This window comes from Ochlerotatus camptorhynchus, unplaced genomic scaffold (assembly GCF_037179485.1).
Source record: "Ochlerotatus camptorhynchus isolate MF236.1 unplaced genomic scaffold, CSIRO-AGI_Acam_v1.1 ptg000008l, whole genome shotgun sequence".
Lineage (NCBI taxonomy): Eukaryota > Metazoa > Arthropoda > Insecta > Diptera > Culicidae > Ochlerotatus > Ochlerotatus camptorhynchus.
The window spans coordinates 1,098,181-2,105,000 of NW_027040500.1; the positions used below are offsets into that span (position 1 = coordinate 1,098,181).

At 38.2% G+C, this 1,006,820-nt stretch overlaps 8 protein-coding genes and 1 long non-coding RNA gene across 39 annotated transcripts; 6 read left to right on the top strand and 3 right to left on the bottom strand.

Moving 5' to 3' along the window:
• Nucleotides 1-1,311: 1,311 nt before the first annotated feature.
• Nucleotides 1,312-3,566, top strand: LOC135698028 (uncharacterized). Its single transcript, XM_065217901.1, has 2 exons — nucleotides 1,312-2,113; nucleotides 2,175-3,566. Exons 1-2 carry the CDS (start codon nucleotides 1,587-1,589, stop codon nucleotides 2,929-2,931), a joined length of 1,284 nt encoding a protein of 427 aa, XP_065073973.1. The 5' UTR covers nucleotides 1,312-1,586; the 3' UTR covers nucleotides 2,932-3,566.
• An 8,893-nt stretch (nucleotides 3,567-12,459) lies between these two features.
• p47 lies at nucleotides 12,460-14,363 on the bottom strand. Its single transcript, XM_065217909.1, has 5 exons — nucleotides 14,114-14,363; nucleotides 13,877-14,037; nucleotides 13,178-13,813; nucleotides 12,983-13,117; nucleotides 12,460-12,923 (listed from the first exon to the last, which is right to left on the bottom strand). Exons 1-5 carry the CDS (start codon nucleotides 14,213-14,215, stop codon nucleotides 12,791-12,793), a joined length of 1,167 nt encoding a protein of 388 aa, XP_065073981.1. The 5' UTR covers nucleotides 14,216-14,363; the 3' UTR covers nucleotides 12,460-12,790.
• Nucleotides 14,364-18,210: 3,847 nt separating this feature from the next.
• emei (transmembrane protein 161-like emei) lies at nucleotides 18,211-20,727 on the top strand. The gene is made up of 7 exons (XM_065217915.1): nucleotides 18,211-18,393; nucleotides 18,575-18,949; nucleotides 19,011-19,090; nucleotides 19,178-19,393; nucleotides 19,460-19,576; nucleotides 19,638-19,778; nucleotides 19,838-20,727. The coding sequence occupies exons 1-7, from the start codon at nucleotides 18,391-18,393 to the stop codon at nucleotides 20,418-20,420; spliced, it is 1,515 nt and encodes a 504-aa protein (XP_065073987.1). The 5' UTR covers nucleotides 18,211-18,390; the 3' UTR covers nucleotides 20,421-20,727.
• A 22,066-nt stretch (nucleotides 20,728-42,793) lies between these two features.
• LOC135698627 (heat shock 70 kDa protein cognate 4-like) lies at nucleotides 42,794-57,711 on the top strand. The gene is made up of 3 exons (XM_065218686.1): nucleotides 42,794-42,931; nucleotides 43,184-43,401; nucleotides 55,938-57,711. The coding sequence occupies exons 2-3, from the start codon at nucleotides 43,197-43,199 to the stop codon at nucleotides 57,680-57,682; spliced, it is 1,950 nt and encodes a 649-aa protein (XP_065074758.1). The 5' UTR covers nucleotides 42,794-42,931; nucleotides 43,184-43,196; the 3' UTR covers nucleotides 57,683-57,711.
• A 9,961-nt stretch (nucleotides 57,712-67,672) lies between these two features.
• Nucleotides 67,673-161,331, bottom strand: LOC135698860 (uncharacterized). 3 transcript variants are annotated; one of them, XM_065219015.1, is made up of 8 exons: nucleotides 160,850-161,331; nucleotides 142,082-142,561; nucleotides 118,297-118,440; nucleotides 105,376-105,537; nucleotides 97,905-98,081; nucleotides 97,167-97,313; nucleotides 71,699-71,985; nucleotides 67,673-71,633 (listed from the first exon to the last, which is right to left on the bottom strand). In XM_065219015.1, the coding sequence occupies exons 2-8, from the start codon at nucleotides 142,434-142,436 to the stop codon at nucleotides 71,544-71,546; spliced, it is 1,362 nt and encodes a 453-aa protein (XP_065075087.1). In that variant the 5' UTR covers nucleotides 142,437-142,561; nucleotides 160,850-161,331; the 3' UTR covers nucleotides 67,673-71,543. The 3 variants fall into 3 exon arrangements, with proteins under 3 accessions (XP_065075087.1, XP_065075092.1, XP_065075080.1); XM_065219020.1 differs by lacking the exon at nucleotides 97,167-97,313; XM_065219008.1 differs by lacking the exon at nucleotides 67,673-71,633 and having other exon boundaries at nucleotides 71,883-71,985; nucleotides 96,802-97,313.
• A 72,327-nt stretch (nucleotides 161,332-233,658) lies between these two features.
• LOC135697915 (uncharacterized) lies at nucleotides 233,659-234,312 on the top strand. Its single transcript, XM_065217781.1, has one exon. The coding sequence runs from the start codon at nucleotides 233,659-233,661 to the stop codon at nucleotides 234,310-234,312; it is 654 nt and encodes a 217-aa protein (XP_065073853.1).
• Nucleotides 234,313-290,770: 56,458 nt separating this feature from the next.
• Nucleotides 290,771-962,995, top strand: mub (poly(rC)-binding protein mub). Of its 29 annotated transcripts, none has more exons than XM_065218781.1 (14): nucleotides 291,105-292,276; nucleotides 457,032-457,050; nucleotides 637,190-638,483; nucleotides 810,551-810,607; nucleotides 839,789-839,905; nucleotides 840,017-840,113; nucleotides 840,180-840,343; nucleotides 868,437-868,556; nucleotides 868,731-868,751; nucleotides 869,108-869,242; nucleotides 880,906-880,999; nucleotides 881,724-881,756; nucleotides 895,200-895,476; nucleotides 913,948-929,258. In XM_065218781.1, exons 3-14 carry the CDS (start codon nucleotides 638,394-638,396, stop codon nucleotides 914,384-914,386), a joined length of 1,644 nt encoding a protein of 547 aa, XP_065074853.1. In that variant the 5' UTR covers nucleotides 291,105-292,276; nucleotides 457,032-457,050; nucleotides 637,190-638,393; the 3' UTR covers nucleotides 914,387-929,258. The 29 variants fall into 29 exon arrangements, 27 of the variants coding, with proteins under 27 accessions (XP_065074918.1, XP_065074853.1, XP_065074909.1 ...); XM_065218837.1 differs by having other exon boundaries at nucleotides 637,989-638,483; XM_065218827.1 differs by having other exon boundaries at nucleotides 637,992-638,483.
• On the bottom strand, nucleotides 799,234-855,030 carry LOC135698915 (uncharacterized). The gene is made up of 2 exons (XM_065219071.1): nucleotides 854,915-855,030; nucleotides 799,234-800,495 (listed from the first exon to the last, which is right to left on the bottom strand). The coding sequence occupies exon 2, from the start codon at nucleotides 800,345-800,347 to the stop codon at nucleotides 799,511-799,513; it is 837 nt and encodes a 278-aa protein (XP_065075143.1). The 5' UTR covers nucleotides 800,348-800,495; nucleotides 854,915-855,030; the 3' UTR covers nucleotides 799,234-799,510.
• A 2,535-nt stretch (nucleotides 962,996-965,530) lies between the features above and the next one.
• On the top strand, nucleotides 965,531-974,213 carry LOC135699008 (uncharacterized). The gene is made up of 2 exons (XR_010517509.1): nucleotides 965,531-965,620; nucleotides 965,840-974,213. It is a non-coding gene; the product is annotated as an uncharacterized LOC135699008 (long non-coding RNA).
• Nucleotides 974,214-1,006,820: the final 32,607 nt, after the last annotated feature.

Sequence of the window (1,006,820 nt, forward strand, 5' to 3'; positions counted from 1 at the left end):
TATTATGAAGTTTTTGTAGACCATGATTTAGACTTATAGAATGCTATAAAACCTCTATAAAACTGGAAATGTTACTTGGGCTGTTAGTGTTCCTCAGCACCTTTTGTCAAGGTGGTTGTGATTTGACGCCGAATAGATTTCTCTGACGTTTGTGAATTGCACAAGTGTTAGTGCAGAACTTTGGGTAAACTCAAAGGTTTTCTTGTACTAATACTTATAATTTACCCTAAGTTCTGCACTAATACCAACAATCAATACGAAACTAACGATTTTAAATTGGCCCACTACTTGACTAGCCTATTGGTCCCAAGCAAATCGATTAACGTACTCCATTCTAGTCAAAATTCCAGTACTACACTATGTTTGTTTTGATTTTATATGAAAGTTTGACAGATAAAATCAGGGGTTCGTAGATTTTCCTATGTTTCGAGGAGTGCATCGATTAGCTTGGGACCGAAGAGAGTACCAGAGCTGAGCCAAAGTGTTGAGCACGTTTCTTCGGGGCCTTCTGGTCTTAGAGTTACCTCTATGCTAATACTTGTGCATTTAACAAACGTCAGAGAAGTCTATATTACATCAGATACGACAATGTTAGTGAGGAGCGACCCTGTATTGATGACCCCCCGAAAATATTGACATGAACACATTGACGAAACTTTTGTCGTAAGGGGTGCTCTTTAGAGAAGTCAATTGACCTTTCTGACGTGGGTTACACGCTCAATTGCGTAAACCCATTTTCATGTGCGAAGTTTGCTATCGTCACTTTCACTTCAGCAAAAAGTTTGTTTGTTTACTGTTATCCTTACAATCGGACCATCAATATTCGCGCAAATAGTAAACAATCTAAAAATCGGTAATCTGAGAAACCTTATTAATGTTCACCTTATCGGTATAAAGTTAGAAAATCGGTAAAAAATACCGTTAAATCGTTATATCTGGCAACGCTGATGGCATCGTTGATCTGGGACATGGCGTACGTTCACAGCTGATCCACAGAAAACCTTTTACTAAAAATACCTTGCATGAATTTGACAAACGAAAAACTCATAGCAAAACGAAAGATGATTAATTCATGCAGCAGTTATATTCCAAACTTGCCTTAACGTGTGCATTGTATGTTCTTATTTAGCAGAACATTTCAAGAAGTTTTACAATTTGATGTTCTGAATTCTATGTTTTTACATAGCAAATTTAAAAGAAAGTTAGATGCCGAAAGGTAGTATACGTATTTCAAATGTTGAAAAAATATAAAATTTCTCAAATATGATACTGGTCTCAGCATTTGATTAAGAAAATTCTAGTGCATTTGTTAATCAAAACAAAAATAGTTAAAATCCTCTGTCGCAATCGCAGACAGCAAACGACGAATCACCTAAACTCGTCGTTTTTGATTATCCGGTCGGCATCCCAGGCACTGCATTGCGCTTGTCCCTCATCCTCCACAAAAAACACGACAGAGGAAAAGTGTGCTGCCAAAAGTGAAGTGACATCCGACAAGAAGACCGAAGAAAATTATCTAACCATCCTCGAGGGCAGTGTGCATTGTTTTGGCTTGAGTTCGGTTCAAAGCCTGAGTGGCCGCCGCGATGCGAAAGTATCAGCAACTGGCTCTGGTCCTTATCTCTATCAGCTGCGTTGCAATTCTGCTGGTTTACAAAAGTGAAAACAATCGGCTTAAATATGTTCTGGAGGTGGTTAATATTTTCGGCCGAAGTGATGCCGCTTCACTGATCCGCATTGACAACAGTAGCCGCTATCGAGCGGTACCGTATGACTTCGATAGTCCACTGCCGGGTTGGCAGCGAGTGGGAGGTGATGTGTACGTCTATTCGGCCTACTGGCAAAAGAACGACCTGGAAGCCGGTGGGACGGTTGTCAGCTTGGCGGTCGGACTGGAGCATGCGGTAGTAAACTTCAAGTGCCAAGTGCAGCACGGCGGAAAGGATGTAGTTCCGGGCAAGTTTTACTTTATTCGACTGGATAATCCGACCGGTTCAGTGGCGGCACCAAATGGGGAGGTGTTTGTGATTTACAAGTTTCTCTGTAAGGTCAAGAGAGATTTCGGTCAACCTACGGAGGTGATCCTCACCGATTCGATGCATTCGATCAAAAGGTAAGGAAATAGATCTTCTCATTGATGTTGATTACCTATTTTATTTTAAACCACATTGCAGATACATCCCGTTGCGAGTAATCGAAAGCAAGTCAATTCCACAGAAGATGACCATAACTGCTTGTGTTGATTTGAACAATTACCTGGAATTGGACGATGAATTCCGCAAACCGTCAGCTGTGTTGCAATATTTTCTTCATCATCAAATCGTTGGTGTGGACGATTTCATCGTTTATAACAGCAATGCTATGGATTCGATAACAACAACCACCCTGTACAATCACGGAATCAAAATCAATCTGCTGCCTTACAATTTCCCCTTTGACCTGTACAGTAAACAGCAGAACCGCCAAATAATTGAGCTGGACTGTCTAATGCGGAACTTCAATGCAGCTAGATACACTTTCGTCGGTGCCATAAACGAATACATTTATCCAAATTCAAGGCTTCGCAGTAACAATCAGTTCCTGAAGTATGCCGGCAAAGTTTCGAGCGATGTGACTCAATTCGCAATTACATCGAGAACAATTTGCATTGACAGCAGGAAGAAGATATTCTCCGATAATCTACTCTACGATGTAGAAGCACGGAGCGAACGGTCATTCTACATTTACCGACCTCAGGATTACAATCGGACGGGGTCTCAAGACGCTGTTAAATCCTTAAGCGTCGATGGGAACGTGTTGTTCGTGCATCGATACGTCGAAAAATGCATTAGCAAATCTGATTTCTACGATTGGTCTACCATCCTAAATAGTGAATTCCTCCAATACGTAAACGAAGTCGGAAAGGAACTGAACAAGTTGATCTACCGATAAGCGAACAGATCACAATTTTACTATGTCCAAAGATGTTGATCAACTCAATCAAATCATCATGAGTCCCCGAGGGACGCTCTCGCATTGCAATACTTTCTACTTAGATGTTTGTTCGTTATTTAATTTTCATGGCTCTTACGCTCAACTCTCTTAAGTTTCGCACAAACTGTCATCTATGTTCTGAATTCCAATTTCAAAGAATAGCAACAATGGAATGCAGAATCTGGTTCTTTATAATCAGAAGAAATCGGAAGCACATCAATTAAATATGCACAACGAGCTTTCGTCTTAAAAATGACAGACACAAAATATGCTAAAATCGTGAATGAGATTCATTCAACTGGCCTACAAATAGTAATGAGCAGAATGATAATCGACCGCCTGAATCAACATGCGTGGATTGTATAGGTATCGGAAAACAAAACAAAATAATGGCGACTTCTCACAATAAAGTAGTGGATTGGTAATCAACGATTTTAGGAAACATAAACGTAGATTTTTTTACACTTTTGATATGGACTTGAATAGCTACAAATGAAATCATTAAACGGTTTGTAAATTACAATGTATCAATAACACTTTTAATCCATTTCAAACAATAAACTTTCAGATCCTTGAATAAAATTATTCGAAAACACTTGAGTGCTTTTATTAGTAGATTGACGATAAGGTTTAGAGCATGTGAGAAAGTCTATGTACCGAGTGAAACCGAACTTTTTGTCAGTGGCAGTCAAACCTAACGATACTTACCTTACCAGTCAGGCTGAGAAGGCCTGGGTGTACTTTGCTATACACAGCAATCGTCTCCATTTCACTCGATCCATTGCTCCACGTAGCCAGCCTCGCAGCGATAGGTCGATAGGTAGGGTCCAGGTGTGGGAGCTGCCTCCCTGGCGTCGGTAGCATTGGTGCTCAGCACGGCAAATAAGATCGACGGAAAATAAATCAAGAAAAAAAAGGCTCCACCTAATCGGTCCACCTACGCGCCTCTTCGCCTCGTTCCAGTCGGTTCGTTATCGAGTACCATTTTCACCGGACTTTCGTCCGCCATGCTTAAGTAGGTGCCCAGTCCACCGTAGTCGCCCGTTTTTTGCGGTGTGAACGATGGGTAGTTCTTCCGTCTTCGAGCTGCACCCCACCGTAGATGACTTCAGATAGCCGAGTCATTAAAGGCACGGTATAACCAAGCTGGAGTTCGATTCCCGGTCCGGTCGAGAAATTTTGTCGGGTTGGAATTTTTTTCGACTTCCCTAGGTATAGAGTATCATTGTGCCTGCCACACAATATACACATTAATGCCTTGGTTGGCATAGAAAGCTCTCAATTAATAATTGTGGAAGTGAATCTAGAAAACTAAGTTGAGAGTCGGCAAAACACTCGCTGCAGAAGCGTAAACAGTCTAGAAGAAGAAGAAGAAGAAGTAGATGGTACGCAACACCTTCCGTTCAAAAACACCAAGGGCACGTTGAGCATAGATCGAGGTATAGATCATGTCTCGTTTTCGTAGAGGCCTATCAGTCAAATAAGCATTTTGTAGAAAGTCAACTTCGTGGTGCAGCAAACTTTTTTCGACCGGAGCGTTATTTAAAGTTTAAAGGAAGCACGATTGATTCCCAACCATACATCTTCTATGGATTTATCTGCTGGTGTCATTATCGGTGGTCACCTGTGAGCCCAGATATACGAACTCGTCTATCACCTCGACTTCATCACCGGGAATTCGAACTCGTGGTGGGAGCCTAGTAATACCTAAGTAACCTTCAAGTTTATTAATAGCTCGAAGGGCCCTTTTTGCAATACAGTAATGACCCGATTTTGTCAGCCCCCTTTTTGAAAATATTTTCGTATGTTCTACTTAACCCATGCGTTTTTTCATTGGTCTTATTGCACCAAAGTATACCTTAAATATCCACCTTGAAGATGAATGAGAAAGATTTGTAATTACGGTTATGTGAAATTATTGAAAAATAAAAGTCTGATGCAAGCAGGGGCTGTATAAGGTTAATAAAGTGTGAGATGTACATAGGGCTTAATCTCTCGAAATATCCTATTCCTCGTAAACTCCTCCCTCCTTTGGCTAGTTTTTGCACCTTGCTGCTGATGGGCGGGCTTAATTTCATGCTTTATAGTGGAGTGTTTGATACGGTAGGCGTTGCTGGCTCATGCCGCAATAGAATGGCGCCATGGGCAGGGGATTATTAAGCTTCTCATCTCTGATCAACCACTGCATGAGAGAACCAAATATCTACAGGGTGATTCAGAATAACTGTCACCGATTTCACAAATATGCAATTCTCAATGGGTAAAATGGGTATATGTTCAAGTATTTTTGTTTTAAGTGTGTACAAATATCAGCTTGTATTGATAGTAGGATTTGAAATTTCATTCGTTTGTGATTTCAAGCAGCCATTGACGTCAAAATGAAGAATGGCATAAATCTTTATAAAAATCGTGTGCTATCTTTTAGAAACTGAAATCTCTTCGAAAGAATGTAACATTTATTTTTGCATCATTATAGAGGTACAAAGGAACCATGCTTGGAAAATCCGTTCAATATCAGAGCTTAAACGCATCAACAGGACTCAAAAAGTGCTGGAACTAAAGCGTGCGTGCCAGCTGTGGATAATTTTCATGACAAATGTGGCTGATAATTAAGGTAAAGGGAGAGAGATTTGGAATAAACTATGCTTAGTTGAAGATTATATATGTAGAATATCTGGAATATAATGATATCAAAAATTCATGCAAGCGTTCAATCGTTATGACCATTTTAAAAAGGGACAGTTCTTCCGAATCACCCTGTAGTCTAGCAGTGATAGCACAAACGAAGTAATAGACGACTAACTGGCGAAGAAATCCATTAAAATAATGTGGTTCACTGTAATAGAATTTTCTTGGAAGCTTGTGCCATCATCCACCAGATGGGTTAGTTTTTTTGTTTTGATTTGAACAAAGTTGATTTTGTGTACAATGATTCTTCAACAGTGTGCAAAGAGTGTATCATTTGTCATTGTTTTATGCATTTCAGTTTTGAGTAGAGTGAAAGAGATAGAACCAAAACATTCTAATACATTTGGTGAAAATACTAGTACAAGCCAGTAGTAGGAACAATCAATACGAAACTAACGATTTTAAATTGGCTCACCACTTTAGTAGCCTATTGGTCCCAAGCAAACGATTAACGTACCCTATTCTAGTTGAAATTCTATTACTACACTATGTTTGTTTTGATTCGCTATGAAAGTTTGACAGATAACATCAGGGGTGTGTGGATTCATGCAGAACATACAGGGGTGAGTGAAATAGCTTGGGACTGCTTGGGACCGTTGTTCTGGTACTGAGTGAGCCAAAAATAATAATGATTTTCTTCGGGACCCAGTGGTCTTAGAGTTACCTCTATGGTAGTAGTGTTGCCATGTGGTACAATCCAGTAGTAGTGGTGTTGCCATGAAAATTGAAATAGCAGGTTAGTCACCAAAGTTTTCGAGCCGCTCCGTCTGTCACTTCGTTTGTGGTTTTACAATTGTTGTCGTCACTGGTTTTAGTGCATATTAAACCTTTGGCAGCTGTCGGATTCAACGCGCCTACGTCTACGGAGCTTACGTAGAAGTGATACGCAATTCGGTAGAACTTCCCTAATGAAAAATTACAATAAATGAACGATATCCCAAATGATGTAACTATTCCACAAATGGTTTGGATGATACTCCGAACCAAAGCAAAATAACCATACACATTTTATTAGGGAATTGTCAAACGCTTTTGAACTTATTTAGTATAGAACTTGTTCGGTACGGTCGCAAAATCTTGAAATGTCCGTTAAATTAACTAATTCAATACAAAGCTCAGTAGTAAATAGGGAGAAGGTAGATAAGGGAGGAAACCAAAATTAATCAACTTTCTAACATATCATATAGCATATAGGCTACCACATTTATTTTGGTGGCACTCTTTAAATGATAATAAGCCTTTTTTTCTCGTTTCGGTTGTCTCGCACGGCTTTCAGAACTCGCGCGGTTTTCGTAACTTACATAATTTAGCTATTTCGGTCGAAACGGATTTACTTATTCAATCGGTTTACTACGCGGATGTATCTACGCGCACACGTCACAGCATTTTTTCCATAACTATCTTGAAACAATACAGACGGAATCCAGTGTTCAAGCTGCCTAGGCTAGTCCTTCTGTTGTATTGCCGAAAGATAGAAGCAAAATTTATTCAAATGGGTCAAGTCTTGAAAACAAAGCTGTCACGCAGCTCCAGCTTGATACCCAATAAAAAAAATACCCTATCTCCCAATATTTAACGGGAGGCGAGATATCGTTGGCATCACCGTACAACGGATGTTGAATTGATGGCTCTAGTGTTGGCAAATGGCTCTCATTGTGTAGTAAGTGTTCGGAAAGGTAAGTTACGATTGTCCAGCAGCTAATCAGAATGTCGTATCGGGTGATTCTCAGTATTCAGTTAAATGGCTCTTTACACCGTTGGAGGCGAACCAGCCCCAGGCTGAAAGCCTCCCTAATAAAGATAAATCAATCAATCTTTACACCTCCTACGGTTGAGGATAATCACACATAGGGCTTCCATATTAAAAAAAATTAGGCATTGAGGAAATGACCGTCGAAGTTACGAAGTGCAATTCCCATGTAAATATTGGAAAAATCATAGTAAATTTATTGATAATATATTCAAGATAAAATCAGTTGCAATGAAGCTTGCATGTTTTGTCATATCAGCGAAAAATATGGCAATTCGAAAAGCATAGCTTTAACTATGGACGATTGAATTTTAGGATGGGACTGATATGCGATTATTTTGCTTGATGTTTGTATTCACATTTTTCATGATCAAAGTTCGTAGTTTTATCACGTAATATGAAAGGAGATGCCAATTGATAGTGGATAGCACTGTTAACTCGAAATTGTAGAAAATCCATATGGGACTGATATGCGATTATAGGCAGTAAACTTCTTCCTCTCATGTATGTCGTCTTCGATGCATTAATGACGAGTAAAATCCGATTGACTTAAGCCTTTAACCTGATGTGCACTTTCGCCATCGTCGCAATGTTTCGAGCCGTGATGTCAATTGAGAAATCCAACTTAAACTCCTGCACGCCTGGTGGCAGAAATAAGCACTAACCGACGGTGATAAGTCTGTGACAGCCCTTGACAATTTCATTGATTGTTTGCAAAATTGTTTAATTTCAATGTAATTTCATGCAAATTTCTTGTCAGCATGGATGAACCTTCTACAAAATGCATAAAATTATTTTGTAATGCATTGTTCCTAAATAAAAAGCTACTTCAAGACAGTTAAATTACAGAAAACATGTTAAGGTTTGAAATCATCTGCCGATTAAACAGCAGACAAAGTTGGCCGACTAAATCCATCGACGGAAAACTATTAAATAGGCCGATTGCTCGGTGTAGCACCAGACGAAAAACAATTTAATCTGCTGATTAATACACCGACTGAAATTAATGTTTAAGTGGCAATAGATTTAGTCGGTGGACGAATCGGGTGATCTGGATGATGTTTGTTTATTTGGAAGACATTTTCGAAACAAAGCACGATAAAATTCAGAATTATATACCATTATTACGAGTACTACTTTTTTGCTCGGATCATGTTTTGACTCCCACAGAAACTCGCTAGAATAAATACAAAATAATAGTTTTTTGGTTGAAATTTCAAAAATGTATTCAGTTTGACACATTATTTCGGACTTATCACCGCTGCGATTGCAGCGCCACGGTGGCCGATTGAAACTTGGATTTGTCAATTTCATCGGCGAAACAAAGTAGCTTTAACTCCGATGCAGGCAACGGCTGTAATGTAATTAAAATAAATATTTTGCTGCTTTAATTACATTCATTACACTGTGTAGAATATTAACTACTTTTTATGTCCATTAATTACTGTTGAAATTTCGGAATTAAAGTACATGAATTACATTTTCAATACTTTTAATTACATTAAGTACGGATAGTTAATTTTAATTACCGTCAGTACTACATCAAAACGCATTAATTACGTTAAGTACTTTTGATTGCATTTTAACTTCAACGCACCGGTTCTTTGTATTGCGTGCCTCTCGCCTTTTGCAACGATCTGTGGCTCACCAACTCGTACCCGGAACTCTGGAAACAAAACTTGGTAGTGCCTATTCCGAAGAATAACGCAGCGAGCGGAGAAGCCTTCTTCTATAGGCCGATTGCACTTACTTGCTGCGCGGCAAAAGTGAGGGAGAGAAAGGTAAATCGTCTTCTCTGCCAGTTCCTGGAGTCAAACGGCAGCATGCGTTCCGGCAAGGACACGGCTCCTCTAATTACTTTGTGGCTCTCGGGAAAGTACTTAAGGAATCCCAGGACAACGGACCCTGCGTCATCGGGTAGCTCATCGGCTGGGGCCTGGAAGGTCACATCACGCATTTTGAACGGAATTTCCTCCTTGATCGTTCTTTCCAGGGTATTGCCGGGAAAACATGCTCGGATTTGTTCCCCGAGGATACTGGAGTGGCAATGTACCGATTGTCGTAATAGCTTATGATGATGACATACTCATCGCCGTAACGGGACGAACGACTAAGTGGACCAGGAATATAGTCCAAGCAGCAGTCTCCACCGTCGGTAGGTGGGCGCTTTCGATTGGTTTCCAACTCTCCACACCGAAGAGTGTACGGTGCCATATTTGCCATTCGGGCCATCTGATTCGGGGCCTACCGATCACCATTCGATTCCGTTCAAAAAAATAGTGCGTGTTGTGTTGGTAGTTCTGGATCGCATCCTAAGCTTCGGCCAGCACTTCAGGACGGTGAAAGAAGACTGTCGTCAGGACAATCAACATCTACATCGTCAGGACAATATTCCGCCCGCACCGCTTCAGCAACCGTGAGATTCCACCTTATCAACAGTCGACTTTTCTACGGCCTCAAAATTACCTGCTTAGCTACCGAGAACCACAACTGCATCCTCGTTCCGGTATACAATACCTACGTACGTATCGTATCCGGCCTTCTCTCTTTCACGCTTACAAACACCCCATGTGTGGAAATCGGAATTCTCCCTTTCTGCTATCGATCTGCTGCAGCTATTGCTACGAAAACCGCTGCCCTCGCCGCTAAGACATCCGGGAATGATAAGAGAGAGAACAGAGCCCTCCACACTGCAGCCAACCTTGACCTCCCCTCTGTGTGCAGGGTCCACTACCATGGAGAGAAGAGTTGTAGATCAAATGTTGTCAAAATAGATAAGCACGGCGCCGGTGGTGTAGTGGTAAGCGTGATTACCTCTCACCTCAGCAGGCCTGGGTTCAATCCCAGTCGGCGCCGCCGGGATGTTCTGAGGCATAACATCTCTAATCACGCCTTCCTTCGGATGGGAAGTAAAGCCGTTGGTCCCCGGTTCATGAGTTGATGGGTCGATAGGTAGGGTCCAGGTGTGGGAGCTGCCTTCCTGGCACGTCGGTAGCATTGGTGCTCAGCACGGAAAACAAGATCGACGGAAAAAAACAAACCAAAGGAAAAAAAAATAGATAAGCGGATTAAGACAGGAGAGCTTCTCGGGTCGGTTTATCAGGGGCACGTTCATCGCTTTACGGACGGATCGCAGTCGCGGGCTGAAGTTGGACTCGGAGTGACAGGGCCGAACACTGAAACAAGTCTAAGTCTACCGGAGACGTGTTGCGTATTTTCTGCAGAAGCCGCAGCTATTCTCCATGCACTCCGACAGATCAACCGATCCTTGTGCTAACGGACTCACATAGCATCATCCAGGTGCTGGAAGCCGAAGCCACGAGCCACCCCTGAACAAGCCATTACACGGTACGTCCCACCTTCAACCGTGTTTCCGTGGATTCCCGGACACTGCGGTGTTTCCGGAAATGAGGCTGCGGACAGACTGGCGGGATCTGGTCCACCCGGTACCCGTTACACCAGGAAGGTACCCCATCTAGCAGTGATGTGTTAGAACGCGTTCATACCTCAAACGAAGTGACAGACTAACTGGCGAAAAAAAATCAACTAAAATAATGTGGTTCGCTGTAATAGAATTTTCTTAGAACCTTGTGCCATCAGCCACCAGATGGGCTAGCATTTTTGTTTTTATTTGAACAAAGTTGATTTTGTGTGCAATGATCTTTGACAGTGTGCAAAGAGTGTATCATTTTGTCATTTTTTCATGCATTTCAGTTTTGAGTAGAGTGAAAGAGATAGAACCAAGGTTGCAAAGACTCATTTCAGCTAAAATAATGTTTTTCGGAATAATAAAACCAAAAGACGGTATGATGGCATGTTTTACTTGTAACTTACAAGAAGAGGTTACAAAGTATGCGTTGGAAACATAAAACCTGTAAATTTTGATTTCTATGAGTCACAATCAGCGATTTGCTGATCGCTGAGTGAGTGAGTGAGTGAGTTTGTGAAAAATCGCTCATTGTGACTCTCATGAAGTGAAATAAACAGGTTTAATATGTCAAACACATTCTTTGCAACCTCTTCTTGTATCCTACCAATTCAAAATTTGATCATGGCATCTAATTATTTCATAATTTAGAAAAACATTGTTTTAGCTGAAATGAGTCTTTGCAACCTTGGATAGAACCAAAATAATCTAGTACTTTTGGTGAAAATGCTAGTACAATCTAGTAGTAGTGTTGCCATGTGGTTCTAGAAGATCATACGTTAATATGTAATACACATCTTTTTTATTCGTTTAATTGAAATCGTTTTTTAAGAAACCTGTAGCCGGTATTGACAAGTAGGTCTAGTTATGCAGTTTATCTTTTTAATGTGTTTTGAGCTTTGACTATGTGGCATTGGGTAGGGGAAAAGTTGGCTTCGGCAATACCTTAACCTATTATCGTCAGGGGGTAAACAAAGTCCTAGAGCACTCAAATTTGGCCAATAGTTGCTCTGAAACACAATGTATCCACATGCCAAAATTGAGCTCTCAAGGACGTTGTTTACCCTCCTGACGATAATAGGTTAAGGTATTGCCGAAGCCAACATTTCCCCTTCTTATTATTCTTACATAAGTGCATCGTTTTACTACCACTAACAAATGATTTTTTCCGGTTAATTATTTTCCTAGAAATGGTACATTCCGGGTGATAATATTCCGGCAAGTGGTCGACCAGGAAATTGATTTCCGTTGAATAACCTGCCGGGTATTGTCGTGGAATCATTTCGAGACAATTTTGGGCGCAACTTACACTTTTTGAGAGATTTTAGTCTCCCTGCGTAGACAATTGTTGTATGGACCGTAGACATTTACCAACCCCCTCCTGAAGTGCCTTCGTGGTTTATGAACAGCGCCTAACAAAGATGCAGAGAACTATATGAACTTTAACTAGTGACACGGAAAGGAATAATATTTGCTAGTAGGGAGTGCGAAATTGGATGTCTTCGATATAAACCATCTACTAAAAACAAAAACCCCACTTAGACGTATTCAAAGGAATTAACTATGGTAAGCGTTGCCACGGGACACGGGCACTGTTCGGATCGATATAAACACAAGCATGTTTTATGTAAGACAGTACTATTCCATTAAAATTATTCGGTATTTGAATAGTGTGAATCACTTATCCAAACAGATTCCCACACGTGTTTTTGATGATGAAAACATCTACTATATCAAACTGCAGAAAGAATAAGTGAATATTACTGGGACCTTTTAGGCACATACCATGACATAACTTAAGAAAAAATTATATTGATTTCCACATCCTCAGTCCAAACAATCGCTTTCCGCTTTCACCTCAAATTCAAACAAAAAATACAACACCGATGTTCTCTCCTAGAGTGGTACTGCAACTGAGATATCCGAAGCTTACCTTTGACAATAAATGTCTACTACTTCATTCGCTGCATTATCGCAGCATTCAATAGTCCAGCGTCTTTCAAGCTCTGGGAACCATCGCCAAGTTCCTTAGGGGGGAATGTCGTCATCAGAGCGAAGCTCTGTGTTGCGTATTGCGGACGTGCACTAAAATAATAGGATCCGTTATGAAAAAAGTTGCATATTCAATGCTTTCGTATGCTTACTTTGTTATGTATTGCCGAACATTGTCGATCGTATGACTTTGGTTGAACCGAGCCGATAAACGAGATCCATCCGCCAAGCGGATCTGCAGATTGGTCGTCGGTTGACTCTCGTCCACTGGCAAACCAGATGCAGCCCTGAAAAATATAGATTATTCAATAAACAATATATGTCAGCCGAAAAACATTCAAACTAACTTCTTTTCGTTGTCCTCATTATTTCCCACCGAAGTTGAAGGGTTAGTTAGCACCAAATTCGGTGCCGGACTGCCAAGCGATTGACCACTACCTGCAAACGCCTTAAATGGAGCGGACCGTTTGACATAATCTTCATGGCGGTTATCCTTCAGATCTAGATGAATCATCGTTGGACCCTTTGAGCGCAACTCAGCCGGTATTTCTCCACGCATAATAGACTCAAAAAATTCCTTATTAGCCGCATCCTCATAACGACGTAGTTCCCCATCGTTGATCGAGAAGCCCTGACGCCACAAGGTCAACGTTACGACTTCATGATTATGATCGGTATCTCTACCGGATGCACGCTGCCTCTCCGGGATGGCCTGATGATCATTGTCGGTTTGACCCAGCCTATAACCAGTTCCTGCATACAGCGAAGAACTCGAGCTTGGGCTTGCTTCTCCTTCGAAAGTTTCCAAATTATTCTGCTGGGCTGATCGGAATATTTCCGATACATAATCCTTGATCGGATTCTTTTTCGGAGGTCCTAGTACCTGTTGACCGGAACGTTCCGACCCGCCTGCGTAAAACGCCTGCCCTTGCTCCTCTTCATCATCCGAAGAGGAATCGTTCAGAGATGCTAGTGTAGCAAAGCTAAACAAATCGGATTATTAGATATGCATGAGCAAATATAGTCAATACTCGCATGATACTCACTTGGACGATTGAGGGGCTTTCTTAGCTTTTGGTTTGACATCCGAGCGAGATAGATGGACCGAATCCATGGGCACGTTATCGTCGTCTGAATCATCATCTAAAACAACAGGAGCGGATCGCTCGCCCTCGTTATCACCCTCGTAAAAACTGGACAGGGCAACCTATAGGAAACGAAATTCCACGTAATATTTTGAATGACAGGAATTCTTTTGTTATGGCTACACGCAACAAACTAACCTGCAGTTCTCCATTGGCTGCCTCTAGATAGAATTTGGCCCGATCTTCGGACACTCCCGTTACGTCGGAAAATTGTTTTACCAGTTCCTCCCTGTCGGACATCTTGTTAGACAGAATGTGGCACCGTGCAAAGTACGATTTTTGATTTAATTTAAACGATTTTTCTGCAGTTTAATGGACAATTTTGTCACAGATTGCAATTTTTCGCAATGATGCTGCTTGAAAACCGCAAACTGACAGTGATAAATATCATGACTGGTGGATGAAGGGAAGTAACGAACGAGGCAAGGGAGACGGGATGCCATGAATATTTTGAGAAATGGAAACGAAAACGAAATGTCATCATGTCGAGGAAAATAGAAATCCTGAGAACGTAATCTGGTACGCGGACAATAAGTAACTCAAAATTGAGTTGAATTCGGCACATTTTGGCCATAAGTGCAGCCACACACTAACTTTACTGAACTCAATATAATCAACAATCAATACGAAACTAACGATTTTAAATTGGCTCACCACTTTAGTAGCCTATTGGTCCCAAGCAAACGAATTAACGTACCCTATTCTAGTTGAAATTCTATTACTACACTATGTTTGTTTTGATTCGCTATGAAAGTTTGACAGATAACATCAGGGGTGTGTGGATTCATGCAGAACATGCAGGGGTGAGTGAAATAGCTTGGGACTGCTTGGGACCGTTGTTCTGGTACTGAGTGAGCCAAAAATAATAATGATTTTCTTCGGGACCCAGTGGTCTTAGAGTTACCTCTATGATATAATGTTACTGGGATTTTGAATTGCGGATCGCCCAGTATAAGGATTTGAACCGCCGGGGTTAACCTCAATCGAATGGCAACTCAGTGGTACCATAGAGGTAACTCTAAGACTAGTAGGTCCCGAAGAAAATCATTATTATTTTTGGCTCACTCAGTACCAGAACAACGGTCCCAAGCAGTCCCAAGCTATTTCACTCACCCCTGCATGTTCTGCATGAATCCACACACCCCTGATGTTATCTGTCAAACTTTCATAGCGAATCAAAACAAACATAGTGTAGTAATAGAATTTCAACTAGAATAGGGTACGTTAATCGTTTGCTTGGGACCAATAGGCTACTAAAGTGGTGAGCCAATTTAAAATCGTTAGTTTCGTATTGATTGTTGGTGGTACTGTTTACGTGGACTTAGTCATTTTTTTCTTGGTTAGATTTTCTCGATAATTTTTCAGACTGCAGTATGTAAACCACACTTTTGCAATGTCAGTGAGCAACATACTTTCACCAAAAATCAATACAAAACCAACGATTTTAAATTGGCTCGCTATTTGACTAGCCTATTGTTCCCAAGCAAACGATTAACATACCCCATTCTAGTCGAAATTCTAGAACTACGCAATGTTTGTTTTGATTCGCTATGAAAGTTTGACAGATAAAATGAGGGGTTATTGGTTTTTCCTATGTTTCGAGGGGTGAATCGATTAGCTTGGGACCGAAGAGAGTACCAGAGCTGAGCCAAAAAGTTGAGCACGTTATTTCGGGACCTTCTAGTCTTAGAGTTACCTCTATGCTTTCACCGCGTATTTCCTCGACAATTTTCAAGTTAAAATTCGGAAATTTTATAAAATATTTTTTCGAAAAAAACGACTAAAGGCCCAAGCGCAATGACAGCGGAAGCGGAACGGCAACGGCAGCGGAAAAGCCCGATCTGAGTAAGCCAATTTGTCGGATTTAAAACTTGTTGGAACCAAATCGACTTCGGTTAGGCATCTTGATGTCATTTGTGACAACTCTCAAACTTTCCGGTTCCGTTCCGCTTGCGTCCACATTGCGTTTGGGCCTTAAGTGCTTTACATTACCACTGAACTGTCAAAAAGGTTCAGCCGATTAACACTGAGTTCATTCGTGACGTCATGCTGCAGAACCTAATAATCATTACTGCAATAATTTGTATTACCGAACTGTCCGTAAAGTCAATCTGTCAAAAATAACTGTTCATTCAGTAATTGGTTCGAGTAGCGATCAGCAATGTTAACTGGAAAGCCCAGTAATTTTGCTGTAATTTAATTGACGAGACAGTTATTTTGTTCATTATTGTTACCCAGTTTGAACCTCGCTTTGAACGTTTTATCAGAAGAAAAATACTTGTATCATTTTAATAATTATTAGGGAGGAAAATAATTTATTTCAATCTAGACTGTACACAGCAAAAAAAATGTTATATTGATCAATGTAATTCAAGCTGATGTATGAAATAATGATGTAATAGCAAAAACCAGATGTAATATTACATCAATGGATGTAATTTTGTTCGCAAAATTGGGTTCTTTAATTTTGAAAAATATATCGTTTTTTATACATCAACTGAAAGAGCTTCGTTTTCCGAGCACAGCGATATGTTTTTCGAACCCACACACTTTCATCTCGATTTTTAAATCAAGATTTAAACAAAAAAATAACTTCACCGTTTGACACTAAACTAACAAACTGACAGCTCGCTCCCATACAAAGTGACACCAAGGGGCGCTAATAAGATGATTTTTGCAAATGTAATTGAACTTATTTAAAATAGTTCCAGTGTACCAAAATTGATGAAATTTTGGGTTTGGGTTCCATTTTAATGCAGATTACGAATATGCATTTACCTCAATACCCTTAAAGAACCCAATTGATGTACATCGTACATCGTTATATTACACAACCGATGGATTGACCTGGTCGCAGCAGTTTGGATGAAATATTCAACAACTTTTTTTCCTGTGTACTACTAATACTTTTTTTTTGCTGTGATGTAAAACACAAAGTTGAGAGCCGGCAAAACGCTCACAATCATGGATACGAATTTTGTTCATTTGAAACAAAAATATAAATGTTTATACTCTAAACATATGAATTATGCAAAGTTAATTGAAAGTTTGTTTAAAACTAAAATATTTATGTTTGAATTTAATTCAAAAGCATGTTTATTTCAACAATATAGGATTTATGTAAACGGTTTTTAGCGTTTCATGCCTTTTTATTTCCTTCGTGTTACATTAGGAAAAAGTTGCCCCAGCTTTGCTCAACTTCAACAGAAAACGGCCTGAAAGTGGCAAACCGAATATGGTTCAGGAAACCAGCTCGACTAAACCTGCTAAACCAGGACCCCTATACCCACAAGTCACCCTTAATCGCACCCGAAAGAGCGCAGGAATTTAGATGCCCTGCCCAAAGATCTTTTTTTTAATTTCTTTCCAAACCGTTTTATTTTGCTTTACCCTGCATTCAACTGCTTAAATAATTTCAAAATATGTATGTTTATTTTAAACATGAGAAGCATGTTTAAAATAAACATATTTATTATTTTTCGCATAGTTGTCAAACCAAACAAAAAGAAATACGTTTATTTTCAACACGAAATTTTTTGAAATAAACGTAACAATATTTTTATTTTAAACATTGATTTCACATGACTTCAAACATGGAATACGTTTGAAATCAACCTAATTTATATTTGTGGCCAGAACAAACTTAGTTTACGTTTAAATTTACCTCAAATAATTTTGTTTCGACGATAGTTTTTTCTGCGTGATAGAAGCGTAAAAAGCCTGTAGAGGAAGCAGGAGTTTTTTGAGTGCAATATCAATCATAAATTCAACTCGCTTTCAACTGTGGACACATCAGCAGACCCTAAACAAATATGCATATTTTGATTAACTATGTGTTTGTGGTATCATCAAAACCCCATGTGGAATAGTTCTATCATGTGGGTTATCGTTAGATTATTGTATTGTTTTTATATTAGGGGTTGTATCTCTCGGTTTCGATAGTGGTGCTGTTCACAACGGTCGAATATTTGGACGATAGTCTAAAAACCAAAGCAAAGCATTTTTAAACTCTATGGTAAAATGATGCTGAAAGATGAATAAAGTGGTTCAATATATTGAAAACAATGAGTTTTCACGTTTTATTCAATATTATCGGATTTATCTGAATGTACTGTACTAGTTTTTCTCGATTATGCACTTCGCGAACGTACTCCACATGGTTCGACACTTCGAGAGATGGATTCTATTTTTATTAAACTTCTGTCACCTTCACCGATCATCTCCAAAGAGGTGATTCTTCGTGCGGGTTTGAAGTGTAAATTGATTCGTGTTCAGTTAATTTAGTGGAAATATAGTTTGTATTAAATTAAAATTACATAATTTTCAAGTTCACATCGTTCGGTTGTATGGCTACCAACGAATGTTAGTGTTGGATGATTGTTTCTTTTGAAAATAAGTGTTAAAATCAACCCACAATGGTAAGGGCCCAGATCGGAACAGCTCGACCTTTCAGAATGCAAATGACCTATTTTTAGAAATTAATTCTAATTTTAGTGTTAAATGAGAGCTTCCTCGACTTGCGCCACGCGCATTTTGAGAAGTTTGTAACATAATGAATAAAATCTGGATGTTACCGGCTTTTTCCTATCTTTTTCGCAGGCCCTTTTGGGAGCGCAGCTAGTGATCACACTGATTATGGTCAGTGTGATCCAGAAGTTGAGTCCACACTTCTCACTGGCTAAATGGATCCTCTGTTCCACCGGATTGACGCGATATCTGCATCCAACGGATGACGAGCTGCGGAAGCTTTCTGGTATCCCTAGGGAGAAAAACAAATCTAAGAAGGACAAACAACGAAATGGCCATGTCGAGCATGATAAGCCAACAACCTTTCACGTTCCGCGGAGTTTGGATGTTCAGTTGGAGACAATCGGCATCGCTCCGTATGATATTGTCCATTTGAGATATTACACCGAATACCAGTGGCTGGTGGATTTTAGCCTGTATACCTCGATTGTCTACATTGTCTCGGAGGTAGGTGAATGTGCTGATCGATTTGACCTGGGTTTAATCTGAATTTCCAATCTGTTTCTAGGTATATCAGTTCTTCTTTCCCATCACGGAGGAATTCAACCTGAGCATGGTGTGGTGTCTCCTAGTCGTATTCTTTGCATTGTATCCTCTTCAATTTGAAATGATCGATTTAAGGAATCCCTGTGTTGATTTAACTAAAACTTTTCCTTAACATACAATTTAAAATAGCAAACTTTTAGCATCTCTCACGGTTCAATACTTCCAAAGTGAGGAATCGATCGGCGAGCGATCGACATGCATCGTGACTGGGCTCGTTTATTTGCTGATTGCAATGATAATTTTGATTGTGCCAGAAACAACCCTGGAAGTTGGACTAGATCGTGCCTACCAAAGCTTCAACGACAGTGCCTCCGTATTTTTAGAAGCGCAAGGATTAAATTCATCGTAAGTAACTTAATTCTTAATCATTTAAGCGACTTACTTGACTATCTTTTTGGGCACGTTTTGCAGTGGACCAGCATCCAAAATCGTTGTGAAATTCTTCATTGCTGTCAGTTGTGGAATTCTTGGAGCGCTATTCACTTTCCCCGGACTGCGAATGGCTCGAATGCACTGGGACTCACTCAAGTACAACTACACATATTGGCTTCCATTGTTCCTTAGTTTCACGATTTAATTTTTTATTCAGATTCTGTCAGGATCGAGTATGGTTAAAATTCCTACTGAATCTCAGCTTTGCTATGCCTTTCCTGCTGGTGCTGCTTTGGATTAAGCCGCTCACTCGAGATTATCTTACAGGTCGTGTGTTCTCAGGAATGTCAGCTCCACTGTAAGTTTGAAAACAACTATAAAATGCGTACAATTTCTCAAAAATTACTTTCTTTACAGACTCTCATCGGAAGCGTTCGAAACGATTCGCTTGGCTGCAGTGGTCTTCGCCGTGGTGCTACGTTTCGTGTTGATGCCCGTCTACTTGCAAGCGTATCTTAATCTGGCCTACCATCGCATCGAGGACCAGAAGAAGGAAGCCGGTCGCATCACCAATGTGGATATACAGAAGAAAATTAGCTCCATTTTCTACTATCTATGCGTGGTGACACTCCAATACGTCGCGCCGATCCTAATGTGTTTGTTCTTTGCTCTAATGTACAAAACTCTTGGCGATTACACGTGGACCGGATTCCTGCAGGAGGCTTTACCCCTCGATGAGTGTTCTGCCGATTTGGAAACTCAACGAGCAATGGAAGCTGCATCAGCAGCTGTATCAAATGAACAAGACGCTACATCAGATGATGGCAATATCCTATCGACGGCAGAGACAATTCAGCTCTCGTTGCAGAGTCTGAAAGCAGTTTTCACCAAAGACGTTTACCGGGGGTTGTTTGGCTTCGCAACGTGGTGGAGTTGCTTCATTTGGTTTGCGGCCAGCTCGTTGGGAATGGTTTATCAGTCATACTTTACAAAGTCGTAGAGAGTTTGTTGATGATTTTTTACAAGTCCACTGTTTTTAAGTTAAGAGGCATAATGTCGCATTTAAGTTATAATGTGCATTTTTTTCGATCATCAATCAAACGTTGGATATAAGCAGCACAAGAAACGTGTAAGTAAGACTATCGTGTCATGTTTTAGGTTATTATTTAGTTTATAGAAAAAAGGGAACCCCATCGTTTGGATGTTAATAAACTAAACATGTAGTTTAGTAAATACAAACGGCAGCGTCTTGACAGGAAACTTTGGATTGTTTATTTTGTATTTCGCTTGTAATATTCAGTAATAGATTATGTGGTAGAAGAACAATAAAACAAAAAAAAAATCTGAATTGTTATTTTTTCTATTTGTTGTTACCTACAAATGTTTATCATGATGATAAATTAACAAACATTTTTTGATTATTTGAAGAATACCGGATACCAATTATTGCTCATTCTTCTCACGCATTGTACCAGACTGTTGAATATCGTCGCGCGAACCAGATCTATCTTATTTCCTTGTTCACGAATTCGACACATGTATTCCATTCCATCCATTGGACGTTTCACTTTTAGACAATTGAATGGAACAGACATATTATTGAGTATCTAACCTTTCATGGGGCCTCCCTTAGCTCAGTCGGTAAAGGCGCAGCTACAAAGCAAGACCATGCTGGAGGTGGCTGGGTTCAATTTCTCGGTCCGGTCTAGGAATTTTTCGGGTAGGAAAATTTCTCGACTTCCCTGGGCATAAAGTATGATTGGACTTGCCACACAATTATACCAATGCAAAAATGGAAATCGAAAGCTCTCAATTAATAACTGTGGAAGTGCATCTAGAACACTAAGTTGAGAGCACGCAATAAGCTAATATGCAATATGCAATAAGCTTGAAATGCGAAGAAGAAGAAGAAGAACCTTTCATGCCGGGGAGTCCTTATCAAAGAATGAAATTGCACCGCTGTTGAAAAAAGCGGTAGATGATATGAAAAACTTGTTAATGGTTTCATAGAGTGTGCAATCGTGCCGTGGAATGTTACTGCAGTTAACTATCAAATGGTTCTGCAAGAGCAAGATAAGCCCAATGGAGAGAGGGACGGCAGTATTTAACCGGACAAAGAAGATAACAATGAAACTACTAAGGAAAAAATGTATCTACCGGGTTTGGAATCGAACCTCAAGGTTGGGCAGTTAAAACTATTTGAGGAACATCAGTCTGCCTTGATTTGAATGGGTCCTGCAAATGAAACCAACATGTTCGATGTTTGACAGGAGATGAAAAAAGCCAGAATTGATTTCTAATAAGCCTGAGGAGAATCAAACAGACGGTTTTTATGGTTTCGGGTGAGATGAAATGGAAGGTACCAATTCTTGAACACGTTTTTAGAAGTACCTGATAGGTTAATTATAAATATTAATTTAATTTTAGATGATTGGATGCGCATGTTGTCAATGTGGGACAAATTTCAGATCACAGAAAGCACAAGCGAATCCGCCAGATGTACGGAAGGACACGAAGAAAGTGACAATCTTGATGAACCACCGGGAGAGCCAACCGAGACAGATAACTTCCAAACGCGTCAGGAAAAGCATCCGGATAAGCATGTGGAGTCAGCAACATCCCACAACTTATCTCAATCAGGTTTTTCTGAGGAAAAGGAGAATCTGTTCCACAAAGCATTTTTCTTGCCACAAACAACACCCAAGGTGTCAAAAGCTGCACGTCAGCGTCTCCGTCCACCTGCTGTCGCTGCATGTGAAGAATATAAAGCACTATGCAAAAATGGAATCGGAAAAGCAGAAGGAAGAACAGATCCGAGCAGAAAATAAAAAGTTTAGAAACGCAAAAAAAAAAAAATCTGCAGCTCTAAACCGCCGTCAAGAGTCTAAATCTAAAGATGCTCCGAAAAAGGTCAAACTTGTAATTTAGTGGGCATTGCTAAGTATTTGCCGATATGTATATTACAAAAAGTTAAACAGTCGTTATTTGTTGAATTTACATGATTTTGTTTAGTGCGTCAAACAAGGTGTGCGTCGGGACGTAGCAGCTTTTTTTTGTTTTATTGCATTTTTAGATTTTTTCAAGGGTTTTGGAACCGTTTTTTTTTTCTTCTAGAGATCGCAAGGCAAATTCTTGTTGTCTCGTATTAGTTTTGGCGCTAATTAAATTCTCGAGGAACCCAACTAGAATCTTTTCAATCGATAAATATTAAATATTTGTTTAGGCCCTTAAAGTCGAAAAAACAACTGCAGAAAAATTCCCGGTTTATTAAAATGGACATTATGTTCACAGACAAACAGACATAAAACTCGCAAGTTGTTCGTCGAATAAGCATTTAACGGCCAATTTAAAAGTATCGTAGTTGGTAGTAACACCACCTGTGGCGCGCATAGTCAATTCCCTCGCGTTTGACGTTTACACACTACCGCCATCTGTTCAGCGTACTACCCACCACAGTGTACTCAACAGATGGCGATAATGTTTTAGCGACGATGTTTTACAGTGAGAAGTATTCAATGTGTTATGTCTGTTTGTCTGTGATATGTTGTTAATTATTGGTCGATTGACTTAGTCTTAGTTAGGTTCCTTAATAATCCTATATATTTTAAGGTTTGGGGCTCATTCCGTCTCGCAAGCTGAGCCGGTCAAGTCGCATCGGTCTCGTTGTACGACACTATCATTTGAGTTTTTGAGTTTTTCCCCACGCGAGTGTCTTTTCTCGCCAAAGTTAGTTGTTGACATAGTGTTAAGACAACTAGTGCGCGAGTGAGGAAGCCGTTAATCATACGCCGAGCGCTTTGATTACGGTCCAGCTTTAACATCAACATCATCATCGCAACATAAACATCTGTAAAATCATCACCACTATCGGCACATCACCCCATTGATAGCAACAACGCAAGCACGTTAAATTGCCTACCGAGGTGATCGAGGCATACCAGCTATCAGGTTATTGACCCAACTTGGGGCAAATAATAGCATCTCACCAGTTGATTTTTTTCTTATGTTGTACTCTATATATATAATTAAAAAAACACCATTGCGGCGATATTTAACCGCAATAGATGAAAATGATAAAGGCGGGGGATGGTCGCTTTCCATCTCAGACGACGAAACTCTTAATTCCACCTCACACGAGGAAGTTGTTGATATGGAAACCCTTGACGTTCCAGTTGACTCACTCTCCAGCAAAAATACTGGAGCATATCCCAAGAAAAGTTATCGCCCACAGCCCTCACCCACACCATTCCCTTCTCGTCCACCTGCACCCCCCACACTATTGCCCCCGAAAATCTCTGCGCTCCCCCGCCTAAAGGTTTACCCAGAAGCCTCGAAAGGCCCATGGATTGTTTTTTTCCGGCCCAAACAAAAACCTTTGAACATTCCGAGGATCATTAAGGATCTAACAACACATTTTTCGGCCGTTACCGATATTTTCAAGGTGACACCAATAAAACTGCGCGTTACCGTTGATGACCGGAAGCAGGCTTACCAAATTGTTGCGTGCGAGCTTTTTTCATTGGAATACCGAGTCTACATACCCAGTAGTGAGGTTGAAATTGAAGGAGAGGTCACCGAAACTAGTTTGACTAAAGATGATTTCTTGGGTCCCGATTCCTTCGAAATCTTTAAGAACCGTGCTCTGCCAAAGGTGAAGATATTGGACTGCCTTCAAATGCAGTCAGTATCCGTCGTAGGCTCCAAAAAATCTTATTACTTGTCAAACTCGTTTCGTGTGACCTTTTCGGGTTCAGCGTTACCTCACTACGTCGCTATTGGCAAGGTTTGGCTGCCTGTACGTGTGTTTGTACCTCGGGTAATGAACTGCTCGAAATGTAAACAACTTGAACACTCATCGGACTACTGCTCGAACAAACCACGCTGCGATCAGTGTGGCGAGCAGCATCAAGAGGGCCCTTGCGGTGCTCCTCCAAAATGCGTGTACTGCAAGGAGAGCCTGCATAACCTGACTGACTGCGCGAGGCAGGGAGACAAAATTAAGAGGTCTCTGCAAGCTTGCTCTAAGAGAACAATAGCAGAACTCTTGAAGAATACCGCTTCATCTTCTCAGACCACACCAAAAAGCAGTAACACCAACAATCAATACGAAACTAACGATTTTAAATTGGCGCACTACTTGCCTAGCCTATTGGTCCCAAGCAAACGATTAACGTATCCCATTCTAGTCGAAATTCTAGTACTACGCAATGTTTGTTTTGATTCGCTATGAAAGTTTGACAGATAAAATGAGGGGTTATTGGTTTTTCCTATGTTTCGAGGGGTGAATCGATTAGCTTGGGACCGAAGAGAGTACCAGAGCTGAGCCAAAAAGTTGAGCACATTATTTCGGGACCTTCTAGCATAGAGGTAACTCTAAGACCACTGGGTCCCGAAGAAAATCATTATTATTTTTGGCTCACTCAGTACCAGAACAACGGTCCCAAGCAGTCCCAAGCTATTTCACTCACCCCTGCATGTTCTGCATGAATCCACACACCCCTGATGTTATCTGTCAAACTTTCATAGCGAATCAAAACAAACATAGTGTAGTAATAGAATTTCAACTAGAATTTACTTACTTACTTAAGTGTCCTGAGCGCCATCCCTGGCGCAAAGGGCCAACGTGAAAGATCTCCATCCTGGGCGATTGTTTGCTTTCGCCTTGACCTGGGCCCAGGTCAAATTCCGGTCGACTTGCTTAATCTCCTTGTTTAGGCTTCGCCGCCATGAGCCCCTGGGTCTGCCTCTGCTGCGATGTCCGGCTGGATTCCAATCCAGCGCTTGTTTGCAGATTTCATTTCCGCTCTTCCGTAGAGTGTGGCCAACCCACCTCCACTTACGTTCCCGAATTTCTGTCGATATCGGCTTCTGGTGACACCGTCGATGGAGCTCGGCATTCGAAATCCAGTTGTGAGGCCACCAAGCACGAATTATATACCGCAGGCATCGGTTGATGAACACCTGCAGCTTCTGTGTGATCTCCGCTGATACGCACCATGTTTCGCTAGCGTACAGCAGTACAGATTTCACGTTAGAGTTGAAAATTCGGATCTTCGTGCGGAGACTAATCTGATTTGACTTCCAGATGTTTCGTAAACTCGCAAAAGCAGCCCTTGCCTTCTTGATCCGTGCACCTATGTCACTCTTGGTTCCGCCGTCCGACGCTATCTGGCTGCCAAGATATTGGAAACTTTCAACCTTCTCCACTTCCTGACCAGCTACCGTAAAATTGGATGGATTTCCCGTGTTGATATCCAACGATTTAGTCTTGCTGACGTTGATGTTGAGACCTGCCGCTGAGGAGCGTTCGGCGAGATCGTCGAGCTTACTCTGCATGTCAGAACGCCGTTGTGATACTAAAGCAACGTCATCCGCCAAATCTAGGTCGTTTAGATGCTCCATTGTAATAGGCTGCCAGAGCAACCCACGGTTCGGCACACGGTCGATCGCACCAACCATTATCTCGTCGATTACGATGAGGAACAGTAGCGGTGATAGAATACATCCTTGCCTCACTCCAGCGACTACCCGAATAGGGTCAGATAGGGCTCCGTTGTGCAGCACCCTGCACGTGAAAGCCTCATACTGAGCTTCGATGAGGTTGACGATTTTATCCGGAACTCCCTTGCGCCTTAGGGCGCCCCACAGGTTTTCGTGGTTGAGTCGGTCGAAAGCTTTTTCGTAGTCAATGAAAACCAAGTAAAGGGACTCTTGGAATTCGTTGACCTGCTCCAAGATTATGCGGAGCGAGACAATATGGTCCACACAGGATCTTCCAGCACGGAATCCCGCCTGCTGCCGTCGGAGAGTCGCGTCGATCTTCTCCTGTATCCGGTTGAGGATAACTTTGCATAGAACTTTGAGAACACAACACAGTAACATAATGCCACGCCAGTTATCGCATACAGTTGGGTCCCCCTTCTTTGGGACCTTCACTAAGACGCCCTGCATCCAGTCAGCCGGAAAAGTCGCGGTGTCCCAGATATTGCAGAATAGTTGATGCAACATTTGTGCAGATAGCATGGGGTCAGCTTTGAGCATCTCTGCTGATATGCGATCGACCCCGGGAGCCTTGTTGGATTTCATGGTTCGGATAGCAGCTTCGATCTCCGGTAGGGATGGCGCCTCAGAATTGACGCGAGTGATGCGTCGCACTCTTGGCGGTTCATGCCGAGATGTTGATGGCTGGTTGACCGACGAAACTTGTAGAAGCTGTTCGAAGTGTTCAAACCAGCGTTTCAGCTGATCAGTGGGGTCGGTGAGCAACTGACCAGTCGCGTCCTTCACTGGCATCCTAGGATTCATCCTTGCTCCACTCAGGCGTCGTGAGATATCGTAGAGGAGACGGATATCGCCTGTTGCTGCGGCTTTCTCACCTTCATCGGCTAGGGAGTCCACCCACGCTCGCTTATCCCGCCTACACGAGCGCTTCACTTCGTTCTCGAGAGCCGAATACAGTTGGCGGGCCTGGTTCTTCGCTCCTCTGGTTCTCGCCCGCTCTATCGCGGCTTTTGCATTTCTCCGCTCCTCTATCTTCCTCCAGGTGTCATCCGTGATCCACTCCTTTCTCTGAGCGCGCAGCTCGCCCAGGTTGTTTTCACTCGTTTCAGTAAAGGCATCCTTGATCGCCGTCCATTGCTCTTCTACGCTGCCACCATCAGGAATAACCGCAGCTCTGGTCTCCAGTTCCTCGACGAATGACCTTTTTACTGCTGGATCTTCCAATCGGCGTGTGTTGAATCGCCGTCCGAGCCGCTCCTCCCGCCGCTGGACCCGCGCGATACGAAGGCGGATCTCTCCAACGAGGAGATGGTGGTCAGACGCGATGTCGGCACTGCGTTTGTTCCGAACGTCAAGAAGGCTCCTTCTCCATTTTCGGCTGATGCAGATGTGGTCGATTTGATTTTCGGTATGTCCATCACGGGAAACCCACGTGACTTTGTGCACTGGTCGATGGGGGAAGAGCGAACCCCCGATCACCATGTCGTTATTGCCACAAAACTCTGCCAACAGCTCACCGTTTTCGCTCATTTCGCCAAGACCATGGCGCCCCATGACACGCTCATAATCCGTGTTGTCGGAGCCGATCTTCGCATTGAAGTCGCCGATGTAGATCTTGATGTCACCTCTCGGAATTTTATCCACGACTGCATTCAGTTGACTGTAAAAGTTCTCTTTGTCCTGTAACTCGGCAGCATCGGTTGGCGCATAACATTGGATTATGGTTAGGTTACGAACCCGCGTTCTGAATCTGGCAACGATTATCCTCTCATTGATAGGTTCCCACTTGATGAGCGCCGCATTTGCTTGGGCGCTAAGCAGGAAACCAACTCCACGGTGGCGGGGAGCGTTTTCACCTCGAATACCAGAATAGAGTAGTACCTGTCCCGACGGCAGCTTGTGTTCTCCAAAGTTTGGCCAACGGACTTCGCTTAGTCCCAGGATTTCGAGCTTCATGCGTCGAGCCTCGCTGGCGAGTTGTGCCAGCTTCCCCTGTTGGGCTAGCGTTAGTACATTCCATGTTCCAATTCTTGTCCGTTGTTTTGCGCTAAAAGTCGTTGCCGTAATATCAGTCCGTGATCTTTCTCTATTGGTTTCTGTAACAGTTGTAAAGTTTCGGGGACAGTAGGTAGTTAGCCTAAGGTCTCCTATCCGCCGTGATGGGGCTGCCATCTTGGGTATAGCTTTCGGGGATAAGCATTTCTTGTTTCAGCCGCTGGATGCCAGGCAGACGCTGTTTGAGCCGCACCTCCATGGTGGACAGACGCTCAGTTATTGTGTAGATGGGGCTGCCATCTTAGATTTAGCTGACACAATACAGCATTTCTTATTCAGCCGCTGGATGCCAGTCAGACGCTGTTTGAGCCGCACCTCCATGGTGAACAGACGCTCAGGCCGTGTAGGCCGAACCAACTAGAATAGGGTACGTTAATCGTTTGCTTGGGACCAATAGGCGACTAAAGTGGTGAGCCAATTTAAAATCGTTAGTTTCGTATTGATTGTTGCTTCTAGTCTTAGAGTTACCTCTATGGTAACACGTTCTCCATTTTGCCAGTTGATGATCTAGACTCTGACTCAGAGGTCGGTAAGGGTAGTCCGTTTGTTTTTAAAGACAATACGAGAAAACGAGCCAAAAACACACCACCGAAAAGCCTCGCAAGGCTACTCGTACGGACCGCTCTCCCCCCTTGGAAAAATCAAGAGGTAACGGAAATGCACCGAAACCCATTCCACCGGGTTTTAAACCTTGTAATTATGACAAGAACTTACCAAAACTTCCAGGATCTTCTAAAACCCCAGATGTCCCAGTTTTTGGGCCAGAAAATCAGCTGAATAATGAGCAAGAACACTGCCCCCATGTTCACGTTTTCTGGTATTGTGGATAGCTTCTTCAGTATATTCAATATCTCTGACTCAACGAGGAGCATTATTAATTTAGTGCTGCCAATGGTGAAAACTCTTTTGAAGCAACTAGCTTCTAGGTGGTCTTTCCTTGCACCGATCATATCCTTTGATGGATAATTCTCCGAATGAGGTCGGGGATATGATCTCTGTTCTTCAGTGGAACTGTAGAAATCTTATGCCAAAACTTGACACATTTAAATTTTTAGTTAACAACTCACTTTCTGATGCATTTGCCCTTTGTGAAACATGGCTCTCTTCAGACAACGATCTTGCTTTCCATGATTTCAACATTATTCGCCTTGACCACGCAGATTCGTATGGAGGGGTACTTCTGGGGATAACAAGCTCCATTCCTTTTACAGAATCGATCTGCCTCTGGTGACAGGCATTGAAGTAGTTGCATGTCAGGTTAATATTCGAGGTAAATGCCTCAGTATAATTTCCACCGAGAACCGTGATCTCTCGTCAAAGTTTCGCGGATATCTGCACGGCTATGCCGGAGCCACGGTTGATCTTGGGAGATTTTAACTCTCACGGTACAGCCTGGGGGAAACTGTACGACGACAGCCGCTCAACCTTGATATATGACATGTGCGACATCTTCAAAATGACAATTCTGAACACCGGGGAAGCAACACGAGTAGCCAAACCTCCAGCAAAAATAAGCAGATTAGACCTCTCACATTGTTCGAGTTCACTATCGTTGGATTGCTCGTGGAAAGTAATTCAAGATCCCTATGGTAGTGACCATTTGCCAATCAAAATTACTATTACCAATGGTTCATCTTCTACTCGCTCGGTCGACATCGCGTACGATCTTACGAAAAACATTGACTGGCGAAAATTCGCGACCGCGGTTCTTGATGCCAGTCAATCGGTCGACGTACTTCCTCCGCTGGACGATTAATCCTTTCTCGCGCGTCTCATCATCGATTGTACGCTGTGAGCACGGACGAAACGTGTTCCGGGTGTTTCCGTTCGCAAGCGACCCCCACTCCTTAGTGGGATAAGGATTGCACCGACGCGAACAGCGAGAAGTCCGTCGCGTTTAAACGCTTCCGCAAACACGGTAAGGTCTAGGATTTTGAGCGGTACACCGACCTCGAGAAAACCTTTAAGGGCTTGACTAAAGTCAAAAAACGCGTCGGTTCGTCGATGGTTTGTCGCGAGAGACTTCCATGAGAACACTCTGGAATGTCGGCAGGAGAATGCGAACCGCGTCATCACCGATGAAGACAAGGAGTTCTCGGACAGATGGATTTTCAGCTTTGCGCGGAAAGCTCCAGGTATGGATAGAATCAAGTTCAACTTGCTTAAAAATCTCCCAGACGTCGCGAAGAGACGCTTGTTGAACTTATTCAATCATTTTCTGGTGCACAACATTGTTCCGGATGACTGGAGGCAAGTAAGAGTTATCGCCATTCGAAAACCCGGTAAACCCACGTCGGATTATAACTCGTACCTTCCCATCGCGATGCTGTCCTGTATACGGAAATTGTTGGAAAACCCAAGTAACAATTTCCAGTTGAAGAAACGCTTTCGTTTTGATTTTGTTCAGCTGCATGTTGAATAATAATTGCACAATGTGTTCACCACAACTTTTATAAAACCCTTGTTTACACTGGTTTGGAGAACCTATACAACTGCAACACAAAGGTGTTGTCTAACGTATTCAGTAAAACGTTTATCCAAAATCAATTTCTTGTTGAAGAAACGCTTCCATTGTGATTTTATTCAACTGCATGCTGAATAATAACTGTACAATTTGTTTATTACAACTTCTGTAAAACTCTTGTTTACACTGGTTTGGAGAACCTGTTCAACTACAGCATTATATGTATACGCGGTATAGGAGTAGAAGCAACTTTTATACAACGTTTATAGATACATATTTAAACTCAAGCTTTATTATTTTGGTGAAAGCTCTTATACAACGTTTGTAGACACTTATTGACAGCTGCTTTGAAATTTAGTAGATAGTAAACCTGAGAGGCGTTTGTTGCACTCTTTTATGACTCCTAAATAATCATTGTACAGCAAGCGGTGAAAAGCGTTTATAACACTTTTCAATGACTCCTTAACAACCGGATAGAAGCAACTTTTATACAACGTTTATAGATACATATTTAAACTCAAGCTTTATTATTTTGGTGAAAGCTCGTATACAACGTTTGTAGACACTTCTTGACAGCTGCTTCGAAATGTATTAGAGATTGAACCTGAGAGGCGTTTGTTACACTCTGTTATGACTCCTAAATAATCACTATACAGCAAGCGGTGAAAAGCGTTTATAGCACTTTTTAATGACTCCTTAATAACCGTTGTGTAAGTACTCACAATATTCACAGATTAAAATTAGTTTAACAATTGTCGTGGTGCGCCAAAATAATTGCTTGTACAGTTTTTATTAATTTAAATTATTTGTGCACATTGAAAAAATATGTAATTATGCCATCATTCACATTCTGTGATCATGGAGGAAGTAGTAACAAGTATCTGTTTAATCTTTGATTGATATTCTTTCAATTAATCTCTCTAATCATTAATTGAGAGAATTTATCTAGAAATGTTATCGTTGATTATATGATATATGTCTTAAATTAATGTTTGCATTTATTAATAACACCTATATATAATTTACCTCTACTCCACCAAAGGTTTCTCGAAGCAAGATTCGAACTCATAATCCCGGATTGCCAGCCGCTTCTGTTTCCATCTGCTCTATTCTTGAATACATATTTTGATCATATGAGAGAAGTATATCAAGCTCATCTTGAGTGACTTCTCTTGCAGTCGAATAATCATTGCCTTATGGTCATATAAACATGCCTATCACTTGTGCTATTTTTAGCAACAAAATTGTGGTTGGTCGAACGTAAACAATCATTTAAGAGTGTTCCAAGCAGTTTTTGAAGCTTTTAACCAAATGGCAATACAACTACATTCTTGTTCAACTCTGGAAGCTATTATTCAACGTTTGATCAACTCAGGTGTTTTATAAGAGCTCCCAATTGTTTGTTTTGATGCGTTTATTCCACATCCTATATGGCTCCTGTCAAACAGTTTAACCGAACGTAAACAATCATTTAAGAGTGCTCCAAGCAGTTTTTGAAGCTTTTAACCAAATGGCAATACAACTACATTCTTGTACAACTCTGGAAGCTATTATTCAACGTTTGATCAACTCAGGTGTTGTATAAGAGCTCCCAATGGTTTGTTTTGATGCGTTTATTTCTCGTTCTATATAGCTCTTGTCAATCAGTTTAACAAAGGTGCTATAAAAGTTATCGTAGGTCTTATAAAGCATATAGTTAAACCGAACGTAAACAATCATTTAAGAGTGCTCCAAGCTGCTTTTGAAGCTTCTAACCAAAAATGCAATACAACTACATTCTTGTTCAACTCTGGAAGCTATTATTCAACGTTTGATCAACTCAGGTGTTGTAAATGAGCTCCCAATTGTTTGTTTTGATGCGTTTATTCCACATCCTATATGGCTCCTGTCAAACAGTTTAACCGAACGTAAACAATCATTTAAGAGTGCTCCAAGCAGTTTTTGAAGGTTTTAACCAAATGGCAATACAACTACATTCTTGTTCAACTCTGGAAGCTATTATTCAACGTTTGATCAACTCAGGTGTTTTATAAGAGCTCCCAATTGTTTGTTTTGATGCGTTTATTCCACGTTCTGTATAACTCTTGTGAATCAGTTTAACTAAGGTGCTATAAAAGTTATCGTAGGTCTTATAAAGCATATAGTTAAACCGAACGTAAACAATCATTTAAGAGTGCTCCAAGCTGCTTTTGAAGCTTCTAACCAAAAATGCAATACAACTACATTCTTGTTCAACTCTGGAAGCTATTATTCAACGTTTGATCAACTCAGGTGTTGTAAATGAGCTCCCAATTGTTTGTTTTGATGCGTTTATTCCACATCCTATATGGCTCCTGTCAAACAGTTTAACCGAACGTAAACAATCATTTAAGAGTGCTCCAAGCAGTTTTTGAAGGTTTTAACCAAATGGCAATACAACTACATTCTTGTTCAGCTCTGGAAGCTATTATTCAACGTTTGATCAACTCAGGTGTTTTATAAGAGCTCCCAATTGTTTGTTTTGATGCGTTTATTCCACATCCTATATGGCTCCTGTCAAACAGTTTAACCGAACGTAAACAATCATTTAAGAGTGCTCCAAGCAGTTTTTGAAGCTTTTAACCAAATGGCAATACAACTACATTCTTGTACAACTCTGGAAGCTATTATTCAACGTTTGATCAACTCAGGTGTTGTAAAAGAGCTCCCAATGGTTTGTTTTGATGCGTTTATTCCACATCCTATATGGCTCCTGTCAAACAGTTTAACCGAACGTAAACAATCATTTAAGAGTGCTCCAAGCAGTTTTTGAAGCTTTTAACCAAATGGCAATACAACTACATTCATGTACAACTCTGGAAGCTATTATTCAACGTTTGATCAACTCAGGTGTTGTATAAGAGCTCCCAATGGTTTGTTTTGATGCGTTTATTTCTCGTTCTATATAGCTCTTGTCAATCAGTTTAACAAAGGTGCTATAAAAGTTATCGTAGGTCTTATAAAGCATATAGTTAAACCGAACGTAAACAATCATTTAAGAGTGCTCCAAGCTGCTTTTGAAGCTTCTAACCAAAAATGCAATACAACTACATTCTTGTTCAACTCTGGAAGCTATTATTCAACGTTTGATCAACTCAGGTGTTGTAAAAGAGCTCCCAATGGTTTGTTTTGATGCGTTTATTCCACATCCTATATGGCTCCTGTCAAACAGTTTAACCGAACGTAAACAATCATTTAAGAGTGCTCCAAGCAGTTTTTGAAGCTTTTAACCAAATGGCAATACAACTACATTCTTGTACAACTCTGGAAGCTATTATTCAACGTTTGATCAACTCAGGTGTTGTAAAAGAGCTCCCAATGGTTTGTTTTGATGCGTTTATTCCACATCCTATATGGCTCCTGTCAAACAGTTTAACCGAACGTAAACAATCATTTAAGAGTGCTCCAAGCAGTTTTTGAAGCTTTTAACCAAATGGCAATACAACTACATTCATGTACAACTCTGGAAGCTATTATTCAACGTTTGATCAACTCAGGTGTTGTATAAGAGCTCCCAATGGTTTGTTTTGATGCGTTTATTTCTCGTTCTATATAGCTCTTGTCAATCAGTTTAACAAAGGTGCTATAAAAGTTATCGTAGGTCTTATAAAGCATATAGTTAAACCGAACGTAAACAATCATTTAAGAGTGCTCCAAGCTGCTTTTGAAGCTTCTAACCAAAAATGCAATACAACTACATTCTTGTTCAACTCTGGAAGCTATTATTCAACGTTTGATCAACTCAGGTGTTGTAAATGAGCTCCCAATTGTTTGTTTTGATGCGTTTATTCCACATCCTATATGGCTCCTGTCAAACAGTTTAACCGAACGTAAACAATCATTTAAGAGTGCTCCAAGCAGTTTTTGAAGGTTTTAACCAAATGGCAATACAACTACATTCTTGTTCAACTCTGGAAGCTATTATTCAACGTTTGATCAACTCAGGTGTTTTATAAGAGCTCCCAATTGTTTGTTTTGATGCGTTTATTCCACGTTCTGTATAACTCTTGTGAATCAGTTTAACTAAGGTGCTATAAAAGTTATCGTAGGTCTTATAAAGCATATAGTTAAACCGAACGTAAACAATCATTTAAGAGTGCTCCAAGCTGCTTTTGAAGCTTCTAACCAAAAATGCAATACAACTACATTCTTGTTCAACTCTGGAAGCTATTATTCAACGTTTGATCAACTCAGGTGTTGTAAATGAGCTCCCAATTGTTTGTTTTGATGCGTTTATTCCACATCCTATATGGCTCCTGTCAAACAGTTTAACCGAACGTAAACAATCATTTAAGAGTGCTCCAAGCAGTTTTTGAAGCTTTTAACCAAATGGCAATACAACTACATTCTTGTACAACTCTGGAAGCTATTATTCAACGTTTGATCAACTCAGGTGTTGTATAAGAGCTCCCAATGGTTTGTTTTGATGCGTTTATTCCACATCCTATATGGCTCCTGTCAAACAGTTTAACCGAACGTAAACAATCATTTAAGAGTGCTCCAAGCAGTTTTTGAAGGTTTTAACCAAATGGCAATACAACTACATTCTTGTTCTACTCTGGAAGCTATTATTCAACGTTTGATCAACTCAGGTGTTTTATAAGAGCTCCCAATTGTTTGTTTTGATGCGTTTATTCCACGTTCTGTATAACTCTTGTGAATCAGTTTAACTAAGGTGCTATAAAAGTTATCGTAGGTCTTATAAAGCATATAGTTAAACCGAACGTAAACAATCATTTAAGAGTGCTCCAACAGCTTTGAAAACTTTTAATCAAATGGCAATACAACTTCATTCTTGTTCAACTCTGGAAGCTATTATTCAACGTTTGATCAACTCAGGTGTTTTATAAGAGCTCTCAATTGTTTGTTGGGAATGATTCTTTTTCGCCTAGACAAATGGGTCGAGTCGAATGGTTTATTTTCAGATACGCAATTTGGATTTCGGAGAGGCAAAGGAACGAGCGACTGTCTTGCGTTGCTTTCAACTGAAATTCAACTGGCCTATGCGCAAAAACAGCAAATGGGTTCAGTTTTTTAGGACATTAAGGGGCCTTTTGATTCTGTTTGTATCGACGTCCTTTCGGATAAACTCCACGATAGTGGGCTTTCACCAATTATGAACAACTATTTGAGCAACTTGTTGTCTGAGAAATATATGAGCTTCTCTCATGGAAACTCAACAACTTCACGAATTAGTTACATGGGTCTCCCCCAGGGCTCATGTTTCAGCCCCCTTCTTTACAATTTTTATGTAAAGACATTGATGGTTGTCTTGATGAAAATCGCTCGCTAAGGCAGCTTGCAGATGACGGGGTTGTGTCCGCTATTGGGCCAAGTGCACCGGACCTGCAAGGACCATTGCAATTTGTCTACTTGGGCAATGAAGCTGGGTATCGAATTCTCTCCGGAGAAAACTGAGTTGGTTGTTTTTCTAGGAAGCATCATCCTGCACAGTTACAGCTCAACTAAAGGGTAGAACAATCACTCAAAGATATCTTTCAAGTAGGTATTCAGGTGTCTGGTTCGATTCCAAAAGCACGTAGGGAAAACATATTGCGTATGTGAAACAAAAATGCCAACAAAGAATCAATTTTCTTCGTACAATTACTGGAACTTGGTGGGGAGCACACCCGGAAGATCTGATCAGGTTGTATCGAACAACCATCTTGTCGGTTCTAGAGTACGGTAGGTGCTGCTTTCAATCCGCGGCGAAAACACATATCCTGAAGCTGCAACGGGTTCAATACCGTTGCCTCCGAATCGCGCTTGGCTGTATGCACTCGACGCATACGATGAGCCTCGAAGTACTCGCAGGTGTTCTCCCACTTACAGATCGTTTCGCGGAACTGTCCTTTCGGTTTCTTATCCGTTGTGAAGTAATGAACCCATTGGTAATAGAAAACTTTGAGAAGCTTGAGAAGCAAACAAGATCCATGAGTCTCTATTACGAGTACATGACGCTGGAGATTGGCCCTTCTTCATTCAATTCCTCTCGTGTTTGCCTGCAAGACTTTTATAGTTCCTCTGTAAATTTTGATCTGACCATGTTGCAAGAAATCCGTGGAATACCAGATCACCATCGGTCGATGGTAATTCCCTTAATTTTTGTAAACAAGTACCACCATGTCAGTAACAATAGGAGTTTTTTCACAGATGGGTCAACTATAAACGCTTCCACTGGATTTGGAGTATTCAACGAATTTCATAGCGCCTCATATCAATTGCAAAAACCCAGTTCCGTATACGTTGCGGAACTAGCAGCCATATTCTACGCAGTAGAACAAATTGCCCGACTACCATCTGATCACTATTTTATTTTTACAGATAGCCTTAGCTCGTTGGAGGCTGTTCGATCAATGAAGCCGATGAAGCACTCCTCGTATTTCCTGTCCGAGATCCGAGCTAAATTGAGTACTTTATCTAACTGCTCGTGTTGGCCATTAGGCCAGCGCGCACACCTTCACTCAATACACCCTGACACCGACAGCATCGCGCGGGGCGCATCCCTGTGGCGGTTCCGATAACGACGGAGTGACAGGTTTGACGGACTGTCACCCCGGGTGAGTAAAAACGAACAATAAAGAAAACAAAAAGATAAACTTGTTGAAAAAGGAAAAGTGAATTCGCCATCGCAATTAATTTACGTGTTATTCTACTTACGGCTACTTATTGTACTAGAAACTAGAATCTTAATTAGTAAATCAAAGTAAATTACAAACTATACTACTAAAGTGAACTAAAGCTAGAACTGGTAAGCAGTGTTGAGGTGATTAAGATTAATTATAGCTAACATTGTTTTTTTTATATAAAGTTGATAGCCTACATGCCTATTGAATCCATTGTCATCCACAAACTGGGCCGGCAAGAATTCTATGCTACCGGACTTACAGCTAAATGATTAATGCTAAAACTACCCTGGAAATATTGGAAAGGATACTAAACGTAAGTAAAAAATTATCACCTACACTTACATCTAGGGCTAAACATAATTGAGAAAGTGAATGTTAAGCAAAGTTAAATCCAGAACGAAACCTATATGAAGGTAAACAAAACTTACATCAATTGCCAATATTATGCACACTTATATGTATATACAAATTAATGAAATTATTAATGAAATTAATGCATTCATTATCGTGAGTCATGTGATCGATGATTACTATTTAAATAAATTATGTTCTACACAAATAAAAAAGGGTTGAGCTTGGGTTGCAACCGGATCGTGCGTTTTTATTTCGTTTCCGGTTCGAGAATAATAATTTCGGAAATCCTTTACCCGTTGAACTATTCAACAGCTCGTATACTATCACCACAGACAAACAGACATAAAACTCACAAGTTGTTCATCAAACAAGCATTTAACGGCCAATTTAGAAGTATCGTAGTTGGTAGTAACACCACCTGTGGCGCACATAGTCAATTCCCTTGCGTTTGACGTTTACACACTACCACCATCTGTTCAGTGTAGTGCCCACCACAGTGTTCTCAACAGATGGCGGTAATGTTTTAGCGACGATGTTCTACAGTGAGAAATATTCAATGTGTTATGTCTGTTTGTCTGTGCTATAACCTTAGTTTGGGTCCCATCACATTGCTCAATTCCGGGTAATGAGAAAGCGGACTCGCTAGCTAAGGTGGGCGCTATGGAAGGCGATATTTTTTATCGAGAAATCGTCTTTGCGGAATTTTTTTCAATTACCCGTCAGCTCGTCCTCACCAACTCGCAACAAAATTGGAATGAGAGTGATCTGGGAAGATGGTTTATTCTCCCACAGGTATCGAACAAGCCATGGTTCAAAGGATTGGACATGAGCCGTGACTTTATACGTGTCATGTCAAGGCTCATGTCCAATCACTACTCGTTAGACTCGCATTTCTTCCGAATCGGGCTCGCAGGCAGCAATTTGTGCGCTTGTGGTAGTGGCTATCACGATATCGACCACGTGCTTTGGTCATGCACCCTACATTGTGTTGCTAGATCCGAGTTATCCGCATCCCTCAGGGCCCGAGGAAAACAACCTATGCGCCCGTTAGAGACATCTTGGCGAGCCGAGATCTCGATGATTTTAATTTAATTTATGTGTTTTTAAAACGGATAGATCTGAGGATTTAGTAGTTAGTGACATCTTGTGCTCTCTCAAGTTGCTAGGTCTCCATCGGTGTACCCCCATGTTTGTCTTTTTCTCCAGTATGTCGCTTAGCTCTAGATTAAGAGCACATTGCTCGAAAAAAAACCTTGTGTTCTCAATCCCTACCCAACGGCGCCGGTGCTGTAGTGGTAAGCGTGATTACCTCTCACCCCAGCAGGCTTGGGTTCAATCCCAGTTGGCGCCGCCGGGATGTTCCGAGGCATAACATCTCTGATCACGCCTTCCTTCGGATGGGAAGTAAAGCTGTTGGTCCCCGGTTCATGAGTTGATGGGTCGATAGGTAGGGTCTAGGTGTGGGAGCTGCCTTCCTGGCACGTCGGTAGTATTGGTGCTCAGCACGGAAAACAAGATCGGAAAAAAACAAACCAAAGGAAAAAAAAATCCCTACCCGCCATCCGTTTGTTTCAATTTGTTACCCCTAACCTCGAGATAGCCGCGAGTAAAGGGCGAACACGAAATTATTGCGACACATTCAACAGGGCATAACTTTTTTACCATTGGGTAAAAATCAACCAAATTTTGCACACTTTCTCATTGATGTGTATTGTGTACATGCTGTCAAACTCGAAGTCGTGTTTTTCGATTCAACGAAAATGGAGGTGAACCAACGCGAGTTGAGAGAACAAATTCTTTCCAAACGCCTGGAATTTCCTGACCTGTCGCACCGGCAGTTGGGAAAAATGTTGAACATTCACCATTCAACCGTCTCCAGAGTGTTGAAGCGGTTCCAGGAGCGGTTGACGTTGGACCACGGCAAAGGAGCTGGAAGAAAACCGGGACCGGAGAACAAAAAGACGGAGGGAAAGGTGAAGCGGATGATTAAAGCAAATCCCAACGTCTCAAGCCGTGATTTGGCTAAAAAGATCGGCATGTCGCAGAGCTACGTCCAGAATGCAAAGAAGAGAGCTGGACTACATACATACAAGGTACAGAACTTCCCAAACCGCGATGAGCGGCAACAATCGACGGCTAAAACTCGGGCACGGAAGCTCTACGAGAAGATGCTGACAAAATATGGCTGCTGTGTGATGGACGACGAAACGTATATAAGCAAATTCCGGGGTTGGAGTTTTTCACTGGCAAGAGCAAGTTCGATGTGGACGACAAATTTAAGAAGAAGAAAATGTCGAAGTTCGCCTCCAAATATCTCATTTGGCAGGCCATCTGCTCTTGCGGACTGAGGAGTGAGTCTTTCGTGACAAAGGGCACAGTAAATGGCGAGATCTACAAATCTGAGTGCCTCGAGAAGCGCCTTTTGCCGTTCTTGCAGCAGCACGACGAAGCTCCGCTATTTTGGCCAGATTTGGCATCATGCCACTATTCTAAAAGTGTCCTGGAGTGGTATGAGGCCAATTCTGTCCATTTTGTTCCAAAGGACATGAATCCGCCAAACTGTCCGGAGCTGCGTCCGGTGGAGCAGTATTGGGCAATAATGAAGCGGGAACTTCGGAAGAGCAAAAAGACAGTCAAAGACGAGAAGGACATGTTAAGAAAATGGAAAAAAAACTGAGAAACTGGTACCGGATGACACTGTAAAGACTTTGATGGAGGTCATCAAGCGAAAATGCGTTCAATTTTACACTCAAGGCTCCATCGATTAACTTTTATTTTGATTTTTGAAGTAAATATATGTATAAAACTACCCTAAAATTTTGGTTTGATTCTAAACATTATAAGAAAATTGGCATGACATTTTCGGTGTCGCAATAATTTCGTGTTCGCCCTTTAATCGGCCCCCGCTTTACTAACGTTAGTTTTAAGTAATTTTGTAACGATGAATATCGGCTCCGCAAAGCTACGGTAAATGAGCCTGGAAAAATAAACGCATTAAAAAAAATCACTTCACCTCTCTAATTTCCAAGGAAAGGATCCAGGGTTATTTTTTTAACTAGATCAGTTAATTCACTGTCGTGAGTGATGTGATGGAAGATTACGATTTAAATTAGTTAGGTGAAGAACTTGGTAATGTTGAGCTTGGGATTGAACTCACGACGTTCAACTTGGAAAGCGAAAACGCTAACCGCTATTATGCTGATTTTGTCATGTTGTTGGGCTGAACCAGTGTTCTAGAATAATGAATTTAATATGTCGGTTTTAAAGCTTTTACAAAACATGCGACTACGACGTGGACGCAAAGTGGTATAAGAGCTATTATGCTGACTGCATTCACCTTTAAACAGCAGTATTATAAAGCAATGCAATAAAATCTACCAATGGAGCTAGAAAACATTTGTTAGACGTCTAATAAAGCATGTTATTAAATCAATTGAAAAGCGTTGATTAATGTGCAAATAATTAATTTATTAGATCAAACTTCTGGTGTTGAACCGGGAAAGCAGCCAACGTTTATAAAGTTTTTTTTTTATAAAAAAATTAATCAGATCATATCAAACAGCGGAACAAAGGTGTATCTATCGATCTCAATAAGTTTTTACAGCATATAATTCGTTTATTTGTGACTCTGAATTGTTCGTTGGGACCGTAGAAAAGTATGACTGACCTCCTGACACCAGACATTTGTAAGGACTGTATCGAAAATAAATTATAAACAAAATGTTCCTACCAAATCCGTAAAAATATATGATTTAATAAAAAAAAATCATCAATTATGTGTGTCATGTCCTGTTTTAAAACTTAACAAAGTAAAAAAGTTATCTATGCAATCCATCACGACAGATGAAGGTTGTAATAGAGCGAGATGCTTCATCCAGTTAAATTTATATATTAGCTTTTTAAAATATTTTATTTGATAAATTGACATATTAACAATTACAATCAATGTATTCCAATATTGCTGATTTACCTGGTGAAAGTCTTTAATATCAAGATGACTGAAAAAGTTGGACGGTGCCAGAAACTCTCGAAGGTAGGCATCATGTCATGTTCTATCATGACGGTATGATTAGCACGTCGCATATCTACACACAGACCTAATTGTTTTTGATAATGGCTACCATGATAATGGTGAAACCCATGGTGTTGCTCCTGACACAGGTTTGATGATGTCAGCAACCAGAAATTGATCTAACTTTTCTTTGATCACTGAGGAGTGCGATTGGAGGACGTCTGACTCGTTGAGCATAGGGAGGCACGTCATTGTTCATTGGGGTTCTCAGCTACACGTTTTTCATTTTCGAAAAAGGCCTTTCTCCTACGGGCAATCTTCAACAGCGATCACAGATTCAAAAACATGATACACAACCAACAGACTTGCATCTCTACCATAGGGCCCATGCATTAATTATGTCACGTTAAATCGAGGAAAAATAAACCCCCCTCCCCCCTATCGTCACGTTTTTACTATACCTAATTCATTGCTTGTCACATAATCTGAGACCCCCCCCATCCTTAGAGCGTTACATAATATATGCATCAAACCTCACCTCGCAAACCTGTATTCGGAACGTTGCTTGGATGCCAGCTCTTGCTTCGCCTAGTGCCTAGTTATTACTGCTGCCTGAATTTGCCAACATTTGGATCAGGAAATTTCCAGCGTCGACCCAAAGAAATTCATCGCCGCCACCAATGTTACAAATAAAACTCTGTTAATCAGCATGATCTTGCATCTCAGTTGACATAATCGCTTATACGTTGTCCAGTTTCGCCTTCTTGCCGTAGGTTGATGAGGTTTGCCATATTTCGTTTCGTTGCAGAATGGTAAACGCGTGCAAAGTGACCAAACTTCCCCTACCCGATGCTTATGTTGGTTTGCGTGTCATGTATTCCTTGAAATCGTCGAGAGAAGCTATTGTTTACAAAAGTTGTTAGGCCCTTTTTCCAGCTCTGTATTGAACTGATTTGTTAACCCACCATTTAACAGAGGTAGATAGGTAGGTACTAATTACTGCGCCTGAAAAATCATCAGCTATGAATCACCACGCGTTACATCATAAGACATTTTCTTTGCACCTGCCTGATGGAGACGCATGTTCTTCCACGAGCTATCTGCCTGTCGTTCACTGCCTCATATGAACCTCACTCACAAGAATTACATGCGTTCGATGTAAACAATGAAAATAAAATCAAACCCCGCCATTTCGCAGACACACATTAAATGAACATTCTAGACACCAAGCGCCAGATGAACCAGCGGTGGCAGTGACGATTTATTTCCCCCTTGGCATAATACTTTTGCTGCCTATTTTAAGCTCGACCACCACCGAAGTCGCCGATTAGTCCGCAGAGAAACGTTGAACAGATCAGATCGCAATTTTGAATATTTTAAAGACACCATTCAAAAGCGAATTTTTTTTATCCACTCCTTTGTTGTAGAAAAGTGTGAAAAATCCGGGGAGAAGTTACTTGAAAGAGCAATTAACAAAGGTAATATTCGGTTCGATCTCCAGATGGAAGAAACTGCTTGTTGCATGAAGATTTTACGAATCATTTGGTGTATGAAGAGCGAGGAATTTCCCGGCAATAAAACGTGATTTTCATTGCGAGAAAATTGTTCTGAGTCTTTCCGTAGCCAAGCACGTGATCTAAAAATATGCAAGCAGTGTGATTGCCAAGTGGGTGTAGTGCTAAAAATAAGAAGCTAAATCATTGTAACCTTTCCTATTCTGTCTCGTTCAGACATCAGATAGATATGGCCAAGATTCCAGCGGTTGGTATTGACCTGGGCACGACGTACTCCTGCGTTGGTGTGTTCCAGCATGGCAAGGTGGATATTATTGCCAACGATCAGGGTAACCGAACCACGCCGTCCTATGTGGCCTTCACCGATACCGAGCGTTTGATCGGCGATGCCGCCAAGAACCAAGTGGCCATGAACCCGAATAATACTATTTTTGGTGAGTACAGTATGGTGGCTATGGTATGGGGCTAGTCGATAAGTGGAATTATTATGTTTCGTCAAACGTGGTATTTGGTTTTCGGTTTGACGTTGGTTGGATATGAAAAAAGCTTAATTTGGTAATCTGATCCTTCTTACATATTTCAATTCCGACGATGGGGCTTTAAACAATTTTCAAGGTCAATATTTAGACCATATTAGCCATGATGCACATTGTGGCAGTACGGGCAAATTTTTGGATAAAACCTAATTTTTTTTCATCGAATTTCAATTAAACTTGATATTCTAAGAATCTAAGACCCTGAGATCCTGAGCCATGCATAAAGCCAGGTAGGGAAAGTTGGGGTTCAAACCCGATTTAAATTAGATGTAAAATTTCCAACATCTGTTTTATTGAAGGATAATTATAGTTTATTTAATAAAAGGAGGGTTTAACGATAAAAATACCATTGAATTAATATATAAAGGTGATCAATGAATAAGGTCCTAAGTAACATTGATAGATTCTCCCCGTTAACCTTCTATTTGCATCCTCGCAGCCATGTTAAGACATTCCCAGCTAATTTCTGCACACAGATCGATCAAACAAGCTACACAGCATAAAATAAATTTTAATATTACATCCAACAAATGCAGTAAAAGCAACGTAATGTCAGTTCATGGACTGTATTAATGATAATTTTGTCTTTTTTGGCAAGTAATATTACACCATATTTTCGGCACGCTTGAAGTGCATCCACTTGGATGTGATAGTAAAATTATTCTTTTACTTTGTATTATCATGCATTTTATACGACAAACACCACATGAAACAATTCTTCCAATCAATTACTGTCATTGGTCGAAAGGTACAGTAGCAGGATCTCCCCTACCCGTGTCTCCTCGAGATAGTCAAGTCGACGATGATAGGAGTACATACCATGGTAGAGGTAATAATAGCTCCAATTTCCAAACCTACGACTGGATGCCTCCCTTCAGATAACAACTTGAGTGCGGTACAATCGATAGAACTGTTTCAAACACATCATCGGTACATGAGCAAATCGGTGATTCGTACCTTCTTAAAAGTTGTCCTTGTTCGCTTTCTACTCTCTATATACAATTTTCACACTGCCGTACTCTAACTGAACTATCAACTCAATACTTTCATCTCCTCATCTATTTTATAAAAATTACCACTTTAGTCTGGTATTTGAAATTAGCATCTTCAACTCTGTTAATTGTTGACTTCACGCAGAAGTAATACAAACAAAATAGTTAAAGTCAATATTCAAGTTATTAACTAAAAATAAAGTCGATGAACGCAATCGATCAATGTTAGTACACACTACAAACAAACTTACAAAAGATTACTGATTACTGATTACCGAATCGTTCGTAAAAAAAGTAAACACGAATTGTCAAAAACAGTGGTTCGTTCAGTAATTCACTCCAGGTATGTTCGGTAATATTAACTGGAAACCTCAGTAAATGCGATAATTATTTTACCAGTATTTAACTGACAAGATAGTTAAAATGTTATTGCGAGTACCATACAAGTCAGTTATATTTTCAGTGTTTTTCGAGGGAAAAATTATCTAAATTCAATAAATATGAATTGTAGATAGAAGAAATGCATTTTCCTGTAAATTTCATAAACTTCATTCTCAATTTATAACTTTTTATTTTTAGCTTTCTATAACCATCTATGCTGTTTCGGTGAAACTTCCCCAAAGTGATGGTCTTTAATGGTTTATCTTTAGGTGTTTGGAATGGATCATCCATCTGATATAGAAGAAGATAATTTCATTACGAGCCATGACTTGAACACATTCCATGATTCCATCGATGAATTATCTTCGGATGATGGCAAAAGATCTTCTTCGTTTCGTAACTAAGCATGAACTAATTAATAGTATTTTATAATTCTAAGTACCGTATTATGTCACTGTATTGAGATACGCCGTTCCACGATGATAAAATCCATTATTTCTAATTATACCCAAGTAACAATTTAGCAGCCTTTTGTCTTTCACACTGATTTATTGTTGTTTTATAATGGCAATAAGCAATCTTTTTAGTTTAATTACAGCATTTAAGAGTGCAACACATTCTTCGTCAGTAGTCCAGCATTTTGCTGTTTTAAAAACCTTTTAAAGTCTGACGATAAAATCAAAACGGGTCTGGTTTTAAAAATGAATTTAAAGCAGCACTCTATCCATGTATAAAACTGTTCAGTTAGTCAATCATAAACCTGCTCGGTATTTTTTGTATTAATGCCATGACAAAATACTCCATTAAGGTATTTTATCATTATAAAATCAATTATAAAACCGTTCGGTTTCAAACAGGAACAAAAAGCATATATTGCTGCTTTTTGGTGTCAATAAAGTGTATCACAAAACTCCCTGTTTACAAATTAAACTAAAAATATGGATCCGCCTAGAGACAGAGAAAAAATAAATCGATTGGAGCTTTTGAACGAAGAATCACAAGGAAATGCCAAAGGATAGTCTAATAATAATACTAGCGATAGTAGGAGGAATAATTGTAGCGATACTGTCAACGGAAAGGAAAAGGACTTCAATTCCACAACTTCCTGGAAGGCCCAGCAGCTCTGACTAAACTGGTCAACAAAGACAAAGCAGCCGACTGAGAAGAGTGAGTGAATGCGGTTCACAAAGCACTGCACTGGATTGACGGCATTAGACGCTTAAAATTGATGGGATATAATATTGTAAATGGCGTTTGCGACACGATCTGAATAAACACAGACCAACCTTCTCCAGAAATCGCGTTTCGCCAAACTGGTACTGCGGAAAACTGAACTGCCGACAGGAAACTTCAGAAGCTGTCAGTCAGCTGGGAATTGACTGAAATCCAAGCAAGCGCACATTTATTTCCTCGGATCATCCGGGAGATGGGAACCTTTTTGGGAACTATTGAGCTTCCACCTGTTCCAAGTTATGTAGATTCACTTCCTGATTAACTGCTTCCAATGGATAATAATCGCCCTCATCGTGGATTCCACGCAAATTGTTGATCCAACGTAGGAGTAGAAGCTCGGTGCAATGTGCTCGGTAAAGGCGCAGCTATAAAGCAAGACCATGCTGGAGGTGGCTGGGTTCGATTCCCGGTCCGGTCTAGGAATTTTTCGGGTTGGAAAATTTCTCGACTTTCCTGGGCATAGAAGTATGATTGGACTTGCCACACAATTATACCAATGCAAAAATGGTACAGGCATCGAAAGCTCTCAATTAATAACAGTGGAAGTGCATCTAGAACACTAAGTTGAGAGCACGCAATAAGCTAATATTCGATATTGCAATAAGCTTGAAATGCGAAGAAGAAGAAGAAGATACGTTGTTTCCTAGATTAAAAATAATAAGTAAAATCAACGATTTCCGAAGGCGAACCTATTTTTTTTTCGACATTTCGAAGTACATTTCACATTAGATTTAATCGGTCACCTAAAAAATGAGAACTGCTTTTATAATATTGGTAATTCTTTCACATTAGATGAGGAAATTTAAAAAGGTTTTTGAAGAATTAATTTTTTAACAATGAATTTGGCAAGATCTGATGATAGTTATGTATTCCTTTTTATCTTGATTAATGCTTTATTTTCAGTGCGGTTAGCAAGCGTCAAAGGCAAATGGCACAATTATTGATGCCAAAGGGCTTTTATTGTAGCTTTGAAAAGTATTTCAAATGGTTTTTTAATGCTTTCGTCATATAACCTTTTTGCAGCAAATCAATCTTGAAGTGCCTCGAAAATATTCCCTTCAAAACCTTCTTCGGGGTGGGCCAACTAGACAGATTCTAGTCTTACTGAGGTTTTGGTGGATGTAATAAAGGTAAAGCCGTCTTCACCAGGGTTTTATGAATGTTATTTTATAGCAGCCTTGTAGTATTTCATAAAACGTAAAATGTTACTTGGGTAATTATCACTATTCAACAGTTCAACACAGAATTGCAATCGATTTACGAAGCAGCTAACTGCGGTGGCTGAAAAAAAAATTGATCGCTTCAATTTTACAATTCAAGGTCAGTAAAATTAGTAGCTGTTTTAATGAATCTTCAGTATAAAACCAATAACTACTGTTCGTGCAATATTTATTTTTACTGATTTTTCTTGCAATACCGAAAATTTAGAAAAAAAAACGACTTTCTCTGTAAATATTTATTATGCGTACAGTATTTTGCATTGAACGTTACCGAAACTATGTTTCCTGAATAAGACTTAAGTTAAATTTAGAAATCCAACTATGCTTTGACTCGAACACTAGGCTATTCACGTGAAAAAAAAATATGATTTTTCTATGATTTCATAACAAACATAAAAAATAAACATAAATTAAGGTATCAACTAGTCACAAACCAAATTTCAGCTGCCGCCGTTTTTTATTAATTTTATTGAGAATAACATACGCCCTTTCAAATGCAGTAAAAAAACTTTTTTCTTTGTTTGCCCCAACCAGAGATATTAACATTTGAAAAGGGCATATTTTTAGTAGAAAAACGTTAATAACTCTTGATCGGCGAAAGATATTGACAAGCCTCGTGGAACAAAAATTTATGCCTTTTAAAAATCTAAAAGTTATTTCAAGACACCTTTGCTGAGAAGTTTGAAATAAGAAAACTAGAGCAAAAAAACTGTTTTTTAGAGGCACCCTAACTCAATTCAAGAAAATAGCTCTAAATCGGTCAATTTAGTTTATTTTCTACGAAGTCACTTTGAATTAGCTCAGTTATAACTTTGCCGAAACATGTGTACCTCAATTTCTTCAAACAAAAAAGTAGAAGGGTCTGTGCCAGGGGCACGAACGGAATCTTGACGTAGGACCGCTAGTGGACGGAACAAATGTGAACATTTAGTTCTTTTAATTGATTAATTATCTTAACTCTTTCCCTTTTTTATTTGTAAGCGTATCAAATTTGTAGTATTTATTTCAAAGAGAAACCCTAATAAAAAATACCATAAGCGAACGATAACCCAAATGATGAAACTATTGCACAAATGGTTTGGATGATACCCAGAACACGTCGTTAAGCAAATTAACCATAACATTTTTATTAGGGAAGTTGATGAAGAGAATCCAAGGACTGTCAACTTGAGTATTTTTGATTAATCTACCCTACCCGACTTTAAAAGGTGTATTTTGAATTTTTGTTAATTATGATTTTTTTTAAAGTTTTGTGCATTTTGATATTAAAGTGTATTCAATTCACCCCTCACAGGATTTCCTTCCGAATTATATGAATGGGGCGGGGCGAAAAGTATCGTTTGTGCAAAATATGTAAAAAAGGAGGGACTTCGAGAGATTGAACTCGTGAAAGCTAATTTTCTCACAAATTAGATCTTATTTCCTTACTGGGGACTGAATATACACCCAAAGCGAATTATTCCCACTTCTCTATGGATTTTTATACACTATATGGATTTTTAACACACTTATATAGAACACTACCAGCGTGTTCTGGAAAATGGTCGGACGTTGATTAATCTCACCAATACATTCGGGCCTACACAATTCCACACCTTCTATAGAGACCAGGTTGAGCTGCTTGCGGGAACTGATGACCTTGACAAATGTCCACATAATACTCTTAACAAATTTATGGAGGTCCTGAAAAGGACTGTTTTGTAGTGATGGTTGAGTAATGCTGAGCTGAGCACGACGAGCTACTGATTCCGATCCTAGCCTAGCGGTGGGACTTCTTCCTCCTTCTCTATGGTTGCTCATATGAGCTCTGCGCTCGCTGCTTGCAGGCAGCCTTTCGTTGTTGTTGTTGTTATTGAAAGCACTCCTGCTGCTGCTGCTGGACTGGAACCACCACTTACGGTGATTGAATGAGCACTGTTCAGTGGGACCGCATGGAATTCGATTTTTAAGTCTGTGTTAGGGAATGCACTGTTTTCAGACATTCGATGATAATTTTGATCACCATTGCAACAGTTGGACATTTGGTATTTTTCAATAGTGACGTATTGAAAATTAACTAAGTGTTCATTTTAGCAGATTGGTAGATAAATTTCCAATCGTTTGGTTTGTTTAGAATTAAAATCTATCTGCTATTGGTCGAAACCTGACCTCTTTTCGTAATGCTGTGCTTTTTGGTTTTTTTTTTAAATTGCGTGGATTCTATAGATCCTGTGAAGATCTATCTAGCCCTGATGTATGTGTTGGTAGAGGGAAAAATTTAAACTTTGCGGGAGACGATGTCTTAACACTCGAAAGCAATTTTGTGAAATATGAAGCAAAACAAATCCTAGCTAGTTCTGTATGATGATTTTGTTTGATTTTATTTATTTGTAAAGTCGCTGCGATTTGTTTTTTGTATGATAACTCCTTGCTTGAAAACAGGCAAAAACTCACAAACAGGCTGCTTTTTCATGGTATACAGTGTGATAATTCAATAATCAATAAATTATCTCAACATTTAGTAGCAAACCATTCATACATTTTGGTAACATACAAAAAATTCTATAATCCACATTAAATTTCATGTGTAAGCGCCGATTGAAACAATCTTTTTGAAGTCACTACAAGGGTGATTGATTAAACAAAAGAAACGAATCGTGCGGAATGAAAACCGAGGAAAAACTAATTGCACAAATATATTCAGGCCTACAATTTCACACCTTCTATAGACAGGTTGAGCCTTGATAGCTAGCTGCTTGCGGGAACTGATGACCTTGACCAATGTGCAAATAATACTCTTTAACAAATTTTTGGTGGCCCTGAAAAGGACCATTTTGTAGTGATGATTGAGTAATTCTGAGCTGGGTGTTCAACACGGATGAGGCTGTCGAGCTGTATGTCGTTTGGAGCGAGGGTGACACGCTTGGCATAGATGACCGACCCGCAGCGAAGAGCTACTGATTCCGATCCTCACGAAGAGCTACTGATTCCGATCCATAGCGTAGCGGTGCAGCTTCTTCCTCCTTTGATGGTTGCTTATGTGGGCTCTGCAGCTCGCTGCTTGCAGGCAGCCTTTCGTTGTTACTGGAGAACAATTTTCAACGCCACACGCCAAAAGCACTGCTACTGCTGCTACTGCTGCTACTAATTTCGACGACCGAACACCACCACACAGTGGTGTGGTCGTCGGGAGCGTGTGGTTCTGAGTATGGCGATGAGTGTGCAAAATATTACGCAATTCCATCCTCCCTATTCGCACGCGCCCGAGGATCGGAGGCGAATGCCACTTCGACTTGTTTCGTCTACTTACTACTCTCTGACGACTGTGCTGGGGAAACAGCATATGCATGTAGGTAATTGGTGGATTTGTTAGGTAATTCAACGCTTTTGGACAATGCTGGACATTTAACAGTTTTTCAATAGTTTCTTGTTGAAAATCATCATTTGGAAGCATTGTTATCGATGCGTAACCATATTTCTGATCGATTGGTGATACAACTATTGAAATTGGACCAGGGGCAGCTGAGTTATTAACGTTCAAAATCTTTCTTAATTTGTTACATGTTCCATTTTAGGTTTTCACAAAGTGTACTCCCATATAGAAATCAAAGACGTAGTCCTACGTCAAAAGTTAGATTTTTGATTTTAATGACAATAAGAACCACCCTAGAATTCATTATCATAAAAATGAGGGCCTAACTATAAGTAACAACTTTGTAGAAGAGACTTTTAGTCTAAAGTTTCAATTTCAGGCTCAAAACATTTCATTCCACCTAAATATGCATTCTGGACCACTGTGCATTGATTGATTGCTGTGAAAATAGGGATATTGATTTACGTTTGAATGCAGATGTTACGTTGCGTAATCTGTTTTTGGAAGCTAGCAGTTAGCATTTTGGGTATGTTCTGCTCATAGCTCTGGAATCGGTGATCTGTTGTATTTGGTGCCATGTTTGTCAAAATTGATAAAAATAGAGCCGAGAAACCACTCACCGCACTAGGCTCAAAACGAAACCTGTACCCTTCTGTAGCAAGGGTGAGGAATGCTAAATTGGAAATAATCGATCAAATAATTTGCTGTTTGGTAGTTGCGTAAACTGCTGAAGGCCGTTCAGTACATGTGTTCAAATGCTAAGCAGAATGAAACGTTATGATTAAAATCATTCGCTCTTGTTGCGAGACGATCCATCACTACTTTTGTGTGATCATGTCCTTCTTGGATTTTTTGTATCAACTGAAACATAAGCCAATTTTCAGCCCGAACAGACGCTTGATCAGACCGTTGTCTCCAGTATGGCACGGTTTAAAATTGTATCTTAGCAGACTAGTTTAACGGCTAGGATAAATTTAAGGCAGGCGTAATGTTCCAGTCACGATTTAACATTAGGGTGCTTCACTCTTAAGGTGATTCCTTGTAGAGTCCACAAATGGCTGCTACGTAGGCTATACATGCACTTCCTCTTTGAATTTTCCATTACACAAATCTCGGAAATCGGTACCGCATTTAGCATTGGGCGCTAGAGGCTGGTTCATACCTTTGATCTTAGTGAATCGTTTCTTTTTTTAAAATTAATAGATTCACCGATTTAATCAATCATTTTTAATCGATTCATGTTTCAAAATAGCACAAAAATGTTTCAAATATAACCGATCATAGGAAAGCAATTTGAGCCAAGTTCAGTCTAGAGTTGATATTACGTTACATAAGCTATCTTGCTATGACATTTTACCTATAATAGTCATTTGTGATGATGATTGATATCATTTAGAAATAAATTGTGTTGTACGTATGCAATGAATGTTGTGAATGTAACATGCATCACTGCTGGTCATTAAAATAGATGTAGTCAAAATAAATGCGAAATTTTAGGTTATGTTCATTTAACTTCATTTTATTCGACTTTAAAGTTAAGCATTTGATAGTGTAATAAAAATAAAGTAATTGCACGAGAAAACTCAAAGTTAAGACATTACTCACTCATTAGAATCATACATAACATATGCGTGGTCAGTAGTCTGATGTAAAATTTTAAATTTTCGCTCCACAGTGCTTAAACGGTTCCAAATTGGGTTCTGATTAGCCTTCCAAAATTTGAACTACTTTAGTAAGAAACTGACTTGGCACAAACCATTTCAAGTTTATATGGGAAAACTTATGTTTTTGTTCATATCTATCTAACAATTCACCACATCACTATGCTTTTAAATATGATAGCAGTGATTGTAGCAAATTTGCTCAGCTACAACTTTGTTCAAAACTACTTTTCAATCAAATGTAAGGAACAAAAGTTATTAATGATTCAAGTCACTGATGTCTTATGATTATGCTCATTCAACTGTTCAGCAAGCAAGATTAGTGTTTCTGGTGCGAAGAATAGAGGATACATATCATGGCTACTATGTCACACTGCAAAATACAGTGTTGCTCACAGAACAGCTGCTTGATCATGCCACAAGATTATCAATCTTTTAAACAATTAATAACAATTTAATTTGACACTTGGCTGAAAAACGATATTCCTCAAAGTTTATCTTCTTCTTCTTCTTCATCATCTTCTTCTTCGCATTTCAAGCTTATTGCATATCGCATATTAGCTTATTGCGTGCTCTCAACTTAGTGTTCTAGGTGCACTTCCACAGTTATTAATTGAGAGCTTTCGATGCCTGTACCATTTTTGCATTTGTATAATTGTGTGGCAAGTCCAATCATACTTCTATGCCCAGGGAAGTCGAGAAATTTTCCAACCCGAAAAATTCCTAGACCGGACCGGGAATTGAACCCAGCCACCTCCAGCATGGTCTTGCTTTGTAGCTGCGGCTTTACCGACTGAGCTAAGGGAGGCCTCAAAGTTGTAGCTTAGAAAATTTCCCCTAAGAATAGTTATAGAAATTTTCGAAAAAGCAGTATGGAAAATGGGTAGACGACAATGAGCAAAAAGTTTGATTTTCCCATAGTAATTTCCAAATAAACTTCGAATAGTTTGTGCCAAGTCAGTTTCTTACCAAATGAGTTTAATTTTTCGGAGGCTAATCAGGACCTGATTTGAAACCGTGAAATAGGTGTGTTTCATAAAACTATAGTATAGAAAGCTTGAAAATAACCGTATAAGTTTTATTAGACTAATGACGCTTAGTAACCGCTGTACCCTCCATTGTTAAGTAGAACCTTGTTCAATCTTCTTGGCATTGACTCAAGCGAGCACTGAAATGCATTCTCCGGTATGGCATACCACTATTATTGAACTGTGGTCCATAGTTGATCCTTATTTGAAAATGCTTGACCAGATAACTTTCTTTTAAGCTCGTTCCATCAGAAGATTGGCTAGGCCATGAAATAACCGGCACTTTGTTTGAACCGAAACCATTCCTTTACATACTTAGAAGTGTGTTTCGGATCGTTGTCTTGCTGAAAATGCCATATAAGAGGCATGTTCTCTTCTGCATAAGGGAGCATAACCTCCTCCATGATCTCTTTGTATTCAAATCTGGTCATGATGGAATTAATACAGAAAATGGGACCTACTCCAAACCAAGAAAAACAGCCCCAAACCATGATGCTACCACCTCTATGCTTTACGGTCTTTACGGTGCACCGTGGATCGAACTCTTTAACGGATGGTCTACGTGAGAATATAGTAAATGACTATTTTGATTTTATTTGACATGTGGAAGTTTTTGCTCAGGCTTCTTGATTAAGTAAATGATTTAACAGGTTATAATATTCGTTTTTTGGTATTAAATAAACGATTTAAATTAAATAAACGATTTATAATATTCGTTTTTTGGTATTAAATAAACGTTTTTTGGTATTAAATAAACGATTTATTAAATAAACGATTTGGTATTAAATAAACGAAAGATTAACATTAGATGGTCGGAGAGTAAAAGCAGGTGAGTACGGAAAGTACTTAATTCAGATATCCCAAAACTCATCCGAGAGAGATTCCAAGAAAGCTAATTGAGCCATGCGTTTTGCATTGAGCCGATATCGATTCTGTGTGGTTTCACCAGTTTTGAAGAATAGCCTCTCTGACGGAACACTTGTTAACATTTTCGATAAATAGTCTCGAGCAATAGGGTTTACATGGGGATAAACACTACGGATTTTCACCCATTATCGCAAAAGATCGACAGAATGTGGGAAAACAGGCTGATGCAAAAAATATTGTAATTCTGCCGGGGGCGATGCAGTTCTGACATGAACCTGAAATATGTCATAAAAAGTGAACGTTTGTACATATGTACATTAATAAGTTTCTTTACCATTTCGTCATGAATATCCCACAGGCCTCCGGTTGGTTTTGGTAGGGGGACAGGTGTGTGCAATCATCGAATACTCTTTCGGTACTATAGATCTGCTCAGACACAATTTTAACTGCCCGAGCGTGACCTGAAAACTCCAGGTACAGGTCAATATTAAATTGCAAATGCAAATGCGCTGATTTTTTTTTGTTGGATCGAAACAAAAATCGAATGAAAAGGATCGATCCAGTCGATATATGTCGTTTTGTAAGATCGATTCAAAAAATCGATTAATCGAACCAAAAGAATCGATCATTTGTGATCATTGCTAACCCCATTTCACCTGAAATTGCTGCTTCATGTATGATGTACATACCATAACTGTCCCATCTTTGCTTGATTTCCTATTCATATGGGACATTTATACTTGTATGGACAGTTTAAATTAGAGGAATTTACGTATTCTCGTCTATCTAAGCAGCGGCTACGCTTCTATGGGCTGTTTTTTTTTCTATATAACGCACACAATTGCCGTGTTAGGTTGTTTGCATTTAACTGTTGCCTGCAGGTTTATCCATTTTATTCGATAGAATTGCCCAAAACTGTTTAAAACCACTTATACAACGTTCCAAACTACTCAGATGAGTGTGACTATTGTCGGCAACCTCTTTTTCTTCGGCAATCTTTCCATTTGATCTGTTTGTTAATCTGCTGTTCTATTATCGGTAAATCGAAATCAACCGCATTCTGCAGTGCATGTGTTTCATTAAAAAAAAAAACTGCAAAAATACGTTTGCTCAGTCATTAAAACCTTATCAGATTGAAGCCGGAAGGGTCAGGAATCCCTTGAATACATTCAGTGAGAGTTTTACTGAGAAAATACATAGAAATTTCCGTAAAAATTGTTGTTGTCGAAAACAGTCAATGGGTGCGGAAGCCGACATTTACCCTACTAGATAAAGCTGGAATTAGGGCCCAACAGCTTTTGTAACAATGACTTCAATCGATGATTTCTAGAAACTCAAGGCTCGCCCACGTAAACCAACCTCCTCATCGGGTAGGGAAAGACTTTCCTTATCCGATGGTTGTGTTGGTCTGCGTGGACGTGCCTTTAGTTCCTAGAAATCATCGATAGAAGTCATTGTTTACAAAAGCTGTTACGCCTTAATTCCAGCTCTATCTAGACTTAATCCTTTATTTTTTTTAATTTTGTTGCCCAAATGCTTTCAAAATTGAATATGTGGTTGCTATGAAAATGAATAACAGGTCTGTAGGGGTAGCAGTTGCAAAGAGAGCAAGTGGGCATAATGATCATCTAATTGTTCAAAATAAATTATATCAAAGCTTTGTATTGGTTAGAATTATTAAATATTCTTTGTTTTTCCAGATGCCAAACGTTTGATTGGTCGCAAGTTTGACGATGCAACCGTACAGGCTGACATGAAGCATTGGCCGTTCGAGGTGATCAGCGATGGTGGCAAGCCGAAGCTGCAGGTCGAATACAAAGGTGAAAAGAAGAGCTTCTTTCCCGAGGAAGTCTCATCGATGGTGTTGGTCAAGATGAAGGAAACCGCCGAGGCATACCTGGGAATCAAGATTGCCAACGCTGTCATCACCGTGCCGGCTTACTTCAACGATTCGCAGCGTCAGGCTACGAAGGATGCTGGAGCAATTTCCGGGCTGAACGTGTTACGTATCATCAACGAACCGACGGCGGCTGCGATCGCATACGGTTTGGACAAGAAAGGATCCGGTGAAAGGAATGTTCTGATCTTTGATCTGGGTGGCGGTACCTTTGATGTGTCAGTTCTGACCATCGAGGATGGCATTTTCGAGGTGAAGTCTACGGCTGGTGATACCCATTTGGGTGGCGAAGATTTCGACAATAGAATGGTGAGCCATTTTGTGGAGGAATTCAAGAGGAAGCATAAAAAGGACTTCTCAAGCAACAAGCGTGCATTGAGACGCCTGCGTACGGCTTGTGAGCGAGCAAAGCGTACTTTGTCTGCTTCCACCCAGGCTAGCATTGAAATTGACTCACTGTATGAGGGTATTGATTTCTATACTTCGATGACCCGAGCCCGTTTCGAAGAATTGAACTCTGATCTGTTCCGTGATACAATGGAACCGGTAGCCAAGGCTCTGCGTGATGCCAAGATGGACAAGAGCAGCATTAACGATATTGTCCTAGTTGGTGGCTCAACTCGTATCCCCAAGGTGCAGAAACTGCTGCAGGACTTTTTCAACGGTAAGGAATTGAACAAGTCTATCAACCCGGATGAAGCTGTTGCTTACGGCGCAGCGGTTCAGGCTGCCATCCTACAGGGTGATACATCGGAAGCTGTTCAGGACTTGCTGCTTCTGGACGTCACTCCATTGTCTCTTGGTATTGAGACTGCTGGAGGTGTAATGACCGTGCTGATCAAACGTAACACCACCATTCCAACCAAGCAAACTCAGACCTTTACTACATACTCGGATAACCAGCCGGGTGTATTGATTCAGGTCTATGAAGGCGAACGTGCTATGACCAAGGACAACAACTTGTTGGGCAAGTTCGAGCTTAGTGGAATTCCTCCAGCACCCAGAGGTGTTCCCCAGATTGAGGTAACGTTCGATCTCGATGCCAACGGTATCATGAACGTTTCCGCTATTGAGAAATCGACAAACAAGGAAAATCGCATCACCATCACAAACGACAAGGGACGTTTAAGCAAGGAGGACATTGACCGTATGGTCAACGAAGCCGAGAAGTTCCGTAATGAAGATGATAAGCAAAAGGAGAAGATTAGTGCCAAGAATTCTCTGGAGTCGTACTGCTTCAACATGAAGTCTACGATGGAAGATGCAAACATCAAGGACAAAATTCCTGAATCAGATAAGACCATGATTACCGACAAGTGCAATGATACCATTGCTTGGCTGGATGCTAATCAGACTGCTGAGAAAGAAGAGTTTGAACACAAACAGAAGGAACTGGAAGCTGTGTGCAATCCGATCATTCAGAAGCTGTACCAGAGTGCTGGTGGTATGCCAGGAGGTATGCCAGGAGGTATGCCCGGAGGTACGCGAGGTGCTGGTGGACCTCCACCGACCGGAGGGGCTGGACCAACCATTGAGGAAGTCGACTAAACTTTTCTTTTAAAAGGAGGAAATTCTTTTTAATAAGTCAGAATAAAAAAGACTAGTCCGAGAAATTTACAGAATCCGTTTTTATCTTGTTTCTTTATTACGGAAACGATCGCAACATTTGTCTCGATTACACAGTTTTGGTTTTACATAGCTCACGTGTCAAGACAAATTCATTCGTACAAAAAGTAATAGCAACAAATAAGAACATTTTTCTTGTCACGTATTGTAACACAGCTGTTTGGTTTTTGCATGTAAAATTTCGCTTTTTTTATTAACAGATTTTTATCCAGATTATTCACTTGCCTAAATATAAACGCCTTAGCTTTTGTTTTTGTCGGCTTTGTTTTTTCAGCTTAATTTGTATATAAATCCTTACTGGCTAAACTGCTTCTCGTAACGAGTATCCGCTATAAAGTTTATTCAATAATTTGTCGACAGCCACATTTTATTCTACACACCAGCAAATTGGTTGTTGCTTGATACTCAATCAAAACGCATTGGGGGAAGCAATTCAACAGATTGGTCACATTTTTCTTTATTGATAATCGAAATTAATGTTTAATAAAATCAACAGGAATATTTTCCATTTACCATTTACTACGCTCTGTATTGTTTTTATTAGGTTCGCATATGTACATATTTGGAAATCAATGTCCTTTCGTTTAGTTCAATGTCGTGTGCACTTATGTGATCCGCTTAGTGATGCCTTTGATTTGATTAGTCTTCGGTCGCTCCTGTGATGATTTCATTTTCGGGGTGATGTGTTCTCATTTCACTTTTATTCCATAGTTTTAAGTTTAATTCACTTTTAATGTATCAGTCTATGTTTAAAAGTATTTTTTTATATCGATCTTGATGAGTCATTCCATTTTGCGCTTGTGCTTGTTGGTAGAATAGATTGTATAACACTAGCGAATTGAACAAAAAATATATCGTCTAGAATTGTCGAGCAAGGTTGTGAATGTTATTTGGTTGTTGATCATTTTGGGACGTCATTGCAATAAAAATCGACTTTTAAATTGTTCCTGGATGATAATTTTTTTCCTTGATTCCTGCTCCCACACCTGGACCCAACCCATCGACCCATCATCAACTCATGAAGCGGGGACCAACGGCTTTACTTCCCCTGAGCAGAGCTTTTATGTCTCAGAACATCCTTGCGGCGTCAACTGGGATTGACTCCTGCTGAAGTGATAATCTTCCGAGTTGGTTCCGAACGTATCTTACCGGTCGTCAACTTAACGTTGGCATTGCAAATAAGAGATTGTAGATTATCTAGTTTCTGCGCCATGTAGCATTTTCGCCAGTTGGTGCACTTTAAACAACTTTGTGAGCTCAACGCTGATTTGAATTCTCTAAATTCGGCTAAGTATTGTCGCTACAGTTAAAAACTGGAATAACCCACAAATGAAAATCGATTCTACTCTTGTTCTATACATTATACAGTGATACTACTTCCGACACTATGTATAACAGTGTAGGTATAACGTATAGAACGAGAGTAAAATTGATTTTCGCTAGTGAGCTATCCCAGTTTTCAGCTGTAACGATAATAATGTATGCGGTTTGGTTTCAAAACATTAAAAACAGCCCTAATAAAATTGTATGGTTATATTGCTTAACGACGTGTTGAGGGTATCATCCAAACCATTTGTGGAATAGCTCTATCATTTGGGTTATGGTATTTTTTTTATTATGGAAGGTTTTGCACCGTCGGGGTTAACCTCAATCGGATGACGTAGACTTAGTCATTTTTTCTTCTTTCCTTTATTTAACGTCGGTCTTTGTTCCGCAATCTAGTGCCAGTCACCGACGGACATCGATTGCCATCCATTGACGGCAATCGAATGTGCAGGAAGGCAGCTTCCACACCTGCGTAGGATATCGCACCCATTCAACACACATGGGCCGGGACCGACGGCTTTACTTCCCTTCCGAAGGAAGACGTGACCAGAGATTGTTATGCCCACCGACCTCGGCTGGGATTGAACCCAGACCCATTGAGGCGAGAAAGCAGTCACGCTTACAACTACACCACCGGCACCGGCTTAGTAATTGTTTACTTGAGAAGATTTTCTCGATAGTTTTCCACACTACACTGCACACTGGGCCAGGAATGAAATCTAGTGGAGCAAAATTAATCACTTCGAAATGAAGCATTTCCGCGACATGGTGTCTTGCACAAAGTTTCTCAACGGCGCCGGTGGTGTAGTGGTAAGCGTGATTACCTCTCACCCCAGCAGGCCTGGGTTCAATCCCAGTCGGCGCCGCCGGGATGTTCTGAGGCATAACATCTCTGAACACGCCTTCCTTCGGATGGGAAGTAAAGCCGTTGGTCCCCGGTTCATGAGTTGATGGGTCGATAGGTAGGGTCCAGGTGTGGGAGCTACCTTCCTGGCACGTCGGTAGCATTGGTGCTCAGCACGGAAAACAAGATCGACAAAAAAACAAACCAAAGGAAAAAAAAAAAGACAAGGTTTCTCATCATAATAAGGACCATCTTTGGCGTTAACAAATAGTTCAAAACTCTTCTGAAAAGATGGCGCCACAATCTAACTTCTTTCCCTGACGTTTTGGAGACTTAATGTCTTCGGCAAAGATCTTGACAAAATAAATAACTCTTTTGAAGATGTACAATTTCCATAGCCTACTGGCTACGAGTTATATGGAGTTAAATAAATAAATGTCAAAAATATGGTTTTTTTTCTTTCTGTTTCGTTTTTTTCCTTACAGCCCTATAATGTTATATTTTTCTCTTATGTAAATGCATTAAATAAATAATTTTTGACAAGAAACATACTGGTTTAAGCTTAAAATTTTAAGAATATTGTGAAAAAAAAACGAGAAAAACAGCAATTTTTGAACTTTAATATATCGCAACCTGACATTTTCAACAAAAAATAAACAATACTCGATAAACGAAGTGTCAAAATTGGAGAGAGGTATATTTTGGTGTTTTTGAGATTTCTTCATTTTAGTGGAACATGTTTTTCTTTCAATTACTTTTTTGAATGCATTGAAATTGTGTTTTGAAGACTTGATGTCTTCGGAAAAGTTGTTTACCTTGATAAAATAAACAACTCTTCTTAAGACGTCAAAACTCTACAGCCTACTATCAGCATACAGCAAGTCTCCAAAGCGTCAGAGAAAGAAGTTAGATTGTGGCGCCATCTTTGCAGAAGAGTTTTGAATTATTTGTTTATGTCAATATGATGAGAAACTTTGCCGAAGACACCAAGTCGCGGAAATGCTTCGTTTCGGAGCTATTATTTTTTCTCCGCTGGATTGTATTCCTGGCCCAGTGTGTGAGATGTAATCCACACTTCTTCAAAGTCAGCGAGCAACATCCTATCGCCGTGCATTTCCTCAGCATTTTTTAAATTAAAATTCGTGATTTTTAGTATATTTTTTTTCGGAAAAATTTCGAAGTGCTTGTATACAGTTCTACTGAACTGTAAAAAGTTCATCTGATAATCACTGAGTTCATTCGTGACGTCACGCTGCAGAATCTACACTGAGGAAAATAGACTTAAGGCTTAACTTATGAACGACACATATGAATTTCATAAGCACGGCTGAAAGATTTTCGTCTAACATGAAGTAGGGGAAATGTCGGCTTCGGCAATACCTTAACCTATTATCGTCAAGGGGTAAACAACGTCCTTGAGAGCTCAATTTTACCATGAGAATACGTTGTGTTTCAGAGCATCTATTGGCCAAATTTGAGTGCTCTAGGGCTTTGTTTACCCACCAGAAGATAATAGGTTAAGGTATTGCCGAAGCCGACATTTCCCCTAGCTCTTCTACGCCATTAGCCATTTCATTTACCCAAGCGTCCAGTAACAGGACCCGTAATCTCAAATGGTTCGGTGCCAGCCTGCTCAGTTTTATTATTTCGTCGGCATTTTTTTTCCTTTGATTTGTTTTCCGTCGATCTTGTTTTCCGTGCTGAGCACCAATGCTACCGACGCCAGGGAGGCAGCTCCTACACCTGGACCCTATCTATCGACCCATCACAACTCATGAACCGGGGACCAACGGCTTTACTTCCCTTCCGAAGGAAGGCGTGATCAGAGATGTTATGCCGCAGAACATCCTGGTGGCACCGACTGGGATTGAACCCAGACCTGCTGGGGTGAGAGGTAATCACGCTTACCGCTACACCACCGGCGCCGCTATTTTTTGTCGGCATTAATTTTCATAAGGCAAATCTTTGAAATTCACACCGATTTATTGTGACTAAAATTCATAAGTGGTTCTTGTGGAATTATTACGTTCTTTTGTTTCAGTGTAATGGTGCCAAGAGAATCGAATATGTTCAACGAGCCTTTCTTCGTTTTCCGCTTCGTAGACTGTCTTGGAGGGTTACGAGATGAACTAGCCATTGTGCTAAAAATCTGTTTTATTAATAGCTCGACTGGATTATCATTTATCGGCGCGTTTGAAATTGCTTTTGCAATAAAAAAAAATACAACTTTTACTACACTGCACAGTGGTTGAAAAGTCCATTTTGACGCTCTTAATTAATAGCACCATGGAGAGTTGATTTAGAGTAATGACGTCTTGGGCAAAGTTGATGAGTATGACATGTTACATCTTTTGAAGGCATGGGTTTTGTGATTAATCCCCCTGAAAGTGAAATGGAAAATTTATTTTTTCACAATGTCAAGATAAATGGTTGATGTCTTCAGCAAAGTTGTAGAAAAAATGGTTACAAACAACTTTGCCCAAGACTTAAACGTCGTAAATTCCACTTAAATCGAGATAGAGAGCGTTGTTTGAGGACGGACCTCCAAAACACGTTTTTCATAAAAACATATATTTTCTTTAATTTTAGGTCTTCACTATGTTGAACAAAGTTGATTGGTATACTAAAATACACATCTTTCTTGAACATACTATACCTGCATCATTTTAATAGGATGAGTTATTGATAAAAAAAATTCTATTTTCCACGTATTTTGAACTAGAGTATCTTTCTTAGGTGCAAGAAGGTGCAGATGAAGTGAAATGCATCTAAAACTACATTAAAAGAGCTTTCAAATGGTGGTAAGCTTGTCCGTCCACGACCGTCTGCTGGAGAGTTGTGATCAAAACAAACACTCGTTGATAGGCTTTATAGAAGTCATGTAAACAACAAGGGGATACTGTGTTTTATACCGTGTAATAAATTCCTTTCCATAGTAGCCGGCTCCATAAACAAACTTCCCACATCTCAGAGCTTATAAAATTCAAGCACTACACATTTTTTTTTCAAACGGTTCTCAGAAGGTAAAACTGAAGCATCAAGAACGAAAAAATCTGTCAAATTCAGTTAAACTTGTGAGTCTATAAGTGTTTTTCCATAGTGAATGTAAGATAGAAGAACTGCGGAAACCAAGCGAAGGAGAGAGAGACTAATTCTGCCAAAGAAACCGGACAGCAGAGGAAGCTACGAGAGCAGGACTTTGAAGTAAAATGGCATTATCTGGTAGGGCTTAATTTCTTTTAAATTTTACAATTCATCGTTAGATCACAACAAGTGCTAATGATCTTTTTTTTTCTTGATTCAATTTAAGTTGAAATTGATAAGCGTGATCTCTTGTCACTATGGTCAAAAACGAGTGGAGGCCGATCATCAAAATTCAACTGCGTTTATGAGAAGGTACTCCAGTGTTATGCCATAAATGTGAATATTATGCCGGATGTGGCTGCACATGTCGGAAAACCCATGAAAACGATGTGCGACTTTTTTCAAAAGCTCTGGACCAAACATGCTCGTGCATGGTTGTCAAGTGTCACATCGAGTATTTCAGTAAGCCGTGCACGGTTACGGTAAACGTTTTAAACTTGCTTCAGTCTACTTCTGAAAATGCGAAAAGTGTGGCAGGACGGAATGTTGTTCCTTTTGAAGAATGTTGTGAAACAACGTAAAGGAAGAAAACTGGAGAGGTTTGGAATAGCTACCAGCTTAATGAGCTAGCATTTGCGACACAAATGAAGATGAGAGAATCAGGTGAGAAAGAGGTGGCGGATATCCTGAAAAACGTTTCTCACGCAAGTCCTGCAGATGAAAATAAGTTGGTTCATTCTTTGAAAAAGTCATTGAGCAACCCTATACCCGAATACACAGATCTACATGCATTATTGGCTTTGTTAATCGACACCAACCTATCGAACCTGGTATTACTTGCCAGCTAGTATTCATAAAGTATTGATACATAGATCAGCCGTCATTGAACATTTCCTTGTTCCAATCGGTCAGCTTTCTGAGGAAGCACAGGAGGCAAGGAACAAGGATTGGAAGAGGTACATGTATTTAACCAAAATACCAACGAATAAATTAATAGAACTTTTACTAAGCAGATACCGAGAGTTCAATACCCGCAAGCAATCAAGATCGCTTACAAATCGTGATCTATTGAACTGGCTCCTAGTATCATCAGTGCATTGATTACTAGCATTCGTGGATAGCCTTAAAAGCACAAGAAGCCATTGTCGAGTGATGCTAAACAGCTGCTAGCTGAATAAGCTAAAGGAAACGATAATGATTATATTGATGCTTATGATTATGATAATAATGATGATAATTGAATACAATACAAAATATTGACAACAAAAATGCAACCAATCAAACAAAAAGTTTTTAATTGAGAAAAATATGTGGATATATTGAGGTTGATTATCTTTTTTTATACTGGTTATATCATAAAACAGAGTTAATATATGGATACTTGTTTTGGTCACAACTCTCCAGCAGACGGTCGTGGACGGACAAGCTTACCACCATTTGAAAGCTCTTTTAATGTAGTTTTAGATGCATTTCACTTCATCTGCACCTTCTTGCACCTAAGAAAGATACTCAAGTCCAAAATATGTGGAAAATAGAATTTTTTTTATCAATAACTCATCCTATTAAAATGATGCAGGTATAGTATGTTCAAGAAAGATGTGTATTTTAGTATACCAATCAACTTTGTTCAACATAGTGAAGACCTAAAATTAAAGAAAATATATGTTTTTATGAAAAACGTGTTTTGGGGGTCCGTCCTCAAACAACGCTCTCTATCTCGATTTGAGTGGAATTTACGACGTTTAAGTCTTCGGCAAAGTTGTTTGTAACCATTTTTTCTACAACTTTGCTGAAGACATCAACCATTTATCTCGACATTGTGAAAAAATAAATTTTCCATTTCACTTTCAGGGGGATTAATCACAAAACCCATGCCTTCAAAAGATGTAACATGTCATACTCATCAACTTTGCCCAAGACGTCATTACTCTAAATCAACTCTCCACATGGTGCTATTAATTAAGAGCGTCAAAATGGACTTTTCAACCACTGTGCACTGTATTGGAATAAATTCGGAAAATAAGTTCAAAAAGCTGTTATAATGCACAGAGAAAATCGATGAAGAGTGATCGTCGACTGCTATTATCAATCTATGTGGCGAAAATAGCAAGAAATTTGTTTGCAAAATAATGTCGAAGAAGAGAATCTATCAAAGCAGACAGGTCCTTTTGAAATGTTCATCTAGATTAAACATCAAAAACAAATCCGATATGTGCGGTATTGAATACCCCTCGCATAGAGATGCTAGCCGCTCACTATTTACTACGAACATAACCCTGCGCACTCCTCAGATGATGTGACGGCAGACTACGAGAGCACGCAGCGATCGTCTCTCGTCCACTTCCTCATCGTATCGTCATTGCGAGTGGACGCCTGCAATCGGATTCCTCAATCAATGGCAGAATTTCACATTGGCGATCCTGCCAGGTCATTATAAACAGTTGCGTCCGAACAAAATGTGAAATTTGGCTTGTGGAACGCCACAAGGTGTGTCTGGACGACCACCGGAGCATTGAGTATTCTGGCATAAAACAATGTGCAGATTGTTTTGGTTTGTGGTTCGAAAACGCCACAAGGTGTGTCTGGAAGACCACCGGAGCTTTGATTGGAAACCTCGTGTATTTGGCATAAAGCATTGTGCATTTTGTGTGTGGCTAGGAATGCTGCAAGGTGTGTCTAGAAGGCCACCGGAGCTTTTAATTGAAAGCATTTCATATTAATTGTTCAAATTTCTGGCTTATGGTTGGGAACGATGCATGCAGCGTCTCGAAGACCACCGGAGAATTGATCTAAACCGTTTCGTAGACTGGCATAACACATTGTTTGTCCGGAAGACCACTAAAGCATGTGCAGTATATGCAGTTTGACTTAAAGATGGATGTGTCTCGAAATCCATCGGAAATCGACATGCAATGGCGTGTCTAGAAGACCGCCAAAATATTGGTGTCAGTGGTTTGTGACCTGTTAAGGTGCGTCTAGTAGACTCCGGAATGTTAATGATTTGTGATTTACAATAATCCAAGGTGTGTCTGGAAGACCATCAGCATGTTTTTCATAAATTGTTTGCGACAATTGCTAGTCAAAGGTGAGTCTGAAAGACCACCGAAACAATGATCGAATATGAATTATGTTGCGTCTTAAGGACCACCGGAGTATTGATCGAAAGTAATTAATACTGCGTCTGGAAAACTACCGGAATAATGATGGAAAGTGAATTATGTTATGGAAATTTGATCGAACGTGGTTAATGGTGCATTAGGAAGACCACCGGCGCGACGCATTAAAGGTTTTAAAATCAACATAGTTGTGAGATGGAGTACTCCGCAAACAAATAAGGCCACGAACACCTAAAAAAAAATGTTTTGACAGATGTTTTTTTTTTTTGTACACGCTTAAAACAGTAAACCCAACTATGAGCAATGTTTTAATATCGAACAAACCCAGAATATAGCTAAATTGCATTACCCAAAGCTGGATGAATCGTTGAACAGGAAGATGTATAATTTTAAGAAGCTTATTTACATAAAATTCAGTCAAATTCAGTGGCGAAAAAGTGACAAGGTGGGAAAGATTGAGCATTTAAAGAAAATTCAGAAGCAAATTGAAGATACGGGTTTAATGGACAAGGAGGTAAGGTGAAATGATTGTCGAACGCACCAGTGAAGGAAAACGATCATGGTCAGTCTCGCTCCCGATAATGTGGAACATCTTTCTTTGTCATCGTTGAATGGTCACCCGGGTAGCATCTTGAGCGGACCCTATATCTAGCAATGCTAGAACCTTAAGTAGAACCTTCCGCTTAAGGAGCTCTGCAAGATGGCTTGTTTGTTCATTTAACCGGTACATTTAAGCTACACAGATAATTTGAAGATGGTTGTATTTACTCCTACTAAGACACCCCAGTTGTGTATGTTTGATATTATTGGAAAGGATGAAGCAGGTTGTGAAGGGAAAGGAGAAACTGGTAGAGATTAAGAGATTCGAGCATGAGAAGAACAGTGTAGATCCAGGAACTCCAGCAACTGTAGGCCCAAGTTTTTGGCAATTATTCCCAAATAAGAACTTATCAGTGATTCCAGTTTTCTTTTCAAGGAAAATTTAGTAAATGTTACCCCTGGAAATTGATAAGAGAGCTAAGGCATTTTACTGGAGACACACACCACCTACTAATCTGACGAAAAACAGTTGCACATTGGTCAATGCAGTTGTGCGATGTACACAGAATTTGAGATAACATAATTTTGAGAAGTGTAATATTGTATCCACTTTTACCAGCTGCTGCAGATGTCCATCATCATCATGAATAATATTGATACATCTTACATTTGATTGCCTGTGAGTGAAGGTAACAAAAACGTGTTCCTTTCCTCCTCTTTCCGTGAAGTCATTCTTCTCAAGATTCTCAAGATACTACGATCGATGTTTTTTTTAATGGAGGAGGGAGATGTGCGGTATTGAATACCCCCCGCATAGAGATGCTAGCCGCTCACTATTTACTACGAACATAACCCTGCGCACTCCTCAGATGATGTGATGGCAGACTACGAGAGCACGCAGCGATCGTCTCTCGTCCACTTCCTCATCGTATCGTCATTGCGAGTGGACGCCTGCAATCGGATTCCTCAATCAATGGCAGAATTTCACACGATAATATTTCTGAAATGTGTATGTGTAATCAGTGATGTCAAAATATCAATATGAAATACAGTAGGATTTACATCTAATTTCCGTCGTACTATGCACAGTCCGCACTTTACGTCTCTTTTTTTAACGAGGGGGGCGACTCTATTTACGATGCAGGAAAGATTGTGTTTTACTGTGGATAGCTGCACTCATGCTAAGGCTCTAAACCATTTGGTGGATTATTTTAACTTTTGGTTAAAATTAGACAGATGGAAAGTTATAGATTAACCCTGCTATCCGAGCGTGGTTATTTCTGACCGACGAGAAGATAAATTTTGACAACCGTGGCTGAGTTCTGCTTGAAAACCGATCGATCGGTAACACAGGGATTTTCGAACATAAGAAATAACTTTCGCAATGTCACTTTTAACCACGAGTTAAATTTAACTCTTCAAATGGTTCACAGCCTAAGAAGATAGAAAGAAGATTCATGACTGTGCTGAAGATTTCCTGCAAATGTGCGATGCAAGTAGATGAGAGAAATGAAAGAAGATTTTTCGAAGATTGATTCGCTGAGACATTTTGAGCATCTAGAATTGAGCTTTAGATGTGTTGCGCCCTTGTTTTCAAACAAGTTTCTATCTTTAATGACTTCAAAATTTAATTACCTTTGCATTAGTACCGTTGGATATGATTGAGAGTCACACATTGTTGAACTATTGTGTATAAGCCACTGCTTGTTGATTCCAATTCCGTCAGACGAGTTTCTATTCCACCCAAACACATTGAAACGTCATTGGATTCACTTCGGCATACGAATGAAGGTAGGAAACATAGATTCTCTATTAGCGCTTCTTTTGTTTTTGGGAAGAATGGATGTAAATATACATATTATGCGACTTTGATTTGTAGCTTGCAATTTGTAATATAAAACACGGAGAACACGGGATTGTAAAGTTGACCCATTTTTATTTATAATTTTGGGCAGGATCGGCTATGTTCATACGAAATTTGAACTTAGCGTACTTTAGTTTTATGTTTAAAACTGTTTCTTGCAGTACTAGTGATGAGTAATTTTCCAAAAAAATCACAATTTTTGTTCTCGATTTGTTATTTCAAAATGGCGGAAAACGATTCAAATGCAAGAACAATTCAATATTTTTTTGAGGTCAGTTCAGATGTTATAATTTTTGAAAGCGATTAGTGGAGCGTAGAAATTTGGTAAGGTGCCCACTGGTAGCTCAAGACTGTCGTTGACAAAAGTATTGCAGGAAGGGAGGGAGGTGAGTGTTGTTGTACTGGGATATGAGGGGCGTCTATTCGTATGATTTGCATTCGCAATAAGCATGTTGCACAAATTCGTAGGCGCTACAAGTCCTAGACCATTGTATGAGAGTATTGCCACCTCCGTCCATTACCGTATTGATCGAGATTGTGGGATTTATCTCGGCCTCTTAGATGGAAGTAGCACTATCTGCAACAATCAAATATTCTCGCGTCACTTTTCAAATAGCCCAATCCATCGATTCTCTTCATTAACATTCTCTTTCGTTAATAACTTGATTCCAAAAACATGTTCAGCTGTTCTTATCATCAAATACGCTTAATAATATTTTCTTTTAACAAACTATGTAGAAAATTTAGCCCGAAATATGACTGCAGCCAAGTTATTAACAAAAGAGAGAATCGATGAAGAGTCCTAGCTACGTCGTTGTAACTAATGGGGATGGGAAATATTAGTATAAGTTGTAACACTTACTATTAGTATGAGTATTAGTATTAGTTAGACACTAACTTAAGAGAGATGCAGAGAACTCTACAACCTCTCTGAAGTGTCACAGAAGTTTGGAGGTTTGCTATGGTGCTATGGTGAACAGGAGGAACTCAGTCAATCAAGCCCAAAACTATATACCGGGAAACCTTGAATATTTCATCAACCAGCATTCAAGATTTCGAAAATGCTGATGTATGTTCAGAGAAGTAATATAGCTCATTGTACATTTTTGCAGGGAAAATAGAGGTGTAATACGAGGGTTTAACTAAAGGCGTTTCTTCATGAATTTTTCAACATAAATTCAAAGGTTTACCAATCAGGATTTCTGGATGAGATGCTAAGCTATCATTTGTGGAAATTTTTATGGAAATTGATCTAAGGAAAGCACGATAAAAATGCAGTTACCGCGTATTACACCTAGTTCCCTTACTGTATGTGGTTCCGGTACAGCAAATGCTTACAAAATCGATTCTGTTTGAATTCATTGTGGTTTATTTTTATTTATTAGCATAAAAACGAAGACATCAAATCAAGAAGACTGGCAACTCTGCCAGAATCCAAGCGACAGATACAGTAGCTCTGCGCTCAAGCGAAGGTGGAAGTACTGCATGGAAAAATGAGCAAATACACAAACCTTTCTTCTGATGTTGTACTCTTTGCTATCAAAATCGTTCTAAGCATTTACCTTTGCGCGGAAGATGATGCGATTGTGTTAGATCCATAGCGGTCGTATGAGAAAATGGAAGAGTTGCCAGTCTTTTTGATTTGTTGTCTTCGATAAAAAACTATATTGTCCACATAATAAGTGTTTTGATCAACAACCAAATAGAATCCTCTCGCGTTTTTTAAACTGAATCATGCGAAAATTCACGTATAGCACAGATTACAGCATTGAGTATGCAACATTTATGCAAACACAAAGCGTGTCTGCAATATCCATCCGCGCATAACGAATTTATATTTTTTTTTTCTTTCTCTCCGATTACCATCCATACAATTTATATATCATATGTCAATACTTGAACAAAACTATATCTTCTCTTAAAGCATATCGACGTCCTTCTCAGCATTCCCAGTATTTTTTCATTGGTTTTAGAATTTATCCGATTTCTAATTAGAAAAAATCCTAGGATATAAACGCTACACTTTCAACGTTGGTAATTTCTGTGTTTGAGAGCAAATTGAATTATTGTAATCTGTTATGTTTTTTTGTTTAGTAGCTTGCATATTATGTTTATTTTTTTTCCATAGAAACTTGAATCAACTCAATCAACTGTTGAATTGGGGCGATAAAGTAACACAACTCGCAGAAGTCTATCTATTCCATTTTGCTCTTACAATCACTAACTGAGTGGAAGAAGAATGGTTCTTCTGTCGAGTTAACTGCTTGTTGTCTTGTTTTTGTTCTAGGTTTATCTCAATTCATTTAGTTCCGGTTACGGGTTCCGAGCATTGTACTTTTCCTCGTTTTTTGTTTTGTTTTGTGTTTATCGTGCGTTGAATTATTCTCTCATAAGAGTATTTTCAGTTGTCTTACTATGCGATGTTTGATTCCGGTGTCATCTCAACAGTTTGAGTCATCAATTTAATCAAATTATAGGTCTGCTGCACTTATAACTGGTTGAGCTTGTTGCTGTACGGATTGATTATTGCTTATATAGTGATTTAGTAGTAGAACACTGCTGATTTTTTTTGTTTGTCTGTTCATATTTTCTCACATTAAACTTCAAATCTGAGGCTCAGATGCTCTATGGAACTTGGAACTTTAGACTTCACTGGGGTTTTTGTTTTATCAGTCAACTGATACTACAGTATTTGGGAACAAGAGCTAAATCGATTCGATTCATAACCAGATTTGTTTGTTTTGATTAGATTGGTCTATCGTTTAACATATTTACCTTCTTCGTCCTGTTGTTTCCATTTTTTGCATTCCTATTTTTGTTGTTGATGTTGTTGTTATTCTAGACTACGCCTGAATTACACTATATAAATGTCGTACTTAATAGTGTAACTTATCTAAAAATTCCATAAAATGTCTATTCAACAATGATGATAACCTCTAGGTTGTTTCCTCTTCGTGGTTGTGTGTAAATTTGAGATTTGTGTCATTATGCCATGCTTTGCACCGTTCATTATTTCAGCAGCTCAGTGGAACTGCATGGGCCGTCGTAGCCACCACACATACTATCACTAGCAGATCTCTGGCTTAGGTTAGGAGAAAACTGAAAATTGACAATTAGTGCGATTATTTGTTCACTAAATACATAGATCTAAATTGCTCACATACCTCCTGGGTTTCATCAACTGACGGGAGCAGGTCGTCTATCGAGTTCGGGGTCATCGGGCTGGGGGTGGTGAGGATGGGTTTGTTCATTGGGCAGGATATCACATCGCCTATGATGATGTTTGGTTTGATTTTCTGAAGCTGCTGCTGCTCCTGAAGCCGGACCAGGTGTTTCTTCATTTCTTGCCGCAGCTCTTTCTGTTGGATTTCCTGCTCAAATCGCCGCATGCTGTAACTCCGAACCGACGACGTTGTACTGTGAACTGAAGCTAAACTTGGTCTTCGAGAGTCTGTTTGGACGTCGTTTAAGTATGTAGCAATTGCCAGTCAACCGGAAGTGATAAAACGACGAAGAAAAAGAAACGGAAAAATAGACACACAAGAAGATAAAATGAGAAATGATTATCCAATGCTCAAACGGACTCTGAATCACTAACGGAAAGGAATAAATAGCATGTTTGAGAGAGTAACGGTACAAAGAAAACGAGGCATTATCTTAATGTACGGCTGTTGCGTAATGCATTAGGTAATTGGTTTAATTGCGTCTTAAGTTTACTTTCTAGCATTAGGGAAATCGGAGCAAGCTTCACTTATTTGATTGAGATGAGATGTGAATGTTTGTGAGGAAAGCAAGCAGGTGCACAAATAACATGTAACGAATGGGCAAATAATGATTGAATATTGAACGTAGGGTAGGTGTACCAGTTGTAAGTGCACCAGTTAGGGGCGTTTCAAATATAGCATGCACAAGTGTATCGATTTTTCACCCCCTCTCTGTATCACGCTTTTTCCATACCTATTACACTTACTGTCACTCAAATTCTAGAACCCCCTCCCCCCTTAGAAATGGACGTCATATCTGAATCACAACTATGCCATTATCCCATATACGCAATCAGTGTTGAAAAAATCTCAAAAAATCAAATCTCACCAATGCCCAAGATCACGCTTGATTTTCGTAGACAAAAATCAACAAGCAAACATTTGCGGTTTTGCAAGCTGTGATATCGCGGTTTTGCAAGCTATGATATCGCAGCTCGGAATATCAAGCTAACAAAACTCACCAACTGCAAATCTCACCAAACTGTGGTGAGATTGAGTTTAAAGATTTTCTTTACACCCGAATGAAACCGAAACTTCCATAATGGCTGGCAACAGTCCCTTCGTGTCTGCCATCGGTGAAGATTAAAAAGAGATAGCAAACTATACTTTCTCTTTCTAAGAAAACGATGTGGAACGGAATCATTTTTTGTGTGAGTCAGCTAGCAGCTTGATTTTTGCACGTTGTGAATAGTCTCGCAATATCAAAGGAGCTTGTAAAATAAATATCAAGCATGATATTTCGTTCCAGTATCACGCGTGATATTGAGAGCGCATGAGAGTGGAAAAATATTATTTGATTGATGATTTTGCCATCATTGTACGCAATGGTATCACTTCTCCATATAAACCCAAAGAACATAACAGGTTCAGTTTTTTAAGTTGTGTCATAACAGATACACCTACCCGATCTCTATAAGAATCAGCCCAGATATCTAGAAGTCGTATAACAATGTACATACAGTATCGTAAATTGCTACAGTTTAAGTCAACTCATCGCATAAGAATGACATATATCGCGTTAGTTTTTTTTTCTTTGATTTGTTTTCCGGGCTGAGCAACAATGCTACCAATGCCAGGGAGGCAGCACCTACACTTGGACCCTACCTATCGACCCATCAGCTCATGAACCGGGGACCAACGGCTTTACTTCCGTTCCGAAGGAAGGCGTGATCAGAGATGTTATGCCTCAGAACATCCCGGCGGTGTCGACTGGGATTGAACCCAGGCCTGCTGGGCACGCTTAACGCTACACCACCGGCGCCGCTGTACATCGCATTATGTTTAAGTTAAATCGTATAGAATGCAAATTTCCGACTTATGTATAAAGATTGTGCTCGAAAAAAAATGTAACACTTTCTTTTGTATGTAACTTTTTATTGCATGGGTAAAAATTGATGAAACTTTGAGTAAAATTAGTTTAGAGTGTAATGTTTACATGTGCAAAATCTCTTCACAATCTGTCAAGTGGCTATCGAGATGGCTTCCAAGCAAGAAGTGCTTCGACAAAAAATTAGGGAGCGGTCTTGGAAAATCCAGGCCAGTCCCACTGGTGGATCGCGAAACAGCTTGGAATCGACAATTTGACCGTGTCCCGTGTTGTAAAATTTATCAAGGAGACCCAGATGACTCAGCGACGAGCTGACAGTGGAAGAAAAACAAATTAGACCGACACCGTGAACACAAGGAACGTGAGGGATTACTTAAAGTGCAATCCGAACCTTTCGATTCGGGACGTGGCCAAGAAGGTCAATTCTTCCGTCTGGTTCGTCCAGCAGACAATGAAGCAGCATGTCTTCAAGGTAAGGAAGGCGCCCAACCGATCTGAATACGGTGGCCAAATCCCACGCTAGTAAGCTGTACCGCGAGTGGTTGGTGCAGCCGAAATGCATCGTAATGGACGACGAGACGTACATTAAAGTGGACGCCAAGCAGATCCCCGGCCTGGAGTTTTCCGTCGGTAAGTCCCGCCTAGATGTTCCGGAGAAGTTCCGGAAGAAGAAGGTTGACAAATTTGCCAAGAAGTTCATAGTGTGGCAGGCAATCTGTGGCTGCGGTAAATTCAAAAAGTCGTACATAATGACCGGCACCATCAACGGCCAAAACTTTTAAGAAGAATGCCTCCAGAAGCTCCTGCTGTCCTTCCTCCGGTCTCACGAAGGTGACACTCTGTTTTGGCCGGATCTGACATCGTGTCATTACGCAAAACCGGTGATGGAGTGGTACGAAGCCAACGATGTTGTTTTTGAGCCAAAGGAGGCAAATCCGCCAAACTCGCCAGAACTTCGCCCAATAGAAAAATTCTGGGCGATTATGAATATCTGGAAAACAGGGAAGGTCTTAAAAAACGAGGATTTGAAGAAAGAGTGGATGAAAGTGTGGAAGAAAGATGGTGCAAGTGTTGCACAGGATTTGACGGGTAGAGTTAAGTCCAAGGAGAGGAGGTTGAATAAACCAACTTTGCCAAACAATAGCTAATATGTGTTTATTTATTCCCTGAGAGTTTAAAAAATATCCGACTTAAAATGAATTATGGTGATTATTTTTAAGAGTTGCATTTTTTTTTTCGAGTAAAGTCTTTATACGATGATTAATTTTTCCATCATACTGTTTCACAAACTGAATCGTAAGCTTTTCTCATTGAATTTGTTATTGCAGATTAAATCGTAACTCGTTTAAGAAGAAATAACGACTATGCACGTATATGGCCTCCAATTTAGTACGTATAAGCCATTTTTTGCATTCTATACGATTTGTTTGTTTGTATATATGTTTGTATATCACAGAAACAACTTTGAATGTATGTGCATCAGTGCTGATAAAAATCATTCCTTCTACACTCAACATAGCTGAAAATGAAAACAACCTTAACAGATAGACCAACTATCGGCATGAATCTGAATTTTATAATTTTTATAATTTTCGTGGCTGGATGTTCATTATCGCCTCCGTTGTTGTCAATATTAATATTCGTCTTCATCTTGGTGGGGATGATTTTGAAGATCAAATGCAAAATGATTATTTTTCATTTTACTTAAATATAGCGCTGAAGGACGTGTCGTATTAGTTTTTACACACAAACCGTTGGAAAATTATTGCCTCAAGCTGAACTGATGATAAAATCCGGGTTTTAGGCTCTGGAGTCGTCGACAATATTCAAAATAATCATTTTGCCCAAAATGACTTTGATTATTTTGCTTTTGAGGATCATTTCTGGTTTTGACAATTTTGGGTTGGATAATCAAGCACTGGAGAATATCAACAAACGTGTACTCGTTGATGTATAATGAACTCATTTGTTCATTCCACTCGTACTTAGCAGCGAAGATTTTCAAAACAAACTAAATCTACACTGGGTTGAAGCGATACTCCTTGCATGTGATGGTAAATGATAAAAACAGACACTGATACGCATTCTGTCTGGGTGGAGCTTTTACCGTATAGAAAATCATAATATTGTCTTTCTCTTATACATAAACTTTAAGAAATTGTTCGGGACTTTGATTAAATAGCTCCAGAATAAAAAATTCGGTTTCAATACGAATTCCACTAGTTTTTGTTTTTACGTGATCTATTATTTTTAGATTTTGCCCTCATTTAGGATGAGTACAGAAATTCCAATTCCACCATATTTTTCTATGGTTTCTAAATGACTTTTTGAAACAAGTTGCACTAAATTCGATTGCAATTTGAGATAAAAAACAGAGAAAAAATAAAAAATAAATAAGAAACAGAAATATTTCTTAGATTTTATCTTCAATATTAAATATAATTTTTTTAAATACAGGTCGTGAAAAATGCAAACATTAGGAGTATTTAAAATTATGAACAATTGGAAATTGACAAAAATCGTGGAAATCAACTTTTGGTCAAATTTTTATTTTTCTCTACAACTTTGTCTCATCCATCTTGCGAACAGAAGTGACATTTTCGTGCTACAATGTATTTAAAAATAACAAAGACGCAATTTCGACCAAAAATACAAGATCCAAATTGGCCGAATTTTTGTAAAAAGTTAATTAATGGTCATAACACACAATTATGCAAAGTTTTATGCAAATTGAAGAATGTCGAGTTTGTCCGATTTGGCGATGAACTGCTCAAAACAGAAGTCGATTGAGCAGAATATCGTAGAACATTGGGCCATTGCTATTGATATCTTCATGTACACCAAGTGTCACAATCGAATTAATAGTGTGATAGGAATGATCATAAGAGTTACCCATGACATGTAACTGTTTCGCAATTTAAGGCACGTGCAAGGTTACGCGCATAATTTTTCATTTATTGAAAATTATATTTTTGTTTTCATTAAAAGTCAAATGTATAGCTTTAGCATCCACAAAAAGGGAAAGAAACACTAATTTGGCATGAATTCTGTACGTCATTCTTGCTGTAAAATGAACAAAATTTAAATTTAGATTTTCGCCGTGAGCGACCCAATTCAACTTTTTCGCAGCTACAACCTATTGGATGCCGATTGCTGATGCTGAATGGCAATGTGCAATGAGTATATTTAAAAGAATATTAAGAGTTTTAAAATCTTGAAATAGTAAAAAATATACTGCAACGATGCGTTTAAAAATGCACTGTCCGAAACCTTATAAGACGAACTACTAGGAGGGGTGAACAGTAAATTCCTTGTGAATGGAATATTTTTCTTAATTTTTATTTTATTTTATTCAATATAGTCCTGTTTGGATACCAAACCAAAATTTCTGTAGCAGCCTCTTTTTTGTGGCAGCTCAAAGAGAAGTGGTCTAATTCTGCTCTTGTGCACTACACAACCGTTTCCTCGTTCTATCTCTTCCTTCTAGTTACCACGAATTCTCCCGTTCAAATCGTCGTAGACACTGAGACATATACACATAATTATAGTACGGTCGACTTGTTTCGCGCTCCGTTGTTTTGGAAGTTTTCTCGGTATTCGCTTGATATAAATTATCAGTTTTTTTCTCACTAAGTGACTCCTGGCATAGTTCATCCCGGTAAATTGATCGAAAAGTGAGTTTTTTTTTAGTAGAAAGTGTCATTTTCGGAAAGAGTAATCCGTGCTATTGGAAATTCGCGAACCAATTTGGGCATCATCGTTGCGTGGTCACGCATACGCGCTTACGCATACCCGCGCACGTATCATCATCATCGAGTGTGAGCACCCGTTTCTACATCTACATCGTTCATCAATCATCGTGCGCCTGTGTGCGCTGAGTACCGAGCCTCGATCAAGTGCACCACAACGAAGGTCATCCACGCAGCGCGTCTCTTCCAGCCATCTGCGTAAACGCCTACACATATAACGCTCGGTGGTAGTAGTATAGAATTATCAGATAAGTTTTTGTTTTTATTGTTTCATTTACTCCCCCATTAGTTAAATTTTCATTTTGTATTTCTGTGTTTGTAGTGTTTTCTGTGTATTGTGTCTGTGCGTTCAGTGGGAGAGCGTTTTGCGCTCCCACTAGTTGAACAAAATGGATGTTTTGTCAGAAGACGACATGGATGACCATTCATCTAAGAAAAATGATGATGTCATCCATGGTTCGTCGTCTCAGTCTGACAATGGGCAGGCTGAGAAAAGCTCCAGATTGCGGGCCTACCCGAATGACTCGACTGGCCCATGGGTTGTCTATTTTCAGCCCAAAAACAAACCCTTGAATGTTGTTCAGATATCTGATGATCTGACAAAGCGATTCTCTGCCGTGACCGAAATAACGAAGGTTAGGCACAACAAACTTCGTGTGACCGTCGCTAACCTGAAACAGGCCAATGAAATTGCTGTTTCCCAGTTTTTCACACTGGAATATAGGGTGTACATTCCAGCCTCTGATGTGGAGATCGAAGGCGTGGTCACTGAGGCGAGCCTGAACCCCGAGATACTGGAGAAGCAAGCGGTTGGCCGATTCAAGAACCCCTTGCTTCCTCCGGTAAAGATACTGGCCATTCATAGAATGAAGTCAGTATCGCTCAGCGAGGGTAAAAAGAGTTTTACCCCCACAGACTCGTTTCGGGTGACCTTTTCTGGATCTGCCCTTCCTCAATACATCGAGCTGGGAAAACTTCGTCTTCCTGTGCGGTTGTTTGTACCTCGGGTCATGAACTGCCAGAATTGTAAGCGGTTGGGACATACGGCCTCCCACTGCGGCAACAAGGCACGCTTCTCCACATGCGGGGAGAAGCATGAGGATGGCGCCTGCGCAGCTACTGCACCAAAATGCGTGTACTGCAATGGAACTCCTCCTCATGCTCTCTCGTCGTGCCCGGCGTACAAACAGCTCGGGGACAAAATGAAACGCTCCCTTAAGGAACGTTCCAGGCGGTCTTTTGCAGAAATGCTTAAGACAGCCAAGCCATCGACCAACGAAACAAATCCCTTCGCTCTTTTGTCAGATGACGAGTCTGGCTCTGACTTGGCTGAGGAGGGAGTTTCTTTCAGTTTTCCGGAAGGTTCTGCCCGGAAACGAAAACGCATCCGTTCGCGGAAAGTTGCAGATCAAGAACCCCAAATCAGCTTGCCCAAATCAAGGAGTGGTGGAAAAAAGGAGACTTCTACTCCTCCTGGATTCCGCAGAACTGATTATACCCAGGATTTTTCACCTCTTCCGGGGACATCCAAAACCCCTGATGCCCCAATTTTAAGAACAGAAACCCCTTCTTCATCTGGGCTGTTCTCATTTGATGACATTGTGGACGGTATTCTCAAATACCTCAACATTTCTGATCCTCTGAAAAGCATTGTTCTCACATTGCTTCCGACTGTGAAATCCTTCTTGAAGCAATTGACTTCAAAATGGCCCCTTCTTGCAGCTATCATCTCCTTCGATGGATAATTTTCCAAACGAGGTCGGGGATTTGATCACTGTTCTACAGTGGAATTGTCGAAGTCTTATTCCGAAATTAGATTCGTTCAAGTATTTAGTCCATAACAATAATTGCGATGCATTTGCCCTCTGTGAAACATGGCTCTCTTCAGAAATTGATCTCCCTTTTTACGATTTTAACATTATTCGATTGGATCGTGAGGATTCACGTGGAGGAGGGGTACTTTTGGGGATCAAAAAGTGCCATTCCTTCTATAGAGTGCATCTTCCCGAATTCCCCGGTATTGAAGTTGTCGCATGTCAGGCTACCATTAAAGGTAAGAGCCTTTGTATTGCTTCTGTATATATTGCTCCTAGAGTCTCTGTTAATCGCAAACAACTTTTCGACATATGTGCGGTACTTCCCGCTCCATGGTTGATCATGGGAGATTTTAACTCCCACGGTACAGGCTGGGGGGAGCTGTACGATGATAACCGTTCTACTTTGATTTATGATCTCTGCGACAACTTCAACATGACAATCCTTAACAATGGAGAAGTAACACGTTTGGCTGGCCCATCCTCGAATGGTAGCAGATTAGACCTCACCTTTTGCTCCAATTCACTATCGTTGGATTGCACTTGGCATGTAATCCAGGATCCACACGGTAGTGATCATCTGCCGATCAAAATTTCGATTGCCAGTGGGTTCAACTCGTCAGAATCCGTTAACGTCGCGTATGATCTAACCCGTAACATCGATTGGACTAAGTTCCAATCCGCGATAGACGATACAGCATCGTCAGTGGAAGAGCTTCCGCCGTTGGAGGAATATAATTTCCTCTCTAATCTCATCGTCGACAGCGCACTTCAAGCTCAAACACGACCGGTGCCGCGATCGTCTATTCGTAAGAAAACACCATCGCTCTGGTGGGATCAACAATGCACGGAGGTTTACCGTAAAAAGTCCGACGCGTTTAAACTTTTTCGGAAACGCGGAACACGCGAGCATTTCGACGCATACACATCTCTTGAACGCGAACTCAAGAGCCTCATCAAGGCCAAAAAACGGGGTTACTGGCGGCAGTTTGTAGACGGATTGTCGCGCGAAACGTCTATGAATACGCTTTGGAGTACGGCGCGAAGAATGCGTAACCGATCTACTAACAACGAAAGCGAGGAATGCTCGGATCAATGGATTCTTAAATTCGCGCGAAAAGTGTGTCCGGATTCCGTGCCGTCGAAGTTGATTCCTCGCGAAACCGCGAATTCGGTAGACGAAATCAGTCAGCCTTTTTCAATGGTGGAACTTTCACTCGCTCTCCTTTCGTGTGGCAATTCTGCCCCGGGATCTGATAGAATCAAGTTCAACTTGCTGAAAAACCTCCCAGACGTCGCTAAGAGGCGCATATTGAGCTTGTACAATCAGTTCTTGGAGCTTAATATTGTTCCCGACGATTGGAGACAAGTGAGGGTGATAGCCATTAAAAAGCCTGATAAACCCGCGTCGGATCACAATTCGTATCGGCCCATCGCGATGCTGTCGTGTATTCGGAAATTGATGGAGAAAATGATCCTTTTTCGCCTCGACAAATGGGTTGAGACGAACCACCTTCTTTCAGATACTCAATTTGGTTTCCGTAGGGGTAAGGGAACGAACGACTGTCTCGCGTTGCTTTCCTCGGAAATTCAGTTAGCTTTTGCTAAGAAAGAGCAAATGGCTTCTGTGTTCTTGGATATCAAGGGGGCTTTTGATTCAGTATCCGTTGAAGTTCTTTCAGAGAAACTCCACGCTTGTGGATTGTCTCCATTAATGAATAATTTTTTGTACAATTTGCTGTCAGAAAAACATATGAGCTTTTCTCATGGAAACTCTACAGCTTTTCGATTTAGCTACATGGGTCTCCCCCAAGGCTCATGTTTAAGCCCCCTTTTGTACAATTTCTACGTTAGAGAAATTGATGTCTGTCTTAGTGACAATTGCACGTTGAGACAACTTGCAGATGACGGCGTAGTGTCTATCACAGGGCCAAAAGAGGTTGACCTGCAAGGACCCTTACAGGATACCTTGGACAATTTGTCTACTTGGGCTATTCAGCTAGGTATCGAATTCTCCACGGAGAAAACTGAGTTGGTCGTTTTTTCTAGGAAGCATAGCCCAGCACAACCGAAGCTTCAACTTTTGGGTAAACCGATCACTCATTCCATGTCTTTTAAATATCTCGGAGTCTGGTTCGATTCCAAATGCACCTGGAGATCCCACATTGAGTATCTGAGACGAAAATGCCAACTAAGGATCAATTTCCTTCGATCAATTACCGGAACGTGGTGGGGAGCCCATCCACAAGATCTTCTGACATTGTACCGGACAACGATTTTATCGGTTTTAGAGTACGGTAGTTTTTGCTTCCAGTCGGCAGCTAAAACGCACATCATCAAGCTGGAACGGATCCAGTATCGTTGTCTTCGTATCGCGTTAGGATGCATGCACTCGACTCATACTATGAGTCTCGAAGTGCTGGCGGGCATGTTGCCACTATCCGTCCGTTTTTCAGAGTTATCTTTGAGGCTCCTCACCCGTTGCGAAGTAATGAACCCACTGGTGATCGAAAATTTTGAGAAGCTTCTGGAGCTAAATCCTCAAACATGTTTTATGACTTTGTACTACCTATATTTAACACAGGATGTCAGCCCTTCAAGAAATATTCCCAATCGTGTAGTCTTCTCCGATTTCGGCAATTCAGTGAATTTTGATTTATCAATGACGCAGGAAATCCGCGGAATTCCAGAGCATCATCGTCCTATGATTGCTCCGTCATTATACGCTGCAAAGTTTGGCCATGTTGATTCTGCAAGAACGTTTTTCACAGATGGATCTCTAATAGAGAAGTCCGCTGGTTTTGGTGTATTTAATGAATTTCAAAGCGCCTCTCGAAAACTTGAAGCTCCTTGTTCTGTGTATGTGGCTGAACTGGTAGCAATTCACTACACTTTGGAAACTATTGCTTCACTTCTTCCAGACCACTACTTTATTTTTACGGATAGTCTCAGTTCTGTCGAGGCTATCCGTTCCATTAGGCCGGTAAAGCACTTCTCGTATTTTCTCTTGAAAATACGAGAACTGCTTAGTACTTTATCCGTGCGCTCTTTCATCATCACCTTCGCGTGGGTCCCTTCGCATTGCTCAATTTTGGGCAATGAGAAGGCGGATTCACTTGCGAAGGTGGGCGCTATGGAAGGCGACATTTATGATCGACAGATCGCCTATAGTGAATTTTTCTCTATTTATCGTCAGCAGTCGCTCGTTAGCTGGCAACATCAATGGAGTGAAGGGAGCTTGGGACGATGGCTACATTCAATTATCCCTAAGGTGTCGAAGTTTGCATGGTTCAAAGGGTTGGACTTGAGTCGAGACTTCATACGCGTGTTGTCTCGTCTCATGTCCAATCACTATTGTCTAAACGCTCACTTGTTCCGTGTGGGGTTGGGAGACAGCAATCTCTGTGAATGTGGACAAGGTTACCAGGACGCTGATCACATCCTTTGGTCTTGTGCGGAGTATCGTGGAGTCAGATCACATTTTTATGATTCCCTTCGGGCTCGAGGTAGACAACCTAATGTTCCAGTTCGGGATATTTTGGCTAGACGCGATCTGGAGTTTATGAAACTCATATATGTTTACTTTAAGGATATTAACCTTAGATTGTAAGTTTGATTAACCTTGTGCTTAGTTTGTATTTTGTACGTGTGGGTTTTTTTTCAATGTTTGTTTTCAAGATGAATAGAAATAATTTCATGCTTTAGGATTAATTAAATAGTTGTATCGTAAACCACATTTCAAACCTCCTTCTTCCCTTTTCCCATCCAAAAAATTGTAAATCTCCATTAACCTCGAGACAACCGCGAGTACTCGGTCCAGTTCCTTCAACTTTAAATTTAAGACAGTAATAATGTATAACGCAAAGGATAACTCGGCTCTGTAAAGTTTATTCGATTGAGCCTGTACAAATAAAGTAATTATAAAAAAAAAAAAAAAAATCGTCGTTAGCTTTCCACCTTTCCACACCTGTTCCAAATTTAATCAGCTTCAACAAAAGAAACAATTATCATTCCTTTTTTTTTTTATATCTTTATTAAGGAGACTTTCAGCCGTTGGCTGGCTCGTCTCCGAATTATCATTCCTTATATTTTCAGGTCACCGACGGGAAGGTTCGTGGTACTGTACCGAAGAACCATGTCAACGTATCAAGAAGAAGAAGAAGAAGAGTCGTCAAATCCGACCGTGCGATGGAGCAAGAGCTGGAAATGGAGATGAAGATTAAAAAGAAAGAGATGGAGTTCAAGCGATCCATTGAGATGAAGCGGATGCTGTTGGAGAAGCTGTTACACGAAGAGGAAGAAGAAGAAAAAAAGCTGTCCAGGAGGAGATATTGAAGCAGCGAAAAGAGCAGTTGAACCGGATGAAAGCTAGGCAGCAGTCGTTCGCGGACGAGATAAAGGACCTGGATGAAGCTATGTCGGAGACGAAGAACACCGAAAAGAAGAGAACAACAATGGACGTCGATGTCGGTAAAGCCAAATCCGCGCCATTCGAAGATCGGAAAATTGATGGCTCAACATTTGAAGAAGTTAAGAGCTGCTCAATACGAAAATTCGGATGAAGACGATGACGATGAGACAGCTGATGAAACGAAGGAATGATAATTATTTCTTTTGTTGAAGCTGACTTAATTTGGAACAGGTGTATAGGAAAGCTAGCGACGAGTTGAATTGGAGAATTCGTGGTAACTAGAAGGAAGAGATACAACGAAGAAACGGTTGTGTAGCGCACAAGAGCAGAATTAGACCACTCTCCAGTTCAAATCGTCGCTAGATTTCCTATAAGTCCCCTTTTAGCTCGATATACTTATTTCAGCGATTTTCCATTTTCCGGAAGGTCTGCAAAATACTCCTCCGCGGCGTCGATGATTTCCTCACGTGAGCTGAATTTTTTTTTATTGATGAGCCATCTTTTGACGTATGGGAAGAGATAATAGTCTGAAGGAGCCAAATTGGGCGAATACGGTGGATGCGGAAGCAATTGAAGCCATAAGTCATTGATTTTAGCCGTGGCTGCGATGCTCTTGTGCGCCGGTGAATTGTCTTGCAAAAACAATTTTTTTTCGCTTCATGTGAGGTCGATTTGCAGCGATTTTGGCCTGCATTCGCTCCAATAATACTCGCTGTTGGTGGTTTTTCCTTTTTCGAGGTAGTCCACGAAGAGTATGCCATGACAATCCCAGAAAACCGACGCCATAACCTCGAGCCTCCCTCGGCCGCTTTGGAGCACTCGTGCCGGCTTCAGTCCATTGCCGGGCACTCATTCTGTTCTCTGGTGTGTAATAGTAGATCCAGGTTTCATCAACAGCTACCAATCGACGCCAAAAGTCCGCCCGATTCCGCATCAGCAAGTCCAAACACTCTTTCGAAGTGCTCTCGCATTCGTGTTTTTTGGTCAGGAGTGAGCTTGCGCGGCTCCCAGCGGCAGGATAACTTTTTCCCAAAATATGGCGTGTGCGCTCAGTACTAATATTGGCGGCATCTGCTAGCTCGCGCACCTTCACATTCCGGTCAGCCAACACCATTTCATGTATTTTTTACATTGTCCTCTGTAACCGTATCGGAGGGCCTGCCGCTGCGGATCGATAGTGGAGTGGAGGCCACCACGAAACTCTCGAAACCAACATTTGACGGAGCATTAGCCCCATAATATTTATCGAACTTTTCTTCTGTTTCCTTCGCCGTTTTGCCTCTCAAAAAATAATGTTTTATAAGAGCACGAAAATCGTTTTTATCCATACTCAACATGATCCCAAACACGTCAACAACAATCAGCTGTCAAAACAAAACTAAGACAGTATCGCACTGAAATTTGGCATGCCTGCCTAAATATAAACGGACTACAAGGCACCATAACCTTTTTTGCAGTAGCAGCGCAAGGCGGCGGTCAAGGATGTTACTTTTCACCCCACCTAGTAATTCTAACATGATACCTGTCCATTAAATAATATTTATTGGCTGGTTTTCCTTTGTTAAGTTTTAAAGAAGGACATGACACACATAATCGAAGAACTTTTCTTTTATTAACGGATTCGGAAGGAATTTTTTTTGTTTCAAAACTTATTTTTGATACAGTCCTTATTCCACAAATGGTATGGATGATACCTGGAACACGTCGTTAAGCAAAATAACCATAGCCATTTTATTAGGGAAGTCTGATCGATTCGACCATTTGGCGTGGAGCTACTATACAGTGACGTACAGGAATCTCCCCACCGTCCGTCCACCCACTGCAATTTCTCAGCTGTCCTCCATCCAATTGAGCTGATGTTTTGTATGTGATTAAGGTAAACCATAAACTTGCCACATACAGAAAAACAGCTCAACTGGTTGAAAGACAGCCGAGAAACTGCGGCGGGTAGACTGCACCACCCACCGCGCTATTCAATATCCCTTGAATGATCCTGTATGTATTTCTATGAAAGTGTAAGAAGTAAGCTTTTTAAGACCGGTGCACAAAGTATCCAGATATGATACATTGCCGAAATTCTGACAGTTAAACAATAAATTCAGTTCATATCAAACCCAAATGCATTGTGCGTGGGCCTCTATTTGAATTTTACACATTCACCTACAATCAACAGTTCTTGCCGTTTCACATTTCACTTGATTTTTTTGCAACCTAGTTTTTACACCGTTCTGTGGATGTGTTCAAACGGTAGACTTGTAGCTCTAGACCGGGTGGTGGTTGCATTATTCTCATTTAGTTGTGTACTCGGATCCAGTTGTTTTCGCTTTTACTATTTTCGAGTAGTGGTGCACAGCAGAAGCGGTTAGGTTTGGCGTTAAAGATTTTAGCAAAACATTTTTTTTGTGCAGAATACGGAACAATTGCATTCCCGTATGTGTGGCCAAGCTAGAGTGATTTAACACCGAGAGACGGAACAATTAATAGTGGTGGGAGTGGGATGATGAGCGAGACGTATGTCGTTTGGATTAGTTGTGTTAGCAGTTGGGTAAATGAGACAGAAAATATGCATATGAAAGCATCAAAAGCATGCATGCTGATTTTTTTTGGGGCTGGGCACGATTTGTGAATTTGAATTTAGTGTAGAGGGAGGATGGGAACGCAATGGAGGGAATCGAGGAAGGACGAGAAAAGGCAGAATAAAAATCTTGAATCATAAAATATAATGTCCACGTGAACAAGGGGCTAAAGGCATAAAAACAACCCAAAAGAATGTAGGTATGCAAAAAAAAATCGGGTACGGTGTTTGCATGTACGTGTTTGTTGAAAAGGGGTTTTTTGTGCTTGTCATATTTTTCAAGTTCTTTGCGCTCAAGCTCAAGGGAAAATCGTTTTCAGATTGTGAGCTTCAGCACTGGGGAAACGCTACGGCAGATGTTTTATTTCTATTGTTTTTGCTTGCAATTTTCCTATTGTCTAGGATATTCCATGTGATTCGGAATAAGCTGTTAAACTGGTCAAGACAAAATTGGCATGTAGGAAAGTAGAGGGTGCTTATCCTAGTATTTTTTTTGTGAATTTGATGATGAATTGAAACAATGAAACTGTTGTTCTGATGGTGACGATAAAGCTAGCGACAGCGCAATGCGATAAAGGTGTCAATAGTTTCATTGTTTAAAGTTCATGCTGGAAGAAAGGAGCTAAATATAGGCATCGAATACGGAAACTGAAAGGAAAGGAATGATTACTGGAAGCAAGAAAACACAAGACGTAGAGTGTTAAATAAGCTAAAATCAAACAAACTAATTTAGAAGGTATTACCAAATTGGATGTATTTGTAATTTACTTCTCTTTATAATCGCCATATTGCTTATATGCATGAAACATCTCTGGGAAAAAAACAAATAATTTACCTCACCTATCAGTTTGCTAGAACTAGAACGTTGAGTTTGGTCGACAATGATGACAATGAATTTAGTTTAATCACACAGCAAAAGAGAACGACTTATAAAAAAGGCGTAAATAATCAACACATATGAATACGACACAGAAGCTACGTAATTACGTTTCACCAGTGGGTGTATGGATGTTCCTTTGGGGTTATGGTGCGTTTGATGATAATTACATGTATTTCCCTGTTTGATTCTTAGTGCACGCTGATAAACATATTCCATCAATATCACATATTACAGAACGTTTTGCTGGAGTTTTTTTATGTTTAAGAAATAAGACTGGGTTGGGACCCTGTTTGCTATGTACCAAATGAACTATTTGGTCGTCGTACGGTCATGTGTAAAAGTTACAAGGTGATTTATTTAAGCAGATTGTCATACGACAAGCCAAATTTATGTAAACAAGTTATGAATGAAGAAAAGTCATTTAAAGTGATCATTGATGCAACTCGATTCTATATGAGATTATAATATTATAAATTTGCTCATATTATTATGTTAAGGATCAAAAATTAAGTGATTTAAAATGCATAGAATAAAAATGCCATAAAAATCAACATCGTTGAGCTGAATCGAGTTTTTCGAATACAATTTGATAATTGTATTTATTGTTGTCGATTTGATTTTAACGGTTATAGATCAGTGTTTCTCAATTTTTGGGTAGCAACCCACCGGTGGGTTGCATGCTGCTTATATGTGGTTCGTCAAGCTTTGGGAAATTAAAATCAATCTTGGTCAAATCTTTGAAAATTTATTAAAAATGTATATAAACTACTCACGAAAGAGTGGATTTTTTGACGTAGGACTACGTCTGTGGTTTCTATATGGGGGTACACTTTGTGAAAACCAAAAATGGAACATGTAACAAAATTATGAAAGATTTTGAACGTTAATAACTCAGCTGTCCCTGAACCAATTTCAATAATTTTTATCACAAAACGATCAGATATATTTCTACGCATCTGATAAATTTAAGACTTTATCATTTTTCAAAATGTCACTATTGAAAATTGCACGAATGTAAAACTGTTGCTATGATAATTAAAATGATCACCGATTGCCTGCGAAAAGCGATTTCCCTAACACAGATTTCAAAGTTGAATTCCATTAGGTCTCACCAAACGGTGTTTATTCAATCACCGCGTGGTGAGTGGTGGTGTTCTCCAGTACACAACGAAAGGCTCTCCACAAGCAGCTAGCTATCAAAGCTGGCCTCAACCGCTGATCGGATTCATTTCCAATCACCGCGTGTGGTGGTGTCCGTTCGTTGGCATCATCATCATCAGCAGCAGCAGTGCTTTTGACGCGTGGCGTTGAACATTGTTCTCCAGTACACAACGAAAGACTGCCTGCAAGCAACGAGCTGCAGCCCACATGAGCATTCATAGAAGGAGGAAGAAGCCGCACCGCTATTGATTGGAATCAGTAGCTCTGCGTGAGTCGCTGTGGGCCATCTATGTCAAGCGCGTCATACTATAGAGTATAAATAGAGAGAACTCCGTTCAACAAAACACAAGCTCATGCTGCAGTTAAAAAATAAGATTTATTATATAAAACCATGTAGTCCTACGTCGCCATTGCGTACAACCCCATAGGACTGTCCTTTGTAGTTTTTTTTATCGAAGAACAACAATCTAACCATATTTGTCTATATATTGTGGTCCCTTGAATTGCAGTATAGACAAAACTTTTGCCCGCGTCACGTTTTTATGTGTTATTCACGATGTTGAAGTATATATCTGTTTACTGTACGCGTCATGCAAGCCGACCACCATTAATCGAGTGATCGAATGACCATTAATGAGCAAGTTGCCTCGACACGTCAGTCAGGTATGATGTGATGTATGAAACCAATCATCTTTCCATCATCTTCAACAGACTCACTGGGCTTTAAACAACCACTATAAAGAAATTTTAATCTGCGCCTGTACAATGTACATACAACAACTGCAAAGTAGATGCTCTGAGGTTTCGCTTTCTATATTACAGAAGTGGCAAATATAATTCTGAGCTCAGCCAATGTTTTTCAAATGATATATGTATGGACAGTGGGTAGGCAAGTACACAATGAGCTTACTTGTTGAGCTATAAGAGCTTTTTGGTATTAGTTGCATTTGAGATTATAAATCTTTTTGACTGGACACACTTTTTGACAGCCAACCGATTGGCCATCACCTTTCGTTCTTCCCAGCATTTAAGTTCCATTCGTAATGTACAGTTTATATACCACACCGTTTATATACATCTGGGTAAATAAATTGTGAATTAGAACAAAGTTTTGCAAGATCGTCTGCCCTTTAGTTCCCTTCAATGTCACAGTGCCCTGAAACTCAATATTGTGCATTTATACACACATTATCTGTGCGTCGCTGATGAATTAAATTCCAACACGACTAGCAGTACTACAAAAGTGTGTCGTTAGTGTCAACAATAACAACAACAAAAATGTGAAAGTTATGATTTCCGTAAAGGTCGAAAGTAATGTAATGGAAGTCAGACTGCCGAACTTTTATATAGTGTTCGTACTACAATATATATTCATTGAGTTCGTTTCACACAATTGCCGAATGCGCTCCCAGCTAATGGATGTCAGTTTTCATCTAACCACTTCTGACAGCATGGTGCCATCCTCATATAGGGAAAACGATATTTTAATCTTTTCAGGAAAACATTCACACATTCTAATATAAAGGGAAATTTGTCAATTGTTGCACAGCGAAGCACGCATTTTTTGTTGTTTAGCTACATTACGAAGTTGAAAATGTGTTTGAAGTAGGAATTCCACATGAAATCTGTGATTGCGATTCATGAAACATTTGCAGAGAACATAATATATTTTTTTATAATACATCTTTTGAATGTGTCTCAGAGAAATTCTATTATTGCACTCCCATAATATAAGGTTTAATGCATCTTATAGAATGCAATTTTTGAGCAAGGAGAATTCTTCACCCGTTCTGATAGATGATTAAACATAACGTTAAGATATATTGTACTGTATAAACCATTGCATACATTTAGCCGTTATTCCCATAGACAATAATCTAGGACCAAGAGACTAAATATAATCGAAGACTACAAACCAAGAAGACTGGCAACTGTTCCCTTCTCCCATACAAATTTTAAAACGTCACTAATAACAGCGCCTCTATCAATCAAAGGTGGAATTTTGAAGCACAAGTTTTAGTGAGACTGCTCATAAACAGTGACTGTGTGTGTGACCTAATCACGGCAATTTGTATCCTAATCCCAGCAAGCCGATGGTTATCCAACTCTAAACCAAAAAACTTGTCGTAGTGCACTCAAAATAATTGACACGTTATTGTTACGTGAAAAATCACGTGGATTCTCGCTTTTACTTTTTCAGTCAATTTTACGTGGCGCAAGTAAAATCTACAAGATGTTACTTATACATAAAAGGATATTCCATTCGAAGCCACTGATATAATCAATGAAACTTACGTGAAATCCACATACACAGATTCTATGTTAGTTTCACATAAACCTTAAGTGATTTTCACGTCTGAAAAAAATATTGAGTGGCCCACTCATTGTGGAACACAATATGGCACAAGTACAATTAGAATGTTTACATTTCGTCAAGAACGTCAAATAATTGTGATTGCTACACAGCAAAAAAATAATTTTGATATCACATCAAAGTGGATGCACTACAATCATGTCGAAAATTTCATGTAATTTTTATGACCACATAAATAAACAAATGCAGTAAAAGCAGCGTAATGTCAGTTCATGCATTGTATTAATGATAATTTTGTCCTTTTTAGCAAGTAATATTACACCATATTTTCGACATGATTGTAGTGCATCCACTTTGACGTGATATCAAAATTATTTTTTTGCTGTGTATTCTATTGTTCGCATTTCAAATTGCAAGTATAATTGGATTAAGATTTTACAGTTGAAATTATTTATCGTATATCCTTCATCATTCAGTTGAACTGTGGACGGCAGGCAATACCATAGTATTGAAGAGGACCTATAACGCATTGTTCTATTCAGTATGATTACCATATTATATTGTCTTGTTGTTCGTGTTCCCGATCGAATTTTATTATAATATATTTTTCAGATGTGACAAAATAAAAAAAAAATTGTAGTGTTGAACCAAAATATAATATCTTTCACTGAAAAATGTTTTCCAATTTTTCCAATTACAAAAATAATTATTTTTATCTAAATATCACATAGCATAAGAAATTCTATATGAGAAATCATATAGATTTCATTTTCATAGATTCACATTCACATAAAGTTCATTTGATTTAGTGGTGCAATTTCCAATAATGGGATCACATGAAAGCTATGTGAAATTTACATGGATATTTTCCACTGGTAATGAGATTTATTTTATGAGTGTTTGAAACGAATCAAAAACAAAAGCATTGGAAACCGCCAGGAATTCAATCCCAAGAATCACGTAACTTCTACGTGTTAATCCAGTGACTATGAAGCGTATTGAAATGAATTCTTCCATGTGAAGATCACGTAGCTCTTACGTGAAAATTGTGATGGAAAAAATCTACGTATGTTTTCACGTAGCATTGACGTGTCAATTATTTTGAGTGTGGATCAAGTAGGGTAAATGCTCCTATAATTGCGGTACGTTAGAAGCGTTAGGTTCCTATAGTTGTGTATTGAGTCTCCATGCACAACTATAGGAACCTAACACTTCTAACGTACCGCAACTATAGGAGCGTTTCCCCTAGAGGATTAAAGCTCGGATCGATACCTAGTGAAAGTAACCTTTACTTGTGAACGAGGAGATATTGTTTATTTTACCTGTTGGAAGCAATCAATTATAAGGAATTGGCAGCTTCCACCACCATTGAGTGAACTACCGTCATTCGGAAGGTACTTATTGATAAAGAATATATTTCCATTTTAGATGTTGTCAGAACATGAAACCACCGGATAATGATCCTCTGTATGCTTTAACAATTCTTGGAATCGACCAACCACTTCCAGAGAATGATAATAACAGTGTCGGATTGGCCAATGACATTCAAATGGTCAGCGAGTACTGTGCCAAGTTTCCTAAACCCCCCACTGTGGCCAGGTGTTAAAGCCGTGCGGAACGGGCATCCATTTTACTAATGCACCGTAACATGTCTAAACACAATTGTTGTATCATTCAGCAATTGATCAATGATTCATGATTTGTTAACGTCATGATCATGGATAATTGCTGCACAGATATTTACTGCACCCTTGGCATTCTTTTGAAATGATGCCCCTTTGCAAATTGAAAATAAAATCAAGTGTGAAGTTTTTGAATCGTAGACCTGACTGCATTCTCACCTCAGTGTGTCTGGGTTCAATCCCTACCGAGGTCATTGAGATATTCTGATGCAAAAAGAAATCTGGTCAGATTTTCCTTCGGAAGGGAAGTAAAGTCCAGTCCCGGCTTATTAAGTCCAATCCGACCGAAAAAAAAACGCCAGGGTTCTACATAGAGATGAAATCTTGAAATCTTAAAAAAAAATCCAAAACTCTTCATCAATTGTTATTGGAAATTATCGTACTTTTTAAATATAAAATAATATTCAGGGGTTACTTTTAAATTTTTTTAGTTATTGCGCAAAAAACTGTAAAAACACGTGCAAAAACCGTTTAAACGTCACATAAAATGTGCCCATAGGTTCATTGTCAGAGTGTTATTAGAATTATTTCAGCATCCCCGTGAAATTCTTAGATTTTCTGGGAATTATTGTCACAATTTTCTTGGAAATAATTTCTGGAGTTCTTTGGATCCCTTGTGATAATTTTCTAGGAATTGTGGTCAGAAATGCTTAAGAATTGTTATTTGAATTGTCTTCAGAGTTCCTTTAAAATCATACTCAGAATTTCGATTGGAATATTCCAGGGCTTCTCATTTAAATCCCAATGGAATTCCCTTCAGAATTATCATATACTATGTACATGTACTTATTAATGATACCCTGAAAATTCTCTGAAGAATTTACCTGATGTTCTTCTCACAAAGCTCATTGAATACTTTTTTAAATTACTTTGAAATTCTCAACCGTGGACTTTAAGAATACTTTCCAGAATTCCTTTAGGAGTTATCTGCAGAATGCCATTAGAATTGTACTCATTGATTAAATGTCAATGAAATTAATATCATGGAAAAGTTGCTAGGAAAATCTCTTTCAATTCACCTTTGCTTTGTTGCCTTTGGTCATTTTCGCCATCCCCTCACTACGTCCTTGCCCAATTCCAATCAAATCCAAGCTCTGGAATCAAAATTTCTGCTCTAGTTTTTGTTTAAATTTTTGATTCGTCCGTGAAAAATGTAATTGAGCCTATGTTTCAAAATTATTATTTTTTGATTTTTATCAAACCGGGAAAACTATCATGAACAACCAGGAAAATCCTTGAATTTAAATTCTCAAATCCAGTGTAAGGTGATATGATTTCATAGTATCGACATGTTTTTATCGAGGGGACTAGAACAATGATTATTTCCATCGTTTATTTTAGTGTAAATCGCGTCCATAAATAATGCTTTTAGCCCAAAAAATGTTCAAAACAATTACCCCCGGTAGAACATTTTGAAACTAACCTCAAATGAAAGAAGAACACCTATAATGGATGTTTCAGCGATACTGTTTTATTTTTATTTTTTAAAAGTTGTTCTGCCCGTGACACCGTGAGTGGCCATCCTGGTCTAATCCTGGCATTTGCACACCATATTTATATCAAAAGCACATGAAAGTGATTGACTTCATAATATGATTACGTTGTTATCTCAATCCAAATAGTGTATGGTTGAATTTTTTGAAACATTATCGTCAACTTTTTCTCCAAAAATGATTCTCTTCATTTAATTATCAAAACAGTCAAATTTCAGTTTGTTCCAATGGAATTACGTTGACATTTATGGATTCGTTTTGAAGGTTGTATGAAGCAGTTCCACGACAAATGACAAATCGATCAGACTCGACCTTCTTGTTTGTAATGGATAATCATACACATTTGTGATAAAATTCTGCCATTTTGTATCTTGTAATCTTAAAATTTTAAAATTAATTGTAACGCGAAAATATTACTTTTGATCATTAAAGTTGCAGAGCAAAATAAAGTCTTTCTTGGATAAATATATGGGGTTAATTTGTTTAGTAGTTTGGAGAAAAAATTTCAAACAATATTTAAAAACGATAATATAAAAAATATCCTAGTTTATAAATATTTTGTATAAAAAAGGAAAGCTTTTGAAATATTGGAAACGTTGAAAATTTACAAAAATCGTTAAACAACAACTTGTACGTTTTTAAATGTATATTTTACACAGGAATCAATATCTGAGACGTTTTAAAGCATTATCTGAGTGCAAAAATTCATATATAAGCATTGGTACACTTAAAGTTACAACAATTAAGCAAAAGTTGTTGGCCTACGATTTTTGTCAATTCTCAAGTCCAAGGCTTTCAATTTTTCATTTCCATTTCGCATACGCTTCTTAAAAAAAATAAAAATATAAATATAGGCGAGGATATTTGAAAATATTTAAACTTTTAACATTCTTTTAGAATTTTTTTCTCAAAACAAATTACCGTATATATTTTACATAAAAATACTTAATTATTCTCTACAATTTAGTCAGAGATGTCATTTCGATCAGAAGTGACGTTTTTGTACTACAATTAATTAAAAAATGTCAAGAACGCCATTAAAAAAAAATACAGCATCCAAAATGGCTGAAATTCAGCAAAAGCAGTGAATGATTTCCCATAACAAACAATCATGCAAAGGTTCTTGCAAATCGGTGAAGGGCGAGCCATACATTTTTTTTTGCAATTTGGCCTGGAGCTCCACTATGGTGAATATTTTTACCCTTCCTTCAAAGAAGGGTATTCATATATCGCTTGAAAACTCAACTATCGATCTGACGCGTGGAGAGCCGATTGTAATATAATTTGACTCAGCTCGACGAGATCGAAAAATGTCTGCATGTGAGCGAGTTTGTGTGTATGTTACAACATTTAATAGGCTTGTTTCTCGGCAACGACTGAACAAAATTGGACGCAACAACCATCGAATGAATGTTACCATGGTCCCATAGAACTCTATTGAATATTGTTGGGTTAGCTCCACTGGTTCCGGAGATATGACTGGAACATGTTCTGGTAAATACGGGTGGTGAGTCTATAATCGCTATGAGTCGTGTTAATCCTATCATGTGACTCCTCAAATCACATCAGAATTCCAAAAGTTTATCAATGGTGGTCATACTTAGAGTGTTGGACCAAATTGGACACATGCGGTCAAGTTATTGTGTACCTCAGTGGTTGGTTTCTGACTTGGACCATCATACGACACCTCCAATCACATGATAATCCAAAAACAAGTGCAATAGTGATTATATCAAGTATCCAGCATCACAGTAGACACATCTGAACATATTTATTAGGGGTACACAAGAAATCAATACGTATGAAGGGTCAGATCTCACCATAAGTGGGTTAATTCAGGTTTTACAATCAACTTTGGTCAACGGTATATCACTGATAACACCCCTAAGGGTAAACCCATACGATATATGTATATCTCATGCTAAAATTAACTACCTAACATATCGACGACATAACATTAATAGTTCGATTACTTCCATTAAAGTGTCAAAAGAAGCCCACCCCAACGATAGTATGCGATATATTCACTCTACTGATACAGTCACTCTTCGCCAAACTACTACAAACCATTTTACAAGACGCTTCACGAACTGCTTTTTCAATTACATAATGACTTTAATTCTGATCACGACTGTTTCAACTGCTGCTTTCAATTTGGTTCTTGCCATGTGATGTCGTTACAAGAAGCTCTGGTGGAAAAAGGAATATGTATCAACGTGCACCAGAAAAAAGGCCTGAGTATGTGTCTGAAATCCTCCATGCCGACAGCAACCTGGTGCTATCGGGTGTAATCAATACCATCTACGGTTTCTTGCTGTTGAAAACTAGTGGAAAGTCAAACACAAAAAGAACACAAAAACAAAATCATACACTTTTGAACACAACACAACACATCGATCGATTGAGTGTGGAAGGAGTTTTAGTATTCGGAAGGGAAGTCGAGAGACAGTTTGACAACGAACCAATGAAGTTACAAAATCACAAACGAAATAACATATACAACAAACAGTCATAATAGATGGATATATGAGTTATAGTAGTAGCGTTATATTGAACACATTGAACAGCATTCCAGTAAACAACTTGCTACACTTGATTTCCTACGGACAGACTGACTGTCGTCCTACGCATGGAATATGGCTCGTCATCTCGGACTTGATGGAAATGGATTCCAGGAACATATGGAAAGGATGGTTCGTGGGAGGAATATGTGTAGGATTCGGAAAACAGGATGTACGGAGGTTGTACGTGGTTCATATCGCCTGGCTATTTACATTTGTACTGAGAAGATAATCTTTAAGTTGAACATAAATTTAAATACTTTCAGGAAAGTTTGTTTGGCAGTTTCTGCCTTTCATAGAAGAGGGTCGGAGGGTGTTTTGTTAGAAAATTAAAGATGGGATAACAACAAGTATAACATAGACATATGACACAAAGAACGAAGTGAATAAAGGATACGCATATATGTTAACACCTTTGAATTCAGGGGAAGATGGGAAACAAAAAAGAACGACACCGGTAGAAGGAAGGTGGAAGATAGTATATTCTGTTCTTCGAGGGGAGCAGGATAAAGTTGAGATGTGAAGGTGTTTTTTACCGCAACATTTGCCACCTCGCTAGCGGGCGTTGGCAGCGCTCCCATTTCAACACTATCGTTCTCATAGCTGTAATGATTGAGGCCAGTGTCGTTCTCTTCGTCGTAACTAGAATCGTCATTACTGGAGGCGTATTTGGAGGTTTTGCAAAATTTGGACAACAGTTTGTTGTGTTTTCTGAGCGACGGAATGTCCAGATAGAGCAACTGTTTTTGGTGTTCCAGCTGACGCTCGAGATATTTGGTCATATTGTCGTCGCTCAGATAGTCGCTCGGATGCTGTGAATTGCTAGAGGCGGTTGATCTACTATTTCTAAGAGCAGATATGTGACATGATACAAGCAATATGGCGGCAGATCTAGCCGCACCTGTACGCGAGGTTGACACCAAGACACCTTTGGAACCGTGTAAGGGAGCACTTGACGGCCGTCGATTGCCATAGGAACCGATGGAGCCACTAGATCGTTGACTGGAACGCGATGACGGCCTTGCCGACTGTATTGTCAATGGAATCCCTGTGGTTGGTTTAGTGGTTCAATTGTGATGTTGTTTGTTAGTGTGTTATGACATGTTTTTTTTATTTATTACGTTGGTTGTTAGAGTGTGGTTTTTCGCAGATCCAAAGATAGAAGATAGAATAGGAAGAGACAAGCGTACGTACCGGATTAGAATCTAGGAATTATCTGGCAAGGCTTATAATTTATGAATAATTTTAGTAACTGTTTAAATGAACCATGCATTCTTAAGAGAGATTTGTCTTCACTGATACCTACGAAATAAGTACTAAAGTTTTAGCATTAGCGGTTGTACTGATAGTGTCAATTTTGACTTAATTACGAAGCCACTTAAGATGGAACAATGTTAATGTCGTGTATACCTTAAATTAATCCATCTAGCACTTAAGTGCACATATATTATTTTATTAAATTGGAAATGACCATCACGTGTCACACTCTCTATCCGCACAACCGCTTTTTTAGTCCTTTCGGAAGACAAATTCACTTCTTCTCTTTCGAGGGAAAACGGAAAACATGACAGAAAAAAAACGAAATCCCGACATAAGAAATAAGGAAACCTCTGCCAACTGAATCATCACGGTAGCGCACCTGTATCACTGTTGTACAAAATCGGCGGCGCAAGGTTAGCATCGCCGAAATGTCGAGGTCGAGGGTATTTCGTTTTGCTAAATAAATGCAGTACCATGCAAATGAGACCGGCTAGCACGGCAATGCCACTGGTGACACCGAAGAGTGTCGGAAGATCCGCAGTTATTGTAGCCATATCTGAAAAAAAAAAAAAAATGGAGAAAGAGGAAATGAGCGTGTGCGGTAAAAGGAAATCCGGTGAGACCTAAAATGGGATGCAATCGGAATAATATAATGGGCAACGGTGGGCGTCGGCTTGTGGGCAATGCAAATTGAGTTGTTTGGCAAGACTGGATTAAAACGAGATTCAGTTTACACTTGTTTATGACATTTGAGATGTTATTTAGTGGCGTGCTAAGAATTATGGGATTAAGGCCGGAGTTAAGTTGCATTCTTTCTGTTAAGTTTAAATTGGAGAGGATTTCCAAAAATCAAGAAAACTTTTATCGAATTAAAATTATATCTCATTAGAGTTTTTTTTATATTAGATTATACTAGAAGTAAAATTTCACGGAATTAAAAAAACCAACAGTTTTATGCAGATTTTATTTAACCTACAGAAAATCAGCTCAATTGGTTGGATGACAGCTGAGAAATTTCGGTGGGTTGACGGCACCACCCACTGCAACATTCGAAGGATTCCTGTATTGTATGGCAAGCCAGTTTCCCAGGTAAGTCGAGGCTTGGTGTCTGAAATGAGCCGAGCCTAACATTTTTCTGAGGAGTAGAATTCCTACTCACAAACCAATCCACCGAGCATCATAGCTTGAGGGTGAAGTGGGATAAAACGGGGGTTAACTTTGCTAAACGCTCTACGCTAGGGTAAACGCTCCTATAGCTGTGGTACGTTAGAAGCGTTTGATTCTTAAAGTTGCTTATGGAGTCTCCTTAATTAACAATAGAAACAAAACGATTCTAACGTACCACAACTTTAGCAGCGTTTTTAATTTTCACACGCTCTTACTCTCATTCTGGGTAAACTCTGAGCTTCTTGTCACAAAAAAAAAAGTCATCTAGAGCAGGGTTGCTTCCTCTCACTTGCTAAAAAAAAATTTGTTCGTAATTGTAAAATCGTTAGATGATATAATGATATTGTACGTTCAAGTAACAAGAAGAGAGTGGAAAGTGTGTGTTTGACTCATAAAACCTGTCAATTTTGCTTTAAGAGCGTCACAATCAGCGATCTTATGATTCGTATAATCGTTGATTGTGACGCACTGAAAGCAATATTGACAGGTATTTTGTGTCAAAAACATAATACCCGACCTCTTTTTGTAACTCCACTGTGAGTGGAAGCAACTCTGATAGGGAACCTCTAAAAATAAATTTCTGCCGCCACTCATTCGAGGCGAGGGCTGTCTAAACTCGCAATGCAAGAGTATTTTCCAGTGAATTTAATCAAGTCTGGCTAAAACATGTTCTAGACCGGACCGGGAATCGAACCCGAAGTGGCTCCGGTTTGGAATGCCATACGTTTACTGATTAGGTTATTTGAGGCTACATCATCCATCGAAAAATAATATTGAAAGACGCCAGTAAACTTCAATTTTTTTTTATTACGCTCGAGTTGGCTTTTATGCGGTCGCTTTTTACCTGGTACATTTTAATCGATTTCTCGAAAACAATACAACTTAAGGACATAATTTCAATCACACTATTTGTTTTGGGCCAAAATAATATAGAGTTCGTTAAAAAAAATTAATTTTTTTATGTAAATCCATTAATAAAAAAAACTGTGTAGATTGACCATAGCATACTTAAATTACATGAGCTAATCTATGCATTTAAAATGTTTAGCTTGTGAATTTATCATTCTCGTTTGATATGCGATAGCTGATAGCTTTTATGCGGTTTTTTACGCGGTATATGTCATCCGCGTAAAAATCTACTCGACTGTATCGTGTTGATATGTTATTTAGTTTCTTATGAACGAATAAGAATAGTAACTTTAGTTTGTTTTCAATAATTTAGGCCGATGCAAATATTATTTTCATTTTACGTCCGATATCACTTAAATAGGTCGAGGGGTGGCAACAAATAAATTATAAGGGATATGTAATTTGACGGAGAATTTATCCAGACATTATTTGGTGTACAAAACAAATAGTGAAAATAATTAAAAAAACAATCATGAAATTTATCGACCCAACCTAACGTTTCACGAACTAATCAGAAGAGCGGACGGTTGGGAAAAATGTATATTCTCTTACACGGACATCACTTTTCAGCTCATGTGTAAATTTGCCATGGCAAGACGGTCGATCTGATCGGAGCTTGGTGATAACCAGGCTTGCTGAAACTCCTCAAACTCACTGGAGGTTTTAAAACACTCTTGTCCTACGAGTTTAGGCAGCCCTCACCTCGAGTGAGTGGCGGCAGGAATATGGAAGAACTAAACAAAAACTCCTCGAGAGAGAGAGAGAGAGAGTGAACTTCAGCGAGAGGATGATTGGACGTGACTTTTTTGTTTGACGCAAGAAGCTCAGAGTTCACCCAGAGTGAGAGTAAGAGCGTGTGATAGAAAACATGAACATGAATGGCAGCAAACCTCACTCTCATTTTATCCCCCTTCGCACACAAGCTCTGAAGATCAGCGGGATGATTTGGCATTAGGCATTCTACTCCTCAGAAAAATGATACGCTCGGCTCATTTCAAACTCGCGAGCGAGGCTCCTTCAAGCCTGGTGATAACGCCAGAATAGAAGAAGTGGAAGAGCAGTGGATATGTTCGTCCGCAAAGGGTTTGTCAAATTACTTCCACCATTAGAGAGAGAGAGAGAGAGGAAAAGTAACGGAAATCTTCATTCATACACACCGTCTGCCAATTCACAATTTGTAAAAGAAGCCTGGAAATAAGCTCCGTTACTCTCAGGTCATGCGATGTTTGTGGGCAAAAGCAACACAGGGAGGAGGAAGGTGGAAAATCTCGTGGAAGCAAATTTAAAGGGACAATACTCAACTAGTGCTTTGGTTTTAATGTAGAAACCTATCTGATTGATCTTACTATCACCTCTAAATTTCAAGAGCACAAAACATACAACAATGAAACAGAAACTTCGCATTACAGCCATCATGACGGCCATTTGTGGGCTCTTCAAGGAGTCACCTTAAATTGCAATACATTGGAAACGAGACCCATTCTAGTAAGAAGGCACGATATAAAGGGACAAAACTATAAAAATGGCCGCCGTGCAACGTGATAAACCTGAGCCTTCCACCAGCCATGGCCAGGAACGATAATTTTCGGCTGATGCAGTGCGTAAGACGAAAGGGAAAGCTAATTTTCACAATAGTAATTATTGCAACTCACTTGATCTCGTGTTTTAGAGTGAACACAAGGACCTTTCATAAAACATTTTTTTTTAATTATCCCGAGCCTCTGACAAGATAAATACATTCTTAAAAGTACGTGTTTCTGAAAGTTGCCAAGTAAGCCAGCTTTAAAAATTGGGCGAGACTTGATTTCCCTCTTATGATCTGAATTTTAAAACTAATTTTACAATAATCCCGAGACCTAATTTGTGAAAATTCTTGGAAATCATCTATCTTTCATCAAAGTTGTTTTTACACTTTAATCTCAGGATTAAGTGGGTCTAAAACTTGGGAGATCAAGTCTCCTTCAACTTCAAACCAAACACAATAACTGAGCAAAAGAAACAGCACCAGATTATTAATTATATTGTTTTCACTTATTCAAAGATTTCAGCTGTAAAAAAAAGACACGTTTTGGTGGAATATCCAAATAGATTTCAATTTCTAGCTGGCTAATAAAATACGAAAGATTGTAGCAACTTGCAGGAGGCTCCAAGCTAAACACACTATAAATTGTATTACTGTTATAGTTTCACTATAAAGGACCTAAATGTTGGGAAATGCACAACTGACCGTTTGGATTACCTATACTGAGAAAGCCATAATACGAAATGTTGATCTCGTCATAAAAAATGTTCTCGTTAGGATTAAGAAAATGAAGCGAGGGCGATTTCCATTTTCACGTCCATATTCACACCTCGTACTCCGGTGTGCATTGCGAGACCCAGCTCCCCAGGGAATTTCTCCCGGATGGCACACCTGACTTTTCCATACTTTCTCAACACCGTGCCAAACCGTATACTCACACGTAATAAATGTTGCCATCCGCATATGGCATACGAACCTTCACTGCCTTTCCATCCGCATAATGGAATTCGTTACTTTTGCTTCGTAAGGCATATAGAATAGAATCCTTCGACTTTAACTTAATGAAAACCGCTTTCTCCTCCGATATCCAATATGTTGCTTCCATCTCAGCAGCATTCGCATCCAGTGTCTCTACGAAATTGGAAATCATGACAGTTTTTAATCTGAACACTTTTTAAAATGCAAATCTATAGGCCAAGAAAGAAAAAAATTGCTCAATCATCATTCAGTACAACAGAGTACCCTTTCGAGGTGGAAAAGTGATATGGATGAAGAAAATCGGTGACACATATTTTTTTTTGTCGTAGTTACTTTTCACTCTTGTCGTGACTTGTTCGAGGATGAGATAAGAACTTGTGACTTTAGTGTGCGAAGTATAGATGCTAACCACTACGCCGGATCCGTCCCCCTATTATTCCTAATGTTTCGTCGAGAACATGGCTTAAAGGCTTGGCCGAAAGTCGTAGCTTCATTCATTCATTCGTGATGAGTATGTTTAACCACTACGTACCCGCTAGATGTAAATTAGCGAGCGTCAACTTAACAACCACCTAGGGACACTGCTCGTATGATCTGTATTGATGTCCCTAACAACTGGGCCAAATTAGAACGAATTTGGTTACGAGTTGGATGTACGGGAGAATTTTAAAGTATGTATGGGAAACGGAACACAGTACACAGCAAAAAATTAATTTTGATATCACATCAAAATGAAAACACTTCAATCGTGTCGAAAATATGGTGTAATATTACTTGCCAAAAAAGACAAAATTATCATTAATACAGTGCATGGACTGACATTACGCTGTTTTTTCCAAAATCGCAAATTGATTCTTCTTTTGTGCCAAAAGTTTTTTTGTTTATTAGTTTATTTTATAAGGCTCAATCGAATTAACTTTACAGAGCCGAGCATTCTTGTTCACTATACAAAACATCTTAAAACTATAGTCAAAAGGTAAAACACAATAAACAATTTATCTTCCGCTATCCTGAAAGCCTCTTCCATTAAAACGGGAGCCGCTTCCAGTGGATTCATTGTAAGGCAGTATCGCCAACGGGGGGAAGAGCGCTTCCATTGCAACAATGGACGCAAAACGTGGTCAGCACTCACACACTCATCATGAAACGGTTGCTTGTAGGTAACAGCGGAACACTTGGACTAAAGTATGAAAATAATAACTTTATACGCAGAAGTCGAATCAATGCTATGCGATCTTCGTCAAAAATAATCTATAATTTTATAATTTTCCTAATGTAAGTCGCAGGGTTGCTCAAAATTGAGCAATTTTTGAATTTTTGATTAGCTAATGAACAGGTTTGTTCCGTTTTCCATACATACTTTGAAATTCTTCCGCAAATTCATATTTTCAGCAAATTCATTCAAATTTGGCACAGTTTTAGAGGACCTCAACAAAGATTGAAAAGTTAGTGGGGTGCAGGGGAGGGAGTTGTGATCCGCCATACAAACTATACCCAACTTAATGTGCATCTCCATAGAATAAACCTCGTGGACAGCAATATATATTGATATTGCAAAAGCTACAATGACATGGATCACGAGGTTTGGCAATGTGTGGATTATGACGCTGTCAGAGAGCGCCTTTTGAATATCTGCGAAAGCCAATCATATATTATATTTTCACATTATATCGACTATACTTATTTTAAATCCAAAATATCCATTTCTCTTGATCACTTCTGAACTTCTTTTTCATTATAATCATTATCACAAGCCGTTTCCATATCACTGTCATCGTCAGTTTTAGATTAACTAGGAACACTATCGTTTGCGAGGTGGAGACTGCAATGTTTGGCCCACACAGCTTCTCCGAGAAAGAAGAGAACGTCTCCGAGAATGAAGAAATCTCAGCATCTGACATGTTTTCTGAGAGATCATGTATTTTCACTTCGATTCTTTCAATGTCCATCCCCAGACGTACTTACTACCGCTAACTGCCAACTTCGAGCTCGTGGCGATTATGGTGCTGCTCTACAACGTTTTGAGCCGTTTGTAGATCGACACCTTTGACATGGACACAGCACTGGACAAGGTTCACTTGGTGGTGTTTAACTTGCTGCATTTGCAATCCAATAGATTGGCAGAGGAAGTTGTGTAGATCGTTCTAACTTGGGTATTTCTCAATGTTTGTGAGATCTAGTTTAAAGACACGAAAGGTGACTACTACCATCACAATGCTACAATTGCAGAAACTGAATTCTCATATCAGAGATGCTGCGATAAGAAAGTGACAAACTAACAATTCGGACCTCAATGTGAGCGCCTGTGAACAAAATGAGAGCTTCAACACAAGTGAGACAACCTTATGTTCTTATCAGAGACGGGAACTAGAAATCTGCTATATGCAGTCGATTTATGTGTTTTTTTTCTCAATGTCTAGTATATAATTTAAATTCCTTTGTATGTTTGTTTTTTATTTATTCATTAGTTTGTGTTTGTTCTGTCCCCTCGTCTCAATTAAGCTGGGTTTAGACAGGGCAAGTCAATTGATCAAGTCAGTTGAATTCAACTGACTTGAACGCGAATTGAACGTGTAAACCATGCCATTCAACTGACTTGATCAACTCACTTGAATTGAAAAAAAGTTGAACCAGGCTCAACTTTTCAAGCCAATTGAATTCAACTGAGTTGTTTCAAATATGAATGATCGGATCCATAAAATTAACGTAATTGATCTTTTAAAATAAACAAACTAGATAAAAAAAAACATTATTCAGTACATGGAATGGAGAAAATTGAAGTGGAACATTGTAAAACGGAACGCAAAATCAAAATAAATCAGCAAATAAAGTTCTAAACCATGATTTTATGATGCTCATAGAGTCACTAAAAGTTCCAATTAAAAATTAACACATGAAGGGTTGTTCAGATTAGTGGGTTCTATCGCATTCTCTTTGTGCTGCTAGCTACTTTAGATCCCTGATGTACCCGAAATGGTGAGAAATAATCTAATCTTAACGCTTAATGAAGCATAAATAAACCAAATTTTAAACACTCCATTGTATATTGTAACATTCCGTTCACCGTCAATTGGCACACATGTTCAAGTTTTCGAGTATATCAACGTGCGTATCAACTGAATCCTAACCGGTCAACTGTAAACGATACATATAGAGCCACATTATAAATTTGGGTCATCGAAGGTTAGCTATTGGATAGATGGCTCATCGGATAAAAATCCTATTATTGAATGTACATTAGCATATACCATGTACCTACACACAGAGAACTTACCTTGTGTGCAGAAGACACGTCTGGTTGGTTTTACGTAGCTAACGGAGTGGAAACCGGGTGCACACTGGCAGATGGCGTTGTGACTGATCTGCACGCATTGGGCGTGCTCGTCGTTGTAGATACAGGTTTGATCGTAGAAACATTGTTCCCCTAACTTTTTGGCTGTTTTGTTGTTGTAGATGTAGATGTAGATGAAAGATCCGGTAGTTCATCGGTGGTTGGGTCGTAACATGAAAGGGGAAAAGAAATCATTTTATTAGAAAGTGTATATAAATTGAAAATCAAGCAGAAATGGAACAGTTATGCTTTTATGGGCTGTACTGTAGGTGTTATTTTTAAAATCATCCTGGAAGCGATTTGTTTGTGTGCGGTACGAAGTAAGGGTTCTATCCTTGATTGATAAGAACTGTTTTGCTTAAATGGAAACTGATATTAGTATTTAATTTATGTTTTGAAAATTCTTGAAATTTAACAAAATATACAATTTTAAATAGGTAAGTTGAAGTTTATGCAGGAATTAAAACGAGAAAAAAGTCCTGTTCAATAACCGTTTACCGGGCTATCTACACTCAAAAGATTTTCAAATATAAATAGATTAAATTTACGCTAAATCGCAACTCTCCTGACCGACGCATAGCTTGGTATAAAGTGAAAGAATACGAACTTAGTATAAAAATGGTTAATACATAGATAGAATAAAGTGAATGAATTTATTCGATGCATAACCACTATTCTATTAGTATTTAGAGTATGCTTTTTCTGTCAGTTTCGTGTGCTATTGTTTTTTAATGCAAATCAAAAATGGTGCAAAAAATAACAAAAATATTTTATTTTCTTGTTACTAGGTACCTAGCAACATAGAAATAAATAAGGATATTTATTTCTAAATTGTTCTGATCCTTGCGTCGAACAAAACCGCTCGAGTTCAAATCCGCTTCACTACCGGACATGGTATCGAGTTGATCAAGTTCAGCCGCATTGCACATCGAATCACTAGCCAGCACTAATTAGCCCGGTGCTCCTAGCACAGCTCCTAGAACGGGGGCTTGTTGAACAAGGCCGTTGAAATGACCAACAGACACGCGTCTTATCGATTCCCTCGCAAATGAAGTCAGCCGGTAAGCTGTTGCTTAGGGAATCCGCAGTATTCTCAGACGGATAGTGATTCTGTGTGAAGGGCATCGAATCGGACTCGAACCAGCAATCACTGCGGAGAATTTCCCAGAAAAGTCGACGGGATTTCAAAAAGGTCGATGGCCCTATGGAGAACGCTCATTCGCACACAAGAGTACTTATCCAGCTCTTCAATGCTTCCAATGCATGCAACTGGCTGGCCAGTGGAAGAAATCCACGGTGATGCCAGCGTTCTTGAGTATTTAATTAAGAACCTTGCCAAGAACTAAAAAACTGAATTGTAGTCTTAAACACTAACCGAACAAATGCGAGCGTCATCCTGTCAACGTTGCAATTTAATAAACATTGGACGAATTCCTCGCAATTATTCGAACTTAGTATAATTATGGGATCAAATTTTTAGCTTAACCATAACATATTTAAATTTTAATCTTTCCTCGTTTAGTTATACTATTGAGTGTACATTTAATGGAAATTTTCATAGCAACATCTTTACAAAGACCATTTTTCATTAAACACCTAAAGATCATTAGCTATTAATTAATTGAGAAGCTGGGAATCTTCCGCCAAATTGTAGCTGAGAAAATTATGTGATAGCATGCTTACCCGTAAAGCGTTACGACAAAAGCTGGATGAGGAGTGAACATTTGTATTTCGTTCGATTGAACTTGAATATCATGTGAATAATTTCAATATTATTAGTGATTGTGACATAATCTATGTTACCATCAAGTTAGATTGACGGCACTGTAAAACGGGGTAAAAGTTGATCATTGAGGTGAAGTTGATAACTACACCGTTCAATTTTCGTTTCTCAAAAATCGTGTTGCATGATATTGTTATAAGCTTTGTTCAGTATTTAATCTTCTTATTTCATGATATTGCAATCTTTCTTTCGCAATCAATGAAATAATTCGAATTGACTTAGTCAAAATAACAACCTAATGACAACAAACGTCCTAGCTCTATATACTTTTGTTTGAATAATGATATTGTCAGTTAAATACAATTGAAATGTAAGCAGCAAAGTACACTTTTTCGATTATAACAACTCATCAAAACAATGATTATAGTCCTCTGATAAAATCCTATACATCCCCGTTTTGTTGTCTGGTCATGGAATAGTAAAAAATAAATTCAATCAGTGGTATTTCTATCGCATCGTCCGAAAATGCATCAAGGCAACTTCTATTACAAAGTATCTAGAGCAGCGCATAGTTTGATCGTCATGACGCGTCAGTGGCGTAATACGGTATGAATTCACTCAGTCACAGATCTTCTGGGCCATCGGTTTCACGATGGGGGAAAATACTTCGAGAAAGAAACGGGTAAGCCCTAACAACTCTAACAACTATATTCATAGGAAAATTAGAAAAGCATTTGCTAGTACAGGTTAGAAGTCTATTTGGCAGCAGCATGCGTAGGTAAGCCGCCGTGGGGCCACCCTTAGCTCAGTCGGTAAAGGCGCAGCTACAAAGCAAAACCATGCTGTAGGTGGCTGGGTTCAATTCCCGGTCCGGTCTAGGAACTTTCCGGGTTGGAAAATTTCTCGACTTCCCTGGGCATAATAGAAGTATGATTGAACTTGCCACACAATGCAAAAATGGTACAGGCATCGAAAGCTCTCAATTAATAACTGTGGAAGTGCATCTAGAACACTAAGTTGAGAGCACGCAATAAGCTAATATGCGATATGCAATAAGCTTGAAATGCGAAGAAGAAGAAGAAGAATGTGTGGGTAAGCTACCAGTTACGGCAAATCGGCGACCAAATGCATCGTTTACAAAAGCAGATACGTCCCTTCGAAAAAGTAATCGAAAATTCCTGCATTGTTTGGCATAGAAAGCTCACAATTAATAACTGTGGAAGTGCTTCAATGAACACATAGTTGAGAGCAGGCGCTAGCTCGTGTAAGAGAGTCAAAGTCAGGTAGAAGAGCGATGTTATTACCACTGAATAGGTGAACAAAACTAGATAACATGTTTTAGCTCGAGAGTACCAGTCCGCATCGTGCTCTCTTGCCGTGCGGATCTATTTGCTTTTTGCTGAAGGAAGTGTTACTACTACCTAAAGCTACAACAAATTTAAACAGCACTTTTCAGTGCTCAACCTGTAAAATTTCTTTAAATTATCTTTATTCAACTTTATTCCTCTTCGATCCTTGTTTGGACCCTACCCGAGGTAATCCTTCTTGGATATCGATTTGGAAAATTCCTCTTCGATCCTTCAGATTCTTATAGTAATCTGCTTGGAAGTCGATTTGGATAAAAAATTTACTGCCGCCATGGCGCCTAAACGCAAAAGAAAGGGGCAAACTCTTGACCCCCCTTCTGAAGAAATTAATTTGAGTAATCAATTTGATTTGCTCACGGATGACGAGAATGATCCATCATCCAAGAAAAATTCTAGTAAACTTTCCCGGCTTAATGCCAAGAAGGAAAAGATTCCCCCTATTGTGATAACCACTTCCGATTTGCATGCTCTTCGCATGGAACTTTTGAATTTCGTGAAAGTTAAGTTTTCACTACAAATTGGACGTCGGGGTGAATGCCGTGTATTGGCTGAAACCTTGGACGGATTTAAATGTCTTCTCAAGTATCTTACTGAGAAGAAGCATAAATGTTTTACTTACGACACCAAAACTGAACGTGTGTTCAAGGTTGTCATGAAAGGACTGCCCAGTGGTGAATCCCTGGATCAGATCAAAGATGAACTGGCAAAATTACTTGGAGTTCAAAATGAAAATGAAATCCCGTCCTGGCGATTCGCGCAACGGGATTTCTAATGATTTTTATTTAGTTCACTTCAAGTCTAGTGAACTAAACAACCTTAAGGCCTTAGAAAAAGCTAGCCTTATGCTCCATGTCCGAGTGAAGTGGGAACACTTCAGGAAGACTGGAGGAAATTTCCAAAACCTCACTCAGTGCCGTAAGTGCCAGGGATGGGGTCACGGAACTAAAAATTGCTACATGCCAGCTAAATGCATGAATTGTGGTGATTCCTCTCACGCAAAGGACGACTGTCCTGTGAAGGAAGATCCTAAGAAATTTAAATGTTCAAATTGTGGTGAAAACCACAAATCCAATTTTTGGGAATGTAAGACTCGCAAAGCGATCCTACAATCTCGTTCTAACCGACAGGTAGGAAACGCTTCACGTTTCCGACCAGGTACAAATTCCTCTGCTGTTAACAACGGTCAGCGAGGAACAAATTCTACATTCGTACCCATAGGTACAAATATCACCCCTGCTTCAAATTTTTCATCTGTACCTACTCCCCTCGCTGTTAACAATGTTCAGCGAGTTAATGGAGCTACCTATGCTGCTATTGCAGCGGGTAGAAATCAAAATACTAACCAAAGTAATTCTAACGGAAATTTTGACAATTTTGACTTAGGAAGCATTACTGCCCCCAAAATGGAATTTTTACAGAAATCATTAATTGACATGATTTCTGATATGCTTAAATCTAACTCCATGTTTGATGCTATTCAAACTGGAGTAAAATTTGCAAATAATATTGTCATGACTTTAAAATTCAGTAATGGATTTTAAAGCATTAAATATTGTAAATTGGAATGCTCGATCTCTTAAAGATAATGAAGACGAGCTATTTAACTTTTTGCGAGTTCATAACGTGCATATTGCCGTTATAACTGAAACGTTCCTTAAACCTGACCATAAGGTTAAGAAGGACGCAAATTACTTGATTTATAGAAATGATCGTCTTGATGGACCCTGTGGTGGGGTTGCCATCATTATTCATAGACGAATCAAACATAAAATTCTTTCTTCATTTGAAAAATTTGGACAACTTACGTTTATAGCTGCCTATTTGCCATTCCAATGCGTAGGCCAGAAAAAGAATTTTCTCAAGGGTGACCTCCAGAAACTTACCCGTCATAGGTCTAAATTCTTCATTATTGGTGATTTTAATTCAAAACACCGCTCATGGAATAATGCTCAAAGCAATTCCAATGGTAATATTCTGTTTGATGATTGTTCTGCAGGTTATTACACTATTCAATATCCAAACAGCCCAACATGCTTTTCTTCTGCAAGAAATCCCTCCACTATTGATTTGGTCTTAACTGATTCATGTCAACTTTGTAGCCAACTGGTTACCCATGCTGACTTCGGTTCTGATCACCTTCCAGTAACTTTTGAAATATCCCAAGAAATAATTTGTAATCCCAACAGCTCTACTTTCAATTACCATAGAGCTGATTAAGAGCAATATCGAACATTTATGGAATATAACTTCGATCCAAACATTCCTTTGCAAACCAAAGATGAAATTAATTATGCTCTTGAATCTCTGACTACTTCTATAGTTGAAGCAAGAGCTGCCTCAGTACCAAAATGCGAGGTTAAATTCGATTCAATTATAATAGACGACGATCTTCAGCTCTTGATCCGTCTTAAAAATGTCCGTAGGAGACAATATCAAAGAACACGCGATCCTGCCATGAAAGTTATCTGGCGGGATTTGCAAAAACAAATTAAAAAGCGATTCTCTGCCCTGAGGAACAAAACTTTTGAAAATAATATTTCTAAATTAGACCCGAGTTCCAAACCCTTTTGGAAACTCACAAAAATTTTGAAAAAACCTCAAAAGCCTATTCCAGCGCTTAAAGAAGGTGGTAAAATTTTGATCACAAATTTGGAAAAAGCTCAGAAACTCGCTAAGCAATTCGAGAGTTCCCATAATTTCAGTTTGGGTCTTACTAGTCCTATTGAGAATCAGGTTGCTCGGGATTTTCTGAATATTTTCTCTCGGGAAAATATTTTTGATGATTCCTGGGGGACTGATTTGGACGAAGTAAGGTCTTTAACTAAAAAGTTTCAAAATATGAAAGCTCCAAGCGATGATGGAATTTTCTATATCATCACCAAAAAACTCCCAGAGAGTACCTTGTCTTTCGTGGTAAAATTATTTAACAGATGTTTCCATTTGGCATACTTTCCTGATAAATGGAAAAATGCAAAAGTTGTTCCAATTTTGAAGCCGAATAAAAATCCAGCTGAAGCTTCTAGCTTTTTGAAAAGATAATTTTGAATAGAATGATGCTTCACATCAATACGAACTCAATTTTTGCAGATGAGCAGTTTGGATTTCGCCATGGGCATTCAACTACTCATCAACTCTTGAGAGTTACCAATTTAATTCGTTCAAACAAATCGGAAGGCCACTCAACTGGAGTTGCTCTTCTAGACATAGAAAAAGCATTCGACAGTGTTTGGCATGAAGGTTTGATTGCTAAATTGAAAAAGTTTAATTTTCACTTTATATTATGAAATTAGTTCAAAATTATTTAACTGACAGAACTCTGCAGGTAAATTATCAAAATTCCAAATCTAATCGACAACCTGTTAGAGCAGGAGTTCCTAAGGGGAGCATTCTTGGGCCTATATTGTATAACATTTTCACTTCGGACCTCCCTGATTTGCCTCAGGGTTGCCACAAATCTTTGTGCGCTGATGACACAGGCATTTCCGCTAAAGGGAGAAGTCTTCGTGTTATTTGCAGCAGACTGCAGAAAAGTTTAGATATTTTCTCTTCTTATTTACAAAAATGGAAGATTTCTCCCAACGCTTCCAAAACTCAACTTATAATATTTCCACACAAGCCTAGAGCTTCGTTTTTGAAACCTAGTAGTAGTCACATAGTCACTATGAACGGAGTTCCAATTTCCTGGTCAAACCAAGTGAAATATCTTGGATTAATACTTGACTAAAAATTAACTTTTAAAGATCACATTTAGAGCATTCAAGCCAAATGTAACAAATATATAAAATGTTTGTATCCTCTTATAAACAGGAAATCCAAACTTTGCCTGACGAATAAACTTCTAATATTTAAACAAGTTTTTAGACCTGCCATGCTTTACGCTGTGCCAATATGGTCTTGTTGTTGCACTACCAGGAAAAAAGCACTTCAAAGGATTCAGAACAAAGTTCTGAAAATGATTTTGAAGTTGCCTCCCTGGTACAGTACTACCGAGGTACATAGAATTTCGAATGTTGAGACTTTAGAACAAATGTCCAACAAAATAATGAATAATTTCAGGCAAAAATCGTTGCAATCCTCAATTGCAACGATTAATTCCCTTTATACTTAGATAAGATTTAGTTTTAGTTTTTAGTTTTAAGATATCAATTGTTATACTGACATGCAGGTTAAAAAACCTATTTAAAATACTTAATTGCCAAGACATGAACAATGTAAAAACACTTAGATATATATCATAACAATTAAGGCTGGTACGTTACTGCAGTAACTGGAACACCTAGGTTAAAATGAAATGTAATTTATTTTGAATTTGGAACAAATAAAGAGTTAAAAAAAAAGCTCGAGAGTTTATTCAACGATTGATTCTAATGGTTTCAACCCGATATATTTGGGAAAATGAACTGTTTTGATATCCTTTGTCATCAGATTCGGCCAAAACTACCCAGTCACATAATTCTATCAGTCAACCTGCCGACCTAAAATCATACGAGAAATGTACCCTTAAAGCATAGATGAGTAGTAACAGGAATCCTGATATACAGGATGACCCAAATTGATAGAGAATACGATGCAATTAGCGCCAAAACGGAGAACAAACTCAGCTGAAGTGCTGTGTTGCTATTTTTTTTTAATTTAATGTATTTTATAGTCACTTTAACACCTTTTAGATTATTCGTGACTTGTCCGGGGATGAGAATTGACCTCGTGACCTTTAGGGCGAGAAACATCAATGCCAATGCTAACCACTACGCTGAACCCGTCTCCGTGAAGTGATGTTTTTACCCGAGGGTGTATTCAACATTGGTTCTGATGTTTATTGTACCGAATGTCAAGGGTGCAGCTCGTTAAAAGAGGAGTTGTTTGGGCATTAATAAAGAACCCTCCTTGGTTATGTATGTTCACATCGATTCAACACGTAGGCAATTACCGTCAAATTGAACTGTTGCACCTGCTCAATCAGTATAATGATAAATAAAAATAAACAAGCTCTATAATGTGAAATGAATAATATAAAAATAATGTACAACTTTAAATTCAGTTTTGCGCATTCTGCAGCCAGTGCACCATTATGAAAGCACAACCCAGCTGCTTTAGTTGTTTCGATTGCACGCCACCATGCGCTCACACATGTGTGTCCAACAGATAAATTTACCACCGACCGCTGACACGCGGCCAAATAGCATATTCTAGTATTGAGGTACGCCGCACAAAATCCGCTCTCACTTCTCTTCTAATATCTCACCATGCCAGTTGGTTCCAATAATGGCATACGGTTGGGCTATGACCACCTTGTTCCGTTTTCGGCACCACTAACACAAATAAATGAAGCTAGTTCTCGGGACGAAACTCGGGACGAAATGGTCGTCGGTAGATCAAGCAAAATAGCTCCCTGGTTCAGTTATTTTCAAAGCCACGGACAAAATCACCATCCAACGGAACGGTAGCTATCATTTAACGAAAAAGCAATTTGGCCGACTGCCAAATAGATGGCAAAACGGTCACACTCCGGCTGAAATATGGCGTGGAAAAATAACGTCCGTCGTTGTCGTCTTGGGATGGAGTTGCGCTACCACCACCGGTCAACATGAATGTCTAACATGTACGAAGGCGCTATTAACACTATTTGACTGACTACCATGCACCTCCATAATTGCGTCACACTATTGCATGCTGTTATACCTATAGTATACGTCCAGTGCTGAGTTCTGTCGTTGTCACTGAAAGATTCCACGCGATATTGACAAGCTTATTGTTGACATTGTCACTGAAAGACTCTCGCATAAACCTTTGTCAACATCGTTGACAAAGATTCAGTTGGTAATAAAAAGTGTAACTTTTAATCACATTATTTCGATACATCACATTATTCATACAGTTGAGGACGCAGATACATGTTTACTCTGACGGATCTATGTATTCATTTTCCAACTGTGGACTGTGTAGTCATTAACAAATCACATGGCATCCTTTAAAGATCATTTTCATTTCGTGATAGTGACGAAAGCTGTTACACCGGGAATTGTATGTTTTGCAGTTTTCTACGGCATTTCTTGAATATTACGTATGGTAAATAAGGCAAACGGCAGACAGTGACTGTTTTCGGCAGCCCTGTAATGGTGGCTACTTATGATTACGCATTTATGTAATCAGATATTTTCTTAGATTTAGAATTTTTATAGGCGCAAAGCTTCATAATCAAAGCGAAATTTTTGTTTCTAAAGGCGCAGCAACTTTCTACTTAAATTGATTTTGTATAATTTTTCAACGACCAAAATTGAAACGTAAATCACACTGGATTTTATCTTTTTTTTTCTTTATAAAGAGACTTTCAGCCCTGGGATATCTGGATTTTATCAACAGAACACCGGTGTAGGTATGCATTAAAATGATTTCTTAGCCTTCAAGCTTCAATTAATTTTCTCGACTGATCAAACGCATTTTACCAGGTCTTCATAACTTCATAACGAGCCATTTTAGTGAATTTGTTTCTTGGGCTATGTTTTAGTCAAAAAATATTATAACTAAACTTTTACTAAACTGCTATTCAATATATAGCTTTTAAATAATTCATTTTGAAGGCTTGGTATCTTGCACAAAGTTATTTATTAGCCAAAAATATAAAACTCTTACCAAGACGTCAAAATCACAGCAACCGTGATTTGCTTTATTAATGAGATTTTTAGCCGTAGGTTAGTTCATATCAGCTCTCCTTCAATTGCGAGTTAGGGATAGTTTACAGTATAGCCTTTGATAACCCAATTTCTTAACCTATTTTGAATAAACAGCTTTTCATAGATCAGGAATACTACATACTTAGAAATACCTAATCTTACATGTGACGGAATCTATCTTTGACATAAAGGATGAGACGTAAACAAACATGTCATGTAAAATTAAGGGCTCCGAGACTGAAAAGTTCGAAGGTACGCTTGATTGAGCTGAATTTCGCGTCTATTATGACTCAATTTTATGTAAAAATTGACGCTTGTATATGTCAGTCTCAGATCACCTAAATTTACATCAATTTTTCTAGGTGTGTAGTTTTAGATTTTGCGAAAGCTGTCCATAATTCCGGTCTTATAATGAAAAAAAAACTTGAAAAATATTTGGGGTCAGCATGGTTTCAATAAAAGAAAATTCTGACCTCAAGCTTTCTGAATTTTAGAAGTTAAGCTCAAAATACACCAAGCCTTTGAAGAATCAAAAGCAAGATACAATTCCTGATCTATTGAATTTTTTTTCATCAAAATCGATCAAGAAATGACGAAATGAGTGCAATTTCTAATTTTCAGAGTTAACAGTTTGGGTATGCAAGGGTTAACATCGAGGATGTTTTTAAACGTTTGTCGGACCGTATGAACCTCATTAAATCTCGATAAATTTTTCAAAGGGACGTATCAGCTTTTAAAAAAAATAATGCATTTGATCGTCGGTTTGGCGTAACTGGTAGCTCGCCCACACATGCTAACACTACCATCAGATAGGGAAATTTTCCCCTACCTGTGTGGTGTTAGTAAGCGTGTGTGAACTAGCAGTTACGCCAAATCGACCTGTGATCTTGACTTTTTTACCTACTTAAAGGGGTTAGATTTTGATAAGTTCTTTAGTGGGAATGACACTGATGAAGACTGCACATTGTAGTCGAAATACGTATCTGTCATGGATACCAAACATTATTAAGTGGAATTAAATGGAAGATAACCTATTTTGCTGTTTTATTTAAATGTTTTGTTTTGACGTAGGACTAGGTCTGTGTTTTCTATATGGAGGTACACTTTGTGAAAACTGAAAATGGAACATATAACAAAATTATGGAAAATTTTGAACGTTAGTAACTTAGCTGCCCCCTGGACCAATTTCAATAATTTTAGCATCAAACGATCAGATATATTTTTACGCATCTGTAAAATTTAAGACTTTATCATTTTTCAAAATGTCACTATTGAAAATTGCACGAATGGCAACTGGTTTTTATAATTAAAATTATCACCGATTGCCTGCGAAAAACGATTTCCCTAACAGAGATTTCATAGTTAAATTACATCCGGTCTAACCAAACGGTGTTTATTCAATCACCGCGTGGTGAGTGGTGGTGTTCTCCAGTGCACAACGAAAAGCTGCCTGCAAGCAGCGAGCTGCAGCTCACATGAGCATCCATAGAAAGAGAAAGAAGCTGCACCGCTATTGATAGGAATCAGGTGCTCTTCGTGAGTTGCTGTGGGCCATCTATGTCAAGCGCGTCATACTAAAGAGTATACAGAGAGAACCCCGCTCAAATTCATATTCCTACACAAAACACAAGCTCCTGCTGCAGTTAACAAATAAGATTTATTATATAAGACCACGTAGTCCAACGTCACCATTGCGTACAACCCCATATGGCTGTCCCTTGTAGTTTTTTTTCTTCAATATATTAAAAATGAAGCATCACAACTTCGACAAACATCCATAAAAACTACTACTTTCATGATAAAAAAAACATCGTAAAATGTAAATAACCATTTCCGCTTCCTTGTAAATTAATAAATTCAAAATCTTGAAAACCGAGGCCGCTGCGATTTTAAAATCTTGCTAAGAGTTTTATATTTTCGACTAATAAACAACTTGGTGGAAGAGTTCAAGTCTCCAGAATTAATTATTAAGAAGTTACATTTTGAATAGCAGTTCAGTACAAGTTTGGTACAACAGTTTTATTACCTTAAGATGGCGTTTTTATAACAAAATGGCAACAACACAAATTACTAAAATGACTCGTTTTGGATTTATTAGTTTTGTTTGGATATATTGCATTCCTAGACCACTTAAATATGATGTTTTTGGCGCATGAAATAGAGCACAAGAATCGCATAAATATGGCTACTATGACACACTGCACTAAACAGTGTTGCTGACAAAGCTAAACAACAATGTTTTAATATTACCAATCTCTTTAATAATTAATAATTATTTTATTTGCCGTTTGACTGTTACATCATTTCTAGCAAAGTAGTAGCTGAGGAAGTTTCCTACAAGAACAGTTATCGAACTTTCTCGCAGAGCAATATGGAAAACGGGTAGAAGGCAATGAACATAAAACTTGGATTTCCTATAGTTATTCCAATACAATCTTCTTTAGGATGCTAATCGGGACCGCAAGCTTAGAACCATTTAATCGTCGTTTCCCAAGAAAAAAAGTAAAATGGAACTAACAATGTCCCAAATGCCAAGGTATAAATAGAAATCAGTTAAAATTAGCGGTTTCCTTATAGGTGCTGGAGGGTTAAATACAAAAATTATTATCGACAACACGTTTCTATTCGGCTCCCTTTCCATTTTAAATGCGTGTCAGATAGCTATTCTATTACTGGCAATTTGAAATCAGTAGCATTTTTAGGTACTATTTTTTTGAATTTCAAGAAAAAAAAAATTGGCAAAATGCATTTGCCCCGTCGTGAGATAGTTAATCAGATTGAAGCTTAAATACTCAGAAATCGTGTAGATACATTTAGTCAAGTATTGAGGTGTGAAAATTCAAACAATTTTGTTGTTTTTATCTTGTTTGCCGAAAACAGTCATCACCTGCCGAAGTCATCATTTACCCTAGTTTTTGTCGGCCTGTGTTATTGCTAGTGGATCGATTCTGGAATATATCTAATCGCCACATTTTGTTTTGCCAGCAGCTCGCCGCAGTAGTGTGAACAGGATATCTTCATGATAAAATCGCCGGTCGGTACTGGCAGGGCACGGCCATCAAGGGAAGCATAAATATATGGCGACAAGGTTGAACAAACTTACGCTTGGCACATCCTTTCAGTATTCCAATCAGCACTACGTAATCTTTCTCGCAGCTGCACGTGTTGGAGGAAGGATCACAATACACGTGATGCAGCTTGGCGTGGCACGTAAATTCACACGGGGCTCCGACGTACACTCCTTTGGCTGTGGATGATGAAGAAAGGGTGAAGAAAAGAAGAATTAATACAACGCCGATGAAGTATACGATAGGAAATAAATGTAGCAGCAAAAATCAATCAATCAATCTGAATAATGTCATTTTAAATCCCTCATTTTTCGCCAACCATTTGGCCGTTGTTACCGGAAGGCAATAAAGTGCAACTGGATTTAATTCAAATTCGATGAGACTTTTTACGACAGTTTCACAATGAACGATGATGCAGAAACGGTGTTTAAAAAATATTGGCCCGTAGCCAGATATCCATAGTTGATGGGCTGTGAAGTTTATTATCGTTGTTTATAGATTATTATCCGTCATTATACGTTTGAATCTCCCGTACAGCAGGCATAACCGTGAAGATATAACCTATTATTCAAGGACTAGATTCAGCAATGTTACCACTAAATAGGTTGTCAGAAGATAAGCCCATTAGAGTGGTTCATTAAAAAATATGGTTGATATAGCAACAAGCCTTAGCAAGCCTTAACCTTTTTGCGCAACCCTTAAACTTCTACAAGCAAACCAAAAATCTATTACAATGAATGTTAGTTCCGTTTCCTATCATCCTCTGTTCATGAACATCGCAACGAATGTTAGAAGATGACCATGCAGGCGATGTAATGGTTTTTTGTCTTTTTTATTTCGTGTTCTACCTACGCTTTCGACTATACCATTCAATCCGAAGGAAGGCGTGATCAGAGATTTTATGCCTCAGAAAATCCCGCTGGCGTCGACTGCGAATGAAGCCAGGCTTTTTTAGAGTGAGAGGTAATAACGCTTACCACTGGCTTGACACAATTGAAAAAATTATCCTATTGTTGTTAAAATAAGTATAAAAAATGCATTTTGTGATTTAAATTTCGAAAAAATACATACTGCCTCAAATACTTTGCTTATTATTTCTCCTATTAAGTTGAACTCAAAACTTGCCGAAAAAAGTATTAAGCTAAGTAGTCAAATAATAACGTAGGGACTGAAAGTGTGTGTCCGTTTTATAAACTGATACTTTTAAATTGCAGGAACGTTCATCAATCGCCAACCGCCCCCTCATTTAAGAGTATACAAATTTGTTTTTCTACAAGTTTTGTCAAGTCTCAGAATTTTAACAACTGTTTATGTTCAAGATCTTGTATCAAGGTTACAGATCCGTTCTCTTAAAACAATTTAAAGATTATACAGCCTTCACTGTAATTTAATTTCGTTCCAAATCTCTGGAAGTGGCAAACTGTGAGACGGAAGAGGAGTCAACTTAGCGATTACAGAACCATAAATCAGGTCAAGGAAGCAACCATTTTGAATCAGTTTCGTGGGGAGTTAAGAATGAAATTAAAGTCTAAGTCTAAACATTTGACATTTCTTAAATCGACAGCTACTATTGGTATTAGTCGCTTTAAGCGACGTGAGAGTCTGTTGCTGCCTTGTAGCTAGTGGTAGTGCGTTCCAGTCGGACGCTCCGAATATTAGGACACTTTTTCGGGAACTTGTGGTGTGATGCGGTAGGACAAAGGATCTAGCTCGCTCGTTCCGACCTTTAAAGGGCGAACACGAAATTATTGCGACACCGAAAATGTCATGCCAATTTTCTTATAATGTTTAGAATCAAACCAAAATTTTAGGGTAGTTTTATACATATATTTACTTCAAAAATCAAAAGAAAAGATAATCGATGGAGCCTTGAGTGTAAAATTGAACGCATTTTCGCTTGATGCCCTCCATCAAAGTGTTTACAGTGTCATCCGGTACCAGTTTCTCAGTTTTTTTTTCCATTTTATTAACATGTCCTTCTCGTCTTTGACTGTCTTCTTGCTCTTCCGAAGTTCCCGCTTCATTATTGCCCAGTACTGCTCCACCGGGCGCAGCTCCGGACAGTTTGGCGGATTCATGTCCTTTGGAACAAAATGGACAGAATTGGCTTCATACCACTCCAGGACACTTTTAGAATAGTGGCATGATGCCAAATCTAGCCAAAATAGCGGAGCTTCGTCGTGCTGCTGCAAGAACGGCAAAAGGCGCTTCTAGAGGCACTCAGATTTGTAGATCTCGCCATTTACTGTGCCATTTGTGACGAAAGGCTCACTCCTCAGTCCGCAAGAGCAGATGGCCTGCCAAATGAGATATTTGGAGGCGAACTTCGACATTTTCTTCTTCTTAAATTTGTCGTCCACATCGAACTTGCTCTTGCCGGTGAAAAACTCCAACCCCGGAATTTGCTTAAAATCGGCTTTTATATACGTTTCGTCGTCCATCACACAGCAGCCATATTTTGTCAGCATCTTCTCGTAGAGCTTCCGTGCCCGAGTTTTAGCCGTTGATTGTTGCCGCTCATCGTGGTTTGGGAAGTTCTGTACCTTGTATGTATGTAGTCCAGCTCTCTTCTTTGCATTCTGGACGTAGCTCTGCGACATGCCGATCTTTTTAGCCAAATCACGGCTTGAGACGTTGGGATTTGCTTTAATCATCCGCTTCACCTTTCCCTCCGTCTTTTTGTTCTCCGGTCCCGGTTTTCTTCCAGCTCCTTTGCCGTGGTCCAACGTCAACCGCTCCTGGAACCGCTTCAACACTCTGGAGACGGTTGAATGGTGAATGTTCAACATTTTTCCCAACTGCTGGTGCGGCAGGTCAGGAAATTCCAGGTGTTTGGAAAGAATTTGTTCTCTCAACTCGCGTTGGTTCACCTCCATTTTCGTTGAATCGAAAAACACGACTTCGAGTTTGACAGCATGTACACAATACACGTCAATTAGAAAGTGTGCAAAATTTGGTTGATTTTTACCCAATGGTAAAAAAGTTATGCCCTGTTGAATGTGTCGCAATAATTTCGTGTTCCCCCTTTAGGTGTGTACTGCGTGATGTACTATGGGAGGCTTCCATGGTAGGCCTCGTACATGAAGCAGCAGATACGACGGTGGTAGTTTTCCGGCAGATCGCATCCGAGTATGGTGTGTCGCACTTCTCTGGTCGTGTCACGCCCTCGGATTCCATACACGAACCTTACCGACGACTTGAAGCATCGATGCAACTGAGCCTTGAGCGTGGTGGACAGTCCTGGGTAGTACACGATGTCGCAGTATGCGAAGAACGGCATCACCACAGCTTGGACGAGCTTCATACGAATCTGTCTGGAAAGCACTCCACGGAAGCGCCTGAACGTACGAAGAGTATTGTAGATCTTTTTGGTGACTTCGTTTATCTGGTCGGTCCATTTTAGGTTAGAGTCCATAATGAGACCAAGGTTGGTTACTTTGTTCGACAAAGTAATGGTTTCATCACAGAAGCGGATGTCATTTTGAGGGATTATGGCCCCATCTCTAAAAAAGACTATAGCTTACGTCTTCTTTGGGTTGGGAGACAGACGATTCTCAGTGGCCCAACGTTCGATAGCGAGGAGATCCTGGTTGATTGCTTCGACGAGCCTGTTAATTTCGTTTGCGGGGCCTGATATGTATATTTGGAGGTCGTCCGCATAGAGGTGATACTCGAATTTTAGCATACCAGGCATAGTTATAGAAAGTATAAGTAGTGATAAGAGGAGAGTGGTTTAAAGTGAAAGTAAGAGTGATACAAAGAAGCTAGGAATAATACAAAGGGTCATTCGAAAAAGAACGTAAAAATAACCTGAAACTACGGTGTGAACAAAACCAGGAGGATGAAAATGCTGGCACTCAATTAAGTGATTAAATGAAACTATCAAGTAGGGTATTTCTCATAAACGAATGTCCTATTCCACATCGATAGATCAATCGGGAAAACCCCGAACACGGGAATCGGATTGAGCTTTTGACTGTACTCTAAGAACGCGTAAGTAGTATTGTACTTTTGAGGTAAAGCTTAATTTTATCTTTCATTGTTCATTAACGTGTTTTGTTTTACCTTACCATGCTACCACACTCTCTTAGAGAAAGTACTTTGCCCGACTGCAAGTAAACGCCGAAAGGTAAATCGCAAGAATGTTCAGAAACAAATGTTTTGAAGCTAACGTAGTTTTTTTTTTCATAAATCGTTTGAAGGCTACTTCAAACGATTTATGGACGAAAGTTATTCGGACCGTTCAAAATGACACCCCTCAGCGAAAAAAAAGTGTGCAATTTGGCCCGTGAGGCGGTTTGAACTCCCCTGAATCGTTCGGCAGCGTAACCTGTGAATAAAATTACCACCAACTGTGAAACTCACGACGGGCAGTCAAGGCACCGCGTGGGAAGAAATCCTCCACTAGACGGTGTGCGCTTGTCAAGTCAGCCGCTGTATAGAAATCTACTCGAATCGGTTTGGATCCAAGCCACATAAGCAATTGCACTTGCCGCCGTTACCAGCGTGGGACGTCGTGGGATAGCCTGAATGTTCCCCTGGAAGGGGGGTTAGACAAGTGAGGTCGAACAATTTTGGTGTAAACTAACCTTAGAATAAGCTTAAGAGTTTATACATAGCAAGAAGAGAAATGAACAAGCGTTTTAAACTATTCGTTTTCGAATTACGCCAAGTAGGACAAAATAAACCGTAAAAATGCAAATGTAATGAATGGCAACTTTCTTTTAAGCCGATTTTAATGAGACGGAATTCACACAAGCTCGCTTTTCCTGGTTCTTCGGGTCGTGTAGAATAGGCTCTGATGTAGGAAAACCTCCAAAGGACACCTATCTACCCTGCAGTTGATGATACTTTCTTTGGTAGGCTTTTATTTCCGTTGTATGGTGTTCATGTTTCAGACTACATATTGTAGGTTGTTGACGAATACTCGCCCTTCGACTCCTACCTCCTAGTATCCCGTTACTGTGTGTTACTCGTATTTACCTCAGAAGAGACAACTGGCTTCTTACTCTTTTATCTCTATCTCTATCTCTATCTTTCCCACTTCAAATCAGCCAATCACGAGCTGGTCCGCGTTTGACAGAAAAGTGGTTCGTTTTCGGTCCCGTATTGTCTTCTCTTCTCTTAGGTATTTACAAAAAAAAAAACGAAGTAGTCTCAGTTTTAGTTTTTCGAAACTGTTATGAACAGTTTTTTTTTAAAATAGCAACTAAGTTATTTTTTCTTTATAAAAGCCTTTTAGTAAATCATTTTTTATCATGTATAGATACTGATGCAAGCTGAAATCGACAAAGCAAATCGTCAGCTTGGATTCATTTTCAAGATCTCTAAGGAATTCCGTGATCCACTGTGTTTTAAAGCCCTCTACTGTTCATTGGTACGCTCACTACTGCAATTTGCGTGCGTTGTATGGAATCTGTACCAAGCAGTATGGAGTGCACGATTAGAAGCTGTTCAACGCAAATTCGTCAGATACGCGCTGCGCTATCTTCCTTGGAGAGCCCCGCTGAATTAACCACCGTATGCTGACCACTGTCGTTTACTGGGTTTGGATACTCTTGCTGAGCGACGAAACGTATCGCAGGTCGTCTCCGTTGCTAAAGTCTTGCTCGCAGAATATGATGTTCCTGAGTTACTGGTCAAAATTAATCTGTATGCTCTTTCCCGAACACTCCATCCGAAAGCCTTGCTACATGAAGAAGTACATACAACCAACTATGCTGCAAACAGTTCCTTTGTCGTCAAAATTCATCAATTCAAGTATCTGACCTATTTGACTTTGACATCAATGCCTCCAGATTTCATCGTTTGCTGTCGGCCAATTTTAAATTTTTAATGAGTGACTACATTTAAATTTAAGTTTTTCATTGAGACTATCAAGTCAAATGGAGTATAATAATAGTAAAAGGTGTGTCAATGTTCCAACATCGATCAAACGAACTCCAGCAACAAATATGATTTAAAGTAGTGATTGTATAGTTTGAAAACCTTTTATTTAGACATTCTGTAGTGTCGAGAAGGATAGGGGCCCATTAGACTGATGCAAAATTTGACTTTTTCGCTCCACAGTGCTTAAATGGTTTCAAATCGGGTCCTGATTAGCCTCCCAAATTTACAACTCATTTGGTTAGAAACAGACTTCGCACAAGCCATTTGAAGTTTACATGTAAATTACTATTGTGTGGTAGCGAAAATTTCAAATTTTGCATCACTTTAGGGCCCATGCATTAATTATGTCACGCTAAATCGAGCAAAAAATTACCCACTCCCCCCCTATCGTGACGTTTTTCCTATACCTAATGCATTGCTTGTCACCAAATCTTAGACCCCCCTCCCCCCTTAGAGCGTGACATAATATATGCATCAACCCTAGTATTCAGGTATTCAGGGGTATTCAAGTAGCGCATCGTAACCCAAGCAACATACATGTTCTATAACAGTTCATAAAGCCTTTATATTACTGGTTCTGGTTATATAGCAATTTACTCAACGTAATTCTATGAATTTGTGTTACTCGGGAAGTTTGTAAGTCATCGTAAATGTCTAATCTCCATTACACTTCAATGGCACCTGGTATTTTGACGATAGTGTAAAGGGCGAACACGAAATTATTGCGACACATTCAACAGGGCATAACTTTTTTACCATTGGGTAAAAATCAACCAAATTTTGCATACTTTCTCATTGATGTGTATTGTGTACATGCTGTCAAACTCGAAGTCGTGTTTTTCGATTCAACAAAAATGGAGGTGAACCAACGCGAGTTGAGAGAACAAATTCTTTCCAAACATCTGGAATTTCCTGACCTGTCGCACCGGCAGTTGGGAAAAATGTTGAACATTCACCATTCAACCGTCTCCAGAGTGTTGAAGCGGTTCCAGGAGCGGTTGACGTTGGACCACGGCAAAGGAGCTGGAAGAAAACCGGGACCGGAGAACAAAAAGACGGAGGGAAAGGTGAAGCGGATGATTAAAGCAAATCCCAACGTCTCAAGCCGTGATTTGGCTAAAAAGATCGGCATGTCGCAGAGCTACGTCCAGAATGCAAAGAAGAGAGCTGGACTACATACATACAAGGTACAGAACTTCCCAAACCACGATGAGCGGCAACAATCAACGGCTAAAACTCGGGCACGGAAGCTCTACGAGAAGATGCTGACAAAATATGGCTGCTGTGTGATGGACGACGAAACGTATATAAAAGCCGATTTTAAGCAAATTCCGGGGTTGGAGTTTTTCACCGGCAAGAGCAAGTTCGATGTGGACGACAAATTTAAGAAGAAGAAAATGTCGAAGTTCGCCTCCAAATATCTCATTTGACAGGCCATCTGCTCTTGCGGACTGAGGAGTGAGCCTTTCGTGACAAAGGGCACAGTAAATGGCGAGATCTACAAATCTAAGTGCCTCGAGAAGCGCCTTTTGCCGTTCTTGCAGCAGCACGACGAAGCTCCGCTATTTTGGCCAGATGTGGAATCATGCCACTATTCTAAAAGTGTCCTGGAGTGGTATGCAATAATGAAGCGGAAACTTCGGAAGAGCAAGAAGACAGTCAACGAGAAGTACATGTTAAGAAAATGGAAAAAAAACTGAGAAACTGGTACCGGATGACACTGTAAAGACTTTGATGGAGAGCATCAAGCGAAAATGCGTTCAATTTTACAGTCAAGGCTCCATCGATTAATTTTTCTTTCGATTTTTGAAGTAAATATACATAGCTAAAAAAAAGTAGTGTAAATTTCCGTTACTATGATGCACATAAATGGAGCGTCATATATCATTCAAGTTTAGATTATAGATCGTGTAAATTTATGTGACATGTCATGCAATATTCCATATATTGTATGCAACTGTCCACTTTTGTTTGCAACATTTCTTGCAAGCTGCTAGTTTACGTGAAAAGGAAGTTTACATGTATAAATGTTTGCATGCATGGATGTTTACATCGCCAGTAAAATTCAGAATTTTTGGTGTGTATGTATAAAACTACCCTAAAATTTTGGTTTGATTCAACATTATAAGAAAATTGGCATGACATTTTCGGTGTCGCAATAATTTCGTGTTCGCCCTTTAAATGTTTACAAGGCACTACGTGAATATCCCTAGTATTTTAATTTATACCGTCGTTAAGTTTTACCCTGATTAAAACCTGTATTCTTATTCCCATATCATCAAGAACTATTCTGCTATTTTTTGCGTAAGCCGGACCACAACTATGTGAATGTGTTGATTATTTTGAAATAGTCGAACAATTTGTAATTATATACATTAATGTGGAAATAAATGATATATTTTTTTAAATAAAACAGCAAAAAAGGTTATCTACCATTTAATTCCATTTGATGAATTTTGGTATCCATGACAGATACGTATTTCTACTACAATGTGCAGTCTTTATTAGTGTCATTCCCACTAAAGAACTTATCAAAACCTAACCCCCTTAAGTACTCATCCCCTAAATGGAAGATAACATTTTTTGCTGTTTTATTTAAAGCATTCCGCTAACAACCCTATTTTATTACTTCATGATAATATTTTATTTGGTTTAACAACTTATTGGCTTCTTTGAAAGTATGTATACGTATTTATCATTGCGTAATGGAAGAATATTCGCATTCGTATGCTCAAATTACTAAGTTTTATTAAAAATGATGTTTCACTACGACTGATGAGACGGGTTGTGATGTCTGGAAAAAAAATCCATGGTTCAAGCAACTTATTTCTTAAATAAGTATGTCTAACCAATGTAATCAACGCATTCGCTAGAAAAAAAAAACAAATTTCAACAAGGTATCGCCATATTACTAAATATAATTCGATCAACAGTTTTCTTTCTTTGACTTAGTTTGACAACGATATTGATTATTGAGCTACGCGAGTAACTCAGAGTTACTCAAGATTTGCTCAGAAATTACTCATGATTGAAAGGTTTGAATCATGAAAAAATAAACATTCATTGACATTAACAAAATGCGAGATCTCAGATTAAGGAAATTGTTGATACGCTGGATACTGAATATTAAATGTAAAGAACACATATTTTTTCAAGAATTTGGTTTTTTGAAAAGTTTTCAAGATTTCCAGAATACACTTACAACTCACAAAAACATTAAGTATGCCGGGATCTAATTTTATATTAACGGCGCCGGTGGTGGTGGTGGATCTTGTATTTTTTAACAAAATGGCGTCATTTACATTTTTCAATAAATTGCTGCACGAGAACGTCACTTCTGATTGAAATGACGTCTGTGACAAAGTTGTAGATAAAAATAAATAATTTTTTAAAAATATAAATGGTTTTTTTTTTGTAATTTTGGGTAAAAAATTTCAAAATTGTGATAAAAACTCAAATATCTCAAAAAGGAAATCTTCAACTTAAAAAAAATGTTTAGAAGAAAGGTCATAGAACAGACAAACTTTTGGAATATTCATAAACATGGACACTTAAAATTTTACAAAAACCGTACAACAAGAACTATTGGTAAAATTTTTGATCCTTTTACTAGTATGCTTTTTTATGTAACTTTTACATAGAAAACAATATTTGAGATAGTTGAAGATGCTAATTTCAAATAACAGACTAAAGTGGTAATTTTTATATGATAGATGAGGAGATGAAAGTATAGAGTTGATAGTTCAGTTAGAGTACGGCCGTATGAAAAATTGTATATATAGAGTAGAAAGCGAGCAGAGAACAGCTTTTAGGAATCGAAGATATCGGGTTGATCATCTCTCTTTACCGAACTCCCCCGTTGGAGGGGGATGGTGAGGGCACTGGCAAAAAGAGATGATCGCCGATTTGCTCATGTACCGACGATGTGTTTGAAACAGTTCTATCGATTGTACCGCACTCAAGTTGTTATCTGAAGGGAGGCATGCAGTCGTAGGCTTGGAAATTGAAGCTATTTTATAACTCGGAAACTTATACATTGTGCGCCAGCCTTTAGCTCTACCCTAGAGGTAACTCTAAGACCAGAAGGTCCCGAAGAAATGTGCTCAACTTTTTGGCTCAGCTCTGGTACTCTTTTCGGTCCCAAGCTAGTCGATGTACCTCTCGAAACTTGGAAAAATCCACGAATCCCTCATTTTAACTGTCAAACTTTCATAGTGAATCGAAACAAACGTAGCGTAGTACTAGATTTTCGACTAGAATGGGGTACGCTTATAGATTTACTTGCGACCAATAGGCTAGTCAAGTAGTGAGCCAATTTAAAATCGTAAGTTACCACCGGTTGGCTTTACCACGGTATGTGCTCCTGTCTTCGTCGACTTGACGATCTCGAGGAGACACGGGTAGGGTAGGTGCTGCTACTGTACCTTTCGACCAATGACGGAAATTGAAGGTAAGCTCTCATCTAGAGTTATGTATAGTCAAATTTTACTCGTTGGGCTCCCGTTAGTTGGGCTGTAGCCCACCTAAATCGAAGTCAAACGTCATTTTTGACAGCGCTATTTCTTTTTCGAGGGATTGGATGTATGAACAATTTAGATATTTGCTAAAGGATTGTGCTGATAATAAACAATCGGTGTATCCCTTAAACAACTTTCAGCTTGACAGCTCAGCCCAACTAACGAAAGTCTTTCACTAAGTGGGCTACAGGTTTAGCCTAGCACAACGAGCGAAAGTTGACTGTACTTTAACTATTGTATTACTTCTGCGTGAATTTAACGATTTACATAGTTGAAGATGCTAATTTCAAATAACAGACTAAAGTGGTAATTTTTATACGATAGATGAGGAGATCATCTTTCTGTAGCCTTTTTTCTCTAAGGAACGCACACACATACACTATTGGTTTGTTTACAATCTTTTGCTGCCAGCTGCTCGAACAATTTCACTCGGAAGAATTGTTAAAAACTGTTTTGAAACGCTTTTATAAAGCTCCAATCTTCTCAAGTGAGAGCGACTATTGTGGGCAACATCTTTTTATTCGGCAACCTTTCTATTTGAGCTGCGTGTTAAACAGCTGTGCTTTCATCGACAATTTGAAATCAGCAGCATTTTGTAGTGCGTGAGTTTCATTTCAAGAAAACCCTGCTAGAATGCTTTTTCTCAGTGGTAAAAATATAATCAAATTGAAGCTTAAAGCATAACACCCCGTAAAGACTATGGCTTATATCATATAATATAGGCTGTCTGCAATGAGCATTCATACATTTAGTTTTCACTGGAAATCCTATGTATGAGTGCTTATTGCAAGCCTATATTACATGATATAAACCATAGTCTGTACGGGGTATGAAGAATCGTTTAAATGCATTCAGCGAAGTGTTTTCGTAAGAAAATCAAGTGAAAAAAGCGTTTTAATTTGGGTTGCCGAAAATAGTCTGTCATGCCGAAGCCGTCATTTCCCCTATGTATTCTGGAGTTCAGTTCTTGAAGATCTGCAGGCTCAATGAAGCTTTAAACAATGTTCTGAGAGTCTTTAAGGGTTCATGAAGTTCAAGAGAGCCTTCTGTCAACAGGCACATTACCGAATAGTTTCCAATTTATACATGAATTTAAAGCTCCCCAAAATTTCCTGAAGATTTTGAAGATTGGCAGGCTAAATGGAGTCTTGAACAATGCCCTCAACATTTTTATAAGTCCGGAAAGTTCACGAGAACCTTTTGACAACATGCACATCATTAAACGAGCTATTCAATGCTTTCCTGGGGCATTCAATGATTTATCAATAATTTATCAACGATTTTCTGGCTCTCTATAAAATCACTTGAATTTTACTAAAGCTATGTCCATTTAGAATCCGGAATAATAAAATCATCTGTATCTCGGTAACGGATTGATATACAAATAAGGTTAATACATCAAAACAAACGTAATTCACTGTACTTTTAGGAAAAAATATCAATATAAATCATTTCTCTTATTTTCTGATGAAAATTCGCACTTTCTTCTTTATTCCTCCCAGCAAACGCTGCACACCTCCGGAATCAACTTCCACATTTGTTCCACATTTTGGTCATCTGAATCCCGTCCCGAGCCGTTTTTCCACTTTTCTTAAGCTTCCGCTTCATTATTGCCCAAAATCTCTCGATGGGCCGGAACTGCGGCCAGTTGGGTGGATTTATGCTTTTATCGATGAAATCTACGTTATTATCGCGGTACCACTGGATGACTTCCCGGCTGTAGTGGCAACTTGCCAAGTCTGGCCAAAACTTCACGGGACCTTTACTGCCTATAATCGCATATCAGTTGCATATGGATTTTCTTCAATTTTAAGATAATAACTCTATCCACTATCAATTGGCATCTACTTTCATATTACGTGATAAAACTACGGACTTTGATAACGAAAAATGTGAAAACAACATCAAGTCAGTTTGTCCCATCAAGCAAAGTAATCGCATATCAGTCCCATCCTGAAATTCAATCTCCAGAGGTCTAGCCACATTTCTATTTTTTAAATCGCCATATTTTTCGTTAATATAACAATACATGCAAGCTTCATTGCAACAGATTTTAACTTGACAAAATTGTCGATTAATTTACTATGATTGTTTTAATATTTACATGGAAATTGCACTTCTTAACTTCAGCTGCCATTTTCTCAATGCCTACTTTTTCCATATGGGACTGATATAGGGTTATAGGCAGTTTATGGGCTTCAATGAAAGGTAGTACGCGGTTTTGAGGCATTCTTCCTTGTACAGCTTCGAGTCCATCGTCTTATTCGTCACGTATAGCGCATAGTATTGAAGGAACGGGACAAATGTATTGACGTTTTGTTTACAAAGTGCAGTCAGAGATATTTTTGGTGATTTTTAAGGGATGCCCTATGGAAATATGCACTTTGGCCGAAAAAACGATTCACTCTATTTGGTCTTTTGTGAATAAAAATGGCCAACTAGCAGTTTAAATGTTGGTGATCAAAGGTGTAGGTATATTTCAGGCAAAAATGTTTGACCAATTATAAAAGAGTTGAGTATTTGATTTATTACCAATACTAATTACCCCATTTCAGGTCTTCAGGTTTCCAAAAGATCGGTTTGATTTCAACCCTTTCTAGGCAGCCTAAAAATTACTCCCGATTGTTAACAACGATAAACATTTTTTGTACTGATCATTTTGGCTTGATCAGTTAATAATTTTTACTTTCAACGATTGCGTATAACCACTCCATTATACATGCTTTTAGGAACAACCTCAAACATAGGAAAAGATCTGTTCAATTTAGAAAAAAAGAAATATTGAATTTATTATTGATTTACAGAAAAAAAAATCGACAACTGTCCGACTGCATCTCGGTAAGTATACACACTAAGATTTTTTTACAGGAGTCAGTATTTTTTTACTGGGTTTTTGAATTGCTGAAAAAGTCGGTAAAAATTCAAATGATCAAAAAATTCTAGTTATCCGTAAGGAATCAATGAAATCGATCAATTTTATTTTCTATCATTAAATGGGGTTAACAGAACTAAGTGTGTACAAGTTAAGAACAAATTTTCTCATTAATAAATTTTCCACAGATTTTTAAACTTTTACCGAACAGTTCCGCAATTCAAAAACTCGGTAAAACCATACTGACTCGATTAGTGTGTATGGCTTAGACTTACATGAGATAACAATGTGACGTAAATCAATTTAGAGAATTGTTCAGAAAACAGATACTGTTGTTTAACATCACAATCATTGCGAAAATGATCAAAATTATTGCTGGATCTGTTGAATATGATCTAAACAAAGCTAAAAATATGAATGTTGATGTTTTGAAAAGTTTTTATTTTTTCAACACTTTATGTATGGTGGACTTGTATGAACAGTGCATATTTTTCACTGATTCTTCGAAAATGTTTGGCTAACGTCACATTGCCACAGGTGTTTTAGGGTGTCATTGAAAAGTGAAAAATTGAACTTGGTGGCGCTTACGCCACTTTCCCGTCTCATGACAGTAGATAACTGCTTTTCTGGGCTTTTATACGTTGAATAGTCCACAACCGATGGATAAAAATGAATCACGAATCGGAGAAAGTCACCCTTCTTATAATTGGCCACTTGGAATTGGTAGAGCATGTCAGAAGAATATTATCTTTCTAATTTATTAAGAACTAATTATCCTTCATTTCAATAAAAAAAGATCTAAAGTAAAGTTGTAGCTGAGACAATGAGGACATGTAGTAAGAATATCCATAAATGATGGTGAAAGGTTAGAACGAGGAGAACAAAAAGATCGCGTTTCTTATAGTAATTCCCATACCTACTTCAAAGGGCCAGTACTATATGAGATCGCAACCAAATGAGCGCAAATTTTGGGAGAATGATCAGGACCTGCTTTTATATCGATTAAGAAGGGTGGAGCAAATTAACTATTTTGGAACACCCCATTAACTAGCAATGGAAATGTTTCTGAATTTCCATGTGATTTGACGTGTCCCGTGATGGGTTTATCACTATGATTTTATCCACATACTCACAGGTACCCGGAACATGTACAAGGAACGAGAGGTGGACAAACCTGCAAGCACTGGGAGTTTTCGAACAACGAGTGCTTAGGACCAACTTTGGCGGGATATATGAAAAACGGATTAAGAAGGAGAAGAATGAAGCACGAGCTGGCGAGTCCAATATCAGTATTCAGAAAGTTGGTGGAATGGTACAATGGACTAACTAGTAGCCATGGACCGAGTTAGTTGGTACAACATAGTATAACAGATCAAATCGTCAAGGACATTGGACCATCAACAGTAAAGTGAAGGTTTGTAATGATCAGTAAGAACCTAAGAACCTTCTATTAAGCGAACCCCACACGTATCAATATATTGATGCGAAGGGGAATTATTGACAATTGATGATGTGAACACAGAAATATTTTCAATATCGATGTATTGACGTCAATATCGATGTATTGACGTCAATATAGAATGTATTGACAATACGATTATTGTCAATAAAATCAATCGTGTTGGGTCCACTTTAGATTGCAGTTATGGTTACAATGTTCTCCCTTTCATTTCCTATCCCACACAAACATTGAAAGCTCCCGAGTAAAGGTTTACCCTTACCTAAAAATTACCATTCTAATGATATTATCTAACATGCTTTCAATTTGAAAGGTACGTCTCGAATATTTGCTGATTGGTGCAGAAGTTGAACCGTTCCCCAAACAATGCAAGTAGAGAAGTTGTTTTTTATTCTCACCCCATGAGAGCTATAAACTGGTGGAGCTGGATGGTTTTCACTTCGTCCGTGTAAGTTTATTTTTAGTTTGAGTAAATAGGAACGCCAGCTGCAAAATCGCCGTAGAGAAAACTATTCGCTCAACATCTCGGTGCTGCTCTCTATAACTACTGCTGCTATTGCTGTCCCGTCGGCTTCCGTGTGCTGGATAAATGTCGTGACTGAATGTTTCATGCTGCAATTTCTCCGTGGGGGCCACCCCAGTGGAATGAATAGCATTCATCCTGCGGTGGTTTTCTGCTTGAGCTGGGTGGATTTGGTGAGCTTAATTTGCAGGTTGCTTGAGTGCGAGTAATAAACCGGATCGGGCCAAATTGCTGGCAAAATAGGATTTTAAATGAGAAGTAAGTGTGAGGGGATCCATGCAGAGTTAATGGCAATTTCCTTTGCCGAAAGGGCAATGCTCATTAGGACACGAATTAACTATTCCACCAGAAAAGTACAAATGAGAGTTTGTTGTTTATTTTTTAAGGTTTGGATTTTGTGGAACTTACTTGCGTTAATCGTTTGCTCGATACAAGCACAAAAATGCTAGAATAATGCATTAAATTGCATTTTTCATTCATAAGCTGCAACTGTCTTGTAGATTATTGATGTAAAAATTATACTTAAAGAATCTGTTGGAAAATTTACTAAATGTTCAGATTTGCTAACGTAAATAGTAGCATATCAGCACATTTTTGTCAGTGCGCACCTCAACCTGAGGTAGGGTTTTAAAACAAATGATCAAACTTACGTTTGTCAGAAAACAAGCAGACTCAAGCTTGATACTCGATCCAGGTTGGAGCTGGACAAACATACAATTAACATTGGTTTTAACGAATGAAAACTTTAATGCCGATCTATAATGTTTCCTCTGTCATACACATTCATTAATTTAAAGGCATGCAAAATGGGATTATGACATGACTCAGTCTAATATATCACCCTTGCTATCGGATATATCTTTTTGATATTTGATAGGAGTGTATCATCTGTCAGTTATAAAAAAATAAAATCCCATGTTTTGTTGTCACTGCTATTGACATCAGTATCAACATAAAAAGTCAATAATATTTAGTCCCATGTCGATATGCCGAGTCCCATTTCACATATACGTATCCCAAACTAGACGCATGCACTATAAATAGTCCTACGTCACGGATATACAACCGTTTCCGTACAGCGTTCGGGCATATAGTCATCAATCACGTTCTGTTATCATTTGTTGGCTGCTCTCTGGGGGGAAATTGGAGCACTTTACAATGAGTGCGTAAGATGTTACGACTTTAAATGAATGCAATGTTGGTATGGACGACTTGTTTGCAATACAGTAGCCCCTCCATATATGGTACCGTCCGCTGTTCTCAGCTGACCTTCAACCAATTACGTTGATTGTTTGTATATGAGTAGTGTCAACCACTAGGTATTTACAGAAAATCAGCTCAGTTGGTTAAAGGAAAACCGATGAACAGCGTTGGGTGGACGGTACCACCTACCGCATATATGGAAGGGTTACTGTAAGCACTGTGGATGCTGGCCAAAAGGTTCGCATAGTGAGAGACGACAGCTTTCCTTATGTAGTTGTATCGATTTATGAGTAAACAATGTTAGGAGAGCTGCTGCAGTAAGGGGAGGGTTATATTTATTTTGATTGGCAGGTGCAGCATTATTGCAATAAAATACCTGTCTTTCAGAAGCTCTGATAGGTGGTGTGAATTGTTTTGAAATAATAGCTCATTCAATGTTTGAGTCTTGCATTTGGACGCCAACTGTCTGCATAAGTTTACTTTATCACCAACGTAGAGTATTGTATTGACAAAAGTTTAATGTTGATGGTATGGTAGGGGAAAACTTACAAAGGGAGATATATTTAAATTACTTACTTAGCTTTAGAATACATTTTACGTTTCTCTCGCAAAGCTCTATTTTTCCTTAAATGGGATTAAAAGGAAATGATACATTTAGCTTTGGGTTGAGATTTGAAGTAATTAAGTTAAGTTAAGTTTTCTTCTAGGAATCGGTGATAGATTTTAGATCCCGTAATGTACCACGAAAAGATGATCTACCCACGTCGCGGCGTGCACTTATTGGAATGCAAACTTTAGAAAGCAGATGGTTGATGCTCAAGAGGTTGTACATCTCCGACATTTTAACCGGAAACATAGACTGTAACAGTATCCTTCAGAATGTGTGCTTACATGTACCTGCCCACCAGCTACACAATCAGCAAACTCTGTGGATTCCTAAACACCGAACCAACTACGGCCAACATAATCCATTGGAAGCATGCTGCAAAGCCTACAATGGCTACCATTAGTAAATTAGTCTGTTATAATAGGATTAAATCATTTTAAGCAGTCTATGCGACCATTTGGTTGAAGGCGGTGACATATAAATAAAAATACTAAAATAAGAAAATAAAAGACAAAACGTTGAAAGCACGCCAAAATGGTTTAAAATCGCCATAATGGCAAAAAAAAAACACCAAAATGACCTTAAAACACTGAAATGGTTTTTATAATGCTAGAATTATCTATAAAATTATAAAAAAAGCTTGCAAATTCAATGATATACCAGACCTGAAAAATGTTAATATCAATAAAAAACCTGAATGTATCCACATATAGCGAGATCTGTCCCTTCTTACTTATTCTAATTTCGACAAAATCCACATTAAGGGAAAATGATTATGATAATTTCTGAGTGGTGTGAGAACTTATGTGTACAACTCTGATTAATCCACCTAGCAGTGATAAGTGGCTTTGCTTGTATATTATTAAATAGATTCACTTTATTTTCTGGTCACCATACGAGGGGTACAAGAACTTAACTGAATGTTAAACAATAAATACTAGTTTCCCAGCGGTATACAAGAATGATAAAATAGGAAACTAAGTTTGCACATGAGTCCAGTGTTGTAAGCCGTCGCAGTAGTCTCGTTGTAAGCGTAGTCGCAGTATCTTCCCAAAACAAGCTATCAAAATACAGTACCAAACTAAAATATCGTGTAAACGTCTCTCACCATGACACTGTTAACAAAGAACGCCACGTTTTTATGTGTTTGAACTTTTCTCAGAATACGAGCTGCAAATGTTGTGCTTGAGTGAATTCTCAAAATAACATGCAACAATTTCTTAGTGTTAACATTTCTGATCAGATGTACTGCGGGTGTGCTTTTGCGAGAGTGACGTTTCTTTGCACGGTTGTTTTTTGTAACCAGCGATTGTAAGTGTTCTTGAGAATTGCACTGTCTCCTTGGAGGCCGGTTCACCGTGTTCGGATGTCACGTTTTCATCGTGTAGTTTTATCGAGAGTCTCTCAGAGACGATAGTTTTGTTTGACTGCAGAAGGATATAAATCATCCTCGAATCTATGGGAGCTCTTCGAAATCGACGTGAAGTCATGGATTCCTTTGCAACATATCGGGTGAGATCTTTCCTTTATTGTTATCTTAACATTCATTTCATTATTATGTGACACATTATATGCTGGGTATGGGACGGTCCAACCAGGGCACCCGATCGAAGCGATTTGCATGGGGAGAGTGGAATTGCCAACTTCTTGTCGTTAACAGATCGTGAATTGAAGGCGGGCTCTTCTTCCCCACTAATTGGGATATCCCCTCGTGCGATGGTTTGTACATTACCGGGTTGTAGGATTTTATTGTTTGAAGGAGATTCTCATTGATCCCGTGGACTAAGCGTAAGTGCCTCTGCTTACAGGTTCACCCTCCGTTTTTGGCCCTTCATACAATGGTACATTGAATACAATCAGGTATTGTACTTGATCCTGTCGTACGGGGTGGAAAGTCAACAGTCTAAAATTCCTTTATATACATACATACATACATACTATTGCACCCCTAAATAACCAGTCAATTCCCTGATAGGTGGAAGGGATAAAAGCTTGTGCTGCTGCCGAAGCCCGGAAAACCGCCGGGGGATCCTGCATCGTATAGGCCAATATGCTTGCTGGATACTGTCGGAAAGCTCTTGGAGAGGATCATCCTGAACAGGCTGACGAAATGTACGGAGAGTGAACACGGATTGTCGGAGAGGCAGTTTGGATTCCGGAAAGGGAGATCGACGGTGGATGCAATTCGGACAGTGATTGACAGAGCCGAGAAGGCCTCCAAACAGAAGCGGAGAGGAAATAGATACTGCGCCGCGATTACGATTGATGTGAAGAATGCATTCAATAGCGCCAGCTGGGAGGCCATCGCCAAGGCACTCCATAGAATGAGGGTTCCAGACTACCTCTGCAGGATTCTAAGTAGTTACTTCCAGAACCGGGTCCTGGTTTACGTGACAGACACGGGGCAGAAATCGCTTAGAATCACGGCGGGAGTTCCACAAGGCTCCATTCTAGGTCCCGCGCTGTTGAACGGAATGTACAATGACGTGCTGACGCTCAAACAGCCCATAGGAGTTTAGATCGTTGGCTTTGCGGACGATGTCGTCTTGTCGGTAACCGGTGAGACGCTGGCAGAAGTGGAAATGCTGACGGCCGAGGCGATAGATACGATTGGTAACTGGATGCAAGGAGCGAAGCTGCAGATAGCCCACCACAAAACAGAAGTGATGTTGGTCATTAACTGCAAAGCAGTGCAGCGGGCAGAAATCACCGTTGGAAAGCACACTATTGTTTCGAAGCGCGTGCCGAAGTATCTGAGAGTGATGATCGATGACCGGCTAAACGATAACAGCCACATCGAATATGCTTGCGAGAAGGCCGCAAAGTTCATCAACGCAATAGCCAGAATCATGCCGAACAATTCTGGTCCATGCAGCAGCAAGAGGCGTCTTATGGCTAGGCTGTCCTCATCGATACTAAGGTACGGAGGTCCAGCCTGGATTGAAGTGCTGAAAACGAAGCAGAACCAAAGGAAATTGAGCAGTTCGTTCCAGCTCATGGCCATGCGAGTTGTGAGTGCGTACAGAACCATTTCGATGGAGGCAGCATGCGTTATCGCCGGTATGATCCCAGGACTACGAGTACTATATGACGAGAGAAACCAGAGGAGTACGAAAAATGGTGAGAATGGTGTCGATGGCTAAGTGGCAACAGGAGTGGATTGCAGCAGAGAATGGTAGATGGACACACAGGCTGATACCGATTCTTTCGACCTGGGTGAACAGGAAGCATGGAGAAGTCAACTTCCACTTGACGTAGTTCCTGTCTGGTCATGGCTGCTTCAGGAAGTACCTGCATCGGTTCGGACACACAACGTCACCCTTCTGTCCGGAGTGTGGGAATGTGGAAGAATAATCAGAGTACGTGGTCTTCGAATGTCTTAGATTTGATGATGTGCGAGAGGATATGCTCGCCCTTAGCACGGAGAATGTCGTCGAAGAAATGTGGAGGAGGGCACCTTTAACGCCGTCAGCAGAGCAGAAACGCAGATCAGAGCGCTGCAGCGAAAATGGCGAGAGGACCAGCTAGAAAGTAGTAATGTGCTCACACAAGTGCGAAATGAAAGCTGAAGTCGGGAGAACTCTTCGTCAGAGTAGGCTGAATCCACCACCGGGGATAACCGATAACGTGACGCTGGGAGCTAAATGGCACACAAATTGGAGAGACGATCAGCGAACTGGAAGTGCCAATTAGCTGAGGTAAAGCGAGGTGCGTAATTCACGGCTCCCTCCGAAGTAATACGACAAGTGGTTCCGGGGAAAAGAGCAAGGCATACAAGGAGGTTTTAGTGCGGTAAGAATCCAACACACCGTGTCACCGCGACTGTGCGGCCAGTCGTCAAGTGGTGGCACGATGGCCTTTTTGAAGGTTTCCTCCTTGCCAAAAAAAAAAAAAAAAAAAAAAAACGCAGACATGTTCCGATCTCGTCGAGCTGAGTCGAATGGTATATGATGGTTTTGATACGTTTTCCGTTAAATCCAACGTGAAGGCCCATATTCACCGGATCTTATTCCGGCCATATATCCGGAACCGGTTCACCGATTCCAAAACCGTTCAATAGCGTTCAATGGGACCCCAAGACCTATCATTTGGCGCCGAGCGTCCAAATCGGTTGAGCGGTTGCTGAGAAACGTGAGCGCATTCATTTCGTTACATACACACACACATACACACATACACACACACACAGACATGTTCCGATCTCGTCGAGCTGAGTCGAATGGTATATGACACTCGGCCCTCCGGGCCTCGGATCGATAGTCTCTTTTTCAAGTGATATCTATACCCTTCTTTGTAAGAAGGGTAAAAAGGTTTTTCCCATACATTTTTGAAGCTGCTTTACTACCAGTCTTCGGAGAGAGAAAAATTTCAAATTTGAGGAAGAAAATTCTCTCTCACGAAATCAAACTCTCAACATGCCATGTATTTTTTGACACTCGATTTGTGATTTCCCTTTCACAGATTACAAAATAGTGTATCTGACACTACAAAACATGTCTGGTACCCCTATATATGCATTTAGATTAAAATTAACAGGAAGGACTTCCTTTTTTACACATTCTGCACAAAAGTTATTTTCTGACCACCCCCCCCCCCCATTCACAAAAATCAACGGGAAATCCTGTGAGGGGTGAGCTATTTTTTGTGCAGAAGGTGTAAAAAAGGAGGGACTTCGAATATTAATCTAAATGCATATATAAAAGTACCAGACATGTTTTGCACTGCACAGTCTTCTGTGAACAATTAACGGAAAACAGATTATGCGTAGTTCCCGATAGATATCACCACAAATAACAGCAGTGACATCTGATGGAACATGTATGCAGAAGCTTGAAAAAATGATTAATTGTTTACATATGAACGTAATAGCCTTTAGGTCCCACACGCAACTTCGAGGTAGCAAATTTGGGTGTTAGTTAACGTGGGGACATATAGTTTTTTTTTCGCAAATTTGATGTTAACAGTTATTGTTTACAAAAGCAGTATCGAGTATTTGACCAAATATATTATATTAACAATATGATCCACTCTTTCGCTTAGCTGGTGAACCGAATTTTTAGCGATGAAAGCACCTCTGTGGCCAAAAAGACTGTTTCAAACACACAGTTGGTACATGAGCGGGTCGGTCTTCATCTCTTTTTGCCAGTGGTGGCGGGGGGGGGGGACACCCCTCACCATCCCTCTCCAAAGGGGGAGTTTGATAAAGAGAGATGAAAAAACCGATTTGTGCCTTCCTTAAAAGTTGTCCTAGCTCGCTTGTCTAATATCTATATACAATCTTCACACTGCCGTACTCTAACGGAACTATCAACTCTATGCTTTCATCTACTCCATCTATCGTATAAAAATTACCACTACAGTCTGTTATTTGAAATTAGCATCTTCAACTATGTAAATCGTTGACTTCACGTAGAAGTAATACCAACAATCAATACGAAACTAACGATTTTAAATTGGCTCACCACTATAGTAGCCTATTGGTCCCAAGCAAACGATTAACGTACCCTATTCTAGTTGAAATTCTATTACTACACTATGTTTGTTTTGATTCGCTATGAAAGTTTGACAGATAACATCAGGGGTGTGTGGATTCATGCAGAACATGCAGGGGTGAGTGAAATAGCTTGGGACTGCTTGGGACCGTTGTTCTGGTACTGAGTGAGCCAAAAATAATAATGATTTTCTTCGGGACCCAGTGGTCTTAGAGTTACCTCTATGGTAATACTAAAAACATATAGTCAAAAAGGCTACCAATGTATTTGTTTATCGTCACAAGGGGTAAACGAAATTAAAATTTGTTTAATATTTCAAATTTCAGCATTTTATTTTATTTGATGACAACAGTGACATGTCAGACATATTTTAAAATAATATACACAATGTAATTAATGAAAATAATTTGACCCTTACTTTTGTAATAAGTGCTATATTCGCACCCCTCGATTGTAATTGAATGATTGTTGCTGACCTTTTTCAACGCTAGATGGTGCGTGAAGATATATTTTGCGGGTCGCCATTGTAACATTTGGAAAAGGCATGAATGGATCATAATGTTAATATGATATATTTGATTTGACGCTTGCTGTTGCAAAAGTAGAATGTCAGCTCCAGGTTACAAACTATTCAAATTTATATTTATTCATCTTTTTCAACACATACATGAATAATGTTTGAGAACTGATATTGTGCAACAATCATTGGCAACACTCAGGCATGCTCCAGGTGCCCCAGCAATAGAATCCAGACTATGAAATTCAAGTTTTTGATACTGCACGAGAAGGACACTTATCATCGGTAGGTGGATTAATTATGATTTTTCGTATTCAATTGGCCGCGGCATCCACAATATAGCTCTAACTTTGTTTCTAATTCATAAAATGCGATTAATGTTATGTATGGGTAATTTCTTCTCAAGTTACCGACTAAATTTGCAGAATAGCATCACGCTTTGAAACAATGGTAGAATTACTTAACTAGGGGAAATGGATGTAATGACGGCCTAAATGCCCCTAATTTGGGTCCATACATAAATTCTGCAATCGACTAAATTTTCAATAGGGACCAAAAATATTCATTAGTACCGTCTCAATGACGCGTTCATCTAAGTAAAATTGATAAATAGCAGATTTTTAGCGGTGGGCCCAACCCCATAGGCCAACATTAGAGCCATTTCCCCTACTTGACGAACATATCTATAGGCATACTAGGGAAAACATAGAAATGTTACTGAATAGGAATGCATGAACTCACCAGACTTATTGTTGACAACATCGTACTCATCGTACTCATCGTCGTTGTAGTCATCGTCATCTTCTTCTAGATGAGGTGCCACCATTTCCGGCAGCGTGCGAGTTCGAACGTTGAGCCCCGTGGCCGGTTTGGCCTCGGTGTTGGTTGTCTCAATGGCCAACGTCATTGGAAGCATCTTGATAAACACGTACGATAGGTAGAGCAGTGCAAAGTACGATTTTCGCAGCTTTCGATTCTTTATGTACTTATCGCTAATAAGGGCGTAGATGATCCGATGGTAGAGCAGATTCTTTTGCTGGTGACTTTTCGCTGTGTGTCCTCCCCATATGTGGTCGGGGAAAAAACTCACTATCATCTTTGATGACTTACAGCTGTACGGGCATGTCGCGAATGCTTCAGACTCATTTAATGATCATTTGTGTTCGGTTTTGATTTTCTCAAGGTAAGTTGCATTGTTGTTTTGTTGTCATATCACTCACACTGGTGGGAGAAAATAAGGCTCTCCAATTAATAATGACACGTTCTGAGTAACCTGTTGCTTCCGACCTTAATGTGCTACTTCAGATTTTTGTCATTGATTGGATGAAGAGTGCTTGAACTTTGCTTAAAGAAGAAGTGCCATTATTCTTAGTCATTAGGTGTTGTTTCTCCTTCAATGGCGAGCATAATAGTGCCACACTTCACACTGGCAGTGACCCAATGGCATCGGCATCTCTTGATGCTTTCTAGAACAACTCTTGCGCGTTCTACGTGCTCAGAATTAAGCCAATGCAAGCGAACAGGAAACCGTTGCATAACGTCACACTTGTATATGCTTTCTTCCAAACACCCGTACAAACAGAGAGGAGAAAGTTGTTTGATACAGGTAGGGTTAAAATCTAAATTCTGGCACAACACGCACTTATCATAGGTACTGTCAGATTTGATAAAAAAAAACACAAATTGATGATACATTGATAACAATCTAACACTGCTTATTGATTTCAATTCTGTCATACGAGTTTGTATTCCCTTCAAACACATTGCAAATTCATTGGATTAACTTCGTCATACGGATGAAGGTAAACAAAATTATTTGCTGGGTGCACTTTGTGTTGTAACTTTTTAACTAAACTATCGTATAACACGTATGACGTATCATTCGCGTCTGAATCATTGATTTATCTGATGTTTCTACTCGATATGACGGAAACGGGCGCTTATGCCGAAGTAGTGCGCTACCCTATAGGAAAGGCTTTTGCCGGAGCGTCAATTTTCCGGCTCGTATACTCGTTGATAAATTAATTCCATGCTGCGAGCTTTCCATTTGGAGAGCAGACATGTTTTCCGAGAAAACACACGGTTCTATATTTTTTCTCTTACAATGCGAGTCACGAAGCTTAAAGAACACTTATGAAATCTATTGGCATTGTCTTTTGAGTGCAATGTTGAGGTCTACTCTTTTAAGAGAAGGTTATCAACATTAAGCAGTGAAAAGTTATCATATTATCCTTATATTTTCGTTCACCTTTGCTTTTACAAATGAATATATAGAAATCTGTGAAGAATATGGTAATGATTTCGTACACTAATTAATGCTAGCTCAAATTGATTGCCTGGGTAGAAATGTTGAAACATAATGCTAAGTTTTTTTTTATGGATTTTAATGTGATCGAACTATCTCAACTGGGAGGGCTTACTAGAAACTTCTCATCAATTTATAAGTGATCTTCTAGTAAAAAAATTACATCACATTTCATTAAAATTTTATTTTATTTTCGCAAATTGCTTTTGTTACAGTCAATATTAGCATATGGTACAAGAGATTCAATATTCTTTTTCGCGTAAAATAATATGTTTCGTTTCGCTTTTCATTTATTACCTTTCAGTTGATTTTGAAACGTTTTAAGTTTTTGGTTTTGTTTTTTTTGTGATCTGTTAGATTTCCCAGTTTGGTTAGAAGTTTCGAAGCTAAAGCATGTCCATAGGCCTAATAGAAAGATAGGTAGAAAATTGTGTATCCTGAAGAATAGCTGCATGTTGAGACTATGATTAAGACTTGTAGAATGCTTTAAAACCTCAATAAAACTTGCAATGTTACTTGGGTGTAGTCACATTTTGTCTGCAGTCAATATTTTATTTTATGTTTTCCTGTAATTATCGTAAATAATAGTTATTCAATAATAGATAATTCAGCCTTATATAGGAGTTAATTCGATCATTCGAGTTAGACCCTTTTAAAAAGGATTGGAATTAAAATTGAGAAGCTCGACCAGCTTGACCCCTGCCGCTTTTGTTTACTGAGAAAAAGAAGCTCCTTCAAAACAAAACAATTACTATGGTCGCACCGCCTGCTTAAGCGAATCCTGACCCATCTCCTACCCAACTATCCAACTCCGTAGCATCTATGGGGGCGTCGGTGAGTTGCTGGCCTTCCGTTAAGTAGATGTTACATCAACAATATCCTTCCTTTCCCCGTAACGGAGAAGATGGGCGTGGCCGGCAATGGTAATTGTCAATTGGAGAGCTATTAATTCTTAAATAGTTTTCCTTGAGCAATTAGAATGAGAAAGTTAAAGTAGACACATGACAGTTGCCAGTGTGCAACCTACGAGTTACTCTGTTACAAACGCAACGCAGCGCATTTAAGGTGATCGAACTATCTCTATTAACTATCTTTTAACCAATATTGCTCAGTGAATTGCTTATAAAATGTCTGATACAATAAAATTTTCTGAATTGCTTTCGAATTCCCACTTACAGGATGATAACAACTATATTTTCATGTACTATAATCATAACAACTCACATTCAACAGATATTCCATATGGTTCATTCCGCGCTAAGTGTCCTAGGCAGTTGGAATTGACCTCTTCCGATTTGGACAGCATTTGAAGGGTGAGCTTAGAGCACCCCTCGGTCAAGGTGAGCATTATCTATTTTTCAAGATTCTCAAGAAAGCACTAAATTCTTTTGTTAATATCTCCTGAATGAATAAAGCCATAGATAGCACTAGGTACTGTTTTCATAAGAGAGAGTTGGTGAAGATACCTTAATGTGCAACTATTATTTCTATACAGTGTTGCCAAATATTTTTAATTCAAATTTTAAAACTTCAAACAAAATTTTCAATATTTTAATTTATATTTTTATGTCACCATCAAGTGAAAACTAGATGTATGAGTGCTCATTGCAAGCCAGCCTATATTACATGATATAAGCCATAGTCTGTCCGGGGTATAAAAGTAATTGGTGCAGCTTCTGAGATACTGTGTTTGAAATCCTCGAAAGTAAAATTATTTAAAAAAAAAGCTTTTGTTAATTTTAACCTTTGTTTCTTTTACTAATGCGTGGATTAATGGTCTTGACTCATTTGTTGAAATATGCTTCGAAGAAAAACATAGGAAATATAATACTAAGAGAAATGCTTATTGCAGTGTTGTCTACTTGTTATTTTATATAGCGACTGAACTCTTTTAACGTGATTTTTTTTTGTAGATGCAATCAAATATTCGTTTTATGGTGCTAACATCTTTTTCTTACAAAATTCAAATCATCGTACATGTGAGATATCATTTTGGAAAATAAACCAAGCAACACACGTCCATCAAAATAGGTGCAGGTGCATACAAGTAACAACTACTATTAAGTGACAAGTGTGCTGCTAGGGAAAGTGAAGAAAAAAGAAAGAGATTTTCAGATTTTGTTGATGCTACATCTAGATATTCTATATTAACTCTTCGAGCACCAAACCAGAATCACACTTTTCACTATTACTGTTACATCTTCGGTTATTTTCAACGGATTTGTAGTTTTTTTTTACTTTGTTGGAAAGGATATTATTTCCCTTCTTAATGGTTTAATTGGTCATGCCATATTTTATATTGAAATTTTCTTTTATTTCCGAATAGCAAATTAAAACTAATTAATTGCTTTCTGCATATTTTTACCTAAGTTAAATGAAAATTTCTAGTTGAATACTACATAATGGACCAGTCAAAAATTGCTCGACTCAAATTTGGCATTTTTTTAAATCGTGCATATAAAAAAATTGAACACCCCTCATTTTGTAGGTCTATGTGTATGGAATCCTCTTTTTAATTTTTGCCATTTTCCATTCAGTTGTTAAAATGGCGTCGATGCAAGAGCAACAGCGTATCAAAATTATTCCCATGTATATTTAATACATCAAGTCAGATTTCAAGCAGCTCCCAGGTCAAGAGTTTACACGACTACCGGAAAAGGAAAGGTTCAAGATAAGTTTAAGCAGAAAAAGTTGTCAGAGTTCCCGAAAAAAATAATACTTTGTTTGGCAGGCGATTTGAACCTGTGTGCTGAACAGCGAAGTTTTCGTGACAACTGGCATTGTCTACCAAGATATTTATGAAAAGAAATATTTGTAAAAACGCCTGTTGCCTTTTTTGAAGAAACACAGTTGTTTCGTGCTGTTTTGGTCAGACCTCACTTCCTGTCACTACAGGAAAATGGCTTAGGAACGGTATGCCACCAACAACGTGCAAGTCGTACCTAAAGACAAAAACCCTCCAAACTCGTTGGAGCTGCACCCAATTGAAAAATATTGAGCAATCGTTAAGCGGAACCTCAAGAAAACTCAGAAAACAGTTGGAAATGAGAAACAGTTCAAAGCAAATTGACATTCAGCGTCAAATAAGGTTGATACAACAGCGGTACAAAATATGATGGAAGGTGTGAAACGTAAAGCCGGACAGTTCGCATTTGGAAAATCGGAAGCCAAATCAAATAATTTTCCTGTATTTTGTAGTCATTGAACTCCAAAAAGAAATAAGGTTTGATCATGTGTACAATAACAAAATCAGTGTGCACTTAATCATGATTAACCAATTTTTGATCGTTTCACCCTTTAGTCAAAATTGTAGCTGCTTTACTAAAAGATTTTTGGTTTCAGGATTTTTTTTATTTTGATTTTACGACGCGATGAAAAAAAAACAGACAGCATGACTAACATTTTAACTTTGTCAATGGTTCAAAAACATTAGAAACCGGATTACACTGTATGAAAAAGTGTCGAGTTTATTTTAAGATTTGTGCTCGAAGAGTCAAACAGATAAATACACAAACGCAGTACACTTATGTGCTATTTCCGTTCGAACTATGCAATGATTTTGAATGCTATGGATCAATCTTATTTATAAATTTCTCTGCAACTTTTCCGAACCTTTTGAAGTACTATAAACTATTTTTATTATGGTTTGATTGAAGCCCAAACGGATTACATCATACATTGAGTGGATTTTGAAAGTAGGTAGTGCTGATTCCATGGGGTCCACTAATATATTTTTCTCTTCCCTGCATTTTCTCTCGAGCGCAGCGCTACTGTATATGTCGCTTCGATTCTGGCAGAGTTGCCAGTCTTCTTGATTTGATGTCTTCGAAAAAAGCATATGGTAGACTCTAAGGCAGGTGACCATAAGAAAGTATATATTGTCTGTTTTAAAAAGTCCGATTGTAAAACATCGTCAATGTCGCCATATCCACACTGTGGAGGACACTGTGCTCAACAGATGGTAGTCGTGTTCAAACGGTAGTATTACTATACGCTATGCGTGCTGCTGGTGACTACACTACTGACTACACAGTTAAATTTGTGTAAAATTATTAGTATTTGAAGTGATCTGTTTGTCTAAGGTAATAGACAATGTAAAATGACAGTGGAATAATATTATATGTAATTGCACTATCTCTGAACAAATAATTTACTGTTTTCAGTCGCAAAATAATTATTTTGGCAACACTATAATAGCTAGTTGTAAATTCGATGTTCAGTTATCTACTTTATTCATTCAAAATAATAGGTCTGCAATAAATTTAATTGCTTTGAAAAAAGTGTCAAAAAGATTGAAAATTATCTTTTTTTTTCCAAAATGCTATATCACATGTACTTACATTGCTTTGAACTTTTGGTCAATTAATTTATCTTCAACTCCGAAAAAAAGACTGTGGATCACGATGGTGCTAACAAAACAGATATTTGGTAGCATCTACTTAAAAAAAAATCATGTCTAGAGTTATCAAATATTTTAAATAATGTTTTTCATTCAAACATATTTAAAACAATAAGTGAAGAGAATTAATCCATCCCTCCAAATTTGGTCCAAATAGGAAGATGTCAATTTCACTTTGGCAATTTTTTTCGGTCACTTGGCGAGGAATGACAATTATGATAAATTATGTACTGCATGAAATTTTGTTGAGTACGGTGGGGTATCTATTTATATTGAATTATCTTAAAGATAACTCGTCCAGCTCAAACCTTTGTAGGGGTAAGAGGTGGGACCATCATCATCATCATCATCATCATAAAACTCCAAGCCTTTGGATTCAAACAAGGTTTACAATTTTCTCTTACAAAACTTTGATGAGTTTTGAGTCCATTCTTAGCTGCACAGATAGAAATTCTGAATTTTAATAGTGATGTAAACATTTATTCACGTAAACTTGTATTTAATTTCACGCAACCGAGCAACTTGTAAACAATGTTGTTTACAACAATGGGCTTTTGTATACAATATTTGCTACATTGCATGAAATGACTCAGTACTTTACATGATATATAATGTAAACTTATTTGATATATGACGCTCCATTTATGTGCATCATACTGAACAGAAATTTACACTACTTTTTCAAACTGTGTGGAACGATTTTTTGGAACAGTGTTCAAAACAAACTTTTTCCCCTCGGGTGGAGCAATAGTTCGTTTCCACAAGGGAGCAAAATGCAATTGTGCTCCTTTTTACTTTTTTTTTCATTGCTTAACACTTATTTCATGTTTCATTGTGTTACCGGTGGGTACTGAGTACCAATGCTACCGAATCGAGGGAGGCAGCTTCCTCCCTGAACCCTTCCTATCCGATCCATCAACTCATGGACCGAGGACCAATAGCTTTACTTTCCTTCCGATGAAAGGCGTGGTTCAGAGAATTTATGCCTCAGTAAATCCCGGTGGCGCCGACTAGGATTGAAACCAGGCCCATTAGAATATAAGGAAATAGATTTATTCGATTTGCAACGGTTAGTTTGAATGTGCGGTCGATTGAGATTATACGAGTGACCGATCAGCAAATCAGTGAGTGCTAGTGGATGGAATCCACTGAACCTAAAAAAAGTGAAAAAGTGAGCGCATGACGAAGAGGAGATAACGACGACGAAGTGAAGGCAGTTGGGATCAAGCTACGGAAAGAAGATCGCGGAGTTGTGTTGCGAAAAGTAAAGGCCACCAGTTTTTCCCAGTTCGACGCCTTGGTATCGATATCCTGCGAACGATCTTGGTTGGAACCCCTGTTGGATGAGCTTCCGTGCCTGCTGCTTGATGCGCTAACCGACGTTCATCCGGTGATCCGGTTCGCATCTGACCCTAGGCGATCAGTCATCAGGGTACACACGAGCTACCGTCACCAACGCCATTGTCTTGGCCGTCACTGTCCAGTAGCGTCCCGTTGCTGGCTGCCGCCATAGCACGCCGTAGTCAAGCCACCGCCATTGTACACAGAAAAAAATTCTGAATTTTAACTATCGCGTAAAATCTCCCTTCGTTTAATTTTGAGCTACACTTGGCATAAACAGTGAAATCGTTTCCAAGCTTGCATACAATATTGCTAATTTATGCGATATTGCGCTTAAATTTACACGAAATATCACGTAAATTTATGCGAAATCAGGCGTTAATTTTATGTGCGCTATATTTCGCAGAAATTTACATGAATTTTTCGAACGGTGTATGGGCCGCTACCGAGTTATCCACCAGAAACACCGCCGGCCTTATGAGATCACCTTTGTCGTGACCATTGTCACGGCCTGGAGCTGCCGTTGGTGAAGCCAGCAGCTTGGGGCTTTGAGGGGGTTCTCTTCTGGAACTCATTGGTTCCGGGGCTGAAAGTTGTCTTATAATTGTTTCACACTCAACTGCCTCTGCCACTGTATATACTCCTGGGAGACACGGGTAGGGGAGGTGCTGCTACTGCACCCCTACCCTTGTCTACTTGAGATCGGTAAGTTCACGATGACAAGAGCACTTACAGTGGTAGAGGCAACAATAGCTGCAATTTCAAAACCTATCGACTAGATGCTTACGCCAGACGGCGACTTAAGTGTGAAACAATCGATAGAACTGATTCCACACGTCGGAGGTTCAATCGGTGATCATCCCTTTTTCCAGTAGTGGTGAGGGGAAACACCCTTCACCACCCCTCATTAACGGATAAGTTTGGTAAAGAGGATGCTCGTCGCGATTCGTACCTTCCTTAAAATTGTCCTTTGCTCGCTTTCTATATTCTATATACAATTTTGAAACTGCCGTACCATAACGGAACTATCAAATCTATACTTCCATCTCCTCATATATCGTATAAAAAGTCCACTTTAAGTCTGATATTCGACGTTAAGCATCTTTAACTATGTAAATCGTTAACTTCACACATGAAGTAATAAAACGTGATTTGTTAAAGCATCGGACGTCCAGCACAGAGAACAGACGTTGAGGCTCGAACAAAGTTTCTCTATAAACTTGTGTAAAGATTCCTATTTGACTTAAGCACTACTAACGGCGATTTCCCCACTTAAAAACCCTCTTTGACAACATGATGGCACTGGCGTTGCAAAACTTACACTAGACACTAAGCCCCGTAACGTTACGGGATGTAAGATCTACCACCGATTCCTAGTCTTGACTACTTCAAACTAGGGGAACAGGATTTTACAGTAATCAAAGGAACACATCTTAGTCCTTGTTACTTTTTATGCCTTGTTGATAGTGATAAGTCCTCGGGTTGCGTGGACCGAGGATGATCTTGAAACAAGGAAAAAATGAGTTAGTTAGTCTTCACCTATGTGATTCCTAATCTTCTATTCGTTGTTTCCTAGTTTGAAGTGGTTAAGACTAGGGTTCTGATGCATGGTCATTATCGGTGTCATGTCTTGTTTTTTTTGCTAAGGAATCCAATTTTGACTGACAAAGGGGCGCGCCTTTGGAGGGTGTTTCAACACTCCGAAGGGTATAAATAGCGGGACCTTTCAATTAGAATCGATTCCTTGCGATAAAGGCAAGAATGACAACTGTATCAAAACCGAATACTTCATCATTTCTCAATAGTGATGGAGTAATACGACATGCACTAAACTAAGGACACGGGATATACTACAATAGATCAAATTACTGGTCGCAGTGATTTTATGTCCCGAACAGAGGAAAAAAAAGTGCTGGTAGTGCCAAGTGGGAATTTTCAACAGATAATTTATCGATACTAGCGCCAAATGGGTCGAAAGTGATAAATTTATAGAGGAAATCAGAAGATACTAGCGCTACGTAACGGTGACGTTTCCACTTAACTTTACACAAGTTCCTGACCGAACTTGAACGTCTGTTTTCTGTGCGTCCAGCATCGGGCAGAAACTTGTATAAAGATAAGTGGAAACATCGCCGTTACGTAGCGCTAGCATCTCCTGATTTCCTCTATAAATTTTCCACTATCGACCAATTTGGCGCTAGTATCGATAAATTTTCGGGTGAAAATTACCACTCAGCGCTACCGCCACTTAGTGTCTAGTGTAAGTTATGCAACGCCAGCGCTATCATGTAGTCTTGCACAGAAAAAAAAATCTGAATTTTAACAATAGCGTAAATTCTCCCTTCGTTTAATTTTGAGCTATACTTGGCATAAACAGCGAAATCATTTACAAGCTCGCATACAATATTGCTAATTTATGCGATATTGTGCTTAAATTTACACGAAATGTTGCGTAGATTTACGTCCAAAATAGCGTTAATTTTATATGCACTATGCCTCGCAAAAAGTTACATGAATTTTTCAAACGGTGTGATGGAACTTTGCGGGAACATACCCGAATAAAACCTATCTGAATTCCTGGAAATTGGAAGGGATCATGTGTCCCTAGGGATCAAGTGTGTCCAGTTTCCAATGATAATAAAAGGTTTCTGATCTTTTGACTTGCATCTCTATTATTAAATCAATATTTTAATCACCGATGAAACCTCAAGAATAAAATGAGAATATTGGTGGTGTAACGGCAAAACTTCGCATTTTTCCGGACCAGATTTGATATTATTCAAGTTCTGGTCGGGTGTTTTCGAAACAAGCCTGGATGTGATCAAATGTGGTTACAGAACAGAAAATCAATTTGAGGTGCCGCATGCCTGGCACATATAATGTTTAGGTCTCTTCCTCGCAGGTTTCCGGAATAAGACTGGAACATGTCGGGATGACGCTAAATGGAATCCTGTAGATTAAATATTACCACCAATCGATTAGTCATTGAATACTGATTCAGATTGATATGTTCCATGACCGAACCAAAGTCCCATTCAAGTTATGGTCACTTTCCCGAGGGTTACTGGATTCCGAATGTTGCATTAGACCATTTCAGAAAGTATGGGCACACTTTCAACACGCCACCATTTTTGTCTCTATGATGTTAAGCAGCTGTTTATAGATTTGTGTTGTTGTTTACATATTGATGAACAAGTCTAGACCCCATGGAAAGATCACTCAAATTTTGATGTAGACTACGTCTAACGGGAAGGTACTGGGGGTTAATCTAAAATCTAAAATTGCGACCGTCACGGAAAGGTGTAAGGTTTTGAACGATTATAACTTTGTCATTTATAGATGAAATTTGAATCTAAATACACCAATCGATAGGAAATAACTGATTAATAACAATCTGCTACAATAAACGGGTTTTAAATTTTCAAACAGTTGAAAAAAAGTGATAATTTTATAATTGTTTTCATGAAATAATCATTCTCCCCAAACCCAGTCGTCATAATCGAGTACCATTTGGTGCACATCGTGCTGCTCGAATCTGAAAAAATATAAAATAGCGCTGCTATTGTTCCTCAACTCATTTTCGCTTCGGACGGCGGGTGAACAGGTAGCAGCAGCAGTAGTTGCAACAGCGCAAGCGCTCCGAAGTGAATCAACCTCCTTGATAACGATCCCGCGTTCTACAAATCTCGATTGCTCTTTCGAAAGGACATTTTTTTCCTTGATTTGTTTTCCGTCGATCTTGTTTTCCGTGTTGAGCACCAATGCCTCCGATGCCAGGGAGGCAGCTCCCACACCTGGATCCTACCTATCGACCCATCAACTCATGAACCAACGGCTTTACTTCCCTTTCGAAGGAAGGCGTGATCAGAAATGTTATGCCTCAGAACATCCCGGTGGCGCCGACTAGGATTGAACCCAGGCCTGCTGTGGTGATATGTAATCACGCTTACCACTACACCACCGGCGCTGCTCTTCGAAAGGACATATCAGCTTTTAAACAACGCATTTTATCGTCGGTTTGGCGTAACTGATAGCTTGCCCATGCATACTAACATCACTAACACTATTGGGGAAAATTTCCCCTATCTGATGGTAGTGTTAGCATGCGTGGGTGAGCTACCAGTTACGCCAATTCGACGATCAAATGCGTTTACAAAAGCTGATACGTCCCTTCGAAAAAGTAATCGAGTTAAATTTAACTCATCAATTGGGTCACTGCCTTGGAAGTAAAATAACATACCATCCATAAATGACGTAGCTTTTCATGGCCGGTCAGAACTTCTGAAACCCCTCTCGCCCCTTATCTACTACGTTATTTATGAAAGCTCGCTTAGCATTGGGCAACAGTGAAATCAGGGTCATGTCTCCAACAATGTTCCTATTTTAATATTCAGGTAGGGCTTTCTCATAATGCTATAAAAAAGCACACAAAAACAGGTTTGACATTTATGCGAAATTTCGGTATTTATCGTGAATATTTCCCGATCAGAACATTTTAGCTTGAAATCCCTCCATTTAATTCTCGGTACATCTATTATCCACCGATTGAATTGAACGTTTTGTGAACGCACATCCACATTATTTTGCGTAAAAAACGGGGTGTTTCTGTGGTGGAAAAAACTACAAGGAACAGCCCTATGGGGTTGTACGCAATGGTGACGTAGGACCACGTGGTCTTACCTAATAAATCTTATTTGTTAACTGTAGCAGGAGCTTGTGTTTTGTGTAGGAATAGAAATTTGAGCAGAGTTCTCTCTGTTTATACTCTTTAGTATGACGCGTTTAACATAGATGGCCCACAGCGACTCACGAAGAGCTACTGATTCCAATCAATAGTGGTGAGGCTTCTTCCTCCTTCTATGGATGCTCATGTGGGATGCAGCTCATTGTTGGCAAACAGCCTTTCGTTGTGTACTGGAGAACAATGTTCAACGCCACGCGTCGATAGCACTACTGCTGCTGATGCCGACGACGGGACTCCACCACACACGGTGATTGGAACTGAATCCGATCAGCGGTTGAGGGCAGCCTTGATAGCTAGCTGCTTGCGGGAAGCCTTTCGTTGTGTGCTGGAGATCACCACCACTCACCACGCGGTGAGTTTAGTGAGACCGGATGCAATTCAACTTTGAAATCTGAGTTAGGGAAATCGCTTTTCGCAGGCAACCGGTGATAATTTTAATTATCATAGCAACAGTTGCAATTCGTGCAATTTTCAATAGTGGCATTTTGAAAAATGATAATGTCTTAAATTTAGCAGATGCGTAGAAATATTTCTGATCGTTTGGTGATAAAATTATTGAAAGTGGTCCAGGGGCAGCTGAGTTATTAAAGTGCAAAGTCTTTCATTATTTTGTTACATTTTCCATTTTCGGTTTTCACAAAGTGTACCCTCCTATAGAAATCACAGACGTAGTCCTACATCAAAAAAGGGTTTACCTATACAGATTACAGATTTCTGTACCAAGCACTGAAGTTATTAGATGTTACCTCTATTTTTGCTTTTAGATTAGCTATGTAAGTCCATCCTACTTGGAAAATTATGCTATAGAACGGTTTGTAAAATTCCGGATTTTTTGCTGATGAGAGCGAGGCATAGAAAGCCCTTCGTTTGAATAATTCTCCAAGTAGGAGGGACTTACAATGCTATTCTCTACGCATAAATAGAGGTACCGTCGAGTTTTTTTTTTGCAGAGCTAGGTACTGAAATTCTACAGTGAGGGTTAAAAAGGGCCTACTTGCAATGATCGATTCTCTTCATCGATTTTCTCTTTGCATTGCTATAGCTAAGTGAAACAATTCAAGCTGAACATTGCATTACGTCCTAAGTAAGATTGACCGATTCTCTTCGTCGACATTCTCCTTCTATCCCCTCGGTCATGTAAAGACATTCCCTGGTATTTTCAGCCAAGGGGCCTCAGTAAAGGCACGGTATTACCAAGCCGGAGGCAGCGAGTTCGATTGCCGGTCCGGTCGAGGGAATCTTCCGGGTTGGAAATTTTCTCGACTTCTTTGGGCATAGAGTAGCATTGTGCTTGCCACACAATATACAAATTCATGCATTGATATTGGCATCGAAAGCTCTCAAGGAGCGTTTTTCAATTTTCCATGGACCGTTTTATAAATTATAAAGGTGCATACTTAGGGCTGCCATTATCATAACAACAGAGAAACGATTCTGCTGTCGAAGCCTCATTAAAAATTTCAAGTTTATAATGATAGAGATAGTTAGCACCGTAATTTCATGCTCAAAGAAACTGATACTGGCCGTAGCTTTCCCTATATCACATCTCATAGAACGGAATGGAAAGTTCCTAATGAGCAGGGCGTTCTAGTGTCTGAATAGCGTTAAACTTCGATAACGATGGCTGCTCGAAGTGAAAACGAAATGACTACCGCAACCGAAAAAAAAGTATCACACATAACCCCAACTAGGTAGCAACAAGATGTTGGGCTTCATCCAAAAAGGGCTTGATAACGGGCAGTATAATAACAGAGTGCCGAAAATAAACAACGTGATATGGTTCTTCATTCTGGATGTATAGAATCTGTACGCCTATTGTTGGTGTTGTGGATGGTGTTGTTTGCTATATACCTAGTTGGTTTTGGGTAGAAGAAGTGTCACGTGTCCCGGTTCCGATCCAATCAGTAGCTTTTTTAACCCACGAATGTCTATTATCGTTGTTGACACAATGCCATGCTTTTTTCATTCAATGGTGGACTGGAAGATTTCTGAAATTGTAAGGTGGTGCTCACAAGTGCGGTTAAGGAATGGTTTGTGGTCTAAAAAATGACCTAATTACGGCAGCAAAGCTTCTTAATAACCCACTCTGTGCATGCCGTGAAGCATACGAACAAAAGCATTTCGTGTGATTCAAAACTGCAGACGACGTTGAATTATGATTATTGCTGGATGTAGGTTCTGGAGCTGAGCACATTGTGCAGAAAGTTGAATATTCTTTTGTATTTTTCAACTCTGTTTTGTGTCCTTTGTACCACATAATTTAATACAGGGTCTAAGGAAAGGCGCGACGTATCATGTTGAAGGCTGCGGGTTTGATTCCCGGTCTGAATCTAGAGGATTTTTTTCAGGTTGCAAGCTATTTCGACTTCTCTGTATCGAGATATATGTGAGAGAGTATCGTTTGCTAGTTGCACAATATATGAAAGTCACATTATTGGCCAAAATTCTGGGTTGATACTACTACTCGGTTGACATAAGGGTAGCAATTTCATGGATTTCACTCTAATTTGCATTTCAGATGTGATTTGTGTAGAAATTTCACACGGATTAGTTCTACTAAGCAGGAATTCAAACAAGTATCAATTTAATTATTTAAAGACTCGATTCGATTGATTTTAAGGACAAATTTTCAAATAGACATAAGCGCTTTTGTTAAAAATTGCTTCAATTTTAATGATAGCTCAGGAAGCTCTTGGAAACGTCTAAAGATGTTTTTTAGAATGGAATCATTGAAAGAATACTCTATAATTATAATGTCACAGTGTTTGATGGATTTTTTCGTAGATGCCTAAAGATCATTTCTGAAGTTCTCAGAATGTATCTGAACCTCTCTTAAGTATTTTAAACAGCTCTGAAATTGGCAGATCCTGTCTTAATCACTTCTAAGATCTTCGAAGTTCACCAAACCTATCTGTAGCTCATCAAACTTTTCGATAGCTGAAGCTTGGTAGCTCTTTCTTTTCATTACCTCCCTAATTATCATAGAATTCATCTAAAAAGTTCGGTGACCTCCAGACAAGTTCAAAGAGCCTCAGAGAAGTTTGTTGCACTCCAGGAAAGTCGTGCAGATTTTTGATAAATTTCCTAAATTTCAAAGAAGATCTGTGGCCGTCATAGAAATTCAGTGAAATTTGGAGAAGCACAAAGATTTTCATTGCAGTTTGGAAAATCTAAGAAGGACTCAGAAAACACCTAAAAGGTGTTTGGGTAGATTGAACTCTTTGGTTATTCGGAAAATTTAGAGAAATTTCCTGATTTTACAACAAGATCAATGGGCTTCAAAGAAACTCAACGAATTTTAAAGATGCTCAAGGAACTTTATTTTAGTTCAAGAAATACCAGAAAGACTCAAGGATCACTTCAGCGCAGATTGGGAGCACTTCAGAAATTTTTTGGAATCTCAGAAAGTCTCTTAGAATATGCCGTTCAAAAGATCCTCAGGTTGTAGTTGTAGAGAAATTCAAATCAACCAAAGAAAAGTTAAGAGTTCATCAAAGACGTTTAGAGAACTTAAAAAAACTAGGCGGTCTTGAAAATGTTTTAGAAATTTCTATTAAGATGTAAGAAAATTTGGAAGGGTTTAAGGAAATTCAGTACTTTAAATATGACTAGAGATCCATAAACAAAATGCACGGAACCAAAAAAATATTCGAAAATAGAAAATAGGTTCAGGAAACCTCATAATAATTAAGGTGAAGGACGCTTCGTAGAAGTTCAGAAATTTCTGGAAAAGTTCAAGATAGGCTCATGGAGGCTCACAGAACTTCCAGAACCCGTTGAGATATTTCTCGTTGTAAATTAATTTTTTTCATCTATTCGGGACCTAACACCACTGCGACCAGTAATTTGATCTTTTGTAGTATATCCCGTGTCCTTAGTTCAATGCATGTCGTATTACTCCATCACTATTGAGAAATGATGAAGTATTCGATTTTTTTACAGTTGTCATTCTCGCATTTTTCGCAAGGATCTGACTCTAATTGAAAGGTCCCGCTACTTATACCCTTCGAAGTGTTGAAACACCCTACAAATGCGCGCCCCTTTGTCAGTCAAAATTGGATTCCTTAGCAACAAAATTAAGGAATGACACCGATAATGACCATGCATCAGAACCCTAGTCTTAACCACTTCAAACTAGGGAACAACGAATTGAAGATTAGGAATGAATAGATGAAGACCAACTAACTCATTTTTTCATTGTTTCAAGATCATCCTCGGTCCAGGCTACCCGAGGACTTATCACAATCAACAAGGCATAAAAAGTAACAAGGACTAAGATGTGTTCCTTTGATTACTGTAAAATCCTGTTCCCCTAGTTCGAAGTAGTCGGAATCGGTGGTAGATCTTACATCCCGTAACGTATCACGAAAAGGTGATCTATCTACCCACGTTACGGGGCTACCGTAAAGGTTATTGTCGTGCATTTTTTCCTTGATTTGTTTTCCGTGTTGAGCACCAATGCTACCGACGCCAGGAAGGCAGCTCCAACACCTGGACCCTACCTATCGACCCATCACAACTCATGAACCGGGGATCAACGGCTTTACTTAGAAAGGCGTGATCAGAGATGTTATGCCTCAGAACATCCCGGCGGCGCCGACTGGGATCCCGAGCAAAGTCGGTTAACAAAATGAAAGCAAATCGATATTAAAGTTTGCAGTTCCTATCATAATGAAAACTCATTTTGATTTCAATTGTCGCGACAGAAGTCTGATATCATATTGTGCTTTCATTATGCAGTCAAGACTTTTTAAATCAAAGCAACTTAACTTGAAGTTCTGCTGTTAATTTCTTGTTTAAAATTTGATTTAAGTTCATCTGTCGTTGAACTAACGAATATTGTTTATTTGTTTTGTTTAACACATTTTAGGTCATTCGTGACTAGCCCGAGGTGACATTTGAGCTCAAATCTTTCAGCGTGAGAAGCATGGATGCTAACCATTTACGACAGGCCCGTATTAAGTCAAACATTATGAATTCAAAATCAGTAATCAAATTGATTTCATTGAAAGCAGAATTAGTTTTCCGTTTGATTCAACAGTGTAAAATTTTGCTCTCATTTTTGCTGTGTTAACCGTTAAGTCAACCAAAATGAGATCAAATGGAGTATTCAAAATAAGTTACATCATAACAGCAAATTCTGATTTCAATTTGATTTCTAACTTTGCTCGGGATTGAACCCAGGCTTGCTGGGGTGAGAGGAAATCACGCTTACAACTACACCACCGGCGCCACTTAATGTCGTGCTGTTTATGTTTAAGATAAACAAGCAATGATCTGTGGAAACTTTGAAAATCATTAGGACGATAAAGCTGACGTAATTGAAATAAATGACGCACAAGCATCACCCTATCATAGGCTCTCGTGTCACGTAATACATTGCGAAGTGAAAGATCTTGTATAATCCATGTAGAATCAATCAACTTTTCATAACAAACATTTCCAAACGATGAAAGCAGCTGCATTGACAAGCACTTATTCCGTTACGAAACTCACGAAGAAAAAAAAAACAGTACAATACCTATAATTGCGCTTCGATGTCAAAAATTCGCAAGTCAAAAAACAAACAAAACAATTTGTTTGTCAAATCATACCGTTATGAAGCTCTTTTTCCTTTTCCACCAAGAAAAGAACAGCCGAATTCATTTGGAGCGAGCCGAGCTGTGGCGCCTTGCTAGCGACATTGAAGCCGGTTTGTTTTTCTTTTTGCATCCTTTCCACCTTTCGGCATCCCCGTCTACCTTTCCTATAGCTTTGGTATCCCCCCTCTACTGAACTGGGCAGACGTTTGTTGAAAGCAAAAGCCAAACTCGCGTGAGCAAGGCAGAATGAAGGGAGAACCTTTTGGTGAGCGTTGTAGTTTTCGCACATGCTCACTGATGGGAAGGTCTTCTCCATCGCTTTTTTTTTTGTTCAACGAGAATTGAGTCTTGCGATGGAGTCTTTCCAAGAAGATTCAGGAACAACGAAAAAGAACGAAGTAGAAAGTCGATTTTGATTAGATTGCCACTACATGGAGCTGGAGTTCCTAAGAAGGAGATGTGAGGTAGTTTGTATTACACATGAGCTACCGAAGGCATTGTTTGAATGTGTAACTGTGACATGTTATGCAATTATAGTAGACGGCACTTTGAGAGGAGCCTGCAGGCGTTTCTCGAGAGGGTAGTTGGTCACGACGTGTGCCGTAGGCGTGTGGGGGTTATTAACCCTTACCCTGTGGCAGCCACAGCCGTCTCGAGGGAATTCCCGGTTTACTTGCATAGGCAATTGCACACTCTCAATTCTTCTGCTCATACTTGTCTCGACCGTTTCTCTTCGGGACTCGGAACTTTCGGCCATAATCGATCGAATGAAAGATTTTTTCCAACTGATAAGACGACCATTGGGTCCTTACAAGGAGGGTGGGAAAATGTAGTTTAGCACCAGTACCAATGCTCTTGGTACCCGACTGACTATGGAGTGTCGGAAGAAATTGCATGCAAATTTATTGATTTATTCATTTGCATGACTACAAGCTGTATCCTGATGATGCTTGTTTATTGCTTGTTTCAAAGCAGCTTGAAGAGCGACGTCGTGAAAAAATGGTTGATTATCATATCGCTTGACGAAATCAGTAGATAGTTATCCGGAAGTAGCACTCTGCAAAGTTTTCAACCACTCTTCATCCATCTACCGTTTTGTGCTTGGAGATGGTTCTTGCCGATATGCAGACATTTTCACCTTTTTATAATTCCCCCATCACTTCATTTGTTCTGCAATCTCATTCAACCATCTTTCACTATTTAAGACACGTTCATGCAAATTAAGTGGCTTGCCTACTTTCAGGGCAACATTTTTTCAACCAGTGAAGAGTTGTGTCTGAGAAAATGGATCCTTTTCACGATTTATGGCACCACAATTCAAGCCCACTTTTATCCACTATAACTCACAAAACTTCAAACGAAACCCATTTTCATTGGGAAATTAACACCGAACCGATTTTTACGAGCAGAAAATCCGGAAAAAAAAGATTATATGTTGAGAACGCACAAATAACATTTTTATCCTTGTGGCCTTCTGGAACTGAAATCCCCGTATCACTGTATGCGATGTCCTATTTGTATAATTAATTGTATATACAACAGCCTGGTGTAGGTGTGTGAGTGTCTGGGTAGTGGTGTGTCGCGGTCCGAGAGTGTCAGAAAATACGGTGCTATTGCGGAAAGTTGCACGGCGTGGACTGAAAACTTCCAATCGAATGTGACTCTGCTTGGCCTGTGAGAGTCGGAAACCCGTTGTCTCCATGGCTCCAAGGTGAGAGCAGTGGAGAATTTTCATCATACCCGGAGATTGTTGGAGCTTTTCCGTCGGGAGAAACTGCGAGAGGCGTGAGAGTCACGTGGAAAACACGTGAAAATTTGCTGGCAAGAGCGTACATGTTTTGGTTCTATCTGTCAAGTGTCAAAAGTTGTTCTTACCAGCTAAGATTGTGATGTAAGGCGACGAGTTTGGAAATTGGATTACTGTCTTAGCATTTAGCGAATGCATAATCATGTACGAAATAACGGTCCTTCAGGTCTAAGCCTTTTCAATTTACAGTCAACTGATAGTACGTTATAGTTTAGTTATTGTAAATGATGGTAATGTGAAAATAAATATACGGTTACATCTGGACCTTGAAAATGTGGGCGTTGAGGATGTGAGGGGATGACGAAAGCGTTTAAGACGAATCTGATAAAAAAAAAAACATTAGAGGCGTCCGTCTACTAGACGCCATTGGCGAAATTATTTCCCAACCCCACTTATAAACATAGTCTGTGTCTCTTCGTTTGATTCGTAATGATACACGCAAACTAAATGGCATGTACAGAGAATTTACATAAATGTAATGATGGTACGTAAAGCAATAAAATAACTTTCTCCAAATTCAATATTTGAGTTTTGGCTACAAATCACAAGATGATTTTTATAGCTTAGTTGCAATCAAAAAAATCTGCTGGATTCAGTTAATCTACTTCTACTTAATTGAACATATTTCAAAAGTCTTCCCATCAACGTCGCTCTTAAAAAAATAAAAAAGTCTTCCGATCGCCTTAAAGACTGTATTCGAAACAAATTGGACACACAAAATAGGTCAACCCAAACGCCCGCACCTTTGCCTTGACCCCTTTCATCAAGTTTTGGGCAATAGTAGGCCCGACTTGTTTAGACATTTGCAATCACACTTTCTTTAATTCAAGTTAATTTTCAATCACTATTGGGGTTTTACGAAGGTTTGTTTTCATGATGGCACCGAATTTCTCGATAAGGCGAAGTGTCGGAGTGATTGGAGGGTTAACCTATTTTGGTACAAAAACAACATATTAAATTTTGTACCAGTCTATGACGGGCCGGACATAGTGGCAAGATGCCAAAATAGTGTCGGGCCTTCGTGAGACCTCAAGAAGGGCAGAAGTCGCATTTAGAGGCATTCATCCTTGTAGATTTGTCCGTTGATGGTCCCACGTGTGATGAAGGACTGTCTCATTTTGCCACATCCGCAGACCGTTTGCCAGACAAGGATTTTTTTGGCGAATTTTGACAGCTTCTTTTTCCGTACACTAGGAATAGGTGGTGACATAATATTCTTGTCCCGGCATTTGTCTGGTGTCAGCCTTGATGTAGGTCGCATCGTCCATCACAACCCAGAACGGTTTTGTGAGCCACTTCCTGTACAGTTTTCTTGCGTGTATCATGAAGAACGTTTCGTGGAATACATTTGTGAGAATATCCTTTTGAGATATTTGTTGTCATGTTTTGTTTTTAGTTTATATTTTATTTCTTTCATGTATTTAGCGTAAATAATACTAATTCAATAATTGATAATTCAGCCATATATTTACCTGAAGCGAACATAATCGTAATGTGACGTGAAGCACTGTTGATTGTGTGATGCTCGATGACCCTGATTTAACTCCAAGCTCTTCTACAGCATAATATATCGCCATCGTCATTTGTATATTTGAGATTAACCATCAACCTCGAAAATATTTGCATTATCGCGTATTTCAGTCGTTCGTTACATACCAAGCGAAAACGTAGTCAGAATTTGTCGCGGAGTGTTATGGTTCTATGATGCTCGATGACCCTAGAGGGATCGTTTTTGCTTACTGAGTTGAAAATCATGAGTTTAATTCCAAGCTCTTTGTCAGGACTCTTAAAATACTTATTCACTAAACAAAATGAATATTTTTTTTCGATAGTCGTCTATCGAGAGATTAAATGAGCAACACATAATCAATATAAGTTAAGTAAGTAATTCATCAGCATTTCCTTCCCTATCTCTAGTTATGGTAAAGATGGGCGTGGCCGGAAATAGCGACAGTCATGCTTCTGGAATTCTTGTTTCGAATGGAATTAGTGTTTACTCCCCAGCATTATTCCTGAAAGTAGTCTGATTGAGAATTTCAAAAGAGTCGTGAGTGTCGCTAGTATCGAAGACATCAAATCAAGAAGATTGGCAACTCTGCCAGAATCCAAACGACAAATGCAGTAGCGCTGCGCTCGACCGAAGGAGAATGAGCAAATACACAAACCTTTCTTCTGAGCTTGTAACCTTTGCTATCGAATTCGCTTGTAGCATTTACCTTTGCACGGCAGATGACGCGATTGTGTCGGTCTCATAGCGGGCGTATGAGAAAATTTAAGATTCTTCATGATATGTTGTCTTCGCTAGTATCCAATCTACGACGTGTATCATAACAACGCTAACGCTAACGCTAACGCTTCCTGTACAGCTTCCTTGCGTGAGTTTTGGCCACCGTGTTCTGTTTGTCGCTCCGGTTGAGTACCTTCCGAACTTTGAATTTGTGTAGTCCAGTACGTTTCACTGTTTTTTGCACAAAACAAATTGAAATTTTCGCCTTTTTTGCCACATCCTGAATCGAAATGTTGGGTTGACGCTTGAATTGGTTTTATTTATTTATTTATTTATTTATTTTAACTTACTTTCATCTAGCTTGACGCTTTAATGAAATGTAGCACGATGAGGAAAAGCCATTTTGAGCTGGTTGACTTTACTCGAAAGGGCATAAAAACCTGATATCTTTTGTTCTAGCTAATTGCATTGAACAGTTACACAAATAAGTTCATGCTAACAAAATACATTATCAAAGTCAGAAGATAAAAATTTAAAACTATGTCAATGGGTAATTAAACCTATATCCAATGGAACGAATAGCCATGCTGTGGTGGGCGATCCTGTATGCAAGCCTGATCGTCAGTCTCATTTGTCATCTGTGCAGTAATCTACGTTGAAATGCTGCAGCGGATGAGTTGAAGTTGAAGAACTGGTAAACCTCATTAAATATTGCCGTCATAAATCGAATCGGATCGTGTTGGTCATACCCTGCATTACGTGCTTCAAGTGACAATAAGTCTCGCTGTCGTAAAACTCTTTTGGGTGCGTAGACGTTCAGTTGGGCCAGTATTTCTGCTGCATCAGTTTCACCCAACATAATTTTCGCGACAAACACAGCCTGTGCAATAAATCAAGCCCAAGGAACCTGTATCGATGTTCATACGGCGGCAAATTCACAGGATCTTGCCATGGAAGACTACGAAGAGCATATCTCACAAATTTCTTTTGAATTGATTCAAATCTACTTATCCAAATGGTCTGATATGGACACCACACGATTGCATTGGATTCTAAAATCGAACGTACTAGTGCACAATAAAGTGACCGGAGGCAGTGAGGATCACGAAATTCATTAGTAACTTTGAAGATGAATCCTAGTTGTCTGTTGGCCTTTGTGATGATACTATCATAGTGAAGCCGATATGTGACGAGAGACTGGTTGGAAATGTTGTAGTCGTAGGTGATTGGGTTCAGTTTCCGATGAAACGTTATTACATTACATTTAGGAATACTAATCGTTAATAAGTTGCTTGAGCATCACTTTTCGAATTTGATAATCAGTTGTGGTAGCAGGTCGCAATCCTGGATTCAATTTACGATTACGTATAATTTAACATCGTTCGCGTAGAAAAGGCGACATCTCGGTGATATAAAATGGAGAATAGAAGAGGTCTTAAGTTGCTTCCCTGTGGGACACCAGATTTGTTGGAGAAAGATTCCGATGATTCATATCCAATCTATACGTGTAGACTGCGATTTGTAAGGTACGATTCAAACCATCTGATGAGATCTCGGGAGATTCCGAGCTTATCCAGCTTTGAAAGCAGTATTCGATGATCAACTCGGTCGAAGGCTGCTTTGAGATCGGTGTATATCACGTCAACTTGTGAGCCGGCATCTAAGTTTCGCAAGCAAAATGAGGTAAACTGCACCAGATTTGTGGAAACAGATCGCTTTGGATAAAAACCATGTTGATCAACTGATATAATTGCAGCTCGCAAACAGCACCTCGTAGATAACTATTTCAAACACCTTGGAGCAAGCGCACAATGACGTAATGCCGCGATAGTTTTCTACATTCTGTTCATCTCCTTTTTTGTGAACAGGAATTTCCAGCTTGATGGGAATCTGCATTCTCGAAGGGACATATTGAAAAAAAAGCGTCAACGCCTAAATCAATGTACTCGGGCAACGTTTCAAAATGCAGGATGTAATTCCATCTAGGCTAACTGAATATGAGAACTTTATTTTAGAAATAGCTGATTCTACATGTTTGTGGTCAAGAACAAAATTCCTCAAATCACAGGCAGCTGCAGCTTGTTCAGTAGAAGCGATTAAACTTTGGAATGCACTCTTGATGTGAGTAGCGAATAGCTCGCACTTTTAAGAAGCGGATTTAACGATATCATGGTGCAGAATCATCTCTACAGGTAGGCCATTTTCTTTACGTTTAGAGTTCACAAAAGTCCAAAACTGCTTAGGGTTTCTCCGAAGGATGTACAGGAACCGGTTGTAAAGACGATAGTTATTACTGGCACGAGTAAATTGCTGCCTGTAGAAAGGACAGCGGTTTCTACTATAACTCCGAAGTGTTCTGGATCTAATACGTTTGAGCCGTCGTAAATGAGTATTTCCCCAAGGTGGCTTTGGAGTGGGTCTACGTATAGGAACATGTTCCGCTAAGGCAGTGTTAACAGTACGTGAGAAATGACTAACTGCTTCGTCAATGTTCGTTGTCGATTCTAAAAACGTCCAATCCGTGTGATGAAAAACTTCGTTCAATGTTTCATAATCTGCTTTTTTGGAATTCAGCTCTGGCTCGTTTGTAAACTGTTAAAAAACTGGTGGACTTGGCACTTCAACTTTCACTGAAAGGGCGAGATGACCAGTGTCAATGGGAACTAGTGGTTCAATATTTTCAAGTAGCTTGCAATTTACTATCAATGAATCCATGATCAAAACTAGGTCGAGAAGCCGTCCATTCACATTTAAAACTCCGTTGATTTGTTTCAAACCATTTAAACTGAAACCATCAAGTAGTGCTGCACATGCAACAGAAATATGTAGTAGAGCTTCATACTAATCCAGACTGGTTGAAGTCTCCAAACAAGAGTGCGTGATCTTGTTCTCTGAGGTTAGAGAAAATAGCTCTGGTGGATTCAATGTGTTTGTTTATACTGACTAAGTCATTTCTTCGATCAGGTGTTAAATATAGTACACCAATGCTAATTCGCAAATTAGACAATTCAAGAATCACCCAAAGTTGCTCAAGTGAACTATCAACAGGAGTTCGATCGATGCAACAGTTAAAACAAAACTGAAACGGCAATAAGTACTCCACCACCTCGTGCTTTCCTGCTATTGAGGCGATTACGATTATTCCTGTATACATTGTAAGAGTTTCCGAAAAGTTGGGTTGAGTGTACCTTTTCGTCAAGTCAAGTCTCAGTGAGGATAATTATGTCGTAGTGTGATTCGGAGACTTCCACAAAAAAATCATCAATTTTTGTGCGCAAACCTCGCACTTTCTGATAGTAGATCACCAGCTTTCTGGACGACGTTGGAAGACGCGTACTGTTCTGCTCAGAAATAAATTGTGAAATATCCGCGTGGTCTGAATCGGTGGGAACACGGCCACTGAGTTCGGCGTTACATGGACCTGCTTGGTCATTGGATTGGTGGGTATGGATATAATGGCTCAATACCATCCCGGCCTTCTTCGGATGCTCCTTTAACGTCTTGATCACATGAAATACGACTGAATGTGCGCTTCCGAACTTTTTCATCGATGAAAGGCGTTTGTATTTTCGAAGTAGGGTAACTGATGATGGTTGGACCTATTTAGGCCGATTTCACACGACGTCAACATTCATGTCGTATTTTTTTTAATGAATTCAACATATAATTATAAAAAATGCGTGATTAGGGGAAAGATCTACCTTTCTTGTTTCTAATAATAACATAAAAAGTTAAATATTATGAAGAAATGATTTTATAAAACGATTTAATTCAGCAAAGAATTATGATGTTGGTTGGACCTAAAAAATGAGGATGGTTGGACCTATTTTTACAAATGCTAGTTTAGCCCATATTTGTCCAAAAACTTTGTTAAGAGCTTATTGGTACCCTTTTTATACAGTTTCTATGAATTTGCTATTTAAAAAAACCAAAGAAGTTGAGTTTAACTTCGTTTTTTAAAAAAGTTCACTTTCCACGCATTAGCTATTCACCATGGCTCGTTTTCTCGAAAATCTTTGACACGATTTGGAAAATTTTTAACGTCAAACTATAGGTATTGTGGTCTCATTGAAAGCTATCGAATATTTATGGAATCGGTCAACTGGTTCCGGAGATATGGCCGGAACAAGTTCCAGGGTATATGGAACATGGACGTAATTTTGACATGGAAGGAATAAAACCTATCATGCGACACTTCACATTACTTCCAAATTCGATAACAAGATCAATAACAAAATTGAGTGCCTTGGACCACATTGGCCACTTTCGGGCATATTCTGGGTGCCCCCGGGGAATTTAGGGGCTTAAAATGACAGAATATCAGAACTTAATTCCGGTTTTATAGTTTTTTTTTCCTAGGAGTTTTTTTTTCGGAAATAAGTTTCAGTTAGCATAAGAAATAAGTTTCAGTTTAGTTGGTTAACATTTTATTTCAAGTTAATTCACACACAACACAGAAGGTGTATGAGAAGTGCTTAATGTAAATTCATATTAACAGATTCTTTCGGCGCTTTCGTGGTAGTTCGGAAATCGGTGGTTACCCTTTCAGCCAACCTGACGATGGAATTCCTCCTTTAAATTTACGCCCAACTAGTGACGCAAGGTCTTTAGCAGCTTCCAAGATCTTTTTGGTCGTCTTGGGACTGCCAGAAGCAGCGCACATACAAACCCAATCTCCTAGCTGGTTCTCCAAATCAACACTCAACACTATTTCTCTTCCATATTTCTTGCCGTGGCTTCCCTTAATTTTTGCGTGAAGTGTCGTTTTCGGAATATTGTACCTTTTCTTGGCCTGATACGCGGTAAGTGATTTATTTCTTACTAAAAAAACAGCCTCTTGAAGATTTTCGACCGTATAACTCTTTTCTTTAGCAATTTTTTCAATCGAAGAAACTGATCACTCGGCCAGAACGAAATCGAATTTCAAATCAGCTGCGCGTGAAGGATGTAGACAAACCGAAGCGCACCTAGCGGCCGTATTAGGAAACACATAGGTCCAACCATCATCATGCGTAGGTCCAACCATGATCATATTTATCTATTCGAATTTCGTCAATTATTCAAACATTTTAGTGAAACCAATGGATAAATGGCGTACTAACGTGTTGTTTATACCTTAAAGCAGTATTTTACTGCATGAAAATAAAAATAAATGTAAAAATATTCCTTTTTTGTATGTTTGAAAGTAAGGCATGATGACGAGCAAATGCGTGGAAAGTGAACTGTTTTGAAAACACATTGAAACTCAATTGTTTTGAAGTTTTTTCAATAAAACACCCATGCAAATTGAAGAAAAAGAGTTTTTTATGATAGTAAAGTGATCTTTGAAAATAAAAATTTAGCGCAGATTGACTAAACTAGCGATTGAAAAAATAGGTCCAACCATCATCAGTTTTTGGATAGGTCCAACCAGAATCAATTACCCTAAGTGCTCACAATTTTTTGTGCACTTTTTCTCGTTCCGAAGTCATCACTGTAATGACTGAGCCAATTTTGATGAAACTCTGCCGATGTAAACATTACACTATAAACCACTTCATTCATTTTTACCCACACGCTAAAAAGTTACAAATATTGGAGTGTGTCCAATTTTAGTCGAATACAGTCTTTATGAGATTATAAGTGACCATATAGCATAGACCAAGTTGCAAAAAATTGTAGGTATTACCTACGCGACACATATAGTCATCTTTACCTTTTATCATCATCGTTGTGCCGTTATAGGTTGTTTTGATCAATAATATGTTGTTAATAATGATTTTGAAAATAATATGCTCTGTTGGGATAAGACCGTCACTCGTTAAGTGGGGTAAGACCGTTACCCTATTTGGAGTGCGGAGTGTAAGGGTGGGTCACAAATGTTCCCTCTTCATGGCTCTTTTGATTTGAATTGAGGCCTCCTTCGTGCAAAATTTGAAGGAATTAGGTTGCGATCTGAAATTTCACCAGAATTTTAAAGAGAGTCTGTGAACATAAAAGGAAACATCAGATATGTTTGAGATTTAGATTGGGCATCTAATACAGAATAACGGGTTTGAACATTGAAAATCAATTGGACTATTGAGCATGAGCATAAGCATGAGCATGATTGTCCGCCCACGGTTGTTACTCTGTTATTGGCAGACCAGCTGTAATTACACAGATAACCAATAGACGATGCTTGGGACTAGCAATCATCCTCAATGTGTAAAAACTGGTGATCTCGAATTAGGCAATACCAGCGCCAGCCGCGCCTGAACGCAGGTCAAGAAAGGAATGGGTAGGAATGTGTTGACGTGACATTCGCTTTGATGGAAGCCGAGGAGTCCTCTGCACTTCCACGAGGAATCACAGGGATGTTGGGTTAGCAGCAGGGTTCGTTTTGGTAAACGATAAGCTGAATTGATATCATAACGATCGTATAACGCGAAGGAGCTTGGGATTGAACCCACGGTCCTCTGATCAGTAAGCAAAAACGTCTGCCACTAGGCAGACGAGCTCCTTTTTAATCTTTGACGAATCTTGAATGTGGATGGGCCTGAGACTAGACTCATGATGTTCTGCTCAGTAAGCAAAAACGGTTGCTCTAAGGCCACCGAGCCTCTCATATTACATTATAGCGTTACTCAAGTTTTTATAACTTTTCAAACCCGGCACCGACGACAACGAAAAGTTCTACAAAATACACGATAAACAAGCGATATTTTAATATTCTTAATATGAAAGGATCTGGGACCGCGTCTTTCTCCTCAGTAAGCAAGCCAACCGACGATCTTTGAAATCCTAAATTTAAAAGCTACGAAAGAGTACTTAGGCCTTCATTAAGATCCACTTTCACGCGACGTTCAATGTTTCGATTTTTTCTTTACGCATGGTTCAGACAATCATAACAAGCTATGACCGACATGACGATTGTTTAAGACCTGGTTAAACAAGTTATTCAAATGTTACGTTCTCGAATTTCACTTGGAATGTAATGAACAACAGAAATACGCGATAATTCATATTTTCAGCGGTTGATGTTTAATTTTAAATATACCAACGGTACTGTCTACGACTACGACGGCGCCTATGACAACGAGAACAGACAATTTGTAACTTACCATTTGTCTAGGATTAACACTTTTTCCCGGCACCTCCACTGGTTATTCATGTCCGCTATCTGTCACTGTTTGCAAAATATCTAATAGCAATTACCTTTGTTGTGATACTTCCTGTATTGCCATGGTGATCTGGGAGGAGGTTCGCATCTAGTGCTTTCCGCAGGAACCGTTCACGGCCACCAGCTACCGCCCGTCCAGTCTTGGGCATATCCAGCGAGACATCCTTCAGCTTACTCACAATCTCCGTCACTCGATGCAAATCGCAGGCACACTTACGCTAGTTACAAAAAAAAAACACTCCCGTGCAAAGAAACGGATCTTGCGAAAGCACACCCGTCGTCGTCGAACGGAAAAAAAGGAATCGATGGGCAATTTTGTAATACGGATTTCCAAAATCAAACGGGAATGCACGAATTTCACCACACCACAGCACTTATGGTACACTTTCGTTCGAAAACACTTAATTTTTTCAAAAATAGTTGCGAGTGAACCAACATCATCACCGCGTAAATAAACTAAAATTAAAATTATCACTCGCGATGCCTCAAATTTCTGGACCGGGAGCAAAAATCAAACAACGCAGATAGCGTTAGATCTTCTGTTGCTTGCAACCATTATGAATCATGTTTTCTTTCTCGATTCTAAAACTTCTCGGAAAGCGAGAAAACGTATAACCGTCCGGGAGGCAGAGTGCCAGCGCTAATCCGGCAAATGCAGCCGAAAACTATGAAATCGAATGCACGCACAAAACAGAGAACACACTTAATACACAACCGTATCCAAAGGCGTTCGAAACTCGACTCTTGAAAATCAATTGGACTATTGTGCAAAAAGTTAACTATACAATTAAGTTAATAAATACGAATCAAGTTCTATGCACATACGTACAGGCGTCTATAAGGCGATAATTTCGTGTATGTATTTATAATTTGCAGGATACAACATTTCCCAGCTGCTCCGATTGAATTGGCCTTTCGAATGCCTTCAGCAATCTCAGGCGTGTTCGTCCTTTGTGCTGCTGTGGCAGGATCATTATAGCGGGACAGTTTTTCTCGCTGAATGAATGGAGGGCTAGAATGGAATGGAGAATTAGATAAGGCCCGTTGTTAACCTAATCGAATTCGTTTGTAAAATGGATGTTTAATAGCGAATTCGTTTATTATCGGGGTTAACACCAGTTCCAACCCAGTGCGAAACCAAACTTTTTGTCAGTGTGAACCTCAACCTGAGCTAGGTTTTAAAAACAAACGAGCAAACTGACGTTTGTCAGAAAACAAGCAGACCCAATCTTGATACCCGATTCAGGTTGGAACTGAATAATAAACGAATTCGCTATAAGTAAAAGATCAAATGAACGAAATGGTTTCGTATAGGGTAAGTGTAGCAGTATTGGCCATAAGTTCATATTTTGGCCATACCTCAAAAAACGATTGAATCACAATCTTCGTGCGTTTTGTGGGCGATATGTATGTGTACCCCGATGAATATGATTTGAATCAATAATCTTAACAGAACTCAAGACCTCAAACTTGTTAAAAACGTTAAATATCGCCAAATCATAGCCAAAATAGGAGCATGACCAATATAGGAGCGTTTTCCCTATGTAACAATAACCAGAAACTTGATTTTATGGTATTGATCTTCGTACAATGTACGAATGTTGATTTCATGGATATACGAATGATTCGTACTAGGGGAATTTACGTATTCTCGGCAACCTAAGCAGCGACCTTCTTTCTATAGCCTTTTTCTCTATGGAACGCACACATATGCAGTATTGGTTTGTTTACAATCTTTTGCTGCCAGCTGCTCTAACAATTTCAGTCGAAAGAATTGTCAAAAACTGTTTTGAAACGCTTTTACAAAGCTCCAATCTTCTCTAGTGAGAGCGAGTATTGTCGGCAACCAGTTTTTCTTCGGCAACCGTTCCATTTGAACTGCATGTAAAACTGTTGTTCTATTATCGGCAACTCGAAATCAGCTACAATTTGTAGTGCGTGTGTTTCATTTCAAGAAAACCCTGCTACATTGCTTTTTCTCAGTAGTAAAAATATAGTCAAATTGAAGCTGAAAGCATAAAGAATCGTTTGCATGCATTCAGCGAAGTGTTTTCGTAAGAAAATCCAGCGAAAATAGTATTTCAATTTGGGTTGCCGAAAATAGTCTGTCATGCCGAAGCCGCCATTTCTCCTATTTCAATCCATAGATTTTTTTCACACGAGTAATTCGTAGCGATTCATAAAATACAAGATTGTTTTGAGTTTTGCTGATTTTAACAAAACTAGCTTTGTGTAATTAACGAATATATTTCGTTGCAGAAAACAACGAAAATCTTCGTTGAACAAGCGAACGTTTTCGTTGCATATACTACATTGTAATTTCTGTGCAAGGGTGACGGATTTATCCTGCACTGTTATAAGTACGTCAAATTTCGTCATTATTTTTGTAATAAACAGTAATTAACAAAATAACGTATTTCTATCTTGCTACCGCATTGGTATAAAATTAGTTTTTTATTATTTTAAAATAGTCTTAATGCTTAAGGGGCCAGGCTAGCCCTCAGTTTTCCCAATTATTAATCGCCAAATATAGCAAACACAACCCTATAATTGTCATATAATTGTCATGAAAAATATGGTAAAGAGCTTAGGAAAATGAAGGAATAACAATTCGTATTCAGAATTGAACGAGTTTAATAAATGTGAAATATGAGCAATGATGGTAGTAAGTGTAAAATATTGTTTAATTATTTAAAACATTATACAGATCATGAGCAAGTGATCAAACGTGTGACATCGGTAGAAAAACTTATCATTTTATGCAGCAGAAAAAAGTGCGAATTGTAGCTAAATTTTACTTTCCCCTAATATCGTTATAAAAAGCAGGAGCAGTAAATTAAAACTTAACCTTAACCATTAATTTAATTGGTTCATAACTAACTCTAACACATGTATATCAATATGAGGTCCCACTTATCACTACTGATTGCAGACATAGCGAAAGAGTCACAGGCATAAGAATTCCTCTAAAATTAGGAATCTTCTATAATCAAACCTCAATGGTTGAAATGTCACGTAAAGTGACATGTTAGGCCAAGTGCGATCAATTTGTAAATGTCGCCTTGTTGCAAGTTACCCTGTTTGACGGTAGCTATGACGAGATCTGAACTTTTTTACAGGTATGGTTGAAAGTTTATCATAACGTTGATAGACGATCGTTGTGCGCATGATCACGCATTGCATGGTATATTTAAAGTTCTAGATGTAGACACTGTACATGGATAATGAAAAAAAAAAGCTTGTTGGAGGAACACGGATAAAAGCTTCCCGGAAGTGTCGAGAGTTTATCGTTATCATATCCTTGTTTCTGTTTTATTCATCATTCAGAATACCCGATTAATGGATAAAGCTGCCTCACACTAATATTTTCATAAAATTTATCATTATTATTATACAAAATTGCTCATTTGATCGAATTTAAATTTTATTTCCAACTTCGAAGTAAAAATTCTATATGTATATCGAGGCGCACTTTTTATAAGTAGTGTATTTCACCATACATTTTCAATCTCAATATGTCTCCGATTGCCGGTAAACAAATATAACGAAAGCTTTAGACACTTTTGCTCTCTTTTTCGAGCGGATTTTAACACAAAATGGAATGTTTCTAGTATAGATTACTTCTAAATTTAGTTACCTTTCTATACGTACCGTAAAATTTGATAAATAGTCATAAATTGGTGAAATATTGTTAAAAATCTTACACTGCTTCTTGATACCAAATTCATCCTACGAATTTCAATTCCATCCGAATGTATTGAAACGCCATTGGATTTTCTTCTTCCTTCAGATGAATGCAAAAATGGAATAGAAAAAAAAGAGTTGCTTGGAGTGCTTTTTTTTTGTTTTTCCAAAAAAAAAATGTGAAAACATTCATACTTTTTGCTCTTAAAGATTTTATGTTGTCGCTTTTGAACTGAAGTATCGTACCAAACATATAATTAACTCATTTACGCCGAAATCATAGATATATGCGATGTTTTTTGATTGATAGGCCCGAAATTGGTAATTAGGCCGCAGTAGTTCTCTGAACCAATAGAAAGTAGACTTGATTTACTTTGTTTTCCAATCAATACTTATTAGTATTGCTACTACAAGTAAATCACTTTGTGACAAAAAATAGCAGTTTTTGACTCAGTTTTTAAAGAAATTTTGCGGTACTAAAAATGTTTTGATTTTACCCAGATTTTACGTGTGTTACATGCTTTGTCTTAAATGACTTCATGAATTGGGTCATTAGCAGACCTCACATGGCCATAGTGAGTAAAGGCACGGTATTTCCAAAGCCAAAGGTGGCAGGTTCAATTTCCGGTCCGGTAAAGGAAATCTTTCGGGTGGGACATTTTCTTGACTTCCCTGCACAGATAAAAATTCTGAATTTTAATAGTGATGTAAACATTCATTCACGTAAACTTGTATTTCATTTCACACAACCGAGCAACTTGTAAACAATGTTGTTTACAACAATGGGCTTTTGTATACAATATTTGCTACATTGCATGAAATGTCTCAGAACTTTACATGATATATAATGTAAACTTATATGATATGTGACGCTCCATTTATGTGCATCATACTGAACAGAAATTTACACTACTTTTTCAAACTGTGTGGGTATAAAGCGTATTTTTTTATATCTTTATTAAGGAGACTTTTAGTCTTGGGCTGGTTCATCTCCGAAGAGTGTCATTGTGCATGCCCAATAATATTCAAATCCATTCATTGGTTGGCAAAGAATGCTCTCAGTTCATAATGTGGAAGTGCATCTAGGACAGGTCTACCCAACGTACAGCCCTCGGGGAAGATCCGGCCTGCGGTCTTCTTTTATCCGACTAGCGATGAGTTTGTTAAAAAGTATACGAACTCGGCCCACAGACTGTTCTATACAGCTTATGATTCCCGATACTAAGTAGTTTTTGCTCCTATAAAAAAACAGACAAGGCCAAAACTCTTCTTTATGCGATGTTGGCCTTTTAATAAATAAAAATGATGATATTTTTAAATGATGTTTTTTTGTGATTTGGTGCATTACAATGAAGTTAGTTGACTCATACAAAATCATCGATCTTAATTGGGTTTTATAATATTGAAAATGTATCGGTATCGGCCTAAGTGTCCCTAAAATAGGTCTTATACATATACATATTTCGAAGCAAAGCATAATTCGACATTTTTTCACTATCAACCAAAAATATCCCTTTGTATTATCCAGATAACAAATTGCTCTAAGAAAAAAATAAGAACAGGAGATTTCTATCGATGGGTCCTATCTTTAGATCCATAGGTCAGTTATAACCATTGCCTAACAAATTGAGAACTCACCCGTACATAATTAAGGCATGCTAAGACGGTGATTTTTTTTCCAAAATGTAATAAATAGCACTTGATCAAAATAGTTCCACCAAAATTGATGAAATAATGGATTTTGGTGTAAATTTATTATGATTCGATTATGAAGAATACGAATATGAAGATATCTCAATACCTCTCAATTTGGTTTTGGTATTGTGGTAATTGCATATAACATACGAATTACTATCTACATGAAAAATAGAACCGAAATTCGAAAATTCGCCTCTCGGTGTTTCTTTAGTAAGCGCTAGCTGACATTTTGATAGTTATGTATCAGGAGCCTCCCTTTTGCTCAGTTGGTTAAGATGCAGCTATAAACCAAGATCATGCTGGAAGAAGCGGGGTTCGATTCTCGGTCCGGTCTAGGATTTTTTCTGGGCATAAAATATGGTTGTACATACTACACAATAACACTTATGCAGAAATGGTACAGGCCTAGAAAACTCTCAATTAACACTGTGGAAGTGATATAACAACACTTAGTTGAGAGCCGGCGTGTTATGATAAAACATAACAAACTCTAATTTTCCTACTCAGCATGAAGCGTGCGTATTGATCGATTTTATATTGACCTAATGCAGCACGTCTAAGAAGTCTAAGAAGGAGAAGAAGAAGGAGAAGAAGAATGACATCAGTTTCCAATACAAACTTTAAAGTTTTCCCCAAATCTAGATCGCAACCAAATTCTTTTAAATTGGGTACTTGAAGACCTCAATACAAATCATGATTCATGATCCACCATACAAACTTGACCCACCCTAGTGAACATATGAGTTCAGAATTCTCCTTTAAAGTGGCACTAATGTGCATGTCTTGATAGCTTGTCCATATAGAAAGTATCTGCCTAGTCTAGGTGACCAAAACCCTATGGTAGGTTGATACATAAGCCCTGAATTTCCGTTGAACTGTGTGGTAGCAAAGTTATTCGAGACAAAATCTTTTGTGTCTCACTACGTATTCAAATCTACATTTTTGAAAAATTATTTTACTGATGCTCTAATGGGCAAAGAAATATAATTAAAATATGCTTAAATTTGTTTGATTATCATTCATAATTGAATAATGTCCAATAAATTCCATCAAAAGTCATGAACAATATAACTTGAAACGAAACAATATTGTTATATAACAGTGCTTTAAAGTTTTCAAATATATATAGATGTACCTTAATTATTCTTCAGTTTCCCTCATTCTCATCTCGGAATCCTTCCATAAGATTTCCAGAGCAGCGGAACGAAGAACTTTGACGGGACATACGATTAGAGGAGTCATTCGCTACTAGGGTAATTATCTCATCTATAATTCAAGCCTTAATTAAAATTCTGCATCTCAGAGCAAAAAATGAGTTCCACAAGAGCACAAGAGTATGTAGTCCCGACCCGAAATGTAGTCGTTGATAGATATGTGGACGGGACCTTTACTCTACGAAAGCGTGAAGGGGGAGTAAAAGAGATATATGTATCACTTTCAAAGCTATAACTGCTGCTTGCAGTCGGCGTGTGTGGTTGTTTCAGTGTTATAATTAAAACCAATCAGTGTTTGAAGTTTTCACTGTTCACTGAATAATTCACGTGTATTTCCGCAACCGTTGGACCCCCATGTGTCAGTAAACTAAACTGATTTCCTTGTATCGGCGAGACGACGAATCATGGCACATAAAGAAACAGAGAAAAATAAATCTTGCTGCATCGATGATCAAATACGTTCACACAAACGATTTACTACTGACGGTATCATCGAAAGAATCTTTATATTCGTGTGTACCATTCGGCATGGATTGTGTGCGTTAGTTTCTGTTCATGATACATCTGCGTATCGCAGTATAACACTGGCGAATGGTTCATATTCAGCAACATGTAATGACACTGAATATGGATGGTCAAAAGCTGTTGCATAAAGTGAACATTAACTTTTCACATCGAATTACGTGGGCTATTGGGGGAGATTTTGTATTGCCAGGTTCCTAATTTTGCGTACATATACTAGCCATTGTAAATCCATTGTAATACTATATTGCTGAAAACTTTTTCAGAGGATTTCCAACAAAACATAATCCCTAGTACCCCTCATGATCTTGACTGGATTTTCTTTATTGGTCGGGATGTTAAGGCGTCGTCCACTGTTGTGGTGATGTGGCATGTGGCCTCTCATTCCACAAAACACGCATGCAACCTCGATTAATGTCAGACACCCACTGCCCCACTACTGTGGCGGCGATGTGGCGTGTCAAAACATTATGCTGAAACATTGCATGTGGCGAACGTCAACATGATTTTAGTCAAGTTAGTTTCTGATATGGCGGCGGAGTGGCATCTGTTAGCATGGTAAAAAAGCTTGTCGAGGTTTGTCTTACGCCACATTACATCCACATGATCTTTTGGCATGTTGTATGATGCCGCACCGTCCCCACAACAGTGGGCGCCTCGTCTCGTGTCCGCGGTACGTTGTTCTAGAGTTTTTATTTTCGATTACACGAGTGAATCCCACAAATTTAATACACGTATCATGTGGAAATTTGATTTAATTGGTTCCAAAATGGAATACCCCGTGATCCCGGCGATATAGGAAGTTACTGTGTTCGGCAAACATTTTCAGGTGACTAAGATCTTTCCGATGGTGGACATATAAGTTCAGAGTTCAGTCACTAGAAGGCGTAAGTGTATATATGAGATTTTGTATGAACCATTTATATCTCATGAACCAGACATTCATGGAAATTACAATCCTCAACAATGTTTTTTTTTCCCGGTGGACAAGGCCTTCTACATGAAGAACAGGTTAATTGCGAATGCTCTTGTTACGCGGCTCTATTGTATATGTGCTTTATCACAAGATCCTGACTTACTTGGAAAATACAGTCTTCTACATAGTTGGTAAGCTAACCAAGTCCTTTCAAATGATGGACAATACACTCTTAGAAATCATCGCCGACTTCGGTCATTTTTACCGAAATCTGAACAGCTGAACTTTTCTATAAAATTTATGCAATTCAATTCAATTGCTTTTCAGCTAAACTAACTAATAGCGAATTCGTTTATTATTCAGTTCCAACCTGGATCGGCTATCAAGATTGGGTCTGCTTGTTTTCTGACAAACGTCAGTTTGCTCGTTTGTTTTTAAAACCTAGCTCAGGTTGAGGTTAACACTGACAAAAAGTTCGGTTTCGCACTGGGTTGGAACTGGTGTTAACCCCGATAATAAACGAATTCGCTATAACTTATCCGCGTTCCATTTCTTCGATTATTTCTTCCCTTATTCGCTCGTAAGGTACCGCAGGACGAAGGAATGTTTCTTATGTACCTAGCTGCGCTGTGCTACTGCCAGAGTTGGTGCGGTAGAAAGATGACGTTTGCGATTCCTTATGTATGTATTCCTGCTTTGTACGGATCTGTACGGCAGTGTTGTGCGGTAGACACGAAGAGAAGATATGTGCAGTCCAAAGTTGTATACAATCATTGAACGCATTATTCGGTGAACTGTTGAGATCGTTTTTTTTTTGTGCAACCATCGTTCTTCGTTTCGTTCATTCATTTGGTGCTACAAAACTGAATACTCTTATTCGGCAAAGGTGTCTGACACTTCACTCATTTGTGAATATCAATTCATGACCAGTTACGAACCTGACACACGGTAGTTCAATGGCATGTTGACAGATTTCCAAACACTGAAACCAATTGACGTAGTGGATGGCGGGTTAAGACGGTCACTCTTTTGATTGTTGAAATAGTCAAGTCTTGAAATAAACAAATGATGTTTACTTAGTTGAAAATGCTAATTTCAAATAACAGACTAAAGTGGTAATTTTTATTCGATAGATGGATGAGATGAAAGTCTAGAGTTGATAGTTCCGTTAGAGTACGGCAGTGTGAAAATTGCATATAGACAGTAGATAGCGAGCTGGGACAACTTTTAAGAAAGGTACAAAGGTACATCTCTCTTTACCAAACTCCCCCTTTGGAGAGGGATGGTGAGGGGTCCCCCCCCGCCACCACTGGCCACTTTAGTCTGTTATTTGAAATTAGCATCTTCAACTATGTACATCGTTGACTTCAAAGTCAAAGTAAATGATGTTTAGTTCTTTGTTATAGTACAGTCGATGTTGTAAAACATATGATCGCGCACGGGTAGGATCCCTACGTTGTGTTGATACGGAAAGAAATAGAACTAAATGTTCGGCCGTCCTGCCATGGCGGAGGCATGTGAGATACTATTTATTGTTTTGTCTGAGTTTGTAGACTGTAATATCGAAACAGTGGATAAGGTAAATGTATATATATATATATATATAACGTTGTACAATTAATTAATTTATCTTTATTAGGGAGGCTTTCAGCCTTGGGCTGGTTCGCCTCTAATACTAACGTTGTACAAACATACTCCCCCCCCAAACCTACGGGTTTCTATGAACTACTTAATTGAACAAACGTTCAATGATAACACACAAGCTTAATAATCCAACATACGCACTCGCCCTTCTACAGTGAGTATGTTTCCTGGCCCGAACTGTCGTGGTTCGCGGTGAGCCAGGAACGGACACACTCTGCCAGATGGATACCTGTGGGCCACACCATTGCAGCGGGAAGTGAAGCGTTATTCTATCAATCGATGGCAGCATTCACTGCTGCATCTCCATCATCGTCCTCGTTGTTATGACAGCTTTTGAACAATGGTTTGCACGTCGGTCGTCGTTGATTTAGAACGGTATAAAGGGTGTCCAACATCAAATTGCATCACGGAAAAAACGCTTTAGAAAGTAACCCAATTGACCAATCATTTTCAAACATTCAGACAATAAAATATAACCCATTAGTATGCTTTTGGCATATTTATTTCATTCAACTTCAATACCATAACGGTACGCTCGTACCTTTCGCTTAACTCCACTCATTAGGTTCTGTACAACATTTGGCTGCAGCTTCTTCTGTACGGAAACCCACTTTTTCTTTATATCTTCCTCAGATTTGACCTCCTTGGGATGCTTCCGTAGTGCCTGCTTCATAATAGCCCAGTATTTTTCGATGAGCCTTAGTTCCGGTGCTTTGAGGGTGGGGGGGGGGGGGTTTATGTCCTTGGGTACGAAAGTGACCCCGTGGCTTCGTACCACTCCAGGACAACATTTGAATAGTGGCACGAAGCTAGATCCTGGCAGAAGATCCTAGGGCCCTTCAACAGAGGAAGCAGATGCTTCTGTAGACACTCTTTGCGGTAGATCTCCCCGTTTACAGTCCCGGTAGTCACGAACGACACACTCCGTTTGCCACATGAGCAGATCGCCTGATGCCAAATCATGTATTTCTTGGCAAACTTTGAAAGTTTCTGCTTCCTTACTTCCTCCGGAACATCAAACTTGTGAAGAGCAGTAGCCCCGGAAGCTGCCGGAAGTCCGCCTAGACGTAAGTCTCATCAACCATGATGAGACAATGAGGCTTCGTCAGTATCTGAATGTACAGTTTCCGGGCCCGTAACTTTCTCACCGTATTTTGCCGTTCATCACGATTTGGAGCCTTCTGCACTTTGTACGTATGCAGGCCTTCCTGGTCCTTGGCTCTCTGAACGAAAGACTTGGACAAATTCAACTTTTCGACCACATCCCTGACCGAAGCATTGGGATTCCGCTAAAACACTTTCACGAGTAACGTAGACTCACCGTCGACTGCACGATTTCGAGTTGTTTTCCGTTGTGCTTGCGCAAAATCAATTCGCGACGTTGCTTTTCGGGTGACGCCATTTTTTCCAACTTTCGAAAAACTGACCTCGATAGAAACACACTCTAAACCAATTTTACCCCAATGGGTAATTTTCTACAGCGTTTTTTCCGTGATGCAAATTGATGTGGGACACCCTTTAGTTTACCCGTCGGTCACAAGTGGTTGGTCACGGCACCATAAGATCACGCACGGGTGGGATCCCTTATAGTCGCTATGTTCATAGTCTGGCGGATAGAATCTCGGGAACCAATTGAGCTGTCAAATAGCGGAACCAATCGAGCAAATCACGACCAACAACAGAAAAGAGCACATCAGCTATTTTTTTTTTTTTTTTTTTTTTTTTTTTTTTGTTTATTAATTTATTTGATAAGGCTCAACCGAATTAACTTTACAGAGCCGAGAATTCTTGGTCACTATACAATACATCTTAAAACTATAGTCAAAAGGTACAACACAATAAACACTTTATCTTCCGCTATCCAAAAAGCCTCCTCCATCAGAACTGGAGCCGCTTCTAGTAGTTTCATTGTATGGCAAATTGTTGTACGCCAACGAGGGTCAGAGCGCGTCCATTGCTGCAATGGAAGCGCTCTGACTCCCGTTGGCGAATCTGCCATACAATTAAACCACTGGAATCGGCTCCCATTTTGGCGGAGGAGGCTTATTATTATTTTTTTTTTCATCATAGTCTTTTTAACACTTTTGGGTCATTCGTGACTTGTCCGGGGTGAGATTTGAACTCGTGACTTTAGCGTGAGAGGTATGTATGCTAACCACTACGCCGGGGTCGCCCCCTGGAGGCTTATTGGATAGCGGAAGATAACAGGTTTATTGTGTTCTACCTTTTGACTATAGTTTTAAGATGTATTGTATAGTGAACAAGAATCCTCGGCTCTGTAAAGATAATTCGCTTGAGCCTTATAAAATCAATTTATAAAAAAAAAAAACAGGAGAAACTTCAAAATGAACAACAACAACAGTTAGTATCGTGTTCTCTTGCCGTGCGTAACTCTTTGCTTTTTGTTGAAGGAAGAATCACTGCTATCTAAAGCTACAACAACTTTATACGGCACTTTTCAGTGCTAAACATTACTTGCAAATATTCCGCCTTGATCGATTCTTATTCCTCTTCGATCCTTGTTTAGACCCTACCCGAGGTAATCCTGCTTGGATATCGATTTGGAAAATTTCTCTTCGATTCTTTGGAAGTCGATTAAGAGGCACAGTCTTCTGCCGCCATGGTGCCTTAATGCTAAATAAATGGACAATCTTTTGATCCCCTTTCTGACGAAATTCATGAAATTAATCATAATTCAACAATTCCAGTGGTAATATTCTGTTTGATTATTATTCAATATCGAAAAAGGCCAACATGTTTTTCTGCATTTTTTTATTTATTCATTTATTTATTTATTCGTCAATCAAAAACGTAGACTACATAATAACATTATTACTTATGATCTATGATTTCGCAGTTTTAGGGGCAGCATATTTAGGTCTATTATTTCACAGTGTAGATTATAAATAGGCATCATCCGATTTATCGGTCCATATTTCACGTAGTTAGTGCGGAGACTATCTACTGCGAACAAATGTCGATTACACAATTGACAAAAAGGTAAAAATTAAGTTTTGATAAAAAAAGCTGAGTCAATGCGTTGCGAAGCAATATTGTTCACCATAGCATAATCCCGACGCTTTTTCAATGACTAAATGTTGATTAACAAGCAACGAGCTTCATAAGATGGGAGAGGAAATTCTGTCCTTCCCAATTTACGCAGTGCATATTATAAAAATTGCCTTTGGATTTACTCTATTCGTTCTTCATGCCTTTTCATATAAGATGACCAAAAAACACTGCAATATTCTAATATTGGCCTCGCATAGGCAGCATAAAATGTTTTAATTGTGTAAAGATCCAAAATGCTTTATAGAATTAAGCATATTGCCTGCTCTATGAATTATTGTGTTATAATGATCCATCAATGATAACTCCTAAATCTCTTATTTTATCACAACTTTGAACAATTTGATTACCTAATGTAATACGAATACCTGGTGTTACTAGTTTTCTACTGTAAGTTATAAGATTACATTTTTTAACATTTTGTTCCAACCAGTGTTGGAAAAGTTCGCGATATTTAACGAAGTTCACCATGGGAAAAGTTCGCGAGTCATAGTGAGTTATCGCGAACTTTTTCATCACTGGTTCTAACAAACTTTAACAACACCACGAATAAAAAAACACGAACTTCATTCTGAAACCTATTCATATCATCATCATTTCTTATCTCTAAAAATAGTTTCATGTCATCAGCATAAATAAGCACTCTGAGATTTTTCAAAATAAGAGAGATATCGTTAACGTACAAAATGAATTGGGTTAGATTTTTCTCGCTGAATCTTACAATTTGCTGACGGTTCGTTAAATATGACTTAATCCAGGTGAGGAGTTTCATCTCAATTCCCATTTTTTCCTGCTTTACAACTTGGTTTTCAAGACTTGACCTATTTGAATCAATTTTGCTCGTATATTTGACAATACAGCAGAAGGACTACCCAACAAACAATTTTAGCTGCAGCTCAGCTTGTACAGCCAAAAACTAGCTGCATAAGGCAAATTTTTGATGTATAAGCTAGTCTGCAGCTAAAATTGTTAGTTGGGTAGTCTATGTTGGCAGCTTTAACACTGTGTATTGTTTCAAGATAGTTATGGAAAAAATGCTGTGACGAGTTCACGTAGATACATCCGCATAGTAATCCGATTGAATACGTTAATCCGTTTTGAACGAAATATCTAAATTATGTAAGTTACGAAAACCGCGTAAACTCCGAAAGCCGTGCGAGACAACCGAAGCGAGAAAAAAGGCTTAGTATCATTTAAAGAGTGCCACTAAAATAAATGTGATAGCCTATGTTGGCAAGTTGATTAATTTTGGTTTCCTTCCTAGATGTTCTACTTATTTACTACTGAGCTTTGTATCAAATTAGTTAATTTAAAGAACGTATCAATCATTTCAAGATTTCGCGACCATACCGTAACCTAAACTACCTAAGCTAAAAAAAAAAACTTTTGACCGAATTGCAAATCACTTCTGCGTATGCTCCGTGGACGTAGGTGCGTTGATTCCAACAGCCGCGAAAAGTTAAATATGCATCAATACCACATAAGGAAAGATCGATTTAACATTCACGTAGGGTTTAGTTCATAGATAAACATTGACTGCTGTTTACAAATGAAAGTACTTGAACACTAAGAAATAAGTTAACTCAAATGACATAACATATGTGGAACTCGATCATCAAAAATCGACCCCATTTCAGTGATTTCAAGTGGAATAGAAGGACATCGATCTGTCAAATTGATTATACCAACTGTAAAATGATAAAGGGTATCAAGAGGCTTGTCAATTGTTTTGAATGATTCTACCGTGGTTTATAATTCTGTGTTCCTAGCACTCCTGAACTAATGTCTTACTATTTCCTTAATCATTTATGTGCTTTATTTATAATTATATAGCTAACTTTAACAAATTCATCACCTTGATTCATACAGCAAAACTGTGGTAAAGTTAGAAAAAACATGTATGTAACATTTCCTTCTTTGAACACTTTCTTTTTTTTTTTTTTTTTTGGAACCAATTGCATCAAACTTTGATTTCATTAGGTTTCGTAGGAGGAAAAACATGACCGCGTAAATTTGGAATTAAGTGTTTACATTTTGAAGTCCAGAGAAAAGCAGCAAAATTTGCAACAAGAGAAGTACCATATGAAAAATATTCAGTGTTTTGAGCTGACTTTGCATTGTTCCATTCGCAATAATTTTGTAAGCAGAACGATAAATGAAATCGATAAAAAAAAGAGTGCTTATCGATATCTGCAATATCCAAGATTTCCCTATGTTTCTCAATTGCCGTCAATTGAAAATTTCCTCAAAAATCCCAACACAAAGAACTACTCCAATTACTTTTTAACAAAAAACATGGTAAGGTTGATCCTTGTTGATTGAAAAGTCAAAAGAGGAGCTACCTCAGACGCTTTTCCTTATTGACCTTGCTGATGAACGGCCGCTTCCGAGCAAAATAACTCTTTAAGCCGTGCTCAGCAATGCGGCGTCGAATTGTTCGTTCGGATATTGTTAGGTTCAACTTTTCTTTCACTCCGCGGATGGTAACAAACGGATCCTTTTTGATTTCCCGGATGATTCTGGAGTCCTCTCGGTGATCAGATTTACGTTTAAGTCCTCGTCCAGATCGATCTGCAACGCTTCCAACCCGTTGGTGCTTCAAAATTATCTTTTGAACCGCACCGCGACTCACAGAGTATTTTTCGGCAATTTTGCGCTGAGATTCGTTTTTCTCAAAGTCACGAACGATTAGATTCCGAATTTGATACGAGATTTTCTTTCCACCCATATTTGAACTTTCAAAAACTCGTTACTTTCGCACAATACGTTTACTTCTCAGCGCTGCAGCAGAGATTTGCGATGAATGTAAATAAACAAATGTCAACATTAGGAATTGTGAGGGGTATGTCAACGGAATTTACACGGAAAATTTTTTTTCTACAGGTGGATCTTTTTTTATGTCATACCGTAAACAAGGGGTGCGTTTGAATTTCGTTAGTGGTTGACCTGAACTGATTCGTATATTGAAACTCTTGCACGTACTATAACAAGTGGTACTAGAACAAGCTTAAAACGTGCAATAATATAGCTTTTAAAAAGTGCTTGGGAAAGAAAACCGATTTATCTAACAAGTGAGCCGGTGGATCTTTTTTTATGCCGGTCACTGTACCCGAGCAGGAGAAAATAACTAATGAATACCTAATTCTGATCTGATACCAAAATTTTGTATTGACCAGCATGACATAAGAGGTAAAATACCAAAGAATAATACCAAAAAATTACATGCAAAATACTTTGAAAATAACAAAAATTGATATATGGATACCAAAAGAATACCTGTGTGGTATTGTTTTGGTATTGCATTATCATAATTTGGTATTGGAATGGTATTGAGGGAACATTTTTTTGGTATTGTTTTTTGATATTTTACCTCTTATGTCAGGCTTATCCATACCAATGCAAAGTATCGAGATATTCGTTCCTGCTCGGGTACACACAATCATAACAAACTTTTTTTCGACCACTATGGCTAAGGTCCTAGGGTGGGACTCCTAGCTAGCTGTATCAAAGTTAAGCACTATTTACTAACGAAAATAATCGTTAAAATGCATCAACTCGATATTTCGTGATGTAATGATATATTGAATCACTAAAAGCACAGTTAACAATATTGCAACAAACCACGGACAAAATGATAGTTTTACACCTTTTAACATAATCCTCAAATCTTCGAATTGCTTGCATCATACTATATTCAATTAATATAATTTCCGTCATGAATCCAATGCAAACCAATAAGGCGAAGAAGTAATGCATCTGTAAATAAGCAATATTACTGAATAACAACGCTCTTGATTGGCTTCTGATCGACTTGAAAATACTAGCTAAAAATCTTTTGAAAAGCCCCCTGTCGAGCTAGTCGAGAAAAGAATGCCCACACGTCAAACTCCGTCAAGCATTTAAACAGCGGACGAACACCGTCTCATTACGCATTACCGTGACTATTGACAATTCGCCTCTTCGGTCACTGTGTAACTCTTCACTCCTATGGTAAAATTGCAAACATCAGTCTATGCGTGAAACTTGGTGAACATTTCCTTACACTTTCAATTCTTTGAAAATCCCATATGATTTTGTCAATCTTTGCGTGAATAAACGGTGGCTTGCTGGAGGAATGAAGAGATGGAGATTTAACAAGAAGTAAAGAGTTGCAGAGTCGCCGTCAACGTCAATGCTTACTTTCGTAAGGGCCAACGCTGCAAACGTGAACAATAACTTTTTGTGTGAATTTCTTGAAAATGAAAACTCCTTCAAGAAAACCAACACCATGATTGTGTAGAGAAAGAGTCCTCCTATCCGATACAATTAGTGTCTTGCATGGATTGACTTTGACTTACGAGACATTTACGCAAGAAGCCATTATTTATGTTTTTGACATTAGTCTTTATGAATGCTCAGTGTCGATATCACGAACATTTTATTTTGGCAGATCGATGTCCAACTATAGACGAGTGCACGGATGGATTTGAGTTCACACATATGTGTTCATTTTTAGTAAACAAGGCCCCGCTGTTGTGTCACTTTTTGTCGAGTGAGTGAACTCCAATCCATCCGTGCACTCGTCTATTGACCAATACACGGAATGAACTCACGAAAAAATTTGACTTATGAGCGGTGCCGTGTTTACTAAAAATGAACACATGATGCAACGCTCGCGTAGCTTTAGAAAAAGTCCTATCAACTTTTATAAACAACTTGTTAGGCCTTTTTCTCGCGAACCGAAGAACACTCACGCAAACCAGACTACTATCGGGAAGGGGAGAATTTACCCTACCCGATGGTGTTGTTGGTTTGCATGGGCGTACTTCGGTTCGCGGGAAAAATGCCTAACAAGTTTTGTGTACATAAGTTGATAGGCCATTTTAAAATGGTACGCGAGTATTACTCATGTGTTCATTTTTAGTAAACACGGCACCGCTCAAACGTCAAATTTTTACATGCAGTGCATTCCGTGCATTGGTCAATGCCAGTTATAGACTTCTCAGACGTTTGTGAATTGCACAAGTATTAGTGCAGAACTTTGGGTAAAATCAAAGGTTTTCTCGCACTAATACTTATAATTTACCTCGATTTCTGCACTAATACTTGTGCATTCTCAAACGTCAGAGAAGTCTATACCACTGAGGCAAAACAAAAAAGGGTCAGATTTGAGTCAGCTTTTTGCATGAAGTTCCACATATGTTATGTGCTCAAATGCTTTAACCGCATATATCAGATATTTCGCGTATTGAGAGAATAATATAGTAATCGAGTACAATAAACTCAGGGGAAAACAAAACCTACAAAAGATTAAAAGTTATTAATTGACATATACCTCTACTTTTACTTATTTCCATAGCTATTCCTCTCCTTGTTAATCTGCTTAATGCTATTGGTCTGCTTGCGTTTTCTTTTTGAAGTTCAAGACTAAATAGGAAGATTTATTCTCCAACATTTAAGGTTAGTTGCCTCCCTAAGCGGACCCCCGCATCCTTATTCTTTTGTTAATCTACTTAATGTTATTAGACTTTCTGAAGTTTCTTATTTAAATTTATTTGATTATTATGATATGTCATTAGTCTAATTTAATAAATTATTGAAATCTCTAATTCACCTAATCAATCATGCTTTATTAAGTACCTGAACTTGTGCTTGTAATCTAAAATTAAACATGCTTAAAGTACTTTTGACTTTGACCTATACCTATTTATTATATCTTAGTTCGACCCAGGTGACACCTTCATGTGGCTAAAATGCTTCACTTTGAAGTTAGTTTCCTAGCTGATTTTTAAATTATATAGGGTATATGCTTCAACTATGCTCACACGCTTCCACTTCACAATAAAAGCACGCTTCAGTGGAAATCCCGAGCCACAGTTCAAACATTTATCCCAAATCAAAATGAAGCACATATAAGATTGTGCATAAGATTTGTACAATACCATGTAGAAAAATGGTGTTCAACATGTTCCTTGAGTAATACCTCAATGAAAACAACAATGAAAGCTTGTCACGCAAATAGAAGGAGCACTGTTGGGCACTTTCTGAAATATTTCAATAGTATAATTCCCTTGCAAACTTGTTATGTAAACATTCATTCACGTAAACTTGTATTTCATTTCACTCAACCGAGCAACTTGTAAACAATGTTGTTTACAAAGATGGGCTTTTGTATACCATATTTGCTACATTGCATGAAATGTGTCAGAACTTTACATGATATAGAGCTTTTTGACGTTTAATCGGCGCACACTACTGTATCATTTAAAATGAACGAGTGCGAGCAAGAGGGAAACAGATTAGTGGGAAAACAAACCGTCCATTCATCCATGTGTGCTAGATAGAGAAAGATGATAAAACGTCAAAAAGGTCTATATAATATGTGACGCTCCATTTATGTGCATCATACCAACAATCAATACGAAACTAACGATTTAAAATTGGCTCACTACTTTAGTAGCCTATTGGTCCCAAGCAAACGATTAACGTACCCTATTCTAGTTGAAATTCTATTACTACACTATGTTTGTTTTGATTCGCTATGAAAGTTTGACAGATAACATCAGGGGTGTGTGGATTCATGCAGAACATGCAGGGGTGAGTGAAATAGCTTGGGACTGCTTGGGACCGTTGTTCTGGTACTGAGTGAGCCAAAAATAATAATGATTTTCTTCGGGACCCAGTGGTCTTAGAGTTACCTCTATGATCATACTGAACAGAAATTTACACTACTTTTTCGAACTGTGCAATTGGTTACCCAGCTGACTACGGTTTTGATCACCTTCCAGTAACTTTTGAAATATCCCAAGAAATAATTTCTAATCCCAACAGCTCTACTTTCAATTATCATAGAGCCTACTCCGGTTTTTATGTTTTTATGAGTTACAAAAAAATTGGCTAATGTGCCTGAAGCACGAAATCGAGACAAATGCAATTTTAACATTTTTGTTGGTTGAAAAAGTTTTACTAGATAAAATTGTCTTTTAAAATATACATAACAGTATTTGCCTATGCCGGAAACATGCCGTTGAATAAATACAACGAAACTAATAGCCATTTTCTATAAAGGCTGATTTTTAATCATAGTAGCCATTTTTTCAATTACAATCTCAGGGAAATTCGCCAAACGGTCATTTGTTTTGGCTAACGTGCATACGTTCTCGTTTATTGTGGTGTGAATTCTAGCTAGATATGGCTTTAAATTATCTACAACAATACGGAACCACTAGTGAAAGTGAGCAGGAGCCAGATGACAGTATTCCGCGTCGTAAATCCACAAAGCGAGAAGCAGTAGCTCTGTAGACTAAAACGATTAAGCGAATAAAACACACAGTGGTGCCTGGAAATTGTGCAGCATGTCCTCTGGATTGTGAATCTAAAATAGATAGAGAAATGCGGCTACGCATCAATGAGTCGTATTGGAACAAGACGCCTGCCGATCAAAAAGGTTTTATCCGGGAAAACGTTCTGCAGATCGAAGTTAAACGTAGACGCATACGTGCCGTTGTGCATCGGAAATGTTTTACATATAAATATCATTTGAAAGATTCCTTTTTCAGTTCGCAGAACGTTTGTGCAACATTTTTTCTGAACACAATTGGGTATGAAAAATCTTGCAGGTATGAATTCTGTTCTTAATAGGCGTAGTATTTGTTTGTAGTACATCAATTGTAAATTTCAGTAATACTATCTCTCGCGCGTTCAAGAAAGAAGCATCGCGTGACTGGAATATTGATAAGAGGGGTATGCTTCAAAAATTAAAGAGCAGAGATCTGAAAAAGATGGTCACGGAAGACATACTGTTACATAATCCTACGATATCTCACTATCGACGGATCCATGCTCCAAATGTTAAATACTTGCCTTCGGACCTTTCAGCCAGACGCTTGTTTGATGCATATATTGCAAAGCAGACCGATGAAAATACGAAGTGTTCATACCAATATTACTGCGGGTATGTTTTCTTGTATAAATCTGAGGACATTTAAAAAATTATATTTTTTACTACAGCATACTTCGAGCTATGAACATCAAATTCACCAAGCTTGGACTAGAAGAATGCGAAGTATGTGAAATTCACCATCAGCATGTAGCTGAGGCTGGCCATAATCATGATTCACCAACAAACGAACCAGCAATTGATCTTTGTGAAGCCTGCAAAATGTGGCACGATCATAATCTACGGGCACGCACATCTCGCGAAGAATATCAAAAGGATAAAACCAAAAAGAAAGCAATAATTATGTCCGTTGATCTGCAAAAGGTATTTTTTTGCATTCAATAACAACACATGAATATTTATTGAGTATTGATGTTTATTACAGGTGGTTCAAATACCAAGGATGGACTCTTATAAAACCGTCATATTCACGAAGCGAATAATCATTTTGCACCAAACGTTTGCTCCAGTTGGAGGAGCAAAGCATGGTTTAGTTTATGGTTTCGTTTGGGATGAATCCATTAGCGGAAGAAAGGCATCAGACATCACGAGCTGCTTTCTAAAATATCTGCAAATTGAGCGGAGCGCTAAGCATATTGTGCTTTGGCTAGTAGTAGTCAGAATAAGAACTGGAATCTGTTCTTATTTATGATCCTTCTTGTAAATTCAACGTTGCTTGAGACTAACGTTATTGAAATTAAGTATTTTGAACCGGGACACACCTTTATGTCCGCTGATTCGTTCCATCATGCTGTTGAAAAACGAATGAAATCAGCTGATAAAGGGGAAGTTCATACATTTGAAGATTTTTATACTTGTGTCAACACTGCTCAAGAAAATTCCGTCGCAGTGAAAATGCAGGCATTTGATTTTTTTACCTGTGATATGACATGCAAACCGGCAACCAAGCTGAGACCTCGACCGAAACTTAATGAGGTGAAGCTTATCATATTTTCAAGAGGGTCGTACGTACGTAGGGTTTACGTACGCCAATGAATTTTCTGGAGCAACAAAATCGTGCAACTTCTTCACCAGAGAACAAATCAGGAAAGTTCAATCAGCTGATTTCGACATTTCATCTACGATGCATTTCCGGATGTTACCAAAAGGAGTCGAACTTACACGTAAGCAAGGAATAATACAAAAAATTCCACCATTGTTGCCTCCCGACAAAAAAATGTACTGGTATAACCTTCCAACCCACGATGACATATCGGATGAAGAATCATAATACCAATGAAGGAGCATAATAATAATGTGTGATTATATTGTAACATTTACCATTTTCATTTCCCTTGCTCTTTCCATTTATTATACATCAATAAAGCTGTTATAAATAAATAAAAACATTCTTTCCATAATATATTTAATTAAAAAGTCTTGCGATAAGCTGTAAAACCGAAAAATTTCTGAATCTTCAACATTTATTTAAAAAAAAAATTATAAAAGTTTAACATAAAACAAGTTTTGAATCCTGAATCTTCCGATTTTCAACTTGATGCCTGTGACCACTTGACTATAAAACCATCTTACTTGATGTTAAAAAAAATTCCCTATTAAAAACACACTGGTTGCTGCGCTCGGTTTCAGACTGATCATGCACATTAGACAATTTCTCATTTATATTGCACATTAGCCATTTAGTTTTTCAAGTCGTTTATCCGCACGAATCAATTTTTTCAAAATTGTATACAGTGGGGACCTTGACAAAAGTGCCACATATCAACTAACACCATTTTCTCGATTTTGACAAAAATGGCTTATTAGCCAATTTCTCATTTAAGGGCAGAGTTGGAGTGGGTGAAAATGCATGAGAATCTTAAGCTTGCACAGCTAAAAAAAGTCGAGTAAATTTCTGTTTTAAATATGATGTACATAAAAGGAGCGTTACATATCATCTAAGTTTACAATATAAATCGTATAAAGTTCTGAGACATTTCATGAAATGTTGCAAATATTGTATGCAAAATCCCATATTTGTACATAACATTGCTTACAAGTTTCTCGTTTGCTTGAAATGAAACACAAGTTTACGTGAATGACTGTTTACTTCAAAGTTATAATTCAGAATTTTTTGCTGTGTGAGATTTGTTCGCCATATTAATATGTGAGTTCAATCTCTCGGAGGGCTCAATTTACGAGATTTGAGAATGGTTTTCCGATCCGGGCTTGATTTTGATGGGATTTTATGGAACTCATGTCAGAGTCTGGCCACTTCATTGAGGGCAAACGGAACGTTTCCGGATGTGACCAATGTGATTCTGGACACTCGATTTAGCAACAATTGAAATTGTTTGTTTTTTATTGCTAGAAAAAAAACTAAGTATTCATTCAAGCAGAACTACAGGAACGGCGAACCACAAGCTGTTGCATGGGATCTATCCTTATACTTAATTGAAGGAAAATATAAAACTCACACGGATGGTTCCAGAACGAATGACAACGTTGGCTTCGGAATTAGTAGGGGAAGGAATATCTTTTGAAAAACAGCTTCCGGCAATAAGCAATATTGTCTCTGAAGTAGCGCAGCTCTGATCGCTGCCGTTCGCAGAGCTAATGATCAACCAACTATTGTTTTCAGTGACTCCGAAAGTTGTCTGTTAGCTGTAGAAGGAGCAATTTCACGACATCATTTTATACAAGATATCGGAGTTGAAACTGAAAGCAAAATAATCGATGTTTGCTGGATCCCTAGTCACGCAGGCATCAAAGGAAACCATGAAGCAGATCGAGCAGCAAGTAGACGCAGAACCGGAATTCCGTCATCTCTAAATGTCCCAGCACAGGGAATTAAGAGATGCGTGAATGAAACTAAATGGAATATAGGCTATATAGATTCGTTTCATTTATTTGTTGTGTAACCGTTCGTGAAATTTTGCTGAGGTTTTGATTTAACTCAGTGGCTTAAGCGCCACTCTCTATTAGGAGAGACCACTCGTGTTAAAGCTTTGGTCGTGTTAAAGCTTTGCCCGACAAATGAGACTTTTCTCTCAGAGGACCTCTTGAACGGTCGTTGGTTACTAATGGCAATGAAAAAAACTATTAACTTTCTGGAAATGCCAAGTCCTTCAGTAATACAGGAATGGAGCGCATGGACCAAATAAATAAACCAAGGTATTACTCTAACTCACCCCCGAAACGAAACGGAAAGAGAACGAAGGAATGCTGACTCAACTGAGCGGAAACGAAAGAAAACAGAACGTAACGTAGTAAGTGTGTTTTATTCAGGGAGTAGCATTCAAAACGTTCGAAAAACTAATCTTCAACTTTTTCTTTAAACTATATTCTAGCATTCATTCGCATTGGATTTCTGAGAGGGGTGTACGGGAAAGAGCAAATCATGGCCATGAATTAAACATGCTCTCACATACCTGCGCAGGTTTTACTTGACGAAACGATGAATCGATGACTGCTGACCGATGAGGGCTCGATGACTCGATGATGGCGGTGTAGCGATGGCGGCGTAAACGTGATGGTGCCGCTCACATGCTGCAGTATGGCGCGCAGCAACGGAAGGTGACTCGTACGCGGTATGGCCGAATTAGAGTTGCGGAGGGAGTGGCGGCTGGACGGAAGACTTCCGATTTGGCAATCGAGAGCTGAGCTACGACGAGAAGTCGTGCTGTCCCGGGAGATTCGCTCCGCAAAGAGAAGAGGCCAGCTTACCTTCGGACGGCTTCGCATACTTTGTTTCCGCTATGACCATCCGTGATAAAATGAACCCCCTCTCCCGTTGGATTGAATCCGGACCGCGGCATGTTTTTGGCGACGCACTCACACGGTCCGAGCTCTCGGAAATAATGGTCCACGGGGTTATAGTGGATGGGACCTCGTCGACGGATGATTGGCGGCCGTCGGAAGATATTTCGCTTCGAATATTAGCGAACTTCACCCACATCCGTTTAGCTACCTTCGAAAAGGCGGGCCTTAGCAGGGCGCACGAGTCACAGGAAATGTCCGTCTCCCACGAACGATGATGGCGATGCCACAGATGGGACCTCCGATCTGGCGTTGACGATAGCCGAACGGAACGTATATCCAGCCCGTACAAAAAAAGCGCAACGCGCTGGAAATCCAACGCGAACTCACATTACTTATACAATTCTAAATTTTAACAAAATTCAATAAAATTACCTTTTTTGTACAATATCACAAATAAACGCACTGAACAGACTACGCGGAACTTAATACGGACTTATGTCCACTGTACAAAAAGAAAGAAAACGTTTAAAAAATCACTGGTTGATAAAAACTCACTCACTACTATTTAGTACCTTTAGAGAAACTTATCGCACAAAATCAATTTGATTTAATATAACTCGAGAACGTAAAGTAATTCGCGCACTTATGTTATCCAGCCGATTCGAAAGCGAAATGGATGAGTCAGAATAATTTTGCAAGCAGGAAAATTCCTAACGACCTTTTCCTATTCAAATAGGTCATCTTTTAAAAACTCCCTCTTTATTCGAGAGTTGCGCCAAACCTTTCGAATGGCGACGGACTTCATGACGTCTCCAGAAAGCATGTACAATATAATACAGCTCACTATAAGTTGAGCTTTTATGGCGAAGTTGTAGCCTAGACACAGTAAATATGGCAAAGTAGTAAAATCGACACAGTTATGGTTTGATTTTATTTACACGGTTGAAATATTTAATTTCTTAGCAAACTTGACATAAAAAGGGTTTAATTGTTAGTTAAATTAGATTTCAACGAAAAAATATTTACAAATAAACGTAAAACGTTACAGTTGCACACACTAAGGGGTCGTCCATTAATTATGTCACACATTTAGGGGGGGAGGGGGGCGGGGTTTGAAAACTGTGACGAGCCATACATTAAAAAATTAAGGTTCATACAAAAAATGTGACAGAGGGGGGAGGGGGGGTGGTTGAAAATGGGCCAAATTTGCGTGACATAATTAATGGACCATTCCTTAGTTTTGATTTTACTCTTTCACATTTACTGTTTTGACAACTGAGGTATCAGATACAAGTTTTACTGAGATCTCAGCAAAAGCTAGCACATGAGACATGTGGTTGCTGATTACCGGAAAATGCAAACAGAACTTATGTGTGTCCCTTGTATCATTAGGGGATAAAGAGCATCCTTTCTCAAACGCTCAAACTTTGCACGTGAATGCTTCTCAGATTCAACTGAACTATTCTTTTACTAGGGTGCAATTATAAAAATGACTTCCATAGCTCATTCGAGCTCTTAAGCACGCCTCGCTTCCTATTAGCTTTCAAATGTTCTGCGATAAATTGTAAGACCCCCTCCTCTCCTCAATTGTGGACATCATTCTCAATTCGTCCCGTGCATTCCAATCAAAAACGTTCGTCATCATTTGACCCTGTTGAACATATGTATTTATATTGCAATGATATGAACAGAGAAATCTGTGTAATAATGCTGCTTCGTACCCAGTCTTCACTGATCGCGTGTATGTAGAAGCTCAAAGTTAATTAAAACCTTTTAATAAAAAAAAAAGTTCAAACCCAGTTTAATCCACACAAAGAGGATTTATATTATTTTTGAATTTTCATATCTGTACATTCACAAAGCATTTACAACGCGCAAGTAGTATCCAGCACCCACTAGTAGATACATTGTGGTAAGCCATGTGTGAGAATAGCTATATTTATAAACAAAATTTATTCATCTGAAAGTAATCGTTATCCATTGATCCGTTGGTTGGGTTGGGTGAGCAACTACACATCATGGACAGCCTGAAAACACCTGGGGGCCAAGGAGGTGCTTAGAGGAGTAGAGAACGACTCTCATCTTTCGTTACAGAACATGCTATATAGGTTATGTCATCGATATATGCTCTTGCCATTCCTTTTCCCATGCACAGATGAACCGGATTAATGGACGCTGGCAGGTTGGTTGCCACCACGCGCATCGGTCGGGCTGTGTTGATGTTGTTGACGGCGTTGTTTTTGTTGCGGTGAAGCAATGTTCAGGTATCCAGAAAACATACTTTGATATCATTATCTGGAGCATAAAAATGAAGCTTTTGAAATTAAACGTACATGCCTGGATACATTCTGTGGACGGTTCAGTTGCGCCGCGCTCGGATGAACGACGGAAAACGCCAATGCTTGTAAAACAATGGAGGATCTTTTATTTTATGAGCACATAATTTAATTAATCTTATTGATGATACCGGAAGCTTCATATGAAAACATGCATTTATCACCGGGAAACTGATTTAACAAAAAGTCTGCTCAAAATGGCATCTTTATTTTTCGCGGGGTGACATGCGCCACTGTTTGAGGGTATTAGTGCCTACGCACTTAGATGGTACGATTCAATTCATGTTATGTAGGTTGCATACATGTTGAACTGATCCGAGCATTGGGCATGGTGGTAGTATACATTTAGATTGCATTTAATGCACATTTATAAGGTTCCACTTTTCATAACTCCTGTTTTTCGTAACTCTTCTTCTTTTTCTTCGCATTTGAAGCTTATTGCTTATCGTATATTAGCTTATTGTGTGCTCTCAACTTAGTGTTCTAGATGCACTTCCACAGTTATTAATTGAGAGCTTTCGATGCCTGTACACTTTTTGCATTAGCATAATTGTGTGGCAAGAACAATCATACTGTATGCCCAGTAGAGTGGATCATCGTTATGTGGAAAAACGCAAACTTTACTTCACCAATCGAGAACAACCTTTTTTGGTTCCATTTGGAGCCCCAAACAACTGTTCAAAATTTGGGGACGATTGGCTGTAGCTCGGATTTCCGCATTGCGTTTGAAATTTGTATTTAAATTAGTATGGGAAAACCAACCTTTTTACATTTGCATCCCTAGAGACCAAATGAACCGTGCAACTAAGTATATAAAAATATAGTCCAGAAAGTGCTTACCAACTTTGCCAAAAGAAGTATGATGCTAGAATGTATCTAAAAAAAGTTATAACTATTCAAATATGTATGGTTTGAATTAAACACCAAAAATCCCTTTTTCAGCCAACACCACGGCCAACACTGCCGGTGTACCAATGGGAGCCAGATTCCAAACTGGAATGTTCAGATGAATTATTAAAAAACAATTGCTCTATCTCATATGTGTAGTTGGAGAGGTAGGATGATGGGGGGGGGGGGGTGTGAGCGATAGGTAAATAATATACCCCGCCCCTCACTCATACCAAATAGAAGTAAAGGTTCAAACTGAAATAACTTCGGGGTTTCTTATCTTATCGATTTGGTGTCTTCAGGATGAATTATTCAAAAACATTTGCTCAATCTCATAAGCGTAGTTAGAGAGCGGGGGAAGGGGGTTACTCTATACGTAGTTTTTAAAACAAAAATTGTTGTAGTGTAAATATCTAATATCCACTTGTCCGTTCATTTGTTAGAGAGGAGATGAATTATTAGTAGTTGGAAGATTTTAAAATTCTATGCAAAGCTTTTATTTGAAACTTCAACTGCCATTAGGGCCACCCGCATATAGAAAACACAGAAGTAGTCGTACGTCAAAAATCAAAAACAAAAGAAAACGAAAACTGTATTTAACAGCTTCGTCTCAGACACAGGTATATTCGGGTTTCGCTTGTTGGGCAAACTTTAAATGGGCTACGTTTCAGTTGGGTTCCCAAGTCAAACGTCATTCCTAACAGTGCTGATTCCTTTTCGAAATTTCGACCGGCTTCATGCAACAACCGGCAAACGAGTGGAGTAATCATACAGATTATTTCAATGCGATACAACGAGTTGCTTCCCGACCAGAACGTTATAACAAAATTATATATACCAGAAGTTGATATAATCTTGTTTTAAGAGCTCTGTGGTGAAATGAGGAATAAAAAATCATCATGGTATTTGATATAAAATTGTTACACAATTTGTTAGAATACAATCTAAAACAACATTTTAACTAAGTTTGTTAGCAGTAGTAGCACAAAAAATGAAACGGTTTGTTTTATTTTAATTTTTGTTTTGTTTTAGTCTAGTAGTAGTAGAATTTAAATTTCTTTAAGGGCTACGGAAGGTTTTTCACATGGAATTGGGCTAATAGGGTTAATGTCCCTAAAGTCAGCCTAAGTGTCCCAAATATTGGACCCATAATTTCATTTTGAAGGCAAGCATTTTTTTGATAACGATAAACTAAAAATCAAACATATCAGGGAAACATGGAGAGCAGATGATTTTTTTTAAATATTTTAGCAACAATCTAAAAATAGAAAACACTCAAAAAATATGTTACCCAAAAACCGTGTTAAAAAGTCCAGTTCATACCCTTTTTAATTTTTACCCTAATGGGTTATTTTGTAACAAGGTGTGTTAAAAATATGATATAACCCTAACAATAGTTGTTATATTCTTGATAGTACGTAACAAATTTCTTATTATATTTTTTGTTACTTTAACTACTAACGGTACATGTTTTATAGCACGAATAATTTTATATCTCAGTAACACAGTGTGTATTATTTCTGATACTTCATTCTGGTCGGGTTCCTTGATGGTTGTCAACGATATGGCTGAGGGGTGAAGCTGATTTCTGACTAGTTTAACAGCAATATTTGCTTCAGGGGATAGAACAGCATCAAAAAGAGTACCATGAGAAATTGTAGAATATATTAAAATAAAATATATTCATTACAATCCAATGACATTTGTGTGAATATATCTGACATTGTATATTGCACCAAAAGAGTAGGGAAGGAAATAGGGGTACTCTCTTTAGCTTGAGCAAATGTTTTTGAATGACACTCCAAAGTTATTTTTGTCTTTATCTTTACTTTCATTGATATAAGTGAGGGGTGGAAAGGATACAGTAAGCCCCTCCCCCATATCTAACTACACCTTTTTTTTCGTGTTGGGTATTTTGATCACTGCGACCAGTACTTAGATCTACTGTAATATATTCCCCGTCTTAATATTGCTTTATCAGCATGTCGTAACACCATTTTATGAAGCGAGCGACATAGACTGACGAAAAGCATTTTCCCAGTCAGATATTACATTTCGAATGAATTACACTACTTGGCTGGGAACTGGCTATCAGACATAATGCAGATATTCGTATGTCTATAATTTCTACGCAAGCAAATTTTAGAACATTCAAGAATTGCTTGGACTTCTGCTTGGAACACGGTAGGCCAGTAGCCCATAGATAGATATCGAGATATTTATACCTAGACCTGTTACCCCTGTTTCTACACGATTATCCAATCTAGAGCCGTCTGTATAAAAAACAATTGATCCTGGACTACACCTATTAAATGGAGCACATGTTTTTGAATACATCTGAACACAACTTGACAAGATCAGAAACACCGAAGTTATTGCAGTTTGAAGCTTTACAACTTTTTATACGAGTGAGGGAGCGGGGATGTAGTAAGCCCCCCCTCCATTCATCTCTTAATATGCCTATGAGTTTGAAAAAATGTTTTTGAATAATTCATTTGAACATACCAAATCGATAAGATAAGAAACTCCGTAGTTATTTCAGTTTGAAACTTTACTTCTAAAACCCCAATGGGTCTGGGTTCAATCCCAGCCGAGGTCGGTGGGATTTTTCTGAGGCATAACAATCTCTGGTCACGTCTTCCTTCGGAAGGGAAGTAAAGCCGTTGGTCCCGGCCCATTGTGTTGTTGTGAATGGGTGCGATATCCTATGCAGGTGTGGAAGCTGCCTTCCTGCACATTCGGTTGCCGTCAATGGATGGCAATCGATGTCCGTCGGTGATTGGCACTAGATTGCGGAACAGAGACCGACGTTAAATAAAGGAAAAGAAGAAAGAAGATACCAAACTGATATAAATAATCAACTTCGAAATTATTTCAGTTTGGAGTCTGACTTTCATTGGTACACCGGCAGTGTTGGCAGAAAAAAGGATTCTGGGCATTTAATTCGAACATTGATCTTTAAACAGCTAAAACATATTTTTAAATGTCATTCTAGGACAATGCATCCTTGAGCAAAGTTGTTAGGCACTTTCTGGGCCTATTTAGATGCGTGGTTTGTGCAAAATTGTAATAAAGATGCAAAAAGGTAGGTTTCCCCATACTAATTTCCATACCAATTTCAAACGGAAAGCCAGGTTACAAAAAATCTCCTCATATTTTGCAAAGTTGTTTGTGACCCCAAATGGAACCAAAAAAACATTTTTCTGAAAAAAATGATTATGATGATCCATCCTATGCCCAGGAAAGTCGAGAAATTTTCCAACCCGAAAAATTCCTAGGGTTTTTTTTATTGGTTAACCACAAATTTACCATAACGAGTCAATCCAGTTCATGAGCCACCTTAGGTCAAAGTTACTACATCTAAACTTATGATTTGTTTTTCATTTAAAACACCTTAGCGAACTTTGCCCCAAAATGCTTGGTTTTTATTTTATTTCTTTATTTAGGAAATTTTTAGCCGTAGACTAGTTCTTCTCCGTCACTCAGATTTACAGTCCTGCTCGTGTTTTTTAGTTAGAGGAGTGGAGCGACGGGCAAACTTTTAGAATGAGCTTCCAAAATATGCTTCATTTCGAATCTTCATAAGAACCTTTTTTTAGAAGCTTTCTCTTTGGAATCTTTTTTCAGAAGCTTATCCTAGAAGTTTGCCTGTCGCTCCACTCCTCTTACTAAAAAAAAACGGCACGACAGTAGTAGCTGTCAGTAGACAGTCTGAGTAGCTGAGTAGCATTAAAGGAGCATTTTTCAAGTTTTGTAGAGCATTAATGTTACAAATATACCATTTTCCCATTAATAACTGTGGAAGTGTATCTAGAAGATTAAGTTGAGAGCCAGCGTTGGAGAAAAAAGAAGAAGATATACACTGCTCAAATAATATCTGTTTTAATCACAACGAAAACTGTACAGCGGCACACATTATTATCTATGTTCTATTTTTTTTCGAATATTGAGAAAACAAATCAAACAAAAACCTCTTCCTTTCAGAATCACTCTATTAAAGCTGTCTAGAGCGACTCTCGACACTATTGAGAATTTTTTCAGTCATATAGCTAGAAAAAAAAGCGAATTCAGTATTTTTTATTAAAAACATAATGTATATTATTCAAAAAAATTTCAATGAATATTGGAGAAGGGGCCCTGGTCAGCCGTACGACGCAACTTAGTCGCGATGCTCTCACAATAGCGCTGGACGGCACTGAAATCATTCTCATTTTTTATTGAACACCCGTTAGCTCAGTCGGTAAAGGCGCCGCTATAAAACAGGATAATGCTGGAAGTGGCTGGATTCGATACAACCTTTGTTACGTGTTATAGAGTATCTTGATATCAAACTTCATACATATTATTTCCAGTGATAACTAGATGCATGGATGTATCAAGCTATATCACGTAACATAGGTTGTAGTGTGTGATAGCGGCGCCGGTGGTGTAGTGGTAAGCGTGATTACCTCTCACCCCAGCAGGCCTGGGTTAAATCCCAGTCGGCGCCGCCGGGATGGCATAACATCTCTGATCACGCCTTCCTTCGGAAGGGAAGTAAAGCCGTTGGTCCCCGGTTCATGAGTTGATGGGTCGATAGGTAGGGTCCAGGTGTGGGAGCTGCCTTCCTGGCGTCGGTAGCATTGGTGCTCAGCACGGAAAACAAGATCGACGGAAAACAAATCAAAGAAAAAAAAAAAAAAAAAAAAATGTTGTAGTGTGAACGAAAGAGATTCGACTATGCTCGTCGCAGACCGCAGTACTATCATGAATGTTTAATAAAAGCGTATTAAATGGATGTTCCATTAGCATCCATACCACTCAGGCCAAAGTCACGAGTTCAAATCTCATCCCCGAACAAGTAACGAATGAACAAAGAGTGTTGAAGTGACTATAATAAAAAAAATACCGCCATATCACATATAACATATTGCTAGAATTTTAACCCTTAAAAAAATTTTAACTATTGCTAGAATGTTTTAAATTTTTTTTTTTTTTTTTTTTTTTAGAATTTTAAAAGGTTGTTAGAAACATCTTATGACTATTTTCTATGTGTTTTTAAGCTTTTAAAAAATTATGACGCACCGCACTTCGATCGTTAATACCTATTTTGCTTAGGAAATCTAATACGACGTGAAATTTTGTACAAAGACGTACCCATCTGGCCAAACTCTAATGGAATCGACTGCATGTAATAATATTGTCGTTTGCCTTATTTAAAATTATCGTTGTGAAAATTGTCTCATTGTAAACGACGTTCCTCTAAACATCTTCAGAGGACGTTAAAATTCTTTTTCTTTTTTCATCATCAACAGTGTAGAGTCCCGTCGCCGTCACTCTTGTAACTAGCGCTACGCTGTGTAAGTGCATGGTCATGAAGACAAAACAGAAACAAAATGTATCTAGGTAGATACTGGAACCTGAGGCGCACAACGGCACATTTGGGAAATTCGCTCAGGCAAGACAAGATTTTAACAACAACTAAATATGACAACTTGTCCAAAACGTCAACCGGGAAAATGAAGGGGTAGAAAATTACGCTGCAATGAATTTTTTAGAAGGCAACAATTTGCATGTAATGCTTCATCCAACGCACGGAGCGAGCTTCTTCCTTTAGGAAGGAAGTGTCTTTTGAATGTTTTTTTTTAACTGAAGAATGTTTGTGGTTTGGACGTGACACAAACAAATACCTGGCGTCTACGGAACACCTTTAGCTAAAATAATGATCAAAACCACTTGACTGAATTACAGTTCAACCTGCCAAGCTGGTTCAGTTAAACTTTCCACGCTATAATTGCTTTGTGAGAGAAAAGAAACTTTGCTACCACGGCATCGATAGCATCGAAAGCTGATGAGCAAACTCTGATTTCACATCGTTTATCTTTTTTCACCTGTCAGCAGAAGTGTTTGTTTTACCGTCTCCAAATCTAGCCCCGTGGATGGAGTTTTCCCGGGGATGAGGGAACATTAATTAATAAAAATAAACTTTTAATGATCATGCATGGTTTGCTTGACGAAGTAATTTAATTCTACGGATATGTGATCGAAAGACAACCATTGCACAGTGCACAGTGGTCCAGAATGCAGATTTAGCTGGAAGGATAAGTTTTGAGCCTGACATTGAAACTATAGACTAAAAGTCTCTTCTACAAACTTGTTTCTTGTAGCTAGGCCCTCATTATTATAACAATGAATTCTAGGGTGGTTCTTATTGTCATTGAAATCAAAAATCTAACTTTTTTGTTTGAAAAGTTAAGGTATACATTTTTAGGCAAAGTTATAGCTGACTTAATTTCAAGCAATTTTGTTAGAGCAAACTTTTTTTGTATCTCTTAAATTGACCGATTTAGAGCTATTTTCTTGAATTGAGTTACAACAGTTGTTTGGCTCTAGTTTTCTCCCTGTCCAAGGATGAGGGGCTTGATGATGATTTGTCAAGTGTCGCTATGATTTTTTTTTTTTTTGCAATTTGATAAAATTGTAGTTTTTCTCCAGTTCATTGATTTGAAAGGTCACGGAGCCGTAAATTGTAGTTTTATCATAATTTTAATATTTTGTAATGCTAAGGTAAATAGTTTGCTTTGAGTGTAAAATTAATTTATAAGAAAGTACTAACAGTTTTTTTTTTTTTTTTGCACTTTGAAACTTGACGGGTCATACCTCTAACATAGTAGCAGTGACAGTGTTGCATGTCCTAACAACAACTGCCTGCGACTAGTGTTCGAGGGGCCGACAGGGCTGAATACGGGTTAATACTAACAAAACTCTAACACTAACATGACCCCGAAACTAACGTTCATCCATTGCACTAATAGTTATAATGTAGTTGTACTTTCCTAATAACCCATCTATCACAGACAAACAGACATAACACTCGGTTGGACAGGTTGTTCATCGAATACGCATTTGACGGTCAATTCGGGTGTTTTTGGTTGGTGGTGCCGCCACCTGTGGCGCGCACGGTCGGTTCCCTTGCGTTTGACGTTTGCACACTAGCGCCATCTGTTCAGCGTACTATCCATCACATGATACTCAACAGATGGCGGTAGTGTTTTAGTGACTATGTTTTGTGGAGAAAAATATTAAATGTGTTATTTCTGTTTGTCTGTGAATCTATGTTTCTTTTTCGTTGTGTGTGTGTGTGGGGGGTGGTTAATGTAACCAATACTAATACCTTTCTTTCTGTTCTTTTATTAGTTTTCTATATCCCTTCATCATCACCCCATATCCCATCATTTTGACGAGAGATGACTTACTTGCATGGTGCATGCCCAAGTCGTACTACAGGATAATATGCTGAGCGTGGTTCTATCACAAATCGATAGAACTGAGGAATAATGAGGTAAATTCTACACAGTATTTTAAAGGAGCCAACTCTAAGCAGGTAATAATAGCAATTAATAATCAAACAACCATAAAAAGGTAAGAATGAATTTATTTATTTTAAATATTTTCACCAACCTCGATCATTATTAACAGGTAAATATTCATTTTATTAAATTACTATATTATGCTGTCATTACTGTTAACACTATCATTGCAACTAATTCAATTAGGCATATTCAATTGACCTGCATCGGGTTATTATTTTGCATGTAATGATAAATATGGGAAAAGGGGGGACTCACGATTCAGCATGGAGAGTGTATGGGAGCCGTTCTAGGGGTTGGTTGGGGCATGTGGTTCATTTTAGACATTATAGTCTGACGTGAGAACCATGTTCCACTCAAGTTCTGGAATTTGGCCTTGAGACTTGAGATCTGGCCTTCATAAGACCCCCTTCTGTCTCGCAAAATCAAACAGTTGTTTGGCTCTAGTTTTCTTATTTCAATTTCTCAGCAAGGGTGTCTTCAAATAACTTTTAGAAGGCGCAAATTTTTCCTGCACAGAGTTTGTCGATATCTTTCGCCAATCAAGAGTTATTGAATTTTTTCTACTAAAAATATGCCCTTTTCAAACGTTAATATCTCTGGTTGAGGCAAACGAAAAAAAAAAAGTTTTTTTCACCGCCCTTGCATGTTTATCTCAATAATATGAAAAGATTAGAGGTACACACTAAGATTTTTTTACAGGAGTCAGTAATTTTTTATTGGGTTTTTGAATTGCTGAAAAAGTCGGTAAAAATTCAAATGACCGTTATCCGTAAGGAATCAATGAAATCGACCAATTTTATTTTCTATCATTAAATGGGGTTAACAGAACTAAGTATGTACAAGTTCAGAAAAAAAAAAAATTTCCATTAATAAATTTTCCACAGATTTTTAAACTTTTACCGAACAGTTCCGCAATTCAAAAACTCGGTAAAACCGTACTGACTCGATTAGTGTGTATGTTATTTTTTAAACTCGTATAAAATCAATTTGAATTCATTCATATTTTTTAATATATTTGGGAATATCTTCTTTATTAAAAGAGGTACAAGCAACAACTTTTGCTATAAACATCCGTCTTAAAAAGCTTTAAATGTCTTTACAAGATGACTTTCATGAGAAATCTGAAATAAAAAAGTTAGTGCTAAAATCTATTTTTTTCATGAACACCCTTAGTCAACTCCGAAAAATTACTCTTAAACGAGAACTTTAAGAGATAGAAAAAAAAATAATATTTTCGACAAAGTTGCTTGAATTCAACTCAGTTACAACTTTTTTAAACAACACCTGTCTTTATTTTGTAAAACAAAAAAGTTTGTTATTAAAAATCTTCTAATTTGAGGACAACCCTGACATTTACAAACACCAAAAGAAGGGAATTTTTAGGCACAAATACTTCTTCAAAGATACTTAATGTCCAAATATTGAAACAAATGTACCAGCACATTTTATTTAAATTTGTCATTAGAGTGGAAAAACCATATTGAAAACCATATTTTGCCATTAACGTTTTAATTTAAAATTTCTCATGAAAATCATCTTGTAGAGACTTTTAAAGCTTGTTAAGACGCATGTTTATAGCAAAAGTTGTTGCCTGTATCTCTTATAATAAAAAAGATTTTTTTTCCTTGATTTTGATTTCCGTCGATCTTGTTTTCCGTGCTGAGCACCAATGCTACCGACGCCAGGGAGGCAGCTCTCACACCTGAACCCTACCTATCGATCCATCAACTCATGAACCGAGAACCAACGGCTTTACTTCCCTTCCGAAGGAAGGCGTGATCAGAGATGTTATGCCTCAGAACATCCCGGCGGCGCCGACTGGGATTGAACCCAGGCCTGCTGGGGTGAGAGGTAATCACGCTTACCACTACACCACCGGCACCGCTAATAAAAAAGATATACCCAATTATAGTAAAATATACGAATAAATTCAAATTGATTTTATAAAAGAAGAAATTAACAATTTAATCCCATCGACGATGTCGATAATGATCGGTTCGTCAAATGGTTGCAATAGTACGGTTTTAACCGAAATGATACATTTGCTGCAATGTTGTTGCCTTGGTGGTTGGATTCAGCTGAAGTCACGTCAGATTCTGATGATAGCACCGACAAACCGACATGAATGACCAATGAGAACCGCATTATCTTTTCGCATGCACACTGCGTCGACAAGTACAAGGTTCAAACAGTGCGCATAGCAGTGAACAAACAGTATATTGCTCTTGATCAATCCAATCTTGATCAGGGGAGTTGAGTACTTGGTACTGATGAAGTCTGCTAGTAGTAGACGAAATACGCGTATCTGTCAAAAGATAAGCAATTATAACGGAATTAAAAGGAAATAAACCAACACACTCAAAGCTCTCCATAAAAGTATATTGCTGGGTTTGCCCTTGCACTTGGCTTGTACTCAAGAAGTGCTGCCAGCCATTGTGCTGGCACTGTCAAAAGATACTGCCATCAACTGCTCCCAAGAAATCTGCATCGCTGTCAGGACCTCAGCAATGGTATATGGCTATTTTCAACACCCGTCTCACACCCACGAGTGTTTCCGTCGGGATATCATTATCAATATACCTGTTGACAATCGCCAACTGCTCGTGGTGGCCACAATCGCTCGTCTTATCTGCAATGATTGCCACTGGTTTTCTTCGCAAGGTTTTCGCAATGTAACGCAACATTGCATTGTGCAACGAAGTAATCATGTCATTTTGAATACGGTTACTTGTGTACTGGCAATTTTTGGCACCTTCCGCCAAGTGTTTTTCCAGCACAGGATCGTATTTAGCCACCAACTGGGTGGCACACTTTCCGCTCCTTCCGAATGTTCGCGAAGTGGTCGGCCACCTTTGCAAAGTATGCGCGCAATATCGATGAAACGTTCCATTATGTAAGTATTTTGTAGCCGCTTTGCTTTACTAGCAGCAATCATAGATGTTTTTTTGTGGTCCAGTTCTTCGTCGATACACTTCCTGGTTTTGAAATTCTTCCACGCTTCCATACTAGGCATAACAACCGTGATGCATTCCTGCATCGTATCAAGAACACTACACAAGAGTGGAAGGATGCACCTAATTCTCGAGATCAGAAAGTTCTGACTCGGCTGAGGATTGGTCATACACGGCTCACTCATGGACCTCGATTTAGCGGCAGTGTGGCCTACTGCCAGGGATGCGGTGCGGTATTAGATGTAAATCATCTATTGGTGGAGTGCCCGGCGAGAGCACAATTAAGGGAAGATATGGGTGTCGTTGGTTCAATCCGTGAGGTATTGTTCAACGACAGGAGTACAGAGCAAACTGTACTCAACTTCCTGAGGGCGTTAGACTTATACGATATGATATAAGCATGAGTAAGTTGAAGTGGCATTAGAAAGAAAATGACTGGTAGTCATGCCACTTCATTCGACAAGAGGCAGTCCTAAAGGTCCTAAAGATCAAGGTACACGAGGGAGGACGACCGACCTAACGGGGGACACAATGATGAAACAGCTGCTGTTTAAAACCCGTCTCGAATGAACTAAATTCTCCTCTTGTAGGGGAACAGTTTAAAGAGACGATAATAGACGTATCCACAGCTTCCATACTACCAACATGGGTATCACTGCGATTGTGTTTGCCCAGCAAATCGGTCGCTTTCTTCCAATTTCTAAACCACGTAGGAATCGTTGTAATAATGTTTTGGATCATGCTCTTCTTTACAGGTTAAAAATATAAAGAAAATATATTCTTCAAGATACTGGTATCATCTTTTATTCAGTTACCTTACTGTGCAGTACTTTTTTTTGTATATTTTGAAGGCATCGTTACAGTTTATTTCTGACTCTGTCAAGATTTTGTAAGCCCTTATAGGCTGTCTTGCAATAAGTACTCATACATCTAGTTTTCACTGAAAATTCTATGCATGAGTGCTCATTGCAAGACAGTCGATATTACACAATATAAGCCATAGTCTGTACGGGGTTTTATATGCTGTTGTAGTTACACTTTACTATTACCGTTGCGAGTACGTTGAACCTCGTCATTTTCAGCGAAAATTGTAGTTCTATTTTTTTTTTAATTTTGACCTTAATGCCAAGGCTAAAAGGATCATTAAAAAGGCTTAAAACATGTATAACGATTGGAACAAAAGCGCAAAACATTATTTTGACAAGCGAGTACAGGATTGTTAACGGAATGACGACTTGTGCGAAGGATTGAGCATGTCAACCCTGTCCCAAAGTACCGCCAGTCAGGGTGACAGGAAATGATGCCGAACATTCAACATGTTTTAAAGATGATATAAAGGACAACCCCGAACTTATTGCAACGCACATAAACAGCTGCAACTTTTTAACCGCGCTAATAAATGACTTGAAATTTTCAGAGAAGATTCTTAAGACGAATTCTTAGTAAGACAACAATAGACCAAGGTTCAATGGCAAGCTAATACCCACTTTTCAATTAAGGAATCCAAAATCTGTCTTTAAACTTTGTACAGCTGCGAAAAAGTCCATCCTCAGAATTCCTTGAGGTTCTTTTAAAAATTTTTAGAACTATATGAGGTCTTTTAAAAATTTTCTCAGAAGTCTCCAAGAGTTATTTTTAGAACTCTTCTTGACTTTTACTCAGAACACCTTGGAACTGAAAATCTCTTAGAGTTTCAGAAGAACTTCCTCAGTATTATCCAGAATTATTCCCGGAATGAGCTAGATTTTATCGGTACTCCCTGAAATCCCTTTGGAATTTCACTCAAAATTTAATTTTCTCGGTATTCTTTTCGGAATTATCTTGGAACTATCTACAGGATGCACTAGAAATTATTCGCAGAATTTTCTTGGAATACTCCCCAGAAATTCTTTGGAACTGTCCTTAGAATTCAATATCCTTTTTTTTAGAACTCTCCTAAGAGCTCTTTTGAAATTCTTCTCAGAAGTCCAGTGGAATTATACTTAGAACTCTTCATGATTTTCTCTCAAAATACCTTGGAGCTGAAATTCCTTTAGAGTTTTAGAAATTTTTCCCGGAATGAGCTAGAAATTATCCTCGGAATTCGCTTGAAATTTTGCTTAAAAACCCCTTTGGAATTTCACTCAAAATTTGATTTTCTCGGTATTTTTTTCGAAATTATCTTGGAACTAACTGTAGGATACACTAGAAATTATCCGCAGAATTTTCTTTGAATTCACCCCAGAAATATTTTGGAACTGTGTGTGTGTTGTTCTTCTCGGAATATTTTTGGACTTTTTTTTTCTCAGTACACCTTGGAACTAAAATTCCCCTAAAGTTTCAGAAGAATTTCCTCTGTATTCTCCAGAAATTATTTCCAGAATGAGCATTAAATTATCCTCGGATTTTTTTTGAAATTTTCCTCAACATTCCTTTGGAATTTCATTTGAAATGATTCGCAGAATTTTCATGAAATCAATCTCAGAATTTTTTTCCTTTTGGAACTGTCCTCAGAATTCAATACCCTTGAGGTTCTTCTCGGAAGTCAAGTTTAAGTTGTCCGTCCATTCACCAAAATGTTGTAGTTTTTCTACCAGAAATGTTCAATAAAACTTGCCCCTCCATTCACCAGAACTGTGCAATTTTACATCAGGAATTTTCAATTCAGCTTGCTCCTCCATGCAGCAGATTGTTGCAAATCTTACACCAGAAATTTTCAATACAAATTTGTCCCCAGGTAACTCTACACCAGAAAATTTCAATTGACCAGAACGATGCAAATTTTCCACCGTTAATGTTCAATAAAAAAACGCTTCTCCAATCTTCTGATTGGTGCACATTTCCTTTTTTTTCATTTTCCACCAGACATTTTCAATATAGATTGCTTCTCCTATCATCAGTTTGCCACCAAATAAAGCTTGCGTCTGTTTCAGATTTTTCATCATAAATTTTCAGTTAAGCAGCTTCCCTCCAATCATCAGAATGGTGCAGATTTTCCACCAGAAATTATTATTAAAATTTGTTTCTCTATTCAGCATGCAAATGCAAATTAAACACCAAAACATTTCAGAAAAGCTTTCCCATCCGTTCACCAGAACGGTGCAGATTTTCCACCAGAAATTTTCAATATAGCTAAATATAGCCTTCATTTACCAGACCAGTGCAAGTTTTCCACCAGAAATTTTCTGTTCATTTCATTTATCAGATTTTGCACCAGAAATTTTGCAACAAAGCATGCTCCTCCATTCACCAGAACGGTGCACCAACAATTGTCAGTGACGTTTGTTTCACCATGCACATTTGTGGTGCAATTTTCAGGCTTTTCCTCATCATGCGGGGGGGGGGGGGGGGACACCCCTCACCATCCCTCTCCAAAGGGGGAGTTTGGTAAAGAGAGATGAAAAAACCGATTTGTACCTTCCTTAAAAGTTGTCCTAGCTCGCTATTCTAATATCTATATGCAATCTTCACACTGCCGTACTCTAACGGAACTATCAACTCTATGCTTTCATCTACTCCATCTATCGTATAAAAATTACCACTACAGTCTGTTATTTGAAATTAGCATCTTCAACTATGTAAATCGTTGACTTCACGTAGAAGTAATACTAAAACATATAGTCAAAGCCATCAGAGTTATTCATTTTGATTAGTTCCTCCATGTACCACCTTGATGATATTTTTACACCAGAAATATTCAATTAAAAGCTATTTCTTCAATTAACCACCACGAAGGTGAATTTTTTCAACCTTAAATTTACCCTCTTATTTTAACTTATTTAAAAAAAAAATTACACCAGAAAGTTTTTGTATGCACCACTCCACTGTGTCAATTGTCAGTGACGTTTGTCCCTTCATGCACCTTTGTGGTGCAATTTTCAGGCACCATCTCAAAGGAATTTACGCAATAAAAGGTTTTCAGTGCCCTTATATTATGATATGAAGCTATTTTACCTTCAAATCAAGTTATCAAGAAATCAAGTTATTTTATATCGTAATTTTCTAAATGTGGAAATAAAAATCTTATTTATAAAAGGTGGGGAAATTGCCCCACCTTGCCAGTGCTTCCAGCTAAATCTGCATTCTGGACCACTGTGCACTGTGCCATGATGAAAAGAGGAAATTTTTTGACAATTTGGATAACTGCCGGTAATCAGCCTGTTTACTGTAGTTACTTTAACAAAAACAAAATGTGGGTACACCTATAAAAATCTACATTTAAAAACTTTCAAATTGACGATCTAAGATCACGAATAGCTTATTTTGTTGTGGAGTAATCTCTTCTGAAAGGTGACATTTTTAAAAAATCTAGAAAATTCAGGGTTGTAGCCGAGAGGGACTGGGCACTTCAGAGCAAAATCAAAAAAGGCATTTGCTCAGAATGTCAAAATAAGCGTTTTGGTCAAGTTTGGCTCAAACTGGTGACATCGACAACAGGTGGTGTACCCACTTGAGCTGGACTGACCCAGTTCCGGATGGTAGCCCTATCGAGAACCTTTGGGGAATAATGGCATCAAAGGTTTTCGCAAATGAACGTCAGTTCAACACCGTGAAGGACCTCAAAGCGTGTGCATAAGGGAATGCGACGCACAAACAATCCAGAATCTTGTTACCTCACTGCCAAGTGAATGTTCGTAATCATTAAGAACAAAGGAGGAGCTACCAAGTACTAAAGAATCAACAGTTTATGAACCGTGCGGCTAAACGACTGTTTTTGTTTTATTTTTGTTATGATTAAAACTTTTTTAGAAGAACTAATTTTGAAGGAACTATGTTACTAGGTTGAGCTTGAAGAGAGAAATAAAATAAAGAAAAGCCGAAGCGATTTGTGTGTTCGAACCTGACGTTTGGTTTTTTTATGTATAATCGGTTGTTGATCTTGCCATAACCAGCTCCAGGAGACAATTTCTAGTTCCTCATTCTAGGTCCCTATTATTTGCCGCTGACAAGCTGTTCCGAAGCCAAGTAGAACCTCCACGAGACGTCCCATCATTCGTCCCATCATTAGTTCCATCATTAGTTCCATCATTCGTTGAGTCGTAGCGTTGAACCTGTCCTGGCCACAAAAAGGCTTGCACATCAAAAATCGACTACATACATCCGAACATTTGTTTATCTCAAATCGAAGGAAGACATTCCGCGCAACTACCATAAACCGGACTAGTTTATGTTGATCTTCGTCAAGCTTCGTCTACAATTTAGACTTCTACATCAACACATGTCAAGCAGCCTTCAGGTTCAATTGGCTAAACTTGGTGAGATCGTTCCATTTTGTAATTTTTTATCTTTTCACAGCAGTAACGTTGGGAGATCACCTTTTTGTGTGGCGTTACTGGTATAAGATCTACCACCGAACCATAGTCGTGACAACTTCAAACAAGGGAATCAAAATTTTCCAGTAATCAAAGGATCACATTTTAGTCGTTGCTACTTTTTATGACTTGATAATAGTAAAAAGACTCGGGTAGTGACCACCGCGCCGTTATGCATTTCTATATTGTATATTTCAAATCAAAAATATTGTTAATGTTCATAGATTTCACATAATCCTTTTCCCTTTGTCCTTCTCATTTTCCTTTCCCTCTTCTCTTTTCAGAAAGCGAGTAATGGAGCTATAGCCATAAGTCATAAAAGGCTAGGACAAGATTTACTGCTCATGCCCCAACCGTCAGACGAAAATGGAGCATCACTTAACTTTTCTAGCTTTGATGCTTCCAACGACCAACCAATCATATAATTACCCAAACCGGAACGTACGGTACGAGATGTCCGCGTTTGATCCATTTATTTGATTCAGAAGCATCGTGTTTAAATCTTCGATTTAAACAGGCCCGATGTTTTCTGAATCATCTTGTCCCTTAAATGGTACACAGTAGGCCTGGCCGTTTTGATATGTGTGACGCATCTTCGATCTGAAACATATATCAAATAGACAAGAAAAATGATGTACGTATATATACATCATTTTCCATGGATGCTTTCAAGAACTGGCTGTGTTGGTGTTAGATTAGATTAGATTAGATTAGATTAGATTAGATTAGATTAGATTAGATTAGATTAGATTAGATTAGATTAGATTAGATTAGATTAGAAGTAATTTAAAAAATGTAAAATGAATTCAATGAGAACTGTAGAGTGAATGCCTATCTTTTGGGATACATTTTTGGTATGCTAATTTTTCCTTGTGATTTTCAGATATTATGAAGGGGGGTGCGTCATCTTAAGTATTTATACTTGATTGTATTATTTTTGTCAATCTTTTATAACTCGTTTAATGGATCAAACTTGTTCCATATATGCATAGGATGTTGAAAGAAATACAGTATAAATGGATCTATCATTTGACATTCCTACGTTACAGTTTATTTGCCACCATGATATTCGTAATTACTCTCACGAAACGGAGGACACCCGCCAAAATGAACTAAGGAACACAACGTAGATTCTGTGGTCGGTAAGTTTTATCCATGACAACAAACACGAAGCCCAACCTGACTGCTAGCGGGCTGTTCATCCTCCACCAAATCTAATTTACAAAGTTTTTACTTTTTAAATTATCTAATTGAATATTTGATTGAATAGAAGTTCTCAATTGAAAAAGTAGATGGTTGTTCCGAGATCGCCCTCAAGATCCTTGGGCTTAGCTTGGTGTGTGTTTTTCTATTATTTACCGCGATAAATTGCAGAGCCTTGTCGAAAAAGTGGACAAGCAGTGGCATTTTAAAGCAACATTTTCCAAGCTCGTCACCTGGTTCGTGGAATGAAAAGTTGTTTATTCTGTCACTGCCATGCCTCTCTCCTTGCTATGGCTTGCGTTCCGGTGAAGCTGAGAGCAGTTATTTCAGTGTCGATTAAATTTTCATTTTATAAATTTGGTTCCTGCTGACGGACTGGCACAATTGAATTAGTTTGTTAATTAGTTTTGTGCACAATTTGCTGGTATGCTAACAGGAAGTTTGCAATCTAGAAATGTCACCATGAGGAATGCAGTAGACTCGTTTGAATTCTTTATTGGAACATTAATTAAATCCTCAGTGTTACTTTGAAGTGCAGAAGCATAGCTATTTTACTAACTGAGATAACTGCTCGATATGTGAATCAGGGTTGACTAGTCACAAACATTGATTCGACTATCGTATCTCTATGCTGGTATTTTATTGCATCATGTAAACAGGTAAGTTTGAACGTTCGTTCAATCACATTATCAAACCAACTTTTAAGATCTGAGAAATTATTTAAACCTCGATCCGATTAACGTCAACCCTATGTTTACTCTAATAGAGTTAATTGATTTGAACTTCTCCTCTATGCCATATATGAGCTTGACCAAGTCCCAGATGTGCATTTGCTTACATTATATCCCTGCTGACTCCAACGTACTCATCTTATTTGCAACTGAAAAAAACCTAACTGTACACTTCACCCTTACCGGTTATTTCCATATGCAATGTATCACGATGCAGAGGAGAGATATCGCGACATGCTCTCAGTCAGAATTTCATATTCCTAGTGAACCCATCTGCGCCAAGGCGAAACCAGAGAGACTCGAAAAAGACGGATATCTGATATACTCCACTTTCCACACTTTGGAATGGGACATAATGCAATTATTTTGCTTATTAAATTATGAGCGAGAGAGTAAATTGAATTTCCTGTCATATCCATTTAAAGTTTCAAAAGAGTGAACCCCACTCGGAAAAGGAGAGGGCACAAGTTTTAAAAGAGACTGCCGCGATGCAACATCACAACAGAAGGTATCTTTTATACATGCAACCCTTATATCGTCTTCCGTTACCACATCCTGTCTGTGGCGGAAGATGTGTTAAGAGGGTTGAGAAGAACAGCTTGATGTATGCAAACAAGCTGCGTATGTGATTGATATTGATACCTCTTTGCAATCGGATTTGAAAAATTGTTTTATGTCAAATACAATTTTCTAAACTATGTTCACAGTTTATTAAGCGTAGCTTAGTTCGACGTCAATATTTGAGTTATGCTGGCAGCGTCCAAGTGGAGGTAACATAGGGCACACAAAAAATCGTTAGGAAGGAAAACAATTAGTATATTCGTCAATAATATTTTTTCGACTGTGATGGAAATGCTCGGTTGAAATTGATATCTTATTTTACTAAAATTAAATAAAAAATAGACCGATGTAAAACCTTAGGTGGGGTGACATTGGGCCAAAAGATAAATTTGGTCAAAATATCTTAAAATATGTAAATGTAACGTAGGTATTAGGAGTACACTTGGTTATGATTACAGTGTATTTTGCTAAAGATTGTGTGTAACCCTCGTCACCGCGTCAATAACACCGCGTCTTACGGTACCTTAAAATAAAACTGAATGTACCCAGTTTATGATTCAGGTTTGATTGAGTGAGACACACATACTACAGGAGTAACAGTTCTATTATAAATTCTTGGGTTGCAAAATTGATGAGGCACACAAACCAATAGGCAGGCAGTGACTTTTTTTGGGCAACCTTAATAAATAAGTCTTTTCCATTAGATTTTCGGTGACCCAGATCAACCTAAATCTTGATTATTATGTATTTTTGATCAAAGTATGCCTTGATAATAATCTCTGCAACCATATCGTTGTTTATTAATTTATTTGATAAGGCTCAACCGGATTAGCTTAACAGAGCCGGGATTCTTATTCACTATACAATACATCTCAAAACTATAGTCAAAAGGTACAACACAATAAAGGCAGCCCTAAGTATGCACCTTTAGAATCAGTAAAACGATCCATAAAATATTGAAAAACGTTCAAATGATACATAAAACCTCTGAGAAAATCCCTAAAAAAGTGTGGATGATCCATACAAAATATCAATATTATCAATATTTTATGTGAAATTTAGCAACACAATTGTAAAAATGTACCGCAAAACTTCTAAATAATGAGCATTGGAATTGTACGAATCACCCATAAGCTTGCAAATGATCCATAAAACATTCAGCAATGAACCTTAAACTAAAGAAAGTGATCCATAAAAAAAACAAGTTTGCGCACTTAAAAATATAGGCATGATCCATAAATTAGACGTATTTTATCCATGTTTAGGACACTATTTTTTTGTAATTTTGCTCCATAAACCTTGAAAAATTGCTCCGCTGCATATCTACTTAGATTTACTGACCTGCCTGTGTATTTTAGGTAGAGGTGCGAAGCGACGCGCAAGGGTCTAAAATTAGCTTCCAAAAAAAGATTCTATAATAATATTCTTAAGAAGCATCCTATGGAAGCTTCATTTAGAAACTTCTTTGAGAAGCTTATTCTAGACGCTCGCCCATCGTTCCGCTCTTTTGACAAAAAAACACGGGCAGAACAGTAAACCTGAGTAGCTACGCAGTAATGTAGCAATTTTCCAAGGTTTATTAATCAAATTAAAAAAGTAGAAGGGTCTGTGCCTAGGGGCACGAACAGAAGCTTGACGTTGGACCGCTAGTGGGCGGAATAAATGTGAAGAGCATTTAGTTCTTTTAATTGATCAATTATCTATTATCTTGGGGCCTCCCTTAGCTCAGTCGGTAAAGGCGTAGCTACAAAGCAAGACCATGCTTGAGGTGGCTGGGTTCAATTCCCGGCTTGAAATGCAAAGAAGAAGAAGAAGAAGAAGAAGAAGAAGAAGAAGAAGATGAAGAAGATCTATTATCGCAACTCTTTCCGTTTTTGAATTGTAGGCGTACCAAATTTGTAGTAATTTTTTTCAAAGAGAAAGTTGATTAAGAGAATCAATCAAAATCACTTGCACCCCTGCTTCCAAGTTTGGTTACAAGGTTACAACTCTGGAGAGCATTTTGTGTGGTCGTTGGGGGCTTGTGGTTCTGAATATGGACAAACAAGCACAGATAAATTCTATTCCAACTCTTCACTGATGTAAGCTTGATGGCCCTGAACAGGGCCGTTTTATTAAGGACATCCATGGCCGCTTACGCTTGGCGTGTTTAGTGTAGGTGACAGCATCACGGATTTCATTTTTCAGCACACCTCGTAAATCAGACCGGAGATACGGATGGTGGTTATCTCGAATAATTTGCGTTTGGTTATGAATATGGCGATGAGTGTGCAAAATATTACGCAATTCCATCCTCCCTATTCACACGCGCCCGAGGATCGGAGGCAAATGCCAAACGACTTGTTTCGTCTACTTACTACTCTCTGACGACTGTGCTGGAGAAGCAGCATATGCATGTAGGTAATTGGTGGATTTGTTAGTTAATTCGACGCTTTTGGACAATGCTGGACATTTACTAGTTTTTCAAAAATTTTTTGTTGAAAATCAACATTCGGAAGCATTGTTATCGATGCGTAGCCATATTTCTGATCGATCGGTGAAAAAATTATCGAAATTGGACCAGGGGCAGCTGAGTTATTAAAGTTCAAAATCTTTCTTAACTTGTTACATGTTCCATTTTCGGTTTTCACAAAGTGTACCCTCATATAGAAATCAAAGACGTAGTCCTACGTCAAAAACGGTCCAAACATGAAAAACATATGTATATCCCATAGACTTTTATTCGAACACACCATAATAAGAACGTTTACCAATGACTGGAACACCTACCCTAGGTATGATCCATAAAATTAACATATATTTTTCAGATTTTCTTAAGAAAATGATTAACGAAGCTTCTTTTGGAAGCTAATTCTAGACGCTTGACCATCGCTCCGCACTTCTACCTAAAAAAACACGGCAGGACAGTAAATCTAAGTAGTAACGCAGTAATGAAGCAATTTTTCATGGTATATGGATCAAAATTAATAATATAGTGTCCAAAACGTGAATAATATAGTCTTATCTATGGATCATGGCTGTTCGGAATATCGGGATAACCCTGTACCGCCAAGCCCAGCGACAACCCTGTGGGAGATTCGGAGAGCTACGTTAACGGTCGCTGTCAGAAATGACAAACGCCAGGTTTGGTTCAACGGAAATGTGAACTCACAGTTCCGTTGAACCAAACCTTAGGTCGGAGTAAGAACGAGAAAAAAAAAAGAGGAAAAGAAGGTACAATTTTAAACCATCTAGAACACGTTTTTATAATCGAAGAAATGATGATAAACACGCAGTGAGCATGGCATTTGTCATGCGATACGTTTTGTAATGTTCAGTAATGAGAATTTCTACTATTTTTCGTTAAGATAAATTGACAAAATCACTAATTTAATGATGTACTTCAGTTGTTACTTTTTTTCCTCGCTAGAAGTCATTTGAAGTGGATGCAGAAGTCCTCTGTTGCCAAGTGAAAAGCAAGGGAATCTTTCGAAAACCGTGATGCGAGTTCAACTGTTTTTCTCTTGGCGAGACTCATTATACACCGACTCTAACTATACCTATCGTAGACTCTGAGGGATCCTCCGGTGGACCTTTAACATCCTTAAAACTGACTGCATCGTATGTGTGTTTGAGGAAATATATGGAGTTTTCCCTTGAACGACAAAGGGAGGTGTTCACTGAGTGATCCGGAACATCTGTTTAATTGATAATACCGTGTATTCGGTCTGAAAATACGAGGATTTTTTTCGCTAGAATATTACCAAAATGGTAAACCCCGTTCTAACGGAACATTCGCAAAATTGGAAGGTTGGTATATATTATTGAAGGTGCCAAAACAAGTGTAAATCCTGTTCTACAATATTTTTTGAAAGTTCTATCGATTGGAGTGGCAGTAAGTTTATATGTAAATTTTTTTATTCATTTGTCGTCAATCAAGAGTAGACAGTTTTGATACAATGATAAGTACATGTTATGTCTTACTTCTAAACAATATAATATCCAAAAATATAGACTAAACAGTATCTTGTTTACAATTTATTACTTCCGGTGTTCATAATCAAGGAATAGAATGTAAATTAGATGCTTATAAACAAACTCATATGAGAAAATCATATGAGGTCAAATAGTTAAAACTAAATCTAATTTCAAACTCGAGCCTTTCCGCTTTCCATGAAACTTTTCACATTTTTTTCACTATTGTCATTTATCCACATTTGTGCTGGTCATTTAGACTTTCGCCATTTTCGAGGTTTCTTTTTAAAAAGGGCTTTTCCGATGTTTTACATTAAATCATTGAGCTATGGTCCCTTCTAATCTATACATATTTTGAGACAAATTTGTAGGAATGACCTTTCCACAGCAAAAATACACAATATAAAAAAATATCTGAAAAAAAACCAATAGCAAAACAGTTTTTTTTCAGTATTTTTATATAGAAGCTTATAAAATGAAACGTCCTACCTTAACTTACATTCCATTTTTGAGCATTACAAGTTGAAGCATAATATTTCAAAAATTACCACAAACAGGCACATCTTCCAAGAATCGTTAAAGCAACGAACTTTAAAGGTATGATTTGAATATGAATTCAAACGTTTTATGTTTTATGTTTCCAATTTATCCCATAATCATTCATTGCATAGTTCATCCAATGAAACCACACATTGAAATCCTGTGTTATCACTAGCGTCCAGCCTCTGCATGGCTCAACCCACTTTCCAATGTATCCATATTTCTCAATTCCATACTCGATTACATTCAATTTATTTCAACGACAGTGACATCTCTGACAGCTTAAAAGCGTTGTCTGCTTTCTAATTCAAAGCTCACGTACCTCAACTCTGTACCTTTTCATTCTTCCAGTCCCAACCTAGCCCTGCTTGTTTTGTTTTGCATTGCATTGAATATTTACTCAAACGTGTTAATTGTAAAAATGCAATAGGGTAAGTGAGCCATTTATGACAGTAGTGCTTTAGTTTTTTCATTGATTCATTTGCGTAGACATATGACAGAATGTGTATTCTAATCTTGCATGGAACTACTATAAATTTGGAAAGAAATGAAACATATTGAAAATTAAGATAGGACCAATTATGGAACCTCTTGGGCTAAAAAGCTGGCTCACTTACCCTATGCCAAAATCTACCCACAGCCCCACTACTGGTCGTGCACATTTCCCTGTACTTGATTGCTGTTTTATGGTCTGTTCACATATTACGCAAAGCGTGGATTTGGCATTCTTGGTTTCAATGTATTAGATATATAAAAAAGCGTGCATGGCAGGGGAACAAGGGGGTCTTTTTTAAATTTGCTCAAGTAACGTCATTTGTAAATAGACCCTTCGTGTGAGCTAACAGTAGTTGCATATTTGGTTTACAGCGCTAGGACTAGGATTTTCCATATCTCAGAGCAACAGCAATATGGTTTCACGTTTTACATGCAACAAAGAGAGCAAAAGTTAGGTCGTTACTGTTTCAGGTGGGTTTAATGGCTTTGTTTTATTACCAAAATTATTGACTAAAATCGATTTTTTAAAGCGTTGGGCAGAAGTATCCGGTGTAAATCAATCCACCAAATTGAGCTCAATAAATATATTTTCATCGATAAATATTTTAAGCTAACTGTGCTCAATTCGCTTGGCTACCACTATTCATATTTCAATATGCCTTGAAGTGATTATGAATATGGAAATCTGGAGGTGTTTCTCGAGTAAAGTAACATTTAGTGTTGGGAAAACGCTGCTTAAAAACTGGACTATGGATCCTTTGTGATATGTCGTCCACTTCAGGGAGCACATGTAAAGTTGAGTTGCCTTCTTCATCATCTACCTGACTTTGACGCTCTAAAACGAGCTTTCAGTTGCTCTCAAATTATAAGTCTAGTGAAACACGTCCACAGTTATTAGTTAAGAGCTTTTCTATGCCAAACAATGCATGAATTATTCTCATATTATGGACCAGGAAACGAACCCGCAGCCTCCGGTTGGTAATACCGTGTCTTTACTAACTATGCTATCTGAGGCCAGTTATTTAGCCTCTATCCTCAGTGATCAACCGATATCCAAGTACATTTGTATTAACAAATATGTTGTGCACTTGGCAGTTGGAGTAATGCAAAGATTCAGTGACCAAATTAGAGGTAAAATGTCCAAGCCAGGTTAGGCTAGTGTGTCTTATTCAAGGCAATCTGCGTATGGTTCCTTGGAACTAGGCGAGTGGCCTTCGAATAAACTTTGCCCAATCAAGTTTTCAACATATGGGTGTATTCTGCTGTGTGTCTGTTTGCTGCATATGTTTTCTCGTTTTCCAATTAGCATTCGTGGGTTGGTTGGCATCTGTTTGCAAGTGGACGTGGAAAAGTTTTATTTGATAGGTGTCCGATGCAAGAGTACTAATATTGTCCAACTATGATGGGGAGCTACATTATTTGCAAAGTAATTTATAAACTAGATGGCTAGTTGTTGTTTTGTCGATACTTCTATAAATGCACTTTCAGTAATTGAGAGATGAAAAATAGGGGAAATGTCTCTAATGTTGGCCTATGGATCTAAGATTGGGCCCATCGCTTAAAATCTGCTATTTTTCAATTTTATCTAGATGAACGCGATATTGGGACGTTACTAATGGATGTTTTTGCTTGCTATTGAAAATTTAGTCGATTGCTGAATTTATTTTTTATTAGGTAAATTTGAAACGAAATTAAATGACATGAGCCAAACAATTACATGAAGCCGTTAAAGTGAACGTCCTGAACTGCTAGGATATCAATGATGTGCACGAAATTACACTTTTTATTACCAGATGAATCTTTGTCATTGGCGACTAAATGAATGAGATTTTAACAACGGATCTTTTTAGGATCAAGTCTATCAGTGACTATGCGAAAAACAATTTTGTCAATATCGCGCGAAAGTCTGTCAATGACAATGACAAATCTCAGCACTGATCAAAACCAATCATCCAGCACCTCAAATCAAATGATAAGTCAAAAACAAGTTCAATGGTGTTTAGAGTCTAGTATCACATTAGACACACCCGCTCATATTCCGGATACACCTTGGGTAGTTTCCAGTTCCTTTAAAGGACTAAAACCCATCATTCGATACATTAAATCAATGCGCAAGAATGGTCAGATCTCACCATTGGTTGATAAATCCAGGTTTTTCAAAATAACAGATGATGCCAGAGTGCGGAATTTTCGAAAAGTTCTCATTATCGTTCCAGCATTTCGAAAGATCAAAACCTGGATGAATCCACCTATGGTGAAATCTGAATTTTTTTCCCTGTCCGGGACATAAAACCACTGCGACCAGTAATTTGATCGATTGTAGTATATCCCATGTCTTTAGTTTAGTACATGTCGTATTATTACAACACTAATGAAAAATGATTAAGTATTCGGTTTTAATACATGTCATTCTTGCCTTCATCGCAAAAACTCGATTCTAATTTAAAAGTTCCACTATTTATATTCTCCAAACGTGCCAGTGCCCTTCGCCAGTCGAAATTGGATTCCTTAGCAACAAAATTAAGCAATGACACCGATAATTACCATGGAACAGAACCCTAGTACCTCAGAACCCAGAAGAGTACGAAAATTTGAGAGAACGGATTCGGTGGTCAAGTGACAACAGCCATTCCTCGACGGATTACGGTAGATTGACTCATCGGTTAGTACCTATTCTTTGGAGCTGGGTGAACAGGAAGCGTAGAGAGGTAAACTTCCACCTGACGCACTTCCTGTCTAGGCATGGTTGCTTCAGAAAATACATGCATCGGTTTGGACACGCAACGTTACCCTACCCAAGCAACACAGAAAACATCTCAATTCTTTTATTTTTTTATTTAAGTTGCCCTGAAATCCCTTAAATGGTACAGGAAATACATCTTGATACGACAAAGTTTCAACTTGGTTGCTTCATTTACTTTAGGTCACAATAATGAAACTCAACTGTTTCAATGTACTGCTCTGATGACCTGTCAAATTATGCCTCAATTGGGAGGAGCAAACATGTTACACTCAAATTGGTATGAAGTTATATGCTACGTGATATTGTATGAAACATTTGAGCAACAAATCTAACTTGTGTTGTGTTTGTTGAATGAGAGTTCCATAAAACATTATGTTTCTTAAAACTTTGGTGCAGCAGAGTGTGAACTATATGTTTTTTGTACCTATTGAGCAACTGTTTCGAAATGTTACTAAAAAGTTGACGAACCAAGATATGTTGAAAAACGTATTTGCAATCTTGTTCCAATTAAGCGTATGAATCTATAAGTTTTCAAACTTCGTTTTGCAACCAACTGAATCAAGTAGTTACTGTAAAGGTTTGTTGTAACCATTTAGTGTCTACCATGGCTCAAATATGTCTTGTCACTTTGATGTTGTAAAATATTTTTGGTTAACATTGGCAAAAGCGGAGAAATCGTAATGCATGTGCTAACATCTGCATAGGAAATGGAAGACCACGACGAGGATGATAGGATTACGGATGGCGGGGGACGATGGTGACTTAAGACGATGCCAACAGCGGCTGGCGTGGCCGGGTGTTCCAAAGTGCTAAATAGAACAGTGAGAAGCCTGAGGTGACGATGGATTGGTTGTTGCGTGAGCTGGGGGAAGCAAATATGTTGATACCGCCGAACGGAGATGTGGCCGTTGAGACGGAGCTCGTATTTGTCAGAAGTAGTGGCTCATAATGCTGAAACCTAATGGCTGCTGGCGGAGGAGCTGCACCGATGTCGCTACCGCTCGGTGTCACATTGCTACTGACAAGTGACGTTTAAAACACGCACATACTCAACAAATTCAATGATTGTTCAAACTACGCATTTGCTACTTATTTTCAACATAACTGGAACATGGATACCATCGATAATACGTAATGGTGCAGTTATGTTGACAAATCGTTGCGGTGTTGTTTTGCAGTTCAATATGAATCATTAATTTTAATATCCACTCATCTGCAACGTAAAAAATACTTGTTGTAAACTTTTCATAATGCCTTCAAAAATAGCTACATTATTGTAACGTACTATTTAACATGTTTGCAACAGTTCAGTGAGCTGGATTATATCTGGATGAACCGTACACTACCGGCCGAAATTATGTTGCTATAATTTAAAATGTTCACAAATATTTCAAACATTAAAAAATTAAATCAATTCAGAATTTTACACTTGTTAATGGTTATGAGAGGGCTTTTTGATGTGTTATCGGTGCAGGAAATTAAAGAACTATAAAAAGTTCTCCATTTTGGTTGACTCTATTTTCTTATGGTGTAATGTTGTTCAGGTGAAGGCTTTGATTTGTATTTTGTCAAAATTTCGATAGAAATCTTTGCTTTATAATTATAAATTATTTTTTTAAAGATCCGAATGATGACTAGATGATTATGAAAAGAAGTTTTACGGTTGGTGTAATTGACGTAATGAAAGCGCTTTAAATCTCGCACAATAAACTGGGAGTTTGAATCCTTAGGGTTTGAAGTATGAACTCTAAGCGTTGAAATATTGATCCTATTCACTAATTATTGGATAGTAATATTATAATCGACCAAGGTGTCCAAAAGCAAGGTGTATTAACAATATGTATTAACCAGAAATTGATCATACGCAGCAGCTTGCTGGTATATTTATTCGGAATCCGTAACCGCTCAAGTTTTCTCATGTTTTTAGAGAATATTGACGGTTAAATACATTTTTTTCAGACATCATCGCACAAAGATGGACTCAAAGCCGCAGAAAATCAACCTTTCGGTTTTGTTGGGAGTCCAACTTTCTTCGATGAGATTTAAAGCGTTTTGTTACATGCTAATTTTCTATGAAATCTTTGGAAAAAAATGATTTTCTTGGATTATTTATTTATTTTTCAACATTTGGGATCATCCACAAATTTAGTACCGGAATGGGGGGAGAGGAGGGTTGACATTTTCATACATTAAATTTAGTAGGTGAAAAACATAATTTTATCTTAAGCGATTTAATGTCAAAACATCTCCAAATACATTAAATGCGCAAATGCATGTAAAAGTTTACCCAAATCGATATCTACCGATCGACTGAAAATTTTAAAATCTTAGAAAGACTTTCGGGGGAAGGGTTGCGAACTGCAATTTTTACAGAGTCTTACAAGGACGGGAGGGTGATTCAATAATCATTCAAAAACCCTTACATAATTTGTGGATGTCTTCCTATTAGAAAAATCAAAACGCACCTGAAAAAAATTGAACTGGTAAATTTTCGTTTGATTTTCAAACCCCCAATGTCAAAGTTTACACTATTTCAGTTCATAATATTTTCAGAATCAAAAGATTTTTTAAATACTGCAATGCCCATCAAAACTTAAGAAGTTTGCGGTTCTATTGCAATGGATAGATGAAAATATTCTGTTCAAAAACAACGAAATTATGAAAGTTTCAGCATTTTTCAGTAAAAGACAGTGGGGGTTTGCGAGTTAAAGTCATTAATTCCAATTGGTTTACAGGCTTTTTTAATTTGTTTTTATTTTATTTATTTATTACCTTTTTGATTGATTGATTTTTAAAATCGATAAAAATTTATAACATTTATTTTATTAAAAAATATGTTTAAGTTTAAATAGATGCATAAAATACTTCTTCAAACTAGTTTTTAAGAATTTTGAACGCAAACATAAACATAAACTTTCTGTCAGCTAAAACAATTAAAATTAATAGGATCTATCGATACTGCATAAAAAACGCTTATTTGGTTTAAAAAAGGTGATCACTTATTAGGCCTTGATTGATTGTTACTTGTTAAGTATTTATTTTAAATTAACTATGGACTAACTAAACTCCTAACTAATTAGGAGTCTGTTTTAGTTGCCCACTGATGTGATGGGGTGTGGTATCTACCAGCTTGTCAGAATATTTTGTGGGTGATTGGCTCACAACAGCGCGCTACCTTGCCTTAGAGAGCAGAAAAAGTGCCTGGGTACATTATTTAGAGTGACCACTGACTATCCCATTAATTATTACTTTTTTTAAACATAATTTTGAGTTTTAAGAACTCATCATCATGCTAATTTCATTCGGTTAGAATGAAACCAAAAATTAATCACATTCGCAAACACAACCGCACATACATATTAATATGGTTGTACTGAACATGTTTACCCGCAATGTAAACAATTAGAATGCTGTTGGTAAACTGGCAGCCATATGTTATCCACCAGAAATAAACATAATAAACTTATTTTTCAATTTATTCATGTTTCAAACCCTATTTACATAAAAACGTGAAATACTTATTACAGCTGTAATATTTTCCAATAGTTTGAATATAAATATTTTTTTTAGAGATCAATTTTTTATTTCGATATATTTTTAAGCTGCGAATTTGTGGCATCAATTTGTAAGTTTTTGAAGGCGTACATATTTAATCGAAGCAAAATGTGTAATTTCACCATAAAACTAGATGCGTTTGAGAAAATGGACTAGTTATCAATATTTGAAAGTCATTCATTTCGTACTTTTATTCAAATGACTTTTTCTACGATTGTCATCTCTGATTTTGCAGTCTAAATAAAAACATCAGTATGCTTTTTCCGCATCACCTCACAAAATATCCAATACATTTATGTGGTTAACTTGAATGTCATTTACATGTATTTGGAAACATCACAGTACTGTTTTAAATATTTCAGTGAAACATTGCAGTTAAGTCAGTTAAAACCTCATTTACAACTTGTGTCATTCATATATCATGTTGCATGCACCTTATTTGCAACACCTTATGCCACAAACATAAGTTGCAAAGAGACTCCACCTTCTGCGCTTTTTAAGGTACAATGAAGTTTTATATGCGGTGCGTTGTCTATAATTTAGACCGTCTATTAGTCACACTAAGGTTGTTGTTACTCGCTTAGAAACAAATGGTGTTGCTTGGGTATGCCCGGAGTGTGGAAATGTTAACGAAACGCCGGAGCACGTGGTCGACTGTCCTCGGTTTGAAGCAGTACGTAGTTGGATACCTGCCCTTTTTCAGAGAATGTCTTCGAGGAAATGTGTTGAGTATAGGGTGCCATCAGCAGGGTAATCGCCAAATACTGTCGAAGTTACCAGAAATTGCGGTAGAAGGATCACATATGACGGGAGACTTTAAATGCCCAGCGTACAGAAAAGCGACGGCGGGCCAACTGTTATATGTGTAATACATTAGGTTTGGTAACCGTTATATGGAAAAACGCAAACTTGACCTCATCAAGCGAGAACAACCCTTTTTGTGGTTCCTTTTGGCGACGATTGGTTGTAGCCCGGCATTCCGCATTCCGTTAGAAATTAGTATGCAAAAACCTACTCTTTTGCATTTTCATCTCTAGAGACCACAATTTTGCTTGAATCATGCAACAAACTAATATATATAAAAAAGTTATAACTGTTCAAATATTTATGAATTGAAATTAATGCCAAAACTCGCTTTTCTGCCATATAGCAATGCGGTGTACCAATGGAAGTCAGTTTCCAAAATGAAATAATTTAATAGTTTCTTATCATATCGATTTGGTATGTTCATATAAATTATTCAAAACCAATACATCAATATCATACACGTGAATCCTGATGAATGTGGGCGGCTTAGTGGAATACCTGTATAATGAGAGAGAGAAGGATTAGTAATTTCAATTTAATACCACTACTTTATTTGCTTATCCTTGACAGATACGCGTATTTCGTCTACAATGTGCAGACTTCTTCAGTGTCTTGTACTAATACTCGACTGAAGAAACGCATCGCATTTACCGAATATATATTAACACAGGTACATTTTCACTTAGAAACTAGGTAAACTTAAATTTAATTTCCTGTAGGAACAGGTACTCCGCTGCTTACTCGTTGATGTGCACTAGGTATTAACTTGAAAAGCCATGTGTGTCCGTTTCCTTGATCCCTGATAATATATATAATACACGTGGTTAGATTAATGGGGGACTAACTAAAACCCCCACAAACCTCACTCGTATAAATAAATTAACTTAGGTGTTTCTTATCATATCGAGTTGATGTATTTATTTTGATGTGCTACTCAAAAATATTTGTTCAATCTAATTGTAGAAGTTGGATAAGGGTTGAGAGACTTACTGTTTCCCCCGCTCCATCACTTATATCAATGAAAGCAAAGTTACAGACAGAAATAATTTCGGAGTTTCTCATCTCCTCGAGTTGGTATGTTCAAATGGGTTTGTGAAACACATTTTCTTATTCTCATAGGATCAGTTTGAAAATGAGTCTTCCTCCCTCTTCCCTATTTGTGTGGTGTAAATTTGATATTACGTCAGACGTTTTCACACAAATGTCATAGGTTGTAATGATTATATTTCAGTTTGATATATTATACGATTTTTTAGAGTATTCTTTTTGATGCTGTTCGATCACCTGATGCAAATTTTGCTGTTGAACTGACGTTAACAACCATAAAAGAAGCAACTCGTTGTTTCGCCCTGAAATAACCTATTTTATTACTCTACTCATTTGCCGGCATATGTCTTCTTTCTTTTCACTGACTTTACTCGGGATATTTTTTTTCCATTTTAATTCCAACGGTTATCTGAACATTTGATTTAAAGTCTTGTATGATCTGATTACAAAAAAAAAATCGAGGTTAGTTAATTAAATTACTTTAATTAATGGGGAAAAATAAAAATTTATAAATTCACAAAAATACCAATATTTTTCTATATTCTCCTTGGTTATGAAGATTGATTAATAATTGTTGAGTTTCGCTAGTCAAAATCAACTTTTTCATTATTAAAAAGAGGCTAGATTGATGGAGATACAAGCAAAGTAGGCTGTTTCCGTGTTTCCTTTAGTTCATGACCAATTCCAGGCAATTTTTTTTTTCAATTATTCCATGTAACTTCGCATAATTGTTCACCAACTCGAGAAGATGGGAAACTCCGTAGTCATTTCAGTCTTCAATTAGATTGAATATATTTACATATCACATCCGAACATACCAACTCGACAGTTATTTCTGTTCGAAACTGTACTTCCATTGATATGAGCGGGGGGGGGGGGAGAGGGGGGTCTTTGTAAGTTACGCTTATGAGATAGAGCAATTGGTTTTGAATAATTCATCTGAACCTAACAAATCAATAAGATAAGGAACTCTGAAATTTGGGATTTGACTTTCATTGGCAGTGTTGGCAGAAAAGTGATTTTTGGCATTTAATTTGAAACATCGATCTTTGAACAGCTCTAACTTTTATTTTTGATACATTCTAAGACCGCACATCCTTGGGCATTAGTTGCATGGTTCAAGCAAATTTTTTTCATATAATAATATCAATACAAATTTAAAACGCATTGCAGAAAGCCAGGCAAAAAGCAATTATCCCCAAATTATGCACAGTTGTTTGGGACCCCAAATGGAACCAAGAAAACATTGTTCTGAAAAAAAAGATGTAATGTTCGTTATCCACTCATTGTTCCTAGCGATGGCTGAACCGATTTGAGTGCAACAAATTTCTGCTTGTGTGTTTCTAGCTCCCATAGAATGTTTACAAATGGTTTCGGAGATATGTTCAAAATTTTGATATTTTGTAAGTGCTACTCGCTCACTATTTTAATGGATGGTTCACCGGTGAGAGTGTAGCTGGATCATTTTTATTTATTTTTTTAATTTATTTATCACCATCTTTGACTGAGTCGTACAGAATGAACATTTTATAACTAAATGTAAACTATATCTTTAATCCTAGTGTTAAAATTAAACTCTTCACTAACATCGTTGAATGCTCGAAGACACGGGTCGAATGGATTATTATGGCCGTAGTTTGTCCTATTATATGGAACAGCTAGCAGTGATGATTTGCGGAAGCGTCGGGGAGGAACATTGAGTGGAATCTGCTCGAGAAGTGCAGGATAATTGATGGATCCTTCGATGAGATCAAAGACAAATAAGCGTTGCATATTGACTCGCCTGGCAGAAAGCGGTGTGCTTAACGTCTAAATTTGATTAGATTTAAAAATTAAATTAGCTCTAAAACCATCGTTTCCAGCCGAAGAACCAAACGTGTACCATATCAATCTTCATGTTTTTATAAAACTTGGCCAGTAATGGTCTTATTGACAGTCCACAGTCAAATTAGTCCTCCTGGGAATGTTCCGGAGCCCCCGAAGAAGTGACCTATTCTCAACAAGAATCAAAACCCGTCGTGCGACATATCAAACTTCATGATTTTCCAAAACTTGGCCAGTAATGGCCTTATTGACAGTTCACGGTCATACTAGCCCTCCAGGGCAGGCGCCTGTGCCCCGGAGAAGTGTCCAATTCTCAACAAGAACCAAAACCCGTCGTGCGACATAGCAAAACTCATGACTTTAAAAACTTGGCCGGTAATGGCTTTATTGAAAGTCCACGATCCCACTAGTCCTCCCGGGCATGTTCGGGTGCCCCAGAGAAGTGGTCAATGCTCAACAACCAAAACCCGTCGTGTAACATATCATACTTCATGGTTTAAAAAAAAAAACTCGGCTGAAAATGGCCTTATAGAGAGATCACGGTCACATTGGTCATTATGGAAATGTTCTGATGCCTTCGGGAAAGTGGCCAATTCTCAGCAAGAATTAATACCAGACTTCATGATTTTGCAATACTCGGCCGGTAATGGCCTTATTGACAGTCCATGGTCACACTAGATCTCCCTAGCATGTTCTGGTGCCCTAGGAATATTCCGGTGCCCGCGAGGAAATGACTAATTCCCGACATTAACCAAAACAAACTTCATGAGTTTGTAGAACTCGGCTGGTAATGGCCTTTTTGATAGCCTACATTTTTCGACAACCACTAATCTATTTGGACATAGTAGGGTCAGACCTTGAAAAATTGACATCACATTCTTGCAACTTGAGAAGTGGCCAGATGACAAAAATTAAATGTGCTCAAAGTACTCTTATTAGTCCGCAAAGGTAATGGAACATTCATAAATGTTTTAAGAATTGATACGTCAAATTTGCGTGATTCACACTTTACATGGTCATTATTTAGAATACTATCTCTATTTGATGTTTTGCGGGGCGTCATAAACCAAGTTTAATCGTAAACAAACAAGAAGAGCTGTCAATAAAGCACTGCACGCAAAAGCTAACCTCTCTTTTCGCCGACTTCTTTTCTCCTTTCTCTTTAAAAGAGATAGGAACGAATGGAGACCAAAACAAACCCGTCCTGAATGTCAATATTTCCGGGTGAGGATATGGAGTGATTTAGGTTAGGTTTCGCGTAGTGATCTATAGGAAATTTATGATTTTTTTATGCGCAGCTGGAGCAGGTGTACGACGGCTGTCAAAATCATCATCGGTGACATAAACGATCAGGTAGGACGGGAGGCAATGTACAGACCGCCAATCGGGCTAAACAGCCTGCATGCCGTATCGAACGACAATGGCCAACGATGCGTGAGCTTTGCAGCCTCTCGGGGTATGGTAGTCCCGAGAACCTTTTTCCCTCGCAAGGATATCCACAAAGCCACCTGGAGATCACCTGACCAAGTCGAAGTCGAACGCCGCGACCCAAAATTGAGCAATTACGGGACAACGGAGTTGCCCATGACTACGCGCAGCAGCTGGAATTTGCACTACCCACGGAAGAGCAGCTTGGCGCAGCTACTCTTGGCTGGAGGGACTTGAGGTGATTGAGAGGTGGAAGCAGTACTATGACAAGTACCTCAACGGTGATGCAGCAGAAAACGAAGGTGGCACGGCAACAGTCCTTGGAGCATGTGCAAAAGACGACAGGCTACCGGCCTCTGATCTTCATGAAGTTGAGGAGGAGATCGGTCGGTTGAAGAACAACAAAGCAACTGGTGTGGATCAACTATCAAGTGAGCTATTAAAATACGATGGTGAAGCACTGGCTAGAGCGCTGCACTGGGCAATTGCCAAGATTTAGGAGGAGGAGATATTACCAGAGGAGTGGATGGAAGGTGTCGTATGCACAATCTACAAAAAGCGCGACAAGTTAAATTACTGCAACTACCGCGTGAGGGCCGCCACAAGGTACTCTCCCAAATTCTATGCCGCCGCCTGTCACCATTCGCAAGAGAGTTCATGGCGCAATACCAGGCGGGATTCATAGGTACCCATGCTACCATGGACCAAATTTTTGCGATTCGGCAGGTTCTGCAGAAATGTCACGAATACAACGTGTCCACACATCATTTGTTCAACAATTTCAAATCCGCATACGACACAATCGATCGAGATCAGCTATGGCAGAGTATGCACGAGAACGAATTTCAGGATAAACGGACGCAATTGGTTAAGGCGACAATGGATCGAGTGATGTGCGTTGTTCGAGTATCGGGGACACTCTCGAGTCCCTTAGAATCTCGAAAGGGGTTACAGCAAAGTGATGGAATTTCAAAATACATGAGAGGACGAGGTTCGAGGGAAGACAATGTTAGCCTCCTACCCCGAGTTCAGATTGTCAGTGACAAAATCGAGTTGGTCGGCAAGTTCATGTTTTTGGGCTCACTGGTGACTGCCGAAAATGATACCAGCAGAGAAATACAAAGACGCATTATGGCAGGATATCGTGGCTACTTTGGACTCCGGAGGACGCTCCGGTCGAATAAAATTCGCCACTGCACGAAGTTGACTATCTGCTCGACGCTGATTAGACCAGTGGTCCTCTACGGCCACGAGGTCTGGACTATGCTCGTGGAGGACCAACGCGCCCTTTGTGTTTTAGAACGGAAGGTGTTACGTACCATCTACGGTGGAGTGCAGATGGAAGACGGATGAGACGAATGAACCACGAATTGCACCAGCTGCTGGGAGAACCATCCATCGTCCACATTGCGAAAATTGGGCGACTACGATGCACTAGATACGTCGTAAGAATGCCGCACAACAACCCAGTGAAAATGTTTCTCGAAAGCGACCCAACAGGAACAATAAGAATAGGCGCGCAGCGGGCAAGGTGGATCGACCAAGTAGAAGGCAACCTGCGGACCCTTTGAAGACTACAAGGCTTGCGAAGTGTGGCCATGGATCGATTAGAGTGAAGACGACTTCTTTGGACAGCAGAGGACAGCAAGGCCTTAGCCTAATTGGTAAGGTAAGTAAGGCCTGTCAACTGGATCTCGAATGATGTCATTAGAAGCCGATATCATCAGAAATACGGGATCATCTGGATATCTCCACGTGGTATCTACTTGAAGTACAATTTGATATTGCCATTATTAATCGAAATCTTCACGATATGGAACGACACGATATGGAAGTCAAAATGAAGCGTTTTTCGTATGAACGCTTGTATGAAAACTGTCGTTTTGACTTGGTTCTATAATATGGCCCCAGTTAACAGGGAGAAATCGGGTTGCACTACTCAGAGATATGATTAGCACCGCAATATCTTACATGGGAAGAAAATTTTTTTTCTATAAACGTGGCATACACAGGCATGGAAAATCATTTGCATTCATTTCGTGCATTGATTTACGTTCATTTGCCCCTAAATTTTTTCATCAACAGAATTCTGCAAAATGAACTTTTGGCAGAACTCAAATTCATATCTCTTATGCATGACGAATCAGAGCAAACATAATCCGCTACTGTTTTTCAGTGAATGTATTTTACATTCACTGAAAAACAGTAACGGGTTCTACTTGCTCTAATTCGTGATGCATAAGAGATACAGATTTGAGTTATGAGCAAAAGTTGTAGCTAATAACAAAACCTACTAAAGCCTACTCATTTTGCGGAATGCTGCCTATGAAAAAAGTTAGAGGCAAATGAATGTAAATGAATGCATGAAATTAATGTAAATGATTTTCCATGCCTGGGTATACATTGGAGCTTTCTTAGTGTTTCTGAATTTTCCTGGGTCATGAACCCTATATTCATGCAAGCAACATAGTAAATAATAAATTTGGAGGTTATAAGCAATCACGCTGAAAGAGACATCATGATGATTGAAAATGGCAATGGAAAAGTCGAAATAAGGATAATTTCCGAACCTAGTGGTAAATGTAATATGAAGATTTACATTTACCACTAGGTTTGGAAATTATCCCAACCTTCCCAACATTATCGATTACTTTTTCAAAGGGACGTATCAGCTTTGGTAAGCAATGCATTTGATCGTCGATTTGGCGTAACTAGTATCTTGTCCCCGCATACTAACACCACTATCGGGTAGGGGAAAATGTCCCATATCTTACCAGATTATGAAATGAAGCTTTTCAATACTGCACGATGAAGGCACTTCTGACCCGTAAGTGGAAAGCATCGACAATCTTGTAAAGGAAGTAAATCCCAGCCCAAAAATATCAATTTTAATTTTCACGAAACAATTGATCACAAGTTTTACTTCTAAATTACATTTTGAGTTAATATTTTACAAGCTACGAAGCTTTCCTACCTTCGCAAGATATCGTTATTTCAAAAATTCTAATGAACAAAAACAAAATAACTCTGAAGTCAGAAAGTTAGGAAAAAGACAACCTGATTTTCGAGTCATCATTTTACTCATGCCAACTGTTTTCGCGAAATCGAAAAGCACAGTTTTTGATTTATGTATGCATCCACTCTGGCACAACAGAATGAAGGGCCATGGTAGTCTATATTCATACAACATAGCAGCTCTAAATGAGAATTGTTCATTCAGGATAAACTTTTCCGAATGCGACAATTGTGGATAGAAGCAAGAGCAAAACTGTGTTACGGAAAATGCTACCCCCTCATGCACATATTTGATCAGGTGCTAATGAATGATTGTTTTTTTTTTCTGGAATAAATGGCTTCACTTTTTATTTCAACGTTGCTGGATGGTTTTGTGAAAATGTAGTTCTAAATGTTAAATGCAATGCTCTAATAAGCAACTTCGTCCATTAAACCCGTTAATGTAATTGTCAGTTAATAACTATTTTAAAATTGTTCAGGATATCTGTGGGGTAATTTATTAAACATAAATCAAACTACTGCTCAGTTGGCATACTTCCCGGCAATCAGTGTGTTTGATTTTAAGCACCACTAATTTGACGAGTAAGCATCAATAATGACTGAAGAAATTAATTTTCACTTCCAGCTAAATGTCTTCCAATCAAACAGCTGCTACAACTGCTGCACGGTAGCACAACAAACACCGATCGCTAATTAAAGATAAACTCGTCTCAATGATCACTTTCTGCACGAGATGATTGGCCTGGTAGACAGACACTTCAATTAATTCATGAGCGTAATCATGAATCAGCAATAATCCTACGAGTGATTCAGCTTTTAGCACTCACTGCTACCGTAAGGACAGGTCTAGCAATAGCCTCGTACACGTTTCTCATTTCCTTGGAAGGCTGTACACGCATTCATAAGAAAGACATCCTTACGATCCTATTTGCCAAATAACTCACTTTAATTAATTAATTAATAATTTACACAACAATGGAAACACAAGAACAACTCTCGAACAATTTTATCGGTGCTCTGACTTCACCCTACTGAGATTTTCTTTGACATCGGCTTCGGAGAGCAGATTGACCTAAAGAATACAGCATCAGAGGGAATGTTTTGCTTACACTTCCAAGAAACTTTTATGGCAAGGTCAGGGGAGGGGCGCTGAGATCGAATACCCACCTACCATTCAGTTGTGGCAAGAAAATCGACTTTTCCATTCGAAGGAAACTGAATTTATTTAGCGTTAAAATATGCTATCTTCAACGATGAGTGCCCTTCGTACAAATCTTCCTTGCTCTAGCTGTCTTCGGTAAGTTGAAATACCTTCTAACATCTACGTATAAGAGCTGTTTTCCAGCAATGGGCAGACCACAGAATTCTCACCCACACGAAGTCATCTGGAAAGTGGCTTGCGGTGGGAATATGGAATGTTTTCGCTGGAAAATGCGTCTTACTGTTTCTTCTTCTGCTCTGTTTCGATACAAAGCGTTCTCAACAGTAAGAATAAATCTATGATTTTAAAATACACTTTTTACAAATTATATATACCATTAACCGTCAATTCAAACAGCTCACTCGCAAAGAGTTCGAAACATGTCAGTGTGTGTATAATGGAATTAAGAGTGACATGTTTCTCGGCTACCACTGTACGCAATTGAACGCAACAAGCGCCAAACAATAGTTTTCATGGATCCTGCACTATTGAATATTTGTAACCAGTTGGTTACAATCCGTGGATTTTCGTTTGTATGAGTTGTTGTTGTTTGGAAAATTCACATTTTGTTAAACATAAAACAGTAGACACACACAAGAGCGAGAGGGTTTGTGCCGCTGCAAAGAACAAGAACGTTACTCAAGGAAACAAACTTGTATACAACATCTCGCACAAAAATGGTTGTGCGAAAAGAGGGAGAATGATAATGATTGGAGATATTGGAGAGGCCATCTTTCAGTGGAAGATTGACCACAAACAAACAGGCGTCCGTGTGCAAAAGACGGGTATTTTTAAGTGCAGTACCATTTAGTGTACCCCCTCCCCCCCTTGTGGGGTTTCTGGAAAGTTGGACTGCCTCCATTCAGGACAATAGGCTTAAATTATTGTTATCAGTCAACCTGACGGAAATATTACCCTGCAATAGGACCTCTTGTGCTTTTGTACATTTTGTACACCTCGTACCGTAAATAAAACGGTTTTACACGGTCAAGATGGCTTCCGAGCCTAATAGTAAATGATCCTCGATCGTCCGTCAGGGACGATTCCCTCAGGCCGGTGGCCTTAATTGCCAAGGAGAGTCCCGTCTCGGCTCGACCGAGGTGGCCATGCCACGTCAGCCGATTTTGTCAACGACGGAAGACGCCTGCCAGCCAAACGATGAACGCCATCAGATCCGCCATTCTCCCAAAGCTGCAACAACACTGTCTGCAGCCCGCGCCGCAAGTATCCGGCCACACGGTAGTGCAGGAGCAGCCGTGTGGGCCAACGCCTGCGTCGCGACGCCGTAGGAGATCCCGCTACAGCAGTGAGTACAATGCAAATTTTAAAACCCTCGCATACACGCCACATATATGTGAAAACCCACACCCACACGCCACAGAATAGGGCAAATCAATGTGTTATAAAATGTGAATATTCCTGTGTGTTTCCTACTTTGTCCGCGTAGCCCCTCCGAATACCCAGTAACATGCCGGCCCTGCGACACAGTTCAGGGGTCTCATGCTACTGAGCTAGTTACCCGGGAGTGTCTGGTCATGCCATAGTCACATATTTTTGTCCATATTCGAGCATGTTCCAGGTGCCCCCGTGTACGTGGCCAGTTTATGACTTGTGCCAAAACCCATGAATTAAAATACATTATCAGAAGCATAATGGCCATAACCGAAAATGATACGAGTGCCCAAAGGGTAGTAGCCAGTTTTGATTTGGGTTAATATCCATTATGTGACACCTCCAATTATATGACCCACACATGGTTACATCAGAACATGTTACGGATTTCCCCAGGAATGCGGTTAGCTAGGCTTGACTTGGGGTCAAACCCGTTACATGAGTATTCAAAACTTAGATGGTGGTGGTGATATTGACTGTCCTAAACAATATTGTCTTCATCTGGTCATGCCCACATAAAGATTTAAAATCAAAATCATTTGTGGCTACATTTACAAATCCTGGACATGCTCCTGATACCCACTGGAAAATGGTCTGTTTCTGATTTGAACCTAACCCTATCATGTGACACATACAATAACATGCTAAATCCTTGGTGGTAATGTTGACATGTTCCAAGTGTTTCGATACACACTTAGAAATAATTAATTTTACACGTGATGGAATCCATCTTTGACGTAAAGAACGAGACGTAAACAAACATGACATGTAATATTAAGTGCTCTGAGATTGAAAAACTCGTTGCTCGACGAAAAGTACGTTTGATTAAGCTATATTTTGCGTCTGTTATGACTCAAATTTATGTCAAAATTGACGCTCGTATATGTCACTCTCGGAGCACCTAAATTTACATGATTTTTTCTAAGTGTGTAGGATAAATGTATGCCTGTTATGGAAAGGTGATTGAAATCTCTCAAAAACTGAAATTATCTAAAACCCATTATGTGATACATTATTTAATAATGAGTTACCCGATCACCATTGATATAATTCTGAAATTTCATGATGGCTGATTTCACAGTAGAAAATTTTGGTAGGAATTTAGGTAAGTAAGAAGGGTTGGATCTCACCATAAATGAATAAGATCTGTTTTTTTTAATGACTTTCTAAAGAACCTTAGTTTTAACCCACGGTCTTCTGTTATTAACACCGGCTGGGTGTATCTTATTACTTCCCGTCCGTACTAGCATAATTGGAGTAAATGAATGTAAATGATTTGTCATACCAGGTTGATACAAATGTTATAATTTATCATCTTTAACAAACTTTTACCTGCAAAGCTCGTTTTATTTTCCAAAGGCTCTGATGTCCTCAATACGAAATTTTTCCCACTCGAAATGTTTAACCACCTAACTCTATTTTACGAAAATTATTGCAATGTAAGGTGAATATATGTATTGAAGATGACTAAAAGGTATATTTATATAATTATTTTCATAAATTCAAAGACGTCAGCAGTAGTACAACGTCATTTGCTCTAAGAAGCTTCCCGATTTATCGCACCCACACTTCAGCAATCAGATTTAAAAATGGCCGTCCCCACTTGCCCGGTGTACCTTGGTATTTTTGGACGCATTCAAGTGATCATAACTCAAGAATTAAACAACATTCACGGTTAATCAAAACGTCAAACAAAAGGGCATTTATTCAGCTTTCAAACGATATATAATAAATTATTACATTTCACCGTTTCGAACGAACTGTTGCACTTTACTTGTGATCGATGCCATCATGATCTGCACAGTCGCTGCCCAAGTAACAATTATGCAATCATTTGGCATCCACTCTGATTTATGATGGTTTTATAATGGCAATGAATAAGCCATTTAGTTTAAATACAGCATTTCACAGTGTAAAACGTTCCTGCTTAGTAGTTCACCTTTTCGCTGTTTTAAAAACCTTTTACAATCTGGCGAGAAGTCAAAAACTGTCTTGTTTTAAAATTAAATTTAAAGTAGTTCTCAATCCCACAATAAAACTGTTCTAAAAATCAATCATAAACTTCATTAGCAATATTATCAAGACATTAAATAAAATACTCTATAAACTTGTTCTATCATTATAAAAGCAATCATAAAACCATTTGGTTTTAAATGAGAGTAAAGTGCATATATTGTTGCCTTTTCGGCTTTTAAAAGTGTATCATAAAATCTCCTCTGTTTACAATTTGATCTTTAAGGATGGATCCTCATAGTGAATAAAAACCAAATTTATGACAAGGATATCTCGAAGGATAAACGAAGTTGGAGGAAAAATTCAAGCGATGCTAACCACCGAAGGGAAGTCGAATTCAGTAAAATTTAGTTCTTTAGAAAAGCCAGCACTTCCGGCGGAACGGGTACCATCAACAACTGAACATCTGGTGGAGAAAAGTGAAGTGAGCGTGGTTCTCAAATTCATAAAGCATTGTCAAAACAGTCTGAAAACAGACCAGCCTTCTCCAGGCCTTGCCAATAGATGAAGATCGGAATAACTCGCGTCAGTACCGACAGCAAACCATTGAAACTGCCAGTTAGGGGACACTAGTTGGTTTCCGATCCATAGCTGCGATTTTATTCGGTGAAAGGGTCATCACTTGGAAAAAAAATCATTCAACCGTACATTCCTGCATCGTTTGATAGTGCACTTCTAGAACCAGAAGGGGATCTTTTCGGGAATGATCGAGGTTACAACTGTACGAAATGCGAAATGTTGTGAGTAACTGCTTCCAAGCCATCGGGAGAAAATCGCCTGGAAGAACGCTGAATCGCTCAGCGCAACTATCGAAAGATAAACAAACTTTGACGTTTAACATTTTATAGACAACATTGCCGCCATAAATGCTGCCATAAATCTGAATGGGTTAGGATCAAACAAAATGGCTTTAGATAAATACAACTCAGTCTACAAGTTTTCTTCATAAAAGCCATTTGAAAACCTTAAGGACGATCGTAGTGTGCTGTGCTCGAAGAAAGACATGGAAAATTTTCAGCCGTCAATTTTTGCTCCGTTTTTTCTCGACTTTTGTGAAGTTGTAATTAGATTTCGCTTATGCTCCCGCTCCAGAAATTTGTGGCATCGCGAGTGATAGTTTTTAAGTTCATTTTATTTATGCGTTGTATGATTTTATGAGCGGTCACTTCGTGTTTGCGTCAAGGAGCAATTGACTATATTAAACCTGAGGATTGATCCCCGTAAAGCGGGTCTATGATCGGAACTACTACACCAAACGTGACAGAGCTGCTTGCAAAGGATTCACTTGGACTGATTTGGTGAGATTGTTCCTTTTGTTTTACTTTTATCTATTTAAACTTCATTTCTATGAATCCGTAGCATTTGGAATCATTTGATTCGGATGGGACTTAACTTTCATCCTATGGATTTTAGACATCCTATTTTTTTAGGAGACATCCTACTAAATACGTGCCATCTACAAAGCAGGAATTGCTTTTGATGATGGAAGTGTACACGCAGTACCAATATACATTTTATATCGGTACTACGTGTATGCGGGGCGTGTTGTAAGTTCATGCATTGTTTCTTCTCATTGTAGACAGCGAATAACGAATAGCGAGCAAGGGCGCTATAACCTAGGCGAATACAGCATTCCCTCCGTATAGGTTACGTCCGCACACCGCTCTCTGTTGTCCTTCGACTGAGGTCGGCTGGATAGATTGAGGGATGGCAGTGGGTGCGCGGTGCCGTCCACGCTTGTACGGAGGGAGGACTGTACGCTCGAACACAAGGGGTAAATACCTGTGTTCCATCCCAGGAGATCGGACAACCAAGGAGTGTACATTAACTTTCTTAGCTCTGTCACTCCCAACGATTTATATAGCCTATTTTCAAATCCTGCATACGGAGCGGTTGGTACGGTATGTCCCCGCTCTTTGATTACCTGTGGATTAAATGTTAACCACTGTCTATACTTATTATTCACTTCCACACAAATTAACTAAACGCTACACAGTAGGCCTGGCCGCTTTATTGTTTGTTTCACATCCTTGATGTGCAGCAGGCATTAATAATGACAAGAAAAATGATAGATGTATCATTTTCCAGGATTCTTTCAAGTACTGGCTGTGTATGTGTAGACTAGACTAGACTAGACTAGACTAGACTAAAAGCCATTTGAAAACCTTATGAATTTGTTAAGGATTTCTTGAAAGCAAAATGGCCCATGAAAATAAAAATTTTACAATTATTTTGTTTGTTTTTTACAATCTTCGATTTTCAATCTATATTTCCTTGCATATAACTTTATTTTAGTTAATTTAGCAATGAGAAAATATTTAGAATGCAAAAATCATGAAAAATCTCGGCTAAGCTTAATAATCAATCTGAAGAATTTTTTTTTCTTAATGTTCAATAATTAGTAAAATCGATGTTTTCCGTGGGCGGACTCAAGTTTTTCGATGTTTTCACGTACATTTCACATCAAATTTTATATGGCACCTAAAACTAGGCCACTTCATGAGAGCTACATATTTTAGAATTTTGGAAATTCGGCACGATTTTTATGCGATCAGTTTTTATTTTCATTATTTTGATAAGATCGGATGGTATTTATGAATCCTTTTTTATCTTGATTGTTGTTTTTCTAGTGAACCTAGCAAGCAGCTAGGGTAAATGGCTCGGATAATGGTTTTAATTGTTGCCAAATAGCTTTTATTGTAGCTTAAATGAGGTTTTGAAATGGATCTCAATGCGTTTATCGTACAACCATTTTGCAGTAAATCAATCTTGAAGAGCTTCGAGAATACACCCTTCAGAACCTTTTCCAGAGTGGGCCAACTAGATAGATTCTAGCATCAATGAGGTTTTGGTGGATGCATCAATGGCAAACCAGTCTTGACCAGGGTTTTATGAATGTTGTTTTATATTAGCTTTGTAGTATTTCATAAAACGTAAAATGTTACTTGGGTGGTAACACTGTACCGGCGAACTTATTCCACTTTAAACGCATTTGTTGTGCATTTGTCACTTCTTTACCGCATCCTCGAAGTTTTCGCTTGACCATTGCCCAATATTTTTCGATCGGTCTGAACTCGGTAATTCGGAGGATTAATCTCTTTGGCGACGAAATTAACATTGTTTGCAGCATACTATTCTGGTACCTCCTAAGAGTAGTGGCAGCTGGCTAGATCAGGCCCAAACATAACGTTGGTCATGTGTTGCCGAATGAGGGGTAAAATCCACTTTTTCAGATACTCTTTAATGTAAACCTTCGACGTCATTGTGTGAGATGTGATGAAAACCTTGGTTTTAAGGCCACAACTGCAGATTCCTTGCCAAATCATTAGTTTCCGAGCAATTTCTACCTTGAAGGGACATCCCCACGACCAGTTGCCAGGTAAAATTTTCGTCCGGGGATTTGTTTATAATCCATTTTGACATATGTTTCGTCATCCATTAAAATACAGCCATCAAATTTCATCAAAACTCGTTCGTATAGTAATCGTGCTCGCTTTTTGGCCACTAAATTTTGCTTCAGGGAGTGATTTAGATGTTTACTGGCACAAAAAGACTTATATCCTTCTCTTGAAAAGATGTTACGCACGGTGGAAAAGTTGTAATCGTATTTCTTTGTCAAATCACGTATGGAGACACCTGGGTTGCTTTTCACGTACCTCAACACCTTTCTCCTCAGCTCTTTGTCCCTAGTGCCACTTTTATGATAGATGCGCTATGCTCTATCCACACTCAGAGTATCCGTTTGATTACAAGACTCACCGTTGACTTTGGGAATTTTAACACTTTTGCTATTTTTGAGACAGACCACGAAGGATTCTCTAGATGTTTGTGCACAATTAATTTTCTTTGCTCAAGTTCCATGATCCGTAATTTTGGGATGCGCCGATCAATCGAGAAAAACTTTTCACCAATTTCTTTGTGAATGAAAAATCAACAAATGCCAGTCAAACGTTTTTTGGTTCAACCATCAGGGGCGCGGTGGTGTATTAAACCGTGGGTCCAGATTTACTTTGAATCGAGCTTTATACAGCCTGTTTCAGTATTTTTTGTAGTTACAATGTGCAGTCTTCATCAGTGTCATTCCCACTAAAGACTTATCAAAAACCTAACCCCATTAAGTACTCTTTTTTTTTTTCAATACGTTTAATTTTCCAGGCTCATTTGCCGTAGCTTTGCGGAGCCGATATTCATCGTTTGGGTTACAAAATTACTTAAAACTAACGTTAGTAAAGCGGGGGCTGATTACTTGCAGCTATCTCAAGGTTAGGGGTAACAAATTGAAACAAACGGATGGCAGGGTAAGGATTGAGAACACAAGGTTTTTTCGAGCAATGTGCTCTTAATCTAGAACTAAGCGATATACTAGAGAAAAAGACGAACATGGGGGTACACCGATGGGGACCGAGCAACTTGAGAGAACACAAGATGACACTAACTACTAAATCCTCAGATCGATTCGTTTTAAAAACACATAAATTAAATTGCAATAGTCGAGATCTCGGCTGGCCAAGATGTCTCTAACGGGCCACATAGGTTGTTTTCCTCGGGCCCTGAGGGATGCGGATATCTCGGATCTAGCAACACAATGGAGGGTGCATGACCAAAGCACGTGGTCGATCTCACGATAGCCACTACCACAAGCGCACAAATTGCTGCCTGCTAGCCCGACTCGGAAGAAATGCGAGTCTAACGAGCGGTGATTGGACATGAGCCTCGACATGACATGTATAAAGTCACGGCTCATGTCCAATCCTTTGAACCACGGCTTGTTCGACACCTGTGAGAGAATAGAATGGAACCATCTTTCCAGATCACTCTCATTCCATTTTTGTTGCCAGTTGGTGAGGACTTGCTGACGAGTAATTGTTAAAAAATCCGCAAAGGCGATTTGTCGATCAAAAATATCGCCTTCCATAGCGCTCACTTTAGCCACTTTCTTGTTACCCGGAATAGAGCAATGAGATTTGACCCAGAGTAAGGTGATGGTATAGGAGCAGTTAAATAAATTACTCAAATCAGATCGGATTTCGGTCAGGAAATACGAGGAGTGCTTTATCGGCCTCATTGATCGAATAGCCTCCAACGAGCTAAGGCTATCAGTAAAAATAAAATAGTGATCAGATGATAGTGAGGCAATTTGCTCTAGGATCATAGCAAGCGTCATAGTGGAACTAAGGATCGATAACGGTTGGGGAATTCGGATTATGATTATGATTATGATATCGCCAAGAAATTCAATGCCAGCCAAAGCACCGTCAGAAGGATTCGTCAGCGAGAAGGATTTCGGTCTTTTCGGGCTAGTAAGTAACCAAACAGGACACTGAAGCAGAATCTAGTGGCCAAAAGACGTGCCAATTGAGACATATTGGGCAATTGTCAAACAGAAGTTGAAGAAGAGTGGAAAGGTGACTCGGGATGCGACAGAGATGAAGAGATGGTTAGTCTAAAATATGATGAGTGGTATTCGAAGAAATGTTCGAGAATTCACTATAACCAAATCGGAAGAATGTTTCCTTTAAAGTGCAATAAATGAACTTCATTTAGAATAGTCAACATTTTTATTTCATTAAGATGATTCCGAGATGCATTAATTTTTTGCGTCCAGATATAAAATGACTCAAGCTTTATAAGCGCATCAGTTGCGGTAGATAATTTGATGATTTTTATTATCATTTTAAATTTCCATATGACTTTACCGCCTCAATGCCAGATCACAAACCATTGAATTAGATCCGACATTTATGCTACTGGCTGGGGCCGTAAGAAGTTTACAGACACTCTTTGCCCTACACCTCAATTCGTATTGTCGCAAATGGGTGAAGATTCAACGGTTGGAGCGTGGTGATGTTGAGGCCTCTCTGCAGATTCCGAGATTCCCAACAAGCGGAACCAATTAAAACTGGAAAAACTTATTATTTTCTGATCTGCATGCATATTCCCGGTGTGCTGTAGTGTATCACTCGTAGGGTCCGAGGAGTAAATTACAATAACAAAGGAGTGGAAATTAGTGAAAGCAATAACTTATAACTTGGTCTATGACTTTTCCACACTGTTGAACCGGTAGCAATAGCCATAACTAGCGCCAGTGGTGGTCGGAAGTCATTGGTGTAGGTAATCCAAAGCGAAAGTACCGAATTGGAAAATCAACCAACTGGGTGAATGGGTGGATGCATAGCTGCAACGTCAACTGTCGTATCTGTTTCATTGTGAGGTACTGACGATGGTTATAAGAAGCATAGAGTTTTTTTTTTGTCGGTAGGAGGGTGTATAGAAAGGAGAATGAAACAAAGCACAAGAGTGGTTGCATTCTCACTAATAGAAGATCGGTTCGACGAAGGAAGTTATAAAGTGCACGAGAAATTTGCTTAGGTAGTGATTTCGATCTTATAATCGAGTTATCGCTACGATAAAACACAATATAAACTATTTAAAAGTTTCCTCTACTCTTGCCAATGTGCAGGAGCAGACAAACTGTGAGGAAGGAAGTGCTTGTTAGGCATGTATGTTGAACTAGAGAACAGATTTGTTTTGTCGAGTGGTTGTGCGATTTGGAATCAATATTTTGCAAGCAAAAAATTAATGCGTCTTTTTCTCAGAGCTCCTTATGTAATTTCACCTATTGCAAGCTTTCGAAACCTGTTGTATTTTTGCATACACAAGTATAATGATACTTTATGCCCGGAAAATTCCTCGACGAAACCGGGAATCATGCCCGTTTGCACAGGCATGGTCTTGATTTGTCTGCGTTTTTACCGAACCAGCCAAGAGAAGCCCCAATGTATTACTAATTTCTGCAATCCAATTTCAATAATTTTAATAAATTATCACGCTTCAGGATTGCTAATTAACCCTCCGTTACTCGCGCCAACTTTCATAACACGAGTAGGTACTCGCGCGTTGTACTTTGTACAACAGTGTGAGGCATTGTCATTTTGCAGCCGAGCTACCAATCGACATGAAATCAACGGGTATTCCTTAAAAAACTTGTTTTTAACCAAACAAGCTAAACTTTTATCACAGTTAACCCCCAAAAAAATGCGGATTATAGAGAAAATGTGAATCGAAACCGCGTAAACGGTGTCCGTACTACGTGGTATTTGACTTAATTGGTTACAACATGGAAAATCTCGAGATCCTGACCAGATAGAAAGTTACTGTCTTGCACAAAGTTGTTTTAGAGATTATATCTTTTACGCTGGTGGATAGTAGTTCAGAATTTTCTCACTACGTAGTGCTAGAATACATGTGAAATTCTCATATAAAATATCTCGAGTTCTCAACCAGATAGACAGGTACTGTCTTCGGCATAGTTGTTCAGGAGGTCAAGGCTTTTTCGCAGGTGGACAGTAGTTCAGAGTTTTCTCACTTAGCGGCGCTACTATACATGTTAAACTCGTGCATATAAAATATCTTAGATCCTGACCAAATAGAAAGTAAATGTATTCGACAAAGTTTTTCAGGAAGTCAAGATCTTTTTGTTGGGTGACAATAGTTCAGAATTTTTTCACTATGCGGCGCTAGTATACACGTGAAATTCTCATTTAAAATATCTCGAGATCCTGACCAGATAGAAAGTTACTGTCTTAGGCAAAGCTGTTCAGGAGATCATAGCCTTTTTGCTGGTGAACAGTAGTTCAGAATCTTCTCACTAGGTAGTGCTCGTATACATGTTAAGTTCTCGCATGTGATACATCACTAGATTCTGACCAGATAGAGAGTAAATGTCTTTGGCAAAGTTGTTCAGGAAGTCAAGTTGGTGGACAGTTGTTCAGAATTTTCTCACTACTCGGTGCTAGTATACACATGCAATTCTCGCATATACAATAGCTCGAGATCTTGAGCAGATAAAAAGTTACTGTTTTCGGCAAACTTGTTCAGGGGGTCAAGAATTTTTGGCTGGTGGACAGTAGCTCGAGATTCTGAATAGGTAGAAAATTATTGTCTTCGAAAAAGTTGTTCATGAGGTCAATGTCTATTGCTTGGTGCACAATAGTTCAGAATTTTCACACTACGTGGCGTTAGTATACACGCAAAATTCTCGCATGTAAAACATCCCGATATTCTGATAAGATAGATTTTGCTAGTGGACAGTAGTTCACAATTTTCTCACTACGTAGCTCTAGCATACACGTGAAATTCTCGCATGTGGTTTGTTCCGAGATTCTGATCAGATATAAAGTTACTGTCTTCGAAAAAGTTGTTCAGGAGGTCAAAGCCTATTGCTTGGTGTACAATAGTTGAGAATTTCCTAAGCGGCACTAGTAGACACGTGAAATTTTCACATGTAAATTATCACGAGATTCTGACCAAATAGAATGTTACTGTCTTGGGCAAAGTTGTTCAGGGAGCCAAGGCCTTTTGAATGGTCGACAGTTTTTTTCTTCACATCATTGTGCTTGTATACACGTGCAATTCTCGCATTAGATATATTTCGAGACCTGCTAAACTGTCATCGGCAAATTTATTCAGGAGTACAAAACTTTTTCGTTGGTTAACAGTACAAAATTTTCTCACTACGCGGCACTAGGATATACGTGAAATCTTCGCATATATAATATCTCGAGATCCTGAACAGCTAGAAATTTACTGTGTTTGGCAAAGCTGTTAAGGAGATAAAGGTCTTTTGGCTGATGAACAGTAGTTCAGAAATTTCTCAAAACTTGGCGGACAATTCTCGCATATCAAATATCATAAAATAAAAATATAATTTACATCAGCCTAAGTGGGATAAGACAAATGTATTCTGGATTTCTTTTACTGATGAAAATTTTCATGCAGATTTGTGGATACATAAATTGGTGTGAGTCTTCCACTTGTATATCTCTGATAAATTAGTGGTAACACGTATCTCAGATGGAAAACATTATCTTAAAAGATCAATATCGCTGAAACTTCCACCAAATACATGTTTAGAGTCTCCCTTTCATTTTAGGCTAATTTCAAAGTGTCTTATCGAGGGGTCTAGAACAAAAAAATCCCTGCATTTACTTGTGCACGGACAACGAGACTAACTCAGAGATTGAGACAATTTTGCTCAGTTGAATGGAGAAATTTATAAAACCGTACACTCCCGATTATATGTTTAAGGACACCCCAAAAAAAACATGCAAATGTGTTATGTTCATATCTTTATCATTTTACGTCCAATTTTCGTTTTTTAGAACATTTGAAAGATTTTGAATGGAAATACGAAGAAGCAAATTGTTCAATATAATTTTCGAAAAATAAGAGAGCTTTGAACAAAACACATTTGCATGCATTTTGGGGGTGTATTTAAGCTTATGATCGGGAGTGTAGGTTACTCAGCGCTGAGTAAACTACGATTTTGGAAATTTCTCCAGACAACTGAGTAAAACAATCTCACGACTGGCTAACTCGTGTGTATATATTTTATACATTTTACATTACATTACACATTTTAGACAACTCAGTTCGTTTAGATTTAGGATAAGTTGTATGTAACCATTAATTCGACGTCACACTCCTAGCAGCGTAGGAATAACGGTATAATGAAAGAGATGATAATTTCATATCAGGCACAAAAGCATTTGTAAACAAACTTTCTAAGGCCCTTCACACGCGAACCAAAGTACGCCCACGCAAACTAATACCACTTTCGGAAAGCTGATGGTTGCCCCTATCCGATGGTGTTGATGGTTTGCGTGGGCGTACTTTGGTTCGCATGTAAAGGGCCTTAGAAAGTTTGTTTACAAATGCTTTTGTGCCGGTATCAAATGTTATGCTTGATATTATCAGGCCTTTTCTTTATGACTTTGGATGTTCCTACACACTTAGATTTTTTGCCGAAATGAGCACCACCGAGCAGCTCGGTATTTTATTTTGCTGGATCTCAACGAAAAATTTGCCACGTGGTGAGAAAATTCTTAACTACTGTCTACCAGCCAAAAAGTCTTGACCTCCTAAACAACTTTGCCCAAGACAGCAACTTTCTAGCTGATCAAGATCTCGTGCTGAATATGCGAGAAATGCGCGTGTGTACTAGCGCCACATAGTGAGAAAGTTCTGAACTATTGTCACCCAACAAAAACATCTTGACTTCCTGAAAAACTATGCCGAATACATTTACTTTCTATCTGGATCTAGAGATATTTTATATGCGAGAATTTCACATGTATAGTAGCGCCGCGAAGTTTTTTTTTTTTTTTTTAATCTTTATTTTAGAGATTTTTAGCCTGAGGCTAGTTCATCTCTTCGCCGCGAAGTGAGAAAACTCTGAATTACTGTTCATCTGCGAAAAGACCTTGATCTCCTGAACAACTATGTCGAAGACAGTACCTTTCTATATGGTTGGGAACTCAAGATATTTTATATGAGAATTTCACGTGTATACTAGCGTCGTGTAGTGAGACAATTCTGAACTATTGAGCACCAAGCAATAGGCTTTGACCTCCTGAAAAACTTTGTGAAAGACAGTAACTTTCTATCTGGACAAGATCTCGAGACATATCACATGCAAGAATTCCACATGTATGCTAGCGCTACGTAGTGAGAAAATTCTAAACTACTGTCTACCAGCGACAAGGCTATAATCTCCTGAACAACTTTGTCCCAGATAATAACTTTCTATCAAGTCAGGATCTCGATATAATCCATGTTGCAATCAATTAAGTCAAATCCCACGTAGTATGGTTACAGTTTACGCGGTTTCTCTTTACATTTTCCCTATTATCCGCATTTTTTAGGTGTTTACTGTAATCAAAGTTTAGCTGGATTAGATCAAAACAAGTTTTTTGAGGAATACTCTTTGGTTTCAGATCGATTGGTAACTCAGCAACAAAATGGCAATGGAAAACTCATGTGTGTTGTACAAAGTACAACAGCGCGAGTAACGGAGGGTTAATATTGTTATACCAGAACTGACTCAAATACTCATCAACTCCGTTTTCAACATCTATCTCATTGACACAAACCAGGTAGCGCCCCAACGATGTTTCTTAATCAATCCTTTCGCACGAACGTTCCCTCGGTCCGTTTGTGACAAAACCACTCAACCGTTCCAATTGTCCCATTTCACGGATTGGAAATAATGTTCACTTCAATAGAGTTTCAATCAGCATGGAAACGTCTCATTTTCTGGTAAACCCTGAATTCCAGTAGATTTTCACATTGTTTGGGGGTAAACATCGCATGATACCAAAATTAATTTGATAATCGCCTGTACTAGATTCCTATCAGCGATGCTTGAGTGGAAACCGAGCGTGCGAATCGGTTTTGGGTTGGTGGTATCGAAGGGGAATAAGAATCTGTTTGTAAGAATGATTAACCCTTTTCACGTTGCGGTGAGTAGATTTCCAAGGCAACAGGAGAACGTTGGTCTATTTGTGCATGAGACCCTTTATTCCGAACAAAGTGCTTGTAGCACACCATGTGCCATGCTAAGAGATCATAAATCTCAACATTTTATGGAGTGTTGAGATAAATCTGAAATATTGATGTTGTTTTATGATGACATGAAGTGCTTAAATTGATATCTGTAATAAACTTATTGCGATAGAAATCATCTGCTTCTTGTGACGACGTAGATGCTTATTTTCTAACTGAATATGACGAGCTGAGCTGCGAGCTTGACATTTTCTACATGCTCACCGAGCTTGTTCATTTATATACAATTCTGGAAACATGTAGACACTTTAAAAGTATGGATACAGTCCGCAGAAAGAAGAAATTCTATCATTTTCGTTGGAGGAATAAATGAAAATTGGGTTTTCACTTAGACTCAGAGACTTCATAGAATGCACAGTGGCCCAGCATAAATAGCGAGATCTTTTAATTAGGGTCGGATCCTTGCGATAAATGCAAGAATTGCAACGTAAAAAAAAAAAACGAATGTGTCATCACTTCGCAATAGTGATGGAGTAATACGACATGCACTAAACTAAGGACACGGGATATACAACAATAGACCAAACTACTGGTCGCAGTGGTGTTAGGTCCCGAACAGAGGAAAAACACAAGTAAATGCTTCCAGAAATAAGTTATGATAACATATTGAAAAATGTGTTAATTGTTAATCAATAAATTTAATATTGCATTGAAATGCTTTAAATCGTGTTTCATTTAAAGGTTCCCTCATTTCACATCCGCTAAAGCATTCTGAACGGCCATCTCGTTGTGGTTTTATCAAAGCATTGCTAATAATGTATACATCTATATATTTTCCGGTACCATGGATTGATGACTCTTAAAAGTGAAAGAAAAACTGCAAAATGAAGCACATGTGATACGACAATGGAGTAATGCTCGTTAAAAAAATACCCAGAGACACGGTTTATTTTCCGCACTGGTATTACGGTTTTATAGGTCGCAACTAGAATAATGGACGTCGAAATGTCATAGAACACATCAGAAATAACATAGGAGACTATTGCGAGACTAGTAGCGACTAGCATTGACGCATAAAAGGACAAAGATTTCACTAATAGAAACGAAAATTGGACATAAGGGTGAAGAAACAGCGAAAGTTGGTGAGGTCGTTTTAAATTTTTAATAATTATTATTGCTTACATATCGATATTTGAATATTCAAAGCGGCCCAGTGGTTTAAAAGTTATGATTAAAAAAAATGTTATTGTTGGGAAAAATACAAAAAAAAAACGATTTTTTGACCACCCTAACATAGAAATGGTCACCCTAATCGATAAGGAACAAAACTTCCAATTGTTACGAAATTCTGAGAGCCACTATATCATTTTGCTATGAAATGGCTGTATATAATACATACAACCCGAGCAAAGTCCAGCATCAAAATGACAACAAATTGAAATCAAGTTTTGATATCAACATCAAACTGAAATCATAATTTGATTTCAGTTAACACATTGACAAATTTGATACCAAATTTTGTTTTAATTTTGCTGTACATTTGCTCTTTAAAAATATGTTGTTACGGGTTTGTTTTCATTGCCTTAGCATAACATCAAATTGAATACTTGTTTTGTTATCAACAAGAAAAATGGATGGCAAATTTGGTTTTCAGTTTGCTCTCACTGATAGCAGAAATAGTTTTCAATGTGATGTCACAGGAAGATATGTTTGCTCTCAATTTTGATATTTTAACCGTTAAAACGACCAAAACGACAACAACCTTAGTAATCATTATCAGCGAAATCACAACATCAAATTTAGATTTCAATTTGATCTCAGACTTTGCTCGGGAAATCAATCAGTGCACCCGATTGAAGTGATTTGCACGGGAAAGGTGGGAATGCCAACTTCCTGTTAATAACATTTCGTGGATAAAGGGTGGGCTCTTCATCCCACTCAGGGGCATCTTCCTGTTTAGAGGCTCGTCTTTTTGACAAATTGTGCGATCATGTTGCTGGAAGGAGATTCTTGACTGTCCCGTAGATGTGTATAGGCGACTTTGCCTATCGATAAACCCAATCCGTTTTTGGCCCTTCATACAGCGACATGTTGAGGACAATCAGAGGCTTGATCGAGGCAAACAGAGAAGAGAACCCACTGGTATTGGACTTAGTTTCTATGCTACAATGGGTGGTAAACATGACATGCATCATCAGAAATTTAATTTTGATAAAAGTTCTGTTGAGTAAATGCGCTTTGAAACGATATCTTTTACAAACAAAATCATTGCATATTCACGACGCTCTTTTAATGTTTGTACTGAATCTAATCTCTCTTTGTGCGTGATTGAAAAAAGAGGCCGTATAATGGGGCAATATTCCAGTATTGACGTCACACAGGCAATATAAAGTGTTTTAATTATGTATGGGTTCTGAAAGTTACAGCAAAAGTGCTTGATAAAGCCTAGTATGTAATTTTTACTGTGAATAATTGTTTTGCAATGATCTATGAAAGTTAGTTTGGTGTCTTGGATAATTCCTAAATCCCGTACTCTTCCTCATTTTTCTACATTTTGATTTCCTAATGCAGTTGAAATGATTGATGTTGTTCTGTTCCTGCTAAATGATATTAAGTTGATTTGTTTACATGCAATTATAGCAGACTCTTTTTAACATCATATGTGTATTTCGTTCTTGAATATATCGATATCATCTTGATTTCTTATTCTCAAAAAGAGCTTCATAGATAAGCAATATTACATTCAAACTGTTTTTATGTTACTTCATACGCGAAGTTAACGATTTTCAGAGTTGGTTGGAAATGCTAACATGAAGCTTTAATGTGATGATTTATTAGCTAGAGAATGATCTTTAGAAGAGGGTAGGTGGATAGTTCCGTTAGAGTACGGCAGTATGAAAATTGAATAGAAGTTGAAAATGAGCGAAGGGCCATTAATGCGGCATGAGTAACCAATTGGCTACAAAGTTGACATGAATCAGTTAAGACCAAATCAATAGTTGAGGGATTTCTTGCAGAAGAAAAGCATGTTGGACTGTTTGGATATTGAATAGTGTAATAACCTGGAGAACAATCATCAAACAGAATATTACCATTGGAATTGCTTTGAGCATTATTCCATGAGCGGTGTTTTGCATTAAAATCACCAATAATGAAGAATTTAGACCAATGACGGGTAAGTTTCTGGAGAAAATTCTTCTGCTGGCCTACGCATTGGAATGGCAAATAGGCAGCTATAAACGTAAGTTGTCCAAATTTTGTTTCAACAGAAACTCCCAAAGTTTCAAAAACTTTGGTTTCAAATTAAGAAAGAATTTTATGTTTGATTCGTCTATGAACAATGATGGCAACGCCACCACAGGGTCCATCAAGACGATCATGTCTATAAATTAAACAATTTGAGTCCTTCTTAACCTTATGGTCAGGTTTAAGGAACGTTTCAGTTATAACGGCAATATGCACGTTATGAAGTCTCAAAAAGTTAAATAGCTCGTCTTCATTATCTTCAAGAGATCGAGCATTCCAATTAAAAATGTTTAAAGCTTTAAAATCCATTACTGAATTTTAAAGTCATGACAATATTATTGGCAAATTTTACTCAAAATTTCCGTTAGAACGTTGGTTAGTATTTTGATTTCTACCCGTAGCTCCATTTACTTACTGAACATTGTTAGCAGCGAGGGGAGTAGGTACAGATGAAATATTTGAAGCAGGGGTGATATTTGTACCTACGGGTACAAATGTAGAATTTGTTCCTCGCTGATCGTTGTTAACAGCAGAGGCGTGGAGCATTTTCTATCTGTCGCTTAGAACGAGATTGTAGGATCGCTCTGAGAGTCTTACATTCCCAAAAAATGGATTTGTGGTTTTCACCACAATTTGAACATTTCAATTTCTTAGGATATTCCTTCACAGGACAGTCGTCCTTTGCGTGAGAGGAATCACCACAATTCATGCATTTAGCTGGCATGTAGCAATTTTTAGTTCCGTGACCTCATCCGTGGAACTTACGGCACTGAGTGAGGTTTTGGAAATTTCCTCCAGTCTTCCTGAAGTGTTCGCACTTCACTCGGATATGGAGCATAAGGCTAGCTTTTTTCTAAGGCCTCAAGGTTGTTTAGTTCACTAGACTTGAAGTGAACTAAATAAAAATCATTAGAAATCCCGTTGCGCGAATCGCCAGGACGGGATTTCATTTTCATTTTGATTACTTGGAGTGGCACAACTCCAAGTAATTTTGCCAGTTCATCTTTGATCTGATCCAGGGATTCACCACTGGGCAGTCCTTTCATGACAACCTTGAACACACGTTCAGTTTTGGTGTCGTAAGTAAAAAATTTGTGCTTCTTCTCAGTAAGATACTTGAGAAGACATTTAAATCCGTCCAAGGTTTCAGCCAATACACGGCATTCACCCGACGTCCAATTTGTAGTGAAAACTTAACTTTCCCGAATTTCAAAAGTTCCATGCGAAGAGCATGGAAATCGGAAGTGGTTATCACAATAGGGGGAATCTTTTCCTTCTTGGCATTAAGCCGGGAAATTTACTAGAATTTTTCTTGGATGATGGATCATTCTCATCATCCGTGAGCAAATCAAATTGATTACTCGAATTAATTTCATCAGAAGGGGGGGGGGGTCAAGAGTTTGCCCCTTTCTTTTGCGTTTAGGCGTCATGGCGGCAGTAAATTTTTATCCAAATCGACTTCCAAGCAGATTACTACAAGAATCTGAAGGATCGAAGAGGAATTTTCCAAATCGATATCCAAGAAGGATTCCCTCGGGTAGGGTCCAAACAAGGATCGAAGAGGAATAAGAGTTGAACAAGGTAGAAAATTTTTAAAAGGTTGAGCACTGAAAAGTGCTGTTTAAATTTGTTGTAGCTTTAGGTAGTAGTAACACTTCCTTAAGCAAAAAGCAAATAGATCCGCACGGCAAGAGAGCACGATGCGGACTGATTGAATTGAATTCTTCAAATCCATTACTGATGGCTTAATTCAGTTGATCGCATGTGTCCATATAGATTGATCAATTATTGTACTGTGTTTTATGTAAAATGTATGTGCTTTTCTTTTGATTTTAAAATTTTTCATTTGTCTGTTATACCAAATTGGATTATTTGTGTTTCTGTGACGTTGTTTTTTGGAATTCTGTTTGAAATTAATTTTGTTACATTTTTGTAGAAGACGTCTCTAGCAAAATTTCCTACATTCCTTAAATAAATTACTAATTGACACTTTCTTAATTTTTTTTCGTAGTCTGCTTATTTGTATTCAATGATTTCTTCGTATTCACAGTCGTTGGGTCTTTGGTTTTCATGCACAAATAAAGATTATTCAATAGCTGTGTGAAACGCTTCATTTTTCCACAATGGATTCAACGGTCACACAGAAATCTTCATTAAATATTCGTTAGTAAAAAGTCCAATTAGCAATTTTGTTGGTTTTTAATGAGATTAATGAATCAGTCCTAAATTATCAGTTTTGTCAAAAATGAACTGCAAAGTTTCATTAACCCCAATGGACTGGGAGTATGTCCAGAATGAAGTTAGTATGGCGTTGATTAACGTCTCCATATATGTGAACATTAACCTCACACACTAAGATTATTTTACCGAAATCTGTGAAATTTTACCGAAATCTCAACAGCTGAACGTTCAGTAAAAAGTTCAGTGATTTTTCACAGTTTTCCTGTAATTTTTCAACGAATATCTGTAAAAATCACAGAAAATCTGTGAAAAATCACCGAACTGTTTGCCAGGACGGCGAAGCAATCGGTGCGTTTTAATTCTATCCGTCTTCGTAATTATCATAACAATCAACACAACGTAGGGATCCCGCCCGTGCGTGATGAAGTGTTTATATGAACTTGGTCTGGTGGAAAATACACTGAGCCGAACACGAACGTTTCATCGGCTTAGTGTGATTTCACCCAAACATACTCAAATTCTTTAAATTTTGATGTACTGATGATTTTTGAGCTAAAATTGTCCAAAAGAGTTAAAAGGACTCTGCCGCCTGGCTTCTTCTGAGACGCATGAACATTTTTGCTGTCTCTGAACACCTTAAAGGAATTTCCAAAGATTTTTTCGCTTTGTACGCTTTCATCCAAGCTTTTTTTTCAGTTGCCAGAATTACCGAAAAGGATGAGCATAATACATTTTGATAGATTTCCTTCATTTTGGTTGGGCTTTTCATGCGATTGAAATAATGACAGTAAAACAAAATTTTAGTCTGCCGTCATGGCGCCTAAACGCAAAAGAAAAGGGCAATTTCTTGATCCCCACTTCTGATGAAATGTGCGATCAATTTGATACGCTCACGGACGGTGAGAAAAATTCATTCTACAGGCATTTAACATTCACCGCTTAATGTCAAGAAGGAAAAGGTTCCACTTATTGTAATAACCACTTCCGATTTGCATGCGCTTCCCACGGAACTTTTGAACTTCGTTAAATTCAAGTTTTCACTTAAAATCGGCCGTCGGAGTAAATGCCGTGAATTGGCTGAAACCTTGGATGGATTCAGACGTCTTCTCAAGTATATTACTGATAAACTAGACAAATTTTTCACTTACGACACCAAAACTGAACGTCTGTTCAAGGTTGTCTTGAAATGTCTGCCCAGTGGTGAATTCCTGGATGAGATAAAATATGAATTGACAAAATTACATGAAGTTGAGCCAGTTCAAGTAATCAAAATGAAAATGAAATCCCGTCCTGGCGATTCAGGCAACGGGATTTCTAATGATTTTTATTTAATTCACTTTAAGTCTAGTGAGCAAAACAACCTTAAGGCCTTACAAAAAACTAGCCTTATGTTCCATTTTCGAGTGAACTGGGAACACTTCAGGAAGACTGGAGTTAATTTTCAAAACCTCACTAAGTGCCGTAAGTACCAGAGATGGGGTTATGGAACAAAAAATTGCTTCATGCCAGCTAAATGCATGAATTGTGGTGATTGCTCTCACGAATTTCCGGTGAAGCAAGATCCTAAGAAATTTTAATGTTCAAATTGTGGTGAATAGCCAAAAGGCCTGGGTTCAATCCCAGTCAGCGGCGCCGGGATGTTCTGAGGCATAACATCTCTGATCACGCCTTCCTTCGGAAGGGAAGTAAAGCCGTTGGTCACCGGTTCATGAGTTGATGGGTTGATAGGTAGGGTCCAGGTGTGGGAGCTGCCTTCGTGGCGTCGGTAGCATAGGTGCTCAGCACGGAAAACAAGATCGACGACAAATCAAGGAAAAAAAAACCATTGATGTTTTTCAATAATACGTTAATCTTATTTAGGCAAAGTTATTAGAAAATTCAATCTGAAATTACACTTTCCGGCAATACATCCACTGTAGCCCGAACCGTTAGTTTTAGCGTTGAGAGTCATAAGACACAGGAGTGGAACTTCGAATCAGAACGTGGCTCCACTGGTCATTTGCGAACACTAGCGCACCTAGCGGTAGAAGGCATCTTCGGCCTGCAGTTAAGATAGGCAGCATGCTATGATAGTGTGAGTGCACATAGAAAGCCCATGTGGAACGCTACCACATCACATCGCTCGTTGAGCAGAAAAACGAGCACTTTTTGATTCACCGATTTGTTTGCACTTCCCCTTCTGTTCTGTGGTCATAAGAGCTTACACAGAAAGACAATTGGAATTTTTAATTTAACGTGTAACGGGACATGGTAAGGGGAAAATAAGGTCCGGCAAAAAAAAACAACAATAAACAATAAACAACACAAACAATAAACAAAATCACTAAGGGATAAAAATTATGAAATGCATGTAATTCTTTCTCCATGTAGCAAACTCGCGTTCCGCGTCTCTGAGCACTTCTGGTTGCGATTCCACAGTAGAAGCTTTATTGATATCTTTCAATCGTTGCGTTTGAAATCGGATACACACGAAAAACGACGAATAATACCGATCTCGGGAATCGTCGGAATATTAGGGGTAAAGGCCCATGAGTTTTGCAATAGGCGATCTCTCAAGCCCAGACTGCGGAAAAGTAAAGATCGGAAAGTTCGGTAGGCTAAGAAAACTTTAGTGCAAGCCAATAGTAGTCAAATTGTGCGACATAATGAGTGCAAAAAAAAAGATTACCGTGCTATTGCACGTAATGCTAGAATTTTTAAAGAACAATTTTCAGAGCTAACATAAGGAAAAAAAAACTGTTTATAAAAGTTTAAACTATGAGCATCGTAGAGTCAGATCTGAGCTGTGCGATTCCCTTCGGGCTCGAGGTAGACAACCTAATGTTCCAGTTCGGGATATTTTGGCTAGACGTGATCTGGAGTTTATGAAACTTATATATGTTTACTTTAAGAGAATACTAACCTTAGATTGTAAGTTAGATTAACCTTGTGTTTAGTTTGTGTATTGTGCGTGTAGTTTTTTTTAATGTTTATTTCAAGATGAATAGAAATAAGTTCATGTTTTAGGATTAATTATATATTTGTATAATAAATCATATTTCAAACCTCCTTCTCCCTTTCCCCATCCAAAAAATTGTAAATCTCCACTAACCTCGAGACGACCGCGAGTAATCGGTTCAATTCCTTTAACTCTAGATTTAAGACATTAATCATGTATAATGCAAATGATAACTCGGCTCTGTAAAGTTTATTCAATTGAGCCTGTACAAATAAATTAATATAAAAAAAAAAGTTTAAACTAATCTAGAAAATATCCAATTTCATATTAGAGTTAAGCTTTAAAAAAAACGTTCCTTAGAAATAATTCCATACAGTATTGTACCTTGTGTACGGTTGTCGGGTAACTATAACTTTATACGTGGTCTAAATGTAATGCAATGTCGAATATGTATTCATTCGAAGAACTTCCTTCGAGTGAAGGCGCACCCCTAGGACGCCGAAATTCATCTAGACCCTTTGGTCTCCTATCAGTAAGAGTCCTCGTCTCTGGCAAAAGCATTCCAATTTCGCATTTTTGATTTGTACATTTTCTTCACTTGTGCTTAGTTTACAATAGTATTCTACAAAGGTTCGATCTTACTTGGCTGTGTTTTGCTTCCGGAAGTAACGAAGAGATCCCGCGGTGTCCACCGCTGGATGTGACGAAGGTAAGTGCACTTACTGTTGGATAGGCGGTGAATCGCGCACCAGCCACGTGGCTATTCGCTTGCGCAGCGAATGGTACGGTGTAACTGATCGAGTGCGTGTATCCAATCGGCCAAACGTATCGACAAGCGGCCCTCTGTTAGTCTTCGGGAGAACTAAGTGGTAGGTGGCATATATTTTTTTGTCCGTCCTCACAGGGAAGCATGAGGGTGCCATTGCTCATCTCCGGGGACAACAAGGCATTAGCGAACGGTTCATGCAGTATCACTGTATCATTATGGACCATACCTGGAAAAATTATGTGCTAAAAGTATATGGTTCAAAAATATCATGAATGATGTCATTAAGGTCGTTTATTTCATTCGATTGCATGCTCTCAATGATCGAGATTTCCAAGCTCTCTTGTCAGGCATGTTGCCGCTCTCGGATCGGTTTTCGGAATTGTCCCTCAGGCTGCTCACCCGTTGTGAAGTTATGAACCCACGGGTAATCGAAAACTTTGAGAGGCTTCTTGAGCTCAACCCTCAAACTCGTTTCATGACTATGTACTACGTGTACATAACACAGGATGTCAGCCCTTCACAGCATAATCCTCATCGTGTATGCTTCTCCGACTTCGGCAATTCAGTTAATTTCGATTTATCTATGACGCAAGAGATTCGCGGAATGCCAAAACATCTTCGTTCCATGATTGTTCCATCATAAAACACCGCAAAGTTTGGCCAAGTTGATTCCGCAAGATCGTTCTTCACAGATGGATCACTAATACAGGCGTTTTGGTATTTATAACGAATTTCATAGCGCCTTTCGAATGCTTCAAGCTCCTTCTTCCGTATATGTTTCTGAGCTGGCGGCAATACAGTATACGCTACTTTATTTTTACGGATAGTCTCAGTTCTGTCGAGGCTATTCGCTCCATGAGGCCGGTAAAGCACTCCTCGTATTTGCTCATGAAAATACGAGGTCTTCTAGGTGGTTTATCTTTAAGATCTTTTGTCATCACTTTTGCATGGGTCCTATCTCATTGCTCGATTCCGGGCAATGAGAAGGCGGACTCACTTGCTAAGATATTACACACTTAGAAAAAATCACCGACTTCGGTAATTCATTTACCGAATTCTCAACAGCTGAACGGTCGGTAATGTTTTCGGTAATCTAGAACATTACCGAAAAATCTGTAAACTGGATCAAAAAAATTAGCTGTCAAATTTACCGAACGATCGGTAACGTTTACCGATGTGCATTGCTTGATTTGTAGTTGACTTTACCGGAGAACTGTAATTTTAAGGACGATATGCAAATCGAAAATTACCGAGAGATCTGTAATATTTGAAAAAGGGCACCGACTCAACTGTAATTTGCTTTAATATTGTTTCAAGCAAGGTTGCAAAGACTCATTTCAGCTAAAATAATGTTTTTCGGAATAATAAAACCAAAAGATGGTATGATGGCATGTTTTACTTGTAACTTACAAGAAGAGGTTACAAAGTATGCGTTGGAAACATAAAACCTGTAAATTTTGCTTTCTATGAGTCACAATCAGCGATTTGCTGATCGCTGAGTGAGTGAGTGAGTGAGTGAGTGAGTTTGTGAAAAATCGCTGATTGTGACTCTCGTGAAGTGAAATAAACAGGTTTAATATGTCAAACACATTCTTTGCAACCTCTTCTTGTATCCTACCAATTTAAAATTTGATCATGGCATCTAATTATTTCATAATTTAGAAAAACATTGTTTTAGCTGAAATGAGTCTTTGCAACCTTGGTTTCAAGGTGGCGGTCACTGCAACCCATGCAAAAATTTGGCTACAGTCGTGATCAATAAGTTAGTGTTGCAAATTGCACCACCAATGAACCAAACCGTTGGCGACGATCAAGGAAGCATTGGAAGAAGATTTCAAATGCTGTTTTCAGATCGTCGCCAACGGGAATAGAACTTGGACCGACAGAAAAAAACAAGCAACAACATCGGTATTTATTTAGATAACGAAAATTAATTATTTACGGAAAATATCTACGATTCGATCATCGCTCGGTTGCATAACAGCCTCCATAATTTCACCTTTTCTATTTTTCACAAGCACGAACGCTTTTAATGTATTTCGAAAATAACAATATGGTGGATTTGACGTTTACCTACACACTTAGATTTTTTTGCCGAGATGGGCACCACCGAGCAGCTCGGCATTTTATTTTGCTGGAAATTCGGCAAAAAATATGTTTGTTAGCTGAGATCTCGGCAAAATTTCCGTTTGTTAGCTGAATCCCGGCAAGTTTTTCACTGATATCCAGCAAAATAAAATGCCGAGCTGCTCGGTGGTGCCCATCTCGGCGAAAAAATCTAAGTGTGTAGACCGTTACCGAACTCAGTAATGGAACGCTTTGTTTACCGAAACTTCAGTAAAATATTTCACCGAAGTCAGTGATGAAGCTGATTTACAGACCTGCCAGTAAAAATGTTTACCGTTTTCGGTAAATTGAAATAAAATTACCGAAATTCGGTCATTTCATTTACAGTTTTCAGCAATAAAGCGAGAAAATACCGAAACATCTGTAATTTTTAGCATTACCGATCTAAGACGGTAATTTTTTTTACCGAACTCAGGGTCTCTGTTTAAGTGTGTACGATATTTACGATCGACAAATCGCCTTCAATGAATTTTTCTTCATTTATCGTCAACAGTCGCTCACCAGCTGGCAGAATAAATGGAGTGAAGAGTGTTTGGTACGATGGCTATATTCGATCATCCCTAAGGTGTCGAAGAGTCCTTGGTTCAAAGGGTTGGATGTGGGTCGAGACTTCATTCGTATGAATGTCCAATCACTATTCGTTAAACGCTCACTTGTTCCGTGTTGTCTCAATCAAATCTCTATGAATGTGGACAAGGTTACCAAGACGTAGATCACATCATTTGGTCTTGTGCTGAGCATCGTGCAGTCAGATCTGAGCTGTACGATTCCCTTCGGGCTCGGGGTAGACAACCTAATGTTCCAGTCCGGGATGTTTTGGCTAGACGCGATCTGGAGTTTATGAAACTTATATATGTTTTCCTGAAGAATATTAACCTTAGATTGTATGTTTGATTAACTTTTGTTTAGTTTGTATTGACGTAGGACTACGTCTTTGATTTCTATATGGGGGTACACTTTGTGAAAACCGAAAATGGAACATGTAACAAATTAAAAAAAGATTTTGAACGTTAATAACTCAGCTGCCCCTGGTCCAATTTCAATAATTTTATCACCAATCGATCAGAAATATGGCTACGCATCGACAACAATCCGAATGTTGATTTTCAACAAGAAACTATTGAAAAACTGGTAAATGTCTAGCATTGTCCAAAAGCGTCGAATTAACTAACAAATCCACCAATTACCTACATGCATATGCTGCTTCCCCAGCACAGTCGTCAGAGAGTAGTAAGTAGACGAAACAAGTCAAAGTGGCATTCGCCTCCGATCCTCGGGCGCGTGCGAATAGGGAGGATGGAATTGCGTAATATTTTGCACACTCATCGTCATACTCAGAACCACACGCTCCCAACTACTGTGTGGTGGTGTTCGGTCGTCGAAATTAGTAGCAGCAGTAGCAGCAGCAGCAGTAGCAGTGCTTTCGGCGTGTGGCGTTGTGTGTGTCACCCTCGCTCCAAACGACATACAGCTCGACAGCCTCATCCGTGTTGAACACCCAGCTCAGAATTACTCAACCATCACTACAAAACGGTCCTTTTCAGGGCCACCAAAAATTTGTTAAAGAGTATTATTTGGACATTGGTCAAGGTCATCAGTTCCCGCAAGCAGCTAGCTATCAAGACTCAACCTGTCTATAGAAGGTGTGGAATTGTAGGCCTGAATATATTGGTGCAATTAGTTTTTCCTCGGCTTTCATTCCGCACGATTCGTTTCTTTTGTTCAATCAATCACCCTTGTAGTGACGTCGAAAAGATTGTTTCAATCGGCGCTTACATATGAAATTTAATGTGGATTATAGATTTTTTTGTATGTTCCCAAAATTTATGAATGGTTTGCCACTCAATGTTGAGATATTTATTGATTATTGAATTATCACACTGTATACCATGAAAAAGCAGCCTGTTTGTGAGTTTTTGCCTGTTTTCAAGTATGGAGTTATCATAAAAAACAAATCGCTAGCTGGTATTTCCCAGCGACTTTAAAAATAAATAAAATCAAACAACATTTTCATGCAGAACTAGCTAGGATGACATCATCTCCAGCAAAGTTTACATTTTTCCCTCTACCAACACATACATCAGGGCTAGAAAGATGTCGACAGGATCTATAGAATCCACGCAATTTCAAAAAACCAAAATGCACAGCATTACGAAAAGAGGTCAGGTTTCGACCAATAGCAGATAGATTTTAATTCTAAGCAAGCCAAACGATTGGAAATTTATCTACCAATCTGCTAAAATGAACACTTAGGTAATTTTCAATAGGTCACTATAGAAAAATACCAAATGTCCAACTGTTGCAATGGTGATCAAAATTATCACCGAATGTCGGAAAACAGCGCATTCCCTAACACAGACTTAAAAATCGAATTCTATGCGGTCCCACTGAACGGTGCTCATTCAATCACCGTAAGTGGTGGTGTCCAGTCCAGCAGCAGCAGTAGTAGCAGCAGCAGCAGCAGCAACAGGAGTGCTTTCAACAACTACAACAACAACAACGAAAGGCTGCCTGCAAGCAGCGAGCTGCAGAGCTCATATGAGCAACCATTGGCGTTGACGGCACCGTCGAAAAATTTGCTCTTACAGCTAATATAGACAGTTTCTTATGGGAATTTTCGGTGGAGTGAAAGGATAGAACAAAGTCCGCCATGTTTCACGCACAGTCTGACGTTTACTTATGAATTTTCTCATATGAGTAAAGAGCTACAGAGTCGTCGTCAACGCCAATAGAGAAGGAGGAAGAAGTCCCACCGCTAGGCTAGTAGCTCGTCGTGCTCAGCTCAGCATTACTCAACCATCACTACAAAACGGTCCTTTTCAGGACCCCCATACATTTGTTAAGAGTATTATTTGGACATTTGTCAAGGTCATCAGTTCTCGCAAGCAGCTAGCTATCAAGGCTCAACCTGGTCTCTATATAAGGTGTGAAATTGTAGGCCCGAATGTATTGGTGAGATTAATCATCGTCCGACCATTTTCCAGAACACGCTGGTAGGAAGTGTTAAAAATCCATGTAGAATTTGAGAGAAGTGGGAATAATCCGCTTTGGGTGTATATTCAGTCCCCAGAAAGCCAATAAAATCAAATTTGTAAGAAAATTAGCTATGACGAGTTCAATGTCTCGAAGTCCCTCCTTTTTATATATTCTGCACAAACGATACTTTCCGCCCCGCCCCATTCATGTAATTCGGAAGGAAATCCTGTGAGGAGTTAATTGAATACTCTTTAATACCAAAATGTACAACACTTAAAAATTCATATATAACAAAATATTCAAAATACTCCTTTTAAAGTCGGGTAGATGAATCGAAAATACTCAAGTTGACAGTCCCTTGGATTCTCTTCATCAACTTTCTCTTTGAAATAAATACCACAAATTTGATACGCTTACAAATAAAAAACGGAAAGTGTTAAGATAATTGATGATTGATCAATTATAAGAACTAAATGTTCTCATTTGTTCCGTCCACTAGCGGTTCCACGTCAAGCTTCCCTTCTACTTTTTTGTGTGTTTGTTTTTTTTTATTTATTTTTTTGTGATAATTGTAAAATTAGTTGAATAGAAATAAGTTTATGTTTTAGAAAAAGTGAAATCTCCTCCTCCCTCTCCACATAAAATTGTTAATCTCCAATAACCTCCTAACGACCGCGAGTATTCGGTGCAATCACTGTAACGCTAGATTTGAGATTAGGATTAAGTATGTATAACGAAAATGATCACTTGGTTCTGTAAAGTTTATTCAACTGAGCATGTACAAATAAATCAATTCATAAAAAAAAGCTCTCTTGTCAGAGTTGAACGCGGAAAATGGAGACATACCTTTTTTATACGGAAGTTCGTTGGCGCAGCAGGGGAAAGGTTCTTAAACGTGTTTACGATCTCAGAACAGAAAACAGACAGCTTATGCAACTGAAAGGTAAAGCAGATCACCAGTTCGAGGATCAAAATTGGATGGCAGATGTTGCATTCTTGATTGATATCTCAACACATTTAAATGATTTGAATGTTCAGCTTCAGGGAAAAAAAAAGTTAGGACATAATTTTCAACCAGATTAAGACCTTTGATCAGAAATTAGCACTGTGGAAGCACAGCTAAAGGCAAGAGATTTTTCTCATTTCCCTAAGCTGGGTTCGTGCAAAGAAAATGACGAAATGAAATATGCCGATGCAGTTTTCGCTCTGAAAACAGATTCCAAAATTTCAAAGCAAAGGATCAGTTATTTCAAATCTATTGCACAGTTTTCAATGTTTATGCCAGCAAAGCTTCGAACAAATTTCAAATGTAGATTATACAACTACAATTCGACATCGAGTTAAATGAAAAATTCAATGAGAACGTCACTCTAACATTTCATTCGAAATTCATTTCGGAAGACACTTTCCCCGTGTTGCGAAACCATGCTCTTTTTGTTTCTCCGTCGCTCAACATATATTTGGGAATAACTTTTTTCTTCGATGAAAACCGTGAATTCGAATGCCAGAAATAAGTTATCTGATGAACATTTGGAAAACTGGCTGCGTATCAAAGCGAACATAGATAAATTGGCAGCTGATAAATCTAAGCAAATATCACACTGATTTATTAATTGTATCTCTTTTACTAGAATAAACAAGATTTGTTTCAACAATGTTCAATTGACCTGTTGTCATAGGTAAGAACTTTTTTTTTGTACTTCATAAAAGTGAATTTTACCAATTTGGGTTGTTTAAAACAGTTTATTTATTTTTAAATTATGAATAAAAATGGTGTGACCCGTGGTATGATAAAAAAAAATTGGCTCGCGACGTTCGTTAGGTTGCGTACCACTAGTCTAGGTGGTTCGTCCAGTGTATACCATTGACTTCAATTTTGCAAAACATCGTCTCCCCGCAGCATTCCGTGTTTCGTTGCTCCCACACAGTCTTGTAAGCGGTCACGGTAGTCGACACATTTTCTATGATAATCGACTGCCTTTGCCTCCGACATTTGCAAAACAAGCTATCATAGTACAGTACCAAACTAAAATGTCATATGACAGGCTCTGTCATACGATACTGCCGCCGAAGACCGTCACGAATGTGTGTATTTTAGTTTTTCACATAATAAGAGCTGCTGATGTTGATCTTGTGTGAATTCTGAAAATAGCAAGCAATGATGTCCTAGTAATAACATTTCTGATCAGAAATAGTTTAATTTACACAAAATTGATAAATTAGAACGAAATCACACTTGTCATATGATAGTTATTTGATAATTTTCTTTTTGCTCGAATGTTATTCTACCGTTTGTGTTTTGTGAAAGAGACGACGGTAGAGGATGAGTGTACGAATACAAACAGACTGTCGCGCACGACAACGAAGCGAGTGTAGTAAAAACGTCAACTGTTTCAACCCCTGCTCCCACAGCACCTGTGAGGGAGTAACTAGTGCAGGTAGAGTGATAAGAAAAATAGTTGCCCCGCACTGCATATTAGACACCCAACTTTAAATTATCGCGGGAATATTTTTTCAATTTTCTTTTTGTAGAGAGCTGTAAGGTATTCAGGGCTAGTCATTACAACAAATTTATTCATGGTGATAGTTTTAACCAAATGAATTCGGCAATCTTCAAGAAAAGCTCAAAGAGGCATTATGGTCACAAGGTCGTTTTGGATTGTCCTCCCCTATTAACATATGAACGAAAACAAAGAAAAAACATGAAAAAGTTTACAAAGTTCTGGCATGCAAAGTCAAAATTAAATGAATGTAAACCATGAAAAATACCAAGGACTAACTTAAATTGGATGGACGCAAAAGAACCGTTGTCATCGTAATCACCATAACCTACTCTGCATACCAGACACTACATCGCATCGCTGATGGAGGAAGGTGTTCAAAATAGGAAACAAAGCTATGCGAAATGCAATTTTCATGCACAATTTTTTGCTTGAATGGATGTCAGTGTGTACGCTTGTTTCACAGCTATTTGCAAAACATTTTTATTGATATTTAATGTTTCAGCAATATTGAATGTGTTCCAGCGCTTGACGATGACGTGGAGAGCAAGGGTTTTTTTTTTACTTTGGATGGAAAAGATGCAGAAGCAAACCCGTTATGAAAGTGCAATGTTGCAAACGACGAACGACCGAACGAGGTGAATGTGGTGTGAAAAATGGTCTTGTGACGGATGAATGCAAATCGAAAACGTGTTCATCGGGGATGTAGCAACCGGAAAAGGATTGAAAAGAATTTCTAATGGTGATATTCTTAACGACAAAGACTGTCAAACGTGTGCAAGAGTGCATACCTATATGTGAAAACATGTGCGTTAATTTAACTGAAAACAATTACACTTGACACCACAGGGATGGATCGCTCTTTGATGCATCGTTCATTACTTTTTAATATAAGTCCAATTAAATCTTCAGTTAATCCATCTTAAAATGGATACATCGACGCTAGTATTCTACCTATAATCTTCAAAATGTTCGCACCGTAGAGCAACACTTCGTGTTTTCACCGTAGGTGCACCCGAGGGCGCAACCTACATCGTTTGAGAAATTCATTGTCATGTCACACATGGTTTGGTTCAAAACTGAAACGAGTTGAGATTTTGGGCGATCGATAAATATCCGATATTTTTTTTCTGTGCAGTGAATCTTCAATGAAAACACGAAGCATGGATCAACGGTGCGATATTTTCGAATTTTGATCGGGATTATAATGGATTAACATAAAATTACATTGGACTTAACCAAAGACAGTGTATCAAGAAGACTGCCAACTCTTCCGATTTCCCATGCTGAGAACGGATTAGAAACTAAAAATTACAACCTCAAGAAACGTGTGTGTATTTTCTCGATTTTCTATATTGTTTACCGTTATTTCCCTATATTAAAAAGTAATGAACGATGCACCAAAGAGCGCTCCATCCCTGCTTGACACGAGAACAAATTGTTCACGTTTTTTGTAGACATGCATTACAGAAACATCACTTTGAAATCCATTAAATAGGCATCACGATAATCATTCTCGCATTCTGATTGTCATGGTTCCACTTGAGCATGTCAAACTCAATGCATAGTAAATCTGCCCACCGTGACTGACCCTTCCCAATCGATGCAGTATCAGCATGGAAGTCCACGTAAAGTAAGTACGGTTTTATATTCCCACCAGTTACTGACTGTGACAGTCTCTCATTGTTGTGAAAAACTGCCATCGATCGGATGCTACCCCACTCAAACGCCTCCCGTTCTACCATCTGTAGTCAGCGTACAATGAATCTCAGTTATTAAGTCCTCTTCGAGTGCGAAAGCCGTCAATGATTTATGTGACACTGATTTACCAAATTGATACTCATTCGCTGGCAAAATCTTCGAAATACATCAATCATTTTCCATGATTCTGCGGAACAGCAGCAAGATGGGATTATAGAAACCTACAACACAACCATTGCCCATTTTTATTTGGATCAAATCAGATTTTGAGCTGTTTTTTTTCCGTGAATCTGATTTATTTCTGACGTAATACGTTTGTTGATTGTGAAGATCAGCATTATAAACATGTCGCTACCGGATCAAATCATGGTTTTCCAATCATTTCCAATACCGGAATGCTTACTTCAAACTGACATACATCAAACTGCAAACTCAGAACAAGAAACCCTGTCTATTCGGATCCAATTTTTCATCCGATTCCGAGCACGCTCCGCTTCAAATGATAGGCAGCTACGAATTGGTTCAGGCACAGTTTCCAAATCGAACCTCGGTGGATACTTGACGTAAAAAAAGCACCATAAACATCATCAACAACAACAACAACCGGTATTCCTAACTGACATAACAACGGAACGAGAGGAAGATAGAAAAATATCCAACAGATTCGTAACGAAAAATCCTTCCAAAAAGTTCACGTCCCGTACAGGCAATCGACCAGCTTGGCAGAGATCGGGAAACTGGCAAACAGACTCGAAGTATAGGGAAAACAGCAGTAATTGAAAAAGAGTCAATTATTAATGGGCGAAAGTAGATAATTTGATTGATATCATATATTATCGTATGATTTTTTGATTACTCGTAGAAAGTGGAATATACTGATACGGACAGTCCGTGGGTGGAATGTCGAAACCGACGGTGAAACAAAACATCTTATCTACGTGATATAGAAACTGATAAAAAGAATTCCTGTGTGTCATATTCAAATACACTGGAGTCGGTTTTAACGCGGGATATTCGTGCCGAGTAAAAAAGCTGCGAAAAAACCCAAAGATTTCCAAAACCATTTAATTTCTAAAATGCGCGTAGGAAAAACTAAACAAGAATAATTAAAGCGCGTTTTTGATCGAATCTAAGCGAATAATGACACTTACGTGTAATATTAAAAATCCGCGTAAGAAGTGACTCCAGTGTAAATACTTACAAATGAAGAGTTTAGCTTCCGTGGGATTTGTTAACTTTTGAACCACATTCATTATCGATTATTTGTCTTTATATACTACATTATTCGTCTGTACATATTTACCTTTCTAGTATACTGAAAGGTTATTGTATACCACTTGAAAACATAGTCTAAGGCTCGTAGGTCAAGTGTCACCAATCGACTCAGCTCGACGAGATCGGAAAATGTCTTTAAACATTTTATAAAAATAGCTATGCGAGCACAATTTAACATGATTGATTTCTGAATGTTTGGCTGCTCACTCATCAAACATTTTTTGGTTATCGCTATGGTATTTGGCTTATTTGGTTAAGTGAATTGATTGATCAACACTTAAATTCTCTCTTTTGAATCATTTCCAACATTAATGCAAATGACGACATGCTCGTAATTGGTGATTTCAATCTATCGACTATCAAATGGTCCTTCAATGAAGCCGCACAGTGGGAAATGGCCATTTGCAACGAAACTGTTGAGTGTAGCATTGTGAAGTCTTGAAAAATGTTTCTTCAGTTTTTGAGTACTTTATTTGAGTGGTGAATTTTTTTATTAAGAGGGGTATACATTCAGGTAACACAAAATTAAATTATGTCTTGTTAAAATTGATGAAAATTCATGAAAACATTGTAGATGAAGTCATTTTAAGAAACTTTGTCGAAGACAACAGTTTTCTATCTCTCTAGTGGATGAATTTATAGGGTGAAAATGAAGTACAAACGGTAGTAGCAACCGGTGGAAACTTACAATTTTAAATTTACTCACTACTTGACTAGCCTATCGGTACCCCATTTTAGTCGAAATTATAGTACTACACTATGTTTGTTTTGATTCACTATGAAAGTTTGACAGATAAAATGAGGGGTTTGTGGATTTTCCAATGTTTCCAGGGGTGCATCGATTAGCTTGGGACCTTCAAGTTTCTATTTGTTGAACTCCAATGCCGTAAATTGAAAATCATTTTTAAATATAAAAGCCCGAGGAAGTTGTGAACCGTGGTCACGTTTAATTTGGAAAAATAAAAGATCATTCCAAAAAGAGAGCAGCGCGATAAAAATATCAAATGAATCTTCAAATGATACGACTCACAACCCTTCGAGTCAGATAGGAGTTGTGCAGATAGGGTTTTCGAAAATCTAGCACAATGAATCAGGTGGCTTCACTGCTCGAAAATACAGCGGAGGTTACTACCTACCAGCAGTGATGGCCAAACACCGGTACAGCACCGGTACGGATTTCAAAATCCTAACCAACTAACCAATGTGCTGATCTGTTGCACCGAGTGTTTGGTGCTACCGTCGGTTCGGTTTGGTAGTTGCAAGCAACACCACACCGTGTTCACCGGTTCTGATTTTCCAGTACCGGTGTTCGTGTTCACAAGGATGATGTTTTGAATTCAAGAACCGATCCGGTACTGTTGTATGTTCATATGCGTGGTGCGCATTATTCAGAATTACCACTGATGGCAGATAACTAAACAGAATTTATGTTTGATGAATAACATTATGCAGTGTCAAGTCGGAATAGTGGTGTGAATTCAAATGATGTATTATGCAATGTGGGTATTTCCAGAATCGGGGTGACCTGGAAACCGGAAATCGTCGACCTACGCCATCTTGAAATCCAAGATGGCGGCTTCCGATTATAGAAAAAAAATTGAAACACTATCAAATACCTTTCAATATGGGTATTTCCGGAATCAGGGTGACGTCTTGAGACCGGATATCAATGTCAGACGCCATCTTGAAATCCAATATGGCGGCTTCCGGTTGCAGAAAAACTAGGAAATAATGCCAAATATCCTTCAATATGGGTATTTTTGAAATTAGAATGACGTATCTATACCGGAAAACAATGTCTAACGCCATTTTGAAATCCAATATGGCGGCTTCCGGTTATAGGAAAACAGGGAAATAATGCCAAATATCCTTCAATATGGGTATTTTTGAAATCAGGATGACGTATATATACCGGAAATCAAATTCTGATGCCCTTTTGAAATCCTAGATGGCGGCTTCCTGTTAAAGAATTTTTTTGGAAATACTGTCAAATACCGGTTATAGGAAAACAGGGAAATAATGCCAAATATCCTTCAATATGGGTATTTTTGAAATTAGGATGACTTATTTATACCGGAAATCAATTTCTGATGCCATTTTGAAATCCAAGATGGCGGCTTCCTGTTAAAGAATTTTTTTGGAAATATGTACTGTCAAATACCCTTCAATATGGGTATTTCCGGAATCGGGGTGATGTCTAAACCAGAAATCAATGTCTGAACTGGGAAATAATGTCAAATATCCTAAAATATGGGAATTTTTGGAATCAGGATGACGTATATAGACCGGAAATCAATGTCTGACGCCACACAGTGGGACGAATTCAAAAAAGTGGGACATGGCTAATTGCGACGAAACTATTGAGTATAGCTTTTTGTTGTCTTCTAGAATGTTTCTTTATTTTTTAAGTACTTTATGTAAGCAGTGATTAAAGAGGGCATACACTCAGATAAAAAAAAATAACTTTTTTATGTCTTGTTAAATTTGATCAACACCTATGGAAACATTGAAGATGAAATCTTTTTAAGAAACTTTGTTCCAGGTGTAAACTTTATATCTCTCAAGTGGACGAAGTTATAGGGTGAAAATGGACTACAAACGGTAGTACCCCTTAAAAAATGGTTTTTCACCATATCTTATTTCTTTGAATTTTCTCGTTTTTTAAATATTCTACTAAGTTGTAGGTGTTAAAAAAATGCACATTTTTGCAGAAGACAGTAAATCGCTATTTCTTTGTTGAAAGGATTTACGCCAGTTTTTACATTGTTTACACTATCTTTAAGGGGGTGTACCTTGCAGGTTAGCAGGTATTAGCAGCTAATGATAACGTCATTTCATTCAACAACTTATACCCTACTGTTTCATATACAATTCATAGGGAGATCCAAGGGGATGCTTAATACATTTTCAAAAAATGTACCTCGATGTTTTGTTACGTTTTGCTGTTTTCATGAAGATTTTTCCAAGTATGTACATACAAGAAGACAAAAAACGTGTTTCTTACTGTTAATTATGATAAAAGAAATCATTATGGTGAACATTTGCACTAGCTATCAATATTAAATGGCACGTTAACACTTAAAACTTTGTAGAATATTTAAAAAACGAGAAAATTCAAAGAAAAAAGTTATGGTGAAATAACGTTTTTTAAAGGGGTACTACCGTTTGTAGTCCATTTTCACCCTATAACTTCGTCCACTTGAGAGATATAAAGTTTACACCTTGGACAAAGTTTCTTAAAAAAATTTCATCTTCAATGTTTCCATAGGTGTTCATCAAATTTAACAAGACATAAAAAAGTTATATTTTTTATCTGAGTGTATACCCTCCTTAACATTCTAGAAGACAACAAAAAGCTATACTTCATAGTTTCGTCCAATTAGCCATGTCCCTCTTTTTTGAATTCGTCTCACTGTGCGCCATTTTGAAGCCAGAAGCCAACATATTGGATTTCAAGATGGCGTCTGACATTGATATCCGGTCTATATACGTTATCCCGAATCCGAAAATATCCGTATTGAAGGGTATTTGACAGTATTTCTCAGTTTTTCTGCAACTGGATGCCACCATATTGGATTTCAAGATGGCGTCTGATATTGATATCCGGTCATTATACGTCAACCTGATTCCAAAAATGACCCATATTTGTCAGTATATCCCAGTTTATCTATAACCGGAAGCTGGCATCTTGGAATTCAAAATGGCGTCAGACATTGATTTCCAGTCTCTAAACAAAACTCCGATTCCGAAAATACCCATTTTAAGGGCATTTGACAGTATTTCTCGGTTTACCTACATCCTGAAGCCACCATCTTGGATTTAAAGATTTCCGGTCTTCATACGTCATCCCAATTCCAATAATACTCATATTGAAGGGTATTTGCTAATATTTCCCAGTTTTCCTACAACCGGAAGCTGCCATCTTGGATTTCAAAATGGCTTGAGACATTGATTTCCGGTCTTTATACGTCACCCCGATTCTGAAAATACCCATATTGAAGGGTATTTGACAGTATTTCTCAGTTTATCTGCAACCGGAAGCCGCCATATTGGATTTCAGGATGGTATCGGTTATTGAACTCCAGACTATAGGCGTCACCCGGAATCCAAAAATACCCATATCTAAGGGTATTTGTCAGTCTTCGAAATGATTTCCAGTTCCTTCGCTACCAATATTGTCTATCAAAATATTTGATAATTGAATTAACAAATGTCGCTTGGTACAAACATCGCCTTTTTGGGAGCACTGCTATTTAATTCTTGCCAATGTTCTGAACCAATAACGGTATACCTGCACTGAGGAAATATTTCGTTCGAATTTCATACGAAATGCTTATGGATTTTAACCAAAAGAATTTGTTTCGAATTTCATACGATAGCATTATGAACGCACGCCTTCGTTATCGTTTATGATTTTCGCTGTATATTTATATGAGTTTCATAAAGATATGGATTTTGAACGAGTGTAATACGGAATATAATCGTATCAACTATGAAATCGTGGATATTTATGCTTCTTCAGATTTTGTTCTATTTTTCATGTGAAATTAATTTAATTTAGTGAAACAAACAATTAAATAATTTTATTATCATTGATTTAACCCGCAGCTAAAATAAATCAATTGAAAAAAATATAAAAATTCAAAATTATTTTAAATTTATCATAATTACTAATGTATATAATTTTAACTTATTATATCGTTTTATTGAAACTTTGCTTAGGTCGAAAGTAGTAATTATTGTTTATGTTAGCGTTAGCGTTAGCGTTAGCGTTGTTATGATATACTTCGTAGATTGGATACTAGCGACACTCACGTCTCTTCTGAAATTCTCAGTTAGACTACTTTTAGGAATAATGCTGAGGAGTAAACATTGGTTCCAATCTAAACAAGAGTAACAGAAGCATGACTGTCGCTATTCCCGGCCACGCCCATCTTTACCATAACTAGGGATAGGGAAGGAAATGTTGATGTAGTACTTACTTAACGAGAGGCCACCGACTTAGCGACACCCTCATAAGTGCTACGGAGTTGGAGGGTTGGGTAGGCTATTCGGTTAGGATTCACCTCAAGTTGGCGATGCAACCAAAAGTATGTATTGTTTATTTGTTGTTTATTCAATCTCTCGATAGCCGGCTATCGAAAGAACATATTAATTTTGTTTAGTGATAATGAATTTTAAGAGTCATGATGGAGAGCTTGGGATTAAACCCATAATTTTCTGCTCAGTAAGCAAAAACGATCCCTCCAGGGTCATCGAGCATCTCAGAACCATAACGCTTCGCGACAATACAGGACTACGTTTTCGCTTGATATGCAAATAGTTTCCGAGGTTAATGTTCAATATCAAATATACAAATGATGGTGGCGATTTATTGTGCTGTGGAAGAGCTTGGGGTTAAATCTATGATTTTCTGCTCAGTAAGCAAAATCGATCCCTCCAGGGTCATCGAGCATCTCATAATCCACAGCGCTTTGCGTCAAAATACGAATATATGGATGAACTATCTATTAACTATTATTAACTATTATTTACGATAATTACATGAATAAATAAAATATAAACTATAAACAAAACGTGACTGCTAAAATCTCAAAAAGATATTCTCACAAATATATATCACGCCACCAGGAATCTCAAAACCATTAGACGTTATAATGATACTCTGCACATGTTAGACACAAGAAGAGGCCAAAAACAAGCGTCCGAAACACAAAACCCGTCAAATCCACTTGCAGTCACAATCAACGATTCTACGAATCGCGGGCGCTCACGAATCATAAAACCGCTGACTGCGACACTCTGAAAGCGAAATTGACAGGCTCTATGCGTCAAACACCCGTCCTCCAATCTCCTTCCGCATCCAACAGCACAAATCTCCATTACAACATCTAACGAATTCAAAACTCCGAAAATCACTCATCTATAGCAAGTGAGTGGAAGCAACCCTGCATGCAACCATTCTTCATGATACACTTTGTCTGCCTATCTTTCTATTAGGCCTTGGACATACGTTAGCTTCGCAACTTCTAACCAAACTGGGTAAATTTTCAGATCACAAAAAAAAAACTTGAAATAAACTTTCAAAGGTAATTACAAGTAAAGTAAATATTGATTATTTTACGCAAAAACAAGCAAGTAATATTAAATCTCTTGTATCATATGCTAATGCAAATTGACTGTAACAAAAATATTATGCTTAAATAAAATAAAATATTAATAAAATTATATGCAAAATTTACAAGAAGATCATTACTTTATTGGTGAGAAGTTTTTAATAAGCCCTCCCAGTTCCTCTGTATACAGAACAAATCTGATACTATAATCAGAATTGCTCAGTCTGCATGAAGCAGCCGATTTCATCAAGGAAGTTCTATTAACAACCAAGAATTAATCGTTTGAGGCATACTGAAGCATTAAGAAGGTGATATGTGTCACTATAGGAAATCATCATCGTTGCAAATATAAAGAAATTAAACATAACCCTTTGCTTCAGTACCGTCAACCTCCATGTCCATGGGGAGGTAGTAGTAATTATTGTTTATGTTGATTACAGAAAATGGAGCTCCATCTATATCATCTATTGTTACCAATATCATTGCATCTGTTCGTTGAGTCGCTTTTCTCGCTAAGAAATGATTGCCAAAATCTCCTGCAATCCATTTTCTAGTTACTATGTATATTGATTCATTGTGCTCGATAAATTCTTCAATTTCTACCAATTGATTTGTTAAGTCTTTCGTTAAAAACTGGCCTGATTTAAATTGTGTTCCTTTATAACTGCATGATGATGCAAAATTAACAACTTGATTTTCATTGAAAAGGTGTGTTTCATCAAGCTTATCTAAATATGGTCTCGTATTAAGTTTGTGTGGCTTGAAGTTACCCTCAAAATTACGTTTGAAAAATAAATTGTGGTATACATCGTTTGCAAACTGCAGACATGATTTTACACATAACGTATATGCAATGTTTGCACGATAAGTAATCACGTGGGAATACTCTTTGAATCCCTGGTGTTTTGATTCATTTCTAAAAAACATCATGTTAACAATAGGGCCGCAATCTTCTATTACTTTTGGATAGTGAACCAAAAAGTGATGTTTTGGTTTTAAATGGTCATCAAAGAGTTCAATGTATGAGTGATGATGAGATCTAATTAATTCTGTTAGTTCGTTTATGTCATTCTTGGTGAACACGTTTGAAAGTATTTTATCAGTCATTTTGATCAGAGTCTTACAATACTCATAAACTACGTCATCTGTAGGGATGAATGATCCTACAATAAATGTGAAGTTTCGACAAAGAGCTCGCATTTCATCAGATGTCATTCTCATTGTTACCGTTTTAGACTTGATAATTTTATTGTAAGCCTCGTTGAAGTCTGGTATACGGCGCAATCCAGCATCCGAAGACGCTAGGCCTACGAAATGCTTGCGCATGTTCAAGTCAGCTATTGTTAAGTATTTTTTACGGTACATAAAATAGTTCAAGGCAGAGTTGAAGCCATATTTGCAAACACCTCCACTGAATAGATCGTGCATTCCATCTACACTAGTATTGTTGATTACGTGGAACGACGGCAAATCGTTAAATTTCGAATTACCTATTATGCCCGTTTCAGAATGTTTTCCAGTGCAACATCTTCATTGTAATTAGTAATCGTTCGCAAGCAATCTTTGTGTTCTATACAATCTCAATCTAATAACTTATTTATTCCCGAACTTTAAATTGTTATTTTTCGAATGATACCAGCGACAAAAATATTACACAATTTAGACATATGTTCTTCCGGCAAAATTGGAAATGTATAATAAATCCCACATAATGAATCAACTTTATTATGTGATCCTTGTGAATCGTTGATTTCAAAATCATTTGCGTATAGCCATATTGGTATTGGGTAGCTATCGCCCTGCTCGCAAGAATATTTTGCTTAAATTTCTCTCCACACTCTACCATTCACAAAATGACGGATGTCCGTCGATTGTTCCAATGTTCTTATTCGTTCAAGAGTTTTTTTTTTCTGATTTGGAAATGAATAGGGTTTATGATCAAACATGACTTGCGACTGCATGATTTTTTTTCAGGCTCTTTTATATATCTACATTTATCTTCATCCAACTCAATAACTGTCGGTAGTTCAAGTATCCCTTGATTATTTAATACTTTAAAAAAATTAAAATCGCTTTTTATAGACTCAAACGATGATTTCATTAAATTTTAACAAGTTTCTAACTGATGATCGGTTTTATGATTGCTTGATTTTACATTCAATGATTTAATAAATTCAGCGAACTGTGTACATATTCCTTGAGTGGCTTCCTGAACCTCTCGAACATCTTGCCTGGAAAAATTCGTCTTTTTGTGCATGTTAAGAGTCATTGAAATAGTCGATTCTTTTATCTTCTGAAGATTTGACGTAAGCTCTTGAACATCTTGGAAATTTTTGTCATTATCTTCTATTCTTTGTACTTTGGAAGGTGTAGCATAACAGTCTCTTGATTCGACCGATGTACCGACGTTGAACAATGAACATTCTGCCGTGAGCAGCGCACTAGGATCTTCGACGGGTATGAAACGATGAAGTTTAAAATGTCGTTTGAAAGAGTATGGCTTGGTGAACAATTTTTGACATCCAGGATATATGCATCGGTATTGGTAGTTAGATGGGGGTCCGTGACCATCGAGATGCGCTGAAAAATACTCCACCGCCGAAAACTAAGCTGAGCAGTCGGCAATACAACATGTCACGAGCATGATTCGATGAACTTTATCAAGTTTTTGATGGACACGTACGAGCAGGTTTTATCAATACTGTAAACGTATTTCAATATGAAAAGCCAGATCTGCTTGGATATCTTCGAAGGAGGCAGACCGAGCACTACGAACAGTTTGACATAAACATCTATTCCTCTCACAATGCTCGGAAGCGTATAGTGAACGTTCCCGTAAGCAACAATACACTCTCCAAACGCGATAACGGTGTTCTCTCCAAACGCAATTAAATTCGGGGTAGCAGCTCCGCCTTTTTCAGCCCATGTATTGCGCTACTTTTCGAGTTCTTCAAAGGCTTCTTCCTTCGTTTTAACCATCAGAAAAGTGTCACTTTGAGCAGTAGCTAGGTATAGTTGGTTTGAATCCATTGTCAGCTTTCACAGGAATTAACACCGTGCTTAATCCTCGGAGGACTGCAAGTAAGCGGTAATCTGAAAAATGAATAATAATAAGCATCGCATTATATATCAGATGTTTAAAGTGATACTCTAAGGAACTTCAAAAGCACCAACTTCCACAAAATATACAAATATGAAACTGCTGCTCCTCGGTTGCTGCGCTGCAACAAACAGAGAGTAACAATTCCATAGAAAAAAAAACAAATGTCAGCTTCCACAAAACATACAATTTATTATTGTATGTTTTGTTGAAGCTGACATTTTTTTAAGTTCCACACTAAGGATTCATCAGAATATCACCTTAATGATAAAGTATATACAAGGAAACGTTTACATAAACAAAAATAATCGTCTTTGTCCTTTTGCTGCTGCCTACAGTTCAGTCTGTTTCCCTTATTCATTTAATTTTGAAATGCCTTAGTTAGCCTTTTATTTGTTCATACTAACCTAGAGAGTAGTCGGTGCTTGAGATCACCGGCAGCAATTCTGGAACTGATATATCTTTTCCGTGTTTGTCTATGTACTTGCTAATTGGTTCAAGTAACTGATCCCACTTGTTTTGTCCTGTGGATGGATCGCCGAAGCCGAGCAGGCGGTAATCGATGTCAAGCTGAAAATTTAAATAAAATTTTAAGCACTTTCTGTATTATTATTACTGTTTATTACCAACTCACCAGCTGGAAGCCAAACCCGTCTTTGAGATGTGGGTACTTCTTAAATAGATTTGGAATTTTCTTTTGGTCACCAAGCAGTGCTTTCCTGTCGATAAAAGTAATTTCCCACTGGGACAAAACGTTAGACCATGGGAGTCGGTTCAATTGCAACCATGAAATGCCGTTTAGGATTTCTGGAGCGAATATTGTCGTTCAAGTTGGACATCGGAAAATCCCACACGCGACATTCGATTTTACCCTCGTTCTGTACGTTAAACATAACGTCGGACATAGTGCGCTGAATAGCGCATCATTGTGTGAATACAGCGCACTATGTCCGACGTTATGTTTAACGTACAGAACGAGAGTAAATTCAATTGGCGCGTGTGGGATTTTCCGGTTTTCTACTGAAACGATAATATTGTCTCGGAAATCTTTGAGAACGTCTGACGATTGTCTTCCTCTTTGATCCTCTTACGGTCGGCTTGTCGAATATAGTTGATTCGACTGTATAGCTTGCCGCCTGGTTTTCCTTTCTTCGGAATGTAAAACGTGTCCTGCAAAACAAGTGTCGTTACAACCCCCACATTTTAGTGATATTTTCACATCGTTAATACCTTTTGCTCTCTTTTGAAAACTTTTTCAATGACAGTGGCATAATCTTCCATTAGCTGTGATGTTGTTTTGCGTTTTCTTGACAGGTGGTATTTAGCTACGACATCCGTGACGAATTTTTGTCCCTCCGTAGATAGCTCCAGTTCTTCAGCTTTCTGAAGCAGCTTGATCCCAAACACTGACTGTTTAAGCAGGTTTTTCAGGATGCCTGGTGAATACACTAATGAATCGTCCTCGTCATCGACCTAAGAGAAAAAAATGACTTACGCGCTTTCAAAACATGAAAAGAGACTAAATAACTTACATTTTCGGCTATCGCTGCACTGTGGCTCTCCTCAGCTACGCCTGTGCCTGAACAACTAGTTTTTGTTTAATGTTGTATTTTCCCCCCGGCGCGCTATTGCTTTTGTATAGTGAGCTGTGGCGGTAAAATTTTATTTTGTGTTCTCCTCCCCTGTATATGTCTGCTGCTAACAGTGTTAGCGTTTAATTTGGTAAAATGGATGTGTGTAATGTATGCGTGCAGTCTATTGCTATGAGTGGGCTCCCAGTTACGTGTGTAGGTCCGTGCAATGGAACGTTCCATTTCGCTTGTGCGGCACTCACTAAGACTGCGGCCAGGCTTATAGCAGGTAATGCAAATGTTCTGTTCAAGTGTGATAGTTGTCTATCAGATCAGAGTTGTGACGAGCAGAATGATCTGATCTCGCGCGTCAAAAGGATAGAGGAAGAGATGAAGAAGGTTTTTCAACTCTCGGACTCGATCACTGGCATGCGAGATCACATTGCTGCTCAGGTGGACATCGCGGTTAAAAGCGGGATGGCAGATATTAGAATAAATGTAAATGGTCTTGAAAATTTAATTTGTGAGAAATTGGATAATATGAAAAGTTCATTTTTTTAAATTGATGCGGAAAACCAATTAGCTGTAAAGAATGATCAGTGCAAGTCATCTAGGACGATTCAGTCGGAATCGGACCAAAATACCAGACGCAAAAAACGTAAATTAGTAATAGTGATCATGATGATGATGTTGTTTTTCAAGAAAATGCGAGTTTTGCGGATGTTGTAAAAAGACATAGTCGTGTTAGCCAAAGTAAAACTAATAGTAACAGTAATAGTAAAAGTAACAAGCCAGATAATCGTAAGACTCGTCCAGTCATTGTGATTAAACCGAAAGAGTCCAAACAACCTTGCGAAGATACTCGTAAGTTTTTGAAAACTCAGTTGGATCCAAAAACACACAAAATCAGTAATTTTAGGAATGGTAAAGATGGTTGCATTATTGTTGAGTGTGCAACAGGAGCAAACGTAAGTGATGTGAAAAATGGTATTGAAAGCAATCTGGGTAAAAAATATAGTGCTGTTGTTCCCACTTCGGTGCCAAGATTGAAAATAGTGGGCATGAGCGATCAGTTTTCCTCCGATATTTTTATTGACTACTTAAAAAGTCAAAATGAAAACATCGCTATTAATGATGTAAAAGTAGTGAACATGTTTGAAAATCCACGCTTCACTCATAACAAGTTTAGTGTTGTAATTGAAGTCGATGTCGATACTTATAAATGTTTGTTATGTGCGAAAAAAGTAAATGTAGGGTTTGATCGGTGCTCGATAGTTCCCGCGATTAATGTGTTGAGATGCTTCAAATGTGGAGAATTTGGGCACAAGAGCATGGATTGCAAAAATTGTGATAGATGCTCTAGGTGCAGCCAACAACACAAAACGTCGGAGTGTACGTCAACTGTATTGAAATGTATTAATTGTTTGAAAATGAATAAAGAACGAAAAATGAACTTGGACGTCAACCATGCCGCATTTAGCTCGGAATGTTTACTCTATAAAAGACTTTTTGATCAGAAGAAAAGCAGCTTGCGTTTCAATAAATAGCAGCCAAGTTCCAGGAATGTGAATCAATTCGATTTTTTATACTTGAATATTGCGGGGTTGTCAACAAACTACGTAGCATTACGTCAGATTGTTGAGGAAAAACGTCCTCTTTTAGTTTTATTATCTGAAACTCATATTGTAGAAACTGAAGCCTTTGATCAGTATAGTATTCCGGGATATATTGTTGCTGCTTGTTTATCACATTCTAGACACACTGGCGGTGTTGCTATTTATGTCAAAGAATCAGTTCAATTCAACCTTCGTACCAACGAAGTTATTGATGGCAACTGGTTCTTGGGCATTACAGTTGTACGTGGCATGAAGATGGGTAATTATGGTGTTTTGTATCATTCGCCCAGTTCTAGTGACCAGCGTTTTATTGAAGTTTTAGAGAACTGGCTAGAGACATTCCTTGATTCTAGTAAATTAAATATATTGGCTGGTGATTTTAATATTAATTGGCATGATAACCATAATTCGAATCATTTGAAGCGTTTAGCTGAGTTTTTTAATTTAAAGCAAACGGTAACTGAGTATACGCGTATTTCCAGGCACAGTAGAACTTTAATTGGCCACGTTTATTCCAATTTTGATTTGTTCAGTTACGGATACTGATTTGAAAATAACCGATCATGAGACTTTAGTGATTAATGTCTTAGACCATGTTAACGATAACGATAATTTTGTAAAATTGAAGTGCTGGAGGAAATATTCGAAGCAAGCTGTTTCAAATCTTGTTGAGAGAAGCCTGGATTTTCCATTCGCGGCCGGTAACTTAGATGAATCTACAGCTGTTCTTGATAACGCTTTGAAAACGTGTACCAATCAACTAGTTGAGCAAAAGTTTGTTTCTTTGAAAAACTCGAACAGCTGGTACAATTTGGATCTTTTGCGTCTTAAACGGAAAAGGGACAAATGGTACAAAAAGTTTTGTAGATATAATAATGACAATCATTGGACTAGGTACACAATCGCGCGTAATAAGTATTCACAATCGATAAAGAAAACTCGTTGTGAATATGTTCAAAGGAAGATTGATCAGCATCAAAACAACAGCAAAGAGTTATGGAAAATTTTAAAATCTCTATTAAAACCTAGTAATTGCAAACCGCGGTCCATAACTTTTAATGGCACATTAGAACAGTCAGAACAAGTAATTGCAGCTAAGTTTAATGATTATTTCGTAGACAGTGTTTCATTGATTAATCAATCTATTGAATTGGTCGATGAACCTGACGAAATAAAACAGCCAGTTAATAGTAGTTGCAGATTTGAAGTTTTTCACCCAATCACATTAGATGAACTTAGAGTTATTTGTTTTCATTAGGAAAATCGGCTGGAGTAGGTAATGTTAATGCTAGAGTTATTCAAGATTGCTTTCATGTCATTGGCCACATCTTTCTGGACCTTATTAATGAATCATTGCATAATGGACAGAACTCAACGGACTGTTTTTAATGATTCTGTTTCCAGTCCCGTGGGGAACAACCTTGGAGTGCCCCAGGGAAGTGTATTAGGGCCCCTTTTATTTATTATGTATATAAATGACTTGCGACGCGTTTTACGGTTTTGCGACATTAACCTTTTTGCAGATGATACTGTGTTATTCATTGCATCTAAAGATTTAGAAGTTGCCGTCTCACACTTGAATGAAGATTTGCAGTATCTAAGTAGATGGTTGAAGTGTAAGCAGTTAAAATTGAATACAAGTAAAACTAAATTTATGGTAATTTCGCGGAATCGATTAAATGAGAACGTCTCTGTTGTAATTTATGATGAGACTATTGATCGCGTTCAGGAGATTAAATATCTTGGCGTGATTATTGATGACAAACTTAAGTTCAACTCTCACATTGACAATGTCATCAAGAAAATTGCCAAGAAGTATGGAATTCTATGTCGATTGAAAAACGATTTAACTATTGCCAGTAAAATACAGCTCTACAAATCAATCATCTCACCTCATCTAGACTTTTGCCCATCCATTTTATTTCTGTCCAATGCAACACAAATATCGAGATTACAGCGCTTGCAGAATAAAATAATGCGTTTGATTTTAAGATGTAATAGATTCACTTCCTCAACTTTGATGCTAGACGCCTTACAATGGTTGTCGGTGAAGCAAAGAATTGTATATTTGACTATGGTGTTCATTTTTAAAGTAGTTAACGGTTTGCTGCCTCGATATTTGTGTGATCGAATTGAAAGAGGAAGTGACTATCATAGATATAATACTAGAAACGCGGATGAAATAAGAACACCACATTTCTTGACTTGTGCTTCACAGAATTCATTATTTTTAAAGGAATAAATGTTTTCAATTCGATGCCTAGACACATTAAACGTTCAACAACATTAGCAGAATTTAAGAGACATTGCATTTCACACGTTAAAACTGTCTTTTGAACGGTTATCCAGTGATTTTTTTTTTTATGAATTGACAAATTATGTATCTTGACGAAGTTATTTTTAACGGATTATTTTGTATGGATAGCTGTTATAGCGACTTGTTAATAATTATTGTAGCACTGCAAAAACTATTTTGTTCGCCACGATGGTGATGATGGATTTTTGATATTTGATTTAATAGTAGTAGTAAAAAAAATAGTAGTCTACAAAGGTTTGAGCCTCGCGCGCGTATTACGGATATAGAGGACTGAATTTAACATTTGATAAAAAAAAAAATGCAATTTTGAAGCTTATTTGGAAGATACCTTGAGTTAGTAGTAAGTTTTCTGGCAAATGTTGGGGGTTCGTGAGCATTCCTGACATTGCTGAAAATTATGATAGCATCAGATTGCGGGGTTACTAGTGTAATAGGATGCTTTGTTGAACAACTCTTGATTGCTTGTAATACTTATGAACATTTTAGGTGGACAAAAAAGGCGAACTAAGAGGTGGACGGCTGAGCTTTTCAACATTTATATCGCTGTGAAGCAACTGTAAACTCTAGAGGGAATTTATATCTGTAACTGAAACCAGTTCGATTTTGTTTGCCAACCTGGTTAAAATGTCATATTTAATTATCTTAAAGATAAATCGTCCAGCTCAAACGTTTGTAGGGGTAAGAGGTGGGACCATCATCATCATCTTTCAACTACAATCTGATTGGCTATTCAGATCAGTGTCGTTGCATTCAATTGACTCCTCTGTTGCGTCCTCACTGCTTTCACCAAAAATTGTCTCCACAGCTTTTCCACCGCTGGGACTACAATCTGGGCCACTGCTGTTGCCTCGTGCTGTCTTTTCAGCTACGCTTCCGTTAGAACTACAACAATCCGGGTAGTTGCTGAGGCCACTGCTTTCGCCTACAGCCTCATCCCCGCCGGGTTTACAGTTTGGGTGGCAATTCAGACCACTTCCTTCGCACGCGATCGTGTCCGAGACTTTGGATTGTCTGCTATATATCGCGATGGTAGACAGATTCTGGGGAGCCCTTTAAAATCAATAAACTTGAAATAATCATTACACAATACTACTTACATTTCTCTCTCGCCACTCCAAAATTAATGCCCAAATTAGATCATATTTCCAGTTTATATTAGCACGACAATGCCTGAAATATGTTCTGCTTAGTTCACGTTATTAAGGCTGCCGTATTTACACCACACTCTGTAATTTTTGTCGAAATTCATTGATTCAATGACAATATAGATGCTAATTTGTACCCGGAACATCCTTTTACACTGAATTTAGCGTTTTTTACCTCTGAACACAGGCAAAGCTTCCGCCGGAACCTTGAGATCCGATAACAATTGCTGTTCGTACGCCATATTGTTTTGCTTTGAACAAACGTCATACGAACGTTTCATACGAACGACGTATGATTTTTTTCACACAAGGTAAACTAATAAAGTTCATTGTAGTCTCGTATGAACTTCAAACGCGTTTCGTATGAAAATCATAATGCAATTAGTGCAATTTGTATAAGCCTGCTATGGAAAACATACGTGTCGTATGAAATAATTTTCACAGTTCAAAATCCTCGTTCATACGAAACGTATTATAAAAATCTTAATTCTAGTTTTCTCAGTGTGGTTTTGGTTACATATAATTGAACCATGCACACGGTTCAGATTTCGTGAACTAAAACCAAAATTCTAGCACACCGGTTTTCGGTTTTCAAGCTGGGGTTCTGAACATCAACTCGAAAACCGCCACACTGGTACACGAAAACCCAACCGAACCAGGGTACACGCTTACATAAACACAGGAGTATTTTGTTGTTCACGAACCAGCACACGGTGCGCACCGGTTGGTTCAGTTGCCCATCACTTCCTACCAGTGTTGGGAAAGTATCAAAAAATCAAATCTCACCAACGCCCAAGATCACGCTTGATTTTCGTAGACAATTATCAACAAGCAAACATCTGCGGTTGATTTTGCATTTTTTTTTTATATCGCAGCTCAGAATATCAAGCAAACAAAACTCACCACCTGCAAATCTCACTAAACTATGGTCAGATTGAGTTTCATGATTTTTGCTTTACACCCGAACGCAACCGAAACTTCCATAACGGCTTCCAACATTCACTTCGTGTCTGCCATCGGTGAGGATTAAAAAAGTATAGCAAACTATACTTTCTCTTTCTAAGAAAACGAAGTGCAACGGAATCATTTTTGTGCCGAACCAATTTTCAGCTTGATTTTTGCACGTTGTGAATAGTCTCGCAATATCAAAGGAGCTTGTAAAATCAATATTAAGCATGATATTTTATTCCAATATCATGCGTGAAATTGAGAGCGGAAAAATATCATTTGATTGATGATTTTGCCAACACTGATATGGAGTGTCAACCCTGTTCACCTGTTAGAACGAACAGAGGTTATATACTTTTGTCTGCATAGTGAAAAACGAGATCAGCCAGAAGTAATTTTTTTCAGGCGGTAAAATAAGTCAAACTGATAATACTTTTTTGCAGTGAATGGTTTTAAGTCAAACTTGAATTATATGACAGAACTGTATCCTAACTACCTGTGAGCATAGTTTCAGCATATTTGGTTAATTTTGTTTTCGGAAATTTACTTTTTAAATAAGTAACTCCAAATTGGAGCGTTCCAATAAAAATGCTCAAACTCAAATCACATAATTTTTATTATCTTACAGCTGGCATTTTTATTAAAAAAAATCCCAATCACACACTCCGATCAGCCAAAGGCCAATCTAAAAACTGCAAGAATGTGTGGCTGATGTCAACAAACAAATAAAAGATCTCGCGCGATTGAAGCCATACCTCTCAACGAAGGAAAATGCGAGAGCACACCATGCAACAGGATCGAGAAAAGATTTAAAACCAAAAAAATCTGACTACCGATCCACAACAACACCGAAAAACCCACGTCACTCGAGAAAAAAAAAAAAGTTTGAAAAATTAAAACTATTTTAACCAAACCACGCCCGGATACAATACAACCAAATCGATTGGTTCTCCTCACATAGCAGCAAAACATCTGTTTAAGCGCACGATTGTTAGGTATTAACTTTTATTCCATATAATTGTCATATTATTCAAATCCTGGAATAAATAAAATGTTTGGAAATATCTAATTCCATAAGATTAAACTATCGGCACGGTGAAATTGAATTCGATCACCACCGTCGATAACCGATAAACTCATAACCCACTTGAGAACAAAATGTATGCGAAAAACGTCTTGAATTAATGCGGTAGACTCAGCGCTTAAGCAAAACACAATAGTATCGATTCCAAAATGTAAATTTGTTAAATTAAGTAGACTACAGTCATTGTTTTGTGCTTTTTAGTTAAGGTGCATTGTAGTAGGAACTTCGATAATTGGATTAAGTAAAAAAGTATATCAAACTGGCCTTGTTTATACTTTAAAATGATCTGGTGAGACGGTTTGCATGAAAAACTACTGCGTCAAAACCGTCCTAAATATTATACCTTGCGGCCACCTTTGCTATACTTGTACTGACAAGACTGTTTGCAAACCTGACTTGTACTTGATACAGTTTTCAAACCAGATCAAACGGATTATTCGTAATCTTCATATGTTTATGGAAAGACTAGCATTTTGATTTAATTTTCCAAAAATGCTAACCCGGCAATGCTGACTGCACTTTTCTCATCTCTCCAGGAGACCTATTCATCGAAAAAAATTCCATTCTCAGCCAGCCATAAGAAAGCGTCTACTCTCTTACAATGGTCCCACTACTCATTTCACCGCTGCAATGCACGCCATTGCAGCTGCAGCAGTAGCACGAACGAAACTCAATGATGTTGTAAATTACGGCGCTCTCAACACACCTGTTCTTCACCACATTCTCATCATATTGCTGCGTCTTTTTTGTTTTTTGAACACAACCGACAGGAAAACGCGAAACATGATAGATTGGTCTCTTTTGTTCCACTACGGAATGCATTCCCAGCGTGGGTTTTCCCGTTTCAACTCACGAAAGCTCGGAGCTTTCGTTCGATGTCGGCACCATTCGGGAGGATTCGTTCCAAGAGGAAAAGCTTTCCAATCCGAAGCAAGTAACGAACGCGAATCGTGTGGGTGGTAGCTGGGTGGTCTTTGGTCTGATTCCTCTGGGTCCGAGTGGTGGTGTTTGTGAACGCCAAACGAAGTTAATAGGCAGAAAACCGGCTTCCTACGACGAGACGAACGATGGCATACACAGGTGATCACTTTGGAACGATGCCATCGCCCGGGATGCTGGGCATGGCACGTGGAGGGTGGTTTGTGCCATATTACACGATCCTTGTTGGTTGCCGCATCCGAACCGAAAGCGGATGGATAGTTCCTTCCAGTCAGCCAGTCAGTCTTCTGTGCAATTTTGACCTGTACGGCCGCGTGCTAAAACGCTTTTTGACACACAAATTTTCTTGTTCCACCATTCAACTCTCCAAAACATACTAGTTGTCCCTCGTGTTACACTAAGCCCACGGTTACCGGGAAAATCTAAACGACCCCAATCGAGATCAGTTTTTGTGCCCGCGAAATCTGTGTGTGCGCCCCGCCAGGATTAGTGTTTACACCAAGGAAACCGGAATCAAATTACCGAAATTTTCCAGCGGCTTTAAGCAAGTACCAGCCCAATTGTTATTGGCAACATCGAATCAAGCCAAATTGGTAATTGATTTTCGTTTGCTATATCGCTTTATCATTAGCGTTGACGCGTTATCACGTCGTCATCATCTTGTCTCGTTGTCACGACATTGAGTCCTTGACTGTCGAAGACAAGCTTGACACCGGCGTGCTAATCTACTTCGCCCAACAGTGCCAGAGTTGTAAAGATTTTATCAACTTGTAATAGCTTTGCTCTAGGGTGTACTCGGATTCCATTTCGTTGTCATCGTCAACGTCGTCTTTGTCGTGCTGTTACTTGTGCCAAAAGGAAACAGGAACTCTTTAATAATACATACTACAAACGAGAGAGTATCAAGAATAAATTCTGTTGCACGAGCACCATAACCATATCTCTATCAGTAGCAGAAAGAAGTCGGATGTAAACACTTAGTGCTTCGTAACATATATGTGCGTGTCTTACTAGCCAAGATTAATAATTGTAAAAAGTTTTCTTACCGTTTTAACAAACTAAAAAAATAACCTTGTGGATCTCCATTACACATCAACGCCCGGTGGTGATTATTGGATTGTCCAAAGGTCCCATTAGAGTGCTATCAGATCCAAATAGAATATAACGACGCAAAGCGGGATCCAAAGAGGAAACTCGAAAATTAAATCAACGGAGATAAATAGCCAACGATAACGGCTAACCCCTCTCTCACCAGTGAACGTCGTGATCATCTTCCATTGCCCAAAGGAATCACTATTCGAGGCTTCATTTCGACACAACCAAAAGAAATTCTATAAATAACCCGCATTCAGGACGAAGAAAAAACGAGGACAATAAAAGTCACTCGTACAATTTTTTGGGATCATTCCAAACTGACGAAAAGGAACAAACAGTGCAAAGTGTTTATTTTTAACAGAAACAGTATAAACTTACGACCATCCTTCAGCCCTGCAGCATCCGAATCTTACGTGAGTGGAAGCAGTGTGACAGTGAGTGAAGTGCAAGGAAAAATAATTCTAGCATCAACAGCGAAACAATCAAGTTTCTTCAACTTTCCAAACTTCCTGGCAAGAAAACAACAGTAGAGTGCGCAACAGAACAGAGAACAAAGCGACAAACACGGTAAACACACGGAACGGAAGTGGACTGTGCTAAAATCATTTCCTGTTTCACGTGTTGCCTCGAGTGGCTTTTAACGAGGGCAGGAGAGACGCAGACGCAAGACTTTTTTTTTAATCGCAGGTGTTTAGCAAGTGCTATCAAGTAAGTGCCGTTTTGAAAAAATTCAATTACATACCCTGTGACACCGTGGTTAGTGGCATTTCACAGGTATCAAGCAAATGCTCATTTTACGTGGAAAATGTTCCTCGGATTTATAAAACCATTACCATCGGCCGCTAGGATGTTGGCCTTGTGGGGGGGGGGGGGGGGGGTTTGAGCTTGGCTTTAGCTAACAAGACATAAAGCATAAACCATCACGAGTATGGGGGGATCGATAAATTTTCCCGACATCTATATTTAAACATTTCTACTGGCGCAAGATGTACACATTTTTAAACTTAGTTTTTACAGAAGCTCAGGGACCTTCTTAGAAATCAATGAATATTCGTAGAAGCTATGACATAAGACATTGATTTCAGGGAACTTCGAAGATTTTTGGGAAACTCTCTAAAAGTTATTTTATAACTTCAAGAAACCATATAAATATTTTGAAATTTCATAGCACCCTAGAAAACATTTTAGAACTGCGTAGAAGTTCTGGACATTTTATAGAAATGCAACACATTTTATAGGAGTGCACTTATTAGTTAAAAAGCTCAGTGAACTTCATAGAAATTCAGTTAACTTCGTAATACTCCAGTGAACTTCGTAGAAATTCAATTTATTTAGTATACCTTCATAAAACTTTTTAGAAATTTGTAAAACATTGAGGATGCTCGTTAATGTTTTGGCATTTTTTACAACCTTCATTGAGTTTTTTTACTTTAGGAGATATTCAAGTGAAATCGTTGGAATGCTTGGAATCTAATCTAATCTAACACCAACACAGCCAGTTCTTGAAAGCATCCTGGAAAATAATATATATACCTACATCATTTTTCTTGTCAATTTGATATATGTTTCACATCGAAGATGCGTCACACATATCAAAACGGCCAGGCCTACTGTGCAGCATTTTAGGGGCAAGATGATTCAGAAAACATCGGGCCTGTTTAAATCGAAGATTTAAACACGATGCTTCAGAATCGAATAAATGGATGAAACGTGGACATCTCGTACCGTACGTTCCGATTTTGGTAATTATATGATTGGTTGGTCGTTGGAAGCATCAAAGCTAGAAAGGTTAAGTGATGCTCCATTTTCTTCTGACGGTTGGAACATGAGCACTAACTCTTGTCCTAGCCTTTTATGACTTATGGCTATAGCGCCATTACTCGCTTTCTGAAAAGAGAAGAGGGAAAGGAAAAGAAGAAGGACAAAGGGAAAAGGATTATGTGAAATCTATGAACAAAAACAATATTTTTGATTTGAAATACACAATATAGAAATGCATAACGGCGGTGATCACTACCCGAGTATTGTCACTATTATCAAGTCATAAAAAGTAACAAGGAATAAAATGTTATCCTTTGATAATTGGAAAATTCTGATTCCCTAGTTTGAATTTGTGACGGCCATGGTTCGTTGGTAGATCTTATACCAGTAACGCACCACAAAAGGTGATCTCCCAACGTTACTGGTTTGAAAAGATAAAAATTTACCAAATGGAACGAACTCACCAAGTTTAGCTGCTTGACATGTGTTGATGTACAAGTCCAAATTGTAGACGAAGCTTGTCGAAGATCAACATGAATTTATTAAATTTCATTTATAAAAATGAAATTTATACATTGATATTGAAGGGATCATAGAGTTATGGAGAGTTGACTGTAGCAGAGCAACCGAAAGAAGTTTAATATCATCATCATCAATGGAATTTATACCCCGTTCACATTACAGCGTATATCACGTGGTATACGCTGTCTTGCAATGAGCAATAATACATCTAGTTTTCACTGGAAATCCTATGTATGAGTGCTCATTGCAAGACAGCCCATATTACGTGATATAGGCTGTAATGTAAACGGGGTATAAGATCCTGCTTCACGACAAATACCGATCAAACGGATGACGGAGTTTGACGTCAAAGTTCATCTTCCATCCAAACAACGGGGGAACAAAAGGGACCTCTCATACCATGGCGCATTGCAAAGAGCCCATCTACCACTACCGCGAATTATCATTCCGGTGCTCACACTCTAATTCAATTGGCGTTGACGGACCTTCGAAAAACCGTGTGTTCTGACAATTTTAAATAGAGCGATTACATTCGCAAAAATCACCATCTTAGCGCCCCTCGGTGGGACTCTGTATGGGAGCGAGCTGTCAATTGAGTGTCAAACAGTGAAGTTATTATCTTGCATTAAATCTTGATTTAAAACTCGAGATAAAAATCTGTGAGATCGAAAAAAAAACAACGCTGTGCTCAGAAAACAAAGCTCTTACAGATGATGTATAATAACAGATAATTTTTTCTTCCAATTTGGCATTGTCTGAACGAATCTATCAGGTTTTCAAAAATCACATCCCTATGTTTCGGAAACATTCGAAAGTTAGTGCAAAATTATGTTTTTTGATATCAAGTGTAATGAAAAAAAAAAATGATTCGACGCAAATACAAGCGTGGCATTGAAGTAGGCTATGACCATCGGTAATCAAATTTTAATCAAATAATATTCTATTATGTTTAGACAAATAAAAAATAAGACGAAAAAAAAAATCGCGCTACAGAATTGAGCATAATGTAATAAAAATGTCTCATGCTGAATTTCATTTCAAAACACATTTTAATCATTTCCTTGAGAGTAACCGTTCGCGAATTTGACCAAGTTGGTTGAAAATGGTTCGTAGCCTACACAGTTGAAAAAAGTAATGTGATTTTCTATCACTATGATGCATATAAAAGGAGCGTCATGTATCATACAAGTTAACATTCAAAATATTGTATGCAACATTTCTTGCAAGTGGTATTATGGAAGAAATATACTTGAAATTATCATATTAGAGATAACTGAAAGCACCTTTAGTCCGGGAATTAGAAAGTGCTAGCTCTACTGTTGATCCAAAAACCCATTTTAAAATGTTTGATAATTCATAAAAATTTCGAAGTCACACTTTCAGAAGCCATAAGCTCCACATGTCTACAGTTCCGATATCACATGGCTAATCGAACTGCAAGCACACCTTCAGATTCAGATCAATGCTTTGAATCCAGCGCGTATTTAATAAAGCATGATGTAAAACACGATTGGGAATATCCATTGTCAGTAAAATAATATGATAAGATCTCACCAAATTATGTGTCTATAGATCCTGTCTTAAGACATAATGGTCGCCATCGTCCTCCTCCTCTTGCTTGTAGATGTTTTTTCGCAGCAGCACACATCAAAAGTTCTATTCAAAGGCACTAATTTCCTACTGTATAGCTTTAGATATTTATAAAAAATGCAAAAACATTTGAAAAAAGTGACAGAAGTCAACGAAAAAACAGCGACCGAAAAAAACACAATTCCATCCGCCAAATCGTTGGAATACTTGGAATCTAATAAAAATTCGGAGAGCAACAGTTTTTTATGGAAAACTTCGTAAAAGCGGGCAACATGTACATGTTTGGGGAAATTCAATGAAGTTAATGAAAATTTGCTTTATTGCAGGAAACTCTATTCAAATTTTGGAACCGTTTTTTGTCCTTAAACGTAAACCAAATATGTATTACATTTAATGTTAGTTGCATTTCTTATCATCCTCCAAAGACGATGTAATGTTTTGTTTTGTTTTTTTTTTTAATTTCATGTTCTGTCGACGCTTTCGACTATGTCAGAAAGCTTTTTATTATAACATTGTAGAACGACGCACACACTTGCCACGATTCTCTCCAATCTCCGCTCAGCAGAAAAAGCATACGAAGTCGAGTATGAGAGAAAATGAGCACTTTTAGCCTATTGATATTTCAAAGTAAGAAGACAGCAGTTGATAAAGCATAAGTCTGATAATCGCTGCGTTCGTGGTTTGCGTCCCCAGTCGGCAACCTTTTTTTTATTTATGTTTTTGCATGATTCATTTCATTCTCTAATACACTCCACATTTTACATTTACAATTTTTTAGCATTGCCGCTCGATCTATCGCATCCTCCATTCATGCGGTCTCCACTAACATTCTGCGATGATGAATCCCTTGTAATTGCAAGCAAATCTTTTTTTTTTTTATGTTGGGTGTACGAATTCTTAAGAAATTTAGATACTAAACTAAGTTTAGGAAATTGCTTAAAATGTCAAATGGTGGAAACTTAAGGGAACAAAAAATAAACGAAATTCTTAATAGATCGGAAAGCTCCATACAAGGCCAGTAAATTAATGGTAGTTTTGCGATATTTGTACAAGTTGAGTGAATTAAATGGAATATCTAAAACCTTTGTACAACTTCTATGAAGGGCAAGGAATTTATGTAGTTTATTTGTTGACAATTGAACAATTGAATTAAAGAAACTTTGTAGAAGTAAATAGTGAGTTTCGTATATGTTTTATAGAACTTAGTTGATATCCATAGTTTTTTTATGATGTCTATGAAGTTCTGTGGATGATTTACAAAGTCTTGAAAAACTGAAAAAGTTTATTCTGTATTATTCTGAAGCTCAGAGGCACTTCTTGACGGAATTTCAAATGTTTTCAAAATTAAAATATGTCTTTGAAACGAATGAAGAGATTAAACCTTTATATGAAACGTTTGCGTGATGTAAAAATGTAAGTGAAATGTTAATGCCAATCATTAGCAATTATTTAAGAAATTCAAAGACGCAGCAGAATTTACTTTAGATAATCTGGAAAAAATATTACAATACCTACATGCAATGCAAAAATAGATTGCTCCGGTATTTATTTCTTAAATTCTCTGGGGTGGGTCAGCTCTAGGTCTCGATGGGAGGGGGGCTAAGGGGCTAAGGGCCTTCCGCCCCCCCCTTATTTATTCCAATGATCGACAGACAGTAAAAAGAAATATGTCAAACACAAACAATACAGCCTCTTTTAACATAAAAACCCTAATTAAACCACCCACCGTTGACAAGTGCCTTTCTCGTATACGATATAGTGGTTCTCAGAATTTCGTAAAAATTTAGACCCTTTTTGTCATTAAGATGACCATTTCCATGTTAGGGTGGTTCGAAAAATCGATTTTTTTTTCCATAATGACCTTTTTTTTCAAATTATGGGCCGGTTTCAAGGATCGAAATATCAAATGAATGATTATTTAAGGGGGTAGTACACTTTGAACGTCCAAAAAGTAAGGCATTTTCGTTAATTTTTTTAAGCAATAAAACACTCAGGGAGGGCAAATATGTTATAACCCATTTATTAGTCATCCTTCGAACTACAATTTGTATTTTTTTTACCTCGATTGGCGTCTCCCCGTGGCCGGTGCACCAGGTCGCGCGGGCGTCTTGGCGCGGAAGTCGGAAAATGGCGTGGGAAAATACTCCTTTCCATGTGATCCTGGAACATAAATCGAACAAAAATCCTGATTAGTAATGAAATTTGGGTTAAAAATACGTATTCCGATTTTTTTATATTAACTTTTTCAAAAGTTGTGGCCTTAGGAAAAAAAAGTCCATTTTTTTACCCTAAAAATGCTTACAAAATCGTGGATTAAAAATCCATTTTTGACAAAATCGAAAATGTGGATACGTATTTCTAGGCAGAATTTAATTCTAAACAAGAAAACCTAGGCGATATCCAAATTTGATGATAACTGGTTAGAGTTATTTCCTACGCCAGTTTGAAAAACCCCGTTTCGAGATAAACGCGTTTAAAGATAAAATTTGCTCTCTCAGCGCACCGGTACATGTCTTAGGAAATCGCTTCGTAAGGAATATTCTGGTGGAATTAGAGTCTTTTCTAAATTAAAGTATATATTCCAAGGAACATTTTAAGCCAAGCATTTTTTTTGAAAAATCAAAGTGTACTCCCCCCTTTAAATAAGTTTCAGGAAAAATTTAATAATATTAAAAAATATTATTTGTTTTTTTGTTAGGTCTTTTCTCGTTTCCGATCAAGCTATGTCCACAACCAGGTATGTTGCAACATAGCAGGCAAGCAATATATCATTATCCTTCTACCACTCCGATCGAGCTGGGCTGCAGAGATTGTTTGTCGTGGTAGTCGTAACAAGCGTTTTGTCTGTATCGTTGGTTGCTTTATGTGTTTGGATTTGCTGGTCACAGTGCAAGATGCAGTGTTGCCCTGACCGGTGATTGGTAGAAGCGTGACTGCTTTGTGGTTTATTAATTTATTTGATAAGGCTCAAACGAATTAACTTTACAGAGCCGAGGATTCTTGGACACTATACAATACATCTTAAAGCTATAGTCAAAAGGTACAACACAGTAAACAATTTATCTTCCGCTATCCAAAAAGCCTCCTCCATCAGAACTGGAACCGCTTTCAGTGGTTTACATATATGGCAGTTACGCCATCGCAGAGCGCTTCCATTGCAGCAATGGACGCAAAACGTGGTCAGAACTCACACACTCATCACGAAACGGTTGCTTTCCAAAGTCAACGACACATCGACCGAAAGAACTGCTGATGAAGAACAATGAGGAGGACCACACAATGGTTGCTGCCGAGAAAACAGACGATCGCGTGGCACACATCGAGAGTGGCCGAGACAGCCGAGTGAACACTGTAGCGTGACTGCTTTAGCACACCAAATTCTATTCCCAGGATGTAATGGTTTTTGATAGTCTTATTAAGAAATAATTGAACATACATTTTAGATTGATCTAATTCATGGATGGCCATTATTATTACTTTTTGCCATACTGCTTCGAATTTTTGAAGCCACGAATGTAAAAAAAAATCCAAATATTTCGTGTTAAGAATTATAGCCACTATTTTAGCATACATGTGATAATAATGTTCTGCATGAAATCTTTATAATTTCCGAGATTCAGGTCATCCAAAATTCTATGTGATGAAGCCATATTAACGGCCATTTGTGGATTCTATCAACCGTCACCTTAAAGTACGCAATCTCTAATATTTGATGAAAATGCTGGAATCTTCTCCCAAGATTAAAAGTCGGACAATTTTTGAACTATGTGCGTATGGTTAATAAATTTGGAACATTGTGATTTGATTTTGCTCAATTATGATTCCAGGGCTGTAATCCATTTAAACGATTAAGTTGGTATTTATGACTGCAGATAATGATACTCTCGGATTTGCATGTGATGTACATAATGAGTTTTGGCTGATATCATATGGATATGGATATATGGATATGGATCATATGGACCACTTAAGTCCAAACCGTAATCACTAGGTCCGCTGTCAAACGTTTTGATTTTTTTGCATAGCCACGCTTGGTGAAACGATCTATTGCGTGTGTGTCAGTGTAAGTGGGAAGTGCAGGCATCAAGATTCGTTGCATAGCCAGCGTATGTCTGTGTATAAGATCGTGTCGGTGGTAGTGCTCGAGCGAAGATCACCTAAATTAGTTCCGGTCAGTTTGAGATGCAGAGCGCTATTTCCGGAAAGGCGGTGGTTCATCCTCTTGAAGAAATAGAATAACATGCATACACATGAAGAATAATGTCAATGTCGCTTACCGTTCACATCGTATCGGGATAAATCATTATTTTATGGAGTTGGTTGGAAATGTTATCTAACATGAAGTTTTAGTGTGATAATTTATTAGCTAGAGAATGGTCTTAGAAGAGGGTAGGTAGATAGTTCCGTTAGATAACGGCAGTATGACAGTTGAATAGAAGTTGAAAATGAGCGAAGGTCAGTGACAGTACAAGTCAAACGCACACTTCTTCGTCTAACCCGTATGACGTACGAGGGAAAAAAGTTATTGTTGCCTTTTCCGACTAGAGGTAAGTTAAACAAGGTAATATAAAATGATAGTATTATTTTCTTATATTCTACATATTTTAATATAAACATATACATTAATTGGGTAGGGATGCCATCAAGGCATCCGAAAAAAGCAATTTGAATGGGGAGAGTGAAATTGCCAACTCCCTTTCGTTAACATCTCCTCATAGATGGCTTGTTTTGTATCGGGTTGGAACATTTTTATGATTGGAAGGAGATTTTTTTGCTCCCGTGGATAACGCTTAGTGCTTCTGCTGACGGGTCCACCTTCCGTTTTTGGCCCTTTATACAATGGTTATTTGAACCACTTCTTACCAGTTCTTACATCCCCTGCATGTTACATATTTCAACCAATCAGTGCCATACATACATACAAAACATACGGTAGGGCCGAGGTGGGCTATGTCCAAGGGCCCCCGGCCCAGAGACAATTAGTCATATAATTTTCATTACTATTTCTCGATAGATGTATAGTTTTGTTCTCCCGTGTATGGAACTGTGCAGCTTAGGAATATTGCTTAGAAATAAGCCGCAAAAAAAAAAAAATCTTTTAAAAATGAAAAATTTCCTTTTTCACGAATACTTTAGATTACAGTCACTTGATGGGTGTATAGATTTTTCTGTCCTAACACTGAGATGAATATCCTGCTCTTGCAACGTTTATAAAACCCAGGCACACATATTCCACTTGCCCGCCTCATCAAAGCAAGGTTTGTTGTATTGTGACAGATTGCCACAGCCAACAAATAATCAAAACCGTCAAATAACCACTAAAACAACATTAATATTAATTAATCGAAATTTCGACAGAGCTTTTTTTTTCCTTTTCGCTTTCTCAGCAGTGCAGGTCCTGCGCGATTTCCATGGATTTTTTCGATGTTGCCGGTGGACGTTCCGGAGAATTCCGGCTGAGTCCTCTCGCGTTCTCTGTTAGGGAGCTTCTGCGCGATACAATTGGAGACCTTCGGTGCTGCCGGTGGAGGTTACAGGGAGTTTCGACAAAGTTATCTGCGGAGAAGGTGCCGCACGATTCCGGTGATGATCACCGATACTGCCAGCGGAGGTCTCAAGGAATTTCTCAGAACTTTCTCGCGTTTCCAGTGGATAAGTCTCTGCACAATTTTGGCGGAGGTTTCCGGTGTTGAAAGCGGAGGATCCAGGGACTTTCGACGAATTTTTCTCGCATTTATAGTGGAGAAGCTTCCGCACGATCTTCGTAGAGATTTTCGGTGCTGTCAACGTAAGTTTTAGGAATTTTGAATGGCATTTTCTCGTGTTTTTGGTAGAGGAGATCCCGGTGCAGATTTTTGATGCTGCCAACAGAAGTTTCACGGAACTTCGACGGAGTTTTTTTTCGCGTTCTCGGCGGTACATGTACATGTAATAATAAATTAGGTATGAAACCTCACCAAATACGTTATCCACTGAGAACGCGAGAAAATTCCGACGAAATTCCCTGAAACCTCCGCTAGCAGTATCAGCAATCATCACCGAAATCGGGCAACACCTTCTCCGCAGATAACTTCGTCAAAACTGGTGGGCTTCGTGCTCGTGTGGTTAGCGGTGTCACCCGTCGTTTAGGCGTATTGTGTGTGCAACATTAATGACGCAATGTGATAAAATTGCTCGATTTTATCATGAAGATCTTAGCGGTGAAGAATTGTTTCGTTAATGTGAACAGCTAAAACATTTTGTTGAAAAGGATGATACCTATACCGGCATGCATTCGTTGTACAAAATAATCGCTGACAGTGGATTGAAATCGGTATTCCCAAACGTAGAAATACTACTCAGAATGTTTCTTTCGATGATGGTCACTAACTGCTCAGGAGAACGCTCATTTTCCAAATTGAAGTTGGTTAAAAATGAATTGAGGAATACTATGAAACAGAATAGACTTAATTGGTTATCGCTCATGAGTATCGAAAATGAAATTTTGATGAATATTGATTTTAATCCTATCATTGATAAATTCGCAAGCGTGAAGAGCCGTAAGCGCGTTTAGCTTTTAGCTAAGAACTATTGTATGTATTTTATAATAAATGCAGCTTATGATAAAGTATAAAAAAATGTTCCAACTCTCTTTTATCAATATATCACAGAATTCGAAAATTGATAACGCACCTCAGGGGGCCTCGCACGAAGAAATTGACCAGGGCCCCCGAAGGGGCTTAAGACGGCCCTGCAACCAATGTAATTTCGGGTCTAACAATTGACTGTAGTGTACAAGCAAGCTTTTTCAGAATGAATGTGTTCTTATAAAAACCTTCCAATCCGGTGGCAGAGCAGTACCGAGGTCTTCCGGAGGACCGAGTGCGACACAGCTCGCATACGCATAAGTGTGATCATAAATGGAGATAAGTTTGAGTGGTCGATAAATGTGTGTACCTTGGATCAATGGATCATGCCTGTCGTCAGATAACTACTCCAGGAGAGACATTTGGAGACGCATTATCATCGGAAGTTGTGCAAGAACTTGAGGTATGGTAAACTTCTCGGCGGGCAAGAGCAGTGCCGTATTAACGGTAAGGCGATGGTGGGAAAAAGCCAGGGCCCCCAAAATTGGAGGGGGGCCCGGCTCGGAGACATCAATCAAAATATAAATATGTGAAAATATTGGAAATAATATTGGTATGAAAAATATCAGACAATTCTAGAATTTCGGGGTAGCTTCAAGATCTTGAAGAAATATTTCGAGCTCGATCAACCAGGTGGATACATACCGACTGGATGAAAATAAGATATTGGTAATCGGTTTCTCACAGCTCTTGAAACACCCAGGTTGGTGAAGTTTGTGATCTGCATTTAACTGGATTCTGTAATGGTTACGTTTGGTTAAGTTTCGTACTATGTATTTTCAATGCATCAACACTAGAAAATCATCTAGTGCCCAAAAAAATATAATTGAACAACGAAATTACAATGATTTCCACTGTTAAATTTCGAGTACTTTAAAATTTATTGTACGGGAGAAAAACTATCTTTAGATTTTTAGAGATGCAATGCTCAAACAATAGAAATTAATGTGATTAGATCAAATTTATTCGAGAAAAATCATTATTTTATTGTTTAATTGGTTAACAACCCCTTTTTTTGCTGAAAATTTCTCAAATACCATGATTTTCATTATTGTGAACCACGAATTTCGGTGTGATTTTATGGTAATCGACAAAAATGTTCAATGTTTTGACAAAAATTATCATGGTTACAATGACAATGAAAACCATTGTATTTTAATAGTTTTTTTTTCACGGTTAGCCTGAATTGTAGACCAGAAGTAGATGAGTTGTAATGCTGATTCACTCAATTTTGTCTTGATTTGTGCGCAACTTGAGAAAACAGAGTTCACCTTTTTCATCTGTCGTTTAAAAAATGACTTTCCTTAACATTTTAAAAATAATCTCAAAATATGCACTCATGATGAACTTTCATGACATTGCTCAAATTAATCATGAAGGTCGTGAATATGTTTTGTGAATGTCAACAGCTTAGACAATTTTTTAAAAAGCATGACATTGTTAGCTGTTCACAATTATTAATGGCATCCTGATATCGGTTTTTCCAAATGTGAAATCTATCCTTATTAGCAGCCGGTTTCAAAATAAAAATTTATTTATTAAAAAATATTGATGAAAATTGGCTTCAACACTTATATTAAAAATTGGGAAGCATGAGAAGCCAGTTGCAAAGTTAGTTTAATAAGATTTAGTGAACGATAGAATAAAATCAGATTTAAAAAAATTCATACAAAAAAGATTTTTCTCAAGTCTCTTTTTTTTTTTTATTTTAGAAGGTAGAATTTGATAATTTATAACAAATAGGGTTCCCACCATAAGCAATAGACCTGCAAGCTCTAGAAACTTTCAAACGACGCGTGGTTTGGGTCATCTTTGACGGGGTATATAAAACGGCGTATGAAAGAGAAGAGCGACGCAACTCTATGGCAAGCCTAGTATCCAAAAAGTCTCCAAAGGGTACAATGGGTGAAATAGCGAGACACGTTATTACAATGCCAGACAGTCATTTAGTAAAAAAATGACGTTTGCTTTGATTCCGACCGATTCACAACGTAGAGGAGAAAAGTGAGCTAGGTGGGTAAATCACACGCAAACCGAAAATGTATTACATTGAATGTTAGATGCAATCTCTATCATCCTCCGCAGCGAATACCACCTCGCAGACGATGTGTGCGTGTTATGTAGGCTATATCAGAAAGCCTTTTATTTATAACATTGTATAAAGACGCACACAATTCTCTAAAATTCCCGTTCAGCAGAAAAATTTTTGTATAATAATTGTAAGAAAATCTAACATCCTTCGGTTAGGTGTAGAAAAGATAAATTGTTTTCCGTGTACCACTGTCAGTTTTAAGAATAAACTATCTGTTAATTCTTTTGAAATCAATACAAAATTTTATTAAAATCTGAATACATATTATAAGTAGGATCATACTGGCGGTGAATCAAATAATGCTATCATAAGCAATTCGCAATTCCCATCATAAAACTTGGAAAATTCATTCTGAGTCATTAATAAAGTTAAAAAATTTGAATCGTCCTCGAAGACATGAAATCAGTTAGATAAATCATCATGATTTTATCGTACGTTTTGCGCTTATGTAGACTTCTGCTCTAAAAAACTAAAATAACTTCTAAAAAAATATTTTTGCTCAGGTCAGTAAAAATATAAATTGACTAGTGAATAAATTGAAAAGTACCGTATTCCACTATACAAAATCGTATCGACATACTAATATCGGCTCCTTGTGCACTAACTAAGCTAGTTCCACATCACCCTCCTCTAGTTGTCACTGTTGAGGACAAACTCGTGCGTGATTTCTACGATTATCCTGCTACGGTTTCTTATGACTTCCGTAAAGCTGACCACCGTAGCATCATAGATGTATTGTCTAGCATGGTATGGAAGAACCTCCTTGATCCAGATGACGCTGAGGCTGCAGCGAAAAACCTTTTCACATGTCTTGGCATATGTCATTGACAGACACGTCCCGAAAAGAACTCACCACAAAGTGTCTTACCCTCCCTGGCAGACGAGAGAGTTACGTAGGTTGAAGTCAATCAAGAGAGCAGCATTGAGAAGATTTACGAAGTATGGCACGCTTCCTCTGGAACTACATTATGTGAGGCTGAATCACATGTACCAGCGAGTTAGTCGTGAATGCTTTTCAAGATTCCATCGAGGCATCCAGCGCAAACTTAAGTTACACCCGAAATCCTTTTGGAACTACGTGAACGATCTACGCAGGGAATCCGGCCTCCCATCGTCAATGGAATTCAACGGAGAAGTTGCTGCCACCGTTCAGGATATATGCTGCCTTTTTTTCCGACAAGTTTGCCAGTGTATTCACTAATGAGATACTAACTGACGACTATATCAACCTGGCTGTCAGGAACGTTCCGGTAAATGATCAAACGCTGGGTGCAATTGATGTTAATGCTGAGATGATTTCCAAGGCCGTGACTTTGGTCAAGTCATCCTTCAATCCTGGACCTGATGGAGTTCCATCTGAATTTTTGAAGATAAATATTGCTAGCTTGTTAATTCCGCTTCATCGCATGTTCCAAATGTCTCTCTCCAGTGGCATATTTCCATCTTGCTGGAAATTTTCGCACATGTTTCCCGTCCACAAAAAAGGAAGAAAACGAGCTGTGGATAACTATCGAAGAATTACATCGTTAAGTGCCGTTTCGAAGCTATTCGAGCTAGTGATTATGGAACCGTTGCTGTCCCATTGCAAGCAGTATTTGAGTGCTGATCAACATGGGTTTACTGTCGGCCGCTCTACAACCACCAATCTGCTGTGTCTCACATCTTATATAACCGAAAGCATGTCGGATCGGGTTCAACCGGACGTTATTTATTCAGAGCATTCGACAAGTTAAACCACGCTATTGCGATTGCTAAACTCAGCAGCAGTGATGGAAAAGTTCGCGATAACTCACTATGACTCGCGAACTTTTCCCATGGTGAACTTCGTTAAATATCGCGAACTTTTCCAACACTGCTCGGCAGGCTCGGTGTATGCGGTAATCTTCTGAGTTGGTTTCGATCATATCTTACCGGTCGCCAACTAAAGGTTGCTATAGGAGATTGTAGATCAGTTAGCTTCTTCGCCACATCAGGTACACCTCAGGGAAGCCACATGGGACCGTTGATTTTTATACTGTACTTCAACGACGTGCATCTGGTCATCGAAGCTCCTCGGTTATCATATGCAGATGACATCAAAACTTTCCTACAAATCTGCTCCATTGCTGACTGTCACTTTCTTCAACGTCAGCTGAATGTATTCGCTAGTTGGTGCAGTTTAAACGGAATGGTAGTGAACCCAGCCAAATACTCCGCTATTACGTTCTCACGAAAACAACAAACGATAATACTTAGTTATGACCTGCTTGGCTCGACAATCGAACGCGTGAATCAGGTGAAAGACTTGATCTTGGATTTGCAGCTTTCATTCAAGCAACACATTGCATATGTTGTCGAAAAGGCGTTAAAAAATTTAGGGTTTATTTTTAGGATACACAGCAAAAAAATAATTTTGATATCACGTCAAAGTGGATGCACTACAATCATGTCGAAAATAAGGTGTAAGATTACTTGCTAAAAAGGACAAAATTATCATTAATACAATGCATGAACTAACATTACGCAGCTTTTACTGCATTTGTTTATTTATGTGGTCATAAAAATTACATGAAATTTTCGACATGATTGTAGTGCATCCACTTTGATGTGATATCAAAATTATTTTTTTGCTGTGTAGTTAAAAACTTCACTGATATCTATTGTCTAAAATCTCTCTATTGTTCGTTTGTTCGATCGACGCTTGAGTATTGTTCAGCGGTTTTGAACCCAAACTACAACAACGGTGCCGAGAGAATTGAATCTGTTCAACGTCGCATTCTTCGTTTTGCGTTGCGTTGATTGCTTTGGAATGAACCGTTTCGATTACCCATTTACGAAAGCCGTTGTCAACTTATCGACCTAGAACTTCTCCGGACTAGAAGAGACACAAGCAGAGCCCTAACCGTGGCCGATATCATGCAAGGAAGGACAGATTTCGAGGCTATCCTGAGGCAAATTGACCTGAATGTTCAACCCCGACCGCTTCGTAATAACCTTATGCTGCCTCTACGTCGCACAAATTATGGAGCACAGCGATTTGCGGACTGCAGAGAATATTCAACAGAGTTGCATATGTTTTAGACTTTCATCTCTCCCGTGATGCGCTTCGTCGAAAGTTTTCATCTGTTTTTCGCCGGCAGGAGTAACTGACTATAAGATATGTTTTTTTTTATGTTATGCTTGAATGTATTTTTTACTATAGTTGATAAGGTTAATATCATTGGGGCTTCATCCAGCCTGTTGATGTAAAACAACAATAAACAATAAACAATACCCGTTCACATTACAGCCTACATCACGTAATATAGGCTGTCTTGCAATGAGCACTCATACATAGGATTGTATGAGTGCTCATTGTAAGACAGCGTATATCACGGGGTATAAGTAGAGGTGATTGAACTATGAAAAAAACTAAAAAGTAGTTATTATTAACCTCGGCGGTAAAAAATCGGATGGTTTATGTTTCGCCCTAGAGAGTTCTCTTATGCAAAGTGCTCATTATAAACATATCAGTTTTAGATATATGGACTATCGATGAAATAATCCTCAGCGAAGGGCAAGTGGCAGAAAAACCTGCTCAAATTTACGCGGTTCCAATCTTATTGATCATGAACCAAAATGATTAGACAAATTCATGAAAATTTAGGTGCTCTGAGACTGACATATATGAGCGTCAATTTTGACATAAATTTGAGTCATAACAGACGCGAAATATAGCTCAATCAAACGTACTTTTCGTCGAGCAACGAACTTTTCAGTCTCGGAGCATTTAATTTTACATGACATGTTTGTTTACGTCTCATTCTTTAAGTCAAAAGTGGATTCCGTTACGTGTAAAATTAGGTACTTCTAAGTGTGTACGGATTGCAAAGTGATAGCCAAATTGGCCAAAAGTTCATAACTTTTATCTACAGTGTTCGACTGTGTGTGAACTCCAGCTGTTTTACTTCATGAAAAATTATAAATAATGGTCACCAAAACAAGGATTGTCTTAATTTTCCCAAATATATTGTGTCAATGATGTCTTAAAAATTCAATGATAAATTGTGGGAAAAATTCACGATGTAACATATATACTTATCATCGGTATTGTGTTATTAAAACAAATGGTTGATTATTGCTATACCTATGATTAATAAAACCCCATACGAGGCATACATCATCTACGATGTATTTGTCACACGATTCTCTTTGGATTTTGAAATATTTCATTTTCAAGAATTATGGATGATCCTCTTTAGAGACACGAGACATTCTTCTATGAAATCAAAGCCTCCAATCATGATTTTCCCTAAAAAAAAACTCCCACATAAACACTCAATCGTGCCAGCGAGTTTCTTTAATCTGCGTTATTTATAGATTTATTTTTTTCGATCTCCATCCTCCACCACGTTTCCATGATTTGTTTTCTCCTTTCCTGCCCCTATTGCTTATCCTTTCACGGGTTGGACCACTTCCGCAATTACCGTTTTCCCAATGGCTGATTCGAGACCGCTCTTCTCATCCTGTCCTGCCTGAGGAATCAAAGCGTCTTCAAAGCAAAAAAGGTGAAGCAATCAGTGTTCGATTTGCTTTGCTCTTTTGCCCGCTTTCCACGGGACTTTTATTTTTACCTGGCAATATCTTTGAGCCAGCATTTCTACCGATTTTGCCCTGCAAAGCAAAGTCAAACCTAGGTTAGTATTGGCGCATTTCAAAGGCTCTTTTGTGTGTGTATGTACCTACCTACCTACATACCTTGGGAAAACGAAATTCAAAAGCATCACCATTCCCCACGCTCTCCGTCGTCATCCTCAGTGCTGCGTAAGAATACAAGGAAAATGAAAGCACGGGAGACCGTTCGGAAAACATTCCTCTATTAAAGAAAAATCTGGCTCAAAGAGCGGAAATCAGGACAGCTATGTAGCGAGAGATCTGCGACGACGACGACGACGACGACGACGACGACGCTCAAGTGTGTGCAAAAGTGGGATGGATGGGACTGCTGACTGGCCTCGGATTTTAGGGATGGATCAAATATACGACTCTGCCGATGCTTCTTTATGGTTCGAATCAGCAAAGCTTCGGATTTTTTGCTATATTGGTATACAGCCGTATTCGTGAAGTGGTTGTTTGAACACACAGAAAATTCCATTGAAAAAACTCTATCGGCAATCAAAATACCCTAACTTCGTATTTCGTGTATCTTTCATGAATGGATCAAAACAAATGGTCAAAATTTGTTCGTGTTTGATCATATATTATGAAAAGGAAAGTAGTTGATAATTTGAAGTATTCACAATTTTGCAAGAACAGAATCAGATTGGATCAATTTAAAAGTTATGCTGCGGAAGTTAAGCCATCTTTGACAAAATTATAATGGCTTTTAATAAAACTCGCACTCTGAACTGAGTGGTTGCTTGTGGTTGTCATTTTATAGCTTTCTTAGCTTGTACATTCGCCTTTGCCCGGGCTGTGAATCAAACCCACCACATCCGGCTTGGTAATATCGTAATATATATTTAACTGACTTGGCACTCTAACGCCTCGTTTATATATTTATACTATGTGACAAGTGTATGTATTAATGTTTGATGTGTTGTTGATATTCTTTTTCTCCAACGCAGTTGATACTTTCTTCGTACCGTATGTGTGATAATGTTTGCACCATTGAGCAATGTCAAAATTTAAAAAAATTCTCAAAAATTTCGTTTTCGAGTTCTTTTTATTTATTCAAAGGAGGATGTTTCTCAGAGTACTAAGCTATGTTAATCATCGATCGAGTTTCCACTTGCTGCAATTACAGCCTCCACACGCTTCCGGAATGCACGGCAGGTTCTAATAATGTAGTCTGGATCCATTTCTCTCCAGGTACGGGTCAATGTTTGTCTGAGACTTGCTGTACTCGTGTGGCGTTTAGAACAGGCCTTGGCCTTCATGACGCGCCATATTGAGTAATCCAGCGGATTAAGATCGGGGCTGGATGGCGGCCACATATCCTTCGCCCAGAACGGAAGATGTTCCTGCAACCACTTCTGAGTGCGGTTCGAGGTGTGGCACGGAGCCCCATCTTGTTGAAATACAATATTTGGCTTCGGACCGTACTGTTCTTTGATCCACGGAAGAACATACTTACTTAGAATCCCGATGTAGGCATCCGTGTTGACCTTGTCGCCTTCTGGAATGAACACCGGGTCCATTTTTTTGCAATCGGAAGCCACCAATTCATACACCATAACGCTAGCAGGATGCTTGTTCAGATACACGTTCTTGTGCTCGTCGGCCACGTCTTTTACCGGAAGAGAACTAATATACCGGTCGGTTCTGGAATTTGATACGGGATCGACGGTAAACATGCTTTCGTCGGTGACCAGGATTGCCGGATTTTTTCGCTTAAGGAAGTTCAAGATTTTCTTGCATCTTTCGACTCGTAGCTCCCGGATACGGGTGGTAATCATGTGAGTTTTTTTTTTCCGTGCCCTCGACTTCGCCCCTCAATTTTCCTTTACGATCTTCCGTGCCATAAAGTCACTGATCCCGTGTTCATTCGCCATTTTCCTTATTGAACGCACTGGATTCACCCGAATCTTCCTTTTGATAGCAGCGATAACCCTCGGAACCCGAGCTGACCTCGGACAACCTGTGGCCACCTTCGATGATAGTTGTCCTTTCTTTTCTCGGTCTAAAACCCTTTTGACGGTCCACCGGGGCACTCTCATGGCGATTGAAATGTCTTTTTGCGACATTTGCGCGTGGGGCAAATCACGAATACGCTGCCACTTCGTCATGGTGCAACTGTCAAACTAAGTAAATTATTTTCTTTTATACACAGCCTACTACGGTATGAGCTATAGATTACGTGCATGCAAAGAAAACCAAGGCATTGGATGCAGAGGTGAAAAGGGAACCTTTTTTGTACGATGGTGCAAACATTATCACGCATACGGTACAATGGTACTCTATGGCTCAGAAAAGCCGAGGATAGATAAGGTAGAGAACTACTTCAGCCTAAGCGCCCATTTTGGGCCTATCAAGCAGAAAACATCAAATAAATTCATGATTTCGGCGTTAACAGATAAATTAAGCGTTTGATACGATACATTAGTTCAAATGCTACCGAACGAAGTCAATAAGAACGCATGATATGTTGTTTGCACTCAATATTCTCAAAAACAGATGTAGCGCTTCGACCGAATCAATTTGTATCTTCATCCGATAGGCCGAAGTGAATTCATTGGCGTTTCAATGACGTTTCACAATGCGTTAAGCCAAGTTTGGCGTCAAGTAGCAGTGTTTGACTTTTAACAATTTCTCAGCAATTTTTTACTCTTTATCAAATCTTACGATACGTACGGAAAGGTAAATACATTTGGAAGCCATCAGTAATAATGAAATTCCGTATGGTGCTAAACTATGCAAGGCTTAGAAAGAATAAGTGTGGGTTGTTCTTAATAGGCCGGAAATGGGTTACTACGTCCTTTTGTAAATTTATCCTTGTTTTCCTTGGATCAGAGATCTTGCAAACAATGTTTAATATCAGACCTTACCGCAATATTGTCGTCAAATGCAGTGAATTGATATCTTTTGCCTAATAGTAGGTACAGAAACTTTTTTTCTCGCTACAACCAAGATTACAAAACCGTACATTTGCTAAGAACCTAGGTTAAGTTTACTATTTTTAATTTTAACTGAGATTTCAAGTGTTGAAGTGGAGTGGTCAATTATCCCCTACTTCAACCTTGTATTTTGTTTTATCTTGTTGCGTTGGTTTAATCATACTTGAAATAATCAAAGCAGATTAAAAAAAAACGTGGGTCTGATGCAAAGTAAAATAACAAAACAAGTCCTTGAATGGAAGTCTTCACGTGGCGTACAGTAGTGGACATAAAAATACTACATTGTGATTTTTTAAGTCTCTCCATAAAATTAAAAAAGTAGTTATTTTTCAGCATTAGCATCAAAATTTCAGAAATCTTGACTGCAGGTTTATTAACTCTTCAGGATTTATTGGTCATATTTTGACTTGATTTGCTGACTGTATGAAGTTAGGGCAATATTAGTAAATCGCTTCTTATTTATCTACCATTTTTAAATCTGTTTTCTCGAACCAAATTAGCTAAAAAAAAATTATCATTTGTAGTCGAAACATTATTATTTTAAAATGCTCAAAATCTCCTATCATATGGTCATGACAATTGATGAAGAATTAATCAACCAGCATTCAAAGTTTAAAAAAATTTGATGCACGTGCTATAAAATTGAAAGCTTTTTAAACTTTCATGGAGATACAAATAAAAATACGGTTTATTATTTCGTATGTCTAGTACTGTATCATCCTACGTGGAATTTGGCTCCCTTCTGCTTACTGGTAGAAACCGTTGTCATTGTTGACATGTTCTACTCCCACCGGGGATCGAAAATATGTTCTAGATGTGTGATTAACCCTTTCCTACATTGCCCAATTTTCTCCTCCGACAGGGGAAACTCTTCTTGGGTATGGTTCTGATTTGCTCTCACGATGAAGGAGCATTGCTTTATTAACTTTAAGGTTCGTAAAGAATACAGCTTTCCTCTCGAGAGTACTCAGGAACAAACAACAAACATACGCATCCTTCTGATCCTCCGATTTCAATTCACGGCATGATAATAAATCGTCGCCGGCGGAAAACTTTTCCTTCGTTCAAATCGTCATGATGCTCTTTTCCACACCCACCTTTCTTCTGCCAGCAAATAGCAACAGCGCAGCACTGGGGAAAACTAATTTCATCGAAGGCAAAGTTCAATTTGAATTTGAGTTTTGCCATGGGTAGCTTGAATTCAAACATTCACGCTCACACCCACTCGATTGCAGAAAGAAGATGCTGTTGGTGCTACTTTCTTCTCTGTTTTGTTCTTGCTGGAAATAAGTTTGAGTCCCCAAAGTTTGGCAAGTGATAACGTCATAAGACTGGATTTGTACCCACATCACCATCAAATTGGGGCGCAGATCTGGAGGGCATCCGACGGAGACCTTTTATTGCAAAATATATTGATTTTTGTATTTACTCGGGAACGAATCAAAGATTTTCACATTTGCAGCATTTGCGTTAGAAGTTTCAAAACCCCATGCAGAAAGCTTTTTCGCTGTGGTTAATCATCGCATGCAGCAAACTGAGTTTGGATAGATGGCATCGAGTGGTTGTCGTGACTGGCTCTCACCTCGATGGGCATGAGTTTAATTCCCTCAGAGACCGTAGGGATTTTCTGAGGCGAAACATATCTGCTTACGGCTTTCTTACGAAGGGAGCATATCTGAAGATTCTTAAGTTCTACGAAAAGGTTGACTGTGGACTTTTTATGGCTTACTCGATATTTTGTATTAACAAAAGTCAACCGCTTTCGGAAATTTTTTGCTGGAGAATGGAAAGATCAAGTAAAATTCAGGGATCTCTAAAAATCTACTACACTGTAAGACTGGAATTTAAAAATCAAAGTCCCGGGCTTGAACTGTATTTACGATTCTGGTACTTAGGAAGATGTCAAGATTCCAGAACTATAATAAATCTTCAAGATGTTGGATTTGCTAGAATTTCTGCATTCTGGCTATTTGAATCGAGTCAAAACATTTAAGTTAACCCACATAACATATGTGGAACTTCCTGCAAAACTGCTCACTACAAGTTGACCCCTTTTTTGTGTTTCCTCAGTGGTATAACTGGTATAGTTGGACATCGATCTGTCAAAATTAAATTTTCGTGATTCGACACTGAGTCTTCATATGGGCCAATGTTGGAAACGTAAGCAATGGCTTTTTCGTAAATATCTTGTAATTCAAAGTCAATCCATGTAATCCAGCAATTCTATCAGCTATGGGGACTTTCCCTATACACAAGCATCGTGGTGGCTTACTTGAGCGAGTTTTCATTCTCAGGAAATTCGTGAAAAAGTCAGTGTTTACGTTTGTGAAAGATTAAGGTGTTTCGCTGTGAGATTCTTATTCTCGTAACCACTTCGAAACTATAAGTGCACAAATATCAGCTTCTACGATACCTACCACAATGAAACTGTTACTCCACGTTTACTGTACTGCAGCATACATGAAGTAGCAATTTCAGGTGAAATTGGGCATTAATTTCCGAGATGTGTTTAATGAAAATTCGAACTGGATGTGAATGTAAAGCCTATATACTGGACTCTAAAAGGAATCACCTTAACAGGATCTTATGAGATTTTTCACTGGAGATAATGACAGATAATGTCTATCATATTTCTCGCATAGACTGACGTTTGCTTATGGGATTTTACCATATGAGTAAAGAGTTACAGAGTGACCGAAAAGGCTAGTTGTCAAGGTAATGCGGCCATTCGTTTTTAGACTAGCTCTAGGGAGCAGGGGGCTTATCATAGGATTTAGAAACATTCAATTTTACGCAATTGAGAAACATTGAAAGGGTTGAAGCCTTGAGTATTACAGGTATCGATAAACGCTCGATTTCATTTGTCATCCTTCTTGCAAAATTCTTGTGAATGGAAAGATGCAAGGTCAGCTCAAAACACTGCATATTTTCCACAACATCAAGAGATTTACCGTTCCGATTCAAATTTCGGACGATTCAAATTTCGGACACTTTCATTTTTAATTAGATATTACATCCAGTTAGAAACAAAGTAATAATGTTAGATGATCGTGGAGGGCACTAGTCAAAAAAATTTAAAAATTAAAAGACATGTGGATCATGTTCGACCGAGATAATCAACTTTTAAAAGTGTCCGAAATTCGAGTTTAAGTGTCCGAAATTTGAATCGGCACGGTATGTCTGTTTTACGTATTAATTCCAAGAGGAAGAAGTTCCACTACATCTATCAAATGAACAAGGCTTCAAAGAATCGCCAGCAAATAAACTTCGATTTCTCAATGCACGCTACGTTTTTTTTTACAGTGTTCAGCTCTTTTTATACTGGCGGTAGAACTTTGACAGCTTATTAAGGGGGTAGAACGCTTTGAACGTCCAAAAAGTAAGGCATTTTCGTTAATTTTTTTAAGCAAAAAACACTCAGGGAGGGCAAATATGTTATAACCCATTTATTAGTCATCCTTCGAACTACAATTTGTATTTTTTTTTAACTCGATTGGCGTCTCCCCGTGGCCGGTGCACCAGGTCGCACGGGCGTCCTAGCGCGGAAGTCGGAAAACGGCGTGGGAAAATACTCATTTCCATGTGATCCTGGAACATAAATTGAACAAAAATCCTGTTAAGTAATGAAATTTGGGTTAGAAATACGTATTCCGATTTTTTTTTTAATAATTTTTTTCAAAAGTTGTGGCCTTAGGAAAAAAAAGTTCATTTTTTCACTCTAAAAATGCTTACAAAATCGTGGATTAAAAATCCATTTTTGACAAAATCGAAAATGTGGATACGTATTTCTAAGCAAAATTTAATTCTGAACAAGAAAACCTAGGCGATATCCAAATTTGATGATAACTGGTTAGAGTTATTTCCCACGCCAGTTTGAAAAACCCCGTTTCGAGATAAACGCGTTTAAAGATAAAACTGCTCTCTCAGCGCGCCGGTACATGTCTTAGGAAATCACTTCGTAAAGCGGTAAGGAATATTCTGGCGGACTTGGAGTCTTTTCTAAATTAAAGTTTACATCCCAAGGAACAATTTACGCCAAAAAAAATGCATTTTTTTTTAAATCAAAGTGTACTCCCCCCTTAAGATTTGCAATATTTATATATAAACCAGGAAACTTGTTGCAAAATGTTGCTGCTTTAAACGGTATGCATCAAACTCCTTATTTGTGCGGTCGTATATTTCCTCCTACGTTATTAAATGAGATCAAATTTTAATTCAATTGGTTCCAATAAAAAAAATAATGAAAAGAATGGTGCATATATTTGTTATCTAAGAGAAAGCAAATGGAACAAAATTACCCACGCAAATTTAAAGAAATACACAAGTATTCGAATGGAGTTTCTCCAATTTTTGGTCATAATTACAGAAAATCAATACGTATCGCATTCAAAATTGAATTGTAAACAGTTAACACATGGCAGCTTAAAATTACGTTTTTGAAAGTGGCAGGTCATCGCTTAAAACATATTCGAAAAATGTTTCCTTTTTTATGCGAATGATAATTTATAATTTTAAATAAAGCTATATAATTATAAATAAAGAACATATAGCATTATGGCAATACAAAGACATGAGTTCAAGAGCGCTCAGAAGACATAGAATTATAAAATACGTTAGAAATATTTTATTAGAATGGACAACCCCCTTGACCTCCTTTTTCAATTTACAGCTGGTATAATAAGTTTGACAAATCGATGTCCTAATATACCACTTGAAGTCACTAAAATGGGGTCGATTTTTTATGACCGAGTTCCCCATATGTTATGTGGTTAACCTCTGATCTCTGGCCAGCGTAACAGTTTCCGTCATCTTTTTATCCTCTTGCGATTTGATAGTCTTATGAATCGAAATCCACTGTCTTGTATTGCACACAATTTGTGGAGAACCGTTGTTACAACAATCGCGCTCATTAAAAAATCAAGCCAACAATCGCCTTAAATACATGCCATTAGATGTTTGACATACATATTTACTAGACTGCCAGCGAAAATGGTAATTTTTAATTTCGCTAACAAACCATATACAAAATGTTTATTGTCTCGAAAAATGACCCTATGCAAAATTTGAGCTCAATCGGACATGATTTAAGGATGGCGCAAACGCGTCAAAGTTTGACTTTTTTCACTCTCAAAAATCTCCCAAATACATGAAATTTCGAAAATCAAAAAAAAAATTTGATGCCAAATGCCTTAAAAATGCATGAAACGTCGAGATTTGGTGTTATCCCGAAATTTTTTTTTTTTTCAAAAATCGACTTTCTGGGACTTAGAATTTTTTTCATGAGTTCTATATGGAATATAGAAGATTGCTGAGTCGGCTTCTAAAACTGTTCACAATTGTCTCCAACCTGCTTATATATCGAATTAAACCACCATTTAGGATCTAATACGAAATAATTCACTAGGGTGGTCCAATTATTCTTCATTAGGGTGGTCCAAAAATTCAAAAATATATGAAAAACCACAACTTTTCATCTGAAATTCCTAAAATCAATTGTAAAAATATCTTAAATTGCGTTAATCTGTTTTTTTTTTGGGAATCATGAGTTTTACACAAAAGGAACATTTGCCTGAAAAGATGAAAAAATACTTGTTTTATACTTTGCCATATATTTCCTTATTAGCTACACCAAATCAGATTTCCTGGTACTCTTATAATTTTTTCGATGATCTTCAACTAATTGAAAAATGCACTGCTTTTGATCTTCATCCGTTGATAGTTTTGAATTGTATGTTTTAATCAATGCTATAGCACGCTCTGCATTATCATTAACTACTTCCAAACATTGAACCCGTCTTTTGGCATGTTTAAACTCGATGGAACTACTCCACTGCTCCATATCGACACTCAGCAACGACTTCGGAATTTGGAGAGCTTTGAATAAGTTTTCAATACCACTGCTGCCTTGCACAAACGAGTGTAGTTCAATCGTTGAAATATCGTTGGATTCAACAATGGATCTGGCTGTAATGTTTTTATCATTAGAAAATTAAATGCAAATGTATCAATTAAAGCATTTACCTGATAGAAGTAAGGCTTCGATGACCTTTTTCTTAACCGGGAGGTCTACATTTTCGTCGAACAGACATAGTCCGATAAGGCTGTTGTCCAAATATTGCAAGTGAGTTAAAATTCCTTTATGTACTGCTTTCGCAACGTCTTCATCAACAGTTTCATATTCCTTCAATATTTTTAACAGGTTCAGATCGTTGTTGGATGCCATCGCAGCACACGGAGAAAGAAACCAACTTTTCAAATAAATTTTTACAATGAACACACAAAATCGAGCTAATTGATTTTTAGTTTTATCTGGTAAAGCAAATTCATGCCGAAGAATAAACATTTTCAAAGAATAAATAGGAGCTCTTATTTGTAATTTTTCATCGATTTTTCCACCCAAATATAACATGGCAAGTTGTAGAACTTCTCGGTAATCACCACGGTGGTGTTGCTCTCTAATTTTTTTTTCATAAAACTCCAATAACGCCAATCTTTCTATTTCCGAAATAGCTATTTTAAAAAAAATCATCATCCATACCTGAGTGGTATGAAGTCTTTTCCAAAATGTGCCATTTTGATTGGAATTCCTTAAAAATCTCAACATTTGGAGACTTTGACGTTTCAAATTTCAGAATTTTAAAAGCTTTGCCAAGTAGCAGTTCATGTATGTGGTGTCTACAAGGGAGGCATATAAGCTGCCTCCTAAACAATTTGTCCAGGTACTGACACGCACCTTTTTTTCTACCGGTGTTTGATGCAGTAGTATCAAAAGATGTAAACATAATTCTGAAAACAAACGATAAAATAGTCAGAATTCTGAGATGAACATACAAGATTTAAGATCCTACCTGTCCGCAAGCCCCCATTCGACGACTGCATTGTACACCGCTTCTGCTTGTTGTGCCCCCGTAGAGTTTTCGATGGGTGGAACAGCCAATGCCTTCGCCTGATACAACTATGGCCAAGCGCTCGATTTTTGGTAGAGCTTTGGATGGTAATATGGTAGCAGCTTAGAATCCCAATGTACTGTTAAATTTATATCTGGCTTAAACGACGCTTTTAAATCATGTTGCATTTGTAAGCGAATTCCTGCTTTGGCGATTCTGACAGATTCCTTGTTCAACAATAATGATGAAACATCGTGCCCTAAAGCTTTAGCGATCGATGATATTAGAAACACAGCATTTCGATCACTCACTTTACAGCGGTACAATGCAGCAGCTACCTCAACTGTAACAACTCGTATCAGTTGCGATTTACGTGTCAAAGCTGGTTTTGGAGAACCTAGAACGTTCAAAATATATTAATATGGATGGTAATAGGTGTATAATCTAAAAGAAAAAAAAAACATTAGTAAAACATCACAACGTACCTGTTTTTGGAGAAGCTCTTTCGGATGTACTAGGCGAGTACACTGACCCAGCCTGGCTGTCGTTTTGTGATGATGTTTCAATTGAGGTTGCACTACAAATTTGATCCGGTCTTTGGCTTGACCCTTCTTCTTCAAAATCGCTACACGAAATGGTTTCATTGGTAGGGAGAAGCTCAGTTTCTTCTTCAAGATGAGCTTGTTCCCGCTGTTTTTGCAAATATTGCATCGCCTGCTTTTCTTCACGGGTTTTTGCCTTAAAATTCTTCCCGATATCAAACAAACTCCGCAATGATCCATGAAATGTGTCCGACGTCTTTCTTAGCCGTTCTAAGTTTGCATTTTAATAAGGCTTTCCAGGCATATCAACAGTTTTTTTCTTTATGCTTATGTCATTTACCAAATGTGTTAAGTTTTTTTTCTTCCAAGCATCCTTTAATTCCTTTATTGTTAGGAAGGCACTAAACTTACAACTTTTTTTTTCAGCACGCAAATGAAACATATATTTACGAAAAACTTCAATATACGTCGGCAAGTTAACAGAATGGCCGAACGACGGCAGATATTCTCCAACTAGCCAAATGTTAACCATTTTTAACAAACTGTCGTACTATTCTCTATCAGTTCTCTGCTTGTTGTCTTCTTCAAACGCACTACTGATTGATCATACATCCTCAGATCGCATCCTTTTTTATACTAAAGCATAGGTAGAAAAAGCCAAGGTAGAAAAGTTTACGTAGAAATAAGTACTTGAGGCCGTTGCTTGCCTGTAGGAGAACACTGTTAGTGTGTGTTTTTTAATTAATACCCAAAAGGAAGCCAGATAAACAATATGTTTTATGCGTAGGAATTTAAAAGAAACACATATAAAGGGTTGTCCCGTATTAGGTGGATATGTTAAAAAGTCATTGTACTTTCGTCAGATTGTACTGTATACTAAACAGCACTAACGGTTGTCCTGTACAATTTTCGGAATTATTCTACGATTTATGTCTGTCTATGCTTCTATTTTACGTGGTCTCTGATGCTAAAAAGTAATATCATCAAATGTTTTGAAAAATGGATTCTTAAAAATTCCAAAACACAACATGATGATATTTTCAGATACATGCGTTTGGTAAAAAGTAATGGTTTTTACATACCTATTTTGATTTTTGGACCACCCTAATGAAGAATAATTGGACCACCCTAGTGAATTATTTCGTATTAGACCCTAAATGGTGGTTTAATTCGATATATAAGCAGGTTGGAGACAATTGTGAACAGTTTTAGAAGCCGACTCATCAATCTTCTATATTCCATATAGAACTCATGAAAAAAATTCTAAGTCCCAGAAAGTCGAGTTTGGAAAAAAAAAATTTTCGAGATAACACCAAATCTCGACGTTTCATGCATTTTCAAGACATTTGGCATCAAAAAAAAATCGATTTCCGAATGTTCATATACTCCTCCTTGGGAAATTTTCGAGAGTGAAAAAAGTCAAACTTTGGCGCGTTTGCGCCACCCCTAAATCATGTCCGATTGCGCTCAAATTTTTTTTTTTTTTTTCCTTTGGTTTGTTTTTTTCCGTCGATCTTGTTTTCCGTGCTGAGAACCAATGCTACCGACGTGCCAGGAAGGCAGCTCCCACACCTGGACCCTACCTATCGACCCATCAACTCATGAACCGGGGACCAACGGCTTTACTTCCCATCCGAAGGAAGGCGTGATCAGAGATGTTATGTTTCAGAACATCCCGGCGGCGCCGACTGGGATTGAACCCAGGCCTGCTGGGGTGAGAGGTAATCATGCTTACCACTACACCACCGGCGCAGTAAAGCTCAAATTTTGCATAGGGTCATTTTTCGAGGCAACAAACATTTTGTATATGGTTTGTTAGCGAAATTTGATGGTCAAATTTTTCCCATACATTCATTGGCAGTCTATTTTTTTTTTTTTTGTTTATTAATTTATTTGGTAAGGCTCAACCGAATTAACTTTACAGAGCCGAGGATTCTTGGTCACTATACAATACATCTTAAAAATATAGTCAAAAGGTACAACACAATAAACACTTTATCTTCCGCTATCCAAAAAGCCTCCTCCATCAGAACTGGAGCCGCTTCCAGTAGTTTCATTGTATGGCAAATTGTTGTACGCCAACGAGGGTCAGAGCGCGTCCATTGCAGCAATGGACGCAAAACGTGGTCAGCACTCACACACTCATCACGAAACGGTTGCTTTCCAAAGTCGACGACGCATCGACCGAAAGAACTGCTGATGAAGAACAATGAGGAGGACCACACAATGGTTGCTGCCGAGAAAACAGACGATCGCGTAGCACACATCGAGAGTGGTCTGCTTTTGTCGACAGCCGAGTGAACACTGATTGGCAGTCTAATATTTACTCTTTCTTTCATTTGTACAATTAGGAAGCCATTTGAAACGTTTACAAGCAGATCTAATCGCACTAACGTGGAAACATATTTCTGTGTACTTATATAGTCTAACGGATTCCTTAGCCGCTAACTCAACATTATTTTCCATTGATTTATAATTGATGGATTTACGGTAAATTAAGAATTCAGCAGTTGCAATTCGAAACCACTTCATATTTCCCATGTAATCGTTCCCAATGATCGATAAGCAGCCGTTGTCGAGTCGCTTGTTGCGATAATTGAATCTATTTACGCAGTGTATTTATATGCATTTTTATTGTCTTAGGATTTAAGCAGTGTTTGATTAAGTCTTCTCTGACTATTTCGATCTTTCAATAAATTCATTTGATTTTCATCCATCGCAGTATTTGTATCGTATTATTCCGATGAAAAGCCCATGGATGGACTGGACTCCAGAATAGGTAGACCATTGAAAAGTAGCGAATGCTCTAAATGTAATTATTACTCAAACTATGACTGCACACATTATAATACTCCCCAACCGGCACCGTTGTATTTGATTTTTTTCTTTGTTTTTTTATTTTTTTCGTCGATGTTGTTTTCCGTGCTGAGCACCAATTCTACCGACGCCAGGAAGGCAGCTCCCACCACCTGGACCCTACCCTATCAACCCATCAACTTGATCCGTGATCAGTGAAGTTATGTCTCAGAACATCCCGGCGGCGCCGACTGGGATTGAATCCAGGCCTGCTGGGGTGAAAGGTATTCACGCTTACCACTACACTACCAGCGGCGCCGCTGGTCTTAATTAGTAACTGTGGAAGTGCACCTAGAGCACTAAGTAGAGAGCACGCAATAAGCTAATATGTGATATGTAATAAGCTTGCAATGCGAAGAAGAAGAAGAAGAAGAATAAGAAGAAGAAGAAGCAGCAGAAGAATAAACTGCAGTCATATAAAGATTATATATATACTGTTATAGAACATGAATGTTGCTTGGGTACTTATGCGTTGGGATTGACATTTAAATGGAACATAAGATCGAAAAATGACCATGCGGCTATAGGATTTTATCGTACTGTAGTGCTAAAATTATATCAACATCATGGCAGGTGAATAGAGATTAACTAGCCTAAATAAGAGACAGACCATCAAATGACAGCTTTCACAGTTCCGTATAGACCTTTTTGACGTTTAATCGTCTTTCTCTATCTAGCACACATGGATGAATGCACGGTTTGTTTTCCCACTAATCTGTTTCCCTCTTGCTCGCACTCGTTCGATTTAAATGTTGCAGTAGTGTGCGCCGATTAATCGTCAAAAAGCTCTATAAATATACACATACATACACCGATCTCCCTAAGCTGGAAGTCTGCTGCTTGGAGATACACTTCAAAAAATTCCACCTCAACGAGCTCAATCCTGCTGCCATGTGAATGCGCTGCATTTCCAAACGTTCTACATTATGCCGCATGCTGGCTAGTGATGGTGGAGATACTACTGGGACGGGTATATAATGATGCGATGCTCCTAGTGTGGAACCATCCTTCTGTCTGCTGGCTGGGGGCAGGATCCAACCACCAAAGTGAATATGACGGTGATGAGAATGAAGCCGGAGCATATTAGTTGATGAGGCTGCCCGGCGCACCACTACCATGGTGATGATCACCACTGCCACCTTCGTCATTATTATTTCAAGCTCGAATGATGCTCGTCTGTTCATATAATCGTTATTATCCAATAAAATAATATTATTGTATTTTTTCATCTCTATTGGGTACCACCGGCTTTAAGCGCACTATCTTTGTTAGGTACCATTTGGTCTTGGCACTTTGCTTCTCGCACAGTTTCTCAACAACTCACTGCATCCATCGGGGAAATGTAATATTATCTTTGATGATGTTCACCAAATCTGCAAGGATTGTATAATTTTCATCGCTAAAAATCTGCTATTTATCAATTTTATCTAGACGAACGCGTCATTGGGACGGCGCTGATGGATGTTTTTGGTCGCTATTGAAAATTTAGTCGATTGCGGAATTTACATCCATTTCCCCTAGTTAGAGAAAATAAAATTTGATTTATCTTCATTTATCTACCTACCTATACATTAGATCTATAAAATAACACTGAGAAGGTTCCCCGACCTCCCACTAGTCTTGCTAGTAGCGCTTGTGTTGTGTGGAATACCAGGCTGGCGGCATTAAATGCGTTTCTCATTATATATTTCTAAATTTTCCACAGAACCACAAACATGTAAAACCAATATACGAAACGCATTTAACATTTGTCGTAAATGATGGAACATCAACAACACATTTATGTAAATTTATGAGCTTCGAGACATAGAAAATATTCAACTTTACGAGATACAAGCTTAATTAAACTGAATCTCATGTTTTTTGTGGCCAAATTATGTGTTAAAGGAGACGCTTGCATGTGTCGGTCTCGAAGCATGGAAATTTACTTGAGCTTTTCGTAGTGTGCAGCCACTGCTGGCTCAAATTCCGTGAGAGCCTATAATTACAAGCTGTTTCTCTATTTGGGTAATAAATCCAGTAGGGCCAGTAGTTTGATCTATTGTAGTATATCCCATTTCCTTAGTTTAGTGCATGTCGTATTACTCCATCACTATTGAGAAATGATGAAATATTCGGTTTTGATACAGTCGTGTTGCTTTCATTTTCGTAAGGAACCGATTCTAATTGTGAGATCCCGCTATATACACCTTTTGAAGAGTGAGAGCATACCCGAGCAAAGTCGGTTAACAAAATGAAAGCGTATCAATATTAAAATGTACAGTTCCTATCATGATGAATACTCATTTTAATTTCAATTATCGTGACATAAGTCTAATATCATATTGTTCTTTCATTATGTAGGAGAAATGGCTAAGATTAGGCCCATCACTAAAAAGTTGCTATTTATCAATTTTATCTAGATGAACGAGTCATCGGTACTGATGAATATTTTTGGTCGCTATTGAAAATTTAGTCGATTGCTGAATTTGTGTATAGGCCTACATTGGGGGCATTTAAGGCCGACATTACATCCATTTCCCCTAGTAAAGAGTTTTTTTTTTAATAAAAGCAATACGACTGAAATTTTGCTGTTAACGTCTTGTTGAAACTTTCATTAAAGTTCATATGTCGTTAGTTCAGATTATTATTTATTTGTTTTGTTGAACACATTTTTGGTCGTTCGTGAAATGTCCGGGGTATAATTTGAACTCAAGTCTTTCAGCAAACCATTTACACCAGGTCCGTATTCAGTAAAATTTTAGGAATGCAAAATCAGTAATTAAATTGATTTAATTGAAAGTAGGATTAGTTTCCATTTTATTGAACATTGTAAAATGCTGCCCTCATTTTTGCCATTTTAACCATTCAACTGGAGTATTCAAAATAAGTTACATCATAACAGCAAATTTTGATTTCATTTTGATCTAAAACTTTGCTCGGGTAGAGCACCCTTCATATGCACGGACCATTGTAAATAATTTCGAATTTATTGGCGACAACATCAAGCAGACATCAATTTCGACTATGCTTCAGAAACCAAGTAAAATTGCAAGTTTTATCGTTGTTTTAAAGTATTCTACTAGTATAAATCATGGGTGTCAGAACCTTAATATAGCAGTGCCGGTAGTATAGTGGTAAGCGTGATTATCTCTCACCCCAGCAGGCGTGAGTTCAATCCGAGTCGGCGCGTCGCCGGGATGTTCTGAGGCATAACATCTCTGATCACGACTTCCTTCGGAAGGGAAGTAAAGCCGTTGGTCCCCGGTTCATGAGTTGATGGGTTGATAGTTAGGGTCCAGGTGTGGGACCTGCCTCCCACATTAGCATTGGTGCTCAGCACGGAAAACAAGATCGAAGGAAAACAAATCAAGGGAAAAAAGAACCTTAATAAAAATCAAATTTCTACTTGGGAGTCCAACACTTAGAAAAAAAATCATGTGAATTTATGTGCTCTGTGGCTTACATATACGAGCGTAAATTTTGACATTAAATTGAGTTATAACAGACGCGAAATTCAACTCAATCAAACGTACTTTTCCGTCGAGTAGCGAACTTTTCAGTCTCGGAGCACTTAATTTTACATGAAATATTTCTTTACGTCTGATCCTTTATACCAAAGATTGATTCCGTCACGTGTAAAATTAGTTATTTCCAAGTGTTCAAGGTTGAAAATGATTATTTCACTATCAAAAATGTTTTTCGGAATTATGAAATCATTTCATATTATGAAGATATTTTGTACTTGTAAGTTACAAGAAGAGGTTGTGATGTATGTGTTTGACACATATAACCTATCCCCTTTCATATAAATTTCACATTCAAAGAGTCACAATCAGCGATTTTCTGATCGAGTGAGTGAGTGATAAATATAACATTTTACATATATATATTAAACACTTGACTTGGATGCCCTCAAAGAGATCTTTAAAAGTTAATTTTTGATCACGTACTAGTTCAAGATATTCTACTTGACATGACCAAGTGACTTTGTGACTATGACTAGGTTTTTAAAAGGAAGCTCATGAAATTATGAATATTATAAGTTGAATTATTGAAGCATTATTCGGAGGAATCGTCCTTTTTTGTTAATAAAAAGATAACATATTTAATCTTTTATGCAAAATGCTACAAATAACACGAATACTTTTTTCCTTAAGCGGCAATTTCTGTGTCATCAACGAACAAATATGTGTGGCAAATCAGGGAGAACCAAAGGTAAAAATGATTTACAATATCGGCACAGAAATGTACACCTGAGGAACCCCAGCTCTAATTGGTAGTGGATCAGATTTGGAAAAAAAACGTCTTCAAAAAACTGGAGTGTAATACATTTTTGGTTTGTGTTTATAGGTAAATTATAAATTGCTTCTTATATATGACAAAGGGCCAATAAATAAATAAATTCGCATGAAGAGTTCCAATAAAATTTATTTTCCATTGCATTTCTCACTAATTTGCTGCTGTTTTCCATAGATTAACAGGAATAAACAATATTTTCTATTTAAAAACTTGTACTTCCCACAAACTTTTCTACATTTAAAGGAGTTTTTCATTTCAATCTTTGCTCTTAATCGTGCAAATTACAATTACATCATTATTTCATACATCAGCTTGAATTACGTTGATCGATATTACATTTTTTTTTGCTGTGCACTACACCACCGGAGCCAGCAAAGTTCAACAATCCATCGTTGCTTATGCCTTTGTTGTCGTTTGGAACCAGTTTTGCGAGGTAGGCGACGATTGTGCGTATTTCTCGCGTAACTTTTGAAAAGGGCCTAGCCTGAACAATACGTAAAGAGCAAATTGAAACATTGTACGTCGCGTGAAAGTGGAACTTAATGAAGGCCTAAGTACTTTTTCGTAGTTTTTAGTTTTAGGATTTGAAAGATCGTCGGTTACAGTGGCCTGCTTACTGAGCAGAAAAACGCGGTCCCAGGCCCTTACATATCAAAGAGATTTATGGTAAAATCACTTGTGTATCGTGTATTTTGCGAAACTCGTTGTTGTCGTTGGTTCCGGGTTTGAATGGATACAAAAATTTGAGCAACGGTATTATGTGATATGAGGGGCTCGGTGGCATTAGAGCAACCGTTTTTGCTTACTGAGCAGAACATCATGAGTCTAATCTCAGGCCCATCCACATTCAAGATTCGTCAATCGTTTTATTTGTTAATATGACTACATGGTAATAACAGCAACTCGGTGATTAAAAAGGTGCTCGTCTGCCTAGTGGCAAACGTTTTTGCTTACTGAGCAGAAGACCGTGGGCTTAGTCCCAAGCTCCTTCGCGTTATATGATCGTTAGGACATCAATTCAGCTTATCGTTTACCAAAACGAACCCTGTTGCAAACCCAACCCTCTTATCCAACATCCCAGTGATTCCTCGTGGAAGTGCAGAGGTGTTCTCGGCTTCCATCAAAGCGAGTGTCATGTCAACACAATCCTTCCCATTCCTTTCTTGACCTGTGTTCGGGCGCGGCCGGCGCTGGTATTGCCTAATTTAAGATCACCAGCTTTTACACATTGAGGATGATTGCTAGTCCCAAGCATCGTCTATTGGTTCTCTGTGTAATTACAGCTGATCTGGCAATGACAGAGTAGCAACCGTGGACTATCCAACATCATCGGATAGGGGCCTTTCCTAAAGTGGTATTAGTTTGCGTGGGCGTACTTTGGTTCGCGTGTAAAGGGCGTTAGAAAGTTTGTTTACAAATGCTTTTGTGCCGTTATCAAATGTTATGCCTGAAATATTGGATTCATTCAGCCTATCGGTACTACTCCTATACTGAGTAAAATTTTCGTAAATTTTCCTCATTTTCCGGCAGATTTTTTAGGTTTTCCATAGAAAACCCTAAGGAAAATTTACTCATCGCTGAGTCTCTGCGCTTTTGGCAATTATGAGTAAACGTAACTCAAATTTGGGTCGTTCTCATTGGCCGTGTAGTTGAGCCATTAGCTTTCATTTTTAACCACTTCCCCTACACGATGGTTATGTTGGTTTGTGCGGGCGTGCCTTGAATTCCTAGAAATCATCGAGAAAAGTCATTGTTTACAAAAGCTGTTACGCCCTAATTTCAGCTCTATCTAGATGTATGCAGATGATGATAAAGATCTGTGTGATGGCACGCTCCATCGAGGATTGTCTTCATCTGCAAATGCTGCTCAACATGTTTAAATTCACAGGTATTTTTTGTATAAACTTGTAATCATCCTCCTGAAATATGATGACTTTCCATCGTTCCGAAGACCTGTATGAAGTCCACATCGATGATACTGTACTTAACAGGGTGGACGAAGTGACCGATCTTAGTGTTGTGTTTGATTCAAGTCTCTTCTTCCATTCCCATTATACGTCGATTATTTCCAAGGCAAATCGTCCACTTCCCTTATAAACGGGTACCATACACAAACGATATCATAGGGGATATCATGGGACCATCGCATAGATTTGGGATAATATCCCGAATTGGTGGTTGGGCGCTTATTATGGTTATTGTTTATGCGGATTGGCTTTTTGAAAGAATCGAGTGAGTTTCATACGATTTTCCCTCAAGAATTTACCACGGTGCGATCTTTCTAACCTGCCAGAGTATCCCGATAGATGCCATCTGCTTGGTCTTTTATTTTTGTCTGACGTTTCGGTCCAATTGCAACCTTCTTGAGGGACTCAAAAGTTGCAATTTTGTTGTGCAATGGTTCACTGGTTTGCATCCGTTTAATCCGCGTTCGATTTTGGTATTTCCACGCCTGAATTTGGAAATAAAGCATGAAGATTGAACATCATTAAACATATTCATTCAGACTGTTTTGTCAGATTAATTATTAAACAATAAATAAATAAATAAATAAGGGACTCAGTAGTCTAGTGGTGCCCATTTTTTCTTAATGAGCAGAACAGATCTGGTTAATCTCGGAGTAGAAACTACGGTCTTTAATGCATGAAAGTAATCATTTTGAAGCTTTTTTTTTAAATATTAAATTCCACCTTAACATATAATCAATGTAAATACAATGCGTGACAGAATAGAACTGACTGAAACTGATCCGCCACTTGTGCCGTTCATATTATTTTGATTAAACTTTTTAAGATATATGACGCTCTTTTTATATGAATCATATTAAACATGATTTTTTTCTATTTTTTAACCGTGTTCTCAATCAGGTTGACAATTAATTAGACCATCAGCCATTCTTGGAACGTCACATAGAACAGTCGGAAGCATTAAAGGCATGGTAAGAAATTTTGAGGGTAAGACAACCTCATTAGCTACGAAAATTGACATTTAATGGCGACAACTTTAATGCTTTAAACAATAGATAATTCACAGAAATAAATGCACAATGGAAATAATTTTCTCCTTTTCATCATCATGGATAAACATATCATTTTCACGTTCCCATGTAAACAATCCATTTCACCAAAGCTCCAATTTAAATAAAATGCATCATCAACCACCCGTCCCCGTCGTTTGCCAACACGTCGCCCACTCAATTGCTTTCGTTTGGATTCAACGGAATGGATATTACCATACCACCACACCACCGGTTCCAAAATTTATTATCGCAAATTATAGTGTAAATTGTATCCAAATTTGCGCAAAATTTATCACCTCACCGGAAGGTCCTTTGGGCACTACTTCTTCGACGCGTTGCACTTGGCTGTACGTGTGTTCTTGTTCGTGAAATGGGGAGAGAAGGATCACCGCTGCTAGTAAACTCTACCTACAGTCTTTGCTCGTAGGTAGTGGATGTGTTGAAGTTAAAGCCCTGGAAAACGATACACAATAAACCGCCGACAACCGGTGATGGGAGGAAGGCATGTCGCTTTTTTTTCCCGCTTCCTTTTACTTGCTTCAACGCTGAGCTCCGATCAAAAGCCGTCAAAAGAAGTAACTGTACACCGTGAGCAGTTTTGGGATAATTTTGCAAGGAAGTATGGACGACAAAATAACCGCAAAAATTAACAAAAATTAAAAGAATTCAGGCAATGATTTTGTGGAAAATCCTGGACGTCATGTTTGAACGAACTCTGATACGATTCCGAAAAAAATTGATATAAGTGTGTGTGTTTGTGGGGGGCGGGGTTACTATCCATGTCCCACTTTGTAACTAGCTGTTTCGTCAGGGGCCAGAAGGGCCCCTGGGAGGAAAAGCCCCCGGTTGCTGATCTAGCCACGGCAACCGACTGGGGTGTGCACGACAAAGGCCTCTTTTGCAGCTAGTTGCCCTGGCTATCAGGGTCTTATGGTGGTCCGCCGGAGAATTTCTTTGGGGGGAACTTTCTTCCCTATTCACACTTGGTCACTGGGCGAAGTTCAACACAAATAATATATAAATGGAACAATGAAGGACAAAAGACTTCTTTAACAAATGATGAACACAACTTTGATTTTAACTTTTGACCATACATTTAATATTTTTTTTTTAATTTTGGGGTTAGTACGTTTACTTGCGGTACCGCTGCGGCCTTTCTGGTGCACTGGATCCGTGGTTTGCAGCCGGGCTGGCTTCGATGAGCCTGGCGGGCGGCTGGGAGCGCCGACGGTAGCTATTCGGACGGTCGGTTAACCCCAATCCGAGCGATTGACACGTTGGGCCAATGGCTGCCGAAACCAAACAAAATGGCAACTCGGCCGTGGTAGTGGATCGCCTGCGTTCACAAGATCGGTTCAGAGGAGGCACTCACTGCTACTAAGGGCTACAGCTAGGAATTTTTACGTTGTAGTGCTTCCGGCTGACCCTACACGATTGATCGATCACTTTACCTCGCGAGCTTGCAATATTAACTTCTTGAACGCTTAGCCGCTCTGAACTTGCGACGACGCTGCCTTCGCGTACTCCTACTGACACCGATCACTGTTTTATTGATAATCTCTCTCAAAATGTCTGCCCCCAGCCTTATATGTGCTCCCAACCGCCAAGTTTCCAATTTCCCGCGCATGTATGCAATAGACAAACTAACACGGACGAACAGCAAGGATGACAGGAACAGACAGCATATTATAACAAATATATATATAGGGGAATTTACGTATTCTCGTCAATCTAAGCAGCGTCCGAACTTCTATTAGCGATTTCTCAGCGTCACACACATACATGACAGGTTTGATTGTTGACATTTATCTGCTGCTTGCTGTTCTACCAATTCCAATCGACAGAATTGATCAAAACGGGTTGAACATGTTTTTACAACGATCCAAACTTCTCAGGTGAGTGTGACTATTGTCGGCAGTCTCTTTTTCTTCGGCACCCTTTCCATTTGAACTGCGTGTTAACCAGCTGTTCTATTATCGGCAACTCGAAATCAGCCGTATTTTGTAGTGTGTATGTTTAATTTAAAGAAAAATATGGCATAACAGGATTGCACAGTCATAAAAATGTAATCAGATTGAAGCTGAAAAGGTAAGGAATCGGCTTAATACATTCAGCGAAGAGTTTTGATGGGAAAATACAGTGAAATTAACGTTTCAATTTCGGTTGCCGAAAATAGTCAATGGGTGCCGAAGCCATAATTTACCCTATATATATATATATATATATATATATATATAGGATGGTGTCTTGGATAAACAAATTCAAAAAATGGTTCTACAAAATTTATACTGGATTTAAATTTATTTAATAACATAGACAAACTGAAACTACTTGACACCAACCGACGGCTATTAAATATGAAATAACGACCCAAGTAACCAAAAGTTCCGCATTCAACGATTAAAATCACTTCCAAGTTCCGTAAAGTTCAAATAAAGTTCCGACCGAACCTTCAAGTTCCATAAAGTTCAAATAAAGTTCCAACAGAATTTTCAAGTTCCATAAAGTTCAAATAATGTTCTGACAGAACTTTCAAGTTTCATATAGTTCAAATAAAGTGCCGACAGAACTTTCAAGTTCTATAAAGTTCAAATAAAGTTCCGACAGAACTTTCAAGTCACGTGAAGCTTTCACTTTAATATATCTCAGATGACGCAGCGGTTTGTGCTGGGGCTCTCACGCAGAAGGACTGAGTTTAATTCTTCAAAAAGCTCCTATTGTACTAAACTAATACTGATAATCAATACACATTTAAAACCTGCGTTTAGAAATAACTTTCATATAAAAGTGCGAACTATAAATATATAATTTGTGAAGAGAACAAAAACTTCTTTTTAATTTATTTTCTAAAAGTTCCACTCAAGTTCCGCCAGAAGCTGCTTAGAATGCTCTTCAATTATGATACCGGAACTTTCAAGTTATTATAACGACTTAAAATGAGGCTGCTTAGAATTCTATAGACCACCACCAACCAAGCTGCTTAAGCCACAAATAGCCTTTTATCAGAACTTTTGGTTACTTGGAGAGTCTCTCAAACGTACACCTACGGAAAATTGACACATTATTTCACATTTAGACATTAACTGACAATATTTACATTTTATTTACAATATTTACAGTGAAATCAAGCTGGCCCATTGACCAAGGGGTAATGTAACCAAATCCGTTGGTTACAACTTACTGGCAGTGCTATCAATCCGTTTTCAGTTACCATAGGGACGTAATTTGTAATTATCTTTCAAATGGTATCATTATTTCTGTACGGTCAGATATTTGAAATGACGTTTCACATTCATCTAGTGATGGCCGATTTTCATTCGATTAATCGATTAACGAACCGAAAAGTAAAATATTTGTAATCGGTTATATCATGCATTAACTTTTCCAGAGGATCATCACCCATCGTTTCTAACATGTGGTGCACTCTCATTGGTGGAAAAATGACAGCACAGCGAACAAAAAATAATCGATTAGTTAACGAGTAATTAAAAAATGGAACATCTCTGATTTTGGTGTGATTGTTTTGATAAAAAAAAGACCGTAAAATTTCATCAGCAGCAAAACCATAAAATTACCTTGCATACGGGAGGGTATTCATTGAATGAAAGGGATCGTGAAAGAGGACACTAATATATTTTTTTTTGTTAATTACTTTATTTGTACAGGCTCAATCGAATAAACTTTACAGAGCCAAGTTATCATTTTCTTTACATTACATTTTTACATTATAAATGTCTTAAATCTAAAATTAAAGGATTTGACCGATTACTCGCGGCCTTTTCGAGGTGAGTGGATGACAATTGTTTGGATAGGGAGAGTATACTTAATCTTATCGACGATATATCAACTCTGTAATTATACAATTATTACAGAAACAAATATACAAAAAATAACACACACACTCACACACACACACACACTCACACACACACACACACACACACACACACACACACACACACACACACACACACACACACACACACACACACACACACACACACACACACACACACACACACACACACACACACACACACACACACACACACACACACACACACACACACACACACACACACACACACACACACACACACACACACACACACACACACACACACACACACACACACACACACACACACACACACACACACACACACACACACACATACACACACACATACACACACACAAAATAAAAACTTAACACAACGTTAATCAAACTTACAATCTATGGTTAATATTCTTAAAGAAAACATATATGAGTTGCATAAACTCCAGATCGTGGACACTAAAATAGAAAGATTTTCTTCGGACTGTTTCATCTTAGTATTCTTCTTTGGTGTTATCATGAAAGAAACTTATCTGCACCTAGGGAAAATACTTCGATTATGTCCCGGTAACTTGAAGAAAAATCCCCAATCCCTCCTACGTCACATAATGTATGAATCACCCCTCTATTTGTTGAAGCAATTGTTTCATCAATAGGTACAAGCATTTATAGTCAAGGAGATGGAAGGCGATAGCTCTACTGAATCCAACGACCCATTTCAATACATCTTCTTCTTTGGCTTTGTAACGTCTCACTGGGACTTTACGCTTGCACTCTACTTAGGGGCTATTCATTAACTACGTAGACAGTTTTTTGGGATTCTGTCGAGAGTTGCCATAGATACAGAGACAGGGGAACAAGAACAAAGGGAATGAGAAAAGGAGGGTAAGGCTACCTTAGCTTAGCTTAGCTTAGCTTGGACTGACTGCACATATCAATGGTTGCTACTGCGTGATTGATCAGAATCAGTGAAATTGTATAATGAATCAACTGAATGGGGCTGGGAGTGACCGTCCATTCTCATCGTACAAGTTTCAGTGACGTCTTTGCAATCAGGTGGGAGTAGGGAAGGAATATTAGAGTAACCTTTGTTGTTTTTGGGCCGTGTTTACCTCTGCACCCCAACAAAAGACACAGGAAAGGAGATTTTGTTAGTAAGTTGGGTTCGTTGGAACAGGATTCACTTTGATAAGTGATGCGACCATGGTTTTAAATGAATCAGTGTTATCATGCATTATATTTGGATTTGTCTGAAGCCTAAACAAAATGGTAGATCATTATAATATAAATCTAAAGACGTTCCATCATCGAAAAGCTGAAAGTAAACTTAAAGCATGAGCATGAACAAAAGTGACTGCCCGCGACTGCCAACACCAAAGAGCTGAAAACCAATTCAAACAAATCAAATCAACAGACAAAACCCAAGGAGGGGAGGTGGCTGTCAAATACGAACAATCGTCGCCTACCTCGCATAACTGGTTCCAAACGTAAACAAGCCATAAGAAACCTACAGTGTTTGTTTACATTTGGAACCAGTTTCATACAAGAATGATCAGTAGGCTGATTTGACAGCACGTTCCAGATAAAACCAGGGTGAAAACTGTAAGAGTGAATCATTTCAGTATAAATCTAGCAATGTTCCGTTATGGAAGAGCTGGGAAAAAAACTGATATAATTTAAATAAATAGATCCAGTCTGAATGAAGGCTGAAAAAGAAAATAATTATATTTCCATTTTGTCAGCTAGCAAAGAATGTGTATCTTAAACATCCATCTTGAAAGAGGAAGATATGAAATCACAATTATGTGGAGTTACTGAAAAATAACAGTCTGATGCGCGGAGAGGCTGACAGGATCGGGTCATAACTGTAATGTGAATATTAGAAAGATTGATCATCATCAAACTATTCATGATTTAACCTGGAAGAATGCTTGTGAATAATTGTTATGCATGTATGTATGTGTAGGTAAGGTAGTCAAGACTTGTCTTGTATGCAGCTCCACTTAATAGCAACATCAATTTGAGCTACCGATCTGAATTCTATATATTCTGTATTTTATAAATTGCTGTTATGGTTCGAGTGACACTTGCCTTTGATAAAAAAAACACGTCTACTGAGGATTCATATTTATGAAAAAATCATATATCAATGAAACAGTCATCGGTCGTCATTGAAAAGCAATGCAACTATGTTCTGTCAATCTAATTGACTTTTATTGGCTCTGTTGTCTTGTGCATTTTAGCTAAACGGCCTCTTTTCTGATTTTTATTTCTCAATCTATGAAATATACACGAAAACTATGTTTGAACGAAACTTCTAGAACAATATGAGGAACATTATGCCGTAGACTACACATTTTATATCATATGGGTGGAAAATTTGTAGAACAAATACTTTAAAATTCTTCACTTTTTAAGATATCTTCGAGCATGAAACTAAGTCAAACTTCAATAAAATCACTTCGAATAGTCAACCTTTGGTTACAAAGTTGATACATGACAAATTAAACTTTGCTATGAAAGTTGTTACAGCAGTTTTCGTTATTTCAGTCTCGAGATACAAATATTGTAAGCCGTAAATTACCTTAAAAACATAAAATTAACTTGAAGCACCTCTAAATCATCATCGATTTTGCTGAAAATTTACACAGAAGTACAAATTAACATGACGAACAGTAATCACGGTTGACCCGTTACATTCGGAACATTTCGTTTAAAATGAACAGGTCTAATTTATATGGATAATATAGTTGCTACTGCAATGAATCAGTATTTTACATATAATAAGATGCAGCTCTATACCTCCTCAGCTCACAATGGCAGGTGGATGCAGCACTGAAATGTATAGGATATACATAATGCTGGGTTTAGACTAGGCAAGTCAAATGATCAACTCAGTTGAATTCAATTGGCTTGCAAAGTTGAGCCTGGTTCAACTTTTTTCAATTCAAGTGAGTTGATCAAGTCAGTTGAATGGCATGGTTTACACGTTCAATTCGCGTTCAAGTCAGTTGAATTCAACTGACTTGATCAATTGACTTGCCCTGTTTAAACCCAGCTTAAGGCAATTAAATATATTTTGCTCGAATGCTTGTGAATAATTGTTATACATATAAATTAAATTGATAAATTAAATGGTTCAAACAACAACTCCAGCCTGTACAAATGCTGAAAATAGGGATTTTTACAATTTGGTTCCTACGCTATTCTACTATCGATGGGCTGAAAGTATTCAGTCTAGATCAATAGATTTAGCTATTTGAACCAAAGCCGGAAAAGAAAGAAAAAAAATACGAATCACTTCCATCGTAGTAAAGATGTACCTAAAAAAGAGGGTCAGGCTACCGGGTCGAAACATGATATGCGTATTTTCTTATCCAGAGCTTCGAAGCGTCAGGTTTGCTATCATCCAGAAAAAAAATAGACAAAGTTTGCGTTAAGTGGTTTGAAATCACCGTTACCGTTAAGCTGGCTGAAATAAGAATCAGGTATTAAGTAAAAGCACATAGCACAACATATAAGAAAGGTAAATAATACCCTGTAGCCCTCCTAATACCCACCCTGGGGCGTTCCATAGCAGCACACTTGTTACTGAATAGTTGTGGTTACTTGTGTGCAACCTGTTCCAGTCACAACCAAGTTGCAGCCACTTATTTCGATGGAAGTGTGCCGCTTGGGTTCTTTCCATTATTAACCGCCTGACATATCCGGCAAGTTATCCGTCATTCCGGTGTGCAGTCGGACTTATAGTACGACGTCCGTAGGAGTGTGATCCGCGAATTCAGCGTACGATCCGTCCCTCTAGAGTTCGGCGTAGGCATTACCATGAACGTCACGGTGAAGGCGACATTTCCGCACTTAGAGCTTACATCCAGCCTCAGCGTAAGACACTACACGCAAACACAGTAAGTCTTAATAAAAAACTAATTAGCAAGAGAAAAAGTGCTTTAGTTCCATGATCGAACAGAAGGACATAGATGTCCACAACCGACCCTGAAGAATCCTCTTTCATGATCGAGCTAACGCCACCACAGAACCCACCATCAGTGATCCCTGTTAGGTAGACCAGGGGTCGAGGACTTAGCAAAGTGATCCGTCTGATGGCTTTCAACATTTTTTTACCTAAAGGCTTCCACGTAAGTATATCTGGAAACACTGTACTATTAGCAAATGTTTCAAATCATTGCTGTTTACACATTGAAATTAATGCATGCGTTTTTCATTAGATGTCATTGCTGTTGTTTGCGGTGACATCTACGGAAACTACGCATAATCTGTTCTCCGTTAATTGTTTACAGAGGTCAGTGCAGTGCAATACATGACTGGTACCTCTATAAAAGCATTTAGATTAACATCCTAAGTCCCTCCTCTTTGACATATTTTGCATAAAAAATACTTTACTATCCCCGCCCCTTACAGGATTTCACGCCGTTTATGGATGGGACAAGGCTTAGAAAATACCCAAGTAGCATTGCAAGTTTTACAGGCATGCTGCAAGCCTAAATCATGGTCTACAGAATCCTCATAACACCAAAATTGTTACCGTCGAAGGTCGTTAGTTTGAATAGCTAAAATGACAATTAAACGGTGCTCATTTAGAGTATGTTTGACCACACAGAAACGCAAGCGCAAATTTTCGGCCAAGACCCGCCATATATTTTCCCAGCAGCACACATCCGAAGCAGTACACCATCAGTTGCAGTAAATACATCAAACCCAGGCACCAGGCTGAAAATGAGAAAACAGCTGACGGACTAATGTACGGAAGCTCAATGATCAAATCAAAACCTTCGAGTTACCGGGATCAGGATCATCGGTGCAACTCGTGAAACCGAGCAGTAATTTTTCGCCTGATTACACCAGCCATTTCATCGTCAAAATAGCCGCGGAGATGAACTAGCCATAGGCTAAAAATCTCCTTAATAAAGAATTTAAAAAAATAGTCAAAATAGCCATTGCAGCGTAGAAAGCTTTCACAACGATCTTGGAAAATTCATCCCGGTATCGGTATCGGTGCTGGTATCGGTATTATCCTCTCGGGTTTCAACAAGCACATATATAAAAAAAAAGTTCAATGGTTTTAACTGAAAAACTTCCTTCCACACTTGTGAATCAAAATGTGTGTAAAGATATATCGGAAAGCTTCGTGTGGGAGATGACGAAAGAAAGCAAGAGAAACGGATGGAACTGTACCCTCCACTGGTATTGCTGCTGGGCTATAGAGCTTTTTGACGTTAAATCGGCGCACACTACTACACCATTTAAATCGAACGAGTGCGAGCAAGAGGGAAACAGATTAGTGGGAAAACAAACAGTCTATTAAATTATGTCTGATAGATAGCAGGTGACGACGTCAAAAACGTCTATGCAAAGTGATTTGACAATGTTGGCAATGCTAAAATAATCAATTCATCGCCCTGCGTTTCGTGTGAAGCTCAATCGTGAGTCTTCGATTGTTTGTTTACGCTCGTAAATTCGTGAAAAATAGTAGAGAAGCAAAATGAACATATTTGTGATGAAAAAATACAGAACTATTGTTTATATTGACGATTAAAACAAATGAGGGTTAGATTTTCACTACATCCCGTCATAAATAGAAGGTGAACTGGATTTAATATTGAAAGACTACAATACTTAAATTCGTTTCATCATACCGGGATTATAAAAAAATGGTTCGATTTGACCTGTGTGGTTCGGAGTCGATCACTTTCAATTTTCAAGTTGTTTTGCTTGAAAAATAGTCATTGCCTTGCCTTTGTTTACTAGCTAGTGACTTTCTCATTATATTTTTACAATTGATTGATTGGTCAAATATTTCGCAAAACTCCGATTCAGCTTTAAAATGGTTATCAAGTAAGCAAATGATCAATATCAAGTCAACGATCGAATATACTTTTGCTGTTTTCCCTCAATCCCGTTGATTTTTATGTTAAAGTTTGCTTTGTTGAGGATGTTTACAATGTGTTTATTGGAATGAATTAATTCTTACTTTTTCATTGATGCGTGTGTGTGTGTCATCCTCTATCCCTCACCCAGCCGGGGGCGTTGGACAAGTAGAACTGCGAATAATTTGATCAAATCTCATGCTCCGTAATGGTGCCCTTTATGTTGTGAAGACTAGTACTTCAAAAAGGGTAACTTTTGAGGCAAGACAGGGTGTCCTCAACAAGTTAAGGGAACAGGATGCACTAAATGTCCACAACAGGTACAGCAAAACATCACATAGACGCCCTTATTCACACTAACTACTCAGGGGGTAGAAGGTCAAGAAGAGCCACCGCCGCCAACTAAAGCTTGAACCGGGTACCTGGGACTCCCACGATATACCCGCGGCAATGGTCAACTGACGATGCCCTGTACGTATTTAGTATGTAATATGTTTTATTTGGATACACAAAATGTTTGAATCCATGCGTCATCTAAACCATGTAATTTCTATCACCACAAAAACACTTGTCAACAATCTTCAACTGGAACGTACTCACCAAATCACTTCACCCGGGAGCGCATTCCCGATGCTTCCACGCATATTTTTTTTTCCCCTCCACTCCAACCACACAACAACCAAATATCACTTTTCTTTTTCAAGTCACTCCGTGCACAAAAGCAATGCACATCGCAAAACCCTGACAATAGATCAGCACCGTTCTCAACACCGCGTAAATAAACAAAAATTAAAATTTTCACTCGCGATGCCACAAATTTCTGGTCCGGGAGAAACAATCAAACCAAGCAGTGCCAAATCTTCTGATGCTTGCAATTTTGCAAACATGATGAATCATGTTTTCTTTCTCGATTCTAAAACTTCTCGGAAAGCGAGAAAACCACCACTCACACACGTATCACCGTCCGGGAGGCAGAGTGCCAGCGCTAATCCGGCAAATGCAGCCGAAAACTATCAATTCTTACTTTTTCATTGATATGATTAAATTTGGTAAACCTTTAAGAAACACTTGTTTTTTTACTTAATAATTTAATTATAGGGTACAGTTTTGAGTGTTGATCCTAATATTTTATCTTTAGAGCGAATATATTAAAGGAACGTTAGCTTTGGTGTTGGTCCTTATCGTTGGATTTTATATGACAGCATCAGTGGATTTTTTCCCAAACCTTGCTCTGTCAAATTATGCGGTTTGCTAAACATCCCATTTTTCACAAAAACAAAAAAATACCATCATTATGGTTTATAATTTATCATTCAAGTTGTGTTTCCGCAATACAAAAATCATCGAAAATCAACGAATTTCATGGCTTGTAACAAAACTATAAAATTAAGAAAACCCATCTCACCACAGCTAACGGTTGCTTTAGCACATATTTTCACGTTGCAATATGCTCCCAGTTCAACCATATCCTTGCTCAAGTAAAGAATCTCAAGCACAGAGGCAGGCAAAAAAAATGCTCAAATCATCTCCACACATTTCTCGACTCGACGATTTCCGACTGGAGTTTGTCTGAGGCAACAGCTCCTAAGCCCAACACAGTCCACACCGTACAGGGCATTAAATATTCAATATGCGTAAATACATTTTTTCACCGAAAAATATGACTCCGGATGGGGAAAAGTGCGACCCACGAATGAGAAGAGAGATGAAAATCGAGTTTCAACGCACGGGAAACGTTGCTTCTTGATGTTTTTTCTTTCGTTTTTTTTTTTATTTTTGGTTTCGATCAGACTAACTGTGAATTTACTCAAAAGTGAGTTAAATTTTCCATGCAAAAGTCGTGGAAAACCAGGAACAACTTTTCAAATATGAGGAAAATCCATGAAATTTTTACTTAGTCTAGGAGTATAATTAGGGAAACCTCTATCAATTTTCCACATATTCGAGAAGTTTTTCGTGGAAAATCCAAGAAAATTCAACGGACTTTTGAGTCGGTCTGAACAACCGTGTACACGTTGGGCAGAAAACGAAGGTACTTGCACTAACTGAGGATTTTATTTACGCTATCCCACTTTCCTGTCTCCGTCCAGATCCTTGCGCAAACAAATAAAATCTTGCGAGCAAGGTGCGGGAAACACTTGGTTTGTTTTTCGAATGGTAAGTGGAGGGAAAATTTATTCATGCGCAAGGTGCTTTGGTACGTATCCTCAATGTGGTTCAACGTATTTGAAAACTATGCTATGGAATTGACACCATAGTGGTTTTCGCTAAGGCAAAGATTCAATTGCAAGGGTTAGTAAATATTAAGATTATATTAGGGTATCGTTAGGTAGCCTGCAGACAGCTGTCTAATGAAGATGGTATTCAATTGCATTACCTAACTTAAAGAAAATTATCCAGTCATGAGGTGTTGCGCATAAGATACAATGGAGAAAGTACATCGAGGCTCTCAAACGTTATTTAGTTACCCTTCTTAGACCGTTGGTTCTAGAGCAACATGTCAAAAGCGCCTAACCAGAAATGTAAACAACACACCTACACAAACTAACACTATTAACTGATATAACAAAGTTATGTTTACCTGGTAGTGTGGTGTAGTTACACACCATAAATATTTCACAGATTTCTTTGTTATAGATTATAGATAAATAGTTTGATTAAATGGTAATATAAAAGTCGCTTGATTTTAGTAATTTTTTACTCCTAATAGGTCCTTAAAAATGATGCGCCACAAAAAACAAAAACATAATGAAAAAAATAATATTTTCATCAACTAACTGGTATATAGATCTGAAAGTGCTGAGATTGCCATCCCAAGTAGCATTTCTTGTTTTATTGCACTCTATCCGTGGTTTTGAGATCAATTTTATAAAACCGTCAATAAAATTAATAGCTCCAGCACAATCTTTTGATAACCGCTATAAGATCGTCTTCCAGCTTAGTGGACCACTCTTGATAAGGATTATAAAGCATGTTTGAGAATCACAATAAAGCTGTCTTAAAACCTTTTGTAAGAAAGCCCCATACTCTACAAAAGGTTCTCATAGTCTCTTTAAGAGTAGTATTGTATTCAAGCAGTTTTATTACGCTTTGGTGGAAATCAGCTAAAAATCCAATTTAATTTTTATTGCTTCAAAGCAACCGCCATAAATTAGCTTGTTGTTGTTCTGTTCTGTTAAAACTTTTTTTTCATTATGGAAATCTATTGCTGTTAAAATAGGTTTGAGTGTTGGTGTCAAGATCACCATGCAATCAATTTTGTTTCATGGTGACATTAATGGAAATTTTAAAGAAAATATATGACTTTTTAGAAGTTCCAAAACATATGCGCTTGAAATTGTATCGTGTATATTGGGATAAAATGAGCGCTAAATAAATGCGCCTCCAAAATAATTCAAGTTAACAAAAAAGATTGTTTCAGAATGAATTTGATGGAATTATCTTAATTTTACAGAAAATAAATATCAATAAATAAATTCATACCAATGCACACTGGAAATCATTTCGGATCTCTAATTTAGCCATTATTTTATTGGCGACAGAGAATTTGACAGCAGTCAAGAAAAAGACCAAGCGCAATTTCTTAAAATGTCCAATGCTTACATTGGATGAAAGCAGAACAGAAAAGCATAATGCATGATTTTATTTCGAGCACTATTTTCTTTTTACAAGAGCAACTAATTTTTTTTATTTGAGGACAAATGTATTTTCCTATTCTACGGGTGCAACCGATGAATTTTACAAACATTTGGAAAAGTTTTGAATGGTACATTAACCTTTATGAAAAGTTATGCGTGATTTCAACTTTTTAGTCATAGAACTGTCACTATTTCATGTATTTCGACCAATACCACAAAGTTTTGATTTTTTTTCTATGTTGTAAAAATAAACCGCCCATTAAAATTCTGACATGTTGCAACTGAATGCTTATAATTGTTTTTAAATAACTGTTTCATGGCCAACTAGTTTTATTTCGCTTTTTTATATTCCGGAGTGATTTGAGATTTGGGCGTAATTGCTTTTGTAAACAAACACGTAAATCGCGAATTTCTCGCGAACAAAAGTTCAATCTAGTAAAAAAAACTGTACCAAATGACAGAGGAATCATTCCTCTACCTGATAGTGTTAATAGTTTTCGAGATTGAGCTTTTATTCGTGCAAAATCAGTGATTGACGTGTTTATTTACAAATGCAATTACGCCCAAATCTCAAATCACTCCGGATATAGCAATATAAGGATCTATTTTTGGGTTTTATAAGGCCAATTCATATTGCTTTTTTATACTTTAAAGCAATCATAAAACCTTTCATAAGTGAAAATAGCATAAGCATCAGTTGGTTTTTTTTTTAGCTTTATAGGGGTTTTGTAGATATCTATAAGGATGTTCCATGACTTGCATTGTATATGACCGTCATAAAGCTGTAGGTAATGGTTGCAGCTGCAATAAAACCTTTATAAATTTTGATTATAGCCAAGCAGTTCTAGATTTGTTACTTGGGATATGTATTACTTTTTGGAATCTGATAAGCAGATCATGTAATTTGATTTTGCCAAAAACATATCCATTCATCATAGCAGCACCGGTGGTGTAGTGATAAGCGTGATTGCCTCTCACCCCAAAAGACCTGGGTTCAATCCCAGTTGGTGGTAATCTAGTCCTACACACTTAGAAATTACTATTTTTACACGAGACGTAATTCAGCTTTGACGGAAATCATGGAACATAAACAAACATGGCATGTAAAATTAAGTGTCCTGAAACTGAAACTGAAACTTGACGAAAAGTGCGTTTGATTGAATTGCTCTTCTCGTCCTTTTCAACTGATTCTTATGTCAAAAGGGCCACTTGCATGTGTCGGTCTCAGGGCACTGAAATTTACATGTCTTTTTCGTAGTGTGTACAGAATACTGTTTTTGCTGGATTACCTAGGTTAAAGTTAAATGTAATTTATTTTAAATTTGTAACTCGAAAAAAATAAGTTCACCTCGAATCATTATATTTATGCCGGGATGTAGTGAAAATTTAAGCCTCATAAGTCATCACAAATTGGTTCATTTTGCTTCTCCCTTTTCTTTCACGAGAGAAGTAAATGAGTTAATGGGTCAATAGGTAGGGTCCAGGTGTGGGAGCTGCTTCCCTGGTAGAAAACAAGATCGACGGAAAACAAATCAAGGCAAAAACAATCGAATAGTCACGATTGAGCTTCATTCGGGGATACTCGTTTAAGAAGTTCAGTTCAAATCTAGACATAGCAGTGATTTTCAGCGCAATCCGTTGAAAAAAAAAGCGGGAAAGATGGACTACTAAATCCTATCGACTGCTGCATCAATGATCGATAAATGTTCTGGGAAAAGGCACAACAAACGCAATGAAAATAAAACTTTATTCGACGAGATGAAAAATGTAATGGATTTTTGTGCTATTAATTATGTAAATGCATGCCAATACACCAATCTTTAGTATCTTCTTTTCGGAAATTAAATAACTGCTTTGGTATTACTTGAAGTGATTATTTTCGAAAATTAGCTTTATCGAAAAGCAACTCCTTCAAATGGTTGAATTTAACTCGTCGAGCACCAAACCAAAATTCACGATAATTTTCATCGGATTTCTTTTTTTTTTATCTTGTTGGAATGAATATTAGTTCCCCTTTCTTATGGTTTAATTGGTCATGCAACATTGTGGCTGAGCTGTACACGATTCCGTTAAAACAATTTTGTTGAAAATCACCAATCACCAATCACTTGGACTTACGTGCGAAAAGTTTTGTTCCATTATAAATTCAAAGTTTCTTTAAATTTAAGTATGAACTATAAGAATGGCAATCAATTCTGTTATTGTAATAAACAAAAATATGAAAATATTTATAGAATTTTACTCAATGTGTATAGAAAAATGGGAGTTATGTTCTGATATAAATCAATTAATTTATTTTGAACCGTAATGCTCCGGATTTCAAATTTTTAACCGGACATTGCCTTTTTAATTTACTAACAAATTCATGAATCCAATTCCGTCCTACGATTTTCAATTCTGTCCAAGCGCATTAAAACGCCATTTAATGTTCATCGTCATACGGAGGAAGGTAGGAAAAAGTGCTTCGTTAGGGTCCCGGGTAGAAGAGAATAGCAAAACCAGAACAAAATAATATCAAATTCAACTATTAATACCTTATCACGTTATTGGTAAGTTGTGCGCTATTACAAGTTAATAGCTTATTCTGTTATCAAAGTATAATTTGCTGTTGATATGATGTTTTGGTATCATGAAGATCTAATTTTGATCTGATAGCAGAATAAGCCACTAATATGATAATATTTTGCTTTGATTTTTGGTATTACTCAGTTATGGTCCCATAGATTGTTAGATAATTTTTGTTATCTTACCTTTTATATCAATCAAGCTATTAGCATTTTTTGATTTGACAATGAGTTCCCTAATTTATTTATTGATTTATTTATTTATTTATTTATTTATTTATTTATTTATTTATTTATTTATTTATTTATTTATTTATTTATTTATTTATTTATTTATTTATTTATTAATTTATTTATTTATTTATTTATTTATTTATGTATTTATTAATTTATTTATTTATTTATTTATTTATTTATTTATTTATTTATTTATTTATTTATTTATTAATTTATTTATTTATTTATTTATTTATTTATTTAATTATTTATTTATTTATTTACTTATTTATTTATTTATTTATTTATTGGTTTATTTATTTATTAATGTATTCATTTATTGCTTCAATGATTCATCTAACAAATGGTTGTCTTAATGAATTTAAAAAAAACAGGGCACGTTCTAATTCAGGACAGTCTTCTAATAAAAACAGTTAACGGCATTAAAGTCAAACAATGCATAGACGTCATTAAATGCATTAGTGACGGCACGGATAGGTCCATTCAACCCATATTGCCGATTACGAGCTACGAGGTGCACAAAATTACGCTGTCTAATCATTGTCTCAGTCTCAGGTGCGTAAAAGAAAAGCTGCCGAAGTAATTCAGGGGAATCAATCTCGCTGGTAATGATCTTAGCAGCAAACACAGCTTGGGCGTTCCGTCTTCTTTGTTCCAAGGTGTCAATTCCAAGCATACGACAGAGATCCACGACGGCAAGTTAACCGTGTCACGCCAAGGCAGATGACGAAGCGCGTAGCGAACAAACTTTATCTGTACACTCTCAAATCTGGCTATCCAGCATGGTTGGTACGGGCACCAGACGACAGCACTATACTCTAAGATTGAACGTACTAACGAACAATACAGCGCCCGTAGGCAAAGCGGAGGCAGTCGAGTGCTACTCCCAAATCTTTGATCCGGCTAACTCTCTCTAATGTTTTCCCGGAAATGGAGTAATCAAATATTATCGGGTTTTGTTTGCGGTGATATGATATCACATTGCACTTGTTGATGCTGAGCGTCAAGAAGCTACGGGATCACCAACTCGGAATACTCTGCAGTGGACACGAAAGCTCGTTGACGAAAAGCGAAAACAGAAGCGGTCCCAGATTACTTCCTTAGAGAACGCCGGAAACGTTCAGAATGAGAAGCTCCAATCTTAACGCAAAGCGAACGGTTCGTAAGGTAAGATTTGAACCGAGTTTATAAAGCTTGCTCAAAAGAATGTTGAGGTCCTTGTAAACAGTGTCAATTTGACCGCCCGAGTCCATGGTCCGAACGCAGAGCGACACGAATTCTGTCAGAATGGTTGTAACTGACCGTTTTGGGTAGAATCCATGCTGAGCCGTGGAGATGTAATTTTTACAAGAGCTGAAGAGCGCCTCATTGATGATGTTCTCGAATACTTTGGAGCAGCAACAAAGTAATGTGATGCCTCTGTAATTCTAGACAATCCTTTTATCGCCTTTTTTATGGACGGGGAACATATACCTACGAAAAATTTCCACGCCTCAGGAAATTTACTCTCCTGTAGTGACAGATTAAATTGCCTCGAAAAAAGGCCCTTTACAAAATTTGGGCTCAATCGTATATGATTTGGGGTGGCGCAAAAATTTGAATTTTTTTTATCTGAATACTCTCGAAAGCTGAACATTTTTTTAGGTCAAATTATTTACTTAAAAATGCATGAAACGTCGAGATCGAGTGTTAACTCTAAACCTTTTTTTTTGTCAATAATCGACTTCCTGGGAAATTTCGATGCCAAATGACTTGAAATGCATGAAACATCGAGATCTCAAGCAGTTGTGGAGCTTTTTTTTCGTATGGATATCGATCTCTATGAAACATGAATCAGCTACAGCCTTTTAGTTCATGCTGGAGTATTATGAAAAACAGAAAACATCAATTCCAGGTCTGATTATCGACGCACTTGTTGAATCTTGGATCGCTGCTTTCATGTTGCTGATCTGTGATCTGTATGTATATTTGAACAATAAATCGAGTTTGGCAACTTGGCATGGAGTACATGTACAACACTTTTGAAAAACAATTCCCACCTTCCAAGACAACTCGACGAAAACAAGTTTTGGAAATGATTCAAAAAATAATCAAGGAACACGAGTTTTGAGTTTTTTTTCAGTTTTTTCACACACTGTGTACTTGAGTACGTGTGCATTCTTTACATGAAAACGAAATCTGATTATCATGAAAAATGCATGACATAAACAAACTAAAGCAATTTGTTCAGTTATGCAAATTTCATCTTCAATTTCTTGGCTTCCCTTTTTCAATTAGCTATTTTATGCATTCACTTTGCTCCGTGTGAAATTTTCCATACTTCAATAATACAGTGCTTCCGTTTATAAATCTGGATCACCATCACCACCGCTGCTCATATTCATGATTCTTCAATGTAACAACCGATGAAAGCTGAATCTTACCAACCTTGAGCAGCATCGTTGTACGTCCTGTATTTTGATAAACATAAAGAGATTATCATACAATTAAGCACTAAGAACTCACAAAAAAGGAAACTGAGAAAGAAATCAAACGAAAAACTTCAGATTTTCAACATCCTTCTCGCATTGAAGGGTAGTTAGTTTATACAAGCAGCAGCAGCAGTGATGGGTTTTGATATGGATTGCCCCTTAGGAAGCAGCTTCTTGCTTTTTTATTCGTTTTAATTCATGCTCTACTCCTTGGCTTGAATCCACGATGGGGTTACATTTTATTGCCGTTAATGGGAGGGATTTTGTGTGCCTCGTAATAAAGGGTGTCCACGATGAAATTGCCACACACAAAATTGATTCGCAAAATTCGAGTTTTCATCCGATTGCCATCAAATTTTCAGGGATTGAGAAATAACTATTAAACTTCATTTTACCATTTTACTCGTATTTTATTTACAGTCCATACGCAAATGCCCGCACCTTGGCCTTAACCCCGGCCATAAGATTCTGCACAACCTGTGAATCAACCGTTTTTTGCATGTAAACCCATACTTTCTTCAGTTCCTCGACTGTCTTCACTACCTTAGGTCGTTTAAGAAGGTGCTGCTTCATAATCGCCCAGTACTTCTCGATGGGGTGGAGCTCCGGAGTGTTGGGAGGGTTGAACATTTTCGGCACGAAATTGACCTTATTGTCCGCATACCACTTCAGCACGTCCTTGGAGTAGTGGCATGAGGCCAAATCCGGCCAGAAGATTGTTGGGACGTTGTGGGCCTTCAGGAGAGGAAGCAGCCGCTTCTGGAGGCACTCTTTTATGTACACCTGTCCGTTCATCGTGTCCTGGGTCACGAAAGGTGCACTCCGCTTCCCGCACGTGCAGATGGCTTGCCAAACCAGGAATTTCTTCGCCAATTTGGACATCTTCTGAGTGCGGACATGCTCCGGAACGCTGAACTTATCCTTGGCCGTGAAAAACAGGTTGCCGGGGATCTGTTTGAAGTCGGCCTTCACATATGTTTCGTCGTCCATGATGCAGCATTCAACTTTCGTCAGCATGTTGAGGTACAACTTCCTGGCACGGGTTTTGGCGGACTTGTTCTGCTTCTCGTCGCGATTAGGGGCCTTTTGTACCTTGAACGTTCGAAGCCCAGCCTTAGTTTTGGCCTTCTGGACAAAACTTCGGCTTAGGTGCAGCTTCTTAGCCACATCCCTAACGGAGGCGTTCGGATTTCGGTTGAAGGCCCCAACTACGCGGTTGTGATTTTTGGTGTTGTACGGAATACTTTTTCCTTCACTTCTGGGCTTCCGATCGGTGGTCAACCGTTCCTCGAACCGCTTAAAGGGTGATACGGTCAAAATTTGGTCAATATCAACTTGACGTATTTCTTTCAATTTTGCATTTAAAAAACCTGAACACCCCTCATTTTGAAGGTGTGTGTGTGTAGAATGTTGCTCCTATTTTGATTTTGGAATTCACTCTTCAGTTGTCAAAATGCCGTCCAAGCAAGAAGAGCAGCGTATCAAAATTTTGCTCGCGCATCGCGAAAATCCGAGCTACTCGCACGCAAAGTTGGCAAAATCGCTAAAAGTTGCCAAATCAACCGTTACAAATGTAATTAAAGTGTTTGGAGAACGTTTGTCGACAGCCAGGAAGTCTGGATCGGGGGGACGACAAAGAGAGTTGTTGCCGGTAGTTTCAAGCGAAACCCTAACCTATCTCTCCGAGATGCCGCAAATAAGCTGGGTGTATCGTCTACAACCGTGCATCGAGCCAAAAAACGAGCCGGACTATCGACTTACAAGAAGGTAGTGACTCAAAATCGCGATGATAAACAAAATACGACGGCCAAAGCGCGATCCCGGAGGCTGTACACGACGATGCTGACGAAGTTTGACTGCGTGGTAATGGACGACGAAACCTACGTCAAAGCCGACTACAAGCAGCTTCCGGGACAGGAGTTTTATACGGCAAAAAGAAGGGGAAAGGTAGCAGATGTTTTCAAGCACATGAAACTGTCAAAGTTCGCAAAGAAATATCTGGTTTGGCAAGCCATCTGTACCTGTGGCTTGAAAAGCAGCATTTTCATAGCTTCCGGGACTGTCAACCAAGAAATTTACGTGAAAGAGTGTTTGAATAAACGTCTGCTGCCTTTCCTGAAGAAACACGGTTGTTCCGTACTGTTTTGGCCGGATTTGGCATCTTGCCATTACGGTAAAAAGGCCATGGAGTGGTACGCCGCCAACAACATGCAGGTGGTTCCCAAGGACAAGAACCCTCCCAACACGCCAGAGCTCCGCCCAATTGAGAAATACTGGGCTATTGTCAAGCGGAACCTAAAGAAGACCAAAAAAACTGCTAAGGGCGAGCAGCAGTTCAAGGCAAACTGGCTTTCTGCGGCGAAGAAGGTGGACAAGGTGGCTGTACAAAATCTGATGGCAGGGGTCAAGCGTAAGGCCCGGCAATTCGGATTTGGAAAAGCGGAAGCCTAACTGAATATTTTTCCTGAATTTTATACTAATTGAACTTGAAAAAGAAATTTAATTTGATTTTTTAAATAAACTATTTCACCGATTTACACGCGTTTTCCCTTGACCAAATTTTGACCGTATCACCCTTTAATCACTCGCGACACCGTGGAATTCGCGATTCCCAACGTTTTAGCGATGGAACGATGCGAGAGATCCTTGTTCTCGTGATGAATGCTCAAGATTTTATCACGCACGAGCTGTTCTTTCGACTCCATTTCCGCGAGTTTTGATCACAGGACTTTAAAACTTGCAGGATGTAAATAATGCACTATGAACTAAATCCACCCAAATTTTCATTAAATTCTACCCAACGGTTAAAAAGTTAGAGCAATTTCATAGTGTGGCAATTTCATCGTGGACACCCTTTAGCTGAAACTTTGCCCATAAAAGATTAAATCTTGCCTAAAAATGATGAGACTTTGAACGAAAAAGAAAAGTTACGTAATTTTGATTTGGAATCATTTCCCTGGTACCAATTTGGGGCTCGGAAAACCTACTAATTCAGAACGAATCAAATCAAAAGAACATAAAAATTTCATTAACCTCAAATTTCCTGCCTGATGGCTCTACTACCTCCCCGGTTCGGTAGAACTTTTATCTCTCTGTTGGTTCGAAACTCAATTTAAGGAATTTCCTGTAAAATCAACACTCTACGTTGGGTACGAGATTTTCAGTCGACAGGTTGAGCATCACCGGGATATTTCATCATCAGAGTGCGTTGGAGAGTGGCTCGCAGAGGAAACGGAAATTGCTATTATCATTGACGGACCCACTGAGAAGAGAGAGAGAGACCATGGTTCGAATATGAAAAAGTTGGGGTACATATCAATCTGCTACAGAGCCGGCCACCACGGGATGCTGATGTTGTGAAAGCATACACTTTAATTAAATTTCTCGAGAACATATTTGGTAAGCATACAAAATAATGCGAACCACTGAACTATTCGTGACGATTATGAGAACATTACAGGGCGAATCGTTCCAGTGCGAGTTTTTCATAACAACTGTCGTGATTCTTGCATGGTAAAGCACGGTGATGTTAGAGGGTAATTGATATGATGAATAGTATATACGCAATATAAATTATGTTGGGAAGAAGGAGGAGGCAGCAGCGTCGGTTGTGTAGTGATGCGCGTGATTGTCTCTCACCCCAAAATGCCTGGGTTCAATCTGGGTTCTGAGACATAAAATCTCTGATCAAAGTAAAGCCGTTGGTCCCCGGTCTATGAGTTGATGGGTCGGTAGGTAGGGTCTAGGTGTGGTAGCTGCCTCCCTGGTGTCGGTAACATTGGCACTCAGTACGGAAAACAAGATCAACAGAAAACAAATCATGGAAAAAAGTGGGGGGGGGGGTTGGGTTTTGATTGGTTACGCGTTTTTCTTATTTGAATTACCGAGGTTAAAAACGAGGCATCCACGTCACGGTAATTTTTGTTATGTATTAGGGGAAACGCTCCTATAGTTGCGGTACGTTAGAAGCGTTAGGTTCCTATAGTTGTGTATTGAGTCTCCATGCACAACTATAGGAACCTAACGCTTCTAACGTACCGCAACTATAGGAGCGTTTCCCCTATAGTGTTTTTAAGGCCATTTTGAAAATTACTTCTCTACATTTATTTTTGAAAACACTTTTTTTAATGTGCCTCCGAATTCAATTTTTCCGCACATCATTTGCTTCAAAATTCTATTATAGTACATTTTGTAATATCACAGCTATATGCATCTTGGAAGGGAATATTTCAACATGGGAAGTTCCACACCAAATGCCGAATCGATCAGACTCGGCCTTCTTCGATTTGCATGAAACTTTGCATTTATGGGCTATCATTTACATTTGATCTAAAATTTGGCTTTTTAAGATGTCGTAAAATTTTGCAAAATTTCATTTTTAACTTTTTTCAATAAATTGTAGCACGAAAATTTCACTTCTGATCTAAATGACGTTGGACAAAAATATTCCGGTAGAATAATTTTTTGTATAAGAAAAATATTCACTGTATTTTTCAGTTACTCTTAGTAAAAATTTATGAAATTTAATTAAAAAATGTATTTTCTTAAAAAATAAGATAAATATTTAAAAAAATTATGAAAAAAGAATGCTTATGAAAAATGCGTTTTCTGTGCAAAAATTACACACAAATGAGAACAAACAAAATTTTACAAAATTTGATCAAAAGCTTATTTTTACATAGTTGAAGATGCTAATTTCAAATAACAGACTGAAGTGGTAGTTTTAATACGATAGATGAGGAGATGAAAGTATAGAACTGATAGTTCCGTTTAGAGTACGGCAGTATGAAAATTGCATGTAGAGAGTTGAAAGCGATTTTTAAGTGTCAAATGCTTTAATTATTTAAAAAGTTTACATTTTTTTAAAATAAAAATATAAAAATTTACTAAAGAAATTTTGAAATATTATAGTTTTTATCTTTAATGTTTACTGAAAGTTTAAAAAAAAACTACCGGGACTATTTTCTGTATTAGAAAAACAAAATTCCCAGCAACATTGTGCAGGCAGACATCATATCGATCAGAAATGACGTTTTCGTGCTAATATTTACTATTTTTTTACTATGTCCAAAATGGACAAACGTTGTCACATATGTGAATGATTGCCTATAAAATACAAATATGCACATCGGTGAAGGTCGAGTCAAAAATTATTTTGTTAGCAATTTGGCCTGAATCTGCATTAAATCGCGTATTATCCTCGATGGAGCTGAACACCATCAAAGTTTTATCATGGTTTTAAAGCATTCTGCAAGTCTAAATCTTACTCACAAGACTATCATAAAATCTTATCTATTACTTGGATACGTATGTAAAAGTAGCCTAGTGCCTCAGATAGCCTAGTTAGTAAAGGAACGGTATTACCAAGCTGGCGGGTTCCATTCCCACACCGCACAGTGGGCAAAAATTGACAAATTCGCGACTAAATTGAATATCTCGGTTGCCAAACGGTTTCTGTCAACATGTTATACATATTCTTTAAAGAAAAACTCTACCAAATCGACTGGTGGTGGTTGGAGACTTTTGCCTGCCGCGATAGAGGGCCGGAATCAACTCCAGTTCCCAATAAAGTAGGAAATGCCACTATCTATCGACATAGTATTACCACAGACAAACAGACGTAACTCTTTGAAAAAGTTTTTCTTGAAAACATAGTGTCTCAAAACATAGGACCTCAGTAACGACATCTCTCCCCTCTCCCTAACTCGCAAACAATATTGCATGAAAGTTCTATAGAATGAATAGAAACGTCAAAGTGATCCGATGCCAGCGCTGCGGCGAGTAGTTCGCAAAACTGATAATATTCAAATCAACCGTTAAATGCGTGAACGAAGATACACAATGAAGAGTTACGTCTGTTTGTCTGTGGTATTACGTATACTACTGAAAATTGATAGCACTAAGTATATATGGCACAACGGCGCCGGTGGTGTAGTGGTAAGCGTGATTACCTCTCACCACAGCAGGCCTGGGTTCAATCCTAGTCGGCCTCACCGGGATGTTCTGAGGCATAACATCTCTGATCACGCCTTCCTTCGGATGGGAAGTAAAGCCGTTGGTCCCCGGTTCATGAGTTGATGGGTCGATAGGTAGGGTCCAGGTGTGGGAGCTGCCTTCCTGGCACGTCGGTAGCATTGTTGCTCAGCACGGAAAACAAAATCGACGGAAAAAACAAACCAAAGGAAAAAAAAAAAAGGTATATATGGTGTAACAACACCATCATCAGGGAACCTTTTTTGGCCCAAAGAAGATGACCCAGAACGACCGATAAAATTGTCATATTATAAATAATTGTCCTAGAACCTTACGATTTTTAATATATTGATCAGAATATTTAAATGAAATCGTATTAACTATGGAAACTATATTTTGGGTTCTTTTGGCCATATCCTGGTTCTCCGGAAAATCCAGATTGACCAATAAAGTGGCCACATTATAAAAATTGTCCTAGACGCGGGTTTTTTCTATGTTGTTCAGAATCATGAGATCAAAGCGTATGTAATGGAATATATATTTAGAAACAGCGTCCAAATCCTGGTTAACCGAATAATCTGGATAGACCGATAAAGTGGCCACATTATAAAAATTGTCGGTTTTACGTAATTATTTCTATGTATTTCAGAATAACGAGAAGAAAGCGTATTTAATATGGAAACTATATTTTGGGGTATGGTGGTCATATCCTGATTCTCTGGAAAATCCGGGTTGACTGATAAAGTGGCCACAATAAAAAAAAATGTCCTAGATCCTTGTGATTTATTCTATATTATTGGTCAGAATCTGGCCATATCCAGGTTCACCAGATAATTTGAATTGGATTTCGAAGTTTTGAGAGGATTGAACTGCATACACGCCAAGTTCAGAAATCTCAAATATTGGTTTAACTTAACCAGATTGGGCGTGAAGGGTGTGTAGACAATCATCTATGGACCATTCCATCTCCAGAGAACAAACCAGATGCATGAACCCTTTCAATTTGAGCCTACATTTGAGATCTCAGCCATGTATGTTACTAAAAGAGCAGTTCCAAGCAAAACAAAAGTGTTGTCTTTCTCTAATTTATATGAAACTTTGCGTAATTGCTTGTTATGGGCAATGATTCACATTTTTGCTTAATATCCATTATGGATTATTGTTCGAGTAGCGAACTTTTGCCGGCCACCGAAGGTCTTTCTTCGCTGCTGTTAAGCAGCCACCGAAAAATGCTATTAAAATCCGATGTGCACGGAATAAGATTTTCCAACCGAGGGCTTGGGTCGCCACAAGCCCTTATCGTCCAAGAAACACCACCAAGTCTTCAACGAAAGATCGTCTTGCTCTTCGACCTTCTCACCAAGATCCGAAAGATGCACTTCAAAAAAGGCACTAAGTCCCTTCGTAAAAGGGCACTTGGAAAGTTTCACCGTTTAATTCCACCGCACCGCAACGAAAACGACAAAGTCCCTTTTTAGCGGGGAACTTGTAAATATTTCACCCGAGATAGCACACAAAGGATGGGCACAATGACCGTGATGTATATGAACACAGAAAAGACCGACCGCACGTCCGTTTCTTGTAAAGTGTTATTATCAACTCACTATTAACATATGTACAAATGGTATTTTATGGGGTTTGTGAGATCTACCCACTCGATCTTCGATCGGCGATCGGTAGGTAGAGGCTATTTGCGCATGCGCGCTCTCTCTACTGTCCACACTCTACAGAGAGGGTTTTTTGTATAGGGTGTAGTGTGGCGCGTGCGACTTTGTGGTGTATATTCGTAATTAATTTTACTACTACTTAATCTACTTAGCTCCGTCTCCAACAATTATGTAAAATTTTCGGAATGGTGCGTTTGATTTTTTTTAATTGTAGCACGGAAGCGGTGTTTCTGATCGAAATGGCATATGAGACAAAGTTGTTGGTAAAATAATGTATTTCTGTGAAAAATAAACATAAAGTGAGTTTTATTTATTTCAAGCAAAACATAAAAAAATAAATTGAAGACCTAAGTATCTCAAAATGCATTTGCCCGATTTTTGAAATTTTATTTTCAAAAATATAAAACTTATGAAAAATGCATTAGGGGGAGGATACTGTAGATCGAAGCATTTTGGGGTATTGGAACATTTTTAAAAACTTGTAATCTCTGAAATCGCATGTCTCATTCCTGCTGCCACTTGGCCATATACTCCGCTCTAAAAATATCCGTAATCCACTGGTTTTCTTCCACTTCAAGCAGAGCGGGAGTTGAGCCGATTGGCACTAAAATTTGAATCCTGATGGATGTGAGCGTTTATAATGGAATACCTTTATAAAGAAGAGAGAAGGATTAGTATTTTCCATTTAATTTCACTTCCTTCATTGCAAATCCTTGACAGATACGTGTATTTGTTTTCCGTCGATCTTGTTTTCCACACTGAATACCAATGATTCCCACACCTGGACCCTACCTATTGACCCATCAACTCATGAACCGGGGACCAACGGTTTTACTTCCCTTCCGAAGGAAGGCGTGATCAGACATGTTATGCCTCAGAACACCCCGGCGGCGCTGACTGGAATTGAACCTAGGCCTGCTGGGGTTTTTTTCATATACAGGGGGAATCTGCTCCCAGACACCTGAGAAGATAACTCAGGGTGTGGGAATGGGAGAAGTAGCGCTCGCGACCCATTAAACCTTACCCTGTGCTCTTGGCCCTTGCCCTCCCACCCGAAAGCATTACATCATGGGAGGGGGGTCGGTTGCGCTATGGCGCATCTCTAGTGACGCATCACAGACGTGACGCTCGTCGTTAATTGTTCGCGTGAGTTCTAGAGCAGACATGATAGCAAACCAGCTGTCCACGGCGGGAAAGGACAGACGCGATTGCGTACCAGCTGCGTGTGCTGTGACTTGGTCAGAGTCGTCTACACTCTAAGAACCCGGTGTCACTCCTGCCTTTGCACAACGAGGGTTTGTGCAGGGCTTACCGACCTCCTAGGACGAGCTGGATGGGGCTCCAACGTCCTTACTCTGCTGTAGTTCGTTTAGCCGCAATATCTCTCCCTTGGGTTCGATAATTAACGTTTCCAGGGCACACCACGAGGAGGCGAACTACTTCATGCCCCAGGCCTGCTGGGGTGAGAGGTAATCACGCTTAAGGTCCGTTTAGACTATCTGATTTGTATGTCTGACTTTCCATGCCACCATAATGAAAAATCTGCTCGATTTTACTTTCGACAAATCATGCCGAATCCCTTTATCTGACCGTGTTTACACTGTTCGCACAAGTCGAAAAGGTAATCTGTCAAACGATCTGGATTTGAAAATTTGAAACGAAATCAAAGCAGAAAATAAATATTCAGTTCTAATTCGTAGTTTCTCGGACAAGTTCTAGGATTAGTTTCATGAACTGACCACTTTTACGGATCATGGACCATCGGAGTCGTTAGAGGCCATATTCAGGTCACAACTCCGAATTCATTCTGATAAGATGTCTATACGTTGTTTCAAAAAAACCGTGGAGTCGTAGGATCAATTTCATGAATTGATCACTTTTACGGATGTTCCAGATCTTCCGGTAAGCCATCCCTTGGTCCCCAGAGGCCATATTCAGGTCACAACCTCGAAAAAACCGCGGAGTTCGGGGATCAATTTCATGAATTGATCACTTTTACGGATGTTCCGGATCTTCCAGACGACCAGACTTGTTCCCAAAAGTTGGCTTACTATCTGCTTAACAACTTCTTCATAGATATCAGGAAGTTATCTCTTCAAATTTCCGTACAATCAGTGTATGGTCCCAATTAGCTTAAATCCCATATACTACGTGTATTCGTTTATGCCGGATCGACCGTACTATAGGAATCCAGTAGAAACCGTACTATAGGAATCCGACAAGAACGAATCCGTACTAGAGGAATCTTGACTGTGTATGAGCTTGTAGGTATGTGCGGAGCACTTGGTCTGAAGTAAAAGGTTAGTACAGAAGTCAATTCAATTTGCGGTCTTCGACGAAGTTGTTCTGCATAGTATTCTTAATAAAATTCCGTTGAGGAGTTGTTGGGGACCTTAATACACAACGAAATAATAGTGGGGAACTGCGGATTACAAATTAGAACCACCCTTGTGCATATATTTATCATGTTCTGCTCAACAAAGACTTTTTTCCTTTTTCTTTATAATCTTCTATTTCTCATATTTTATTGTAAAATAAATCAAAATGCTTAACAGCAAATTTCCGGATGTTGCATATACGAACAAGTATATGCGTTCAAATTACGTTCTGGCCAGTTTGAACTCATAAATAAGTGCTGTTAACTTAAACTTCAACTCCTCCCTATCTCTCGGAGGAAGTGCATAAAGTTCGGCCTTGATGTGCTCCCCAAACGTATGCACATCATTGTCGTGATTTGGCATCGATCTGCCAGATTCCATGACTGGTATCGGCTGGTTTGTGGTTCTCTGCTAGGGTTAGCTCTGCGGGGTGCGCTCTGCTAGGGTTAGCTCTGCGGGGTGCGCTCTGCTATGGGTAGCTCTGCGAGGTGCGCTCAGTTCGGCGTCCGAGAATAGAATGACGGAATGAGACCGGTAGCCCGTCCTATATAGATGGACTCCGACTTGACGACTGGTCTGTGGCGCTCTGCTAGGGTTAGCTCTGCGGGGTGCGCTCTGCTATGGGTAGCTCTGCGAGGTGCGCTCTGTTCGGCGTCCGAGAATAGAATGATTGACTCGAGCAACGAATATCGCTTAAATACCTAAACGATCTGTACTTCCAACCAATCAGAGGAGAGCAACTTCCCAGTGTTATAGAACCGTACTGGCAATCTATCAGAGGAGAAAATATTCTCAGTGATATAGAACAGCTTCTTTCCCTTTTTCTTTTATTAATCGAATGATGAATTTGTAATTCAATAGTTTTAGACTTATTTATTTTATTATTGGATTCATCCGTACCCTACAATCATCTAGCCGATTGTCTTTTTCTGCGGCCAACATTGTAGCAATCGACTCCAGAGCCGATGCAGCATGGTTCAGCAAGCCATCATCGGTTGCTCTCTGCTTTTTCGGTGGTGGTGGAGTTCCCGGGCCTTCGATAATAGATGAAAACGAGTCGTCCTGCGTATCACCATTCATCTGGTCTCTGTCCTCGGGTTCTAGATACTGTAAATATATAAATATTGGCTGCTGCCCTGTGTGATTAATAGGTTTTGAACTTACGTCTGAATCATCAACGTTAGATTTCCCTTTCCTTGTCGTTCCGTAATCCTTTAAAAAGTGCATGTGAGGGAACCAATTAGCAGCAGGTTCGTACAGATCTTCTGTACCAGCACCACTGCGAGCGCTATCCCTCTGTTTAGCCAATTCTCGGGAATATTAACTGTGCAGATTATTAGTTTTGTTTTTTATATCTTCAATGCTGACATCCGGAATAAATGCTTGCATCGAGTCACACATTTCGCTGAGGGCATGCTGCCTGGCGTGCTTGTTCTTATACAACGAGTGCTTCGTGTTATACAAGCACTCATTGGATGACCACACCGCGATCAATTTCATCACGGCATTATTTGGCCAGTCCCGCTGAAGAATATAAAAAGTAAATCAACTATTGAAACTGAAAGAGTAATTATAATTAATCAAACAATTTTCCTTGCTACTGGACGCCATTCCGGTCGTGTTATCTTTCTCCATTCTAATAAATCTTTCTCCAAAAATTACCTAACACCAAACTCAATGTTGAAACGGCGTCAACAAGTCAAACGAAAATTAAAAACAATCCTATCCCGTTCGACAAATCTAACATCAAGTCTAATCGTCACGTCGAAAAAGTGTAAACACGACCAAACTTTGCATTCGACAAAATTTTCGAGCAGTCAGCTCGAATCAGACCAACAAATCAGATAGTCTAAACGAACCTTTACCACTACACCACCGATGCTAAAACTCTAAAAGCAAATTAATTAGAAATCACGCAGGGTAATTGATTTTAATCCCAGAATAAGTAATGGAACCTATTTTGATTCTAATCGGAGAGGGTTCATAAGATGAAATGAAAGATATGGTTTTATTTTATTATTTTTTCAACTACTACTACTGCTGATTGGTAAACACTTCAGATAAAAATATAATGATCAGTACTTCTACAAAACTGCATTAGACAGCCAACCATATGCTCTGAGGAAAAATTTAATGAATTTATATACTCCAAGTCGAGTCCAGCATGTGCATAGTCATGGTTTCATCAATGAAAGCGAATCGCCATGTTGGTGAAACTACTAGAGATTGACGGAAGTAGCTTGCAACGATAGCCCCCGAAAAACCCGTAGTCTGTACATTTCAATCAACCTGCCACCCGTTGTCGTCGTCGTCACCGTCGTCGTCACCGTCGTCATCGCACACTCGGTCCGGTGAAGCTTCTACACCACCTAGATGAGAGCTTTTGATAAATTATTCAGCGTCGGTAACCGACCTATCAAACATGAAATAATTAACACCTTTCGCTTTTTGACCAACGCGCTTGTCGTCGGCATCGTTCGTTGAGTTGAGTTGGGTGCCTACTCGAATGCGGGTTTCAGTTCGTTGTTTGGCTCGGGAGGGTCCATGTTTAACATACATGGTAAAAACTCAGCTTTTGTTGAAATAGGGCTTTATGATGTTGTAAAATGGGAGAATGAACTTGTTTATGAGTTTGTTGGACAAGGAGGTGCACGATGATAATATTGGGTTGCTGTTTTTTTTTTCTTTTCTATCCGTGTATTTTTTTATGCGATGAGTGATTCCAGGTTAAAAGGATTAGGGTAGAGCGCTACTTCGTCGTAATCGCCAATTTCCGATTTATAGATCAGAATAGATCAATAATATCAATGATTTAACCGTGCACAAATCAATAATAGGTTTAAGTTCCGATGCGTTAGTTCATTAACTACAACATAAATTCTATTAGAGCGCATTGTATGAATATTTACGCTCATTGTTCTTAAAACAAAAGACGCGCGAATCCCCTTTTTCTACGTTTATCCGTAGGACGAAGAAAATCTAATGGCGTTTCAATGCGTTTGAACGGAATTGAAACTCGTAGGACGAATTTGGAATCAAGAAGCAGTATTACATATTAAACAATATCTCAACAATTTGTGACTCTTTATCAAATCCAACGGTACGTATGGAAAGGTGAATAAATTTAGAAGTCATCTTTAACAGAATTATTCAATTTTTTGTTTTACCTCGTTCAGAAAAGAGATGTGAAGCGCGCGTTGTGCTTAGTAGGACGGAAATTAGATCAAAACCCTACCTATAACACAACACTTTCGCAACGAAGAAATTTGATATTTAATATAGGGGAATTTACGTATTCTCGTCAATCTAAGCAGCTTCCGCACTTCTATTAGCATTTTCTCAGTGTCACGTACACATATGACCTATCTGTTTGTTTACATTCATCTGCTGCTAGCTATTCTATCCATTCCAATCAACAAAACTGTCCAAAACGGTTTTAAAACGTTTTTAAGGCGCTCCAAACTTCTCAGGTGAGTGTGACTATTGTCGGCAGCCTCTTTTACTTCGGCAACCTTTCCGTTTAAACTGCGTGTTAACCAGCTGTTCTATTATCGGCAACTCTAAATCAGCCGTATTTTTATGTGCTTATGTTTCTTTTGAAGAAACACCTAGCATAACAGGTTTGCTCAGTCGTAAAAATGTATTAGGATTGAAGCTGAAAGACTAAGGAATCGTTTAAATACATTCAGCGAAGTGTTTTAGTGAGAAAATACATCGAAATTAACGTTTAAATTGTGGTTGCCGAAAACAGTCGATGGCTGCCGAAGCCATCATTTACCCTAGATCGATTGTCGTTTGTAGTCGTTGTCGTGTAGTCGTTTTGTATGAGGCACACGGATTTTGGTTCATTTTTAAAAGCACAGATTTAATTTATTTTTATACAATTGGACAACATTTTGCAATGTTATATTGACTTTAAACAAATGGGAAGGCATCTTAAATCCAAAAGCAACCATAGCCGACGCATTTCCTTGCTTAACCGCTGATTTTTAAGTTGAGACTGCACAAAATGTTTGTCATCTTGAATGTTGTAATGCTCTGCGTTTACATCGATTAGATTTTTAATTATATACAACAGATGAATCAAGTAAAATTTTAACTCCGTAGTTAATTAGAGCCCTAGATGAAAAAAAAAATGTGATAGCACTTTCAGTTTCAAATGGTTGGTTTCAAATGCAACTTTACGAAAACCGTTTTGCGTTTGTACATTGACATGGTTTTATAGTATTCTATACCTCGTTTTAATTTAAAGTGTGCTGACACTTGTGACTGTCACACATTTTATGTATGTATTTTATTGTGTGTATTTATGTTCACTTGTTCATTTACGATTTAACTTTCCGTTGATGCATAGTTTTTAAACATATAGTCCCAGCGCGTGCTGCTCTACGAGAACGAAGTGGAAATTCTCTCGAGGTGGAGGTTCAGTAGCAAACACTCTACCTAGCCACGGCGATTTCCACTCGGTCTCGACCATCGACTATCATCCCGAGTAGGTGAGAATAGCAAGTTTTACTATTAAAAATAGAATATCAGAACATCTCAATTTGTTATCAGTTTGATTGAAATAATAACTATCAAAAATAATAAGAGTAATTGTAAATTTAATTAAATAATAGGAAACCTTGTTATTGTTATATCAAACTGAAAACCAAAAAAATAAAAACAGTCCAAAACATATTTAGCTGTTATTGAGAAATTGAGAAGTAGCCAATTAAAAATGTGTTATTAACTCACAAGAACTAATTAAGAACAAATTAACTTGTCCCTCCATCTCGATGAGTCTCATAGTCACCCACTGGTCACAATGGCCGGTTGAACTCCAGACAAATCAAGAACCGCACTACCTGAGCAGGAGAAAATAACTCATGAATACCTAATTCAATCTGATACAAAAATTTAGTGTACCCGAGCAGGTACGAATATCTTGGTGCCAAAAAAAATAATCAAAAAAAAAATACCATTCCAATACCAAATAATGCAAATGCAATACCAAAACAATGCAGAACAATCATCAAACAGAATATTACCATTGGAATTGCTTTGAGCATTATTCCATGAGCGGTGTTTTGCTTTAAAATCACCAATAATGATGAATTTCGACCTATGACGGGTAAATTTCTAAAGGTCACCCTTGAGAAAATTCTTTTGCTGGCCTACGCATTGGAATGGCAAATAGGCAGCTATGAACATAACTTGTCCAAATTTTGTTTCAACAGAAACTCCCAAAGTTTCAAAAACTTTGGTTTCAATTTAAGAAAGAATTTTATGTTTGATTCGTCTATGAACAATGATGGCAACGCCACCACAGGCTCCATCAAGACGATCATTTCTATAAATGAAATAATTTGCGAACTTCTTAACCTTATGGTCAGATTTAAGGAACGTTTCAGTTATAACGGCAATATGCACGTTATGAACTCTCAAAAAGTTAAATAGCTCGTCTTCATAATCTTTAAGAGATCGAGCATTCCAATTTAAAATATTTAATGCTTTAAAATCCATTACTGAATTTTTAAGTCATGACAATATTGTTCGCAAATTTTACTTCAGTTTGAATAGCATCAAACATGGAGTTAGATTTAAGCATATCAGAAATCATGTCAATTAATGAATTCTGTAAAAATTCGATTTTAGGGGCAGTAATGCTTCCTAAGTCGAAATTGTCAAAATTTCCGTTAGAACGTTGGTTAGTATTTTGATTTCTACCCGTTGCAATAGCAGCATAGGTAGCTCCATTAACTCGCTGAACATTGTTAGCAGCGAGGGGAGTAGGTATAGATGAAAAATTTGAATCAGGGGTGATATTTGTACCTACGGGTACGAATGTAGAATTTGTTCCTCGTCCGTTGTTAACAGCAGAGGAATTTGTATCTGATCGGAAACGTGGAGCATTTTCTACCTGTCACTTAGAACGAGATTGTAGGGTGGCTTTGCGATTCTTACATTCCCAAAAATTGGATTTGTGGTTTTAACCACAATTTGAACATTTAAATTTCTTAGGATCTTCCTTCACAGGACAGTCGTCCTTTGCGTGAGAGGAATCACCACAATTCATGCATTTAGCTGGCATGTAGCAATTTTTAGTTCCGTGACTTACGGCACTGGGTGAGGTTTTGGAAATTTCCTGCAGTCTTCCTGAAGTGTTTCCACTTCACTCAGACATGGAGCATAAGGCTAGCTTTTACTAAGGCCTGAAGGTTGTTTAGTTCACTAGACTTGAAGTGAACTAAATAAAAATCATTAGAATTCCCGTTGCGCGAATCGCCACGACGGGATTTTCATTTTGATTACTTGGAGTGGCACAACTCCAAGTAATTTTTCCAGTTCATCTTTGATCTGATCCAGGGATTCACCACTGGGCAGTCCTTTCATGACAACCTTGAACACACGTTCTGTTTTTGTGTCGTAAGTAAAAAAAAATTGTGCTGTTTCTCAGTAAGATACTTGAGAAGACATTTAAATCCGTCCAAGGTTTCAGCCAATACACGGCATTTACCCCGACGTTCAATTTGTAGTGAAAACTTAACTTTCACGAAGTTCAAAAGTTCCATGCGAAGAGCATGAAAATCGGAAGTGGTTATCACAATAGGGAGAATCTTTTCCTTCTTGGCATTAAGCCGGGAAAGTTTACTAGAATTTTTCATGGATGATGGGTCATTCTCATCATCTGTGAGCAAATCAAATTGATTACTCAAATTAATTTCATCAGAAGGGGGATCAAGAGTTTGCCTCTTTCTTTTGCGTTTAGGCGCCATGGCGGCAGTAAATTTTTATCTTAATCGACTTCCAAGCAGATTACTATAAGAATCTGAAGGATCGAAGAGGAATTTTCCAAATCGATATCCAAGAAGTATTACCTCGAGTAGGGTCCAAACAAGGATTGAAGAGGAATAAGAGTTGAGAAAGGTAGAAATTTTACAGGTTGAGCACTGAAAAGTGCTGTTTAAATTTGTTGTAGCTTTAGGTAGTAGTAACACTTCCTTTAGCAAAAAGCAAATAGATTCGCACGGCAAGAGAGCACGATGCGGATTGATTCAATGTTCAAAATCTTTCATAATTTTGTTTAATGTTCCATTTTCGGTTTACACAGAGTGTACCCCAGTATAGAAATTATAGACGTAGTCCTACGTAAAAAACACCAATCTCTCAAAATGTTACAGTTATCTGGGAATGGTCCTATAACGATGCTCTATATCTACGGATTCACCGAGTCCATCCCGAAGTTCAAAATGTTGTTTGGTGAGCAGAGCCGATGTAAATCACGCCTCACTCAAGAACGAACCCCGCATCACTCATCGTGATGCGTGTTTGTGGAAGTCCAGCTTGAGGCTTGAGCATCAATCTGAGCTCGACCTCTTTTGCGCTCTTTGGATTTGACATCATTGCTCTTTATGTGTGCGGGATGAACTAGCTCACGATGAATGAACATCTATACAGCATAATCTGAGTTCGAGGAGTTTAGGCAGGCCTACCACTCAGTGAATAACCTTACATTCTTTGATTTTGAGTGAAATGTTGCGGTCTTCATGAAAGTTGTTCAGATGGATTGAATGGTGAATACACCAAAAACTATGCCAGTAGCAAAACGACACTGGTCGAGTTACTATAAAAATAGAATGCCTCGTGAGTAAAGCCTTGTACAATTTCTCCCAAAACCGAGTCAAGTGAAATCTTCGGGAAAGTTGGGAAAAGAGAAAATGTGGCTACACCCGACTTTGAACGAAGGACCAGCGATCGGAATAATCTCTCGCATTACCGATCTCGTTCGAAGAAGCTCGCGGGAAAATCGAACTTCCGTTAAGTTCGGCCGAGGTCACCTTCACCAAAAGCTAAATTGACTGGTTTTATGTGTCATGCACAATCTTTATCTCCTCTTCTTGCATCTTACATATACAAATTAGTATTATAATATCTCATAGTTTCATAATTTCGAACAGTAGTATTTTAGCTGTACCGAGTATGTGCAGGAATGTTTATTACACTTGTTTCATGAAACATATACAGAGGCTGTACTAAATCCAGCCTTACATTGGACGTCAGATTTTTTTTTGATAAGAAAAGCCGTCTAGAATAAGCTTTTAAAACAATCTTCTTAACCAAATTTTTAAAGTAAGCTTCTAAACAATGATCTAATAGGAGATATTAAAAGATGCTTTTTCTAGTCGCTTATCCGTCGCTCCGCTCCACTTACTTATATAATTACATTGAAGACAGTTAATCTAAGAAACAACGCAGTTATTGAGCGCTTTTCAAAGGTTTGGAGAGCTTTTTTTTCTTTTAGTAGACAGTTCTAGATTTGTAAACTCCTATCTGCTGCATAGATCGACTTTCATCATCGACTTTCTCTTTTTATAACCATGGCTAGGCAATCAGATATCGTGCTATATTCACCACATACTTTGATAAAGTAGGTTTTTGAAATGTTTATCGAGAGTTCTACTGCTCCTTGTTTGTTTGTTTTATTAGTGAAACATCTTGATGAATTTCCCACTATCCAATGGATCCATTTTCTAGGAGCATGAAAAAGAAAAACACCCACCAGCAATTACAACCAGTTCGAGGAAAGAGAAAAAACGATATTTTAATTTCAGCAGGTTCTTTTTTTCTGTCACTCATGCAATTTCCACTGGACATTTTCATTACGGATACGCCAATGGTAAAGGAGAGAAGGTGGAAGCATGTTTGCAAAACTGTGTTTCAACGCAAGGGATGTAGTAAATGACTGCCAGTAGGTTGAGAGCTTTGATTGTTTGTAAAGTAATACCGAAACTCATTCAATGAACCATAGCCTTAACAGCATCATTATTTGCATGTTCGTATTGTTAACGGGACAACATGTTTGTTTTGAACATTAAAAAAATAATATTTATTAATGTCAACAGCGGATTTCTGCCCGTTGCACCATTGCATAAGGTTCGAATCGTTGTCCATTAGGCTGGAACAAATGAATTCTGTTACTTTAAATAATAAATTAAATAAAATACAAAAAATAAACTTCAAATAAGGACTGTAACTGTAACTGTAACTGATAACTGCTGAAAAAAAAACATAGGATAGATATACATTTTTATTTAATGTCTATTATGGAGAGCTACAGCGAATTTGCCAGACAAAACTATTTTAGGGGAGTAATATCTGCATCACTTATACTCATCTTAACAAGTTTGGTGTAATACTTTAATAATATTTAATGTTTTTTTAAATTTATTTTAAGGTATACTTCGAATAGAGAACAAACTGTGCAGATTTTTTGTTTTACCATCACGAATTCAATTAGCAATATGTTGAGCGCAACGTACAAAATGCAATGGAATAAACTAAACTTAAATCTTTGATACTAAAATAAAGCATATATTACTTCTACACTTCAAAAACATACAGTATTTGTCACGAAACAACGTGTCGACTGAATTTCATATACGAACCAGCCAATGGCTGAAAGTATTTTTAATAAAAAAAAAACTAATTAGCTAACGTGTCGAATGTTTGAAGTTCCTTCTTGGTACACTCCTTAAGCAGTTAACCCAAAATATAAAAAAAAATTTAATTCTCAATACCCTCCCCCTCTCTAACTCATCCACATGGTTATGGACGCTTTCAAAGTTACAGAATCCAAATTTCCCCAATATAATCTACTGAAAGCAATCGATCTGAATGATTCATTAGATTTAAATGTGGAGAGTGAGAGATTGGATTTGAAGTATTTTAGAAAATTCTCAAAATACTGACGTTTGAATTATACGGAATCTTGGAAATTTCAGTATTCTGATGAAAATTTGGATTGTGATTAAAATTCCAGGCGACTTTTGATAAATAAAAAAAAAAACTATGCAGAAATCAATAGAATCAAACTCTAACGAAAGCTCTAAAGAAATTCAGGAGAGGAAAGAATTGTTAAGGAGTGTTTCAAATAATTTCAGAAGACAAATCAAAGGAGTACTCGAAAGGAATTCTTAGGATAGTTCAAAATAAATTCCCTTGTAATTATTAGGAGAGTTTCAAGGGAATTGCGAGATGAATTCCAGTAGAACTTGGAGTATGACAAGAGAATTTCTTAGATCCTTTGTAATATGTTCGAAGATAATGTTGGCCAGATCTTCTACATACATTTTTGGAGATTTCTAAGACAATTCGGTGCTAGATTTCAGGACTATTCTGATGTGAATGTCAACTTTTAAGGACTTGCAGGTTGCTATGTAGTATTTTATAGAGAAATTTGAGCTGTTTCTTGTGAGAAATAAAAAGAGTTTAATGAGAATTTTAGGATCAATACAAAGGCTCCGAAAATTTGCTCTTCTCTGTAAAGAAACTTGACTATGCTTTAGCAAATAGATCGATAGTGTCATCCTCAAAGGTATTTCCGATAATTTAATCTACCATACCATTTTTTTGATGTTTGAATGTTTTGCAAATTCTTGAAAGTTTTTTTTTTACGTGAAAAATATTGTAAAATAAATGCCAAATTATGTGGCGAGAATCTTTAGAGTGATCTGCAGAGAAATCTTAGAATGATATGGAGAAAATTTAAGAGCAAATTCAAAAGGAGTCCCAAAATTCATCTAGATATTTTTAAAAGAACTTTGCAGAAATCCTGGGATACTGTTAAGGAAATTCTTAAACAGAAAAAAATAATAAAGACATCAACTTAAGAACTATATCACCAGTTAAGTCAGATACTTAAGACTTAACTTAATAGTTAAAAATTCACAACTACGAAACATTGCCAGTAGTTTCATTTTCAACGACATTTGATGAAATGTCTTATACAAACTCGTTCAGGTTTACAGTTAGCGGGAAAATATAGTCTTTGGAAAAGCATGAAATAGTTTTAACAAAAAATATACATGTGAAAAGTATGAATGGAAGTCACAACCTTATAATCATAATTAAGAGCATGGTAATCAGTTTAAGAATACGAAACAAATAATCATATTCTTTAAAACCAGTTTCACAAATTATAAAATATATACACATTAATTACCAATAAATCATTACACAGATTATTTTCCCTTGGATTAAATGTGTTACAAATCAGAATTTAATGATTTTCTGAAATGTTTACAATCTTTTCAATGTAAAACTAATGGTTTGTTACAGTCTTATTGTTTAGTGCTTTTTAATAACTATTTTTTTGTTAATAATATTTTGAACAGTAATCTTCATCGAATCTGCGTACCTTGAAGTTATGATCGTTAATTTGAACTGAGGTGAGTTCAAAAGTTGTTGCTATGTATTTTGGCAAGACAAATAAGGTAGTTCCATCGGAAAACTTTTGAGGGAAAGTTAACCCTGATCAGCATGTTGTGCTGCAGATCGGTGGACAAAGCTCTGAAGGCTAAACATACAATATTCCATTCAGCGTGAGTGTTTAGAACTCTGCTTTTCAGTACAACCCGGTGACGGCGTCAACGTCGGCGTCCACGGTGAGGTCCTAGTCTCTTGATGGCTTGTTTGTCTGAGCAACTTTGTGCTTTACCGCTGCATGTTTGGATGGAGGTCCACTAACACATACATGCTCACAGATGCACTTATGCACCCGGCATATTGAATCGGGTGACTGCTGCCTGTTTGGCATTGCAAATATGTACACCCATTGCACATAAATATGTACTCGACAAGCAAACAAGCACACATACTCACCCACTTTGGAATACCATTCAGTCTAGAGTAGGTTAGGTGGTACATCACTTGTACGAACAGCAGCAGCAGCAGTAGAGGAGACGATGGCCACGACGGTAGCTCAGCTAGTTACATGACGCTGTAAAGCCACCCGAAGGCATCAACATTCAACGTTTGCAGGATAACGACGACAGCCTCTCGTGGCCCCGTATTTGGTCTGTATGATGGTGTAGTTGTTGATGATGATGACGATGACGAGAAACCATGTTGTATATGAAAAGCTGCTGATGATGCCACCACGAAGTAGATGAACTGCACTCACCTTCCCTTCTCACCTGCGTTGCAGCGTTCGCATCAAACTAGCCGTCTACCGCCGTCGAAGGTAATATTGTTCGGATGAATGGGTGACTTGTATGTTTGGTAGATTTCAATCTCTTTCACCGGCTTTGAGCCCCGGCGGGATCCTATAGGTCTATGGCCCCAATGCAGGAATTCATGTATAAATAATAAGCCATTCTAATTAAAAATGCATTTCCATTAATATGACCTCGCTATTCATCGGTATTTTGAAGCATTGTTCGAAGTAAATTGAACTGTTTGATGGACTAGGTTGATGATGAAGTGTCAGAATAAACCATGTGCCCGGCTAGTTTTGATAGCATTTTGACTACAGATGCTGCTAGTTAAAAGATGATAAAAAGGCGTTTAAATGACATGTAATTATTGAAAAAAATGTTTCGTAACATTAAAATGATTAAATTCCCCATATACCTTGGAAAAATGTCCCTCAAAAGCTTAGCTGCTCTGATTTACTGCCATGCCTGTATTTTTTTATTAGTAAGAGGTGCGGAGGGACGGGAAAGCGCCTAGGATAAGCTTCTAAAAACAGATTCTTCAGACAAGGGTCAATGAAGATTCTAAAAAAAGCTTCCAAAGAAGCTTCTTAAGAAGATTCCAAAGGAAGTTTCTTTTGGAAGTTCATTCTAGACGCTTGCCCGTCGCTCCGCTCTTCTGACTAAAAAAACGGGCCGGACAGTAAATCTGTGTAGCTACGCTGTAAAGGAGCATTTTATCCAAGGTTTGTTGAGCATTTAATCATTTTCATATCTGCTTGTAACTGTTAGCCATTTTTCATTGAATAGCGAATAGTCCAACGATTTATTTAACATTACAACAAAAACTGCATGTCCAACAGCACTTTTGGAGAATAGATGAATTTTGCACTTAATTACCCCTGAAACGGCGCCGGTGGTGTAGTGGTAAGCGTGATTACCTCTCACCCCAGAAGGCCTGGGTTCAATCCCAGTCGGCGCCGCCGGGATGTTCTGAGGCATAACATCTCTGATCACGCCTTCCTTCGGATGGGAAGTAAAGCCGTTGGTCCCCGGTTCATGAGTTGATGGGTCGAAAGGTAGGGTCCAGGTGTGGGAGCTGCCTTCCTGGCACGTCGGTAGCATTGGTGCTCAGCACGGAAAACAAGATCGACGGAAAAAACAAACCAAAGGATAGAATTTTGCACTTAATATTATATCGGTGGTATGTAAGGGATTTAAAACAAGAATTCGTTCCTCTACTGCAGACAGTTGGTTGCAAATCTTCATATTCTTGGAATAATCAACCGTGATGCCGTCTTGAATTGATTGCACAGTAGACTGAGATGGAAATATCACGGAATAAGTTGAGTTATGCCTTAGAGAAATGTAAACAAAGCAAAGCTTCAAGTTTTCGTCAGTTCTAACCGTTCCATGCAAAGTTATAGAATTATTTATTATGTTACTCTAATTTCAACGCATATAGGAGAGAATATGACTACCCGAGGTGTAAGGCCAACTACTCTATTTCAATTTTAGACCAAGGTTGCAAAGACTCATTTCAGCTAAAACAATGTTTTTCTAAATTATAAAATAATTAGATGCCATGATCAAATTTTGAATTGGTAGGATACAAGAAGAGGTTGCAAAGAATGTGTTTGACATATTAAACCTGTTTATTTCACTTCATGAGAGTCAAAATCAGCGATTTTTCACAAACTCTCTCACTCAGCGATCAGCAAATCGCTGATTGTGACTCATAGAAAGCAAAATTTACAAGTTCTTCTTGTAAGTTACAAGTAAAACATGCCATCATACCATCTTTTGGTTTTATTATTCCGAAAAACATTATTTTAGCTGAAATGAGTCTTTGCAACCTTGTTTTAGACATAGTACTATAAAGCAGCGATGGTCCCTGCGCTTCGGTCAGAGAGCGTATAGGGCGTCGTTGTGCCAATTTGGTCGTGACACATTTCGAGTATGAGAGAATAATTGCAGTTAGATCAAAAGTGCATGAGAAAAATGCAAGTACTTTCGCAGATTACCTGAAGTTGTGATAGTGAAGGTATGATCACAGACAAGCAGACATAACACTCCTAAAACGTTCATCAAAATCCTTTTTAACGGTCAATTTTAATGTTTCTTAGTTGGTAGTACCGCCACTAGTGATGCACATGATCAATTCCCTAGCGTTTGACGTTTACACACCACATCCATCTGTTGAGTGTATTGCCCATCAAAGTATATACGACAGATGGCGGTAGGGTTTACAATGATAAATGTTCAATGTGTTGTGTCTGCTTGTGTGTGATAGAACATTGAGGTAACGTTGGGATAAAATCAAAATATTGAGAAATATTACGCATCACTTTCAGAAATACTTCACTTCGCAACCGATGAACCAATCTGACGGTCATATGAGTACCCAAGTAACCATATAGTCGCAATATAGCTATGGTTAGTTGGGAAATCTGATGAAACTGTCACTTCTTGAAACTGATCCCGTTCGTATTTCTTTTATTCTCCTTTCGCACACGGAGCGCTCGGTGGACCAGCGACTTTGGACGTGAGCCTCGTCCCAGATCACCATGGCAATTCAATAACATATGGTGGACATCAAACCGACCAAAAAAGGCGGAATCATATTAGAACCAACCTACCAAGGACGATCTACGGAAGGAAATTGCCGGTGAAGCACGGAATGAAATACGAAGCGTTAGAGAAAAAGCCCAAAGGGATTCCAAAGGAAGCAATTAACGGCGGCGGAAGAGCAGAATATGGTGAGAGCTATCCAAATTTTAATTTACAAATTAAATATCAAAATTAAACTAAATACATGCCAGGGTTGAAAAGAATAGTTTCGAACCTGGAAGTGTGTATGTATCACCAACATCCATTTGATAACGGTGATGCAAGCATGCGGGGCTTATTTCAAGTGAAAGTAACCTCGGAATGGGCGTGACTCTCCAGACATTCTGAAATGGGTTGCAATAGAGCTATCACCTTCTAACTCCCGGACTACAGCTGTCTACAATGGCCACAAATGTGACATTGTAGAGAGAGTTCTTCCATAATAACACTGCCGGCCAGTGGGGGTTATATGGAATACACGCACACGCACACAGTACTATAAAGCAGCGATAGTTTGGTTTATAAGGGTTAATAGGGTCTCAAAATAAGTTCGTGTATTTTAACATTTTTATTACTACAACGAGCCTATCAGCTAATTTTTAAACTGTTGCTTGTGAAATGCACTAACAGTTCGTATAAAATTCAGTTGAAAACATTGCAGGATTCAGGATGGGAATTTAGCTGACTTTGTTGAAAATATATTGAATCTATCTTATTCTTCTTCTTTTACTTCTTTTTCTTCTTGTTCTTTTTCTTTTTCTTCTTTTTTCGTGATTTGTTTTCCGTCGATCTTGTTTTCCGTACTGAGTACCAATCCTACCGACGCCATGGAGGCAGTCCCCACACCGACCCATCAACTCATGATCCGGGGACCAACGGCTTTACTTCCCGTCGACTGGGTTTGAATCCAGGCCCTTTGCGGTGAGAGGCAATCACGCTTATCTTTACACACCACAGGCGCCACTTTCTTCTTCTTATTCTTCACATTTTAACCTTATTGATTAGGGCATATTAGCTTATTGCGTGCTCTCAACTTAGTTTTCTAGATGCACTTCCACATTTATTAATTGAGAGCATTCTATGCCTGTACCATTTTTGCATTGGCAGCCCTACTTTTGCTAAATAAAACAGATGAAATTATCCTTAATAAGTAAAAAAATCTCCTTAAAATAGATCGGGTTTCTCCTTAAATAATTGATCAAAATACGTTAAAAATCTTAAAATGCTCAGTAAATATTTAAAGTACGCTCCCTAAAATAGAGAAAACTGTACATTAAGCATTTGAAAATGCTCCTTAGTATGCACCGCTTTGCACCATTTTGAAGTGTAATTGTACCATATATCATCGGAAAAGCTGCTGTAGAAAGGTTAATAAGTACCATGAAATCAGCTGAAATGTTCAGTAAATCATTGTGTGCATTTGTGCATTTTTACTGAACCCAGCCACCTCTTTCATGATCTTGCTTTGAAGCTGTGCCTTCACCGACTGAGCTAAAGGAGGTCCTAATTTTATCTATTTCTTAACCCTTTATAAGGTTATTTGATTGAAATTTCAGATTTTATTAAAAAAAGTCAAAGAGGTTTATTTTGTCTAACCGTGTATACAAATTCATGAAATTTGAACTAGTTACAATAGTTTTTTTTTTCGTGTAACAAATTGTTGTTTGTTTGGCCCAGAACATTAATTATTATTTCAAAATGTTAGAACCACTAAAAACAGAAGTTGAAAATATATTAAAAATGAACAGAAAATAATGGTAGCAATATAGTTACCACTGCCGTATAAAGGGTTAACGGTCTAATTTTGGATTTTTTTTTTCATAATTGAATTAAGGTGAAACTGAAATTTTCGGGTTTTTATCTCTAAATCATTTGTTTGAAATTTCTCGTAAATGTTGTCGAATAGGTAATAACTTTTAGAATTTGTAAAAATACACACTTTTGCCGAATAAAAGAACTCTATATCCCTTCACGCGATAATAACGATTTTCTTTATAAAATATGCCCTTTTCAAATGTTTATTTTTCAGCATGCGATAAATTCACAAACATATTCAAGTCAGATTTTGAAAGGGATAAAAAAATATGAATAATTGATTTTAAATACGTTCAAAAAATGACATATCTTTAATTTTGTCGTATCATGTACTTCAACATGATGCGACAAAATTAGAAATGTATTATTTTTTGAACGCATTTAAAATCAATTTTTCATATTTTTTTATATATAAGAGAGTATACCTTGTTTATTGTATGCGTGATAATGTTTGCACCATCGTACAAATAAGGTTCCCGTTTCACCTGTGTATACAATGCCTTGGTTTTCTTTGCATGCACGTAACCTATAGCTCATACCGGAGTAGGCTGTGTATAAAAGAAAATGATTTACTTAGTTTGACAGTTGCACCATAACGAAGTGGCACCGTATTCGTGATTTGTCCCATGCGCAAATGTCACAAAAAGACATTTCAATCGCCGTGGGAGTGTCCCGGTGGACAGTCAAAAGGGTTTTATACCGAGAAGGTCATCAGAGGTCAGCTCGGGTTCCGAGGGTTATCGCTGCTATCAAAAGGAAGATTCGGGTGAATCCAGTTCGTTCAATAAGGAAAATGGCAAAGGAACACGGGATCTGTGATTTTACGGCACGAAAGATCGTAAAGGAAGATTGCGGGGCGAAGTCGAGGGCACGAAAAAAAAACTCACATCATTACCAACCGCATCCGGGAGCTACGAGTCGAACGATGCAAGAAAATCTTGAACTTCCTTAAGCGAAAAAATCCGGTAATTCTGTTCCCCATGTTTACCGTCGATCCCGTAACAAATTTCAGAACCGAAACCGACTGGTATATTAGTTCTCTTCCGGTAAAAGACGTGGCCGACGAGCACAAGAACGTGTATCTGACCAAGCATCCTGCTAGCGTTATGGTGTTTGGATTGGTGACTTCCGATGGCAAAAAAAAAAATGGACCCGGTGTTCATTCCAGAAGTGGATGCAGGAACATCTTCCGTTCTGGGCGAAGGATATGTGGCTGCCATCCATCCCCGATCTTAATCCGCTGGATTACTCAACATGGTGCGTCATGAAGGCCAAGGCCTGTTCTAAACGCGAGTACAGCAAGCCTCAGACAAACATTGACCCGTACCTATCGTGCATTCCGGAAGCGTGTGGAGACCGTAATTGCAGCAAGTGGAAACTCGATCGATGATTAACATAGTTTAAGACTCTGAAAAATATCCCCCCTTTGAATAAATAAAAAGGAACTTGAAAACGAAATTTTTGAGAATTTTTTACCCTTCTTACAAAGAAGGGTATAGATATCACTTGAAAAACCAACTATCGATCCGAGGCCCGGAGGGCCGAGTGTCATATATCATTCGACTCAGCTCGACGAGATCGGAACATGTCTGTGTGTGTACGTGTGTATGTGTGTATGTGTGTGTGTATGTAACGAAATGAATGCGCTCACGTTTCTCAGCAACCGCTCAACCGATTTGGACAAACTCGGTCAAATGATAGGTCTTGGGGTCCCATTGAACGCTATTGAATGGTTTTGGAATCGGTGAACCGGTTCCGGAGATATGGCCGGAATAAGATCCGGTGAATATGGGCCTTCACGCTGGATTTAACGGAAAACGTATCAAAACCATCATGCGACACATCAAATTACTACAGAATTCAAAAATAAGATTAATGCAAGTCGTGTTAAGTGTTCCATTCCACATTGGACACACTTGGACATGTTCCGGGTACTCCGGGGAAGTTGCTTGAATATGAATTGAATTAAAACCCATTAAATCACATTAAAATACGATGATAAGGTTATTGGTAGCCTCACCAAATAGACTACACCGGGATATATTCCGGGTACCCCCAGGCAGTGGCGTAGCGTCACTGGATGACACGGGGGGGGGGGGGGCTTGGTCACTGATAATGACAATAAAATAAATAAACTTGAATAAGTAAGAAGGGTCTGATCACACCATAGGTGGATAAATTCGGGTTTTTAATTTTGACATTGCTCAATGGTGCAAACATTATCACGCATACGGTATAAAAATAGATACAGACAACTTTTTTTTACAAATCATGCTTCTTAAAAAGCTTTCAACATCAAAAGTATATTAAAGATTACTTTTATGTTAAATTTTATTTATAAAAGATTTTTCATACACAAAATCCTCGTTCAAGAGCTTCATTACCCCCTGACTATAAAAGGTAAAAGAGGCCAAACATACTTTTGCTCATACAAACTTATAAATGATCCATAAAAATATGGTCATGGTCCATATTTTATGTAAACTTTAGCAACACAATTATAAAAATGTACCGCTAAACTTGCGATCCACCTGGTTCCACAACCATCCACAAGTGGGTATGAACCACCAACAAATGATGAACAACCATCAACAAGTGGTCAACAACCTGATGACATACCAGGTAAGAATACTCAGATCGATAATTTAAATTTACACCTTTTTTATTTGTAGCCTAAAAAACTAGTTGAAGATGCTAATTTCAAATAACAGACTGTAGTGGTAATTTTTATACGATAGATGGAGTAGATGAAAGCATAGAGTTGATAGTTCTGTTAGAGTACGGCAGTGTGAAGATTGTATATAGATAGGGGAAATGACGGCTTCGGCATGACAGACTATTTTCGGCAACCCAAATTGAAACACTATTTTCACTGGATTTTCTTACGAAAACACTTTGCTGAATGCATGCAAACGATTCTTTATGCTTTCAGCTTCAATTTGACTATATTTTTACCACTGAGAAAAAGCAATCTAGCAAGGTTTTCTTGAAATGCAACACACGCACTACAAATTGTAGCTGATTTCGAGTTGCCGATAATAGAACAGCAGATTTACATGCAGTTCAAATGGAACGGTTGCCGAAGAAAAACTGGTTGCCGACAATACTCGCTCTTACTAGAGAAGATTGGAGCTTTGTAAAAGCGTTTCATAACAGTTTTTGACAATTCTTTCGACTGAAATTGTTAGAGCAGTTGGCAGCAAAAGATTGTAAACAAACCAATACTGCATATGTGTGCGTTCCTTAGAGAAAAAGGCTATAGAAAGAAGATCGCTGCTTAGGTTGCCGAGAATACGTAAATTCCCCTATTAGAATAGCGAGCTAGGACAACTTTTAAGGAAGGTACAAATCGGTTTTTTCTTCTCTCTTTACCAAACTCCCCCTTTGGAGAGGGATAGTGAGGGGTGTCCCCTCCCCGCCACCACTGGCAAAAAGAGATGAAAACCGACCCGCTCAAGTACCAACTGTGTGTTTTGAAACAGTTCTACCGATTTTTTACCGCACTTCAGTTGTTATTTGAAGGAAGGCATCCAGTCGTAGGTTTGGAAATTGCAACTATTGTTTACCCCTACCACGATATGTGCTCCTGTCATTGTCGACATGAAGATCTCGAGGGGACACGGGTGGGGTAGGTGCTGCTACTGTACCTTTCGACCATTGACAGTAATTGATGGTATGCTCCCATCCAGAGTTATGTACTTTGACTATATGTTTTTAGTATTACTTCGTAAATGTAAAATTAATGCCAAATAGTTTAAGAATCGTATCCCAGGAAGAAATAATGGATAAACTGCTTTGTAATTTTTCTATTAGGACGACAGAGTGTTATTTTCGAGCTTGCAAGAAATGTGCCACTAATGAAGAAGTTGCAGAGGAACTTGCTGCACTATTAGAAGCAAGTGGTAAAGAAGATGTAATTTTTGAACAGTGGCTTACTACGGATCGTTGTAAGTTGGAGAACATAATGAAACCTGCAGATGAGTTTGCCACGTACTTCGTAGATAAAATTGATAAGTTAATCACTCATGGCTTTATTTGTAAAGAACAGTCTTTATTTCTAAGGTACAAAAAAGATTCTCTAAAAGAAGATGAATTAATTGTAATTTGCGATTTCTTTGAGAACTATTCATTTATTATTCAGAACTCTGCTCAGGGTTACCATTGGAATAACGCTCAGGCAACTATTCACCCTTTTGTGGTTTATTATATGAAGGACAGTAAAATAGAAAACGTTAGTTTTATAATAATATTAGAGGTATTGGCCCATGATACAAAAGCAGTTCAATTGCTCCTTTCAAAACTGATAGAATTCTTGAAATTATCAATAGATTTCCCCCAAATTACATTTATGTCATTATAAGAACAGAAAAAAAATGTGCCAGTCTATGTAACTTCAAATCAATGCACAAATTGGAAGCAGATTGGCATTTCTTCGCAACATCTCATGGCAAAGGTCCCTGTGATGCTATTGGTGGAACTTTAAAACGAATGGCAAAAAAGCAAGCCTTGCCCAAGAATACGGAAACACTATTACAACCCCACGAGAGCTCTACGACTGGGCAGTTAAACAAACAGAGAAAAGCATCATAAAATTGAATTTCTATTATTTATCTACTGAGCAATACGAGAAAATGTCAGAAGAACTAGAAGATTTGTTTCACCACGCAAAGACGATATCTGGTACACCAAAATTTCACAGTTTTCAGCCTATTGCCGATAATCAAATTGCAGCTAAAAAATATTCTAGTTCAACGGAGCATCCAAAAAAATTTACTTTGTTTGAAAATGTTAAGAAATAATATATATATAAGTTATTCTCTAAATAAGATAAAATAAAAATTTATGAAATAAGAATACGTCTTCAAAATCTTTTTTGGTGTATCTTTCATTTGGAGCTTGTTGAGTGAAATCCGGTTGAGTGGTAGGTTTCACATGAGTCTCAACAGTTCAATATTTTTCATCTCTACACCAAAAAAAATAATTGATTTTAATCAGTAAGAATACGAAAAAGTTTCTGTAAAATAACTTTTTTTCTTTAAACATTATGAACGAGTAATAGATAAATGGTTTGCCTATCGGTAGAAAAAATTTCCGATTTAAAAAAAAAAATGTATTTTTGAGAAATCTTAATTTTAAATTTTAAACATTTTTTTTCTTCAGTGTAGCAATAAAATTTTCAATGTTTTGGTATTTTATATTTATAAAATTTATATATATATCATTTATATATTTTCAAATTATTTTTCGGCAACATTTTTGTAGGACTTGACATCAGGGATGGAACATCATTTACATTCATTTCGTGCATTCATTTACATTCATTTGCCTCTAACTTTTTTCATCAACCGAATACCGTTAAATGATGTATGAAGCTTTTATAGCTTCTGATATTAACTACAACTTTTGTTAATAACTAAAACCTGAATCTCTTATGCATGATGAAATAGAGCTGGCAGAACATGTTGTTGTTTTTCAGTGAATGCAATTTACATTCACTGAAAAACAATGGTGGGTTCTTATCGCTCTGATTCATCATACATAAGAGATACAGATTTGAGTTGTTTACAAAAGATATAGCTAATATGAAAACTTACAAAAGCTTTAAACTCTATTTTACGGTAAACGGTCTGTTGATGAAAAAAGTTAGAGGCAAATGAATGTAAATGAATGCACGAAATAAATGTAAATGATTTTCCATCCCTGCTTGACATTATTGAGTTATAATTTGTTGAAGAAAGTATTATTAAAAAAAAGTTTCACCCTTTTGAAACGTTGGTCTAGCGTTTAAAAAAAAAGTATGCAAAGTTGCTTAAGTAGACGAAATCTACACACCCACAAAGTTTCATTGAAATCTGAAAGGGTGCTGCCAATTCCTTTGTCGAGTTAGCGTGAAATTCGTCAAATGGAAAAAAAAATCCAATGCGCAAACCTCAGTGATAATACAGGATGCTTGTAATATGTTTGGATCGTGTTTATTTGTGCTAAATTTGTAGTAATTTATGGCTGCCCTCAGATAGTGTTCGTTGAGCACTTTCGCAGTTGTTGTTGTTGTATAATGTGGCAAGAACAATCCACACTATACCCAGTAGTCGAGAAAATTAACTTAACCGGACTGCGAATCGAACCTGCTTTGTAGCCGTGTCTTTACTAACTAAGAAATGCCCTAATAATAAACCCCCATCAGAAAACCTCAATGGAAGCCACAAACATCAAAGGTAAAAAAATAATTTTTAGTCCAAAGTCGCCTACTTATTTAGCTAATTATTATGTTATGATTTTATTCATCAGAGCAATTGAAATTTTGGTTGGAGATAAATTATTAAAAAAAATGTTAGCATGCTTGCAATATTGTGGCTATTTTTTATACAAGAATGGATTTTGAATATCACTGAATTCATTTGATTAAAGATTAGTAAGCGGTATGTTAGGCAACCATATTCATATTTGATGAAGAAAGTAAAAAACAAGACTTGGATATACTTTCCTTCCATTTCTGACTCAAGTCTGGTTCCACTCGGGGCAACGTGTCCAATCATGGTTGCATCAAGTAAAGCAGAACTCATCGCACTTGACGTATAATTTCAACCGTGCATCACCCACTCTGCTCTGGCGATATGAGCAAAGTTACCAAATTGCTCAGCTCCGTTGTCGTTTGAATCGCTCATTGCCCCTTATTAGAAATTCCAATTATTGGCACTATTAACATAATGAATCTTCGCTTCGAACCTTGAACAAGCCAATCGAGCTGACGTTGCGGAAATGCGACGAAAGCTAGAGCACGAGACAATCTATCTCAAGTAGTTCATCCTGGACGCTTTTCGCATATCCTCTTGTTCTTGTTCTTCTTCTGACATGGTCTGATAGGTGTACGTCAGCACAAAATGTACATCAATGAGCGGTTGAAGAACGTCAGGGAAGATCCGCTGAGAATAGGAAACACGAAACAAATTCAAGAACATCATCATCGCTTCCAACACTGTTGGAGTCGTGTCGTGGAGGTGGGATGCTCGGTACCTAAGAAGCTAGCTTGTGTTTCCCACTCCGACAGCCCGCGATGGCCGCACTAGAGCACGAAAGTTATCACTACTGCCTAGATAGCTATGTACCTTCTCGTTGAGGTGGTTTGGAAGAACGGTGGGGAGTGTAAACCACGCGATTAAGTAGCTATACGAAGAATCTCAATTAGTCGTAAACCAAGTCAAGTGCTTTTGCATTTCCTTCGACGCGTGTCTATTTTGCATAAGGACAATTTCACTCGAGCTTTTTGCTGAGCTTGACGAAAATGGGTTTCGAGCAGTATGCTCGTGCTAGTGCTTGGCATATTTCTCGCGAGCAAGACTGTCGAGATGTGTAAGCTGATTACCTCGCGTTTTCCCTGTTTCTGGTAAACGCACAGTGGGGTATTTTATTATTCTAGCGAAAAATATTAAACCACTCCAACTTGTCGAAAACACGCTTTTGAAAAAAAAAATATAACGATTTTATACCGAACAGGGGTCGGCACTGGGTACTGAAAAGCAGTATTTTATTTAGTCAGGAAAAGTAGGCCATTATGTTATTCAACACAGTGTCGAAAAGTGACACTTTTCTGCACTGAGTGCCAAAAAAATTATTTATGCAACAATTTGCAAAATAAAGATTTTTAATGACGGATGCCGGATAGTTACGAGTTCTGAAAAAACCGAGTTTTGAAACGAGTTGTTTTTTTTTGCAATATTGAAAAATGTTTTTTTTTTGCTTTTTTTTTTGTTTTATTTTGATCAGACACGATTTTCTTTTTTTCCCTTTTATTTATTTTCCATCGATCTTGTTTTGTTTTTGTTTCATTTCGATCTGACACGATTTGCTTAGCTTTTTCCCTTTTATTTATTTTCCGTCGATCTTGTTTTCCGTGCTGAACATCAATGCTACCGACGCCAGAGAGGCAGCTCCCACACCTGGACCCTAACCAATCAAGAAGACTGGCAACTCTACCATTTTCTCATACAAACGCTATGAGACAGGTACAATCGCGTCATCTGCCGCTCAAAGGTAAATGCTTCGAACGAATTTTATAGCAAAGATTACAACCTCAGAAGAAGGTTTGTGTATTTGCTCATTTTTCTATGCGTTGCTTCCACCTTCACTCAAGTGCAGCGCTACTGTATCTGTCGCTTGGATTCTGGGAAAGTTGCCAGTCTTCTTGATTTGTTGTCTTCGATAAAAGGCAAATTCTAAGCAGCCTCATTTTTAAGTCGTTATAAGAACTTGAAAGTTTCGGAACCATAATTGAAGAGCATTCTAAGCAGCCTCTGGTGGAACTTGAACGGAACTTTTAGAAAATAAATTAAAAAAAGGTTTTTGTCCTCTACACCAATTCTATGTTTAGTTCGCACTTTTATGAAAGTTATTTCTAAAGACAGATATTAATGTGTTTTGATTTATCAGCATTAGTAGTAGAGTAATGGAGCTGTTTGAAGAATTAAACCTAGTCCTTCTGCGTGAAAGTCTCAGCACGAACCACTACGTCATCTGAAATATATTAAAGTGAGCTGTTGTCCCGCCTATTGTTGGAGTTTTCTGAGCCAGCTGACTGACTTGAATACGAAACACAACACCTTGATGAATTTAAATTGGTGTTTGCCCGCATAGTATTCCATCACACTTGTGGCACAGTAGTTAGCAATCGTAGATCACATGCCGAATACACGGGTTCGAAACCAGGAAATTACTTTTTAATTTTTTTTTTTGATAGAATGTTGCATAAATATAAGAATTATTATTTATTGTGCGGATTGCTTCATGTGGCTTGAAAGTTCTGTCGGAACTTTATTTGAACTTTATGGAACTTGAAAGTTCTGTCGGAACTTTATTTGAACTTTATGGAACTTGAAAGTTCTGTCAGAAATTTATTCGAACTTTATGTAACTTGAAAGTTCTGTCGGAACTTTATTTGAACTTTATGGAACTTGGAAGTGTTGAATGCGGAACTTTTGGTTACTTGGGTACCTATCGACCCATCAACTCATGAACCGAGGGCCAACAATTAATATTGTATTTGTATAATAGTTAATGTGAGAGAGTTCAATTATCCATATGTAACAATTACAACTCACTGATCCCTCGACAAGTAATCTAATACAGGTTGGTTGCCTTTTCTGACGTTAGGTGACATGTCAAACAGTAAGTTTCTGTCCCCTAGGCAAAGTGTGGGAATTCAAAGTGTGAATTATATTGCTACTGTAGTATATTTCATAAAACACAGTTTCAAGAGTAACTGCATATGAACGTCCATGCGTATGATCAAAACTTTCTGATCAAGCAAGTTATTGAAAATGTCACAATTTTTGAAGTTCTCGGTTTCCGCTTGCTTTTGAGTTACTTTCACGCACGCTTTTTTGATGAAAAATCGAAATAAATAAGAATTTGCAAAAAGTCTTTTCAGATTTAGTTTCCATCTAAGGACGAATTGTTGAGAACCGTGGGAATGGATTAATGGAAAATATTGAATAAAAACTACTAAATACATACATTTTGAGAACATTGAACATCAAAATTTAATTAAAATGTAATGCTTATTTTCGCACTTAAGAGAAAGTTCACCGCTCCGAAAAAAAATATTACGTATGGATTTTTCTAAAATAAAATGAAAAAAGGTATCCATTTGAATGCTGTCATACCTAGTTGATAATGAAATTCAATCAAATTTTAACATTTTCACCATAAGCAGCAACTCAGTACCGAAAGTAGTTAACGAGGTGCAAATTATCCACTCAAAAATCTACCTTCAAGGTAATCTGAACCCATATCCGGAGAGCGAATCTCCATGTACCATTCCTGCGCCTAACCGGATGATTTCAGCTACTGCATGTGAGGCATGTTCAAGTTCATGCAGGCATTCGTGTTTTCGACTAAATTGACGAGTCATCTAGAGGAAAGTCCCAACGATGACAATGTTTTTGAAGAACTGGACAACTTTCACGATTTGACGACCTCTCGACAGCAGGAAGGAGAGGTAATTAATTTAAATAGTTTTAGTTTGCCGCCTAGTACTGAAGCACAAAATTTGGAATTGCATCGTAATGATGAAAGTAAGGAGTTGGTCATTTACTGTCATAATTTTAATAGAATGAGAAGCACCACCAAAGTGAATGAGATTTACAAGAAAGTTAATGCTTGCACTTTTCCTGTGATTTTAGGAACAGAAACAAGTTGGGATTCTAGTATTAATAACGAAGAAGTTTTTGGCGATCGTTTTAATGTTTATAGAGATGATCGCGATAAATTATTATCCAACAAAAAATGCGGTGGAGGTGTGTTAATAGCAGTTAGCGTGGAGTATGAATCTGAGCAAATTTCATCTTGCAAGAACAAGGAGTTTGACCATGTATGGGTCAAATTAATTATTGGTGATCGTGTTCATATTTTCGCGGTTGTGTATTTTCCACCAGAACATGCTAAAAAAGAAGCATTTGAAAAATTTTTTGGTCTTGCTAGCAGTATTATGTCGGAATTCGAGGCTGAAGCAAACGTTCACATATACGGAGATTTTAATCAACGGGCAGCTAATTTTATTGTAGATGACGAAAATGAATCCATTTTGATTCCGATTATGGGGGAAAATGAAACACTTCATACTTTGTTTGAAAAATGCACAGAAATTGGATTGAATCAAGTAAATCATATAAAAAATCAAAATAACTGCTATTTAGATTTGCTTTTACTACCATGACTGACGATTTTTGCGTATCAGAGTCACCTTCTCCTCTTTGGAAAAATGAAGTGTTCCACACTGCTATTGAATATTCCATAATGATACTTGAAAAAACCGCAATGGTGGATAATAATTTGTCAGACCCCTATTTCGATTTCAGTAAGGCAGACTATGGAGCTATCAAAAATAAATTGAACAGTATAGATTGGCAACTTGTAATCCGTAGTCATGATACAGAACATGCAGTTGATGTATTCTATCAGATTATTTATTCTATTCTAGAACAGACAGTGCCCATGAAGCAAAAGAAAAAAGCCAATGCAAAAACACCAATATGGTACAATAGACAGATAATAAATCTTAGAAACAGAAAGCAGAAAGCTCATAAACCGTACAAGAGAAACAAAAATGATGAAAATTTTACCTATTATCTTACTATTTGTGACCAACTTAATTTAGAAATTGAAAATGCATATGAAGAGCACAATAGAAAGATTGAAACTAACATTAAGTCAGACCCAAAATCCTTTTTTAACTATGTTAAAGAAAGGCAAAAATCCAAGAGCTTTCCATCCAAAATGCAATTAGACAGTAAGTTGGGCAATACTCCTAGTCAGATTAGTAACTTATTTGCTGACTTCTTTCAGGACGTTTATACAATTCATGATGAGAATGAGCGAGATTATCAATATTTTTCGTATCTCCCCGAGCCAATGAAGAACATCGCAGTGGATAATTTAACTCTCAAGGAAATTATACGTGGTCTTGAAACCTTGGATGCTTCAAAAGGTGCTGGACCGGATGGTTTACCACCTATTTTTTTAAAGTCACTTTCGAAGGAGCTAGCAAAACCTTTGTTCTGGCTGTTTAATTTATCCTTGGAGTCGAGTGTACTTCCTCCAATTTGGAAGGAATCATTTTTAATTCCAATTTTTAAAAGTGGTAAAAAGTCTGATGTAAAAAATTACCGTGGAGTTGCTATATTATCAAGCATTCCTAAATTATTCGAATCCATCATTAATGACAATGTATTCTTACAGATTAGGTCGGTAATTACTAGCAAACAGCACGGATTTGTTAAAGGACGATCTACAACTACCAACTTGATACATTTTGTGTCATACTGTTTAAACTCAATGGATAAAGGAAATTATGTAGAAACGCTATATACTGATTTCAGTAAAGCATTTGACAGAGTTGATATACCACTCTTGCTTTTTAAGCTATCCAAATTAGGCTTCAGTCCTAGGCTACTGAAATGGATCGAGTCGTACTTATCAAGGCGGACGCAAAAGGTAAGATTTGAAGGAAATCTGTCCACCATAGTTAATGTAACATCTGGTGTGCCACAAGGTTCACATCTTGGTCCATTACTGTTTATTTTATTTGTCAACGATATAGAACATATTTTTAAATTTCTTCATGTTTCTATATATGCTGATGACATAAAACTTTTCATGGAGATATCTAAAGCACCTGATCTTCAAATATTTCAACAAGAAATTGACGTTTTTTACACATGGTGTAAGAAAAATTTGTTAGAACTAAATATTAATAAATGCAATTCTATATCGTTCACAAGAAAGCAAGCTGTAATACACGACACAATTACTCTTGGCCAGAAAACAATCCAAAGATCCTATCAAGTCAGAGACTTAGGTGTTATCCTCGACTCCAAGTTAACTTTTGCTGATCACTACAATAACATTATCTACAAAGCAAGCAACATGCTCGGGTTCATTAAAAGATTTAGTTTGCACTTCAATGATCCCTACACAATCAAAACACTTTACGTAGCATATGTGAGGCCTCTTCTCGAATATTGTAGCATAGTTTGGGCTCCATATCATGATACACATGTAAACCGCATTGAATCAGTTCAAAAGCAGTTCTTGTTGTTCGCTCTAAGAAAGTTGGGTTGGACGAGTTTTCCACTTCCATCTTATGAATCGCGTTGTATGCTAATTAATTTAGATGAGCTCAAAAAGCGAAGAGAGTTCGCAATGATTGCTTTTATAAACGATGTGATTTCGCAAATAGTTAACAGTCCAGAGATTTTGGAAAATATCAATTTTTATGCTCCCACTCGCTCACTGCGGAATAGAAATTTGTTTAGCATCAACAATCAAAGAACAGACTATGCCAAAAACAGCCCATTGAATAGAATGATGTCTTGCTATAATACATACTGTGAATATATTGACATAACAATGAATAAAAGTACGCTTAAAAAAACTTTCTTCACGAGGTTAGCTAGGCATCAATAATAAAATATAAATGCTATGCAAGTAATTGAAGTAAAATTGTAACAATTAGCGTTTAAGTAAAACTGTAAAACGGTCTACACTGATTGACGACTAATAAATAAATAAATAAATAAATCCCCTTCCTCTTAAGACACAGCCCACCTATCTCTGAAATTTAATGCAAAGGTTGAGGTCAAAAAAGCATTTTTGTTCAAATCAGCTTTTGACCAGCTAGATTGAATAAAAACACCTCTGTGTGCCGTAGCAGCTTTAGTTCAAGAAATTAATCGGTGGCTATGGTTTCTGCAGTTATTGGCCATCAGATGTCACTACTGTTGTTTGTGACGACATCTTTCGGCAATTACGCAAACTGTTTTCCGTAAGTTGTTAACAGAGGATAATGTTGTTTCTTAAACACCTACCTCCCCCTCCCCCCAATTATAGAAAAAAGGCAGGAAGTCCTGTTATAGGTGGGGATCAGGAAGTCTTTTTTTGTGATGAGTATAATTAAAAGAAGGGACTTCAAATGTGAATCTAAATGCATAAATAATGATACCGACAAGGCCAGTTATTTTATTCTGAAGCCTGTGAGAGGGAAATAACACATCTTGTCATCAACACAATGAAGCGATGAGAAATTGAGCTCGTGAGACAGAAAATTATGTGAGGAACAAGGTAGCATACTCTCTTGGTTAGTAAGACATCAGTAAAATGCATTGGAATGAACTGTTTTATTGATTTTGTAGTAAATTAATAATTATTTTAAAAAAGTTCCAAAAAAGGAAGATAATTATTATTTCTATGTACTCAAACACGTGAATGCTTTATTAATTCCATACTGACTACCAAACAAACAGAGCCATCTCTGGGAAAATTCAGAACTGGAACCAGTTAATTATTTCGTTACAATGTTGCTTACACGGTATCATTAAATTTTCAAACAAATCATCACCAACAAAAATTTTGGTTGTTCTATTCTCATCAGGATTTATCTTTTCTTTTCAGGTATGTTGTTCCATTCAATTGTTTAAAACGGTAACTATAACGTAACATGTTAATTGTCTTTTGTGAATTATTACCTGGAAACATCGACAGTTGTTATGACCATCTCATAAACCCTTAATTTACCAAACAGTTTAAAAGTCCTATGCCACAATGCTTGAAATGACTCACCAGAGAAATATTAGCTCGGCTACCCATCCTATGAGAAGCCATCTCTCGCTCCCAGCTAAAAGCTATATCATAATGTCAGCTCCAATCGACATCACAACGGATTACATTTTATTCGAAAAACTTTCACTTACCTTAACCATCGGAAGCTCGTAGTAATCCAGAAATAACACTTTTTACGTTGTAAATTGTTTTAAACTGTCACTGCCAATAAACCGACTTGGTGACACCACAGATATATATATATATAGCTTCCAGGTAAGACAAGCATGAAAACCTTCCTCTCTTCCTTTTCCAAACCACTCGGCAATGATGACCGAGCCCAACATGGTTCGTAGCAGCAGTAGCAGCAGCAAGAGGAAAATTCATTTTATATGATTCATTTTGAAGTTGCCCAGCCTTTTCCTGAATTATGATCCACTTTTCGATGGTGATTTGCACTTTGGGCTAGAAGGGATGGAAGCTTCGAGAATGCGGACCGTCATTACACGAACAAGGAAACCGTAAGTGGCGCAAGTGGAATCTAGCGGCGAGCTTGCGGAAATAAAATGTCAAATTAATAAAACGGAATGTCAATCATTCACCACGGAATAAAGCCGATGGTCATCTTTGTGGTTTGATAACGGTACTGATGGATGAGATGCTTGAAATTAGACTGAGTAATGTGTATGCTGAGATTGTGGTTGTGCTCGATTACTATTAGTTATCAAAATTTAAAATAATTAAAATTAAATTAACTGCGTTTCAAATTGAAACCAGGAAAACATGTCCAGGACTCGGTTGAAAAACGTTTGAATCATATTAAACAAGTAATAGAGTAAAGTGGGGCAAGTGTACACAGGCGGCAAAAGTACGCACTGGTCTTAAAGGCGGTTAATCTAAATAATGAATCAATGATTATTTGTTCGATTGAAACCTCTACTGAATAAAAGCTTACTAGAAAAATATTGTGTATTTTGAATAATCCTAAAATAAACACTAGAAGTATAAAATTTTACATATTTTCGAACCGGAATTATGATATCATACATGAAGACTATATTTAACCTAATACCTGTTCCAGTATTATGATTGGTCTATAAGATAGATACTTTATGATATGTATCAGCAGACGATACAGGTAGATGTATTTTATGGGAAACCCTTTTCATCAGGGTTGCTCCCACTCACTTGCTATAAAAAATATTTTCAGAATTATGAAATCATCGAACCAATGGAAACGCATAATAGTTTTAATAAAAAATATTTTTTTTAAATACATGTCTCAAAAACGTAAAAAAAAAGATTTTTGATATGTTTAGTAAAAAAGTATAAGCTTTAAAAAACACACAAGGGTTTCTGTGGGCGCTGTGATATTAAAAAAAAGGTTGTGTCCTAGTTACGACCGCAGTATGGAGTAGAACTAGGGAAAATTGATGTATGTCATGCATTTCTGACTATTATACTTAATCTTAAATTTTTCAAGCATTGCAATGTTTCGGTTATGGTTCAAAACTCACGAAAATTTATGTTAGCATAATCAGACCACCGTTTATCTTACGCATGAGATAATGTATTTAAATTTAATGTAAAAAAAAATCCGAACACACTCAAATTGCTCTAATTTTTGATCCGTTGGGTAAAATTGATTGAAATTTAGCGTAGACATAGTTTATTGTGTATTGTTTACACTCTGCGAGTTGATTTCATCAGGAACGTTTTTTTTTAAATGGCGACGAAAGCACATTACGTGCGCGAAAAAGTGTTGCACGAGTACTTTGAGAATAAGGATCTGTCGCATCGTGCCATCGGAAAAAAGTTGAGAATCGCGAATTCCACGGTGTGATACCAGGTGTGATACCAGGTGTGATACCAGACACCGTGGAATTCGTGATTCTCAACTAAAACGGTTCGAAGAACGGTTGACTGTCGATCGGAAGTGAAGATCCGAAGATTATTTTAGTAGAACTTTTCAGCACTGGATGCTGAAAAATAGTACCGTAAACGGGGTACTCTCTGCCCTTTTTCCTCATTAGAAACATTGGTTCCTTATTGTAGCTTAGGGAATTTCCCTTGATATCATATGCAGTTTTTCATAGTTTACGTTACATGTTTGCCAAACATATTGGAAGACAATTTTCTTGTTTTTTGCCTGCTTAAAAAAGCACTCAATCCATCATGATGTTTTCTGATTATATATTCATTCAAAGTTGGATAATTCTTGAAATAAATTCTTTGAGCTTCCCGCATGTTTTTCTACATTAATCGAGCATTATCAATGTAACCAGCGAAGCCAAACACATAAAGCAATCAACGATACAGACAGAACGGTTGCTACGACTACCATGACAAACTCGCTCTGTAACATAGCTCGATCCGAGTGGTAGAAGGATAATGATATATTGCTTGCCTGCTTTGTTGCAATATACACGGATGAGGACATAGCTTGATATGAATCGAGAAAAGACATAACAAAAAAATCCTTTTAACACACGTGTATCATGTTCGGCTTTACTTCGTGAAGCAGCTTGCCAACAATTTGCTCGTTTCCTTCAACCGCCCCGAGTGCTTGTCATGAAAAAGAACGAAGAAGATTATATCATTATTGCTTTCCACTTCTGACATAGCGTTATTATTCGGTTCGTAGATCGCTTGTCATTTTGTCATTTGGAGATATTTTTGATTCCTTGGTCACAAGACTTAAACATGGGGCGAGTGCAATAATTTTCGTTTGACATATTACTTACGAATTGACTCTAGGATCCTCAGTACTCAGTTTTAACAAATAATTGATGTAAACAATATCAAGAATATTCTTTAAAAAACTATCAATGCTAAAACCCCGTTTCACGGTACTTTTCAACACTGTTGGTTTAGCTATGAAAAGTAGGTCATTATATGTTATTCAAAATAGTGTTGAAAAGTGACACTTCCGTAATAAGGGCCCATGCATTAATTATGTCACGCTAAATCGAGCAAAAAATTACCCCCCCCCCCTATCGTGACGTTTTTCCTATACCTAATGCATTGCTTGTCACAAAATCTTAGATCTCCCCTCCCCCCTTATAGCGTGACATAATATATGCATCAACCCTAAGTGTTTTTTTTATTTTTGAATATTTTGGTTAGAATAACTGTATTAGGATTGGGCAATTGGCAATTGTACTGGATCGGGATGGAATTACATCCGATATTCACTGAAATTTTTTGACATAAGAGTTGACATGGTCGAACTCCAAGTAACCAAAAGTTATGATAAAAGGCTATTTGAGGCTTAAGCAGCTTGGTTGAAGGTGGTCTATGAATTCTAAGCAGCCTCATTTTTAAGTCGTTAAAATAACTTGAAAGTTCAGGTACCGTAATTGAAGAGCATTCTTAGCAGCTGCTGGCGGAGCTTGAACGGATCCTTTAAAAAATAAGCTAAAATGGTTTTAATCCTCTACACCAATTTTATATTTAGTTCGCGCTTTATGAAAGTTAATCCTAAAAGTCAGGTCTTTATGAAAGTTATTTTGAAAGCCAGGTATGAACGTGTGTTGATTTATCAGCAATAGTAGTAGAATTTTAGCTGTTTGAAGAATTTAACCCAGTCCTCTGCATAAGAGCCCCAGCACGAACCGCTGCACCATCTGAGATATATTCGAGTGAGCTGTTGTCCCGCCTACTGTTGGAGTTTTCAGTGCCAGCTGACTGACTTTGATACGAAACACAACACTTTGATGAATGTTAAATTGGTGTTTGCCCGCATGGTATTCCAACACACTTGTGGCGCAGTGGTTAACGTTCATAGATCGGATGCCGAAGACACGCGTTCGAATCCAGGAAATCACTCTTTATTTTTTTTTTTCAATATAAGAATAATGATCTATTTGAGCCACTGTTCATTTCATATTTACATACATGAAATAGTGTTACCAATAAAGACTTGCGTGAATTGTTTCATGTAGGCTTTGACGAACCTTTTTAGAAACTTTCAAGTTCCTAAAAAGTTCCGCAGGGAACCTTTAAGAAACTTTTAAGTTGCCAAGAAGTTCCCTTAGGAACTTGTTCGTAACTTTATTGCAGCCATGTTTCAACGAAGAAAACAAAATTCCCTGATATTCGCTGATATTCCCTGAATTAACAGTAATTTTCAAAAAAAAAATTACAGGTGCAGTGTCTACCCGGTTTTAGCAACACCACCGCTCAGCTATAACTTTCCTCAGAATATATTAGTGCTTTATGGACATTTTTGCATGACCTCTAACCCATGAAGAGTGGTCCATTAGAATTTCAAATTAAACAAAGCGTTCCATATATTTTATGTATGGAAATGCAAAAAAAAAGACAAAAAGCTGGTGTTGCTAAAAACGGGAAGGATCCGCATTCTACCTTAGGGGCATACATTCATCCAAATCATCTTCAAGTTCATGGTGACCAGAAAATTTCGATTAGCATTTTTCCCGTTTTACTGTCGGAATTTTGGAAATTATCACGGTTTATGTATTTTAATTAAGCAAAAAACTTAATGCAATTAAGCCTGAGGTTAAATGGATAATTTCTAAGGCAGCAGCACCTTTGCTGGATCTTGAATTTGGATCTGCAACAGTTTCGAAGTCTTCACAATTTGTATTTGAAAATTTCGCTCAAAACTTTAAGGCTTTTATTCTCTAGGCTTGAGAACAATCCTTTCCTTTAGATTAATTTCCTTTCACAGAGATCCTTCCAGAATTCTTTTAAAATAAATTTAAAACTCTCTGGAAATCCCTTGATTTTTTTTATAATAGTACAGGTATACCTCGATATAACTTTTGATTGTTATCATCGATATCGCTCAAATAACAATTCAATCATACAAATCAACATTACCAATAGACGACTTTCCGATGGAATCATTACTTTGCTTGATTGAATGATCGTTTGCGAGAAATCAGCGATCGAAGTCAAAAGTGACAGTTACGTTATATCGAGGTATACCTGTATAGAAATTCTCTGTAGAACACTCCAAAAAATTCTTAAAATTCATACTTTCTTTGTATTATAAACTCTTTCTAAGAGGAGCTTCAATTTTTTTTATATTTGCATGATATTCTCCGTAGAATTCACCTCAGACTAACACTTGAAAAGGGCCTATTAGCTTTTGTGAACAAAATTGTTATCCCCCTTATCAACTGGCAGGCGAAATTCTTCCGCCGAGAAGTGTCTTCAAATTTTGCTCAGAATTATTTTGGAGTTCTCCTGTAAATTCTTCTGAAAATTGCATAGAATTCTCATTAACATTCTATAGAAATTCCTTTCGAAATGCGCTTATACGTGGACTATCCTTATAGATCTTCGCATAATTATTTTGGAAATGTACCCTCAAAATTCACGTTCCTTGGTATTTTTCAAGAATCGTAGAATCCTCTGAAATCTCTACTAGAGGTTTTCCTAAACCTCCCTAGAAAATATTATCTGAAATACCTTCTCTAGAATTCATTCTGAAATCTGCTCAAATTTGTTTTGGAAAAAAAATCTAAAATTCTCTTAATAGTTCTTCAAAAGTGACTGTAGCTATCCTGAAAATCTAGACCAGTCCAAGGGTCTTGAAATCTTATTGTTTTCGAAGAGAGGACGAGGTATATTTCTCCAGATTAGTCACCCAAATTCGTGGGATTTTCCCGGTGACTTCAAATTTAAGCTTTTCCCTGTTTTCCCGGATCACTGGCCACTCTGCATTTCACATATCCCATTATATTTGTTTAGCATTGAGCACATTTTGAGACCCAGCTCCGTAAGAAAATTATACCGGATAAGGGGCTGTCCATAAACTACGTAGACAGTTTAGGGGGGAGGGGGGTTGACAATTATCCACAGCCCATACAAATTTTAAAAATTTTGTATGGACAATAGTCTACGCAGGGGGGGGGGGGGTCAAGAATCCCAAAAAAACGGTCTACGTAGTTTATGAACAGGCCCTAATATGCTTAACCAAAAGCTAATTTGCGGGCGGACTCCTCCAGTGATAAATATTAAAAATAACGCTTTCATTACCCAAAATTCTTTAAGTTAATTCCATCTAAATTGCAATAGCAGCAAAATTACCATACTAAAACTTTACTGTGAAGCTATTTTTACGAGCAAACCAGGTTTTCAATGAATAATACAGCCACTCCATGCTGTCAAAGCAATGCTTGTCTACGTATCTTTAAATAATTATTCAATCATAAAAGTGCTACTCCAAGCAATAAAAAAAAACCTCCTTAACAAGACCATTATCCTAAATTCTCAATTAGTTAGTTCTCTGAGCTAGTAGAGCTGTTAAAAATACAATAAGGAACAAGAACTAGTAGTATTCAGAAGAAAAAAAAATCATCATCTTCTCTTAAAACTGGGTTTAGACAAGGCAAGTCAATAGATCGACTCAGTTGAATTCAACTGACTTGAACGTGTAAACTATGTCATCTGTCATCTGTTTCAACTTTTCAGACCAATTGAATTCAACTGAGTTGATCAATGACTTGCCTTGTCTAACCCCAGCTAAGCTCTTAATCATTCTTGCATTTACTCAAAAGCGCTCCAATGCGCTCAAGGGATTGATTTTTGTTGGACACAGCTGGATCGAGCAGGCGCAGAATTTTCTTGAAGGTTAAATTTTGTCAGACGCAATTAGGTATAACATCTATTAAGAGTCGCACATTTCCATAAGCAGCTTAATTTTGCAAAAACTAACAACGTCTAGCGTCTCTACGGAACTGAATTTTTATCTTGGTCCAACTCAGGAATGTGACAACACCCAGTAGAAGCTGAATTTATAATATGCTCAAAATCATCGAAATACCCTTTTATTTGAGTAACTTTTGCTCCACTTACAAAAATGCAACATCAAGCATTGAACATCCACAACTTCGCAACTCTATTTAAAATTTGAAATAGAAAACCATCCTCCAACTACAACGAGTAATTAAGTTGTTTGAATCTAGCGAAGTCAGCCACACTTATCAATATGTTTCTGTTATAAATGAATATTTTCCTGACTTTGAATGAAATTCCCTGACAATCCCTGATTTTCCATGTCCAAAAAGGAATTCCCTGATATTCCTTGATTTTCCAGGTTTTTCCAGGTAGTCGACACCCTGTTTTAGCCTTGCCTGAAGTTCTTAAGAAGTGTGAAGGAATGCTTTTTGAACTTGAAAGTTTTGTCGAAACTTTATTTGAGCATAACTTAAAAGTGGGTTTTATCGTCGAATGCGGAACTTTTGGTTGCTTTTAACCAGTCTTCACTTGAGATTTTGGAGGGAATTAAATACATCGAGATGATGCATAAGAAGATAATTGAACTCGATCAGAATCGTGCATGGAATGGATTGTTAAATTACGTCGTAGTAGTAAAATTTCATTTATTTTTTTTTGTTGATTATTATTATTTTTTACATAATTTTACACAATTTTACGATGATTTAACATTTCAATTTATCTGGCTCTTCATCTTTGTTTCATTGGTTAATCTAATTTAATATTTGCGATTTTCAACTCGTTTACGTTATTCCTTTTGGTGGCATACTTAGATTGACTAGAATAATGAAATTTCATAACCTACCTTACTACGAGTTTAACTTAACCTAACGTGCTAGATCTTCGTTCTTCTAATGTATGAATTCCAGCCAGGAGGTGAATCTCAGAATTTCGAGTCCGCGGGGGACTGTTTAGGATCATCCTAATGCCGCGGATACACTTGTATGACTTAATATGAGCATGAGCATTATTTGTACAATATTTATGAGCACTATACAACAACTATACAAAAACTATTCAAGTGTGACGATGGATGTGCTCATAGTTTATTATACATAAATAATTCTCATTTTCATAGTTTTTCATACAAGTGTATCCGTGGCATAAGGATCTTGTTCTGGATCCTTTGCAGTTTTAGGTGAAAGCATTTGGAACAACTCTCCCAGATTGGCATACCATATTCAATAACAGGTAGGATTAGTTGTCTATAGATAGCAAGCTTATCTTTTGGGGATGAGGTAGACTTCCTGTTGATAAGCAGATACAGTGATCTTATCAAGATATTGTACTTGGTTTTAGTTTTGTCAATGTGATCCCTGAACAGAAGTATACTTTCTAGTGTTAGTCCAAGGTACACAACCTCTCCACCACTGATCCTTTTAAACAGATCCTAATATTCTCAGATAGAACAAGTCTTGGTCATTGGGAATGCGGAAATATGATGACCTGGGTCTTCGCCGCGTTGATACGGATCTTCCAATTGTTGAAATACTTAGACAGGACATACAAGCCTCTATGAAGTTTAGCAGTAGCAGCGCCGATGGTGATGTTCTGAGGCATAGCATCTCTTATTCGGAAGGGAAGTAAAGCCGTTGCCTCCCTTGCGTCGGTAGCATTGGTGCTTAGCACGGAAAGCAAGATCGACGGAAATCAAATCAACGAAAAACAAAAGATAAATCTGTATATTTGCATCACTGAGACGATGACGAAAGCACCCACATCGACCGGAGGAAAGGGTTCCCGCAATAGGAAGCAAGACATGGCCGCCGTCATCTGGTCGGCATCGACTTGCACTGGTGTAACCACCATTTGAAAAACAACCGGCCCTTTTCAGGGCCACCAATTCAAAACCGGAAAGAGTTAAGAACTAAATGGTCAACATATTTGTTCCATCCACTAGTGGTCCTACGTCAAGCTTCCGTTTGTGCCCCTAGCCACAGACCCTTCTAGTTTTTTAACAACAATGATTTTTTACAAATATTATTTTTGTTTTGCAATCAAGTACTGAAGATCCTGGAGTCAATTTGTTAGCAATATGTTTAACGGAAATTATGGCATTTTTTATCTTGTGACCGCACCTCTACTCTAAATCACGTTTTTCAGCATTGCCACCTAACAAAAAAAAATTATCATCCTTGGCTATCATTTGGAGGTTGTTATTGCGTTATTTTAGGTCACTGCTGTAAACTATTGGACTTCATTTTGAAAAAAAAAGTGCTGAATTTATTATATTTACCCTCCAGTTATTTGAAAAACTGCAACAGACATCGACCACATCATCCTTAACCATCCTAACTAGAATTAAACATCGTGTCTGCCATGTCCAACTGTGCACCATTCTCCTTCATGGGAAAAACAATAAACTTTTTCTATCAACAGCTCCAACAGGCTCATTTATTACCCAGGAAAAAAATTAACTTGTTTAGCATTAATGGAGTTTAATGTTGCAAGAATACGGTTCAGACATGTGCGACAAAGAGAGAAGAACGTTCCAACCGAACTACATTCTTGTCGGTCATATTACATTTCGTGCGAAGAGCTACGTATCACCTAACCCGCTGAAGATTAATTGGGCTCCAGTAACACTGACCACATATCTGCGAACACGGGAGACCATCCTATTAGATATACCTAGGTCGTAAGCGGCAGCACAGGAAATGCTCACGAATCGCTACATGGAGTCTAACGGACTGACGAGGAAATTAAAATGATAATATTGCTGCCGGGAAAGCAATAATCACACCACGCACTGGCTGAAATCTGGCAGCAAAATGATGTTCTTATTGAGAAATCGCATATGGTGCGTGGGAGGAGCGAGTCCAATGGCGGTCGTTCGTTGTTAATAATTATAGCGATAATTATGGGCCACAGCTTCAGAAGAAGACGCATAGCTCTGCTGGGTTGGGTTAGGATGGGTTGGTTGGTTCGTTGCTCAGAAGTTAATGGGCAAGGTCAATAAAGCGGTTGTAATTTAATCGTGTGTGAGGTTGGATCCATACCCTCCACTGTAGTAAGTGGTGTGGTATCTGTGCCAGTCGTGGAGAAATTTGATCCCGACATAATTAATAATCATTATGCATGACATGATGGATCATTAACAGTGCGAAAAGGGGAAAACTACTGTTTCTATTATGTGTCGTGTCATTTAGGAAGATTAAGCAGGATTTGTTTGAATACAAACCGTTTGCATGGGTGAAATTTATTTGCTACGCAACGGTTTTAGGCTCGAGTGTTTTTATTTGAAAACACTCAACTTGCTGGGCTTAATTTGACAAAAAAAAAACTCTAGCTTTGCCTGAAGGCTTTCATGGTGTTCATACATTGTTCACTGGATACGATGGTGTGTCAATGCGAGGCAAGCATGACCGGACTTATCAATTGCTCTTCACTAAGTTCATTTAACCATTCATCGATAGCAACGGCTCCACACCACAGGGGTGGATGGATTTAACCAAGCAGCCTAGTGATTGAGTTTCTCCACCCATGACTGCATGGTAGTGGCGATGACTAGATTACAAAACTCACGATTTTTTTTTCATTCAACGGACAGACCATCGAGGACCATCGAGTGCAAAAAAAAAACGCGTTGACATTTGTTGTTGTTGTTCATAGAATCGATTCCTTGGCACTTATTTTTCCCAAAACTCCCATATATTGAAGGTTTAAATTTAAACTTGTTTAATGATCAGTCAAATTTAGAAGAAGCTATCACATATGTTTCAGGTAGTCAGTAGGTGGCTATTTGCAAACTGTTAAGATAAATCAAATAAGCCTCATATGTCAATTATGTGTAAAATTTTCTGTACCCATCATTTTTTAAAATAATTAATTGTTTCAACTAGTATATATGTAACGGAATATGAAGCAGACGCGAGTTTTGGGCCTATTTTACTCTGAAATTGCATGCATGAAAAATCACTAGATTAGTAACTTTTCGATTTTTGGGCGAAATAAGCGCCAAACACGTACTTATCTTAGTGTACACAGAATAAGCGAACGCAGAATCGATTCTATATACTTTTTACCTTAAGAAAACATATATTGTTATTAATATTGTATTTATGATTTCATTATTTTTTCTCTGATTTGTTTTCCGTACATCTCGTTTTGCGTGCTGAGCACCAATGCTACCGATGCCAGGAAGGCAGCTCCCACACTTGGACCCTATCAATCCACTCATCAACTCATGAACCGGGGACCAACGGTTTTACTTCCCTGCCAGAGATGTTATGCCTCAGAAAACCCTGGCGGCGCCGGCTGGGATTGAATCCAGGCCCTTTGGGATGAGAGGAATCACGGTTACCACTACACCACCGGCACTGCTAATATTTATGATTTCAGCAGCAGAATGTTTTTATCCTTTTATTCCTATAATCATCACTGTACAGTGCTTGAATGCATTGTGTAGATGATGATGATGATATGGAACTACCACTCACTGTAACAATACAACTGTCGGTAGACTGTGGACTATCCTCGCTGTTCGACTTGATCAAGTTGTATCAAGTTGTACCTCTGAATGTACTCAACCTGCCATTGTATGAAAGGCCAAAAACGGTTTGGGTGAATCCGTGGGCAACATCGCCCATGTGCATCCACGGGATAAATGAGAATCTACTTTCAACAACAGTATCATACAACCGATCAAAAAACAGGTCATCCAACATGAGGACCGTCCCATACCCAGGATTTAATGTTTCATATAATAATGGAATGAAAGTTAAAAGAAAAATAAAGGAAAGATCTCACCCGATCTGTTGCAATAGAATCCATGACATCACGTTGATTTCGAAGAGCTCCCATAGATATGCTGCCGCTACTTCTTCAACCGGTGTTAAAAACAGCACTCTCGTATTTCGTTCCTCGCACAGTAGCGGAAACCCCCATCAACCACGAAACACACTCTAGCTGCTCCAACTAGAGGGATCTCAGCAGATCCCTGAAAAAAGGACTGCGTCCACTTTCCGTCACCAATCACTCGCAACACAACGGCTTCAGTTCACAAATAAGATGCAGCGCCAACTACCCGCTGAATCAACTCGTGGCCAACGCTGAAATCAGAAGCGAAAACTCCAGCGACCAAAAATAAAACGCGTTTAATAGCGGCCACGGCACACTTTAATTGCATTTCTGAAACATAAACTCAACGCATAAATACGACGACCACAACATTCGACAAACACCTTTCGTCCGGGAGGCGGAACGCCAGCACGCAGCAAGCAAAGGGAAGAATAAATGCACAATAAGAGCACGGCACTGTGTGGCATATATAAGCGCTAGTGTAAGCAGGTCTTAACTTGACGCTTATGAGTCAGCAAGCCGTGTGAGCTCCGTTGTAAGCGCTACAGTTCAATGCCGGTAAACGGAGGTTTCTATGGCAACGCTTCATAAACACACACGGACAATTCTCCACGCACTTTCGGACCAGCGAACCCATTGGCAGAGGTGTCGAAGAAATTGGATGAAACCTCGCTCTAGCTGAACTGCTAACGTTGAAAGCCAAACGTGAACTGTGCTCGAATGCATTTTGTAGAAAGTAGAAACCCGAATCCTGACAAGAGGTATTACCATTTTTGTTTCCGTCACAGTGATAAACACGGTTTTTGGTTAATTGTTTAAAGTGAATTTTCCGTGGTGATTTTTTTTTCCTTTACCAATTTTAAATTTGACCGGTAGTTAAATTTAAGATTTTTATTTCATTCAGAAGAGCAGTGGTGTAAACGGTCACAGTAGTCGACGTATTTTCTGTGTTAAACGGTTGCCTTTCCTTCTGACTCTCGCAACACTAGCAATCAAAATACAATACCAAACTAAAATGTCATAAAACCTTAGTCTCATTTGACCGTGCCGTTTTCTTATACGCGAATATTGTTCTACCGCTTGTGCTGTGATGGTCAGGCTTGGAAATCATTTAAATTAATTTAGTGCATTCATTTATATTCAAACGCCTATAACGTTTTACTACAACATAATTCCGTAAAATAATGAATAAAACTTTTTCCTGCAGTTGTCAATTTGATTTCGTTGTGCGAGGACGTGTTTTATTTTATCTCTGATTCGCATTGTTTTTAACCTAAACCGTACCGTCGGGTCTAGCCACGTTTTCCGTTTATCTAAGGAAGTACAATGGACGATGGGCTCATGAAGAACACCCTGGCGTTTTCGTTTCCTTCCGGATCACCAGCACCATCCCTGGTGGAAGTAGCGAGATTTGTTAAGGATCTCGATGCGGATTTGGATACGATGGAAAAAAGCTACAAATTGTCTGAAGAACGGTGTGTTTGTGTAATGCTCAAGTCATACAACGCGATGTGAAAGGCACTGGCTCAGAATCCAGAAATTCGTGTCTTTCGCTATTCCAAAGGCGAAAGGGTTGAGGTGAAAATGTCCGTCGCAGGAAAAGTACGTGCGAATCTTCGACCTACACCCGGAGATTCCGGATTCCGACATCACCACTGTTCTGAGTAAGTTTTGAGTGCGAGGAGTATACCTGGAAGTCAAGAAGGAAGTTTCGGCAGCGCTGTACTTACGTAACAGAAAGGATAGGATCTATTACGAAGGGCTCAAGCAGAAATGCTTCCTGTGTAAGGAAGCAGGACATTTGAAGGTCGATTGTCCACAAAAGAGCTTGAGCTTGAGCTTAAGCTTGATTGACCGCCCACGGTTGCTACTCTGTCACTGCCAGATCAGCTGTAATTACACAGAGAACCAATAGACGATGCTTGGGACTAGCAATCATCCTCAATGTGTAAAAACTGGAGATCTTAAATTAGGCAATACCAGCGCCGGCCGCGCCCGAACACAGGTCAAGAAAGGAATGGGAAGGATTGTGTTGACATAACACTCGCTTTGATGGAAGCCGAGAACACCTCTGCACTTCCACGAGGAATCACTGGGATGTTGGATAAGAGGGTTGGGTTTGCAGCAGGGTTCGTTTTGGTAAACGATTAGCTGAATTGATGTCCTAACGATCATATAATACGAAGGAGCTTGGGACTAAACCCACGGTCTTCTGCTCAGTAAGTGAAAACGTTTGCCAGTAGGCAGACGAGCACCTTTTTAATCACCGAGTTGCTGTTATTACCATGTAGTCATGTTAACAAATAAAAAGATTGACGAATCTTGAATGTGGATGGGCCTGAGATTAGACTCATGATGTTCTGCTCAGTAAGCTAAAACGGTTGCTCTAAGGTCACCGAGCCCCTCATATCACATAATACCGTTGCTCAAATTTGTGTATCCATTCAAACCCGGAACCAACGACAACAAGAGTTTCGCAAAATACACGATACACAAGCGATTTTAACATAAATCTCTTTGATATGTAAGGACCTGAGACAGCGTTTTTCTGCTCAGTAAGCAGGCCACTGTAACCGACGATCTTTCAAATCCGAAAACTAAAAACTACGAAAAAGTACTTAGGCCTTCATTAAGTTCCACTTTCACGCGACGTTCAATGACAGGGTCCAGGATTACATCTGAAAAATCCAAATCTGGCCAACGCCCACCTAAACCTGTTCTAATCCACCTGAAATGACTAACGAATTGAAGACTTTGACTACCCAGCCATGCAATAGTCTCATTCCGTGCCTTATGGCAACTTGATGATTCTATTGCGCTCATCTTTTGGCACCACCCAGGGGAGACTTGGTCCTGTACCCAATGCTTAACTTATCTCCATTCCACTCAGCTACTCGCAATTTCTTGTGATATAGTGGGCGGAATATTATTATATGAGACAATTCAATGCAGACGTCTTTCCAAATTTGGCAGATCCACAGGTAATCGGTGAGTTACCACGATAGTTGCTATTCAACAACTCGACAACGTCCCATCGTCAACGCGATTCTCATACGGAAGACATTGGAACATAGCCATTTACTGATGGATCAAGGGGTTGAATTATATCTGTGTCTGTGGACGGTTTGAACCTAGTAAACGTGTATGGTCACTCTGGGCACAGTACAGAACGGACAGGGATGCATTGTTCACGGACTCTATTGCAGTTCACTTCAATAAGCCAGGGACTTTTAGCAACATTCTCGCAGGTGATATTAATTGCGTGTTAGACTCCAAAGACTGCAAGGGAAAAATTGCGTTGTGGTTTCGCTAAAAGTATCGAAACGTGAGTTCACCTTCCATCGAGGCGACTCTGTTTCTAGATTAGATCGTGTTTATGTGTCGAAGAGCTTTAGCTCAAAAATAAGTCAGTGTGAAACAAGTCCGGTTGCTTTCTCAGATCATCATGCCGTAATCATTCAGCATAGGATATCATCAGATCAACGCTCTCCAATTACTGGTTGTGGCTACTGGAAGGTAAACGATTATTTGCTAAACGAATCAAACGTTCAAGAAGATTTTCGTAATGAATATGCCAAATTGAAAAAAAAAGGAAAATAATTCAATGATAGCTTTATTGAATGGTGTGATGTGAAACGTAAGATTAAAAAAATTTTCAAACAGAAGGCTTTTGAGTTAAACGATGCAAATAGACGTAGAAAAGATGTGTGGTATAAAAAATTGAATGATTTATGCGGTAAACAAAAAAGCGGCGCAAATGTGTCTGACGAAATAAGTGTTGTAAAATCTAAAATTCTAGAAATTGAAGTAAATAGGTTGACAAGCTACGCCAGCCGTTTTCAACCGACATCTTTGCTTGAGAATGAAAAAATCGGACTTTTCCAAGTGTCAAAAATGAATAAACAGAAGTTGAATCCAAGCACGTTGTCGCTAAAAGGCAAAAATGGTATGGTTACTGATGAAACAGAATTGAAAAACATGGTATTTGAGCAGAGCATGTTCAGAGAAAGTTTCACGGTGGGTACGTATTGTTCTGCATTGGAGTATGTTAATAATTCATTTAGTCCTGTCACAAAGGAGAAATTCATAGAACCGTTTGGTGAAGAAGAATCCCAAGTAACCACCAAGCCCTCTAACTACCCGATAATCACCCTTTTTGCAATATAAGGTAAACATAGGGTTTTCGAACTTTATATCAGTCATATATCAGCCTTATATTACAAAAAGGGCGATTAGCGGGCTTGTTGGTTACTTGGAATTACTAGCGACTGTTAAAAGTGCTACGAAGAAGAAATACCCTGGTCCAGACGGTATTACGTACGAATTTTATACAGTGCATTTTGATTTAGTCAAGGAAGAACTTCCCAGGTTGTTGAATGGTTTTTGGACAATTCGCTATTACCAATGGAAAACTTCTCGAGTGGAATCGTAACAGTGATTCCGAAATTTGGGAAATCAAAAGAATTAAAGAACTTTAGACCACGGACTACAAAATGTTCAACAAGCTCATAACAAATCGAATTACGGAAAGTATCAATGAAGTGATTGATGAAGGACAAACGGCGGTGTACCAGGTAAACCGTGCACCGATAATTTGAATGTTATACGAACAATTGTGATTAAAGTCCAGAAATCAAAAAGTATGAAATTCGCCTTGCTGAGCCTAGACTTGGAAAAAGCCTTTGATGTTGTTGACCACAACAGTTTGTGGGAAATCCTGGAGAAGTTCAGTTTGCAATGTCAAGTGACAACAATGATTCGGAGGTTGTATTCGAGCGCTGCTTCACAGATATTAGTTAACGGCAATCTTACAAGTGATATCAGAATAGAAAGATCAGTGCGACAGGGATGCCCACTATCTATGACACTTTTTGTGATGTACATTGAGCCCTTGATTGGATGGATTTATGCTGCGTCGAGAGGTATTTTGATAGAAAACCGGTTTATTAAAATTAGGGCGTTTGATGACGATTTAACAATTATAATTAGAAATAATGAAGAGTTTGATATTGTCTTTAAGATAATTAGTGATTACTCCCTAAGTGCAGGAATAAATCTTAACTTTAAAAAGTCGGGATTTCTTAGGTTTAATAATTGCATTATTGGGCAGCAACTGATATCAGAAAGCCAAGAATTTTAGTATGTATGATAGTAACTACGAGTTGGAAAGAGATGGTTGACAGTAACTTCAAAAAAATAATTGTAAAAATTAAATTTACGATTCACTTATTCTTGCCACGTAGAATAAATTTGGTAGAAAAGGTAATAGTTTTGAATACATTTTTACTGTCTAAAATTTGGTACATAGCTCAGATAATACCTCCAAATAACTAGAAAATATCGGAAATCAAAATGATTACAGAACAGTTTTTGGGGAGTCACCATACAATGTTTAGAGTTCAACGAGATCAATTGTATTTGGATAACACTGAGACAGACTTTAGATTCACCCGAAGAAATAATGTACAAATCAATTAGCAAGAAGAACTTCAAAGCAAAAAGTGCATTATGGCTAGTGGCAGTATAATTTAAACTTAACAAAACCATCATGATTGTGCGGGTAGTACAATCTACTGTATGTAAATATAGGTTAAGTTTGTAAAAAAAATGTTAGAATAAACGAAAGGAACAAAAAAAAAAAACAATATAATTCTGTAAAAAAAAATGTATGAAACTTTTGAACGTTTTGAAATAAGTTACAACTTTTGTCAACAACTAATATATCTATCTCTTATGCATGATGAACTGGAGTTGGCAGAACTTGTTATTGTTTTTCAGTGAATATAATTCACATCACTGACAAACAATGGTGAGTTCTGTTCGCTCTGGTTCATCATTAGACTGGCCCACATTTATATGGGGAAAATTTTTATCATTTTTTTCAACAGGCCAACCCCTATGTTTGTGTCATTAGATGAGAAAACCACACTCTGAAAATTTCAGCTCATTCAGATGTAACACAAGCTAGCGCTTTTGATTTAAAATTTCTGTGGGGATATTGGTTGAAATGCATGGAGAAATAACATTTCTTCACTCTTTCGTGAATAGAACTGGTCCAGCAAACTCGTTTAAGCTCGGAATGTCAACACACGTAGCTTAAACTATAAGGATCAACTTTGCTGCAGACAACATCACGATTCAAGTTAGTATTATGGAGATATTAATTAATTATGTGCATTCTGCTCGTATATTGCATCAAAATACAGACAGCTTATGCAATGTATCAACTAGATTACCACTAAAATTAAAAGTTCATATTTTCCACAGGCCAAAATCTAGGCTCATGTCTTTTGATGTAATAACCAATCTCTGAATGTTTCAGCTCTTTCAACTCTTACACGGGCTGGCGCTTTTGGTTTAATGTTCATTTAGGAGATTTGGTTGAAATTCTCATATACAAAATGCTCATATACATTCCAAAGCGAATATCTCAATAAATCTAACTGAATTCATGATGAAATCTTCAGCTAAGTTGTTATTCATTAACTGAACTACATGTTTTGAAAATCTGAATCAAACTTTTTTATGATCGATAGAGTGTAGGGGTGTCATTTTTCATGTATTTTATTTAAATTCCCCATGCAAAATTCAAACTAAAAGCGCCAGCTCATCCTACAACCAAATGAGCTAAAATTTTCAGAGAATGGTTTTCTCACCTAAAGGCACAAGTCGAGCGGTTGGGTCGTGGAAAATTAGAACTTTTATTTCTGTGGGTTAGTCTATTCATCATGCATAAGAGATACAGCCTTGAGCGATTGACTAAACTTGTAGCTAATATCAAAACCTACAAAAACTTTACAAATAATTTTACGGAATTCTGTTGATGAAAAAAGCTGGCAAATGGCAAATGAATGTAAATGAATGTACACTGGAGTCGCTTTTTACGCGGGTGATACGTCCCGCGTAAAAAAAACCGCGTAAAAAACCGCGTAAATTCCGGAATCCGCGTAAAAAAACCGCGTGAATTCCGAAATCCGCGTAAAAAAAAACCGCGTGAAAAAGACCGTGTAAAAAAACCGCGTAAAAAGCGACTCTAGTGTATAATGATAAACCACGTAAATTCTGATATCCGCGTAAAAAAAACCAAAATCCGCGTAAAAAAAACCGCGTAAATTCCGAAATCCGCGTAAAAAAACGCGTAAAAAAACCGTGTAAAAAAAACCGCGTAAAAAGCGACTCCAGTGTAAATAATTTTCCATGCCTGGTGATCGTAGAGCATGAGTGTAGTGTAGTATATAAATAGAAAATAGCTCAAATATCTCGGTCCGTTTGTTGATCAGTGAAAAAATTTTAGAAAATCTCGGATTTTTTTCACCTAGCTGTTAATTCAAAGAGAAAACTGGTATGTAGAATCGATCATTGCATGAACGCTAGGTATGTGTGTTGAGTCAGGTTACACAGTAGCTGTGGATGTTTTTTCTAATTACAAATTATAATGTTTTACAATTGATTCTGAATATAAAATGCTGATCTTTTGATATCAAGTCGACGTTATGTGAATTAAACATTGTTCTCAGTATTGAAATAAAAATTTCTAAAATTTGGGGTTCCTTGCTCCCGGAAATCCAGACCTCGATTCCCCGTTCCATCTAGAAATTATTGCTGGTTATACATTTTTTAGACATTACTGGCTCAAAAAATCATTGTGCTTGCCACACAATATCCAATTTATGCAATCGTTGGCATGGAAATTAAATTTGATTAATAAATGTGAAAGTGTTTTAAAGAATACTTAGTTGAGAGCAGGATGCAAGTACGTCAAAGCCAGAAAGAAGAAGAATGTTTTTTTTTAAATAAATCTAAAATGGAATATTCTCTATTTCAGTTCTAATTTTATTCAATATTTGAAATTTTCAGTCCATTTGCTTACATGTTCAAAGTTATCCTCTGCTTCAAACTTAAAAAATATGGCTCAAAAATAGAAGAGTTCCCAAGTAATATACAACCAATTACATACAGTATATGTCAAATTTACATACAAATAGTTCTCATTTAATAATGAATAATACAAATCACCGTTTCTTTTCTCTTTGACTGTCACCATAACCAAACACAACACCTTTACGCCGAGGACATGTCAATCCCACTACTGCCACAATGTGCTCTTTATCACCATCATCGAAATGTAACCGGAAAAGAAACACTCTCGATAGCCCTTATTCCCTGGAACTATTGCGATGTGATGCAGATACACCTGGTGACGCGAGCATTCCCTTGAAAATACGGTCGGGACATCAGCACGACTCTTTCTGGAACCATACGAACTGTTGTTGACACATTGTACACGGTGACGGCTGCATGTGAGGTGCATTCTCAATAACAATAGAACATCACTCGACCACGTGGCCACGAACATATAACGTCATCACTTATTTAAAGCATTGTGAATAATTAAACGATTCCGGCTAAACTGCCACTATTTTCTGTGTGTTTGAGTGAGTGAGAGTGAGTGAGAGTGTGGTTTCACTGTTATCACCGTTTCCAAGTTGTGTCCCATTGGACAGATCGGAAATGAAAAATCGGCGGTTGCCAGACGCAAACATAGTTTACTCATAGGAAATCGTTTTTTGTTACACATTTTGAAATAAGGCTGCCAAACCCTGAAGGTCAAAAACGACCACCAAACTAATGGAGAAATCAAAACAATTGGCAACAATAACACAGACTGCCATGTAGTCGAAATGAGTCTGGTAGCCAACTCAAGGGCTGGTTCCAAACCGATAGTACGGTCCGTTTGGCATTGGACCAGGCAGGCAAACGAGAGAAGTCTGAATAGGTCGAGACTGAGACTAGAACCCAACCGGATACGGAGAGCCCGGTGCATGATGCGGTAGAGAACAATCAGCAAAAACCCACAGGATATGGATTGACGTTGCCGTTCAAATCAAATGAAATGTCTGAATGGAGCGGGGGAAGGGACAGAGAACAGGCTCATTTCACTACGGTCATGTGAAAGCAAGACTGACTTCGAGAAATGGTAACAATGGAAGCTTGTCATATTCATTTACGTATATCACAACATTTGCAGTAGTTCCTTTCCCAACAATATGACGGGAATGATGGCAGAAGAGGAAGGATGTACTTTTCACAAAGGATGATGGTTGCTTACGTTGGCAGGTTCCGACAGAACGAGAACCGGTCAGTCAATCTTTGGAACTGCTTACCTTGGAGTGGACAGTTGCAACCCACAAGGTGTAATAGAAGCTTCGTAACGAACGGTGAGAAGATCAATGGAATTACATTTTGTGATTATAGGCCACCGAGGGCAATATTGATTAGAGAATTGAGCTGAACACAGTATCGGCTGCTGCTTGGGAATTTATTATAATTTACCGGTTATGTGTTATTGCATTTAATTAGAGCAGTTCACGTTTTAATGAATAGATATGGGATTATACATCAGAATCATACAACAGAAAAAAAAAACATTTAAGAAATTATGCTATCGTAACTGTCCCGTACACAATTATTTTTATTTGGTTCAGCTAATCGTTGTGCAAGTTTATGCCGAACTAGATTGAATGTGTTCGAAATCGAGCTTGAGTCGTTTGCTCTTGTTCCATCCTCCGTTTACAAAGACTTTTTTATGCAGTATTCAGTTTACGTCCCTTTTTTTACGAATCAAATCCCAAATACATACTTAGCTGACAAAACCCCAAGGTTGCAATCAGCGTCTCGATGCATGTTGACATGTCTGATTCTCAGCAAAGCGATGATCAATCGTTTTGATTAAGCCACAATTCAAAAGGTATGGCTGTCGAATTTCATTTGAAATAGGTAGAAACTCGATTGGACTTGTAGTTGGACAGCCGGAATGGAAAACCCGGAAAAGTCCCGAGGAAAATGTGTGTCGATTCATGTTGACATGACTGGTTCTGAGCCATTTGATTACCAAATTTTAATATTGAGCCACTATGTTATGACTTTCTACTTTCGAACGGAAAAGACCAGGAACCGATTGGACCTGTGGTTGGCTAGTCGGAACGGGAAAACCCGTGAGATGTGGCTCTGTGGAAATTCAGATTTATCGGCAAAATTGTCAATTCCTGAAAGTAGACCTGGAGATCACCGATTTTTTTTTTCTAAATCTCATACAATCATGAGAATAGAGCAAATATGCCTATCGGATTGTTTCAAATGAAAGTAGATAGCCATGCCTTTCGAACGGTGGTAAATTATAACGATTGATCGTCGGATTGTGAAGAACCAGTCATGCCAACCATGAATCGACACGCTTTTTGCAGCCCTGGTACTTTGAGGAAGTTTTGATGAGGGGCTTGTCAGTTACGTGGTATTTTTTTACGAAGAAAATTCAAAATAACGTGTTTTTTGTGCGATTCTAGGAAACTGGGAAACACTGCTAAATACCCCACAAGAAGGTGTATTTTTTTTAATCGGTCCTATCGGGACATGTAGAAACCGAAACCGAAAGTCGATGTCTACCGCCTTTTTGAAATCCAAGATCGTGGCTTCCGGTTACATAAAAACTGGGAAATTCTAACAAATACCACACAATATGGGTATTTTGACGTAGAACTACGTCTTTGTCGACTATACTGGGGTACAAATCAAAAAAATATGTGTGGTGAAATAGTGTTAGGTTTTGAACGTTTGTAACTTTGTCATTTATGAATGAAATGAAAATCCAAATACGCCAATCGATAGGATATTACTTAACAAACCTTTTAAAAAAATAATGTCCCAATTTTTAATCAATAAACATTTGAAAATGCGTAAATGATAATTTTGGTCACTGTTTTCATGAACTAAACGTTTTCCCCAAATCCAGTCATCATAAACGAATACCACTTGGTTGCACATCATTCAACTTGAACCTGAAAAGATATAAATCAGCGCTGCTCTCCTGCGTCTGTTCATTACCGCTTCGGACGGCGTGGCACTAGGTCCTGCAGCAAGCAGGACCAAGTCTGCGGCTGAAGGTGAATCACGGAGTGACCCCACAATGAGGAATAAGAATGAAAAAAATATGCATGTAACACCCCCTCCCCCTTAACAACAACCTCTCCCCCTCCCCCTTAACAATAACCTGAAAAAGACATGGACTTTGACGATCATTTTTTCCGGGAAATAAATTTTAAGCAGACCACAATTATGTATAAACAGTTAATTTTTTATATGCAGAGCCAACATTAAAAAAAAATTGCTCAACAGAAGACGAACACTCGATGAATTACCAACAACTGACAGTAAAACATAGCTGGTACCTCTATATATGCAATTATTTTAACATCCAAAGTCCATCCTTTTTTACATATTCTGCATATTCTGCACATAAGAAATTTTCTGCTCCGTCCCAATCATAAAAAAACGGCGGGAAATCCTGTCAGCTGTCAGGTGCGTTTGTACATCGTTCTGCTTAAACCTGAAAAGATATAAAACAGCGCTGCTGTCGTGCATCTGCAGATAGAGTTCGGTGTTATCAAGCCAACATGGAAGCATACATAGGAAATGCGCCACCATCTACTGATTGGGACGCTGAAGAAGGTCCTTCAACTCGAGGTAGGAAATTAAAATTAATTTGTATTGCTGATTACATCTAAAACTGGACTGCCCCAAAAAATGGGATAAAAGTGCACGTTTCGGTCAAATCGTTTTGGTTGCTTCGAAGAACTCATTGCTTGCATCATAATAGATAAGTGCACTGAAGACACCAATACAATGAGATGGAAACTCGCACTTTGGTCAGACTTTTTAATAAATGAAAACGCACTTAAATGGGTGAAATGCGCAATAACCTTTGGAACCGCACACGTTCGAAATTTAAGGTACGGTAATGAATTTTAGTTGGACCTATTTTTACCAGCGCTAATTTAGTCCAAGGTCTCCAAGCTCAATTAATGTTGAACTAAGAACCTACTTATTGGAAACCAAATGTTTGATTTGAGAAAAGTCAAAGTATTCTATTTTGCTTCATTCTACAACCACGCTGTAAAGTACATATTAATGATGCATGCTAATTTCATGTTAGGGTTTTCCTTCAAATTGGAGAAAAAGAGGTGCTTAAACCTCGTATGATCGTTATACCTCTTCCTCCCCTACTTCGCTGAAATATGAACCAACATTTTGTTCAATAATTAAAGTACCGTATTCTGATAAGGAAAACAACTTCCTGTTGCGTTATCATAAAATGCAACCTTCACTCTCTTCTCTGCTTCAAAGACCTAATTCAAAACTAATGATGGAGCTACTGAAAAAATAGCGTATTTTTTTGCGAATTCTGTCAATTCTTAACCATTACATTAAATTTAAATACATTATCTCAAATGTGTAAATTGTTTTGAGTGAACCATAACCGAAACATTGAAATACTTGAAATTTTTAAGATAAAGTATAATAGTCAAATATGCATGAAAAGCATCAATTTTGTGTGGTTCTACGTCATACAGCGGCCGTGTCTAGGACACAACCCTTTAATTATTTTTGTAATTGGGGTGACTTGAAGGGACTGGAAGTCCATGTTTGACGCCATTTTGATTTAATTCCTAGTTGATGGATTCCGGATACAATAATACTGTGAAATAGGGTCAAATACCCCATCATATGGGTATTTTTTTAATCACGATGTCTTGTAGGGACCAGAAATCCATGTCTGATGCCATTTTTAAATCCAAGATGGATGTTTCCGGTTTTAGAAAAACTGGGAAACACTGCTAAATACCCCACAATATGGGTATTTTTGGAAATGGGTTGACATTTATGAACCGGCAATCGATGTCTGATGCCATTTTGAAATCCAATATGGCAGCTTCCAGTTAGAGAATGTTCGATATGTAGGATCAGCTCCTTGGCACTTAGTTGGAGAAACTGATACCCACGAAAACATGCAATAAAAAATGGATTTTAAATAGGGGAGACAACATATTCACAATATTTCATAACTTCATAAATTCTCATTTTTTACTAATCCCATGGTATAAAATTTTGTCAAATTCTGGTTTCATGAAAAAAATAATTCCAGACAGGCTTGCTTCCATGCACTTTGCGTATAAAAGTGTTTCTTAGAATTGAAAAATTGATCAAGCAGTCGTCAAGCAGTTCAGTTCGGTGTTAGCTCGCTCTCTCGAGTTGTTTGAAAAGTTCGTGGCGATAGTGTTCGCGCTCTCTCTTTCGCGGTTGGTCGTGCGTGTGTGTGTGCCCCGTAATGGGGAAGCATCGGTCGCGAAGCCTGGCGAAGGTCCAGAACCCCGATGAAGAAAGCTCCGGTGAGCCTATCTCGAACAGGTTTGCTGTTCTCCCCATGGATGGGAATATCCCGCCAGCTGTGTTGGAAAAACGCAGCAAGAAGAGGAAGAAGAATCGAGGCCAGTCCGATGGCACGATTGGTCGAGACGATGCCTCTGCGACGAACGGAGATTTCGGTGACGCTGCCGATAAAGAAAATGCTGCCGACATGAGCGCGGCAAGAGTGAAGCTACCTCCGCTGGTAGTGAAAAATGCCCTTCTCAACGAGCTCATCGCGGATCTGGCATCGCTGGGCGTCAAAGCCGAATTCAAATTGGGCAGAGTCGGCACCAAGGTGGTGCTCCGTACCAAAGCGGAGTATGACTTGGTCATCGCCCACCTGAGGACTTCCAAGGTGGAATTCTTCACCCACGACATCCCCGGTGAAAACCGTTCAAGGTCGTCATCAGGGGCCTACCAAATTTGGACCCGAAGTTTATCGAACATGAAGTCAGGGACCGGTACAAGCTGGCCCCAAGTTAATGACAAGAAGAAACGAGAATGTGAAGGCGTATCCGGATAGCCTTTTCCTGGTACACTTCCAGAAGGGAACGGTGACGCTCAACGCACTGAAAGCCATCCGGTCCATCAATTCCATCATCGTTCGCTGGGAGCCATACCGTGGTGGCCATCGCGATGTGACTCAGTGCCAGCAGTGTCTGAACTTCGGACACGGTGCCCGCAACTGCAACATTAAGCCACGCTGCGGAAATTGCGCTCAAGACCATGCCACCTCCGAATGTGCTGCGAATGAAGCTGTGGCGTCCAAATGCGCCAACTGTGGTGGTGCTCACCAAGGATCCTACAAGCAGTGCCCCAAACGCGGGGATTTCAAGCGCATCCGAAATCAAGCGTCCACCAACAATCAACCAGCACGAAGGAAGGATAAGGCCCGGCTTTCAGGACGGAGGACTTTCCGCCTCTTCATGGACAAGTGAATCCCCGGGTGCGATCCGCGCCCGCTCAAGAAACGTCTGGATCTTCTGCTGGACAAAGCTCTCCATCCCCCCTGGATTCTGGAGGCAACCAACAACTCAAACAGACAATCCCGATCTGTTCTCAGCAGATTCTCTGATGGAGATTTTTATTAACATGACCGGTGCTCTACGTAAGTGCCGCAATAAGCCCGAACAGATCCAAGTGCTCGGTAAGTTCATCATCCAATATGGTGTCTAAACCGCTAACCATCGCTAACTGGAACGCTTGCTCTGTAAAAGCAAAACAGATTGAGCTTGCCGACTTCCTCCGCAAGCATAGCATCGACGTGGGTCTTCTAACCGAAACCCACCTCAAGTCCGGTGACAGCTTCTGGTTGCCTGACCACAACATTATCCGGCTTGATTGCACAAGCTCCAGGGGGTGGTGTAGTGGTCATCGTCAGAAAGGGAATCAAGTTTTGCACTCTGCCCCTTATTCGCACTTCTATCATCGAGACCATTAGTGTGGAGGTGGAATCATCAACTGGAAACGTGCGGTTTATCGCAGTTTACTGCCCACGTCAGTGTACCACAAGCAACGGCCTAGGCATCCAATTCAAGAACGACCTGACCGCCATCACTCGTACTAGCTTCCGATTCATCGTTGGGGGCGACCTGAACGCCCGCTATGAAGCTTGGCGGAACTACCAGCGGAATCGGAACGGATGTCTATTGTTCGACCACGCACAACATGGACTGTACACTGTGCAATTTCCGGACGAACCAACTTTCATCTCTCCGACGGGAAATCCCTCCACCCTGGACTTCTTCCTGTCAAACATCGGACTATCCAAGCCGGAGGCACACAACGATCTCAGCTCCGACCACCAACCGGTGGTGACTGAAGTCGGTGTCAATGTGGTTCCTGCTAGAAGCTGCCTGCGTAAAGACTACCACCATGCCAACTGGGTGCAGTACGGTCGAATGGTGGACAGCAACATCGATGAAAATCCACTGCTCGACACCGTAGATGACATCGACCGGGCGTTGGAAGGACTCCAACAGGCCATATCCGAGGCTGACGAGACATACGTTCGACGAGTTCCTGTGAGGGGTAAGTTTGTTGCTATTGATTCCCACACCCAATTATTGATTCGATTGAGAAATGTGCGTATACGCCAGTTTCAGGGGACTGGAGACCTGGGCAAAAAACGTGAAATGGCCGATCTGAACAGGCAGATTGCTTCCAGAATGGACTCACTTCGAAATGAAAGTTTCGGGCGTGTTGTCCAGAATCTGGACGACCGCTCCAGACCATTCTGGTGTTTTCGTTTCAAATTCAATGTTATGATTAATTTGAAATCTAAGATAGATTTATTTTTATACTAAGCGATGTTTAAATCGCATTTATCGAAAAAAATAATACTTTTTAATCTAACGATGTTTTGATATATTTTTGAGTGTAGGGTTTCTAAATTTTCCGGGAATCGGGAAACGAAAAATCTATTTATTTTCTTGGAATTCTCGTGATCCCGAGAATGAGTAAAAATGCGTTGGATTTTTTTTTTTTTTTTCCTTTGGTTTGTTTTTTCCGTCGATCTTGTTTTCCGTGCTGAGCACCAATGCTACCGACGTGCGAGGAAGGCAGCTTCCACACCTGGACCCTACCTATCGACCCATCAACTCATGAACCGGGGACCAACGGCTTTACTTCCCATCCGAAGGAAGGCGTGATCAGAGATGTTATGCATCAGAACATCCCGGCGGCGCCGACTGGGATTGAACCCAGGCCTGCTGGGGTGAGAGGTAATCACGCTTACCACTACACCACCGGCGCCGCTGAAATGCGTTAGAATTGAAAATTTTAAAATTGGAACCTTGACTTATCTGGTTAGATTTCCATACATTTCGTCAACGCGCACCTATATCTAGGGTTACCATATCAAAAACTTGAAAAGGAGTACATTTCATTTGAGGTATGGAAATTAAGGAGGACAATGATTCCTTTTCTTAACAATTTAACATCACACAAAATTCATCTTCTCGTTATACTTCTGCAAAATGCATCAAACTAGCCTTCATAATTCATGTTTGATACTTTGAAATGATATAGTTTAGCTGGTTTGCATGAAAACTACTTAAAACCTTAAAACCATCCCAACTTTTATCATATACATACATTAGAATATATGTCATCGCTGATTGAAACCAACATGGAACATTTAAGCAATTTGTTGTTTTTACCATTGATTCAGCATAGGACTCCAAGGCCGCTGCCATAGTTTTTACTTAAATTTACATTTCGAAAATAAATTATAATGTTAGAAAATCTCTCTGTTGTTGATCGTCCGATTTTCGAGAAATTTTTTTGTCAAAATTGATTCCTGGTTTGTCTGATAAAAGTCTGATATTTGAAAATTTATTTTCAAATTTGAAAATAAAAATTGTTTATTTGAAAATTTTCCATCTGTCAAAATATAAGTTAAAATTCACCAAATGGATCGCAGCCTAAATAAAGGGGAGGTTGACAGCTGCAGTATACTCCTAGTGCCACCATCGAATGGCATTAGTTAGATAAGTTGAGGTTGTGACATAATTAAACAAATCTTGATAGAGCTGGAATTAGGGCGAAACAGCTTTTGTAAACAATGACTTTTCTCGACGATCTCTAGAAAGCCAAGGCTCACTCACTCAAATCAACGTCACCATCTGATAGGGGAAGACTTCCCCTTTCCGTTAGTAATGTTGGTTTGCGTGGGCGTGCCTTGAGTTTCGAGAAATCATGGAGGGAAGTCATCGTTTACAAAAGCTGTTTCGCCCTAATTCCAGCTCTATCAATAAATAAGCTCTGCAAACAACGCTCTTCGAAAACAATTTTATTAATATGTTACTGGAAAAAATGCAATTATTAAAAAGGAGGACATTTTCGGGCAAAAGGAGAATGTAGAACAAATATTTAAAAAGGAGGACATGTCCTCCTTTAGGATACCATTTGGTAACCCTACCTATATTACTCTTGGTCCCGCCGGCTAACGCTATCTGGCTGTACGCTAACCCGTACGATGTACGCGGGGACTTGAAGTATGTCTCCAAGTCCACAGGCAAAAATGTGCGTCTATCTTGAAAACTGTCGCATTAATGGCCCTTCGCTCATTTTCAACTTCTATTCAATTTTCATACTGCCGTACTCTAACGGAACTATCCACCTACTCTCTTCTAAAGATCATTCTCTAGCTAATAAATCATCACACTAAAGCTTCATGTTAGCATTTCCAACCAACTCTGATTTTTTTTTTTTCAGGGAAATTTCATCTAGTCTAAGGTTTTACGTGAGAAATAATATATTTTGCTCTTTTTATACACACGTAAATGAGAAACAACCGTTGGGCAAAAATAGCCTCTCGGCTCAGACAGTCGTCAACACCAATTGTATGTGGATGTGACCTCGGAATGGGCATGAATTACCAGACATTCTGAAATGGGTTGCTGGATCTGCAGTAGAACTATCACATTCTCCCGGACTATAATTGCTTTCAATTGTCACCTCAAGGATTATTGCAAGCACAATACCACTGCCGGCCAGTGGGGGTTGGATTGGATACACACACACAACACTTGAAATAGGTTTACTCTATTTTGAAACTTTGATTATAAACAAAATAATAAGTGTAATCTAAATTTCATTCGAAACGATGCATCGTTTTCTTGTTTACACGACCTCCAAACGCTATCATACTGTTCCTATTAATCACTGTTCTCAATTGTATCGCGAAACTCCAGCTGCAACACCATCGTATTGATCCATTTCCCCATTTTCAATCCCACTTGTATTAAGTCAAAATGGCAAAACTGCCACGTTCACGCTGTTGGGGCTTACGCGATGAAAGCTTGAAATAGGGAACGAAGCGATGGTAAAGCAATGTGTGGGAAGCACGACCGACGACGACGACCGCTCGCCACAGTAAGGCGCGAGAATGTACATAGATTTTGCGCTCTGTTTCCTTCCCATCGAACCGAAAAATCCACTCGACAATTTTAATTGACAGACTGAAATTTAGCTGAGGGTATTTCTGAATTATTCATTTGCTAGTATGGTTGGATGGATTCTCCGTATTCACTCTGATACCACCAACCACCATAGTGGTAGCGACCGGCGATAGGGCCATAATGTCCCTTCTCGTTGCAACTCCTTCCGCGCTGGATGGTTTCGTTTTTCCATCATTACCTTCCTCCAACGATGGTAGCGCTGTATGACTACCGTCGGAGATGGAGCCCAATCTCGGAGCATTTGAGTACATCTTTTTTAAGTCAGAAAAACCGTCATCTGTCTTCGTTTTCAGTTTCACCGGAAAGTCGATTCAGCACGAGGGATGAATGAGTTGCGGTGTACCACTGTGATGTGTCTAAAAACTGGAAAGCATAACCGAGCACCATTTTCTCGCTCATACCGTCCGCATGACGGTAACAAGCGACTGTCGACCGAAATTTGTCTTGGAAAGATTCAAAATTTACCTGGAACCTTCTTGCTCTAGCGTTTCAAAGTTAATTTAAAATTTATGCTGCATTAAAAGATGAAAATGACAATTTTAGTGAAAATTTGTTTAACGAAATACATCCTTGACTCTCACAGTACACTTCTAGGAAAATATCCCACCCGACATCGTGAACAGCTTCTACGGATACGACCTACATCTTGCACCTTCACAGGAGCACAGAAACAGAACCTAGCACGAAGAGTGAGACGCCGTGAGTGCCCTTCCCAAAACCCCCGTCAATTTTCCGAGATACAAACTGAAAACACAAATTGATTTTACTTGTTTCGAGCGACAGTCTCGTTATTATTCAATTACTCCGGCGGAAAGTTTCCGAGCTTTCACAGCTACCCGAGTGACGGTAGCTAGGGAGAGTGATGTACATGTAGGAACCTTGCATTTCCCGGCCTGTTGAGAACGGCGGATGCTATATTCGATGTTTCTGGCTGCTGTTAGCTATAGGTACCTAGTTTGACTGGTTCGTGAATAGTCGAATGATCCGACAAGGGGGAGCTGAAGTTAGCAGGGGAACGAACAGTCAGAAATGTAAAACTGTAATGCACACTGCCATCAGGCTCTTGAATAAGTCAGCGAGAGAAATAATGAAAGTATAGCTTTGACAGCGCGCAGTCAAAATTCCGAATTGTGCTTTTTGTCTTTGAAACCCACGCGGCTCTCAGGCGGAGAAGGGAAATTGTTACTGCGGCTAGCTATGAATATTGTTACCTGCCTACATGACGAAGGATTTGATAGCGATGTAACAGAGTTAATAAAATATTAACGTATAGACATTGTTCAGCGGGTAGTTTGAAACTGTTTCACGGCATTTACGAACGAACATACGCAGTACAATAACATTATTGCACTTGAACTTGTAAGCAAGAGGTTTGGTTGAATTTTAAAATACGGGCACAAATCCTTGGTATACAGGGAGATCAAAGTATGCTCTGGTTAACCTTTGCATGCCTAACGTCTAAATTTGCATAGATTAAGGTTCAATTTACTTTGATGCATTTTCGAAAAATTCAAAAGCAGTTTTTTTCGACGCATTCTTTCAGATTGCTAAAAGCTCGCGTCATTTTGTGTAGAATAGCAAAAGGAATCGAATAGTGCGAGCATTTTGCAATCTGAACTAATGCGTCGAAAAAAACTGCTCTTGAATTTTTCGAAAAAGCATCAAAGTAAATTGAACCTTAAAAAATTAAATTAGCTCTAAAAACATCATTTAGCGGCACCGGTGGTGTAGTGGTAAGCGTGATTACCTCTCACCCCAGTCGGCGCCGCCGGAATTTTCTGAGGCATAACATCTTTGATCACGCCTTTCTTCGGAAGGGAAGTAAAGCCGCTGGTCCCCGGTTCATGATGCGATGCATTTTGCAACACGCATTTCGGACACAGTTGTGACATCACTCATGAAATTGGAACTCCCTGTTTGCTGCATCAAATGTGAAGTTCCAGTTTCATTATTGTATGTTTTGCGGCAGTTGTACTATTGAAATTTTGAAGTGATAGCATAGCGCATTACACACATTATAGGAGGTGCGGAAACGCATATGTCACGAATGGGAATTCTCGGATATCTCCAAGGTCATTACCCAAGTAACAATTTGGGTTTTATGAGGGTTCTGTAGACTATGATTTAGACTTGTAGAATGCTTTAAAACCTCGATAAAGCTTGCAATGCTACTTGGGCACTGATTTCCATCACTACCTCAACAGACTTCCCCAATCTCAGGCATTCGGTGAAGATCAGCATCGATGGCACCTACCGTTTGGCATTGAGTTTGATCACGTTTGGCCATCAATTATGTTGCCAAATCTCCTGGCAAATATCGTTGCTTCCAGAGTTTGAATATGCAACAATCACAGAAGCAGGTGCCCAAGAAAGTGACAGTTTACATCACAAAATACACTAAAACAACATCAGCATAATGCTCGATAATTCTACCACATCCAAGATTATCGAAGAATAGTGTATGAAATCGGATAATGTTGGCAGGTGCTTGTTATTATTCATTACGACTCGAATTTGTCTTAAAAAATCGAAACTTTGAAGCAAATTTTATATAAATCCGTTATGTGAAATGTAAAGCGGATTACTTTCATCCCTCTTGAATGAAACGGACAGTGTGTTTCCATGCTATTCCATCTTTTTATTCGAGACCACGCACCCCCGGATGCAGTTTTAGTGCTGAACGAAGCAGCCATTTTTGCCGTTTTGTACCTGAATAAAAGTCGTAAAAATGTGGAAATAATCGAGAAAAATATTTTATTGAACGGCTACGCAGTCTTTGTTAAATTAAACGAGTTTTTATTTACCCGACGTTTCGACACGGAGACTGCGTAGCCGTTCAATAAAATATTCAACGATACAGTCGATCCTCCACCAGTTCTATCGAGAAAAATCAAACCCCATAACGAACTTTTTCAAAGGATCCTATTGAGATGAGTATATTGGTATATGCTATTCGTCTCTCCAGGTCTTGGAAAGAAATTGTGTTTTCAAGTGATATCAAAGCCTTTCGGTCTAGCTTGGTGTACGAGAAAGGCAAAAAGGTTGCCATCAGCAAATAGTGTTATATTTAGCCAATTTTTTCTCCCCCAGGTGTGTATATATTTTGCAAAATGTAATGAATATGTTGCTTGATAAATCTTATTTTTAAACTGTATTTGTAAAAGCGTCTTCATCGTACAGTGCTCACAATTTCTCTATGATTTCGATATTCCTTCCTATCTTAATCGTTTCAGAAATCCTAATCCTGATTCATCAACGATTTTTGAGCACGAAGTGTTTAGAATCGTATTGATAATCTTATGGATTGCTCTCGAGATTGCTCTTTTGATTGCCAATTTCTCCATATTTAGGTGGCGGAAAGTTGAATCTCTCACTAAGATGTGCTCGTTCCCCTGCTGCTGGCGTGCAAAATGACCAGTACTAAGTAACTAACGGATTTCCACACTACATGGCATATAGATTGACTCAAATTTAAGTTTATATTACGCTTACTCTAGAAAACATAGTTTACTTGTAGATTGTGTAAAATTTTCCGAGCCGCATAAATCTTTTCGAATATGATAAAAATCGACAAAAAATTGAATCATTCTAGAAGTATACAAATTAATATGTACATCAAGATGTTGCTCATATAAAAAAAAACAAATTCCTGTAAAAGCTCGGAAAGTTTTACTCAGTCTATGAGCTAACTACGTTTTCCAGAATATGAGTGAACTAATCTCAACTTTGAGTCGACCTCATTTGTCGTGTAATCGTAATTTATCTTTTTATTAATGGCTTTTAACGTATAAGGCGTAAATGGATGCATTCTCAACTCCAATGAGGTTCGATTCGTTACATGACTTTTACAGACATTTCAAATTTCGGATCTACCCGATACTCCCGGGCATGTTCCAGTGTCCCCGAGGAAGTGGTCAGCTCTCGACAAGAACCAAAACCCGTCGTGTGACATATCAAACTTCATGATTTTACAAAACTTGGCCGGTAATCGCCTTATTGACAGTTCATGCTCACACTAGTCTTACCGAGTATGTTTCGGTGCCCCCAGGGAAGTGGTCAACTCTTGACAAGAACCAAAATCTGTCGTGAGGCATATCATACTTCATGATTTTACAAAACTTGGCTGGTAATGGCCTTATTAAAAGTCCACGGTCACACTAGCCCTTTCAGATATGTTCTAGTGCCTTCGGAAATTTTCCGGTGTCCCCGGGTAAGCGACCAATTATAGACAAGAACCAAAACTCATCGTGCAAGATATCAAACTTCATGATTTTACAAAACTTAGCCGGTAATGGCCTTATAGACAGTCCACGGTCACACTAATACTCCGGGACGGTCATACGGACGGTATGAGCGAGAAAATGGTGCTCGGTTATGCTTTCCAGCAGTGGTACACCGCAACTCATTCATCCCTCATTTAAAAGTATTGTAGTTGGTAGTGCCGCCACCTGTGGTGCGCATAGTCAATTCCCTTGGGTTTGACGTTTACACACTACTGCCATCTGTTCAGCGAACTACCGACCACAGTGTACTCAACAGATGGCGTTAATGTTTTAGCGACGATGTTTTACAGTGAGAAATATTCAATGTGTTATGTCTGTTTGTCTGTGATTTTACTAAACTTGGTCACGGTCACATTGTTCCTTTCGAATATGTTCCGGTGTCCTCGGGAAAGTGTCCAATTCCCAACAAGAACTTAAACCCGTTGTGTGACACATCAAGCTTCACGGCCAGTGATGGCCTTATAGACAGTCCACAGTCATATTCGGTCTCCCGGACATGAAATGGTCAATCTCCAACAAGAACCATATCAATATCGATGATCCTCTCACATACAGAACTTGTGTCACTATTCATAATATAAATGGCAATTGAACACATTTGGCACACAGCTCTGAAACGTCGTGCATCTGAAAATACCTCGAATGATATTAAATTGCATTTACACTGTACCACACCATCATCCTCTGATCGAATGAAACCTAGGACTTTTTCAAATGATAGCTGCAACTGGATGACGGCTGTTTTGCAATCAGATGATGCTCTTTTCAAATACGTATAGAAGCGAACGGACCTCAGTTGAAATAAGTACACGCTTCTTCAAAATTACCCAAATTTGGGTAAAATCCACCCAGATCGGTCAAAACTGAACCTACCCAAAAATGGGTAAGCATGCATTTACCCAAATCTGGGTAAACGTACCTGCGACAGAAACTGGGTAACGGCTATTCAGATGTTGACATTTGATAAAAGGGTAAACTTTACCCATTTTAATAGAAATTAGATGATATGAACGTTGCAGTAGCTCCATCAAACATAACCTCACCCGACTAGCTCCTCTAGCCTAATAATGATTGTTGAGGTCGTATTGTCGGTAAAATATAAACTAAGGAATACGACATCGAAATACCCATAAAACGATACCGTTACAAATGCAAACTATTTATTGTGATTTGATTTTAAATGAGATCTATAAATTAGGAACTACAACCAGGGTTGCTTCCACTCACTTGCTATAAAAAAATGTTTTCCCGAATTATGAAAACATTAGATGTTATAATAGTAATTAGTACTTGTTCGTTACAACCTGTGAAGTATGTAGTTGATACATAAAACCTGTCAATTTCGCTTTCAGATCGTCACAATCAACGATCTTATGATTCGCGAGCGTTCACTCTGAGTGAGCGGTCACGAATCGTTAAATCGCTGATTGTGACGCACTGAAAGCAATATTGACAGGTTTTATGTATCAACTACATACTTCACAACCTCTTCTTGTAACTAACAAGTACTAATTACTATTATAACATCTAATGTTTTCATAATTCGGAAAAACATTTTTTTTTTATAGCAAGTGAGTGGAAGCAAGCCTGACTACAACAAACATTTGGCATCGAGGAAAGTTTCACAGAATATCTCCTCGAATATCTCGATTACCTAGAATAAGGAGAATGTTCAAAGTCCAGAAACTAGCAATATACTTACTAACTTTAGCTGCTGGTAACTTTCGCCATGCAAACAGTACCATATCTGTACATTTTTTAGCATCAGTTTTAGATATTTGGAGCATTAAAATTTTCACTGGCTGTGTAACAATCTCCCTTTCATATCGGCGCCATTTTAACATTGGGAAAATTTCGATTAAAACTATTTACCCAGAATCTGGATAGATTCTACTCATCAGAACAAAACTAGTTTACCCAGATTTTGACAACTCCTTAATGGATACAAGAATGGGTGCCATCTACTCAGTCACTGGGTAAATTCAGAATAGCGTGTAATGTTTTCTCTACCACCAATAGATTTTTGTATCCATAATGTAATGGCTGTTCATGGCAAATGTAAACAATCGAATTATAAATCTAATTTAAAGCATTTGCAAGACATCCTATTAAATGGTTGTCCTCTGAGCGCTGTATGATTTACAGCCAATTTTAAAATATATATCATAATTTATATGGATGACAGTGATATGGAAACTCATCAGTTGATTACGAATTCGAAAGCATATTGTTAGAGGGCTCCAGCAATGCAATAATCGGTCCAAGTATATTATAACTATTATTGCGGCAAAACTATATTGCGGATGTTTTCGTTCAGTGAAAATCACTGCGCAAAACTTAACCTAAATCATCCCATCCGCAAATATTAACAGTTATGCCGGGTTTTTTGGTCTCCATTTGATCCTATCTCTTAAATTCTCATGGAGAAAAAAGAAAAGAGGACAGCAAAAAGAGAGGTCTGGGGTGATTTTAGATTTGGGCGTAACACGAAACACCTAAAAAATGCACAAAGATGAAATTTAATCATGTTGATTTCTGGAGAAAAGATTTTAATTCTAAACAGACACATCCAATGAAGGTGTCGTCCATAAATAAAACTCCTTAGGACGCGACTTAAAAATTATATCTTTTTTACGTGGCGATATACGAAATTAATGTAAAAGTAGTAGAATCATCATTTCCATAAAATTTTTCCAAGGCACATTATCATTATCATTTAGATATGATATGATATGATTTTAATGGAAGCCCTTTAAGCATTGATTTTTCAGCTGTAACTTTTTGCATATTTTTTTCATGACACACTATGTTTAAGAAGAAAAAAATGTCAAAAAACACATCTTTCTGGAAGACAGCAATTCGCTATCTAGTAATTCATAAATGATCTGATTCTTATTATATAACTTTATTTCATCCCTACTGGGACTTTTAGCTGGCTCTCAACTTAGTGTTCTTTAAGGTCTTCCACGGTTGTTAATTGACAGCTTTCTAAGCCTGTACCAACGTTGCATTAGTGTAATTGTGTGGTAAGTACAATCACATTATCCCCAGGGAAGTCGAGAAATTTTGCAACGTGGAGCATTCTTCGACCCGATCAGAAATTGAACCCAGCCGCTTCCAGCATGGTCTTGCTAAAGTTATAGCTGCGCTTTTACCAACTGAGTCAAGAGAGGCCCCAAAAAACGATACGTATCGGTTTAAAATTTGGGTTGTAAATAGTAAACATATTACAGCTTTAAATTAAATTCCAGGATGTATCGCTAGATGGCAGGTCATCATATAAAAAATTGGCAAAAAAATTGTAACTGTTTATAACGTTGTAAACGTTATTATGTCCCAACTGAAGTGTTGTTTAAGTACTTCCACAGTTATGAATTTAACGCTTTCAAAGTCTGTACCAGTTATGCATTCGTGTATTGTGTGCTTAAGAAATCCATTTTCCAAACCAAAAACAAACTTTTCTATCGATCTCTTGATGACACGCCGCCTCTTTACTATCAGCAACATCCTTTCCGCATAGTGTGCATATGGAGTGTTTGCAGCTTCACGAGCTGATTTAAATAAAAACTCAGCTACTGAAAACAATTTATATAATGCTGATGGCCATTTTGGCATCTGGCTCTTCACCAGCACAAGTGTAAACCACGCATAAACACCACGCCTAATCGACGGAAGTCAAATTCCAGCAGTTCAGATCATCAAACGCACAGGCAGATTACAAACGATATTATCGAAATTAATGTCATTATTCCACCACGTGTGTCCTGGTGTCACCAATGAAAACAGTCGTCATAAATGAAATCGAATTCCGTGACCGGAATAGCAATCAGGATGCGGGAATGGAACCGCTTTTCAATCCGCTCTGGAATCATTGAATGAGGAGGAAAAACATCTTCTTCGCCAACAAACGGTATCATTCAGAGCTCCGAGTTTGATCCTTTAACAACTCTCTTATGCAATGGTAATATGAGGCCATATGGTGATGATATTTACGCTGCATTTGACACTGATAAAGCGCAGCGCCCGATTGAATATTCTGGAATTTATTAATAGGATTAAACGATCTTGAAACAACCGTATGCTTCGCTTTTTCAAAGATGGTAGCTCATTTATTCTAATACACATTCTATTTAATAATGATATTGATCTTTCCATTATTCGTGCAGCCAAAGAAATTCCTTGTATAGTGTGCCTTGTACTATTATATATTATTGTTCAACGTCTGTGTAGTTAATTGGGGAAATGTTCACAGGGACATATATGTACATTCAACGTTCAAAACATTCAAATTGAAACTCAAACGGTCCTGTGCAATCTGTACTTGTATGTTAGACCATGGAACATGGTTCCTCAACTCTTTCTCTCTGATACGACAAAAAGGGAAAGAATGATAATTATTTCTTATCACGAACATTTAATGTCTTCTGTGTTTTTTATCTTTATTTTCAACGACCTATTATAGTATGGAACGCTCGGAAACCATATCACAGAAGACAGAAAAACGAAGACTGCTGTGTGAGGTTCCATATTTTATTCCGCTTCCGCTCCTATAATTCGCAGGATGGTGGAAGGTGGAGTTACATGGAGGCTTAACCATACGCTTCTCGGTTACAGAATATTATTCAGATGAGTCATTCGCGAGGCAAAGACAATTACATTTCTCCACGGCAATAAACAGAAGAAATATTGCGCAACAATTACATATACGTTTTTGCAATTTATCATACTGCTTTCATTTCGAAGATTTTGTTCAACATTTTGTAGCTTGTGTGGGCAGAATATTTGAAATCACATAACATAATGAGATAAAATAGAGACGAGTGGGGTTCATGTATGTAGGTAGGTAAATAAAAGGAAGAACATAAGGATTACATTTTTTACTGGATCCTAGCTTATGAGAAACATTAGGTGCTTTCTGCGAAATGTACTTAGAAGTAAATATGTCCTTTAGATTTGTTCATAAACGACGATATAGCAAATTCCATTAAAGATGCAAACGTGAAAAAGGCTTTTGCAAACAATTTCAAGCTATCACTGAATATTTAAATTTAATATATCGGATTACAAAAAATAAAATGAGCAATTTTGTATAGTTATAAAATTCACAATCTTAAGCAATATTTTGTCTATTGCAGTTTAGAGCAATTGATAAAACATTTAAAACAATGAAACAAATATTTCAACACATGTTTACAAGACGAAAATAAGAACAATATTGGTATCATATCTTGCCAGTGGGGTGTAGTTGATCGCAGAAGTTTCTCATCATTTTTGAACAGATATGATTTTTTTTAATGTTGAATGTTGTAAATGTATGCATCCTTACGCCCTGAAATAATAAAATTATTGCTCTTGGAGAAAAATTGAAAGAAATAATGGTGATCAACGGCTGTACCTGAAATGTTTTGAAACCTTGGCTACAGGTTGAGTAAGTATCCAAAACTTAAGTATAATTTTGAACTTAAAAAAAATTTACATTTAAAGTTTAAATATTTAACATTATTAATGTAATGTTTTTTTTTATTTTAAACTTCCATATTTCACATTTGTTTCGGCTTAGAAATCTTGGAGAAAAGCATCGATCAATGTCAAAGAAAACAACCATGGTACTTTTTTTTTTACTTAAGGTTTGAATTGATGCTGATAAATTATTGAAAAATAATATTCTAATGTAAAGTGTTAAATTGTAAGTATGCACTTTGATATTACAGTTAATACTTTTAATAGATTAACATTTAACAAATTTCCATTTAAAATGTGTTCAACATTTGATATGAAACATTGGAAATTGATTGGATGAAAAATTTAACATTAGTAATTACATAATTATCATAGTCAACATCTTTTCATAGTTGACATTTTATAATTTAAGCTTTAAAAAAACGTTTAATTTTAAGCATTTATCATATAGAATTTAACTTTTAAAATTAAACGTTCATAACATAATATTTAAAATTGGACATGTAACATTCAATTACCATCCATTATTTAACGTTATTATCATTAATTATTTTGATAAAGCTCAGCCAAATTAATTTTACAGAGCCGTGGATTCTTGTTCACTATACAATACATCTTAAAACTATAGTCAAAAGGTACAACACAATAAACATTTAATCTTCCGCTATCCAATAAGTGTTCTCTACCAGAACGGGAGCCGCTTCCAGTGGTTTACTTGTATGGCAGATTCGCCAACGAGGGTCAGAGTGCGTCCATTGTAGCAATGGACACAAAACGTGGTCAGCACTCACACATTCATCACGAAACGGTTGCTTGCAAAGTCGACGACGCATCGACTGAAAGAACTCTCGCGTCACTTTTCAAATAGACCAATGTAACATGTCCACCATTTTGAGAAAATCGAAGTTGAAGTTCGACAGATTATTATTTTAACTGTTTAGAAACAATACATTTTGCAATACTATTTTTAATGGAGTCAGTGAATAATAACGTTGAAAATTCAGTAGAAACGATAAAATCACAATTTAACATTGAATTTCACGCTACAATATAGAAAAAACCACATAGGACGTTTTGACTAGTCATGACATGTTACATTGGACGATTTTTCTCAACTACATAATCAATTAGTGTTACATTGGACGTTTTGATCTACATGATACAAGATTCCCTTTCTTTGGAGGCGAACCAGCCCAAGGCTGCAAGCCTCCTTAATAAAGCTAAATAATAATAATAAGATTCCTTTTCACAGATTTCATAGTAGAAAACCTAACTTTAGATTGTCCCCGCCTTTAAAAACCGAGCACTAATCATGTTAGGCAGTCCAAATGACCAAAATAACAATCATGTACCCATCATTTCAAACTGTACATTGGACAATTTTTGACCTATGATTATCTTAAATAAATGAAAGTAAATTTGGATGGGTGTTTTTCTATCACATACAATGATAGAATAGCAATAGTTTGTATCGCTTAACTCAATTTGTTTACATTTGTTACATTGTTCTATTTGAAAAGTGACGCGAGAACTGCTGATGAAGAACAATGAGGAGAACTACACAATGGTTACTGTTGAGTAAACAGTAATCGCGTGACACACATTGATAGTGGTCGGCTTCTGTCGACAGCTGAGTGAACACTGATCATTTAACGTTGACCATTTAAAATTTCCCTTATTTTTTTTAATTTGCTTTTTTTATATTAAAAGTTAAAATTTAATATTCCACATTAATAATTAGAAAATAAAGATTTATTATGAGAAATTTAAAATGAACCGTTTCTATTTAAAAAAAAACATAATACGCTTTTTATATTAAAATTTAAACATAACATATTTAAAATTTTAGCCGACGCCGGTGGTGTAGTGGTAAGCGTGACTGCTTTCTCACCCCAATGGGTCTGGGTTCAATCCCAGTCGAGGTCGGTGGGATTTTTCTGAGGCATAAAAATCTCTGGTCACGTCTTCCTTCGGAAGGGAAGTAAAGCCGTTGGTCCCGGCCCATGTGTGTTGAATGGGTGCGATATCCTACGCAGGTGTGGAAGCTGCCTTCCTGCACATTCGATTGCCGTCAATGGATGGCAATCGATGTCCGTCGGTGATTGGCACGTTAAATAAAGGAAAGAAGATATTTAAAATTTTAAAATTTTAAACATTAAAATTTAAAAGAAAAATGTCAGTATTTTTTTTTTAAATTAAATTCAACAATCAACAATATGCATTCAACATTTAATATTATTTAAAGTTTATGTTCGATTGTACTTTGAGATTTTTTTTAGTGTACAGCGATACAGTCTCTTCTTTTTCTTATTTACCCCACGAAATAAAAAAATGTTTGTGGATCAGCAATATTCAATTCAACAACAAAGAAGCCTTCCCAGAATAATCCTCATTGTTCTTTTATGTGTAATGATATTCAAAGACTACATGATAAAAATTTCCAATAACTTTTCAATAAATGAAAAGTGTGTCCCAAAAATTGTAAAACAACTCTTCATCAACATTTCAAATGGGTGACAATGCTTTAGTAAACAATGTTGGCCGTCGAATGTTCATAAATTAGAGGTCGTACATGCCAACTAATAACATCATTCATGTTTTTTTCTACCAGTTTGTATAGTTAGCACGCAGTAATGAGCATTTATTTGCGAGAAAACGGCGGTTTAAGTCGTTGTAATGGAATGTCGGCATGTTGGAATGTATAAAAATGTGGCCATTATTTGCTTTACCAATCTCTTGAAAACAATTTTCTCGAGAAATTGATACGTAAAAGTTAGAATAAAAAATATTTAAGTGGCACCCTGATTGCTAGACAAATGGTGTTGAACAAAGTTGCTTGAAGCCATATTTTCAAAAACTTTAAAAACCAGCCATCTAAATTCTTAAAAAATAATTGGAGTTTGGAAAACAAATATACCGTAATGCACCAAAATCCAGACACTTAGACAGATTAGAGGACGATTAATATCGAGTGGCGCGCGTAATTAACAAATCAGTGCCAACATTTCAAAGGGGCGTAATTGCTTTTGTAAACAATGACTTTAGTCGTCAATTTCTCGCGAATGAAATCTTACCTCTCCAAAATGACAATGCTAACTGGTAGAGGAAACATTTCTCTACCTGCTGGTGTCATTATTTTTCATGAGTGAGCTTTTATTCACGAGAAATCGACGGCTAAAGCCATTGTTTACAAATGCAATTACGCCCCTTTGAAATGTTGGCACTGAAATAATTAACGATAATTTATGTAATGACAAATAATTTAACCACAGACAAACAGACATAACCCTCGCAAGTTGTTCATCGAACAAGCATTTAATGGAAAATTTAAAAGAATCGTAGTTGGTAGTACCGCCACCGCATAGTCAGTTCTCTTGCGTTTGACGTTTACACACTACCGCCATCTGTTCAGCGCAGTACCCACCACAGTGTACTCAACAGTTGGCGGTAATGCTTTAGCGACGATGTTTTACAGTGAGAAATATTCAATGTGTTATGTCTGTTTGTCTGTGATTTAACTATATTGAAAATAATTTAAATTTAAAATTTTATGAGTAACTGAAGTATTTATTGAAATTAAGAGTGTATTTAAAGTATTCAATGCAGATGGCAAGATTTTTAATATTTGGTCAACAGGCTGTGTAGTATTGGAAGAATAGTGCTTGCCCCTCGATTTATATAAGAGATGAACTAGCCTATGGCTAAAAATCTCTATAATAAAGGAAAAAAAAAACTCGATTTATATCCTGCAGTTAAACAAGAACTATCGTCTCTGAAATACTCTCGATAGAACTACATGATGAAAGCGTGACATCCGAACACGGTGAACCGGCCTCCCAGGAGGCAATGCAATTCGCAGGCACACTTACAACCGCTGGTTACAAAAAAATAACACAGCCTTTCAAAGAAACAGATCCAATAAACAACACTCTCGCGAAAGCACACCCGTTTTCTTCGAACGGTCAAATGTCTGGTCCGGGTGAAAAATCAAACAACGCAGATAGCGCTAAATCTTCCGATGCTTGTAAACATAATGAATCGTGTTTTCTTTCTCGATTCTAAAATTTCTCGGAAACCATTCACACACGTTGAACCGTCCGGGAGGCAGAGTGCCAGCGGACATTCCGGTTAATTAATAAGCCCAAATACGATTCAAATGCCACGAAAATTTTATTAGGATCCTTTAGTGTCGTCCATGATCATCTAACATAAATATTATGTTGCCAAGTGGTTGTCATATTCAATTTAAAAAAATGACGTCCAGATTCAAAGACAGTCTAGTATTTGGCGCATTACAGTTTATAATGATAAATGACATAGGGGAAAAGTTGGTTTCGGCAATATCTTAACCTATTAACGTCAGAAGGGTAAACAAATTCCTTGAGAGCTCAATTTTGGCATGTGGATACATTGTGTTTCAGAGCAACTATTGGCCAAATTTGAGTGCTCTAGGACTTTGTTTACCCCCCTGACGATAATAGGTTAAGGTATTGCCGAAGCCAACTTTTCCCCTACGACATGCAAAAACACAAGAAAAATATTGAAACAAAAACAATGTAAGATTAAATTTATTGGAAGGAATTACCAAAGACTCGATTCTATTTGAATTGGATAACTATTTGTGCACTCTTATCTAAATTAACTCTACTTGGGCAGAATTTCCTAATAAAACACCTATGTCAGGCTACTATGGAATATTTTACAGTCCATTCTTCATCTCAGCTAGTTGATGAATACTCCAAGTTTCGCTATATTTCTCAGCAATGAAGATGAATACTCAACATGCACGGGAGATTTGCAGGTCATCGTTAGGAGGTGGCAACATAAAAAACCCTGGCCATATTCTAGCACGGAAAACGAAACATGCTACTCCTGCGTATACAACAGTGTAGTAGCCTAGAATAATCTTTTGCATTAAAAATGTATAAGAATATGTTCTTAGTCCCAGTCACGATCTGTCACAGAAGTGTCACTTGAGTTGTTTCCCCGCCGTGCTGGTGACGAAGCAGGAAAAGGGAATGCACAACCATCCAGGTAGAATTCATTCTCTACTTCTCAACTAGCAAGAAACAACGAAGACAACAACTGATACAAACATACCCAACCATATCGGTTGACGACGGATCCAGGAACGGAATTGGACCTGCTACTGCTGTGGAGGGAGGAAGCTGAAAGATGGAACATTTCGTACGTTCAAGATGGCACCAAACAAGCGAGGATCCACCAGCCATAACGTTCGTTGTCACCATGCGGTTGTTTGTAAGATGCCACGGATTACACGGTAGGTACCTACTCGAGAAGGAGAAGAGACCGGAGGAATATGGCAATCTCAATGTGTGACGAGACTTGCCACCTCAGAGAAAGGAAACCGAGCGGAATGGATATACTTAAACGTGACCTGTTCGTTGTTGCGTTAGAGAGGAACGATGGAATGTAATATATTGTGTCACAACGTTGCTGGTACCACTTTAAACTTTGATTCCTTGTTCGAACGAATTAAACTATACTTTCATTTATCCACTTGAAATCACAATATAGGGGAAATGGTACGTGTAAATATTATACAGTAGACATGGAAGAAAAGGGTATCTATCATAAACAAAATTGCAGGAAACATGATTATTCAGAAGTGAAGTCATGTTTTATCGCTGTCCTCCTTACAAAATTTCATTCACCCAATAATTTCAGAAGTATGTACTGTATTTTGAATTTCTAACTGGACTCCTCAATAGTATGAAATAGGTAATAGAAGTGCGCTTTTACGTTGTATCGTCTTGGTGACTTCTGTGTCTTAATTCCTCATGAATTATGGAATAAGTGCACCGAAGACACCAAATTGATTTAAACGTAAAAGGGCTCTGTTGTTAGCATTTTCGCATTTTTAATCGCACTTATAATGTGCTTTGATGTGTTGAATAAAAATAAATATGTTATGAGCAAACAATTACAACAGGTGATTTTAAAATTATTTCATAGACAGATAAAAGATCTTCTCTTCTTATTTATTTATTTATTTCGTCAACCAACGTAGACTAGTACAATTAATACAGTTTTGTTTTCTTAGATATATATTTATATAAAAAAGTAGTGTCAGCTTTCTTGTCTTTTCTTTTATGAGTTGTTATTTCTTATGGAATAAAAATATTGCTTTAGTTTATGCCGAGACATTGTAAAGTCAATGGTTTCGCAGTGTTTATTGTAAGAGGCCATCATGCGGTTTAATGGCCCATATTTTGCATAATTTGTGCGATGATGTTTTATGGCAAATAAATTTCGATTTTGGGGTTGCCGAGTGGGTGCATGGAAATTTAATTTTGATAAAAGTTCTGTTGAGTCAATTCGCTGCGAAACGATATCATTTACAAATGAAACCATTGCATATTCACGACGCTCTTTTAATGTTTGTATGTTTATAAGCATGCAGCGTGCTTCATATGATGGAAGAGGAAATGAAGTCCAACCTAATTTACGAAGAGCGTATAATAGAAATTGTTTTTGTACTGATTCTAATCTTTCTTCGTGCGTGATTGAAAATGGAGACCATACAATGCTGCAATATTCTAGTATTGACCTCACATAGGCAATATATAGTGTTTTAATTGTGTAAGGGTCCTGAAAGTTATAGCAAAAGCGCTTGATAAAGCCTAGCATGTTATTTGCCCTGTGAATAATTGTATTGTAATGGTCTATGAAAGTTAGCTTAGAGTCTAAGATAATTCCTAAATCCCTAACTCTTTCACATTTGTCTACAGTTTGATTTCCTAATGCAATTGAAATATTTGAAGTTGTTCTTTTTCTACTAAATGATATTAAGTTACATTTTTTTACATTCAATTCTAGTAGACTTTTTTTGCACCATATGTAGAATATGTATATTTCATTCCGGAATATATTGATGTCTTCTTCATTTCTTATTTCCAAAAAGAGCTTCATGTCGTCGGCATAAATAAACAATTTAAGTTTTTTGAGAATGTAAGATATGTCGTTTACGTATAGAATAAAAAGGAGAGGTCCCAAATGAGAGCCTTGGGGGACGCCTGAAGTGACTTGAATTGGGCTCGATTTCTTTCCGTTGAATTTAATTATTTGTTGGCGGTTAGTTAAATATGATTCAAGCCATTTCAGGAGCCCTGACTTAATTCCAATTTTTTGCAGTTTAAAGAGTAACATTGGTATGTCAATGCGGTCAAATGCCTTGCTAAAGTCTGTATAGAGAGCTTCTACGTGGTTTCCATTATCCATTGCAGTCAATGAATAGTCTATAAATTCAAGTAAGTTGGTCGAGGTCGAACGACCCTTGAAAAAGCCGTGTTGCATGTCAGTAATTCTATTTTTGATTTGGAGAAATAATTTTTCGTTGATAATTGACTCGAAAAGCTTAGGAATGCAAGAGATAATGGCTATACCACGATAATTACGTACGTCAGATTTTCGACCAGATTTAAAGATAGGTACTAGAAATGAGCTTTTCCAAATTTTAGGGAAGGTTCCGGATTCCAGGGACATATTAAAAAGCCAAAACAATGGAGCAGTGAGTTCCATTGCTAGACATTTAATAAATACTGGAGGAATTCCGTCAGGTCCAGGACCTTTTGAGGCATCTAAATTTTTTAAAGCCTGCAAAATGTCCTGCACTTGAAGTTGATTGAGGCCAATGTCCCTTGAAAATTCTGGATAAAATGCAAAATAATCACGGTCACGATCTTCTTCAGAAAATGTCGTATAAATTTCTTGAAAAAATTTTGCGAATAGATTACAGTTTTTTTCCGAACTATCACCGACATTTTCGTCTAGATGCATTATTGAAGGAAAATTGTCAGATTTTAATTTCGTTTTTACGTAATTAAAGAAGTTCTTCGGACAGGACTTTATTTCACGTTCAGTTTTTGCATTATATTCTTCAAATGCAGTACTGATAGCTAAATTCAGTTGATTGCATAGATCCAAATAAATTAATAAATTATTACTACTATTGTGTTTTTTATAAATTTTATGTGCTTTTTGTTTCCGATTTTTCAAGTTTTTTATTTGTCTGTTAAACCAGACTGGATTTTGTGTGTTTCTGTTACGTCTTTTTTTCTTCAAAGGTATTTCTTCCGAAATTATTTCTGTTAAAATTTTGTAGAACACGTCTATACCAATTTCGACATTTCCTACATTCCTTAAAATTAATTGCCAATTGACACTGTTTAATTTAAATTTTATTTTTTCGTAGTCTGCTAATTTGTATTCAAAGACTTCTTCGTATTCGCAGTCGTTGGGTCTTTGGTTTTCATGCATAAATAAAGAATATTCGATTGCTGTGTGAAACGCTTCATTTTTCCACAGTGGATTTAATGATTCGGTCACACAGAAATCTTCATAAATATTCGTTAGTAAAAAGTCCAAATAGCAATTTTGTTGGTTTTTGATGTGGTTAATTTGGTTCAGTCCTAAATTAGCAGTTTTGTCAAAAATGAACTGCAATGTTTCATTATCCCCAACGACTGGAAGTAAGATACATTCATTTTCAGAGTCCAGAATGAAGTCAGCATGGCGTTGATTAAAGTCTCCATAGATGTGAACTTTAACCTCAGGAGGAAGCTCAGATAGAATTTGTTCAGCACTTTGGAAGAAGGCTTCATAAGTGCTTTTATGAGCATGGTCTGGTGGAAAATACACTGAGGCGAACACGTGCGTTTCACCGGCTATGTGTGATTTCACCCAAATATGCTCAAATTCTGTAAATTTTTGTGTAAAGATAATTTCTGAGTTAAAATTGGCCGAAAGAGCTATAAGAACTCCACCACCTGACTTCTTCTGTGTTGCATGAAAATTTCTGTCGTCCCTGAATACATTAAAGACATTTCCAAAGATTTCTTCACTTTTTACGCTTTCGTCCCAGCTTGTTTCAGTTGCCAGAATGACCGAAAAGGATGAGCATAATAAATGTTGATAAATTTCCTTCATTTTAGCTGGGCTTTTCATGCGATTGAAATTTTGACAATAAATCAAAATTTCAGTCGCATTCTGTCTGTGTGAAGAAATTGTTGGAAATACGTCGGTTGATAAAGTATGGTCATTGTTATTATTAGTTACCTCAGTCTCATGCCGAGCATCGTTATATAGAAATAATGAGTCTTCCTCAAGGTGCGTCAGCGGCGTTGAAAATTTACAGGATTGTAAAATTTGAGGGCGGCCTCCCTAGTAGATTGTAGCCGTTGCGTGCGTTCACTGGACAGGAATGTACGGTAGGATTGCAGGTCTGCCAAGGCGTCGTTTCGAGTAATTCCAAGTTCTTCATGGACGTCCAGGAAAATTTCGTGCAGGAGATTTCTGTCTTTTGGTAGTCCTTCAGCTGCTAGCATTAGAATAGCACTGGTTTTGGTGATTCCGCGAATACATGTTGATGATGGCTGGTCATGCAGGAAGGAGAGGTAGGTCCGAACAATGTCCATAATTTTCGGGTCCCTTAGACGCGCCTTCAGGAAGCGTTGGTCGCCAGTTACGGACTGTTCAGTAAGTCTCACTATTGGCGGACGCATGGGGTCCAGAAGAGGAGGGTGTTCTCGCTCAGTTGGTTTTTCAGCTCGATAAGGGTTAATAGTTTCCCCTTTTTCGAAATTAATGAAATTTAGTCCGCTTTCTTTGGGTGGCCGAGAAAATTGTATTCGTGCAGCAGCCAAAAGTTCTTTATCCAAAGGTAATGCAGTGCTGTTGTAGAGATGGCTGCTTCGGGTCCTGTTGTTGTTGATGTTGTTGTTATTGCTGTTGTTGTTGTTATTGTTGTAGTTGTAGTTGTTGTTGTTGCTGTTGTTGTTGCTGTTGTTGTTGTTGTCGTTGGTGTTGTTGTTGTTGTTGTTGTTGTTGTTGTTGTTGTTGTTGTTGTTGTTGTTGTTGTTGTTGTTGTTGTTGTTGTTGTTGTTGTTGTTGTTGTTGTTGTTGTTGTTGTTGTTGTTGTTGTTGTTGTTGTTGTTTTTGTTTTTGTTGTTGTTGTTGTTGTTGTTGTTGTTGTTATTGTTGCAATTTCCAATAGTGTAGTTGTTACTGCCGCTGTTTTTGTTGGTATTGTTGTGGGGGTTGTTACCTGGTTTCTTTTCTCGTTTTTTGCGCCTAAGTCTGGCTTTTTCCTCGTTTTTTTCCTGGAGACGGCGGGAATGTTGCTTGGCGTCATATTCTGTCCAGTCACGCTTCCATACTTTTTTATTTCCCAAGATTCGCCAGCTAGGGGCTGGTTCGTCAATTGTATAATTCTTGGAAATGATGACGGCTGGTGTTGAAAGAGATTTTGCCATTTCTTCTATGTGAGATTTTATTTCACATGCTAGAGTACTTTGGGAGTCCGCTAACTCATTCTTGAGTGTGGAAATTATTGCAGGTAGTTGGTTAATTGAGTGCGTTGTTGTTGTTGTTATTGCCGCTACTGCTGCTGTTGCCGCTGATTTGGCTGCCGCTTTTACAGCTGTGCAGGTGTCCGCCGAAGGTGTGTCCAGAATTGATGAAATAGCATTTTTCATTTCAACAGCAATAAGTTTGTTGCTGCTGGTGACGGTCGACATGCTACGCTTAATATTGTCAAGCATTTCTTCAATGTGTTCAAGCACTGCGTCATGCGTCGCACTGAGGTTTTTGAAGTTAGTAAGCAATTTGTGATTTGCTTCCAAAGTATTGCCAATGTTTTCTTTGATGCCATTCAATGTTGTAGACAGTTCCTTCAGATTAAGTTCATTTATGAACTTATCCTGGCAGTCTTGGCACAAAGGCAGCATGAAGGTCCGAAGAATGTCTTCATGATTTCGCTGTGCACCAACACAACCTGCGTGAAAGGTCCGGTTGCAGGTTCCATGGCAGCGCCATAGAAAGCGATTGTCTTTTTGCACGCAATTCACTATTCCGCACTTCATTGCACTCGCGTCGGATGATAAAAAAAAAACGTTTAAAATAAACACGGAGTTCGCGCGGGTCAGTTTTTAAAATATGATAAAAAATTGTTTGGATATTTAAAAGTATATACAAGAGCGCTGTTAAAGCGCGTCCGAACGCAAAGGTGGTTCGTTATGGAACTGGGACCTTCTTTGAGCACATTCTCCGTTGGTAATTGCAAGTTTTCTGAGCCTTTATCATTTATACATTAGTATTATTTTTTGGCAAGGAAAACCATACTCTATGTCCAGGAAGGTATGTTTCAACCTGAAAAAATCCTAGTCTGGACTGTGAATCAAACCCATCCACCTCCAGCATGATCTAGCTTTACATCTGCGCCTTTACCGATTTAGCTAACGGAGGCCTTCAAGTTAAGTAAGATGCTACGCATTTATTCTGAATGCATATTCTGCCAAATCTCATTAAAATTTTCACGCGTATATTCTTCTTCTTCTTCTTCTAGGATTTTTACGCTACGCTACGTTTTTCCGGCTCTCAACTTGGTGTTCAATATGCACTTCCACAATTATTAAATGAGAGCTTTCTATGCCAACCAATGCATGGTTGGCTGGTAAACACAATGAATCTTTATTCGCAGGGAAGTCAAGAGCACGTCCGAAAGATGTTCTAGGGTGGACCAGAAATCGAACCCGCAACCTTCGGCATGGTAACACCGTACCTATGATTTTGTTTTGTCTTTGATCTGGTTCATCTCCCACGTGCCTTTACTGACTTGACCATCTGAGGCCCATCTCAGCCTCATGCTTATCTGGACTTAAACCTTTTTAAAAAGGTACCCACAAATTATTCCATGTGTGTATGTATAACACTGCATCATGGAAAAATGTTGCTGCTGTTGCTGATTAGTAGAATTATTGATCAAAATCTTGAATTTTTAAGAGCAAAAAATGTGAATATTTTCTTTTTATTTCCTCTTAGTAGATACGTATTTCGACTACAGTGTGTAAATAGTCATCATCAGTGTTATCTCCACTAACGTCTTATTGAAAACTACCCATCTTAAGTATTCATCCCCTAAGTAAATTTGTCAAAATCAAGTATAACAATGAAACTACAACGCGCAGAACCTTTACGTAATCAAGGAAAACTTCCCTAGGCTTGGTTGCCATCATAATGAAGATTGTGAATTGAACTTTTGGTGGAATACTGATAAGAGCAATCATAAAAAGATTAATTCCCAGTTAATTCCACTAAGTAGTTTCCATACATTACACAAATATGCAAATTTCAAATACTGATGTAATAATCATCAGTGTCAGTTCCACTATGAGTATTCCACTGACAACCTGATTCATAAATTTCAGTGAAAGTCGTACTCTGGATATTCTTTTAGGTGGCATCTTAATAAAAAATTACCATGAACGAATGATATCCCAAATAATATAACTATTCCACAAATGGTTTGGATGATGCCCCGAACACGTCGTTAAGCATAATAACCATAACAATTGTATTAGGGCATGCTGTCATTTTTGCGAACCCCCTGCCACCTTTTTAACTACGGCTTTGTGGATTATACTGGGGTGTAAATCAATAAATTGTGTGACGAAATAGTGTTAGGTTATAAACGCTTATAACTTGGCCATTTATTGATGAATTTCTATTCTTTTCATGTCAAATTTATTCAGATTTGATGTAGGATTTGATTATAGTAATTTATGATTAGTAATCTATTAAAAAGTAATCAAACTTTTTGGACGCAATCAACCAGTCTCGTGCTTGCTTGCCATGAATATCGAGAAAACAGAAAAAGACAAGTCGATTGGCAAATCAAGCATGATCGTCGAGAATAGAAGAACTAGGAAAGTGATGATGGTTTCAAAGTTTTGCACGACTAGGTATACGAGTGCAATCTTAAAATGCATAAATGTACGTTTTGTTTCAGTTCGTCTATGGATGTGACGGTCGACGTCGGCTAGACGTCGTACACGGCCGATGAGACTAGCTCGAAATTGAGTAGGATTTCTCTCAAAATAGTAGAAAGTCGAGTTACTCACCGAGTAAGTTTAATTATTCTCGATTTTGCTCATAAATATAAGGAAAAAATTACGTCTTTTAAGTCTATGAGTCTATTACACGGCCAATGAGATTTCCTCAAAATTGAGTCGAATTTGACTATAAATTGCAAAAAATTTGGTGACTCAGTGAATGAGTAATGTTTTTCTCGATTTTCCAGAAAAAAAAACTTCTTGAATACCGTAGAACTCCGTTTAGTTTGAATAGTTAAAATTTAATTTAAATGGCGCTCACTTTGAATTTGTTTAACGGGTACCCCCACAGTGTCTGTTTGCGTCTCTAATCAAAAATTTAAATTCATTTTAAGGAAATTCTTCTGTCGGCAACATAATCGCGCAACTACGAACAGCCGAACAAGTAGTATGAAACAGTACATAAAGGTCATTTATCTTATTTTCGGCCAAATGTCGGCTCTTCTGCCAAAATATGGCAGTCTTGGGAGACTTTAAAACTCCAGTATGTCTCCGTACAAATAAGCCAGTAGTCTTAAGTTATCTGTGCTGTAACCGTCCTAACTATAAAACGTACATGAAAACTGACCAAAGATAAGTGTTCTGTATCCCGCGACCTTTCTCATCATTCAAAATAGGTCTCTCAAGAATCCTCGTTCAATTTTGATATTCAATATCATAATATATGTTCTGGGACCTCTCTGAACACGTGCCTTCTCACCAATGAAGCTAAGTGTCCTTAGTAACAAAAACAAGCGATGATACTGCTATTTGTCTATGCATTGGAACTCTGGCCCGAACCGTTTCCAATCTCAGTTCCTTGGATACTCTCAAAACCAAGGTTCATAATCGTCAACAAAAAGAGCTTCGGGCCAGAGTTCAATGTGGTAGATCTTACACCGGTAAGGCAGCACGAAAAAGTAATCTACCCGCATTTCGGGATTAGTTCGATGTTAAGGGTGTTGTCAAAGCCAAAATATTCCATGTTTTTAGATATTTTTTAATGTAGGGTGCAGAACGTTTTGCATAATCGACGTTTTGCTGAAAGAAAATATCGCATAATGGACGTTTCGCATAATTTATGATTACCAAGTAGACGTTTGCAATAGGACTGTTCCAAAAAAAATAAATACTTTGTATATTTATGTAGGTATATCCATCGTTTTATAATAACCAACTTCTATGTATTTTCATCGGCCATTCAATTTTGTATACCGTAAAACGGGGCATTTTTGATAGTAGAATTTGATGATTAAATTTACTCTCTGCACTTATTCCGCATTTGAAATATTGGTTCCATATTGTAGTTTACTGTATTTCCGTTGATATTGTATATAGTTTTTATATAGTCTGTGTTACATATTTTCCAAACATATTAACACTCCGAATACGATGCCTCCGAAAAACGTGTAACGGCAAGTTTGCAATGCCACAACTTAGCCATTTCTTAATGAATTTCAAAAATTGTGGTACCTTTAGAATTCATTGGGTTTCTAGATGATTTTGATTGCAAACAACTTGAAAATAGAGTCGTCTACTTTTTTAAAAAGCGAAAAGAATTGTTACACGTTTTTTTGAAATGTGTGTTTGTAGGGTTTTGCAAGTGGCGCAAGATCTGTAATTTAGATAAATGGGCACCAATGTTCACAATTAGCCAGAATACAGTCATGGTTCCTATATATGGATCCTGGAGACAACGGAACGGTCCTCGAAAAATCCGGAACATCCGTAAAAATGGTCAATCCATGATCCTGATCCTAGAGCTCCGTGTTTTTTTTAACATTAGGATCTGTGATATAAGAATGAATTTGGGTCATGGACCGAGAAGGCCATGGGACCGTCCTCCGGAAGATCCGGAACATCCGTAAAAGTAGTAAATCCACGATCCTGATCCTAGAGCTCCACGTCTTTTTTTTTATAAAAATTAGGAACTGTGATGATCGAAAGAATTTGGGCTTACATGAATGAACCTGGATGTCCATAGGACCGTCCTCCGGATGATCCGGAACATCCGTAAAAGTGATCAATCCATGAAACTGATCCTAGAGCTACGCGTTTTTTTTTAACATTAGGATCTGTGATATAAGAATGAATTTGGGTCATGGACCAAGATGACCATCGGACCGTCCAGCGGAAGATCCGGAACATCCGTGAAAGTGGAAAATTAACGGAACTGATCCTAAAACTCCGAGGTTTTCTTGAAAACGTTAGGAACTGTGATATTAGAATGATTTTGGGATCGTGACATAAACATGGACCCAGATGGCCATCGGAACGTCCTCCGCAAGATCCGAAAAATCTGTAAAAGTGGTCAATGTATGGAACTGATCCTACAGCTGCACAGTTTTTTTTTTCGAAAACACTTGGAACTGTAATATATAAATTAATTTGCAGTCGTGACATAAACATGTACCCAGAAGGCCATGAGACCGTCCTCCGCAAAATCTAGAACATCTTTAAAAATGGTCAATCCTCGAAACTGATCCTAGAGTTCTACGGTTTTTTCGAAAGCATGTGGAACTGCGATATAAGAAATATTTTGGGGTCATGACAGAAACATGGACCCAAATGGCCATGGGGCCATCCTCTGGTAAGTCCAAAACATGCGTAAAAGAGATTAATCAATGAAACTGATCCTAGAGCTCCGCAGCTTTTTTCCAAAAACATTAAGAACTGTGATATAAGAATGAATTTGTGATCGTGACTTAAACATGATAGATAGCCATGGGACCGTCGTCCGGAAGATCAACAACATCCGTAAAATGGTCACTCCATAAAATTGAGAGGTGGAAGCTTTACTATGACGAGCACCTCAACGGTGATGCAGCAGAAAACGAAGGTGGCACGGCAACAGACCTTGGAACACGTGCAGAAGACGACAGGCTACTGATCTCCAAGAAGTTTAAGAGGAGATCGGTCGACTGAAGAACAACAAAGCAACTGGTGTAGATCAACAACCAAGAGAGCTATTAAAATACGGTGGTGAAGCACTGGCTAGAGCGCTGCATTGGGTAATTGCCAAGATTTGGGAGGAGGGGATATTACCGGAGGAGTGAAGCAAAGTGTTGTATGCCCAATCTACAAAAAGGGCGACAAGTTGGATTACTGCAACTACCGCGCGATCACACTGCTGAGCGCCGCTTACAAGGTAGTCTCCCAAATTATACGCTGCCGCCTGTAACCATTTGCAAGAGATTTTTTGGGCAATACCAGCAGGGATTCATGGGTTCATATTCGCGATTCGGCAGGTTCTACAGAAATGCCACAAATACAACTTGCTTACACATCATTTGTTCATCGATTTCAAATCCGCATACGACACAATCGATCGAGATCAGCTATGGCAGATTATGCACGAGTACGGATTTCCAGACAAACTGACGCGATTGGTCAAGGCGACGATGGATCGAGTGATGTGCGTTGTTCGAGTATCGGGGACACTCTCGAGTCCCTTTGAATCTCGAAGGGGGTTACGGCAAGGTGATGGACTTTCGTGTCTGCTATTCAACATTGCGTTAGAATGTGTGATCAGAAAAGCAGGGATAAACACGAGTGGCACGATTTTCAGAAAGTCCATCCAGCTTCTTGGCTTCGCCGATGACATCGACATCATGGCACGGAACTTTGAGACGAAGGCGGAAACGTATATCAGACTGAAGGCTGAAGCTAGGTGGATTGGACTTGCCATCAACGCATTAAACACAAAATACATGAAAGGAAGAGGTTCTAGGGAAGACAATGTTAGCCTCCCACCCCGAGTTCAGATTGACGGTGACGAAATCGAGGTGGTCGATGAGTTCGTGTATTTGGGCTCACTGGTGACCGTCGAAAATGATACCAGCAGAGAATTTCAAAGACACATTATGGCAGGGAATCGTGCCTACTTTGGACTCCGGAGGACACTCCGGTCGAATAAAATTCGCCACGAAGTTGACTATCTAAATGAAGCTGATTAGACCGGTGGTCGTCTACAGCCAAGAGACCGTGACTATGCTCGTGGAGGACAAACGTGCCCTTGGATGACGGAACGTGAAGGAAGCGAATGAACCAAGAATTGCACCAGCTGTTGGAAGAACCATCCATCGTTCACATTGCAAAAATTGTGCGACTACGGTAGGCTGGGCATGTCGTAAGAATGTCGCACGACGACGCAGTGAAAATGGTTCTCGAAAGCGCCCCAACAGGAACAAGAAGAAGAGGCGCGCAAGGTGGATTGACCAAGTAGAAGGCGACCTGGGAACCCTTCGCAGACTGCGAGGCTGGTGAAGTCTGGCCATGGATCGAGTAGAGTGGATACGACTTCTTCGGACAGCAGAGGACAACAAGGCCTTAGCCCGAATGCAAGCCATAAAATTGATCCAAGAACGAAAAACCGTGGAACTGTGATATTAGAATGAATTTGAAGTCTTAACATAAACATGGAACCGAATGACCATGAGACAGTTCTCCGGAAGATCCGTAAAAATGGTCCATCCATGATACTGTTTCTAGAGCTCCGTAGTTTTGTCGAAAACACTTCTAACTGTGATATATGAAAGAATTTAGGGTTGAGACATCAACATGAACCTGGATGGCCATTGGAACGTCCTCCAGAAGATCCTGATCAACCGTAAAAGTGGATCATCGATGAAACTGAAAAAACCGTGGGTTTTTTTTCGAAAACTCTTGGAACTGCGATTTAAGATAGAATTTAGGGTCGTGACATAAACATGGATCCGGATGGCCATGGTCCACCAAAAGATCCGGAACATCCGTAAATTTATCATACTGTGAAACTGATCCTAGAGCTCTGCAGTTCTTTTTTAAACACTGTGATATAAGAAACCTCTGGATCACTTTTACGGATGTTCCGTATCTTCCGGAGGACGGTCCTATGGCCATCCAGGTCCGTGTTTTTATCTTTATTAAGGAGACTTTCAGCCCTGGGCTGGTTCGTCTCCGGTACGTGTTTATGTCATGACTCCGAATTCTTTCTTATATCGCAGTTCCACATGCTTTCGAAAAAACCGTAGAACTCTAGGATCAGTTTCAAGGATTGACCATTTTTAAAGATGTTCTAGATCTTGCGGAGGACGGTCCCATGGCCTTCTAGGTACATGTTTATGTCACGACTGCAAATTAATTTATATATGACAGTTCCAAGTGATTTCGAAAAAACTGTAGAGCTCTAGGGCTCTAGTTTCATACAATGACCACTTTTACGGAATTTTCGGATCTTGCGGACGACGGTCCGATGGCCATCTGGGTCCATGTTTATGTCACGATCCCAAATTCATTCTAATATCGCAGTTCCTAACATTTTCAAGAAAACCACGGAGCTCTAGGATCAGTTTCGTTAATTTTCCACTTTCACGGATGTTCCGGATCTTTCGGAGGATGGTCCCATACCCATCAAGATCCATGTTTATGTCACGACCCCAAATTCATTCTATCATCTCAGTTCTTAGTGTTTTTTTCAAAAACTGCGGAGCTCTAGAATCATTTTCATTGATTGACCACTTTCACGGATGTTCCGGACCTTCCGGAGGATGGTCCTATGGACATCCAGGTTCATGTTTATGTCACAACCCCAAATTATTTCTATCATCACAGTTCCTAATGTTTAAAAAAAACGCGGAGCTCTAGAATCAGGAGAGTGGATTGACCACTTTTACGGATGTTCCGGATCTTTCGGAGGACGGTCCCATGGCCATCAAGGTCCATGGCCCAAATTCATTCTTATATCACAGATCCTAACGTTCAAAAAACGCGTAGCTCTAGGATCAGTTTCATGGATTTGTCACTTTTACGGATGTTCCGGATCTTCCGGAGGACGGTCCTATGGACATCCAGGTTCATGTTTATGTCACAAGCCCAAATTCTTTCTATCATCACAGTTCCTAATGTTTATAAAAAAAAACGCGGAGCTCGAGGATCAGAAGAGTGGATTTACTACTTTTACGGATGTTCCGGATCTTCCGGAGGACGGTCCTATGCCCATCTGGGTCCATGACACAAATTCATTCTTATATCACAGATCCTAATGTTTAAAAAACACGGAGCTCTAGGATCAGTTTCATCGATGGTCCACTTTTACGGATGTTCCGGATCTTCCGGAGGACGGTCCCATGGTCATCCAGGTACATGTTTATGTCACGACCCCAAATATTTTTTTGTATCACAGTTCCTAATGTTTTCAAAAAAACCGCAGAGGTCTAGGATCAGGATCATGGATTGACCATTTTTACGGATGTTCCGAATTTTTCGAGTACCGTTCCGTTGTCTCCAGGATCCATATATAGGAACCATGACTGTATTCTGGCTAATTGTGAACATTGGTGCCCATTAATCTAAATTACAGATCTTGCGCCACTTGCAAAACCCTACAAACACACATTTCAAAAAAACGTGTAACAACTCTTTTCGCTTTTTAAAAAATTAGACGACTCTATTTTCAAGTTTTTTGCAATCAAAATTATCTAGAAACCCTAGGAATTCTAAAGGTACCACAATTTTTGTAATTCATTAAGAAATGGCTAAGTTGTGGCATTGCAAACTTGCCGTTACACGTTTTTCGGAGGCTTCGTAGTCGGCGTAAAGTTTTTTACCCACCGTATTCGGAGTGTTAAAAAACAATTTTACTGTTTTTCGCCTGTTTGAAAAAGCGTTCAAACCATCATTTATTAAATGTATTTCCGATACCGCCATCACAAATTCAATGTTGCCTTCTTATTGCTTATGATCTTTTCTGATTATATACTCATTCAAAGATTAACTTTTCTTGAACTAATTTGATTCAGTTTCAAGCATTTTTTCTACATTCATCGAGCATTATCAAAGTAACCCCAAATCCAAAAACTGATGTTCAGTAACAAGACACAAAATATAGTGCAAATGCAATAACCTCTGTTAAACTTTTTACTAATGAATTGAATTTAGTTTCATCAGTACTTGTTTTAACAAAATTAAATTTGAAAAACAATCATTGCTGTAAAAAATATTTAGTATATACTTCAAAAACCTATCAATGTTACCCCGTTTTATGGTACATAATATATTCTTATAAAGTATAGGCACAGACAAACAGACATAACACTGACAATTTGTTTATTGAACACGCATTTAACGGTCAATTTAAATGTTTTTAGTTGGTAGTACCGCCGCCTGTGGCGCGCATAGTCAATAACCCTTGCGTTTGACGTTTACACACTACCGCCATCTGTTCAGCGTACTACCCATCACAGTATACTCAACAGATGGCGGTAGTGTTTTACTGACGATGTTTTATGTTAAACAATGTTCAATGTATTATGTCTGTTTGTCTGTGGTATAAGTAAGTTTATTACAAATCATCGAACACTTAACGCTCTCAAATGATAATTCTATCATCATCTGATTAATGCTCGACATGTTAAAATTTCTGTTATTGACAATCAGTGTAATGCAGCATAAATTTGATAAAGTGATTGTATTACATATAACTGACCAGCTTAAGGACATTACTCCAAATGCCATTTAGAAGTTAGAACTTGTATCCGCGGAAGTAATATCATGATTTTAAATTTTACTTAGGGCCTAAGGCCAAAACTGGAGGACTTGTGCCATAGCTGGCACACTTACCCTACAACGATTTAAGAAAAACCCAAAATTTGAATCATTAAAAAAATCAAATTTCTTACACCTACAATATAAAAGAAAATTCGTTTTCTTCGTTCTCAGCAAAACTCCACTTCCCTTGACAATCGACATTAAAGAATCATCAAGTGACACCGTCACACAACGCCATGAAGGTGAAAATTGTTCCCATTTGCTGGTGGACCTACCTGACATTTGCTACTTAAAATAAAGGTCAGCTAAAGTCACGATTTGGTTTCAATAACACAAATGTGCCAAACCGTCCTCCTGCCTCCCTGGACCGTGTCAACGTTGTCGTCATTCACGGCCGACAATACCTACACCACCGCCGTCAGACATCAAGAATCTGAAGCTGGCGTGTTCCCTTTATATCTATTCTTTCCAGTTGGGTGGTCCTCCCGACATCAGTTCCGAACTTGCACTTCTGACCTGCTTACCCGATGTTGAGTGAGGAATCGCAGAATCGGGCCAAGATTTACGAGACGGTCTACAGCTTGCTTTGGGGGACAGAACAGAACCTGGTAGTCGTTTGACATGTGCTGAATATAAATCACCATCGCTAGGATTCGGCTGTCGGCTTCCGCACCGCACCACTGACTGCGCTGGTGAGACCAGACTGGCTGGCTGTCGGCTGGCTGGCTCGTGGTTGGAATTTGAAATAAGTTTGCCCCACTCACTCAACGATGACGTTGTCGAAGTGAACGGAGCTTGCATGGCTGGACACACCAGCTGAGGTAGCAGAAGCGTCGTCAGTGGTTGACGGTGGAGGTTTTTCGGGAAGTGGAGCGAGTCTCATGGGATGGATCCTACGATGGATAGTATACTAGATAAACATAAATTGTTTGCTGTGGCCTGGGATGTTGGGATCCCCCCTCTCGTCGTTGTCTATTGTATATAGATTTAAGATGAGCCAAATGTTGAATGAATGAGGTTGGCTTACGACCCGCTGGGAAGTTGGTATCGTTTGAAGATACACAAGGTTAAGGTTAAACCGACCGGAAATTGAGCTCGTTTCCGAGACCCCGAAGAAAGCTGTGTACCGTTTCCTCTTGATGGAGATCAGCTTCCGTGGAATGGGGAGGGTATTTTTTCTGTCTTGTATTATGGCATTTTTATTAAATTTAAAAATAACTTCTTTTGTTTAAACTTCTTTTGATACTTGTCTTTAACAAAGTGAAAGCTGAAATACTCTACTTTATCATAATAATGTATGGCCATATCGACGTAAGAATAGTTTCGTTTATCCTGTAAACTATATGTGCGGTTGGTTTTTGTTTTTTTTTTATTATTATTTTAGTTGGTTATAGATTAGGTTTTTTTTTTAGTTTAAAAAGATCTAAAGCATTAGTTCAACTGATGATCGATTAGATAAAAAAAATACCAAGGGATCAACCGTCGAAATGAGCCGTGTGAAGCAAATTACACTAATTTAAGGTGGAGGTGACCTACTGAGTTAATAACAATTCCAAAAATGGTTTTTTCTAAGACACCACTTCAGATTGCTTAAAGCTCTCGTCGATGTTTTCCTTTTATTTTTCACACAAAATGACGAGAGTTTTTCCCAATCTCAAGTGGTGTCTTTAACCGTTCCTGATTTTTTTTATTTACTCACAAGGTCACTTTTACCTTAATATTCAATTATTAAAACCAGATAACACCTTTTTAAATCATAAAATTTCAAATTGATTTTATCATTTATTCATCAAAAAAATACTACTTATTGATATAATTATTTATTGCGTATCTTGCTCCAAAGTTGAATCCAGTGCTGAAAATAATCCATCGATTTTTTTTTTCGCACAGACATGAAAAAAAAACAAAATTATTAATTTTCAAATTTCTTTTACCGCTAGTAGGTCGAGATGATTTTTTATTGTTAAATGTAGTGCTTTATTGCCTTCAAAATTGTAAACCGATTGGAAAAAATGTCTGTGGTATTGTTTTGCTAACGTGTAAGTCAATTTCCTGTGTAAAATATATCTTGAGATCTTCACTATTTTAAGAGATGAACTAGTCATATGGCTAAAAATCTCTATAATAAAGAATAACAATCTTCACTATTTAGAATGTTTTCGTCTTCGCGAAAGTTGTATAGGTGATCAACGTCTTCAAACTTGTGGGATGTTGAGTTCAGAATTCTCTCACTACGTGACACTAGTCTACGTGTGGACTTCACGTAGATGTCCTGACTTCGTAGATGGTGAGGATTTCAACATATAGCTTATAGATACAAAAAGTTCACATGTACACTAGCGCCGCATAGTGAGGAAATTCCTAATTTACTTGTGCACCATCACCATTTGGAGTGCTTTGATTATCTTACTTAAAATACCGGTAAGAGAAGCTTCATAGAAGTCCTGAACCTAATTTTATGAATTGACTACTTTGAATGTTCCGGATTTTCTGGTGGATCCCTGGGGCCTCCATATCACGAAGTCATACTGATCCACGAATGTTTATGTTTCAGAAACGAATTATTGTTATTTATGCATATAGTTTAAACCAACCAAAGGTGGCCGTCTTACTCCGATACATGTCAAACTGTAACAGCTTCTGTAATACATCATAATTTGATGAAAACTATAAATTTTTCACTATAAGTACATCGAACAGACATGTGTTTTCCCTATAGTAACGTTACTTTCACATGATAAATTATCTTCTTCTTCTTCGTCTTCTTCTACTTCTTCTTCTTCTTCTTCTTCGCATTTCAAGCTTATTGCATATCGCATATTAGCTTATTGCGTGCTCTCAACTTAGTGTTGTGCTGTCTGGTTTGAGCCAAATTAGTGTTGTGCTGTCTGGTTTGAGCCAAATGAACTGTCAAATCCAGAGCCAATCGAGCACGCCTATATTAATTGGCAGTGTTGCTAGAATCACCTACACGCTATTTTGAGGCTACTCATTTTTGAGTCAAAAACGCCTCAGTCCAGCCAAAAGGGAAGTTACTCAAAAATGAGTAAACATGAGTTTACTCAAATTTGAGTAAGCGTGCCTATGGAGGAAACTGGGTAACGGTTACTCAGATGATGACATTTATCAACTGAGTAAACCTTACCCATTTCGATAGAAACGAATTAATGCCCCATGAATGCTTTATATATAAATTATTTCGTTCAGGAAGAATATAAAAAAAAAACATATGAAATGATAATAAAGTATTTTTTGATACCAACACCAACTAGCTGCTTATAGCTTTCGCCATTCAAGCTATTACCAATCGGTGGAAACTAACGATTTTAAATTGGCTAACACTGGACTAGCCTATCGGTCCCAAGTACATCCATTAACGTACCAGAGCTGAGCCAAAAAGTTGAGCCCGTTTCTTTGAGACCTTCAGGTCTTAGAGTTACATTTATGCTATTACGTAGCTGCTACATGTTCACTGATTCACTTTAAAAAAAATAATTTTAGACTCACTTTAGACTGCGCAAAAATCGCTTGTTCACAACTTCACAACTTCAAAAAATTGATATCAGAACCATTTACCCAGAATCTGAGTAGATTCCACTCATCGGAGCAAACTCAGTTCACTTATTTTTTGACAACTCCATACAGCATGCAAATATGAGTACGATCTACCCAGTCACTGAGTAGCCTCAAAATAGCGTGTAGGCATATGTTGCCAAGGCAGTTTATTTTGAATCCGCTCCTCTCTTGTAGGGGATGACGGGGTAAGACGTTCAACAGAGGTAAGAAGGCCATCCTTTAGATTATTGAAACAATCAACCCTTGGAAAAATATTAACGATGCATAGTTCTTTGCTACAGTATAGTTTGTGTTGTAAAACACATTATAGCTCGATAACAAGTGAAGCGTCAAAATAAACAACATAAAACAAACATTGCGCATGACGGCGGCCTGCATTTGTTAATTTTTGTTTACGGAATATATTGATTTAGAGCTATCAGATAATTTATCAGGGGCCTCCCTTAGCTCAGTCGGTAAAGGCACAGCTACAAAGCAAGATCATGCTGGAGGTGGCTGGGTTCGATTCCCGGTCCGGTCTAGGAATGTTTTGGGTTGGAAAATTTCTCGACTTCCCTGAGCAATAGAGTATGATTGTACTTGCCAAACAGTTATACTAATGCAAAAATGGTACAGGCATCGAGAGCTCTCAATTAATAACTGTGGAAGTGCATCTAGAACACTAAGTTGAGAGCACGCAATAAGCTTATATGCGATATGCAATAAGCTTGAAATGCGAAGAAGAAGAATAGACAAAGAAGAAGAAAAAACGCAGTTGTATTACCAAAAACTAAAGACTGAAACGCGCAAAAATTGGTCGAGAAGAAATCGTTTCTTTCAGTCAAAATTCATATCACAAAAATCTTTTTATTTTTCTTTTGATGGTTCTATTCATATATTTAAAGGAAAAAAATGTTCGTTTATTCTTTTGGTTTGCCAAATCTGAACTGCCGTGTCTACCTCTTAACCCCTTCCATTTAAATTTTGCACAGTGGTCTCATCGACCTTATTCGCCGCCGAAAGTCAGATAGATTTAATCTGCTGCTCGTTTTCCATGGATTTATTAGTTTTTTTTTTTTAAATTTCCGTTTGACCAAGGCCCAATACCGTTCGATAGGGAGTTCTGGGCTGTTTGGAGGGTTGTGGTATTTGGGTACCACAACCTCGTTGTTCGCATCATACCACTCGATTGCCTTTTTCCCATAGTGGTAGCTCGCCAAGTCCGGCCAGAACAGAACAGGTCTATTATGTTGCTTTAGGAATGGTAGTAGCCGCTTTTCCAGGCACTCCTGGACGTAGATCTCTTGATTGATGGTTCCCGTAGTAATGAAAATGTCGCTTTTAAGACCACACGTGCATATGGCCTGCCAGTCGAGATATTTGTTTCGGGAACTTCGATAGTTTTATGGTTTTGAAAATTTCCCTTCCCTTTTCCTGATGCGGTATAAAACTCCTGTCCCAGCAGCTGCTTGAAATCCGCCTTCACATAAGTTTCGTCGTCCATGACGACACAGTCGAACTTTGTGAGCAGATTCGTATACAGCTTTCGGGACCACTGCTTGGCCGACGTGTTTTGTTTGTAATCTCGGTTCGCCACCTTCACCTTCTTAAACGTCGACAACCCGGCTCGTTTCTTGGCTCGCTGCACAGTAGTATGGGATTGAGCATTGAGCTTGCCAGCGACGTCCCGGATGGAGAGGTTAGGATTCTGCTTTTTTTTTTGTTCATTAATTTATTTGATAAGGCTCAACCGAATTAACTTTACAGAGCCGAGGATTCTTGTTTCCTATACAATACATCTTAAAACTATAGTCAAAAGGTACAACACAATAAACATTTTATCTTCCGCTATCCAATAAGCCTCCTCTACCAAAACGGGAGCCGTTTCCAGTGGTTTACTTGTATGGTAGATTCGCCAACGAGGGTCATAGCGCTTCCATTGTAGCAAAACGTGGTCAGCACTCACGCATTCAACACGAAGCGGTTTAATTGCAAAGTCGACGACGCATCGACCGAAAGAACTGCTGATGAAGAACAATGAGGAGGACCACACAATGGTTGCTGCCAAGTAAACAGACGATCGCGTGACACACATTGAGAGTGGTCTGCTTCTGTCGACAGCCGAGTGAACACTGAGGATTCTGCTTATATTTCACCGCCACCTTCTTCATCGTAACTCCTTGATCACTTTTAAAACGGTTGTCACGGTCGATTTGGCCACATCCAGCAATTTTGTCAACTTGGCGTGTGAGAACGTTGGATTCTCTTGCTGCGCGAGCAAAATTTTGACAAGCTGCTCTTCTTGCTTGGACGTCATTTTGATAACTGGAGAGCAAACGGTGAAAACTCATCATAGCAATCATTGTATAGGGTAGAGAACTACTTATGCCTAGGCGCCCATCTTGGGCCTATCAAGCAGAAAACATCAAATAAATCAATGATTTTGGCGTTAACAGCTAAATTATGCGTTTGGTACGATACTTTTGTTCAAATGCTACCGAACGAAGTCAATAAAAACAAGTGATATGAATGTTTGCACCTAATATTCTCAAGTACAAATGAAGCGCTCTGACCGAATCAATCTTTATATCTAAAAAATCTAAACTATCTAAATCATCCGATAGGCCGAAGTGAATTCATTTGCGTTTCAATGGCGTTTCAATGCGTTGGGCCGAGTGTAGAATCCGTAGGCCGAGTTTGGCGTCAAGAAGCAGTGTCAGGCTTTTAACAATATCTCAACAATTTGTTTCTCTTTATGAAATCTTACGGTACATACGGAAAGGTAAATAAATTTGGAAGCCAACAGTAATAATAACATTCCGTTTGCTGCTAAGCTGCACTAGAATAAGAAAGACTATGTGCGGGTTGTTCTTAATGAGCCATAAATGGGGTAGTTAACCCTATACACTCAACCTCCAAATGCAGCATTTCAGGTTTTTTATGCATTTTTTACAGAAATACACCAATTTGAAGTTGACCAATTATTGCGCGTTCCAGACTTTATAAAGCGTTTGTTAAATCCAGATAACTTAGAAGTGGAAGAGCAGACGTATTTTACTACTACCAACAAGAAATGTTAAAACAGTTTGAAATCTTTGCTAGATCCTCTGGCTTCTATGAGATAAAGGACAACAACCATACCTTAAAACTATCGATATATATTTGAGTTTTTTGTTTTTAGATTAAAAGAGAGATGTAGAGAAAGTTGGCAAAGGTTCGACCTAAGTTGAAATATCTTAATATTCAAAGCGTTTGGAATCAAACTTACTCCACGCACAGGATCTCTTATTCAACGTTTATAACTTTCTCTGGCAGAGCCTTGATGAATTTATTGTTCATTACCAGCTGGAACGATTTTTTTTTAAATGTGAGTCAATTATGGGGCAAGTTCATAAACTTAAAGATTTGCCACTTCCATACCAAAACGCTAATCCATTCATTCTTGTACTTTTTGATTTGGATGAAAATTAGCAGAAACGCTCCTTTTGTCCAAAAATCCCATTTTCCAACATCAATCAATTTTGAAGCAAGCTTATTTTTGAAAAGGCATATAGAAAACATTAAGCTTATCTTCGAAAAAGTGTTATTCAAAAATGGTTAGTCGAATCGGATTGGTGTCTTGAGCAATGTTGTAGATAATGGCTGGAAAGTGTTGGTAATATTTGGCCCTTTTCGAATGTATTTCACGATTCTTCGGATCCAATTTTTTTTTAAGACTCCATGTTTCATGCTGTGCTGAAACTCCGAGATTATAGATTGCACAACTGGATACCACTTGTCATGCAGAAGACTTTCGAGAACTTTGGTCAAACAATTAAGAACCGAGATAGGTCGGTAGTTTTCCACGCTGTGAATGGTGCCTGGCTTGAAGATCGTTGTAATTTCGACAAGCTTCCAGGAATCCGGAAAAACGCCATCCAGGAGTTAACGATTGAAGATAGACATAACGGGTGTGGCCAACGATGCTACACAATTCTTGATGAAAGACGGTGGAATACGATCCGGACCTGAGCCTTTCGATGCATCCACCGAGCAAAGGGCTTTGAAAATAGCTTAATGGCTTAAGTTAAGCTGCCCACACGAACTGGTACTGCTGTGGAGGAGTTTGATCGAGTTCGAAAACGCTTCGATTACAGTAGATGACGTCTGCTGGAATACATGTAAAGAGAATCGTGATCATGCTCTGAAGTAAAATTATCCCACCACTATTTTTTTTTTTTTCCTTGATTTGTTTTCCGTCGATCTTGTTTTCCGTGCCAGAGAGGCAGCTCCCACACCTGGACCCAACCTATCGACCCATCAACTCATGAACCGGGGACCAACGGCTTTACTTCCCTTCCGAAGGAAGGCGTGATCAGAGATGTTATGCCTCAGAACATCCCGGCGGCGCCGACTGGGATTGAACCCAGGCCTGCTGGGGTGAGAAGTAATCACGCTTACCACTACACCACCGGCGCCGCTCCCACCACTATTGAGTTTGTCTTGTTCTATACACGAGAAGTTCGTACAAATGATATAGTTTATCATCTCGAAACAAACTTTTCGCAAACATCACATTCTTTAAAAAATTGTTGGTGAATGTCTGGCTCTAAAAGGCCTCTCAAACAAGTGTCGACAAGCGGAGTTTTACTTTGCATTGCATTCGAAATCCTAAAAGCAAAAATTTGTTCCACAGTGTCTAATAGATATCCAAAAACATATTAATAGAAATCGAAGTCAGCTAATAAGCAATAAAATCAGACATGTACCTCATGTAAGAGAGTTCATCGAATACGAAAGCAAATTTAAACCATTCTTTCTTTGATTCCGAAAACACTCCTGATTGAAGGATTATAATTATAATGGAAGGCAGCTCGGGTCACGACAGTTCGTTTTCACAATTGCACCAGATTGCATTGGTCAACGTACGGAAGACCTCAACAGTTTCCATTATTTTAATATTTCAAACGCTATTCGTTCCACTTTTCGAAACACGTCAAAGCCACAATTTCCGCCATCGTTCACTGAAAACGTTACTCGATGTGCAAACAGTAAAATTCACTCCACTCTTAACTGTTCGCTCGCTACCTTTCCTTCTTTACAGTATTTTAATAGACACTTTTTTCTGCTTGTCAATTTCAGACACCAGCCCGTAATTAAGGTAAGTGACATCCGACAAAGTATGCACCACTCTATCATTGCTAATTTCTCAGTAAGTGGGAAAAATCTCCTACCGAATGCCCGGTATGGAAGGCAGAACAGATATATTCACTCCATGACTGAGAGTTTTTTTTTACAATTGTTAATTCACCCATTCTGCACTCTGCAACGTTCTTTTCTATTCTTGAAATACTCTCGCTTCCCCATCTACCCCACACAGTGGGCATATAAACCCACTTTGGGAACATCCATAAATGACGTAGCATTTTATGGAGGAGGGGGGTTTTCAAACATTATGACTATCCATGTGTAAGATATAGCCAAATACGCTACGAGGGGTGAGGGGGGGGGGGAGTGCGTCTAAAATTGGTCAAAAATATACTACGTAATTTAACGATGGTCCTTTTCTAATTGTGTTTCCTTTTTCGTTCACCCTTAGCAGTACTCAATGGAAAACCGATGGCATCCCTAGGGACAAAAGTGATGAAAAATAAAATAAGAAGAGATAACAACGAAAGATTTAATTTCATGCTCTCCTACACTATAATCATCATCGCTCTGATGTGAAAGTGAATCATTTTACGGTAAATTATAACGGAAAATTCAATTAGACAGGCTTTTAACGTTTTTCAGACTTTCTACAAGTTCGCCCACATGCTCTGCAAGCTGAACCACCACCCCCTGTTGCTGCTTCTACTTGAAGAATAGGCCACGGGAGACTCAATTTTTTTTTTATCTTAAATAGAGACAAGAAGCCATGTTCCAGGAATATGGTTCAGAGCCTTCTAGATCCATTATTTTACCTTGAACTCAAACCCTTTATCATCGAATCTGATGGTATTAAGTGACTTGGTTCATTTGTCGCTCATGCGTGGGACTTTCGTGGATGAACTTGAGAATGTGATTTCTTTGAAATTGGATAGAGATTTGTTTTTCTCTCGCTCGCCGTTTAACTCGAAGGTTCGTGTCAATGAAAAACGATAAAATAGACTGTTCCAGGCGGAGATAAAAGTACTCTAGTGCACCTGTAATGATATCCTATTTTCTCTGCAAATCCAGCGATGTCAGAAATTTTCATAATTAGCGGTGGGTGCAACTCAGTAGGTAACGCGTTCTTCGGGGGAAAGCTGTATTTGATTTTTAATTGGCTCCAATTATGTAGCATGAAAGAGATGGTGGCATGCTGACAACCAACTAAACTCCCATTACAAATTTTAGTATTTTTTTTTTCGATTTGTTTTCCGTCCATCTTGTTTTCCGTGCTGAGCACCAATGCTACCGACGCCAGGGAGGCAGCTCCCACACCTAGACTCTACCTTTTGAACCATCACATCTCATGAACCGGGGATCAACGGCTTTACTTCCCTTTCTAAGGAAGGCGTCATCAGAGATGCTCAGAACATCCCGGAGGCACCAGCTGGGATTGAACCCAGGCCTTCTGAGGTGAGACGTAATCACACTTACCACTACACCATCGGTGCCGCATAATTTTCGCTAAGATTATTTAAAAAAAAATAATGGTTATGAACACATTTTGCATGAATCGTGTTTTAAATTAACGTTATCTAGAAAATTATCTCTATTTAATTTTGCAATAGCTCCTGAATCCTCACAGTAATTACAGTGTACTCCTTAAAGTTATTACAATAGTGTATAGTACGAATGTCAAATCCATTGTGTTGATTACCTTGAAATCAAATAGCTCAAGTGCCATATACTTTGAGGACTCAATCAGAGCGGTTTCATAAGGTTTTCCAACACCAAATGCAGAACTAGTATTCAATAATCAACAAAATCCTTACTGTTTATGGTTCTAATGATAGTTTCACAATGAATTTAACCATATTTTAAAAGATACCCAAGAAACCATAGGCACGTTGTGTCACCTTTTTGGCTATATACAGCTGAACATCGGCTATACCAGAGTTTGTAAGTTATGATAGCTAAAAAGACGAAATAACTTGTCAATGGTTACTTGGGTGGTTCCAATTCTACTGTATAGAAGCCTATGTAGCTAAACATGCGGATGCTCCGACAGCTCCGTTGACTTATTAGTTCGTTCGTCAAAATGGTATTTAAAGAAAGACGCTGTTGCGAAGTGCTCGGGAACGATTATGACTGTTGATATGATATGACTGAATTGCTTCTGACAGTCAGTCTTTTACAATCAAGATGTCAGAAATCAACATGCCTCGCAATAGATCTATGCATAGGTGTAGTACGGCGATGTCAAAGAACTGCAAACGATTTTTGTATCTGGAAAACTGATGCTGACGAATAACGATCCCGTTGAACTCCCTCAATCCGATTGAAACCGTTAAGGTTTTGAGGATTCCACAGCCTACTAACGAGCAATAAAGCCTCTTCAAGCAATACACATCAGTGAAGTCGCACAACTAGCAGGCCAGGAAATCCAGACTAGGGTTTTCAAAAAAACCTCGCTTGAATTAAATTGCAACTCTCATCCACCAATGGATACCATCACGATCATACCACCAGGATGCACACTGTAAGGCATCAAAGGAGCCCTCAACCGCTTCGACCCAGTCGAGCCATTCATCATTCAACAGCAATCAAACTCCTGTTCCTGCCATTCAAGCATCTCCGGTTCATCCGGGAATTTCACTGTATACAGCCCATGCTGCGAGTGGTCGAAGAGCAGACGCCCGTTCTGATTCCACTGATAGCTCCGCCATGCTTCGTGGCGGGCATTTAAATCGCCCCCAATGACGAATCGTGAGCTCGTGCGAGTGATGGTTCTTCTTCTTCTTCTTCTTCGCATTTCAAGTTTATTTTTTATCGCATATTAGCTTATTGCGTGCTCTCAACTTAGTGTTCTAGATGCACTTCCACATTTATTAATTGAGAGCTTTCGATGCCTGTACCATTTTTGCATTGGTATAATTGTGCGGCAAAGTACAATCATACTTCTATGCTCAGGGAAGTCGAGAAATTTTCCAACCCGAAAAAATTATTAGACCGGACCGGGAATTGAACCCAGCCACCTCCAGCATGGTCTTGCTATGTAGCTGCGCCTTTACCGACTGAGCTAAGGGAGGCGAGTGATGGTGGTCAGGTGATTTTTAAATTAATGGCAGCATACTGATGAGGGCAGTATACGGTGATGAACCGGACGTTTCCAGTTGGGGATTCCACCTCCACACTAAGGGCCTATTGGGCAGCGTGTAAAACTTGATTCCTTTCTTGGTGATGAAGGCAACAGCCCCGCCCCCTCCCCCCTGGAGCTGGTGCGATTAAGCCGGATAATGTGATGATCAGGAAACAAAAAGTTATCACCGGATTTGAGATGGGCCTCTGTTAGAAGGCCCGCGTCAATACTGTGCTTGCGGAGGAAGTCAGCAAGCTCAAGCTGTTTAGCTCTTACAGAACAAGCGTTCCGGGACCTCCATTATTTCAGTCGGTAAAGGCACAGCTACAAAGCAAGATCATGCTGGAGGTGGCTGGGTTCGATTCCCGGTCCGGTCTAGGAATGTTTCGGGTTGGAAAATTTCTCGACTTCCCTGGGCAATAGAGTATGATTGTACTTGCCAAACAGTTATACTAATGCAAAAATGGTACAGGCATCGAAAGCTCTCAATTAATAACTGTGGAAGTGCATCTAGAACACTAAGTTGAGAGCACGCAATAAGCTAATATGCCATACGCAATAAGCTTGAAATGCGAGGAAGGAGAATAAGAAGAAACGATAGTTTAGACAGCATACTGAATAATAAACTTACCGAGCACTTGGATCTGTTCGGGCTTGTTGTGGCATTGACGATGAACGCTGGTCATGTCGACGAAAATCTTCATGAGCTCTTCTGCAGAGAAGAGATCGGGATTGACGTTTTGTGCTGGTGGTTGTCTACAGTATCCAGAGGGGGATGGGGAGCTTTATCCAGCTGAAGCACCAGAAATTTGTTGTTGCGTAGCACGAAGAGGCGGCAAGTCCTCCACTCTGAATGCCGGCGTTTTGTCCTTCCGTTTTCGGATCCGATTGAAATCCTCGCGTTTGGGACACTGTTTGTCGGACCCTTGATGAGCGTCACCACAGTTGGCGCATTTGGACGTATCCGACTCGTCGACAACGCACTCGGAGGAGACATGGTTTTGAGCGCATTTGCCACATCGCGGCTTGATGTAGTAGTTTTGGGTGCTGTGCCCGAAATTCAGGCATCGCTGACACTGGGTGACGTCGTGACGGCCGCCACGGTATGGCTCCCATTTGACAATGATGGAATTGATAGAGCGGATGGCCTTCAACGCATTGAGCGTTACCGTTCCCTTATGGAAATACAACTGGAAAAGGTAATCCGGGTACTTTTTGACGTTCTCGTCCCTCCTTGTCATCCGATAGACGGCAGTTGGGGCTACCTTGTAGCGGTTCTTGATTTCCGCATCGATTAACTTCGGGTCAAACGCCATCATAAAGAAGTTGAAAATACTTTTTAATGACTTACGTAAAGAATCAATAATACTTTAATATACATCATTTAATACATCTATACAACCTAAAAAGCGCAAGACGCGGAACTTATAAAACTAAATACTGGTATTATAACATGTTTTGGAAACATCATACAAACCAGCGGCAAAAAAAAACAATAAAAAAAATTTAAGCATGGGATTCGAACACTGGTCCTTGGCGTGGTAGACTCATTACTTCCTAACTAAACCAGCTCCGCTTGATGAATGGCGTATTAAAAGTATCTATCATGTTCTTGCCAATGGCATGACAATTATATTCTCGTTCAACACGCCTTCGATCCGTCATAAAGACGTTTTGTTAGCAGCAAAGCATACATTTAATTGCCAGAGTGTTATTTAAAAGTATTTTCAACTCCTTATAAGACAACCTGCACATTTTCAGTTGTATTAATTTATGAGATGTCATAAAAAAGTGTTTTCATCTTTCTTTATAACAAACCTCCAAATACCTCATAAGAAACTGTCAAGTTTTATAGTGGTATTAAAACACTAAGATGAACGTCTAGAGAACATTTAAAGATAAAAGCAAAAGAAAACTATTTTGGAAAATGTTGAATCTAGGAAGTATGAAGAAAACATCTTTAATCCTCATATATAACGTGGGATGTTTTCTGAATCACTTATAATACATTTATACAACAAGCCATTCTAATTCTTTTTCAAAAAGATGTTCTGAATTTATGAACTTCAGAATTTTCCGTAAAATTTTCCACAGCTTTTCCTAAGTATTGGTGAAAATTCCGTTCAAAGTCTTCGCGGGATTATCTTGGACATGTTCTCAGAAATTTCTGAAAATCCTCTTTTTGCTTGAAATTCTGGTCAGAACACTTTTAAATTTCTTTTCAATAATCTGTTTTAACTCTTTGATGAATTGTCAAGAAATGCTCCCTAAAGTTTTTTAAATTGCTATTCAGAAATCCTATATCCTAAACGTTCTATTTTTTTTTAACTGTCCTCGAAATTCCGTTCTAATTCTGTTGTATCCCTACGATAAAGCAGCATGTCAGTGCTGCAGCTCAACCCACCTTTTTACTTCTTCTTACTGGTAATATCAATCCATAAATACAAAAAGTCTCATTACCTCTTCTCAAGAGCTTATCGAACCCGTTTCCAACCCATTTTCTCATTGTATTGCTTTTCCATTTAAGCTCCTTAAACGCACTTGGCTGCTCAAGAGAGTGGACAATGATAGTTGATTCAATTCAAATTTTATGATAACGAGCACAACCATAACCGGAATTGGTGCAGACTAGCCGTGGTCATGCTTGGCCAAATGTTCCCCAGCCCTCCTAACAGGCTGCAGCAACCCCCACTGACAAGGTTGGTTGGTTGGTTAGCCGAGGAATCCTTTTCTTGCTTCGTAGCCAACCAACTCAGGAAAAAGAATTGAAGAAAAGTCGAGAGAGGAAAACCATTCAGCACCGGTATGCTTCCTATGTGCGGGCGTGTTTCACTGAGTGAAGAAGCTCTTTTCATACTCAAACCCTTGTTGATTCCTTTTCGATAAACCTCCTCTGCCGTCACCATCCGCTTCAGCTCCTTCCGGTGAATTGTGATAGGTGAAGTATTTTTTTATTCCGCTGTTTATGCTTCTTCTTCTTCTTGTGCTACTCGTTTGGAAAACAATCCACTTTTACCCGATCCGTTCTTTGGTTCCAAACCATAGAAGAAAACTTGAAGAAAGATGTATGGATCCTTTCGCTCCATCGAAGACGGGACGTGGAGGGTGCCATTGACTGCTGAGTTATTGGATGAGGAACGAAGAAAATTGATTATTATGAGATTTTCTGTTCTGAGAAATCGCATAAAAAAGCAAATGATGAATACTTCAAGTGGTCTATTCAAGTGTTGCGAATAGAATCGACAATAACGGGTAGTACGGTAAGGAGGGACTCCAGTCTCAGTTAAAAAAAATGAATTTTGGTTAGTCGAAAGGAAGATGAGAGCACGAGAGATGTGGAAAAAAGGATCAATTCCGGAACGAACCTTTCCTTCTGAGCAAAAATAAGTAACAATACGATGGGTATTTCACCGGATGTGTATATGCTTCCGTGCAAGATAGGTAGAAGAGAATTACACAGAGTGAACCGCTTAAGGCATGACGCATCAATTTGGTTTATTTTTAATTATTTTTGACATTTTGTTTGACCAGCTTTAGGATAAATATGGAAAATTGACAGTCGGCGTTAAGATTTGTCGTTGTCATTGAAAGACTTCACGTGATATTGACAAAATTATGCTCACTGGAAGAATTGATTCTAAAAAAAAAAAACTTGGTCAATGACACAGTTTCACCTGATAAAAACCAAGTGAAATTGTCACACTATTGTTATCCAGGCAGTTAACGACGTAGATGCTTGTTCACGTTAACGGCTCCATGGAATTGTTTGCATAATTCATTTAATTTCTTTACAAATTAAGCTAATAACAAAAACTGCACATGCTCGCCACTGATAGGATTGTCACTGACAATTGATATGGTTTCCCTTGAAGATGATATTTAGCTCAAATGACTAACGGCGCCGGTGGTGTAGTGGTAAGCGTGATTACCTCTCACCCCAGCAGGCCTGGGTTCAATACCAGTCGGCGCCGCCGGGATGTTCTGAGGCATAACATCTCTGATCACGCCTTCCTTCGGATGGGAAGTAAAGCCGTTGGTCCCCGGTTCATGAGTTGATGGGTCGATAGGTAGGGTCCAGGTGTGGGAGCTGCCTTCCTGGCACGTCGGTAGCATTGGTGCTCAGCACGGAAACAAGGTCGACGGAAAAAACAAACCAAAGAAAAAAAAAAAAAAAAGCTCAAATGAGCGACCATAGCTGTTTTGTCAATATCGCCGTGTTCGGTCGTGTGTAGCAAACAAAAAAGTATCGAATCCTCTGATTTAAACTTGATGATCATAGATTTTTCCTCCGCTGTACGGTATGTAGTGATCATCTGAGTGGGATCTGCATCCAGCGATTTCACAAAATTCGTAATGTCTTCTATTGATGGTTTCGGCGAGCCATGTGGGAAACTGAATCTTATCGTCAGTTTTATTTCCGCCGACATCTCCACTTTCAACGGGGTAACAACAAAAGCAGACGAACTTCAAATAATGAGCAAGCACCGCTACAAAGACTTGCAGATAGTTGTAAATAAGGTATACCTATATTACTTGCTTAAAAACATCTTGCATATATTGCTTTGAAAACATATTGTATTATTTTTTGTGAAGAATTCCACCTTTCTAAAAGACACTTATTATCTTGAAGTTATAATTCGGTATAGCATCTCTCAGTTACCTGTTTATAACACATTTATAACTGATTGTATTTGGTTAAAACTTGCTGGCCTAGTTTTTATATGCTTAAACTAGAAATACAAGCAAACATGAATACATTTTAAATATAACTTATTTCAACATATTATTAATAAGGTATGTTTCAGTTATATGCATGTTTCCAAAAGTGAAATATAAACCCATTTTTATTAACTAGTTCATTTATTTACTAGGCTTAGTCGTGTGCTATAGAATGGCTGTTATTTATTTATTTACATATTTATTTATTTATTTGTTTATTAGTTTACATCAACAGGCTGAGTGTAACCGCAATGATGTTTAAGTGAATAGCTTTAAAATGCATAGTCCAGCTTACTAAAATACACAATACAATAAAATACATGGTCATTCAACGGTTTACTGCGTCAGAAAAAATACAGGAAAAGCGCCGGCGTAGCATCTCTCGTGTCAGGTTGAAATCGAACACTGAAGAAACTCGATTAAACACACGTTGAAGGCCGTCTATAGCACCGTTCATGCTATAGTTAGTGCGATGCTGAGGCAATCTTAACATAGCGTTATTTCGCAGCGCTCGGGGTTGGATGTTCACGTTGATCTTCTCCAGGACTGTAGAACAATCAATTCTATTCAATTCTTAAACTATCCGCGATGAGCAGGGCCCGCGAAGTGTCTCTCCGAGTACGTAGAAGCTCCAGATCAATCAGTTGACATCGACTTTCATAACTGGGTAGTAGACTGCCAATGAATGTATGGGAAAAATTTGACCATCAAATTTCGCTAACAAACCATATACAAAATGTTTATTGCCTCGAAAAATGACCCTATGCAAAATTTGAGCTCAATCGAACATGATTTAGGGGTGGCGCAAACGCGTCAAAGTTTGACTTTTTTCACTCTCGAAAATCTCCCATGGGGGGTATATGAAATTTCGGAAATCAAAAAAAAAAATTTTGATGCCAAATGTCTTAAAAATGCATGAAACGTCTAGATTTGGTGTTATCTCGAAACAATTTTTTTTTTCAAAAATCGACTTTCTGGGACTTGGAATTTTTTTCATGAGTTTTATATGGAATATAGAAGATTGCTGAGTCGGCTTCTAAAACTGTTCACAATTGTCTCCAACCTGCTTATATATCGAATTAAACCACCATTTAGGATCTAATACGAAATAATTCACTAGGGTGGTCAAATTATTCTTCATTAGGGTGGTCCAAAAATCAAAATAGGTATATAAAAACCATTACTTTTTACCAAACGCATGTATCTGAAAATATCATCATGTTGTTTTAAGAATCCAAACTTCAAAACATTTGATGATATTATTTTTTAGTATCTGAGACCACGTAAAATAGAAGCATAGATAGACATAAATCGTAGAATAATTCCGAAAATTGTACAGGACAACCGTTAGTGCTGTTTAGTTTACAGTATACTCTGACGAAAGAACAATGACTTTTTAACATATCCACCTACGGGACAACCCTTTATATGTGTTTCTTTTAAATTCCTACCCTATAGAGGTGCCAAAACAAATTTTTTTTTTTCGAGATAACACCAAATCTCGACGTTTCATGCATTTTTAAGACATTTGGCATCAAATTTTTTTTTTTGATTTCCGAAATTTCATATACCCCCCTTGGGAGATTTTCGAGAGTGAAGAAAATCAAACTTTGACGCGTTTGCGCCACCCCTAAATAATGTCCGATTGAGCTCAAATTTTGCATAGGGTCATTTTTCGAGGCAATAAACATTTTGTTAGCGAGAAATTAAGAATTACCATTTTCACTGGCAGTCTACTGGGTAGACGAAAAGGGTTTCTCCAAGGCAGCTTCCTCAGAGCAAATCGAAGAAATCGATGCTGAACGGACTCAACTCTTTCAGCACCATTGTTATAGCTTGGGTTCCATACTGCAGAGCAATATTCCAGGGTAGACCGCACCAGAGAACAGTATAGCGATTTGAGACAATATATATCGGAAAAATTCGTTGTAATCCTGAAAATGAATCCCAAAGATCTTGGCGCCTTGTCGACAATGAACGAGATGTGTTGCTTATACGTTAACTGGGAGTCCAGAATAACTCCCAGGTCTTTTACGTGGTTGACACGGCTGATAGTTGTTTCCTGATGTACATAATTGAACATGATCGGTTCCTTCTTGCGAGAGAAGGTGATAACTGAACACTTCGCGGGGTTAACCTCCATTCGGTTCAAGTTGCACCAGTTAGCAAACGCTTCGAGCTGGCATTGGAGGAAGTGACAGTCGTCGATAGAACGGATCCGGATATAGATTTTAAGATCATCTGCATATGATAGACGAGGGTCTTCGAGGACCAGATTCACGTCGTTAAAGTACAACAGGAAAATCAACGGGCCTAGGTGACTTCCTTGAGGTATCCCTGACGTGGCTGGGTAAGTAGCAGACTGACATTCACCAACGGTTACCATCAGCTGGTGATCACTGAGATAAGAGCGAAACCATCGCAGGAGGTTGCCATTTATCCCGAGTCTATCTAACTTAGCAATCACAATTGCATGGTTCAGTTTATCGAATGCAGCCGACAAGTCGGTGTAAATTACGTCCGTCCTTAAGATACTACTCTTGGGCGGTTGTCCAAATCCTGGCTGGGCAGAGGCAAGTAGCACAGAAACAGGAGAATAATAAGACTGAGACACAATGGCTGGAAATTCTTTAGAAAGGAGAGGATGGTCACATCAAACTCTAACATCAGGCAAACAAAGGAATTCATAGATCGCCTGCATGTAGGGAATGCACGGGTTCTCAATACATCTCTTACTTCACGGAAGGCCTGTCTACCTCGGGCTACTAGGGTATCCAAAAGTCGTACCCTGGAGGCGTCATTACCCGGGCAATACCAAACTGTGTGATCGATGTCATCATAACCGGGTCTGCACCTACATATATTGCTGTCAATGAGGTTTATTCTGCAGAGATGTGCGTCTAGCGAGTAGTGGTTGGACATAAGTCTTGACATCACGCGAATGAAGCCCCGACTTACATCTAGACCTTTGAACCAAGCTCTCGAAGAAACATTTGGAATAATGGAATGTAACCACCACGCAAGAGAATTACTTGACCAATCGTTTTGCCAACTTAAAAGAGAACTCTGACGTACTAATGGGAAAAATTCATCATGTGAAATTCTTCTATCATAAATCTCGCCTTGTTGTGTACCGACCTTTGAGCCTGACTTGGGATTGAGGAATGTGAGGGGACCCATACAAAGGTAATCATATATGATCTTTCGATCAGCAAACTACGGAGAATTGAGATAGGTCGAAGTTGATCTGGAACTCCTTGAATAGCCTGTTTCATGGAGAGATCATAGTCAATGGGGGAACTGTAGTTAGTAAAGCATACATGAGGGGGGTTGTAGCATGGAAGGCTAATATCCGAAGACATATAATTAAGATAAATTCGCACGACTCTAGTTTTCAATCACTTCACTACGAACCACCTTTGAGTTCGGACGCGCGTTCACAGCGTTCTTGTATATTTTTTACCATTCAAACTTTATTTTATTTTTCATACCTTTTAATAACTAACCCGTGCGCGAGCCCCGCGTTAGCATTTTCAAGTAGCAAATTTTTACTTTTTTTTATCACCCGACGCGAGTGCAATGAAGTGCGGTATCGTGAATTGCGTGCAAAATGACAATCGTTTCCTATGGCGCTGCCATGGTGCCTGCAATCGGACTTTCCACGCAGCTTGCGTAGGCGCACAGCGGAATCATGAAGAAATTTTGCGGACCTTCATGCTGCCTCTTTGCCAAGACTGTCAGGAAAAGTTCACCGCTGAACTTAACATGAAGGAACTGTCCAAGTCTTTCCAAAATATCACGGAAAACATCGGACATACATTGGCAGCAAACCACAAACTCCTCATAAATTTCAAAAGCCTAAGCGCGACTCATGACGAAACGCTCGACCACATTGAGAAAATGCTTGTCGACGTAAAACAAGCCATTTCCAACCTCGCCAGCAGCAGCAAGACTAGTTCCACTGAAATATAAAGTAAACTGTCAGCACTTTTGGACACACCTCCAGCAGACGCCTGTATCGCTGTAGAAAAGGCGGTCAACTCGGCAGCAACAGCAGCAGTAGAAGCCATCACATCAACAACAACAGCAACAGTGCACTCAATTGACCTAATTCCACAATTAATTATGGAAATTAAGAACGACTTAGCGGACTCAAATGCTATTCTTGCTTCCGATGTAAAAGCACATATGGAAGAAATGGCAAAAACCTTTTCTGAAGCAGCACATACTGGCAATCCAATTGCATGTAACAACATAGAAATTGAACTGCAGAACGTCGGTGACGAACCAGCCCCCAGCTGGCGAATGCTAGGAAATAAAAAAATATGGAAACGCGACTGGACTGCATTTGACACCAAACAGCGTTCCCGTCGCCTTCAGGAAAAAGAAAAGGAAAAAGCCAGACGTAGGCGAAGGCAACGAAAGGAACATCACCAGGAAAATTCATATCAGTACAACAACAAGAACAAAGCAGACAACTACAACAATAACAACAACAGCAATAATAACACCACCAACAACAACAACAACAACAACAACAAAAACAAAAACAAAAACAAAAACAAAAACAACAACAACAACAACAACAACAACAACAACAACAACAACAACAACAACAACAACAACAACAACAACAACAACAACAACAACAACAACAACAACAACAACAACAACAACAACAACAACAACAACAACAACAACAACAACAACAACAACAACAACAACAACAACAACAACAACAACAACAACAGCAATACCAACAATCATAGCAATGGAATAAGAACGTCGACACTTATTAACTCCACACATGCACATACGGCATTACCTCTGGACAAAGAGCTTTTGGCTGCTGCACGTATACAATTTTCTCGTCCACCAAGCACAGACAATGGACTAAAATTCATTAACTTCGAAAAAGAGGAAACTATTCACCCTTATCGCGCCGAAAAGCCAACCGGACATTAACACCCTCCAATTCTGGACCCAATGCGTCCGCCTATACGGAACAGTCTGCAATTGGCGACCGACGCTTTTTGAAGGCACGGCTGCGGGACCCCAAAATTATGGACATTGTGCGGACTTATCTTTCATACTTGCACGACCAGCCACCTTCAGTATGCATTCGCGGAATCACTAAAACTAGTGCAACTTTAATGCTGGCAGCAGAAGGACTACCAACGGAAACAGCCCTTTTACGCGAAATTTTCCTGGACGTTCACGAAGAACTCGGAATTCCACGCACCGACGCTTTGGCAGACCTGAATTCACACCGCGCGTTCCTACTTAGTGAACGCACACAACGACTGCAGCAAACTAGGGAGGCCGCTCGCAAATTTTACAGTCCTCCAAATTTTCAACGGCACTGACGCACTCAACTAAAGGAAGTAACGACGACTATTCCCATGCAAGGGAATTATTATTATTGAATGACGACACTCTACATGAGGTAGACCCTACTAATGTAAGTAATACTGACCCTCCAAAAATCTCTTCACTTCCTCAACAGAATGCGACTGAAATTTTGGTGTATTGCCAAAATTTCAATCGCATGAAAAGCCCAGCTAAAATGAAAGAAATCCACCAGAACATTCTATCTTCTTCTTTTCAAATAATTCTTGGAACTGAAACAAGCTGGGACGAAAGCGTCAGAAGCGAAGAAATTTTTGGAAACAATTTTAATGTATTCCGGCACGACAGGAATTTTCAACTCTGTAATAAAAAGTCTGGTGGTAGAGTGCTCATTGCCATCAATGCTGACTTTACTTCTGAAGAAATCATAACAAATAAGCACAAGGAATTTGAAAATGTCTGGGTCAAAGCACTTATTGCCGGTGAAATACACATTTTTTCTTCTGTGTATTTTCCACCTAAACATGCCCACAAGCAGTCTTTTGAACTATTTTTTCAAATTGTTGAAACTATAATGTCAAATATGGAACCAGAAGTAAAACTGCATATTTATGGCGACTTCAATCAACGAAACGCAGACTTTATTACAGACATTGAAAATGAATCATTTTTACTCCCGGTCGTAGGTGAAGACGAAACATTACAATTATTATTCGACAAAATATCTTATTTTGGTCTTAATCAAATAAACCATGTAAAAAATCAACAAAACTCATATTTAGACCTTTTATTTACAAATTGTACTGAAGACTTCTGTGTGGATACATCATTAGCACCTTTATGGAAAAATGAAGTGTTTCACACAGCAATTGAATACTCAATCTTCGTACAAAATTCTTCTTCCTCCAGCGACTGGGAAAACGAGGAAGTGCCGGAATACCGTAAAGCAAATTACGAAGAAGCCAAACGTAGACTATGTACAATAAATTGGCAAAATTTAATAAGTATTGAAGGAAATGTCGATACTGAAGTAGAAAAATTTCACTCAATTCTTCAAAGCCTAATTTTAGAAATTGTACCATCAAAAAAAAAGAAGACGAACACAAAACAATAAACTACCCGCATGGTTCAATCCACAACTGAAAAATCTAAAGAATAAAAAACAGAAAGCTCATAAACTATACAAAAAAGAAAAAACTGAAACCAATTTGCGAAACTATCACAACTTATGCAACCAATTAAGTACAGCCATCAACTCTGCATATGAGGACTATAACCGCAAAGTCGAAAATGAAGTCAAATCATGTCCTAAGAACTTTTTTAATTATGTAAACACGAAATTAAAATGCAGCAATTTTCCTTCGCGAATGAATTTGGATGCAAATGTGGGTGAGAATTCTTCTGAAATTTGCAATCTCTTTGCAAATTTCTTCCAAGAAGTATACACCACATTTTCCGAAGAAGATCGTGACCGCGATTTCTTTGCATTCATTCCTGAAATTTCTAAAAACATCTCTGTCAACCAACTTTCTCAACATGAAGTCCTCAATGCACTAAAAAACATAAACGCGTCGAAAGGGTCTGGACCTGACGGCATCGCACCCATATTTTTGAAAAACCTTTCTGAAGAACTCGCATTTCCTCTAGAGCGTCTTTTCAACATGTCTCTGAAAAATGGAAAATTCACTGAAATTTGGAAATCATCTTATTTGGTACCTATTTTCAAATCAGGTGCAAAATCAGACATTCGAAATTATCGTGGAATTGCTATTATTTCTTGCATTCCAAAACTTTTTGAATCAATCGTAAACGGCAATATTTTTCAGCAGGTGAAAAATCTAATTACAAGTAAACAGCACGGCTTTTTTAAAGGTCGCTCAACTACCTCTAATCTTCTAGAATATGTATCTTTCATTATTAAAGCGTTGGACAGTGGCAAGCACGTTGAAGCGCTATACACCGACTTCAGTAAAGCATTTGACCGCATCGACATACCATTATTAATCCTCAAATTGCAGAAAATAGGAATGGAGCCTAGACTTTTGAATTGGCTTCAATCATACCTAACACATCGTAAACAAATAGTTCGCTTTCAAAATAAACTTTCAGAGCCAATTTCAGTCACCTCTGGGGTACCCCAGGGTTCTCATTTAGGCCCACTTCTTTTTATTTTGTACATAAACGACATTTCCTACATACTTAAAAAAATTAAATTGCTTGTATATGCAGACGACATGAAGCTCTTTATGGAAATAAGTAATTCTAGCGATGCAGAAGAATTCCAGAATGAAATCAATATATTCCACACCTGGTGTAGTAAAAGTCTACTTCAACTGAACGTAAAAAAATGTACTGCAATAGCATTTAGCAGAAAAATTGAAACACCGCATATTGAAATATCATTAGGCAATCAAATAGTAGAAAAAAGCAAAATTGTAAGAGATTTAGGTGTAATCCTAGACTCCAAACTAACTTTTATAGAACATTATAATACTATCATTAGTAAAGCAAACAGAATGCTAGGCTTCATCAAAAGGTTCAGTCATAATTTCGAAGACCCATACACTATTAAGCTTTTATATACCACATATATAAGGCCAATTCTGGAATACTGCCACCTAGTATGGAATCCATACATTTCCATACACGAAGAACGCATAGAATCTGTTCAAAAACAATTCCTTTTATATGCTTTACGTAAATTGAATTGGACTGCATTTCCATTACCATCTTATGAAGCGCGCTGCATGCTCATCAATATACAAACACTTAAGGAGCGCCGCCAATTTGCAATGCTTTTCTTCATCAACGACATTATTTCAATGCGCATAGATTCGGCAGAAATTCTCGCACAATTAAATTTTTACACACCTTGTCGATATCTTAGAACACGGAATTTATTTTCAGAAACATCGTACAGAACAAACTATGCAAAAAATAGCCCAATCAATCGAATGATGCGCCTATATAATTTGCATTGCGGAACTATTGACATCACTATGTCCAAGCAGCAAATAAAAACTAAGCTAAAACAGAATAGAATTAATGCATAGTATGTAAGTAAACATTGTAATAATCATTGTATGTAGTCTACACTGGCTTGACGAAATGGAAATAAAAAAAAAAAAAAAAAAAAAAAAAAATCACAAGGTTGTTACTGACATTACATTTAATCAATATTCTTAATGATATCGTGCAAATCTATTACTGTTAATTTTACTCGTGAATTCCACAAACACTTTGATAAGAAATGGATCGACAAATATAAATATTCATCCACGGAGGCGTTTAAATATGATAAGTTTATATTTTAATATGTTTTTAAAGTGCACTCTACCGAATAAATGGAACCCAATAGAATTACCATGCGACCAGATTTTAATTTAACATAAAAGTATCTATCTAAATCAGTTGGTTGCTTGTGGCATAGTTAACAAAGCACCATGCGTCTGCTTTGAAAACATATTCATTGTTAGGATTTAGCAAATTTGAGGCCATGGCGCAAAACGACGCGTAACATCACAGTGGTTTTCGGAATTAGGCAAGATGCAATAGGTACGGTTCATTTACTAGCTTTTACTTATATATAAGTGCATCAGGCTTGATTTGAAAATTAATAAGACAAGTAATAAGACATATTATATTTACTGTAAGTTATATTAATGCAAAAATGGTACAGGCATCGATAGCTCTCATTTAACCCTTCGACTGTGCCAAAAAAAAACTTACGTTGTCTGTCCTTTGGAGTCCATTTGACCCAATTTCAAATTGTCATATCTCAGTGAAGGTTCAACGGATTTTTGAAATTTCATGTTTTGTAAATTAAATTTAATATTTAATATATTTTTAGTTAAATCGATCAAAGTTTATTTTAGAGACTGGATCAGGGGGGGGGGGGGGTAAGGGGTCATTTAAAAAATATTCACATAAAGTGGCATATTTTGATGTTAGATACGTTTGCATAACGAGATCCTTACCAAAATTCAACGCATTGAATGTCACTCTAACGCTGCCTGGTGAGTGAATTCTGAACTTAACTTAGTACCTTAAGATATTTCTTACCCATCTGTTCAACATAACCGAAGACGGAAACTTTCTATCGAGTTCCTATGTTAAGTTAGGACAAACAATGAAACATGAATGTCACACTATCGCCACCTGGTTAGTGAATTATGAACTACACTCTGTTCATTAAGATAGGTATTTTTCAACTGAACAACTTTGCTGAAGATGGGAACCATTCATATGAGCAGGATCTTAATCATTTTAAATTTAGCGCCATCTATTTACTAAACCCTGTCATTCACTATCCATAGTTTTGAACACCATGTATTATTGAATATCTTTGTAGGGAGGTCCTTTATGGTTAGGATCTCGTAATATGAACATCTCTAACATTAAAAAGACTGATAATTTAAACAGAAATTCTACTAAAACTGCTTTGTAAATCAGTTGCAATTTCAGAAACCCATTGAAATTTCGTTAAGATGCGGCAATTTGAATACAGGACAATGAAAGTATTTTTATAAAAAAAAATCCAATAAACATGTTTTGAAGTTTTGTTGTGCGTTTTTTTTTTCTTATAATACAGAACTCCGGTGGACGCACCTAGTCACGAGAGAAATATTAAAATCCATCGACAAATAAAAAAGTTACAGCTTTCTAAAGTGGCCTGGGTCAAATTGACCCCAAGGTGATAGGGTTAATAGCTGTGGAAGTGCATCTTGGAACACTAACTTGAAAGCACGCAATAAGCTAATATGCGATAAGCAATAAGCTTGAAACTTTAATTTTTGTGTGGGCGCTAACTATGAAAATCAATTTAGCAGCATGATGCTTCAAATTGTTTGATGTGTTATCATAATATTGTAATCCTGTATTTCCATCTCAGTTTGGTTATTTGATTACAATATAAGCCACCTTAATACTTGAGGAGCTATAGGAACACCAAGTGGCATTAGAACGCACCTAGGAGAGAAGCTCTCACAAGCTCACATCTCGGTGGCTGCATGGCTTATTGTCTGTTTTTCAACAGCTCAATGTTCTGCAGAATGGCACTGAAAAACACACAAAGTATAGACTTACAAGCACACACGTCCCTCCCTCCCCATTTCTTCCCAATCACTTCTTGCCGCATATCCGTTTACACAAGATAAAGAATGTTGGATGAAAAGCGACGAAAAGTGCTGCACTGTGCAATATTGCATTCTTATTAGTTTTTCTGCTCAGCGTGCGATTTTCACTTGCATTCATTGGAATGCTTATGAATCTGACACTTCCCTCCGTAGTTCCTACCACGATCTCCGTTCACTGGTCTCTTGTTCGCTTTCTCGGAAGTGCAGGCTGAAAGGATTGCAACGAAGGATGGACCACTGGCGTAAACGAGGCGTCAATTTTATGCATTTCTGCCATTATTATGATGTCCTCCCGCTTTTTTCCAAACACATGAAGCATCCAGACAACAACGATGCACGGGAGAACGGTTTGGGTGGATAAATAGCAAACGAAGGAATGCACTTTGTGATGTACTTATTTACAGGATTTTTTGTGTGTCTGTACCGTTCTCAATTGTTCGCGTAGGTAGATTTCAGCGAGTATTGTTCGAAAAAAAAAATGCTGACTGGAGTACCCCAGTACGGTATTAGATGACGCAAGGCGAAATGTAATTCTTTTATTTTTTTTTCAATTTCCGCATTGAATGTATTCGAATTGCGTAACGTATATAATTTTCAATCAATTTGATATCTTTTGTAATGTGCTAATAATCAATTGAAATGTAGTTTAACACGTTGAAAAATAAGAATTTGATGCAGATTAGGACCTTAAATACCCCAACCTGCCTAAATGAACCAGTCTACCAAATCTTCAGATACCATCAGATGTCAAAAAGAATTCCAAATTTCAAAGAAACAAGTATAACACAACATCTAACATGCTGATCTCATGACACTTACTCGCAAGGAGCCTTGCTCCTCATCCCCAATGACAAACTAGTTACGTTTATCTGCTTTTCGATTTCCCAAAGAACTCCATTGTCTCCTTCATGCGACCACATAAACTTAAGGTAATTGGAAGAACATGCTCCCCATTCACTTTTTTACGATGTCATATTTATTTTCCGTTTAGTGTCTGTTTTCTCGGTTTAAAGTTTCATTTTCTCCTAAGCACAGGACTAGAATATATTACGACTGGTGGCATCTTGATTGGCAGATGCTTTGTCCCAAACAAGACCAAAGTGCACAGGTGCAATGATGGGGCAAAAAAATATGATGGGTCAAAAGGATGCGGAGATGAACGATGATAATCCTGCGATTTCATCGTCTCGTGCGGTTCACTTCAGGAAAGTAGCTGGTTCTCAAAATGCAAGAAGCTAAATTCTTCATGCTTACGCACGCACACAGGACGACGAGCGAAATCACAAACCAACCCATGGCTTCCGACGATGAGTATGTAGGTACTTGTACAACAAACGGCGCAAAAACTTTTCCCGGTTGGAAGCCAAGTCAAGCTTTTGAAGAGATAAACCGCTCGGAATATGTTGAGTGTCGTGTGCTGCTCTCGAAACGATATGGTTCAGGAATAAAGGCGTAAACAATTAAAAACGATAAGAGCCATAAAGAGCAGCCAAATTAGACACGTTCTGGTCGGTACCGAGTAGCAACGCAGCACCACCCTCCCACTTTTCTGTGGCTTCGCCTGTCGGTGTCAGCAGGGGAAGGTGATGAGGAGGAAGATGATCCATTTGAGAAATTAATGATTTGGGTTTTCCCGGTACACGGCAAGCTCATGATCATTATGTGAGTTTAATTAGGATAGGAATTTGAGCCGTATGCACGAGATCCTCTGTTTCGAAAGAAAAGGTGAAAGCGATGACAAAGGAATTTGAACGAATTTACTAGCAGCAGGTGCCATCATTAGAATATTTCATGGATTGGTGGGTTTCCCAAACAAATTGGAGTTTCTGGGATTGATGAATAGTACATTTACATCAGAGCGGGCACAGTTTTGGATCATAAATATTTACTAAGGTTTCGGAGAAAAAGCCGTTAGCATTGGTAGGATGTTTAACATTTTGCTTTGTATATATCTCTGCTGGTATGGTTTGGATAATAGTGGCAGAAATGGAATGCATTATTACGATGTTTTTCGTTTTAATTCTACTATTATTGTATAACTTTCACTATTGGGGCAGGTGCCATGTATTAAAAAAATCAAAATATAAAAAGTCGTACATGAATTTAAATGTTTCAATCCCCATAGAATTACCCCTTGTTTAGATTTCACGCACGAAGCGTTCTCAAACAGTTTACTCACCGAAATATTCATTAGATGGTAAATGATTTCTCTGTACCATGTCGGACGCCAAAGCGTAATTCGATAGCCAAACGAAGAGTCAAACCACGCTTAAAAGCACGGACAGTGACCAGCACAATTCCGCTTTCAGTATTTGATGCCCCGTCCTTTAATGCACTTCCAGTGGGAAGCTAATTGGAATATGCGTAAACCGCACTCCAAAAATTTATCACATATCTAATGGATGAAAACCATGTGAATTTCACATAGCTTTCATGTGATCACATAGCTAAAAATCCCACCAGAAAATCACATGAATATTATAAGGACGATGAAATTCATATGAAAAATCATATGAAATTAACGTGATCGCATAAATGTTATGTGAAATTCAGATGAATTCCATTAATTTTGTTTACTGATGAAAATCATTTGCGTTTCCAATGGAAGCTACATGAAAACTATTTTCGGTGTGGAGGGAAGCGGAATGCTATCCTTCGTACTTTTTTTACTAGTTATGTATACGAAGGCGATTTTTTTTTAACTTCGTGAGAATCAACTTCGTTCTGGCCTGTCCAAGAGGCGAGAATGGTCCGAGTTTAGTTATCGCACCGTGGTGTGAAATAACATGTGATTTTAGGAAACGTGAAAACTCGTTTAGTTTTATTAATCTAAATTTTCTTTCTGAATTCCCTCGATTATTTCGTTAGTTTTCGAAAGATAGGAAATGCTTAGTGTGTTAGTTCGGCGGTTATGAGTGTGCGAAGGTGTTTTTGGAATCGATGAAATATATTGTGCATAAGTGTGTTCAGTGTGCAGAAGTTGTATGCCACGCGACGGCATTTATCTTCGTCACACCACCCACATCAGTCAGCGACCGTTTTCGACACCATTGGCCAGCTTCGAAGGACACCCAGTGGTACCCGAGGCCGAAAAAGGGCAGCAAAAGTTTTCTCGCGCTCTATGCAGAGTGAGCACCGACTGATTTCGAACCGGTAACCTCCATCTTCAGCGGCAACCACTTTCCGCATCTTCCCGTCGACGGTGACGATCATCGGTGCGACGGCCGTACCCTGTATAGGTAGAAGATCACAAATCAGTGTGTTAGGCGTCGTTGGAAAACGACATCGGTTGAGTGCAGTATCGTTTCGGAGTCCGTAGGAGTCGCAATCATCGAGCAACCGCCAATTCCTCGACGCAAGTAGTGAGTCAAACCGTAACATTAACATTTTTTCACTCTATCTTTCATCTTCCCATCTACATTATAAAAATTACCACTCTAGTCTGTTATTTGTAATTAGCATCTTCAACTTTTTTTTTCACTTAATTCACATGGGCCGATGAGTTAAAGCCCCTAGCATAGCATAACCGCTGGCGTGGCCGCTGTTTATTCAGCCGGTAACGCCAAATAGCTTGTTTATAGCACACACAACATGAACACCATTCGTCGCACAGCACACTAAATAAATACTGCCAGAAGAGAGAAGAAGAAGATATCTAGCTAGAGGGAATGAATTTGAGATAGGCCTACAATAATAAATGAGCATGATCATGAACATGAGCATGATTGACCGCCCATGGTTGCTACTATTGCCAAATCAGCTGTAATTACACAGAGAACCAAAAGACGATGCTTGGGGCTAGCAATCATCCTCAATGTAATCTCAAACTAGGCACGCCGCGCCCGAACACAGGTCAAGAAAGGAATGGGTAGGAATGTGTTGACGAGACACTCGCTTTGATGGAAGCCGAGAACATTTCTGCACTTCCACGAAGAATCACTGGGATGTTGGATAAGAGAGTTGGGTTTGCAGCAGGGTTCGTTTTGGTAAACGATAAGCTGTACACTGGAACCTCCAATAAATTAGTGCGTAAAAAAAAACCTCGTTATTTGGGATTTACTTCGTAAAAAGAGGTTTTTGAAAATATTGGCAAATACCCCACAATATAGGTATTTTTGAAATCAGGGTGACGTGTAGGGACCGAAAATCGATGTCTGACGCCATTTTGAAATCCAAGATGGCGGATTCCGGTTACAGAAAAACTTGGAAATTCTGCCAAATACCCCACAATATGGGTATTTTTTGAATCGGAGTGACGTGTAGGGACCGGAAATCAATGTCTGACACCATTTTGAAATCCAAGATGGTGACTTCCGGTTACATAAAAACTTGGAAATTCTGCCAAATGCCCCACAATATGGGTATTTTTGGAATTGAAATGACGTGTAGGGACCGGAAATCGATGTCTGACGCCATTTTGAAATCCAAAATGGTGGCTTCCGGTTACAGAAAAACTTGAAAATTCTGCCAAATACCCCACAATATGGGTATTTTTGGAATCGGAGTGACGTTTAGGGACCAAATATCGATGTTTGACGCCATTTTGAAATCCAAGATGGCGGCTTCCGGTTACAAGAACACTTCGAAATTCTGTCAAATACCTCACAATATGGGTATTTTTGGAATCTGATTGTCGTGTAGAGACTGAAAATCGATGTGTGATGCCATTTTGAAATCCAAGATGGCGGCTTTCGGTTACATGAAAACAGAAAAATTATGTTAAATAACCCGCAATATGGGTATTTTAAGAATCGGTGTGACGTGTAGGGACCAGAAATCGATGTCTGACACCATTTTTAAACCCAAGATGGCGGCTTCCGGTTACAGGAAAACAGAAAAATACCGTTGAATACACAACAATATGGATATTTTTGGAAACGGGGTGACCTGTGCGATCCGGGAATCCATGTCTGACGCCATTTTGAAATTCAATATGGAGACTTCCGGTTACATAAAAACATAAACATAATGTTAAATAACCTATAATATGGGTATCTTAAGAATCGGGGTGACGTGGTGGTATTTGCTAATTTTTCTGTTGCCGGAAGCCACCATATTGGATTTAAAAATGGCGTCAGTCATCGATTTCCGGTCACTACACGTCACTCCGATTCCAAAAGTACTCATATTGTGGGGTATTTAGCAGAATTTCCAAGTTTTTCTGTAACCGGAAGTCGCCATCTTGGATTTAAAAATGGCGTCATACATTGATTTCCGGTCCCTACACGTCACTCCGATTCCAAAAAATACCCATATTGTGGGGTTTTTCACAATATATCCCAGTTTCCCAAAATCACAAAAAACTCGTTATTTGGGATTTACTTCGTAAAAAAAAACCTCGTTATTTGGGATTTACTTCGTAAAAAGAGGGACGTAAATTGAATACTGCGTAAAAAAAAGCCTTCGTAAACGGAGGTTTCAGTGTATTGATGTCCTCCTGGTCTACGATTCACAGTTGGCTTCTGTGATGATAACTATCACATAAAATATAAAATAGGTAGCATCATTTTCATCGAAATGTAAGTATTATTGACAATTAACATAACAATCGACTCGCATAAGTGATGATTCATTATATATATGTATAACATTTTTAGCAGTGCCAAATGGGAAGATTTATCAAAAATTTTGGAGGCCATAAGCAACGTTCACAAGGTCATCAAATTTACTCACGAAGAAGAGAGAGAGACGGCAAACTCCCCTTCTTAGATCTTCTCATCATCAGGGAAACGTCTTCGTTCAATTTCGAAATCTATAGGAATCCAACAAATACATTAGTATTACTCTCTACTAAGCACTTCAAACCATTCCCATCAACACAAAATGGCCGTTTTTCACCACATGGTTCACAGGATGCAAACTCTTCCTCTTAGCGATACAGGCAAATCAAAGGAAATAGCTCACATTTTTTAAATCACTAGACTTAATGGGTATCAGGAAAATACAATTCAAGCAGTAATCGATAAAAGAGCAATGAATCATTTTAGGAGTGCTTCGACAACTCTTACACCAGTAACTGAGGGTTTAAAACGGATAGCGGTGAATCTCGACAAAAACATTACCAAACCATTGATTTCGAAGTTTAGAAATGTTGACCTAGATTTAGTATTCAGCAGCAGGACAAATCAGCTAAAGTCACTGTTAGGATCAACAAAAGATTCAAAAAATGTCTTAGGGAAAGTCGGAGCCTACAAAATCTCTTGTCCAGATTGCAATTAAATCTACATTGGTCAGACGAAAAGAACTTTGCAAACAAGGTTTAAGGAACGCATCGCAGCGATAAAAAAGGCTAACAAAGAGATGAATAAAGGACTTCATTATGAATTTAAATCAAGGTTGCAGAACATATCTTTACAAAGGGGCACAATTTGACAAAGGATAACATTAATATCCTGCGGAGTGTATCTCCGCCTTGAAAACTAGACGTAGCAGAAAGTTTAGAAATATTTTGATTGTGATTGTGATTGTGTAGTATAGAAGGGGGTCAAGGGCCAGGTCTCCATTACTTGTATGCACCGTACATGCTATACTAGTAGACAGGGGGTGGCATCACAGCATATTTACCAGCAGGTTAAATAAGTTCTGTGTAATCCACGAATGTGAAACAGGGCGAGTCACAGTGACATCACCGTAAGTAACGTATAGGGTAACGTATCGGCAAGACCCCATCTCAACATTAATGAATTAGCTGCCATAAGGGAAGAGACAAAGGAGGGGGTTTGTGTCGATTCATAGATGGTTGTAACTTAAGGTGGTTAATTCGAATATATGTAAAATATAGGTAATATAATTAAAAAAATATCTGATTGTTTATGATGTCTGACTTTACCGTGATGTTGTTGTTGGCACTCTTAATGACGCTGCCCTCTATAGGTCTGCCGGTGAGTCCGATCAAAACCCCAGCTCGGCGTTTATTTCCTCATCAGGGAATCCCTCGAATTTCGTTGCTGCTATCGTTCCATCTTTCGCTTAGTACACAGATTCATCCATTTTAGTGGCATTGTAGGTGGCGTTTTGAAATTATTTTCTGTTATTTACCAGCTCTTTCCAGAAATTCAAGGAATGGTCCGATCTCTTGATATTTTGTGTCACACTAGTTTTCCAGGTGTAATACGGCGACCAACTTTTTTTTTTCCCTGTGATTTATGATCGTTGTCTTCTTCCTAACTTCATCGTCTTGATCTAAAGAAAAGAAAATTGCCACTCGATCAAGCCAAATTCAAAGGTAGTACCTGTGGGATGTCGCATTCCAAAAGTGTTGAACCAAATGAATAATAAAAAACAAAATCTATAACTATCTAACAACTATCTAATATTGTTTTGGTATTGCATTTACATAATTTGGTATTGGAATGGTATTGGAATGGTATTGTGGGAATGTGGGAACATGTTTTTGGTATTATTTCATGGAATTTTACCTCTTATGTCATTTTACGTCGCATCCATGCCAATTTAAATTATCGAGACATTCGATCCTGCTCGGGTTCAGTTTGATTGAAAACCCAAAAATATGAGTATAAAATGATTTTTTTTACAAAATAACGAAAAAAATTAGTTGACAATAAACCAATTTAGTAACCACAGCGAAACATCATTTTCATGGCAACACTTATAAAATTTTGACAGCATTCTGACATGTTTAGGCAAAGATAGAGCCATTGTTGTGAAATTACAAAATCTCACATATTAATTCCCCATAACACCTTCATCAATCGTTGCCACTTTTTGCAGGGGCTCATATTTATTAATCAAACCGATGGGTGACCTTGATGATTGTAAATACTTTGTTTTTAATTTAGCACACTATCACAGAACGGAAGGAGAAGTGCAAACAAATCGGTGAATCAAAAAGTGTTCGTTTTTCTGCTCAACAACCGATGTGTTGTGGTAGCGTTCCACACGGGCTTACTATGTGCATTCACACTATCATAACATGCTGCCTATCTTAACTGCAGGCAGAAGATGCCTTCTACCGCTAGGTGCGCTAGTGCTCGCAAATGACAAGTGGAGCCACTTTCTGATCCAAAGTTCCACTCCTGTGACACTATTGCACACCTATCGTCTTTTTTATGACCTGGTTTTTTCGTTCGCAGTTGCAAATTCCATGTCAGATTATGAGTTTCCATGCAAATTTAACACAGAAAACAAACAACAACTTGCCAAGAACATCTACTCGAGCCGTGGAGATATACTACCGAGAGACTTTAACCATTCAAACATTCCGGAATTGCTACCAATCGAAACATATTGAGCAGCTCCGAAAATAACTCAAAACTATAAAACAAGAGTTCAAGAAAATATGGGAGGGAGCGCATCAAAAAAAAATGTTGCGGAAGATAACAAGATTGAAGAGGAGGTGTGGCCATTGGGATATTCAAGGTGAATTAAAATAATTAACACTAAACCAAACTAACATGTTTTTACCTTATTTCTTGGAAGTTCTGAATGATTGATTATTTGGTGAATGATTTTGAGTGACCCGTGACCCGTTTCCTGAACATCCTTTACAGAAACTGATTCTGAAGAAGATAACCAAAGCATAAGTTGTATTGCATTGAGAACAGAATATATAATCATTACACAACGATGTAGATTTTGACTGAAACAACTTACAACTTGACTGTCACCTCAATACCTGAAACAATGATCCTCTGTAAAAATAAATTGCACAAGTTTTTCTGATCCCACCGCCACCACCACCTTACCAATTCAATACTTTTAAATTAAGTCCAAAGTCCTTTGAAAAACTGCTATCTACCTTGCCTGACGCCACAAAGACGGATGGAAAGGAGGGAAAACCACCTGACAAGAAAGTTTTCAGATTCAACTCATTCGAAATAACATGCAATGTTTGTTTGATTTGGGAGAATTTTCATTTCGAGTTTCTGCCAATCTGCTGTGTCTGTTACTGATGGCTTTCATCATGGTAGAGCTTTCGTGTATGTACCTACGTATTTTTGTGCACATGTTTAACTTTATTTTATTGAACCCAGCATGGGAGCATCATGTAAGATCAAATGTTGGGAATGGTTTGGAGATTGTTATTTTACAATCGTTTCTATTTTCAATGCAAATTGCACCTGGTATGAATTCATTGACTCATAAATCCTTCTGCTGCATCGGATGATCTTTATCTGCTGGTATTATCATAGAGGAAATAAACGAAAAAGTTCATTTCTAGAGCAACAATTGAAATAGGCGGAGCACATCCAGTCAAACTTCCAGATTCTGGAGTTAGATTGTGTGGATGTGTTTTGAATCTAGATATAACGTAACTGTCACTTTTGACTTCAATTTCGATTTTTCACTAATAATAACTCAATCAAAATTAACATTGATGGGGATTGTCTCATCCGTCTGATGGCGTTGTTTTTTCCTTGATTTTGTTTTCCGTCGATCTTGTCACCAATTCTACCGGCGCCGGGGAGGCAGCTCCCAAACCTGGACCCTACCTATCGACCCATCAACTCATGAACCGGGGACCAACTGCTTTACTTCTCTTCCGAAGTGATCAGAGATGTTATGCCTCAGAACATCCCAGCGGCGCCGACTGGTATTGAATCCAGGCCTGCTGAGGTGAGAGACAATCACACTTACTACTACACCACCGGCACCGCTAGTGATGGCGTTGTTGTGAAAAGTAACATTTACGTTTTATGGAGGTAGGGTAGGTAGGTGCAAAAGATTCTTTTGCATTTCTACGAATTTAAACTTAATATAAATACATTGCCGCTCATCGCAAGTCAGTCCTATTTGCGTTTTTGTCAAAACTGATTTATAGATATGGTAGCTAATCAGCCATATTTTGATAATACTAGATGAACTCAACAACTTTGTTCTTGAAAATTAAAAAAAAAAATAGCCAAACGAGTTGTCCCATGACATAAGAAGCAATGGTGAGAAGTAAACTTTAAACGAGGCCCTGGCCATGGTAACACATACGCATGCATATATGAGCCCTCGTTTATGTTAACTACTACCAGTTGTTGCTTGTAGAGTTAGGGATGTCAGTCCTGTGACTTTAAACGCATTTTTCTTGGCATGCTGATTTGTGCTATGGGACGGACTTGCCATGAGTGGCAGTACAATACTGATGACCAATCCAAGTATTTAATGAGACAACTCTGATGTGCAAGTTCCATATGTGTGAATTGTCGCAAATAAATAATAAAAATGCAGAAGTACCCTTCCGGTGTAATTGTTTACTCCTTTTTGGTCAGCATATTTAAGAAAGTGTTAGATCAGAGATGTTATGCCTCCGAACATCCCGGCGGCGCCGACTGGGATTGAACCCAGGCTTGCTGGGGTGAGAGGTAATCACGCTTACCACTACATCACCGGCGCCGCTGCTGTCTAATTTTTGCCGAAGACTGTAATCTTTTATATGGCCAGGATCATGGGATATTCCATATGACCGTCTTACGCCTAAGGGTGGTCAAGCTTACCCCGCATGATTTTTTTTCTTTCATTATTTGGTCTTTTTTTTTATTGGTGATAATACATCATCAAAAGAAAAGGATTTTTTTTTTGAAAATCAATGTGATTAGGGACGTACTCTTAAAACCAATATTCACTAAATTTATCGCGGAGATTTTGTACAGTTTTGGTTAAATTGGCCACGATACAAGTGAAAGTCAAACACTCATGCAACCCTGTTGAACAGTCTGTGCAGACCGATTACTGCACTATTCATACCGTAGTTAGTACGGATTAGTGGTAATTGAAGCATCACATTGTTCCACAAAGATCTCAGCTGCATATTGAGGTTCATTTGTTCCAGCACAGCTGGGCAATTAACGCTATGTTGTAGAATATCAGCAACAAACAAAGCCCGTACGTAGTGAATGAACCGTCGTTGAACCGACTCGATTTACTCAACTCCATTATGATAGAAAGGATTCCAAACGGCAGCACCATATTCAATAGAAGAATGTACCAGGGAACAGCAAGGTGGGTGAGCAAATAATTGAAGCCTTTAGACATTCAATTTATTAAAAATGAAAAAAATCGTTCTTCTTCGATGTTTATGCCTCTATCCATACACTAGAGTGATTCAAAATATTGATTATGCTCCACCAAGCCAATCGATTTCAAATCAGGTCCTGGTAATTCTCCGAAAATTTCAACTCATTTGGATGCGAACTCATACTGCACTGGTACTTTGAAGTTTACGTTTGGGGACATCTATGTGATAAGTGAACTTTTTATTCTCATCGTTCTAGCCCTTCGCTGTTATGTTCTGCGGAAAAGCTTGCTATCTGTGCTAATGTGAAATTTTCTCAGCTCAGCTCATCAAGTTTTCTTTTGAATCGCCACGGCTGGATATTTTCGATGGAAGAAGCAACAGTCTAGCATCTAATTCGACGAAGACGGCAACTTTTGAAACCGAGTTATTTACGAAAGAGAGTCGATGAAGAGAATCGATCAATGTAGATAGAACATATTGAAAAGTGACGCGAGATTTGTTTTCCGTGCTGAGCACCAATGATACCAACGCCAGGGAGGCAGCTCCCACACATGGACCCTACCTATCGACCCGTCAACTCAACCGGGGACCAACGGCTTTGCTTCCCGAAGGAAGGCGTGATCAGAGATGTTATGCCTTAGAACATGCTGGTGGCGCCGACTGAGATTGAACCCAGGCCTATTGGGGTGAGAGGTAATCACGCTTACCACTACACCACCGGAGCCGCTAACCTTCAACCTACTCATTATGGGACTGCTCCCATGTAATTTTTATACCACTTGGTTGCCCATCATTCTGCTTTAATCTGAAAAGATATAAAACAGCGCTGCTGTCTAGCATCAACTCATAACTGCACTACGTTCCAAGTATCTGGAAGACAGCGAAAATCATACCTATCCGCAAACCCGGGAAGGACCCAACGCTAGCTTCAAGCTACAGACCAATCAGCCTCCTTTCAGCGCTGAGCAAATTTTTTGAGAAACTTATTCTCCATCGTTTGCAGTTCAACAATTCGGGTTCAGGAAGGGGCACTCCACAAATCATCAGCTAGTACGGGTGATGAATAACATCCGAAGTAACAAGGTTGTATCCAAGTCCACAGCCATGGCATTGTAGACGTTGAGAAAGCATTTGACAATGTCTAACAATGGGCTTGTATACAAGCTTTGTAACTTCAACTTTCCTTTACCTCTTGTTATTAAATCACCCGTAACTACCTTCAGCAAAGATCGTTTAAGGTATCGTTGAATGGATGCCTTTCAAACACGTTTTCCATCCCAGCAGGAGTTCCGCAAGGAAGTCTGTTAGGCCCTTTGCTTTACAGCATCTACACTTCAGACATTCCTCCCCTCGAAGACTGTTGCATGATCCACCTGTTCGCAGATGATACCGCAATAACCGTCAAGGGTAGGATGCCTCGCGAAATAACAAACAAGCTCCAACGATGTCTTGACGCCTTTGCTGATTATGCCACCAAATGGAAAATCAAAATCAATGCCTCCAAAATACAAACAATCATGTTCCTTCATCGGCAATCACCCAACTAAAACCGGCTCCCTCTTGTACTGTAATCATGGATGGCACAAGGGTTGAGTGGCCCGCCGAAGTAACCTAACTCGGGATGTTGTTTGACGAAAAGCTCCTATTCCGCTCGCATGTGGAGAAAACCGTAATCAAGTGTTCCGCCTTACACCCAACCGGGGGATGTAAGATTCGCTTACAATTATGTGGGATTCATCATCAGAGGATGTTAGTGGAGACCGCATGAACCGAGGATGCGATATACCTAGCTGCGGTCCAATGCAAGAAAATTGGAGACCGAAAAATGAAGGTATGAGGTAAATTAGTTATGTCGAAAAAAATTAAAAACAGGCTGCCGGCTGGAGTCGAACCACGAACGTTGCGATTATCCGACCCGTGCTGACTCCACTGCTCTCTACATGCTTCTGAATATGGATAGCCTAAAAGCAAACATGAAGCGCTCATTTTCTCGCATACTCGACTTCGTATGCTTTTTCTGCTGGAGAGATTCGAGGCAAGTGTGTGCGTCGTTCTACAATGTTCTACAATGTGCGTCGTTCTACAAGCTTTCTGGTATAGTCGAAAGCGTAGATAGAACACGAAATAAAAAAGGCAAAAAACCATTACATCGCCTGCATGGTCAATTTCTAACATTTGTTGCGATGTTCATGAACAGAGGATGATAGGAAACGGAACTAACATTCATTGTAATAGATTTTTGGTTTGCGTGTAGTTATGTGTCTGTATCCGCTAATTTGCCGTAGATCCCGCCTCTCAAGGGTGAAAAAACTGGCTGTCTACAAACAAATTATAGCACTTGCGATCCTCTACGCAGCTCCGGTGTGGGAATCTTGGGCACAGACTCAAGTCGCTCAGAATAGAGTGCTTAGGATGATCCTTGATCGTCCCTTTGACACAAGAATTTCAGATCTCCACCAAGAGGCAAATGTTCCAAAATTATATTTCAAAATTTATGACATTAAGACTAGGTTTGTGCAGAAATGCAATACATCAGAACATGCTTTGATAAGCAATTTGTATATAGTAAGTTAGGAGTATATAGTAGTTGTAGGTTAGTAGTTGTAAATAGTAGTTATAAGTAGTCTCCTTTTTCCAATTCAAATAAAACCAATCCCACCAAGGTGGTCATACTTTAAAACAGGCCTGATAGGACTAGGAACGGTAAATAATAAATAAAATCTCAAATGTACTAAAGTTGAAAAGACGCATATGTGTAACTTGAAAATTCATACATGTAAACCACATAAACACAAGAAATAAAGATCATTTAAAGACAAAAAAAAAGTATCAACTCATTTTCGCTTCGGACTGCGTGGTGGTCAGCAATAGCAGCAGTAGGAAGATGGTGGCTAGTCAACTCTTCTTCATCCAACAAGTAACAATTGGCAGGCTGGTCGTGGCAAAGGAGGAAAAGGTCTTGGTTAAAGAGGCACCAAGCGTAATCGCAAAGTTCTTCGAGACCACCATCCGTCGTCTGGCTTGCCGTGGTGGTGTCAAGCGTATCTCCGGTCTGATCTACGAGAAAACACAAGGTGTTCCTGGCAAATGTGATCCATGATGCTGTCTCCTACTCTGAACACGCCAAGCGTAAGCGGCCATGGATCCTCTACAATACAACGGCCTTTTTCAAGGCTAACAAGCTTATAACAAAACAGCAAAAGGGTTTATCTTCCATTTAATTCCACTTAATTAATTTTTGTATCCATGACAGATACGTATTTCGACTACAATGTGCAGTCTTCATCAGTGTCATTCCCACTAAAGAACTTATCAAAATCTAACCCCCTTAAGTACTCATCCCCTAGGTAAAAAAGTCAAGATCATAGGTATAAATATGAAACTACAATGTGTTGAATCGGAACCTACCTAACTAATAAAAACCAAAGATTTAAGTAAGCTAAAGGAGAAAAATCTATACAAATCTCTAATAAGGAAAATCCCCAAAGGCTTGGTAGCCATCATAATGAAGTAATGAAATTGGGTTGTTAGCGGAATGCTAAATAAAACAGCAAAAGGGTTTATCTTCCATTTAATTCCACTTAATTAATTTTTGTATCCATGACAGATACGTATTTCGACTACAATGTGCAGTCTTCATCAGTGTCATTCCCACTAAAGAACTTATCAAAATCTAACCCCCTTAAGTACTCATCCCCTAGGTAAAAAAGTCAAGATCATAGGTATAAATATGAAACTACAATGTGTTGAATCGGAACCTACCTAACTAATAAAAACCAAAGATTTAAGTAAGCTAAAGGAGAAAAATCTATACAAATCTCTAATAAGGAAAATCCCCAAAGGCTTGGTAGCCATCATAATGAAGTAATGAAATTGGGTTGTTAGCGGAATGCTAAATAAAACAGCAAAAGGGTTTATCTTCCATTTAATTCCACTTAATTAATTTTTGTATCCATGACAGATACGTATTTCGACTACAATGTGCAGTCTTCATCAGTGAAGACTGAAGACTGCACATTGTAGTCGAAATACGTATCTGTCATGGATACAAAAATTAATTAAGTGGAATTAAATGGAAGATAAACCCTTTTGCTGTTTTATTTAGCATTCCGCTAACAACCCAATTTCATTACTTCAAGCTTATAACAGTAAAGAGTTGGAATAGAATTAATCTGTGCATGTTTGTCCATATTCAGAACCACAGGCCACCAACGACCACACAAAATGCTCTCCAGAGTTGTAGTTTTGTAATCAAACTTGGAAGCAGGGGTGCAGGTGATTTTGATTGATTCTCTTCATCAGCTTTCTATTTGAAAAAAAATACTACAAATTTGATACGCTTACAAATAAAATACGGAAAGAATTAAGATAATTGATGATTGATCAATTAAAAGAACTAAATGCTCTTCACATTTGTTCCGTCCACTAGCAGTCCTAAGTCAGGTTTCCGTTCGTGCCCCTAGGCACAGACCCTTCTACTTTTTCAAGATTGTTTCGCTGGTCGCCTATTAACCCGGCTTGTATGGCCAAATTCATGTGTCGGATGAAATTGTACTTTGATTGAATGTACTTGGACTTTTCACCTTCAATCCGGTAAAAGGCGCGGTCTCCATCTCGGTGCACGAATTGAGCAGCCAGTTCGGAAAGGCATGTTTATTCTTCGTTTTTACGTTTAGTTGTGCTCTCCATTTTTCGAACAACATATAATTTCTCCAATCACGTGCGATCATTCAAATGAGCCAACCAAAGAAACGATACGATTGATTCATGAGTGAACCAATCTAATCTGCCACATCAAAGTGTTTATGAATGAGCATGATGATAAATGAAAGGTTTCTGTATTAATTTTCAAAAAAATCAGTTGATTTTACCACACTGCAGTACTAACCGTTTGAAGGGACCGAGATAACATCGACATATTGAAAAAAAAAATATTGGTCATATGCATATCGTTATATGGAGAATTAATACTGTTCATTGAATATGCAACATGAATCAAATTACCGGGAAATAGTATTTTCCATTTGTACTGATGATGTTTGTTTAACCGTTTCTCGGGAAATTCAACCAAATTCCCGAGAAATTTTCCAAGTGGACAATTTTTAAGAGGTTTTATGTGACCAACCCCCCCACCCCTCCCGCACCCTTCTCTGCGTGAACTATTTTTTTAATGTTTATGGACCTTGGAGAATCCCCATCTCCCAGACCCGTCCACCAATTCAGACCGTTCCATGCTGAGCTGTGTTTTTAAAAGCTGATAGAATAGAAGGATATGCATTAAACAAAAGGCGTGGGTAGGTATGTCAAAATGGATAAAAGTATTACTCGCAGTGGTTGTGACCCAAAAAAATAAATAAATAAAACTAAAATGTTCATCTCTCTCAGCAACAAATAAGTTTTATCCACGGTGATCTACGTCTTCTTTCCTTTATTTAACGTCGGTCTCTGTTCCGCAATCTAGTGCCAATCACCGACGGACATCGATGGCAATCGAATGTGCAGGAAGGCAGCTTCCACACCTGCGTAGGATATCGCACCCATTCAACACACATGGGCCGGGACCAACGGCTTTACTTCCCTTCCGAAGGAAGACGTGACCAGAGATTTTTATGCCTCAGAAAAATCCCACCGACCTCGGCTGGGATTGAACCCAGACCCATCGGGGTGTTGGATAGCAGTCACGCTTACCACTACAAAACCGACGCCGGCACGGTGATCTACGTGAAAAACTTAAATCAAGATTTAATAGCATGTATTCGGTTTCTGGATCCAATTAATTTCACAACAGTAATTTAATGAATCCACCCGAAGCTTGCAAATGTGAGGTGGTTAAATTTTCAACAAAATCGTTAGAATAGGCTTGAATTTAGAATGAAGTCTTTACAAGCATCGAATAACGACGTCTATATACAACGATGGTTACGCACACCATCACGCTCCTAATTGAAAGCACAATGCATACAACCGCCATGGCTTCATTCTACTGATTTTTCCAAAAACCCCTGCAGGCTAAGTCGTCCCACAGTTTTCACCACGTGCCTCGTTTCTAGCATACCACGCTATACACAATGGACGAGTCATGGAAAATGCGACCCATCTACGATGAACAAAATTAGAGCTGTAAACACTGGTATCAAATGGAAAGTTTTCATTTTTGTTCTATTATCTATTTGCTGGATAGTATATTTAGTAAGGAAATGTGACATTGAGAGTTCAAAATTTCAGTTGAGGATTGTATTTTTTTTGCTCTCAACCACAATATTTTTTTACCGTGCTTTATTAACTGACAGGCACTGACAAAATGAGCCGTCCGTATTCGGCTCTAAAATATGCTCCAAAACATCAACGGCACTCGTCTTGCACTCTCACAACATTTGCACCTTGACGTAATGAAAGCCCCACTCAACAGCGTCGACGCGGTACGAAATTGATTTAATCATCCGACTATGAATCGTGTGAGTGCAATCATCTTCCTCGGTGACAGGACACGGATAGGGTTGCGTTGAGGCATCATCAAACTTACACACTTCATTACGGGGTGGTGACGTAATGGATTGTCTCATATGATTAAAACAGGCTCCCAGAATGTACCATCACATTCTCTTCCTCCTCCACTAGAACTCGATGGCGGTGAAAAGTAAAAGGGAAGGAAAGTTCTTACGTTGCCGTGGGGTGCTGAAATGAAATTGTGAGAATGCTGAATGGATGCGAACGGTGCTGCTAATTGAATGGAGTACCCGGCCCGTTTTTTGTCCTTGTGCCCTCGTCAACAGAATAATGTGGCATACTGCACAGCCATTATCTTTCGATCTATTAGAAAGCGGTATTGGTTATCCTTTAAAACTAATAAATAGGGAAAATGGATGTAATGTCAGCCTAAATGCCCTTATTAGGGCCCATACATAAATTCAGCAATGGACTAAATTTTCAATAGCGTCCAAAAATATCCATTAGTACCATCCCAATGACGCGTTCATCTAGATAAAATTGATAAATAGCAGATTTTTAGCGATGGGCCCAATCTTAGATTCATAGGCCAACATTAGAGCCATTTCCCCTATTTAGAATTTTATCCACAGTAGTTGATAAGCTTTTTTGGAACACTCACTAGCTTCGCACTAGTAGTCGCAAAAGCGTCAAACTACCCTGCTAGCAGGATTTGGTCAAATGTTCCGAGTCTGCCGTTGCCACATTAACACGTTGTGGATTGAAAGCGAACGGGCTGAAAAGTCGAGAGGGTGCTTAAGAGCATAAATGATCAATCATTAATATCGCTAATTTGCACTGCAGGTGACTACCATGAATGGACGACTGAAAGGACCAACGACTACCAACGACAGGTTGCAAAGGTGATTGAGTTATTCTGGAAAGTCAAAAAGAGGTCAAGTAGAACATCTGTGGATATAAGCGCTCTCATCTGTTCTCATTGTGAACCTGAAATATTCTGGGTTTTTGGCAAAGTTGAGACGTCTCTCAACTCCGGAAAATCTATGAAATTATTTCTTATGAAAACTCTACTGAAATTTTGGTGGGACCAATATTTCAAAGATAGTAGGATAGAAGTAGGATTTCAAGATTTTTAAAATAGAAAAATTCTTTAGAAAGCAAACTCTAGTAATTTTTTATGATTCTAAACATTGAACAAACTCCTTCTGAACTATGAATTTGCTCCATAGAGATTTACGTAAATCCGCACTGAGACCATAATATAGAAATTATACAGATTTTTTTTACAGATTTTTGTCAACCAGATACAGATTAAAAAGATCTTTTGCGATGAAAATACAAATTGAACTTCGAAAAAATGTGGCATCACTGCCTAGGATGCATGGCAGTCTCGAGTCAGTCATTTGACCATTATTTGAGCGAATGGTCGTATTAACGCTGCGTTTTCGTTGAGTCAATCGACCGAGACTAGAAACCTCGGTCAGGTCACGTCAACCACGCGTTCAAGTGTTTCCTCTACATTACTACACTCCATATAGAGCGGTCCAGCGTGTCCGAACCGATGAAGATACTGCCTGAAGCAACCATGAACAGGTAAAAGTTAACCTCTCTATGCTTTCTGTTCACCCAGGTCGAGAAATTCGATACTAGCATATGAGTCCATCTACCGTTCTCCGCCGTGTCCTATTCCTACTGCTTCCAACCAGTTGGTTCTGTATACACTCACGACTCGTATGGCCATGAGCTTGAACGTAACTTCGCTTGATTCTGCTTCGTTTCCAGTGGTGCATCCCAGGCTGGACCACCGTACCTTAGTATCAACGTATACACACTAGCCAGAAGACACTTCGAACTACTGCTTGGTCCAGAGTTGTTCGGTATGATTCTAGCTACAACTTTGGGGAAAGTGGGGCAATATGGCCAATGGGACAATGTGGCCACCCGATTAAAATCAACTTAACTGTTTTTATTTCTCTTTGATTTGTTGTTGTCACCAGAGAGGCAGCTCCCATACCTGTACCCTACCTATCGATCCATCAACTCATGAACTGGATATCAATGGCTTTGGTTCCCTTAACAGGGAAGACATGATCAGAGATTGTATGCCTCAGAAAATCCCTGAGGGCGCCGCCTGGGATTGAAACTAGGCCTTTTGGGGTGAGAGGCAATCACGGTTACCATAACACCACTGACTGGCGCCGCTTAACTTATTGTTCATATTCTACAAAAACATCTGTTGCAGCCATAATGATTGAAGCCTACCTTAATTATCCATTTCATATAAATCTATCAAAATACTTTTCTACAGAGCAAATATTCGAAAAATGTTGACTAGCTCAAAATGTCAAAACTGTTATATGATTTCTGAATCAGCAAATAAGGTTCTACCAGTAGTTTCTTATAACTTATCGTTGATATTCCTTCAGCAGCTTTATAAATGGTAATTGGTTTCTTATATGACAAGATGTTCTTCTAGATTTTAATACACTTTAAAGATTTTCTTTACAAAATATTACTTAAGTCCATTCGGGACAACATGAGCACCACTGACATTTAAACATAAATTCTTCAATTTTACATTATTCCATTCATAATTATTATATGAAATCACGTTTTGAAACAACCGCTTTGGTAAAAAAAAATCAGTCATTCACAAGACTGAACAAATATAGCCTTAAATAGGCAGTACTTCTGAAATTGAATATATTCTACCGAAAATAATTGTTTCTGTTCATTCGTGTTATGCTAAAACTGTTCATTGTTGACTCTTCATAAAGCCTCAAGAAAACATAATATTCTTACCCGTTGTTTACAAGACCGCTCATGCCACCTCGACAGGGTGCTCATTTTACCCCAACGGTTTAATTTCGGTTACAAAACGAACATTTTTCTGATTGCATTAGATTCAAAAGTTTTCTTTTAATATTCAATTTGTATTCATGAGGGTTTGAAACTATCCATTTGGTTGAACATCATTCGAATTTTCCACTGAATTTTGTATGATTAGAGATGACTTTCACAAGGTGGCCAAATAGGCACAGATGACGTGGTTGTTGAAGTTTAGCCAGTAGTCGATCATCACTCCCAGGTCCAGGGGATATAACTAGGATAGGCAAATTTTTTGTCAACTTTGGAGTGTTGTAACTTTGTCAAATATTGTCCGATTTTGATTCTTCCAATAGAATTTGACTGGAAAAATAATGTCATTATATGGTGTACCCACGAAAATAATCATGGTCACCGGATACCGGAAATATTCCGGGCTTCCGGAGGGCTTGTCAAACTTGCTAAATTTGAGATGTGATCTTCTAAAAGATGCTGGTTAAAATAGTTTAGTAAATACACAGAAGGAAGAACCATTTCCAAAGCGAATGATATGCTGAGAACTAAAATCAGCCTATAATCAACCGGATGGATGGAGGGTTCTGAAACCGTTCAGATCTTTGACTCACTCAAAACATGCCTTGCGACAGCTCTTTCTTCATGATATTTAATCAATAGGCTTTCGATAGACTTCGAATGCATCATTGTCCACAATAGCCGCTCCCGAAACCTCAGGAATGCTCCCGGAGAAACCTGTCATAGGGGACAATTGCATTTTTACACCAAACATGCTCTTTCGACAGCTCATTCTTCATTTTTTTTTTCATGAATAGGCTTTTCATAAACTTTAAATGGATCAATGACCATACTGAACACTCTTGGAACCACTGCACATATCAATGGTTGCTACTCCGTGATTGCTCATAATCAGTGAAATTGTACAATGAATCAACTGAATGGGGCTGGGAGTGACCGTCCATTCTCATTGTACACGCATCGTTGACTCTATATTTTGTAGATCAATAACGGCGCCGGCCACGTCCTTGCAATCAGGTGGGAGTAAGGAAGGGATTTTAAAGTGACCTTTGTTGTTTGTGGGCCGTGTTTACCTCTGCACCCCAACAAAAGACACAGGAAATGAGATTTTGTTAGTAAGTTGGGTTCGTTGGAACAGGATTCACCTTGATAAGTGATGCGACCATGGTTTTAAATGAATCAGTGTTATCATGCATTATACTTGGATTTGCCCGAAGCCAAAACCAAATGATGTATCATTGGGCCTTATTACGGGTGTCACTACAGGGTGATCAGCAAGTGATACTCAGAATAAGAGCTGTGATTACCGTACAAACCAAAACCAATTCAATTTGTGAAGTTCTTAAGAATACCGATTGAAACACAATGTAAACAAATAAAAGTTAATAGTCTCATCCGAATCAAATGATTCCAAACGATACGCATTCATAGAAATTAAGTTTAAATAGACAAAAGTAGAAAAAAGGAACAATCTCACCAAATCAGTCCAACTGAATCCCTTGCAAGCAGCTACACTCAAAATAATCGACACGTTATTGTTACGTGAAAAATCACGTAGGGTATTTCTTTTTACTTTACTGTCAATTTTACGTGGCCCAAGTAAACGCTACATGATACCACTTATATGTGAACCGAAATTCCTTTCGAAATCGCCAGAATTTTTAATGAAGTTTACGTGATTTACGCATACACAGATTCTATGTGCGTTTCACGAAAACCCTAAGTGATTTTCACGTTTGAAAAAATAAATGAGTTCACTCATAGTGCTATTCAATATGATGCTAGTTCATTGTGCATGTTTACATGTCATTGAAAGCCCATATTGGTTTTATTTTTATTTTTGTGAGGCAATATTGAGTAGTAGGTATAAATAATTAAAATTTTACATGGAGATTAATTTAGGTTGTTCCTTTTTTAGTATGACAACAAGGACCATCATGTATGGACTTCAAATCAAGTGGAAGTTATAAGCCGATGCCATTTTGTTAGTGTTCCGGTTTCCGATCCTTGTCTCGGTCGAATTTTATTTCATTATATTTTTAATACCGATGTGTTTTTTTTTTTGTATATTTATGTATATTAAGAAATAAAGAATACATTTTATTTAAATCAAATCGGCATTAAATAATCAATTGCAATCACCATGAATTTTATCGGAAGAATCACATGACTTCTACGTGATAATCCAGTGACGTAGAAGCTCACTGAATTGAGTGCCTCCATATGTGAATCACGTAAGTCTTACGTGAAAAATGCGATGGAAAAAATCTATGGGTGTTTTCACGTAGCATTGATGTGAGGATTATTTTGAGTGTATATCACGCTTGGTATAGTAGCTCAGATCATAGACCCGCCATACGGGGATCAATCCTCTGGTTGAATGTAGTCGAATGCTCCATGACGCGAACACGAAGCGACCGCTCACCAAATCATACAACGCGTAAACAAACTGAAATCAAAAACTATCACTCGCAACGACACAAATTTCTGTACCGGGAGCACAAGCGAAGAAAAAAACAAACAACGCAGATAGCGACATCTCTTCTGATGCCTGCAAACATGATGCATCACGTTTTCTTTTTCGATTGCAAAACTTCTCGGAAAGCGAGAAAACCACCAATCACACGCGTATAACCGTCCGGGAGGCAGAGTGCCAGCGCTAATCTGGCAAAATCAGCGAACGCACGCACAAAACAAAAACAAACTTAAAACACAACTGTATCCGAAGAGGTTCGGAGCTAAACGTGTAGCAGGAGACAACTGCAAGTTTACACCAAAAAAGGCCGTGTGACAGCTCATTCGGCATGGTTTTCGATGAATAGGCTTTCCATAAACTTAAACTGGATGTAATCACCGAATCAATTACTCACCATAGATGATCCCGCTAGCGACCGCAGTGAACTGCCCAGTCGAACACCCCTTTGGTTCAGCCTGCCTTGTCCCTCCTTGGCTCTTAACTACGTGTTCGACGATCCTTGATGGTTAGCCGGGGAAGCGAAAGGCTCCTTTTCGCTTAAAGTCCCTCAATGACGACGATTCAACACTCTTCACTGTGCCCAGTTTCCAATCCACGGACCGGTTTATCGGTGAACTCCACTGCCACACCCGACGATGCTTAATGGATACGTCCAACTGACATGCGCCACGTAAACGGCACAAACAATTTCGTTCCACTAAAACGGACGGGGCCAAAATACGTCAAGGTTCAACTGTGGTTAGTAACTTGTTATGTTATGTTATGTTGATGATGTGTCGCCTTCTTTTGCAGTGGGAAGGGAAACAGAACCTAACTTCATTACAAGCGCGAGACAATTCCATACGATATTTTTTACACTATAAACTAAAATACCTTACATAGCAATTTGAATAGGACAAAACTACGATTTAAAATGTAAATTAAAACAACCGAGGTTAGTTCCATGAGCGTGAGACCAAAACATAAACAAATCATAACAAACAAGATACACGCTCAAAGCAAACACGTTAAAAGGGTGATCACCCTTGACGAGGGTTACAGCTTTTATTGTATTTACAATGGGGTTACTAGATAGGACCTCAACTAGCCGATCCGTAAATGCAATGGTTGTTTTATTAACATTCGTTAATGTTATCTAGACATATTACAACCATAGAGGTAACTCTAAGACCACTGGGTCCCGAAGAAAATCATTATTATTTTTGGCTCACTCAGTACCAGAACAACGGTCCCAAGCAGTCCCAAGCTATTTCACTCACCCCTGCATGTTCTGCATTAATCCACACACCCCTGATGTTATCTGTCAAACTTTCATAGCGAATCAAAACAAACATAGTGTAGTAATAGAATTTCAACTAGAATAGGGTACGTTAATCGTTTGCTTGGGACCAATAGGCTACTAAAGTGGTGAGCCAATTTAAAATCGTTAGTTTCGTATTGATTGTTGTTACAACCGCCAAACCGAGTGCCCGGGACCACATTGATAACATCCGACCATGTTTCGGGAATCGACTAGGAAGGGGCCAGTTTCTGGCTAGGACCAAAATCCAACATCACATCATAATTCTAAAACAAGATCCTAATCGAAATTGGACATATCGAGTGCCCAACATTACATTGGTCACTTCCAGATATACCCACGAGGCAGTGGCCAGTTTCAAACTAGGACCAAAACCTATAATGCAACACATAAAATTACATTATTAAAGTTCTGTCCAGTTAGAATCCGGAATCACTTATTGTGTTGCAACGGCACGGAAAGTGACCGCTGCAGGAATTATTTTACAGCGGTTTGTTTACCTAGGCGCCCACTTTCTGTGGTATAAATTTCACGGTGTTTCGTGCAATGAGTCAAAAATTATTCCAGATGGAAACCGAGAGGAGAGAAAAAATTCTGCACACCCACGTTGATAATCCAACGTGGTCCTCAATAAAAATCGCAAAAACGTTGAAAATCGCCAAATCAACCGTGTATGATGATCTCTAACATTTCAGGGAGCGAAAGAGCGTGGATCGAGTGCCTCAAGGTAAGCGTCGTAGTGGAGCATATGACCGCAAGCTGAACCAGAAGGTGTTGAGAACCGTCAGAGCAAACCCTGGACCACAGACAAACAGACGTAACTCTTCATTTTGTATCTTTGTTCACGCATTTTACGGTTGATTTGCATATTATCAGTTCCGTGAACTACTCGTCGCAGCGCTGGCCTCGGATCACTTTGACGCTTCTATACATTCTATAGAAATTTTATGCAATATTGTTTGCGAGTTAGCGAGCAAGATTGTTTTCCGCGAGAAACCCGAGAGATGTCATTACTGAGGTCCTATGTTTTGAGATACTATGTTTTCAAGAAAAACTTTTTCAAAGAGTTACGTCTGTTTATCTGTGCCTGGACTATCAGATAACGAAATCGCTGCTGCTCGCAGTACCGTTCGAAGAATTCGTTTGCGAACAGGATATCGTTCTTATCGAGCCAGCAAGCAACCAAACAGAACGTTGAAGCATAGTTTCGTCGCCAAAACTCGAGCTCGGAAATTTTACAAGCAGGTTTTGACGAAATACCAAGGATGCCTGCTCATTATACTGATGCAAATTTTGATATTTTCGCTCCACAGTGCTCAAACGGTTCCAAATCGGGTCCTGATAAATCTCCCAATATTTGAACTCCTTTGATAAGAAACTGACTTGGCACAAACCATTTGAAATTTATATGGAAATTACTATGGGAAATCCAAACTTTTTGTTCATTGTCTTCTTACCTTTTTCCATATTGCACTGTTTAAAAAATCAAAAGCTATACTTATGGAAAATTTTCTCAGCTACAACTTTGCAGAATATAGTTGTTGAGCCAAACGTCAAATAAAATAGTTATTAATTGTTTAAGAAATTGATAATCTTATGGCATGATCAAGCACCTGTTTTGTGAGCAACACTGTATCTTGCAGTGTGACATAGTAGCCATGATTTTTGTGCTGTTATCTAAGCGCCAGAAACACCAATGTTGCCTGCTGAACAGTTGATTGAGCATAATCATAAGACATTAGTGGCTTGAATTATTGATAACTTTTGATGCTTACATTATATTTAAAAGTGGTTTTGGACAAAGTTGTAGCTCAGAAATTTTGCTGCGAGCTCAGCTATCATTTTTAAAAGCAGAGCGATATGGTAAATTGTTAGATGGATATGAAAAAAACATTTGGTTTTCCCATAGTAATTTCCATATAAGCTTCAAATGGTTTGTGCCAAGTCAGTTTCTTATCGAATGAGTTCAAATTTTGGGAGGCTAGTCAGAACCCGATTTTGAACCGTATAAGCACTGTGGACCAAAATAGTCAAACTTTGCATCAGTCTACTGCTCATCCACGATGAAACCTACGTCAAAATGGATTTCGGACAGCTTCCTGGCCAAAAATTCTACATGGTGACGGCACGAGGAGATGTTCCTGTGAAGTTTAAGTTTGCTTTTATGGACAAATTTAACAAAAAAAAAACTGATGATTTGGCAAGGGATATGCAGCTGCGGAGCAAAGACCAAAATGTTCGTGACGAATAAGACGATGGATTCGAAGCTGTACAAGGAAGAATGCCTCAAAAACCGCGTACTACCTTTCATTAAAGCCCATAAAGGTCCCGTGAAGTTTTGGCCAACGGCGCCGGTGGTGTAGTGGTAAGCGTGATTACCTCTCACCCCAGCAGGCCTGGGTTCAATCCCAGTTGGCGCCGCCGGGATGTTCTGAGGCATAACATCTCTGATCACGCCTTCCTTCCGATGGGAAGTAAAGCCGTTGGTCCCCGGTTCATGAGTTGATGGGTCAATAGGTAGGGTCCAGGTGTGGGAGCTGCCTTCCTGGCACGTCGGTAGCATTGGTGCTCAGCACGGAAAACAAGATCGACGGAAAAAACAAACCAAAGAAAAAAAAAAAAAAGTTTTGGCCAGATTTGGCGAGTTGCCACTACAGCCGGGAAGTCATCCAGTGGTACCACGATAATAACGTAGATTTCATCGATTAAAACATAAATCCACCCAACTGCCCGCAGTTCCGGCCCATCGAGAGATTTTGGGCAATAATGAAGCGGAAGCTTAAGAAAAGTGGAAAAACGGCTCGGGACGCGATTCAGATGACCAAAGTGTGGAACAAATGTGCCAAGGAAGTTGACTCTGGAGGTGTGCAGCGTTTGATGGGAGGAATAAAGAAGAAAGTGCGAAATTTCATTAGAAACGAAGAGAAATGATTTGTATTGATATTTTTTTTCCTAAAAGTACAGTAAATTACCTTTGTTTTGATGTATTAACCTTATTTGTACGTCAATCCGTTACCGAGATACAGATGATTTTATTATTCCGGATTTTAAATGGACATAGCTTTACTCTAAAACAAGTTCATTGCTGGTCACATTAAGAACTCAGGACCACATTGGACAACACTTGAACATGATCTGGATACCACATGGGAAGTTGCTGAAAATTTGATCATGTAAGATGGATAAATTCGGGTTTTTCTTATTGTTCTAGGCATAAACGATATAAATTGTTAGATTTAATTGAGAAACGATGAAAACAAATGTTATAAATTGAGTGTGTAATTTGAAATTTTTTTTTAAAGCAAATTGTACTATAGGTTTTTTTGTGGCACTCGGGTAAATGGTGCATTCTGGTGAACTGAATTCAGGTGAATGTAATTTGGGTAGGCACTTAACTATATTAAGATATTAAAAATGTATAATAATTAAAGTCATTTTTTTCATTGTCTATTTACAGGTGCGTTCGATTTAAAATTTAAAAACTTCAATCCAGATGTCAAGTTAACAAGAATAAGGTACTAATTTATTTTTATAACAGATTTTAGTGGTAGAAAAATAATGGTTTCCAACCAAAACACAACACATATACTAAACAGATTTTATTGCCAATCTATCAAATTTATATGAATACCTTATAATCCAACAGTATGGTACCATGTCAAATTGCCTACGAATTGCCTGGATGTGAATAAAAAACATGCACTAATTGAACCAACTTAAAACGAATCAATACCTATGTGCACCTTTGATCTTAAAAAAACAGCTGATCATCAAGCTGATTTCACACAGTTTATCATCACGAGACGCAACAAACAAAGAAATTACCTCCACTCTCCTTTCTTCTAATATTATCCAAACGTGCAGTTCATCATCTGCGGCAAATCCTTAAATCACTTTAAACTTTCATAAGTTCGGAAAGCAAGAAAGAAAACCTCCAGCAGAGAACGAAGTTTACTCCACAGCAAAACATTTCCTACGTGGGATGGTGGTGTGTTCCTGTGGAGAAAAGCGCACATAAAATAATTACATTCAAGCAGCAGGAGATTCATAAAATTTTCCCATATTCTCTCCGGCCAATAGGTATCAACATAGCAACACAGCCAGCTGTATTGCAATATGTTTAGCACTATGGGGTGGAGGAAGCTTTAACTTTTCCGGGCATACGTTGTCGGTTGAAGGCATCCATCCGTCGTCAGGGAACTGGTGGTGAGAGCAAACCAGCAATTATCTCAGCTCAAGTGAAGCTTATCGTTTCCTGTATTATTTTCCACTTCCTCTGTCAGACTAAGCACGGAGACACTAAGGTTTCTATGTTCATATTTTGGGTTTGAGTCAAAGACAATAGTGTCGCACGGCGATCTCTGCATTCTACTTTGTCTGTCACTTTTGCTCTACCAAGCTAAAGCCTCTTAGAGAAAATATGAAGCTCATAATTTCAATTAGCAAAAATGGACCCCAAACAGACTGGGATGATAGTCTCCGTTGGTCTTCATGGATAGTTATTATCATCAACCACTAACCGTTGAATCAACGCCACCCTCAGTCATCGTTATTATTATTATGCGCATTAAAATTATAAAACGTTATAGCTCATCTTCACTATTTAGTCGCTGTCGGGTTCAAAAGGACCGACCAATAGTCGTGGGAAGTAGCGTTGAGCTTTTAGGAAGTGATGCCAGATTTTCTTGTTATTAGTCAGCTATATGTAGATTTTTTGAATAATTGAAAGAGATAATTTTAATTTATTGGAACAATATACTGAAAAACGAATACTCAAATTATGTGAACCCAAAAATCCCATTCCATACACAACGCGCCAAATGCCACTTATGCTACGGGTGCCTATAAGACGCAATATTTGGCTAATCAAATCCCCCAGGAGTAACATATCCTATTTGCAAATGATTCCTAACCAAACAGTCTCGATTCCCAAATAATCATAAAATTCCTATTCTCAGAATGTTGATTTTGTTTTCAAAGTTTGCCAAATCTTTAATGAAACCTCATAGCCAGAAATTTAATAAAAAAAAAATGTAACGTAGGATAACGTAGGATAACGTATTTCGGCAACATATTAGAGGTGCAATTTAAAAAAACCAAAATCGACTGCGTTACGAAAAGTGGTCAGGTTTTGACCACTTATAACTCTGTCAAAAGCGGATAGATTTTAATTCGAAACAAGCCAATCGATTGGAAATTTTTCTACAAGTGTGCTAAAATGAACATTTATCAATTTTCAATCAGTCACTATTAAAAATTACACAAATGTCCAATTCCATCCGGTCTCACCGAACGGTGCTTATTCCATCCCCGTGTGTGGAGGTGTTCGGTGGTCTGCATCAGCAGCAGCAACATACCATGTATTTTTAAGGCAACATTTTGGTGCAATTTCAAAATCCAAAGTCGGTCGTGGCATGAAAATGGTCTGATTTTGATCCAGAGATGCTGGATTTTAATTCAGAATACACCAATCGATAGGACATTATATACGAATCTGTTAAAATTAAGAGTTCATCAATTTTGAATATACCACTATTGAAAATTGCACGAATGTGCAACTGTTATTATGAAAATTACAACTATCACCGATTGCCTAAGAAAAACGCACACAGATTTCAAAATCGAATTTCATCCGGTCTCGCCAAACGGTATTTATTCAATAATGGCGTGTGGTGAGTGGTAGTGTCCGTTCGTGGCGTGGTGATGTACATTTTTCTCCAGTACACACCGAAAGTCTTCCCGCAGCTAGCTATCAAGAGCCCTCGATTCACTGAAGAAGGGGAAGAAGCCGCACCGCTTTTGATCGAAATCAATTGCTCATCATGAGCCACTGTGGGCCAGCTGTATGTTAACGCCAGCCTCATCCGTGTTGAACATCCTAATAGCTCAGCATTTCTCAACCATCACGACAAAACGGTTCTTTTCAGGCCCACCATTAAATATTTTTGTTTAAGAGTTAATTTTCATTGAGCTGGGGTTGAACCCAGGCCCACTACACCACCGGCACCACTCTCGTGCTCTCTTGCCGTGAGGATCTATTTGCTTTTTACTGAAGGAACTGTTACTACAACAAATGTAAACAGCACTTCTCAATGCTAACTATTACCTGTAAATTGGCACCTTGGACCCTCCCGAGGTAATTCTGCTTGAAATCGAATTGAAAAATACTTCTTTGATCCTTCAGATTCTTACAGTAATCTGCTTGGAAGTCGATTTGGAGAAACTTGGTTTTGCCACCATGGTGTCTAAGCGCAAAAGAAAAGGACAATCGTTTCATCCCCCTTCTGATGAAATTTATTTGAGCAATCAATTTGATTTGCTCACGGATGATGAAAATGATCCATCATCCAGGCAAAATTTCATTAAACATTCTCGGCTTAATGCCAAGAAGGAAAATATCTCCCCTATTGTGATAACCACTTCCGGTGTCCATGCTCTTGCACTTTTGAACTTCGTTAAATTCAGGTTTTTACTTCAGATTGGCCGTCGGGCCTAAACCAATAATTTCTTCGGTTTCCTCAATATGGGTATTTTTGGAGTCGGAGTGACGTGTAGGGGCCGGAGACCCATGTCTGACGCCAGTTTGAATTCAATATGGTGGCTTCCGGTGGGAGAAAAACTGGGAATTACTGCCAAGTTACACACAGTATGAGTATTTTTAGAATTGGAGTGACGTGTAGGGACCGGACATCGATTTCTGAGGTCATTTTGAATTCAATATGGCGGCTTCCGGTGCGAGAAAAGCTTGGACTTACTGCCAATTTACCCACAGTATGAGTATTTTTGGAATCTTGGTGACGTGTAGGGTCCGGAAATAGATGTCTGAGGCCATTTTGAAATTCAAGATGGTGGCTTCCGGCTCGAGAAAAACTTGAACATTCTATCAAATACCCCTTAATATGGGTCTTTTTAAAATTGGGGTGACGTGTAGGGACCGGAAATCGATGTCTGATGCCATTTTGAAATCCAAGCTGGTGGCTTCCGGTTGGAGAAAAACTTGAAAATTCTGTCAAATACTCCTCAATATGCGTATTTTAAGAATTAGGGTGACGTGTAGAAACAGGAAATCGATATATGAGGCCATTTTTAAATTCAAGATGGTGGCTTTCGGTTGAAAAAAAAACTTGAAAATTCTGTCAAATACCCCTCAATATGGGAATTTTTAGAATTGGGGTGACGTGTAGGGACCGGAAATTGATGTCTGACGCCATTTTTAATCCAATATGACGGCTTCCAGCTGGAGAAAAACTGGGAATTCCTGCTAAATGACCCATAGTCGAGTATTTTTGGAAGGCCTTTTTTGAAATTCAAGATGGTGGCTTTCGGTTGGAGAAAGACTTGAAAATTCTGTCAAATACTCCACAATATGCGAGGGGGCGACTCTATCTACGATGTAGGAAAAATTGTATTTTGCTGTGGTTAGCTGCACGCACTCAGAAGATTTCTTGCAAAAAGATGATGCGCGATGCAAGTAAATGCGAGCAATGAAAGAATTTTTTTCGAAGATTGATTCGCTAGTGTGAGATATGTTGAGCATCTAGAATTGAGATTTAGATGTGTCGCCCCCTCGACAATATGGGTATTTTTGGAATCGGGATGACGTGAAGAGTTTGGAAATCCATATCTGACGCCTTTTCAAAATCCAAATGGTGGTTTCCAGTTAGAGAAAAATATAAAAATACTGTAAAATATCCCTCAATATGGGTATTTTTGGAATCGTGTTGATATATGGAGACCGGAAACTCATGTCTGATGCTATGGATTCGCAATATAGATATGGACGCAAGATGGTGGCTTCCGGTAGAAGAAAAACTTGGAAACATTGTCAAATACACCGAAATATGAGTATTTTTGGAATCGGGGTGACATGTAGGGTCCGAAAATCCATGTCTGATGCTATTTTGAAATTCCGGTTACAGAAAAACAGAAAAATTCAGGCAGATTTTCCGTCCATACACGTCACTCCGACTCCAAAAATACCCATATTGAGGGGTATTGGACAGAATTTCCAAGTTTTTCTCTAACGGAAAGCCACCATATTGAATTCAAAATGTCGTCAGTCATAGATTTCCGGTCTCTACACATCACCAGGATTGCAAAAATACCCATATTGAGGGGTATTTCATAGTATTTTTCAATTTTTATGTAACTGGAAGCCGCCAGCTTGAATTTAAAAAAGGCATTAGTTTCCGGTCCCTACACGTCACCAAGATTCCTAAAATACTCATAAGGTGGTGTATTTGACAAAATATCCCAGTTTTTATTTAAACGGAAGCCGCCATCTTGGAAATAAAAATAGCACCAGGCATGGATTTCTGGTCACTACACGTCACCCCGATTCCAAAAATACCCATAGTAAGAGGTATTTTACAGAATTTCCAAGTTTTCCTCTAACCAGAAGCCGCCATCTTGAATTTCAAAACGGCCTTAGACATCTATGTCCGGTTCCTACACGTCACCAAGATTCCAAAAAACCCATATTGTGGCTAATTTTTCAGCATTTCCCAGTTTTTCTCCAACTGGAAGCCGCCATATTGAATTCAAAAAGGTATCAGACATGGGTTTTCAACTCTCTACACGTTACTATGATTCCAAAAACACCAATATTGAGAGGAATTTGACAGAATTCCCAAGTTTTTTTCTATATCTGGAAGCCACCATCTTGAATTTCAAAACGGCCTCAGACATCGATGTCAGGTCCCTACACGTCACCAAGATTCCAGAAATACCCATATTGTGGGTAATTTGGCAGTATTCCCAAGCTTTTCTCTAACCGGAAGCACCATCTTGAATTTCAAAACGGCCTCAGACATCGATGTCCGGTCCCTACACGTCACTAAGATTCCAAGAATACCCATATTGAGGGGAATTTTACAGAATTCCTAAAGTTTTTCTCCAACCGGAAGCCACCATCTTGAATTTCAAAAAGGCGTCAGACATGGTTTTTCGGTCCCTACACGACACAAAGATTCCAAAAATACCCAATATTGTAGGTAATTTGGCAGTATTCCCAAGTTTTTCTCCAGCCGGAAGCCGCCATCTTGAATTTCAAAACGGCCTGAGACATCGATGTCCGGTTCCTGCACGTCACCCCGATTTCAAAAATGCCCATATTGTGGGTAGTTTGGCAGTATTTCCAAGTTTTACTCTAACCGGAAGCCGCCATATTGAATTTCAAACGGTGTGCAGGGACCAAAAATGCAAGACGGCAAAAATACCCACGTTGTGGGTAATTTGGTATTATTTCCCAGTTTTTCCCTAACTGGAAGCCACCATCTTAAATTTCGAAACGGCCTCAGACATCGATATCCGGTCCCTCCAAAAATACCAATATTGTGGAATGTTTGACAGAATTTCCAAGTTTATTTTTCCAACCAGAAGCTGCCATCTTGAATGTCAAAATGCCGTCAGACATCGATATCCGGTACAACACGTCACCAAGATTCCATAAATAACAAAATTGTGGGTAATTTGGCAGTATTTCCCAGCTTATCACTAACCGGAAGCCGCCACTAACCACTAACCGGAGCTTCAGAAAGCTCTCAGACATGGTTTCCGGTCCCTACACGTCACCCGGATTCCAAAAATACTCATGTTGTGAGGTAGTCGACAAAATTTTCCGAAAACTTTTTTATGAAGTAAATCCCAAATGTTTTTTTAGGTCTGTTTCAATTTACGAACCACGGGTGTGGTTCGTAAATGATGGAAAATACTGGAACCTGGAGCCTAATTAAAAAAAACCACGATTGAAAAAAAAAAACTTCGCTCGCAATCGAAAACAACAAACAGCGGAAACTGAAAGGGTCTAGCACATGCCGAATATTTTCAATCCATTTTAATGATGTTATTATGCATGATTTCGAACATGTGAACGCGGATTATGTTTAAGAAAAAAATTATATATTTTAATCTACCTTGTTTGGCATGAAATACGACTCGAAACGCAAGTTCATAGTAAAAAATAAAAACGTCACCTGAGTCGACTGTCGGAATAGAGTGAGAAGAATCATGTGACTGCGAGGTGACAATTGTCATCTCACCTCATTCGACACGCAGAATAACCCTGAAAATTTGCTCTCACGACCTCAACCTCTCAACATGCCATGTATTTTGATAACACTCGATTTGTGATTTTCCTTTTACAGATTACAAAGTAGAGTATCTGACACTACAAAACATATCTCTATATATGCATTTAGATTAACATCCGAATTTCCTCCTTTTTTACATATTCTGCACAAGAGATACTTTATGCCCCGCCCCATTCATAAAAATTAGCAGGAAATTCTGTGAGGGGTGAGGTATGTTGTGTGCAGAATTTGTTAAAAAGGAGGAACTTCAAATATTAATCTAAATACGTATAAGTATAGGGGTACCAGACATATTTTGCACTGCAGTGTCCTCTGTGAACAATTAACGGAAAACTTAAAATGATACATACATCATTATACTTCTACAACTCCGATCAAGCTGTATTACAGAGATAGTTTATCGTGATAAAAGTAGCGTATTGTCTTTATTGTTGGTTGCTTTAATGATAGTAGCCGTTATACTTTCCAAACCCAAGAAGAACCCAATTATAGTGTATCTCAAAATTGATCAGGGTGTACGAGGACAATTTTTTGAAACATGGTGAATTGATATATTATTTTTAATCATCACTGGTGGTTAAACAGATGTTTATTGATTTATTTCTATAGTTTAAGCCTTTATTGGAAGAGCCTGTATGAAGTTAGATTTATTTTACTTTTTACCTAGTGGACAAATTTTAGTAAAATTAGTGGCATATGAATTATCCTTACTACGACTTAAATTAGCACAATTTGAAGAAATTATGATTCTTTTTTTTTTCAAGAAAATAAAAAATTTCAATAAAAGGCGTTTCAATTAATTTGCTCTAACTTTTTGCAGCCTCAACCAAATATGCCCAATACTGCCATTATTGTTCACAGACGTATTAAACATCACATTCTTTCTTCATTTGAAACCATCTTTTTTTTTTTTTTGAAACTTTGGAAGTCGTTTATAGCTGCCTATTTGCTATTACAATGCGTAGGCTAGCAAAAGAATTTTGTCAAGAGTGAGCTTTAAAAATTTTCCATCATGGGTCTAAATTTTTGATTATTCGTGGTTTTAATGCAAAACGCTACTCATGGAATAATGATCAAAGCAATAACAATGGTAATAGCGTAATAGCTGACGTTTTTTTTTTTCTTTTGGTGCTTGTTTTTCATCAGTGAATTAAACATTGTTTACTTTAAATTTGTTAATTTGTGCGCTGAAATTTAATTTCAAGTGTTCATAAAGCTATCATTTAGTGATATATTGCCTTGAGTGACTCAGTTGACTTCAAATCTAACCTCCAAAATCTAAGACGCAGCTTCATTTCCATTGTTCGGTGTCGGTTTTCATTGCCTCTCGGGAGCCCGGAAGCTCTCCGAGTTAGGATGCCACACTTTCGGCGTGTAGTTTTGCTCTATAGAAAGATTCGTCACCTGGGCGAGTTTGAACTCGGTCCGGTTGTTGAATTAGCCCGGGAACGTGCTGATAATGTGTCCGTCGCGTGTTTTGGTGGTGATTCGGTGGCCGACGTTGCCGTGAATCAGCAAGTTTTCCGCTTGCAAAAGTGCTCGGCCACTGGTCTCTCGCCGGTGTCGGAGATTGCGAGCAATATGAAAGATACCTCGGTGGATACGCCCGAGACTGGATGGGTGATAGCTGGTGGCCGATAAAGGTTCCTGGGGAAAACACTGCAATAGAGCTATCACCTTCTAACTCCCGGACTAAAACTGTCTAAAATGACCATAAATGCGGTATTTTAGAGAGAGTTCTTCCATTATAACACTGCCGGCAAGCGAGGTTTAGAGGGAATACACACACACACACAGACACAATAAAGCCCATCTCAGTACTTCAATCAATTATAGCTCAAAAAGAAAGTAAAATGCTCACGTTTACTAGCGATATGCGACGTTTCCGTATTCGATTTGTTTGCTTGCCTGTTACATGTATCGATCTTGTATTAGAGCGAAAACATCATATCAAGAAGACTGCCAACTATTCTGTATCTAAATATCCTTAAAAAATGATTGCTTTAATAATTCAGAAAAATTACCCACATCTGGCAACACTTTCTCGAAGCAAACTTGCTAAGGAAAAACTTTCTACATTGAAATCCAGCTACTCTAGCCTAAACTTCCCTTTCCACTAAATATTGTCAAACTACACTGAACAAATTCTGACCATTACTGGTTATGAGCGGTTCCATATCATTAAAGCAACGAGTAATTTTCATCTTTTTTGATTTGCATGAAACCTTGCATACAAGTTTTTGGGGAAGAAAAACGCCGTTTTGCATACTTGGTTCGCCATTTTGAATCTAGCCTTACTTATGAGAAGGGCCTATGAAAAATGCACATGATATCTTCAAAAAATTGTATCTCGGAAACGGTTTGTCCGATTGGTTTGGTGTCTTGGGCGAAGTTTTAGACAATTGTTGGTGTTATATGGAGAAAATATGCACGGTAAAAAAAAGTTTGATATTTGTGTTTTGAACTAAAATATAAATTTTCCCTTTAAAGTGACATGTCAATAATTTTTTTATTATCCTTATGTTATAGCTGACTAAAAATGCTATCTAGTGCACAGTAGGTTGTTCTGGAGAAAAATAGGTTACGATGAAAAAAATTGTTTTTTAAAAAAACACAATTTTCAAAAAAGCTATTGAGAAAAGTCAAAAAAGTTTGTCACCCTAATTTTATGAAAGTACATCAAATTTGCAAACAAAAAGTACTTCGGTAACATTTTTCTAAGATGCACCGTTTAGAAGATATTACTGATTTAATATTGTTTTTTTGATAACTTAATAAGTTTTGGCCCTTTTCGGATGTACTCCGTGTTTTTCCAGTTTCAAAAGTATTTTTTTCGGAAAGATTGGAAAATTTTGAGTTAAAATGACACTGACAGCTTAAAGATTCGAGTGAAATTCTCTGCCTTAAAAGTATTTTGAAAAACAAGTTACAAAATCCCACTATCAGGAAGAATGATTTCTTCAAGTGATTTTTGGTGCGTTGTGCTGAAAATGTGCATTCAACTCTTGCATATCGCCTAACAGTTTAATCCATTTAAACTGGATGTGTTTATACTGTGCATATTTTCTCTCTATTGCCGAACATCGCCACAGACATCAAACCGATGAGACAACTCGATTTCGAGATACACCTTTTTGAGAACTGCAAATGTAAGCTCCTCAATTAGCAAGATTCAAAAGAGCGAATTAAGCTTATTTTTCAGGGATGGTGATTGTGCGCAATAAAAAATAACATTATATGTTGGATATCATCAGTTTATTTTTATTCCTGTATTTTTATAAAATTATTGTTTACACAACTTTCTTAACAATATTGAATATTTTGGCATCATTGTCAGGACAGTTTGAATAAAGCTTTGCCTTTATTGTATTTTCTGATAGAGGAAGAAATGAGTGGAATTTTAGAGTTCCTTGAATTATTTTTGCATTATTATATTGATTATTTAGCTGCAAAGACATATTTTCGTATTCTTCTGTAGTAGAATAACAAAATGACAACTTTGTAAGTTCTTCTTCTTTTCGTTTGTTTGCCCAATTAAACAACTCTCTTGCAGTCTTTATCGGGTGTTCGCGTTCTTTGGCTAAACTTGCTCTGATAGCCATGCGTTTTATCGTACCTCCAATAGCATCGCATGGACCTTTTCCGTGCGATGGTTCGAAGAAATGCCATTCAGCGTCAATACCATACTTTGACTTAAATTTACAAAGGCTAGAAAAGTTTTTTCGGTTTTTATACTGTGAAGCAGCACCATCTGACATAAAATAAAAATTTTTTATGTTTTTATTTTGATCAATTTGTAAAAAGTTTATCATTTTATCAATAAACAAATTGACAGCGACTGAATCATGTCTTAGTTTTTCAGAAATTATAATGAAGCTAAAATGTTTAATTTGCATATTTTCAGTATAATATATTACGAAAGGATGGATTGTGGCCTGTTGCACGTTCCAATGGTGTGATTGAACTTCATCCTGCAAAACGAAGCTGTAATTTTCAGAAAAGTCACAAATAGCTAAAAATTCACCATCTTGCAAGTTTTGTTTTGTAGTTTTCAAAAAATTGGATTGTTCGGATTTTACAAAATCATGCGGAATCAAACTTTCTAATTTTGAGCTGAAAAATTAAACAAACTCATCGGTTTGCTTTACAATAGTTTCTAAATCACATCTGTCAGTGGTAACCCATTGTTCGAATGAAAGCTTTTCAACAAAGTTTTCTTCCAGTTGTTTCAATAAACTGTCTTCTAAAACTGAGGTATCTGGGCAGTTTTTACATCTTCGTAGATGGCAATGAGTTGTCTTATTTTCGCAAAGTAATCTATTCGTTAATGTTTTTAGATCATTCAAGACATTGTATTTTTTTAAGCTATGTAGAATTAAATTGACATTTTCATGCGTAGTGCTCTTTCGAACACTGAATGTTTTTGAATGGGCGAATACATCTTATTTTACTCATTTTGTAATCTGTAACATAGAAAATATTTTCCAATTGTTAGTTTTGTACGAAAATATCACAAAACATATAATTAAAATGTGTATTTAAAACTTACCTTTGCACCAAAACGTGTTACACTTTCCTTTACAATTATTATGTTATCAAACAACACTGGATCTCGTTCAAAAACACAGGATTATGAGCTGAAATTACTATAATCACTATGCTACTAGCAACCTTTCTGCATTTACTGTTTGGTTTTCCCTAGTAGATACTGGATGAATTCAGAACCGAGTCAGACATTATTATACAGCTCACGGGTAGAAATCATAGAATGCTGGGTAAAGACTGTTGGAAGATAGGTAGAGTTGTACGCTCAGGTATCGTCGAACCTTCAGATACGAGTTTGGAGAGTTGGAGCGAGGTACATTTGCTGGCGTAGGTATATTGTTATTGAAGAAGATTGTAAATTGTATATACCTGGAATGAATAAAGAGTGCGGCGGTTGTTGATTGAGGTATCAGTCGGCAGCCCTCTAGTTTGATGGAAGGTGACTACTGCGTTCTTTTTATTTATTATTAAGGAACGGTCAACGACGGAGCTAGCCTCGTTATGGCCAGCGTGGCCATGGTGGACTAGTTCCAACAAAGACCATGTTTACAATCACCAACTGTACGTAGTACAGCTAACTGGTATCTTATTACCTGTATCTAATACTTGTTAGCACGTTTTCAGCACAACGCACCAAAAATCACTTGAAGAAATCATTCTTCCTGATAGTGGGATTTTGTAACTTGTTTTTCAAAATACTTTTAAGGCAGAGAATTTCACTCGAATCTTTAAGCTGTCAGTGTCATTTTAACTCAAAATTTTCCAATCTTTCCGAAAAAAATACTTTTGAAACTGGAAAAACACGGAGTACATCCGAAAAGGGCCAAAACTTATTAAGTTATCAAAAAAACAATATTAAATCAGTAATATCTTCTAAACGGTGCATCTTAGAAAAATGTTACCGAAGTACTTTTTGTTTGCAAATTTGATGTACTTTCATAAAATTAGGGTGACAAACTTTTTTGACTTTTCTTAATAGCTTTTTTGAAAATTGTGTTTTTTTAAAAAACAATTTTTTTCATCGTAACCTATTTTTCTCCAGAACAACCTACTGTGCACTAGATAGCATTTTTAGTCAGCTATAACATAAGGATAATAAAAAAATTATTGACATGTCACTTTAAAGGGAAAATTTATATTTTAGTTCAAAACACAAATATCAAACTTTTTTTTACCGTGCATATTTTCTCCATATAACACCAACAATTGTCTAAAACTTCGCCCAAGACACCAAACCAATCGGACAAACCGTTTCCGAGACACAATTTTTTGAAGATATCATGTGCATTTTTCATAGGCCCTTCTCATAAGTAAGGCTAGATTCAAAATGGCGAACCAAGTATGCAAAACGGCGTTTTTCTTCCCCAAAAACTTGTATGCAAGGTTTCATGCAAATCAAAAAATACAAAAAATAAAAACTGGAAAAATTTCCCACTTGTTCGTGGAACCGCTCTTATGTAAACATACATGCCAGTAAACTTGTATTTTGCATATTAGGTGCTTTTATGAAACATTGATGTGATTGAGATGTCTCATAACTTTTCACGATCTGTTACGTAATCTATATGGCGCTTCATTTAATTTAATAGACAATTGCACTACTTTTTCGAACTGTGTATCATTTACTCAGACTCTCGTTGCCGACGCAGTGTGGAAGATAATTTCTTCGCAATTTTCCCCAGGGAAAATCAAAATTACGGTTTGGCTGGTTTCCTTGGTTGCTCAACGGGATCCAGTTATTGCTCTTGCTTCGTACTTTATCCCGTTCATTACCAGCCCCATACCATAGGTCCACCGAAACCAAACTTGTCAGTTTTCCTGTGGAATTCGGAAGCAAAGAGTATCGCGCAGGCTGTTTGCACTTCCGTTCTTGCTCGTTGCTTTTCCCTTTCGTATTGAGAAAAGAAAAATGGATTTTGGTTCACCACAGCCAACCGTTTTTTTTTTCCTTTTAGCCACCCGCCGAGGGAAACATTGTTACCGGCTCTCCAACTTTTTTGCTCACTTAGTCCTTCCGTCCCGTCTCCGCTCGATTCATACCGAATAAAACAACGGGTGGGGCATGCTGCGAGGATCCATTCAATTAGGATATAGATATTTAGTTGTACCTTTTATGGATCCGTTTGACGGTAAGTTTGACGCTACGCGACGGCCGCTCCATGGCAATGAGGATTATTTCCGCTTGTACCGTGGAAATGTGTCGGTTTATTGGCGATGCTGATATGAAAATTGGTGGCAAGAGAATACGTGCTAAAAAGCTTTTCGGATTAGCGAACCTACATTCCACTGTTGGTGGCGCGTTGAGCTTTGGCTTTTTCTTCTTCTTTTTTCTTGGTCAAACAGAACCTGATGCTGGAGTATGATAAAGGCGGCATTTTCTTTTCATTATAATGGCTGCAGGATTAGCGAGTGAAATGAAGGTGCGAACGAAAACGAAAGTAGATTGGATTTAATTGAAATTAATATTATACTTTATATCCTGGAACAAATTGGGTTTTGGGTTGCTGTTCCATGTGTTCAGCCTTTAAATTGAGGGATCGAGGGTTTTGGAGCAAGTTAATTCTATCGATTATTAGCTTAATGAAGTATGTAAAATTGATGGAATTTTTGGAGATGGTGATTCAATTACAAAATCATTGAAGTGACATGGTAATAAAACGTGGTGCGTTGTATGTTGTAAATAAAAGAATAATCATGCCAACAAACAAAACTATTGATTTAAAATGCTTGTGTCAAGCTATTAAAATAACACCACCACCACCACCACCACCACTATTAAATCACAATGAGCGAGCCTTAAAACCTTCATGATTTGAAAACATAAGCTTATTGGAATAACGTTAACCAAAATTTATGATGATGTACGCCGGAATCACGAAATCATTAGCTAATGGTCCTACAGTTGAAATAACCTCCACTCCGCAGTACCAACTTCATCAGCCGTGCCCAGAATACCGCTTGCCGGATCCATTGTTTTCCTTTGGGTTGTTTTTTATTTCTCAGCGAAAACCCGTTGTTTTGTCATGTCTCTCCATTTTTCATGCTAGCATCTTCATTGGATTAGGAACGTCAAGCATCCATTAAGCACCATAAGTTTATACTCTCATAAACATTAATCCGATATCCCCCTTGAGTTGTTTCAAACCCTCTTATCCCTCCCATCTCCTGCGGAAATCTTCCCAACGTATTCCTAGATCTGTTTAAAAGCTTCTCCATTTGCAACAGTACCAGTCATTCTACAGTCAGCCTACATACGTTTCCAAGCCATCCCGATGGCTCCATCTTCCTTCCCCGATCCTTGGAGCAGTTTTATTACAAACAACAACTGCTTCCAGCGAGCCCATAACATTTCAATTATTAACGAAATTGTTCTCTAAACAATACGCTTTCACCGGGGAACGAACGTCCGTCGTCGTCGTCGTCTAAGCCGTCGTCAGTAGACGAATGGGTGTAAGCTTCATGCTCCGCCCATCCATCAGACACCCACTGAATCAGTGATAAGTTGAGTTTTCTGTTGTTGTTGTTGATGCTGTTCCTGTCAATGAAAAAAAAAAACCTGTCAGTAATGCTTTTGTTGTGTTGGATAACTTTTTTCACTCAGAAGCTTTGGGATAGCTTTTATCTTACAAACATCATGGGATTTCAAAATCCAATCATCCTTATTCTAGAGGCACACATTACTTAGGCAGCTGGGTTCGATTCCCGGTCTATTCTAGGAACTTTTTGGGTTAAAAAATGTCTGGACTTCCCTGGGCGTAAGAGTGTGATTGTACTTTTGCCTCACAATTATACTAATGCAACAATGGTACAGGCTTAGGAAGCACTCAATATAAGTGCTCAAAGAACACCAAGTTGAGGTCCAGCGTAAAGTCCCACTAGGGGCGTAATGCAGCCCAAGAAAAAAAAAAGATTTTTCCCTTCATTGTGTGTAAACCATTTGCAGCAGCCATCTCACAATCGTTGGCTTCATAGAGGCATAACTAATTTGAGCTCGTCATGAATTTACGACCGCGGCACACGTTCTGCAAAGCAGGACTTCTTGGGACTGACCAAGTCAACTGTGGCTACCGTTGTCCAACCACAAAATGGCCATTTTACTTTGATGTATTTCACCTCAAAGTCAACGAGCAACCATCACCACCAGTTCCTAACGGGCTGCTGCTGGGTTTGCGCCACAGTAATAAGACTTTATGAGCCAGAAAACTGGGTAACTCATTAAGCAAAGAATTTAATTTGGCTTCTAGTTCTACCAGGAAGCCATTCGTGACAGTTGGTTTCAGGAAAAGCAAACAAATACGGTTGATTGAAAGCGAGGAAAAAGTTGTAGGATTGATTCTCACAATGAAGAGCGGAAGTCCACAGTTTGTTACGTGAAGTTCAGAATTTACGAGGGTGTCTTCATTCGCTTGGATTTCATCAGAAATGCGTTTTAAAAATAAAACTTTTTAAATCAACTATTGCGAAAATGTCACACTTTTTAGAAGCTCCAGCTGGTGAAGATATGGGACGCGATTTGAAGGCAATCAAAGCTCTACACGCTATAATTAATTAAATTAGTTTTTTTTAATACGTTTTGTTTTGCTGGTACCGTAAAATGGGGTATCTTTGATAATGCGGGTAACTTTGATAGTATAATGTAAAGATTAAATTTACTCGCTTTATTCTAAATAAGAAACATTGGTTCCATATTATAGCTTAGGGTATTTCCGTTGATTCGTATCTACTGTAATTTATGTCTGTTCTCGACTTACTGTTATATACAGTACCAGCTATTTCCCAAGAGTTATTTTTTAATTTGAAGCTGAAGTCATTCACGGACTTGAAAGCTGGATCCATCACAATAAGAGAAAAATAAAATATTGAATTTTCCTGCTTCTAACTTTACTAAAGGGTCTTGTAATAATTACGTAAGCAAGTTTTTGGGATTTCAAAACCCTTTTCCACCATTATAAGACTTATTAATATTTAATAACCCCCTCCCCTTCCCCCAGATCTCGAATATTTCTATGATCTGTATATGACAAGTCATGCTTACTTAAGATATTTCTGAGACCCTCTCAATCCCATGTAAGAAAACGTTAGAAAATTTCTGACACGCCCTCCCTCTCCCTTAAGTGCTTGCATAATTATTGAATAGCCCTTTACCAACAATCTTTCAAGATCGCATATTTGTCTTTAAAAGGATGCGCTCGCAAAAAAAATGGCATGAACATCAAATGTGAAAGTGGATTTCTAACTTTATCATAAGTGTTTCTTACAACAAATGTAGTGGTGGTTCTGCAAAATATCGACCATACATGGTGATATTAACATAAAAGCTTTCGTCACTCACTCGAGCTGAAGATCATCTTTAAGAGATATCATGTCAATTGTCAGTGACAATGTAGTCAGTGACGAAGCTGTGCAGTTTTTGTTATCTTATAAATTTGTATCGAAATTAAATGAATTATGCAGAATAAATCCATTGAGCCGTCAAAGTGCACTAGCATCTGCGTTCGTAACTGGCTATATAACAATAAAGTGGAAGAGATTTCAAGAAATAACAGTTGTGTGTGAATCTTTGTCATTGATGAAAAATGAATGAGTTTTTGACGAAGGTGAGAGTCAATTCTTCCACTGAAAATATCAAAACTAATTCTGTCATTATCGTGTAACTTTCAATGAGAATGACAATTCTCAGCACCCAATGGTAGTACTATAAAACGGGATATCTTTGATAATGCGGGTAACTTTGAAAGTAGAATATAAAGATTAAATTTACTCGCTGCGCTTTTTCCAAATTAGAAACATTGGTTCCATATTGTAGCGCAAGGAATTTCCATTGATATCGTATATATTTTTTATATAGTATGTGTTACATATTTTCCAAACATATTTAAAAACAATTTTCTTTTGTTCGCCTGTTTGAAAAAGCACTCAAACCATCACTTATGACATGTATCTCCGATATAGCCATCACAAATTCAATGTTGTATTCTTATTACTTATGATGTTTTCTGATTATATACTCACTCAAAGTTTCATATTTGAAGAACTAAATTGTTTGAGTTTAACCCATTTTTTTCTACATTCATCGAGTATTATCAAATAGTGCTAATGCTTCAATTTATTTAAACACATTACTGACGAATTAACTCTTGAATCTTCAGTACTTTTTTAAAAATATAAAATTTGAAAAAAAAATCATTGCTGTAAAAAATAAAAAATTTAGAATAAACTTTAAAAAACCATCAATGTTACCCCGTTTTACGGTACTGTGAATAACGTGGTAATAAAAAATAAGCGTGCTCTCACATTTAAAAATGCAACGAGTCCATTAAAAACTACCTTGCTTATTTCGTTGGACATCATGATGGTAAAATATAGCTGTCTATGAACAACTGAGTCAACTTTTTCCTTCTCTTTGTAGATTTATTTTTGCAGTGAGCCTTTTTTGACGTTCTTCAAGACTATACTTCCTTTTAAAATACGATTTTAAGTTCAAATCATTATTCGAATATTCCTTTTGACCGATATTAAAAATGTTGAGAAATTAGAAAAATATGTCCAATATAAGAATTTGATTTTCAAGGCAATTACAGCTTTTTTATCCTCATATCTACGCTTTTACCGACTCTCATAGGAAGTAATTCTATGTGAATGGCTCCTTTACTAGCGTTGGTAATAGTTGAAATCAATAATAACTCGATCATAAGGGAAGATCCATTACGTTTTATGTCATGTTTAAAATCATAGCGGCACAACACTAGCCACTCTATAATGCAGATGAGTCTGGGATTTAAGCCTCAATTTTCTGCTCAGTAAACAAAAGTGGTCGCCAATAGGCCACCAAGCTCCTCATGTCACATCACATAAATAACGTAGCATTTTAGGGTGAACAGTCATATAAAAAATACGCTACAAGCAGGAGAGGGTCGAAAGTTGGTGCTACATGAAACATACACTAACATTAAACGTTTGTTTACGTTTGATAAAGCACCAACTTTGAACCCACTCCTTCTTGTACCGTATTTTTCTACATAGCTGAGCATTGAGCATTTGCTTACCAATAATCACCAAATTCCACCACTGATAGACAAATGCAGATCTTTCCTGGTGGTTTAGCTTCAAGTTGGTGTGTCATTCTGATGCGTGCGAGTTGTTCTTCGACTCCGAAAATGTTTGACTCTTACAAATCTTGTCCAACTTTTCAAATACACAAAGCTACAGTGGTAAATTCTCTTAATCGACTTCTTCGCTTGTTGATAACTCGGCTACTAAAACGTTTGCTGGCATATTTGAAGTATTTGAATAATAATTTGAAGGAAGAAGCTTTAAACTTTAATTTGGCGAAAATTCTAGCTCACCTACACTAGCTAGCCAAATTGAGCAAATAAAGTGCCAATAAATTCTGATTTGATACGATGCGGAATTGTGATTGCTTAATCAATTGTGGCACATTTACTGCAACAGGTCAAAACTGATGTCACTCTTAACTCCTGATGGTGGTCTTAGCTAGCGTGGGCTGTTGCATAAAAATGACTTCAATCTAACCGTTTGACTATTCATCATGATTCATTCTTTAAAAAAAAAGTTGATTTAGTAGTAACGACGTCTTTAGAATTACCCTTTTCTGTTATCGTCACTATTCCTCCGTAAATTGAGTCTTAAGAACTAATGTTTAGCATCGCATTTCTAAGCGCTCGAGGACTTTGTTTACTCCCTGACGATAATTGGTAAAGGTATTACCGACATTTATAATTTGTTTATTTAATGCATATATTTTTTTTATGCAAGAAAATGTATCCTTAGGAGTGCAAAATTGAGTGCTTCCTAACACAAAATCCTGAGTACAACTCTGGTGGTACCCGATGAATTCTACAATCTTGATATTTTTGTTAGGTTGGACATCAGGTTGTATCCAAGACACGACCGTAGTTTCGACGTAGGATTTCGTGCTTGGTGTCAATATTTGGCGACTGTTTTGGGGAAACCACTTTTTCCCATCACAGAATGACCTCGTTTTCCGACGTATTTTCATGCACAAAACGCACGGTATTTTTGGTTTATTCAATAGATAATAAAAATAAGAGAAAATTTATTGCAGGAATTTCTTGCTAACATTTTCCATGTAAAATAGCGTCCTGGAGAAAACCATACCTTAATTCGAAGTGAAGTAATGAAGTTGGGTTGTTAGCGGAATGCTTAAATAAAACAGCAAAAAAGGGTTATCTTCCATTTAATTCCACTTAATTAATTTTGGTATCCATGACCGATACGTATTTCGGTCATTGCGAGAATTTGTTTGTACTACTTCAATATTGTTATGCATTTGACCACAAACGTTTGGTTGCTGGGTAAATTATCAAAGAGCTTTAGGGGTGAGTGGCTGGCAGCAAGGCGAGCGAACGTTCAATGAAAATTTACTCTTAAACAATTGAAATTATAAATAATTGATGGTGGTCCTGAAAAGAACCGTTTTGTCGTTATCGTTGAGTAATACTGAGCTATTACGGTGTTCAACACGGATGAAGCTGGCTGCATGTTGTTTGGAACGACGGTGACGCGCTTGGCATGAATGGAACACAGCGGCTCACGACGAACAACTGAATCCGATCAGTAGCGGTGTGGCTTCTTCGGGGAAGCGAGGGCTCTTGAGGGAAGCCTTGATAGCTAGCTGCTTGCGGGGAGCCTTTCGTTGTGTACTGTTGAAAAATATACAACGCCACGCGCTGAAAGCACTGCTGCTGCTGCTGCTGCTGTAGATGACGACCGGACACCACCACTCACCACTCATCACACGCCGTGATTGAATAAACGCCGTTCGGCGAGACCGCATGAAATTAGATTTTTAAATCTGTATTAGGGAAAGCAATCGGTGATAATTTTATGTAAATAGCAACAGTTGCACATTTTTGCAACTTTCAATAGTTTCCTTTTGAAATTTGATAAAGTCCTAATTTTAACATAACATATTAGAATTAAAATCCAGCATCTCTGGATCAAAATTGCACCCCAATGTTGCCTTAAAAACACATGGTATGTTTTTTTTAACTTATGGGAACTGGAATCCGACTAATGACCCTGACAAATGTACAGAAAATACTATTTAACACATATGAGGCTGGTGAGCTGTATGTTGTTTGGAACGAGGGTGATGCGCTTGGTATAGATGGCCCACAGAGACTAACGAAGAGCAACTGAATGCGATCAGTAGCGGTGCGGCTTCTTGCTGCTTCTTTGGACGGTCATGTCAGCCTTTCGTTGTATACTGGAGAACAATGTTCAACGCCACGCGCCAAAATTACTGCTTCTGCTAATGACGACCAACCGGATATCACCACACACGGTAATAGAATAAGCACTAGACTGATGCAAAATTTGACTTTTTCGCTCCACAATGCTTAAATGGTTTCAAATTGGGTCCTGATTAGCCTCCCAAAGTTATAACTCATTTGGTTAGAAACAGACTTCGCACAAGCCATTTGAAGTTTGCATGTAAATTACTATGGGAAATCTCAACTTTTTGTTCATTGCCTTCTAGTCTTTTTCCATATTGAGCTGCGAAACAGCTTGATAACCATTCTTATAGAAATTTTTCTCAGCTACAACTTTGCTGAAGATCGTTTCTATGTTAAACGAAACAGGAAAAAGTTATTAATTATTTAAGAGATTGGAAAACTTTTGACATGATCAAGCAGCTGCTCTGTAGGCAACACTGTATTTTGCAGTGTGACATAGTAGCCATGATTGTTGTGTCCTATTCAATGCCCCAGAAACACCAATGTTGCCTGCTGAGCAGTTGATTGAGCATGATCATAAGACATCAGCGCATTGAACCATTGATAACTTTCGATCCTTGCATTTAATCAAAAAGTGATCTTCAGCAAAGTTGTAGCTGGAAAAATTTCCTACAAGTACAGTTGAAAGCTTTTGAAGCAGACCGATATAGTGAATTATTAGATAGACATGAACAAAAATCATGGTTTTACCATAGTAAGTCCCATACAAACTTCAAATGGTTTGTGCGCTCTCAGTTTCTCACCAAATGGGTTCAAATTTTGAGAGGATAGTTAGGATCCGATTTGGAATCGTTTAAGTATTGTGGAGCGAAAATTTCAAATTTTGCATCACTCTAATAAGCACCGTTCGGCGAGACGGGATGGAATTAGATTTTGAAATCTGTGTTAGAGAAGGCGCTTTTTGTAGACAATCGGTGATAAATTTGATCACCATTCCAACAATTGGACATTTGTGTTATTTTCAAAAGTGACCTACTGAAAATTGATAAAGTGTTTATTTCAGCAGATTTGTAGAAAAATTTCCAATCGATTGGCTTATTTAGAATTAAAAACAATCCGCAATTGACAGAGTTATAAGTGGTCAAAACCTGACAACTTTTCGTAACGCGGTCTATTTTGGTTTTTTGAATAATCCTACGTCACAAAATTCAATACTTTTCTGAGGATAAATTGAAGTACCAAAATATTCTAGAACCAAAAATGTAGTTGATGTTTGTCTTTATTAAAGAGGATTTCGAAAATTCGTAATTCGAGAGATAGGGTAAACGCTCCTATAGTTGCGGTACGTTAGAAGCGTTAGGTTCCTATAGTTGTAATTCGGAAAATGCCTGTGAGTTTCGATGACAATGTGTAAAAAAAATACTTCATACTCCAGAAAAAAAAATATGCCGGACCTTGAACAAATTCAAAGACCCACACATTTTTGAGAACTATTATGAGAATACCGATTTTTCAAAAAACTAAATTAAAATGAATAGGGATACCTAACACCAAAGTATTTCGAAGAAAAATTTCAATCGAGTTTTGGAGAGAACTCTTTGAGAGTTTTGACTAAAAGTCAATCGTAGAAAGAGTTCCATGGTAATTGTGAAAGGAACTCCAGGAGCGATTAGAGTGGATTTTTTAAAAATTTAGTTCGTTTATTTAGAAGGCTCAATCGCGTTAGCTTTACGGAGGCAATAGTTGATTGTTCATTGTTTTCAACAAAATTCACTTAATTCTATGTCTAGTAGTAGTTCAGTCAAATACTTGCGGCTTACCCCAGGTTAGGAGTACGTTGTCAAAGAATAGGAGAGCTTGCGGGTGAAGTTTGTTGTCTCATCAGAGCGTTGCCACCAGTATGAACGGTAGTGCGGTTCTAGATTCATCCAAAGTTTGCCCGGCTATGGTGACCAGTGGGTGACGATGAGACTCATCGAGACGGAGGGACAAGACAAACAAAAATTAATAAAGAGAGACAAAAGACAAAGGTATTAAATTCTTTTACTAGACATGTGCAGAAACACATAATTCATGTGTTGTTATACTAGACATGTGCAGAAACACATACATCAGAGATCACGGGTTCCAAATACGTCTCTGATAGGGATATAGGGTTGTTTACCTTGGGCCTCGGGGTATTCAAAAGTCGCTCTCTAGCGGCGTCATTATCCGTACATTGCCAAACTGCGTGATCGATGTCATCGTAAAAGTTTCCACACCGACAGATGTTGCTGTCATAGAATTGATTTTTGTTGTTTTGCTGAAAATTCTATGACGATTGATTCATGGTCCATTTCCAATGAATTTCAAATAAATTTTAAGAAGAATGTCTGGAGTGTAGAGTTCTGAAAATATTTTCTAGAAAATTCCAATGGCATTAAATTCTAGAGTATATTCCAACTAATTTCAAATTATTTTTGAAGAGAGTTTCATGGGAATTATGAAAATGGAATGGAATCAAATTTAAGGAAAACAATTGAATGAGAAGATTTTGGAATTTTATGAAGTTAATTGCATGAAAATTGTATAAAGAATTCAATAAATAATATTATGTTTGTGCATCGTCGATTATATGTGCCACTACCCTACCCACTGTACGATTCTAGAAAACAATATACAATACAATAAAACAGTATCTCGTATGCCTCCGCCATGGCAGGACGGCGAAGCAATCGGTGCGTTTTAGTTCTATCCGTCTTCTTAATCATCACAAAACTCAACACAACGTAGGGATCCCGACCGTGCGCGATCATATGGTGCCGTGACCAGGATTAAATCACTACCAGTGATATGGCGAGAGCAAGATGGCAGCGCCCAGTGGATCGTCCCACGTGCTTCGACGGATGCTGGATCCGGGACGGTGTCGACAAATTAGACTAGTTTTTCTAGCCGTTCTGGCAACCGCGGTTGCACAGCTGATTGTTTGTGAGCCAAAAACGAATTTTGTAACCGAACCGACGATTAGATTAAGTTGAACACCCGAGCAGTGAAGTTAAATAAAGTGAAAATTGTAAAGTGTGAAAGTTATTCTCAAATAAAGTTTGTTCCTACTTACCGCTTACTGTGAGTTAGTTAGTTAGGAAAGGAAGAAAGTGAAGTGAGAAAAACTTACCTGCAAATCTGCTGTGCTGCTTCCTGCCGGTGTCATCTGTTGTCAGTGGTGGCTGTTTTTCCGTTGCTGCCCACCACCAAGTTCACACGTAAAACACAACGTAGGACTACAATTTCGTGGTAAGCGCCAACATAAAAATGGTGCCGTGACCAGCTACTTGATACCAACGGGCAAATAACAGATAGTGCAAAACCATCGAAAAACTGTGACGACAACGAGGACGATGATGAAGATGCTGCAGTGTATGACGCCAGCGATACAAAGAAATCTGCTCCACTTCCCGCTACGATGGTGTGGCCTACAGGTAGCCATCTGGCAGAGTGTGTTCGGTCCTACCTCACCGTGAACTACGACAGTTCTGGGCAGGAAACATACTCACTGTTCGAGGGCGAGTGCGAATGCCGGATTCTTCTGAAGTTAGCATACTTTGTTCTACTGACCATTTTGTCATCTGAGTTTGTCTGATATCATTGTATTTATGTTCCATTAGTTGATAGAAAACCGTAGGTTTTGGGGGGGAGTATGTTTGTGCATCGTCGATTATATGTGCCACTACCCTACCCACTGTACGATTCTAGAAAACAATATACAATACAATAAAACAGTATCTCGTATGCCTCCGCCATGGCAGGACGGCGAAGCAATCGGTGCGTTTTAGTTCTATCCGTCTTCTTAATCATCACAAAACTCAACACAACGTAGGGATCCCGACCGTGCGCGATCATATTATTATAAAAAGAAAGCTTCAGTGAATTAATAACCCTGCTGGCATCTGGCCTAATCTGCCTAATCTGCCTAATCGTAAAAACTAAATGTTTTATGTCATCTAGTAAAATCAATGTGTATGATGACAATTTTAATAATAGAGTATTATAATTTTAGTTTGAAAACATTCTAAGAATCAAAATATTCCTCCATTCATGTTCCTAAGGCAAGACATTCATAAATCGGGTTTTCAATCTTAGGCTCTGCCAATACAATGTCAAATTAAACCATGAGTCCATCATCTTCGTGCTTTTCGTTTATGTACGCGTGCCGTGTAAAACAGGGTCACAATAAATCTTTATTAGACTCATTTCGGCCCACCTCCCCTCCGGGCAACAACCGGAAAGGGACATTTTGTTTGTACAACATCTTTCACCTTTTTCTCGGAAGCTTTTCTTATTTTTCGGTCTGTCCGTGAAGAATGACTTGAAGGTAACGGTTCAGGACAACGATGGATCCTTCGTGGACGAGCAGAACGGTAAAACAGTAAACAACTGTAGAACAGTAGAAAGAGTATTTCCACGCCAAATAGCACATCGGTTGGACATGACTCTCTTATATTTGTAGGTTGCTACCCAAGATGACATTTTCCATTGAAAAGTTGTCAATTTTTTCGGACTATTTTTTTTTTTTGTTGTAACATCTTCAGTAAATTTTAATTTTTTATGAAATCATAACATAAACACGGTATATTTGATCAAAATAACATCTAAGACGGAGTTGCATAGGTTAATAGTGTGGTCTATCCGAAAAATATACACTGAGATTAAAATAACAGTAATATCATAGTTGAAGATGCTAATTTCAAATAATTAGCATCTTCAACTATGTAAATCGTTGACTTCACGTAGAAGTAATACTAAAAACATATAGTCAAAGTACATAACTCTGGATGGGAGCATACCATCAATTACTGTCAATGGTCGAAAGGTACAGTAGCAGCACCTACCCCACCCGTGTCCCCTCGAGATCGTCAAGTCGACGATGACAGGAGCACATATCGTGGTAGGGGTAAACAATAGTTGCAATTTCCAAACCTACGACTGGATGCCTTCCTTCAAATAACAACTGAAGTACGGTAAAAAATCGGTAGAACTGTTTCAAACACACAGTTGGTACATGAGCGGGTCGGTCTTCATCTCTTTTTGCCAGTGGTGGCGGGGGGGGGGACACCCCTCGCCATCCCTCTCCAAAGGGGGAGTTTGGTAAAGAGAGAAAGGAAAAACCGATTTGTACCTTCCTTAAAAGTTGTCCTAGCTCGCTTGTCTAATATCTATATACAATCTTCACACTGCCGTACTCTAACGGAACTATCAACTCTATGCTTTCATCTACTCCATCTATCGTATAAAAATTACCACTACAGTCTGTTATTTGAAATTAGCATCTTCAACTATGTAAATCGTTGACTTCACGTAGAAGTAATACTAAAAACATATAGTCAAAGTAGTAAAATCATGCTTAAAAGATGAATTGCTAAATTTATCCCCCTCCAAACTTTTGAATTTTTTGTAGGAAAAAAAAAGAAATTATGCTCTCAGAGCTTAAGATGGTAAAACGCCTAAAATTATTTTTGTATTTTTATCAAAATTCAAAGCAAATTAAAATATGCTATTTTTAGTAAAACAATACAAAAAATTTCTTCTTCGCAGAATTTTTAATAAGTTAGTATTCATGCATATTTTGTCAAGATTAAAAAAAAGAAAATATCTTTCGCAAGCCATTGCCAATTTTAAAAATAGGAAATGATATATTAACCGAACTATTACCTAATATATTTAAGACATTTTTCGATTATTAAATACTCCAATGTCCAGCTATAACATATATATTATATAGACCTTTTGAAAAGCTGTCGTTGTTATTTTTTTCCTTCAAACAACATGCTTAAAAATTCAAAGTCGTTAAACCCAATCAGTGTTAATTGGAATCTGCAAACTTCCAACCAACTGGTCGAGTTGGTGTGGAATTCGTCTTGGGTATGGTATGGTCTTGGGACAACATCAACGCTACACCAGGAACGTACCCCTCCTAGACGTCAGGCGTTGGATTGTGAATACCATTATGGAAGCCTGGCGGCAGGAATGGTTCCAGTCGCGGACCACTTTCCTGAGAAAGATCAAGGAAACCGTACGCTCCTGAATGCACAGCAAAAAGTACAAGGACCAGCGGATCATCTCAAGACTCCTGACCGGCCATGCGAGGATTTCCTGTAATTTCGGTGGGCCACCTTTCACACAAGGTCTGTTCAATTTGCAGCATCCCCGCCTCGGTGGAACACGTGCTGTGTGTCTGCCGGAGTTCCAGAAGCTACGCAAACAACATGGACTCCCGGAGAGCGTCAGTAATCTGCTTGGTTACGACCCCTCGACGTTGGCTGCGCTGATCGCCTTTCTGAAGGAAGCCTACTTGTATGATCAAATCTAGCCCCCCGTCGGTGGCAGCACTGATCGTGTGTTCCTCATGTTTCTATTTTTTCTGCCGTCGGGGTTTCTCCGCCGGACCAGGCACTGTCTCCTACGGTGGAGCTCTACCTTGTTCGCGCACTCAGTCCTCACCACAGCCCTGATCTAATCCTCACCTTACATTAAGTTTTTAAAATGTTGTCTGTCTCATTCGTTGGGTAATCAGAGCCAGTTATACGTCACGTTCAAGTCAAATTGAAACCTATTTTTTTAGGCAGGATCTAGCCTGACCATCTGCTGTATAAAGTGATGAACTAGCCTACGGCTAAAAATCACGGTAATAAAGATAAAAAAAATCTACTTTTTTGTCTACGGCTTAGTCTAAAGCTGGTAATTCTGACAGTCTCCGTGTCTGAGGATGATTTTATTGTTATTTGATATGCAATCATGATAAATACATTTAGTAGCTGCACACTTAGAAATAACTACTTTTACACGAGATGTAATCCGTATTGGACATAAATCATGGAACGTAAACAAACATTTCATGTAAAATTAAGTGTTCTCAAACCGAAACATAAGCAAATCGATGAAGAGAACGTTTGATTGAGTTGATTTTCTCGTTTCTTTCAACTGATTCTTATGTCAAAAGGGCCGCTTACATGTGTCGGTCTCAGGGAACCGAAATTTACACGACTTTTTCGTAGTGTGTGGATAGCATCACTAACATTCTAAAAAGGCCTAAAATTATTGTAATATACACGCAAATCAAAGACGTATTACACTGCATTTCCTATCATCCTTCGCAGCAAATGATGAAAGTTGATTTCTTTTTTTTTATTTTGTCTTCTGTTGACGCTTTCGACTATAAAAGCAAGCATTTTATCTATAACATTGTTAAACGACACACACACACACACACACTTGCCACGATTATGAGAGGGAATGAGCGCTTCTTATTCGGTTTCAGCATGGAAAGATTTGTGGACAAAGCACAGGTTTGATAATCGCAACGTTTGTGGTACTTCATATTTTTCTTTCTCTTGATTCTTGTATTGCACCGCAGCTAAGTTTATCTCATCTTCCGTTCATGCGTCTCCTTTAACATCCTGCTATTATGAATCCCTAATTATTTTAAGCAAATCTTACATCCCCTGGTTGAGTAAATCCAATTTAATAAATTTAGCTATAACATGAGAACAGATAAGCTTAGGAAAAATGTTTATATGAAGTATTTAATTAAAAATGATACACAAAAACTATTTTTGGTATTAATTTACTTAAATTACGAGGCTATGTAGTAGACTTAGTAAAATCAAAAAATTATTAAATATTCTTTTGAGCATTTAACCATCTAACATTATGCACCACATTTGAGGACATTACTTCAGCTTTCTTTACATTGTTTAATGGAAGGGGGGGTCTTTAGAGAAAACTGATCATTCTACTTTTTAAAAAGATTGTACAGTGATTGGTCACCCAGTGTATATTTTTTAGATAAAACTTACTATTACCTATAACTTCTACTAAGAGTAAATTTTGATAAATTATACCGTTTTCAATTTTTTGACGTAGGACTACGTCTTTGATTTCTATATGGGGGTACACTTTGTGAAAACCGAAAATGGAACATGTATCAAATTAAGAAAGATTTTGAACGTTAATAACTCAGCTGCCCCTGGTCCAATTTCAATAATTTTATCACCAATCGATCAGAAATATGGCTACGCTTCCGAATGTTGATTTTCAACAAGAAACTATTGAAAAACTGGTAAATGTCCAGCATTGTCAAAAAGCGGCGAATTAACTAACAAATCCACCAATTACCTACATGCATATGCTGCTTCCCCAGCACAGTCGTCAGAGGCTAGTAAGTAGACGAAACAAGTCGAAGTGGCATTCGCGTCCGATCCTCGGGCGCGTGCGAATAGGGAGGATGAAATTGCGTAATATTTTGCACACTCATCGCCATATTCAGACCAAACGCAAATTCTTCGAGATAGCTACCATCCGTCGTCTGGCTCGCCGTGGCGGTGTCTGACGTATCTCCGGTCTGATTTACGAGGTGTGCTGAAGGTGTTCCTGAAAAATGAGATCCGTGATGCTGTTACCTACACTAAACACGCCAAGCGTAAGCGGCCATGGATGTCATCTACGTTTTGAAGTGACAGAGACGCACTCTGTTTGGTTTCGGAAGTTAAATCATCACCAACTTTGGCAACAAAACGGCTCTTTTCAGGGCCGCCAAGCATATTACAGTAAAGCGTACACAGTTCGAAAAGTAGTGTAAATTTCTGTTCAATATGATGCACACAAATGGAGCGTCATTTATCATATAAGTTTACATTATATATGATGTAAAGTTCTAGCACAATTCATGCAATGTAGCAAATATTGTATACAAAAGCCCATCTTTGTAAACAACATTGTTTACAAGTTGCTTGGTTGTGTGAAATTAAATTTAAGTTTACGTGAATGAATGTTTACATCACAATTAAAATTCAGAATTTTTATCTGTGTAGGAATAGAATTCATCTGCCTATTTGTCCATATTCAGAACCAACGACAACACAAAATGCTCATGTAATCAAACTGGAAGCAAGGGTACAAATTATTTTGATCAACCTTGATCAACTTTGAATCGCCACGGCCGGATATTTTCGATGAAAGAAGCAACAATCTACACACCGAAAAATTCTGAATTTTACTGGCGATGTAAACATCCATGCATGCAAACATTCATGCATGTAAACTTCCTTTTCACGTAAACTAGCAGCTTGCAAGAAATGTTGCAAACAAAATTGGACAGTTGCATACAATATATGGAATATTGCATGACAAATTTACACGATCTATAATCTAAACTTGTATGATATATGACGCTCCATTTATGTGATCATAGTAACGGAAATTTACACTACTTTTTTTAGCTGTATAGCATCTAATTCGACGAAGACGAGTTATTTACGAAAGAGAGTGTCGATGAAGAGAATCGATCAATGTAGATAGGACCTATTGAAAAGTGACGCGAAATTTGTTTTCCGTGCTGAGCACCAATGATACCGACGCCAGGGAGGCAGCTCCCACACATGGACCCTACCTATCGACCCATCAGCTCAATCGGGGACCAACGGCTTTACTTCCCGAACTAAGACGTGATCAGAGATGTTATGCCTTAGAACATGCCGGTAGCGCCGACTGAGGTTGGACCCAGACCTGCTGGGGTGAGAGGTAATCCCGCTAACCACCGGCGCCGATATCTTTCAAGGTGATATCACGGTGAATGAGAACGACCTAAATTTGAGTTTAGTTATCTCAGAAATAAGAAATAAGAAATAAAGTGCAGGAACTCAGCGATGAGTAAATTTGCCTCATGTTTTCCCAGGTTTTTCGAAGATTTTCCAGGGAAAAATTCCCGAATTTGAGAAAAGTAAAGATTGGATTCACTCAGTCTATTGGTACTACTCCGAGACTGATTAAATTTTTTTTCAATTTCCTCATTTTCTGACAGATTTTTTAGGTTTTCCACAGGAAACCATGAGACAAATTTACTCATCGCTAAGTTCCTGCACTTTTAGCGATTATGAGTGAACTAAACTCAAATTTGGGTCGTTCTCATTCGCCGTGTACGCAAAAGGAAAAGAGTCAGTGTCGCTACTTGATAGCAAACTACTCATAATGGGAGGAGTATTTGTAGCTTTTATACCACTTGGTTGCACATCATTCTACTTTAACCTGAAAAGATATAAAAGAGCGCTACTGTATGGCATTAGCTCATTATCGCTTCGGACGGCGTGGTGAACAACATTAGCAGCAGTGGAAAGGTGGTGGCTAGTCCACTCCTTCATACCCAACAAGCAACAATTGACAACAATCGTGGCAAAGGAGGAAAAGGTCTGGTAAAGGAGGTGCTAAGCGTCGTTGCAAAGTTCTTCGAGATAACCGCCATCGGTCGTCTGGCTCGCCGTGGTGGTGTCAAACGTATCTCCGGTCTGATCTACGAGGTGTGCTGAAGGTGTTCCTGGAAAATGAGGTCCGTGATGCTGTCACCTACACTAAACACGCCAAGCGTTAGTGGCCATGGATGTCCTCTTCAATAAAACGGCTCTTTTCAGTAAAGAGTTGGAATAGAATTTATCTGTGCTTGTTTGTCCATATTCAGAACCACAAGCCTCCAACGACCACACAAAATGCTCTCCAGAGTTGTAATCTTGTAACCAAACTAGGAAGCAGGGGTGCAAGTGATTTTGATTGAATCTCTTAATCAACTTTCTCTTTGAAAACGATTACTTCAAATTTGGTACGCCTACAATTCAAAAACGGAAAGAGTTGAGATAATAGATAATTGATCAATTAGAAGAAATCAATGCTCTTCAAATTTATTCCGTCCACTAGCGGTTCTACTTTTTTTTTTAAATTATACCCTATTTTTCAAAAGCCCTTATAAAAAAAATTAGTCCTAAAAAATTAACAGTTTTTATTTAAACATGTTATCTTTGATAGCAACCAGCATATGTGCAAAGATGCCTTAATATCTGAAAGGGTCAGGTCAAAAGTGGCTTTATTCTTACCGTTTTGAGCTGGAAATGCTCTAGAAGCTCTCTTCAGATGGTGTCGGGCAGAAGGATATCACAGAAAATTATTGCCGTATACAGTTTTGTTGCGTCGTCGTCGTCGTCGTTGTCGCGGTGTCCCCTGCAGCCGATTACCTAGCTTCATATTCTTCTAACCACCCTTCGTATCGCGCGTTTCTTTTACAACAAAATCAACGAAACTGAGGAAACGATGGAGCATTGCACGAAGTGGCATGGATGGCATTCAGGAGTGAAAAGCAACTTCTCCGAGGGCACATTCATTTCTTGGTCCAAGCTGTTGCGACGCTTTTCCCAGCTTTCGTAATTAAAATATATTCATGTCGTAACTCTTGATGGAACGAAGCGAAACGAGTCTACGTAGTGGAACGGAATGGGCTATTCGGTTCTAAGGGGAATGCACAGGGATGAAGCACGGAAGAGAGATTCTCGAGACCGTCCATAGATGTTCCTTTGGTAGTCAGCGCGATGACATTCCTTGGCGTGACATTCAAAGTATTACCGAGTATCCGGAAAGGTGGTACACGATCCTGAAAAACGTGATCCTGGTCAAGGTAAGCATAATATTTTGCAGGAGAATATATTTCAAATTATCAACACACAAATAAATATATTTTCTAAAACGCATAGGGTTAACTACCCCATTTTCGGCCTATTAATCACAACCCACACTTAGTCTTTCTTAATCAAGCGTAGTTTAGCACAAAAAGGAATGTTATTATTACTGATAGCTTTCAAATTTATTTACCTTTCCGTATGTACCGTAAGATTTGATAAAGAGAAACCAATGTTAAATGTCTAACACTGCTTCTTGACGCCAAACTCGGCCTACGGATTCTAAACTCGGCCTAACGTATTGAAACGCCATTGAAACGCCAATGAATTCACTTCGGCCTATCCGATGAAGATAAAACTTGATTCGGTCGGAGCGCTTCTTTTGTTTTTGGGAATAATGGGGCAAACATTCATATCACGCGTTCTCATTGACTTCGTTCGGTAACTAAAGTATCGTACCAAATGCATAATTGAATTGACTAACGCTGAAATCTGAAATCATAGATTTATTTGAAGTTTTTTGTTCGATAGGCCCAAAATGGGCGATTAGGCCGAAGAAGTTCTCTACCCTACTTGTACAAAATAAGGCTTTTCTACACCGAACAATATGTGATCTACGAAAGCTTTTATGATTACTATGACAAGAAAATTTTAATATTTTAAGTGTTAGGTATAGGTATTCACTGGGGCCTTACCACCAGTTTATAATGCACAAAGCAAAGCAATATTTAAACTAGTCATGAAACATCTAGTTTTCAGTCCCGCAATTACAAAATATGATGATGTACAAAACAATGCATTGCAGTTTAATTGATAACAAAATATTCGTCATTCTTTTCCCCGGCATGACATCTTCAAGTCTATTGACATTTTGATTCATTAATAGATTCTGTTAAATAATCATTGCTAGACTATTCAATTACATCCATGCCCTTTTATTTGATGAATTAGGTCTACACTTTGAACTTAATCTAAAAAAAAATGTTTTGAATGAAAATCTTGGGTCTCCAAAAACTGCATTTAAGCTACAGTCTGTTGTCCAGACAAACTAAACATGTTTGACATTGAATGTTAGTTGCATTTCCTATCATCCTCCGCAGCAGAATGATATGAGTGACCATGCAAACGATGTAATGGTTTTTTTTTTTGTCTTTTTTATATCGTGTTCTCTCTATACGCAAACCAAAAATCTATTACAATGAATGTTAGTTCCAGTTCCTATCATCCTCTGTTCATGAACATCGCAGCGAATGTTAGAAGTTGACCTTGCAGGCGATGTAATGGTTTTTTTGCCTTTTTTATTTCGTGTTCTGTCTGTGCTTTCACCTACACAAGCAAGCATTTGCCTTGATGTTTATGTATAACATGGTAGAACGACGCACACCCTTGCCTCGAATCTCTCCAGCAGAAAAAGCATACGAAGTCGAGTGTGAGAGGAAATGAGCGCTTCTTGTTTGCTTTTAAGCTAACCATATTCAGAAGCATGGAGAGAGCAGTGGAGAAAGCCAGGTCTGTTAATCGCAACGTTCGTTGTTCGAGTCCAGTCGGCAACCTTTTTCCTATTTTTTTTCGACATAATTAATTTACCTCACTAATACACTCTACATTTTTCGGTCTCCAATTTTCTTGCATTGGACCGCAGCTAGGTATATCGCATCCTCGGTTCATGCGGTCTCCACTTACATCCTCTGATGATGAATCCCACGTAATTGTAAGCGAATCTTACATCCACCGGTTGGGTGTACGCTTTCGACTATACCACCAAGCTTTTTATGTATGACATTGTAGAACGACGCACACACTTACTTCGATTCTCTCCAAATTCCGTTCAGCAGAAAATGAGAAATCCAATTATCGTACTATGAACGCTTCTTATTCACTTTCTGTACAGTTTCGTAGGTTAAATCAACACCAACTTTGGCAACAAAACGGCCCTTTTCTGGTGCTACAAGCTTATTACAGTAAAAAGTTAGAATATAATTTATCCACCTGTTGGTCCATATTCAGAACCACATGCCCCCAAAGACCCCACAAAATGCTCTCCAGAGTTTTAATCTTGTAACAAAACTTGGAAGCAGGGGTGCAAGTGATTTTGATCGATTCTCTTCATCAACTTTCTCTTAAAAAAAATACTTCAAATTTGGTACGCCTACAAATCAAAAATTTTCTTCACATTTGTTCCGTGCCCTAGCGGTCCTACGTCAAGCTCCCGTTCGTGCCCCTGAGCACAGACCCTTATACTTTTTTTTTTGGATTAATAAACCAAAAACTGAAAAACTTTTTTACCAAGCTTTTTATTTTATAGCAAATAGAATGCAAAACAATTACCTCTCAATTTGCGGTACGTTTCCGCATCCACGGCGGCTGCAGTGTGCTCCAAACTTCGTAAATACATATACATTATCATAATGCCATTTTATTTTTTCAGAGTCAGCAAATGGGCTGAAGACTCAAAATTGAGATCGACATTAATTTATTTATTGTTTAGTCAATGTTACTAAAATTAACAAATCACTACTACTCATGATTTTACGTTTCAAATCTCGTTTTAAACGAGGGGGACGACTCTATCTACGATGCAAAAAAGATTGTGTTTTGCTGTGGCTAGCTGCGCGCACGCTGAGTAGATAGAAAGAAGATTGATGACGATTCTGAAGATTTCCTGCAAAAAGATGATGAGCGATGCAAGTAGATGCGACAAATGAAAGAAGATTTTTCGAAGATTGATTCGCTAGTGTGAGATTTGTGGAGCATCTAAACTTGAGATTTAGATGTGTCGCCCCCCTCGGTTTTAAATGTAGTTATGAAAATGAGTACGTCTGAGTCATTTTTGAGTGACCGCAAAGGAGCGTGTATGAGGCAGCGATTGTCACTTATTTTTTGACGTTTGTTCGCGCTTTCTCTATCCAGCACACAGGGATGAATCGGATGAATCATTATTTTTCCTCCTGCTTGCACTTGTTCGAGATAGTTTTTTGGTGCGCTGATTGAATGTAAAAAATCTCAGTTTATTGGTTTCATCTCGATGAGCGAGATCTATAGGTGAGGCAGAAGGAAACTAGCTGATTCTTTCTTTCTTTCTATCTCTCGATCCAACGAAAGCACCGGATGAATGAAACAGTGAACTAGAGTAAAGATCCTGTGCTTACGTCATACCTGAACAACGGGTCGATCGCGCACATCAGCAGAGATGCTCAAAGCTGACTCCATGCTATCCGCTCAAATGTTGCATCAACAATTCTGTAATTTCGGAGACACCGTGACTTTTCCGGCCAACTGGATGCAGGGCGCCTTAGTGAAGGTACCAAAGAAGGGGAATCTGACTGTGTGTGGATACAATCGGATACAGGAGTAGATCGACGTGACTCTCTGGTGGCAGGATTCTGTGGCGGTGATGAGATCTTGTGTGGACCATATTGGCGTTGACGGCACTGTCGAAAAATCGTCTCTTCTAGAAAAGATTGACATTTTCTTTTGGGATTTTCCGGTGAAGTGAAAGGGTAGTACCAACAATCAATACGAAACTAACGATTTTAAATTGGCTCACCACTTTAGTAGCCTATTGGTCCCAAGCAAACGATTAACGTACCCTATTCTAGTTGAAATTCTATTACTACACTATGTTTGTTTTGATTCGCTATGAAAGTTTGACAGATAACATCAGGGGTGTGTGGATTCATGCAGAAAATGCAGGGGTGAGTGAAATAGCTTGGGACTGCTTGGGACCGTTGTTCTGGTACTGAGTGAGCCAAAATAATAATGATTTTCTTCGGGACCCAGTGGTCTTAGAATTACCTCTATGGTAATACGAAGTCCACCATGTTTCACGCACAGTCTGACGTTTGCTTATGGATTTTACCATAGGAGTAAAGAGCTACAGAGTCGCCATCAACGCCAATTGTCACGCTCCGCATCATCCTGGAGCAGGTCAATGAATTCCAAGAGTCCCTTTATTTGGTATTCATTGACTACGAAAAAGCTTTCGACCGACTCAATCACTAGAATCTGTGGGGCGCCCTAAGGGAGTCCCGGATAAAATCGTCAACCTCATCGAAGCGCAGTATCAGGCTTTCACGTGCAGAGTTCTGCATAACGTAGCCTTGTCTGACCCTATCCGGGTAGTCGCTGGTGTGAGACAAGGATGTATACTATCATGGTGGGTTCAATTGATCGTGTACCGAACCTTGCCTGCTTTGGCAACCTATCACCATGGAGCATCTCAACGACTTCGATTTGGCTTATGATGTTGGTCTACTAGCACAACGGCGCTCTGATACGCAGAGTAAGCTCAATGACCTAGCCGAACGCTCCTCTGCAGCGGGTCTCACCATCAACGTCAACAAGACCAAATCGTTGGATGTCAACACGGGCAACCCTTCCAACTTTACGGTAGCGGGGCAAACAGTGGAGAAGGTCGAATGCAGCCAAATAACGTCGGACGGCGGGACCGAGAGCGACATAGGTGCACGAATCAAGAAGGCTAGGGCTGCCTTTGCGAGTTTACGAAACGTTTGGAAATCAAAGCAGATAAGTCAACGCACCAAAATCCGAATTTTCAACTCGAACGAGAAATCTGTGTTGTTATACGCCAGCGCGACGTGGTGTGTATCAGCAGAGAACACTCAGAAGCTGCAGGTCTTCATCAATCGATGCTTGCGGTATGTAATTCGTGCCTGGTGGCCTCACAACTGGATCTCGAATGCCGAGCTGCATCCTCGATGTCAGCTGAAGCCGATAGCAATAGAAAATCGAGAGCGAAAGTGGAGGTGGGTCGGCCACACACTTTGACGGGGCGGAAACGAAATCTGAAAGCAAGCGCTGGATTGGAATTCGGCAGGACATCGCAGCAGAGGCAAACCCAGGGGCTCATTACGGCGAAACCTCAACAAGGAAATAAAGCAAGTCGATAGGAATCTGACCTGGGCCCAGGTCAAGACAAAAGCGAGCAGCCGGCCAGGATGGAAGTTTTTCGCGTTGGCCCTTTGCACCTCCGGTGGTGTACAGAACCCTTAAGTAAGTATCCTTGGTTGGCAGCCAGGTATTGTGAATGCCCGCCACCGGCACGTCAAGAGACGAGTTTTTAACATAGCTGGGCTGACCGTATCTGCACGTCGGTCAGGCATCCACCCTTACAATGTGGATAAAACAATCTTCATTCATGACAATTACAGCATTTGCAAAAATAGAGCTTTGCAGTTAGCAATGGCTGTTACCTAATGCAACAGATTGCTTTTAAATACTATCCACCCCTACATAACGTACTTTTCTTATACTCAATAAAAGGGTTGTAACACTTTGCCATATGACTCCACCCCCTGCAATTTTAACAAGCACTTGACATACTTTCCTAAATAAATTCCGCATGCACGGCCAATGAAAACGCTCTAAATTGAGTAATAGTTACTCATATTTGAGTTCAGGTTACTCAAATTCGCGAAAACGTAGGCCACTCATAGAATGAGTAAATTTTCCAACGCTTTTTCCGAGGAAAACTTCTCGAATACGAGGAAAACTGATTATGGCGTGACGTTCGTATTTATGGAACTCTGCTTGATAAAGCGTAGGTAAATTAACATAACAGCCGGCGCAGGTGGGTCCGGGTTCAATCCCAGCCGAGGTCGATGGGATTTTTCTGAGGCATTTAAATCTCTGGTCACGTCTTCCTTCGGAAGGGTAAAGCCGTTGGTCCTGGCCGGTGTGTGAATGGGTGCGATATCCTACGCAGGTGTGGAAGCTGCCTTCCTGCACATTCGATTGCCGCCAATGGATGATAATCGATGTCCGTTGGTGAGGGGCACTAGATTGCGGAACAGAGACCGACGTTAAATAAAGGAATGAATGGTTAACATAACGTCACATAACAATGATTATTAAAATATATTGATTGTAAGCTTATGATAAAACTTCATTGCAAAACTCATCTAATTGTGTGCAATAATTTCTCAAGTCTGGGTTAAAGAGATAGTCCCCAAATAAAAGCATACATATATCGGGCTTACATTCCGCAATCATTTACTTGTAGTACATTCTCAATACCTTGAGAAATGTTGAAACGTAGATGATTGTATTTTCAATGGTTTTTGTAGTGAAAGGCAAGATTCATCAAACCAGGAAATTTTATAATTATTCTCTAGGAAAACCGGGAAATACATTGAATTAGCAATTCAAGAAATGATAAATATATAATCAATGATAAATATATAATCAATTATGACGGCATTCGGAAACCTGTTATTCCAGGTCGTGTGGTTAGCGGTGTCACCCGTCGTTCAGGCGAGTGGCACGGTGTAAATTGTCTTATTTGTCTTAATATCTAGACAAGATCTTTTGAACCATTATCCTTAAGGAAGCTTCCAGCCAGAACTTAAACGTCGGAGCAAGACAATGTTAGTCCAACTTAAGGTTTACTGCAATCGTCCCTGAATACCTGCTACTACAACCCTGACCATCAGTAATTTAAAATCTCGGAGCAACAGACGTGAAAAAATGTGCCGTTGCTTGGCAAATCGGTGGGGTTAGTGAAATTCTAACTGGCTGGATGCTGTCTCCCATCACTCGTTTGCTCCTACTGCTCTGTCTCCTTCCATCTATCTCACATAAGCTTTTCACCCAGCTACAGAGATTTTCAATTATGAGGAGCATGGAAAACCATGTTAACCAACAAGTTTTTTTTCCTGTTTTGTGTTTCCACAACGCTCGTAGCCCGTTTTTCCTCCCTCTATACGTAGCCCGTCATGTTTTGCACTTCGACTTTGCGATTATTGCTGTAAACTGTTTGTCGTCTTAACATGTCGACTCTCGGATGGCCTCCCTGATCAACATCGAAATTTTTTTGTGGGCGGAGTGAGTGCGGAAACTAAATAGATAAGAATTGTGTTGTGTGTGAAGATTCTGGAGATTGGAACTCCGGACTCCTGAGGGAAATAAGTCTCCAGCTGTGAGAGAAAGTTTCGAATGGCTGGCCTGTTGTAGCAGAGCATATGTGCCGGGGTAAGGCATTCTGGTCTGGTAATGTACTGACACAAATGGGTTTCCCGACATGCAAAGATAATGAGAAAACCATGAGTTCGTACTTTTAATTCTCCGCTGTCAGAAGCACAGTGGAAAAGCTACTCATTACATGCTAGTGCCAGTCGGATACAATGTTTGTTTACGGAGTTTCTTTTGTATGGACGATGCAAAATTGGGAAGAGCAAACTGATGCTTAGTGGTTCTAAAGTGAAACGTATGGTTTTTACAATATGCTACGGATGAAGTGAAATTGATTTCCTACGAGTACCTAAAGCTATAATAGCCGAGACTTTGGAGATTCGAAAAGTATCATTCCTATTTCGAATAAATAATCATGGAATCTAAACTTCTTTTGAATACCATATTTCAACTACATGCTTTTGTTCAATTCATAAAAAGTAAAGAGACACTTTAGATACAAATAAAATCCATGGAATCGCTCTTTGCATGGCAATCTATTATGAGAATTTTCTCAATATACCTACCGGTGAAATACTTTGAGCACGGAAACCAATTGAAAATAAAAATTCAATAACACCATCATGCACCCACACAAATTCGGTTTTTCCACCACGTTACACAGAATCCCCCCTGATATGTCCCTCGCCCTTGTCCGACCATCCCTCCACCGCACGTTCCGTCCGTTTCAAAGGAAATCAAGAAAAAAAAATCATCGACGACATTTTCATGCTCTTTGAAAACGATTTTATTGAAAGCAGACACATTCCAGGTGATAAAATTCGCTCTTAACTTTCCTCCCGCCGATCGTTCAACCCAGCTTCCGACATTCATTGGTCGGCCGTTCCTACCTTGAAAGGTAAGGTAAGATGTGCCCTGCTGCCACTTCCACATGTATCAAACCGTGCAAACAAATTCGTCTGATGTTGCCACATCTGTTTGATCATCGTCGTCGAAAGGGTAAAGCTATAAATACATATCCTACCTATATGCAATGCAAGCTTCAGTCCATCATTTGCTCCACGCAGCTTTGGAGTTGTGAGGAACTTGCTGACAGCTCCGTTGGCTGCCGTTTTCCGCTACAGAAACATGAGAATATTATTTGTTTGCGTAGTTTCTTCCGCTCCCTTAAGCGTGGTGGACAGTGGGTCAACTTTTTTTTTTTTTTTTCCTTTGGTTTGTTTTTTCCGTCGATCTTGTTTTCCGTGCTGAGCACCAATGCTACCGACGTGCCAGGAAGGCAGCTCCCACACCTGGACCCTACCTATCGACCCATCAACTCATGAACCGGGGACCAACGGCTTTACTTCCCATCCGAAGGAAGGCGTGATCAGAGATGTTATGCCTCAGAACATCCCGGCGGCGCCGACTGGGATTGAACCCAGGCCTGCTGGGGTGAGAGGTAATCACGCTTACCACTACACCACCGGCGCCGTTCAGTGGGTCAACTCTCGATGCCTGCTCACAAGTTGAAGTCTGAAAAATCAGAACCCGCCGATGACCATACGCGTACATCCAAGTACAGTAGATCATGACATTTAATCAAAACACTAATTTTAATACGGTCTTTTCTGTTGACATTTTCGAATTTTACAATACCTAATTACATAATTACAGTTAAGTTTCTAGACGTTCGAACAGCTTTTTAAAAAAAGATACAACTTCTCCATACGGAGTCAAAACTAGAACTACATTTATTTTCAACGTTTGATGATATCGATCACACGGTCGAACCTACAAATATGCTTACCCTAGCTGAACCTTGTACCTAGCAACTACCATCCTATATGCTGACTCCAGCATGAAATGTGTCCGCGGCCCAGTGCACTGGGTCGCGGCATTCTTCGATGCTGGTGTACCGTGCCATGGTGGTAACTTATACAATGTATATTAAACAATTTTTTAATTTTCTTCACACGGCTCAATCGAAGATCAGGTCGGTAAATTTTTAGTTAATTAGTTATTAATTTACATCTTTTCGCTCTCATTCGCTCTCAATATCACTCGTGATAAAGGGTGATACGGTCAAAATTTGGTCAAGGGAAAACGCGTGTAAATCGGTGAAATCGTTTATTTAAAAAATCAAATTAAATTTCTTTTTCAAGTTCAATTAGTATAAAATTCAGGAAAAATATTCAGTTAGGCTTCCGCTTTTCCAAATCCGAATTGCCGGGCCTTACGCTTGACCCCTGCCATCAGATTTTGTACAGCCACCTTGTCCACCTTCTTCGCCGCAGAAAGCCAGTTTGCCTTGAACTGCTGCTCGCCCTTAGCAGTTTTTTTGGTCTTCTTTAGGTTCCGCTTGACAATAGCCCAGTATTTCTCAATTAGGCGGAGCTCTGGCGTGTTGGGAGGGTTCTTGTCCTTGGGAACCACCTGCACGTTGTTGGCGGCGTACCACTCCATGGCCTTTTTACCGTAATGGCAAGATGCCAAATCCGGCCAAAACAGTACGGAACAACCGTGTTTCTTCAGGAAAGGCAGCAGACGTTTATTCAAACACTCTTTCACGTAAATTTCTTGGTTGACAGTCCCGGAAGCTATGAAAATGCTGCTTTTAAAGCCACAGGTACAGATGGCTTGCCAAACCAGATATTTCTTTGCGAACTTTGACAGTTTCATGTGCTTGAAAACATCTGCTACCTTTCCCCTTCCTTTTGCCGTATAAAACTCCTGTCCCGGAAGCTGCTTGTAGTCGGCTTTGACGTAGGTTTCGTCGTCCATTACCACGCAGTCAAACTTCGTCAGCATCGTCGTGTACAGCCTCCGGGATCGCGCTTTGGCCGTCGTATTTTGTTTATCATCGCGATTTGGAGTCACTACCTTCTTGTAAGTCGATAGTCCGGCTCGTTTTTTGGCTCGATGCACGGTTGTAGACGATACACCCAGCTTATTTGCGGCATCTCGGAGAGAGAGGTTAGGGTTTCGCTTGAAACTACCGGCAACTCTCTTTGTCGTCTCAGCGGCTTCCGGTTTTCGATTTTCCCCCGATCCAGACTTCCTGGCTGTCGACAAACGTTCCCCAAACACTTTAATTACATTTGTAACGGTTGATTTGGCAACTTTTAGCGATTTTGCCAACTTTGCGTGCGAGTAGCTCGGATTTTCGCGATGCGCGAGCAAAATTTTGATACGCTGCTCTTCTTGCTTGGACGGCATTTTGACAACTGAAGAGTGAATTCCAAAATCAAAATAGGAGCAACATTCTACACACACACACCTTCAAAATGAGGGGTGTTCAGGTTTTTTTAAATGCAAAATTGAAAGAAATACGTCAAGAAGATATTGACCAAATTTTGACCGTATCACCCTTTATTGGAGAAAAATATCATATGAAATATATCATATTGATTTAACAAGCTCCATTGATATTGTGAGACTATTCACAACGTGTAAAGTTGAAGCTTAGAGTTGAGTCGACTCAAAAATGATCCTCGTTATCTTAGAATGAGGAGGTATTATAATGCTATCCCTTTTTTATCTTCCCCTTTGGCAGACACAAAGTGATTGCTGCCACGAGAAGGGATTTTTTCAAAAGCCTTTATGAGTGTCAAAAAATATGTCTGAATTTATCTGTACACTAGAAAAAAAATCGCCGCATTGCTAATTACGTATTTTCCACATGTATTTTGAATATGAATTGCTCCCCACACACTAAACTGGATAAATAAGCATGTTTTTACTTACAAATGTGCGTTTATGTGTTTTTTTTTTTAATTTTTAAATTTTTTTTAGTACAAAAAATACGGAGTCAAAACTTAAGAAGCATTTTGCTGTTTAAAATCACGAGATTTAAAAAGATAAATATGCCATTCAAGGTCCATGTACCGAATCATCGGAATAAAGTGAAAACGAAAAAAAGTAACAAATGGAGAAATATCGAACATCAAATTTGAGATTTAGATTTTAGTCAAATGGATTGCTGGATCATGATCAGCAAAGCAATGCTTTACTGAAAGACAGTAAACGATAGTTTTTACCGAAAAATACAGCTAACATAAACGGTTTGCTGGACACCCAGTAATTAACTGTCAAACTGTTAGCGTCACAGTCGCAAGTACGTACGCATCACCGTCTACATCGGAGGAAGAGGATATAACTAAAATTATGTTGTTAAATGCGCTGGTTATATCTAATAAAATATATATGATAAAGAGCCTGGAAATCTTGTTGGTTATTCTATTTTATTTGTGTATTTGTATCAACAATCTTCATGAGACGCTTCTTACTAGGAGAAAAATGTCGATTTACTGAAAGTGCCTACTAGAAAGTTTGCTGTTCTTTCATCAAGTCTAAAATCAGCAAAATTTTAATGATTTTCAGCAATTTAAATTTGGTGTGTAGGCATGTGGGTAAAGCTAGAAAAAGGGAAATCTATTATTTCTAATAAAAATAAATGAGAATCGTTCAGAACTCACCGAACAGATGTTATTATTTAGTCTTATCATACGTGTTCCTTTAAAATAGTCGAAAAGCTGTTCATAATCATAACACGTACCATAATCATATCAAGATGCATACACTCGAAAATAATTTTTATTTTATGTTAAATTTCAGGAAACAACTGATAAAAAACCTATACAAAATCTCTATTATGTTATCTGTATAATGTATGTAGTCTATATTGGGTCTGTATGAGACTTCAAAAATCTGTATAAATACAGACATATCTGTATATCTGGCACCACTGGCCAGGAGTGACGGTAGTTTCGGATTGCGGTCGGATGTAAAGCAAAAATCATGAAACTCATGCTCACCACAGTATGGTGAGATTTGCAGCTGGTGAGTTTTGTTAGCTTGATATTCCGAGTTGCGATATCACAGCTTGCAATAGGGAGCGGCACCGTCTGGGTAACCTCACTTTTTTGACATCTGGCAGTGGTTTGTTTACATGGACTTAGAAAAAAAGTTTAAAAAATTTATAATTTTTTTTTTTAGATTTATTTGAGAGGAATATCTTTCAAATGAACATAGTTGGATATCATATCTTTTAATTCTTTTTATTTAAAACCTCAAATCCTTTTGAATTGACTAACAAGCAAAGGTAAACAAACCACCACTGGATGTCAAACTGATGAATTCGAGTTCATCACGTTCATTCGTGACGTCAGCGTGCAGCATCCTATATCAACCGCAGATGTTTGCTTGTTGATTTTTGTCTACGTGATGCTGATATAAACACACTTTTTGTACAAGAAATTTGTTCTGTAAGAAAACCTCACCAATTTTCCGGATGGCGGTTTGAGCTGCTCGGATACTTGATTTTCCTATTTGTACCAATTTCCGGAGTGGCAAGTAAAAAAATAACTGAAAAGCGAATGGTTCCAACAGGACGGTACAACGTGCCACACAGCGCACGAAACAATCAATATTCTGCATGAGCGATTTCCGGGCATGGTTATTTCGCGCAGAGGTGATGTCAACTGGCCACCAAGCTCGTGTGATTTAACCCCGCTAGACTTTTCTTGTGGGGTTATGTTGAGTTGCAGGACTATGCCAATAAGCCGTTAACCACCGATGCCCTCAAAGCCATCAATGAGGTTCAGTCCAATTTGTGCGCCAGAGTCATGGAAAATTAGACCTTTCGAATACACGCCACCAAGCGAAGTAGAGGCGACCATTTGAACGATGTCATATTCCATACATAATGGCAAGGTTGCAAAGACTCATTTCAGCTAAAACAATGTTTTTCTGAATTATGAAATAATTAGATGCCATGATCAAATTTTGAATTGGTAGAATACAAGAAGAGGTTGCAAAGAATGTGTTTGACATATTAAACCTGTTTATTTCACTTCATGAGAGTCACAATCAGCGATTTTTCACAAACTCACTCACTCACTCACTCACTCACTCAGCGATCAGCAAATCGCTGATTGTGACTCATAGAAAGCAAAATTTACAGGTTTTATGTTTCCAACGCATACTTTGTAACCTCTTCTTGTAAGTTACAAGTAAAACATGCCATCATACCATCTTCTGGTTTTATTATTCCGAAAACATTATTTTAGCTGAAATGAGTCGTTGCAACCTTTTTTTTTTTTTTTTTTTTTTTTTTTAACTCTTTATTTGTTCCAAATTCAAAATAAATTACATTTCATTTTAACCTAGGTGCTCCAGTTACTGCAGTAACGTACCAGCCTTAATTGTTATGATATATATCTAAGTGTTTTTACATTGTTCATGTCTTGGCAATTCAGTATTTTAAACAGGTTTTTTAACCTGCATGTCAGTATAACAATTGATATCTTAAAACTAAAAACTAAAACTAAATCTTATCTAAGTATAAAGGGAATTAATCGTTGCAATTGAGGATTGCAACGATTTTTGCCTGAAATTATTAATTATTTTGTTGGACATTTGTGCTAAAGTCTCAACATTCGAAATTCTATGTACTTCGGTTGTACTGTACCAGGGAGGCAACTTCAAAATCATTTTCAGAATTTTGTTCTGAATCCTTTGAAGTGCTTTTTTCCTGGTAGTGCAGCAACTAGACCATATTGGTACAGCGTAAAGCATGGCCGGTCTAAAAACTTGTTTAAATATTAGAAGTTTATTCGTCAGGCAAAGTTTGGATTTCCTGTTTATAAGAGGATACAAACATTTAATATATTTGTTACATTTGGCTTGAATGCCCTCAATGTGATCTTTAAAAGTTAATTTTTGGTCAAGTATTAATCCAAGATATTTCACTTGGTTTGACCAGGAAATTGGAACTCCGTTCATAGTGACTATGTGACTACTACTAGGTTTCAAAAAGGAAGCTCTAGGCTTATGTGGAAATATTATAAGTTGAGTTTTGGAAGCGTTGGGAGAAATCTTCCATTTTTGTAAATAAGAAGAGAAAATATCTAAACTTTTCTGAAGTCTGCTGCAAATAACACGAAGACTTCTTCCTTTAGCGGAAATGCCTGTGTCATCAGCGAACAAAGATTTGTGGCAACCCTGAGGCAAATCAGGGAGGTCCGAAGTGAAAATGTTATACAATATAGGCCCAAGAATGCTACCCTGAGGAACTCCTGCCCTAACAGGTAGTCGATTAGATTTGGAATTTTGATAATTTACTTGAAGAGTTCTGTCAGTTAAATAATTTTGAACTAATTTCATAATATAAAGTGGAAAATTAAACTTTTTCAATTTAGCAATCAAACCTTCATGCCAAACACTGTCGAATGCTTTTTCTATGTCTAGAAGAGCAACTCCAGTTGAGTGGCCTTCAGATTTGTTTGAACGAATTAAATTGTTAACTCTTAAGAGTTGATGAGTAGTTGAATGCCCATGGCGAAATCCAAACTGCTCATCTGCAAAAATTGAGTTCGTATTGATGTGAAGCATCATTCTATTCAAAATTATCTTTTCAAAAAGTTTACTTATTGAAGAAAGCAAACTTATTGGACGGTAGCTAGAAGCTTCAGCTGGATTTTTATCCGGCTTCAAAATTGGAACAACTTTTGCATTTTTCCATTTATCAGGAAAGTATGCCAAATGGAAACATCTGTTAAATAATTTGACCAAGAAAGACAAGGTACTCTCTGGGAGTTTTTTGATGAGGATATAGAAAATTCCATCATCACCTGGAGCTTTCATATTTTGAAAATTTTTAGTTATAGACCTTACTTCGTCCAAATCAGTCCCCCAGGAATCATCAAAAATATTTTCCCGAGAGAAAATATTCAGAAAATCCCGAGCAACCTGATTCTCAATAGGACTAGTAAGACCCAAACTGAAATTATGGGAACTCTCGAATTGCTTAGCAAGTTTCTGAGCTTTTTCCAAATTTGTGATCAAAATTTTACCACCTTCTTTAAGCGCTGGAATAGGCTTTTGAGGTTTTTTCAAAATTTTTGTGAGTTTCCAAAAGGGTTTGGAACTCGGGTCTAATTTAGAAATATTATTTTCAAAAGTTTTGTTCCTCAGGGCAGAGAATCGCTTTTTAATTTGTTTTTGCAAATCCCGCCAGATAACTTTCATGGCAGGATCGCGTGTTCTTTGATATTGTCTCCTACGGACATTTTTAAGACGGATCAAAAGCTGAAGATCATCGTCTATTATAATTGAATCGAATTTAACCTCGCATTTTGGTACTGAGGCAGCTCTTGCTTCAACTATAGAAGTAGTCAGAGATTCAAGAGCATAATTAATTTCATCTTTGGTTTGCAAAGGAATGTTTGGATCGAAGTTATATTCCATAAATGTTCGATACTGCTCCCAATCAGCTCTATGGTAATTGAAAGTAGAGCTGTTGGGATTACAAATTATTTCTTGGGATATTTCAAAAGTTACTGGAAGGTGATCAGAACCGAAGTCAGCATGGGTAACCAATTGGCTACAAAGTTGACATGAATCAGTTAAGACCAAATCAATAGTGGAGGGATTTCTTGCAGAAGAAAAGCATGTTGGGCTGTTTGGATATTGAATAGTGTAATAACCTGCAGAACAATCATCAAACAGAATTTTACCATTGGAATTGCTTTGAGCATTATTCCATGAGCGGTGTTTTGCATTAAAATCACCAATAATGAAGAATTTAGACCTATGACGGGTAAGTTTCTGGAGGTCACCCTTGAGAAAATTCTTTTGCTGGCCTACGCATTGGAATGGCAAATAGGCAGCTATAAACGTAAGTTGTCCAAATTTTGTTTCAACAGAAACCCCCAAAGTTTCAAAAACTTTGGTTTCAAATGAAGAAAGAATTTTATGCTTGATTCGTCTATGAATAATGATGGCAACGCCACCACAGGGTCCATCAAGACGATCATTTCTATAAATCAAGTAATTTGCGTCCTTCTTAACCTTATGGGCAGGTTTAAGGAACGTTTCAGTTATAACGGCAATATGCACGTTATGAACTCTTAAAAAGTTAAATAGCTCGTCTTCATTATCTTTAAGAGATCGAGCATTCCAATTTACAATATTTAATGCTTTAAAATCCATTACTGAATTTTAAAGTCATGACAATATTATTTGCAAATTTTACTCCAGTTTGAATAGCATCAAACATGGAGTTAGATTTAAGCATATCAGAAATCATGTCAATTAATGAATTCTGTAAAAATTCCATTTTGGGGGCAGTAATGCTACCTAAGTCAAAATTGTCAAAATTTCCATTAGAACGTTGGTTAGTATTTTGATTTCTACCCGGTGCAATAGCAGCATAGGTAGCTCCATTAACTCGCTGAACATTGTTAGCAGCGAGGGGAGTAGGTACAGATGAAACATTTGAAGCAGGGGAGATATTTGTACCTACGGGTACGAATGTAGAATTTGTTCCTCGCTGACCGTTGTTAACAGCAGAGGAATTTGTACCTGGTCGGAAACGTGGAGCGTTTCCTACCTGACGGTTAGAACGAGATTGTAGGATCGCTTTGCGAGTCTTACATTCCCAAAAATTGGATTTGTGGTTTTCACCACAATTTGAACATTTAAATTTCTTAGGATCTTCCTTCACAGGACAGTCGTCCTTTGCGTGAGAGGAATCACCACAATTCATGCATTTAGCTGGCATGTAGCAATTTTTAGTTCCGTGACCCCATCCCTGGCACTTACGGCACTGGGTGAGGTTTTGGAAATTTCCTCCAGTCTTCCTGAAGTGTTCCCACTTCACTCGGACATGGAGCATAAGGCTAGCTTTTTCTAAGGCCTTAAGGTTGTTTAGTTCACTAGACTTGAAGTGAACTAAATAAAAATCATTAGAAATACCGTTGCGCGAATCGCCAGGACGGGATTTCATTTTCATTTTGATTACTTGGAGTGGCACAACTCCAAGTAATTTTGCCAGTTCATCTTTGATCTGATCCAGGGATTCACCACTGGGCAGTCCTTTCATGACAACCTTGAACACACGTTCAGTTTTGGTGTCGTAAGTAAAAAATTTGTGCTTCTTCTCAGTAAGATACTTGAGAAGACATTTAAATCCGTCCAAGGTTTCAGCCAATACACGGCATTCACCCCGACGTCCAATTTGTAGTGAAAACTTAACTTTCACGAAATTCAAAAGTTCCATGCGAAGAGCATGGAAATCGGTAGTGGTTATCACAATAGGGGGAATCTTTTCCTTCTTGGCATTAAGCCGGGAAAGTTTACTAGAATTTTTCTTGGATGATGGATCATTCTCATCATCCGTGAGCAAATCAAATTGATTACTCAAATTAATTTCATCAGAAGGGGGGTCAAGAGTTTGCCCCTTTCTTTTGCGTTTAGGCGCCATGGCGGCAGTAAATTTTTATCCAAATCGACTTCCAAGCAGATTACTATAAGAATCTGAAGGATCGAAGAGGAATTTTCCAAATCGATATCCAAGAAGGATTACCTCGGGTAGGGTCCAAACAAGGATCGAAGAGGAATAAGAGTTGAACAAGGTAGAAAATTTTTACAGGTTGAGCACTGAAAAGTGCTGTTTAAATTTGTTGTAGCTTTAGGTAGTAGTAACACTTCCTTCAGCAAAAAGCAAATAGATCCGCACGGCAAGAGAGCACGATGCGGACTGAGTCGTTGCAACCTTGCATAATGGTATTGATAGGCCTTTCAATCGAAAAATAAATCTCGTCAATATCTCACACACAGTGACACAGTTTGTTTTATTCAACTTTAAAGATAGGAAATGCTTAATGGAAAACCTTTTATGAGTGCTTTTTATTCGCTTTTAGTCTATACATATTCCAAAGCATGGAGAGAGCAATGGAGAAAGCACAGGTTTGAAAATTGCAACGTTTGTGGTTCGAGTCCAGTCGGCAACATTTTTCTATTTTTTTGACATGATTGATGTCACTCACTAATACTCTTTACATTTATCTTTCTCCATTTTTTTGCATTCATGCGGTCTCCACTAATATCCTGCGATGATGAACCTTCTTAATTGTAAGCAAATTTTGCATTCTTCTGTTGGGTTTAGTGATGTACATACAAACATTTAAAAAATAAGTAAATTGTTGGTAAAAATCATGCTTCAATAATGTGTATTTTGCACGTGCTACAAATTTAGACCAGATTTTTCTGTGACCTCTAAATGCTTAAAGAAATGCAATTTTGATATACATGCATTCAGGATTTTGAGGTGATAATCCCAACTTTTGCACTGCCCAATGAGATTCCATGATGGGACATGCACTGCCCAATGAGATTCCATGATGGGGCAGACTCGTCTAAGGATTTGATGGAGAATGCATTGCGTCTGGAATCCGAGGTACACAGACTGTTTGTTACCAAAAATGTAAAGGGACTACTGCACTAGCACTCTTTTCTCTACAGAGCGAATCTCCCGGGAAAGCACGACTACGATCGATGCTCAGCTCTCGACGTAATAAATATGAAGTCTTCCGTCCAACCGCCACTCCCTCCGCAATTCTAGTTCGACCATACTGCGCACGGGTCACCTTCCATCGCTGTTCGCCATACTGCAGCTCTTGAGTGGCGCCATCACACCTCGCCGCCATCGCCACGCTAACAGGAAGGTCGTTTTTCGTCACCATCATCGAGTCGTCGAGTCCCCACCGTCAGCCTTCATCGAGCCGTCGTTCTTCGCATCGAAAAACCTGCGCAGGTATGTTAGAATATGTTTTTATTCATGGACATGATTTGCTCTTTTCCGTACACCAATCCAGAAGTCCATTCCGAACAAACAAACTCAATAATACACTGAAAATAAAATTTCGTTTATACAACGAAATCGCTCGTTTGTTCTATGAATTTATTCGTTGTTTTCTGCAACGAAATGGATTTGTACATTGTATGAAGCTAGTTTCGTTAGAACTGCCACACTCGCTATCGCTACACCCAACCAGCGGTCCACAAGTGTTGGTTGTGGAAACAGAAAAATGTGGAGTGTGTTAGTGAGGATGGTTAAAAATAACTTCATCATTGGAAGGAATAAATGACAAAAAAATAAAATTAGACTTCAGACAGGACTCGACTCATGCACCTTGCGATCGTTAGATCTGTGCTTTATCCATCGCTCTATCTGTGCTATAAGAAGAGGTAAAGCTAAAGGCAAATAAGAAGCACTCATGGAGCGGTACTTCGATTTCTCTTGCTTTTTCTACTGCTTGCATGTATTTTTTTTTCTCTAACATAAAACCACCGCGATGATTTATTGTGGTAGCTTGCATGTATTGGTCAAACCGACAATATTTCTAAAAAAAATATCCCATCTCCAACACACAATCAGCACTTTAGGAGACAATAAGCGGAGTTGTTGGTTTGATTGTACGAAGATGTATTTGTATATTATACGAATAAGGCGTAATATTGACATTGCGCCAGATGACAGGAAAAACGAATGTTTCGTACCATTTATGAAAGATGTGTTGTATGCACGATATTCATTTTTACGAAACGGTTTTCAGAGAAATAACGAAAATACATTTTCAGTGTAGATTTTAATGAAGATTGAAAATTACTTTTAATGCTTTAGAATGTTTTTCCCTAGAATAGAAGACACTCGCTATCTTACGCGCAGTTTTTTCTTCGGTTCCCGCACAGTTGAGTAAGCATTCCTTCTTTCTCTTTCCGTTTCGTTCATGTTTTGGGTAAGTCAGAGTAATTTTTTCGTTCCGGTAATATCGGCGGTTCTACAGGACTTGGCGTTTTGCCTTTAAATAAAGATAGTTGTGCCATTCGTAATCGGAAACCGTTCAAGAGGTTCTCTGATATAAGGTCTCATAAATCGGGCAAATTCCAAACACGACCAGTGGTCTCTCCTAACCGAAAGTGTCACTTAAGCCACTGTGTTTTACGAAAACCTCAACGAAAATTCATGAACGGTTACAATATTCAAAAAACTCTGTGATTTGATCCTTTCAAGACCACTGTTCGAACATGTCCTACACATGATGAAAAGCCAGCAGATACCAACGAAATATTTGAACGAAACAATCCAACATCCAAGCTGGCATGTCCTCGGAGAATTTAAGAACATAAACATCGTCCCTCTGTTGACCCGATAGATATGTTCAGGACGAAGCAACATCTTCGTCTCGCGGGAGTACTCAGCACAGGTATATCTATAAAATGCTGTACAGATTCAGGTGAATGTGCACACACACGGACAATTATTTACTCAAAACATATATTCAACCTCTTTTCCTCTACCGGAAACACATATTGACTTCTTTTTCAACAGAAAAAGCTTCCATGCTTGCTGTTTTCATATGCCCCATCCCATTCTCTCTTTTTCTCGGAAACCACCACTACCCCACATCCGGTCATCTCGCACGTGCTCCATTTTGCCACCATACTTACTGCCTGTACCACCTGTATGGTAGAATAGTCTAAAACGCCCACCTGGGGTAAAAGGACCCCGCACTGTTTTTCATAGCTTTCATAGCGTAGATTGTCAATTCGTGAATTTAACGAGCAACATTGTTAGTTCAGTACTTGAAGTAGCATTTTGGCACATAAAATCCCAGAATTAGAAATGGAAATGCAACGAAAACGCACCATTTTACCCCTAGGGTGCATTACGGACTGATCTCCCCTGTAAACAAATTCCATCTCGTCGTTTATCACCAATACTCGGTCTAAACTTATTCCCCGAAGGTGTGCTCCACAGTAGAGAATCATGATGATGAATCAAGGCGCACCGAGACTCTGGTGCTGATGCTCACTTCCATCGTCCATCTTGGCTGGGGCGGATCCTATACCGAGAAATAAGTCAACCAATTGAAAGGATTTCAAACATTGAATGATTCATGCATGCGTGAATGGGTAGCAAGATAAAGGACGGTCCTGGCCTCAGGGGGCATGAGGTATGTTTAAGTTTTTAATGTATGTAATGTTGTTTTAAATATGTTGTGATAATGATCTTCTGCTTGGTGATGTGGATGTAATTCAACAACAACAAATACCGATTAACCCGCCCAAAGGTGGCGTCAGTTTAATTACAGTTTTTCCGTACATTGGTATTAGAACAAAATTCATCGATCAGATTGGTATACTTGCGCTACGGACCTTGAATCGATGTTTTTTTTTTTAATTTTTTAATGGAGGGTGCGTTGCTAATAATTTTTTTTAATGATTTAAAAAAAAAACAGTACAAACCAAATTTAAGTTTTCAATATCAGTAAAACGGATTTCTGGATCATGAACTGAACTGATGATGTTTTATTGAAAACATCAGCCTCTCTTAGCTCAGTATGATTGGACTTACCACACAATTATACCAATGCAAAAATGGTACAGGCATCGAAAGCTCTCAATTAATAACTGTGGAAGTGCATCTAGAACACTAAGTTGAGAGCACGTAATAAGCTAATATGCGATATGCAATAAGCTTGAAATGCGAAGAAGAAGAAGAAGAAGAAGAATATCAGCTAACATAAACTAAAACCCAGTAAAAGAGCTGTCAAACTATTAGCATCACAGACGCCAGTATTTTTGCATTCGTACACCACCATTCAAACCGCAGGAGGAGGAAGAGGTAAAAAAAATACATATAGATAAAATTATGAAGGTAAGGACACTGGCTCGGACACTGGTTATATTTAATAAACGATACTTGGAAAGGAGTCTGGCGATTTTATCTTTATTATTCATATATTTACAGAAGCTGGAAGCTCATACAGTGAAAACAAATTCGATTTACTGAATTTAATTGTTTGATCAGCAAAATGCTGCCAAATGTCAAAATTATTAATTGCTGAAAGATCAGTAATGAAATATGTATTGTTGATTTTCAGTAAAACGTTTGACAAAGTTGAACTTGCTGAAAAATTCAGCTGCATTATTTTGCTGGAACGTTTACTGATCTTTCATCAAGTCTAAAATCAGCAAAATTTTGCTGATTTTCAGCGCTTTAAATTTGGTATGTAGATCGGATCTTATCCTTTTGCATTAAATCTGAAATTAGATGTATTAATTTGAGTAAATGATGTCTCTTTGTCATAAAGGGTGTCCACGATGAAATTGCCACACTATGAAATTGCTCTAACTTTTTAACCGTTGGGTAGAATTTAATGAAAATTTGGGTGGATTTAGTTCATAATGCATTATTTACATCCTGCAAGTTTTAAAGTCCTGTGATCAAAACTCGCGGAAATGGAGTCGAAAGAACAGCTCGTGCGTGATAAAATCTTGCGCATTCATCACGAGAGCAAGGATCTCTCGCATCGTTCCATCGCTAAAACTTTGGGAATCGCGAATTCCACGGTGTCGCGAGTGATTAAGCGGTTCGAGGAACGGTTGACCACCGATCGGAAGCCCAGAAGTGAAGGAAAAAGTATTCCGTACAACACCAAAAATCACAACCGCGTAGTTGGGGCCTTCAACCGAAATCCGAACGCCTCCGTTAGGGATGTGGCTAAGAAGCTGCACCTAAGCCGAAGTTTTGTCCAGAAGGCCAAAACTAAGGCTGGGCTTCGAACGTTCAAGGTACAAAAGGCCCCTAATCGCGACGAGAAGCAGAACAAGTCCGCCAAAACCCGTGCCAGGAAGTTGTACCTCAACATGCTGACGAAAGTTGAATGCTGCATCATGGACGACGAAACATATGTGAAGGCCGACTTCAAACAGATCCCCGGCAACCTGTTTTTTACGGCCAAGGATAAGTTCAGCGTTCCGGAGCATGTCCGCACTCAGAAGATGTCCAAATTTGCGAAGAAATTCCTGGTTTGGCAAGCCATCTGCACGTGCGGGAAGCGGAGTGCACTTTTCGTGACCCAGGACACGATGAACGGACAGGTGTACATAAAAGAGTGCCTCCAAAAGCGGCTGCTTCCTCTCCTGAAGGCCCACAACGTCCCAACAATCTTCTGGCCGGATTTGGCCTCATGCCACTACTCCAAGGACGTGCTGAAGTGGTATGCGGACAATAAGGTCAATTTCGTGCCGAAAATGTTCAACCCTCCCAACACTCCGGAGCTCCGCCCCATCGAGAAGTACTGGGCGATTATGAAGCAGCACCTTCTTAAACGACCTAAGGTAGTGAAGACAGTCGAGGAACTGAAGAAAGTATGGGTTTACATTCAAAAAACGGTTGATTCACAGGTTGTGCAGAATCTTATGGCCGGGGTTAAGGCCAAGGTGCGGGCATTTGCGTATGGGCTGTAAATAAAATACGAGTAAAATGGTAAAATGAAGTTTAATAGTTATTTCTCAATCCCTGAAAATTTTATGGCAATCGGATGAAAACTCGAATTTTGCGAATCAATTTTGTGTGTGGCAATTTCATCGTGGACACCCTTTACCCCCGTAAAATTGATTATTTTTCGATGAACATTTCAATGGCTCCTATCTGCTTTGATCGACTTGTTCTATTGATAATAATTTAGTTGCAAGAACATTCCCAGCTGTGTCTGACGATTTGGGCGCTTGAAAACAACCTCCTTTATCAAAGTATGTGGCGAAAATAACACGAAATGTGCCTGCATAGCCGTAGTTATCAAAAGGGAAATCTGATAAAGACAATCAATAAATTCAGATAGGGCATATTGAAATGTTCATCTTGATTTCACGGAATAATGCTGACACTAAATGTAATTTAACTCGTCAGCAAAAACGTTATTTTCTGATTAATTGGAAACAAATCTTCAATTGTCTTCAATTAGGCAGACAGTAGTAGTTATCCAAAACTGTTATAAAAAGCCGCGTGATGCAATTCGAATGTTTCACTTTAAAACAGTTTGTAGAGTTTGTTCAATACATTCAAGGCATACATTAACAAAGTTAGGTAAATTCTCGTGCAAGGATTGTATTTCTACCTATTTCATCGCAGTAACCAGGATGCACCGGAAGTCAATAAACAACTGGATTAAAATTAACACTACCTCCAAGTTGCTATAATTACTGTCCTGTTTGTAGCTAGACCAGGATTCGAACCCTGAAACCCAGTATAACATACCCCAAAGAACAGTGGTCCCCAGGATGACGACACAGCAATCAACGGTAGTGACGTCGGTGATTTCAGCCGGTTCGTTGAAAACATGGCCACGGGCGGCCAGAACGGACCGAAAGTGAAACTCCCACCTCTGGTGGTGAAGTCAGTACCACTCGACAAGCTGGCTCAACAGATGGTAACCCTCGGCGTCGCTGCCAAGTACAAGCTGTGCGGGATTGGCACGAAGATCATCCTCCGCCTTTTCGAACCAACCAGCAACCGCGAGTGCAACCCGCTCACCCCCAACGAACAAATTCCACTCCCCCTGGATCCTGGAGAACACCGCCAACGCTAGAAGGTATGTACTCGGTGGACGAGTATTGGAACATGTTCGTCCATGTTACCAGCGCTTTCCGCAAGGGCACCAACAAGAACGAACTGTTCGAAACTAGTATGAAACTGGCTATGCATTATGGCGCCTAAACCACTATGCATAGTCACGTGGAACGCTTGCTCCTTAAGAGCAAAAACCATCGAGTTTGCGGACTTCCTCCGCAAGCATACCATCGACGTGGGCCTCCTCACCGAGACCCACCTCAAGTCCGGCGACAGTTGCTGGTTACCGGACCACAACATCATTCGGCTTGATCGTACCAACTTCAGGGGTGGTATTGCGATCATCGTCAGGAAAGGGATAAAATACTGCAGTCTGTCCCATATCCGCACCTCTATCATCGAGGCCCTTGGTGTGGGGTGGAGTCGTTGACTGGATACGTCAAGTTCATCGCCGTTTACTGCCCTCGACAGTGTGCCACCAGCAGCGGACTAGCGGCTAAACTCAAGAAAGACCTGTCTACCATCACTCGTACCGGTTCCCGCTTCGTTTTTGGAGGAGATCTGAATGCTCGTCATGAAGCCTGGCGGCATGCTTGGCATACACAGTTTTGTTCGCGAACTGCTCATTTGCTAATAACTTTGCCCAGAGTAGACGAAACATAGTTCTGTTTGAAGCAGTCGATACAATAGAGTTTAAGCTTCTTATAGATACGTAAAAAAGAAGATTTTAATTCTAGTAATAAACTGCCTTTGATTTTGCGTTGCAAAAATGAAGTGAGAAACACTCGCTTTACATTTCGGACTTTAAGCGTAAAAATTCATTGGTGTTAATAATATTTGCCTGCTCTTCACATGTCTACAATAAACTATGATCCTAATCTATCAATTACTTTATAAAAAACTAAATTTCAACAACTGAGTGAAAATTTATTAACAAATGAGCAGTTGGTGTGTACAACTGTACATGCCAGCATGCCTGGCGGAACCAGAACGGTCGTCTGCTGTTCAACCATTCGCAGCATGGGCTGTACTCCGTTTGGTTTGCTTGAACGAACTCAGCTCCGACCATCAACCGGTGGTGGCTGAACTGGACTACAACGTAGCCCCTGCTCCAAGCCTGCGCAAGGACTACCATCGCGTAAACTGGGCCCAGTTTGGACGCGTGGTAGACAAGCACATCATCGACAACCCACCGCTTGACTCCGTGGAGGACATCGACCGAGCGTTGGAGGAACTCCACCAAGCCATAACCGTGGCTGACAAGGTGTGCGTCCGACGAGTTCCTGTGAGGGGTAAGTTTATTGCAATTGATTTCCACACGAAACTCTTGATTCGACTGAGACATTTTCGTAGACGCCATTTCCAAAGAACCGGAGATGTAGCGTGGAAACGTGAAATGGCCGATGTGAACAAGGAGATTGCTTCCAGAATAGTATCACTTCGAAGCGAAAGTTTCGAGCGGCTCGTCCAGAACCCGCTCCGAACCATTCTGAAAAGTTGCCAAGGTCCTAAAGACGCACCCCAAACCCATTCCACCATTTAAAGATGAAAATGATGACGACCGGCTCATAATCACCCTTCACGAGAAAGCAAATGCGATTGGTGAGCATATTTCCAAATCCAAAATCCAAAGTCCACTCGAAGTTCAACTTCAGCAATGCGTACTCAACCTTGAGTCCTCCCCTTGTGCCATCCCTCCGGAGGAAAGAATCACAGTGGAACAGATTTGTTCAGCGCTGAAATGCACCAAAAACATGAAGGTTTGACGGAATATTCAACCTAGTATTTAACAATCTCAGCATGAAGGTTCACTCTCTGCTGGCTGCTGTCTTCAACAGATGCTTGGAACTGCACTACTTTCCAAGTTTCTGGCAGACAGCGAAAATCATACCTAGGACCCAACGCTAGCTTCAAGCTACAGACCGATCAGCCTCCTTTCAGCGCTGAGCAAATTGTTCGAGAAACTTATTCTCAATCGTTTGCTCTTGCTCCATTCTCCTACCGGAACAGTTCTGGCTCAGGAAGGGGCACTCCACAAACCATCAGATAGTACGGGTGATGAATAACATCCAAAGTAACAAGGCTGTATCCAAGTCTACAGCCATGGCATTGTTAGACGTTGAGAAAGCGTTTGACAATGTCTGGCACGACGGGCTTGTTTACAAGCTTTGTAACTTCAGCTTTTCTTTGCATCCTGTAAAAATCACCCGTAACTACCTCCAGCAGAGGTCGTTTGAAGTTACGTTGAATGGGTGTCTTTCAAACACGTTCTCCATCCCAGCAGGTATTGTACAAGGAAGTCTGTTGGGCCCTTTGCTTTACAGCATCTACACTTCCGACATTCCTTCCCCTCGGAGACGGTTGCGTGAACTTCCTGTTCGCAGATGATACCGCAATAGCCGTCAAAGGACGGATGCCTCGCGAAATAACAAACAAGCTACAACGATGCCTTGATGCCTTTGCTGATTATGCCACCACGTTGAAAATCAAAATCAATGCCTCCAAGACACAAGCGATCATGTTCCTCCATCGGCAATCGCCCAAACTGAAACCGGCTCCATTTTGTACTGTAATCATGGATGGCACAAGGGTTGAGTGGTCCACCGAAGTAACCTATCTCGGGATGTTGTTTAACGAAAAGCTCATATTCCACTCGCATGTAGAGAAAACCGTAGTCAAGTGTTCCGCCTTGGTTAGATGTCTGTATCCGCTGATTTGCCGCAGATTCCGCATCTCAAGGATGAACAAACTGGCAGCCTACAAACAAATTATAGCACCTGCGATCTTCTACGCAGCTCCAGTGTGGGAATCATGTGTTCAGACCCACAGGAACAAGATCCAGGTGGCTCAGACACTAGATTAACGGACCTCCACCAAGAGGCAGACATTCCCAGAATAGATTAAAAAATTGACGAAATTATGAACAAATTTATATAAAAATGTACCCAATCTGAAAATGCAAAATTTGGCAAACTATTTGCGTATTTGCGATTAATTAAATAGGTATAACAATTGATATTGCATTTGAGGAGTACAATTCAAGAACCGAACTCGAAATAAAATCTAGTCCAAAAAAATTCTTCAATTAAGTTAAAACTAAATTAAAATCAGACAATTTTCCATCAAAAATGCATTTTAATGAAACAGTTGGTGACAACGCAGCCGATATCTGCAATCTATTTGCTACTTCCTTCCAAGAAATTTACACCTCTTTTTCAGAAGATGATCGTGATCGTGATTATTTTGAATTCATCCCAGAATGTATTAGTGATATACAAGTTAATCAAGTTAATGTGCAGGATATTATGGCAACTTTGAACAATTTGGATGCTTCCAAAGGCTCTGGACCAGAAGGAATTCCACCAGTATTTATGAAGAGCCTGGCACTGGAACTTACAGCTCCATTATTCTGGCTTTTCAATATGTCACTAGATTCTAGAATCTTCCCAAAAACATGGAAAAGCTCTTTTCTAGTGCCTATTTTCAAAAGTGGCAAAAAATCTGACATGCAAAATTACCAAGGAATTGCTATTATTTCCTGTATCCCAAAGCTTTTCGAAGCGATCGTCAATGAAAAACTATTCAATCAGATCAAAAACAGAATCACTAGCATGCAACATGGTTTCTTCAAAGGACGATCAACTAATACAAATTTACTTGAATTCGTCACCTATTCTTTGGTTGCAATGGATAATGGAAACCATGTAGAAGCACTCTATACCGATTTTAGCAAAGCATTTGATCGTATTGATATACCCATGCTTCTTTTCAAATTACAAAAAATAGGAATTGAACCTGGACTTCTTAAATGGCTTGAGTCATATATAACTAATCGCCAACAAATAGTTAGATTCAAAGGTGAAAAATCAAACCCTATTACTGTTACTTCTGGAGTCCCCCAAGGCTTGCATCTAGGCCCTCTTTTGTTTATTTTATGTGTAAACGACATCTCCTTTATTCTTAAAAACATAAAAGTTTTAATCTATGCGGATGACATGAAGCTCTTTCTAGAAATAAGAAACAAAGAAGATATACAGACATACCAGATTGAAATAAACTTATTCTATGTTTGGTGTAACAAAAGCCTCCTGCAACTAAACGTTCAAAAATGTAAATCAATAGCTATTAGTAGAACAAGAAACAAACCAGAAAATACAATTGTACTAGGAAATCAGGCAGTAGAAAAGTGTGAACGAGTTAGGGATTTAGGAGTTATAATTGATTCAAAACTAGCATTCACTGATCATTATAATACAATTATCAACAAAGCAAATAATATGCTTGGCTTATCAAACGATTCAGTTACAATTTTCATGACCCGTATACAATAAAATCTCTGTACATTTCATATGTAAGATCATTACTTGAAATTGCAGCATAGTTTGGTCACCTTTTTCATTCACGCATGAGGAACGGTTAGAATCAGTGCAAAAGCAATTCTTACTATTTGCTCTTCGTAAATTAGGTTGGACAAGATTTCCTCTTCCATCTTATGAAGCACACTGCATGCTCATCAACATTCAAACATTGAAAGCGCGTCGTGAATTTGCAATGGTTTCGTTTGTGAACGAAATAGTATCGCATCGAATTGACTCAGTAGAACTGTTATCAAAGCTTAATTTTTACATACCTTCTCGGCAACTGCGAACTCGAAATATATTTACTACAAATCACTATCGCAAAAATTATGCCAAATTTGGTCCACTAAATCAAATTATGACTGCTTACAATAAACATAGTGGAGCTATTGATTTTATAATGACAAAAACCAGATTAAAGCAGTATTTTAATTCTATTCGTAATTTTAACACATGACTTGTATTTTGTAAAAAATGGTCTACATCTGATTGACGACAAAATAAATAAATAAATCTGAACATGCTTTGATAAGCAATTTGTATATAGGTAGGTAAGGTGTATAGATTAGTTTAGCTGTAGGTTGTACATAGTAGTTTCAAGTAGGTTTTTCTTCTTTCATTTAATTTAAAACAAACCAATCCCACCAAGGTGGTCATTCTCAAAATATGTCTATTATGACACAGTACTGTTAGAACTAATTTTTAAATTTGATTTAAACTAAAGATGCAAAGAAAATTCTACGTCACTTGAACTCAAACATGTAAGGTATGAACCAACTAAATGCAAGAAATAAATATTATTTAAATATCATACTTAATCCACCTCCTCTATCGAACATAATTTGGTCATTCGAACCGGATCTCAAAGAAACAAGAATCATCCGAAGTCTGAAGCCTTCAATCCGATCAATTTGAAACCTTCAATCTGGCAAACCACAGCCGTCAGTCCGAAGCTGTGATCTGAAGCAGTCAGTTAACAGTTGTCAGCCCGAAAACCAACCGTCTAATTCGTTAGAAGTTCCGGAGAAAGAAAAGAGAATAAAATTTTCCACGTCGAAACCAGAAACCCGCCGTCCCAGGACAGTCAATTCCCATGGAAGATCCAAACAATCAGCCCGATGAAATTCCACTTCAAACGGAGGAACCATTGTTGTAGATATGGTAGATAATAATAATAGCAATATAATATAATATTTCCATTATACTGACAACAGCATATATTTCAAAATATAATAAAAACTTGTAACCTAACATGAAGCACACAGGCAAGAAGGACGCACATTTTTTGCCTGTAGACTTGGAGACATACTTCAAGTCTTCGCGTGCATCGTACGGGTTAGGCAAAAGATGTACGTCTAACTTTAAAAACTGTCGCATTAATGGCCCTTCGCTCATTTTCAACTTCTATTCAATTTTCACACTGCCGTACTCTAAAGATCATTCTCTAGCTAATAAATTATCACACTAAAGCTTCATGTTAGCATTTCCAACCAACTCTGAAAATCGCTAACTTCGCGTATGAAGTAACATATTAAACACTTTGAATGCTTGTAACCTAATTTGATCTACTCGATCTGCTCTAACCTTGAGTGAAATCAAGTTTAGATCAGACCGAGTAGATCAAATTAGGTTACAAGTTTTTATTAAATTTTGAAATACATGCTGTTTTTTATGCCTCATAAAAATCCCACTGACCTCGGCTGGGATTGAACACCCATTGGGGTGAGGAAGCAGTCATGCTTTTTTCAATTGAGATCTATTCGCTTCTCGGCAATGTTCATCCTGTGTTCGAGAGGAGCATCATCTGATTTCAAAACTACCGTTATCCGCAGCTATCATTCGAAAAAACGATTTCGATGTTTCGATTTAAATGGTCTGAGGTTCCATTCGAACAGAAGATGATGTTTTGGTATAGTGTAGAGGGGATAGGAATCATGTTTTTACATTCTAAAAGAAAATGCAACAATCAATGGGTAAAAAAATCAGCTCTTTACACAGGGTAACTAAAAACTGGATAATGCTGGACAATGGAAGATTTTAAGATTTAACTGTTAGACTGGGTGTAGTAAAAAAAACGGAAGAATACAGTTTAATCTGGAACATATAAATCACTGGTGACAGCGCCCATTATGGATCCGACGCAATCATCCGAAAAGTTAAAAAAATATACATTAAAAAAATATTTTATTGTTTGGAATCGATTAAAGGTTACCACTCAGGTCCAGTCCGGTCCACATCAAAGTAAATGAAATATAGGTTAATATAGCTTTCCTTTCCAACCACTTTTATAAAAATCTGATAAGAATTTAATTCTACAATCAAAACAAATCAGATGTCACCACTAGCTGAGAATGGGCACGGAAGGCCCTTTGTGAAACAAGATTATTATGCAAATCTTTCGAGAAGTACATAACATGGAAATAACATTTTCGGTAAAGCAAATATCTTCAAATATATATGTATTTCCTCAAATTTTAAACATTTACAAACTAAGTTCTCCTTTTGGTTTGTTTTTTCCGTCGATCTTGTTTTCCGTGCTGAGAACCAATGCTACCGACGTGCCAGGAAGGCAGCTCCCACACCTGGACCCTACCTATCGACCCATCAACTCATGAACCGGGGACCAACGGCTTTACTTCCCATCCGAAGGAAGGCGTGATCAGAGATGTTATGCCTCAGAACATCCCGGCGGCGCCGACTGGGATTGAACCCAGGCCTTCTGGGGTGAGAGGTAATCACGCTTACCACTACACCACCGGCGCCGTTAAACTAAGTTCTCAATTCAAGGAATAATCCCTTTTTTCTATATCAGATCATCCATGTCACAGGAATTATGACCAAAGCATAAACACAGCCCTCAAACATCCCTTATCCATAGTATCCCACTGGAATGCTCATATGTGTGGCATCATCATCAGTGTTCCTCGAGGATACTTTACCTGGTTACCCCAACAACGACAATATGATGTCGATGATGATGATGATGATGATGATGATGATGACGAAGGAATATAATCAATTCCTTCTACGCTCTGGCTGGCTGTATCCGAGTCGGGCTACTGGATCGGACGTCTTGTGCTGCTGTTGAGATGTTATCCCCTCAGGCAAGAACCTCAATCAACAAATCTAAATAGAAAGAGAGAGCGTGTAGTCCATCGAGGAGAAGATACGAGTAAACTGGTGAAAGTGTGATACTACCACCCCCACCGACCGACCGGTGGCAGACGATGATAGTTGTTTAAATTTTAAAATATGCCAATTTTCATCTGTCTCGGTTTTTATATAATTTAATCCTTTATGTTCTCTGTCCTAGCTCCATTCGTGGACTGTTGGCGAAGATGGCATTTGGGTAGCATGAATGGAATACCGGTGAATGAACGGAGAACATCTCGGTCAGGATGGCCTCTGGAGACACGTGTCGGATAAGATGTGTTAATTTAAGAGAGTGAAAGCAAATAACACTTCAGCATTCGGTGTGGATTCCCTCGCTTCGCCAAGGAATGAACGGTGGCGTGCATGGACTGGAGTCAGAGCACTGTTTGGTATGCCTAAACGTATTGTCCTATACAGATCGAGGTTTTGATAGAGTCGTATATTCAACTACAGTTTATACTGACGTAGTACTGACTTGAACGCCTGCATGATTTTTTTTGACGTAGAACTACGTCTTTGTCGACTATACTGGGGTGCAAATCAAAAAAATATGTGGTGAAATAGTGTAAGGTTTTGAATGCTTGTAACTTTGTCATTTATAGATGAAAATAAAATTCAAATACGTCAATCTATAGGATATTACATTACAAATCTGCTGAAATAAAATTTCAATTTTCCGCAAAAAACATTCGAAAAATGTACCAATGATAACTTTATCTCTGTTTTCATGAAATAAACGATTTTCCCTAACCCAGTCGTCATAATCGAGTACCATTTGATTGAAAATCGTTCTGCTGGAACATGAAAAGATATAAAACAGCGCTGCTGTCATGCCTCTGCTCATTCCCAACAAACAATTTGTGCTGATTTTAGGCTGAATAAGCTAGATTTTTAGCTGAAGAAGCATATGTCCGCCTGAACAAGCTCTTATTCTGCTTCCAATGTTCGTTGGGTTACCGCTTCGGACGGCGTGGCACTTGGTTCTGCACCAAGCAGGAGCAAGTCAGCGGATTAAGGTGGATCATGGCGCGACCACCTATCACAATGAGGAATATTTTTTTGATCTTTATTTAAACAATGAGGAAATTAGGAACTTGGAAAAGTTATACATGCAATATTATGTTTAAGTTTTAAATGAAATGATTAATCGCGGACCGAAAATACGTGTGTCCCTAAAATGAATCTATCATTCTTATCGAATTGAAGTTGAAAACTTAGCTTGAAGAGACTTGATCCCCGAGGATTTAGTCACACTTGATCAAAATTTTGGAAAGATTTGATACTCAAAAGTTTGATTTGGTCCCGGGATGTGTGTTAAAATAAATATCGAAATGCACGTCATGAAAAGGAGTATTACAATTTGTATTTTGTCACTTTTTCAAGATGTTATTTTTGACATTATTTTAAAAAAGCACTTTCGTGTTAAGCTCGTTCGAGGCTTATGGATATTTCTAAAATTACGTATGGAGTAACCATGAAGGGAAAATAACGGCACCGGCACTTCTTCACCTATTATCGTCAAACTTAACCTGATACTGCCCTTTGAATTTATGAGAAATTTGAAAATAAAGAAATATTTATAAAATATATTGAGAATATGGCAATCGGGGCAAAAAAGGCTAAAATGGCAGTTTGCAAGCTGAAACCATTTTTATTTGATCCCCGAGGCTATGTTGAAATTGTACCCTAAAAATTCGCTTCCCTTGGTATTTTTCACGAATCCTGGAATATTTTTCACTCTTGGAAGTTTTTGTAAAAACTCTCTTAAAGATTCCGCTAATGCTCCCTAGAAAATATTCTCTGAAATACCTTGATGCTATCTCTAGAATTTATTCTAAAATCTGCTCAAATTTGTTTTGGAATTTTTTTTTTTAATTTTCTTAATAGTTCTTCAAAATTGCTGTATCCTGAAAATTGTGTCCATTCTAAGGATCTTGAAACCTTATTGTTTTCTAAGAGAAGACGATACTTACTCCATATTTGTCATCTTTCGGTTTTATCCAGGTCTCTTAAAATTACCAGTTTTTTTCAGTTTTCTGAGTTCACTGGTCACTCTGCATTTTACACATGAAACACTTGTTTTTAACCCCATTATATTGTTTTTTGCCTTGAGCACATTTTGAGACCCTGCTCCTCAAGAAAATTATTCCGGATAATACGCTTAACCAAAAGCTAATTCACTGGCGGATTCATCCAGTGAGAAATCGTCAAAATAGCATTTTCTCCTCCAAAATTCTTTGAGATAATTCCATCTAAATTGCAATAGCAGCAACTTTACAATACCAAAACTTTACTGAGAAGCTAATTTTACAAGCTTACCAGGTTTCCAATGCCTTGAATACTCAATAATGCCACTCTATGCTGTCAAGGCCTTGTTTGTCTACGTATATTTGAAACATTATTCAATCATAAAAGTGCTACTCCAAGCATTAAAAAAATCCTCGCAAGCAAGGCAATTATCATACATTATCATTTAGTTAGTTCTCTGAGCTAACCAAGCCGCTTAGAACACAATAACTAGAAGTATTCAGATAAAAAAAAATCATCATCCTCTCTTAAAGCTGGGCTTAGACAATGCAAGTCAATTGATCAACTCATTGTAAACCATGTCATTCAACTGACTTGATCAACTCACTCGAAATGAAAAAAAGTTGAACCAGGCTCAACTCTTCAAGCCAATTGAATTCAACTGAGTTGATCAATGACTTGCCTTGTCTAAACCAAGCTTAACTCTTTAGTCTTAACAATTCTTGCATTTACTAAAAGGCGCTCCAATGCGCTCAAGGGATTGATTTTTGCAGACGCACCAAGCTACTCGAAGGTAAAATTTTGTCAGCCGCAATTATGCGTAACATCCATTAAGAGGCGCACATACCCATTAACAGCTTAAATTTTGCGACAACTAACAGCGTCTAGCGTCTACGGAAATGGATCTTATCTCAGTTCAACTCAGGAATGTGACAACACCCAGTGGGAGCTGAATTTATAGTAGGCACAAAATCATTGAAATACCGTTTTATTTGCATTACTTTTGCTCAACTTGCATAAATGCAAGCATCAAACAACCACAAGTTTGCAACTCTATTGAAAATTTGAAATGAAAAGCCTTCCTCACACTACACCGAGTAATTAATTTATTTGAAATTAGCGAAGTCAGTCAGATTAATAATTTTCCTTATAAAGAAATATTTCCCTGAATTTCAATTAAATTCCATGATTTTTCAGGACCAAAAATGAATTCCCTAATATTCCCTGACTTTCCAGGTTTTTACAGGTAGTTGACATACATGTTGTCAATGAATGATATGGTATGACTCGACTATCTGGCTGCAACTGATGGTGGAAACGATTTGGCAGACTTTTGTGGACGAGCTGCTATTCCTTTTCCTATATTCTAACGTTTTCACCGAGCTCCGATCAAATTGACCGTCCTAACGCAAAGCCAAAAATGTTCCTATTTTGTTCGTTAAATTTCTTAATTGACTAAATATTTACAATATTTGCACTATACACCGAAATTTTTTGGGATAAATTCTCCGTCGAATGACATACTGCATGACATATTTCCCATAAATGGTTTTGAGAAATATGCATTTGAAACCGGCCCATTTTCGTTACATGCCTCAGCTTCGATTTCGTAATGTGACCCCCCCCCCCGTATAGTAAAGGAAGACGTATTCATACGTAAAAATCAATAAACCCATGAATTGTGTACTTGAAAAGGTTGGTTATTGTTATATTTAACGATATATATACATATATATATATATATATATATATATATATATATATATATATATATATATATATATATATATTGCACGACGCAGATCACATTATTTGGTCTTGTGCTGAGCATCGCCGAGTCAGATCTAAGTTATATGATTCCCTTCGGGCTCGAGGAAGACAACCTATTGTTCCAGTTCGGGATATTTTGGGGAGACGCGTTATATATATATATAGGGTTACGGTATGTAATGTGGGTCTAGTCCTTTCATTCGGCCTATCACGCAAATAAATAATTAATTAAGGAATATTACACAAAAAATAAGGAAAATATTGATCACTGATGGTTGATAAATGTGTACCACACACAAATCAATTTATATCACAACATTTCAATACATTTTCAGCTCTCGTAAGTAATAAAACTGGTTGAGAATATCACAATGTTCGGAGTTTTTAGTCGCCATGACTTATAAGGTTAAGATGGGAAGGTTGACTGACGATCATCAAATGGCCTGATTATGGCATTTATTGATTGGAATTACCTGATAATACACACTAGACGTAAAACTTACAGTTGCTGTTTGAATATTTTATGTTTATTTTAATTGTTTAACAACGTTTTCACAAGTAAAACATGGACCCAACTTTAGGGACACATTTCTTTTCTATGTTCCTAACTATGGCCCATGAAATTCATTTGACAGCATATAGCAATAAGAGTAACGTCAACAATGTTGTTTTGCATTTGGATGATAAGGAACGAACAGGAAGGGAGATTTTTTCTGCCAAACCTGTATAATGAACATCACAATGTTCTGATTTAGATATTCTGCGGTCAAAAGACGATAAGCGAAATTTTTAATTTTTAATTTTTAAATTGAGTGATTTAATGTAGTTTTCGTAAAATTTTCTCTAAGAAATGTTTTGAGGAATGAAGAGCATTAAGTTAACAGTGATAGTGATAAAAAAAAATACATCAGAAAACGTTACCAAGAGCGTTTTTTTGAGGATCAAACAAGATAGGACGAAGTTGCATCCATAAATAGACCCAATTTGGGGACAATAGACCCATATTACATACATTTCCCTCGTGAGTTATTGTCTTAAAAAAAGTAAGTTTTTCAACTTTTCGTGGTTTCTGATAGCAAACGACATGATAAGCATATCTAAGCATACCATTTAGCAGTAGAATATCGTTTGCAGGTAAATTCATTGATGAGTTATGATTAAAAACGTAATCGATGGCTGCATATTAGACCGAGGTTAGGGACGTATACCCTATATATATGTTTTCTTTAAGAATATTAACCTTAGATTGTAAGTTTGACTAACCTTGTGTTTAGTTTTTGTTTTTTTCGTGTGATTTTTTTTTAATGTTTGTTTCTGTAATTGTATTGTAATTGTATAATTACACTGCAGATACCAAATTGAATAAAAATAAGTTCATTTATGAGGAATAATGAAATATTTGTATCATAAATCATAACTCAAACCTCTCCTCATCCATAAAACTGTAAATCTCTTCTAACCTCGAGACCGTGAGTAATCGATTCAATTCCTTTAACTTTAGATTTTAACCTTAGATTTAGGACATTAATAATGCATAACGATCTTTTACGTTATGCATTAATCATGTCCTAAATCTAAGGCTCTGTAAAGTTAATTCGATTGAGCGTGTACAAATAAATAAATTTACAAAAAAATAGTTGACCGGTTCAATAAAATAAATAAAATAACTCATTTGGTAAGGACAATTTACCGAAAAGTTACGTTTAATCATTGTTAGGCAAGTTATGTTTAATCACTGCATGCAAATCATATTAAGATACATTTAGCCATATTGTAGTGACGTGCAATAAGTATATACAAAGTGTGCAGTAATAGAATTTCAATTGGCATATTACACTAATTTAAAATTTAGTTCTTAAATATTGGTTTCAAAGTCTTGCCCTCCTCCTGGAAATAGCCTGCGCATACTGGTGGATACCATGGCAAGGTTTAGGATATGAACGAAAATGATAAGAGTGAGCGAACCCAGAAGCAAGGGTTACGTCATGTTGGTCTACTTTTCATCTGGTAGATTTCCCTATTTGCACATATTACCCAGTCCAGTGTCGAAAGCATTTCAACTAATACTTGTATTTACCTTTGTTCATTTTTCAGGTGAGTGGTGACATGTCCATACAGCAATGGAAGGACAATGACAGAAGGTATGAATATTGAAGGAACTACTTTGAATTTCGGTGGTCTGCAATTGTACCCGTCAATTACCTACTCCAATTCTTCGTATTTCCTTCAATAAATAAAAATATTTTCGAAAGCTACTTGATAACGCACAACCGCAGTTTGGTAACAACCTCCTACCGGGAATTTTATAAATCATTTCATTTTTGATAAATTACCCCTGAAAGCAATCACAAAATTAATCTCACTCCTCACAAAACACTCCAAAATTTCCTTCATCGAAATATCCGCTCAATTGAATCCAATTTTCATTAGGCAAACCAAAACGCACCGTGTCAGTTGTTTTCATCTCTGAATGGAAACAGCAATAATATCCCAAGTGATATTGCTGTTGCGCAACGTAATCTAGATAATAATTCCCTCCCTCTCCCCCCCCCCCCCTGCACTGTTTTGCTGACCAGCATAATTTCAATGTAAACTTCACCTGTCGAAAAAAGGAAAATGAAACCGAGTGAATTGAAGAAGCTTCAACCCACCCAAAGAAAAAAGTTAATGCCAGTTGTGCACAGGGGGATGTTAAGGGTAACATTTTTTGGGTAACATCATAGATCCAATACGGCGCTAAATTTTTTTGATTAATTTTTTTTTAATCTTCGTGAAACACCAATAATATAATTTATTAGTCTTCCAACGACATGAAATCTTGATTGCAGAGTGTTCAAACATCAATTACTTGGTTATAAGACGTAGTAGTTTGCAAAACAATAAAATATGTTGGCACCAGGCTTACGTTTTATTCAAATTAACTATGTTGAGAAATTAATATATTAACAGGAGACCTTAACTTGAAAAAATATTTAAAACAGATGGAAACTTTGATTTTTATTCCGAAATTCCAAAACTAGTGCATTGATCTCAATGGACCCTTTTCCCCATTGCACCACTTTTGGGGTAAACCAACCAGAAATCAGGTTCCAAAATTAATTTGAGGTAAATGTGTTATATATTGGATTTGACAGTCACAGCACACCCCTGGTTGTACAAAGCAAAAGTAAAGCAGATCTCTCCTTTCATCAACTGTCCTTCCCTTCTTGCAGAACCTATAGAGAAATTCAAAGAAAACATAATAATTTTACCTGAAGCAAACGAAGCGGGAGAGCGCTTCCCTTGTTTGATACACCTTTGTGCGGATAGTGGTTTGACGGAAGGAGCAACTCGTTTGCTCGGTTCCCGAAAATGCTTATATTTGACGGGTGGTACATTTTCATTTCGTTATTGTAACAGAGGATCGACTGTTCCGAGATCATTGAAATCCCGAACAATAAACATAGAGCTCCGCACGCGGTACTTCGTCGAATGAACCCTTCCATCGGAAATCTTAAAAATAAAGAAAATAAAACTTACTTTTTGCAATAACTTCTTTGCTTCGAACTCAAATAACGATTAGTGTGAAAATATTTGCACTGAACCGTGAAATCGTCCATTTTGAAGGTCATAACAGAGTTAAATTCAGTCGTTTTCGACCGGGAAATGTAAGTTTCTATTAAACACCCACCCGGGAAATGTTAGATACCATTAAAGAATTGCATGAAAAGTATGCAGATTTACAATGCTTCGCGACATGAACATATTCTATAATTTGGTCGCCGGAAGGTTTTTAAAATAACTTTGTTATTTTTATGTTAGCTTATTTCCGAACAAAGTTGGTTTTCCCAAATGCATTGCGTCTAGAAATTCATCTCGTGACGGTTTTATACAAAAATATGCATTCTGAAAAAGTAAATGGACGTTGCACATGAAACATTACCAGGATCCGTGGTGCAGATGATAGAAAAGTGCGATAATACCTTAATTGCTGTTAAAAACAGGGGTAATGGGGGCAAAATGTTCACCCCAAGGTGATTGATGTTGTTTCTGATGATATTGCGCATTTTACACCAAACTGGACTAATAAGCGCGTTTTCACTTATTAAAAAGTGTGATTAAAGTGTGAGCTTCCGTCTAATCGTGCACTTATTTCTTATGATGCAAGCAATAAGTGCTCCGAAGACACCAAAACGATTTGACGCAAAGGTACACTTTATCACACTTTTTGCATTTTTGGGGCAGTTCAATTTCAGATGCAATCAGCAATAATAAGTTTATTTTGGGTATTTCGTTAGGGCTGTTGATAAACCATGTATACATTTTTTGAGAGGTTTCAGACCCCACCCATGTAAACCCCCTCCCCCTTTGTATAACTTCAACGTTAGAATTACTTATATGGAACCAAATACAGATATAAACATAGAATTATAATATTCAAAATTTTCAATTTAAATTAGATGAACTACCCAAGTGCTAAAAATCTCAATAATAAAGTTATTAAGAAAAATCAATTTAAAACCATACACGCTTTCTTGTTGAATTATCTTCTGGGAGGTGGGGGTAGGCCGGACAAGCGTTGGAGATAAATGGACATTCATGGTAGTAAGCTCCAACCGGTATTATCCTCAGATTAAATCCCGATCAAGAATTTCTGACTATTTACTTTGATGTTGACGCCAGATTTAATCAACACGACTCTAAACAAACAGAATTAAAAGATAATCCGAGTTGCAGCTTACCACCATTAATGGAAAGTTGATATAAGGATTTTCGATGACTGTTTGATGACGAAGTCGCTACATAGCTAAAAGTGATGCCTTAAAAGCTGGACCATCCTTCTCCAACTGGGGAGTTTGGTAAAGAGAGATGATCAGCCCGAATCGTACCTTCCTCTAAGTTGTCCTTGCTCGCTTTCTACTTTCTATATACAATTTTCACACTGCCGTACTCTAATGGAACTATCAACTCTATACTTTCATCTGCTCATCTATCGTATAAAATGACCACTTTTAATCTGTTATTTGACGCTTAAGGTTGATGCATATATTATGTCACACTCTAAGGGGGAGGGGGTTCTAAGATTTTGTAACAAGCTATGCATTAGGTATAGGAAAAACGTAACGATGGGGGGAGGAGTAAATTTTTCCTCGTTTTAGGGTGACATGATAAATGCATGGGCCCTTAGCATCTTCAACTATGGACAGCATGTTTTTTTAAATGCTCGCAATTGAACCATTTTAATGCAAATGTTATCATCTTTCACTGCGAAATTATTGCTGAAGACCTGAACATTTGAAGTTGGGTACCGGTTATAACAGTTTTTGCACTTTTGCATGTTCAATCCCGATGATAAGTTTGGGGTCACCTCTAAAAAACATGCAAATCTGTTATATTCATATCTCTGCCATTTTAAGTCCTATATTCGTTCTCTTTAGATCATTTTAAATTTATTGAATGAAACAATCTTTGTAGGTAAATGGCTCAATATAATTTTCAAATGTTGTTTACTAAACCATCAACCAAAGTTACAAAAATTTCAAAATTTTCTAAGAGTTTTGGTGGCCAAATAGTGAAATGAAAGTAGTAGTAGAACCCTTATTCTATACCTTACGGGCAACTTTTGAGAAAATTTGTGTGGACATACCAAAATCAAACGCGGACTTAACGGATACAAACATACGAACCATTGCACAAATAGGCGGGTTGCAGCCATAGAGAGTACGATGAAAGCTCGGTTGCATCAGAGATTGCTGACGTAACATCCTGAAGCACGGAAATCAAGCAGTGACAGAAGATGAGAACAATCGACGTCACCGTTGAGTAATTTAGCTATAAACGTAGCCTGTTGTAGCGTACGTCTTCTATCAAGCATTTCGAGGTCAAGCAGACGGCATCAATCGGGATGAGCGCAAGCCGTATGAATATGTTTTTCACACGCTCGATTCTTAGGTTCCATGTTACGTTGTTTGGAGTCCATACAACTGAAGCATTTTCTAGGATCGGCCTTACGAGTGAACAATACAATGCTTTTAGACAGCGTGGATCGGTGAAATCCTTGGTAATCTTAGAGATGAAGCCAAGTTGATGATATGCCTTGGAAACAATTGACGCATAGTAGGAATGAAAGGAAAGCTTCCTTGCGGGACACCGGACGTGCTAGTAAGTGGCGATGAAACATAAGATCCGTGTTTAACGTACAGCGTTATGCCAGTCGAGTACGATGACAACCACGACACCAATCGATTTGAAGCTCCCAATTGAGATAGCTTGCAGAGCAACACTTTATGATCTAAAAGCCGCCTTTAGGTCCGTATCCGTCATCCTGCACTTTATCTTTCATAGGGGAAAACCAATAGGGTACATGTCCCTAACCTCGGTCTAATATGAAGCCTTTAATTACAGTTTATGTCATATCTTATTTGATATTTGATCTGCAAACGATATTTTACTGGCAAAACGCAAGTTTAGATATTCTCATTATTTGGATACTAATTAAACAAGACCGAAAATTGTAAAACTCACTATTTTAACATGCAAACTCTTCAGGTACGTGGATGTAATGTCGGTCTATACTGTATACAGTAGACCGACATTACATCCACGCAAATTGGGTCTATTAATGGATTCAACTTCGTCCTATCGAAGATGAACCTCGATCTACAAAAGTCTGGCATGTGGAATCGTGCTTCTATTTCACTCCTTATCATTCAAACGTAACCACATTGTTGACGTCCCTTACACTTTTCGCGTAAGAACTGATCAGGAAGAAAGAGACAGTGTTCATGGTAAGAAAAAAGTACCCAAAATTAAGTTACTTTCACTCAACATGTGGCTTCAGTGGGGCTAGGTAAAATTAAATTAAACAAGAAAACTCAATTTTGAGTAATCCTGATGAAGAAACATTGAGTAAAAATTACCTAACGATCAATAGAATGGAATAGGTGAAAAATACCCAACGTACCAGCATGCAACCGGTTTCGTTGCAACTTTTTTTGTCACTACCCCCTACGGATACCATTCACAAACGATATCATAGATGGTACGACCATACCGCATAGAGTTGGGATGATATCCAGAATTGGTGGTTAGGCGTTTCTTATGTTTATGCGGGATATGTACCAAACACTAACGAAGACTAATGCGAGGACTAATTGAGTAGGAACGGAAGCGATGAAGCACAAACAAATGACAGCGTCGATGGCAGTGCAGGTTGCTATGATTTTCATGCAAAATTAAGTTGTAAGTACCCAACGGTGAAAACATAACGGTTGAGTACTATTAATTTTAAATTGAGTTCTTTTTTACTTTGAATCGCAGCGTGTTTTAGTTAAATGGAATGTATCGATAAATATTTCAGGATATTCTTCGTAAATTACTTTACGCAATACAATTTACTAACATGTACATTTTAAACAACAACGGAAAGTACTAATTTCAATCAATAATAACAAATACTACGTTTTGAGCTAAACGATTATTAACAGAAAATTAACTTAAATTTGAGTTCATATATTATTACTCAATAGATGAGTAATAAAACTAACACTATCTTTTGGTTGGGGAAAGTTTCCTCTATCCGATGATGCTGGTAATTTGCGTTCGATTGGCGACAAGTCCCCGGCAAGATGACAAATAATCTTTTCCCCACTTGAAAATAGTAGATGTCGCCACACAACGTAAACAAAGGGATTGTCCTTCACCACTGCAATAGTATTTCTCTATGGGAAACCAACTTTTTGTTTCTCCATGTGTGGATGACAAACAACAGGCAAGAATGCTATATGAAAAGAGCGAATTTATGATATTCGTGGTGAAATGAAATAAATCCGAACGAACTGTACCCGATTGATGGAGGTTCATTTTCTTGTAAAATAAAATGGCAATGAAATACTTTGCTGTCTTCTATTTTATTTTGCCCTCGAATATAATCAGGCTTCAGATAATTTGTTTTGATCATAGTTGTGAAGGCTTACCATGAGCCGTATGAATAAAAATAGTTTATTTTCCCGTGTTTCTATGTTCTTGTTTGTTATTGTGCAATATTTCTGGAACTGAACTGAAAAGACTCAGTAATCACCACAAAAATTTCAACGTTGGGAAATTTTCCGAACGGCTTGAAAAAAGCATCCTATAAGCATCTGCAACATTCATCAACATGCTTTTTTTTAACAGGACCTATTTTGGAGCACGATGCAGTAAACAATAATCGCAATATATTGATAAAATTGTGCATCGATTTTTATTTCAAATTCCGTATTGAGGAATATGTCGAAAATATAGGAAGCATTAGGAATTCCATCCGCAAAAAAATTTGATTTTTTTTTTTTTTATTTTGCGGTGAGTAGCTGGGTGAAGACGAACATTTTGTAAATCCATTTAAAATTGAAGAAATAAATAAAATTATATCATCTAAATCTAGTTAAAGGGTCCCACAAAAAATATTAATAATGAGCTTCTAAAACGAATAAAATTTAGTGATTGTCTTTTGTAACACACGAAAATTTAGTAATCAAATAAGTGAAGTGGTTGTTAATCAGAATTTTCTAAAATATCAACTAAAATTGAGTTTTGCCGAATGGTCTTAGATCTGTTGTCGCAAAAAATTGAAAATTTTGTCAAATTGAACAATATATCGCATATTTAGCTTGAATGTACTTAAGGCCTTTGACAGACGTACAAAGTACGCCGTTGCACTATTTTAAGCTTGTAGCTCAAGATATACATTTTGCATTACTAGCTGCGTATAATTAGTACGCTCTTACTCGCTGCAAAACCAATCATCTTTGTTCATCATCGACTATAATAACAATAGCCTTGATTAATTCTCATTTGTTGCAATACAATCGTTGACAATCATATAATTTTGTTTTACACATCATTTTTATCTCTCTTTGTTTCTCCGACAGTGTACTTTCCTATAACCACAGACAAACAGACATTACACTGGCAATTTGTTCATCGAACACGCATTTAACGGTCAATTTAAATGTTTTTAGTTGGTAGTATCGCCACCTGTGGCGCACATAGTTAATAACCCTTGCATTTCCCGTATATACACTAACGCCATCTGTTCAGCATACTACCCATCACAGTACACTCAACAGATGGCGAAAGTGTTTTAGCGACGATGTTTTATATTGAAAAATATTCAATGTGTTATGTCTGTTTGCCTGTGCTATAACTGTAGCGTTGTAGGATAGCTAGCATCAGTGCTGTTAATTTTCATATCATTCGATTAAAGATGAACCAATACAACTATTCAATCGATTCTGTGAAAAAGAATTCTCTCGTGCCCATTATTTCAAGAGCCCCTTTCTCATTCGAACCTCATCGTCACTCACTTTCATTTGATATTCAACAGTGGAGTTTTGAATAAACCCAGCAAAATGGTCCCAAACAGACATGTCGACCCGATGTTGGATCAATTTAAGGCAAATTTAAGGTAGATGTCGACTCAATGTCGGGTTGATGTCGGGTGAAATTTGGGTGTATGTCAGGTCAATGTCGTGTCAGCATCGGGTTGGGGTTTGATAGAAGTCAGGTTGGTATCGGATTGGTTTAGATTTTTCGCCGGAATGTCGATCAGAGCTAACCCTTGTGAAGAAAATTACACATCGATCTTAAAAAAATCTCTTGAGGAAAAGCATCAAAATTTGCATTTTCCTACGCTTTTGAATGCCATACAGTCACTGCAACATATATTATATGAGTGTCGCACAGGAAACATGTACGATTGTTTCCAGCTCATGGGAAATTCACCTAGCTCCAACGAACGGTTGAAAATGAAGGCTAGTGGCTCAGCTACTGTGCATGCGCAGCGACGGAAAACAGCATGAGTGATACCATCCGGGCCAGGAGCAAATGAATTCTTCAACTTTTTTGATGCACCGATATCATTGCAGGTGAAATTTCGAAAGTGTCTAAATCAACTGCATCCAGCACGACATTTGACGCAGCCAGTTCGGCCTCGACGTCGGACGAAGACTCTGGTTCGAAGATGTATGCTAAATCCATCGCGAAGAAATTGCATGCTTCTTATTCACTATCGGACTCTTTGCCATCATACTTTAGATCACACTAGGCGGAACTGATGAGCTTTTCTTCTTGCTGTTTACGAAACTCCAAAACGATTCCGGATCCCGGCGTAAACCAAACAGCACCCTCAAAACGTGTAATTTGTAGAGTGACGCATTCAACTTTCTGTAGCCATCGCTCGCTCGTTTGCAGTAAGTTTTTGTCAATGCGGATTTATGCGCCCGGAAATATCCTTGCCACCGATTGCATTCTTTCCTAGATTTCCGAAGAAGAGGCGTACTCCAAGGAGCAGAGACCAGTTTTATCTTCGTAGGAACGTTTAAGTTCAACCATTGGCGGATGATGACACACAAATTTAAGGCCATGTCATGGACATCCTGTCGTAGGCCTGACAGGTAAGCCAAAAGCTCATCAAAGTCGAAGCTGTAACATTAACGCGAATATTAAGTGGGGGTGGTGCAGATCTACTGGCAGCAATAGATCATCAGCAGAATATACTACAGAAGAGCTATGAAAGTCACTCTCAAAAATGGTGGTCACCCTACAGTATGATGTTTCACTGTTGTAAGTAAAGGTGAAGTTTAAATTAAAAAAAAATATATTTAGCCGCTTACAACACATATAAAATTGGACGGTTTATTTTATTTTAATTTTACAAAATACTGTGGGGTGACCTCAAACTTTTGAACCCCAAATCAGTCATGATTATTCAGTGTAAATTTTAAAAAAATGTTGAAACTAAAGGTGAACTTTTAGTATAAAAAATCTGAAAAATAAATTGAGCCGTTGATGTACGAAGTAAGTTGTATTCAATACCTTTCACATAACCTATGGGTCTGGGGTCCGATGTTTCGCACTGACTTTAATTTACCAAGCCAAATTTTAGCCGGACTTTCATTCCGAATTTTGCCGTATTATTTATAAAAGATTAGGCATCCCCCTTATATCATCTCAATTTGAGCCAATTTGAGCGCTTGAGATACAACCAATAAGAAAATCAAAGTATCGGAAAACCTTCCGATAATGATGACTGGCAACCGGACAAATATCGATATCAAAATGATTAATACTCCCCACTCCTACCGCAAACCACATCCGATTATGATGAAGGGCTCAAGCTCAAGCCACGAGAGAATCCCATAGCACTTTCCGTGCACTGTCTAGAAATGCTACCGACTAACCCCAACCCAACCGACCTGTCTGTTTTTCCCGTTTTGCCGTCAAATTCACAGGCCTTTTGGATTTCCGACTACACACAGCCAGTAGTGTATGCTTTCTTAACAGACTTCATGAAAAAGCACACACCACGACATCATCATCTTCATCACCAGCCAGCGCGCGTCGCTCGTCGTCTTCATTCCGCCTATCGCAGACGTTCGAAGAAAGCACAGTGGATGAAAAGGCGCAAAGTCGCATAAGCTACAGCATGGCATGAAAAACCGATAAAACCCAATAAAGCGAATCTGTTCAGGACTTTTTCTTTCTCCGGCTGGTGTCGAAGCGTCACAACGCCAAGTCGGGTGATGGTGATTCTTATTTTTTCTGCCGCATTGTTAAGGAGGGTGTTAATTTACGATTTTGTTCACGCCAACTAGGGTAAATTGGCCTATTGTGAACCACCTTGTAGCTGTTTTAGCCATTTACGTTATATTAATGATCTTTTAATTATTGTGCCAGCAATGTTTTTCAATAAGGTGCATGTTTGGTCTTTACGTAGTGTGACTGATACAAGAAAAATGATCTCATTTATTTTACCCACGAAAACCTGCGCTACAAATTTAATTCACAATTATAAACACACTAAACATAAATGTTCAGCGTATAAACAAGATAGAAACAATTGATGGGGTTAAATTATATTTAATTTAATCGAAAAGCAGTCAAAAATACCTTCTTTTTTTATTTGGCATCTTAAACAAATGGTCCAATAAAGGAAACACTCAAACTTCGTGCCCTTTTTTGGACCCTTCATTTATTTGTCAGCTTCTGTCGTGCTTTACTTGAAAATGTATTTTCTCCACGTTTATAATAGTAAAAGATGTCTTCCGATGGAATTTACCGGTAAATCACACCAATTTGTTTGTAAAACTGAATTAATCCGTAAGTGGTGCACTAATGGGAACGGATCCATAAAAGATCAATTTACCCCACGATGCCAGGCACGCCGTTATTGTATGTGTCAGTTTGTCAGTTCCGATTGGGACGGTGCGGTGGTGGAACGAATTTCTGTTGTCCTCTGCTGAACCATTCCACCCGACTCTGCTCAAGGGTGTTTAGCTGTCTGGCTTTGAATTCATGGTTTTGATTTTCTCCAGAGATCTGTTATAGGGTACGGCACCATTTCGGGATACTTCACTTCACTTCAGACATTAAAACCAGTATTGCGGCAGCAAATAATTTGTTGCATGAATGTTGGGTATAGATGTTAGTCTTCATTGTTTTTGACGCATATGACGGATATGGGTCCAATATGCCAAAGTAGTCATACACCCTTGGCATTCCAATTCTTGTCGATGATCAATTGGTTAGCATTTTGCTGCATGCTGCGATGAATTACTGTTTAATGACAGTTATGAGTTGCGTTTATTGTGGACAATAATGATGCTCCTGGGGAGCAGACCTGCAGTGACGGCTTAGTTAAAATCTTTGTGATGTTACATGTCAATTTTTGTGTCGCTGTAGTTTATGAATAGCCTCTTACCGCCTTGTTCAAACTACAGAGTTATAACCCTCGTTACCATGTTTTTCTTCTTCTTCTTCTTCTTCTTCTTCTTCTTCTTCTTCTTCTTCTTCTTCTTCTTCTTCTTCTTCTTCTTTGCATTTCAAGCTTATTGCATATCGCATATTAGCTTATTGCGTGCTCTCAACTTAGTGTTCCAGATGCACTTCCACAGTTATTAATTGAGAGCTTTCGATGCCTGTACCATTTTTGCATTGGTATAATTGTATGGCAAGTCCAATCATACTTCTATGCCCAGGGAAGTCGAGAAATTTTCCAACCCGGAAAATTCCTAGACCGGGACCGAGTATTGAACCCAGCCACCTCCAGCATGGTCTTGCTTTGTAGCTGCGCCTTTACCGACTGAGCTAAGGGAGGCCCCGTGACCATGCTACAGTCGCTATAAATCAATGGAGACGCATGGTAGTCTAGTCGCATAGGAGTATTAGCGTAAACCCAAAACTTGATAACTTCTAAAATATATAACTCAGAAAAGAAAAAAAAAAATAAAAAAAAAAAATCATATCATACATTTCTGAGCATGTTTCGAAGGTTGGCCATGGTAGGTATGAAAATCCATAATCGGAAGCGTTGACGTTTTGTTTTAATCATTCAATGATAGCAAATGATAATTATAACATTGGTGATGGTAAGTTTAAGTATTTTACTGACTTTTCATGTGATTTTTTGTAATCAAAAAGGCAATTTTTTCCACTTTGTGCAGAACGCAGTAGCGCAATTTTGTATTGCTTTTACGAAGTCATTTAACAAAAACTTAATAAAATTCTACAATGTATTATCATCGAAAGCTAAGATTCTAATCTTTGTTTTACGATTAAAATTAAATTACAGTGGTGCCAGTGGCGTAGTGGTAAGCGTGATTGCTTTTCACCCTAGCAGGCCTGGGTTCAATCCCAGTCGGCGCCGCCGGGATGTTCTGAGGCATAACATCTCTGATCACGCCTTCCTTCGGATGGGAAGTAAAGCCGTTGGTCCCCGGTTCATGAGTTGATGGGTCGATAGGTATAGTACAGGTGTGGGAGCTGCCTTCCTGGCGTTGGTAGCATTAGTGCTCAGCACGGAAAATAAGATCGACGGAAAAACAAACCAAAGGAAAAAAAAAATTGTGAATGCTTTGTAAAAAGTATAGGAGCTAGATGCTTTTGACGAATTTTTGATGTGTACATTCTTTACTTACCATTAGTACGCTCATAAGATAAATCACATAATCAGTGGAAAATATCCATGTTAATTTCACATAACTTTCATGTGATCCCATAATTGGAAATTGCACCACTAAATCACATGAACGTTATGTGTCCAATGAAATCTATATGATTTCTCATATAGAATTTCTAATGCTATGTGATATTCAGGTAAAAATCTTTTTTTTTTGTTCTTGGAAAAATACTATGTGCGTTCCTAATAGAAACTAAGTGAAATTTTTTTTTCAGTGTATGGCAGTGCAATTTTTAACCATTAATTATTAATTTGGAAGTGAATCATTTGCAACTTAATTACAACACACAAATTCAACGGAATCAATGTATTAAAGCATATTGCCAGTTCACATTTGTCATTGACAATCACAAGGTGACATAACTGTTCTTCTCCAGCCTGTTTATTCCGATGCTGGTCACTGTGACGAAAATAGTATTAATTCTGTACTGCCCAATTTTATTTCATTCAATTCTACATGCTTTCTTTCGAAAGGTCACCAAAGCAATTTTTTTTATCTATATAAATTTAGCTTGTCTAGACCAGCTTTTGTAAAAAAAAAACAATTGTTAAGATTTTTTCCATTTTTTTCACGAACCATTACACTAATTTTAGCCAATGTAAGCCAACTGAAACAAGAACTTATTAGCAAATTCAGACCTAAATTTCATAAAAATCCGTTCAGGCTAAATTTCATTACAATAAAGTTTTCTTTTTGAAGTTTTAAGCATTTTTTCAACTTATCAGCAGAAAGTATGAACTGAATTATGATTAATCAATTTTAATAAATTCGTGTTCGGAAAATGTTTCATGTGACAGTATATGCTGGAACCGAAGCTGTTTTAACGCGAACGATAAGGGACTCCTCATAAATTACGTTTTAGAGAAGTTTAAGATGACCGTTTTAGATTGAAGCGAACCCTCACCAGGGTTGCAACCTAAAGCTGTCAAACTGATAGGTTGAACGCCAGTTACCAACCTAGATTCACCACCAATCAACCCGAAAAACGACTAGGTTCGAACCAGAATTTTTTAAGAAGTTCATCAGTTTCAGGCATACATTCAAAACTTATGGTATGGGTAAAAGTGCCCCGTAACGTGGGTAGATCACCTTTTCGTGGTACGTTACGGGATGTAAGATCTACCACCGGTTCCTAGTCTTGAATACTTCAAACTAGTTTGAAGTGGTTAAGACTAGGGTTCTGATGCATGGTCATTATCGGTGTCATACCTTAATTTTGTTGCTAAGGAATCCAATTTTGACTGACAAAGGGGCGCGCCTTTGGAGGGTGTTTCAACACTCAACTCAAATCTAATAGGGTTTTTGATCTAATTTCCGTCCTACTAAGCACAACCCGCACTTTACCTCTCTTTTCTGAACGAGTTTGAGCGAAATATGGAATATTTCTGTCAAAGATGACTTCTAAATTTATTCACCTTTCCATACGTACCGTTGGATTTGATAAAGAGTCACAAATTGTTGAGATATTGTTTAAAATCTAATACTGCTTCTTGATTTTAAATTCGTTCTACGAGTTTCAATTCCGTCCTAACGCATTGAAACGCCATTAGATTTCCTTCGTCCTACGGACAAACGTAGAAAAAGGGGATTCGCTAGGAGCGCTTCTTTTGTTAAGAGAACAATGAGCGTAAATATTCATACAATTCGCTCTAACAGGATTTATGTTGTAGCTAATGAACTAACGCATCGGAACAAACCTATTATTGATTTGTGCATGGTGAAATCATTGATATTATTGATCTTTCCTGATCGATGGAACGGAAATGGGCGATTGCGACGAAGTAGCGCTCTACCCTACTTCACCATTTCTCAATATTGATGGAGTAATACGACATGCACTAAACTAAGGACACGGGATATACTACAATAGATCAATTTACTGGTCGCAGAAGTGTTAGGTCCTGAACAGAGGAAAAAAATGGGTAAAAGTCAAAAAGGTAAACAACAAAAAATCAGTCTGACAGAAAATATTTAATTGTTATGAATTTCTTTATCAATTTTTACTTTGGGATGGTATTCGGCTCTTTTTTGGCCCAAATGCGCTATTCAAATGATTGTATCTCAGAAGCCAAAAGCTCGATGATCTTGAAATTTGGTGAATTTTCTTAACTTCTGGTAAAGTTTCAAGAGTTTTGGCGCACGTACAGTGTCTCAGAATAAAAAAGTCACACGCTCGACTTCTGGGTCTTTTAAGATCCAATATTGTTTCTGCTATAAAATTCACAATTTGAGTGCGATTTTCAATCTAACTACAGCAGGAGAAGTGTGAGACATCTAACCACCGACAAACCGACATGAAACTTAAACTTTACGGCCGATTCAAATGTGCAGCTCACCTGTCAAAGCCATAGAAATGTTTTATCTAGATAAAAATAATTTGTCCGAAATAGATTAGACACGAACCAACTCATAAATTTTGTACGCGTGTTCGTGGCTAGGATACATATTTTCCGCGAACACGGCGTCAGTTTTGTGTTTTGATCAGAAATTTCTTTGTAATTTGTATGTTCATTCATGTTGGTTTGTCGGTGATCTAACTGCACAAACCTCTTTTTGCCATTCAAGCGGTCATAATTCCATGTGGGCATCAAGACCGCACGGAATCAACTACAATCCGGAGTGGTTCCGGGAAAATGGGAACCGGCTGTTCTGCGCAGTAATTTTTGTGTAAATATGATGCTGCGCCATATCATAGAGGTAACTCTAAGACCACTGGGTCCCGAAGAAAATCATTATTATTTTTGGCTCACTCAGTACCAGAACAACGGTCCCAAGCAGTCCCAAGCTATTTCACTCACCCCTGCATGTTCTGCATGAATCCACACACCCCTGATGTTATCTGTCAAACTTTCATAGCGAATCAAAACAAACATAGTGTAGTAATAGAATTTCAACTAGAATAGGGTACGTTAATCGTTTGCTTGGGACCAATAGGCTACTAAAGTGGTGAGCCAATTTAAAATCGTTAGTTTCGTATTGATTGTTGGCCATATTCCATATGAGCCCGTAAAAATAGTCCAATCATGAAAATCAATCTAAATCCTTTTTTCTAATGTCGTTTTACTTAAATTGAATAGTTAAATACGACGTGTAAACTTTATTTGAACCATCCATGGCCTCACGCTGGTCCTCCAGAAAATGCGGAACATCCGTTAACAGCCAGAAGCCCAAGACTGCAAACAGCGTATCGATTCATGGCATTGTGATGATCGGTTTTTGTAATTTAGCCACCAGATAGATATAGGAATCTACTTTTAAATGAAATAGAAAGTTGCCCGATTGGACTTGCATTTGGTCAACTGGATCGGAAAATCCTTTGACTTCTGAGGATAATGCGTATCGATTCATGTTGGCATGGCTGGTTCTCAGCAATGCGTCCATCAAATTTTGAAATTGAGCCCTAATTTGAAAGGTATTGACTTTTCAGCAAAACAGATCGATTGGACTTGTAGTTGGTCAGCCGAACCAGGAAAACTAGTGAGAGAATTATGGTCTGAAGATTCCCGGAAAACCCCGTGTACGGTCAATTCTTGAAAGTCAGCCTTGAGATAGGAGATTTTTTGAAATTTGCATACACTATTTAGCATAGATGAACCTATTCTGTTACTGGATGGCAAGAAAACGGATCTCCAGATATTCGGAATCACCGGAAAATCGGTCAATTACTGAAAGTCGACCTAGAAATATACGATTTTTTTATAAATTGCATAGAATCTTGAGCATAGCTATAACATGCAAGCCTCAGACCTATTATGTTACTGGGTGGCCAGAAAACTGTTCTATGAATATCTCGAATCACTGCAAGTATTGTCAGTTTTTAATTGTGGTATGAGACATATGCGTTTTTTTTTAACTGCATACAATTTCGAGCAAAGATGAAATATGCAATTTCAGTACCGATTCTGCTACTTACTGTCCATATTCCTCAAGCATATGTAATCATCCTGTTGGATTATGTCTCCTTCACTAGCATTAGCATTGAACAAATTGCAAAATATCGTAAGAATTCAAAACTATTAAGAGCAAGACGGATATCTTTACTGGACAGATAGTAAGTAAGAAATAATTAATCTTTCTCAGATAAAGATAGTAAAGGTAGGTTAGTCCAACATTTACTTAAGAGAGATGCAGAGAACTATACGACCCCTCATAAATGTCTCGGGAATTTAGGAAATATGTTAATAGGGAAGTTAAGCCCAGTTAAGAAGATACACCCAGTCAGTGTTGCTGGCAAATATAGATTTTTTTTTATAAATGTTGAAATTGCTGTCCAGAGCGGTTGCTGGAAGGTAAGGTTGCCGAAATAAAATGAAGATATAGCATGGTGAACTCACCATCGTTGTCACATCCTTAGCTAATTAAAAGGAAGGAATTATGTTGTGTTTCATAATTTTTTTTTATTAATTGGGGGGAAAACCCTTGGGAGTGAAAATAATTTTACTACCTCTTCTCCCGTGGGCACAAAACCTCTATGTTTTTTTCAACTTGAATCATAATCAATTACAAATTTCAACAATAAATCGTTATTCAAATGGAAGCAATAAAGTTAACAGATTATAATATGTCATCTATTAAATGGTACATAAAATGTTAATAATGGAAAGGTCTCACCATATAAATCCAAATTTTCCAGTAATCCCGTCCAGTTGGTTGCAAGCTAGTGGTATTGGATCGATCGTGGCATCTAAATACTCCTTTGAACAGGTGACGAATCATCTCAAGGATCGCACCAACTTAGGGGGGGGGGATGCTTGCAAACATGAAGAATCACATTTTCTTTCTCGATTTTAAAACTTCCCGGAAAGCGAGAAATCCACCAATCACACGTATAACCATCCGGGAGGCAGAGTGCCAGCGCTAATCAGGCAAATGCAGCCGAAAACTATGATAGCAAACGCACGCACAAAACAGAGAGAAAACTAAAAACAAAACCGTATCCAAAGGGGTTCGAAACTGCACTCCTGTTGGATTATGTCTCCTTCATGGTCATAAATTAGCTTGTAATAGATGGAATACATTTGCGTACTTTCAAATAAATTTTGAAAAATAAAAAAAAATGGTAGCGGACTCAATCAGCAGCGAGCAAGATAATGCCCAGTGCATATTTTAACTGAAAACTGATGTTGAGTAATCCCTTGGCAGCTAGCTGTCATTGCCTTTTTGACTTTTCTATTTCAAGTCCAACATACACATGCACAAAACATTTCAGTTCACCCAGTTCGCCGCGAAAGTAATAGTTTGAAGAAACTAACCCAGTTTCGAACCTGGTTCACCAAAATAAAACGGAATATGTTTGCTTAATGGCTATGGAGTCGATAATCTCCCGGTGACACAGCAACATAATTTTAGCAAATAACATGAACAATGACGTATGCAATTTATGTATCAGGCATTCCATATTTTATTCACCTATGAATTTGAGCATAATTTGGCAGAAACATGTTCGTTTGAGCAATATTTATCGCGCAAAATTTACATGGATTATTATGATTTTTTTTTCCAAATCAAGCACTAACTATCTTTGTATATCGTAAATAGCAGCATTTTGTGAGAGGTGTTGCTCGTATTATATAAGAAATTCATACATTCGAAAATATTGTTCATTAAAATCATTATCCAATAGCATAACAAGCAGCAATGCTACACGCTGCCGTTGAACGATTCGCAATCTTCTCGAGTGGAAACGTTCCAGTCATAAAATTCAAATTCCTTCAAATTGATTTAGAAGGCGGAATAAAGCCTTTTAACCTCCTCAGATGAAAATCCCGACCCGCATGACAACTTTAGTCGACATTTATTGTGGCAGTTCACATTTGAGCAGCCGTTTTCCGATTCGAGCGGGGCCACGGTGGTGGTGTCGTTGTAAAGGTGTTATTTTCTTTCTTTTTGACATCCGGATCTTGCTCTTGACTTTTCCTCAACTCCGTCACAGGAAGCCAAAGCAAAAACTTGTGATGGAATACAAAAAAGGTTACAAATTTATTATTCAAACAACTTTCGTTGCGTCTCAAAGAGGTGAAGGAAGAAACGGGCAACGGGGAAGCTGGTGAAAATGGGTATACAATCTCACCCGTTTCCGCTGGGAGTCAGCCGGCATACAATGTTGGGGAAAAACCAAGGCTCATGCATAGGTACCGGAACGACGGTAGTGATTTATTTGCTATAATAACATTGGCGAAAAGAATTAGGGGAGCAGTATTTGCTCAAAATATCATTCACTTGCGATTTTCTCCCCTTTTGTGATTCGTTATACGGACACCACCGGAGTATCTGAATATTTAGGATGACTTAGGATAATTTGAAAACTTTTGTTGCTACCCAAACATTCTGTTTTCTATTATTAAAAATCCTTCTCTATAGTAAAATAGTATTTTTTTTTTCATGATTTGTTTTCCTTTGATTTGTTTTTCATACTGAGTTAAAATGGTACCGACGCCAAGGAGACAGCTACCACACCTGGATCCTACCTATCGATCCATCAACTCATGAACCGGGGACCAACGGCTTAACTTCCCTTTCCGTGATCAGATATGTTATGCCTCAGAACATCCCGGCGGTGCCGACTGGAATTGAACCCAGGCCTGCTGGAGTGAGAGGTAATCACGCTTACCACTACACCACCGGCGCTGCTCATTCTCTTGGATGTAATATTAAAATTTATTTTCTGTTGTGTGCTCCAGCTACAGTTGCCGAACAAATGTCCGTCCATAGAGCCTTCGTATTGTCCTCGCACCACACATCTGAAGTCGCGAATGAGCAGTAGAACTACCAGCCAAAACTTCGCATCGGTTTTCAGTCTAACAGGCAATAGGTTTATCGATATCAATGCCGGATGTCAAAGCCGCGTTCGAAGCTGTTGCACGGCGCACCACTATTCTACATTTCACTACGCATTCAATTACCCAAAATCGATCCTACTTACATGTATATAAACATACTGACGAGATTTATTCCTGGCAGCCAAAGATCCGTTCTAATCCTCACAGTTTGATTATTATTATTATTATTATTATGTATTATTATACTCCTAGCATTATAGCATTATCATGGTCGCCCAATTCATTCTCATCGTTATGCTGACCAATAAAATTATGATACAGTCATCAATTAGATGGGGTTCCATTCCTGCAGCAATCATCAGCCCACAATAATCCGTGTAGAATGAAACGGTCGGCTACGTGAAAATTGTGTAGGTTATTGGGTGGGGGGTTGCTAGCTAATAATCCATTACTCGCGTAACATTTAAAAAGGACCTATAAATGTCTGTAAACAAACATTTTAATTCCCTTTTCGCACGAGCCGAAGCTCGCCCACGCAAACCAACATCACTATCGCGAAGGGGAGAGTTGTTGGTTTGAATAGACAAGCTTCGATTCACGCTGATACACCCTTTTCAAATGTTACTCTAGTTTTGTGTAGGAGCGTGTCATAAACGTGATAAACACATGGGAAGCTCACCTGTGACGGAGCAAACCAGACATTATTATGGAGGCGGAAGTGATTTCTTTTATTATTGAAGACGTTTGTGAGCTCTTATTATCGTCATTTATTGGGTCATGCTATGCGATTGCTTGTGGATATGATGTTATTTTATTTAGCGGATTTCATTGAAAGTGATTCAAGCCTTCGATAATATAAAAAAAAAACTCAATTTAATCCCCCTGGTAAGATAGTTATTCTCTTTCTTCATTATGTCTTCAATCCTTTCAAATGGAACTCGCTCGCGGGGTTGTCAGTAGAGATGGGCGATCCGCTCCCGAACTGTTATAAAAAAACAGATTCATTAAAGTGAGCTGATGACCCACAGTTCATTTTATAGGAAACTGCAGGTCATCAGCTCATTTATATCGCAAAGCTGAACCATTCAATCCATAGCTTATAACGGAACTTATAAAAAAAAGACCGGCCGGAACAAATCACAAGTTTTTCTTTTGTCACTCGATGCTCTCCCAGTCGAGGGGGGGGGGGCGGAATAAAAAAATAAACGAAAAATAAAATAAAACATTTAAAATTCGTTTTACATTACATCTAAACCGTATATTTCAAACGCTAACATTTTTCTTAGCCTTCGCTTTAGCCTTGATTGACTTCATTATGTGTAACAATCGGGTTATCAACAAGACATTTAGCGTATAAGTTTTTGTATCCATTCAAGGAAGAAAATTGGTTATAATGTAGATGAATAGGATCAAAGCAATTGATTTTTGGGTATATTGATAAATTCCAGATAAACCATTCAGCGGAATACCACAAACGTCACAGTTCTTATAAAAAAAGTTCTGTTTTCGACAGTTCCTCCCTATCCAAATATAACTCAGTTTTCTCAACAATTGTGTGTTTTTCAAAAAAATCTAAATAGACGTATGGATTTAGGAAGGTCTATTCAACAAAATCCAAGTATAATATTCAAAGGAAGGAGCCAAAATCCATCTTGGGCCAAGATTCTTGGCTGAACTTAAAAATCAAATTTTAAAATCTAATCAAAACTTTCAAAGGATAGTTTCAAAATCCAACTTAGCAGAAAAGAAAAACCAAATTTCAAAAAAAAAACTTTTTGAATTACAAACCCGGTTTAACCTTCACGTACATATGGATTCAACAAGATCCATTCTATAAAATACAAGCCTATTTTTCAAAGATATGAGCCGAAATGCAATTGGACAGAACCGAAAAACCAAATTTCTTTGAAAATACGTATGGATTCAGCAATTCTGTATAATTCACACCTATTTTTCAAAGGAAGGAGCAGAAATCCAACTTGGCTGAACAAGAAACACAAATTTCTATAAAAATGCGTACTTTTGAGTATTTAAACCCAGTTTTCTAAAAAATTGAGCATGCTTTAAAAAATGTACCATCACGTACGGATTCAGCAAAGTCCATTCTATTAAATCTAAGTCTATTTTCAAAGATCGGAGCCAAAATTCAACTTGACAGAACAGAAAAACAAAGTTCTTATAAAAATACGTACTAATTTAAACTCGGTATTCTCAAAAATTGAAGAAATTTAACCCTCACGTATCCCTAGTAACATTGGAAGTTTTAACGAGGTTTTTAAACCTGCTACAAGTCTAAATCATGGTCTACAGAACCCTCATAAAACCATTATTACTAGGGATGGTTTTAGCAACTTCTATTCTATAAAATAAAAGTCTATTTTTCAAAGATAGGAGCCAAAATTCAGTTCGGCAAAACAGAAAAATCAATTTTCTCTGAAAATAGCTTCTTGATGAATATTAACCAGGTTCGTCCTTCCGGTATTCAGCAAGTTCCATTCTATAAAATCCAAGCACAAACTTCAAACGATTGAACCAAAATCCATCCTGGCTTCAAACAAATCTACCATCACTTATGAACTCACAATGGTCTATTCTATAACATCCAAGCCTGTTTTTCAAAGAACGGAGTCAAAATCCAACTTGGCTGATCAAGAAACCCAAATTTCTATAAAAATACGTACTTTTGTGGATGTAAACCCAGTTTTCTCAACATTTGTGATTGCTTAAAAAAAATCTACCATCAGGTATGAACACACGAAGGTCCTTTCTTTAAAATCTCAGCCTAATTTTCAAACGATGTGAATCTCACAAAAACGAGGAAGAGGTCTAATGGAGCGGAATCAACGTTAAAAGTTAGTTAAAGCACTTCAGGAAAGCTCAGACTAACATTAAATATAATTCAATTACTCAACAGAAAAGTTTGGACTCCTTAAGAAAGGTTTCTACTCCATTTGGAAAATTTAAGCTAAAAAAGTGTCGGTTCACTTCGAAAAACTTTTTACACTTTTTGGAAAGCTAGATGTCCTAAGCAAGATCGTGTCCTAGCCAAATACCAAAGCAGTTAAGAAAAATCTGGAGTTCACTTAGGAAAATGTCAAACCCGCTCTGTCAAGTTTGGTTTCAGTTCGGAAAATGTTGAATCAATGCAAGAAACCTTGTATTCATTTAGGAAAGGGATTAAATCAGCTAATGTTGCCTCACTTCAGAAAATGCGAAACCAATTCTTTCAAGCTTGGATTCGAGATATGTGGAATCACTTCATGAAAGCTTTGACAACTTTCAAAAGGATTGAATAACATAGCAGAAAACTTAAGACTCAGTTAGAAAATTCTTGATGACTTATTCGAAAGTTTGAACTCACTTTAAAAAAGTTCAGACTCAGTTTTGAATCTGCTTTGAAAAGTGTCACCTCAGTTAGGAATTTCCTGAATCGTTTCTGATTTGGTCTCACTTCTAAAAAAATTTAACCAATTTTGAAAAGATTGGAATTAGCTCGGAAATTGTTGAACCACTGTAGAAAGGAATTGAATCATCAAGTAGCATTGCAGCACGTTTGTAAGTTACGAAGTTTAGATCGAATGTGAAAATCGGGCGACTTTGGTGGGCTGGGTACATCGTAACAATGTCGGAAAACGATCTAATGAATATGGTTCTTGGTAATGACCCGACTGGAACAAGACAAAGAAGTGCGCAACGAACAAGGGGGATCGATCAGATTGAAGGTGGCTTACCTAGTGAGTTGTCAAACAAGAATAGTAATGATGTTCGATAAAATCCGTTTTCAACAACTGAAACGGGTTGAACCAGTTTCAGCGACCTGGCATGCCATACTGGTCTAGTACCAATTTATGTAAACATTCTGTAAAATAACAAGGTGATATTCTACATCATATTAAAATCTTGCAAAGCGAGTTTCCATGCCCAAATGAATTTGCGATACTCGAAAAATAAATATACACTAAATTTTTTTATTTTATTTTCCCCTTTGTGATGATATTCCGAATTGAACCACCGCGCAAACCAAGATGCGCGCGCAATTCACCATACAAAAACAATAGAACCTATTGTTACAATACAATAAAACCTTTTATCGTCAAAAACAATAAAATACAATAGAACTTATTGTTATGTACAATCTAATATATTGTTAATGTGACATTTACAATAGAAAAGAGGGGTTGTTAGTTACCGTATCCATAAAAAAATCAATTTTTTCTCGAACAAATTTGGTCTCATTTATTTTATTGTTTTTTTATTGTGCAAAATTTTGATTTCATGGAACTTGTTGTAAACCTATTGTGGTGACTATTTGATTATTTGACCAATACAATAAAATTACAATAAGATTGATTGTCAAGAATCTATTGTATTTTATTTATATTTTATTGTAATTTTATGGTTATTTTTATGCGGGTACTGATAGATAGCATCAACGGTAAAAGCAAACTTCCAAACGGCTGTATGGGAGAGATAGAGAGACATAATATATTATGTACATGTGTTACATGTTGTTAAATGTCTACTGGTATTATCCAATGTATTTACAAGAGCAGGGTTATTGCTGATGTTATTCCTCTAGCATGTGTGCTCTCATCTCTCCTCCCATCATTATCTGGGAGAGCGGAAGATCCGTACCAAAGCAAATACACCGAAAAGCGAAATGCAGCTCTCACTCTCACAGCTCAGCTCCGGATTCTAATCATCGATTCGAATGATTCACTGGGAGCTGTTTAGGATGACAGCTCTCAGATCCGTCCAGCTCTCGGATTCGTCCTGCTCTCAGGCCCGTCCAGCTCTTCGGATCGTTTTTTATCACGATTCTTCAGCTCCGGATCCGGATCTCAGCTGATGATCTGGAGCTTAAGCCGAGAATATTAAGAGCAATTCTGCTTGAGAATTGACGCCAGCATTTACATCTGTATGTAGACTGGATTGCATAGCATGAGAAAAGGTGTAACATCGTGTGACACGATTTCAATCATATCATCACGTGTAATATAGGTGTAGCTCTCTCGCATACATTTTCTACTTTTACTGATTGTTGTTGGCACATTTTGGTTGACTACTTTTACGCTTTTATGTAGTTTTAAGCATATATAGCTCTATTGGTTTAGGCATGATTACTCTTACGCTTTAATGTAGTTTTAAACTTATATAGCTCTATTGGTTTAGGGTCACCAAAACCACTTATTTCTTTTCCGATTTTGTGTCAAAATTTCTATAAGTTCAATGTGAGCTGAAGAACTCTTCAAAATAATCGACTCCCCTCAGTGAGCTGGGCGAGTTTGATCAACTCCGCCAGATGAGCTGTTTTGCCCACCTCTAGTTGTCAGTACTATTTTCGAAAAGTCTAGAAGAATCTTAAAAATTTACCTGGAAAATATCGGGCCTATGTTAACAACATAGGAGACCTCCAGACATTTGAAAAATGTTGTCCGGCGGAGCGATTCAAAATCTGGATTTTCCTGATAAATCTGGAAGGTTGGCATCGCTGCTCATACGTTATTTTATATTTGTGTCTGTTAAAAACTTCCACAGTTCCAATTCGTTTAGGTGGCAAGGTTCAACTTTTTTGAAGAAAATTAAATACTCAATGGAGCTGAATGACTTTAAATCAATGTTGTGATTTTGATTTGAACTCTATTCTAAAGCTGAGTCAGGAAGGGGTCTTGATGAGTTTTTCTGGTATTTCATAGGTGTCCTTTTACCGTGTACTTTCTGCTCTGACCGCATTTCCCTAGATTGTACTTTTCATTATTGATTCGTCAGTGCCAGTTTCATTACCACCGATTTGTCCTTTACCCCGCCATCAGCGTGATTCTGAACTTGTAGCAATAATACTTTTCAGTCGGCTACTTGAACACAAGCGGTTGCTTTCTATTTTTTCTTTTCTTTATTTAACGTCGGTCTCTGTTCCGCAATCTAGTGCCAATCACCGACGGACATCGATTGCCATCCATTGACGGCAATCGAATGTGCAGGAAGGCAGCTTCCACACCTGCGTAGGATATCGTACCTATTCACAACACACATGGGCCTGGACCAACGGCTTTACTTCCCTTCCGAAGGAAGACGTGACCAGAGATTTTTATGCCTCAGAAAAATCCCACCGACCTCGGCTGGGATTGAACCCAGACTCATTGGGGTGTTAGAAAACAGTCACGCTTACCACTACACCACCGGCGCCGGCACAAGTGGTTGCTGTTTTTTGTACATTGATTGCCATTTTACTGGGGCTCTTCCTCGCTCACCTTTATTTCCGTATTGCTGTCCAACAATGCATCTTCAATCAGCATACGTACCTACTGCTTTCCTGTTGAGTCCGGGTCTTCTGCTTGGACAGGCATTTATTTGGCGACCATACATCTTCCTTATATTAAACGCTTGTTTTTAATCCCGTTATAAAAAATATATATGTCGAGGCCCAGCCTCGTATGAAACTTCTTTGGGATGACACGTTTAACTTTCCCACATTGTGTCAGCACCAACACGACATCGATCGGTTAAGTCTAGGTAGAAGACAGGTAGTGGGAGATCATATATTCGCACGTATTGAACGTTGCCTTCCGCAGGTGACATGAGAGTCTCCATTGCCTTTCCATCAGTATAATGGAAAATTATATGTACCGAATCGTGCAAGAATGCATCTTGCAAGCTTTTTTAAAGGTTTTAACATAATGTGGAAAGTTTTCTCCTCCGAAATCCGATAAGTTACTTACATCGAAATGGGATTTACATCCAGTGCCTTCATAAAGTTGACAATCTGGCCCCATGTTTTGAGCTCATTTGACTCTGGTATTTCATATAAAAAAAATCACTTGATTCGATCGTTTTTAGAATTTTATGGGATTTTGGGGCAAAATAAGGGCCAAACACGTATGCATGCATGTGGGGCTTCCCTTAGCTCAGTCGGTAAAGGCGCAGCTACAAAGCAATACCATGCTGGAGGCGGCTGGGTTCGATTCCCGGTCCGGTCTAGGAATTTTTCGGGTTGGAAAATTTCTCGACTTCCCTGGGCATAGAAGTATGATTGGACTTGCCACACAATCATATCAATGCAAAAATGGTACAGGCATCGAAACCTCTCAATTAATAACTGTGGAAGTGCATCAAGAACACTAAGTTGAGAGCACGCAATAAGCTAATATGCGATATGCAATAAGCTTGAAATGCGAAGAAGAAGAAGAACGTATGCATGTGTGATAATGTTTGCACCATCGTACAAAAAGGGTCCCGTTTCACCTGTGCATACAATACCTTGATGATCTGCATGCACGTAACCTATATCTCATACCGTAGTAGGCTGTGTATAAAAGAAAATGATTTACTTAGTTTGACTGACAGTTGCACCATGACAAAGTGACAGCAACAATCAATACGAAACTATCGATTTTAAATTGGCTCACTACTTGACTAGCCTATTGGTCCCAAGCAAATCGACTAACGTACCCCATTCTAGTATAAATTCCAGTACTACACTATGTTTGTTTTGATTAGCTATGAAAGTTTGACAGATAAAATGAGGGGTTAGTGGATTTTCCTATGTTTCGAGGGGTGCATCGATTAGCTTGGGACCGAAGATAGTACCAGAGCTGAGTCAAAAAGTTGAGCTTCTGGTCTTAGAGTTACCTCTATGGTGGCAGCGTATTCGTGATTTGTCCCACATGCAAATGTCGCAAAAATACATTTCAATCGCCGTGGGAGTGTCCCGGTGGACCGTCAAAAGGGTTTTAGACCGAGAAAAGAAAGGAAAACTATCCGCAAAGGTGGCCACAGGTCGTCCGAGGTCAGCTCGGGTTTTGAGGGTTATCGCTGCTATCAAAAGGAAGATTCGGGTGAATCCAGTGCGTTCAATAAGCAAAATGGCAAAGGAACACGGGATCAGTGATTTTACGGCACGGAAGATCGTAAAGGAAGATTGCGGGGTGAAGTCGAGAGCACGAAAAAAAAACTCACATGTTTACCAACCGCATCCGGGAGCTACGAGTCGAACGATGCTAGAAAATCATGAACTTCCTTAAGCGAAAAAATCCAGTAATTCTGTTCACCGATTAGAGCATGTTTACCGTCGATCCCGTATCAAATTCCAGAACCGACCGGTATATTAGTTCTCTTCCGGTAAAAGACGTGGCCGACGAGCACAAGAACGTGTATCTGACCAAGCATCCTGCTAGCGTTATGGTGTTTGGATTGATGGCTTCCGATGGCAAAAAAATGGACCCGGTGTTCATTCCAGAATGCGACAAGGTCAACACGGAGGTCTACATCGGGATTTTAAGTAAGTATGTTCTTCCGTGGACCAAAGAACAGTACGGTCCGAAGCCAAATGTTGTATTTCAACAAGATGGGGCTCCTTGCCACACCTCGAACCGCACTCAGAAGTGTTTGCAGGAACATCTTTCGTTCTGGGCGAAGGATACGTGGCCGCCATCCAGCCCCGATCTTAATCCGCTGGATTACTCAATATGGTGCGTCATGAAGGTCAAGGCCTGTTCAAAACGCCTCCCGAGTACAGCAAGCTTCAGACAAAAATTGACCCGTACCTGGAGTGAAATGGATCCAGACTACATTATTAGAACCTGCCGTGCATTCCGGAAGCGTGTGGAGGCCGTAATTGCAGCAAGTGGAAACTCGATCGATGCTTAACATAGTTTAAGACTCTGAAAAACATCTCCCCTTTGAATAAATAAAAAAAACTCATGAACGAAATTTTTGAGAATTTTTTTAAATTTTGACATTGCTCAATGGTGCAAACATTATCACGCATGCGGTACGAGAAAGCAACAACTGCGGTGGAGAAAAAGAATATCAACAACTCATCAAACATTTACAAAAAAGTGTGCTCGAGCCAACGAGATAAAAGTGAAGTTAGTGCTTTAAAAACTTAATACTATATTTAAACATAAATTTGTGCGTAAAGTTTAGTCTAGTCTAGTCTAGTCTACACATAGTCTACACATACACAGCCAGTACTTGAAAGAATCCTGGAAAATGATAGAAATACATCTATCATTTTTCTTGTCATTATTAATGCCTGCTGCACATCAAGGATGTGAAACAAACAATAAAGCGGCCAGGCCTACTGTGTAGCGTTTAGTTAATTTTTGTGGAAGTGCATGTTTACCATGTCTACTTAATAAGTATAGACAGTGGTTAACATTTAATCCACAGGTAATCAAATAGCGGGGACATACCGTACCAACCGCTCCGTATGCAGGATTTGAAAATAGGCTATATAAATCGTTGGGAGTGACAGAGCTAGGAAAGTTAATGTACACTCCTTGGTTGTCCGATCTCCTGGGATGGAACACAGGTATTTACCCCTTGTGTTCGAGCATACAGTCCTCCCTCCGTACAAGCGTGGACGGCACCGCCCACCCACTGCCATCCCTCAATCGATCCAGCCGACCTCAGTCGAAGGACAACAGAGAGCGGTGTGCGGACGTAACCTATACGGAGGGAATGCTGTATTCGCCTAGGTTATAGCGCCCTTGCTCGCTATTCGTTATTCGCTGTCTACAATGAGAAGAAACAATGCATGAACTTACAACACGCCCCGCATACACGTAGTACCGATATAAAATGTATATTGGTACTGCGTGTACACTTCCATCATCAAAGCAATTCCTGCTTTGTAGATGGCACGTATTTAGTAGGATGTCTCCTAAAAAAATAGGATGTCTAAAATCCATAGGATGAAAGTTAAGTCTCATCCGAATCAAATGATTCCAAATGCTACGGATTCATAGAAATTAAGTTTAAATAGATAAAAGTAAAAAAAGGAACAATCTCACCAAATCACTCCAAGTGAATCCTTTGCAAGTAGCTCTGTCACGTTTGGTGTAGTAGTTCCGATCATAGACCCGCCTTACGGGGATCAATCCTCAGGTTTAATATAGTCAATTGCTCTTTGACGCAAACACGAAGCGACCGCTCATAAAATCATACAACGCATAAATAAACTGAACTTAACTTAAAAACTATCACTCGCGATGCCACAAATTTCTGGAGCGGGAGCATAAGCGAAATCTAATTACAACTTCACAAAAGTCGAGAAAAAACGGAGCAAAAATTGACGGCTGAAAATTTTCCATGTCTTTCTTCGAGCACAGCACACTACGATCCGTCGGAAGTGACTGCAAATGTACACTCGTAAATTTGTGCGTAAAGTTTAGTGCCTTAAACTACTACATGAAACTAAATCTAGGTGAGATCTTATGGAACTAAGTATCATCGTTTCATCATACTTTACTAAATTTAGGCGCAAAGAAGAAGAAAATGCGCTGAAAATCAAGAATAGTCCTAATCACTGCTACTAATGTATTACCATAGAGGTAATTCTAAGACCAGAAGGTTCCAAAGAAATGTGCTAAACTATTTGGCCCAGCTCTGGTTCTCTTTTCGGTTTTTTTTAGCGATATATCGTGTTTTGCCTGTCTCCAAAATATATGACGCAGCTTCAGTTCCATTGTTCGGTGTCGGTTTTCATTGCCTCCCAGGAGCCCGGTTCTCCGAGTTTAGATGCCACACTTTCGGCGTGTATTTCTATTAAGAGATCGGTCCGGTTGGTGAATTAGCCCGGGAATGTGTTGATAATGTGTCCGTCGCGAGTTTTGGTGGTGATTCGGCTTGCAAAAGTGCTCGGCTGCTGGTCTCTCGCCTGTGTCGGAGATTGCAAGCAATATGAAAGATGCCTCGCTGGATACGCCCAAGACTGGACGGGTGGTAGTTGGTGGCCGCGAACTGTTCCTGGGGAAAGCACTAGACGCGAACCTCCTTCCAGATGACCATGGCAATGCAAATTTGTGTTCGTTGAAGGAAGTATTACGAACACAAAAGTGGATCTCTAAATGAGATGCAAAGCTTAGAGAAAACTAAGGAACCCATTGGAGGATCAAACTAACATGGTGAGACCAGTCCAAATACATTTTAGAATTTAAAAACATAAACATGTATTTAATGCTAGGGTTGAAAAGAATATTTTCGAACCTGGAAGTGTGAAAGTATAACCAATATGCATTTGATAACGGTGATGCATACATGCGGGGCTTATTGTGAGTGAAAGTAACCTCGGAATGGGACTCTAATGGGTTCTAATGTTCAATAAAAAATGAGATTTTTTTCAGTCATGTAGCTAGAATTTTTTTTTTTCAACGAATTCAGTACTTTTTATTAAAAACATAATGTTTATTCTTCAAAAAAACGTCAATGAATATTGGAGAAGGGGCCCTGGTCAGCCGTACGACGCAACTTAGTCGCGATGCTCTCATCACTCACAATAAGCCCCGCATGTTTGCATCAAATGGATATTGGTTATACATACACACATCCAGGTTCGAAAATATTCTTTTCAGCCCTGGCATGTATTTAGTTTAATTTTGATATTCAATTTGTAAACAATAATTTGGACTACTCTCACCATATTCTGCTCTTCCACCGCCGTTAATCGCTTCCTTTGGAATCCCTTGGACTTTTTTTTCTCTAACGCTTCGTATTTCATTCCGTGCTTCACCGACAATTTCCTTCCGTTGTTCGTCCTTGGCTGATTCTTACATGATTCCGCCTTTCCGGGTTTTTCTTGTTTTCCGAGGAAGATAAATCCGCACTAATTTTCGTTCCTGATTTAATGGTGACTCCTTCCTCGCTAGTTGGTGTGGTTCAAAAGTTATGATTTTTTGAAAAAAGTCACCATTGAAAAAAAAATTGATTTTTTTGACCACTCTAACATGGAAATGGTCACCCTTATGGTAACATAAAAACATATGGAATGGCTTTATACATGTTTTTTGGTTTAAATTTACTTAAAAAATCGTGGCAATATTTTTTTAACTTCGATTTAAAACACTAATGCACCACAGAAAAAAATACATTAATAACGGGTCCAATCCGATTTCAAACCCACACCAGACATCTATTGTTGGACTTCACATTCCTTCTCTGTTTGGAAAATTGTGCTGTTTCAAAGTCGCCAATTTATTTACTATTTGAAAGTCCATCGAGTAGGTCTCGGTTACCTAATAAATTCTAACCCGCTAAATAATCAGGAAACAAAAATACAGCCCATACAGGAACCACCCACATGAAGTCTATCTAGCAACCTTAAAGCCTCTCCTAATGTACAAGTATTATAAGGCAATTATACCACTAATCATTGCATAATTATTCAATTAAATAATTTGATGACACATATTATCCTAAAACAACCATAAACCACGAAATATTTTTGTTAAACTGTGATTATCAAAAGAGAATGTCAATGAAGAGATTCGATCAAAGCAGAAGGAACGTTTAGAAATGTTCATTTTTTTTTAAAATAATTGTACATTAAAAAAAAGGTTTGTTACATACGTGAAGTTTGCGATAATTAGAATTGGCTGGAAATACTATCTAACATGAAGCTTTAGCGTGATAATTTATTTACTAGAGAAAGGTCTGAAGAGGGTACGTTTATAGTTCCGCTCATGCTGCGGTAGTCTAGGGGAACTATCAGCCTGAATAATTGTACTTTTTTACATCTATTGAAGCACTCCGCCTCCGCTACATCATTTATGCATGGTCCAGACCACCAGGCGCTTATTTATTGTTCGGATCCTCCTGCGCTCCATTCTTCTTGATACTCATATCTTCACCGCCCTTGCACTTTTTTTTCCTTTAAATTTGAGATTCTCTCTGGGAATCAGTTAAACATTGATTTATAACAGTCCTTGTCTGCCCAAAACAAAAAAAATATTTTGAAACTCGTCCTTAGATTCTCTTTGAATTTTAGAGATTTTTTGAAGAATTCACTGAAGCTTCTTTTCATATTTTTTTCAATTAGCTTTAGTTCTTCTTATAATTATCATACAATTCTCCTCTTATTTGTCTTAAATTTACTCAAATTTATCTTTGAGTTCTAATCTAAATCTTCTTTATATTCGCTTGAAATTCTGCTAAAAAACCTAACATTTCTTTTCGAAATCCCCTTGGAATTATAAAGAAATAAAAGGCGGTTTCGCAAACTACCACGACCGCTAGCGATGGAATGAAACCCTTTTCACTAGTTGTATAGAATCCGATTGGTTTCGTACTCCTGCGATACTTTCGATTTTACTAGCTGGTCACCCTAAAATTCTACGTCATTTATGCATCTTACCAAATGGGGACCGTACCGACGACTTTTGGTGACCGTCGGGGAAATTCGCTATGAATAATCTACTCAGCTCCGTTTGACTACCATCAAAAAGGCCGGCCTCCTCTATGCACACGGGTCTGTGCGATCCAACGGACGAAGATGGCGGGCCAGTTGATGCCACAAAAGATCCCACAAAAGATCCCACCGGTCCTGTGTCAATGGTTACCGAACGCGAAACGAAACCCAGCCCGCACAAAAGCGATTTTCGTTTGAACGTTTCAGTTTTACAATAAAAACCTCTTTGAAGTTTAACATTTATGTAAATCTAAGATCTCATAAAATATCTAAGCCTTAAAGTTTCATAGTTCTTAAATCCCAGAATTTGAAGAATGAAGACTCAGCCATTTGATTCATTTCAAGTTCACAACCTAAAATTTCGAATTTCCTTTAATTATTTTTGCTAGTTTTGTAACTTGATAACTTCTCACGTTACGTTACGTTCTATAATTTGATTTAAGGGGAAGATTACCGCCCCGAAAATAAAAGAATATTTTCTGCACGTTTTTATTTCTCTAAAAACATTGGAAAAAATTATCAACAATCTAAGAAAATCAGTTTTTCCTTAGATTCCCAAGAAAATTTACATGTAAAAATAGTTTTTCTATCTCATTATGAAAAAAATATTGGACTCTCAGCAAAACCGAACAATTGATGTTTTGTGGTTTTTTAAGTCCAACTTTATGCCATGATAAATTACAAAAAAAATATTTTTGCACGTGATTTTTTTTTAATACGGAAAAATGTGACTTTTTGATATCTTTTCCCAATAACTTTAGAAAAATCGAAACTCAATTTTTTTAAGAGCGGTATTTTTCCCCTTAAAATAAAACATCCTGAACATTGAAGATTTTTCTAATCCGGATTATATAATAATATATATAATAAGCCATGAATTTAAAGTTGTGCGCAAACCTTGCATCTTGATCCTTTTTCTGCGTCCTGGAAAATGGAAAAATCCAATTCCTTTTTAGATCTGCGCAGATTTTCCATTAATTCATTGAAATAGGGGCAATGCAGGTAATGTTGGCCTAAGTGTCCCTAATTTGGGCCCATACATAAATTCAGCAATGGGCCCATACATGAATTCAGAAAAAATAGCAACCAAAAATATAAGTAACGTCCCAATAACGCGTTCATCTAGATAACATTGATAAATAGCAGATTTTTAGCGATGGGCCCAATATTAGATTCAAAGGCCAACATTAGAGACATTTTCCCTATTTCTCATAATCATTTGAATTTTCTAAAACTTATCACCGTAATATACTTTGAATACTCCTCAAATTTCCTAAGAAATATACCTTATTACCTTCTTTTTTCCTCTCAATGCTTGTATCACTGTCACTTTCACTAATTTAGTATTCATTTTCACTAGTTACTTTCACTATCGCTAAATAACTATAATAGATCAGTATTTCGTTAACTACTTGCAAACTTCTTCGGTGTCCAGTTGGCCGATGGATCTAACATTGGGCCCATCGCTAAGAATCTGCTATTTGTCAATTTTATCTAGATGAACGCGTCATTGGGACCGTACTAATGGATATTTTTGGTCGCTATTGAAAATTTAGTCGATTGCTGTATTGCAAATTAGGGACATTAAGGCCGGCATTACATCCATTTCCCCTAGTTAACGGAATACGTATCTGTTATAGTTTTACAATAGTACAATAGTAGTAGAATTAAAAGGAAAAACAACGTTTTTCTTCTTAGATTTGTTTTCCGTCGATCTTGTTTTCCGTGCTGAGCACCAATGTAACCGACGCAAGGGAGGCAGCTCCCACATCTGCACACTTAATTCAGATCACCGAAGTTGGTAGAGTTTTACCGGGTTTTTGAACAGCAGAACAAGTCGGTAAAATTTTCAAAAGAACGTTACACGTGATTTATGAACAAAATTAACAATTTTTATTTTTTATTAATAAATTAAGTAAGCAGAACAAAGTGCGAACAAGTTCTGAACAAATTGACTAATTATTGGATTTTTCACGGATTCTTTAACTTTTACCGAACAGTTCTGCTGTTTGAAATTTACCAAACGGCAGAAGCCTAAATTAGTGTGTGGACCCTACCTATCGACTCATGAGCTCATGAACCGGGACCAACGGATTTACTTCCTTGATCAGAGATGTTATGCCAATGAGCTGGATTACCGAGGTGAAGCAATCACTCACACAACCACTGTACGATACACGCAAGTACACGCAAGTAGTGACGTCACTACTTGCGTTTACGTTGATTTTTTGGTTTACTAATACAACCCTATTTCACGATCTGCGCCACCTCTCTCTGTACCTCATTGATGTTATGCCTCAGAACATCGCGGCGGTGCCGACTGGGATTGAACCCAGGTCTGCTGGGGTGAGAGGTTATCACGCTTACCACTACACCGGCCCCGCTAGGAAAAACAACGTAATAAGGTATATAATTATTCTACTAAAACGATTATCAATACATTTAGATTCTTTAGCAATGTTGCTCAAAATGATATTGGAACTATCCTTGGAATTATGAATCCATTTACCTAGGGATTTTTTTTTTGTAATGGCCACATTACCACGTAATTACCGTTTTTATAAACTAAACTTTTATGCTTCCACTCGTCCTCTAAGAAATAGAAATACGCTTTATTTTAACAATCAAAGAACAATGCTTAAAATGAGCCTTTAAATAGAATTATGTCCTTTTATAACGTTTATTGCGCAACAATCGATGTGACAATGATCAAAAGCATGCTAAAAAAATCGTTTCGAGGCTAGTCGGTGCTATGGAAAAATATCCGTTGAGTATTTATTGTAACTGAAATCGTTTACGTTTGTTTGACGGCAAATAAATAAATAAATAAATATTAAAATAAATAAATAAATACATAGATAAATAACTATCGGTATGAATATGAAGATGCGTATGTGTACCTGAATAAGCTCTTGCCTCCCATGTTTGTTGGGGGTTGTGTAAAAACTGGAATACTGTGAGATTATCTCAGGCTTAACATTTGAAGACGACACAAAAGCTTTTCTTAACAAAAGTTCTAAGGTCCTTTCCACCAGAACCAACGTCGTCGGATACATACTCAATTTTTATGCCGAATCTTAAAGATTTGCACAATCGAGTGCTCTTGAATCTCCGAAAATGCTTTGCTGAATCTCAGTAAACACCGTCATGTTCGCTGAGGTCTCAATAAAATTAATTCTCAAGAACTCGGCTCTGCAAATCTCGGCAGAAAACTTCTGACATTCGGCAAAAAAAAAAAATTGTAGGGGAAATTCTCCTCTTTCCGATAGTGTTATTGATTTGCGTGAGCGTATTTCGGGTTGCGTGTAAAGGGCCCTTCAACGTTTGCACCGTTTTCAAGTATCATGCCTGATTTCGTGTAGTATTATTATGAAGTGTTTTGGCCCACCGTTTTTCACAATATTTAAAAAAGTGTAAGCATTTTTTAAATATTTTCTCAACATGTTCGTACACAATCCCACTGTGCGTCTATAGTACACGCTTTACCGCTATCTTGACTCGGATTCATTCCATCAAACTTTTCTCGCCCAGAATGAGAAAGCATCATTGAACCTCGTCTAAATTTTCGACCATTCATTCATGCGCAGTTTAGACGAGCCGCATCCCTTCTCTTTTGCTCCCGTTGTTTGTCCACCAGCCACCAGCTCGAACTGTCAAACATGTTTTCTATCAAGCAGCTCGGTCCGCGTCGCTAAGCATGTGTGCGTGCCATGAGCTTGGTGTGGTGTCGTGTGTTCTCTGCCGCTCTATGTACACAACAGTGTGTATGGTTATATGCATAGGCGAAGCTTGTGTGTTTAGAGCCGCGTTTCGCAAAACCAGCAGAAGCTGAAGCTGCTGCTATCGGAGCACAGGACAAAAATCCGCAAACCCTTCCGCTCCCGATCATGAAGAAAGAGTACATGCGTCGTCGCTGGTGCATCAGTGTGAGTTTCATTCGGTAGTAAATTTGTCGAAAAGTGTGCTCAAATGCGCTGGTGGGCGTGTGTTCTGCTGAGGTTTTGCCATCGCCATCGCGTTCGCTGCTGCTGCTGTCTTCCCTGCCTGGCTAGTTTTGTATTATCTTTGTTTTGAGCTACACGCTTTCCCACAAATTTCTCTCATTCTCAGTCAGTCCCATATAAAAAACCAAGAACACAGGATAGTTAGTGTAAGGAAAAAGTGTGTGCTTATAAGTGCAATAATAATTATCCGGCCTTTGGTGGTGATTTAATTTGGCGATCGAAAAAAAAAATTCACGTACCGGGAACGTCAGAAAGGATTGATTGATGCCTTTAGCTTGAGTGTTCCTCGGATTGTCCCTGTGCTGGTGGTGGATTCACTTTAAAAAAATGTGAAGCTGGGAGGAAGTGATTTTTCAAAAGATTTATTCAAGAAACAAGCTTTCCTCGAAATTTAGAAGAATATTCCCAACGTACATAAGTGTTTTCAACAAAAAGAAGAACAACTGGGTAGTGCGCTGTGTATAAATGTGTGAATTTTTCGGATTCTGCGAGAGGAAAAGAAAATAGATTTTCCCGTCAAATTTGATGGATTTTCATCTGCGAACTCACGAGACACCCGAATCGCACGGATAGAGATATAGTCGCCAGATCAGCTCCCATCCGAGCAATCTCTTCCCCGCAGAAATTAAAAGTGCCAGTTCCAATCCCGGTAAGTTTTTGACAGCTAGGCCCAAAGAGATTTTTGAATCACGGTCAGTGTGAGCAAAATCAATCAAAAGAAGCCGGTTCTCCTCTCATTACCGGGAACCTTTCTCCGACGCGCTTCGGTTTCCCTGCTCCTGGCTGGCTCAGCGGATTCCGTGTTTTATTGCCGCTGTATGTTCGTCGTTGTCGTAATGGCCGTCGCATTTTTACGTACGTCCCGCCCCTCACCCGTGGCCTCTTCCTGCGGCCCATTCATTGCTCTTGATTTTTCAATATATTAAAAACGCCGCTGCTTGTTTGACGGACGTCGTCGGAAGCAAACGCGAAAGAGATCTGCACGAAGCGAGAAAAAACACAAACAGCAAGAAGAGAATGGAAGCGACGTTGGCTGGCTGGCTGGCTGGCTGGGGCTTCTGCTGGGTGGCGCATACGTAGGGATGGGAATTGGGGAAGGAAGAAATGTCGCAGAATTTTATTGATTTTAGAAGCCATGAGGCGCACGGTGTAGGTAAATTTACTACACGGGGCACTGTTATTACATTATCGCAGGAGGAGAGGTGCATTTTTATTCCCGTGTGTGACTAGCTCTGGTCAAATGCTAATTTAGTTTTTTTTTTCTATTGCATATCAGCGTGAAAGTTCTGTTTTATGTATGGCTTCTTGTGGGCAGCTTAAGGAAACTACTTGGGGGTTTTCTCGGTGCTTTCTGTTACCGAACGCGACTTTTTAGCTTCTTGAAAACAAAAGACGACACGGGTGGATATGAGTGTTATAATAAACTTGCCCCGTTGGGCGGCGATCAGCGCAGACGGAGATAGTGTTGGGTCAGGGTTGCCAGAGTCGGTGATACAAACTCTTTCAAGGTTTCATCAAATACCTATACTGCCGGTGGATGCATAACTGTCCCCATGTTTTTGGTTTTTCATGTACGCAAGGGTCAGTTATATTAATTATCATTGAATAAACCATTTTCGAACAATGAATGTTTCGATCATGGCTGTGGCCTTTCGATCGTGGTTCCAATGGTGTGCCGTTGTTGTGACATTTGGGAATACCATTTACCATGATAAGGCGAGCTTTAGCCGTTATTGAAGCACTTACTCAACATCATATAGTTTGGAATAGAAATCCTTTAACTGAAGCATTTAGTCGCAGAAGTGTCTTTTAAGGCTGACGAAGACAAGAATGAATCATCAGGCCAATGAGTAAAGCTAGTCCAAAACCCAATAACAAGGTGTTGAAAAATCTGGAATCTTCATGAAATTTTATATCACTTGGAAAAACCTGGAATTCTTTGGAAATTTTCAAATTCTTTTATCAAGCACATTTTTTAAAAATAAAATTTATCAAAGTACGCCAGAGAACATTCACAGGAATTTTAAAATATGTTATAATACATGCATCTAAAGTTGGTTTATCGTGAGTCACTTTTACTCTTTGAACATAATAAATCTGGAGTGGATTTATCTTCAGTAACAACATAAACTCTTAGCCTTTAACTGTGTTTTTGAAGGTTCTGGAACATGAATAATTTCCGCAGATTTTATACTTACTTTTTTGAAATCTTGGGCCTAATGAAATCAAACTTAGATACATTTTCAAGAATTCGGAACGAAAATAAATATTCAATATTTTCAAAGGTTATACTTTGATGATTAAATTTGGTGAGAATTTTCAAGGATCTCTTGGAATAATTTCAAGAGATTTTAATGAATTTTAGGACAGAATTCCAAAGTAGTTCTAAGCAGAATTCCAGTTAATTTACCAGAGCATTCGAATTGAAAGAGTGGTCAGCCTAAAACTGCATAGTAATATTTCGCTGTTACTATATTTTTTTTATAAAAAAAAAACTAGCTGAGTGTGCCCGGCCTTGCTCGCGATTCAATATTAGCTTGAGTTTATGCGCCGATTACAATAAAAGCATACTATATTGTACGTAGCCTTCCCTCTTATCTAAGGGGCTACCCCCTATGACCTCCACAACCCAAATTTGGTTCCATTTTCTTGATTAGTTCTCGAGTTATGCAGACATTTTTGTTTTATTTGTATGGGAGCCCCTTAAAGAAGGGGGAGGGGTCTCAAACCATCATAAGAACCATCATAAGAACCTTCCCTTATATATATGTATATATATATATATATATATATATATATATATATATATATATATATATATATATATATATATATATATATATTTGTAACGAGAACTGACAGTGAATTCCGTCAAAATCTCTGAGCCAGGAGTGCTCATGCCTCCATGGCCATATCAAAGGTTGTTTTCATTCTTGTTTTGCAGATTATGTTTTAGAGGATCCAGCTGAGTCCTCAAAACTGTGCTGTTTCTTAAGCTTTCTTCTCTGAGCCTGTTGGTTTCAGCCATTGTGCTTACAATTGATAATGAGTTACAGAAATGTTTGGTTTAGTTCTACGATTTGGCAATTTTTGACGATGAATAAGAATAATAACATTATATATGGCTGCTGAATGTTTGGCTCTCATTTGACAGTTCACATTGACTCCCATATGACAAGCATATGAGTCCGCACAACTAAGGTTTAACCTACCAAATAGCATATATTTTTAACGTTTAAAAAAATATTTCTGTCAATTTTTCGATTAAGTCCTGGAAAAGCCTGGAAAACTCGAGTAATTTTATTTTGCAAGATGAATACACACCCTAAATAAGAGAAATTAGAGCTGTATAATTAACACGTGGGACTAATAGGTCGCGTGGGGTCCGCTGAGAAAGGCAAATAGTCTTTAAAGCTGTAGAATCAATTTTCTTATTCAGCTTATTTTTAGTTACAGTCAGTAGTGAATGGGCGATCAGGCATTTCTAAATATGTGAAGTTTGCGAAAGGAAGACTTCGACATAATTCTGAAGTTGTAGAATTCAAATGGTTTGTATACCAATTAAGTTGATTTTTTGAGAGGACTCTAAAATTAACAATTTGCCAACGTAGACTAACACATACATTTTGTTTATTTTTTTACGATTGTTACTGTTTACCGAACATTCAGCTGTTGAGATTTCGGTAAAATTTAACAGAAATCTGTGAAATATTCTTAGTGTATAGGCTATTCCGTCTGTGTAGTGTCGAAAGATAGATGCAAAACTTATGCAAATGGATCAACTTGACAAATAAGCTGTCATACAGTTCCAGCTTGACACCATAAGATTTTTCGTCGTAAGGATTTATTATGGAAATCTAAGTTTGACCTATGAAACATAATTCATAAGTCAAATAAATTATATTTGAAAGTTAGCTGATGAAACTTAAAACAGTATTACAAAATGGAGCACACTCGATCCTCGAGCGTTCAGATTATTCAGTCCGTGATTTGCGTAACTGTAAACTATATATTTGATCATCGATTTCGCGTGGTTAGTATGCATGTGGGAGCTACCAATTACGCCAAACCGACGCGATCAAATGCATTGTTTACAAAAGCATATACGTCCCTTTGACAAATTAATCGAGAATTATTCATAAGCGAAGCGGGAAAACCGGGAATTTGAAAAGTAGCCAAGAAAAACGAGAAAAACTCGGGAATTCGACAGACGAACCAAGAAAAATCAATAGACCTTGACATATGACAACAAAAATCAGTGGAACAGAAGTGAGCTGCTCTTTTTGCTGCATAAGATTGGAACAAATCACAACTTTTTCTTTTGTCACTCAATGCTCGCACCAGTAGAAGGGGGGGAATGAAAAAAAAAACAAAAAAAAAAATCATTCAAAATTAACATTACATTACATTACATTACATTACATCTAAACCGTATATTTCAAACGCTAAATTTTTTTTCGTAGCCTTCGCCTTAGCCTTATACTTTCTTTTCAAAGTCACTCGGGTGTAACACTTGGGTTATCAACAAGATATTTCGCGCATAAGTTTTTGTATCCTTTCAAGGAAGAACATTGGTAATAATGTAGATGAATAGGATCAAAGCAATTGATTTTTGGGTATTGATAAATTCCGGATAAACCATCAAGCGGAATACCACAAACGTAACAGTTCTTAAAAAAACCGTTCTGTTTTCGATAGTTCCTGCCTATCCAAATATAACTCAGTTTTCTCAACAATTGTTCGTGCTCCAAAAAATCTAACTAGACGTATGGATTCAGGAAGGTCTATTCAACAAACTCTAAGCGTAATATTCAAAGGAAGGAGCCAAAATCCATCTTTGCTGAACACGAAACCCAAATTTCTATAAAAATACGTACTTTTGAGAATTCAACTCCAGTTTTCTTAAAAATTGTGCGTGCTTCAAAAAATGTACCATCACGTATGGATACAGCAAGATCCATTCTATAAACTCCAATTCTATTTTCAAAGATCGGATCTGAAATTCAACTTGGCAGAACAGAAAATCAAAGTTTTTATGAAAATACGTACTATTGTGAATTTAAACTCGGTATTCTCAAAAATTTAAGAAATTTAACCCTCACGTATGGATTTAGCAACTTTTATACTAAAAAATACAAGCCTTTTTTTCAAAAATAGGGGCCAAATTCAGTTGGACCAAACAGAAAAATCAATTTTCTATGAAAATACCTTCTTTTGTGAATATTAACCAGGTTCGTCCCTCGGGTATTCAGCAAATTCTATTCTTTTTTATTTGTTTTGTTTCTTTATTAAAGTAACTGGTTCGTCTCTGATAAGTTCTATTCTATAAAATCCAAGCACAAATTTCAAACGATTGAACCGAAATCCAACCTGGCTTCAAAAGGTCACAAAGGTCTATTCTATAACATCAAAGCCTGTTTTTCAAAGGACGGAGCCAAAATCCAACTTGGCTGATCAAGAAACTCAAATTTCTATAAAAATACGTACTTTTATGAATGTAAACCCAGTTTTCTCAACAATCGTGCTTACTTAAAAATATATACCATCAGGTATGAACACACAAAAGTCCATTCTTTAAAATCTCTGCCTAATTTTCCAAGGATGCGAATCTCACAAGAACAAGGAAGGGGTCTAATGGAGCGGAATCAACGTTAAAAGTTAGTTAAATCACTTCAGGAAAGCTCAGACTAACATCAAATATAATTCAATCACTCAACAGAAAAGTTTGGACTCCCTAAGGAAGGTATTGAAACACTTCAGAAAAGGCTGGACTCTATTTGGAAAATTTAAGCTAAAAAAAAAGTGTCGGTTCACTTCGGAAAACTTTCTACACTTTTAGGAAAGCTAGATGACCTAAGCAAGATCGTGTCCTAGCCAAATGCCAAAGCAGTTAAGAAAAATCTAGAGCTCACTTAGGAAAATGTCAAACCCGCTCTGACAAGTTTCGTTTCAGTTCGGAAAAAGTTGAATAAATGCAGGAAATCTTGTATTCATTTATGAAAGGGATTAAATCAGCTAATGTTGCCTCACTTCAGAAAATGCGAAACCAATTCTTTCAAGCTTGGATTCGGGATATGTTGAATCACTTCAGGAAAGCTTTGACAACTTTCAAAAGGGTTGAATAACAGAATAACAGAAAAGTTTAGACTCAGTTAGAAAAAGGTTGATGACTTATTCGAAAGTTTGAACTCACTTCAAACAAGTTCAGACTCAGTTTTGAATTCACTTCACTTCACAGTTTCCACTTCTAAAATTTTAAAATATATTTTGAAAAGATTGGATTTAGCTTGGAAATTGTTGAATCAGTGTAGAAAAGAATTGAATCATTAAGTATCATTGCAGCAGGTTTGTAAGTTTTAGAAAATTAGATCGAATGCAAAATTCTGGCGACTACGCCGGGCTGGGCACATTGTAACAATGTCGGATAACGATACAATGAAAATGGTTCTTGATAGTGATCCGACTGAAACAAGATGAAGATGTGCGCAACGAATAAGAGGGATCGATCAGATTGAAGGTGGCTTACCTAGTGAGTTGCCAAACAAGATTAGAAATGAGTTCGATAAAATCCGTTTTCAACAACTGAAACCGGCTGATCGTATTTCCGACCTGGCATGCCGTACCGGTATAGTTCCGTTCTAGGCCGAAGTTAAAAAAAAATCTGTAAAAGAACAAGGTGAAATTCTACAACATAATAAAATCTAGCAAAGCGAGTATCCAATATCCATACCCAAATGAATTTACGATACTCGAAAAATAAATATACACTGAAAGGGGGAATAACCTTTGTTAATTTTGAAGAGGGGGTGACAAAAGAAAAACTTGAGATTTGTTCCAGCCTAATTGGCATCTGTTATTCGTTTTTTAAACATTAAATTACTCTGTATTATTGCAAATCGATTGTAGGTCCCTACTCCAATCCGGATGTAATGTAACTGATACTTAGAGCAAAACATTCAAGATGAGGGACTTAATAAAAAATATGCCTGAAAATCGAATCATTTTCCATAGAATTCCATTGGAAAAACACTTCTCATAAATTCTTCAGAAGTCTCTTCATAAATATCTTGAAATAGATACTATTCGTTTCTGCGCGATTAGTACATCCCTGGCAACTCTGAAAGTCACATTTTTGTGTACATACTTTCATCCTTTATGCGACTGCTTGCTGGCAAGATTAAACTTCAAGCTGTTTGTGTATGTGCATGGAGGCATCCCAACTCTGGTAGTGTATCGTTTTGACACATTAATAGATTCTTCCATTCGTGAGGATGTGTGGGTGTCTTTGCTCGTGAACCGTCGAGTTGTTTAGTGGATATGCTCGCTTCTCTGTTCTTTTATCAATCATTTTATGCAAGACGCAACCGGGCGAACAAACGAACGAACGAACGAAACCGCTTTGTAATACGCGTGTTTCATATCAGCAATTGTGACAGCAACGCTCAGCGGTCGTCGTTGTTCAGTTGTTGTTTTCCTATCGTTTACTTTGCTTTGCTCACTTGACATTCAGTTCCGTTCGTTTGGTCGTTGTACCTCTCTATCGGCCGATCGCTTCCGACGATGTCCGATCATGAGAGGAAGACGCATCATCAACATCATCATCGATCGATCGACTGTTGTTGTTATTCTTGGGAAGAGCCTCAAAGCGGACGCTCGCGAGTGGGTGGTGGTGGTTGGTCTTTCTCTCGACTTTAGACGCATTGTATCATTGTCTAACTAATAACAGCAACATCAACCAAACGATGTTTGTTTTGGTTTGGTAATTGAGTTTCTTCGGGCGTTGTTCTATCTATCTAACAGTTTACTGAGTTTGCGAGTGGGAAAATAAAGAAATTAGGGTAAGTCAGCCAGTTTTTGGCCCTAGTGGGCCTCTAATTGGCCCTGTCTTAGTTTTTATTTTTTATCATGTTTTATTAAATTTATGGCGATAGAAGGTTATATTATATGTGTAACGCAAATAAAACCATGAAAATTTATATCACTTTTGATTTAGGCACCACGGTCAAAAACTGGAGCACTAATGCCATAACTGACACACTTACCCTATACTAATACAATCCAAAACTGAAACACGAGCCAAATCAGCAATTTGTAATCATTTTCTAACCTTGCCTTTTTATTATTGCTTCTCACCGATCCCGAGTTTCCCACGATTATTTGCTCTGGTTGTTTTGGTGCCGGTGCTGCTGCTGCTAATGCTGCTGCGAGAATCGATTAATTGCGTTTCAAGCATGAGGCGAGGGGAAAAGCCATGTACATATCGTATGTATGTGTGTGTGTTTGTGGGCGAGATAGGAAGGGAATTGGAGATTGCGTGGGGAACACAAAAATAGTAAACAAAAGATTCGAATTCGATAGCTTCGAACGGGTGGAATTTGGGGTTGTATCAAGAGCCGCATGATCCGAGTGAGAACAAACGAGAAAGTAATCAATATCATTAGCCATGTCATAAAGGAACCCCCGCATCCGGAGGCGTAGTCGATGGTCCTTATGATTTTGAAGATTGTACTTATTTCGGTAATGAGTTCGATTTTAGATAGGGAACGACACCTTTTCTGTTATCCTAGCGGATACCACACACACCAATATATCGATATGAAGGGTAATTATTGACAATAATATTGATGTGAAGTAGTGAGGCAAATATTATCAATACCAATGTATTGACGATATTGACGGAGGTTATTGTTAATAATATTGATATGTGCTAATAATCTCTAGCACTTGCTTATAACTCATAAAAAAGATATGATAAATTTACACTTTTACTAAAGATAGCGCACACCGACTAGGACATCATTCCCGGGTAATTCACTCCGTGTAGAACTGCCAATAAATTAAGAGAAATGCCCTGTGTAATGCTGATGGTTAAATTTTTGGAGACGTTGGTAAGAACATCCAGAGAAGTAAAAAAAAAACTCCTAGAGAAAGATGCACGAAAATTCCACAGGACCGACTCTGCCGGGAGATACCAATCCAGGAAAGGTCGTAACAAATTACCGGGACAAGACAGTCTAAGACAAGAGTTCGTGCTCTTGGCCCAATCGCCTATAGAAAGTGGAGCATCACATTACCTTTTTAGACTACACACTACTAAAAAGTCATGTAAATTTCGGTGCCCTGAGACGACACATGTAAGCGGCCCTTTTGACATAAGAATTAGTTGAAAGAAACGAGAAAATCAATGCTATCAAACGTTCTCTTCGTCAACTTGCGTATGTTTCGGTTTGAGAACACTTAATTTTACATGAAATGTTCGTTAACGTTCCATGATTTACGTTCAATGTGGATTACGTCTCGTGTAAAAGTAGTTATTTCTAAGTGTGTAGATGCTCCCAACGACCAACTATTCTTGGATTACATAACAACGAAACGTTAGGTACGAGAAGTCCACGTTTCATCTATTTATTGGATTCTAAAGCTTCGTGTTTTTGAATCATCTTACCCCTTAAATACCGTCTGGCCGTTTTAATATTTATTGCGTATATCAAATAGACAAGATAGATCATCAGGGCTGATAGCGGGTCACTTTTTAGTGACTTTGTCACTTTTTTGATGATGGTCACTAAAATGTCCCTATTTTCGACAAAAAGACACTAAAGTCACTTTTTCTGCCATTCCCGCTTGTATTGCAATGTAAAATTCATTAAAAAAATAAATAAAAATTGTTACAGTGCTACAGTATGCTTAGTTCTTAGTTTGAAGTTCATTAAACTAACAAACGAAAAAGTACGCAAAAGAAACCAAGACCATACATCATCAAAGCACACTTTGACCGGGAAATCGGGATAACCGGAAAATACCGGAAATTCGATGTTACCGGGATAAACTCGTGAACTGCGATGCCAAATTGAAAAAATGTGCTTCTGCTTCTCTTTGAAAAATCTTAAGACTAGATTTTCAGAATACAGTTACTTTGAAGATTTTTTTTTTCCAAAGCAGTTTTGAACAGATTTTAGAATAGATTCTAGAGATATGTAATACAATGTACTTCGGACAAAAAGTTCTAGGGAGTTTGGGGATGAACTATACGAGGGTTATGGCTAGAGCTCCAAATCAATTGTGTGAGATCAGTGTTTTTTTAAGTAGCCCTGCGAACAATTTCTTGTGTATAACTTGGACTAGGAACTACTTGGAAATCATTTCCAGATAAAATTAAGGAGAACTCCACGTGAATTTTCAGTAGAACCTAGAGGAGAACTCCAAGACAATTCAGATACAAAATTTATGAGAACCCAGAGGTGAACAGTATAGGAATTTCTAAGGAAGTGAATTCTTTAAAATAGTTTATAATTCAAAGATAATCTAAGGACTAATTTCATGTTTTTTTAGTGTTCTGCAGATAATTTCTGCACTGTTATAAAGAAAATTCAAGGCACTCCTAGAGATAAGCTAGAATTTATTTTAGAAGAATTCTGTAAAGAACTCTATAAAGGGAAATTCTTTTGAAAGAAATACTTGAACCTAAATATAATCCTGTTAAGCTCTGTAAAGCTTCTCTGGAGCTTTAAATACGGCAAGTTGGAATTTAAATTGTTACCCATAACTGAACAGCCTCGAATTCTCATGTCAAATATTTATTTAGTTACAATAATTATAAGAACCTTATTATAACTATAATCTAACACTTCATCAATAAGTAGCTTTTGGTTTTTTATATATAGTTTTAACTTAACTTTAATTAAACTTAAACCAATCAGTAGATTGATTGGTTTAAGTTAAATTTGAATCCAGATTTCTAAAATTTCACCAAGTTCATGTACCCGATGAGTTTTTATTCTTGACAAAGTCCACAAAATTTAACCCTTGGATCATTTTCGTCAATGTCCAATAACTCTAGTTTTGTAGGTAATTCTGAGTAGAATTCCAGAGCAACCTTGAATAGGATTCAATACAAATTTTAATGAAAATTCATAACAGCTTTTGATGTTAATTCTCAAGGAATTATGAGAGAATTTGAACGAGAAGGAGGATTACACCATGATCATTCTGAGGAGAACTTCATGATAATACAAACGAGAAATCTAAGGACATTTTGAGGATAATTTAAAGAAGATTCTGGGACAAAAGGAATCCGGAGCATATTTCCATGTGAGTTTTCGGAGAATTCATAGAGGGTATATTATGGAGGATTACAATTAAATATGATATTAAATAAATATCTAGACGTTTCATTCCTCATTTCGGAAATAGTTCTAATAATTAGGCAATATCTTATTATTAGGTAACTAAGCAAACGCGGAGCACCTTCGTGATGCAAGTTCGCAGATCGCATAGAGATCATCATAGTTCATATCTAAAAAGCGTGACGTGTTAGAGAATAGATTCATTCTAGACTTTAATTCAGGAGAACATAAGAATTTCAAATATGGTAAAGTATCTCTGTTATTGAAAGTCGTGTTACACAGTGTTTTTAGTTTGTAATCTAGTTGTGCAATGATCTTGCAATATAAACTTTTGACGAATGCGTACAGATAAGAAGTCGATCAATTTGCATGATTCAATTTCTGAAAGTTTTCTGATAATGTTTATGTCACATTTTGGTAACTTTTTAAAATGATTTTGGTCACTTTTTAGTCTCTTGCTAAAATGATTTTAGTCACTAATTCACTATTTTTATTGCTTAACACTGCTATCAGCCCTGAAAATCATGGAGGTATATGTATATCCATCATTTTTCTGGATGCTATCAGTGCTGGAGTTAGATTAAATTATATTAGACTAGCTGAGTGTGCCCGGCCTTGCTCGGGATTCAATATTAGCTTGAGTTTATGCGCCAATTTAAAAAAAAGCATGCTATATTGTACGTAGCCACCTCCCCATATTATCTAAGGGGCTACGCCATATGACCTTCACATTCTAAATTTGGTTCCATTTGCTTGATTAGTTCTCGAGTTATGCAGAAATTTGTTTCATTTGTATGGGAACCCCCGTTTACAGAGGGGGGAGGATTCTTGAACCATCATAAGAAGCTTACCCTGCCCCAAAAAACCTTGCATACAAATTTTCACGCCGAGAAAACGGAATAATTGTTCGGTGTTAGTCAGAATTAACTATCAGCGCAGGTCTGAAAAAAAAAAACTCTTAGATGATATCGATACAAATCACCAGAGGAACCCTAAAGTACTTCTGGAAAAAAAGAATAAACTTTCTGGAGAAATTGCAGGAATTTTCCGGTGATAGTCAGTAGTCTTAAGGCATTTTCAGGGGAATACATAAAACACTTTTGATAGAATCTGGATATTAAGTTAAACAGAAATTTATAATTGAGCATTTTGTTACTATCTATCAATAATCAAACGTATTACCTATCGAGGCACACCGGTTGGTTTTTATTCTTTTAGTTCTTAATATAGATAGTTTGTTATGTCTTCGAATACAAACATGTTTAAAACACAAAATCGTAAAAATTTATCGATGTATGGAACCTGATCATTGATGATAGGGTTCCTCTGCTGATTTGTTTTTATATGCACTGGAGTCGTTGGTCTATTTCTACACGGCACTTATCCCCCGCGTAAAAACCGACTACTGTGTATATTCTTAATTCACAGAATATAAAAATTTCCTGAAATCCCAGAATAACTAATCCACCACCTCGATTTTTTGTCTTCTTAGTTTGAAATTTTGATAATTTGTCTGGGGTTTTTTTTGTGTAGTCTCAAACACTTCGAAATGCGGGATCTCTAAAATTTGTGTAAGTTTTGTTCAATTTGAACATATTGAAAAATGTTCCTAGTCCTGGGATATGCAAATTTTTCAAAGTTCAGGATCTTGTTTTTGTTTTTCAAATCCGCGGTTTTGAACATCTTTCATACACCGGGAAAAAAATTCTATCTAATGTTATTTTTGTTTTTAGTCTGAGTCGCTTATTTTTTGAAATTTCAAATTAATGAAAAACATTTCTGAATTAGCTCGGCCATATTTTCAGCGATTTACAAGTTCATGATCTTGAGTTGCGTTGAAATTTTTGGCTTAGCGTAAGGTAAATTGGCCTATTGTGGACCCCATCCTAAGTAACGATTTTAGTTTTATGAGGGTTCTGTTTATTTATTTAGACTTGTAGAATGCTATAAAACCCTCTATGAAGTTTGCAATGTTACTTGGGATAGTAGCTATTTTAGCCATTCGACACATTCTACGTGACGTTATAGCAGATTTGACCTATCTTTTGTCAGTTTTTGCACTGTAACTGATAAAAATAAATAAAGAGTAACTCCTTAATATCAGTGGAAAGTGCACTAAATTTCCTATAAAAATAGAAGTATCTTATTTCTAGATAAACATTTCAAAAGGTCCTATCTGCATTGATCGATTCTCTTCATCGACTTACAGTTCCGTTAATAACTCAGCTGCAAAACCTTTTCCTATTGTATTTGACGTTTTGGATGCTACACACTTAGAAATAACTACTTTTACACGAGACGCAATCCATATTGGACGTAAATCATAGAACGTAAACAAACATTTCATGTAAAATTAAGTGTTCTCAAACCGAAACATCAACGTTTGATTGATTTGATTTTCACGTTTCTTTCAACTGATTCTTATGTCAAAAGGCCCGCTTACATGTGTCGGTCTCAGGGAACCGAAATTTACATGTCTTTTTAGTAGTGTGTAGATAAGAATCTCCTTTATTAAACTATGTTGTAAAATTAGCGCGAAATCTGTTTGCATAGCAGTGGTTATCAAAAGAGAAAGTCGATGAAGATAATTGATCAAAACAGATAGGAAAATTTGAAATATTCATCGAGATTTGAGTAGCTTAACACGTTTTGGTGAGTAGTTGCTGAGTAGTGCAAAACGAACACTTGTCCTATAATAAATACCTACTGTTTTGCCGGTAATGTATATTTTACTATACATTTGTTTGATATTCTCACGACAATGGACCAATTTGCCCGCGGGATTACCGAATTCCTTAAACCAAAAGTATTTCTCAGTTTAAGAAGTTAGCAAATTTGCTGATTTTATGAAACTTCCAGAACTGTTTTCAAAAATATTTGCTACTCAATGCCTTTCTGAAGAAACGGCTAGTTTTTTGTTGTTTTCACTTTCAATCGAATAAGGATCAGTGAGAATTTGTGCTGGCGGTTCTTATCCTCTTGGAACTGTAAGTAAAGACCATTCTTTGAAGTAATCAAATTATTCTACCGTGAACTTAAATTTGTGTAACAGGATTTCGTTTTCCCTCCATGATACTTTGGGGTGCTGTTGAATGGTCTGGCACCTAGTGTTAAAACTTGGCGTTCGTTGAAATGGAAGTATCGATTCGATCCCATTTAGTCTCGTGTGCTAAACACACTTCTAATAAAAGTGTCGCACTGATTTTGATCACTGATGTTCGCAGAGAAGACCAAATAGATAGTCAGCTGCCCCTTAGACATTTCAGTGTGGTATTCAATTTCAATGCCCTTTCCTTCATACTTCCTGATATCCAATCTATACCTATACAACGAACGGGGAGTCTCTAGTGCTAGTTTCCCATCTCGACGTATGATGAAACTGGAACTCGAAGAGCAGTAGTCTCGCTCTCTAGCATCATTGATATTGGAGGGCTTATCGTTAAGCTTCTTTCCCACCGCACAACACAACTCGGTACTTCCAAGTCTGGATGTGTTGTACAGATATACGTAAACAGATCGTACTCCTCCGGCCGAACGGCAGCACCCCATAGTTGGATATATCAATCTCTCGTTCCCGTTCTCTCTTTCGCCGTCGCTCTCTCCATATCGACATAACGCCGCTGTGTGTGCTCTTCTTTTGCTTCTGTGATGCTGACGCTTTCGGCTGGAGCATTTCTACAGCATTTCGCGAAAGGCACCACAGTGTTGGAAATATTATGCGGTTCTAGAGTTCAAGTTAACGGTAATAACCAGATTTTCGCGGAGCTGCAGCCACCGCCGCGGTCGAGCGACGGGTACGGACGGACGCGGAGAATAACGTGCGAAGGCAAAAAAAAAATCCAGAATTGGTCACTAATTGTGGCTATTGAAGATCCAGCAGCACCAGCATCTTCAACCCGTCAGCGGATGTGCGTAAGTGGGCAAGTTGTTATCCGGTTGAGATGGTGTGAATGAGAACGAGCTCGGTTGAACAGGTGCAAAAGCGCGATGTGTTGTGACAGGTGTATTGCATTTTTATTGACAATGTGACGGGTTTAATATGGTTGAGATTTTGAAAAAAAAAGTTATTCAATGTTGTTTACTGATTTTTGAGCTACTGAAACTGGGGTACTTAAGTTTCTTTGACAGTTTGTATATGAATTTGTGAAGTTTGTTTGTCATGAATCACCGCTTATCTTATTCTTCTTTTTCATGGCTATTACGTTCGGCTCCAGTTTGGCATCTGCCGGGAAATTTCTATCCTACTGTTATTAATTTGATGTTTTAAAGCTTTGTGTGGCTTAAAAAGTGATACTATATGCCCAGCGAATTTCCAATACGAAAATATTCTTGAACGAACTGGGAATCGATCCCCCGCTGCCTCAAGTATGATTTTGCACCACCATCAATCACCAGTTTTTAAGGTTGGTTATAAGATAATTTGAGTGCAGCGAATTCTTTTTATCAGCACTGGTTATTGCTGTTTTAATCTTTATGGACTAATAAATACATAATATACAAATAAAAAATACCGAAAAATATAAATAAAAGGAAAATACGGTGGTAATGAAATTTCTGTACTCTTCTTTTCTGTTCCTTGATGTGTTTTCCGTAGATATTAATTTCCGTACTGAGTACCAATGCTACCGACGCCAGGGAGGCAGCTCCCACTCCTGGACCTTGTTCGATTGCGTGGAACTGGCGGAGATTGTGTGGATTGTTTTGTGCACGAAAATGCGTAATTTTGTCATCAGAAAACGAGGCGTTTCGGTGATAGGAAAAAGTGGTTTCCCTAACACAGTCGCCGAATATTGATACCGAGCACGTACTCCTACGCCAAATCTACGGTCGTGTCTTTGATACAACCTCTTACTTTTTCAGAAAAAAAATATGAACTCATGTGATTTTTTTTATGTTTTGATTTATGTAAGCAATATTGTCGTGGCGAAGAATTTGCGGATTGAAAGTCGGAATTTCTTTAACTGACCTAGCTTTATTTTAGGGTCTATCGCCATACATAGAAGCCCTGTACAACAGAACAATCTCAACAACAACTGCTGTGGAGAGATGGACTGAGCGGTGCCGGTGGTGTAGTGGCAAGCGTGATAACCTCTCACCCCAGCAGGCCTGGTTTCAATCCCAGTCGGCGCCGCTGGGATGTTCTGAGGTATAACATCTCTGATCACGCCGGAAGTAAAGCCGTTGGTCCCTGGTTTATGAGTTGATGGGTCGATATATAGGGTCCTGGTGTGGGAGCTGTCTCCCTAGCGTCGGTAGCATTGGTGCTCAGCACGGAAAACAAGATCGACGGAAACATATTAAGGAAAAAACTAGCTATTTAACCTTCCGGCGCCAACTTTTGTAACACGAGTACTCGCGCATTGTACTTTGTACAACAGTGTGAGTTTTCCATTGCTATTTTGCAGCCGAGCTAACAATCGATATGAAACCAACGGGTATTCGTTAAAAACTTGGTTTTAACTAAAAAAAAACTAAACTTTTATCGCAGTTAACCCCCAAAAAATGCGGAAAATAGAGAAAATGTGAATGGAAACCGCGTAAACGGCGTCCGTACTACGTGGGATTTGACTTAATTGGCTACAATATAGAAAACTTCGAGATCCTGACCAGATAGAAAGTTGCTGTCTTGGGCAAAGTTGTTCTAGAGATCATAATCTTATCGCTGGAGAAGAGAAGTTCCGAATTTTCTCACTACGTAGCGCTAGAATACATGTGAAATTATCGCATGTAATATATCTCGAGATCATGACCAGATAGAAAGTTACTGTCGTCGACAAAGTTTTTGATGATAGCAATGCCTATTTCTTGGTGCACAATAGTTCAAAATTTGCTCAATACGCGGCGCTAGTATGCACGTGAAATTCTCATATAAAATATCTCGAGACCCTGACCAGATAGAAAGTTACTGTTTGCTGCAAAATTGTTCAGAAGGTCAAGGCTTTTTCGTTGGTGGACAGTAGTTCAGAGTTTTTTTTTCACTTCGCGGCGCTAGTATACATGTAAAATTCTCGCATATATAAAATATCTCTAGATCCTTACCATATAAAAATTTACTGTCTTCGACAAAGTTTTTCAGGAAGTCAAGATCTTTTCGTTGGTGGAGCAGTTTCGTAAATTCTCACTGCGTGGCGCTAGTATATACGTGTAATTTTTGCATATACAATAGCTCGAGATCCTGAGCAGATAGAAAGTTACTGTCTTGGGCAAACTTGTTCAGGGGGTCAAGTATTTTTGGCTGGTGGAAAGTAGATAAGGATTTTCTCACTACGCGGCGCTAGTATACACGTGAAATTCTCATATAAAATATCTCGAGATCCTGACCAGATAGAAAGTTACTGTCTTCGGCAAAGCTGTTCAGAAGATCATAGCCTTTTTGCTGGTTAACAGTAGTTCAGAATCTTCTTACTAGGTAGTGCTCGTATACATGTTAAGTTCTCTCATGTGATACATCACTAGATCCTGCCCAGATAGAGAGTAAATGTCTTTGGCAAAGTTTTTCAGGAAGTCAGAATTTTCTCACTGCCCGGTGCTAGTAGTATACACGTGAAATTCTCGCATGTAAAATATCTCGAGTATCTGATCAGATAGATTTCGCTAGTGGACAGTAGTTCAAAATTTTCTCACTACGTAGCGCTAGAATACATGTGAAATTCTCGCATGTGGCTTGTTTCGAGATCCTGACCAGATATAAAGTTACTGTCTTAGACAAAGTTGTTCAGGAGGTCAAAGCCTTTTTGGCTGTAAGAATTTTCTCACCACGTGGCGTTAGTATACATGTACACTTCTCGCATATGCTATATCTCGAGATCCTGATCAGATAGAATGTTACTGTTTACAACAAAGTTGTTCAGGAGGACAAGGTCTTTTGGCTGGTGATCAGTAGTTCAGAATTTTCTCACAAACTCTAGGCTTTAACAACTTTGTTCAAGACAGTAACTTTCTATCTGGTCAGGATCTCGAGATATATCACAGACGAGAATTTCACATTTCACTAGCGCTTCGTAGTGAGAAAATTTTGAACAACTGTCCACGGGCAAAAATTTTGTGATATCCTGAACAACTTTGCGACTGACGACTGTAATTTTCTATCTGGTCAAGAACTTGAGATATTTTATATGCGAGAATTTCACATGTATACTAGCACCATGAAGTGAGAAAATTCTGAACTATTGTAACCTAACAAAAAGATCTTGACTTCCTGAAAATCTTTTCCGAATACATTTACTTTCTATCTGGTCAGGATCTAGAGATATGTTATATACAAGAGTTTCACATGTATACTAGCGCTACGTAGTGAGAAAATTCTGAACTACTGTCCGCCAGCGACAAGGCTATGATCTCCTGAACAACTTTGTCGGAGACAGTAACATTCTATCTGGTCAGGATCTTGATACACTGAAGTCTTTTTTTACACGGTTTTTTTTACGCGGTTTTTTTTACACGGTTTTTTTTACACGGTTTTCCACGATTTACACGGTACGTTTTTAACGATTTCTCGACAACGATACAACCTATCGACTTGATTCCAATCACATTATCCGTTTCAAGCTATTTGTAATCGAATGGCATACTTAAAAAAAAAATCACAATTTTTGGTGTAAATACAGAAATTTTTAAAATATGTCTATATGGACCATATCATGCTTTAATTACAAATGGCATCAAAATCCGATTTTTTAAAAACATTTAAACATGCGAAAAATCAAAATCTCGTAGGTTTTTTTTTACACGGACCGTATCCCCCGTGTAAAAAAAGACCTGAGTGTATATTCCATGTTGTAATCAATTAAGTCAAATCCCACGTAGTATGGTCACAGTTTACGCAGTTTCCATTTACATTTTCCCTATTATCCGCCATTTTTTTTAGGTTTACTGTAATCAAAGCTTAGCTTGTTTAGATCAAAACTAGTTTTTTGAGCAACAAAATGGCAATGGAAAACTCATGTGTGTTGTACAAAGTACAACAGCGCGAGTAACGGAGGGTTAAGAGTTAATGAAGCAAACTGTATCCAATTTGGATTAATCACGATTGTAGTTGTTCAAAATCCAACCAGGCACACGATAATATTTCGAAAGAGTCACCGAACGTAGAATTTATCCTGTCGCTGTTGTCACACATGCCGGAATATCTACAAACCAAAAAAACAAACCTGCTTAACATATGTACTACTAAACTGCATTACAACACAAGAGCGCTATCAGTCATTACACCGTTGAGCTTTATGTTATCAGTAGCCTTCCATCGACAGGCACACCGACTTTGGGCTGTGATTGATTGTGGTAATTAGAACACACATACCGGCAGCGTGCCGAAGCTGAACCAGTGAAGCAGCAGTAAGCTCGATGTAGCTGGAGATATTGTTATGCAGTGCACCAAATGCGATAAGCGACCCAACACACAATGCCTAAGCCCCAATAACAAAGTGACCCCCTCTCTTGCCTTGCTCCGCCCGACGCGTTACGACGGTCGTGTCTGGATTACTGATTGAGAGTGTGTGTGGTGTATTATCTCATCTAGATTTTTTCGCCCACACACTAAAGAATGGATATTCTACCAAGTCATTTTCCTGTTATTTCAATACACATAATTCATCCCCTTTTCGAATGTCGGCCAGAGTAGCAAAAAATCAGAATCTAAACAGAATGGATAGCAAAACTTCATACATGCAATTTCTTCCGGATTCTCCCCTTTGCGGTTTTTTGTTGCGCTCGTTGGATTCCTCCTTTGACAGCTGAGGCAGCCACACATCCGTCATCGTCATCTTTTATTACAGATTTTTATATACCTCCGTATTCCCACTTCAAGCCATGAAAACACACACACAAGGCAAAGGAAATAAACTGGCTTTTCTCCCCCTTTTACGCTTGTCATTTCCCAAACAAGTTTTTCCTCGTTTCAAAGCTAGGTTCTCGCTTTCCGTTTTTGGGTCTTGTAGAGCAGTCTCTATTGTTGCAGCACAAAAAAAAAAAGGAAAAGTGAGAGGGAAAGAGCATACGCATGGAGCGGAAAAATGGGCTATCCCATAGGACGGTTACAGCTTTCCGACTTCCGAGGAATTCAATCTTGCCCTCCAAAATGCTAGCAGGAGTAATTGAAGATGAAACTTTGACAGAGCAGAAATAAATCCCACCAAGCGAGAAACAGCAACAAAATCGGATAAACTGTCGAAATCTACCTGAGACCGTGGGGCCATTTCGGGGGGCCTAACTAACTGCTATGGGTTGTAGCTTAACACAACTTGAGGGAAAATTGAAATATGTGACACCTGAACGGCGGGAGGTTTTTCGGGCACTGACTAGATTCGAACGACAAAAATTCACGCACTGTTGGGTACACATCAAGAGAATGGGATTGTGACATGAGGATGAAACAATTTTCTCGGAAAATTCAAGTTTATATGGGAAAATCCACGCACCGCTGTTGTAGTCACTGTACACGGCGACTGAACGTTCGGAATGATACGATAAGTTCAAAGGAAGCGTGAATTTTCCCTCAGGCGTGTACCGGGGGCGGTTGACATGGAGGCCGACGACGACAATCCGGAGACACGCAAACAGAAGAATATTTCAATAATTCCGTTTGACGCGGCAGAAAACGATGATACTTTCGAGGTGAAAATTAGGCGACAGAAATCAATTGTGAGTCACGCAACAGGGGGAAGATTGCCGTTGGCCATTAGTTACATCTGGGGGACAGCAAAATATAATGTCCGTCCAATCCACCAGAAATCGATCGATCGACGGAAAGCGCTTTAGAACGCTCACGTCCATCAAATCCCCAAAAACGAATTAGATTTAAAATCGCATTACTCGCTACAACAAACCGCCGGTCGGATGGTGGAGGCAGCAGCGCAGCAATACCATCACGTCCCATCGATCCCTTCATCAATCCCTCTGCATCAACCAAACCAAACGGGTGTACTTGGATGGATGCGAGCTTCCTAGTTTTGCGATGAAAAAAGTGGATTTTGCTAAAATACCATGTACCTACAGCAGAGAAGAAATAATCCAAGCGCAGAAATTGATTCTGCACTTGTGTTTTTCTCTGTTTCCGATACGTGGGTCCAACACTTCAGACTGTGAGTAGAAATAGAAATGGTGAAGTTGTATGTTTCCGACGTTGTTTTTATCAAGCAGCGACAGCATGTGTTAGACTGACAGTTGGTTGTTCGACGGCGACAGGTAGCGATCATTGGTTGAGTTGTACTTGATGTGAAATCGATCAGCTTTGTGGGTAGTTTGATTGAGCCAGTACATATTGAATGTTGTAGTTTATTGAAGTACATTTGTTACTTGATCCGAAAAGTTCTTTTCCCGTCAAGTATGTTTGCCGCACTGTTACGAAAAATAGTGAACGGTCTTCACGGTGCCTGTAAGCAACTGTGGAGTTGAGTTCTACGCACAGAAACGGTACACGCATTTTCAATACGCGTATCTGTCGGGGATATTATATCTTCTTACTAAGTGGCAATAGTAATAATTGAGAGTTTTATTTTCCTCATTTCTTCGTAGTTGGCAACCCTTGTCGCTTATATCGGTTTTATTTTCCTCATTTCTTTGTAGTTGGCAACCCTTGTCGCTTATATCGGTTTATGTGGTCGCCATAATATTTCAATTTGATCTTCAAATATTCTGTAAAACTGTTTTATGACTACCAGAATAAACTGTTCACTTTGTGGTTTTTTAGAACTCTGGTGGTTCTGTATCTCTCCTTAAGGGGGTAGTCCACTCTGGCGGCATGAAAAATAGGTCATTTTCACGATTTTTTTTTAGGGTAAATAACGATCAATTCAAAAAAAGGAATGCATGGTTTTGTCAATTGAAATGTCCCCTTTAAGATTTTTTTTGGCGCGATTGGATGTCTCCTGTAGCCGCTGCACCAGGTTCCCCAGGAGACCTCCCGTCTGAGTCGTCCCGGGGCGGGACGTCTGGCGGTCACACCACTGGAGCTGGAACAACGATTTTTTTGTGGTTATTATCTGATAGATGACCCAGTCTCGTACGTAGCCGTTTTTGATTTGGTTGAAAAATAAAAATTTGGCGACGTTTTGAAAAAAACAGTCCTTTTTTGTACCCTAAAATTGAAGATAAAAGCTTGCACCAAAAATCCATTTTTGATTCTTTTGAAAATCGGCTACGTACAAGACTAGAAAAAAAGGTACTTAACTCGAAAATTCAATCGCCGTTTAAATCGAATGAGCCGTTTCTAAAATACAGCGTCCGCCAATTTTGAAAACATCGTTTAGAGATAATCGCGGCTGCAGTTGGAACTACTAAGACACGCCGTTTCGCCGGTAACGGGCGGGTACTCCGAGCGCTCACCTGAGCGCGCTTGGAGCGTCTGGACACGAGTCCACTAATCGGCCTATAACTTTGGAACGATGTCACTTGCGGACTTGCGGTCAAGTCTATGTCAAAGTAGACATTCCAAAGTATTTTTTAAGCCAACAAAAAATATGTTTTGAAATTTCCAGAGTGGACTACCCCATTAAAACTAGATAATTAAACCGGAATAAACTAAAGAACCTTTCATGCCTTAAAAGTTTGACAGATTTCTCCATGATCGTTATATAGCAGGGTGATGAATAAATTCCTTAAAATTTAAAGAAAGTTTTCCTTATACTTCTAATTTCTGGATTATTACGTATAACTTACGTACAACTTAAAAATAAAGCTCGCGAAACTCCACAACCTGCATAAAGTTTCTAGATCTCAGACTTTTACTAGTTAGATGCAAATATTTTACCATTCTGATCATTCTGCAGCCTGATGTACAGAATAAGTACAGAGATCTTAGAAGTAGAAAAATTCTGGTCTTGAACAATCGCTATTCGTAATAATTTGTTACGCAAATAGCTCGTTGGCCTAGTGGCGACCTTTTTTGTTTATTGAGCAGAAAACCGTGGGTTTTCTCCCAGGCTCCTTTTTTCGCTACCGAATTGATAGGATCGCATAATTAAATATGGTGCCTCCTGATTCAACTAACAGTATCTACTATAAATGCCGGGTTGCAACTATTCATGGAAATCATGGATAAGGATATTATTTTTTCGCCAAATTGTCGGGAATACTAGAAAAATTGCCTGGTAGATGGTACCGTAAAATAAAGTTTAATTAGCCATCCCCCGAAGAACGTGTTACCCATTGAGTTCTATCCATCACTTTTTATCGGCGGATTTTCAACCAGTCGGTCTGATTTACTAGAGCGATTGGTTGAAACCCCGCCGAGACACGATCTTCGGGGGGAAAACTGCAATGTGCAATATGATTCAGTGTTCTAACTCTGGTAGTTTGACTTAAACATGTAGGCGTAATGATTTTGGCTTTTTTAAATGCATGTTGGTGCTTTAGCTTTTTAAAGTACGTTTTTGATATTTTTTTTCCATTAAGTGTATTTTGGGTTCTAAGGTAATTTTAGCATGCATATTCATGGGTATTTGTACAGCTTAAGTTATTTTAGTGCGTGTTTGAAAAAGTTTTAAAGTATTCCAGCCGTTTAGGTAGTTGAGGGCTTAAGACATTTTAAGATCTTTTTTTTTGTTTGGATTATGGCTTATAATAGCCATTGTAGCATTTTTACGTCAGTTCAATATGTGCGCAGATAAAAATATATTGTGTCTTTCAACTCCAATCTGGAGCACGTATTCAAATATGATACTTATCATTTAACAATGTAGTTTTAAATGAATAAAAGCTAAAATTTACACATTTAATGTTTGTATTGTTATAGCTGAAAGTCTCTTTAATAAAGAAAGACAAAAGATAACAAAGGTATTGTTATAGACATTATTGTGTGTATTGTCTTGGAATACTTTTCATAATCATCACTTTTCACATTTTTTCTTAAACCTACTATGAATTCTTCCTGCAAAACCTTTGGAAATCTAAAATTCTCTGAATTTTTCAAATTCTATGCAAAATTCATTTCAGGAGAGTTTTATTCGATTTGAAGAGAGAAGATCTCTGTTCTTCTGGATATTTTTCAGAAATTCCCTTAGAAATCTTTTCTGAATTCTCTTGGAATTCTCCTCAGCATTCATTTAAAATTATTCTAAGAATTCCTTCCATTCTCTTAAGAATTCTTTTCTGAATCATCTTACTATTTTACTAAGGATGCTTCGGAATCCTGCGTGTAGTTCTTGGAATTTATATTAGAATAAACTTGGAATTCAAGTCATAACTACATTGGGAATTTTCCTCAGAATTTTGTTGAACCACTCCCTAAAATTCTTTAGGGACAACCCTTGCAATTCTTCTCAGCATTTTCTTAAGCTCTTCTCAATTCCCTGGATGGATGAAATTTATCTTCTTAGTATTCATTTGAATTTATTCACTGAATTCCCTTTATAGTTTTCTCCAGAATCTTCATCTGAATTGTCTTTGAAATCGTTATACAATTCAGCTAGAATTCTCCTTATAATCTTCATAAAATGCTTCTCATATTCAACATGAAGTTTGTTTTAGAACTATGTTGGAATTCTCCTTAATAATCTCTTCACCTTTTTTTCGTTTTTTTCTAAAATCACCTTGAAATTCAAATCAAAACTAGATTTGGAAAATAAATAACTAGATAAAAAATAACTAGAAGTTTTAGTGAAAACTTCCTTATAATTTCCCCGTAGAGCCCAAATAAAAATTCTCCTCAGAATTTCCTTTGCATTATCACTAGAATTCCTTTTAAATTTGCATGTAATAACATTTTTCTATTTCATCATAAAAAAGTTGAACACTAAACAAACCCAACCGATCGATTTTTTCAGTTTTTTTTTTGAGTCTAACATTTTGCCACGATGGGATGCAAAAAAAAAATTAATTTTAGAAATACAGGTATACCTCGTGATTCGTACTACAGTTACAGTTTGGTCCTATGTTGTGTACTTCACACACGTCCTATCAGAAAGTTTCTTCAAGCGGACTAAATAATGAACGATTGGTTACTTTAAGGTCCTCCAGGAGGCAACATGCCACCCTGGAAGGTTGACTATGGAAAAAGATTGTTCTTTATTCCGTGATTTCCTTTTATAACATATTGCTTAAATTAAATCATTCTTCATATAAAACACTATTCAAAACAGAATACAAAACAGAATACAAAACATTTTACAGAACTATTTACAATCAAGCACATACAGACTTGAAACAATTATTTACACTGCGGACGATTTCGCCTAGATGCAAAAGGCGTTTTGATTCGCTTTGTTTTTTTTTTCTGTGGTTACAAAGCGAGATGAAATTCACCATCAGTGCCAATCACAACACCTCGATATAATGTAACTGTCACTTTTGACTCTCATCGCTGATTGTTGATCATTAAATCAAACAATGTAATAGCACCAGGCATGGAAAATCATTTACATTCCGCAAAATGATGTATAGAGCTTTAGTAGGTTTTGTTATTAGCTACAACTTCTGTCAACAATTTAGATCTGTATCTCTTATGCATCACGAATTAGAGCGGGCAGAACTTGTTACTGTTTTTCAGTGAATGTAAAATACATTCATTGAAAATCAGTAGTGGCTTCTGTTCGCTTTGGTTCGTCATGCATAAGAGATACGGATTTGAGTTGTTAACAAAAGTTGTAGCTAATAACAAGACCTACAAAAGCGTCATATATTATTTTGTGGAATTCTGTAAGTAAATGAATGCAAATGATTTTCCATGCCTGAATAGCACTATAGGATAGATGAGACAATCCTCCATCTATTGATTTTGCCAATTTACATGACTGAATTGTTATTTGTGAAACATCGACGATGGATGTCAAAAGTGACAGTTACGTTATATCAAGGTATACCTGTAATAACTAATTACCATATTTTTGATATCTTTTTCCAATGATTGATAAAAAAAAATTTGTTTTGATTCGGCGCGGTCAGCTTCCCCTTCTCTTAAGGCTCAGGTCTTCAATTTTGTTTTTTCGAAGTAAAAAAGAAATGCAAAAAACGTTTTAAGTAATTTCAAACATAAAAAAAAAAAAAACGTAAATATATCTGTCCGATTTTTATTTTATTTTTCCTGTAGATGGATAGAATCTAAGCCAAAACGACTCACTCACTGATTTTTGAACTTATTGTTCAGTCGATGAGTACGTTTTTCACATTCTTTCAGTTTCTCACCTGTTTCGTTCTGCTGCTGCTGTTGTCAGTTACGAGTCTAGAGACTGTGCTCGAAAAAAAGAGAGACAAACGGGGGCGACCCCGGCGTAGAGGTTAGCAGCCATATCTCTCACGCCAAAGTCACGAGTTTAAATCCCACCCCCGGACAAGTCACAAATGGCCCAAGAGCGTTAAAGTGACTATAATAAAAAAAGAGACATACAAACTTTCATGGAATATTCTAAAACATTAAGGTTAGGTTTCTATTTCATTGCTTTTTGGATCTCCGCTCCATAACCGAAACTCCGAACCTTGCCCCTGGCCTTGATAATGGCCAATCGTGCGAAGTTCCGTCTTTTGGTGCAAAAACAACATTGTTGTCTCTGTACCAATCTAACACCTGCCGCGCGTAGTGGCAGGATGCCAAATCCGGCCAAAACAGCTTCGCGCCTTCATGACACCGCAGGAAGGTTAGGAGGCAGTCTTCCCGGTAGATTTGCCCGTTGATGGTACCCGTCGTGATGTACGGTTGATTCATCTTGCTGCACCCACAGATGACCTGACAAACTAAGAACTTTTTGGTGAATCTGTCCACCTTATTCTTCCCTACCTCCTCAGGAAGGGCCAACCGTGATGAGAAAAGGTAAAACTCATGCCCCGGCAACTGCTTTGTGTCCGCCGTGATGTAAGTCTCGTCGTCCATCACAAAGCACCTCGGTTTCGTCAGCCACTCCCGGTTCAACTTTCTGGCGTGGGTTTTCGCCACCGTGTTTTGTTTGTCGTTCCGGTTTGGTGCTTTCTGACGTGGATGACGGACCGTTTCATCGTTTTTTGAACAAACCAGATGGAAACATCCGCCTTCTTCGCCGCATCGCGGATCTAAAGATTTGGCCGACGCTTGAACAAACTCAACACCTTCCTGTCCTTCATCGGGTCAGCTGTCTTCGGTTTTCTGCCGCAGCTGGTTCGTCTGGGCTTCCTTGAATGATTTGTCCAAGCGGGAAATCTTTGACTGATGGATTCTCAGGTGTTTCCCGTTCCTTTTGTGGGACGCAGTCGGATTTTCCAAGACGGCCCACAACATTTTTTTGGTGGATCTGCTCTTGCTCCGATGCCATCTCGATAACCATTTGACAAATTGTGATAAAATTCGACCAGCGTAAACATTACTCTCTTAGCTAGTTTCTGTCAACATTTCATCAATGTTTACCCACAAGTCAAAAAGTTACAAACTAATCAATGTGTCTCACTTTTTTCTAGTACAGCCTTTATTAGCAGTTATTTGCTTGGTAGAATCAATACTCGTTCAGTTATTTTTTAGCATCCAAGCAGCTATATTTTAGCATCATGTAAAGAATAAAGTAAGTGAAAATCGCAAGACTTTCTGATCCTAAAGTAGACCAAAGTGGATTCCTGCGCTAGGGTTGATCTTGCAGAGTTGTTTTCGCTCAGGCAAGAAAACGATAAAAAAAATGATATTTTTCAAAGTTCCATGTGCTATTCTATTGTTAAATCCAGCACTAATAACGTTGCATGCAAAATGATCGATTTTTATTTTTACTGGTCTGAGGGGAATCTGGAGGTGCTGATGAATGATTAATGTTTAAAACATAACAATTGGGTTTCAAGAACTACATTTTAGAAATAGTTTAATAATTTATACAGAAACATAAATATTGACCTAGCGTTGATATAAAATCTTATAAAAAAATATATCAGATTTTAAAATTATGTTGGGATACAAACTGTGCAGAATCCTTTTTGTTTAAATTTGTGGTAAACCACATTGAATTTTTAATCATGAATAATTTGCGGAAATTTAAATGAATTTCCTATAAAATTGACAGAAGCATTCAAGTGTTCTTATGGCAAATGTTCAATTGTTGGCTTCAAACATGATTTATAAAACCAGGAAATTTTCGAACTATTGATCAGGAAAACCTGGACTGGAGAAACCCTGTATTTTTTATCTAGTTCGTTTATTTGGAAGGCTCAATAAAAAAACCTGTATTTTAATAAAGGACATTTAGTTGCCACCCTGGATCCCTATTATAATTGTTGATGAAATTTTCATCGTGTTTCAGGAGAAGTTTTCTAAGGAATATCTGAACTTGCAGCCATGCCGTTTTTTAACTGGCGACTTCAAGTTGTAAAGGAAAGTGGGGTAAGATGGCCACCCTAACTTAGCTCGATTGAAATTCCACAATTTTTACTAGAAAATAATTATTTCTATGGTGCTTGAGAAGCTTCAAGGGTTGACGTATAATCCTATGCTTGAAGAACAATCATTCAATCTTATTTAAATTCCATAAAAGTTTAAAAGATAATTTCTATTTTCAGGCACATTTGGTAATGCTTTGAAGCGCATCATGCTCATAAATTGTTGAATTAATTTTTGGCACCCTTCCGGATAGATTTGTAGATAATTTCCGGATAAATTTATCGTTTATAAGTTTTCTTTTTCGAAAAGCTAAACTGGTCAATTAGCTGGTGATTGTCACGTGTGTCATTCAAATGATCTAATTCGTTAACCTGTCTACTGGCATTTCAATAACTTATTTCTTCTAATTTGATTTAGTTTTTTATTTGCTGCTGTACCAACATCTTCATCAGTGCTCCCTTCACTGACAGAAAATTAGATTACTTGTAATAGTCTCTCAGATCAAAAGGCAAATATCACTTTACCTCATCAAATAATATCATTTTCGCTCGTATCCATCAATTTACCCCCAACTATAATACCAAACATCAACAGTAACAGCACTGACATCACGTTCGACTTCTCCCGCCCTCAAGCTCAGCGTGAATCCACCACACCAGCAACAACGGAACACTAACTGTTTGTTTTTCTTCTCCACTTGCAGGCAATTGATACACTTCAGTGCGGTCCCAGTGGTGTACGATACCTATAACACCACACTACAGATAGACGAGACTGTGTGAACCGAAACCACGTGTGACTGTTGGTGTGCGTGCGTTGTAGCGTCTCCGTACAATACGCGCCAATGTGAAAGGATATCAAGATCCGAGATTTTGGTATTCATATCACATCGACCTAATTGATTCCGGGCGTTCTCTCCCTACCTGCTCACAAGAAGTAGCTCGAAGCTCAAGTGTCGACCACCGTCGTGTGCTGTGTATTAGTATATTGCACCTCCGAGAGCTAGTCCCTCGCGTAGAAGAACACTCCAAAGGAACACACATAACAATTTGTTGGGAAAAAACAAGAACTCGTGCCACCACCACCACTACCATTACTACTACTAAAAAACAGCGGTCCGAATTTTCGTTGCCCAAGGGGGAACCAATCTTTTCTCTGCTTTATGCGATTTGCGTTAGGGAGATCCTTCAATGAGGGTTACCAGCAGGATTTAAACATTTGCAAGCCACTTGTCAATCATCGTCATCCATTAATTTGATTTTAACATTCAAGCTTTCCATTTTCAATTCCGAGTTTCCATCTGGTAACCCTGATTCAGGATCTTCTGGTACAATTCAAGAACATAACCGCGAATCAAAATGGAAAAACCGTCTCGCTACGCGTAATTTGGTTTGATTGAAAACAAGCGGCCGGGTAAATTGAAAGTGACGATCCTCGCGTATTTACCTCTCATTTTTCAACCGTCCGTTCGTTTTTCACGTTTTTCACCTTCCCCTCTTCAGCAGGTCCTTTTCAAAAAGGTTCGATTCTTTCCTTGGCGTTTCTTAAAAGCGTTTTAATTTACTTAATCCTTCGGCGTGAGATACATACAACATACAACCTTTTCTAATAACACACAACGGTTCACCAGTGAAAAAGGAGAAAAGAGTGCAAAGGAAAAAAAAAAGAAGATCAAATAAAAAGGTTTAACAGAAGAAAAGTGCGACGTTTACATACCCGGTTGAGTAATAGCGCAGGAAAGAGCGAGAAGCAATATACGCAAGTCAACGCGAGACGAGCGCGCGCGCGAGAAAGGAAGAAAGTTTCCAAAATTTTTAATTAATCAAGTTTTTGCAACGCGCGAGCAAGCGGAAAAGGTGAAAATTCTATCAACGTCGGTAACAGGACCAACAATAGCAACATCAGCAATGGAGGAAGCCAAGGCTAAGCTCACCGAGATCAACCTGTCCGACGATCCGGCAGTTACGCTCACCATCCGGCTCATCATGCAGGGCAAGGTAGGTTTGCTGAACATTTTGGGAGGGGGAGGTTGAGAGTTCAAATTAATGAACCAGGATTAAAGCGATGCTATTTAAAGAAATTCCTTCGGAGTAATCAATCAGGGGTGTTTGTTTTTATTTTCAAATGTGAATTGAATGGTACTTTTTTATTTACCTGTTATTAGCTGTTGAGCATTGTAGGAATTGTGCCTCACAGTTGCCGAGAAAATACCAAATCGTGGTTTTAATTAATAGCCCCTCAGGGAAGGTTTGTGTCTTCAGCAAAGTTCAGGGGGAATTCCGGGAAAGCGTGCTAATATGTTATAAAAAATAGGCTTGAAATGCCATGTAGTAGTAATACAAATTTCGCTGATCAAATTTTGTAGATCTTGCAACAGTCCTGCATATGCTCTCGATGTTACTATTGCCACATGATCGTTAAACCTAATTTTGGAGTCCATCGTAGCCCCTAGATCGAGAATTGAAGAGACTCGTTCCAACGGCACAGATTACAAAGTGTACTGGTGATTGATAGTGGCGCAGCATCGAGAAAATGACAAGCGGTGCCAGTGGTGTAGTGGTAAGCGTGATTACCTCTCACCCCAACAGGCCTGGGTTCAATCCCAGTCGGCGCCGCCTGGATGTTCCTAGGCATAACATCTCTGATCACGCCTTCCCTCAGGGAAGTATAGCCGTTGGTCCCCGGTTCATGAGTTGATGGGTCGATAGGTAGTAGGGTCCAGGTGTGGGAGCTGCCTCCCTGGCATCGGTAGCATTGGTGCTCAGCACGGAAAACAAATCAAGAGAAAAAAAACGAGAAAATTACATTATTTTACTTTTTTTTATATATATACTTTCATTTCATTTTAATTACATCAAAGCAACAAATTGTCAATATCGTGCTGAAGTGCAAGACAGTCGAGAACGGAAGCTATAGTTATATAGATTTTCAGGTCATCGGCAAACAACTGCTTGAAGAATGAAATGCTTGGGCACAAACAAAACGAAGATTAATGGTCCCAGCACACTGCCTTTTGGCACACCGGAAGTAATTGAAAACGATTCCGTGTGTAAAACAGATTGTTTTGATAGCATATTGGTACGATTGTTACTTCTTCGAATAAATATACAAAATTTTCACAATTATTCATTAACAACCAATTAGCATTCAATCTTTTATTAGCAACCAAAAATAGCCATTTTCACCATTAAAAAAAGATAACAGATATTTTTATATGGCAAAATTAACCCAGAAAAAGGATCCCGGTTAGACATCCCGCCTAGATGTTAGATAAGCGTCCGATCAAATTTAAAGCGATGTAGACCCCAAGGACGGGTTTGTGGGTTCATTGACTCGTTTTACTTTGAATATGCCTCACAATATTGGACAATTTTTATGAAATATAAAGAGTGTTGCTACATGGATCAATTATAGTTTTTTTCCCTATACACACGGATTTTAATTTACTTCTATAAACAACACTGAAAGACAATTATTACTCAGTACCTAGCGCCGCTGCCCGCATGAATTTTGCCTCCATAACTCTCACCCTTTTAAAGTTGTCCTGTCGGCTGCTACTACATCTGACAACGATGTGATGTATACAACGATGATGATGATTATGTTGATGAAAAGAACCCTCTCATAAATAAGGAAAACTGTCCTCGCTTTTGGGCATGACTCCCACTCGTCGAAGCGAAAGAAAAACTTCAACTTTGGAAAACCTTCGCCTCTCCGTCAATGCCCCGAGGCTATTGCTTTGCCACCCTTCCCATCGGTAAATATCTCCGATTCTTCGCATACCGTTCCTTTATACCAATCACCCTTTTACCGACTTTTTCATGTTACTGGAAAAGCTCAAGTTTCATATCAGCGATGTCAACGCCCATCCAACGTCTGCAACGCTCTGCGGATGCCTTCTGAATATGTATAAATGTTAAAGTTCTTTCCTGTCCTTGGAGTCTCATGTCAACTGATGATCTTGGGTTGTCCATTAGGTTCAAGCTTCATTTCATACATAAAACTGAACATCCCTACGTAAAGTTGATACAGGAATAGCATCTGTTTCATCATCATCTTCGGTGGATCCATACTCATAACATCCTAGTCCAAAAGCGACACAGAATGGGAACACAAACACAGTACGCCCGATGCCATGGATGAGTTGTGAGCTATGTCAAGTGCTGTATAATTAAAGGGGTTACCGAAGTGAATCACAATCAGAAATACCCACCCACTCACTCACCACCACCGGTAGATAGATACATTCTTTCAATAAATCTCTTTTCAAAAATCATTCTTCCGTAAAATACTCGTGAAAAGTTTTCCATTTCTGATGACGGCCGGACGGACGGAGGAGGGTCGATCAACTTTTAGTAGAAAAAGGACCCTTAGAATGGGTCGTTCCTAGAAGAAAAAATTTAGATCACATTTTCGCCCACGATAAAAGATGGTAGGTACACGGGCGTTAAATGCGGAGATGAAGTATACTAATTGCGACGTCGTTTTTCGATCGGTGGAAACATTTCTCGCCGGAATTTCAGCGTAACAGCACAATGGTACACATCCCCCTACCGGCCCCTTCTCCGTTCCATCTCGCGTTCCATTCTCGGTAGCAATCAAAAGTTTCCAACTCAAAAGTTTCCAAGTGCAAGCAGAATCTCATCGCTTTCACTCAAACTGATATAAGATATCAATTTCCGTTCAGTCGGAAAGGAAGCAGACACTTTTGCGTCTAATTAGGCTAATAAGGGAATCACTGCTGCTGCTCCTACTCCTGCAGCAGTGTGTAGTTGTTTGCGAAGCAATTAAAGAACATACTCACATACGCTCAAGAACGAACGGCAAGTTACATGAAAAGTTGAAACAAGTCCTCCTGAATTGCTACACCAACCCCAAGGGCGGTGATGTTATTTTTGCCGTGGCGCATCCTGACATCCTCAAGATCGTCACTCTGACGTCGTCGTTGATGCTGTATCTCATGCCACCGCACCGGAGGAAGAAAATTTTGTCGAGAATGCGCTCGCACAGATGTGATGACATAATTGCTGGCTGTTTGGGAACAATTATAAAGTTTTATCATTTCATTTCCACCCCGGAATGGATGGTTTTTCCTGGGGAAGTTGGCGGCTACGACATACTCCCAGTGACGGTGGAGCATGGAAAGGAGGGAATTTAGGAAGTTTGAAACTCAGTGGGATACTAATAACTAAGATAACACCTGAACAATGGTAATAATTGCGGTGATATAGTGTTGCTTTAGACCTATTGCTAAACTGCTTGGTACCCTCAGTTTGCTCTCAGTTGTCGAAGCTGCAGCAGTTGCTTTTCATGGTGTCGATCAACTGTTAACTTCTTTTGATGTGCTTTGTTCATCGCCTGCATCTTGGTCAGTACCTTGGTCGTCGCAGTTTTTTTTTCCTTGATTTGTTTTCTTTCGGTCTTGTTTTCCATGCTGAGCACCAATGCTACCGACGCCAGGGAGGCAGCTCCCACACCTGGACTCTACCTATCGACTCATCAACTCATGACCCGGGAACCAATGGCTTTACTTCCCATCCGAAGGAAGTCGTGATCAGAGATTCAGAGATGTTGTGCCTCGGAACATCTCGGCGGCGCCGACTGGGATTGAACCCAGGCCTGCTGGGGTGAGAGGCAATCACGCTTACTACTACCGCTTACCGCTTACCGCTAGGTCGTCGCTGTTGAAAGCAAACATAATAATGGTAGAAATAAAGTAAGTTGTTTTGCCTATCCAAATGGATGTGCGAAGTCTACCATGGGTGGGATGGCTAATTTCGTAAAATAACTGGAATCCAGTTGACATGGATGCAAACTACCGTACAGCGGAGGAGAAGGCGATCTTCATCAAATTTAAATCTGAAACAAATTTTACGTTCTGCCCGGATGCATAACTCCGAGGGATTAATTTTCCATTATGCAAATGGACAGGCAGTGGAGGTACGAATGTCGCTTGCGGGGGACAACGTTCAACGATAATCGAGCTGGGGATTTACGATCATGTGAGCGTGTCATTCGGGAAAACAACCATCGGAGTAGTGCTGTCAACCGTGTGCAGTGGCAGAACGTCATGAAGACATTTTAGATGGGTTGGCACCCCAAACTACCATTTGATCAAAAACTTAGGTGCAGCCCTCAGTATCGTGTGTAATTACATCTCCGGGAATGCTTCCAGTCCTGCCAAGCATACAATTAATCGAATCGGAACCTTATGCAGGACAATATGGTCAGAAGCCATGCTCGAAAACTTCATGACCTGGTGGGAACCAAATTGAACGTATGAATTTCTTGAACAATTAAGCCAACGTTAACGCGGCATGATGTGGCTTGGTTAGCGAGAAATTTGCATTTAAAGCAATTATTTCCGTTTATTTCAAATGTTGATCTAGATATTTCCCTTGAAATATAGGGATAACTACGGTTTCGGCACCTCTTTACCTATTATCGTCGGGAGGTAAATGAATACCTTGAGCGATGATATGTTAATCCAAACCTTGAGTGATCTTTAATATGTTCATCCAAATCCGAAATACATACAATTGATGTTGTTTAATTTTGAACCATGCTTTAGATATTCAACTTTGTGGTGCGACGAACAGGAGCGTTCATCGGAGTCCAGCTGGTGTCATTATCGGTGGTCACTAGTTAGTTCAAATGCACGAACCCTTCGACCACCTGGATTTCATCGCCATCTATCCGATCTCGTGATGGTTGGCTAACATTAACTTCTCTCCAACCTCTTCCTCTCATGTATTTTGTCTTTGATGCATTAAAGAAAACTCGGATTCGTTTAACTTCTAATCTAATCTAATCTAACACCAACACAGGCAGTACAACTCGGATTCGGTTAACTTCTGCCTTAAGACTGATATACGTTTCCGCCTCCGTTTCAAGCATTCCAAGTTCTAGAATTTGCTGAATGTTCGTAAGTCTCGAAATCTTGAGATTCTAAACCTTAAAAAAAAATTAGCTTACTTCTAGTTCTCGGCAATTGGTTCCTACCTAGATCTCTATTTTTTCCGATTATAAAGATACTTTCCGTTTTTAAGAATCTGGCCAACTAACGCATTCAATCAAATGATCCTGTATCTTAAATATTTCATAAAAAATGTGGCTGGGACTTGTTCATATTTCTGAAATCGTAGAGCTTAACAAACTTTTTTTTAACATGTAAATAAATAAAATTCTGACCATTCATTCTATTTATAACATTATTTCGTAATTCGAATTCAAGAGTTTTTTTTAAAGATAATCATGATAGGAAATTAATGTGAATTCTGGAATAGTTTAATGGGGGTGCATCCTTTCCTCAGGATTAATTTGAAATCTTCGCATAATTTATTTGAAATCATCCTTCGGAGTTCACGGAATTCGTTGGAAATTCATCTGAAAAATTTATAAATTTCATCAGAATTTGAATCATTTGAAGTTCTTCTCAGAATCAGAGCAACCGCTGAAGTCGGTTGAGTTTTTAAACATGAGCATGAGCATGATTGACCGCCCACGGTTGCTACTCTTTTATTGCCAAATCAGCTGTAATTACACACAGAACCAATAGATGATGCTTGTGACTAGCAATCATCCTCAATGTGTAAAAACGGGTGATATCAAACTAGGCAATACCAGCGCCGGCCGCGCCCGACCACAGGTCAAGAAAGGAATGGGTAGGAATGTGTTGACGTGACACTCGCTTTGATGGAAGCCGAGAACACCTCTGCACTTCCACGAGAAAACACTGGGATATTGGGTAAGAGGGTTTGGATTGCAGCAGGGCTCGTTTTGGTGAACGATAAGCTGAATTGATGTCCTAACGATCATATAACGCGAAGAAGCTTTGGATTGAACCCACGATCTTTTGTTCAGTAAGCAAAAAAGTTTGCCACTAGGCAAACCAGCTCCTTTTTAATCATCGAGTTGCTGTTGAATGTAGTCATATTAACAAATAAAATGATTGACGAATATTGAATGTGGATGGGCCTGAGATTTGACTCATGATGTTCTGCTCAGTAATCAAAAACGATCGCTCTTTACGATCATATCTTTACTCGAGTTGTTATAACCATTCAAACCCGACACCGACGACGACAAGTTTCACAAAATACACGATAACCAAGCGATTTGACTATATTTTTGACGTAGGACTACGTCTTTGATTTCTATATGGGGGTACACTTTGTGAAAACCGAAAATGGAACATGTAACAAATTAAGAAAGATTTTGAACGTTAATAACTCAGCTGCCCCTGGTCCAATTTCAATAATTTTATCACCAATCGACCAGCAATATGGCTACGCATCGATAACAATGCTTCCGAATGTTGATTTTCAACAAGAAACTATTGAAAAACTCATAAATGTCCAGCATTGTCCAAAAGCGTCGAATTAACTAAAAAATCCACCAATTACCTACATGCATATGCTGCTTCCCCAGCACAGTCGTCAGAGAGTAGTAAGTAGACGAAACAAGTCGAAGTGGCATTCGCCTCGGATCCTCAGGCGCGTGCGAATAGGGAGGATGGAGTTGCGTAATATTTTGCACACTCATCTCCATACTCAGAATCACACGCTCCCAACGACCACACCACTGTGTGGTGGTGTTCGGTCGTCGAAATTAGTAGCAGCAGTAGCAGTGCTTTCGGCGTGTGGCGTTGAAAATTGTAACAATGAAAGGCTGCCTGCAAGCAGCGAGCTGCAGACCCCACATAAGCAACTATCAAAGGAGGAAGAAACTGCACCGCTATGCTATGGATCGGAATCAGTAGCTCTTCGTGAGTCGCTGCGGGTCGGTCATCTATGTCAAGCGTGTCACCCTCGCTCCAAACGACATACAGCTCGACAGCCTCATCCGTGTTGAACAAAAAACATAAATTTGTTAAGAGTATTATTTGGACATTTGTCTCAACCTGGTCTCTATACACAGCAAAAAAATAATTTTGATATCACGTCAAAGTGGATGCACTACAATCATGTCGAAAATATGGTGTAATATTACTTGCTAAAAAGGACAAAATTATCATTAATACAATGCATGAACTGACATTACGCTGCTTTTACTGCATTTGTTTATTTATGTGGTCATAAAAATTACATGAAATTTTCGACATGATTGTAGTGCATCCACTTTGATGTGATATCAAAATTATTTTTTTGCTGTGTATAAGGTGTGGAATTGTAGGCCCGAATGTATTGGTGAGATTAATCATCGTCCGACCATATTCCAGAACACGCTGGTAGGAAGTGTTAAAAATCCATACAGAATTTGAGAGAAGTGGGAATAATTCGCTTTGGGTATATTCAGTCCCCAGAAAGCCAATAAATAAATTTGTGAGAAAATTAGCTCTCACGAGTTCAATCTTTCGAAGTCCCTCCTTTTTTACATATTCTGCACAAACGATACCTTCTGCCCCGCCCCATTCATATAATTCGGAAGGAAATCCTGTGAGGGGTGAATTGAATACACGTTAATACCAAAATGCACAAAGCTTAAAAATTTATAAATAACAAAAAATCAAAATACACCTTTTAAAGTCGGGTAGATGAATCGAAAATACTCAAGTTGACAGTCCCTTGGATTCTCTTCATCAACTTTCTCTTTGAAATAAATACTACGAATTTGATACGCTTGCAAATAAAATACGGAAAGAGTTAAGATAATTGATGATTGATCAATTAAAAGAACTAAATGTTCACATTTGTTCCGTCCACTAGCGGTCCTACGTCAAGCTTCCTTTCGTGCCCTTAGGCACAGACCCTTCTACTTTTTTTTAATATGAAAGGACCTGGGACCTTGTTTTTCTGCTCAGTAAGCAAGCCACTGTAACCGACAATCTTTCAACTCCGAAAACTAAAAGCTACGAAAAAGCACTTAGGCCTTCCTTGAGTTCCACTTTAACGCGACGTTCAATGTTTCGATTTGCTCTTTACGCAGGCTATCGTGCCTCTTACATCATAACAAGCTATGACCGATTGTTAAGGCCCTGATTAAACAAGATATTAAATTGAAATTACGTTCTCGAGAGCAGTCAATAATGTGTCCTAAACTAGATCAAGCAGGCACTTTATTTTTTTCTAAATATTCCGAAGCGTTCCGCCCAAAATCTAACAGGCACAATTCTCTACAATAGTGGCCTGGGATAAATCGTAATGTATTTTCCCCACAAGACTCAACTATGTTATTGCACTCGGATGCATACCCTACCGACAGTATCGCTTTTTTTTTGTTCTATATAAAACCGCAAAATAGATCACGCGCGATTGAGGTCGTCCCACCAGGAAACAAACGGATTGTTTTTAATTGGAAAAAAAAAATCACCGATTATAATCACCTTTGCAGCACCAACACAACCTTATAAAAATTTGGAAAATTACGAAAAGTAATAAAAGGAAAAAAATATACACACCACATAAAAACACATAAACAGGAATATGGCACTCTTCCTAATGCAAAACCCACCATCATAAAACCACATTATAAACAATAACCGATACGGAAACCGATCCGAGCGGAATACGCGTAATAAGCCGAACGTCCCCTGTGGTCACACTGTTCAGAAACAACCCACCAAAATCGTATAACATACGCTCCCGCAAACAATGCATCCGATCCCCAATCCGGCGCAACCGGCATCCAAAGCAATGCACATTGCAAAAACCTAACAATAGATCAGTGCGGTCGAGTCACACCGACAACACCAAGCACCTAAGCAACATGGGGGAAACATCAGCACACACCTTTCCAGATCAAATTATCGCGCCCGGGGCACAAAACTAATCAAGTGCTAGCACCGAAAAACTCCACGCCAACACTACAACCAGAACTAAAAAATAAATAATAATAAAGCCCACATTGGAGCAAAAAGACAACCATATTCGAACGATTCTCAAAGCGAGCCCCGAGTTCTTTCACGTACCTTACAGCGCGTAAATAAACTGAAATTAAAAATTATCACTCGCGATGCCACAAATTTCTGGTCCAAGAGAAAAAAAAATCAACAACGCAGATAGCGACATCTCTTCTGATGCTTGCAAACATGATGAATCGAGTTTTCTTTCTCAATTCAAAAAACCACCAATCACACACGTATAACCCTCCGGGAGGCAGAGTACCAGCGCTAATCCGGCAAATGCAGCCAAAAACTATGAAAGCGAACGCACGCACAAAACAGAGAGCAAACATAAAACACAACCGTATGCGAAGGGGTTCGAAACTGCACTCCGAAGTCGGTTGGGTTTTTAAACAGTTGAAAAGTTGGTAAAATATTAAACTACCGTTACATGTCGGATATCAATAAAATCGTTTTATTTATATGTTTTATCATGACATGGGAGTAACGGTACAAAGTCCCCTCCCCTTGGCTAGTTTTTAACCTGGACGTTGGTGGACGGGCCTAATCTTATGCTTCATAGTGGAGCGTTGGAGATGGTTGGTTTAGGTCCGGCATCGTTGGCTCATGCCGAGATAGAATAGCGTCATGAGCATGCGATGAGGATTACTGAGCTTTCCCTCTCTAATGAACCATTGCATGAGAGAACCAAAGTTCTAGCCTGAAGTGATAGTATCACACTTGTTACTCCTTTATTTGAAAGCCGCGTTGTATTACGCTTACGTATAGGCACTGACGTTGGGTGCGATACTGGCGGGTTTTTCCGCAAATCACACTTATTTATTTTTACGCAGATAGATTTATTTGGGTTTGCAAGGAAATTATACTATTGAAATATTTCAGAAAGTGCCCAACAGTGCTCCTTCTATTTGCGTGACAAGCTTTCATTGTTGTTTTCATTGAAGCATTACTCAGGGAACAATGTTAAACACCACCATGGTATTGTAACTAATCTTATATGTGCTTCATTTTGATTTGGGATAAGTGTTTGAACTATGGCTCGGGATTTCCACTGTGGCGTGCTTCTATTGTGACATATCCATACGTAATTTTGTGGGACGACATAGTGGAAACGTGTGAGTGTAGTTGGAGCATATACCTTATATAATTTAAAAATCAGCTAGGAAACTAATTTCAAAGTGAAGCATTTTAGTCACTTGAAGGTGTCACCTGGGTCGATCTAAGATATAATAAATATAGATCAAAGTCAAAATTACTTGAAACACGTTAAATTTTAGATTACATAGCAGTTTAGGTACTTAATAAAGCATGAGTTATGATTGATTAGGTAAATTAGAGATTTCAGACAGCCTCATAACATTAAGTAGATTAACAAAAGAGTTAGGATGCGGGGGTCCGCCCCCCAATAACCGACCTCTTCAATCCCTTCCTTTTCCCATGGCGTTCAAGTGGTCCGCATAGACTATTCAGCCATTACCCTTCCTTTATCCTCGGCTTTGGATTGCCTTGCGCTCCCATTGCCCCACCAAACGCTGCAAAACGAAAATGAAAATGAAATGGGAGTAACGGTACAAAGTCTGTACAAGTTAGGGATTTATTTTATTTAATTTTTTAGTTTTTATCGAACAGTTCCGTAGTTCAAAATTTACTGCGGAGGCTTGGGTTAGTGTTTAGTGATTTCTAAAGATACAAATTCTTAGTCAGATAGTTTGACTATTTTTTCAAGCTTGAAATTCATAACTTTCTCTTAGAACTAGATACCAAAAATTAATATCTCATAGTTTCAATATGTCGAGCGTGAAACAAGTTTTGTCCCAAAATTCCTCTCGGAATTTCCTTGAATTTCGTTTTGGAATTTTATTTTTAGAATTCCGTTGATTGCTAAAAAAAAATCCTAGCGTCAGTCACTTGATTTTTCATAGATTTCGCTATATTAAAAAAAAACAGTAGATGTCCATTTTTTTGTCGTTCGAATAACGCTAAATAAGTACTGTAAGTACTGTCCCAAAATTACCTTGGAATTCACATCAGATCTCCCTTGAAATTCTTCTCAAAATACTCTTAAATTAAGTCTGTTCCATGGAATTCTTTTTGGATTTGTTTAACTCTCTATAGAATTCCGTTGGAATTCTCCTCGGATTTTGCTTGAAATTTTCTCTTTGAAATTTACTCAAAATTCACTTTGAATGCTTCCAGAAAATTCTATGAAGTTCCCTCAAGAATCTGTAGAAGTCCCCAAGGAATTCACTTGAATCTATCTTCAAAGTTCTGTCCACGTCTGAGGATTGCTTTTTGCTGTATGTTAAGCTAGTTTGTAGCTTAAAATTTTGAATGTTTCGAAAATTTAAGGACATCTGTACGCTCAATTTTGAGATGCACTGTAGGCGATTATCAGCCTAGGCTGGTTTGTTTCAGGAATTATATCAGAAAGCATTGAAAGAGACCCCTTCCTCAGAATACCTTTATAGTTATCCCTAGGATTTTCCTGTGACATTATCTTTAAAATTCTGGTTCTAGGAACCAAAAAAAAAAAGATTTTGGTGTCCTAGAATACTGAAAAAAATCTATGTTCTATGATCATGTTAATCTTTCCAAAGAAACATTATCGAAGATTGGAAACTTTAAAAATGTCTAAACCAGGATTCTCAATTTTTTTTTCATTGATTTGTTTTCCGTCGATCTTACCTTCCTTCGATCTCGTTTTCCGTACTGAGTACCAATGCTACCACACCTGGACCCTACATATTGACCCATAAAGTCATGAGCCGGTGACCAACGGCTGTAACTCCCCGTGATCAGAAATTTTATGCCTCATAGAATCCCGGCGGCTTCGACTGGAATTCATCCCTGGTCATTTGGGGTGAAAGGCAATCACGCTTACACTACACCACCGGCGCCGCAATACTGAAGCTTTTATATTCTGTGGTCCAAATTTAGACCTTTAAAATTTGCATTAGTCTGTGATCTTGGAAATGGTTATTGAATTGTAATCTTTAACATTATTTAGAATCTTAAAAATGCTTTGAAGTCCAAAATGTCGAAATTTTTCTCTAATTCTGTAATCTTAGTTTCTGTAATTTACAAGATTCTTTAAATATAAAGTTCCACGAAACCTAAAATATTTTGTATGCTCCAAAATCTTAAGTTTTTTGTTTCCTGCAATTATATTTATTTGAGCGATAAGCCAAAAATGTTTTTCTTTACTCAACCGGAAAAATTATCATAGTCAACCTGAAAAAAATAACAGGAATTTTAATTCTTGACTTCGGTGCCACCCTGCAGAACTTTAAAGCTAACCTCATAATTTGCATAAATTTTCCTCAGATTATCTATCAGATCAGATGAAATTAGAATATCCTAGGAATGCTTCTTAAAGTACATTCAATGTGTTTTTATGTTACTTCATACGTGAAGTTTACGATTTTTAGAATTGGTTAGAAATGCTATTTAACATGAAACTTTAGTGTGATAACTTATTAGCTAGTGACATGTCTAAAGAGGTTAGGTAGATAGTTCCGCTAGAGTACGCCAGTATGAAAATTGAATAGAAGTTGAAGATCAGTGAAGGGCCATTAATGCGACAGTACTAGTGCTAGAAGTGTGCGCTTGACTAGTACTGTCGTATTATAGGCCCTTCGCTCATTTTCAACTACTATTCAATTTTCATACTGCTGTACTCTAGCGGAACTATCTACCTACCCTATTCAGACATGTCACTAGCTAATAAATTATCACACTAAAGTTTCATGTTAAATAGCATTTCTAACCAATTCTAAAAATCGTAAACTTCACGTATGAAGTAACATAAAAACACTTTGAATGTACTTTAAGAAGCATTCCTAGGATATTCTAATTTCATCTGATCTGATAGATAATCTGAGGAAAATTTATGCAAATTATGATGTTAGCTTTAAAGTTCTGCAGGGTGGCACCGAAGTCAAGAATTAAAATTCCTGTTATTCCTGTTATTTTTTTCAGAAACAAAAAACTTAAGATTTTGGAGCATACAAAATATTTTAGGTTTTGTGGAACTTTATATTTAAAGAATCTTGTAAATTACAGAAACTAAGATTACAGAATTACAGAAAAATTTCGACATTTTGGACTTCGAAGCATTTTTAAGATTCTAAATAATGTTAAAGATTACAAATCAATAACCATTTCCAACATCACAGACTAATGCAAATTTTAAAGGTCTAAATAATGAAAAACAACTCATAAGGTACATATTTATATACCAAAATTCTTAAGTAGTGACACAAATTGGATTACATTACTGTGTAACCGAAGGCTTTCATTTCGGCTTATGTTTGTTTTAATCCACATGTACAAATTGTCAAGCTCTACTTCAGCAAGACTTGTACATTTAAGTTACGTCGAGCATAGAACATAAACTATTCTCCAAGTTTTCATGGAAAACCGCTGCCAACATTTAGCTAAATGCGGTGTAACAAACCGAAAAATACGGCGACAATAGAACTTTTCACGGTGACACCCACAAGTCTGCGTGCCTAACGGAACGATCGCATTACTTCCAGCTTAGTCCTAATAACGTAGATGATTATGATGGTGATGCCATGTGCCCAACATATGTTGACATAATTATAGCAGGCGCCGCAACATTTTAGCATTCAGAGAAATCCTTAAGCTGAGGCTTTTTTGTTCGGTGTCACCGTTCCACTTCCGATTAAATTTTCAACTCAACGCAACGTACAGCCACAGGCAAGCAAATGAATGTGGAAAACGATAGTGAAAATCTGGTACCGTTCTCACACTCTCTAAAATGCCGCCCACACAAACGATTTGAACAGGGACGAAAGACAACCGAGTTTAATAAACTCCAAAGCCAGATAATATTATCAATTAAGAGATATCCCATTAACGGAAATCTAGGTACAAATTTATTGAAATGGATGGAAACATGTTTTTGCCATTTTCAAAACTTTTTCGTTCAGTTGAACACTCGAGTGTGTTCCCTTTTAGGATCACGAACGGGACGGACCACCATCACCGACTGTGCCGACCGTGAGTTGAAAGATTGTATTTGCCAGCACTTTCGCCATGTGTACGGGTGTACTTGTGCTGTATGTGTAGAAAACAGCACAGGAACTATACACCGGGACCCGGTGGTTTGCTGCCAACCGTAATTTTATCCTTTTTGTGCCCAGTTCCACATGTTTTTTTTTTTGCTCCCATTTTTCGACTCTGCCCTTATTCAACTACCTATAGTGGAACCCCCACAGGACGACTAAATTCAAACATATTTTGCTTTTTTGAAACACGTGAACTATGAAAATGAACTGTGGAAGGTAGCAGGAGGGAGGGAAGTGCAAAAAGCTCTCATATGTCTGCTGATGTGCATCTCCCTGGATGATGCTGAATGGGGAATAACCATCACCGGGATCGGGCCTCTTCTTGCTGCTAGCTTGGGATGTGGGATGTTCAGGTTTTCTTCCGATGTGCCGTGGTTGAGAATCGTGTAATTTAATCCGTCCTAAGACTGGTTCGATTCATTACCGTTGTTTAGGATTATCTTCGTCGTCATTAGTTAATGGAGGGCTGGCACAGAGCGGTAGTAGATTCGAAGCCGGTGAAATGTGATTCTGATACGATTTTGTAGTTCTATATTTACAGTTGGTCGTGTAGGGTTGCTTTGCTAAATTTTAACTAAATGTTTAATTGAATGATAACTTGTTTATTGAAGGTTAAAAAAATGAAATGCAATCTTTCCTACGTATCGGCTTAATATTTATTGGAAACATTCATAAAGAATGCAGAGTCGTTATCCATCCTAATGTCGAAATGTTTTAAATAATCCAAATTTTAGACGGAATGCATCACTTCAATGAAATGCTGTAAAAGGTGCATCAGAGCTACATTTTGAATACGACTGTTGAACTTGATTTTGTCATACGACTGACCTTTGGTTTGATATATTAGGGATAATTGATATCATCACTTTACACCAGACAAAGAACAACACAATGGATGTTTTTCGTCATAAGAAACTTCTTCGGCGACAACAAATCAAGAAAATGCTTGGTTCCATAATTATTAGTTTTGTCGTTTAAAATGCATTCTTGACACACTGCGTCATGATCGAATTTCCAAAGCAGGCACAGGTGACGTTTTAAAGAGCATTATAGCGTGTTATGGTAATCTTTGCGTTTCTATTGTATTCTTGGCGAAATGTCAGCCCTCCCCATGGACATGGAGGTTGACGGTACTGAAGCAAAGGGTTTTGTTTAATTTCTTTATATTTGCAACGATGATGATTTCCTATAGTGACACATATCACCTTCTGAATGCTTCAGTATGCCTCAAACGATTAATTCTTGGTTGTTAATAGAACTTCCTTGATGAAATCGGCTGCTTCATGCAGACTGAGCAATCCTGATTATAGTATCAGATTTGTTCTGTATACAGAAGAACTGGGAGGACTTCTTAGAAACTTCTCATCAATAAAGTAATGATCTTCTAGTATATTTTGCATATAATTTTATTAATATTTTATTTTATTTAGGCATATTATTTTTGTTACAGTAAATTAGCATAAGCATACGATACAAGAGATTTAATATTACTTGCTCGTTTATGCGTAAAATAATCAATATTTATTTTACTTCTAATTACCTTTGAAAGTTTTTTTCAAGTTTTTTTTTGTAATATGAAAATTTTCCCAGTTTGGTTAGAAGTTTCGAAGCTAACGCATGTCCACAGGCCTAATAGAAAGATAGGCAGAAAAAGTGTATCATGAACAATGGTTGCATGCAGGGTTGCTTCCTCTAACTTGCTATAGATGAGTGATTTTCGGAGTTGTGAATTCGTTAGATGTTGTAATGGAGATTTGTGTTGTTGGATGCAGGAGGAGATTGGAGGGTGAGTTTTTGACGCATAGAGCCTGTCAATTTCGCTTTCAGAGTGTTGCAGTCATCGGTTTTATGATTCGTGAGCGCTCACGATTCGTAGAATCGTTAATTGTGACTGCAAGTGGATTTGGCGGGCCTTGTGTGACGGACGCTTGCTTTTTGGCCTCTTCTTGTGTCTAACATGTGCAGAGTATCATTGTCTAATGGTTTTGAGATTCCTGGTTGCGTGAAATATATTTGTAAGACTATCTTTTTGAGATTTTAGTAGTCACGTTTTGTTTGTAGTTAATATTTTAATTATTTCATGTAATCATCGTAAATAATAGTTATTCAATAATAGATTCGTACTTTGACGCGAAGCGCTGTGGATGATGAGATGCTCGATGACCCTGGAGGGATCGATTTTGCTTACTGAGCAAAAAATCATGGATTTAACCCCAAGCTCTTCCACAGCACATTAAATCGCCACCAGCATTTGTATATTTGATATTGCACATTAACCTCGGAAACTGTTTGCATATCAAGCGAAAACTTAGTTCTGTATTGTCGCGAAGCGTTATGGTTCTGAGATGCTCGATGGCCCTGGAGGGATCGTTTTTGCTTACTGAGCAGATAATCATGGGTTTAATCCCAAGCTCTCCGTCATGACTCTTAAAATTCATGATCACTAAACAAAATGAATATATTCTTTCGATAGCCGGTTATTGAAAGATTAAATAAACAATAAATACTTTTGGTTGTATCGCCAACTTGAGGTGAATCCTTACCGAATATCCTACCCAACCCTCCAACTCCGTAGCACTTATGAGAGTGTCGTTAAGTCGGTGGCCTCTCGTTAAGTAAGTACTACATCAACATTTCCTTCCCTATCCCTAGCTATGGTAAAGATGGGCGTGGCCGGGAATAGCTTCTCGTCAGTCATGCTTCTGTTACTCTTGTTTAGATTGGAACCGATGTTTACTCCCCAGCATTATTCCTGAAAGTAGTCTAACAGAGAATTACAGAAGAGACGTGAGTGTCGCTAGTATCCAATCTACGAAGTATATCATAACAACGCTAACGCTATGGTCTTCTTGGCGAAATGTCAGCGTTAGTCTTGTTTCTTTGCGGTTTTTATGGCCTTTTGTGTCTTATTATCAGTTTTGTAATGAGGAAGTTCAAAATTTTAAAGGCTTTATTTCATCGTTTGTTAATATAATCCTAGTTTTAGAGGTTTTTAGGCTGTTTTAATGGTTTTAATTCCACTTTGATGTAGAAGTCTTCTGAGCCATTTTATTGTTTTTTTTTAAGGTGATTCTTGAAGGCTATTTTTATTCAACTGGGGTAAATGTCAGCTTCATCTTGTCCTTTGCCTATTTTCGATAGGGGGTTAGCAAAATATTCGGTTGCTCAATGTTGACCAAATGAAATTAGCCTCATGCAAATAATGTGGGCTCATGCACTTCATTTACCCCCTGACGGCAATAGGTGAAGGTATTTATGATGCCGACATTTACGCTGCATGTGTTGTAAATCCAGAACATTTTTTAAATGTCCTTCAGAAAGCTTGGGAGAAAGTCTGGAATTTTGATATGGACATTTAGTTGCAGTATAGTTTAAGAGGGTGTCTACTATCTGGAAAACAATTACTCCAGCAATTTTTTAATTCTCTTGTCAAGCACATTTTTAAGAAAATAATGTATTGAACCTACTCTCAGAAAAATCATTTCAAAAACGCAATTAACTGTACTTACATTCATATTTTCTTTTACTTCATGAACTTAACAATACCGAACCGGATTTACTTTCAGTAGAAAATACATTTTAAAAGTTCTGAAGCTTGAATTGTTTGTTTTTCTTAGGTTCTGAAAAATTGGTATTTTTTTTACAGATTTTAAGCTTAGATAAATTTTCAGGAATCAGATAAATATTCAAGATGTCGAACATTGAACTTCTTATAAGACTCCAAGATTGAAAATAAAATCACAGCTTCATGAATAAATTTTATGGTAATTTAGTGATACTTTGAAATAAATTACGAGGAGGCCTCCAAGGGTGTGCTGGAAAGAATCGTGAGGAAATTTTCAAGGTAGCTCTTAAAAACTTCAATTTTCAGGTGAGGAAAATTCGAAAGTAAGGACTGTATCGAAAATACGTTGTAAACAAATGTTTGTTTCCAAATCCATAACAAATATTTAAAATAAAAAAGGTTAATCAATCATTCATGCCATGTCCTTCTTGAAAGAAGTTAACTTCGTAAAAACATTTTAAAACTATACTTTTAGGTACTTTTATGATCGTAGATTTTGGTCTTCTTTTTAATTTTAGGCAGTGTGACAAAATAGGTTTTTCGTACTTTTTGAACATATCGCACAATATTTTTTGAACCTGTTTCATAATCTTTGTAGCTTTAGCATCTATGGAAAAGGCTGTGAAGAAAACATAACAATTTTCAATTGTTTTAGTCAACTTTGACATCAATTTTGTACGTCATGTTTTGCTAAATATTGGAAAAAATAGAGTTTTAAATTGTCGCTGAGAGCGAACCAATTCAACAACTACAACCTGTTGAATGTCGATTGCTGATGCAGAATGGCAATTGTAAAGAGCGTCTTCAAAAGGATATTAATAGTTCTAAAACCTTGAAATAGTCAAAAATATACTGTAACGATGCGTTAAAAAAAACTGGAAAATTCACTCTCCGAAACCTCATAAAAGGAACTAAATCTAATTTGAGACCAGTCTCTCAAAGAATATGTTTTAATTTTTTTTTAAAGTTTTAATGAAGGACATGACACACATAATCACACAATTTTATGTACTTAAAAATATTTTTTTACGGAATTGGAAGGAACATTTTGTTAACAACTCATTTTCGATACAATCCTTAGTTCTGAAGGGGCTGTTCATAAACTACGTAGACACTTGATTGTCGGCACGGTCAAAATCGGTCCACGTAGTTTATGAGCAATTCTAATATAACTCTACGGGAAGCCTTAATACCGTTGAAAGGAAATTTCGCAAAGAATTTTCGATTACATTTCGAAAGGGAATTCTCATGATAATTTTATGATAGTTCTTAGAAGAATTCCAAAAAAATTGTGGGAGCATAGATAGGGAATTCAATGCATAATTCCATGAGCATTTTTGAAGAATACTGGAGTATGCTGAGGAGGAATACAATTAACTGTGAGTTGAATTTCTTTAGAACTGCAAAGCAATTCAGAAGATATTTCAAAAATAGTTCTGACCAGAATTTTAAACTAAGTTTGAAAAGAATTCTTGGCTTTTGAGTTCATTTTATGAAGAATTCCAATGTTGGTAGTAGAATTCTAAGGCAAACAGGATAATTCAAAGATAATTCTGAAAATATTTCATTGGAAATTCTAAGAATCGTTCCAATGGCATTCTTAGAAGTATTTCAAAGGAGTTCTGTGAAGAGTATGAACGGAATTACGAGGGAAATTTCAAGGGAATTGTATTCCGGAGTCATTTGGTTGGAAGAATTCACACTCGTTCTGCAATCTGTTTGTAGGTGAGGATGGCTATTTTGTTACTGTGGTGCTCGCGCGAGTGAATGAATTTTTCCATGCTTGTACCCACTACCAGCCCTGATATACGGACGCCTGATTTACTTCTGTCCAATCTTCGTTTAGAAAATGGCGTCTATAGTTATACCAATCATTCTGTTCTGAATTTTGGTACAAAGGATTGCAGTTTTTCCTCCCTTCAGCATTGCTCGCTTGAGTTTTTTTTGCAGCGGTGCACACGCTCTTGCTCTTGTGTGTGTCTTCTGACTTAATTCTAAAAATAACGTGAAATTTCCAACACAACAATAACTGATAGCGGCGCCGGTGGTGTAGTGGTAAGCGTGATTGCCTCTCATCTCTGCAGGCCTGGGTTCAATACCAGTCGGCGCCGCCGGGATGTTCTGAGGCATAACATCTCTAATCACGCCTTCCTTCGGACGGGAAGAAAAACCGTTGGTCCCCGGTTCATGAGTTGATTGGTCGATAGGTAGGGTGCAGGTGTGGGAGCTGCCTCCCTGGCGTCGGTAGCATTGGTGCTCAGCACGGAAAACAAGATCGACGGAAAACAAATCATGGAAAAAAAAACAATAACTGATACACCATGAAAACCGTGTTAAAGGGTGTACCGTTTAAAATCCGCACCCACTATTGAGGAAACTCCAGAGAATTACAAGGTGGGACTGAAAATTTATGTGTATGTGTATAAGTGTATAAGCTCAAGAGACAGTATGCTAGTTCACATAGTGTTTCCTACCCGGAAAATCGCGGGAAATTTACAACAAAATTTGTTTCCCAATTACCAAGACAACATTTAGAAGTATTTTTGGGTGAAAAATATAAAAACTTTTCCAGAACATTCATAAGAAACATCAAAGGAGAATGTTTGCAGAAACGTCCAACATATGTCTAAAGATCTTCTAAAAGATATCGGATGAATGCTCTAGGTGAAGTCAGATGAATTTGCAAAGGGAAGCTAGAAGAAAATGTCTTTTCCTCGGAAGTTATTTCTGAATGCCCCCATTCAGAAATAACTTCCGAGGAAAAGACATTTTCATGTGAAGCCAAAAAAAAAACTTATCAGTTAGTCGGTAGAAACTTCCGGAGATGTCGAAATAATGTCTGGGGAAGTTAAAAACGATTAAATAGAATCTTCCAATGACATTTTAAAAAACTTGCTCAAGAAGTTAGATGAACCTTTCAGTGGAAGTCAAAAGAAGCTACCACGTAAGCCAGAAGGACTTCTGGAAATAGCTTCCGAAGAAATCAGACTATTTCTTGTAAAAAAAGGAATATACTGCTGGGAGAATTATTCGGTACTATCTTCTCTGTCTCGGTCTACGAAAAAAAAAATCCAGTAAAAGTCGGAAGAAAATCGTTCGCTGATGCAGTAAATTTATTAAAGTTAAATTGAATAGTTTTTTTTTATATTATAAAACAATACACTGTTGAATAAATGTCATGAGTTCTAATTATTATCTTTCTGGAGTTTGAACAAAAGCATTTCCCGTTTCTATCAGCTGTTTACCGTTTCCCGGGAAGGCGAAAATAGCCGGGAAATGAAAACTTTAGAGCATCCCAAACCGGTTCTATTGGTTACGGGAATACTCGGGAACAGAGGGGTGAATTCCATCGCCGAACGGATCCTTGTTATTCACTTTTTGACTATAAATTTGACGTTTCGGTCTCTGGTACTACTCTCCTCCTTTCCCATACACACACACACATTGAATTTGACGGCTCCATGGACTCACGAGTGGGGAGGTTCTGTTGCGGTGTCGAGGAGTTACATAAAAAGTATTCGCTTTATTTGACTCGCTTTCCAGTTTTTCAAACAAAAACAGTCTCTCATCATATGTGTGCCTCACGTTTCCTTCGCCGTGTTGGCTTTCTTCCGCCGCCACCCGGCATAGTTGAAGCTGAAATATCTGCTGGTCGGTCGGGGAAAGAATATGGGGTATTGAATATTTAAATTAAGTGAATTTTGCATAATTCAGAACGTTCTTGAAAGCGCTCGCTTTCTGGTTTCTCTTCCTGAATATCCTTCGGATCATTCACGTGTGTGGTGCGCACCGTGTGTGTGTATATCTGCATATTGTTCATGTGCACCTCAGCGGAAGATCTTTAGCTGCTGCTGCTCGGTCGGAAGGTCGGTACATAGATGCACATTTATAATAGCTGGCACTCGGTGGATTCTGGGTTCACTTTAGGGAAAATAATGAACCTTACGAAATGATAAAATAATAGGTTTGCGAGAATGTTCTCTAAATGGCAGGTAAGTAGGGGATATTGTTCATATATGATATAAAGAATATATGATGTATAGAACTGAACAGCTGAATAAAAAATCCATTATATTGAATAATGTTTGCATTTTCTAAAAATGTTCATAAATAACTGTTCTCGATTACCTACAGAGAATTGGCAACTTTTCAGTTTGCATAAATATACAAGATGATTAATATGAATAATAATTGAACAGGTTCCTTGTCACTATCGGACATTTAGTATATTTACGTAGCTTCTAAAATTACTAGTAACTTAGTAGCATACACAACCATAAATGCCCAAAATACTTTACGCAATTTCACTAAATACCTGCTAGTGAGCAATTTTATAGCCAAAAATGAAGCTCCCTATCGGTTTGATTTGTCATTATGTAAGCAAACACTGCCAAAACTGCTCAACTTCAACAGCCCATATGCTGTAGCACGTCAAATGTAGCAAGTTGGTAGCGATAAAAGATAACGTCGGTTCTACGATATCCACGGTGACTTTGACAATGGACACAAACAGAAAAATCAATCGATTGGTAGGAATGAAAGGAACAAACAGTTAGGGGTATTGATCAAATTTCCGTCCTGCTAAGCACAACCCGCACTTAACCGCTCTTTTTCGAGTGGATATGAACTAAAACATAGAGTCATTTTACTCTGTATACGTTCCGTCAGATATTAAAACGAGCTTCTTCATTCCAAATTCGTTATATGAGTTTAAATTCCGTACTAACGCATTTAAACGCCTATACACTGGAGTCGCTTTTTACGCGGGTGATACGTCCCGCGTGAAAATAAATTCCGGAATCCGCATAAAAAAAAACCGCGTGAATTCCGAAATCCGCGTTAAAAAAATACGCGTAAAAAACCGTGTATAAAAAGCTGCGTAAAAAGCATCTCCAGTGTATTTTTCAATATTCATCTTCGTTCTACGAATGAAGGCAGAAACACAGATTTGCTACGAGCGCTTCTTTTGTTTTGAGAACAATAAGTGTAAAAATACATACAATGTTTTGTAGCTTATGAGCTAACGCATCGAATGAAACGTATACTTGATATGTGCACGGGGAAATCATTGCTATTTCTGATGTTTTCTGATCGATAGAACGAAAATGGACGGTTAAGACGAAGTAGCGCTCCACCCTATATTATTTCGAACTGCAGTGAAATTATCGCAAATGGTGATAAAAATGAGTTCGATGTCTCACACTGTTTTAATTTTTTAATTGGCGTGATATCATCAGGCCGGAACGTAAACTCGTAATATAAATTACATAAACCATATGATTGCTAACAAGCAGCGTACATCGATTGTTAAGAACAGTCTTGCTTGATGTAGGTTTACAGCTAAAAAATTCGATTTGAATGACTTAACATCATTTATGTTTATGTTTACACCGCAGGACAGCATCACTATTAAAAAACACTAAGTATACACAGCTGAGCAGTGCACACCAAATAGCTAATTAGAAAAACTAAGCATTCTCTGATTTGCACATTATTTTCCTCTGCATACTTATTAGACTGATGCAAATTTTGACATTTTCGCTCCACAGTGCTCAAACGGTTCCAAATCGGGTCCTGATTAGCCTCCGAAAGTTTAAACTCATTTGAATAGAAACTGACTTGGCACAAACCATTTAAAGTTTATATGGAAATTACTATGGGAAATCCAAACTTTGTGTTCTTTGTCTTCTTACCTTTTTCCATATTACACTGTTCAAAAATTCAAAAGCTATACTTATGGAAAATTTTCTCAGCTTCAACTTAGCAGAATATAGTTGTTGAGCCAAACGTCAAATTAAATAGTTATTAATTGTTTAAGAGATTGATAATCTTATGGCATGATCAAGCAGCTGTTTTGTGAGCAACACTGTATCTTGCAGTGTGACATAGTAGCCATGATTTTTGTGCTCTATTCCAAGCGCCAGAAACACCAATGATGCCTGCTGAACAGTTGATTGAGCATAATCGTAAGACATTAGTGGCTTGAATTATTGATAACTTTTGATGCTTACATTATATTGAAAAGTGGTTCAGGACAAAGTTGTAGCTGAGAAAATTTTCTACGAGCTCAGTTATCATTTTTTAAAGCAGAGCGATATGATAAATTATTAGATGGTAATTTCCATATAAACTTCAAATGGTTTGTGACAAGTCAGTTTCTTATCGAATGAGTTCAAATTTTGGGAGACTAATCAGGACCCGATTTGGAACCGTTTGAGCACTATGGAGCGAAAATGTCAAAATTTGCATCAGTCTAATACTTATCTCAGACATCATTTCGATCAGAAACCATTATGAAAATTGTAAATGATCCAAATGGCCGAATTTTAGCAGAACTGTGAATCATTGCCTATAACAAACAATTATGCAAAGTTTCATGCAAATCGGGGAAGGTCAAGTTTTTTTGCGATTCGTCATTTGGCGGGGAACTGCTCAGCTGCGATTGGCGTACAACTGGCGTGGATTTCACGGATTTAGCGATTTTTTCGATTTTCACGAATATGAACTTTCAGTCGTGAAAATTGCGGAATCATTAAATGATGTCGCGAAAATCGCGAATAGATTGAAGTTTTCGTTCTGAATGTGCTATCATAAAAATTGCAATTCATTTTAATTGGTAATTTTTTATGAAAAATTATCCCGAATTTCTATTTATCGTCTATTATGATGTACAGAGCAGTGTTTTTTGATGCATGCAGTCAACAGTTAAAGTTTGAAATCTTCCAGATTTATCAAATTTTCCATTATTAATAGCAAACTATTTTGAAGAATTCTTAAACTTAAACATCGATACGCATGTTATTTTATTTTTTTATTTTTCTTTAACTCTTGATTTGTTCCAAATTTAAAATTAATTACATATTATTTTCACATAGGTGCTCCAGTTACTACAGTAACTTACCAGCCTTAATTGTTTTGATATATATCTAAGTGTTTTTACATTGTTCCTGCCGTGGCAATTCAGTATTTTAAACAGGTTTTTTTTTCTAACCTACATGTCAGAATAAAAATTTACGTCTTAAAACTAAAAACTAACACTAAATATTATCTAGGTATAAAGGGAATTAATCATTGCAATTGGGGATTGCAACGATTTTTGCCTGAAATTATTAATTATTTTGTTGGACATTTGTTCTAATGTCTCACCATTGGGAGAAATCTTCCATTTTTGTTAATAAGATGAGACAATATCTAAACTTTTCGGCAATCCGCTTCAAATAACACGAAGACTTCTTCCGTTAGCAGAAATGCTTGTGTCATCGGCAAACAAAGATGTGTGACAACCCAGGGAGGTCCGAAGTGAAAATGTTATACAATATAGGCCCAAGAATGCTACCCTGAGGAACTCCTGCTATAACAGGTAGTCGTTCAGATTTGGAATTTTGATAATTTATCTGCAGAGTTCTGTCAGTTAAATAATTTTGAACTAATTTCATAATGAAAGTGGAAAATTAAACTTCTTCAATTTAGCAATCATGTCTAGAAAAGCAAATCCAGTTGAGCAGCCTTCGGGTTTGTTTGAACGAATTAAATTGGTAATTCTTATGAGTTGATGAGTAGTTGAATGCCCATGGCGAAATCCAAACTGCTCCTCTGCAAAAATTGAGTTCGTATTGATGTGTGCATGTTACAATTACTTTATGTCAAAGCGAGTGGGGTCACTCTATCTTCAATGCTAGAAATATTTTGTTTTGCTGTGGTTAGCTGCGTGCACACTGTGTAGAATCATAGAAGATTAATGACGATTCTAAATATTTCCTGCAAAAAGCTTATGCACGCGCATTTTGAATTGAGCTTTAAATGTGGCGCCCCTCGTGTCAACTTTAAAATATCAGATGTTGAGAACTGTAAAAAATCAGTAAGTTTCAGAATAATAGAACCGTGATTAATTTCATGTTCGCAACCTTAAATTTGAAAGTTTGGCATTCCAAATATTTCTGCTAGGTTTGGATTTTGAAAACTTGTCACGTTCCCTAATCTTCTCCCTAATTTCTCCCTAATTCCCTCCTCAATGTCTGGTCAAAATTTATTGCTCATTTTTAGATAAAACTCCCTGAACCCTGAAGATTTTTCTAAAACCAGGATCATATAATTTTCTACGCTTGAAATTTTAAAACATCTAAGCCTCAGAATTTCAATTTTTTCCCAAACCTTGAATCTTGATCCTTTTTCTGTGTCCAGGGTCACGAATTTTGTTATGGCAAAGTTGAATTATCTTATAATTTCCTCCACAATCCTCTTGGAAATCTTCTGCAGAACACTCTTTCAATGCTCTTCATATTATTAATAATTCTAGCAATTTCCCGAAAAATACTCCTGATAAAAATCACTTGGAGCTGTCCACAGCATGTACTTAGTATTCTCCTTAAATTCCCGTGAAATTACCATATGAATTTCTTTTTAGTTCTGCTCAGAATTCCAATTAATTCTTCGAAATACTCCTCAGAATTTATTTGAAATGTTTCTCAAAATTTTGTTGAAACTATCTTCGGAAATCAGAATTAAATTGTCTAGGAATTTTAAAACTCCTTTGAAATAACAAGAATTATTTTCAGTATTATTGTTCTTAAAAATGAAAACCTAAAATTAAATTTATTGCATGGTAATTCGCTATGTGCATCCTATTTTTTAAATTGGGATTTGTATGTTCATCATTTTCAAGTTTATTTGCATTTTAAATTAAAAAAAAATATTAAAGGCTAGGCCACGATTCAGTAGAATCTGATAAGGTAAGAGTGTTTTATTTTGTTCACTAAATACTCAAAATTTATGCTACCAAGAACATAAATAACTGAAGATGATAAATTGTGAGCTCAGTCCGTAAAGGCGCAGCTACAAAGCAAGACAATCCTGGAAAGTTCAATTCCCGTCCGGTCTATTATTTTTTTGGATTGGAAAATTTCCCGACTACCATGGACGTAGGATGGTACAGGCACAGACAAACAGACGTAACTCTTTGAAAAAGTTTTTCTTGAAAACATAGTATCTCAAAACACAGAACCTCAGTAACGACATCTCTTAGGCTTCTCGCGGAAAACTAGCTTGGTCGCTAACTCGCAAACAATATTGCATAAAAGATCTATAGTATGTATAGAAACGTCAAAGTGATTCGATGCCAGCGCTGCGGCGAGTAGTTCGCGGAACTGATAATATTCAAATCAACCGTTAATTGCGTGAACGAAGATACACAATGAAGTGTTACGTCTGTTTGTCTGTGGTACAGGCATGAAAAGCTCGCAATTAAAATGTTGAGGTGCTTCAAAAACACTAAGCTGAGAGCAAGAAAAATGCTATTATGCTATAGGTAATAAGCTTGAAATGTCATGTAGTATTAATACAAATGGTATTTTAAAGCAAAGAAAACAGTTTTTCATTTTTCGTGGATTAGTATTTAAAGTGGTGGATTTGTTTTGAGAAATCGCGGATTTCCCAGATCAAATTTTGAAAATCTTGTAATAACCCTGAGATGAGAAGAGAGAACAACAACGAAGGATCTTAGTGAAACAAAATCAATGAAACTCCACTTCTTGTAAGTTAAAATATCATGCAATGCAGAAGAGATTATTTATAAAATACAAGCTGCTATATATAAACAAAAAAATGAGTTCTATAGGAATATTCTCTAAAAATGTAAAAGAGATCTTCCGAAGTAACGCTCTATATCCAATTTAGCTGATCCTATTCTGTACCTCACAAAAACTCGCTATGCGTCTTGCAAGATATACGCTGATGATCGGCTGATGGTCGCAAACGGTGGTTCCACATTTGGTGTGTCGGAGCTACAGCCGTAGCTCAATCTACCTGTTCAACAACTCTCAAAACTTATACAAACAAAACAATATTGGTTCAAATATATACAAATTAGTCAAACTAGAAGACCCAGTGCCCTTTGAAACTGATTTAATACCGTTTTCAAAGTTGTTGAACAGGTAAAAAGTGAGCCACTGGTTTCGGACAGTTCTTGTGTCAACATTGGCCACTCACTCTGGTGCAGAAAATAAAGGCGATATAGAAGAAGCTTATATGCATATGCATCGCCCGTGGATGCTACTCCGTTATTGCCAGATTAGCTGTAATTATACAGTGAACCAACAGAAGGGACTGTGTAAAAACTGGTGATCTAAAGCTAGGCATTACCAGCGCCGGTCGCGTCCGAACGCAGGTCATGAAAGGATTGGATAGAAATGTGTTGACGTGATACTCGCTGTGTATGAAGCCGTGCATCCTCTGCACTTCCACGAGAATCACTGCGATGTTGTATACAGTTGTCCGAAGCACATCTAGTGAATGTTCATATTTTGGAGCTGCCAGTTTCAACCGTTTCGATACGGCAGTCAAGCAGCGGATCTGAAACAGCACCTTATAAATCCGTTGATCATTAAAGATTTGGTCTGCCGGACAGTGTGACAAGAGACAAGTGCGAGTGGCTTCAATGTAGTTGAGTTCAGTTCAGTTTTATCAATTCTTTAGAACCTTTAGCAATACTTAACTCCGCCTTACTCGCTGGTCCTATCGATATACAAATTTTGTTTTACCAATAGCTCGAACACTTTTTTTTTATGAAAATAATGACTTATTTATCCTTAAATATAATTTTAGGAATCAACTCGATTGTTGTAGACGTCGTTGGCACAAAATCTTATCATCGTTACTACGAGCTACTTCGGTATGTTTGATCGCCATCAATTCTGCACCTTTATCCAAACATCAAATATATCAACACCATGCGTCAATGCTGGAACTGCAATCCTTGTTGAACTTCTGCCTTATTTTCCCTCCAGCGATTGGGAATCATCCAATTCATGTACTTCATTTAATTACTACCTCTGGATTTTCTGTTTCCATTTCACTCGACTCGTCGGTGACGTATGCAGTACAAAATTGATTTCGAAACGTACAATCACTTCCACCAACAGAGCAACAGCAATTGTTGATGAACGCGTCGAGATTTTCTGACAATCATGGAGACGATGATGGTGACGATCAACTTCAGTCGTCGTTCGTGTAAACTTTGTTTGGCATAATTGAATTTTTTTTCTCTCTCGCTCTCAGTCGACATCGCCATCCAGCTCATGATAAAGCGCAGAAGCGAATGTTAAAATTAGCAGGCAAAAATTGAAAATTGGAAAATTGTATTTGATAAACCAATTATCCATGGCCTGATGCGCACTGGTTGGAATGCCGGGAAGCCTGGTTGTGTGTGAAGGAAGAGTTTCAACACTTCATTGACTGCCTGGCAGGATGTATTATCGCCAGCGGGAGATTATACAGCCGGAAGCGGTAGTGACAAAAAATTTGAAGTGGATTTTCCAATTCTAGATTTGTCGGATTGTGCTTGATTTTCACTGCCAAACTGAATTTGCAGTGTGTGTGGTGTGTGTGCCCGGTGACAAAGTGGAGGGAGACATTCTGGGACACCATCGAATCCTGACTTCTCCGTAGGACTTTGTTGACACAGAGGACGAACGAGTAAACGGAGCAAACGGAGCGACAATGTAAAATCCTGGAAATGCAAACATATTTTTTATTACGTTCGATTTCACTTGGCTGCGTGACTGTCATATCGCAGGAAGTACTTCTCACTGGTGCCCGTGTAGAAATCAAACCACGTAAAACCAACCAATTTGCAAACTGGGGAAATGAGAGCTGCTAGGTCCCAGCTGCTTGTCCGTTGCTTCTTCCATCTACCTTCCAACGCTGTTGGAATATGAATTCCTAGGCAACCTTCATAGTCGTTCTCGTCGTCGTCGTCGTCGTCGTCGTCCCCAGTTGGATCCGGGTCCTTTCAATTCGAATCTTCATTAATAGAATTGAGCACATTTATTCAGCGAAGCGCAAGAGGAACCGATAGGCATTTCAGCACCACCATCTTCCGTACCCAGGACCCAGCTATCCATTGTACACCAACATGATACATACAGTAGGTTCTCAGACCACTGAAAGAAAAATGCTGCAATTTCAACAGCCTTCCCACTGGGATCAACCGTTATTCCCTAAACAGTGAAAATTCCCACCGTGCACTAGCTGCCACCGTAGTTTCATGTCGAGTCTATACTGCTGCAGTGGAGTGAAACAGCCGATATAATCAATGAACTTCGATTCAATGTTTAATTGAATCAGATTTTTCTCATAATTGAAAATAAATACAGCCCAGAATTCGTCTCCTCCAGCAGCTAAACTAGTGGCACCTGTATAGCTGTCGATACTATGGCTAGACCGTGGCTGGTTTGGTGGGTGCCGGAGACAATCCGATATCGGATATCTGGAACGTATTGTATTGAAGAACGAACATGCAGGTGGATATCGACATTTTCTGATAACCGCACACAAACACATATAAACTAAAAGAGCTCGGATGCTGCAGCAGACATAACATGGAATACATGTACCAAAGATTTTGTTGGAAATGCCTCATTTGAGTCGGTTGGTTAGTTGCCAAAATGGACAATGAGGACGATGTCAACGATGGGACCCTGAAATCGGCCAACACATAGACGGCTGGCCACGGTGATTATGAAACATTGTAGATGGAAATCCACTGAGTTCCATTGGTTTTTCCAAGCAATATGCGGTATATTTGACATTTTAGTTTGGTCAAAAATAAATCATGTTGATTGGTGGTTTTTAAACGTAATGACATATTTAATTTTAGTAGTATACCGGTTTAATTAACATACTTTTATCGTTTCTCTCTTTTCAGGTAATTACATATTAAGATAAATCATAAAGCTGGAACGTCATCTGTCAAGGTAACCCATTGTATGTTTCTCTTACAGGTTTGAGTAAAATATATACAGCATAAATAGGTAATAAACTCCGGCAAATACAGATTCTGTAATGTAGTTGTCGAAAGACTTTTCGATGAATTATATATTTGTATATTAGTTAATCGTCTTCGATAGTACAGTAAGGTTCCGATTTTGGCAACACGTTTTCATTGTCTTTAATTTGCGTGTGCTCTGCGCTGCCAAATATTACTCTCAACTTTATATTTTCACAATTCACAATTCGTTCGCAAATTTTGTGAGAGTGGAATTACGCCAGGAGTTTTTTTTTGTCTTCTTTTTGTTCGTTGTTTACACATGAAATATCAATCGGATGCATTTCAAATGAATCGGGCGTGACTAGATACTACATAATCAGTACGTTTGGCATATTAAAACAATAAAATTCGTAGTTCTGGTGCAAGGCGTAACAACCAGATGCATCATAGAGTTGAAAGTTGGAAATACGCCATGTAAGATGAAACGTTTATGATGATTTGAAGTGATATTTTCGTGTTTATCGAGTAGTTTGTGAGCTGTTCTCTCTATATGTGGCAAAATATGGGTTGAAATTTTGAAGTTACGCCCTCTTCAAATGTTAGTGACATATTGTCATATTTGAATGGATCATATTTGGAACACTGTGGGTACCTGAATACTCTCTTAGTTAATTTTGAGTGAAACATTATGTAGGGTAAATGACGGCTTCGGCAACACCTTATTCTATTATCTTCAGGGGATAAAACAACATCCTGGAGAGCTCAATTTTGGCATGTGGATACATTGTGTTTCAGAGCATCTATTGGCTAAATTTGAGTGGTATAGAACTTTGTTTACCCCCTGACGATAATAGGTTAAGGTATTGCCGAAGCCAACATGTATGTTAGGTAGCCACCATCCCTTTCCCTTGAATCAATTGAAGTTTGAGTCAAAATCTTCCATGTAAAAACACATGCATTATTTATGTATTACTAAATACTTTCATGTTAAATTAATGTTTTATTGCTATGTGTTTCAACTAAGGCCGGAAAATATTTACAAAGTTGTTGCTGTGTAGCACTTTCGTCTATCAAAATATGCTTCCATTTAAGTAAATTTCAACCCTGATTGTAAATCGTTAAGAAATGCGCCCAAACATCGAACAAATGCTTAACTTGATCAGGTAAAACCCACAGTACCTAATTGCTGACGACGATTTCCTACCCCTGTGTGAACAGGTCCCATGCGGTGCGCATCACTTCAGGAAGTATATTTACAGCAGCAGATTCCGACATAAGCTGTTGAATTCAGGCTCAGTAAAACTGTCGTCTGTTTTTGTCACCCTGCTGCTGCTGCTTGGTCGTAATCAAAGTTTTCTGACAATGTGCGCCGTACTCTCGCCAACCGAGCGAGTTCCGCCTGTGATTTTCCCCGACCATTATTATTATTTCTGGTTGCGAAACATGCATGCCATCGTCTGCTAACATGGTTCCGCCGCCTCACAAGGTGCTGCCTTAGTAAGATAATTGAATTAAGCTTCACTTGTGCGTCGCGTTCTTCTAACTGTGCAGAAACTACAGGCGAAGTTCTCGGCGATGATTATGATCCGACGAAAGGTTGTTTTTGTCAGAGGATTAAAATCCGACCCTTGAGCCGTGTGTGGCAAGACGCGTTCTTGTCGCAGTAAGTATTCAGCTCTCTGCCCTCGGTAGAATTGCCAGCCATTTGCATTCTATAAATACAAATTTAAGGACTATTCAGTTAATTAGACGTATAGTGAAAAGTTTTCACTTTATTTTCGTTTTTCGTTGCGCAAAAATGTTCATTTGATTATGCTATGAATCTTCGAAATGCTCTTGTCAACGGGTTGGCATCCGCGGTGCTCGCCCAAGGGGTTGCCAACCCGAGTGTGCCGAATTATTTTGGCCTGCAACAAAAAGGCATTCCAACCCAAATATCATTGTCCTTTACGCATAAGTAGTAAATGTTCCCAAAAATATGGTGTCATCTCGTGACATTTATCTAAACACACACCGACTGGTAACTTTTCCTGCAAATCTGCTTGATGGTGGTACGTCTGCCGAGAGTCAAAACCTGGCGATCAAAATCACGCGACTGTGATCCGCTTAACATTTTCCCGACAGGTGAACGATGGCTGACTGTGTGAAGAACCCGACAACAACGACGAAGATGAGTCGAGTCTTTTGTGTCTGTTATGATGCTACTCACTCGCTCTCAAATGGGAATGTGTGTATGTTGTTGGCAGCACAAAGTTAATTTCTAATTAGATCAAGCAGAATTTCTGTTCAAACTTTTTGATTCGCCCTTTCCCTGTCTTTTGCCACTCGTTGCACTGTCATACGAACTATGAACGAGTGGTAAAAAATCGCTAAAAAGTGCAGATTCTGTTAGCAGTCTCACAGCACCTCCTAGTAGTATTTAGGTAGGTTGTGCGGTGGCAAAGTCGAAAAGTTAATACGACGACGTGTTCACAGCAGTGTCGCGACTAATTAGTTCCGTGAAAACAAATTTCGCAATTTCGCTCATGGCGTTGTCCCCACTTTCTCTCTCCCGATAAATGCGGTTGAAAATGCAAGCCTGATGATGAGCGGGTTTGTGTTGCTGCAACTATTCTTTATTTATTCTATGTGAACATGAGTCCATCGTAGGGAATACAAAAGTAGTTTCTTTTTGGTTTATTAAATTTTATCTTATTATATCATATCATGCCAGGATAGTCGAGATACAAATAGTTGCTCAAATGCTTCAAGGAGCTGAACAATCAACTGATTTGTATAGTATACATCTTGGCTGCATTTGAGGATAATCGTGTACAATAATATAAAACACTTTTTCAGCGGTTATGGTTCTAATTTAGCGATATTTGCTTCGTGTTGATTGTACACGTTGTCTGTCCATTAGTTATAATTTAACTAGTGAAGGCAATGCACAGTAACCCTTCCAAAATTGTGTCTTTTTTATGATACATTATTACACATGTCTCATATATTTTATTCAACACTACATTGCGTGGTATGGTGTATGTTTCAGGGTGACATGCACCAGGAAACTTGGAAAATCGAGAAAAAAAGTCTTGATTTCATTTTCACCAGGCATAACCGGGAAAAATCGGGAATTTGATAAATCTACCAGGAAAAGGAAACTAATCTTGTTTTAACTCCCCTATATCCGTAATACACGTGCAAGGCTCAAACCGTTGTACAGTACTCGAAATTATTTTTTTTTTAATTCATTACCATTACATCAAATATCAAATATCCATCATCACCATCGTGGCGAACAAAATAAATTTGGCAGTGCTACAACAGATCTTAACAGATCTTAATCACATAATACTATTACTAAGTATTACTGGCTTCGCATGTCTCAATCAACTTCCACACTTAGAAATTATTATTTTTACACGAGACGTAATTCAGCTTTGACGTAAATCATGGACCGTAAACAAACATGGCATGTAAAATTAAGTGTCCTGAAACTGAAACATATGCAACTCGATGAAAAGTGCGTTTGATTGAATTGATTTTCTCGTCCTTTTCAACTGATTCTTATGTCAAAAGGGCCGCTTGCATGTGTCGGTCTCAGGGCACTGAAATTTACATGTCTTTTTCGTAGTGTGTAGTTACTCGATGGAGTTTGAGGTTTGTTATTCATTTCAAATTGTAAATAAAGTTGTTAGCTTGTGGTTGCCCAATGCTTGTTGTTGCATTTTTGCAAGTTCAGCAAAAATTACTCAACTAAAATGGTACTTTGATGATTTTGAACTCAATATAAATTCGGCTTCCACTGGATGTTGGAACATTTATGAGTTGAACAAAGACCCTGAGGGTGGATAAACATCCATTTATGTAGGCGCTAGACGTGGGTACGTGTGTCTTTTAATAAATGTTACTTGCGTCTGACAAAAATTAAACTTTGAAATTTATGAGTCTGTTCGATATTGCTGTGTCCAACTAAAATAAATCCTTTAAGCGCATTGGAGCGCCTTTGAGTAAATGCAAGAATGGTAAAGAGTTAAGAGAAAAAGATGATGTTTTGACGTATGACTACGTCTTTGATTTCTATATGGGGGTACACTTTGTCAAAACCGAAAATGGATCATGTAACAAAATTATGAAAGGCTTTGAACGTTAATAACTCAGCTTCCCCTGGAAGAATTTCAATAACTTTATCACCAATCGATCAGAAATATTTCTACGCATCTGTTAAATTCAAGACTTTATAAATTTTCAAAATGTCACTATTGAAAATTGCTCGAATGTGCAACTGTTACTATGATAGTTAAAATGATCACCGATTGTCTGCAAAAAGCGATTTCCCCAAAACAGATTTCAAAGTTGAATTCTATCCAGTCTCACCAAACAGTGTTTATTCAATCACCGCGTAGTGAGTGGTGGTGTCCTTCAGTACAAAACGAAAGGCTCCCCGCAAGCAGCTAGGTGCGGCCCAGTTAAACATCCATAGAAGGAGGAAGAAGCCGCACTGCTATTGATCGGAATCAGTAGCTCTTCGTGAGTCACTGTGGACAATCTGTGTCAAGCGCGTCATAATAAAGAGTATAAACAGAGAGTACCCCGCTCAAATTTCTATTCCTGTATAAAACACAAGCTCCTGCTGCAGTTAACAAATAAGATTTACAACCAGAAAAGCCACTTGTTGTTAACTTTGGTTTAGATGAAATTAGCTTGAAGAATTTTGGGGTGAAAGCGCTGTTCCTACGATATTCCATCGGAGGAATCTAATCGTGAATTAATTTTAGGTTAAGCATATTATTCGGAAAAATTTGCTTGCGGAGGTGGGTCGCAAAATGTGCTCAAGGAAAACAAAATATAATGGTATCAAAGACAAATTTTTCATATATAAGATGTAGGAGAACTAAGTGAATGTCTGCCCCTAGAGTTGAGATCGGAAACAGTAAGAACAGAACTTCTAAGTGTGAGAAAATTGTCATGCCAAGAACCTCTTCTCGCATTATAGAGTAAATCGAGGGAAGAAACGGATCATAAACTTGCCGGAAACTTTAAGCGATTAAGCAAGCCTTAATACTTCATCATTTCTCAGTAGTGATGGAGTAATACGACATACACTAAACTAAGGACACGGGATATACTACAGTAGATCAAATTACTTGTCGCAGTGCACACTGGACCAGGAACCGAAATTAGCAAGACAAAACCTCTAGCGCATTGGGTTTGCATTATATTGAAATGGTGTCTTTCGCAAAGTTTCTCGGTTTAACATGCGCCTTCATCTGGTAATGTAAATTAGTTCCAATTTTCTCCGCATAGATGGTGCTGCGATACTAACTTTCTTATTTCACATAATAGAGGTTTTATGTCTTCGGCAAAGTTGTAGAACATTAAAAAATATAAATTGATGCCTGAAGACTCAAAGTTCTAGGTCTTCAAATAACAAAGATATAGGGAATATTATAAAATTTAATTAAAATTTACGTTTTTTTGTACTATTTTCCATACAAATGAAAAAATTTTCATTTTTAACGCCGTGTATCTCTTAAGTCAGATAATTTGAAAGTTATAAGCTCAATGTTTTCGGTCGATGCAAGCGAAATATTAGCCAAAATAGTGAAAATTACCATGATTTTCATAATCCGGTTTCTCGAAAAGTAGCAAATATCAGCAAAAAGTAATTTACTTTCTGAAATGTGCCATTTACCATCAATCAAAGGTGAAAGTTTGCCGGACATATAATTTTATATATTTGAGATATCTGAATTCAAAGACTACAATGTTTATTCAAGCAGCGTTCGCCAACGCACGGCTTGCTGGCTGCATGCGATCGAAACGATGGAATATGTCTCTTATGCTTCGTTGGTGAAAGCTGTACTTATGTATGCACAAAGCTTCTTCATGTATATTATCGAACATGTTGCTTGTGTGATGAGATATCTAGATTCAAAGTATTTTTTAATTCTAACAACTACGTAGGATATCCTTCTCAATTCCTGTAATTCTTACCGTTATTTCTGGATTCTGAAATAACTTCTGGCGGTGTTGCCATCATTACTATTACCTGATGAACTGAGGCATAAAATCTCTGATCACGGAGGGAAGTAAAGCCGCTGGTCGCCGGTCTATGAGTTGATGGGTCGATAGGCAGGGTTCCAAATGTGGGAACTGCCTCCCTGGCGCATTGGTACTCAGTACGGAAAGCAAGATTGACAAAAAACAAATCAAGGAAAAAAAAAACTACTCCGGGAAGTTTTTTTTTAGTCTTTATTTAAGAGATTTTTAGCCATAGGCTAGTTCATCGCTTACTCCGGGAAGTGACGTTGGACTTCACCAGAGTTTTTCCAACTTTCCGATTTCACCTAACTTCCCTCAAGAGTTGCTTCTTACTACCACCGAAAGTTTCTTCCGATTTACTTCGAAAAAATCTTCAGACTTCCTCCAAAAGTTTATTCCGACTTCTCCTGGAAGATTTTCTGACTTCCCTCGAATATGTCTTCCTGATTTTTTCCGGAATTTTCTTACATCATTCCACGGTTTCAGTTTCATTATGACTTAAAGTTTCTTCTGACTTCCATCGAAAGATTCCTGATATATTCCGACTGTACTTCTGGCTTTCTCATCAAGTTTATTCCAACATCTTCTGGCAGTTTTGGACAGGATTGACACTCCGAGAAGCTCCTTCCTACTTACCCCAGTAGTAGTGCTGACTTGATCGGGAAGTGTGTGCCAACTTCCTCTGAAAGTTTATTTAAACTTTATCGGTTTCTTCCAATTTGTCCCGAAAGCATTTTACAAACTGCCCGGAAATTTCTTCCAATTTTTCCTGGATGTTTATCACCAGAAAGATTCTGTTAACTCCCGTTGTAACGTTCTTCTAACCTTGCCGAAAGCTTTACCAACTTCACTAGTTCTTTCCTACTTCTTCAAAAAGCATCAACTGGAAATTCCACTCTATTGATTGTTCTTAGTTCAGAGTAATTTTCCCGGGAATGGTTTCCTGCTGGATTTGGTATATTTTTTGAGAATATGTATATTTAGTACGTCTTGATTAACTGTTTCACAGGCCCGATCTAAATAGGGGAATTTACGTATTCTCGGCAACCTAAGCAGCGATCATCTTTCTATAGTATTTTTCTCTAAGGAACGCACACACATTCAGTATTGTTTTGTTTAAAATCTTTTGCTGCTAACTGCTCATACAATTTCATTCGAAAGAATTGTCAAAAACTGTTTTAAAACGCTTTTACAAAGCTCCAATCTTCTCTAGTGAGAGCAACTATTGTGGACAACATTTTTTATTCGGCAACCTTTCTATTTGAGCTGCGTGTTAAACAGCTGTGCTTTCATCGGTAACTCGAAAGCAGCATTTTGTAGTGCGTGTGTTTCATTTCAAGAAAACCCTGCTAGATTACTTTTTCTTAGTGGTAAACATGTAATCAAATTGAAGCTGAAAGCGTAAAGAATCATTTGAATGCATTCGGTGAAGTGTTTTCGTAAGAAAATCCAATGATTAAGAAAGTGTTTTAATTTGGGTTGCCAAAAATAGTCTGTCATGCCGAAGCCGTAATTTCCCCTAGTTTAATTTAATTGGAACACGTGATTTGTGAATTTCGTGGATATTTACAAATTGTAATGTTTGGTCACGTCTTCCTTCTATCATGTTTTGGCCTGAATTAAACATATCTTTGTCGTCATTGCAAAAATTAAAAGCTGAAACTGCATTCTAATGGGTACAATTTATTTTATGTCAAACTCAGCACCTTTGTCTGGAGGGTTTCCCATATTTCCATATTTCAAATCCTCAACCGCAGACGTCAATTCCTAGGACCAGTGCAATCTTTTCAATCATACCTACCATGTAAGGTAAATCTAGTCTTGCTTCATTATTCGTCGTATCGTAGTGCTGATGCACTATCGGAGCTTTCCTCTGAAAGGTGGGGGGAAATATACTAAACCAATGGAATGAAAACTTTTAGCACAAATTTGTCCTCAACCGCATATTAATCCAGAATAATTGGTTTTCTTTTTTGCTCTTGCTAGTCCACTGTCGGACAAGATTGGTCGGAAAACAACGAAAATTGTCGGTTCCTTTTCCTTGGTTTCTATGCTTATAGGCGGAGGTTGCAGCAAGGGGAAGATATGCATTGTTTCTCATTTCTCTTCATCGTCAAGGAAGATGTCGACTGGTGGCTTGTGGTGGCTTTTGCTGAAGCTTATGGTCAAGACAGAAACATGAAATGAAAGCAGTGGAATGGTTACAGAGGGGTTGAGGAATTGTAGGTAATCAGATACATATAAACTACATCAGCATACCTGTGTGCACAAAGCAAACGTCCTCGCTTTATATTGTTGTTCTGATTACATGGAAAAACAATTTGGGAGATTCGGTTCAGACGGTTTACGATTCACTGGGCCAATGGATCGAGGTTATCACAGTTGACTGTTATTGTTAGACGGTAGTAAGGTAGTAAACGATACCGAATCAAGTTCAGTCGATACAGGTGATAACTAGCAGGGGTGAAAAAAGTTAATTAAAAAGTTTCAATTTCCATAGTTTGGAAACGGATTCACAAGTTTGTGGGATACAAAGCCATTTCGTCTGGTCTAGTTATGGGTTACTCTGGCCAATGAAAATATATTGCAATCAAAATAAGATCCAAACAACCTTAATATCCACCCCTGTTCCACTGCCATGTATGCTTGAATGGCACAGTTATGCTTTTCGGATCGGACAGATTTTGTGGTTGGCTCCAAAGTGGTCACCACCGGTATTTGACCCCACATGTCGTTTTGCAACACCCGATGGACCAGGAATGAGGTTAGACAAAAGCAAACACAATCATTATCACAACCTTTAGACAATATGGTTAGCCAATATCCTTTATGGGATTCGTACTATCGCCTGTGCATACGTCCACCTGCCTGCCTGCGATGGGAGTTGTCTCCCTTTTGGCACCATCTGCGCTTGCTGGCTTCGGTTAGCACTGGTTGTGATGATGACGATGTCGGAGGCCGTGATTGTGAAATCCGCTTCACAGATGAGCAAAAAGGAAAAGGAAATCAAAGTCCTTCGATAAGCGATACGTCAGGATAGGACAGGAAGTTGGTGACTGGATATCAGGATGGGACACATAAAGAGGAAAATGACAAAAAAAAAAAAAACTGGTTCCATGTAAATATTGTCCATCGGAAGATTGGTACCTGTCGAATGATGTCGTCAGGCAATTGGTTGGTCTATTCTCGAACGAAGCAACACATTGAAACGACTACTTGCTACTACTAATAGGAGAAAGGGGTTTCGTTTGCATTTCAAGAGACATTCTGGAGAAAGGAGTTTATTTGTGCTATTGTTAGATAATGTGGTAGGGCAAATGGCTCTGATGTTGGCCTGTGGACCTAAAGATATTAGGGATACTTAGGTCGACATTAGAGGCAATAACCCTAATTATTAGAAAGACGAAGTTGTGCTCATCGCAAGTCGATCCCATTTGCGTTTTTGTCCAAACTGAGATTTTCAATGAAGAACTGAGATTCAACAACATAGGGTAGAGGGCTACTTCGGACTAATCGCCCATTTTGGGCCTATCGAGTAGAAAACTTCAAATAAATCCATGATTTCAGAGCTAACAAGTGTGCGTTTGGTACGATACTTGAGTTCATACGCTCCGGAACGAAGTTAATTAGAACACATGATATGAAGGTTTGCACCCAATATTCCTAAAAACAAAATAAGCGCTCCGACCGAATCAATTTTCGTCTTCATCCGATAGGCCGAAGTGAATTCATTGGCGTTTCAATGGCGTTTCAATGCGTTAGGCCGAGTTTAGAATCCGTAGGCCGAGATTGGCGTCAAGAAGCAGTGTTAGATTTTTGAAAATATCTCAACGATTTGTTTCTCTTTATCAAATCTAACGGTACATACGGAAAGGTAAATAAATTTGAGAGCCATCAGTAATGATAACATTCCGTTTGGTGCTAAACTGCGCTAGATTAAGAAAGACTAAGTGCGGGTTGTGCTTAATAGGCCGGAAATGGGATAGTTAACCCTACAATTACTTTAAAAAATCCGAACAAAAAATAAAAATTTCTTGAAAGCATATCAACAAAATCTGTCCTCACTTCAAACAAAATCGGTTACAAACTAATGCTATGGAAAAGGACTCTTATTCGAAATTTGTCACAGTTTTGAGTAAAAGACTATAGCTTTGATAAAAAATGAGACGAAATGGTAAAACATTTAAGTAACGTTTGCCCCTTCTTGTAATACAGTTTTCATAATTTTGAAATAAATTGAAAGCATTTCAAGAGAAACATTTAACAACTTTTAAAAATTGATTAAATTTCTCTCCAATATCAGCTAAATGGACACAGTTTTAGTAAGCACCTAACAAAATTTTCAGATAAATTTCTTATATCTTTTTACCAAGAAATTGGTCTGTGGTATCTGAGATTGATGAAACAAAGTCCAAAATTGCTCACAATTTGCATTGGCATGTCGAACTTTTAAAAAATGCGTTACAATTATATTCCACAATAGATCACTGGTCGGAGTGGATAAGTCCCGAACAGCGGAAAAAAGTGAATAGTGAACAATCATGCAAAGTTTCATAACATATGAAGAGGCTAAAGTTTAGCATGGAGCTGCTCAAGTCAAACAATACATACAGACATTCCATAGTAAAACGATATAGTGGTTCATAGAATTTCGTAAAAATGGAGTTTGGTCCTTATCATTTTGTCATTATGGTGACCATTTAGGGTGATAAAAAACATTTTTTTCAAACATGACTTTTTTCAAGAATTCATAACCTTTGAACCACACAGATCAAAACATCTAATGAAAGGTAATTAAAAATAGGTTTTAGAAAAAAATATAATGATATTTAAAATAGAGATTTTGTATTGAAAAACATTTATTGTATTTGTTTTTTATGGCTTTCGTGGTTTGTAGATTGAAACCCCAATACGTTTTTTGTATTTTTCCTTGAAAATTTAGCCTTTTTTACACAGTATATCACAAAATCAGCGAAGTGTTTTTTTTTCGTTTTTGATTTCTATTTTTTAAGCTATCAAGTATTGGGTTTCTACTCAATGCTCCTATGCGACCATGTGTCGTGACCATGTGTCGTGACCATGTCACAGTCGCTCTAAATCGATGCATATTATCCTTGACAATAGAGTCTTCTTTTTAATTCATTAACTTGGATTTCTCTATTAATTCTGCTAGAAAAGCCACACAGATATTCTCTTCAGAATTTTCTGCAAAAAGCTTCCACAAAGTCAATGGTTTTTCCCCGAAATAGCATTAGAATTTTACTAGGAATTGCATTGGAACTTCCTTTAGAATGCTTCTCAGATGACAATCCTCAGAATTTTATTATTTTGTAACGTTTCTTGAAATTCCCTTCGATTTTTCTCAAAATTATATTGAAATTCTTCTCAGGATTCCTTTAGATTTATCCTCAGATTTTTCTTCATGATTGCCAAGATTGTCTCAGAATTGCCTTTGAATGCTCGTCAATTATTTGAAATTATCCTTAGAATTCCATTCTCCATGATTGTGTTAACCATTTCTTCTGGATCTCTCACTTGGATTATCTGGCAATTTTACTAAACTTTCCTTTTTTCAAAATTCTCTTGACTCTCAACACCAAATTCTCAATACGATTATGTAAAACTTATGTTATTTTGATTTGGACGTTGATATTGTGGAAAATCTGACACATACACATTAGATTTAGCTGCCATTTTGTCGTAACGTATCACTAACGAATGCAAAGTGCTTGTGCCTTTATCATTATTCTGGAATATAACTGATAACAATCTCAACGGCATTCTCCTCAAAATTACTTTGGAATGTCACTCAAAAGTACCTTAGAATTATTCATAAAATTTGCTCTTTAGTTCTGATCTCAATAATCTTGACATTCGTCTCAGAATCGGCTTGGTTTTTAGTTCAAACTCCTTTGAGATTCACATTAGAATCATTAAAAGCTATCATTTTTTTAAGATCACAATGTTTGATGGAACCTCCCGTGGGCTCTGTTTCAGAACACGTTTCTATAGTTCGCAGAATAGCGGCGCCGGTGGTGTAGTGGTAAGCGTGATTACCTCTCACCCCAGCAGGCCTGGGTGCAATTCCAGTCGGTACCGCAGGGATGTTCTGAGGCATAACATCTCTGATTACGGGGGAAGTAAAGCCGTTGGTTCCCGGTTCATGAGTTGATGGGTCGATAGGTAGGGACCAGGTGTGGGTGCTGCCTCCCTGGCGTCGGTAGGATTGGTGTTCAGCACGGAAAACAAGATCGGCGGAACAAATCAAGGAGAAAAAAAAAATAGTTCGCAGAACGTATTTGAGTATTTGAAACTCTGAAGTGAACCCTACACGATTGCTTTTATTGACAATAATCGTATTGTCAATACATTCTATATTGACGTCAATACATCGAGATTGACAATATTTCTGAATTCACATCATCAATATTATTGTCAATAATTCCCCTTCGCGTCAATATATTGATGCGTGTGGGGTTTGCTTGAAAGCTCTAAAACTTTTCACCAATTGAAATATGTGCACTCGTTCGGATCTCGTTGGATATTTAATTAGTTCCATGGCCCTCTCAGAAGGTCAGATAACTCGAGAGAAGGTCCAAGAAAATCGTGTATTTCATAGAATATTAATAGAGTTCAGATTCATCAAAATTAAAAGAAACACAGGGAACATTATTGTAGTTTAAGCAGTGGCGTCGCGTAACCTCACTTTTTACCTGTGCACCAACTTTCAAACCCAGATATAATGCCATATTCATACTCGAATCGGTTGAAAAATACACTTAATCTTCTAGTTTACTCGTATCAATCCATTGCAAGCAATATTTTGATAATTGTTTATGTTTTGAGAGTTGGTGCACAGGTAGATTGAGGTTGAAGAAACGCAACTGAGTTTGAGAAATATCAAAATCAGTGATTACCTCAAAAATGTGAGGGAGAACTTCAGAGAAGACGCTTCGGAGATGTTTAAGGTAACCTCAGGAAAGCAAAGAACGAGTTTAGGGAAGGTAAAATTAACTACAGATTATTTAAGATTTATTCAGATTAGTTAAGAACACTTTAAATGTTTAGGAAATCCTTTTGCCCTTTTGACATAAGAATCAGTTGAAAGAAACGAGAAAATCAATTCAATGAAACGTTCTCTTCGTCGATTTGCTTATGTTTCGGTTTGAGAACACTTAATTTTACATGAAATGATTGTTTACGTTCCATGATTTACGTCCAATATGGATTACGTCTCGTCTAAAATTAATTATTTCTAAGTGTGTAGCTATGAAAAATGGACTTTTTTCAAATATCTCGTCGGGGCGACCTCTAAACAACATTTTACAGAGTTGCCGCCATACAAAAGTTTGTTTGTTACACCTTTAGCTATCATTTGGAGTCACCAGATTTCCAGACATGTTGCAATTTTGGGACACCCTAATATACATAAAATTTCGTTTAAAAAATTAAATTCAAGAATCTTGCAGTTTATTTTTTAAATACCAGATTTAAAATCTCAATATATTTGCTGTACTCACTCCTGGTTTTTCGAAATGGCTTATTCAATATGTTTCAGAACGATGACGTCTATTCTATTCGAAAACATCTGAAAAGAAATTGTAGATAAATAAATGGCCTGTGCTTTTTTTTTTATTAAATAGTTTTGATTGAAACTTTAAAAAAATATAACGTTTCAAAATTCGATGTTTTGAGTTTATTTCGCGAAACGAAAACAGTAATTTGGGATGTGTCAACATACTGGAAGTATGTTAAAAAACAAAGCATACATTTAGACCAAGCCAGGACCGTATCATAAGTACAAGTACAAACATATTTGTTGAGATTTTTCCACAAAATACAACAATCTGTTACGTAAATCTTTCGAACCCATTTTTACATGTATAAGATTGAATATGTGTCAGATCCTTCCAAAGAAGGGTTTTATAATGCGATTTAAGCTCATTTATCGGTAAAGGGTTTCTCGTAAGGACAATCCAAAAATGAGGAGAATCCCGATACAATGCTTTTGAAAGGACCCCTCACGAGCTACTACATTCGAAATACATCAAACAGATTACTATCCCCGAAAATTCAGAAACCCAAAATAACGAGCATGATAGCATTTCGGCCTCTTTTTTAGTCCAAGTACCCAAGTAAGCTATCCTTCATCATCAAAGCAACTCTTTTATCCTTGTTTGAAAACCGGCTTCGCCCATCAAAGTGTGACCTTTCACTTCTTCGTGTTGGGCCGTTTATACTCGGTCGCAATTTGGACCTACTACTGTTGACTGCCATTCACCTAATCACCATCGACGGAAGTGTTTGGAAAATCATTCGATCATCCTGGATTCTTCCATGGTGATGCATGTCCCGACGCCAGCGACATGCTCGATTGCAGCCCTGTATTCAACAAGAAAGACATATTTACGGATATAAGGATGCTCAATCAGGACTCGTGTCTTACATTCAGTAGAACGAAGATGCTATCTATATGGAGATGCAGACAAAACAATCATCTAATTGCTATTCAAAGAAAAAGAGAGCCTTGTTTCCTTTGTAGGCAAAAAGTTTATTGCGTTGAGCTACGGCCCCGACGGAGATGGCGAACTTGTGCCACTCAATCGAATCGGAACGATAATCGCTTTTCTATTATGTTGCCTTGGTTTTGAAAGACGTGGTATAGGGCTTCTAGGCATAAACATCATAGATGCACACTGTATTCTTCAACGTATGATTATCACATATTTTACCTAAACATTGTTTATTCATTGATTGATTTTTGTTCTTGCATAATTTGGCTTTGCTCAAGCTTTCCTGTCTGCTTCTTTTACGTTGTACTTCATCCGTATGCGTAACATCGTTATGCCTAACGGAGCTTTCCTCCCAAGAACATAGCTAACAACAACGAAAGCCGGTCCTACTTTCCACAACGCCTGCAAGACGTGAAAAGTTGTTCCGCGACGAGAGGCCATACTTGGTAATTGTTAGTTTTTTCCCCGTCCTTCGTTTACGTTCAGGTGCTTGCACAACCGTCGTTGTTGTTTCCTTAAGAAGAAAGGAGGGAGGGAGGGGGGATGTCGCAATAAGGAAATGAAGAAATGCCATCCATGCCAAAAACGCTCGTTGATACTGTGTCGCACGGATGATTGCGCATCAGTGCCTCTGTCTCCGGCGATGGTTTCCAAATACGGTTCTGTTATTAGGTGTACTGTTGATGCCGCTATTTCTGCGAACCAACATTGAATGATAAATAATTGATATTACAGCATCCGTCAGGGAACGTCTTCAATGCTGCGTAGCAGAACCGTATGTTGTATGAGAGTATTTTTCTTATAGATTCTACTGCATAGATTCCGCTGAGAGCAGACAGTAGGCAATAGGACACGACCGTCAGGCATTGAGATGGCGTAACGCACCACAGAGCATTATTGTTGGGTGGGCTCCATGAAGCTACCGTCTTCTCAATATGGGTATTAGGTTGGCTGGTGGGCTTCTGTTTCCTCTACGGTGGGTAATGAATGTAATGAAGATATGTAATGCCGAATAAAACATGAATTCGTAATTGATATCTGAGTAATTGTTTTGACGAAACTCGATCCGATCAGCTCTAATGACAACCGACATCGTGGAAGCCATAATGATTAACTGTGTGGAAACTGTAAACCAGGGGTTTTCAATTCGCTCTCAACGGAGAACTATTTAATTTAGTACTTCATGATGCAACATGATATTCGACAAAGTCGAATAAAGATTGCAACCAGAAACTTGCTCCAAATGGTATATTTTGGGTCTTATGATAAATGGCCGAATGACGAATGATAAATGGACGAATGACCGAAAGGACGAATGAACAAATGGCCGAATGGACGAGATTCCAAGGATTACTATAATGAAATAAAAAAAAAATCTGCTGTTTTAATTTTTATAATTGCACAATAGATGAAAATTCCTGCTTTCATATTAACCCTCTGATGCCCAATTTTTTATTTTGAAACTACATACTTTCTTTCGAATGGCCTTCATGGTAATATGAAGTTCTGTATTATTATTTGATATTAAAAATACAATTTGAAAGAATAGCTCATGCTTTAAAGAAGGAAATATCTGTATAAAAATATTAATTTTAAAGCCCTAAGATCACTTCAAAATATTATTTTCGGAAGAACAGCTCATGTTTAAAAGAAGGAATAATCTCGAACTAAAAATATATATATTATTTATTTATTAACTTCTAAGATTATATCTTTCAGTTGTTGTTAAGACTGTTTTCTAGTTGTATAATCTTCTAAAATCAAGTGCATCTTCAGCAATTTTTAAGTTGATTAAGGGGATCCATCCATCGTTCCAATAAATTGAAATTCGTTCATTCGTCCAGTTTCGTCCATTTGGCCAGTTGTCCATTTGTCCATTCGGCCATTTGTCATTCGTCATTCGGCCATTTTTTTCCTTGGTTTGTTTTCCGTCAATCTTGTTTTCCGCTACCGACGCCAGGGGGGCAGTTTATACACCTGAACCGATTTAGATTAAGCATATTAAGCGATTCACTTTAAGAAGCGGTCAAATTTTTACTACAGGTTTTCAGAATCAATTAGTAAAACAGAGTAAATCCTTACCAAATCAAAAACTTGCTCTTTTGCTGCATAATTGCCATCATTTATTGATCTTATTTTAATTACTCAATATTATTGCGAATTGATTTTTTGTCCCTAAACCAATCCGAATATAATGTTCATGAGCCTTAAAGTAAAATATTTAAGATGGAGGAATTTGAGAAAAAATACGTGTTATAACCGAATTCCATATCAAAATTACCATTCGATTACCATTGAAGTTCTCCTCACAACTCCCTTGGATTTATTCTTAATCCAATTCAGATCTTCATTTTTAACTCTCCCTAAAAATCCTATGTTTTTCGTCTCAGAATTCCTGAGGACATCTCAGAATTATGTTGGAATTCTTGTCAGAACTCCGTACAAATTTTCCGAGATTTTCAAAGGAATTCAGTTCACATTTTTTTTAAAGTAAACGCTTAAATTCTTTTGAAATTGCTCACAACATTCCGTGAGAATCCTGTGGATTATTCTTTAAATGGTTTAAAACCTGAAAGTTCTTCGATGTGTCATAGCCTAGAAATTTTCCAAAGGCTTATTATAATAATTTTTGTTCAGATTCAGGATCATTGAAATTTTCAGGGCTGTTTCTACAGACGCGGATTTCGCGAATTAAGTGGATTTCGCGATTTTCGCGGTTTTGTCGCGGATTTGAACTTTCAATCGACTTTCTCTTTCTTTAATAACTCAGCTGCAAAAACATTCTCTGTTGTGTTTGGCGTTTTGGATGCTCAATAAGAACCTTCTTTATCAAACTTAGTGGCAATACTAGCACGAAATCAGTTTGCATACCCGTGGTTATCAAAAGAGAAAGTCTACGAAGAGAATCGATCAAAGCAGATAGGACATTTTGAAATGTTTAGCTAGAAATTATCTCAATTCCATAAGTCACACCGGACTTACACGGAAATTCCTTGGGGTCTGTTCAATGTGAGACATTTTCATAGCATTTTTCGTTGTCAAATCATAAACGAATCGTATATATGCAAGTAATTGCCATGTATACCGGATATTCTAGGTTCTCCAAATCGTCCTGGAGTTCAGTTGATTTGTTCTACTATATCAACCAAGACTGCAATAATGTCTGTAGTATCGAAATATGTCCAAACAGATTCAAAGTGTCTATGTGGATCGTATCCGACCTATTGCTACGTATACAAGATGTTATAGGTTCTGAAATCATTCTGGAAATCAGAGTATTTTTCTACTAGATCACACAAGACAAATTCAATATCTGCAGTATCGAAATATGTCCAAATAAATTTGCAGTGTCTATGTGGATCATGGCAACCTATTTCCGTGTATGCCAAATGTTCTAGGATTTCCATATCGATATTTCGATACTACAGATATTATCCCAGTCTTTGTTGATCTAGTAAAACAAATCATCTGAACTGCAGGACGATTTTGAGAACCTTGATCATCTGGTATACGTGGAAATAATCAAACATTATCCATATAGACACTATGAATCTGTTTGGACATATTTTGATACTACAGACTTTATCCCAGTCATGGTGATCTAGTAGAATAAATCATCTGAACTCCAGAACGATTTGGATAACTTAAATAACTTTGTGTGCTTGTGGTAGTGGTTATCACGATATCGACCACGTGCTTTGGTCATGCACCCTACATTGTGTTGCTAGATCCGAGTTCTCCGCATCCCTCAGAGCCCGAGGAAAACAACCTATGCGGCCCGTGAGAGACATCTTGGCGAGCCGAAATCTCGACTATTGCAATTTAATTTATGTATTTTTAATAAAACGGATCGATCTAAGGATTTAGTTGTTAAGCTGGGTTTCGATAGGGCAAGTCAATTGATCAAGTCAGTTGAATTCAAGTGACTTGAACGCGAATTGAACGTGTAAGCCATGCCATTCAACTGACTAGATCAACTCACTTGAATTGAAAAAAGTTGAACCAGGCTCAACTTTTCAAGCCAATTGAATTCAACTGAGTTGATCAGTTGAGCTTTAGTGTCATCTTGTTCTATCAAGTTGCTAGGTCCCAATCGGTGTACCCCCATTTTCGTCTTTTTCTCCAGTATATCTTTTAGTTCTAGATTAAGAGCACATTGCTCTAAAAACCTTGTGTTCTCAATTCCTACCCTGCCATCCGTTTGTTACAATTTGTTACCCCTAACCGGGAGATAGCCGCGAGTAATCGGCCCCCGCTTTACTAAAGTTAGTTTTAAGTAATTTTGGAACCCAAACGATGAATATCGGCTCCGCAAAGCTACGGCAAATGAGCCTGAAAAAAAAAAACGCATGTTAAAAAAAAGAAAAATTCCTCCTAAAGATATTTTATTCACAAATAAGTTGAACAATTTGTATTTGAACACTTAAAAAAAAAGTAATTATTGAACATTTTTGTTTCTTGTTGAAGGGAATATTTTTGAGATTTTAACCGGGAAAACCCCGGTAAATTCACTCGTCACCATGAATCAAGTACCGGGAATAGTTGGATAGGTCCATGTAACTTATTCATGTACTTGTCGAGTTTCTGTGAGGAAAGCTCATATATTTCTCTGTCAACAAATGGCTCTAAAAGTTTTTTTTTTCAAAATTGGAAAAGAGGTAAAAGCCCGTTAATTTTTCGAATACAGTTGATCCGATTTGCTGTATTTTTAAATAGGCAATTTGTGAGTTAATAGGCATAGATTTAACTTCTTTAAAGTGTTTTTTTAAACTAAATCTCACTTTTAGAATCAATTTCCTTCTGAGCTCCTCATGTCATAAATCACTAGAAACCCCCAGCCTCATATTCACCCCTAATCTTCAAATCACAAAACACTGTTCCGCAGCTCATCATCTGGCAATCAATTGAAATATTCATACGACTTCAATGAGTAATCATCCGCTAGGAAGCGAGCTAGAACCACCCATCCATCCTACGAAGGCAGTCAATAAGTTCGAAATAAAGCTGCCATAAATCCGTCGGAGAAAAAAAATCAAATAAATCTCAATTGTCAAAACAGGACCAAAGGGTGGGAAGCAGCAGAAGTAGGCAAAGTGTGACGCTAACAACCCATCCTCTTCGAAGCCGGAATCATATACGAGCAGAACAGAAGTTGGGATGCTTCCTCACTCAATCTCGCAAAATTCACCTATGAAGAAAAAAAGAAAACAGACCCGTCGACACATTTGACAGCACAGTCACGAAGTGATTAGAGTGAAAACTTTTCACATCATCATCATCATGATCGTCATCCGCAAGAAAAAACGAACACCCACACGCTTATGATACGGATGGGTGGTGGGTGCGTGTGTTTTTCAATTTTCTTGTCGATTTTTTTTTTGTTTTTGGTGAGGGATCCTCCGAATTTTACCATATTTCCAGTCGTGACGACTGGGTCTCGTAGGGCGTGGAATTAGTAAAAAGTCAAACGCAACTCATATGCGCATTCGTTTTGTTTTTGAGGCATTTTATCATTATTATTATTTTTTTGGAACCGACAAAAAAGTCGGAACTTACGTCACAAGTGAAGCGTTTCTTCATTTTTAACAGCTTTTTGAACATTATTTTCAGAAAGCTTTCATGAATCTTACTGCTTTAGGTACGTCAGAAATTATACAATTCAGCAAACTCATTCGGAAAGAGTATTATGATTCCATAATAAAAGCCTCTTAATGTCGAAAGATGTCTTAATGTCAGAGCTCTTTTTATGACCTCCAGAGCCTTAATTATTAAAAGTTATTTCCAGGGGAATCCCAATAAGAATCAAATAAAGAAAATCTTCGATATAAAATTCTTTATAGTAAAATTCAAGTAACCACGTTTAACTGTGTGTGAGTTTTAAATGTCTAGGACATGTTTTGAGAAGACTTGATTGGTTGTTGTTTTTGTTACTATTTCTTCGATCATTATTTTGGCATACACGACCAACGTGGTCTATACAAGGTGTGGAATTTATGGGCTGTATGTATTGGTGCACTTCGTTTTTCACTCGGCTTTCATTCCGCCTCGCACAATTCGCTACTTTCGTACGCTCGTAGTGACGTAATAACGTTTGTTTCAACTAGCGTTCGTATAGGAAATTTAATATGGATTATAGAAATTCTATATGAAACCAAAGGTTATGAATGTTCTTCCACTGAATGTTGAGATATTTTAATGGTTATTATATTTTCACACTGTATACCATGAAAAAGCAGCCTGCCGGTGAGTTTTTACCCGTTTTCAAGAAAGGAGTTAATATAAAATACAAAACGCTAGCTGATATTTCCCGGAGACTTTACAAAGGAATACAATCAAGCGAAATCATCATGTAAACATAGCTATGATTTGCTTTCGAGTGTTATGACGTCGTGACCATTATCTCTCGCAATGTTTACCTTTTTACCTCTACCATCACATACGTGAGGGCTAGATCTCCACACCTTGATACACGACAGGGACTATTTGCCGAAACGAAGTGTGGTCGAATAGCCGTATTGCTAAATGAACATTGCCAAGCATCAATTTGCCATGAACAAATTTGATGCATTTATATCAGTGAAATCGTGATGCAAGACCCCATTTACAAATACAGATCAGTTACATTTACATTTACATTCTCTTATGATGTTTCGGACAGTGCATTTTCGTATTTTTGAGTATATATATTTTTTTAACTATTTCACCGGCATTCATTAGGTTGAAGTTGTGAACATGTTGAATTGGTGCGCTCTCAGCCAAAATGATGTCAAATTTAGCCAAAACAATTGAAAGTTGTTGTGATTTTTTCACAGCCTTTTCAATGGATGCTAACGCTATTAAGATCATAAAACAACCTAAAAAATATGGTAGGATATGTTCAGCCAAACTGTCCAAAATGTATAAGAAGACATCAGATGTTGAAAGTACTTAAATTAATAACTTTTAATGTTTTTTTTTTGTGTAGTTAACTTCGTATGAAGGACATAGGGGAAATGAATGTAATGTCAACCTAACTGTCCCTAATTTGGGCCCATGCATAAATTCAGCAATCGACTAAGCTATCGAATGTTCAATAGCGACCAAATATATCCATTAGTACCGTCCCAACGACGCGTCTAGATAAAATTGATAAATAGCAGACTTTTAGCGATGGGCCCAATCTTAGATCCATAGGCCAACATTAGAGCCATTTCCCCTACCATAAATAATTGATGAACTTTTTTTTCATAAAAAAAGGAAGAACACAATGTTTCGATACAGTGCAAACCAAACAGGGACAAGCAAGGGATAAATGCGTAATCAGTACATAAATAATACTAAGTCGTCTCGCTGATTAAGTCTCAGGTATCGTATTAACTATTAATTTGACGCTCTGATGAGACAACGAAACCCCACCCTCAAGCTCCTCCCCTGATGTTATCCTTCGATAATACATCCCTCTAACCTTAGGCTAACCGCGAGTATTCGGCCGAACTCATAACTACTAGACATAGAAATAAGTGATTTTTGTTAAATCAATGAACAATGCATTATCAACTACGTAAAGCTAACGCGACTGAGCCTTAGCCTTACGATGAACGAACTAGATAATAAAAACGAAAATCAGATGCACACATAAAGGAAACGCACATATTTTGGGCTTGATGCTATTTAAGCATTTTTTTTTTCTCCTTTGGTTTGTTTTCCGTCGATCTTGTTTTCCGTGCTGAGCACAAATGCTACCACCGACGCCAGAGAGGCAGCTCCCACACCTGGACCCTACCTATCGATTCATCAACTCATGAACCGGGAACCAACGGCTTTACTTTCCCCCTTCCGAACGAAGGCGTGATCAGAGATTTTATGCCTCAGAACATCCCGGCGGCGCCGACTGGGATTGAACCCAGGCCTGCTGGGGTGAGAGGTAATCACGCTTACCACTACACCACTGGCACCGTTCTATTTAAGCAATGTATTGGCGTAATTTTAAATATTTTTGCATGTTTTAGATTTAAGTTGTGGTTAAATTGTTGATGCAAAACATATGCATCTTGATCAAGGAATCAAAAATATCTCCAAATGACAAAATAACAAGCGATCAACGAACCGAATAATAACGCTATGTCAGAAGTTGAAAACAATAATGATATAATCTTCACCGTTCTTTTTCATGACAAGCAGCTCGTGCGACCCGACTCATTCGGGGCGGTAGAAGGAAACGAGCAAATTGTTGGCAAGCTGCTTCACGATGTAAAGCCGAAGATGATACACGTGTGTTAATGGGAATTTTTTTGTTATGTCTTTTCCCGATTCATATCAAGCTATGTCCTCATCCGTGTATATTGCAACAAAGCAGGCAAGCAATATATCATTATCCTTCTACCACTCGGATCGAGCTTTGTTACAGAGCGAGTTTGTCATGGTAGTCGTAGCAACCGTTTTGTCTGTATCGTTGGTTGCTTTATGTGTTTGGATTCGCTGATCTTGATACATATTGCCTTCAAAACGCAAGAAGATTGTGATTCATTTTTTTTTAATGATGATAGTGGTCTACCACGCATTGTAGTACCGAAACTAGTCCGATAGCTGTAAGCTCTTCTCACTGTTTAACTTGATCACGCTTAATAGCCTCTGATTGTCTTCAGAAAATCGGTGTATGAAGAGCTAAAAACGAATGGATGGATTGATAGGCAATACGCTTATTCATTTCCATGGGACATTTAAGAATCTCCTTCCAACCATTTGATCAGCCGATTGGTCAGAAAACAAGCCATACAACGGGAAGATGCCTCAATGAATGGGGAGAAGAGCCTGCCCTTTATCCACGAAATGTTAGCAACAAGGAGTTGACATCTTCACTCTCCCCATCCAAATCACTTTAATTAGGTGCCCGCCCTGATGGTCCCTCCTCATCCCGGTTTTTTTTTATGCATAGCAATATGTAACGTAATAATCAGATAATCAGAAGCATAGCGTCTACAAAAACTCGCGAGTTTGAAATCTGCTGAAAATAAATGAGGGCTAAGTTGATTCTTAACATAGAAGCGTAAATGCATAGGTGAAGGATAAGAGAACCTCACCACTCGAAATGAACGCTTGGTGCATGTAACTAAAAAAAAAAAAAAATACAACCAGTATTAGTTACATCTGAATACCCAACTAACCCTATCGTATCTCAGTGATATTGTCTTACTCTGACCCTACATTTAAAGTTATTTTGTGATTATATGGTTACTTGGATACTTGTTGTGTTGTGTACGTATCACAAATTCAACAATGTCCAACTATGGGCAGCTCAATGCCTTTTACTCCTTGAATCAGTAAACACCAACATGATTTTCTGCTAGGAAACAGCAAATAATATATAGAGATCAAGCTCAAAACATACAGTTTTAACTGATAGCACACAGATAAAAATTCTGAATTTTAATTGTGATGTAAACATTCATTCACGTAAACTTGTATTTCTTAACACGCAACTGAGCCACTTGCAAACAATATTGTTTACAAAGATGGGCTTTTGCATACAATATTTGCTACATTGCATGAAATGTGTCAGAACTTTACATGTTATATAATGTAAACGTATATGATATGTGACGCTCCATTTATGTGCATCATATTGAACAGAAATTTACACTACTTTTTCGAACTGTGTACTTTATAAACATAAAGCTAATCCATATTGGAACCCTGCAAACCCACGGCGTCTGCACGGTAATGTGGGCCATCAGAATGGTTCAACGGTTACAAAGCGAAGTACTTCTCAAACTGAAGCGATACATTTATCAATGTTTCAACTTTATCCTAACGTAAACTTAATATTATCTGCCGAATCCCATCCCCCAGACAACATCAAATAAAAGGTTCCTGTATGGCTAACACGCCCAGACATAAACGAGAATATGGGTAAACATATTCACTATCCCTATATTAACTATGGGTAATCATCGAAAGTACTTGCTTTTTACTCAGGACTTTTGAGTAAACTGCAATCACCCTCTCAAGCTCGAAATGTGCCGCGACCAACCTGGCACAACGATGCCCTATACGCCACTGATCAAAACACACGGTGATTAAATATTTGTTCTATGGTATTGCCAAAATTGGTACAATTAACCCTACCTTCCTGTTACTCTTTTCTGATATGTCTAGTTCCATAATCTTAAATGGTTTACTAAGACCAAGATCGTATTTTCAAGAATTTAATTTTAGATTCTTTATTTATCTCAAGAATTTCTGATAATTCTGGATCTTGAATTTCTGCCTACAATTTTTTTCAATGTTTGAATTTACTCAATTGTTTCTTGGGAATTCACCTCTGGATATCATTGATAATTTGTAAAGGATTCATTCCATAATGTCTTCAGAATTACTTTTACTCTCAGGATTTTCCTTAATAATCCGAAGATTTTGTTTGGTATTCCAGGACACTCTTGAAATTTATTCTAAATTTATATTCGCCTTCGTAATCATTCCCGCTAGCATTTGTTTATTTTCTGTCCATTATTTTCATAAGCATTCGCTTGGAATATTGGATTGGAGCTCACCTTAGAATCCTTCTCAAATTACCCTAAATAGAATCTCTTGGAATACTCGAGAAACTCCCCTTAGTATTCCTTCGGAAATTTCTTCAGATTATCTTGGAGCACTTCTCATAGCTTCTTTGGAAATATGCTCAGCATTTCTTGCCGAACCCTTCCGGAAACTAGTGATGTACCGAAAGTGCTATTAGGCCAGATATTCGGCGCTGACACCAAAATCTCAGCTGATTCGGCAATTTCCCACATGCCGGCCGACAACGTGTTGGAGCGAAAATTTGAGATAGCATACCTTGATATTCGGCCTTACTGGCCTAGTCTGATAATCTTAATAATGTTGTCATGCAATCGTCGAACAAAATTTCAGTCCAAGCATTCATTGTTCAAGATCTACCACCGATTTCTAGTCCTGACTACTTCAAACTAGAAGAACAGGATTTTTCAGTAATCCAAGGAACACATCTTAGTCCTTGTTACTTTTATGCCTTGTTGATAGTGCCAAGACTCGGCTTTGTCCATCGAGGATGATCTTGAAACAATGAAAAACTAGGAAGTTAGTCTTCATCTATGTGATTCCTTATCTTCTATTCGTTTGAAGTGGTTAAGACTAGGGTTCTGATGCATGGTCATTATCGGTGTCATTCCTTTTTTTGAGTGCAAAGGGGCGCGCCTTTGGAGGGTGTTTCAACACTCCGAAGGGTATAAATACCGGGGCCTTTCAATTAGAGTCAGATCCTTGCGATAAATGCAAGAATGACAACTGTAAAAAAATCTAATAGGTATCTAAATTATTTGGCAATTTGAAGCGATTTTAAAACCAATTACTTTAAAAAAATAAAAAAAAAAATAAAATATTTTGTGTTTTCAATAGAGGCGTGGGAGAAAGTGTTTTTCTCCAGTTTTCTGCATTTACAATTGAATCTCGTAACTTTCATCAGTAACATCAATTGCTGAGAATAATCATTTCTGGCATTCCTTTTTCCATACGTAACTATTTATATGAAACCAGAATAAATATGTTAGTCGCCCGGGAATTAATTACTTAAATTCAGTGGCCACCCTTATTTTTTTGACCAACAACGTACACATATAAATACAAATACAAATAACTTTATTTTTTATTTTGTTTATTAATATGTACTGGTGCTAATAAAAAAACTGGAAGCATTTAAAGGTTTGAACCGGGAAAAACTGGACATTTCAAAATGAAAATTCAGTGGCTTTTTTTTTCAGTATGATTGATTCGTCGAAATCCTTGATATAGGGGAAATGCAGGTAATGTCGGGCTAAGTGTCCCTAATTTAGGCCCATACACAAATTCAGCAATCGACTAAATTTTCAATAGCGACCAAAAATATCCATTAGTAACGTCCCAATAACGCGTTGATCTAGATAAAATTGATAAATAGCAGATTTTTAGCAATGGGCCCAATCTTAGATCCATAGGCCAACATTAGAGACACTTCCCCTATATGATGTTTCTGTTTGATATGACGGAAATGGGCGCATATGCCCAAGTAGTTCTCAACCCTATTTAGCTTTTGTTCGTCGAATCGCAAAAGTGTTTAAGTTATTGAGAATGACTTTCTTGCAGATTGTATGTACTCACTTCAAAAAACAACTCATATATTGGTTCTGCTTTTTACCCTGTAAAATAAGCAGATCCGGATCTAGTTCTTGTCTTCTGCCGCTGGGTAGCACAGCAGGGCAGGATGCGCGTAAGGAGCATAGACACAATACCAAAAAACAAAAAAAAAAACATGAAACGAAATCCTACGAATGCTTTACCACAAAAAAGGGAAAGCATCGACCGGGACCGGGAGCGTGGCGGTAAAAGGCTCTTGGCAGGCAAATTGAAATTCAAAGGAATTTTCTATGGATTCAATCGCTTCGAGCCATACTCAGAAGTCATGTTTACGTTAACTGTTCAGTTTCTCATAATTAAAGAGTGTGCGGAAGGGACAATCCTAAAAAAGCCGGGTAGCGGATCGCCTGAGAGAAGGAACTGTCAGTGAATGTATCTGCTTGTCCTGTTCAGAATGTGCAATTTTGTTTTTCCCAACTGTACCCACTGGCTGATCTAGATGGATGAAAAAGCTGTAATTTAAACGCCGATAGGCAGTTTCGAGAAATTGATGAAATTGCAAAGAAGATTTCGAATGGTTTAAGCGCCGAGCTAGAAAATCCCAGCTAGAAGATTGTATCAATCATTTGTCTTTGTTTTGATTTCTTTTTCGAGCGTCGGAAAATGTTGCTGTTGTAGGTGTGGGTATCTGTGTATCTTAAACTTTCCTCTTGCCTGAGTTTGGTTGAACAAATTTCTGGCTACCCATTTGGCAAAATGAAATGCCGCTTTCCGATAGAAAAACAATCATTGAAATGGAAAATCAAACAACAATGGCGTTGGCAACGGTTCTCCTGATCGATCAATGTTATTCCCATAGCCACGGGGACACATCATCCAAGCGCGTGTGGGATGGGAAAGCTGGAGCTGGACCTTTATCTCATGAATTTATGTAATCGATTTGTGCGAATTGTTCGAGAAACTGGATAGCTCTTGATGCATGTGCGGAACCAGCCTGAAGTGTGGTTGAAGAACGTTCGTCATGTGTCAACGAGAATTTCTGCTGGCATGGTTTATGGGATAAAACAGTGTTTGAACTTTTCTTGGAAGAAACGGATCAAAAGCTGAATGATGAGTAGAATGGTTTAATTTTTTTTTAAATCCTTCATAGCGAATATTCTCTTTATTTCTGCGATTGAAATGAAATCGGTTGATATTAGTTTTCTTGAATGTCATAAAAATAACCAGTTTATAAATCAAGTATGAGTGCTGCAGAGAATTTTAAAAGAATTATTATTTCTTAATAGAAATCAGAGTTGTTTTATCGCAAGAAATTCCGCAGAACTATTTTCTAAATAAAATCATATTAAATCATATCGCTAATTGACGCCGGGTGGCAAGAAATGCCACACCCCCCATAAATATTCGGCTAAAACACTCAATTATTCATCGAATCCATAGATTGACATCACTCAGCCCGAGATTAGCTTCTAACAACAATGGTTCGCATGTTCCCCCATTTAAAGCTAGCCAAACCCAACCGCAAAACTTCAAAACGCACGCAAAAGCCATATCCATCATCCTGCGTGTTTCTCTGCTTGCCGCGATGTTACCTGTCATGAAATTCAAATTACCTATCAGCGCATATACATAATTGCACAAATGCTAGAGCTGGATTAAACTTTTCAAATATAATCCCTCGCATAAAATGCGCGTTTTCCTGGGCTTTCAACTAAACCACAATCTGCCCGCTTTGGTGGTGTGGTTGTTAAATGTTTGTATGTTTATTGTTGTTTTCCGCTGCCCTTGTTACTCACTCGGGCGGTCGTAGATTTTGACGGGCAGGAAACCGCCACCAACAGCTGCTGAAAATTTATCACTTTTCTACGAGCACCTCGCAACTATCGAAGTTACAAAAAAAAAAAAAAAACTTTTCGGGCATGAAACTCCTGTTGGTCGTCGAACTTGCGCCGTATTGTCGATATGGGTGGGTGTCCATACTTTGAGAAATCTAACACCAAGAGGTGGAAACCCCCAAAGGAAAACATGCATTACTGTAACGAGATATTAAGCCCTTAATCTGCTGGTTTAAAAATATGTCAGTAAGCAGCCAGTTACATACACACCCACACAAAATACAAACATCGTACAAGAAAAGAACGGAAGGGCTATCCTTGCTGTTTCCTGTTTCTCTTGAACGAGAATCCGGATGTTTTACAACACTCACACAAACGCACGTGCCACTGTTGTTGGTCTGACTGGCCCGATCCGAAACTAATCCCCCCAGTAAGTGTTTACCGAACAACACGTGAAAAACAGAGTTTGTCACTCTACACATACACAACGATGATGGCCGACGTGTAATATGCGGGTTGTAAACGCTACGTTGGGCTTGTTTGTCACCACACGAGTTGAGATTTTGTGGCAAGCACAAGTGTAGTTTATGGTGGGTATTAATGGGTGCCATAAATTGCATTGTAAAAGGTTGTTAGAATCTGCTGCTAGAGTCTCAATTTGATCATCTATGTTCAACTAGAAGGCTTGGAGCAAAATATTGCTGTCATTTTCGTCCTTAGAGATTTTCTAGTATAGTCAACACGCTTTAAAACTCGTTAGTGAAAGGTCTATGGAGTTATGAGGGATGTCGATTATCGAGCTACGGAAGCTGATTTGACATTGAACATTGAATAAGGAAGAGTTAAATGAATTTAAAAACTAATCACGCCGAACTACTCTGAACCGAAACAAAAATGTAACCATCATGTTGACAATCACAGTGTTCACTCGGCTGTCGACAAAAGCAGGCCACTCTCGATGTGTGCTACGCGATCGTCTGTTTTATCGGCAGCAACCATTGTGTGGTCCTCCTCATTGTTCTTCATCAGCAGTTCTTTCGGTCGATGCGTCGTCGACTTTGGAAAGCAACCGTTTCGTGATGAGTGTGTGAGTGCTGACCACGTTTTGCGTCCATTGTTGCAATGGACGCGCTCTGATCCTCGTTGGCGTACAACAATTTGCCATACAATGAAACTACTGGAAGCGGCTCCAGTTCTGATGGAGGAGGCTTTTTGGATAGCGGAAGATAAAGTGTTTATTGTCTTGTACCTTTTGACTATAGTTTTAAGATGTATTGTATAGTGACCAAGAATCCTCGGCTCTGTAAAGTTAATTCGGTTGAGCCTTATCAAATAAATTAATAAACAAAAAAAAAAAATGTTGACAATCACATCAATCTTTTCAATTCTTCCTTGATTTGTTTTCCGTCGATCTTGTTTTTCGTGCTGAGCACCAATGCTCCCACACCTGGACTCTACCTATCGACCCATCAACTCATGACCGGGGACCAACGGCTTTACTTCCCTTCCGAACGAAGGCGTGATCAGAAATGTTATGCCTCAGAACATCCCGGCGACACCGACTGGGATTGAACCCAGGCCTGCTAGGGTGAGAGGCAATCACACTTTCCGCTACACCACCGGCGCCGCTTTAATATTTTCCATTGAATAATATATATCCTATGCAGTCAATAATCCTACTAAATCTCCTTTTGGGTATTTACGGTTATATAACGACTAGTAGTACCCCGTTCACATTACAGCGTATATCACGTGATATACGCTTTCTTGCAATGAGCACTCATACATCTAGTTTTCACTGGAAATCCTATGTATGAGTGCTCATTGCAAGACAGCCTATATTACGTGATATAGGCTGTAATGTGAACGGGGTATAAGTTTAGTATTAGCTGTATAGTAGGCTTGCTTATTTCAATTACTGGTTTTAAGTTTAAAAAGGGTGTCCATGAAAAAAAATATTCTTCAACACATGAGTACAACTGTATAAGGGGCTGTTCATAAACTACGTCGACATGTTAGGGGGGGAATTATCCACGGCCCATACAATTAAAAAAAAAAATGTATGGAAATTTGTCTACGCAGGAGAAGGAGGGGGGTAAAAATAAAAAAAAAACTGTCTACGCAGTTAATCAACAGCCCCAACACTTGTTGAAATTTATGCAATTTAGCCTAGCGGCTACAGTTTTTAAGAAAGACATTTTTAAATAATAAAAAAAAAAAACACTTTTTTCTTATCTTTTCAGGTTTGTACCGATTAATTCAATCCGTTATGTGCTGTTATCGTGAGTAATTTAGAAAATAAGCATCTTGTAACTGAGTATTATAACCTCATAACCTAGTCAGTAAAGGCACGGTATTACCGAGCCGGAGGCAGCGGGTTGGAAATTTTCTTATCTTTCCTGGACATTGTCACTAGGGTTGGTAATACCGGCACATTTTTCCTAAAACCGGTTTTATGGTATTGAAAATTCTAATACCGGTAATTCTAAAAGAAATAAAAAGCTGCATAATTTGTATAAAAGCGTTTATTGGTCAACGATTGAATAAAAAAAATGCACTATTCAAAGCTGTTCGTTAAAATAACCTTTGAGAACGCAAAAAACGTTTATCGTATTAACTCCCAAACGAGAACGAAGCTTACTGATAAAGTTTCCGGATGCCGAAAATGCTCGTTATTTGCTTTTCAAACTCTCTGCATCGTAGTAGGCGAACTCTTGTCGAACAACTTTTGTCAAACTGTTTGCTGATGTTGACGTTGAGCCAGAACTAGAAGCTGCAAACTTCGACTGCTACAACCGTCTTTCAAATTTTTCCTTCACGGTCAAACCATCGTTCTCTGCATCAGCTGCATCCTCTAGTCGATTGAGTTCCTCTCTTCGCTCGATCTCTGCATTCATTCCGTTCCCTTCCAAATCAATCAAACGATGTAGTATTTCAATTATTATCAAAGCAGTCCGCGAGGTCTTGAAGAATATTCCAAAGTCATTTGTCATTGTATCGCGGACAGAGCGGTTGCTCATAAATGCAAACAAATCTGCGTAGACGAACCGTCTTTCTGAAATTCTTCCAACAAGAGACTCGAGGAGCTGTTTCGCGATATTTGAAGTTTGTTCCGAGAGCTGCTCTAGCATAAAGTGTAAGCCCACATCGGCTTCATAGATCGTACCATCAAGGTTGCAAAGACTCATTTCAGCTAAAATAATGTTTTTCGGAATAATAAAACCAAAAGATGGTATGATGGCATGTTTTACTAGTAACTTACAAGAAGAGGTTACAAAGTATGCGTTGGAAACATAAAATCTGTAAATTTTGCTTTTTATGAGTCACAATCAGCGATTTGCTGATCGCTGAGTGAGTGAGTGAGTGAGTGAGTTTGTGAAAAATCGCTGATTGTGACTCTCATGAAGTGAAATAAACAGGTTTAATATGTCAAACACATTCTTTGCAACCTCTTCTTGTATCCTACCAATTCAAAATTTGATCATGGCATCTAATTATTTCATAATTTAGCATTGTTTTAGCTGAAATGAGTCTTTGCAACCTTGCGTACAATCCTTACGGTAAAGCAGTTCAACAGAAGCCAGAACTGGTTCCAGCGCTTCAACAATTTCTTTGATTGTTACCAGTTCTTCTTCGCTAAAACTAATCTTGATCTTGGTTTTCAGATCGAGTAGGGATTTTTGAACCGCAGTCCGGAGGTCGTAGTATCGGCGCAACATTGCCAGCAGGCTATTCCATCTTGTTCTGCAGTCAGCAAGCAAACTTATTTCTTTTCCGGAGTACTTCGTTATTTTTCACTGGAGATTTTCTGAAGAGCTTCACTGTATCTCGTACTTTTTTCACCGTTGTACAGTATTCGAGCATAATTGTGTGTTCGTCGTGGTTTGCATTGCCAATCGTGAAAAAAATCGGCGTTTCCATCAACGCCATCATCCGTATTTGTGTCAGTATCACAGTCTGAACCTATAAATTGAATAATGAGGATCATAGCTTTACTAAAATTTTAAGCTAAACTACCTGTGCTCTCTCCGAATTCCATGTAGGCGGCCGGCTTAGATGCTTTCTTGTACAAAACGTCGATTACTGCTAGGTGTATTCCATGTGCTAAACATACTTGATGCGTAGCGGGGACCTCGTTGCCAACTTTTTTCATCACCGACGCTCCATCTGTTGTGATAGTCATCACGTCCTTCTCCAGTGATATTCCATACTGTTCCGTTTTCCATGAAAGTAGCTCAACACACCGCTCCGCGTTCATGGATCCATCTACTTTTTGCAGGCCTAGGTTCCACGTTTTGTTGGCAGCATGAGCATTTACATTCATGCAACGTAGATTCCTGTTGGATGTCCACTCGTCAAACGTGAGACTTAGTTTCCTTCCATCCTTTTTTATGTCTTTGAATTCCTTCCGGTATTCGTTGACGACCTTCTCAAAAAACAATTCCACTCGATGAATTATTCCTTGGTGAGTTTGTGGGATGTCGTTGAAACCACGAGCAGCTAACCCTTGCCTTATGTCCTCCGATTTGCATATTGTGTGGAATGAAATTCCGTCCTTAGCAGATAGTCGAGCAAAAACAGCATCGATAGGGCAAGCCTTTGAAAAATATTGAACGATGGTTCTCTTTTTCGCACTGGATCCGGATGTTGATTCAATTTGCTCAGATGTTTCAGACGGGGCAGATGCATTTCGTTTGGCCAATATTATTTCAGGTTGTGTTCGGAGATGCGCAATTAATCCACTTGTGCTAGAACCTTCACACTTGATAACTTTATTGCACTTGACACACTTTGCAATTCCTCTGTTCTGTTTTCCTCTTAAGAAATAGTTCCAGGCAGAATATTCTGGCACTCCTGGCTTCACCTTTTCTTCAAAATCCATTTTGTAATATTGTTCTCACGGAATTGGTTCAAAATCAATGTTTCAGACGCTGCTTGCCGACTTGTCAACGAAAACGACTACTACACGACTGCACACTTTTAACCCGAAACATATTCAATCATTCATGCCGTCTCTCTCATTCCTACAAATTCATTGACCAGACCAACAATGACGTTCGTGAGTTATTCGTGTCATCAGAGCTTACCAAACCTTAAGTTCCACCTCTCTCGATACACGCTAACATCATTTTACTCAGACGATTCAAAGAGATTACCCAGTTTGGGCATAAAGCGGACTTTGTGGTGTTGTTTAGCCAATTTGGTTAACATGTTCAAAATTAAGAGAGCAGCTTTTTTTTTCTTTTAAATTGATTATACTTTAAAATATAAAATATAAAATACCGAAAATACCGGCTTTTGTTTTAGAAAAACCCGGTATTTCGGTATTGAAAAACAGCACGGTTTCGGTAAAACCGGTTAACCAACCCTAATTGTCACACAATATCCAAATTTATGCATTTGTTGGCATATAAAGCAATCAATTAATAACTGTTGAAGTACATCTAGAGCACAAAGTTGTAAAGGTATGCGGTATACAGGGCTGGTAGCGAGTCACTTTTTTCAAGCCAGTCACTAAAAAGTATTTTTTAAGGCCAAATCACTATAGTCACTTTTTCTTGTGTAACGTTCGTCTCTGTTACTTATCTCTCTTCTAAACCCGGTATGAGACTACACTTCTCAGGGCAGGTCGAATAGTAATTCCAGAACCGAAAACAACAAATTGACCCAAACGAAATGAGCAAATGAACTGGATTATTGCGGAACATACATTGAAGAAAACTAAGAAAAAAAAAACTAAAGTCAACCAGAACTGAGCGGCAGAAAAGGTTTAAGCTAGAAGGAACAAACAAACTAAATTAAATCAATCAATTAACGACCCCGAATAGGTGAAATCGTTGGTAACTAAACTCGAATTAAAAATATAATATTTCAATGATACGCATAAATTAATTAATAACTAAATCGAATTTATAGAGTTGCACATAGGGCCTATATTTAGGAAAATTGCAAACATAAAAACTTTATTGTAAATATTCAGTTCACCTTTTTGTACACCCTAGCTTGATCTGGTGACGTCACGCATTTAGTTAACTCAAAAGGGTTCTTCTTTTATTTAATTGTTCACAATAGGGAAGATCTGACCTTGGCGATCGGCGAGGTGCTCCAACGACGATCTACTACCTCAAGCGTTCCCTCGGCGTCTCGAATGTTCTTCGACGAAATCGTTCGTTGTGTTGGCCTTCGTGCGTATCCGTTGGCTCGCGCGTGAACGGCGATACACGGGGTATGCGTCCCCGGAAGATTGGTGGAGTGAGAGTGAGTTGGCTTTGCTCTCTGCCTCACGCCTTGGCGTTACGAGCCGTCGCGAATGGCGTCTTGACTACCACCCGAAAACTGATCGACACAATCGATCGAAGGACGTACGCGCACACGGGCACAAGTTCGAGTCTTCGCTACTTGACTCAGGGAGTTTTCCAACCCCACAATCACACGTGCTAGACTTCGTAGCCGGAACAACCTTCGGCTAATGCAGTCCAAAAAACCGAATCCAGGCCTGACAACAACAATCCAATCTGGACGAACCAATCCAATCTGGACGAACCAATCCAGTCCAGACTAGCAGCCCACGTTGGATGGGCTTAATGACGCCTATTCAACGTGATAATCTCACAATTGGTTTCTATATATTTACTAAAAGGCTTACCTGAATATTCAAAATACACTCAATTCACTTTATGTTAAATTCAATTTTTGTATAATCTATCCGAACTCTATAAATACAAATAATTTCACAATTTCACAATTAAAATCTATTAGAAATAAAATAAAAAAACGCGAACTTACTTCGAATTTAGTTTTAAGCTATAACTAGAATCACTTTCAAAAAATTTAAGGATCACTTCCAAACTTGATCTTTACTTGATAACTGACTCCACCAGAATAAATCGAGCGACGCGCAAATAGCTTGGTTGAACCTTTTTGCTACGACGCAATTTCCACCTTATAATGTACTTTTTCTATAGAGATTATTTTTTTATTGGTCAGCTCTGGCGGACTAATTTGGAACAATACTTTCCACTGACTCGGCTTTCCACACAAAAGAGCAGGTAGAAAGTAATTTGTGGAAATTTCCGCAACTTACCGAAGGTTTAATTTATTTTTGAATCCAGTTAATTCGCCTTAAATTATACATGTTCGCGCAAGTTTTTATTTATTCCGATAGGTGGCTATAAAAGTACAATAGAAAGCTTACAATTGGTATAACTAAAAAGGGATATTTTTAGACTAGGACTTGTAATCAGTAACTGTTTTCAACTTTTTTAGCGTGATTTTTTTTTCGGATTGATAATTCTTTGCTTTGTGACGTTTAATCGTCTTTCTCTATCTACAGGATGTCCACTCATCTTACTAAATAAAATTACCTGAGTTTTCCAGTACTATAACGGATCAATTCCAGGCTTATCAGAAGAAAGCTATTTTAAATCTGCTATTTTTAAAACATAAATTTTTTTTGTAGATCAAAATAATAGCAATTTACCCAAACGTTTTTAAGACATGGCAAACAGTTTTAAAGAAAAAGCTTTACAATCAAATTCAATGAATGTTTATCTAGATATTGTAAATTTTCAAAGTGTCAGAATTAATTAAAAAAAAAAAAAGAAAAAAAAAGATTTATTTCAAATTCATAAGTAACGTTATGAAAGATTAGAAATCTTCCTTGCAGTCCATTAACTTCACAACAATTGTAGGAACTTTGGAGAAGTTCTGAGGAATGAAAGGAAATGCTGAGAATTTCAGTGAAATTCCATAAACACACTGCGGGAACATAAGGGAAGTTAACACGCTAAAAATATGTAGAACCTACTGGAAGCTTTAAACCCTCAAAGCGGTTCTTTAACATCCGAAAATTTTCAGGAACTTTTATTGAGTTCGTAGAATTTCAGAGAACTTCACATGTGTAAAGCAAACTTGAGAAATATAGAAAACATGAGGGTATTGTGCAAATTTATAAGAAGTTCTAAGCATCTCAGAAAAGCTAGATCTATATATGTTTAAAGAATTTCAAGAGTAGTTCCCGTCTTTTGGGAGAAGTTTAAAAATCTATAATCGTAAATTTAGAAAAAGTTCAGGATAGTTCCATGATGTGCTGGAAAAAAATCGAGAGCCCTTAAGATGTTCCGATTCAGGGATGTACAGAGGCCTTCAGAGAAATTATGAAAACGTCAGAAATATTTCAGGAACTTCACAGAAGCCCAGAGAAATTCAGGGAAATTTAAAGGTGTTTACGGAAAATCCATTTATTTTCGAGCAGAACTGAGATCCTCAATAGAAGTAAGAGCTTTAGGGATGCTTCGGGAACATCAAGAGAATCAGAAAAGCTCCGAGAGAATTTCTGGAACGTGATAAAAATTATATGAACATCCGGAAAGCTTGAGAGTATTTAAAGGGTGTTATATCATTGAGAATTCAAGAACTTAAAAAAATGCGAAAATTTAGCTTAGTTGATTATCAACGAAGCTCGATTAATAAAAAAAAATGCGAGAACTTTTAGCAAGCTTCAAGGAAATCCAGAGAGTTTCTAATACATTTAGATATTTTTAGATGGTTTCATGATATTCAGCGAAGTTCCGAGTACTTCGACGACGATCAGATAGCTTCAGAATAATCCCATTAACTTAAGCAAATTTGAAGCGACTTACGGAGTTCCGTGGAATTATGGGGTATTACAAGAATTCTATGATTGACCCGAAAACGTCAGAAGCGTCAGGGAATTATGAGTATATATCAGAAAATTTGAAGGATTATCAAACAAATTTAGAGAACTTCAGGTAAGCATAGATAAGTTCAGGGAAAATTAGTGAGCGTTTATAACTATTATAATACTTGAGGAGAACTGTCGAAACTTCATGGCAAATATTTAATTTAATTTTGCGGGTTCTTAAAAAATACTGATAAATTCAGGGCTGTCTAGAGAACTTTGAGGAAATTCAATAATGGTTTAGGCAGTTTTAATACCACCAGGAAAGTCTAGAGTATTGAACAAGTTTTAAATAAGTGCCAATAACTTCCGGGAAGTTTCATGAACTTCAGAAAAATCGTGAGAACTTCAGAGAAAATCATAGAACTATATTAATTATGTCGTTCTAGTTCCATGAAAATTGTAGGAGCATAAAAGCTCCAGAAATTTAGAAAAACTTAGAAATCTTCACAGAAGGACAGTGATCTTCAGAAACATTTCGAGAACTTCATAGAAATCTATGGAGCTTAAGAGGAGATCCGCGAACTTCAGGAATGTGTATGAACATTAGCAAAATGCTGCACATTTGAAAGAAGTTTTGTAAGCTTAAAAAATTGGAATAATTTCAGAGGGAGGTCAGTTCCATTAGTTTCAGAAAATTAGTGAAAATTGAAGGCAGTTTCCAGATTTCCAGATAACTTCAGATACGTTAAAAATTTAATTCTTCCCATGAGTTTAGAAGTTCAGTGAAGCTTAAACATTCTGCAAAAACCTTAGAGAAGCTTTGAAAATTCAGAAAAGAACAGAGAATCTCAGAGCAGTGTCGTTAACATTAGAGAAGTCACACAAATTTTAAAGAAGTTTAGAGAATTTCAGCGAATTGTTAAACCCTTAGAAGAGATCTATGATCGTTAGAAAAATTGAGGAAACTTTAGGAAGTCCTATAAAGTTCAGGGAAGTTTAAAAATTTAATGAGAAGTATTGTGAGCATCAGGCTAGTTTCTCAAATAAAAAAGAACTGCAAACCAGTTTCATTAACTTCAGGACAAATTTGGGAACTTTCAAGTAGTTCTGAAGACCTCAGAATAGTCCATTCTAATTTCCATTGAAATATACCTCAACGTTTCGATGTTGTTTCGAATTCAGTTTTCCTCGGAAATATCTTGAAATTCACCACAATAAGAAACCCTTGGGAAAGATTCTCCGAATATGCATTGAATTCATTTCAGATTTCTGTTTGAATCTCACTCCTTCCCTTGGAATTTTACTCACATTGAAAGTCTCCTTAGAATTCATTGGTATTTTTCCTCACAAATTCTTTAGATTTCTTCTCATAATTTGTTTGGCAAACTCTCCTGAATGTATTTTCCGAATTCCTTTGGAGATGTTCTGGAGTTATTCTCAGATTTAATTGTGATCGTTCTTTTAGAATTTTCAAAAAAAAAAAAATCCAAGGACTTATGCCTTGGATTCGTTTTCTCGTACAAACTTTATGAAATTATCGTTGCTCCTCAGAAATTACTAAGAGTGTTCATTAAAATTTGCTTTCAAATCAATTCAGGGTTTCTTGAAATTCTACTCAAAACAATCAGACTTAACAAGAAATCTTTAATTCCCCAGAACTACCTTGAAAGCTGATTGAATTTGATGTTGTTTCTGAAAGATTTTTTTTCCCCAGAACTCGAAATGAGGTCCTAAGAAATATCCTAAATTATCATTTCGAATAAAAATTAACGAGCTTCTAATTTCTGAACGCACACACTGTGCCGTTTCCGTTCACTGCTCTACCTCTATTAACTCATTATTGCAAAATTTGCATATGTGTTTTTTAAACCTTGTCTAATTTACTCTTTTAACATGTCTGCTGTACACATTTAGCCATCTACACTTTTATTTCACAGTTTGTGGACGAAAAAGATAACTTTTGTTTACATCCATATGAGCGGTGAATGAATCCTTAAAAAATTTACTAATACTAACGATGTACACATATTTTTGCTCTACAGTAAGCGGTGAGCGGGCACCACACGGTACTACACACGTGGTACAGAACAACACATATTATTGAAAGAAACAGCATACCTTCCCATCCCTCAAGTAACCATTTCCTCTACCACCCCCGATCTAATCACCGATACGCAATGGTTTGGAGAATTGAAATAAAAAATCATTTTTTATTGTACTGCTAAAAGATTCTTGATACGATCATTAAACCACCAAACGGAGAGTGCGTGCGTGCGTGCATGCGTGCGTGCGTCCGTATTAGTGTAGGTACCTACACATTAGAGTTACATGTGGGAAGCTAACCTGACTCAGACGTCTCGGCTAGCAGCAAGCGAGCTGAATTCGTTATGTTCACTCTGGGAACACGACTTGGGAAAACGTGGAAAATCTAATAATTTATGGGTGTCGCTTGCCGCCGTCCACCATTTGAACACCGGCAGTTAGTCTGGTCTGATGTATCAGAATTTCACGAGATTTCGATGTAACCGACATCTCACCGGGCGGCGACACTGTCACCATGCTGCCCGGGAACGTGCGCTTCGGGAATCGGACCAAACGTGCGTTCATGTACGTGTGTATCGATGTCGACGACGCTTCCCCAGAGCTACGCTAAGCTATGACCTACGTCCGAACGTAATTAATGGTAATATATTTTCTGCTCACTTACGTTGGACCACGGATGGAAGATGACCTCCCTAGCTCCGAGGCGACAGTGGCAATTTCTCAGTGCGTGTTGCACACGTGTCCTTCGACTGCGAACACCGTTGAACAATTCGTTAGGACGCACTTTGAAAGTTAAACTGCTACCAATCATCCAGGGCGAGAAGCTCGGTTGAGCAAATGATCCAATCAAAACATCTCAGGCATTTGGAGCTACATCCCACCCGGAAAGGGTTCGAAAGAAGATTTATGGACCTTTCCCAGATGCCAACCCACAAATGTGCGCTACTGCCTGGATGTAATTATGTGATCTAATTATCCACTAACAACATCATCATTACCGAAAACGTTCAACAGCAGCTGTATTCCGCAGACAGACAGCTACTTTCGCACACACACGTCGTAACAAGGAATTATCCTCGGGCCCTGAATGCAAGTCTATGTGTTGTACGCTCGTTTGTCTTAAAGCAATTACTCTCAGCACCGATCCAGTTTCCGCAAAGTTGTCCTCAAAACCATCCGCAGTCGGCAGATCGGGATGAAGCAGAACATTGTAACTCAATCACAGTCAGTTTAAAAGGGGTTTTGCATCCCCATCCAAATGGTGCTAGGCAAGATAATTCGAGTCAAGCGTAGAATTAAGACTTCATTGCTCGGGAATTGGTGGTCGTCGTCTTCGTCAGTGGGAGCTCAAACAGCCGCTCGTTTTTCGAGGAAAACCGTTTTGGAGTGAACGGAACATTTCCCTTTTTGCCAGTAGCGCAGCATCCCGGGGAGTTGGAGGAGTATCTTGTGCGGGGATGGAAATTATCGACGTCCCACGCTAGTCGAAACATGATGAATCAATTTAATGTTAGATTAAGCTTAAATTGCGGCTGCTTGAACGCCGCTGGGACGAACCGCCTAGCGGGAGCAAAGCAAACAGGAAGCAAACGAAGGAGATTGACTCGACGGGGCGTGACGTGATTTAAGGCTTGGGTGGCGGGATAGCACTAGTCACGATGGCAGCAGGTGAGTCGATACTGGGGAGATTTTCCATAATGTTTCGTGAGCGGGGTTCAATTAAACCCATCAATCACGATGGAGCAGGGAAATTGTCCAAGAGAAAATGAGAAAACTTTAGCTGCTTCGAGATTTTCAAACTAACTTTTTCTGCAACTTTATTCTTACAGGAATGCTATTTGGATAATTGTAAAATGCCGGGTGGTAACTCTTGCATAAACAATAATGAAATCGGAAAAAAATGGGGATTTTATTTTTCTTTCAGGAAACAATTGGGGAATTTCGGGAAAATCACAAGTTCACACACACGCCCAGGGCTGAAAGTCTCCTTAATAAAGGTATTTTAAAAAATAACAAGTTCACACCGAACTGCATCAACATATTTAGATGCTTATTTTCAAATCAACCCAGGTTTCAAAAGTAGCAGGTCAAAATTACTATTCTATCTGATTTCTTCAATGTTTATAATGATTAAGGTGATTTTTGCGTTGAGGTGTTTTCGGCAATTTGTGTCTAATAATGCTAGTTTGGCTTTTTAAGATATATTTTTTTCGATTTTGAATCAACTATGGGTGGCAAACGTGGAAAAGCTGCTTGTTCTAGAAAGTTCGAAGTAATAGTGAACGTCACATAAGAAGACGGCCATTTTTGAACTCTGTATCATATAACCTAAACAGTATTTGGCGGTTAAGATACCAGTTTTACATTTACATTTCTGTACTGGGGATTTGTGGGGGTTAATGCATACAGGCGTTTTAATCAGGATGTCGAGTACCTAAAAAACGAACCTTGAAAATCGGTAATTTTCTGGGAATTCAATATTGGATGGTTTTTTTTTTTTCAATCACTCCTAAACAAATTTCAACCACTCAATTTTGTTCCACCTTCTTCGGGTTTCTTCTGATTTTTCTCGGGAATATCTTCTCAATTTCTTCCAACCTCTACTGGAAAATTATTCTAGGTTTCTCTGAAATACATGCCACCTACTTTTGGATGTTTCTTCAGTCTTTTCCCGAAAGGTTCTTCCAATTTTTCTCGGAAGTATCTTTCAAGTTTCCGTGAAAATTCAAATAGTAGAAAGCCAAGAAACGAGCAACGCTACGTTCATTCAAGGTTCAGAAAGCATCAAACTGCAATAACGACAAAATAGGACAGCTTGAACGCGGGCCCGTAAGCTGCGCACATAATTGTTGACAAAACCACACTACTATACAGGGTGGCCAGCGCAGCGGGAATACCGTGAAAACCTGGAAATAACCGGGAATTGAGTTTGAGCTTAATCAAGCAAACATATGTTTCTTCAGCTCAAAAATAGTTTATTCAGCTCTTAATTATCTTAAACCTCTGAGCAGAGATCGAAATTGTCGCCTACTTGAAAAGAGAAACGTAATTTTCCACCTGCTAGGAGAAATAGATGAGATTGTGAGAAGCGAGAGAATATGCTCACAGTAGTTTTCGCGAGAAAAGCAACAGCGATTTATTTTTTTCGGAGAGCATGAGTGGCAGATAAATCGTTTCTTTTTCAGTGAATTCAAGATGCCCATAATGATTTTTCACTTCTTCCATATACCTGAAAATTCACTTTCCGCACGCAAACGATGATCCGAAACTAAGAACCAAAATAACAGTTAGGGCACATCCATTAGTTAAGTAGAATCTGAGGAGTAATGGAGAGGGGGTTTCAACATTTGTAACGGACCATGCATAAGGTATTGACAAAACGCCACGAAGGGGGAAGGAAAGGTCTAAAATTGGTTAGAAAATTGCATCGTCATTTATGGATGACCCTTATGATTTGACAGAAGGTATAAAAAGGAACACGACGAATGAGAACGACCCAAATTTGAGTTTAGTTCACTCATAATCGCCAAAAGTGCAGGAACTCAGCGATGAGTAAATCTGCCTCATGTTTTCCTAGGTTTTTCCAGGATTTTCCAGGGAAAAAATCCCGAATTTGAGGAAAGTAAAGATTGTATTCACTCAGAATAAAATTTTCGTCAATTTCCTCATTTCCGGCAGAGAAAACCTAAAAGTTCCACAGAAAAACCATGAGACAAATTTACTCATCGCTGAATTCCTGCACTTTTGGCGATAATGAGTGAACTCAACTCAAATTTGGGTCGTTCTCATTCGCCGTGAAATAAAAAAAAAATCTGTCGGACTGGTTGAAACCAATGAAATGCAAACAGGTGAGGCTATGTGAAATCGTTGTCCCTTTCGTTCAGCCGCTGTTTAAAGGGTGATACGGTCAAAATTTGGTCAAGGGAAAACGCGTGTAAATCGGTGAAATCGTTTATTTAAAAAATCAAATTAAATTTCTTTTTCAAGTTCAATTAGTATAAAATTCAGGAAAAATATTCAGTTAGGCTTCCGCTTTTCCAAATCCGAATTGCCGGGCCTTACGCTTGACCCCTGCCATCAGATTTTGTACAGCCACCTTGTCCACCTTCTTCGCCGCAGAAAGCCAGTTTGCCTTGAACTGCTGCTCGACCTTAGCAGTTTTTTTGGTCTTCTTTAGGTTCCGCTTGACAATAGCCCAGTATTTCTCGATTGGGCGGAGCTCTGGCGTGTTGGGAGGGTTCTTGTCCTTGGGAACCACCTGCACGTTGTTGGCGGCGTACCACTCCATGGCCTTTTTACCGTAATGGCAAGATGCCAAATCCGGCCAAAACAGTACGGAACAACCGTGTTTCTTCAGGAAAGGCAGCAGACGTTTATTCAAACACTCTTTCACGTAAATTTCTTGGTTGACAGTCCCGGAAGCTATGAAAATGCTGCTTTTTAAGCCACAGGTACAGATGGCTTGCCAAACCAGATATTTCTTTGCGAACTTTGACAGTTTCATGTGCTTGAAAACATCTGCTACCTTTCCCCTTCCTTTTGCCGTATAAAACTCCTGTCCCGGAAGCTGCTTGTAGTCGGCTTTGACGTAGGTTTCGTCGTCCATTACCACGCAGTCAAACTTCGTCAGCATCGTCGTGTACAGCCTCCGGGATCGCGTTTTAGCCGTCGTATTTTGTTTATCATCGCGATTTGGAGTCACTACCTTCTTGTAAGTCGATAGTCCGGCTCGTTTTTTGGCTCGATGCACGGTTGTAGACGATACACCCAGCTTATTTGCAGCATCTCGGAGAGAGAGGTTAGGGTTTCGCTTGAAACTACCGGCAACTCTCTTTGTCGTCTCAGCGGCTTCCGGTTTTCGATTTCCCCCCGATCCAGACTTCCTGGCTGTCGACAAACGTTCCCCAAACACTTTAATTACATTTGTAACGGTTGATTTGGCAACTTTTAGCGATTTTGCCAACTTTGCGTGCGAGTAGCTCGGATTTTCGCGATGCGCGAGCAAAATTTTGATACGCTGCTCTTCTTGCTTGGACGGCATTTTGACAACTGAAGAGTGAATTCCAAAATCAAAATAGTAGCAACATTCTACACACACACACCTTCAAAATGAGGGGTGTTCAGGTTTTTTAAATGCAAAATTGAAAGAAATACGTCAAGTTGATATTGACCAAATTTTGACCGTATCACCCTTTAAATGGATAACACAGTAAAACATCTTACTTCGTCAACCATTTAATCAGCGGAAGAACAAAATAGACAGCGAATTCCCAAGCCTCAACTGTTTACATCACACTGGGTTGGAACCGGACAATTTGGGGTGGTATTTTTTTCGCTCTTGGTAGTTTTCAGAGCCAAATGGGTGATGAAAAAGTATTTTCGTTGGTTTTTGAAGATAGATATTTTTGGATTATGTAGAGAGGATAATGAATGGGCTGCCTCCCAGGTGTCGGTAGCATTGGTGCTCAGCACGGAAAACAAGATCGACGGAAAACAAACAAAGTAAAACAAAATTTTAAACCTCTGAAATTATTTGACCTTTCGCAAAACTCTCCTCAGAAATTGGAATTCTCAGAATACCTTGGAATGCTGTGCAGAATTTGCTTGAAACTTTCTGAAGAATTTAATTTAACTTTTTCAGCATTTTCTTTATATACCTCAGAATACGATTCTTTCGGTATTTTTCTCGGATCTTGCTTAAAGTTCTCTTGTAAATCTTCCTTAGAATTCCTTTGAAATTATTATCAGAAACCCCTTTAAATTTTGTGAATATTTCTTTTTAAATTTCTCCATGAAAATCACCTGCTATTCTCCTTACAATCGTCATACAATTCTCTTCAGAATCACCGAGAAATTCTCTATGAAGTTCTCCCCACAACTACCTTGTAATTCTTCTGAGAGTTCGTCTGTATTTAATCCTAGAATTAATTTAAGATTCTTTTCAGAGATCCTTTGAATTTTTCTTCGAGTTTTTCTCAGAATTTTGAATTTCCAAAATTCAAAAAAAAATCTTTTTAGAACCCTGAACATTTTTCCAAGACCACACAATTTTCCAGAGACTGTGTGTTTCCAAATCTGGAAACTTGAAAAATTTTCTAAATCAGGGATCTAGAAGAAAATTCAAACTCACACATTTTGGCTATTTTTCTCAGTTTCATATCGTTGACAAAAAAAAAATATTCCATCCTCTATTTTCTTCTAAATCTAGGATAGATTTTCATAAGCAACTATTGTCAACAAACGGCATATTCTAAGTCTCTAAAGATATGTCAAAGCCTCAGAATCATAAAAAATAAAATTGTATTAAAAATTTATATAAGTACTGATCACGATACTTCTTAAAAAAATCTTTTAAAATATTTTCGAAACATGATCTCTCCCTCTAAAATTCGGTATAATGACCCGTTCAGCCCGATAGCGTTCGGTTATGCGACTTTGAAACAATTCATGACTCTGTTACTTTGTATATTTTGGCGCTTTCGAATCATAAGAGGACTCGAGTAAAAAAAAAAGTTATTTAAATTGATTTTAAGTACCTTGAAAATAACATGATATTGCAATAACCGGGAATATTTTGAGATTTAAACCTCCGGGAATTTTGGACGTTGGACGATGAAACGTAAGAAGACAAATTTCGGGAAACCAGTATGTGGCTGCGAAAGACAAGTTCGATGTTTCGGAGTCCTTCAGGAAACAGCAAGTGTTGAAGTTCCCCAAGAAATTCATGGTAGGCGATTTGTACGTACGGAAAACCGAACAAGCCTTTCGTAACAACTACAACCGTAAATGGCCAAATCTACATGAATGAGTGCCCGAAGAAACGACTTCTTCCGTTTCTAAAATCAAGCAACGTTCCTACAATTTTTTTAGCGGATCTAGCCTCTTGGTCACTACTCCAAGGATGTTCTGAAGTGATACAAGACGAATGGGGTCAATTTCGTACCGAAGGATCTCAATCCCTCAAATACACCATAGTTGCGGCTGATCTAAAGATACTGAACTATAATGGAGCACGAACTCCGTAAGCATCCTAAAGTTGTCATTACGGAGCAGGAAATGTTGAAATCATGGTTGAAAGCAGAAACAATGTCGTTTCAACCGTTGTACAACACTTTATGGGCATTTGGATTTGGTGAAGAAATAGAGCGAAACGAAGATAAATAAACCAAGCTTATATATAGTATCAGGGTGTCCATCCAACCGGGAAAACCGGAAAAAAACAGGAAAATCAGATTTACTGGGAAAAAACCGGGAAAATGCGGGAAAACCCAGATTGCACCGGGAATGATCATATCTCGATGAACATTTCAAATGGTCCTATCTGCTTTGATCGATTCTCTTCATCGACTTTCTCTTTTCATAACCACTGCTATGCAAACAGATTTCGCGTTAATTCTACCACATAGTTTGATAAAGGAGGTTCTTATCTAGCGTCCAAAACGTCAAATACAACAGGAAAAGGATTTGTAGCTGAGTTATTGATGAAAGAGAAAATCGATAAAGATAATCGATCAATGCAAATAGGACCTTTTGAAATGTTTATCTAGACATATACTCATCCCAAGTAAATTTTTTGATTTTATATTAGTTTTGTAGGCCATTATTTGGTCTTCAAGAATCCTTTAAACTTGCAATCAACTTTATAAAACATGCATCATTATATTCTCTTGCTTACATCTTTCATATTATTCTTTTCTCTCACTCGCAATTTGTTCGCGCCCGGATCAAGCGGCGATTTTGTCGTTGTTCCTACTACAATAGCTAAATTTATAGAATTTCATATGGTGTCATTGGCAGTGGCGTCGCCTTAACCTCATCTACCTGTGCACCAACTCTCAAAACATAAACAATTATCAAAATATTGCTTGCAATGGATAGATATCGAGTTAACTAGAAGATTAAGTGTATTTTTCAACCGTTTCGAGTATGAATATGGCATTAAATCTGTTTTTGAAAGTTGGTGCACAGGTAAAAAAGTGGGGTTACGTGACGCCACTGGTCATTGGAATACATATGGTGTCATTGCTTGAATTCTTTTGCTACAGTTTTCCGAGTGAAGTAGTTCTAGTATAAAGGATGAGCGAGACATATCCTATTACGAAGCTACTTCAAGATAGAGAAGCAGATTCATGCCGTCTCAAACTCCTTGCAAACTCCGATCATGCTTGGCATGCAAATGTTCGACACCGGACAAAGAGATAAATTAAACATTAATTTCTGCACTTTGTGCTAATCAGACACCAAGATTAGGACACCCCAGTATTCAAGTGTTAGTCTGTAAAACATAAAGATCTGAATCCATACCTCTCACTCCAAAATCATGAGTTCAAATCTTACCCGTATAAAGCACGAATGGGAGTGTGAAAATTACTATAAAAAAAAATACTCTCCTTGAAATTTTGCTAAGCATTCTCAAATCATCCTCTTGAAATCAATCCTGTAAAGATTCTTTTAAGATTATTTCAAAAATCATCATTGGAATTTCCTTGCATTTCTCTTCTCAAATCCAATCCCCAATTGAGAATAACATAATTTGACCTTACTACATATTAAATACTGTATTCTTTAGGGTCAACAGTTAAGCGAAATAATAATCTATGCTTCAAGTAAGTATTTGTGTTTTATCATGTGATAAAACTTGTGACGGTACTTGGGATATTTTACCATATTTAACTGTTTCAATTAAAATTGGAAAACAAGGTTACTGAAACTGAAAAAAAAAACGAAAAACACGTTTTTAAATTCTTAAATAGAATGACCAGATTGCATCTATTTCAAGTCCGTTATCTTCAAGAAAAATTAGGATATTCAATTTTTTCCATTGTCTATGATCTCGAGATATCACAAATTTTCTGAGGTTTCGAAAAAAATAAACTCTGGTTCCTCATCTCTTCGTCATCTTGAAAGTTTTCCTAGCCTAATATGTTGGAAAATGGTCTAGGAAACTTTCCAAGCGGTAGAAAGCGGAAGAGCAGAGCTCAAATTGTATTTTATACAACTCCTAAATCAACTAATTTCCAATCCCAGATTTTGGATAAATTCTATGTTTAAAATCATGAAATCTTTTCTATATTTTAAAAACATTAAATTTTTCTTGGACTGTGAACTTACACTCTAACATATCGTAAATTATTCTATGGTTTCTTAATTTGTTTGAATTAAAGATCGCGAATTACTAAGTACCGGCATTAAACAAAAAAATGTCCAGTATCTCTTAAATGTATACCAGAGTCATACACATTTTTTGAAGATCGAGATTTTTCGAGAAAATTTTCCTCGTTCCAGAATAATGATAATTATTGATACGATCCAGAACACTTGTCTAGGTTCCAGAGATATGAAAAATTGACTGCGCCTCAATTTTTTTCAACTTCAAGATTTCCTAATGAATTTATATGTTCAATCTTTCGCATCCCGAAATTCAACCAATTCGCGATCTGCATCTAAATTCAGCTTATTCAACGGTTGGTTCCAAAAAATCGTGGCAGATAAATGACTGTGTGAGGAAATGGAGGTTACAAATTAACGTAGTGATTATCCAATTAATACTGACGTTACGAAAACAAATTTATAAGATCCTTTAACCATTTGTTTTATAAAAAAAGAGCTTGTAAAATAATCATGGTGGTTTGGGAATTTATAATATTTCTCAAAGTTGATCGCATTCAACGACAGATTAGATTCATATCTTTAATATCTTTCCGATCAATAAATACTATCAATACTATTGTATAACCTATCACCAGCCCTGCATATTGTAGAGGAGTTCTGCGGACAAAATTTTATCATTGTCTATAAGGGGTTATTTTTGAACGCCTTTTTTGTTTAAAGTGTTGTTGTTTTTTTTTCAATTACCCGGGAATTTTAATGGTAGTATTAAATTCCCTGAAAATGTCATGACAATCGGTTCAAAGACTTTTTTTTTTTGCGAGTACTTCTAAGTGATGCAATTTTACTGTGGACTTTAGTTTTCAACATTTTTTTTTTAAAGATGATGATGGTCCCACCTCTTACCCATACAAAGGTTTGAGCTGGACGAGTTATCTTTAAGATAATTAAATATAAACATTTTAACCAGGTTTGCAAACAAAATCGAGCTGGTTACAATTACAGATATAAATGTCCTGTTAAATATGCTATAGGCATCAACCAAAAACATTCAAAGGTGTAACTAGTTATCAAAAGTCCAAGTATAGTCCTCGACAATACTTCCATTTACACGTGACCTGGGATTTACACGTTTAAGCTTCCGCAGTCCCAGGACTATATCCAAGGAAACGACTTCCAGCCAATCCTTTACTAATTCAAGGCTTTTGCCACAATTTCCACGTATTAGTCATTTATACCTGTATTCCGCGCGCGTGGCTCAAACCATTGTAGACTACTCAAAGCTATTTTTACTATTACTACTACAAAATCAAAAAAACTAAAAATCCATCATCACCATCGAGGCAAACAATGTAGTTTTTTGTATATGCTACACAAATTACTAAAATGTCTTTATGACAGTCTCCATACAAAATAATCCGTTAGTGATAACTTTGTCAAGATACATAATTTATCCATTCATAAAAATTTAACTGCTCAATAAACAGCTTTTACATGTGAAATGCAGCGTCTCTTGAATTCTGTAAGTGTAGTTGCACGCTTGATGTGTCTAGGCATCGAATTGAAAACATTTATACCTTTGAAAAATAATGAATTTTGTGAAGCATTATTCAAAAGATGTGGTGTTCTTACTTCATCCGCGTTTCTAGTGTTATATCTATGAAAATCACTTCTTCTTTCAATCCGATCACACAAATATCGAGGCAGCAAACCGTTAACTACTTTAAAAATGAATACCATAGTCAAAAACACAATTCTTTGCTTCACTGACAGCCATTGCAAAAAACGCATTACTTTATTCTGCAAACGCTGTAATCTCGATATTTGTGTTTCATTGGCCAAAAATAAAATGGAAGGGCAAAAGTCTAGATGAGGGGAGATGATTGATTTGTATAACTGTATTTTACTGCTAATAGTTAAATCGTTTTTCAAGCGACATAGAATTCCATACTTCTTGGCAATTTTCTTGATGACATTGTCAATATGAGAATTGAACTTGAGTTTGTCATCAATAATCACGCCAAGATATTTAGTTTCCTGAACGCGATCAATTGTCTCATCATCAATAACAACAAAGACATCCTCATCTACACGATTCCGCGAAATTACCATGAATTTAGTTTTACTTATATTCAATTTCAATTGTTTATACTTCAACCATCTACTTAGAGAACGCAAATCTTCATTCAAGCGTGAAACGGCTTCTTCTAAATCTTTAGCTGCAATGAATAACACAGTATCGTCAGCAAAAAGATTAATATCACAAAACCGTAAAACTCGTCGCATGTCATAAATATACATAATAAATAAAAGGGGCCCTAATACACTTCCCTGGGGCACTCCAAGGTCATTGTCAACGGGACAAGATACAAAATCATTAAAAACAGTCCTTTGTGTTCTGTCAGATAAATAGCTTTCAAACCATTTGTATGCAGAACCCGAAATTCCAAAGCGCTTGATTGTTCTTAACAATAAGGGCCTAGAAATTGTCTCAAAAGCGCGTTTTAGATCCAAAAACACAGTAACAATCGTATCTTTATGCTCCAAATTTTCTTTCCATTTAGCTAACACTAAGTTTAACGCGGTTTCACAAGAATGGCCTTCCCGGTATCCCGATTGTTCCGGTATCAACAAACAGTTACTATTTAAATATTCTAACAGCTGGCCTTTTACAACAAGTTCTAAAATTTTCTCTAATGTGTGCAACATGTTGATGGGACGAAACTCTTCGGCTTTAATCGTCCCAGCAACTTTTTGTATAGGAACAACTAAAGATTCTTTCCAAATATGCGGCACGTGCCCAGATTGCAATGATTGATTTATAAGGTCCCGCAGAGTGTGTCGAATGACATGAAAGCAATCTTGAATAACTCTAGCATTAACATTATCTACTCCAGCCGTTTTTCCTAATGAAAAGCAAATAGTTTTAAGTTCATCTAATGTAATTGGGTGAAAACCATTAAATCTACAATTACTATTAATCGGCTGTTTTATTTCGTCCGGTTCATTGATCAGTTCAATAGATTGATTGATCAGTGAAACGCTCTCGACGAAATAGTCAATAAACTTAGAAGCAATTACTGGTTCTGACTGTTCTAATATGCCATCAAAAGTTATGGTCCGCGATTTACAATTACTAGGCTTCATCAAAGATTTCAAAATTTTCCATAACTCTTTGCTGTTGTTTTGATGCTGATCAATTTTCCTCTGAATATATTCACATCGAGTTTTCTTAATCGATTGTGAATATTTATTACGCACGACCGTGTACCTGTTCCAATGATTATCACTATTAGAGCTACAAAACTTTTTGTACCATTTGTCCCTCTTACGTTTAAGACGCAAAAGATCCAAATTGTACCAGCTGTTCGAGTTTTTCAAAGAAACAAACTTTTGTTCAACTAATTTATTGGTACAAGTTTTCAAAACGTTAGTAAGAACAGCTGCATCTTCATCTAAAGTTCCGGTAACTAATGGAAAATCCACGCTTCTCTCAATTTTTGCTTCTAACACCAGCAAGCTGCCTGTTGTTCCAGACCTTGTATGATTGACATCGGTCTATCACCTCTAGTATGTCTATTCGATACATAATTATATTTTTCCTTACCTGAGCGAACCATATTTTGATGAATTATTTTTTATCGCAGAAGTATATGCGCTGTATGATATGAAACTTTTTTTTTTTAATTCTAATCAAAATACAGATCTATAGGGTACATGTATCAGACTTGGCTATATGTTCCTATTACCATGTGTGTTGAATGCCTTAATACACACTCAGAAATCATTGTGGTGTTCGCTAAATGTTTACTAAAATCTCAACAGCTGGTAAAACGGATAAAACTTTACCCTTGATTGTAAAGCCTGTTTTCCCTAAAATAATTTCATGACATGTTCAACATTATTCAAATAAACAAATCATGTCATTTTAGTGAAGTTTCATTTTGTTGTAGCTTTAAAACAATTAAACTGAACTGCCTAAATTTTACTTGTAGCTGTTGAGATTTAGGTAAAAATGGTTTAAGCTGCGATAATTTCTAAGTGTGTAAGAACACACCATTAATGCAAAGTATATATAACCATGACTGGAACATCTACCCGATGATATGGACACCTTTTGAATAATAGCTTTAATTGTTTTTTTTTCTTCAAATTAAACTACTTTTCAAAATCATTCAACGGTGCTGCATTGTAGCTATACAGAATACTAGAAACTCTGGATTTTATTTCAGCAGTGGATATCCCCTTTCCCGTTGCGCATAGTGATACCAATTGAATTGAGGACAATGGCTTACCCATAAAGCTATTGAATTTTATTGACAACATTGTCTGAGAAAAGATGTATCCAAAGCGTGCTCGACCCCTGTCCCACTTTCTACCACAATGATGATCCTTCAATGGCCCAATCGGTGTTTGTTGTTATATAGAGCATACCGCGTTCGACAAATCGATTCCTCTTCGAATCGGAACAAATGGGAAACAGCAAGGAGGAGGCAAAGCGCTACCGCCGGAGCCCCGATGCAATGCCACATATAAAAATCGAGACAATTATTATTCGCACAGACGTTTGTTTATAAATATAATACCGGCAATAAAATGGAATACACTACACACACAAACACACGCTAAACCGCTTCGTCTGCCTCAAAAGCCCGGAGGAGCAAGTGCAAAACGGTGATGATGCGCTGTACATGGGGAGGATTGAGGAGAAGGTAGATATTTTCCACCGCACCACGTCGTCGGAGATAGACGGAGGGATTCTAAAAATATAGCCGGCTAAGGTGAGCTGCTATAAAAGTGGAGCGTTGGAAAATGCTGCTTAGAACTTATGCGGTGGTGATGGCGTCTCTCTCTCTGTGTGGGTGTGTGTGTGTATAAGTAGTGGTAGGTATATGGCGTAGACGCGCGATGCTTGCGAAAAGTTTACTCCAATACTCACAGGTGAAGTGGATCCCACCGGTACAAAGTTGCTACAGTGGGTCTCATGCTCGTGTGGATTAGTAAACTAATCCCCGCTACAAGTTGAACGGTTTGCTTCGTGACCTCCGAGGTCACGTCAAGTATCAGAGGGGAGGGTGTCTAATGATAAGCGAATAAGTGAAAACGATGGAAACGCTAAGTTCACAGCATATAACCGATGGATTAGAAGTTTCTAATGCTGTTACGTGATTGGGAAAATTGATCATTGAAAGCACACATCTGAGATTATAGGAGCGTAAAAAAGTGTGAAATCTACTATGCTTCCTTTTATGGAGCATGACATATGTTGTGACCAGGAACATTGTCCTCACAGAAATCACTACCCCACTTTGTGTGAGGGGACATTTATCCTCTTACGGAAAGTACTCTCTTAGAGCATTAGTGCCGAGAAAGCATTTGTTGTCGATAAAAATGTGTCTCGTCTGCTTAAATGTTGTTTACCCACCCACCCGTTAGAAACATCTGCTTCTCCACCCGTTACCTATCTACGCATTGACGAGAAGCAAGGAAGGTGTAGGTGTCGGCAACGTCGACGGTCGATGTGTGTAGCTACGGAAGCGGATCGAAAAATAAACCAACATTTTGGTAGGAGGACGATGATGAGCAAGACACACTTCACCAGACGATATTTTCTCACTTTTCCCACACCCACACTGGACAGCCGGCGCTGCCGTGTCAACTTTGACAATCGTCATGAGTGGTTTGATGGTGCCGTCAGCAGCGGTGTAGTCAGGTGTTGGCGGACAGTGAAGCATAGTCTGGGTTGAGATGATTCCAATTTAGTGAATCATCAGGCTCGAGTCGATTGGATTTAGGTCGTCGGTTTGAAGACATATAACTTATCGGTAAAGAAAATGTATGTATGTATGTAAGGTAGCCACCATCCCTTCAAAGATCTTGTCTTGTATGCAGCTCCACTTAATAGCAAGATCAATTTGAGCTACCGATCTGAATTCACAATATAATATCGCTGTATGAAGGGCCAAAAACGAAGGTGCGGACCCGTAAGCAGAGACACTTACGCGAAATCCACGGGAATTTAAGAATCTCCTGCCAACGATACAATCCAACAAATCGGATAACGCAATTCGCAATACTTATTAAACTTTCTACAGGATGGTTTGTAAAGAAGGGCGCGTCAATCTCACTGAAACTGTTGGAGTAGAATTCACACCACCACAATCGAATCGATTGGATACAGAATATGATAGTGTTTATTCCCTCCTAGACTCCGGTTGTCATACACTCCAATCGTCCAGTTCCAGGTCAAATGATACCCTGATGCTCCCTCCCAACCCAGTATTTATTTATATAATGAAAATATATGTAATAGAGAAATGAAATATATCAGAACATTAAATATGAAATAATGAATATAAATTTAGCTATATTGATGAAATAGTTGATATTCTGCAATGAAAATAATAATTATTTTACATATAATAAGATGCAGCTCTATGTTTCTTCAGCTCACAATATCAAGTGGATGTAACACTGAAATTTCAAGATTATACTAAGCAAATATACATTTTATCTCTAATTACTAATAATGTAAGCATGTAAATGTAAAGTGTAAAGTGTGATGTATAACTAACATAACTAACAATAAAATGGGATTACGAGAAAAATAAAGGAAAGATCTCACCCCATATGTAGCAAAGGAATCCATGACATCACGATGATTTCGAAGAACTCCAATAGTTATGCTGGCGTTACTTCTTCAACCGGTGTTAAAAACAGCACTCTCGCCTTTCGGTTCTCACACAGCAGCGCAAACCCCATCAACCACTTGAATTTTAAGACCAAATTATGTTCAATAACCTTCTATTGTAGATTAAATGCGAGATACCGAGGCGAGCGAGAAATTTAACGTAATGAATAATAATACATGAAAGGAATCCTGTCATATTGAGAATCCATGCTCACATTTATTGGGGATATACATGTTCCGGTACAACATCATAAACCCACCGTGTGACATATCAGACTTCAAGAATTTTCAAAACAAAGTCAGTGAAGGTAATGTTGAAAGTCCACGAGCATATTGGCCATCCCAGGCGTGTTCCGATGCCCCCGTGGAAGTGGCCATTTTTCGATAAGAATTGAAGCTCACCATGCGACATACAGGGCGGAAACTGACAAATGAAACAGAAAAACCGTGAAAATGTTGGGTTTTTTAAATATTTTTTCCTGGAAAAAAAAAACAAGGGATCAGTCGGGAAGAAATCTTCCAGGTAAATAATCTTTGTTTTTAATTTCAATAACTTTCCATTTCATATAGTTGATAATGGCAAATAAAAAATAGTCTTTTTAATAAAGACAATAATAATAACAAGTTTTAACAAATCGGATATTATCGTTTATATTTGAGATGGTTGCTGTTTTTGACAAAGTGGATCAGATTTATAAGACCTATTGTATGGCAGCCAGTTTAGTTGAAAATTTCTTCACCAGTGTACGAGCTGACTTGCTACTTTTTTCCGAGTTGTTCAGATACACGCCACCTGTTTGATGATGCACAGTTTAGTTCAGAAATTTCTTCTTATTATTCATAGTTATTAAGTCCCAACTGGAACTTTGCTTTTGTCTTCAACTCTCATTTCATCTGCTGTTTTGGAACTGCCGTCATTACTTGTGAAATGGAGATTTCACGAATGTAACGTATTGATTTGTCAGCATACAATTTGCAACTGTCATGGTATTCATCAGCGAAACAAAGTCGGACAAAGTTTTATCAAAATGGTGCCATAATTTTTGTAAATTTAAATAAAGCCCTATGCCTTGTGTAAACAAGGATAGCTCAGTTCAAATTCACAAAACTGTGTTAATGTGAAACAATTTAATTGACGATACATTTATTGAATTTCAGCTTTGGTTATTTAGCGGCGCCGGTGGTGTAGTGGTAAGCGTGATTACCTCTCACCCCAGTAGGCCTGGATTCAATCCAAGTCGGCGCCACCCGGATGCATAAAATCTCTGATCACGCCTTCCTTGGGAAGGGAAGTAAAGCCATTGGTCCCCGGTTCATGAGTTGATGAGTCGATAGAAAGGGTCCAGGTGTAGGAGCTGCCTCCCTGGCGTCGTGGAATTTTTTTTTCTTAAAATAAAATTGTGTCATGTCATGTTTTAATGACAAGAAAAACCAGGAAAAGTCTGGAATTATAAAATGGAAATACAGTAACCACACGCAACATATAAAAATAATGAATATTAAATTAAAAGTCAGTAGAGGCTTTATTTCGAGTTCACAGTCACATTAGTCATTCCGGACATGCTGCTTCCGAATTAAAGCTAGCGATGGTTTCGTCGTATTTAACGTTAGTTGGAATGCGAGTAGCCGATTTTTGGCTTCTGACAATTAGCTTATTGCGTGCTCTCAACTTAGTGTTCTTGATGCACTTCCTCAGTTATTAATTAAGAGCTTTCGATGCCTGTACCATTTTTGCATTGATATTATTGTGTGGCAAGTCTAATCATACTTCTAGGCCCAGGGAAGTCGAGAAATTTTCCAACCCGAAAAATTCCTGGACCTGATCGGGAATCGAACCCAGCCCCCTCCAGCATGGTCTTGCTTTGTAGCTGCGCCTTTACCGACTGAGCTAAGGGAGGCCCCTTAAGGTGGTAAAACCTACCTTCATGATTTTGTAATACTCAGCCAGCCATATTGATTGTCTGCGGTCTTAATGGCCATCCTGGACATGTTCCAGTGACCCCGGAAAGTTTCTAGAACCAACATTCACCATATCAACATGATTTTTGAAAGCATGGATAATGGAGACCATATTCAGATTCCTCGGGAAGTGACCAATTTTCAATTGGTACTAAAATTCATCTTGCTTTGTCAAATTCATGAAGTTTGAAATGTCGCGTGGTGGGCTCCAGCTCTAACCGAAAATAAGCCACTAACCTGAGGGAACCAGGGCATGCCAGGATGACCGATGCTGCAGAGCACTCTGAATATAGCCTCCACTAGCCATGCTTTGAAAAATCCTTGAATTTGGTATGTCGTGGGCACCCCGGGATGGCCATTGTGCCCGTAGACTGAGTGCACATATCATTGGTTACTACTTCGCGATTCATAAGAATCAATGAAATTGTACAATAGATCAACTTAATTGACCGTTGAGAATGTACAAGTTACAGTGACTTCATATTTTAAAGATCAATAACGGCGCCGTTCAGTGATTCCATCTTTTAAAGATCAATAACGGTGCCGACTACGTCCTTGCAATCAGGTGGGAGTAGTAAAGGAATATTAGCCCAAGTAACACTGCAAGTTTTATCGTGGTTTTAAAGCATTCTACAAATCTACATCATAGTCTACACAGGGTGTCGACTACCTGGAAAAACCTGGAAAGTCAGGGAATGTCAGGGAATTCTATTTATAATCTGGAAAGTCAGGGAATGTCAGGGAATTTTAGTGTAGGTCAGGGAAAAAATAATGTTGATCTGATCACATTGCAAAAAATCATGTGTGGGACACATAAAACAATCTTTGAAATTTTATCAGTGCATGACGTCAAAATTTTTGGGAAGATCCCGGGCATCAGATCTACTCGCTGCGTTTATGGACGCCCTTGGCGGTATCTCTTCGAACAAGTTGTTGCAAATGTCCATGGATGGGCCCAATGTGAATTGGAGCTAGAGGTACAAAAGGTGGTGAGAAGCTGATAGATCTGGGAAGCTATGGGCTGTATATTTTGCATAATGCATTCAAGGATAGTGTTCGCAGTATCAGTTGGGATGTTGTAATATATTTGCGTGGTATCTACAATATCTTCAAATATATACCAGCAATACGAGCGATGTATTCTGGATCTACCATATTCCCGTTAAAGTATTGCGGTCAGCGATGGTTGGAAAATAGTGCTGCTGTTCAGAGGGCAATCAAAATTACTCCGCAAATACGAAAATGTATTCAAGGCATCCAGAAAGACAAAACGCCAGCTTCCTGCCTAGATGTTAAAAACTGTTTGAATGACTCGCTGCTGATGGCTTATAGTACGTTCAGACTACGGATTTATAACATGTTATAGCACTATCTTGATGGTGGTTTCTGTGTTGCAATTATTTGACAACCGTTATAACATGTTATAACTCTGCAGTCTGAACGTGATATTAATAGTACGTTCAGACTACAGAGTTATAACATGTTATAGCGCTATCTTGATGGTGGTTTCTGTGTTGCAATTATTTGACAACCATTATAACATGTTATAACTCTCCAGTCTGTACAGCGTTTAAGCTAGCTTTCTTCAAATCAGTTGCTGTCGAAGTTGAGCCATTTCTATGCGAATTTCAGATGGACAACCCTATGGTGCCTTTTTTTCAACGCGATGTCTCAAATGGTTAGAGGCATTATGGAAAGGTTCATTAATATTGATCATCTGATCACATTTCATTACATTTCATCTGAGGCACATTTGATCAATATGATCGCAAACGACTGGACGTTTTTTGGCGCAGGTTATTGGTCGCCGTTTTCAGAACAATTGTTGGTTGTGAAAATGATTTGCTGCTTATCGCGTGGCGACGCCAATGCAGAGAGAGGTGTTTCGGTAAATGCAGAATATCTTTTTGAAAACATGAGGGAAGAGTCAAGGCTCAAGCGCAATGACAGCGGAACGGCAGTGGTAGCGGAAAAGCCCGATCTGAGTAAGCCTACTTATCGGATTGAAAATTAGTTAAAATCAAATCGAGTGCGGTTAGGCATCTTGATGTCATTTGTGACAATTGTCAAACTTGCCGTTTCCGTTCCACTTCCGCCCACATTGCGTTTCAGTCGTAGCGCGACGTCAGATCTATGATGGTGTTACTCATGCAGGCGGGTTGGAAAACTTACAAATTTTGAATGAACTTATTCAGCGAGTTCGAAAAATCGGATTCGCTTTCCATGTAGACAAGGATCGTCGTATGAAAGAAGCTCTCGATTCCGAGAGCTCAAGATGCTCAAAAAGAAGCCGAGAGTTTGCAGGAGAAAATTGTTCTGCTCAAATGATAAACATTTTTAAAAGTAATCCGAAAATAATCACATAGGGTTTTTGATCTAATTTCCGTCCTACTAAGCACATCTCGAACTTTACCGCTCTTTTTTTAAAGGGTTTGAACAAAACATGGAATGTTTTCATCAAAGATAACTTCTAAATTTATTCACCATTCCACACCGTTGCCGTTGGATTTGATAAAAAGTTAAACAATGTTGAGATATTATTAAAAATCTAACACTGCTTCTTGATTCTAAATTCGTCCTACGAGTTTCAATTCCGTCCTAACGCATTGAAACTTCATAAGATTTTCTTCGTCCTACTGATAAACGTTGAAAAATTGGATTCGCTAGGAATGCTTCTTTTGTTTTGAGAAAATGAGTGTAAATATTCATACAATACGCTGTAATAGGCTTCATGTTGTGGCTTACCCGAGCAAAGCTGGAGATCAAATTGAAATCAAAATTTGCTGTTACGATGTAAATTATTTTGAATACTCCAGTTGATCTCATTTTGGTTGACTTAACGGTTAACACAGCAAAAATGAGAGCAAAATTTTACACTGTTAAATCAAATGGACAACTAATCCTGCTTTCAATCAAATCAATTTGATTACTGATTTTGCATTCATAATGTTTAACTGGGGCCTGGCGTAAATGGTTAGCATCCATGCTTCTCACGCTGAAAGACTTGAGCTCAAATCTCACCCCGGGCAAGTCACAAATTATCTAAAATGTATCAAACAAAATAAATAAACAATAATCGTTAGTTCAACGACAGATCAACTTAAATTAAATTTTAAACAAAACGTTAACAGCAGAATTTCATGTTAAGTTGCTGTCATTTAAAAGTCTTGACTGCAAAATGAAATTACAATATGATATCAAACTTCTGTCGCAAAAATTGAAATCAAAATTAGTTTTCATTATGATATGAACTTCAAACTTTAATATCGATTTGCTTTCATTTTGTTAACCGACTTTGCGCGGGTATGAACTAACGGATCGGAACAAACGTATTATTGTTTTGTGCATCATGAAATCATTGACATTATTGATGATTTCTGCTCGATAGAACGGAAATGGGCGATTAGTAGCGCTCTTCCCTATTCAACTTGTAATTTCTCTTTGTAATGTGAACTCACTGAGAGAATAAAATGTTAATGATAATTAAACTTAAAATATTTTGCCATGTCTGTGGTTGTCATATAGAGTTCCAGAGAGTACGAAACTGACTAATGCATGAGCAATGCATCCTCAGGTTCGGTTGCCAAAGCAAGAATAATCACTGCTCTGTTATTTTACAATAATATATATGTTAAGAGAAAAGATCGTCTACGGGTTGATTTTTATTTAGCTGTAAAATTATGAACACAAATTGAGAGCTTGGTGACATTGATTAAATATTCCTATTATTACTTAGTAATGAATAGTGAACCTAATTGTGAGCAGTAGTTAATCATTATATTATTATTATATGTATTTATAGCCGTAGACCTATTCACTTCCTTCGTATGTAGTCGGTCATATGTTCTGTAAAAATTGTGTTAGTATCAAGTTCTGTTGTACGTGCCATGAGTATGCTATTCTTGATATTTTCGAAAGCTTGCCCTGCTGCTCATTTTAAACTAACCTTAATTTGCACTACAGTATAATAAAGCACATCACGTTGTAGCTTCTTAGGTTAAAATAATGGAGTGGGCTGGAATTTTTCTGAAAACCGACTGGAAAGTCAGGGAAAGTCAGGGAATTTTTTTTTTCGACTTTGAGTCGACACCCTGCTACAGAAACTTCATAAACCCCAAATTGTTACTTGAGTGACCTTTGCTATATTAGAGTCCGAGTATACCTTTGAATTCCTACGAAGGGCACAGGAGAGGAGATTTTGTTAGTAAGCTTATTTCTTTCGATCAGGATTCACCTTGATAAGTGATGCGATCGTTATTGTAATATAATGTATTGTTTACAGAAATTGACGCGAATACGGCTTGCGATATCTTGATGGCTGGTAAGCAAATGATGCGACCCTATCAACTTAGCCATGTAAATTGGCCTGTGATAAACCTCACGGTCTTGAGCTCAGTGAGCAAAACGGGTTGGACTAGACAACCGATCCCCGAGCAACAAGTCATTACCAACGATGATTGTTCATGCTCGGTGGCATAGAGTTATCTAAATTAAATTGTGTCCCGCATCAAGCATATGTCATATTTTACCGAGAAACTCATTTTTTTCGTAGTCTCGACCGAGTTCAATCTCACTAATGATTGTCTTCGAATAGTGACGGATGCCACAAAACTAATGACATTGAGAAATCTCCAACAACGACGGCATACTCAAAGAATCATTATCGATCATGATCGACCATTACGTAACAACTATTAGACATCTTTTAAGCAAACTCAACCGAACTATATTGCGTTTTAATAGTTTTTTCTCATAGTTGAAGATGCTAATTTCAAATAACAGACTGTAGTGGTAATTTTTAACGATAGATGGAGTAGATGAAAGCATAGAGTTGATTGTTCCGTTAGAGTACGGCAGTGTGAAGATTGCATATAGATATTAGAATAGCGAGCTAGAACAACTTTTAAGAAAGGTACAAATCGGTTTTTTCATCTCTCTTTACCAAACTCCCCCTTTGGAGAGGGATGGTGAGGGGTGTCCCCCCTCGCCACCACTGGCAAAAAGAGATGAAAACCGACCCGCTCAAGTACCAACTGTGTGTTTGAAACAGTCCTAGCTCGCTATACTAATATGCGACGACTATGGGCAACTCCTCCATCACAACCATCGGAACACCTGACTAAGGCTCTAAAATAATCAAGCAACATCACGTAGGCCACACATCTTTTCTCAAATTATTTTGAGCTACATATTTTCACCAGACGGTACTTAAGTATGCCCTTTTCTTAATTGACTCTTGCCGTAGTATCTCATGGACTTGAATAAGTCATTTTTCCACTACGGCCCTCGTGATCGTGTTATGGAGGACGAGTATGCACACGAAAACATATCAATCAATCAAGTTCGTCATATCAATCGGTCAAGTTCGTCATGTGCCAATTATGTTTCAAAATGAACAAAATCTTAACCGTACCAACAGACACATGCGATCATTAATTAATCTACTACTTTTAAATAAAATATTTAAAAATCCATCATCACCATCGTGGCGAATCAACCGATTTGAGTATGAATATAGCATTAAATCTGGTTTTGACAGTTGGTGCACAGGTTAAAAGTTTGGTTACGGGACGCCACTGCATTTGTTGTATGAAACATATGCAAAGTATGTAATAAATCCAACCTTACATTGGATATAAGATAAATTAAAATTGGTAAATAAATTTTTACCACCTACGTCACCGATTGTGGCAACTCAGTAGCATTCAATTCAATTACTATCAATACTAAAAAAATACTAAATAAAAACCACAGTAAGTGCTACAAGCCACGCGCTGTTTCCACAATCGAGCAATCGAGTCTGCTGTGCAAGATTATTTCAGTGGACCATTGAGTTAGGTATTATGGTCTCTCATATCTATTGGTCATTTAAATTCTATACGCAAGAAAGAATTACTCTTCCACATGCAGTTATGATGGAAGAAATTCAAATGTTCAAACACAAATAAATTCAATTTAATTTGTGTTTCAATGTATCATTTTTTTTTATTTCCACCACGCTCCCATGTTACCACAAATGTCCAACCGCACCCTATCGTCGTATTAGCATATTCAGTTTGGGGAAAGTGGGAGGACGCTCTGCGAAATTCAATTTCAGACTCGATTTCCGATTTGAGGGAAACGGGAAAATTGTGTGTTGCTATCTTCCACCCACACACATACACAACTTCTAGACGACGATGACGCCCTGGTAGCTGTGCAATAATGGTTGGAAATGCATTCCGTACAATTCTTCTCCGTCTTGTCTGTCTTTCAAAACCAAGGGAAAAGGAAACGTCAATATGTTTGCCGAATGGTTAGTCAGGTGAATTGATTCCAGAAATGACGTGAACACTCCACAGTTCAAGTTGCTGGTTTGCTTATTGGCTACTACTCTTGACGAACCACATGCACATATGCTCACACAAAGACACTCGTACACACCTAACAACCCACAGATAGGTGGTTAACTAGCCTTAAGGATATGTGACTTGCTGTCCAAGTTGATGAAGACGATTTAACTCATCGGACAGTCTTATTGGTGTAATAAATGGACGCTTAGAACTGTACCGCTTCAAACGTGCTTGTGCCACCTCATATGGAAAATCATGTTCATTAATTTAGGCTTATATTTGCTCGTTACATTTGACCTGTGAACAACCGCAGAAGATGAGCTGTATTATACCGATTCAATGCACAACAAACTGTCCAGCAGAGAACTCATGAACAAATATTTGCTCATCCAGTCGGGTCAGTGCAGGGCCATTATGATTAAATTATGCAAAATGTCTCGGCAAGATCAACCACACAATAATGGATGCCTAACCTGAGCAGGAGTGGTCTCCGTTTTCATTTAGCTAACAGACTACGGATGTGTTATTTCCAATCTAGCTCAGTCTGTCTCTGGCTGTCCATCAACCAAAACATTTGTAATCCTTTCATGATAAAGCAAACTTTCATAAACTCATCACTGCACGAAACTGTCACCCCGAGATGTGTGTGGATGCCTCCTGCTCTGCGCTCCGTTTTCCTATTTCAGAAAGTATGAAAACATTACTTCTGCCTGTCAGGCAGCTTTTACTTTTTTCATATCATTTTTTTTTGTTGGTTTTTGAAATTTGATTCAGTCGGTGGAGGCACTGTGGCGCGGGTGCAATTCTGAACTGTCTCGCAGTTTAGAACAGACATCAAGGAAGGACGATTGTAATAGAGAGAGAAAGAGAATATGGTAGGAATGTGCAGCGCTTCACATTGAGACTGGTGGATAGAATGATTCCTGCAGCGAGAATGTAGTACATATCGTCCTAACAGCTTCCTTTTTAACTGCATGGTTTACAAACAGACAATCATGTTTGACGCGTGCTGGTACTTCATCACTTTTCATGTCTGACGGGGGTGGAGAATTACGTTCTGCATGGCGGTACCTGAAGGATTAACTAGAAGTTTTAAATACTGCTGTGATGAAGTTTTTTTTTTGTTCTCCTCAATTCGCTAGAATAATGCTCAATTTGCATGTCAGGGAATGAAGCATTTTGGAAATTATCGTAGAGATTTTGTCATCTTCAGTGGCGTTTTCTTAACCTCAATCTACCTGTGCACCAACTCTCAAAACATAAACAATTATAAAAAAAAAATACTTGCAATGTAAGATATCGAGTAAACTAGAAGATTACGTGTATTTTTCAACCGATTCGAGTATGAATATGGCATTAAATCTGGTTTTGAAAGTTGGTGCACAGGTAAAAAGTGAGGCTACGGGACGCCACTGGCCATCTTTAAGACTCTTCTGAGCAGCTTCACGCCAACTGACGAATCGATCAGACCAGTCTTTAAAAAATCTCATGTAAAAGAGCAGCTTGAATTCATTTGTTTCTAATGATCATCGATCCCATGCATAGTTTTTCTACTAATCATTCATTTCGAACGATTCCACTCCTTGTGCTGGATTGAATCATTTCAAGCGTAACTATTCAAATCGACGTATCTGCTAATGTAATCAATTTCTTCAATGTATTCAATCCCAGCAGTGTGTTTCTATGCTTGCCAGACAATCTTGTTTTCTGCATTTGTCATGACCGTATCATTTGTTAGTGGAGCTGGTGAAATTTGAGTTTCAACTGATCTATTCCACCGTAATTAGCTACTAGCCAGGTGATTTCTTTTTTAATTTGCCTAGTCGGCTCGAAACCTAAACTCAGGTTTAGGCAGAATCCAATAGAGGAAAACTGTTAAAAAAAAACCTCGGAATAAAACACCCGAAACGGGCTTTCACACGTTTTTCATTCCAAATTCGTGAATTTAACAAACAGTAAAGACCAACTGATTACTTAAACTAGCATTTCTGCCCAATAAATCGGGTGGGTTTTGGTCTTTTTTACCTTACCTTATAGATGTGTTCTTGAATTATCACAAAAAAAGTTAGCAAAATTTTCCCAGTAGAAATTATTGACAGTAAATGTACACACTATTTTTATATCACTGGAAATCACCATAATTTCTGGATTTTGCCAAGCTGTAAAACCAGCAAAATACTTTTGCTGAACGACCAGTAAATTTACTCTACGCAAAAATGACAGCTGTTTACTGGAAATCCAGCAAATTAGAGTGGCAACGATATTGCTGAAAAACCTGCTATTTAATACAAAACAATTGAATTGGGATTGGGTTTCAAACTGATTTAAAACTCAATTGCATTTTATTACACGCATGTACATTTCACATTTCAATCACATTGATTATTCCCTTTTAGGCATTGAATTTATTTCAAAGTTATTTATAATTTCGTTGGATCTATCGACGGTTTTCTAAACTCATTTGATGTTCAATCCGGCAATCTTTGCAGCTGCAATTATATTTTACCTGTAATTCATGATAAGTGGCTGCTCTCTTCAATAGAAAAACAGAATACGTGGGAGAGTGAACGGTGATGATTTTTACGTTTCATGCAAGTTACTGAGCATCCAACAAAATGAAATATCTAAAATTACTGAACATGCAGCAAGGTGTAGTTTTGCTGGAAGTCATTCATCAACTTGTTTTGCTGGAACTCGATTCCAAAATTTGGTGTGTACTAGTATAGGTAATATGTTAATTTTATGTTAATTTTTCGATAATTTCAATCTTATACCTGTTTAAGGAACTTAAGGTATGAGAAAAGCACTGCATACTGGATTTTTAAATGGGTTCAATGCTTCAAGTATTTCGTTAGGTTTATCATCACGCTTGCAATAATGTTAATAATTCGATTAAACCTGTACGCCGGTCCTTTCATCGGCAGCAGCAGCCTTGCCTCGGCGTCGGCGGCGTAGTGGCTTGATGCCGTTGACTTTGATTGGCAGTGGCGACGGTGGCGGCGAGCATCGATGTATCACTATGGTGGCTGTCAAAACGTCACATTTCAAAGTTTAATTTAAACCAAAATATTGTATTTCGGAACTATTTCCTAAGGTGTTTTTTTTCAGTAATTAAAATCATCCTGGATTAAATAGCCGATTCAGAAGAGATGGTCAGGTATGGGCATTTTTACCCGAAACCCGACCCGTACCCTCAACGGGTTCGGTTGGATATGGGTATGTAAATAAATAAGTTTTCGGGTTCGGGTCGGGTCCACAAACGTAGAATAATCGGATACGGGTATTTCTTGCATCTTATCCAATTAAGAAAGCACGAAATGAACTAGTCACTGTGCTATAAGTCTTGCTTATAAAGTTAAAAAAAATATGAAATTAATGGTTTTGAGTATCAAAACAAGCTTTTTCTTCAACAAATAACACATGTCATGGGCCTTTATAAAAATAGAAACCTAAAAAATAAGCATATATGTTCATTAAACTGTAGATGATCAGGAAAACCCGTTACCCAAAACTTAACCCATACCCGTATCTTTCGAGTTCTGATCGGGTTCGAAAAAAAAAAATCAGATTTCGGGTTCGGGTTGGGCACGGGTTCTCGAAAAAATATGTATCGGGTGTGGGTCGGGTTCGGGTATTTAAATTACATACCCGGCCATCCCTATTATTCAGTTATGGCGGTTTCACCAAACCGATGACGGTGGTTTCGATTAATCAAGAAAATCTTACTGAATTGAAATTTTCTCGACTTCCATAAGCATAGAGTGGGCGTGCTTGAAACTCCGGTACTTGCGGAAACAGTTGACTGATTTAGAAAATTAGGTCTATGATAAAGAAACAATGTCCTTTTGTATATTACAGGAGATCGTTTTTAATTTGAAGCTCTAGTAACCCTATGACCTTCAGAAAAGGAAGTTTCCGGTAACATTATTTGCTGTTTCATTTTCATTGTGCGTTTCGTTTCGCTTTTCTCAATTCCATCGCTAAATGTAATTTGAGCAATAATTTGCATGACATGTCAGTTTACCGGGAGTCCACAGTATTGTGTTTTGAATCTTTGACCTTATTTGTGTTTTATTATGTGCAATGGTTGGCGAGAAACACGTCTTTGAAAATTTAAAAGTATAAAAAATATTACATTGACGGCGGCGGCGTCGTGTGAAAAAGTGCCAGTGGCGGGGGCGCACAGAACTAAATCCGATCTCACTGTAATCATAGAGCTTCAGACGTTATTTTGTAACCCTTAATTTGGTCCAAGCTAAAACAAATCAACTGAAGTGGGTGGTTACGGGTTACCAGTGACTTAAGTGCCACCTATAAAATGAAGGGTCACTGGTACTGCTAATGTCCGGACAAAGGCCCTCTACTCCGGGCGGGTAGTTTTTTCCCAACACACTCTAATTTGCTCCTATCAGCTTTTTAGAAACCTAACCTAGTATTAACATACAACAATTTAACATCATTAAAATAAAGCAAAACGAATTAATTCGAATTCAATTCGAACGAAAAGATGTTTTTTATTGCCATAGTTGATAATCAAACCTAATGCTATAACGCTACTCAAACTTATTAAATAAAGAGATATTAATTCAAGTTATTTCAAAATTTAATTCGTAAAAAGTGTATCACAAAGAAAAGTATGGACTAAGATAACTAACGTCTACTTTTTGTATTTACAATTATTTACAGGGAATATTCTACGAGCTCAATTTCCTATGAGTGCATAAAAGAACGGGTTTACTTGAGAGCCGGCTTGGCTTGCAGTTCCAACGATGAATGATACATTTGCGCTCAGGAATCGGAGTTGGTGGTTAGCTGCTTATCACCTAGCGACGACCGAGTATTCGAGCGGTCCGAACGGGATCCAGACCAAACACCCACGTTGAATGGGATGATCTCCTTATAGCAGGGCTGTTAGCGGGTCACTTTTTAGTGATTTTGTCACTATTTTTAAGCCAGTCACTTTTTACTCCAAAAAGTCACTAAAGTCACTATTCCCCTAAAAATAGTCACTAAACTCACTTTTTCACTACTAAAATAGAGTGAAATTTAAAAAAAAAATCAACAAAATGTTGAAATTGAGTACTTGGCATTGAAAAAGTCTACAGTAGTTTTAACAAAATAAACATATCTGTTAAAATATTCAAAATTTTAACTAGAGACGCAAAATTCAGCTTCGAAACAATTTTGGAAATAATTCCAATATAATTGAGAGTGCATTTTAACGAGAGTTCTGAGAAGAATTCTATGATGATTGGATTTTAAGTCCAATTCTAATAAGAATTCAAAATTAATTCTGAATTTTTGCTTAAGGGAGCTCCGATAAAAATTCAATGAAAATCCCGTGAACTTCAAAGATGGTCTCTGTGGATAGTTCTAAAAGAATTCTGGGGTGATATCTGAGAATCCTAAAGAGTTCGAAATAAATTCTAAGAAGAAGTTCAATGGAATAGAATTTTGAGGGTTCAATCGCAAAGGAATTCTATGAAGAATTTCAAAGTTATTCTATGATGGATTTTTGTTTTGAGAATTCTGATGAAATACTATAGGAACTCTAAAGAGAATACGAATTGAATTTCCAATTGAATTCAGGGGAGAAGTCCAAGATTATTCTAAGCAGAAATTTATGAAATTTCTGAGGTTAATTGCATGGAAATTCTAAGGAGAATTCAAATCATTTTAAAATGGATTTATAGAAGGAGCCTTCAAGGAGTTCCTAGAAGAATCAATAAAAAATCGAAAATAATCTACTTCAACAAATTATGTGTTAATACTTAATGCGTAAATTTAACGATTTACATATTCGAAGATGCTTTACGTCAAATATCAGACTTAAATTGGAGATTTTATACGATAGATGAGGAGATTAAATTATAGAGTTGATAGTTCAGTTATAGTACGGCAGTTGAAAATTGTATATACAAAGTAGAAAGCGAGCAAAGGACAATTTTGAGGAAGGTACGAATCGGGTAGTTGTATACGTCAGATGGCGACTTGAGTGTGAAACAATCGATAGAACTGTTTCCGCACATCGGAGGTACATGAGAAAATCGGCGATCATCCTTTTTGCCAGTGGTGGCAGGGGGAAACACCCCTCACAATCCCTCATTAACGGATGAGCTTGGTAAAGAAGATGCTCTACCCGATTCGTACCTTCCTCAAAATTGTCCTTTGTTCGCTTTCTACTTTCTATCTACAAATTTCACACTGCCGTACGAGAACGGAACTATCAGCTCTTTACTTTCTTCTCCTCATCGATCGTATAAAAGGTCCACTTTAATTTTGATATTTGATGTTAAGCATTTCCAACTACGAAAATAATCTATTTCCAAAAATGTTGTTGATTGTTCTGCATAGAATTTCAAGAATGCAATATTATTTTTGTAAAAGCTTATTTTCCTTTAAGATTATGAGAAGGGGAATTATTCTAAAAAAGTTGTTGAGATTATTCTGAAGAAATTCTGTTAAAAGTTTTTAGCGAATTATCAAAGTTATCTACGAGCATCGCGGAGTCAGATCCGAATTGTATGATTCCCTTCGGGCTCGAGGTAGACAACCTAATGTTCCAGTTCGGGATATTTTGGGTAGACGCGATCTGGAGTTTATGAAACTTATATATGTTTTCTTGAAGAATATTAACCTTAGATTGTAAGTTTGACTAACCTTGGGTTTTGTTTTTGTTTGGTTCGTGTGGTTTTTTTTATGTTTGTTTCTATAATAATTGTATAATTACACTGCGGTTACCAAATTAAAATTGGAATAAGTTCATGTTTTAGGAATAATGAAATATTTGTATCGTAAATCATTACTCAAATCTCCTTCTCCCTCTCCCCGTCCATAAAACTGTAAATCTCTACTAACCTCGAGACGACCGCGAGTAATTGGTTCAAATCCTTTAACTCTAGCTTTAAGACATTTATTATGTATAACGCAAATGATATCTTGGCTCTGTAAAGTTTGTTCGATTGAGCCTGTACAAATAAATTAATACAAAAAAAAAGTTATGTCCTTAGATATATCAAAAATTTCAAGATTTCGAACGCAGAATCAAATTCAAGATCATAAAAAAATGGAAATTACTATTTGCTAGTCATCATATATAACGTAAGCAAAAAAAATTATTCAAATCACTTCAAATGCTCTTCACAGGAGATTCCGTTGTGCGATTCGATTAAATAAGAGAAATCTATGAAGTTTGATTTTAAGTTCCATGACTTAAAAGGTTTTTTTTTAAGCAAACCGTATTTGAATTTTACCATATAAATGGTTACTTATTTAGTATTTACAAGTCACTATTTGGTCACTACTTCCGTAATTTTAGTCACTAAAGTCACTACTATTATATCGCATCAGCACTACCAGCTATGTTATAGTGCGACCGACTTTGCTCAACACTATTTTTAACTACAAAAACCACTACCGAAAATACCATGAATACCGAATTAACCGTTTCAAGTATTATCTAAAAAGCGGCACCGGGGGTGTAGTGGTAAGCGTGCTTACCTCTCACCCCAGCAGACCTGAGCTCAACCTCAGTCGGCGCCGCCGGGATGTTCTGACGCATAACATCCTTGATCAAGCCTTCTTTCGGAAGGGAAGTAAAGCCATTGGTCTCCGGTCCATGAGTTGATCGGTCGATAGGTAGGGTCCATGTGTAGGAGCTGCCTCCCTGGCGTCGGTAGCATTGGTACTCAGTACGGAAAACATACAAAAGAAAAAGAAAAATCTGTATTCTAAGATTCTCGGGCACATCCGATGTTTATGGGCAGGAAGGGCTTGACACTTTCTCGCTCCTTTTCCATCGAATACTGTACGCCATGCTCTACACTCATATCAAACGTTTTAAGTAACTGACGATTATCGCAAAAACCTTCCATCAAACACTGTCAACTGAAATGTAAAATCCCACTAAAGAAGAGAAAACAACGAGGCAAAATTCCCTTTCATAGTCTATCCCCTTCTTATATTTCCATGTCTCCTCCATACCCATTTATACAGGCGAACGAAAACTCAAACACATGAAAGAATCTGCAGTTATTATGCTTAATGACGACAACAACAAAAATCTAGAAACAATTCCAATGCGATGAAAAACCTGGTTTCATTTCGTCGTTAACAAAAAACACCTCTTTCTGAAAAATGCCATTCAACTTTTTACTTTCGTCGTAGGGACTCTGTCCTTGTGTGCGATATGGTACACTCTTTAGTAAACGAGTTGTCTTGGTTCAGAGTTGCCAGAATAAATGTTCGAATATCGTTCACTGATCAAATCTGTATTTATCGGTATTTCCATTTATTTACTAAATTTATTTGGCTTAGATCGATGGCATGCATAAATGTTAGGGCGGTGAATGCATGAGGGCGCTTTGCAGAACGGGTCGATCGTGACTGTATGAGAACTTCTATATAAGCGAGATTATTGATTAATTGCACGTGTTTGAATCTCTATTTCACTGCTTCCTGACACTCGGAAGAAACAAGTTAAACAATTCTGCTCTTTCTTCTGTGTTCTTAAAACAGATGTCTCTGATATTATTGATCAAATTAAAATAAGTTTAAATTACACTAGATTATAATTATAAGAAAGGACACATATAAGATTGCGGGGTTATTAGCGTAATAGGATGCTTTGTTGATTGTTCATTAATTCTTGATTGCTGGTAATACTTATGAATATTTTAGGTGGACAAAAAGGCGAACTAAGAGGTGAACGCCTGAGCTTTTCCACATTTATATCGCTGTGAAACAACTGTAAACTCTAGAGGGAATTATATCTGTAACTGAAACCAGGTCGATTTTGTTTGCCAACCTGGTTAAAATGTCATATTTAATCATCTTAAAGATAAATCGTCCAGCTCAAACCTTTGTAGGGGTAAGAGGTGGGACCATCATCATCATCATCATCATGCACACTAAAATTATTTCATAGATTTCTTGAAATTTTACCTCAACAGCTGAACGTTCGGTAAACAGTTCGGTGATTTTTCACAAAATATCAGTGAAAAATTACAGGAAAGCTGTGGAAAATCACCGAACTGTTTAAATAATCTTAGTGTGTAACATATGAAAGCTTATTTAACTTTACTAAAATAAATCTAATATTTGTTACAAAGCCATCAACTGACAAACCAAAGCATATGCATTGACTTTAAGCATTTAACGGTTTGGTTCAAAGCCTCAAGTCTCGATAAACTGTGAAAATCGATAGTGAAAAAAGTGCTCTGAACAGAATATCGGTATTTATCGGCATTAAAACAAAAAAAAAATCCGGGTTATTGTTGTCCTCAATTATTTATCAGTATGGAGCTAAAAAATCAGCAGTTCTGGCAACGCTGCAGCTGCCGTGTCCGTTCTTCACATATATGCACCCAGAAGAAGCAGCAAGGACGACCATGGTAATGATTTGCTGCTGCATTTTAGGGATATTATAAGGGAATGACAAAAGCCTGGAACGAAGAAGGAGTAAGCTCTTTACTTCCTCGTTTTTTTTAGAGTTTGGGGCGGTGGCAATGTGATGAAGCTGCATCGAATCTGGCATATGTATTATTCCGTTTGACGGTTGGTAGTCCTCTTGCATGGGGGATTCTGCTTTTTGTTTAGGTTATTGTCGGGAGAATGAGAGCACTCATGAAGCTAATGTTGCACGTGATGATACATTGCCTGATGTCTGAGTGTGGGACAGAATGGTTCTTGAGTGTAAAAAGTTTTTTTTGCAGCGTTCTTATTTTTTTTGCGTGACGTTAAGTGGTAATTTTCTTGATTAATATCTAATGGTATGAAGGATACAGACGTGACGTGACATTTAATCTATTTGAATGGATTCGTGTTGGAATGAAACATTAATGAGTTTCTTTTCTTTTCTCCTTCATTCCAGGTAAGCTTCGATCCATCCATCAATTCATCATCTCGACCAAGAGGAACAGTTCCGAGTAATGAAGAAAGATGATCGAATCCGGTCAGATTTATGACAAAATTTGACTCTGTAGTGGGCCAATAAATCGGATCCGAAATCCTCCGACTAGCAATCACATATGCCATCAATACTGTATAATAGAGAGCAGCGCCGAAAAACCACGAACCACAACATAAATAACCCCTCATTGACAGGTGCAGGTAGCAGGGTAATCGGAAAAGCTCATTCATCTTCGGCCGCTTGTATGACTGTCGGACTCAAAGCCAGACGGCACAAATCTAACCACTATTAGATAACATACATGCGAGCATACACAGGTGACAGAGAACGCCATATAACTGAGATTTATACGGTGTAGCAAGGATCTCAGACTCCCTGAATGCCTTAAGGGCCACATCCTTGCTACGTCCCAGTCTAACACAGTTTTACCAACGCACGACACAATTGCACAAAAAACAAGCAGAAAATCTCACGCGGATGTTGGTGCTGTTGCTGCTGCTGGATTGCTACAATCCATGAGGATGGAACTGTTTTGAACCGATGTCGGCCGACCAATGCACATAGAAGTATTCGGTTTGAAAAGCTGGTCAAATTTATGTATGTTCCTGCCGTTTTGAGTTTAAATCGATGTAAATTGTTAAAATAACATAATAATGGTTGCAAAAACCCCGGTTTCGTAGAGCCATTCGAATGGAGGTTGAAACTTTGTAAGCTTTTTAGATGGAAATGCACCGTACTACTAACAGCAAGAATTTGACAGCTGCTGCTGTTTGTAAACAAATCAAATGAAAACTAAATGGCTGCCACGTAATGCCCTGGGCATCAAGGAACACAGTGGTGTAAAATTTTTCGGAGTTAGTGAGAGTTTTAAGTCTTACAAGTTTGGCCAGCTTTCCGACCCACATACTCCTCTGTGCAATGCACCGTTACCCGAAGTGGCATTTACGGTTTTGTCGCTGTTTTTTTTTTGCTTCCCTTACGGTTTAGCATGCATTCCTTGTGCCGCACTAGCAGTCAGTGCCTTTATCAGTGGAAAACCTCCTATTCCAGTCCAGCCGTTTGCGGGCTGCATTTCTAGTTTTGCCTTAACTAGAATCTATTTATATGGGAAGAACTGCTCACGACTCTAACGACGATGGAGGCTCTGGAATGTTGAACTGTGTTGCGATTTTTTTTTTTGCCGCATCTTCCCCTGCACTGATCGCGGCAAAAATAGCTTCTTGACTAAATAAGTAGCTGAATGATAGCAAAAGAATTCTCCAACAGCATGATTTGAAAGACAAGCTGGCTGAAGATTTATGATAGCACACCAAACGCTGCGTATGGACAGTTGTGCGTTTACAAACGGAATCAAGATGTGTGGCTTGGGGGTATAACTTGCGGTTGAGTAATTAGAAGCATCGACGTTGCTGATAAGTGACAAATATCCGGTTTTCGATTAGGAGGAACGGACGGCAAGCGCGGAAAACTGGTTCACCTGCGGAATGAATGTAGGGCAAATGGTCATTGGTAGATTCTAGAGACGCGATTATGAGGTGGGAATGAGCATTCGTACAGTTATCATGTAATGAGGATGATGTAAACTGGTTTCTCTTTAAGGAGTTGGTGAGGAAGTCTGAGAAAATGCTAGCGGTAGTCGTTAGCAGGTATCTATTTGATGAAAGCATGAGTTAACAACTTTAAACTTGGATGTTGCTGATCTTAGCAGTTTTCATTATGTGCCTGTGATTGAATTTACAGTGCTGTTATATAAAGTAATAGCGCATGCCGATTTTCATACAAAATTGAAAATTTTGACATGTTGTAACTTTGTTCTCATAAGATTAATTTAAAAAAAAATGAAACATTCGCCACAGAACTACAAATAGGGTAAATGATGGCTTCGGCACTCATTGACTGTTTTCGGCAACCACAATTTGAACGTTAATTTCGCTGTATTTTCTCACCAAAACACTTCGCTGAATGTATTTAAACGACTCCATAGTCTTTCAGCTTCAATCTGATTACATTTTTACGGCTGAACCAACCTGTTATGTCAGGTTTTTCGTCAAATGAAACATACGCACTACAAAATACGGCTGATTTAGAGTTGCCGATAATAGATCAGCTGGCTAACAAGCACTTCAAATGGAAAGGTTGCTGAAGAAAAAGAGGCTGCCGACAATAGTCACACTCACCTGAGAAGTTTGGAGCGTTTTAAAAACGTTGTCGACCTGTTCTGAACAATTATGTCGATTGGAATGGATAGAATAGCAAGCAGCAGATAAATGTTAACAAACAAACACTTCATAAAATTGCTAATATAAGTGTGGACGCTGCTTAGATTGAAGAGAATACGTAAATTCCCCCAGAAATGAGCCAGTCGATGGCTGAAAGTCTCTTTAATAAAGAAAGATAAGATAAGATACGTAAATTCCCCTGTGTATTTTCAATTTTACCCTTACCAAATTCCACATTTTTGGAAGCACCAGCCGGAAAGTGAGATACTAGGTAAAATTGTTCAAAATAATAGCAGTGTATGTACTGTAAATATTTTAAACCTGTTTAACTATCATGTACATTTGTTTGGGGATTGTTTGAATTTTGAGAAAAGTAAAATTTAAAATCTCAAAATTGAGTTGAAATGCAAATTATTATATCGTGTTGAAAAAATCTTCTTTTGCAATTTGTTGCATATTGTGATGATACTTTTTTTTTTTAATTTGATTTAATAGTAGTAGTTAATACGATATATAGAGGACTGAAGTCAACATTCAATCAAAAAGATTAACTTTGAAGCTTCTTTGGAAGATGCCTTAAATTAGTTGCAAGTTTTGGCTGAATGTCGGGGGATCGTGAGCACCCCTGACGTGCTGAAAAATAATCATAGCTTCAAGTTGCGGGGTTGCTAGTGTAATAGGATGCATTGTTGATTATTCGTTAAATCTTGATCGTTGGGAATGCTTGTGAATATTTGAGGTGGACAAAAGGGTGAACAAAGTGGTGAACGTCTAAGCTTTTGTCATTTCTATCGTTAATTAAAGATTTAAAGAATGTGGTTGAATTTCTCTCCATGATTCTCTTAGAATTTCCTTGAAATTCAATTCACCTCAGAATTGTCTTGAAATTCTACTTAAAATGATGAAAGAATTCTATTCTCGGTTTTCCTGAAAACTTTATTGAAATTCGCTTAGGAGAAAATATCATTCCAACTTTTTTTTTTTAGAATCCTTCTATAAACTACCTCAGGTTTCTCCTTGAAATTTCCTTGCAATATTTTTGGGATCTCTGTTGAGACTCTCGTTAGAGTTATCTTGGGAATTATGTTAAAGATTCTCTTTGCTTGGGTTTTGTCTCGAAATTACCCGGAATTTCACTGCGACCAAAACATTGATCTTTTTGATTTGTTTTCCTTTATTTGTTTTCCGTCGATCTTGTTTTCCGTGCTGAGCACCAATGCTATCAACGCCAGAGAGGCAGCTCCCACACCTGGACCCTACCTATCGACCCATCAACTCATGAACCGGGGACCAACGGCTTTACTTTCCTTCCGAACGAAGGTGTGATCAGAGATGTTATGCCTCCGAACATCCCGGCGGTGCCGACTGGGATTGAACCCAGGCCTGCTGGGGTGAGAGGTAATCACGCTTTCCACTACACCACCGGCGTCGCTTTGGAATTTTTGATGATTGTTACTTAAAATACTGTCAGGATTTTTGCAGCTGTGCACAGAATTCTATTTCCTCAGAAATTGTATTGATTTTCTCCTAAGATTTACTTTTAGTTCTTTACACAATTCCCTTGAAATACTTGAGCTAGTCTCAAATCTTAAGAATTGAACTTTCTCTGTTGATTAACTTGAAGAAAGATGTTAAGACGCATTTTTTGAAGCCTAAGATATCATGGAACTACTAAGCAAATATTGTATTGTAGCTCTTTGTGCTGACTTAAGATTCAACAATGAAACCCGTAGCCATCACCAATTGGGTTATTTGAACATTTGAATCATTTGAACATATATTCGGCACTATTGAAGCAAGATAGAACGTTAAGGATCAAATGAACATTGAGGGACCAAATAGGTTCCACATTATCAGTGGGCATATATTGGTTTCACTTGAATTCATACACGTTATCAGTCCCTTTAGTTCTCCCTATCACACATTAAGTGATCGTGTGTGAATAGTATTTTTTGGTTTCGATCGCCTTCCTATAGATCAACTGGTCAACCGTGAACAGAAGCAGATCTATAAGATCAGAATTCACTAATCCGTCACGCTTTACAGAAATAAATCTGTAAAGCGTGACGGATTAGTGAATTCTGATCTTATAGATCTGCTTCTGTTCACGGTTGACCAGTTGATCTATAGGAAGGCGATCGAAACCAAAAAATACTATTCACACACGATCACTTAATGTGTGATAGGGAGAACTAAAGGGACTGATAACGTGTATGAATTCAAGTGAAACCAATATATGCCCACTGATAATGTGGAACCTATTTGGTCCCTCAATGTTCATTTGATCCTTAACGTTCTATCTTGCTTCAATAGTGCCGAATATATGTTCAAATGATTCAAATGTTCAAATAACCCAATTGGTGATGGCTACGGGTTTCATTGTTGAATCTTAAGTCAGCCCAAAGAGCTACAATACAATATTTGCTTAGTAGTTCCATGATATCTTAGGCTTCAAAAAATGCGTCTTAACATCTTTCTTCAAGTTAATCAACAGAGAAAGTTCAATTCTTAAGATTTGAGACTAGCTGTAATGAGAGCACTTTTATTGTGTCCCCGATAAATATTCGTTTTGTGTTCGCGTTAGAAAATATACTATAGGGGAAATGACAGCTTCGGCATGACAGACTATTTTCGGCAACCCAAACTGAAACACTATTTTCACTGGATTTTCTTACGAAAACACTTCGCTGAATGCATGCGAACGATTCTTTATGCTTTCAGCTTCAATTTTATTATATTTTTACCACTGTGAAAAAGCAATCTAGCAGGGTTTTCTTGAATCGAAACACACGCACTACAAATTGTAGCTGATTTCGAGTTGCCGATAATAGAACAGCAGATTTACATGCAGTTCAAATGGAACGGTTGCGAAGAAAAACTGGTTGCCGACAATACTCGCTCTCACTAGAGAAGATTGGAGCTTTGTAAAAGCGTTTCAAAACAGTTTTTGACAATTCTTTCGACTGAAATTGTTAGAGCAGCTGGCAGCAAAAGATTGTAAACAAACCAATACTGCATATGTGTGCGTTCCTTAGAGAAAAAGGCTATAGAAAGAAGGTCGCTGCTTAGGTTGCCGAGAATACGTAAATTCCCTTAGTTTCGTTTGAAATAAAGTGTTTTTTTTTTGTTGTAATCGTTGAGTTCATTAGTCAGTGTCCGAAATGACGGTTTACGCGCGAATAGACCTTCTACAGTATTTTTTTTCTTCTTCTTATTCATCTCCATATCGTATATGTCGTGGAGAGCATCTTTGATGCAATCGGGAAATTTAAGATTACATTTCAAATTTGCAATGTTTCAAGACATGAACAGATTCTGTAATCTGGTCAGCGGAAGGTTAGTTGAATAATTTTGTTATTTTATTGTTAGCTTAATTTTCGAAAAAGTTTGTTTCCCTAAATGCATTGCGTCTAGAAAATGATCTCGTGAAGGTTTTATACATAAAGTTTTATTTTCAGGGTTGCAAGTGATCCAGGAAAACCTAGGGAAAACCGGGATTAAGTCGGGAATTTGATAAATCCTCCAAGAAAATAATCTTGCTTCTATGATTTCAATAGATTCTGAATTTCACAATGGTAATAATGCTAAAAGCTTTAACAAAACGTATTTCATCGTTTACTTTTATAATCAGGTCAAACCTAACCGTTTCGTTCAAGCTAAAACTTCCACATATCTTAAAAATTGCTGCAAGATTAACAACAAGAATTTACCTAAAGTGTGGACTATTTGCCTATTTATATTATTTAGCATCTTCAACTATATCATTTTCATTGTTTTTCCTCGAATCAAGTGGATACGGTGAAGATAATTGGTAATTGAAATTGACAGCTGAGCATACCGTGGCTAATTGCTGCGCCGTTTTCAAGTACATTTTTCCATAATAGTTAGGCGTTAACCTATTTTAGCTCCAATTAATCCAAATGGGGAGAATGTGAGCCATAAACTATTTTCGCTTATTTTATATCTAAATCGAGTGTTTTCGAGTTTGCACTCGGTGAGAACGTTTTTCATCCTCTTTCAGTTTCTCACTTGATTCGCTCTACTGCTATCAATTCTGAATACACTAGAGTCGCTTTTTACGCGGTTTTATTACGCGGATTTCGTAATTTACGCGGTTTTTCTTTACACGGCTTTCGATTTTTTTACGCGGGTTTCAGAATTTACGTGGTTTATGGTTATACGCTGGAGTCGCTTTTTGAACGGTTACACGCGGATTTCGGAATTTACGCGGATTCTGGAATATACGCGGTTTTTTTTACGCGGGACGTAAAATCCATTCTTCTTGGCCTAAATCTACTTTATAAGGCAAATTTTCTACTAAATAAATGAATGTTTTCGTCAGTCTTCAATCGCCTGTCGATTTATGAAGATCCGAACTCCTTCCAAGTCGGTGCCTTCATCAAGTTGAAACTTAAATTCACCGAAGTGACCAGATCTTCGATTCAGAGTGAAATTCAGTCACAGATCTGAACCTGATGCTAAAGGCACTCCTTTTCATCTTATTAAGATTCTGAATAATAATAATTCGCCTAATAGAACAAGTTCAGGACAGCTTGTTCGACCTCCTAAGCCATCCGTGTCAAACATTGGTGGAGTTAAGTGAAGTGAAAACTCGCATCCGTGTCGAACTATTCCAAAGCACACTGTTTTGCAATCGTTTCACAACTTTTATAGAAACAGTTTAAAAATAATACTCTAAGTTCAAAAACATCCAGTTTTGTTACTCAATGATTTTTCCAGAGAGTCTCAAAGCTCAACTTTTTTAAAAACCGTTTCAACTTGCCTCTGTGCACCCTATAGAGTTCAAGAAAGTTTATGTAGAATAAATATTCTCGTTCTTACTTTTTTCAAAAATTCAGTTAGCTTCGGTTTTCCAACATTGTTTTGATTTGTTGTGCTCTGTACCATAGTTGCGCATTTGTTGCTGAATGGCTGTGGTAACATGTATCTTTCTTACTAAATTCAGTCATTATTAAGTTGCTGCAACTAAATATGACGGAAGTGCTGCTTAATTTTTTGTGCGAACTGCTCGTCAAACTACCGAAACGCTCAGCATTTGCTCCAAAAGTTCCAGGTATAGGAATGATGTTAAACTATCATTCACACATCCATGATTTATAGGAATTTATAAGAGCTCTGTGTAAAAGATATACAGAATCTGTAATGTGCTCACCGGAAAATTAATAATAAGGTTCCCTTAGGTTACCACTTGTCAGACGGTTTCACAATAGCAACAAAAGGTGTTATGTGACCTTTATGAAAAGGATCTTTTCAAAGCAATGCTCGTTTTCCGTGTTACAAATGTGTGCGTTCAAGTATATATCAAACTGCTGCTGTAGAATACTATGGAATGTTTTTAAACAAAGCTTTGCCGTACAACCATCAAGGTGACTTGAGAATCAACATAATTTTGGCTGAAAATATAATTATACACTTTATGAAATGACCAGTCCTTATTACATTTATCGTAACTGACATATACAGAGGATGTAAGCAACCTAAGCTTACATTTGATGTAAATGGGTCGTTGCATCTCAAGCGACCAATCCAGTTGCATCGACTCTCTGTATCTCCGATTGTAACCAAAATTGATAGAATTACTTATTTAAGACAAACTTTCAAAAAGCGAATAGTTTTTGCCGATCAGATTCACTTAATGAGAGAAAACAATAATTTTCGTTTATACAATATTTAATTTTAATGATTCAACGTTTTTATTACAGTTCCATATCTCCAAAGCGCTTAAATATAAAACATTGTAAAATGTTTGAAAGTTTTTCAAAACGATCAAATTTGTAAGTTTACTTAAGAATGGAACCTGTTCGTGCAATCGAATGCTGAGAATATTTGTTTATCATCATTCAGTAACATTCTACATCTATATTCATCATCGTTGTCTCCTCGTCGTGACTTTTTTCCAATTGTATACGCTTGAATTTAAGGCAATGGGGTTTATTTGTTCAGTCACAACAACTTCCATGCAGACGCTATATAAAGTCAATAATCCGTCGCTCAATTTGTATCACGATGCAGACAACCGCTCCTGGTTTAAGCTCTTGATAAAAATTCTTCCGTCAAACAAGAGAACATCATAAAGCATTAACCCGTCGCTTATGACTCGTTGAATATGCGAGAAATGAGAGCAACGAAAAAAAAAATGAGAAAGAATGATTCCGATATGATGATAACATTTGCGGAAATTGTCGTTCACATGCAGACTCCCAAACTCCCGCCGAACCACCGCGAATGTCAGCTTAAATATTTCAATCCATAAAGCGAAGTGACACATAAAACGACACAAAACAACACATAAAACGAAATAAAAAGCATGTTGCCAACCAAACCCCTGCCCTTCCCGCCGCCCTCCACCACCTCCCGTTTCATCTTAAGCAACATCACTCAAGTGCTGAGTATTCATGTGGTGGAAAGTCGGAAGATGACGATCAGGATGATGACGGCTACGGGGAAGACGACGCGACGGTGTGGCTGTCATCTCCACAATATTAGACGTATTTTATGATTACTTCCCTTAGGTAAACCTTCTTCCCATACCAACTTGTTTGGTGTTCATTTTTTTTTTTTTTTTCGGTAGTAGCGCCACTGAATTACACGCAAAACTCTGCAGCTTTGTATTTGCCGGCGCGCTTGGAACGACAGTTTCAAAGGATAAAGCTACAAAATTTTCACTGCCAAACAGATGTGGGTGGGTTGCAGTTGCCTCCGCCTTCCTTTCACTGATCAGCAGGTGGCATCACTGTTGGTGGCCGTAAACAATATTGTTCAAACGGTGGAGGGGGCGATGGTAACTCTTCCAAGTGATGATGATTTTTATCATAGAAATGGAAAAAAAATTATTTCTCTTCTTTTTTTAAGTGCATCTTCCTTTCTCTGTTCTCATCAAAGAAAAAGCTTTTTTAATGTTGCTGTGGACCTACGAAGGGAAAGAATACTTGGAAGTTTTATTCGATTCAAATGCAGCAGAAAATCGAAAATTTATGCACTCACGTGGTACCTACCATACATATGCTTTCAGCTAGCTACTACTGGAACATTGAATCTCGGAGCGGTCCCACAAGTGACACACGGACGGGACAAAATGATGCAGTTATTTATAAACCTTTTTACACGAGCATAAAAAGCACACTTACGGCGCAGATTGGTAATGTGACAAATGGATGTATGCTTTTACTGCCACACCGCTACATCTACTTTTAGTTGGCTCGATGGAGTACTAAGAAGCCAATTCAGTGTGACACTAAAATCCAACTACTCCAGAGTGCATCTTTTCTGAAAATCATCGTCGTCGTTCGATTCGTCGTCCTCTTCTCGGCTGGAGTGCGCTCTGGATGGGGCTATAACGAATTCCAAGGATTCTATTGACGTTGTCGCTCTTGTCTTCTCGGCCGCGTCATGTTGCAACCGAGTGGTTCCTTGTTGAGAACAAGTGTAACGAGAAAGGGGCAAAGCGTGCAATGGAAGCGAACTATCTTGCACTTTGCTGCATTTCCTAAAGTGCAAAGTACTCGGCTACTGCTGACGCTGCTGTTGACAGTGACTGTTCCGCTTGGTTTAAACAGTCAGATTTTAAATTTGTACCGGAATGTGGTGATAAAACGTTCACACGTCGTACTGTTGGTAAATATTCATCGGCGTTGAGATGGGCTGGAAATCTTCTATTCTTACGACTTGATTGACATGTTATAAGGCCCTTTGGGAAATGGTTTGTAGGCGACATATTTTATGATTCGTGTTTGACAATTGCTTTCATACACGTTACTTAATTGATAATGTACCATGAGACTTTGACATAGAATAATGTACATAGTACTCTATACACTGTTGGCAGCATGTAAGGTCTCATATTGCTTTCGAAACGCGCAACAAGATCTGATTTTATAGTGGCATTTCATATTCCTCCAGGAGCGATTTCGTTTGAGGTTGACTATATTCGGATGACGTTCGGAACTAGGCTTTTGGCTACAAGCGTGGTTACGAGATATTATATAAAATAGAATTTTCTATACTGCCAGAATCATTAGATAAGAAACAGAACACAAAATAATATTCTGCTCACTGGATTCACCTTGCGAACAAATTTTGAACTAAAATGGTCAATCTATTTGGATGTAGTAATGACCCGATTTGGCAGCCTTTTTTTTAATAATCTTTTCTAATGTTCTACGAAACCCATGCGCTTTTTCAGTGGTCTTATTTCATCAAACTATACCTTAAACATCCATCTTGAACTTGAGATGATTTAGAAATATTTTGAATGGATCAAATGCATGGGTGACTTTTGCAACATAAAGAAAAGTTACGATGATATATTTTGTGTAAAGAAAACCGGAAAATATTGATTTTAACCAAATATGGACCTTTTTTGGAAAAATATTGGTGCAGAGACTGGGTTTTTTTATGAAGATGTGTTGCTTGGATAGTGGTTATAACCGCATATCAGTCCCATATGGATTTTCGTTAATTTCGACATAACAACGCTATGCACTATACACGGTGGTGTAGTGGTAAGCGTGATTATCTCTCACCCCAGCAGGCCTGGGTTCAATCCCAGTCGACGACGCCGGGATGTTTTGAGGCATAACATCTCTGATCACGCCTTTCTTCGGATGGGAAGTAAAGCCGTTGGTCCTCCGGTTCATGAGTTAATGGGTCGATAGGTAGGGTCCAGGTGTTGGAGCTGCCTCCCTGGCGTCGGTAGCATTGGTGCTCAGGACGGAAAAACAGATCGACGGAAAACAAATCAAGGAAAAAAAACGCTATCCACTATCAATTGGCATCTACTTTCATTTGATAATGTATAATGTAATCGCATATCAGTCCCATAATTCAATTCAATCGTCCAAAGTTCAAGCTACCGTCCTGCTTTTCGATTCGCCATATTTTTCGCTGATATAACAAAACATGCAAGCTTCATTGCAACTGATTTTAACTTGAACACATTAACAATTTATGTAAGAAAAGAGGGAGAGGAGTTGGTGAGAAATACAGAAATTAGCTTTATTAAATTTAAAGTTTTACAAACGCGAAGATGCGTGTGCATCGGTCGATAGTAACCACTGAACTAAGTTTTTCTTCGTTTCCCACCGGGGGGTACACCAATCGTCCCACACGGCCTTTCCTGATATTACTTCCGACCCGGAAGTGCCCAAGGCTTAAGGGTATCTCCAGATGTTGACGTCTTATTCGGTCCTTCAGATTCGGCATCTAACTTTCGCACCTCGTAGCGATCATTCGGCCAAACTCCCACGATCTCGTAAGGTCCAAAATACTTCTGCTTGACTTTCTGACCGACGCCAAACTGCGTCTTTGGAATAGCTACAACATCACCGAGTTGATACTGCTGCGACTGCTTTCTTCGTAGGTTGTAGTACTTCTTATTCTCTTGTTGGATTTGCTGAATGCTTTGATGAGCAGCTTCCCGTGCTTTGCTTCGTGATTGCTGGAAATCGTCTTGAAGTTCGTGCTGCAAAATCTCATACAAAACTTCATCCTGTTTCGTCCTCATCTTGACACTGATGAAAAGTTCGCATGGTGTTGTTCGAATTGCTCGCTGCCAACTGTTGTTGAGGCACTGCTGGACATTGACGACATGGTTGAACCATCCTTCAGGCTTGTCGATCGACAACTTCGTAAGCATCGGAATAATGATGCGGTGGACACGTTCCACCTGTCCATTGCCACGGGGAACACCGGTAACAATCGTATGTAAATCGATACCTTCATCCGAGCAAAACTTAGTGAACAGTCCTGACGTAAACGCTGAACCACGGTCGCTGATAATTCTTCGAGGATTACCAAACGTGTCGAATATAATCCGAAGCTTCTTCAACGTTTCTTCGGCTCCAGTGGATTTAGTTGGAAACAACCAAACAAATTTCGAAAACCCGTCAATCACCGTCAAAATGTAATTATACGATTTTCGGGTTGATGGCATTGGTCCGAGATGATCTACATGTAGGGTGTCCAAAGGCACGTCACCTTTCGGAATCGGCTTGAGTTCTCCTTCTGATTTTTCACGCTTCTTCTCGCTGACAATGCAAGGTACACAAGTAGCAATACAGCGCTTGATTTTTTCATCCAGTCCAGTAATGAAATAGTCCTTATCAATCCGTTCGCTCGTCTTCTTCACTCCGAAATGGCCTTTTTCGTGAGCAGCTCGTATAATCGTCGCTTCCATGGATTCCGGAATATACACTCGTCGGTTTTCTCCTTCGCCTGCATATAGAACTCCGTTGCTTGTACTGTACCCTTTGTATTTGCCGTTGCTATGCAAAACTTCCATGATTGCTTTGGCTTTTTCGTCGTTTCGCTGATTTTGACAGATTTGGGCGCTAACAGAAGCAGAAATTATCAAAATATTCGCTCTCGACAACGCATCAACATGTTGCATTTTTTCTCCGGGGCGATGCTCGACATCAAAATCAAACTCAGCTAGGTCGACAGCCCATCGAGCAATACGAGCGTTCATCTTCTTTTTAGTCATCGAATCTTTAAATGCTCTGCAGTCTGTAACGACTTTGAATTTACGACCCAAGAGGTAACATCTAAACTTCTTGATCGATTCAACCACTGCCAAAGTTTCTAGCTCGTAAGAGTGATAATTCTTTTCAGCGTCACTTGTTAAACGACTGTAATAATAACAAGGGTGAAATTTACCATCGTCATCCGCGCGTTGCATCAGGATTCCAGCTAAAGCGTGCTTACTGGCGTCAGTATGGACTTCGATCTCAGCATCAGGTCGAAATATCTGCAACACCGGAAAGCTTGCGAGAATCTCCTTTATGCGATTGAAAGCGGCAATCGCTTCGATGTCAAAGTGAAATTTACAGTCTTTCTTTAACAAACCTGATAGAGGGCGTGCAACATCGGCAAACGAGGGTACGAATTTCCGGAAGTAACTAGCCAAACCGTAAAATCTCTGCAGTTGCTTCACCGTAGTCGGCATCGGGAACTGCTTGACCTTTTCAATCTTTGCAGGTGCCGGTACAACTCTGCCGTCGTATATTGTGTAACCGAGGTACTCTACCCGTCGTTGAAGGAAGACACATTTCTTCCAATTAAATTTTAATCCTGCCTTTTCGGCCACATACAGCACTTTTTGTAACACTTCTAGTCCTTCTTCTTCAGTCTTCGATGGAATGATTATATCGTCCACAAATGCTACAATCGTACCATCGTTGATCAGTTCTTTCAGCGCATTGTTTATGAATCGTCCGAAAGCATTTCCACTTGTACACAGTCCGAACGGGGCACGCAAGAACTCAAATTGCCCATCATTTGTCACAAACGATGTATATTTACGACTTTCTTCATCAATAGGTACGTGGAAATACGAATTTTCCAAATCCAACGTAGTATACACCCGCGCACTAGACAGCTGGTCGATTTGTTCTTCTACATTCGGCATAGGAAAATTGTCACGAATCATCTTCTTATTGATGGCACGATAATCAATACACACACGACGTGATCCGTCTTTCTTCGGCACTACTACTACGGCACTCGCATATTCACTCTGGGATGACTGAATAATATCGTTTGCCAACCATTCGTCAGTTTGCTTCTTCACAATTTCCTTCTCGAGAGGAGCCAACCGTCGCGGATTCACGCACACAGCTTCATTGTCGCACAACTTTATTTTCAACTTGTTCGCCGCCGTAACTGACGATACCGGTTGATAATTTCCAATAAGATTCATGACCTCGTCGCGGTATTGGTACGGTACGTCAATTTCACAAACACCAATGTATTCTTCGATCCTGCGGATCCACTTTGCTTCGCGTTCAGGCTCTTTCGTCGGCAACTTTTCGATTCGTACACCTTCCGGTGTGATTGAGTAATTGACACAACGTAGGAAATCCATTCCAATCAGCATTTTAACATCGATTGCTTCCTTCGGCACAACGTAAACAAGAATCTCGTATTTCTCGTTCTCGATCGAAATATTAAGCACTGATTCGCCGCAAACAACTTTTATGTCACCTCCGTAGCCGCGCACTTTCATGTCTGACTTTTTCAGTTGTCCTTCGCCTTTCGCCAATCCAATCCAAAAATCTTTTCGGATTAGAGAAATTTCGCTTCCTGTGTCAACGGTTGCACTGATCTCATAGTCATAAATGTTAACCAACACACTCGGGTTCACGCTATCAACACTTTTCAATGTGTTCACTTTCGATACACTTTTCTTGACGCCTTCGTGTTTCACTTTTTCACCCGACTTCGTACAGTTCTTTGACAAATGACCGAACAAATTACAGTTGAAACACTTCGGTCCGTCGTTCTTCTGCGGGCACTCATCGGCAAAGTGTGACGCATCACCACAGTTAAAGCAGTTCTTCTTTGATCCCGGTTGCTTTTTCATCTCTTTCTCGCGTAGCTCCTTTTTCCTTGGCTGGCCTTCGTGTAGCTTCGGCTTTACGACAATCTTCTTTTGCACTTTTTCAAAGTTAAGTAACTTCTCCTTCAGCTGTCGAATTGTTTGCGCTTCATAAAGCAACGATCGGTGGAATTCATCATCGGTGATCCCGTCAACAATATACTCGCAAACGCTCGGCTCATCGAGGTCGATGGAGTGGGCGATACGTTGCATCTCGTAGATGTAATCACGTATGGCTTCGTTAGATTTTCTCTTTCGCGCTGCCAGCTGGCGATGAATGTCACTCGCACGAATGAAAGGGGCAAACTCTTTAATCAATGCGTTCTTCAGTTTGGCAAACGAAGTGATATCTCGTTGCGCAAACATAAATTTTCGTGCTGTGCCCGTCAACTTCTTCCTGCACATGATCAACTTTTGTTCGTCGCTCCAACCAGCTGTTCGGGATATCGCTTCAAACTGCAACATCCATAGCTTAACGTCCTGCCCGTCTTCAGCACCGAATGTTTCAATGCTATCCTCAACGTCTCTGAACGAATACGGTTGGTGCCGCTCAGGCATGAACCGATCTTTAGGTGTGGATGTTCGTCTATTTCCCCTCGTCAACGCAGTGACAAACATATTGCTATCGTTGTCGTCTTGAGTTTGACTATCGCCGTCCTCTTCATCATCGTTGTCATCGTGTTCGTCGTTGTCATCGTGATCATCATCGTCGTTTACAACGTTGCCATCATTCTCGCCGTCATCGTGTACTGCGGCCTCGTCCGCATAATCATCATTGTCTCGCTTGTCATCCCGTACCTCGTTGTTGGTACGCGAACGACCGTCGTGCGTTTTGTCGAAGTATACGATTCTTTGCGCTATCTCTTTCTTGCATCCATCCGAAGACAAGCCACGCTTTTCACACTCACGCGTCAATCCGGCTTTTGTGAAAATTTCGCACAACTCATCCACTTGTTCCGCCATTTTGAATGAGGAATGGCGTTCTTCTCATATCAACTTTTAATCACTTTTTAGCGATATTAACGCGTCAACCGAACAATTTCTCGATAACTCCTTCCCGGACGAGCCCCCATGTAAGAAAAGAGGGAGAGGAGTTGGTGAGAAATACAGAAATTAGCTTTATTAAATTTAAAGTTTTACAAACGCGAAGATGCGTGTGCATCGGTCGATAGTAACCACTGAACTAAGTTTTTCTTCGTTTCCCACCGGGGGGTACACCAATCGTCCCACATTTATTTACTCTGATTTTGGACTAAAGGTACTGTAACCTTTGAAATTGATTTGTGGTACGGATTTTCGTTTCTCATATTTCTTTTTCCCAGGGACCGACAAATGAAACGACGGACGACCTCTGGTTGGTGTCAGGAGCTACAGTGAAAGATGCATGATAAGATCCATGCAAGTGTTTCCATTTCAAGGCCATTTTTGGCTGCACGTAAATCAAGAAATAACTGATGGCTCGGTATTTTTTATCCGGTAACCATATAATATATGACCTAGTTATTTATTTGATAATTATTCTCAGAATTAGAGCTTTGTCCAAAATTGCGCCAAAGTTTCTATTAACAACTCCCAGAAGTTTTTACCAACATGCCTTGGAAGGTTATCCCATCTTCACGGAAGTTAATTCTAACATTCTCCGTAAATTTCTTCCAAAGGTCCATGTGTGGAAGTTTTTTCCGACTTCCTTCAGATGTCCTACTAAAGGGTGTCCACGATGAAATTGCCACACACAAAATTGATTCGCAAAATTCGAGTTTTCATCCGATTGTCATCAAATTTTCAGGGATTGAGAAATAACTATTAAACTTCATTTTACCATTTTACTCGTATTTTATTTACAGTCCATACGCAAATGCCCGCACCTTGTCCTTAACCCCGGCCATAAGATTCTGCACAACCTGTGAATCAACCGTTTTTTGCATGTAAACCCATACTTTCTTCAGTTCCTCGACTGTCTTCACTACCTTAGGTCGTTTAAGAAGGTGCTGCTTCATAATCGCCCAGTACTTCTCGATGGGGCGGAGCTCCGGAGTGTTGGGAGGGTTGAACATTTTCGGCACGAAATTGACCTTATTGTCCGCATACCACTTCAGCACGTCCTTGGAGTAGTGGCATGAGGCCAAATCCGGCCAGAAGATTGTTGGGACGTTGTGGGCCTTCAGGAGAGGAAGCAGCCGCTTCTGGAGGCACTCTTTTATGTACACCTGTCCGTTCATCGTGTCCTGGGTCACGAAAGGTGCACTCCGCTTCCCGCACGTGCAGATGGCTTGCCAAACCAGGAATTTCTTCGCAAATTTGGACATCTTCTGAGTGCGGAAATGCTCCGGAACGCTGAACTTATCCTTGACCGTGAAAACAGGTTGCCGGGGATCTGTTTGAAGTCGGCCTTCACATATGTTTCGTCGTCCATGATGCAGCATTCAACTTTCGTCAGCATGTTGAGGTACAACTTCCTGGCACGGGTTTTTGGCGGACTTGTTCTGCTTCTCGTCGCGATTAGGGGCCTTTTGTACCTTGAACGTTCGAAGCCCAGCCTTAGTTTTGGCCTTCTGGACAAAACTTCGGCTTAGGTGCAGCTTCTTAGCCACATCCCTAACGGAGGCGTTCGGATTTCGGTTGAAGGCCCCAACTACGCGGTTGTGATTTTTGGTGTTGTACGGAATACTTTTTCCTTCACTTCTGGGCTTCCGATTGGTGGTCAACCGTTCCTCGAACCGCTTAATCACTCGCGACACCGTGGAATTCGCGATTTCCAACGGTTTAGCGATGGAACGATGCGAGAGATTCTTGTTCTCGTGATGAATGCGCAAGATTTTATCACGCACGAGCTGTTCTTTCGACTCCATTTCCGCGAGTTTTGATCACAGGACTTTAAAACTTGCAGGATGTAAATAATGCACTATGAACTAAATCCACCCAAATTTTCATTAAATTCTACCCAACGGTTAAAAAGTTAGAGCTATTTCATAGTGTGGCAATTTCATCGTGGACACCCTTTAGGTCTGGGAGTAGAAATCGTTTCTTATTTTACACGGAAGTTCCTTTTGATATCCCCTGGAACAAGCTTGCAAATGCTCATTACAGCTTAAATGCTGTTTTTTTTCGGATTTATGAAATGTTTCAATGATAATTCTTATTTATAAGATGCAAGTAGAGCAGGTAAAGTGTGTGTATGACACATAAAACCTGTCAATTTAGCTTTCAGAGGGTCACAATAGCGATTAGCTGTAACGATGAGCAACTTGATGAGCGAGCAATCAGCGATCATACCATCGCTAGCTGTGACCTTCTGAAAGCAAAATTGACTAATTTTTTATGTCATACACACACTTTGCCACCTATTCTTGCTTCATACAAATAAAAATTACTATTATAGGGTAGAGAACTGCTTCGGCGTAATCGCCCATTTTGGGCCTATTGAGCAGAAAACTTCAAATAAAGCCATGATTTCAGAGTTAACAAGTCAATAATGCGTTTGGTACGATACTTTTGTTATTAAGCTACCAAACGAAGTCAATGAGAACGCGTGATTTGAAGGTTTGCACCCATCATACCCAAAAACAAAAGAAGCGTTCCGTCCGAATCAATTTTTATCTTCATCCGATAGGCCGAAGTGAATTCATTGGCGTTTCAATGGCGATTCAATGCGTTAGGCCGAGTTTAGAATCCGTAGGCCGAGTTTAGCGTCAGGAAGCAATGTTAGACTTTTGACAATATCTCAACGATCTCTTTATCAAATATTACGGTACTTACGGAAAGGTAAATAAATTTGGAAGCCAACAGTTATAATAACATTTCGTTTGGTACTAAGCTGCGCTAGATTAAGAAAGACAAAGTGCGGGTTGTGCTTAATAGGCCGGAAATGGGGTAGTTAACCCTAGTATCTCATAGTTTCATAATTACGAAAAATAGCATTTTAGCTGTAATGAGCAATTGCAAGCCTGCCCTGGAACACTCTTCTGACTTATTGTGGAACTTTTTTTCCGACTTTCCCATAAGTTGTTGTGGCTTCCATTGGATGTGTCTTCCAGCATCCACGGGAAGTTTTTTTTTTCAGATTTACCTTGAAAATTCTTTCAGACATGAAACTGATGTTCTTCCCGACAACAACTCAGCAGCACGAACCTCCTTGAACTGTGTCTCAGAGTCGGCGCACTACTGGGCAAACTGATGGGGCTACGCGGACGAAAAGGCACTCAAGCTTTCAAATGAACTGAAACACAGCGCGGATCAACTTAAACACTGTATTTTTTCTCCAATTAACGATAGTGTGGATTGTGTGGTGTTCTGATCGATTTTCTGGCACATAACCCTTGACGGCGATGGCGACTACAACGACGCGCTCGCTGCGGTTCCGGAATGATTCTGTCGATGGCGGACGATTAAAGGCCAATCTTGTCGGCAAGATGGCCGTACCACCGCTCGGTGAAATTCCGGTACAGTTCCGACAATGGCGGATGAAGCAAGGCTGACCGAACGTCGGCTGTAGTGCGATGGCGAGTTTGCTTTTACAGGGGCTGGTATAGCGGTTTGTGGATATGGTTCCGATGCACAGGCGCTTCTTTCTGACGAAGCCGGTCGACGACGGCAAGGCCGCCCTCTGTCGAACTAGGAAGGGAAATTCTCCTTGCCTTTTAGGGCCTTCAGCCCGAGAACGATGTCCTTTACATTTAGGTCAAGGTAACTAAATGTTACCAAGACCGTAGCGTGCAGTGGCGGTCCTTGACTCGCCAATCAGAAAGCAATTTGATTGGTTGAAAAAGATCCTAGCGAGGTGGTAACAATCCGTTAGTGCCGTTCTTCGACCAATTTCGAGGAGGTTTAGACTTAACCTTCTTCTTCTTCTTGTTCTTCTTCTTCTTCGCATTTCAAGCTTATTGCATATCGCATATTAGCTTATTGCGTGCTCTCAACTCAGTGTTCTAGATGCACTTCCACAGTTATTAATTGAGAGCTTTCGATGCCTGTACCATTTTGCATTGGTATAATTGTGTGGCAAGTCCAATCATACTTCTATGGCCAGGGAAGTCGAGAAATTTTCCAACCCGAAAAATTCCTAGACCGGACTGGGAATTGAACCCAGCCACCTCCAGCATGGTCTTGCTTTGTAGCTGCGCCTTTACCGGCTGAGCTAAGGGAGGCCCCAAAAACTTAGACTTTACCTGAATCAGCTGAATTGGTGATTTACACTTCACCTTGATTCACTACTCGCACTTAGTCTTCTTCTTCTTCTGCTTCTTCTTCTTCTTCGCATTTCAAGCTTATTGCTTATCGCATATTAGCTTATTGCGTGCTCTCAACTTAGTGTTCTAGATGCACTTCCACAGTTATTAATTGAGAGCTTTCGATGCCTGTGCCATTTTTGCATTAGTATAATTGTGTGGCAAGTCCAATCATACTTCTATGACCAGGGAAGTCGAGAAATTTTCCAACCCGAAAAATTCCTAGACCGGACCGGGAATCGAACCCATGGTCTTGCTTTGTAGCTGTGCCTTTACCGACTGAGCTAAGGGAGGCCGCACTTAGTATGCTGTTATAATATACTCCACAGACACTTCTGGTCTACACGCTCGTCTGAGATAAAGTGAACGATGGTCGTTCTTTAAGCATCGCAGAACCCTTCAGCTCATCATCCGTGATGCCGTATCACCATTTTGCCGCAGTCATGCACGCCTTATTCAGCAGTCGGCCGTTAAGCCCAGTGGGTTTCACCGCAAGTGTTTTACAAATTTACTTGAATGCTCGATCACATGGTACTGGTACATGGTACTGTATTAGACCTTTGTAACAGAACGGTTACAGACATTTCCTGGAAGTCCCTTCCAAATTATTCTGGAAATTTCGCTCACCTTGCGCTAGCAGTTTTTACCGGTTTTCTCTCAAAGTTTCTGTACTAAAAAACCTTCCCGGGAAGTCTAACCAGTTTCCCGGCAATCGTAAAAGGTAAATATCGGTAAATTTCCCGAGATGTCCTGGGTAACAAACACTAGTTGTGACTTAGACATTGTTTAGGATTGGCATTTAGATTATTTGAGATACTAACCCAAATTGACTGCGTTGTGCAACTGGATGGTGTACGATGAGATTTTCAGGATACAGTCACTTCGAAGAATTATTAAATGAATTTAGAATGTTTTTCCAAAGTAATTTTAAATAGAATGAATTCTAGAGATAACAGTAAGTTATGTCAGAGAAAATGTGCTAGGGAGTTTTGGGATGGGTTCTACGAGAGTTTTGACTACAATTCCATAACAAGTCGATTCTGCGAGTTATTTTAAGGAAAATTCCAATTGAAATTTCTGCAGAATTTGGAGGAGAACTTCATTTCGAACAAATTTTCAAAACAATTCTGAGGTGAACTAGACTTGGCTAGAATTTAAGAGAATTACATAAAATGGAAGGAAGTTTCAGTGAATTCTTATGAAATTTTTAAATTCGCAGAGATTATAAGGACGTATTTCTTGAATTTTCTGGAGTATTCTGCAGAAAATGCCTAGACTTTCATAAGAAAATTTCGAGAGACTCCCAGAGGGAATTTGAAATTTACTTTAGATGAGTTCTGAAAGTATGTTTTTTTCCTTGATTTGTTTTCCGTCGATCTTGTTTTCCATGCTGAGCACCAATGCTACCGACGCCAGGAAGGCAGCTCCCACACCTGCACCCTACTTATCGACCCATCAACTCATGAACCGGGACCAACGGATTTATTACCCTTGATTGATCAGAGATGTTATGCCTCAGAACATCCCGGTGGCGCCGACTGGGATTGAACCCAGATCTGCTGGGGTGACAGGTAATCACGCTTACCACTACACCACCGGCACCGCTGACGTTGATATGTATGGGACATGTATGCAAGGTATGAGTTGATTTAATTTAGAAGTAAAAAATTCCTTCATAAAGCAATTAAAAATGAGCTCCTGAACTACATGTTTTTATTAAACCGGGAAAAAAGTGGTACTTTTAATTTTAATCGCTCCATGTTTCCGGGTATGTATGTTCATCGTTCGTAATGATTGATTGTCCTGGAAGGAGCTCGGTGGCCATCTAGCGACAGTTTTTGCTTACTAAGCAAAAGATTGTGGGTTAAATCTTTCTTTTTTTATTGTGGAAGTTTTTTTGTTAGAAAACTAAGTGGAATATTTATACTGAAAGAACTTAATTGGAAATGTACGAAAATAGTTGTATTATCGGTAAAATATCACGAATGATCGAAATCATAGGTTACTTCAGGATAATAAAACCAAATCATCCACTGTTGATTCAAGATGCTGAATTTTGGATATTGCGCTTTTTTGGATCATCTTCCACAGCAAAATATCAGTTGGATTATAAAACAATTTAAATGGAGGCATTTTATCTGCCAAGTTCATGTCGGTGTACCTTACCACAAGCTGATTTTTTTTTTTTATTTCAATAAAACACACTTATACACATTTGTTTTTAACAATTTGCATCATATTCACATTGATTGTCCAGTGTGCGGAATTATCACCCGCGTGAAACAACCTCCACGATCGATCGCGTAAATGACGGCTTCTGTCGGCAGGCATTGACTGTTTTCGGCAACCAAACAAATACTGGAGTCCCCTGAATAGCGCGGTGGATGGTACAGTCCACCCATCGCTATTTTTCGGCTGTACTAGTCATCTACACAAAAACAGCTCAATCGGTTGGAGGACAACCGAGAAATAACGGTGAGTGTACTGCTGTTCGTGGGATTCCTGTACGTCAATTTCAGTGGATTTTCATACCACTATACACAATTGAATAAATTTACATAGTTCCTTAGTGTTTCAGCTTCAAGCTGACTTATTTTTTTAAGACAGAGAGCATCTTAACTAAATTGAAATGCTCCTGTTTTCGAGTTGCCGATAATAGAACAGCTGCCTGACATGCATTTTAAATGGAGAGGCTGCCAAACAAAAAGAGGCTTTTAACAATAGTCACCCACACCTGAGATGTTTAGAGCGTAGTTAAAACAAGATAATCGTTTTTGACAATTCCACCGACTAAAATGGATAGAGCAGCTAGAAACAAGCACATGTAAACAAACAAACACATTGGTAGTATGCGCTACGCAGAGATAATCGCCATAAAAGTGCGGAAGCTGCTTAGATTGACGAGCCGTCACTGAAATTATTATCTTCTAAATTTAAAATCTTATGTAGAAAAATGACAACCCCTCCCCCTCTCTGTAAGAATCGTAGACACCCCGACGCCCCTCCTAATCCTTTACATAATTTGTGGCTGGCCTCTTGAGTGTCATTCCATTATCGCATACCTATATGCATCAAACATTCCATAGTCATATGATCCGATCAAAATTCCTTAACTGAATCTAGCTAAATTTGTTAATGCTGCATTGTTGCATATCACATAAAAAGAAACTCAACAAGCAACTCAACCCGCGAGGATAAGACAGTCTGTGTAAAAATTCCGCATCGCCACTTTCTTCCCACCATTTTAGTGCACTATCGTATCCATCTCACGGAAAAAAGGGGTCGGATCCTCTTCTTCCCGCGCTGCTGGCTACTATGTATGTAAGCCGGGTGACACGACGAGTGACGGGCAAAATTTCGCAGATGTTTCAAGAACACCAGACAACGGCCACCACCTATAAGTAGTGCATGATGCGGGCACTCCCGGAGGACCAAGACGAAACGGAATGAAAATGATGATCGTGGCAATATGCCAATAAATTGCACATTGCTGTGACATTATTCGTTTGGATTAAACGCGCACACGGTTACACACGTTTTTCTTGTTGGTATTTGAGTGGACTTCGCGCCCGGGGGGATACAGGAAATGGGGTCCAGTCATTGCTTTTTTTTTTTTGATGGTATTTGAGTTTTGATACGAGGATATAAATATTTGAAAACTAGTTCGAGCCACCAAATCTTATTCTGCTTGGGAAACCTCTTACCTATATAAGGGTAAACCAGAACCAGTGAATAACATTGCCAACGTGGTCGTCTGAGTGTAATAGTTGCCTTCAACCGCAGCGGCAAACTCTATAGCGATGATAGTGATACACATGTGGAGTAGGATTCAACGATGCAATTTGCATATGTGCAGTGGCATCTCAGTCGAGGGAACGTGTAGTTTGTTTTCTATTTCGTGCTCCTTCGTGGCAAATTTTGATTGCTTTCAACGGAGTTTAACGAGCAAATGCTATACGAGGCAATCAACAGACGAAAGGGATTTGAAATTGGAATAATTTTCATTTGGTCTGTTTTGACCACGGTTTGCGTGAGACGGCAAATGTTTGGCTGAGCAGGGTTATTAACTGTGCAATTCGAATAAGGGGGAATATTGAAGAATTTGTTGATGATTTACCGTCGCGCGAAGGGTCTGCTCGGACACTTGAAGACATTGAATTTGAATATCTTCGACAAAAACTATTTCTATTTCAAATAATCCTTAAGGGGGTATTCCCAATCTTTTGCCTTTTTTCGGCCTGTTTTTCAATTAATTTTTTTTCAAGGAAAATGAATAGTAATGCGCCTAACTCTTTGGGATTCTTGTTTATTGAACATTAAAGTTTACAAATAAAATTTTTTCGACACAAAAAAAGACATTATTGACGTCACAAAATGGCGGCAAACAGACCCCTGTTCGCCGCAAACGCCTGGACGGGCGAAGACTTTTCTCTGGAACGGCTTCATCTGAAACAGATTTCGTGATGAAATTAATAATCTGCATAAGATTCTCTGGAGCTTCTCCCGTTGGCAGCAAAAAATCTTGCAAATTAACAAAATGGCGGCCATATGAAAAAAACAGGCGATTTTTAGCCCGCTTTTTTGCAGCTTTAAGGTGCTTCAAACAATGTTAAATGTTAATATTATAGGCTGAAAGTGGGAGAAGCTCCAAAGAATTTAATAAGGAACAAAATGCGCAAAGATTCAAGTCAATATCTCTTATAGTTTCTGAGAAAAATCTTCGCCCGATAAAAAAAAGTGGTTTCGAGAAAAACGCGTTTAAAGTTTTGACATTAGTTAAAACCATTTTGGGGGTTCTTACCATTAGTCAGCTATGCCTGGACACCGAATTCGCTGATCGGAAAACGGCTTGGGGGGATGAAAGTATATAGTCTAAAGTACAAAAAAACGTGAAAAAAAAAATTTGATTTTTTGAAAAAAAAAGATCGGGAATACCCCCTTAAGCAAGTTACGAGATTTGCTTTACTTCTTACACTCTTGATATAAATATCAAATAGGTGTTGTAGGAAAAGATTTGACTTAAAATCTTAATTCCAGCCATGTTCTCGAGTGACCAACCATCACTCACAACGGTTCATCACGCAACCACGTGCACTCATTTTGTTAACATAAGTAATTGTACCGTCAAATTGAGCGGACACTTTGTCATCGTCTTGTTTGCTTCTGGTTGACTTTTTTTCTGAACCAGCCGGAAAATATTTCGCCGCCCAAAAATAACCGGAATCATCTCAATCACAATGTACAACCTTCACGTTCCTGCACAACTGGACACCCTCGGTCGCTTGCTAGCAGCCCTGACCCGGTATGGTTTTATTAATTCATAAATTTTGTATGGAAATTAAGTTATACGAGATCAACGCTGGAAGGAAGGAAGGAAGGAAAAATGCGCTGTGTTTCACTTTTCGCCCTTCCAGTAGACTTCTGGATGCGACGACGATGGGAGGGAAAATGTAACGACAGGCTGTTCGACTTCGCGAGGGATGTGCTGCTACGCTGATGGCCGAAGGGTGGATCAAAGCGAGAGAGGATCAAGGCACAAATCCTGAGGTGGATTTTTTTAAATGGCTTGCAGAACTGCGCTGCGGACCCATACTAACTTGATTACCTACGATGTCGTCATCATTGATCGTCGAGGTTGCGCGGTATTTGGAGCAGAGTTGGCCGTCTGCCAGCGGTAAGGAAGAAAAAAGGTCATGAGATCTACACGGAAGGGAATAACTTCATTTTTCTGTTTATTGACTTTCAGCGGAGCAGGTGGATGGGTGGTGTTCGTGGAATGCTAAAGCCGATGGCAGTCAGTTGATGGTGACGGGTGGATAAAAGTTAAGATAAACCGGTAAAGATATGAGTGTGAGTAAAATATACAAGGAGCGAAAAACTTACGCTCGGTTGAGGAAAGAATATATTAAATAAACATGAACATTTGCATAACTGAGAATTAAATAACCTGGCAGTACACGGCAGCGGTTTCACGCTACAACTGTTGGGTAAAGTTTACAGGGAAAGTTATCTCTCCCAATTGCTCGAGACGACGTACTTTTATTGTGTGTTGAACATAATTTAAAGGATTCTTGAAATCTGCCAAATTTATTGTGCCGCCGCTTACTGAATTCAAGTCAAGGCGATAATCATCTCAGTACGATTTTCCATGACATCGTTGCCCTGGTTGGGCATTTCGTTATCTGGAAAGATCTGTTTAACGGTTCTATTTTCACTCCCGACTAGAGAGGTTATTTATTTGTGGCGATGATGGCCGAGCGATGGAGGGGAAATTGAGAAATTAATTTTAGAAAATAGGCGATGTAATGAAGCGAAAGCGGAAATTGAATACTTTGGCTAGAATGGTTTTCTGACAAATCAGGGTAGGAATGTTTATTGTGAAAATTGGAATGAAATGAATAAGATTGCTCCGGTTGGAAGAGCGTAGCATTTATCGATTAATGACCGAATCCAGGGGCTGGAAAATTAATATAACGTAGTGTTACTGTACTATAACAGAGAACATTTTAAGTTTAGCATCACGGTATAAATTTGAAAATTACAGGGAATTGTGGGACATCTATGTAAGCTTCTATGAATACTGGGTGTCAGAATGTTTGTTTAATGATTAAAAATAATGTTACTGCTCTCCCTGCTAGAAGTCTCATCATATGTCAACTTACTTTATCATTAGATCCGACGCATTTCCACTCTATGGCAAGTCTGTGGAAAAAAATGTCGGGAACTTGGACAATTCATCAGGCAAATCACCATGTTTGAAGTTTCATTAGATGCGTATTTTTAAACAAATCATGTTTGCATTTTCAAAATATAGTATTACTTGTCCCGTGGTAGCACACCTGTAAAAAATCAGTTGTGAAAATGTATATCCTACTCGTTCACAATCAAGTTGCCGAATATTAATTTACTTGTTTATATTTCGACCATTATTTTGTTTTTGTCCAATAATTAAATTCATTTACAATTTCGCTATGGCATCCAAAATCCTTCAAAATGAGAGGTACGTAAGTAGGGTTAATTACAGCTTTGACAAAACTTTTATCTATTATCGTCACAAGGGGTAAGCAAAGTCGAATTTTTTGCAGATATATCATGTTTCAGAGCTTCAATTGGGTAACATTGAGCTGAGAGGAAATGCTATAATAATATCAAGATGAAGCTTTAGTGTGATAATTTATTAGCTAGAGAAAGTTCTAAAGAGGATAGATTGATAATTACGTAAGAGTACGGCAGTGTGAAATTGAACAGAAGATGCAATTGATTGAAGGGCCATTAATGCGACAGTACTAATCAAATGCCTCCCTTGCCTAGCTCACTTGATAAGTGAGGGGTTAAAGGCAAAAGCGTGCGCGTTCTACTTTCTCAATACTGCCAGCGGCTGTCGAATAGTTCTAGCGACGTTTATCACTATCTAAAGCCTCTATCCCATCAAGTGCGCATTTGATAAGTATTGTCGCATTAATAGCTTCTGTTCAATTTTCACACTGCCGTACTCTAACGGAACTATCAATCTATCCTTTTCATAACTTTCTCTAACAAATAACTTATTGCAAATCTTCATGAGTATTGACACCACCCTACTGCTTCTCTCTACGGCTATAATTAAGTTGGTCATGACAAGAGAAGCAAACAATAGGTAGTTGAGTAAAAATGGCCCTTCATTCAACTTCAACTTCTGTTAAATGTTTGCACTGCCGTACTCTAACGGAGAACTATCTATCTATCTTTTTCAGAACTTTCTCTAGCTAATAAATTATCACACTAATGCTACAAGTTAATATTAGTATAGAATTTCCTCCCAACTCTGTAATCGTAAAATTCAAGTATGAAGTAACAAACACTTTGCTAGAATTTAAAATTGTGTGCTCAAGGACTTTGTTTACCCTTGACGATAATAGTAAAGATATTGCCGAAGCCATCGTTTATCCAACATGTATTATTGTCAAAGATTTGTTTAGATTGTATTGTATTTATCAACGTAGACAATTAACTTTTGTTCATGTATTTAGATTTCGTCAATGTTTAAACCTTATACTATTCATACGTTGATTCTGATAATTTTAACTTTATGTAGGGTGGAGAACGGTTTCGGCTCTCTCGAGATCCTATTCGAAGCATGGAGTAAATAATAACTTACACGCTGATTTTGTGTAGTATGATGCTTCACATCATTGAGCATTTTTTGGATAGATTTATGGTTAATTTTCTTTAGAAAACCCCGTGCTTGGAATGGGGTCTCGGGGGGGCTGAAATTGTTCCCCAGGGGATCGTTTTTTTTTTTTTTTATTAATTAATTACACTCTAATGATGCCCTAGTCTCAATATCATCTTCAATCCATGCAAAGTAGGGACTGCTATTATTCTTTTTCCGTTGAAGTCGAACAGCTTCGTAGCATTCTAGAACACCCCAGTCGGTATCTACAATCATATTTTCCATCGCGTCATTGGTCTTTCTTTCAAGCTTCGGTGAAGCGGAAGAGTGAAAGAGCACTCAACTTTGATAGTTTCGTCTTTCATGAAACACATCAACAAGGGTTTCATGACGTATAAGACGGAAAATCAAGATATATATATGTGAAGCATTTCTCGTGTGAAAACACTTGAAGATTACACGTAATATGTTTAATTTATCTTCCATCAGCATATATATCTAAAAAAAAAAGTAACGAAACTGGGACATAACACATATTAAACACATTGAAATAGCGGTGATAGATTTTCGGTGAATGGGATTGAAAGCCATAAAGAGGTTGCGTTTAACGCGAAAATTGACGTTACTTTCATTGAAAGCGATGAGCAAAGCAACGACGAAAAAATCCACTGCCTGCCTTTCGTTCTAAGCGTGCTTCTTTTTACCCTTCTTACAGCGAAGGGTATAGATATCACTTGAAAAACCGACTATCGATCCGAGGCCCGGAGGGCCGAGTGTCATATACCATTCGACTCAGCTCGACGAGATCGGAACATGTCTGTGTGTGTGTGTGTGTGTACGTGTGTATGTGTGTGTTTATGTAACGAAATGAATGCGCTCACGTTTCTCAGCAACCACTCAACCGATTTGGACAAACTCGGCGCCAAATGATAGGTCTTGGGGTCCCATTGAACGCTATTGAACGGTTTTGGAATCGGTGAACCGGTTCCGGAGATATGGCCGGAATAAGATCCGGTGAATATGGGCCTTCACGCTGGATTTAACGGAAAACGTATCAAAACCATCATGCGTCACATCAAATTACTACAGAATTCAAAAATAAGATCAATGCAAGTCGTGTTAAGTGTTCCAGACCACATTGGACACACTTGGACATGTTCCGGGTACCCCGGGGAAGTTGCTTGAATATGAATTGAATTAAAACCCATTAAATCACATTAAAATACGATGATAAGGTGATTAGTAGCCTCACCAAATAGACTACACCCGGATATATTCCGGGTACCCCCAGGCAGTGGCGTAGCGTCACTGGATGACACGGGGGTGGGGGGCTTGGTCACTGATAATGACAATAAAATAAATAAACTTGAATAAGTAAGAAGGGTCTGATCACACCATAGGTGGATAAATTCGGGTTTTCATTTTCGTTTTGTGCTGTTAGTCTAGCTCGGCGTTATAGAAATGATGCGTTGAACAAGTTTTATGAAAGAAACAAAACTCGAGTTCATTTAAGAGCTTCCAGAATGTAGAGCCATGAGCCATTGTTTTTTTTCATATCACAAACATTTATTTGGTAACCCTCCCCTTGGCTAGTTTTTGCACCTTGCTGTTGGTGGGCGGGCTTAATTTCATGCTTTATAGTGGAGTGTTGGAGACGGTAGGTTTATGGTCGGCGTTGCTGGCTCATGCCGCGATAGAATGGCGACATGGGCAGGCGATGGGGATTACTAGGCTTCCCCTCTCTGATAAACCGCTGCATGAGAGAACCAAAGATCTAGTCTAGCAGTGATAGTATCACACTTGTTACTCCTTTTATTGAGAGCCGCGTCGTAGTACGCTTACGTATAGGCACTGACGTTGGGTGTGATACTGGCGGGTTTTGCCGCAAATCACTCTTATTTTATTTATTTTTTACGCAGATAGATTTATTTGGCTTTGCAAGGGAATTATACTATTGAAATATTTCAGAAAGTGCCCAACAGTGCTCCTTCTATTTGCGTGACAAGCTTTCATTGTTGTTTTCATTGAAGTATTACTCAGAAAACAATGTTAAACATCATTTTTGTACATGGTATTGTAACTAATCTTATATGTGCTTCATTTTGATTTGGGATAAGTGTTTGAAATATGGCTCGGGATTTCCACTGTGGTGTGCTTCTATTGTGACATACCCATATGTATTTTTGTGGGGCACATAGTGGAAACGTGAGAGCGTAGTTGGAACATTCACCCTATACAATATACAATTTAAAATTAGCTTGGAAACTAACTTCAAAGTGAAGCATTTTAGTCACTTGAAGGTGTCATCTGGGACGAACAAAGATATAAGATAAGATATGTAAAAGCCAGAAGTACTTGAAACACGTTAAATTGTAATTTAAAAGCATGGGTTATGTAGGTAGATTAGAGATTTCAGTTATTTATTAAATAAACTTCAATTATAGAATTCAGAAAGTTAATTAACATAAGAGATAGGACGCGGGGGGTCCGCTTAGGGAGGCGACTAGCCTATGAAGTTGTATAATAAATCTTCCTATTTAGTGTATTTGTTAATTACAGACAATGTCAATAGCGAAAGTCATATCTTCAACCAGGCGCTTACGAACAAGTGAAATTTTAGGAAAGATGTGTTAAATATGTTGATAGGTTTGAAATAAGAATTAGGATTGTTGTGCTTTAGTTTTCGGTAAGGTATGATGTGTCAACAAAGCCCTTTTGAGCAAATTTTCAAACATCAAATTGATTGAGTGATTTATTGAAAGACATTGCGTTGCGAAAATTGACAAGTCATACATCTAACATAGTAGTAGTAGCAGTGTCGCATAATCTTATCACAATTGCTGCAAATAGTGCTTGAGGGGCCAGCAGGGTTGAATACGGATCAAAACTAACATAACTACTAACACTAAAATGATCCCGGAACTAACACTTATCCATTGCACTTTTAGCTATTTATTAGTTTTATTTTTCTACTAAGTCATCTATGCTTCTTTCTATTGTTTGGATCAAGTACAACTAATACTAATCTACCTTTATGTATGTTTTACTCCCTTTTAACCCATTATCTTTATGAATGGCGAATCATATGACGTGAGACACGTACAAGCTGGAACTCAAAGAATTACTTCGAACAGGATGTCAAACAAATTCAGGACCAATCCAAATGAGACCAGAAACCAACAAAGCATCGGGGAGTTATATATTCTGGGAGAGGTATTTGATAAATAATCAAAAAGTGGTAAGTTAAAATCAGAGCCAAGGATCATGAGAGGTAATTGTCAATAATTCATTAATTAGTAGAAATCTCGATAACTTTTTCAAGGGAGCGTATCGGCTTTTGTAGGCGGTGCGTTTGGTCGTCGATTTGGCTTAACTGGCACTATCATCAGATAGGGGAAATTTTCCTCTACCTGCTGGTGGCGTTGATAAGCGTGTGCGAGCTGCCGGTTGCGCCGGATCGACGATCGGATGCATTGTTTGCAGGAGCTGGTGCTTCCCTTTGAAAAAGTAATCGAGAAATAACCATATTATCCTGTAATTGATATTACTATTTTTATATATCAATGAAATTAGTCATGACAGAATAACAGATGGGGAAGGACAATAGACACAAGTTGACACAATAAACAATACAAGTGGGGGTTAATACACAAGACAAAATGACAAAATAAGTGACGACAGAAGACAAGACTGGGACAAAATCAACATTTAAAAAAAAAAAAAGAATGCGCAATTATATTATCAAAACTATTTGGATCAGCACAAAAACAACAGTGACCAAATGGGCACCATAGCCTAGGAACGTCTGTGTGTTGATTTAAAATAGAGGCTCATAGAAGCAAAATTTATCAATAAAAGGGGTCCAGTGTAGAGTTTTAGCAAGTTGCTGCCACTGGATCACTACAAAAAAAAAAAAAAAAAAACAAACATTTATTTGGTAACATATTTAAAATAGCGTTACAAAGACAATCGAAAAATTCTACATTCAAACAGTTAACAGTTATTTGTTACACAAAACACTACTCTGTTCTTCACTCTTCCAAGACTGGTGCAGGTGCTAAGTATCATCGACTACTGGATAGTCGATAATTCCTTCTCCATTCTCATTACTGTTGCCGAAAGAACTATGGGAACAATCTTCGGGACCTCCACCAATCATCACAATTCATTCCATTCCGTGACTAAACGGTATTTGGCAATCTTGGGACCTTGGGCTTCTTCCAGGTTACGGTTCAGTGGAACGGCAATATCAATGATGATTACTTTCCTGGTGCCTTTACCGTAAATTCATAACGTCTGGGTGGTTGTGATTGATTAAAAGATCCGTCAGTACGGAGCGGCCCCAGTACATTAGGAACCGGTCATTTTCCAGGACAGGAGACAATCGGGTTGGTATCGCTGGAAAAGGCAAATTTTCTTAACGCGCATGTTATTGCTATTGCATGTATAATAAGATCATAGTGTCGACTATTCCATGCACAATATTTATCTGGTCAGGTGATGGCTGTTTGTTAAACTTATTGGTATTTTTTTTTTCAAAAAAAAATGTATTATTTTTATTTGACTCTTATAGGTGAACGATTCCAAATTGGGTCCATATTAGCCTCAACAAATTTGAACTCTTTTGGTTAGAACTCACATGGCTTCTTCTTCTTCTTCTTTGCATTTCAAACTTATTGCTTGTCACATATTAGTTTATTGCGTGCTCTCAACTTAGTGCTCTTTAGATGCACATCCACAGTTATTAATTGAGAGCTTTCGATGCCTGCCATTTTTGCATTAGTAAAGGGTGTCCACGATGAAATTGCCACACTATGAAATTGCTCTAACTTTTTAACCGTTGGGTAGAATTTAATGAAAATTTGGGTGGATTTAGTTCATAGTGCATTATTTCATCCTGCAAGTTTTAAAGTCCTGTGATCAAAACTCGCGGAAATGGAGTCGAAAGAACAGCTCGTGCGTGATAAAATCTTGCGCATTCATCACGAGAACAAGGATCTCTCGCATCGTTCCATCGCTAAAACGTTGGGAATCGCGAATTCCACGGTGTCGCGAGTGATTAAGCGGTTCGAGGAACGGTTGACCACCGATCGGAAGCCCAGAAGTGAAGGAAAAAGTATTCCGTACAACACCAAAAATCACAACCGCGTAGTTGGGGCCTTCAACCGAAATCCGAACGCCTCCGTTAGGGATGTGGCTAAGAAGCTGCACCTAAGCCGAAGTTTTGTCCAGAAGGCCAAAACTAAGGCTGGGCTTCGAACGTTCAAGGTACAAAAGGCCCCTAATCGCGACGAGAAGCAGAACAAGTCCGCCAAAACCCGTGCCAGGAAGTTGTACCTCAACATGCTGACGAAAGTTGAATGCTGCATCATGGACGACGAAACATATGTGAAGGCCGACTTCAAACAGATACCCGGCAACCTGTTTTTCACGGCCAAGGATAAGTTCAGCGTTCCGGAGCATGTCCGCACTCAGAAGATGTCCAAATTTGCGAAGAAATTCCTGGTTTGGCAAGCCATCTGCACGTGCGGGAAGCGGAGTGCACCTTTCGTGACCCAGGACACGATGAACGGACAGGTGTACATAAAAGAGTGCCTCCAGAAGCGGCTGCTTCCTCTCCTGAAGGCCCACAACGTCCCAACAATCTTCTGGCCGGATTTGGCCTCATGCCACTACTCCAAGGACGTGCTGAAGTGGTATGCGGACAATAAGGTCAATTTCGTGCCGAAAATGTTCAACCCTCCCAACACTCCGGAGCTCCGCCCCATCGAGAAGTACTGGGCGATTATGAAGCAGCACCTTCTTAAACGACCTAAGGTAGTGAAGACAGTCGAGGAACTGAAGAAAGTATGGGTTTACATGCAAAAAACGGTTGATTCACAGGTTGTGCAGAATCTTATGGCCGGGGTTAAGGCCAAGATGCGGGCATTTGCGTATGGACTGTAAATAAAATACGAGTAAAATGGTAAAATGAAGTTTAATAGTTATTTCTCAATCCCTGAAAATTTGATGGCAATCGGATGAAAACTCGAATTTTGCGAATCAATTTTGTGTGTGGCAATTTCATCGTGGACACCCTTTATAGTTGTGTGGCAAGTACAATCATACTGTGCATAGAGAAGTCGACCCAAAAAATTTCTAGACCGGAACCGGGAATCCAACCCAGCCATTTCCAGCATAGTCTTGCTTTGAGCTGTGCCTTTACCGACTGAGCTAAGAGAGGTCCCTTACTTGCAAAATGTTTGCATTTATCGTAAATTTTTTTTTTTTTTTTTGTAAGGAAAATATCAAAAATCGGCATGGGCATTTTGAGATATTTTGGATTTTATTGTTTGCTTAATTTTTACTTAAATAAATTAAAAACATTTTTTTTTTCCAGAAAGACATTATTTTTCTCTAATTTTACAAGATCCAAAATGGCCGAGTTTTAGGAAAAAATTGAATAATTGCCCATAACAAACAATTGCGCAAAGTTTCATATAAATCGGAAGAGTTTGATTCAAACATTAATTTGTTTTCGCTAATTTTCCTGGAATTGCTCAGATTTTATGTTTGAATAATTAATTCAAGTTGCTTAGAAAAATATAATTTATGCACCAACAGCTTTCACCATGTTTTTTTTTCTTTTCAAAATAAACCAACTCAAACACTCCATTCATTTCCCGGTCGGTTAAATTAACACCGTCAGCAGCTCAACTCAATTAACTCGGAATCCACACATGCCAGTACTACAGCGGCAGCACCTCAGCGATAACCCAGGTTAATTAAAAGGATGACTCCCGGGAGGGCTGTACAACGGCAATTTCACTGCACTCGCAGCACATTTTTATTTTCGTTTCTCTGTCCTGCACCATCACATCACATCGTGCTACATCATTTCCACATTATTTTAGTTACCACAACCGCAAGCCCAGCATCGTCATCAACTGAGGAAAACTTTTATTTTCACATGTTCGTTAACCAAACTTGGCGACAATTTTTTTTCTGTTGGTCTCGTTGAAGACTCCCCCATCGAGGGACTTGCAACCAACAGCGGTCTCATAGCCGTCATAGCGGTGAGGATAAACTTTTCGCCATTACCACGATATTCTAAAATAATATTGAAAAAAAAAAAAACAAACCTGGATGCTATGGGGTCGGGATCATAACTCTAACCAAATTGTGTGTCGGCTGAACTCGCGTGCGGATCCTATTACGCGGGAGATCCTTCCGGGTTCCGTTCCGCCGGCGCACGTTGCCGTATGGCAAATTTATGCGGCAACGGGTGAGTTGAAATGTTTTCCCTTGGGCCAATCCTCGGTCCACCGTCGTCGGCACTGAGGTTGTGATATATGACAATGTTCAAAGTTTGGCGGGTGATTTCCTGTGTATGAGGAAGGGAGGGGATGCAAAAAGGTTGGAATTATTGAAATAAATTTCCATATCCTTCCAGTTGGTACAGTTGCACAGTAGGTGTTCGTAAACCAAACAAAAAATACGAGTTTTAAAATGGTCAAAATTTAAAGGTCGATGCTCATAAATGTATGAACACAATTTGAAGATTATTATAACGAATTAATGGACATCTAAACATTTTGATTGACATTCTAAATGGGCTCAATATGCATTATTTTAGAAATAAAAATTTACTCGCCTGTGGAAATTTGTTTAAATTGTTGTTTTACAGGGTCAGAGATAAATATTGTTTGATGTCCCAAACCGAATACTGGCAGCTCCAGATATTAGAGACCAAATATGGACATCGCTGACAGTTGCTCAGACTTACCCCGTAGACCGTTTGCCAAAGTTATCCGGAAGTGAAAAATACTCTAAAACCCGGTTTATACGTTTCATGTGAGTTAATTTAACTGCCTTGAAAACGAATTCAAAAAGTTGCAGTTTGAGTTCATCACAGTTCAAGTGGATGGAACACTGCATTGAATCGACTAAACCGGGCTTAACAGGTATTTTTCACTCGGAAACCGTTCTTGCGTGATAATAAAGTGCAAAACATCGATTCAAGTTCAAGTTCAAGAAATGTTAAGTCATAGAAAAAATCATAAAATTTCATAGCTGTGCATACATTTTTGAGATAACTCTGGTTGATACTGCTTAGCTTGTTTTGACTGATTTATAAACGTTTGACATTAACACAAAAATCAACATACCCAAAAATGTAGACTTAACAAATTTACATGTCACAGCTTCGCTTGTTTTGTCGTAGGACGATTCAAATCAAATTATTGTACGATTTTGACCACATTATTCTACCGTCGTACTTCCAATGTGCAGCAGCACCTGACAATATAAACATGCTAATATTAAAACCTGGCCAAGTGTGTGCTAACGGCTCCTTTTGGGGTACTAAAATGCCAACAAATTTGCCTACTATCAGAGTCATTGGGTTCCAAAGTCAGTAGGATGGCATGAAATAATAGCCCAATAATGTCCCTCGGAAAAAGGATGTTTCAATTAGGGACACGGGCCATCACCATTTCTCGGAGTGACGCAAGGTGTACCATTAGAAGGTGAATCACTCATTAGCTTTTTTAATGTTTATCCTGGGTCTGTTTTTTCTGACTAGGTTATTCTTCTGAAGTGGCAAAATTGCCGATGTAAATCTTTTTAATTAGCAATTAAGGTAACATTTAATGGTGCTATTTGCTTTGCTCGATTTGGGTCCCATTTGGGGTTGTACTTTGAAATTGCAAACTTTAGTATCGAAATCGGAGCGGGGGATAATTTCCGGATGACTCCTCGCTTTGGGATCGCACTTTTAGCACTAATGATGCTTTTTAATGTCAAACAAATAGTGAGTAAGCGTATAGGACGGTTGACACTAAAATCACGACCGTGTCAGATGTGCTGCAATTCAAAATTCTTTCTTGATCCTTGTCCCGGGAAAATGTGTATGTGTGTGTGTGTGCACATTGTACTCGTATAATAAATGAACTGCTTCCTAAATCTCACTCAACTTTCTCTTGTGCCGCTCGCACTTGTTAATGTCTGGGATAGCACTCCTTGCTCAACAGCGACGTGATCTATTTTATTTCAGTCTCATTAAATCTTACCCGGAAGAAGTGTCTCATTTTTGCATGGGAGAAACATGCAAACAGTTCAAGCACAATAGTCACTCCTAGCTCGGCCTTTGACGACTGTTGGGTATGTTGGGCGGCTGCTGCATCTGTTTTGGTTTCGTCTCGCTTCCATTGGATGTTGCATGTTGCATCTCATACCAGAGCTGAATGTCATTTATAGCACCGATGTGGCAGCGAATGGTATTTTTATTGGTGTTAAAAATGCACTGAAATTTAAATAGTTGGATCTTTATGCGATTATTTTGGTCTTTTAAATGAGATTGTGGATTGATTGAAAAGTTCTAGCAACCTTATTAGTATACCATGGGGGCACCGAAAGGTTGATGAAATGCTTTTATAGTATTGATCTAATTTAAAAACGTTTGATTGGTTTTACTTAGGACGAATATTCTCTTGACCACAAAGCATATTTTATTAAATTTATAATATCGGTGTAATTATTTTTATTTTATTTTTCTCTTTCCAGGTATGTTATGGATAATGATGAATATACTGAATGCAGGTGGAGTTATACGTATATACAAGTAAGAAAAAGAAGAATATTCTCAGAAAATTAATAAGGACATGTTCTTAATTTCGGGCTGGTTCAAAATGACATTACACGCTGCACATTAAAGGTCGTCCGCAAAAAAAAGCATGCACACTACATCAATCCAATCATCGTCGTCACAACTCGCAACTGTCCCTTTGAAAATGTGTAGCCGGAATACCTGAACTGATTAATACAAACAAAGGCCACCCGTTCGGGAAAAGCGGGAATCAGAAAACACCGGGAGAAATGCGAGTAAAAGTCAAGAACTCATTAGTTCCATCGGAAATTCATATTTGTTTTCATTTGTATGAATGTAGTTTTTACAGTCAACCGTCCTGATTGAAGAGCAAATTGAAATCATGAAAGTTAAATAGTATTCACCATCTTCTCAAAAAAGATTTCTCATGGTCATTAAATGATTTCAATATTAATTAAAAAATAATCAATAGTGGTGAATTCAAGCTTCAATTTCATGTATAGCTTCGTATAAAAATTAACGAAATCAAAGCTTCATTTGTTTCAAGTAAATGGATTCCCACCATACATCAAAGTAAGAAAAATAAACTTTCAAAGGTTTGGCACGAAAAAAAATTTGCCCTGGACAAAATATGCTTGTTTACTACACGTTGTTTTAAATACACTCAGGTCTTTTTTTACACGGGGGATACGGTCCGTGTAAAAAAAAAACCGTGTAAAAAAAAACCTACGAGATTTTGATTTTTCGCATGCTTAAATGTTTTTAAAAAATCGGATTTTGATGCCATTTGTAATTAAAGCATGATATGGTCCATATAGACATATTTTAAAAATTTCTGTATTTACACCAAAAATTGTGATTTTTTTTTTTAAGTATGCCATTCGATTACAAATAGCTTGAAACGGATAATGTGATTGGAATCAAGTCGATAGGTTGTATCGTTGTCGAGAAATCGTTAAAAACGTACCGTGTAAATCGTGGAAAACCGTGTAAAAAAAACCGTGTAAAAAAAAACCGCGTAAAAAAACCGTGTAAAAAAAGACTTCAGTGTACTACAATTATATAAAGGAATTTACATATTTTCGTTAGTCTAAGCAGCGTCCACACTTCTATTGGCATTTTCTCAGCGTCACGCATACTTATGACGTGTTTGTTTGTATACATTTATCTGCTGCTTGCTTCTCTATCCGTTCCGATCGACAGAATTGTCCAAAACTGTTTCAAAGCGTTTTTACAACGCTCCAAACTTCTCAGGTGACTGTGACTATTGTCAGCAGCCTCTTTTTCTTATGCAACCTTTGCATTTGAACTGCGTGTTAACCAGCTGTTCTATTATCGGCAACTAGAAATCAGCGGCATTTTGAAGTATGTATATTTACTTAAAGAAAAATCTGGCATAACATGATTGCTCAGTCGTAAAAAATGTTATCAGATTGAAGTTGAAAGACTCATTCGTGTAAATACATTCAGCGAAGTGTTTTGATGGGAAAATGCAGTGAAATTAACGTTTAAATTTTGGTTGCCGAAAACAGTCAATGGGTGCCGAGCTGAAATTTACCTTAGTTCTCTTAAGAAATATCTATAGAGGACTCGATAGATTTGAATGCTACAGTAAGATATTTTGTATTATTCCATGTTGATCGTATTGGCAATTAAACCTAATTGTGAAAAAATGAGAAATTTGTCTCAGAAATTATTTTAGAAAACTTTTTTCCCTTGATTTGTTTTCCGTCGATCTTGTTTTCCGTGCTGAGCACCAAAGCTACCGACGCCAGGGAGGTAGCTCCCGCACCTGGACCCTACCTATCGACCCATCAACTCATGAACCTGGGCCCAACGGCATTGCTTCCCTTGATCAGAGATGTTATGCATCAGAACATCCCGGCGACACCGACTGGCATTGAACCCAGACCTGCTGGGTGAGAGATAATCATGCTTACCACCAGGGCTACTTCCACTCACTTGCTATAAAAAATTGTTTTTCCGAATGATGAAAACAATAGATGTTTTAGTGATATTTTTTTTTTCCTTTGGTTTGTTTTTTCCGTCGATCTTGTTTTCCGTGCTGAGCACCAATGCTACCGACGTGCCAGGAAGGCAGCTCCCACACCTGGACCCTACCTATCGACCCAACAACTCATGAACCGGGGACCAACGGCTTTACTTCCCATCCGAAGGAAGGCGTGATCAGAGATGTTATGCCTCAGAACATCCCGGCGGCGCCGACTGGGATTGAACCCAGGCCTGCTGGGGTGAGAGGTAATCACGCTTACCACTACACCACCGGCGCCGTTGTTAGTGATAATTAGAACTTGTAAGTTACAAGAAGAGGTCGTGAAGTATGTGTTTGACTCATAAAACCTGTCAATTTCGCTTTCAGAGCGTCACAATCAGCGATCTTATGATTCGCGAGCGTTCACTCAGAGTGTGCGTTCACGAATCGTTTAATCGCTGATTGTAACGCACTGAAAGCAGTATTGACAGGTTTTATGTATCAAACACATTCTTCACGACGCCTTCTTGTAGCTTACAAGTACTAATTATCACTATAACATCTAATGTTTTCATAATTCGAAAAAAACATTTTTTTATAGCCAGTGAGTGGAAGTAACCCTGCTTACCACTACACCTCCGGTGTCACTATTTTCGAGGTCTCACACCAAACAGATTTAAGGATTACGGACCATCAAAAACCTTCACTATTTAGGGAATACAAAAAAAAATTGGTTGGAAATCAATTTTGAAGACATTTTCGAAGGTCTCAAAATGATGGTTTTATGATTCCAGATTTCAGATTTTCAAGAGATTAACATTCCAGATATTTCCAGAGTTGCCAGATTTGAAAACAAAGATCATGGTTGGGTTGGGCTGGATGTGGATGAATAAAATTTCCAAAAAAATGAAATTCTGAGGAGAATAATTCTTCTTCTAGTGATAATTCCAAAATAATACCGGGGAAGATTCCTAGACTATTTCGTATCCAAATCTGTGTGAATTCCTACAATCTGGATCTGGAGGAGGCTAAATTCAATTTTTTATGCATCTTTAATGTGGTTCAGAGGAGTATTTTATGGGAAATTTGAGGTGAATTTCCAGAGTCAAACCAGACAAACTGATAGTCTGATTTCTGGAAGAATTCCAAGGGAGTGTATTTTCAAGTCAATTGTTAGGAGAACTCCTATAGCATTGAGAGAAGACTGCTTAGACATTACTCTTGCATGTTTTTCGTCGAACAAGCATTTCCTTGCGTTTGACGTTTACACACTTCAGCCATCTTTTGTCTGTGAGTATACCAAGGGGCATCTGAAGAATTTTCTTAGAAAATTTCTAAAAAGATAATAGAGCGAACTTGAAAGATCCTGCCGGTCTGTAAGAGCTGATAATTGATAATTGAGCAAATTTGTCAGAGTTATTAGGTGTATGTATAATTTGAAAAACTCACTTATTTTTACATCTGGAGGTCAGTGGAGATTTACAGTTTTATGGATGGGGAGAGGGAGAAGGAGGTTTGAAATATGATTTACGATACAAATATTTTATTATTCCTAAAACATGAACTTATTCCTATTGAACTTGATATCAGCAGTGTAATTATACTATTAAAAAAAAAACAAACGTAACAATTCAAACTAAACACAGGTTAATCCAACTTACAACCTAAAGTTCATATTCGTCAAGAAAACATATATGATTTTCATAAACTTAAGAACGCGTTCAGCCAAAACATCTCGAACTGGAACATTAGGTTGTCTACCTCGAGTCCGAAGGGAATCGTACAACTTGGATCTGACTCCTCGGTGCTCAGCACATGACCAAATAATGTGATCTGCGTGCTGGTAACCTTGTCCACATTCACAGAGATTGCTGTCCCCCAGCCCAACACGGAACAAGTGAGCGCTTAGCGAATAGCGATTGGACATTGGGCGACACATCACACGAATGAAGTCTCGACCCACTTCCTTTAAACCAAGGATACTTCGACACCTAAGGGATTATCGAATATAGCCATCGTCCCAAAACTCACTCCATTTATTTTGCTAGCTGGCGAGTCACTGTTGACGATAAATGAAGAAAAAAATCGTTGTAGGCGATTTGTCGATCGTTTTTTTTTTTTCTTAACTCTTTATTTGTTCCAAATTCAAAATAAACTACATTTCATTTTAACCTAGGTGCTCCAGTTACTACAGTAACTTACCAGCCTTAATTGTTATGATATATATCTAAGTGTTTTTACATTGTTCCTGCCTTGGCAATTCAGTATTTTAAACAGGTTTTTTTTTAAAACCTGCATGTCAGTATAACAATTGAAATCTTAAAACTAAAAACTAAAACTAGTGTCGATCGTTAATATCGCCTTCCATAGCGCCCACCATAGCAAGTGAGTCCACCATCTCATTGCCCGGAATCGAGCAATGAGATGGAACCCATGCAAAGGTGATAACAAAAGATCTTATAGATAAAGCACTTAGACGCTCTCGTATTTTCATGAGAAAATACAAGAAGTGCTTTACCGGCCTCATAGAGCGAATAGGCTCGACAGAACTGAGACTATCCGTAAAAATAAAGTAGTCATCTGATGCAAGTGAGGGGATAGTTTCTAGCGTATCTTGTATTGCCGCCAGCTACATATACGGAACTAAGAGCTTAAAGCATTCGAGAGGCGCTATGAAATTTGTTGTAAATACCAAAACCAGTGGCCGCCTCTATTAGTGATCCATCCGCTGAACGATCTGACGGAGAAATTGCTTTCCAATCTACTGAAATTTGTCCATGAGCATTTGGGGAACTTGCTAAAAGAAGAATGTTTCTTCACGCGCAAAATCAATATTTCCGTGGTATTATTAGATACTCGAATAAAAGTTTTAAATATAAATAACCGGGAAGTTTATTAGGTTTAAGCCGTCTCCAAATTATAAGATACAAATGCACAAGCACAAATGATCGGAGGACCCGTGTGTGAGAGAAAATTTGCAAAAAACAAAAAAAAAATGCGCTCTCCCAAGATTAGATTTTTGATTCACATTTCAAACAGCTTCTTAATAAAGGTAAGTTTGAACTTCAGTGTGGACAGGTTTCAAAATCGACGGAGAAAAAATCTCAAATGAAGTGGTCAGGAAGTGAAAAATCTTATTCGAGTTTATTTGAAATTCTTATGGAATTCTTCGCAGCATTACCTTCAAATACTCCTTGGAATGCTTTTGGAATTATCCACACGATTTCCATAGAGTTCTCTTGATGTTTTAGTGAGAAATACATTCGAATTCTCTTTAGAACATACTTGGATTTCAATTAAATGGAATTAGTATTCTTCTCATAATTATATTGGAGATTTCTTCATAATTCTTAACTCTGAGTTTATGATTTACCTAAAATTCTCTTCATAATTCGCCTCCATTTTTTTTAGCATTTCCTAAGTGCATCATGCTTTGGAATACCGTGGGATTTTTCCTTATAATTCGATTGGAATGCCCCTAGAATTCTATTCAAGATGATTTTGAGATTCTCCTCAGAACTACCTAAGTCCTTAAAATTAATTGTTCAATGGTATCCTCGCAATGTCCTTAGAATTCTCCGTAGGTTTAGCCAGGAAACCGAAGGTACTCAGTATTATACTGTTTCCGTACAATCCTTATTTTTTTAAAAGAAGTTCTCCTGGCCCCACAGTTATAGAACACCCACAATTATGGATCATTTCCATTTGATGGACACGCTAGACTAACTTTCCTTAATTGTTTTTAGCTGTTCCATGATTGTGGGGTCAGCTTATTTTTGGTGTTTAAGAATGTGAGAAATTTAACCCTCAGAACGTTAATGTTTGTGTAAGTCCCAAATTCCTCAAGATTCATCTTAGTCCGAAATTTGTTCGTGATCTTAACATTTAGGGTAAGTGTTCCAGCAATAGTGGTGTACCTATAGTTGTGGTATGGGGCTTTTGCATACTTGAACTTTAAATTAGCATAAACATTACGGAAACAATTGCCCATTGCTGCGCTCTGCCATACTGCCATACAATGAAACCACTGGAAGCGGATTTCGTTCTGTAGGAGGGCGCTTATTGGATAGTGTTTGTTGGGCTGTACCTTTCGACTATAGTTTTACGAGGTTTTGCATAAGCAACAAGAATCCTTGGCTTTGCAAAGTTAATTCGATTGAGCCTTGTCAAATAGATTAATAAAAAAATCAAAAAATAGATTGACGCATAAACATTATATGGAAACCGTTTTTTTATTTTATTTTAACTAATCATGTTTGTATTACTTCATGTGTGAAGTTAACGATTTACATAGTTAAAGATGCTTAACGTCAAACATAATGTTCTACTATAGATGAGTAGATGAAAGTATAGAGTTGATAGTTCCGCTCCTTTACCAAACTCCCCCGTTGTGTAGGGATGGTGAGAGGAATCTTCGCCCACCACCACCTACACTCTATGTACAATTTTCACAATGTCGTACTCTAACGGAACTATCAACTCTATACTTTCATCTCCTCATCTATCGTATAAAATTACCACTTTAAGTCTGATAGTTGACGTTGAGCATCCCCAACTATGTTTTATTACATAATTTTTAAAGCTCATAAACATAAAGATAATTACTGCCTGGGATTAATCACCATGGACATGTACTAATTTGATTAGATTGGCTTTTTTCGGTGACGTTGAAAATAAATCAGCACTTATTTGCGTAACGCATTTCGGTTTACTTTGCTTCAGCCATCATCAAACGCAACTTGCTAACTTCAAGCTTTTATCTTGGTCTGTGACAACAATACTGACATATCAAGCTAAAAGGTCGAAGTTAGCTAGTTGCGTCTGAGATGATGGCGAAAGCAAAGTAAGTCGAAATGCGTTACGCAAATAAGTGCTGTTTTATTTTCAACGTCTCCGGAAAAAGCCAATCCAATCAAATTAGTACAAATTGATAATGTTTGGAAATTTACGTTCAGACTACAGATTTATAACATGTTATAGCACTAGCTTGATGGTGGTTTCTGTGTTGCAATTATTTGACAACCGTTATAATATGTTATAACTCTGTAGTCTGAACGTGGTATTAAGCTAGCTTTCTTTAAATCAGTTGCTGTCGAAGTTGAGCCATTTCAATGCGAATTTCAGATGGACAACCCTATGGTGCCTTTTTTGTGCAACGCGATGTCTCAAATGGTTAGAGGCGTTATGGAAAGGTTCATTATTATTGACCATCTGAACGGTGTACATTCAACCTGAACGACGTCTCGACTGTAGTATAATGCAACTTCATATGGATGCTGTAGAATTTGTTTCTTCTATGGCTTTACATTTGGACTATTATTTGGACATGATTCTTATGCTCGGTGATTTCAATCAACCTTGGCTTATCTGGTCGCACTCAGGTCAGGGACTTGCATATCCAGATCCAATAGCATCTGTTACTACTCCGGCTAGCCGCTTGCTTGTGGACGGTACTGGTTTTCATGGATTGAGGCAGATAAATCTAGTTCCCAACTTTCAGTCTCATTTCCTAGACTTGGTGTTCGTTAGTGAAAATTCACTTCTTGACTGTACCGTTACTGAGGCGCCTGATTATTATTATTATTTAGCTTTATTAAGGAGGCTTTCAGCCTTGGGCTGGTTCGCCTCCAACTGAGGCGCCTGATGTCATCGTTCCTCGTGACAACTTCCATCCTGCTTTGGATATTTCTATCGCAAATAGATCTCAACTTCACTTTGATGAAACTTCGATTGTCTATCGTCTCAACTTCCGGAAGACTGATTTACGTTTGCTGCGACGTTCCTAGTCCGAGATAGACTTTTTTTTTTTTTTTTTTTTTTTTTATACAGGGGAATCTGCTCCCAGACACCTGAGAAGAAAACTCAGGGTGTGGGGATGGGAGAAGTAGCTCTCCCGACCCACTAAACCTTACCCTGTGCTCTAGGCCCTTGCCCTCCCCGGAACCGTCCGAAAGCATTACGTCATGGGAGGGGGCCGGTTGCGCTATGGCGCATCACTAGGTGTTGTGTCCGACGTGACACTCGCTACTGCACAGTGAGCAGCTGTGCAGGGCCTTCCTCTTGTTGCTCGCTGTTCGTTGTTCGCCTGAGTTCTAGAGCAGACGTGATAGCCAGCCAACTGTCCAGGGCCCATACAGGACAGATGTGACCGCTTACCAGCTGCGTGTGCTAAGCACTCTAAGAACCCGGCGTCACTCCTGCCTTTGCACAACGAGGGTTTGTGCAGGGCTTCTCAACCTCCTCTTGTTGTTCGCTGTTCGTTGTTCGCCTCGGTTCTAAGCAGACGTGATAGCCAGCCAACTGTCCAACAGGGTAGCTTAGGACAGATGTGACCGCTTACCAGCTGCTTATGCTAAGCACTAAGAACCCGGCATCACTCCTGCCTTTGCACAACGAGGGTTTGTGCAGGGCTTCTCTGCGGTAGTTCGTTTAGCCGCAATATCTCTCCCTTGGGTTCGATAATTAGCGTTTCCAGGGCACACCACGAGGAGGTGAACTACTTCATGCCCGAGATAGACTGGAACGTGTTGAATGACCTGGAGATCGACATAGCTGTCGATCGCCATAATTGCTTTCTGCGCGACTGTATTTCTGCTTCTTGACCAAACAGAATTTTTCAATTGCCAGTAACAACTATCGCCGCAACAACAAGCTTCTCTACCAGCGGTATGTAATTCGTACTGAACGCAATCTGCGAAGCAATGATTCTGGTCGTTCGTAAATACTAAAAGAAAGGAAACTGGTCTCCCGTCGAAGGTGTTTCTGGGCAACGACGTAGCATTGACAACTGAGGATAAATGCAGGCTTTTTGCAAGGCACTTCTCGAGCGTTTTCTCGAACGACTCACCATCGCAAGTTGAAATCAATCTAGCAGTCCACGATGTGCCAACCGATGTCGTAAACATGGATGTTTTTACTGTGGATGTTGAAATGGTTCTCTCTGCGATAAGGAAAACTAAATCTTCTTTTTCACCCGGACCGAGCGTTATGCAATCTGCTGTGCTGAAAAAATGCTGTGATATCTTAGCCACAATGATGCAATGATGACCCTGCTTTTTAATGCAATGTGGAAAACTACCGTGGGATTACCTCGCTCGGGGTCGAATCGAAAGTGTTCGACTCGCTGGTCAATGAGAGATTGTTTGGTTCCTGCAAAAACTACATTAGCACCTGCCAACATGGCTTCTTTCCTGGCCGCTCCGTCGAAACGAATCTCGTCAGCTTTACGTCTCTCTGCATGGAAAATGTATCTAAGAAACTCCAAGTGGATGCCATCTACTCAGATCTTAAAGCTGCGTTTGATAAAGTTGTGCACGTCATTCTACTAGCAAAACTGGACAAAATTGGATGTTCTGCTCCCTTCTGCAGTTGGCTGAGATCGTACCTAGTACAACGGCAAGTTACTGCCTGCATCGGAAACTACTCATCTTACTGCTTCTCGAACAGTTCCGGAGTTCCACAGGGAAGCATACTGGGACCACTGCTCTTCTCTCTATTTGTGAACGATGCAACGTTTATCCTGCCTAGCGGAGGTAAATTGTTTTTTGCTGATGAGCTGAAAATTTACATTGCTGTTCGCAATGCTGATTACTTAGAATTACAAAAGCTTCTTGAGCTGATTACTTAGAATTACAAAAGCTTCTGGAGCTGATTACTTAGAATTACAAAAGCTTCTGGAGATGTTTTATGTTTCGTGTGTGCGCAATTTTATGGGATCCTTTGTGTTTTAAAGCTCTTTACTGCTCGTTGGTGCGCTCATTGCTTGAGTTTGCGTGTGTTGTCTGGAGTCCCTACCAGGCAGTATGGATTGTACAGCTTCGAGTCCAACGTAGATTCGTCAGATACGCATTGCGCCATCTTCCTTGGAGCGACCCGCTTAATCTACCACCGTATGCTGATCGCTGTCGTTTGCTGGGCTTGGATATTCTTGGTGAGCGGAGAAACGCATCGCAGGCTGTCTTCGTTGCCAAAGTTTTGCTTGCTGAATATGATGTGCCGGAGTTACTGGCTAAGATTAATGTATATGCACCTGTCCGTACACTCCATCCGAGAGCTTTGCTACACGAGGAAGCGCACAATACCAATCATGCAGCTAACAGCTCTCTTGTCGCCATGATTCGTCAATTCAACGTGGTATCCGACCAATAATAAATAATAATAACAATATTGCACAGGTAAATGCACATTTGATCAATATGATCGCAAAAACGGAACAACTGGACGTTTTTTGGCACAGGTTATTGGTCGGCGTAATCAGAACTATTGTTGGTTGTGAAAATGATTTGCTGCTTATCGCATGGCAACGCCAATGCAGAGAGAGGTTTTTCGGTAAATGCAGAATATCTTTGAAAACATGAGGGAAGAGTCAAGGCCCAAGCGTAATGACAGCGGAACGGCAGTGGTAGCGGAAAAGCCCGATCTGAGTAAGCCTATTTGTCGGATTGAAAACTAGTTAGAATCAAATCGAGTGCGGTTAGGCATCTTGATGTCATTTGTGACAGCGTTTCCGTTCCGCTTCCGCCCACATTGCGTTTGGGCCTTCAGTCGTAGTGCGACGTCAGATCTATGATGGTGTTACCCATGCAAGCGGGTTCGAAAACTTACAAATTTTGAATGAACTTATTCAGTGAGTTCGAAAAATCGCATTCGCTTTCCAAGTAGACAAGGATCGTCGTTTGCAGGAGAAAATCGTTCTGCTCAAATGATAAATATTTTTAAACGTAATCCGAAAATAAACACATATTAAACTTGCAATTTCTCGTTGTAATGTGAACTCACTGAGAGAATAAAATGTTAATGATAATAAAACTTAAATTATTTTACCATGTCTGCGGTTGTCATATGGAGTTCCAGAAAGTACGAAACTGACTAATGCATGAGCAGTGCATCCTCAGGTTCGGTTGCAAAAGCAAGAATAATCACTGCTCTGTTATTTTACAATAATTTATATGTAAAGAGAAAGGATCGTCTACGGGTTGATTTTTATTTGGCTGTGAAATTATGAACACAAATTGAGAGCTTGGTGACATTGATTAAATATTCCTATTATTACTTTTTTGTTGGGGGGAGTTGAACCACTGCGTCCATTATTTGATCTTTTGTGGTACCCCTTACTTAGTAATGAGTTGTGAGCAGTAGTTATTCATTATTATATTATAATATGTATTTATAGCCCTAGGTCTATTCACATCCTTCGTAGGTAGTCGGTCATATGGTCTGTAAAAATTGTATTAGTATCAAGTTCTGTTGTAAGTGCCATGAGTATGCTATTCTTGATATTTTCGAAAGCTTACCCTGCTGCTCATTTTAAACTAACCTTAATTTAAGCTACGATATAATAAAGCACATCACGTTGTAGCTTCTTAGGTTAAAATAACGAAGTTTTGTAAACTGGAATTTTTCTGAAAACCGACTGGAAAGTCAGGGAAAGTCAGGGAATTTTATTTTCGACTTTGAGTCGACACCCTGTTTATGCAAAAGCACCACTTTTTTAACTAATTAACATAGTCATCGGCCATAATTGTTATTTATGACAGACAGAAATTTTGATTTTAACATTCGTGACGTCTATTGAAAGTCGGCCGATCGACAAACAAAGGGATTTTTCAAATAAACATTAACTGTCTTGGAATTAAATGGATTTTAGAAATTCCTATCAGAAAATTCAAGAAATTTCTTCATGATTCTCATTTCGTATTCTTAATGATTCTCGCAAAAATTTACCTAGTTATCCCCATGATTTTCTTAAAAATTCTCTTGGAATAATCTTAGACATTTTTTGGTATATCTTTTAGAATCTAGACTTCACGGAATTCAATGAAAAGTTTTATCAAAACTCCGTACAAATCCTTCTCCAAATTCTATTGCGAGAATCTATTGAAATTTTTTTGAAGTTCTCTTCGGAAAGCTCTTGTAGCTTTCATAGAAAAATGCAATTAGACAGTAGGTTGGGGAATACTCCTAGTCAGATTAGTAACTTATTTGCTGGCTTCTTTTGGGACGTTTATACAGTTTACGATGAGAATGAGAGATATTATCTATATTTTTCGTATCTCCCCTAGTCAATGAAGAACATCGCAGTTAATAATTTAACTCTCAAAGAAATTATACGTGGTCTTGAAATCTTGGATGCTTCAAATGGTGCTGGACCGGATGGTTTACCACTTATTTTTTAAAATTTTAATTGTTTAATTCATCTTTGGAGTCGAGTGTACTTCCTCCGATTTGGATAGAATCATTTTTAATTCTAATTTTTATAAGTGGTAAAAAGTCTGATCTACAAAATTACCGTGGAGTTGCTGTATTATCAAGCATTCCGAAATTTTTTGAATCCATCATTAATGACAATGTATTCTTACATATTAGGACGGTAATAACTAGCGAACAGCACGGATTTGTTACAGGACGATCTACAACTACCAACTTGATACATTTTGTGTCACATGGTTTAAACTCAATGGATAAAGGAAATTATGTAGAAACGCTATATACTGATTTTAGTAAAGCATTTGACAGAGTTGATATACCACTCTTCTTTTAAATTTGTCGAACCTCTTAATGGAATCCCTTTATGAAGAGCTTTGAGTGTGTTGGTTTATTTCCTTTAAAGTGGTGTTGAGTACTTGGCACTGATGAAGTGCCAAGTAGTAGACGAAATACTCGTATCTGTCAAAAGATAAGCAATTGTAACGGAATTTAAAGGAAATAAACCAACAACTCCAAGCTCTTCATATCACTCTTGCTTCTTAAGCTATCCAAATTAGGCTTCAATCCTAGGCTACTGAAATGGATCGAGTCGTACTTATCACGGCGGACGCAACAGATAAGATTTGAAGGAAATCTGGCCACCATAGTTTATATAACATCTGGTGTGTCACAAGGTTCACATCTTGGTCCATTACTGTTTATTTTAATTGTCAATGATATAGAACATATTTTGAAATTTCTTCATGTTTCTATATATGCTGATGACATTAAATTTTTCATGAAGATATCTAAAGCACCTGATCTTCAAATACTTCAATATGAAATTGACGTTTTTACACATGGTGTAAGAAAAATTTATTAGAACTAAATGTTAATAAATGCATTTCTATATCGTTCACAAGAAAGCACGCTGTAATACACGACGCAATTATTCTTGGCCAGAAAACAATTAATTAATTTAGCTTTATTTAGGAGGCTTTCAGCCTTAGGCTGGTTCGCCTCCGGCCAGAAAACAATTCAAATATCCTATCAAGTCACTTTGCTTTGCTGATCACTACTATAACATTATCTACAAAGCAAGCAACATGCACGGGTTCATTAAAAGATTTAGTTTGCACTTCAATTATCCCTACACAATCAAGACACTTTACGTCGCATATGTGAGGCCTCTTCTCGAATATTTTAGCATAGTTAGGGCTCCATATAATGATACACATGTAAACCGCATTGAATCAGTTTAAACGCAGTTCTTGTTGTTTGCTCTAAGAAAATTGGGTTGGACGAGTTTTCCACTTCCATCTTTTGAATCGCGTTGTATGCAAATTAATTTAGATGAGCTCAAAAAACGAAGAGGTTTCGCAATGATTGCTTTTATAAACGATGTGATTTCGAAAAGAGTCAACAGCCCAGCGATATTGGAAAATATTAATTGTTATGCTCCCACTCGCTCACTGCGGAATAGTAATTTGCTTAGCATCAACAATCAAAGAACGGACTATGCTAAAAATAGCCCATTGAATAGAATGGTGTCTTGCTATAATACATACTGTGAATCTATTGACATAACAATTTATAAAAGTACGCAAAAAAAAACTTTCTTCACGAGGTTAGCTAGGCATCAATAATAAAATATAAATGTTATGCAAGTACTTGAAGTAAAATTGTAACTATTAGCGTTTAAGTAAAATTGTAAAATGGTATACACTGATTGACGACAAATAAATAAAGAATCCTCTTTGTAAATTTCTTGATGATATCGTAAAACTCAGAAATTTACAAAGAAATTTGGAAATATGCTCAAAATTCCCTGTGAGCTCTTCTCTTTAGAGCTTGCTCGCAAATTAATTTAAATTTTCATGTGGAATTCCCTTAAAAATGTCAACAAATTAGCTTTAAATTCAGCAACAAAAACTGTGAGCTTCTGTCAGAAGTATTTTCTCTTGAAATTATTATCGATAACCGGAGCTCTCCTCAGAAATCTCTTTGATGGTTTGATTTACATTTATGTGATTTTTTGTCGTAGTTGATCATTAGTATAATATACCATTATGTCTATCGTAGGGTTCACTTGAATTCTCTTCCAAATTCCGTTAAAATGCTCCCTTAAATTTCTTCAGATTTGCTTTCGAAATCCCATGAATTCTTCTCATAATTCCCAAAATAGTTTTGCCTACTTGGAATTAATTTTTAGTTCTCCTTGCAATTGCAATACTTTGTAAAATAATCTGGAACTTATATTTCAGTTAAATTTCTCTCTCCGCTCCGAGTTACTCTTTTGGCATTATATTTAAAAAAAATCTAAGTTATTCTTCAAAGTGCCAGAATTTTGAAAGCTTGTCCAAGTCCAAGAGTCATGATTCACTTTTTAATCTGAGATTTTTTAAATAACGCTAGGTTTGAGATTTCGATCAGTTCAAGAATGCGAAAAACTGGCGTTACCTTAACATATTGAAAACAATTGGCGTTAACTGTCTTTAATACATAAATTTCGAACCGGGGTTAGGAAAATCATTATCAAATTTAATTCAGCATAAAATCTCTGACCATGCCTTCCTTCGGAAGGGAAGCACAGCCGTTGGCCCCGGTCCATGAGTTGATAGGTCGACAGGTAAGGTCAAGGTGTGGGAGCTGCCTCCTTGACATCGGTGACATTGGTAATTGCTGAAATTAACCATCCCGGTATTTTTAACCATATTAAGTTGTTTATATGAAACCGGAAAAATACGATGGGCACCAGGGAAAATCGCGGATAAAGGGGGATTTAATGTCTTAAACCCAGCGACCACCCTGTTACACGTACCTCCCGTTCGTTACTACCAAAGTTGTTTCTTCAAATACCATGCGCCTCCAGCAATAACTGGTCGGCTCTCAACAAATATGGCATCGCATTCTCCTCCTGTTTGAAACATACGATGTAATTTTATAGAATACAACCACCATCAGTTTGTTTATTTAGGTTCGCTGTCGGTCCACGAAGGTCATGAAATGAATAAATCCGAGGGCTGGTGTTCTTTTCCTATGCATACACACTTTTACATTGTCGATGAGTACACAAAACGCATGTGTATGTATAGGTAAAAAGCAAACTAACCACACATCATAAGTCCGGACCCCCAAAACTCAAACTCATCTTGATCCACAACCAAAGGAAACTGAACGAAAAGCGTGAGTGATTTTAACGGTCGTCATAAACGGGCAAACAAATCGTGGGCACTTCTCGTATTAGCCAAAAAAAAAGCGTGTGTTTATTCAAATTAGTGCAAATATTTGAACCCTGTTTATTGCTTCTCACGAAGTATCACAACGGTGAGATTATTTCACTTTTCATGAAAATTTGTTTGTGAAATCTTGCGATTGCAATCGTGGTTCAAAGCGTAGAAGTTCTTCAATTCTCGGAATGATTTGTGCCTCGAACTCGTTTCCTAAGAATTGTATCAACCGGCTTTATAGAATAGCAATAGAAGGTACTTAGACCATCGGAAAGTCAACACGCTGCAGCCAGACCGAGTACTCCTGCATAAGCATAGCGTCGACTTCCACATCCGTCAACTGAACCAAACGGCATCAGAATAAACTTAACCCCCTTTGCGCTAGCTATTCACTGATACACAATGGCTTTTTCCAACCCTTCGGTGGTAGTCGGTCGGTCTGGATCGGAGGTAAGAAAAAAACTCAAAACAACAGACTCATCACCACCGCCACAAGGATCGGAACTCCCTCATCTACATCAACGTTCGTTGCTGGGACGGATTCAAAGGATTATCACGACTGCTGCTGCTGCTGCTCCTCCAGATTGGGTTGTAATGGCGAGGGGAATCGGGAGCTGCTGGAAACCTTTATTTACTTCTTCATCGGTGCGCGCATTCACAGCATGGCTCCGAGAATAACGTGCGCACAGCGTCACTGATCCGTACTAGAAAATTAATTATTTTAATTATGTACACGTCAGCATCTCACGTGACTCGACACTACTGCCTTGTACCGTGTGTATGCGTTACTTGCTGGTAGTGTTGGCGTGACGTTGCACCGATGATGGTTCTCTATCGATTTCTTTTTTGTTGCTATCCCCATGACTGCTTTTACGTACGTTCGAGTGCAATGTCTGGAAGGGTCCTTCAAGAGCTATAGAGAAAGAGAAGGCGACAGGCTTTCGTGCTATGAACATGTCAACGCATCTAGATTTTGAAATCAGTAGTGTCCGCTGCTGACGGATCTATTCAGAACGACATCGAAACAGGTGCTCAAGAAGTGCTTCACATCGACACAAAGGGGACGGATTTTAGATTTTCATGACGGCGTTGAACAGAATCAGCACCGACCGGCATTACATTGTAGCGTGTATTTGGACCTTTCATTAGCTTGCCAACACTAATGGGACGCCACGGACGACGACGACGACGACGTGTCAACGTGGTAGGGATTTATCCGCAAAATTAGCCACGGATGACGGTTTCTGTTGGTTGATTCATTGTTAGATTGGATGCTTGTGATGGCTATATTGGGAGATAAGCCGTGATCTTGGTGGCCTCAACGCTGGTGTGAATTTTGTTTTGAAATAGACCTGCCCCTGTGGACCAATACCTCACAGGTTTTTTTTAAGTTCTTGGCTATTTTATAATATCATAAAATTGAATTAACGCTTAACACCATGCCTTAAATCAGCTTCATTTTAGCACTTTTAATGATGTAAAAACTTTAATAAGCTCTACTAATACTTACACGTGAGTGAAAGTATTGAAAAAAGCCCTTTACAGGGCTGATAGCAAGTCACTTTTTTCAAGCCAATCACTAAAAAGTCTCTTTTTTTTTAAGCCAAGTCACTAAAGTCACTTTTTCTTGTAATATGTCACTATTTCAAACTTTTTTAAACGTGAATTCAAGATTGATCATTCTTCTGGATAGGCCTATATTTCTTTTTTTTTTCTTTTTTTTTCCTTTGGTTTGTTTTTTCCGTCGATCTTGTTTTCCGTGCTGAGCACCAATGCTACCGACGCCAGGGAGGCTGCTCCTACACCTGGACCCTACCTATCGACCCATCAACTCATGAACCGGGGACCAACGGCTTTACTTCCCATCCGAAGGAAGGCGTGATCAGAGATGTTATGCCTCAGAACATCCCGGCGGCGCCGACTGGGATTGAACCCAGGCCTGCTGGGGTGAGAGGTAATCACGCTTACCACTACACCACCGGTGCCGTTACCTATATTTCTGTTTCTATTTCTATTTTTCTATTTTCTATTTTTGAACAATTCGAAGTTGACGGACTGTTATAGAGATTTTTTGCGTTTAATCGTTCTTCTCTATCTACAGGGTGTCCACTCATTTGGCTAAATAAAGTTCCCTGAATTTTCAAGGTTTATAATACAAATTATATTTATGAAATCCTTTAAAAATATGTTTTTAACGCAAACGTTTTTAAAACATGACAATCAGTTTTCAAGAAACAGCTTTAGCTTAAATCCATTAAATGTTGAAGTTGAACACTTACTTCATTTTAGTAAGTCTAAGATCACAACATTTTTAATGTCTTGATGTTTCGTACTATCAAAAATGTGGAAACTTTAATGAAGCTCTATTAATCTCAGAAAACCTAAATCTAGAGATCTTTGGGGGAAATCCCCGAAACTTTAACCCAGACGTTTGAATTGGTTTAAAAATCTATAAGCGTGAGTTTAGACAAATTCAGGGTAGTCCCATGATGTGCTGGAATAAAATCAAGAACCCATAAGATGTTCCGAAAGATTTAGTACAGAAACCTTCAGAAAATTTATGAAAACTTCAGAAATATTTCAGGAACTTAACAGAAATCCAGAGAATTCCAGGGAAGTTTAAAGGTGTTTACGAGAATTCCATTTATTTTAAATCAGAACTGAGATCTTCATTTGAGTTGAGAGTTTTAAAGAAACTCCGAGAACATGAAGACAGATTAGAGAACTAAAGGGCCATTCAAAAAATTTCAAGAAAATTGCAGAAACTGGAATTTCTGGAAGCTTTGGTTTGCTCAGAGAAAATTTCTGGAACGCAATGAATGAACATCCGGAAAATGTGGAAGTATTTCAACGGAGATTTCTCATGAAAATTCGCTTGAAGTTTACTATCGTAGGCTTAGGCTTCACATGAAGTCTAAAATTCCTCAGAACTACCATGAAAGCAGGTTGCAGTTGATGTTTTTCTCATAGATTTTTTTCCGGAGACGAACCAGAGTTCGGCTGAAAGTCTCCTTAATAAAAATACCTAACTAACTTCTCATAGGTTTTTTTTTCAGAACTCCCGAGTAATGAGGTCCATATAAATAATAATAAAATTTCACGAGCCTTAAAACTGTGCAAGGAATTTGACTCCAGATTCTTGAAAATTTCTTGAAGTATTATATCTTTTCAGTTCAGAATTTATAAAATTTGTGGGAAACATGCATATTCTAAACCAAAAAAAAAAAAAAAAATTGAAACCTCTGAATTTAAAAAATCTATTTATTTTACTGAAGATTAATTTATTCTTAATCTATAAAGTTCAATGTGTGAATGAAAATAGCTAGGAATATAAAATGCTTTTATTTTAAAATGCATTCTTAGTAAGAACATTATTAAATTTTCTGAATAATGATAAGATTCCCTGAGACTTCCAGGTATTTTCAGGAAAAATAAACTTCCCTGAGATTTCCCGGTTTTTCAGGTTTTTCTATGTAGTAGAAGTTTGGAGGTTTAGTCATTTCGCTCTATTGAATCTTTCGCTCTAAAACAAAGAATTTCGCTCTAAAGAAAATTAGTCGTTCTGATGGCATACAAAATATGTAAATGTTTGATGTTTTAGAGCGAAAGATTCAATACAGCGAAATGACTTTTTTTACAACTATTAGTCACTATTTGGTCACTTATTTCTTCAACATGGTCACTAAAATCACTATATTTGACAGCATTGATCGCTATCATTGTCATTGTCACTGAAAGAATTGAAGAACGGACTGGCTATTGACATGGTTTCCCTTGAAGATTTATTTAGCTCGAGCGAGCAACAAAATATTTTGTGTCCATATCGCCGATCATGGTCGTTATTTTGCAGCACTGCGGTTGATATAATGCTTAGGGAAGATGCATAAATGACGTTGTATTTTAGGGTAACCAGCCATGTAAAAAAAGAATGCTTAAAGGGGGAGGCGGACCATCGTTAATCCTGGGATTCGGGATTTTATTTTTCGAAATCTCAGGAAATCCGTTTATTTATTTTCAAAGCTTAACGATGAGTATGAACAGTAAAGGGTAGTACATATTTCAGTTCATCACATAGTTAATGTATCTAGAAATCAAAAGCGATGTACATTTGTGCTTGTATCGCAGAGTAATGATTTGTTTTGGAGCAAATTTTCACGGAACTTAATAAAGAATCACTTAGTTGACGATGTTATGATGTATTTGAGAGCAGTGAACACAACTGTCAAACCAAGCGTTAGTTTTACTGTCAACGCATCTAAAGAAATCACATTTTAAATAGTACTTTCTCGATCTGGTTTCTCCATCCTTGACATGTTACTAAAGGGTGTCCACGATGAAATTTCCACACACAAAATTGATTCGCAAAATTCGAGTTTTCATCCGATTGCCATCAAATTTTCAGGGATTGAGAAATAACTATTAAACTTCATTTTACCATTTTACTCGTATTTTATTTACAGTCCATACGCAAATGCCCGCACCTTGGCCTTAACCCCGGCCATAAGATTCTGCACAACCTGTGAATTAACCGTTTTTTGCATGTAAACCCATACTTTCTTCAGTTCCTCGACTGTCTTCACTACCTTAGGTCGTTTAAGAAGGTGCTGCTTCATAATCGCCCAGTACTTCTCGATGGGCGGAGCTCCGGAGTGTTGGGAGGGTTGAACATTTTCGGCACGAAATTGACCTTATTGTCCGCATACCACTTCAGCACGTCCTTGGAGTAGTGGCATGAGGCCAAATCCGGCCAGAAGATTGTTGGGACGTTGTGGGCCTTCAGGAGAGGAAGCAGCCGCTTCTGGAGGCACTCTTTTATGTACACCTGTCCGTTCATCGTGTCCTGGGTCACGAAAGGTGCACTCCGCTTCCCGCACGTGCAGATGGCTTGCCAAACCAGGAATTTCTTCGCAAATTTGGACATCTTCTGAGTGCGGACATGCTCCGGAACGCTGAACTTATCCTTGGCCGTGAAAAACAGGTTGCCGGGGATCTGTTTGAAGTCGGCCTTCACATATGTTTCGTCGTCCATGATGCAGCATTCAACTTTCGTCAGCATGTTGAGGTACAACTTCCTGGCACGGGTTTTGGCGGACTTGTTCTGCTTCTCGTCGCGATTAGGGGCCTTTTGTACCTTGAACGTTCGAAGCCCAGCCTTAGTTTTGGCCTTCTGGTGCAGCTTCTTAGCCACATCCCTAACGGAGGCGTTCGGATTTCGGTTGAAGGCCCCAACTACGCGGTTGTGATTTTTGGTGTTGTACGGAATACTTTTTCCTTCACTTCTGGGCTTCCGATCGGTGGTCAACCGTTCCTCGAACCGCTTAATCACTCGCGACACCGTGGAATTCGCGATTCCCAACGTTTTAGCGATGGAACGATGCGAGAGATCCTTGTTCTCGTGATGAATGCGCAAGATTTTATCACGCACGAGCTGTTCTTTCGACTCCATTTTCGCGAGTTTTGATCACAGGACTTTAAAACTTGCAGGATATAAATAATGCACTATGAACTAAATCCACCCAAATTTTCATTAAATTCTACCCAACGGTTAAAAAGTTAGAGCAATTTCATAGTGTGGCAATTTCATCGTGGACACCCTTTAGTCCCAGCATGTTAATAGATATTAGCATTACACTCGTCTTCTAGAGATTGATGTTTTTTCTCGACCATTTCACTCTATCGTGCGCAGCTGAGTGAGATAAATTTACTGAAGGTGAAGATTACTTTTGACGTAGGACTACGCCTTTCTTTACTATACTGGGGTTCACAATTCGAAATCTGGCATGTAACAAAAAGTGGCAGTTTTCAAACGCATATTTCTAAAATGCGTTCATGGGAAATGAACGTGCTTGCTTGCTTACCATAACCTGTGTAGTACAACAATTCTGAAGAACTTTTTGTTATCAGAGAAATATATGCAGGGCTCATTTTTAGGCCCCCTAAAGAACACTGACGATTGCCTTGTCAAACATTGATCGCATTGGTTGTAGATGACTGCGTGATTTCCGTCATAGGACCAAATGCACCGGACCTGAAAGGACCATTGCAAGATACTTTGGACAATTTGTCTTCTTGGGCTATGAAACTGGGTATCGAATTCTCTCCGGAGAAAACTGAGATGATTGTTTTTTTTTCTAGGAAGCATTATCCAGCCAGATGCAGCTTCAACGCATGGGTGAAACAATCAATCATAGCATGTCTTTTAAGTATGTATGTGTCTGGTTCGATTCTAAATGAACTAGGAGAAAACAGCACACACACACACAGACTTTCAAATATGCAAATGATTTATTAGCCTAGCTCTAGTCATATTAAACTCAAATAGAATTTCAAACATTCTATAACCCCGTGCATCCAAAGTTCAACGTTTCTATTGCAAGTGTCAACATTCCATGACCCGAGAAAACATGAAAACCTCAGTTTCAGCTACCACTTATCTTCTCGTCACATAAAATCAACTCACAGAATTTAATAACAAAGATCAACCAAAACTTTCATACGTACTGCTCGAGAAAAGAGCAATCAAACAGTCGTAGTCGTCGTCGTCGTCGTCGTCGTCGTATGTCTCATACATCTTAGATCGCATTTGCAAATCACAAAACGCAACAGCATCATCAGCATCATCATCATCATCATCAACACCGTCAGCACCATGAAAAGCTAAAATTGAAATGTACACGTTCTTTGTGTTTCACCTCGGCTCTTCAAATCCAATTTTCAAATGAACCAACTATAGATACCTACCTACCTAAGGAGCGACAATCGTCCAAAAATCAGTATCATCAACATTGGCAACAGTTAACCGGTGAGTACGAAAGGACGGACGTCATGTGCTCACTCAGTTCAGCTCAGCCTCAGCCACACTCATGATTTGAGCCTGATGAGTAAACAGTACACGGACTTTGCTTTCCTCATCTGCTGCAACCACCCAGCGGCAGACGGCGGCAGTACCAGAAACAGAAGCAGAAAGAAAGACGAAGCCGGTAATGAGCCATTAATAATAGACAGCGTAAATCACTCCACGGACCTGCCCCACACTGCTACTGGCTGGGCTGAGCCGAGATCCGTCTGAATCCGAGTCGAGCAGAAACAGAGATACAGTGGAACGCAACACGCTGAAATGTTATAAATGAATCAACAACTGGCTTCATGAAACTATTATTTTAATTGCCTGCTGATCTTCTCGACTCTAGGGAAGAGAGTTGTCGCACGCGCGGATCTTTGTTATTTTGGGTAGAAACTTGGTCAGGGTTGGGAAGGGACAAAGTGGCTAAGCAGATTAGCAGTGTTGTCGGAAGAAGACCATTTATTTTGAGGAATATGACAGAAGAAAAGAACCAGTTCGAAGGTAGTTTTGTCAATCGAATCATCTAAGGGTTTCATTTAGTCTTACCATTACATTTGCTCATTAATTATGGGGTTTACAATCTTAACTTATTTTACAAATATGTGCAGATTATAGCCGTTGTATTTGGTGTAACTTGATATTTGTGTGTGGGAAAATTTACACTTTCTTAAAATAAAATTCATAAAACCAATATTTGCTTCAAGAACTTATGATACGGGTAATGTGGGGTAAATGGGCACCTTAAAGAGTTTCATGTTGGTTATAGTGGAAATATGTGCATTCTGGGTATCTCACTTTTTAATTCAACTTATGGTCGTTGATTTTATTTTGGCTTTACTACGTCTCTACTGGGACATTATGCCGGCTCTAAACTTAGTGTTCTTTGATCACTTCCACAGTTGTTAAAAGAGAGTTTTCTAATGCTGTACCATTTTTGCATTAGCATAATTATGTGGCAAGTACAATCATATTCTATGCCCTAGGAAGAAAGTCCTAGACCGGACCGGGAGTCGAACCCAGTAGTCTCCAGCATGGTCTTGCGTTATAGCTGCGCTTTTACCGATTGAGCTAAGCGAGGCCTCTGATTGGTCGTTGACAGCGAATCTAAACACTGCAACCAACGATAAAAACAAAGCGCTTGCTACTACTACCACAATAAACTCTTTATGTAATATAGGTTGATCGGAGTTGTAGAAAGATGATGATATTTTGCTTGCCTGCTTTGTTGCACTATACACGGTTTAGGGTATAGATTGATCAAAATCGAGAAAAGACATAACTAAAAAAATTCCTATTAACACACGTGTATCATCTTCGGCGTTAATTCGTGAAGTAGCTTGCCAATAATTTGGTCGTTTACTTCTACTGGCCCGGCAGTTTTCCATGATGAAAAAGGGAAGAAGATTAAATCATAATTACTTTCCTTTTTAACACAGCTCGTTGATCCCTTGTCATATTGTTATTTTGAGATATTTTTAATTCCTTGGTCGTTGATATCAAATACAAATATTAACTTAGAAATATCATTGTTGATTCCACTACGTCTAATGGCCCCACGAGCCCCAGCAGCCTCACCACTACCACTGTTTCGAACACTCCAACGCAACCCGTGTGTCGGTCAGAGGATCGTCGATCGTACGAGGGATCATATGAAAGTCAAGCAATCGATTGATAAAATATGTAAACAAGCCGAGACAATAACTCGGACGAGAAAGTAAAAGTGGTGATCCCTCCTTTGATTAAAATTATTACGATTTTCTTCCTCGCAAACGGTTTGTTAAACCACCTAATCTATCAAATTGCTATTGTTAAACTTAAAGACTATCAGGTATTAGTGGAATAATAAGCTTAAGCATACTCTTTTTTTGTTTTTTCCTCGATTTGTTTTCCGTGCTGAGCACCAATGCTACCGACGCCAGGGAGGCTGCTCCCACACCTGTACCCTACCTATCGACCCATGAACTCATGAACCGGGGACCAACGGCTTTACTTCCCTTCCGAAAGAAGGCGTGATCAGAGATGTTATGCCTCAGAACATCCCGGCGGCGCCGACTGGGATTGAACCCAGGCCTGCTAGGGTGAGATGTAATCACGCTTACCACTACACCACCGGCGCCGCTTGATTAAACATACTATTATGCGTAAAAGTGAAGATGAAATGAATGCACGAACAAATGAACAAAGCTACAATCTCTTAATTAACTTATACTACTCTGAACTTATCTAAGGTGAGAACTAGCAGGAAACTTAGTGTACTTATAACTATACATATCTGTATATACATCTAAAAGTTACCTACACAGCTGAAGAAAACCTCAACTTCTTACCACAATACCTTTGCTCTATACAAATTATTACTGCGACACGAATCACCAAAACTAAGTGTAACCTAATCTATGTTTTTTCGCACAAACAGATTCGTATTCAACATTTTTAAATATATTCAAAAAGTATTACTTGTTGAATTTTCTTTTGGGGGCAAGAGCAAAACGGACAAGCGTAGGGGTAAAGTGGACATTCAATTATAATCCTGGTAAAAGCATTTTAGATGATTATTTGGTTGTGAAGTAGCTAAAAGCGATACTTTAGGATATGGATAGCATGTTTGAAATAAAAGCATAACATTTGAATGAGGCCTCATCTAGATTATTCAAAAATCCAGAATTTTCAGCCTGATGTTCATAGAAATTAATAATTAAACATAATATCGTAAAATTACAACTTGATAGTCATATACGACTGATCTTGATATGAAATCTAAAATTGTAAAATAACATTTCATTCTTAACATCTTTCGTTGTGAAGTTATTGCTGAAGGAAGACCAACATTTTTGAAATTTGTTAGTGGTTGAAACAGTTTTTGCACTTTTGCACCTGTTGTGATCGACGTTGTAAAAATAACAAAAATAAATCAGAACGCATTTCAAGGATGTCGCCGCGTGTTTTGCTTATTTTTGCATCAGTAGACAATTTTAGAAAATTTCTATATCATTTGTCATGAAATATGGTAGCAATAAGAAGAAACTACAAATTTTCTTAGCGATTTCCCTTGTTTCCACCCCACATCCAACAAAACCGCACCAGTGATTAAATTCATCGCATTTATCTTGAGCAAACCGAACTGCAACGTGTGAAATGGAACCAACTAGGTCTAACTTGCAGGACTGGTAGCGAGTTACTTTTTAGTGACTTGGCCACTTTTTTCAAGCCAAGTCCCCTTTTTTAAGACCAAGTCACTGAAATCACTTTTTCGTGTAATCAGTCACTATTCACAACTTTTTTTTAGCGTTAATTTATTTCAAGATTGTTTATTCTTCTTGCAGTGTGCTGGATCCGATGTCTGTTTGTTCTGTTGTTTTCGAAGTATGGACCTTTTTACGTTTAATCGTACTTCATCATCAACAGGGTGTCTACTCACTTGATTACGTAACATTTCCTGAATTTTCTAGGTTTTTTTTTTCAGAAGTCAAACGGAGAATTTCCAGGTTTATAATAAGAAAGCAACTTTTAAATGCGTTAGAAATATGCTTTTTGTTTGTGAAACAACAGCATTTAAGACATAACAATCAGTTTCAAATCCATTAAATGTTGAAGTTTAATCCTTACTTAATTTTAGTAAGTCTAAGATATCAAACTATTCCGTGTCTTGAAGTTTCATATTCCATGTATAACTTCAATATATTGAAAATTTTAAAAGTGCCAGGATTAAGAATTAGACATCTTCAGCGAAACTCCATTAACTTCACAACAATGGTAGGAATTTTACAGAAGTTCTGAGGAATGAAACGAAGTGCTGAGAATTTCAGTGAAGCTTGATAATTATTTGCGGGAAAAACTGCAGGAACGTTTAGGAAGTTCATAGAACTTTACCGGTCTCAAGACATATAGTGCATTTGAATTATATTGTGAACATGTTTAAGAAGTTCAAAGTACCTCCGAAAAGCTAAATCTGCAGTGTGGAATTTTGTAGATTGGACCGTTCCCTGACCCTTAGTCCAAATTTTGACGTAGGACTACGTCTATGATTTCTATATGGGGGTACACTTTGTGAAAACCGAAAATGGAACATGTAACAAAAAAAAATATTTTGAACTACAATAACTCAGCTGCCCCTGGACTAATTTCAATAATTTTATCACCAATCGATCAGATATATTTCTACACATCTGTTAAATTTAAGACTTCATCATTTTTTTTTAGTGTCACTATTGAAAATTGCACGAATGTGCAACTGTTGCTTGGATAGTTAAAATTATCACTGATTTCCTGCGAAAAGCGATTTCCCTAACACAGATTTCAAAGTTGAATTCTATACGGTCGCACCAAACGGTGTTTATTCAATCACCGCGTGGTGGTTGAAGTACACAACGAAAGGCTACCTGCAAGCTGCTAGGTGTAGCCCACATGACTATCCATAGAAGGAGGAAGAAGCCGCACAGCTATTGATTGGAATCAGTAGCTCTTCGTGAGTCGCTGTGGGCCATCTATGTCAAGTGCGTCATACTAAAGAGTGTAAACAGAGCGAACACTGCTCAGATTCCTATTCCTACACAAAACATAAGCTCCTGCTGCAGTTAACAAATAAGATTTATTATATAAGACCACGTAGGCCTACGCCACCATTGCGTACAACCCTATAGGGCTGTCCCTTGTAGTTTTTAAAGTTGTCTATAAGATCTATTAGAGTGAGTTTAGAAAAATTCAGGATAATTGATGTGGTAAATAAGAAATCGAGGACCCTTAAGATGTTCCTAAAATTTCATAGAAGTACAGAGAGCTTAAGAGAATTTATGAAAACTTAAAGGAAGTTTAAAGGTGTTTACGAGAATTCCATGTATTTCAGAGCAGAACCAACAATTTTAAGGTGATTCCTTGTAGAGTCTACAAATGGCCGCCACAAAGGTTATATGTACATGCACTTCCACTTAAAATTTTCAATTACACCAATCTCGGAAATCGGTGCCTATTTCACCTAAAATTTCTATTCCAGTAAAGCAAACGTAAAGTAGCAATGAGAATAAGGATATCACCTCAGTGATTTACCTTAATAGAATTGACAGCTTAAGGGAAGAATCAAAGGACAGGAATTCGGAGTTGCCGGAAAAAAAAACCGGGAAAAATCCGGGAAAACTCAAATCGCATCGGGAAAGACCATATAAGTAACAAATTTGGGTTTATCATATTCTTGTAGGCCATAATTTAGTCTTGAAGAATTATTTAAACCTTTATAAAACTTGCAATGTTACATGATCAATCAATTTTATATCATATACATAATTATACTCTTTTGTTTACAACACTGTGTTAAAGTATCAAAAATCCCCAAAATTACAAAAACTCTTTTCTTTTCTTTCACTCACAATCTGTTGGCGCACGGAGCAAACGGTGAGTTTTCCGTTGTTCCTACCACCATAGCTTAGAGAGTATTTTTTTTAGATTTTTTGTTGGTGTCATTTAAAGAATTTTGAATTCTTTTGCTGCAATTTTCCGAGTGAAGAATTTTTAGTATAAAGCCTGAGCGAGACATATCTTGTTACGAAGCTACTTGAATATATGAAGTAGATTCATGCCGATAAATAAAACCTTGATTAGTCTTTAAAACATAAAAATCTGACTCCATACCTCTCACGCCAAAGACAAAGTACTTAATTATCTGAGAGATAATTTGTCCAGCTCAAACCTTTCTAGGGAGTAATCATCATTTTCATGAGTTCAAATTTAAGTCACAAATGATCCAAGAGTGTTAAAGTTACTATAATAAAAAACAATACAGATCTAAACTTGCACGCATTTTGGAAAACCAAATAATCCAAATCAATTATTTTATGGAGCTTCACGAAGGTTTACCATAGAATGGTAAATTAAGAATTAAGTAGAATTATCGTATGCCTTGTTGAGTCTGCAGAGCTTCAAGAACAGATATCCGGGATGATTTTGATAATCGAACAATGTTATTTTTAAACATAATTCTAGATAGAGCTGGAATTAGGGCCTAACAGCTTTTGTAAACAATGACTTCTGTCGATGATTTCTAGAAAGTCAAAGATCTCCCACGCAAATCAACATCGCCATCAGGTAGGGAAGTCTTCCCCTACCCGATGGTTATATTGGTTTGAGTGGGCGTGCTTTGAATTCCTGGAAACCATCGAGAGAAGTCATTGTTTACAAAAGCTGTTACGCCCTAATTCCAGCTCTATCTAGAATTGATAATTTTAAATTATGTCATGAACGGAGACTCAAAATGCTCAAAAGTGAAAATCGGACAAGATTTTTTTTTGACTAATAGATCTTTAAGATGTAAACTCCAGGAAGATTAAAAAATACTGCGTTTCTCCTATACCTGTACCATTAATATATGATTTTTCCAACATAACAAAACAACATTTAGGCTCATTTTTTGCGAGACTCTTTGATTTTATACGAATTCATGATTTCATGAGATTTTGGAGATCTAGATCATCAACATAGTAGTGCAAATCTCATCTCATATTTTTTCTACAAAGAGAGTTTTTGCTGACAAAAATATATGATTATCTATAAACGGTTAATTTTGAACGTCTTTTTTGCATAAGGCAGAAGTGATTTTTGGGTTGTTTTTTTTTAATAACCGGGAAAAACCAGGAATTGAAAATTTTTATTTGAATGGACACCCTGTATGCTCAACATTTCTTGTCAATCCCTCACAGAAACTCCTTGAAACTTCCTCAAAATTCTTATAAATTATCTAAGGAACTCTCTCTTGAAACTATTAAACATTTGCAAATATAGTTGAAGATGCTAATTTCAAATAACAGACTGTAGTGGTAATTTTTATACGATAGATGGAGTAGATGAAAGCATAGAGTTGATAGTTCCGTTAGAGTACGGCAGTGTGAAGATTGTATATAGATATTAGACAAGCGAGCTAGGACAACTTTTAAGGAAGGTACAAATCGGATTTTTCAACTCTCTTTACCAAACTCCCCCTTTGGAGAGGGATGGTGAGGGGTGTCCCCTCCCCCGCCACCACTGGCAAAAAGAGATGAAGACCGACCCGCTCATGTACCAACTGTGTGTTTGAAACAGTTCTACCGATTTTTTACCGCACTTCAGTTGTTATTTGAAGGAAGGCATCCAGTCGTAGGTTTGGTAATTGCAACTATTGTTTACCCCTACCACGATATGTGCTCCTGTCATCGTCGACTTGACGATCTCGAGGGGACACGGCCTTCCTTCAAATAACAACTGAAGTGCGGTAAAAATCGGTAGAACTGTTTCAAACACACAGTTGGTACATGAGCGGGTCGGTCTTCATCTCTTTTTGCCAGTGGTGGCGGGGGGGGGGACACCCCTCACCATCCCTCTCCAAAGGGGGAGTTTGGTAAAGAGAGATGAAAAAACCGATTTGTACCTTCCTTAAAAGTTGTCCTAGCTCGCTTGTCTAATATCTATATACAATCTTCACACTGCCGTACTCTAACGGAACTATCAACTCTATGCTTTCATCTACTCCATCTATCGTATAAAAATTACCACTATAGTCTGTTATTTGAAATTAGCATCTTCAACTATGTAAATCGTTGACTTCACGTAGAAGTAATACTAAAAACATATAGTCAAAGTATTTGCAAATAATTTGTTGAGATATTTTAAGAATTAGATTTCTAAGGAATTATTATAAATATTTTAGGGTTGTAGTCAAATTTGCCGAAGGGTTAATTCATTTTGATGGAAAGAGGCTCCGTCATATTGATTTGTTTTTGAGTTATCTGAAATTATAATCATAATCCTCATAAAGACTCTTCAGAACTACCTTAAAACTAATGTACCTTACTTCTCCTTGCAATTTTCATGAGAAACTTCTCAAAATTACCTGAAATTTTTAGTTAAATTTCTTTGGAATTCATCCTACAGTTCATGTGAAATTGTTTCCCAGGGCCACGGTATTTTTTTTAATCAGAGGTTTTGAAATTAGCAATAGTAAACAATCTAGCAAAGTTCAAGATAGTAAAAAACTACCCTCCCCACATATTCTTAATAATTTTTAAATGCAATCATTGAACAAAATTGAGGTTTGAGAATTAAAATGTTCGTAGATCTATTTGTTTTCCAAAAGAATGTCCATGCTCAATCTATCAATTCGGCCTAATGTCATGTCATGTAACTAGATACATTTTTAAATTCTAATATATTTTTTAACTTGTTTCGAACTTCAAATTATGCAGCATAAATTTTCAAAATTCTGATAATTTATTTATATTGTGTGTGTGTATTTTCTCCAATTTTCCTTTTAAATTAAAATTTCGTAACTATTTTTTTTATCAGTGTCAAGAATTGCTGAAATTAATCATGGCGCTATTCCTTTTCTACCACATTTAGCTATTTATATGAAATCGGAAAAAGTATGTTAAGCACCCAAAAAACCCCGGAATAATTTAATTTCTTAAATAAGGCAGGAACAAATCGACGTAGGCAAACAAGAAAGGCAAAAAAGAAGGTAAGTATTGCTGTAGTTCTACTACAAAGCGGTAACTTCTTCTACCCGGTGTCAACGATAGATTATGTGCAACATGTGGGCCATTTCAGTATCTTCAAACCTATTGAAGCGACGTACAACATCTCTAACCCAATGACAAACTGTCCAAATCAGAATTAGTTCTCTATTTTCTCAGAAGCAGAAAAAAGCTCATCGCTACATCAAATTCAATTGCTGGAACGATTTGTTGTGATCGTCGACTGATAGCTATTATTCCTTCTAGATGTACATTTACAAGTTTTTCCCACGTGCTTATCACTAACACGTTTTTCCTTTCGTTCTACTTGCAGGAAGTCGGAAGTATAATTGGCAAAAAAGGAGAAATTGTCAAACGATTCAGGGAAGAGGTAAGTTTGCGACATTTTTTTTTTTTTTTTTTTCTCTTTTTGCAACGACAGCAAGCACGTAGAGGCCAGACCGGCACGGAATGTCACTTCTTGGCTTTCCTGTCTGCCTTCCTGATGTTGTATGTACATTAGGGTGGGCCAATTTTACAACCCCCTGCTTTTCTACTGCTCTTTCGATCTGTTGTTGTGCCAAATTTGAACGATTTATGTCTACGATCTGGATTTGCTGGAGAACTTTAAAGTTTGTGCACGGACGGTCAGACCGACTAAATTTCGTCAAAAGTGAGTTGAATTTTCCGGGCCTTTCCAGGAAAAACTTCCCAAATATGAGGAAAATCCATTACAATTTTACTCAGTCTATCTCAGTGAATCCACTATCGATTTTCCTCAAACTCGAGAAGTTTTTTTCATGGAAAGCTCGAAAAATTCAACTCACTTTTGAATAAATCTACTTATGACAAAATTGTTTCAAGTTTAGAAAACGCATCAAACATTGGTAATTTTTTACCAAATCTGATTCTTCGATTGGATAAACTATGCAGAACAACTTTGTTGAAGATCGCAAATTGATTCGACTTCTATGTTACTAACCTTTTAGCATTCGACTTCTATGTTACTATTGCTTGACCAAGTGCTCCGCGCATGCTTACAAGCTTAGATATACGCTTGCAGGTATGTGCGGAGCACAAGGCCTGTAGTAAAACAAATTCACTAAGTCGCTTTTTACGCGATTTTTCGGTCTTACGCGGATTTTGAATTTAGGCGGTTTTCGTATTTTATTCAAAATTGAGCTATTTTTGAATTTTTGACAAGCAAATTGCGACCCCGTTGCTTATACATTTTTCATACAAACTTAAAGTTCTCTCATGTAAAAAATATTCGGCTCCGCAAAGCTAACGCATTTGAGCCTTGACAAATAAATGGATTATAAAAAAAAAACATAGTTAAAATTTGGCAACAAATGTTCGGGACCTCAATAAAAATCGAAAGAGCAGTTGTCATCAAAAAGTCGTGATTCGCCACACAAACTTGACCCACCCTAATATACATGTTGTGACCCTCTATTTGCCAAGCTGTATCGTCTTCTTGTTTGCAATCATGTTCTGTTTAGACAACTTCCTACTTAAAAAAAAGTTTCTTCCTTCAAATCCACCTCCAACCGGTTGCACCAGCCCTATCCCATTGTATACATGAAAATGTTCAACCATCGACAAAGGAAGAACAGTAAAACTACCCGTATCGTTCCGGTTCTCACGTTCAGCAAATTCTTGCGCGAGATCGCTTTTCTTCCTTCACACTTCCACCTCTCATTTCTAGCTAGTTTTAATCATATTTCGAATGAGCACCCACAGAGTGTATTGATTGGCACGAGGCAACTGCCATTGTTGCAGATCATCATGTGTTTCGTTTCGCTGTTAGTGCTCTCGCTTGTGTGTGTGTGTGTGTGTCTAAGAAGACCTGCTGATAGGTATGGAACTGTCATTCTTTGAAGTGTTTTCGACTACATCAGACAGATATTGGAACAACTCTAGCGCATAAACTTTCCGTTTTTCTGATTCCGGTTGGGGGAAAACCATGTGAAACGACAGGTATACGGAAACGAGATCCGTGTGGTTCACTCTGCCACGATTCAGTAGTTTTCCAAAACCATGTCAAAGAAATACTGAACCGGTGTGATTGATGATTCTGGTGAGCGATGATGAGTGTTCGCTCCTGTACGGTGTATGTGCGTAGGTGGCAGTGTGATGATGCGATTCAAAATAGTTACCGTTAGCGGAGAAAAACATGGTAGAAAGTGTTTGGTTTCCGAGGAGGAAAGTGGTCATTTTTTTTTGTGTTTCGAGAATATCGATTGCATTGCATATGAAATATAGAGCGCGTGGAAAAGTCCGACGCTTAGAGCTAATGAATGAGTTTAGTTTGTATTGCGCCACGTTAGAAATTGTTTGAATGGAAACTGATGTACTATCGTGAGTAAACAATTTGAAGCAATCGGCACTGACTGCCATATGTCTTGAACAAAACCATTTCACTCATTTCCTCTAAATTTTCCAAAAAATCGTGAAGGGTTTTTTTTGCAACGCATTAGATTTTTAATTGCGCTATTCTTTCAATTTCCAATAGTTGATGTCAGGGTGTCGACTAACTGAAAAATCCTGGAAAATCAGGGAATTCATTTTCAGATCTGGAAAATCAGGGTATCTCAGGGAATATCATTCAAATTCAAAGATTTTTTTCTCAACCATAACATATGAATTAAAGTATGACTGACCTCGCTAGTTTCATACAATTTAATGAGAGTAAAGTAGAGCAAGAGTACGCACTTATTTTTAAAAGTCAGTTTTTTTCACCATAACAATATATTTTATTTTATAATCATGAGTCAATTCCTTGACTATTTTGCCACAATCTGCACTTTACTCTACCCGGTGTAGCTTGAGGATGGTTATGAATTTCAACGGTTACATAAATATACTTCCACTGAGTTTTGACACATCTCTGAGTTGAACTGGAATCGAGGGGTTGTTGTAAAGTAATTTCAATCTTTTAGTAGACGCTAGACGTTGTTGGTTGTGACAAAATGTAACCTCCTACTCACCTAGGCTAGTGTGTTTTTATGAGCAGTTGCTGTACCTAATCGAGACTGTCATAATTTAACATCCAAGTAGATTGGTGCGTCTCTTGATGGATGCGGAATTTAGTTGTGTCCAACAAACATCAATCCTTTGTCGTGTAAACTACGCAATTGGTATGAATTTAGAATAATGGTCTTGTTTAGAGTTACACGGTTATGATTAAATTATGATTCAAAGATACGTAGACAAGCAAGGCAGTCAAGGTGCCTAGAATGGCAGTATTGAGTATTCTAGATCTTTAAATGCTTAAAAGCCTCGTTACGCCTGAAAAGCAGCTTCCCAGTAAATGTTTGCATTGTGATGATTCTTGGATTTAATTAAGTTTTATAATGGACGAGTTTCAACTTTTAAGAGCTGCTCCGATAGAATCGAAATTCATTCGTCAGAGAACTTATGTTAAACAATCGTTACAAATTGAGAGTAGAAGAGGAAGGGAATGTAGAGAATAAGTGGATCAGTATTAAAATACTAATAATTTGTTATGTGACAGCGGTTGTCCGAAAAGACAAGATAAGCGTACCTTCCCTCGATGTCGATCACGGTTTCAACGAATTGGGTAGACTCTATTGTTTCTGTGGACATTGTTCGTTATTTACAACTCGGCAGTTTATCTTGATATTTCCGTTTGAACCAAAAATGTGGTGATAAGTGTTGAAATTATGGATACACTTTGCTAACATATTCTGATTACAAGTGCGAGGCTCACCTGGGCCGAAATTTTCAGTTTTGTGAATGCTGATTGCTGATGAGATGGAAGTAACTTGCAAGATATTTGAGATTAAAGTGCTTTTAATAAAGTTCAAACCGAAAAAAAAAACATATGCTATGGGATGTTCAATACATGTTGAGTGTACACACTTTAAAATGATTGTCGAGCTCGGCAAGAAAAAATACTGATTCAAAACAGCAGCAAATTTCAATAATAAAAAGTTAATCAAAAAAATCTGAGCACATCAACAAACACAGATAATATTGAAATCAGCTAATTAATTTACTCGGTATTTGTTCCATACATTACTGATTTACAGCAAAGGAACTGTAACTTATTTAAATCGCGATATTCTTGTTCAGAATTGAAAATAAAATAAAAACAAATCATGTGAATCGAGTGACATTGAAGTCGTGATTTTTTCACAAATAAGGTCTGTACCGACTATACAATGAAGAACGATAAGGATGAACAGGAAATCAGTCCTCTTCATAGGGCTAACAATTTAAGATCCAGAGTGTTCCATTTCTTATATGAAAATAACTTATGCTTTCAGTTTACATATAGTGAATAAGACGAGTTCCGTGTCACCGTTTCTAAAATCGCGTGCTTGTCATCTAACAAGTTGTTTTACGGGTTTTTCGCAGCTGCGATTTCAATCACCTTTGAATGGAGTCTGTCTATCATGAGAGAAGTAAATCAATAAATGATTAACAAATCAATTATTTAGTGACAGAAATTTACAACTGTCTACTTTAGGATTACCGAATTTCCCAGCAAGCTTTTCTTTTGCCGAGATGCCTGCCGAGCATTTGGCAGTGAAAATTTCGACAATTGGTATGCCGAAATTCGGCGAAAAACTTTTAATATGTACGATTTCCAATCAGCGAAACCCTATCACGAACTAGCATACTATTCCGAAGGATTTTCTTGCTGAGCTGGGTCTCGACATGTGCTCAAGGAATGTATTGTATAACGAGATTAAAGACAAGTGTTTTAAATGCTAGATGGAGGGGAACCAGAGGAATTTCTGCCTTTAGCGTAAAGTTCGGAAGCAGTTAGAAAAGTAACTTCTAAGGATGAGAACATTGCCATCCCAAGCACCTCTCCTCGTAACATAGAGTAAATCGAGGTAATAAACGAATCATGATCAATTAAGCAACTCGGTTTTCCTTATTGATGGTTACCCGAGCAAAGCTGAAGATCAAATTGAAATCAAAATTTGCTGTTATGATGTAACTTATATTGAATACTCCAGTTGATCTCATTTTGGTTGACTTAACGGTTAACACAGCAAAAATGAGAGCAAAATTTTACACTGTTGAAGCAAACGGAAAACTAATCCTGCTTTCAATGAAATCAATTTGATTACTGATTTTGCATTCATAATGTTTAACTGAATACGGGCCTAGAGTAAATGGTTACCATTCATGTTTCTCAAGCTGAAAGACTTAGGCTCCAATCTCACCGCGGGCAAGTCACGAATGACCTAAAATGTGTTAAACAAATCAGATAAACGATAATCATTAGTTCAACGACAGATGAATTTCAATTAAATTTTAAACAAGACGTAAACAGCAGAACTTCAAGTTAAGTTGCTTTCATTTAAAACGTCTTGACTGCATAATAAAAACACAATATGATATCAGACTTATGTTGCAACATTTGAAATCAAAATGAGTTTTCATTATGATAGGAACTGCACACTTTAATATCGATTTGCTTTCATTTTGTTAACCGACTTTGCTCGGGTATGGTTACAGTTTTTTTTTTTTCACACATCGCTATGAATTATAGTAACACTGCTTGAACTGATTTTCTGGCGCTTGTCACTTACAAAACTTGTGAATTAAGAGAAAAAGAATAGTTTACTATACCTGGAATTCTAATTGAAAGGTCCCGCTATTTATACCCTTCGGAGTGTTGGAACACCCTCTAAAGGGGTGCCCCTTTGTCAGTTAAAATTGGATTCCTCAGCAACAAAATTAAGGAATTACACCGATAATACCCATGCATCAGAACCCTAGTCTTAACCACTTCAAACTAGGGAACAACGAATAGAAGATTAGGAATCACATAGATGAAGGCAAACTAACTCATTTTTTCCTTCTTTCAAGATTATCCTCGGTGGACAAAGCCGAGTCTTGTCACTCTCAACAAGGCATAAAAAGTAACAAGGACTAAGATGTGTTCCTTTGATTACTGAAAAATCATGTTCCCCTAGTTTGAAGTAGTCAGGACTAGGAATCGGTGATAGATCTTAAATCCCGTAACGTATCACGAAAAGGTGATCTACCACTTCATATATGCGGTGAGTGGTACCGTTTACCCACCGCTGTTTCTTGGCTGTCCTTCAACCAATTTTGCTGATTGAAGATTACTATGGTTGACACTAATCATATATAGAAAATCAGCGTAATGTGTTAAAGGATTGCTGAGAAGACCTGAGAGACCTTACAAAGGCTTGAGCTAGACGGTTTATCTTTAAGATAAGTATGTATAACATTTAACCAGATTAGCAAACAAAAACGAACTGGTTACAGTTACAGATACACATTTCCTCAACAATTTGCAGTTACTTCACAGCGATGTAAATGATAAAAAGCTTAGACGTTCACCTCTTTGTTCACTCTTTTGTCCACCTTAAATATTCGCAAGCTTTCCCAGCGAAGGGTTTATGAATAATCAACAAGGCATTCTAATACACTAACAATCCTGCAATCTGATGCTATCGTAATTTTCAGCAACGTCAGAATGCACGAACCTCCGACATTTAGCCAGAACACTTACTACTAATTCAAGGCATCTTCCAAATAAGCTTTAATGTTCCACATTTTTTTTATCAAATGTTTAATTTAGTCCTCTAATAATACGCGAGTGAGGCTCAATATTTTGTAGACTACTCAAAATTGCTTTTTTTTAAACTACTACCATTAAATCAAATATTAAAAATCCATCATCACCATCGTGGCGAACAAAATAGTTCTTCCAGTGCTACAATAATTATTAAAACGTCGTTATGACAGCTATCCATACAAAATAATCCGTTACAAACTTCGTCAATAACATAATTAACAGTTATAACCTGTGAAATGACATGTCTCTTGAACGTTTAATGTGTCTAAATAGGCATCGAATTAAAAACATTTAATACTATAAAATTCTCTAAATTTTGTGAATCACAAGTCAAGAAATGTTACGTTCTTATTTCATCCGCGTTTCTAGTATCATATCTATAAAAGTCTCTTCCTCCTTCAATTCGATCACACAAATATCGAGACAGCAAATCGTTAACTGCTTTAAAAATGATCACCATTGTCAAATATTCAATGCTTTGCTTCACCGACAACCATTCTAGCATCAAAATTGAGGAAGTGAATCTATCACATTTCAAAATCAAACGCATTATTTTATTCTGCAAGCACTGTAATCTCGATATGTGTGTTGCATTGGCCAGAATTAAAATGAAAGGGCAAAGGTCCAGATGAGGATAGATGATTGATTTGTATTGGTGTAATCGTATTTCAATCAACATAGAATTCCATACTTCTTCGCAATTTTTTTGATGACATTGTCAATATGAAAGTTGAACTTAAGTTTGTCATCAATAATCACGACAAGATATTTAATCTCTCGAACGCGATTAATACCCTCATTATCAAGTATAACGGAAACGTTCTCATTTACTCGATTCCGAGAAATTACCATGAATTTAGTTTAACTTATATTCAATCTCAATTTCTTATACTTCAACCATCTGCTTAAAGAATGCAAATCTTCGTTCAAATGTAAAACAGCATAATCTAAATCCGCTGGAATAAATAACAAAATATCATCTGCAAAAAGATTAATGTCGCTAATTCACGTCGCAAGTCATTAATATACGTCATTAATAAAAGGGATCCTAATACACTTCCCCGGGGCACTCCAAGGTTATTCCCCACTGGACTGGAAACAGAATCATTAAAAACAATCAGATTTCACTTTTAAAATGCAAATTCGTATTTTCCTGCGTTGCCTTATTTGGTTAGACATTTCGAAAACTCGTAAAAGCAGCCCCCATCTTGATTTGCACCTATGTTTTTTGGTCCTGCCGTCTGACACTATCTGGTTGTCAAGATATTAAAACTTTCGTTTTCCAGCTATTAAATAGCATTCCGTGTTACAAGATCTCAATTTGCCATGAAAGTTCTTCCAAGCGGCTTCATGAAAGAATTTCTCTAATTTCCTGAAATAAGCACCACCTTCCCGTAGAACAAGAAAACATTCGAAGCCAACGGAACGATTCCGGCACACAAAGACAAAGTTCCCACTCCGATACGTAAACGAATCTCTACACACTCCATACTAATTGAAACGAGGCAGAAACAAATCCCTTCACTGTAAACAAATATTAATTCCCGTTATTCAATCATGTCAAACAGTTCAAACTGAAGCCATAAAATCGACGTTTAAATTCATTGCATTAGGAACATTCCAGTTTTGTCTACGTGTATCGTGTATGTTCGCTTGAATTTTTCCACAAAAACGAGAAAACAACGGGAAACAAAATTACGCGCCCTGTACAAGAGGAAGTTTTTGTACGGATTCCATTCCAGTCGATTCTGCTGCTTCCTACCTACATGGGAAGCTCTCTCGAAACGGATGGTCCGAAAGTTTAAAACCATGAAAAAAGTTGCAAACTAAAACCCAACCATCCTCGTCCCGGTATGCAACTCTTCTATCTCTACGCCCGGCAGAACACAACGATTCAATTTAGTTTGTGGCATGTCAGCGATACTCCATTTTTGTGCTTTCTTCTCCGGTCGTGTATGATAGTGTAGTTTTCCCTCCTCATCCTCCTCACCCATCGAAAGCAAAGTCCGTAGGTGCATTCTGTCCATTTTCCAACGTTACTCTTCATTTTCCTGCTAAACTTTTACGTACGGGACAAACCTCATATGCCGACCAAGGAAACTTTGAGGAAAACACTATAGGTAGCAGGATGTGGGAAAAACTGAAGAAGGCAAAACGATATGAGCATGCAGTCGGGTAGTGATTTTTATTCGTTTATTAGCAAGGGAAAAAGCTGCAGAGGTGCGGGAGAGATGTAAGTCTTCTTCTACATGTGCGAGTGGCCACCCGGCGTTTCGGTACAAATGATATGATTAATGATGGTATAATAAAGTTTACTGCTGCAGTTTGCTCGCTTCTAGCTTCATTGCCGTTGCTTCCGATGAAATTTGCTCCACGCTCTGCTGGTTGACCGAGGGGGTAACTTAACCGGGCGAGACTATTAAATTACATTGTTTTTGCTAGTAGCCACTTGGATCGTTCATGTAGCAATATTCCACTTTGGATTAATTTGTTACGCAGCATGTGTGTTACCAGTGCTTTCACGGGAAATTTCTCGGTTCGAATCAAAATTAAGTTGCAATTAAATTCAAAAGCTGAAGCTCCTTATGACCAACCCTGCTGGGCCCTTTTATAGCATACTTGTAATTGAATTAATAAACATACCTTACTTCCATGACGGTGCAAGGGATCCAACGGAACACATATCCCTCTTAAAGCTAATGTCAATAAATATCAATATTGCTGCTTTAAATAATCAGTTTTGACTATGGATCTTTATTGTACAACTTGAAAAAAAAAAGTGTTCCAAAAGAATGTTTAAGAGAAATCATCATAAAATATCTAAAACTGGCTGTGACTAACTTTCTGAATGATTAATTCAGTCAGATAGAAAATCCTTGTTGTAGTAAATTTAGACAGCATAATTAAAATAAAATTAAATCGTTTGTATCTTTATTTTAATGGACTACTCATTATGACTGTGGCTTGATCCATCCCCTCGTTTGTCGAGCGCCCGGAGCTTCAATGTTTCGCACTTAGAATAGGGTATCATTATTACAACACGATGCAAACATGTCGCTCCAGTGCAGCTTCACAAAGAAGAGGAAGCACATGTCTATTAAACATCATAAGGATCAAATTACATTATGGGATGATGACGTGCTTCAATCTGTTCACATGCTAATAAACCCCCTTTTTGTATGGAGGCAACAGACGTAAAAAGCGTGTTTCAATGGAAACATCCTTCTTTACTTCTAATCAGTAGCGACACTTCCGATAAGACAAGCCAATCGATCTAACAAAACCTGAAAAGGCTTCTTCCTTTCCGGTGTGTCTATCCAACTGTCAGTCAGAGCTAGCGAAAAAGCGCCACTACCCGGATCGTTGACAAATCAATTTCAATTTCGTGCACAAATTTGTGTACTCTTCAATCTACAGTGCTATCAGGCAAATTGTCAGTACACTGGCTGTCGCTTCTGCGATGAGTAGCATTTATAGCACGATTCGGGTGTCAGTCAGCTTTCATGCTCAGAAGGAACTGTCGAGCGGGAAAATGGAAGTGGAATTTGTTCGCTTCCTGCTCTTTGGGAGTGGTGGATGATGTAGACGAGACATAAATAGATTATCCATGCGTGACGATAACACATGTATGTCAGATTCTGTGGGTGTGGGTGGAAGAAGCCTGCGACAAGACGAATTGTCTGATCCGTATCCTCGCATCCTGCCCAACAGCGCATCAGTAGATAACCTTCTTTCAAATGCGTTGCAGAAAGTACATACACGCTAAGATAACAGAGTTCACAAAATGCTTGTTGTTTGCACAAGTTGTGGCAACATTTTCATCGGTTGTGCTTCCGATTTCGAATATCTGCTCTGTCTATGGGTTATTCGCATCGTATCTACGATATTTCTGGTGGCACCCTGCAACTGATATCGTCATAACAACTTTAAAAGTTTGACGATTGTGTGGCGTGCATAAAACTGCGAGTTCGATCCTATTTTTCGCGATTATGCTGAATGATGTGTGAAAAATTGGTCACCAGTGACTTTCTTTGTTATGAACAATCCCAAGCAATACGGCTTGTCATAAAGAAGTTGAAAATACTTTTCAATTACTTATACACAATCATTGTTTTAATGATCATAAAATCGCAGATTGTGACCCTCAAAAATTGAAAATGATACATACTTTACAATCTCTTCTTGAAATTAACAAGAATGAAGTATCATTATGCCACCTAATGATCTCATAATTCCGATAAAAACATTTTTTATAGCGAGTGGAAGTAATTTTATGTCTAGGATTTTATTTATCCGTTTTATAATGTTTTTATATCGATAAATGATTATGTCTTAAGCTTATCATTAATATACGCTACCTTTTTTGTCATTGCACAGTAAAAGCTGAATAATTATTGTTTTTCCAATCTTTTCACATGGCAGTACTCTTTCAGTAGTGCAATTAAAAATCCAACTATGTAGCATACTACTAGAAGCTTTCAAGGAAAATATGTTACAAGAAATCAATCAGTTTTAGCTTGCTAAAGCGGCATGTCTACCTACTCGAATGTTAAATCCAAAAATTACTAATATCCTCATCAAGACGCATTAAACATCATGCTATTTTGGTGTGGTGCTCAAAGAGTTAATTGAAATTCAACAACAACTAGCAAAAAATCGCAACTCTTAGATTTTGAAACGCTGGTTTAAGGCGCATTGTTTTCGTCGTCAATTTGTGTTCAATAGTTTAAAAAATACAATTCAAAAGTCTATAAAACGCACAAGGATGCATATTTACATGTCAAAAAGAAATGAAGCACTATTTACCAATCCATTATTCCTTGCTTCATCCGTATAACGAAGTAAACCCAATGGCGTTACAATGCGCTTGGATTAAATTATAATTGTTAAGGCGAATTTGGAATCAAGAAGCAGTGATATATTGCGAATCGCAAGAAACATTTTATTTATAAGTAAACGCTTATAAAACTGCGGTTTTACGTTAAATCTGTTTGGTATTTTCGGCGCACTTATTCCTTTGGAGCCAATGAATAAGAGCCCCGAAGACTCCAAAAAGATTTAACGTAAAACCTTAGTTTTATAAGCGTTTGCGCACATTGCGCGTACTTTATTAGTTGTGTGCCAACGCTTATACAATATACGGTTCACATTAAATCTTGTTCGTGTCTTCGGGGCACGTATTCCTTGGGTCATAGGAAATAAGTGTATAAGTTATACATAGATTTGTTCTAGCAATGCGCAATATTTTAATGAAAGAGGTAGAAGGGTTGGTGAGTGTCCACGGTTCATACAAGTTTTATAAAATTATATCCTCGCGGGGGGAGGGAAATGTTAAAATCTTTCAAAAACTGTTCACGTGATTTCTGGACAGCCCTGAAATGACATGAAAAATGTATAACTAAGGTACAGTCGACTGCTTTCATTGTAATGGAAATTAAATATTAATCATGATTGTGAGTTTTCCAACAACAAAATAGTCAGCAACTATCGCGTTGGTAGCACACCTTAAATTCTATTGCTTCTACCAATTAGGACCTTTTTTACCGCCAATTATCATCACTTGCCCAAATAACAACCCTCTTCCGTAAGTTATTGAACACCGCACCGGTACTTTTACCATCCGATACGGTCTCAGCAGCACGTATATTCCCACTATTCACCCGCCCCTACATTTCGGAAATTTCACTTCCCCCTGCACGTAGGCAACCGATGCCAACCACCCCCTCTGAATGTCGAAGGTATCAACAGCGCCATTTTTCTTTCCTGTATATTACAGTCGTGACAGTTTTCGTGACGAAAAATACAATTAACGAAGTGGTTAGGAGGTAGTTTGTCAGTCCCGCTGCGGGAACAGGATGGCAAAAGAGGTTGGAAGGAGGAAGCAGAAATAAAAAAGGCGGAAAAAGTTTTTCCTCCCAGCTCTTTCGTTCTGTTCAGCGTAAACTTTTTCTTTCTTTCGTTCTTTCTCACTCTCCTTATGCCGCCTGTGCCTGTGAGTTCAAGCGTGTAAAGGTGGTGGGGAAGAACAGTCCATAATGCACCCCAGGGGTAAAATGGCCCCGCCCTGTTTTTCATTGTTTTCCCATTACTAATTCTGGGATTTTATGCGCCAGAATTCTAGTTCAAGTAGGGTTTATTGACGGCTTCCTTGAGAGCTCAATTTCGGAATGTGGATAGACTGTATTTCAGAACATCTATTGGCCAAATTTGAGTGCTCTAGGACTTTGTTTACCCCCTGACGATAATAGGTTAAGGTATTGCCGAAGCCGACATTTCCCCAAGTGAACTAACAATGCTGCTCGTTAAATTCACAAATTTATAATCGGAAAGCTATGAAAAACAGTGTGGGCCATTTTACCCCAGGGGTGCGTTTTAGACCATCCTACCCTACCTACCTCAGTCATATAGCGAGGAGGAAAGCGCTCCAAATGAAAATTAATATTTCGATAAACGTCTTTTTCCAAGGAGCTGGCTTACGTTCTGGTGGTGGCTGTGTTGCTATGGTGGTACGACTGAGATGTATCTTGATTCAACCTTTTTCACGATGGCATTCAAGCGAGAAAGAACGTTGCCTGGATGGATATCAGCCAGAGTATGATGAAACAGTCACATCGTCGCGCGCTCTCTAGCAGTGAATAGTTTGCGGCTGAAAGGAGCAACTTTTTCGTCTTTTAATTAGTGGTTTCGTATTATTTTCATCCTTGCTTGCTTAATCCCGGTGAGGATGGGTTCAACTCCTACGGGGACGACGGGGAATATTTGACGCGCGCGTTGGTCCTTTACCTCTTGTAACGGTGTTTTGTTGCGATGAACTGTCTGCTAACTTTGCAGTGAAGATTCAATTATGATTGAGATGGTTGTGTAAGGAAAGAAGTCTTTATGAAACGGGAGAAATGTTTGCATTGTCTTTTTTATTAAACTTTGCGTTGTGATGGACATTTGCTCATTAAAAAGTTCGAAGCATTGACGCTTTAAGAAGAAAAAAACCGCAATTAAGAGGAAGCTTTCCGCCCCGAAAAAGAAAGACGTTATGATTGTTTTCTTAATATTGAAAAAGATATCGTAAATCGAAACAAAACCGTTTGTTTTTTCTCTTATTAAAGAACACTTTTATGAGTAAGACATTTTTTCAAAGTCACACAAAAAACCACAAAAACCGATCTTTTGGCTGAGTCCAAAGTTTTTTCATGTTGATATAGTGCTCCCCTCTGACACATATTGTCACAACTTTTCGACCACCTGCTTGAAAATAAATTTGCTTTATCACATCCCCTCCCCTAATTATTTCGAAGTTTGTTTGACAATGAATTTTAGGGATTTATAACTTAAATATAATCTCTAATTTATTTTGGGGGCCTCCCTTAGCTCAGTCGGTAAAGGCACAGCTACAAAGCAAGACGATGCTGGAGGTGGCTGGGTTCAATTCCCGGTCCGGTCTAGGAATTTTTCGAGTTGGAAAATTTCTCGACTTCCCTGGGCATAAAAGTATGATTAGACTTGCCACACAATTATACCAATGCAAAAATGGTACAGGCATCGAAAGCTCTGAATTAATAACTGTGGAAGTGCATCTAGAACACTAAGTTGAGAGCACGGAATAAGCTAATATGCGATATGCAATAAGCTTGAAATGCGAATAAGAAGAAGAAGAAGTATTTCAGAATAATTCAAAGTGTTTTTTATGTTACTCCATACGCGCAGTTTGCGATTTTCAGAGTTGGTTGGAAATGTTATCTAACATGAAGCTTTAGTGTGATAATTTATTAGCTAGAGAATGATCGTAGCAGGGGGTAGGTGGTTAGTTCCGTTAGAGTACGGCAGTATGAAAATTGAATAGAAGTTGACAATGAGCGAAGGGCCATTAATGCGACATTACAAAGTCAAACGCACACCTTTTGCCTAACCCGGATTTTGTACTGTCGCATTAATGGCCCTTCGCTCATTTTCAACTTCTATTCAATTTTCATACAGCCGTTCTCTAACGGAACTATCCACCTACCCTCTTCTAAGATCATTCTCTAACTAATAAATTATCACACTAAAGCTTCATGTTAGATAGCATTTCCAACCAACTCCTTCAGAATAATGTTTAGAAAAAGTGGGTTAAATTAATAAAAGTATGTATTTTCCTAGGAAACTTCTTGCCTCTTCCTTACAGAGCCGGATTCATGCTAAGCAATCGATTCACCCGCGGAACAACACCTGGGTGTCGACTACCTGAAAAACCCGGAAAATCAGGGATTATCAAGGTCATCAAAATGTAACTTGGTGCGTCTGTTCAATCCATCTATGTTCAACAAAAATCAATCCCTTAAGCGCATTGGAGCGCCTTTGTGTAAATGCAAGAATGGTAAATAGTTAAGCTGGGCTTAGACAAGGCAAGTAATTGATCAACTCTGTTGAATTCAATTGGCTTGAAATGTTGAGCCTGGTTCAACTGTTTTCAATTCGAGTGTCAGTTTAACGGCGAGGTTTACACGTTCAATTCAAGTTCAAGTCAGCTCAATTCAACTGAGTTGATCAATTGACTTGCCTTGTCTAAACCCAGATTTAAGAGAAGATGATGATTGTTTCTGAATACTACTGGTTATTGTTCCTTATTGTGTTGTTAACAGCCTGATTAGCTCAGAGAACTAACTAAATGAAAATGTATAGTAGGATAAGCGTCTTGCTTGGGAGGATTATGTTTTGTAATGTTTGGACTGGCACTTGTATGATTGAATAATGATTCAAATATACGTAGACAAGCATTTCCGGTCGTAGTCGCTGTAGTATATTTGAAATTAACCATCAGCCGCTGAAACTATATGAATTATCGCGCAGGCGTGCAATTGTTCATTACAGCTAAAATGCTATTTTTCGGTATTATGAAACAATGGGATACTATAATGATAATTTGTATATGTAAGATGGAAGAAGAGGTGGTAAAGTATGTGTATGACGTATACAATTTGTCAATTTTGCTTTCGAAGGTTACAACTACCGATTTTATGATCGCTTATTGCTCGCTCATCGCGTTGCTCATCGTTACAGCTAATCGCTAGTTGTGACCTTCTGAAAGCAAAATTCCGGAGAACTTTGAGATTTGGACGTAATTGCTTTTGTAAACAAACACGTCTATCGCCGATTAATCGTAAATTGAAACTTATTATCGCGAACAAACCATACTAAATGATAAAGGAATCATTTCTCTACCTGTTTGTGCCGTTAATTTTTTAGATTGAGCTTTAATTTGCGAGAAATTGGCGATTGACGTGTTTGTTTACAAAAGCAATTACGCCCTAATCTCAAAGTTCTCCGGAATTGACAAATTTTATATGTCATATACAAACTTTACCACCTCTTCTTGCATCTTACAAATAAAAATTATCATTATAGTATCCCATTGTTTCGTAATACCGAAAAATAGCATTTTAGCTGTAATGAGCAATTGCAAGCCTGTTATCGCGTATTTCTGTTATTCATTACATACTAAGTGAAAAGGTGTAGTGGTAAGCGTGATTGCCTCTCAACCCAAAAGGCCTGGGTTAAATCCTAGTCGGCGCCGCCGGGATTTTCTGAGGCATAAAATCTCTGATCACGCTTTATTTCGGAAGGGAAGTAAAGCCGTTAGTCCCTGGTTCATGAGCTGATGGGTCGATAGGGTTAGGGTTCAGGTATGGGAGCTGCCTCCCTGGCGTCGCTATCATTGGAACTCAGTATGGAAAACAAACCAAGAAAAAAAAGGTATTGCAAAGAATATTTTCTAGGGGGCTTTAGGAATACCTCTCAGAGAGTTTTTACTAAAACATCCAAGAGTGAAGAGGATTCAAGGATTCGTGAAAAATACCAAGGAAAACGATTGTAGTGGGCACAATTCCATAGAAATTCTGCGAAGATCTATAAGGAAATTCCGAGGATAATTCATAACGTATTTCGAATGAAATTTTTTTAATGAGAATTCCATGCAAATTCCAGAAGAATTTATAGGAGAGCTCCAAGATAGTTCTGTCCTAAATTTGAAGATAATTCTCGGCGGGAGAATTTCCCCTACCCGATGGTGTTGGCAGGGAAGGGGGATTACAAGTTTTGCTCACAAAAGCTAATAGGCTTCTTTTCAATTGTTGTTTAATTGAGGTGAATTGCATAGGAATTCTACGGAGAATTTCAAGCATATTTAAAAAAAATAATGTATGGACGAATTTCAGACAATTTCAGGACTGTTATAAAGAAATTTTTAAGGGAGTTCCAGAGAGAATTTCAAACTTATCTTAGAAGAATTCTGAGAAGAACTCTGTGAAAGCAAGAAAAAGCTTGAGAACAATCAAATAAAAGCCTGTAAAGTTTTGAGCGAATTTTCATACACGAATTGTGGACTTCGACCGTGCAAGATCCAGCAAAGGTGTTGCTCGATTAGAAATGATCCATTTAATCTTCGGCTCAATCGCATTCAGTTTTATGCTTAATTCAAATGTATATCGCTAAACCTGGAAAATACCGGAAAATTCTAATCGAGATAAGCTGGTTACCATGAAGATGGAGGAGATCTGGATGAATGTATGCCCCTAGGGTTGCGTTCGGAATCAGTTAGAAAAGAACTTCTAAGACTGACAAAAATGGCCATGTGAAGAACCTATTCTCGTATCAGTGAGTAAGTCGAGGTAAACAACGGATGATGAACTTGCTGAAACCTTTAAGGGGGTAGTACACTTTGAACGTCCAAAAAGTAAGGCATTATCGTTAATTTTTTTTTTAAGGAATAAAACACTCAGGGAGGGCAAATATGTTATAACCCATTTATTAGTCATCCTTCGAACTACAATTTGTATTTTTTTTTAACTAGATTGGCGTCTCCCCGTAGCTGGTGCACCAGGTCGCGCTGCGTGTGAAAATACTCCTTTCCATGTGATCCTGGAACATAAATCGAACAAAAATCCTGATTAGTAATGAAATTTTGGGTTAGAAATACGTATTCCGATTTTTTTTTAAATTAATTTTTTCAAAAGTCCATTTTTTTCACCCTAATAATGCTTACAAAATCGTGGATTAAAAATCCATTTTTGACAAAATCGAAAATGTGGATACGTATTTCTAAGCAGAAATGTGGTCCTGGGCCCACTTCAATCTTTTTTTGCTATATATTGCGGACAACCATGGCTTCTTAAGAGTTACTCTGCCCTTAAGACTTTTCTTATGAAGACGATTTCGTAAGGATTGTGATGTCAGTTGAATGGAAAACTCGCTTTCAATCTGTTTCGCAATTTTCGGAGCTGATAGTCCCCGGTCCAGCTCCGCCTTCTTCACGATAGCTCTGTCAATTCGGCCAGTTGTCTTTGAAGGACGCCCCGATCGCTTAGCTGGTGAGATAGAACCACGCTTTTTGTACATCTGCACAATTCTAGCGACCGTATCTTTGTGAAGCTGGACAATATCGGCAATATCACGGTAGCTTTTGCCAGTTTTGTGATGTTCAATAATCAAATTTCGGATACTGATCGAAATTAGTGCTTTAATGGGCATTTTGAAACAAATAACTTCCAATTTTGAACACAAAAATTAAATTTCGAGCACGAAAACTTCAGGAGCACAAAATGACAGATAGACACAATGTTTACATTAGATAAAGTTGCAGAATACATACTAAAACTCTGTAAAACACACTTAAATCATAGTATCCGTTTGGGGGTGGATAAACTTTTTTTTGCGTAATTTTTTACAATTTTTCATAATTTATCACATGAAATCTCAAGAAAAGATATAAACGCCGTATTTTCAATGGCAATGTGATAAATAAACATAAATTGATAAATCATGGAGGAACACTCATAAAATTAAACTGATTTTCACCAGAAAACAAAAAAAATGTAAATTTTTAGGGGGTGGATAAACTTTTTTTGCATACTGTATAAAGAAGCACACTTTGTGAAAACCGAAAATATAACATGTTACGAAAATATGGAAGATTTTGAACGCATATTTCTCCAAAGCATTAATGTGAAATATGTCATGCAATATGCCATTCGACGGGGGCTCCATGTAGCAGTTTTTTGGCTTATAGTACAAATAATGAAAATAGTTAAACAGCTAAGAAATTGAACTAAAATTGGTAGCATCAAAATTTCCCATAAATATGCTTAGATCACAAGGTGTCTTTCCTAACACAGCCATCACATAGTTGGTCCCAAACGAGCGACATGTGAACCGGTTGCAGCTTGCTGCCAAGGTTGCCTGCTCTAGCCAGAGAAGTAGTGAAGAAGCCACACCGCCACTGTTCGGGTACAGTTGCTCATCGTAAGGAACACCACTGTGTGCCATCTTCATCAAGCGCGTCATCGTCATGCCGAAGAACATCCGCCGAAGCCGAACGAAAAGACCATCGGCTTGATTGAACTTATAGAGATGTAGGATGATCGCGCACAATTATGAATCATTAGAAGAATCCTCCGCAAAGCCCGATGGGACGTGCCGCCGTCCACCCACCGAAATTTTTCTGCTGTTTTCTGGCCAATTGGGCTTATTTTCTTTAGGAGAAAAGTTTACGGTTGACCCAATCACATACAATAAAATCAGCTGCCGTCCATCCAGCAATGTTGCAGTATTTTTGAAACCGCCATATTTTTCATTGATTTATTTGTGATTGATTGCAACATCTTGTTTTCAATTTGGTTGCAATTTAAGATCAAACGTTCAAAAATAGAGGCGTTAAAAATCACGTAAAAACAGAATAGAGAGAACTTTTATTTGTTGCTTAGTAGAACGAATCAATCATTTGCTTCCCAGCTTTCAACTATTTGTGTACATAAAATTAACATAAAAAATAAATTAATAGAACCTGAGCAGAAAATGAATCCTCGCTGATTTTAGTTCTATATCGTTCAGTCTTTAATCTGTCATTTTCGAGATTGCACTCGGTGAGAACTTTTGTTTTATTCTTTCAGTTTCTTGCCTGAATAGTTCTACTGCTGTCATTTCTGAGTATTTTTGCAGTCGTCTATTTGTCAGTATTAACACTAGTTTGACTATTTTGCTGCTTTTTGAGTTAATGAATTTCACATTCACTCAAAATCAGTTAATATGCTCTTTTTGCCAAATCACAAGGTGCTGCAATAGTTTTCATAACTGTTATAGAAACAGTAAACATAATAACTCAAAGTACGAGGTAAAGTCGCAAGTCTGAGTCTAGTTAAGTGCCCTTAGGGGTCCATAAATACCTTAATTGTGATTTAATATGTTTGTATTCTTCGAAATTGGTTTCACCGAACTAGATATAGGGATTTCAAGGGACTTAATAATACAGAAATCTTTATGCATACATTTATACAGAATCAATAAGCACATGATTATGATCTTTTTTGTTGGCTAAAAAAGCTAGGTTGTATATTTATTTTAAAATTTGCAGGTAATTTAAACTAATTTCCTAAATTAATTTAGTTTAGCATAACATATTTTCAAATATTTTTTTTTTGTATAAATTTATTTGATAAGGCTCAACCGAATTAACTTTACAGAGCCGAAGATTCATGTTAACTATACAAAACACTGAAGTCTTTTTTTACACGGTTTTTTTAACGTGGTTTTTTTACACGGTTTTTTTACACGGTTTTCCACGATTTACACGGTACGTTTTTAACGATTTCTCGACAACGATACAACCTATCGACTTGATTTCAATCACATTATTCCGTTCAAGCTATAGGTAATCGAATGGCATACTTTAAAAAAATCACAATTTTTGGTGTTAATAATTTGTAAAAAAAAATCTATATGGACCATAGCATGTTATAATTACAAATGGCATTAAAATCCGATTTTTTAAAAACATATAAGCATGTGAAAAATCAAAATCTCGTAGGTTTTTTTTTTACACGGTTTTTTTTTTACACGGTACATATCCCCCGTGTAAAAAAAGACCTGTGTGTACATCTTAAAACTATAGTCAAATGGTACAACACAATAAACATTTTATCTTCCGCTATCCAATAAGCCTCCTCCACCAGAACGGGAGCCGCTTCCAGTGGTTTTATTGTATGGCAGATTCGCCAACGAGGGTCAAAGCGCTTCAATTGCAGCAATGGACGCAAAACGTTGTCATCACTTACACACTCATCACGAAACGGTTGCTTTCCAAAGTCGACGACGCATAGACCGAAATAACTGCTGATGAAGAACAATGAGGAGGACCACACAATGGTTGCTGCCGAGTAAACAGACGATCGCGTGATACACAATGAGAGTGGTCTGCTTCTGTCGACAGCCGAGTGAACACTGACAAATATTTTCTAAAAATATGCTTTATAAACTGATAAATTTTTGAATTGTTAAAAAAACGGGGAAAACTTTGGAATTTTGAATTAGAAATTCAGCTGCGGGTTGCGCAAGTTCCACCCGGCTGGAGCGGAAATCGAACCCTCACTGCTTGGCACAAACAATACGCCAGAACGACGGGTCACGCCGTTGAACACATGACCACAAAGCCACACGACAATAAAGTAATGTCCCATTGAACCCATTGATCCCTTTGCCTTAATCGCATTTGGTTTTATACATCATTTAAATGTACACTGAAGTCTTTTTTTTTACACGGTTTTTCGCGATTTACTCGGTACGTTTTTAACGATTTCTCGACAACGATACAACCTATCGACTTGATTCCAATCACATTATCCGTTTCAAGCTATAGGTAATCGAATGGCATACTTTTAAAAAAAAATTAGTTTAAATGCCGAAATTTTTAAAATATGTCTAGATGGACCATAGCATGCTATAATTACAAATAGCATCACATTCTGATTGTTTAAAAACATTTAAACATGTGAAAAATCATCGTACGTATCCCCCGTGTAAAAAAAGACCTAAGTGTACATCGAAATTCCGGAAAAATTTCCAAAATTACGGAAAAAATGGGAAAAATCTGGAAATTGCTATTCGAGAAATGTTGGTATGCAATTATTAAAAAAAACGTACATTACTGATTTTAAACCAGTTTTTTTTTTCTCAAAAACAGTGTCATTCATATCTGCTCTGCACCTCTGCTTTCTTATGTAGAAGTTGAGATGAATGACTGTACCAAGAGTTAAAATTCTTTTAATGAAATTGAGGAATGGAAATTTGTCTGTAGTTGCTTCAACCACTTTTGTAGTCTTTTGTGACTTGTCCAGGGATGACATTAAAACCCAAGACTTCCAGCGAGAGATTTCACTTTTGAGGATAGTCCTCTCCCCCTTATGTCACAAATTGTCACGTTTTTTCGAACCTTAATGCTTGACGCAATGTATGGATAGCCCACAATCTAAATAACTGAAATTGTAGGGTACAAGATACTATCCAAAACAAGATAAGATTTGGTACACTTGACACTTAACAATCATGTTCCAGTCAGCTTCATAAACGTAAACTACAAGTACAACCCCTGAATCTGTTTCTGTCTCAACATACTATCACTAAAATTAAAATCACTGCCCTTTCAATTCACCACCACGACGGCGTGTGAACCACAGCGTGTTAAGTACAGCGTAAACATTACCCGTCACCCTCCATCCATTCGGCATGTTTAATGCTGGGCACGTAAACAAACATCACCCATCATCGACGATATGCCATCAATCGGCGATGCGAAGAGGGCTTCTGCTTCTGATGATACTGCGATCCGATCATAATGGATGATGAAAGTTCGATTCACTGAAAATATTAAATTGATGGAATATTTCGCAAGGATCTCGGAGCAAGGCTCGTCGTCGTGGACCGCGTAGTTCGGAAGGGTTGCGAAAAAAGAAGGACCTTTTACCATCTGCCCCGGCTATAGAACGGTGGGCGGGAATATTGATGGGAATAACGTGCTCGCAGGAGAAATGTTTGTTGAAGGATAATTAAAACATCAACAATCGCCAGGCAAATATTTTCCAACCGGTGCGCTTTCAAAAAGGAAAAAAAAGTATGACGCACGCTTCATGTCAGATTTTCACTGTGACATAACGAAAGCTTGAAATCTATTGTATTTTGAATGCCACTAGGGCGGTACTGATTCATCTTGCCAGTTAAATTCCCAATCAAGATTAATTGTTTATTTTTATTTACAACCTTTAATACTGCTCTCTAAAACGTAGCCGTAAAAATAGTTTTTCGTTCTTATCTCTCGCCGGGTTCCGTCAGGTTCGTTCGCTTCATACTGTAGGAGACGCGTCGAATAAGCTCAAAGTAACACAATGTTTATTTTCCAGAACAATAATAAAATCGAAAAAATAAAGACCTAGAAACCTCATTTGTCTAAACACACACAGCGACCGAGTTCGGGATTGAGATTTATGTTACGCAATATATCACACCGACAACAAAGTAGCAATCGTTCATCACTTTAATTATCCTCACCTCTCGTCGTCGCGGTATGCCCTCCATATGCTGGTACTAAGATGAGAATGCTGTATTTTTGTCGCCACCTTCCAAAACGTGAAAATGGAACAGGTGGAAAACAGAAGTTATTTATACAAATTAGTACACACCTTTATAGGTGGTTTTGTCATGGTTTCAGTTAGGTTGAATGGGCAAAAGGAATTATAATTACGCATTGCTCGGAAAAGGTTAGCTTCAAACCGTGTGATTTAAATTTCGTAAAGGTTTACTGAAGCAGATCTGCGAATTTAGTTTCTAATTATAAATTTAATTTCATAACGATACGTCGTCTTTCGATGCATTTCGTGATTTTGCATTCGTATCTGTTTTCACCAATTTCAACGAAAATGGACACAGGTTGTGTAAGCACACAAGTCTCAATTTGCTAAGAAATTGTTCCTTATTTTTTCAACAACAAAAAAACCACAACTGTTAATGATAAGTTCTCCGCTCCGAAAAAAATAATTACGTTATGATTTTTCAAAAAATATTGAAGAAAAATATCAAATTAACTAAAAAAAACACATTTTGCTAATTTAAAAAAAAAACGTTCAAAACTTTTTTTTTATCTTGGCATACATTGGGACTCAAAAAACCATAGAACATCGACTTGTTGGTTTTGCTGAGGGTCCATTTTTTCATGAGACAAACAAAATGTTACATGTAATTTTTTCCAGGAATCTAAGGAAAAACTGATTTTCTTGGGTTTTTGATAATTTTTCCTAATATTTTTAGAAAAATAAAAACGTGCCGCTCTCTGTTCTGCAATCTAGTGTCAATCACCGACGGACATCGATTGCCACAAATTGACGGAAATCGAATGTGCAGGATGGCAGCCTCCACACCTGCGTGAGATATCGCACCCATTCAACACACATGAGCCGGGTCCAACGGCTTTACTTCCCTTGCGAAGGAAGACGTGACCAGAGATTTTTATGCCTCAGAAAAATCCCACCGACCTCGGCTGGGATTGAACCCATTGGGGGTGAAAAAGCAGTCAAGCTTACCACTAAACCACCGGCGTCGGTATTCATTGACATGTCAAACGTCAAAAAGGGCATAATGTCTGACAACAAAATTGGTTACAATTTGAAATTAAACTGGCCTCTACTTCAAAATCACAATATTTAACGAATGCTTCTATCGAATGATAACTTTCAATGTAATTGATGTCCTTCAAATATAAGCATTTTTGAACTTAGAATAGTTGTGATTGTTTCCGTTTAATGAGGTGTCCATTTTGAAATTTCGCGCAAGTTTTAATGGAAATATTCACAACTTTCGAATATGTTAACGAATTACAGCGAATTACGGCATTAATGTAATTAAAAACATCAGCAATCGGATTATATTCGGTTTTATCTCCATGGACCGACTTCATCACCGTCTTGAATCTGGTTTACCTATATTGTTAAACCTGGTGGTAGGTGAAGAAATCGGCACTTACAAAAATGTTCTATCAATTCCACTAACTTTCCCAAATAACACAAATTCATAGAACTATGTTGAGTCAACTACTATACAACTAAAACCAGTCATACAAAGGTTATATAAACTGTTATATAACATGTGTGTTGCTTGGGCTATTTTATAGCAATTTTCTGCAAACCCAGTCGGGATTCTTTTAATCTTAGTTAGATTTCGCCAAACAGGTAGAAGGCGGGATGCTTTGTATCCCCGTAGGGACTATCTGAACCCCCACAATAATTATCTAAATTCCAGGTGGGATCGTCTGGATTGACTTTGTCTTAACATATCAATAAGACTGGCAACTTTCCCGTTTTCTCTTACACGACCACTATGAGATAGACACAATCGCATCGTCTGCCGCAAAAAGCAAATGCTATGAATTAATTTGATTGCAGAGATATCAATTTCGGGATCTTTCAGAATTGTGTAGATTCTAGTTGGGATCAAGCATTCTAGTTAGCATTCTCTAGCATCAATCGGTTGCAATAAGAATTATCCGTATTTCAGTCGAGATTTTACCAATCCTAGTTACGATACTTTGAAATCCCTATTAGGCTTTTCTGGATACCACGCGGGATCCGGAGGCTCTCTACTTGGATCTAAAGAGTTGCTTTGAATCTCAAGAATCCTACACACTTAAACAGAGACCCTGAGTTCGGTAAAAAAAAAATACCGTCTTAGATCGGTAATGCTAAAAATTACAGATGTTTCGGTATTTTCTCGCTTTATTGCTGAAAACTGTAAATGAAATGACCGAATTTCGGTAATTTCATTTTAATTTACCGAAAACGGTAACCATTTTTACCGGCAGGTCTGTAATCAGCCTCATCACTGACTTCGGTGAAATATTTTACTGAATTTTCGGTTAACAAAGCGTTCCATTACTGAGTTCGATAATGGTCTAGGTAAACGTCAAATCCACCATATTGTTATTTTCGATCGACTTTAAAAGCGTTCGTGCTTGTGAAAAATAAGAAGGTGAAATTATGGAAGCTGTTATTCAACACCAAAATGAGTGAATCGTAGATATTTTCCGTAAATAATTAATTTTTGTTATCTAAATAAATACCGATTACAGATGGCCGATGTTGTTGCTTGTTTTTTCTGTCGGTCTAAGTTCCATTCCCGTTGGCGACGATCTGAAAACAGCATTTGGAATATTCTTCTAAAGCTTCCTTGTTTTCAGTGTAGTGCCGAATCCTTCCGACAAAAACTTGGTTTTGTTCATTGGTGGTGCAATTTGCAACACTAACTTATTGATCACGACAACAGCCAAATTTTTGCATGGGTTGCAGTGACCGCCACCTTGAAACAATATTAAAGAAAATTACAGTTGAGTCGGTTACCTTTTTAGAAAATTACAAATCTCTCGGTAATTTTTGATTTGCATATCGTCCTCAAAATTACAGTTTTCCGGTAAAGTCGACTACAAATCAAGCAATGCACATCGGTAAAAGTTACCGATCGTTCGGTAAATTTGACAACTAATTTTGTTGATCCAGTTTACAGATTTTTCGGTAATGTTCTCGATTACCGAAAACATTACCTACCGTTCAGCTGTTGAGAATTCGGTAAATGAATTACCGAAGTCGGTGATTTTTTCTAAGTGTGTAGCTGGCATCTAAAGCGTTCTATCTGGGATCTGGAAATGCCGATTCAGAGAATCTCTAATAGAACCGGATAAGGAATGAAACCCACATTCTTGAAGCAGATGTTCGTTTCATTGAAGACGATTTATTGATATAGGATGCTTACCGGCCACTCTCGATGTGTGTCACGCGATCGTCTGTTTACTCGGCAGCAACCATTGTGTGGTCCTCCTCATTGTTCTTCGGTCAACGCGTCGTCGACTTTGGAAAGCAACCGTTTCGTGATGAGTGTGTGAGTGCTGACCACGTGTTGCGTTCATTGCTGCAATGGAAGCGCTCTGTCCCCCGTTGGCGAAACTGCCATTCAATGAAACCACCAGTGCACTGGAAGCAGCTCCCGATCTGATGGAGGAGGCTTATTGGATAGCGGAAGATAAAGTGTTTATTGTGCTGTACCTCTTCAATATAATTTTAAGATATTTTTATAGTAAACAAGAATCCTCGGCTCTGTAAAGTTAATTCGATTAAGCCTTATCAAATAAATTAATTAACAAATAGACAAACACATATCAACGGTTAGAGACGCATACGCTTTCGAAAACAATCTAAGGACACAGGTGGGATTCCAAAAAAAACAGGATAAACCCGTGAATTTCGATGAAAAATCGGGAAAAATATAGTTTGGTCTGTCTTTGAAAAAAATAAGATTGTATACAGTGGCGTAGCGTAACCTAACTTTTTACCTGTGCACACACTTAAAAAATGCAATCTAGTAATATTTGTATTAAGATCTATTGCAAAATGCACAAAATTTTCTAGTTTTACCGATATGCAACCATTTCAAGCAATATTTTGAGATCTGTCAATGTTTTGAGAGCAGGTGGATTGAGGTTAAGGCGACGCCACTGATTTTAGACCTTGATAAAAATTCAAGACCATGCAGTGACAGTTACTGTGAATCACCCTGTATATGGTGTCGTTACACCATATATACTTAGCATTATCAAATTTCCAGTATTATACCTAAACCTATGTCGGTAGATATCAACATTTCCTATTTTACCGGGAACTCGGGTTGATCCCGGCCCTCTATCTCGGCAGGCAAAAGTTTCCGGCCAATTAGATCACCAACAGTCGATTCAGCAGAGATTTTCCTTTAAGAATATGTATAACATGTTAGCGGCGCCGGTAAGCGTGAATGCCTCTTACTCCAAAGGGCCTGGGTTCAATCCCAGTTGGCGCCGTCGGGATTTTCTGAGGTAAGTAAAGCCGTTGATCCCCGGTCAGTTGATGGGTTGATAGGTAGGGTCCAGGTGTGGGATCTGCCTCCCTGGCGTCGGTAGCATTGGTACTTAGTACGGAAAACAAATCAAGGAAAAATGTATTATAGGGGAAATGGCTCTAATGTTGGCCTATGGATCTAAGATTGGGCCCATCGCTTAAAATCTGCTATTTATCAATTTTAACTAGATGAACGCGTCATTGGACGGTGCTAATGGATATTTTTGGTCGCTATTGAAAATTTAGTCGACTGCTGAATTTATGTATGGGCCCAAATTAGGAGCATTTAGGCCGACATTACATCCATTTCCCTTATGTTGACTGAAACCGTTTGTCAGCCAAGATATTCAATTTAGTTGTTTGAGTTTCTTTTCAAACAGGCGATCAAGAATTGTTTTTAATATGTTTGGAAAATATGTAACACATACTATATAAAAACTCTATATCAAGGGCAATACCCTACGCAACAAAATGTAACCAATGTTTCCAATTCGGAAAAGCGCACAGAGTAAATTTAATCATTATATTCTATTATCAAAGATACCCCTTTTTACGGTACTAAGAAAAATCAATTTGCAGCACTTTTCTAAACTTGTTGAGACCTCTTATGTTTACAAATACCGAGAACCTACTGAGCAACTGAGTCATGGAATATATGTAACGTCACTAGGTAGAACGTTATTGAGCTGAATGAGTCATTAGACCTAATTGTAAAGAGTGATGGATTTAATTATGAATTTGTTTATAAAAACTTTAACTTGGTACCTAATATATTTCATACCATTAGTCCACATTTGAGGATAATGTCCAGTTGGCTTACACGCTGGACTGACAGTTTCATAACTATTATTAGCTGACCCATAATTGTTAGATGACTGTTGAACAGATGTTTAATGATTAAACACGTCGTAAATAATAATGGTTTATTTCTTAATATATTAAGCGAGCCATTTTGTTGAATTATACTTTAAGCTTTGAACAATGATATCTGTAATTTTGCTATTGAAGATAATTTAACCACAAATATTATCGCAAATTTTCAACCATGTTCGTTTATGACATTTTGAAAAAAAATTAAAGCATTAATTTCTTCTGAATATTCGGAAATTTCAAAATGAAAATTCACTGACACTTGCAAACCAAACAGGTGGCGTTAATTCTTTTCATTCATTTAATATTTAATATAATAATAACATTTTACATTTAACTTGTGTATGTCCAACTCCAAGCCTCAATTTCAAAATGTAAATATCCTCGCAAACGCATCTTATAACCTGTTTGCAACCTTCAAAGTACATTACAGCATCAAAATGTAAGCTTTGAACAAAGTGCATCTTAATAGTCTCAAACTTACCCCTACTTAAATATTAAAAAAAACAATCCCCCACGTAATACTCTCTGGCCAGGGAGAAACACAAGTTATTGGCTCCAAAAGTTGTTCCCCTGGAGTTTCTTTTACCCACGTTCCATTGTCCCTACGCGGTGTGTGCCGATGTTGAACACTTTTGCAAACTACCTCTTTATTACATTACAAAGTCCTTTCCCCCAAACTTGCGGTGTGCGACCACACAGTCCGGAAACTCCGCGGTAAATGCAATACTTCGCGCTCGACTGCTAGTGGGGACTAAAGTTGACTTTTTCCCCCGAAAAAAAAAAAAAAAAAAAACATTGAAAGTCGAACCGAACCGCGCATTAAAACAGAATAAAAATGTCGGAAAATTATTACGTGTATAAAGAGTGACTCAAAAGTTTGTTCCCTTCCTTTCTTGGTTACTTTCTTCCGGGCCAACCAGATAAACATTCTGTTGGTTAAAAGTGACTGCGAGGGAGCTGAAAAAAGATCTTTTGTACCAGAACGGAAGAAAGTCAAAACGAGAAAACTTTTCTGTTTAAACAAGTGATTTTCGTTTGACTTTTCGTTATGTTGGATGTTTCAGGGTCTGTTGTGCGGGAAATCTGTTTGATTTTGATGGGAGATTTTTTATTCCTTTAAGTATGAAAGGTTTTTTTTTTTATTTTCCAGGCATGTCCGTTTTTATGATTAGAATCGTTAAAATTCGGATCACGTTCTATACAAATTTTCTCTAAAATCGAGCCCTATGGTTTCGAAAGGGTTGCCACTAATCTCGCAAAACTTTCCTGAATTCCCTTCGAAACATTTTACCCATCCTGCAAACGAAGACGAACAGTTTCCATTATATCTATCCTATCTAATGCGACGAAGATTGTTTTCTAACGTGTTTTCTACCATTTTCCCCACTCTCTTCCTCCATAGTCCGGCGCGAAAATCAACATATCAGATGGATCCTGTCCGGAGCGAATCGTTACGGTGTCCGGTTCCAGAAGTGCTATCTACAAAGCCTTTACACTGATCACAAAGAAGTTCGAAGAGGTAAGCTCTTGTTCTGCATGCTTGTGCACCATGTGAACGTTCATGGCTTGATTTTCTAACCCTTTCTGCTGTCTTTTTCGCCTTCTTTCACCCCCTTCTCTTTTCAAACAGTGGTGTTCACAGTTCCAAGACAATACTAATGCACAGGGTAAAACACAGATTCCAATCCGCTTAATCGTACCAGCTAGTCAGTGTGGTTCTTTGATCGGTAAGTTTCTCCACCTTGCTTGCAGGTGCAACATTCTAACAGCTGTTTTGTTTTTCAATCCAACAGGAAAGGGTGGCTCCAAGATAAAGGAAATTCGTGAAATTACAGGGTGCTCGATTCAGGTCGCTAGTGAAATGTTGCCAAATTCGACGGAACGTGCCGTCACGTTGAGCGGTTCGGCGGACGCCATCACACAGTGTATCTACCACATATGCTGCGTAATGCTGGAGGTAAGTGGATCGTAGTATAGTATGCTTAGTAGATGTAGTAGAAGGGAGGATTACAGCGTTGAACTAATCCCTAATTCCAGGGTGTGAATTTCGTAGCAACAGTTCTTTCACGCTTTGCTTAAACCCATAATCTGCAATACTCGCGATGGAATTTCATCGTTATCTGTTACATCATCTGAACGATTGTAATCTTTCTAATTCAAATTAATCAGGAGAAACTGATGCAAATCAGAATGCTCGATTATGTAGTAGAAGGCAGGATTTCAGTCACTGATACAAGTTTATACTAACAGGCTATCGTAACTAATAAAACAATAAATTACATTAAAACCAGAAAAAGAACAACAATTCGAACTTTTCACATAAAAAACTCAAACTTTACTGACCAAAATCAATCTTACAAAATTGCTTAAATAAACACGCAAAATGTTGGAAACAAAATATTAAGATTTAGCATTATATAGATATTGCCTACCACTGTTAAATATCACAAGTTCCAGGCCAAATAGGATACAAAAATAAAATTTCTTACTTAACCTTCTCCGATTTGCATGAAACTTTGCATAGTTTTGAGTTATGGGTAATTATTCACTTTTTTGCCGAAATTCTGCCATTTAAAAGCTGTTTTTTTTTTCAAAATAACATCTTTGACATTTTTCAATAAATTTTACCACGAAAACGACACTTCTGATCGAAATGACAAAGTTATTTCGAAAAGGAAACTCTTTTTGGGTAAAATATACACGGTATATATTTTTTTTTCTAGTAATTTTAAACAAAAAATTTAAAAAAAAAGTATTTTAAACTGATGTAGGGGATCTGCCTATGAATCTAAGATTGGGTCTATCGCTAAAAATCTGTTATTTATCAATTTTATCTAGATGAACACGTCATTGGGACGGTATTAATGGATATTTTTGGTCGCTATTGAAAATTTAGTCGATTATTGAATTTATGTGTGGGCCCAAATTAGGCGCGTTTAGGCCGACATTACATCCATTTCCCATATTTCAAAAAAGTATGTCTTCAATATTTATAATAGGGGAAATGGCTCTACAGTGGACTCTCTACAACTCGATATTGAAGGGACCATCGAGTTATAGGATTATCGAGTTGACCATGACCACCATGACCATGATTGACCGCCCACGGTTGCTACTCTGTTATTGCCAGATCAGCTGTAATTACACAGAGAACCAATAGACGATGCTTGGGACTAGCAATCATCCTCAATGTGTAAAAACTGGTGATCTCAAATTAGGCAATACCAGCGCCAGCCGCGCCTGAACGCAGGTCAAGAAAGGAATGGGTAGGAATGTGTTGACGTGACACTCGCTTTGATGGAAGCCGAGAAATCCTCTGCACTTCCACGAGGAGTCACTGGGATGTTGGGTAAGAGGGTAGGGTTTGCAGCAAGGTTCGTTTTGGTAAACGATAAGCTGAATTGATGTTTAAACGATATGGAGGGGTTACTGTATAAATAAATAAAAAGGAATGATCTCAGCCAAATAACCAAGTGGAGCTACACCAAAAGCAACCGGCCAAATTCATATTATATTATAATAAAATAAAAAGTAAATAACAATGATAAGCTATTTGATACACCTTCTGGTCCTTCAGGATCTACAGGACAACTTTTTTCTAGAAATGAAAATTATAGTTATATAATGATAGTTATATAGTGATATAATGAGATTTTAAAAATGTGAAATAAAACTAATTTACTAGTCATGCAATATATAAAATAATGTTAAATAAACAAGTATTACAAAATACAAAAAGCTCGATTTCAGTTAACCTCAATACATTCAACTGATTTCAACTTCTGATATTTTATTGGAATTGAAACAAACACTTTATTATGCACCATGGAATTTATTAACGCAATATGGAATGCTTTTTTAAAATATTGGTAAACTTTCATAATGCATCAATAGTCAGAAAAGTCGAGGTTATTTGGACAGTCTCCAGTTTTTATGCAATTGTAATCATGCATTCCAATGTTTTTTGTATTTTCCTGAACGAAGGCTGAAAATAGTGAATCATTATAATATTAATCTAAAAATGTCGAAGAGCTGAAACTTAAAGATTTAAATCAATGCGTCCAGCCTAAACGGAGGGTTCGCGAACACAATAAACTTCCTCATCACTCATATTCAGAATTTGATTGAATAAGTATTTACAAAAATACAAATAAATATATCAATAAGTTATGTAACTTTCTATCCTGGAAAGGAAAAATTAAATGGTTAATTTCACTGTCATATAAACGTTAAACATACATTAGAGAAAATCAAATGATGTTACGTTGCTTCTTCCAGTTGTGTTTTGACCCTGTTGTAAATATTTATCAATGAATATTTAATAATAATATAATAGGACCTAGGATGTATTCAAACTCAAACTATATCAAGATGGAAATAAAATCATAGTGAATTATTCGTATACACCTAACCGTAAAAAGCCGAGGAACATGCATCATGCGACCGTGGTCATCACTCTGACAAATGAAACGATGAACGATGAACATACACAAATCTCGAATACTCCCCCGAAGGGACGCATCCACTCCCGCAAACAATGCATCCCATCGTCAATCCGGCGCAACCAGCATCCCGCCCACGCATGCCAACACCACCATCAGATAGGAGAAATTTTCCTCTACCTGATGGCGGCGCCACAACACACCAAACCGACAACCAAACGCACTGCCCACAAAAGCAGACACGTCCCCTCGAAAATGCAATCGAGAAATGTGTAAGAACAATCTTCAACTGGAACATACTCACCAAATCAATACATCCTGATGCTTATCTTTCTCTAGTCATCTCTAAACAACCACATCTAAACATATTTCCACTATGTGCACAAAGTAATGCATTTTGCAAAAACCTAATAATAGATCCACGCGGTCAAGTACCAGCTCCACCGTTACATTTCTTGGGTCGATTCTAAGCTACAATAAACTATCAAACATGACCAAACACAATCACGATAGTGAAATCGAAACTTAAACACACGAAATCTTTCCAATTCAGACACAATAGTTAGCTCCAAAAGCTCTTTCTACACATCAACCAACACTACTAATAGCCTCACAATAATTATATTAAATTTTCCTCCCGCCGATTCTAGCCGCACAAACCGCCAGAAACACCAAATTCAAATAGAACCGATCGCTTACTTCCAAGCTCTGCTTGATAGCAACGATCCACACTACACCCACAGCCTTTTCTTCTTTATTTTTTTCCGTCATCCCGTCCGTTCCCGATGCTTTTTCTCACTCAAATTTTCTGAGGATTATCCATTCACAAAGCCAATGCTGCTGCTGGCTGAAAAACAAGATCCAGCAGAGCAGCATGCTATACGCGCGCGATCTTCCAACTTGCTTCTCTCTCTTCTTTCACCACGCTCTTCTCGCACCAGCTGACACGAATTCCGCGACGGACGACGAAATGAGATTTTTCTCATCATAGCGCACCTCCTCTTGCGGGTAAAATTAAAGGGGGAGAAACAGAGAAAAGAACACATTTCACATACACTACAACGCGCCCCGGCCGGTGAAAAAACCAAGCAACCGATCGAAAAAAAACATTATGGTGGACGAAAGATTGTACTAATTCGCGACACAAATTAGGACCACCGATCGAGAAATTATGGCTTTTCTCAAAAATAATTTCTACATCCTATGAATTCTAATACTGCAAACTAACACTTGACAATACATTTCATATTTAAAGCCGTATAAATCACTCGAAAAAGAACAAATTACCGGACGCACTTAAGACATCAACCGATCACGAAGGCAGTGTGGCCAGAACTCCCATCGAGTTATAGGATTATCGAGTTGTAGAATAACAATCCCTTACAAAATTGCTATCACAGTAGCCATGAAATTCATTTTTACTATGGTTCTGTAACTCGATATCGAGTTAGTGGACATCGAGTTAGTGAACACCGAGTTGTGGAGAGTTGGCTGTATATCTTTTTTATAAAATACCTTGACACGGAAGGGTCCATCAATCGCGGAATAAAAAAATACATGTTTAATATTTTTCGATAAGGATCAAAATTACAATTTGTTACGAAAGTCTAAAATCCACTTTTTTCTATGAAATTGCTGTATACGTTCCTAAACCTCCCTTAGCATTGCTGAAGTTCACTCGGAACTCTCCTGAAGTTCCCTCGAAACTTTTCTGAAGTTCCCTTGGAACTATCCTGAAGTTCCCTCGGAACTTTCCTGAAGTTCCCTCGAAACTTTCCTGAAGTTCACTCGGAACTTTTCTGAAGTTCACTCGGAACTTTTCTGAAGTTCCCTCGGAACTCTCCTGAAGTTCCCTTGGAACTCTCCTGAAGTTCCCTCGAAACTTTCCTGAAGTTCCCTTGGAACTTTCCTGAAGTTCCCTCGGAACTTTCCTGAAGTTCCCTCGGAACTTTCCTGAAGTTCCCTCGGAACTTTCCTGAAGATCACTCGGAACTCTCCTGAAGTTCCCTCGGAACTCTCCTGAAGTTTCCTTGGAACTCTCCTGAAGTTTCCTTGGAACTCTCCTGAAGTTCCCTCGAAACTTTCCTGAAGTTCCCTCGAAACTCTCCTGAAGTTCCCTTGAAACTTTCCTGAATTTCCCTCGGAACTTTCCTTAAGTTCGCTTAAAATTGTCCTGATATTGTCTCGGGAATTACCTAAATTTGCATCGGTTTATTCCTGATGTTCCTTCGGTGCTTTTCTGAAGTTCCCTCGGAACTTTGCGGTAGTCCTCCTGGAAGTTTTGTGAAATTTTCTCAAAACGTCCTGAAAGCTTCCGAAAATTAAATAAAGTTACCTCCGAACTTGCCTGAAGTTCTCTCGGATCCTTTCTTCAGTTGCGTCTGAACATCCCTGAAGTTCTCTAAAGTTCTCTTGAAGCTTTCAAAAAGTTTTGTGAAGTTCCCTCCAAACATCTCAGATACTTCCCCAAAATTATCCCTTCCTTCAAATCTTTCCACAGTGTTAAGATCATCGTAATTACAAGCTAATTTATTACTATTACAGTTACTTGTACCGAGGAAATCTTAATAATGTATTCACTTTACCGATTACGTACGGTTGCTTGCTTAAATTAATCTAAATCAGACAAAACCTTATAAGAATTATTCGCATGAGAGCTCGATCATTGGAAAATGACTAGAAAACTAATGATAGGTAGTTTCGTCTCGTGATAGTGAGAGGACCTGTTTTCTCATTGTTAAATGACGGCCATGATATATTTAACCAGCTCTGGTTGCGTTGCGTTGCGTTTGTAACGGAGTAATTCGTTGCATACTTTAACTTTCTTATTCTAATATCTTAAGGAAAAGTATTTGGGAATGAATAGCTCTCCAATCAGAATTCAGAATAGGAAAAGCATGACAATTACCATTACCGGTCACGCCCATCTTCTGCGTTACGAAAGGAAGGATATTGTTGCTGTAACATCTACCTAATTTATAATCTCAACAAAACGTTTCATCATGCATTACCACACTAAAATGTCGAACGGCATCTTTGTACTCTCGCTAAGCAGCACCATGCGTCTCCATGAAAAATGAGGCCCTCTAGCTCTCTCATGCATAATAGATGGCCGTTCTTCAAACCCTACTGCAGCAGTGCAGTGCAAATTCGCGTGCACTCGAAGCTAACAACTATGTCACGGACTGTGCTGACCAACCGACAGACGGAGGCCCTGCCAAATGGAGCGCATGGAATTTGCCCTTTATCGCTGGCTCTCGATACCTTATGCTCTCCACCAACACCATTTCATTCCGCATCCCCAAAAAAACATAATCCAACCCAATCAACTAGCCAACCAGTATGCTACGCAGATGAATATAATATTTCATGAATTTTAATTGAAATTTATATTACCTTCTGCTATATTGGCTATAAATGACCGACGGTTGCTTTCCGCCACACTGACTGGCCGTGCGTTGGTTACAGCCAAAAATTCACAACCGAAATTGCTCTTTTTATTACGATGTCGTTCATCGCCCGCTGCTGCCATGATTTCCGTATTTCCCAACTTGTGTCAAAACACCCAATAACTTCATACGGTGCGGAAACTACGCTTCGACAGCTCATAGATCCTGGCCCGGCTTTGCGTTCGTTGTTCTCTCGGTTTGCATAGGTGCCTATGTACGCTTTTGCATCCAAGCATACGATGCGTGCACACTTTATTCCACTTTACAGCGAAACTTTCGCCACACAAGTTTGCTAAAGTAACAGGAAAGAGTTTTACCACAACTTTACCGCAGCCCTCTGTGAGGGGGCGTTATGCCTTCTTGGCGCTCGTGGTTGTACGATACAAATTTACTTTGAGATAAAGTTTCGTGTACATGGTGGGCTGTGTGTATGTGTGTGTGGGGGGTTATTGCTCGTTTTGTAGCTAAGCGGGTTCGTTCTGCTGCAAGTTTTCGGCAAACGACCCCATTTGGTCGATTTTCATTTGATGAAAAGGGTCCCAGGATGGATGCAATCAAAGCGAGGAAATTGACTGTGCGGAATGCAATTTTGTTCAACTAAATGTGGTGAACTTTGTGAATAATGACGACACTTTTCGTGTAAAGGTGTTTGAATGAGAGTACCTATGCTGGATAACTATGACGGATCTCTGTCTCTAATTTGGTAGTCATTCCATTTAATGACTACCAAATTAGAGAGAGATCCGTCCTACAGCCATCGGTTAATTAGTAGAGGTCCGTATTAAAAGTAAGTTAGAACACCATAGCCTTCTTCTTCTTCTGCTTGGCTTTTTATGCTTCCAGATGCACTTCCACTGAGCTTGTAAATTATACGGCAAGCATAAAGATACCCTTATGCCCACGAAAGTCGAGAAAAGTTCCAATCTGAAAGATTTCCTCGACCCAACTGGAAATCGATCCCGCCGCCTCCGGTTTAGTATTACCGTGTCTTTATTAACTAGGCTATCTGAGGCCCCAACGCCATCTTATGATATAAAACTCTAAAGAAATATTCTACCATAAAATTTCGTGTTATGAAATCAGAAAAGCACCGAGCAAATGTACTGAGGCAGTGCTATACGGGAAATGGTTTTTGTAACATTATAACGATTAATACTCCTTGAACCTTTGAAAAACGCTCAACTACTGCGTAGATTACTCAGACTTACTGTCCTGCCCATGTTTTTTTTAGGCAGAGGACTGGAGCGAAGGACAAGCGTCTAAAATTAGCTTCCTGAAAAAGATTTTAAAACATACATCAAACAGCTTCCAGAAGAAGATTCAAACAGATGCTGTCTTGTAAGCTCATTCTAGGCGCTTGCCCGTCGCTCCGCTCCACTGACTATACAAAAATCCAGGACAGGACAGTAATTCTGAGCTCAATTACTGCGTAGCTACTCAGATTTACTGTCCTGTCCTTGTTTTTTTTAGTCAGAAGAACAGAGCGATGCGATCGGCAAGCGTCTAAAGATCAAAGAATCTTATTCCTACACCCAACCGAGGGATGTAAGATTCGCTTACAATTATGTGGGATTCATCATCAGAGGATGTTAGTGGAGACCGCATGAACCGAGGATGCGATATACCTAGCTACGGTCCAATGCAAGAAAATTGGAGACCGAAAAATGTAGAGTGTATTAGTGAGGTAAATTAGTTATGTCGAAAAAAATAGGAATCCGATTGCCGACTGGACTCGAACCACGAACGCTTCGATTGTCAGACCTGTGCTTTCTCCACTGCTCTCTCCATGCTCCTGAATATGGATAGCCTAAAAGCAAACATGAAGCGCTCATTTTCTCGCATACTCGACTTCGTATGCTTTTTCTGCTGGAGAGATTCGAGGCAAGTGTGTGTGTCGTTTTACAATGTTCTACAATGTGCGTCGTTCTACAAGCTTACTGGTATAATCGAAAGCGTAGATAGAACACGAAATGAAAAAGACAAAAAAAACCATTACATCGCCTGTAAGGTCAACTTCTAACATTCGCTGCGATGTTCATGAACAGAGGATGATAGGAAACGGAACTAACATTCATTGTAATAGATTTTTGGTTTGCGTGTAGACAAGGTTGAAATTCCTCATTTTGCTTAATACAATGAATTATTGTTAAACTGCATGTTTCAAGTAAAGATTGCAAAGTATGTGTACGACAAATTAAACATATCCATTATGCTTGCAGAGAGTCACAATTAGCTATTTTATGATCGCTGAGCACTTAAAAAATAGGCCTAAATGCCCCATTCAGCCAAGTGAATTATTCGACCTAATAGCAGTCAGCTTAGTAGCATTCGGTCTAATGACCCATCATCATGTTGCTAGCATGTAACAAATTAAAAGTCAGCATCTCAAACACAGTGTATCTGTACCGGTACCTCAACAAGGGCACCGGCTCGAGTCGTCGCTATCGAACAGTAAATACGGTTATCTCATCATCAATGCTCTTGAAGCATTCAATTAGGAACCGAGTGCAATGAAAATTAAGTTGCAACGTATTTTAAAAACGAATGAGTTTCTGCAATTCGAGCGAACTATGCGCCATTCAGCCGAACCACTGACTCCTAACCGACAACGGCACAACTATCCATCGCTCACGGAGAAGAGCAACTTTTTCAACTCCATAGATACACTTGCACTCCGAGTATGGGAATCACTGCTAATGAAATGATAAAGCTTGGCCTTGTCTGACTTCGCTTGATATATGTATAGAGAGAGAGAGAGGCGTTCTTTGTGTGGAACATATGCACAAACTTCCACTCTTTCCGACTCCGTTACCACCGTCGTTTCCATACAACCATCGGATGTTGTTGATGTCTGCATGGGCCAAGGATGATGGGATTAACCAGAGCGAAAACACAAAAGAGCATTCTCATATGGAACTTTTTTGGAACAAACTCACAGACCTCTGTTCTATCTTTATACTACCTACATCGCACAGAGGAGTAATGAGATCAAAAACCTGGCCAAACTATTAAAATCCATCTTTTTTTAAAGTTATCTATGTTGCTATATTTTTTGGTAAATTTCAAGCAACATAGCTAGTTGTAAAGAAGTTGACAATATTGTTTAATGATACATGCAAGTAATCATTAATAGTTTATATTACTTCATTTTATACTTTTACACTGCGTAAAAGGCGCAAGAGGCGGAGCTTTATAAAACTAAATATTAGTCAAATAACATGTTTTTGTGACAAAAAGTATCCTCCCGTACAAAAATAAGTCATAACCAAGCAAGGAATTCGTACACTGGTCCTTGGCGTGGTGGATTTGTAGCTTCCTCACTACACCAACTCCGATTGAAGATAACACCATTCTTAGTATCTATCATGTTCTCATCGATGGTAGAAAAAAGACATTTTCTTGCAACACACAGTCAGGTCGTTATAAAGAGATTGAGTAAAACAGCATGTTATTTAATGGAATTTCATCACCTTTATATATAGTCGCCGTCGGAATTTTCTGAGGCATAAAATCTCTGATAACGCCTGTAGGAATGGAAAGTAAAGCCGTTGGTCCCCGGTCCATGAGCTTGATAGGTAGGGTCCAGGTGTGGGAGCTGCCTCCCTTGTGTCTGTAGTATTGGTACTCAGTACAGAAAACAAGATCGACGAAAAACAAACCAAGAAAAAAAAGAAATCTCTGTTGTAACGACTTGTCATTTATAGAAATAAATACAAAATCATGCAAAAGCTGAGCTTATAATACTAAATATTGGTCTAAAACATGTTTTGTAAAACATTATGATAACCAATCAATTTTAATGGCAAAAAAAATGTAATCCAAACAAAAATAAGACACAGTCGGGTATGGGAGTCCTTGGCGTGGTACGTAACTATAATAACTATAATAACTGACTTACTTACCAATCTGACTAAGGCCTTGAAATCCTCTGCTGTCCGAAGAAGTCGTCTCCATTCTACTCGATTAATTGCCACACGTCGTCAGCCTCGTAGTCTGCGAAAGGTCCGCAGGTCGCCTTCTACTCTACGACGTGCCCAACCCACCGTAGTCACTCGATTTTTGCAATGTGGGCGAAGGATGGTTCTCCCAGCAGCTGGTGCAATTCGTGGTTATTTGGCCTCCTCCACGTTCCGTCAATCATCTGCACTCCATCGTAGATGGTGCGCAACGCCTTCTGTCCTACCATTCTAACCAGCGTCTTGTAGAAAGTAAATTTCGTGCGGCGGCGAATATTATTTGACCGGAGCGTCCTCCGGAGTCCAAAGTAGGTACGATTCCCTGCAATAATGCGTTTTAGAATCTCTCTACTGATATAATTTTCAGTGGTCACCCAAGTGTGAGCCCAAATACACGAACTCGTCGACCACCTCGATTTCGTGACCGTCAATTTTAAGCATTGTGGGAAGCATTGTGTTCCCTAGAACCTCTTCCTCTCATATATTTCGTCTTCGATGCGTTGAGGGCAATCCGCCTGGCTTCAGCCTTCAGTTCTATGTACGTTTCCGCCATCGTCTCAAAGTTGATTTCGATGTCATCGGCGAAGCCAGGAATCTGGATGGCCTTCCTGAAGATCTTCCCATGCGTGTCTTTCAAAGCTTATCACTCCTTCTAAAGCGATGTTAAATAGCAGACACGAAAGTCCATCACCTTGCCGTAACACCCCCTTCGAGATTCAAAGGGACTCCATCGTCGTCTTGACGAATCGCGTCTGTTTATCCGGAAATCCGTACTCCTGCATAATCTGCCATAGCTGATCTCGATCGATTGTGGATTTGAAACCGATGAACGATGTGCGGGCACGTTGTATTCGCGGCATTTCTGCAGAACCTGCCAAATCGCGAAAATTCGGTCCGTGGTAGTGCAGCCACCGATGCATCGCACCTGGTATTGCCCCACGAACTCTCTTGCAAATGGTGATATCCGGTGTCATAGAATTTGGGAAAGTACCTTGCAGGCGGCGCTCAGCCGTGTGCTCGCGCGGTAGTTCAGCAATCAAACTTGTCGCCCTTTTTGTTGATTGAGAATATGACACCTGCCATCCATTCCTCCGGTAATATTTCCTCCTTCCAAATCTTGGCAATTACCCAGTGCAGCGATCTGTAGCCAGTGCTTCACCACCGTATTTTAAAAGCTCGCTTGGTAGTTGATCTACACCAGTTGCTTTGTTGTTTTTCAGCCGACCGATCTCCTCCTCAACTTCTTGGAGACAAGGAACCAGTAGCCTGTCGTCTTCTGCGCGTGCTCCCAGGTCTGTTGCTGTGCCACCTTCGTTTTCTGTTGCACCACCGTTGAGGTGTTCGTCATTGTACTGCTTCCAGCTTTCAATCACCTCACACTCGTTTCAGTCCTTGTCACAGTCCTTGCGCATATCGGCTTGCGGCACGTAGCCTTCGCGCGAACTATTTAGCCTCTCGTAGAAGTGTAACAGATTTTCCATCACCTCGCGAAATCGGTCTTCCGACGCTTCTTCCTTCGGAAAACGGAGTTTTGCTGTTCCGCGCTTGTCTGTATCGCTTCACATTCAATATCGTGCGGTGTTGCAGCATTCTCGCCAGTGCTGCATTATTCTCCTCTGGTGCCGATTGTTCCGATCATGTCTGGCTGTCTCGTCGGGAGACTATTGTGCACAGCTCTCTTTATTGACACTAGGACGCTGAACAGCCGCTCGTAACATCAAGAACAGACGCCGTTTTGAGCCTCACCTCCATGGTGAACAGACGCTCGGGTTTGGTGAAGTATTTCCCAGTGGCGTCCCGTAACCTCACTTTTTACCTGTGCACCAACTTTCAAAACCAGGTTTAAGGGGAAGCTCACCGCTCCGAAAAAAATAATTACGTTTTGATTTTTCTAAAAATATTGGAAAAAGATATCAAAAATCTAAAAAAAATCACATTTTGTCTAATTTTTCAAAGAAAATTCACGTGCAAAAACATTTTGTATGAGTTATTATGGCATAAAGTTGGACTCAAAAAACCACAAAACATCGATTTTTCGGTTTTGCTGAGAGTTCAATTTTTTTTCATGATAAGATAGAAAAAATATTTTTACATGTAATTTTTGAAAAAAATCTAGGGAAGAAACTGATTTTCTTGGATTTTTTATATTTTTTTCCAATATTTTTAGAAAAATAAAATTTATCGAAATTATTTTTTTTTTATTTTCGGGCCGGTAAGGTTCCCCTTAATGCCATATTCATGCTCGAATCGGTTGAAAATACACTTAATCTTCTAGTTTACTCGATATATATCCATTGCAAGCAATATTTTGATAATTGTTTATGTTTTCAGAGTTGGTGCACAAGTAGATTGAGATTAAGGAAACGTCACTGATCTCTATCACCATACTATGGCTACCGCGACTAACTCTGATGATCAAAAATTTGACCAAAAGTTCTTGTACAACGATTTTTGTCAATTTTGAAGTGTCCATGGTTTTAAATATTCCAAAAGTTTGCATTTTTTATGAGCTTTTAAAAAATATATAAAGATAAGCTTACTGAAATATTAACCCTTTTTTGGAATTTGTACTAAAAAATATTGTATATTTTTCTCAGAATGGCATAATTTTTCTCTAAAACTTTGTCTCAGACGTCATTGCGATTAGAAGTGACGATTACGTGCTTCAATTTATTGAAAACTGTCAAAGAAGCCATATTGAAAGAAATACAACATCCAAAATGGCCGAATTTTCGTAAAAATGTGAATTATTGCCTGTAACACACAATTATGCAGGTTCGTCATTTGGCGTGGAACTGCTCTTTTAAAACGTTGAATGTTTTCTGCATCACTTATAATACGTTTATACAACAAGCTTTTCAAATTATTATATTAAATGATGGCTTGTGTATTACTTGGGGCTACACAAAGTGCTTGAACATTGACATAATTAAGAGCTTTATTTTTTTAATCAACCATTAAGTGCCAAACCTTACCAAAAGTAAACAAAATTATCAATGCACAGTATTTCTTAGAACATCCGTTCCTTGCCTTCAATGCTAAATAGTTGATAGATAATAATCTCTAATACTTTAACTTGTTTTAAAGATTTTTAAAAAATAAAATAAAATATAATAAAACACGAACAAAACAACAATTTGTTCTCAACATATTAGTGAAGAGAACTTATCTAGACTCGTTCGGATCGGCAATTGCCAGCCTTTCGAAAACTGTACTATCTACTATTTTCTACTATTTTAGATCAAATTTGGAAAAATTTGTATCCACACCTTTTTTTCTAATTTGACTCAAAAACAATTATGATCACATTTTACATTGCTTCGATACCTAATATCACCCAAAATAAAATAAAAATAATTGTGACCCAGTTTTTGCCTTACTTACTCCACTGTGCGTCGACTGAAGCGACTGACTGCATCATCAAGATAGCAGTTCAATGGAAAATGGAGCCGCCCAAAAAGCTCGATTCGATTGCAGCTTGCCTACTAACTTCCGGTCTGATTGGCTCCTTTTGTGGATGTATCTGGCATTCGTGATCGATTTTCTTCCAATGTAATTAGAATGTTATACAGTGTTGCGGTTGGGAACTTCTTCAATTCAGTGGGTATAGTAGCGATGGAAACGAGCAAAAAACTCTCACCAATCCCAAAGGTCCCAAATGTTATTAAACTTTGTTCGACCTCCTCCAGCCGCATGTGGACTCTTATCAAGACCGGGATGCTGCCGCCATCAAACTGATTTCTCCCAGGCATCCAATTGTCGGAAAAAAGTATCTGCCATCATCGAAAGCAATTTTCGACAAAAACCAATAACCGCAAAAATTGCCTGCCATAGAATCGCCTCCTTCGGGAGACACTATCTTCCACTGCCCTATTAATTATCCTCTTCTGCCTTTATAAAAAAAAGTTTTCCCTCACTTCCCACTCCCTAAAATTACTTCATTAAATAAATTAAGAATTAGTACTAAGCGGATTACACTCGGCCGGATATCCCTCCTCCCTAATGCTCGTTTGTCCCAGCGACGCACCAGAGAACTTCCAAAGAACGGAAAAGAGCGGTTCGAAAGATAATTTCCTTCCATTTTCCACGCTTAGGTAGAGACCACAGAGCTCCGAACCTGTTGGATACTGGTTCACAATCAGTGCCTTTGCTTGTGCTGGCTATGAACTGTAGTCTCACGAGAGGACTTCCATTACAAGAGCTGCACTATGATGCCTCCACGGCAGTTCAATTCCTAACCAATCCGATATCATTGGAAGGAACTGCGACTGTGATGATTAAAATAAGCACCGTCTTAGGATGAACAGCTAGGGTGCTGCTTTTTGTTCTGGCAAATGAAAGTTGAAAAGTGCATTCGTGGGTAAATGGAGATTTTACCGTCTCTTGGCTCCGAGGATGATGGGGGAATAAACGGTTTGAATGCAAATCCGCTTTGAGTAGTTTTACGAATGGATACTTCACGTAACAGAAAGGAAAGTAGAACTTTGATTTAAATTTGATGCGTCCTTGTGTAGGACGCTGGCTTTCTGGAAGGTGAGAGCATTGGACTCTCATCATGTAAGTCGCTAAATTGATGGTAAAGTTTTGACTCTGGGCATGAGGGCTACTATTCACGTGGTTTGAGTTAAAAGCTTTGAAAAGTGTGTGGTACAACTTGAGTGGCAAGGGATTTGGAATTTACATTTATTATGCATTTTTAAGTCCCCGAGCTGCTTTCGCTAGGCAAGGATATACTAATGGATAAGTATAGTGCTCATTTTTGAACATTGTTCTCTAGATCTGTTTCTGTAGTCAGCACAGCACGTCAGTATCGTTTTCAGGGTTGATTCCTTGTGTAAACAAAACATTTAAATTTATTAATTTTTTTGTGAAATTCATATCTTAACTCTTGGTGTTTTGTATTCCATGTAAAAGTTCAAGATATTAAACATTTTAAATGATTTATTTCAAGTTTGTAATGAACTTTATGAAAGATAGGATATTTTCAGTGAAGTCCCATTATCTTCACAACAATTGTAGGAAATTTACAGAAGTCCTGATGAAAGATAGGAAATGCTGAAAATGTCAGTGATGCTTCATAAACAAACTGCGGAACAAAAGTTAACATCCTTTGCATGGGGAATTTACTGGTAGCTTTAAGATCCTCATTGCGGTTCTATTACACCCAACCGAGGGGATTTAAGATTTGCTTGAAGGATTCGTTATTGCAGGGTGTCAGTGGAGACTGCATGATCGGAGGATGAGGTATACCGAGCTGCGGTCCAATGCAAGGAAATGAAAATCGAAAAATTTGGAGTGTATTAGTGAGCCAAATTAATTATGTCGAAAAAATATAAAAAAGGTTGCCGATTGAACTGAACCACGAACGTTGTAATTATCAGACCTGTGCTTTCTCCATGCTTCAGAACATGGATAGGTTAAAATAAGGAGCGCTCATAGTACGAAAACTCGATTTCGTATGCTTTTCCAGCTGAACGGGAAATGGAGATAATCAGGGCAAGTGCGTCGTTCTACAATATAATAAATAAAAAGAACGGCAAAAACTTGCTTGTATAGTCGAAAGCATAGTCAGAACACGAAATAAAAAAGATAAAAATCCTTGCATCGTCTGCAAGGTCAACTTATACCATTGGCCGCACTATTCGCTACGGAGGATGATAGGAAATGCAGCTAACATTCAATTTCGATTTGCGTCTAGCTTTCGAAAAACTGTAGAACTAGGAACTCTCAAGATGTCTTCAGATATATAGTGAACTTGAGGAAAATTTTGGAAACTTTTAAGAAGTTTTAAGTACCTCGAAACAGCTACAGGATGGCCAGTGAACCAAGAAAACCGATAATACCGGGAACACATTTTTACACCAGAATTTCAGAATAAACCATTAAAACAGAGTGAACCTTTTCCAAATGAATATCTTGTTCTATTTAGTTCATAATGTTCAGCAGTTTCCCGTCGTATTGTTTTTAGAATTTAATCTAAACTTAAAATAAAATAATGAAGATGCTGAACTTTGCAAACTGAACTATACTTTTCCGGGGTTTTAATGTTTCGTTATTCAAAATTCTCGTGTTATGAATTCCAGATTTAACTTGGAATTCATGAAATTCTTCTAAAATCAAGCAGAAAACACTTACCGTTGATTTTTTTTTTGAATTTCCTTGAAACCCCTTCTAAGAATTTGATTGGAATCGTTCTTAGAATTCCCTTGAACCTATTCGGAGACTTTGATTCCTTTGAAACTCTCTTGAATTTTTTTTTCAGGATAAATCTTTCGAAATTTTATTTAGAATCCCCTTGGAGTATTTTAAAGAATTTCTTTATAATTATTAGCAATTTTTTTCAATAAATTTTGTTTGAGCTCTGTGATGAAACTTTCGCACTAGGATTGAAATTATCGCCAGAACACTCTTAGAACTCTGTTTCTTTTTAAATTCTCATTATAATTGCCTTGGAATTCTTCTTAATTTTTTTTTTTTATTTTTATTATTATAGTCACTTTAACACTCTTGGGTCATTCGTGACTTGTCTGGGGGTGACATTTGAACTCGTGACTTTGGCGTGCGAGGTATGGATGTTAACCACTATGCCGGGGTCACCCCCACTTCTTAAAATTGATTTGTAATTTTCCTCACGATCCTCATCCTCAGAATCACGTAAGAATTTTCCTTAGAGTTAGTTTTTCACAACTCCTTTTGAAATTTTCAAAAATTACCTAAAAATTTCATTGAGTACGTGCATTCTTCTCCACAGAAATCCCTTCAAATCAATCTAACAATTTCTACGGACTTCTGAAATTCTGCTCACAACTTCTCCTTCGAAAATTGTGTATTCCTCAATATTTGGTTGAAATCAACACTTCGAATACTTTTAAATTTTACAAAAAATTCCAAGATTCTATCGATTGCTCTGTAATTTGTTCTTTTCAAGTCTCACTGCCTTGACAATTATGACTCCACGATTCATAAGAACGATATTTTTTTTTAAATCTATGATCTTGAATTTTTTTCGAAATCTCACTTTTTTTCTCCAAATCTTGCATCACGAAGATTGTAATAAATCACAAATGTTGGAGAAAAGTTCTAGTTTCAGGCTCTACACAAATTTCAAAGCCTTAGAATCTTGGGAATCTTCTTAAATCACTTGTTTTCCTTTCAGTAAATAATCTATAAGTAATATTTTTCAAGTATTGGTCTATTAGATACTTACTTACTTATCCTGGTCCGACATCCCTCAGGATTGCACCTGCATCACAATGTTACGCCAATTCACTCAGTCCGTGGCTGCTTGTCTCCAATTACTTGACCGCCCCACTTTCAAGATCCTGATCCACTTGGTCTAACCACCTTGCTCCTCTTCGACTTGTACCGGCCGGATTCGAGGCAAACACCATTTCTGCGGGACTGTTGTTCGGCATTCTTAAAACGTGTCCTGCCCATCGTACCCGTCCAGCTTTCGCAACTTTATGGATACAGGGTTCGCCATAGACTTACGCCAGCTCGTTGTTCATCCTTCGCCTCCATACACCGTTCTCACATACCCCGCCAAAGATGGTCCTAAGCACTCGTCGTTCGAAAACACCTAGTGCTTTCAGGTCCTCCTCGAGCATCGTCCACGTCTCGTGCCCGTAGAGAACTACCGGTCTTATCAGCGTCTTGTACATGGTACATTTAGTACGGAGATGAAGTTTACCCGACCTCAGGGTCTTGTGGAGTCCGTAGTAAGCACGACTTCCGGCAATAATACGCCGACGAATTTCTCTGCTGCAGTTGTTATCCGACGTCACCAATGATCCGAGGTACACAAATTCATCCACCACCTCAAACTTATCTCCGTCGATTGTCACGCTTCTGCCTATGCGAGCCCTATTCCGCTCGGTTCCTCCAGCTAACAGATACTTTGTCTTCGACGTATTCACCTTTAATCCAACCTTCTCTGCTTCACGTTTCAGCCTGGTGTACTGCTCCGCCACGGCCTGAAACCTTCTTCCGACAATGTCCACGTCGTCAGCGAAGCAGATGAACTGGCTGGACTTATTGAAGATCGTGCCCCGCATGTTAAAGCCCGCACGTTTCATAACACCTTCTAGCGCAATGTTGAACAGGAGGCAGAAAAGACCATCGCCTTCTCGAAGTGCTTTGCGAGTTTCAAACGAGTCCGACAACGCACCCGATATCTACACACAGCACTGTACACCATCCATCGAAGCCATGATCAGTCTGGTCAGCTTCCCGGGAAAACCGTTCTCGTCCATAATCTTCCATAGCTCTTCAAGGTCAATAGTATCATAAGCGGCCTTGAAATCGATGAATAAGTGGTGCGTAGGGACTTGATATTCACGACACTTTTGGAGGATTTGTTGCAACGTAAAGATTTGGTCCGTTGTCGATCGCCCGTCCACAAAACCAGCTTGATAACTTCCCACAAATCTGCTTGCTAGCGACGATAAATGGTGAAAGATGATCTGGGAAATCACTTTGTAGGCCACGTTAAGAATAGTTTATTTGTTTATTTGTTTATTTGTTCTTCGTCTTCGACAGTGTCGTACAGACTAGTTTAACTTATGCTATGTTTTTAATCCTATTTTTAAAACAATTTTTGGACACATTAAAATCAAACAAATCACTAGCATTGTTGAAAGCTCTGAGGCAAGAACTGAGCGGGTTGTTATGACCATAACATGTTCTATGTGCGGGAACTGCGATAAGTGCTGAGTACCGCAGCTGACGCTGTGGAACGTTCAGTGATACTTGCAGGAGAAGATCCGAACAGTCGACGTTATTCTGGACGATATCGAATATAACCAGCCGCTGCAATTTCAGCCGTCTTGCCGATAGCAGTTCCAGATCAATTAGTTGACATCGTTCTGGATATGCAGGTAGATGGACAGGATCATTCCACGGTAGGTGCCGAAGAGCAAAGCGAATGAATGATTTCTGCACACGTTCGATGCGGATCACCTGAGATGTATGGTACGGTGCCCAAATGGGAGCAGCATATTCCAGGATACTTCGCACTAAAGCACAGAACAAGGCTTTTAATGTGTGCACGTCGGTGAATTGAGATGCATTGCGGCGAATGAACCCAAGAACGGAGAAGGCTTTGGCAGTAACGGTGGATATATGTTCGTTGAATCGAAGCTTACAATCCATGATAACTCCTAAATCACGGATAGACTGCACACGTTCCAGCGGAGCAGTGTCAATATTGTAAAGATGATTGATGGGAATCCAACAACGGCTAAAAGTGATCACCTTGCACTTATTGATGTTCACGCACATTCCATTTTCCTTGCACCATCGTGAAAGGGCATCGATGTCAATCTGCAGAGCAACACAGTCCAAAACAGACTTGATGACTCTGAAGATTTTGAGGTCGTCGGCAAAAAACAACTTTCCAGAAGATATTTGCAGGCACAAGTCATTGATGAAGAGCACAAAGATCAATGGACCTAACACACTCCCTTGTGGAACTCCAGATGGAATGTAGAAGGTCCTGGATCGTGCTGAGTTCACCTGGACGAATGCTTTCCTACCAGTCAGGTAAGACATTAGCCAGTCGGCTATCCAATCGGGAAAACCCATATGTCTCAGCTTTTCCACGGCATAGCTATGCGGAACAGTATCAAATGCTTTCGAAAAATCAATGTATACAGAGTCCACTTGATTCCGGCTTTCAATCTCACGAAACAAAACGTTGGTGTAGCATAATAAGTTGGTTGTTGCAGAGCGATGGGGAACGAATCCATGCTGGTATTCCGAAATTATCGGTTTTGCTGCAGACAGTAAGACCTCGTGGACCAAGGATTCAAAGAGCTTTCCCAGGCAACAGAGAATCGAGATCCCGCGGTAATTTTCAACGTGCCGCACGCTACCCGATTTGTGGATGGGAATCATTTTGGCAGTTTTCCATAAACCTGGGAATGTTTTTTCATTTAACGATCGATTGAACAGTATCGTCAAAGGTTTAACTATAGACTCGGCGCAATTCTTCAGCAGTGTTGGAGTTAAACCGTCGACTCCGGCTCCTTTCGACGCATCTAGTTTGGCTAACGCTCTCAACACTTCCTCACGAGAAAAATTGAAAAAAGGAAGGTGGATATCATGGGATGGCACATTTTGAAAACAACCCGGGTGAGGTTGGGGCGACTCCGCATTAAACACACTTTGAAAGAAGGTCGAAAAAAGATTAGCTGCCTCTTCAGAAGAGCAGGCCAAAGCGTCACCATACTTGACATTGTCCGGAACACGATTGCTTGCCCTTTGTTGCTTCACGAACCTCCAGAACATTGATGGGTTTTGTTTCAAATTCGATTGCAGCCTCTGCATGTATTCATGGTAGCTTGATGCTACGAGCTCTTTGTAGGACAGTTCCACTAGGTGAAGCGATTCTCGGTTTTCAATGGTTTTGTTAGCGAAGAATCGTTTACGTGCTTTACGCAGTCTGTTGCGCAGGTTTCTTAACTCAATGGACCACCAGGGCTTCCTGTTGGCTCCACTAATAGCAGGGCGGCGTCGAGAGACCTTCAAGTGGAGAATTTCGTAAAGCTTGTCGTAAAACAGAAGAACAATATCATCGACAGAGTGCCCCTGAAGAAGCTGCACCCAGTCAACCGATGAAAATTCTGCATTGAGAGATTCGAAGTCGCAGCGCCTAAGATCCAGATCAATAGAGTCCGACTGAGCGTTTGCTGGAACGTGCACACATCTATGTACATCAACTTGAAGTTCTAACGGCGGATGGTGAGGATCGATAGGCAAGAGTGGTAAAACAGGATGCGATATTTCAAAATCGTCAGGAGCGTTCGTAAAAGCCAGATCGAGTAGCCTGCCATTCGGGTTTGAGATTGAGTTTAGTTGAACCAAACCACATGTAGAAATGGATTCGGTTAGTACGAGTTCTTGTTCGCTGGAGGCATTCGCAGGCAGGTATCCATTGACATCTTCATCGAAGGTCCATTGCAGCTGAGGGAGATTGTAATCCCCAAGAAGTAAGACTATGTCGCTGGCCGCCGATCGATCAGCAACATACTGAACAGCGGAAGAGTGGGTGGAATATAACGCAGGATCAGAATTCGGACGAAGGTAAATACCGAAAATGTGCAGAGACCGGTTTGGTAGTTTCACGCACACAGCGACTTGCTCAAGCTGTCTACAGTCGGTTAAAGATACCTCGGTACAGTGCAGACTCAATTTTACTGCAACGAGCACACCCCCGCCTCTCGACAAGTTGCTTGTTGATTCACTACGATCACATCGAAACAGCGAGTAATCCGATGTTAGCTCCGCATCGATTATATCGGGCCGGAGCCACGTTTCGGTGAGAACGACCACATCGTAATCGCAGCTGGATAATCCTAACTTCAAGTCAGATGTTTTCGTTCGTAGACCTCTGACGTTTTGGTAATAAACCGACAGAAATCGATGTCTTGATGGGGTTCCACTACTGCCCCCACAGCCGTCGAACGAGGTCACGCAACGCTGGTAATCGGGTGCACTAGAAAGTGAATGATCATCAGGGAGCGAGCAGGTTGTTAAGCTTGAGTACTTGCCGGTGTTCACTGTTTGGAAGACCCCCTCTCCACTCCCGACAACGGGACCGAGACTCTGATGGCAGGATACTAAGTTGATACGGGATGCAAACTGGACCATGTCGGGAGGATCGGGGGCTTCCATGATGCTGTATAGCGGGCGTCTCGGTGTCGAAGTGTAGTTGGTTTGTATCGATGAAGTAGTTGATGCAGTATTAGCAGTCTCGGTTTCGATCTCGTCATTGGTGTTTGAACAAACAGAAGTCACAGTGCTATAAGTCGAAGGTACATCAGGCGAAGCATAAGTCGATAGTGGAAAGTACTTGCCTGATAATTCCGGTTGGAAGACCCCCTCCCCTACCCTAACAGGCCCGGGACGACTCGGTTGGCAGGATGCAGGAATGGGCACGACTGTTTCAGGTGGCTTGGGGGCTTCCATTAGGCTATCGACGTTGCATCCCGGGATCAGCCAGTAGGAGACGGGTTGACGGGCTTTCGAAATTTTTGGGAACCGTTGAACTCTCGAAACATGATACCTTCCGGCCACGTTGAAGGGTCCAGCGCTTGGGATTTCAATCCAGGGTCCAAACCAATTTTGAAGGAAATAAACGTTAGGTTCGATACGTCTTTTCCTTTGGGCACTAGTTTGACTATGTCAGGATTTTCACTGAGATTCAGGTTTGCCTTCACCATCCCCAGAACTGATCGCTCGATAGTTCTCACATTCTAGTTTGTCGCCTTTTTTATATACTGGTCATATTACTCCCTCTTTCCACTCCTCCAGTAGCTGTTCTGTATGCGAGATCCTCACTATCAGTCGGTACAGACAAGTGGCCAACTTATCCGGGCCCATTTTGATAAGTTCCGCTCCGATACCATCTTTCCCAGCTGCTTTGTTGTTCTTAAGCTGTCGGATAGCATCCTTAACTTCACCTATCGTGGGAGCTGGCATGTCCCCCTCATCCGCTGTACCGATGAAGCCATTCCTCCTGCCGCCTCTGCGCCGTTCAGATGTTCATCGTAGTGCTGCTTCCACCTTTCAATCACCTCATGTTCATCCGTTAAGATACCACTTTCCATATCCCGACACATTTCGACTCGGCACAAAGTCTTGGCGGGATGCGTTGAGTTTCTTTTAGAACTTGCGTGTTTCTTGAGAACGATACAGCTGCTCCATTTCTTCGCACTCCAGCTCTTCCAGGTGGCGCTTCTTATCCCGGAAAAGATAGGTTTGCTGTCTTCGCTTCTGTTTAGATCGCTCCACATTATGATGGGTTCCTTGCTGCAGCATCGCCGCCCGCGCTGCGTTCTTCTCGTCCAAAACCGTCTGACACTCTTCGTCGAACCAATCGTTCCGTCGATTCCGCTCCACGAACCCAACGGCGCCATCAGCTCGCTGCTTTAACGTTGCTCCTGCAGTCCTCAATAGGGGCTTCGGTGAGCTCTTCCTCATCCGGCAACGCTGCGTCGAGGCATTGCACGTACTCAGTAGCGACTTCGGGCTGCTTCAGTCGCTCCAGATTGTACCGTGGCGGGCGTCGGTACCGGATGTTGTTGACAACGGAAAGTTTTTGATAGGTCCTGACGTCGATAATGTCCGAGAAGTGCCTTCCGTCGATCAAAACGTGGTCGATTTGCGATTCTGTCTGCTGCGGTGATCTCCAGGTGTACCGACATGGGAGGCTATGCTGGAAGTAGGTACTACGTATGGCCATCTTCTTAGAGGTGGCGAAATCGATGAGTCTAAGGCCGTTGGCGCTCGTTAGCTGGTGAGCGCTGAACTTTCCTATAACCGGTCTGAATTTCTCCTCCTGGCCGACCTGAGCGTTAAGATCACCGATGACGATTTTGACGTCATAGCTTGAGAAGCTGTCGTATTCCCGTTCCCAGCTGCGCGTAAAAAGCGTCTTTATCGTCATCGTCACTTGCTGAGTGAGGGCTGTGCACGTTGATTATGCTGACATTGAAGAAACGGCTTTTGATCCTCAACTTGCACATTCTGCTATCGATTGTAGGGCCTGCACCAACCCCCATTGTCTCGCCGGAGGACCATCGTGCACATCTCTCTTTAGAGTCCCTTGCTGGCACCAGGACGTTGATCAGCCGCTCCTAACATGGAGAACAGACACTCGAAGACTGCACTCTCCGGAGAGAGAAGTCCCACACTTCCCTGTCAGCAGACGACCAAAGTCCCACCGAGGTTGGTTACCCGATCTTCCCTATGGTTACTCGTACCCCAGCCGGCACCGCGGGGAGGTAGGGATAGGAGCTACTGGACAAGAGGCTAAGGACCGCTAGTGGGGTCTATTTTATACCTGCAGATACGCGAAGTATCAATGGTACGCATTATCCAGCCGTTTACCAACCTGGTCTATTAGATGTGGGTATTAAATTGCATGAACCATGCTTAGTTAATTAGTTTCACGTTGAGCGAGTTGTAACGTCTGTAGGTTTTAAATATTTTGTTTTTCGTGTTTAACTTTGTACTTCAGCTCAAGTACTGAAAGGTTAATATTTATGTTATTCTCATTTGTATCAAGTTCATTTTTTCTGAAACATATTTTTGATTAAAACTTTTATTTTTTATAATTATTTCTAATACCCTATTCATCCAGATAGCATTTGGTCTAGTGACCTTAATTCCTGTTACTCAATAAAATTCTAGGGCTTTGCAATCGTAATCGAGCATAAAAAGTGATAGAAATTGATTTTACAAGTATCTCGAAAGATCAATGATTTGTTTTGAATACATTAAGTGACTCATAGGGTTGAATTTATACTTTCAGCTTTAAAAAATACTTTCTATTTTTGATTTTTCCCACAAATAACCTCCGAAAATTTACAGTTAGCCACGGTTTTAAAAATGCATTCAATTTCGATTTTTGTTGAATATTAACAACCGGAAAATTTTTAATATTTAAACCGGGAAAACACGGGAATTTCAAATTGAAAATTCACTGGCCTACCTGAAAGCTAGATCTAGAGATCAAGTACAGAGATCTTAAGGGTAGTTCCCGTAACATTTAGTCCACACTATTTAAAAAGTTTAATATAAGCGTGAGGTTAGAAAAAATAATGACAATTCTATGATTTGATGAAAAAAAATCGAGAACCCTTAAGATGTTCTGAGAATTTAAGGAAAGTATAGAGACCCTAAGAGAATTTATGAAAACATCAGGAATATTTCAGAAACTTCACAGAAATCCAGAGAATTTCAGAGAAGTTTAAAGGTATTTACGAGAACTCCATTTATTTCAGAGCAAGCTCCTAGAACATCAAGATATAAATAATGTCAAGAAAATTGCAGAAAACTCAAAGAAGTTTCAGGCAACTCCGGGAATTTCCGAAAACTTCCGCAAAGTTTTCTTCAGAGATTTTCTGGGACGCATTTGAACTTTCGGAAAAGATTATCTCATTGAAAATTCAAGAACATAAAACTTGTCGTAAGCACCGGTACCCTTAATATTTTCCATAAATTTAGATATTTTTAGATCGTTTCATGATATTTAGCGAAGTTCCAAGTACTTCGAGGACAATCAGATATCTTCAGAAAAATTCAATTTACTCATGAAAATTCACTTGGAGTTCTCTTTTGCATTCGCTTTGTATTCCCCCGAAAGTCTCATGGATTCTTTTTTTTTCAGAAATTCACTTGGAACGCTTCTCAAATTAGCTGGAATTATTATCAGCTTTATTTGTAATCCTCTTTTAAGCATGTTCTTCAAAAATATACAAGGACTTATGCTCCAAATTCGTTTTCTTCCACAATTATTATTCGAAGTCACTATTTGGTCATTTGTAGCTTAAACATGTCACTATCACTATCACTATTCAAAAAAAAATCACTATTTTTGACAGCATTGAACTATTGAACTGAACGTCAGAATGTTGATTTTACTGATGCTTTCTGCTCTTTTTTTCCTTTATTTAACGTCGGTCTCTGTTCCGCAATCTTATGCCAATCACCGACGGACATTGATTGCCATCCATTGATGGCAATCGACTGTGCAGGAAGACAGCTTCCACACCTGCGTAGGATATCGCACCCATTCAACACACATGGGCCGGGACCAACGGTTTTACTTCCCTTCCGAAGGAAGACGTGACCAGAGATTTTTATGCCTCAGAAAAATCCCACCGACCTCGGCTGGGATCGAACCCAGACCGATCGGGATGTTAGAAAGCAGTTACGCTTATCACTACACCAGGATAGTGTAGGAATAATTTGGCTGTTTTCCATAATCCCTGGCATGTTTTTTTTTTCAACTAATGGACTCCTCGCAATTCTTCAGTAGAATACCTGAAAACTAGCACTCGGATATTCAACAATTGTTTTTGTTTTAACGAATTGAATGCCGAAAATCAGCTACACTGGAGTCGCTTTTTACGCGGTTTTTTTACGCGGATTTCGGAATTTACGCGGTTTTTTTTACGCGGATTCCGGAATATACGCGGTTTTCTTTTACGCGGATTTTGGTTTTTTTACGCGGATTTCGGAATTTACGCGGATTCCGGAATTTACGCGGTTTTTTTTACGCGGTTTTTTTTTACGCGGGACGTATCACCCGCGTAAAAAGCGACTCCAGTGTATTTCAATGTCGAATGAAACCTTAGTGTAAAATAAGAGTTTAATCTTCCGGGGGCTAATTAATACCGGTTTATTACTTATTCTATTGATCCTTAATAGCAGGTTGCCTAAATCATTCGAAATCATGAAAGTGCATTCTCCACACCCCAAAAACCAATCCGTGTGCAACCTACCAAATTAATATCTGACTCATCGGACTCTGCTGAGCCTTTTAAAATACAAAATCCATTGGATACCATATTCCCTGCTTTTCCGCAAACATATGGTAATCCCTTCGATCCCATCAATGATGCCTTCACCACTCTCCGCTGCCTTAAATCAATAATTGATATCATTTTCCAACATTTTCCGCAGCATTTTCAGTTTTAATTTGTTCTGTGATTTCGTATTTAATAATTCATAATCCCGTTTCCCCGAGTGCCGGCAGCTGCGCCATTGGTGATGGTGTAGTAATGGATGAAGGGATGCCAAAAAAGGCTGTAGCGTTCAGTCTTGACACACCAGCCGGTGGTCGGTCACATATGCATCCCGATTTTCCGAAAAACCGGGTTTACATCAATCTCTGACCTGATTGTCTGCCTTGTGGGTGCCTTTCAGTAGCCAGCTCCATTTTCATGTGTGATTCGAGATTTCATTATGACGGATTTTTTTATTCAATTTACGAGTTTACCACCTGCTTTTCGAGGTAAGCCGTTGCCGGATGCATTAAAGTTTCGGCTTTGGCCATTAATATGGTTGACGCGTGCAGGCAGGGACGGTCTGCCTACAGTTGATGGCTTTTTCGGTCTGTGGTTGACCTCAAAATCCAGTTGCTGTACGACTTTGATAAAATGTGGGCATTATTATTAATTTAGACAATTAGCGGTTGGGGCCCGTTGGTGTGCCGTGTTGGGTGAGTAATTAGATTTTTCCGGGGTATAAACAGGTTGCAAATTTTATTCATTAGTAATTTTAATTCATTCATGTGCAAGTGCTTTAGAATAATTATCAACAGCGATTACAATTGTATTCAATTGTATGCCGGATTAGGCAGCACAGAGGGAATGTAGACAATCAATTACCAATTCAGTGTTTCTGTAGGAATCACAGACGATGGTGATACACCGAAATTGGCACAATTTTACTTCCCGTTTCGGCTTCCGATGGAAATAGTTAAGCCAATTATGAATTCATATTTTTCCAAAGCCACGTGTGAAGTGTCACTCAAGCTGGGAATTACAATGCAGCAGTTTTCCGTGGTTCTATATGGACTTCAAACCGGCATACGTACATGTTCATAATCACATTATGCTCACTATCGCACATTTCCAGGGTTCTGAGCTTTCCGAGTTGTAACTTACTGGAGGACACGCGAAACAAGCTTCTCCATTCAAGCCTTTTGCTTTCGTAATAAAAGGCAACCGGATGACGTACAACTTTTCCGCATACAATCTGAGTTACATGGTGAAGTTGAGGGATGGAAGAAGCACGGTATTCAACGTTTTGTCATGACAGTAAAGGACAGCTCTGAGCGGGAGACTGTCAGGGAATGTGATAAATTCGAAATTTCACCGAACACAGCATCAGTCGCCATTCGTCATTGTGGGAACGGTATCCATATTGGATACAGAGGAATTTGGACTTGCTTCGCTTTAGTTTGGCTGGTTGCTAGCGGTGGAGCAGGATTTGTTTAATTTTGAATGGCTTAGAATGTGTATAGGGTTTCGGTTTCCAATGCGTACAGTCAACCATATGGATAATATTTTGAAAATTTGTTATAAATAATCGCATATACAGATTCTGTAAGGTAGCTGTTGATTGTAACATCGATTAATTGTGTGTGTAAGAACAATACCAAAATAAAAAAGGATCATGTGTTCTCAGTCTTCTCCATAGCAAATACTTTTCGGTTTCAATTTAATTATCGATGTCATCAGGAGAAATACCACAAAAACCACCCAAAAGTACTCTTACTACTGTATATGTACTTACTGGCCTTTCCAGAGAACCGAGTTGTGCTTGCTGTCGAGCAATTCATTATTAATTAAATCAATTTTTATTCCATTACACTCACTTGATCAATTACCACCACTCGCATCTCTTTTCAGTCGCCCCCGAAAGGAGCCACCATCCCGTACCGACCGAAGCCACAGATGAACGGGCCGGTCATAGTGGCAAACGGCCAGGCGTACACCATCCAGGGCAACTACGCCGTTCCAGCACAGGAGGTAAGGATACGCAAAAATCAAATAAAAAAATATATATATCGAAATACTGCTGATTCCTCAGATATATTTATCCAGTTGACCTCTCTTTCTCTATCTATTGCTCTGATTCTTTTATATATCTCTTTCTCTCTTTTGTCCATCCTTACTCATATTACGCGCTTACGTCGAGAATAGAGATACTTTGCTCCCGTCCGTGTAATTAATTTCATTCGACATTGTTAGCACTTAACCCTTCAATTGAACCGTTCCGGTGCTTTCGTTCTCCCCTTAATCTTATTTCACTCTTAGTAGCGTGTTCCGACCCCAGAACCTTCACCCTCGATCGATGCTTCTTCAAATGATTAAGTAATTTTGTTTCCGATTTCTCTTTCTCTTTATCTCTCTCTTCTCCACCGATCACAAACCCCACCACCCTCCAACGTAACGGCTCGATTTACGATTCTAATCTCATCTCTCATTTTTCTCTTGACCATATTTATCTTTTGCCACCATACCAAACAAATCTGTCTCATTCTACTGTACTCTAAAAACAAATTGAAACTCGTGTGTAGACCTGCACAGTATTTCCACTAGCCATAGCCGGCGGCTTGCATGCGGCAGGCATCTCAGGTTTAGCCGATCCATTACTAAAAGGAACACATCTACAAGGAGCGATACCTCCACATCATCTACAACCGATACCTGATGTGAGTTTAATCGTTTTTTGATTGGTGCTGATTTACACCAAGACGCCAACCAGTTCCCAACGTCCGGCCCCATCCCCTCGTTAAACCTCACCCCCGCACCCATTACCACTATCCGGTGACAATCACCCCGGCGGATCTTTTGCCATCGTCTCAATTCTTCCGCACCTAACTATACTGGTTTCCGGAATTAATGCAACCCTAAACGCCCCCCGTCTGGCGCGTCTGTAAATTTGCTCTGTGTAGATTGTCCCCGTTTCATATCTGTAAGCGACACGTAGGTCCCGCATTCCAACATCCTGTAGCGGAACGAAAGTGACTCCCAATTTAGACCCTTGTCCCTTGGTTCATGTCTTGTAGATACACACACATACATACATTCCATTCCACCCCCTCTTGGCTTGGACGACGCGACATATCATCGTAGGTTTGACCCGGCTTCTAACCACCTCTCCTCATAAAACCCAAAATGTGTTCCACTTGTACGTACCTCGTGTTCAGTATCCGCTCCTTTGTATATAGTGTCCCTTGTAGTAAAGAGAATCAGACGGCCAAACAGTGTTCGGCAACTGAGGATGCTTTAGACCTGTTCTAGTGTAAACCATGTACCTGATCCCCTGTTATTGTTCTGTGAACCCTATTGTCTATTAGCCTAGTTCCCTCTGTGAATGAATTAGATGAATGAAAATATTTAGCTCATGAGGTTGTTCGGATTCCTGACGATGTTGTTGTTATACCGTAGTGCTCCAGATGTTCCTTCCCTTGGATATGGGCAGTTTTTCCTTCTACCGAAAATCGGGAAAATCTAGTCTGTGCTATGCGACTGTTTAAGTTGGTTTGATCCATAATTTAGAGAATCTTTTAATATCCATTCGTAGTCCAAAATTGGCACCAAGAAATTGCGGTAATAGGGATCAGGTTAAAAATCGCGGAAATACAAACTGTCCTTGCAGCCTGTTTTCTGTACTTAGTATCTATGCTACCGATGCCAATGCTACTGACACGGCTTTACTTCCCTTCCGAAAGATCAGAGATTTTATGCCTCAGAAAATCCCGACGGCGTCGACTGGGATTGAACCCACGCCCTTTGAAGTGAGAGGCAATCTCGCTTACCACTATACCGCAGTGAGACGAAATCAAAAATAGTGGGACATGGCTATTTGCGACGAAACTATTGAGTGTAGCATTTTGATTTCTTTTAGTATGAGTCGTCATTTTTTTAACACTTTAACTGAGGAGTGAACATGTTTGATTATGGGAGGTATACAATAAGATAAAAAAATAACTTTTTTATGTCTTGTTGAATTGATGAATATCTATGGATATATTGTAAAGGAAGTCATTTTAAGAGACTTTGTGAAAGACGCGCATTGTTTATATTTCAAGTGGACGAAGTTATAGGGTTAAAAATGGAGTACTAACGCTAGTACCCCCTTAAAAACCGCTTTTTATAATAACTTTTTAGTTTGAAGTTTTAATTTTTTTCAATGTTCTACAAAGTTATAAGTGCTCTAAAAATGCACATTTTTGATCAATTAAGCAAATCGCTACCTCTTTATGTAAAGTAAAACGTAATTTCGTTTAGCATCTTATAGTCTACTGTTACATATACAATTCATAGGGGGATCCAAGGGGATGCCTAATGAATTTTCTTATATAGTACATCAATGTTTTGTTACGTTTTGCTGTTTTCATGAACATTTTTCCAAGTATGTACATTAGGGTGCGTTGCAGCTTAGACAAAGTTGTTTAGTATAGTATTCTCAATCTAAGTCCGAGTTTTGGTGAAATTTGAGCCATGTTTGGATTTTTGGTAAGCAAAATGAATATGATCGTTCCGTTTCACATACAAAATTTAAAATTCTTCCGCTATTCAAGATTATTACCATATCTGTTCAAATTTTTCCCAGTGGTTGGGGACCATAATAAGTATTGAAAGAGCGGTGGGAAACCCACTCTACTGTAAACACTTGGAAAAATTGTCAAGAAAACAGCAAAACGTAACAAACCATTGAGATACTATATTAGAAAATTCATAAGGCATCCCCTTGGATCCCCCTATGAATTGTGTGTGTAACAGTATACTAGAAGATGCTGAACAAAATAACTTTGAAATTAACTGCTAATACCTGCTAACTGCAAGATACACCCCTTACAGATAGCATTAGAAAATTATAAAAAGGGACTTAAATCCTTAAAACAAAGATTTGTTTTTGCAGCAAAAATGTGCAGTTGTTACAACTTTGTACAACATTGAAAAAATTTTAAAATTCAAACTAAAAAGTTATGGTAAAAAACGGTTTTTTAGGGAGTACTACCGTTAGTACTCCATTTTCACCCTATAACTTCGTCCACTAGAGAGATGGAAAATTGACGTCTTAGACAAAGTTTCTTAAAATGACTTCATTTACAATGTTTCGATAGATGATCATCAATTTCAACAAGACATGAAAAATTTATTTTTTTTTATCTTAGTGTATAGTGGGGCTTAAGCAAAAAAATTCACCACTACAATAAAGAATTTAAACATTGAAGAAACATTCTAGAAGACATCAAAATCCTACACTCTATAGTTTCGCCGCAAATGGCCATGTCCCTCTTTTTTTGATTTCGTCCCACTGTGCACCGGTGCCACTATCCCAACGGTTTTATTTCGGTTACAAAAACGAACATTTTCAAAGCTTCGTTCATAAGATTAAACATTTTACTTTTAATATTCCATTTGTACTCAAAATGCAAATAGGGCTTGAAACTATCAATTTGTTTAAACCTCATTCGAATTTTCCACTGAATTTGGTATCGTTAGTGATGATCCTGAAGGTGGCTACCCGAGCAAAGTCGGTTAACAAAATGAAAGCAAATCGATATTAAAGTGTGCAGTTCCTATCATAATGAAAACTCATTTTGATTTCAAATGTTGCGACATAAGTCTGATATCATATTGTGCTTTCATTATGCAGTCAAGACGTTTTAAATGAAAGCAACTTAACTTGAAGTTCTGCTGTTTACGTCTTGTTTAAAATTTAATTGAAATTCATCTGTCGTTGAACTAATGATTATCGTTTATCTGATTTGTTTAACACATTTTAGGTTATTCGTGACTTGCCCGCGGTGAGATTGGAGCCTAAGTCTTTCAGCTTGAGAAACATGAATGGTAACCATTTACTCTAGGCCCGTATTCAGTTAAACATTATGAATGCAAAATCAGTAATCAAATTGATTTCATTGAAAGCAGGATTAGTTTTCCGTTTGCTTCAACAGTGTAAATTTTGCTCTCATTTTTGCTGTGTTAAGTCAACCAAAATGAGATCAATTGGAGTATTCAATATAAGTTACATCATAACAGCAAATTTTGATTTCAATTTGATCTTCAGCTTTGCTCGGGTAAACTGTCACACTTCCCTCTGACTGACAAATTTAAAAAGTAACCTGAATATTATTCATAACTTGAAAAACCTGGAAATACCTGGAAACCCGGGAATTCTCAGGGTATTCTTAAGGAATTTTGAAATTATTGTATGAAGAATTTCAAATCATTTCAAAATACAAATATTTCCAAGGTAGTGTATGAACAATTTCAAATCATTTCAAAATACAAATATTTCCAAGATAGTTCTTAGTTATCCCTGTTATTCATGAAAAGGATTCAAAGGAAATTTCCAACATAGTTTATTTATTTATTTGTCGTCAATCAGTTTAGACCGTTTTACAATTGTTGTCTTAAGTGCTATTTTTACAGTTTTACAGTTCTGAGTGGGAATTCCAATCGAGTTTTGACAAAGGGATTTGTGCGAAGAACTCCAAGGTACTTGTGAGCAGAATGCCAAAAGATAAAGGAGAATCCAAAGCGAATTCTGAAAAAAAAAATCAATTAAAACTTTGAGGATGATTCCACAGGATTTCTAAGAAATGTTCCAATGGGATTCTGAGGAGAGTTTCAAAGAAAATTCCATCAAAGTTTTGGGCCAAATTTTCAAAAAAAAAAAAATACTCATGAGAGTTTCAATGCTATTGCTGTAATCATTTTAAGATAAATCAAAGAAAGGAATTCTGAGGAGCCTTTCATGGAATTTAAAGGACTGCACTGAGTGGAATTTAGAGGGAACTCCAAATTTAATGCCATGGGAGTTTCAGGAGATAGGGGAAATAGCTCTAATGTTGGCCTATGGATCTAAGATTGGGCCCACCGCTAAAAATCTGCTATTTATCATTTTTATCTAAAAGAATGCGTCATAGTCGATTGCCAAATTTATGTATGGGCCCAAATTAGGGGCATTTAGGCCGACATTACATGTATTCCCCCTAATTAGTGGAATCAAGAGAGAGAGAGTATCAAAATGATTCAAACATGGAAATTAATTAAAAAAAAAATCTGAGACTAGGGGAAAAAGTTTTTGGATTTAAAAAAAATCAAGAATAGCTTAATTTGTTCGAAAAAAAAATCAAAATTCTAATATCATGCATAGGAAAGTTCTGGATTTAAAATAAAACAAATTGTCAAGATCAGGGGAGTTGTTTTTGTCATTGACTAAATGCGAGTCCTCATACCAATATTCCGGGCTAGGATTTTTATCCAGATTCTGAACCATGACCAAGCTTTCAAGATTCAAAACTAACAAACATATTCGAATAGCATATTTTTTATCGTATTTTAAAAGAACACAGTTCGAAAAAGTAGTGTAAATTACCGTTACTATGATGCTAAGTGCAATGCAATGGAGCGTCATATATCATACAAGTTTACATTATAGACCCTGTAAATTTATGAGACATGTCATGATATATTCCATACATTGTATGCAACCGTCCATCTCTGCAAGCAACATTTCTTGAAAGTTGCTGGTATACGTAAAAAGGAAGTTTACATGCATGAATGTTTGTATGCATGGATGTTTACATCACCATTAAAATTCAGATTTTTTTCTGTGAAGGTTTCATTAATAACCTGGAAATTTTCCGTTACAGTCCTGGAAAAACCTGGAAAACTGGTAATTTTATTTACCATAATGAGTAGAAGCCCTGGGGCCTCCCTTAGCTCAGTCGGTAAAGGCGCAACAACAAAGCAATACCATGCTGGAGGTGGGCAGGGTTCGATTCCCGGTCCGGTCTACGAATTTTTCGGGTTGAAAAATTTCTCGGTTTCCCTGGGCATATAGTATTATACTATTATACTAAACAATTATACTAATGCAAAAATGATACAGGCATCGAAAGTTCGCAATTAATAAGTGTGGAAGTGCATTTAAAACACTAGGTTGACGGCATGTAATAAGCTTATATGCTATAAGCAATAACCTTAAAATTCGAAAAAGAAGAATAAGAAGAAGAAGAGTTGACACCATGCTATAGCAGATTTGGAAAGTGAGGAAAATTTCTGATTTGAAAAGCACAAAATGTGTTGGTGAGTAGTTGTTGAGAAGCGTATGTGAGAAATGCATCATCACACAACATAGTCGCTCACCAAATCATTTTGAGCTACTCAAATCATGGTTAGTTATTTTAGGAAACTTACCACACCTTTCAAATCTGCAATAATAATAAAGGGTTACTTTTTAGTTTTTTTTTTAGTTACACTCAAAACTGTTCAAGAATCATTCAAAAACGTGAATACATCCTGGTAGAATGGAATGAGTTCAGAGGCTTTCAGAACATATAGATTAAATGTTCTGAAAGCCGCCAATATGACACAGTTTAGATTCAAATCTTATCATGCAATCAGTGATGGAAAAGTTCACAAAAACTCTCTATGACTCGCGAACTTTTCCCTTGGTGAACTTCGTGAAATATCGCGAACTTCTCCAACACTGCATGCAATACGTAATTTACGTTCTCACAATTCCCGATCATACTACAAATGTTACTTTTTATCCTAAACCGACGGCAAAATTACTTATACGGCAATTTTTTTTGCGCTGAAATTGCCTTAAATAAAATTACTCGCTCCTCATTCAAATATTAAATCTGCCAAATAAAATTCTCCAAAAACTTAAAGTTTTAACAAATTAAAATTTACCGTTTTTCCGTTGCAAAAATAGTAATGGTTTTCGTGAAAGAAACCCGAATTATTACTGTTATAAGCACAATTTACTGTTTTGTTTTATACAGACCATGGCTGAAAGTCTTCATAATAAGTCTCATTCCTCGTCTTCTGTAGTTTTTAGCACAAGTTTGCATCTAATATGCAGATGTTTTCCATTACAATGCAAAGGAATGTTATCTGACACCGATGAAGCCACCGCAAGTGAAAAGTGCCATCCCGTGGCCGTCGCTCTCGCAAGTTTGCACATGGAACAAATAAACACATTCCGCGACCTTTGACGTTGTCACCCGTAAACCAATATCTCACGCAAAATAGCCATGCCACATTTGGCGTGTGTGATTGGTTACCGTGCAGTACCGAGTTCCGGATCATGCATCTATATTCTAACACCGGGCTGTGGTTATCTACCGAAGATAAATGTCCGAGAGAACCGGGGGGTGTCCGAATGTTGGTCGTGCTTGGTCCAAGCGTGTGGTTACACACACACACACACACTGAACTTGTTATGGATGATCGCCTAACTATTCCCGGATCATGTAAAAATAGTTCACAAAGCATAGCTCGGGAATGCCACTCAAAGGGTCAAAACAACGGGAGTTCTGTGAGTCGTTCGCCTCTTCAACCCGTGCCACCACCTCCACCAGAAAACAATAGTCATACCTAATTTTCATCGTTGAAAATTAGTTTCGATAAACAAATAAACACCGGTTCGTGGTTGTAATATTAGCAATGTACAAAGGGTTGGTCCTATGACAATGTTGTAGACGCTGGGTTTGTGGTGTGGTTGGATTGATTTGTCATTTTTCGATTTCAATTGAAAACGCCTCAAACCACCTCCCGGCGCTCTAGCGGTTGCCATATGTCCACACAAAAACTGCACATAACCGCTCACGACAAGGGCATAGGGGTGGAGGTCCTTGCCGTGAGCAGTTAGCTGCAGTTATCACGGAATATGGGAAACAATAATCATCGAAACACACAGTCGCACAGTGGAGTAACTATGTAGGTCAAAAACCTAGCGTAAATTTTGTACTGTTGTTTTAATGATGTTAATGCATTATATCATACACAATTAGAAATAACTACTTTTACACGTGACGCAAGCCATCTTTGACATACAAGCTGAGACGTAAACAAATATGTCATGTAATATTAATTGCACCGAAACTGAAAAGTTCGTTGCTCGACGAAAAGTACGTATGATTAAGCTATATTTAGCGTATGTTATGACTCTAATTTACGTCAAAATTGACGCTCGTATATGTCACTCTCAGAACACCTAAATTCACATGGTTTTTTCTAAGTGTGTATATATATTTGTATAGTTAAATTTGCATAATTTGCTTTAGAATGAGAAAAACATACAGTTTTCAAATGGCAGGAAAATTCCAACTCGTACGAGTCCAGATGACTGCTTACCTCTAATGAGTTCATAACAAGTTAAATTTCAATTGGTCCGGATATGGCCAGATCTCGAAAGATTCTGCATCTGCATTCTGCAAAAAGTTGAAGTCATTTACATTTCAACTCACAGAGCGGACCACTTTTATACGGTCTAGCGCTGGAGTTCCGACAAGTTTGGATGAGTATTCGATGGATGAATATCCATCAGAGTGAATGTCGATAATCTAAACTATAATTACACGGACCGCGTATTTATAGTTTAATAAGCACTGAGGAAAGAATCCAATAAAAATAAGTGCCGAAATCACCATCACCTGACACTGGATGTAAACAAAGTATTTTCTTCGAATTTAAATGTATCTGATGAATGAATGATGATGATGGTTAACGACAAACTGAAGCTACAGTGTGTCGCAAAATTGATCGTACATCTGAATGAATAATTTTTTTAAACACTATGAATAGATAGATTTTAAAAATCCACCTGACAAGAACAATTTTTTTATTGATTAATCGGTATAGTTTTGATTTTTTTTGGCAGAGCCTGTATGAAGTTAGAGCAATTTTAGTAAAACACTAGATTTTCAACTTTTATCGTAATAGATGGTATTATGACTACAAATGTGCAAAATTTCAAAAAGCGAAGTGCATTGTATTTCAAGGGATTTTATTTTTTTGGAAAGGCTTTTTTGTATAATAACCATAACTTCATACGCATTCAATAAGCCCAGTACTATACCGATAACCAATATATGTTTGATTAATAGCAACAAATTCAAACGTATATCTTCTTGGATTATTAAATATTTCTAGAATGCATATGTATATACAAACATATACAGATACGCTGTATATACAGGGTGCTAGGTTCCTTAGTGCAAATAAATTAAGGGGTGATAGAAGATCATAATTGAAGTAAACAGTTGTTCTACGCATATGATCAAATCTCAAAGATTACTGAGTTATTGAACTTTTTCTGTTTTGGTCTATGCTTGCCATCTAACTTGAAAACTATGTCATTTAGCCCAAAACTCTTGCCTCCATTGGACAGCTTGGTAAATTTCCTACTTAATAGTGTCATTTCTCCTTTAAGTAAGCTGCATTTAGACACATTTTAGAAGAAAAACCACCCCTAAAATTATTTGCACTAAGGAACCGAACACCCTGTATATACAGCGTATCTGTATATGTTTGTATATACATATGCATTTTAGAAAAATTTAAAAAATGTTCTTGTTATTTTTTGAATTTTGGCCAGATGTTTGTTCTAGTTACTCCTCTGTGAATCGGTGATGTTTCGACCGCCTACTCGAGCACCAATACATACATATATACACACACGCATTATAACAATGGTGACATTGCATATTGAATGTGGCCTGGCGTGGCTATACCATCGGTTAGCATTTGTGTCTCTGGTGAGGCTGTATGATTTCAACAGTTTGTGCGCATTTTGAATCGAAATTGAATGAAATTCGATTAGATATAATTGAAACCAAAAACGGAAGATGTGTTTGCCTTGGCTTTGGTTATTCTATTGTTGAAATGCCAATTTTAAGTGTTAAGAGTATCATGTAGATTGTGATCTCTTTTGAATGTTAAATTTGCACCCTTTCATTGTATGATAAGACGTGCAACTTTTTTCCTTTATTCAAGAATTGCTTTGAAATTTCCCGCATTTTAGCATTTTCCTCACTCACTACGATGGTTTCACATCTTCAAATAGGGTTTGACACATTCCACATAATGTCATTTCGTATAATTCTGAATACTTATGAATCGTAGGCTAATAGTAGTCTTTTTCTAGATACCAACTTTTACCCCTTTACTTTTTGAGAATTTGGAGAGGATGATACAAAGGATAGTCTGCTTTTGTCTATCGATCAAAATAAATCTTAAAGAAGGTCATCATCAAACTCAAATCAAACACTAAGTGTCAACGAATCATTCATATGTTTTATATGGGTGGGTCTGATATTGAACCACTGACCTTCTGCTCGTTGTCCATTACATCATTGTTAGCAATTGGTCTAAAAACAGCATTTGCTATAAGACGCTAACATTTGATAAAGTTTGCGCTGATTTGTCGCAAATTTTATCTCAAATTGAGCCGTAATTTAAACAAATCTTCAATTCCTGGGCCTCCCTTAGCTCAGTCGGTAAAGGCGCAGCTACAAAGCAAGACCATGCTGGAGGTGGCTGGGTTCAATTCCCGGTTCGGTCTAGAAATTTTTCGGATTGGAAAATTTCTCGACTTCCCTGGGCATAGAAGTATGATTGGACTTGCCACACAATTATACCAATGCAAAAATGGTACAGGCATCGAAAGCTCTCAATTAATAACTGTGGAAGTGCATCTAGAACACTAAGTTGAGAGCACGCAATAAGCTTATATGCGATATGCAATAAGCTTGAAATGCGAAGAAGAAGAAGCTTAACTGTATTACAGAAATCCTAAGAGTTAGCCAATTTAAATTAAATTTCGAATTAAATGTTCACAGCCAATTGACAGGGCCTGATTCTCTCAAAAACCCATTACACATTTTCTCCATACATGCATCTGCATTCAGTTTCAATTTCCAGGTATCACTTGTACAGAAACAATAAACACGCTAACCCGGTCTCACAATCAGCTGCATGCACCCAACTGACAGCCAAACGTGTAAAACATCTCGTGCTTGTCAGTAGCCGAGTGCAAACGCACGTAAATGTCATCCCAACATCACCCAGTTAGCCTTCAACGCTTGTCCAGCTCATCAACGTTGATGATAGTCGCTATATTTATAGTCTGGCGGAGGGAACACCAAAAAAAAAATCGCGGCCTAAATTTTTAAACCAATATTGCTGCTGACACATGCTGCTCTGTGAAACAATGAAGTGAACTTTTTCATGGTCACGGTTTATTTTTTTCGTCGGGAAAATTAATATTATCTGTAACTTCAATTACGATCAGTGATAAACATCATCAAAATAGTTATACTAATATTGCTCCATAAATTATGGCACGATCGCAATACTTCTACTGCAAAATTCAGTACTATTCACACTTAGAAATGCTGAAACAGCTGAATGTTCGTTAAAACTTCGACCCTCATTTCAAAATCTGTTCCACTAAATTTTAATTTTAACACATTGTCATCCTTGTTTAAATAATCGAATCCTGCATTTGTGGGGAAGTTTTGCTTGTTTTGAAGCTTTAAAACTTGTGAATAAAATGCCGGATTTTTACCGAGTTCAGCTGTTGAAAGTTCGGTAAAAATTACCGATGTCGGTAATCATTTCTAAGTGTGCTCGATTGGTTCCGGTTTTTGGCAGCTAAAATTGGATCCCGAAATTATATCCGCCAGACTATAAATATAGCGACTATAATCAACGTTGGTCCTGCTTCAGGAGGCTTGTTTGCACAGTGATCCAGTGATAGCAAATAGTTACTTCCCACCTCCGTCACCAAATTACCGCACTTTTTGGAAAATGTGCTGTTCATTTTCTCGCATTGTCGTTTATTTGCTGCCAATTTGTCCACTGACTGACTGTGTGGTTGAGCAAACAAAAAAACTGCTCCTCTGTCTGCCAATCGAACCGTTTTTGTCGTTTGTTTGCTTTTTGCAAAATGATTGATGGGTTTATCGTGCGGATAAATGGACCAGATTAAATAAATTACTTCCAGATTAGCATTCTTTTGATCTCATCATAATTACTCCTCTCTACTTCTACTTGGGGTGAGAGCTGTAGCTATTAATTATTAATTTTTCGAGCAAATTATTTCACTGATCTGTCGATGCAAATTTGCTTCGGAAATCAATCTGCCTTAGGCACGGGTCAGAGTTAGAATACTGCAATTTAAAATCATTATGCTTATGTATTCCCTTTGATGAGAAAATTTTGAATTTTCTTAGAAAGCATCAGCCAAATTCTGTTACCTCCCCCAAAGCATCAATATAAAACATTAACCATTGATGAGTTTTCCATGTATCCCTTCGTAGCTGCCCATTAAAATACCCCCCAATACTAATCATAAAACAGACTAATGGCGTCCATATTGGTCCTACCCGCAACTCACCAAAGTGTTGTTAGTTGATTCCTCGGAATGGTGGTGTTTGATCTTTTTTTTTTTTTTTTCTTTCGCCAGAATGTAGCACGCTAAGCAAATACTGCAATAATTAATTACATGTTTCCTCTTGTTTCCGTTTCTCTTTATGGTTTCTGTCTTTCTTTCCTCTAGGTTGGCGGACTTGCCAAAAACCCACTGGCCGGACTGGCAGCGCTCGGACTTGCCGGTGCTATTCCGACCAACACTGGTGGACTGAACCCAACAGGTAAGTTTCCGTGCTTTTCGATTTCCCTACTTTAGGTGGATTGGTGATGTTTGATGGAAAAGTTAAATAACTAGACCTGTTCGAAAATGTGTTTTCGAATCGTTTCTGATATTAAGCTTCGTTCAATTATAAAATTTTCCTCTGATACTAAATTATTCAAATTTCTTTTATCTTCTTCATATCCTTAACCAGACACGAAAAAAGTTCGCCTTATTTGTTTACGTTTAAGTTTAACAGCAAAAACATAATTTTACAGTTATTTGCTCTAATACTACAAGCTCAATTAATTTGTAAGGCACCAGTGACCCGTAGGAATCATTTAAACATTGTTTCAATTATACTTTTCGTTCCTGTTTAGTAATTTTAAGTGTACTGTTTTCACACTTTGATTACGCTAATTAACTTTTGCAAATTTGACATAAAACTCGTACAAATTTCATTTCACGATTTTTTCTTGGTGCTTACTGAAAAAATGTACATCTACTTTCAATTACCTATTCCACGTGATTGTACTTAACAACTCCTACGCTCGTGGCATAATTGCCAAAGCCGCGCATCGGAGGCAAGTAATTAATACCTAGAGCAAAACACGTGTATCCTCTCTGATTGCCACCCGAATATTCATCGAAACTTCAATCCATGATTACATCATCAATGGCTTAGGAAATCATATGCAAGAATCAGAACCAACCGTAGTCAAAAACATTTTCATTTCTAATTCTAGCTGCCGTTGATGTTAAGTCGCCAAACTGTAATGGTATGTTCCTTTTATGACTAAAGCAAAGCAACCCGCATAGATTGTTTTAAGGAAAATGCTTAGTTAATTAGAGCTTTTTAAGTCGGCAGGGAATAAAACTTTATCTACGTTTCAGAAAAGAAAAAAACGAAACTTTTGTTTGTCTTTATTATAGAGACTTTCAGCAACCGAAACTTAGTTTGTGTCCAGTTCGTTACACAATTGTATCTTTCAAACGCTGAAACCTTTCAAAAACGCATAATTAGTCGAACCATGTAACCGGGTGTGAAGCTACGTAGGTTTAGTATACATTCCCTGTTGTTTTTAGTTTGGGGAACGTTCTAGGGCAAGTGAAAAGAAAACACACGTTAAATATATTTTAGGAAAGCTTCTGATAAAAGCATCTGAAAAAAGGCTTTTGAAAGAAAATTCTAAAAGATGGTTGCGAGTATTTTACTTTTTTTCGCTTGCCCGTGGCTTCGAACCCGTTCTTTTGTTTGGGATGCATTGCCCGAGACTACATACCATTTTATCGCATTTACGCTTTTATCAAAAAGGAGACTTTCAGTAGAATTGATAATGAGCTTTCCATATTTTTTAATATTGGATATACTCCACGATGGATTTTAATACCGGTCCTGTAATAACTATTTATGCAACAAGTTGCAAAATGAATATTTTTTCAGTATGAGTCGTAGTTTATCCAACGAGGCTTGCCAAGTAGAATTTTTCGACACTGTTATTTTAGTTAGGAAAGTAGGCCATTATGTTATTCAAAACAATGTAGAAAGTTTTCAAAAAGGCACTTTTCGTGCTTCCACAAAACATACGAATGTTTCTCAATTAGCAACTGTGGGAGTGCACATTACGTTGAGGGAAGGCTTAGACTAAAACTGACGTAAAAGCCAAGATGAAGAAGAATAGAGCTATTGCAGTCTAAATTGTTCATTATATGCAGTGCAAAATTTCCTGAGTCATTTCAAAATCAAATGAAAATGAGGGTCGCCATTTGAAGGCATTTAATAAATTTTGCCAATATGTACATTATGGTGGTTCAACTTTACGAGCAGGAGAGCAGGGCTACTGCTCTTTCAACCTGTATGGAGGTCCCGAATAACTGTGCCAAATTTGATCGAATTGGATTACGATGTAGGGAGAAATTTATAGTTTATATGGGAAAATGTATGGAAAACTGCTCCCATTTATGATTACCGTATGCGTCATAATGTTTGCGCCATTGAGCAATGTCAAAATTTAAAAAATTCTCAAAAATGTGAAACCGTGCGAAACCGAACTTTTTGTCAGTGCGAACCTCAACCTGAGCTGGGTTTTAAAAACAAACGATCAAACTGACGTTTGTCAGAAAACAAGCAGACCCAATCTTGATACCCGATCCAGGTTGGAACTGAATAATAAACGAATTCGCTATATGTTAATCATCGATCGAGTTTCCACTTGCTGCAATTACGGCCTCCACACGCTTCCGGAATGCACGGCAGGTTCTAATAATGTAGTCTGGATCCATTTCTCTCCAGGTACGGGTCAATTTTTGTCTAAAACTTGGCGTACTCGGGTGGTGTTTAGAACAGGCCTTGGCCTTCATGACGCGCCATATTGAGTAATCCAGCGGATTAAGATCGGGGCTAGATGACGGCCACATATCCTTCGCCCAGAACGGAAGATGTTCCTGCAACCACTTCTGAGTGCGGTTCGAGGTGTGGTACGGAGCCCCATCTTGTTGAAATACAACGCTTGGCTTCGGACCGTACTGTTCTTTGATCCACATTAGAACATACTTACTTAAAATCCCGACGCTAGCAGGATGCTTGGTCAGATACACGTTCTTGTGCTCGTCGGTCTCGTCTTTTACTACATATACCGGTCGGTTCTGGAATTTGATACGGGATCGACGGTGAACATGCTCTCGTCGGTGAACAGGATTACCGGATGTTTTCGCTTAAGGAAGTTCAAGATGTTCTTGCATCGTTCGACTCGTAGCTCCCGGATGCGGTGGTAATCATGTGAATTTTTTTTCCGTGCCCTCGACTTCGCCCCGCAATCTTCCTTGCCGTAAATGCACTGATCCCGTGTTCCTTTGCCATTTTTCTTATTGAACGCACTGGATTCACCCGAATCTTCCTTTTGATAGCAGCGATAACCCTCGGACCCCGAGCTGACCTCGGACGACCTGTGGCCACCTTCGCGGATAGTTGTCCTTTCTTTTCTCGGTCTAAAACCCTTTTGACGGTCCACCGGGACACTCGCACGGCGATTGAAATGTCTTTTTGCGAAATTTGTGCGTGGGACAAATCACGAATACGCTGCCACTTCGCCATAGTGCCACTGTCAAACTCATTTTCTTTTATACGCAGCCTACTACGGTATGAGCTATAGGTTACGTGCATGCAAAGAAAACCAAGGCATTGTATGCACAGGTTAAACGGGAACCTTATTTGTACGATGGTGCAAACATTATCACGCATACGGTACGTAAAGTAAAAAATCGATGAAGGTCTTCGACAAAGCTGTTCTGTATAGTTTTCCCAATCTTAGTCTGAAGTTTGATCAAAGTTGAGCAATTTTGAATCGTTAACCGAATAGTTTCTTTTCGTTTCCCATACAAACTTTGAAGTTCTTCCGTAAATACAGATCGTAACCAAATTTTACAAAGTTGTTGGTCGGTGAAACAGAGAAATTATTTTATCTGATGATCAAATAAGTTTATCAGAATGTTAATTTTTAAACTTCTGTTGAACAATCCTTGATGAATTCTGGCTTCTCCTCTCCCTCTTTTTAGCACCTCTCGTGGAAGTTGCATCTAACCCAGGAGGTTTCTTCCATCTTACATCTCCAGGTGGTTTTTCGACTTCCACTTTAAGACTGGTTTTGTAACAAAAAATACGACATTCTGTGACTTTAGTACTCCTAGCTCAATGTCCACGCACATTGCATCCGTTAGTGATACGTGATTCCAAAGAATTCAATGTGCGTGGATTTTTAGTTCTAACATTAAGATCACCTGCATGAAATTCTTTTCGAGCTTCTAGAAAATGTTTAAAATATTAAGACTTAGAATTTTTGAGCTCTCCCATGGGCACTGAACCGTAAATCGGAAACAACCGGAAGCAATTGGACATTTTATAGTAGGAGCCTTAAAATATATTTGAACACCTATTTAAATTAAATTCTGTTATATTAAATATTCTAACTCGGTTCTATATTTTACTTAGAATCTTTCAGAATTCTTAAACCTTAGACTTCTGAACTTTTCCTTAATGCGAAATACCAAAAATGAAGTCCCAAATTAAAAAACAATAGCAATTCCCCAGAATTTCGGAAATTTGTCAAAGATTTTCGTAGATGAGTCCAGTCAAAATCTTGCACAATTCCTATGCCTCTCATCATTGTTTGTCAATTTGTGCAATCTTAAAAAGTTTCCTGATGCCTGATGTTCGACATTTTGAATGTTTTTTATAATGAATTTTCGTGCGGGGTAAAGAAGATTTTTACTAGTTTGAGATGGAGATCTCTCACTGTCATACTTTTCAGAAATGTTTGATCCCATAATCTTGAGCAGTTTTCTTTCAGCAGCAGCTTCAAATTTGTTAACAATCAAAGTTTCATAATCTTGAAAAAAAAAATAGTTTTATCTATAGCTTGAATTCCTGTGTGCAATTTTCAATGGCTGAAATAAATGAATTATTTCTTTGGATGTTTTCTCATGATACATTTGGTAACTTTTGGATTTTCTTAGGAAAATTTGGTATTGTATTACAGTCACTTTAATACATTTTAGGTCATTTGTGACTTTTCCGGGAATGAAATATAAACTCGCTACTTTTAGCGTGAGATTTACTTTCATGATTCCCATCAATAATGTTTTAATTGTCTCCGGTATTTATATACAATGTTTCTCCATACCATATTTGGAATTCTGTGCAGAACATTTTAGGAATACTCTCCAGAATACTCTATATTTATCATCGTATTCATTAAAATTCACGCGAAACATTTCTTAAAATTTCCCTATAACATTCCTCAGAAATTTCTTGGTATGCCCTTTTAAATTTAAAGTATTCTTCCAAAATTTTCTTCCACCTCAGAGTTGCTTGATAATTTTCCTAAGAATTCACTTGAAATTCTTTTCAAAAAACGTTAGGAGAATTCCCTGCAATTTTCCTGAAACTTTCTTTAGAAGTCTCATTAAATTCTCCACAAAATTGTAAATTACCTGCTCCGATTTTTTTAGAAATTATATTCAGGACACCAGCCGGAAATTCCATGAAACTATTTTCAAACTAGCATGAAATTCTGCATAGTATTTTGTTTTTTAATTCATATTCAGAATTAAGTTTTTTTTTTAGTTATTATTGATATTCATTTGGAGCTCTGCTCAGAATTGTTGTCAGATTGTTTGAATTTTAATAAATTGTCAGTCGTAGGTGATTTAGATTAGTGTAAGAATTGTATCCATATCATCATTGGGTTCGTCAGAATACCTTCAGAGGAGGTTACAAATTCCCTGGAACTTTACTTATAATAATCCCTATAATAGTATCTTTGAAACTACATTGGGATTCCTTTTGTTCTCCTAACAATTTTCTTGAAATACTTCTCAAAATTACCTGGATCTTCTAGTTAAATTCCTTTAGAATTATCCTCCGAATACCTAACGAGCATGAATTGTAGACGACTAAAATTCTACTCAAAACTCATTTGGCATTCTTATCAAAATGTTCCAGGCAATCGTTCTTTGTGTCTGGATCCTAAAATTATATCTCAGTTTAAGATAAAGGGGTTTAGTTCGGTCCAATAACGCTTTCGATCCAGTAGCGTTCGGTTTATTGTCTTTCAAAAAATGTACATGTTAGGATTAACTACCCCATTTCCGGCCTATTAAGCACAACCCGCACTTAGTCTTTCTTAATCTTGCGTATTTTAGCACAAACCGGAATGTTATTAGGGGAAATGTTGGCTTCGGCAATACCTTAACCTATTATCGTCAGGGGGTAAACAAAGTCCTAGAGCACTCAAATTTGGCCAATAGATGCTCTGAGACACAATGTATCCACATGCCAAAATTGAGCTCTCAAGGACGTTGTTTACCCCCTGACGATAATAGGTTAAGGTATTGCCAAAGCCAACATTTCCCCTATTACTTGTACATTTATTTACCTTTCCGTACGTACCGTAAGATTTAACAAAGCGAAACAAACTGTTGAGATATTGTTAAAAGTCTAACACTGCTTCTTGACGCCAAACTCGCCTACGGATTCTAAACTCGGCCTAACGCAGTGAAACGCCAATAATTCACTTCGGTCTATCCGATGAAGATACAAATTGATTAGGTCGGAGCGCTTCTTTTGTTTTTGGAAAAAAAATGGGTGCAAACCTTCATATCAGCGTCTCATTCACTTCGTTCCGTAGCTTATTAACTAAAGTATCGTACCAAACGCAGAATTGACTTGTTAACTCTAAAATCTTGGATTTATTTGAAGTTTTCTGCTCGATAGGCCCAAAATGGCCGGTTAAGCCGAAGTAGTTTTCTACCCTACTTGTTATCTTAATTATGATAATTAATTTGAGGTGTTCAAAATTAATCAATGATTAATTATTAAAGGTTAACAATATGCATTTAGCATGAAATTCATACTTATATCAACATGAATTTATTGCGATAATTTATTAGCTAGAGAAAGTTATTTGTTTTATTGATTTATTTGAAAAAGGCTCAATCGAATTTACTTTACAGAGCCGAGGATTCTTGTTCAGAATACAAAACATCGTAGAACTAGAATCAAAAGGTGCAACACAATATAGGGTGTCCCAGAATGTCTAAGAACGGTCTAAAAAAACGATAACGTAACTCTGTTTACAGCAAATTCAATTTTTATTTCGTATTCATGTTCTCTATAGTATTCTCTTACAGTTTAACATAGCGAATCCGAGATCCGATCAGTCGTAAGCCAAGCAGCGGATTTTTGATCATTAACTTTATGATCTTATTAACTTATGATCATTACCATTATCATTAACATGACCATTAACTTCAGCACAGATGCCTTTCCTTTTTTAGCCCGTCTCGAATCGAAGTACTTTTCTTGCGAGTAAAAGCTTGCACGATTTTCCGGTACAGATTTCAGTCAACAGGGTTCGGTTTACGTCCAGATTTTTGCTTGTCCTGGAAAGTTGCTTCATCACCATACTTCCGAATCGCGTTTCGAACGGCTCCGATGCTTACACTTTCCAATTTCGACTCAGAGAAATGTTACGGATAGTCGCTTTTCCGGAGAAATGCTCCGCATTGTCTCGGAAATGTACATTTCATAACAATAGGTTGAAAAAATCCAAAAAACCTTAGGTTCATTCGACTTTAATATGCAAATCATTGGATTTTTCTAGAAATTATTCAGAGCAGTTCCACGCCAAATGACGAGTCGTTCAGAAGCGACCTTCTCCGATCTGCATGAAACTTTGCATAATTGTTCGATGTGGCCAATCATTCGCATTTTAGCTAAAATTCGGCCACCTTGATTCTCTAAAAGAAAAAAAAATCAAAAAGGCATTAAAGAAATTTATCATAAAATCATATCTCTAAAAAGGGAACTTATAATCGAAATGGCGTCTGAGACACTGTTGTAGGAAAAATGTAAAGAAGTTTGGAGCTATAAGCCCAAAACAGTGTTTAAAACATAAATAACAAAAAATCACTCTTTCCTTTTTCATTAAAAAGCTTATAAACACTTTGAAATGATCAAAAATCGAATTCTTGCACATTTTTTTTTTAAATTTTTGTGAAATTTTGTACAGAAATCAATGTTTTCATCTTTCAAAATCAAATACAACAAATCAAAAATAGATAAGTGACGGTACGATTTCAGCTGGTTGACAAGTTCGGTAAATCACCGCAGATTCTGTAATACAGTCGTTTGAAAAAAATTACTATTATTAGCTATGTGATAATTTTGTGCATGAATGTTAATTCAATAAAAAGTTTACCTTGTTTTTCCATTTAATTCTACTACTATTGTATCACTTTCACTTTCTCTATTTACTTCAGTTTCTCTATTTACTTTCACCATAACTTTAAAAAAAAAGTATAACAGATACGTATTTCGTTTACTACTTGCAAACTTCTTCAGTGTCTAGTCATTAACAGTCTATGAAGTCTATGACTAAGCACTAAAGAAGTTTGCTAGCAGTAAATGGAAAACGTATCTGTTATAGTTTTTTTTAAGTGATAGTGAAAGTAAATAGTAAAAGTAAATTAGTGAAAGTGAATTACTGGAAGTGAAAGCGATACCATAGTAGTAGAATTATATGGAAAAACAACGTAATAAGGGGTACAAATATTCTACTAAAAGGCTCAGCAATCAATTTAAATAACACCTTCTTCTAATTCAAAAGTATTCTGTTCTTAAATAAAATGTATCTGTACATTGCTGATGAATTTTCTTATGTCTTAATGCCAAAATAATTGTCATAAGTGCCAACAATAACAACAATAAAAAATAAAGTCATTGTTTTCGTAAAGATCGGAAGTTAGACTGTATACATATATATAACCTTTACTTAAACTATAATATTGGCCTTTAGTTAGACTAATCATGGTATCAACACAGACGATAATGAACATCCTTGAATGGACTGAAACAAAAGTTATTATCAATCAACGATTGTTATTCAAAATCAAACTCAAACAGATACTAGATTTATTTTTAAGGCTGGCTTTACCCAATCAATAACAAGTTTTACTATTAAAATTGGGGAACAGAACGTCTAAAATTGCTATTAGTTTGATTGATATAAGTGGTAAAATATCAAACATAATAGCAACATTTTTTTATTATTATTATTTTTATTAATTTATTTGATAAGGCTCAACCGGATTAACTTTACAGAGCCGAGGATTCTTGTTCACTATACAATACATCTTAAAGCTATAGTCAACAGGTACAACACAATAAACATTTTATCTTCCGCTATCCAATAAGCCTCCTCTACCAGAACGGGAGCCGCTTCCAGTGGTTTACTTGTATGGCAGATTCGCCAACGAGGTTCAGAGCGCTTCCATTGTAGCAATGGACGCAAAACGTGGTCAGCACTCACACATTCATCACGAAACGGTTGCTTTGCAAAGTTGACGACGCATCGACTGAAAGAACTGTTGATGAAGAACAATGAGGAGGACCACACAATAGTTGCTGCCGAGTAAACAGACGATCGCGAGACACGCATTGAGAGTGGTCTGCTTCTGTCGACAGCCGAGTGAACACGGGATATCAACAAATTTTTGGGATTATAACTGAGTAATAGCAAAGTTAGTTGTTGCCATATCTAAAGAATAGACAAAAAATCATGGCAAATTGATATCACATTTTACTATTATATCTCATCAAGCTATTGATATGATAGGTATCGAGGAATAATGTTCGCTAATCGAAGCGTAAACATTATATCTGAATTTTGGACGAATTTGGATGCAATTTGAATTTGCGGGAGAAGAATTTTACGCTCAATATCTCAATCAAAAAAGGTATCATCTCAATTAGGTTCCCTCTTTCACTTGATGAGTTTTTCGTTTACTTCTTCTTTATTTCAACCCCCGTTCACTCGGGGTGAGGGATGCTGTGATTTTGACGGGTTCTACCAAGCCTGCCCACGAGGGTGTTCAAAAACTACAATGAATAAATGATTGATAGGAACCTGTTTCTTCAAAATGGGAGCATTATCGTTTTTTCTAGAACATGGTAATGAACATGGATGGGTACATAAAGGTTGAAATTGTTTTATTATAGAGGAAACTTTTTCATATCGTTAGAAAGGTTACAGAATCAACCTTTTATGAACATGGTGATCCGACCATTAATATTGAACCGGTTGTGTGTTTTTGGAAGGGTTTATGATGTCGATTGATTGCCGCTATTCAATATCATAGCTTATACTTAAACATGCGTCCAAAGTGGCCCATCTGTGAAAATTTCCAACTGTGTTTTGATGGCCATATGTGTCAACATTTTCTAAAATCAACTGTGATCGTCCTAACACCATAAAAGTACATCTATTAGAAATCAAACGACAGTATTAAATAATTTATTAATTCGTATGAAATCACGTTGCAATGTGACTACTACTACTACTACAAAGAAGCCCGCCATGACGATGTTTTTTTTGGTGTAACTTAAAACTCGCATTACTTCCATTTTGTTTTCTTACAAAGCTGAACACAAACGTATTTCGAATTTTTAATTTTTATCATGTTCTTGAATGCTTGGCACAGAAACAAAATAACCATCTTAAAATCGGGTTAATCAAAAATGGTCGAATTCGATTCGTATTAGTAAACACGTATTCGTAACTGATGTTCGTTGACCGAATTTTGTTCCACGTGCAAAGCGAACTTTAAAACTTTCAAAGCGTTTTTCTCGAAACACAGAGTTGATTTACGGGCCCCACGATATCTAAGGACTGCCTGGATGGATTAAATTGGCTGATATTTGGGGTGTAGATTCACCAGATGTATCCCGCGTGCATGACGAAGCTGGATTTTGAAATTTATTTATTTTAATATAAAAATAAAAAAAAAAAACCTATGATTTTTAATATGAAAAAACATAAACATATTTTTATCTTTTTTATCAATTTTTCAAAAATCGGCCTTCGTCATGCACACGGGACCTGTTGAACGAGTCTTCACCCCAATTTGGTCAAAGCAGTGATGAGATATCGTGGGACCCGTTTTTTAAACCAATTTTGTTACCAAATGTCTCCATATTTATTGTGTTTTCAGTTGCAAATGTATATTTTGATGACCTGAAAAAAAGTTTACACAAAGTTTTAAATGTAGGATTTTTTACCAAATGACTCTGCGCGTATACTCGGAACTCGGACAGCAGTAAAACGAAACAAGCAAGAAACTGAGAGATTGCGAAAAACTTTCTCTGTCGGGTGCAATTGCTGAAAATCTTGCATCAGTGATTTATGACAGTGATGGTTCAGTTGATTTAGTTTTTCTGCAGTTTTGTTGTTAAGTAGTATAACCTGTTCAAAGCTTGACAAATTTCTTGATTGATTCTTCGATCAGTCACTTGTTGGAAGCGGATATAGTGAAATACGACTCAGTATTGGAAAAATGATCGCTAAAGAATCATCCACACACTCCGAATAATACACGACACTCTTAGTTACAAATTTCTTGGGGTTCATACAATGTAAGAGAAACCAGTCACGTCACACTTAATGTGCCATTTTTTCGTGATTTTTTTTTATTACTTGAAATGATTAATGTACATTTACTCATCAGAAGTGGGTATCAAAACAAGACCATAGCCGATTTAATTCCGAGTAAAGAAAAAAAAACTTCTGCGATGAACAACTTTGCTGAGAAGGGTACGTTTCTATCGTTGTTCATATCGGTCGAAATGTTTTGTTTAATTAGACACCCTAATGCACTTTGAATAAGTTGGAAATTAGTTTGATCATAATGTTGATAACGAGCAGCACCATCTAGTATTTAAATATGAACAATGCTCGAGATATTTAGTTCTAATTTGAATTATTAACTTGATAACTTGGTGGAATATGTTATTAAATGTTTGTATAGGGGGAATGGATGTAATGTCGGCCTGAATGCCCCTAATTTGGGACCATACATAAATTCAGTAATCGATTAAATTTTCAATAGTGACCAAAAATATACATAAGTACCGTCCCAATGACGCGTTCATTTAGATAAAATTGATAAATAGCAGATTTTTGGTGATGGGCCCAATCTTAGATCCATAGGCCAGAATTAGAGCCATTTCCCCTATTTATGTATTTTTTATTTGCGCAAAAATCATGATTGACCTACAAAAAAATTTAAATAACAAAATAACTTAAATAGCGAGTGAAGATAGAAACGTTCTCTTTTCAGCAAAGTTATGCATCATAAAGCCTCCTATCTTTTTGTGGAATTGAATCGCTTATAGGTCATGATTTGATTCCCACTTTTAATGAATAATTCCTAACAAAATATAAATTCCAGGAATAAAAAAAAGTCTCGAAAAAATCGTACAGCAAAAGATAATACGGGGTTAGGTTTCACTAAACTTTAAAAGGAAGTTTTTTCTTCTCGGAAATGGATATGATTATTTTTTTTTTTAAATCTAAATAACATTTTTCAGAGTTTTGGTCACACAAAAGTTTTGTTGTAATACCCTTAGATACCAAATTGATGGTGAGCCTTCAGGTTTCATGGCAAAGTGTTATTTTGCACCATCATAATTTTCAAATATTTTAAATCACACAGATTATGAAACTATAGAGGTATGATCAAAGTAGGCACAAACCGGTCCCACCAAGGTGGTCATTCTTTAAAACAGGCCTGATAGAACTAGGAACTATAAATAATATTTAAAAAAATTCAAATAAACTAGGGTTACGGTATGTAATGTGGGTCTAGTCCTTTCATTCGGCCTATCACGCAAATAAATAATTAATTAAGGAATATTACACAAAAAATAAGGAAAATATTGATCACTGATGATTGATAAATGTGTACCACACACAAATCAATTTATATCACAACATTTCAATACATTTTCAGCTCTCGTAAGTAATAAAACTGGTTGAGAATATCACAATGTTCGGAGTTTTTAGCCGCCATGACTTATAAGGTTAAGATGGGAAGGTTGACTGACGATCATCAAATGGCCTGATTATGGCATTTATTGATTGGAATTACCTGATAATACACACTAGACGTAAAACTTACAGTTGCTGTTTGAATATTTTATGTTTATTTTAATTGTTTAACAACGTTTTCACAAGTAAAACATGGACCCAACTTTAGGGACACATTTCTTTTCTATGTTCCTATCTATGGCCCATGAAATTCATTTGACAGCATATAGCAATAAGAGTAACGTCAACAATGTTGTTTTGCATTTGGATGATAAGGAACGAACAGGAAGGGAGATTTTTTCTGCCAAACCTGTATAATGAACATCACAATGTTCTGATTTAGATATTCTGCGGTCAAAAGACGATAAGCGAAATTTTTAATTTTTAATTTTTAAATTGAGTGATTTAATGTAGTTTTCGTAAAATTTTCTCTAAGAAATGTTTTGAGGAATGAAGAGCATTAAGTTAACAGTGATAGTGATAAAAAAAAATACATCAGAAAACGTTACCAAGAGCGTTTTTTTGAGGATCAAACAAGATAGGACGAAGTTGCATCCATAAATAGACCCAATTTGGGGACAATAGACCCATATTACATACATTTCCCTCGTGAGTTATTGTCTTAAAAAAAGTAAGTTTTTCAACTTTTCGTGGTTTCTGATAGCAAACGACATGATAAGCATATCTAAGCATACCATTTAGCAGTAGAATATCGTTTGCAGGTAAATTCATTGATGAGTTATGATTAAAAACGTAATCGATGGCTGCATATTAGACCGAGGTTAGGGACGTATACCCTAACCCTGAAAAGACGCATTTGTGTCACCTTATAATTCATACAGGAAAAATCACACAAATACAAGAAATAAGAATCATTTAAAGTCAAACTATGATCGTATGGAATTAAATTTTTGGTAGGGCAGATGTACCAGTTTTGACCATACGTTTCTACTATGGTGTGTTCCAATTATTGCTTATGGGAATTGCATAGGTCATAATTAGAACACACCATAATAGGAACATATGGCCATTCCGTTGACTTTTTTTGTAAAAAAAAACACCTTTAAACATAGCGTATGAAGTTTAACATAGACTGTGTTAGCAATGTTTAAAAATTTCTCTCGCTTCGTTTTTGAGATCATTGCACTGATCCGTTGTGCTTTTCAACATCAGCAACAAGCACTGCATATTTTGGACAGCAGAGATTGTCACTGTTGAGCATAATTTACCATCTCTGCCTTGCCACTTCAACTATAGACCTTGAATAATCATTCGCGTCTTTTCTGTGAGGCAATACATTTAGTTACTGATGATTAATATTGAATTGTGTAATTGAATTCACTTAATTGATACCAGGCAAGCTTAGTGTGCGTTTCTCAACAAAATTCAGATAAATAAGATTTTAGTTTTAGCTTCAAATCTAGATGCATTTTGATCGTCATTTCTGTGATTCCATATATTTTTTAGTTTCTTTATTTGTTTAGAGACGAATTCTGCACTAGACCCCAGAATATTCTATACTTTTCACATAGTTTGATAAGCCAAGCATTTTTTTGGAAAATGCAAAACATTCATCGAATCAGAAATTATACACCACCACTATACGTTTTATTACTAGGAATGCTAATATTCTCTTATTTTCATTTATTTATTTATTTGCGAAAATCTATTAAATGCGCTCATATTCCCGAACATCACCAATCCGCCGCTCCGTCAATACCACCCTATGCTAATAGATTCTGCCTACTGTTGTCCCCCAACGTTAAACAGAATCCCTTCCATCTTCCGTTTCGACCGTAGCTCTCGCAGCGCTGGCCGGTTCCCAGCTGCGGACCAACAACAACCGCAACGTGACCCAGGTTCAGTCCCAATCCCATGAAATGACAGTGCCAAATGACCTGATCGGTTGCATCATCGGCAAGGGCGGTACCAAAATCGCCGAAATCCGCCAGATCTCCGGTGCAATGATCCGCATCTCCAACTGCGAGGAACGTGACAGTGGCAACACCGACCGGACCATCACCATCACCGGCAATCCGGACTCGGTGGCCCTGGCGCAGTATCTGATCAACATGAGGTAAGTGGTGCCAGATCATTTTATTAAAACTAATCTTGAAGAAGTCGAACAATATGCACGTATTTGTGTGCTGTGAAATGTGGCGGGGCCAATATCTGATGGACTAGATTGTAATACTCACTATTGGTGTTAGTCTCACTACCATCGTTGGTACTACTTCTACTACCTACCAAACACCTGTCTGCTGTGTAGAGGCAGCCTGCAGACACCTTTAGAACTCTTTCGCTGATTGTACATTGTTTTAGCTGAAGTGACATTCTCTTCGATTTTGTTGTGTTTTTCCCGATGTTGTTTTGGAACGTGTTTATTTTTGTTTGTTGAGCAGAATTTCTGTGACTACCCGCGTCAAATTCGGAACAATTTGCACTCACACTTCCCCTTGAATTCCCGAATTGCCTCCTGCTATAATCCTTCCACTTCTACCGAACGAATAACCCACCTCTCGCGCGTCATTGATCACCAACGTATTATCATCATTTACTCTTTACCTTTGCATAACTCATCGGACTTGCCTCCTCTCTTCTTGCCTCGCATCTCATTTCACCTGTACCTGTTTCGCGTCATTGAAAAAAAATATGCCTGAAAAAAACATCCCCCGTTCCCAGTCATTAAAATCCAGCCACACTGTCGAAAACACAAACTCACACACACACACACTCTCACCCACTCTCATAGTCACTTACCGACCGTTATGAAAGTATTTATGAATCCCTGCGCCCGGAAAAATCTCTTCTCCCGGAATTTCATGGTAAATTTATTTTCCGCAGCCTTTCCACCCGAATAAATCCCTTTTCGCATTGAGGCTTTCCCCCAATACCCCATTTTCTTATGCTGTTCAAACAACTTCACCGCCATTCTGGGTCGCACATAGTGATGAAGAGATGAGGGAACGAAGACCGACCGCACACCAACTGACTGTGTACCTACATACCTACATAATGTGACACGGAGCTCGCGGAAGCTTTTCCCATTTCCGTGCGAAAACTTACGCCATCCATCTCACACGGGTAGGGAGCGATAAGGGATAAGTAATCAAAATATGCGCCGATTTCCTCCGTACTTGAAAAGAATCCCGTTCAAGTTTTTGAATCCTCATCTCTGTTGTGTATTATACAGACAAACGACCACTGCCTTTCGACAGAAACCTAAACCCAAATATCACACTTACCTACCATGCACGGATTTGACATTTTCAGTGAAGTACTCACGCTGAAAATATGCTTTTCGAGTGCTCTCTCGGTTGAAACGGAAGAGATCATACCAACCATAGCAGCAGTGGCGAATCAAATCTGAGACCCGAGGCTTTTTGCACGAAATTTGACTCATTCATATTTTATTGAAAAGCTTTTGTTTTTTCACCAAAAGTGACGTGTTGTTTTTTATCCCTCATGTGTGTGCACGCACCTGTTTGTGACGCTACGAGCTTTGTGGATTCGCGAGAGACTGTGAAAAATACCATTTTTCTTTCCGCCGCCGCTAGCTGCCAGATGGCATTTCGGCCTATACACCTTATGTAGTTATATACACTGGTGGAAATTAATATAAGGACACTTTGAAAATCATGGCTCCTCGAATTAAAAATCATGTGTTTGTAGAACCAACATTATCATGCTACAATATAAGTCTAATGAAGAATCAATTGATGGCACCAAAATAGCCAAGAAGTTAGTTCAAATTGGTGATCATCGATGTTGAGAACTTCTACCGAATGGATTTCGGTAAAACTTTGCAAAAATCATGTTTAATGATTACTTGAACTAACTCTTTGATTATGTTGGTGCCACAATACTTTTTGGCACACTTTAAAAATTACCAATTTCTCATACATTTTTGGATGGCGTCCTTAGCTTTATTTCCGAAGGAGAAAATCACAATTCCATTAATTTTTCCAACGTACATGATGCAATTGATTCTTTCTTAGGCTCATATTTTAGCATGATCATGGGGATTCTAAACGCATAATTTAGAATTCTCGATGAACATTTCAAATGGTCCTATCTGCTTTGATCTATTCTCTTCATCGACTTTCTCTTTTCCTAACCACTGCTATGCAAACAGATTTCGCGCTAATTCTACCACATAGTTTGATAAAGGAGGTTCTTATCTAGCGTCCAAAACGTCAAATACAACAGGGAAAGGTTTTGCAGCTGAGTTATTGACGAAAGAGAAAGTCAATGAAGAGAATCGATCAAAGCAGATAGGACCATTTGAAATGTTTATCGAGAATTCCTCTGTTTCTTAAAATTGGGAGGAGTCATGCTTTTTAAAGTGTCCTTATAATCATTTCCACCAGTGTATAACGAGATACGTGTGGGATCCTCTATTACCTTACCACCTAGGATGGAGAAAATGTGTGAAACCGAAAACGAGCTCGGGTGCAATATAGTGAATTTGCGAACAACGTTGTTTATTAGCTTTTGCCACGGCGCATTAGTTCTGTGCGATGCTACAATGGGTGGTGTGTCAATTTCACTCCGGGAATCAAAATGAGATTTGCTAGCAACAAGCCGAGGCTGGTATTTGTTTGAATTTATAATGCGGGATTCAACATGGCATAAAGTTTCAAAAAATACATTAGTTGAAACATCCATCGAAAAAGAAATCATTGAATTAAAAATCTTGCACTCTCCTTGAATAGTGTCTAGTTAGTTTTCACGTTTATTTTAAGAAACAATCACCATGATTGTTCATGTTTCAGTTTTAATCTATTTAATAACGGTAAATAAGCTGTTTGGTTGTACGACATTTCGCGAATTGGAATGATTGATGAATGTGAAAACTGAAATTAACAAATTCGAGGAGTAGTTTCCTTCTTCTAAACAAGAGGTATAACAGTTCTTTCGATTTTTCTAGTCTCCAACACCAAATGTGTGTATGAAGAAAGTGAGCTATCAAAATTAAATTCGTTTCACGGAACTCCGCGAAATGGAATATTCTGCGAAATGGGGTATTCCGTGAAATGGGGCATTCCGCCAACTGAGACTCCGCGGAATGGGTTTCCGCGAAATGGGTTTCCGCGAAATGGGTTTCCGCGAGATGGGTTACCGCGAAATGGGTTTCCGCGAAACGTCGTACAATCATCTGTGTTGCTATAAAGGGTGATACGGTCAAAATTTGGTCAATATCAACTTGACGTATTTCTTTCAATTTTGCATTTAAAAAACCTGAACACCCCTCATTTTGAAGGTGTGTGTGTGTAGAATGTTGCTCCTATTTTGATTTTGGAATTCACTCTTCAGTTGTCAAAATGCCGTCCAAGCAAGAAGAGCAGCGTATCAAAATTTTGCTCGCGCATCGCGAAAATCCGAGCTACTCGCACGCAAAGTTGGCAAAATCGCTAAAAGTTGCTAAATCAACCGTTACAAATGTAATTAAAGTGTTTGGGGAACGTTTGTCGACAGCCAGGAAGTCTGGATCGGGGAGAAATCGAAAACCGGAAGCCGCTGAGACGACAAAGAGAGTTGCCGGTAGTTTCAAGCGAAACCCTAACCTCTCTCTCCGAGATGCCGCAAATAAGCTGGGTGTATCGTCTACAACCGTGCATCGAGCCAAAAAACGAGCCGGACTATCGACTTACAAGAAGGTAGTGACTCCAAATCGCGATGATAAACAAAATACGACGGCCAAAGCGCGATCCCGGAAGCTGTACACGACGATGCTGACGAAGTTTGACTGCGTGGTAATGGACGACGAAACCTACGTCAAAGCTGACTACAAGCAGCTTCCGGGACAGGAGTTTTATACGGCAAAAGGAAGGGGAAAGGTAGCAGATGTTTTCAAGCACATGAAACTGTCAAAGTTCGCAAAGAAATATCTGGTTTGGCAAGCCATCTGTACCTGTGGCTTGAAAAGCAGCATTTTCATAGCTTCCGGGACTGTCAACCAAGAAATTTACGTGAAAGAGTGTTTGAATAAACGTCTGCTGCCTTTCCTGAAGAAACATGGTTGTTCCGTACTGTTTTGGCCGGATTTGGCATCTTGCCATTACGGTAAAAAGGCCATGGAGTGGTACGCCGCCAACAACGTGCAGGTGGTTCCCAAGGACAAGAACCCTCCCAACACGCCAGAGCTCCGCCCAATTGAGAAATACTGGGCTATTGTCAAGCGGAACCTAAAGAAGACCAAAAAACTGCTAAGGGTGAGCAGCAGTTCAAGGCAAACTGGCTTTCTGCGGCGAAGAAGGTGGACAAGGTGGCTGTACAAAATCTGATGGCAGGGGTCAAGCGTAAGGCCCGGCAATTCGGATTTGGAAAAGCGGAAGCCTAACTGAATATTTTTCCTGAATTTTATACTAATTGAACTTGAAAAAGAAATTTAATTTGATTTTTTAAATAAACGATTTCACCGATTTACACGCGTTTTCCCTTGACCAAATTTTGACCGTATCACCCTTTAATGTAGGCGGACCTTGATTTTAAGACTTTCCTACTATGTCTTTGGTAGAGTCAGCGCTTGTTATCAAAGTGACTTTACCACTGCGATATGGTTCATTAAACTGGAACTCCATGTTTACTGCACTGCCGTAAACCTGGAGTTTCAGTTAAATTATTGTGTTATGTGAGAGCTGATATTTGCGCTCTTGAAATTTCGATGTGAAGTGAGATTGATTAGTAATAACATTTCCACAGCGCTTAATCTTAAAAAGCATTTAAAATCCTCAAGATATCTCTAAACAATTTTTTTTTAGAGTAAATTTATTTAATCTATGTACTAATCAACAAACATCAATATAATACGAAATATATGAAGTTTCAACGAGTTTCTCTTTTTTGTTCTTGTTGTTGTTGTAAATAAAGTAGATAAAACATGAATTATTCTGGTGATATCATATTTCGTATTTATACAACTCAAAATTGAGTAGGATGTCCGTAAAAATTCAAATTGCGCTTAAGTAAAGTCTGGTTAAAAGTAAATTTAGACGCAGGTTCCAATGTACAACCGCTTGCTTAGTTGGAATCAGAAACTTTTAACAGCATTTTGTTATTTGTTCTTTGACGAGTAACTGGTAAAAATTTCGTCAACATTGATCAACACGTTTCCAAGCTATATGTAGAACATGGAAATTGAAATAAGAAAATTCATGCTGCACTTACACCAGGAGAATCCCTCTTGGACTGGTTCCATGCAATGTTGGGAAAATACCAACAAAGCAAATCTCACCACTGCCCAAGGTCGAATACAAAAATCAACCAGCAAGCAACTGCGGACGATATTACAGGCTGCGATATCCTAGCTACAAATATCACGCTAACATAACTCAACAGCTACCATTCTAGTCAAACTAGGATTGGACGATCTTGGATCGATCTTTGAAAGATCGTCGGTCCATCGCTAAAAGCCTGTTGTTTATCAATTTTATCTAGATGAACGCGTCATTGGGACGGTACTAATGAATATTTTTGGGCGCTATTGAAAATTTAGTCGATTTCTGAATTTATGTATGTGTCCAAATTAGGGACATTTAGGCTGACATTACATCCACTACCCCTATTTCTCAAATACTTCTTTTGATATACAATTAAAACTTTTGTTCAATCCGAGACCTTAAACATTAAATGTTATATCTATGTTTGTTATATCTATTAAAACGACGTTATTATAAAGGGAAGAATTTCTTGGGGTACCAACGTAAACAAGCGTATTAAAAAAATCAAAAGATCGATCTAACAAAGCTCGACTTTCTGGTAACGATTTAATCAGTGGATCGATTCTAGAGCCAAATATAAGATCGATCCGTCAAGATCGATCTTTCTATGAAGATCGTTCAATACTAAACCAAACCGTGCTGAGTTTCATGATTGTTGCTTTACAGCCGAACGCGACCCGGAACTGCCGCCACTGCACTGAACCAAAACATCCGCAATACTTCGAATGATTATTGCATTGCTCGAGCCCTTTAACAATATGCATTCGAATTTCGAATGATTATCTTATGGTTGAATTCGTCGTCAAATGATGAACATCCATATGACTGTCATCCAAATACAGGATGATTTTCGTTTGAAAATTAGCTATAAAACATACGGCACTCAGAGGACAAACATTTAAGAATAGTGTGACATGCAATTCCAACCCAGTGCGAAACCGAACTTTTTGTCAGTGCGAACCTCAACCTGAGCTGGGTTTTAAAAACAAACGATCAAACTGACGTTTGTCAGAAAACAAGCAGACCCAATCTTGATACCCGATCCAGGTTGGAACTGAATAATAAACGAATTCGCTATAAGAAAACGATGTGCAACGGAATCATTTTTGTGTCGAGTCAACTCTCAGCGTCATTTTTACAAATAGTTTGTAAATAGTCTCGCAATATCAAAGGCGCTTGTAAAATCAATATCAAGCATGATATTTTGTTCCACTATTACACGTGATATTGTGAGTGCATGACAGCGGAAAAATATCATTTGATTGATGATTTTGCCAATACTGGTTCTATGTAAATAAAAATATTACAATTATCATAATTAACTGATGCATCTTCAGTGCTGCGTGCTGTCAACAATGTCAATTGACGTAAGATGTTGGTCTAGCTTTGAATTTCACTCCCGACACTGATATTCGTAGTACACGCTATTTCAAAACTTTTCAAATTTGGGTAGAATCCACCCAGATTGGTCAAAACTGAACCTACCCAAAAATGGGTAATCTATGTTGGGAGTGACAAGTTGGATCACTAGGGAAAAGTTGAAAATCTTACTTTTATCTCAATAAACCAACTTTTTTGTATAACCGTTGCATTGTTTTAATATTACTGATGAGTTGTCTAAAGATTTGCTGGCGTATATAATAAACATTCGCTGCAGAACTTTGAATATCAGTGGACCCTTTACGATGTCAATGTCATTTGCGCATTGACATTGAGGCGAATGATATTGATATTCTAACTGTGTGAACTGATACTGACATCAGGCGGCTAATGAAATTCAGCATTTTGTAGGTATTGATAGTGATATTTTGCAGCACTGTGCATCTTAATTAAGTGTTACAAGGGAATTCTTAGCACGAGTAGAGCACAGAGAATTTTTCATATAAACGTAACAGATAGCTGAGGAAGGGGTTATGGTAAGAGACAGTTAATCCTGGGGTTTCCATACGTGATCCGACCTTAATATACACTGTCAGCTACTTTACAGTGAGAAATATGTTCTAAGTGAATACTACTAGTCTTACTACTTACTATTCCAGTAAAAATCCATATCATTATATGAAACAAACAAAAAAGCGAGCAGGACTCGTATACGATCAAGTGTTAACGAAATTTGAAGGATATAAACGTCAATACGAATATCAAACAACTTTCCGGCCCTCTACAAGTACAAATTCCTATTCAATGACAAATTTGCAAAGAAACTTATGATTAGGCAAGACAACTACAGCTGAGTACTTTTTCAAAAGGACCAATGTAGCATTTCCACCATATTGAGATGTTGAAGTGCTACAGATTTGTTTTAAACTGTTTTCAAGCAATACGTTTCACAAAACTGTGTTTGCCGTAGTCAGCCGCAGTCAAATCACACTTTTCACTAGTCAAGTTGTACTACGGACATGTTGCATGAACGATTTTTCTCAATTACCTAATCAGTGAGTGTTACATTGAACGTTTTGTTCTACATCATTCCCTTTCACAGACTTCAGAATAGAGTACCTAACACCGTAAAAATTACTGGTATCCTTCTTATGGTTAATGGATTGGTTTTCCATGCCCCTCCTTTGTAAAATGAGCACCATTCATGCTAGGCAATAAAAATGTCCGAATTAACAATCAAGCATCCATCATTCCAAACTGTACATTGGAACATTTTTTATCTATGATCATCCTATAACAGTTAAAAAAATATTTTTTTTAGCACATATAATGATAGAAAAGCTAATAGTTTGCATCGATTAACTCGGTTTGTTTACATGTGTTACTTAGGAATAAGTACTCGAAAAATTGCGAAAATATAAACGAATGTCAGATTTTAACCCTCAGAATTCTATGAAACTTCGCATAATTGTTCGCTAGCGGCAATGAACGAAGTTTGTGCTGCAATTCGGCTATTTCGACGCGCGGCTAATTTTTCAAAATGGCGTATTCGATTTTTTTCAATAAATCTTAATACGAAAACGGCTCATCTTATCGAAATGACGATTGAGACAAAGTTGTAGGATTACCTTTTCAGAAAACTGAACATCAACTTTTAGTAAAATTTTTGAACTGCGTCCATTTTTTTTAACAACATTTTACGTTTGATATTCATGCCATTTGTTTAGCATGTATCTGATTATTCCGGAGTGAATAGATTTTAAGGGGAATCAACATTTCTAAACAATGATTTCAATCGCCAATTTCTCGCGAATAAAAGCTCACCATTGCATACCAAGTGATAAGCAAGATTGGATTTATTTATTAAAGAGACTTTCAGTCGTAAGACGATCGTCTCTGAACAGAGATGAACTAGCTTTCGACTAAAAATCTCTTAAATAAAGAATAAAAAAAAAGATCGTCTCTGAAAACCCCAGAGTTTCCCAAGTTAGAAACGAATTTCAGAAAGGAACTCCTTAAAATTACAGAGTTTGATGTACACAGCATAAAAATCTGAATTATAATTGTGATGTGAACATTCATTCACATAAACTTGCAACTTGTAAGCAATGTTGTTAATAAATATGGGTTTTTGTATACAATATTTGCAACATTTCATTAAATATCTCAGAACTTTACACGATTTATAATATAAACATAAACATTATGAGCACCATATTGAACAGAAATTTACACTACTTTTTCGAACCGTGTAGGGGATCAGAAACAATTGGCGCAACTGATGAGCAATCCTTCCCCTACCTAGTAGTCTATGATCAGCCCCTTAACAAGTGTAGAAGTGTTCACAAGACACTTTTTAGAGAACAAGTGTGTTCAAGTTGGAATATAAACCAAAAAATAGACAGATCATTTGAAAACCATTGAATGATCTGACCTATTTGTCTTCAAATTAATATTTCTGAAATTGCACATGACATGAAACAAAAGCATCGTCAATTCCCCGCCTTGTGATAAAAATATTTCCATTACCCGTCAGCTTATAACTTTTGCTCCACATGGAGATTTCCGGCTGCCCTATTTAATACACTTCTGTCAGGCACTATTTGTTTACTCTCCATTCAAAGCTTTTGTTTCTGTTTCTTTTTTTTTCTCATTTCCGTGACCCTTATTGTGCTACGCCTGACTACCGAGGGCCAATGTTCTCCGCATAAAACCATTATTAATATAAATGGCAAATTAATCGCTTGTTTAACCAGCGAGCAGCAAATTGGACCGGAAAGTGTGAAACACGTTCCATATATATAAAAAAAAAAAAAAAAAACAACAGAGGAAAAACCGAAACATGCTTTTTACTATTCATTAACGCGGTGAACAGCTCATGAATTTTCAATTACCGCCTATTGAAAACCAGTTGCGATGTTTGATCCCCGAAGTGTTTGTGCTTGGTCAAGCTTTAAAGCTGTTTCTAATTGTTATCGCAAAAAAACAAAAGATGAAATAAATTCACTCCGAAGCCAGCAAAAGTAATGAGCTGACAATTCTATTACTCTTCTCGAAGAAACTTTATGCCGCGCAGAGAGCAGCCTAGCGGAAACGAAGTTTCTACAAACTTTTTAAATTAATATTTATCATACCGGGATAGGATTGCCACCCTCCTCTTTTTGCTATTAATCCTTCTCGGCGCGATCAAGTGGGACTGGTTAGTGACTTGTGAAAACGACTTGTTTATCCATGGTTTTTGCTAGCTTAGTGAGTTTTAATTGTTGTGTCGTAACTTTGTCCTGATGACTATGGACTTCCGTGGTTGGTCAATTGTCCTTAGTCAGAGGGAACGCAAAACGAACCATAATGAGCATAATAAGAAAAGTGCGAGAGCAATTTGAAACAATCAGTTCCGGCTAATGTGCGCTGTTTGACTTTCACTTGCCACCACACCCAACGGTAGGTAGTTGAAGGTTTCTCTCTCGCAGCATGGTGCTAATGCGATTGCAGTTTTATCTAGCTCGTTATGATTTGCGGAGATTGTTGCTGTTGGGTGATGGAGTGGAACGAGGGGAATTTCTTTTTCAACAATTGGTTCAAGATGTGCAGGGTTTGCTTCGTTGTAAAGTGACACTGATGTTTCTTTTTATGTCTATCCAACATGCTTGAAATCTGTACAGTTGTCCCGAAAATTGCATTCAATCCGAAACTCTTTACAGGGCAATCATATTTGAAGTTTTACCAAATCCAGGATTGTAAGATTTTCCCAATCCAGAATTCAAAATTTCACAAGGCTTAGAAACTATGTATAGGTCTTGAAATCTTCCTCAACCACAAAATAATTGTAAACTAACTAGGAAAAATGCCGGTATCGGCAATCCTTTGACATAAATATCGGCAGGGGGTAAACAAAGTTTTTGAGAGCTCATATTTGCATTTCCCTAATCGATGCTCTAACACATGATGTATTATCATGCAAAAAATGAGTGCTCAAAGTCTTCATTTAGCTCCCTGACGATAATAGGTAAAGGTTTTGCTGAAGCCATCATTTACCCAATGTCAAGTATTAACGAAATAAAATTCTGCTCCAAATTCTCGATACTATTATAGTCCAAAATCCTTAAAAATCTCTTTTACCCAGAATAAAAAAAAATAATCATTTCCGAATTTGTGAAAAAAATACTAGTTCATAATTCATCATAACATAGATGTTCATCATTCTTTAATTTAACATGATTTCAGATTTTAAATTTATTCGAGGGATTTTTATGCTATTTCCGTTAATTTTAGAAATTGATTTTTTTTAATAGCACAAAATATATTTGTGATTGATTCCTGTTATTTGTGTTTTTTTTTCAAATGCCTAGAATTTGGAAACTTTCTTCTCAGTTTGAAATGGAGTTATTTTTATCATAGAGCATTTCCAAGCCAACAGGCGAATCGATCTGACTTGACCCTCTACAGATTCCATCAAGCTTTGCTTAATTGTTCTCAATGGACAATCATTCAGATCTGTGATAGAATGTGGCTTAATTTTTAAAATTGGCGTGCTCGATATTTTTAATTAATCATGGCACAAAAACGCCTTTTCCAATTGAAATGACGTTTGAAACAAAGTAGTATGAAAATTGTGGTTTTATGGAAATTTTGATCGAAGAATAACTGTTAAAAATATCAATCGCAAAAACATTATGTGTTCAAAAAATTTCAACTAATGTTTATTTAAAAGCTTATCAAAAATGCTTACTTTTATAAAATTTTCAAATCCTTTAAAAATTGACAAAAATTGCAGAACATCACATTTTCGATACCCTTTAAACCTTTTTTATGTAATTTTTGCCCAGAAAACAAGTTAACAGATGTTTTTTTTAAGATTACAGACTTGGCCAAAAGTAAAAAAAAAACATTTTTTTTTATTTAAGTTCATGAGCTTAGACTCTAACCATTCCCTTTAATGTGAATCGCTGTACAATCCTCATTTTTAATTAATCTCATTATCACCTGGAAATTTCAAGAGTACAAATATTAACTCTCACATAACCAGTGCTGAGATTTGTCATTGTCATTGATAGACTTTCGCGCGATATTGACAAAAATGTTTATCAAGTAGTCACTGATAAAATTGATCCTCAAAAAACCTTTGTCAAAATTATTTTTTTCGTCAATGACAAATATTCATCTGGCAACAAAACGTTTAATTTCGTGCATTCTGTGTCACATTATTATTATCCAATAGTTCAGGACGTAGATGGGCTCCATGGTTTTTTTTTTGCTCATATCAATTAATTTCGGTTCAAATTAAGCTAATAATCTACACATGTTCGTCACTGACAATTGACATGGTTGAATGTTAGCTGAAATGAGTGACCAAAGCAGAATTTTGAACATCATCATGTAATGTCGAGATTTAGTAGCACTGCACATAACACACACGGCAATGAAACTGGACCTCCACATTTGCTACAGTGCAGTTGCTACACAAGACGTTTCAATTTCTTGAACGATGTTGCAACAGTGCCCGAAATGTGTGCTCTAGAAACTTGAAGTTAAATGGTATATCAGCCATCATGACTGCCATTGTTGGATGCTTCAAGGAATTACCTTAATAGCAACTGTTCAAGAGCTCTCGCTTACATAAACTGTCATATTTTGGAACTGAAAAAATGTTTGAGATCTAATTCCTAGAAAAGAGATGAGAAGGACAAGGACTTAAAAAATTCAAGATACTTATCATTAGAAAAAAATAAACTAGGGTTTGGAAAAAAATGTAACTCCAACTTGGTTAAATTTTGTATATCACGGGAGTGGACTAGGTAAATATTTTGGGACTTAATTGGTTATGCCTTAAAATTTATATTTGGCTAGGCACCTAGAACCATAACAAAAAACGTATGGATAAAAGTCGATACTTTGTCCCTGTTTTTGAGAAAACCATGTCTGAATTTTTCTCTACGAAAGCTAACTGGATTATATAACTTAACTGGGAAAATTGGGTATTTACCGAAAATCAAAATCAACTAGAGAGAACAGCAAAACCCTAAAATATTGTTTAACATAGGACTACGTCACGAAATCATGAAAGGTTTTAAACGCTTATAACTTGACCATGGATGCAGGGATGGACTATTTGAATCATATTTTGTGTAAGATTTGTTTGGTATTATCATTATAACTGTTGAAAAATGCTAAAACTTGCTTGCTTGCCTCGAATACCGAGTGTGGGTGATGAATACTTAACATGGTCGTCAAGTCCAGATACCAAAACACTAACACGAACATAAATTCAATTAGTGAACCAATAAAAAATGTGGATAGCAAATGACATGTCTTTTCAACTTTAGTTCATTTGAAAATTTGAAAAATACTATTTATGTTTCTAGTCCTATCAGGCATGTTTACATAATTCATGCAAGAGGCTATGAATTATGTAAACATGCCTGATAGGCTTAGAAACATAAATAGTATTTTTCAAATTTTCAAATGAACTAAAGTTGAAAAGACATGTCTGTGTCAATTGAGAATTGAAACATGTAACCACACAAATTCAAGAAATAAAGATCATTTAAAGTAAAAAAATGAATAAAAAAAAATTGGTTTTCTGCCTTGGACTTGGATGCCGCAGCAGCTTCAGTGTGGTCAATTGTACGGGTTTTTCCGAAGATCTACGGATTTTAAGATTTACTACGGATCAACGGACTATCATAAAATTTCACGGATTTTCCAGATGTTTAAGGATTTAAAAAAAAAAATGTCGATGAAATTCTACGGATTCGAACATTTTTGGCCAGCTCATCACTTTAAAAAAATAACTTTTTGAATGACTGTCTTTGAAAAATGGTCCTTAATTTTAGCAATAACGAACGCAATGGAAACAAATTTACCTTTCAACGAATCGTACTCCATAACAAGATATTAACACTGAGCAGCTTGAAAGAAGAAACTTCTTTCCAGTAGCTACTTGTTGGTTTCTGGAAGCTTCTTTGTAGAAGTTTCATACTAGAAGCTTTTAGAATCTTGCCTCTTTCTTAAATCTTATTCTAGGTGCTTCTTTCATCGCTTAGAAGCTTTCTCTAAAAGATGCTTCGAGAATTTTCCTTTAGAAGCTTGAAAGAAGAAACTTCTTCTGGAAGCTTATTTCTAGAAGTATCTTCTAGAAGCTTCTTTCATCGTTTAGAAGATACTTTTAGAAGCTTCGTTTAGAAGATTCTTTTAGAAGGTTCCTCTAAAAGATTCTTCGAAAGGTTTCCCTAAAAAAAGTAGGGTTAGACTGGGAAAAATGAGCACCCTTTGTTCACTTGAAAAACCTTATATTTTTAGAAACTTCACATACGTACCTTACAACAATGATTCTAAGATACAATGTTCCAAAAATTAACGGTGTAAATACACTGTTCGAATAAGTAGTGTAAATTTCTGTTCAATATTATGCACATAAATGGAGCGTCACATATCATATAAGTTTACATTATATATCATGTCAGAACTTGACATTTCATGCAATTTAGCATATATTGTATACAAAAGCCCATCTTTGTAAACAACATTGTTTACAAGTTGCTCGATTACGTGAAATGAAATTTAAGTTTACGTGAATGAATGTTTACATCACAATTCAAATTCAGAATTTTTATCTGTGTAGTAACATTTTTTTTTCAATATTTACTACATTGAATTGCATCAACGCGTACACCGTATGAAAGAATCATCTAAATTTCTGCGATGTATAGCGCGCAAGTTTTTAACGCTAGATTTGGCGTAATTTTACATGATATTTAATGTAAATTTAAGCGCAATATCGCATAAGTCGGCATTATTGCATACAAGCTTGTAAGGAATTCCCATGTTTATGCCAACTATAGCTCAAAATTAAAAGAGAGGAGATTTTACGTGACAGTTCAGATTTTTCTGTGTAGGTGCTAGAAAAGACATGGAAAAGCTAGGGTAGGGGATCATGCACTCTTTACGTAAGATTTTTTTATCCCAGCTCCTCTTTAGTAAGATTTTACATCGAAAGTGATGTTCTGTATTCTTCATGATTTTGTAAGGTATTCTGAAATTCCCGCCTCCCTTGTAAGAAAACGTAAGAAAATGTATTTTCTAGATTAAGAAATATATAAATCACGTCATAAGTGCATGGTCCCTACGCAATGTTTCAATGTTTTAATTGCAATTGTTGCATATAAAAATGAATGTCAATCTTAGGGTGGGCGTTTTGCCCCATCTACCCCTGTAACGGATTTTCTTGGATTGTTGATAATTTTCACCAAAAAATCTAGAAAAATAAAAATGGACCGGAAGAAAAATTACTTACTAAATTTACCAATTAATTTAAATTTACGTACTTCTACGTCAAGACCAGTGTTGTGTTCTTACGCTTATAACATAAATCACACATAACCAGTGGAAAATATTCATGTGAATTTCACATGATTGCTCACATATAATTTATTGTGTTAGGGTTAGGATCTAATTTCCGTCATACTGAGCACAACTCACACTTGACCCCTTTTTTTCAAATGGGTTTGAACAAAACATTGAATGACTTCTAAATGTATTTACCTTTCCATACGTCCATTAGTACTTTTTAAACTAAATTATCGTATCAAATGTATGAGTGACTCGTTCACATCGAAATTTAAGGGCGTAGCCAGGATTCGAGCTAGGGAGGGGCGAAAAAAAAATTACTATAGAAAATTTAACCAAATGCCATTTCACCGAACGCCATATCCCGAAAGCCTTTGTGTTGCTGAGTTTAATGTTGCCCCTCTCTGTCTACGCCTATGAAATAATTGATATATTAGATGTTTCTGCTCTATATGACGGAAATGGGTGCTTATACCGAACTCGTTCTCTACCCTTTGTGATATTCAGATATAAATCATTAATTTTGTTATTGGAAAATATTATGTGCGTTCCTAATAGAAACTATGTAAAAAATTTGTTCAGTGTACACCGGAGTCGCTTTTCACACGTTTTTTTATGCGGATTTCGGAATTTACGTTGTTTTTTTAGGCGAATTTAGGAATTTACGCGGATTTCGGAATTTACGCAGTTTTTTTACGTGCATTTCGTTATACACTGGAGACGCATTTTACGCGGTTTTTTACACGGTTTTTTATGCGGATTTCGGAATTTACGTTGTTTTTTAGGCGGATTTCGGAATTTACGCGGGTTTTTTTTACGCGGATTCCGGAATTGACGTGGGTTTTTTACGCGGATTCCGGAATTTACGCGGTTTTTTTTACGCGACACGTATCACCCTCGTAAAAAGCGACTCCAGTGTTCATACAAACACCCTTAATTTTTTATGAGTAAGGGCCCCACCTTACCTGCTCGTTTGGAACACTATTATGTAAAAATCGTTCTAACTTCGAGATAACAGTAAATTCATCAAAGCTCTGCGAGAGAATGTTATAACCCTTGAATTAGGGATCCGAAACATATATGGAATTCGTTTGATTACAAATGCTTGGAAGTTTGAGATATTTTAATTTTTTTAATCCAACTTTTACCCCACCTTATCTGATATCTGGAGGTTTAGCTAAAGGCGTATCCAGGATTCGAAATCGAGAGAAACATTTGTTTGATGATTGAGCGTTAGTCCGAAGGCAATTATACGTGAAATTTAACTACTCATCCATCTCAAGTAACATTTGCGGTTATGTTATGGTCTTATAAAAATCCAATATCTCGAATATTTCTCTTAGAAGCTTGAATATTTTCACAAGTCCGGGGCACTGAAAAATATGTCCAAGTCTAAGATATCTTAAGTTTTGCAATGCCCCAAAGAAATTTGAGAATTTCCTTAAATGATTCCATTCAAGTGAGAAATCTGAAAAGGATTTTCGCCTCAGACCATCGAAACCTCAAAACTTGTTTGATGGCCGGCAGTTTAAATATTTCTGTTAGTTTTAGGTCTTGTCTGGAATATTGATTTTTTTTTCGTCTAACGTTGTTGTAATTACGAGATCTCATGAAGTCGATTTGATGAAATCCAAAAAAAATCAAACTCTTAAAATCTTGATACAAAAATGTAAACCCTGGATCCATAACAGTCGCAGATTTTTCTGCAGAACACTTTAGGAATTCCCTCCAGAAAACTTTTAAAATTTACTCTTCAATGATTTTTATATTTTCTATAATTCTCACTAGAATTTGTCCCCCTCCTTAGTTTACTTTCAAATTCCCATTGAATAACGCTCAATCTAATGATTGATTTTGGTCAGAAAAAAATACCTTTCCAAATACAATGTGCTAAATTTTACAATAGAGTATCATATCAACATGCTGATGGTGATAGAACATTGAAAATTATCTATGAGTGAAATTTAGTTTTTAAGTATTATTTTTAGCGCAGATGTCAAAAAATCCTCTTTGAAGTAGAATTCACGAATTTCCTACAATTATTCTTCGAGATTATTTTGGGTTTCAATGATACACAGAAAATCTCCTCTCGTTTAATTTTGAGCTATAGTAAGCATAAACTTCGAAATTGCTTACAAGCTTGCATACAATATTGTAGATTTATGTGAAATTGCGCTTAAATTTACATGAAATATCGTGTAAAACGTGTTCATATACGAATCAGGGATCGTTTAAGCACTCGCACAGCACGACCCCTCGTTTAATTTAAAGCTAAAGTTGGCATTACAAGCTTGCACATAACATCGTTGATTTATGCGATATTTCGCTTAAATTTACATGAAATATTGTGTAAATTTACGGCAAATATAGCGGCAATAATTTGTGTGCAATATATCGCAGAAATGTACATGAATTTTTCATACGGTGTAGTTCTATTTTAAAATTGTAAAATTGCTGATGTTGTAATGTGTGCAAGCAAAAGTTCATAATAAAAGCACACTGCACGTCTCTTTCGGATTGAGATGTGCAAACACAGAGTTGTGTACCTACTCGTCGGAGATGTATGCGAATCTGTCGTTTTCTGTCTATGATGATAATAAAGCCTAATAAGAGAAAAAAAATAAGCTTACGTAGTTTATTTATACTTAGTCCCAAAGTGAATACCTTCAGTTTTTTGGACTTTGGTTTGATTTATTAATGACAATATTATAGTAAAGTAGATGTACCCGTTATAGCTGTACGTTCCTATTATGGTAAGTTCCAATTATGGCCTAAGGGGATTACTTAGGCCATAATTGGAACACACCATAATAGGAACGTATGTCCACTGGTACACTTACCCTAACAGAATCGTCATATCAAAAAGTGAATCGTGTCTCAAAAAGCTTGAAATCCTCTGTTATAGTGGAAATGCCGGCATCGGTAATCCCTTTACGAATTATCGTCAGGCGGTAAACAAAATCCGCCAGCACTCAAATTTGGCCAATCTATGCTCTGAAACTTTAAGTCGTTAATTACCATATTTCATTTAATTTACATAACGTAAGAATTCAAGAACGGAATTTTTTTTCCCTGAGCCAACACCATAAGTCGGCCGACTGTTCTGGTCTATGATAAAACAAGTAACTCAATACAGAGCTAAAAAAGGGCCTAACAGCTTACGTAAACAATGACTTTTTCCAGCTCTGTATCGAACTGATTACTAAAACAATAATGTGAGTCTTCCTTCGTTACCTTTAAACCACACCCAACTAAATTTGTACCCACCTGACAAAGGACTAGTGAACTCCAGCAATCCCAACGGACAAACGTTTACTCAATCCTCCAAGACGATCTCTTCGTCCGTGTGCTACCCCGCCTCGACCCTTTCGTGCCTCATCACACATCTCATTTCCAACTACCAACACAACCACCAGATAGCCCGCTACGTCCACCACAAACCACCCATGCCCCCCCCCCCCCACCCTCGCCCCTTTGTCCGCCCCAAACCCATTCATTCATCGTAATGCCTGGCCTGTTTTCCCCCCTACGAACCGCAAATCCTTCTTCTCTCTACCTAACCGGACAACTTCCTCCTTCTCTCTCTCCTTTCCCAACAGCGTCGAACTGCAGAAGGCGAACCTGGGCGATGAAGCTGCCGCCTCTGGAACCGCCAGCACCGGTAGCTCGGTGAATCCACTGCTCCAGAATTCCAGCGGCAGTACCGGCTCGAGCAACACGGCGGGCAGCTCCAGTTCTGCTTCCGTGGCGAGTGCCAGTGCCATCGCGAGCAATCCGCTCGCTTCGGCCATTCCTTTAGCGCAGCTGCTCTCCAAACCTGGTGCGCTGAATGCCCTGACCAGCCTGTCGGCCCTCGGTGGACTGTCCGATCTGCTCGGTAATCTGTCCAGCGGGGCCACCGGCGTCGGGCTGACCTCCATTCAGACCACCGGTGTCAATCGACCGAAAACGACCCGGATGCGATCCCCGAACAGCAACACCAGCATGAACGGTGATAGCAATAAGAAGAGCGAGCGCAATAAATTTAATCCCTACTAGAGTGGGGTTGCTCCCGATGTGTAGTAGAAGTAGCCAGGAAGTAGGAGAACGGTCGCGGAGCTTAAAAGTAACTTCCGATAAAATGCAGCAGCAGGAATCCTGCGCGCGAATATGTGTGTGTGTACGTTAGAGTAGAAAGCGTAGGGACAAAGTTTAATTGAGACGACACTTTGGATGAAAGTCGTTTTTGCTCTTTTCTGTTGAAGAAGAGAATCGGAGAAAGTCAAACATGAATTTATTATAGAGCACTGACGATTGGAAGAAAGGTTCTTTTTTACATTTTGTCAAATGCGCTTCGCATACCTGCTCCAGCTATAAACCGAAGATTCCCAGTCAGAATCCGGTTGGGGCTTGGCAGACTGAAGCAGGCGAGATAAAACATTTATTTATAGAATTTAATTCAATTAAGATTTAAAATAGGATCACGATCAGCAGCCGACGGCAGTGAAGAGAATCGTAGAGACAGGCGAAGGCAGAGTCGTTCGAGCTTTCAGTTTTTTTTTTTTTTTTTTTTCGTTTGTTTTACTCAGTACCGTTTTGATTCTATTATTACTATTGCAAACAGCATACCTAGTAGCATGCTGAACCAACAGTAGAGAGGCAGTCATCCAGCAGAAGTAGAGACTCCAATTGCGTTTCGGAGAATTTGATGGCCGCATGCTATAACTATATTTAGTTCCGTCGCGAAATGGTTACAGATTCCTTTTTTGCCATAAGCACGCTGGCAGAATGCGCGCCGTGCTAAAATTAACCGAACTGTCACTGAAAATTCTACCCCGGTCGGTGATACGTTCTCGAAAGAACATTGTAATTTACAAATTTATTTTGTAACGCTTTTGGTTCTAATTAATGATAAACTACGTTATACATTTACCGAATCACACAGTGCTCATTTTGCGGCAAATGTTGGCTCTTTAGAATGTAGATTTCTGTAGGTGTTGAAAACGAATTTGACGTTTCAAGGAAAATGTAGTGAGTTATAGTTTTTGAATAAATAGTTTGGTATAAGGTTGATCTGGAGATTAGAAATGCAAAAATAGTTGTAGAGGAATGGCTTCTAAATTAAAACTCACTAGGATTGGCTTTCGAACTGAACACAAGGGATGCTCGCTTACATGTCTTTAAGGACAAGGTTGATAGATTCCACAAATGGCCGTTATCATCAACCATGATAGCGGCCACTTGTGGATTCTACCTATATTGTCCATAAAATATGTTTCTTTGATCATTTAACTTCTAAAAACCATTACTCTACTCCAAAAATAATCAAATATTTAGGTAATCTTAAACCTTCGTATTCTCACTAGCTAAGAACCAAAAACAAAATCGCAATTGATACGAAAATTCTTCCTTATGGCTTAAAATGACTAGCCAATAAGCTCCATCGCAACGAACAGGGCTCATCCCCTACCAGTATCTTCCGTGGCCTGGGATACCGCTTGGCCCGGAAGGTATTTGGCTTTAACTTTTCATCCTCGTTGCCATTTCCTTTATAGGGGCTGTGATGAATGCCATCATGCAGAACAGAGTTCATATCAGAAGGCGAACGAATCGTACGGATCCATCACAGCATCATCAATATGAATTAGACGAGAGCCACGTTGCTTTGAAAACTCGCCTCATTTGACTTCGTTTTTTTTGTTTGCAAAAGCAAAAAAATGGAATGATTTTCAACGCAAGCACATCAAACATTCCCGTCGTTCCGATGAATGATGAATGAGAGGAAATCTGTGAATTCCGCCCCAACACCCATCGACGGGCATCAGGTGCCATTGGAAGTCGGTCTTTAATGAGAAAAGACGCTAAACAAGAAAAAAGGAAATCATTAAATCTCGAACCTCGGTAACAACGAGCCGCTTTGGAGGCGTCGTGGAATGCGTTGCAGCAGTGATCAATAATTCGATCCTAATCACATTAATCCAAATTAGTCGCCCGTGTAATCTGACGCTTTCGGGTCGGGTGTGCGTTCTTTCATGCGCGGCGAGAGACGGGGCGTAAAGTTTTGTCGAGTTGGTACCTTTTGCATGCCTCCTCAGAACAGAAGAACCGGGAAGGGATCCGGGAATGTGGTGCCTGTTTTCTAATCTTTTTCGCATCATTCTCTCATTAAGTTGATTAACTGTTTTAATTATCTGCTCCTTCTTCGGTGCCGCCGAAGGCTGTTGGTGTACGACAAGGGGTTGCTTCAGGATGCCACTATCGCTGTTGTTCGAATATGAATGGGATGTGGAAACATAAAAAAATTGAATTATTGAAGCATTATTGAATATTTAATGAATTTGATGTTTTAAAACCATTCCTGTTTGCTTATCCGCGGTGATTGGTTTAGCAGGTTATATCGTTATTATAGTTTGAAGGAAATCCGGTGCATTAGAACGGAATTGTCCCTATTGCCTTGAATGGTGTAATCTATCTTTATGAACAATGGCATCAAATAACTTGATTTCATAACGGAAATGTTCCAAACTAAAATTACATAAGGTTTGTAGAATGTTAACTTATGTTTTAACGAAGACATCATATCAAGAAGACTGGCAACTTTCCAGAATACAGTAGTTGTGGTTGAATGACTGAGCAATGATATTCGTATAGGGTGGCTTTTCAGTCTCGCCAAAATCTAAATCCTGTTATTTTTGTTTGGTCCAAAATAAAAGTAAAATTTTGATTTTGCCGAGTCTGAAAAGCCACCCTAAATGAAAAAATAATACGCAGCGGAAGCAGTTCTAAGAGTAAAGAGAAAATATACAAACCAGTCTGCTATGAGTTGCCAGTCTGCTTAATATGTTGTCTTTGGTTTTACGAAGTATGGGTCAACTTCAGAGGAACATTTCCAAGTCAATAGCAAAGACAAATTAATTTAAGACTCGACCTTCTCCGATTTGCCTGAAACTTTGAATTATTATTTGTAATGGTCAATCATTCACATTTAAGCTAAAATTCGGCCATTTTGAATAGGTCAAAAAATGTCAAAATGGTGTATTCAATATTTTTCAACAAAATTTGATTATCATAACTCCAAAACGTCACTTCCAATCGTAATGACGTCTGAGACAAAGTTGTAGGAAAAAAATATTGTTTTTCAGGAAAAATATACACGGTAAAAAAGTGATTTTGAGTTAAAAATTAAAAAAGGGATTTTTTTTATATTTTTCTTATTGGTTGTCTTTATTAAGAAGAAAACGGTTTAATCTAAATATACGTTTTCTTTGCAAAATTTCACAAAAAAAAATTGATACAGCAAACATTTTAAAAATTTGCCCCAACTTTGTTGCTCAATGATTTTTGTTAATTTTTAAGTTTTTTTTAACTTTATTAGCGAGATTTTTAGCTGGCTAGTTTATCTCGTTTGATTTTCAAGTGTCCTACTTAATAATTCCACAGAAGCTACCATTTATCCTGAGTATGTTGATGATTTTTTTTAAATATTGAAAATTATACACCACCCAAAACTACTTAACAAATTCGAATTCGAGTTATGATTTGTTGAAAAATATCATATACATCGCGTCAGATAGGAACTACCCTGAAGCCTTTCTGTTTTACTATAGAGAGCTTGCATGAACTCTAGACATCCTATGAGTTGATTACAGAGGTCTAACGGTTTAAATCTAAAGGTCTTACAAATCATGGGTAGAGGCCTTCCTTTTTTATATAGAGGTATGGAGTAGTGATGCACCGAATAGTGCTATTCGACCAGGTACATAGGGCGTTTACATCAAAACGTTATCTGATATTCGGCCTTTTCTCACCTAGAAAGTGGCCGATAAAGTGTTTGATCGAAATTTCATGGTGGAAAGGTTGATATTCGGTCTAAGTATTCGATCAAACATTTAGTGGCCGAATACTTGGTGCATCACATCACGGTACAAGAGTAATTTTCTCGGACTTATGGGCACTATTATGTAAGTCGCTTCTCACTTCTCTTCCGGTCACTAGTCTATTTTGGTATTAAAGAAGTAATACCAAATAAGACCAGTGACCAGAAGGGACGCTCGCCTCGACTTATATAATAGGCCCTTTCTCTTAGATCGACCCTAAATTCAGATATCAACTTCAGAAACCTTCAGAGGCCTTCTTAACAAACTTTTATGATTTTTGGTAAATTTCTAAGATTCCATTAGTCAATAAGGATTATGAGGCCGTATGGTTGATATAATCGCGATGGCATTACAAGCCTATTCCAGATATCTTGCAGTCTACACCAAAAGGCTTCATGGGTAGACTCCAAATAAGTCTTAGACCAAGTCCAGATGTGGTAATATAAAAAAATCGAATGAATCAACTCTGAAGGTCTTGTAGGTTTAAGTCCAGTACGTAAGCTTTTAAGGAATTAAATAAATTTGTTACCTAAGACTACCTTCAGGGATCTTATGGGTTAACTTCAGCCTCCTGATCCCGGACTTTGAAGGCTTTATGAGATAACTACAAAGAGGTTTTATTTATCAGTCTCAGATGCTTTCCGAGCAAACCTGGAGATCAAATTGAAATCAAAATGGTCTGTTATGATGTAACTTATTTTGAATACTCCAATTTATCTCATTTTGGTTGCACCGCAATAATGAGGGCAACATGTTAACTATTGAATCAAACACAAAACTAATTCTGCTTTAAATGAAATCAATTTCATTACTGATTTTGCATTCATAATATTTAACTGAATATTGGCCTGGCGTGAATGTTTAGCATCCATGCTTCTCGCGCTGAAAGACTTGAGTTCAAATCTCGACCCGGAGTAGTCACGAATGACCTGAAATGTGTTCAACAAAACAATTAAACAATAATCATTAGTTCAATTTTCAACAAGACATTAACAGCAGAACTTGAAGTTAAGCTGCTCTCTTGTAAAAAAACTGAAAGCACAATATGTAATCAGACTTATTTCACTACAATTAACATCAAAATGAGTCTCAATTATGATAGGAACTGCAAACTTTAATATCGATTGGCTTTCATTTTGTTAATTGACTTTGCTCGGGTTAAGAGTCAGGCCTGAACATACTCATTATAGCTTAAATACTACTTTTCGAAATTGTGAAACTATGAGATATTATATTAATATTTTTTATATGTAAGATGCAAGAAGAGGAGGTAAAATTTGTATATGACACATAAAACCAGTCAATTTTGCTTTCAGAGAGTCACACTTACCTATTTAAGCTGTAATGAGTAATCGTCATGAGTGAGTACTATTCGTTATAGCTAATCGCTAATTGTGACACTCTAGAAGCGAAATTGACAGGTTGTATGTATTATACACAAACTTTACCTCCTCTTCTTGCATCTTACAAATACAAATTATTAATATAATATCTCATAGTTTCATAATTTCGAAAAGTAGTATTTTAGTTGTAATGATTATGTACAGGCCTGGTTAAGAATCAGACCTTAAAAGGGTAGTTGAGAGGAATTATTGATGATCTTCAGTCAGCTGCAGAGGTCTTAACTTCAGATATCTTATGGATCAACTAAAAAGTAAACAGTCCGCACTTGGTGTGATGCGTGTAATGGTAACACCCGAAGTCAACACACCAAAATCTAATTATTCACTCCAACGTGTAATTTGTGAGTACTGATGCCTTAAAAGCTACAGGCCTTCATTCACCGAAGGAACATAATTTGTGCTTGGTGGCCTCAAAATTGGTTCTGGAATGCTGAACTCCATCGTCGTTGACAAATTCAAGAACACAAGTGAAACTGGGTAGACCACAGATGGACCGAAACAAACCTAATGAGTTAGCGATGGATTGTAATCCGGCATGCTATCGCAATTGAGGCAGACCCTGCGAGTCAGGAAAAGGCATCAGCCCCTGAATGTGCCTCTGTTGCAATGTCCTGTCGGGTTTCAATCCAGCGTTTGCTAGCAGATTTCATTTCCGCCCATTCGTAGTGTGTAGCCGACCGACCTTCACTTACATTAATATATGTTAATATCAGTGGCGTTTCGTTAACCTCAATCTACCTGTGCACCAACTCCCAAAACATAAACAATTATCAAAATATTGCTTGCAATGGATTGATATCGAGTGAACTAGAAGATTAAGTGTATTTTTCAACCGATTCGAGTATGAATATGGCATTAAATCTGGTTTTGAAAGTTGGTCCACAGGTAAAAAGTGAGGCTACGGGACGCCACTGGTTAATATCAACTCCTGATGACATCGATGATCGAGCTCGGCATTTGAGATTCAGTTGTCAGGCTGCCAGGTATGAATTATATTCCGCAGGCAGGTTTTGAGTGGTCTCCACTGATTCGCACCACTGACTCGCTGGTGTGTAACACTTCCCAAGCAACACATATGTTCTGTAACAGTTTGTATAACCTCTGTATGACTGATTTTGGTTGTATAGCAGTTTGCTCAATATAATTCTATGAAGTTGTGTTACTTGGGTTCAGATTTCACAACTTTCTGATTTTAGTGCATTGATGCACTTTTTTGATCTCCAAATGTTGCCTAAACTCGCAAAGGCAGAAGTGCTTTATTCCGCAGTAAAGGGTGGAGTAGGATTTTTAGAAATATGTCCGACACTACGAAGTATCAAGGTCTATGGATGTATAATAAACATCACAAGGAGTAGGAAATGGGGTGACAACAAACTTGAACTGCCTCACTTGACGTCACTGATATAAACCAGCTCATAGTTAAATCCAGAAGCCTTATGGATCAACTGATTTTATGGGTCAACTTTGCATGTATTGTTGAAACGTATTGTGTCACCACCACCATCCAAATGGGATACGTCCGAAGGCCTGATATCGATCCATCACAGAGATTTTGGGTCATCTTCAGAGGTCTTGGGTATCTTATTACAGGATCAACTATGGTTAGAGGTTATATTCAAAAGCCTTATGGGTCCAATCTATAGGTCTATGCATAATTTGCAGAGAGTTCTTGGACCATCTTTTAAAATCTTACGGGCTAACTTTAAAGGCTTTATGTTTTAAATACAGACACAAGTCAATTCTGAAAGTCGTAGTGCTTAGGAATTGTTGAAAAGTTTGTATGAACAACTGTATAAGCAGCGGGATTAAAATCGCTCAAAAATTATCTACGTATTTGATGGACAGCCTCTTTTGGGTCAAATCCGGAGATCATGATGACTCATGTTTAGAAAATCTTATGGAACAGGATGTCTCATAAGGGTAATTTCATTACGCAAACCATCAATGGGTTATCGATAGTGCTCATCGTTCGTTTTTTTTTTTGTATAATTCGTCATTTATCGTGGACTATATGACAGCATCTAAAAAGGGCAATTCATTAGGGGCGATCATGAACATTCGTAGAATAATAATGATTTCACCGCTAAACAACCGATTATGTACTTTTTCAGACAGTGAAAAGCGTGAAAAGCTGACATGCCAGTCAAAATAAGTATGGAAATGCATTATCTCTTTGAAGTAGTTGGCTGACAGGAAATAGATAATGTTGTGCTCGATTGCTGGACACTGTGGAATTGAAAGTATTGAAAAGATCGATGCTTTAGCAACACAACAATTAGCAAGTCGGCCCATCATCATTTTGAGGGATTACCAACTACACTATCAAAATGGTAGAACTTGGAAACATATAACGGTTGTGGTCAATTGGATCCCTCATATACAAACGCCTTAACTTTGACAAAACAAGAATTTCACTGTGCACTGTGAAAATAAACAAAATGCTGGACGTTTCGGAGTGGAAGAAAATGATTTATTCAAAAAAGGATATGTTTGTAAGAACTTAAACCTATGGTAATCACCGATACAATTTTCATTTGCCGCAATTATGGCCTCAGCATGCTTCCGGAAAAGGTTCTGATAATATAGTCCGAATTCATCACACTAAGATTATTTCGCAGATTTCTGTGAAATTTTACCGAAATCTCAACAGCTGAACTTGTTTACCGAAACTTCGGTTCGGTGATTTTTCACAGTTTTCCAGTAATTTTTCACAGAATATTAGGAATCTGTGAAATAATCTTAGTGTGATACCTCTTCATGCGCGGGTCAATGTTTGTCTGAGGCTTGCTGTACTGGAGTGGCGTTTGGCACAGGTCTTGGCCTTCATGACGCGCCACACTGAATAATCCAAGGGACTAAGATTGGGGATGGATGGCGTTTACATATCTTTCGGTCAGAACGGCAGATGTTCCTTCAGCTGTTCGAGGTGTGACATGGTGCCCCATTTTGCTGAAATACCACATTCGGCTCCGGTTCATATTACTCAGTAATCCACGGAAGGACATACATACTAAGAATGTCGATATACACCTCCGTATTCACTTTATCCCCTGGTGCAAACATCATCACGCATGCGGTAGACTGGAGCAAAGTCATATTTAAAGCTTCTGTAACTGAGAAGGGGCTGTTCACATTCCACGTGGACAGTTTTTAAGAAGTGCTAGACCCTCCTCCCCCTGCGTGGGCAATCATCTATATAAATGTTTAAAGCATTCACCCCTATTCTGTATTTCGTTTCGAACGAAATTCTCATACAAAAAAATATTCTTTGTATGAGAATTTCGTTCGAAACGAAATACAGAATAGGGGTGATTGTATGGACCGTGGACATTTGTCAACGCCTTCCCTAAACTCTACCCGGGTTAGGGAAACCCCGATGGTAAAACCTAGACGGGCTATTTCAATGCAAACCGAGCAGGTCTATCCCGGCCTAGAAAGGTTTGGTTTGCTAATCCCCGAAAGGTTTTAAGTTTCATGAATAGTGGTAGATGCATAAAAGCAAACGGAATTCACCACAATGGATCATCAATTTTTTTGCAGTGGTTTGGTTCTCCATCAAGCAAGGATGATAATCCGGCTTACAGAATGTACCTTGCAATGTCTAAACCGGGTACATTCAAATTCACAATTCACTCGAAATCAATATTTCAAACCGGGTGCTTGCGAGGTGACATTTTTTACTCGAATCCCATCACTTCTCAAGAGTTTCCCTGTGAATCACGGCAACCGCCGGCCGACGCGCTAGGAGGTGGAGAACATAATTCAATTTGAGAGTGTTATCCCCCTCACATTCGCCTGCGCTCGTCCAACCAGGAAAATAAAAAAAGCGTTGCTGTGACACTCACAAAGTATACCTGTGAGACCGTGGAGGCCCCACATCGTCGGTACGGTTGCCGTCGGAATGTTAGCCGATCCCGCCCTCTCCAGTTGCGCTTCGGTAATGTAATTGTAAGCAACAGAGCGGAAAGGGGAGATTCGAACGGAGTCAAAAAAAAAACATCGCCAACATATCACTTAACAGCGCACGGGATTTGGCTGTGTATCGCCATTAGAGTGTCCCAGGGGGCAAACCTTCTTCACTCTTCATTAGAACGTCAACCGAACGAGTGCGGAACTTTGACAGTGCCGAGAGGTGTTTACCGTTGTTGGTTCCCCTTGGGAGGTCACGAAAATTGGCTTCAACAACTGCAGTCAATGTTCGGGGACATTTTTTAGGAACCTATTCTTTGCAGCACTTTTGCAGACACCAAGTAAAATTGATCACCGTCCAACAAACGAGGACTGGACTGGCCAAATCTTCTTAAAAGTATCGATGCCACGTTTGTCTTTACGGTGTGGAAACTTTAAGGTCTTCCTATCAAGTCTTGAACCTCGCACGATGCTTAGTGGGAGACAAATTGAAAAATAATATTTTTTCGGCTACTCATTCCCCCGGTACGGTTAATTTTTCATCACTAAAAAGCTTAAAGCGGGGCTTCTCAACAAATGGGGAAATAATTACCCCTACCGCCAATCACCGGGAAAGAGGAAGCGAAATGTGATTTTATTTACCCTCGCTGCTTCCGTCCTTCCTGCAACGCGGGAAGCAGGGAAATTGTCCTTCACAGCAAAAAAAACTCAGGGGCAGGAGAGGTAAGGTGGAAATTATTATCTAACCTCACCCGTCGTCGTCGTCATCGAAGGGAAGCCTATGGTAAATTGTGGCGTACCTACAAGAATTTTCTTTTTTTTTTTCGTCGCCTGTTTGTACCAAGCCATAAACCGAGAGGAAATGTGCTCTTAAATTGGAAGATTAACTCGCTTTTCGCGAGGGATTTGCCACGTGTAGGTAGATCATATTTTAATGAGAGAGACAGACTCTGAGGTTCAAGTTTTCCCTGTTTGAGCGGAGGCGAAATTCGTGTGCGTACGGAAAAAAAATAAACAACCGGGAAAGTTGGTAGATGGAGGGAAATTAAAATTGTGTAAACGTCGGATTTTATGACAATTTAATGATTCAATTTGTAGCCATTTCTCCGGCACCACTGTTGTGCGCGATGCTGGTTGTTGCGTGAGCGGTGGCACTTGTAGAGGGCTACGACGACGACGACGACGATGTGCGTCCCCAAATGGACTGAGAACAATCATTTTGAATTGAGTGCTCATACTTTTATTTTTTTTTTTTTTTTCGGAATACGCTGCTGCAACTGTCATTTCCACTGACGAGGGGGGATAATCTGGTTTGATGGATGGGGATAATGTTCGTGGAAATTAATTTATTAATTTGGAAGGAATGCTTTCGCTTGGAAACAGAATACAGAAATGAATGACCGTTGGAAATGCGCAGGACGAATTAGATTCGAACTCAGGGGGGAAAATGGCAATTTGATCAAATGTTTAACTTTCAGTTTTGTTGAAAATGAAAAACGTTGATCATGCTTGAAAATTTGTGAGGAGTCAAATTTTAAGGATACATGTTTTTTAATAGTGTAGTGTGACGGTTTCGGCAATAACTTTAAGGCCTATAATCGCATATGGATTTTCGTCAATTTTGAGCTATCGACGCTATCCACTATCAATTGGCTTTCATATTATATGAAACTACGGACTTCGATCATGTCAAGTCAGTTTGTCCCCACAAACAAACTAATCGCATATAAGTCCCATTCTGAAATTCATTATATCAAAACATCAAAGCTTCATTGCATTTGATTTTACCTTGAAAAAAATATCAGTAAATTTACTATGATTTTTCAAATATTTACATGCCTAATAGATCTCGGCAAAAATTACTGAGAATTGCCGTACATAAAACTAAGTGTGTATGTAAGCCTCAATTAGTCTAGTTAGCTAAGGCGCAGTATAACCAAGCAGCAGGATGCCTGGCCCAGTATAGAAAAAAAAATCAGATTGAAAATACACATTTAATAAAAGTGAAGAGCAACTGGTGAATGTCACCTTCGGATTACCAGTATGGATGATTTACGCAACAGATGTCGCTAGTAAAAAATACGGTGATTTATTTTGCATGCACAAAATCGGATGCTCAAACGGTTCCAAATTGGGTTCTGATAAGCCTCCCAAAATTTTAATTTAATTAGTACGAAACTGACTAGGCACAAACCATTGGAAGTTTATATGCAGCATGAGAGAACCAAACTTTTTGTTCATATCTATCTTGCAATTCACCATATCGCTTTGCTTCAAAAAATGATAGCTGTGCATGTAGGAAATTTTCTCAGCTACAACTTTACTGGAGATCACTTTTCGATGAAATGTAATGAACAAATGTTAGTAATGATTCAAGTCTTTGATGTGTTATGATTATGCTCAATCAACTGTTCAATGTTGCCTTTGGTATTTCTGGCGCGTAGAATAGAGCACAAACAACATAGCTACTATTTCACACTGCAGAATACAGTGTTGGAAACAAAGCAGCTGCTTGATCATGCCATAAGATTATCAGCCTCTTAAATAATTAATAACTAATTAATTATTTACGTTTGACGATCTTTTGCAAAGTTGTAGCTGCGAAAATTTACCATAAGAATAGCTATAGAACTTTATAACAGTGTAATATGGAAAAAGGCTTGAAGGCATTGCACAAAAAGTTTGGTTTTCTCACAGTAATTTTAATATAAACTTCAAATGGTTTGTGCCAAGTCAGTTTCATACCAAATAAATTCAAATTTCGGGAAGCTAATTAGGACCCGATTTGAAACTGTTTGAGCATGTTTGTATCAGTCTAGTAGGTATTGTTTTCAAATTTAATTCTCGATTCAATTTTTCTTCTCATCATCGTGCTGTCGAAGTCTTCACTCCTTTCGGTGTGATTTTCATCATCAGCAGCGAGGATTGCCTACGTTTTGCCTGTGAGCACTGATGACATTCACTTGACATGGTTCTACGTCTCACTGTGTGACAATACATTCTGGCAGTGATGGTTAATTGGTTCGCTGGTGACTCACGTGAGTGGCGTAATATTTTACATCGCTGATCGACAGGTTTTATATGACAAACACATGCTTTGCAACCTCTTGTAACATGCAAGTAAAATATGCAATCATGACATCATAATTTCGAAAATTATGTTTATACGAAATGGCCATTCTCAAACTTCGTTGAACAATGTTGCTATTCCGTCATCAAAGGAAGAATTGCTAGTTCGACATTCGTTGTTACTAGAGACCGAACACACCTCTGCATTTTCAAGGCTGTCACGGGAAGGACGTTTTTGTTAGTTGGAAGGGTAAATTGGATCTGGATTCACTTTTGCATGTGATGGGATCTTTTAAAGCGTGATGTGATTCTTTCAATTCAGTAATGTTGAGGGGCCTTGACTAGACCCCCTAAGAGCATCTGCTCAGTTAGCAAAATCGGTCGCCACCAAGCCACTTAGCTCCTCACATCACAACAAACCACGGTTACTGACTATGCATTTGAACCAGGCTCAGACATACGTCATATTCAAACGCACTAAAATATACAGTGTTTATTTGCAACGTTTTCTTTAAAAAAAAACACGGATATCGAGGAGATATCCACTAAGTACACCAATTTTGTTATGTTGAGTCGTATTCGACTCAAGTCGGAGTTATTCTCATCGACCGTATGTTGAGGAAGATTCTTTGGAATGACAAATGCGTTGTTATGTGGTTTTAAATCACTCAAGCAGAATATAGATTTGTGTGTTTCTAAATATCTGTATACATTGATGTTTCCTTGAATAATGAGTATAAGAGGTTGTTCATAAACTACGTGGGCATTTTTTGAAAAATATTGGAACCTCTTCTACTCCCCGTATGTAAACAGTGCTTCATACACAATTATTTGAAAACTGAGAAAACCGTAGACACCGATCAAGGTAAATATTAGACATATCACTGAAATGACGGATAAAACATCAAAATAGAACTTTGCTTAGGTTGGCAGTAAAGGGCCAAAATCGTGAATAATATCTCAAATTGGATTCCCAATTCATAAAGAGGGGACGGTACCTAAAAATCGCGACGTATTAAGGCTTAATTATGCTCTAGACTTTAAACTCTAGGAACCACATTATAGTCAAATATGGTTATATATTTCGGTCCTAGAAATAGATTTTAATGTTTGTCGTAGAGTGTAATTAACCATACTGCACTAGCCTCCACCACGTTATACTGTGTTTCATGTTTACATGTGATCTCAAATTAACTTTACTTCAATGTGAACTATGCAAATTTGTTCTATATTCATGGATTTTTCCCCGAAAATCCAATCATGCCCCTCTTTAAAAATAAAATAATACTGACAACGTCAAACGAGCGGAAAGCTATTGTTTGCATTGAAAAGTTTTCGGAAATTTCCGCAACCACTCGGGGTTGTTGCTTTCAATTTGGTGGAAAAAGAAGTGAAAAAGCATACGCTTCCCTCACGCCCCCATCACGATGGGGATCATTATTATTATTACTGTCGATGAAGCGATGAGGATTGGAGCCCCAATCGAGTATTCCACCCTCAGTGAGGGGGAGTGGGAGCCGAAATGTGAACTCCTTGCACATTAAACGTAGAACTCATCAATTTTCATTTCATCGCTTTTCATCGATATGGCACAAGTGAAAATATGTGTGAAAGTACGAGCTGGCAGATGTCTGCTCTCTGTAAAAAAAAACGGCATTCCATTTCAATGTGTGCCATGTGCAGCGTTCCCCAATGGTCGATATCGATATCGATATTTATTATTTACATTGCAACCACTAATTGGAGTTTGGCAATAATATTGCCCCCCTCCCTCACATAAGCTATTCCGAAAATGATCTGTAACAATGTTCGAAGCCAATCGCTAGTGAGCAACTAAAAAAAAAACAATGATTCAAATCGCAGCCAACGAACACAGTTTAGGTAAAAAGTTGAAATCGCGAAAAATTGCAGTACAAATCAATGACCGTGCTTCTGATCGGAATACTATAGTAGAGATGAAGATGTTTTTAAATAAATCATTTCGTTCTAAGTTTTATTTCTATTGTAATTTTAACATACTCGGTGACCGTTTAGTTCGTAAGGATTTTTGTGCTTTAGGCTCCGTTTAGTACACGTTAGCGCCACAGACGTAGAGGAGAAACATTCTCCGAGTGCAGGGAAAGTTCTTGAATAACCTCCAAAGGCGGAATACAAATGAACATTATGAATAATATGTTTGACTTACGTAGAGTAAGATTTTAGTCGAGAATTTTTGCTGAAACAACTTATAAGCTGTCAAATCTTGATAAATTTTTGTAGTTTTTAGAAGGAGGACATACAAACTTTACTGTAAGAACCCATAGGTTTAAGTTTCAAGTAAAATCAAGTAACTATTCTCTATATGGTTCACGTTAGTATATGGGAATCACTTGCATACGAAATCCAATTTTAATCCAATCCAACTTGTAATGTATTTAATCACCCTATTCTATTGAATCAAACGTTGCAAAACCAATCTCGACACGTGGATATGTTAATCCAACATGAAGCCAATACACATAACCAACAAAATTAGATGTTACAACCCCAGTTGATTGACTGTAATGACATTACCAGACAGGAAAATTCGAAGAAATGAAAAACAAAACATTATTTGATGATCCAATTGTAATCAGAACCGTAACAATGAGTTAATAAAGATAGACATTGAGATAAGTCAAAAAGCTAGCAAAATGAACGCGTTTTTCGTTGTTACCAACTAACAAAAGCCTAGCAACTAAGTGTACTTTCAGCCACTCGTCAGCCTCTCGCCTGCACTGCAAACCAGGATCGTCGTCGACTTTCCCTACCACGCTCTACCAAGCCACCAAATAACCAAGACAAAACCACCTACCATTCCACCACGAAAAAAAGGAAAGGTTCGACCTTCTTTTCATTCGTCTTCTTTTTTCTCAAATCCATAATCCATCCAAATTGTCTAGAAATGTAAAATAATCCGAAAATCAAACCTTTAAATCTTTATTTCTTCTTCCAGCTTCCAGATCCAGCAAAATCCAGCAAACAAACAAAATCTCTTCTACCCTACCAATCAAATTCAACCGTAAAAAAAAAATCGAAAAAAATATCAATGCTTCTTCAAATACCCACCTCACCATATGTATATCACCAAATTACTAAGCATCTTTCCAGAAGTCCACATCAATCGTAACACCACCTATCACAGCCCTGAAAATCACCTCGACCTTCTTTGTCGCGCGCCCGTACACACAATATTCACCAACTACCACAACCACCACCACCACTACCACCAACCATGAACCATACCATCAACCAGCTAGAAAAAAAAATCCATCGACTGGTGGGCAACCCTGAGCAATCCTCCCGAACATCCGCAACCCTGCCCGTTATGCTCCCGGAGACGGAGTGGATCCGCACTAACCAATTTTTTTACCTGCATAACCACACCGATGTGCACAGTAATTATCCATCACGACCACCATTCCAGTAGAATCCCGGTTTGTTGTTAACTCCATGCCATGTACAGAAGCATTAAACCATCTTGAAATTGTACAAAATGCCAGCACATTTTTAGGAGTCGCAAATCACCAGTGAGTTCGTTTGTTTTATGGTTTAAGAGGCCGCGCATAATCCACGTTGACAATGATAAAAAGGAAATTTCCTAAATTTGAATCTCTAACGTTGTCATGTTGTCGAGGTGGTTTACGAGCGACCCCTATTGTGGTTTTAGTGCAAACTGTTGAAAGGACATTATTCGAAATCAGGTGTTTTTTAGCGTGGTTTTTTTTTGTAGGTCAACCCAAATTACCCATACAATTATTTCGCAATTTATAAGCACAATGTACGTACAATTTTCCCTTGGTGCTATCATAAAAATTCTCTTAACAATTCTTCGACGTGACAGTGTCCTTCAATTCCAGTAAAGTCGAAAGACATACTACACCAGAATAGTGCAAAATCTCATTCGGGTTTATGATCGGGGATTCGGGGTAATGATTTTCCTTGTATTCGGGGTACTAACATTGCAGCACAACCCTTGAACAGTTACAACTCTTTGAACTTTTTTGGAGATGCAAAACCACGATAATTATGTTGGTTTTGTATAACCCCTGTTATGTTTTTTACAGATGTAAATTGAGAATAAGGTATATTTGTATGGTACAAATACCCTATGGTGCCCGTTAACCGCTCACTTCAGAACAAAATTATGTTTACAACATAGTTGGAGATGCTTAACGCCATATATCAGACTTAATGTGGTCATTTTATACGATAGATGAGGAGATGAAAGTATAGAGTTGATAGTTCCGTTAGAGTACGGCAGAAAGCGAGCAAAGGTTAATTTTGAGGAAAGCACGAATCGAATTAATCATCTCCTTTACCAAACTTCCCTGTTGGGGAGGGATGGTGAGAGGTACCCGAGCAAAGTCTGAGATCAAATTGAAATTTTGTGATTTCGCTGATAATGATTACTCAGGTTGCTGTCGTTTTGATCGTTTTATCGGTTAAAATATCAAAATTGAGAGCACACACTTAATCTAGCTCGGTAAAATCTCCAACAGCCGATTACCTCGGCATTTATTTTTGCTGATATCTCTGCAAAATATCTGTTTGTTAGCTGATATCTCAGCAAAATGTTATTTGTTAGCTGAGTCTCGGCAGTTGTTTTACTGAATCTCAGCAAAATAAATTGCAGAATCACTCGGCTGTTGGAATCTCGGCGAAAAATTTTAAGTGTGCAAATAAATCTTCCTGCGACATCACATTGAAAACTATTTCTGCTATCAGTGAGAGCAAACTAAAAACTAAATTTGATATCCATTTTTCCTGTTGATAACAAAACAAGTATTGAATTTGATGTTATGCTAAGGCAATGAAAACAAACCCGCAACAACATATTTATGAAGAGCAAATGTAAAACAAAATGAAAACAAAATTTGGTATCAAATTTGTCAATTGCGCAAACTGAAATCAAATTATGATTAGTACTTGGAGTACTTGGCACTGATGAAGTCTGCAAGTAGTAGACGAAATACGCGTATATGTCAAAAGAGAAGCAATTATAACGGAATTAAACGGAAATTCTCGCATGTGATATATCTCGAGATCCTGACCAGATAGAAAGTTACTGTCTTTGACAAAGTTTTTCAGGAGGTCATAGCCTATTGCTTGGTACTCAATAGTCCAGAATTTGCGCACTACGCAACGCTAGTATACACGTGAAATTCTCATATAAAATATCTCGAGTTCCCAACCAGATAGAAAGGTACCGTCTTTGGCATAGTTGTTCAGGAGGTCAAGGCTTTTTCGTAGGTAGACAGTAGTTCAGAGTTTTCTTACTTTGCGGCGCTACTATACATATGAAACTCTTTATATAAAATATCTCTAGAACTTGACCAGATAGAAAGTAAATGTATTCGACAAAGTTTTTCAGGAAGTCAAGATCTTTTTTTTTTGGGTGACAATAGTTCAGAATTTTCTCACTATGCGGCGCTGAAATACGTGCCTTTCTCGCATATTCAATAGCTCGAGATCTTGATCAGCTAGAAAGTTGCTGGCCTCGGCAAAGTTGTTTAGGGGGTCAAGACTTTTTGGCTGGTAAACAGTAGTTAAGAATTTTCTCACAACGTGGCGTTAGTATACAGGTACACTTCTCGCATATGATATACCTCGAGATCCTGATCAGATTGAAAGTTACTGTCTACGACAAAGTTGTTCAGGAGGTCAAGGTCAGGCAAGGAAAATCATTTACATTCATTTCATACATTCATTAACATTCATTTGCCTCTAACTTTTTTCACAAAAGCATTCCGCAAAATGATGTACATAGCTTTTGTAGGCTTTGTTATTAGCTACAACTTTTGCTCATAACTCAAATCTGTATCTCTTATGCATCACGAACTAGAGCGGGCAGAACTTGTTACTGTTTTTCAGTGAATGTAAAATACATTCACTGAAAAAAAAAAGTAGTGGCTTCTGTTCGCTCTGGTTCGTCATGCATCAGAGATACGGATTTGACTTGTTAACAAAAGTTGTAGCTAATAACAAAACCTACAAAAGCTCTTTAAATCATTTTGCAGAATACTATTGATGAAAAAAGTTAGAGGCAAATGAATGTAAATGAATGCATGAAATGAATGCAAATGATTTTCCATGCCTGGTCAAGGTCTTTTGGCTGGTAGACAGTAGATCAGATTTTTTTCACTTCATGGTGCTAGTAAACATGTGAAATTCTCGCATATAAAATATCTCAAGTTCTTGACCAGAAAGAAAATTACTGTCGTCGGCAAAGTTGTTCAGGATATCACACAATTTTTGCTCGTGGACAGTTGTTCAAAATTTTATCACTACTAACGCTAGTGAAATGTGAAATTCTCGCCTGTGATATATCTCGAGATCCTGGCCAGATAGAAAGTTACTGTCTTGAACAAAGTTGTTAAGGGGGTTAAGAGTTTTTGGCTGGTGGACAGTAGCCTACAGTAGTACTCGTGTTACAAAAGTTGGCGCGAGTAACGGAGGGTTAAGTAAATGAATCTTTACCAGAAATATCCAGTGACGAAAAACACTGACAAGCAACCTTGGTCACTAGACTGATGCAAAATTTGAAATTTTTGCTCCACAGTGTTCAAACGGTTTCAAATCGGGTCCTGATTAGCCTCCGAAAGTTCAAACTCATTTGATAAGAAACTGACTTGGCACACACCATTTGAAGTTTATATGGAAATTACTATGGGAAAACAAAACTTTTTGTTCATTGTCTTCTAGCCTTTTTACATATTGTACTGTTAACCAATGCTATTGCTATTATTATGGGAATTTTTATCAGCTACAACTTTGCAGAAAATCATTTTTCAGCCAAACGTCAAATTAAATAGTTATTAATTGTTTAAGAGACTGATAATCTTATGGCAAGATTAAGGAACTGTATTGTGGGCAACACTGTATTCTGCACGCCATAAACACCAATGGTGCCTGCTGAACAGTTGATTGAGCATAATCATAAGACATCAGTGACTTGAATCATTCATAACTTTTGTTCCTAACATTTGATCGAAAAGTAGTCTTCAACAAAGTTGCAGCTGAGAAAATTCTCAACAAGCTCAGCTATCATTTTTTAAAGTAGAATAACCTGGTGAATTTTGAGATAGATATGAACCTAAATTATGGTTTCTCCATAGTAATTGCCACATAAACTTAAAATGGTTTGTGCAAAGTCAGTTTCTCACTAAATGAGTTCAAATTTTGGGAGGCTAATCAGGGCCCAATTTGGAACCGTTTGAGCACGGTGGAGCGAAAATTTCAAATTTTGCATCAGTCTGTTGGTCACATTGTAAAAAATTTCAAGTCGCTTGAACTGGACAAGATTTTCAGGATACATTCACTTTGATGAACTGAATTTCAAAAGAATTGTGAAAAGAATTTAGAATGAATGATTTTTTTTTGAAGGACTAGAACTCCGAATTTTTTGTTCACCAGAATTCACCGACTTCACCAGAGAGCCTTTAAGTAGTTCTTTTGGAAAATCCATGACGATTGCGAAAATGATTTCAGATTAATTTCTAATGAATATTTAACATACGTTCTCAGAAGAATTTCAAAATAATTGACCATTCCATGGAATTTCGTAGAGTTTTGAATTCATAAAAAAATCAAGTGAATTCTAAAAATGCAACTCTCTTTAGAATTCACTTGATTTTTTGAAATATTCCGATAAATACTAAGGGAATCTAATTTTGAGGGAACAATTCCAAAGGAATTCTGAAGAGAGTTTTATGATGATTCCGAAAATAGTTCCAAGGAAATCTCGAAGAGAATATAAATTTTCAGAAGAATTTAGAGAAGAGCATATTATGGGCACAATTTTTCAATTCCGTGATGAATTGCATGGAAATTCCATGGCGAGTTCAGGCTAATTTTAAAAAGAATTATGGAAGTAAGCTTCAGTGAATTCTTTCAAAGTGAATCTTAAGAATGAATTCTCGCGTCACTTTTCAAATAGATCAATCTTTATTGATCGATTCTCTTCATCGACTCTTTCTTTCGGTAATAACGTGACTGCATTCATATTTCGAGCTAATTTTTCTACATAGTCTGTTAGAAGAAAGTACTATTAATAACGATATATTGGACGATATTTTTGGAGCCGAGTTATTAACGAAAGAGAGAGTCGATGAAGAGAACCGATCAAATTTGCCTATTTGAAAAGTGACGCGAGAATTACTCGAATTTGTTTTTTGAGTATTCTAAAATGTGGTATAGAAATTTTCAAGAGACACTCAGAGGAAAAGCTCCACTAAAATCCATTCCTTGCTCTCTCCTCTTCCAGGATCCGCGACCACGCTGAAGCGACTACTTCGAGGGGGCTGGCACTTCTCATACTCTCAGTGCTCGCTGGCGTTGCTAGATCGCTGCTCCTCTCTCCATTCCAAGTGACTTCCTCTGGACACATTTTATCGACGACATTCTCCACGTTAAGGACAGGCATCTCCCTTTGCACTGTCTCGAACCTTGGACAGTCGAAGACCACATGCTCCGGCGTTTCATCCACGTTGCCACACTCCGAACAGAGAGGTGACGCTGCGTGTCTGAACCGATGCAGGTATTTCCTGGCCGTGGCCAGACAGGAACTGCGTCCGGTGGTGGTTGACTTCTCCGTGTTTTCTGTTCACCTAGGTCGAAAGAATCGGAAATAATCGATGTGTCCATCTACCATTCTCCGACGTGTTCCACTCCTATCGCCACTTTGCCAAAGACTCCGCTTTAACCAATTTCCGTACTCTACCGGCTTATCTCCGACTGTAGCACTCGTTGATCTCCGCCGGGTGATGCCGATAGGGATCATTCCGGCGATAGCGCATACTGCTTCCGATGGGATGGTTCTGTACGCACTTACCACTCGCATGGCCATGAGCCGGAACGTACTGCTCAGTTTCCTTTGGTTCTGCTTCGTTTCTTGTGCTGCAAACCAGGCTGGACCTCCATACCTCAGTATTTAGCCTGTAGACGCCTCTGGATATTGCTAGGAATAGAGTTGTTCAGCATGATTTTAGCTATTGTGTTGATGGCCTTCCAAGCATTCTCACAGGCATATTCGACGTGGCTGTTGAAGTTTAGCCGGTCATCGATCATCACTCCCAGGTATTTCAACACGCGCTTCGAGGCAAAGGCGTACGTTGGACCAAGGATGGAGCCTTGTGGAACTCCCTTTATGATCCTAATCGATCTCTGTCCCATATCTGTCTCGTAGACCAGACCTAGGCTCTGGAAGTAATCCTGCACAGGTAGTCAAGGACCCTCATTCTATGCAGCGCTTTGGCAATGACTTTTCAGCTTGCAATGGCGCATTCTTGACGTCGATCGTTATCACGGTGCAATATCGATATTCTCTTCGCTTCTGTTTGGACGCCTTCTCGACTCTCTCGACCATTGTCCGAATTGCATCTCCCTTTCCGGAATCCAAACTGCCTCTCCGACAATCGAAAACAAAAGCTGATAGTTAGGTTTAAGGATTGTCCCTTTCAATTGACGATGTTATTTATCTCCATTGAATTTTAGAATTCGATGACCAAATCTCTTGAAAATTGAAAGTCAATTTAAACTTTTATGTACAATTCAATGAAATATGAAATGTCTTTTATTTTCTTAGATTAAATGTTGCTGACAATGAAGCACTGTTTTTATTACCAAGGTTGCAAATGCTCATTTGAGCTAAAACAATGTTTTTTATTTAAATTATGAAATAATTAAATACTATGATCATATTTTGAATTGGTAAGATACAAGAAGAGGTTGCAAGGAATGTTTATTTCCTGTTTATTTCACTTCATGAGAGTCACAATCAGCGATTTTTCACACACTCACTCACTCACTCACTCAGCGATCAGCAAATCGCTGATTGTGACTCATAGAAATCAAAATTTACAGTTTTTATGTTTCAAACGCATACTTTGTAACCTCTTCTTGTAAGTTACAAGTAAAAAATGTCATCATACCATCTTTTGGTTTTATTATTCCAAAAAACATTATTTTACCTGAAATGAGTATTTGCAACCTTGTTTATTACAATTGCAAAAAAAAAGAAACAGGTTTTCCGTGGTAAAAATGATTTTTCCAGTAAACAGCAATTCAAAACTAATAATTCCTAGTAGAAGTATATTATATTAATGTAAATGAATTAAAATGCAAAAGGTATATTGGATGAAAGATCTGTGCGTTGTTTTGATTGATATTTGAATGAAACAGCACTTAAAATTGTCAATTATTAATTATACCCCGTATGCACATTTTACCCCCGCTTCTCCTAACATTCACATTACAGCGAAGTGTAATAATAACAATTATTCATAGCGTAGAGTTTGAGACTTCATGTTTAAAAACACAAAAATCTTGTGCCCTCCCCTTGGCTAGTTTTTGCACCTTGCTGTTGGTGGGCGGGCTTAATTTCATGCTAGTGGAGTGTTGGAGACGGTGGGTTTGTGGCCGACGTTGCTGGCTCATGCCGCGATAGAATGGCGCCATGGGCGGGCAATGAGGATTACTGAGCTTCCCCTCTCTGATAAACCACTGCATGAGAGAACAAAAGATCTAGTCCAGCAGTGATAGTATCACACTTGTTACTCCTTTTATTGAGAGCCGCGTCGTGGTACGCTTACGTATAGGCACTGACGTTGGGTGTGATACTGGCGGGTTTTGCCGCAAATCACTCTTATTTTATTTATTTTTACGCAGATAGATTTATTTGGGTTTGCAAGGGAATTATACTATTGAAATATTTCAGAAAGTGCCCAACGGTACTCCTTCTACTTGCGTGACAAGCTTTCATTGTTGTTTTCATTGAAGTATTACTCAGGGAACAATTTTAAACATCATTTTTGTACATGGTATTGTAACTAATCTTATATGTGCTTCATTTTGATTTGGGATAAATTTTTGAACTATGGCTCGGGATTTCCACTGTTGCGTGCTTCTATTGTGATATATCCATACGTAATTTTGTGGGACGACATAGTGGAAACGTGTGAGCGTAGTTGGAGCATATACCCTATATAATTTAAAATCAGCTAGGAAACTAACTTCAAAATGAAGCATTTTAGTCACTTGAGGGTGTCACCTGGGTCGAACTAAGATATAATAAATAGGTATAGGTCAAAATCAAAAGTACTTGAAACACGTTTAATTTTAGATTACAAGCACAAGTGCAGGTACTTAATAAAGCATGGGTTATGATTGATTAGGTGACTTAGAGCTTTTAATAATTTATTAATTTAGACTAATGAGATATCATAACCATCAAATGAATTTAAATAATAAACTTCAGAAAGTTTAATGACATTAAGTAGATTAACAAAAGAATTAGGATGCGGGTGGTCCGCTTAGGGAGGCAACTAACCTTTATAGTTGTAGAATAAATCTCCTTATTTAGTATTGAATTTAAAAAAAAAAGAAAACGCAGGCAGACCAATAGCATTTAGCAGATTAACAAGGAAAGGAATAGTTTAGGAAAAAAGTAAAAGTAGAGTTATGTGACAGTTATTAGCTTTTAAACTTTTGGAGGTATTGTATTCCCCTGAGTTTGATGTACTCGACTACTATATAATTCTCTCAATACGCGAAATCTCTTATATATGCGATTAAAGCATTTGAGTTAACTTATTTCTTAGTGTTCAAGTACTTACATTTGTAAACAGCAATCAATGTTAATCTATGAACTAAACCATACGTAAAATCGATCTTTCCTTATGTGGTATTGATGCATGTTTAACTTTTCGCGGCTTTCGGAATCAACGCGCCTACGTCTACGGAGCTTACGCAGAAGTGATTTGCAATGCGGTAGAGCTCACCAAAAGTTTTTTTTTTTTTTTTTTTGAGCTTCTGTAGTATAGAATTTGTTCGGTACGGTCGCGAAATCTTGAAATGATTGATACGTGCGGTAAAATAACTAAATTGAAACAAAGCTCAACAGTAAAATAAGTAGAATATTTAGGGAGGAAACCAAAATTTATCAACTTGCCAACATAGGCTATCACATTTATTTTGGTGGCACTCTTTAAGTGATAATAAGTTGTTTTTTTTTTCTCTACGGTTGTTTCGCGTGGCGTTCACAATTTGCGCGATTTTCGTATCTTACGTAATTTAGATGTTTAACTATAAACGGTTTCACTGACTCGAGGTCGTTCCTTAAGCGGTGTTGGTACAGGTTAAACCTTTGCCGACTGTCGGATTCAACGCGCCTACGTCTACGGAGCTTACGCAGAAGTGATACGCAATTCGGTAGAGCTTGAGCTTATAGAATTTGTTCGGTGCGGTCGCGAAATCTTGAAATGATTGATACGTTCTTTAAATTAACTAATTTGATACAAAGCTCAGTAGTAAATAAGTAGAATATCTAAGGAGGAAACCAAAATTAATCAACTTGCCAACATAGGCTATCACATTTATTTTGGTGGCACTCTTTAACTGATAATAAGCCTTTTTTTTCTCGCTTCGGTTGTCTCGCACGGCTTTCGGAATTCGCGCGGTTTTCGTAACTTACATAATTTAGATATTTCGTTCGAAACGGATTTACTTATTCAATCGGTTTACTACGCGGATGTATCTACGCGCACACGTCACAGCATTTTTTCTATAACTATCTTGAAACAATACATACGGAATCCAGTGCTCAAGCGGCCAACATAGGCTAGTCCTTCTGCTGTATTGTCAAAGATAGAAGCAAAATTTATTCAAATGGGTCAAGTCTTGAAAATTAAGCTGTCACGCAGCTCCAGCTTGATACCAATAAAAAAAAAAAAAAAAAAAAAAAAAAAAACACAAAAATCTTGTGCAGGCATGGAAAATCATTTGCATTCATTTCGTGCATTCATTTACATTCATTTGCCTCTAACTTTTTTCATTAACAGCACTCCGCAAAATGATGTAAATAACTTTTGTAGGTTTTGTTATTAGCTACAACTTTTGTTAACAAGTCAAATCCATATCTCTGATGTATGACGAACCAGAGCGAACAGAAGCCACTACTGTTTTTCAGTGAATGTAATTTACATTCACTGAAAAACAGTAACAAGTTCTGCCAGCTCTAGTTCGTGATGCATAAGAGATACAGATTTGAGGCATGAGCAATTGTTGTAGCTAACAACAAAACCTACAAAAGCTCTATACATCATTTTGCGGAGTGCTGTTGATGAAAAAAGTTAGAGGCAAATGAATGTAAATGATTGTATGAAATGAATGTAAATGATTTTCCATGCCTGATCTTGTGGAATCTGTAGGCTGACAAAATTCCGAAGGAAGGCGTAAACAGAAATTTTATGCGTCAGAAAATCTCGGCGGCGCCGCTATCATGGAATTTTTTTTACGGTTTTCCCCATAAGTGCTTCTGGGTTCCTCCTGTAGTTTCTATCGACATCTCAAGGAGTTTTGTTTTTCAGGCTTGCTCTGAAAGTTTCTTCTGACTGACGCCCGACACTTCTTAAGATTTATCTTGGAGGCTCCTTTCGAGTTCCACTAGAAGTCCTGCTGATTTGCCCCGGAAGTGTCTACCGACTTCATCTGTAAGTTTCTCTGAACTGGATGTTTATCTCCCGGCAGATAACTCAGGAAATGTTTACTTCCCTGGAAGATCTTTCCAACCTCTCCAAAAAGTGTCCATCAGCTTCCATTGCAATTTTATCTTATGTAATTTATCGATAGAACTTTACTGAGTTAATTTCCTGGGAGTGGTTTCCATGTCAGTGTGGGCTATCTTTAGTGAAAATGTTAAATGTTAAAATGTTCTAGCTGTTGCATTTCGCGATCGAATTTACCGGTGAATCATTTCAATTTTTGAATACAACTGCATTTACGATGGAAGGTCCAAGACAGGATAATATTTCCTAGCAAGTATAAAAAGATTCCTGAATGAAAAATGTGTAGCAATTCTCTCCACGTCGTGATAAATTATTGCGAAATTAAAATTTAAAGCAATCTGTTCCTTTCTAAAAAAAACCACTCATATAGGGGAAATGGCTCTAATGTTGGCCTATGTATTGGGCCCATCGCTAAAACTCTGCAATTTATCAATTGTATCTAGATGAACGCGTCATTGGGACGTTACTTATGCATATTTTTGGTCGCTATTGCAAATTTAGTTGATTGCTGAATGTATGTATGGGCCCAAATTAGAGACCTTCAGGTCGACATTACATCCAATTCCAAAGAACGAACGTAATGCCATTTATCATCAGTTTCCAAACATTCTTCAATTTCCATAGTCCATACCTCTTGATCCGAATATCTCATCATCATGGGTCAATCACCATTTCCCATCAGGACAAACACACTCACCGGATGCCACTTTAATACCCTCCAAGTCTATGGGAATGACGATAATAATGAGAGGATTATCATAATAATTTCGCACATATGTGGTTCGAAACAGCTGCACTGCCACTGCTGCTGCTGCCACTATGCATTCTGCTCATAGCATCACGATGATACCCAATACCTAATTAATTAAAATTCTGTGATTGCTGCTGCGGTGCTGAGAACGAATAAGTCCTACGGATTACTCGAGTCTGACAAATGGACAATTGCTTTTGGTGTGATTGTATTCAAGTCGGTGAATTGAAAACTTTCCCGGATAGCCTTCTAATTGCTAAGAAATGAAAATAGCGGGTAATCTTTTTCATTTTTTCTTTTTTTAAATGATTTGAACACAATGGGATCCTCGAATTAAAAAGTATCCTTTTTTACCTCAAACCACGAAATAGCTAGCAATTTTGACGAGTGGCGGCTCACGCAAACAGTTGAGATGCAATCAGATTTACCAAATCGTAACATTTTAATTGGATGCACTCTAGCATTTGCGTTCACCTTTCTGGTGAAAAGAGTAGTAATTATGGTGCTTTTCGTGCTTTTATTCGCTGTCGGAATAGAATCAAACTTCGTAACGAACTCGCCATGAATCCCATTCGCACGTCATGCTTTTTGTCGATTGGCAAATCCATGGATGGATAGTCGGTCGCCGTCTGATGCATATCTACAGCAGTTTTCATCCATGCCGGTAACAGGCAATGGAAACCGAAACGTAACGGATTGAAAATCGATAGCAATAGAGTGCAGTTTAACAATTGATTTTCCCGGGATTATGCTACGCCTACAGGAATTTCCATTGGCAGGATTTGTTTGCGGTGGATGCGAAATGGAAAATACGAAATAATTCCACTTTATGAACTTTCAGCTTGCGTGCTAAATTTCGGAAAATGTAACGCCCACATTCAAAGATGCAAAGGCTGCATGTCTATTTAATAATGTTAAGCTTATAGTAAGCATACAACAGACCTTGTTTTTAAAATACTCACATCACAACGGACCTTGTGTCTAACTGAGTAAACGAACCGTAGTCAGTTATCCATTCTGCAACAATGCATTTGTACTCAAACACAAACGACCAATCCATCATCATTATTTCGATAAGAAATCAACACATTTCATGCAACAGGAGGTGAAATTATTATGGTCATTGCTGCTACTCTGACTTGCCGAGTTCGAACCCCAAAGAAAAGCACACATTTCCAAGCGGATTATGCAATACAGGGGGACTGGGAGCAAGATGGTCCCCATGACGATTGTGCCTTTATAGATTTCATAGCGTGAATATTTATAGGAGTTTGTGCACTGAATATGTAGTAACTTTGTAACATTGTCATCAAGTATTAATGAAAATGAAATTAGCGCACAACGTTGTTTTCAAAATGTCACGTCATATCTGCTTTTTAAAAATGCTACGGGGCAAGAGTGGCACCCATGTGGGACAAAAAGGCCGTTCCCATCATCATGCTTGGCATGCACAGTAGTATACACCAATTACTCATTTGTTAATAACTTTTCACTCAGTTGTTGAAATTTAGTGTTATTTAAAGTAACTGATAGATTAGGACCATAGTTTACTGTAGACATGCAAAGAGTAGGTAAATCTTATCATTTGAATCAACACCAATGATTGTTTACACTTAAAGTCCGAGATGTGCAGCAAGAATTTCTCACTTCATTTTCGCAACGCAAAATCAATTACAGTTTATAACTAGTATTAAAAAAAAAATTATTGCGTATCTATAAGAAGCTTAAACTCTATTCAATCGACTGCTTCAAACAGAACTATGTTAAGTCAACTCTGTGCAAAGTTATTAGCAGTTCGTGAGCAAAACTGTGTATGCCAAGCATGTCCATTAGACTGATGCAAAATTTGAAATTTTCGCTCCACAGTGCTCAAACGGTTCCAAATTGGGCCCTGATTAGCCTCCCAAAATTTGAACTCATTTACTGAGAAACTAACTTGGCACAAACCATTTGAAGTTTATATGTGAATTACTATGGAGAAACCATAATTTTGGTTCATATCGATCTCTAAATTTACCAGTTCACTCTACTTTACAAAATGATAACTGAGCTTGTTTAAAATTTTCTCAGCTACAACTTTGTTGAAGACCCATTTTTCGATCAAATGTAAGAAACAAAAATTATTAAGAATTCAAGTCACTGATGTCTTATGATTATGCTCAATCAACTGTTCAGCAGGCAACATTGGTGATTATGGCGCTTAGAATAGAGGACAAAAATCATGGCTACTATGTCACACTGCAGAATACAGTGTTGCTCACAATACAGTTGCTTAATCTTGCCATAAGATTATCAATCTCTTTAACAATTAATAACTATTTCATTTGACGTTTGGCTGAAAAACGATTTTCTGCAAAGTTGTAGCTGATAAAAATTCCCATAAGAATAACAATAGAATTTGTTAACAGTACAATATGTAAAAAGGCTAGAAGACAATGAACAAAAAGTTTTGTTTTCCCATAGTAATTTCCATATAAACTTCAAATGGTTTGTGCCAAGTCAGTTTATTATCAAATGAGTTTAAACTTTCGGAGGCTAATCAGGACCCGATTTGAAACCGTTTGAACACTGTGGAGCGGAGATTTCAAATTTTACATCAATCTAATGCGCATCATTTAGACTATTTTCGGCAACCCAAATTGAAACACTATTTTCACTGGATTTTCTTACGAAAACACTTCGCTGAATGCATGCAAACGATTCTTTATGCTTTCAACTTCAATTTGACTATATTTTTACCACTGAGAAAAAGCAATCTAGCAAAGTTTTCTTGAAATGCAACACACGCACTACAAATTGTAGCTGATTTCGAGTTGCCGATAATAGAACAGCAGATTTACATGCAGTTCAAATGGAACGGTTGCCGAAGAAAAACTGGTTGCCGACAATACTCGCTCTCACTAGAGAAGATTGGAGCTTTGTAAAAGCGTTTCAAAACAGTTTTTGACAATTCTTTCGACTGAAATTGTTAGAGCAGCTGGCAGCAAAAGATTGTAAACAAACCGATACTGCATATGTGTGCGTTCTTTAGAGAAAAAGGCTATAGAAAGAAGGTCGCTGCTTAGGTTGCCGAGAATACGTAAATTCCCCTACAACATACAGGAAAATTGTCTGATAAGGCTTCCGATTTTCTAAATGCAAACTGTCGAGTTTTACGTTTCACACCTTCCATCGGATTTTGGACCACTGTTGTATCAACCTTATTTGATGCTGAACGTCAATTTGCTTTGAACTATTTCTCATTTCGAACTGTTTTCTGAGTTTTCTTGAGGTTCCGCTTAACGTAGTGACAGGAATCGAGGTCTGGCCAAAACAGCATGAAACAATTGTATTTCTTAAAAAAAAGCAACAATCGTTTTTGCAAACATATCTTTTCATAAATATCTTGGTTGAGAATGCCAGTTGTCACGAAAATTTCACTTTTCAGCCCACAGGTGCAAGTACTTTTTCGGAAACTTTTAAAACTGTTTCTGCTTAAACTTATCTTGCACCTTCCCTTTTCCGGTAGCCATGTAAACTCTTGACCTAGGAGCTGCTTGAAATTCACCTTGACGTATATTTCATCGTTCATTATAACGTAGTCAAATTTCTGACGCAATCAATCTGCGTGGGAATAATTTCGCGTGCCTCATTTGTTTACCTGTGCACCAATCTTTGTTCGTTATAGTTTACCACCACATATTACTTTTTTCTATGCTCCATGAATTCGAGGGACATATTCTCAATTACTATATTAATCACTAAGGCCTGTACTGGAAAAAAATGCACCAGACAAAAGTGTTCGCCAATAATTTATTTTAAGTCGAATTTTCTTGAAACTTTCAGGGAATGAACTTATACATATATATTATGTTTTGGCATAATTACTTTATTCAATTTCCTTTCCATCGCTGAAATCCCGCACCTTTCCCTTAAGACCCCTCATTACATTTTGTGCAATGGTGGAGCCGACCTTCTTGGTCACTTTCATCCATTCTTTCTTCAACTCCAGCTCGTTTTTAAACACCTTGGACAATTTTCGAACTTTGGCCTTCATTATGGCCCAAAATCTTTCCACCGGACGAATCTCTGGTGAATTTAGGGGGTTGGCGGTTTTTGGTACAAAAACAACGTTATTGTCTCTGTACCAATCCAACGTCGATCGCACGTAATGGCATGATGCCAGGTCCGGCCAAAATAATGTCTCGCCTCCGTGGGACCGCAGGAAGGACAACAGACGCTTCTGGAGGCACTCGGTGCGGTAAATTTTGCTGTTGATGGTACCCATTGTGATGTACGGTTTACTCAGTTTACCGCATTGGCATATGGCCTGCCAGAGCAAGTATTTTTTGGCGAATTTGTCCGCTTGAAATAATCCAACACCTTCCGGGCCTTCACAGGGTCAGCTGTCTTCGATTTTCTTCCACTTCCAGCCCGCCGCTCGGTCGTCTGGGACTCCTTAAACGATTTTACCACCCAAGACACAGTTGTATGGGTGATTCCCAGTTGTCTTCCGATCCATCTCATGGTCGCAGTCGGATTTTCCATGACGGCGCGCAAAATTCTCCGGTGATTTTCTTCTTGTTTCGATGACATCTCAATAACCTCTGAACCGATTGTTATGAAATTTTGCACATTAAACAATTCACTCCAAACTAGTTATGTCCAGATTTTCAACAATTTTTACCCACGGATAAAAAAAGTTACACACGGATAAAAATGGTGCATTTTTTCGAGTACAAGCCTTACCTAACGTAACGTTTGAAGGGCCTATCATCTTGTGTAAACAAAACTTGTATGGCCCTTTTCGCGCTAACTGAAGTAGGAGGAATTGCAAAACTTAACTTATTCTCGTTTTTATCACAAGATTAACTCTTTCGATTGAATTATAATGAAGAGTATCCGTCAAACACATCCGAAATTTTTTTTTATACAAAATAGTATCGAAATCTAGAGAAAATTCATGACGTCCCTTGGGTAGCAACTCTTTATTCATTAGAACAACACTATCATAATGAACCAAGAGAAGCTCATAAGTTTTGACAGGCGCACCGGCGCAACCATCGGTAAATGAAAGATTTACAACTGACAAGAGAGTGAGAGCGAGTTTTACTTTGCCTGCAATCAGATATCCAAGTGCACAGCGAGAAATGTACGCTTTAGGCACCCATACATCACATATGTTCTTCTAATTTAAACTCACACATTCAAACCGGTCTGCAAGTATGATAACGTCCAAAGCGTACCAGACTGCTGTTTCCGTGTTGCTCCCGTTTGACGCGTGACTGCTGAAAGCTTCAATTACAACTAGTTGTGCAAACCGCCATGTATTGTGGAGTATTTGTGGTATGCTTCAAGAGGCGATAGAAGGTCTGGCTTGGCTTACATCAGGTATTTGACCATTCACAAACTTGCCACCCGCCTCTCAAAAAATCTCGCCTTTAGGTGCACTATTTATAGAGTTTTGTCATGGTAGTTGCATCGACATGCTTTGAAATCAATGCATTAGGGATTAGGCAGACTATCCGAACTGAATTTAATCCTTTTTGAAGCAAACCAAGGTCGAAGATTTAATTGTGTTGCTTGGGGTTTAATTTCATATTATGTTCAATGAGTATTGTTTCTACTAACTTCCACATAGCTACAATTGTTGTTGACAAATACATACAAAGGGATTTTTTTTTTATCTTCGGTGATAAACTGTATAATAGTTACACCATATTCACTATTCCTATTAAATTACGCAAACAAAATAAATCAAATTCAAACTTAACAGTAGCACTAACTAAACTAAGTGTATCATTGAAATTGAAATTCAGAAATCCTTATTTTATCATGCCTTATTCTAAAAATTAAGTTGCACGTTTCGAAACATCAACTCAAAATTTGTGTTTTGCATTTTGTGTAAGGCTTCGTTTTGGGCAGAAATGTTTACAATGCTTCATGGGAATGCCATACATATATTCATGGGTGTGGTAGCATTGAAAACATCTACATTTTCAAAAAAAAATATGGTGGCACTCTGGCCCCGGTAGACCTTTTTGCCCCTAGTTCCCCAACGTACAAATAAAATTCACTCCTGGAGGAAGTTTCCCGTTATATTACTTCATTTTATTGTTTACTTTCCTTTGTTTTCCTTCTACCTTCCTAGTGAATATTTTTATACTGATGGATTTTTCTCTATGGTTTTATATTTTATTTTTATTGCTCTATGTCTATAAAGTACACAGCAGGAAGTGGGTTCGGAAAAATCAACAGCTTTCTTTAAAGCCTGCTATACTTAAATTGTGAATTGTGATTATCACATATCACATCACATGTGATATAATTAAACTCGTTTGTATGTCCCAATGTCCCGCAGAATTATAAGATATTGGCTTGCATTGTGAAACATTTTTGCTTTTCCCACTTCCCCCCAGGCATAACTGAGATTTACAATTTTTTACTCTGACATCAAGTTATATAATAGAGAAAATGGACAAACTCTCTCTCTCTATTACAGGAGATTAACATTAATTCATCATGTGACTCGTCAAATCACATGAGAATTAAAAAAAAAACATTGTCATTAGTGGATATATTATGTACGGTGGGCCATATTGGCCACACACGGACATGTTCCGGGAGCAAAAAAAACTATTTATCGGAATAAAAATTGATAAGATTGGTCACATCTCACCATAAGTGGATGAATCCTGGTTTTTGGTTATGATTATAGCAAACAGAAATTAATATCACTTAAAATTTTATCTGGAAAAAAGTATCATTTCATTTTCAATAAAAAGCACTACGCAATTAGGAGGGTGGCGCTTTCACCCCGGAGACTTCGTGGAATGTTCGCAAATCGATCCTGACCGATCATTTCCAATAACGCTGAAACTTTGCACAGTTGTTCCTTTTTAGTAAAGGCGCCATTTTATGCTCTCAGTTTTTCATATTGAATTACGACTACTTTTTGAAAAGGGCCTGTGTAAAAATAGTACTAATGAGTTTAAAAATATATATTGCCGAAACGCTTTGTTCGATTGATTTGGGGTCTAGAGCAAAGTTGTAGATATTATTTTGGCAATTGTGTAAAAAATATACACTGTAAAATTTCGTTTGTATAAATGAAAAAAATTATATTTATTATTAAAAAAGTTAATTTCTCAAAAAGTACATTTTTGTTTGTAGTACAATTTTCGTTTTAAGCCTCATTAAAGCTCATAATGTTTGCTACTAGCTGGCAAAGTTTGGTGATGGTAAACTCAAAAACAAAAAAGTTATGGTTTTTTGAATATTTAACGATTTTTACATTTTCATTAAAAACACATTTTTTTTAACCGTGTATATTTTTTCAAGAATTGCATTTTAATTTTGCACAACTTTTCCGAAGACACCATAGCAATCAAGCAAGCCGTTTTTGCAATGTATTAAAATGTTTATTTTATAAGCGCTTTTCTACACAGGCCCTATCGGAAAAGTAGTCGGGGTTCGCTATTACAATTTGTAATAGCGAATCCCGACTACTTTTTTATTTTAAAATCTCTACTTTTTTACTTTTCTTTTATTCGAAAACCTTATGGACAAATGATACATAATTTATTTTCATTGTAATACACTTACTTTCTATTTTTATTTACATCACTTCTTAAATACATCGAATATTTTGGCATCATTATCATTACAGTTTGAGTATCGTTTGGCTTTAATTTTATTTTCTGATACAGGAATGAAAGAATGAAACTTTTGAGTTCCTTGAATTATTTTTGCATTATTATATTGCTCGTTGAGGTGTGAAGCCATACATTCGTATTCCTCTGTTGTGGCAAAACTAAATGATTTATAAATAATTTTGTTAATTCTTCTTCTTTTCGATTATTTGCCCAATTATAAAGCTCTCTTGCATTTTTTATTGGATGTTCACGTTCTTTGGCCAAACTTGCTCTAGTAGCCATACGTTTTATTGTACCTCCAATAGCGTCACAAGGACCTTTCCCATGTGATGTTGCAAAGAAATGCCATTCGGCTTCAATTCCATACTTTGATTAAAATTTACAAAGGCTAGCAAAATTTTTCCGGTTCTTGTACTGTGACGCGGCTCCATCGGACATAAAATAAATCTTGTTGATATTTTTACTTTGGTTAATGCGTAAAAAACTTATCATTTTAGAAAGAAATAAGTTAACAGCCACTGAGTCATGCCTTAACTATTCAGAAATTATAATAAAACTTAAATGTTTAACTTGCATATTTTCTCTAAAATATATAACAAATGGATGAATGGTAGCTTGTTGGACATTCCAGTGATGAGACTGAACTTCATCCTGTAACACAAAGCTGTAGTTTTCGGAAAAATCGCAAGTAACTAAAAATTCACCTTCTTGCAAATTATTTCGTGTAGTTTTCAAAAAATTAGCTTGCTGTGTTTTTATGAAATCATGTGGTATCAAACTTGTCAATTTCAAGCAGAAAAATGAAACAAACTCGTCTGCAGGCTTTACAATAGTTTCTAAATCAATTCTATCCGTGGTAACCCACTGTTCCAAATGAAAGCTGATCAAAGCATTTTTCCTCTAATTGCTTTAATAAAATGTTTTCTAATGCGGAAGAGTCTGGACAATCTTCACAACACCGTAGATAGCAATATGTTGTCTTGTTTTCACAAAGTAGGCTGTCAGTGAACGTTTTTACATCATTTAAATGGTTAAGTTTTTTCAGACTGTGTAAAATTAGATTGATGTTTTCATGCGTTGTGCACACGCAAACATTGTGGGTTCCAGAGCTGGTTAAAAGTTTACATTGCTTAGGGCGGAGTTTTGCAAATGAAGAGAATCCAATTTTTACATTGCAGTGAATTTCATTGAATCGTTTATAAGCTTCTCTTAAAGTCATCATTAGTAATCTTTTTTGAATGGCTTGTCGTTTTCCTTCTTTCTGCACCGACACATAATCTTTTTGACCAGGCATTGCCCGGCTTATATCATCATCTTCAAAAAAATTTATGACTGCCAATTTTGTTTCATCACTTAAGGCTGTGCCATATTTTGCGGTTTTTGACGAATAACCTCCCTTTATCAACTTAGCCTCTGTTGCAATATATCTACTAGCATTAAATTGATCCATAACTTTTTGTGTTGACCATGAATAAGGCAATAACGATAAAATTAATAATTTTTCACTTCTTGCAGTGGATGCATTGGAAAACTTTTCCTTCATGTTTTCTAAAACTTCTTTGAGTTCATTCACTTCGTCAGCCTCAGGCTCGAAGTTGAAAAGATTCTTTCTAATACCTTCGTTGATTTCACGGTGCTTCTTTTCGGGGTAGTGGATGTAGTTGAGTTTTCCCACGTCTATCGGTGATACCTGGATTCCTGCAATGCCTCGGTTGAATATCTCGATGTTGACTGGTTGAGTAAATTCTTGGTACGATTGAACTGAAGTAACTGATGTCATTGATGGTACAGTTGTAAGGCTTTCACAGCTCGGTACGACAGGTACTATCACTGTAGTTGGCATCTTTGAGCTTCCGGCAACATGCTGTTCCTCGTTTGAGATGAAAAGGGCTTGTTTATCAACACAAAGACGGCAGGATGTGCAAATGCGAAAACCAGTATTCAATCCTGATGCTTCAGAATATCCAATCGATTTTAATTTCTGGATGGTAATATTCGAAATATTCCTCAGCTCTTTCGAGCACTTGACTTCGTCGAACAGCCGAATGCACCTGATAAAACATGCTCGTTCACTCATGTTGCTTCCTGTATTAAAAAAATTAAAAATAATAATCTTTAAAAATGATTTCATTGAAATACAACTGAAGGTTATGCTTACCTTTTAACCAAATGGTGTTACACTTATTTCCTATGATAACTTTTTAAGATGTATGCGGTAAAAAGCAATCTTTGTGATCAACTGCTTGTTTTCACCATTCAAACTCATTTAAGTATCAGATCGATAGGTATAATTTCTACATTAGGTACAGACAGATGTTTTTGGTGTTCACTACTACAGTGTTGAGTATTTGACTTATTACCGTTAAGATCACTGATACAACTATGCAAAATTGAAGACAATGAATAAAAAAGAAAATTAATCGCTAGTGTGAGCATCATTTCACTTTTATTTAGTTCTAGCTCAATATTCATCAAATGAATTTTTTAGTTTTGTTAGTAACGATACCTTTTCATGGTATCAGATGTAATGAATCCTAACTTTTCAATAGGGCCTGTGTAGAAAAACACTAATTAAATAAACATATCTATATTGCAAAAACGGCTTGCTTGATTGCTATGGTGTCTTGGGAAAAGTTGTGCAAAATTAAAATGCAATTCTTTAAAAAATATACACGGTTAAAAAAAATGTGTTTTGAATGAAAATGTAAAAATCGTGAAATATTCAAAAAACCATAACTTTTTTGTTTTTGAGTTTACCATCACCAAACTTTGCCAGTTAGTAGCAAACATTATGAGCTTTAATGAGGCTTATAACGAGAAATTAACTTTTTTAATAATAAATATAATTTTTTTCATTGATACAAACGAAATTTTTACAGTGTATATTTTTTACACAATTGCCAAAATAATATCTACAATTTTGCTCAAGACACCAAATTAATCGAACAAAGCGTTTCGGCAATATATATTTTTAAACTCATTAGTACTATTTTTACACAAGCCCTGTTAGAAAAGTAGTCGTGATTCAATTTGAAGAACTGATAACACAAATTGGCATCTTTACTAAAAAAGAACAACTGTGCAAATTTTCATCAAAATCGGAGCCGACAAATTAAAAAAAAAATTAAAAAATTCGTCAATCTGTAGAGAATTGCTCCCCGTCAAAAATTCGGACACGAAAATCTTGCTGGGGTTTAAAAATGCCTTTTATTTTTCATAGTTCAGTGTAACAGTTACACATTAATCGCTATTATGCTTATTATATGACCATTGTTTTAGTCTTCCATGGCTGTCTTGCATCAACGAGAGCAAAGTCAGTGATGAAAAAATTGTATTACTACCTACGTCGCACTCCAAACAGCATATGACCAATTCCGTATGAAGACAGTCCTCTTTCATTTACGTCGTGAAAAAAAACTATCTCAGTACGTTCTCTCTCTCTAAGATATGTCGATTACTCGGAGAGTATTGAAAACTGCACGTTTTAGTCATTGTTTGACGAAAAAAGGAAGATCGTTGGAAGCAATAAATTATGTTAAAAAATATAATGGTTACAAAACGGATACGAACCACCAACGTTGTTATTATCAGGCTAGTGTCTTTACTAATGGTCCATCAACGCTTAAGAGAAAGGAAAAGAAGAAGCGCACATAGTGTGGTAAACTAGTCTGCTCACATGTACGTTCGACGGATTTTTTTTTGTCCATGCATAATAGAATTACTGTCAGCCTCTCTTCTAGGATTGGGCGATCTTGGATCGATCTTTGGAAGATCGATCTTTTTCATCACGATTTCCGTTTTTTCAGATCAATTCTTTGTCCACGAAAAGATCGAAAAAATCGATCTCTTCTTTCGACCTTTTCGATCTTCAAAAGAATAGATGTTAATTTTTTTAAGTGTATTTACATCGAAAAAAAAAACGATTTACTCTCACCCCAGACTGTGTGGTAAATGTAACGAAGATACCTCAAAATCAGCCCGCATAAACGCGAACCATATCTTGACCCTACCGAAAATGGTTTAAAATTGTTTATAATTCCTGCTAAACTTTAACTGACATGGTTATGGAACTTTACATGAACGTTTGTGCGATAAAGTTTTAACCTTATGTATTATGGTTTTTTGGAAAGTGAACCTTACGAATATTGAGTTGATAAGAACCGTGATCATTCAAAATTCTTGTTTTATCCATATATTTTCGGAAAGAAAACTACATTTAAACCATTTTACTTATGGTTTGAGAATTTTAATGATAATGTTTATGGTAGTCAGTAAGGTCCATGCATGGTTTTGTATTGTCGGTTATGAGTAATCCTGATCAATAATCCATTGAGTGAAAATTACCTAACGAACAATCAAATGCAATATTCGAGCACGAACGAAGGCGATGGAGCACACAAAAATGACAGCATCAAAGGCGGTTCAAAAATAAGTTAAAAGTTCCCAACGGTGAAAACATGATGGTTGAGTACTTTTAATTGAAAATAGAATCCTTTTTTATTTTTTTTAAGTTTTTGATTTTTTGAGTGTTTTTTTCTTACCGTGTTTGTTAATTTATAACCCAAATTTGGGTTAACGATTCTTAGCGTGTTGAAAGTTTTCTTCCTGTCAGTTGCCTATGTATGAAGGAGTTTTAGGTTTATCTATTTTAGTTTCTATAATTCGAACTCATGGTAATGATTATTTTCAAAGTTTTCCTATTTTACAATGTTAAAATTTATTTTTATAATTTTATTTATATTTTTTTTGCTTATAGTATGTAAAAAGAGATGGCAGATCTAATCTGCATTTGTTTGGTTCACCTCTAAACTAATAGTACATTCAAACTATAGCAGATATAACGTTATGACGTTATTAATATCAACTATAGTCTGAACGTAGTACAATGTCATGACGTCAGGGTAGGTGTGTAACATGCATGAGAAAGCTAATACTATTTGCCACACCTTTTATTTAACTAAACTTATTAATTGATTACACGCTTAAATAATAAGGCTACGAATGTTTTTAGTCACCTTTCTCACCGAGAGAGGATATTACTTATGCGTCTTTTCAGAAACATATGGGAATTCTGGAAGTGAACCATATTGTTAATTTATAATATTTGCATTGGTTTTTTGGTGAAATAAGGCATTTCATATAGTTAGGAAAACCTGTTCTAGAATAAAAACAGTAGGTTCTACTTTTTTTTAAATCATTTTCGATATTTTATGGGCGCCCATCGCTATTTCCTGGCTATCCTCCAACAAATAGAAATGATTTGTTGTATTAAGGATGTGACGTTCACCATTTCAACATGCCCATCTGTACTTATTTCGATTTACCCCATGGGGTGTAAAAATGTGGGCAAGATGAAATGCTTTAAATGTTAATGAAAATTCATTTATGACTGTGTATTTTCTATAGCATCAAAAAAGAAATAAACAAATCTGTGGGGCACGCTTGGAAGTTCGATTGAACAGTCAGAGGATGCGTTTTGTTTTAAGAATAATCACAATGATTATTCACTTCCTCAAATAGTTACTGCTGACCAATTCCACGCCAAATCGGTCAGTCACCAAACTTGACTATCTTCGATCTGGATGATACTTGGCACATATTTTCAGTATGATAGACCAAGTATTTTCCGCAGGAGAGGAGACCCTTTTGACTCAAGGGTAATTTTTGAAAAGGGCCTGTGTGTTTTTGCACACATACTTAAAAAAAAAATGTAGTTCGAAAACAGTTGGTTGTAGAAAAAAATTTACTAAGAAGGAGTTGTAGGAAACTAATAAGGCTATATAAAAAACATAAACACGGATTTTTTTTTCGTTTTTTTTTTTACAAAAAAAAAAATTAAAAATAAACCTCAAAATTCAAATAACAAAAAAAACATATGTTTGATTTTTTTTTAAATCGTCAGAATCCTTATTTGATCGGCAGCTTTCAATTTTAGTTGCTCCAGGTCATCTTTTTCCGCTTGAAAACCGAAGATGCGTTTCTTAATGCCATTGGTAATGTCCATATACTTTCTCCGGGGATAGTTAACATTCTGGAATTTTTTTGTCGATACGTTGAATAGCTCAATATTATGCGTCCTGGAAAATTGTTGCTCTCCACTATCCTGAGATGATGCTGTTGTTATTGACGTAGTTGATGGTATTTCTTCGAGGCCATGTCGAGATGTAGATGGCTGCGGCTCCGCGATGTCCATGACTGACGGTTGCACTTCTAGTTCCAGATTTTCAGCACATGGTTCGATTCTATTTAAATTCAAGCGACACGTATCACAGATTTATAGAGATGTATCCAAATTAAATTTCCACTCTAGGAACTTATGTTTTTCAATCAAATTTTCGAATAATTTACGAAGCTTTGACGAACACCGTTTATTAGGAAACGGCTTGCAACACTGGACCTTCTTGAATTCCATATTCAAATTATACTTGTTCAATCAAAAAGATTTTTTTAGTGATGTTTGTTTTCAAAAGGATGGTCATGCTTATATACAAACGTAGGTACCATTTGGATATTCAGGTATAAATATTGTTTTGGTATTGAAGCTACTCTAACAGAGAAGCCCCTCCCCATGGACATGGAGGTTGACGGTACTGAAGCAAAGGGTTATGTTTAATTTCTTTATATTTGCAACGATGATGATTTCCCATAGTGACACATATCACCTTCTTAATGCTTCAGTATACTGCCGCTCTTCGCATATCGGTCCCATAGCAGTTTTTGTCAAAACTGAGTTTTACAATGCAAATGGTAGCTGATCACCCATATTTCCTTAATACTGGATGAACTCAACAACTTTGTTCTGAAAAAGTTTGGAAAGACAGCCAAATTGGTTGTCTCATCACATAAGAAGCAATGGTACGAATCAAGCTTAAAATGCGATTTTCTCGGCTTGCTGATTTTTGCCATGGGACCGACATGCGAAGAACGGCAGTATACCTCAAACGATTAATTCTTGGTTGTTAATAGAACTTCCTTGATGAAATCGGCAGCTTCATGCAGACTGAGCAATTCTGATTATAGTATCAGATTTGTTCTGTATACAGAGGAACTGGGAGGGCTTATTAGAAACTTCTCACCAATAAAGTAATGACGTTCTAGTAAATTTTGCATATTATTTTATTAATATTTTATTTTATTTAAGCATATTATTTTTGTTACAGTCAATTAGCATTAGCATACAATACAAGAGATTTAATATTACTTGCTCGGTTTTGCGTAAAATAATCAATATGTATTTTGCTTGTAATTACCTTTGAATTTTTTTTTTGTGATTTCAAAATTTTCCTAGTTTGGTTAGAAGTTTCGAAGCTAACACATGTCCACAGGCCTAATAGAAAGATAGACAGACAAAGCGTATCATGAAGAATAGTTGCATGCAGGGTTGCTTCCACTCACTTTCTATAGATGAGTGATTTTCGGAGTTTTGAATTCGTTAGATGTTGTAATGCAGGTTTGTGTTGTTGGATGCGGGAGGAGATTGGAGGGCGGGTGTTTGACGCATAGAGCCTGTCAATTTCGCTTTCAGAGTGTCGCAGTCAGCGGTTTTATGATTCGTGAGCGCTCGCGATTCGTAGAATCGTTGATTGTGACTGCCAGTGGATTTGGCGGGTTTTGTGTGTCGGACGCTTGCTTTTTGGCCTTTTCTTGTGTCTAACATGTGCAGAGTATCATTATAGCGTCTAATGGTTTTGAGATTCCTGGTTGCGTGAAATATACTTGTGAGAATATCTTTTTGAGATTTTAATAGTCACGTTTTGTTTGTAGTTTATATGTTATTTCTTTCATGTAATTATCGTAAATAATAGTTATTCAATAATAGATAATTCATCCATATATTCAATAATAAATTTACGAATGACTATAATTTGGATACCTAACAATTGGACAGAATCACTAGCAAGAATAGGTTGTGTTCGCCTTCGAAAATATCGATTCGTTTTTTCAGGGTTGTAGTTTTGGTTTTCATCAGTGGCCCGGCTCTGATTGTGAACGATTTAGGTAGTATTTTTAGGTAACTATTTAGCTTTTAGCACAACTTTGCTACTGCGAATCCACAAAAGACATTAAATTGGAGGCGGATTCTGGTATGGAATTACAGGCTGCTATTCTGAGCAACTTATCTTCATAAAATTAAAAATTACATTTAGGTATTAATTAGCAAATATGAATAGTAGTTAACTTTAACATAATTTTGATAAAACAATCATTTCATCCAGTTCACTTTAAAACAAACAAGTATGAAATGAGATTGCTTAGCATAAAGATAAAAGTAATAAGCGCAATATTAAACGACATTAAATTTGAATCTGATACGGTAGGCCATATAACAGAGTCGATAGCCATTGCAAATCAACCATCTCTACCTGCTTATTTTCCTAACTTTCACTATTATTGCTGTTACTCTGACTATCCCCTATGTTCAACAGCTTTCCTTACTATCCGGTATCGTAAACAGGATTCATTTGACCCCTGTGGTTATTATTCTGTGATGCCAAATCTATACCTCTACCCTGGTGCAGTATGGACAGCGATTTTTCGCTGGTGACTTGGCCCTATGACCCCCTTCTGTGCTTGAAAATGAAAATGAAATGAAAATGAAGCTACTCTAACAGAGAAGCTCTTTTGGAATGCCATGGAAGACATTATAATGTACCTAAAATAATAAGATGGATAGGTACATCAATATTACCAACTTAAATAGGATGAAACTACGCTTGATAATGAAAATAAGTGCAACTTAACTTGTGTTGGTTTCTTTATTTAAAATAATAGTGTTTTCATTTCCCCTGTAAATTCTAAACGGGTTGTCTGATCGTTCAATCGTGAAAAGACAAATTGAAGGTAAATATATGTGTATCTTGCGAAACTTATCAATGCTGATGGAGAATCACGATTAACTTATGAAAATGGCTTATTTTCTACAAAAAATTGATTTTGATTAAAGTAAATTTGAAATATCTCGAAAACGGTTATATTTAGGAAGTTTATCGATACGTGCACTATCGTTTGAAATGATTTTAATAATCATATACTAATATCAAACTGAACATTTTGCCGTAAATAATGAAAGTTTCAAAAATGCCTTAAAAGTTGCTCTTGGAAAAACTTTTTTATTAAAAGTTTGTCCATCCTGGAATTGTTTTCAAAACTTCTACTTTTTATTCAAGTTTTTATTTAAAAAATATGAAAAAAACAAAAATACGTTTTTTGGTTATTGGAATTTTGAGGTTTATTTTTATTTTTTTTTTGTAAAAAAGCAAAAAAAAATTACTCCGTGCATATTTTTTTTATAAAGCCTTATTAGTTTCCTACAACTCCTTCTTAGTAATTTTTTTTCTACAACCAACTGGTTTCAAACTACATTTTTTTTAAGTGTGTGTGCAAAAACACATAGGCCCTTTTCAAAAATTACCCTTGAGTCAAAAGGGTCTCCTCTCCTGCAGAAAATACTTGGTCTATCATACTGAAAATATGGGCAAAGTATCATCCAAATCGAAGATGGTCGAGCACGATTTCAGGTTTTTTCAGCTCATTCTGGATGGAATCCCTTTCCATTTCAACTTATCCCGCATTTCTACTTTCCCCGATGTACCTTATTTAGTATTTCTTTTATACTTATAATAAGTTTCAAACAAAAAGAGTAATGATTGACTGATATGATAACAAAAATGGGTTTAATGCTTTATATGAACCTAAGGCAATATGACGTTAACTTTTTATTATTTTTTGGCATATTAGGTATATTAATAAACGTTTTTTTTTTAATAACTTTTTGAAGTCCATTTGCTTGAATACAGTTTGCACTATTTCCACCTTTCCTTAATCTTAATTAATCAATTGCGTGAATCTCTGAGAACGGTCACATATGTCAACGTTAATCAAAATCGTCAGATATAGATCAACACAACACTGAAATAACATACCGTCGTATATTTCCACTTGCATCAATACAATGACATGATCTAATGATATTTTCTTTTTCTTTTTGCAATCAACTCCATCCCATTCCAGAATTTCGATGGAAACCGCAGGACTACCGATTCCCGGCTATCACTACATAGCCCCCAATCACATCGTGAAAGCACCCATCCATTAAGCCAGAATCGACTACCAACCCCGAATTGCCAGTTGTTGCTAATAGCTAAATTAAAACTCAGTTAGCGAAATGAAGACCTTCCATCTCTCCGCGATCTTTCAGCAGGCGGCCGAACCTTCATCATCATAGATTTAAAGAAGAAGAAAGAAGAAGAAGATCTCGTTTAGAACAACAATTAAAATAAACAACAGTAGCAGCAGCAGCAGCAGCAGCAGCAGCGAATGACGATTTTCGGGATGGAGCAGGTTTTCCATCCAAATATTATGTTCCACAACGGTTCGGTTGATGCCCGCGCTTCCGATTAGGTGGTGGGGAGGGATGAAGAGAGAGACAGACGGATATTTAGCAATTATTACACTCTATTGTTAAATAGACAAACATCAGCATGTGGAACAAAAAAAAAACGTAAATACTAGTACCAGCGAGGACTGCATAGACTGCTTGTGTGCGACAGGGTTTTTTTTAATTCAGTTCGTTTCTCTCTCTATATATATTTGCTTGTGCATGACAACGGGAAGAACAGCAAACAAATAATGCAATCCATTTATAGTTTTTTTTAATTCATTTAGTTTTAAACTGCGGAATATGTAGGTTTTATCGCTAGATTTTAATGTGTTTGTTGAAATGTTTTTACGTACTATTTTTTAAATGGAACATTATGACAAAGGTGAATTCTGAAAAATAATGAATAGAATCATGCAATCATTATTAATACCAATAAAAATATGGTATTCAATCGTAAGAACAATAGTAAATCAGTAAATGCGAACAGTGCACCATGCAATAGCGATTACATGAACTTGCGTGTTGGTTCTATAATTACATTCACTTCCAATTCATATCGGTAAAATTGAAAACTTGTCAGCACAGTTGCCCGGTTGATGAATTTGAAAACAGACAAAAGAACCAACTACAATCGAAGGCCATAGAAACACAGTACATAAAAACATCGCAAATATACTGATGCCAAAACAGAACGTAAAACCACTGACTTAATGTACGCCCGGAGAGAGACTCAACAGTCAGTACAATGGATTCGAAAAGAGGCATAATCGTCAAAGAGCTTAACATTCAATTAAAAATTGAATACATATTGCGCGTTTTGCACCAAAGTAAAGGATTTTTCATCGATCAGGCCAGAAACATATAAATTGCTACTGTAACATCTTACAATAAAATATCATATCAATCAAAGTATAGTGGTGAAAGGACTTTGCAAATTATAAATTTTATTTTTTTCTGTCCTGAGCGAATCAAAGTTTGAGGGTTTATTTTTAGCCCAGCAGTTTACTTTGGTTCAAAATGCGCAATATTATTTGCCGTTAAAAATCTGATAAGAGCAGTCGATAGCAAGGGAAGCAGTGGGAGAACAAAAGGAAATATGATAGACGCTTTAATATCGGGGACTTTATTGTTATTTTAAATATTTCAATTCGCTGCGCTGCTCTGGCTTTGGCAATTATTGCTTTTTATCACCGCCGGCCGCAGATTTATTGATTTGTGTTTACTTTTTTACTACATACTACCGTAAGAGTATTTCGGTTACGAGCTTTAAGTGCATCGACGACAACATCGCACGACGATGAGGGATTCGCATCCGTGCATGTAGGAATGTTGCAATTTCAGTTGCTTTCGGAAAGCAGCTAGCAGTAGTGATTTCGAATTTAAAATTATGTTTAGCAAATTTATAGGAAGCGATCGAACCAAGGTTTGGTTCTAAATCAAAATTATGTTTAGGTTTTTAGGTTGCATGCTTTGAGCTCGGATTGATAGATCGTAGTAGGGCTAGTGTTGTAGTTGTTCAAAATTGTACAGGAAAAGCAACGCCACTTTGGATCAGTGCAAGTATTTCACACTAGAAGTATACGATTAAACCAGCGGAAAGTAATAATAATAGTGAAGAACAAATCAGTGAACACACTCAAACATATTTATATCGTACATATCGGTTTTTTGAGAAGGAGAAATGGAAGCGAAATATCACCGAATGCTCTCCTAGGGTAGAAAGTTTAGTTTGAAGTGATCGGTTAGTTTTTGATCGATGGGTTAGACGTGTTTATGGGATGGTTATCCTTATATGATATGAACATATCTTTTATTTCTTGAAAACAAAACAAACAAAACTAGAAGGAAGATATTTTACGCTAATAGGCAACTACAACAGCAAGGGCATTGATGAAAAAAGAGAGAAGAAAGAAAAGAAAACAGGACGACGACGAAATCCGTAGCATGCTTGGATTTTGAGTATCGTTTGAGAGTGAGCGGACTGACTTTCAACTTGTGTGACAGTAGGCTATGAGCTTATTTGGCAGTCATAAATACAAAATAAATAAACCGCAACACGATATATTTCACCAATCACTGAACATCAATTCAACATGAAGTGGTCAATCGAATTTTGAATTTCCATTTTTGTGGCAATAAAGAGGGACGGGATGCATATTATCGTGGAAAATCACAGTTTTGGATGGCTTTATAACAATATAAGGGATGACCTCTGGCAGATTGTTCGGTACACCTACCTAAAAGCATCACAGTAAAAAATATCTGAATATTACTAGTTATGTAAAATTGTAGTACTTTACATGCAAGCATACAAGTTGCAGGAAATGTCTCATAACTTTTCACGATCTTGTATGATATATGTCGCTCTTTTAATGTGCGTCTTATTTAACTAAAAATTACACTACTTTTTCGAACTGTGTAGAAAACAATGATGATGACAATTGAGATGCACAAGGAGAAATCCAATCATTTGTTGGAAGTGAGGCTTGAAACAAGGAAAACATATTCTGGACCACGTGGTGACCAATTATTGTTTTACTTTGCTCAATAAATTAACAATGCAACAGAAGTGCACTCAGCGGTTTTCGAGTGCTGCAAGCTGTTAATATATCGGTTGTTTTTATCGAGTGTTATACGTTTTTAAATAAGCGTAATTTTACACTTGATTGGTTGTTTGAAAATAGCTGGTTAAAACCCACCATAGCTTGTTTATGGCACTGCTGTATACAGATGATCCTTGTCATTTCAGAGAGTCACAATTAGGGAAATCTATGATTCGTGAGCGCTCACTCTGAGTGAACGCTTATCAGTACTCATACTTTTCAACCTCTTCTTGTGACTTAAAAGTACAAACTTTCATTATAGGAGCTGAGGATTTCATAATTCCGAAAAATGTAGTGAAGCGAGTCGAAGCAACCCTGATCAAATGTAAATGTTCCATGGTGTACTGTTCAGCTGGAACCGTACCATCTTCATACAACTATTTCTATGGGACGGCCATTTAGCTCATTTTTGCATGAGGTTGCCTTATGTTTCAGAGCCATTTAAACCAACAATCCGTTCCCTCATCAGCTGTTGCAAGGACCTATCCAGAACAGTTCTAGATTATTGAGGGTGGTAAAACTTCCGGCTAAGAGGCCGAGACCAATCCCAAATCTCGGTCTAAGTGGTAACGAACGGAGATGATACTACTCTCACATAATGGTCTAGGACTTGTGCCTCCTACGAATCTGTAGGAGGCACAAGTCCACAAGGCACAACGCTCAAAGTGATGTGATGCGCAGTTGCCATTAAGTTTCAGAGCATCTTTAGAATTAATTTATTGAGTTTAATAACTGCCTGGAATCAGCACTGTTCTGACCGCACCACCAAGGGCGATAAGTCAAAGGGGCAAATTGAACGAGTTTCTTCTTAGAAATCTTTCCAAGAAATCCATTCCATTGCCATTCATGCATGGGCAAAGTCAGAGAGGGCCAAAGCAAGGTCAAATGCCCACCCCTAATATGTTGAAATGTTGTACTCCAAAATTGCAACATATTTTCTTAGCTGCAGAATTTGAAATCCGAAATCTCCATAGTTTTCGCCATTGAGCCGAAAGGGTTATTAGGCCGAAATTGAAAATGTGCTTAGAACTTATTTGAGAAATCTTGGGCATGGAATAATTGAGATCAATCTGTTTGTTTGTTAAATATTTGACAAATAAATCAAGAGCTTGAGACATGGAATATTATCAAAGCTTTGATCTTGGAAGAATTTTTAACATAATTTATTTGAAAATTGGGATAAATTCAATGGTAGTGTAAATTATGGCTTCAACACCCATTGACTGTTTTCGGTAACCATTATTTAAAAGTTAATTTCACTGTATTTTCTCACCAAAACACTTTGCTGAATGCATTTAAACGATTCCTTAGTCTTTCAACTTCAATATGATTACAATTTTACGACTGAGCAAACCTGCTATGCTAGGTTTTTCTTCAAATGAAATATACGCACCGTAACATAATACCCCGTACGGACTATGGCTTATATCATGTAATATAGGCTGTCTTGCAATGAGCACTCATCCATCTAGTTTTCACTGGAAATCCTATGTATGAGTGCTCATTGCAAGAAAGCCTATATTACATGATATAAGCCATAGTCTGTACGGGGTATAATACCCCGTTCACATTACAGCCTATATCACGTAATATAGGCTGTCTTGCAATGAGCACTCATACATAGGATTTCCAGTGAAAACTAGATATATGAGTGCTCATTGCAAGACAGCGTGATATACGCTGTAATGTGAACGGGGTATAAGGCTGATTTAGAGTTGCCGATAATGGAACAGCTGGTTAGCACGCAGTTCAAATGCAAAGGCTGCCGAAGAAAAAGAGGCTGGCCGACACTCACAAGAAGCTGTTCACACTCACCTGAGAAGTTTGGAGCGGTGTTGAAACGTAATCCGACAATTTTGTCAATTGAAATTGATATCAACATGTAAAGCAGAATGTAAACAAACAAACACGACGTATTCCGGAGCGATTTGAGATTTGGGCGTAATTGCTTTTGTAAACAAAGACGTCAATTGCCAATTTCTCTTGAAATAAAGCTCAATAAACAAACTAAACCACATGATAGAGGAATCATTCCTCTACCTCATAACGTTATTGCTAATTGCTAATAGAAGTGCGGACGTTGCGTAAATTCCCCTACCTATTCTGAAAAAAGTAGCATTATTTCTAAGAAATTCCCAGGAGAAATACAAGGCAAATATTTCGATGAGCATTGTTACAAGAACTTCAGGTGAATTCTGTGCAGAAATCCAATGTAGGTATGAATAGTAAATTATGGGGGTAATTTCGTGCGAATTGTCAGAAGTCCAGGAGGCAATTAAGGGGAAAAGGAACAAAAAACATTTTTCAATGCTACAAAAGCAGTTTTAATGTTCAAACTCGAATTTTTGTTCACTATGCTCCGCTTGGCAAATATAAAACAGTAACATATTTTCGTGAACAGAGTTTCAGCCTTGAATGTAAAAACTACTATTGCATATGTTTGTAAATGCTCTGCGTCCCTTGGACTTTAATGAGAATTTCAAAGGATAATGGGGTTATAAAGGAATTCTGATGAGGGCGTGATCAGAGATTTTATGCATCAGAAAAACTCGGCGGCGCCGACTGGGATTGAACCCAGGCCTTTTGGGGTGAGAGGCAATCACGCTTACCACTACACCACCGGCGCCGCTCAATGCGTAAAGTTCTCCAGGGTTTCTTCTTACAATCCCCACGGATTTCAACACAAGAAAATTCTGACAATTACTTCAAGGAATTTTAACATAAATTACAAGATAATAGTGACGCAAATTCCATGAAATTGTAAATCTAATGATGATTGCAAACAACAACCAAAACCAAAACCAGGGTTGCTACCACTCATTTTTTTTAAATTATGAATTCATTAGATGTTATAATGATAATCAGTACTTGTAAAATACAAGAAGAAGTTGTAAAATATGTGGTTGACACATAACACCTCTAAATATTGCTTTCAGAGCGACTCAATCCGCAATTTTACGATTCGGGCCACTCACTCTGAAAACAAAAATCATCACTTAACAAAAAATATTGTGCATTTAAGGTGATACGATACTATGCCTACAATCACCGGTAGAATGGCCGACTTGCACTGCCACTTAAAATTTTCTATTATCAGGGTGACCAGTGTATCGTATCGGAAGATCGGGAGAAATCCGTGAATTTCGATGACTCATCGGGAAAAAATATACTCCGTCCTCTATTAAAAAAAAAATAGAATTTCGACCTTCTACACATGTCAAGACCCTTGCACTGCACACTTAGAAAAAATCATGTACATGTAGGTGCTCTGAGACTCACATATACGAGCATCAATTTTGACATAAAATTGAGTCACAACAGACACAAAATTCAACTCAATCAAACGTACTTTTGTAACGGACTTTTCTGTCTCGGAGCACTTAATTTTACATGAAATATTTGTTTACGTCTGATCCTTTATGTCAAAGACGATTCAGTCACGTGTAAAGTTAGTTATTTTTAAGTATGTTGTCTAGATTTTCAGGATACAGTCACTTTGAACAAGAGGATTAGAGATAACGCCAAGGTATTTCAGAGAAGATGTCCCAGGAAGTTTTGGGATCAACTCTAAGAGAGTTGGGGCCTCATAGCCTAGTCAGTAAAGGCACGTTATTACCAAGCCGAAGGCGGCGGGTTCGTTTCCCGGTCCGGTCGAGGGAATCATTCGGGTTGGAAATTTTCTCGACTTCCCTGGGCATAGAGTATGATTGCGCTTGCCACACAATATTACAAATTCATGCATTGGTATTGGCATCGAATGCTCTCAATTCATAAGTGTGTAAGTGCATTTAGAACACTAAGTTGAGAGCACGCAATAAGCAACAAGCTTGATATGCGAAAAAGAAGTAAGACTAAGAGAGTTTTGATTAGAACTCCAAGTCAATTGTGTGAGTTCAGAGTATTTTTTAAGTAGCTCTGTGGAAATTCCAAGGCGATTTTGAAGAGGGTTACAAGATCCGTGAAAACACCAACGGAATCGAATTTCAAGTCTAAAATTCCAAACTAAATGTGCAAAGAATTTTATGGAAATTCCGAGGTTTATTTCAAGGGCTTCTAGGAATAAATTTAATCAGAATTGCTTGTGTATCTTCAGAAAAATCAAAGAACTCCTAGATAATTTTAAGTCAATACTGATGTGAATTGCATGGGAATTCTAAGGAGAATTGATGTGAATAAAAAAAATTGAAGAAAGCTTCAGCAAAACCCAAGAAAAAGATTAAAATCTTATTCAAGGACGACTTTCATTTATTTTATGGAGTGTTCTGCCGAGAATCACTGGACAATTATAAATAAATTTTCAAGGTTCTCCCAGAGAGCATTTCAAATTTATTTCAAGCTGACTGCCTACGTGGCGAAGAGAAGATCGGTCGGCTGAATAACAACAAAGCAACTGGTGTAGATCAACTACCAAGTGAGCTATTAAAATACGGTGGTGAAGCACTGGCTAGAGCGCTGCCCTGGGTAATTGCCAAGATTTGGGAGGAGGAGATATTACCGGAGGAGTGGATGGAAGGTGTCGGATGCCCAATCTACAAAAAGGGCGACAAGTTGGATTGCTGCATCTACCGCGCGATCACACTGCTGAGCGCCGCCTACAAGGTACTCTCCCAAATTCTATGCCGCTGCCTGTCACCATTTGCAAGAGAGTTCGTGGGGCCATTTCCAGGTGGGATTCATGGGTGCCCGCGCTACCACGGACCAAATTTTCGCGATTCGGCAGGTTCTGCAGAAATGCCGCGAATACAACGTGCCCACACATCATTTGTTCATCAATTTCAAATCCGCATATGACACAATCGATCGAGATCAGCTATGGCAGATTATGCACGAGTACGGATTTCCGGATAAACTGACGCGATTGGTCAAGGCGACGATGGATCGAGTGATGTGCGTTGTTCGAGTATCGGGACACTCTCGAGTCCCTTTGAATCTCGAAGGGGGTTACGATAAGGTGATGGACTTTCGTGTCTGCTATTCAACATCGCGTTATAAGGTATGATCAGAAGAGCTGGGATAGACACGAGTGGCACGAACTTCAGGAAGTCCATCCAGCTTCTTGGCTTAGCCGTTGACATCGACATCATGGCACGGAACTTTGAAACGATTGCGGAAACGTACATCAGACTGAAGCCTGAAGCTAGGCGGATTGGACTTGCCATCAATGCATCAAAGACAAAATACATGAAAGGAAGAGGTTCTAGGGAAGACAATGTTAGGCTCTCACCCCGAGTTCAGATTGACGGTGACGAAATCGAGGAGGTCAATGAGTTCGTGTATTTGGGCTCACTGGTAACCGCCGAAAATGCAACCAGCAGAGAAATTCGAAGACGCTGATTAGACCGGTGGTCCTCTACGGCCACGAGACCTGGACTATGCTCGTGGAGGAACAACGCGCCCTTGGTGTTTTCGAACGCAAGGTGTGTTGCGTACCATCTACGGTGGAGTGCAGATGGATGACGGAACGTGGAGGAGGCGAATGAACCACGAATTTCACCAGTGAAAATGGTTCTAGAACGCGACCCAACAGGAACAAGAAGAAGAGGCGCGCAGCGGGCAAGGTGGATCGACCAAGTAGAAGGCAACCTGCGGACCCTTCGCAGACTACGAAGCTGGCGAAGTGTGGCCATGGATCGAGTAGAGTGGAGACGACTTCTTTGGAAAGCAGAGGACAACAAAGCCTTAGCCTGATTGACGACGACGACGCTCACGTGGCGGTCCTTCGCAATGAATTTGTTCCTTTGTCATATTCCTTCGACAACGTTGGTTCACCTAAAATTTTCCCGAAATCGATTCCGGTAGTCACCGCAGGGATCGATCTAAATTAGTTCAATAATGTATCTGGCAGCACTGCAAAAGAACTGTCAACTGTAAACAAATCATGTCGATGAACCATCTTGTCCCGTGACACTTCTTGCCCTACCTTGCCCTAGTAATTTCGAATTTTAAAAGTTTCAAAATTTCAAAGTAGTTCTGAGAAGTCTTCCACGGAGATCGTGCAGGAAATTCCAGAAAAAGGAGATGAGAGTATCAACACGTTTTTTTTTAATTCCATCGCAATTTACTGTACAGTTTTGAGAAAAATTTCAGCAGAATTTTGAGGATGATTCCGAGAAAATTCTGACAACGATCCTGAGAAGAAGAAGTTCTCATCAGTCATCCAAGGGAAACTCTAATAAGAGTTGCAAGGGAACTTGTGGTAAAACATCCAAAAGTTTCCAGACAAGAATTAACAAGATTGCAAACTTTTCTTATTCGAAACATGGCTACTTCTTACTTGAATCAATTAAGAAAGGGGTGTCATTTTCACGGTTTGCCAAGGACGTAGTAAATCCTCACTATGACTCTGCTTGGAATGAACATTAATGAAAATTAGTGAAGTTAAATTATTAATGAGTTGTTTCCGAGCTAATTCAGACCAGTCGATTTGAAAAGTAACGCTTGTTTTTAAAATTTCCGGGCACAGACAAGTCTTCAAGATTCAGGGGCTTTCGAATTTTCCAGATCTCCTGCTTATTTTCAATGAGATCTCATGTTTAGAAAACTAAACAAGATCCAGAACAAATCTTCCAGATTCTGGAATTGGTGCGATACGCCTGGCGTTGAAAAAACATCCCAGACTCGAAGAAATGTTCAAGATCGTAAGCCATGAAAAGTTTACATGACTCTGAGAAAAATAGGAGACTCTTCAAACTTTGACTTTGGGTGATTTTTTTTTTTGAGTATCGGAATTTGGAAAAGGATTTAGATCTCGTACTTAAAAATTGTGAGTCTTCTGAAATTATTTTAAATTCTCGTGAATTAGAGTAATTGTCGGTACTAGACTAGAATAAATATAAAATTACAATGTTGAAAAACTAGTTACCCACTAGATCTAATGACGTTCTGCCTAATGACAACACGACAAAAAATGTGTTGTCTCCTCCGCCCTTGATACGCCTTTCATAACGCTTCATCACGCTGCAGTCCATGCAGGCCCTTTGATGGTGGGGGTGGCCGTGTATTGCTGCTAGCTGACACGAGCTGTGCCGAACGTGCTATTCGCCACTGCGGCTGTCTGCTTAAGCCTGGTACGCAGCTGAAAAGAAACGGAAAAGTAATTTTTTAGGAATATTCCCAAAAGTAAATTTGACAGCTATAGGCAGGTGTCTTTTGCTAAATTTTGAGATCATAGGGGGCTGTCGTCTAATTTTAAAATCAACAATTATCAGTTTTTATGTTGTTAAAATGCATCCAAAACATCATTTTTACAGCAAACTTTAAAATTACCTAACGGAATAATTGATCAGACCATTATTCCGCAAGGAAAGTGAATTTACATTCAGAATGCGATCACGATACTAATGTAATCGGTCTTTTCTTTACCGATTTCTTTTGAACTGCGTACTGGGTCAAGAAATGCTAAGGAAAAGTAATTTCTTAAGCAGTCCGTGACCTATCCCGTAGCACGTAAAAATGTCATTACTTTTCAGCTACGTACCAGGCTTTACGTGGTGGTCATTTGCAATGGCTATTGTTCCTTTGTCGTATTCCTTCGAAACCGATTCCGGTAGTCATCACAGTGATCCACCTAGGCGATACAGTTTTATGTATCTGCTAAATGCAGTCCTGCTTGTCGAATGACTGTGGAGGCGAAACTGACTCGAGTGGCGTAGCCTCCGCAGTCAGAACGTTTAGTTTTTAAAATTTACCCAAGGCCATACGATGAAGATGATGATAGTCTTCTAATGCTGATGACCGTCGAAACGGCATTGCATTTGCACAGCAAATCAGAATTATTTCTTCCCAGCCACTTCTCGCAACTTGAAACCTTTAATAACCCTCGGGACAACCGACAGTTACAAACATACCGTCTACACTGAGAAAAAATTGAACTTTTATATTCATAAGTCTTATTTAACGTTATCAGAAAATCTAATGATAATTGCCGTTGTAAATTCGGAAGTGCTGCCGGTTATATGAGAGAATAATAAGAAGAACGTTCTGTACTTTTTTTTTATCTTTTAAAACACGTCTCCTAACACTCTCAAATGATACTCAACTGAACATTCTTAAGATTTACTATTCTGTTTGGTACAGAAATCCACTGAGACCAGTAATTGATCTTTCAATTGCATAATCAAATGCAGAATTTTCTTACAAACAGGCTGGTTGCTTTGGTAAACAATGCCCCATCTGATAGAGGAATATTCTGGTATCAATCAATAATGTTGATAAGCGCGGGCGAGTTAAGAAAATCAAACTTGAAGTCGTTGTTAAAAAAAAGAAGTCAGGCCACGTTAGTAAAAGAAATCTGCAGGATTATAATTTGATTACCTAACCATACAAACTGTCTGAAACTGAATGCTGTTAAGCAAAGTGAAATAATAAATTAACGGAAGGGAACCTACAAATGCAACTCGTAAAGTGCCAAAGTCTGTTGTTGGAAATCCTCAACACAGAACACACCGTAAGAGAATGTACTTAGTTGCAGAATCAACCATCAGAAGAAGAAAAAAAAACAGAAATCTAAAAAGCCAGAAATCTAGGTAAAGAGTAGTGAGTAGCATCACAAATAAGTATCCGATTATTTTCCCCCCTAGTTGCACCGTGCACGCGTCATCATCTAGTGAGAGCAATTTACGCAAGCCAAGTAGTATCAAAAGCGCGTTGGAAATAAGCTGAAACAGAAGCAAAGGAATGTTTTTCGTTCAACAGTGCAGTGCAAGCAAAAATAAGGAAACATACAAATAGATTAGCGTGTTCTGCCAATGAGCCAGGTGTTCGTTTCAGTAGAAAAACAACAAAAGAAGAAAAAAAGAAAAGGTAAATAGCGCGAGGTGAAATTCGAGGAAAGCGTTGAGATCCAAAAGGAAGCGTTACATACATACATATATTTTGTATAAACTTATTTAGGGATTCTAAAAGCATTCGAACGCATTCGAATGAGAATTAAATGATAGAGAATGTCTTTTGTGAAAGCTTATTAGCGCAGTAAAAAAAAACTAAAAAAAAAAATGACAAAATAAACAGGGTGACACAGTGAAAATTTAGCTCTATTGAAGAAAAACTACACAAGGAAAACGAGTAAACAGTGAAGTAGATGCCCGAAGCAAGAAGTGAAGATTGTCTAGTAACTTAGTGAAAAGCTCAAGTAGATCGAATTTATTTAACCCTAAAGACTATCACGTTTTTACTCTTAATCATATCCTATAGAAACCTATCCATACACACACACCTACTACACACAAACACACGCGCGTAATAAGGAAGGATGTGACAAGTAGTTGTTGTCATAGTACTACTATATCACACAATCTTTAGAGTAAACAAAACAACAATACATATTGCAAAACAGGTTGGCTATATAGCGACGACTTTTCTACACACACAATATCATAACCCCCCCTAACATATCAGACTAATCGATGTGAATCCCTTTTTCCCGAATGAAGAAAAAAATTGATCCACTTTTCAAAAAGCAACCCTCAATGATACTTTTGCTTTTCTTAAAAATGAAGAAACATCACGACGAAACATAACCCGTCATTGTCTCGTCGTTGTGGTCGTCATCATCGTCGTACTAGCGGCATGAGGAAGAAAAAAAAAGTGACAGACGAAAACAAAAACAAAACTATCAACAAAAGTCTTCTTACCTGACGAAACTGCTAGAGGGAGACAAAACAGTTCAATTTGGTTTCGAAGGAACAAATAATAGATCGTAAATAAATAAAGAATAAAAAGAGAAAAACATGTTGTACAAAGTAAGCAAGTAGAAGAAAATACGTTAAAAACAAAAAGAAAAAAAAACAGAAAAAACAAACAAAAGCTAGCGAAAATTCCGGTGTTGTAACGCAAGTAGAGTAATGCAATTGGAACAAATGATGCAAACACCCAAACATGCATGCATGACAGTACGTGATTTCATGACACAGATTTCAGTTTTTGAAACAAAGTTGCTGAGGAGATGATGTGTGTAGAAAGCAAAAGCCAAATGAGAGGTAAAAATGCGTTTTAAAAGCAGTGCAGCAGATACTGGAACAATGTAGCATTCGCCCGATCATGGTAGAGTTAAATTTAATTAAATTGCCACACACCCAGTCACTGGCTTCGTCGGCTTGGTGTGCCATTATTGTCGGGTTTTTATTTTTGTCGAGGACCATGGAAATTCAATTGCCGGTAGAAATGTGCAGCGGAATTTGTCTCCCACATCAACGACATCAACGACGATTGGTAGGAAAAGTGACACACGATGGCAGTCAGAGCATGTTTTATCAATTAGTGTGAAATATGTGCAGTTAATGAAATTATGCACATGATAATGTAGAGAGCGAGAGAGAGAGAGAGAGTGCGGGAGAATCTATTTGCGAACATATTTGCCACGACCGGCTGGGGGAACTGGGCGATGGTGGGCAGGGTGTTGTAATTGTTTGTCGCCATTCGATAGGCAGCCAGCTGTCGCTGATTGTTTGTTGTTTGCATAGTTTTCTGTTTAGCAAATAAATTGGATTGACTATCAGAAATCAATTTTTGCACTTTGAGTGACCTTGTGCGCTGCTGGAGTTGGTTAAGTGCTAGTGGGAGTTGTTTTCAAAATGATTTTGTAATTTCGAATCACAAATGCGTATTTCCGTCATTTAAATGCGATTTGCTTATTGGAATATTTTAAAATGATTTCCTGAATGATCAGTGACTAGGCTACACGCGAACCAAGAAAAAAAAAATCATAGAACGTTGGCATGTTATCTTACCATCTTTGCATGACAAATTAAATAGCGTACAAACAAAGCGATTTACAATACTTCGCTTAATAATAGGTTTTATTTTAACTCAATATGGTGGAAAGCAACATATTTATAAAATTATATAATCCATTGAAGTTTTTCAAAAGCCATGATTAAAACGGGTAATTATTTTTTCAGTCCATTGTCAGCACTGTTCGTGTGAACATTCGAAATGAGTGACAAACTCATTTAAAAATTTAATTTAACGGTGTTCTCTGCATTTTCAGAAAAAGTCTTCTTCTGTTTCTACTGTTTCTTCTTTGCATTTCAAGATTATTGCTTATCGCATATTAGCTTATTGCGTACTCTCAACTTAGTGTTCTAGGTGCACTTCCACAGTTATTAATTATGAGCTTTCGATAGAGTCGCCGTGTGTGTAGTGGTAAGTGTGATTGCCTCTCACCCCAAAAGGCCAGAGTTCAATCCCAGTCGGCGCCGCCGGGATTCTCTGAGGCATAAAATCTCTGATCACGCAGGGATGAAAAGCCGTTGGTCTCCGGTCTATGAGTTGATGGGTCGATAGCTAGGGCCCAGGTGTGGGAGCTGCCTCCCTTGCCTGGCGTCGGAAGCATTGATACTCAGTACGGAAAACAAATTAAGAAAAAAAAGAGCTTTCGATGCCTGTACCATTTTTGTTTTAGAATAAATGTGTGGCAAGTACTTACAATCATACTCTATACCCAGGGAAGTCGAAAAATTTTCCAACTCGAAAAATTCTTAAACTTGACCGGGAATCTAACCCAGTTATTTCCTGCATGGTCTTGCTTTGTAGCTGCGCCTCTACTGACTGAGCTAATCGAGGCCCCAAAACATTAAAACTGTCCATAATTTAAAAAAAATATTGACTTTACATTTAATGTTTTATGCCTGAAATTTGAACCAAATGATTGATTGTTTCAGGTGGCCAAATTCGGTAAAAAAAAGCAAAAATTTGAGAAGATAAAAATTTAAATGCATAGATTTGGACAATAACTTAGCTGTGATGTGTTTTGGAATCCAACTATCCTTCAATGTTCCAGAAAAGAGTTCCAATTGAAATCAAATAAATAAATGTTCAATATAGACACAACAATACGACGCTCTAAACATAAACAATGCGGCTTACTTCGATCGATTTTTATTCAAAACTACGGGCCCAAATGTGGGAAGATGCGGAAAGGCTGCGTCATGCTCGATAGTTGGGACCTGTTCAAATATTACGCAACGCAAAACTTTTGTTTTTACGTATGTATGCGGCGATACGTAATATTTAATGGGCACTTGTCACAAATAACATCAACATGGGTAACTGGAGTCGATTTGATTTAAATTAGTTTTCTATCTAACAGGTAGCTTTACTTCTTCTGCGATAGAGATTTTTAACGTTTAATCCTTTATAAGGCACTGGCCACCAACAATCAATATTTTTTCTGCTCACTCGTAATTTGTTTTCAATTTATGTTTTAACTGGTGGAAACTTCTAACATTTGTCAATAATCCTTTTTTTTAGCCACATCAAATGAAATTTTTTAATTTGACAGCAATATTAATGTCAACAAACCTCCAATTTTGATCCATACAAAATTAAACTGTTGTAACTTTATTCACATTTTATTAAAATGTAAGCCAAATAATCACAAATGAGCATAATTTAAGCTCATTTGCCTCCTTGGTTTTTTTTAATGTGTCAGTTTGAAAAAAAAGGTTCTCAAATAAGAAGAGATTTACTAAAATTGCTCATGGCGCAGACCCTATCGATCAAGCCCAAAATATATTGAATATTTGTGGGGGAGGAAACTATTTGTGACAACCAGCTGGTGCCATGAAGTACACTGAACGATGCGTTTTAAAACCCGTGCAGACCATCATTACCGAGCGTGGAAAGCTGGATTGAACAGAATTGCATTACGCATTTATACTACCAAAAAAAAAAACAATTGAGCAGTAATATTTTCACACAGGCAAAAATAAAAATTAAAAAAAAGAATCGGCTTATTTGAAAGCAGTAGCAGCATAAGAACAGTTCAATCACTTCAAATATTGTCTTGTCATAATCAAGTCAACTTATATTGGGTTCCTCGTCATTGCGGGATTGACGGAAATAAAAGAGCCGATGCACTAGCAATACTCGGATCTTCTCATAAATTCATAGGACCAGAGTCCTTTTGTGGCTTATCGGCTGCATCTCTTAGAATGGAGCTAAAAGCGAAGGAATCATCAAAAGTGGAGGAAAACTGGAAGAACACTTCCATTGCCATTATAACAGGTCATTGTCCGAGCCGTTATCACTTGAAGCTGATTGGAAAACTTCAAGATGATGTATGTCGCTTCTGTGGCATAGAAAAGGAAGACTCGGAACATTTGCCATGCCACTGTCCGGCAATTTTTAATAAAAGGCGTAAGTTCTTCGACAAGGGGCTGATAGAACCTTATGACATTTGGAGAACAACTCCCAGTACGGCAGTGCACTTTATTCGAAGTGTAATGCCTTGCTGTGATAATGCTATTAGTCAAACAATGGCCATCACTCCTAATAATAGTGATACGGCGTCTTGATACAGTTCAAAAAATATGTGGAAGACCAATTTCAATAATTTTATCGCCAATCAATCAGCAATATTTCTATGCATCTGATAAATTTAAGATATTATCATTTTTTTTAAATTGCACGAATGAGCAACTGTTGCACCGACTGCATGCGAAAAGCGATTTCCCTACACAGATTTCAAAGTTGAATTCCATGCGGTCTCACAACGAAAGGCTGCCTATAAGCAGCGAGCTGCATCCCACATGAGCATCCATAGAAAGAGGAAGAAGCCGCACCGCTATTGATCGGAATCAGTAGCTCCTCGCAAGTCGCTGTGGGTCATCTATGTCAAGTAAATCATACTAAAGAGTATAAACAGAGAGAATCCCGCTCAAATTCATATTCCTACGCGGATAGAAATCTCCTTATACCTTTTGCCAAATTTATATTGCTGATTATTCATAAAATGTATAAGTCAACTAATAAGCAGACGCCTTGCAAAAAGTAAATGAAGATCATGTGTCAAATGAAATGTATAAGCGGTCACACATACCCTTTATGCATTCTTATATGTATAAGGCTGATGTTTTGGCAAAAATGCATAAGTGAAACACATGAATAAAATAATTGATTTTCGTTTCGTGTACAGAAAACACAAGCTCCTGCTGCAGTTAACAAATAAGATGTATTATATAAGACCACGTAGTCCTACGTCACCATTGCGTACAACTCCATACGGCTGTCCCTTCTAATTTTTTTCACATTCATGTATCAGCGTGAGTAAACCTTGAGCGATCAAGTGTCCTCTAACTGAGTTTTCATGTCGAATTGAACTAAAAATTCAATTCAATGTTTATAATCGATTCTACTTATTCACAGTTTTGAGCTGAGAAAAGTGTAAACGTTTTGCTTGAAAATTCAAAAAGTTATTAAGAATTTTCATGCAGGTTAAAAAAAATATATACGAGTGATAACATAGAACCGCTCTCCAAAAGTGTGTCCAGTCTCCCAAACTGGTTAAAATAATGAACTCGAGCTCTATTTAAATGTTATGATCAGTGCGAAAATATTCCTGTGTACTTATTTTTATCGCAGCACAGCAAAAAATAAATTTCAATATTACTTCCAAGAGGATGCACTTCAATCATTTGGAAAATCTCATGTAATTTTTATGGCCACAAAAATAAACAAATGCAGTAAACAGCGTAATGTCAGTTCATGCACTGCATAAATGATATTTTTTTCCTTTTTGGCAAGTAAAATTACACCATATTTTCGACACGACTGAAGTGCATCCACTTTGATGTGATATTAAAATTAGTTTTGTGCTGTGAGGAGTCTAATTAGGTGCGAAATCTACAATATTTATGATGTGTTACAGTTACTTCCAAAATTGAGCGTACACGCGAGGGGCACGACTCTATCTGCAGGAAAGATTGTGATTTGATGTGGTTAGCTGCGTGCAAGCTGAGTAGATAGACGATTTCTTCAAAACGATGATGCACGGTGCAAGTAGATGCGAGAAATGAAACAAGATTTTTCGTATCTTGATTTGCTGGTGTGAGATTTTTCGAGCATCTAGAATTGAGATTTAGATGTGACACCTTCCTCGTGTACACGTTAGTTTTTTTTCGATAAAAATTTAAAATATTTAAGTTCAACAAAATTTTTATATGTAGGGATTATTTGATCTTTATGATAAGTGAACGAAAAGAACAAATGGTGATCCTTAAAATTTACCTAAAATCAAAATCATAAAATAAAAATTGAGCGTACAGCAATTTAGTTCTTACTAGAAGTCATATAATCTTCATGAATGATCAATCACGTACTGGACATAGTACTTGGTGCGTTCTTCTTTGCCAACAATCACTGATCCACTCTTTCGCTTAGCTGGTGAACCGAATTTTTAGCGATGAAAGCGCCTCTGTGGCCAAAAAAGCTACCAATTTATTTGTTTATCTTCACGAGAGGTAAATCAAATGTTTAAATATATGTATTTCAGCATATTATTTCATTTGATAGCAACAGTGACACGTCAGACAGTAATTTACAAAATGAAATTAATGTTCAATAATTTGACTTTAATTTTAGTAATGAATTGGATGATTAAGGGGAAGTTTACCGCTCAAAAAAAATCTGGAACATTTTTAATTTTCTAAAAATATTGGAAATAATATCAAAAATCCAAGAAAATCAGTTTCTTCATAAGATTCCTGAAAAAAAATTGGACTCTCAGCAAAACCGAAAAGCCGACGTTTTGTGGTTTTTTTAAGTCCAACTTTATGCCATGAAGATTTACAAAAAAAATTAATCTCTTAGATTTTTGATATTTTTTTCAATTTTTTTTTTGAAAAATCGAAACGTAATATTTTTTTCGGAACGGTGAACTTTCCTTTAATGCTGGGCTTTTTTAACGCTAGATGGTGCGTGAAATAATATTTTTCGGGTCACCATTGCAATGTATCGGAAATGTATGAATGGAGCATATTGTAAATATGATATATTTGATTATGTTCAACTATAAGCCATACCTGAAATGCTCGGGCTCCGACTTCCCGCATGGATTTTCCTTTGCAGTACAAACTGACGATTAGTTTTCGGGTGGCAAGATCGGTTTACTTCTTTTTGCCTTCCATTTTGCTTCAAGTCAGTCAAAACTAGAACTTTGGTAATTTCAAAACAAACTGAACCACAGCAGAGTACTATTTGCTAGCGAACTGTCAAAATTAACAGTGGACCAATAAAAAACCGGAAGGCTGTTGAAAATTAACGCTTAATTTTGAGTCGCAGAAACATTTATTATTTTATGATTTAAATTTTAATACAAACTTTATCATAGCCATTTGTTCTTGCCTTATACTAGAGTCGGTGTATTAGTTTATTAGTTTCCATTTGATTGCCGTAGCTAGCAGAACCAAAAAAGAAAATCATGTCACCAAAAACCAAGCTCAAGACGGATCTCATCACCGGTATTGCGAAGAAGAATTTGCCCAGAAACCGTTTGCCGTCGGAGTTGGCCGTCATCAGGTACTTTCGATTTAAGCATGAAACTCAACAACTTTCAATCGGAAAAAAGCATTCAAGTTGTGGCTACCGAAGCTGCTTGCATATCAATGGTATACTACTTGAGAAGCTTTTCGGAAACTCAACCGGAACTTTGTTTGTCATCTGCTGGCTCCAGAATTCTGCACGGACAGTATCATTTCGTAGCTTTTCATCGATGTGGTTCACGCTTATGTTGAAGAAGCAACTCAACCGCATCCTACACATCTTCAAAGCTGGCAATAGCTCTGGTTTTTCTTCTTGAAGGCCTTACTTTGGCATTGTCATGTCACAACGAGCTTGTTCCGCTTGAGCTGGTGCGAAAGTCCGGCTTGATTCCAAATCTCCACAGCTTCGGTAGCCACAACTTGGATGCTTTATCCAATTGAAAGTTGTTGGGTTTCATGCTTGAATCGAAAGTACCTGATGATGTCCAACTCCGACGACAAACGGTTTCTGGGCAAATTCTTCCTCACAATGCCGGTGATGAGATCCGACTTGAGTTTGGTTTTTGGTGACATGATTTTCTTTTTTGGTTCTGCATGATCCCTCTCCGCCCATATATCCTCCTATTGAATTCTAAAAACTTCGAAACAAATGTTATCAAGTGATTTGCAACAAAGTAGGTGATTTGTATTTATCGATTTCAATGATAGTTTGATTTGCTAGTGGACATACTGCAAGCATACTGAAATTCTGAACTTTTCTTCCCACAGTAAATCACAAACATCTTTTTAACGATTAAAAATGAGGTTAAAGTGTTTTCGGCAAAGTTTTTGCTTATAAAATTTCCCATATATCTACTGCATTTGATTGATAATAGCGCTATGTTTGATACCCACTTTTGATGATTGAATGCAGCAATGTACAACAAAAAACATCATTTTAGAGAATTTGAAAAATTTTAACTAACAAATTGGACACAGAACATGCCGTAGCAATTTTTTCTCTTATAGTTTTGACCCTTGGGAATCTGCGAAAAATATAAAAGGGTGAGATTTCACTGAAATTTAAAGAACTAAAAATATTTATTCGATAATAGCTATGAGAAATGGACTTTTTTCAAAAATCTCGTCGGGGCGTCCTCTAAACAACATTTCCTAAAGTTGCCGCCATACAAAAGTTTGTTGGTAACACCCTTAGCTATCATAACGCCGTTTTCTTCGATTCGCTCTGTGGAAGCTGCCTTGGAGAGACCCATTTCATCTGCCCAGCTATGAAAGTCGTTGCCAGCTGATTGATCTGGAGCCTCTCCGAACTAGAAGAGACACCTCTAGGGCCCTGTTCATTGCGGACTCTTTACAAGGTAGAATTGATTGCAGTGCAATCTTGGGGCAAGTCAACATTAACGTCCAACCCCGTACGTACGTAACAACGTTATGCTGAGATTGCCACTTCAGCGCACAAACTATGGCATGAACGGTGCAATAGGTGGGCTGCAACGAGTGTTCAATCGAGTCTCGGGCATCTTCGATTTCCATATGCCTCGACAGCTGCTACGAAGATACTTCTCATCGTTCTTTTCTGGCACAGTTAACCGTGAATGATTGTGTGTTTTATTTATGTATTTTATTCTTAGTTTTTATTTTTTGATTTACCTATATAAGTTACTTAAATCATCATTGGGGCTATACACAGCCTGTTGATGTAGACAAATAAATAAATAAATAAATTTGGAGGGTGAGCCCCCAGATTTCCAGACATAGTGCAACTTTGGGACACCCTAATAATGAGTCACGCCAAGAGAAAAACAGTTGAACTTGCATCACGGATTCCCTTTCTTTTAACTTGGCAACAGAGGACTTCTACATCAACTTCAAATGACTTCTAGTGAGAAAAAATAATAGCGGCTATAGTAAATCATTATATCAGTGATTTTGTCAAATTATCTAATCAAAAAATAGTAGAAATTCTCATTACTGATCAGACTTCCATATCCCATTACAATTGAATGCTCGCTGCATGTTTATTACAATTTCTTCGATTATATTTTGTATTTTATTGCAATACCTTTCGTTGACCTTTCATAGCATCGTAATGTTTGTTTACTTTGCACGATAGGTCGCTGGTTTGACAGTTCGATAGGTAGACTTGGCTTCACTCTTGGCTTGACTCATTATACACCGACTCTACCTTTTACTTATCAGAAAGCTCGAACTATCACTAAATGGAAGGATTTAAAAAAAATCAAGCAATCTTACATTTGACAAAAAATAATCTAAAATTCAGCTTGGAACCAAACGTGTACGCTCAATTTTGGGAGTAACGGTACATAGAACTGTAAGAGAATGGTATATCCCACGTTTGGGTGTAGCGTCGTTTAGTGGAAAGCTTCATCGGGAATCATTTTTTACCTAATAAGGGAGAACAACCCATAATGCACCCCTGGGGTAAAATGTCCACTTTTAGAAAAACAGCGATAACTTTTCCTCAGATTCATTTTCCGGTGAACGGATTGTGTTAGTTTTCAACTGGAGGTTTCACATATAATTCTTGATTATAAAAGCATATATTGACCTACTGATTCCTTTAAAAATAGCATTTTGTCGAAGACTGGCAACTCTTCCATTTTCTCATACGAACGCTATGAGACAGGTAAAATCGCGTCATCTGCCACTCAAAGGTAAATGCTTCGATCGAATTTGATAGCAAAGATGACATCCTCAGAAGCAAGGTTTGTGGATTTGCTCATTTTTCTATGCATTGCTTCCACCTTCACTCAAGCGCAGCGCTATTGTATCTGTCGCTTGGATTCTTGCAAAGTTGCCAGTCTTCTTGATATGATGTCTTTGATTTTGTGCAAAACATGCTACAGTTATCTTCCATTTAATTCCACTTAATTAAATGGAAGATAACCTTTTTTGCTGTTTTATTAAAGCATTCCGCTAACAACCCAATTTCATTACTTCATTATGATGGCTACCAAGCCTTTGGGATTTTCCTTATTAGAGAGTTGAATAGATTTTTCTCCTTTAGCTTACTTAAATCTTTGGTTTTAATTAGTTAGGTAGGTTCCGATTCAACACATTGTAGTTTCATTTATATACCTGTGATCTTGACTTTTATACCTAGGGGATGAGTACTTAAGGGGGTTAGATTTTGATAAGTTCTTTAGTGGGAATGACACTGATGAAGACTGCACATTGTAGTCGAAATACGTATCTGTCATGGATACCAAAATTAATTAAGTGGAATTAAATGGAAGATAACCTTTTTTGCTGTTTTATTAAAGCATTCCGCTAACAACCCAATTTCATTACTTCATGCTACAGTTGTTAAAATCATCGACTGCAAATTAAGCTTTTAAATGGATGTATCGCAAAAAATTTAACGAATTCACTTTTCGTATATTTTTTAGTTGAATCACAGTTTAACACTCTATTGAGACCTTATTTCTGATGTAACATAAAGGAATAATCATTTGAAATACCTCATCCCTTTGCATTATCTACTTGCAGGGGTTATGCGGTGCATTTTACCCCAATGTTGTGGTGCGTTTTGGCCCAATGTTGTGGTGCATATTGCACCATGAATCAGGCATTTTGCCCCACCATCAGTTTGGAACCAATTTATAAAATACCTTAAACATCATGAAAAATCATCGTTTTATAGTTCTAAATCACTCGATCTTTGTAGAAAACATGGAAATGGACTTTCTTCTTGATTTTACCTTCCATACGCCAGCAATTGACGATTTTACTTAAACGGTGCGTTTTGCACCATCCTACCCTAAATACCGGGTCAGTGTAGAAGCTCTGCCAAGTGTTTGCATCAGTACGACTAGAAAAAACTTGACCGAGAATTATGTGCTGTGCTGTGTCATCCATGATCATTCTGAATTGAGTATTTTTCAAGATGATTTTGGGACGACTGCTAGTTAGTAGAAATAGGTACAAATATTTACTCGGTGTACCGGTGAAGCAGTCAGCGCTGATTTTTTCATTATTATCATTGTCAGGGCTCGATACGAATCAACTTAGTCATGAATACACAAAACCAGTATTGGGGTGTCAGCTCTGAGAGGGTTACTGCTATTTGGAATACGCAGAGTCAGTGTTATACAGTCCCAGAAAATGGTTCATCTGGTTTCGTAAAGAAGAATAATCTGTATCATCGGTGAATCTGTATCATCGGAAGGCATGCTATCGCAAATAGATTCCTTGTGGAACAAATGTACTGGAAATTGAGTGAAATTTCGAAAATAAGTTCTGATATCTAGGGGACTTTGTTTACCCCCCTGACGATAATAGGTTAAGCTATTGCCGAAGCCAACATTTCCCCTACGTACTTTCAAAGGTGATACGCATAATAAATATCAAAAACAAAATATAATCCAATAGCAAATTTCTATGAAAAATCAAGTAAAACATTCAGTTCACCTCTCATTACTTAATTCCACGCAACAGCACATGAAGGTTATGTGTCATTTGAACAATGTATGTGGTCATACAAAGAGTTGATATGTGTGCATGAAACCATACGATGAATCCTATTGCAAAAATCTATGAATGGAACACATGGAAATAATCATTGGATTTTTCTCAGTGTGGGCCTTTTTGAAGGCACATTCTAGATTGATTCCTATCTCTCGTCGATTTAAAAATGGATTAACTTCTTTTGCTCTTTACTGAGACCTAAGCGGTGGATTTGTTGTATTGATGGTTGGTTTGTTGGTTATCTTTATTAAGCAGATTTTCAGTCAGACGCTGACTGAATTTGCAGCAAAATCATACGCTATACAACTCACTTCTTCCGACACTATGTTAAACGTACAGAATGAGAGTAAAATCGATTGTCGCTAGTGGGATCTTCCGGTTTTCAACTGCACCGATAATAATGATGCATACAATAATATGATGTATATGGTTTACACTCAATCTGTGTCCTTGTAGTATTTCCAATAAAAGCACCGACAAAATGGCACACCACAGTCGACACGTTCGACACTTTGCTGGATCAGCTTTATCGGCGAATCTAAACGATAACTGCAAGAATTTACTTGAAAAGCAATATTTCTCTCTATCAAAACCGAATACATAACGAAATTCTGCAGCACCACCAACACACAGATGCAGAGGTTAGTCATGTGGAACAATAGAAGCAAATTTGTCAGACAAATCAGCACTGACAAAAAAACACATGAAAACAGAACAACGGCAACACAAAAAGTAGAACAACTGTCAGAGTGTGTCAAAGCATATGTAGTTTTTTTTGTTTATGAATATAGTAGAGAGGGCAATATATGGTGAAGGCAGTTTGTGTTATGTTATCGGAAAGGAGATGAGAAAAATGCTTGAAAATCTCATTAATATAAGAAATTGATATATTCATAAATCTACGGAACAAATAACGTAGAACAAAAAAAAAATGACATAAAAGTTAAGATTAAAAAAAAATCGGAAAAAGGGATCAACAACCAAAGAAATAATCTTTATTATATTAAAGGAAAGAAATACACGTACACATACACAAACAAACAAACAAACAAACAAACGCAAACACTGATACACTGAATACTGAGAGGCGAAAAAATACACGCAGAAGAAGACATGGAAAAACATTGAAACAGTAATTTAACATAATTGAATGTATAATTTTTAGGATTATATATATATATATTAACAAATCTTATATACAGCACTTACAAAACAGACAGAAATACGAGGAAAACGGAGGACAATTTGTAACACTATGTCGTTTGTAAGTTGGAGACATTTCATTGCAGAGCTGAGAAGCATGAGCGATTAGGAAAAATTGAACGTATTACGTTATTACGTTATAAAAGAAAACTGAAACGGTAGAACAATGGGAAGAAAAACAGAAAGTTTTCGTTTTTTAAACATAAGCAATGCAAAGTAAAGAAGAAAACAAAAAACTTTTTTTTAGTAGTTAGGGAAGTGAGTTAAGGGATTTCTTTTAATGTTTTTAGTCGTATGGTTTTTGACTTGGTAGAAACTGTTTTCATTTTTGTTTTGTTGTCGCCTAGATTGTATGTCTTCTTTTTGTTTTGCTTAGGTTGAACAATAATCATATGGGAAAGGCAGAAACACTCTCCCGTTCGGCTTTTTCCAGCGACATGGGAGGGGGAAACGGGAAGAATGTAGGAAGTGCTAAAAGCAAGTTTAAACTGCTGAAAGAGAATATAATTAAGCGAGTAGACAGAAAGACATGTGATGAATTTTTCTTACAAAAAAGTCATTCATTTCGTTTTTCGCTAGAACGCATAAAGGGCTGTGATTTTAGTGGTAGAAAATTTGTTGTTTAAAAATGGAGTAAATTTTGTTTACTGACTCGAGATATAGAAGAAAAATATGAAGCAAAACGTGGAACAACTAACGCTAAAAACAAAAGAGATGAAATATTAAGAAATTATTTTTAAAAAAGGAATAAAAGACAAAAACGGACCCGGCCTGACTTCGGTCGAACAGAGCGGGCCAAGGCTAGCGGGTCTCGTTTAGAACTAAGGTGCTCTTATGACTAAAAAACTGAACTACTTAAAAGTGCAAAATATTTCTTCACCAAGAGTAAAAAAAAGCAACCACACAAAACACTTCTTCTGCAGCGTGTTACAGTTAAAAGGTAAACAAATTCCACAATCAAATATCCAGGCCACCACACACACTGTCCGAGAGAACTGTCAAAACTTGAATTGGGAAAAAGCCACCGCCGTCGCCGCCGCCGCCGCCACCACCAACGCCGCCAATGCCGTCAAAGCCACCAAGTATGCCATGCCAAGCATTACGAAAACTCACCTTTTGGATCAAAATGGCAATCAAAGAGTCAAAAAACATTGTTTGTTAACACACATCTAAACCACGTCCCTTTATGTGTATTTTTCAAATGCTTTCACTATTTTTCGGTTCATTGCTTTTAGGTTTTTGTTATTTGCTGAAATCAAATGTCAAACGCTTAGACTTTCGTTAGTTCTTGTAGAGGAAAAAAAACAGTTGTGTTCTGTTCTTTATCTTAGACGATTCGATCATTTTTCTCTAACCTAGCGTTCGAATATATAGTGAATGAAGCTATTTATAAAAAAAAACATACTTGCTCTTGTAACCAGAAAATGTTTCAATTAATCTGAAGCAAACAGCTAAATAAAATGTAAACAATAATTTAGAGGTCTTCCCAGTTTCTGACCCCTTTGGAAAATTTCCGGTTTGTCAGCGCCGCCGAACTTAAGCCAAATTTTCTCGAATGATAAGTAAACAACTTGTAATGTTTATAGTTTGTTACACTTACACATTCACACATTTACACTGAACACAAATACACCTTGTATAACCACATCGTAAACAAAGAAAGTATGCAAAACTGTAGACATGGTATCTATTGTTTATTGTCCCAAAGCCCATTCAAAAACAACAAACGGAAGCTTTCTAGCCAGTAAACCCGGTTATAGTTTAACGTAGCCCTAAAAAAAACAAATCATGCACGATCTATTTCCCTTCCTTTAAGCAAAAAAAAAGGAAAATGATGCAAATAAATATAAACAAAAGGAATGATATCAACAAAAAATAAATAAAACTGTGTGCCAAATTTAAGTGAAATGATAAGAAAAGTATAATCATCTCTTAGAAATGCTTACTGTTTAATGAAGCAAAAGCAAAGCATGAAAAACAAAACAGAAAAAAATTAAGTCTAGTTTGTTAATGTTTAGTGAAACGTGAGATTGAAGTTAGTTCTTTTTATATTGAATAAAACAATTATTATTAACTAGTAGTAAAAGAAATGGAATGCAAAACAAAGCAAACATCCAAAACGGAAACAGGAAGAAAAAAAAGGCATCCTGCTGTATCGAAGAATGTTTAACGGAAGTAATTATTGCTCATATTTTTTTTGTAAGAAATCGAACTTATTTATAATCAAAGTAGATGTCACACAGGATTTCTTTAACACAAAACACCCACACTCATGCGTATTCTAGGCATTCACCCTGTTTACTCTCAGACAGCAACACACACACACACACAAACACTCACACTCACATGCGTACTCACTCGTAAATTTAGAGGCAAAATTGCATACAAAAAAGTAACTTAGTTGAAGTCGTATTAGCGAATAAAAAAAATGGCTAAATTGTAAATGAAAAAAAAAGCAAACAAAAAGTGGTTCATAGTTTTACGCAATTGAGACTGATTTGATTTCGAAATTATCGTAATATTATGCTTAAGTTGTAAGCCGGTTAATCGTTCAATTTTAAATTGACGGAAATCATTCGTACTAAATAAATATAATTTCTTTCTGTTTTCTGTTGTGATTTTTTTTTCAAAAATTCTGTTCATTCAATCAAACTTTTTCAACATTATTTTTAAACTATGGTAATCAAACTAGTTTAAGTGTCTTATTAATTTAGTAAACATTATATTATATACACATTTCTAAGCAATTTACGGATAGAAAATATAAACTTTTCATTTTTCAAATCACACAAATGCAATTTTTATTTCGTTCTATCTCACCACCATATATTTTCACCACACGTCTCGCCGTTGCGTTGGTGTCTCCGCTAAGCGACTCCTCGAACCACAGTCAGTCGATTTCTTTTTCACCACCATCCTTTGGACTGATCGTTTTGGATTCGCGGAGTTGGATGAAGTGCGCCAGCGCACATTTGGATGACAGCGTGTGTAATTTCCGTTGCCGATGCCCGGGATGACAGCGCATTTGCGTGGTTTTTCGATTATTTCGATATTTGGTATGTTTTTGTTATCTTTTCAATTTTGTTTTCCCAAGTCTCGCTAAAAATTAGCAAGCAACGCATTAGGCCAAACTAGTGGATCACTTCAATTACGATAATAAATAGGGACAATCCACACATTGTTTTTATTCCCCAAAAAGGAGCTGATAAATCTTAGAACAAATGACAAACCATAACGTAATTACCTTTAACATAATGGAAGTAAACTTTTTTGCATAGGAAAGTATAAATGTGTTACAAGTTATTTTTCGCAAGCTAGAAAACTTAACGATAACGAACAAGAAATGGGAGAATCCAGCAATTTGTCCTTTCTTGATATAAGCACAGCAACCTTAACGACGCGATAACCTATTTAATTCAGTGTACCGATAGATGTCACTACATATTGTAATTTTTCAACCACTACACATTCACACTCACACATACACCGTGACACGAAAGCAAAAAGATAAGTTTTTGACAATGTAATGTTTCACCCACAAATTTTCACTACTAGACGAGTAATAATTTGCCACATACGTCTCACCTTGAAAGTGGGTGGCCACACTCACATTCGCAACACTAAATTGATTGATATCTTAAACACAAATGGTTCTTACAGCAAAAGTAAAAACAAATTGTTCAAGTGAGTCGTATTATGGGGAAAATTTACAAGAAAAAAAATGATGAAATATATATTAAACTAAATGAAACAAATGTCATAATTTACAAGAAAAAGCTTTACATTTAATTGTAATTTTTTATATTTATTATACATATACATTAAGTGAGTCAGTAAAACAACACAAGTAAAAAAATTATATAGAAATTATATAAATAATTAAAACTTAGACCTGAAGTAGCTGCTCAGCAGAAGTATTGATTCGATCAGTATTAAAAAAACACACATACACACACACATACACTCACACATACACAAAGAAACGTGGCGTAACAAGCATTAAATTCCAGTATGATAAACATAAATACACTCGTACAGAACAGAATGTATTTAGAGTTGACATCAAAGCAGATATAGTGTTAGAATTGATAGTTTTTATATAGTAAATAAATACAAACAAAAAAGGAAAAAATTATGTCAGAAGGGTACGCAAGTCTGTAAACGATACACATACAGACAAACATACAGACAGGCAAAACGCGTTTACATTATGATGGAACACCGGAACGATCTCTCGAGGCTCATAAAAGTAAGGAAATTAACACAGTTTTGGAAACATTTTGTGACAAAACGTGTTTTCAGTTATTGTTTTTTTTCTAGGGAATACAAAGAATTAAGCTATTTACTAAGCATTTAGCGAAAGATGACCTAGCAGACGGAACAATGAGAAGAACAAAAGCAAGCAACATCAACACAAGAAATAATACAGGAATTTTTCTAAAACAATGCATGCCGATTACTTTCATGTATGTACTTGCCGAGGCAAAGCAAAGCAAACGATGATGATTGTTGCATAAGGTAAACATCAATCCAAAATCGTACACAAAATCCGATACCAGCAAGTCGATTTCTTTGATTGCTCACCACAGACAAAAACCGAGCAAACCAAAACAAATTCACATGTTTTACTCTATGTCTGCAATGAAAAACCAAATTGTTGTTATATTAAAAAAAAAAAACAAAGGTTAAAAGTAATTTTGCACCCATATATTTAAATGCAATTGACGATCCACCAGTTTACATCATCAAATTTTTGATAATCCAAGTTCAGAATCAGTGTTTTTTCTCTCAAAATGCCAGTTATTAATAAATGTCGAATTTACAACACTTTTTAAGATTACCGCCAAAGCCAAACGAATCCAAGAATAATAAAAAAAAATCGTTATATAAATGTGATTCTTCATATCGTAAACAATGCAAAAAATTCCACTTAAAGAAAAACAAAAAACAATACACAGTCACACAAGTGTACACGTAAAATCTTTAACCGAACAACCAAATCCGATACTGAAATTTCCAAGACAACCAAGTTTCGATTTTCTAATTTCTTCTCCGACAAATACTCTCAGCCCTTCCTCCTTGTTAAATGCCAAACCTGCTTTTTAGCATGTGTTTTTCCTCTCAAAATCACCTCTCAACACAAAAGCTACTAGAAACTGCTAAAACGCAACTTCCGGAAGACCCGCCCTGCCTGCATGACGTCGACAGTGACGGCAGGAATAACAACATCTAAAACTGGTCACACCTGCCTGATGGTGTGCAGGGTACTCCTATCAAGAAGAAAGTTTGAATCAGACACAACAAACAATACTAGATTTGTAATGGAATGCAAGGCAATCATAAAAAAATAGAGCTTCTTTTTCTATGAAATTATAAGAATACTTTAAACAAGAGAAATTAAATCAGAACCGGACGATCGAGGAGAATGAGGAACAACCCCGGAAGAAACAGGTTCTATAGCAAACAATACTTACAGGCGGGTGATTGGATTCGGTTTTGAACACACATACACAAAGTACTACACACAAACACATTCTTACATAAAGTAAAAAAAATCAGACGGTCGCAATGCAGCATATAATAAATGGTTATTAATTTCTAAAAACAAGCCAACAACACAGCACGGTCGGTGACGTGGTGACGATGTCATCCGACTTGAAAATCCAAATGGAGAGGAAAACGATTACAGAAAAAAAAAAATAACAAAAAACACACTTTATATGAAGTATATTTATATTTTGTAAACAATGGGTAATTAAATGACAAGAACAAAAACAAATCTAAACGGAAGCAAAACTATTGTGTATTGTTGAATGGACAAGAAAAAAAAATGATATTAGTAATAAAGGAAGGAGAAAAAAAAATGGTATTTATTGCAGTAGCATAGATGACAATGTCCTTTCAGTAGACTTGAATTATAATGGTACTTTCTTTAGCACTTAAATCACTTTTACTGTTGCACGTTCCCCGCAAATGATGCGAACTAGCCACAGATTCACGCAGATGCCCACGAATGATCAAATGCTTGATTTGAAGGGTGAAGGGTGCAGTAAACGCTCACTACGCTTTTGGTTTTGAAAGTTTGGCCAGCGTAGACTTATTTTTATGCTGTCATGTACATTAAGACACCAGAGTGATTAGTGTAACTTTTAATTTTATCACAAAAGTTCAAATAATAAACAAATTAGTTCAATTCCTCAAGAAAATTAAAAAAGTTTAAAATCCCAATTATTGTTAATTAGCGGTGCCGGTGGTGTAATGGTACACAGTTCGAAAAAGTAGTGTAAATTTCTGTTCAATATGATGCACATAAATGGAGCGTCACATATCATATACGTTTACATTATATATCATGTAAAGTTCTGATACATTCCATGCAATATAGCAAATATTGTATACAAAAGCCCATCTTTGTAAACAACATTTGTTAAACGAGAATCAATGTTTACATCACAATCAATATTCAGAACTTTTATCTGTGTAAGTGTGATAATCTCTCACCCCAGCAGGCCTGGGTTCAATCCCAATCGGCGCCGCTGTTATGAGGCATAACAACTCTGATCATGCCTTCCTTCAGAAGGGAAGTATAGCCGTTGATCCCTGGTTCATGAGTTGATGGGTCGATAGGTAGGGTCCAGGTGTGTCGGTAGCATTGGTGCTTAGCACGGAAAGCAAGATCGATGGAAAACAAATCAAGGATAACATATTGTTAATTCTGGAATCAAGCTTATTGGAAAGCATCTAATACAAGATGAAGTATGCTGCTTGTTGAAGTATTTTTTTTAAACTCTTTATTTGTTCCAAATTTAAAATAAATTACATTTCATTTTAACCTAGGTGCTCCAGTTACTACAGTAACTTACAGCCTTAATTGATATGATATATATCTAAGTGTTTTGCATTGATCTTGCCTTGGCAATTCAGAATTAAAACAGATTTTTTAACCTGCATGTTAGTATAACAATTGAAATTTTAAAACTAAAAACTAAAACTAAATCTTATCTAAGTATATTAATAGTTGCAATTGAGGTAATTGCCAAGATTTGGGAGGAGGAGATATTACCGGAGGAGTGGATGGAAGGTGTCGTATGCCCAATCTACAAAAAGGGCGACAAGTTGGATTGCTGCAACTACCGCGCGATCACACTGCTGAGCGCCGCCTACAAGGTACTCTCCCAAATTCCATGCCGCCGCCTGTTACCATTTGCAAGAGAGTACGTGGGGCAATACCAGGCGGGATTCATGGATGCCCGTGCTACCACGGACCAAATTTTCGCGATTCGGCAGGTTCTGCAGAAATGCCGCGAATACAACGTGCCCACACATCATTTGTTCACAGACAAACAGACGTAACACTGCATTGTGTATCTTCGTTCACGCATTTAACGGTTGATTTGAATATTATCAGTTCCGCGAACTACTCGCCGCAGCGCTGGCATCGGGTCACTTTGACGTTTCTATTCATTCTATAGAACTTTTATACGATATTGTTTGCGAGCTAGCGAGCAAGCTTGTTTTCCGCGAGAAGCCCGAGAGATGTCGTTACTGAGGTCCTATGTTTTGAGATACTATGTTTTCAAGAAAAACTTTTTCAAAGAGTTACGTCTGTTTGTCTGTGATTTGTTCATCGATTTCAAATCTGCATACGACACAATCGATCGAGATCAGCTATGGCAGATTATGCACGAGTACGGACTTCCGGATAAACTGACGCGATTGGTCAAGGCGACGATGGATCGAGTGATGTGTTCGTTGTTCGAGTATTGGGGACACTCTCGAATCCCTTTGAATCTCGAAGGGGGTTACGGCAGGGTGATGGACTTTCGTGTCTGCTGTTCAACATCGCGTTAGAAGGTGTGATCAGAAGAGCTGGGATAGATACGAGTGGCACGATATTCAGGAAGTCCATCCAGCTCCTTGGCTTCGCCGATGACATTGACATTATGGCAAGGAACTTTGAGATGATGGCGGAAACGTACATCAGACTGAAGGCTGAAGCTAGACGGATTGGACTTGCCATCAACGCATCAAAGACAAAATACATGAAAGGAAGAGGTTCTAGGGAAGACAATGTTAGCTTCCCACCCCGAGTTCAGATTGACGGTGACGAAATCGAGGTGGTCGATGAGTTCGTGTATTCGGGCTCACTGGTGACCGCCGAAAATGATACCAGCAGAGAAATTCAAAGGCGCATTATGGCAGAGAATCGTGCCTACTTTGGACTCCGGAGGACGCTCCGGTCGAATAAAATTCGCCGCCGCACGAAGTTGACTGTCTACAAGGTGCTGATTAGACCGGTGGTCCTTTACGGCCACGAGACCTGGACTATGCTCGTGGAGGACCAACACGCCCTTGGTGTTTTCGAACGGAAGGTGTTGCGTACCATCTACGGTGGAGTGCAGATGCATGACGGAACGTGGAGGAGGCGAATGAACCACGAATTTCACCAGCTGCTGGGAGAACCATCCATCGTCCACATTGCAAAAATTGGGCGACTACGGTGGGCTGGGCACGTCGTAAGAATGCCGCACGACGACCCAGTGAAAATGGTTCTAGAAAGCGACCCAACAGGAACAAGAAGAAGAGGCGCGCAGCGGGCAAGGTGGATCGACCAAGTAGAAGGTGACCTGCGGACCCTTCGCAGACTACGAGGCTGGCGAAGTGTGGCCATGGATCGAGTAGAGAGTGGAGACGACTTCTTCGGACAGCAGAGGACAACAAGGCCTTAGCCTGATTGGTAAGGTAAGTATGAGGATTGCAACGATTTTTGCCTGAAATTATTATTTATTTTGTTGGACATTTGCTCTAAAGTCTCAACATTCGAAATGCAATGTACCTCGGTACACGCAAACCAAAAATCTATTACAATAAATGTTAGTTCCGTTTCCTATCATCCTCTGTTCATGAACATCGCAACGAATGTTAGGAATTGACCATGCAAGCGATGTAATGGTTTTTTGTCTTTTTTTATTTCGTGTTAGCGTGGATATTTCGACTATACCAGTAAGATTGTAGAACGACGCACGTTGTAGAACATTGTAGAACGACGCACACACTTGCCTCGAATGCCTCTATTACAATGAATGTTAGTTCCGTAATGGTTTTTTGTCTTTTTCATTTCGTGCTCTATCTACGCTTTCGACTATACCAGTAAGCTTGTAGAACGACGCACATTGTAGAACATTGTAGAACGACGCACACACTTATCTCGAATCTCTCCAGCAGAAAAAGCATACGAAGTCGAGCATGCGAGAAAATGAGCGCTTCATGTTTGCTTTTAGGCTATCCATATTCAGTAGCATGGAGAGAGCAGTGGAGAAAGCACAGGTCTGATAGTCGCAACGTCCGAGGTTCGAGTCCAGTCGGTAAACTTTTTTCTATTTTTTTTCGACATAATTAATTTCACTCACTAATACACTCCACATTTTTCGGTCTCCAATTTTCTTACATCGGACCGCAGCTAGGTATATCGCATCCTCGGTTCATGCGGTCTCCACTTACATCCTCTGATGATGAATCCCACATAATTGTAAGCGAATCTTACATCCACCGGTTGGGTGTAGTACTGTACCAGGGAGGCAACTTCAAAATCATCTTCAGAACTTTGTTCTGAATCCTTTGAAGTGCTTTTTGTCTGGTAGTGCATCAGCTAGACCATATTGACACAGCGTAAAGCATGGTCGGTCTAAAAACTTTTGACGTAGGACTACGTCTTTAATTTTTATACTGGGGTACACTTTGTGAAAACCGAAAATGGAACATGAAACAAAATTATGAAAGATTTTGAACATTAATAGCTCAGCTGCCCCTGCATCAATTTCAATAATTTTAACAACAATCGATCAGAAATATTTCTGCGCAATGCTTCCAACTGATGATTTCCAACAAGAAACTATTGTAAAAGTGGTAATGTCAAGCATTATCCAAAGTACAAATAAAAAGTGATAATTTGTTCACTGTTTTCATGAAATAAACGTTGTTCCCAAACGCAGTCGTCATAATCAAGTACCACTTGGTTGCACATCATTCTGTTTTAACCTGAAAAGATATAAAACAACGCTGCTGTCTAGCCTCAACTCATTTTCGCTTCGGACGCCGTGGTGAGCAGAGAGCAAAAGCAGCAAAAGCAGTCGTCTGGCTCGCCGTGGCGGTGTCAAACGTGTCTCCGGTCTGATCTACGAGGTGTGCTGAAGGTGTTCTTGGAAAATGAGATCCGTGATGCTGTCACCTATTTTACTGAACACGCCAAGCGTAAGCGGCCATGGATGTGTCGTCTACACTTTGAAGCGACAGACGCACTCTGTACGGTTTCGGAGGTTAAATCATCGCAAACTTTGGCCACCAAGCTTATTACAGTAAAGAGTAGGAATAGAATTTATCTGCCTGTTTGTCCATAAAGGGTGATACGGTCAAAATTTGGTCAATATCAACTTGACGTATTTCTTTCAATTTTGCATTTAAAAAACCTGAACACCCCTCATTTTGAAGGTGTGTGTGTGTAGAATGTTGCTCCTATTTTGATTTTGGAATTCACTCTTCAGTTGTCAAAATGCCGTCCAAGCAAGAAGAGCAGCGTATCAAAATTTTGCTCGCGCATCGCGAAAATCCGAGCTACTCGCACGCAAAGTTGGCAAAATCGCTAAAAGTTGCCAAATCAACCATTACAAATGTAATTAAAGTGTTTGGGGAACGTTTGTCGACAGCCAGGAAGTATGGATCGGGGGGAAATCGAAAACCGGAAGCCGCTGAGACGACAAAGAGAGTTGCCGGTAGTTTCAAGCGAAACCCTAACCTCTCTCTCCGAGATGCCGCAAATAAGCTGGGTGTATCGTCTACAACCGTGCATCGAGCCAAAAAACGAGCCGGACTATCGACTTACAAGAAGGTAGTGACTCCAAATCGCGATGATAAACAAAATACGACGGCCAAAGCGCGATCCCGGAGGCTGTACACGACGATGATGACGAAGTTTGACTGCGTGGTAATGGACGACGAAACCTACGTCAAAGCCGACTACAAGCAGCTTCCGGGACAGGAGTTTTATACGGCAAAAAGAAGGGGAAAGGTAGCAGATGTTTTCAAGCACATGAAACTGTCAAAGTTCGCAAAGAAATATCTGGTTTGGCAAGCCATCTGTACCTGTGGCTTGAAAAGCAGCATTTTCATAGCTTTCGGGACTGTCAACCAAGAAATTTACGTGAAAGAGTGTTTGAATAAACGTCTGCTGCCTTTCCTGAAGAAACACGGTTGTTCCGTACTGTTTTGGCCGGATTTGGCATCTTGCCATTACGGTAAAAAGGCCATGGAGTGGTACGCCGCCAACAACGTGCAGGTGGTTCCCAAGGACAAGAACCCTCCCAACACGCCAGAGCTCCGCCCAATTGAGAAATACTGGGCGGAACCTAAAGAAGACCAAAAAAACTGCTAAGGGCGAGCAGCAGTTCAAGGCAAACTGGCTTTCTGCGGCGAAGAAGGTGGACAAGGCGGCTGTACAAAATCTGATGGCAGGGGTCAAGCGTAAGGCCCGGCAATTCGGATTTGGAAAAGCGGAAGCCTAACTGAATATTTTTCCTGAATTTTATACTAATTGAACTTGAAAAAGAAATTTAATTTGATTTTTTAAATAAACGATTTCACCGATTTACACGCGTTTTCCCTTGACCAAATTTTGACCGTATCACCCTTTATTCAGCACTACACGCCCCCAACGACCGCACAAAATGCTCTTGTAACCAAATTTGAAAGCAGGGGTGAAAATGATTTTTACCGATTCTCTTCATCAACTTTTAATCGCCACAACCGGATATTTTCTACACACAGTTCAATGGAAGAAGCAACAATCTAGTATCTAATTCGAGATTTGTTTTCAGTCGATCTTGTTTTCCGTGCTGAGCACAGTGTTGCCAGATTGTTTTAAAGCTTATCGGTATTAAATGTATTAAAAATCGGTATTTGTTGGTATTTACTATTTAATTAATTTTATATTTTTGCCATTTTGGAAAGCGAAAATTTTAAAGATGGTGACGACTGGGACTTGAGGGGAATTGCTTTGTATAATGGCTCAGTCTTAAAACAGTCTTATTTTTAAAATTATCATTGTCCTCAAGTCGTGATCAAAATTGTGAGAAAGTAGTTTTTTACAATTAATCATCATTAAATGAAACCAAAATATGGAAAATCAGCCACAACAACGACTAAACTATTGACAATAACACAATAGCTTTTGTACAATGATTGGAAAATTCTAGAAAAAAAACTACGGGGAATGTTTGAATTAGCTTCTGAACGAAGCCGAAAAAACATCCAGAGAAAGACGAAAGAAGCTCTTCTGGATGAAGTTCGAGGAAAGTTCTAAGTAAAGTTGGAAAAATATCCGGGAAACTTCCAAGACACGAATTGAGAATCTTGTGGCGAAAATTAAAATAATCTATCGGAAAAAATCGGATGTCACATCTAAAGGAAGCCAGAAAAGTTTCTGAAACCGGAAGTAAATTTTCAGAAGTAGCCATTTTCAGGGAAAGCCAGAAGAAGCTCGGAAAAACCTTCCAATAGAAGTCGAACAAAAAAAAAACCTTTGGCTAATGGTCAAACTTCCAGAAGAAGACGAAATAAATTTCTGGGAGAATTAATTAAACTTCCTGGAGAAGGCGAAAGAAACTTCCTGGAGACGCTGGCAGAAACTTCCTAAGGTAGATTGGAAGAAACATCTGAAGAAAGTTGGAAGGCAGAACACTTACGGAACAGTCGAAAGAAACAAGGACATAAATCCGGAAGAAAGAGATTCCTGGGGATGTTCTAATGGTCCAGAAAATTTTCCTGATATTAACAAAACATCCCTGAAAACTCCGCAATTTTCCAGAAGTTTTCGGAACATTCCTGAAATGCACTTAGGAATATTCCTCGAAATTGCTTAAAAGTTCTTGTAATTTTCCTGAAATTAGGGGCTGTTTAGGAGTTCTCTGGTCATCCTCGAAGTGCTCGGAACTTCCCTGATTATAAAAAGACTACCGGAATATCTCTTATCATCTTTGAAGGTCTCTGGACTATCTTGAAGATTACGAAATCTCTGAACTGGTCTCACAATTTTCTTGAATTTATTGTTTTTTTTTCTTTCCTTTATTTAACGTCGGTCTCTGTTCCGCAATCTAGTGCCAATCACCGACGGACATCGATTGTCATCCATTGACAGCAATCGAATGTGCAGGAAGGCAGCTTCCACACCTGCGTAGGATATCGCACCCATTCAACACACATGGGCCGGGACCAACGGCTTTACTTCCCTTCCGAAGGAAGACGTGACCAGAGATTTTTATGCCTCAGAAAAATTCCACTGACCTCGGCTGGGATTGAACCCAGACCCATCGGGGTGTTAGAAAGCAGTCACGCTTACCACTACACCACCGGCGCCGGCTGTTGAATTTATTGTAACATCAGCATTGAAGTCCTCTGATCTTCCCGATTTTTTTTTTTATTTTTAAAAGTTATCGACACTGCCATTAAAAGCATAGAACTTTCCATAAAATGTTCTCACAACGTTCTAATGTTCATGTACGTTTCCTAAATTTGCATGAGCCCTCCAGGACATTGCTAAAGATTTCGGAAATTGCCTGAGTTTCTCGGAACTCCTTTATAATTTCAGCAATTTAATTAATTAATAGATCTGTTCTGATGTTCTCTGAGCTTCACTTAAGTTCCTGAAAACCATTAAATTTTACTGAAGTTCTTTGGACTTGTGAAGTTTCTAAAATATGTATGATCTTTCCTCAAGTTCACTGGAGTTCGCTGGACTTTTCTAAAATTCCCGGGTTTTAGAATTTTAACAGAAGTAAATGAAACTGTCTTTAATTTATCGAAACTTACACAAAAGTCTGAACTTTTCTGAAGTTTCAGAACTTCTTAAATGTGCCTGCAACTAGTGTGGATTCGCAATAAAAATCTGATATCATCCTTGAAGTTCCGGGAAAGTTGAAAAAAAAACTGGCGGGAAAAGATGAAAGAATCATTCGAGCTGAAGAAGCTTCCAAGGTAAGGTGGAAGAAAATTCCAGGGAAAGTTAGATGAAACATCAGGAAGTTGTTTGTTTAAAAAATATTTCTCGATTGCCTAGGACTTACCGGAAAGAGCCATCGACTATTTCTCGATTGATGGGTGGCCAAAAACGGCGAGGAAATGCAAGCATTAGGCATATTTAGAGATGATTGTTTAGAATTTTGAAGTTGAGGTATTCAAAAAGATACAAGTCTCTCACAAAAAAATATCTCCGAAATTCAAGTGCGGACAGGCAATAATAATTTTGATTTAAAAAAAACGGTTTAAATCGGTATAAAATCTTAAAAATCGGTATTCTGAGGAACCTTATCTGTATATCGGTATCTTGTTTGGAAATCGGTATAAATACCGATAAATCGGTATATCTGGCAACGCTGGCTGAGCACCAATGCTACCGACGCCAGGGAGGCAGCTCCCACATCTGGACTCTACCTATTGATCCATCAATTCATGAACCGGGGACCAACGGCTTTACTTCCCTTCAGAAGGAAGGCGCGATCAGGGATGTTATGCCTCAGAGCATGCCGACTGAGATTGAACCCAGGCCTGCTGGGGTGAGAGGTATCCACTCTTACCACTACACCACCGGCGCCACTAACTTTCCAGGTGTTGACATTGGCAAACTGCGCAAAAGGAAAGGAGCCAGTGTCGCTACTTGATAGCAAATTACTCATGATGGGAGGAGTCTTTGTAGCTTACCGGTGTTGTCATAATCGAGTACCACTTGGTTGCACATCATTCTGCTTTAATCTGAAAAGATATAGAAGAGCACTGCTGTGTAGCCTTAACTCATTTACGCTTCGGACGCCGTGGTAAGCAGGCAGCAGAAATAGCAAAAGCAGTCGTCTGGCTCGCCGTGGCGGTGTCAAACGTGTATCCGGTCTGATCTACGAGAAAACACGAGGTGTGCTGAAGGTGTTCTTGGAAAATGTGATCCGTGATGCTGTCACGTATACTGAACACGCCAAGCGTAAGCGGCAATCGATATCGTCTACGCTTTGAAGCGACAGACGAACTCTGTACAGTTTCAGAGGTTAAGTCATCACCAACTTTGGCAACAAAACGGCCCTTTTCTGGGCCAACAAGCTTATTACAGTAAAAAGTTAGAATAGAATTTATCTGCCAGTTGGTCCATATTCAGAACCACATACCCCCAACGACCACACAAAATGCTTGTAATCTTGTAAACAAACTTGGAAGCAGGGGTGCAAGTGATTTTGATCGATTCTCTTCATCAACTTTCTCTTTAAAAAAATTAAAGGGTTGTGTCCTATACACGACCGCAGTATGACGTAGAACCACGCAAAATTGATGTATGTCATGCATTTTTGACTATTATACTTTATCTTAAATTTTTCATCTATTTCAATGTTTCGGTTATGGTTCACTTTTTTTTCCTTGATTAGTGCTACCGACGCCAGGGAGGCAGCTCCCTCACCTGGAACCTACATATCGATCCATCAACTCATGAACTGGTTTGGCACATATAACTTTTCCGCGTTTCGGTTTCGTGAAACGGGACCCAAGGCTCATTCCTGATTGTGAAAGGTGATCACGCTGCACACCTTTAGCCGCTGACTTGGTCCTGCTTGTTACAGGAACATGTGTCACGCCGTCCGAAGCGGTAATGAGCAGAGACATGACCTGGAAAATCGTTTATTTCATGAAAACAGAGATAAAATTACCATTTGTACATTTTACAAATGTTTTTGTGAAAAATTGAAAAAAATATTTATTTCAGCAAATTTGTAATGTAATATCCTATCGATTGGCGTATTTGGATTTTATTTTTATCTATAAATGACAAAGTTACAAGCGTTCAAAACCTAACACTATTTCACCACACATATTTTTTGATTTGCACCCCAGTATAGTCGACAAAGACGTAGTTCTACGTCAAAAAAAAATACTACAAATTTGGTACACCTACAAATTAAAACCGGAAAGAGTTAAGATAATATATGATCGATCAATTAAAAGAACTAAATTTTCTTCACTTTTGTTCCGTGCCCTAGCGGTTCTACGTCAAGCTCCCGTTCGTGCCGCTTGGCACAGACCCTTCTACTTTTTTTTTTAGGTCATTAGCATAAGACAGTTTGGACGATGAGAGTAGCTCACACAAGTCATAGATGATAAAAATAAGAGGACCTAGAACACTGTCTTGTGGTACGCCAGATAGAGTGTCAAAGGTCCTGGAGCGTACGGAATTCACCACGACGAAAGCATTTCGGTCAAACAGGTACGAGTTGAGTCATTCCGTGATCCAGGTTAGAAATCCTATGTGATTCATTTTGCTAATGATGAGGATGTGCGGTACTGTATCGAAAGCTTTCGCAAAATAGACGTAAACCGAATCCAATTGCTGTTTTGATGCTATATCACGTGATATCGCTGACACATAACACATTAGGTTTGATGTCGTTGAGCGGTGATTCATAAAACCTGTTGCTGATGATCGGGGCAGCAACTTTGCGCAGAGCTGTGTGGATCAGTTTCTCCAACATCTTACTGATAGTGCAAAGTATGGATATACCACGATAGTTGGTGACACATTTTTTATTTCCAGACTTATGGATCAGTACTATGGATGCCGTTTCCCATGCATTTGAGAACGTTCTGTCTTGGAGCGAGCGGCTGAAAATAGCAGCGATGGGCGACGCAAGCGTAGCGGCACAGTTTTTCAGCAACACAGGAGGCAGGTTGTCCGATCCGGGTCCTTTCGTTGAATCGAGATCTTTGAGGGCTTTCTGAGCTTCGCCTGGAGAAAACTGTATGCATGGTAGATTAATGTTATGAGAAGGAATCTGCTCGAAGCCTGCTTTTCGTTGAACGGGTGATGTAGGGTTTGCAAAAATAGTGTTACTTTTCTCCATTTATATTATAGGGTAGAGAACTAGTTCGGCCTAAGCGCCCATTTTGAGCCTATCAAGCAGAAAACATCAAATAAATTCATGAATCTCCTGCCTAGTTTCATTCTACCTTTTCATAGATCCCTATCTCTATCGTGTGTGTGCTTAGCTTGGTGTGGTTTTCACTGAATCTCAATCACGTGTATTTATTCGCTGCTTTGCAACGGATCAATTTTGGCGCAAAATCGATTTAGGGTAAGTACGGTTTATGGTCACGTTCAAAAGTCACATGCGCATGAACACTCACAACATTTAGTACATGTACTCTCGACCTTTTTATGATGCTGGACGCCACTCGTTCGAAGGATGTACGGACGGGGTGGCGGTGAACTCTGTTACTTCTGCGTTGTTTGATGGCGAAGACCGCCGGCTGTTTACATGCTTGCTACGCGCATCGTACGGATGAACCGGTGCCTCTTATTTACCAACTCATGGTCTTGCACGACGCGGTACGAGTGTCGGTATCCCTTTGGTCGTCACCAACGGGGGAAAAACGTGTTGCAAATCGCTGAGCTGTTCATTTGCCGATCGCCTTGCCTAGGGCGTGCCGGTCCCTCTTCCGGCGTACTCCTGTAACTTCGAAGCTGACGCTGGGGTCAGAAATGGCTCGGTGTGGTGTGCTGGGCGTGTATCGGCCACTGCCGCAAACCTGCATTCGAAAAACAATCGGTGCACCACGCACGTGTAAGTACGGATTTACACCAAGCAAATTGCATGCACAACTTGACCTGATTATTCACACCACCTGAGCAAATATCACACACTTCTTACTTATACGCTACGAAAAACTTAATGAACCAAAATACCGCAATCCAACAAACTTGCCTCAGTGACGCCCAATTGAAGATTTTTTTGGAAATATGAATTCGTTGGTGAACAAAAACAATAGGAGGGTCAAGAATTGAAATCAGCTGATAAACCGAATCAAAAGTTGCATTTGCAAAATCGATTTAAATGCTGTCTAACGCTCATTTTCTCACATCATGACAAAGCTACGTCAAACAGTTGATAACGGACCTTATTCAAATGTTCATTGATTTTTTTGACGTAGGATTACGTTTTTAGGCAACATATTGGGAGTGCACTTTCAAAAAATCAAAATCGACCACGTTACGAAAAGTTGTCAGGTTTTAGCTACTTATAACTCTGTCAATAGCGGATGGATTTTTATTCTAAACAAGCCAATAGATAGTACATTTTTCTACGAATCTATTAGAATTTAGACTTTATCAATTTTCAAAAAGTCACTATTAAAAATGCAACTGCTGCTATGATAGTTAAAATTATCACTGATTGCCTGCAAAAAGCGCTTTCCCTAACACAGATTTCAAAATCAAATTCCATCCGGTATCGCCGAACGGTGTTTATTCAATCACCGCGTGTGGTGAGTGGTGGTGTCCGATCGTCATCATCCACAGCAGCAGCAGTGATTCCGACGCGTGGCGTTGTACATTTTTTTCCAGTACACAACGAAAGGCTCCCCGCAAGCAGCTAGCTATCAAGGCTGCTCTCAATTGCAGTCGATTCATCGAAGAAGGAAGAAAAAGCCGCACCACTACTGCTCGGATTCAGTTGCTCGTCGTGAGCTGCTGTGGATCATCTATTCCAAGCACGTCACCCTCGTTCTAAGCAACATACAGCTCGCCAGCCTCATCCGCGTTGAAGACCCTAATAGCTCAGCATTACGCAACCATCAAGACAAAACTGTTGTTTTCAGGACCACCATAAATTATTGTCGTTTAGGAGTTAATTTTCATTGAACATTCGCTCGCCTTACTGCCAGCCACATCACCCCAAAGCTCTTTTATAATGTACCCAGCAGCCAAACTTTTGTGGTCAAATGCGTAACAGTATTGAGGTGGTACATAAACATTCTCACAATGACCGAATACCATATGACCTTGTCAATTAACCAGAAACACTTCGAATTAAGGTTTTATCCAGGACGCTAGAAAAAGCAAAAGAATCTCGAATTCAATCTTGCAAATAGAAAATTTTAGCAAGAAATTCCTATAATCAATTTTTGTTTTTTTTTATTCATTATGTATTGAATAAACCAAACATGCCGTGCGTTTTGTGGTCGAAAATGCGCAATTTTGTCATCAGAAAGCGAGGCGTTTCCAAGATGGTTTCCCTTACATAGTCGCCGAATATTTATACCGAGCATGTAATCCTACGTAAATCTACCGTCGTGTCTTGGATACAACCTCTTACTTTTTTTTGTAGAAACGTGTCGTAGCTTAATTTTAAATAAATCATTTTTTTCTTTTCTAAAACATGTGTTTTTTCATGAGCTCAAATGAAAATTCACATTTTTTAGTTATCACCCGTTAGATTTCCGATCAACTCGTCTTTTATTCGGTGATTACGTCCAATGATCCATACAAACAAACCAAAAATCCTGTGTGGCCAATCAGTTGATCGGCCAGATGATGCCAGCAGAAAAGGTGAACGAAAATGACTTTTGGTGGTTATGGATTCAGGCTGGTAATCGGAAGAACTCGTAAGAAACACAAAGAGCCGAAAAGAACAACCAATAAGGCTGGCTGCTGGTGCTAGGTCCCGAAAGGTCGACCGAACCGATCGATGATGATAATTGGCAGCCAATGGAACAAATGATTTCTGATTGAAGGAACACTAATTAAAATTTCACAAAACTCGAAAAAAAACGGGGCACATATTTTCCATGTCTCTTTTCGAGCACAGCCTACTACTCGAGCAAAGTCCAGCATCAAAATGACAGCAAATTGAAATCAAGTTTTGATATCAACATCAAACTGAAATCATAATTTGATTTCAGTTTACGCAATTGACAAATTTGATACCAAATTTTGTTTTCATTTTGCTGTACATTTGCTCTTCAAATATATGATGTTGCGGGTTTGTTTTATTGCCTTAGCATAACATCAAATTGAATACTTGCTTTGTTATCAACAGGAAAAATGTACATCAAATTTAATTTTCAGTTTGCTCTCACTGATAGCAGAAATAGTATTCAGGGTGATTTCACAGGAAGATTTTTTGGCTTTCAATTTTGATATTTTAACCGTTAAAACGATCAAAACGACAGCCACCTGAGTAATCATTATTAGCGAAATCACAACATCAAATTTAGTTTTCAATTTGATCTCAGACTTTGCTCGGGTACCTAGCTTTGAATAAAAATAAGTCAGAGAATCTATTAATGCATTTGATGCTTGGGTTGTGTGGGCATACATTGAATCAAGAATAAACCATGACCTGCTCTAAAACCCTCAAATATACGTAATGCTTGGAAAAACTGCGCTTCTACGATTTGCCACTACCCCGTTTGCAATTCAGAATTAATGCAAACATTTCTCCCGATATGTGTATACATGCTTGGACCTTCCAGTAAAATAGCAAGAACAAAAGTATCATACCATTGGTGGAGGGTTCGATTTTCGTTCCAATTTAGGAGCTTACTATTATTTTCGACATCACAGGGCATAAAGAATCATTGGGCTTGTCACACTATTTACGGATGCAAAGACTTTGGAATCTGAGGAAGTGTTCAACGATCAGAAAAAAAAACAAGAACAGATGTGATGTTCCAGTTGAGTCGTAATAGTCCAGATGCAGATTGTATACAGACTTATAAATATGACCAAGCAAATTTTGGATTGTTTATTTGGATAGAATTTATGGCCGTCACTAATAGCTAAACTGCTGTTTGGATCGACTCGGGTTTAAACTAATGATGCGTTAATCGTTTTCACGGAATGCAATAAATTACGCTCAATTTAAAAGCACGCTTCCAAAACTATCGATGCAACGTGACGATTCGTACACACTACTAAAAAGTCATGTACATTTCGGTTCCCTGAGACCGACACATGTAAGCGGGCCTTTTGACATAAGAATCAGTTGAAAGAAACGTGAAAATCAATTCAATCAAACGTTCTCTTCGTCGACTAGCTGATGTTTCGGTTTGAGAACAGTTAATTTTACGTGAAATGTGTGTTTACGTTCTATGATTTACGTCCAATATGGATTACTTCTAGTGTAAAAGTAGTTATTTCTAAGTGTGTAGGATTCATATATTCAGTATAATATATTCCTTCTATTGACTGATAGTTATGACTCAGAGACCTGACATGTTTCAAGTTTTATACCTGTTATCAGATAATAATAGTGAATTAACTTTTAATTGCAGGATATGTACATATAACTCCCAAACAAGTCGTCGGTTAACCTTGGCTTTGCTTGTTGAACGTACCATATAAATTTGCCTTACATCTTCAAAATAGCAATTACGTACATGCCATTGCCATTACTAAATATGCATTATGCCATCGGTCTCATGTTTCTCTCTCATCACTTTGAAAGAAGAAAAAAAAAACGAAACCGGAGCGAGGTTCAAAGGGGAGGCAAAATTATGCAGCTACATCGAAAGTGGCCTTGAACTAATAACATTTTTTGCTCGCAGAGCTTTCTGCTGGCTCCTCTGGGGCGTGTGATATACTATAGGCGACTTTTAATTCACTGTTAACCCAGTTGATATTTATAGTCCTAAACGAAGCAAGCCAAGCCGATCCGAGCTAGTTATACAAGAAGGTATCCTACTGCTATGATGGCGAAAGGTGCATTGTTTCTTAAAGTTTTTCATAACTGCACCAGTATATCGTTCCTCAGCTGCAGTTGGCCTGTGCTAGGTCAGCCTATGTAGTCTATACAGAAGCCGGATGTGTTGATTGGTATGCCCGGGGACAAAGTTTCACGGTCTCTGATTTCCAGTTCGGGTTTTGTCTGACGTGACACCAACCGGAGGTATGATTGTTCCCAACTCTGCACGACGACATAAATCACGCGGTGCATTCGTGATTTGTTTGATGCAGTTGTGGATCGGGATATGGATGTACGCGACGTTGCATCATTTGCATGACTTATGGCACAAATTTGCATTTTGACGGTTTGGTGAAGAACTTGCTGGAAGCATAATTTACTGAAGGCAGTTAAAACAATATTGCTCTATAAAAAAAAACAACTGTTATTCGGGTCAACATTTTAAAATTTCTCTTTCGCATTAAATGCGTTAATTTACAAACATTCAATGATTATGATTGTATCATATATAAATTTTTCCAGTTAGTTGTAAGCAAAATGAACTTCAATGATACATAAAATGAAAAAAAAAGAGTTTTAGGAGCAATTATTTTTTTGTAAAGAACCTAATTTTTTTTCATCGAAATAAACAAAAAATATCACAGTGTATAGTTTTTTACAGAATTTCGAAATTAATATCTACAACTTTGCTGAAGACACCATATCAGTCGAAAAAACCGATTTGACAATATTAACTCATTAGTACTGTTTTTGCTCAGGCCCTGTTGGAAAAGTAGTCGTGACCCAATATGAAGAATTGATGGCATCTTCTTTAAAAAGGAACAACTGTGTAAAATTTCAGCAAAATCGGAGCCGACAAAAAAAAAAAAAAAAATAAATAAATCGTCTAGGGTTTTTGATCTGAATTCCGTCCTACTAAGCACAACCCGCGCTTTACCTCTCTTTTCTGAACGCGTTTTAGCAATAAATCGAATATTTATTTCAAAGATGACTTGTAAATTTATTCACCTTTCCATACGTACCGTTGGATTTGATAAAGAGTCACAAATTGTTGAGATATCGTCTAAAATCTAACATTGCTTCTTGATTCTGAATTCGTTCTACGAGTTTCAATTCCGTCCTAACACATTGAAACGCCATTAGATTTCCTTCGTCCTACGGATAAACGTAGAAAAAGGGGATACGCTAGGAGAGCTTCTTTTGTTTTAAGAACAATGAGCGTAAATATTCATACAATGCGCACTAACAGGATTTATGTTGTAGCTTATGAACTAACGCATCCTATTATTGATTTGTGCACGGTGAAATCATTGATATTATTGATCTTTTCTGATCGATAGAACGGAAATGGGCGATTACGACGAAGTAGCGCTATACCCTATATAAATGGAATTGCTCTATACCAAATGACTTGAAATTTGCAGTGAAGAATGTTTAGTCCATAATGCACTCATGTGATTTTTATGAGGGTCTGAGAGGTGGTTTATCTCGAGAAGCGGTGATGAGAATAACATGCTGTCAAATAAATTATGTATAGCTTCAAATTTGAAATCGGTGGTTATGTAAGGAAATTCTTTCTCCATTATTACTATTGAATCTTGGAACCAAGCCATTTTTTTAACTACGGGAATTTACGTATTCTCGGTAACCTAAGCAGTGATCATCTTTCTATAGCCTTTTTCTCTGAAGAACGCAGACATATGCAATATTGGTTTGCTTACAATCTTTTGTTGCGAGCTGCTCTAACAATTTCAGTCGAAAGAATTGTCAAAAACTGTTTTGAAGCACTTT

Coding starts and splice junctions, on each gene's coding strand:
- p47 (XM_065217909.1), bottom strand. CDS start 14,215: ATGTCCGACAGGGAGGAACTGGTAAAACAATTTTCCGACGTAACGGGA. Junction 13,814..13,876: donor AAAGCCCCTCAATCGTCCAA/GTGAGTATCATG, acceptor CGATTTGTTTAG/CTTTGCTACACTAGCATCTC. Junction 12,924..12,982: donor GTTCGGCAATACATAACAAA/GTAAGCATACGA, acceptor CTATTATTTTAG/TGCACGTCCGCAATACGCAA.
- emei (XM_065217915.1), top strand. Junction 18,950..19,010: donor TTGTCTACATTGTCTCGGAG/GTAGGTGAATGT, acceptor ATCTGTTTCTAG/GTATATCAGTTCTTCTTTCC. Junction 19,779..19,837: donor TCAGGAATGTCAGCTCCACT/GTAAGTTTGAAA, acceptor CTTTCTTTACAG/ACTCTCATCGGAAGCGTTCG.
- LOC135698028 (XM_065217901.1), top strand. CDS start 1,587: ATGCGAAAGTATCAGCAACTGGCTCTGGTCCTTATCTCTATCAGCTGC. Junction 2,114..2,174: donor TCGATGCATTCGATCAAAAG/GTAAGGAAATAG, acceptor ACCACATTGCAG/ATACATCCCGTTGCGAGTAA.
- LOC135698627 (XM_065218686.1), top strand. CDS start 43,197: ATGGCCAAGATTCCAGCGGTTGGTATTGACCTGGGCACGACGTACTCC. Junction 43,402..55,937: donor CCCGAATAATACTATTTTTG/GTGAGTACAGTA, acceptor TTGTTTTTCCAG/ATGCCAAACGTTTGATTGGT.
- LOC135697915 (XM_065217781.1), top strand. CDS start 233,659: ATGGACCAAATTTTTGCGATTCGGCAGGTTCTGCAGAAATGTCACGAA.
- LOC135698860 (XM_065219008.1), bottom strand. CDS start 142,436: ATGATAGTGAGTTTTTTCCCCGACCACATATGGGGAGGACACACAGCG. Junction 98,082..105,375: donor ACGTGTCTTCTGCACACAAG/GTAAGTTCTCTG, acceptor TTTTTTTTTCAG/ATATGGCTACAATAACTGCG. Junction 97,314..97,904: donor TTTGTACAACAGTGATACAG/GTGCGCTACCGT, acceptor AACCAACCACAG/GGATTCCATTGACAATACAG.
- mub (XM_065218846.1), top strand. CDS start 638,394: ATGGAGGAAGCCAAGGCTAAGCTCACCGAGATCAACCTGTCCGACGAT. Junction 881,000..881,723: donor TGGTGGACTGAACCCAACAG/GTAAGTTTCCGT, acceptor TTCTAATTCTAG/CTGCCGTTGATGTTAAGTCG. Junction 895,477..913,947: donor CAGTATCTGATCAACATGAG/GTAAGTGGTGCC, acceptor CTTTCCCAACAG/CGTCGAACTGCAGAAGGCGA.
- LOC135698915 (XM_065219071.1), bottom strand. CDS start 800,347: ATGGAGTCGAAAGAACAGCTCGTGCGTGATAAAATCTTGCGCATTCAT.